This window comes from Notamacropus eugenii, chromosome 2, assembly GCF_028372415.1.
Source record: "Notamacropus eugenii isolate mMacEug1 chromosome 2, mMacEug1.pri_v2, whole genome shotgun sequence".
Lineage (NCBI taxonomy): Eukaryota > Metazoa > Chordata > Mammalia > Diprotodontia > Macropodidae > Notamacropus > Notamacropus eugenii.
In genome coordinates, this window is record NC_092873.1 from 212,038,931 (window position 1) to 213,192,363 (window position 1,153,433).

General features: G+C 36.3%; 1 protein-coding gene and 1 pseudogene across 2 annotated transcripts; both read right to left on the reverse strand.

Annotated features, from left to right (window-relative positions):
- Positions 1-62,563: 62,563 nt before the first annotated feature.
- Positions 62,564-801,920, reverse strand: PTPRK (protein tyrosine phosphatase receptor type K). 2 transcript variants are annotated; one of them, XM_072643296.1, is made up of 30 exons: positions 801,202-801,920; positions 612,919-613,041; positions 508,760-509,031; positions 435,167-435,248; positions 432,841-432,956; positions 405,554-405,728; positions 365,664-365,957; positions 239,065-239,367; positions 229,098-229,207; positions 226,783-226,984; positions 223,619-223,724; positions 205,853-206,126; positions 200,340-200,376; positions 125,572-125,707; positions 117,462-117,622; positions 112,185-112,369; positions 109,178-109,265; positions 107,074-107,150; positions 104,198-104,234; positions 102,569-102,666; positions 100,740-100,856; positions 86,636-86,790; positions 80,912-81,047; positions 80,527-80,676; positions 79,250-79,423; positions 76,191-76,322; positions 75,923-76,048; positions 74,054-74,217; positions 73,194-73,329; positions 62,564-64,048 (listed from the first exon to the last, which is right to left on the reverse strand). In XM_072643296.1, the coding sequence occupies exons 1-30, from the start codon at positions 801,296-801,298 to the stop codon at positions 63,995-63,997; spliced, it is 4,317 nt and encodes a 1,438-aa protein (XP_072499397.1). In that variant the 5' UTR covers positions 801,299-801,920; the 3' UTR covers positions 62,564-63,994. The 2 variants fall into 2 exon arrangements, with proteins under 2 accessions (XP_072499397.1, XP_072499396.1); XM_072643295.1 differs by having other exon boundaries at positions 125,572-125,710.
- A 251,066-nt stretch (positions 801,921-1,052,986) lies between these two features.
- On the reverse strand, positions 1,052,987-1,055,100 carry LOC140522921 (protein VAC14 homolog pseudogene; annotated as a pseudogene).
- Positions 1,055,101-1,153,433: the final 98,333 nt, after the last annotated feature.

Genomic DNA, 1,153,433 nt, shown 5'->3' on the forward strand with positions numbered 1-1,153,433 from the left:
CTAATATTAAATGAATGCAGAGCATGGTGTTAGGTATTGGGGGATATGCAAAGTTTAGCTAAAATAACATACCTCCTCTAACGAAACTTAGAATCTAGCAGAAATTTAAGTACATGTAGCGATAATTATATTACAAAAAAATCCATAATTACATCAGAAAATTACAAGGATAATTTGAACTCTAAGGGAGGTAAAAATGTCCTTAGTGACTGGCAAATGAAAGCAAAAGTTTCTTAAAGAAGGTGGTATTTTAATTGGGTTTCGTATGGAAGTTATATTGCTCCCAGGAATATAGAAAGGACTTCCCTTGAGCCAATGAGGTTTTGGAGGACCTTCCCAGGTTGATAAGAGAATTCTTAGACCAGATCATTCATAGGCATTCAGGAGAGTTCATTTTGTTTTAGAGGTCCAGCAGCATTTAGAAAAAGACTTTCATCCAAGTCTTGGGGGACCTTATGGAGAGGTAGGAGAAAAAGTCAGGCAAATGGTTGCCCAATGTGGAAAGTGAAATAAAAGGAAATCAGTACCTGCTAAACTGGAGCTGAGAAGATGCTGAACCACCAGGCATAGCAGTTTGACCATTTGATGAGAAGAAAGTTCACTCAGTAGCTGTTTTCTTCATTTTCCTGTTTTCTTAGTACAAAGTTGTGACTGTGGCTTCCAGACCCATCACAGCCTTCTGTAACAGGGAACTTCATATTGATAATAAATCACATGACCACTATGGTGCTTTTGTCTAAGCTTACAAGTTTGTGTCTAAAAGGTAGTAGTTGTATGGTCTCAGAGGAATTTTTTATTACTAAGTATGGTAGAAGTATTATCCTAAGTTAGGCTAGTTTTTCCATGAAAGGCAACAAAATTGTTCCTGATACTTGACTGTCCCAGAAGTTTCTAAGCCTCAAGCTTTACCTTCTTTAAAACAGCATGCTGGTAGTTTCTCATAGTCATCTGAGGGCATAAAGTAGTCCACCTACATGGGAATGGTAGCCTTTCAGACCTAGTAGTGGTTGTTTGTCCTTCATTCTCAAAGAGGACCATGACTTCAGGAAGGTGATGCCATGACTTGCAAGTAAATTGGATTTAAGGGAAGGAGAGCTATGTAGAGTTACCAGCCTCACTTTCTCTTCTGGAGCCATCTGGGTTCTGTGGCAAGATATAGATCAGGATGAGTGGAGATGGCCCTGGCTTCATATCTGGTGTATGTCCCAACACTGTGCAAGTTACCACACAATACCCTCCTGACCAAGCACATGTCTAAATGGAGATGGAGATGGTGGGTGGGGAGAGAAATGGCTTCATATCTACCCCAGCTAAGTGCTGGAGTATACTTGTTGTCCTTTCTATGCTATGGTTAAGTAAACTTGCATTTGTTAACTGTTGAATTACCTACAAGTACCTCGTTTTTTCCCCAACATTGAACTTGAATTAACAGAGCACCAACCTGAGTTGTCTACCCCTAACATCTGACATAGTTGTTAGATGGAATAAGATGGTAGCACAGCTCTCATAGTGGTTGAAGTAGGGGAAGGACAATGCAAATATAGAGCATGGGGTGATCAGAAAGTCAATTTCAGTACTGTGACATATTGTGCCAAGGGTTCTTCTACTGGTATATAGAGAGTCCTCTCAATGGAGCAGAGAATAGGCCCCAACTCACAAGAAGCAATTGGCTCAGTGGGAGCTGGAGGAGTCTCGCAGGGAGGGTAAATAAACCTCCAGGTCCATTATTCCCTGGTTATTGTTAACTCTCCTATAGAAGTTGGCCTGCCAGAATAATGAGACTAGAAATAATTTGGTCCAGTTCATCAGCAACTATTGACAGAGCTGTGCAATGAAAGCTGCGGTACAGATAACATAGCTTGTAAAATCACAAGTAAAAGAAGCTCTGCTGATGGGGTTGGGGTTCAGCAGGAACAGTTAAGGATTCAGCCAGGAAAAGATAGGTTGAGGCCAAGAAATAGGATTTCCAACAATGTGATTTCACCCTATCATGCTGAGTTCAGAGCCATAAGACAGGAAAATGAGAGCAGGAGTCACTCAGAAACTTGGAAACCCATAATAAGAAAGCCCCAGGCTCATCCTATTACTATTCCTCCAAGAGTGATTCTTCTACTTAGGGAGCAGGAGCTGGGCAGGCTTTATCCACTAAGAAACTGGAGAAATTTCAAGAAAAGTTCAAATAGCAGCCTGATGAGTCTTGGATTAGTGACTACTGATGACATGGAGACTCTCTACAGCAGTGTTCCATAGGCTTAGGGAAGTCTCAGAGAAGTTATTGTTACAAAACCAGTTGAATCATCTACCCACTCCACATGGAAGATATCTATCATCTCTTTTTAGGTGGCCGAGATGTGGAGTTATGTGTATCTGGTTCCATAAAGATGAATTCCTCTTGCAGTCCACTACCCATTGGACACCTGCAATGAAAGATGTAACATTCCTAAAGCAAATGGGTTTCAGAAATTGGCTCTATGCACCCCCTCTCAGTCTGCCACACCTTATGACTAACCTGCCTTGAGGTAATAATATACTTACTACCTTCTGGGTTAAGCCCAGACTTAGCTATGGGTCTCCCATGCCACACAACAGTTCAGATGTGGGCTGATCAAGTGATAAAATTTGAACAAAATATTAGGATAGCTATCGTCTGAGAAAATACTTCTCTCAATGCAAATAGGGAAGGAGGGGAGAAGGCACAAAGGCCACTGCCTGTGGCTCCTGAAAATTGGGATTAATAAAACAATTGTTAGAACTCTCAGTGGGCTGAGCTTCAGGTTTCATTGCCAACATGTTAGAGAGCCTTGAGGGATGGAGCAGAAAAGAGCTCCATCTATACTGATTCCTAGAAGGGAGTCATGAGTCTGGTCAAGCAGTCTGGGACCTGGAGAGAAGAGAACTAGAATGTCAAAGATTCAGGCCATTAAAGGAATTTTGCCAGTGTTTGTCACTGCATACAGTTTGTGTGTGTGCGTGTGTATCTGTGTCTATGTGTGAAATCAGCTGTCATCAGAGATATTATATGCTCTCTGTTTGAACTAAACAGCTAGGTTAAAGCCATTTTAAAAAAAGAGTGAAGATGGGGAGTGGGACCATTGCCAATTTGGCAAGGGGGCTCACTAGGAGAACAACATGGCAGCACTGTCCCCATATCCAGATTGGCAAGGATTCCATTCTCCAATCTCTGTCTTGAGCATGTATAACACTCTACAAATGGAATGCATATGATTTAATCATAAGTTTTTTGACAGGAGGCAAGGATTATATTGAAGGTTTCCTTTGTGCCTTCCCTGTGAGAATTATTTCCTATATCCTCTCTCTCTCTCTCTCTCTCTCTCTCTCTCTCTCTCTCTCTCTCTCTCTTCTCTCTCTCTCTCTCTCTCTCTCTCTCTCTCTCTCTCTCTCTCTCTCTTTCTCTCTCTCTCTCTTTCTCCCTCTCTCTCTCTCTCAGAGAGAGAGAGAGAGATACATACACACATCTATAAGTATGATGATTTGCTTATTATCTCTCTCTTTAGAATATGAGTTCCTTAACACAAGGGCTGGGGTTTTGTTTGTTTAGTTTTTTTTCCCTCTCTTTGGATCCCCAGCACTTAGCACAGTGCCTGGAAAACAGCAAAAACTTGTTGACTGATGTGTTCCTCACAACATCTTGTATGATATAGTACCCAAAGTAGGCTCTCAACACATTTTCGTTGAAGTAATTGGAAAAACCTCTCCAGCCTCCCTACTTTCTACTACTTACTACTACTTTCCTCCTCCCACTGACATACAATGAAATAGACTCCTTTGACTTGTCCAGAATAAAGCTAGTTCTAAATCCCAGTGGCTGTCAGGCTGACGTCCGAGATTAGGACAACAAAGGTAACACTAGGACAGTCACCTTATGGCATTATCTCACTGTGGGATATCTAGCCTTGGGTGAGTGAGACAGCAAGTTCAGGTCTGTGCATCCCCAAAGCATGCTTTATGCAGTATTTGAATCTCATATCAACAACACACAGAAGCTCTAAATATTTCCCCAGGGTGCGATTTTATAGCTCACCCTTTACAACTCAATACCAAATGTTTTATTCCTCAATTCCAAGTATTGAATCAAATAACAATCTAGAGTATTTCCTGGAAATAAAAGAATTTTGTGTGTGTGTGTGTGTGTGTGTGTGTGTGTTGGAGGATGGAAGAGGAGATGAAGAGGAGAAGAATGCCTGGAGGGGAATGGGTTGGCAGGGATCAGTGAATTTAGCCTACTAACCAGTGAATATTAAGAAATATTGAAGGCCAACAGTGGAGTAAGTATTATCAAATAAATTCTTTAAGGCTATTAAATAACAAAACATCAATAATAAAAATCCCTTTTGTCAGTCACTTCATATGTAAAATGAATCTCTAGTCAATTTCTCACGTCATGGAACGACAGAATTCTAGAATGCAAGAGCAAGAAGAGATCTTAGAAGCCATCTCATTTTGTGGATGGTGGAACTAAGGCTCAAAGAGATAAAGGACCTAAAGTATCAAGCTGACCTCAAGAAAGGAATTTGCTTTGTGACCTTCCCAAAAGGCCATTTTGTCTGTAACATACCAACATTGAAGCAATTGTTGAAAACATTCTATTTTTGAACACAATGCAAACCCAATACTCATCAAAGAGGGTGACGTTGTCAAAGGTGACAAAATATGGAAATTATGCAGGAGTTCTTAAACATTTTTTGTTTCATGGACCCTTTTTTGACAGTCTGATGAATCTTATGGCCCTGTCTTTGAATAATTCTTTTTTAAGGGCCTAAAATAAAATATATAGATTACAAAAGAAAACAATTGAAGTATTGTTTGTAATTTTGTTGAATTGAAGTACATAAAAGTAAAATTGAAGTATTGAAGCATTCAATTGAATGTTGAATTATTCATTGAAGTAAAAATTGAATTAATTTTGATTGAATTGAAGTAAAAACTATCAAAATATTATTTAAAGACAATTTCATGGACCCAAAGGTATGAACCTCTGAGTAATATTCAATATTGAAGGGCTACAGAAAGGGAAACTGATACTTGGTATAAAAAGAGAAAGAAATGAATCCAACTATTCTGGAAGGCAATCTGGATTTAAATCAGAAATTGAAATGCCCATATGTTTTGCCTGCTAAGCATATTCCTCCAAAGAGGTCAAATGCAGCAAGAAAGTTTTCATACATACTAAAATATTCATAACAGCACTTTTGCAGTAACAAAGAACTGGAAACAAAGAAAATACCCATTGATAGTGGAATGCCTAAAAAAAAGAGTCAATTGAGTTTAACAGAATATTACCACACTAAGAAATGATGAATATAAAGAATTGAGAGAAGTTTGCAAAGACTTATAGGAACTGATACAGAGTAAAGAAAGAAGAAACAAGGAAATAATATATACACCAATGACTACACTGATTTAATTGTAAAGAACAACAACAAAAGACAGTGAATGATGCATAATTATGAAGGCCCTGGTCATGCCCCTTTCACAAAAGGGGCCCCCAGAATACGTGTTCCAGGTTCAAGGCTCTCTGTGTATTCATATACACTTAAAATAATACCTCATAAACTCTACTTTTTTTCTTTTTATTTGAAGGCTGTGTTTATTTCAAAGCAAAAGCATTTAATGAAATATAGAAAGAGGCACGATAGAATATTTCCCCCGTAAACTTAGGGCAAATTCCTCCACAATACCTTCTTAGTGAGGAGAAGGAACAGGCATATGGATCACAGACATATAAGAGTTTGGGAAATCATGTGTAAAGGCAAGTCATACTTCCAACACTGAAATATGATACCTTGTGGTGATATTATTACAATACTATCAATATAGCTACTCCTTGCAGAACACATCACCTTTCCTGGACAGTATGTTCCACTGAGATTGCTGGACTAATTCCTCATTGAATGTAGCAGCCTCTCTACTGGGTATTCCTCATTCTGCTATTGTATGGTGGCTAAAACCTTCCTTGACAAGTGCAAGATGACAGTTCTTATGTCATAGCCACCAAACCCAGTCAAGAAAAGTCAGACTGAATAGTCCTAGGATAAGATGAAATATTTTTCTATACCAGGGTCTCGGAAAGGGATCATAACCTTCTTTTACAGATAATGACCTTACCTTTGGTTAGTACCTTTTACATAGCCCCAAGATTTCTGATAAGCCACAAATGAATTAAAGACAAGTAACCCAGGAAGAAAAGGTCATTGTTCACCACTCATCTAGCTTTTGGTCTTTTCTTATTCATATTTGTCAGCCACAAAGTCTGAATGCTCTGGAACTGTATTTTGGACAGCTGAAAGCTTCAGTCTCCCTAGAAAACTAACAACTGAATTTGACCCAGAAGAAGAAATGAAAAAAAATGATCTATTTGTCTATCTCTCTTTATCTCTTTCTCTGTTTCTCTCTAGTTTTTTCTTTTCCCTCTTCTTTTCTCTTCTCTCCTCTTCTCTCTCTCTCTCTGTCTCTCTCTCTGTCTCTCTCTCTGTCTCTCTCTCTGTCTCTCTCTCTGTCTCTCTGTTTCTCTCTCTCTCTCTCTCTCTCTCTCTCTCTCTCTCTCTCTCTCTCTCTCTCTCTCTCTTTCTCCCTCCTCTTGTCCCTTAGAAGGGATGTTTTTTTTTGGTGGAAAAGGAGGGATATATTCAAAAATTGAAAGTGATGGAAAAAGAATATCACTTTAAAAAAAAACTTTACCTGTTGTGTTCCCCCAATAAAAACGTACAAATATGCAAAACTGAAGGAACAGATGTTTCATCTATTTTGTTATTTCATAAACATTTATTAAATACCTATGTGCAGATTGTTGTATTAAGTTTCAGTAGAAATTCAAAGATTGTATGATTCAGTCCTTGCCCTTGTAGACTTGGGAATCTAATAGAAGATACGCATAGAAACAACTATTGTACAAAAAATTACATGAAATGTACATTAGAGAATTTTTTTAAAGTATCACATGTAGTCCTAGGAGAAAACTGGCTACCAGCCCAGGGAAATCAGATAGCTTCAAGATAAAGTACCATTTGATTTGAATTTTAAAGAATGGGTAAACAAAAATCAACAGAGTAAGAAGGAGAAAAAGGGCTTTTCTGGTATAGAAAATCAAGAGATCCAGGACCCATACATACATGGTTGTGTTCAATGGACAGAGTAGACAAATTATCCTAAAATCAAGAGTACTTTGAGGATAAGTTTACATGAGCTAAAAATGGGAGTAATGAAGAACTGTGAATGAAGAAAAAAGGAATTAGAAACTTACTAAGTAAGCAAAAGGGAGTCACAGAACTTTTTTGAGCAAAAGAGTAACATATCCAGGTCTCTATATGGCAACGAATATTCTAGTGGGAGTTTAAAGAATTGACTAGAGAGGGGAGAGAGTGGAGGCAGGAAAACCTACAAGGGTCTATGACAATAGTTTAGGTAGGTTGCAATAAATATGACACAGTGAACACTATATAAATAAGATATAATAGGATATAAATGCTAGAGATGTTGCAGAGTTGGTATTTACAGGATTTAGAAATACTGTGCCATAGCAGTTCAACAGCTATAAAAACCACCGAAAGGAGTGACAGATGACTGAGGAGCTTGCTTCCAACATGTATTCAGTACAAGGGGATTTTCTGCAACCTGAAGAGCATGCACTCTGCTTGTGCTCTGCCAGTGATGAGCAACAGCTACATACACACAAAGCACAGGTTATTTCTCTTGCTGGAGAAAAAAGTAAAAGAGACATTGAACCAAAATTAAGTGTTCCTTGAACAAATGGAAGAACTTCAAAAAGAAATCAAAGGGGAAAAAAGCAATTTGAAGCAGATGTGAGAACTGTAACATCTATCAGAAATTTGAAGGTAGAGGAATGTGATATAGAGATAGAAGAGAAGACATTGAATATTTGGAATTAGGTAATAAGTATCTTCCTAAAGAGGGTAGAGTTGGAATGATGATGTCCACCAAATATAAATGACAGGTCAATCAATCAACAAACATTTATTTATTAAGTCCCTACCATAGGTACTAGGTGGTGGGGATACAGGAACACTCACAAGCCCTCATAAGGAGTTTATCTCTAAGCAGAGAAAATTACAGTGACATATATAGGTATATACAGAATAAATACAAGTGAAAACAAAGCAGCTAAATTCAACTTATTTTGAGAATATGGTCTTCCCAAGCTTCTCTGAATTCTTTATATTAATCATTTCTTACGGTGTGGCAATATTCTATTACACTCATTTAGCATTTTTTGTTTAGGCAGAGGAGGGAGTGCATCCCAGTCATAGGGGACAGCCAGTGCAAAGATAGAGGTCATCCAGTAATGGTATGAAGAAGAAAAGATGAATAATGGTGATTAGAGACTCCTTGCTGAGAGATTCCAAGGCAGCCATATATCAACATGACATGAATAATAGAAAACTTTGCTGTCTTCCTGAGGCATGTGTCCTGGATATGACGGAATACCTCCTGAGACTCATCATAAATGATGACTACTACTCACTTCTGGAGATTCATGTAGGGATAAATGATATCACCAGAAGGAACAGAGAAAGCATTTCTAGAGGTTAAGAAATCTTGGGCACAAACTAAAGACCCTTGTAATGAAAGTCTTTAAGGTAATGAAGGTCATATTTTCATCACACTTACTGACTAAAGATAGATTTTTCAGAATACAACCCCTCCATATTTTTGAAGTAAAAAGGTGGTGAAGAAGATGTCAGAGAGTAAGATTTGGATTTCTGCATAATGTCTTAAAATATAAGTATGGTGGCCTCTTGGTTATATACACATACACGTGTGGGGAATGTGGGTGTTCCAAGGAGGACCAGCAACTCTGGTGTGAGGGCATGCCAAGCTGCTCATCCACCTGTGGTGTCTACCTGTCACACAACTTCACTTGTGGCTCCAAGAAGCTGTAGCAAGTGCACCAACCACATCCTGGTAAAATATCTTGGCAGATGGGCTGAACCAGTTTGAGGGTATGGGGCATGGACTATAAACCATTGGTGGGTTAGTGGAGTGTCTACCCCAAGCATGTGAAGACTTGGTAGAACGGACAGATAAGAATAATTTGTCCCACTGGTCATGAAGGCAGCTGAAGCAGGTGCTGTGAGGAGTTTGGGTTTAGTCAGACCTTGAAGATACCATGGTCAGCCAACAGCATCACCAAGACTTTTGTCTTGCCACTGGTGTTTGATGACTCAGGAAGAGAGAATAAGGCTGATGATTACGTACAATTCTGCCTCACTTAAATCTAATTCGCTTGCAAGTTAAGACCTCACTCTGTGATGTCATGGGTCCTCTTCGAAAATGAAGGACAAAACAGCAACAATATGTGTGCATGTTTGTGTGTATATATACATACATATATGTTTATATATGCCATCATTATATACAGACGCACATTTACCTCAAGTCTTGTGAATCTGAAGAGATTTTTAAGTTTAAAATGGAAGGGAAAAAGAAAACTTCCCACAAACGTCTGGCAAGCCAGTACAAGAAAAACAATGTGAGTAGAATGTAAGCTCTTTGGGGGCAAGAACTGTTTCATTTTTGTCCATGTATCCCTAATAAAAACTTTGCACACTATCAGCACTTAATAAATGTTTACTGAGTCAAATAAAGAAGATTAGTAATTCACATGAAACACTATCCAAGAGGAGAATTAGTTGCATTACCTCAGATATCTGCATGTAATTCACAAAGTATATAAGAAATCAGTTAAACTAGAAATGGTAAAGCAAAAAGGTAAAAATGACTTCGTAGATATCAATGAGACTTGGTAGAATAATGAGACTCTTCAGTAGACTATATCTACGAAAGACTACACCTTATTCAAGGGAAAATGAATGGATACAAGGAGTGATGGAGAGCATTATATATTAAAAGCTATATTTATTTGCATTAATAGTAGCATTTAGATGAATATTAATGGAAAGAGGGACAAAACCAATTCTATCAACAAAATATGTTACAGCACCTGAAGAGAAGGAAATAAAAGATATGGAATGGGGGTACGAACCAAGCATTTATTAAGTTCCTACTAAGCCAGACCTGCACAACTTGGTAGTAGGTAAGGGCCAAAATTAAAACAGCCTCATCTTCTTCGGTGTGCAAATAGGTTTTTACCTGCTCACTTTGCCAGTAAAGGTGTAATTAATGATTAAACTATTTCTCAAAAACACTTTTTTAAAATCAGGACATAATTCAGAAACTGCTATCAGCAAACACTTCTTTGTGAAGTCACCTCCAATAAAAGATTTTTCAGCAGCAGTAATTTCTTCAGAAATCTGAAAACTAGCCTTAGTTGCCACCTCATCTTCTGAGTTTACTTTCTTGAAAAACAGATGTTCCTCACTGAGAGTTTTCAACATTTTGGACACTTTATTTTGTTTTTCATTGGTATCCAATCTGTTTAAGTCAGGATGTTTTGATTCAAAATGGCGATGAAGATTGTATTCCTTTGGAATGGCTATTACTTCTTGGCAAACAAGGCACAACATTTTGTCTCTCGTGTAAGTAAACAAGTATCTATTTGTTCACTCTATGTTCTGATTTGATCTCCCATTTCTTTTTATCACCAATTTTACAAAGTCACCCCCAAAATTTTAATGTTAGAACCAAAAAATCTTCATGCCAACTGCTCACATACAAAAAAATATATGAACTGTCTGATCTTGGAAAAAGTGCCAGTCACTCATGTAACTTGGAGGGCAGATGCACAGCGAGAGAGGGGAAGAAGCCTTCACACTGTTGCTATTAATCATTAACTGCATAGTGGGTACCAGCTGCATTAGCATGTGGCTGCACACACTTTTTCCTTGTTCAACACCAGTCACAACCTTCAGTAACAAACGAAAACAGAGAAAAGACACAACTCTTGCTCCTCTCAGACTAGTGACAGATTGACCATGGTTGGTTGCCATGGATCACGTGACAAACAAGAGAAAGTACACAGTGGTAATCCATCTGCCAATTTACATGATGAACAGGCACCACTACAGACCACCTGAAAGAAAGGAAATAGATAATTTTCTTTAAAAAATAATTGGTCTTTTGGTTTTATATCATCTTCATTTCTACATATATCCCCTCCCAGAGAACCATCCCTTGTCACAAAGAAAGAGACAGATTAATTAAGCAACAAATAATTTATCAGCATCTACTAAAGTATCTACCAAGCATTATGCCAAGGGTTGGGCATACAAATACAGTAAATGAAACAATCCTTACATGGAAAGAGTTTGCTTTGCTTCCAACAGGGTAGAGAACAAGGACATATAAACAGAATAAATATGAGAAAAATATAAAATGGTTAAATACAAAGCAGATTGAGGAAGATAGAATGAAAGAAAGAGAAAAACAAAGAAGTAAGGAAAAAGAAATGAAAAGAGAAGGGAAGGGGGAAATGAATTCAGCAAGAAAAATCATCACATCAGCTGAGTCTGGTAATACATTCAATGTTCGACACTCATAGTCCCTCACATCTGCGAAAACTGAAGATATGTGCCTTTATTGTTGCGGTAAAATCTCCGGGAGAGTCTAGTCAAATACATGACTGCCAAATGTTAAAGTATCTGGCCTCAAACACTGACATGTTATAACATCTCCTTCCTGATGTCATGGTCCTCTTCAAGAACAAACAACAACAACAGCCCCGGTAAGGATACCTCTGGACACCATGGTCTGGAGTCATCTTAAAGCAGAGTTGTTGAGGTTGGGAGGGAGTAGGTGGTAGCGTTCTTTTAAGACTATTCTTCTCAGACAGAGAGACAGAGACAGGGAAAGAGAGAGAGAGGGAGAGAGAGAGAGAGAGAGAGAGAGAGAGAGAGAGAGAGAGAGAGAGAGAGAGAGAGAGAGAGAGAGAGAGAGAGAGAGAGAGAGAGAAGGGTTGCTGTTTTGACACAAAAACCAGGGTGAATGCTGCAATTTTCCACTTTACTTATGACCTAATCCAGATGTCAAAGTCAGGCCTTCCAAATGAAAGGTCAGTATTTCCAGTCAGCTGCCAAACCCCTTGACTTTCCACAGACATATCACAGCAGTCAAATTCATGTGTGGCATTTAGCAAAGGTAGTCCCTCTCTGTGCAGGGAGAGAGGCTCTCTTTCTCCTCAGCTTTCTGAATAAGAGATAGGTAGGTGCCTATTAAACATTTACTGCTACGTTCCCACCTCCTCCAGATCTCTTCAGGTGACAGGAAGCATTCTGAGACATGCCTGGAATATCTTAACTGCACTTAAGACACCTGCAGACCCACAGAACTTTCTGAATTATTATGTTAAAAAAACAAACACACACAGCCTCCTCTTTGGTTTAAGTTTTTTTTTTCTTCCATCATCGTAATTTATTTTTAAGGAGGCAACGTGAGTTCTCAGGCTCCATCAAAGGCAAGCAAAATAAATGTTTGTACCCAGATGCTATTAAAAGGGAAGGATACTGAATTCATTTTAATACATTTGCAAAAGATTGATTTTCCCAGTGGTGGGCACATATCCTCTTTCTTTAATTATTCTTGAGGTTTTGCCTATCAACTGACAATTTCCTACAGGAGGGAAGCAAAATAGCTTGTCTCCCTTGACAGCCAAGAGCTTTAATGATACCTGAATTAAACTGGATTTGTCACTTTCCTTATCATCTCTAATGTCTTAAGTTAAAAGGAGACCTATTTTGACCCTTCTTATATTGAATGAATTGTCTGGGGTATTTTATAGTAAATAGCAAAAAATATAAAACAAAAAACAACAAAAAAAAAGGTTCTAAATAAACTTTCCACAGTGAGCTTTTTTTTAAAAAAAAAATGATTATTATGACTGTCATTGCTTTAGATGTAACCAACTAACTACATGTTAAGTTATCCAGCAAAAAAAAAAAATGGATTTCCATTCATCAACGTGACCTAACCTTTTTCACAAAAGAAAGAAATGTGACACATTCTCCCTACCCCCCCAATTCAGAAGCCAACCATTTTCTTAACTACCATTCCAATTGGTGGGGGTAGGTCTTACCAATGCATGTATTAATTTTTTCAACAAACATTTATTAATTGTCCACTACATGCTGGGCACTAGGATAGAGATGTAGGATATATAGATAAAAATGAATCAACTACTGCCCTCAAGGAACATACATTCTATTTGGGGAAAATATAAAAATAGAAAAGTGCAAAATATGTAAAGAATAAATGCAAGAATGGGTATTGTATTTTTTGCCTTCTTGATAAATAGGGGACAGGGTGGAAGGAGGGAGAAAATTTGGAACTGAAAATAATGTTTTTAAAAGAATAAAAAAAGGGATAAAGAAACTATGTACAAAGTGATTTGAAGTAGGACACTAACAACTGGGGGGATCAGGATAGATCTTTTGTAAAAGATGGTGCTTGAGCTGAGTCTGAAAGCAAGTTAAGAATTCCTTAAGGAAAAGTAAGAAAGGGGTGAATGGGAAACAGATTGAGCAAAAGCAAAGGGAGTAGAGATGAATGGAGAACAGTAAGTAACAGGCCAGTTTGACTGGATTATATAGTGGGTCACAGTGATGTACCATAAGCCTTAAAATGTATCCTGGAGCTACCATGGGAAGAACTTTAAATTCCAAACAGAGGAGTTTATATTTTGTCCAAGAGACAATTGGGAGCAACCACAGCTTCTTAAAGAGAGGAAGAGGGAAATACAGAGAGCCATACTTTAGGAATAGCAATTGGACAGCTCTGTGACGGGTGGATTAGAGAAGGAGACACTAGAGGCAAGGATATCAATTCAAAGGTTATGACAATAGTCCAGGCAAGAGGTGATGAGGACCAAAATGTCCAAGTAAGTTGACAAAAAGGGATAGATGCGAGAGGTACTGTGAAGGTAAAATCACAAGACGTGGCAAGTGAATGGACATATGAGGAAAGAAAGAATGAGTCAAGAATGACTCCAAGATTGCAAACCTCAGGAAGTAGAAGGAACACCACAGGTTAAAAAATAATCTGTTGTAACCAGTGGTTCCTTTACTTATTTGACTATGTTGTCAAAAATAATGATAGAAGGGGCCCAACTTGTGTATAAACACATATGTGCATGTATACGTTATACACATATATATTTGCTGTTGTTCAGTTGTTTCAGTCATGTCTGACTCTCTGTGACCCCATTTGGAATTTTCATAGCAAAGATACTGGAAGTGCTTTGCCATTTCCTTCTCCAACTCCTTTTACAAATGATGAAACTGAGACAAATATAGTTAAGGGTGATACAGCTGTTAAGTGTCTGAGGCTGTATTTGAACTTAGGTCTTCCTGACTCCAGGACTAGCACTCCATTCACTATACCACCTAAGTGCCCTCTTTGTGTGTAAATATATGTGTACGTATGTGTGTGTATAAAAGTGTGTGGTGTGTATATATACACATATGCATATATAGGTACATACATACATACATACATACACACTATGTTTTAAATCCAACCCAAAGTGCTTTCATCACAATGACAAGACAAGAGGGGCAGGTAGGGGCTAAGACAGATGCAGAAAGGTCTATGATCTAGTCTCTGACCTCTGGGATCTTAGAATCTAGTTATCAGGTCAAATAATGATTGTTTCTTAGTCTGTGTTTCATCCTCCTTCTACCCTATACCTCTGGTTTCTTGGGGGTTCCTTCAGAAGTAGCTACCACTAGCTCATTTTATTCAATCCCAACCACCCACACTATCTGAACCTCTCCATGGAAACTAAACCTCCTAAAATTGGGTGGGGAGGGGAGACTGGGGAGAGGAGGAGAGATGATTAAAGATTATAGAATCATAAAGCTAGAGCTAGAAGGGACCTTAAAGGTCATCTAGTTTCATGGAATTGGGGTCTATGGTAGAAACGGAAATCACAGAATTTCTGAATGGGGAGGGACCTCAGTGGACTGCCCCAGGTTATACCTCAAAATGAATTTTCATTCCAATATATCTGATAAGGTGCCATCCTAATACGAGTGAATTCATTAGTTACTTCCTAAGCAACCCAATTTCACTTTTCAACAGCAATAAATATTAATTTTTTTCTGATATCAAGCCTAAATTTGTTTCCTTGCAACTTCTACTCCATTAGTCCCAGTTCTTCTCTGAACAAGCCTGATCCCTCTTTTCTATGATAGCCCTTCAAACAGTTGATGACAATTACTATATTTCTCTCTGAGTCTTCAGATGAATACAGAGAAGCATGGGAAAATTTAAATGAACTGATGCAAAGTGAAGTAAGCAGAACCAAGAAAACATATACAATGACTACATCAAGGTAAATGGAGAAAGCAACGACCATAAAATGATCAAAAATGAATGTTACAAAATTATAAGCAAGCTTGGCCCAAGAAGGACTTCCCTAGTCTATCTTCCTGAGTATGTCTGTCCCTCAAATCTCAGTAGGCTGAGTTGCCATGGACTTCAGAGATTATAGATACTTGGGGATGAGGACTGAATACAGTGAAATAGTTCTTAGTGGCAGCAGCTTCTGAAGGGTTACCCCAGGAAAAAGAGTAGTATAGAGAAGAAGGAGGATGAAACACAGACTAAGAAACAACAGCTTGATCAACTTGATTCTAAGATCCCAGTGGACAGGGACTGGATCATGGACCTTTTTACCTCAGTACCTACCAACTGGGTTGTTGTGAGGAAAGCACTTTGCAAACATTAAATCACTGTGAATATGCATAATTCATATATTATCAGATTTTTTTCTGTATTGATCTATTTTATTGGTTTATTTTATTATTCTATTTTTTCTTTTTTTCTCCTCAAAAAAATTTTTTTTATATGATATTACACTTTGAGAGGGGGCATATGGGAAAGAAATCTAGTCCTTGTAAAAAGAAAAAATTTTCATTAAAAAAATTTTTAAAAAGAAACCACATGAGGCTAAGCACAGATCTCTGAGACTTTCTAATGGAGAACTGATACGGTGGGTCTTCATCCATTAATGATTGCTCTTTGGGTCTAGCCATTCAGCTGGTCATCCATTTTACTGTACTCCAAAGTGAAGATTCATAAAAACAGACCTCACCTGAATGAGGTTTTTGTGTGTCAGCTGCAGTGTGGGCTTTTTTGGAGTCTGAAAGAGTGGTGCAAACCCTTAAGCAAAGAAGCAATCTGAGAACAGGATCACATATTATAAGACTGTGGAGACAGAGAACAGATCTGAGTGAAAGCAGACTCAACAAACAGGTAGAGCATTCAGGAGCACCTTCTCATAGATTGTTATTGCTAGAAGGGACCTTCAGTCCAGTTGTAACAGCAAGGACCAAGGCATACACAGGAGGGCCTGCTGTATAGGTTCTTAGATCTGCTTTTCTAAAAGGAAAGCAACTTTTGAGGGGTCAACAATCTACTTTAATCAAATACATATAATCATTCACTTAGTTCAGGGGGAAAAGCCAGCACCTTGAACTTCAGAGAAAATACAAACAGAAATTATAAGGAAAAATTACAAACAGAAAGACCAACAGACAAGGCTTCCAACTATCTGATCATAGACAATACATACATCATTACCAGAGAGAGAAGCATCAACATCTGGGTTTTTAAAACTGGTATCTCCTTAGTGGCTACCCAGATTCTCATCTGGCTCCACCTTCTTCCAAAAAATAAGAACCAAAAAAAAACTTCACATCAGAGTATAGATACTCTTTCCCATTCACCGTTGACCTTACATTAACTTATACCAGTCCAGTCCAATCATATTAAATGACTTGCTTAGTTTACAAAATTGGTGAATGGCAAAGCCAACTTCAAACTCAGATCTTTAGATGCCAAATCCATTGCTCTTCCCATTTTCCCCACATGAATCTTGAAGAGTTCAAAGCTTAGAGAAGGCTACCAATGTTCTTTGTGCTGTTTCTTCATATATGACATATACTATCTCCATAGTTTTAGCATGAGCTAACCCCTTCACCCAGAGAGTATTTCCTCCTCACCCCCACTTTTGAAGTTCAGCACAGAAAAATCTGGCCTTACATGAACTGATGCTAAGTGAAGAGAACAGAACCAGGAGAACATTGTACACAGCAACAGCAAGGTTGTGCACTGGTTTAGCTACGAAAGACTTAGGTCTTCTCAGCAACACAATAATCTAAGATAATTCCAAAAGATTCATGATGGAAATGCTAACCACATCCAGAGAAAGAACTACGGAGTCTGAATGCATATTGAAACATACTATTTTCACTTTTTTTGGTTGTTTCTTTTTCCTTTCTTGTGATTTCTCCCTTTCATTCTCTGCAAGTCATGTCATCATCCTGATAGCATGGTCCTCTTTGAGAATGAAGGACAAACACAACAACAATGTGGAAATATATTTAACATGACTATACATGTATAACATAACAGATTATTTGCTGTCATGGAGAGGGGGAAGGAAAGGGAGAGAAAAAAATTTGGACCTCAAAAATTTACAAAAATGAATGTTGAAAACTATCTTTACATGCAGTTGGGGAAAGATTAAATACTATTAAGGGAAAAAAGAAAAAAGACTTTTCTTTTATAATTTTTTTTTAAATTCTGCCTTTTGAAAACTGGGAAAGAATTTTTACAACTAGTGTCTATAATAAAGGCCTCATTTGTAAATATAGAGAACTGAGTCAGATTTACAAGAATAAAAGTCATTTCCCAATTAATAAATGGTCAGCGGATATGAACAGACAGTTTTCAGAGGAAGAAACTAAAGTTATCTATAATCATATAAAAATGCTCTAAATTACTATTGATTAGAAAGATGAAAATCAAAACATCTATGAGGCACCACATCACACCTGTCAGATTGGCTAACATGACAAAACAGGAAAATGATAAATGCTGGAGAAGATGTGAGAGTTGGAACACTGTTGATGGAGCTGTGAGCTGATCCAACCGTTCTGGAGAGCAATTTGGAACTATGCACAAAGGGGTATATAAAAAAGTACATATTCTTTGACCCAGCAATATGTCTTCTAGGGCCGTATTCCAAAGAGATCATAAAAATGGGGAAAGGACCCATCTGTACAAAAATATTTATAGCAGCTGTCTTTGTGGTAACCAAAAACTGCAAATTAAGGGGATGCCCATCGATTGGGGAATGGCTGAACAAATTGTGGTATATGAATGTAATGGAATACTATTGTGCTATAAGAAATGATGAAGAGGCAGACTTTAGAAAAACCTGGAAAGACTTATATGAACTGATGCTGAGTGAGGTGAGAAGAGCCAGGAAAACATTATATACAGTAACAGCCACAGCATGTGAGGACTGTATTTGATAGACTTAGCCATTCACAGCAATGCACGGACCTAAAACATTTCCAAAGGACTCTTGAGGCAAAACATCATCCACGTCCAGAGAAAGAACTTTGGAGTCGCAGAATGAAGCAGACTATTTTCTCTTTTGTTATGTTTTGTTTTGTTTTTCTCACGGTTTCTCCCATCCATTATAATTCTTTTATGCAATATGACTGGTGTGTAAATGTGTTTAATAGGAATGTATGTGCAGAGCTGTAGAGACTGCATACTGTCTTAGGGAGGAAGGGGAAAGGAAAGGGAAAAATTTGGAACTTATGGAAGTGAATGTTAAAAACTGAAAACAAATAAATTAATATATTTTGGCAAAAAATTCTGCCTTCTATATGTGGCCTTTCCTTGCCTATTTCCCCTGCCCTTTGCCCTCTGCTAGTGCTTCACTCATGAAATTACCTTGCATTTATTGTGCGCATACTTAAATATGCATATGCTGTCTCCATTGATAGAATACAAGCTCTTTGAAGGCAGAGATTGGTTTTTTTTTTTTTTATCTATCACCAGCATCTAGCACATCAAGCTTTTAAATCCTGTTTTCAAACCAATGTCTTCCTGTCTTTCTGGTTTTCTACTTTTTATTCTCCTCTATGTATTATATAAACATCAACAGCAACCTTCTTGCTTTTCCTTGCATAAGACAGTCCACTTCTTGGCTCCATGGTGGCATTGGCTGTTCCCCATGCCAGGAATGCCCTCCCTCCTCGTTGCTGCCTCCTGATTCCCCTGGCTTCCTTCAAGACTCAGCTTAAATACACCCATCTGTGGGAGGATTTAACCATCTCTTCACTGCTGCACCTTTCACGTGAGTTTATCTTCCATTTTCACTTGTATATAGAATTATTTTACATGATGTCTCATCCATTACAAGCTCTTTGAGGGCAGGAACCATGTTTTCTGCTCTTCTTTGTATCCCCCAAACTTAGCATAGAGTCTTAATAAATAAGCATTTATTAAATGCTTTTTATTGATTTAAAAAGCACAGGAAGCTGTTCATCATTGGGGATGAATACACATTGGGGAGGTCTTGGCTTTCTGGTGGTGTCTCTTCCTTCACCTGCCCTTGCTTTTCGGGTTAATCCTTGTACTTTGGTGTCCATAGACATTTTGGCCGGGCCCTGATTGAATGGAAGTTTAAGTAGATAAAACCTTTGAAAGGAAGGACATTTGCTTTCCTTGGCACTTTGTCTAATGCCATATCTGACAAAAGGCCTTTGGCATTTTAGTTTTGCTTCAGGGTTGACATTTACAGTATGTCTACTTTGCAGGAAGACCGTGGTATAGCAAAAGGACCACTGGATTTGGAGTTAGAAGCCATTATCTGGCATCCCAGCTCTTCCATTTACTATCTGAATGGCACTGATCCAGGCACTTTATGTCTCTAAGTCTCAGTTTCTATATCTGTAAAATAAATTCTCCTCCAACTCTGAATTCAGAAATAAGATTTTAAAACTTGGAAGGATACTTCTAATAGTATTTTTTTTTTTACCTCACTATATGTAAATCTCAATCTTGAACATTTCCGAAGTATTTCATTTAAAAGGTTGCAATGAGTGTGTAGCCGCTCTGTAGAACCAAGCCACTTTTGGAATATAGCTGACATTCTTCTCCTGCACATCATTTACATTTCTTCTAGTAATTTCCTACCTTCTGTGAGGCCAAGATATTATATAGCTTCAGGGCATTTTGCATATTTTGTAGACTTTAACATTTACCAGTATGATGGGTTTTATTCTCCCCATTATAATCTAGTTCCACGTCCAACTTCCACACCTCCTTCTTCCTTAGGAAGCCACAAACAACTTTAAATAATTTGTGGAATTAATTTGCATACATAAGAGAGACAGTCTCCTTTGTATTGTTGATAGCAAAGGGCAGGAGACAGAAAGAAATGAAGATTCAAAGGTCTGGAAAAGGTTATTCTGGAATGATGCTGTCTACCTATGATAGTTGGGAAAGTGTATTCCTAAAGATATTTTTTTTCCTGTACCTGCCCATGTTTTAAAAATGAAAAGGAAGGGTAGAATTAAGATAACCTCTTGGATACTTAAGGCAAAGCAACCACTTTGGCCTGATTTCTTAAAGTGTAAGAAAATTGCTTTTCCATTTTTAAAAATTTTCATCACCTCTCAAAAAACCTTTGAGATAACAATTTGAACACTCAGTGAAAGGGAGCCAAAGCATATGCAGTAATGGTTAACATGTAAATATACTCCCACAGAGGTGAAAGATGCTACTGTGTACTGGAACTCCTTCGGTCTACTCATTATTCTTGCCTGTGAAGAGGTGTCTCTTATGTTTGTGACTTATGGAAAAAGGGAAGCATTTTAAGTTAGGTCTACAGTGGAAAGGGTGGGCATTTGAGTCGCCATTCAGAAAAGGTCAGGCAAGGTTAAGTAGAAGAATATTTCTGCAATTTAAGCTTTTCACCTTATTTCTTTTAAACCAGCTTTTTCTATTTATTCCATAGTAACATTTAAAAAAAAAACCTTAATTAACCTTGTCTCCATCTAATTAAGAGAAATAAAGTTTTCCATTTGCCCAGGCAGGGAGCTACAGGAATAGTAAAGATTTCTGAAGAAAAGGAAGGAGTTTGTTTAAAGCTAAAGTGATAGGAGAGAGAAAAAGACAGACAGACAGTGATAGAGATAGAGAGACAGAGATGAAGATGGTGGAAGACAAATGAGGGGAGACGGGGGGAAGAGAAAGAGGGGGAGAGAGAGACAGAAATATAGTGACAGACAAAGAGGGAGAAAGAGAGGCAGAGGGAGAGGGGGAGAGAGAGAGAGAGAGAACTTTTTCAGCCAATTACTGGTTTTGGGGGTTCAATGAGGTTGGTCCAGCTCCCCACAAGTGTTTTCCCCCTGCAATGACAAACAGCAGTAGAGATGGAATGAGAGGTGAAAGAGTTGCAAAAAAAAATCCCCTCCCCAACCTCTATTCCCCCAAGAGGCAATATTCTTCCTTATCTATCATAATAACATAGGTTTACATAGTTATAAACATCCTAGGTTTTGCAGAAAAATGCCATTTTCAAATATTCACAAAATCTCAATATTGGAAGGGAACCCAGAGGTCAATCCATATTCTGTCACATTGTCCCCATATATCACTGGAAAATTCCCAGAAATGAATAGCTAAACAAATTGTGGTACATGAATATAAGAGAATATTACCATGATTTAAGAATCAATGAAAAGGAGGCATGGGAAGACTCAGATGAACGGATGCAAAGTGAAATAAACAGAAGCAGGGAAAGAATATGGACAATGACAACAATATCAATTGAAAGAGAAACAAGAAAAATGGTAAATGAATACTGAGTTATTATAGTGACCACGCTTTCCTCTGAAGAAGTAATATGACTGTACCTCTGTCCCTTCTTTATACTACAAATGTGGAACACTGCATAAGTATGCTATCAAATTTGCTGTGTTCATTAGTTTTTATTTTTTCTCTGTTTATTTTTTTAAATAAGAGATTATATTCAGGGATGAGGGATAGATTAGAAATCAAAATTGATGTGAAAACAAAAGATATCCAAAATTATTATTTTAAAATGCTTAAATGACTCTATTTTAGTAAATAAATCACTTGATGAACAAAATCAGGAAGCATTACAACAAAACAACCCAGAAATCACAAATGTTTGAACAAATAATAGAAAATCCAAGGCTGAAAAGGAGATGAAAAATAGGCATATTTAGTCCATAGTGTATGGGTGGCAAGTAAGAGTCATGTATTCCTAGCCTCTATCTTTTGCTCCTTTTTCATCCTCCAATTTCCTATTCCATCCTCCTGCTCTTCATCCTAATTTGATTTTTGAAAACTAAAACCATCTCATTTTTCATTCACACACTATAGCATTTTCTGTAGTGCTACTGTGTTTAGCACCCCTCAAATAAAGTCCAATTATTTTCCATTGACAAGAGAATTTCAGTGTGTGACATGATACAAGTCCACACAGACCCTTTTCCTAGCCTTTCCTAAAGCTGTCATTTCAACAAACCTGCATTTCAAACCATTTAATTGAGGAGAAAAAGGAAAACAACCAAACCAAATGCTTTTGGAAAAGCTCTTCAGAGTTTAGGAGTTTTGTTTTTCACCCTTATTTCTGTTGCTTCTCATTCTTCTCATATTATTTGATTGACTTGCCATTTCTTTGAACAACTGCGACCCTAAGGCAAGCAATTCCCTCAATGGGATTCCATACCTAACCTGTTGGATGAAGCCCAGAGTAGTTGGAGCTTTTTATTGTCATCATTCCCCCAGCCAGATCTCGCCACAAATGCTGCGGCTACTATTAGTAAAAAGACAGTCTGTGGTGCTCCTCTCAATGTCTTCAGAAATAAATTTAGCAGTGTGTTTGTGTACAGCAAAATGATGTCAACAAATTTTTCCAGATGCTTTTCTGCTGGAGGATAAAATTGTAAATCAAACTCAGTGGCTTTCATGTCAAATTCTGTATTATAAATTAGATGGGCCATCAAAGATTGGCTTTGAATGGGGGCAAGTCAAAGGCATGAATATGAATATGTGAGATTTTTGTTGGGGAGGATGGGAAATCTAGTGATTTCAGATTCAATTGAACAAACATTTAATAGTAAGCACATACTATGAACAAGTCACTGGGGATATAAAGATCAAACCCAAACAGACTCTGAACTCATTTTTCAATTTACATTGTACCAAGTTTTATATTGGTAACCTCCTCCACTATAAATGGGGCCCCCAGAATAGCTTAACTAGATTTAGGGTACTCTATGACTCTAGATCCATTTGAAACAAACATTTACTTTTTCTTGTCAGGCAATGAAAACAAATAGTTTGAAACAAAAGTATTTAATGAAATAGTGTAATAAAAAAAGATTCTCACTAGAACATTCCCCTCATAAATATAGTGTATATACTATCCCACAAATAGGGGCAGCTAGGTGGTGCAGTGGATAGAGCACTGGGCTTGGAATCCGGAAGACTCATCTTCATGAGTTCAAATTCAGCCTTAGACATTTACTAGCTGTGTGACCCCAGGCAAGTCACTTAACGGTTTGCCTTAGTTTCCACACCTGTAAAATGAGCTGGAAAAGGCAATGGTTAGCTTCTCCAATATCTTTGTTAAGAAAACCCCAATCGGGGTCACAAAGAGTTGGACACAACTGAAAACCACTGAAAAACAACAAAAATCCCACAAATAAATCCCACACCCTCTGTGGAGAGGGTGTGTATGGAATATGTGTGGAAGAGCAAATCATATGCCCTATGCCAGAGGACCAACTGCTGAGCTTCTCTTGCAAGCCTTATCTTTGAAAGGGACTGGTCCCATTGGGGCAAGCTGCCTTGATGACTTTCAGTCTGCTAGGTCAGTGGTGCCAAACTCAAATAGAAACTATTCCCTGTGGGCTGCATTTTGAACATCTTAGAACACCACAAATTAACATTATCTACATTGTACTGTGTTTTTATGTATTTTGTCAAACATTAGTCAATTACATTTTAATCTGGCTCAGGCTGCACTCGGGAGTTTTACAGGTTGTTCGCAGCCAAGGGCTGCAAGTTTGACACCTCTACACTAGGGCAGAATATTTAGAATCATACATAGCTACCATAAGCCCAGCAATAAGTCTGAAACTAATATTAGCCCTTTTCTTTTTGACCAGAGGCCCAAAGAACTTAAGAGATGTGACTATACCCACCTAACTAACAAGTGTCAGAGGAAGGATTTTTATTCCTGTTCAGCTTTAACCTTTTCCATTTGATTGTGACAACTAGAAGTCTAGTTCCCCTAAATCTTAGCTCTCTTCTCACATTCTCCATCTTTTTTCCATTCCCAGAAACCTGCCTTTTTGTGAATGACTCCTCATCCTTGGCCACTCTTTTTAGGTACTGATTGTTCCTTTTCTCAGGCTCCCAATATATCAGGGCAGGAAAAGGAGATGATATATTGTGATCCTAGACACAGTGAATATAGTGGGTCTGAAGTTAGGAAGACCTAAGTACAAATCTCACCTGTTACTTACAAGCTGTGTGACCCTGGGAAAGTCATGTAACCTTTGTCTCAGATTCCTCATCTGTAAAATGGGGATAATCATAGTATCCACCTCCCAGGTTTTTTGTGCGGATCAAATGAGATAATAATTGTAAAGTAATTAGCACAGTATCAGGCCCATGGTAAGCATTATATAAATGCTACCTGTCTTTATATTATTATTGTTAATATCTCTATCTTCAAATTTCAGACCAACCATCTGTACCATTCTGTGCAGACCCTTTCTGCTGTTATCTACTGACTTCCAAGGCCCTGTCTTCTTACTTTCTCAAGAAGTTCAGCATCGAACTCAGTCTTCCTCTCTAACCCAACTGACCTCATGGCCATTTGAACACGCTGGCATCCAAGTCCATAGACCTTCATCATTTATATCTCTTCTACTCTATGTCAGTCGCCAACAGGGTGGTCACAAAGAATAAACTAACTCATCATTGCCCAAACTCTACCGTTTCCAGTATTATGAACTATAAGAGTTCCTTTTGATCATAACCTCTATTCTGCTGGTTCTCCTTTTGTTAATCCCTTCAACCCATTCTTATTCAACACAGCACCTTCTTGCCTCTTCATCTCTTCCTGCATTCTTAATCCATCACCCCTATTCTGGCTACACTTTCCCTTCTTCACAGTCTGGACCCTAAGTAGGTCAACAATTTTCCATCCTCCAACCTCCGGTCTCTCTTCCCTTGTCCTTTTGTTATCCACACCCTGTCAGTTCTTAACCCTTGATCATCTCCACCATCTAGCTGCTTTTTCTGTTCCTACATTACTTAATGATGCTGGAACAAATCACAAAACTATGTCAATCAGGGAGCAATACAAATTCATATTATTTAATCTCAACTGGGCCCTCACTGTTGCATAATAATCCTTTTAATATTTCCTGATCAAATCCCTATAAACCTTTCCAAAGCAGCTATTCCAAATCTCTTTCCTCAAGGCCCCAAATGCCACCCAACCCTTCTCTCTCAGCACATCACTTCGACTCCTACTTTAGCAAGAAAATGTAAGTCATTTGTTATTAGTTTCCTCACCTCCCCCTATTCCATGCCCTCAAATGCCCTGCAACTTCAATCTATTCTTTTCCTTTAATCCAATTTTTGATAAGAAGTGGCTCTTTTCCTTGCTAAAAATGGTTACTTGAGCCTTTGGTCCCCCTTTCATCTCTTTGAGGCATCTTTACCTTTAATCATTTCCTGCTATCTCCCCTCCCTCCCATCTTCCATTTCTTTCTATTCATTGGTTCTTTTTCTGCTATCTACAAGCAAGCTCAGGATTGCTTCTTTCAAAAGATCTTCACTCAAAGCTGTTAATCTATTGTTATCATCCTTTAACTCTCTTGCTTTTTATTTATGTACTCCTAAAAGAATCATCTACAGTATAGTATGCTAGTTACTTCTACTTCACCATCTACTTACTTCTCAATCCCATGTATCTATCTGACTTTCAGTCTCACCACTCCACTGAAATTACTCCTTCAAAGATTACCAGTGATGTTTTCTTTGCTAAAGTAAATGGTCCTTTCCTCATTCTTCATCCCCATAGATCTTTCTGTAGCTGACTTTATTGAGTATCCCTTCCTTTTAGATATTATGTTCTCTCTTGACTTCAAGGACACTATTCTGTTTCTCCTACTTTCTGACTCTTTCGATGATTCATTTTTTATCACCACCACCCCACTCCCCACATCCTAAACTTGAGTATGTCCCAAGATCCTTTTCTTAGGTCTCTTCTAACTTTAATTACTCTTGCTGATCTCATCAGTTTCCATGGATTCAATTATCTCTATGCAGCTCTAATCTTTTTCCTGAACTCCTCATCCCATATTTAAGCTTCCGGATGGAAATCCCATTGGCATCTCAAATCCAACATAACCCAAATGGAGCTCATGGAAGTTCCCCTTCCCCCAAAACCATCCCTTCCCTAAACTATCTTATTTCTGCTGAAAATAATACTATCCCCTCAGTCACCCAGGTTCCTAACCCTGAAATCATCCTGGATGTTTTGCATTGTCTTATCCTTCATGTTCAATCAGTTGTTAAATTCTGTCCCATCTGTCCCCTCCTCTTTATTCATAGAGCCTTAACTGAAGTATAGTTATAGTCTCTTAAAAAGTTTTATTGATACCAATTGTTTTTATATCACTATATTTTTCACATATGCTCTCTCCCTTGGCTACCAAATTATCCTCCCTATATCAAATAAAAAGTTAAGCAAATCCAACTGACACGTTGGCCTAATCTGACAATATATGCCATATTACACACACACACACACACACACACACACACACACACACACACACACACACACACACACACACACACAGACCCCTACGGGAGAGAGGTGATTCCTTATTGCCTCATTTTCATGGCATCTATCTTACATGTGCAATTATTTGCATGTTGCCTCCTACTAGAATGTGAGGTCTTTGAAGGCAGGAACCATATATTTGCCTTTACTTATATCTGCATCACTTAGCACCCTGGCACATAGTAAGCAATTAATAAATGTTTGTTGATCAATTGAAGAACTGACTTTCTTAGGCTAAGACTTGTCAGGTAGCAGTGCATAATTATTCTCCCTCCTCTTAGTCTTTCTCCTCACCAATCTAAATGTAGAGATACCAAAATAATATTTAAAAAACCCCAGATCTGACCATATGACTGCCTTGCTCAAAAGTTTTTAGTGGCCCCTAGTGTATCTTGCATGAAATACCACCTCTGCCGAGCATTTGAATCGTCACAATCTGGCTCCAGGTGACTGTTCCAGCCTTGTTTTACTTTAATCCCTTTCAGGAACAGTGAGTTATTCATCAAATTTGACTAAAAAATAATTGAGTACTATGAACTTAACACTTGAACTCTACTTTTAATTAGTCAGAGCTGGCAAAGTAGTAAAATATTAAATAGCATGCCAAAATCTGGCCCAGGAAGGTTATGGACTACCCAGTAACACAATGATTATGGTTAATTTGGGAGGTTGGGACCTGGACAATAAGTGTCTGTCATTGAGACTAAAAATTGAGAAGAGGTATGGGCGATCTTGGAAGTCAGCTAGATGACTCAGTGGGTAGAGTGTTAGGCATGGAGTTAGGAAGACCTGAGGTCAAATCTAGCCTCAGACACTTAACCAGATGTATGACCCTAGGCAGGTAATTTAACCTTTGTTTTCCTTAATCCACCAGAAAAGGAAATGGCAAATCATTCCAGTATCTTTGCCGTGAGAATCCCACAGACAATATGGTGCATGAGGTCACAAAAAATCAGACATGATTGAAGAACGGAATAGCAAAATGGCAGTCTTATCTAATGGCATGCTATGTAATTAGATAGAGCAGGGATATATCAATTGAGCACATCATAGGAAAAAGTGCATGAAATGAATATATTTGAAGAAAGAAAACTTTTTTAAAGTTAGTAAGTCATAACTTTTCCTATAATTAAGAAGCAATTGTTGATCATTTATAGGTCTATTGCAAATATTATCCTTATTGTTTCTATATACTATTGTTATTGCTAGACAGATACTGACTATATGTGTATATATACATACATATATTTTTATTTATCATGTGTTATTATTTCATTTTACTTATTCAGAACGAAAATTTCTCATCATTACAATTAATGGTTTTCTTTCAAAAATATTTAAATGAGGTCAGCATTCTACTTCTTGCCTCTGTACACTTTCATAGACTGAACCTCCTGCATAAAAAGTGTTCTCTACTCTCCTCTACTTCTCTGAATTTTAATCTTTCTTCAAGGCTCAAGTCTAGTGTCTTCTTCTCCATGAAGCCTCCTCACATTCTCCTAGTGACTCACACTTCTCTACTCAAGTGACCTTCTACTTATTTATTTGGATCCCTCCCATTGAAAGCAAGCTCTTTGAGGGAAATGATTCTTTCATTTTTGTATTTGTGTCCCCAGGGCCTAGCACACAGCATGTGAATAGTCAGAATGGTCTATGTCCAGACTCTCCTGGGCCTATCTCACATTACATAACTGTGGTGGGCTTAAGGTTTAAAGCACACGCAGTTCTAGTTAGAACTATCCCCTGAAATTCTCCAGCAAACTTGCTGACTTGTCCCAATTAGTATGTCACCTGTCCCATTCTGACTGCAATTTTCAGATATATTTTTGGAGATTCCCCTTTTGCTACTGGTTCACATTCCCTGACCCTATCATTCCACTGATAACCTGACTCTTGCCGCAGCAAGGCCTTTGTTTGAAAATTCTGTTTAAATCTGGACTCCCAGAGGCTCTGGATTTTCACCTAGAAGTTATATACTAAGCCATGACCCAGCATGTTGCCTTGTAAGACAGTGAGGACAACGAAGGCCTCGGGTGACTCTCTCCCTAACTGAATTGCTTTTCATCTGTCCATACTTTCTTCTGCTGCTCTTGGCTATGAGTATCAATAAATCATTCTAACCTCTTCTAGTGTTGCTGGGTGCCATTCAACAAGACAGAGTTCTCAATTTGCATAATGACAGGCACTTAATAAATATTTTTTGAATTCAATTAAGTTGAATTCATTCTCTTGTGGAAGAGAAAACATATTTGGTTGGATAAACAAATAGGAAGTTTTTTCTCTTTTAAAAGTAATAGTGTCACATATATGTAGGTTATGACTGTTTATGAAATACTTTCCTCATCACCATGCCATGAATCCAGTGGTACAGATATTATTATCCCCATTTTACCTACAAGAAAGTTGAGATTTAGACAGGTTGCAAGCTTTGAACCATGAGCAAACACTATGTGTAACTATGATACATAGTAACCAAACCATTTACTACTTCCAAGTGCAGCATTCTTTCCACTGATCCAACCTGCCTCTTAAGAAATATATCCACTTAGGAACTCCTAGGCTATTCCCAATAGGAGGTAGAGATTAATTCATTAAAAGCAAGATCTTCAAACTGATATTTAAGTTGCAACTATGGTGCCATGGAAAAAGTCTAGAACAACAGACTGTTTTAAGCCCCAGGGATACCACTGTGCAACACTGCACAATTTTCTTTACCCGTAGCTCTGTGGATAGAGTGCTGGGCCTGGAGTTATGAAGACTCATCTTTCTGAGGTCAGATCTGGCCTCAGATACTTACTAACTGTGTGACCATGGACAAGTCACTTAACCTTATTTGCCTCAATTTGCTCATCTGTAAAATGAGCTGGAGAAGGAAATGGAAAACTATTCTAGTATCTCTGCCAAGAAAACCCCAAATGGCATCACAAAGCATCAGACAAGAATGAAAAATGACTGAAAAAGAAAATGTATATGAGTATATGTATATATATTGTACATATATACATATGTGTGTGTGTATATACATACACACACACACATACATTTGGATAGATAGATAGCATTTAACAATTGATTCTGAGGAGACCATAGGTTTCACCCAACTGCCAAAAGGGTTCATCACACAAATATACTTAGACCCCTCAGACTAGATCAGCTTTAAAATCCCTTACAGGTCAGTAATTATCTACTGTGTTTTCATTACAACCAGTATATACTTCCTCTCTCTCTCTTCTCTGTCTCTGTCTGTCTCCCTCTCTCTGAACTGAGGGCTTAGAACAGCAAGTAGAAGTGGGAATTGAGTAAACCATATTGACTCCATTTTGTGACCCAATTCTGAATCTAGCTCAGTTTGCTATCTATGCAATTATGGGTCTAGTCTAATGTCTATCTTGTGAAAAAATTTTATTCAATTACGAGAATTATGAGAGGAGTTTGTTGCATTGTTTGAACCTGGCACTGCATGGTTGGGAAGCTGGACCATCTGTATTTACTGCTTAGAGACCCTTAAGTAAGGACCTAGGTTCTACTGACCAGAAACCCAGTCTGATCTGAAGATTAATGCAAGAAATTTTCTCACAATCATACTTTTCAAGCAACCCACATGTTTTATCTGAAAACTGACCCTGTATTGACCGGTCAGTTATTGTCTCCATGTTCCCTTGATTATATCCAGACCCTTGGGAGGAGCGGGACACCTCTTTTTCTGAACTCAAGGAATTGCACCTGTTCAGTCTCTCCCTCCTAACCTGGAAAGTCCCTAATCTTTCCTCCAATTAGAAATCATATTATCTAATGTTGTGTCCTGATTAACTGTTAATTAATTAATTGGCCTCATTCACTTAATTGTTTTTAGTATGTAAACATCTGTCTCCTCCTATTTGGGGTCCAATGCCAAAACTGAGGAAAGCTACTCCTGGTCCCGATTTGTTCGGCAATTAGCATGCATTGTTTAATAAATTGATATACTCAGAAGCGTGAACCTTTATTCCTCAGTCATTTCGTCTATCACCCACCACATCTCCAGACGTGTTGACTCTATTTAATTTCTGACGTTATACGTCCTTTGGCTATAAGCCTTTTCACTTTATTTCTGAGAACTAAGATTCCTAATTTTTTAGAGACTGCAAGTAATTGTTGTTTTTTGACACTTTCTCTACCAAAGTACTTTATGCTAAATATATTTATATTTACATATGCAATATATATTTGAGATCTAATATGACTAATATCTATTAGCTATTTCCCCTCAACAAAGATTAGACTTGCCCAGAGGAGTTCTACAGCCAGTTCTCAAGGGAAAACTAGTGCTTAAATTTTCAGTGTCAGTATTTAGATCTTGGCGGCAAATACTATACATCAGGGCTTGAATTTTTTGTTGTTTTTGATAGAGAAAGTGATGGATAAAATGTCAAGAATGCAGATTAAATTTTAAAATGTGTCCTGTATTCTTTTTTTTCCTCCTTTCTGGAGATTCATTTATTAAACATTTACTGGCCCACTTCTAGACACACCCATCCTCCTGCCCTGCTGAGAGGGAGTAGCTCTCCCCCAAAGGAGATGAAGCTTTTTCCAGGACTCAATTGGCCTAGCTTCCCTGGTGCAGCTCCACAGTATTAAAAATCTCAAACAAATAGAGTCTAGGGCCCCCCATCTTGCATATTTCATTTCCATATGGATACAAGGGGAGAAGTTAAGTGCCACTGTATCTTTATTGCTTGTTCTTGCTGTGTTAGGGCAAATTTAACCACTTTTTGTTAACTGTTCAATGATTTGCTAGTTCCTCATTTCACTCCAATGCTAAACATGAACTAAGAGAGTTTGAGCATTAAAACTGACTCTACTATGGGAAGACATGGTATAATGGAAAAAATACTGGGTTTAGAGTCAAGAAACTTGGCTTTGAAACCCAATTCCAGTTCTTGCTAGCCATATGACCTTGAATAAGTCATTTTATTTCTCTGTTCCTCAGTTTCATAACCTGTAAATTGTGGATGATGATAACATGACTTTACCACCCTCAAAGGATTATTGTGTAGAAAGTGCAGAATAAAACTTGATGTGCTATATGAGTTATTATTTTATAAGGTAGGACTTTAGTAATATTAAGATCGATTAGAAGTCTTTTTCAGAGGATCTGGTGACATTCCTTAAGATTCCAAGACTACTTATGTAAGTTCATGAGGCTAATGTGGGCAATGCTGCAATAGGATTAGAAACCAAACTCTTTTCTAAACCTAAGAGCATCCCTTTCAGCCTCCTCGTCCATTTGGATTGTACCATTAGCCCCAGGAGGGACCAGGTAAGAGAGGTGAGAGTCACACCCCCCAAGGACCTCAGTAACTTAGGCCACCCTCATCACATGCATGGAGAAACAGCCCAAATGTTTTTGAATCTGTCACTGGTCCCTGAATACCAGAATCCTATAGTAAAGACAGGACAGTATCATCTTTAGATGTCATGTTTGAGAGTCTCCTGGGCTGGTTAATAGAAAGGAACTTGAAGTCTTTAAAAGTAAGCTAAGAAAAGGCTAAAGATTCTTTTCTAGACATTTCTGCCCAGTGTTCCCTTCAGAATCCAGAACTCTTAGGGACCAGGGTATAGGCCCTTGGGTCATTCTCCTCTGCCTGAGGCTACATAGAGAGCTGCTGTCAAACCTTAACACAATTCTGCTCCAGAGCTATTCTCCCCAGATGAGAGAAGGGATCCCTTCAAAGGCAAATGTGGCTAGAGGGGAAGAAATTAATCATCAAACATAGGCACAGGCCCAGGGGCTTTAGTCCAGCTCTTGTTTTATCTGAAAATACACCTCTCAAAATACAAACATTTCAGCATGGTCCTTCTCAGACCATTTTTCTCTTCTACTTCCAAGTCTGAAATAGCTCTCTGGTTTTACATATTTGGCACCCTCCAATCCTGTCCACAGCTGAATTAAGGGGGAAATGCTGCCAACCTCCCTTCTTATGTACATCAACATGTCCATCCAACTCAGTGAGTTGATGTACATAAGAAGAGAAATTGGCAGCAGTTCTTTTTTGTTGTTAAAAGTAATAGATCAAAACTAGTATATCCAGGACATCCAGTACGTTATATTTTAGGTATTGCATCTTTCCTTGTTATGGCCAATGGGCATAACTTTCTAATTCAGATTTCAATTTTTCCTCTGGGATTCCTTGAAGGTTGGCATTAGAAGACCTCTGCCTGAGTTTCTTTTTTTTTTTTTTTTACCTTTGCTTTCCTTCTTTCTTATCCAATATCACAAAATTAAACTAGAAGGTAATGGATTTAATCTTTCAGTTTCTCCTAAAGTGAAGTAAGCCATTTCTTCTCTCCCTTTGGGCAAAGCATGTGTGAGAGAAATAGTTAGAGAAAGAGAAACAAATAGACATGAAAGCTCCCATGTGTCTTTAAATAGAGTCCAACCCCAAGGCCTCTACCCTATACCACCAGCTTCCTGTGACATTTACTCTTGATTTCCCACCATCAATTAAACTGTGAGCTACAGCCTTATCTGAAACCAACAGTGTTCTCAGGCTAAACTCAAGAGTGTTCTCTCTCACTCAGAATCTGGTCACAACTGATGCTTTCATTCAAGCCCAGCCACAAAATTATGTTTAAAATCTATTATGACTATAATTTTTGTCCTTAGTTATTTCATCATTTCCTACCAAATAAAATCCAAAATCATATCCTGACATTTTGCCGAAGTGTTTTGCTGTTGTGGTGAAATCAGGAGAGGGTGTGGTGGACCCAACCCACAACCCATACGAGGACATAGTGCAAAGAAGGGTCAGAGAATGTAAAAAGCCAAAATAAAAGACCAAAGTTCTAGGGAAATGGGTTGGGAATGTGCACTCTTGGAGGACGGGAATTATTTCATTTTATCTCTCGATCCCCACTGTGTCACAGTAAATGGCATATAATAAAAGTTAAATAAATATTTGGCATTTTATTAGTTGGTAACACTGCTACTCACTGGGGAAGATACAAGGATGAATGAAATGAATTCCTGATCTCAAGGAACTGGTTAAGTAAAGAAAACATGTACAAAAACAATGACAATACCCAGCAGAATATGCTATTTCTTAACTATAAGACATCAGAAGGAGTGATAAATAATTTTTGCCTAGAGTAATCAGGGAAGTCTTCTGGAGGAGGGAGCATGTAAATTGGGCTCTGAAAGGTAGAGATGGAGGTAGAAACCAGTCTAATCAGAATGAACACTTCATTCTTTCAACAAACTTTGTAAACACTTACTAAGTCAATGAAACTGTGCTAGGCAATGGGAGAGATGCAGAGAAGAATAAAACCTAATCCTTGATACCATAGAACTTATATTATAGAACGGAATGAATTCACTAAGGTAGAAAGATATGAGTCCTTTTCAAGAGTCTATGGGTACTAACAGAAAATAACAAAAAGAACATTTCTATAGCACTTCAAGGTTTCTATCCAGCAAGAGGACATATACCTAAGGAAGCATATGCAAAATAAATACAAGGTAGAATATATATAAACACACACGGCTAGGCTGGTGCTTCTTAAGCAGGTAAAGCATGTAGTACAAGTGATATATAATATGGCTAGAAATGTAATTGGGGATTAGGTCATGGGTGTAGAAACAGCAAACTGGAAACTGAATGACTACACGGGGAGGGGGAGAGGAAAGAGTTGAGGATAATACTAAGACTGTGAACCTCAGTGTCTGTTTCTCAGTAGAAACAGGTAAATCAACAAATAGAGAAGGTGAAATGGGGAAAACAAGGAGCATAGATAAGCAGCATGATATGGATTAAGAAATAGCAAAGAAAACTAGGAAGGAAAAAATCTGACAGGTAGGAGAAAAACCAAGAGAAACAAGAGGTCAAGAAAAAACAGAGCATAGAGAATGCCTAGTAAGAGTGATCTGTCAATAGTGTCAGATGCTTCAGAGAGGTTGAGAAAGATGAAGACTGTGAAGACCAACCAATCTGGGAATTAAGAGATCATTGGTAACTTTGGACAAAGGAGTTTCACGTAAATGATCGGATTAGAAGCCAAGTTGAAAAGGAGTGAGTGAAAGAAGAGAAAGTGGAAACACCTACCACACTGTAGATGGCTTGATTAGTACTGCTATCTTCAAAAGTTTAAGGACTCTGAATTAGATATCATGACTAAGTGAGCAAAAGAGCCTAGAAACTGTCAAAGAGAGAACAGACTTGATCTCATCGTTAAACTGATAGAGATAGCATCCAAGAGTAACATCAGTTTAAAACACAAAAATCATTTGTAAAAAACATTATAGAGAAAGTGTGTGTGTGTGTGTGTGTGTAGAATTATAAATAGAATTGACTTCTAAAAACCCAAAAAGCTGCAAAAGTGAAAACAGTCATACAGAAACCTTGGCATGAAACATAACATTCTATCACATATTCACATCAATTCATACCAATCTAACGGTATTCCAAGATGAAACTAGACAAAAGACAACAAATGACACCAAAAGACAAAACAATGAGATAGAAAATGCAACAAATTTGTCAATATTTCTAAATGATTTATATTAATCATCACAAAATCACAAAACTTTAGAATGAGAAGAGATCAGCATCTATCTAGTTCAACCCAAAAAAACTTTAAAAAAAGCAATCTTCAATATCATAGTTTTGTTGTTTACTCATAGCCAACTCTTCTTGAGCCCATTTGGGATTTTCTTGGCAAAGATACTAGAGTCGTTTGCCATTTCCTTCTCCAGCTCATGTTACAGATGAGGAAGCTAAGGCAAACATGGTTAAGTGACTTGCCCAGGGTCACACAGCTGGTAAATGTCTCAGATCAGATTTTAATTAAGGTCTTCCTGACTCCAGGCTTGGGGCTCTATCAGATTGAAGACCTTTATCTATTGTTCCCAGCTTTGTTTTTTGGGAGGGAAACAAACTAATTTTAATGCTTTTAAAATTACAGCATTAAAAAATGTTTTTTAATGGCAGCCTTCCAAATACTTGAATAAAGTTATCTTGTCACTGAGTTTTTTTCTACACAATTAACATCCTCACCTCCTTCAACTAATCATCATAAAATATGGTCTCAAGATCTTTCAACATTCTACTGCTATCCTCTGAAAGCTCTGCAGATTATGTGTTTTTCTTAAAACGTGGTATCCCAAAATGAAAATAACATTCAAGATGTGGTCTGACCAGGGAAAAATAGAAAGGGACTGTCACCTACTTATTTCTGGAAGTCCAAGATTATAATAATGTTTTTGGCTTCCGTATCACACTATTGATATATGTTTAGTTTATAATCCACTAAGACAACCCCCCTCCACATTTTTACCAAACTACTGCCTGATCACACCTCTAATCTTATACTTATAGAGTTGTTGGGGGGTTTTTATACCCAAATATATGAATTTAGACTTAATGCCACTGAATTTCATCTTCTTAGATTTAGGTAAAAAAAACTATCAATAATTTTGGGGGCCTAGATTTTTTTACCTGGTATGTTAGTTAAGGGGGTAGCTAAATGGTATAGTGGATAAAGCACTGGGCTTGGAATTGGAAAGACTCATCTTCCAGAGTTCAAATCTAGCCTCAGACATTTACCAGCTGTGTGACGCTAGACAATTCAAAATGTTGCTTGGCTCAGTTTTTTCATTTATAAAATGAGCTGGAGAAGGAAATGGCAAACTAACTTCAGTATCTTTGCCAAGAAAACCCTAAATGGTGTCACAAAGAGTCAGATACAATCAAAACAACTGAATAACAGTGTTAGTTACTGCATCTTCTGCAAATTTACTAATCATGTTACCTATTCCTTTATCCAAATCATTGTTAAAAAAATGTTGAACAGCCAAAGGCTAGGCACAGATCCCTGAGTTCCTCCACTGAATACTGTCTGCCATGTTGACATTGAACCATTAACAGCTATTGTTTGAATCCAGTATTTAACGAGTTCAAAATAAATACAATTGTATTATTATTTCATACACATCATTTTACCTTTTCCCTAGGGACAATATTAGAAAATTTATAAAATGTTTTGTCATAAACCTGGCAATGCTCAGAGGAGATCTAGTGTTGCCTCTCCATGTGGAGAGGCTGAGCAACTTGCTTCCCAAAAAGTTGTGATAATGTTTTAATAAAAGTGCCTTGGATAGAATTGAGCACGTAGTAATATTTTATAATTGGTTCAGTCTGCTAGTTGTATGACCAGGAGAAGCATTTCAATTGACTACATAGTTGGAAATGGAGTTGACTTCAAAAGGCACTATCAAGCAGAGCCTTGGCCATCTATTTGACTGCTCTCTTTGGCGATGATGTCCATTGAGAGACAATGATATACACGATGAGACCTTGGGTTTTTTCCCCTCAAAGATCACATGGCTCTGTGAAAATGGACCTGGTTTCTTTGCCTGCCTTGGCATTTCTTCTTTTCCAGTTGAGGTGAAAGGATTACATATTTCAATCTTTTGAGTTTCAAAAAGTCAGGCAATTAAGTATGCAGGTCTTCCAGTTTTCAGGTGTCCTAGTATCCAGGTATCCCAAAAGTCTGGGTTTCCTAGCCAACTTAGCATTGATGCCCTAAGGATTAAGGAGTAATGCTCAAGAGTGACCTGAAAATCTCTGCTGGAGCAGAGTAGCAGAATTATAGGCTTCCCTTTGCTCTGGGATTCCTGCCCTGGTAATTCCTCTACAGGCTGATCTAGATGCTGGAACTGAGACCCTTCTCTGTGCCTTAGGTCTGAATCACATGACTATTGCCATTGGCTCCTGAAGTTTTTCCTTTCTAAGGCATTACCCAAAGCCTTCCTAACAGGAATCATCCACCACCACCCTTCACTCTCACCTCCTCTGCATGGGTCCCCTTTATGGTCTGCACTGGGTCTATGACCTGGAACTGGGGAGTAGGCAACAAAGTTGCTGCCTTGCACCTGTCCCTATCTCAGTGTCCCAGCTTAGATCTGGCAGAGATCTGGTATGGACCTGGAACCTCCTCTTGCACTAGTACATAGCCTCTCCCTGGATACTGAAGTGTTCAGTTTACAGAGATTTAGTCCCCAAAAGTATTTCATGCTCCTGACCCGATCCTGTCTCCAGTATCCACAAACCACTTTGTCCCTTTCCCTACGTCTAGCTATACTAGACAAGTGACTGTGACTTTTTTTTTCCCCATCAGGATTCAGTGTGATGCATTTTCTAAATCTGTTTGAAGGTTTTTCATAAAGGAGAGTTTGGTTGTACTGTTTCCTATCACTCTTCCATTTTAGCTCTACCTCTCAAGGGTATTCTTAATACAATCAGAGTAGAAAACAATCTTTTGTGAACAATTCGTTTTAGTAGACCAGATCTTTACAGTCACACAACTGACTGAAAAGTGAAAAAATATAAACCTACAGTATTTGTTTGCTGATTACCAAAACTCACGTTAACTCAGTAGAGGAAAAGACTGCTTTAAAGGCTCTACTACTACAAAACCAAAACAAAAAAAGAATCTTTCATACATGTGTTAAAATTATATAAGATTCTTTGAAAAGAACAAACATAGAGATAATTCTGTTGGGCAACATATTTTAGGAAGGAGATTGATTACCAAAAGAATGCCAGAGAATAGAACCACCAGGAAAAGAAAAACTTCTAGAACATGCAATCCAAGAATTGTTTGAATGATTCTGAAATAGTTACCAGAGAATACTTGGAGGAAAGAGAAGGGTATGATTTCTGTCCTTAAGTATTTAAAAGGTAGCCATGTGAAAGTAGAATTAGATTTCTTTTTCTGGTTGGCTACACACATTAGATATAAGATCAATGGTAGAAATAAAAGATGGATAAATGTAGGTTTGATGGCAGGAAAACTTCCTAACTAGACCTGCTCAAGTCAAATGAGCTGCTTCAGGAAGTAGTCCACTCTCATCTTCAAGGAGACTGAATACTGTGGAGAAAAAAATGCTCTTTCAATATGTGTAAAATACTGTGGTCATGTTTTCATGTGGATTGCAACAGAAGAATAGGAAACTAGATTGTGGAAGGGCAGAGAAGGAAGAGGGAACCAGCTGTGCAGAGTATGGCAATCCAATTAGGAATGCTGGGACAGAGAAAGCATACTTTAGCTTGGGGGTCAGAAACGGCATCCAATTGGTGTTCAAGAAAATGGCCTCCCTAACTTCAACCCACATTTCTAAAGAAGTTCTGCCCTAACTTATTTAGGTTTTAAAAGATCATGGTAGCTACAAAAAAAAAATGTTATGAAGCAGTGAATGCCTTTTTACCCGGGTATAACACTAGCAGGTCTACACCCAAAAGATACTGAAGAAGTAAGATAAGGTCCTATATTACAAAAACATTTACAATAGTTCTTTTTTGTAGTGGCAAAAACCTAAAAAGTGAAGGCATATCCACCAATAAAGAAATAGTTGAATAAAATCTGTAATATGAATATGATGAAATACTGTTCCCTTGTAGGAAATGAGCAAATAAGGGGAAGCCATTTGATAAGCACCTACTATGTGGCTGGCACTATACTAAGCTCTCTATGTAAATATTATCTCATTTTGATTCTTCTGACAACCCTGCACAGTAGGTGCTATTATCAGACATGTGCTATCTTTGGTGTGCTAAATTTCCTGAATGTTTCAGGATCAACAACCTAACAAACTGCTCTGTAATTTATAGTATTGGAAAGCTGCCTGGAGCACTAAGAAGTAAAGTGGTGGAAAAACAAAATCACAGTATCTGAGCATTGGAACAAATCTCAGCAGTCATTTAATCCAACCTGTAATAAAAAAAAATTCCTCCCTCTAAAATGGCCAACGGGAAATCATCTAGCCTCTCCTTGGAGAACTACAAGGAGAGGGAAAGCCATCACTTCTAGGGAGCAGACCTTTCCATTTCTGGACACCTCTAATGAGTAGGAAGCGCATCCTCACAGAAAGATTTTGCCTTTTAGCAACTTCCACCTAGTGTTCCTAATTCTGCCCTCTGCTATCCCAAATTTGTCATTCTCCAGACTTAACATCATCACCCTTAAACCAATCCTCATACAACACAAACTCAGGTCTCTTCATTATGCTGGCTACCTTGCTTTGAATACCCAACTTGGCCATGTCTTTCCTAAACTATGGTAACCAACAATAAATGCAATATTCCAGATCAGTTCTGATGAGGGAAGAATATAGTGAGACTATTTCCTCTCCATTCCTGGAAGCTATGTTCCTCTTAATGCAGCCCAAGTTTCCATTAGCTTATTTTTGGCATGGCACAATGATGACTCATTGACCTTTTAGTAAAGCAAGCACTGACAGATAAGAAGTAGAGTCCACATAAAGCCATCATCAAGGGGAGCCTTGGCAGTGTGTACCTGGACCTAAAACTACATCCTTTGCCTCTCCTCAATATACTACCCTGGAATAAATTACTACTCTTCCCCCTTCTTGCTGCAATGACACGAGTTATTTATTTCCCCTAACTGGGCTTGGGCAAAGCCTCAGTGGTTGGACTGGACCAGTTCAGGACCTAATTCAGACATTTCTAGGATAGAGCTTAGAACTAGAGGCTCAGCTATCAAACCTCCTCCCATCAGAGCCACATCTATAAATACGACCAAAAACATCAACCCCAATATCTTTCCTTCGTAGTGCTTACAAGAGAGCTAGTCACTTTCTGCAGCTCATAGAGTGTTTTATGGTAGGCTATCTACTCAACAGATACCTCATCTCCATCCTTTAGCTAACAACCTCCAAATTCCTCCCTTTCCTTATCCTGATGATACAGTATTGAAAGCTGCCTAAGCAAAATCTGTCCCTTTTCATGCTGCTGCTCTCTATGCTCTTGTCTCAGTCACATCCTTTCAAAATTTCTATCCAGCTCTGACCTTTCCTTCTATTTTATTTTCTGGAGCCAGATTCTATTATTAACATATTTTTCCTTTATTTTAATTCTTTCTCTTTTCCTATCTTCTGTCATGCAAAGAGACTTGGTTCCCATTTTCCCCCACCCATCAGAAGCCACTACACATTCCTGGGTCCCTCTCTAGCATTGAAGAGGAGCAGGCATAGCCCTCTATGTCCCTCTTCTCCTTCCAGCCCTTCCTTCTATGAGATCCATCACTTAACAAATTCTTCTCCTTTCAGATGTACAACATTCAGATATATCATTATAAAGCAGACCCTGATGATAGTTTCCCATTTGTCTCCAATGTATTCACCCTCTCTTCTCAAAGCTTGACTAACGTCAACCCATAACCTGCACTTATACTTGAGGTCATCAATATGTATATTAATATTTCCACAAACATCCTGATCTCTCAGATCAGCAACCTCTTTAACTCCCATGAGCTTAATCTTTTTCTTACCATCACTCATACATATTCTACTTTCATCATCAAGACTTCTGAAACTTTTTAATTTGATCATAAATTTCTATGCCTTCCATGTCTCCCTTTGCCTCAGTCCTTCTAAACAGCATGTGTGTTTTTACTTTGACCTCCACTCTCTACTATTCATTATTCTTCTAGGCTAACACTTGCTATGACTTCATTTACCTTCTTTTCCAATCCAGAGTCTGCAGTTGACCAGCTCACCTCTACATTATGCTCCACATTTGAATCCCTTGTTCCCATGCCTTATCACTATCATACCTTACCCAAACCATCTACCTCTATGCTCTTGCTCACATGAATGCTACATCACAACCAGATTGACTGACTTCACTATGAACATGTTATCAAATTTCACCTGGATCCTTATTGCAGCAAGGCAGTCATTTTATTCTTCCGTACTTGACTCTAAATTGTACTTCCAGAGAGTTGTCATTTCAAACATTTTCTCTACTCAGACATAGCACCTTTTCCCCACTGCTGCTTTCTGAAGATCTCACCTTTAATAAGACAATTATAGGCCATTTGCAGAGGCTCTTGGGCATTTCGTAATCCTGTGACAACATTCCCCATCCTCTTTTCCTTTAGGTACTGAAGAGACTTCTTTTTCTCTTGGACAAAATTAACCCCTTTACTCGTGCCTTTGATCTCCTCCTATCCTGTCTCCTCCAGCAGTTTCTTCCTTTAATCATCTGTGTTTTCTCCTTAATTTTCAACCTTTTCATCATAGGCTCTTTGCCTGCTGCCTTCACACATGTTCGAATCTACCCTGTCCTTAAAAAAACAGCTCCACTTAACCTACTATTCCTTCAATTATAATCTTATCACAGCCAAATTTATTGAACCCATTTCTTTTCCCTTTACTTACTCCTTAAATCCTTATAATCTGTTTTATGACTTCATCACTCACTAGAATTGCTTTTTACCAAAGTTGCTAATGATCTATTAATTGCCAGAAATTTGGCTTCTCAATATTTGACCTCTTTGCAGCATTTAAAAGTTAACTATTCCTTTCCCTGGATTCTTTCTCTTTCCTTGAATTTTTGTGACACTGCTCTTTTCAGATTTTCCTCCTATGTACCTAGCCACATTTTCTCAGCCATCTTTGTTTACTCATCATCTTTATCATATTCCTTCTGTATGATTTTATCTCACAGTTTTTTCTTAGGAATGAATCTCTTCATTTCTATACCCTTCCCTTGATAATCTCAATGGTTTCCAAGTGTTCAACTATAATTCTTATGAAGATGATTCCTACATCTATATGACTCATCTTGAGTATCACTCCTGAGTTCCAAACCCACATTGCTAATTGTCTACTAAAGGTTTCTAACTTGATTTCTGAGAGACACCTCAAAAACCACCTCATGCAAAACAGAACACATTATCTTTTATGACAAACTCTTCCATATTCTAACTCCACTGTTACTGTTAAGAGCATCTCTATCATTCCAGTGTCCCAGAATCATAACTTTGGGGATGATTCTCAGATTCTCCCTCTCATTCACCCTCCAAAAGTAATGAGTTATCAAGTTTGATTCGATCACACAACATATTTTTAATGTTGTCCTTTTTTTCTGTTCACATGGCAACCAATTTAGCATAGGCCCTCATCATTTTTCTTCTGTACCATGACATTAGTCTCCTAATTGTGTTCCCTGCCTCCAGTATCTTCTCTCTGATATCCATCATATACAGTAGGAAAATTGCTATTCCTAAAGTAGAAGTCTGATTATATGACTTACTTGCTCAAGAAACTCCAGTGGTTCCCACCTATCACTAGGATTAAACACAAATGGGTTTGACATTTAAACAATCTAACTCCAGTCTACCTTGGCGAAAAAAATTTCACAATCTTATTCTGTACCTTTTTCAAAAAACTTTGTTGTTGTTGATACCTGTCTTTATATAATCATTTCCTACCCAGGAAGTCATTCCTTGTTACAAAGATTTTAAAAAAAAACAGCAGTAAAACCAATCAACAAATCAATCATGTATGACAGCAGAAGCAATATTTCACAACAAAAGGGAGGAAGTACATTTTTCTCGTCTCTTCTGGAGTTAATCTTGGTCACTATAAGTATAGAATACTCAGTTGTGTTTTCTTATTCTTTCCATTTACTTTGTTGTAATTATATGTATTGGTTTCTTGGTTCTACTTCAGTATTATTTCGTATAATGTTTCTCATGCTACTCTTATTTCTCACATTTGTCATTTCTTATGTGTTAGTAATATAGTATTACATTTCTCCCCATGATCCCTTTAGCCATTGCCCAATTGATGGGTTCCCCTTCTCTGTTCCCAGTTCTTTGTTGCTACAGAAAGTGCTGCTAGGAATGTTTTATTGGATATAAGACCCTCTTCCCTCCTTTCCTTACTTCCTTTCTTTCTTTTAGCCTTTCTTTCTCCCTTTTTCTTCCTATATTTTTCTTTCTTTTCCTCCCCTCCTTTCTTTTCCTTCCTTCCTTCCTTCCTTCCTTCCTTCCTTCCTTCCTTCCTTCCTTCCTTCCTTCCTTCCTTCCTTCCTACCTTCCTTCCTTCCTTCCTCTTCCTTGAAGCACATTCTTAGCAGTGGTAACTCTGGGTCAAAGGTTATGGACATTTTACTCTTTTTTTTACAGTTAATTCCAAGTATTCTTCCAGAATGGGTTAACAAACACACAACTTTACTAACAATGAATCAACATGCTTGTTTTCCTATACCCATTCAATATTTTTAATCAATATTGAAACATTTTTGCCAATTTCCCAAATTACCTTTCCAGACTTATTTTATTTACTCTTTTTCACACATTTTATGTTTCAGATAAACTGACATGTGTAGTTCTACCAAATAACTTTCTATCTGCAGTCTCTGTGCTTTACATAGTCTGTCCTTTATCCCCACAATGCATCTCTCCTTTCCTTAATCTTCTTTCAAAGCTCAGTTCAGGTTCTGCTTCTAAGAACCTCAACCTGATCATCTGCAACCATTCCTACCTTGCTCCTTTCCAAAACTGACTTGTGTTCACTTTGTCTCCATTTATTATGTTGGTGTTGTTTCTTTCTAATACGCTAGGTCTTTTGTACTAAGGACTGTTTTGTTTTGTTTTTCTTTTGCTTTCCCTGCCCCTGAATCTGCTTAATAAATGGCAATTGAATGAATATACGGTCACCTAGCTAGTATGGGTTGGTAACTAGTCCTCTGCAGGACTTTTGTCAAAGTCTTTTGTGAGGCCAAGGCCAGCCTTTTACATACTATGCTATACTATTTCTCAAGAGAATATTAGCAGAAAAGAACATTTTAGAGAAAAATTTTACAAGAGCTCATCTGTGGAATTAATTGATCAGTGACTTTTCTTCTTCATGATCAGATTTACAATCATGAGGAAGAAATTGGGGTGATGTTGATAAGCTTGATGTTCAAAGAAAAAGGGATATTTCTTTAATTTGAAGCAGGCCTGTGATTTAATTGGCCTGGGGAATTCCTTGCAAAGAAAATCCTTTTACCACTAAAGATCAGCAACTATTCGGCAAAATGCATAATCTTAGAAAGGTCACACAGAAATTATATGTCAAAGGTAGGGATGTGTACCTAATTCTTTTTAACGCCAAAGTCAGACATTTATCCACAACTCCATTCTTCTCTCATCTTAGGCTGGGAATATTATATGAAGGTGAAAATGAATCAATTCCACTCTGCTTGCCACATTATAAGTAATTAGATTTATGCAACTAAAAGTTCCTCCTCCCATCCTTGGCTAGAGATGGAGGTTAGGAATGAGGAAGCCCATGCTGCTTTGCACCTGCTATAGAAGTCACTTTCACATTATCAGGCTGGAGGTGGCATGCTTTGGCAGATGCTGTTCTGTATCTGTTTTAAAACATCTCCAAGCTAGCACAGAGTTTGCAGTAGGAGCACTTTCCTTTTGCAATTCTTAAGAAGGATGACTCCCCAGTGTCGTCTTTTCTGCTTGCAAATCATCTGCCATATGGAATTTAGAATTTAGCTAATCTTAAAGCCGAGTTATGTTCCAACCTATGTAAGACACACACACACACACACACACACACACACACACACACACACACACATACACACACACACACACACACACACGCTTGTGGACTTTGCCCCTAGTTTTGAAAAAGCCGATAGATATCATCTACAATTTTTCTATGACGGAAGAATAGTTGAAGAAAATATAGGAGCTGGAAATGTAGGCAAACATATGAACATGTCAAAAGGTGAGAAACCTGCATCTTCTAGGAGACATGTGGACTTCTAGGTCCTTAGGTGTAGTCTTTTCATTGAGTCCAAGTTTTATGGAATAAATCCTTTTATTAAAGGGATTTGTTCTGTGAAGTTTGAATTCAGTCAAAGGGACACACTTGAGGACCTAGAGGGCCACATGTGGTCTCAAGGCCACAGGTTCCCAACCCTTGAGGTAGACCTTGGCCTTCTAGGCTTAGCTTTGTGCTTACTCAGATTCATTGACATGCCTCAGTCAAAGCATTTAGAATCACCCCAATACTCTAAGGGGTCAGATCTATGAGGTATCTTTTGAAGCATCTCTCTGAAATGAGCCTGGAGTGTGAAGTCTCCATGTAAAGGGTAAACAGTGAAAAACACAGACTTCCTAACTCAGAAGCCTTTGATAGAGATGTGCTGTTTACTGGTTAGGAAATATAGTGGGGGAGGGGGGGGGGTCAATTTTTGTTTTTTGTTTTGTTTTATTTTTTTTAAGATAAACCTGGAGGAATTATTTACCTGAATTCATGTTGCTGGCTAAGATTTTGGTGGAACCTGGAAGGTGTGGATTAACTCCTATACCACCACAACCAACACACACACACACACACACACACACACACACAAGTGACAATATATACCAAATAAAGATTTTCATATTGAATTAGTGACTACTCACATTGTGAGACAGTTAGCAAATAAAGATACCACAGGAGCAATATGATAACATCACTGAAAGAAACTGGTGCTCATGCATTCAAGATAACAGTTTTCCTTCCATGTGTGCATCCTGGTTTTAATACTGTCTACGCTTTTCCCCATTCATGTATATATGCTTGCCACACATATTGTCTGTGTGTATGCCTCTCCACACATGTTCTTTGAATGTGTCTATGCTACCCACTGATAATAGATATATTTGTGAGAAAATATACTTTTCATTTATGTGGGAATGTTTTATTATTTCTTTTCCCACTATGCTATTTCATTAAATACCTTTGCTTTGGGCTAATTGGGTCCTCTGGCTGACAAGAAAAAGTAAACTCATTGGTGGGGGCTTGTGAGATATTGTTTTTGAGTGGATATGAAGCCACAAAAAATAATGAGCCTGAGGTATCTTTGTCTGGGGAAGCCAAGTGGAAGTTGGGGGAGGGGGGGTGCCCCAGCTGCAAAATAAAGGTGAAAGGAAACAAAGAATAAGTGTGAGATAAAGAATTCCCATACTGGAAAGGTAACTATGGTAAGTATATTGATTCCTGAAATTCATAAGTTTCTTTAAAATGAATTCAAGATTTGAAGATATTTATAACACAGGTCATACAAAAAGATAAAATATCAAGTGAGTGTCAAGGCTACTGCATTTATTTCCTTTCTTCTTGTCAGTTTGGCTTTGTCCGTTGTTCTAAGCAATACAGCTCAATTGGGTAGTTGTAGACAAGGCATTCACTGCCATTTCCACAGATTAGAACATGTTGGTGAATCATCACTATTTTACATTTAACAGCAGGGGGTCGAGGAGGGGCATTAAATTACAGTTTGGTTCATGTCTCTCTGGACTGTACCAAACCATCAACAATAAATCACTACTCTAGTTTCTCTGTGAGATTAGGATCATTTAACTCAATACAGGCTACTTCATCCAATTGGCAAGTGCATCAGGAGAGGTGAATGTGTGGTTTTATTTTTTTTCCCTGTAGGGCAGAATTTCACATTAAAGGAGAAGCTTTTAGATACACTATGGGGAAAAAGAGTTTTCCTCTTCAACAACCTTAGAAATCTCTTCGCTGGTTTCTTTAATGATCTGGTAAGTGTAATCTCTCTACTGTGTTCTGTATTTCTCATGTTAGTATTTCAATTCACTATGTAGGCAACTGGAAGTTCATTCCTCTAATTTATCCACCACTCCATTTTCCTTGATTTTTTTTTTTTGAGGAGACAATTTATATTCTAGGAGTTGCATGTAGCTCATTTAAAACAGATCCCAGAACATAGCTTTCTCTTTTAGTTTCAGAGAGATAACCTAGTAGTACTCTATAGGCTATATATTCTAGAGCTGTGAACAAATTTAATGCTGTACTTCCCTCCTCACAAAACCTCTTTGTGCTACTAAGGGGGTGATTCACAAAATCAAGTATGTGGAGTTATTATTCAGGGAATTGTGACCATATGTTACCCATTCTCACTGAGGACAGAATAAAGGGAGATGGACATAGACTGAGACACAAATGACTTATACTATAAATCCGTAAGACTTTCCTGACTGATTTAAAAAAAAAAAAACAACACCACTGGAGTGAATCTGAGAAGTTTGTATCATTTCTTTGGAAATTAAGAATTGCATTAACTTCAGAAAATACTTAATGAGTCCACATTATATAACTTAGTGTATCAATTAATTGACCATTGGACAATGAAATCACATTTAGTGTATCAGAAATAAAATTGATGAAAACTTTTTGAAATTTAATACTTATGCTTCCATTTCTGTCAACTCAGTCACCACCATACTGATAAAAAGGGGATGCATTGGACTTAGGGCCATGCTAAACTATTTCTTTTTGGGGGGAGGTGAGGGGGTTGTCATGAACCCCCTCCTTCATTACCTAATGAGTTGAAGTTGATAAATTTGGCTAGGTTATATTTGAGAGGGCCCATGGAAGACAGTATAGTGAAGTAGAAAGAATGCTAGCTTTGCTTTCAAAGGGCATGAATTCAAATCCTGTTCCTGTTGCTTGAACTGTTCCTGTTGTGTGAACTTAGACCTACTAACTATGTGACCTACTAAGTGTTACCTAGATTTACTAACTATGTGACAGGAAAAATCATTTAACCTCTTGCCTCATCTTCCTCATGTGGAATAATAGTTAATTATAGTTAATGTAATATAAATAAATAATAATAATAGGATAATAGTTGCACCTACCTCCTAGGATTGTTGCAAGGATGATATAATTAGTGGAGTACCTTTAAATCCTTGAGGAGCTTAATAAATGCTACTTATTATTAGCTATTTTAATTTACTCAATTTCTCTGTGTCTCATTTGCAAATGTATAATATGAAGAAGTTGGACTAGATGACTTCTTAGATTTCTTCTAGCTCTTAATAGAGAATCCTATGACCCATACTCAAATCCTTTTCAGTTTTTCTAGAATCTGCTACTGCTAGGCTCATTTGTATGCTACAATGAAGCATTGGAATAGAATCTCCTAATACATCTATGACAAAAAGTAACTGAGACAATATTAAAAGTGAAATCAGAAGATCTAAGGAAATTGAAACTAAATAGGAAAGCTCAAAGACTCTGGTCAGAGTTTGTTAGGGGTGGGGCTTACCGATACCTTGCCCTATTGGCTCATGTTTGATTTGGGGATGGCACAAGTCACTCATAGGTCATTCAATCATTAACAAAAAAGAATTTTGCTTAGCCATAGAATTGAAAGCCATACTCAACAAGAATAAAGCCAGTACCTGGCTTGAAAATGCATAGCCCACCTTTTTTTCTCTTAGAAACAAATCAAATAAGTAGGGTAGGGTTAGGTTTTTGAGTCATCTACCAAGTCTGAAGGGCCCCAAAATCAGAAGTCACATTAATATGGCCAGAGCCTCTAGGAAGCTGTGCCAAGAGAGATGTAGCTTTCACCTTGGCCCCTGAGCCAATCAAATCTCAGTTATAGCTTTGTTATTTTGTAGGGGAGAAGTCAAACTGTATCCTATTGCTGGGGAGGCAACCATAGGAGATATTGGTCCTCTAACAAAACTCATTCAAGGAACAGGCAAAGTTGGATTCATCATGTACTCAAAGAAAATAAGAAGCATCATTTCATGGACTATTTGACATATAGCTTTACAGTGGTCATAATGATCATGAGAAAAAAAATCACCATTATGATAATTACAACTGAAATATCAGTATCTACTAGAAAGAGTAAAAAATTAGAACAATTCCATGAAAAGTTAAAAAATCTTTCAAATCAAGTCAACATATACTTGGATACTCAATGATTTCAGAGTGCAGTTGAGTATATGGGATAGGGATAAGGGCTAACCTGTAATTTCAAAGGTATAGGTATATAGTTTCTTTCTTCCTGAATGAGGAAACTCCCTTTGTCAATGCAGGCTGTCATCTACTATGCAACTTACAGTCTTAGAGAGTTGTCTAGATCATCAAAATGTTAAGTTTTATTTGCTCAGGGTCACAAAACTAATAACGTGTTATAGGCAGGACCTGAACTCAGGTCTACTTGGTTTTTGGTTGGCTCTCCAGCCATGATTCCATTCTAATGATGTTAGCTAACATGACTCAAGTGTAATAAAATAAAGGGGCTAAATGTTCATAGACTTCATCAAGAATCATTTTTTTCAAGATGAGAATTAGATCATGGTAGTCATGGTGAGCATTATGACATTACGAACAGTGAAATTTATTAAATCTTAATTTGCAAGAAATGACTATTTTGATGCCATTTCAGAACCAGCTAGCTGTGTGCAGTCAGATTATTGACTGGTTAAACTAAAGGTCAAAAGTAACAAAAAATTAGAAGAAAACATAAAAATGAGAGGAAACTGTAAGGAATTTCTATTCTAACCTGACTTACAGAAACAAAAAGTTGAATCTAAAGAAAAATGTAGAAATGAACGCAAGCAAATGTATTGACTTTAGCACTATTTATATAATTTTGCTGATGCAAAAGTTACAACAATGAGGAGACCAAAAGAGGATAGAACTGGCTTTGTAGAAAATAATTTTTCTCCTTGGTAAGAGGAGAGATATGTAAGAAAAGATAAAACTATTCTATTTTATTTTTTTTAAGATTTAAATTTACTTATTTATTTTTAATTTTTAGCATTCATTTCCACAAAATTTTGAGTTTCAAATTTTCTCCCCATCTTACCCCTCCCTACCACCCCAAAATGACATGTATTCTGATTACCCCTTCCACCAGTTTGCCCTCCCTTTTATCATGACCCCTTCTTATCCCTTTCCCCTTTACTTTCTTGAAGGGCAAGATAAATTTCTATACCCCATTGCCTGTATATCTTATTTCCCAGTTGCATGTGAAAACAAATTTTTAACATTTGTCTTAAAACTTTGAGTTCCAAATTCTCTCCCACTTTGCCTCCCCACCCACCACCCTTGAGAAGGCAAGCAATTCAATATAAGTTACACATGTGTAGTTATGTGAATCACCTCCATAAAAGTTATGTTATGAAAGACTAACTATATTTCTTTCCATGCTATCCCTCCCCCAATTATTCTGTTTTCTCATTTAACCTTGTCCCTTTTCTAAAGGGTTTGCTTCTGACTACACCCTCCCCCAATCTGCCCTCCTTTCTATCATTCTCCCATCTTATTTTCTTCCCCCACCCCCACTTTCCTGTAGGGTAAGATACTCAATTGAGTGTGTATGTTATTCCATCCTTAAGACAACTCTGATGAGAGTAAGGTTCACTCATTACTTTTCATCACCCCCCTCTTCCTCGCCATTGTAAAACTTTTCTTGCCTCTTTTATGTGAGATAATTTACCCCATTCTACCTCTCCCTTTCTCTCTCTCCCAATATATCCCTCTCTCACCCTTTAATTTTATTTTTAAGATATCATCCCTTCATATTCAACTCACCTTGTGCCATCTATATCTATCTATCTATCAATCTATCTATCTATCTACCTATCTATCTATCTATCTATCTATCTATCTATCTATCTATCTATCTATCATCTATCTATATATCTATTGTTCTATCGTTCTATCATTCTATCTATCATTCTATCTATCGTTCTATCTATTTCCTCCAACTAATACTGGAAAAGGTCTCATGAGTTACAAATATCATCTTTCCATGTAGGAATGTAAACAATTCAACCTTACTAAGTCCCTTATGGTTTATCTTTGCTGTTTACTTTTTCATGCTTCTCTTTATTCTTGTATTTGAAAGTCAGATTTTCTATTCAGTTGTGGTTTTTTCATCAAGAATACTTGAAAGTCCTCTATTTCATTGAATGTCCATTTTTTTTTCCCCTGAAAGATTATACTCACTTTTGCTGGGTATATGATTCTTGGTTTTAATCCTAGTTCCTTAGAATATCATATTCTAAGTCCCTTGATCCCTTAATGTAGAAGAATGCTAGATGTTGTGTTGCCCTGATTGTATTTCCAAAATACTTGAATCGTTTCTTTCTGACTGTTTGCAATATTTGCTCTTTGACCTGGAAACTCTGGAATTTGACTACATTAGTCCTAGGAGTTTTGCTTTTGGGATCTTTTTTAGGGGGTGATTGGTGGATTCTTTCCATTTTTATTTTACCCTCTGGTTCTAGAATATCAGGAGAGTTTTCCTTGATAATTCTTGAAAGATGATGTCTAGTCTAGGCTCTTTTTTTGACCATGGCTTTCAGGTAGTCCAATAATTTTAAAATTATCTCTCCTGGATCTATTTTTCCAAGTTAATGGTTTTTCCAATGAGATATATCACATGGCCTTCTATTTTTTTTTAATTCTTTGAGTCCTATTTTATAATTTTTTTGATTTTTCATAAAGTCATTTGCTCCATTCTAATGTTTAAGGAATTATTTTCTTCAGTGAACTTTTGGACCTCCTTTTATATTTGGCCAGTTCTGCTTTTTAAGGTATCCTTCTCCTCATTGGCTTTTTGGACATCTTTCACCATTTAGGTTAGTCTATTTTTTAAGGTGTTATTTTCTTCAGTATTTTTGGGGGGTCTCCTTTGGCAAGCTGTTGACTCATTTTTCATGATTTTCTTGTATCACTCTCATTTCTCTTCCCAATTTTTCCTCTACTTTTCTTTCTTAATTTTTAAAATCCTTTTTGAGCTCCTCCATGGCCTACAATCAATTCTCATATTCCTCTTGGAGGCTTTTGATGTAGGACCTTTGACTCTGCTGTCCTCCTCTAGTTGTATTCCCTAATATTCCTTATTACCTAAGTAAGAGTTCTTTTCTCAGAAATTTTCAGGAAGATGTTTTCTCATCTTCCCAGTAAAAACCTTGACTTTCTAACTCTTTGTTAAAGTAGGACTCTGCTTTCAGTGGGGATGGGTGGGGTGGGGTGGATGTACTATCCCAGGCTTCAGGGATTTTGTACCAACCACTCAAACCCACACCATCTGTGGGCCCAGAGCTCCAGAAGCAGCCTCTACCACTGCTGTTGTTGCACAGCCAGCCACCACTACCACCATCTCTACCACTCTGGGACTGGGGCCAGACCTGGCCAGAATGCAAGCTCCTATTTCACCCAGGTCCCACAGACTTTTCCCACTGATCTTTTTGGTGTTTGAGGGTTGAGAAGTCTGTATACCATCACAGTTGCCAAAAATTCAGACCCCTGAGGCCTGCTTCACCTGTCTGTATAAGTATAACCCAGGCAGGACTGAGCTCTGCTCCCTGCTCAGGGCAAAAGACCCTTACTGTTGACTTTCCAGGTTGTCTTGGGCTAGTAATTTGCTTCACTCTGTCATTTTCTGGATTCTGTAGATCTACAATTTGTTGAAAGTCATTTTTTCACAGGTATTTGGAGGGCTTTGTGGAAGAGCTCAGGGAAGTCCCTGCTTTTACTCACTCATCTTGGCTGTGTCTCCCCTCCCCCAAAATAACACTATTTTATAGTACAAGCTAATTTGCAAAACATAAGACAGAAAGATAATATAACTCACGATTATAATTACCTTTGATGAAAAGTGAAGTTAGTAGAGCCAGAAAAATAATACACGATAACTACTGTTATCGTGTATTATTTGTAGATGTAAATGTAGATGTAGATGTAAAGAACAACAACAACATTGAAACTGAAAGATGCAAAATTCTAAAAACAAGTTGGGTCCTAAAGAAGGGATATGAGAACTTCCTTGGCATCCCCCTTCCCCCCCGCCAGTCTTTGCAAATGTTAGGGCTCATGACATTACACATAAAGTCAAATTTTTTTCAACCTGTTGATTTGTTTTTATGTGTTTTTTTCCTTCTTTCTCTTTCGTTAAAACTTTTTTTTTTTTTTTTGCTATAATGGATGGCTTTCTGGGAGGACAGAGGGATTGAGATACAGCATAAAATTTAGGTAATGTAAAAATAAAAGCCTGCAAAAACCTTTCTGTGAAGGTCAACTAAGCCAAATCTTTAAAAAGGTTTTAGGATGAAACTAGAATGACAACAAATATACAAATCATGGCAAAGACTCAAAATTGGGAAAGATAGATAACAAAGCAGATGAAAGCCAGAATATAAAGATATATCAACAAGTTAGAAAATTGGGTCAGCTCTAATAAGATGAAATTTAATGTAGATAAATGTAAAAATCTTACACTTGAATTAAAAAATTCAACTTCCTAAAAGCAAGACGTGGAAAGATCTGGCTAGATAGCATTTCATTTGGAAAATGATCTAGGAATTTTAGTGGACTTCAAGCTCAATAAAATGAAATTATACTATATATGTAATTTAACCACTGTCATTGATGAGTTGTTTCACTTGTGTCTCACTCTCCATGACCCCATTTGAGATTTTCTTGGCAAAGATATTCCCCATTTCTTTCTCCAACTCATTTTAAAAATGAGGAAACTGAGACAAACAGGGTTAACTGACCTGCCTAGTGTCACATAGCTAGTAAATGTCTGAGGCCAGATTGGAACTTAGGTCCATCTGATTCCAGAGATGGCACTCTATCCACTATACTACCTAGCTGCTCTTGTATAATTAAGTTACATACCTTCAACAATGCGCCTTCAACAGAACAGAGAGAAGGAAGGAGATGAGAGAGACACCAGGAAGAAGACAGTGAATATTTTAAAGAAAGATCAAATAGTATGTGTGATTCTGCCCACCATTCTACTCAAAAAGAATATTCCCCAGCATGAATGTGAGATGGAAAGTATTATGGTGATATTTCTTCAGTTAGTTTCTATTTCCACTTATGACTTACAAGTGTGAACATCTCAGGACATAGTATAACACTAGAATCACCTCTTCATTACACCCACAGACAATCTATTCATTGTCCTTAAGATCCTCAGACAAAATGACAGAGCCAGTCTTGTTTAACACTAAGAAATGTTCCTGGTCAGCCACAAGGCCACTGATGATATTTGCACCCCCGCCTTGCCCCGACTTCTTGGTATCAGCAATTGCCACATGATGAAGCAAGGATAGTCTTTGTGTGATCATCCTACATTATGATCACAGTTATGTTGTAAAGGACTTTTAGAAGCATTTCTCCCCAAATCATCAGTTTTCTTACCAACCAAGTATTTACCTTCTCTTTGAGTAGGATTCCTGATTCTCTTTTCTCCCTTGATCAATAGCTTAGCTGGGAGTATTGAAGAATAGGATTTATGTTTAATCATTTCCAGAGAAACTCTATTTTGATCTGCTGATATAGACTTTCTTCTTCTCAAGTGAAACTATCACTTTTCTAGTTACAATCATTTAAAGATACTGTATCACATCTTAGGGAGAATTTGGAGGATTTTCGGGGAGAATTTTGACCATACACAATTTTCACTTTCTATGTTGATTTTAGGGCCTAAGTTTAGGCTACTTTTAGAGAGGCATAGTGTTCACAACAAGAGAGGTAATATTCTTATTCTACTCTACTCAGATCTAACCATATCTGAAGTATTGTGCTTGAATGATAGTGGGAACGTATTTTTCTAGAGAAGGCATGAAGGGACAGCATGAAGGATACATTCAGAGGACTTTGCCTTGCTAAAGAAATGGGTTACCTATTCACCAGAGACTAGAGTGAAGGAGGAGATAGTTGGGAAGATAGATGATGTCTATGGCTTTGAGATGAGGAGAAAGGGATAAGAGGTAGCTCATTGAAATGGTTTCAGTTTGGGGATAACACATGAGGTGAGTTCTGCTTAACAGGCAGAGGGAGATAAGGAGAGGCTTGAGGAAAGAAGAGAAATTTGAGAACAGTTGTGGGGAGTGGGATAGAGAATTAATTATGGAACAAACTAAGGATAGTCTTGCTGCCTTCGGAGCCCAGTTACAATTAGATAACAGTGAAACAGTGAGTGAGATTGTATGATCTCCTCCAGCTCCAGGCAGCAAGTCCTGGTTTTGGTTGGTTCATTGCTGATAAAATGGCATTTGATTTGGTAGATTAAAAGAATCTCAAATATTTCCCTTCCAAAAAGATGCTTCCCATGGAAACATTAAGATTACTTGATAAGGTTACCTAGGTGGCAGAGTAAATAGAGCACTAGCCTTGGTGTCAAGAGGACCTGAGTTCAAATCCAGCCTCAGATATGAGACACTTACTAGCTATGTGAGCCTGGGCAAGTCACTTAATCCCAATCGCCTTAAAAAACAAAAGACTTCTTGATAGCTGCAACTGCAGCAATAACTTTGATTATCCCTATCAAGGAACAATAAAACACAGGAAGCTACATTTACCAAAGGAACATCCTGATTTATAGAATATTCCTACTCTGTTTCTGTTGGCTATAGAGTATTTTCTACTAGGTGAATTTTTCCAGATATTCGTGTTTGAGCATGGTATTGTGCTGGTTGCATCAAGTCCTATAACCTTGCATAGCTCTCTACATGAGATCCACAGCTACTCCAAAAAGATTGGCCTAGCAATCCACAAAGGAAAATTCAAGTGGATAAAAAACACCCTGCCCAGAATAGGACATGCATCTAGAAGAGTAGCACATTGGGTTGCCCATTAGTACATTGGATAAGAACTGTAGATACCAATGAACTGGACCTAGAAATTAATAGAAAGAGTAGAGAGACTGAATTTTACTTAGAAAATTATATAGAACTTTCAGTCACCTCAAATTTCTTAATGAAGTTAAAGTCTATCTTTTTTAACATCTATATTATGCAGGTAATATGAGTCTGAATTATAGCACACCACAATAATTAAAGAATCAAAACTGACAATAACTAAAAGACCAAAGCAAGCTGCTATATGTAAGGTAGACATAAGAAGGCTACGGTATAGTAACAAAAATGATTTGTATGTATATGTATATATGTACAAATATATAAATATGTCCATGTATATGTATACTATATATATGTATAAATATATAAAAATATATTTATATATAAGGTAGTCTAAGACAAGTATAATGAGAAAAGGAGGTAGGTACCATGCTAAACAATAGTGATTTTAGGAGAAAATGAAAATAAGCAAAGTATCTACTCTTAAAAATCTTGCTCTTTTGTATTTCTGACTCTCCAGACTTTACCACCATGATCCAGCTGCCTTCTCACCCTGAAACATCCCTCAGTGACCAAATGTTGTCTAGACTTCTCTTTTGTCCTTATTGTTCTATCTTGATAATAATGACTTGCATACATGTCTTATCCCTGCACACATGCTCAAAAGAGAGGAAGGCAGGCCTGTAACAAGCATTTGTTGGTAGACACTTTATGGTCTTCTCCCACTTGGTGAGTTTCTTATGGGGTCCTCCATTTTGATGATGGTTTTAAGCCAGCCATGTTTTATATTCCGAGCTGTGTTTCTGATCGAATTTTGCCACTGTTGTCACATGGTACCTTTTCTTTGCTCCTCTCCACCCCTCAACATTTTTTAGGTCTCTCACGGGTAGTCTTCTTCCATCTGAATTTAAGTTCCTTGAAGGTAATTATTGGCCTTTTTTTTGTGTGTGTGTGCCTATATACGTATCCCCAATGTTTATCCCTGTGCCTGGCACTGGGAAAGTACTTAAAAGATTATGGCCTGTCTGCAAACCTCTCCTATGAGCTTGTGTGTAGGGATAAGAAAAGTATACAATTATGATTCAAGACAGTGTAAGGACAAAGGAGAAATCTGGCTAGTATGTTAAGAAATGTGAGAAAGAGGGAGGTCACTTTCAACTGATGAGATCAGGGGACAATTCATGGAGGAGGTGGCACAAACTAGGTTGTGAGGAAAGATAGGACATTAACAAGTACCACTGCAGAGGCCGTGCTTTCCTACCACAGGTGACAGATGGTCTTTGCAAAAGCACAGAAGTATAGAGGAGAACAAGATGAGATTGAGGCACTGTTAGTATTCTGCTTTGGCTGAAACAGAATACAGGGAGGGGAGTAGTGTTAGATGAAATTGTAAGGTTTAAAAAAAAATTGTTAGCTAATGGCAGAACTTAAATGCAAGGCTAAAAAGTTTGTATACCATGCTACAGCGGGAAGTCACGCAAGTGTTTTCAGTAGGAGAATGACATAGTATATCAGGAAAATTATTTTGGTAGCTAAATGAAACATTAAGAAGCATACTCAATAGAGTGAATCTCAGACCCAAGAAGATATGAATTGAATCCTATCTTCAACTTTGTGACTCTGGGCAAGTCACTTAACCTCTCAGTGTTTTAGGCAACTCCCTGGGACTATATATTGCAGAAAATCTGTTGGCCTATATTGATAGGCAGAATTTTCTCATTTGGGAGGTAGCTATGCCAAAGAAATCAGATTCAGCTGCTATCTCTACCCTAAGTGGTTCGATGTGGTTCAAGTCTTCAAATATTCTATCACTTTTTTAGTCAATGGACAAACAGCTAGCTAACAACACCAAAGTTCATGGTCATGGATCTTCTAAAAACTGAGTGATTCCCAGAAGCCTCTGCCACTATCTCTCCACCACTCTAACATTCAGTGTAGATACAGAGGAGCTACATAGCATTAAGGGCAAATTTCCAATAATGATGTGTGTGTAAGAAGTGGCTTAAGGAATTTAGTGTTCTGTCCTGAAAGCATATGCACTGCTACATCCCTTCCCTTACTCCACAGCTCAAATCCTAAATGGATATTTCAAGCCCCAATTCAAATTCCAGCTTCTCCAGATACTTTTTTCTTATTCCCCTTATATTTGAAGTGATCTCTCTCTCCTATGTACCCTCCCAGTTCTATATTTGTATTTTTCTTGATATACTTTCCTTTTACACTTTTAATTAAAATTTCATAATGAAAATTTGCCTGTGTGTATCCCTTGATAGACCATAAATGACTTCTGGACCAGTTCTGTTTATTTATCAATTTAACAATCCAATCTAATCTAATAAAAAATTTAAAGCATTTATGAAGTGCAAAGATACTGTGCTAGGTATGGGATATACAAAGGCACAAAGTATTCATAGCATCAGGAAGTTTACAAGTTGGAGAGAGAACAACTTTAAATAGATAAGGAAAAACCAGATAATTTAGGGAGGAAGCTGAGAGTACAATTAGAGATCAGGAAAAGCTTCCTATAGGGGATGGCATAGGAACTAAGCTTGTAGAAAGGTAGGAATTCTAAATGGTGGAGTTGAGGAATGAGTACATGGCAGGGAGAGAATATAATAGACTCTGCAAAGGCATGGAGATGAAAGATGGGAGTGCAAAGGTCAGAGAACAGTTAAAATACATTAATTTGGCTAGAGTTTAGAATGCATAAAGGGGAAGAATGTGCAATAAGCAAGGAAATGTATTCTAGAATCAGATTGTCAGGGACTTTAAATAAACTGATGCATTTTCATTTGATTTTAGAGGCCATAGAGAGTCACTGAAGATTCTTGAGAAGGGGGAGCAACATGGTCAAACTTATGCTTTGGGAATATTTTGGCCCCTAACTGGAGAATGGGTTGAAATGGAAAGAAATCTGAGGTAGTGAGACCAATTAGGATACTATTAGAATAGTCTGGGGCAAGATGTGATGATAGCTTGAGCTACCTATTTGGTGGCAACAACATATGAGGGAGAGAAAGAGACATATATGAGATATTCAGGAGATAAAATGAACAAGACTTGGCAAGTAAATACGGGGGTTGAAGGGGAAGGAGAGGAAGTAGTTGAGGTTCATTCCAAGACTATAAGGATAATTGTGCCCTCAACAATAGGGAAATCTGCAGGAGAGATATTATTGTTTTTGGGGGTTGGAGGAAGTAATGTGTTCCATTTTTATATTTTCTTGAGTTTGAGACATTTGGCATGTAGCTGATGATGCGGGTCTGTAGCTCAGTAGAGAAGCTTGAGCTGCATATGTAGATTTGGGAGTCATATGAATAAAGATGGTAAATGAACCTGTAAGATCTGAGATCATTGAGAGGTGGTGTAGATACAGAAGAACCAGGCAAAGAACAAGACTTTGAGGAATAGGCATGCTTAGGGTGTTGGACATGGCTGGTGACCTGTGTGCGAAGGACACTGAGAAGGGAGGATGAGATGGGTAGGAGAACCAGGAAGGAGGGCAGTCTCACAAAAATCTAGGAAATAGAGCCTATATCTCAGAAGGAAGTGCTCAACAGTGTTAAATACTATGGAGAATCATGGAGGATAAAGATGGAACAAGTAATCAGAGTTAGCCATTATGAGAACATTGGTATCTTTGGAAAGAGAACTTTCAATAAATACAATTTATGCATCCACTGGATGCAGACTGCTGTGCTAGGAGCTACAAAATTTAGGAAAGCCTAAAAAAGCCTGGAGGGGGCAGCTAGGTGGTGCAGTGGATAGAGTGCCAGATCTAGAGTTAGGATGGCTTCTCTTCCTGGGTTCAAATCTGGCCACAGACACTTACTAGCTGTGTGACCCCCCCCAAAGTCACTTAACCATATTTGTTGCCTCAGTTTCCTCATCTTTAAAATGAGCTCAAAAAGGAAATGGCAAACTCCAGCATCTCTGCCAAGATAACCCCAAATGGGATCAGGAAGAGTAGGATATGACTGAAAAATGACTCAGCCAAGAATCTAGATAAGGCACATAACCCAGATAATGCTAAGTCCTGATTCCATATGCAAGTACATTCAAAAATTATGAAGTGCTATGTGAGATCCAAAGGGGAAGGACAAAGCAATACAGTGAGTCTTCATAGAAAAGATATTTGAGTTGAGGGTGAAAGATTGAGTATAAGTTCAAAAGGTAAAAGTGGGAAAGGAAATCATTCTTGACAGAGAATGAGCAAAATATGCAGGGTGCATCTGTTGGGAGATAGTACAGGGAATGGGGACAATTTAGCTCAGTTTAGAATGTGTGGAGGCGAGTGGTAGAAGAAAAGGCTGGAAAGGTAGGGTGGTACCAGATTGCTGAGAAGCTTAAATGCCAGGCAGAGGAGTCTGAACTTAACTCAGTCGATCCAAAGGAGCTCATAAATTTTTTGAAGTGTGAAAAAATTAAATTTATACATAAGTTTATTCTGGCAACTGTATAAAGTCTAGATTAGAAGATGGGTAGAATGGAGGTGGCAACCTCTCAGGGAGGCTAGTTCAATTCAATAAGCATAAAATACCTACTATGTTCCAGTCATTATTAAATAGTAGTTCAATAGAAAAGGGATAGTAATAAGGGCTTCTACTAGCATGGTGAGTAATAGTGCAGGAAGGGAGGGGCATTAAGGAATCAAAACAGCTGGATAGCTAGGTATGAGTTAGGGAAAGGGAAGAGTTAAAGATACTCCTAATGATAATTGCTAGCATTTATATGGTACTTAAATCTTTGGAAAGAGATTTGTATATTTATATGTAATATGTTATATATTTATATATTGATCCTTACAATTAAGCCCAGGAGGTAAGTGATTTTATTATTTCCACTTTACAGATGAGAAAACTAAGAAAGGTTAAGTAACTTATCAGGGTCACAGAGCTACCAAATGTCAGAAGTAAGATGCCAACTCAGATTTTCCTTTCCTTTGAGTTCTATTCTCCATCCATTGAGCTATCCAGCTGTCTAAAGTACTGAACACAGGAGGCTGGAATTACTATTGATGCTACTGAGAGAAATAGTGAAGTCAAGGAGAAGAAGGCTTAAAGATTATGTTTTATTGGGAACACATTTAACGTGGGGTGCCAGCAAGACATTTAAGCGGAAGTAGATGAACTTCAGAAGTCATCCAATCCAACTCATATCTGATTGAGAATCCCCTTTATATGTCCGGTAGAGAGGTAGAGATTTAGGTTGGTGCTGTGTCATAGCACCGGCACAGGATATCCACTAATTATTGCTGATTGAATGAAAATTGCAAAAGTAAATAAATGCTACTTACATAGAAACAGATAACATTCCAAAAGATGGTAAAACTTAAAAATGTGTTAAAGAGGTTCTTATAAATAGAAGGCTAACCAGCTGTCTTGTGACTTAGTTCTAGTGACCTTCTCAACATTCATCCTCACTCTGCAGTTTTCTTAAGCTTGTTTCAGATTATAGGATTCTCTTTCTCTAATACCTTTTACTCTGTGGATTGAGAATCAAGGCACCCTGATTTCCAGTCTTACTTACTCCAGATGTGTAGTAGCATGAAGATAATCATAAGCATTTGCACTGTCTTAGAATGCTGAAAGGCAAGGTACAACCCAATGACAGCTCCATTAAAAACTACTTTTGTTGTTCATTCATTTCAGACTCTCTGTGACCCCATTTGGTTTTATTTTGTTTGGTTTTTTTGGCAAAAATAATGTAGTGGTTTGCCATTTCCTTCTCCAGCTCATTTTAAGATGAAGAAAGAGAGGCAAACAGGATTAATGAGTAGACCGTGGTCACACAGCTAGTGTGAGGCCAAAGTATCTGAGGACAAATTTGAACTCAGGTCTTTGTGACTACAGACCTGGTGCTCTAATCAAGGTACTACGTAGCTGCCCATTAAAAAAAAAAAAGTACATTGCTTTTTACAAAAAAGGCATAGTATACAAGAATAGAGGTGAACTTGGGTGTGACGAGAGGTATACACTTCTCTTAACCTTTCCTCTTGTCTGGAATGAGGGGCTTAGACTAGATAACTTTGAAACTCAGGGCCCATCCTCTTTAAAAAACACTGTGCACTTTATCCAAATGACTATATATGGAAAATATATTTTATAAAATTTTATTGATATCTTCTCAAGTTTGGGTAAAAGGTTACTGCCACTCATTCTGGGCCCTTGTAAATGTCTCTTCTTTATGGAAATCATCCTTTTAAGATAAACAGGGAAAAAACCAATGAGATTAGATTCTGATATCACAAATGTCCTAATGAGCTAGACTGAAAATGGAGGTCTGAAGATGCCCATGAGGGAAACTGATTAATGAACAGGAAAGAGAAGAGTTGACTATATGCTTGTCCTCTATCAGCAAAGCAACATACATGAAGTTTTGCAACAACTCTGTTTGCATTCTGCTTGTATAAACTTGCACTGGTAATATAATAGAGACAAATAAATAAAAAAGAAAATAACTACTTTTGTGGAATTCCGACACTTGCCAGTTATCTCATTTTAAAAAGCCCCAGTTCTGCAACACCGCTTTTGATTTTGGATATTCACTCCACAGGTCAGTGGTGAAACAGGGAATTTACTCTTTAGGGAAAAGAAACAAAATGCAGACCATACATAAAAATCAAGAAGTGATAAATAATGTGCAATTGGCAGAACGTTATTATAAAAAATTTTTTAATTCACTCTTACTTTACATTAAAATTTTATAAGCACCATGTCATGTACTGTCAATCTAAAAAGAGGAGACTGGAATGCTCAAGTCAACAATAAACAGCAAGCATATGATGGGAGGTTACAGCTGTGTGGAACACATGAACAAGACCACATCTGGGAAGGTCCACTTGGAATCAAGTGACAATGCACAAAACTGGAATCTGGCATTGATTTATTCAAACTCTGTTTAGTCAGAGCCCAAAGCTTACATGTGTGTAAACATCAAAAGAAACAATGTGTCAGCTTTACAGTTAGATAAAACTTGTCTTACCCTGAAAGGCTGAGTGTTGCCATCTTATTGTCTTGACCTGTGCTTAGCTGGTGGGCTCAACAAGACTGGCTGTGTTAAGATTGAAATGGTGCAGAGAGACTACGTTCAACATTGTGCAAGTCATTAGCAAGGCCATCAGGATGTATACACTTCTATATAATGATCTGACCAATATTTCACTAATGGAACTGGAAAACTATACATTTTTAGCAAAATGTTTCAATTTGGTCCCATGTTAAAAGACCTGATAGCCAAGTTGATTTTATTTTTACATGAAAATTCACAAGCATGTACACGACAAAACCACTACAACCATGTTTTCTGGTCTAGGCATAAAAAGTATGGCTCCTACTAACACTAAAACATACAAAAAATAAACTACAAAAATCGTTTACACTTGATTTCAGAAAAAAAAAAAAAGCTTTTTTTCAAGAAAAATGATTTTTTTTCTTAAGCCATCCAAAAAGGAATGCAAGTAACCAATAAATACAGTGTGCTTTCTCCATATAGACATATATACACTTGAGTCTTTGGCTTACGTTATTTTCTTTAAAAAGAATTTTATGTGATCCAACCATCATTGCACATTAAAACAAAATAAGCCAGTTAAATATATTTATATATTTATATAGATCTGCTACACTTGGAACGTATAAAGAATGGGGTTTTTTTTACTATCAATTTGCACAGTTTTTTTTTCTTCTTTTTAAATTTCTTTTAACATCTTTTATCAAAAGAAGGAGAAAAAATGCCATATAGGAAATATTGATTCATGCAACAAGTAAGCCCGGAGAGAGCCGGCTGCATATCATATCAACTGTACAAACACTGAAATGTCCCTATTTGCCCCCAGGTTGGCTTAGTCTGGTTCTTATTAAATATAATTTTGTGGCACTAAATTTTAATGTTGTTTACAGGCATAGAAACTGATTGAGTCATCTTATTAACATACACAACTTCATAAGAAAAATACTTTTGCATTTAAAATGTAAATGTTCCCCTCCCCCCAACACTTAAATCTCTTCACAGGTTCAACAGGTAAATTTGCTGCTCATTCAACGGCTGACAGGTTCTAGTTGAGATTCGCTTTCCATTCCAGTCCAACTATGATGATTCAAGGTACTCCAAAGCCACATCATAGCAGAAACGATACTGTTCCTAAAATATGTCAAGATAAAATAAAGAATTAGAAAAAATAGTAGAAAAAGGAATGTTGGTAGTGGATAACTTTTAATTTTCACCTATAGCCTAAGCAACATTTATGGTATATTTTAATAACTTTTTTTGGATGCATTTTATAGGTTTAACTTGTAAACAGAAAGCCTTCATCTTCATCTTGTAGTTAGACTTTGTAGAAAAACAAGGACTATAATTGTATTAAATGGATACTACCTTCCATGTCTTCTGCATTGGTGGAAGTAGCTCTAGAGTACCCTAGTAAAATCTATGGTTTCCATCAAACTAATTTTCAGAAGTCAGCACTCATATTTTAGATCTTTGAGGCTAACCTTAAATGACCACTGCCTCAAAACACTAACAAACCAAATGAATCCCACCTGTCTCATCAAAGATTCCAAAGAAAATTTTTGGAGAGTAAAGCATATGTTGATCTGCGGTCACTTTTTGAAAGTAGCATTTATCTTAACATTTTTTCTTGCTTTCAGAATTTACTCTTAATGGTGACATAACATATATTTGTGTTGATTAAAACTTCAATAAATTAGACTAGTGGAAATGTTCTTGTTTTAATTTGCAAGCTATCTAAATGAAATGATTTCTAATTTAATATTTAAAAATACATCGAAGTAACCAGAAGTTAAGCTTAAAAAATGTAAACTAGTAGAAGATCTTAGGGATCTTCTAAGATAGGATAGGAAGACTACAAACCAGGAAGTAGAAAATTTAGTGGGAACAGTGGAAGACGCTTCCTTGGTTTTAAGGAAAATAGCTGCTCCTTTGAAAAAAAATATTCAAGAACATTCATAAGAGGTAATCACATAGCTAAAGAGAAGATGAATTATGCAAAGGGTGAGATGAGAACTATGAGCCTGGTTTTAAAAAAAAACAAACAAACAATAAACCAGAATTGGTGTTTGGAAAGAACTAGCAGAGGAAGAACTAAATAAGGAGCCTACAGTTTAGAGAAGGAAACCCTCAATCATGGCCTAGTTGGCTTTCAAAGCCAATAGATTTTGATTACAATTTCAGATGTGACCACTCATGAGTATTGCTAGGGAGACATTTTTTAACTCTATCTTCAAGGATAGGGGAGAACACAAAAGATAAAAAAGATAATTTATATTATGTAAATTAAAAGATTTTACATGAACAAAACTATTTCCAACAGGATTAGAAAGGGAACTACCGTTCGGGGAAACAAATATTTTCACCAAACATTTCTGATAAGGCCCCATTCAGGAGCCATAAAGGAAATTAACATAAACATAGAGGTTGTTCATTAATCGATAAGTGGTGAAATGATACTGACAGATAATTGCAAGCTATTAATAACTATGTGAAATATTACTCCAAATCACCATGATAAGGTTAATACAAATTGAAATAATCCAACAGCAAATAAGCAAAGATGGCAAAAGATGGAAATTGTTAACATTAGACATGCTATGGGCAGATAGGCATACAAATACATGGTTGGTAGAACTCTGAATTGATACAAACATTTTGGAAAACAATTTGGAATTATGCTAAAAAAGGTGAATAAAATGTCCACACCCTTAGATTCAGATTTCATTGCTAGGTATACACTCCAAGGAGGTGAAAGAAAGGGCCCATATACACTTTTTGAGGTAGCAAATAACTAGAATCAAAGTAAATGCCCATTGAAATGTAATGGAATATTTCAACATTATAAAAAGCAATAAATATGAAGAATTCAGAAAAGCACAAAAAGACATAAACTGATGTAGAGTGAATTAAGTACAACCAGGAAAACAACATACACATTAACTGCAAGATTTACACTAAGAATGAGAATTTAAAAGAAAAGAAACTGAAAGCACTTTAACTATAATGACCAAGCTTGGCCTGGTGAAGAGTTGCAAAATGCTCCCCTCCCCTCTTTGCAGAATAAGGGACTATTGGTGTATATAATGCACCATAGATTCTCTTCTGGAGAGAGTTTTAGAAGACCACCGGGTTCAACCATCTTATTTTGCATATGAGATACCAGGATGTTAAATGACTTTCCCTAGGAAACCCTAGTTTTAAGTGCTTCAGGCACCATGCCATACTGCTTCTGATATAAAAACAACTGATGTCAATAAAATTAAGATAAGAATAAACATAAAAGTATCTTAAATATGGAAAAATTCAAAGGGTAATGCATTTCAGTTACTAGATTCCAAAGAGCACTACACCTTTTATCCCAGGTAGAGACATACACATATGGCTCCTTAAAATCTTTAGGGATAGAGATTTTTATATCACTGAACACACAAGACTAGTTGAGTAAATAATCTCAAAGTATGCATTCCACTTTGGTCTAATGATGCATTAAAACTGGACCATTAAAGGAGATAGTTGTCATAGGATCTTTAAGTCTAGGAACATTATATCAAAAAGACTTGTAAATTTACCAGAAAAATAAGGACAAGTTCCTTATTTACTCATATTACTTAAAAGTAAAAGGATGCTAATATCAAGTCAAATACTCACAAAGAATGGTTAATTTACACAAATTGGTTAATTATAATTTTGAATTCATAGTCAGACTAAGTACAATGAATAATCCTACATGCCTTTAAACAAAATTAAAGATCTAAATTTCTTGCCATATAAAACATCCCAAAAGTCTTGGTATAGTTTTAAGCTATTCAGCTTAATATCTGACAATGCCTGAAATATCAAATGATTGTGCTCAAGTTCTAGGGGCAGGGGAAGAAGAAACAGCATGCCAGCGTCTTAAAAGTGAAAGAATATCAACCCAACTCTTCAGAGTTGATTCAGATAGCAGCGTAACCTCAGTATGCTCTATCCATAAGCAGGAAGTGGTGAGGATTTTGTTTTAAAAAAGTTTTTTTTACTGAGTTGCTCCTTTTAAGTTATCTGATCATCTTGATATACATGGGGCATGCAAGAATGCTGCACTGGTTTTTCTAGTCTGTTTTCTTACTAACAGCTGCTCCTGATCATGTTATATAAAACATACATGCACCAACCAGAGAAACATGTCTTCCAGCAATGTGGCAAATCACAGTTGAAATGTGGTACAGAATTTTATATATGTACATATGTATGCAGATGAGTTGATAGAGTCAATAGCGAATATGAGGTGACTGTGTGCAAGGCATTATGCAAATATTCATTTTTTTAAATGAATGTAATTATTTGACATTAGAATAAAATGTTCATCATCTGCCTCATGCTGAAACACAGCAGTGGCTTCTTAGAACTGTAAACCCTTGCACACCCAAGCAGTAATACTTAGAATTCTGAAGTCTCAAGAAAAATCCGCTTGTGATGGTGTGGCGACATGCAAACTGATGTTCACGCTGTTTAGGGAGCTGCTTGGTAACAGCCTTCTTAGTCACAGATGCACTTTATTAATTAGCAAGCATTTATTAAGTGCCTACTGTATATGTGTTTGACACTATGGATACAAAGAAAAAAGTAAGAATCCCAGAGCTCAAGGGGTATACATTCTAGGGCTTGAATGCAACATATCCACAGAGAAATAGAGACGGAACACAAACAAAATAAATATGAAGTTATTTGTGGGGTGAGGAAACTAACAAAAGGAGGAATCGAGAAAGGCCTCTTTAAGAGATGGCCCTTGAAAAGGTTCCCAGAGGTGGAGATGACAAAAGAGAGCATTCCAGGAATGGGGTGGTAGGTTGTCAAAAACCTGGAGGCAGGAGATGGAATATCATGTATGGAGAACCATTAAATAGTCCACTTGGACTAAATGACTGAATGTATCAGGGGTAGTCCTGCGTATCCAGCCTGGAAATACAGACTAGTCAGATGGGAAGGGCTTTAAAACCCAAAAAGAGAAGTCCATACTGTATTCTAAGGGTACAAAAAACTTTCTGGGGAAAGGAGTGGTATGGTTAAGCCTGAGCTAAAGCTTAGGAGGATCAGTTTGGCAACTGCATGGAGGATGGATTAGACATGGGAGAAACTGAAAGCAGGGAGAATAATTATGCTGTTAGAAGAGTTCATGCAAAGGCCTAGACTGGGGTGGATGTGACATGAGAAGAGCAGGGTAGAGACGTGAGATATGCTGAGGTGATAGAGCTAACAAAACATAACAGTTGGGGAGTATGTGACAGTAAAGGGTGGAGGAAGCCTCCAAGTGGTTAACTCAGCTGACTACCTAGATGGTAGTGTATTTGCAGTGGGCTGCAGAGTGGCGAAATGAATAGGGCACCACGTTTGGAGTCAGGAAGACTCCTCTTCCTAAATTCAAATCTAGACTCAGATACTTCCTACCTGCGTGATTCGGGGCAAGTCACTTAACCCCAGTTGCTTCAGTTCCCTCATTTATAAAGTGAGCTGGAGAAGGAAATGGCAAACAAATCCAGTATCCTTGCCAAGAAAACCCCAAAATGCGTCATGAAGACCTCAGTTCAAATCTGGCCTCAGCAATTTACTATCTGTGTGACTCTGGGCAAGTCACTAGACCTTGGTTCCTCTCATTTTCTCCAATTGTAAACCTCCCAGTGTTGTTGTGACAATCAAAAGAAATAATAACTGTAAAGTACTTAGCAAAGTACCTGGTATGAGATAAGTGCTACAGAAATGTTAACAACTATTGTTGTTATTAATGGAGAAATTAGGAGAAGGGCTAGGTTTAGGAGGAAAGATGATGAACTCAGTTCTGGATGTGTTGAATTGGACCTGTCTATGGCACATTCAGGTTGAAATGTAAGGTAGTTGGAAATGCAGTTCTGGACAGAGATGAGTACTGTATACACAGATTTAGGAATCATCTACAAATTGATGGCTGTTAAATTCAAAGAAGCTCATTCAAGACAGAGATGAGTAATGTACATGTAGATTTGGGATTCGTTGGCCAATTGATTACTGTTGAATCCAAAGCTCCTCATGAGGTTAAGAAAAAAGAATGTAAAGGAAGACAAGGAGAGGGCATCAGGCAACTCCCTAGCCTATAGAGAGCAAGGAATATGGATGATGATTGTGTAAAGAAAACCCAGAAGGATCAAGCTGATGGGTAGGAAGGAACCAAAAGAGAGCAGCGTCATGAATCCCCAGAGAAGCAAAAATATACTACAGAAGGAGGAGCTGGTCTACAACTTAATAAGACAGCATGGAAAAGTGAAAAGGGCACTGGCTTTGCAGTCAGAGGACTTGGGTTCAGATACAGTCTTTAGCAATTACTCTGTGTAATTACTCTTGAGTAAATCACAAGATCTTCTTGGTCCTGAGTTTCTTCATCTACAAAATGAGATTGGAGTATGTGTCCACTGAGGTCATTTCCTGTTCTAGATGTATGATCCCAAGATGAGGACAAAGTAAAGGTGAATAAACAAGATCACTAGTGATGTTGGAGAGAACATTTTCAGTTCAGCAAAACTGCAAGCCAGACTGTGAGGTGTAGCAGGCAACACGTTGATAGCTTTTTCTAGGGGATTTGTGAAAGGAAAGGCAGTTTAGAAGACCATACCTTGAAGGCATGACAGGGTCAAGAGAAGGTTTTTTTAAGGATTTATTGATAGTAGGGAAGGAGCCATTGGATAAAAAGAGGTTAAAAGTTAGGCAAAGAAAGGGGAGTGATTTAAGGAGCAAACTGCTAAAGGGGATGGTATAAAAGTCACAAGTAATGGAGTTAAGCTTGATAAGAACTCTCTTTCCAGCAGATTGGAGCAAAGGAGAAAATGTGGGATGTTGCTGATGTGATCTGAAATGCAGAATAGAGGAGGGTAGCCTTAATTTTTTCCATGAAGTATGTGGCAAGATACTCTGCTGGGAGGAGGGGGGATTTGTGGCTCAGACCAATAGATTTTCCTGAGAAAATAAAAGAAGATCTAGAGCAGTTGCTTTGAGGTGTAAAACAGAATTGATCAGAGTATAAGTATGGGCAAACAGCAGTGAGGGCCCAACTGAGATTAAATAACATAAATTTTCAGGCGCTGTCAGTCAGGTTGTGTGATCTTCTTCACTAGCATTCAGTTGCATGTAAGCAGGAGCATGGAAGCTGTAGGACTAATCCAGGGTTAGGATTTGGAAAAGGATGAGCTGCTTTATAACAACAGGGCAAGGGATTCAAAGGATGGGGACAGTGTCAAATTGAAGTGGTTGATTAAAAGGTAAAGACATCAAAGGGAGGAAAGTGAGGCTAGAGCAGTGATGGATGCCCCAGGAAAGCAGGGAAGGATGGGGTGACTGAAGGCTGCACTAAGGATTCAGCATGATAACTGCATATCAATCCACTCTGAACACCTGGGGAATTATGGTGTTAGGGGGAAGAAAAAAAATGAGAGTAGGCGGCGAAAATGAATTAACTAAATTTCATGAGACAGGAAACCACTCAGTATGAATCAGCATGAATTTTTTCTCTAATTAAAAAAAAAAAGATGTTTCCTCTGGCTACTGGAGACAGCTATCAGGTGACATCATTGTCCACATTTGTACATATTATAAGACAATAAAGGTATATTAACTATGACACAGGCAGAGACTATCTCTTTGCTTTCATTGTCACATAGCCACCAACTTAGGGTTATTAAGGGTTATTATCTTGGTGTACTGGAAGGGTTGGATTTGGAGTCAGAAGATCTCTAATCCCAACTATGGTTGTTCAGCCATTTCTCAGTTGTGTCTGATTCTTCATGACCCCATTTGTGTTTTTCTTGGCAGAGATACTCGAGTGGTTTGCTATTTCATTCTCCAGCTTATTTTGCAGATGAGGAAACTGAGGCAAAAAGGGTAAAGTAGTTTGTCAAAGATCATGTTGCTAGTGTCTGAGACCAGACTTGAACTCAGGAAGATGAGTCTTCCTGACTTCATGCCCAGCACTCTATCCACTGCACCACCTAATTGCCCCATTTATTACATATATATTCTTTACCTCTCTGGGAATCAATGTCTAAATCTCTTTAATGATGATACTGGACTAGATGGCCTCTAAATTCCTACCAGGTCTAAATCTGTGATGCTGTGATCACATGATCCTATAGCTGTGATCATGTTCTGTGAGCTGTAGGTTGCTGTTATCTCCATATCATTTTGCTTACATGAACATCTTGGTTATTGAAGCCTGAAGCTTAGTTCTTCTGGAAAGTGATGGGAAAATCAATTTTTCCATTCATTCAACAGAATATAAACTCCTTGAGGTTAGAGACTTCCATATTTTTCTTCATATATCCAGTACCTAACACTATACTTCTTACATAATAGTTGTTCATCAGTGAATCCTATCTGTATCACAGGAGAAACAGAATCAAAGTAAGTGAGAAGACCATGACAGCAACCTGCTATAAAGCTAACACAGTGGTTTCTGTGACCTTCCTTGCTTTCGCCTAGGAATGGTATTGTTCATATGGACAACCACTGTCTTCCAGAAATTTCATCTACCTGTTTGAAGATTTAAAGTGATGCTAGCAGACCTACACGCCAAAGAGAACAAAGAAAGAGGACAAGGACCCATATGTACAATATATACATATATATGTATACATACATACATACATGCATACATATATACATATACATATCTCTAGATAAATGTGTATATACATATACATATATATGCATTAGAAACTAAGGGAATAACCATAAATTGGGGAATAGCTAAACAATTATGAAATATGATATATGTAAAGGAATATTACGATTTCAGAGAAATCTGGAAAGATTTTTATGAACTGATGCAGAATTAAGTAAGTACAAACAGAATGATTTATGCAACAGTAACATTGTAAAGACAAACAACTTTGAAAAACTTAAACAGCACTGATCAGTGCAATGAACAACCATGATTCCAGAAGACTGATGAAGAAGCATGTTACCCACTTCTTAAAAGAAACACTATGCACTCAAAATACAAAATGACACATGGTTTTGTGCATGCACTATGTGGGCATTTGCTTTGCTTGACTATGTCTATTTGTCAATGGGTTTTTTTTTTCCTTCTAAAGACTTTTTCTTGGGGTAGGGGGAGGTGAATGGGAGAGAAAATAAAGGTTTAATTGAAAAAAAACTAAAAGAGTTGAAAGGATGGTACAGAGGAGATCAAGAGCTAAGTATGATCAGGAACTGTCTCTTATGGGCAGTTTCATTTGCAAGCACTTTAATTCTTTTTCCCACAATAACATGATCCATTTAATCTTACAGTACCAATATATATATACCAAATATTTAAAAGAAACTGTTCAATATTCTAATTATTAAATCCTAACTTTCCTCTTAAAAGTATTGCCATTATTACAACGTGCCAAGATGGCTTTATGATCTCTATATTTATTCAGAGGTCAAAATGATACTGTAGTTTTGCCTGATAGAGGGAAAAAACTAATAGCTGCTAACTGGAAAGTTAGCATCTAATTTACAAATCAATTTTATGATAAAGATCATAGATTCAATAATGTCCTGAGGATAAGTAAAATAGGCTTCGGTCTTCATTGAAAATATTTGTGTGATTAAAATGTTACTGAAACACAAAAGGATTTTCTTCAGCTTAATGTTTTGCACCAAACCAAAGAGTATAATGAGATCAAAGAAAAAAAGTAACCACTCAGTAAGCATTCCTTCCTTCCTCACTTTTCTCCTCTCTCTCTCTGTCTCTCTCTCTCTGTCTCTGTCTCTCCCTCCTTGTACTAAAGAATTAAATAAAAGGATGAAATCTTTTAAAAAAATACACATTCGGAGGAAAAACTACTTATTGATAAATATTAACAATATTCTAATCTCTTTAAATTTTATCTGTGCCAAAGAAAATAGTGAGATTACTGAGATTGAAACTAGCATTGTTCTGGGTACTAACTTTTCTGTTAAAATTAAATTCATCCATGACATGAAAGTTATTAGCACATGCTGTGCTAGTAAAACAGAATTAAACCTTAGAATTCTCTCAGGTACAAGAGCAATGACTGTCTTCATCCCTGGCGCATGAACAGAACTGGTAGTAGGTATTTCATGTGGGCATACCATAGAAAAATAACAATGAACTACTGATGCTCTCTGGGGTAAGAAACAGCCCAGAAAGATTCATACTAACCCCACTGACACATTTGGTGTCCTTATATAATGGTGAAGGAAGTCAGAATAGGCCTGATTTCTCAAGTTTCTCTAAGCTATAAGATTCTATGATTAGATGACTTACCGGAGCTTCCACCATGTTTGGTTTACTGTTCCGTAAGGTTTTGACAGCATGGAAAACATCAACAACATTCTGTCTTTTCACCATTTCCACAACAATGCCTATGGCACAGAACATTCCACTTCGTCCTCCACCATTCCTGAAGGAAGACAAGGAAGAAAAGACAGAAAAGTGAGTGATAGCATTAACTGTCACACTTTTTGTAACGACAACTCAGGCCAACCTATGTGTCTACAAAGCGGTAAGCACAATATCGATTCCCTCAGAAAACTCTATTTCTTTTTGTCTCCTCTCTTAATTTGGGTAGGGAGAAGGGTGGGGGAAGCAGTGTTTGAAGGTAGTATGACAGTGTAGAGGTAGACTCAAATCCAAGAAAATCTGCATCAAATCCTACTGACACCTACTGACTGTGTGAGTGGGAAAGTCATTATATCTTGCAGTGTTGTAAGCAATTCTTGGAGACTATATTGCAAATAAAGTGTTGAGCTGCCTCGCCAGAGAGAGATATCCATATCAATAATATTCCTAACCCAAGAATTCTTGCTTATGATGTCTGATGGACTGCCAACTGGGAAATTGGATGTTATAATACGGTGTCAAACAAAAACAGGAAAAAGGAAACTACAAAGAAAAGAATCTGGAAAAACAACTTACATAATACACTGAATACAAGAGCACATTATCTTGACACCCCAAAAGGGGTCATTAGAGAAGTGAATTATAGGACTTAGGACTATGAAGTAGGAAAAAAGAATAAAAGAATGTAGCCCAGTTTGTAAGAGGAGTTGGTTGCTAGTGCAAGGTCAAACAGGGTTAATCATGAAGTCAATGCAGTTCCAATGTGACCAAAATGCCATACTCACAGACAATGAATGATGGTCCGTCCCTCCCCTTCATCGCACTCCTCCTGCCATTTTTCAACCTGCAGTATCAGCTTCAGGAATGATCTTTTGGATCCAGGGACTTCTCGGTGAGAAGCCCACCCTAAATACTGAAACTGCTGTACCATTAGATACCCTTCTTGTGGCTGTAGAAGAAAAAAAATCTTAAGAAAATAAACTGTGATTGCGACTGCTACTAATAGACAGAATATAAAACTCATTTGATATCACATCATAAATTATGTTTATAATAGAAAAAAATCTCCCTGGTTCAGATACAAATTGTCCACAGGCAAGCACAATAATGTGTCTCATCAAAAATATTAAAAATCCCTAAAGCATGGATCAAGTGGTATCATGCAAGAGATTCAACTGATGGCACTATGACCTAATTTGTGTTTTTACATAAAAACCTATTACCAAGATACAAAATATCTACATATTTTTTTAACTGAAAAACTGCCCCCAAAAAGTAGATTTCAGTTGTAGTTCTGAAATTTTCTTATGATACACACTTTTTTAGCTCTATGTCGAAATAGTTTTTCTCAGTGAAAAATCTTTCCAAAGCAAATGACTTGATAGATGTGCAGACATAATCAAGTTTCATCTAAGTAAGCATTTAAAATGTATACAAATGCTATTATTTTTATTGAAGAGAGTATTTTAAGGTTTTCCTTTATAAGGAAGAGTAGAATTGAGTATTGGTGATTATGGTACAGAATGTCTATCAGAACTTCTAAAAATGTTTCTCCACTAAGGTCCTACACCTCAAAGTCTCATCTTGGTACCATGGTGACCCTGGAACCTAGAAAGTCATGGCAACTGAACAAAAGCTAAGGCAGGTTTTACCAAGTTGGAAAGGCTTTCAGTGACAGAGTGTGCATCTTCTGAGGATCAGACTTACCAAGCTTAGAGAGTCTTGTCATCAGAAAGTTGCACAGAGATAATGAATATTTCTGGCCCAAGTAATACAGGAAACACTCTTAAGGTATGTGGGAGAGTTGCAAACTATGTGGGTAGAAGCAGTATGTGCATTGATAAACGTTATGAATTCTTTAAAGTAAAAAAGAGTTAACTATGCTGAAATACAGCAGGTACCAATTGTGGAGATCTCTGAAATGATACATAAACTAAGCACAGATTCAAGTACTTTTACCAATATATTTAGGACCCTAGCGAAAAAAAACTCATTTCTCTTTAATATCTAATTGGAGATGACATACTTCAAAAAATACTCCTTTTTTATGCTCCACTTTTTCTTGGCTATATTTAAAGATGTAACTAACTTTACTGTATATATATTTGGAAAAAGAGAGAACATGATATCTTAATATATTATTCAAGGAAAATGTAGGGGGTCCCACTATAGGCTGGTACTGAAAATGATTGGAATGCTACTGTTCCTAACAAATCAGAGTCACTCTACTGTCTGGAACTTCATAGGTGAACATTTCTGTTATTTTATCAAAATGCCTTTTTTGAAATGAATGATAATCCTGATGAAACATGCAGTCATTCCCGACATGGTAAACATGTGCTCATGGGCCAGGATAAGGCTACCGACATCTAATGGGGTAAGTAGATTTGAACTGAGATTTCCAGAAGTAATAAACTACCATAAAAATTCACTAAGAAAACTAGCTTCCAACTGTCAACATTTCTGTTTGTAGGATGCATATTTTACTCTGACACTAAAGCACTGAATGACTACTAGCCTCAGCACTGAATAGGTGATGTTTATTAAATTTTTTCCCTTGGTGTCTGAATAGAATTACACTACACCATTAATATTATCTCAACTCATGATATCCTGAAGCATCCCAGTTAGAATGACTAGTTAGAATAGCTTACCCTTGTGAGATTGCATATCCTAAAAATTCTGTTGATCACATCACAATCCATTGCACAGGACATGCATTCGACTTGAATAGGCCCATATCGCAACATGCCTTCTTCAGGCCAGTACTGTGGGCAGCCCTAGAAGATGAGTATTGTGGAAGGAAATGAAAACGGTGATTTGGCTTTTAAATTTACAAGGTGCAAAGAGAACTGTAGTACTACAGTATGATTTTAGAAAATTCAGTGCATATAATACAACAACCACAATATGGTCATCAACCTGGGTCAAGTCGACTTCGTTTAACATCACAATGGAGGTACAGCCATAATCATATACTAATCTCCAGAAGTCTTTCACAGTGTTTGGCAGAGGGTACTGTGTGACAATGAAAGCAGCGGGCTGTCTGTAACTCTGTAAAGAAACAAGGTGGACAGGGAGCATTAGGGCTGTAGATCCAGGAGCTAAAACAATACACTTCACCTGAACACAAATCAGGTAAAATAGTCTCATATCCAACTCCAGTAAAGCTGTTACTCCATCCAGAGTGTTTTCAGTTACAGCCTCTCTAGTTCAGTGTAACCAGGCACTTTGGCTTCCAGATAGTATCAATTAGGATTCTACCCAGGCAGCCAGGAACAAAATCCAACTTCAACTTTATACTCAACATATACCAGAGTGCCTGGAACATAGGTGCTTAAAAATGCTTATGGAGGGGGTGAATGAATGTGGAGAAAAGAAGAATGACAGAGCTTCTTTATGACTCTTCTCACGGTCCCCTAGGATCCACTGAAAAGGAAGAAACCCATTAAGCATTCTTATTTTCTCTTCCATAGGCAACGATGTAAGCACCTAGTCAATTCACTAAGATGGATGCACCATTTCCTTAATGCTGATCTAAGTTATCAGTGTACTGCTAACTCATTTGCAACATAATATCTTGAATATTTCCAAATAGTATTGCAGGAATTGATCCTGTGTCTGCTAAGCATGCTGCCATAGAGGAATGTCATTAACTCGCTTTTTTCTGAGTTTGATGCATCCCATAGGATTACTTCTAGATGGTCTTTTGACTCTATATAGAGAATGGAAGTAGAAGAACTTGAGAGGAGCAATATATACATATGGTTTAGCATAGGCCCTACATTTCCAATACTTTTATCATTTTCTGCTGTTATTGTCACTTCTCTTTTAATTTTGGGGTGTAAAAAAACAGTAATGGTGACACTCTTTTTGTAGTAGGACAGAAATGGAAACAAAGTTGGTGTCCAACAACTGGAGAATAAACAAACTGGTATGTAACAAAATAAAATATTATTGTGCATAATAAGGATGGGGGAAAAAACCCATGATATTTTACATGAACTGATACTGAATAAAAGAAATAGAACTACATAATCTATATAATTCATACAATGCAATTGAAAATATCATTTAAAAGAAGTTGAGCTCTGAGTCATGGAAACCCAGTAACACGTCTCAAGGTCAGATCATGAAATATATTTCCCCTTCCTGGTGGACCAGTGTGGAACTACAAGAGTAGATTGTGGCACATAACGCTGTCATTCACTGATTTACTTTTGTTTAACTTTTTATTTTTTACAAGGGAGGGTTCAGTTCCAGTGTTGGGAGTGAGAAATTGGGAGGTGGCTTATTCAAAAATGACTGTGAGATATAAACAAGGCAGAAATTAAATGTATTTAAAAATGTTGAGTTGCTGATACATCAGTACACTCAATGACTAAACTAGGCGGGCAACTGAAATGAAATGTAGGATTGAAAAAAAGTTCAAATAGTACACTGTAGTCACTACAAAATTTCTTTTATACATCTCCAGCCCAGCTTCTTTTCTGAGTGAACCTTCACCACACCAACATTAGTGTTGCTTGTGTGGATAGAATTGTCTTCCACAAACCCATAAATTCAAGATACCCCCAAATTGAGCATATTTTACTCTAAACCTGCCCTTCATACTAATGTAATTGTCATTGGCATCTCCATTCATGCCCAGTGTCCTGTCTTCAATATCTTGAAATTTTGTCTTCTTCTTCCATCTCTGAAGACTAAGCAGTCACCAAGTCCTATGTAATTCATGTCTATAGTATCTCTTGCATTTGTCCAGTACTTTTTCTTTTTTTGCATTGCCAATGCCAAAATATAAGTCCTCATTATCAGCCATCTGGACCATTTCAATAGCCTCCTAATAGGTCATTGTGTATTCACTCTTTCACTCTTTCCCTTCTCCATGTCATCCTCAAGTCATTCGGTTGCCAGAATAATTTTTCTTACGTATAGATTTAATCATATTACTTCTTTTGTTTTCAAGCTCTTCAGTAACTCCCTATTGCCTTGTGAGTAAAATTCAAATTCCTTGGCCTGACACACAAAATACTACATGGTGGAAACTTTCCAGATTTGTGGAAAAGTTCTTTCGTCTATGTACTCTACTTTCCATTTAAATTCCCCTGTACATATCCTAGGGCATCCATCCATATTATCCTTGGGTTACAATTAAGGGCTTGAGTTAAATCACTAGGTTTACTTAGGAGTTTCAGCTATGAAATATTTCTTTGGAGATCACCTGAGGGGATAAGGAAGAAGGTCCAGGCCTTACAATGCAATATAAAGAACTAAGAAATAGATGAGAGAAATACTAGGCAAAAAATTCTATGTTGGTGAGAACTTTCTCCAATACTTTTGTTTCCTTTCTAAAGAATTTTGTACTTCTTTCATTCCTTCCTGATCTAGTTTTGCTAATGAATTCGATATTTAGGCTGCATGCTTGTTCGTTAGTTGTTATGTAAGCGATTCTCAGACAATCAGAATCTAGATACATGTAGAATTTTCTTTAGGATCCTAGAGGTTCAAATCTGCCTTGTCTACAACAAACATCTGATCAATTAAGAATTGATTTGAGGTTATATAATCTTTCCTAATATGAAGACCCAAAGAAATATTTGTTAACCATAACTGTTAGGTCATAAAGTGTTAGAGATTAGAGATTCCTACTTAATATTTCATATTTTAGTCAATTATTTACTGTATTCAAAACAGATCTACATAATGTTTTTCTCTGAAAAAAAGGAGATAAAAATAACTTCTAGGCAGATACTCAAAAAGAATAGGAGAATTTCCTGTCAAGTTATGAATATTTTAGTTCCCTAAGTACCTTTTTAGTGAAAAACTCCAAAGTAATTCTTAAGAAAAAGAATTACTACTTCAAAAATATTAATGGTTTTCCATTGTAGGATTAATTTGCTGAAGAAGAAAACCAGTAAGTGCTCCTTCTCATTATGCATCTTTCTAAGGCACTCTACATGAACAAAGAACGCGTCTCTTACATCCATAAGAGCGGCATTGATGTAGTTACTGCTCTCCCCGTCAATAGTAATTAAGAAAGGCAGACATCTGTCAGGTGGCAGCATATCCATGAAGCGGTTCTTGTCGTGGTTCCTTGGCAGGCAGGCTATGCTGCAATCCTCTGCTTGTAGTCGAGGAGTTACAGAATTTAAGGTCTAAAGAAAAAGGGAAATCCCAGGTTAAAACACAGTGACTTTCACGCAATCTGGTGCAAGAAGTGTACAAAATGATGGCATCCACCAAAGTGGCAAGTTGATAGACTTTTTGGGTAAGACTAATGAAGCCTGAGACGTTGAAAAATCATATAACACACCCTGTCTCTCTGTTTTTGATGTACCCTCACTAAAAAAGAATAAGGAAAAATTTAAGAACACAACAATGTGCCAAAAAACTCTATTCTGCACAAAAGAAAAATCAAACCAACAAATTCAAGGTCATCAGCCCACATTTAAGTCAGCAGGTAAAGCATAAACAAAAGGAAGAGTTCCATATTTTTAGGAGGCACCATGGTCTAATTCAGGGGTTCTTAACATTTTTTTGTATGTATCACAGACTTCTTTGGCAGTCTGGTGATGCCTATGGATCCTTTCTCAGAATCATGCTTTTGAATGCATAAAATAAAACATACAGGATTACAAAGGAAACTATTGAAACAAAGATGTATTTTCCCACTACCCAAATTCACAGACCTTCTAAAATCTATCACTGAACTGGGGTTCATGGAACCCAGGTTAAAAATTCCTGGTCTAGTGGAAAGAGCACTGGGTGGAGAGCCAGGATACTATGGCTCTGGAGTTAGCTCTTCATCTTAGTAAAACCATATATCTGTAGGCACGCTATGATGTTAGTGAAGTACTGGGGTTATCCACAAGAAAGGAACATAACCTGCTTCTACAATAATTAATGAGGTTGGATTCTACAATATGATGAGGGATACATAAGGTCAACTTTGTAAGATTGCAGGAGAGAAAACGGATTGTAAATATACATGAATCACCAATGTAGTTGTTTTATTTTTAATGTTCCTTATTTTACCCACAAATCCTTTGTGTTTGAACTTACATGTCCTTCAAAATACAAGACAGCAGAGCTCATTAATATTAAAATGACTTCATAACATAGATAATGAAAAAAAATCAAAGAAAATAAGGTTAAAGGTTGTGAATTTGATATAAAAGATCTCATTCAAAAAATTCAGAGTACCCAGAAATAATGTCTTGAGTTGCTTATATGAAGAACCCTTAGTAATTGCAAATACCTGAAATTCATCTTTGAGATGTGATGAGTTAGTCTGGGAGTCTATTCTAATCATATCAAAATATGCAGCTTTGAATTCACAGACAGGTATGGCAGTTTCTCCACATAAGCAGGCTTCCAGAATGGCATCATGAATAAAAATGTACTGTTCCTATCAAAAGAAGAAAAAGGAAGAAAGTATTAGGGAATTTTAATATTTTTTTCTTTATCCAAGGGTAAAGAACACAAAGAGTTCTTTTTATGTAACCTTTCTGAAGGGCACTTATATTTTTCTACAAACATGTAAGATTTGTGATTCCAAGAAAAAAAACAAATAAACCAACCTACCATCTTGTTTGATAAAGATTAGAAAGCAATAGATCCACTAGAGATCAACCAATGTTTACCTCTGTTTGAACCATGTTGATGCGACGAGAACGGAGGGCTTTGACACAGTTGTAAATGTCTACCACACCCTCTCTTTCAGCCATGTCCAGCATGATGTCAATGACTATGTAACATCCGGTTCTTCCAGCCCCAGCACTGAAAAGAGATTATGCAACAATTATAGTTGTCTCTGATGATCATCCAAGGCCTCTTTCACATTCACACAGGCAGGATCATTGTAGTGTACCAAAATTCCATTTCCTTTTTAAATCAATCCATCTCTCTACATCATGGTATCACTAGATACAAACTCAACTGAAAACACAGAACACTACACACAACTAATAAATACATATAAAAAAATACCATCTGCTCTGGTTTAATAGGTTAAATTGCTAACTATGGAAAATTCCATCAAAATCCATTACATCATTATTTCATGTATTTAGACAAACTAGAGATGAAGCAATCTTATGTGAATTACAACTCCATAAAGAAAAAGTGTGAGCTAACAGTGAGCCTTGGACCTGACTGTTAATCCTGTCCTGACACCAGTATTATCAAATGATGTCACTGTGTATGTACTTGATTTCCTCTCTCTTCCTACACACACACAAAAAAAGACAAAAAACCCCAACAAACCATGGACACAATCAACCACAAAAGGGAGGAAAACTACCATAACTATGCCTGTAATAATGGGGAGGATTCTTTGATGCTGAAACAATGGGATGATTCATTCAATTCAGTGACACAAGTCAATCAATTCATTCAAAAGAATTAAGGACTGAATAGGTTTATTTGGATTAATTCAGACAAACACCTAGGTCACTGACTTGATATTTCATTTTCTAATCAGTTCCTGGGTCATAACTCTGGAAATAACTGTGTCATAAATGAGTAAAATCATCCAGGGCTTACAAATTAAATCAAGCCTCTTGAATTTGAGGTAGAAACAAATAAAAAAATAGCCATGACAATTTGTACAGTATGCGTATGTACATATATACACATATGCACACATATTAATTTTCCATTACAAAGGAAAGTATTTCATTCTGTGCAAAGACTAAGAAATTTTCTAAGGACTGGGATTGGTTGTAAGCAGAATTAAGGATTATTGTCAGATTTTACCCAAGAAAACAGGACATTCTATATCATAAGTAAGTCTCTTTCATTTCAAAGAAACTCATTTTGCACTCTAAGAAAAGAAAAAGTAGTGGACACAATTATATTTTAAAAAAATAATCCAAACCTTGAAAAGTAAAGAAATTTTCAATTTGAATAATGGCACTGTCTACAAATTGTGAATATTGTATTCTCCCTCTATTATGTGCTGAGAACTGCAAATAACACAAACAAAATGACCACGTTCTTAGAACTTAAAGACATGCCACCTAGGCCTGGGTAAACTGAAGGACTTGGAAGGTTCTGTGGGAGCTGAGGGTGGAAGAGGAATGAAGAGTGCCACAGAGAAGGGGAAAAGGCCATTGTTAGACGGTGACTTCATTTCCCAAAACGCATGACTAAGTGTGATTTGATAGACTGCCCTCTCCCCCCCAACCCCAGGGGCAATGCTTCTTCAGTTTTATAACAGAAGCTATTAGAGAAAAAGAGAAGTCCCTTTACTCTGTCGATCTGTTTTCTTGTAATTCACCTTTTATAAAGCTGGACTTGAAAGTGGAAAATAACACCTCTGAAAACAGAAACTTAACTGAAAATCTCAGAGCATCCCCTTGATCATGGAAATCCTAAGATGTGAAACGTTTTGTGACAAACCAACGGATCCCTCCATTGAAGGTCTGTTTTTTCTCAGGCTCTAAATTCTTTGCTTTATCTATTAACATTATTCCACTGATGCTTGGATTGAGAGACCATTGCTTCTTCAGAAACTTAAGCAAAAGAGCCTTCCTGCTATCATAAGAGCTCTCCTTTTTTTTCTTCACAAGAGTTCACATTTTTATTTTTTATAACTATTTAAAGTTTTGAGTTCTAAATTCCATCCATCCCTCCCTCCCTTCCCTACCTCTTCCCTGAGATGAAAAGCTATTAGACATGTACCATTATGTAAAACATTTCAATATTGATGATTTTGTACAAGAAGACTTAAATAAAAGAAAAACATGAAAGAAAGAAAGTGAAAAATAACATGCTCCAATCTGTATTCAAACAATATCAATTCTTTCTCTGGAGGCAGATAGTATACTTCATCATTAGTCCTTTGCAATTGTCTTGGATCACAGTATTGCTGAGAATTGCTAAGTCATGCAGTTCTTCTTTGAACAATATTGCTGTTAGTGTGTACAATATTCTCCTCGTTTGTTTACTTCATTATGCATCAGTTCATGTAAGTCTTTGTAGGTTTTTCTAAAATCATCCTGCTTGTCATTTTTTATAGCACAATAATTTCTATTACAATCATATGCCACAAACTTGTTTAGCCATTCCCCAATTGATGAGCATCCCTTTGATTTCCAATTCTTAGCTATCACAAAAAAAGCTGCTATAAATATATTTGTACAAACAGGCCCCTTTTCCTTTTTTGGGATGTCTTTGAGATAGAAATCTAGCTGTGGTATTGCTGGATCAAAGGGCATATGCACAGTTTTATAGCCCTTGGAACCTAATATCAAATTGTTGTCCATAATGGTTGGGTTAGTTCTTTACTCCACCAACAGTGCATTAGTGTCCCAATTTTCCCACATTTTCTCCAACTCTAACATTTTCTTTTCATGTTAGACAATCTGATAGGTATGAGGTGGTACCTAAGAGTTGTTTCATTTTGCATTTCTCTAATCAGTAGTGATTTAGAGCATTTTTTCATATGTCTATAGATAGCTTTGATTTCTCTGTCTGAATGTTCTTCGACCATTTATCAATTGGGAATGACTCATAGTTTGACAAATCTGACTTAGTTCTCTATACATTTGAGACATTTGCAAAAATTTTCCCCTAGTTTTGTTTTGTTTATAGTTGCGGTTGCATTGGTTTTGTTTGTGCAAAAACTTTTAAAATTGTATACAATCAAAATGATCTGTTTTATATTTTGTAATGCTCTCTATATTTTCTTTGGTCCTAAATTCTTTCCTCCCCATAAATCTTACAGATAAATTATTCCATGCTCTCTTAATTTGCTTATGGTGTCACCCTACAGGTGTAAATCATGAACCCATTTTGACTTTATCCTGGTACATGATGTGAGATACTGGTCTCGACCTAATTTCTGCCATATTGTTTTCTACTTTTCTCAGTAGTTTTTGTCTAATGATGGGTTTTTGTCCCAAGAGCTTGGATCTTTGGGTTTATCAAATGCTAGATTACTATGGCCATTTACTATAATGTAATTTGTATCAGATCTATTCCTTTGATCCACAACACTATTTCTTAGCCAATACCAAATTGTTTTGATAACTATTACAATACAATGTGAGATCTGGTACAGCTAGATTGTCTTTATTCACATTTTTTTTCATTGATTCTCTGGATATCCTTGAGCTTTTGTTCTTCCTGATTAATTTTGTTCTTCCTGATTAATTTTGCTATTATTTTTTCTAGCTCTATAAAATAATTTTATGATTGATTGTTATGGCACTGAAGAAATTGCTTAATTTAGGTAAGATTGCCATTTTTATTGCATTGATTTGGCTTAACCATGAGTGATTAACTTTTTCTGATTGTTTACATTTGACCTTATTTGTGTGAAAAGTGTTTTATAGTTGTTTCGTATATTTTCTGGGTTTGTCTTGACAGGTACATTCCCAAGTATTTTATATAGTCTCTTGCTGCTGAACTTTGCTGATAATATATAGAATTGCTTATGATTTCTATGAGTTTATTTTGTATCATGCAACTTTGCTAAAATTTATAATTTCAAGTAGTTTTTTAGTTGATTCTCTAGGATTTTCTAAGTATAACATCATATCATCTGCAAAGAGTGATAGTTTTATTTCTTCATTGCCTATTCTAATTCCTTTAATTTCTTTTTCTTCTCTTATTGCTTGAGCTAACATTTCTAGTACTATATTGAATAATAATGGTGCTAATGGGCACCCTTGCTTCACACCTGATCTTAATGGAAAGGCTTCTAGCTTATCCCTGTTACAGATCATGCTTGCTGATGGTTTGGGATAAATATCACTTATCATTTTAAGGTAAGCTCCCTTTATTCCTATTCTCTAGTGCTTTTAATAGGAATGAATGCTCTATTTTGTCAAATGCTTTTTCTGCATCTTTTCAGATCATCAGATGATTTCTGTTGGTTTTTGTTATTGATATGATTAATTATGCTGTTAAGTTTTCCCTAATATTGAACCACCCCTCCATTCCTGGTATAAATCCCACCTGGTCATAGCTGTAATGTCTTTGCTAGTATTTTATTAAAAAATTTTGCATTAATATTCATTAGGGAAATTGGCTACAATCTTCTTTCTCTGTTTTGGCTCTTCCTGGTTTAGGTATTAGCACCATATTTTTGTCATAAAAGGAATTTAATAGGACTCCTTTATCTATTTTTTCAAATAGTTTATATAGTATTGGGATTAATTGTTCTTTAAATGTTTGGTAGAATTTGCCTGTGCATCCATCTTGTCTTGGGGATTTTTTCTTAGGAAGTTCATTGATGGCTTGTTCAATTTCTTTTTCTAAGACTGGTTTATTTTATTTTTTCTTCTGTTAATCTGGGTAACATATATTTGTAGACATTCATCCATTTAATTTAGATTGTCAAATTTATTCACATATAAATGGGCAAAATAGCTCCTTAACAACTGTCTTAATTCATAAGAACTCTCTTGACAGCTCTCTCCTTCCTTTTCTTCCCTGCAATCCTTAGGCTTTCCTGACTATCTTTAATCCTTTTTCGCGAGTTGAGATAAGAGACCTATTTGGAAAGTTCATCAGATTTCTTTAGAAATTATTTGACTTGTAATCTTTCAAAGTGGTACATAGTATCTGACCTCCCTGCATTACCTCTGTTTTATTTGGAGTTTTAATTTTCCTTTCCCTTTTGTATAATCTCACTTGAATTCTTTTTTTAGGTTCCATATATATGAAGAGAAAAGAGATACCACCAAAAAGTTCCCCAGAGTAGCTTGTGACGTGGGAAAAGATCTGCAGAACCTGGGTTTATTTTCTGGTGACCTCTCAAAATAAATCCATCTGCTATGTTTTTAGTGGCTCTTGATGCTTGTTTTAAGCTAAATTTCTAATCAAAAGAAAGTTTGAACATAATGTGGACAGTACTCTGGTATATATTGGTTGGAACTCATTTATGTTGTTTTCTGGGTCCTCTAATGCATTTTTAAAAATAGTTGTTCTGCTGTGAAATTTCCTGCAATCTGTGTCTATTTAGTAACTCTGTCTCATATTGAATTTTAACAGCTCAGGTTCTACTGGGGATTTACTAGATTTGTGGGGGGAAAACACTATTACAACAGACCATTTCATCTAGCATGGGATTTGCAAAAACACTCATAGGAAAACAATACAGATGTTGCCGCTGAAAGGCAATTCCCATTGGTTTCTCTGCGAAAAACATGCTCATACCCTGAGATGAATACATTCACATATTTATCCTCTAATTTATATCTCATGTACAGCTAAACTTCAAGTCAATATGCTTTAACCTCATCTGAGACCTTTCAAAGAAAAGTCAAAGGTTTTCCTGCATACTATGAGCTAAAGCTTATCAAGAACACATGAAGCTCTCTCTTTAAACTGCTAGTCCCTTTGTTTCCCACACATACCTGCAGTGCACCACAATGGGCCCAGCACTGGGTGGGTTAGATACTTTGACTCGACGTATAAATGACAGCAGACCTGTGGCATGGTATGGCACACCATGATCTGGCCAGCCAGTAAAGTGAAACTGTTTAACTTCACGGATTTCATTGTATCCTCTCTGTGAAAAGACAAAAAAAGAGGGTTTCAAATATCAATCTATGCCCATCCAAAACACAATCTGACATGCTAGATCCAATTAAAACCAACAATACATGCTATTCTACTAACAAGGATATTTTGTACAAAAAAGGCAATGGCCATGAGGATGTACCATGGCCTGAGCTTATTCCCCATCTCCAACTCCCTCCACCCCACCACAGGTCAACAGATTGGTGGAAGCAGCACTTTCTAAGAGAATATAAATTCAAAGTTTAGTCTTGACATGTAACTAATCAAATAACCCTGGGAAAGTCATTTAAACTCTTGGAGCCTCCATTAACTCATCTGTAAAATGGGGATAATAAAAACACTTGCTCTAGCTACCCTCAGAGGATTCTTTGAAGGATAATACTTTGTGAACATTAAAAAGTGCTAAGTAAATGTGAGTAAGGATCATCACTGGCAATATCATGTTGTAACTAGGTAGTCTGAAGCAATATATGTGTAAACTGTATATCTCTATCCAATTTGCTCCTTAATTTAAATGATCTTATAAAAAAATCATCAGGGAAACAATAATTGAGAAAACCTAATGCTTCCCTGACCCACCTACTTAGTACCTCGAGGATAAATTTATAAAGAAACTAACTGATGACTTAGAAATTTTCTGTTAGAAGTATCTACTTACAAATAGCTTTGTGATAGTGTGTTAGTGTGTGTGTGTGTGTGTGTGTGTGTGTGTGTGTAATCAGCTTGTTTTATGATGTGGAAAAATACACATATAGCTAAATAAATCTTTAGGAAGATTTTCTGTGAATTCAATGAAATGATGAAATATACAACGTATACTTCTTACATTTAGTTAAAAAAAAATAAAAATCTAAAGAGCCAATAATTTGCAAGCCTTTCTCATACTTCACTATATATTAATGGACGTTTGATTTTACAGATAATGGTGCTCTCAATGATTCAGGTGGATAGGATGTTATAAAGAACAATAAAAAGAAAACAGTGCAAGTCAATTCTCATTGTGTTTCTCTTTTCTCTGCTGGGAAGAATGACCTCAAAGCAGGATATAATAGAACAAAAATACGAGGAGGGAGTTGATACTAAGACATGTAAAATAATTTTAAGAAAGCATCAAAATGTCCTTGGTGACTTCAATTCACCTGGCCCAGAGGAACTATATCCATGAGTACAGAAATAACTGATAGATGTGGTTCTGTTTTGTTTTTTTTTAAATCATTGTCAGTAAAAAAGGAAAGTACTTCGCAAATAGGAGTGGCATCATGACATGGACAAATTTTTCAAAAAAGTGAAGAGAACATGTTGCTTGTCTTTCATGCTCAAAGAGGACAAAAATGACATGATGTCGAGGTGAATGTATAATGTGTTTAGCTGTGGCTGATCATACCACTATGAGCTCAGAAGGCTCTACCACAGGTTGGGCATGAATAGTGTGTATTTGGGAGGGGGATATCTCTAAATTTGCACATCTTCTGTTTCTTTTGAGCTATTATGATCCTGCTTTGTTCATAGAACACAATGCCTTCTTTGATGTGAGCATCCCATGCTGGGTGGTCCTTTGCCAGTGTCTCCCACATCATGAAGTCTATTCCAAAGTTCTTTAGAGAGACGTTGATTGCTTTTTCTGACCTGCTAACGAGCATTTTCCTTGTGTGAGTTCTCTGTAAAATAGTGTTTTAGGCAAATGTTTGTTTGGCATTCAAGCAATGTGGCCAGCCCATCAGAACTGTAATCTCTGCAGTAGACTTTGAATGCTTGACAGTTCACCTCAAGAAAAGACTGAAGTGTCTGACATCTTCAGAATCTTCCTAAGACAATTCAAATGGAAGCAATTCAATTTTCTGGCATGGTGCTCGTAGACTGTCCAGATTTCACTGGCATCCTCTCAAAAAGCCAGCACAAATCTGTAGAACTTCAGTCTGATAGGCAACCTAATACCTCTTCTCTCCTACACTTTTTTTTTTTGAGCTTCCTAAATTCTGAGCTACTTCTGGCAATACGTCCATCAACTTTATCATCTATATAGACATCCTTGGAAAGTAGACTGCCAAGGTAAGGAGACTTATCCACAGGATTCAAAATTTCTCCATTTGTTGTAACTGATGGTTCCATGTTTGGATGGTGTAGGGCTGGTTAGTAGAAAACTGCTGTTTTCTTGGGGTTGCAAACCAAAATTAGAACAGACAGCAGAGAATCATACATATTTTATTGGGAAAAAAACAAAGCCCTCTAATGAATACAGAACTTGACTTTGATTTTAGAACATTACACAGTTGGTTAGTGAGCATCTAGAAAAAGAAGCAGTTATCTACTATTTTGCAAGAATTGGAAGGGTTGTAAAGTGCTCTATATCTCATCTGATCCTCACAACAACCATGAGAGGTAGATGTTATTTTATCCTCATTTTACAGAGGAATACATGAGGCTGAGGGATATCACTCAACTTATTAAGTATCCAAGGTGGGATTTGAACTTCACCATGCCTAGTGTTCTTATCCAATGAGCCACCTAGGTAACACCATGGCTTGAACAAAGATAGGTTATGCCAGATTGTAAATTTTTTTTGATATAATTTTTAAACTAGTTGATGATGGAATACTCTAAATATAATTTACACTGTTTATTTAGTGAGGCATGTCATACAGAACACTTTACTACTCTTGTGGAAATATGGAGTGATGTGGACTAGATGATAATATATTTAGATGGATGTGGAAGCTAGCAGGAGCTTTCAGGGATCTATGCTTAGTCCTCATCTTACCATGTCATTCCCACTTGATAAATTCCAGTGGCTCCCTATTACCTCTAGGATCAAATATATAAACTTCTAGGACCTTGCCTCTTCTTACTTTTCTAGTTGATTTAAACATTACTCCCTTCTGTCTTCTCTATGAACCAGCCATGCTGGCCTCTTGGCTATTCCTAACTCAAAACTGATTTATCTTCCATCGCCTTGGCTTTGCAAATGATTGTCTCCTGTGTTCAGAATGCTCTCTTGCAACAGCTTTACCTCTGGGAATCCCTGGTTTCTTTCAAGATTTAGTTCAAGTACATGCTTTTGTATGAGCCCTTTCCTGGTTTCTCCAGTATTCATGCCTTCCTCTCTAAAGTTACCTTTGTATATGACTTGTATATACCTATATTTGCAAATATTTTCATCCTTATTAGAATGTAAGCTCTTTGAGGGATATTTTGTCCTGTATATTTCCAGCCCTTAGCTGGATATATGCTTGTTGACTGACTAGCTTATTGATTTGGGTAAAGATACAGGTAGTAGGGGCAACAAGTTTTCAAATGAAACACAAAAATGGTGGAAGACAAATTTAGGAGCAGAAGGGAGTATGATTGGCTGGGAGAGTGGTGACAATCTCAAATAGAAATTTAAGAAAATAATTTCTGAAGTCCAGAATAAAATAAGTTGTAAAAAATCCTCAAATTAACATTATCTATAGAGTACTGCATTTTAACTTATTTTGTTTAGCATTTCCCAATTACGAATGTGGTTCCAATCATAATTGGGAAAGCAGCAAGAACTTGGGTTAAAAAAATTAATGTTATAAATACAGGATGGTAGAGGCATGATTAGGCAGTTTAATCTGAAATGGATCTGGGGATTTTAGTGATTGGAAGGAAGGAAAGAAATGAGTGTTTATTGAACATAGGTACTGTGCTAAACACTTTACACCTATCTCCTTTTGAGTCCCACAATAACCATGTGAGGTAGGTGCTATTATAATTCCCATTTTACATTTGAGGAAACTGAGACACAGATGTTAAATGGCTTGCCCAAAGTCACACAGCTAGTAAGTGACTCAGGCTGGTTTAGTGCTTTAATATGCTTGAGCCATGTGATACGGTAACCCCAAAAAACTCCAATGCAAACTTCTAGTAATAAAGGTATTTTCTGCCCTGTCCAAGTGAGATGACATCTGGACTATTATGTTGATTTTGAGTGACACAATTTATGGACACTGACAAGCTAGATAGTGTCTACAGGATTATCCTTGTATTGAATAATGAAGGACTCCATGCCATAGGATCAATTGAAAGGATTGGGAATGTTTAGCTTGGAGAAGAGGAAAGTCAGGAAAAGTATGACTGCTCTGTTCAAATATTACAAGGGATGCCCTTCCTCCTATTCAGTTAGCAGCCCAGTACACCATCCACTAAGAATTCATGTCCAAGATATATATAATGATAAGCTGAATCAATAGTTTGCCTTTATAACAACTTTGTGTCATAGTCTGGGCAATAGGAATTCAATCAGTCACTATTATTGTGTTTATTAAGTATTATTATTAAGGTTTACTATAATACACACCAGATGCTGGGGATACAAATATGAAAAAATGGAAAAGTCCCAACTATCAAGAAATTTATATTCTATACAAATACACACACAGAAAATAGGTAACTAGGGACTCCAAGAGACAAAAGTGAGGAGAGTATTGTGAAAGTAGAATGGACAAGGCTTGAAAGTGATTTGATATTTGGAGGAAAGAAAAATAAGGAGGGGAGGGTTACAAACATAAGTAGTTGAAAGGATGATAGTGCCACAGACAAAACTTAGGGAAATGAGGAAGGGTGGATATTGGTGGAACAATAGTAAATTCTGTTTTGGACATATTGAGTTGTGTCTATGGGACATTTGGTTGGACCCTGAATAGGTGACATGAATGAGGTGAAACTTTCTCCTGTGCTCAGGAGAAAGACTGTAGCTAGACATAGTTTATCTGAGAGTCATGTGCAGAGAAATGATAACTGAATCCATGCTTTGATCAGGTGACCAAGAGAGCCAGTATAGAGATGATAAATTAAATTAAGCAGGTCCATGACAGAGCCCTTACACTTTACCTACAGTTAAAAGCTGAGATATGGATGGTCAATCAATTAAAAAGTATGTACTAAATATCTACTATGTGTCAAATATTGTGCTCAAGCACTAGAGATACAAATGTAATGAATGAAAAAATTCCTACTCAGAAGGAGCTTATATTTTAACTTAGATGTTTCAGAAAAGAAGAGAACAGATCAAAAAAGATGGCAGGAGAACCAAGAGAGAAAAGTGTCAAGAAAACACAGAAAGGAAAGAGAATTCAGGATAAGCACTGAGAAGAGGCTGCCAAATTTGGCCTCTTAGAGATCAGTGGTAACTCTGGAGAGAATGTTTTTAATTGAGTGACAATGTTAGGAGCCAGACTGTACTACTGGTAGCATCATAGAGTTAATCTGTGAAGAAATAAAGAACTTTCATGCTGAAATGAGGGTCCAGTTGAGAAAATGTAACATCAATTTCTAATATGTCCAGCACCTGGAGTAAGTTCAAACCCTTCTCCTTGGAATTTAAAGCCCTTTATAACTGGGCCTTACAACTGGGCTTTATAACTGGGCCTACCTTTCTAACCTATTACACATTTTCCAAATTACACATTCCAGCCAAACTGGGCTTCTTGTTCCTAACATACGAAATTTCATTTCCTGCGTCAAAGCTCCTTGTCTTAAGTACCTTCTATATGCCAGGCACTGTGCTAAACACTGGGAATACAAAGAGGCAAAAGACAGGCCCTACATTCATGGAGATTACAATCTATTGGGAAAGATATCACGCACACATATACATACACAGCAAGATACATACGTGTATATGCATAAAATATATATACACATATAAATATATGATTCATAGGAATGATATACAGATGGATGACACTAGAACTTTAAGAGGATTTAGGGAAAATTCCAAAAAGGTGGGATTTTAGTTGGGATTTAAAGGAAACTAGGGAGGTCAGTAGTAGAAGGAAAGCATTCCAGATATGGGGGAGAACCAGAGAGTTCAGAGCTCAGAGCTGAGCAGTCAGTTGGGTGTCTGAAGATGTAGTCTGCTGCAAAAGCCTGCCTTTCATCATTTTGTATTTCAAGCAGGGGCAACTCCCAATAAATGCATAGATTATTCACATGAAGATTTCAGAGATGAAAAAGTTGGCACATAGGTTGTTAGTTATGGGTAACCTCAATGACTTTTTAACAAAATAATATTGCCAGTCTTCCCCTCACTATCTGTTCGTCATTTTCAATTATCTTGAAAACCGATCCTTCAGTACTCTAAAAACTATGTTGCCTCCAGCATAAATTTCTTTTAGTTTTAGTTTAGATATTTTCTTAGTCTTTCATGCCATTTCCTTTTCCTTATAAAGTATATTTGAGCTACTAAGCTCCATTATCACTGTTGAAAACTATTTGTTATAGACATGTAAACTCATCTATTCCAATACTGTCTATTTTTCTCCTTCCAGTTTCATCTATTAATGTTCTCAGGATGATCTGGCTTGGTTGGACAAGCTGCAGCTTTTCCTTATTTTGTGAACTGAGACTGCTTGTAATCTTTCACCATCCTTCTGCATTATGTTGTGCAAAAGAGCTCAGATTCTAAACCTTCCTTACATGGGGCTAATTTAATGCAATCTTTTTTGTACACATGGCTCCCTATTTTCTCTTCTCATTTGCTAAAGCAGCTTGTTGAGACGGTGGTGGCAAAATAGCTGCACAGCTTGCAGAACACAGATGAACTACAGAATCTATTTTTAAAAATTAACATTTGTGTCAAAAATATTATATTCCACTAAACTCCAACCCTACTGTGAACTATTTATAAAAGCTCAATTACAATTGCTTGCTCAGAGAACAGTTGAGAACACATTTAAAAATTAATACTTAGTGTTGTATATTAACATTCTGATTAGGCACATATAACACTAATAAGCAACATGGGGAACACTTCTGGGGCACAACTTTCAGAGCGTGATCTTTAAAAATTATATTTATGCTTTCATATTTCATGCATATCCCTATAATATTGCCTTTTTTTAGCTAAATACCAGAAATCTAAATAATATACTATATAACACTATGATATGGACACAGCTGCTACATGAAAAATCTGAATCCTCCTTGTTACAATGGAACACCAGTGAACAGTGATAGCAATCCAAAGATAATGACTCTCCTAAAGGCCTTGTCTTTATGACAGTTTCTTATGCTTTAATAAGTAAAAGGCATTGTTTTAACCAGTCAACAAGCATTTATTAAACACTCTTATCACGTGCCAAGAGCTGTGCTTATTAATAAGCACTAACAGCCTTCATAATACTAATAATAGGATACTAAACAATTGAGTCAATATAATAGTCAAAGGAATGCTGGTCATTTGGAAATTCATTTTAAGTCAAATGGTTTCAGATTCACTGGAAAGAAAATGAACTTCAACTCTTTAGTTTCCTGCTTATAAGGCATCTTGCCAATTTTATCTCTCTAAACTAAGGTTTTTCCAATGGAGGCTGGGCTGCAAGTCTGGCACTTATCAATAAATTCAATTTTGAATATGATTCATCTGATATATCATTCTGCTCTTTCAAGCATGCCTAGTTGGTATAGTAGGTAAAGCAAGCACTTTGGCCCCAGGGAGAGAAAAGGAACAGCTGTGGCCAACAACCCTGAGGAAGGCACCAGACTTCTTGCCCAGATGAAGCTGCTTTTGGGGAGAGGTAGATCCTCCCATTTTCTGACTTTGAGATGAGTCTTCATTCACTATATCATGCTAGGAGAGGGAGAGAGGAGAGGTCCCTTACTATAATATGACCATGGAAGTCAGCTTTTACTAGGGGCTTCCCTCTTTTTTCCCATTAATGGTGGTGGATTGAGGGTATGATTTGAGTGTATGGTCAGGTTGCTGAGCTCCTTGAGGCACAGGTTCCTGCACTTCTCTGGAAGTTATTTGTGATGAAATCATGCTTCAGAGTCAATTCTACCACTAGGTGAGGCAAGTGTAAGGAGGCTTCGAAACCTAATTATCAGGAAGCAAAGTAAAGGACTTGATAATTATTATTCAGAAATCATTACTCTGGTTGTCACTACTATTTTGATGGAGGCTTTAAAAGTTATCAGTGAATACAAGATCCCCACCTGGTATCTAATTAACAATAAACTTTGTCATACAATAGAAACATGCATCTCTTCAGTGATTGCAAGTCAATTTCCCTATGTTCTCAAACCAGGAAGAGTCTTCTCTTTCCCTTTACTAATTTCTTATCTATATCACCCGCAAGAGTTTGTAGTTACATGGATTCAACCACTTTTTCATGGCCAAGAAGAGCAAACAGTATAGGAGTCAAAGGTGATGGTGATGTGACCAGATATTAATTAGAATTTAAGTCTAAAAGGTTGAAGGAGATTTTTGGGGTATCTCTAGAGTTAGAATGATGACTAACTAGATGGGGACACGAGGATACAGATTATTGCAGAATCAAGTGAATAACACTAGCTCTCAGACTCCTTCAGAACAGGGCAAATGCCTTATTCATACCTATTTACCCCTTGTATAACAACACAGCTCCTGGCATACAACAGGGCCTAAAATATGTATGGAACTTCTTATTGCTAACTGGGTATTTTCCTTTTATTTTCCCCTAATGTTGGAGAGGTGTAGTAAAAAGATAAAACAAATGCTTGCTCATGGAAAAAATAATTCATTTAACAAAAAGTTAAAAAGAACATTGGTAAAATATTATTTCAAAAATTATTTACATGGCCTACCAATGTCTTCCTTAATTCCCTACCCTTTCTCTCTCATGCAGTCCAGCTACAATATATATCCTGACCATAATAACGAACCCCTATTCTAGATCTTCACGTTAGAGTATTTTCCCCTTTTACTGAGCACATATACCTTTGAGGAAGAAGACAAAACTTCACATTTTTTTTTCTACAGATGCCACTGAAACATGATTTATCTGTCTTGGATAGTGTCTCTGCCAGTATACCTTTAATCATTTTCTTTTGCAAGTCCCAAGGGCACACTCTTATCCACAGGCTATGTAGGAGATGAACCTGAAGCCGCTGTACAGGTAAAAATGTGTGTTTCTCATTTTAGAGAAGCACACCCCAGCATTTTTATTTTTATTCTTCATCTTCTTTAGCATTACTAGCAATAAAACCCTTCTATCAGAGATTTTTTGTTCCGTATCTGTTTTAAATTCACCTATATTTAAAGTCAAAATAAAGCATGTACTTGGTATTTCTATTAAAAATAGTCTTCTCTTTTTCAGGGGGAGGGTCGATATAAAACATTGAGATGGTTTCAGAAAGAAGTTTCTGGAAATAAGCACATTCCTTTAATACAAAGAAGTCATCAGCAGGCTCCTTTATTTCTTATGCTGAATAGCTAATGTACTCCTCAGTTATTTCTTACTCTTACTATTATAGTACTGTGATCTGCCTTATTCTGATTTTTCTTCCCTGTAAACTATTAAAAATCTTCCTTTTGATAAAAATGTACATGTTTTCAAGAAAAATTGTAATCTGAAGAGGCAGCATGGTAAAAGGACCAGAGCATTGGCCTTGCAGTCAGAAAACTCCCAGTATTCCTGTCTCTAACACATACTGTGATATGGTCCAAAGCAAATCACTTAACCCTTTCAGGTCTCTAGGCAACCCTCTCAGACTAAAAGTTGGCAAGCAGTTGCAGATCTGCATGGACATTTCCTACCACAATAAAAATATACTTCTGATCAAAAACATTATAACCGACTTCTCTGTATATTGCAGCATAATAAAAATTTCCAAAGGACTTTTCTTATAACAAGCTTGAGAGATAGGCAGTAATAGTAGTATCCTTCCCCTTTTATAGATGAGGAAACTGAGGCTTAAAAGAGGAAAAAGACTTTTAATTGGGAAATGTCAATGCACTTATTGAGCCCAAGCCTCCTGATTTGAATTCTAGCACTATTTCTACTGTACCACACTGTCTTTCAAATCCCACTCTTCAACCCAGTTAATTAAAAATTAAAAAAAAGAAATTTATTTGCCTGGTGAATATTTCACAGTACCACCACTCATCCAAAGATAGAATGAAAAAAGACAGTGGATAGAATATATTTACAAATATCATTTTAGAGGGGATTCTTACATTAAAAGACAATCTTTAGTGGGAAATGTTTATATGATAATGAGCACATCATCTGTCAGTATTTTCTGGTCCTTATACATGCTTTCTCACTCTTTTACATTTGGTTGTGCTCAGCAAGGAATATGCTCCCTTCCCATCCTCATCTACTCCTTAGGTTCCACCTCAGATTTCACCTCCTCAGTCAAGTCTCATCCAATCCAACACTTATTATTTTTTTTTTACCCTATGCAAGTCATTTAACTTTCCTGAGCCTCAATTGTTCTGATCTCTAAAATGAGAAGTCTGAACTGGACAGCCTCTTGCATATATACCTTCCAGTTCTTGATCTATGCAATTCTATAATCTCCTCAAGCTAGAAATTATTTTTCCTCTTTGAGCAAAGTGGAAACTCCATGAGGATATGAGCTTTTCTTAGTTATCTTTGTATCTTCTGCAAGGCTTAGCACAGTGCTCTGCACAGAGCAGGCACTTATACTAAGTATTTTTGTTGAACTTAATAGCTAGAAACCAAAGCAGTTGTAGCAAAAGTGAGGGGAAGCAGTATTAATGCAGGTGCACTATGCCTTAGACGTATGAAGTGCTTTAAAATGTTTTCTAAATTAATTGAATTTGTCCCATCCATCTGTCCTTGCTGGGTGTTAGCAATGGTTCAGGGAGAAAAGCAAAGGACTTGGAGTCAGAAGACCTGAATTTTATTTCCTACTATACTATGCTAATGGCATGACCTTCCCATTTAAGAAGTTCACAGTTCAGTTGGAAAAGAAAGGCATACATAGATGAAATGTTAAAAAACAACACAAGAGTGAAATGATAATACAGCCCCATAAAATGCAAGTGATGTCACAAGGCAGTATACCACTAATTGCCAAATAAAAGTAGAGTCATTGACTGCTATGAATTCTCAGAGAAGAGAAAGTACTTTGGGATAGAGTTATATAAGAAGGTTTCCTGGAGGAAATAAGATTTGATTTAACCCCATAGTCTGGGGAGGTTTCCCTCCCCTGGGATACATGCCTAGGAGGGAAGAAGATAGTTCAGTTAGGGAGAAGGGCATGGAGCTGAGAAAGTAGAAAACATGTTCATGAAAGCAGTTTGGCAAAAAGAGCGATTTTCTATACAGAAGTAGAGGGACATAATTCTGGACAGATAGACTGGGAGCCAACTGTGCCTGACCCTGAATATCATTTGAACTTTATTCTGTATACAATGGTTTGTCATTGAATGTCTCTGAGTAGGAGAGTCACAGGATGAAAGGGGATTCTAAATACTGCTTTAATTTCTGACTTTTCATTTCACTTTTATCATGCTCTCTGAACACAACCTCACTTCCATTTTATTCTATCCCATTATCTAGCACATCTTAAAAATTCTCTTGCTTCCTTTGCTATGCTAGGTCACATCTCTCCCCAACTTGAAAGAATATTTCCCCTTTCAGATTTTTCTTTAGAATTTTAACTACAATTTTTCTTACAGATACAGTCAGTGAAGTATTTGAACACTAACAAAAAGTCCATGATTAATGTTTCCTCATTACTTATAACTCATTAATGTGAAAACTAAATTCTGTGCATGTTTTTGTACATGCATATGTGCATTCTAAAAGATGGATAAAGGATTTTTTTTAAAACTGGTTTTATTTTAAACTTATTTTATTTTAGGCACTGGTTCCACTCCAAAAAAAAAAAAAAAGGAATAGCTTCCTTTTAAATTCCATACTACTGGCGTATGTATGTATATCAGGAGCAAGTTCCATTTCTTTTATTTCTGTCTTCCCACTTATAGAGCATTGTACCATAACATAGTATTACTAAATACAGGCATGTATTAATGAATACAATGTTGAGGATTTATAGGGAGCTAGTGCACTACCATTCTATTCTTCAAGGTAGTAAGAAAAGTCATCAAAATCCACAGATGATACAAAAAAATCTTTTTCTAGACAAACTGCATAACCTTTACCCCTTGCCCTCATCAATCATTTTAGAAAAAGCTATTGTTTCTTTTTGCCTTTTTGGTTCAGACCTCTGATTTACTTGGCATAAGGAATTCCCCTCCATCCAAAGATTATTAGCAAATCAGTTACACTTCAGAGTGTTGTTGCTTGGGAGGTTAAGGTGCCTTGCCCACTGTCATATAGCTACTATGTGTCAGAAGCAAGACTTGAACCCAGGCTCTCTGCCCTTCTCTTCTCTACGTTATCTACTGGACTGTTAAAAAAGAGAAACAAAATGACTTGAGAGGTGCTAATGACTGATGACAGGCAAAAATCAGATATTAGAAGAATCTATATTCCTGGATATTCTCAACATTCCTCAACAATCAAGTCACTAAAATTCACGTACAAATAAAATTTTTAAATAAACTTAGGCTATTATGAACATGAATGTAGAACTTGTCATTTCACTAGGCTTACATCAGGGTGGGGAACTTGTGACCTCTAGGTCACATGTGGCTTTTGAGGTCCTTGGGTGAGACCTTTTTATTGAGTGCAAGTTTTACAGAACAAGACTTTTTTAAATTAATGGTATTTATTTAACTTAATATGATTTACCCCTGGCTCAGATTTTCAGTTTCCAGATTCAAGGGGATAATAATTTCTTTTTGGGTCCTTTAATTTCACTTAATGGTATTTTGCCATATGCTGAATATTCTCATTTTGAACAGCTGGAATTTCACTTATTTCCCCCACTGATTTGTCCTTTTTTATAACTAAGTAAGACTATACATCCTATTCACCAATTTCCAATTGATTAAGTTGAGTTTTATTTCCACGATTGAGGAGAACCCTAAATATTTATGTGGAGACATGCCCTCATCAGGATATCTTAGTCTTCAGGCCAGCATCTGAGACACTGTCCCTACTGTGCTTACTCTCACAGCCACAAGCAGTTCCATCTATCTTACTTGGCAGTTAGGACTATTTAAAGGGACAACTTTGCTGTTCCCTCTGGCTTTTCTGCTCTCATTTCTTATTTTTTTAGAGTCACTGAATTGGAAGGGACCTTAGAGACAATATAATCCAGCCTCTACCAGAGCAGAAATCCTTTCCACAAAATCCCTGACAAAACAAGATATTTTCTTTGAAATCCTCCTTCACAGACAAACAGGATGGTCTGTTTGAAGACCTCCAGTTAACTGCAGACTGTTACATTTTTGGACAGCTCTAATTGTAAATAGCATGCTGGTTCTTGTGGGGTGGGGTGGGGGTGGTAAGTGAGTCAATTTTTGCCTTATCACATCTTTTTCCCAGTCCTGCTTTGTGGGATCAAGTCATCTCCAATACCTCTTCTAATTCTTGCTTCTGCAGGCTAAATATTGCTAGTTCATTTCATCATATCCTGGAGTTTGAGTTCCCCTTCTATTATTACAAATGGCAAAATGGAATTACTGCCTCCTATAGTATAAGCTCCAAGAGCGCAGAGATTATGTCTTATATCAAGTTTCTAGCTTTCTCAGAGCCTAGCCAATGCTCTGTACATAAAATGTGCTTAATAAGTTTTTCCAAATAATTTTGTGAATGAAAGATAGCTTATAGTAAACTTTTGAGGAAAGTGTGTGTCTTTTTCCATCTGAATTAGAAGGAAATCATTTTTCCATCTTGGAAGACACAGTTTTATTTCTCAATTGGAAGCTAGCTGGCTACAGTATGATCTGCTTAATTTGAATACAATGATCTCTGAGCAAGGACAAATTTGGTACTCATAACATGCTAATAGCATGGAACTATTAGCAATTTCTGCTTATAAATGGAAATTTTTTTTAAGAGAACAGCATTGCTTTTAGTGCAAATAATTTGTTGCGATCTTTTTTTAAATATGGAAACTTTAACTGTGAGCTTGTGGAGCAAGGAATGATTTTTTTACCTTTCTTTTTATTCTCAGCACTTAGTACATACCTGGCACATAGTAAATGCTTAATAAATGCTGGTTGACTATGACAGTCATTTTACTACACTGGTAGAAGAATTTTAAAGTACTTACCCTTTCCAGGGTGAATGTCCTAACCACATATTCAGCAAGGGGTTCCATTTCTACACAAGTTACTTTGAAGTCACCATAAACTTCAGTATCATCAGGCCAGTATTTATAACACTTAACCTAAACAGCAAATTGAGATAACATGTTAAAGAATGTAAAAGGGAAGACATGAAGCATAGTTTACATCAAATGCGATGCACTCAGGAACCGAGGATCGTATTACCTAAGGTTCCATTTCTGATAATGTTTCAATCAAAGATGACTGATTAGAAGGCGACAAGTCATCTGGAATCAGCGTCATATCACAACATCAATAAGATTTATAATGCCAATTGCATACAAGACTGTCAGACTTGGCAAAATGAATAATGACAATTGACTACTGAAATGCATTCTATGAAAATGCATTCAAAGAGAAATATCTTAGCTAAGGCTTTTTAATACGAAGAACTGATTTTAAGAGTACTGCCTACTTTTTATAGAACATAATAGCAAAACTTTCTATTATAAATAGTTTTCCTGTTTTTATTTTTAAATAAAATGTCAACTGAAGTAATACGGATCTGGTATATGTCTCCACTTCTCATGTCCTACTTCAAAATTTGTCTATGATTTCTTTGTTGAAAAATCCAGTGATCTTCTTTCAATCTTCATCCACTCCAGCTTCCCTGGAGCATTTAACACTGATGATGCCCTGCTTCCTAAACTTTAAAGCTACTGTATTCTTCTATTCTACGTCCATCTCTCTCTCTCTCTCTCTCTCTCTCTCTCTCTCTCTCTCTCTCTCTCTCTCTCTCTCTGTTCCTTTTCACTCTTTGATGGCTTTCCTAGCTCTCCCCCACCTCCAAAGCTGAGTTTGCCCCAAGCATCTGTATTCTATCCTTTTCCCCTTTCCCTGTTCACTCTCTTACTTGGCTATCCTAGATTTCTGTGCTCCAACTATTACACCTAAACACATGACTTCCACATTGGTATTTCCAGACCTACATTTTCAAACGGGAGGTCCCTCTGAAACCTCATACTTAAGAGAGCCAAAACAATGCTTAATTTTGTCTCTAAATTTACCTCTGACATCTATTTATGATTATAATACCATCACTACCCCAATCTCTCATATTTGAAATCATCTTTGACTTTTCCTTGTTTTACTTTTCTTATGTAAATTCTACCTCACCAACATCTCTTTCAATGATCTTTATTCAAGCTACTAACACAATACCTATAAATGACCTTATTAACAAGCCCAAGAAACATTACAATAGCTTCCTATGACCTACAGTCATCCTTCTTGTAGGTCTTTCTGTCACCCCTGCAGGGTTACCAGACCAACTTCATTAGGCAATTCTACCAATCTGAAAATGTCACCCCTCTGCTCAAAATGTTTAATGGCTCCCGCTTGCTTACTGAGTACAATCTGAACACCTATTCCTGGTACTGAAGACTCTACCACCTAACATTCCAGCCTTATTTAACCCTAATCTACTCCATATAACTAATGACTGCTCAAAACTTATGCCCTATACATACCCTATGGGCTTCCTGTCTCTTCACCTTTTTCCTTACATGGTTCCATGTTTTCTTATACACTCTCTACCTGCTAAAAAGCTTTAAAGTCCAAATAAAAGACCTGTTGCATGAAGTCTTTCTCCCTTTGGTCTTCACAAAGTACTTGGTTTTACTTCTTATGTTCTTATATTTTATTTTATAAGTTACCTCTAACACTCTCTACTAAGCAATAAACATAATATGCCACAGTATTAAATATATATAGAATTGGATTGCTGGGAAATTAAAAAAAAATAAAACAACAAAAAACAAAACAAATTTCTTACTCGGCCAACTTCAACTAAATTTGTAACCATTACAATGCAGGCAGACTGCTCCTGCCAGATCATCCTCCAGAAATCATAAACTGTCTCATGGACTGGACCTACAAAAAAAAAAAAAAGCAACTGATCAATCAAATAGCATTTATTAAGCACTTATTATGTGTCAGTCACTATGTGAGGTTTTGGGAATAAGAAGTAAAAAGAATCCTTCCTCTTTAGGAGTCCATGAGAAAGAGCATAAACATAAAATGGTAAACACAAGATAAAAAGTTTATATTTGATAATAAAAGTAATAGGGAGCCATTCAAATTTACAGAGTGAGGGTGGAATACCATGGGCAGACCTATGAAAGATGAATTGAAGTAGGGAAGGGAATTAAATTAAAAGGTTATGGCAAGAGTTCTGGAATAGTATGTACATTCAGCCATTTTTGTAGTTAATGGAGAATTCAGATATGAGAAAAAACAGAAAAACACCACATCAAGAGCAATCAGATACATGGAACAAACTGTCACGAGATGGTATTTAAATTCAACATTAAGCACTAAAAAAATGCTACAGAACTACTGTATGTCTATCTGTCAGTTCTTTATATAGTCACTGATATCATTATTTCTAGGGTACTTTATTGTTTCTGCATTAGATCCAGGCATTTTCAAATTATCATGAAAAATGTACACTTTCCACTGACAATGAACAAAACAGCCCATAATGCTAATTGAATAAATGCCCATTATTCACAAACAATGCCCATTTGGGGGCTAATGAAGATGCACTCTTGCTGATAAATGTTCACTGCCTGCAAACACACTGCTATGATGTAGTGCACTTAAAACAGTAAAACTCCAATGCTGTTCATCACTGTTGACCTTTCCAACTTTAAAATGATGTACAATTAAACTAAATTACTCCTGGAGATATGTGGAAATACTTAGGATATGACCTCTGACAAAGTAGTAAACATTAGATTAGAGCCACCTGCTTCTATTTTCCACAAGACAGATGTGTAGGTTTTTCCCCCTTCAGATAGAGATCAACTTGGACAGGAAATTTAAATTCCTCCCTGTCTCCACCCCAGACATTTTTATGCTTCTTGGTGCTGCAATTAAGCAAGATTTCCCTGCCTATTCCCATTTTCTCCACTAAGAATTTAAGTTGCAAAATCTCCTTTACATCCTTTGTCTGTCTCCAGTCTTGCCTTGTCTAGTAATGGCAAGAAGAAAGTTTAATATCTCATTATAACAATATTGGTATTGGGCCATTAAAATTCCCCGCAGACAAACTATGCTTCAAGGAGGCAGTCACCTTATTCGATATGAGGATAGCTTTACTTCCTCTTCATTGAGGGGATCAGTGATTCTTTTTCCACTGACTTTCTTGGCCAAGTGCTCTATTATGCCAGAACACTGAGGACCAAATCATCAATATGGTAAGTTACTCAGCAACCCCTAGCTCTAATAATATAATACCAGCTTTCACTCATATATGTTCCACATGGACAGAGGATATAACATTGCAGCTGCACAAATGAATAAAGAGCAGCTGTTGCTCTGTGTTACACCGAAAACCGGGTGCTTCTTTTTACTATCTCACTGTTCCATTACAGTTAAAGCCATAAAGGTTTTAACTTACCTTGGGTTGCAATGTAGTGGCTTGGCCTCTGGTAGCCCTAAAATAGTAAAACAAAGAGGTTATCATTGTGTAATGTTACCAAAAATAAAAGAATGAAGGCATAAGACGGTATAGAAAACCCCTTATTAAGGTAAAATAATAAAATGTATAGAAATTAGTAGTGAACTTTTATGGTTCACCTTTCAAACTAAAGATATATTTTATCTGAAAAGCAAATATAAACATCTGATTAGAATAACATAAAGTAGTCACTGTATGCTATTTTATGACCTTAATATAGTTCATTTTATTTTATTAAAACAGTCTTTTATCGTGGACTTTGTATTCCATTAAAGAGTTTTATGCCTTCCCACTGGTCTTTGGTCACACGTCCAACGATAATGGTGTACAAAGATCTAGTTTCTTATTTTAATAGCCCAAAATACATCACAGTGAATTACAAATGGACAAAGACATATTAGAACCATAAAATAATAATTGAACATTTCAATGTTAGAGCTGGACAATGCATGTGTGCATAGAATTAACATCTTGATATATTTTGAAACAACCATTTTCTAGAAATGCAATCATGATTATACCAACTGTATTTGTGCATGTTTATTAAGTTTATTTTGCACACACACACACACAGAGACACAATTATAAACATGCACACATATGGAAGATTTAAAAAACAAACAACCCTCAATCAGACAAAACTTTCATTTTTTGGAATGTATATACACACATTCTCAGGTGAAACATCTGATTTTTCAAAAAACATATTGTAATGTTAAAAGACAGTTTGTTAACTGTTCTGACACTGGACAAATCCTTGAAGACAGATTCAAAATTCATTTAATTATTATTAAGTGTGGTGGTGGTAAGTTTCGAATTTGTTGTGTTTGGAGCACCGAGATCTAATTAAGGGCTAACATCAAATAGAGAGAGTATAACTTATTTATGTCTGGGTGTGGGTAGCTCAGTGTAACGGACCAGCTTGTGTAAAGCTGGCAAAGTCTAAATTTCCACTGAAACTCTTTGGTAAGATGTCTGGTCTCTAAAATTTAATGAACATCAACATACAATAGAGGAACACTTAATATGTTCATATTTTTAAGCTCTTTGTCTGCAGTGATCTTATTACCATAATTCTGCTTATTGCAGTGCATTTATTTTATTTATAATAAATCAATACAAAGGAAAATATAATGAATATATATGGTGATCACTGGATTCTATAATAAGATGACTATACAGTTCAGTATTTGGTACCAAATGGGATTTCTTCTGAGAGGAGTTCTAAATTCAAAGTACCAGAATGCTCTTATTATGACAGATCTCATTTATAACACATTCTTATGGGGTAACTGTAGAAAATGGCATTATATATAAGGTTCCAGTATATAAGCTATGACAAAAGATTCACCTAGGACTAAAATGCTAAACAGGGAATTTAAAACAATAAGGGCAAGCTGTTAAAATTTTACGATCGCCATTGGTTGATCAGCGGTGTTTGAAAAAAAAAATAGTTTATTGAGAAGAAAAATCTTTTGTTGAAGATGAATGATGAAGATTGTGGTTGTTCCAATACTGAGTAATACTGGAACACTTCGAAGAAATGTGAATGTGTAATTCACACCCAGTATGCTTATGAAATTCAACCTTATTATCATTTAGCAATAGGTAGTAATAATTGTGATAAGCTAAAGAAATTTCCGTTCAAGCAAGTAAATGATTAGATTTAATAAAGGAAGTATAAACATAATTCTAACTAAAGAATTTTTCGAATAGCTCTTTCTTGGTTATCAAAAATAGTATGTTCATCTTCAGCTGTGATATTTTCCTTTCAAATGTATTATAAACACATATATACACGTATATATGTATAGTGTATAAATTGGGCAAACAAATTCATTTCAAAAGATTATCAATTATCCCACAATTTTTGGAGTAATTTATTAATGTTTAGAATCCTATCATCTTTACAACCAGATTGCAAGAATTTAATTTTTATTTCTTTTCACAATAACTTAGCTACTGAATTTTTAAAAAGATTATTTACATGTATACTCACTTATAGCTATAACTATGTAAAACTAAAAGACAATAAGAAAAATCTATGCCACACCTAATTGATCAGTACGGTTTAAATACATTTCGAATATGTGATCTAAAGTTTAACTTAATAATTTGATTGTCACAAATGTTACTTTTTCAAAAACCACCACCACACTCCATAAACAAATTTCCCCACCCATTTTGTAAAGCAGAAACGAGAATGTGAAACGTGAAGTTTCAGCATTGCTACTACACATCATACCATCCAGCTTCTCACAAAGAGTTTGGGGACAGGGATGGGAAAAAAAGCTAGAAACAAAAACCATCAAGAAATAAAACTCAAATACTTGATGAATAGCAAAGGTGAAACATTTTTACCTTTTTTCCCCCACTAGAAATAGCCAGCAAGGGGAAGGGGCTAAACTATCTTTTCTTACACAAGGAACAGAAGTCACAGACAAAAAAGAAAGAACAATCATACATATATATATTATCATATGATGTTAAGTGGGTGAAGCATGCAGAGATAAACTAGTGATAGGCATTAGTAAGAACTGTCATTAAGAGGAGATAAAGTCAATATTTAAAATAGGGTGCTGTTATTTACATATAGTGGTACTTACATCCCTGTACAGCCAAATCTACAGCCCAAACCAAAGTCAGGTGTGAAAGAAAGCACAACAACGTCAGTGAGTACTAGGACGTAGAACAAGGAAAAGTGTACAGTTTGTTCTTTATTTTTAAAAGCTATCAATCAATTTATAGGCAGAACATGCAAAAAAAGATTCATATATAGAAGTCAACAAAGTTGGCATAAGTACACGAACACTTACATCGATATAGTTAGCATTAATATAATCAGAAGAAGGGTCATCCTCTACAGGCTGCAAAATGACTCTGGAGTGGTCATCTGCAAATTGAAAACAATAAAGGCAAGCTGTTAAAATTGTATGATCTCCTAAGACTATACATACTTAAGGTCATCAATGTGAAATGACTACAGGCAGAGAGAAATCACACACAGGAGACTCCTATGGAAGTCAGTCTCCTTGATAATAAACTTTTTGATGGATAGCCTTTGACCGAGGTAGAGAGGTATAGTGAGAAGCCCACTGTACTTATGAGTCAAATGGCTTGGATCTACCACTTCTTTGTGGTGTGACCATGGAAAATTCACTTAACTACTATATACCTTTGTCTTTTTTTCCCTGGAAAATGAGGGAACTAGTAGTCCATTCTCATATAGGTTTTTGTAAGGAGTAAATGAGATAAAATATGTAAAACACTTAGTCAAATGTAAAATGCCATATAAATGTGAACTGTTGTTTTGTGGTGTGTCCCAAAGGTCTTGGTGCCATTCTAAGATGTTAAGCCATAAAGCCATAACAGCTTAAAATGGCACCCTGTATATAGGAATTACTAGTTAGACAGCTAAGTGGTGTAGCAGATAAAGTGTAATTGCAGTCAAGAATACTTGAGTGTGAATTCCACCTTAGACATTTCCTAGCTAGCTATATGATCCCAGAGAAATTATTTAATCCCTCTCAGTCTGTTTCCTTATCTGAAAGTGGGAACAGTATTTTAACCAACCTCACAAGGTGGTTGTGAAGATCAAATCTGATTACATAAAGAGCTCCACCATCTTAAAGCTCACATTAAGTATTGGTTATGATGGTCATTATGAGAACTTTGTGATTGTGTACATAAATTTTAGTGATTTGCATCCTTTCATCCTTCATTAGCTACTTTTCAAGCTTGCTTATGGAGTAGTTAGGTGAATTGGTAGGAGTATGGAGTCAGGAAGACCTGAGTTCAAATCCGGTCTGAGACATTCACTAGCTGTGTGACTCTGGGTGAGTCACTTAATCTGTTTGCCTTAATCCACTGGAGAGGGAAATAGCAAACTACTCCAGTATCTTTGCCAAGATAACCCCACCTTGGGTCATGGTCAGATTTGAGTGAAACAATATCACCAAACTTGACTATGATAAAATCTAACATAAAGTCTATTTTTTAATCTGAACTGGAGGAGAAAGGATGTCTTATATTAATGTCAATTTTCTGGGTATAGTAAATGGGAATCTGTTATATCATGAATTTATTTATTTTAGATGCAGTAAGCATCTAGGAAGTCACCGCATTCATAAAATTGTACTTGCATCAATCCCTGTGTGGCCACTACAGACACTTATATAAATATGAACATGTGCTCTTCACTGCAACTAAACAACAGACCTGAAGGGAGAACCTGTAACTCTGGCTCAATTCCATATAACTGTTATGAGTCTAAAATTCTAAAGCTTCTTTTTGCAACATGCTTTAAATTGTTTTTAAATGAGAATAGGTGCTCTAGGTTAATTGACTGCTGCGTAGCATCTTTGCCTCAGCTACCTTTCTCACTGCCTCTATGGTTTCCTATGATAATCACTGTATTCTTCCCACATTTAAATCCAAGATATTGAAACTCAAGGCCTCAGATAAGAGACAGCCCCTGATACTAATCACCATCGAACAATGAAGAATTCAGACACAGAGGCTCCAACTAGATTGCTAAAGGCATGTGAGAAGCACAATATTCTCGACTTAAATACGTTCACTGTGCAATACTATAACTTATGTAATCTATGAGTGATATTTTTCATTACCCTGACATTCTCAGTTGTTTAATAACACCTCCATGCATTTATGGGCAAACATGAAATCAAACAGCAGGTTACCTCCACTGGGTAAATAATCTGAGTCAGTTTAATTAATGAGAATGATGACAATCAAGGAAGCACGGCCAATAGCTAATGTTGTTTGAAATTAAATGTCTGACTTTCTAAACAGGCTGCTACACTCTGGGACTTTGTTAACCTATACACAGAGGAAAGGCAATTAACAAAATCTGAACTCTACCTGAGATACATGTTCAGTGAAAATGGTATGGAAACTTACATGCTATGATGTTTCCATATCGGTTCTTTGTTCTATTTTGATCTTTTTTAGCCACATCCCAAGATGCTGACTGTCCCTCAAAGAAACTCTAGGGAAAAAAAAACAGAACAAAACACAGTCAGGAACCATCCCCACTCCCTAAATTAAGATCATACTGCATTAATTAAGCTCATACTGTAAGATCAAACATTAATGGTATATTAACAAGCAAAACTGATATAGAAACAAGTGAAAAATAGTAAATAGCTTTGAATGCTCAGTCCTCGACTCCTACGTCCAGTAATAAAGATGATAATTTTTATATGGATGAGCTATAAAAAAAAAACTATAGTGATCAGAAACAATTATACAATTGAAATTTCATGATAGAGAAGGAAAGAAGGAATTTTACAAAGACTATTTGGAAGAGAATCATATAAATATTAGTTTTGAAAATTACTGAAAGAGAAAATACACCAGAAGTTCTTAAAATAGCTATTAGATCAACACATTTCTTATAAGGTTCCTAAATAAATAATTGGAATAAATAAATTTTTAGATCTTTCCATTTAATTATTTCAAAACAATCAACAATAAGCCAAGTATCACAAATTATTTATATACATACATGCACTAGAGTCTGTATAAACACACACTATATGCCCCCCACAAAAAAATCTTTGCAGCTTATGAAAAGGGGCGAGATCTCCACTACTACTACTACTAATGAAAATATTATAATGAATAATATTAATAACCACAAAAATAGCTAGTACTCATATAGCATGTGCTAGGTGTCAGCCACTGTGCTTAAACTTTATAAATATCGTTTTATTTGAGCCATACAACAACCCTGGGAGGTAAGTGTTATTACAGCTGAGGAAATGGAGGCTAGTAAATATCTGATGTTACATCTGAACTCAAATCTTCCTGTCTTCAGGCCCCGGGCTCTACCTGGCTGCCTTCCAATATAAGGTACATACGTGAGCTCAAAAAAAAAAGTGACCATTGTCAGCTATCTTGGAACTGGAAAGTCTGAAGATTAGCTTATTCACCACGTGTAGCAATTTAAAATGTACATAAGTTTTCTACTTGCAGGAAAAGCTAAGCTTCACTCAACACAGGAAATGGGGTCTTTGAGGTCAGGTGTACACAGCAATCTGTACAAAATGTGCATGAGAGATTTCTGGAGAGGCAGGCCACTTCTGTACAGCTAGCTGGTTACCATAACTTATTACTTCTAGCATGAAACTGTCAACTGAAATGTTTTAAGATAAAGACTTAGGTGCCTAAGAAATCTGCATGCAAACTAGAGGCTTTTTTTAAAAGGTCCTGACAAAGTGGGCTATACTCAGAACTTTTTTAAAAAATATGTAGGATTTTTTCCTCTTTCTTCTTAATTGGGTACTTCTTAGACAGCTGAAGAGTGACAAGGAAGATGATTCGGATCTATCCTTGAAATTATTTCTTAAGTATTGGAAGTCTTAATATTTTACTTAAGACAGGAAGATACCTATATGGGACAGAGGAATAAAAATCTCTCACAGTCCATTGTTTGTTTCTTAACTGGTTCTCTGCTAGGACTATGCCATTCATGTCTTTTCATGTTAGGAAAGAAACAGATGATAAGGTGGAATTTGGAATCAAAAAGCATGATTTGAACCTTATGTTCATTTCTTTAAGCCTCAATTTCCTTACTTGTCAAAGAAGGGATAACAATAGCAGACTTGCCATTTAGCTTTGTTAAAAAAAAAAAATCAAATAATCAAAAAATATTTTAAACTATTTTTGTTGTTAATTTCAAATATTGACCATTATGGTAACAATGATCTGTTATGAACAACAAAGCAGCCAGTGCAAATAATTTACTTGAGATTGCTGTTGCATTGAAAAAAGCAGAGGCCCTGCAGTCAGGATCAAGCTGGTCTTGAATTTCAGCTCTGACATTGACTATCTACAAGACTGAGTAAATCACTTAGTTTTCTGGGTCTCAGTTTCCTCTTTTCTTAATGAGGACAATCATACTTCTGTTGCCTATTTCACAGGGATGTTGTGAGGGAAAAGTTTTAAAATCCTCAGAATGTGACAAATGTGAGTTATTAGTACTAATTCAACCAGCTTATTCTGATTCTTCAGAGAAAGGATGAAGAAAAATTAACCAATTTGTAAGTCATTGAGTCTATAAGCATTTATTCAGTGCTTACTACATACCAGACTCTGGAGATTTAAAGAAGAAAAGCAAAAATTGGTTGTGCCCTCAAAGAACTCACATGTCAATGGGTAAGACAGCATGCAAACAACTCTGAACCTCCAAGATATTTATGAGGTAAACTGGAGGTCATTGCAGGGGGAAGGCACTAGTATTAAGGAGAATTGGGAAAAAAAGCTTCCTTTAGAAAGTTAGATTTTACTTTGAGACTTAATGCTTTATCATCAAAATAGTTCATCAGGAAGGGATGTAGTAGAGGGGATTCCTGTTCAGATACGGGCTAGATTAGAAAGATTGTGATGTATCTTTCACCTCCAAGCTTCTGTGTTCAAAGGTATCAAATACATTTTCGAGATGTGTATTTTGAAATTATAATGGCAAGGACCCAATGACCCAAATTATGGTCCAAGTTACTCAAATAATTTTAGTACTTAGTATTATTTTTAGTATTTCACTGATTTCAGATGTCCACATCGCTTTAGATCCACAAGCAATTTCTGTCTGTTTCAGCCTTCAGTGTGTATTTCAACACTGTTTTGGGTTTTTTGGGGTTTTTTTGCTTGCTAGGGGATGTGTCTTTCTTTGCCCTCCTAATATTTGGAATAGCACCTGGCACATAGTTGTAGGTACTTCATAAAATATTTGTTGACTTGATTTGCTAATGATATTAATGTTTCAATATTCCTTGTGGTATAATGTCACACCTCAACCCCTGGCTTCCTTTTTCATATTCTCCTTAGCTAACTCATCAGCCAGCATGTGCTAAATAATAATAATGATGATGATGATAACTTTAAAATATACTCTTAGGTTTTTTACCTCATATTCCTCTTTGAATCCATAGCTGTCTGACGTCTTCATGAGATTAATATGTTGTAATAAGTCTGCTACCCTGATGGCCGGGTGCAGCTGTCCAGTCTGGTATGGAGACTCGGTCCCCTCACAAAGATAGCGAGGGACATCAAGGAGACGACTGGACTCTGCTGGAGCACTGTGGTTCTCATCTGGTATTTTCATAATGCAGAGAATTTAAAAGAAAATATCATTTAGCAAATATTAAAAGGTGCAAATCCTGGACCTTTTAGATCTCATAAGGAAATAAGTATTACCTAACAGAAGAGATATGTATTAGCTTAACAAAGACAAAACTCTGGGTCTTTTCTTTAGCTCCAGGTATGAAGTAAAAGTATATTCATGTACAAGTCAGTAAGTTATCAGTACTGTCAAGTACAAAAGGACACTGGATCTACTTAAAAATTATGAAAATTTGATTTGCATAAGTTCTTACTCATTTTTCCTCTTTTATGAAGTCATACAAATGTTGGTCATGACTAAGCTCAGCTTTTTTTTTTCCCCACCTAGGTAAGTGGCCAGTTTCTATTTCGTACTTTTTCTAAGGAACCCAGTCCTTATAGTTTCATGTTACTCCTTGCCAATCTCACACCACCCCCCAAACTGAAACTTATCTATTTCGTCATACACATAGGGTCCCACAACGTGGGCTAAGTTTAGAGAATATTATCTTATGCTAAAGGAGTGAGAAGACTGGAGGGGCCTTTCCTATATAATATGCACATTTTAACTAGCCATTTGGAGACAAGACTTCTGTCTTTTCTGGAAATAAGCTTTCCCATGAAACATTTTCATTGCTATTTTGCTACTGTAGACATAAATATGATTCAATTGTGTCACAGTATAACAATTAATCAAAATGCTTTAAAATAATAAATAACAGGGAGCTTCACCCCCCGGCCCCAATAACTTAAAGTCAAAAGCCATTTTGACCGTACACCATCCCTTAACATATAGTTTAAACCAGGGGTGGGGAACCTGCAGCTTGAAGGGCAGAAGTGGCCTTCTAGGTCCTCAAGTGTGGGCCTTTGACTGAATCCAAACTTCACAGAACAAATCCCCTTAATAGAAGGATTTGTTCTGTAAAATCTGAACTCAGTCAAAAGGCTGCACTCAAGGACTAAGAAGGCCACATGTGGCCTCGAGGTTGCAGGTTCCCTACCCCTGGGTTAGGCCCAAAGGGAAAGAGTAATAACTTAACAGTTCACATAACTTCAAAAGCATAAAATGGGAAAACAAAACAAGTTGGAATGGAGCCAGAGAAGCACTGTCTAGCCATAGGCACATAGAAACATTAGGCTTGTTACTATTCAATGTCTGAGTATTTCTGATTTTGAACAACCCCATAAGTACCCCAGCATGTACAGTTAATGCACCCATACTGCCATCCAAACAGGAAATACACCAGGCTGTTTCTTTTGTACTAATCTTGAATAATGAAATATAACAAGTTGTACCAAAGATTCCTAAAATTGCCACACATGAATTCTTAATCTCAGTGCATTTACACTTCAATTAACCATACAATAATATGATTGACATATATCAATCATTTTCTTGTTACTCATACTTAAGAATATGCATTTTAAATATTCTCATGCTTTACACAGGCTTTCTACACTGCTTTCCAATACACTTACCAGTGATAGGGACTTTAACCCAATGAGGCAGTAAAACACATACAAAGACACAAAAATAGGAATCAGTATTAAAAATCTCAGGCTGAATCGTTAAATAATTATCAATCTAAAGAAATATTTGAAATATTCCTAAAATGGCTTTTAAAATACAAAGTTAAACATAATGCAGTACCCTGCCCCACAAAAAAAGAAAAAAAAAAGAAAAAAACACATATACAAACTTCCAGGATTCCAGTGATGAAGAAAATGAAATAAGCTTTGAACATCTATCAAAATTAACTGAAGTTGTAAAAAGTCACTATTTTAAAAACCATTTTCAACTAGCATGTCTTTTGAAAATAAGTGAAAATACATGCATGCAGAAATTGGCAATATTCTCGGTTCCCTAGGAACAGCTCTGCACTAATTTGCATGTCTATTCCGTAGGTGGTAATTCGATGTACAAAATATTATTCTTATAATACTGATGATAAATCAGGTAACTAAAGTTGTAGAACAATGTTTACTCACAGAGTTTTATTTCCTGATTTTACAACTGTGTAATTCTTTATTCAAACTCCTTTCTTCTACCAATTATTGATCTGTTACTTAGGGGTAGTGGGCAGAAGCAGGACATGTCCTGCTGATATGTACTTAAGCACTCAGAATTCCTTAGTATTGCTTCTCTTGACCTTTCTGCTAATAATCACTTCTTTTATCTTTGTAAAGATTATGATCATCATTACAGAGGTCAAAGGGCAAAAGGGACAGAAATATGCAGATTTTTGCCTGTCAACCACTTGGTTGGAATATATCTATTCTGTACAGAGAGGAAAAACTATAAGAATTTCTGGGTTGGAGTATGGAAAGAAACTTTTGCTTGATCAAATTCAAGTTCAATTCAAATGAACCAACAGTTATCTATTAGGTGACTACTTTAGGCAAGGCATAGTGCTTTTATTCTTAATATGATTACATGGTATATATGCAGACATTAAAAAAAAAGAAATGTTTAAGCTAAAACCAGATTATTGGTTCACAGGAATCTCCTGAAATCATAAGAGGGCAAAGTTTTTTGATTCTATTTAACTAACCACCATTAAAATACTTCTTAATCTTCTTTATACAGGGAAAAAAAATTTAAGCAAAGCAGCTGTTCAAAACTGCTTGAATGAAACCTCTACCTACCATCTAAGTTGCCTAAAACTGTCATTTTCATATGCAAAAATTTACAAATTTTTATTAACCTCATTTGTTTTATTTTGATATGCAAGTTCTTCCCTTAAAATAAATTCCCCTATTCATTCATATTATATATATATTTATATTATAAATTTTGCTTCAGATATTTTAAAACAGAATTGAGAAAATCCCATAAACTTTAGATTAAGTTTTATAGTCAAATTAATCTCAAAACAAGGTGGTTTTATTACTATTGGTGGTTTTGTTTTAAGTAAAAACGTCTTTGACCCCATGGATGGCAATCTGGATTAATTCTAGAGGTTTGGTGATCTGAATGTATCATGTATTAAGAGCAGTTCCTGGCTTAGTTCCAGTTCAGTTAAAACTCAGAAGTAAAGAATGTACTGTTCTACATGTGGCACTTACTCTAATTTTATTGCCATCTGAGTTCATACAAACTAAGTAGTGAGTTGACTCTCACTGCACTGTCTGATAAGAATGTGGCTATCTATCATCAGGAACAAGCTGCTCCAGGCACTGCACTCAATTATTTTGTTGACAGACCTCACAACCATGCAAAGAAGCACAATTCATGCAGGAGTGGATGATAAGGGACTAGGTCCTCACCTAACACAGCGGTTGGCACAAGTGGATCATTGGGCACTGCAGGGAAACAAAGCTCATGAAAAAATACATTACCCTCAATTTCTATTTTTTTATCCCTTGTCCCTTCCTTCTTTTTTCCCTCCTTTTTCTTTTAAAGAAATCATGCTCAAAAGAAAAACTTAATTAAATCTCTCTTTATTAATACGGGCTGCAAATTTCAAATTCAGATTTCCAGCTTGGGCATTTCCTAATACAAGAAAAGGGGTATGAGAAACTACTGTGCATTGTACTGGTCACTTGGAAAAACAAAACTTTGCTAATTAAAGGCCAGGCAGGTATGAAACACATCATAAGAATACTTTGATTTGCTAAAGAAGTTGGGGACTTTGTATAAATCCAGTCCATAGCATTTTTTAGAAATTATTATCTGCTTCTGACTGGGAATCAATAAGTTATGGAAGGAAGTGTTGGATTGGGAATCAGATCAGCTAGGATGGAATCTAGCTCTGTAAATTGTTATCTGTATGACCTTGGACAAATATCAACCTCCTTGGACTTTGATTTCCTCATTTGTACAATGAGAGGGGTGGAATAGATGACCTTTAAGGTCCATTGTAGTTCTGAATTTTTGATCCTGTGATGAAGGGGGAAAAAAATGCTTAAACTGTGACATAGTGGTACTCCATTTAACCCTTCCACTAAGCTTGTTCTATTGCCATTGACCTCTCAAACTGGCCAGCAAGGCATGGGTATTCACGTTAGACAACACTAGATGTTGGCAACATGCTACTTTCAACCTTTTATCAAATTTCAAAGACTTGGTGGGGGGGTGGGAAGAAGGTTTAAAGTGGTCAAATAGTAATAAAATGGTACAGAAAATGATCTGCCTATCATTTCAACAAAACTAATTTTCAGCGATAATAGCATTTTCTTTTTTTGCTTTATTCTTACAATATTGTGAAGAGCTAAAGTGAAATGAATCAAAACGGCACTCAAGTTTAACACTAAAATCTGAAATGAATCATGTCATACTTCTAAGTAATAATTCAGAGTAAGGTGAACATGAGGGGATATAGCAGGGCACAGAGAGGTAAAGTCAGAACTGAAAAAATTCTGCAAACTAAACATTTCAGATGTAATCTTCCTCCCTCTGAAAGATACAAAGATAAACCTTCCAAATGCTTTATGCTTACAATGTTCCTCCTACATCACCCTACAAAAGCAAAGGGAAGAGAATTTTACAGCTTCTTCTCTCATAAAGGCCACAAATACGTAGGTAGAGTGAAGGACGAGAGTTTAAACAACAAACTTCCCATAACCCCCAAGACGACTAAACCTTTTGAAACCATGCTACATATTAAAGGTAAAATATCTGCACTAATCTGGCTACTTGACTTTCCATTTCTGTGTTTGTCCACAGATCCTTGGTAGGAGGGTGTAAAGAAGAATTTATAGGCATGGTGATCCCTACACCGACTCATTAATTTCCTTATCAATAAATGAAAGGATTCTGGTCTTTGCAAACAGAGATACAAATGGTTAAATGTGACAACTGTGCTTTGGCAGTTAAAACAAAACAAAAAACCCCACCTCCGTCTGACTACATAATTGTAACTGTCCTCCGCAAGTTGGTAATTTGACCTAAAGGCTCTTGCTTCCTCAGAAATGGTGCATCTTGAGGCTAAACCTTTCACTTTGAAAAAGACTAGGACATGAGAAATATTTTTAAATGCGTTCATATCTTTTGATAAGAACTATTCTCAACCTAAATATGCAGCACTCAGAGAGGCCAAAACCCACTTTGACAGTTTGGTAAAATTCTTATCCAGGTACTTACATCTTGGACTAAAGTTGTGAGAATCCATGAATGTAATGGAAAGCGGGTCCTCGGCGTGAAGAGTGCTCTGATCCGCATAGCTCCTATCCATTGCATTCACCATGTGTGTCATCTCCTGGCGGGTGTTCCCCATGGCATCCTTGCGTTTTTTAGCAAGCTTGCTGCCAAATCAACATATTAAAAGGAACATGTTAGTATACCATTTGAAGAGGGAATGAGCAATACGTAACTCAGGACAGCCTGGGAGTAAAAAAGTGGAAGCAGCTTGTAGGATATAAGCACTAGTGGCAGTGAACATTCCAAAAAAAGAGGTTGATATATGCACATTAATACTTCTTAGTTGCCACAAAAGATATTCTATTTATGCTGTATTGAAATTTCAACATTTATGTCTTCAATGTCTTTAATTTGTCACATTTTTTCCTCCCTACTCAGCCGGTTTATGTAATTATGGTGCTAAAAGATATAACTATATTTTACTAAAAAAAAAAGCATGGAAGCTCATGGGACACCTCAAGTTAAATTTAGGTTTTGCTATTTTCCTGCTGGGTAGTTAATTTCTCTGATCTGCTTCAAGGTTTCCCTATAGGGAAGAACTTAATGATCGCTTTATCAGAATTATTTGCTAACACCCAAAAATATTCACAAAATAACAATTTGCACTTTTTATACTGTATACTTTTGTTTTCAGTTAAATGCATAAAGCTCAACAATTAAATGCTTAGAAACAATTACTTTTATTTACCCACTAAATGGTCAAAAAAATATTCAAGACTAGCAATTTCTCAGTGTAGTTTAAACGTGCGCCAATCCTTAGTCTTCAAGACAAGGTATGCACAAGTGCCTTCAAAAAATCTAGCAGAATTCTATACATATAGGGCAAATTCAAAATTATCTACTATTACCTCAGTCCCAGAAATATTAAATTACATGCTCAAGGTCACACAGATAGTAAGTGGTATAGCTGGGATTCAAATTAGACATGACTTCCCAAACAGCAAAGACATGCTCCAGTATTGCATTATTAAAATTCCCCCTTCAAAAACTATTGATGATTGAAATGCTGCAAGTATTTCATTAAATTTGGAACTAGCAGTGTTAAAATCTTTAGTATTTGGAAAGTGACACTTTTATTTTATGTGACTATTAAAACTATATAACTAGTTACCCTTGTGCAAAAGAATATGAAAGGGCAACGTCACCCTTTCCATTCTAAAGATATGGCATACCTAGAAAAGGAGAGGAATATTTTATATATGTTTTCTGAATCTTTCAATTTTGTGTACCTGAGGCAAGTTCATCAGTGGCTTTGCCCACTTTACTCTTCTGGCAGCAAAGATAAGAAGTACTTGCTAGTTCTTTAAGAAAGTTCTACGTAAACCATGCCATGATGAAGCTTTATTAAAAGGAGATCCAGAATATTCAAAATCACAGATAATTCAAATGTGATGGCAAAGGTAATCCAGGAATCTGGTGTTAGGCAGCACTAGACAGCAAACATTTTGCTTTCTACTTCCTTTCTAATTCCAACTACAATAATATCTGTGAACTGTAGGAGGTTGGTAGTTAATATTGGTATCTGTTACATGAATGCTAAATGCCTAAAGATCATTATGAACTTTTAGCACTCTGAGGAGCTCTACCAGAACATGATCCAAACGGGACTGGGTCCTCCCATTGTTAGAATACCAATTAGAGAGCGGCCACCATCCAGAGCCCAAGACAGTCACTGGTTACTCTGGAGCTGTTAGCTGCCTCAACTGCTTAAGGTACAGAAGAAACCTAAAAGGGCCACCAGGGAAGTTTCTCAGTAAGATTATATTACAGTAAACTGGATATGACTCTTGAGTGACAGAATAATTGAAGTCAGGTAATTCATGATTTAACACAGTGTAATTTTCTATTCTCTGTTTTGGGTAAAGGAATTATTAATATAATGAGAAATATTTTTTCTATTGTTATATCATATAATGGATCATGGTAGAAAGCTATTGCTTAGTCCTTTGGGCTAAATTTCATTGGCTGTAAATTAGAAAAGAGGCAGAGGTGTAAGAAAAGAAGATTAAAGATTGGTCCATCAAGGGAAGAGATGTATTACATTTTTTTTAAACCTAGGCCAGAATTAAAAAAAAAGCCTCAGTAATAACTTGAAACGCTTTGTGCATGTATTTCAACTCTTATTTGCCCATCTCTTTGCCTAAAAATTGGCATTTTATCAAATATCAAAATTTGCAATTTCTGAAAAATAAAACTATTGATAAATGATCACATAATATAGTTCATGGTGAATAATGACATATGCAAATAAATGGTAAAAAACATTAACTATGTCCTCTGAGACATTTATTTATGATATATATGGGAAGAATGAGTTGCCAAAAATGTACATGGGCCTGAAATTTGGGGTACTTTTTTTCAAGAAAGCAATAAAGACATGTTGAAGATGACTGGTACTGAGTAAATTGAGGGAGTTACATTAAAGGATGAAACTTTGCTTGAACACATGGATAATTTATTTGCATTTCTCTATTGATGAATAATGAGAAATGATTGTGTCAGTGGGTGACAGCTGAAAAAACTTTTATGAAACAGATCAACACTGATGTTTTAGATTCCAAATCTGGATTACCCGATAAACTACATGTGATCTCATAACTTTGTTCTTACACCTTGTTCCCCACAACAACCCTGTGAGGTAGGTTTATATTTACCTTATCTTATAGTTGGAAAAAATAGCACCAAATTTAAGTATTTTGGTTTAGAAATCAGTTCCTCAAGGTACCTTTGATGACAACTTGCTATTACATCATCCTCTAATTTTCTTTCATTCCCTTTTCTAATTCAGTCTCAAAGTTTTCAAAATGCCCTATCTGATTCATATTTGATTTGCAAGTTTTGTGCTGTCTTCTGTAAATTTTCAGTAGATTTAAACTTTAACTATGTTAGCCTTGGCTCAATTGAGGGGATCGGGGGAAGGAGGATGTCTACATCTGTGCTTTCTTCAGTGTTGGCCCCTCACATTGTGCAAATACTCTCTACCTATAATGATCAGCAACTCGCCTAAAATTTAGAATGGTAGGTCACTGTGAAGTTATATGGTCACAGCGTGTGACGCAATACTTGAACCCAGGTGTACCTCACTCTAAGAGTACCCCTCTGACTTAATATAATTTGAAAACAACAAAAAAGAATATATAACTCATCTACATTATGCAGCATATTGTAGCAGAGTTCTATGACAAAGCAGTTGGTTTATGATAAATGCCAACAGACTTATAAAGCCTATTAACATATTACCATAAATGTGGATAGTCAATAATATTACAATGTCAACTATGTTCTAAATGTATCTAAAATCTATAAATGGTTGATGTTAAATGTAATGATATTCCTATATATAAATACTCATTAATTCCTTATATGTTCAATACTTTCTTGCCCTTAGAAGACTCTCTATATAAACTGAACTTCAGGACGGTTAAGCAATTCATTAGGCAGGTACTTAGAGCCGACAAAAGTACAAATGACTTTTATTATGTAGCAAAGCATTCAAAAGCTTAAACCTATGCAGGTGGGTGTATTAGTGGGAAAAAATGTTGTGTAGCAGTATTAAATGGTTGGCTTCGTGAACCATTATTTAACAAAAGAAATATCATTCATCACAATAAACTAGAAGCTATTTCAGTTTATGAAAGATTGCTTTAATTCTTTTCAACAAAGTCAAATTATTAGTCTCCTAACTTTTTGATATACTGCTATCTGAGTTAGTCTATGCAATACAATTCTGTGTTAACAGTAGCAGTCCCAAGGAACAGACTCTAAGGGACTATGGTTGCCTTTCCAGAGGACATGGTTAAGAAAAATACCCCATAAAAATTTTTCATAATTGTTCATCATGGAAAGTCAGTCTATAGTGGTAAAGTAAAGACCAGGCCTGCTTTGAAGCAATCAAACCCCACATAACTGCCCTTAGCTTTCAGGAGATCTTTCTCTTTAAAGATGACTCAGGCATGTCCATGAACATTTCATGATCTAAGGTCACATATCTAGAGTTAGAAAAACATAACTAACTTTAGAAGACATATAAATATAGTGTTGTATGCTGTTATTACAAGTATTTATACCAAAGCATTTGGTCCTTGGTCATTTACCACTCCCACCCAAAATTCACTTTAATTTACAATGAATCAGTTCATCCTACTCAACATCCCAACAACCCACTACATCTTGCTGGGTATTGCAATACTGTAATTCCACATATTTTCACATGCATATTCTGACTGATTTTGGGCCTAGACCAAATGATACTTTAATAACAACATACTTTCCTCTCCCTAAAGTATAGGAAGTCAGTTTAAATGCTCCTACGATAGCCTTATTTGATAGTACATAGGTCTCCTGAAGAATCAGGTATGATGACTTCATTTGTAACCTGAAAGTATTAGACAAATATAGGAATTAATGTCCATAACCATGTTCTCCACTTAACCTGGTAAGTTGAGCTATGATGTTCTGAGGCTATGTGTAGGTCTGGCTTACTGAATTGTCTAAAGCTACTCATGGAAAATAGTAAATAAAAATTTAAAGAAGCTCCACATACGGTAATACAATATCCCTTTAAAAAAAATACTAACAAAGTCCAGAAATTCAGAGGAAGGAAGAGATAAGCTTTCTGATTTTAGAGTCCAAGGAAAGAGATCACTGTTCAAAACTTCACCAGAATTATAAAGCCCTTTCTTCATTTTTTTGAAAAGGGATACTGCATCTTACACACATAAAGAAGTACGTCACCCATTTTCTACTTACAGGTAGTAGGAGTAAGAATAGTAGCTCCTCCTGGCAAGCAAATCACAGACAGTGGAAAAAGAGAAGCAATGGTGAATGAAAAGCGTGACTCTGTCACATTCAATAAAGCAGAAAAATGTGCGTTAAAAAAATAAAATAAAACCAAACTCATGTTTCTTCAGTTAGCAGTTCTATTTGCTCCATGCATTGATTAGACTCCCTTTGCCATGCAATTAAACACACACAAGCAGTACAAAAATGAATTCTGAAGAGAGATCACTTGAAAAAATAACATGCTGATATTTTATTCATTGCCCCCTCATGGAAGAATTAAATGGATTGTGTCTTTTCAACATGCAGTTAAGCACAATATGATTCATTACCATCTAGATGTCATGACAAATGGAACAGCTGTGTATAGAACTTGTGCACTACATAGGCTTGTACTTTTTAGTTAAAAGACCTACAGATCTAAAATGTTTGTTTATTTTGTACACAGAATGATACCTACATTTACAGAAAAAGTTTTTTTTAATCCCAATGGTACACAGGTGTATACATATGTTATATGAACATACATATGCACATATATGTGTACATATAAACCATACACTATATATATACACACACACACACATCCACAAACATTTTTAGAGTAGATGCATGTGAACACATTCATACACACAAATGTTTACTGTACTGAAACATAATTTTAACATTTTGGTGTTTGGAAATGTTAATGTATTCATGCTGAGCATTTTGAAATATCATATATATATATAGATATATGAACCAATGAAGAAATGGCATAAGTCTGGAAATATTTCAATGGCGATTAAATTAAAAAATGACACTGCTTTTTGAAAGATGCAATATCCCTTTCCTTAGCCTAACCACTTACTTTACATAACTCCAGTTGGTACTTTTATTCAACTGAATTTCAACCCATTCTTTAACAAAACAACCAGAATTACACAACCCCCCTTTCAATATGTGAATAAGGAATAGAGAACTGCTTACCCACTCATATTTTCCCAGCAAGGGATAGAGTCATGTTTGAGAACATAGAGGATTCCATAACATTTCATAAGCTAGGAAACTAAATCCACTCTTTTATCACTTTTTTTTTTTTGTAAGGAGCTCATGGTAAAAGGGATACTACATTATGAATGTACTAGCAACATATGCTGAAAATGATCAGTCAGAATTTTTTTAAAACATCCATTAGAAAAATGTATGATTCCATGTGTGTATGTATACATGTATGGAAGTCATGTTTAGAGCTGTTTATATTGCCCAGAGCAAATTAGGGCTTAACTAATCTTGGCATATATCATTCCATGTCCTGAAGTTTTTAATATAGTCATTATGAATATATCTAAAAGACCACCTAAAAAAACATACCTAAATCCTCTGGGAGTAAGGATAGAAGAAGGGAAAAGAAAGATAAGCCCTATCCTCCATCCTACTAAAGAGAAAAGTGAATAAACTATAATCACAAAAAAAAATGATCAAGTATTCGAGACTCATTAAATGGGTTAACCTTTTCCACCAATTTTAAATATGGACTAGAAAGAAGTTCATTGGTGGTCTGTGTATTTAGGTAATTGACAAAATGTTATAATACCTGACACATCGCTGCCATGAGAGATCAGTGCACTTCCCACAAGGAAATGTTGCTGCGATGGTTGAAAACATGTGACAGCACTGACTTACTATTCTAAGACATTTTTATTTAAAAAAATTTTTTTTTCCTTAAGAGGGAGGGCCCAGGATAAGGAAGGCTGTCAATATAAAACTTAAAGAAATATGAAGTGTTTTCAAATTCCACAAAATAGCTTAGTGTAGCTAAGTCTATCCCAGCTGAAAATGACTAATGATATGTAATTGGAAGCCACTCCAATATGCTCCTTTATCAGACACAAGTTGACTGAATGAATCTCAATGGTGAAGCAAGGTTGTAGTTAACTGGTGAGGTAGCAACTGTAAACCTGAACTAGAAACAGCATGATGGCAGAAGGTTAGAGCTGAAAATCTTATAGACCTTCATTTCCAAATTTGTCACTAAGAGACTAAGAGATGTCTTGTTTCTTGCTTCACATAGAATGTAATTCTCAAATACAAAGGTAGACAACAGAGAAAAGGGAGAGCACTATTGGAGAAAGCACATATGTAGCTAACTAACACAAAACACTATAAGCATACCTAATGTTTCTAATGCAGACGCTTCTTCTCCAAGTTATATATCTCCAGGGTGTCATTGTAAAGAGGCAATAAATTAAAAAAACTAATGGAACCATCAAAAACATGTAGCATGACTCTTAGCTACAATTTCAATGTTTTATTTCACTTATTTAATAAGAAAAATACACTATGTTTCAAGTGAACATATGCAACATTTACAAGCAGTAGATTTTTCCACTGAGAGATCCATAAATCAGAAAACACTGCTGCACACAAACACGTTTAAGATAGACAGCTGTGCCTTTTGAAAGACAAACTGGTTGGTGCAGCACATCCCAAATATCAGACTTGGAGACATGGTGGTAGAAATTAATAGAGTTCATCAGCTATATTAATTATGAGATAGTATTGCTTTGAGGTACTGGCAAAATGATTATGGAATATGACAAGAGATTAACAATTTTCAACCATGGAAAAGTGTGCATATTGATATAGATATCTAAGAAGCAGCATTCTTTAAATTAATTTCCTAAACAGTTTTTTAAATTTCAACATCTTTTTATAACTCCAGAAGATGGCGATATTGGTTGATATCTTACAAAGAGTCTTGAATGCTGAGAAAATTAATAATCAAAAAAGGCCCTGACTTTCATTTTTTAGTAGTGATGTTTATACACAGTGAAGACATAATACAGAATTCGACTACATAATATCCACATTTTCTCTGATCTAGATTTTTAGCCAAAGTGAACACATAAAATGCAGTTGGTAAAACATGACACGGTATAGCAGAAAGCATCAAGAACTGTAAACTAATACACTATAAACGAAATTAAATAAATACATTCTGGATAACACATATATTGATGTCCTACACAGTTTTTGCATTTTAACAACTTGGACATGTAATTTAATTTGGAAAACTAAAAAAAATAGCAGAGAACACAAGCATCCAACAATGAACTGCCAAGAATTAGCTACTTTAAAGTATGAGAAATAAACTAAAGAGTTCAATGTACTTGGAAAAAGTTATTCTTCTTAATGATGGCCCTACACTGAAATATCCTGTGGAGGAAAACGTGTGGGAATTATTGACAAATATGGTAAGAAAGTGGGACAAGACACCATTTAAAGGTCTTACCTCTTTTTGACAATTAATATGACAACTAGGAGGAGTAGGAGGAATACCAAAATCCCGGCACTAATTCCTGCTATTTTCACTACTCGATCTGTCTGCTTAGCTGGATCAGGAATCACTTCTGGTTCTTCTGTTGCTGCTGCTAAATAAATATTTTTTAAAAAGAAGTTACTAGAAGCACAAAATTTTTACAAAGGTGAAAATCAACTTCAGAAACAGGTTTCCCTCCCCAAAACAAATCTGTTCTGTTTATATATAAACAAATATGAGAAGTATAAACATGAAGGAGTTCACTGAGCTGTAGAACTGAGGACTCTGATTACATGTAAGTGCAATCACTCCAATGGGGATGATGTCAAAAATCAGAAAGAATTGCCAGGTGGGGTGATGGAATCTCTTCCTCTAAGCATCCTTGAAAACAATGATATTTTTCCATTTGAAGCTGGGATAGGCTGCTCTGCCTGATCACAGAGGAACAGGGAAAGGGATGGTTGGACAATTAAAGGTTTGAAGAGTAAAGAATTGGATGGACAGAAGGGACAAAAAGGCAAATGAGGAAGGATGTTCAGCATTATCTTAACATGCTAATAACAGGAGACAAGGCTATAAAAAAATAGAACTTAGAGAAAGCAGAAGCTTTAGGTAATTTTTTTGATCTTTCTGCTTAAAAAACAAAATAGAATGACTGGCTTTTATAAGTTGGCAAGATCCAGGGCACCTTGTACTAGAAGACTGAAAAGCAAACAGAATGAGGAAAGGTGTACTTGAATTTAACTAAAACATATCTACCCAATTTAAACCAACTTCTTATCTCAATAGTTACTGCAAACAAATCCTGTTTTGGTTTAAATGGGAACAAGCTTGAATGATGAATTTTTTTAAAGAAAGTATTGCTTAAAATAAATCTTAAAAAAGAAGAGAAGGAATGAAGTGTACTGACTCCTAGCTTTGGTTATTTCAGTTTGTATGTAGGACAATGTTATTACCAGTAGTGACTGTGTGTAGATGTGATTTAAAAGGCCCAATGAGAAACCAACTGCCCTTTTCATATTGATGTGTAAATTGGTTTCATTTATGTGGCTTTAGCATTGGACCTCAAGCATTTCCTTAAAATGAAGTATGGATCACTGTTAACTGGTATGAAATCTTCAGCTCTTTTCAGGGTGGCCCCAAAAGACTACAAGCCTATGAGTTGGAAAAACCTCAGTCCTAGGATCGTTTTGCAGCTAACAACTAAAATGACCTTAGGCATGTCACGTGGGAAGGGATTCCCAGGACGGGATTCCTGGGCCTTAATTTCCTCACCTTTAAAAGACTCTTTAGGTCTACTAGTTATAGTAAAATTTTTGAGAGTAGAGCCTAGGTCTTCTACATTCTGATGTCATTCTCAGAAATGTACTCAGTGCCTTGTTCAGCGCAATTGTTTAAAAATACTAACTGAATGAATTTGAGTTTCCTAGAACTTCATACTTCTGCCACACGGAAGATATTTACACACACGCACACACACACTCCTTTATTTAAGAGTAATCCATCTTCTGAAAAAAGTTTAGGTGCTTATAAAAATAATAAAATTAAATAATAAAGCAGAGCAATTAAGTATCTTTAAAAATTAATTAAGGAGAGTAGAGCTCAGATAGGTTAGTTTTTGTAGTTAAACCTGAATTTAACTCCTGCTTAGATTATATTAATTTCCCAATAACTATTACAAAAGGGAAAACTATCTCAGAATAACCTAAAGTTCTAATATTGCCTGATTTAATTAAAAAATTAATCAAATTAATTAAAAAATTTTTCCCCTTTAAATTCCCTATTAGTTACTTTCACCTCTCCACTAACACCTTGAAAACATAGCTCAACCTGTCTCCTGTGTCTCTGTCTTCTTATCAATGACAGTCATTACCATTCTACCATTGTGTAAGACACTTCCTTTACTTAACACTTCCAGTTTACCCAAGCCCCAGAAAAAGATACACCTCCTAGCATAAATATCCAAGGCACATCACATTTCAGTACATACATCATAATTCAATCAAGATAACATTTAACACCCAGAATCACAGCATCTCAGAGTTGGAAGGGACAGATGAGTTACTACAATTCTTTCTTCAACGCATGCATCAACATTTTTACACTGCTAGCAAGCAATTGCCCAGCCTGTTGGAAAACCTCCAGTATTTGGGAACTCTTTCATCATTATCCCATCTATTTCCTTTCTGGACGGTCTTGGTTAAGATGTTTTTCTATATAATATGCCAAACTCTTTAATTTTCACTCAACGTCCCTTCAGAAGAGAGTGGCATAGTGTTCAAAACACTGAATGTGAAGTCCAAATCTAAATTTGAGTCTTAGTTCAGTGTTGCAAAGTTTTCAGTCATGTCCAACTCTTCATGAACTCATTTGGGGTTTTCTTGGCAAAGCTACTAGAGTGTTTGGCCATTTCCTTCTCAAGCTCGGTTTACAGATGCAGAAACTGAGGCAAAAAGTGTTAACGTCACTTGCCCAGAGTCATATTGTTAGTAAGATTTGTGCCTAGATTTGAACTCAGGTCTTCCTGACTTCTGGCCCAGCACTCTGTCTACTGTACCACCAAGCTGTTAGTCTTAGCTCAGACACTTACTAATTAAAATTCGATCTTTATTCAGGGCAAATTTAACATTTTAGTGTTATACATTTGGGAGGTACTAGTATGTGGGGTTTGGGGCTTTTTTTTTTTATTATGGAACTCTCCTTTGAGGAATTATATATTTCTTATGATAAAAAAAAAAAATAAACAGGTCTTTTTTCGAAGATTTTTTTGGCCACTCCTGTACCACAGTCTGATACAAAGTAATGTTAATTTATGAATTTACAAAAACATGGTGTTTAATATGAAGCAATCTTTGGAATTTCTAAAGTTCAAGCAGAAGTAGATGACATTTAATTTGACCTTTTATACAGGAAGGTAGATTGTGTGTGTGTGTGTGTGTGTGTGTGTGTGAGTGTGTGTACACATATACGTAATAAAATCTGAATAAATGATGAGCATCTATACATTATGATTTTGGGGACATGTAGCAACTATAAAATTGGTAATCAATAAACCATACTGGCATGAGGTAATGGTAAATTATTTAAAATTCAGAGGAAGAAGCATATACATTGAGAATTTTGTTCAACATATTTAAGATGCACATATTTCCTAGGCAAAAAAAAAAAAACCACAATTAAGAATGAAATTATGAACCAAGGCAGTAACAACCCACAGAGATTGGGTCAGGGGACAAGACCTGTGATTTTTCTTGCCACAGGGAAATCTTCACGGATAAAGAAACTCCAGCTGCCAATTCAAGTAGGCACCTTCTCTTAGAGCTGCCTGAAGTACCAAGAGATTAAGCGTCTTTCTCAGGGTCACATAGCAAGTGTATATTAGAAGTAGGACTTGAACCCAAGTTTTCTTCACCTGGAGGCCAGTTCTCTCTATCCATTAGACCACACTGTCTCTCTGTAGCTGTTTTAGTAATATTGCTTTCAGAGGTATGACTATTAGATAATTAGGATGCCTTCCATAAGGGGTGTGTGTGTGTGTGTGTGTGTGTGTGTGTATGTGCATGTATGTGTAAGAGTTAAAGCCAAGTCTGAATTTCAGGTCTAATGTTAAGAAAAATAAGCAGCAGATTAATATTGCTATGCATTGACTTCACTTTCTATTCACAAGACTGATTTGTCTCATCTAGACTTTTGTCTGCAATTCAACTGTTCAATGTGTTGAGTTTCTCCTTGTGTTCTCTTATCTTTCCCGAATCCCCCCAGTGGTTAATACACTTATCCTTATTGAAACTATTTAGTCTATACTTTATTTACTTGTGTTCATGTTATTTGCCTCAGCAGAATGCAAACTCCTTGAGAGCAGGGACTGTATTGCTTCTCAAATCTTTGCAATCTAGACTTTGGAATGGCTTATGCATACATAGTTGGTAGAATGGAAGATCTAGTGTATTGTGTAGACTCCATCAGTTTGCTAAGAGAGTGTCATCCCCATGGAGGATGCAAGAGAGTTGATCCGCAGAGAATCAGGAGGAGTAGAACATGTCCAGGCATTCTGTAACTGGTTTCAGTTGGCCTACACACACTTGATTGGGGGAAGCCTTTTTCCTTTATTTTATGGTGGGCTAATTTGGTATCCAGCCTAGGAGGTTAAGCCATGGTCATCCATTAGGTCAGGAATACAGGTCAAGTACTGCAGCCAGCCCAGCATTAACTCCCAGAGTAATTAGGTCCAGGACACCAGCCAACAGAAACTGGTAGACACGAATTTGATAGAACCAAATGCTCTTTAAGGACTGAGCTAAGTTACAAGCCTAATTCCTACTTCTTTCCCCTTAAGACAGGCAAGATCAGACGAGGGGGAGGAAGCGGAAGAAAAGGGAGGAAGAAGTATCTTTATGCTCATTTGTGCTATAAATACTCTTATAAAAGCCGAGCGATATTCAGTGACTAAATGAAAATGGAGTACTGGTCACTATTCCCCTAGAATGGAAGGAACATAGAAGATGGTGGTTGATGGTAAGAGAAAAGAAATATCTCAAACCTCAAGGGGTATCAAGAACCCCGATGGGGAGAAGTAACCAGTTCTGGCTCTGAAAGGATGGTGCCAGAATCAGTCGCCTTGCATAGGTGCTTAATATATGATTGCTGAATTGACTTCCCAGAAAGTAACTACCTTTTTCTTCCTAGGAGTTCAAATATTTGTGTCTTATGTACTTAATATGTATTAGAATTACTTGTGTGACACATGCTCCTATGAGTCTATGAGTTCCTCAAAGGCAGGAGCTGTATCTTCTTTTCATTTGGTACCTAATAAAATGAGCGCTCTGTACATAAAAGTCACTTCAAAAAAGACTGGCTGAATTTAAGCTTACTTAGCCTTCATTTAATGGCCTACTGAAATGCAAAAATTTCATGTGTAACTAAGTCTTCATTTTGAACCACTATCCTTGATAATCATAGGGCAAACTTCTGTATTTGTTTTTATACTCATCAGCAATCATTTATTAAGATAAAAATGAAAGAGTCCATGTAGTCAAGAAATTTAAAATTCATTGGGAAAAATAACAATACACATGTAAAAATAAAAAATATATGAAGTTTTTGTTTGTTTATTTTTGTGATAGAGGGGATATGGTGAGGGAATGAAGGAACTAATTGCTGGAGGGGTGTGTGAGGAAAATGCTCATGTGGGCTATAGCGCTTGATCTGAGATTTGAAGAAAACTAGTACAATTCTAAGAGGTGGCTATAAGGGAGGATAGAATTCCTGTTCTAAAGGGCAGCCTAGGACAAGCCTGGAAATAGGAGTTGGAATATCAAGTGGGGCCACAGCAAGGACCATGGAGTACAAGTGAATGAGTAAGTCTGGAGCTGTGCTTTCAAAGGTTTTAAATGTCTAAGAGAGAAGTTGGTATTTTGTCTGAGAAATGATAGGGAGCCACCATAGCTTATTAAGCATGGAAATGACATGGTAAGACTTATGCTTTATGAATATCACTTTAGAAGGGAAGTGGAAGATGGAATGAAACAGAGAGAGACTTGAAGCTGAGAAGGCATTTAGAAGGATATTGCGATAGCCCAAGCAAGAAGTGAAGAGGACTTGAGCTATGGTAGCTGTTGTGGCAAGTGAATCCACAAGACATGTGAATACTAGCTAAAGATCAGACAAAAATATTCCTAAGAAGTGTATCTAACGCTTGAGGTACAAATTATAATTTTAGATCCTGACATATCTGTATACCTGCATTCCTTTGAGTCTTTGTCCTCCAATAAACCCACTAAAGGGTTTAAATTTCTTCCTTAAAACATACCATTTGAATGTGAAAGACTTGTTAGTGGGAACACAGGCATCAAGAACAAATATGACTTTTCTGTTTTCCTGATCCAGATAACAAAGTTATTGGTAGTGACTGCACTCCAGAGTCTTGTACATAATTTATGCACATGCACCAAGACAATGCAGATCTCTCAGCTAAACTTTTCCTTATGCTATAAATCTTTACCTTCTTATCATCTAAAGAGTGTTCTCAGATTCCCCAGCTCTCCACTTTTGCCAAGAGCCATCTGACTTTGGACAATGAGAAACATCTAAATGAGTATATCACTTTTATTGAGCAAACTTCTGAAAGGTATTTTTACAAAAATATTTAAACTTAGATCATAAATTTTACAACATATGGGCTTAGCTGTATGTTTAAAAATATAAACCTTAATTAATATGTCTAATGTTCTTTAAATTGATTTTATTTCTGGAAGAAATATAGTACAATTTCATAAAAATTAAACCAATATTCAGGAATGATTCATTGAGATTCTTGTATAAATAATGGAATGATCACTTAAGAAGTCATATTTTTAATTTTTCTACTGAAATTCTATATTAATGTCCCATTGTGGTATAAATGTGGTCCCAGTATCTTGAAGGTTATGTGAGCACATCATAAAATTCTGACAAATAATAGACATTGAACTGGAAAAGCTGCATATAGTTAATGTATTTTTTTTATGGAAAGTTCCCTTTATTCCTATGTTCTCCATAGATAATGTATTTTTAAAGAACATTCTCATCCATTAATAGGCGTATGTGACCTGCTTAAGCCACATGGAAGCCTATGTCACATGAAACCTGTGGTGGGAGGAGCTTGATGAACAGGTAGAACAGGAAGAAGCGAAGCTGGAACAGAGCTGAGAGGAAGCTGGTCAGACTAGTCAGAGCTGGGAATGACAGAGGAGGCAGGCAGCTGGCTGTGAGTGAGAGAAGGGCACTTTGCTTAGCCAGCCTGTTGGTGGGCAGGCCTGATAATGTGTATAGGGTTCTTGGTTACTATGATGGATCTGGTTTTCTGGTGTTGGGATTTGGCTTTCTGGTGGCTGAATAAATGTTTTGGTTCTGTCTTCCAAGTGAAGAGTCTGTTATATTTTGCAATTCAGAACTATGACGGCATACTCATAGCTGCCATTGGTGCTGTGAACATCACATTGGTGCTACAGCCTAGCAATGGATTCCATCTTTTCCATACAAAGACCAGCTTAAGCGTAGGAAGACTCATCACTAGAAAGGTGGGCACCAATATCTATGTATATGTACACACATGTTTATAGTATGTCTAATACATGCATGTAAGAAGCTCATGAAACCACTATTTGAAGAGGTGAATTCAATTCAATTCAATAAGCATTCATTAAGCTCCTACAACATCCCAGGATCCTGAACCCAAGAGTGTTGGAGGAATAATACTGTTCCCCAAACCACCAGGCCTGCTTGCTAGTCCACCCCCAGTAGCCACCATTGAGAAAGAAAAAATCAGTAACAGCTACTTTTTCACTACACCCTAAGCATGATGGGGCCTTTCTACCTGCTTGCAGCTAAAACCTTACATATATGTTGTCTTCATTATTAAAACAGGAACTCCTTGTGAGATCAGGAACTTATTTTTCTATTTGTATCCCTAGTGGCAGATAGGTAGAAAAAGTATAGAGCTTGGAAGTCAGGAATACTTGCCCTTGAAATACGGCCTTAGTTACTAGTTGAGTGACCCTGGGCAAGTCAAGCCTCAGTTTTTTCAACTGTAAACCAAAAATCCTAATACCACCTAGGTCCCAGGGTCTTTGTAAGTATCAGATGAACTAATATCTATAAAGCACTTAGCACAGTGCCTTGAACATAGTTGTTGTTCAGTCCTTTCAGTCATGTCTGATTCTTCGTGACCATTTGGGGTTTTCTTGGCAAAGATACTAAAGTGGTTTGCCATTTCCTTCTCCAGTTCATTTTACACATGAAGAAACTGAGGCAAAAAGGGCTAAATAACTAGCCCAAGGGTACATATGTAGTAACTGTCTGAGATCAGATTTGAACTCAGTCTTCCCAACCCCAAATGTCCATTGCACCACTTACCTGCCCATATCAGGTACTTAATAAATGTGTCATTCATTCAGTTATTTTACAAGACACAAATGAATTTGTGGATCTTTTGAAGAATTAAAGGATTATCTCCTTATTACAAAGACAGCTCTTATGTTGGGGAAATTTTAGTAAGAGATAAGAGTCATTAATTCCTGAACTCAAATCCCAGATTGGAAACTTCAGAGAATATTTGTATGGGTTTGCTATTTAAGGCAATGGCAGATTGATACAAAAAATTTTCTCATCAAAACTTTTTTTTTAAATAAAGCTGGTATGCTCTGTCACAGTCAGAAGAGATTTTTATCAAGACATTGAAAATGTTTGTTTCTAGGCCAGAGCTGATAGCACCCAAATTATATAGGCCCTAGGACCAATGAGTGAGCTTGGGTCTGCTCTGTAATGAAGAGTAAGCAATTGGTTTTAATTAGTTATACACACTGATGAACAAGATAGTAAATTTTGCATTGAGTGTCACTCTAATTTTTGTCACTTTAATGGACTCATTTTATGGTTACAGTGTTAGTAATGAAAGGCTTTGAGAAAAATAATGTTACTAGAATTATGTGTTCCATGGAGGTATGCAGTAAGCTTATATATTTATATTTTTAAGGAGCTGCCTTGAACAATTATTTTGAGTGAACAATTATTTGTTGCACTCTCCAAACTAGATCAGCCCCCAAATCAAACTCTACTTCTTCAGCCTATCAATCATCTGCACTGTTTTGCTTGTTTCTCCTACCTAACTGAGCAAGTTTTGGTTGACCATGGTTTTTCACCCAAGTCACCTGCTAATTCTGTGGTCTCCACATGAAACTAGCCTCAGGTGTCTTAAACTCCCCACAGGGATATCTCCTATTCTCAGTCCTCTTCTACCTCTTGCTTTAGAAACTACCTAAATCAATGGCTTCCAGAAAAAGATGCTTCCATCTACAAGCCCTATCAGTTCATTCACCATCTTTTATGACCTTCCAGACTGGAATATACTCCTGGACCTCCATTCCCCTATATAAATTGTCTTCCCCATGAGAATGTAAGCTCCTCAAAGGACTTTCCCACTTTTGTATTTGCATCTTCCACACTTAGCACTATGGTTGACACATAACACAACATAATAGATAACTTTTAATTGACTAATTCATCTTCCATTGGTACAGTGACCATACTGAAACATATACCTAGTTACCTGATTGGACACAAAAAAGTAATTATCAGTCAAATGCACTTATGTACCAGATACTAGTGCATGTCAAAATTGTATACTGGTGTTTGTGTATCCTATTTTAGAAAACTAACCCACCTAAAGTTTTGCTTATCACAAGTAATACAGTCTCTGCCCTCAAGGGGCTTACTTCTAATAGGAAATAACAGGGATGGGGAATGGTATCCAAGAAAGGAAGTTTTGATATAGAGAATGGGGAGTGGAATTAATAGGGCATTCCATTGAAATAACTTTTCAAGAAGTAACTACAGTGTTGTTTTTAACACAATTTTCAGAGAAAAATGTGGAAAGAGTGGGGGAGGGAGGAGGACAGGCATGCTCTGGGAAAAGATTAGGAAAGTCTCAAGAAGGAGGAAACACTTGCCTCAGAGACTTTTGTCTTTCTGATCATTATTTAATCCTTCACCTACATGAACAAAACAGGGTTAATAATACTCTTATAAATTAAGTTTTATTAGAAAAGTTGATCAAATTCGCACTGGTTTTATTAGTGCATATGTTATGAGGCAGGAATGAAATATAAAATAAAAGTTAATATGAGAACTGACTCTAATTTTAACTGTTGTGTAAATATCTAATTATGTACTATGTTAAATCATATTATTAACTCAGCTGTCAATAATACTGGACTTTCACATGATGACAGCATTATAAACAACTCTAAGGGTCTACTTAACTCACTGATCCTTTGAACCATTATGATCCTCAAGGTCACATGATTCTAGATGACTTGTATGTTTTCAGGTAAATAATCTATACAGCCAGCTAAAATTTGCCAGCATTATCTCGTGAGTATTTTTTATAGAAAAGGGAAAAGAAAAAGAAAAACATTTCTACCTTCTCATATGTAGTAAATTCTACTTTAAAAGTCTCTGGAAAACTATTGAGATTTGTATATTAAAGAAATTAGGACAAGTCATCTTACAACTTCCAATTTAGAAAAGAGGGGATGGGAATAAGCATTTTATTAAGGCATTTTTCTAAGCACTTTAAATATTTTCTCACAACAATCCTGGGAGACAGGCTGCATTCTGATCCACATTTTACAGCTGAGGAAACTGAGGCAGACAGAGGGTCATTATAGCTGGTAAATGACAGAGGCTGGATTTAAGCCCCAATCTTCCTAAGTCCAGACACAGAGCTTTATCCACTGTGCCACCTACCTACCTGGAGTGCAGAATACTATCACATCTTCAAATAGATATAAATCAAAGCAAATATTAATATCTAAAAATTACTCTAATTTTCAAAAACTTTTTAAAAGGATGTCTTCCAGATTTAACAATGTAGATACTTCCTTATATTTATACTTTGGAACTGACTCAATTTGTTTTTTTCTATGCCCTTTTGACTTATAAAGTAATATACTTATAGTACGTTAGTATACTAGGTTTGGGGAAAGAAGAGAAAAAGGTTAGATATATTTTATTTTATAGTAAATTTGCATAGAAAAATTCTATTATGTTAATTCTATTACAATATAGGATATTATGTTATATATTACATACAGCAGAAGGCAATAACCTTTTCTGGAAGTGGTGACAATTATAAATATGCTTCTGTCATCAGTAAACATACTCTCCTGTAGCATTGCTATTCCACTGATTTAGTACCTGGCCTACATAGCCCTGTGTTGGAACTAATCTTTGTATGCATAACTAGTTGCATTTATCTGCATTTTAGATTTACAAGTTGTTTTCTTCATAAAAATCCTGTCAAGTGGGTCATATATTTTCCAGTTGAGGAAACCAAATCAATCAATTTAGGTGATTTACTTCTAGTCACACAACTAGTAAATGTCAGAGTAGGGATCCTATAACTTTCCTGACCCCAAGTCAGCTGGTTTGTCATTCATTCATTCGTTCGTTCGTTCATTCAATAAGCATTTATTAAGCACTTACTATGTGCTGAGGCACAGCGCTAAGCACCAAGGATATAAAAAAAAGTAAAAACAGACCCTGTCCTCAAAGAGCTTCCATTCTAATAGGGGTGCCAGTATGTAAATGACTAGGTATATAAAAGATACATGGAGTGTCAGTGGAGGTAATCTTAAAGGGAAAGGCTCTAGCAGCTGGATCACCAGGGTAGGACCAGGAAACTCTTCTTTCCATCATGCCAGCTACAGTATGTTCTTCCTCCCTCAGAACTTAAGTGTCTCAAGGTGAGGGAACATATGTAATCAAGTAACTAATCAAATTAAGTAACTAACCAAAAAAGCATTTAATAGGTCCTTACTACGTGGATGTGAATTGAATCCTTAAAGCTGAAAAAATGTAGGGAAGCTCAGAGGCAGAGGCCATGGAGCAGAGCATGCCCCACTAACCATCCAATCTACCTTCTGCCCTTCGTACATAAACTCTTCAAAAAGGCCATTTACAATACATGCCTCAACTTCTCTTCTGTCCCTCTCTTCTTAATGCTTTACAATATGGCTTCTGACCTTATCATTCCACCCAGACTGCTCTCTCCAAAGTCATTAATTGCCAAATCCACTGGCCTTTTCTCAAGTTTCATTCTCCTTGACCTCTCTGCAGTCTTTGACACTGTTGATCACACTCTCCTCCTTGATAGTCTCTTCTCTCTAAGTTTTCCTAGTTACCACTTCTTCCTCTTACCTCTCTGACCACAGGTTCAGCCTTCTTTGCTGGATTCTCTTCCAGATCATACCCTTTAATCATAGGAGTCTCTCAGGGTTGGTTCTCTCTTTTCTCCCTATGTACTCCTTTACTTGGTGATCTCATCAACTCCCATTGAAATTACCAACTCTGTGCTGAGCCTTTCTGCTGACCTGCTTTCAGATATCTTGAAGTGGATGTCCAGCAAACATCTTAAATTCTGCATGTTCAAAACAGAACTCATTATCTTTTCCCCTAAACGTTCCCCTCTTCCTAACTTCCCCACCTTCCTAGTTCCTCAGTATTCAAACACAGGTGTCATCCTCAACTTCTTACCACCACTCAATCCCCCATACCTGATGTGTTGCCAAGGTCTGCAGATTTCACCTTAGTAAAATCTCTCGAATATACCACATTCTCTATTTTGACACTGCCATCACTCTAGGACAAACCCTCATAACCTCATACCTGGATCACTGCAATAGCCTCCTGATGGGTCTAAGTGCCTCAAATCTTTCTCCACTTCAATCTTTCCTCCTTTCAGACACTAAAGTGATTTTCCCAAAGTGCAGGTTCAATCAAATGTGCTCCCTACTCAATAAATTCCAGTAGCTCACCATTGCCTTCAGGATCAAATACAAAATGTTGTTTGGCATTCAAAGCCCTTTATAACCTAGCCCTCTTCTACTCTCTTGATCTTTTTACATTTTATTCCTCAACACATACTCTCTGATCCTGTGAGATGGTCCTCTTGGCTATTCCACAAAAAAGACATTGTATCTCTTGGTTCTGGGCATTTTCTCTGTCTGTTCCCCATGCCTGAAATATTCTCCTTCTTCTGCTCTGCCTACTAAGATCCTGGTTTTCTTAAAGTCCCTTTTACTGAAAGCATTCCCAAACCCTTCTTAATTCTAGTCTGTAAATTACTTCCTAATTATCGCATGGAGCAGCTAGGTGGTGGAGTGGATAGAGCACCAGTGCAGGAATCAGGAGGACCTGAGTTCAAATCTCACCTCAGATTACTTGACACTCACTAGCTGTGTTGCTGGGGATGGAAGCTCAATTCCATGTGGACAGTCTCGGGCGGGTAAAGGTGGGAACTTCTAAATCTTAGAGTTCTCACGAGACCCCCCATAAACACCAGGGAATCGAGGAGTGAGACCGAGCAATCTCGTGTATTTCCGCCTCTTCCCGTGAGAAACGTGATGGGAGAGAGCTCTCTCCGCCCTCGAGATTGTCCCAGATCTGGGCACACCTATTGTTATCTAACAGGCACGGTATTCAGGTGCAAACTATGCGGCTGGAGAGCTTAATTAGGATCAGGAAAGCCTGAAAGCGCTCTTAGGCGGGAGGGGCGCGGAGCAAACAGGACAGAAAGCTCCGTTTTTCCTCTCTTCGCTCTCCCCTCTCCCTCTCTCCCCACTTACACTTCTACTTCCAATCTCTTATTGTAAGATCTTTGCCTCCTTGGGAGATTCCTCGCTCCCTCCTAAGGAAGAATTCCCCTGCACTTGTAACCAGAACCCTGAATAAAAGCTTAACCCTTGTTCGACTCTGGGAGGTCTCTTCTCTCATACGACTATCCGGTTTGGCCCGCCGAAGACCTGCGAGAGGTAAGGTAAGAAGACTCGGGTAGCCCTCAGGCCTCTAGGCCTGGCAGTTGGTGCCCGAACAGGGACAGGAGCGCAGATATCCTGGGTGGTTGGGAACACCCGGAAGGGGCTGTGAAAGACACGAGTTCCGAATCCTAGATTCGGAAGGAGAGAAAGAGTGAATAGCTTCCCACACCCATGGGAAAAGGGCAGGGATGAGGAATCAATTGCCAGTAATAAAGCCAGAGGAACAGGAGGTCTGGGCTGAGATACTTTACAGGGAATGCAGGGAGGCGGGGGTCACTACAGAGTTAAACGACCTCCGAGAATTTTGTAAAAGGATTTGGAAAGTCTCTCCTTGGCTCGAGCAGACCGGAATATCAAGAGAAAGATGGGGAGCGGTCGGAGAACAAATGACTGCTTATGAACAACAATGCCCCGGGGAGCTGGAGGATTTAGATTTCCTGATATTCGGTGTGATTAAAAGTCTTTTGGAAGGCTCGGAGAGACCAGGGCGGGATTGGAATGAGAGTGGAAGTGGAGAGAGGGGAGGGGAGAACCCTGGCAAGCAGAAAGTTAAGGAGTGTAGAGAAAAAATAGGTTCGGAGATCCATCTAGCAGATGGGAAAGGCGAGGCAGGGGAGAATACACCGTGTCTTCCCTCTGCGCCTCCTTATAGCACGCTCCATACTGGAGCGGATAGGACCTGCCTTAGCAGTCGCTCAGTACCCCGGCACTGGAAGCTCAAAGAAAGCCAGAGACCAGTGTGGGGAATAGGAGGGTGCCAAAATACCTTAGAGACAATGCACCCAGTAAAGTTGGAGGCAGAGGATCGCCAAGGGACCATATGGCCGTTAGTGATTCCAGGACTTAGTTTTAACATCTGGGGCAGAGACATCATGAGCCGCCTGGGGATGAGGCTATCAAATTTTTAGTAAGGGCCATTGCAGTTGCACTGGAGTCCCCACCCTTGAATTGGAAGTCAGACACCCCGATTTGGGTGGAGCAATGGCCCCTGACTCCAGAAAAACTCCAGGCACTACAAATACTGGTTAAGGAGCAATTAGCACCCTGGAATGCTCCTGTGTTTGTTATAAAGAAAAAACCTGTAAAATTCAGGTTCCTTACAGATGTTAATCAAGCATTTGTAAGCACCTGGCAGCAGCAATACCAAAATAAAGAGCCAGTATGCATTCTTATCAACTTCACCTTAAAGGCGATCCTCGCTAAACAAAAAAGGGGAAGAGGTCGCCTAACACAATCAGAGCTTGATACAGCTGTGTATATACACAATTTTTTGCATATCTCAAAAAACTCACATACTACTCCAGCTATGAGACATTTTGTGACTATTCCACGACAACCCCGCAAGGAAAGTAATACCCAGGCTGGAAATAAGGACACATGGGCCATGGTAAAGGATATGGCCTCAGGGAAATGGCAAGGTCCGTATAAGATACTAATATGTGGTCCAGGGTATGTTTGTGTCTCCACAGGAAAAGGGGATGCGTGGATTCCCATTAGAAGGATCCGTAGGTGGAAACCGGTGTCGGAAATGACGGAGACGCAGGAGGCGGAGACCCCGGAGACCCCGGAGAAGGATCATGCACCACCTGAGTCTGCTGCTGACAGCTTTAACCTTGCTGCCCAGAGAGGAAGCAGCACTCATCCCAACCACTGACATTGCTGCCCACTCCATCTAGGCATCTCCTTTCAGCGGCTGAAGGAGGACTTTGATATCACAATCCCAGGACACTCGGGGGGGGGGGAGGGGGTGACCAACTTTTCGGGAGATGACCAACTTTTCACCTGAATACCACAGGCTTGGCCATTCAGGCTTGGCCGTTGAGATCCATTTGCATGACTGAGGGGGTGGTGATGTGTAAGGCGCCAGCACTAGCTACTTCTCTTAGAATATGCTTTGGAATTAGTGATTGCCCTTTCTCTTGCTGTAACTCAGCCATTTAGCTTCATCTTTGTTTTATTTGATGCCTCTCTTTGTCAGTTGTGCTAGCTGCAGATTTCTGTGTAAATGAAGTTCTTGTTGCGGGGTACTCATATGCTAAAGGCCTTCCTAACCCACTCAGCCTCCAGCAGCTATTTGCTCTAGAGCCATGTGCGCGCTGCACAAAACAAAAAAGGGGAGATGCTGGGGATGGAAGCTCAATTCCATGTGGACAGTCTCGGGCGGGTAAAGGTGGGAACTTCTAAATCTTAGAGTTCTCACGAGGCCCCCCATAAACACCAGGGAATTGAGGAGTGAGACCGAGCAATCTTGTGTATTTCTGCCTCGTCCCGTGAGAAACGTGATGGGAGAGAGCTCTCCCCGCCCTCGAGACTGTCCCGGGTCTGGGCACACCTATTGTTATCTAACAGGCACGGTATTCAGGTGCAAACTATGTGGCTGGAGAGCTTAATTAGGATCAGAAAAGCCTGAAAGCGCTCTTAGGCGGGAAGGGCGCGGAGCGAACAGGACAGAAAGCTCCGTTTTTCCTCTCTTCGCTCTCCCCTCTCCCTCTCTCCCCACTTACACTTCTACTTCCAATCTCTTATTGTAAGATCTTTGCCTCCTTGGGAGATTCCTCGCTCCCTCCTAAGGAAGAATTCCCCTGCACTTGTAACCAGAACCCTGAATAAAAGCTTAACCCTTGTTCGACTCTGGGAGGTCTCTTCTCTCATACGACTATCCGGTTTGGCCCGCCGAAGACCTGCGAGAGGTAAGGTAAGAAGACTCGGGTAGCCCTCAGGCCTCTAGGCCTGGCACTGTGTGACCTTGGGCAAGTCACTTAACCCCAATTGCCTCATCCTGGGTCATCTCCACTCATCCTGATGAAAATCTGGTCCCTGGATTCAGATGGCTGTGGAGGAGAAGTGAGGCTGGTGACCTGCACAGGCCTCCCTCACTCAAAACAAAGTCAAGTGCAAGTCATGTCACCACTTCTCTGATGGCATGGTCTTTTCTAGCAACAAAGGACAAACATACAATTACCCTGTATAGAGATTGCTTTGTATATAGCTGTTTGCGTGTTGTCTCTCCCATTACATCGTAAGCTGCTTTAGGTCAAGGACACTTCTTTGCCTCTTTTTATGTACCTACTGCTTAGCATAAAACCTGGCACATACTAGGCACTTAATAAATTTTAGATGGACATATTCTGTATGTGGCTTACTTTGCACATATTTGTCTGTATATTGTCTCTACCATTAGACTGTAAGTTCCTTGAGGGAAGAGAATTATTTTTCGAATAATTTTTTATTTTTTTTTAATAATCTTTTCAAATCCCCAGTATTAATTACACTCAACAAATGTTTACTGATTGATTTCAACCACAGAGGACAGCCAAAGTAAAGTCATAGAGGACAGAAATAGAACAAATGTTTTATATGAGGAAGCACAAGTGGTCCAGTATTGCTAGACTGTTAAGTATGCAGAGAAAGCAAAGTGTAGACAGGCTGAAAATATAGAAAGGAGAAAGGTTGTGAAGGGCTTTAAAAGTCAGAGGATTTATCCTCATAATAAATTAAATTAATAAATTAAAATAAGAGCACCTAATATTATACTATTTATTATTACCCCCATTTTACAGATAAGGAAACCAAGGCAGACAAATGCTAAGTGAGCTGTCCCAATTCATACAACTAGGAAGTACTGATGTCTGAACATGAAGAAAAGTCTTTCTGAGACAATGTCCAGCACTCTATCCATCCAATGTGCTACTGAATGGCCTACTTACTATTTGTAATAGAGGAGTCACAGAAGTGTATGGAGTAGGAAAGTCAAATAGGCCTTTGCTTTAGGAAAAACACTTTGGGAGCTAAGTGTATTGGAGCAGAGAGAGACTTGAATGAGGGAGACCAACTAGCCGGTTACTGCAATAGTCTAAGACTGAAATGATGTTCTCCTGCATCAGGGTGTTAACTACGTGAGGGGAAATAAAAGGATATATATGAGAGATGTTGTACAGACAGAAATGACAAGAATTAGCAGTGGATTGGACATGTGGGGTCATTGTCCAGTAAAGAACAGAACAGATGACCATACCAAGGTTGCCAGTCTGGATGACTGCATCCATCCATCCATCTTTTACCCTCAAGGGTAAAAGAGAACTTCATACCTACCAGACAGACCTGTCTTTATTAACTAGAGTTCATTAAAGGAAATCCAGAGAGCACACAGACTGTGTCCTATAATCAGTTAATAATTCTATTTTACTACTTGTGTGATCTGTGTGGAATGTCAGGATTATGATCTGCTAGACTTATGGAAATAGATCTCTCTAGATTCCATTTCTTGGCCCTTCCTAGCTTGCCTCATGCCATCCTATTCCCACTCAAGTAACATTGTTATCATCTCTTTTTTTCCTCTATGCTCTGAAACTGCCTTAAACACTGCTTATTCTGTGCAAGTTTTTCCACAAAACAAACAAACAAAACCCCAAAGTTGGAAGTTAACTGCTATACATACACACACACAAACATACATACACACACACACACACACACACACACAAGGAAGGAGAGAGACAGAGACAGAGAGATGTCAAATTTTAATCTGGTTTTATTTGAGTTGTTTGATCTACATTTCAACCTGATCTGAATCCCTGAGATAATCAGACAATTCTCATAATTTAGTCTCTTATTGTATCTGCAAGGACCCCAACATACACAGGAGGGCCTGCTGTACAGGTTCTTAGATCTGCTTTTCTAAAAGGAAAGCAACTTTTGAGGAGTCAACAATCACTGTAATCAAGCACATGTATCATTCACTTAGTTCAGGGGAAAAAGTCAGCACCCTAAACTTCAGAGAAAATACAGAGAAACAAAAATCAACCGACAGGGCTTCCAATTGTCAGACCATAAGGAATACATACATCACAGATCAACAGACAGATCCAATTGTCTGACCATTATATACATACATAGTTACCAGAGAGAGAAGCACCAACATCTGGTTTTCAAAGCCAGGGGCTCCTTAGCAGCTGCCCAGAGTCTCCGCTGGCCAACCAAACATTTCCAGTGAGTAAGCCCCAAAGTGAAACCTCACCTCAGAGGTATATATACTTTTCAGAGCCAGAGGGCATCACAACCCTGGAGAACCAGTGCATTAGAAATTAACAAAAGGTTAATCATGCTTCCCTAATTGGGCAGGCCCATCAATGGGTGAGGAAGATTTTTAACTAATTAATATTACACTTATCCACTCATGTTTCTTTTAAAAAAAGGAAACAGCTTTATGCCTGAGGTTCAAAGCTACTTAATGATAAAAGTAAAACAAGATTGCATAATGTATGCTGAACTTCACTGGAAATATAGAGAAATGCTGATTATTTACATGGGTTTATTTTGTATCCTGATACTCTGCTAAAGCTGTTAATTTCAAGTAGTTTTTTTAGTTGATTCTTTAGGATATTCTAAATATACATCATATCATCTACAAAGAGTGACAGTTTTGTTTCCTCATTGTCAATTCTAATTCCTTTAAATCCTTTCCCGTTTATTGTTATAGCTAATACTTCTTGTACTATATTGAATAACAGTGGTGACAAAGAGCATCCTTGCTTCACCCCGATCTTACTGGAAAAGCTTCTAGCTGATCCCTATTACAGATCATGGTTGCTCATTGTTTTAGACAAACATCACTTATAATTTAAGGTAAGCTCCATTTATTCCTATACTCTCTAGCGTTTTTAATAGGAATGGATACTATGTTTTGTCAAAGACTTTTTTTGCATCTATTGTGATAATGAGATGATTTTAATTGATTTTGTTATTGATATTGATTGAATACAGACTGAAATATGCTATTTTTCACTTTCATTTTTTTTCTTTTATTCTAGTCTTCTGCAAAATGACTAATATGGAAATGTCTTACATAACTGCAAACATATAACCTATATCTGATTTCTTACTGTCTCAGGGAGGAGGGAGAAAGGAGGGATAGATTTTGAAACTTAAAATTTTAAATAAACATGTTAAAAATAAAAAAAATAAATAAATACTTTTGAACTAATCATGCATTATCTTTTAATTGTGTAATCTTCTGACTCATCTGAACCCATTCAAATAATTTCTTAAAAGAACTGTGTAAACATTTGGACAAATCTTATCCCAGCTCGTCACCATTCTTAAAGTCTATTTTAAGCCTAAGACCATACTGTTATTCGTATTTTAACAGATGATGGCACCAATATAGAATTAGGTTGCCATGGCACCAGCAAGCCATGATCTTATGCATTTTCTTGTTTACCAGACAAACTCTCAAGAACAAAATATTAATAGTGGGACTCCACTGTATTAAATGTTTATATTTATAGGAAAAGTGATTCAAGTTGTATTCTAAGAATGAATAACCAAATTTTATGATGGGTCCCAGGAGTAGAATAAAAATTAAACCAACCTTTGACCTTTCTTAAGCAAACAAAATATTTTCTAATTCATTTGTAGGACTGAGTGGACAAAAAAAGATAAAAAGAAGAAATGCAAATGCTGACTTTTCATGCTAAGGTCCCACATCACACTAATTTGATTTTGCACCACAATGAGCATCATGTCGGAAATGTATGGAATAAACAGCATTTCTGTAAAATTTTGTTAGACCTTTTGTATTACTATAATTCGATTATCTCAAACTATTTTCCAAATCCCTAAGAAACAGCAGGAGCTATCATTCTTTGCATTCTCTATATACAAACTTGACTGGCTACAAAGATTTACAGGAGATGTCCTTCCCCCATGGGGCCAAGGTTTGCTTACCTTCATTATTCTTAATATATTTCATATTCTGGTCTCTGATTTAGACAGACTGTTTGTTGTTAGTTTCAGCATATCAAAGGTATTTACACTGAACCTCAAAGGAGATAGTAATTCTTATAGAACTTTATTCAGTTATGGAACTTGTACTACCTCTTGTGGAAGGAAAATACATGAACACTTTTAAATAAAGATAAAACTCAGGAGCTTTGCAGGTGAGGAAATTGGTACTATCCCTGCATAAAGAAGGCAAATATTGTACAAACAATCAGTCCTCTGAGAAATCATCATTAAGAAGTCATCCCATTTGTGTGCCTACCAACATTTACTTAGAATATTTTCCACGGTATGTGATTGAAATAATACAACAATTCCACCAAGAGAAGAGACTTAAGTTGTATAGGTACACAGGGGTAAATGGGCAAAAAGGTTATAGTCCCTTATTTTATCAATCAAGGCACCCCCTGAGAATTTTGATAACCACTAGTGTTATCCATTGGCTTTAATTTTATCTCCAATTGTCAGTGAATTCCTTGCAAATATTAAAATTCTATAGAAATGAGTTATTACTTACTCATATTGTTTCTATTATTTTAACCTCTTATTTTCCTCCCTTCCCTCAACCACATAAAAACAATACATCTTTAAAAGACAATGAATAAAAAAAGACAATTCTGTTACTACATTCATCCTTTCTCATGCTTATCAACATAGAATTGTCTCTCCTTTAAAATAGAGCAATATAACATCCCTAGTGCTCAGATATCCACCATCCTCAAGAAAGACGGATAAACATTTCTCCCAGTTTATCCCAAGAAAGACATTGGAGCCAAAGGCAAACAAAGAGCACAGGAGAAGCAGATGGGGAGAAGAAAAGAGCAGAGAAGGAGGGAAGAAAGCAGTGGGCAACAGAAGCTAGAATGGTAATGAGGCCAGCAAAAAGTATATAAAATGATAAAAGAGCACAGTAATAGCAGAGAGCCTGGTGAATGAATTAGCAACAAAGAAGGAAAAAAATTGTAAATGGTTTGGAAGAAGCAGTTGAAGAATCAGCTGTTTATGTACCCTGCTCCCACAAATGTCTAAAGTCATCACTATGCTGCAACGCAGTACAATACTAAGCTTTCATAACAATCAGTATTAGCATAATGATTTCTTGGATATTGCTGCTTATATTCGAATTCCTAAGGAACGAATGTCTTTATGTTTACATCAAAAGTAACTCCTAAGATAGAGTCTTGATTTATTTTTTACTTGATCAATTTTACAATAAAAAATATAAACATACATTGAGAGAGTAGGACCAAAAGGAGGAAAAAGTCTCACTTGGTCTTGTTATTCCTGATACAATATTCCTGATACAATTCCAAGTTCTGCTTCTTTTTACTTCATAGAGATCTATTTTTCTATATAGTTCTCACACAGGAATAACTCTTCTGTATCTCAAGACCTTCTCTTCACCAACACTGTCTTGTTTACCTAAATGTAATAAAACTTTTTGGATGCATCCTTGCAGCAAACATTGGCAAAGAAAGTGATGGTAACAAAGATGATGTGTGGTGCAGAGTACTGGACTGATCACAGACTTATCCTCTCCAAGGGTAAGTATTCACATTCAAGAAAAGTAGCAATCTCAAGGGAAGAAGACTACTGAAGACAATGTCAACAGATTATAGTACTTCTCCAAGCACAAACAGTTTATTGATAACTTGGAGGAAAAGCTGAGGCAACACATGGTTGGTAACATGGTTCTAGAGAAGAGAGGAGTGGACAGCTTTCAGAGATTTGGTGTACAGCTCTGCATTTACTCATGTGAGTCAGAATACTCACAAACATCTGCATTTACTCATGAGTCAGAACACTCACAAACATCAAAACTAGTTTGATAAAAATGATGGGGAAATTTAGAAGCTGCTAAGAGAAGAAAAAAAAAAGAGACAGAGAGCACTACCCACCAGGATAGTTCATCTGTCTCTAAGAAGGCAATGTTTAACTCCATCAAAAGTAGAGTGCAAGCAAAGCTTAGATGTAGGATGCCTAGCTCAGTAAGAAGGTGGATGAAATTTAGTTTTATGCTGACAGTAACAATCCAAAGAATTTTAATGATGCCCTAGTGGCTATTTATGGGTCAAAAACCTGCAATGCATTTCAACTACTCAGTACTGATGGAGTCATAATGATTAATGATAAGGACATGATCCTAGAGAGATGGGCTGAACGCTTTCATAGTGTTCTCAACAGACAGTCATCAATTAATGCTAAATTCACTGACCATATATCTCAGGCTGAAGTCAATCCCTCTCTAGATGAATTTCTAACTGAAGAAGGGGTTTGGAATGCCATTAGGTTCCTCTAGGTTCCTGGTGCTGATTCTATTCTAGCTGAGATGTGCAAGGCAGAAGGACCACAGCTCATACAAAAATTGACTAAAATTTTCCAGATTATATGGCAAGAGATGGCTATTCCACAGAAGGTCAAGAATGCTTCCATTTTTCTATAAAGGTAAAGGAAATAGATAGTCCTGTGACAACCATGGAGGGAGGGGTGGTCTCTCTCTCTTAGTCATTGCTGGCAAGATTCTTGCCAGAGTCCTCCTTAGTACATAGAAGTCCTCCAGTACATGGAAGATGGTCATCCACCTAAATGTCAGTGTGGCTTCAGAAAGGGTTGAGGAACAGTCAATATGGTGTCTGCTGTCTAACAACTCCAGGAGAAATGCCAGGAGCATAACAGAGGTCTGTATACAAGGTTCCTCAATCTAACCAAAGTCTTTGATACTCTCAGTCATGAGGGGTTGTAAAAATTATGTCAAAATTTGAGTGCTTAAAGAAGTTCATTAGTCATCTCATGACAGAATGTTTGTATGGGGTCTGGATAATGAATGATGCTCTTGTACTTTTCCAGTCACCACTGGAGTGAAGCAGGACTGTGTGCTTGCACCCATGCTTTTTAGCATGACACTTTCGGCAATGTTGTCAGATGTCTTCAATGAAGATGAAAATGGTACAAAGGTCAGCTACTACACTGATGGTAAATTATTTAAGTTGAAAAGGTTACACGTCCTTTTTTTTTTTTTTTGGAGGGAGAGCTGATACATAGTTTTTTGTTCACAGATATTGTGCACTCAATGCAGCCTCTGAAGCCAAGATGCAACAATATATGGATCAATTCTCTACTGCTTGTGCTCACTTTGGTCTAACAATTAACTTCAGGTTCTCCACCAGTCAGCACCACACCATCCATACACAGAAATATTAACTAAAGCAAATGACCTTGACAGTATACTTTCCAAGGATGTACACACAGATGATGAGTTTGACACATGCATTGCCAAAGCTAGAACAATGTTTGACAAGTTCTGAAGGAAATTTGGGAGAGGTATTAGACTGCCTATTAAACTGAAGGTCTACAAGAGCCATTGCACTGATCTCATTGTTGTATGCCCATGAAACCTGGACAGTATACTAGTGACATGCCAGAAAGCTGAATCTCTTCTATTTGAATTGTCCTGGGAAGATTCTGAAGATCATCTGGCAAGATAAAGTATTGGACACTGAGATCTCTTCTCAAGCTAAATTGTCAAGTATTCAAACTCTACTATTGATAGTGCAACTCCAATGAGCTGGCCACATTGTTCAAATGCCAAATGTATATTTGCCTAAAAGATCATTTTATGGAGAACTCACACAAGTCAAGTATTCACAAAAAGGTAAGAAGAAGTGAATGAAGGACATTCTCCCAGTCTCCCTAAAGAATTCTAGGATGTATTGTATGACGTGGGAGACACTGGCAAAGAGGAATGCCCAGTAGGGCCTGCCCGCATCATAGAAGGTAGAGTCCTCTACAAAGCGAACTGCAGTAGCTCAAAAGAAACATGAGATGTGCATGTTTACAGCTATCTCCACTCCAAATGTTCATGTGGAATATTTGTGCCCGACCTCTGGTAGAGCCTTTTGAGCTCAAACTGATTTGATCAGCTACTCAGATGCACTGTATCCTGACTCCAACATGGCGATGCCTTTTTGGTCCTCTTCAAGAACAAAGGACAACAACCAAACAACAAACATAGGTCTTTAAGTTTTACAAAATACTCTATTCACAAATAACAAGTGAGGCAAGTAATGATAGTATTATTATCCCCATTCTATAAATGAGGAAGCTGAAGTTTAGGAAACTAAATGATCTGCCTCTGATCATAAAAGAATTAAGCAGCTGAGACTGGATTTGAAGTTGTGCATCCTGACTATACACCTAGGGTTTCCCTCTATATCTTACTTGCTTCCATATCTGTCATTTCTGCCAGGATGAAAAAAGCTGCATACATGGTCATTTGATGAAATGTATTTCTGTTGTCCAAAGATAGGTCTAAGTAACTTTAGGAAGACAACTCCATGGCTGCTTAGTACAGGAGAGAGAGCAACACATACAGTTACGAGCCCTAGATTTGGAGAATGGATAACATCCTTTATGCTGCTTCTCCTAGCAAATTTACCTATCTGTAATATGTTGTAGCCAGCTTGTGAGAATGTACACTCTAGAGATACTGGTACCTTCTAGATATTTCTGTTTGCAGATGATGTCCTGATGATATTAGGACCCAGAACACTGCAAAGTTTCTTAAATGAGACCCATTATTACTTGTAAGAGTTTGGCTTAATTGCTTATTACATGCCAAGCACAGTGTAGACAATCTCTTAATGCTTGCTGAACTGAAATAAAAATCATCAGGTGTACAAAACTGAGTTGTCCAAATTACGATAAGCAATTACTGGATAGACGACTCATAGTGCTGGTACATCAGTCCATATATCTTAGGGAAACACTACAAGTGGAGAAGGAGTTGGCCCTAGAATTGAATGAGAGGAAAATAGGCTGGGAAACTGTATAGTCCATTTTCTCTGAAACAACGCCCATCTTTTTAATGTCAATATTCTTCTGGTTGTATGACCGAGGTTCCAGGAAAAAAAAACCTTCAAACAACTGAATTTGATTATTACTTAGAAGGCAATAGAGAGACATGGTAGGCATATGCAAGTTACAGCACATTACATTTCAATAGAAAAAAATAAACAAGCCCAAGAACAAAAAAGTTTATGTTGTCTTAGGTAGCAGTAATATATTTGCCTGTCTCCCATCTATTCTGCTCCCAACCCCCTGCAAATATACAGAAATAAAAGGGGAGAGTGAATAAAAATCACCATGCATTTAAAATGAGAGAAGACAGAAGTTCTATGTTAATATTTATAAAAATGTTTTGTTTGCAGATGAGATGAAATAAGATTTTGCAAAGCTCTTTGCAAACCATAAAATATTATTTAAATATACATTATGGTACTTATTTGCAGAGGTGCTTGTTATGAAGAACAGGTATTCAATTCAAATATTTTTAACTTAAAAATTTTATTGTGTTGCTTTTACATTAAACATATGTTTAAATATTTATTTAATATGTTACATTATATATATGCATGTGTATACACACACAGATTACTCAACAAATATTTATCAAACACTTATGAGTAGGCCTATGTGCTCGGCACAGGGGATAGGGAAAAAATTGCCTGTCTTTAAGAAGTTTATATTCTACTGGGGAATACGATATATACCAAGTAATTAAATACAACGTATGAATAAAGCAACTTTAGGAGGGAGAAAGTGCTAATAATTTGGAAACAGTGGGGGAGGTCTCCAAGGTCTTGTGTAGATATAATTTATTTTCCAAATGTTAATTTCATGCCGTGTCAAAATTTAAGAGTACCTTCACTGGTGGACAAGTCTGATATTAGATCAAAGAATCTTTTTGTCCTCGAGTTAGAAAACTATGCCATTCACTATTAAGTAATACACAGAAGGAAAGAGTAAACCTATAGTGCTGCATGTAGTCTTGGCCAAGACGATTAAATAAGGAATGGGACTGAGAAATGGATGAGAAAACTTGTTACTGAATAGCTCCACTCCCCAAACTGAAAAGCAAGGCAGAGAGGTTGTCCAGGGGTTGCTAATTTCCTTACTTTGCCAAGAACAGAAATAAAGCTTTTACATTATTATTCAACAAACCTCCCACTCCTTTCAAAAAGGCAAAAAACCTAGACTCGATAAAGCTATTCCACAATTCCTTCCAAAGGTACTGTTGCTGATTATAAAGCAGGTCCTAATGAGCTCCTATATTATAATTACTTTTAAAATGTGGTCAAAATACAAGGTTTGATTTATACTGGATTTCTGGGAATCCACTCATTACTTTTTGTTCATAATGACCATCAAGTCTCTAGTTTGTGTAACTAATCTCTTACTATATTTAATTGTGATTAATTAATGTATGTTGCATACACACACACATACACATACACACACACACACATATCAGGAAAAAACCCAACTGGCAGTATAATTGACCCTTCAAAAAGAATATGAATTACCAAGACAGGAGCAACATTTTTAAAGACTAAAAATCCAGAAAACATAAAAACATCTTCAACTATTTCCCAGCACAACCGGCCATTGCTCATATTTATCTGCACATCCTGACATTATCGTCAAAAGGTCCTTAAGAGTTTAGTCTTCCATTAGCTGAATATGCCATGTGAGACATAGATGTTTCTTAGTTCTTGTTTCTAGCTGTGCTTCTTGAAATTGCTTCTTGGATTATTTTAATCTTATCAAAGCCTTCATAGGTTTTGACTCAGACTGAAAAAGAAGAGGCTCCTTCAAGCTCCCTAGCTTCCTCCAAGGAAAAAGTCCTACATGGCTGATCGGATAGTGGCTGGATTACTTCTGAAAAAGCTGCTTATTCTGTTTATTGAGCACATGCACATCAAGTCTGGGTCTTACTTGCTTCAGTCAGAACCAAAGTTCAGGAAGAATTTCAGACTTTAATACAGAAAAATTCTAAAGAAACAACCAAAAATAGTCTGAAAACTCACTATTAGAAGCAGATTCTCTCCTTTTCACATGAATGCTCTCCAGATTTTTTGTGTGTATATACACACATATACATATACATACATATATACATAAATGTATACATCTATGTATATATATGTACAATAATAGATGGCATTCACATAGGTCTGCAACATTTACTAAGGGCCTTAAATATGATAACTCATTAAAACTTCACAAAAGTCCTTGAGGTAAGTACTATAGGCATTGTTAATGCCATTTTATCAATGATGAGTAAACAGTTACAATGAGATTAAGAGCAGTTGAAGATCACACAGAGCAGAAGGGACAAAGGCATTAAAGGCTAGAGGAATAGTGTAAATATAAGTTAGAAGACAGGAAGGGACAAAGAAGAAACAACTGACCCTCTAATTCCTCTCCCCACACCCCCGACATACAAGAGGAAAAATGATCAACTCAAATTGAAGTGGTACAAAACAGAGCATAATTGGCCAAGTTTGAGTACCTTCACCATGTTACACCTCCTAGCCTAGCCCCAAGAATCTACCAGCCCTTCCTCTGATTATCAGTCACTGCACATTTACTCTGTTGTACCATGTCCTCCCTGTCTTTTTTACCTCTTCTTCAGGGATTTCTAATCAAATTAACACTATGTTTGATATAATGAAGGTCACAACAACCTATTGTTAGCTCTATGTATCTCTTATAACCATGTTACCACTCAGTCCCAGTGCCCTCTGGAATCCCTGTTACGTCTAAGAAACAAACAAAAACTTCCTTTTATGTAAGACCCATGTCCTCCACATAGATGTCAAGTATATATTTTTATCTACCTATGTATACATGCTGTTTCTCCATCCACTCCAAAGAGAATGCAAATTTCTTGAAATTAGGGATTATTTCAGTTTTATCTTTTATCTACTTATCCCATGCCCAATAAAGAAATAACATTAGATTACAGTTAATATCTGGGGAGTATCAAGTAAAGAACTTTATATAGAATGGAGGGATCATGTAAGGGAAAAGTATAAAGTCTGGTAAGGTAAGTGAGGAGTAGACTAGGAAGTGACTCAAATGCCAAACTTGCAAGCAAAACTCATGGTTTTTCAGTTAGAAAGGCAACATGATAAAAGTCATGTCTTAGAAAGATTAAACTGGTGGTAGGATTGAGGATTTGACTGGAGAAGAGTGAGACTGGAAGCAGGTGGAACATTTGGGAGGCAACTGCAATAGTTTGGGCAGAAGATACTAAGATCCTGAACTGGGATGCTTGGAGTGAGGACATTACTCTCCTTCAGTGGCTAAGAGACAGTGAAAAGATAGATGTGGGCATGGCCAGTGAACCATTCAATATTGCTATAAACAGGAAGATAATCTTTAGTTTATAGCTATAGCTGCTGTTTGGTTCTCTTTCTCTTCCCCTCTCAGGCTACTTGATAGATTTACAACTGTTATTTCCCCAGCATCTCCCAATTCTTCTACATTGTTCTGGATCCATACTTCATTGCATCCTCATTGTGCATTATTACTACAGACTTCCCTAAGTATTCCTGCTTAGGTTCATTATAGAGCAGTTCCCTGGGAATTCTGCCAACATTCTCTCTACACAGAATCAAACCAAATGAGTCGTTAGCTCAAGTTTCTCCCAGTAATGAATTATAAAACCTCTTGTTAATAACTCTTTCTTACCACTTAAGGAATGACTTGTATGCAAGGTTAATGAAACAGATGAAGAATTTTGGGATAATATCTGTAACATGGAGAGAATATCTGTGGTACTTACCCAACAGTTGACGAAAGGATCAAATGAGATAATGCATAAAAAGCATTGTGCAAACCTTAAAGCATTCTATAAATATCATGTTTCCCTTAATTTTACAACATGGATAGCTGAAGCAATATTAAATTCTACAATAACATGTACTATTCAGTGTGTAAGTCCTTCTGTTAAGCATTGGGGAATAAATGTTTTAAAGTCCCAGAATCACAGACCTTGCCAGTTAGAAGGGTATCACAGCAGCCATCTAGTTCAACCTATATCTTAAAAAATAAAATAAAGCAAACATTTTTTCTATAATACTCAACAAGTTGTCATCCCGTCTTCAAAGAAAGAGCTAAACCACTTGAGGCAGCCCATTCCACTTTTGGCTAGCTCAAATTATTAGCAAGTTTTTCCTGACATTAAACCTAAATTTGTCTCTGCAACTTCTACTGCCCCTTATTCTGCACTCTGGGACCAAGAATAATAAATCTAGTCCAGGGATGGGGAACCTGTGGCCTTGAGGCCACGTATGGCCTTGGGTCCTTGGGCGTGGCCTTTTTACTAAGTCCTAGTTTTCAGAAAACATCCTTATATCATGGGGATTTCTTCTGTGAAGTTTGGATTCGGTCAAAGGGCCACATTTGAGGACCTAGAGGGCAGCATGTGGCCTCGAGGCCCTAGGTTCCCCATCCTTGGGCCCTTCTCTACATAGCAGGCTTTCAAATATTTGAAGACAACCACAGCATGTCCCCCACCAAGTCCCCACTTATCATGGCTAAATATCCCCCAGCGCAATCAACCAGCTTGTCCTCAGTTCTCTTCACTATCATGGCTGTCCTTCTCTGACACTCTCCAGTTTATCAATATCCTTATTAAACTGTGGTAATGAGTGTGAATACCAATGTATGATAAAGACCGAGGAAAGTGGAATTAAGATCTCCTTATTACTAGAAGTTGTCTATGCTTCTCTGTTTGAAGCCATTTTAACTATCATATGGCCTTGCTGACTCACAGTGAACCTGAAGTCCTGTGGAAGCCCTGGTATTTTTCAAATCATTGTCCAACCATGTCTCCCCAATATCAAACTTAAGAGTTTACATTTTTTCCTGCTGAAATTCATCTTCTTAAATTCAGCTCAGGGCTTTAAGCCTATCAGGATCTTTTGAGATCTGACTCTGTAATCCAAAATGCTAGCTATCCTTCCCAGCTCTGTGACATTGGTAACTTTGATGATCATTCCATGTATGTTTTTTTTCCAAGTCTTTGATAAAAAAGCCAAACAGCACTGTCCTTGTCTCAATGGGATTATGATGGGTATAATCTAAGGTAGAATGCAATAGAGGCAAAGGAAATATTCCAACAACATGCTTTAAGGAAACCTTAGGAATGAGACAGTACATATCAGACATAGTTCATATGAAAGAACTAGCCATAGAGGAGGACAAGTCTATAGTCCAGGTTGACTGGAGTGACAAACTCATGAAGGGTAACAATATGAAATAAAGTTGGAAAGTCAGATTGGAGTGAGATTGTGGAGAGGCTAAAATACCAAGCTATGAAGTTAGTATTTTTCCTATAGGAAATAGGGAAATAGTGTAACATTTGTTTGTTTTTAAAGCATGTCAGAGATATGATCAGATCTGTACATTTCATACTTTCCGAAAGGTGGATCAGAGAAAGAAGGGACAAAACTATGGAGAATTACAACAGTTTAGGTAATAGAAGATGAAGGTCTGTAAATGTGAATGAAGAAAACAGACTCAAGAGATAAAGAATCAGAGAGTAGAATGGCTCACTGATTCCATGTGATAGATGAGGGAGATGGAAGAATCAAAGATGACAGTGAGATTTTATCCTTGGCTGATGAGGATAAGCATGACATAATCAACAGGAAGCAATAAGTTGGGAGAAGGGAAAAACTGACAAGGGGAATATACTGAGTTTAGTTGGGAATATGTGGATTTTGAGGTGTCAGTGAAGCATTCAAGTGGAAATGTTTAACAATCAGTTTGAGACTCAACTGGAACACAGGGGAGAGTCTGAGGATACATGTATAGATTTGTCCTATATCTGTCCTCTGCACAGAGATAATGACTGAAGTCATGGGAATTGATGGTCATGAATAAGTATACTGAGAACTCTGATTCCTAAATATCCTGCAGTCAAATACCTTTCTCAAATATATACTTATATGAAGATATTTAGGAATCATGCTGATAACAAAGCCCTGAAGAAATTTGAGGAGTGGTCACATAAGCAAAAAAAAAAAAAAAAAAAAAGCAGTGTTAAAGTTAGGAGAGGAGAAAGGAGATCACACAGTGAAAAAAAACTAAAGAAGGAAAAAGGCTTTATAAAGAGAGAGCAGTGAAAACTATCAAATGCTACAAAGAGGTTAAGGAAAACAAGAATTGAGAACAGGTCCAAAAAGGTCCCTAGTTATCTTGGAGAAAACAACGTTAGTATAGTTATGGGGATTGCAAGGAAGTTAGGATTCAATGAGTGATAATGAAGCATGCTCAGTGGCAGCCAGGGTAAATGACTCGAGTGTTCTAGAAGCTTAATGGTGAAATCAAGCAAACAAGAAGCAATAATTAAGCCTTAACACACGTACTGTGTTAAGAATATATATACAGCAATAAGACAGTCACTGTCCCAAAGAAATTATGAGAAAGAAGAAAAGAGACAAGCAATACAGGATTATAACTTGCTAAGATGGTAGGGTGAATGAAGCAAATTTTTAAGCCTTACTAACAAATAGAATAAGTGACTTCTAAAAAACAAAAACACTCTTGAAAATTGAACAACCTACTTTATTATATTTTCCTCCATTACTGAATAATAATTTACCTGATCAAGTTTATTACCTGCTTGCTTCAGCTTCCCCATTCCATAAACAGCTATTTCTAATGTTGAGATCTGTGAGGCATGGCAAGCTTCTGAGATATAACATATGATTCTCAGTAGGCCATGCCCTAGGAAGCTAGTCACTGGTTTCTTGCTACATATATATAAATTTTTATCTGAGGATGCCTTAGTCCCAAATCTAGTTCTGTGTGATCCCAGCTCTTACGTGCATTGTGTTTACACGTTTTATACTCTTTGGCTCCTAATTATTCATTTATCTTGAATCTTCTACCTTATCTTTAATTCTGGAATTACAACTCTTCCCTAGTCTTGAACTATTTGCTGAGCTAAACATTGTTCTTTGTTTTGGACCTCCATCTTTGATTACTTGGCCTTGCTTCTGACAATGTAGTGAAAACTACCTTAACACTCAATTTAAATAATGTATAACAAATTTAACATGAGAAGGATGAGAGAAGGGGGATTTATTTAATGCCTTGAAGGATTATTACTATAATTTTATAGCCTCTTCATTCCATGATGAAATTGTGATGAATTTCAGATGAACTGTTCCATCCCTCTAATGATAAAGAATAATCCAAGTTACTTCCAACAAAATTAAAGTTATCGTGTCTCATGATTGGAATCATCACTTGATTCTGAGTAGATTAAAAAGTTATGAGTCCCCAAATGTGAAAGGTCAGTTCATCTCGAAGATGAAAATACTCCCTTCTTTAAGAATGTTACAAACCAGCCATTCTGATTCCCATTGGTTCAAAGTTCTCAATTCTTGCAGTGACCTACATCTTTTCCTCTAGGCTTTTAAATCAATACAGGGGAGACAAAACTGATGTGGGAAGTAGCCAACATAGTCTGACACAGATCTTTCTATCTGTTCACTCGAGGAGTGCTATTATCAGTGAGAGCTACCATGTGTAAAAGAGAAGACATACTTAAGACCGCTCTGCTTGTATCTGATACTAAATCTCTTTCCTCTGGAATAACATTTTTTTAAAAGATCACTTCTGATTGCCCAGAAATGCAACCTAAAATAGACTGAAGTTACATGATATTCGAAAGGATAAAGGAAATAACATTTCCCTTCTAAATAAATGATGAGAATGGTTGCTGAAGGCAAGAAAAGAAGGTAAAGGGGAGGTGGTGAGTAAAAGGAATGAGGATTTCTTTTTTTTTGCAACTCTAAATTACTTCCAGTTGTCTAAATGCCCTTGGGGATAAGTCTTAGAAAAGCACTGCTGATTGTGGTACATGAGGATAGCACTTGGGGTTTGGCACAGATGTCTATGTTATGCTTTCCATTAGAGAGTGGAAGTTTGTTTTTAGGAAAATGACTGGAGATACTCATAAAATTGGATGAACTGGTCAATGACAGCTTTGTTGATGTCAGGTTTAGAGCATTAGAATACAGCTGACAAGCCTATATTTAAAAAGAACCTAAGCTTATATTCAAGCTTCATGATTCTAGAACTAACTTCTTGATTCTTATCTTTCCAAATTTCTCAGATTTGAGAATAGCACATACTGACATTAATATGTTAGGGATTTAATGAAATGTTAGCTTTATATTAGGGGTTATCAAAACCAACTATCTTTGGACATTTCTAACTGGATGTTTTATAGGCATCTCAAACTCATCAAATCCAAAACAGATGTTACTATCTCTCCTCTCCTCCTCCTCATTCTGTCTCTAAACCAACCACTCTTTCAGATGTCTATTATTGTTAAGGTCATTTCTGTCATTTCAGTCACCCAGGCTTATAACCTCAGTGTTATCCCCTGACCTTCACTCCAACACATCCTCCACCTAGGTGCCAAGAGTAATTTTACTAAACTATGGTTGTGATCATTACACACAAATGTGCACACACACACACACACACGTACTGCCCTGATCAATAAAGTCCAGTGTCTCTTAAACTCTATTTGATGTATAAATTTCTTCACAATTTCTCTTCAGCTTTATTACATGTTACTATTTTCCATTAACTCAACAATCCAGCCTAACTGGTGTCCTTCCTCCTTGAATACACTTTATCTCAAGTCTTTGAGCCTTTGTATTGACTTTCTCATGCCATTCCTTCCTTGGATTGCACACCCTCCTCACTTTTACTCTTAAAATCCCTGGTTTCTTAAAAACTCAGCTCAAGCATAACGTGTCACCATTCCTGATCTCCCAGATGCTAGTGTTCTGCCTCCCAAAAGTATCTTGTATTCATTTGCCTATGTTATGCATATATTTATGTAGGTTCATATTGTCTCTCTCACTAAAAATGTAAGCTCCTTGAAGGCAGGAACTTTTTCACATTTTTCTTTATATCCATCCTTAGTGCTTACGTCTGGCACATAGTAAGCACTCAATAAATGTTTGTTAGTTAACTGGTAAACTTGCAACAAAATGAAGAGTTGATGGCTTTATGCTATCCTGACAATATAAGTGAAATGCATCAAAAAAGTTTTTTTATCAAACTGATCAAAGTTGCATGAGTTATTCACAAAGAAATGGCCTTAAAATTTACAACATCTGAATTAACTAAAAGAAAATATTATTAAGGTTGAAATATAATTTTGAATTCATCAAGGGTCACTTATCTTAATAGAGACATATTCTGTTTTTTTCATTAGAAATCACCCATCTAACTTTATCCCATTTTCTAATTTCCAACTTGCTTTTAGGTTTTATCTTTCTCCATCAGAATGAAACAGAAGGTCCTTGAAGTTGGGGACTGCTTTGCTTGCTAATATTTACACTTTTAGTACTTGGTACAGTCATGGCTGGCACACAATAAATGCTTAATAAATTTCTTCCTTCCACCCTTCCTTCTCATCTCACAAATGTTGGTCATCTCTTTGCTAATGCTACTCTATCCATGATTACTTTCCATTACCCTTCTCTTTTAAAAATTTACAAACACAGTTTTGGAATAAGCAGGAATCATTTTACTGAACAACAGTAAAGACAGATATTAGATATGTGGCACTGGATTTGTTTAATACAAACAAACATGACTTACTTCCAGATGGGGCCTATGAAAGTTTAAGATTAAACAATGGAATCAAAAAGAAGAATTCAACAATCTCTGAGTTATGCGAATTTGTTTATAGAAATGGAGGCTCATGATGGTAACTTATTCAATTACATACAGCAATTATTTTTACACTGGTCCACAGGATGGTACATTTAAAATAATAACAGAAGAACAGTGACTTATTCCAGGACACTTTCCATCTAAACTCCATCAACAATGAGGAGAATTAACTTGTTACTGATAATAGTTGACATTTATATGGCATTTTAAGATTTATAAAGTGCTTCACGTACATTTTCTCATTTAATACTCATAAGAACCCTGACAATTAAGTACAATAGACATTACTATTCCCATTTTTAGGTAGGTAAACTAGGGATCTGAGTGACTTTCTCACACTAACAAAATTTAGTATAACAAGGTAGCATTTGATTGAAAAGGCAAATCTGGAGGGGTAAATGTGGAGACCAAAGAAGGAACTTCTTTTTGATGACCTTTATCTTAAGATGTTTTTGGGGAAAAAAATGTCTCTAGGAGATAAGAGTAAAGAAGGAGAACTTGTTTAATATTTAAAAACAAAACAAAATAAAAACCAACCAACCTAACTCACAAAACTTTGTGATAATAACTGAGATATGTAAAGGTGTGTTGACATCTTTAGAAACAGAAGGAGGTATAATAAGTGCCATAGGGATAAATGATTATTTTTGACAAAGATTTTTAGTCTAATACAAAAGACAGATACAATGAGAAAAACTGGAGAGAAGATGACCCAGGGATAATATATGCTTCTACATTCTTTATTTCTTTAATATTGTGGATAAAGTACCACAGGATTAGCCTGAACCCATCCTGTTATAGGGCCCAAACTAAAGCATTTCAACACTGTGACACTTAATAACCTAATGAGTTGTCTGATTTGCTTTTCTAGAGGCCCACATAAAACCCAGAGACCTTACATTAATTCCTTGGCAATAGAGATTTGCATCAACTCCTTCCACAACAAGCAGGCTCGTAAAATACATGCTTTAATAACTCTGTAAGTAGATCAAATGGTAAGAGACCAGTCTTCATTCAGAGAGAAAACAAACAAAGAACTTTATAAGAACCACAGTCAGCACCATCTGGGAAAATAACTACTTGGCTAATTACAAGAGTTATAAGGGATCTATGAACTTTACTGGTGCTAGTGCTAGGGATCTGGTCAATCGTTGTTGTCTAAAGTACAGAAACAGCATGGGAAACCATGTAAGGACGGCTCACTGGTATTCTGTCTCAATTATATTCCCCTTTAGTAATCACCTTCAGGTGCAATATGCTGGTGAGGTTTTAAAAACAATTATTGTACTGCCAGGAAATTTAAAGTTTTACTCTTTAAAAATTTTTTATGTAGTTATAACACCTATCTCCAAAACCATATGCTCTTTATAAGAAAACAGGATAAAAAGCTAGATGTTTTACAGCAGAGTGAGAAAGAGATATCAGTAGAATGAATACTGAAAAAAGACTTTTATCAAAACATCTGGTAAACACAAGTCAACTTGAACTTTGCCTGTGATATGAACATTTTGGCAAATTTTTTTAACTTGGTTAAATAACTTTGGAGTCATGATCCTGGGTTTTTTTTTTTCCAAGAGAAATATGAAATATTAATGTGCACTTTCATGTTTTATTGTGACATTCATTTTGTTGCCTTTATGCAATGCATTGTATGGATTTTTCAAATATCAGCCACCTTAAGCTTAAGTTTTTGAAGACTTCTCATGGGAGTAAAGTTAAAAATATTATCCACAGTAGTCTCTGCTACTGACTTAGCTAATTAATCCTGAGCTATTTGTGTAACACTCCATGTTTTTTTTTTCTTTTAAAATTAACTTTTAGGATTTTCTTTTTTTTTTTTTTAACATAAGACATATTTTATGTATCGGAAGAGCAAATTCAGTAGATTCAAGTCTCTGTGCTCTACTATGAAACTTAGACTGAGCCACAGTCTCAGATACTGGGAAGAAAGGGGTTTTGAGGGAAATACTATGCTTTCTGGGAAAACTTTGTAGCAATCACCAAGGAATTACAGAATTGCAGCATTTGCACACTAGGAGGAAGTTCAGCAGATATTTGGCACAATCAATAAAGGTTGAAGACCTCCAGTGAAGATGAGTCCACTATTTCCAGAGGTAGTCCTTTCAATACTGAGATAGCTTGAAATGTCAGGAAGTTTTTCATAGAATCATGGGATGTCAGAATTGGAAGGAAACCAGGTGGCCATTTGTTCCAACACCTAGTTGAACAAAAAGTCCCTTTATAATGTAATGGACAAGCACTCATGCGGTCTTTTCTTGAAGACTTCCAGTGAAGGGGAACCTTTTGCTTATATCAGGCCTAAAATATCTTTTTTACAACTTCCACCTTTGACAAGTCTAGAGACTTAAATTGATATCCAGCCCGTGATACTGACTATGCGACCATGGGCCAAGTATGATTTCAGCTGAATCTGTTTCCTCAGCAGTAATACCACCAGGTCGACTGGGGTACTGGGAGGAAAAAAACACATACCTCACAGGGATAGAGTGAAGATCAATTGAAAAAAGGCATAGCTATACATTAATTTGTAAACCTAAATTTCAGTTATTATTACTTTCAAAGAAGACCTCAGTTTAGTTACTTTAAAAGTCATCAAAACAAAGTTCTTAAAGTCTGAGTTGCATCTTATTTTGATGATTTGAGTGCCAAGATGGTGTAGTGAGGAAAGAACCCTCTGAAGTTCTCCCAAATTCCCCTCCAGACACCTAGAAAACTGCTTCAGAATTGATCTAGGAGCAGGGAAGCAGCTTACCAGGCCTGCAGGAAAGGTGTCTTTCACTGGGGTGGGAGGGGAAAAAGGTTTGAAAGAAGCCACCTCACAACATGGGGCCTTGAAACAGGCCTCCCAGCCTGGGGCAATCTACCAATGAGCCACTAGGCAAGTGAGCAGTCTGTGCAAGGTCTCACCCCAGTGACCCCATTCCCAGCATAAGCCTGCTAGCAGAGAGATCCTTCTTCCATAGCAACTCAGAAGCAGGTCCTGACCTCCTCAGCAGGTCAGTAACAAGATCCCTCCCCCAGGGCCAGTCACCAGAAAGATTATTACCATGGTAACCAAGTAGCAAGGCCCCACCCCTGGGGCAGGCCTGTAGCTCACCCCTACCCCTAGGGGAGGCCAACAGAGAGTCCAGCCTCCTCCCCAGTAAAAGCAAGAAAGGAAGTCTACCCTCTGGTGACAGCAAGCAGCTAAACCCTGAATCCTGGTGAAAGCCAACAGTAAGACCCTGAGCCACAACCTAAAAAGCTTGGGACCATGTGAAACTGCAGCCCATCTCTTACATAAAAACACCAAATCACAAAAAAGGTAGAAATGAACAAAAATGAAGAAAAAGAACTTGACTATACAAAATTACTATGGTAACAGGGAAGATCAAGGTATAAATGGAGAAGAGGATAATAGTGTCAAAATGGCTTCATGTAAAGCCTCAAAAAAAAAAATGTAATTTGGTGGCAGGTTCAAAAAGAATTCCTGGAAGAACTTAAAAAAAGATTTAAAAAGCAAACTAGAGAAGCAGAAGAAAAATTGGGAGAAGAAATGAGAATAATGCAAGAGAATCATGAGAAGAGTCAATAACATGGGAAAAGATATAATAAAAAGTCATTGAGGAAAATAACTCCTTAAAAAATGGAATTGGATAAATGGAAAAGAAAGTACAAAAGCTCAGTGAAGAAAATAATTCCTTAGAAATTAAAATTGAGCAAATGGAAGCTAATTACTCTGAGACATCAAAATATGATAAAACAAAATTTAAAAAGTAAGGAAAAAAGAAAATATTAAATTTCTCGATGCAAAAACAACTGACCTAAAATAGATCTAGCACAGATAACATAAGAGTTATTGGACTTCCTAAAAGCCAAATCCAAAAAGAAGCCTGGACAATATCTTTCAACCCTATAAAAACAACGTCCCAGAAGAAGGGCATATCCCAAATCACGAAGAAGATCCTTTCGTTAGAGGGGCCCATGAAAGCTCTAACAAAGTGCCATTGGTTCAGAGCACTGCCTCAGTCTGTTTTATTGTAGGGTGGACAGTTTTAATCCTCACAAGTGCCTGAAAGTTTCCTGAGGAGGGGCCCATATTGATTATTCTCTTTATATCCCCCATGTCAAGCACAGTGACCAGCACACAAAAGATAACTTAATGTTTGTAGAAATGACTTGAAATGAGGCATGAGGAGGGTATTCATGCCATTTCTATTCACAGGGCTGTTAGTTCAGGCTTAGTTAGTTCAGAACTAGTATTAAATAATAATGTGTGGGTGTGGCATTTTAAGAGGGAGCAGGTAGGTGGTACAGTGGATAGAGAACAGATATACAAACACTGATGTCAGGAAGACTTTAGTTCTAAACTAAACTTCCTAGAACTTCATCTGTCTCAGTTTCCTCAGTTATAAAAAGGAGATGATAATAACACCTACCTCAGTGTTGTGAAGAACAAATGAGATATTTGTAAAGTATTTAACTGGCAAATCGGCGATGGTATATATAAATCTTTATTACCTTTCCTTCCCTTCAACTGAAAAATGGACAAACGAACAATCAGGACAGAATTGTAGTGGACAATAAGTCACAAAAGGGAAGAGATGTGTAAGTGGAAATTGTACATTGGGACAAAGAGAAGGTTGTGGGGGTGATGGGCTATTGTTTCTATGCTATATATCACAAAGAGCCTGGTTCATTGCCTGGTTTATTGAGCTACTGTCCCCCAACCCCCTCTACTCTGAGACATTCTCCTAAGTGTGTGTTTACACGTGTATGCATGCACATATGTTTGGTGTCCCCTAGCGTTGGTTTTATCCACTACTCTGGGTGAGAACTTGGACTGAAAAGTAATCAGATAACAACGTGGTAATTCTAAGGACTACTACTACCTCCAAAAAGGGCCAGTAAAGCAGGAAACTTAGGAAAAACTACTAGGATTTAGAAGTCATGGGAAAATCTTTAGAATAAACACAAACTTCTCAACCAATAAATAATTAAGTACCTACTATGTCAGGTACTGTGCTTCTCAGCTGACATATACATACAGTTCTTTTCAATTTGGTTCCAATCTACTTTTCCTGGTTTATTTCATTATTTCCCCTTCACCTACTCTTTGTTCCTGTCTAAACCTACCCCCAACTCCACTCCAACACTACTTGCTGTTTGAGTGAACTCATGCCAACTGTCCCATTGAGGGATATGCCTCTTTTATAGAATCTCTATTTTCTTTCAAAGTTGAGTTCAGGTGAGGCCTGCTTTATGCTGATCTCCTCAGGATTCTGTGTGTGTTCTCTCCTCAACCTTTTTTTTTTTAAGTGCCTACAAGGTGCAAGGCAGAGTGGAGGATTTAGGAGCAAAAGTCTTTGTCCTCAGGGCAAGGTGGGATGGGAGGGGCAAGAGGGGTAATACAAATGAACACAAGTCAATAGAAAGTGTGTACCAAGAAAATGCTAGAGGGGAGAGGGGTGTTACACTTAAGACAGGTAATGTAAAAAGCCAGTGCTTTGCAAACATACTGAACAACCAATGAGAAGGCACAGAAGCAGGTGATGTACTGTGTTTTAACTTTTACACTTTTCCTGGGATATAGCTTAATGTTATGTATATAGTAGACGTTTTGTTGAACAGAATAGAGAAAGAATTGTTTGAAATAAGATGTGCATGTAGGGGAAGTGACTTTGAGGAATTCAGTTTGCTTTGGATATTCTTCATCTTCTTTCTCCTCTCTCTTTTCTGTTACATTATGTCTATTGGTGTATTTATGCTTCTCTCTTTACTACCCTCTCTGCTCCTTCTTGTCCCATTTGCTTGAAAAGGAAGTTTATGGAAACCATCTGGATGCTGCCATCAAAGCAATGCTATTCTCATACCAATAATACCTTTGCAGATGGTGCATGTGATAAAAAGAAATAACAAGAATTCTAAAATACCTGTTGTTTAAAAAAAAAAAAAAGATTTTTTTTGACAGCCCATCAGATGAAGCAAAGTTAAGTTTTAATGACATACACACAAAATTTCCAGTGACACAGTAGAGTTGTGTTTACCATGGGAAAATAACAGCAGCAAACAGAGCAACCAAGCATGTACCATTAAGGCATTTGGTGGGTTTTTTGTAAGTAAAGAGCTTGATTGTTAGTAGAAGAGGCTGAAATGCAAAGTGCTGTAAATAAGCCAGAAATCAGGGCATAGTTTTTGCATGCATGCCCCACCAAAATGACTGTGGGTCCCTCACTTATCAAGCTATTTGGGCACACCTGAGCAGACAAATAATGCTCATTTCAGTAGCAGAAATTTAAACTGATAATGTGCATTTTTATTTTTTAAACAAACATAACATTGCTATACCTAAGGAATGGCCCATGTTGGCCAGGATCACTTTCAAATGCTTGAATTGCTCTAACCTTTCTTCTTCTGCTTCAGGCAATAAACATGAATATGAAATACAAATCTACCGATTCTGAAAGATGCTTACATTTTAAAGCAAAAATGGTCATCTCTCCATGAGAGAAATTCAGGGACTCAAATTAAAATTCATTTCTCTGGGCAAAGAAGTTCAATCATTGTAAAGAGAACTAGAACAGCTAGGTGGTACAGTGAATAGGGCACCAATGCTGGAGTCAGGAGGACTTGAGTTCAAATATGACCTCAGACAGACACTTGATACTTACTAGCTGTGTGATCTTGGACAAGTCACTTAACCCCAATTGCTTTGCTTTGCCCCCTTGAAAAAAAAGAGAACTAGGACAAAATTCCAAATTTTAAAGCTAGACTAAAGTTTTTCTCAAAAATATGAGAAATAGTTCTTAAAATAACTAGCTCAGTGTGCTGATGAAAATTCTATTTATATGAAATTAAAGTGTCTTCAACTGTGAATACTGTCCTTTGTTACAACGAAATCCTTCTAAATCAGATTTGGTCATGAAATGAGTAGATAATATTTGGAAAACACTATTATGTTATTGCTAGATAGTAAAGCAGAAGTTCTCCATCTCCTTCACCAGACATCCATGTCGTAATAACTATCCATGTTGAGTTTTAAAGATGCACAACACTTATGATAAATAGTACTATTTTGTCATTCAGTCATATCTGACTCTTCATGACCCCATTTGAGGTTTTCTTGGCAAAGACACCGGAGTGATTTGCTCTTTCCTTCTCCAGGTCATTTTACAGATGAGGAGGTAACACCTATTCAATGAATAGGCCTCTTTAAGAAGTGAGTCAAGGGATGGCCCCTTAAATAAGGAAAAGAAAAATAAAAGAGACATTGTTACCATTGACATTCATTCTAAGCCTGGAGGGCCCAAAATCCAGCCATTAAGAGCTTGGGCAGGGACCTACAGGCTTTAAGATTTTGTGAAAGAAGGAGCCTAAATGGGCCAGGATCTCCCATTACATCCTGGGCCATCTCCAGTCGTCTTGATGAATATCTGGTGACTGGGCCCAGATGGTTCATCAGGAGAAAGTGAGGCTGGTGACCTTGCACAGCCTTCCTTCACTCAAAACGAAGTCAACTGCAAGTCATGTCATCTTGGAAAACAAAGGACAAACAGCAAGATGAGGAAGCTGAGGCCAACAGGGTTAGGTAACTTGCCAGGGGTTATGAAGTTCATAAATGTTCGAGGCTGAATCTGAACTGAGGTTATTCCTGACTCCAGGCCTGGCTCCCTTTTAGCTGCCCAAATAGTACTATTAACTTCAAACAAACAGCTTTCTTTCTCCTTGATCCATTCCTCCTCCTATCCTCCCTCCTCTTACCCACCCACAAAAGCCACAACACATTCAGGAAACAATCAATTAATATTCTGGCTGCAATGTTATTTACCACCAGGAAAATAAAAAACTATTCTTTAAAGAGTTCCAAATTTCATTTTAAATTTAAAAAAATAAAAAATTCATAGATGAATGTTGAAGGGGAAAAAAATTGATTTTTCTATCACAATGACAAGTTAGTCACACATTAAGAATATATATTTATGAAACACTAGGATGAGTTTTTAATCTTCCCTCCCATAATAGCATGACTATAATAATAAAATATTATGAAAATACAAGTGAGATAACACAATATTATAATAATAAATAAGATAATCCTTTTGCTATGAGGAGTCATTATTATTTTTAATCAGCAGGAACATGAAGCTGTCAATCACTGACATAACTAAAAATAAGGTATCATCACCTCATTTCTCTGAAATGATTAAAAATGTTCGCTGCATTGTCTTGACTTTATTAACTTAAAAATACACACTATACAAAATATACATTATACTTATATTAAACATAATTCAATTATGTGGAGGAAAATGCTCTTATCAGAATTATTGTCAGCAGACTAACTCCTTGATTTTAGGTTTTCAGGAATTACTTCATTCATATGGATTTTACAGTTTAGAATGAAATATCCATATATTGGAAATTTGCATCTTAATGTCATATTGAACCTTTTTTTCTCCTGGCAGTACTTCTCTATTTCAGGATCTACCAAAATGCAGTCAAGGTTTAAAGGGTGTTAGAGAATAAGTAAAGTTTTTAATGTTTAGGAAAGTCTAATGTGAGTGTAGTGTTCCCCATAACTGTTTTTACAGCCAAATTTCCTCCATATAAAATTATCTATTTCACTGACATATAAAGTCTATTTCACTCAAATAACAGTAAAATGGAGAGCTTTACTAACAAGAGATACAAGATGATGTAGTAGAAAATATGCTGGACTTGGGAGCCAAAGGCCAGTATATGAGGACTTGGTTTTACTGTATAATAACAGTGCTACATTAAGCGGGTTTTTAAAACTACTGAAGTTTGGGTTTCCTTGCCTGTAAAATGAAAGAGTAACATTAGGTAATCCCTAAGGTCTTCCTGCTCTCAATCCATGAAATGTGCAGAGAGAAAATTCACATATTCTGAAAGCTTGTTGAAAGAGTGCCAAACCAAGAATTACTAAGTTTACAATCATTTATCTATTGAATACAGTTGGAGTTCCCTAGCAAAGCTAAGTGGCTCAATTTTCCTGATAAGAAAAGCTTATAAAAAGGATTAGAGAGAGGGGCAAGCCTTATGTTAAAGCTATGTCATCATTCCTATATCAGGTAAAGGGATTTTCCATTCTTGCCCTTAAATTTCTTTGATAGTATGACATGTGCAACCAAGCGTAATTTGAGGTCCTTTTACTGACCAAACTTACACTGCTAGCATAGAACCACTATAGCATTTAGACTCTGATGTTCTTTGAAAGAAACCCTAAGTTACAGAATTTGTACCGATGAAAAACAATAACCAGTATGCTACACTCAGAATTACAGCAGCGTCACAATCTCTGCAAATACACCTCTTGTCTGTTTATAAGGAAGTAACAAAATTCATAGACGACCTAATAATTTCTATACTATTCTCTTGAAACTCATGATGGAGTCAGTCTCTGTTCTCAAAATAGTGACTACAACGTCATGTGGTGGAAAGAACAGTAATGAAGGAATCAAGAGATATTCACTCTAGTTCCAGCACTGCCAGTAAGTCAGTATAGCTGCATAATCCTAGCCAGATCATTTAAATTTTCTAGGCATTATTTTTCTCATTTGCAGAATGATGGGGATGAATTAGATGATCTCTAAGCAACCTTCAAGTTCAAAAGTTATTGTAGATTATTAAAACAAAAAAACCTTGGCAAAGGCTCAATTAAGTTAGATAGACCCAGTGTAACCTATGGATAAGGGAGAAGGATAAAAAATAAAAGAACAGATAGAAAAATGGAAAAGATTGGTGAAATTGAAATCAATAATTCATTGTTTAAAAAACCTACCTAAGAATATAAAATACATGCAGAAGAACACCCGGTTGAGAGCACTTAGAAAGCGGTTTGGCAGATATCAGATTTAGGCTCACATCTTTACCCAGTTTGAGCCTCATAAAAATGCCATTGTTGTTTTCATGTTCTCCTGCCAATTAAAATGAGAGCTCCTTGAAGGTAGGGATGGTGCTTTGTGTCTTCATCTGTATCCCTAGAGCCTCGAATAAGTTCCTAGTGCATAGTAATTATTCAGTATTGTTGGTGATGACACAAATGGATAACAATTTGGAATTGGGATATCCTATGTTAAATAAAAGTACTAATGGTTCATTCGCATTCATGACATGGATCCAAATCTGCCTTTTCATATTTATCTCATTCTATTACCTTCTTATATCTGCATTTCAGATATAATGGGTTACACTGCTTTATCTTGTTCATTCTCCTCATCCCCCTGAAAGAGAATGCCACTTCTATCCACTAACATTCTTCCCATCACCATCACCTGAGAACCAATTCAGATGTGCCTTACCCTATGAAGTCTTCCCTTGCTTCCTTTCCCCTACCTCATGACAAACTAACTACTATGACATTTTGTCTGCACCAGTTCTTTGTATTTACATTGCCATGTCCACCTCTCTGCCTCTGTCTCTCTCTGTACGTGTCTCCCCTGCCTTAGACTGTCAATTCTTGGACAGAAGGATCCTTCGCAGCTACTTCTGCAACTCCAGCACTAGGCACAAAGCAGTGCACCTTGAATATAGAAATAATTTAATGAACTTGGGAACTGGATTCCTTATCTACTGCTTCATAATAGCACTGCAAGCAAATTGATATTCTTGTCCCACAAAAGGTTAAAGAGAAACACATTTTTTTTCCACTAAAATATACTCCAACCAATGATGATTCATTAGGAGTGAGATAATTTTTATTTCACTAAGACATTGAATTTTAAAGTTGGAAGAAACCCTAGAGATCACTTAGTTTAATCAGAAAACATTTCTGTTTTTGTTGTTTAACTGGAAGGCCCTGGAAAGTGGTAAGACTCTGGAGAGCAAAAGAAATTACTGGAATCTTTTTTTTTTTTTTTTACCTCAGTGAGCTATGATGTTGAGAAAGAAAAGCTAAGTGATAGGCATAATTTTGGCTTTGCCTCTTACTAGTTGTTTGAATTGGACAAGTCAAATAAAATCTGCTTTGCAGTTTCTTCTTTCACACCTTCTTCAGGATTAGAGTGAAGATCAAATGAACAAATGCATGTAAAGTGCTTTATAAAGCATAAAGTGCTACAGAAATAACAGCATTTATTATTTTTAAGCATTTATTATTAATATGAATTCTGGGAAATGATACCTGTTCTGAAGAATGAAATCATGATTTGGTCACTGAGGTCCCTTCTAACTCTCAAATTCCATTACTATTTGATTCTGTGACATAATTATTTGGACAGGTGTACTTTTTTTTTTCAATCAGGAGAAAGGAAGCCATAATACAAAATTTTTAATTGAGACCTTCACATTAGGATAGAAGTGCATTTATTTCTTTCAAAGAGATTAAATAGATCCATGAATTTATCTTAACAAATCTTTCTTATGAACAACTGAGAAGCTTCGGTCAGTAGAGGTACCAGTTATCTATGAGAACACCAATATTGTGTTAACTTTTTTTCCTTAACATTTTTATTCTTTTAGATGTTGGTTTCTTTTAGGGTTAGCTTTACTCTTCACAAGTTACAGGATTCTACTAATCTCGTTTGCTGTGTATTTGTACCTTTGACTCTGATCTCTTTCAAACTATTCAAACTTTAAAGAGGCATATTTACTGAAAGGGTATTACCTCACTTTAAGTGAGTACCTTGCATCCTGGGCCATCTCCAGTCATCCTGATGAATATCTGGTCACTGGATCTGGATGGCTCAGGATGGGGAAAGTGAGGCTGGTGACCCTGCACAGCCCTCCCTCGCTCAAAACAAAGTCAAACGCAAGTCATGTCATCATTTCTCTGATGTCATGGTCCTCTCTGAAAACAAAGGATGAACACAACAACCTTTCAGACTATAGTGGTGTAATAAAAAAGAGTATTGGTCTTGAAGTTAGTCAAGACTTGAGTTGGTGTTTCCCACTTCTGAGGCATCCTGGCTGTGTAACTATGGGCAAGTGATATCACTACTCTGAGTCTTCTCTCTAAAAATTAGGATAAAACTACACTTAAGTACTGCCAGCCTCACAGGGCTGTTGTACTCTTCAAATATAATAATGCATATAAAGAATTCTGTAAACCTGAAAGGGTTAGATACATTTTTGTATGATTCATAACAGATATGATTGCCATGAATCTTTTGGTTAGTTTTTCTACAGTTGCATTAGGGTGGCGGTCCTATGTTTTATCAACATTATATTGGTTTTCTTAGGATACTTTCCAAATAATCTTTTATGGTCCATTTTATACTTCCAAAATATACCTTAAGACCTGTAATGATTAGCTATTAATAGCTTTAAGTGCATTCTTCCTACCGAACTTTGATTTCAGCACGTCAGTGAGTCTCTTAACATTTCTAGGTATAGCTTTTTCCTTCATAGTTTTATGCAAAATGCTTTGTTTGTCAGAAGGTAACCAAATGATTTATGGATTTTATCTTCATCTTCTGGTTCAGTTTGACCACAAGATTCAAGTTTGGACTCTTCAATCTTCTCTATCTTTCCTTTGTGTTAAGAATTTTATGCTCATTAAGTCCAAATGAAATTCTTTATATTATTGAAGAAAAGATGTACAAGATGAAATTATTTAATGTGTTTTTTGATGAAGGTATTTAGCTTGATATTATCCATGTATATTAAGTGATTAAAAGCAGTTCTGTTTCAACTCCCTCTTTATCATAGTTACTTTTATTTAGAAGAGATGATAATGGATTTAATACTAAATAGAACCATAATGGGCTTAAACTACCTTTCTGCAAAATGCCATACCATAAATCTGCTGGGGATGGAAGCTCAATTCCATGTGGACAGTCTCGGTCGAGTAAAGGTGGGAACTTCTAAATCTTAGAGTTCTCACGAGACCCCCCAGGAAACGACTGGGAATCAAGGTGAACCGAGCTATCTCGTGTATTTCCGCCTCTTCCCGTGAGAAACGTGATGGGAGAGAGCTCTCCCCGCCCTCGAGATTGTCCCGGATCTGGGCACACTATTGTTATCTAACAGCACGGTATTCAGATGCAAACTATGCGGCTGGAGAGCTTAAGTAGGATCAGGGAAGCCTGAAAGCTCTCTTGGGCAGAGGGGCCACGTGTGAGGACACAAAGCTCCGCTTTTCCTCTCTCCTCTCTCCCCTCCCCCTCTCTCCCCACTTATACTTCTACTTCCAATCTCTTATTGTAAGATCTTTGCCTCCTTGGGAGATCTTTCTCTCTCCCTCCTAAGGAAGAATTCCCCTGCACTTGTAACCAGACCCTGAAATAAAGCTCAACCCTTGTTCGACTCTGGAACGTCCTTTCTCTCATACGAGCATCCGGTTTGGCCAGCCGAAGACCTCCGATAGAGGTAAGGTAAGACTCGGGTAGCCCTCAGGCCTCTAGGCCTGGCATAAATCAATTGTGAAATTATTATGGAGGTGAAGCATAGAATCCTCTAGGTAGAACACTGGATAGAACACTGAACTTGGGTTGGGAAATATCTGAGTCCATACTCTGCGTCAGATACTTGTTATGTCTGGTGTTAGACAGGTCACATAAATCTGTTGTGTCTCAGTTCCCTGATTTGAAAAAAAAACAAAAGGTTAGAATCAACAGCCTTCAAGGCTTCCACCTCTAAATCTATAATTGTGTGAACCTTTTTCTCGATAGACCTAAAATATTTGACTTTTTCAATATACTTAAGTCTATTTTATATTTTGTGCAGTACATGAATAAATCACGAAAGCAGAGCTGAGTCAAAGCCTTTGTGATAATCAATGGCGATATAAATGTTACTGTGCTTTCAAGAGGCTGGTTCAATAATTAGCGAATCAATAATAAGCTGATCTTTATATCCCTGGAACTTTTTGGAACACCTTTTCTGTTGTTGCTCCTAGTCAATATATGGATTCCTTTCAGCTATTTACAGATTGCTTTATTGATGCAAGCTAGGAATGTTGCGTATAAGTATATAAGCATGTAATTGGCTTATATTTAGAGGCACTGCCCATGTTCTCATCATCTGGAAGTAGATATGTGATGAATTCTGATAAGAAAGGTGGGATCAGACTTTCATTAGAGAAATATTTGGTAAAGTGTTATGCAAGTAATTATTACTATGGTACAGAATCTTTCCTGCCATTGTTTCGCTACTCCTTAATTTTACACAATCTTCCTGAGGTCTAAAACTGAAGTCTGAGTTTAGGCTGTTATTGAGTTGGGACAGTCAAAATTTCACCTCAAGTTCTTATATCTGTGTCCATGTTGTGTGGGTATTTCCTGGTGTACATACTCATGCTTTCTTCCCTTGGCATTCTGGATACTATGGTATGTTTATTTAACACCATACCCCTGGGGGGTTGCCCATAGGAGAAAAGAGGCAGGGCTGTGGTGATCCAGGAATCTTGTTCTGTCTGGCTGATTGAAGTTCCCATCCCTTTCTGGATCAGTGAATGCTTCATCTTTGGAGTTCCCTGAAGTGCCTCCTCTTCCTAAGACAAAGCCTCTAATTGAGAAACTTTTCTCAAAGCTACTCATTTCTACCAAAGTTACCAAAATTTCTACCAGTAACTGGAGAAATCTGGCCCATTTCACTGAAGCTATTAAGAATCCAATTAGGCCTTTTCCTTCTATTAGGAATAAGGTCCACAGATGGATACTTCCTTCCAAAACAGCTCAGTTTTTATTTCCAGAGTCTAGATTTCTTGGGAAACTCCTCATCTAAGGAAGTATTTCAGCTTCTTCCTTGGAGTCCAGCCTTTGTTCTTGAAGAGTATAGATTCTGAAGTCCCTCACCAACACCCCTTCTTCTGCAACTACTACCCTCATTCCCATCTTCTATGTCACATATCCCCAAACTGAGAAGTGGGGTATGGAATGATACACTAGGGAAAAGGAAAAAATATTAGAACTTATATTTCTATTTATTTTTTATCAACAAAAAGGAACAAAGATTAACTAATACTTAATAGAAAGATGGATTCTGGTATCCTTCATTCCATAATGTCAAATGTCACATGTGATATATGAGATATTCTGTGGGAAATGTGGGATTTCCACATGATGGAATGGTGACATGATTAATTTCACTTTCAACATACTTCAAGGTATTGCAATTTATGTGTGGTTAACCCAAATGTCATCAGTTTAAGATAATGTGCACAATACGGACAACTGGTCTAACCACAGATTAAAGACAACGCTAATAACGTAACCTCAAACACACAAGTAAATAAAAAAGCTTATACTGTTATTCCTTCTATAAGCTCTTCATTAGCCACATTATAAGGTAAAAACCATGATCTAACTGTGGTTACCTATGGACTTCTTCATAGCTTTGTAAGCTACCTTATCAGTTCTGACAGTTATTTAAACCAAGTATCCATAGAAACTGAACTTAGAACTACAGACCTTCAAAAGGTCTGCCGATCAACAAATGTTAAACTAGAATTTCAAAAACTAATGAAACATTCAATTATGCTTGAACTCCCTAAAAATATTAAGGTTTTAGAGAGAGTTAAAAAAATCTAAGTTTCTATTTTTAATTTTTGTTTATGCTGCGTAATGTGCTTTAAGGCTTACAAAATCCTTTGCCTATACCATTTCATTTGAGCCTCACAAAAACTATTTGAGGTACATACTACTATTATTATTATCATATATCAGAATGTCTCTTGTGGTTTTGTGGCACCTGAATTCCACAGTCTTCCTGAGTTCTAAAACTGCAGCTTGAATTTAGGCTGTTATTGGACTGGGGCAGTCAAAGATTAGGTTCTTATATCTGTGCTCATGGAGTGTGGAGATTTCTGGGAGCAGCAGGAGAATGTTTTCTCCCCTTATTATTCTGGAGAGTATGGTCTGGAGACCACAGACCGCATTCTATAGATGAGTTGAAACGGAGAAGTTAAGTCATTTGTATAGCTATTAAGTATCTGAGGCAGGATTTGAATTCAGGTTTTTCTGACACCAAGTCCACTTCTCTCTATATTACATCACCTAATAGTACAAGAGTACATGTATAAAATTTATACATAAACTTGTGTGTGTATGTAGAATATACATAATATTTTACCAACTGGGTAAGTTATAGGGGTACATGATTTTGGAGTTCATTATTCTACTGTACCCATTTAGGGGAAGGAGCGTTAACCAGGCTACTTTATTGCCCTCCACCCCCTGTTTTTGTCCCAAGGGAAAAATCAATCATTCCTGTTTATACCTTTACCAAGAGGAAGACTGCATTTAAAAAGGTCAAAGAAACAGTGTGAATTTATTTTGACAAAAATGGTTGTGGTAGCTACATCACTTAAGTATTTAAAGAGGGAAAAAAGTTCTAATACGATAGGATTTACAACTGGAAGAGACTATCAAGGTCATATAGACTATCCCCCTCATCATTCAAATACAAAACTGAACAGAAAAGAGGCTGACTTCCCTAAGGTCACACAGGGAATAAGTGGAATGACAGGAAGTATAGGAGCCCAAATATAAACTTCCATTATTTGACTCCCAATCTAGCACTCTTTTCAATAAAGAGTCATTCCTGTTCATGGTAGCTAGGTGGTGCAGTGGATGGAACATCAGTGCAGGAGTCAAGAAGACCTGATCAGACACTTGACACTCAACAGCTGTGTGACCTTGGGCAAGTCACTTAACCGCAACTGCCTCATCCTGGGTCATCTCCAGTCATCCTGGTGAATATCTGGTCACTGGATTCAGATGACTCTGGGGGAGAAGTGAGCCTGCTGACCTGCACAGCCCTCCCTCACTCAAAACAAAGTCAAGTGCAAGTCATGTCATTATTTCTCTGATGGCATGGTCTTCTTTGGCAGAGAAGGACAAATACACACACATCCCTGTTCATAGCTATCTGAAGAACAATCTAGAGAAATCACAGTGAGTAACAATGAAATGATCCCAGTTTTTGTTACTGCTCAAATCATTTAAAAGTTTTTGAGAATTGTTTTTGTGATACCTAATATTCAGATTAATTATGAGTAAAATGGATAGTCCTGGACTTAGAGTCAGGAAGACCTAAGTTCGAATTAAGTTATGAACACTTGACTAGTTGGTTGACCCTGGGCAAGCAATTTAATTTCTGTTTGCTTCGGTTTCCTCAGTGTAAAATGGAGATAATACTAGCCATCTACTCTGCAGGTTTGTTGTGAGGATCAAATGACATATTTGTAAAATGCTTAACACAGTGTCCGCTACGTAGTAGATACCATATAAATGCTTGCTCCTTTTTCCCTTCTCATGTTCCCTTTCTCATTAATTTAAGAAGTTATAGTCTTGATTCTCCACTTATGTCTAATTAAGATGTCTCATAATAGTGTGGAGATAAACCAGGCTACGCCATCAGAATAAAAGCACTGACCGATACCACCAAGCTAGAAAACATCTGAAGACAGAACAGGCAATATCCTTTAAGTCTGATTTTTTAGGACCAAGATACAAGATAGCTAAGTCAATTCAACAAAAATTAAATACTTTCTGTATGTATGAGGTACTGTACCAGGCACTAAAGATAAGAACAAAGGGGATGGAACAACCCCTGCCCTAAAGAAATTTATGTTCTAACTGGGTGGTTAATATAGAAAAATCAAATATGAATACATAGAAAATAAAATAAAAATACAGACATAGTAACTACTGGTAGGAGATCATTAGAATCTGGGAGGATTAGGATGTGTACTTTCCATAGAAGGTGGCACTTGAGTTTTGAAGGGAGTTAGGGATTCAGTGATATAAAAGAGAATTATATCCTAGACAAGAAGGATGGATGGCCTGAGCAAAAGCACAGAGATGGTAGATATGGGAATGTTATATATGGGAAACAGAAAGTGAGTCAGCTTGACTGAAACATAAAATTTGCAAATAAGGTCAGGATGGCATTATGATTGGAAAGGTGGGCTTGAGTCTGGTGGTTAAGAATTGTGAATGTCAAAGAGAGGAGTTTAGATTTCATCCTAAAGGCTGGAACTTCTTGAGTAAAGGAATGACATGGTTAGATATATGCTTTAGATATATCACTTTGAAAGCTACGCATAGGATGACCTGGAGAAAAGAGACTACAGACAGGTAGACCAATTAGGAGGCTATTAACAATTTTGCAGTAACATGGGGATGAGGGCCTGATTGACAATCATGTGCAACTTGCTAGAGAGAAAGTAAAATAATGAAATTTACTTATAGAAAATAAATCTTACAATTTGCTATATGTTAAAAAATTTAGATATGTAATGTTCTTTTTTTTTTCCTCCCAAGAATCACTTGTTTTACATGATTAGACAATTTGTTCACAAGATTTTGATGCAGAATCTTTAATGTATCATCATCAAACCACATTTTTATTACATTAGATAGGCATGCTATTGATGAATTGTCTATTTTTTTCCCCAAGTCTAGTCTCTTCACCTCCCAACAAATTTTAAAGTGAGTTAAATATGATGAGTGCCCAGGTCATACTTATAGTCACCTTTTAAATAAATTTCTTTATCTTTCATCACATAAGCAATGATGCAAGGTTAGAGTGCAGGATTCCATCTCCATTTGGGAATTCTGGCAATTCTACAAAATCTCTGTTTCTCTTTATATCAATATATTTCTTGGTTCATTTTTCATTTAATGTGTACAGACTTCCCAGGTCCATTGCAAATAAAACTATCTCCAAAATAACTTTTTTTGGGGGATGGATATTTTACAATTTGACAAAGACACCTGGAACTTACAGACTCATATAGTCTTCTTCCGACAAAGGTTTGGTCTATATCACTTTGATTTACATTAGCAAAAAATGAAAAATTTCCAATCTTTAGTTCTGTAGTCTTTGTATAGTTATCATACTGGCAAGTGTTGAATTATTTTTTTTTATTATTAAAAGAAATAGAAACTTTTTTTTTTTGCTTAAACTAGTATTCTCACTGTTCTTCTAGTTTCAAGAAGTCAATGCCATACCATACAGGAATCAATAAAAGAAAAAACTCTCTTACTTTCAGGTTTTGCTAAAGGCCTTTACCTTTTTACTGTGGATTAATTAGGCTCTTCAGCAGAAAAAGTTTGTCAGTTCTTGGCACTATCTCTAATGTGCATTTTAAAAATATCTATCCTTAAAAACTATACTGTTAAAGACAGAATAAAAGACTAAAGAAATACATTTATGGTATGGAATTTGTACTCATCTGAGAGAGAACTAATTGAAGCGAGGAAATCAACCCAGTCAAGGTCAGACTTTGATTTGGTCTACAGTTATTAGAAATCACTGTCACCACATGAAGCAATATCCCAATTATAACTTGTTCCAAATAATTCCCACAATACTACAGAGTAATTTATGTATAAAAGGTGAGAAGGTGATAGATGTGAAATATATTGTGAAGGGAGAATCATGACACGGTAACTGACTGGATATGGGGACAAGGGAAAATGAAGAGTCAAAGATGACTTTAGAATTAAGAACCTAGGTGACTGGAAGGATATTGATGCCCTCAACAGAAACAGAGCAATTAGGAAGAGGAAAAGGGTTTTTGTTATTATTTGCTTGTTTTTTAGATTTTAGGGCTGTTGTTTTTTCACCTCTGTAGGAACTTAACAGTTTCTCTTTTGGATAAGCTAATAAGGTTGCGATATTTATGGGACGTCAAGTTAGAGATGCATAATGTACAGTTAGTGATGTGGGAATGGATTTGGGGAAATAAATTATATCTAGTTATATAGATCTAGGACATGCTTTCATAGATGTTGTACCCACATGAGTTGAGGAAATCGCAAAGAGAGTGTAAAGAGAGAAAAATGGGGCCAGGACAGAGTCCTAGAAGATCCCATTAAAGAATGTAGAACAAAAAAGAGTGAGGAAGTGCCTAGATAGAAAAACCAAAAGAAAAGTCATGTCATGAAAACATAGGGAGGAAATGCTGCCAATGGAGAGAGGACTGTTATCAGGGGTTAACAAATATTGCAGAGAGGACAAGAAATAATTATAAAGACTGAGAAAAGGCCACCTGACTTGACAAGTATTAGTCAGTGGTAACCTTGGAGAGAACCATTTCAAGTTTTGCAATGAGGTCAGAGCTAGATGGAAAGAAGTTGAGAAAGAACTGAAAAGCGAGAAAATGAGGGCAACTATTACAGCTAAATTAGAAAAGACTCAATACCAAGAGAACCACCAGGTGCTAATTTTCCTCAGACATAGCAATTTATTAAGACTATATTTTAAGTGTGGAGTGGCTGCAATCTATACCTGTAAAGGAAGGAGTCACACCAATAAAATTAATGATCTTTGAAGTACTGGAGTAATTTTCTTAAATGAGATCTCTTTAAACCACCTTTTTTTTTTCCTTCTGGATTCTATTGTATTCCCAAGACATAAAGTATAAGCACTCATATCTAGATCTTCTAGTGAAAAAATACTATTTAAAAAAATTTTTGTATTACTTATTTTAATCAATATTCATTTCCACAAGATTTTGAGTTCCAAATTTTTTCTCCATCCCCACCTCTGGCCTCAAGATGACTTGCTCAGATTAGCCCTTTCCCCAGTCTGCCTCCCTCTCTTAACTGTTCCCTTTCACTTTCTTGTAGGGCAAGACAAATTTCTATACCCCACTGCCTGTACATCTTATTTCCTAGTTGCATGTAAAAACAATTTTTAACATTTGTTGTTAAAATTTGAGTTCCAAATTTTCTCCCTTCTATAACAGCAAGGACCCCAGACACAAGAGTGTCTGCTGTACAGGTTCTTAGATCTGCTTTTCTAAAAGGAAAGCAAATTTTGAGGGGTCAACAATCTACTTTAATCGTATATATATATATATATTATTATATATATCTATATATCTATATATCTATATCTATATATCTATATATCTATATATATCTATATATCTATATAGATATATATATAAAATTCACTTGGTTCAGGGGAAAAAGTCAACACCCTGAACTTCAGAGAAAATATAAACAGAGAAATAAAGACCAACAGACAGGAATTCTAACTGTCTGACCATAAGCAATACAGACATTCCAGATCAACAGACAAATCCAACTGTCTGACCATTACATACATACATAGTTACCAGAGAGAGAAGCACCAATATCTGGGTTTTCAAAAGCGGAGGAGGGGGTATGGCTACCCAGAGTCTTGTTTGGCCAAACAAACACTTCCAATGAGTAAGCCCCAAAACAAAACCTCACCTCAGAGTATGTATACATATACTTTTCAGAGCCAGAGGGCATCAGACTCTAGAGAACCAGTGCCTCATTAGAAATTAACAAAAGGTGTGGATCTTCCTACAAAACAAATCTCCCCAATCAAGCTTCTCTTAATGGGCTGGCCCATTAATGGGTGGGGAAGATCTTTAACTCTCATTAGCATAATTAACATAATGCCTCCCCACCTACCCCCCCTTGAGAAGGCAAGCAATTCAATATAGGTTTATCCCACCCCCCACCTTATTCTATTGTCTCCTTTGACCCTGTCCCTTTTCAAGTATTTGCTTCTAACTCCCTTCCCCCAATCTTTCCTTCCTTCTGCTTTTGGGCCCCCTTTTTATCCTCTTCCCCTATTTTCCTGCAGGATAAGATACCCAACTGAGTGTGTATGTTATTCTCTTCTTAAGCCAAATCTGACGATTTTAAGGTTCATTCGTTTCCTCTCCTCCCCCCTCTTCCCTTCCACGGTAAAAGCTTTTTCTTGCCTCTTTTATGTGAGAAAATGTATTCCATTCTATCTCTCCCATTCTCTTTCTCTCAATATATTCCTCTTTCACCTCTTGATTTTTTTTTAGATACCATCCCTTCATAACTCACCCTGTGCTCTGTGTGTGTGTGTGTGTGTGTGTGTGTGTGTGTGTGTGTGTGTGTGTGTGTATTCCCTCCAAATACCCTAATACTGAGAAAGGTCTCATGATTTACAAATATCATCTTTCCATGTAGGAATGCAAACTGTTCAACTTTAATAATCCTATTATTACAAGAGCTATATGGTACCAGTGCACAAGTATATTTTCAATGTCTTTCAACACAGTTTTTGAGACCATCGTGTTGTATTGAGTAACCTCCCAGAAGGCAGGTTCATTTTTCCACCTTTGGATTCTGTATTCCTCAGGCACAGTACAATCCTTTGGACACAACAGACAATTATGAAACCCTTACTGAATGGAACTGAATTAAAAAACAATGAGAATTCATTCAAATGATGTACATGCTTATAGTACGCCACAAATGCAGTTCAGATTTGTTCATCTTTTTTCAACAGATTAAGAAATCTTTCTCCCTTATTTCTAACTTATTCTCAAATGTCTGTCACTTGAGATGGCATTTTCATCCATCTGCAAGCCCAAAGAAAAAGACAGCAGTGAAAGATGCTGCCCAAAGTAGCAGCACATATTGTAACTTCAAAAGCAAATGCCTTTTAAAAATATAGACTTTACCTAGTGAGAAGAGCAGGAGTGACGGAGAAGGAAGAGACAAAGGATGAATGGGGGGAACTAAATATCAGCTTTTTTGGTTATTATTTTGCTCCTTATATATTTTCTATTGTAGGCAATGAATTTTAAAAAGAAAACCTGACATTTATTTTTTTTCCTTCTACACAGCAGATTTTCCTCAGTTCTGGAAAGGTTCTATAGACACCATGCTATTTTTCCAGTCAGGATTTTTTTTTTTTGAAACATCACTATTTAACAAAATACCTCTCCTTTCTATATAATGACCTAATTTAACTGCATTGCCTTATCCACATATTCCTACAGGATTACCATCCTGTTCCATACTTACCTCAACATTCCACAGAGGATTGCTTGGGTCCTCAGGATATACCAACGGAGGGCAAGTGCTGGAAGAACAGGCCATTCTGAGAGGCCTTAATTATGAACTAGATAAATATATAATCATGAACTAGATGCATTCGAGAGAGAGCTGGGCCTAGAGTCAGGAAGACCTCTCTTCTTAAGGTCAAATCTGTTCTCCGAGATTAACTAGGCTGTGTGACACTAGATCAGTAATGAGTCAGAGAAGAAAATGGCAAACTACTCCTCTGTCACTGCCAAGAAAACCCCAACTGCGGACATGAAGAGTTGGGCATGAATTAAAAAACTCAACAACAACATGAAATACTTGTTCCATGATGCATCACTGGAAGGATGGCCATCACACAATAAATTGTTTTGGCCAAAGCAAGTTCATGAGTGTTTTTCAAGGTATGGAGCTGCTTTGGTCTACTTCAGTAGAGGGCTAAGTTGTGCTAAAAAAATATTTTAAATATTGAAGTTAACACCTACTTCTGGCTTGCTTACAGCTCAGTTACCAGATCACTGCTCCTCATCCATTTAAGGACTTCTAAGTACTATTATGCCCCTAAGATCTATACATTTCAATTTTCCACTAGGCAATACTAGGTAAAAGTAGATACTGTCTTTGATTATTCAGGGGAATTCTTCCTGGATATTGGGAAGTCTCATGAGAATAAGGTAAAACTGGCTCTGGGGAACACCACCTCCCTCCCACAGGTGCCAGAATGCTTCTTTACTCACCACTATTAGAAAAGTCCAGGATTTCTGTTCACATAACCCTATTTCAGGGACTCTCATTCTCCCCCTACCAATCTTCCGTCGACTGATAGAGCAGTGAAAACCACACTCCTGCTCCCATAGCTGAGTGCAGGAACAAGAGACAAGTACCAGAAGAGATGTTCATTCTATCTCAAGTGGAAACTCAAAATCTGTTTTCACATAAAATTACGTCATATTATAATCAGGTTCTTTATCACTATTGCAAGAAATAAATTTTGACTATATTATGAGTCAGTAAAATGAGACATTATGTTCTGTCCTGAAAACTTAATCACTATTCATTCTGAAGGGGGAAAATAATTGAATTTATAAGTAAACTTTTAGAACAAAAATAGCTAGGATTGACTTGAGTTTAGAAATCATGCTTATGATTAAAAGTCTTTTTTCTAGAAATGTTTGTCTTTCATAAACTATAATTTTTCCTAAAGAAATAATTTGTATTTTCTGGGAAAATGTTAGATTGTACTGAAAATATCTTCTCTACCTACATAACTGGACAAAACATGAATTTTATTTAGGAAGTTACTAACAATGAAAGCAGGGAAAATCCGGCACAATTAAGCATGTCACAATTTGTAGTATCTATAGGAACAGTTTATCATATATTTTCCAATTTCACACACTATTGATTTTGCCTTTCAGGCTTACACTAAGAGCATTATTCAACACCTGAATTTCACACTATTTCTTGTTTTTTGCTATCAGTAATTTGCTCAGATGAGTTATTATTTTAGCCTCTGTAATTTTTTATATTTAGAAAACATGAGACGATATGGTGCCATAACTATTTACAAAGTACTATCTAATCAAAGTTTCAATTTAAATGCAGTGATCCTTGGAGGTTTAATATTGATAAAGGATTAATCAATATTTGCAGGAAACTGCTATTTTCAAAAATCCATTGAGCAAAATCCATTATAGCACGTTGCATATTTGTATGAATTAAGAAAGGGGCAAATTGAAGAATGTAAAATGTGATTTCCTTAAGAGAATTAAATTAGCATATATTCAAAATTCCACAAAGAATGGTGATACAAGACTATTAGCTGTTAAGTTACAATGAAAACATTTTATATCCTGCACTAGAGCTGAATTCTAGCTAATATGACAGCAAAATGTATAAAAGGATGTTAGCTGTGTGAAACATAGTTTATAACACAATACTCTATTATGTTTCAGAGACAAAGGCAGATCCAACTCTAGATTATTTGTGCCAACCAAGGGGAGTGCTGTCACAGAAAAACTGCCCAGCTGTACTAAGTTATGGTTTTAAATTTATCAAGTTTATTTATTTATTTTATTTATTTAAGTTTATCAAATTTATCAGGGGGTCTGGGTCCTAAAGATTGGGGGGGGGGGGGTTCTTAATAAATATAATGACTTTAAAATGTTACAGACAATTTTGAAACACAACATTAAAAATATTCAAGGTGATTTATGTTCATTAGAAAATATGGACTACTGAAGAAAAGAGAGACACGGGTCTTATTTCCCACTGGCAAGCTCTGACTTTAAGTAAGTGGCATTAACTGGCATCAGCTTTCTTATCTGAGAGGGCTACTGTGGAGGTCAAATGACATAATGTATGTATAGTGCTTTGTAAATGTTAAAGTGGTGCATAATGTCAGTTATTATCATCATTATTATTATCTATATAAAGTAGAATGTGGCTATCACTAAACTCATTGGTTTTAGTTGAGGCCACTCTATCTATAGGATATCTTGATCTGAATGTCTTGTTGACAAATCAAAATGGCAAAAACCAAAACAAAAACGCCTCGCTTTTCCTTCATAAAACCACACGCACACAAACCCCTTTAATTCCTATTTTCTCTTATATACTCTCTAATACCTATGTAGCTTCCCTATCACAAAATGTGAAATGTCAGTGTAATACTCATAACTTCATATCTTCACTGGACCTTCATTGTATCATCTATAAATTAGGGATATTGCCACTTTACATTAACCAAAGTAGAAGGTCTTGGAGGTCCCATCTTGTATGCTGATTGGTAAGCATGAAAATTAAAAGCATTTAAAAAACAATTTTATTTTTCCCCAATTGCATGTAAAAACAATTTCAACATTCATTTTTCAAAAATTTTGAGTTCCAAATTCTCTCCTTTAAAAGCATTTTTCAACTGGTGACTATGTTTGCAATTTATTTTCAAGTCTAGCCATATTTTTGTCTTGACGTAGCCTATATGTATAGTCCTTCCTTTCTACTCTTTAAGCTACAGCCATAAATCTCCAAACAGTCACCTTCAATATATACTCTACAGCACCCTATCACTATCATAAAATAGAACAGTGGGAAACGAACGGACTGGATTCCAATTGTGGTTATGCTTGCAAGGTTACCTTGGGAAGACATTGAACTTTTATGTACCTCAGCTTTATTAAAGGCCTTCCAGCTTACAGATTTAATGCGCAGTATTTGCAAAGTAGTGATGATTGCTTCACACCATTCTAGTGGAGGTGTGGCATGGGTGACACAGAATTAGTTCTCCCTTTAATCTAGTATTTTCCAGGGCAAAATAATTCAGAGATATATGAATAAATTTACGTGAAATCAGAAAGCTAATTCTTTCTGATATCCTATACTTTCTTTAGTCACCTCTCAAATTCTGAAAAAAAATATAGCATCTTGAGTTTAGAATGCAAAGACTAGTTGTCCCAACTTGGCTTTGAGAACGGAGCTAGTGAATAGGACCACAAAGAAACTGACTTATCAAACTAGGGTGTACACTGTTCTATAGGTGTAGCATATCTACAAATGCTATGAAGAAAAAAATGGGAAGGTCGAGTAAGTACTTTCATTCCTCCCCAAGAGCTGTGTTCCAAGTACCATGTATGGGCCCCTTCACTTACCTCTTCTTTTTTCTCTTTGTCAGAAGGCTATCTCAAGGCTTCTCTGACTTTGCATACCTCAAAATTTCACTACTTTGTATCTGAATTTTGGATTATGGTAAAACACAATCTAAATCCTTCTTTGTTTGGGGCATTCATTCACTCAACAGACATGCATGACTGAATATTTGGGGTTTAAGTACTGAAAAGATGCATGCCCAATTCAGAGATGCTATTTCGTTCTCTTTTGTATGTATAAAAAATTTATTTGGGGGACTAGGGGTCAGGTTGTCATGAGGATGACCACTGGAATTTCCTATTTCCAATATTTCTAAGGGGTCTAGAATATTGACGAGAGGGGGCTATGTAGGTAAATTCTTGTTGGAGACTGAGAGTCCTTTACAATCCAGAGTGTTTTAGCAGCAATTTCTTCATCTATAAAAATGTGAAAGATTATCTGACTTCTAAGTGTTGGTGGATTCATAATTATATCTGTTCAGTTTTTGACACAGCTTTTCCCTATCTTTTATTGTCAGCATTTTTATCTATCTCCACTTGACCCACAGACCACGCGGCCTAGAGAAATTAATCCTTTCAGCTCTAGAATTCTCACTCTGAGAGACTCCTGTTGTCCTGCGTCTTTCCAAACTTCTCTGGCCTACTGTCTTCCTATAACAGAACGTAAGCTTTGGGGACAGGGACTGTATCCCCAGCACTTAGCAAAGCCCTCAGCACTTAATAAATGGTTTTTCTTCCATTCATTTATGTATACATTCACTTCTATAATTTTTTAACAGTAGTTTTCCTCTAGGGGAAAGGGAAGGAAAGAGGAAGGAAGAGAAAAATCATTTATGTTGTCGACTATATGCCAGCACTGTGCTAAGCATATTTTTCTTGGTGATTAGTTATTTTATTACTAATGGCAGCATTTAACTTTTTTCTCTCTTATTTATTTTTAGTTTTCAACACTCACTTTCATAAGATTTTGAGTTCTAAATTTTCTCCTCCTCTTCTCTCTCCCCCACCTCCAAGATAGCATACAACCTGACATAGTCTCTCTCTCTCTCTCTCTGTTTCCCCCTCCCTCCCTCCCCCCCACCCTCCCCTTTCTATATATAATATGCATTTTCACATTAGTCATGTTGTAAAGAAGAATTAGAAGCAATGGCAGAAACCACAAGAAAGAAAAAACAACAACAAAAAGAGAGAGTAAACAGTATGCTTTGATCTGGAATTCAGACTCAATAGTTCTTTTTCTGGATTGGATAGCATTTTTCATCATGAGTCTTTTGGAGTTGTCTTGGAAAGCTGCATTGCTAAGAAAAACTAAATCTTTCCCATATGATTATTGCACCATGTTGCTGTTACTATGTACAATGTTCTCCTGGTTCTGCTCAATTCAGTCAGCATTAGTTCATGTAAGTCTTTCCAGGTTTTTCTGAAGTCTGCCTGCTCATCATTTCTTATGGAACAATAGTATTCCCTCACATTCAAATACTAGAACTTGTTCAGACATCCCTTCAACTTCCAATTCTTTGCCACCACAAAAAGAGCCTCTATCAATATTTTTGTACATGTGTTGTGCTAAGCATTTTAAAAAATATATTTTTGAGGAAGCTAGGAGTTGCAGTCATTTACTTCCATAATTTTAATCATAATTTCCCACAGTACCAGGACTAGGTTTCATCGTCTGCTTCAAAGCTTTTCATGGCTTTCTTCCTTCTTTTAACTTCTATTTATTTATGTGCTCATAACAAACATAATTGTGCAATTCTAAATTCACACAACTCCTACCTACAAGTTGTCTCCTAATCCACTACTGGTGCAATTACTTTTCTCTTATTAGATTCTAATGTATGTACACGTTCTCCCCCCCTCCATATAAATAACTCCTAAAATTGTGCCTCCTCAACAGAAACCTATTGGCCTAGAAAGAAGAGACAACCAACTCTTCTTGGTGTCAGATCTGCTGGTAACTGCCATGACTCCTCCTCATTTGCTATCTTATCACATACACTATTTCTATTTGACATTATAACACCATTTCTTATTTAACTTGTTAATATTTATTCATGCATCTATCCAAATGAGTATTAGTAACATAACTACTTCAGGAATTATTTTAATTTTAGGCATGAGGAAACAAAGCTTGGATAGATTAGGCAACTTACCAAGGCCTCATAGTTAGTCTTTTTATGGATGTGGATAGCATTTTCCACCATGGGTCTTTCAGAATTGACTTGGATTGCTGAGAAGAGCTAAGTCTATTAATATGTTACTTGTCTACCAGGGGACAGGGACTCTCTCAATATACTTTTGTGAATCACAGACCAAATGTGAACTAAATGGAAGTACAGGGGTTCTTGGTCATAAAAGAAGGGCAGGTACACTGTACATGCCAGAAATATGGGACACAACTAAACCCCAAGAGTCTTGGGGAATATCTAACCCCGTGCTTATACTGACAGATGCTATTCTAATATTCTGTATCCAGAATAAAAGTTACATCAAGGAGTTATCCATGTTGTTCCAAAATTTGCAATGATAAAAAAAAAAAATTAGAAGCAGAATGAGCATTGTTTTTTTTTTAAATTTCAAGTTTATGTTCAAATAAACCAGCAGAAATACACACTTGCAACTTACATGTTTTTATAATTTATGTATGTTTTAAAGCATTAAAAAAAATTTCAAATATTTTCCTTGGATTATCTTCTTGGGTTGGTTCTGTGCTGTTCGCCATATTTTACTTTACCAAGGTCTTCTTTTCACCTGCCATACTAACTCACTGACTACTTTCCCCAACTTTACTTTGTGTTGCTAAGTTCTCTTTGGCTTTACTTGGCAAATGCCTTCAAGAGTAACTCTATCCTTTAACAAATTCATGAAAGTCTTTTTCCCCTGAAGCAAGCTTCCAAACTGCAACAAAGTGGGGAAAGGGGAGAGTAGATGCCATGCCAGTGCTTTTTAATAGGTCTCAAGATTTAGTTTAGTCAATGGAAATGGCCCTAGAATGCCCTCCAGAGTTTGCCTACCCACCTCCTTACTGACTGGTCTTTCTTTTCTATCTTCTCGCTGCCTGGCCTCATGATAGAGCAGTTCTGAAATGAGAGAGTCAAAATCGAGGTGCGTGTTCATGACTGGTAAAGGCAGATGTCAAGGCACAGGTCTGAGGAAGACCTGTCCAATTTCTTTTCCCCATAACCTCCCCTCCAACATGATCTCAATTCTGGCTCCTTCTCTTTCCAAACTGCCACTCTTCCTTTTCAATCCTGCTATCCTTAATGGTCACTTTTCTTATACCACCTGATACTATTTTATTTTGCCTGCTCTTTATATCTTTAGTATTTTCTCATTTTCCTCTCAATCTTCCAGGTATATACTCAACTAAATACCTTTCCTTTATGTTTTTCAGGAACATCCAGGCAGGATGGATTAAGGGACAAGCTATGCACATGGACAAGGTGTGGAAAAGATGTACAAGTGAGAATTGGTTTCAGGAGAGGCACTATAATTACTTCACAAGCATCCAAGGACTCAGTACAGACCACAGATCAAAGCATAAGCAAATAAAAAATTTAAAGGTAAATATATCCAATAATGGGTGATTTTCTTTTAACTTTTCTAAAAAAAATATTTTACAGAAGTTTTATTGAACTAGTTAAAATGTCAACATGATACGTTTTTTTCTAGTATTATTCTCAGTGGAGATAAATAACAGTTGGTCACTCTCCTTCCTATTTTGGTTGTTCAATCTGTGGCTTTTAACAGTATAGGGAATTCCTTGTGAGGAAACCCTTTCTACTACCAAAGTTGTTCTATCAGTTCCACTTTCTGTCTCAAGATGCAGACTGAATCTTTTGAAATTAAAGCTCTCAAAAATCCCACATCAGAAGGGAAGGGAAAAAGGGAATAATCATTTATATAGTGCCTACTATGTGCTAGGCACTGTGCTAAATGCTTTACAAATATTAACCTTACTTGAGTCTTATGAAGCAGGTGATTGTATTACCCTCAATTTACAATCGAATAAACCAAGGTAAACAAAGTTTAAGTGATTTTCTCCAGGCCACATAGGTGCTAGGCTGAATCTAAACTTGAGTCTTCCTGACCCTAGCCAAATGCTCTGTGTAAGTAATGGGTACCCCCTAGCCTCCTTTCCCTCTTTGCTAATAATTAAAATATCTATATGTCATTTTTCATAGTCTAATATTTTACTATTTTTCCCCTTTCTTTCTATCCCCAGGTATGAGCATAGTGCATGCCACATGGGTAAATTTTTAAAAAATGCTTGTTCACTTGACTTGAATTATTTACAGTCCTTTCTGAATCCTTTCCAAGCTATGGAGCCAAGAATTGGATGTGGAATTTTACAAAGTTTCTGAACAATCTAGAAAAAGATTAATTTGCTACCTCTACATTTTTAATCCTAGATTCTGTCTTATCTAGATTTTTATATTTTTTTAACCCATGTTTAGCAAATATTCAGTTGTTTTAAAAGGTAAATAAGAATAAGGTCTCCTGGCTCTTTCAAAATTGGTGAAGTAAGGTTTGCTGATCCTTTTTACCAGGAGAAAAAGATTCACACATAATAAAAAAAGCCCCTGGGAAATTTTGGACTGCCCTCATAAGAGTGCCAAAGTTACCCTAGTGCTGGCAGCTATTGATTTGAGTGGTTGGGCTCAATCAGGCACTATTCTCACCATAGCAACCTAACTCAGGGATGCTAGAGATGAAAAATACTTTAACCCTCGGCCAGCACAATTCCTGGCATTAACAATCTAGCTAGACATTCCCACAGTCACTTTAACTTGACATCAGGATCATATTACTAGTGGGTCTTGGATTTCTTAGTCATCTGAGAGACCTAGTTGTAGGTCTGGGCTGAATAAGTCATATGACCAGGCAATCACTGCTCCTTGTCAGCAGTCTTTTGTAAAGATCTGTTGAATGAGGTGATACGAACTTCAATGTAACTTACTTGTGACTACCTTTATATCCAGGTTCTCTTTTCTTTCATTCCCATAGATGGCTCAGGATTAATTGTCTGGTTTGTGCTATAAAGTTAAAAGATGCTGACTCGTGTAGTTCTGCACTTACAGTGTGCTACCTAGATCAATTTCCACTAGACATATGATGTTGACTGGTATTTTCTCAGGGTGTTTTTACTTTCCTTGTAGGGTTTTTTCCCCCCATAAGTGTACTACCTTGCATTTATCTTTAATTTTTTTTTCCTTTTTGGTGCGGATCACTTCCTTCAATTTCTCTGTAATACTGTCCTGAAGGCACGAAATGTTGTGTATTTTACAAAAAGGTAGTTGTCTCATATCTTTTGAGGACAGATAACTGTCTGCTGTTTTTGGCAAATACAGATACTGACTTAGCTTGGATAGCAAGTAGTCTGTATCATCTCCTTTTATTATTGTAAATTCAATTCAGGTAAAATATTTATTAATTACCTTCTAAACGCAAATTACATAGAATACAAAGTCAAACAGAAACATTCACAGAGCTTTTGGAGTTTCCATTGTATTGATGTGTGTGGGAGTGGATGGGAAACAGGCATACAGATAAGTGCATGCAAAATAATTTAGAGAGGGAGACAGCACTAAAACATAGGGAAATTAGGAGATAATTCCAACAGGTGGTGGAATCTAAATTGATCCCTGATGGAAGCCCAGGATTCTAAGAAATAGAAGTGAGAAAACAGTGCATTCCACACATAGGGTGCCTGTGTAAAAGGCAAAGAAATAGAAAATATAATGTTGAGTTTGGGGACCAGCAGGTAGTCCAATTTGGGTGAAATATAGAGTGTATGAAGGAGAATAACATGAAAAATATATTAAAAGTTCTTCTTGAAGGAGGCTTTAAATGCTAGTTTGAAAAATCTTTTTTAATCTTAGAACCATTGGGAAGCCATTGATGATGCCTGAGTAGGAGAGTGATGTGGGTGATGCAGATATTGGGAAGATATTTACTCCTCAGCTGCTCTATCAGTAATATGTTAGTATGGTTATGATCCCACTTTTTGTCTCAAGATGAAGACTGAGTCTTTCAGAATTAAAGTTCTCAAAAGGGAAGGGGGAAAGGGAATAAGCATTTATATAGTGCCTATGATGTCCTAGGCATTGTGCTAAGCACTTTACAGATATTAGCCTTACTTGAGTGTTACCACAACTCTAGGAAGCAAGTGATATTATTATCTTCATTTTACAGTTAAGTAAACAAAGGTTAAGTGACTTTCTCCAGGTCAAACAACTACTAAGTATCCTAGGCTGAATCTACTTGGATCTTCCTGCCTCCAGGTCTAGTAAGTATCCTAGGCTGAATCCAAACGTGGATCTTCCTGCCTCCAGGTCTAGTAAGTATCCTAGGCTGAATCCAAACTTGGATCTTCCTGACTCCAGGTCTAGTAAGTATCCTAGGCTGAATCCAAACGTGGATCTTCCTGACTCCAGGTCTAGTAAGTATCCTAGGCTGAATCTAAACTTGGATCTTCCTGACTCCAGGTCTAGTAAGTATCCTAAGCTGAATCTAAACTTGGATCTTCCTGCCTCCAGGTCTAGTAAGTATCCTAAGCTGAATCTAAACTTGGATCTTCCTGCCTCCAGGTCTAGTACTCTTTCCACTTTGATATCTAGCTGACCCAAAAGAAGAGAAGGGAAGTAAATATGGGTGTGGTTGTGGATGGATATACACATACATAATTTAAAAAAAAAACCAATGGATATACAAATATTTTTCTAAGAATTTCCCTTGTCCAATTTTACTATGGGGGATATGGAACTCTATGTTCACTATACATCCCTAGACTCAAAGGACATAGTAGGGTGTACTGGAAAGAGCACTATTTTCAGGGGAAGGATATATGCTCCCTTTCTGTGTTAAACTTCTTCCATATTGCCCCCATCAGGAAGAAGGTGAAATCTGCATGTATGCCATGCATCAGGAAAGCAGAAAAGGGAGTGACTTGTGCTAATGTAAAAAACAGCTCTGCAGTTCCAATCACCTTAGGACTCAGCTTCAGTCATCATGGAATATAATGAACAGCATATTGCAAAAAACTGAAAATGAAATCTCTTCAATATTCCCTGTTGCTAAAGGATTTGAAGTCATGGTGCTCATTTCTTGCAGGATGAAATCGGGCCAAATTCTCCATAAGGTTAAATTGTAACTTGCTACCAAATAACGGTTCAAGCACCTGCAACCTCTTTGTATCATTCTTCCGATATTTAATTGTAATCTTCATCATTTAACATAAGAGTCCAACAACTGAGATCCAAGTAATAAAAAAGGAAATGGTTAACCTTTCCTTTGGAGCCTCTGCTCTGATAGATTACCACACTTCTTAATTTGGATGAAATCACAAGAAAAGACTTCACATAGAATTGTGAGTTCCAATGGCCCAAAGAAACAGTAGAAGGAAGTCATACGAGGAACTATGATTAAGGTGTGGAGAGAGATTCATCTGAACTGTATTTCAGTTTAAGCTAACAAATAGACTGGGTGAATCCAAACACTAGGGATAAAAACATATAGCAGTGAGGGGAAAAAAATCTGATCTGAATAAAACTATATACTTAGGAAAGCAAAAATGTGTTTCAGTTTGGGAGCACCTAGATAGCATAGGAGACAGATAAAGCACAGGGACTCGAGTCAGGAACACCAGTTCAAAGTCAGCTGCTGTGTGACCCATGGCAGATCACTGATTCTGATTTTCCTCAGTTTCCTTATCTATAAAATGGTGATAATAAAGATACCTACCTCCCAGAGTTACTGTGAGGATCAAATGACTATAAAGCACTTAACATATAATAAATGCTATATAAATATTAGTTATATGATTGTTATTAATATTAGTTGCTAGAACAATAATTAAATGAATTCCATTTAGAAATGACCTGGCTTACCAGTTTGGATGAGAGAATCTGTATCATATGGTAGTTTAGGTTGAAATGTAAATCTACGTAGGGAAAAAATGCCACTACAGTAAAATTTATAAACTGAAATAGTGGCTACAACTGTACACTTGCAAAAAGTTTTTATTCAGGAAATTTAATTAGGAATGACTACATCAGTTTTAGATAGAATATTTATGTTAGATTCAATGAATAATGTAAGATTTATTGAATTTTTCTATTAACGTATATGCATTTAAAAACAAAATTTTGCGTTGTGGGACAAAAAATAACATGAAGGTGACTTGGTAACCCTATTAAATAGAAGCAAATAAGGAATTCAGTTCAACTCAACAAATAATTAGTATGTGTTTACTGAAACTGAGGACAATTGAAGACAGGTTAAGGAAGAGCAACTACATAGACTTAACGAATACCCCAGGCTCTCACAAACTATATCCAAGGAGGACAAACTAACAACTGGGCCTGCTGGCACATAACTATAATCCCAGCTTGGGGAGATGGGTTGAGGGGAGGGTTTGAGCCTTGTGGATCTCTTGAGTTTGGGAGTTCTGAGCTACAGTGATAGGAGATCAGGCCCATATGGTGATATCACCCTTTCTCCATGTCGATATGTAGTGGAAGGTCCCAAAGATCTATTCTTGGGCCTGTGATGTTTAGTATTTTTAAGCAACTTTAATGCAGGCATGGGTAGCACATTTTACCAAATCAACTGATGACATAAAAAAAAAGAAAGAAGGCTAACATACTGAATGACATAAATGGGAGCCAAAAAAAATAATCTTGATAGATTAAAGGACCAAACCTCATTCTATTATATTTAATAGGGATAAACGTAACACTTTGTTCAGCCTAAGGAATATTTTATTATTTTGTCAGCACTCTCATTAGGCAAACTATTTTCAGTAGCAAACTTCATCCTTTTTATAGTTTAGTTATAGAGGTCAGCAAAATACTGGCCCAAGGGCTTACCAGGCCCATGAGCTAAGAATACTTTTATATTTTAAAGTACAACAAACCTATTTAAAAATGTAAAGATCATTCTCAGTTTGTGGGGTTGTACAAAAACAGTCAGCTGTTAGATATTTGTATAGAAAAAAATCCTACACTTCAGTTCCAAAAGTCAACTGAATATGTATAAGATGGGAAAGGCATTGTTAGAAAACAGTTCATGTGAAAAAGGTTTGCATTAGCAAGCTCAGTTTAAGTCGAGTGTGAAGTAGCAATAAAGAAAAAGCTAGCCTATAGTAACAAAAAAGCCTTGTTACAGCAGAGAAAAGGTGCTGATGTGTTTGACTCTGTTTTGATCCCATTGTGTGTAGTTCTGGACATGCTGCATTTTAGGAGAGAGATGATAAACTGGAAGTTGAAGGTAAGAGAACTGAAAACCATGTCACATAATAATGAATCAATAAACATTTAAATGCCTACTATGTGCTAGGCACTGTGCTAAGCACTAGGGCTACAAAGAAAGGCAAAGACACTTCCTGCCCTGCAAGGAGTTCACAATGTAATGGGGAAGATGATGTGATAATAGAAATAAAAGCTGATACACATACACATATGGTGCCTTAAGACTGGCAAAGCACTTCAAATATATCATCTTGTCTGATCCTCATGTTAACTTTGTGAGGTAAATGAGATCAACTTCTCTGATTTTATGCAAAAAGCAAATGAGGCTTAGAGAGATTAATTATCTTGCCCAGGGTCACAGAGCTAATAACAGTCTAAAGTGGGATTTGAACCCAGGTAGCTACATGGTACAGCGGATAGAGTACTAGGCCCAGAGTCAGAAAGACTCATCTTCCTGAGTTCATATCTGACCTCAGATACTTATAAGCTGTGTGACCCTGAGCAGGTAGGTCACTTAACCCTGTACATCTCAGTTTCTGTAAATGAGCTGGAAAAGAAAATGGCAAACTGGTCTAGTATCTTTGCCAAGAAAACCCCAAATGGGGTCACAAAGAGCCATATACGACTGAAAAACTGCTACAGAACAACAGCACCCTGACTCCAAGTTCATTATTTCATTATTTCATCCTGACTTCCACATGAGGCATCAGTTCAAGGAACTCCATGGCAATTTAGCCTGGAGAAGAATAAACATAAATCTGAGAGACGGCTGTTGTATATCACAGGCTTCCCTCTCATTTCATTGGCTGTCTCCCATGCCTGGAACTCTCTCTCTTTTCATCTCCATTTCCTGGCTTTTCTGGATTCCTTTGTCTCAGCTAGTTGCATAGTACATGAGAACCCTTTCCGGGGCCTCCACAATCTTATTCCTTTCCCCTGGAGATAACTTCCAATGTAGCCTAAATATAACTTGTTTATAAATAGCTGTTTACATGCTGTCTCCTCTATTAGGATGAAAGCTTGCCTTTCGTGTATTCTCATTCCTTAGCACAGTGCCTCCCGCATAATAAGTCCTTAATAAATGCTTCTTGACTGGTGGCTGACTGGAAGAGGGATTAGACTTTTCTACTTGATATCAGAATGAATAGGAATAAGTGGAAGTTGTAGAGAGGCAGAATTCAGGTCAATAGAAGGAGAAACTTTCTAACACTCAGTTATACAAGAGTAGGACAGGTAGCCTTGGGGGTACAGTGAGTTCTCCATCCCTGGAAGTCATCGGTCAGAAGCAATAACCTTTGATGGGAATGCTGTTCAACTAAAAGTTGGACCAGATAACTTTGGAGGGCCTTTCTAACAGAGATTCTCTGACAATACAGATCCTGCCCTGGAGGAGCTCACAATCTAATGAAGGCAAAATGACGTGTAAAACAAAACAAGACCACCTATTGTGATAAAAGTCAGAGTGTCAATGCAAAGGAAAAGTCTGGACAAAAGACAATGAATTTGAAGACAGAGATCACTTTAATCCATTGGATTCAGGGCAGGTTTCATGGAGGTTAGAAAGGAAAGGGGAAATGATCATTTCTTACATTGGAGATATTTTTAGCAAAAGTTCAATGACGTCAGAGAAAAAAAGAAAGGAGGATGCTTAGAAAATATGTATGTAAACATGAAAAAGTTAGAAAAGTAATTTGGAAGCAAACTACAGTGGTCTATTGAAGATCCAATATACTATTCAATATATTATTAAATAGTTATTGGGGATTGATCCATTAATTGCACTGGGGATATTATCTTGGCAAATCTGGGAGGGATGGAGTGGAGAAGAGAGAAATTAAAGGTACAGAGACCAGTTAAGAATGAAGTCTTTGATATTTCGGGCAAAAGATAATCAAAGGCACATAAATTCAGGGTTGGAATGGACCTTAGAGGCCAAAATTCAACCTTTTCATTTTATGGATCAGAAGACTTTTAGGGTTAGATTGGGGCAAAGAGAGTTTAAGTGCAGGGTCAAACAGGTAGGAAGTGTGAGAAATGGGGTTTGACTTCAAGGTGTTCATGACTTCCAGTCCAGTGCCCTGTCCCTTACCTTAGAAGAGTCACACAATAGTCTGAAGCAGATTTAAATGTAATTGGGAAAAATTTAGCAAAATAAATGAAAATAAATGTAACATGGATAATTTTAATATTTGTTTTTTCTAAGTGATTATTCCATCTGTAGGGATCCTCATAAAAAGTGAGCTAAATCTGTTTTTATTCGAGTTTGATTCCACTAAACTGCAGCATGCTGTCTGTCACTAGTAGCTAGGGAACACAAAAGATAGAGGGCTGAGCCCTAGAACTAGGAAGTTTGGAGTTCAGATTTGGTTGCAGACACTTACTAGCTGGGTGACGCTGGGCCACTCATATAAGCACTGTCTGCTTCAACCTCTTCAGCTGCAAAATGGGGGTCATAAAAGCCCTGACTTCCTAGGATTGCTGTAAGGATCAAATGAGATTTGTAAAGGGTTTAGCAAAGTGACTGGTGATTAGTAGGCACTTAAAGAATATCTCTTTCTTCCTTTCTTCCCTCCCTTCCTCCCTCCCTCCCTTCTTTTTATAGGCATGATGACTTGGATTTGTTCATATTAAGCATTCTGGGATGGGCTACCTTGAGGCCATCACCTTTTGGTTAAATACCAAATATGCTGACTGATGGGGAAGGTATGTATTCCTTTAAAACCATCTTGACATGGATGCCTTTCCACACCTTCCAACTCAAGAAGTCCAAAACAGAACTCTTTAACTCTCCCTCAGAAATGCCCCTCTCCCTGCCATCTTGATCTCAGTTGATAGCACCATTACACCATGACACTACACCATTTTGTCTCTACATAATCTCTCAAGAGCTACACACATGTCCTTTGATACCAGATCCAGGGCTCCTTCCAGACCATGCTTTCTATCAAATACTTTAAGCTAGACTTCTATGACATGAAATATACTGGACTCCAAGAAATATGTTTGAGAACAAATTTTTAGTGTAAGGAAAAAAGACAACCAAATTCCCTAAAGAAATACAAAAACTCAGTAAAAACTGAAAATATTTCTGGGGCTTTTGAATATGTCACTCGTAAAAACAAAGGTATAGCTAGCTACACCTGGAAAATTCTTTACTACAACAAGTGTTAATTTGAGAATACTCTGATCCAACAGATGTCTCTGCCCAAACCATGGGAAAACTATGCTAGAAGGAACCTGAAATGTCTGCTCCCTAACTACTTCTTAAGAAAATTCAACTAAAAATATACTGGAACGCAAACTAAACTATATAAAAGTAAATAATCATATATAGCAAGTTTTTCCTTCCTACCTCTCTCTCCTTTAAGATTTCTCTCTTTTGTATTCTCTTTGAACAATTAAAGGAAACTTAATCTATGTTTTCCAAAACTGTTATTTCATTTTCTTTTGAAATATATACACAGTGTTCTGTATAAAGCAAGGGGAATAGTTTTAATTGCCATCACAAATCAGGAATTAAACACAAGGGCTTATTTGAGCAGACTGATGATTAGACTTTGGGAAATGATGGAAGGAAAGATGCCAACACAAACACAATGTGGCCATTCATTTTTACCCCAAACTTATTTACTACTGCTCATGAATATAAGTCCATTTCTAATGACAGCAGCCAACAAATAAACACAACACCAATTCTTTGAGGATTATCATGTTAACATCAACATCTTGTTTCCAGCACTAAAATATATCAAATGCTTCTCCTTGTTGTTGGTAAGTCATGTAACTTTGCAATGAGAGGCTATAAATGTGGTGGGAAAAGCAGAATCTCATTCATCCTGAACCCTAAATCTTTATCCTAAAACAAAACTGCTTTTTACTACTGAATACTGCATCACATTATACATCATATTATGTAGAATCAACATGATTTGCCTTGGCAAATCTACTCCATGGAGATCTTATGCTATAGTGTCTCTTGAAATTTTAAGAAAAAGAAAAAATAAAGAAAAGGAAAGAAACAGGAGGATGGTTCTTTTATGCTTATAGTGACTCTCCACCAGTCCTTGGTAACTTCTCCTAACACTCAACTGTTCATAAGTACAAGACCTTGCTGAGTACAAATGACAAAAATGAGCTTTTCATATTTTGGCTAAATTCTGCCTGTTCTTGAAACAAGATTCCACTAGCCAAGTACAAAGGGAGTAAGTAGAAAGTAGCCTGCCATTATGTGTTAAAGATACTCAAGAGAGTCAGAATACTTTACTGGCCCTATAACTGGGCTGTGCTACAAAAGGTATGTCATAGAAATGGCACATTTAATTAGTCCTGATGCAAGGAATAAAGCACTTTCCTCTTAGGACAGGGGGAAAATGGAGTGAAAGAAAGTCATCCTCTTACCTTTGGTAGCTATTCGCACACACTGGGTTTTAGTTTCCTGTTGAAGGGGTAAAAAATGAAAAGAAATATGATCAATGTACAGTTCAAACTGTCCTACTTACCAAGTAAGAAAAAGCTTTAAGACCAATCTAGAGTAACAAAGACTGGAGTTTGGACACTAGTTAGATTTTTTTTCCAATATTGAAAAGGGAGATTAAAAAAAAATTAAACAGGACTTTACAAAGTATTTGTAAGTATAGGCAGAATTCTGCTTTCATTCTCTGCATATCCAGTGGCAAGAGAAAGACCATACCCCCCTATAACTCTCCGTGGCACCCCCATACCTGTGCTAAATTGTAGGGCTGGTACCACACTCCTACAGGACATGCCCACCAAAGGTGTCTGTCTCCTAGAGCTCTGTCTCGTGACCTCTTCCTTTTCCTTCTACACTATTTCATTTGATGATCTCTTTGGCTTCCATGATTTCAATCATCATCTCTATAATAATAATTCTCAGATCTATATATCTAGCCCTAACCTCTGGACTGTCATTTCTAATTGCCTAGTAGACATTGCAAATTGTATGGTGCATAACATCTTAAATTCAACATGTCTAAAATTGAACTCGTTATATTTCTTCCCAAACCTTGCCTTCTTCCAAACTTCCCATTTACTGTTGAGGGAAGAACCTTTCACTCATTCAAACAGGCTTACAATCACAGTATCATTATCAATTCCTCATTCTTTATCAATTCACATAGCCAATCTGCTGCCAAGTCCTGTCGATATTTTCTTTGTAACATCACTCACATACACACCTTTCTCTCCTCTGACATTGTTACTTATCCTGGTCCAGTTCCTCATTACTTCATGCTTGGACAACTGCAACAGCATTTTGATTGGACCCCTGTCACTCTCTACTCAGCTGTCAAATTAATCTTCCTAAAGTGCAGATATGACCATGTCATGCCCTGCTACTCAATAAACTTCAGTGGTTCCCTATCACCTCCAGGATCAAATAGAAAATTTTCTGTTAGACATTCAAAGCCCTTTTCCCCCACACATACTTTGCAATCTGTTAACAACAAACTTCTTGCTTGTTTCTTGCCCAAGACCCTCCCATCTCAAGACTCAAGGCACTTTCACTGACTGTTCCCCTTATCTAGAATAGTTCCTCCTCATTTCTTCCTCCTGACTCCCCTCAAGTTCCCATTAAAATTCCATCATCTATGAGAACCCTTTCCTGATCCTCATTAAAGCTAGTGCCTTTCCTCTTTTGATTATCTCCAATTTATCCTGTATGTAGCTTGTCTGTACACAGCTGTTCTAATGTTGTCTTTCCCATTAGTCTGAGAGCTCCTGGAAAGTTGGGACTTTCTTTCACCTTTCTTTGTATCCTCAAAGCTTAGCACAGTGACTGGTATATAGTAGGAACTTAATAAATTCTTTCTGACCGACACAACTTCTTTTCTCCAAGGTTCAGTTTAATGCCATCTGAGAAACGGCCAAAATACAGTTGTGAAAATACACTCACTGGGACCATAACAGTCAAAAGGTATGTGTGTAGTTATTAACAGGAATATAGGGGTGGTATGTTAAATATCAGAGAGTTGTCACATCATTGCAGCATATAATGATGAAAGATCTTGGATTTTTATTTGTTTTGATGATTCATATTGTTACAAATGATATTTTTTATAGATACCATCAAGAACAGGACAGTAGAGCAAAAAGATACAAGTCCAGGAAAAAGAAACAAAACAGCCCAGGTACTTAGTAAATTTAGGGAGTAGCTTCAGGGCTGGCTGGTGTATCTGTTGATTTAGTAGCTTGAGAAACTGGTTAGGGATCTGGGAATACCTGAGTGCAGAAAGAGATAATGGAGTGAGAGTGGGTTATACATTAAAGATCATCTGGTGAGAAAGACAGCAAGGAAAACTGCAATATGGAGCCTAGAAGCATCCCAGTCCTGTTGGGGATCTGGAATGAGAATGAAGGGGATAAGAATGGAGATTTGTTAATGGTAGCTAGGCTGGACCTGATCACTAGTATACTTCTCCATCCACACAGTGCATTCTACCATACAGTTGAGTTAGGGTGAAATGCTCTAAAATCAAGTTCTGCCCAGCATGGCCTTTATGAATTGTGTGTTTTCATGCTCCCTCCTAGACTCTATTTTGGACAGAGATTATATGCAGAGGACCCAGGCTGGATACCCAGCCAGACTTTTTACATTCTTCCTTCCATTCAACCAGTAAAGGCAAAATTAAGACTAGTGAAAGGTAGAAATAGACAGTGTATCTCATGAACCTCTTTCTTTTTTAAAGTTTTCTGGGAGAGAAGACATAGATTCACCTTTTCCAGATTTGTTCCCTTTTACCAACGTTTGGGGCTCAATCCTTAAAAAAAAATCCATAAGATTTAGTGAAGGCAGACAATAAATTCTTCATCAATCAGCAAACATTTATTAAGTCCCTACTGTGTGCTGGGCCCTGGGATACAAAGACAAAAATGGAATAGCACATTCTACTGCAGTAAACCACAAGTATACACATTTTATGTGCATACGGACATGAGCATGTGTGTGCCTGTTTGTGAGGATGCGTATGTAAAGAGGTTTGTGATTCTACATGCCCCCCATCTCAGTTGAGAGTTATCATAGAACACAATCACATTTGACAAAAATCTTAATTTATCTTAATCTTAATGTAATCTTAACAAGATACCTCTTTTCTCTATGATCCCTTTATGAAGTATGAACTTTCTGATTGAGTTTGGAAGATGAAGAATTGCCTGAGAAAACAATTTAACCACACTTTGGGGGCTTTAAATATCTGGATGGATGTCAGCTCCACAGCAATTATATGCAGAAGAGACACACTGAGTAGATTCAGTAGGGATGGTTCTTGCCTTGCCCATCCCCCTCACCCATGCCTTATGAACTCTTGACTAGAAGGAAACAATGTATCCAGCTAGGATACACTGACATATCCAAGGAAAGACAGGAATGAGTCACCTGAGAGAGTCAACTGAGGTAGTGGGTCAGTATCAAGGAACATAACCCTAGGCTCAGAGAAATGTTCTGGGTATGGATTCAGGAAAGAAAGAGATCCCAGGAGCTCAGCTGAGCATCTTTCTCAGTAAATATGCTATACCTAACAGTAGCTACCTGGAGAGAAAGGATCAGGTCATGCAATACAGGAACTGTAAGTTACTCTTTGTCAAACATGCATCTTACAGGTGTGCCTCACTTACAATAAATTTTAAGCTTAAGGCCACTCTTTCCAAAGATTCTATATGGAAGAATGAACCCTGGGCTTTTGAAGGGAATATTTTGTACTTTTAAAAAAAACTATATCACTTAAACAATGCCTTTGGTAAATACTAATAAGGTCTACTGGCTGATTTTAATGGGAAGCATATCAGTAGGGGGTTTGTCAGCTACAGTAGGAGGAGTAATCACTCACAAGGTTACATTTACAACCCAAGGTAGCTGCCCTACTCGGGGAACCTGACCTATTAGTATGAATTTAAGCTAGGGGAGCAAGGCACTAGATTGGGGAAGGCCTAAGAAAAATAGAGAAATTCATTCTCATTTCCTAATATGCCTCATTCTCAAGGGTCTTTTGAGGTGATACTAAACCTTAACATATAACAAAGAATAGATTTTTCCTGTAAGCATTTTACATTAAATAAAAAGTTCTATTATCCAAAATCAATCTTAGATTGTTGGTGGATATTAAAAATCACATAAAACAATTCTTTCAGCAAGTAATAATTAAAAGTATACTACTCTTATTTAGTTCTGACCTGAGGCCTTCATAGCAAACTGAGAACAAGAGATTATTTCTGACTCTAGTAAAAATCTAAAGGGATTTTGCTTTCCTGAAAGCAATCACTTTTAGCTACAGCAGCCCTCCTTGACCCTGCTGCTGACGAGACACATCAATTTAAAAACGCTGTGCTAAGATAACTGTGAAGTACATTGTCACAACTTTGTACTTTAGATGCACAAGAGTACAGTCACACTAGCAATTAAAAAGGAAACTTTCCTCTCAAAGCTTTTAAGTAGTACTATAGCAAACCCTTTCCCAAAAAGGGACATTCATTAACACCCCTTCTCATATCACAGATTAAGTCATGAAAGTTAATTTTCCATCTCTCACTTCTTAAAAGTTAAAAAAAATAGAACTACATTTTCTACCAGTGTGTCTTTATACTCTGAATGGAATATTATTTTCTATAGTTACTGCTTTATCAGAGCAGCTAACTATCTTCAATGCAGGAAGTGAGAAGTCTTTAGGTGGGGGGGATGACATTTTGTTCTCCTTTTCAATATTACGAAGCACACATAGACATATGGAACAATTTTTTCCATAATAAGTCACCTTTGGCTGTATTACCTTTGTTAATATTTCCATAATTGTAAAGATAAAGATTTTATTAAAATGTTATTTAATAACTGTCCAGAAACTTTAGTTTCTCATAGGAGGTATAGGAATGCAGATGGAAGAACATGACTGTCCTCCAATTATAAGACTAAAGCTAAGACCAAATTCCCTCAATCCACTGATTTGTCAATTAATTTCCCAGATACTCCTTTAGGATCTCTATAACCTGAAAATATTCATTTCCCATACAGTTATGCTTATATAAAAATGTTAATCTTTAAATGGATTTTAAAACTTGGCAGCTGCCCTCTTGTGCAACACACACACACACACACACACACACACACACACACACACACACACACACACACACACTTTATGCCTCTACCTTTCCAAAAACATATTTCCATTTTAAGAAAGAAAATCATTCAAAGAAAACAGCATGGGGCATGAGAGACCTTTCTCACCCAGAGCCATCATGGCATTTAACTTCCTCTTGTGTTTTCCTCTTCAATATTCACACAAGACCAGTAACGGTGTTCAAAAACAACAGTGTCCAAAACAGATAAAGGCAGGAGGTAACCAGGGAGATGCAAAGGCCTACTTTTCTGGCTACACAGCAGTTGGGCAATCGAGAGGCTGCCTTCTGCATCAGCTCTGTCAAATGTACCACAGGCAGTGCATTACTTTGTAATCAGTAGATTTTTGCTTTGTTATTTTCTATTTGTTCCATACTGCCTGAAAAGTTTGCAACATTTTATTAGCCTGCTGAGGAGTACGCATTTTGTTTATCCTACAGTAAATTTAATCTTTTGAAGTCTGCCACCACTGAGAAAGGGGGCAAGAACAATGGTGCATATTTACAGAGGGTGCAGAAACACACTGCTTAAATCATTTTACTCAGAACGGCTACCGTGGGCTTTTACTAAAGTTTCAACTAGAGACAGTTACTAGGAAACGGGAGTCATGTGAAATACGACTGGCGTGAAGCCTCAGCCTTGCAGTACAGAAGTACACACAGCGGTAGAAAGAGGAAACAGCACTGCTGTACACGATGAGTTTGGGCTAATGCTGTCTGGCATCTCTAAAAAGCCACTGAGCCTTTCCTTGGGGCAGTGGGAAAAAATGTGGCTAGACACTTACCTTCTCCACACTGCTCATAGCCTGAAAGTAGATGTTGTAACCTTTCCGAGGGGCAAGAGGTGGGTTCCAAAATCCTTGGTATGTCCTGTTGTCACCGACAGTAAATGGGGCTGGTTCAGGTAGGTTTCCAGGGGGTAGTTCAGCAGCAAAGTAATAGGGTGAGCCTCCACTCATAGCACTCTGGTAGGTGATGGGGACCTGGTAGCATTCCATTGCCCCTGTTTCTCGCTTGGTTCGATGGGGATGTAATTCTTCTACCACAATTTGATAGGCACTTTTAGGTCACAAGAAGAAAAAAATGACAATATTGCTAGTTAGTTGTGCTGAAAATTATAAGGCATCTGTGGATATTTAACAAAAAAAACCAAAACCAGCCTATCAATTCTACACAAGGGGAATAGGACAATTCTCTAGTCCCATACCTCAGATATGCAGGGCAGGAAACAAGTGGCACATTTTCACATTAATCTTCACATTAATGTAACTTTTATTGTCTCAAAGCTGTTTATTCTTTAAAAAATTGGTCTCAGTGAAAGCAATTTTATTAGCATTGTTGCAGAATTCTAAATGGCCTTCTACCTCTTTCTTCCCACATAATTTATGTGATACACAAGAAAAAGAAAATCCACATTAAAAACCCTCTCAGCATTTTGGAAATTTTGTGTAATGCTGCACCCTAATAAAGAACTTGACATTAACCACAGCTATGCAATAGATTAGGTTCTTTGTCTGATAGTTTAAAATATTTAAAGTTAACATTTTTCTTTGCAATGATATTATAGAAAGCTCAGCTTCAAGGCCTGACATAATGACTGCCTTTGGGCTGTGCTAGAAGCACCAATTTGCAGTTGTCATATCATTAGAGACAGAATGTGCTGACAGGCTTCTCCACCTCTTGACCTTGCTATGGCATCTATCTTGGCTCAGAGCTATGGAGATCTAAAGTACAAGTGACATGTTGTAATATGGGCACAGATGGACAGAAATCTGTCCACTCCACCAAAATAGACTGCCTCATTTTCTTACAGTTGTCAATGATAAAATGCCACAAATTGCAGAAACAGATGGCATTTGGCCTATTAAAATGCCAACCTAAGTCTTCCAATACCTTTCTGAAAAGGCTGGGTAGTTTTCTACTAAGGTTTGCCACCTATAGGGGCCTGGGAAGAGGACAACTTTGAAATTAAAAAAAAGTATACTCTAACTTAGAACTGAAATGACTATGCTAACTGTCTATTATTGAACAGGTATCACCCACTCCATTACTGTGCACAGCAAACTCTTCAGATAAAGGTGCTGCTAGGAAAGAGATGTGTTTATATTTTAGATTCAGTTAAATGAACTTAAGTTTAAAAAAGGTCTGAAAAAATGTACGTATATTGTACTATATATAATCCAATGAAACAGATAACAAATGTGCTTTTTTTGTGAGTGGTTTAACTTTAAACTTTGGGTTAGAACACATACAGTATGGAAATGTCTCCTTTATTATTTTAATGACCCTTCTAACGTGACTAAAAATAATCTAGAACTCTAAGGAAGAAGAGGATCCTTGGATGAAATACCAACTTATGATGAAAGTGTTGTTCAGAAATATTGGAGACCATCAACAGCCTGATTTACAAAGCCCTCGCCTGTATAAATTAATTTACTCAAAGAATGGGAGAATTTACTAGTATCAGAAGATAAAAGAACATTCAGAATTAAGGAGAAATGATCATCTTTTGCCCTAAATACTTAGAAATAGCTATTTCTCTTAAAAATCATCAATAAATTGAGTGATTGCTGCCTACCCAGAACTTCCTTGCCCTTAGAAATATAAAAGAAACACTGGCCAATCAGTTCCAAATTTGGGAAACCATACAAGACTGAAGATCACGCAAGTTGAAATTGCATCCAGGAACACTGACACATGTAAACACACCTCAAGGAGTTAATTTGGTCACCCAGGAAACACAGCTCTGTATCCTTCATCTAAGAGTTCTTTCTTTTTTCCATAAGTCCCACCTCAACCCTAGTGATAACATGAAATACTTCTAAGTTCTCTAGTTTGTTTCTGGGAAATTTGGAGGCAAACTCTTTCTTCTTTCTCCCTGCCAGCTTGGTTCCCTTAAGCTTCTAATATTGGCACTGACAAGAATTCTGCTCTGAGAGGTGCTCAGAGAGCAGGAATTTTTCAATTCAAAACCCTTTTAACTTCTTAAGTGTAGACTCAGCAGGGGAAGTGGGATGCATGGCATTGCAGACATATGCCCAATAACAAAAAGACACTCCAGGGGCTCTTTGATTTTATTTCTCATCCATATTAGCATTATACATTCATAGACCCAAGACATTTCTGAGGGAAACAGAATCTGAGGGATTATCTAAACCACATTTCTTGTTCTGTATTTGATAAAACTAAAACCTTGAGAAATTAGGTGACATGGCCATGGTCATACATGAAGTTGGTGATAGAGCCTGGATCAGAGACTAGTAATATGACTGCTGGATGAGTATTATTAGATTAATTTGTACCATCATTTAATTCAACAAACATTTAAATGTTTTTGTTCAAGTCACTCAATCACTAGAATACACAGATGAAAATACGATCAATAACTTCAAGGAGTTTACAATTCAGTAGAAAAATAAGTTGCATAGTTAAATCACTGGGAGCTCATTAGCGTAGTACAGAAAGCCTTCTACAATCTGACTCCAGCCTTCCTTTAGAAGCTTACTGCACACACACTATGTTCCATTTACATGGGTCTATCTGCTATTTCCCAAACTCATCATTCAATCTCCCTTTCTGGGCCTTTGCACATGTTGTTCCCCGTGAAGGGAATGGACTCTCTTCACACCTCTGCTTCTTAGAACCCCTAACTTTCATCAAGGCTCAGCTCATATAAATCTCTTCCTATGGGAAACCTATCTTAATTCCTTAATTCTTGGTGCTCTCTTTCTTTCTCCTCCATAAATCATCACATATAAATTTATCTGATTATATGTTGTACCAACCCTCCCCCCACCAAGTAGAATGTGAGGTGCTTGAGGGCAGGCATGATTTTTCTTTTTTCTTTTTGTGTTCCCTAGAACCAAACACAATAGTATGCAATGGTAAACTTAATAAAAAAATTTTCAGTTGAGTGTGTGTGTGTGTGCGTGTGTGTGTGTGCGTGTGTGTGTGTGTGTGTCACAGAGAGACAGAGACAGAGACAGGGAAAGGCTGACTTAAAAAGAGAAAGATACTTGTGATAGTCAAAGGACATGAGCCATTTCTGGATGGAGGAATAACACAGAGAAAATTTAATGAAGTGGTATGTGAGCAAAAAGAAAAATAAGCAAGTGAACAGGCAGAGAAATGGACAGAGTCTCTTTAGGGTATAGGAGGCAAAGTTAAGAAAAAAGGTTGCATGAGAATGAGTTCAGTATGGCTGAGATGTATTGTGTACTGCGGGGAATAGCGTGAAATAAAGCTGGAAAGGTGGTCTGGAGGCAAGTTATGGAGAGGCTTAAATGCTATACAAGGAAGCATCTATTTTGTTCCCCCGTTCATTTTAATTCTTCCACACAACATGCATTTAATAGGAATGTATGTGTCGAACCTATATAACTCCCTCAGGGAGGGAGTGGGAAGGGAAGGAGGAATAAGGGGGAGGGAGTGAAAAAAAATCTAAGATACGTGGAAGTCACTGTCGAACACTGAAAACAAAACAATTCCATTGAAAAAAAAAAAAGGAAATGAAGGCATGAAAGAAGGTGCTTTCCACCAAACTCATATTTCTCCCTTGTAGAATCTCTGGGTTCATGAGAAAAAATTAAGCAAAAAAAAGTATTTTCACTAGTAGCTGATATCTAGAAATTAAATACCAAAATTCATGTAAAAAAGCAGGTAACAAACAGCTCATAGTTCAACATTCAGTTAATGTGTGTTCAGTTAAACTGACAAGAGCCCAGTCCACAATCAAGGATACTTAAGTGAACACAGCATCCTGTGCCTCCAAATTTCCTAGAAACAAACTAGAGAACTTAAAAGTATTTTATGTCATCACTAGGGTTGAGGTGAGACTTATGGAACAAAGAAAGAACTCTTAGATGAAGGACCTACAGCAATGTTTCCTGGTGATCAAATTAAAGTATGTTTTAGTTGTGTTAATGTTCCTGGAGACGTGAAAGAAGAGATGGTACAAATAGTATATCTGTTCAGTATTTCTTGAACCTATAAATAAACGAAATTCTTTCCGACTTTGTTAGCCATGACAATTCACATTTATATAGCATTTTATAGTTTACAAAGCACTTTACACATACTCTCCTTTAATCCTCATACTTTTCCTGTGATGTAGCTAGTGCAGCTATTATTCTCTCCCAAGATACCTGTACTTCAAAGTGGTACAGCAGAAAGAGGACTGAATTTATAATTGAACCTGGGTTCAAATTCAGCTGAAATGAATAGCTTTCAGGTAGTCAATTCGTATGTTTAGAGCTCATTACTCATTAAATGGTGCCGGTGACCCTATGATACAACAGAGACTGCATCGGCAGCACAGGTGACAATGGACTTCAAGCATCATGGGGCCAAATTCAATGTTCTTTTTCTTATGTCACAGTCATAGCAATAAATAATATCATATGATTGGGGTGTATAAGATATCTCAAAGATTACATAAGCAAACCCTGTCATTGTATAGATGAGACAACTGAAGTCTAAAGAAGTGAAATTATTTACTAGGCCATGTAGGCAACAAGTAATAATAATATTCATAATAATAGCACATAATATATATGCATGTATATGCACATACATATATGTATATATGCATGCATATGCATATGTATATGTGCATGTGTATATAGATATATAGATAGATATATCCTACTATGTACCAGGCACTTTGACAAGTACTTTTATAATTATCTGATATGATGTTCAAAACAAACCTGAAAGGTGCTATTATTATTATGGAAGGGACAACTGAGGACAGCAGAGGTTAAGTGACTTGCTCAGGCTACCAGGGAAAGTGTCTGAGTTCAAATTTGAACTGAAGTCTGGTGCTCTATTCACTGTATCATCTAGCTACCCTAGGTTGTTAAGTCATTTGTCAGCATGTGTAACTCTTTTTGACCCCATTTGAGATTTTCTTGGGAACGATACTGGAGTGGTTTGCCATTTCCTTCTCCAGCTCCTTTTACAGATGAGGAAACTGAGCCAAAGAGAATTAAGGGACTTGCTTATGGTCACACAGCTAATAAGCATTTGAGGTTTAGATCTGAAACTATGTTGAGGAGTCTTCCCTGACCCTGGGCCTAGCAATCTATCCACTGTACTACCTAGAGGTCCTAAGCTTTTGTCAACATATCACCATAGAACAACGTATACATTACTCCCCGCTTTTACTGCCATTATCACTTCATTCTTATAATATTAAGTGACTTGTCTAAACCATCCAGTCACTTATAGAACCTTAACTCCTGATGATCCATCACTGAACCCATCAGTTTTTTCATATACTTGATTTTTAAAACATCAAAAAATCTGCAAGCATAGAACTGAGACCTTTAAAATGTGCTGAAATAAAGTCATATGTACAATGCAAAAAAAAAGTGTAAAAGCACTCCTCAAATAAGGAGTGTTAATAGAATTTCTTTTGGTTAAGCTAATTTTTTTTTCTTAATTGTTCATCTTGACATTTTAAATATAGTTTTAAAAATGGACCTCAAAGTACCAAAATCTGTGCTATATCTATTTGTACTTTCATTAGAAAGTCATTTTATATTAACTAACACTTAAGAATTTACAAAACAATTTTATATATGTCATTTTATCGTCATAACAATTTTGTAACATAGAAGCAGAGAAGGTGTTAATTTTATAGCTCATAAAACTGATGTTTAGAACTAAGGGAAGGTCTTTTCCCAAAGTCACCTGGCTAAGAAGAGTTTGTACTGAGACTATACTTTAAGGCCACCTTATTTTTCTCATTTTGAGCATCAACATTCATTTCAGGTAGTTCAGCACATGGAATTTTCACTACCAGTTTCATGAGTATGGCTCCTTGAATTATAATTCCCCTGAAAAAGAAGATGGATGTTTTCTGGCTCTTCATGTACACTATGGGCAGAGATCAAACATTTTCTTTCTTCAATGCAAAAAGAATCCTAATCAGAAGCATCCTTCATAACACAGTTATCCACAAATAAATTCTAAAATTCATCTTTCACTACATCTATTTTGCTTTTATAGTCAAAAAATTGACTAAAATGCTAGATGCCCTTCAGTTGGTGAATGGCCTAACAAGTTGTGGTATAGGGTTGTGATGAAATACTACTGTACTATAAGGAACAATGAACTGGCTTGTTTGAGAAAAACATGGAAAGGCTAGGGCCTGTGAAAGAAGGTGCTATCTGCCTCCAGAAAAGGAAATGACAAATACATATATACGTTTATAAGAATATATACACATATAAGTATGCAGTTGTGTTTAATTGGAGCCTTCTCTAGGGTGGAATAGGGAGTGAGGGAGGGGGAAAGGTGTACAGAAGAAAACAAAAGAAAACTTAGAAGAAAGTACATAAAAGCTGGGCTGTTATGAAAACAATGTGTAGTATTTATTATATTTTTTTAAATGTATAGTTGGAAATGGAAATTTATGGTTTTAGAATCCTCTATGTTCTACTGTCCACATGGAAATGTTCTTTTCCCCCTTGGTTTCTATTTAAGTTTTAAGTGAATATTTTTTTAAATCCCTCAAATCAAACTCTGGAGTGGCAGAGCCAACAAAAGATTAGGGTGAGACACCTCTCTAGTACAAAACAAATTAGGAGGTTAGAAGGAGAGGTCTGTGATACTGGGGCTTGGGCTGGACAAGAATCCACATGGTTACAGCACCAACGGTGGGCTTTGGAGGTGGCAACAGCATCAGCATCAACCTTGGCAGCTCTCAAAATAGATATAATAAGGGGATCTGCCAACTGATCAGAAAGAGACAATAGAGGACCCATGTGCTAGCCATAGGTACAAGACAGGGCACTGTCTGGTAACTCCACTGTCTATACCCATTTCCCAGTCACATTTCCAGTTCTTTAGATCCAAAGACTTAAAGTCCTGAGAAACAGTATCATTTTCATTGCAAGCATCACTACTCTGCACACAGATCACTCACTACCTTTGTATGTGCACTGAAAATACTAAAAACTCCCCAAACCACAGAACTGACTCTGAAAACAGCAGCGTAAAAAAGCCAGAAATTTGCAATAGTACCCTACCTCCACCTCTTGTCTCCTTTTTATCCACGGAACAGAACCCAATTTTAATATCAAATTCAAAGTCAAGAAATAGGCAGGAAAAATGAGCAAATAACAACAACAAAAAATCCAACCAAAAAAACTACTATGGTGATAGGGATACAAACTTAGAAGAAGACAATGAAATAAAACCAATAGAAAATCCTTGAACACAATCCCAACAAGAATTCCTGTAAGAGGTAAATATGTAGACATATGTATTTCAAAAGAATGGTAGAGGGGAAAAATTAGGAAAAGAAATGAACAAGAGAATTATGAAAAAAAACAAGAGCTTGGTAAAAGAGGCACAAAAAATACTGAATGACACCTTAAAAAAAAAAAAAAACAACCCAAACTGACCAAATGGAAAAAGAGTTACAAAAATACATTATTCCTAAAAAAAAAAAAGAAAAAAATGAATAGGGAAAGTAGAAGTGAATGACTCCATAAGACATCAAGAAACAATAAAACAAAGTCAAAAGAAGAAAAAACAATAAAAGAAAATTGAAATATTTCATTGGAAAAACAATTCACCTAGAAAATTGATTCAGGAAAGATAATTTAAAAATTATTAAATTTCCTGAAAGTCATGATCAAAGAAATAGCCTTTATATCATATTTCAGGAAGTTATAAAGGAAAACTGCCCTTATATCCTTGAACCACAGGATAAAATAACGTTAAAGGAATCCACTGATCACCTCCTAAAAGAGACCCCTAAATGAAAAGTCCCAGAAACATTGAGAGCTCCCAGGTCAAAGAAAAGGTAGTTCAAGAAGCCAGAAACAAATCATTCAAATATCATGGAACTACAGTCAGGACAGCACAATATTTAGCAGCTACCACATTACAGGAGCAGAGGGCTTGGAATATGATATTCTGGAAGGCAAAGGAGATAGGATTACAACCAAGAATAATTTACTGAGCAAACTAAGTGTAATCCTTCTGGGGGAAAAATGATATTTAATAAGAGAGAGAACTTCCAAGCGTTCTTGATAAAAAGACCAGAAATGAACAGAAAATGCCATTTTCAAATACAAGACTTAAAAAAATCACAAAAAGGTAAATATTGAAGAGGAATCATAAGGACTCAACTCAACTGCTTACATTCTTATATGGGAAGATGACAATTCCTTCTAAGAATTCCTAAGTTCCTGAGATTGGGAAAAGCAATGATATCCATTTACACCACTATTACTTGACACTGATTGAGAAATCCTAGATGTAGAAATAAACTCAGAAAAAGAAATTGAGTATAGGCCAAAATGACATAAAATTATTTTTACTTGCAGAAAATATAATGATCTACTTAAAGCAAAGGATCTTAACTTTTGGGGTCATGGGTCCCTTTGGCAGTCTGCCAAATATAAAATACATTGGATGACAAAGGAAACCAATTAAAGTGAAACGCTGTGATGAGAATTTTTAAAAAGTTCACACACCACTCCTTCCCATGTTAAGGATGACAGATGACAGAATTAAAGAACCCCATAGATTTAATGAAAAAAAAAATCCAAATAATTAGTAAGTTTCAAATAGTAGTATATAATATAAACTTATAAAAATCATCATTTTTTTTTCTGGATAGTACCTATAAAACCTCAATAGTAGTAGACAGAAAAAAAGAATTTCCATTCTGAACTATAAAATGCATAAATTATCTGTGAGTCAATCTAACAAGGCACACTTAGTACTTCTTCTATGAATATAATTATAAAATATTTCTTACCTTCCCTATTACTGTAGGGGGCAACACTATCCCTTAGGCTCAAAACTTGGGAGTCATCTTAGATTCCTCACCATCTCTTTCCTCTCATGTTCAATCTATTGCCAAGGTTTATCGATTTCACTTATGCATTTTTGCAACACTTAAATACACCCCTGTCTCTCCTCTGACACTGCAGCCATTCTAATAATGCAAGTCTTCATTACTTCACACCTGAATTATTGCAATAGCTTGTTGATTGGTCTGCTTGCCTCAGCTCCATTCTCCTCATTCCATTTCATCTTCCATTCAGACACTAAAGTGATTTTTCTAAAGTGCCAATATGATCATGTCACCTATTCCCTGTCACCTCCAGTATTAAATAGTAATGTTTTGTTTGACATTCCAAGTCCTTACCACAAGTCCTCTCCTACTTTCAGTCTTCTTATACTCTTTAGTTCAGTGATACTGGCCTCTTAACTGTTGTTGAATAAAACACCCCACATCTTAGCCCCCAGCACTTTCTCTGGCTCCCCTCCTCACCTAGAATGAAATCCTTCATTCCCTTCAACTACTGACCTCACTGACTTCACTTAATTCTCAAATAAAACCTCACTTTCTACAGAAAGTCTTTCCCAACTTCTCTTATCTCCAGTGTCTCAAGTTAATGGCCTCTGTTAATTATTTGCTATTTATAGTTTGCTTTGCATATATTTGCTTGCTTATTAGCTCCTCTATTAATTAGACTGTAAGCTCCCTGAGAAGAGGGGCTGTCTTATGCCTCTTTATGTATCCCTATTGCTTGGCACAGTAGTGTGCTGCATTGTCTGGTATATAGTAGGTACTTAATGAATACTGATTGATTGATTGCTAAATTTAAATGAAGACAAATAATTGCAGAGATGTTAACTGCTCAGAGTTGGGTCATATCAGCACAACACAAATGACACCTGAATTAAAGTATATATTTAGTGCTACATCAAACTACTAAGGGCTTCCTTTATGGAATTAGATAAAATAATGATGAAATTCATCTCAAATACCATTGATTTCAAGGAATGTAGTGAAAAATGTAGGAATGTAGAGAGTATAACACCATCAAACGTCAAACAGCTTAATGAATTTGCGATCATCAAAATGATTTGGTAGCTGCTTAAATGAAGAGAAATGTAGGAGGTACCTTTTACAACTATGACTATGGGGAGAATTCTTCTTTTTTTTTGTAGTTTTGAGTAAAAATATTGATTTTATTAGCATGTAATTGCTGAACTACCAATTTTCTCCTCCAGAATGGCACTGTTTTACATTCATGTAAATTACAATATTTTGCTACATGTTGAAGCCATAGAAAAACAGTGCTTTTGTTGTTTTGCACTCAGTGATAAGTAAAATTGTTTTTCCTTATTTTAAAAATCTGTTATATATATGAAATTCATATATATTCATGATTTGGATATATTTGAAGCCCATTTGTTTTTTTTATTTTCATAAAGAGCTTAGTGTGTGTATATACATATTCATGATTTTCATCTAATTGTTAGATTTAAAAATTGGCAACATATACATGTGAATCAGATTCCTCTTTTTTGTTATATGTTTTACATCTTAGAAATGGGGTGGGGGGAATGAACTTTTAAAATATTTGTGGATGGAAAAGTTGACTTGGTCTCAAGCTCATCAGCAGAAGACACATTTGCTAGAGTGAATGCTCATTAGCTTAAGTCAGATTAAAATGCTTGGATTCCCTGGGGTTGCTTCAGAGAATGCTATTGGATTTGCTACCTGCAGGATAAATGACCATAGTTAGTTTGTTTGTTTGTATGTGAATTTTTCTCTCCTATTGAAAGGAAAACACATAGTTTATTTTATTTTGTGACTGTCATGTTCAAAGCATTTCCAGTATACAAACCTATACCACCCCCTCCAAACTCTGCACATACAGTACCAGAGCTTGTTTTGCTTGCTTTAAGGCAAAAGAAAGCCAATATTTTTTTTTTTTTTGTTAAATAATACTTCTTTTAATTTAAAACATTTACAATATGGACCACAAAAGAATTTGTTTTAAACATTAACCAACTGAGACCCAAATATTTACGTTGCTAACTTCACAAGCTCTTGACCTAATTGTCTCCACAGTATTACTAAGAATTAAAGGACCCTAACTTATAGTTGTTGGTCTAAAGTCCTATGCCTAATACCTTAATTTTACACTTAACCTTGGATGTTCCCCTACCAATAATCTATAATTGAATAGATGTGGTATTAAGCTTACAAACCTTTTGACTATAGGAAATTGTCACCAAGACTAGGGACACTGCAGGGATACAATATCTCCCCAACTTCATGTCAGTTCTAGGCAGGATTAGATTGTCCACTTGCATTCAATCAGGCTTAAAGTCTGCCAGGTGTCAGTGGGAAAATTGAGTCAGGAGAATCCTACCTCAGCCCAGACTGAACAGCTGCTCTAGGGGGAGAATTCTTAAGCAAATAAGGGATAGAAATTATTATAGATAATAAAATTCATTATTTCTACTACATGAAATTGAAAAGATTTTGCATGAAAAATATCAATTGCCTCTATTTGTAGTCAGGTATCATTAGAAAAGCAACATTAATTGGAAAAAATCCTGATTGGTTTATATCACCATAATTAAAATGATGATACTACCTAAAGTAATTTACAAATTAAATATGAAAATCAAGCTAACTTTTAAGTCATTTTCCCAATAATTATCAAATTTACAGTTACTTTAAAAATAAGTGTATTAGGTCTTTTAATATCTGAAATTCTCAGCATCCAGGATCCAGTAATTATCCTAAACAACCTCCCTGTCATACTAAAAAGTTCAGATTTTTAAAAAATATTATATGGTAGAGGAGATATATTCTCTTCCCAATTGTGGGCAATAGTCCCCCACCCCCTACCCCTACTTTGGAGAAGCGATGTCTTAACCTTTCTGACAACTGTCTTCTCTAGCTAGATTTCAAACTAGCATTTGGGTGACTCATTGAGAATTAAGTTGTCCTTCATTTCAGTACCTTTCCCATATGTAAACAGGTTTTTTTTTTTTTATCTTTTAGTCACACAAATGTCCTTATTTTCTCACTCTATTTTTAATTTTAAACTTTAACTTCTGATGACTTCGTGTGTGGAGTCTACATCTCATTTTCTTTGGTGATCTAAGCACTACTGAGACAGGTCAGCTTTATATGGTCTCTCTTCCCCATAAAGATCAACTTCAAGGTTTTATACTCTCAATTTTGACTGCTTAGGATTATATCTTCCATTTATAACATTGCTGATAAGGAACTAAATAAATACCCTGTATGATGTTGTATCACCTTGTCAGGTTTGCATGGAATCGCTTCATGACTTAGGTAGGGTATGCAGGTATAGAGTCATACTTTGAAGTCATAGCACTGGAAGGAACATTAGAGGTCATTTAGTTCAGCTTATTTCTTTTACAGTAAAGAAACTGAGTCCCAATGAGATTAAATTATTCACCCAAAATCACATAACAATTTGACTATATATATATGTATATATTCATAAAATCAAATGTGAAAAAATATAGTCACCATAAAGAGAGCATTATGAATTTTTATTACCTCAATAGAGATGAGGCTATCACACTTATAGCAGAACCTGCTAAGGTAAAAACTGCATTTTTTTTTTTTTAACAAAATGAGGTAATACTCTCTCTGTGAAGATTACTACTTTTCTCCTGGCCAGAGAGTTGGAACTAAATTGTGACCTTTTGAAAATATAATTTCAGTGGGTCAAAATTTTAATACATTGTCCCTGAGCTAGATCACCCCCAAATATTATAATTCATAATTAAACTACTTAGATCAGAATCTGAATAAATTCAGGAACAACAGCTAATCTTTTGGAATATTAACAAAAATCTTATACCCAATGGGACTGATGCTTAAAACTTAAAATAGTGGTCATTTTGAATGATAATCTAGGGTTATCAAACTATGATGAAGTGAAGGGAAAATTTTTTCAAAGTTGTAGGTGAGATTTGAAAGCCTAGATGAAATATGCAGTGAATTTCTTTACAAGGGACACTTTCAAGTGCCTTAGAATGAATCCAAAATGAATTTTCTTCAGAGTGAAAGTTATTAGACCTACAAAACATATTTTATACTGTGTGGATAGGAATTCTTTCTGACTAACAGGAAGATTAAATGGATAACACTTTTGTGCAACTTTATCTGCCACCATAATTATCAGTGTGATACATAGTTTTTGTTTTGCAAACAGCATGAAATATTGAAGAATTAAAATAGGTAACTATGTCAGAAACAGAAGAAATAGAAGAAAAATCTGAAGTGAGGCCTCCCCCCAAGAAGAGATCAATCCCAATTTGGCTTTGTGTAAAGATAAATGTTACATGTTCAGCAGTAATAATACATTATAAATATAGGTGCTTTTAGATGTAACGTGAATCTACTGGGAAAGAAAGGCTTTAAAGGAAATGTAGAGTTTCAAATGGAAAATGTGGATGAAAATCTGGTGCTGTGCACAGATGAGGAAAAAGCATGGTTTTAGTAGGATGCCACTTTCAGGGAGAAAGTCAGTGTGGATATGGATTGAAGAGACCTCCATTCAATTCTTATGCGAAGATGTGAGAAGAACTAGCGAATTTGGAAGATCCAAGGTAGTCTGTAGTCTGACTGATGAGTTAGTGAATGACACCAAGTAATTTCAGGTCATAAGGAAGTAGAGGTGAGTCTTCTCTTCAAGTATCACAGTATTATTATCCATGACAAGAGATCAGTTGCTTATGGGTTCTTTCCAGAAGAAGTCAAATTCTTAGTTATTCTATTCTGCTACTATTGATAAAATGAGGTAGGATTATATGATGAATGAATGAAATAACTAAAAAACATTTGTGTTAATATGTGACAAGCACTATGTAAAGTTCTAGGGATACAAATAAATAAATATGCCTGTTCTCAGACAACTTACTTTGTAAGTTGTAAGTAAACAGCACAAATGGGGAAAGGTAACCCAGGAGATTTGGACAGGGGTATACCTGGGATGGTGAGTTGATTCATCAAGCAGTCAAGTGAAATGTTCTATGCAGAAGTAATATTACTATTGATTTGGTTACTTTGTTCTTTAAGTTTCTTCTAAAATGATGAGTCTATCTCTGTTCCTTATGAGTGAAAATGGAGAATCAATTACCCTGGAAACTACTGAATTTCAAGGACCTGAAATCTTTATATCTTATCAATTTACCTACTTACTTTGAATACATACCCATAAGAAATAATAGCTTTTTGAGAGTTTTTTTGATTAAGAAAAAATACCTGGAATTAGAAACTTCCAAGTTCAATGAAAAATCCATCAGTCTATGTTGCAGGAAGAGTATCAGAATTAGCTGGATGTAGAAGAATTGGGTTTGAATATCCACTCTGCTTGCCTTGCCCCATTAGATTGTAAGCAGGGACTATTTTTTGCCTGTTTTTTGTATTACTAGGATTTAGCACTTCTTCAGTTATGTCAGTCATGTCTGACTCTTCATGAACACATCTGGGATTTTCTTGGTAAAGATTTTGGAGTGGTCTGCCATTTCCTTCCTAGCTCATTTACACATGAGGAAACTGAGGCAAACAGGATTAAGTGACTTGTCCAGGATCACAAAGTTAGTAAGTATGGGACTAGATATGAATTCAGGTCTTTCGGACTCTAGGCCCAGTACTCTACCCACTGTACCAACCACCTACCCTTGGGCTTAGGACTTAGTAAGCATTTAATAAATACCGAATGACTGTGTGCTTGTTCTGAGTTTCCTCATCTAGACTAAACTAGACCAGACAATTTTAATGGTGCCTTCTCACTCTATATTCTCTCCAGGAGCTGGACTGGTACGACATACATGACTTTGGATAACACATATAATCTTGTTGAGTCTCAGTTAATTCTGGGGTAAAGCAGGAAAACCTATCACCTTTTGTATAAAACAAACTGATTTCCATGTAGTCAGCAGCTTCTTTGCTGACTTCAACAGCTAAAAGCTGATATGCCAAAAGGCAGATGAAAGGGAATCAAGAGCAACACCTTGAATAATGATAGTTGAATGCCAAGATAACTCCAGAGAGCGACAGAGAACAAAAGGTGGATCATAGTTCAGATCATCAAAAGTCCAAAGCAATTACATCTATCAGTACATTCTATCTCATTTAAAACTTTCAGATAATTTCATAAATGTAGTTAGAGAGAATCAGCTGAAGTCTTCCATGTTACAATTTATAAGTGTACATACAGATAACTCCAAAGTCCTCATCAAGTAAAAAATGCTACAAACTCTCATATAAAGGTGATGTAAGGAAGGCCATGACCACTATCTGAAGAGGCATAAGCTAAAGTGACTATAGATCACCCAGAAGTATTCTCTCAAATTAAGAAGCCCTAGTTAAGATCATAGGACACATGACTGATTATCAGTATCACTGGAATTTTTGAATTTACTTCACAGGCATGATTTTGGCCCTAATTTGATTATTTCACTCAGCATTTCATTTACAGCAGAACCACAGAGGACCAGGAAAAGTTTTAACTATATCTTAAAATGAAAAGCAATACGTCCTAATAAAAACCTATGAAAATATTAGTGGTCATTTTTGGTTTAGCGAAAAAAAGGTAATTTTTCTTTTAGAATTTAATTTTAAGATTAACTTTAAATGGTTTGGATTGTAATGCTTCCCAGAGGGCTTGCTATCCTGATCCTGATTGGTTAGTCAGACAAATTTACTTGACCCGTTGTCTAAACTCTCCCACATCTCAGACAATGCTTCACAGGTCTAGATACAACTCTTTATTATTTTAGCTGCCATTAGGTAGAAACTACCAGAGCTCTAGGATAAGGATCAAATCAATGCTGTCATTAATTTGGGATAGAGTATGTCAATTAAATTAATTAAGCAATAGAAATTCATCTAAAAATCCATTAAAAAATTTTAAATATATTTCAGGCAATGTGGCATTCTTTATGTATACAAATGTGGACAAAACAAAGCCTTTACCCCAAGGAACTTACAATAGAATGGGGGAGCAATATGGAAACAAAATATATACAAAGCAAGTTATATTTAGAATACAGAGGGAAGGTGTTAGAATTGAGACTGTACAACAGATTCCCCAAAGACCACCCTCAGCATTCCTGTGGCTCCCTTTTCATGAGTAGCCTCACTAGCCCTCCATGGAAATTGCTAGAATTGCCTTGCTTTTGTTTTTATATCCTGATCTCTTACAACCATGCTTAACAAACAAGAAAAGCTCAATAAATGCCTTAAGTCAGTTCATTAGTCAGCTAGCTGTCTTAAGTGTGACTAGCTGGACCTGGACAAAGTAGAACAAAGTTGGCAGTTGAAGGATCTTTTTCCTTATGAGAGTAATGGTATTTTGCAAAATATTTTATCGCTCACATTTCAATAATTTTTGTCATCTTGTTGAGTAGATATTCTACATTTTGTTAATTACTAATGTCTTGTTGGTTGTTCTGTGCCAAACAGAAAGACACTGAACTAGGAGAAAACTATGCTACTTACTAAAAATAGGCAGTGTAATGGACTTTCAGTGGTTATCCCTCTCTTTTTTTTTAAACTGCCAATAGCTTCCTGTTTTTAAAAAGGGCACTAAGATATTATCTATGTTCGCTGAGTGTACCTCAGCAATAATGACTAAACATTTTAAAATTTTTCTTTGAATTTAGTCAACAAAGTATTAAGCATTTACTATCAATTAGGCACTAGAGATATGCAAAGATAAAACCAGACTCAGTTATTGGTCTGAAGAAGCTTTCTAATAATACTAGATAAGACATGAACGTTATCATGATACCAACTGGAAGACAATATGCATTTGAATTATTGATTATTACATGTCCTTAAATATTACTTTTATGTAAGAGAATAGATTCAGCAAATGCTAAGGAAGCACTAAATTTGTAATAAACAATACAAAATCATCCCAGTACCTGACTTCTACACTAAGCATATTATAACTTTGATAACCCTATGTTTGTGTCTGTAAAATTAGATTTCACTGCAAGTTTGAACATGAGTGCTAACACACGTACATTTAGACAGTTACAAATAAATCTTTGTTATGTGGAAGAGGAGAGGGCTGGGAGAGACGATGTGAATTATTCCTTGAAATTAAGAAGACTCAATTTTTTTTTACCATTGGGTAGAGGTGAGAGAAAATATTTCTTAATAATAAGGTAAAATAGGATTTTTATATTGGTACAGGGGCATACTAAATAAAATTTAATAGCTCCAACACAATTTCCAGTAACAGGTACTCCAGGAAGAAGAAGGTCAGATAGTTTGTATTCAATGCTATTATTCTACTTCTATTTCCTCAGCTTCCAATTTTTCAATCATACATATGAAATTCACTACATAATAGCTGATTTACTGCATTGGAAAAGAGTTATTTTCCAATCTTCTTTCTGACAAATACCTTCAAACCTCATATTCCATAGATACCAAGAGAGGAAGCAAAATGAAATGGTACTAAGAGGAAAAAAAATAAAAAGGAAAGATCAACATTCTAAATCAAACAACAGAGAGGAGGATAATTCAGGTCATGAATATCTAAGCATCCCCTTAGAATTGACTTTCAACTACAGATCTCTCTGTGAGCTTTGTATAGCCAAGAAAAACAAACCTTCTGACAGTGATGTCAAATGAATATCACTTAGAAATGAATTATTTTATTAGCCTTTAGGAGACTAAACTATAAGCTCTTTTCTTCTAATACCCTTCTTCTTCCTCTTACCTGATAGGTGCACCTTTAGCCTGTGCAGGTCTCAATAACACTGTTATAGTTGTGGCAGTTTCATTAAGGGATGCATCAATTCCTTCATAGTCTGGTAAGGTGGGAGCTGATGAAAGGAAAAGGGAGAAAAAGAGTCTTTCATCAAGTAACACAATTTTGTCACTGATTGAGTCTAAATGATGCTGAATGCCAAAGGAAATGAAAATCAATGCAATGTTTAATTACCAAAAATGTTCATTAGAAGAAAGCACACAACACTAATTACTACAAATCTTTAGGTATTTGCCATCATTTGAATGTGTTGACAATAAACATTTTGCTGTTGATTTTAAATGAAAGAGATTGAATGAAAACCATGAAACGGTTTTTGGAACACAAGAAGGGGGAATAAAAATTGAGGGAAACTTGCTTTTACAAACAAGACTCAATGCAAGGCATTTAATAAGTAATCATGAAATATTATCAAGGAAAGTAACTGACTTATTGTGTTGGAAGGGACTCTTAGAGATTACATAATGCAAACTTCTCAGGATCTTTGCAGATACAGAGCCTAAGTTCCGGAAAGGTCAAATGTTCTGCTCAAGGTGCCATCAGCACTTAATTACAGAGCCAGGACTAGAATCTAAACCACTAGGTTTCCAGTGCTTCTTCCATCATATCACAGGTGGATGTAAAAAGAACTTTCTCATCTTGAGCATTTGTTTTATGACTGCTTCTAGGCACATGAATCACTATGACCAGGTTTGGTTTTTTAAAAAGGGGAAAAAAAAACTTGTATTCAGCCAATCATTAGGTCTTATATAAATCAAATGTGCCCAACACTTCTATGAGGAAATTTTTCACTATCTATTTTTCAATGAAGTTGTTTGAAGGAGGAGAGAAAATTCAGTTAGTGAATAAGAGATGAATGAGAAGGAGAAAACATGGTCCAATGTGATCCTCTGGGCAAGAGACAACTTATCATGAATTGTTTTATGATATGCTTTTGGATGCTGGGTAGTATGTTGTGTGTTGTTGTGGCAATAACTGCCACAAGATATGGCTAGGCAATAATGATAAATGATTGAGGTTAAAGGTGTCAAATACGGTGGCCTGGAACATTCTAAAGGGAAAAGTAAACTAAAATGTTTGGGAGATATTTAACAAAATAAGTGGAGGTACAACAGAACATTGATAACATTACTACATGGTTTTTCTAGGTTAATGTGCGGTCCACCAGGATCTTTATGTGGTTTGTTGGCAACTGTTTCTATTTGAGTTTGACACTACTGATCTAAATGATACAAAATAATTTACTGGACAATGATTGTCAATTTTAAATAACTTTCTGATATACTATGCAGATAAAATATATCAATATAAACAACTATATCAATATGTTTAATATAACTACTAGGAAGAGATATACAGTATTATTTTTCCTAAGTGAGAAGAAAATCACAAGTACATAGCACTTGTTTTTGAAATGAAATTAAAAAAAAAATTAAAGCTTAGCAAAAGGCACACATTTTGGCCAACAGAAGTACTTCTAGTCATGATCAGATTATAATGGTACTGCTACAATGTATTTTTAAAAGTGACTTAAATTTTGATAACAATTTTTATGTGAACAGATCAGAGGGACTAATATTTGGAATACTGAAAAAAGCTATTTTTTATATTCAGTGAAATAAATTCATTTTAATAGGAGAACTGGAAGGAGTAGAAGAGAATACCTCAAGGGTCTTATAGAACACCAAAAATTACAATGTATCTTCTTTAAGTTTTTATGAATACATATATGCGCAGAAGTCTCTGATATGCTAAACTGGTTTTCACATTTTGCTAATAACATGAAGTGGAGAGAATAAGTATCTTAGAAGGGGAAAGTATAGCAAGTGCTAGAGGTTTTGTGGGGTTTTTTGGTCAATTTTGACAAACCTTAATAATATCTTTTGGCAACAATGACCTATATATGTAACAATGAGGTAGGCAGAAATATAACTACACTGTTACATATAGCTGCCATCACTTTGCTATGTAGATGGGAGACAAGGATCAGTTTGACCAACAGTCGTAAGTCAAATAGTTCTTGGAACTTCCACAATATCCCAACAAAAAGTAACGACAAATACTGTTTGGGACCACTACAACTTACACAACTTCATTTTATTGGTATTGTCAAAGAAAGAACAGAAACCTTTGATTTTGATTGATCCAGATAAAGTATAAATGTGATCTATGGATATTCTATTTGGGGTAATGGGTGAGATGTGAATTAAAATACATATCTGTGTCTCTATCTCTATTTAAATGTGTATACATACACAGAGTCATGACTATGAGGAAATGGCTCCAATATGAGATAGTATAAAATAAGCATTTTAATACATTCAGTGAATAATCTTATAAGTAACTTTACATTTATAATAGTTGCATATAAAATAAATTAATATGTATGTAAGAGTAATTGACAGCATAAGACAGTATCTTTTTACTCATGGTTCAATGACTATTGCATAATGGTTTTGATGGAGAAGAAAATAATAATTTATCTTGTGTAGCATCACTTTTAGGTACCTCATGTGATCTTTATACAAAAGGTAATTTATTAATAAGATCTTCCTATGTTTCATCTTTTTCCCTTTGTTTGTGTGTGTGTATACATTCTCCTGTGAGAGGAGAATGTATTTATTTAAAATTAACTATATTCTGGGAAAGTGAAAAGATAAGACAGATAGACAAGAATATTTTATTTATGATAAAAGCAAGAGATCTCCATCTCTATGGATTTATTCCAATAAGTGATGGGAATTCATTTTGGGGACAAATATTATTCCATTAGAAGAGCTGGTGTCATATTTGTCAATTTCTCCAAGGTACCATGAAGTCTAAAACAAGTTCCTGTGATGAACTTTGTAATTCTCTTAAGAGAGAAAATAAAAGAAAAAATAATTTTAATATTAACAGTGTATAGTTGTTATTTGATGTGAAGGCAGGTAAGTGTAACTACGTAATAATTTGATCTGAAATTATCTTAAGTAATTTTAAACCACACTTAAATATATCAAAGTGCACTGTCAAAGGCTATCTTTTAAAAAAAAATGTATGAGTAGTACCCCAGAACACACTTTTATAAACCAAAAAGACAAAGAATCATATTTCCATATCAATTACTTGAATACCTGAGATATTGGTTGTGACGTTGATTGCTGTAGCTGGCCCAAAGCCTTTGACCGTACTGGCTCTTATAAAGAACTGGTAGGTTGTCCCAGGGTGGAGGTGCAAAAATACATGATGTGTACTGTTCCATAAATTTGTCACAGTCTGAGGAGGTCCAGCCACAGGAACAGCAGGATCAAATGACCTAATGCTGTTATAGCTGACCTGTTTGTTAAAGAAACATATATCCTGTTAGCTATTTCCCTATATTACGGCTAATTGGTCCTAACTTGTCTGCCGTATCTACTCTCTTCTTTTTCCAATCTATCCTTTACCCAACTGCCCAAATGATATTCAAAGTATTCAGGTCTAACCATGCCACTCCACTGTTCAAGAAACTTCAGTGGTTGGTCACTACCTCTAGGATCAAATGTAAACTCCAAATGTAAACTCATTTTAGTCCCATAATCATCTGCCTTAAGTAAGTCTTTCTGGCTGATCAAATATTTTTCTGGTCACACTCTCTACATTGCAGTCATAGCATACATAACATAGCCATACATAACATTTCTTCTCCCATATCTGTGCCTTTGGCATAGGCTGTGGTTCTCCCCTCTCCACTTTGGGCCCTCTAACTTCATTCAATCCTCAGTTCATGCATCATCTTTTTGAAGAGGCCTTTCCCACTCCCTGAGTTGTTAGAATGCTCATTGTGTGCTTATTTTGTTTACATCCTTTGTGTAATTAACTTGTGAATATATCTCTCCAGTAGAATGTAAACACCTTGATGGCAAGCAAAAACTGTTTTATTTCTGTCTTTGCATCCCCAGAGGCTAATACAATACCTGGCATATGGCAGCCATTTAATGACTGCTTGCTGGCTTTAACTGAGTGGATAAATGCTAAATAATCCATTCCTAAATAAAACTATTTACTTGCTAGGGTTATATTTTCCATCTCCTTCATTTAATTTCCTTTTCCTCTCTTTTCTGACATGCACATAGAATCAAGTTTAGAACTTTGTGCCTAGAGATACAGAAATCTCCTTTGTTACCTCATTTTCCCAAGTCAAACAACACATTTTCATGTAAATAACATTCAAGGTATGATAATATAATCACAACTTGCTGGAATACTTTCATGATTCCCACTTGAATGATACACTTGCCTCATTCTGTAGCCACTGGAAATTTAAGTATTTATAAGCATTAATCAAATTTAAGTAGGAACAGATATCCTTATATACACATCAATGCTTTGTGACTTGATTCTTTAGTAATTTGTCATTTAGGAAAAGAAGGAAATAGACAAAAATTCTGAAATTGTGTGTATTTTAATATCCTGTTTCTCCCATTCGTGGAATCATGAAGAGAGAGCCTCAAAGAAACAACCAAAGTCAGCTAACTCTAAGAGTCAGATTTGTTTTGACCTTTTCCTATTTTTGTATTACTTGGAAAGTGAAATTCCCAGGTCTCTATTAAATCAGAACTTTGGACAGCTATCCATTAATATTACAAGACTGAAAATTAGTGTTCTGTATATTTGTGAATTCTGTCATTTATTATACATGACCATGAAGATGACTGATTGACATTGCCATGACCCAGCTCTGGAAAGAAAAAAAAAAGGTTACACATTTAGCTTAGTGTTTTAAAAATTCTATGTACTGTTCCATGGTAGTTTCAATATTCAGTATCAGGGAAACATTATTTATAGGATCAAATATATAAAAATGCAAAGGATTTTATAGTTAATCTACTCCAACATCTTCATATACTGATAAGGCTACTGAGGTTCACAGAATGTAATTGACATGCCCCTGAGTCAGCTAGGAGGCACAGTGGAGAGACCACCAAGATAGGAGCCAGGGAGACCTGAATTTAAAACCAGCCTCAAACACTTACTAGTTGTGTGGTGCTGGGCAAGTGAGTTGACTTTTACTTACCTTTGTTTCTTGAAAAGTAAAATGGAGATAAAAAGAGAACTAAATGTTGTTGTGAGGATCAAATGAGATGATATTTACTAGTACTTTGCACAGTGCTGGGCATGTAACAGGCACCATATAAACCCCTATTCCCTTCTCTCCTTGCCTTTTTTACCTTTCATGATCACACAGACAGCAAGAAGCAGAGCAAGGATACAAATGCAGGAAGCTCGGATTCCAAATTGAGCAATCTTTCCAATCTTTACACAATTAAAAAATATTTAAAAACCAAGCTGAAGTGAATTAATAATGATTTTTAATGTTCTTCCCTAAATCTTACTTCCCTCTTTTCTACTGTTTTATCTCCCTTCCAATATATTTATGCACATTAAAATGAACATTTTTTGTCAATACCTCATATTGAGTGATAATTCCATTTGGCTCCAAAGGTTCTTTCCAATTCAGGAAGATCTTGTTTTCAAATGAGGTCCCTTTAAGAGACTTGACTGGAACTGGACCAGGCACTACAAACAAGATGGACTGTATTAGAAACATATTAATATACATACGCACATATACACGCATAAATATATATATATATATATATATACACACACACACACACATATGGAGAGAGAGAATTTTAAATCAGATATGTTAGATCAACTAGATGTTCATATGTAGATATACATATGGCATACATACATGTATTGTCTATCTATCTAATTTCTATCTACCTTTCTACTGGCAGCTAGGTGGTGCAGTGGATAGAGCATCAGCGCAGGAATCAGGAGGATCTGAGTTCAAATCTCACCTCACACACTTGACACTCTGGGCAAGTCACTTAACTTTGGGCAAGTGTGTGACTTTGGGCAAGTCACTTAACCCCAATTGCCTCATCCTGGGTCATCTCTCCAGTCATCCTGATGAATATCTGATCAGTGGATTCAGATGGCTCTATGGAGAAGTGAGGCTGGTGACCTGCACAGCCCTCCTTCACTCAAAAGAAAGTCAAGTGTAAGTCATGTCATCATTTCTCTGATGGCAAGGTCTTCTTCAGCAACGAAGGACAAACACACATCTATCTATAGCTAATCTGTGTATGTTAGAGACTACCTGGCCTGAGTAGGAAGTATAGAAGCCTTTCACGTACAGGGCTCTACTACTGATTGGCAGGAAATTTTTGAGGTATGCAGATTTGCCCTGCCTTAGGTAGCCTGGTGACCTCCTAATCCAGGAGGTGGTTGAACTATGGCAGACATCTAATAGGCTTTAGCCCCACTGCAAATTAGAACTCAAGCAAAAATAATCCAATAGCTTCAACCTCTCCACTAGTACAGATTATATAGAAATATTGCTATGGTTAGCTTGAATATTTCTTAAATTTAAAAAGTTGTATATTTATCTAATAACACTGGGTTCATATTTACAAACAGAGAACTAAACTAAGGCACATTTGCTGCAATACATAATTAGAATATAGGAATTTTCCAAAAACAATTTATTCCTTAGAGTTAATAACAAATTAAATTCAATTTTGAGTAGAGACCACTGTATATACCATAGGCACTCAATAAATGTGTACTGAATGGAAATGAAGTGCTTTGAGATGAAAGTATGTGATCTAGTTTGGCTACATTAAACCTCTTAGATAATATTAACATATTTGTTTCAAGAACAAGACTCTAATTTCCAGACAGAATTTTGTGAAGACTATGACAGACCAACAAGCCCTAGCAAACACAGTTCATAAAATAATTAACTATGATTAACAAACACTGTTTAGATCCAGAGAAAATTGAAAGCCAAACCAAGTAAATTACACTATGCCATCCATTACTACTCAGTTTGGCATTGCCTCAAATACTTTTCTATAAACAAATAAGACCCCAATAAACACAAATTCATAAAAATGAATTGTTAATGGAGAAGAGGTTCAGCTGGTGCTGCTTTAACCTTTCAAATGAAAAACATTTTTCAAAGCTAAAGACAAGGCAAGTTAAAACAGCAGGAATTGGGGGCTTTTTTTGGCTGTTATTTTTTTAATCAGCATAATCAATTAGGAAGTATCCCCAGGTGTAACAGGATTTGAAGGCTCACCCCAAACCCTGTTTATGCTGAGAACAGTTCATAATAACTGATAATCACAAGAGCAGCAGTTTGGAAAGCTTAGAGATCTTCCATTTACAGCATATCCTAGTTTAATTCTCTTGTAGTTTATACTTTTAAACATAAGTTCACCTAGAATGCTGGGTGTTGCTTTTGAAAAGTTAGGGGAAAAAACAAGTAGAAGAAATAAAATACTTTTTAAAATATGCCTCATACTTCAGTTTTTAAAGCTTTTCTCCCCCTTTTAAAGCTAACCTAAATATCTGCTTGCATATTTTTAATTAATATTTTTCCTTAATCTAATGTTCTAATGAACTTCACACATGACATTTTCAGGGAATGCATTTTCAAAGTATACTGCAATTTTGTGAGTAGAGAAATAAATTAAAAATCACTAGATCAAAGGAAATGCTTTGCACCGTGGCTAGCAGCATCAAGGCAAAGCGAACAGTCTGTCACAACAGTGAGATTCAATTCAATCTACAAGGAGACCATGAATGATGACATGACCTCTGGGACAGGCAACATAATTTGGCACATTAATAATAAATTCATGAAGGCAAAGGAGCCCACAGTAAACAGCTGAGATGCCAACACTAAACTTCATAAGAACTGTTCATCCATCTGTCACTGGAAGAATTGGGGAGAAGTTGACTAACGGCATCCAGGGCCGTTTTGCTTTACTGTACTGACACAGATTATGTAACACATAGAGGCTGATAGGCTATGACAACCCCTCTGTGTGTTTTGTGGCATTTGTTGATACTATTGTAGGCAGGGCTTTGTTTTCCAAAGGAATGTCTGCTGTTTCTCTTCTTGTCAAATCATCATGTTTACTAATTCAATTAAGAGAGAAGATTCCTCCAATTATCCTGCCTGTCTTACAGAGAGTGGCTACAGGGAGGATAGAAACCTCAATCAATGAGGAAATATCTAATCAGAGAACTGCAGTTATTATGTTCAATCAACACAGCTTTAAAATGGCAGTGGGCACATTAGGAATATGCAAAGGCATTTTAAAGTCAGTGTGTCATATTCTTGATTTTAAGAAAAGACAGGAAACAGCAGTTAAGATGGAATGTGTCTTTACCATCCATCCTCTTACATTTCAACATTCAGCAAATAAAGTTCACTTAAAAAAGTTCCACATATTGTTCTAGGTCTCACTGGTCATCCTGCATTTCGCTCAGTGCTGTTACTGAGATGGACATGTACAAGGGAAAACAAGCTGCTATCAGAAGTTGGCCTCATTCTCCTGGGGAATTTGGAGTGAAGGGGAATACTTTACACAACTTGCAACTAGGCCATGGAAGTGACTAAGCTGGAGGGTAAACCACATTAAAAGCAGTTTGGCAGCACTAAGAGAGATGCTGTTCTATAGTTTTCTCCCTTTGAAGGGGGAATCATCTTGAGAAGGCTGCCAATTTCTTTGTATACCTGTGGTTTAGCTAAATGTAGCATGAAGCTGGTAAATGGCTGTCACCATGGCAACAAATAGGTTGCCAAGGGACATCATTGTATATCTCCACATCATCTCTTCCTTTCAACAGAGAGCCACAAGTTTGACTTATTACTTTGTGATTGTGCGCTAATATGACTTTAATAATTCCCTTCAGTATTAGTTCAATTAATTTAGGCAAATACAGGAAACTCCTGAAATGATTACACTACAGAGTTGGGGGGAACTGAAGATTCATGAAGACCAGTAATGTAAAGGGCAGCTACAATAAGAGAGCATAATGGAGTCTTTAAAATATAATCGTCATAAATGGTTTGAACAACATATGCATAACCACCTTCTGCCCAAGTCCCCCATAACAGGGATTTTTTTTTCTGAGCCAACTCATATCATTGATTTTCATGACTTACAGAATAAAAAATGATACCAAAACCTTCATACAAAAAAGTTCTAACCTTGTACCAGGAAAAAAAGTATCCAATAAATTAAATATAAATTCTACCTTAGGGTTCTGGTGGGAAATCATTCTAGTATGGCTTCTCTGATTTATGGCTGTCCCTAGAATTCTTTTTTGTAAAATCAAATCTTTTTTATTATATGGCTGATAATTTATTCTTCTTCTATGAATGTAAGGTGGCAATAATTTGGTACAGTGACAATCATGTTGCCATCATCCACTGATTTTTAAACAATAGATTATGATTTTTCTCCCACCTGCTCCCACCCCCAAAAAAGAGCACTAAGAAGGATCTTGTATTGTATACCGAAAATGCAGCTTACATGGCAAAAGATGAAAATAGTCTTAGATGATAAAACTGTGTCAGAAATTTGCATTTTTGGTTAAATCTTATAATATAAAAAGGGAGTAGCATAGTTTAAGTTGTTGCCATGACAAATTCATGCAGCAATAACTGCATAGTAAAAACAGCAAAGCAAACTCTGAAGGACTAAGATTAAAATTAATAATATAGTTAATGGTATTTTAATTTACATATGAATTTCCTGTAGGGGGAGGGGAAATAGTCATAACTTTGCCTAATTTAGAACCTACTTTAAAGACCCACAAGAATTCATTTTTATTAGTAACCTATTCATACATATGTACCCAGAAATTCAGTGTACTATGCATAAAACAGTACAAGTATTATTAATATGTTTTCTGGGATGTATTGAGAAGAGAGGGGCAAAAGAACACAGGAAGCAATAAAAATGGGTCATATAATGGCTACATGGTGATCAACCAAAGAACCATAAAACTCACAACTGGCTATAAAATTACATATCCTAAGAATTTTCTTTTCTTTCCAACAAAGACCACATGACACACTTGTAAAGCAATACTGCCAATAACTTGTTTAAAAAGTGTCTATTGGGGCTACGGTAATTCAATGTCTCCTTTGGGTGAATCAAGCAGATTCAGGTGAAAGCCCAGTTAGGAGCAGATTAATGCTAACCCTTAAGTAGTTGCATTCATGAATTTGAACTCACTATTCGAAGCTCCAATTCTGTAAAACAAATTCATTAGTTCTAGGTCAGTGAATATATGCAATGAAGAATTCAAATAATGCAACCACTAGAGGGCAGTGAGGAGAGGATTCAGTCTTAGTAACATCAGGACCTAAATTGCATTTATAAAACTCACAAGGCTATTCTCCAGCTCCCCAGCCTCATCTTCTCATCTTCTGATCGTTAAACAACTATCTCTTTTTCTTCACACAGGAGAATATTCCAAGCAATTAGTTCTAAATATATCATGAGTGTGGTAGATAATGAAAATATTTTCATTGCTGCTACAACTCAAGAATTAGCTCAAATAATAAAGATCAATCGGTTCATTTGAAACTGTTTGAACTGCATCTATGTACCTTTACCATCTCTCTGGGGTTTAATTGTTCAGATTTCAGTAACAGCTTGATAGGTTTTCATTTGGACATTAAATGCTATAAGAAACTTTGATCAATGTTTATACTCCCACAATACAGGGAAATTGACGTGCCCAATCAGGATAGGTCAACTGAAGTCACATATACATTTTTTACTTTGGTTTATCTGCAGAAGCAGCCTAGGTCAAAATGACAAGGTCAGTACTACAAGGGATACAGAAACAGTTGGGCATGAATTGTTCACTCACTTTTGACATACAACTCTGAACAAAGTCTTTGATTCCTTTCTAGGCTACTTCTGACTTCTTTTTCTTGAAATTTCATCTTAATCCTGAAATTTACAGTTTGAATGTACCGTTGCCCATATGGTCTTTCCTTCTGATTGGATGGATCCTCTTAGAACCTCCATTTAAGGACAGTATACAGGTCAGACAAGAAATTCCCTTCAAGGACTGCACTCAAGACTTTCTTCATCATGTTCCTGTGTACTGTACAGCCCCACCATGACAACTTTTCAGCTTCTTGTTAAGTGCTGTCTTTCCCCAATAAAATGTAAACTCTACAAGAATCAGGACTGTCTATCTTTCTGCTTTGTATTTGATCCCCAAGGATCAGGCTGACCGCAAAGTAAGCACTTAATACGTGATTGTTTAAAAAATAAAAAAGATATCTGATTAGGGCAAAGTATCAATTCCTGCAGAACTTTATAATATCTGTCTCGTTTAATCTTATTAATTTTTATTTATTTTTTTCTAGGCAATCAAGAATTCTATGGATCTTGCTGTTTGACATTGAAAAGTATTACCTGTCTCTCCCATCCACCTTTAAATCATTTCAAATGGTGATAAAGATGCTAACAATGCCTTATTCCAATACTGAATAATATAGATAAAAACAAGTTTAACAATAGATCACAATTTAGTGAGTTTTTTTAGCATTTTGATAACTTTCAATGGTTATTTTCCTTTATAATCCTATATATTTTATTTGATATATTTTAAAACATTATTCTGAGAAAGGGTCCATTGGTTTGATCAGAGTGACAAAGGGATTCACTCCACGAATCAACAATATTTTAGTCAAATCAAGTAACTAGTTAAGAACTCACCTACCTGTAAAATTATCTATTCTACTTTTATCTCTAATTTGTTTTCCTTCTTTTACAGTTCTCTCACCAATTTTTTATCAACTTTTTTTTTCCAGTCTAAAGAGTATGCTGACAGAATGAAAATATAGAAAAATAGACTCTGGATGGTTTTTTTTCTGTCACCTATTAATAATGCACCCACTCAACCCTGCTGCTGTGCGTATGGCAGACTACTAAGGAAGAAAGCTTGAAAACACAACCATGAAATAAGGATAGATGAAAAGAAAAAAGTATATAAAAAAGGCCAATCTGGCAGCTTAGGAAGCTTACCAATGAACTTCTATTTTCATATGGCATATACGTAACTGGTTCTTCAGCTCCTTACAGCTTTAGATTATAGGCTCATGCCAATCTTTGCTTGACCACTTGCAATCCACTCTCTCAGAAGTTTCCCCACTGTCTTTACTTTACCCAGCAACTCCTTTATGTTGATCAGAATTAAATCCAGAGTAGCAATTCATTTACTTGCTCAAGGCAATTTACTTGTCCATAAGGCAAGTCAAGAATTTCCCAGCTACTCTGTTAACCATGCAAGAAGACTCCGAGCAGATGGCAGAATATGTTCAAATCTCCCATCACACTCTATCTTCTAGAGGTTTGAGAGCACTGCTATACTTTTCACAGACAGAGAATTTAAAAGCCAATAAAGGCTTCAAAAATTATCTAGTTCAAGATGGGGCAACTAAGATGAAAGAGATTAAGTGAATTGCCTAAGATCAAAAGTTAGTTTGCGACAAATCCAAGATGAGCACCTAGACCTCCTGACTCCCAGCTCAACTTAGGCAGAGGAATTCAAAGAGAACATGCTTCCTTCTGTTCTTCATGTGCTTCCATGCTATATGCTGTTTTATTTATTGTGCATGCAAAATAAAGGTCAACATTTCACAGTTCCAATGCTATGATTGGGTAGTATTATGAGATTCTTCTTTTTATAATGTCTCATGAATTTGTCAGAATGTCTCATGCTTCCTGTGCCCATGAAACTGCTCTTTATAATTTACAATGCCTCATTAGCTGAATTTATTTAGTGTTATTCTCCCTCTAAATTGAAAGGAAGGAAGCTCAGTCTCATTGAATCTCATTCTTTTCTCAAGGAGCATAAACTGAAGTCTTGTAGATGGGATAGTAGGGGAGGGAAGGTGTCTGGTATTTCCTTGCCCTCTGTTACTAGGATTCACCTGAACTCCAACATAGTTAATTAGTCAAGGACAGAAAGAGTGAGAGAGCTAGAAACAATTATGGTTATTTCATCCCCTAATCACATACTATTCATCAGATCAAATGATGAAGAGTGACCAAAAGGAAAAACAAAATCTAAGACTGAAGTAGAAAGCAGGATGGGCATAGATTCTGAGTCCTAAGACACACTTGGGTTTCAAGTCTTAGGTATAACCTGGGGCAAGTCATTTAACACCTTGGGGCTTTAATGTCTTTCTCTGTTAAACAAAGAAGAATGGCCTAGTCCAGTGCATGGTCCAGCGCATCTGGCAACACTCTTGAGTGCAGCCTGAACCAGATTAAAACGTAATTGGGATATGTTTAGCAAAATAAATCTAAATATGATAGAACACAATATGGTAAGGTGTGGTTTTCTAAGTACAAGTGTCTCCCTCAAGAATCATCATGTATGGTTTAGTGGCTCTCATTTCTATTTGAGCTTGAGACCACTATCCTCAAGGATATCTCACACTAAATTTTGATTTTTTCTTAAATTAAAAGGGGACATCCCTTGAGTAACGACTTAAAGAGGCTAATTCATTCAACCTGTGAGTGAGTAGCCTCTCTTCTCCTGTCCTCTCTTCTCTGTCTATTATATTATACCTCTCTATTATACCTACCCAGAGGAAGGTATAATAATACCATGGCCAAAAACTGCTTTTTTTTCCTCCGGGTTTACTGGTTAGATTTCCTGTTCAAAGACCAAACCTTAAGCTCAACTCACTCTGGAGGTCATAGACTGGAAAAAATGTCCTTACCCACCTAGCACAGAATAAATATAAATACCAAATAGCAACTTTCTCTTTTACCCAGGAACCCTGATGGTATTTCCCTCCCAGTTTGATTTTTTTTTTTTTTTTATTAAAAGGGGCCATCCTCTGAGTAACTACTTAAAGAGGCTTGTTCATTGAATGGGTACATCTCACTCAACTTGAGAATCTGATAAGACCTTAGCCAGGGACCCACATTGCATCCTGGGCCATCTCCAGTCACCCTGATGAATATTAGGCCACTGGACCCAAATGACTCTGGAGGAGAAAGTGAGGTTGGTGACCTTGCACAGCCTACCCTCACTCAAATCAAAGTCAACTGCAAGTCATGTCATCTTGATGTTAAGGTCCTCTTCAAGAACAAAGGACGAATACAACACAGATATATCATCACTGTATGTGTACAGGACACATGAAAGGCAGTGTAGTTAAACAGACAGAGTACTGGACCTAAAGGTGAGAATATCTGGGTTCATATACCAACCTTGACCCTTTACTTCTCATATGACCCTGGTCTATCCATTTAGGCTATATAAGCCTACTTCTTAACTTCTAAAATACAGGTAATTACATGTATATTAGCTATTTCTGAGACTCAAGTGAGATACCTTACTTAATGGAATTTATAAACTTTACAGTGTTTCAAGGTTTGAAGCTAGTTTAAGTTCATTAGTTCATGTTACTTGACCTGCACACTGTAATTGCTAGCGACAGCTCTGCCTCCTGCAGCTGATGATGAATGAACCCCAATGTAGTATTAAGATCTATTTAAAGGAGTAAAAGACTTTTAACACACTGAGATGTTATTTTTAAAAAATATATTTGTAGCCTTCAATATCACACACGAAGATGTGTTATATTTGGTACGTATATGGATATGCTTAAATATTTATTACTATTTACTACTTAATATAAATAAGTAAATGGATGTATGAATAAATAAATAACTAGCTTCTGTATACTGCTTATTTCCTATGTGCCAGGCACTGTGCTAAGCACTTTACAATTATTATCTCATTTGAACCTCATAGAAATTTTGCAAGTTAGGTGCTATTATTATCCCCATTTTACAGATGTGGAAACTGATGCAAATAGAAGTTAAATAACTTACCAAGGGTTACACAGCTAGTAAATATCTGAGTTCAGATTTGAACTCAGGTCTTCCAGACTCCAGGCCCAGCAAATATATAAACTAGCTAAAGAGCAGTATGGCTCAATTAATTAAAATTCTTTACTTAATGCTTTTAAGTAAGATTGATATTAAGATTATTAAAAGATGAAAACAAATAGTTCTATTAACAGTTGATAATATTTCTCCTTCCTATTATCAAGTGATGAAAAGCTTTCTCTTTACTAGACTTCTATGTCAAAAGACATTTTAAACTGAGATCTGAGAATGTCATGATATCGCTTTCCTTTGTTAGAAAAACCTGAAGCCACTAATAATTAAGTTTATAAACTGTAAAAATGTAATGAACATATGAGTGCTTTACCCATGTACTTTGACATACAGACTGTAATAGTTAAAACTATTAAACTTTTTTTTAAAACTGCCTTACAAAATTCTCAATCAAAGCTTTATCTGTAACATGGTTCAAACATATAACTATATTCCAAATGATATTTGCTAGCTTATTTAGAGAGAACTAATCATTCTCATTAAAGATACCAGTATTCATCTTAATCTTATAAACAGAATTTAGCAAATTTTCCATCAAGTTTAGTCTAAGTCAAACTAAGAGTAATGTGAAATTGTTAAACATTTCCCTTTTTTTGTAACATGGTATGAGCATACCATCTTCATCAGTTTGAATAATTGTCTCCTCGCTTTCCTTCCTCCCTTCAGGATTGGTTAGGATCATCTTGAGGCTGACATTTGTGTAAGGTGGCAGATGGCTCACAACATGCTGGGGCGCTTTGGGGTCCATGTCCAAGCAGTCAGCCTTGCTCTCATTGTGACCACGGAAATAATGGTAGCAAATAGTGACATTGAAAGTGTGGCAACGTGTAATGTTGTAGCCTAAAGACTCCCAGTCCACTGCAATGTGTCTTGCTTGGATTTCAGCGATTTTTAATGTTTTTGGTGTTCTCATTGGTTCTGTAAAACAAAACAAAAATACAGATAGTTCCATAAGCATTACCACCACAAATGCAAACTTGGAAATGACTTAGAATCCTTTCATTTTGTATCCCACCTTGGGATACAGATATTCCAAATCTGTTTTTCTTTATGGGAAAGTTCCAGATCTGTGACAATGATTAACCCATTGGATAAACAAAATGATAATTAAAGCATCAGCAATCAAAAGTATTTAGTACCATAATAAAAAAACGCCACAAAAGTAGACACAATACTACTACAGTTGTCAGTGCTAACTTTTTGCCTTTCTTTTCTTCTGTTATTATTAATTGAGTAGATTAGCTAATATATCAAAATGGAAAAGAGTCAACATGTTCTGCACTATGATTTATCATGCCACTAAACTACGTTGTATACTAATTACACTAATTGTGGTACTAAACTACCACTTAGGAAAATGACGCAGATATTAATTAACATTTATTATTTCAGTAATGATGTTGTTCATCAAAGCAGGAAAGCTGAGAAAAATGACAAGAAAACATTTGGATGTTCACACTGTCATCCCTTCTCTTTGGTCCCCTTCCAACTCCTTCCTAGGAGGAGCTCATGGTTGATCATTACAGCACTGTCACCCATATCAAACTACTACGTGCATTTCCATTCATCTGGAAAGTGCCAGCAGAAGAGTGGGCAGTCCTAGGGATGCTATCAATTCATCACTGCTTCCCCAGTGTTTTTAGACCTAACAGCAGAAAAAGTTTAATATTTTAACTTAATTAAAATACTAATATATTGAAAGCCATGCCCATGAATATGCATGTACATGAAAGAAACCAACATAACAGCTTAACTTAATGTATTTGTTCTTCAAAGAGAGCAGAATGAAATCCTAGGTTGAATCTTAACTTCCCACTCTCAGTTCAATATTGATAGACTCTTGGAGTTAAATTAAAATGAATGAACAAACCCCCCTTCTCCATCTGAAAAAGCCATCTTGGGCCTATGTTTAGAGACTTACATTTTTGAAATTTAAATCTCAATTCTGCAAAAATAATCACAAGGGTGCACAGATGGCAAGTCCAATTTGGAATTCCAGTTCAATGTATTTAATATGCAACTTGAAAGATGCTGGTGGCCACTTAATTTAAAATAACAAAGTATTTTTAAAAATACACAAAAATATAACTCATACTATCTGATGCTTTACTTTCAATGCTGATATTCCATCTTATGAGAATTAATAAGACACACTATCTCCCTTTGAGTTCTACAGTTCCATTAGCAGTTGAGGCACAGAAAGGCAGAAAAAAATTTTTTTTTTTTTCCTGATTCAACTCGGCTGGGGTTTTTTAAGGATCTATTACACATACCCATTCCTGGGCCAGGACTTCATCCAGAGAAAGGGAGAGCTCGCAACTAGGTAGACATCCTAAATAAGTGTTGTTTCCAATGACTTATCAAAGTGCACAGCATGGCTAAAATATCAACAACTACAATATAAGAAACTACACACAGTGAGACAAATAAAATAGCACTTTGTAGAATCAAAAGATATATGTTATCTTAGTGTGGAAAGACAAATCAAAATCTATGCATTCAAAAAAATGGCAATAATTCAGTTCTGAAAATAGAAATGTCATGTGTAGTGCTCTGAATAGAACAGAATCATATATTGCTAGGAATTTATAATGCTAATATTACTGTTAATAATGATGATATTAATAATAATAATAGCATATATTATGTGCCAGGCAGTATTCTAAGCCTTTACTTTACAAATATTTTCTCAAAAACCCAGGAGACCAGTGTTATTAATTATTACTTCATTTTACAGTTGAGGAAACTGAGGGAGAGATTAAGTAACTTGTCCAAGGTCACCAGCTAGTAAGTGTCATAAGTGTCTAAGACTAGATTTGCTCTAAGTTTATCCTTACTCTATGCCTAGTTCTTTGTCCATGGGACTATCTAGTTGCCTATATTTTAGAAAAGAAAGGTAACACAAAAGTCAAATCCTCATTAATAGCTGATTTTATTTTGATTTTGCTAAAGGTGTGTATTTGAGGGGTAATAGCTGGCAAATGGTTATACAGGGAATTTATGGTTACTTGAAAATCATGTTTAAAAGCAAGTACTTTTACTTTCTCCTTTTCAAAATAAGTTTTATTGATTCTTTTTATTTTTACAATTACTTTCATAAAGATGGGAAATGGAGAATATGTTTATATATATACATATATATATAAAATTTTATTTGCATATATTATATAGTATCCTCCAACACACAGACACACACATACTCTATATCTTTCCTTTCAAACAGAAAAAAGGTTAAATAGAAGCCACCAATAAATACTGTGACCATGTCTAACAATCCATGTAATATTCTTTCGTCATAGTCCTCTGCTTCTAAGTTGAAAGGAGAACAAGATGATTCTTTATCCCAGACTGTTATCTTCTCTACCCCCTGACCCCATTATTTAAGATCTCCACTTCCATCTAGAGATCTTTTATTAGCCCAGAAAGAATCATTGTTCTTCTGACTCTGCTTAGTTTACTCTGCATCAGTTCATATAAACTGTCATTTCTTTAAATTCCTCATATCCATAATTTCTTACATGATAATATTCCATTACATTCATTTAGCACAATTTGTTTATCTATCCTCCAAAGAGCAGCTATTTTGCTTCTAGTTTTCCGATATCACAAAAAATGCCACTATGAATATTTGCATATATTTTAAACTTTATTTCTTTATTTCTATCTAATTTTCTGAGGATATGCTGAGTAGTAGGATCATTAGGTCAAAGGGTATGCAAGAGACAATCATTTTTTCTCCATAATTCTAATTATTATCCAGAATGATTAAAGTCACAGCTCTATCAACATCTTATTAATGTGCGTGTCTTTCCGTATTTATATATGTAATATGTTATTATATGTAATGTTATTATATGTAATATAATTATATATTATGTGATAGTGTGTGCTATTTATACACTGAAAATTTACAAGGCACATACCTCACAATAGAAAAAGTAAGAATATATGAAATTTTTCCAATTTATATTGAGAAAATTAAGGCTCAGAAATACAAACTTGTTCAGGTGACAAGGTTAACAAGACTTAGAGTTTGACTAAAACAGCTAGTTCTTTCCAATGCAACATTTTGGGGCATGAAGAGGTTTGCTGCTTTTTAGTAATGAGATACAAGAGATTCCTTTTATATATAGATTGGGCTAGATGGCAGCTGAAGAACCTTTCAACTCTCAAAATTCTGTGATTCTGTGATTCTGTGTAGCAACAAAACAAACCATTGTGATCTCTATGATAATGCGGAAATGACTAGAGAAATCCATACTATGATTAAGTTGTTCAGAATAAAGTGATGGAAATTCTCAACATTATTTAGACTAAGAGAATAAAGTTGGGAGGAAGGAAAATTAGTTCAGAAAAAAGGACACAGGGCAAATTTACCATTAAAAATTTTTAAAGCTTTATCGAAGTGTTTGAAATCAAGAGCTTTTACAACAGTTTCACAACCTCTTAAAACAATCGTCACTTGAAAAGTGAACAGTCAATTCATTTCTCTCTTTAATTTCCCCTGGTCTAAGTTATGTATTCATTTACCTAGTCATGTCTTCATCACTCCAGTTATAACCTTCTTTGAAACATATTGCATGAGACTTTTCTGCACAGGCAAGATGTACATTCATTCCAAGGTATCAACAAGAGACATATACTATCTAGTTACACATAAAATGGAGAGAGGAAACATTGAGTGGAGATTTTGATTTAGAGTGTAAAAAGCATTAATCTTAATTCAAATGTGAATTCTGTATAAGTACTTATATAAGTGAATTCTATATAAGTATTTCAATTAAGGTCATTTTTATATATGGTAAATTTTTTTGATAAATCTGAAGTCAGTTTTAAAATCCTGTAAAGGACTTATTGTGTGCTAAGCACTGGAGATACAAAGAGAAAAATAAGGTACATGATCTCAGGAAGCTCATAATCTGATCCAGGAGACAACACAGAAATAATAATGTATGATGGATCATATATGTATGTACTATGTATATATGTATGTATGTACATAGAGTAAATGGAAGGTGATGTGAGTAACTATACTAGCAGGCAGTGGAGTTGGAGGGGAGACCAAGAAATGATTCCTGAAAATGGTGGGATTTAAGCTGAATCTTAAAAGAAACAAGGGAAGTTAAGAGTTGGAAATGGAAAGGGAGAACATTCAAGTACATGAGATATGTCAGTGAAAAGCACAGAGAAGGGAAAAGGGATGATATGTATAAAGAACAGTACCAGAGAACCAGGAGCATCAGAGGTCAGTATAGTGCTATTTTCTGTTTGTTGACTTGGCATTATCAGCCCAGAGGTTTATGTAGCTAGGTGGTCTAGGGGATAGAGTTCAGGACCTGGAGCTAGGAAGACTCATCTTTGTGAGTTCAAATCAGGTCTCAGATCCGGACTAGCTGTGTGACCCTGGGCAAGTCACTTAATTCTTTTTGCTTCAGATACTCATCTGTAAAATGAGCTGGAGGAGGAAATGGCAAAGTCCTCCAGTATCTTTGCCAAGAAAGCACAAATTAAGGTCACAAAGAGTAGATTATGAAAGAAACGAATGAACAACAACAAAGCTGTATTGGAGAAAGTGTAAATATAAGTATAAGGAGACTGCAAAAAAATAAGAAAGGACTCTAAATGTCAGAAGACTTTATATTTGATCCTAAAAGTAAGAGAAATACACTGAAGTCCATTTGAGTGGTGGCATGAAGGCAACCTGTTTAGACCTGTGCTTTTAGAAGATCATGCAGACATTTATATGTGGGATGAACTGCAGGGGGGAGAGTTTGTGAAAGACCAATTAGAAGGCTACCGCAATGCCCCAGGTGAGAGGTGATTAAGGCCTCTATTGGAGGGATAGTGGAAGGGAGGGAACATGTACAAGGGTTAGCCTATGAAGTTAGTAAGGATAAGATTTGACATGAGATTGCATATATGAGTTGGGTGCAAGGGAGAAGTTGAGAAGTACATTACAAAGTGGTGAGCTACATTAATAAGGAAGATGGTGTTGTCCAGGCCTTTAAAAACAACTGTCAAAGCAATAACAAAAGTCCTTTATTAGTTTAATAAAAAAAATTGAGAAACAGAGAATTGTAAAGAAGATGGCAGAATAAGGAAGGAAACTACAGTAATGGTAATTTAAATGGAAAATCTTTCATATTCATTAATAGGCCCATGTAACCTGTTCAAGTCACATGGAAGCCTTAGTTACATAAGTCTGAGTCACATAGAGCCTGTGGTGGGAGGAGTACTATCACAGGTTCTTAGATCTGCATTCATAAAAGGAAAGGCAACTTTTGAGGGGTTAACAATCACTTTAGTCAATCACAGGTAGCACAGAAAATCAAAATTTCAGAGAAATAAAAAATCAATAGGCAGTGCCTCCAAACTACCTGACCACTGACATACATACATCTTTACCAGAGAAGAAAGCGCCAACATCTGGGTTTTCAAAGAGTTGAGGGGCTGTTTAGTGGCTTTCCAGAGTCTCATGTGGCACGCAGTGCTTCTTCCAAAAACTAAGCCCCAAAGTAAAACCTCAGCTCAAGAGTATTTATACATTGTTTTAGAGCCAGAAGGCATCACAACCATTGAGAACCGGTACCTCATTAACAAAAAGCTTGGGCCTTCCCACAAATCTTCCCAAATCAATCTTTCCTTAATGGGCAGGCCCCATTAATAGGTAGGGAACATCCTTAATCATATTAAAATAGTTAACAATACAAATACACACACTGTTTCTAGTTAAAGAAACTGTTGTTTCTATACTTTGCTCCTTGTAAAGACTCTTGGTTGATAAAGGCAAGATTCACTCAGATACTAAAACAAAAACAGCAAAAAAATCCTATTTTTCTTGCCATCACACTCCACCCTTCCAGGAGCTTTAACTTTACAATCTAAATGGCCATGGATCTTGGAACAACCAAAAGTATTATACTTCTTGATTATACTAAAACAAAAACAGCAAAAGATCCTATTTTGCTTGCCCTTACAAAGGGGTGGAGCAAGAAGAGGCAGAGCTACAACAGAACTGAGAGGACGTCAGTCATGAGAACTGAGCTAGGAAGGACACAGGCTGGAGGCTAGCATGAGTGATTATGTGATTGTGATTTTTTTTATGAGCCTGCTTTGTGATTTGATAAAGGAACTGGTTTGTGGGAAGCTTAGCAGGCAGGAAGTTTGGGGATGGTGTTGTTCTCTGCATTATTATTGTGTATAGATTTTTGTTACTGTGATGGATTTGGTTTTCTGGTGTCCTTTGAATAAATGTTTTGGTTCTGCCCTCCATGTGGAGAGTCTTTGGTATTTCGTGATTCAGAATGGTGCCACAAATATTCACGACTGCCGTGGGCACTATTAGTATCACACTGCCGCTACAACCACCTGGCTCTTCCAAATTCCCCTGCAAATAACTTAAAATAATGCCTAAGGCAAATTTCTGAGCATCAAAAATAATTAAAAATTGAGGTAAAGCAGTCATTCAGTCTAAGACAACTTGGGAGCATACTGAGAAAGATTTTACTTCCCAGGGTGCTGGTCTGGCCTGTAGCGTAGATACTGCTGGTCAGATGATATCTAATCAATCAATTACAAGCACTGAGCACTGTTTCTGGCCACAGACAATGTGGGGGTTGGAAAGGTGATCAGGGGAAGATTGGGAGGACCCTCTGGGTTCTGGACTCAGCTGACTAGATGAGGTCCCAGGGTGTGGCTACGGGTGAGAAGGAATGAGCAGTGAGTGTGGTCTCAGACGGCTGGGACAATGCTGGCTGTGGTCATTTGCAGGAAAGCTGAGTCCCTTATTTAAGTTCCAGGGAAGAGGGGTGAGCTGATATTTTCAGCGACATGAGGAACTGCAAGAGTAAGAGTTTACAATGGCAATGGTCCCAGTTCAAGGGCAGAGAGAAATACCAGAGGTCACTCATAAGCCAAAGTATGAGTGCTGGGAGCAGTGACCACACCTGGACTTGGATTTTTGAACACTGAAAGAAGAAAGATGTTAAGAGCTATCAGGGAGAGCTCAGAAAACAATAGCATGAAAAATCTGAAGCCTAAGATATTATCCCCCACTATGCAGGAGTATAATTCAACTCTAATTGGAGAAAGAACCTGACCATAGACAGATATGATGGTGATAGAGAAGATCAGGGTTCAAATTAAGAAGATAAAAGAGCTTGTAAAGAGTCAAAGAAAAATGTAAAATGGTCACAAGCCCAAAGAGATTTGGTGGACTTTAAAAATCATAAGAAAACACTCGAAGAAAAATTAGGAAAATAAGAGTAATGTAAGAAAAGCAAGAAAACTATGCAAAGAAAGTAAATCAAACAGAAAAGGATCCAAAAATTTACTGGAAAAAAACTCCTTAAAAATGAGATTTGGGCAAAGGGAAAGCTAATGATTTCAGAAAACAAGAAGAAATCATAAGACAAAATCAAAAGAATAAAAAAAGAGACGATAATGTGAAACATCTCATTAGAAAAACAATAACAGACTTGAAAAACATATTGCAAGTCAAATTTGCAAATTTTCAGATTACCTGAAAGTTATAATAAAAAAAAGCCAAGATACTATACTTCAAGAAATAATTGCTCTGAAATTCTAACAAGTGGATAAAGTAGAAATAAAAAAAAATCCAGTGATCACTATCTGAAAGACATCCCCAGATGAAAATTCACAGCAACATTAAAGCTAAGTTTCAAAACTCCTGGGTAAGTAGAAAATATTACAAGAAATAAACAATTTAAGTACTATGCTGCTACAGTCAGGATAACACTAGATTTAGCAGCTTCTATATTAAAAAACCAAGAGGCATGGCATAAAATATCCTGAAGAGCAAAGAAGCTGGGATTGCAACCAAGAATCACCTATCCATCAAATCCAACTAATCCTGCAAGGGAAAAAAATGGATATTTAGTGAACTAAAGGATTTTCAAGGATTCATGAAGAAAAGACCAGAAGTGATGAGAAAATATTTTGACTTACAAGAATCAGAAGAAACATAAGAAAGTAAACAGGAAAGACTATTTATAAGGGATGTAATAAAGTTAAATTGTTTAGTTCTTAGATGGGGAAATGATATTTGTACCTCTTAAGAATGTTACCATTACTATGTAGTTTGAAAGACTATATACACAGATACAAGGTTTAGAGTTGAGTCAATTGTAATAGGATGGAGAAAATTATCTCATACAAAAGAAGTATAAATGGAAGAATGGGGCATCTAGGTGGTGCAGTGGATAGAGCACCACTGCAGGAGTCAGGAGGACTTCAGTTCAAATCTGACCTCAGACACCTGAAACTTACTAGCTGTGTGACCTTGGACAAGTCACTTAACCACAACTGCCTCATCTTGGGTCATCTCCAGTCATCCTGATGAATATCTGGTCACTGGATTCAGATGGCTCTATGGAGAAGTGAGGCTGGTGACCTGCACAGTCCTCCTTCACTCAAAACAAAAGTCAAGTGCAGGTCATGTCATTATTTCTCTGATGGCATGGTCTTCCTTCAGCAATGAAGGATGAACATACACACAAATTGAACATTACAGTGCACTGGAGAACAGAGTGAAGGGCAAGTAGCATGGAAACATTATTTTCATCAGGACTGGGTTAAAGCAAGAATAATATATACATTTAGGGTAGAAAAGTCTTCTGGACTTACAGAGAAATGAGGTGACAAAGGTATAGGATAACAGAGGGACTCTCAGAAGGGTGTGTGCACTAGGGAGGCAACAGTCATAAGTCAATTAGATTTCTGAAGATGGATAGGGTAAAAAGAGAGAAAAAAAGAGACAGAAAAAATAGGATGGAAGAAAATACAAAACTAGCATTTATAACTTTGAATATGAATAGGATGAACTAAACCGTAAAACAGAAACAGATAGCATAATGGATCAAAAAACACAAGCCAATAATATGGTGTTCACAAGAAACACACTTAAAAAGGCGACACACAAATAGAGCAAAAATAAAGGGCAGGAGTAGAGTCTATTATGCTTCAGCAGATAAATAAAAAAAGCAGGAGTAGCAATCATGACCTCAGACAAAGTTTAAGCTACAATAGATTTATTTAAAAGAGATAAGCAGAGACAGTATATTATGTTAAAAGGTACTATACATAATGAAATAATATCACTACTAAAATATATGCACCAAATGCTAAGGAATTCAAACTTTTAAAGGAAAAAGTAAATGATGTACAGGTGGAAATATATAGAAACACTAAAATAGTGGCAGATTTCAACCTTAGCATCTCAAAACTAGATAAATAGAACGAAAACAAATAAGAAATTAGTCAAGGAGATTCATATAGCTTAGAAAAGTTAGATGACACATGTAGAGAGAATTAAATGGGAATATAAAGGAATGTACCTTTTTCAGAGAAGTACATGACACCTTTACAAAAATTGACCACGAATAGGCCACAAAAATTTTGTAGTTAAATGCAGAAGAGCAGAAATATTAAATGCAAATTTTCATATCATAATGCAACAAAATTACATTTAATAAGGGAGCAGGGAAACACAGATTAAAAATAAAATGGAGACCAAATAACCTCATCTTAAAGGATGAGTGGGTTAAAGAACAAACCACAGAAACAATAATTTTATTAAAGAAAGTGACAATAATGAGACACATCAAAAGCTTATGGGATACAACAAAAGTAGTAATCAGAGGAAGTCTGGTATCTTCTCTAAATGCTTACAACAACGAAACAGAGAAAGAGGATAAATGAATTGGGTATACAATTAAAAAAAATACCCAATTAAACACCAAATTTGTAAATCCTGAAAATTAAAACCTAATAAAACAGATAAACAAGTGATTAATAGGAATAAAAAAGAGAGGAAAATCAAATCACTAGCATAATGGAAATGAAATGGAAGAACACTTACAAAAAAAATAAACTTCCCAGATTACTAGAAGAGGAAATAGAATAATAAGGTAAACCCTATTTTAGAGAATAATGAATAGGTCATAAATTATCTTCCTAAGAAAAAAGCCTCCGGGAGAGAATTTGATACTCAAAAGTTTTAAAAATGAATGTTCAAAATTGTTTTTATGTGTAACTGGGGAAAAATAAAATACTAAATAAAAGGAAGAAAAAAAGAAAAAAGCATCAGGACTAGATGGATTTACAAGTAAATTCTTCCAAACATTTAAAGATGAAGTAATACCAATAATAGGTGAATTATTTGGAATAACATACAAAGAAGGAGTCCTACAAAACACTTTTTAACGACCAAATATGGTGCTAAGACCTAAGAGAAGAACAGAAACAGAGAAAGACAATTATAGATCCATTTCCAAAATGAATATTGATGCGAATATCCTAAATGAAGTACCAGAGAGGAGAGTACAACGATATACTGCAGAGACTTTACATTATAATCAAGTGGAATTTATGCCAGGAATGCAGGGCTTGTTCAATATAAGAAAACTATTAACATAACTTATTTCAATAACACCTAACAAAAATCACATGATTATATCATTAGATGAAGAAAAAGCATTTGACAAAATACAACATTCATTCCTATAAAAAAAACTGGAAAGCATGGGAGAAATGAATTTTTCCTTAAAATGATAAGAAACATCTTATCTAAAACTATCTGCAAGCATCATCTATAATGGGAATAAGCTAGAAGCCTTTCCAATAAGATCAGGATTGGAAAAAGATCTCCCTAATCACCAATAGTATTCAATATTGTACTAGAAATGCCAGCAGTAGCAATAAAAGAAACAGAAATTGAGGAAATCACAATGGGGAATGGGGTAATAAAAAGAATCTATTTATGCAAATGATATGATAGAATACTTGGAAAATCCTAGAGAGTCAATTGAAAAGCTGGTTGAAACCATTAATAACTTTAGCAAAGTAGCAAGATATAAAAAAATCAACTGCATAAATTATCAGCCTTTCTATATATCATCAACAAAGCCCTAGGAGAAGAAATAACAAGAGCTACCCCACTTAAAATAACTGCAGACAATATAAAACACCTGGGAGCATACTTGCCAAAACAAACCCAGGAACTAGATAAACATAATTATAAAACTCCTTTTATACAAATAAAGTTAGATTTAAATAACTGGAGAAATATCAACTGTTCATGGGTGGACTGAGTCAATATAATAAAAATGACAATTTACCTGATTTAGCCTACTTATTCCATGCCACACCAATTAAATAACCAAAAAAAAAAAATTTACTGAGCTAAAAAAAATAAGAAAAATTCATTTAGAAGAACAAAAGGTCAAGAAAATATCAAAGAAATTAACTTTAAAAAGTAAGGAAAGGAAATCTAGCAATCCCAGATCTTAAAATCTATTAAAAGGTATTAATTATCTCAATTATCTAGTACTAAGAAATAAAATTGCCTGATCCTCTTATAATCACTGGGCCCAGAGCTCCCAAAGCAGTTGCTGCTTAGCTGCTATACATGTTCCCTCCATGTGTGCTTTAGCTTGACACCCACATGGGTGTTATGGACCTTTCGTGCTGATCCCCTAAATTTTGTTAGGCTGTAAAAATGTCTCATGCTGACCTTTTGCTGCCTGTGTCACTCCAAAATTTGATTTGAGGTGTTATTTTAAAGTTATTTAGGGAGGAATGTTGAGAAAGTTCAGCTGGGTTGCTCCCTCTAATCTTCCATCTTGGCTTTGTACATCCTCAGATATAATTATATTCTTGTCTCAAAATAATATTTACCAAAACTAAACTGTCTATAGCTAAAATTGACTGGTTTTCAGCTTATGAAGAATTGTGGAATAGGACATGTTCTCAATGCATCCCCCCTTCCCTCCTCAATAACACACCTAAAATTTATTTATATTTGTATTAGAGCATGAACTCTCAGAATAATATGAATATTTAACATTTACACTACATTTTTAATTTGACACAGCACACACATACATATGTGTGCATGTGTATAAATATAGCAATATAATGTTATATCATATGTTATATGTGTATAACATATGATATTATATTGTCACATTCAGTAGGGGGTCACAAAGGCTAGCGTCTAATGCAGGATTCAAATTTAGGTTTTCCTGAATCCAGGTCCAGTCCTTTACAATGCCACCTATATGTAGGATTAGGAGTATGATCAACAATATCCCCATTTCTACTCCCAACATTTTGACATTATTAAAAGCTTTCCCTTTTTCAACAATATTCAAAAAAAAATTTACCATTCAAGAGACTAAGCTCAGAACTCTCATGAAAGAATTTCTATAGATGATTTCAATTTATATATAGTTTTCCTTTTCTCATATTGCTGTTCTAATTCAGAGGTTCCCAAAGTGGGAGATGCCATTCCCTGGGGGGCACCGGAATGATTCAGGGCAGTGGTAGTAGCTCAGGTGCAACTGGTGGGTGGCACTGAACAAAAATAAAGGGGCAGTGGAAGCATAAGGACAAAAAGAGAAGAAAATTTTGAAAAAATTGTTTGTACATGTTTCATTTGTTGTGTAACAGCATTAAAGTCATAGTGATTGCCATTATTTTTCCAAGTAAACACATAAAATGCAAGTTATAACAGATCAGTGGTCAAGTCCACTGACAGGTCTTAAACAAAAAAGTGTTGGCAGGTCGTCACGCATTGTCAGGAAGACCTGCATGCACCAACAGGAATATGTGCTTGCAATGCCTTGTTTACAACACAATACTATAAGTTTACATAATATCAGGTCATCAAAATTTCAATGCAGGAAAACCCCATGAATTTACAACAAATTATTAAATTTAAGATGCATCATTTCTTCAAAATATTTTATTTTTTGGAAATGATGCCAATTTTTAAAAAACTGTTAAAAAGTTAAAGGAAGATTTCCAGGGGAGCATACATATATCATATACACACACACACACACACACACACACACACACACACACACATACATTCATACATAGATTAAAAGAGGGTGGTAGGCCAAATAAGTTTGGAAACCTCTGTTCTAATTTATCAAAATATACGAATAAAACATCACACAAAATAGTCTAAGTATATTAATTTCAAGCTTTGGTTCTGAAGGGAAAAAGTATTATAATACAAACAAGCAAGAACAGATTGGTTGAGGCACAGCATGACGTAATGGGTTCAGGGAAGGATGTTGTCTGGGTCAATGTTACTTGCTGATGGAAGTGTCTACCCGTTCATTCGGGAAAGGAATGAAAAGAGAACTTAAGAAGGTAGCATAAAGAGATCAGTTTTGAAGACATGGGTTGAATCTGATAAAATGTTAAATTTTTTACTTCCTGATCCTATACTGACCTACTGGCCAGAATCTTTGATCTTATACCTAGTTTTCAAATTCATCTCAGAGTCTTAAATTTAGACATTTTTAGGAATCATAGTGGTGGTTACCCTTGACTTATGCTTTCCGTTTGCTTGGTTCATAAGTGGAAATCATACCCTTTCCAGAGTAAGCGACTGTCCTTCCCTTGAGCGATCAATATATATCAGAAATGGTTTATTTGAACAGGGAAACAACTAAAGGAAGAGATGGTGGGATGGTGACTTCTGCACATATTACATATAAAATAAATAAAGGAAAATGGTCCGGAGAATATGGTCTTATATATCAAATGAGATAACATATATAAAAGCGTTCCGTAAACCTTAAAGCACCCTATAAATGCTGTAGCTGCTGATGCAGTATCTCTTAAATCTAAACCTTCTACCTTCCCTTATTCTGTTGAGAGCTCCCTTCTCCTTCCATTCATAAAGATTAACAAAACTTCTAAGTAAACCTTAACTATTTACTCTTCTTCAACCCTGCAATATTCAATAAATTACCAAATTTTAACCATTCCACTTTCACATCATTCAAATCCCTCTCCTTACTACTACTGTACTTCAGGTGCTAATCCCCCCCTGAACAGAAAACTTCAATCTTATCACCTGCCACAAGTTTCTCTTTACTCCAAATCATTCTTCACACCAGATGACAAATTGATGGTCAGAAGATGCAGAAATAACCATGTCACTCCTTTGTTCAAGGAGTTTTTGAGGTTCCCTGTTACCTCTATGACAAAATACAAAATCTGGCACTTAAAGCACTCTCAGATTTATTTTATATTAGTACACTGTAATACAGAGTAACTGGCTTCCTTACTGTTATTCCCTTTAAATGAATCTCTCTCCTATTGCAATGCCTTGGCACTGGTGTCCTTATCCTTGGTATGCCCTCTCTGTTGACTTCTGTGTCTTGGAGTCAGATGACCTTATGGCTCTGTCAGTGAATGTTCTGGGGGTAAACTGATTCCAATTCATGAGTTAGAACTCAAACCTCCTTTTTATTTTAGTGGGACAGATCAAGTTACACAGGATGAGCAGACATGGGAAGGACTATAATCCATGTAATAAATTTCATCATATTATCATTTTTCTTTGAAATTACTTCTCCTCCAAACTTCTTCAATCCTGCCAAGATCCACTCACACACAAATATTCACAAATAGGTGTCATCCTCAATTCTTCAATTTCACTTACCCCATATACCCAAGCAGGTGTGTCAATCACTATCTCTGGCACCCTATTCCTTCTTTACACTCATATAATAAGCACTGTGATTCAGGACTTCATCATCCCTCACCTGGACTATTGTAATAGCCTCCTAATTGGTCTTGCAGACTCAAGTTACTTCCCATTCCTCAAAAGAGCTTCCAAATCACTAATAAAATTGATTTATCTGCCGCTCAAATCTTACCATATTTTTTCCTATTCAATAAAGTTTAGGTGGCTAGGATCAAATATTTTTTTCATTTTTATTTCATTCTTTAAAAATTGGTATTAATTTAAGTTTACAATATATTGAATTATGAATACAGTATAAAGCACATTCCGTATAAACAAGTGACTGCATATTTATTGGGATATTTTTAAAAGGTGTGAGAGGAAAAGAAAATTCAAAGACAACAACTCTCAAGTTCCAGACCCATATTTTTAATTCCCTATAATGCAGGTATGAAAAACAATCAATTGAATATGAGGATTTATATTGGTCTCTTAGATAGGAGAGAGCTAGAACCACTTTTTCACTTATTAGCAGTGTTAATATAATGCATTCTGATAATCAGTTTTATAACCTATAAAATGAGAATAAAATTAGTTGCAGTGACCTAATACAGTGTTTTTAATAAGAAGAAAATGAAATAATACAAGTAAAATTTGATATAAACATTAAAGTGCTATATAAATATCTGATCACCTGAAATCTCATAATCATGTTGTTTAACTCAGTTATGGATTATCAATATATTCCCAAATCCTTTACCCTTCCCTCTGCTAAGACTGGAAAACTGGAGGGCAGAGCACTGAACTCCTCCCAAAGTCTTCCTTGGGACACCCAGGTGGCTCATGGCTAGAAGTCAGGAAGATCTGAGTTCGAATCTGCCCTAAAACATTTACTAGCTTCATGACTTGGGCAAGTCAGTTGACCCTGTTTATCTCAGTTTCCTCATCTGTAAAATGAACTGGAGAAGGAAATGGTAAACCACTCCAGTACCTACCAAGAAAACTTCAAATGGCGTCAGGAGGAGTCAGATACAACTGAACAGCACCATTTTTTTTTCTTTTAAAGAAGGCTGGACCTGGCACTGTCTCAGCTAACTGTCCCCTTTCTATCTGTAGTTTTGCCTGGTTTGAACTGCAAGGAACACGCTGCTCATCCCAGGATAGGTTGATCTTTGGAGATCTCATAATCAATGCTGTTTACTTCAGTACTGAACACTCAAAACCGTGCCCACTTCCTCAGTCTCCTCCCCTTACTGAGTGAAAGGTTGGAAGGTCTAGCATTAAATTCCTCTCAAGGCTTTTCTTTATAGGTGGCTGGATCTAGACTCTTCCATCTAACTCTCTATTTTATATCTGTAGCTCTGTGTGGTTTGAAATTGAAGAAACATCATTTCCCAGCCCACCCTGCCCCTTCCCTGCTCTGCTCCCTGCTTCTCCCCTCAACCTCAGCTTTCCAGCTTCCTTTCATGTCCTGGTACTTCCCATCCCCCCAAGGTGATTCTCTTACTTGTATCCCTAGTGCTTGGTACATAGCAAGTATTTAATAAAAATTTGCTGAATTGAGTTGAAAATGTCATATTTTGTTATTCTCCCCATTTTACAATGAGAAAATAGAGATTCAAAGAAGTATCGGCTCTGAAATCAGAGGACCTGGTCAGCTTTTAGGTTGTCCAAGGTAGGACCATAGACAAGTCATTTTACCTCCTTAAGTCTTAGTCTCTTGATCTTCACAATGAGGGCTTGAAGGCCTACATTGTAAATGTAGATTAATGATTTTATGACATGTTTGGAGAGGTATGAGTTAAGGATACTAGATTTTATCATCATTATAGAAAGAGTAACTCATCCCAAAATTACTGACAAACAATATAGGACAGTGAACTTAGTTAAATATTTGGTTAATTTATCATTTTGAAAATGTTGGCCCATAAAGGATGAAACAGGTTAAGTGATTTGTCTAGAGTTAGTCAGTGTGAAAGCCGGGACTAAAAACCCAAGTCTCCAATGTCTCTAAATCAATCAAGCTCTTTCTCCTACCCAGTCAGCTGGTATTTCTAATTTAGATTTGAACCTCTCCATCACATTCTACTTTGCATTATATTAGTATGTGTATACTTGTATTTAGTTAATGGTCTCCATATCCTTATTACTAAAATTTAAGTTCCTTGAATAGGCAGGCTTATTTTGTCTTTGTGTTCCTAGGGATTATGGATAATGCCATGTGCATTTTAACATTTTTCATCTCAATCTATGACGTCAGCCCTGGGAACAACTCCCCATGTTGAAACTCTCAACTGAAATCAGCAACATATTTGTCTGAAATTTGTCTGAAAATCTGGGAGATTAAGTGGCTTCTTCCTGGTCCCATAATTAGTGTAGGGCAGTGCCAGAACTTGAACCCAGTCCTCCTGAATAAGAGATTAACCCTTGATCCATATGTATATGCTTCTCCTAATAAGTGATGCTAAGCGCTAAGTGTTTAATTGGATATGGTACCTTCCATAAGTATGGAAGGTATGTGTATGTATTTTCAGTCATTTTTCAGTCATGGCTGACTTTTTTATGACCTTAATTGAGGTTTTCTTGGCAAAGGTACTGGAGTAATTTGTCATTTCCTTCTCTAGTTCATTTTACAAATGAGGAAATAGGGAAACAGGGTGAAGTGACTTGCTCAGGGTCACACAGCTAGTAAGTGTCGGAGGCCAGTTCTGAACTCAGGAAGATGAGTCATTTTGACTCCAGGCCTGGCACTCCACACACTGTATACCACATAGCTGCCCATGCATGTGTATGTGCATACATATATAGGCACACATACATGTATATGTGTAATAAAGACAGGCAGGTAGATAAATAAATATAGGGATAAACAGGCAGAGAAACACATATAGATGTGGATAACTGTAATCTTCATAAGTGCATGTCTACAATATCTATCAGCCTCTGACACCTAAACTAGCAGTCTCTACACTTAGTTTTTCCTCTAAGCTCAATAAAACACCCATGCGACAAGACCAGAAAAAAAATATACAAACACACCACATACATAGGCACACAAATATGTACATGCATGTACATAAATACATACACACATATAAATATATGTTTATATGTGTGAAAACAAAGATGAACACATATCCAACTCAGGCTTCACTTTTAACTTGAAATAATGTCAAGAAAGAGATTTCATTCTTAAGATGCTCACTTGAAGTAAAGAATCAGAAAGATTTCACCCAACTTTGTAAAATACAATGAAGAGGCACTTTTGTAATCTGTCAAGGTTAATGGAGGGACAGATGAGAGGAAGAGACAGAATCTGTTGACCCCCAGCTACCTCTCAACAGCAGGAAGATTCAATAAGCGGCACTAGAAAACAGATAAAGTAGGATTCAATTTCTCTGGTACTTGTTAAGCAACACGTGACAGGACAGGTCAATATCAGCACCTCTTTTGGAGAGATAATCTCTAGTTATTCTGAAAGAGTTGTGAAAACAAAAGCTTTGCCATCGACAGGGGAACTGAAGGCAAAGCTTGTATTTCCCTAGAACTGTTTTTTTAATGATTAAACTTATTATCCAACTGTCAATCAGAGAAAAATAGGAGATGTCCCAAAGCCTGTGACAAAAAAAAGAGCAAAGATTTTGTCCAAGATGTACACAAACTCTGAACATGGGAGCATGACAAGAGCTTTGTGCGGGAGCTGCTGTTTCCTCAGAAATGTTAGAGCCAGACTCCAATGCACAATTTCCCTTCTGTTTATCTAAATAAATAGAAGGTGAAGCTTCTGAAAGCCAGACAAAGTATTAGTCAGTGGAAAACATTGGGAAAAATATTGGTACCAAATATAACCTTTTGAAAACAGAAAGGACAAAACTGAGCAACACATATAGGGAGAAAGCAAAAGCAAGTTGCTTCCTTACTAAAGGCATGGCTTTATTCCTTTTCCTTCAGATGCTCCTTTCTATTATTTTTTTCAGTTAATAAAAATCTACTTTTGCTCCCTCCAAGCACCAACCCTCCAGTGGAAAAAAGTAAGCATCGTTAGGAAAAACAAATCCCCACCTTGGCAATAATCATATATTATAAAAATCTATGTAGACAGACGTCAATCTGTTTATAATTATCACCTGTCATCCATCTATTTGTGATCTATTTACATATCTGTCATCTATCTATTTACATATCTATCTGTCTGTCTCTCTGTCTATCTATCTATCTTTCCAGACCCTGAGCCCATCATCTGTATCAAGAAATGGTTACTTCCTTTGTGATCCATAAGATTGGCTTAATGTGTTGTCTACCCAACCACCTTCCTTGTACAACTATATGACATGACTACTCTTGCCAAAAATGATTTCATCTTTGGTTTTAGGGGTCTAATTGAGTTAACTATAAACTTCCTGAGATACCTTTCTTACACCTGGAAAATGAGATTGCTCTAAGGTCTAGGGGTAATCATATGACACATATTTGCATCTTTGGTAGACTGACAAATGACTTTATTGATGTGATATGCTTGGATCCCAGGGTCATAGGAAGGACTACATGATTCAATGTTCTTCTAGCTCTCTGGAAGAAACATTCAACTTCATTAAACATAAAAGAGAATAATATCTTTGTACTGTAGCATCTTGGTATCTAAAATGTAAGATGTATCTCTAATACCAAGAAAAATGCCTTAGTCAAAAGAATTTCTTGAATAATAAACAATAATCAAGTGCTGATAGAAAATAAGCCATTGATGGAAAATATCATAGCAGAAGAATACAGTTCCCCCCCATAAAAGGCATTTGGGATGTTTTTAAGATGCTTTGATCAATTTTTAAGCCCAATTTTTAAACCAATAATATGCAACAACTCATGTTGAATGTGTGTGAAAATAAAATGTGCTCAGGAGCTACACAATCACCAATGGGCCTTCTGAAATTCAGCTTTGATGGTTGTGAATATGACGTGTTTGAAATGAGGACTCCTGGCAAATATTGTTTAAAAACAAATTATTCCTGTACACAGTAACAGCCACATTGTGTGATGACTGACTTTGATAGACTTAGCTCTTCTCAGTCATGCAAGTATCTAAGAATACTCCAAAAGACTCATGATGGAAAATGCTATCCACATCCAGAAAAAGAACTATGGAGTCTGAATGTAAATTGAAGCATACAATTTGCTTTCTCTTTTGTTGTAGTCTTGCTTTTTCTTTCTTGTGGTTCCTCCTATTGGTTCTAATTCTTCTTCACAACATGATTAACATGAAAATGTTTTATAGGAATGTGTACGTAGAGCCTATATCACATGGCATTCCATCTTAGGGAAGGATGAGAAAATTTAAAACTCAAAATCTTATGGAAGTAAATGTTGAAAACTAAAAATAAATAAAATTTAAAAAGAAAAAAATAAATTGTCCCATGCATATCTTTCTTTACCTGACTTATAAGAAAAAAACTGTAGGTTCAAAATTCATATTAGAGAAACAGAGAAAAGAATAACCAGACTCATCTTTACAGTACAGGCTTCATTTCTCTTGAAAATTTTTGGTAAGATCACATGGCATATTTTAAAAACTCAAAATGGCTAGTTTACATCACTAAGAAGCTAAGAATATAAAAATGCTTTGATAGTGCATAGAATCAAAATTAAAGATGGTGGTGGGAATGAATTTAAAATTTCTTTAATTTTTAGAAACCAAATTCTTACATATTTAACAGAAAATTTAAGGAGGCTTGCTATTACTTTAGTTTTGAGAGGAAAAGTGACTAGAAGAAACCAATAATAGTTTGGTTTCTTTGAAATACTAATTGGCAATCTATTGAATATGAGTCATTCCATAAATATATTCTAATAGACTTTTAGTAAACATACATATCAAAGTAATAAAAAGTTATCCTATAGAGTACATATTGCTAGAATAATAAACAGGTATGTAAAGCAATTAAGTTTACAAATAAATATATGCAACTTATATGTAAATAAAGGCCAAATTCTTTTTTGAAAGTCAGCATAGTAAAAGTTTTTTATTGTTTTCTCAAAAAACAAAAAAGACCAAAAGGTCAAGAACATAAAGGAATCAAGGAATCAGTAAAAAAAAAAAAAAAAAAAAAAGTAAAGGAAGGTGGCTTAGCTATATCAGATCTTAATTTGTATTATAAAGTGGTAATTATCAAAAACAATATGTACTAGCTAAGAAAGAGAGTGTTGGATCAATAGAATAGATTAGGTGCACAATACCTTGTAGTAAAAGACCATAGCAATCTAGTATTTGATAAGCCCAAAGATCCAAGCTTTTGGTATAAAAAATTCATTATTGGACAAAAACTGCTGGGAAAACAGTATGACAGAAACTAGGTACAGACCAGTTTCTCATATCATATACCAAAGATAAGGTAAAAATGATTTACACCTAAAGTGTGATGTCATAAGCAAATTAGGCGAGCAAGGAATAGTTTACCTATCAGGTCTACGGATAAGCGAAAAAATTAGGAGCAAACAAGCTATAGAGAGTACTATGGAATATAAAATGGATAATTTTGAGTATATAAAATTTTTAAAGTTTTTGCACAAATGAAACCAATGCAGTCAAAATTGGAAGGAAAGCAGAAAACTGGATGGAAAATTTCATTGGAAATATCTCTGGTAAAAGCCTCATTTCTCAAATACATAAAGAACTGAGTCAAATTTATAAGAATATAAGTCACATCCTAATTGATAAATGGTCAAAAGACAAGAACAGGCAATTTTTGGACAAAGAAATTAATACTACCTGTAGTTTTATGAAAAAATGCTCTAAATCAGAACTGACTAGAGAAATGTGAATTAAAACTCTGAGGTACTACCTCACACCTATCAGATTGGCGAACATGACCAAAACAAAAAATGAGAAATGTTGGAAGACATGTGGGGAAACCAGGACACTAATGTACTGCTGGTGAAGTTGTAAACTGATCCAATCACTCTGGAGAGCAATTTGGGCTATCAAATTGGGCATACTCTTTGATCCAGCTATATCACTGTCAGGTCAGTATCCCAAAGGGATAAAGGGATAAAAAGGCAAAACGGCCTATTTGTATAAAAATATTTATAGTAGTTCTTTTTCTGTGTGTGGTGGTTAAGAATTAGATATCGTGGAGATGCCCATTTATTGGGGAATGGCTGAACAAGTTGTGGTACACGATTGGGATGGACTGTTATTGTGCTATAAGAAATGACAAGCAGGATGATTTCAGAAAAAAAAAAAACCAACATGTAAACTGATATAAAACCAAGTGAGCAAAAACAGGAGAACAATGTACACAGTAACAGCAATATGATGAACAACCATGAATGACTTTGCTGTTCTCAGCACACAATGATTCAAGACAAGCCCAAAGGACTCAAGATGAAGCATGCCATCTGCCTACAGAGGAAGAAGTGATGTCTGAATACAGACTGAAGAATCCTATTTTTCACTTTTTTCCTTCTTTCTTTCTTAGTCATCTTCCACAAAATGACTAATAAGGAGATGTTTTATACGATTGCACATGTATAACCTATATGAGATTTCTTATCTTCTGAGGGGATGGGAGAAGGGAAGATAAAATTAAGAGTCAAAACTAAAAGAACAAAGCAAATAATATTAAAAATTGTTTTTACTGTAACTGGAGAAAAAGAAAATATTATTTTAAAAAGATAAACACTTTCCTCCACCATATAAAGAAGTCTGTTGGTTTTTTACTTCAATCTTACTTTCTCTCCATTGGTACTGACGATCAACTTTCCCTCAGAAGATCCATAGAATGATTAGGGAACTTCTTTTACTTCTTCTTAATATTTTAACTCTATTAATAGAATGTCTCTGTTATCCCTTACCCCTTTTCCAATATTATACTGTGGCCAAATTACAGAGTTCCCAGATCAAGGAGAAAATATCGCAAGCACCTAGAAAGAAACAATTTGAGTACTGTGGAAATACAATCAGGATAACACAGGATCTGGCAGCTTCAACCTTAAGGGATTGAAGGGCTTGGAATGGGATATTTCAGAGGTCAAAGGAACAGGGATTGAAACCAAGAATCAACTACCCAGCAAATGTGAGTATAATACATCAAGGGAATAAATGGTCATTCAATGATAGAGAGGACTTTCAATCATTCATACTGAGGAAAAGACCAGATCTGTATAGAAAATTTGACTTCTCAAGACAAGAATCAAGAGAAGCATGAAAAGGTAAACAGGAAAGAAAAATCATAAAAGACTCTCTCAAGCTGAACTGCTTACATTACAACATGGAAAGAAAATATTTATAACTCGAATCTTTTCTCAGTATTTGGATAGATGGAGAGATTGTACATATACACACACATACACACATACATATATAGAGAGAGTACAGGGTGTGTTGAATCAGAAGAGATGATATCTACATGCAAAAAAATAAAAATAAAAAAAATTAAGGGGTGAAAGAGGAAAATACTGGGAAGAGAAAGGGAGAAATGGAAAGGGGCAGGCTATAACTCATAAAAGAGATAAGAAAAATCTTGTTCAATGGAGGAGAAAATGGAGAAGGGGAGAGGGGAAAAATGAAGCTACTCTCTCCATATGTGGCTGAAGGAGGGAATAATATGCTCAATAAATTTGATATGAAAATTTATATCACACCACAGGAAAGTAGGAGAGGAGGCGACAAGTGGGGTGAGGGGAATGTTAGAAGGGAGGGCAAATGGGAGAAGGGAGTCACTAGAAATAAACACTTTCAAGAAGGGACAAGGTCAATTGTGGGGGAAAAATAAGGGGGGATAGAGTAGGACAGAGAGCAATATAATTAGTATCACACAACATGATTATTATGGAACTCTTTTGCAAAACAACACATATTTAGTCTGTATTGAATTGCTAGCCTTCTCAGTGGGGCTGGGGAGGGAGAGGGGGAAGGAGAGAAGTTGGAATTCAAAGCATTAGCAACAGATGTTGAGAATTTTTATTGCATATAATTGAGAAACAAGAAGTACAGGGAATGGGGTGTAGAAATTTATCTTGCCCTATAAGAAAAGAGAGAAGATGGGGATAAAGGAAGGGTGGGGTGTGATAGAAGGGAGGGTACATTGAGGGAAGGGGTAATCAGAATGCAAGGTATTAGGAAGCAGGGGGAGGGGAGTGATGGGGAGAAAAATTGGACATGTTACAAAGTGAGGTAAAAGCAATTAGTATTAAGACAATTGACTGAACTAATTACTGAGAATAAATCAATAACATCTTTAGTTTGGGGAAAAGAATTTTAGTCTAAATTTCCTAGAGAAGGGTAACTTTGGGTAAAATTTGGCACTGATGGAAAAGTTATGGTTTTAATGGTAAATTTGATTTTATGATTGCTATTTAATCAGGAACTAGAAAATGTATAGAAAGGCATGTAAGTCACTTAAGACTTGCCTCAAAAGATGTTCCTTAGCCAAAGTGAAATTATAATCATATTTGAAACCTGGTCATTGGAACTTGCCATTTTTAGTTGCTATGGGACTATTAAGTGACTGTTCTTCTGAGTCTAACTCCAGGTATGGATAGCAAGAAAGGTGGTCTGAGCCTCTAATCCATGATGCCAGTAAGCCTGTGAGATGCTGGTATGAACTGCAAAATGTGATCTCATGGGAAGGGTGGGATACTGGCTGTTCAGCCTGGGCTGAGGCAGGATTCTCCAGACTATTTCCCCACTGACACCTGGCAGACTGTAAGCCTGACTGAATGCAAGTGGACAATCTAATCCTGCCTGCAATTGACATGAAGTTGGGGAGATATTGTATCCCTGTAATGTCCTTACTATTGGTGGCAATTTCCTATAGTCAAAAGGTTTGTAAGCTTAATACCAAATCGATTAAATTATAGATTATTGGTAGGGGAACATCCAAGGTTAAGTCTAAAATTAAGCTATTAGGCATAGGACTTTAGACCAACAACAATAAGTTAAGGTCCTTTAATTCTTAGTAATACTGTGGAGAATATTAGGTCAAGAGCTTATGAAGTTAGCAACATAAATATTATTTGGGTCTCAGTTAATGTTTTAAAAAAAATTCCTTTGTGGTCCACATTGTATCACCTGACCAAAAGTTTGAATTGTTTTATCTGTTACAAACTGTGTTAAAAATGAAAAATAAAATCAAATTGCCTGGAAAAAATAAGTAAATAAATTATTGTGAGCATCCAAAAAAAACCCAACAACAAACAACAGACACACACATACACATATATTTATACACATTATATACGTATGTGTATGAAAAATTTTTAGGCTAAAAATTCCTATTCATATATTACTTTAAGGTTTGCAAAGCACTTCATCATAACAACCCTGTAAAGAAATTATTGTCCCCATTTTATAGATGAACTTAACTGATTTACATATGTTCACATAGCTAGGAATCAGGGAAGTGTCACTGATTTATTCAACAGTTTTATAACAAGGCTTCAGTTGAGGTATGGAAGATGCATATTCTATTTTGTATGTCATAGGGATGGGGATATAGTAAGTACTAAAGAATACCAGTCTACTAGTCAAAATCAGTCACAACTAATGTGAACCTTCTCTCAGATTCTATCACATGTAATTTAGCATCCACCTCAGTGAAACAGAAGACTTAATGATCATAAACCACCATGGAGTTCCATCTCCAAAACCATGATTCAAGTCCATGAATCAAAGTTCATTTCTTTTGCCTTCGGATAACCCATTAAGTTATCAATTTACCAATTACCAACCAGTTTGCCCATTTCTAAAGGGCTCCATATTTTAGTAAGAGAGTAAACACATTAGAATTTAAAAAAAAACAAAAACCCAACCCCAAAACAAAACAAAACCAAAAAGCCCCACAGAAAGTCAATTGCAATTAAGAAAAAAAGTTACAGTGGTAACTAGGGGACAGAATACTCCATTTAAAACTTTTGTTTTATTATGCAAAATGTAACTGTCAAGTATCCTGAAGTAGATGCCTGGGGAGAATTGTAAAGAGACAAATAATAACTGCACAACTGACAATTATTTGTCCACTCCCTTCTAACACAGTGTTTATTCTACTGCCTTCACGCATGATTTACGCAGCTTGTGTATCCTTCACATGTAATCAATAGCTGTGAATTCTTATATTAGCTTTAGAGATTAGATATCCCTTGATTATAAATTTCATTGATTTGTACAGCTAAGCTGCAAAAATCCCAGTACATTTTTCAGAGTTAAAATTAAAAGGAGATATATGGCCTACATGCAATAGATAAGGCAGTGTGATTGTAAGGTGTGACCTCTTTATACTCATTCCTCCAAATGAATAAAATCTACCTGGCACAATCAAGCATGAATCAGCACGCCGTTCAGCATCAAGCTGAGGTAGTCAACACAGTATAAATGTGACAAAAAGAATTACCAAACAACAAAGAGCCTTGTCTCAGACTGTAATTAATACAGGCATCTTGTAAGGATTAATTGTCTGAGCTCATTTGTAAATTTTTAAAAGATGACACATATAGGAAAAAAATGAGTCCTTGACTTTTACCTAAGTATGCAATTATATTAAAACTGAACTGAAGAATTATCTCTTCCTTAAAATAACATTAATACAACAAACCCCAATGAAACATTTTTAATCACTGGAAGGATAAAAATTATGGTTTTAAGATAGTAGGATAATCAGTCACTGAATTCATAGATAAATTTGCTTAATTAAAATGGCCTGAAAACTTCATTTTCTATCACGTATTTTGCTTGCAGTTATTTCCAAACTTTATAGTTTACTCAAAATACTTAACTAGTAAACACAACATTATTTAAATTCATAAAGGGAAAATCAGACGATGTATCATTTTTCTACTCAATTCCTATTCCCATCCTTTGCCCTATTATATTAAGAAACCTTAGAACATTTACTATGAAGCAGAACTTGAGAGCTAGGCCTCTAAGAGTGTCTGAACAGGTGAGTATGAGATAATCTAGGAGAGAGAGGAGTGTAGGTTGAAGAAAAGGAGACAACTTATTAGATTGGCATCTAGTAGTATTGAGAAGTAGCGGGGGGACGGTAAGAAAAAGTCAGACTGCTAAGAAATTTTGTTTATTTGGGGGGGGGGGCAGGGGTAGCACAAGGTAACTGGGGTGAAGTGACTTGCCTAAACTCACTCAGCTAGTAAGTGTCAAGTGCTTGAGACCAGATTTGAACTCAGGTTCTCCTAACTTCAGAACTCTATCCACCATGATACCTAGTTGCCCTTACTGTTAAGATATTTTTTAAAAAGTGTTTGTTATAAAGTGTGGCATTTAGAAATGTTCGAGAGACAAAGTTGGGATAATTAAGTTGTTTTGTTAATAATGCCAGCATTTTAATAAAAGGATGGTCATTTAACCATCTTGTTCTTTTAGACCAAAGAACAATCAAGGAAACCAGCTCACAGCTTATATGGCTATTGGAAGATGGGTGTTCCTGTGGGTGACAATCAGTTCTTATTGATTAAGAGTTCATGAGAGAATGAATATTACAATGAGGGGTTGGCTGAATCTGAACTTTGATTGTCATCTACTTCTAAATTACCCCCAGTCTTCAAAGAATTTATCTTCACTGAAACCTGAGTAAAGTACCATGGTTTGCCTGCCTGAGTGAGGTTGGGATAGAGAGTAGTAGCTCAGCCTTCAGAGGCTGAGATCATCAAATGAGGATAAGAGAAAAAGAAGGAAATCCAAACGCCTACAAATCATTGGGTCACTGATAATTATTTTTCTCAAAAGTATTCTGACCTATAAGAAAGCCCTGCTACATGGAATTGGTAAGTCAATGTTACAGTTTCACTGTATCAACTTTTGCTCATATGTGGGTGAAATTTCAGCCTCCCTCAAAGTTTGATACTGATGAAAAAAATCTAGATTTTACATAATTAAATTAAATTTACATATATCATCCTACTCTTATTGCTCTATGTGTCATGGAAGTTGCTGTGGGTGTTTCAAGGCTATTATGACAAAGAATAAGACCTGGCAGGTTAGAAAAGCTTCACTGAGCCCCAAATTGGCATCTTCAACTGCCCATTTAACCCTTCCACGTGGACAGCACCCTTTCATATCTTAACAATTTTAACCTATAGCTACTGAGACATCTAATGGCTTTTAAAAAGGTTGAGCTATACCTAAAGTAAGACAGGAAAAATAATCAACAAAGATGACAGTGAATACAGCAAAGAAAACACCATTCTTTTCAAAGAATAAGGGAAATAAGTCTTTGGCATTTTCAACTGTTTGATAGGCTAGCTTAAAAATGAGATATTATATATAAATTGAATTCACAGGAAATTGATCTGTTTTAGGCTAAAATATATAACAGATGGTGTCATTAAATGAAAAATAAAAAGTCACTTTTATTCAGAGAGATCTAAAGAATTAGTTCTTTAATTGCAACTAGAGTCATTACCGTTTACTATGAGATTATTTATTTCACTTGCTGCCAGTCAAGCTCTTTGATTCCCAGTATCTACATTATTTTGTGAGTTGATTTCTAATCCTAATAGTAGCTAATGGAAAGCATGGAATTTTAAAAATAATAAGAGTTTTACTGTTTAATAAAAGGATCCTCAGGATTCCTCTATCATTGAAGTCATTTAAATTCATGTTGAACATGTTAAACAATTCATTTCTTTCTATTGCTTTCTCATGGCAGAGGGGGAAAGAAATAACATTTAATTTTAAAGGCATATGAATTCTTAATGTATATTTCTTGAGAAGATTCTGGAATTAATAGCTGGACAGTAGCACTATGACATATAGAGTAGTAGATTCATTCACAAGAATAGCCTTTATAGGCTTAAGAAGAGGTGTTCTGTTTTTTATACCTTTAAAATTTACAAGTTCTGAGTGTTTTTGAGTTTACTTTTGTCTTTCTGTCGGCTAGTGTCCACTCTCTAAATGAAAGCAGAACTCATTTCCTTAGATTGCAAACTTTGAAAATGTCATCTAGGCAAATAGCTGAAGAAAACAGAGTTTTTAGTTGATTCTGCATACCTTTTCAGCTTGGCAGAGAATATGGATGCATGGCACCTACAGAATGTCTGACAGTTCATGCCTGATTTTTTAAAAGAAATGGCTGTGAAATACAAATACAAAGGAACAAATCCTGGGCAAGATTTTTAAAATGTGTTTTTGATGCTGAATATGAAAGCCTTCTCTCTTCTTTTCACTACCCCTCCCAAAGAATTCTCACTCATTTTCATATATGTGCAAATTAGCTTTTCTTCCACAGTAGCAGAGCTTACAAAACATCACTAAATGTCATTTTTTTACATTAGTAGAAATATTAATCTACGGTAAAATTCCCAGGGGAAAGTAGTTTGAAAGGTTGTGCTGATTTTTCTTCTACATGAGCTGTTGCCCCAAAACAGTGCTGGTGCCTAAATATCTTGATCAAACTGTACTTAATTATATAATTTCAAGGGACCTCAAGATGTATATTACTTTAATGGGCTATTTTAATGGCTTTTTGGTACATATGCAAGTTAGCTAATTACAAACTACCTGAGTACACTCCCAAGAGATAGTTTACTATGAAGTCTACAAAACTGGGCTTGAATTTAAGAAATTAAATCATTTTGAGAATGTTCTGAACTTGCACAAAAATTCTGGTGCTTAACTTATTAATATGCCTGCTTTGGATCCACATAATAAAATATCCTGGCATATAATATACCTTAGAAATGATTGCATAAGCTAAAAAAAACCCCAACAAGCTGTGACTATTAAAACATAAAAATTCATATTGACTAAAAATGTACAAAATTAACTGCTAAAACTTTAACAATTCACCTTCTTTTGAAATAAGATTTTCTAATTTAAAGTCATTGCAAGCCTAAAGAATGTTAATAAAATCCAGCTCTCTGAAATATTATAGAGTATTGACTATATATATATATTTTTTGCTATCTTCACAAAAAGTCTAGAGGTTATAAAATAGAAATGAATGTTATTTTTAAACAAGGTAAATAACCTGTCCTCTAACATAAACAATACTATAGTGCTCCAAAAAAATTAATGTTCCAGATAGCTCAAACATTCCCCATTAAGTGACATTTTTAGACATTTGCATTGAAATATAACCTTTCTCTTTTCTTAAGTACTGAGTATACTAACCACTTTATCATTCAGAGTTATCAATTGACTCAACAACTATCAATTAATACATTACTGATGTATGCAAAGATGTTTACCTACACACTAAATATTCTTATAAGGCATTTAAGATTTTTTTAAAAGTTTTTTTCTATTTTCTTGCTGCAATCAGTTTGCAAGTTATCAATATTTAGAGATATCTACTCTGTTTATTCTCTCTCCTCCTAACTTGCAATGAATTAAAAATAAGTAAAATGTATGTGAATTAAATTTATAATAAAGGTAAATGGATTCTGCCTATGGATATACCAAATTTTCCTATGAATATAATGCATGAACTGAGTGATATCTAGAGTCATTACTCAAAAGTTTTTTCTTCCAAGTTTGTTCCCGAATGAGTAAGATTTTTGAAAAACAAAACACATTACTCCATTTTTCATATTTTAGTACTGAATGAAGGTGCGTACTCAAAAGTTAAATCAAACCAACAAATCTCTCTTGGCAAAACTAGTACGTGGAAATACATAATTTGTATTACTGATTTTTACAACCAAAAGTACTGACACATATCTTATTCAGAATTTTACATTAACTTTAGGGATTTATTGAATTGCTTAAAATGATAACTGCAGCACAAATAAAATTATTTTTAAAATTAAGGTGGAGAAATAAACCTTTAAGGGAGGAGAGGAAACTGATTTTTTCATTAATTGTTGCCATAATTTGAAATTCTTGAGGAATCTATTAAGTTGCTGCCTAGCAAACAAAAGCAGAGAGAGAGAGAGAGAGAGAGAGAGAGAGAGAGAGAGAGAGAGAGAGCGCACAAATCCTAGTAATGCAAAGTAAGCTTCTTTGCTTGCCAGTAAGAAAAAATACAAAATATACAAAGATGAATATTTTTTTAGTTTATGGGTCACTGTTTACCATAGGATGTCTTTTAGCTATTTTAAATGTGTAAATTTTCTCTTAAAAGGATAAAGCAACAGAAAATATTTTCTCCAATTAATTTCAAAACCACTTGTCTCTTTATAAGCTATATTTAGCTTATAAAAACAATCAAAATAGTTTTCATTTATAAGGGGTTTTAAAATTCTGAAAGCCCTGTGATAAATATTTTCCTGTGTTCTAATAAAACTTTTCACATGCACACATATATTTATATACTTACGTTTGTCTCACTGAAACTGGACTGCAAACTCCCTGAAGGTGTATTATACTTTGTATCCCCCAGAATAGTCAGCACAGTGCTCATAGTGCTCATAGTAGATGCTCACTCATCTACCAAACTTTGAATAATGGAATTACTGACTGAATGAAGGGATGGAAATCAGCCACTTCCCATTGCTTGGCAATACCTTTGGGGCCCTAATACAGGGACAAGCAAAATAACTGTTTTTTTTTTTTAGGTAACAACTGAGATGGATGCAGTACCATACAAATACAATGGAAAGGAGAACATGGTTTATTCACATTCTTCCAAAAGACTCGGTAAATGCTTAACATGAGAAATTTTAGTTAAAAAATGACATTGTTCCCTATAAAGCAGAAACATAAACAAAAGAGGAAAGTTTTCTTAACTAACATAATCTAACATGAGTACACATTTCCTTTGGTTGTCATTATAGAACTTTGTTTAATTATAAAATTTTGACAATTTAGAAAATTACACATTTGTCAAGCTTTCCAAATGAGAACGATGATTTCTTCATTGTTGATCTGTTTCATTGAGTAAGCCCTCCTGTAGAGAAGTATAATGGAGACGGCATTTCCTGCTGTGTAAGACACCAGTCCTATTTATTGACATACCGTCATAACAACCTTTCTGCAGTAATTTGGTATTTTCCGTTAAGAAAAATAATATTTCTTTTCTACATTCAGTCATTAGAATCATCTTTAAAATATTGTATGAGTTTAAGGGTGTTTTTTACAGTATTGAGTTTTGTCATCAATCCGCACACAAAATGAGTATTTAAACATCCAATGGCAGACATTTTACTCAATTTGAGATTAGTTATTCCCTAAGTTAAGTCTTAATTTGATCAGATACTCATGATGATTTATTATCCTACTCAATCTGTGAGTTTCAATTTGGTAGGGGAAAAGTAACTGTATTACTCAATTTTCAACATGTTTAATTAATTCAACAGGTTTAGAGATTAAAATGTGCAAGGTATATAAAGTCAAACAAATAACCAATAAACAAAACCCAATGCCTGCCCTCAAAGAGCTGAGGTTTTATTTTTGTTTTTTTTGGAGAGAGAGAACTCGTGAAGAGGTGGCTAAATATATGATGATTTAAGAAGGGAGAGAACATTAATAACTAGGGGAATCAGAAAAGGTTTCCTACAGAAAGTGCAAGTTATGCCAAGTCTTGAAAGAAACTAAGAATTCTCAGAGATGGAGCTGAGGAGAGTACATTTAAGTCATGGAAAGCAGGGAGGTGAGTGGCTGGGAGAAAGAAACAGCCTACACAAAGACCAAGAGGTGGAAGAAGGAATGCCCAGTTCTAAAAACAGCAAGGTGGCCAATTTGGCTGGAATAAACAGTAAAATGCACAGGAGGGAATAATGTGAAATAATCTGGAAATATAGAAGAGATCTGATTTTGTTAGCGGATAACTGCAAGTGCTAAGTTGAATCTAAATTTATGTTTATTCTAAAGTACTGTTAAAGTTCAAGGTAGTTATGTCTTTATTTTGATTCAAATGGGCCAATGATTTGGTATCTTCAAAATAAGTAGAAATCTGATTGTTATACATTAAGAACAATTAGGAGAATTGGGTTGTACTTGATTCAATCTACTTCCTAAGCTGTTACTTGGCAAAATAATGCCAAATGGGACTTATGACACCCAGAGTAACTACTGGGTAACTAGTGAGTATGAGATAACAGGGCTTTAAAAAGTAGAATGGAGGTAAAAGTTATTTGCACATTTTTATTGTTAGTAGTGGTTTGTTGAGGATGATAATAAGCTCTCTGCTTAGAACTATTAAATTCAATAAATTTAAGGCAGTGAACAAATCAACTTACTTTTGAAACCACTGAGAGTTCTTGTTGTTTTCTTATTCGATCCTATAAATGGGATATGATCTGGACAGTTGGCTATTTCACATACGTCTATCTGTTTTTTACTCCACCATACCTTTTTTGCTTACAACCTTTAAATTTTTTTAAATTTTCACTTCCTCAATCATTGCTGTTACCTCTCACTAGTTCAAGGTGATACTTAAGAGTAATGTGATACTTTCATTTCTTCTTCTACAATTGGCTCTGGGGAAATGAATTATATAATCTAACAAGTCTTCTCTATCTTTAATATCTGTAAATTAAGTGTGACTGTTGAAGCTAACTGGCTGACGATCAGAAAAAAAAAAAAAAAAGAAAATTCAGATTCAGCCTCTGCCAAACACTCCCCCAACCAAAACAAGGTTGAAAGTCTTTAAAGACTTCTGTTGCTCTAGTTACTTTCTTCTTTTAAATGACCAAACAGGAAATTGTTATGCATATGTACATACATACATACATGTGTGTATACACACGTATGTATAGTATATGATAATGTGTCTGTTTATATAAATATCTGAACTGTGATCCTTATAAAACAACAGTAACAAAACCAGAATCTAAGTTACCTGTAAAGAGAAAACACTGCAGGCACACATTAAGAAAGTGATGAAATGTGTATTGGAAAAGAAGTCAGATTCCTCATTCACAAGCACCACCAAAGACAAGTGATAGGCAACCCACTTTACAGAGGAGCAATGTGAGGAACTGAAAAGAGGATACTTTAATTATCCTTTTCAGTACTCCAAATGAAATTAAATAACCTATGCTGGTATCTTATACCTTTCATTTACAATAAAAAAGGACCTGCAGTTGTAACCATAAGAGGACTACCAGTGCATATATTCAATTGAAACTGAGGTTGAGGAAAGTCTGTTATTACAAAAAACATGGTTCAATACACAGATTGAGTGAAGATTGTTTCCAGCAAGGTCATAAGAAAGTGTTTAGATCAATCCATCAGTTATATTTTTTTGATGCCTTCAGGAGTCTCTTTCTATGTAATAAAGTTTTCCAGAACTAACAATCAATCTTAGGTTGAGGCTTGTAGAATTCTCATAACTAAGTTAGCTGGTCAATTATGATTAGGCCAACAGCAATTCAAAGAGGCAGTTAGAAGGTGGACCAAACTCTGCAAACAAGGGCTATGGCAGCAGGTAGTATGTGAAGAATCTATGGTTTAGATAGTAATTTCTCACATTCCAACCATGTTCTAGGCAATAACCAAGATCAATGACATCAGTAGGAACGAAGGTAGACTTAGTCCTTCAGATTGGCCCTATATTTCTAAACTCTCTCAAGTAAGTATGCAAATAAATGAATATGAGTCTACTCCTAAAGCTCCAAGCAGCAAATTCAGGCCATAAAAGAAATATGCTGGCTGGGAGAGCCAAGTGTCAGAAATACTTTTGATTCCATTCTGAGGGACGTTTGCTTTCCAACCTCAGTTCAGAATCTCAGAGGAACAGATGGGCATCTATGAGTGGTGGAGAATTCCACTCCTAAATCCTCTCAAAAGCGGAACTACTTGAAATATAGAGGCCATTGTGGGGTAAATAAAGAAGTCAGAAAAAAACCAAGCTAAGAAACAGGAGTGTTCTACATCTGAGGTAGAGATAGAATCTGGCATTTTCCTAGATATTTACAGGTTCTAACAAGGGTAAACGAGGCAAATCAAACATAATCATTAACCACTTTGCTGTATGTGATGAGAGAGGACTTTTTGGGTTAAGAAAATCTATTTGCATTTCTTTCTTTCAAAATTCTACTTTGGATTTTACTGAACTAAATAATTCGGTGAACCCAGCAAAACTTCTCCAACTCACTATTCACCTCACCATCTAAATCATTAATGGCCTGAATACTACCAGTACCAGCGTTGATCTCTGGGGTACCTCCCAATTAACCTCTTTACACTTGAGGAATCAGCCATTCACTTCTAATTCTTGCTTTCTATCTCAACAGTTTTTAAATGGTGATGGAAATTTTCCTTTTAAAGCCACTGTCATCAAGTTTCCTTAATAGCTTCTCTTAAGGGATTTTATCAAAAGTTAGAGGCTGCCACAAGCATTCTTTTATAAATGTCAAATTTGTCAATTCCTTCCACACTTTAGGGAAACTCCTACTCAACAAAGAAGTTAGATCTAGTGTTTAAAAAACATTGGTGGAATAACTTAACTTTTTTCCAATCGAGGTGAGCAAATTAAATTAAATGAGTAAATTTAAACCATACTTATTCACTAGACCAATGTAGCAATTAGTTCACTAAATAAGACCTAATGCTGTTCTGCTAAATATATTGACATGAGCCTTAGAAGCACTGCTATGCCACAAATGAGATCATTTTAGACTGGCTTATTCAAGCAAAATAAATAGGAAGAAAAATTGCAGATAATTTCATTTCTTCTTGCTTCTCCTATTCAGACTTATCCTATTTGGACACTGATTATTTATAGTCAATTTTCTAAGATCAAGGAAGACATATCTTTGATGTACATTCTATTTCAGAAGGGCTATTTTGGGGGGTTTGTATTTATTTACCAAAGAGATGCTTAACATGTAGAAGATATCCAACTTTTAACTAATAATGTATTTACTATATTAAACAGAACACTACATTTCAGGAAGATCTGGTTTCAAATGTCAATTCAGACTCTCACCACGTGTGTGAACATACATAAATAACTTCAACTCTTTTGGCCTCGTTTTCCCCAACTGTAAAAATGAGAAAGCTGGATTGGACGATGTCTGAATTCCCTTCCAGCTCTAAATCTTTAACTCTAAGATATTCAAGGTTTATGATGTCAACCATCAACTCTCCCCAAATCAAGATAAATAAAACAACAAATTAAAAGAAATCTATATTGTTACTGGATCTATAATACTGAATTTAACTTTTTTTTTTAAGCAGGATGAAGCTATATAAGGAGAAGAGAAAAGGACGGCAGAAAAGGACCTTCAGTTTGGGAATGAATATTGACCATCCCAAATGAAAATGAAGTCCCAATTTATATACTTCAGCATTTGATATACTTTGCAAAAACATGTTTATATGTGCTTTCATACCATGTACATAGGTTGATCAATATCCAAAGTGCATTTAAAAATGGTTTAAAAACTGTTCTTTATATAAGAACAGCAATGGTTATTTTTTCAAATATATCTTATCTAAAAGTATATATTTCAGTGAAAAACAGGTTTCCTGATTTCACTGTGGGGATGGGTGTGAGTACAGTTTTGGAAAATAAGTGTTGTCATTGAAGCAGTTTGTACATCTGCATGATCTTTGAAATTGTACCTTAGATACATCAAGAAGTGAACAAACACAAATTAGACAATGTAATTCTATATTCTACCCATATTCAATAGTAGATTTCACTCAGTTTAACTCTTGCTTATTAAAAAGAAACCTGAATGATACTATATAGTTCAATAGTAATGCAATACTAAGGTGGGTGGGCTGTCAAAAAACAAAGAACAACTAATCAGCAAAAATATTGCCAACTTATTATTATGGAATAGATTATGACTATATATTCATATATGTTATAACACAAATGTATCCTAATGATCATGTTAGAAGTATAGCATGCCTATGAAAAAACAAATTTTTACCTTGGATTTGACTCCTCAAAGGTAAGGCAGAAGAGTTTAGATGAGATGTCAGTACGTAGTTATTTGTATGTTGTCTCTCTCAATAGACTGTGTGGTACTTTAGAGTAAATACTGTGTTTTGCTATTTACATATCCCCAGTACTTATCATAATGTTTGGCAATAAGATAGGTACTTTAAAAAAAGGCTTGTTTGCTTTTTGAACTGACCCTTTACGGTCTGTATAAGATCTCATTTAAAGCTTTTCAAAGCCTGATCCTACTCCAGTCACATTGGCCTTCCTGCATTTTCCCACACAAACTAACAGGACTTGTAGTGGTTGTTCCTCATAATTGGAATACTCTTCCTCTTTACAGTCATCTCTTAAAATATATGGCTTCTTTTGAGACTAATTTTATGTACCATCTATTACAGGCAGCCTTTCTCCATCCCCAGTCACTAATGCCTTCTCCTCTTACTTTGTATCTTTTTTATATCAGTTTTACCAGCATATCTCCATGCTGTTTTTCACTTTAGGATGTTAAGTTGCTTGATGGTAAAAGTGTTTTTGTTTTTGTATTTTCTTTGTATGTTTAATAATGGGATATCCCAGGGAATGTTCAATAAAGGCATATTGGTGGATTAACATAATCTAGAAAATAGTCATACTTCACATTCTGGGTATTTCTTGCATGAATAATTAGGCCAAGCATTTTTAAATGTTAGAGATCCCTTTAGATGGTTCTCTACTGATACTGACTTTTATGAAATCAGCAATGTCTTCAAGTACAGCAATTTCCTCCACCATTTGTGACTTAATGTTACACATTCTCCAGGACAGTGGCAAACATCTGTCTTCCTGATTTGTGCCTCATTTCATATATTTTATATTTACATCTTAACAGCATTGAACAATTTTAACTCATTTTATATCTTTTAAAAGTAAACTTGTATGATTTTGACAAAAGCAAAAATTCTGAAGGAAAGTATTTAAGGTTCTATGAAATCAAGTGAATTTTTAGAGTAAAAAAATTCCACACGTTAGGATTCTGTATTTTCTACACTTTTCAGTCACCTGCCTGAATGAGAAGCAACAAAAACTTTCCTATTCCTTTTATCCCACATTTTTCAATAAGACCCTTGATTTGTGGGCAGAGTATCCTCATAAAGGTTTTGTACAGACATAGGATTAGATATAGGAGCTGATATTTATCATATTTTTTGACTATCTTTTTTGGGGGTAAGAAATTATGCAACAACCCCACCCCCAGAGTGTTTGGGATAATCCTCTTTGTTGATGAAACTGCTGTCTGTTTTACTATCTGTGTGACCTTGGTAAAATTATTTAACCTCTATTTGCCTCTGTATTCTCACCTATAAAATTAGGATAACAATAGCACTTATAAGAAGGTTGCTGTGAGAATCAAATGAGGTAATCTTTGAAAAGCAATTGGTACAGCATTTGGCATATAGGAGGTGCTATATAAAATGCTATTCCTTATTATTAGAATTAACTTTTATTTTATTCCTTGTTCACTAACCAAGGCTTTGGTAATGCTTTTTTAAAATGAGGAACTGAAGTCATGTTCACTGGTTTGTAGTTTATAGACTATATTCTGTTCATTTTCCCCCTTTTACTGGAGGAAAATCAGGACATTGGTCCTTCTGTAAACCTTCCATGTCATTCATTCATCATGATCTGTCCCTATTCACTGACATTGACTTGGTCATCCCAAATGGCAGTTCTTTCAGTACTTGATGTTCATTTAAGGAAAGGTGACTTGGATTCATGAAGGGAAGAGAGGTACTTGCTGATTATCTCTTTACCTATCAGGAGCAGAGATTCCCTGATATGTCCTATTTTTTTTTTTATTTTTCATTCTTTTCAACTACAGAACAGAAAAACAAAATAAGATTTGAACTTCCACAATTGAAGTAGTTTTAAAAACTTAGACCAAAAAATACTTTGCATCTTTATTTTCTTTAGGACCATTTATACTTCCTCATGTTGAATAATGGAGATTGGACATTAGACAACAAATCTGGAGGTCTAGCTATTTTTTTTTGGACAAAAAAGTCATAATTGGCAGGTTATGTTATTATTAGCCATTCATTCAGTAAGGATTTATGAAACAACTACTATGTGCCAAGCATTGTGCTAAGCACTGGGAATACAAAAAGAGGCAAAAGATAATCCCTGTCTTAAGTTGCTCACAATATAATGTTGGGTACGGGTGGGAGGGTGGTGGAAGAAGAGAAGCGACAAATGCATACAAATCATATAAGTAGGAAATGATCATCAGAAAGAAGGCACTGGAATTTGGAAGGGTTAGGAAAAGGCTTCCTGTAGAAGACAGGATTTTAGTAGGGGCTTGAAGGAAGTCAAAGGAAGAAGAAACTCCGGAGGCAGAGATGAAGAGGGAAAATATCCCAGGCATGAGAGACATACAGAGAAATTGTCTGGAACTAAGAGATGAAATGTCTTGTCTGTGGGACACTATGGGAGCCAATGTCACTGGATCAAAGAGTATGTGGAAGGAAGGAAAGGTGTAATAAGACTTGGAGAGTCGGAAAAGGGAACTAGTTTATGAAAGGATTTCAACACCCAAAGAGAAAAATATGTATTTGAACCTGGAGGTGTTAGAGACCTAATGTTGTTCAATGTCTTTCATCTGGCAAGATCAATTGTTTGCCATATAAAGTTTTTTTTTTTCTTGGTCTACACACTATGAGTACTTATTTGCATTGGCAAATTTTCTTAGGAATTATATTGATATCTGTTCTTTATCCAATTCTCATTTTTAGCATCGCCGACTTATCTCAAGATCAAATTGAAGTTGACCCATATCATCTCTTCTTTTCTTTTTTCTTCTACTAATACAGTTTTTGTTCTATGGTCTCCAAAGTTATTTCTGGATACACACAAATGACTTCTCTCACTTCGGAATTATACCTTTAACAAAGTGATGTTTGGTTTATGGCACAGGTCACACACATGATGGCAATTACTAAGAAGGACAAATCAAAGCAATCAATTGTCACATGAAAAATGTTCTAAATCATTTCTTACTAGAGAAATGAAAATTAAAAACAACTCTGAGGTACCATCTCACACCAATCAGATTGGCTAATATGACAGAAAAGGAAAATGACACTTGCTGGAGGGGATGTGGAAAAATTGGGACACTAATGCACTATTGGTGGCAATGTGAACTGATGACCCACCCAGACTGGAGAACAATTTAAAACAATGCACAAAGGTCTATAAAACTGTGCAGACCATTTGACCCAGCAATACCACTACTAGATCTGTATCCTAAGAGATCAAAGGAAAAGAATCTATTTGTACAAAAATATTTATAGCAATTCTTTCTGTGGTAGAATTTACTTACTCTAGAATAGTTAACAGTTCAATGTATAAATGCCAAAGTTTATTTCTTAAACAGAACGAAAAGCAAAAAAAAACAAAACAAAAAACAACCCAAAAAACAAAAACCAACAAAAATAAACCCTAAAATTTTAGGTCTATTTCTTTTTTTTTTTCATTCCCTATTTTGTCTGTCTACCTATAGATCTTACCAACACAAAGCCCTGAAACTGTTCCCCTCACTATTTTACATATGAAACCCAGGTAATTTTGAAAAAGTCAGAGGAATACTTCATACCAGCTGCTGCCTTCTACCTAAATGACTGCCTATTTGGACTTGGTACCTTTCAAATGCATAGTGAATTTTAAACACTTTTTAATGTTCAGGCTTTCCCCCCTTCCCCAGCAATCAATGTGGAGATTATACAACACCTGCTCTCCTGGTTAGTTTCACTTTTTCTGAACTTGGTATCAGTTCCCATGAGCTGAATTTAGCTTTCTAGCCTCACATGTTTAAAAAAAAAGAGGCATTGGTATCCTTACCAATTTGCAGCCATCAGTCATTTAGCTACGAACCTCCAGTGCTCGGAGATGTCTCATTTCATGATAGAAGGGCAGTTAACACCTGTAAAGTAATTATATCTACCAAATGTTGTTGGCCAGAAATATGAATATATAATTGTTCCTGCCATCTGTTAATTATGCTATTTGAATCACTTATTTAATCATATACATTTACTTGACATCTACAAACTTTTTAATAGCTTCCACAAATGCTACACTTGAATTCAAATAATTTACAGTTTATAAGTCACCCAAGGAAACAACATATTTGTGCAGAAGCTCAACTAGAGAGAAAGAGGGAAGAAAAGAGGTAAAAACATCAGACAAACAATTCTTTTTAACTATGAGATTTAAGAAAAGGTGACAAATTATTTCTGAGGTGAAATAAATTATTATTAACATTACTTCCATGGGGAGTCAAAATATTTCTCTGGTTTCAGTTCCCTCACCCTTTTAAAAAAATGATAGATAAAATTCATTTATTAAGTGGACAAGTAATGAATTTCCATGCTAGGAGTCTGAAAGCCTGGGTCTTGTTCAGAGGACAAGCTGGGTGACTTCAACAAAGTTCCTGCGGGTCTGGGCTCCAGCTTCATCTCTAAAATTGAGAGTGTGACTGAAGATAACTTGCAAGGCCAATTTCCACAATCATAGTCATTCAGTCATTAGAGCACTGGGAATCTGGCTAACACTGACGAAAAGTATGTTTCTTCAGCTTAAGATTTCCAGAGATTTAACTGTGTCTATGCTCATGGAAACTCAGTTATCCACTCTTCTACCTCATAGCATTGCACTTATTTCTCTACCTGGATTGGTTCTATGGACCAGGTTTGCCAGGCACCTTCATCTGCTCTGGGTGTAAAGAAAGCACTAATAAATAGTGATAAAGACTTTGATACATACTATTAAAGCCAATTTAACCAAACATTTACCAACTATCTTCTATATTATACATAATGAATTATTACAAACTTGGCTTTGAATTCAGTTAAATTTAATGAGCATTTAATAAAGTTTTGTAGTATAATGAACATGTATCCATAAAATTTATACATATATGCATTTATCTATATTCTTGTACTGATAGCATCCATCATATAAGTTCACAGAATGTAAGTCTGGTTAAATTTTATACAATACTTTCTACAAGCATAATGAAGTAAGAACTCAGTAAATACTAATTGCAGAAAGAGATGACAAACCATTCCAGTATTTTTGCCAAAAAAATGCCAAATGGGGCCACAAAGAGCCAGACATATCTGGAACAACCAGACAACAAAAATTCTAATTTAATGTAAGAAAAAAGTATTATAACAATCGTGAATACATTCTATAATAACATTAGCCAGTTAGGATCCTCCTGAAAATATACAGTGATGGAAAGCCATTATATTTCAGTTCATTTTGCCTTGAAAATTCTTAACTGTTAGGAAGATTTCCCTCAAAATCTACCTCCTTATATATGTTCCTCATTAGCTGTCATCCTGTTGTACAGAGGTAAAGAAGAACAAGGCTAAATATTCAAAAGAGCAGTAATACTCCTGGAAGTCTTTCCCTCTACATAATGAACACCCTTAATTTCTTCACGTGAACAATAAACATTTATTACGAGTTAGTCACATTGAGATGTAAGTTTAAGAATGAAGCTAATAACAGTGGGTATGGGGGGATCAGAAAAGGTTTCATGTAGATGTTCCTTCAGTGTAGTCTTTAAGGAAACTAGGGATACTAAAAAACAAGTAGTCAATTGAAGGCACAGGGGATAATCTATGCAAACACAAATGAGAAGGAACACAGAGGTGTCACACATTAAGGCCAATTTGACTGTTCATAGGGAGCTACTTTATATTATTTATTAGGAGAGTCACATGTTTAACTTGCACGTTTGGAAAATCACTGGTTTTCATATGAATTAAAGATTGTTGGGGGAGACACCTAGAGCAAGGGGATCAATTAAAGGTCTATTACTACAGAGAAGGTGAAAGAAGATGAGGACTTAAAAGTTAGGTGGCACTATGTGAGTGGAAAGAAAGTAAAAGATGTTGTAGAGGTGGAAATAGTAAGATCTGTGGAGAGAAATTAGAATGGCATGGAGACTGGAAATTTGTTGATCACCTCATCAAAATGTAAGCATAATGAAAATAGAGATTGTTTGTTTCCTCATATTCACATTCCTAGCACTTACATACCTCACACATAATAGACACTTAATAAATGCTTGTTGATTAACTGATTTGAGATGTCTATGGGGCACTCAGCTTGAAATATCCAGTAGGGAGTTGATGATCTAGAACTGGAATTCAGGCAAGATACTTGGGCTCTATATAGACATCTGAGGGCCATTTACATAGCGATACAAGTTAAAACCTTTGTAGCTGACTGGGTCAATAAGTAAAAAGGAAAGGAAAAGAGAGGAGGAGAGGTGAGGGGGAGGAAAGAAAGGAGGGGAAGGAAGGAAGGTGGGGAAGGAAGGAAGGAGGGGAAGGAAGGAAGGAAGGAAGGAAGGAAGGAAGGAAGGAAGGAAGGAAGGAAGGAAGGAAGGAAGGTAGAGTTTTGGTGAAAACTCACTGTCCGGGCATGGGATGAAAACAACGAACCAGGAAATGAATCTGAGAAGGATTTGTCATGGAAACACATGGCAAAGAGAAAGTTCAGAAGGACAGTGATCAACAGTGTCAAATCTTGTACAGTGATCAAGACAGAGGAGTTTGAGAAAAAAACTACTAGATTTAGCAATTAAGAGATCAGTGGTTGCTTTAGAAAGGGAAGCTGAAGTTGAGAAATGAATTGAGATTGCAAAGATTTGAGAAGTGCTAAGAAGTAACAGGCAGTGAGTACAGAGAGCTTCTTCCAGGGGTTTGGATGTGAAAGATAGGAAATATGCTGCAGGATAGTTTTAGCAAATGTATGGAAACTTTTTTTAAGAATGGAGGGAGGTGGGCACATTTGTAGACAGCAGAGAAAGAAACCACATAGGTGGGTATTAAAAATTAAGCAGGCATAGGGGAAAATGTCAAGCGTCATTTTAAAATGTTGTTCAACCTTAATCCTGGTCATTTCTACTTTCTGGGACCTGAATTCACAATACACAGAAGCAGTTTTGTTAATGAAAAACAAAAGACAATGCAATTCTCAAGTGGAAAACCCTGCACAGCTGCCAGAATTTTCATTTTCACTAGGCTATCCAATTGCATCCAGTCTCCTGAAATTTTCATTCCTGATTTTTCCTCAATACAAGCTCTTCAGTTCTTTCTTGTCCAGGTTTCATTCTGACACAATGCAATTTACATATAAGCAATGGTCTGCCTCTGTTCTTACGTTCAGTGGTAGCATTTGAGTCAATGGTGTGACAATCCATCTAGAGCTGCCACTTCTTATTGTTAGTAGAGGTAATATATGCACATAAATGTAAAAATATGATAGTGTTATCCATCCCAAAGGCAAATATCATTGACTTTAGTATAACCTCAGACCAAATGTACTTAAAAAATTTAAGACAGTGATTTTTATTAGGCATCTTCCTACCCCCAATCAATATGCTTTACTGTCATTTTGCTATCTGATGTACCAATATGTCATTAAAGCATATTCATCTCCCTTAGGTTCAGAAATAAAGAAATGCCATCTACCAAAGCAATGAAGCATTTCTCCACATCTTTTATGTTTAAAGGTTTTCTGTGTGATCAGATAATGTCACATGCCGACAATCACTTTGCTGGTCCTGAATATACAGCTTAGGAACTAGCTCACTGAAAGGAAATTTAACAATATACAGTCACAATTTTGATACGGTGCAGTCTTTCCCATTTGGAGAAGATTTTCAAATGGCAACACAATATAAATGAAGTATCTGCTAGGTCAAAAGATTCTTGTATTTTAATGTGAGATGTAATATGCTCTACTAATTATACTGATTGTGGATTTTCCATCTCTTTTCATATTTAATTTCCTCATGCAGTTATAATTTTTTTCTCTAGACTTGAAATTTCTTTAAATGATTTACTTCCAACAGTAAAAATGCACAAAACACAGATCATCTTGATCTTCCACATAATTCCAAAAAATACAGTCCCAATTCATTTCTTGGTCTATGAATTCCCTTAATCTTTTTTGGGGGGGAGCTGGGTACTTTTGTGGGGAGCCTTGGATTTGTGATTTGATCAACATAAGAAACTTATGGAAATTTATATATAATGTAAAGTCTTTTAAGACTTTAAGACTTTAAGTGGGTTTGGGGGGTGGGGAATGGGGAAGAAAGTGAGCATTGATGGGTTAAGTGACTTCCCTATGGTCATGTAGTAATTTGTATCATATACAAGACAAACCAAGGACTTTCCAACTCGAAGCTCAGCCCTCTACCCATTAGCATGATACCTTTCCTGAACTACACACACACACATTCTCTCTCTTTCTCTCTCTCTCTCTCCACATTTGGCATGAATAAAGACCTAAAATGGTGGGAGAAGGCACTGTGTGTTGATAAAGTATGAACAGAAAGATTTACTAAAAAGGAAAGTAAGGAGATTTAAGAGGCAATAGAAAAAGACTCCTCTTTATCTAAAAGGATGAAATATAATGCATTATTATTATTTTTGATGATAGAGACAAATGCTGATTAATACTACAGTTCAATTTCATCAGATTTCCAGTTTCCTTGCACATCAACCACAGTAGCTGGTTTTATGAACCAGACTAAAAGAGTTTATATTTATCCTGATTATCTGAGGAGCTTACCTCCAGTATCTCTATGCCAGTGGTTCTCAAAGTCATGTTCAGGAGAACTCTACAAGTCCCAAAGACCCTTTCAGATTGTGCAAGAGGTCAGAATTACTTTCACCATAAAACTAAGATATTGTCATTTCTTACTTGGTAAATATAAATGCAAATAACTCATATAAACAAAAGATCTTTTTGGGAGTGTGTGTCAAATATTGAAGAGTATAAGATGCTAAGATAAAAAAAGTTCAAGAACTTTGCTACATATAATGCTCCCACAATTTATTACAATAAATACAGTCAACAAACATGATATTGACGTTTAAGTGGGAATACCAAGAAAATGTTTGGAAATGTGCTGAGGGTTAAAAACTATTATGTCCTCTAAAATATTTTCAAACAAATGAATAATTCTATTGTACACTAAGTGAACTTAACCCTTCTTTCCTTGTCCCCAATCTACTCTCCTCCCAGGCCTATTACTGTACAATTTGGTCTAAATTTATATCAGTTAGTGCAGTGGATAGAGTACTTAACCTGGAGTAAGGAGACTGTGAATTCAAATCCTGCCTTAGATACTTACTAGTTGTATGATCCTGGCCAAGTCATTTGATTTATGTCTGCACCAATTTCCTCAATTGCAAAAGGAGAACAATAACAGTGCTTACTTCTTATTATTGCAATGAGGATTAAATGAGATATTTACAAAATGCTTTGTAAACCATAAAGCACTAATTCAAGTTATTATTTTAGTTATTATTATTATTTTTTAATCTAGATAATTACTTAAATATTCAAATGGATCTAGGATATGAATTTGTGTTCCCTACAATGATATAGATAGCTACTCATCCACGTAAGTCAGTTTCCCCATTAGTGTGCCACAAAGGGTCCACACAACATTCCGATAGCCATCTTCAACTTTTCTTGACAATGGAAGCATGTAAGTGGACTAATTATGTCCATCAATTATCACTAACCATTGCAAATAACAAGTATACCTTCTTTGAACCTATCTTTCCCTGGAGAAATCCATTTCTTCAGAGGTCTTTATGTATTATATGTTTCAGCCTGCTCATGCCTCAATGTGCCTCTACATTTCACAAGATACTGATGCTTAATATTGGAAACTTCTGTGTTTCAGAGATACAACAAAGTTATTTGAGTTACTTAGAAAGTGGTAAAGATGAAAGAGCCCTTAGATTATAACACTGACACTTGTATTTATATATCATTTCATAGGTTATCGAAATTGAGCCTCAGAACAGACTGTTAGATATTATTTTTCCACATTGTATCACTGCCTACTGTTTTACAGAGGAGTAAAACTGAAGCTGAGAGCCTGAATTTTTTAAAGTTCATGATCAAGAGGATAGAATCATCTAGTTCTGTCACTAGAATACCTCCCTCAATCCATTACTGACTTCCCCCTCTGCGAAAAAAAATGCTTTTATGGCATCCGTATTTCCAAACCTCTCTCCTCTATCCAGTGTTCATTCCTTTTAACAGAGATGTTAAAAGACCTTAAGCAAGGAAGTTAACCTCTGTCTCCCTCAGTTACCTCAGTTGTAAAATAGGGATGATACTAAGACCTACTTCTCAGGGTTGTTGTGAGGAATAAGATAGTGTTTGAAAAATGCTTAGCACAATAAATGCCTATTTCCTTCCTTTTCACTCAGAGACTACTATCAGTTTATTCCAGTGGTGGGGAACCTGTGGCTTCGAGGTCACCTGTGGCCTTCTACGTCCTTGGGAATAGCCTTTTGACTGAATTCAAGTTTTACAGAACAAATTCTTCTATTAAGGGGGTTTGTTCTGTGAAATTTGGATTCAGTCAAAGTGTCATACTTGAGGACCTAGAGGGCCACATGTGGCCTTGAGGCCTCAGGTTTCCCACCTCTGGTTTATTCTTTGAATGAAGATATTGCAAGGCCCATCTACTGGATCTAGAGATCTTCTATATCACCAGGACCAAGGGACAAGCAGCACATTCCTGTAACTCCTTATGTGTTCAAAAGAGAACTGCAGCTTAAAACCAGATAAAGGAGAAATTGCCCCTGTTCTGAGTGGTCAAAGGTGATCAAAGGTCATGCTATAAGTAGTATTGCTATGTGGCTCTAACTATATCCTATTTTCAGTTTAATTCATTCATTCATCATTTATTCAAAAAGTATTTATTTAGTGCCTGCTATGTTCGAGGATTTGCTGTTGATGATATGAAGCAAAAAAACAATCTCAAACTTGCTCTATGCTCAAGAAGAGTACATTTTATAAGGAAGGACAATATGCAAATATTTAAGTGTTGGATTAATTATATGTAGAATAAATTCAAAAACAAAGATAAAACAAGATAGGGAGGGATGGAGGGGAGAGGAGGAAGGAACTAGTATTTGAAAAAATCAGGAAAGTCTTTGTGTCTGGCTGGAATTCCAAAAAGTCATAGCTGAATATCTGAAGACTGTTTCTGTGTTTTTTTCTTCCACCCTGCATATCAGAATAAAGAATCCTAATCTACCACCTTTGTGAATAGATGATATGCCATGAAGACATTTCTATCTGTGTCTTCATTCTCGCTTGAAGTTCATATTCCCTATTTGCACCCTGCCTATGTTCTCCAGTTGAGCCTGATGCCTTGAACTGAGATACACCCTTGACACTTAAAATTGTCACATATCTTTTTTTATGTTCATTTCTTTTTTTTTTATTTTTTAATGTTTAACAATCACTGCCATACAATTGAGATTTTATCCCCCCCACACCTACCCCCCACTACCCCCCTCCCTCCCCACGACTGCATACAATTTTGTATAGGTTCTACATATACTTTCCTATTGAGTATATTTTCACTATAGTCATGTTATGTAGTCAGACTAAAATAAATGAAAGAAATCGTATAACAAATCAGAACATGATACACAAACACATACACATACACAGACATGATCTGCTACATTTTGTGAGTGACTTCCATATTTCTTTCTCTGAGTGTGGAAGGCATTTTGCCTTGAGAACCACCTTTGGGATTTTTTTCTTGTTTTTATAAGAAGTTTTTGCGTTATTACAAAATTCCAAGTCTACCAGAAAAAACTCTCACACACTGTGGTTGTTGCTGTGCACAAAGTTCTCCTGGTTCTGCTCCTTTCACTCAGCATCAGGTCATATAAGTCCTTCCAGGCCTCTCTGAAGTCTTCTTGTTCATCATTTCTTATGGCACAATAGTACTCCATTATATTCATATACCATAATTTATTCAGCCATTCCCCAATTGATGGACATCCCCTTGACTTCCAGTTTTTGGCAACTACATAGAGTGCTGCTATAAATATTTTTGTACATGTGGGACCCTTTCCCATTTTTATGATCTCTTGGGGATATAGTCCTAGTAGCGATATTGCTGGGTCAAAGGGTATGCACATTTTTGTAGCCCTTTGGGCATAGTTCCAAATTGCTCTCCAGAATGGTTGGATGCACTCGCAGCTCCACCAACAATGAATTAGTGTTCCAACTCTCCCACATCCTCTCCAGCATTTATCATTTTCTTGTTCTGTCATGTTTGCCAATCTTATAGGTGTGATGTGGTACCTCAGAGTTGTTTTGATTTGCATCTCTCTAATCAATAGTGATTTAGAGCATTTTTTCATATGATTATAGATATCTTTAATTTCTTCCTCTGAAAATTGCCTGTTCATATCCTTTGACCATTTATCAATTGGGGAATGACTTGTATGATTATACATTTGAGTCAGTTCTCTATATATTCTAGAAATGAGGCCTTTATCCCCGAGCTTAGCTGTAAAAATTCTTTCCCAATTTACTACATCCCTCCGGATTTTGGTTGCATTGGGTTTGGTTGTACAAAAACTTCTCAGTTTAATGTACTCAAAGTTATCCATTTTGCATTTCATAATGCTTTCTTTCTCTCCTTTAGTAAAGAATTCTTCCCTTCTCCATAGATCTGATAAATACACTATTCCTTGCTTCTCCAGTTTATTCATGGTATCAATCTTTATACCTAAATCATGTACCCATTTGGACTTTATTCTTGTGTACGGTGTCAGGTATGGGTCTATGCCTAATTTCTGCCACACTGTTATCCAGTTTTCCCAGCAATTTTTGTCAAACAATGAGTTCTTATCCCAGAAGCTGGGGTCCTTGGGTTTATCAAACAGAAGGTTGCTATATTCCTTGCCTACTGCATCTTGAGTGCCAAGTCTATTCCACTTGTCTACCTCTCTGTTTCTTAGCCAATACCAAGTGGTTTTGATAATTGCTGCTTTATAGTACAGTTTGAGGTCTGGTAGCGCTAGGCCACCTTCCCAAGCATTTCTTTTCATTAGTCCCTTTGATATTCTGGACCTTTTGTTTTTCCAAATGAATTTTGATATTATTTTATCCAGCTCTAGCAAGTAATTGTCTGATAGTTTAATTGGTATGCCACTAAATAAGTATATTAATTTAGGTAGAATTGTCATTTTTATTATATTAGCACAGCCTACCCATGAGCAACTAATGTTTTTCCACTTACTTAAATCTGACTTTATTTGTGCAAAAAGTGTCTTGTAATTGTGTTCATATAATCCCTGGGTTTGTTTTGGCAGGTAGACTCCTAAGTATTTTATACTGTCTACCCTAGCTTTAAATGGGATGTCTCTTTCTATCTCCTGCTGTTGGACTTTGTTGCTAATATATAGGAATGCAGAAGATTTGTGTGGGTTTATTTTGTAACCTGCAACTTTGCCAAAGTTGTTTATTAATTCAAGTAATTTTTTACTTGAATCTCTGGGATTCTCTAGGTAAATCATCATATCATCTGCAAAGAGTGATAACTTAGTTTCTTCTTTGGCTATTCTTATTCCTTGAATATCTTTATCTTGTCTAATTGCTACAGCTAACATTTCTAGTACCATATTGAATAATAGTGGTGATAATGGACAACCTTGTTTCACCCCTGATCTTATTGGGAATGCATCTAGCTTATCCCCGTTGCATATAATGCTTGCTGAAGGTTTTAGATAGATACTGCTTATTGTTTTATGGAAAGTTCCCTTTATTCCTACGTTCTCCAGTGTTTTTAGTAGGAATGGGTGTTGTATTTTGTCAAAAGCTTTTTCTGCATCTATTGAGATAATCATGTGGTTTTTGTTAGCTTTGTTGTTGATGTGATCGATAATGCTAATAGTTTTCCTAATATTGAACCAGCCTTGCATTCCTGGTATGAATCCTACCTGATCATAATGTATTAATCTCGTGATAAGATGCTGTATTCGTTTTGCTAAAATCTTATTTAAAATTTTTGCATCTATATTCATTAGGGAAATTGGTCTATAATTTTCTTTCTCTGTTTTGTCTCTTCCTGGTTTGGGTATCAAAACCATATTTGTATCATAGAAAGAATTTGGGAGGACTCCTTCTTCCCCAATTTTCAAGAATAGTGTATGTAGTATTGGAATTAACTGTTCTTTAAATGTTTGATAGAATTCACTTGTGAATCCATCTGGCCCTGGAGATTTTTTACTAGGGAGTTCATTGATGGCTTGTTCAATTTCTTTTTCTGAGATGGGGTTGTTTAAGTATTCAACTACCTCTTCCGTTAATCTGGGCAATTTGTATTTTTTAAAATATTCATCCATCTCGTTTAGATTATCGAATTTGTGGGCATAAAGTTGGGCAAAGTAGTTTCTAATTATTGTTTTAATTTCCTCCTCATTGGAGGTGAGTTCACCCCTTTCATTTTTAATATTAGTAATTTGATTTTCTTCTTTTTTTTTAATCAGAATGACCAAAGTTTTATCAATTTTATTAGTTTTTTCATAAAACCAACTATTGGTTTTATTTATTAATTTAATAGTTTTCTTAATTTCAATTTTATTAATCTTTCTTTTGGTTTTCAGTATTTCTAATTTGGTATTTACTTGGGGATTTTCAATTTGTTCTTTTTCTAGCTTTTTCAACTGCAAGCCTAAGTCATTGATCTCCTCTTTCTCTATTTTATTTATGTAAGCATTCAAAGATATAAAACTTCCCCTAATAACTGCTTTTGCAGTATCCCATAAGTTTTGGTATGTTGTCTCACTATTGTCATTCTCTTGAATGAAATTGTTGATTGTTTCTATGATTTCTTCTTTAACCCAACCCTTCTTTAGAATTAGATTATTTAGTTTCCAATTGATTTTTGGTTTCTCTTTCCATGGCCTTTTATTACATGTAATTTTTAATGCATTATGATCTGAAAAGGATGCATTGATTATCTCTACCTTTCTGCACTGGATTGTGAGATTTTTATGTCCTAGCACATCGTCAATTTTTGTAAATGTTCCATGTACCACTGAGAAAAAGGTATATTCCTTTCTATTCCCATTTAATTTTCTCCAAAGATCTATCATATCTACCTTATCCAGAGTTTTATTTACCTCCTTAACCTCTTTCTTGTTTATTTTGAGGTTGGATTTATCGAGTTCAGAGAGGGGGAGGTTGAGGTCCCCCACTAGTATAGTTTTGCTATCAATTTCTTTCTTCAACTCCCCCAACCTCTCCTCTAAGAATTTGGATGCTATACCACTTGGAGCATACATGTTTGTCACATATCTTAATGACCATTGTCTTAAGTTTTGCTAATTTAACCATTACACCTGCTGAACTGAACAAGCTGAACTCCAAGCTGACCTATTCCATCCCACCACTGTCCATGATTAAGCACTGATGACAAGACAGATCTGTTGGTAGGATAGTATGACTTTTTCCTAAGTGGAAAGTGAATACAGAAAGCTGCAAAAAATTGGACTGCAGATTTAGAATGGCAAAGAAAATGTCTCAAATATTCACTGAACATAGATATATTATAGGGACATAATAGAGGAGGGAATATTGTACTGATATTTTCATTTTTTTTTTGACATGGTTATAACTAGGACTAGATTGTCTTAGCTGAAAACAACATGATGAAACTATTGAATTCTGACACATGCTGGTTTGAAGCAAGTGTGCTCTTAACAATGAAGCATTAAAATGTTCTTTTAATGTCTTTAATTTAAATACTAAACATGAGAAGAGGAATATGATTTTCATTTTTAACAGAAGTATAAGGAGAAGTTAAGCTGTACCTCCACAGATCCCTTTTAAAACCAAGCTTACCCTTATTGGATAAACCAGTAAGGAAGCAATACTTTTTTCTATTAAACACTAAGTTTCAGGAGCAAAACATATCTCTAATATTACAATGTTGTGGCATCAATTAACGATTACACTATTAAAAGCAAAAGTTTCAGTACCTTTTAGGGAATAAGATACCAAGTAATTTTATCAAATATTGCCAACATCTACGGAATTATCTGCATGAGGCTACAAACTTCAGTGCAACATTAAAAAAAATTGAAAATATTAAATGTTGGGGTTTTAGAGGTCTCATGAATCTATTAAAATAAGAGCAGTTATACAAAGTATTAACAAAAAGAAAAGAAATAAGATAATTTCCCATGTAATTTCTATCTCTTCTATACTACTTTTTTTTTGCCCATTTGAAATCTAAAAGCTAAAAAAAAAAATCATAAAGTAACGAAGCCTCATTTTCAGGATAAAGAGCATTTCTAACCAGAGCTATTCTGCTAAAAGATGACATAATTTGGAACGATACTAAATGACACTTCTTAAAGACAGCTATCATACACTCCATCTCGATAATCAGAATATAAATCATTAAGTCTCCACTGGCTTGTTGCTTTGAGGTATTAAGAAACACAAGGAAAAGTTGGGCTTACATTGTCGAGATGTAGAACGGTGTTAGCTGATCAGAATAGTATGCGAATTTCTGGATTGCTGTGATTTAAATATATATAGTCACACAACCTTCAGTTTTTGCAACTTGACACTGTGATGTCTGTGTCTCTGAACTGACAATTCCTGATGCCTAGAATGCATTTATTTTTTTTCTTCAACTCCTTGAATCCTTAGTTTCAATCAAGGGCCCCTCATACATTAAAGCTATTCTGGTATTAGTGCACTACCTAAACATCAAGTTGCTCTCTTCCTCCTGGAATTATGTGTTTTCTTATCTCTATACCTTTGAGGATTCTTCTGTAGAACAGTAAGCTCCTTAAGGACAAGAATTACCACATCTGTTTCTGTATCTAGCCCATTATAGTCACTTCAAAAATGTTTATTGAGTAAAATGAACTATTATTCATTATGAGAGGCAAAGTAAGCTTAATGATTTATTGGGGCATTAGAAGAAAAATACCAGTATTCCTAGTTTTCCTTAAAACTAAATTAAGATTTGTAAACATTAAATATAGGGGTAGACATTGCTACCCCTAGTCCACATCTCCCACCAACACTATAACAAACATCTATATAGGGCTCTGCAAAGTCTGCAAAGGACCTAATATCTAGGATCTCATTTTGCTTCTCAAAAAACCTAAGGAGGAAGACATTAGTATTGCCGCCATTTTACAGATAAGAAAACTGAAAATGATAGATTAAGTGACCAAGAGTCAAACAGTTAAAACATGACTGAGGCAAGATTTGGACTCATTTATCCCCACCTCCCAGGTTTGGTGTTCTATGTAGAGGGGTTAAAAACAGTGTCTCTCCTGGATCATTTCAGAGCTTCATGAAGCACTGCAGTTTCCATGTTCCGAGCAAAGTGACTTTTCAGATTATATTACATAGTTTTAAACTAAACTAGCCTTGAAAAAATGTATAAAATGCTTTCAAAGATTACTGAAAAGAGACTATGATTTGAAAATACTAAAATGCAAGTATAAGAAAAAAAAGAAACAAGAAAATGTCAGAGCAAACAGTTCTAATGCTGAAACAAATTTTATCAGCCATATTAGAAGACAAAAATGAAAATCCAATTAGATTATTTAAAATATGGATTAACAGTCACCATCAGTAATGTTAATGATGAGCACTGTTCTAAGTGCATATTGTACCTGAGTTTATTACTTCATAGTAGAAAGTCATCTTAATTATCACCAAGACATAATAAAAATAAAATTTTACCAAAAATCTCTCTATAATTGATGGATGAAATTGAAAGTATCATTGTTCGTTTTTATAATATTATTTGTCCAGTATAAATTATTCTTCTGGTTCTGCTCATTTAACTCCATATCAGTTCATACTAGCATTCCCAGTTTTTGTTGAAAAGGTAAGATCTATGATCAGTGTTATGGTCAACTTCAGAAGACTTGTGTTGAATGATATTCATCTACCAGCAGAGTGGTCATAGAATAAATGTACAAAATGAGACACATTACTCAACATGGACAATATGTAATTCTTTCTCGCATATTTGTTTGAAGGATTTTGATTTTCTTTTTTCCCCAATGTGAGAGAATCAGTAGGAGACAATGAAAAGAAATGCATGCAAATTGAAAACAAATTAATACAGAAGACATCGTAATAGCAAGAAATAACTATATATATTACACATAGATGTTACATATGTGTAGTAGGCAAAGTCAATGATATTAATAATAACTCATTGAATCCCATTTCTCTCATTGAAATATTAATGATAATTAAAATTTAAATTAATATTTTATTGAACTCAGTAAAATAATGCATTATTAAGATATCTAATTTATAATATTTATTTCATATTCCTCTCCTGCTTTAATTTCCATTTTTATGCATATTTCATCATGTTCCTAACATTTTAGTGTAGTACTAAATGCAGCATTTACATAATACTGAAACAAAGCAAAAAAAAATCACAAAGATGTGCAGGTTGGGCTCTTACAAATTTATGATACATAATATCAACTTGGACCTCACAGCAGGAAGGCATTTCTTTTAAATCTCCTTAACTGACTTGCAAATCTACTCACTTCAGGAGCTATTCTAAACTTTTTTAACCCACTTCAAGCCTCCCATAAAACCTTTCAACATTCTCTGAGCTGGAAACCTTGCCTCCAACTTCACCAAAAACTGAAGTTATTTTCTGAGTCCTTCCTCTTATCCCCTCTGTTTTATGTCACATCACTCAGACACCTTCCCTTCATTATCTCCTCCTTCACTCTTATCTCAAAGGAAGTCAAGGCCCTTTTTTCCTGCCTAGGCAAATTCTATTACATGTACCTCTGATGTCATCTCCTACGGTTTTCTCCAAAAGATTAGCCCCACTATCAACTCCATTCTCTCCAATCTCTTTCATTCACTAGCTGCCTCCAAACATGCTTATTTTTCCCCATTGTTAAAAAAAAAAACAAAAACCAAAAATAACTTCCACTCATGACCACAACCTATTGTCCTACAGCTTTCCTCCCCTTTACTAAATTCCTTAAGCATCTACAATTGGCTCTTTCACTTTCTATACTCTCACTTGATTCTAAACTCTATGAAATCTAATTTCTGGTCTCATCTTTCAACAGAAAATTATTCTCTCCAAAGTTAACAATGATCTCTTAATTTTTTTTTTTTTGCAATTATCAAAGATTTTGTCACATACAACACACCCAAAATACAATACAATGCAATACACATACACACAGATCCCTCCACAGAATGGAATGGTGGAGAAAAAGAAAACTCATAACAGATGTTCATAGTCAAGAAAAAAAAATACGTGATTGGTTATACCTAAAAAAGTATGTTGCACTGTATGTCTTGAGTCCATCCTCTCTCTGTCAGGAGATGAGTATCAAACTTCATTACTATTGCCCTGGATAGCAGTTGGTTCATCACTGCATCAATTAGTGTTCTTAAATCTTTCAAAGTTATTTAATTTAACAATGTTTTTGTTACTGAAAAATGTGTTCTTTTGTAAGCCTTATTTCACTCTGCATTACATAAGGCTTCCCAGATTTATCAAAAACTTTCCTTTTCATCATTTTGCATGGAACTTTAGTATATTATTGCCATTTGCTCTTGTTATTCTTCCTTCCTTCTCAAAGAGGACCTATAACACCAGGAGGGTGATGTCTTAATTTACTAGTAAACTAGGGGCAGCTAGGTGGTGAAGTGGATAGAGCACCAGTGCAGGAGTCAGGAGGACCTCAAATCTCCTCAGATACTTGACACTCACTAGCTGTGTGACCTTGGGCAAGTCACTTAACCTCAATTGCCTCATCCTGGGTTATCTCCAGTCATCCTGATGAATAACTGGTCACTGGATTCAGATGGCTCTGGAGGAGAAGTGAGGCTGGTGATCTGCACAGCCTCCCTCACTCAAAACAAAGGCAAGTGCAAGTCATGTCATCATTTCTCTGATGGCATGGTCTTCGCCAATGAAGGATGAACACACACAAGTAAACTGGATTTAAGTGAGGCACATGGGTCCAAAGTCATCAGTTTCACTCTGTCCTTCAGCATCACTGCAGTTCAGTGGTAAGACCCGGGATAAGATGATTGGTGATTGTACCAGATGCAGGGGGAGACTTTGGCCTTTTTGAACAAAGGTGTTTCCCAGGTCTGAGTGTCTTTGAAGCAACACTCACTCATTAATTAAAGGCTGCCATAAGGGATGCAAATACAAATACAAAATCCTTCGTCACTGTTCAAGATCTTTATAATCTGGTTCCACTTACTTCCCCTCATGTTCTCTACAAGTCAACAACACAAACATCTTGCGATTCTTCAAACATGACGTTCCATCTCCTGATCCTGCTTTTTCAGTGATTGTCCTCCATGCCTCGGGGTTTATTATTATACTAAAATGTTGCATGTGGCAAAAGATGGCATAAAAGAATCAATCTGGGAGGGGAATACTACCATAAATTCTTCAGCTATTTCTCTATCAAAGGATATCCCTTTGTTCTCAGTTCTTTGCCCCTCGAAAAAGAGATGCTGTAAATATTTCTCTGTGTGTGTATCTTGTCTTTTTCTTGATCTCTTGGGGGTACAGAACAGGTCACTGACATCCCTGTGTTAAAGGGTATGCTTTGGAAATAGTATAATAGTTTTTTTTTTTTTCAGAATAGCTGGAACAATTTAAAGCTTATTAATTAAACATTAATGAGTCTATTTTTCTATAGCCCTGCCAACATTTCTTATTTTCCTTTTAGTGAACTTTGATGATCTGACTAGTGTAAGGTGGAATTTCATAATCTCTTTAATTTATATTTCTCTTATTATTAGAGATTTGGAAAATGTTTTCATATGGCTTTAAGAAGCTTGGGTTCCTTTCTTTGAAAACTACTAGTTAATACCATTTTACTGTTGACCAAGTGGAGAATGGCTCATTCTTATACACTTGAATCACTTCCTTATATATCTTGGACCAATTATCTCTTAATTGCCAAATTTAATTTTCTTTTTTGAATTTTCACCTTTCAAGATCTCAAAGAAGTCTTTTATAGTTTCAGCAATTCCCTACTCCTGGATTCTCTCTTATCTCTATGTTGTCATGTTATTCTTCTCTACTGGTTCTCCTACTAAGTTCTGTTCTTTGACAATACATTTCACTTGCCAGATGTTCTTTTAGATCCCACCTAATAACTATGAGGGTTTTCCAATGGTCGTTTGGGGCCCCTCTTCTCTCTATATATTATGTACTTAGTAATCTCATTAGCTCCTAGGGTTCAATTATCATCTCTATACAGATTATTTACATATACATATGCATATACACAGATATGTATCTCTCTCTCATATTATATATATATAGGCACACACAGAGTTCTAATCCTTTTCTTGAGCTCCAGTCTCACATCATCAGCTGTCTCTTGGACCTCTCAGTGTCTCATAAACATCTCAAACTGTACATGCTCCCTTGAAATTCCTCCTCTTCTGAACTCACTGTGAAGGATTTCACCAAGCTTCCAGTCACTGAAGCTGGCAACTTCATCGGCATCTGAACTGACCCAATACAGCCAATCTCATGCCAAATCTTTTAATCCCTATCTTCCCAATATTTATTCTATACATCCCCTTGTCACCATTCACTGTCACCATCCAGGTACAAGCCCTCATTACTTCACATCTGTACTATCTCAACAGGCTTCTGGTTGGTCCCCTTGTCTCAAAACCCTCTCCCATTCAATCCATCTTCCTCTTATTTGCCAAGGGGATTTTCCTAAGGAATAGCTAATACTATGTCACCCTATCCCAATTTAAGCTCCAGTAGTTTCCTATCACCAATTCAATCAAATACAAAATCCCGTTTCACTTTCAAAGTTTTTTACAATCTGGTTGCAGTATTCTACATTTACTTTCCTTCATGTACTCTACAACCCAACAACACTGGCTTCTTTCTATTCTTCAAATACGACATTCTATCTCTTGATTCTGCCTATTCAGTGGTTATCCTCCATGCCTGAAATATGGTCCACATTCAATATCACCTCCTGAATTCTATCAACAAAGCTCAAATCTCACATTTTACAGATTTCTTCCAGTACCTCGGTACTATTCCCTTCCATCTTAAGATTTTCTTTCTTCTACCCTATATGTATATAGTGATTTGCATACCTTCCCTACTACAATGTGAACTCCTTGAAGCTAGGGATACTGCTTTTGTGATATTTTGCATCCTAAATATCTAGTACAGGATTTAGCACATTGCAAGTATTTAATAAATGATTGGCTGAAATGTTTTTAATTTGTTATTAATATGCAGATAATGGAGACTAAGATTTTAAATATTTTTAATAAGGCAAATGTAACCCCAGTGCCTGGTATAGTCTCAATTATGTAGTAGGTACTTAATAAATGCCTGTTGATTGAAATAGAGTGTGTCATTCCCTAGGTTTTAAAATGTCATTTGATGCCAGATTTTGGCAGTCAAAATTTAATCATGTATCTTAATCAATTACAGTTTTGTTTCTATCCCACCAGAAATAAAATTTCATCCAAATAATTTGGCATCCATTAATAAGAAAAAATACAACAGCAAGTGAGATCCCTGGAAAGGGTAACTTGGACTGTTTACACACAGCCACCCATTCCTATTCTCTGCAATTTCAAAGGAATTTTCTTATTCAACACGTCAAAAATTAATTACATATTAGTCTTGCCTCTAGATGCACATGTCGCAATACTGTTTCCCCTTTTCTCAACACCAGCACCTGGTTTGTGAAGCATTATTTACTAGCTTACTTTGATGGACATTTAGTGAAGCTTACGATAGTTAAACAAACTGTTCCATTCCCCTCTAAAGTTATCCCCCAAAGATGACATCATTACAATGAAGTATTTAAACTGCAAAATATATTCAGATGCTATGGGGTTAGGAGTTTGAGAATGGCCAACAGCCCTCAAAATAGGCAAACACAATCAGATAAAAATATTTTCTCCCTCGACCCTCATTTACCTCATTTCTCTTTTTTAAAAAAGCCTTAAAAACTTTCTGAACACTAATTATAATACTCCCCAAAGAATGACAAAATCATGCTTAATTGATGACTGTTTTAGCTCATGCATATCATGTGCTATGTCCCTATACTATGTCCCCAGGTCCTATCACATCATGACAACAAGTCCCAGCCTGAACACATCAACGTTGTTATTACAGACAAAAAAGTGCAAAAGCAATTTTTAAAAAATACTTAAGGGGAGAAAAATGATATTTCCTAATATAGCTATGATGGCAGTTTCAGTCAAGGCCACACTTCCAAAGAGAGCAAGCCTAAAACGTGACTTGTCCACTTGGTTCCTTTTGCACAATACATAACTAGACTATGAATGTGCAAAGCAGCATGATGAACTCAGAGTGCACTTGATGAAAGAACAGATTGTGTATGAAATAAAAGCAATGCTCTAGAGGAACTTTTGTATTTTAGAAAGTTACAGAGATATGTAAGATTATAGAAAAGAGTATCTTTATAAAGGGTCCTGCTAGTCCCTGGGAGTCATTATACCTCTGAGAAAAACATATATTCCACATTCATTATGATATGTGTAGCTCTGCACTAACCAGGCATCACTGAAAGCTTCTTCTCCTGACACCTGAATTTTAATGAGACCCTACTCTAGCTAGCAAATTATTAAAAGAATTGATGTGGGAGAATTGCAAATATAATAATTTCAGGTTTACTTTCCCCTCCACAAACATATCATTATTGGTTTTAAAGTTTAAAATGTTTAGTTCTACACAAGTCTGTGTTTCTGATCTTGTCAGGATGCACCTAGAATGCCTGAAGGGGGTTGGTTATCCAATAGCGTAATGGAGCATTTTTGCTTTCTTTTGGACAATGGGATGCTCTATCCCAATATCTGCAACACCTGGCAAGATAAATTACTTAGACTTCAAAGTGACTTCATGTGCTTTCAGAAGCCATTAGATTAGGAAACGCCAAGGGACAGAGAAGTTCAGAGACTTGCTCATGTTCCTAAAGCTGAAGTCAGTTTTAGTCTAAATAGAGAGAAAAGAAATTTCAGGTTAAACAAACATTATTAAGCACCTAATAAATGCACAGTACTTTGATCCAAGGGGCTGGAGGACTTAAAAGGACTAAATGAGACAAGGTCCCTGTTCTAGAAGATCACATAATCCAGTGGGGAAATACACAGACAAATAAAAATACAGAATGGCATGAGATTAAGTGACTACCATTAACCAGAGAATGAAAGAGGTCATTGAAGAAGGTATGAATTTTTAGTTGAAGGATAGGTAGACTTTCTATGGACAGAGACTGGGAGATGCTAAGCCCCCAAATCACTTCTTACCATTGATGGAATAGGATTCCTGGACCTGAAATGCACTATCTCCTCGAGGATTCCCTTAGTGGTTGAGTGTCTTCTAACCACTCCAATTATATCCTATTTATTTGTCTCTGCACATGTAATATCTTTCCTTCTACTAATCTCCTCCCCCCCACCTATCCCCACCCTAAAGGGTTAGAAGGTCTTTTAGGGGCTGTTTTGAGTATTGTGATTAGGACAGTAATATAATAACAGGTAATTAATTCCTGTTGAACTGAAGCATTTGTTTTCTCCTAACATCTCTCATAGCACTCTTGTAGTTCTATATTTTCCTGTATTTTGATATTTCCTACATGATTATAAGTTATTAGACAATAAAAACAGTGTAGGACTCACTTAGAATGGGATAGAAGAAGGGACACATGAATGAAGCATTTTATAGATGTTAATCAAAACTCTTCTAACACCTAAATACTGTAGCACAGAAGTTTCTCTTTTAGGAAAGTAACTTGGAAGATTCTCTTTAGGTAACTTGGTAAACTGCTTTACTATATCCTAAAGCAGGGGTGGGGGGGAATCTGCAGCCTCAAAGTCACATGTGGCCCTATAGGTCCTCAAATGCTGTCCTTTGACTAAATCCAAACTTCGCAGAACAAATCCCCCTCTCACCTAAAGGAATTGTTTTCAACAGTTTGTAGTGCAGTAACTCAACATTAGCGGGCAAAAGTATTTCTTTATTGTCCTGACTCTGAAATTGTTATATCTCCTCAAGGTCTCAGGTCCCCTAATGTCTTGTTCTTATTTATGCAAATATTTGTACCAAAAGAAGAAATATCAGTGGCTGTTAAACAGCCCCATGTTATGAAATCCTAGATACTAATAATTTAACTTAGGCTCAGGAATCTATATGCTGGGATTATTTATTAATAGCTATATGCTGGGTACAAAATAACATGAATAGTTTAATATTCAAGATACTCTCTTACACTGATTCTTTAAGTCTTTCTGTACTTTCATTAATGAATCCATTCCTTTTATCCCTTAAAAATCAGAATAATAATAAAAAATGAGTAAACCACATGAAAAATTCCTTTTATCCTTTGTGAATGACAATTCACAAACTTGCTCTTTACTCTCCAGTTATAAAACCAGTACCAGGGGGCAGAAGCAGTTCAGAACATGAACTCAACAAGCAACACAAATTCATTCATTTTCACTTTTAAAATTCAAATTGAACAGCCTGCAGAGAAGCTGATAAGCTCTCTGGTAGAGTATAAAGTCTACACAGGCCTTCAGATCTAGTACAGGTGGATTATGTGTAATGAAGTCAAAGAAATAAATATCATCTAGGGTGAACAAATCCATCAGGACACTCACCCATGCAAGCCATAGAAAGCACAAAACACAGTGAAAGTTATGCATATAAATATCTAGGAATATATGAATGTTGCCTTCTCAGAAATATGTCTTCCAGGTCCAAATACAATGTATTATTTCTTTAAAGTGATATTAGATTAGTGATTTGCACACAGTGTAATTTTTATAAGAGAAGCTGAATCCTGTGGAAATTTAAATGCATACATTTAAAGGAAAAAGAATGTCATGCATTCTGAAATTTCAATAAAAATAAATGCAACGGGGGGGTATGTGTGGGATTCTACTTCAAGAAATGATATTTTCTCTAGCCATTCCAGTATTAAACATTTAAATGTCTTTACTTTTGCTATAACATTTCATTAGGTTACAGAAATATAAGGTATAGCATTTTGTGATACAAAAGTAAACTCATATTTTAAGAGAAAAAATTTGAAATTTTTAACATTGCCTTTCTATATTTCAAGGGACATGTTACCTTTTTTTAACTTAGCAGTTAAAAAGAGAATCTATCAAATGAATCAGAAGACAAGTGAAAAGAAATAAAACTAGTCAAGGCTCAAGGAAAATTTTCAATTAATGATGAAGACTCAATACTACCATGTCATTTCTCGATTATCTCTCATCAAAGGCATCAACCAAAATATTTCACACAAAATTACCACCCTTGGGGAAAGCATGAATGGTTCTGCCAACTGATAAACAGAAAAATCAATTCCAAACAGGAAATACATAAATTCCATGAATCAAGAGAGTTCAATACTTAGAATATAGCTATAAGATAGTTTCCTTTGTCCATACATGTCTACTTTGAAATTAACATTCAAAAATTAATCTTTGAAATTAAAACATTAAATTGAATTGAATTGAATAGCAATACCTGGGGGCACTGGTTGATTTGTTCATTAGGGAAAATAGATTTTGGTATTTACAGTAAGAATTCTTAACTTTTGGGTCCATGGAATTAAAAAAAATGTTAACTATATTTCAATAAAATGAGGCATTATATAATCCTATGTATTTTGATTTATGCATTTAAAAACCCTTTTCTTAGGCGGGATTCAGAGGCTTCAACAGACTGCCAAAAAAGTCCAAGACACAGAGGCTTTTGAGTGTAAGGAATCTTTAGAGGCTTAAGGTGGAAAGTACCACACTGTTACAGAATAAGGCTTTAAATTTAAATAATGGTTTTCTGGCACAAAACCACATAAAGTAAGGAGAGACTCAAGCCTTCAAAACTGTCAGTATCCTAGTTGTGAAATAAGCTTTTAGACAGAAGAAACTACAGGTGTATTGAAAGCAGGAATAGTTACAACTGATTGATATTTGAGTTTATCAGATTTTATTTACATGCAACATATAGGGTTCTAGATCTATATTGTGCAGTCAAAACTCTTTTACCACAAACAATAAATAAAAACTAATGGGAAGTACCTCTCTTTTGGTCAAAAGAAAAATCTAGACTACTGATAAAGTACATATGAATGCCAGAAGAAACACAAAATAAAAACATTTTTAGTCTGTAAAGGTGAAAGAAATCAAAATGAAGAAATGAACTTCAGTGTGTAAGAATTATCTTGAGCTATAGATACGAAAGGTTACCTGTGAATTTTAGGAATGCTCAATATACTTATCCCTGGACATTTGTCCTCTCCACTCTAAAAAACTCTAAGACTCACATTTATGAGGCTGTATGGTCTCTAAAGTGAACACATTTACAGATGATTTTCTCCTCTCAGTCAAAGAAATAAAGTTTCTGCTGTATTTTAAGTTGACAAGTTACTACCAAAGAACCACTGAATTAAAGGTATATGACTAAGGAAAAGGAAAAGACTGAGCTATCACATAGCCTCAAAAACAAAAACTGTAAGAAATACGTTATAGCCCCAAACTCCAACAGGCCTACAAGTATGGAAATTAGTAAGCTAACAATTGGGTAATGCAGTTAAGAATACAATCCATTTAATTACTTTTTCCAATGAAGCAAATAAACTCTTGGTTATGGAGTTTAGTCTGTTTGGAAGAAATTTTGAAAGAAATCAGTAAACAAACAAACAAACAAAAGTAATAATGATATTAATAGCTAGCATTTATAGTGTTTTTACAAAGATTTTCAAAGAACCTTGACAAATACTATTAATTTGATCTCCACAACAACCCTGGAAGGCAACTGCTCTAACTATGCTCATTTTACAGTAGAGAAAACTAAAACAGAGGTGAAGTGATTTGTCTAGGGCCACACAGTTATTAAATGTCAGAGAGACTGGATTCAAACTTAGATCTTCCTGACCCTATATCCAGAGGTCTATCCACTTCTCCACACAGCCACCTAGAATGAGTAAGTCTATAAGGATTAACAGGTCATCTCATTTGTAGTTCAAAGGCAAAAATCCCTAATATTAAAATAATGATGATAGGGACCACATGGATCCATTGGCATAGCACCTTATCATTTTCTTTTTTTAACATAAACTATCTTTTGACCTCTCTTCTCTATCTCTCAGTCTCTGTCTGTCTCTCTCTCTCTCCATATATATATGTACACACACACACACACACACACACACACATGCACACACTCTTAAGGGTGGGGGGGGGGGAGCATGCAAAATGAAAAAAAGTAAGAGATCTACCTATTCCACTCTAACCTCTGCTGACCTCTGATTTATATCTCCAACGGTCTTCCAGACATCTGGGAATGCATTTCCAGTAGACAACTTAAATTCAACCTGTCCAAAATTGAATTCATTATCTTTTTCTCCAAAATTCTCTCCCACCTACCTTCCCTCTTACTGTGGAGGGTATGACCATTCTCTCAGTCCCTCTATGTTTAAAACTAGGAGTCATCCTCAACTTCTTACTATCTCTCATCCCTCCCCGCTGCCCATATTCAAACTGTAGCCAAGGTCTGTTGACTTCATTTTTCTAGCATCTCTCAAGTATCTCCCATTCTCTCATCAACACTGACACCATTCTGGTGGCACTTCCAGAATCAAATCTAAAACTGTCTTCTTAGATCTCACTCCCCAGCAACTATGGAGATCCAGGTACACTGACCTGATTGCTATTCCACATATAATATACTTCATCTTTCAGTTCCCAGTATCTGATCTCGCTGTTCTCGAGGCCTGGAATACTCTCTTCCCTTATCACCACTTATTGGCTTCCCTAACTTAAAGTCTTTAAGTCCCAACTAAGATATTTTCTTATTTCTGATTTTTCCTATTTATAATTTGTATATATTTTCTTGCTTCTTGTCTCCTATTTTAGATTGTGACCTACTTGAGAGCAGGGATTGTCTTTTGCTTTTTTATTTTTGGTTTTTTTTTTTTTTTTTGCATCCCTGGTGCTTACCACAGTGCCTGGCACAGAGCAGGTACTCAATAAATGCTTACTGACTGACTGGCTGGGGTATCTATAGCATCAGTTATTTATCAGTCCTAAATGATGTCTGCATAAATGTCTAATAAATCTATGATTAACCCATGTTTGAAATTCTGTTCCACCTATTTGATATATAAATCTGAATATTCAGCATTTTCAAAATTCAGAACCTGCCCCCCCAAAACCCCACTTACTTCCTCATAACTTTCAACTGACATTGGTGATACATATGATCAAAATTTTTGAAAATGTTTTTGAGGTTCTTTCCTCCTTTATCCCTTGGATATCATCAATTCCCAAATTCTACAGGATCTATCCATGCAATATTTATTTTTTGCAGTTGTGCATCCTTTCCATTCATTTCACCAAAACTCTGGTCCACTGTGTCATTTCCTTTTGCCCAGACTATAATAACAACCTCTGAACCAGCAGTCCTAAGTGCAGCCTTTTCTTTTTCCAAAATCAACGTTCATGCCATTAAACAAAAAGTATTCCCCACACACAGTTCTCACTAGATAATTGGTATTACCCCCAAAAGTTTCAAGGTACTGAACAAGGATATAAATGATTTCAGGCTATGTTTCAAAGCACTCTACAACTTGACTTCAGGCTGAGCTTGTCATGTGGCTCTCTTCTTATGTCAACATCGAAGCTAACTCATTTACCTTCCAATGTTACTGTGCCCACTCTTAGCCCTATGTTTTTGTTCATGTCACTCTCTGACTTCAACTTCTTACAACTTCCATGTTTAAGGTTTACTTTACCCATCACAATCAGTCAGTCCAGATCCTCTTATAATCTATTGGATTTCTAAAGGAGTTCAATATCTGTTTCATAGTGTTTCTACTCCAGCCCCTGTTCTCAAACTCACAGTACTCAATGCACACTCTCATATCTTGTAAGACTTTGGGCATCCTAGTTCATCCTGCATGGATGCATAAGAATAAGGAATGACAGACGTAAGTCTTTCCCTCAGTAGACTACTAAACTGGTAGATGAATGGAATAACAAACTTCACATAACATAGTGCCTGACCCACAGTAGGCAATTAATAAATGCTCTTTGAATAACTGCCTGAGGAAATCTTATTTCTAATGTGCAATAGCAACAGGGCTCTGACCCTTGGGATAGCCTACTGAAAATTACTATCAATGATTTTGACAGTGGGGTGTGTGTGTGTGTGTGTGTGTGTGTGTGTGTGTGTGTGTGTCTGTGTCTGTGGTATCTGTGTGTGTGTGTGTGCTACAAATGTGAGACGTTAAATGACATTTCAGAATGAGTTCACTGTATTATCTGTTTCCCTTAACTGTTATGCTTTATTACAAGAGACCTCTCAAGAAGCAGGGTAATCTTTAAATGTATGTAATGCAAAAGCAAAATATATCAATAAAACTTTATTAAAAACAAAAAATAAATCACAAAGGAAGAACTCCTTCAAACCTAATCTCCTTGCAAACTTTCTTATTTCTGTCAAAGTTACCACCATCCTTCTAGTCACCCAAGTTTATAATCTCAAGGTAATCCTTGATACCTGATGCTCTATAAACCTACATACCAAATAATTTGCCAAATATTGCTGAGTCTACTCTGGTAACATCGTTGGTATCCCTGCCTTCCTCCCCACAAGCAGTCCCCATAGTTCAGGCCCTATCCTCATAACTTTTGCTTTCTCATCACTGACATAATACCCAAGCAAATTTAAATTTTCATCAAATCTCACTTGGACTTATGAAATAGCTTCATAATTTCTCTCTCTGCCTTAGGTATCTCCTAGTCATCTTGTACAAAGTTGTTAGAGTGACATCATTAAATCCCAGTTCTGACAAAATCACTCCACTATAAATTCCAGTGGTCAACTATGTTCATTGCCAATACATGTATACTTCAGCATGGTTTATGAAAAGGGATCTGGTCATCTTGGACAGTACAATTATCTGATTAAGGTAATCAGACATAATTTTCAGTTGAATCTGGTTACCAGACCAGAATATTGTTTTTTATTTTAAAATGAATAAGGATTGTAGTGTGCAAATATATTAAAATACAGAATGGCCATCTTCCTGTAAATTCTTTTCATCCTAGATACATTGCACACTATATGGTAGATCTCAGCAAACTAGAATAATAGGCAAATTAGTTAAAAGATGCAACTTTACGGGGATCAATGTAAAATTCTACACTTAAGTTTAAAAAAATCTAAGGAGGAAGGGAAAGAGAGAGAATGGAGGGCAAGAGGGAGGGAGACAGGGAGGGAAAGAGATAAACATCATAGCCTTCAAATACAAAAGGCTAGCATGTGGAAAGAGAATTAGATTTGTTTTATTTGCCAGACTCCAGAGGGGACTTGGGAAAAAATGGGAGGAAGTAGTGGAAAAACAGATGTTAAAGCAAAGTTAAAGAGAAAATTCCTAACAATGATTGCTGCCCAAAAGTGGAATAGGTTTTTTTTAAAAAAAAATTTACCCCTAAGGTAGATTTTCAAACACAACTTGGATGACCAACTCTGAGGGATGTTGCAGACAATATTCCTGTCCAGTTTCTGGATTGGACTAGAGAACCTCTGACATCCCTACCAATTATAAGCCTCTACGATTATATAATTATTCTCATCAAAACACCCATATCTGTTATTAAACTTGTGTGACCACAGTCTAGTCAAAGAGAGTTTCTATGTATCAGTTTCTTAACTGCTAAACTGAAACATTAATTATGATCTTATTATAAACAAGTTAATGTACATAAAAGTACCAAGAAGAATATAAAGTATTCCATAAGTGAAACATAGTATCACAATCATAAGTATCTAGTAACAAACAAGAAACAGTTGAATAATAAAGAAGCAGCAAACATAAAGGAAGGAATTTTAGTATTCATATAAAACCTTCACAACAAGGATTATAATCATTAAAAGGCATTACTTTATATGCATTTAAAACAGGAAATCTTAATTTTATGTAGTCATTTTATGTGATTTTTTTAATTGCCCAATTTGTTACAGTATCTTCTTTCCCATGAAAAGTCATATATTGAAATTTAGAGAAAGCATTAGAAGGTTAGAACAGGAAAAGTACGACAAACTGAAAATTATGAAAGGATAGGTAGGAAGAGAAAGAAAGGAATGAAAGGAAACAGACCTTAAAAGGTAAAGGAAAGTGCTAGCAAAAAAATAGTAATAAATATCACATAAACATTAAGTTTTGGGGAGACTATTTTTCTGTCTTACCATCTAAAATGTCTCCTTAGCAAAATCACAATAAACAAGGGAATTACAAATTTGCCACAGCTCTTCTGTCACACAACCAAGAAGCTAAAATAACTAGCAAAAGGAAGGATGAAAAAAAATGTGAAGACAGGAAAACAGAAGAAGAATGGGAAAAGGGGAAGAAGAGAGATAGAGGAAGACAGAGAGACAGACAGACAGACAGACAGAAAGAAAGAAGAAAGAAGTGAAGCAAAAAGAAGACAAGCTTTTCTAAACAACTGGGTGGTTCTGATTTAGAGACTTTGATTAAAGTAGCCCTTTCTGCATATTAAGATCTATGCTACTTCTTATTCTCCTCAAGCCACAGCAGAGGTCACAATCCATATTGCACCTATACTAGGCAACTGAATGTTAAGGACCTCAAAGTCACCAAGAGCAAAGGTTTCACTTAATAGAAGAAATGAAGCTTGAAACTCCCCCCATTGTAAACCCAACGGATTTGGTAGTGTCAAGGTTTTCTGACTCCCAATCTAATCCACTTTCCCTTTATTTCTAGTGAGCAATAGAAGTAAATACATAACACAATACACATATACACACACATACATATTTCTGTGTGTGTACATACTTTTAGTAATAAATTTTTTTCAATAGGATAGTGTTAAAAAATAGAATAAGCATGTTTTCAGCTTTTTTTATTTATAATGAATAATTATGTTAATCATATCTCATAAGATCAATACATACAATAAAAATATAAAGTGTTATTTTATGTAATTTTTTGTTAGCTCTAAATTCTGTGATCTCATAGGTTAATTTATACTTATAGATGGTTAATGCACTTATACTGTTTGTAAATTCTGAAAAACAAGAAGCTTATAACATTAACTGCTGAGAAGCAGTGACAAGTAAAATTAATATTTTAATATTGTTCTGTGTACCAGGGTATGTTATTTGGCAATTTCACATGTTGTTTTCAAAATCCTTAAGAATCATAAAATTGCCCCAAAAGGCACATTTTTCAATACAAATGAATAGCCTGGAAAACAGCCTCTTGAGGGCTGAAAACAGGGACATTTTTTCTTGTGCTATTCTAATTAGCACTTATTTCTATCTCAGCTTCCTCCTTTGTTATCTCTTGAGATATAGTTTGTTTTTTCCTACTATAAAGAGATTACAGCATCCATTTTAACTGGGTAGTTGCATAATTAGTAAATCTACTGTGCATAACTAGATATGTAACTTTAGAGAATTTATTTAAAAAGCAAAATTTAAACGTGGTACATTTAGATAATGATGAATAATATTTATGGATAAGTGCTGTAGTGTTTAGATGTGGTAGTGCTGGAAAGCCTTTCAAAAAGAATATTTAGTTGAGGAGCAAGTAGTTTTATAATATTTCTGTAGCTGTCTGAAAAGACAAACCTTCATTTTCAGATATGAATACATCCTTAAAAAATGATTTAACTGGAATGGAGATTAAAGGATCATTTTCTCAAAACACTAGAGCTTAGCACAGACCGTGGTTAAGATGGGTTATTAAAGGGTTAAAAAGGAAACCAGCAGCATTTCTCAAGACATACTTTTCCTGTTTTTAAATATGGATAACAAGGGATGACCCTCATCTAACTGGGCATGAAATAACCAAGTGATCTATTAAGATGTCAATGAGAAGAAAACCAAAGGGCAGTATTTAATGTGGTGTTCTTCACATCCTGAAGAATTCTACTGCTGCTACTCTTTGGCAAGATCACGGATATATTATGATGATCTCTTCAATGTGCCAACTCATTATAACAGCAACAACTGCCTAGTTGTGTAAGAGAAGGCATTATGTTGGGAAAATTCTTTCTAAAAAATTTTCATATAATTTAAATTTTTTCCTAAAAGTACTGTTGAGAACTAAGAGTTCCAGTTATGTTGACTTACAGTAAAGAAGTGTGTACACTGTTTGACCAATGGAAATTAACCCATAAGTTCTAAAATTATAACAGTTTTCTTTGTGATGGCAAAAAACTAGAATTGAAGGGAAGCTCAACAATTGCAAAATAGCTAAACAAGCTGTGGTATAACATTGTTACAGAAAACTACTGCACTGTAAGAAATGATGAACTGGTTGATTTTAGAAAAACATGGCAAAATTACATGAAATAAGGAAAAACTGAAGTAAGCAGAATCAAGACAATGTTCTGTACAGTAGCAGCAAAATTATTTCAAGAACAATTGTGAACAACCAAGTTATTCTGAGTACTAAGCATACTCTGATCAGCTATAAAGGACTTATAAAGGAAGATGATAACCACAAGTACACACAGCATGTTTCTACATATACTTATAAATCTTTGTCAAATTGTGATCTTGTCTAGTGAAGGGTGGGAAGGGAAGGAAGGAAAAAAGGAGACAACTCAGAACTTAAAATGTAACAAAAAAATTAAAAAGAACCATAAGTGAGGTGTCTGAAACATGGTAATTGACATGGTAATGCCATGCTAATTGACCCGGATTAGATGTATGTTTAAAAAGCAGTTTAGCCTGTAAAGTTGTATAAATTTCTTTCTTTTTTTTTTTTGGAGAGGGAAGGCAGGGCAATAGAGGTTAAATGACCTGCCCAAGGTCACACAGCTAGTCAGTGTCAAATGTTTGATGCCAGATTTGAATAGAGATCTGCTATTCGCCGCCCCACCTTGCTCCGCTTCGTTGTACTTAGAAAAAATATCCAAATCAGTATTTGAAAAGATTGCAAAAGTTAATTACCTGTTCTTTATATCTTTGAGGAAAATTCACTAATATTATTCAGAATTAGAAAACAAACATGCATTTTAAACAAAGGAAAGGCTGAAATGAATCAATTTTAATGATAATCAAATACAAACTGTCATTAAGAATCAATTGTCACTTATAGTATAATGCAACTACATGCAGTACTACTCATCAACTCTGAAATTCAGTAGCTTAGTCTGCTTTATTGGTGTTTCTGGCATAATGACCATATTTCAATAGCTATGGTTGCTATATAAACTTTATACTAGAACTCTTAAAATGTAGATTTAACAATATTTTGTTAAAAATAACAACAATAATAGGAATTTCTGGTCTGTAATTTACTAGTTGTTATAATTTCTTTACGTATAAAATGAGATTTGAGTCAGATGATCAAAGAAACCTAAGATGATAGACATGTAAATCTAGAAATGAATTCATATTTTGTATATAACTGTTTGCATATTGTCTCCCTCATTAAATTATGAGATTGTTGTAAGCAGGAATTATCTTTTGGCTGTTTTTGTACGCCCCGTCCTTTAGTAGCTTAGTACCATGCCTGGAACACGGTAGGTACTTAATGTTTACTGACTGAACTGAGAGAATTACGGGTGGTTTCATGGAGAAGACAACACTGGAATCAAACATGTAATTAAGAAAGAGAATCTGAGAAGTCTACATTCCAGCAATAAGATATAATTTCTATGAATGCCCTCCTACCAGAAAGATTTAATAATGAAAAATAACAGTATTAATGATAAAGTTAAATAACACCCGAGAGTTAATAAAAAGGACCCAACACACTCATGAGCTACTGAAGGCAGATGGAAGAAATTATCTAACCTTGCAGACTGTATACATAACAAATTCACGGGAGTGAAAATGTTTATCTTTTAAAGCCCTACACAATATGGCCACAACCTATCTTCCAAAGTTTGTTACACATTATTTCATCTCCTGAACTCCTGTGATTCAGCCAAACTCCCCTTAGTATTCTACACACAGGACACTCTGTCTACTTTCTCCATGCATGCTTAGAATGCATTCATTCTTTACTTCCAAATCATAGGTTACCTTTGTTTCCATTAAGATGCAGCTCAAGGATCATCTTCTATAGGAAGTCTTGTATTTAACTACATCATTTATATCTATATTTTATTTTATACTGGTGTTGTGTATAAACACACATACACACACACACACATACACACTTGTGTGCACCCATTAGAATGAAACTTAAAAGTAGGGATTATTTCATTCTTTGAACATATAAGTCCAATGCTTATTAAAGTGACTGATAGAGACTAACTGCTTAATAAATTTGTTGATAGGACCATTACCCTAAAAAAAATCCCATCAGATAAGCAGGGTAGACCATGTGAAATTTCTATTTTACCAAAAGAAAATTTAAAACGTCTAAGTGATTCAACATCATACAGTAATTGGATGAAGCAAGATTTGAAACCATGCATTCTAATTTCTAGTACATTTTATATGAAAAGGGGGTGGAAGGAATCTTAGAAAAAAATAAAAAGCAATCCTTGTAACCTACCCACTATCCTCTTCCTTCTTTATCTACAATAAGATATAGTAGAATGTAGTGTTTCAGGGATTTCCTTATTCTAAGAATGCCTAAAGCATAGGCGACCAAATCCTGTTATAAAAAAGATGTTTTTTAAAGGAAGGGGAAGAAAATAAAAAGGAAGTAAGCAGTGAGAGATAATTCCACAGGATGAGATACCATAAACTTGGGACAGTACAAAAGCAACACAAGGACATAATGACACTTGGTTTCCAGACTGGGAGGGGAGGGGTAGACATTAAAGGGGCATAAAGGAAGGATAGACAGTATTAAAATCAATCTTAGATTCTAAGATTTGCTTAGAGCTTTCCCGTTTTCCAAATGGACAAACTAAAAATGATTTAATTGTTGAAGCTTATACTTTCTCTCTGTCTGAAGTTCTATAAGAAATTTAATGAGCTAGTCACTTACTAAAAAGAAGATCAAGGAAGAATAAAGGTAAGCTAGGTGGTGCAGTGGATAGAATACCAGAGCTAGAGTCTGGAAGTCTGAGTACAAATCCATCGTCAGATATTAGGCTGTGTGACCCTGAACAAGTCACTTAACCCTGCTTTCCTTATTTTCCTTCTCTGTAAAATGAGCTGGAGAAGGAAATGGCAAACGACTCCAATGTCTTTGTCAAGAAAACCCCAAGTGGGGTCACAAAAGAGTCAGACATGACTGAAAAACTGGAAGAATAAGGGGATAAAAAAGAGAAGGCAGACATCTGCCATTCATACCTAATGGCAAGGGGTAGCCAGCAGAATTGTATAATCTACTAATAAAACAGATATTTCAATTAGGTGAGGAGGTTGTCTTCCCTTCATCCCTGTGCATAACAAAAGCCCAGAAAACAGAGAGAGAAGAGGCCTACATTATACATCATGGAATTTACAGATGAACAGTAAAAGAACAAAAGAAAAAGGAAACAAAAGAAAACAATTCATAATTGTCAAGTATTCTATTCTCTGATCTGACCAATCAGACAGGCAGATGAACCCGGAAATGGGTGAGCTTTCTATATTGAAAAATAATGGTAATAATAATTTTAAAGTCATTGAATTGATTATTAATATGCATGCTATTAAGTATGTCAGTGACATTATTCCAACTTTTATTTGTTGGAAAACATATATTTATATGTATATATGTATATGTATATATACTTTTTCCCCATCTTCTTACCACTTAAAAAGCAAACCATGCCTGTACCTGATGTTTTATAGTTTTGTGTTGGGGGTGGAAGCTCAATTCCATGTGGACAGTCTCGGGCGGGTAAAGGTGGGAACTTCTAAATCTTAGAGTTCTCATGAGGCCCCCCAGAAAACAGCAGGGAATCGAGGAGTGAGACTGAGCAATCTCGTGTATTTCCGCCTCTTCCCGTGAGAAACGTGATGGGAGGAGCATCCCCCTCGAGACTGTCCCGGATCTGGGCACACCTATTGTTATCTAACAGGCACGGTATTCAGGTGCAAACTACGTGGCCGGAGAGCTTAATTAGGATCAGGAAAGCCTGAAGGTGCTCTTAGCGCGGCGCGGAGGGGCCCTGACAGACAGAAGGCCTCTCTTTGTTTATCCTCTCTTCGCTCTCCCCTCCCCCTCTCTCCCCACTTACACTTCTGCTTCCAATCTCTTACCGTAAGATCTTTGCCTCCTTGGGAGATTTTCTCTCTCCCTCCTAAGGAAGAGCTTCCCCTGCACATGTAACCGAGACCCTGAATAAAGCCTAACCCTTGTTCGACTCTGGAAAGTCTCTTCTCTCATACGTTTATCCGGTTTGGCCAGCCGAAGACCTGCGATAGAGGTAAGGTAAGACTCGGGTAGCCCTCAGGCCTCTAGGCCTGGCAGTTTTGGTGTTGCTATTTAGTAGCTTAAAACTGAACTAAGATGTTTATAATAACCTGCACATGAGCATCTAAAATGCAGACAGCTCTTTAAATAGTAAGATTAAAAACATATATGAAGAATTTGGATGAGACACCTAGATGGATGGATCAAAGAACTGTAAGACCAAGAGCAGTGTCATGAAATACTGAATGAAATTTTGACAGGAAAAGACAATGAAAAGTAAGACATTCAGACAGCAGAAGAAACAAGTGCACAATAGCTCTTCTAGCATAACATAAGAAATCAGAATGTTTATCTAACCGAACTGAGAAAGCAAATGTAAGACGAGTCACTATAGTGAGCTTCATGAAAGAGAACAGTATTATTTTATGACTAATTAAAAAAGGCTAACAAATTTAAAATGTAGATAAAGAAAAAAACTAATTATATAAAAGGATTACGGGAGATGTGAAGGGTGACTGTGGGGAGTCAGCACTGAACAGAGACCACTTCTCCAACAGGATAAAATAGATAGACGAGGTGAAAAATTGTAGGAATACCAATGACATTACAACTAAAAAGAAAGCAAAGCCAAGGAGATCACTAACATTTCAGCTATTCAGAAGCATTAAACAGGATGACATTAAATAAGATACAGAAAAAAAAAGTCTTAGGTTATAGGAAGGAGATGTGTTCATTGAAAAAAAAAACCCAAACAATCAGAAAATTAATCTAAACAAGTATGCTTGAAATGCCTTTCTTTGTTCCTGCCACTAATAGTTGTGCTAGGTCTTGTGATCTGATAAAGGACTAAGAGTTTTGTTTTCAGTGAACGTGTAACCTACATAGTAAGACAAGATTCATAAACATCAAACAAGATGACAATGCAAGCTAAGTATTAAGGCAAGGATCTGAAGGGGATTGGACACATAAGAGTGGATTTCAATGACTCAAAAAATAGCAATGGAAAATATAAATCCATGGCTGTGGGAAGCCAGTCAACTTGTTCAATAGAGAGGAAAATGAAGGTAGGGCAAATATTGAGACATGGATTAAAAAAAAAAAGTTTCACCTTAGGATACATGAAAATTGTTAATATAAACTTTAAAAAAAGTAATTAAGTTCATTTAATCAATGTGCTCTCTTTTCAGCATATGGATTTTAAGAGAAAGAAAATATTTTCCACAATTTGATTTAAATTACCTAGGTGTAGAACTAAATGCAAGATGAGGAAGGGAGGACCATTCAGACACAATTTAGATTCATTTTTTCATTGCTGTTCTACAGGACGAAATTCATCTTTCAAGCTGTGATGAATATCAGCAGATTTACAGTCATCACTTTCAAGAAGCAGTTAGTAATTTACAAACAGCTGAAGATAAAGGTGCAACAATGCTGATGTGACAGACAATGCCTGTTTTTTAGACACTTTGTCTGTTGAATGAAACATACTGTGAAATTCAGCAACACCATGTTAATCATTCAACCAAAACTTTTCAATCTATGGACAATTATTCATTCAGTGTGCCCATGAATAAATGTAACCTTTCCCTCTGAAGTATTAAAATAGCCATGAGGGGATTGTGTCAGAGAAGTGACAAATGAAGAAGGGATAGCACTGATTAAAAGGAGCTCCACTTTCTGTAGCACTGAGTCTTGCCCAACAGCACATTCCATAATGTGGTAGTGGCAATGAGAATGGCAGGGATGAGGAATTCTAAAATCAGTAAACATTTTCTCTTTACTCTGGGTGCTGGTATGTTTATAATTATATTGGGCAGATGCTGAATAAATATGAAATTGGTTCATGAATTCTGGCTGAGATTTAGGGTTTCATTTATTCTGAATGAATCAGGGACCTTCTTATGTGAAGGTCATCTATTATATCTGACCATTTAAGAGCTCATCATATTATATAAGTACTGCAGTCATCATCCAAATTTAGGTCAAAAAATAAAGATAAGAAGTTCATAATTTATGAACTTTAGGTTTCAAAAGAGGGCTAAATCAGTAATCCTTTCTATACTACAACAATTGTACATGCATATGTATAATAAGCATGAAATCCAATAATTAGAAAATAAGGATGAATTATAAGTGATATAGATGTTAGTACTGTCTTTTAGGGTTCATTCAGTCTCTTAGATATTGCTATTGGCTATCTTCTAGCTAGTTTCACTGACACTAAGAAAAGGTTCTCATTACCATCTACTTGAATTACTGCAATAGTTTTCTAATATATCTTTCTACTACTAAAACAGGTAATTATGCTACTGGTCCCAAAACTGGGTGATGGGATATAAAAGGCGCTCTCAGGGGCAGCCACTTTGAGGCTAGAAGTATGTACAGTCAAGAAATGAAGGGAAATAGAAAATGGTTCACATCCCATCCTCTCCCACGGCCAATAATGGACTTTTGTACACCACAACAATTTGTCCTCCTCAACCCTCCCCCCGGCATCTACTCTCTTCTACTACACCAATAATATTTAATAAATAATAAAACCCACGTATCTGTAGCAACTCCACAGGTTTTATTTCATCCTGCCTTGCACATTTCTAGGATTCCTATAGAGTTCTTGGTGACCACAAAGTGCCCTTCAGAAAGTAGGTTATACAAACTAGAGCTGTGATAAAAATCTCAAAACATAGATCCACACTTATAGTTTTTATTGGGACAGGTTAAATACCAAAGGGTGAACAGTTATGAATGCTTTGTGATGGCATTAACAATCTAACCAAACTCATCCCTCTGTGTAACTCCCTTATCTCCCATAGGGGTGCCATCATTCTTGCAAACTCCCAGGTTCTCTACTTCCTCATTATTCTTGACTGCTCATTAAACTGGGCAGATAACCTGCAAACAACTATATAAAATGAGAAATATACAGGATAAATGGAGATAATCAATAGAGGGAAGGGACTTGAATTAAGGGTGATCAGGAGAGGTTTCTTATATAAAATAGAATTTTAGCTGAGACTTAAAGAAGCCAGGGAAGCCAAGAAGCAGAGATCAGGAGGGAGAAATTTTCAATCGTGCAGCATGGACAGGGAAAATGCAAAGTTAGAAGATGATCTTTTTGTTGGAAGAACATCAAGGAGGCCAGTGTGACTGAATTGCAGAAGTAGGAGTGAATTAAGTATAAAAAAAAAGATTGTAAAGTTAGGGAAGGCCAAGGTTTTGGAGCAATTTAGAAACCAGAGAATTTTATATTTGATCACTGAAGTAACAGAGAGTCAAAAGAATTTATTAAATTGGAAGCGACATGGTTAGAGTGTGCTTTAGGAAGATGACTTTCAAAGCTGAATGTAGGATGGGCTAGAGTGGGGAAAGACTTAAAGCAGAAAGACCAACCAGAATGGTTGCAACAATTCAAGGGGGAAGGTCAAGAACATGTACCAAGGTGGTGGCGGTGTCAGAGGAGAAAAAGGGACATATATGAGGGATATTAGGAAGATAAAATCAACCAGACTTGAGAACAGATAGCATATGTGGGAGAAAGGCGTTCAGGATGACACCAAGGTTGCCAGCCAGTATGACTTGGAGGATAGAGGTGCCCTTGACAATAATTTGAGAAGAAGGGTAATTTGGGGGGGGAAGGATAAAGATATCAGTAGTGAACACACTGAGTTTAAGGTGTCTACAGGACATCCAAAATGAGAGGGCTATGTAGTTGGTGACAGGAGAATAGATGTTAGAAAAGTATTTAGAGCCATATAAGTAGATCTGAGAATCATCAGCATAAAGATAATAAGGAATATATGATGCAGTTGACCCAAAACAGCAGAAATACATAATAGGCTGCCAATAACTGTGAAGGAATCAGCAGTTCTGAGCTTCTCTGTAGACAGAACGTTAAAAACAAAAAGCTGATGTTTTTAATGTTCCCTTGAATCGCGTTAATTGATGGTTTTATCTTATCTCTAGCTGGGTGTTGCAGTGGATAGAGTGCTAGGCTTATGTCAGGAAGACTGTTTGCCTCAATTCCTCATCTGTAAAATGAGCTACAGAAGGAAATGGCAAATCACTAGAGTATCTTTGCCATGAACACCCAAATGGAGTCACGAAGGGTCAAAATCAACTCAATACCAACACCAAGAACTTATCTCCTTCCCTTGTAAGACGGTAAGCTAGACTTCCCTTTTATCAGTGCTGCAAAGCTATAGCTTAAAACTTTATCTGGCATATAATAGCAACTTAAAAATAATTCACTGGATTTGATTAAAATACCAAGTAAGAATTAAGGAGTATGTGAGGTTGGAGTGAAGCAGGTCAAGAGTAGTTGTTGGTTTGCTTTAAATTTGATAAACAGTTATTAAGCATTTACTTAGAACATAAAAAAGCCAGAGTTGAAAATGACATTAGAATATGAGATTGAATATCAAAAGTGGAAGAGAAATTAGAAAGTATGGAAATGCAGGGTTTGAGACCTCTGGCAAACAGAATCCTACTGCTCTGGACAGTTGATAGTTTGGCAGTTTGATTCATTTACATTGTGACTTACTCTATTACAATTTTTACTCTCTTGTTAAGGATTTTCTCAACAATCCTAAAATTTTCCATATAGCTTATATGAAATAAGAATAAATTATTTGGTTGACTTAAGTTGGTATAATCATTAAAGAACAGACTGGTATTTACCAGCTTCACTCTAGCTTAGTCACAAGATAAATGTAATCCTGACTTTTAGCAATATTTAAGCATATGAGGAAAAAGAAGAAATGCTACAAACAACTGAATAAATAAAACTGAGAACATTTCACCAAGTTTTGTATGATCTGGGGTGCTTACGACCTGTATGACCTGTGGCAAGTTATTTGACCACCCTCAGTCCAAATTTCTTAAATGAGAGACGTAGAATAAGTAATCACTAATATTTCTTCCAGATCTAAACCATGATTCTAAAATTCTTTAAGCTGGATAAAGTACAAGATGAAGAAATGCACTGATGTCAGAAAAGGAGAACATTTGTGGAGAGTGTCTAATTATCTAATTTGGAAGAAATGCACTTGAAGAGGCTGCAAAATATGCTTAGAAAGGTATGCTAGAACTGTTTTTGTGGAGAACCCTGAATATTATGCTCTGCAATTCATATTTTATCCTGAAGGAAATCAGGAAATTCTGAAGCAGTGATAGGGGAATGGTAACTTTTAGAGGGAATATGATTTGTTGTTTTGTATGCATTTAATTTGAAGTGTTAGCACAGAAATCAGGGAAAGAAATCCGATAGGCATTTGGAGACATGGAAGAGAAGAATGAAGAAAGGTTGGTGCAGGAATCATAAATAAAAGTGACTTTATCAATTTCTATTTACATTTTAAGAATGATTTTTCAAATTTGCATTAGACATCCTATGAAATTTAAATAAAACGGAAAATTTTTAATTCACTCCTTTCAATTACATTATCTTTGAACATAGAAATATACTACTTTCTATACTAACTCAGATATCTGGATAACCAAAAAAAAAAAAACCCACTACGTTATTTTTAAACTCTTCATTTATTGATTTTAATATTTCTAAACAAACAACATCAAGAAAACATGATAAATTTCTCTAATGGGTTTCATTATGAAAAAGACCATTGGAAAAAACATTCCTGGGTCCACAGAAATAATGATATTAATGTTTTTTGTTGTTTATTTTTATATTTTCTTCCTGAGGCTTATTTTAGAAATTGTATAAAAGAACAACTCATTTGGTTATTGTATACACATCTATATCTATTTTTATCTTTATTATAAATGCAATAATATACATAGTTGGGGAGGAAAATTTGGACCATCTACAACAAAATGCCAACTTCAAAACTCAATGGATCCTTTGCCTAATATATACAGAGTTGCAGTCACTCTTAAAAAAGAATGAACACATAATACAGATGATGGGCAAAAAAACAAAGACAATTTATGGTAGGAAGTTTCATTCAGAACAATCAAATATAAAATGAATTCATGGAAATTTTTAAAAAGATGCCTACAATCTTTTCAATTTCTTCTTTTTCTTGCTTTTTTTCCAGACAATCCACTGAAATCACTGATTTCTCAAATATTTAATGTCTTTTTAAAATTTATCAGTTATTTTTCTGTTTTTTCAGCAACACTTTCATCTCCACAGATCACTTTTTTTCAACTTTCTTCTATATAAAAATGTTTAGTTTGAAAAAAATCTTATATTATTCTAATTCCATCTATATTTTTTTCAACAGTAAGATGCCTAACTTTATTTGGTTACTTTCCTGCAGATGTTTCTATCAGCACTCTAATCATACCCTTTCTGTACAGAGACACAGGAAGCTGACCCACTGTCCCATAATTCTCCTTATGTCTAAAACCTGTCCCTTGTGCTGAACTATTTTAAAACAAATAATACAATTTACTTCTTTATTTTCCCAAAATGTTTGTGTAGAGGGCAGAGAAGGATGGGGAGGATGTGACAAGATAAACAGACCTCCAAAAGTTTCCCTTATACTTCCAGGGCAGCTAAACTGTTCATGTAAGTATTTAGGTTTTTTTTTCTTTTTTCAAAATCCATACTTTTCATCAAAGGAGACCTTGGAAAGGACAGAGGAAGCACAACAATGGACAGGGATACTTCAACCTATGTAAATATTACAAAACTTTAACATTTGTGTTTAAAATAAATATTTCAGAAAAGAAGTAATTCTTTTCAAGATTCTAGTCATAACATTTTCATCACTAATGAATCAACTGGCTCTAAAATCTTAATGCTCCATTGTTGGAAAAAAAAAAAAAGAGCATCCTTTTTTAAGAAGCACAAGTTTACTGCAGTATTCTCAAGAAGGGAACTGAAACTGAGGACCTGTCTATCTCATTATTAAAAGATTAGTCCCCTTTTGATTAATGTTTTCAGCCATGTAAACTCAGAAAAACTGCCTGCTAATAAACATATCAGATTGTGATGTGACTCAGTGCTCATATCAATAAAAACACATATTCCAGATGTGTTGAGTAATTACTGGATATAGGACAACAGATTTAGAGCTAGATTTCTGGAGATGGAAGAACAAAGGTTCCCAACAAATAATTTTTCAAACATGTTGATACAATGTATTCCTAATTTATATATCAAATTTATGCTACCAACTCTTTTTGACAATAGAGAAAATTCTGGGTTGTTCTTTTCTCTTCGAATTCTTGACAGATTCTGCTCCTTCTACGTAGGTTCCACAAGAGCAAATTGCTAAATGCTGATGATATGTTTAGTTGGGGTACAGAAAAAAGAAAAAAGGTAAATGTCCTAATCCTATGTCTTTTTTTGAAGATTTACAGATCAAAATGCGGCCAAACATCACGTAACAGAAGACAACTTTGTGAATTTTCAAAAGTGCTAACTTAATACCCACTATATTTAAAGAATAAATGCAAATTAACATAAGAAGAAACATAGTGTCTTTAAAAATTCACTGGTGTTTACCATTTTTTTCCCCTGGCAAACTTATGACCCTGTTGTGAAGATATGAAGATAAATTTGGGTTATCAATAATTTCCATGGTAACTGATACTGATGTCAAAACAGAAAGTTAGGAATCTATAGTAGAAATAGTACATTCATATTCAAATGGTAATGCTGTCACTAGGGCCAAGCAAAGGAATAAACCAGGCAATGTAATTTTTGAGCAAAAAAAATGTTATTTCTAAACATAAAACTTGTTTATTTTTTGTTCATTAACAAATATTTAACAAGAATCAGCATGGCACAATGTATAGAGAGCTGCCCGTGAAGTCAAGGGAGATCTTAACTGAAGTCCACTTCTGATACAAGCTGGTTGTGGGATCTGTGAAAGTTATGTTGCTTCTCACGGTCTGACCAAGTGGGTAAGACTATGAATTGCATTTAAAAAAGGGTCAATTTGCATTGATAGAGGGAGTTCCTCACCTGAAGGACTGATAAAATGAATAAAATCATAGGTCCCATTAAACAAGAAAAAAATAATTATAGTAAAATTATTTGTAAAATACTTTAGAATTTGCAAAACATTGACATACATTATTTCACTAAAGCCCTAAAAAACTATAGTAATTATGACATGTATTATTTTCATTTTACAGAGGAAGAAACTGAGGCTTAAAAAGGGTTCATGTCTTGTCCATGATCACACATACTGTTAAGTATGAGGCAGAATTTGAACCTATGTTTTCCCGAATACTATTTTAGTGTTCTGTTCACTATACAACAAAATGTACCAGCAATTTAACTGACAAAATGCTTAGTGTTTCTATAAAACTATACTGGGGCATCTTTAAAAGCTCATTTTAAGTAAAACTTATGAAAACAACTAAGCTATTTAGACTTAGGTTCTAAAAAAATTCATTTTGCACAATTATTGGTTATTTGAAGTAACCCCTCCCCATTTTTTTAATGCTACATGACTGATGGTCTGATATGTATTCCATTTAGAATTCTGATCCTGTTTTAGGCAAGATCAACTTTGCCAAACTGATAGAGTAAGAATAAAGCACTTGGAATATTGGACCAAAACAGGTTAAAACCTAAGTATCAGGTATAAAACCAAATGGGGAGTAAAGTATGATTGCTACATCTTATTTTATTATACATTGAAAAGAACAGAATAAAAAGAAAAGAGAGAAATAAGTATTGGAATTTAGAACATGCAGTCAGACATTAATGAAGTTCTAATAAGTTTTAGAAAAGCCACAGAGTCCTGATGACAGAGGATAGATCTTTAAGGAGAAAAGCAACAAAATATAAAATGTTCTAAAAGTAATTAAAAAATGTAGCATACTGCCACTGAATAAACTACATATATGGTGAACTAAGAGAGGAAACTTCTTCAAATATAGATCTGAAACTAGTGTGAAAACTTAAGGGTTCTATAGGAGCAGTGGCATTTTAAGTACAATTTTTTTAAATGTTATTCTTAACTTAAGTAATAAAAAAATCCTATAACATAATAGAATAGGGGGATAAAGGATAAATGAACATGAAACTGCAAATATATTATATGTAACTTGCTATTCTTTTAAAATATATAATAAAGTTACTATACAATTCTTTTTTCTTTTTCATTTTTTCTTTCCTTCCCCCACCTCTGAGATTGGCTACCATTAAACACACAAACAAACACACACACACACACACACACATATACACATAAAATCAGTCTATATATTTATTTGCCAGTTCTTTCTCTGAATATAGATAGCATCTTCCTTCATAGATCCCTTGTAGTTAATTTAGGTGTTTATGATAATTCAAATGACTCAGTCCCATACAATTGTTCTTTTAAAACAATATTGTTGTTACTGTATACAACATTTGACTGGTTCTACTGATTTTGCTCTTCTTTAGTATGTGCAAGGTTATCCATATTTTTCTAAGATCATCGAGCTCATCATTTCTAACACAGTAATATTTAATCACATCAGAGAAATGATGACATGACTTGCACTTGACTTTGTTTTGAGTGAGGGAGGGCTATGCAGGTCACCAGCCTCACTTCTCCTCCAGAGCCATCAGAATCCAGTGACCAGATATTCATCAGGATGACTGGAGATGACCCAGGATGCAATGGGAGATGACCTTGGCCTGTTTAGGTCAAGGTGTATTCAAGTACTCACTTAGGGTGAGGTAACTCCCATTCGTTGAATAGGCCTGTTTAAGAAGTAGCCAAGGGCAGGGCAAGAAAAATAACATTGTACACAGTTACAGGCACATTGCGTGAAGACTAACTTTGATAGACTTGGATGTTCTTATCAGTGCAAGGTTCTAAGACAACTCCAAAAGGCTCGTGATGAAAAATGGTATCTAGAGAAAGAATTATAGACTCTGAGTGCAGATCAAAGTATACCCATTTGATCTCTCATTGTTTGGTTTTGTTTCTTCTTTTTTTGGGGTTCATTCCATTGCTTAAAATTCTTCTTTGCAACATGACTAATGTGAATATAGATTTAATATGAATGTATATGTAGCATCTATAACAAATTGCATGGCATCATGGAGAGGGTAGAGGGAAGGGAAGAAAATTTAAAACTCAAAAGCATATGGAACAGAATGTTGTAAACTAAAAATAAATTAATTTAAAAAAACAAAACAAATACATTTTAATCTAGCTATTGCTGTTTTAAAAATGAACTCCTTGTCCAATGAGCAAGAAGTGACCATGTTCTACTAGAGAAACTGATTTGCATTCTTATAATAGGAATATTAATAATAACAATAAGCCATAAAAAGGAAATTGCAAATAAAAGTAAAGGTGGCTCACATTTTCTTCTTGTTAAGGCAAATCATGGTAAAGGGAAGGGCAGGCAGTAGTTAGAAGCAAAATATAATTTTAAAGATTAACCAGAAAAATACACAGGAATGGGGGAAGGGAAGAAGAAACAGAAGAAATTGGAATGGAGGGAAATCCACAACAAGTAATCATGACTGAATAAACGGGATGAGCTCACCTATAAAATGGAGGCAGACAGCAGAGTAGACTAGAAACCAGAATCCAACAATACTTCGTTAACAAGAGACACACTTGGAACAGAAGGTCAAACACAGTTAAAATAAAGGGCTGAAGTGGAATGGTTCAGCTGAAGTAAAAAAAAAAAAAAAAGGGCAAGGGTAGTAAGCATCTCAGACTAAGTAAAAGCAAAATTAAAGCTAATTAAAAGAAATAATCAGGGAAACTATATTTTATTAAATGGTACCCCTGACAATGAAATAATATCAAAAAAAATTACAGCAAGTTTCTCAGATAAAGGTCTTATTTCCCCAACATATACTGAGTATAGAATTCAGAGAAATTTAGAAAAATAAGAGCATTTCCCAAATTGAGAAATGGTCCAATGATTTAAATAGGCAGTTTTCAGAAGGAGAAATAAAAAATATTGCATTGTTAATGTATTTTTGCATAATGGGAATATCTGTCTCATCCATTAAAAGGCCCATGTGAACTGCTTGAGTCACATGAGTCTGTGGTGGGAAGAACTTTCTGAATGCATGAAGCAGGAATGGTGGAGCAGAGCTGAGACGAAGTTGAGCATAGCAGTTAGAACTGAGGGAAAGGGAGGACGCAGGCAGTGAGCTGTGAGTGTTTGTTTGTGGGAAGGCACTAGCAGGGGGGAAGGCTTGGGGATGGTATTGCCCCCTGCACTGTTACAGTGTATAGATTTCTTTGTTGCTATGATGGATTTGGCTTTCTGGTGTTTAAATAAATATTTTGGTTCTGTCTTCCATGTGGACAGTCTGGAGTCTGGTATATTTTGTGATTTAGAACTACACCAGCATACTCATAGCCACAGTAAGCATTGTGAATATCACATTGGCACTACAAGTATCCACAGTCATATGAAAAAAATATCATTAGTGATTAGAGAGAGAAATGCAAGGTACCACCTCACATCTATAAGAAATAACAAATGCTTGAGGGGATGAAGGGGAAAATAGGGACACTAATGAAATTCTGATGGAGTAGAGAACTGGTTTAATCATTCTGTAGAATCATTTGGAGCTATTCCCAAAAAGCTATAAAACTTTGCATACCCTTTAACCTAGCAGCATCACAACTATGTCTGCAACCCAAAGAGATCAAAGAAAAAGGAAAAAAAGATGTATTTGTACAAAAAATATTTATAGCAACTCTTTATGGTGACAAAGATTTCTAAATCAAGAGGATACTCATCAATTGATGAATAACCGAACAAGTTCTGACATACAATAGTGACAGAATACAATTGTTCTATAATAAATGACGAAGAGGCGGTTTCAGAAAAAATACATAGTAAGACCTATTATCGACACATATTGATGGAAAGTGAACTGAGAAGAACTGTGAGATCATTGTGCACAGAAAGAGCAAAGTTGTAATGATGATCCACTGTGAAAGACTTGGTTTCTCTTATCAATACAATGATCAAAGATAATTACAAAGGACTCATGATGAAAAAATACTATTTACATCCAGAGAGAGAACTGATGAACAGAGAGCAAATTGAAGCATATTTTTTTTTCATTTTTTAAAGTTTTTTGGTCATATGGCTAATATGGAAATGCTTTAATTACTGCATGTATAATTGATATATTGCTTGCCTTCTCAGTGGGCAGAGGAGGTATGCCAGTGATAGAGAGAATTTAGAATTCAAAATTGAAAAATTGAAAAATGCAATAAAGGAATAAAAAATATTTTTAAAATCTTTTTTAAAAAGCTTAATACCAATTTATCTTCTGTATCACAGTTTATCTATAAACATACATACATGACAATGCACACTGAACTTTTTAGGGTAGGGGGTAAAGAAATGATGTTCAATGAATTTATCAAGTTGCCAACAGATTTCTAGAATATATTTAAAAATATAATCCAAAGCATACATAGTGAAACAACATCAAATCTCTGCTTTAAAAGACTTGTCAGAGGTCTTTGTCATCCTAAATCTATGAAAAAAAAATCCTTCTCTTATATTGTGAACAGTCCAGATTCTTATCAGAACATACTCTTTCTACCACAGGAAACTAAATAGGAAAAAAAAATTCCCTTCTGTAAAGGGAAAGATCTAGTTTAGATAAAAGGAAGAATATATTAACTTCAGGAATTACAGAATGCTAAAATGCCTGGTAGGGTTTTTGCCACTGCTATTCCTGAAGATTTTGAAGACAAGACTAACTGTTCATGGAAGTAAACATTTTCATAAATTTGGAGGGGGATGATCCAGCTTATGCTGAAGTCCTTTTCACCTCTATTACTTTAAGACCTGTTGCAAAGAAATTATTTTATAAGCATCTTTTGTAAAGAACATTAAAAATTATTATTTGAGTAGAAGGAATAACCCACTAGTAGAAAGTATAAGCTATTTTGAGTTATGGTCCAAAGATCAAAGATCTTTCAAATTCTGAAGCAATTTGATGAGCACCAAAAACTTGTTCAAAAATAAGAAATGATTGTTGCCTTCATAATTAACAGTGTCACAATCTCTCACAAATATGAATCTCAGAAAGAAACAAAATTTGAATAATACATTAGTGTTCTAGTAGCCTTATGTGGACTGTCAGTATGTATTCCAATAGCTCATAGTGATTTATCTTCATCAGCCATAGGCCAAAATTACCAGACTCCAATTACTTTGCTTCCTGTGTTCAAGGAAAAAAGAAATTATGTCAGACCTACCACAGGAGATGGCTTGTAATGCCTGAGGTAAAGAAAGTAATCTACTGTTCTCTGACATTCACTGCCTGAAAGTCATTCACATTAACAACCATTCAAACTTGTTTAGTGCAAGCCAATTGCTTCTATTTCCCTCTTGTCAGTAACATTAGCTTCAATTCAGATTTGACTCTTATAAAATTAAAAAATAAAATAAAATCCAGTGAGGCTTGACAAGGGCATATACGAGTCCTGACAGAACATAATGCTCCCAAATTTATCAGCTTTAATATGCTAAACTTGGAGTTTCAGTTTTCAATAGGAAAACTCTTACCTTTGCTACTAAACAGTTATATTCATTTTCTTACTCCTTCTTTGCCCTAATATAAGTTTCAGAACGGGGTAATAGCAAAAAAAAAGACAAATATTTAAGTTTATCAGGTTTAAAAATAGAATTTTATATTTTTAAGAAGGACAGCTGCATCAAGTGAAAAAAAAATAGTGCCCTTCATTCCAAAGAAGATTGTATCATTATTTATGATTATGAGCTAGATATGATTACATAGTGAACAACAAAATAATCTGATATTCCTTCAATGAAGAACTATTAAACTTGTATAACAGGCCATTAACTTTCAGACAGTTCAGACATTATAAGGTTAACATCAATAAGAATAAAAGGAAGTGGGGCCAGCATTCAACAGCAGTGTCAATGTCATCACACACAATAATGAACATGAGTTTTGACTTTGAATAACCATCTTTTTTTATCTTTTGTTGCTTTTAATTACTTTCCAAAATGAGATCTTTCTCTAGTATCTGGTGCAATAATGAGTGTGTATGCCACAAATACTGGAAAAAACCCCCATCATTTTTCATAATTTCATTTTTTTCCCCAACCACCATTCTTTATATGTTGCATAATAAGGACAGTCAAGGTCATTACCAGTGCCTCCATGAGGGAGAAAACTAAAACAACACAGTTGACCCATTTATTAAGACATATTTCATGGATAAAAATACAGCCTGTAGTGATGATGATACTGATGGATCCCATTAGATTTACTATAAAGTAATTGTCAAATTCTAGGTGATAGCTGCAGTCCAAACTCAAGGAAGAGCCAAATCACCTCTTCACGTGCTCCATTAATGAAAGTAATAAAAGTTGGATATACACAATTAATTTTATCTGGCCAGTACGCATTTATTGTTTACAAGTCAGCAACAAAACAAATTACAGGAAGCTATTAATGTTAATGAGCTCTGAACAGCAGCTAGTTCAAAGGTTAAAATTCATTCTAGAGTGGTGGTGGTGGTAATCAAAACTTCATGTAAAGGAATTCAATAGAGACAGACTTTTGACATTTTTAAAAATTCTTCTACCAAATTCTACCAAAAAAGTATGTCTTTAATTTCATTTTTGTGTCTTTAAATTTCATTTAATTTCAGTATTGTAATCATTAGCCCAGAATCATAATTTTAACTAATATATGAGAATGTACATGTGAAAAATTAAAATCAGACAATAATAACAATCACAGTTCATTCTTAAATATCACTTTAAAGTTTTACATAGAACTTTTCTACAAATAAGCCTGCAAGATGATAATATAATTTTAATTATGCAAATCATAGAGAAGGAAAAATGCAGCAGGGAAATCTCACAGATAGAAACAGCAAAGCCTGAACTGAAACCCAGGTACTCTTCCTAAGAGCATTCCTGTTTCTACTGTGCTGTCAGATTCTCTAAGCAAAAGACAAAACTTATTCATGGCTTCTGGGTGCAACATTTATCAGCACTATATACACACAATACAAACATGTATATATGTAGTATATATATGTATCATACTGTAGTTATTTTCATCAGCATCACAAATATACATGCATGTATTTATAAATATCTAATACATATGTGTATTGTGGTGATGATAAATATATTAAATATTATACATAGGTATGAATGTATGTTATAGGTAATTTTTTTCCTCAATAATACATTTCATTTCATCATAGAATCTATGGACAGGAAGAAATTCAAAAACGTCACCAAGTCTGCCCTCATACCTTCAAACACTTGTATGTTAAATTCTAGTTCTTAAGATTTCACAATCACACCTGTTTATTCATTCTCAGTGCCAGAGAAAGAGAATTCAATATTGGGTTTACGTAGGAGAAAAATTAAGCTAAATGAACACCAAAAAGCAAAAATCCTAATTCTTTAATGAGAAAATATACATATTTCTTAAAACTTATAGAAAATGAGAAGAAAAAGTAGTAATAGAAAAATAAAATCTAAGTGATATAGCCATAAGTGACATGAAGAAGACACTAAGCAAACAATGAAAACTGGCCACAGGAAAGTAAACAGAAGTCATAGTCCAGTAAATTATGATTGACTGTCTTTTTATAGTCCTTCTAAAGTCAATGTGAAATTTTAAATAACAGAGAATTATTATATAAATCATAGGTATAATTACATATAATGCAGCTGGGGGGGTGCAGCAAACACAGCACCTGACCTGGAGTCAGGAAGACCTGAGTTCAAATCCAGCCTTAGATACTTAATAGCTGTTTTGACCCTGGGAAAGTCACTTAACTCTCTTTGTCTCAGTTTTCTTGTCAGTAAAATGAGCCGGAGAAGGAAATAGTAAATTATTCTAGTATCTTTGCTAAGAAAACCCCAAATGCCATGTTGAAGAGTGGGGCTAGACTGAAAAGTGTTCAATATATTTCCTCACAAAACGTATATCTAATGTGTACATCATAAAAATACTAACAATGAATAGAAAATAAAATAATGAACTGTCATAGTTTCATTAGAAATCTCTTATTTTCAATTGTTGTACATCTAGGAAGTTCACCTCTGACGTTACTTACATGGGATGTGAACCTGAACACTTGTGTAACTATTGTTCCATACTCTCTGTCAATCATCAAGCATTTATTAAACATTCACTATCATCTGCCAGGCACTGTTCTAAATACCAAGAAAATCAAGAGTGCCTCCCCTCAAGAATCTTACACTGTAATGGTGGAGAAAACAAGTACATAGAGGAAACAAGTAAGACACATAGAAAAGATGTAAGGGAAACATAGAATACATAAGCAGGGAAGACTAGTCAAAGTCTCCACAGAAGATAGGACTTCAGCTGAATCTTGAAGGAAGCCAAGGGTCCTCCAAGGGAGAGCCCTCAGTGGGGAAAGCATGCTAGACATGGGGATCATACAGAACAAAGATACTTAAATGGGAGAAGTGTACTGTGAAGGCAGAAGAGGCCATAGATCATGGCCAGCTGGTTGCCTTCCAGTTTCAGCTCAAATTCTGCCTTCTAGAGGAAGCTATAACAAACACCCTTAAGATCTTCCTTTAACCATCTTGAGATTACTATGAATTCATATTGTACACATCATGTTCATACATAGTGGTTTGTATATTGTCTCTCCCATTAGACTGTAAATTCCTTGAGAACAGGAACTGTTTTTGTGTTCCTTTGTAACCTCTGAGATTAGCACGATGACTGACACATGGGAAGTGCTTAATATATCACTGCTTAGTGTTGACTGAGACTCTGACAATAAACCTGTACAAATGGAATACCTTGAATATCATCTCTTATCCTTCTCTGTGTGTGGGATGGCTCAGGTCCCTACATAAATCAATTACTCAGAGGCCTCTCAAAGTGATGACAGAAAGTTGATTTACTAGATTCTCGAGAATCGGGACAATCCTACAGCAGTTCACCTGGAGTAGGAAAGCCGAAGACAAAGAAAAGGCAGTGATTTATATAGACCATGACGCAAGTCCCTCCTCCCCCACTGACCATTATCCTCATTAGCTGAGAATATGATCTTACATTCTAGACACGAAATCTAACCAATCCCTTTTGAAATGAAGACATTGAAGAATTAGGTAAACTTTATCCAATCATTGAGACCCTAATGTACTACACAGTTTTGTATCCTTACATGGAATTATTCTGTTCTAAAAATATAGTAACCTTGAGCCTCTCAGTCTTACCTCACCCCTGGGAGAAGAATTACAATCTGAGAAGTCTTCACTAAACCTATCCCACTCAATGACTATCTCACACAATGAATGCTTAAATCTATCAGAGGCTTCAACATGTCTTCTTATATACCTTTCAAAGAAAACCTTAGTTAAAATTACAAATAATCTGCAGATTATTTCTAATTATTAGATTCCTTACATTTGTAAAAATATTTAATTCTTTCTTTCTGGTAAGGGAAATGAAAGGCAAATTTAGTCTTGATGAGAAATTCAGTTTCACTGAGATTGCTAAGTTATAACTAGAAAACTTTAGGTTTCAAAAATTAGTTTTTATTAAATCAGTGACAATATAATAGAAATTGTGATCATGAAGCAATTGTTGAGCGTAACATATGAAAGTACACAATTCTTTCTTAAAATGCATGTGCGTATAGAGACAGAAAGAATTTATATAATATAGTCCAACTGACTTGAAATACAAGGTATGTAAGTGAAATAACTAAAAAGCAATTCTAGAACACGCTTAATATTCATGATGAGATACTTGAAATATCATGTGCAACATTCGTACTGAAAGAGGAAAAGAATGATCAGCTTAAATAATCCAAAACTAAAAAGGAACTGAATGGAGTTCAATCCTTATACAAATAATAATAATAATATTAAAGAAAACATAAGATTTCAAGACTCCATGAAAGTAGTTCATTTTAAATCCTTTGAAAATCACTAAACTGCTATTTTTGTTACTGTGTCCCTGGTGATAAACACCATGTACTAGGTGTTTAGTAAATGATGAATTCAAGAGCAGGGTTAACAACCACTTGCCAGGTGTACTGTAGATTCTTGGACAAGAACCAGCCAATTAATTACTACTTTCTGTGAAATGCATGGTTCTGACCTCTACTGACTATACTCCAAATATGAATTTACTCCAGTGTGACAATGAATCTAAAAATCCTTTAACATATTGAATGCACAAGGAGCATACTTGTAAAATTTAAATAATTTTCAATTAATAAGCTTTTATTTAATCTCTTATCTGCCAACCTCTCCAACTGACAAGAGAAAAAGAAAATCCTTATAATAAATATACATAAAGCAAACAAATTCTCCCATGAGCCATGTCCAAAAATGTACATCCTATTTGCCAAATGGAGCGTATCACTTCTTTGTCAAAAGGTGGGTAAAATATGGTTCATAACCAGTACTCTGTAATCATGGTACACTGAATTACGTATTTCACTTGCATACCTTATATTTCAAGTCAGTTGGACTATGTTGTATAAATTCTTCCTGTCTCTTTCTCTCTATACACACGTATTTTGTGCATAATTTGTAGATTATTTTAAATTGCTGGGGTTCTTAAATTTTTGAAAGTTGTTTTTTACAATGTTATTTTATAATGCATTCTCCTGGTTCTGCTTATTACACTCTGCATCAATTAACACATATCTCTGAAAAAATTTCTCTACAACTGTCCATTTTGTCATTTTTTTTTCACCACAATAGTGTCCTATTATACCAGATGCCAGGATTCATGCAAACTTTTACGAGCATTTACTTTAAGAAAATAAGAAACATATTTTAAATTTTGTTGTTGATCAGTCATTTTCAGCTGCGTCTGACTCTTCCTGACCCAATCTGGGGTTTTCTTGGCAAAGATACTGGGATCATTTGCATTTCCTTCTCCAGCTCATTTTACAGATCAGGAACTGAGGCAAACAGGGTTAAATGACTTGCTCAGGGTGATGGTTAGGAAGTGTCTATTTAAACTCGCAATGAGTTTTTCTGACTCCAGTTCCAGCATTCTATTTGCTGCTTCAGCTAGCTTCCCATATTTTAAATTAGAAATTCAATTTCTGTTTGAATTTCTTATTAAAAATTTGAAGTCTTTTTTTTCCTTACCTCAGTATATAGGATATATTTACTAGTCACATGCTAAGGTAGGGCACTCGTTTTCCATGTTTTAGTCACTTCTCACAGGTGTTTCACAAAAGCTATATTTTTAAGAATCACTCATTTATCCAGAAACTATGCACGTTGACGAGGAGGTCTTTGAAGTGGTTTAAAGATGGTAGCAAGACAAAACTGATGTGGGCTCTGCAACATCTCTGTTGATTTTTCAGCGATATTCAGAAAAAACACTATCAGGTGGCACCAATGAGATCAAGTACATTCTTCCTCCATTGGAAGATAAATGAATAGAAAAGGGAAATAGAATAGTTAAACATTTTACAGAAGAAATAATGAATTCATATTCTATTTAGACATCTGACAAATTTTAAAACTAAACTACACTAAATTATAAATAATGATGAAGACTTTAAATGGGCTACATAATAATGAGTAAATATGGTGCCTATCTTTGAGATAATCTACTTTGTTATGGGCCCAAAAGCAACACAAAATAGACTAGTAGAAAGGCTGAGAAAACGTACATATCAAAGGAAAAAGTAAAGTTGTAACAATAAAGTCACACGAGCTACTTCTTGCTATCAATCAACAATTACTAAGTACTTACTCAGTGTGAAGTAGTGAGCTAAGTGTTAGGGATAATGACATTGGCGATGGTAAGAGTAAAAGAAGAATACAATGAGGAGGAGATGTAGTAAACACATATAAATCTTTAAGGTTTGCAAAGTGTTTTACAAATTTTATTTTATATGTTTATTTTATTCTCAAAACAACGCTGGGATGCATGTGCTATTATTATCCCCATTTTAGAGTTGAGGAAATGGAGGCAGATATTAAATGACTTGCCTAGGGTCACATGACTAATAAATATCCGGGGTCAAATTTGGACACGGGTCTTCCTGATTCCAGGTCTAGTACTTTACCCACTATAACACCAAGCTCCAGGAGACCACATGTTTACACAACGTTACAGACAAAATAAATACAAAGAAAGCTCATCAGCAGTAAGGTTGAGGCATTAGTATGGGGGGGAGAGGGTTGTCTAGTAAAATTCTAATATAGGAAAGACAGAATATTTGTCGACCTCTGAATAAAATTAGGGAATCCAAGTAGTATAACTGAGGAAGAATTGAAGTCCAGGCAGAAGTGACCCTCCATGCAAAGGCAGGGAGATAGGAAATGGAATATCATATATGAGGAATAGTATGGTATTTGGTCCTGGTACCCTTTGAATGGAGCAAAAATTTTCTAAAGTGAAACTTCCACTCATTCTTCCAGTCATCTACGCCTGTAGTCTAGTTGCTGGTCTCAAATCTTTATACTCTTTCACTCCCCAAATCAAATCTGTTGCCAAGGCCTACTGATTTTACACTTTTACCATATCTTTCTCATATGCCCCCTTCTGTCCTGGTCACAGCCACTTCTATGGTGCGGACCTTTATTACTTCACACTTGAACTATTGTGAAACTCTACTGGTTGGTCCACCTGCTACACATCCATCCCCACTTCAGAACATCCTCCATCTAGCTATGAAGTTAGATATTATTTTCCTAAATCATGGTCTGACCAAGTTATCACCTCACATAATAAATTTCAATGGCTCCCTATCACCTCCAAAATTAAATGTAAAATCCCCTGTTCACTATCCAAAGTTGTTCATATGCTGGCGCCTTTCTCTGCCTTTTCAATATTCTTACAAATTACCCCATAACCACATTGTTTTTCATCCTTTGTTGTCAAAGAGGGCAAGTGACAACTTGGGGGATGTCATGAGATGCATATGAATTTGATTTAAGTGAGGCAGCTCACTCTCTTTTCCAGAGTAATGCATTCCCCATCTACCCAAGTGAGACAGACCTTTCTTGCCAATCTTCCAAATTTCTTGGGTTAAAAGATTATTTTTAACTCCATCTTTTTATTGGTTCTGCTACTCCAGGATTTGTTTTGGGCTGCTATTTTAGGGTTGTTTGGAGGAGAATGTATGAGAATGACCATGATTTACTGCTTCCTCTGCCATCTCGGGTCCTGGAAGTTTCTGCCAGTTCTTATAGAATGGTTTCTTATACTTTCCTTTGGTGCATTCAGCAAAAATGTATGAGCCTTGCACATAGCCCACAATACCCACAAAGATCACTGGGGAAGGAGGAGTATCTGTTCTGTTGACCACCTTGACTACTTCCTTCTTGTTCTCCAATTCCTCAATGATGTGGGATATGCCAGCTTGATAGCCCAGGAAGGCTGTGAGGTGTGTGGGCTTAGTGGAGGTCAACTTGGGGGGAGCTATTCATCTTCCCCCAGTATCTGCTGCTTTGTTTTTGAGACAGGAAGCTGGAAAACACGCTTCTGGGAGTGAAGTATTTGTGATGGACATCCAAAATGTTGTGGCTTCTGGCAATGCAAGCTGGGCACATTTACCAAACAAATTAAAGCAAAAATAGTCATAACATAACACGCTCAATAGAAGGCAAAAATAAGAATAATCAAAACATACCATTCCACTCATAAACGTGTGTCAAATCCCCTCAATTAAAATGCAATCTGTGGGTGAGAGTAAGATACATTTGTGGAAACTGAGCCATGAGTCACATGAGGAGGAAATTTTGCCTGGTGTGAGTCACAACTGTAGTACAGGCCTGGGTGCTGGAGATCTCTTTGAGAAAATCCTATGAACATATCACCTGCTCCTTTTCTTATCCTATCTGCTCTCACGCTGAGCAAGAATCTCTGATGTTCTCGTGCCACAAAGCAATATTAAGCTCTCTCAGTAACTGTGCAGGATTATACTTGTGCAGCAAAACAGCAGTTCCCTTAAACCTGCAATTTTACAAAGTTAATCAGAACTATTCTCTCCTTCAGAAACATCACAGGCCAGTAAAGGGTAACCCAGGAAAGACACTGGTAAAGCTCCCTCACTGTCAAGCATGGAGGTACCATGCAGTCTTACTCTAGGCCAGGTATGGGGAATCTGCAGCCTCCAGGCCACATGTGCCCCTCTGGACCCTCAAGTGCAGCCCTCTGACTGAATCCAAACTTCATTGAATAAATAACAGTATTTGTTATTCACTAATAAAAGGATTTGTTCTGTGAAGTTTAGATTCAGTCAAAAGGCCTCACTTGAGAAGCTTGAGAGCCACATGTGACCTCAAAGCAGCAGGTTACCCACCCATGTTCTAGAGCTATTCCAACTGTAGGAAATTTCCCTTTTCTCTTTTCAGCTTTAAAAAGGGAACATCAGAACAGCTCACAACTAAAACCAATTCAAAACCTGTCTTTCTCTTTTGGTTTCTCCTACACAAGCTTCATACGAAAGTAAAGGGCAACACAGCTCAACCAATGAGGATGAGCATCTCATTTGCTAGCTATAATCAGAAAACTGCCTAGGGTAAAGCAGTTAAGCTGACTTACCCAGGGTCAAACTCAAGCTTAGGAATTCTTGGGTTAAGGGAAACTCTCTATCCACTAAGCCATGCTGCCAGAACACAGTATGTGACTGGTGACCTGAAGGAGATATGGAAAGGAGTGACATAGGATTAAGGGTAAATGTAGGAACTTTGTTTCATAAATTGCTAACATTAATGGCCAACACACCGATGCTGAGCATTTCCATAATGAAAAGAAATAGTCTATAGCCAGTACCATACTTAACACCTTTTTCAGCTTGAGACAAATTAATAGATCTTGAGCTCAAATGCCATTGAGAATGCACAGACATCTCACTGTCATGAACATAAGATAACAGTAGAAGAGACCACAGAGGAAATCTAGTCTAACGTCATTGTCTTAATGAAGAAGTGGAGACCTAGGGAGATTAAGTGACTAGCCTAAAGTTAAAGAGGTGAGAGGGGGTATAGTCAGGATTCAAACCCAGATACTCCGACTCTAAAACTAGGATTCATTCCAGTATATGACACCATATCCAATCTAAACACTTAATGATAACTCTTTTCCCTTACATGAAACAACCAAATTTAAAACTGCTATGCAATATACTAGTGTTTCACAAAATTCAGAAAGAAAAACATAATTATCAAGAAATCAGGGCAGCATTTCTCACTGAAGTAAAAAGGCTTGGGTGACCATATAAATACATATGCATCTGCCGTCTAACACAAATTACATCTAGAGCTAGATGAAGAAGAAAGTAAAATTGCACAGAAATATTTGTAGAGTCAAGAAAAAATTCAATTATAAGGGCAAATAATAAAATTTAGTAATTCTTGGCTGGCAAATGTTCTAACAAATAATATAATTCCTACATGCAGAATTTTAAACCTAATGTCATACAGGTATAAAAAAAGAGCTCATTACATTGATTTATGCCATAAAATGACATTTCTTAATTAGCATAAAATCATTTTGCTTTGTATTTCACATTGTGTCCTTATTATTGTGAATTATTTTGGCATTGTCTCTTTAAAATGTTAATTGTATTAAATGATTTTTAACAGAAATTGTATGTATGTATATTTCAAATACAAAACAAATGTCATAAAAATAGGTCCTACAATTAGAAGGAAGAACACATGATAATAAGGAATCGTCTCTAAGAGAATATTACTGGCAGTTTTTTAAAGAATAGACACTCCTTGGCAGTAACTTGAAATGTTAGTTAAATTTTTATCTGAATGGTTATTACCAAGTAAACTAGAAGATTTGACTGTACTTCCCTTGAAACCCAATTATCTACCATGGAGAATCTTGAACCCAAATGCTTTGACTTTCTCTTCCCCCTTTCATTACTTCTTAACTACACATGCATACCCACACCCCACAGCCACAAACAGCCTCCCTTTCTTTATCAATCCACAGTTTCTATTAATGATATATACATTTTCCCAGTCACCTAGGCTTTTAAACTTTGGAATATTCGTTGACTCCTCCTTCTTTCTCATTTCCTCTTCTATCACTCAGAGTCACAAAGTCTTAATGATTTTATTCCCAAGAAATCTCTTCCATGGCTACTCCTCTCCTTCTATTTCTCTTGCTACATCACATCCCTAAAGCAGGTCACCAACACCTATCATCAGAGCAGATTCATTATTGTTCTTCTCTACAGTCAGTCTTTTTCTTCTAATATATCTTTACATACCCTTTGCCAGATTAACCTTATTGATGCACAACTTTATTCACTTCAATCTTCTGGTCAGCCACATCCAACAACTACCCAATGTCTAACAAATAAAGTTGAGGTCATCTTAAGAGTTGACATCAAAACATTAATGTCCATCATTTGGCTTTGGTCATTCAACTACTTTTGAAATCATCTAACTATGCTGCCATCTAAGAAAGATGGCTCCACCCTATCCACAACAATAATTTGCAAGTGTGAAAAGATTCACTAAAATTTAGACAAACCATACTAGTACTCCTTTCATCATGCAGACTAATAATCATTTTTAAAAAGGATATTAGATTGACTGGTATATAAAGCAATATTAAGCTCCCTTAGTTTACAGATCCTGTCATTTTCTCTTTAAAAAAAAATGGGGGGGCGGAGCCAAGATGGCGGAGTAGAAAGACACACATACACATAGCTCCGAACCCACAGCCCATAAAATATCTGTAAAAAAAGAACTCTGAACAAATTCTGGAGCAGCAGAAGCCACAGAACAACGATGCGGATGAGATTTCTGTTCCAGAGCGCCTGAAAACCTCTCGCAAAAGGTCCTTCGCGCTGCGGACACAGAGCAGCGCCCAGCCCAGAAGTCGTGCGGCGCCGAGAGGAGCGGATCTGAGCAGGCTTCAGGGGCAGAATCTCCAGCGGCCGCACGGGTCCCTCCACCCACAGGTGACAAGGGTCAGTGAGAGGGTCTCTTTGGCAGGTTGAGAGGGGAGTGGGGTGCCCCCATAACTCAAGCCCCTCAGGAGGCAGCAGCGTGGGCAGCGGCAGACCAGGGCTCTCCAAGCAGGCAGGAGCCAGGATCCATTGTTGAAGGTCTCTGCATAAACCCACTGAGGGAACTGAGCCTGTGAAGCGGCCCTGCCCCCACCTGAGCACCTGAACGTGATCTCACACTGAATAGGAGCCCCGCCCCCGCCCAAAGCCCTGAGGCTGGGAAGCAGCATTTGAATCTCAGACCCCAAGCGCTGGCTGGGAGGATCTGGAGGCGAAGTGGGTGTGAAGAGAATATTCAGAAGTCAAGTCACTGACTGGGAAAATGACAAGAAAACGGAAAAGAAATAAGACTAGAGAAGGCTACTTTCTTGGTGAACAGGCATTTCCTCCCTTCCTTTCTGATGAGGAAGAACAATGCTTACCACCAGGGAAAGACACAGAAGTCAAGGCTTCTGTATCCCAGCCCACTCAATGGGGCCATGGAAGAGCTCAAAAAGGATTTTGAAAATCAAGTTAGAGAGGTGGAGGAAAAACTGGGAAGAGAAATGAGAGACAAGCAAGAAAAGTATGAAAAACAAATAAACACCCTGCTAAAGGAGACCCAAAAAAATGCAGAAGAAAATAATGCCTTGAAAAATAGGCTAACTCAATTGGTAAAAGAGGTTCAAAAAGCCAATGAGGAGAAGAATGCTTTCAAAAGCAGAATTAGCCAAATGGAAAAGGAGATTCAAAAGCTCACTGAAGAAAATAGTTCTTTCAAAATTATAATGGAACAGATGGAGGCTAATGACTTTATGAGAAACCAAGAAATCATAAAACAAAACCAAAAGAATGAAAAGATGGAAGATAATGTGAAATATCTCATTGGAAAAACAACTGACCTGGAAAATAGATCCAGGAGAGACAATTTAAAAATTATGGGACTACCTGAAAGCCATGATCAAAAAAAGAGCCTAGACATCATCTTTCATGAAATTATCAAGGAAAACTGCCCTGAGATTCTAGAACCAGAGGGCAAAATAAATATTCAAGGAATCCACAGAACACTGCCTGAAAGAGATCCAAAAAGAGAAACTCCTAGGAACATTATGGCCAAATTCCAGAGTTCCCAGGGCAAGGAGAAAATATTGCAAGCAGCTAGAAAGAAACAATTCAAGTATTGTGGAAATACAATCAGGATAACACAAGATCTAGCAGCTTCTACATTGAGGGATCGAAGGGAATGGAATAGCATATTCCAGAAGTCAAAGGAACTAGGACTAAAACCAAGAATCACCTACCCAGAAAAATGAGTATAATACTTCAGGGGAAAAATTGGTCTTTCAATGAAATAGAGGACTTTCAAGCATTCTTGATGAAAAGACCAGAGCTGAAAAGAAAATTTGACTTTCAAACACAAGAATGAAGAGAAGCATGAAAAGGTGAACAGCAAAGAAAAGTCATAAGGGACTTATAAAAGTTGAACTGTTTACATTCCTACATGGAAAGATAATATTTGTAACTCTTGAAACTATTCAGTATCTGGGTATTGGGTGGGATTACACACACACATACATGCACATGCACACACACATAGAGATAGAGTGCACAGAGTGAATTGAAGGGGATGGGATCATATCTTAAAAAAATGAAATCAAGCAGTGAGAGAGAAATATATGGGAGCAGAAAGGGAGAAATGGAATGGGGCAAATTATCTCTCATAAAAGAGGCAAGCAAAAGACTTATTAGAGGAGGGATAAAGAGGGAAGGTGAGATAAAAACATGAAGTTTACTCTTATCCCATTACACTAAAGGAAGGAATAAAATGCACACTCATTTTGGTGAGAAAACCTATCGTACAATACAGGAAAGTGGGGGATAAGGGGATAAACAGGGTGGGGGGGAAGATGGAAGGGAGGGCATGGGGAGGAGGAAGCAATTTGAGGTTGACACTCATGGGAAGGAACAGGATCAAAAGAGAGAATAGAAGTAATTGGGGGCAGGATAGGATGGAGGGAAATATAGTTAGTCTTATACAACACGACTATTATGGAAGTCATTTGCAAAACTACACAGATTTGGCCTATATTGAATTGCTTGCCTTCCAAAGGGAGGGGATGGGGAGGGAGGAAAAGAAGTTGGAACTCAAAGTTTTAGGAACAACTGTTGAGTACTGTTCTTTCCACTAGGAGATAAGAAATACAGGTAAAGGGGTACAGAAAGTTATTTGGCCCTACAGGACAGAGGAGAGGATGGAGACAAGGGCAGAGAGGGATGATAGAGGAGAGAGTAGATTGGTGATGGGGGCAATTGGAATGCTCGGTGTTTTGGGGTGGGGGGAGGGGACAAGGAGGGAGAAAATTTGGAACCCAAAATTTTGTGAAAATGAATGTTAAAAGTTAAATAAATTAAAAAAATGGGGCACATGCCCTCCAGCTCTACAGCAAGTCTTCCATCTTCTAAGATATTTAAAAGGTATTTGACAGTAGGCATACTACCATTTTTTTTTTTTAGTACTGTGGGATGTAGTTTGACTTAGAAATTCATCAAGAGAAGCTAGGTTCTGTCTTATCATCAACCAATTTATCTAGGTTTTCAACTATCTATAAGCCATTTTTGTTATATGTTTCCAGTCTCAATATCAAGCTCTTTGGTAAAGATAACAGAAGCAAAATAAGAGTTGAATAGTTTCCCCCATCTGTCATCCAAACTACCCCAAGCTCCAGTCAATCCTACCCTTTTTATGATTTTTCTTGTTACCTGAAAAAAGAAATGGAATTTTATTGACCTAATGATGTATCCCTAACCCAACTCATTCTTAAGACTTTTAGATTCATCATTTGTATGTAGTACATAAAGTAGCCATGTCAATCTGTGACTTGATGGTTGATTTTGGGAATCATTCATTCAGCCAACATTTGAGAAGTGAGGCTTGTGACCTGCACAGCCCTCCCTCACTCAAAACAAAGTCAAGTGCAAGTCATGTCATCATTTCTCTGATGGCATGGTCTTCTTTGGCAATGAAGGATGAACACACACACACAAAATCTACTGTATGCAAGCCAAGGGCTGAGGGGCTTTTGGGAGTTTAACAGATATGCTGAACTATGAAGTTTAAAAAAAATTAGGCAAATATTAAATGGGAATATTTATTGACAAATGCTACATCATCCTTTATATTAAAGAAAGTGAATAGTTAACTATCTTTAGAATGGAATTGAAGAAAGAATATAACTCTAGACATGGCTTAATTGAAAGGTTCTTGAGTTTGGTGGGGTTATTTTCTTTTTCATTTCAGGGAAATAGCATTTCCTATTGTTTTGTTTTTCTTTTTTTGCCCCAAATCCACATAAATTTTACCTTGGATTGGGCAAGGAAGGAGTGTGTTCAAGTTATTTGTACTTTCAGAACACTGACTAGTACATATATAATATTTTTATGTGAGCAACTGAACCCTCTTTATACTCTCTAGATTAATTTAAGCTAGGCCAAGCTATAAATTGGGGGTGGTGGGGACTAAAGGTCCAGACACTTGAAAAGAAGACCCTTTTAATAGAAGATACGTTTTCTCATTTTCCATCACTGAAGACATATTATGAGTAATGCTGGGGAGTAAACAGAGCTCCTCTTTCATGGGCTGTCTCAAGAATATTCTTCCAGTGAGGCAAATAAAAATTTTATGAAATCTTGAGATAGAAAATATACACACAGATACACATAGAGCCTACTGGGAAAATAAGAAACCAAGGAACAAAAAATAGATACCCCTTACAGTAAGGTATATGTAATATATATTATATATGTATATATATAATATATATTACATATAAATTAGGTTTCCTCTATAATATTCCATAGCTCTTGTGGTGAAGAAACGGTTATGTGTACATGCGAGGAACTTTTTTAGGGGTAAGACACTATGAGGTTCTACAGCATTTTAGGAGTGGGATGACGGTGAGGGCAGAGGAAAGAGACACTTCACACCTAATATGTTTTAGCCAAGACAAATTTACTCTCCACACAGTGATATCGACTAACTCATTTCAGCCAGTACACTACAGCCTACTCATATATTAACTCAGTTTCAGCAAAGAAAAGTTCCCAAGCCAGAAGCTGAAGCAATATGTGTCAAAGAGATTGAATTCCACTTTCATATTAGTACTGAAGAAGACAGTGCACGATTATTGCTTGGAGCATGTGGTTGTTTAGGGGATAATGCCCGCACCTTAACATTGGGCAGTAAAGGAAAATGTCTATCTCATTCTCATGCCTTTCCAGACAGTCACTTGTGATATGTCTTGTTATCCTGCCAGGCCATTTCTCACTTGAAACTTCTTAAATACCACCTGTCCAAGTGAAGAATATATTTTAAAAATGCTAACATTATGGTATGTTTTTTGCTAACTACCTCAATATAGTATGAGCTTTCCAAATCATATGGGAGCCTCCACTCAAATTAAAATATTATGCACTGTTTGTAACACAGAGCCAGCTCTGTTTGGTTGCTCTGCATGATGAAAGAGCACACACTCATTCATTCTGTATTATTCAGACACAATGACAATGATTGCTAACTTAAAGGCTTAAAATTATACTTTATTGTTTTCTCAAAGACTGTTTCCATTTCTGGAAGAATTTCCACATGTCAGATCAATTCCTGATTTTCAATCAAAAGGCTAAAAACTTTAATTCTTATATGTTTTCCTTTCTGTATTAGATGCAATATGCACACACTGCATGATCTCAAATATTATATCATGCCCTGAGTTGGTTCCAAGACCTGGCCAGGATAACTCAAAAGAGCTTTTTCTAACAGGTTGAGTTATTTACAAAGACAAAGTGATGATCATGGTTTCACAATTAATAAGGAGATGAAAGGAGGTAGGGTATACTGAAAAATTAAGCGATTGTGGCTTTTAAGAGAAATTACAATAAACTAATTATAACAGTCATCCTTCTACCAGCATCCATGATTAGCTAAATTATCTTACCTCTTTTACTTAAAACTTACATTATTGATATCATAAAAGGTCATAATCACCTCTGTCCTGTTACAGCTTCTAGTGCACACAATCTCAAAGGATAGTAAACTGTTCATTGACTGTTTCTAACTTGGGGAAGGAATGAGAACAACCTAATCACAGGCTAGAAAAACACTTGGAACATACTAATTATACAGATTTAAGCAACCCCCTTCCTTGATTTCTATTCTAGAAATGAGACTAATTAATTCAAACCCCAACCCTGGATCACAGTAACTTTCTGCCTCCTTTGCTTCTATTCATGAGCTACTGAACAGAGTTTGAGTAAATCAGGAAATGATGCTGACTGGGTTATCCAATCTCAACTTGGCCCTAATTAGAGCAAGGCCATCGTTCTGTCCCTCCTTCCTTGATTATCCCGTTCTTCACCTTGACCTTCTCTTTAATCAAGCATGACCTAAAGAAATGAGCAATGAGCTGAAAGCTCTGTGTTCTCTTTTACTCACACTGTCCATGGGATATTGCTCTCACTAGCTCCACCTTTATTCCAGTGTCTGAAGAAATGGTTCTTCTTCTTGAAAGGGCTATATTCTCTTTACAGGTACCCTTGATCCTATTTTTCCTCCTATCTTTTCCAGCACAGTGTGCCTCTGTTCCCGCAATCTCCCTCATTCTACTTTCTTTTCTTAAAAACATATAACAATAAGCAAGCTTCATTAGGTCCTAGCTACTGCTTGAGCTCCTATGTCTTTTCTGTCCTTTGAACTTCTACTGCGTCAGTATCATAGAAGGCGAAAACCAATCAATAAACATTTATTAAGGACCTACTATGTGCTAGCCATTGAGAATACACTGCTAAATGCTGAGGATGCGAGAAAAAAAAAAAAAAGATAGTTCTTGCCCTTGAGGACCCTATAATCTAATGAGGGAAATAATATGCAAACACATATATGCAAAGCAAGCTATATAAAAAATAGGAAATAATTAACAGAGGGAAGGCAGTGGCACTGAGAGGGCCTAGGGAAGGCTTCCTGAAGAAAGAGGGATTTTACTCAGGACTGAAAGGGAAACCAGGAAGGTCAACAGTCAGAGCAGAGAAGGTAGAGTGTTACAGGCATGGGGGACAACAGGAGAAGATATCTGGAGCCAAGTGTTTAAGCGCCATGTTCATAGAACAGTCAGGAGTCCAGTGTCACTGAATCAAAGAATGTCAGGGAGTAAGGTGTAAGGATGCTGGAAAGAATAGTATGGGGTTAGATTCTGGGTCTTTGAATACTAAACAGAGCATTTTGCATTTGCTGCTGGAGGCAATAAGAACCGCTGGAGTTTATAGAGAAGGGGACAGTGACAAAATCAGATCTTCATTTTAGGAAAATCACTTTAGTGGCTGGATACAAGATGAGTTGGAGCGGGAAGAAATTTGAGGCAGGCAGAACCTCCAGCAGGAACTTGCAATAATTTACGTGTGAGGTGATGAGGGCAAGCACGAGTGGTGACAGTTTCAGAGACAGAAGGGGGCATGTGTGAGAGATGTTGCAAAGATGAAATCAACCGGTCTTGTCAACAGTTTGGATGGTGGAATTCAGAGCGTCTCCAAGGTTGTGAATCTGAAGGACTAGATGCTGTTGCCATCTATATCAATGAAGAAGGCAGGAAAGCGGAAGGGTTGAAGGGGAAAGATAATGAGCTTCATTTTGGACATATTGAGTTTAAGGTGTGTACTGGACATTTAGTTCAAGGTGTCAGCAAGACAACTGAAGGTATGAGATTGGAGATCAGGGGAGAAGGAAAGGTAGATTTGAGAATAATTAGCATAAAGATGATAATTAAATCCCTGGAAGCTGATGAGATCATCAAGTGAAGTAGTATAGAGGAAGGAGAAAAGAAAGCCCAAGATAGAAATCCTGAGAATAACTAGGGTTAGAAGGCATAATCTAGAAGAGGATCCAGCAAAGGAGACAGAGAAGGAACAGTCAGGTAGAAGAGTGGTGTCCTGAAAATCTAGAGAAAAGAGAATATCAAGGAGGAGAAAGTGATCAATGGTATCAAAGTTTCAGAGAGGTGAAGAACAAAGACTGAGAAAAGGCCATTCAATTTGGCAACTAAGAGATTATTACTAACTCTGGAGCGAACCATTTTGGTGTAAGGATGAGATCAGAAGTCAAATCATAAGCAGATAAGAGGAAAATGACAGGAAAGTAGAGGTACCTATTATAGATGGCCTTTTTGAAGAACCTAGCTACAAAGGGCAGAAGAGATATAGCTCAATAGTGGGAATGGAAAGATCAATTGAGGGTTGTTTTCTTTTTTCAGGACAGAAGAGACATGGGCAAATCTGCAGACAGTAGGAAAAGCCAGGAGAGAAGGAGAAATTCAAAATGAGTAAAAAAGTGGGAATGACAGAGTGGGCAATCTATTGGAGATGGGATGAAATGGTGGGAGTGACCCAAGACTTGCCTAGGGGTCATCAGCAACATGCTGAGAAGTCTAGACTCCTTATTCAAAGGAGGACAGTGCAAATATGAATTAGTTCACCAAGGAATGAAGCTGTAAGAGTAGAAAGTGTCTAGTTCAGAAGAGATGAGAGGTAAAGGGATTCAAGGTTACAGTGTTGATGAAGAGTAAGGTTTTTAAGGTAAGGCCAATTGAGAGGTGAAAAGCGAATACATTGTGGCGGGATAAGGGAATTTCACAATTCTTAAACATGGAGATGCTACAATTGTGGGTCATGACAAGATCAAGGGATCTTGTAACTGAGCTGAGGTGGAAGAATAGTGTATGGGGGTGGAGGAGGTGAGTAAATTGAGGAACTGAGTGGTTAGGGTGTTTGAGGGAGAATCAATATAAATGGTGACATCCCCAAGTATAAGGACAGGAGTTGGGGAGAGGAAAATTTTAAGCCAAGTATCAAACTCATTGAGGAAAGAAAGGGAGAGACCTGGGAGTCTATATACAACAGACACCCAAAGGTTGACAGGATGGCAGACATGAATAGTATGAAACTCAAAGAAGAGGGTACTGACTAATGGAGGGAGAGAACTAGAAGTGTCAATGAGGAACAAAGAATATGCCAACTCTCCAACCTTTACTAGTTTGAGTGAAGGTACAGCCAGTTTTGGAAAGAGTAACCAGAGAGGTTATATCACTGGGGGAAATCAGGTTTCAGTACGAGATAGTAGATGAAACTAGTGAGAAAGGAATATTTAATTTGAATGAAGTTTGTTACCTATGGAACAGCTAATTCCAGAGTACACAGTGGGAAGGCTGGGTGGAGTTGGATGAAACTTTGGGGTGAGAGGGTTGAAAGGACTGGGAATGAGGAACTGGGTGATAAGGGGTGAGAAATAGAGTTTAGATGATAAGCTAATGCACATGTTATAGCAGGAGATAGTTAAAGTCAAACAGAGGGCCATTATTTCTTGCACTGGAATTTTTCCACATCCCATATGGAGAATGGGCTGGCTACAAGTGGTGGCAGGCACCTTGCACGGGTACATATGGAAGTGGTGGCTTTGGTGCAAAAGGAAGATGCCTGTCCTGGCTCCTAGCAGACTTTCCTCAAGGGACATGTTACACACAGCAGGAGATGGAAGGCTTAGGGCTCAAACACACCAGCCATCAGAAGACTTGTCACCTGAGGAAGCTTCCCTGCCAATGAAGAGGGATTCCAAATGCTCAAACAAGATATTGTGCTAACTATTGTGCTAACTATAGTGAACCTAATATACTACATAAAGTCTCAGTGAAATCATTAACATACAAAAGAAATTGGTCTTACAACATATCATGATAAAAAAAAAGTGAAATAAAATAAAATTGTCTAGACAATAACATAAAATTGAATGGCAATTCTATCAAATTAGCACACTGATACATAACACAGTGTACAAGTGATTCAGATGAAGAATGACCTGGACCCAGAATTAAGGAGCAAGAACTAGAAAAGGATGGAGTACTTTAAATGATCTCAAACTACATATGATTGCAAAAATCCCTATCTCGATGCTAACTTCTCAGTGATTCTACAGTATACAGAGGAGAATTCTGGATAAAAGGTGCAGAAACTACGTAGGTATACATAAGTCCCTTAAACTCTCAGCTTCAGCTTCTTAATCTATAAAATGTGGATGATATTTTTAATTACCTACCTCACAGGGTTATTTGCGAGAACTCTGTTATATAATAAATGTGAAATATTATCATTACTATTTTAAGAGGCATGATTGTGTAATGAATACAATACGGAATTTAGAAGACCAGATTCTGAGTCTTTATAATTATATATTAAGACAAATGATTCTTCTATTTCTAGTCTGGATATACTCTGGATATACTATACAAATTTCAAAACATTCAAAGTGATTGAGGATAGAGCAGAGAAAGGGAAGACAATGCATATAACTCACCTAAAACTGGTTTAATTCAAGCAAGTCATTAACTGAATATCATCCTCTAAGTCATTAATTGAATTCAAGCCTCTGTTATTCTAAACCCTCCATATTCCCTCTCCTCCCCCCCAAAAACCCATCCTGGTTCTTTGGTTGAATTTAACTTTATGGGAGTGGGGTAGAAAATAAGAATAAAACTAGTTTATGTATAAAGGTATGAAAAAAGTGCTTATATCTAGGTGCTTGGGAACCTAAAACAGGTACATTTTAAGCATAAGAAGCATGCAAAAGGAGATCTTCACAAAAATTCACACACTTCTAAAAGAACATGGTAATGTATTCTACTCAACCAGAGGATGAAATATTAAATAAACTAATGTAAACCTTTTTTTTAAAGAATAAAATAATCTTGTGTCAGGGTTACCATGGGAACACAAGTTTTAGAATTACATGGTACATGTATTTATTCCTTAAATGGATTCATCAACATAACTTTTATATCTAAATTCTTTGTTTATTTTTATCTCTAGGCAAAAAAAGTAAAAAGTACGTTAGTTGAGATTCAGCTGTCATGCTTACCAATGTGGTCTTAAAGAGAGAAAATGATCAAAACAAAAAATAAAATACAACACCATTTAATGCCTTCATATTTTGCATAGATTTTTCTTAGAGTTTTCATTATTAAATATCTACTGTGAACCAAAGTTATGATCTGTCTTTATCAATGAGAATATGTATATCTCTGAGAAATAAATGTTGGGAGTAAGAAGTAATACATAGTAGTAGCTCCAGATGCCAACCAAAGGACAGAATCCCCTGTACACAACAGAGATGAAAAGAAAGGTACTTCATATATTAGATTTGTTGTTTAGAAATCCATAAGTATTTTAAAATCTTGTCAGTCATTGTTCAGGACCATACAATGAAAGAATAAGTAATTCGGTAAAAATATATGCAGGATATGAAGAAGTAATTTTCCTCCCATTAAATGAATTGACAATATCCCACATAATTTAAACACTAGACTAAAGCTAAAAGGTAAACAGAACCCTCTTCAAAAGGTAAGGTCTCATTCTATACGATGAAGCTATTTCTATGTTTCTGGAGGTAGCCCAAGTGACAATGCTCTGTGCATGAAGTAACAACAAAGTTTTTCAACTGAAGAAAGGTTACACAAGAGGTATCTTACTATAGGTGACAGTGGTACTTCCAGATTTTGGGACTGAACCGAAAGACATAAAGGAGGGCTATTATTAAAACCAGAAAGGAGAAGACAGAGCAGGAGTCAAATGAAAGCAATCTTCATCATCAAACATTTATTAAATGCCTACTATGTGCTAAGCACTATGCTCAGCATTCAGAACAGAAAGGAAAGACAGTCCCTGTCCTCATGAAACCTACAGTCCAAGAGAGAAAGGCAACATACCCCCCCCCCCAAAAAAAGTTGAAAAGCTGGAGGGAAGAAAGGTATCCCATACAGGAAGGTAGAGACACCAAAGAAATACAAAAGGAGTATAGCCATAGAACTTAAAGCGGTACCAGGGAAAGAAGCAGGGAAAGAAATGAGACATCTGACATACCCTGCTCAGCTCCTTTATGGATACAACCCAAAAATCAGAGGAGCAGAAGGTTCCAGGGAGTTGTTAAAGGTCTCAAAATGAATTAGTATTCTAATGTATATTCTGCCAATCTACTTTTTTTTAAATTTTCTTAAATTTTTGAGTTGAATAAATATAAACTAAAAGTACAGTGTGTTATATTTTTTCCTCTCGTCACAAAAAGTTATAGTTTTTTGTTTTGTTTTGTTTAATAGGATCATTCACGTTTAACAGGGCAATTCCAACCCTGCTCTACTTGATCTGTGTCCTCTTCTTAACCTGATATTGCTCATTTGATTATTTATTTCATTTATTGATGCTTCGCCCCTCTTCAATCTTAATAATCTAATGCTAATTCCTCATTGCCCTGAGATAACTATACTTCACAAAGAAAAAAAAAGAGAGAGAAAATCCTCTAAATGAGTCAAGCTGAGCAAGCGGGCATATCTGAAAATGTCCTATTTTGAATCTCTACCAAGGTTGGGGAACCTGTGACCTCAAGGTCACATTTGACCCTGTAGGTCCTCAAGTGTGAATCCAAACTGGATTCAGTCAAACGGCCACATATGCGGCTCCCAAGTCCATCAGCTCTGTGCAGGAATGGAGAAGAAAGGTTCATTGTCAGTTTACAGGAAACACGGTTCATGTTTACATTGATCAGAGTACGTAAGTCTTTCAAAGTTGCTGCTTTGTAAAATTCTTACAGTGTTGCAGACATTGCATAAATAGACGTTTATCACTTAATTCAAGTCCTTTCCCAGCCCAGGATTCATTGAAACAGTCCCTTTCATCTATTGCACTCATAAAATATAATTTGTTCAGCAACTATCCAGTTGAGGGGAACCCACATTAAATTCAGTTCTTTGCTACAAGAAAAAATGCTGCTATGAATATTTTTGTAAATATGGGTCCTTTCCTGCTTTCTTTTTCTGTCTGGGGTATAATCCTAGCAGGGTCAAGGTGTATGTATATACCCATGAGTATAATTCCAAATTACTTTGCAAAAAAATTTGACTCACTTTACAATTTCATCAATAATACATATAATCTAAACCAATAAACATTTATTAAGTACCTACATTTATTAAGTACTGTGCTAACTACACATGGCAGGCAAGAAGATAGAGTGGTAGAGAGATCAGGGGGTACCTGGTATAGGGCATCTTGTTCCTTGGAACTGAAACAAAGAAGGGCAGCAGAGACAAATGTAATTCCATCTATCCCTCCCACAGACCCTCAACTGTCTCCTTTCTTTGTTATCTTACCAATCTGCTAGCTAGGGAGCAAAACCTCAGTATTGTGCTTGCATTCAGGAAAAGCCTAGGTTGAAACCACAACACTGAAACTATCAAGCTGTGTCAAGATGCGCACATGACAATATCTCTGAGCCTCAGCTTTCTCATTTGTAAAATGGAACTAGAATATCTGTTATAACTAGATGATCAGGAGGTAAGTGAGGTTCAAATATGATAAGGCAAGTTAAGTGCTTAGGAAAACTTAAGATGAAATATAAATGTCAGTTCTTACTGTGACTTAGCAAATACCAACTGGCACAAGGAAGAGAGAAAGAGAAGAGGTGCTACATAAATTCATTGCTTATTACAGAGCTTAAACTGGTTAAAGGAGTAGGTAGGGGTAAAGTTTCCAGACAAACACATCAGAAATCTTCGAGATAACCTAATAAAAAGGGTAAGTGAAGTGTTGGTCAATGTGGATTTTCTCATCACTGAATTAAAGGTGAAGAGATGAGAAAAAGAAGGAAGGGCTGTTATTTCTTACTGGAATACTGGGGATGAAAGCTTTTCTAGAAATGTAAAAATATATGTAAGAGATGCCAATGGTACCAGCGAGAAAGGATAATTCAAAGTAATCTTTGAGGAAAAAAATAAGAAATCTCTAAAATGATTATTAAATTAAGGATCATCTTGCTAATAGGATGGATAAATAATGAACTACATTGTAAATAAGATCTAGAAGGAATCTTAAGCAATTTTTTTCACTCTGAGAGAAAAAAAGAACATGGGAATATATCTTAAAAGTAAAAGAATATTAGCATAACAGTTATTTATTAAATGGTAAGGGAAGAAGCACAGTCAGGGAAAGTCTTTCAAACTAAAATTTGACTTTAACTTTATACTTTGAAAAGAATAACTCAATACTCTGAATCTGAATCCTGTTATTTCCATTTCAGAAATGGAAGTCTTCTCCTTTAAGGTACATCTTAGAGATGAGAAACTTGTGGAACAGCAGTATATTATTTTAATGAAGCAGGAGTTATGCTTTCAAATAGTTGAACTGGAGTTTTGCCTTGAATCTTGGGTAAACCATCTGCAGGTGGCTATTTACTTTAAAAAATACAAATAGGAATCCACTCAAAAATTTTTACTTTCAAATATGTTCCCCTTCCTTTCCCAATTACTGTCAAGAAAAAGCTCACATTTGGAGAAAAACTTTTGATATCAGATTAGAGAATTATGGAATTATATTTGGCATTATCACTAAAATAGATATTTGAACTATTAGTATTACAGAAAAAAGCAGGCAATAAAGCATCTTAAAATTAAAAAAGTTTTCTGATAGGAGATATATTTGGATCTTTCTTCACCACTATTCCATATTTCATCACTTAATTCATATTAAGTATTCTGCGCAGATATTTTAGAATTCCCTCCCTCTGCAGGGAGAGAGGGTCATTGTGTTATCTCTGAGAAATATAGGGAAAATAAAGAAAGGGGAAGGGAGGAGGGAGAAGATCACTAAAAAAAAAATGAACATAGGAGGGGAGAGAGGGAAATGGAAAGGGGAAAGTAAGGGAGGAGAAAAAGAAGGGAAGGAAGGGGAAGGAAGGACATTAGAATAATGAAATAGGTGCCTTAAAGCTCAAATTTCATCCAAATGTTCAGATAAGATGGAAATCTAAATGGACATCATTCAATGACATTTCTAGGACGTATCATTTGGAGTGACAGCTGAAGTTGCACAGGCTTTGCCTTTGGGAATATGGAGGGCATGAATATTTCCCCATTGAAATCTCTTTCTCATTTAATGCATTAACCATGGTTCAATTTGGAACATTTCAGAACAGAATTGTGTCATTATGTTTTTATTAGACTATTCCATCTGGCTGTTTAGGCTTGAAAGGGGGAAGGGGGAAACATAGAGGGTTACTCATTCCTGTAGTCACTAATGATTATAAACATGAAAAAATAAAACAACATGCATCCTATATTGTTTATATGCCAGCTAGAACTACGTATCAGTTAACAAGACTGCAATCAGTTAGTAAAGATGGAGATTCAGGTAAGAGTCAAGAAGAATCAATCCTTTGAACAAATTATCTTGTCATTCAAAGATCACTTGAGTTTCCCCAACTGTTTTAAATCTTAACAATTATTCATTCTTCACATACAGCCTAAAAACATAGCTCTCATTTTTTTAATCTTTAAAACAAAACAAAAAATAGTAACAACAAACCATTAGGTTTTCCTATGATCTAAAGGACCTTTCAGGCAAGCTGTTTCTACTTCTATATCCCGCTCTAGACGCACACACATGCACATGCACACATACACATACACATGAGGTAGGATTTTTATGCAGTTTCCCAGGATAAGTCCTCATCTTCTTATTAGCAAAGCCTAGCAGAGGATGGAAGACAGGATAAGTGTGAACATGTCATTCTGGGGCAGGTAGGGGAAAAGCTGGAAAGATGAAAAGGAAGCAGAATGTCAAGGTAAGGAAGGGAAAAGTCAGCAGAGAAGTAAAGCTGTCTTTCCTAGTAAGAGCCGCATGGCTCCAGGTTTCTAATCTTTTCAGTTTTCTAAAAAGCAGGGGTTCTTATCTTGGGGGCTTTAAATTTGTTTTTCATAAAATTCTGATTACTGCATTCAACATAATTGTTTTTCTTTGTAATAATAATAATCCTTGACATTTTATTTTATACACTTAACAATGCTATTTTGAGTTCTCCACAGGCTTTCACAGACTGCCATGTGGGACATGATACAAAAATTTGGATTTAGAACCCCTTGCTTTTAGAGTTTCCTTTAAGTTACAGCTCTGAGAAACAGAAGCTTGGTTCCAACTCACATTAAGATAATATTAGGTGGCCTAGGTTCATTTATTCCATCAACACATCTATATTTCTATTGAAAACACTATTATTAACATGTCTTTTTTAATTTTTAAATTTCTCTCACTTTACTGATACTAAATTAAAAAACGGGGACCTACAGAAAGATTCAGGACCTTTTCGGTGCACTCATCCTAGGATTGATGTTGGCAATAGAATCATCTCCACCTGTTAGCCACACAGTCTTTTGCAAAATTCAATATAACCTAATGGGGCAAGTTAAAAAGTGTTTTATGTTATTATCAAACTTAGAATGGTTTCAAGTCCTAAAGATAATTAAATATGGTGTCACTTTCATTGGTAACAAAATGCCTTTCAGCAAATAAATAAAATTAATCTACCTCAAAACAAAAACCTGAATTGAGTAAAAACTGGTCAAGAGAATAAGGATATAAAAATATCTATTAAGATCATTCATAATTTTTAAGCTTTCACTACTAGGATCATAATTCCAATTACAGAAACTGTTAATAGATTAGTGTTAATTATTAAGAGATTGTGAGAACTTCCCCCAACAGAGAAGAAAGGGTACCCCTAAGATTATCTGGTTGCTTAGAACAATAAACAAACTTTGCTATTGAGTATGGACTCAGAAAAGAGAATTTAAAGGACATCATTTGTAACTTGGACCTGATTTATACACTGGAAATAACATCTTGAATTACTTCAAACATTATCCAAAGAAAACCAGTTCAGAATGAGGCTTACGGTGCAGAACTCCTATTTCTAGGTGAAAAATAGCGAACCTCTTTCTTTATACAGTCTATCAAAATTTTCTTTGGTGGTGTTCCATCCAAATATGCACAATCATTTCTTAGCTGATGAATTACTTATTTCCATTTCACGATACCTCCAAATTCCATCTCCAATTCTTCAAGAAGACTTCCTGAAAGCAATCATACAAATACTATCCTTGTTGAGAGTGCCCTTTAAGAGCACTCACACATAGAGAAATGGAAACATAAATGGATTGTGCTACTCACTAAAAAGTGCTAGAAAGTAATGAGTCATACACATATAAAGGCATTTCCTTTTTTCCTGTATTGATTAGAGAAATTTTCCAATGAATCCATTTCCTCCAACCCAGAAGTCAAAGTAGCAGCATACAAGATGTTACTCAAGATATTTTCATTCATTGAAAGCACATTGCATGGTCATCTGACAATTCAAAGCTGCACATTCTTTGCATCATGTGAGGGCTGCCACAGGAGAAGCCAATAAGCGACTAAAATTAATGAAAAACTCCTGGGAGTTGGGGAAATTATTCCAAAGGATATAGGAAGAATTACAAAAGAAAAAGAGGAAAAGGATATTTGGGGTATTCAATTTTCTTCTTTTTATTCCAATCGGATCATTTTCCCCCCATGGGCTATTTTCTTCTTAGTATTCTCTACTACTGAAGATGTATTTCCAATATGAAAAAGAAAGAAAGAAATCATATTGAGGAAATATCAAAATAATAAGTATAGTAGTAGTAATCCACACATTTTAATGAGAGAGAGAGAGGAAAGGGAGAGAGAATCATAATAAAACAACCTTGAGGAGAACCTTTAAGTAAAATCAAATCATAAGTCAGCCTCCTAGTGCTGAACAAATGCTTGCCACAGCTTTTTGGCCTCAAGGCTGATTGTCATTGATAACTAGTCTTTGTGATTGATAACTATCTTGGACACCAGTAAAAAAAAAAATCAATATATATGGTTCCATTTTCACTGATAAAGCTATAGCCAGAAGGCTAAAACTAATTCCTCGACTTTTAAAGTGGAGACAGGGAGGGGAGCAGAGTGAAGGAAAGGAAAGTACAGAAGAGAAGGAACGGAGATTGTAGAAAAGGTTGACAGTGGAAATAAAAAAGAGACAACCTCCCCCTCTTTGCTTCAGAGATCTACATGTTTCATTGAAAATTGCCAACAGCACTGAACTTCAATAAAATAACAGAGAGGAACTCTCCCATCTGTGTAAATATATTACGTTCTGGATGCACTGAACTATTGACCTTCTCCACCAGAGAGATGCTGCCAAAATATCAACTAATCATAACACTAGACTACAACTAGCCAGGTCTAAGTAGAAACCAATGTAAAGAGCAGTTGTAGCATACAATTGTTCTGGCTCTGCTATTTAGACAATCTTTGATTTCGATGGTTTATTTCCACTTAATAAGAGAAAGAAAAAGTGAATTTTCCCTGCCTCTATAACAGATGGTATACCCAAAGGAAATAGGCTCGCAGAAATGCATATTTTCCCCAACTGTTCTATAGAATTCTTGAATGACTTCCCGTTAAAACAGTGTCACACTTCCACCTCCTTTTAAATACATTAAAAAATGCTGTAAGAATCATTATATGAGCAACAACACAGGTCAGGCTGTATGTTTCCAGGAAAATAAATAACTCTTTCTTCCAAGGTACCAGATGAAGTGGGAGGCAAGGGGAAGTGGATTCACCACCAGGACATGTAGAATTATAACTTTTTCAAAACAGACAAATTCTGGAAAATGGTATTCATACTTATCACATGATTTTAAGGTTCTTGGAATAAATTAAGAAAAAGAAGAATTCTGGGTATACATGAAGGATAGTTTAAGACAAAAAAAGTGATGCCAATATTTAGAGCTGTTTGTTCTGTCTTGAGATTTTTAATATTTCAAATGCTTAAGATTTACAACCTATATGTGTCAAATATGGCATTTAAATGTCTTCTTGCATTAGGTCTCTCACCAGGAGTAAGTTAATACACCTGTGTGAAACTCAATTTCTCATCTGTATAACAGATGAGACCTACTAATTAATCCACAGGTTGGTTAGTCAGGATCAGGTTAGAAAAAGTAAATAACATTACTTTGTAATATTAAGGAGCAACTGGAATACACAGCATTGGAACATTAGGTCCAGTAATGCACTGGTAGTGGAGTTGTGAACTGGTCCAACCATTCTGGAGAACAATTTAGAACAATGCCTAAAGGGATATAAAACTGTCCTTACTCTTTGACACAGAAATACCACTACTAGGTCCACATCCCAAAGAGGTCAAAGAAAAGAGAAAAGGACCTCTTTGTAGTATAAAACTATTTATAGTAGCTCTTTCTGCGGTGGCAAAGAATTAGAAATTGAGAGAATGCCCATCAACTGAGGAATGGCTGAACAAATTGTGGTATAGGATTCAGATGGCATAGTATTGTGCTATAAGAAATGATGAGCAAGATGGTTTCAGAAAAACCTGCACCATCTTATATGAACTGATGCAAAGTGAAGCCAGCATAACCAAGAAAACATTATATTTATATATTATACCATGATCAACAGTGAAAGACTTAGCTACTCTTATTAAGACAATAATCTAAGGACCCAGGATGAAAAATGCTATCCACATCCAGAGAGAGAGAGAGAATTGATCCATTCTAAATGCAAAGTGAAGCATTTTTTTCACTTTCTTTTCTTTTCTTATTTTTAATGTGTTTCCTTTTACAATATAGCTAATATGGAAATATGGCCTGCATGATTGCACATGTATAATTAATATCATATTGCTTACCTTCTTGTCCCTTGCGAGATAGGGACAAGAAAGAACTTGTAACTCAAATTTTTAAAAAACGAATGTTAAATAATTTTAGTGTAATTGGGAAATATTTAATGAAATAAATAAGAACACATTTTTAACAATGGAATACAAGATATTATCATTTGGAAATAAATTTATATGGTAGAATATCCTCTATAAGAGACCTGGTCATATATTCAGGCAAATTAAAACAAAACCTAAGCCAACACTACATCTAAAAGTTTAGTTGTTCTACCTTTCATCTATCATTACTCTTCTACAGGAAAAGGTATGTTCTGAAGACATCCTAAAAACAGAATTCACACAAACCATGACAATTTAGGAATATTTGGTTAATGGACAATGTGGTTCTTATCCAGTCATTTCAGTCATATCTGACCTTCTATGATCACATTTGGGGTTTCCTTTGCAAAGACACTAGAGTGGTTTGCAATTTCATTCTCCATCTTATTTACAGGATTCAGTGACTCACCCAGGATCACACAGCTAGTAGGTATGTACAATTGGAGTTGACCTCAGAAAGGTGAGTCTTCCTGGTTCCCTGCCCATTGCTCTATTTACTAAACCATCTAGTGTCCTCAATGGACAAAATCAAGAATTGATAAATAAGCTTGTCACTAACTAACCTTATAACCCTGGAGAATTTTTTTAGTCCTACCCAGTCTTAGTTTCCTAAAAGGGAGTGATAGTATAAGTATAAGGCTAAAGTTCCAAATGACTCCAAATCAAAAAGGAGCTTATTTAATTCTGTTATAGTTTCTATGACTGTGCAAATTATAATGCTAATTCTTAAATATAGCTTGAGTTTTTTTAGCAAAATATTTCAATCTTTTATGCCAATGGTATAATCAGTTGGTACTCACAAAACTAAGTTAAATTGTATGCAAAATTTTAACGAATCCATATTTTTTTTAACCAGTGCAGTTCATGCTGAACAAGATAATGTCCACTGTGGCCTGAAATACCCTTTCATTTAAACTTGTTTATGTATGATCATTTTATGCATATTTTACAGCAAGACAGTAATCAACAAATTAGGCTTTCTCTCTCACCTGTGGGGAGAAACAATTTATGTTGAGTAAGCAGAAAAGCATGTTGATTACCTGAGTAATCATCAGGAAATAGCCAGGGCTTCAAAAAAAAGTGAATTTGCTGATAAATCTTGGTATTTATTTGCAAAGCTTTCCTTATGAACAAACTTACATGAAGGAATAAATTTGCTTGCTTGCAGTATCTGTCAAAATATCTATCTCCTAATAAAAAACATTTACTAGGTAAGGTCAGATTTATTCTCACCTAATAAAATACCACATTTACAAATTGGGCTCCTACGATCCTTCATATACTGATTTAAAAATCATGGTAAGTTAGTAATCAGAGCCTACAGATTTCAACGAATTTAAACACGACTTGTTCCTTTAAAGCACCTCAACAAATGATTTCCCCTCTTACTTCTAGCATAGGACTCATTCTTTACTTTAGAAGAGTCCCCTATTGAAATAAAAAGAATTATGATAGATAGTAGTCACATAATGCTTTAAGGGCTGCAAAGCACTTTGCAAATATTATCTCATTTGATCCACACAACAGCTCTGAAATGTAGGTGCTATTATTCTCCCTAATTTACATATAAGGAAACTGATGGTGAGGCAAGTTATGTCACTTGCCCTGCATCACACAGCTGGCAGTGTCTGAGACCAGATTTAAACCTAGGTCTCCATGAGTCCAGGCCCAGTGCTCTATCCACTGAGCCATGTAGTTACACTTATTTAGCTGTGAAAGTGGAATACAATAAATTCAGAGTAAATCTTAGAAGTATGGGGCAAAATAGGGCTGAGTGGATTGGTTGTCTGGGGAGAACTAAAGACAATTGGTGGGATGCTGAGAGAGGCCATTAAGGGTCCTCAAAACAAATCTGAAAAATTTTACTAAGACAGACCTGGGTCTAGGTTAATAAACTAAGCTATGATTGTGGATAAGCTACTTAGAAACTCTGGGTCTCCATTTTCATTTGTGGAATGAGCAGGTTAGACAAAGACAAACAAAAAACTATTAAATTTCTACTAGTTCTAACAGTTAGATGTTGTAATCTTTTAACAAGATGGTCATACACTAGAAGCAGCCACGTGGCACGGCAGATAAGAGTGTCAGGTCTTAAATATGGCCGTAGACACTCGCTGTGTGACTCTGGGCAAGTTGTTTAATCCTGTTTGCCTCAGTTCCCTCATCTGTAAAATGAGTTGGAGAAGGAAATGGCAAACCACTCCAATAACTGCCAAGAAAACCCCCATGAAGAGTTGGACAGAGCTGAAGCAACGAAACAATCACAAAAATCTTACATTTCTCTTTAAAAAAAAAATACAAAAAACCATAAAAATAAATAAAACATCATATTTTTCCTGTCCTTTACCCATCAGCATTCCATATCTTTTTGGCAACTAGATAGCACAGTCCTTCCAGCCCTTTCTTAGTCATCAAGGTTTTCACTTCTCCACTCATTACTCCATATATCCAATCATTTACATTTTATTACTTCCACTTCCTCAACATCTTGCCCAGGAGTCTGTTTCTCTTTTCAGATAGCCCTCATAATTCAGACTCCCATAACATCTTGCCTGAACTGCTGCAATATTCTCCTATTTGTTCTCCAAACCTCAAATCTCTCCTCACTCCAATCCACTGTTCACAGTCACCAAAGTGATTTTCCTAAAGCACAGATCTGACAACATTACTTGACCCCTCCATTATTAATAAGCTCCAGGGGGCTCCCTTTATTGCCTCTAAGACTAAAAATAAACTTTACTGCTTGGAATGTGAAACTCTCTACAACCTTGCCCCTTTCATACACACTTGTCCCATCGGGGTACCATGGTCTAGCTATACTGGCCTGTTTGCCACTCCATACACTTGACTCCACCTTTGTACCATACCTCCTCTTCACCTAAGCCTTGTGGAACCCTTGGTTTCCTTTAAGACTCAGATCTAGAGCTACTCCTAGATAAAGCCCTTCCAGATGTTAGCAGCTACTTGTGTGACCTTGTCCCAAAATGACCTTGTATTCACTTTGTATCATTTCAGTATATACATATGCAAATAATTGTTGTTTTAACCATAAGAATGTGTTCTCTGAAGACAGGGACTGATTCACTTTTGTCACTGTATTCTCAGTACATGAAACAGGGCCTTTACAGAGTAGAAATTTAATATATGCTTATCAATTGATTAATCCAAAAGATAGCTGCTGGGTGGCTGTTGGATAGAGTGCTAGATTTGTATTCTGAAAGCCCTAAGTTTGAATCCTACCCAGTCACTTCCAGGCTGTATGACCCTGGGCAAATCATTTAACCTCTCTGCCTCATTTTCCTCTTATGTTAAACAGGGGTAACAAAAAAATCTGACTCCCAGGGTTGTTATGAAGAAAAAAAATGATGCATTTACAGTGTTTTGAAAAAACCTTAATGTGCTAGAGAAATGCTAGTTATTATTCTTAGCTAGATATCTAGATTTAAATAACTAACTTAAAACACTATATACATGATTTATTCTTATTGAGGTAGTAAAATACTTTCTAAGTGATATTTTCACCAATCTAAGTATCAGACTCTCCATTTTTAATTGAAAAATCAACAGATGACTTTATTTAAGCAAAAATAATGGAGAAATACCCATATTAGAAAAGAACATTTAAAAAAAACAATAATCACAACATAAACTTCTCCAACAGTAGAAAGAACTATATCCCTATTCAAAGGGTTACTTTCCTGCCACAAAACAATACATCAATGTGACTCAAATGAAAAGCAATCTAAAAGATCAATACAGTATTATTCTGAAATGTCAAGACATTTGTAAATTTGAAAACAACTGTGAGTATAAATTATTTTTACCTTCTTCCTCAAGATAAACATTTATTCCTAGAATAAAATGCCTCATAGAATTTTATAATCATTCTTAAAAAAGATAATATAAAACATACTTTGAATATAAAAATAAAAATAGAATTTTCATCTTCATAATAAAGCATAACTAGCATTGTGGCACATTTCATTTACTTTAAACGCTGTCACTATCAGACATTACACAAATGGTCAACTGCGACTGATTTCAGAATAGAACCCAAAAGTTCATTAACACAAATAAAAAAGTGGCAAATGCACATTAAGCATGCATTACCATAAAGACTGAGCAGCCACCTGTAAATAAATTATGATTTAAAATAGAAAAATGCTGCCTGCTCACTTATGATAAAAACAAAGATAACTCAAAAAAGGAAAGGAGCTAGTTTTCAAAGGAAGAATTTGGGGATGGAAGAGAAATACCTTTGCTGGAATATCAAGGCATCATAGGCTCATATAATTTTTACTATTACACTGTACCTTTATTAGTTCCAGATATTCAAAGGGAAGAATACTTCTGAAATTAAGCTAAACTTCCTTTCTCAAAAAGGCAACAACCCTTCCCCCTGCCTGCCTTTCCTCCTTCAAATCCTCGTTTCTCTCAGCATACATGTACAATGGCATTTTAATAGAATAGAGTTCATTTACTTTAACAAGCATTTATTAAATTCTTACTGTATACAGAATATTATACTATGTATGAGAATTCTATAAATTTTGGCGGATGTGGATATTATGAGGAAGGCAGCACAAAAGAGTGCAAAAATGCAGAACATAGAATCACAGTGAGTTTGAATGAAGGTCCTGTAATTTACTACATGTTTTGACCTTGGGCAAATCACAGATTCTTTGATCCTCAATTTCCTCATCTGCAAAATGAAAGAATAGACTAGTAGCCACTTTGAGGTCACTTTCAGCTTTAAATTTATGACTTTATAATCTCTTCCCTTTTCTACATTTCTAACACATTGCTGTCTTCTTCCATGTGTTGCCTTCTAAAAGGGGCATTCCTCAACCTTTTATCTTTCAGCTTCTATTCTGTTTTTTCAGCATGTGATCTCAACCAATTCCACAGCTTCAACTATCACCTCTAGTCCTCTTTCTTCTCTTATGCTCAAAAACATAAGGCTTTCGGACCTGTTTTACATTCTCTACATTTCTCTTGCCTGAAATGCTTTGGTGGGCCCCAACCAGTGCCATAAGCAGCCCACAATGTTGCATAGGCTTGCTCTAGACTCATAATTCCAATGACCTAATACAGACCTCCACCAATACCATAAACTCTACTTTTTAAAACACACTCATCTTTTCCCTCCCCCAAAAATCTGTTCATCCTCATGAGTCCTCTATTTCTATCACTGGCACTACCATTCTCCAAATCACTCATGCTCAAACTCAAAATAATCTTTGATGACTTTTTTCCCCAGTCACAAATTTCCAGACAATCAACCAAGTCCTGTAGATCATCTCTCTGCAAGGTTAGACGCATGTATCCTTTCCCTACAATTTCCACTACCACCCACCTGAGTTCAGATCTTTATTTCCACTTGTCTGGATTACTACTGTGTTTTTTAAAGTGGATATCCAGTCTGTTAAAGGGTTCCTCTGGAATCTATACTAAGCCTCAGCTATCGCATTAATCTTCCTACTCCATTGGCACAGTTTTATCTCTATACTACTCAAAAGCTTTCATTAGCACCTTGAGCTTACAGGTAAGGTTAAAAAAAACCTTCAACCAGTATTTATGACATATACATTTGAGTCCAACCTACCTTTCAAGCCTATTTTACAATATCCTCCTACACTGAATAAAACTTAGGCCTTCACAACACCACATCTCTGTCAGTAATGGTGAACTTCAACACAGGATACCCACTCATTAATGTTAGTTTTAATTGTGTCTTCCTCATCTTTCACAGACTTCTATGAAGCCTTCCCTGTTCCCTACTACCCCCTTTTCAGCTGAAGGCATCTTTCGTCATCTGATCTCAGGGCACTTTATATTTGTTTAGTACACTTACCATATTCCAATTTCAACAATATTCATCTCTAAATGCCATCTTATTATCCCTGCTGGTGAGTAAAGTTTGAAGATAAAGGGTATATACCATCTTTGCATTTTTTTTTCATTTAGCATAGATTTACATGGTTGTCATTTATCAATTTTTTTCTTGAATGATTGGATACCAAGTTCATAAAGTATTATGCCTTATCATTATTCTCAACAGAGTACATGGTTCTTGCTTTTATAACAGCAACAAATTTGAATTCTGGAGGAAAGAATGGAGGACACATGAAATGCCTATCAGTTTTGGATGCTGTACCAACCCAAAACTTTTACATCAGGAAGTAATATTCACTTGATTCTCTGTAGACACCTTTTCCCCTTCTATTACATGTATAGTTTGTTACAGTATCCTATAAGGAATCTTAATAGTAACAAAACACTAAAAAGAAAAAGTTTAAAATGCTCAGTTTTTACTAAAAGAAATTACTTTCAATATTTACTATGGTAAGCAACTGCTTAGCAATTGACTAACAAGTAGCAAATCATCAGACAATTAGCATAACTGAATTTTTGTCCCTGATCTTTTGGTAATTTAACTGATGGCTGGTGAACTCAATAAGGTCTATCAAAGATATCAAAAATGGTAACAGTCATTGATTAAATAAAAGACAGTCATTGATCACTACATGACATCAGCTGGCATTGAAATTAAGCTTATGTCACAGGTAAGTATCACAAGTTTCTAGCCTACTTCAAAATATGAAATCCTAAGTATCTAATTAATTCTGTGTATTGAAAGCATTTTTAAAGACTGAAATAATTACACAGACAACATGGAATTTGAAAGATATAAGAAAAAGAAGAACTATTAAAATATTGCAAATTATACAAAATACAAATAAAATTTGGGGCCCTTTTAAAAATGGTAAATAAAATAACCTCAAAGTCTTATTTGATCCCCTTTCAAAACTTAAATGATTCAATAACTTTAAAAACAGATTTGCAACTAAATTGTGCAATTAAGCAATATTTTGACCTGATGATGGCTGTCACAGGAATTCTGCTTTGACCATCTAGGAACTAGAGTATTTATTTTAAATTTTATGATAACCAAGGGTTTCAAAATTACACTAAACAAATAATTTGTTTGTTGAGATAATTAAACATGTGGCTTTTTCTCTCTATATCAAATAGATGTCAAGGGATTAAATACCATCACTCCTTTAACACTGACACTATTTTTATATTAAGTACAGGAAATCCATTTCCCATCCGTTTATCTCCCTCAAGAAGTCTTTCTCACTTTCTGACTCCCCTTCCTCTTTTCCCCATTCTCTCCACAAGTTTTCCTTTTGTGTTTCTCTACCGTCTATTTTCAAGGTTATTTTAGAATAAAAGTACTACAGTGATTTTGGAATTACAACTATATAGAGAGCAAATAGTCCACTTGGGACCACAGGATACTAAAGTCCTATGCTAATCAGGAATGATCAACAACAGTTTTCTAAAGAGGATTAGCCACAGAGCTTTGACTTCATTGTGGCTCTTTCATTCTATAATATGAAATGTGGATTTTGTACTAGTGCAACATATTATTAGGCAAGAAATCTCCCACAGATGTAAAGATTCAGTATTTGGTTGAACAACCCACAAGGTCTTCTCTCTTGGTGGCACATACACTTGCACCTGTCAAAAAGTCTAAATATAAGATATGCAGGGGAAGCTAAATTCCCCAGAAGCAGAATGGCTAACACTGATTCAACAACGCACAATATAGAAAAGGTCATAGATAGTCACTATAATAAAAATGGATGTGTCATAACAAAATCAAGATGAGTTACTGGTGCATTCTGTTTGGGTTTAGAGAAATGAACACAATTCTTGAAATCATGTAACATGAACTAAAGGAGTTCTACCTTATAAAAGAATTCAAAGACAACCTTCTTGCCAAGGAAGAAATCTTTGGAAAAGCTAATACAACTATGCCCCCTAAATTTGCTGAGTTTCTGAGCTGATACTTTACTTCAAGAGAAAAACATCTATCAATAATTTTAAGTTTTCTCCTATTTTATCCCTTTGGATATTGAGAAAATAAGAAGCTGAAGTGGAAGATTAAAAAAAAAAGAATTGAAATTCATCATGTTTGCTAAAAAGGCTGCTTCACCATTAGAATAGAGAATAAGAGCTATTCAGTCTTACCAGCACATTTAGTTCTGGTGATAAGTGGTGGTCCTGGCAGTCCTGTCCCACCTTCTCCAGGTCTTGTGAGGAGAACACGGATCTCATATTCAGTATCTGGGTCCAGGTGCCACAGTTTATAAGTGGGTGCATTGACAGCATGAGTTTCCGTCCAGGATCCTGATGTCATTCGATACTCCACTTCTTTCAAGATAATGGGTCCATCACCAATAATGGAATTGGCATTTAGTTGAATCAACAAATATGTAGGCCCAACACCAAGCAGCTGGGGAGGCGCTATAGGTCGAGGTGGTTCTAAGAGAAATGAATATACAAAATAATTACATGAAAATCAAATATGAAATATTCAAAAGTTTCTCATTACTCTCTGTATATGACTTATACAAGTGAAACATAATCAAACATTAAAATAAATAAATAAATAAAATGAAAATGATCAATGAGTAGTTTGGCAATTATAAATGGCATGTTTTACTGGATCAAAAGCATTCTTTAGAGGAAATGAACATTCAGAGGTTTTGACTGCAAAACTAAATAGAAAAAAGATTTCAAAAGGGATATCTCTAATGAATAATAAGTTATAATAGTAAAACTCATTATTTGGAAATGTGGACTTATAGAAATAATGAACTAGTGTGCCAGTTCTTTTATATTAGTTAAACCTAATAATCTGCTGTAAAACTCTAAATGTTACCCAAGAAATAATTAGTATGCTTTTGGAGAGATAGGTCTTTACTGAAGCTCTGATACAATTTCTTTTTATGTAAGACTCATTCTCAAAAAGAGTATTACATCTCTCCCGTTCACCTACACTATCAAGACACAAAATGATACATTGAAGCTATAGATAGACTTTTTCTGAAGTTCTAATCATGTCATGATCCTGTAGGAACTGTTCTTGAGCAATCTTAAGAATTATCCCCCTAACACAACTATGAATTTTTTTGAGTTCATATATTCACATGGGAATGTTTATTCAAGTTACAAGTTAAATTTAATGGAGAAATGGGACTCTATCTATACTCTTGATGAAGTAGATACAAATACATAAGTAAATATACAACATGTAGTGCCATTTCCTACATATCACCTTGTATAATTCTTTTTATTCGTTAAGAATTTCCCACTTGGGAGGTGATAGGGTGTTGAGAATGTACGTAAAGGACAATCAGTATATTTTTGATACATACATCTTAAAGCTGGCTAGAGAAAATAAAAGATGAAAGAAAAAATTATGCAAATTTCTTTTTAGACTAACTAAATGTTACATATATTTCCACAAGCAATCTGGACTTTACTAATAAATGAGGTCCCTCATACATGCAAAGTTTGTTTTCATGCCAGATGTTATATCTATATTGACTAATTTAAGTTAAGTAGGAAACAATTCTAAATTCATAGCCCACTAGATCTCTATCTCCTATCAAGAAAGTCAAAATTACAGCTCAGCAACAACCTGAAGATATCAGTCACATTCATGGGCAATGAATAAAGAATTTTCCAAGAAAGGTTTATTAAATAATAAACCTTTATTGATTAAAATTCTACAGTTACCAAGGACCTTGAGCAAATATTAACGTAAGAGATCTTAAATTTCATCCATGAAAACTCCATTCCTTGTCACCCCAAAGATAAAATACAGACAAAAGACTAAAACATATAATAAAACTGTACAATCACTTTCTTCTACATTTTAAATTCTTACAATACTCATTTCAAATCCAAAAGGTAGACGATCATAGGATAATAGAGTCAAAGTTTTAGCTGGAAGGGACTGTGGAGCTTCTTAAGTCAAACAGCCTTCATTTAATGCTCATGTTGTACCAGGCACAGTAACAGTCTATTTCCTTCACTTGACAAATGAAGAAATTAAGGCACAATGAAGTTAATCTCCATAGTGTTTTATTTTGATGACTACCTCTAAAAATACACTTACGAGTTTATGGAGATCCTATATTGAATCTCTTAAAGACAGCTGGTTAGAAGTCAGCAAATGAATTCATATATTAAATGTTTAGTTAAACATTAAGAGAGAACCAAAAATCAGAGCATCAGCTCCACATCTGAACTATGACAATTCTGAGTGCCACTAAAAAGCATATACTTTGATTAACAACATGATTATAATGAGTGAAATTTAGCATTAATGAAACTAATATACCACTGCATATTAAATTTTTTATGTTGGAGGTAAAGAGTAGTCATATATTAGCATATGTATTTTGTTTTTAGGCCCTGGAGGACACAGAGTCTTATTTATAAAATCTCTATTCATTTCAATAAATTATGCATGCATTTTAATCAGCCAGCAAATGAACAAGTAATTGTTCTGCAGTATGATTAATATTCTTCATAACATAATACTCTAGCAAACCCAGAGGTGTGGTATAACCAAAATCCCAGTAGCGTACTTGATATCAGTTGAAGCAGATACTCACAATCTACCAGAGAAACTTGCCTGATGTCGTCCAAGTAACTTTCAATTCGTGATTGAAAGTTATTCTATAACCAACTATATGATAAAATTCCTAACTATAATCTTAAATTGTATTATTTCATTTAAAATTTTAAACCACTAAAAATGTAGCTTAAAGTAAAAAAAAAAAAAATCAACGTATACCATAATCCCCAAAAAACCTTTCTATTGTCCAGGTTAGGTCTAGTCCGTCAACGCCCTTCTTCAAATATTCTCCTAAAACTAAACATTGCACTTCAGATATGGGCTGATAAATATAAAATATAATAGAAATAACAAATCATTTGAGTGGCCATGACAACTATATTAACATAGCTTTGCATGCTAGCTTTGGCAAATGCAACATGCTTTTGGCTCACTTTATTCTTATAAACAAGAAATATCCCTAGGTACTTTCCCTATGAATTGTTTTTCAGCAGATCTCCCTCAACTTGTTTAATGTAGGTGTTTGGTTTTTCCATTCTAAGGCTGAAGGTTACAGTCATATTTTGTAAAAGCTCTTTTTGATTTACTATCCCAACCTTTTTAAAAGGCTTTTTAAATCATTTGCTTCACTCCTTCTAGTTTTTCACTAATCAACGAATGAAATCTATAATTCTGGGAATCAAGGGGTATGGAAACAAGGTTTGAATAGATGGAAAATATAACAACGACATTCTAAAGGATATACTGGGGTGCACAGGACTAGAGGGCAACATTATTCATGAAGATAACTACATCTGAATCTGAAATACTACTATTATTGCATATTTGAATATTTTCCATCGATGTATGTAGCCTTTTTTTGTTGATTCTTCGGGTTTGATACATCTATATAAAATATGAATAAATGAAATCCATTATTACTTGTATAATTCATATTAAGAGAATATGGAGGCAGGTAAAGACCAACACTGGAGGATACTAGGCTTAGATATTTTAAACAATGTATATAGAACATGTTCCCAGGCAATGTAAAAGGATTCAGAATTAAAATAATTCATTCTTGGCCTTAGGAAGTGTATCAATGATTTTGGGGAACATCATATAATTTTCAAACATCAGGGATCAACTTTCAGTAACAAGGCAGATATTCTACCCTGTGACTTTTAGCATTGGGTATGGTTCTTTCAAGCATGAATGCAGATATGATTATTATATTAGCTATGACAGTTATAGACTATGACATAATGTTAAAAGATCTTATACTGTGCTATCATTTGGCACTTATATTTTACTTTAGGAACAAACATTAGATGAGCCCATTCAGCAAAGAAATAGAGGAAAAACCTAAAAGGAGAATAAATTATTATAATATTTTTATTAATTATATTAATATTTATGTAACACTTTCCAGGTATGAATACTCTACAGAAGATTAGCAAGTCTCAGAAAAACTGTGACTTAAATTTAACAAATCTAGAAAATATTGAAATCCAAACTCAAATCCAAGTCTTGGTCAGTGAAATGAAAACAAGAAAATATTAGCTACGTATGACAATGTCCTTAGTTAAAAATTATACAATGTTAACCTCTATCAATTAGTTCAATAAATCTTGGTTTTGTTATGTTCCCACTGGAGGGTAGAATTACTTCTTTACTCTTTTATATACTCTTTCCTCTTTTCTAAAACCAAATTAATTCACCTTTCCGTTTATGTAAAAAAATTATGCCTATTACTAGGATTATAACTTAATTTTAGTGGTTTTCTGTATCAATATATTACTATAGCCATAGTACCCAACTACAATGTACTAAATCTGTCACCAAGGAGCAGTTTAAACTATCTTTACAGCACCAGAACTCCAAAGAGAAGACTCTATTTAGAACAGAATAATGTAATATTTGGCATTTTTTAAAAATGTGGCTGAAACTGTCTTAAAAAATAAGATATACCCCCTTGCATTTTGAACCTTGTAACTAATGGCTCCTTCTGACATTGATGCACAGCACCTACAAAATGTTACTATTTAATTAAAGGAGTTAGTTGACTGGAACAAAAGAACACTTTCTAAGCAATTGCTTAGTGACCAAGTGGCATCAAATGATTTATCCAGCTCATAGAAAAAGGCACATCTGCAAACCTAGCAATAATTCTTATTGGTCTTTTACTACAATCAGAGTGACTAAGACATTTATGATTGATGGGCATGTATATTTAAGCATATATGTTCAGCATTCTTCTCCATGAAAAGAATATCTGTGTTATATTTTAAATGTTGTTCATTCATTTTAGTCATGTTCAACTTTTTGTCATCCCATTTGGGGTTTTCTTGGTAAAGATACTATGGTGATTTTCCACGTCCTTCTCGGGGTCATTTTGCAGATAAGGAAACTGAGGCAAAATGTTAAAGGACTTGCCCAAGGTCACACTGCTAGTTAAGTGCCTGAAACCAGATTATAACTCAGAAAGATGAGTCTTCCTGACTCCAGGTCCAGCAGTGTGCCTCCTAGCATGCGTATTAAGTGCATGTAGCAATATACTGAAATGGACAAGAATATGAAGACATGCTATTCAAAAAATGTTAAATATACTTGGCTCAGGACATAAATCAGAATGCTCTATTATCTCGGCTCAAATTTAATTTATATATAGCACATGACCATTAAAATATGCCACTGTTTATTGTAACACAGCAATTTTGTCGTTCAAGTTTTATGATACATCCATTCTACATCTGGGTGTGTATATATGTAGGACATTTTAAAAATAATTAGAAGCCAATTCTATGGAATCTGGAGTGTTTCATCTTTGTGATATAGGACTTTACTAGTGAAAGTAATGAAATGAGAAAAAAATCATTTCAGCAAAGATATTGCCAACTTTTTCATTTGGAACTATATGTCCTATGCATTATCAAATCAACTTGTTATCCTTGATTTGGAAACCTCCTCACTTATCACCTTTTGTAAAATAGAGGCACCACAACACATGGTTTCCTTTCTGTCAGAAGAGATCTTAAACAAGGGTAGTCCAATATTTGGAGAACATTTGAAAAGATGAAATTCTATGAAATCATTGAATTGGACTTTAGTTCATTCATGCCAAATGCAGGACGCACTCACCGAATGAATCATTGTCACAGTCATCTCTTTTTTCCCCCTATTTTTGTCAACAGTCTAGCAATTAGACATAAGATGTTTCCTTTTACCAAAAAAAAAAAAAAAAATGACAATCTACTACCCAGGCATTTATGTAATGAGTTGATTCAGGGAACCACAGCTTACTCAGAATAATTCATAACTTTACATATGCTTTCATGGATATCACAATACACAAAGCAGCCACCTCTAGACAGGATGATAATGAATGAATTATATATTACTGTGAATGAGTCAGGACTTAATGGAGAGAAAGAACCTGAAACATGGAAATCTTCATATCAACATTATCAGAGGTTGAAATATTTATACATGTGAAGAAAATGACACCTACTTGACTCATTTATGATGACTAATCACAAAAAAATCTAAGATAAAAAGTGGATAAGGGAAGGAGTACACTTCTGTTATTCTTATAGGTTTTCCCCCTTTATGCTAGGGATCAAGTATTGATCAATTACCTTCAATGGAACATAAAATAAGGCTGCAGAAAAAGGTACTAAAATACTATTTGACAATAATATCTGTCATGACATTCTCTGCACCTGAAACGTGTCAAAGTATGTCTTGTTCACTAAATAAGCTAGTTATACAATTACATATAAAAGTAGATACAGTCACTTCTGCTATAACACGTGTTTGAAACATGTGAATGTGTTCCAATGAAATATATTAGGGAATATTTTAAGCATAACTTGAATTTTGAGTTTGTTTCCAAATAACTTCTTCTGTGAGACACAGTAATAGAATTCAGAAAACTGCAACACATCACAATAACACAATCCTCAACCCTTCCGACACCTACTTCCACAAGCAAATTTCAGGTCTTTGTCAAGGTTAAGTGTCATGCTTATCATACATCTTCAGGTTATGGTAGGAAATGTAAGAGGAGGAAAGCTGGTCTGCACTCACCACCCTCCGTCATGGCCCTGAGTTGCAGCCTGCCCAACTTACTCATGCCACCTAAGGCACAGGCCTACAGACATGGCTATCGTTTCTTGTAGGATTTTTATATTTCTGAACATGTATAAAAATATGCTACCATTATTTATTAAGTACCTCTCTTTTTTCAACGTGGCTAATAACATTTTAAGCATTGTTTGAGCCCCTAGCCTTATTTTCCCCAGAAACTCTGTGGTTGTGACTGTAAGGTTTTTCTACACAAGTGCTTTTGGGGATTATATATGTCACATTATAGCAGTACTGTCTGTACTTCATCTTAGAAACAAAATAAGTAATTTATAGTAATATTCCTAATGCTCTAAATGAAAGGAAAATAGATGAAAATAGGTTAGATAGAAAGGTAAGTCCAGTAAAAGAGGTCATTGTCTTCGACTTCAGTCTAAAAATGCCCGAAATGAAACAGCTAGCATTTATATGGCACTTGCAAAGAGATCTGCAAAAATTATTTCATTCTATCCTCACAACTCTGGGAGATAACTGCTGTTGTTTTCACCCTTTTTCAAACTTGTGAACAGAGATAGAGGTAAAGTAACTTATCCAGGGTCACAGAACTAATTGGTCTGCAGCTGGGTTTGAACTCAGGTGGTCATGATGCCAGGTCTAGCTCTCTATCCACTACACCTTGCTTTTTAATTTGCATTAAGAATTCTTAGAGTATGGTCAAAAATTCAAGCAAATGTTTTATATCCAAATGAAATGATTTTCTCCACTTGAAATTTTAACCAAATGAATCATTGTCACAGTCATTTTTTTCCTATTTTTATCAACAGGTAATCACATGAATCATAAAGCTTGCATGAAAAGATTCATTACAAGAGAAAAGAACATGCATGTGGAACCCAAAGAGTTCACAACCCATATAGAAGTTTGTATTTTTGTAACTGCAGGACAAAGGAAGGAGAAGATATCAGGAAGGGGTGTGGCATGGGAAGGGAAAAGGTGTAGTAAATGCAAGAAAAGGACAAAAGCTCTTCCGATGGGGAGGAGCAAGGTGATAGCTAAAACCACATTCTTTTCCCTTGAAAACCTCCAAATTATGAAGATAAGATGATCTGCTTATCAACATAGTTCCCATATACACAAGCATGGTACAGACTAGCTAGCACCTGTCTTGACTCCCAAGGACACATGGGAAGTCCAGCTTGGGGACGGGGAACAGGGGGAGGAGGGAGAAGGGGAGGGAGGCTTTGGCCTCAACATATTCAGGCCCTCCTGCATTCTCTAATATTTCTGGAAAATATGTCAACATATTTTGACAAGTTCAGAGGATCCCTTAATATTCCAAAACGTTTTTCTGGAGGAGGAAGGCAAGGCAATTGGGGTTGAGTGACTTGCCCAAGGTCATACAGGTAGTAACTATAAAGACTCTGAGGGCAGATTTGAGCTCAGGTCCTCCTGACTCCAGGACTAGTGTTTGATTCATTGCCCTACCCAGCTGTCCCAGTCTTTAACATTTCTCAAGGTATCTCATAGTAGTATAACACAGATGTGCCTATTACAAATAATTAATTTAATATTCAATTTACTTTGGATTATCTATGGAGAGTAAAATAATTATTTTTTTATATTTCCAAACTTAACTAAGTTTTGCAATAGTGACAGCAAATGTGCAGGAAACTTAAAGTTCTTCTTGCCCACAAAGCAACCACAAATTCTAAATTATTCAAGATACACACCCTGCCAGAGCACACATACACACAAATACAGACACACACAAAGATACACAGACACATAGAGACACATACACATACACACACCCTCTGCTAAATAGGGAGAGCAGGAATCTTTTGATGATATTATTCACAGTGCTATTTATTTCCTTCTATTATTAATAATATAGAGAGTTGACTCTGCCTTTACTCTTAGTACTTCCTCCTAGGCCTTAAGTGAAATACTTATGAAATTTTTATGAATGATCTTCGTGTACACTCTGTTAGGAAAATACGATACAGCTTGCTCCTTGGTGCTTCTATGTCTTGAGGATAATTTTTAAAAAGGTGATTTCCAATATGCAAAAAAAAACCCAAAATACTAACAAAAATCACCCCCATACATTTTCATTAACCTTCCCATTCTATTCAGTGAATTTGGTACCATAATCTTGAAATACCTGTTCCAAAAAACAAAACTATATATGAGATTATATAGTTGTCAACAATTATAAAACAAATTTCTTCAATTAGTAAAGGAAACTAGAGTGAGTCATTCCATTAAGGGACTATCATAATTTGTATGAGACTAATAGGTCTGGGAAACTTTGTCAGATATTACCATGGGAGGTCCTGATTTGGATGAATTATTTTGAAATGCACATCCGCAATGAAAAAAATAAGTAGAAAATTTACAAAAACATCACACACAGGAACCATGGAACAAACTCCATGAGGCATCTAAAACTCTCTACAGTGTGTATAACAAAGGAAATTGGTTTTGTCATTGTTAATTGACTTAGTTCAGCATTGGGACCAGTGGAAATGACATTATGAAAGCATGTTGTCCTTCCTGGTGACTAAGCAACTCCAACTCTCAATTCAATTAAGGCTCATAGTATCATAGATTTATAGATGAATGGGTCTTAGAGGCCATCTGGTTGAACCCCCTAATTCGTCACATAAGAAAACTCCAGAGAGGCAGTATCTTGCCCAGCACCACACAGCCAGGAAATAGAGACAGGAGGTAAATTCAGGCACTCTAACAGCAAAACTAGTGTGCTCTTTCCATTTTACCCAAATCTCAGGCTGGAGCAGATACCCTTTGCTTTGCCCCAAACAACACATGCTGATTAAATGCAACTTTGCTAACTGAAAAAACAAAGACACCCAACAGAAAAAAACAAACTCTTTTTTGATTCTACTCTCAAGTCATTTCCGCATTTACTGAAACATAGTACTCCAAATAAAAGTATTTAAGGAGAACCTTCCCAACTCTGATTTTTCAGTTTTCTTTCATGTTGCTCCTGATACAGATTCTATCCAATGTGGATGGATTACTCATCATTCTCCTATGAAAATTGGCTATTCCTCCATGGGAACCTTCCACCTGCTGCTCATTCTCTATACTTCATTTGCCTTGTCCATTCTTTTCCCAGCACCATACCACCACAATGACTTGTCATCTCATCTTTTAACACATAACTTAAATGTCTAGTCCATGAAACCTTGTGATCCTCCCAGTCAGTAATGATCTTTCCTCTTCATACCACACATGGCAGGCTACACTCTCTAATGCACTTATCAAACAGTTTTTTGTAATATGGTTAGTGTCCAATGTTAGGAAGTTCAGTCATTTTCAAACAAAATCTAGCTAACATTCCCAGTGTTAGACTATAAAACCCACAGAAACAGGGACATTATATGTCTGATCTCTAGATCAGCCACAATCATACACATTGAAACTTCACTTTATCATGGTGATGTCATTTTGGTCCTCTTTGAGAATGAAAGACAACCAGTAATATGTCTGCCATCACTGGCTACCTGAAGCCTAACACAGTTATCTGTTTGTAGTAGGAATTTAAGGCATGTTTGGCTAATTGAATGACAGAAGTATATATAATTTCTATTTAATCCTTGGAGCTAAGGAAAAAGAGACTTTCTTGGGCTTATATAAAAATACACAATGTCTTAAAACAAGAACATTTCACATGCATTGGAAGTGTTTTAGAATGAATTAACACTGGATTTTTTTTCCTTCAGCTAGGGCCACAGATAATAAATCTGCTTCATGGACTTTAGAAGTATTAGGTAATAATAGATTATACCATTTACCAATTGATCTAGTTACAGTTATTTTTCAATATAATTTTTTTCTCTCAATTGTAAATTTGCCATGGACTTTCAGTCACTGAGCAACATTTTTAAAAAAATATTTCCATTACTGGTCTTGTAGAGGTAACTAGACAAGCAAAATGTCAAAATGCAATAAATCATTTAATATTTAACTTAAGATATATATTTTTTAATTCGAAGCTGGGCATATGTTTATACACACAGTGTGATGTCATATTTTAAGATATTCTGTAAAAAATTTATGTGAATGGGTAATATTTCCAGAAATTCTGGATTTGATCTTAGTCATATTTTTAACATTTGCCATTGAAGGAATCTAAGCAACCATGTAGTCAAATCCATTCCTCATCCAGATAAGGAAACTGAGGCTCAGAGACATTAAGAGATTTGCCCAAAGACAAACAGACTATCAGTAAGACAGAACCCAGGTAGCTCTAATGGAAGTCCCAGGACTCTTTGGCCTGGGTCACACAGTTTCTAAAATATCACATAGTAAAGGACATTACTGTACAGTTGAAGGAATTAGTTTCTTCTCTGTGAGGATTGTTGTTAAATAATAACGTCTGCCAAGCTGTCTGACGTCTGAATTCTGGACAACATGAAATACCTCTAACTACACAATGGCCCATGGACTGTCTTTGTCAACCAAATTCCAAAATCCAAGAATCATAAAGCACTTGAGCAAAAGGCTTCAGAGGACATTTAATTCTTTCACTCCACAAATGAGGAAAATAAGTTCTAGGAAAAAAAGAATGATTTGTCTAAGGTCACTGAGACCATTTATAGCTTGGATTTCCAATGCATTCATCTCCCTAAGCCACCAGAAAGCCCTACTCTAATCCATGAACTCTGAAAAGAAGTTCAGTGAGGAAAATGTCTAAAAGTAGAACTAATGATGGTATGGGGCATAAAGGTCCTTTAAAAAGACACTCCTTTCACCACATTTAATATATTTGATGAAGTTGAATTAGGAAGATGGAATGATTATATGCATTAGGCAAATATCTTAATATTTATTATTTTCAATACTAATTCAAGGGGAGGAATTGGCATACTGACTTGGCACAGATTTTATAAAATTATGCGCTAAGAAGGGTTTATAACCAGAAAATTTCCCCACTTCATGTAAAGGGTGGAGTTTTCTACTCAGCAATCAAGTGCTCATTTTAAAATGCAAATCAATAACAATAAAATAATGGAATTAAATCCTCTATGCTCAGGTTTTTAATAGGGATCATGAGCCTAGAGAATTACAAAAAGTAGAGTATTCAGTAAGAGCTGTTTTATACATATGAAATACTTTTAGAGATCATGAGTATACAATTCATTTTAAGATATCACTATTTATAAACTATGTGATGTTATAATCTTATCTGACAGCTAACAAATCCCAGAGACCCTACATACATCACATAATTAAAAGACACAAATACAACATGGATGTTTTTGGCCACCCTGTGTCATTAAGATTCTAAATTCTCATTCTAATACTTCACAGATTTATTACTAAGGTTATTCCTACTTATTTTCTCATCCTCCAGGAGCACACTCTCAAATATCTACTCTCATAAACAATAAGATTTAGGGCTATTATCTACCAAAATAAAAGCCTATTTCCCTTGCTCACTTTCCTGAACATTCATCTAAACCAAACCCCAAACCTATACTCTTCTACTTACTGGAATTCTATTCTATCATTAACAGGCTTCCTTTCTGAGTTAATTGTTCCTTGGCCACTTTTGATAAGATTCTTTCAATTTTTTTCTCAGCTCAGAGAAATATGAATTTGCTTAAAAAATGATACCTCATCCTATAGGACCTTTTCTAGTGATGGCTACTCCTCCTCTCTTGTCCCCTTAACAAAACCAGGTCAAGAAACTTAACTGATTAAAAAAACAAAACAAAACTAAGAGATCTCTGTCAACCTTTGAAAGGTGGTAAATTCTTTTATACTCCAATATCACTTATAGATTTTGCATTATTTATTTTGTATTTATTTGCATATATTTACATACATATCTACATACTTATGTCCTTGTTGGCTCCTCTGATAGAATGGAACTAACAGTGTCTGGCACACACTTGGAACTGACTGATCCTCTATTCCACTGCTAATTTTCACCTATTCTCTCTTTTCCTCCAAATTTGTGAGAAAAAAGAGGTCTGTTAACTTGTCAAGCCTAACTCCTATAGCTATGCCTTGGCTCCATCTGCCACTCCTCATCTTCAGTTTCTTCCCATCTACTGGCTCCTTCATCAGTGCCTAACAAACATGCTTAGAATAATCCCATTAATACCAAAATCCTAGAAATGAATCTAGGGGGGCGGAGCCAAGATGGCAGAGTAGAAAGACGCACATACACATAGCTCCGAACCCACAACCCACAGAACGGCTAGAGGGGATCAACTCACGGTGAATTCTGCATCCAGAGGCCACGGAATATTGGAGCGAGGGAGATTTCTGTTTCGGAGAGACCTGCAAACCTCTCGCGGGGGGTCCTTCGCGCTGTGGACTGGGAACTGAGTGCAGCCCTGCAGCGGCTGCGACACCGTGAGGAAAAGATCCGAGCGGGCTACGGAGATGGGATCTCCAGTGGCGGCACAAGCCCCCCCACCCACAGGTGACGAGGGTCGGTGAGAGAGTCTCTTTGGCGGGTCGAGAGGGGAATGGGGTGCCCCCACGGCTCGCCCCCCCCCCCGGGAGATAGAAGCTGAGAGGCGGCTGCAGACAGGGGCTCCCCAAGCGGGCGGGAGCCTGGATCCATTGTGGAAGGTCTGTGCATAAACCCCCTGAGGGAACTGAGCCTGAGAGGCGGCCCTGCCCCCACCTGACCATCTGAACTTAATTCTCACACTGAATAGCAGCCCTGCCCCCGCCAAAAGCCCTAAGGTGGGAAGCAGCATTTGAATCTCAGTCCCCAAACGCTGGCTGGGAGGATCAGGAGGTGAGGTGGGTGTGAGGAGAATATTCAGAGGTCAAGCCACTGGCTGGGGAGAAAGCCCAGAAAAGGGAAAAGAAATAAGACTATTGAAGGGTACTTTCTCGGAGAAAAGACACTTCCTCCCTTCCTTTCTGATGAGGAAGAACAATGCTTACCATCAGGCAAAGACACAGAAATCAAGGATTCTGTGCCCCAGCCCACCCAATGGGCTCAGGCCATGGAAGAGCTCAAAAAGAATTTTGAAAATCAAGTTAGAGAGGTGGAGGAAAAACTGGGAAGAGAAATGAGAGGGATGAAAGAGAAGCATGAAAAGCAGATCAGCCCCCTGCTAAAGGAGAACCAAAAAAATGTTGAAGAAATTAACACCTTGAAAACTAGCCTAACTCAATTGGCAAAAGAGGTTCAAAAGGCCAATGAGGAGAAGAATGCTTTCAAAAGCAGAATTAGCCAAATGGAAAAGGAGATTCAAAAGCTCACTGAAGAAAATAGATCTTTCAAAACTGGAATGGTACAGATGGATGCTAAGGACTTTATGAGAAACCAAGAAATCACAGAACATAGCGAGAAGATTCGAAAAATGGAAGATAATGTGAAATATCTTATTGGAAAAACAACTGACCTGGAAAATAGAATCAGGAGAGACAATGTAAAAATTCTGGGACTACCTGAAAACCATGATCAAAAGAAGAGCCTAGACATCATCTTCCATGAAATTATCAAGGAAAACTGCCCTGAGATTCTAGAACCAGAGGGCAAAATAAATATTCAAGGAATCCGCAGAATACCGCATGAAAGAGATCCAAAAAGAGAAACTCCTAGGAACATTGTGGCCAAATTCCAGAATTCCCAGGTGAAGGAGAAAATATTGCAAGCAGCTAGAAAGAAACAATTCAAGTATTGTGGAAATACAATCAGGATAACACAAGATCTAGCAGCCTCTACATTAAGGGATCGAAGGGAATGGAATAGGATATTCCAGAAGTCTAAGGAACTAGGACTAAAACCAAGAATCACCTACCCAGCAAAACTGAGTATAATACTTCAGGGGAAAAAATGGTCTTTCAATGAAATAGAGGATTTTCAAATTTTCTTCATGAAAAGACCAGAGCTGAAAAGAAAATTTGACTTTCTAACACAAGAATGAAGAGAACCATGAAAAGGTGAACAGCAAAGAGAAGCCATAAGGGACTTACTAAAGTTGAACTGTTTACATTCCTACATGGAAAGACAATATTTGTAACTCTTGAAACATTTCAGTATCTGGGTACTGGGTGGGAGTACACACACACACACATGCACACACGCACACATACATAGAGACAGAGTGCACAGAGTGAATTGAAGAGGATGGGATCATATCTTAAAAAAAAAAAATGAAATCAAGCAGTGAGAGAGAAATATTGGGAGGAGAAAGGGAGAAGTTGAATGGGGCAAATTATCTCTCATAAAAGAGGCAAGCAAAAGACTTATTAGTGGAGGGATAAAGAGGGGAGGCAAGAGAAAAACATGAGGTCTACTCTCATCACATTCCACTAAAGGAAAGAATAAAATGCACACTCATTTTGATAGGAAAACCTATCTCATAATACAGGAGAGTGGGGGACAGGAGCACAAGTACGGTGGGGAGGAGGATGGAGGGGAGGGCATGGGGAGGAGAATGCAATCCGAGGTCGACACTCATGGGGAGGGAAAGGATCATAAGAGAATAGAAGTAATGGGGGACAGAATAGGATGGAGGGAAATATAGTTAGTCCTATACAACACAACTAGTATGGAAATCATTTGCAAAACTACACAGATTTGGCCTATATTGAATTGCTTGTCTTCCAAGGGGAAGGGGTGGAGAGGGAGGGAGCTAAAGAAGTTGGAACTCAAAGTGTTAGGATCAAATGTAATGTTCTTACCACTGGTAAATAAGAAATACAGGTTAAGGGGTTAAGAAAGCTATCTGGCCCTACAGGACAAAAGAGAAGACGGAGACAAGGGCAGGGAGGGAGGATAGAGGAGAGAGCAGATTGGTCACAGGGGCAACTAGAATGCTTGGGTTTGGGGGGGGGGAGAAAAGGGGAGAAAATTTGTAACCCAAAATTTTGTGAAAATAAATGTTAAAAGTTAAATAAAAAAAAAAAAGAAAAAAAAAAGAAATGAATCTAGACTCACTGACTCCAGTTCCTTATTACCTACTCTTCTCTCTATCCTTTATAATATGGATTCTGCTCTTATAATACTGTTGAAACCAGTCTGATTTCAGCATCTTTTATCATCTCGTAGACTTCCTGGCACATCTGGAGTTTTTGACACTGTGTATTATTCCCTGCCATGTGGATATTCCCTTTCCTTATAATCAATGTCACTGCTCCCTCTTGGTTTTTCTCTGACTGCTCATTCATGGTTCCTTTTCTTGGATCATTACCTTTGTTTTTAAAAATGTGGGTATATTCTGTGAGGCTATACTATCTTTTCTATATTCTCTTAGATGGGTAATTATCATTTCTATTCAGATGACTCCTCCTAGATCTAGTAATAATCTTTCTCCCAAATTTATCTCAAATCACCAAGTGACCACTGTACAAGTCTACTATACTTAGATATCCCATCAGCATTTCAAATTCAATGTATTCAAAAAGTAATCTATTTTCTCCTGACTTGGTCTCTCTTCCAAACTTCCATATTTCAACATGCCAACCACAGAACATTTTTATTTTCATGCTACTTGCATGCTTAACTGCATTTCTATTATAAATTCAGGTAGCATCATTGTGAGATAACTTAGTATCATCATTCCTTCTTTATGATTGGTGTGACAAATGGTGAAGTAAAGCAACTCACCAATGTGAGTCATTAGGAAAAAGAAATTTGGCTCACAGTTCACAATGAGTGAACTGTTACTAAACAGTTGGTAAACAGACAAAATTATTACCACTTATTTCATAAAAGCAGCTAGGTGACAGAGTGGATGATGAGCCAGGCCTAGAGTCCAGAGCACTCACCTTCCTAAATTCAAATCTGTCTTCAGACATTTACTAGCAATGTGACCCTGGGCAGCTCTCTTCACCCGATTTGCCTCAGTTTCTTCAAATATAAATGAACTGAAGAAGAAAATGGCAAACCAATCCAACATCTATGCCATGAAAAATCAAAATGGATTCAAGAAGATTGGACAGAACTGAAAAATGACTGAACAACGAAAAAAATTTCATGTGCAGAAAGTCACCTTAAGTGTTCAATTGACATTTTTCCAACCATGCTAAAAATGAGATAAAAACATGGATGGAAAACACATATTAACAGACTCTGATCCAAAGATGACTGTGTAATGAAAATCTGGTCTTGTAAAAAGCTACTTGGGAAGATGGCAGAGTAGATAAGAAAACTCTAGGCTCTCCAAATTGCCTCCACAAAAAGAAAAAAAAAAAGAACGTGAAGCAACTAATCTGGATAACAGATTGAAGACAGGCAATATAAGAACTGTGGGACTATCTGAAAGTCATGATCAAAAAAGAAATCTTGATTCAATATTGTAAGAAATTATAAAGGAAAACTGCCCTGAAGTTGTAAAAGAAGAAGGTAAGGCAGAAATAGACAAAAAAAATCCATCAATCACCACCTGAAAGAAATTCTAGGAGCAAAACTTACAAGAATATCATAGCCAAATGTCAAAGCTTCCAGGGTAATGAGAAACTATTATAAGCAATAACAACAACAAAATAAAATAAGTTAAATATTGTGGAGCTATAATCAGGATCACACCAGACCTAGCAGCTTTTACACTAAAAGACCGTAGCTCTTGGAAAACTATATTTCAAAGAATAAAAGAGCTGGGGCTATGACCAAAAATAAGAATGACACTGAATCAATAAAAAAAGGGAGACATTTCATGAACTGAAAGACTTTCAGGTATTTGTTTGACAAAAACATTAGAACTTAATGGGAAAAATCTGATATATAAAATCCAAGAGAAATATAAGGTAGATATTAAAGAACAATTATAAGGGTCTCAATAAAGTCAAATTATTTGCTTCTAATATGTAAAAATGTTATCAGTACTCTCATGACTGTCATCATTACTTGAGTAGTTTGAAAGGAAGGTTTGAACTGAGCTGAATGTAGGAATGACCATAAAAAATAAAGTTCATTAGGGAGAGGTAAAAAGGAGCAATTATCTCATACAAATGAGACGTGAAAGGAAAACCCAATACCCAAGAATCAAGTGGAGACGGAGGGCTGGCCGTGTGAGAGCCTTACTTGAAAAAGAAATAGGTTAAAGAAGGAACAACATATGCCCCAGCAGGGCACAAAAGTCTTTTAAATTTAGAAAGAAATAAAGAGGGCTGGGGATGATGTAAGGGAGGGACTTTTAGAAGGGTGTCTAGATTAAGAATTAGGAGAGTGGAGGAACAGCTAAACAAGATGTGGGATATGATTGTGAAGGAATACTGCTGTGGTATAAGAAATGATATGCTGGCTGATTCAGAAACATATGGAAAGACTGACCTATGAAGAAGATGCTGTCTACTGCCAGAGGAAAAAACTGACAAACAGAAAGACATAGAGTCTTACATATATGTATATGAATGTATGTATGTATATACAAACACATGCGTATTTGTTGTGTTTGTTGTGTGTGTGTGTGTGTGTGTGTGTGTAGTCATGTTTAATGGCTACCTTCTCTAGGATAGGGTGGGTAGGGAGGAAGAAAAACGTATACATCAGAGAAAAAAAGAAAATTTAGAAGGAAGCAAAGAAAAGCTGGGTAGCTTTAAAAAAAACAATGTGCAGTGTTTATTACATAGTTTTTTTAAAAGGAAGTAATCAGTCTGAGATGGAAATTTACAGTTTTATAGTGAACCCTCTCATTATGTTCTGCTGTGCACATGGAAATGTTCTTTTTTCATTTTGTATTTAAGTTCAAAATGAATTAAAAAGAAGAAGAGAGAGCTACCTGTCCACTTGTCTTTCTCGGTCCTTCAGTGATTAATTTCAAGTTAGGGACAAATCTAATTTAGATTATTTTAAATTGGTGATAGACCATTAAGTACTTAGTTATCTTTTCAAAGGCAGTAACACTTTTAAGTCCCTGCGAAGAAATATTGAGTGCTAGGGGAAATGAGTAATGGATATGATACAACTCTATCCTTATGAAATAACAGTAACTACCTAACAAAATGAAATATCTATCCATGAATCAACTATTTATTAAATAATAAATATTTACCCAAAACAATGCTAGGTACTCAGGATATAGCAACAAAAAAAATGAAAGAGTTCTTGCCTTCAAGGTGATTACATTCTAAATGGAGAGAACATATATAAAAATGAAGTATATATAAAATACAAAAGTATAAATGAAACATATACAAAATAAATCCAAATACTGCAAAGTAGTTAAAAAAAGAGGAAAAGACCCATATGTACAAACATCTCCATAGCAGCTTAGAACACCAAAAAACTGGAAACTAAGAAAAGATTTTAGAACTCCAGTCAGTTCCAACCTAAGCCATAAATCCAAAGGACTGAAGATAAAACATATTGATGGGCTTAAAATGCAAAGGGAAACGTACATTTTTGGATCTGACCTATGTGGAAATTAGTTTTTCTGGATTACTCATGTGGAATGAGGATTTTTGTTTTTCTTTCCTTTTAAATTGCTTAGTGATATGGGCAGTGAAAGGCAGAGATAATAACTGTTTATATAAATAAAGAACAAACCTAAATACTGGATGGTAGAATATAATCAAGTGGAGAAGATCATAAGGAAAGGCTTTACATAGAGGTGGCTTCTGAGCAGAATTCTAAAGAAAACTAGGGAGAGGGGGAAGAAGTTATATATTCTAGAAAAAGGAAGTAAGGTAAGAGCATAACAAAAACACTAACAAAATAAACACAAGGTCTGAGAATAAAAGTCGGTTCACTTGGGTAATCAGGGGAAGTTTCATGGAGGAATAGAATGAATGACATTAAACACAGAAGGACTGATAAGGAGGCAGGGAGGGTATAACAGGCAGAGGAAAGAGTTCAAGGAAAGGTGTGGCCATGAAAAATGGTTAAATATGTGCAGGATATAGAAAATCATCTCATTTCACTTGATCTTAGAATATACTGAAAGGGTGTATGGTATAATGAGTGCAGACTCAAGGTAAGGAAATACAAGTTCAAATAATGGATCTGATGTTTACCATCTGTGTGATATTTGGCAAGCCACAAATTCTACCAGCTTTACTTTTCTCGCTGATAAACGACAGAATGATAATATTTGAACTGCCTGTCTCACAAGGTTGTTGTGAAGACAGTAGTTTGAAAATCGCTACTTAATCAGATGCTACTCTCATTATGTGGAGAAAGGTTATATCATAAAAAGGGAGAAATATAATGTATTGTCAGATTGTGGACGGCCTTGAAGGAGCTTGAGTTTGCTAATAATTTGGAATTTTGCTCAGTAGACAAAGTTATCTATCTTAGGGTCTGAAAAACAGTAGTGACATGACAAGACCCATGCATAAAGTAGAAGCTTGGCAGGAAGGAAGATGTATTAGGAGGCCACTGGAATAGTCTGAATCAATTATAATAAAGGCCAAGACTAGAATGATTGCAGTGCAGAAAAGAATGGGGAGATATACATGACAATGAGACCCTGTATTAACTATATGGATACTATCTCAAGTTTTATGGCAGCTGAGATATTGGGAAACTATGTCTTACTATTTTAATTAGTGCTATTATGGTATCAGAGATATTAAGTTATCACTTTTAAGGCAAAAAAATAGCAAAACTAGACTGCCTGTAGACATTTCTTTGATAAAGAAACACTATGCCTAACACTATTTTGTTTTGTCCAAAATATGATTAAGGGAACAAAAAAACGGGGAAAAAAAGATAATTTCTAAAAAGATAATTGGAAGGAATTGAAAACAGGTTAGTCAAAGAGTAAGATGCAAAATACATTCTGACACACACATACACCCGCAAATAAGGTAAATGGATGGCAAGCAGAATGATTCTTGAGGTAGCCAGAAACACTGCAAGTCATCTTTTATGTTTATTTGCCCAGGAAAAAATGAATGGCACAAGAATGCCTATTGCCTAGGGATTACATTATGCAGCTGGATGGACAGGTAATATAGCATATATACAGCACACACGCAAGCATGCATGCATGCACATGTATGTGCATACACGTGTGTGCATATGTATAATATGCATATGCATATATACAGATGTGTGTGGTTTGCCCAAACTTACAGTTAAGTAGTCCAATGTTCTCCTTTTGATAACTTAGAAAATTAAATGACTTACACAAGGTCACTGGATAATAAATATAAGAGCTGGTAATTAACCCAGGAATGCTGGCTACTGTTCTACTCTTTCCTGACATGAGCCTACAGTTTGGATTACTGTATTACATTTGTGAAACACTGGTATTATTAAAATACATTATTATGGTATTATTAGACCTTACAGATTTTCAGGTAAAAGTTCCTCCCTTATAATATATTCTTACATTAATTTTTTTCTAAAGTTTCAAAACATAGAATACTAGTCTCCAAGTAACTGAAATTGAAAATCACCTAAAGCAAACTGGAGAGGGAAATGGCCAAAGTAAGCAGGCTATAACACTTTTATAAAAAAAAGAAAATATGAAGGTGTAACAAACTAAAGGATATCGTCAGGAAATGATGGGCAAAAAAAGAAGACAGTCTGGTCATGTGATGAGGGATGACCAATCCACACACTCTGTATTCTTTTATTATTTTGGAATGTTAAAAAAAAATAAATAATGGAAATGGGATGCTGCGTAACCACCCCCCTCCCTCTCCACCCCCTACCCCACATGCTCTTTGGCAAACTTAATGAGATAACGTGGATTACAGCCAATGTGGGTAGCCATGGTGACACTGGAGGGAATATCCTCATCAATGAAGGCACGGAGCCACTGACATCTGAGTGAATTGAGTGTCTGCGTTTGTGTGTGTTTGAAATTCTCATCACATGATGACTGTATGGGCAGGAAGGACAGCGAGCACATAGTACATACATTTTACCAGGTTTTGGAGGCAGTTTTATCAAGAAAAGAGAAAATGACTGGTTTGACATGACTGATCTGTGTGAAGTACATAGGTTTCTTTTAGTGAAAGGAGAGCCCAGAAAGAAAGAAAAGCAGAGAATTCACATGCAAAAAGAGGCGAGTGGGATAATAATCACAGCAATGCCTCCCAATGAAATTTCAAACACACATATATACACACACGTAGAAAAAAGATACATAATATGTGTGTGTTTAAAGAGATATGCATGTATATGTGTCTGAATGTATATATCAGAAATACAGAAATGTATACATATGTATCTGAAATGTACATACACACACACGCACTCACAAACACACTTTGATATGAACATGAAGGCAAGAAAGATAAGTAAAAAGGAGAATCAGTCTGATGGGAGGTTAATAAGATGAACGTGTACCTGAAAGCATGAAGGGAAATAATAATAGTGCTGTTAATAAGTGACAGGGAACATACATAAATTAGAGAAGGCAACAGTTTATATCTTACTGAAGCATGTGATTGTAATCTTCATGAAAATAATTTTCTATCCATGTCAACAAGAGTCGATTAAAAAAATAAACAAAGCTTTGTAAAGAACAAAAGTTGCTATTTCTATCTTTCTATAGCTGTAATCGGAACGAAACGTGTGACTCAAAAACACTGAATTTAAAAACTTTTATTAGAAGTCTCCTACATGTAAGATACTCTGCAAGACACCGGGGATGGGGCAAAAAGTAAATGTCTTGCTCTCAATTCCAGAGGAAGGGAGGGAAGGGGGGACCTCACATATGTGTTGTTTGCTTTTTTATTTCATTTTGTGATTTCTTTTCTGTAGTGGATGCCCAGTGAGGAAACGAAATCAATTCACATCAATGACCACTCTACAATTTAATCATTTCTGAGAGTTGTCCTGTCCGCACAATTAGTGGATTAGCAGAGGCTAAACTTGAATCCAGATCTCCCTAACTCTGAAGATGGCTCTTGATTCACTAAGCCAGGTTGTGTCTCATAGATAAGTAGTATTAAAGGGTAACTGTATTAGGGAGCACTGGAGAAGCAATAAGAAGGGCTTGTGCTGGTGAACAGAAAAGGCTCTGCACAGGGAGTAAATCTAAGTTTAACCTTAAAAGTAGATAAAGATTCTGAAAACTGACTGAGAAGAGATTAAATTCCAGGCATGGAAGCATGACGTGTCTGAAGATAGAGAAGTAGAAGATAAACTGTGAAGTCTGAGTAAAAGCACTTAGTCTAGGTTTGTTGGAATGCAAAGTTAATAAATAAAAATAATTGTAAATAAGGTCAGTAAAGTAGATGAGAATCAAACTGTACGGCATGTTAAATGAGAAGCAGAAGAATCCATATTCCATGCAAGGTAGACACTAATAGTTTTTGAGTAGGTGAATGACATAGTCACACCTGTCACTTAATCAATCAATTACCCCTAAGCATTTATTAAGTGCCTAGTCTATACTAGACACTGTTCTAAGTGCTAAGAACACACACAAAAAAAATGAAAGTCCCTTTCCCCAAAACTTATACTTTACTGGGGGGCAATACAGCAGTCACGAATTTTTTTAAAAACTTCTTTAAAAAGCTAGCAGAACAAACACCAAGTAATTTCAGAAGTGGGATGCTAACTAGGGAAATGAGGAGAGATCTTGCAAAGATTATTTGATAGCTAGAAAAAGAATTAATTGAAGAAGGAAGAGTCTTATAGAAAGACTAGGAGACTATAACCTACACCATGAAAGGGAGTGGTATAGGCTTGGACTAGGATTGTGGCTGCATGAGTGAGAAGACAGGTTCAGACATAAGACAGAGGTAAAATTGAAAGTACTTGACAATTCATTGGTTTAAAGGGACTGAAGGGAAGGAAAACATGAATATCACTGCTACAGATACAATCCTAAGTAACTGGGAGAATAATAGTAACAGAAGCAAAGAAATCTGGAGGTGAACTAGGTTTTGAAGCAAAGATGGCAAGTTCTTTTTGAATATGTTTGGTTTGAAGATCTCTGGGTCAGTGAATGAAGAAGGGATTACCCGGTTGAATCCTAAAGTTAATAATGGAAGGACTGCATCTAAGTAAAATACTTTGAACTTTTAGAGTTGATGAGTCACTGATTCTGCATAAAGTGAAATTAAACTTTAATTATGTATCTATACCTTACTGGCAATATCTGACAACAGACCAATAAGAAATAACAACCCTGTAAGCTATCCCCTCTTTATTCACTAGCATGACATTCCATTGGTGATCATTTACTTTTTAAACACTTTTACTGCCTTTTTCATTGTCTCCTGAGTGAGTCCATTATGATTTTTAATAGCACACTCCTCTCTGTCATCCCTAGTTGAAGATATTATAAGTATCCATTAGTATAAATCAATTGTAAGTGAACAAGCATTTAAAATGCAAGTGATGAAGGGGGTAAGGGATGGTTAAGGGAGGTGAAAGCATTTCTACCAACACAAGTTTTGCCATCTCTTTCAAAATTGTTCTCAAATAATACCACAACCAACATTATTAAAGGTCACCAACATAGTGCAAAGCACATTTTTAATGAGATAAATTCAATTATAATTGCAGCAACTATTCTAGCCACAATTTAGACATAGAATCCAATTATCCATTTCATTTTCATTTACACCTCATGGGTGAGATCATTTATCATGTTTCATGATAATGATCAGAAGACACATGGAAAGTGATTTCTGGAGGTAACAAATTACCTACCGTATTAGCATAGCTTACAAGAACCTGTCAACAACTACTATGCATAAATATAAGGTAATTAAATCTACAATGTGCAGGAGTGTTTGATATGCTACTTGCTTCTTTAGCAGCTGCCAAAAATCTGGGTTGCTAAATTCAGTGTACCAGTTTGTCTGCCTAAGTATAGTAATTTAGTTCTTCATGACAAATCAGGAATCATTATACCTCACGATCACCAATAGGTAGTCGGTGTGCCATGACTCAAGATCTGGAGATGAATCTTTCATCATCTCACAATATTACTTCTTGCCACCAAACCATCCATCATACTGCTGAGACAGCTTGGAATGATGGTGCTGGACCCTCACATTACTGCTCCTTGAACTCTGTCTCATCCATCTTTTGCATCATTCCTGATTCACAGCAAAGCACCATTTCCTGGCTACAAAACTGAGTATGAACCTGTAAAGCCTTTAACCTACAGTGCCACTCTAATAGTAATTGATTTTTCTTCATTACAAAGCCACTGTTCAAAAAGACCATCCCCGGGTACCGAAGCTGAAAAACATTAAAACAAATAAACAATTCTAACGCTACTATACAGAATTTCATTGGTTTTGGGAAGGCATCTCCTTTTTTCCTATGCTAGTTGAAAGTATTTCATGATTAGTGTTTGTGTCATATTGTATATTTAACACACAGAATAGAGAAATAAAGTAAATTATGACAAGTGCTAATTCCATCACAAGCATAATACAAATGTAAATTAGCCTCCATATAGTTAATAAACTTTTATGTAAAAGTACAAAATGTTGAAGTTAGCCTGAACACAATGACAGAAAATAATGACTCAAATCTGCATGTAAGCATTCATGTGAACATTACTTTTAAAAATAAGCTTTGTTTCAGTGCACATATTGTTAAAACAACCTTCATAGAATAACACTGGTAACATGCTGGTTTGTGTACCATAAACTACCCCAGACTAAAGTGTTTTAATTCAGTTCTATCTGAATGCTGTTATAAAAGTTTAATAAATCAAAATGATCAAAATGCTCCCAGTGGCAGATTGGAATCCAGTTTCCAATTTAAATTCTCTTTAATATACGGCTTCTCTGACATCTTGCATTTTCTGCCATGTATGGTGAATTCCAAACATCTCCCTTTTCATCATTACCATGCATCAACCAATCCAAGCATCAGAACAGTTTTCTAACATTCCTACACAACACAAAGAGATGCCAAACCTGGTGGGGGTTTTGCAGAAGGGATGCAATGACAGGTAGGAGCTCTTTGTCTACCTTCAAGTAAATATTTTTAAACCACCTTCTGAAATCAGTGACATTCAGCCAAATTGAGAAAAGTATTAGCTGTAGTTTGAAAGAGAAAAGATCCCTTGTTTTCAACAAATAGAAGAAAACATGTCTTTACAGATGGACTGGAGGTATAATTATCAGGAGTAGTAAGTCAAAGGACAGAGGTAGAGGGGAATTCTGCTGAGAAATCACTCCATTGTTCTGGAACATAAAAGTTTTCACAAAGACTAGGAAAGGATTTTCATTTCACACAGGCTATTCTGAACCAACTATGACTGGAAGATAAACAGAAGTAAATCAAAATAATTTTCTGTATACCACTACTCATGGGGTTCTAGTCTGACCCGCAAAAATGAACCATTAGTAAACTGATTTTTAAATTTATCTCTGGTGTGAACAACTATTCTGAAACCTAATCATCTATTTGACTATGACCTTTGATCTTTATCAGATGTATAACCATATAAACATACAGGGCTGAGTATAAAATAGAAACTTACATAATATAAGCAATTTTTATTCACTTTCACATTTCTGAATTCTGAAATTTCAGCTTCATTTTTCTCTCAAACCTACTCCCTTTTGGCAGAAAAGATCTTTTCATCCTTTTCTAGATGCTTAGGACAGCACTGAGACCTCTAGCAAAGTACACACAGGAAAATATTTGTGCTTCAACCAGAATGTTTCCCAATTCTTCCGATGCTCATGACTGTCTCTCCACTACCAAGTAGCAGAACACCAGCACTTTCTTTCTTCAGGGACCACAAGGGGGAACTTTGACTTGATACAACTCAAGACTTACTGCATTATAAATGATTCAAAAATATTTTGAAGACAGGACACAGTTATATAAAGGTTGGCCAAAGAAGCACCATGGTAAATGGAAAAAAATTAGAATTTGAAGACATGAATTTGAGTTCTACTGCCTCCTACCTTTAAGAGTGTGGACAACTCAATTCTTATTTTTCTCACCTCCCTTATGCAACGAGAAGGTTGAACTAGATGGTTCCTTCCACATTAAGCATTCTATAATACTGTTTGCTGTTGTTTGTCATTCCTGTCATTCTTGGGTTGGGGAAGAAGTCAGGAAAGAATCAGTGAAATTTATGGCATATCCAGTACCCAGGAGGTTACAGATCACATTCACAAGTGAATTTGATCTACACAACAATCTTATAAAGGAATTGAAATAAGTAATTCCTCGATTATTACTTTACATATAAGGAAACCAAGTCTCAGAGTAGATAAATAGCTTTCATAAGGTCACTGTTAGCAACTGATAAAGCTATACAGTTCAAACGTGTTTTATAATTCCAAGTCCATTTACTAATCATGTGACTATGGCCAAGTCACTTTCTGAGCATTTCTTCCCCTATAAACGCTATAATAATGCTTATTGTCTTACCCAAGTGTCAGGGCTATTAGGAAAATCAAATGGAATAGTGGTTTAAAGAGTTTTGTAATCCTAAACCTTTAACGCTATCCCCATTCCAATTCACCAAACTCTCTCGCTTTCATCATTCACCACTTACATCTCAATTTTTTAAAGAAGTTCTGCTAACTACTGCATTGTAATTCTTGTTCAGTTTGTCTGAACAAGAAGTGTCTGACCCTTCATGATCCCATGGATCACACTTGTCCATGAGATGATCTTGGCAAAGATACTAGAGTAGTTTGCCATTTCTTTCAACAGTAGAGTAAGGCAGAGATGATTAAGTGACTTGCTCAGGATCACACAGCTAGAAAGCATCTGAGGCCATATTTGAACTGAGGTCTTGCTCACTTCAAGCCTACAGCTCTATTCACTGAGCCATCTAGTTGTTACAACTACTGGTAGAGCAGTGAGCATATACCAGTGCTAATATAAAAGCTTCAGTGGTTCCTATTGCCCATAGGATATGTACAAATTCCACAGGCTAATAAGTTTTTCTGAAACACTTTGAAGTCTTCCATTATCTCATCCCTTGTATTACATGTATGCGTATATATTGAAAGGCAGCAAGCCAAAACAGAGAGCTAGACTAGAGAGTCAAGAAGCCCGGGGTTCAAATCATAGCTCAGATACTATGTATCATTGTGGCTGTTTTTGTACTATATATTGACTAGTAGAATGTAATTTCTACAAGGGCATAAACCACATCATTTTTCACCCCAGTGTCTAAGAGGCACTGTGGTTTACTCCAGTGCTTTTTAAACTGTGGTCACAACCCCATAAGGGGTTGTGAAAAATTTGGCCACAGGAAAAGGTTTCTGAACACACAACGACCAAAATTCAATTAAATTAATTAAAAATCAAACACAAAATGAATCCGTGGTGTTTCTGGCAATCCCTGCCCACGCGGCATTTCACTTCACAGTAGCCTAGGTTCTGAACACAAAGCATGTGCAATTGGCACTGCACGTACCCTCAAGCCACGCAATGCTAACAAACACTGTTAACTTTGAATCAGGAAGAGGGGTCATCACTCGTGGAAAAAGTTTAAGAAGCCCTGGCTTAGTCAATAAAGAAATAGCATTCAGGTCTGGACAATCTGAGTTCAAGTCTTCCAGCAGCCATACAACAGCTATGTAAGCATGGACAAGTCATATAATCTCTTCCTATAGTAACTAATGTAACTTTAAGACTGTACATTAAAGAAGAATTACCTATCAACATCAGCAGAAGTTCCAAACAGACAAAAGTCACAAACCCTAACTTTAAAAAAGAAAAATTCCCAGTCGTGAGCTAGTCCAGTACCTACTAAGTACTTAATAAATTCAATAAACCACCTGGTTTCATAGGATGTATTTATCTATGTATCTATCTAGCTTATACTAAATACTTCTGCATACATTTAAGGTGTGCTTTACAACATAAGTGACTAGGGATAAGAAAACATTTTTGCTTAATTCACATACATAGCACCTATGCAGCACAATGTCATTAAATACCAGCATGCTGTGATAGGAAGGATGCTGTGCTACTTTCTGCCACTATAAGGAGTTAAAAATGTAAGTCAAATCCAGAAGGATGTTTTAAAGTAATCTGTACTGCTATATTTTCTTGGCATGCACCATCAATTAAATTAAAAATTCCTTGTGGGCAGGTGTTATGTCCTCTATCTCTCCAGTGTCTCACAGGGTCTAGAACATCATGGATTCTCAATTAATGTTGCTGCCTTATCCAGTGGAGCTGCACAGAAACCAATTGAGACTGGCATTCTTCCTTTTGCTTACCCAGGCTGTTTTCTAATTAGTCCTTACAATAAATAGGGAAAATAGGGTAGTGAGAGGAAAGTAATAAAAAATGTAAATAGCCGCTACTAGCCATCACATTGCAAAGTAAAAAGAATCCCCTTGGTTTAGTGGGATCAACTTCACCTGTTAGCACAATTCTGATACAACAGAAGAAAGGGATCAAGTCCAACTGTGATAAGCAGTTTGCTCACAGGAACTTAGCAGCAGACATTAGAAGAAATGATTCTACTACCTCTATGATCCATCTGAAGTCCTCAATGAGGGTTCTAACTAAAGACAAACTTACCCCAAGACTTGCTCAGTGAGAGAAGCTAATATATAAACTTCACTGCTAAAACTCCTCTGATCCACAGGAAATAATTTTGGGAAGACATTCAAAACTCTTCAGGAAAAATAGCATCCCCTGCTATGAAGTATTTTTATGAAAATGTGACGGAAGAATAAACACAACCTGGGGGAAACTAACTATCTGAACCTGAATGTAGTCTCAAGACGTTACAGTCATGCTATGGGCAGGGAAAGGAATGCATGTAGGGAAATCTTATATATTTCATTTAGTAAAAGTATGGGCAGTTTGGAATGATGACAGAAAGACCGAACAAACCTGTTGTTAATTCCTGACATCAGCAGAATTAAATTACAAACAAAATGAAATATTCTTAAATGAATATCAAGACACTTCATGTAGTATTATATAATGTATTCCAAAACTCTTAGTGCAGTTTTAAGCTATTAAAGTTATCAAAATAGACACTTAAGCTATTAAGGTTTAAAACTACACTAAGACTTTTGGGATATCCTGTATTCAGCACTTACATATTTGAAAATGAATGTACTCTTCATACATAAACAGTCTTCCAAGACTAGATAGAGCAATTTTAATGATAACTGGTTTTAAATTTCTACCATAGTGCACTGTGTGAAATAACAATAACTTCACATTATATTACTCACACAGTCTTTAAAAATGCATCAAACATTTTGAATGATGATTTACCTGAATGACAAGAAACTACTTTGAATGAGGCAAGACTTTCATTTTTTCCTATGTAGAACATTTCAAGAGGTACAAAAAAAAGAAATTATAAGGGGTACTAGATTTAAAATAAGCTTAAATATTGAAATATGATCAATTCTCTTCTGACATCCCAATATGATTACCATGTACTTCAGTAAATATAATTTAAAAGGGGTAACTAGAATATGCACACACATTTCACAACTAAACTAACCACCACCATTCAAACATTTTTTAAGGGTTTTTCAATCTTTGAAATGTTATCAAATAACTATTTTGAAGGTGAATTTTAAAAAATTCAATTATTTGAATTCATTGGTTTTTCTCAATAGTGTTAAAATTTTCATATGAATTTGTAAGCCTAATGCTTGTGCAACAGAAACCAATTTAAAATCAATACTGCAATAATTATTAAAATGAAGATTGGAAGATTTTCTCTTGAAATGATTATTCCACAGTGGTCACCATTTGAGTTTCGGTGGCTTAGATTGAATGTAAATAGAAATTGTTTCAGTTCTGGCCAGAAACCCTGAAGTTCTCCCTCCAAGATTGATTATTTTTTTTTGAGTAGATAAAAAAGGTGATCTTTTGTTCCATTTCTTACCTAGCCTTAATCACTTAAAGGGTGTTGCTTCAGACAAACTGAAACCTGAGAAAGACCTTAGCTTAAGTCTCTTACTGCATCCAGGGCCATCTCCAGTTATCCTGATCTGTGTATTGCCACTGGACCCAAATAACCCTAGAAGAGAGAGTGACATTTCACAGCCCTGCTGAACTTAAATCCAATTCACTTGCAAGTCAAGACTTCATCTTCCTGATGTCATTGGTCCTCTTCCAGAAAGAAAGACAAACTACAGCAAATGACAGAAAACTACAGTGTGGCAGTATGAAGACTGATTCCCCATATCCTGAAATACAGATTAGTTTTCCCTGAGAAAAAGTTACAACTTTTCAAGGACTTAATTGACTCCCTGGATGGAATTTTCTATTTACTTAAGAAGATGAAAAGTATTACTTGAGTGAAAAAGTCTTCCTTAAAGTTGGAGGATTTATGAGGACTAGAGAAGTGACCATACATATCCTGTCATATCTACCTCATTTTCATATGGAGACAAGTACAGCCACATGTAGAAATGCTCAGTGCCACTGTATCCCTCGTGCTTATTCTTGCAGTATTAGGGCAAAGGAAACCTCCTTTTGCTAATTGTTCAATGATTTTTAAGCATCTCATTTGGTTCCAATATTGTACCTGAACAGGGAGCTAGTGTTAAGTTCATCATCCTAACTAATCAACCAGAAACACTGTTAGTAAGATATCACTTAGTTCTGCAGGTCAGAGTGGAGAAAAAGGATGATTATTTAAATTGGAATTTTTTTAACTTATTGAATCAGATTAAATATCAATAAAGCTTAGTTTTAATATTAAGGGAAGCATCTTCCTTGCTTCAGAGACTAACCCTAAATTATTGAGATGCTCTCCAATTTTCTTCTGTTTCTACTAGCCACTTCTACTTCAATCAAAATACAGTGTGAAGTCCACTCTCTAATTACTATAGTCTCAGAATGGCCCCGCTCATATGGTTTACAATCTCAGCTAGCAAAAGTAGAATTACAGAAAATCATGGATAGAAAAACAGAGGGGAGAGAATGCAGATATGAACCAAAGTGCCACAAATCAGGAATAGTTCTATAAAACTGCTGGGATTGCTGTTTGGAGATGGAGCTATGTGTACAGAAAAAGAAGGCAGAGGGTAAGGAGAAAAGGACCCACTTTATAGCAGTTCTTTTTGTGGCAGCAAAGAATTGGAAATTGAGGGGATGCCCATGAACTGGGGAATGGCTGAACCAGTTGTGATATATGAATGTAATAAAATACTATTGTGCAATAAGAAATAATGAGTAGGTAGATTTCAGAAAACCTGGAAAGACTTGTATGAACTGATGCTGAGTGAAGTGAGCAGAACCAGAACACTGTACACAGTAACTGCGATATAACCAACTTTGAATGCAATGAATTCCAAAGGACTCACAATGGAAAATGCTGTCCACATCCAGACAAAGAGTTATGGAGTCTGAATGCAGATCTAAACATACTATGTTCTCTTTTTTCCCCCCTTTCTTGTGTTTTTTCCTTTTTGTTCTGATTTTTCTTTCACAAGCAGAGTCATGTGGAAATATGTTTTAAATGATTGCACATGTATAGCCTATATCAGATTTCATGCCATCTTGGGGAGGGGGAAGGGGAAGAATGTAGAAATAAAAAAAACTTTGGAACTCAAAATCTTGTAAAAGTGAATGTTGAAATGTTGAAAACTACCTTTGTATGTAATTGGGAAAAGCGACATATTATTGGTGGGGTGTAGCAGGGCGGAAGGGAAAGAAGCAGAGGGCTTAACCAGTTTTTACTACTAGGAAATTCTAAAAGCAAAGAGCCAGCGCTGTGGGCCTCAAAGACAAAAGAGAATTCAGGTGAAAGAAAAATTGATGAGAAGTGGCAAAGACATTCTTCTAAGACACTTAATAATTTAGCAAAAAGAAGTGTACTTCCATAATAATAGGGTAGGGGGATTAACAGAGGGGAGGAATTAGTCAGAGGAGGAACATGGGAAGAGATCTTCAAAGGACGGCAATGAAAGTAAGGATAAATAAAGAGATAAGGACTGGACCAGATATTTCACTGGTATACAGAACTTCTGGATAGGAGTTCTGGAGGTCATCACCTTCTTGGTAACTTATACCTATTGTATTAGAGAGTTGCCTGGGGGACTAAAAAGATTCAGTGATTTGCCCAGGGCTAAACTGTCAGTTTGAGTTAAGAGGCAGGAATTGAATCAAAATCTCAATAGTTTCAGGAGTGACTTCCCCAACCATTATGGCACAGGGAGAGAGGAGTGAGATAATTATCAATGACAAAATATATTCTTCCAAAATAAGGATGGATACATGGCTATTAAACCAAATGACATTCACAAAAATAGGAAAAATTACAGTCAGGGGCTCCAAAAATGTTATATTATGTGCCAAATATGATTTTTTTGTGATTCATTGTTATTTTATAATAAAATCAACAAAAATTTTACTAGAAGCAATATGGAAAAGTGGATAGAGAGTCAGGTTTGAAGCCAGATGTACTTGGGTACACCCTCAAGCCCAGCCTCTCATACATACTGGCTTTGAGGCCCTGGATAAGATACTTATAACCTTTTAGTTTCTACAAAAAACTATAAAAGGCTTTAAGTTGCAAAAAAGGGAAAAGGGGGAAATTTCCTCACCTAGAAATTTGTCATATTAGTAAAATTCCAATTCCAATACCTATCCCAACAAAGATTTATCAGGCTTCTAATATATTCAAGGCACCTGAATGATATGCTCATACTGCAGAAAGGAAACTGATCAAAGAGTTGGGAAACAAGTTTTATGACTTACAATACTTACAATACAATCCTAGACTATATGAGGGACAGAGAAGAATTCTAGTCCTCAAAACGTTTACAATCCAATCTGAGACAGAGGTAGATGATTGACAATAGGCTAGAGTTAAGTGCCAAGTAAGTAACACAGTGATAGCAGAAGATGACCCCACAGGCTTAGAGGAGGACAAATATTCTACTGTTCAAATAATCAAAAAGAATATGGTCTACAAACTCTAGGGCAGTGATGCTGATTTCAATTCCTGGCAAAATTCTTTAATGTGTTTTAAAACGGATAGTTAATAAAGATATAGAAATGAAGAGATAACAAAGAGCCAACAAGAATTTATTAAAAATAGGTCAAGCCAGACTATACACATTTGCTTTTTTGGAGGGGCAGGGGGATGGAGGAACAAATACAATTATTGCATCAAGAAATAGCTGAAAATACAGTTAAAATATATTATAGCAATTCTTAAAGGGAAAAAGCTTCATACTGGTTTTATAGAAAATATGGAGTTACAGGCTACGTAATATATTTAGGTGAATCTAGATCTGCACAAAAGTGCAAAATGTCAAGGCAGTCTAGTGGACTATTCCAAGGGTCTGTCCTTAGATCATGGGTTTAGGTCTGAAAGAACCTTAGAAGCCATCAAGTCTAATTCCTTTATAGACAGGGAAACTGAGGCCCAGAGAAGTTAGGTGGCTTACCCTAAATCACACTCACAGTAAGCGAATCAGAATTTGAACTCAGGTTCTCTCTTCTTATCCACATCTCTCAGCACTGTACTATACTACTATTCAACCTTGTGGTGATGGGAACCAAAGCAGGAAAGGTATAGTTGCAGATGACACAATCAAAACTCACAGGATCACAAGTCAAAAGCCAGCTGGGTCCTCAGACACTCTCTGTGCCAACCCTTTCATTTTATAGATGAAAATATAGATGCTCACAAAGAATCAGTGACTTGTCTAAGGTTATATGGGTAGTGAACAGCAGAGGTGAAATTTGAAACCAGGTTCTCTGATCTCAGAGCCAGTATTTTTTCCCCATGACCATGGAAATTAGGAGGGACAGTCAACACACTGGATGGCAAAGTCAGGGTCCAAAGAGATCACAATGGGCTAGTTGGATCAGATGTAATAAGATGAAATTAAATACTGAGTGGCAGCATGACCTAATGGACAAACAGCAGGACACAACATTGAGAAGTTCTGGGTTCAAGTCTATCCTCTGACAGATACTGGTTATGTGACTGTTGGCAGTCTGCATAACCCACTGATATTTTACAAGTAACTTTCAAAGCTGAAAAATAGTTGCTAATTTGCATTAATAATAGTCTTTCATCAGAAAATTCCTGTCTGAAATCTATAGGCACAGATTTTAAAAAAAAATCAGTTCTAAACTATGCCATAGCTTTTAAACAATTTCACAATTCAATTCAATAAACATTTATTAAGTGTCTACCATATGTCAGGCACTATGCTAAGATGATGGAAGAAAGGCTAGCTAGCAGTTCACCAGAAAAAAAAAGTCTAGGGGTTTTAGCATACTACAAGCCCAATATTATTAACAGTGTGACATAGGAAACAAAAAAAGAGAATGAGATGCTAGGTTGAGTGGAGAAAGACACAGTGTGCAGAGTCAGGGAGGGGATAATATCGTTGCAATCTGCAGAACGCACGGGAAACTCTGTACAATTCTAGACCATAATGTAGGAAGCAAAGGGAATGATTTGTAAAGTGAACAAGCAAGAGTAGCCAAGAGGGTGAACAGCCTTTTGATCCTGCTGGTTCAAGGGCTGGATCCACATGAATCCACAAGGGAAAGGACCCACATGTACAAAAATATTTATAGCGGCTCTTTCTGTGGGGGCAAAGAATTGGAAATTGGGGATTCCCACCAATTGGGGAGTGTTGTGGTATATGAATGTCATGGGATATCACTGTGCTGTAAGAAATGATGTGCAGGCAGATTTCAGAAAAACCTGGAAAATCCTACATGAACAGATAGTAAATGAAGTGAGCAGAACCAGAACATTGTACACAGTAACAGCAACAATTCAAGCTAGTGAATAATTCATCTAGAGAAGAAGCTAGGTGGCTCAGAAGGAGAGAGAACACTGAGCTTAAAGTCAAGAAGATCTGAGTTCAAATCCAGCCTCAGATACTTTCCAGCTGTGTGACCTTGGGGAAGTCACTTAACCTGTCTACTTCAGCTTCCTCAAGTGAGAAAAATGGTAATAATAATAATAATAGCAACTACTTCCCAGGGTTGTTGTGAGGATCAAATCAGATAATAATTTATAATGTATTTAGCATCATGTAGGTTAGTAATAAATAATAATACCCAGAGAGAAGAAAAGGATTAAAAGATTATGATGAGATAGCTTTCTTCAAGTATTAAGAGAAGAGTCAAAAAATGGGGAAAAAATAAGGAATAGGTGTTCTTGGTCCAAAGGGGTAGAAACAGGGGAAATGTACTAAAATGAAAAAGAAAATTTAGGCTGGATTACAAAAAAGCTTCTCGACAATAAGTGGAATGGCTGTCACAGGAGACAGCCTTTCACTGGAAATCTGCAAGGAAAAACTGAATGACCACTTGTCTTGAGCATAACAGAAACTGTTATTCAAATATAATAAATTAGTGGATCTTCTCCAAAATTTGAGATTACAGAACAGTTTGAAATGATGCCATGGGACTTTCAGAGAGGGAATGGATCACGGCAAAGTAGTCAGGGATTGTTTTCAAAGAAGTAGACCTCAGCTTGAAAGATGCATCATGTTTAGGTAGGTGGAAAAATGGAGCATGGGCATTCCAGGCAGACGGGATAGTGGAACTTTCACAACAACACACCTTAAATTACAAAATCAGAGTTTTACAAAGTGAGCTTTGTCATTCGTTGACAAACCACTAGAAAAAGAAAAGCGTACCAATGTCAGACATTTCAGCCAAGATTACATACTTTACACACTGCAATTTTTAGATACATTGAGCAAAAGCTTCTGTTCATCTCACACTCTCTAATAACCACTGTTGTCAATAAAGTTTGACTTCCACAAGCTGAAGACATTATCATTACTCAAAATGATCTGGAAGCAATACTAAAGTCTGTCAAAGTAAATTGTGTGTCTCTCTCCCCTCCCCCTCCCCTTTCCTTCCCTTGGCTGTGAGAACACATAGATCAATACTTTCCAGCATGAGAATCCAGCAGTGAAATTTTCATTTGTTACAAACAGCCACAAAAAAGTCCTAAGCATGCCCTGTCACTTTCAGTTTAGGAGAAATGCACAAATAAACTCTTACCCTAGGGTCATCTTTGACAACAGGCAATACTATGCCAACTTATATTAAAGACAATTCACATCAGTGGCCCAAAAATTTCCTTTGAAATTATCATCTTTTGTATCCATGTAACAGGATGTCAGTTTTAAAGTGCCACTGAGATATAGGACCTGTCATTATGGTTAATTCTCAGCAAAGTTTTAACACCAGGATAGCTGATCCCTGAGGGGATGTTTTTGCTTAGCAATATTTGTTTGGTATTTATCAAGATAAACATGGAAAACTATGAACAAGCTATCATATGCATTTATTCAGGTATATAACAGCTAGTGATATGTTTTCTTTAAAAATTGGCATGTGTATAAATATATATGTGTGTACAAAAACTCATGTGAACATATATGTGTTTGCTGGAGTCAGCTCAACTCAGTTCAACTACAAACCAAGGCTTAAAGTATTGTTTTGCTAAGTGCTTTCACTTAAGAGAGAAATGGAAAAAATATTAAAAATATACATTAAACTTAAAAGTGTGTGCTGAGTATATATTTTTTGAATCAAGTGATAAACATTTACCAGCACTCCACTATTTGTGTACACATGTACACATACAAATGGTCACCCAAGTCTCACTGAAGTTTCAAGCTTTAACATGATTTATCCTTTGATCCAGCAGTACTATTACTAGGTCTATATTCCAAATAGATCATAAAAAAGGGAAAGAATTCACATGTACAAAAATATTTATAGCAGCTCTTTTTGTGGTGGCAAAGAACTGGAAATTGGGGATTCCCATCAATTGGGGAATGGCTGAACCAGTTGTGGTACATGAATATCATGGGATACCACTGTGCTATAAGAAATAATGAGCAGGCAGAGTTCAGAAAAACCTGGAAAACCCTACATGAACTGATACTAAATGAAGTGAGCAGAACCAGAACACTGTACACAGCAACAGCAACATTATGCAGGGATCAATGATCAAACATCTCTTCTCAGCAATACAATGATCTAAGACAATTCCAAAGGACTCATGATGGAAAATGTCAGCCACACGCTGAGAAAGAACTTTGGAGACTGAATGCAGATTGAAGCATACTCTTTTCACTTTTTTTTGTTTTTTCCTTTCTTGTGGTTTTTTCCTTTTGTTCTGATTTTCTTTCACAACATGAAAAATATGGAAATATGTTTAACATGATTTTACATGTGTAACCTATAATCAGACTGCTTGCTATCTTGGGAAACGGGCAGGGCAGGAGAAGAAAAATGGGGAACTCAAAATCTTACAAAAACTGTTTTTATATGTAACTTGAAAAAATACTATTCACTGCAAAAAAAAAAAAACTGCACATGATAAAAAGCCTGGACTAGAGCTGAAAAATCTGGGTTCTGTAACTCTTCCATTGACAGGCTGTGTATGGCTACACTTTTTCAGTAGCCCTCAGTACTCATTTACTTCACCTGTAAAATGGGAGAGTTAGGCAAACAATTTCTAATGTTCCTTACCAGAAGAATTTATGAATTCTGTAGACAATTCACTCTGTGCTTACATCCAAGTACATTAAATTGTGAAATATGTAGGTAAAATACTCAGTCAATACTGCCTTAAAAAGTCAGAGAACCAGATCTTGCCATATAGTTTTTCAGTTTTAGATAATTAAATATTTAATGGATTGTCTCTCTCAAGGGTTAGAATGCATTAGTTATAGCCACCTTCACCCCTGCACAAGGCAACTATGCCAGATTTCATTGATTAAAAACGTGTTTGCATTATGTGTCAATATCCACTTGGACAAAAATAGAAATAGCATAAGTCTCTTTTTGAGCAAATTAAAAATTATTTATTTTTTAATGTCACATATTTCATTACTACAGAAACATCTGCTGAATAGCTACAGTAACTATTAACCAAGATTAGCACAGTTTCCATAAAGGTAGTTTAAACTAGGATATTTGGATAAAGACTCCAACAATCTTCAAGATCTTGTCAATAATACATTCCTCAACAAACCTCTTTCTTAAGTCTGTTTATATGGAGACACTTTCATCTCTTCATTAAAGACAATTTTCCCTTTTAAAAAACTTGTCACTATACTCTCAGAGTCATCACTGCTCTTTCAAATGTCTCTGTCCACAAGCTGAGTGATCATCAGGGGAATTTACACACATCCACACAGCATATTCTGAAGATACAGTGAACATGACAACGTTACAGCATAATCACCATATTTACATTGGAGATTATCCACAGCCAGCTAGTAGTAGAGGAAAGCTGGGAGGAGACTATGATCAAACACTGAAAGGGTTTAACTGAAGAATCCTAATTATGCATATAGGAGAGAGAAAGAGAATACACTTGTATCTAAGTGTGTGCTTAACTTAACAGGATATCACCAATAATAACAACCAACAATATTTCTGGAATGTTTCTATTTTGCAAAGAGCTCTTCATCCTTTATCTCATTTCAGCTTCACAACGACAAAGTAAGGGAGGTAGTATTGGTAGCATTTATCCTCATTTTACAAAGGACAAAAGACAAGTTCAGAGAGATTAACGTTTCCATCACCACAGAGCTAGCAATAGGGGTAAGATCAGAACCCAGAGGTCCTATATATGTATATATATATATGTATATATATATATATATATATATATAGTTATGTATCCATATCAAATGATGACCTTCTTTAGTGCAATGTGGAGAGGGAGGTAGGGAGTCAGTTCAGAACTTAAAGTGTAACAAATATTAAATTAAATTTTAAAAAAAGATTAGAACCCAGATCTTCTCAACTCCAAATCTAGCACTACACCTCTACACAGTGGTATCTCTCCTTAACATCTGAATCTTTTACTGTTATCCTATGTAAGGAAATCTATTCTCCTCCACTAGTGTTTATGATAGAGTTAATTGTACAGACAGGAGAGCAGAAGGTTTGTTTGAAGTAGAGCCACAACCAGGCAGAAAGGCAGCTGTTTTACTCACCTGCACACAGGACTATCTAGGAAATACCCCATGAAACAAAGGAGACCAATGTTACTAATATACAGATTAGCATATGCAAGTTGTGTGGTAGCAGTGTAGTAGTATGGATGGATGTGCACTACCAATTCCTACTGTTTCACTTGGTTTTCCACATATTTCTTGCGTCTTTTCCCACCAACTGAATGAAATAGTATAATGGTTGGAGCAGGATAAAGCGAATAATTCACATGGGGATAGAACTCAGGGCCTTGACTCTGCTGGCTCAGCAGAGATTTGAATAATACAGGAAAAACTATTTGCACTTAAAAATGTTTTAAATATTTATTTGTATTAATTTTAATTTCATACAACTTCATGATAGCAAAAGTTGGCAATGCATTTGATATGCTTATTGCAGTTTAAAAATTAGATTTTTAGTGGAGTGACTACTTTGACTACCAAACTTTAAAACTTCATCCTTAATTTTTACCTATGAAAATTTCTATACTTTTGCAATGCTATTTTAATAATGCTTTGAAGTGAAATCAATAGATTTGAAAATGAACAAGCAAATGAAAAAATCTAACCATCATAAGTTATCTGGAGCTCAAAATGTGTTATTTTTACAAATAAAAAAAAATTCTTACCATACCTCTCACAATTAGCTGAGCAAAATTGGAAACTCCAGAACCTCTTTCTGACTGAGTTACACAGCGGTACAAATCTTGGTCAGTTTTTGTCACTTCTTGCAATCTAAAGGAAGCAGCAAATCTTCTATGATTGATATTTTTAGTCTGGGCCACTGGTATATCTTCTCCATTCCGCCTCTGCAGATAGAAATCAAAAGGTCAAATTAAAGCAGAAAGTATTTAAGTTATTATTTTTAAAAGTCAAAATGCATTAAGTCTACTATGTCCCAAGCAATGAGTGGGAGGATATAAAGCATAAAACAAAAACATACAAACAACAACAAAAAAAGTCTCTGCTAGAAGGAGTTCTCCATCTAATATGAGAAACAACATAAGAATGAGTATGTCGGAATAAGATAAACTAGAAAAACCGCATAAACTGGAAATAAGCACAGCAGAAAAGGTACTAGCATTAATGGGGATGGAGAAAAGATTCTGCAGAAGGTGGGACTTTAGATGATACTTGAAGGACACCAGGAAAAGTAGAAAGTGGAGATGAAGAAGAAAGTTCTAGGCATGGCAGTAAGCCAGGGAACACATGGAAGATTCTAGAAATAGAGTGCCATATGTGAGGAATGGCAAGAATGCCAGTGTCACTAGATCACAGCGTAAATGGGAAGGTGCAAGTTGTGCACAGGGAGAAGAAATAAGCACTGATTAAACACTAACTATAGGCTAGACACTGTGCTTTACAAATGTTCCTGTATTTAATCCTCACACAATCCTAGAAGATAGATACTATTATCCCTCCATTTTACAGTTGAGAAAATGGAGGCAGATGTGAAGTAACTTGTCCAGGGTCACACTTCCTAAGTATCTGAAGCCACACTTGAACTCAGGTCTTGCTGAATCTAGGTCCAATACTCTATCCACTGTATGACCTAGCAGCCTGGGGAGCAGAAGATGGGAAAGCTAGGAAGGGAGCAAGTTAGGAAGAATTTTTAAAAGCCAGAGAATTTCCTCTTTATTCTGGGAGGTAATAATGAGCCACTGGAGCTTACTGAATTGGGGGAGAGGTCAGAACTGTACTTTAGGAAAATCAATTTGGCCCCCACAGTGGAGATAAAGATGATTCGATTGAGGAAAACCCTGAGACAGGAAACCTAATCAGAAAGCTATTGCAATAATATGAAAGGAATGTGATCTACATCAAAATGGAGGCAGCGTTAGAGAAGATAAAAGGGATTATAGTAGAGATGTTCTAAAAGCAAATCCATAGGACTTGGCAACTGATTAAATATGAAGAGTGAAAGAGAATGAGGAGAAGATAATAATGCCAAAGGTACAAATGTGGGTAATGAAAATGGTGTTACTTCAACAGTAACAAGAAAGTTTGGGAAATGAGAAGACTTTGGGGAAAAGATAAAGAGTAGTTTTGCACACACTGAGTTTAAGATGCCTGCAAGACATCCAGTTTGACAGGTGTCCTAGGAGCCTGGAGATGCAAACTGCAGGTCAGCCTAGATAAGCAGAATTAAGAATCATTTGCTCAGAGATGATCAATAAATTGACAGGATGGGAAAAGTAAAGCAAAAGACACAGAAGGAAATGAGTAAGAGAGCCCAGGACAGAGGCTGGAGGGACATCTAATGAATGTGACCTGGATGCATATACAAAGACACATACTATAAAGACTAAGGAGGAACAGTCAAAACTGGTTGGAAGAGAACCATGAGAGATTACAGTCAAAAGTGTGTGTGTATGTGTGTGAGAGAGAGAGAGAATATCAAAAAGATGGTAATTAACAATGTGAAAGGCTGCAGAAAGTTGAAAGATGAGAAATGAGAAAGCTCATTATATTGGGGAATTTAAAGATAATAAGTAACTATGGAGAGTCATTTGAGTAGAATGATGAAGTCAGAAGCCAGAAGGCTAAGAGTGAGAGGAAAGGAAGTGGAGACACTGAGTGAAGAAGGCATTCACATGGGACGAGAGACATCATACAAAAGCTAGGAGGGATACAAGGACCAGGGAAGAATCTGTAGCAATGCTAGTGAGGGAGGGAGGAGGGAAGCATCCGGTAAGTAAGGAAAGAATGATTATTAGTCAAAGAGTGGAGATGACAGACTGGAGAAGATGAGAGAAATGGAATTACTTGTGCATGTAGAGATGTTGCCTCCTCTATACCCAAGGTTATAAAGGTAGCAAACCATTTCTTTCTCACACTTCAGTGTTACACTCAAAAACTTTCTCCCTAATATCCATCCTTCCCCTCTCATACACTTTATTCACTCACTGAAGAGTTTCTGGAAAAAAACAATTGACCCCAGGAAGTAATGGGAAGTTATAGGAACAGGAGTGGTAATAAGGGAGAAAAAGTGGTTTCCAAGTTAGTTTGAAAAAAAAATGATCGAGGTTTACAATCACATAATTAACCACATTATGACCTTAGCTACACTGAGGTGAAAGAGTAAAACTATTCAAACAATGCTCGTTCTCCACCTGTGGGAGAAACAAAGGTACATCAAATTAAGGGTTTATTATAATACTTTAAGATCAAATTCATGATATAATAGAGCTGTATATGGTCATGTGTTGCAAGCATACTTTATAGTAGTGCATTGTTGCCTCTCATAAAATGTGTGTCATGCATTTGGGGACCACTCTCAAAGACCAGTAATATCACCCAATTGTCATCACTTCATGTGCATTACATCATATTGATCATATTTAAGATTTAAATTATGCTTACTGCTTTGTTAGGTTAACAACTCTGGGTTAGACCATGTTCTTGAAATTATTAAACCAAACTAACTTATGTGCCAATTTTCCAGGAATACATTGCATGAAAAACCATATTGGAGAACAAGAGCATATTTTCCTTTTTACCTTCTAGAAATGGGGAGTTATCAATCCAGTGGTATATCATTTGAGCTATTACTTGTAGATGTGTTTCTCAAACTTTTTGGTTTTAGGACCACTTTACACTCTTAAAAAGTGCAGACCTTTCCCCAAAGAAGCTTTTCCTTATGTGAGTTATGTACTGATATTTATCACTTAAAAATTAAACATCTTAGTATTCTCATGGAAATAGTTTTGATCTCATAGACCACCAAAAGTATCTTAGGGGCCACACTGTGGAAACTCCTGGTCTATAGAAAATGATGCTAAGAAATTCTCTCCACCCCCCACAACTCTCTTCTACACCTTGACCCTTATAACATCAACAGCAGCCAACTTCAGGCTGTAGAAACCTGAGCCCCTACCACCTCTACCATGTACTATGCAACAGATAACACTAAACTATGGAAAATTCAACAAAATGGGTAGCTATGGTCAGTTGGGTTTTTTTGGGGGGGGGAAAGCAACTGAATATAATTTTCTGTTTTCCATTACTTTTTGCTATTCTAATTCTTTCATAATTTTCTGGTATTATGTACCCCTCTTATACAGAGGCCATGACTTTTAAGTTACATATAATGTAAAATGGATGCCTTAGTTATTTCTTCCTGAACACACTGGGGAGTGGGGGGAAAAAATCTAGTACCTCAGTGATACTTCTTGATGCTAGCTCTGAATGGTCTTAGTCTAGATTTAGCCATTTGTTGAATAACTTCGGACAGATCACTAGAATGCAAGACTTGCATTATCACACTACAAAAATGGAAGAAAGGAAAAAGGAACTGAGGGATACAAGGAACTAGGAGGCATTATATGAAACAATAAGCCTCCATATCCCAATGGGCAGAAACACATCTATAGTACTCCTAGTTAAGATTAATCCTTTATATAGAGTATTGAGTTCTAAATTCAGATTTTTAAGTTTTAGTATAGAAGACTGTCATTTAGCTACTGAGACACTAAGTAGAACTACATCAAAATAAATGTAATGGAGAAATTAATCCAGAAAGACAGACAGAAAAGAAGTCGACATGCATTTATTTAGCTTATAGAGAAAGATAGAAACAGGTAGAAACATAACATGCAGAGGCTCAAAGAATACATATGTAAGTTTTTTCAGTATCTAGGGTTAAAGAAAGTATTTTTTTAACATCTAATATTTATGGCATAAGTGAAGGATCATAGCACCGTTTTCTGAAGAAAAACAGTACCATCACAAATTATCTGGAATTTTATAATAACTTTGGATTCAATGTTAAGCAACAAGTTTTGACCCTTTAAGTATAAGTTGTTTTTACTCCTTGAAGAATCCTCAGGCATCCAAGGATATGCTTTTGATGGATATCATGACAAAGCTATATTTTCATGCATCAGATATCTATTTTCTCTTTGCAGAAAGGAAGGAGGAAAAACTCTGATTAACCACAATTCTGTATTCTTTATCAAGTAATGTCTCTGGACTTTGACTTTTTTATTTAATAATGAGATAAATATTATGAAGATAGATTTTTATTTCTTTTTTGGCTCCAATTTCATCAGTTGAATTTTATAGACTATATATGCTTTTGCAATACAATTTGGATATGAGAGAAATAAAAAAAGAAACTATACCAACTGATGCTTATATCAATATGTTAGAATATGTGTGTATATAGATGTAATTTTAAAATAAAATGGCTATATTTTATTCTGTTTGTCCATACACATGCACAATATATATATATATATATATATAATATGGTTTTATATATATATATACATACACACAATTGTTACTTGAAGTTATAAGCATTAAGAACAAGAGCTCAGTATTTTGCCTTAAGAATCAGGTATTTCATAATGTGGGGTACAGGAGGGAGAGGGAAGCCTTTCTAAGAAAACAAATGAAAAAATATAACACTCAAGTACATTAGTTTCAAATGTTACCAAAATGCACTAAAAAGAATATATAAAAAAATTAAAAGATTCAATCAAAGAACACTATGAAAACTATCAAAAAATTTCATATAGAAGAAAGACAGAAGCAACACTAGAGCGTTATTTTAATATCTCTCCATGATATGCCAGGTAAGTATGTGTTCTTGAAGACTATGAGATTAGATATTACACCAAAAAGTAAAGGCTTCAAAACCAGGGACAGACTACATCTCTTTTCCACTGGTCAACCAACAAATCTATGTTCAGCAGGCTCATCACCAGAGAGTTGGAAACCAGACAATCATTTACATCATCATCATCATCATCATCACCACCACCACCACCATCATCATCATCATCATCATCATCATTATCACCATCACCACCATCATCATCACCATCACCACCACCACCACCATCATCATCATCATCATCATCATCATCATCATCATCATCATCATCATCATCATCATTGCAACCCATGCAAAGAATCTATTAAAGAAAAGAGGAGTTTCAATTTACATCAGCTGAGGGAGTACCTTTCAATCAGTGAAATTACAGATCTTCAGAAGCACTCAAATTATAGTGACAATAATGTAAGTATTACTTTGGATAATGTAATTTCCTTTCCCTGATTTGTTTAGCTTTAGATCTGCTATTAAAAAAAAAAAAAAAAAGGTGGCAGGAAACTTAGTGAAGGAGGTAGAAGACTAGACTTGGAGTAAAAACAGGCATGGAATTAAATCCTGTCTCAGATGCCTGGAGCTGTGTGACCCTGCTAAGTCTGGAAGACTAGAAGATACACCAAAATTCTCATCTGCTTTGGTGGAGTTAGTTTGCACATGGATCATTCCTTACTTCAATGAAATAACACATACATACATACACACACACATTAAAGTTTTGTACACCAGAACTGTGTACTGCATGACTGATTCTTAAAGACAAATCACTCAGGAATCTCTGCATCCCTTCTTCACTCAGCAAGCCTAAGGTACTTCCTCTGTGCAATAATTAGATTTGTTTGAAGATAGTTCATTTTTCATAATAGCCTAAAGATACAGGTTTTTCCACTTATGTATTAAATGATCATTGGATACATTGGCAGTGTTCATTTGCCTAACAAGAACAATAATGACCTTTCACATAATGACACAAGGAAAACAATTCTGTTAAAATGAAAAACAACCAAAAGGAAAGAAATAAAGTGATTCCAGGTGGTTTTTGCCAGTCATAGCATAATCTTCCTATTTCACATCTCTCATCCTAATTCTTAGTTCAACTTAAAAACCTGCCTACTCTGTTAACTCTACCAACCCCTCAAGTAATGTCCCTGTGTCTCACCTCTCTCATAATTTGCAACATAATGCAGTGTCCTTGAGGACAAGAAACCATTTCATTTTGTATTTTATTTGCAGAGTCTAGCACAGTGCCTGGCACATAGTAAGTACTTACTAAATACTGATGTATTGATTTTTATTCTAAATTAATAAGCCGATTATTTTCACACATATAGCACAAGTTTGATGCTTCAAAATGCTTATAATTTTCAAAAAATATCATTAAAATCAACAATCCTTTTTTTTGATCCTTTCATTTTAAGATTCAAAAAGGAAATGCTAAAACGGAGTTGTATTAACTAACTTGTTGATAACGGTTGTTAGAAATCCATTATGTACATGTGTATTTCATGTTTAAGTGATGCCATTCTATTTTTAGGATCAAATAATTTTAACATATAAGTGTCCTTAGTAACTATTTTGTCCACTCACATACTCATGTTAGAGTTGGAAAGAGAAGACCAGAGAATACTTATAACCAGAAGAGATAATAAAATAGTAAAGTTAGCTTTGTGGGGATGACATAGACTGGACGTCTTCTTTAATTGGTCTTACTGTTGTTCAGTAACTTCAGCTATGTCTGACTCTTCCCGACTCCAACTGGGGTTGTCTTGGCAAAGATAATGAAGTAGTTTGACATTTCCTTCTTCAGCTTATTTTACAGATAAGGAAACTGAGGCAAACAGGGTTAAGTGATTTACCCAAGGTCATAGAGTTAAGAGGTGTCTGAGGCCAGATTTGAATTTAGGAAGATGAGTATTCCTGACTGAAGGCCTGGCACTTCATCTACTGTGACACCTGGGTGCTCAACTTTTTCTTAGAAACTAAGAAATCCCTAAAAAGAAACTCCCTTTACAATGAATTCTGGATGTTCAGTCTCACATCTCCAGGTGCCTATCAGACATCTTGAACTAGAAATGCAAAGATATCTCAAACTCTCTATGTCCAAAATGGAATTTGTTATCTTTTCCTGATTACTATCTCCCACTTTGGAACTTCCCTGCTACAGATAACAGCACCACCTAGCCAAACACCCTAAGTTTCATTCTTTACTCCTCACTTTTACATACATCACATGAAATTGACTGTCAAATCTTGTCAATTCTACTTTTTACATATCTTTCTAACATATATCCTTCTCTCCATTCACACAGCCACATTTATACTATTACAATAGCCTACAGACTATTCTCCCTACCTCAAGTCTTGCCACTCCAATCTATCTTGTACTAACCTGCCAAACTGGTCTCCCTAAAGTACAGTTCCGACCATGTCAAATACCCCTAACACCTACTCAATAACTCAGTGCTCCCAATTTCTCTCCAAAACCAAATAAAAATTCTGTTTGGTTTTATAACGATTTGCAACCTAGGCCATTCCTACATTTTCATTCCTCTTAAATTTTAACTAAATTTACTTAAATTTAAAAATGTATTGCACATGCCAGTCACACTGGTCTGTTAGTACATAGTCATACGTTGTACTTCCATCTTCAAAATTTGAACTCCTTACCTTTTCACGGGCTGTATTGCATGCTCTAAATACTTCCCCCCTCCCCCCCTTGTCTCTGTTTCCTAGCTTCCTTGACTTCTGAGAGAACTGAGGGGATTAGAATAGCAAGTGGTAGTGGAAATTGAGTGAATCACAATGACTCCATCTTGCAACTCAATTCTGGATCTAGCTCAGTTCCTTTTGTATTTAATTATGGGTCCAGACTCCAGTCTAATTTCTGTCTTGTGAAAAAACTTTATTCAAATTGTGAATCAGGAGAAAACTTTATTGCACTGTTTGAACTTAGTTCTGTGTGGCTAGGAAGCTGGACCCCCTCTTAGAGATCTTAACTAAGGACTGGCATTAAGGAGACCAGAAACCCAGTCAGATCTAAAGATTGACAGAAAGAGTTTTCTCACAATTGTACATCTCAAACAACCCATATGTCTGGTCTGAAAACTAGCCCTGTACTGATTAGCTATTGTATCCATGTTTCTTTGATTGTCCACAGACACTTGGAGGGAGCGGAACACTTCCTTTTCTGATTTCAAGGAATTTCACCTGTTCATGCTCCCCCTCCACACTTGGAAAGTCCCTAATCTCAGTCATTTCGTCTTTCACCCACCACACCTCCAGACATAGTGACTCTATCTACTTTGTGATATCAGACTTCCTTTGGTAGCAAGCCAATTTCAAATTAAGTCAAATTTTGCTTTTCAAAAACTGAAATGGCAAAGAAACAATGAATTTTAACATATTAGAAGTGGGTAAGTCACTTAAAACTCTAAACAGCCTAGATAACTCTCTATGAATGTAAGTTATGCATCTATGTATCTGGAGCTCCTCATAACTATCAAGTCAGAAGTTTGGACTCTACTTTCCCCTTTCATAGTAAGTGTCCCTTTAGAACAATTATAGAAATTGTATTGATCTGCCTGATACCCATGAAATACAAAAATAGAAGCAGCTTCAGTGTTTTATTCATTCACTAGAAATTGAACACTGCATTTTAACTAGAAAGCAATGATTTAGTATCCCTCATGTGTCTAGATTGAGAAGATGGAGAAAGATTATTTTCCCTATACCCTGTACTAGATCCCAAAGAATGATATTAAGTGAACCTCAAGTCAGTTCTGCCAATTTCCACTTTTATTCCAAGCACTATTCCCAAAGTGAACCCTGAGAATTCTAATTAAAAGTACTGGAATTGAATTAAATGACAATTCTGCCGAGCTGTTTTCAAGTACCAGCGACAACCCTCGGTACAGGCCAATCAGCCTTCTCAAATAGGGAGCTGTCCATAACTGACTGTAAGAAAATTGACTATTCATTATTTAAAAATCACAGACTAAAGGAATGAAATAAAGGAGATGTAACACAGAACTTCCTCCATGTATTATTAAAATACATATAACATGGTGAAAATTATGCAATTTCCCCAAAAATTCTGAAGTATCATTCCTAAAACTATAATCTTAACCAAAAGAAATATTCACTGATCATTTGGTATCATCTCAGTAATTTCAAAGAAATAATAAAATATTCACATAGTTCATTCATACGTAAGTTACAAATCATCTTCCTTATAACAACACTGTCCATTAATTACAGTAACTATTTAGGTTGATTTAACTGAGACTTAAATGCAATACAAAAATTAAAATATAATAAATGTTTACTAACTACCTACATATGTAGCAGCACAATACTAGACACTTGGGAAAAATGTAAGATTCAGTCCCTGAAACCCAGGAGTTTAAATTTAGTGAAATGATTTGCAACCAAGTGTTAGAGCTGTAACTTAAACAGAGGAATTTAGACACTCCCTCAACAATAAACATTGCAAAAGAAAACATTATCTAATCTAGAAAAACTACACTGAAGTAATCTAGTAGTCTTACCACACACACAGTTAGGTATGCTTGAATAATCATTAATCTGATTCCAGGTATACTGACATCATCTTTTAATTAAACAATTTTTCTGATGTCATTTTGTTGTTTATTGAGAAAAGAAAGTCTCATTACAAAGTATACAGTTTAAGTTTAGAATTAGAAGATGGGCTCAGATCTATGTTGCTGTTTCGTCATTTCAATTGTGCCTGACTCTCTGTGACCTCATTTCAGGTTTTCTTGGCAAAGATACTGAAATTGTTTGCCATTTTCTTCTCTAGCTCATTTACAAGATGAGGAAATTGAGGCAAAAAAAGTTAAGTGACTTTACCAAAGTCACAGAGGGTAGTAAGTGTCTGAGGCCAGATTTGAACTCAGGTTTTCCTGATTCCAGGCCTAGCACTCCATCCACTATGCTACCTAGCTGTCCACTGTATGACGTAGCTGGCACTCTACTACTGAGAAATTCAGGACATCTATTGTCCTGTTTTGTTTCTCTGCAAAATGAGGGGGTTAGACTAGATGGCCTCTGAGGTCTCCTATAGTTCTCTGTGTAGTGGGAAGTTTACTGGCTATAGTGAAAGGTCCTGGGTTCAAATCTTAACTTCAGAGCTTATAAGCAATATGAACTTGGACAAATCTTACCTAAAACCTTTGACTCTCACTTTCCCAAGCTAGAAAATGAATGGAGTGAACTAAAAAGACTTTTTTCTTCCAGTTCCAGATCTATGACCTATTATTGTATGAATTATCATACATAAATACTCAATGACCTCTAAACTTCAACATTTCCAAACCCAGTTTGAAAGAGAAGAGAAAGCTGGAGAAGCAAGGGAGGTGGGTGAAGGAGGTCCAGTAAGGGAGGCATAATGGAGTTGTGTTCAAAGACATAAGCTATTTTGTATGACCTCACAAAGCACAAGGATATCTATGGGTATAAAGACATGCTAATCTATATGGAACTATTTTAGGAAGAATTAGGAAAAAGTTGATATTTGAACATACGGTAAAGGAATGATTTGACAAAGAGTAAGGAGAAATAAAACTCTCTGTGGCTGAAGAAGAAAAAAAACCAATCATCTTAAAGGCAAGGAACTGACAGACTTGTTTAGATAAAAATTAAGAATCAGGTGTAACAAAGCATGGAAAATTTCTGAAAGATCTTTAAGGCCACATAACTACTGCGAGAATCAATTGAGAAATTTTAAGTGAAGTGCTCTAAAATGTGAATTATTGTCATTGATATTATTATTTGTATAAAAAGTATTTTGGTAATTATTAACACAGCCAATATTGAACTCAGATTTTCAGACAACAAATCCATTGTTCTTTCCATGTATTAGCTCACAGTTAAAAATAAATGAAGGTGTTTTTTCCACCCATGAGAATTTGTTTTAACAGGTGAGGAAAGCTGACAGGAGCATAGTGCAAATGAAGTCAAAGTAATGATTTGCAGAATGCTACAACGAGGTACCAGGTGGCACGGTAGATGGAATGTTGGGACTAGAGTCCGGAAGACTCATTTTCCTGAGTTCAAAACTGGCCGCAGACACTCACTCACTGTTTGACCCTGGGGAAGTCCCTTTACCCTGTTTAACTCACTTTCCTCCTCTGTAAAATGAACTGGAAAGAAAATGGCAAACCACTCCAGTATCTTTACCATTGAAACTCAAAAGGGGTCACAAAGAGTTGGACACAATTAAAAAAAAAATGATTAAATACACCACCAATGAGGCAATTAGGACAGAGAAAATCATCTGTAATCACACAATAAACCTCTTTTCATTAATAGTCATCTTTTACTGGTAAAAGGAAACAAATGGGCAAAAGTAAGGCTGCTCAATGAAATTTTATCTGGAAACTCAAGTCCAAGAGCAAGTATTCTTCCTGACAGTGGAACAGTCCATCATCCTCATTTTTGAAGGGCAGAATATTATTATTTATAGACTTCAATACTGAGAAATTCTTGAGCTTCTATGATTGTTCAGCTTTTACAGGCACTTTTTGAGGATAAGGAGGGCCAAAATAGCTTTCTTATTCTTTTGCAATCGATTAGGAAGGTTATAGCCATCAGACCCAAAGAGTTCATGAAGTCAATGAAGGAAGAAAAGGATGTACTATGGATTCACTGCATATAGCTCTTTCAGGTGGGAAGTTACATTAAGATAACTTTAGGCAGACACAAAGAACCCCAAACACAAGATGGAATTACAAAATTTATTACAGAGATTCTATGGTGCTCAGCAACCCTCACCCCAAAATAAAGGAAGGTAAAAGAATCAAATCAAAATCAATTATACATGGTCAAAGATTTTGACCTAGAGCCCAAGAAACAGAATCTCTGATAGTGAAATTTTCAAGAAAAGAACACAGAAACCTAATATTAACAAGACTACAGAACGAGGAAAAACTAACATGGAAAACAATCACAAACACTACATAAAGCAAGGAAGGCTAGATGGCTCTAGGCTACTAAATAATGGAGTTCCTACTTAAGTGGAACAGAAATGAATTTAAACCAGTTCATTAAAAAGAAAACTGCTAAAAATCTAAAGTAAGCATAGAGAAGTCCTAAAATTTAATCACAGATGAGCTGACTGTTGGGTGGAGGGGAAAGGTTAATGTGTCTAAACTAAGAGAAACTGGAAGATTATGCAGAAGATACTACTCTGATGGCTGACAGAAAGTGATGAGGGAGAAAAAGGAGAGTGTAAAAGATGGCTTGAAGCTTAACATCAAAAAAAATATTAAGATCATGGCAATGGTCCATCACTTCCTGGCAAATCGAGGCAAAAGAAATGGAAGCAGTGCTTGCTCCTTGAAAGGAAAGCTATGGCAAATCTGGATAGCATACTACAAAGCAGAGATGCCACTTAAGGTCAGTAGAGTCAAAACTATGGTTTTTCCACTAGAAATGGATGACTATGAGAGTTGAATTACAAGGAGACCTGAGTGCCACAGAGTCAATGCTTTTGATTTGTGGTACTAGAGAAGGCTTTTGAGATAGCAAGGAGATCAAATCAGTCAATTCATAAAGAAATTAGTTCAGACTCTTCATTGGGAGAACAAACACTACAGCTGAAGTTTAAATACTCTGGCCACATAATGAGAAGACAGGACTCAATGGAAAAGACCCTGATGTTGGGAAAGACTGAAGGCAAAAAGAGAAGGGTATAGCAGAGGATGAAATGGATAGAAAAGAGTCATGAGAGTAAAGAATACAAGCTTAGACAGACAACAGGATTATGGTGGAGAATAGAAGAACCTGACCTGCTACGGTCCATGGCATCATGAAGAGTCAGATATGAATGAATGAATGAACAACAATCAATACATACATCTATAGATCATATGTGTGTGTATATTTATATATGTGTATATGTATGTATACATAAGCACTTACATCTCTCTTTCATACACACACACACACACACACATTCCTGCATAGATTCTTCTCCACTTATATCTAGCCCATTCCTCTTCTTGGGCTACTGATATCTTTATTTTTTTTAGGAGGCAGTATGAAGGTGAAGATCGACATGATTTTGACAGGGGAATGACCAAAATGGAAAACAAAACAGGAAATGTAATGCCTTCATATTTTAGCCGCATTTTTCTTAAGAGTTTTCATTATTAAATATCAAAAGAGAACAAAGTTATAACCTATATTTTTCAATGATCATATGGATTTCTCCCAGAAATAGGTACTGAGAGTAACAAGTAGTTACTAAATAGTAACTCCAGAGGCTAAGCAAAGATCAGAGTCCCCCTGCATCCCACAGGGATAAAAAGGAAAACAGAGTATGATATATACACATATGCATGGATATGTGTATATACATGTATGTATGTATGTATATATGTACAAACACATGTATGCATGTACATAGAGATATATGTGTATATATACACATATATACAATATACATATACACTATATAAGTTTATGTTATTTATAAATACACAATATAAGTTTACATGTGTTTGTTATTATTATTACTTAAGTAATTTGTTTTCAGGTAGAAGTTATACTTTATGGGGTCTCTTGCAACTTTAAAATTGTGGGATTCTATAGATTTTTTACCAGAGTAGAATTTTGGGTCAACTCTAATGAATTAAATTTTCATGGGAAAAACTTCAATCTTACAATTGCGTTTTTTAAAAATCAACTTCCCAAGAATAAGATGATGTAAGCATAACTAGGTAGCATTTTGTATGGAAAAGAGTTAAGAGTTTAAGTGGAGTAGAAATTCAATATAAGTCAATAATCCGACATGGTCACCAATAAAGTTCCAGCAAGTTTTGTATATACTAAGTATGTATAATGGTATCCATGAAGAAGAAAGGGATGTATTCCAGAAAATTCAAAAAGACATTACAAGATCTGCAACTGATTGGGAAGATAGATAGGTAGGTAGATGGATAGAGAGACAGAGAGATAGATAGATAGATAGATATAGGTATATACAATAATGGAGAGTAGCTGAGCTTGCCACAAAAAGATCTAGAAGAATGGTGATGCCCTTAATCATTTAACAAAAAGTTCAAAACTGACTCAGATCTTTGAAGAAAGATAGTTATTTCAAACAAGTTGAATTTGAGATATTTATTTACGGGACATCCAGTTCAAAATGCACAATTTGCAACTGGTGATATGAGACTGTAGTTCAAGAGAAAGACTAGAGTTGGATAAATAGATAAAAGGACATAGCAATAAAATGCATAAAGATGATAACTGAACTCCTGGAAGAAGGAGCTGGAGGGATTGGAAAGAATTAACCCAAAGAGAAAAACATAATGGATCATAATAGTTATTTACAAGTATGTGAAAAGTTGGCATGTGGAAGAAGAACGAAAGTTGTTCAGTTTGATCTCAAAGGTCAAACTAGGGATGGAACTAGGGTGAATATGGAAGAAGAGAAAATTTAAGTTTTATATAAGGAAACTTATCCTAGCATTTAGAGCTGGTATCTGAAATCAGAACAAGCTGATTCACTGGAGGACTTGATGGAAAGGCTTAGCACTTACTTTGCCAGGATGTTATTTAGAAGATTCAATTCTGAGGTTTAGGTTTCATTTTCAGGTATGGATTGTGTTAGATGTTCTCTGAAGTTACTTCCAACTATGAGACTGTATAATTACCAAAACACTGATTCAAACTTTTCAACATTTACTGCTGCTGCTCTGAGGACAAAGTCCCAACTCTCTACTGCCTATCCATAGAGCTTTCCTGTCTATTCAGCCCTCTAGCTGAAACCCCTACTTTAGCTAGGTAAGTATCATCACTCTCTTCCTTATATACCATGTCTGCCTCCCATTCTTGGCTCATATTTTCTCCTCCCCTTACCTCCACCCAACAAGACTCTCCTTTACCAATTTAGATTCTTTCTATCCTTCAAGGTTTAACTAAATCATAATATGATAGAATTTATAGATAGAAGATACTATGGAGATAACTGAGTCCAGCCTACAGAGAAGGAAACTGAGGGATCAAAAAAAAGAGTCAAGTTGTCTAAACTCACACAGTAAGTAAAAGAGCTCAGATTTCAATTCATATCCTCTTAATCCAATGGTTCGTGATATGCTTACTAATTCTAAAATATTTATGATTCTTTCACTTCTCTAGACTGAATACATAGCACTGCTAATTTGAAAGATTCACAATTACGCAGATCATGCATTATCTCATATTGTGATAGCACTGTTTCCTAAGTGTACATCTTGTTTCTTGATGTAGAATATAAACTCTTTGAAGTCAGGAAAATTCCTTTCATGTAATTTGTATCCACCACAATGTGGGCAGCTAGGTGGTACAGTGGATAGAGCACCAGTGCAGGAGTTAGGAAGATCTGAGTTCAAATCTCACCACAGACACTTGACATTCACTGGCTGGGTGACCTTGGGCAAGTCACTTAACCCCAACTGCCTCATCCTGGGTAATCTCCAGTCATCCTGATAAATATCTGGTCATTGGATTCAGATGGCTCTGGAGGAGAAGCAAGGCTGGTGACCTGCACAGCCCTCCCTCACTCAAAACAAAGTCAAGTGCAAGTCATGTCATTATTTCTCTGATGGCATAGTCTTCTTCAGCAATGAAGGATAAACACACTAGGGATCCACCACAATATATAACAAAAGGCACTCAATAAAGACGTGTTCGCTTAAGTATATGCCTTGGTCCCACACTAATTTTGCATGTTTTTAACATAATTAAAATTTAATGCCTCTGTCCACCTTTATACTAATAATAGCTAGGTAAGACCAAAAATCTACTTCTTTAAGAAATCAAAAAGGTTCTATTGACATTAAATGTTCTGTCTAAATTAAGAAAGTATTAAAAAAGAAAATTATTTAAGGTATTGACAAATGAAAATATAGTAAACTCAACCTAAGACTCCACATGATGCTTTGAATGTGCTTTTTAGGACAATAGTATGCAGAATGTGAGTCAGAAATAATGTCCTGAATGATTACTATGTAACATTTGAAAAATGCTGGAGTTCTATTGTATTCACAGAAATTTCTGTATTCTTCACACAAACACAAGCTCCACAGCTTTACAATCTCCTGGCCTATTGTAATTTTAAGATAAACTGTGATCAGGAGGAGAAGAAACTGCCAGAGTAAGAAAAAAACCGTCACATGGTCAGAAGTTTTAGATCAAACTATATAAACTGGTCCATAACTAATAAGAGATGGTTTTACTTGAAGGTCGGCCTCTCTTGTTAATGGATTTTTGTTTGGGGGTGGGTTTTATTTTTGAGTGATTCACATCACATTTACCTAATTTTATTTTTCCAATTTTTACTCTGAGGCAATTGTTTAAATGATCTGTTACTCCATGAGGACTGACATTTCCTCTGGCTGGGAGACTGGCTGCATCACACTCCATTAGCATTGATGAGTCTCACCAAGGGCAGCATGGTGGCTGACTTCCCTGTTTTGGCAGACCAACTGAAGAGGCACTGAGCCAGCCCCCTACAGCAATTGCTGACAGATTGGCCCAACTATACAGTTCTGATGGCAATCTGCATAGGATTACCAGTCACACAATAAACAGCCTCCATTCAGAGGAACCAAAGCAAATGGTGCTAACCAAAGACTGCCCCCCAAATACCCTGCTCTCACTCTATCTGCAATCAAGTTTCTCTGCCTGATCCAATGAAGCATCCCTGCCAAGCTCCAAAATGATGGATGAAGTCATTAGTGTTTTAGTTATCTACACTAAACCTGAAGCCAAGGCATATGGTCTGACAGATGTTCTGGCAATGAGACCTTTTAGAATTGTTATGTAGGTGTCCACATATTCTGGACCCTTTTAAAATAGAACAGTCATGTGAGTCATGATCCTTGACTCCTCCCACATCCTCTCTCCCAATAAAGGAAATGAATATAAGAAATGCTTAGACTTGAAATGTAATAACCTTGTTTGACTGATATTATACAAGAGTTCACTTTGGATTAATCATAGCAACATGTCTTTAACAATTCATTGCTCATGGAGGGCCCTCAGAGGCCAACAAAATCAAACCTCTTATTTTACAAATAAAGTAGACTGGGGACCAGAGAGGCTTGATAATTTGTCTGAAATTGCAGAGGCACTAAGAAACAGAAATAGGATATAAACTAAGAGCATCTGAAAACTCTAGCACTGCGTGGAACCACATTATCTCTGATTGTTTTTTACTGTCAATTTTGTCCATATTTTTGTAAACAAGAAAGAATACAAATATCAGTTGTGATTTTCTTATTTTCATTCTTGTAAAAAACTAAGATTTCTTCAGTACTTCATCCACTAATTAAGACCATAACTACTCTAATACACAAAGAGGCAGTTTCATGATTTGCCATGGCCAAGGAAATTCATCGCCTGGCGTCCAAACTTGTAGTGGTTAAATTCTCCAAACTTAGGAAGGCATAGTATTACCATAAATTGAAACTAAGAGCCTTTTTTCCTGTAGTAGGACTTGAAAGAGCAGATGTTCTTCTAGGAGAGCCTTACAGAGGTTAGAGTTACCTCCATCCCATCATTGCATTTTAGAGTACAATTTTAATGGAGTGGTCTTCTTTATAAGACAGAAAATGAGTTAAAATAGTTTTTACTTTTTTCCCTCATAAGAATTTAACCAGAATCATCTAGTAACACTCCTTCCATCTATGCTGAGTCTCAAAAGGAACAGTTCCAGAAAACTCTGCAACAAAAAAATAATTTTTCAGAAGATAGTTTGGTTTTTTTTTAAGATTAGAAAAGCAACAACAGAGAAACTGTTCTCTACAAATCCTCATAAGCAGTCCACCAATTTTATCCTAATATTTGCATCTCACTATCCAGGGACTGTTGTCTAGTATTCCTTCCCTTCAGGAAGTCTCTACAAGTCCAGTGCTCAAAAGAAATGCTAACGCTTTTGTAAGTCATTATCATAACAATTAAAATCATCAGATGATATGATAGAATACTACAGGGCTATAAGAAATGATGAGCTGCTTAATTTTTAGAAAAACATCGAAAGACATATGAAAAACTGAAGAGTGAAATTAGAAGAACCAAGAGAACATTATACACAGTAAAAGGAAATATTGTTCTAAGAACTACTTTGAACAACTAGGTTATTTTGAATATTATAAATACTCAAAGATAGTACAAAGGACCTATGAAGGAAGATACTACCCACATTCAAAGAAGAATAGATAAACAGAAGTATGTATAATATAGTTTTATATACATACATATATATATATATGTGTGTGTATATATACAAACAGACATGTAATGGTAGCTTTCTCTAGAGCAGGGAAGGGAGGGATGGAAAAAAGTTAAAATTGCCCAGTAGAGAACAAAAGAAACTTACAAGGAAGCATACAAAGCGGGTAGCCTTGAAAATGATGTGTAGAATTTATTAAATAGTTTATTTTTTTGAAAAAAAGTAAACAATGTGAAATGGAAATTCATGGTTTTATATTGAATCCTCATTTTATGTTGTATCATGTACATTTTTTTTGTCTTTTTATATTTAAGTTCAAAATGAATACAATTTTTAAAAAAATCATCAAGTGAATTGTAGAGTAGATCACTACAATAGATCAGGCTTATTTACATAGCTTCATAGAAGCCCAACAACTCTCCTAGTCAAGTAGAAGAGATTACAGGTAGCATTATGCTTATGCACTGAACTCATGACTAGTCAATCCTAGGATTAGGTGATCTACAACAGTACCTGGTGTTTGAAGGGAGGGAAGTGAAAGGTGAGAAAGAAGCAAATTCTTTGTTCCTAGACGCTGTGGGATTTAAGGTAGAACTAGCCTCTAAGAAGAAAATGAATAAAACCCTTACCCCCAAGGTATCATGTCTGAACTGTCATTGTCGTCTATTACACTGGCTTTCAAACTGAAGTTCAAGAACAATCCCAAAGTCTTTAGCAGTCTGGTAGTACTCAAATTGTTAAAGACTTTGGCAGGGCAAGCCAAAAGCTAGGTTCTTTCAAAAGCTAGGTTTCCTGATGGGGCACAGCTCAGAGTGGAACTAAATGAGGAAGTATTGTTGTTCTGCTGATTGTTCTGCTGACATTGTTCTGCTGATATCTATTTCTTCTCTTAAGGACTCTGATCTAAGATTTGTTGATCTCAGTTCTATCAGGGAGATACACTTTCTAAAGAACACATCTAAGAAGTACCATGACAGTACTCTAAACTTCTATAACACCAAACGTTCTTGACTTCATAAAATTATTTATTAATCTCTTTTTAAAAATTTAATATGCTTAACTAGTAGGTATTATATCATCTATATATTATGTTGGAGGCAGTAAACAAGCAGTACATTGTGTGTGTTCTACGCGATTTTAAAATATATGTACTATTGAAGATGGTGGAGTAGAAAGACACACATATGCAGGCTCTCCCCACACAGCCCACAAAATACCCATAGAGAGGGACTCTCAACAAATTCTGGAGCAACAGAAGTGGAGAACAACAGAGTGGAGGAGATTTCCAGCCCAGAGTGACCTGAAAGGCCCACAGGAAACGTCTGTTGAACCGGACACAGAGCAGAGCCCAGTCCAGCCTTGGCCATGGGGCACAGTGCAGCTCTAGGAGGAGGACACCTCAGAATCTCCAGTCACGGAATCCCCAGTCCCAGCAGCAGCAGGTTCGCAGATCCCTCAACTCACAGGCGCGAAAGGTCAGTAACAGGGTCTTTTCATCTGGCCAGGAAGGAAGAAGGGCCTTCCCATAGCTCCGACCTTAGACAGTGTCCACAGAGGCCACATCCGGCAGGCAGCAGTTCCCACAGCAACCTGCATCCATTGTTGGATGCTAAAACCCCTGGGGGCACTGAGCAGTCCATTCTTACCTCAGCCCTGTGTAGAGGCCCTGAGGGCCTAAGATCTTTATCTCACACTGAATGGCGGCCCTGACCCCACAGCTTAACTGAATCTCAGCCCCCCAGTGCTGGCTTGGCAGAACTGGAGGTCAGGTAGCTGTGGGGAGGAGACTCTGCTAAGATTCTGGGCACAAAAACCTCTCCCTGCTCCCAGACCAGTGTACGCGCTTGATTGTGCCACCTAGGAAGAACTGAGATCTTAACGATTCCCAGAGTATACCCTAAGCTTGACAAAGGACCCAAAAGTCAAGTAACTAGCTGCGAAAATGCCCAAAAAAGGGGGAAAAAATAAGACTATAGAAGGTTACTTTCTTGGTGTACAGATATCTCCTCCCATCCTTTCAGAAGAGGAAGAACAATGCTTACCATCAGGGAAAGAAATAAAAGTCAAGGCTTCTGTATCCCAAACATCCAAAATAAATATTCAATGGTCTCAGGCCATGGAAGAGCTCAAAATGGATTTGGAAAATCAAGTAAGAGAGGTGGAAGAAAAATTGGGAAGAGAAATGAGAGAGATGCAAGAAAAGCATGAAAAGCAGGTAAACACCTTGCTAAAGGAGACCCAAAAAAAATGCTGAAGAAAATAACACCTTGAAAAATAGGCTAACTCAATTGGCAAAAGAGGTTCAAAAAGCCAAGGAGGAGAAGAATGCTTTCAAAAGCAGAATTAGCCAAATGGAAAAGGAGATTCAAAAGCTCACTGAAGAAAATAGTTCTTTCAAAATTAGAATGGAACAGATGGAGGCTAATGACTTTATGAGAAACCAAGAAATCATAAAACAAAACCAAAAGAATGAAAAGATGGAAGATAATGTGAAATATCTTTGGAAATTGGAAAAACAACTGACCTGGACAATAGATCCAGGAGAGACAATTTAAAAATTATGGGACTACCTGAAAGCCATGATCAAAAAAAGAGCCTAGACATCATCTTTCATGAAATTATCAAGGAAAACTGCCCTGAGATTCTAAAACCAGAGGGCAAAATAAATATTCAAGGAATCCACAGAACACTGCCTGAAAGAGATCCAAAAAGAGAAACTCCTAGGAACATTATAGCTAAATTCCAGAGTTCTCAGGGCAAGGAGAAAATATTGCAAGAGCTAGAAAGAAATAATTCAAGTATTGTGGAAATACAATCAGGATAACACAAGATCTAGCAGCTTCTACATCAAGGGTTCAAAGGGCATGGAATATGATATTCCAGAAGTTAAAGAAATTAGAACTACAACCAAGAATCACCTACCCAGCAAAACTGAGTATAATACTTCAGGGGAAAAAATTGTCTTTCAATGAAATAGAGGACTTTCAAGCATTCTTGATGAAAAGACCAGAGCTGAAAAGAAAAATTTACTTTCAAACACAAGAATCAAGAGAAGCATGAAAAGGTAAACAGAAAAGAGAAGTCATAAGGAACACACACACACACACACATGCACACACAGAGACAGAGAGCACAGGGTGAGTTGAATAGGATGGGATCATATCTTAAAAAAATTAAATTAAGGGGTGAGAGAGAAATATATTGGGAGGAGAAAGGGAGAAATGGAATGAGACAAATTATCTCTCATAAAAGAGGCAAGTAAAAGACTTTTCAGTGGAGGGAAAAAAGTGGAGAGGTGAAAGAAAAAAATTAAGCTTACTCTCATCACATTCAACTACAGGAAGGAATAAAATGCACACTCATTTTGGTATGAAAACCTATCTTACAATACAGGAAAGTGAGGGAGAAGGGGATAAGCAGGGTGGGGGGAATGATGGAAGGGAGGGCAATGGGAGGAGGGAGCAATTAGAAGTCAACACTCTTGGGGAGGGACAGGATCAAAAGAGAGAACAGAAGCAATGGGGGGCAGGATAGGATGGAGGGAAATATAGTTAGTCTTACACAACATGACTATTTATGGAAGTCATTTGCAGATATGGTCTATATTGAATTGCTTGGCTTCCCAAAGGGGATGGGTAGGGAGGGAGGGAGGAAGAGAAGTTGGAACTCAGAGTTTTAGGAACTGTTGAGTATTGTTCTTGTACACAACTAGGAAATGAGAAATACAGGTAATGGGGTATAGAAAGTTATCTTGCCCTACAGGACAAAAGAGAAGATGGGGATAAAGGAAGGGAGGCATGTTAGAAGGCAGGGCAGATTGGTGATAGGGGTAATTAAAATGCTCGGCATTTTGGGGTGGGGGAAGGGGAGAAATGGGGAGAAAATTTGGAACCCAAAATTTTGTGGTAATGAATGTTGAAAACTTAAATAAATAAATTAAAAAAATATGTACTATTTTGTAGCTCAATTTAAATAAGCTATTATGTTCAATACTTTTAAATTCTTTCATCAATGTTATGTTAAATTCACAGAAAAAGAAATTTACTATGAAGTTTATAATCTTACTCCTCTCCTTACTGAAAATAATTTTTACTGGACACATTTTAAGATATTATGACACTCAAGAAAAGTGAAAATTGCAAAGATGGCAATAATGTTTTCTTGACTTCTTACACACAAGGATCAGTAAAAAGGCCATTTACTGTCCCATCATGTGGATAACATACCCTTTCACCAAGTTGTTTCTAACGCATAATTTTCCACAGTCTCAGTTTGACATCTCAAGTAGTTACTCTCACAATGAATTCTTGAAAACCTCATAGGAAAAAGTCTATAGCTCTTAAAATAAATGAAGCAAAAACTGTCTCACAGAAGAGACTATGTTATGGGCAAGATAGGGATATTATAATGAAGAAATTGGGGATTTGGAGTCAAAGGACCTGGGTTCTAATCCTGGCTCTATTCTTACATGTAACCCTATTTTTCTCATCTACATGTGACCAATCTTCTCGTCTATAAAATGAGTGAGTGTCAAACAGCTGACTTTTAAAGACAAGAACAACTTTTTAAATATGTTATATGGTAAGATCATCCTATGATCCTGGTGGAAAGAAATTGGTCTTGGAGTCAGATACCCTTGGAGAATGGGTACTTGGGGAGTGGAACCTATTGAGACAGAATTTTATCAGTGTTACACTACATACCAAAGCCAACTTCACAAACTATAAACTTGAGGTATTTTTTAAATTGGGAATTGAAATTTCTTTCCAATAAATTCTTATACAGAAAAATCAATAGTTTCATTATTATCTGTACAATGAAAAAAATTATTTAAATGATCAAGTTAATATAGTTGAATTAAAGTTAATAGATTTTTTCCTTTCTTAAAAAAAGGTGACTGTGTGTGTATACTGGCGTGTGTGTATGTATGTATGTGTATGAACTTCTAAGAAAACAATCAACAGAAGTTCCAGAGGTTAAGAAGAATACTGATTCACTGAGATCCTAAAATACTAACAATGAAATGTAGAAGAGAGAGAAATCCATATTATCTCCTCTCAGGGGAGTCCTTAATATCCATCATGTTTGCTGCCCTCCTGCACTCTCCCTCCCAAAAAAGAGACAATATTGACAAGTTTAAAGAAGTAATAATAAAATATGTTCATTACTAGAATAGGAAAAAAAAAAAAAACAATGAACAGAAGATTTAGTGTAGTTCACTTAAAAGAGCAGGATCTGTCTAAGGAAGTATTTGCTACCGGGAGGATACTGAGACCTGGAGATAAAAAAAGAATTTATGATATTAAGTTTTTAAACATAAAACAAAGCAACAATTGCAAAAATCTGAGTTCTCCTAGAAAGGATCTTAAGAAAATTAAAGCCTACATCAAGAAAGATTTAGCAAATCAATTGTTGACATTCAGACATATTTACCAAAACTAACAGCTTAGAAAAGTATTATCTTCACCATTAGTACAAGGAATCAGAGAATCAGTGAAATGGAAGGGAGCTTCAATTCCATTTAAACAATGTGCAAGCTAATCAACTCAAGAAAAAGTATTCATCCAGGGTTCTGTCTCTGAAACAAATGAAGAAGGATCATGGAAGTATCTGATACCATAACTATTATAAGAAAGTCACTCTATACCAAGGAGGATTCCCAGTTGTGGAAACTATTTTTTGGATACTTCAGTTTCCGAAGTATAAATAAGAGTTTAAGGAGTCATTCTGAGAAACCGGACATGCTTGCAGAGAACTGCAATCTGTAACAATTCAGGGGCCATCGTTTTGCTACCTATTGTACAGTTCAAGATGTACATAAATGTAAGAATTCATAAGAATGACAACAGGGTTGCTGAACCCAGAAAGGACTATTTTCAGAGAGAATTTTCAATAAGTATATCTCCACTTAAATGTGAAAAAGATCTTTGAAGGTAGCTGTGAGGAAGACATTGAATAATAAGAATTAAGAGGTAATTTTGAAGAGAATAGAAAGACTGAAGTGACTGAAATTATGACAAACAGAAAGGTAGAAAGAAAATGGGTTTTGTTTTTGTAACTTTTGATGACTGTGACTCTTTGAAGGAGTTGGTCTCATTCAAAATTATCATACCATAGCAACACTTTTTGTAGTTTAAAAGAACTGGAAATTGGGCGGAGGGAGGTGTGCCTATGGGGAGAATGAATGAAAAAATGATGGTATACATAAATGTAATGGGATAGTGTTGTGCGGTAAGAAATGACTAAAGAGATGTTTTTTGGAAAATTGAGGGAAGACATGTCTGAACTAAAGCAGGGTGATGGCAGAACCAGGAGAACAATTTATGCAGTAATAACATCATAAGGAAAAAACAAGACTTTTTATCAATACAATGAAAGACTTTTATCAAAACAATGGCCACAATTCTGGAAGACTGGAATGATATCTAAAGGACATGTGATGAAATATATTACCCTCCTCCTTAAGGGGTGGTACTAGATTCTAGGAGCAGATTAAGACATAGATTTTTTTTTTAACACATCCATTGAAGAAATTCATTTTGTTTAACTATGCATATCTATTGTAAGAATTTTATTTTTCCCAATGGGGAGAGGAGATTAAAAAGAGAAAAAAAATCTTATACTTTCATTGAAAAATACAATTGATACTTTAAAAAAAATTATCATACTATAAAAATAAAAAAACTGTTAAGTGACAAATACTTGTAAACAAAAAATGGCTAATGCTTAATATAGATGACAAAAGACAAAACTTTTGAGACAGCAACTCCAGACCTTATATCGAGGGCAAGTATTTCCTGAAATCACATAAAGGTGGCTATGGTAGTTCCAGTAATGGCAGATTTTAATTACTGCTAGAAAGAAAACTTAGCAGGAAAGGAGAGTCAAAGAAGGAACAGGAAAAATTTAATTTACCACTGGTTTGTGAATTCAGGCACAGTGATGACAGGTTTTAAATAACAGAGTGTGTTGTGTGTGTTTGTCTGTGTGTGTGTATGTGTGTGTGTGTGTGTGTGTGTGGCCAAAAAAGAAACAACACAAAAACCATTAACACTGTATTTTTTAGAAGGTGTATAACAGGTTAATTTCTTTTGTGTTTAATGTGAAGTATCCAGCATTCCAACAAAGATCATGTTTTTTTTCCTTCACCCATACTAGTGATTGTTAAACATTATATAGTGTGATCATGTCACAGAATATGATTATCTTTAAAAAAATCAACAAGAATCAAAATGCAAGTTGTCAACCAGTCATTGTCTAAGACTTCAAGTGAGGGCACGACACACTAACTCCTTAAGGTATCCCATTTCAAATTTTGGATAGTTCTAATTGCTTTGAGTCTTTGCTTATGCTAAGGCTGCTTATGTCTCTTTTGGACTTTGACATGTATGCCCCAAATGGTAGAACTAGGAGAAATCAATACAAATCTAATTCTTCTTCTCTGTGACAACCTTTCCAACATGAGAAGATAGGTATCATGCCCTTCTACCCTCAAGATGTCTGTTTGTTTGTCCATTCCACAAGTATATTGGAAATGCCACTCAGGGGATTCATTTTGATTTTAACATGTAAAGAAAAAGACATACCCAGAAGTTCCTTTGGAGAACAGATTCCATTATATTTTATATAGGTTCTAAAGGTACAAAGACTCTTCACAAAAAAAAAAAAAGTTTAAAAGCTTTTTTCTCTATCAACTATAAATTCAAAACCACTGCCTACACTAGTCTTGCCTTTTCAAAGAACTAAAAGGTAAGTGATAGTAAACATGAACACGCATTAGCAGACAAAGAGTAATCTATACAAACATCCATTTATTTACTTTTCACCAAGTCTCCACATTTCCTTTCTTCACCTAGAACTCAAGCTTACCAAGTTCCCTACTTTATTTAGAGTTGGTTAGGATAATATAGTTCTCAGCCCATTTCATTACATATAGCCTTGTCCAGCCAATTTCTAGGCAGATTAGGCTTGGTTTAAGGAAAAACTTCTGAGTAAGTGAAGCTATCCAAAAGTGGAATTTATCACCGGAGATAATGACAAATTGTCATCCATATCTTCAAGAAAACGTAAGAACATCATATTTTATACATGCTGTAGAAAAAATTTTTAATCAGCTATGAATTGGATCTCATGTCCTGGGAGGTTCTTTCTAACTCTAAGATTTTATGAATCAAAGTATTATGCAATCAAAAAATCATATATTTACAGTTGTAAAAACCTTAAAGACATGTAATCCAACACTCTCATTTTTACAAATGAGGAACTTAGGTCCACAAAGATTATGTGACTCACGTGGAGTGACCTAGCTAATAAGTGTTTATGAATTTCAAATTAACCTTGCTGATGTTCCTTCTCACTGCACAGTCCATTTTCCAAGGCTTCAAAGACATAAGCTCCTCATTTTTTTACCTCCTTCTCCAATCTCACTTCCGAGTTTGTTTTGTGATTTAGACTGTTTCCCTCCCAGGGCCAATCTGATTCTTCAGATTTCATTTTACATATATTATTTTCTTTTACATAATTTGCACACTTATCCTTCAGTTAATCTAATATTGACCCTGAAATCTGAGTTTATCCATCATGGACTTACACTCTGAACAATTTAATTTTCTTTTGTTGGACTACACATTGCTTGAAATATTGCCCGAAAGGTTTCTCAAAATATAATTTATCATACTGACAGTTCTCCATCTTATGAACCATGCTCTAGTAAATCTAGTTTGTGAAGCACTTTAAAATGAAAGAAATTTTCTTTTTCTATTCCTTTCACTTCCAATTATTCTAAGGAACTATTTTTTTAAGTTGAACACAGAGAAATTGGAAGAACAATGAAATTTAACTACGAGTTGATAGAAGATACAATATTTAAATTCCTTCATAAATTAATTCAAATTTTTAAGAGACAAGCAAGGAAAAGGATGAATCTTCACAAGATCAGTACAAGTCAAGCAGAGAAATGTTGCATGACAAAATAAGTGAATTAAAATATAATCTGTGCTCATGTGGCACTGGTGCTTTTTCATTATCAAATTTATCCATATTAGCTGAATGGACTAGTTAGCCTTACCTGCAACCATAACTTGTTATTCACAGCATCTCTCCCCGTAGCAATACACTGAAATGTAGCATTCTGGCCTGCATTGACCTCTACATCACCCAGCCTCAAGAAATGAGGGGATTTATCTATGGAGAGAGTGGAAAAAAGAAGAAACACAATTCACATGGAGCTTCCCATTACATATTTTTATTTCCTAAAGATTAACAAAATTGTTAATTCTAAAATTGGTCAACAGAAATTCCATGAAAAGAAAGATATTCTATTCTCTCAAAAAAAATTTTCTCATAAAGGAAAAAAAGAACATTTCTTCTATCCTTCCAACAGTCTCCTTTCCCCTCCTTTCAGTACCTTTGTTTTCTTTGAATATTATACCCAAACAAAGATAATGTCGTACATGTACTGGGCATTCGATAACTGCTGGGTGACAACTACTGCAAGTTCTAAGTGAACAATAATAAAACCATTACAGATTGTAATAAGGAAAGGCAGGCTCAATTCAGAAACCATCAGGCAAAATAAAGATACAGAAACAAGCACAAGCTTATCTGTTGGATAAAAATCACCATAGTGCCGCAGATGTACAAACGCCCCATTTAATTAGCCCTAGCTTCATTCCTTCCCATCCTTGAGCGCCCACAGCACAACTGCTCTAGTTTTCTCTATGTAGTGCTTTCAAGAAAATAGCATTTCAGGTGCCATCAAGTATAGTAACAGCTTGTGTGACTAAATCCTTATGCCTGTGCAGCCTCAGGAAAGCCACTCAAGTAAAATATTAGACTGACATCAGTGATGACTATAGTTGAAGGATATGAGTTATATGTGCCTCAGATATATTTTCTACAGAATTACCTGTTAAAACTAAAGGTTTTCTAATGCTTTCCTTAAAAATAATTCAATCAAAACTGTTAAAATTATGAAGTTTTTGGAACTCATGGGAATACCATATTATTGGTAAATGACAGTTAAAGTTATCAACTTTTGTTGAGCAGTGTTTCTAAGCTAAAGCCTCTTTTGAATTCAACATCTATTTTTCTAAAGTCCAAGTGATCATGAGGTTGGCACACTACTTACTTTCTCACATTAATGTTACACAAGGATCTATGACACTTATTAGTCCTTGGAGTGAATAATTTTCCTCTCTATTGTTAGAGGAGATGGTTAAGAGTTCACTGTCTGTATTTAATTCTAAGTAAGATGATAGCTGCTCTCCCAAAACACTAGAAGAAGCAATTCACTGCCATTGCAATAAAAGAGGAGCAAAGGTGCCTATTTTTAATCATATTATTCCACATCAATTGACAGAACATATATGCAAACAAACACATAAATCTGACATGGAGGATCACTGAATACTCAAAGTAGTAAATAAAAGCCCTTTTATAATCAGGTTTTAGGGGGCAGGGTTATGCCTTATAGGATCACTGTCCTAAACCTGGTTTCAGCAGTTCTATGTAATGGTTATGTTTTAGTGGATATGATTTGACCAAGAGATATTTAGAAGTCTATCTGGAAATGGGCCAGATTTTCACATACAGAGAACATAATATGTAGAACCCTATATTAATGAAGCATGTTAAAACTGAGATTGATCAGCACTCCCATTTGACATAAGAAACTATTTGAATACTTGGACACACACATATATGTATATATGTATGTATACAGATCTATGCTTTCAATTGTGACCTTAAAAAAAAGTTCAGATAAAATTCATCCCTATGTACCTGTCCATAATTACATCAGCTGCTAGGGTTCTTATCATCCTTTTCTATTAAATAGCCTAGTAGGAAAAAAAATCTCCAGTCAATGTAGCACAAATTACACAGGAGATATGCCAATTATCCACACAAACTGATGAAAGGGAGTCAGTATGAGGGAAAGGGAGAAAAAGAAGTTACATGATCTGCACAATGTTACATTAAGAACTAGTATAAATTCAAATAAATGAACTACTTTTTCTTATTGTGGTTCTAAAGTTCTATTGGATACTGGATAATAACTTTAAAATAAATTTTTAATCCATAATTTTACCTCTTGATCTCTGTAGTTATATATACATATATATGTATACACAGTCTTGCATTTAATAGGTATTTAATAAAAGTTTTTAAAATTGAACTGAATTAGCAAGGATAGAACACATTCCTCAAGAATGAGGAATACTTCTTACACAAATTATTGCAACAGCCATGAAATGGTTTTCCCAAAAGCAGTAAAAAGAAATACTAGAGACAGGAAAAGAGAAGAGCGATCAAGTGATGAAAACTCAAGTCGGTGCCAATATCAAATAGCTCCTGAAAAGCCTCAGGAAAACACAACTCTTAATCACACTTACCACAAGGATAGCTCAGAACTTGGATGTCATCAATGGCAATGTAGCCATTTCTCTCATCTGAGACTTCAGCCTCAAATATTACCTGTCAGAATGAAAGGAAAAACGTTTACAACACTCATTTCTGCACAATCCCCAGTGTGGAAGGAGAGTAGATGACATATGACTTTTATTTACACTGAATTTTTCATAAGGATTAAAAGATATTTATTATGGAACATCTCGGATTTTGATCACATTCTAAACTTTAATCACAGACAGATCACAGGAATATCAGAACAATAATTAATTTTTCTGAGATGAAGTTGTCGCTCAGTTTAAAAAAAACTACTGAAAATTGCTATTTTATCTCTGGAAGGCAATATCTATGATTTCCAAAAATAAGTTATCTTGCATAAATATATATAAGCACACATATACACACACATGCACACAACTGAAAATGGAATAAAACAGGGAAAAAGGACTGGGGCAAGCTGTTCAACTACATTTCATTAATAAATCTCACTTGATCCTCACAAAAATTATGTGAGGAAGATGGGACAAATATTATTATACCAAATTGAATTAATTCAATAACTATTTATTGAATGGCTAATATGTGTTAACCACTGATGATACAAAGACAAAAGATACAGTTCTTGATGGAAAAGTACCAGGAAGAATCAATATCTTCACAGATAAGTATAAAGGTAATATGTGCAGAATGAAACGAAAGCGATTTGGAGGCATAGAGGAGAACACTGAGTATCATGAACTCCTCCAAGGCATGGGAACTGAGTAACCATTAATCAAATACCACCAAGATAATCATAGTATATACAGCAAAGGCACAGAGAAGCAAATGGCTCTGCTCTCTACTTTCTAAGGATGCACAGACCTTCTGAGAGTTCTTCTCTTAATTTGCCTCAATCCCATTCTCATCCTTCTCTGAGTCCTGCTACCAGGCCATAGTTAAGTTCACACTGCTACTTGTATGGTTAATGCATTTTTGATGGAATTAACATATTTTTAACGTAATAGGAATTTCTTTCCCATCCATTAATAGGCCTATGTGACCTGCTTAAGTTGCATGGAAGCCTAAGTCACATGAGCTGGAGTCACATGAGCCTGTGGTGGAAGGAGCTGGCTGAATCGGGGTAAAAAGAAGAGGCAGAGCTGGAGCAGAGCTGAGAGGAAGTTGGTCAAGACTAATCAGAGCTGGGAAGGACAGAGGAGGCAGGCAGCTGGCTGTGAGTGTGAGAAGGGCATTTTGCTTAGGGAGCCTGTTTGTGGGAAGGCCTGATAATGTGTATAGACCTCTTGGTTACTATTTTGGATTTCTTTGTTGCTATGATGGATGTGACTTTCTGGTATCTGAATAAATGTTTTGGTTCTGTCTTCCATGTGGAAAGTCTGTTATATTTTGCGATTCAGAATTGTGCCGGCATATTCATAGTCGCCGTAGATGCTCTGTATATCTCACTGGCACTACACCACTCCACTTTCAACAAGCCACTCTATTTTCATTCCATAAACTGCACACACATTTATTAAGTTACTACTACATAGCAGGGACTCTTCTAAAATAAGAACTCATTACCTTACTCATTCTCATGTAATCAAAGTTTGTTAAATGAAACAAATATGGATGTTAACAAAAATGAGGATTTTTATGGAAAGTAAAACTGACAAACAAAACTTTGAAAACCACCACTCAATAAAATCGCATTCTTAGGTAATATATTTCATTTAAGGCCTTCTCGTCATGTTTCATGATGACATGGAGGTTACTTTAGGTTTTTGAAGCTACTATAATATAGAAGGCACTAAAGTAATCCCTTGAACTCAAAGAAAATAATTCTGACCATCAAAAGTCATGTATTTGAGCCTTACTTCATGTGTGTACACATGATAGATCTATTCTCAAAGAGGGTGACCAAGTGGGAAAAGAGAGAAAAAATTAGCAATAAAAATTGTATATCATCATATGTCTGCCCTCATGTGTGATAAGAGTATGTAATAATCATGGTGATTATATGGCTAATATACAGGCTAATATCTCAAAGAGATCAAAGAATGAGGGAAAGAGCTCATATGTACAGAAATGTAGTATCTCTTTTTATGGTGGTAAAGAGCTGGAAACTAAGAAGGTGTCCACTTTTTAGAGAATGTCTGAACATCGTAGAGTATATGACTGTAATAAAATCTAACTGTGCCTTAAGAAATAACATAACAACAGTTTCAGAGCAACTGTGATGACATATGAATGATGCAAAGTAAAGCAGAACCAAGAGTAGCATTTGTAAATTTTCAACAAGATTATGAGGGGTGGGGAAGTAACTTTAAAAGACTTGATAACTGTGATCAATGCAATGATCAATGATTTTCCAAAGGGACAAAGAAGAAGGATGTTACCAATTTCCTGACAGAGAGATGAAGGTCTCAGGATGGAACATATATTTTTGGACATGGTCAACATGGAAATTTGCCTTTCTTGACAATGTATATTTACTACATTTTCCTTTTTTGTTCAATTGAGTTGTTGGGAAGGAGAGAAAAAATGCATATTAGTTAAAAAGAAAATTAAAATCAAATTTAAAATAATATCTCACATTTATTTAGTGCTTAAAGATTAGTAAGGGAAATTTACAAATAACATCATTCTCTTATTCATTCTCATGTAATCAATGCTTGTTAATTGAAACAAATATGAATATTAATGAAAAAAAGAAGATTTTTATAGCAATGAAAACCAGCAAACAAAACTTTGAAAACCATTGCTCAGTAAAATAACATTCTTAGGAAATGTTTTATTTAAGGCCTTCTCATCATGTTTCATTATGACATAGAGGTTACTATAGGTTTCTGAAGATTACAACAGCAGAGTTTATGCTTAGGCACGTTCAATCAAATTAGAAAAGATTAGTACAGGTCTGGAGGCAGACTATTGCAGCCAGATGAGAATCAGCCCGTTGTGGTAGACAGATTCTTGTCACGTTAAGATTCAAATTATTATTTTTTAACAACAGCAATCAACAAAAGTAAAAAAAAAAACAACATAATATGAAAGTTTCGATCTTGTTCAGACCCCCTGATTTTCCTAACAAAAATGGTGGAATGAGAGAGATGAGGGAAGTGATTGCTCAGAATATCAAAGTTATTAGATGCTGCAAACATTAGCTTAACCATTAGTACTAAGAATGTACCAAGCTGCCACACTATTGGAACAAATATATAGCCAGATTTTCATTTTGGTTAAAGCAATTGGAAGGAAAAGAAAGGGACAGACAATGCATATCATTACAACAGCTGAAATCTGACCTCTAGAACAAGTAGACTCCAAAAAAGAAGATGGAAAAAAGTTAATCACTCATTTACTATTTCTTTGAGAAATTAAACCTACATAAAAGCTACCAAACTGAGTAAAAGGACTCATTAACTTCCTAACATCATCAAAAGACATGAAAACTTTGTAAAATATGGAAGAAGATGAATGTGAATTATTAAATCTCACAAAGTAGTGAAAATAACCAAGGAAAACATACACTCAGAGAAAGCTTGATATGAGACAAAATAGCAAATAGCAAAGGAGAACTCTGTGTATGTGTACATATGTATGTACCAACACAATAGCTGAAGGAGGGTCAAAGACAACATGACATGGAAACAACCTGCCAAGAGTTCTACTGAAATAAATTCTCAGGAGCAATAATCCTGAAACCATTACATATGGACTTTTCAACTCGATTATTTTGTGCACTATGTGGGGACATGCCAATGAGGAGTGTAGATGAACATTTTAAAAAGAAGAACATTAAGTTTCATTTCATACCCATATTTGTCAAAGATGACATAAAAGCAAAAACATGGCCAAAATTGGAGGTGGTTGTATCAGGATAGATGCACTAATACACCACTGGAGGAAATATTAATTGGTCTAACTATTCTCCAAAACAATTGGAAACCTTACCAAGAAAACTATTAAATTGTACATATTTTTTAATCAGTGATATTATTATTATTAATTTATCCCAAACAATTCAAGGTCAGAATGAAAAGACATAAATGTACATAAATAATTACAGTAGCACTTTTTAGAAGTAAAGAACTTGAAAGAAAATAAATTCTCGTCAATTGGGAATGTCTGGACAGGTTGTGGCACACAAACAAAATGGAATTTTATTATACAATTAAAAATGAGGAATATGCCATATTCAAACATACAGGGATTAATACTGACTGAAGTGAGTAGAAGCAGTAGAATGCTTTAATCAATGATCGTAACAATGTGGGGGAAATAACCTTGTAAGACTTCAGAAATCTGACTAAAGCAGGAGCCAATCATGACTTCAAAAGATCAATGATGAAATATACCTTTTTTCCTCTTGATAAAGAACTGATAACTTGAGGTGCAGTACCAGATATTCATTCTCAGGCAATTCAAATGCCTTGATTTATTCTGCAGGACAACTGCTATTTTTGAAAGGGAGAGTTTTCTCATGGGGGGAGGTGTGAGTGGATATTGATACACATCAAAAAAAAGAGGCTTTAAAAGACACAACAGAAGGAAGGAGAGACGCAGAAAACACAGAGAGAGTAAAATAATAAATTGCCTGGAAAAGTGTAGAGAATATAAGATCCTACTGTGTTTATTATAGGTAGAATTAAAAAAAAGAGAGAGAGAGACAAATTCAGTGGAGGAAAATGCAGGTTTAAAAACTCTCCTCCTCCAACCCAGAAGTTTCTGGTGCCTAGTTTCCTAAACAGATGAAACAACAAAAAGAACTGTAGTCAATACTCTTCTAACTATGATCAAGAAACGTGTACTGGCCAGAGGTTCTTATCCTCATTCTGGATGACTTTTTCTGCAAGGTTCCAATAGGAGAGGGATTCCCTAGAGATAGATGCTATTTGCATCAAGTCTCAGAACATTACAGGGCCTCCTCCATGGTATCCAAAAATATACAAGAAAGATTGGTCTAATAATTCAAAAAAAATATTAAATAAGTTAAATATGCTCCTTGTAAAGACTATGATTTATAGCTGGAAGGCTGGACCATTAATTCACGTGCGTGCGCACACACACACACACACACACACACACACACACACACACACACACACATACATACACTCACAACTACAGAAGGACATCAGGCGAGCCAAGAATTGAATAGATGGAAGAAGAGTGAACCTGATGTGTATTTAGGAAAATTTACCATATTTTTAATTAATACAATTTACTCTTTACAACAAACACCCAGCTTTATCAACACAAAATATTCTAGTGATATTGTATGATGGAGAATGTTCAAATATCACAGTCTCTGTTAGAGTGCTGAATGATCCAAAAAATAATGTAGAGATATGTATTGGGAATAGCTTTATATATGGAAGAAACATACATGGAATCCAAGAATATTCAAAGTCCAGCTCTGCAATTTATATTCTATATGATCCTAGATAACTCAATTAACCATGCTCATGCTCAATTTTCTCATCTATGAAAGGAGAAAGTTGATTTAGATAATATTTGAAGTTCCCTTTCAGCTCTAAATTTGTAATCCTATGAATTATCTATTTCTCATGAAATACTACACAAAGTTTGGTTTAAATGGACATCAGTAAGGAAACATGTGAGCAGAAAAGAGAAATGGGACAATCCGGTAACAAAGACAGCCAATGTTCCAGGGCCACCCATGATCTATAGGAATGCCTCCGGGACACTGAATGGATCCTTTTGTATGACTTATGGAAGAATAGGATAGAGCAAGGGGAAGGAATGGCAAGGGAGGGGCGGGGAGAGAAAAGAGAGTCTAGTCCGAGTCTTATGGGGGCACCTACTAGTTGCCAATTACTTTACAAATATTGTCTCATCTGATCTTGAAAAATCCTGTGGGGTAGCTGCTATTATGTCTCTCATTTCATAGTTAGCAAAACTGAGGCAGATAAAGGACAAATCACTTGCCCAAGGTCACACTGCTAGTAAGTGTCTAAAGTCATATTTAGGCTCAGGTCTTGACTTTAAATGCAGTGCTGTATCATGCTACTTAATCATATATGACTTCATATGAGGTAAGAAACATGAGAAACATGAAATATACGTGAATATAGTATGAATGGGATGGGGATATATGGGCAATGGAACACCCACAATGGGTCACAAGTCACAGGTTGAAATATATAGTTTTCAATATTATGTGAATGACATATCTAGAACATATATTGTTTATCATACCATTTAAATGTATCTTTCATAAGTTAATTTTACTTCTCCTTTTTCGAACTGTTAAAATTCCTTTGCTTCTGAAGCTGCTTTAGGGACTGGGATAACTGCACCCCTGAGAAAAGTATTTTACTTGCTCATTTAAATTCAACTTCATTCAAGAGGTATAATAAATCTAGGCCTTTGTTAAAAAGGAAACTAAAGAAATGTTTCTTGATTGTGAGAAAATAATTAGTTTCTCTTTTTACTGACCTTTTTCTCCTTGTTAGGTGTTGGCTTTGCATCATTAACAAAAGCCAGAGTAAATTTCTAAGAGTCTACCCCTTCACTGGTAAAGATCTAATCAGCTTTTTCACTTCAACAGAGCATTCAACACATAAAGTTCTTCTGTCCAACCTCTCAAAAAAATGGAGGAAGGTGGTAGAAAGATTCCTACTATGTAAATTAAGCAAAGCTTGTGGTAATGGGTCAGTTCTAATAGAGCAGGCATTCCCAGGAGGGTGCTCTTTAATAGAATGGGATTGTCATTGTGACATAGATCAACTCAAGAAAAAAACAAAATCTATTCCCTCTGCTGAGGCGTAGAATGAGCTCTACTTTGCTTGCAGACTGTTTGGTTTTTTTGCTGTTGTTTTCCCCCTCCATTCTATTAACTGAAATTCTGAAGGTAGCTGTTGTCATCTAATTTTTGCAATGGTAGCAACATTTCTGGACTACTGGTTGAAAATAGGGGAGTAAAATAGTGGAAGGGAGACAAGTAATGAAAATAAGGACAACTTTATTCTTGTTTAACTTAATTCAACTAATTATTTGCAATACATCTGAAGACCAATTGTATTTTTGCTTTTAATTTTGGCTGAATAGAGTATATTTCAATAAGCTACCCATATTCCAAAAGCGAAATTTTATTAAAAGCAAAAAGCAAACACTTTTTTCTTTTTAAAAAATAGCTTTCATTTTTACATCACTTTTATTTTCCAAATATACACCTCTCTCTGAACCTACCCAGAAAAACACCATTATAACAAAAGCAGATTAAATCTAGGAAATCTAAAATATGTACATGTCAGAAACTGAAACATAGGACTGCATTCACACAAGTCATAACCTTACATATTTTTTTTGATCATCTTGCTCTTAAAAATTCAGTTTATGCTCAGGTCTCTGATAACATCAGACACTGAAAATCATTTAGAAATGTATCTATTTTAATACTGATTTCTATTATGTGCAATTGAAAGTTCAGCTATAGAATAATGCAGTTAAAACATAAGGATATGTAACAGTTAATTTAAACTTAGACCTTTAGTCCAACTATTCACAGCTTATCTCCATTCATTAGTGTTTCTATACAAATGAAGACCCTAAATATCTAACAAAGACACTGCAAAAAGTTCAAGGCTTAAAGTGCTCTAAAATCTTGGCTGAAACATCACAGTAGTGTCAGGTATCCCAACATCCCAAGTGTCCTTTTACCAAAGTGATTTCTATGTAAAGGTAGTTTCACTGAGAAGGGGAAACTAGGACAAAGGTATTTAGTACATTTTTACCTAATTCATAAAAATTTGTCGACATAATAAAGTGACTTTCCCTGGAGAAAGTCCTGGATTCTTTTGCTGAGCTAATTTAGAAACCACAAAAACATAATTACTTCCATTTCAATGCTAAATGAGGCTGGGAGGCAGTTTTCTGCTGACAGGGCCCCAGAGGATCAGAAGTACCGCAAGTCAAACACTTGTAGGAAAACTTTTTAAATCTAAGTATTTTTTATTTAACTCTTAAAAATGAAAAGGACTTCCCTTGCAAAGGCATAGCTTTCATTCATAGAGTCATAGGTTTGAGCTAGAATGGGACCTACACAATATCTACTCCATTTTTTCCATTCAAAACTGAAGAAATGTGACATCCTAATGGAGATGTGACTCAAAAAGACAAATCATATGCCTAAGGCACATTATTATTCAAGGGATAAGGGATGGTAAACTGCTATGGTATGCTGAGGCATACCGGGCTGTAAACTACATCAGATTTTTAACTAGGTCAAATTTGCATTTGAACATGGCAACAAGTAATAGATACTAATGAGACAATATTCTTAATATTTTATTTTCATTAAAACCCTTTGAGGACTACTTCTCTGACATTTTTTCTGTCTTTTCTAGCACTAAAATAATTGACATATGCACAATTTGATGCATAATAAATCCTCAGAGCCATGGACTTCCTAAATGATTTCATACTGCAAGTCATCTAACAAGGGATGAATTACAGACGTGAAGTTGGTCTATAGAACAACTAATTGAATATATAAGAAAAATAATCTGCACAGTAAAATACCTTATAAATGTTCACCCAGTTTCTGCTGGAAGACCTCTATTAAGAGGGAACTGGCTACTTTCCCAGGCAGCTGATTCCACTTTTTAAAAACTAATTGATAAGAACTACTCTTGTCAAATTCATGCCAAATTCTACCTCTCAGTAAATGCCACTCATTGTTACTACTTCGGTGCTGTGGGATAAGCAGAATAATTCTAATCCCTCTTCACTTGACAATGCTCCAAATATTAGAGGATGGCTGTAGTTGTCTTATATACTCATGGATTTCTAAAGTTCAGAAAGAGGAGGAATATGACCTAGAAGAGACCCCAACACTAATATATCAACATATGTCTCTTGTGACCAAAGACCCCCTTGAAGCGTATTCAGATCATAAGCAGTACATCGACAATGGCTTGACATCTTCACATTCAAAAAAGAAATCTAGTCAATTATTTGCCCTATATCCTAGAAAGAAAGGAGGGAAGATGCAGGGTTTTATTTTGTATTATATTGAGGCACCCAACATCATTAAGTGCACAAGAACTGATGCCAACTAGTAAGTTTGTCATTGCATGCTTTTACGTTGAAGCTAAATTGAGTTAAATGAAAAAGAATGTCATCTCAAAGAGTTTTGACATGCATTTTCCTTCCATTGACCTTTTTACAATAGCTTCCCCAGTTTCAAATACTTTGTTTGGCTACTTGCCAGTGATTAACCAATAATCATTTCAAATTCAGAGAAACAATGATGTATTTGAAGTGATACATTTCAAGCTCAGTTCTGTTTTATATTTTATTAAATATGTTTAGGTAATAAATAAGAGTGATAAAACAACATATTTTTCTGTTCTACTTCTATGGTAATTTAATTAACTAAGATATTTCAAATTTTCAAAAGTATTTTTTTTTCATTTTCTTAATCTCAGGAAAATAGCAAAAAATCTATTTTGGGGAAATGGAACATGGTATTGGATAACGAGGTGATTAGATACTACTCATTGGATGTTGAGCATAAGTTGAAAAGATAAAGAGTTTCACCACAGGGTCTACTAACCATTGAAAAGAGGATCAATAAGATGGAGGAGAAAGACAGGAGAGAAACATGCTCAAGGACATGGGATGCAACTAAAACCATGGAATCTATAAACATCTAAAAAAAACCAAAACAACTTTGCTCTTAAAGATCTGCCCTCACTGAGTTGGCTAGTCAATCAAAAAAGCATTTATTAAGCAATTCTTATATGCCAGGCAGGTACTTCCACAAGAAGTACACATCATGAACATCATTTTTAAACTTGAAGAGGAGACAAGGACATTTATCAGTAAAATGTCACTTCAGTAACTTTGCAATCATGACTCCACCATCTATGTTACATCTTACAGTTAGCTGACTTAAGACAAAAATAAAAGATGATTGGTAAAGGTTTCTATTTCTTTTCCTCATTTATCAACATGGCACTGAATTATATTACTATTTTTTCTGGCTCTCAGAGATGTGTCATTTGTCTTCTTACAATCTACAAGCAGAACTTTTTAAATTTTAGCACCACCAGTCCAATCTTGCACATGGGAGAGTAGATCACTTCACTCACACAATTACACAATTACAAAAATGTCTTTGAATAGAACAAGGTGATGAGCTCTGTTTATAATCATAGCATTCAAATAAGAAAATTTTAGCATATAGTTCAAACCATCACAGACAGTTTTTCTTGAGATGTAGGAAATCCTAGCTAGCATCAACCTAAAATAATAAAAAACAGGTGAGTTTTAAAATAAGTAAATGAATTTCAAGCTGATAACAACAAATAGTTGAGATATTTAATATCATATTAAACCAAAGTTTGAGTACATATTAAGGCTTAGGCATTATTCCCTTCCCATGCCCAAGCACTAAAACCAAAAAAATGTCTTTATATCATCACTGGTATCAATAGGTAAGAGATTCACTTACATCATATTGACCTTGTTATTTCATATAAATTTCTTCAGTGGCAGTCAGGAGGACCTGTTTTCAAATCCTGCCTCAGACAATGAAGGAACCTATGCAAGCCCTTAACCTCCCTCAACTTTAGGTTCCCCATCTATGAAACAGAGAAGGGGGCGCCTACCTTTCAGGGTTCTCGTGAGGATCAAGTGAATAAACATGTCCAAAATGTTTTAAAATCATTAAAGCTCTATAGCAATGGGTAGTATTATTAATCTTATTCTTAATATTTCTTATGATCATCATCATCATTATTATTCTTATACAAGATATAGAACAGTAAAAAATGCTCATTGAGTCTATTGAATCTCGTTCCTCTTTGGCAAAGTAATAGAGAATATGAATCAGTTTTTACATTATTTCTTAAATTTAAATAACTGTTGGTAGTCTACAATTGTGAAATGTGAAGACATCCAAAAATTGAGGAGTTGAAATCCTTCTAAAGACATGAAACATATCAATATTGACATTTTCAATATAAATGAAACCAGAACACAAGAGGAAGTGGCAGCAAATTAGGAGAATTCATCAAAGGTTCTCCTTGAATCTACAAATCCATTAACAAAATGTCAATTCAATATTTTTACTATTATGGTTACATATTATATGATTCAATTCAGTAAGAATTTATTAAGCACCTATTATGAAACAGCATTTCTTTGCACTAAGGGGAAAAAAAAATCAGCCTTTCCAGAGGTAATGGGGGTCTAGACTAAGGCAAATGTGATAAGAATAAAGGAGATGGATGTAAGAGATTTGAACGCAGGTTTTCTTGTTTAAAAAATAAAAATTGAACAATCCATTGATTTGAATTTTATCACCTATGTAGATGAGATGAATCACTTTGCTTGGCTTGCTTTTATATGACCTAATACAGTAAGTCTAGTTTTCTTTTCTTCTTCCCAAAATCTGTTAACTTTTTAGTTTGACTTTGCTAACTTTGTCTAGTAACTAGCCACTAACAAGTTAGGCATCTGCGAAATGAGAAGGGATCTTAGGCCATGTATTCTAATTTTCCTTCCAAAGCAAAAACACCTTGCACAGTATCTCTGAAAGGTAGACAACAAGCTCTGCATAAACAGCTCCTTTCCTTCAATTCATTATTAGATAACTGAACTTGCTTATTCTTTTTAATATACAACTATTTCAATATAACCAATTTCTTTTGTAATCCTTTAACATGTAATTCTTTATCATTTAAAATTTTCAGAAGAAATGAGGGAGAGGTGACAAATGAAATAAATCTTGAAGAAAATTAAAAATTTTGAGAAGCAAAAGTAAGAATGGAGGACCCTCAAGGTAATTCCCTTTGTCATGTTTGACCTCAAAGAGATAAGAGAGAGAATTCCAGGGATTACCAGGGAATAGTAAGCAGTCCAACTAATCCTCTTCATCCTCTCCCTCAAACAAAGAGACAAAGCAAGTGTGGCATGAAATGGGACTAGAATTACTGGAGCCAGACTATGGAAACAGTTGAAGGCCAAGCTAAGGAATTTGTATTTTATCCTGTCAGCAACAGGAAGTCATTGAGTTACTCCCCCCCCCCCCCCCACCCCAATAGAAGTGACATGGATGTATTTTATCTTATTTTGGCAGCTAAGGAGGATGATGAATGCAGAGAATATGAACTGGCAGCACGGGGACCAATTAGGAAACCATTATAGTAGAACAGGCAAAGAAGGAATGAAGGTTGTCAGTACATGAGAAGTAGGAAAGGAAGAGATGTGAGAAATACTATGGATATAGACATGACAAAATTTGGTAAATGAGTGAATACAAGAGGAGAGAGAGGAGGAAGAGTGAATGAACCAAATTATAAACCTGGGTGAGGAGGAGGTCAGAGGTGTCCTCATTACAAATCAGAAAGTTTTGAAAAGATATAGGTGCAGGGGAAAGATAAAGAGTTCCATGATAAACATGCTGAACTTAATAGTGTCCAAGAGGCAACACACAGTGGGGAGCTGATGATGCTTACTGGAGCTCAGGAGAGAAATTATGGCTAGACATATGGATGAGGAAGTAACATAGATATACCATTTTGGGGGTACGGTGCATAAGATTTTGAATCAGGACCACTTAGATTAAAGTCTTGCTTTTTAAATATTACTGGGCAAGTGACTTAATCTCTCTGTGCCTCTATTTCCACATCTTTATAAAGAATTTGTCCAAGTTACCTCTAAATCTATGATGTTATAAACCTATAAACCTATGAGAACTAGATGAGATCACAAAGTGAGAGAAGATAAAAAAAGAAGAGGGACAAAGACGAACCCCTAACTAACTCAAGCTCAATGAATAAATATTTATTAAGTACTTATCACGTATGATGTGAGACCCTGTTAATGACTGAAGGCACAGAGATCATCCCTCAAAAATCATGCACTGGCAAAGTGGGATACAATTTTTACAGCCAGTGTTTTCAATAAAGGTCTCATTTTAAAAGTATAGAGAGAACTGAGTCAAATGTATAAGAATAAAAGTCATTCCCCAGTTGACAGATGGTCAAAGGATATGAACAGGCAGGTTTCAGATGAAGACACTAAAGCTATCTACAGTCATATAAAAATGCTCTAAATCACTAGTGATAAGAGAAATGTATGTTAAAACAATTCATCTACTACCTCACATTTGTCAGATTGGCTAATATGACAAAAAAGGAAAATAATAAGTGCTAGAGAAGATGTGGGAAAAACAGAACATTGAAGTTTTGTTGCTAGAGTTGTGAACTGATCTCATTATTCTGGAAAGCAATTAAAAACTATTCTGAAAGGGCTATAAAACAATGCATACCCTTTGATACAGTAATATCACTACTAGGTCTGTATCCCAAAGGAATCACACAAAAGGGAAAAGGAGCCACTTGTATAAAAATATAGCAACTCATACTTTGGAGGCAAAGAACTGGAAATTGAGGGGATGGCAATCAACTGGAAAATGGCTGAACAAGTTGTGATATATATGAATGTAATAAAATACTATTGTACAATAAGAAATTATTAGGTTTTCAGAAAAACCTAAAAAGATTTACATGAACTGATGCTAAGGGAAGTAAGCAGAAACAAGCAAAGATCGTACACAATAACAGCAATATTGTACAATGACCAATTTTGAAAGACTTAACTTTTCTCAGCAATGAAATGATCTAAGAAATTTGTAAGACTCATAATGGAAAATGTTGTCCATATCCAGAGAAAGATCTATGGAGTCTGAATGCAGTTTGAAGTACACTATTTTCCCCTTTTCTTGTATTTTCTTTCTGTGGTTTTTCCTTTTTGTTCTCATTCTTCTTTCACAACATGCCTAATGTGGAAATATGTTTAATACGATTGTACATATACGACCTATGTCAGGTTGCATGCCATCTTGGAACTCAAAATCTTGTAAAAGTGAATGCTGAAAACATTCTTTCTGGGGGGAGGGGGCGGGGCAGAGCCAAAATGGCAGAGTAAAAGCAGGTACTTGTACAGCTCTCTCCCCAAACTCGGCCAAATACCTAAGAAAAATGGAGTTAAACAAATTCTGGAGTTACAGAAACCACAGAATAATGGAGTAAAGCAAATCTCTAGCCCAAAACAATCTGGAGGTCAATGGGAAGCATCTATCATGTCTAGTCCACTGTGGGGTACGCCAGCACAGAAATGACCCAAGGAGGCCTTGGGGGGTTGCCTCTCTAGCACTTGTGGGGGGTTTCCAAACTTCACAACCCCAAAACACTGAGGACAAATTGAAAGCTCAGTAGAAAAAAAAAAATCTGTCCCAACTGTATGATAGAATAAAGTGGTCTTGTTCTAGCCCTGACATAGCAGCAGGGGCAGCAATAGTGGCTGTTTCTGGAGCTCCAGGCCCACAGATGGTTGGGGGATCAAGGGGCTGATAGTACATCCCGCATCCCCATTGGAAACAGATGACTGCCTTGACAAAGAGCTCATAAGTCAAGTAAATGGCTGGGGAAATGAGAAAAAAACAGAAAATGAATCAGACTACAGAATTTTACTTTTGTGACAAAGATAACCAAAATGTAGGAAGACAACAAAGCCAACACTCCTACATCTAAAGCCTGCAAAAAAAAAAAAAATATGAAATGGTGTCAGGTCATGCAAGAGTTCAAAAAGAATTTTGAAAATCAAGTAAGAGAAATAAAGGAAAAACTGGGGAGAGAAATGAGAGTGAAGCAAGAAGATCATGAAAAACAAGTCAACTGCTTGCTGAAGGAGACCCAAAAAGTGCAGAAGAAAATAACACCTTAAGAAATAAACTAAGCCAAATTGTAAAAGAGATCCAAAAAGCCAATGAGGAGAAGAATGCCTTAAAAAGCAGAACTGGTGAGACGGAAAAGGTCTAAAAGCTCACTGAAGAAAATAATTCCTTAAAGATTAGAATGGAGCAGATACAAGCTACCAACTTTGAGAAAAATCAAGAAATTATAAAACAAAGCCAGAAGAATGAAAAAAATAGCAGATAATATAAAATATCTCACTGGAAAAACAACTAAACTGGAAAATAGATCCAGGAGGGAGAATTTAAAAATTATTGGACTACTGGAAAACCATGACAAAAAAAGAGCCTAGACATCATCTTTCAAGATATTATCAAGGAAAACTGCTTTTATAGTCTAGAATCAGAGAGTAAAATAGATAATAAAAGAATCCACTGATTGCCTCCTGAAAGAGACCCAAAAGGTAAACTTCAAGAAATATGTAGCCAAATTCCATAACTCCTAGGTCAAGGAGAAAATATTGCAAACAGTCAGAAAGAAAGAATTTGAATATTGTGGAAACATGATCAGGATAACACAAGATCTAGAAGCTTCTACATTAAAAGACTGGAAGGCTTGGAATATGACATTCCAGAGGTCAAAGGAGCTAGGATTAAAATCAAGAATCACCTACCGAGTAAAACTGAGTTATAATACCTCAGGGGAAAAAAATGATCACTCAATGAAATAGAGTACTTTCAAGTACTCTTCATGAAAAGACCAGAGCTGATTAGAAAATCTGACTTTCAAACACAAGAATCAAGAGAAACATGAAAAAGTAAACAGGAAAGGGAACTCAAAAGGGACTTACTAAAGTTCAACTGTTTACATTCCTACATGAAAAGATAATATTTCTAACTCGAGACTTTTCTCAGTATTGGAGTAGTTGGAGGGATTATATACATGTAGACAGAGGGCACAGGGTGAGTTGAATAGGAAGGAATGCTATCTAAAAAGTAAAAGCAGACATCAGCATTAAGAACACCTAAAGTTTTAGGAGAAAGAACAAATTCATCCTCCAGAAGGAGCTAAATAAAAGACATTTTGCATCACCTAAAAATAAAACAAAGTCCAGTCTTCTTACATTTCAAAACCCTCTGCACATAATCTATAATCTAGCACCACTGGTTTCTTGAATGCTCCTCCCACACTGTATTCCATCCCCTGACTCCAAGATTTTTTACTGGCTGTCCCCCATGTCTGGAATGTTATCTATCCTCATCTCTGCCATGTGGCTTCCCTGGCTTTCTTCAAGTCTCAGCCTCAAATACACCCTTCAGTAAGAGGGCTCTGTTGGTCCAGGAATACCAGTGCATTCCCACTAAGATTAACTCAAATTTACTCCATATATTTGCTTGCACATTGTGCCCTGCATTAGATTGTGAGGTCCTTGATAGCAGGGATAAGTACTGTTTTTTGAGGGGGCCTACGTCTGTATCCACAGTTGAGAAAATCACCTAGCACATAGTAGGAACTTTTTCAAATAAAAGTTCCTTTCTTCATGTTTCAAGACTTCAAAAATAGAGGAAGGATATAAGGAAGTATAAGCAACCAAAATAGAAGATTCCTTGTAGAAATTTGGCAGTAAAAGGGGAAAAAACAATTAAAATGGTATGAAATGTGAAGGAGGAAAATCTACTCACATAGGAAGAAGTGAAAGAGAGATGGATGGAAGTAGTGTAATGGTAATTTAAATGTGAAGAGTTTTTCCATTTATTAATAGGCCCATGTGACCTGCTTAAACCATATGGAAGCTTAAGTCACATGTAGTGGGAGGAGTTTGCTGAATGGGTGGAAGGGGAAAGATGAAGCAGAACTGGGAGGAAGTTGGTGAGATCAGTTAGGTTGGAGGGGAGAGGACTCAGGCAGACAAGCACAGCTAGTCTTGTGAGTGTTTGCATGTGGGAAAGGGGAAGGGAGAAGGTTTGAGAATGGCTTTGTCCCCTATGGTGCTAATGTGTACTGACTTCTTGGTTACTATGATGGATTTGGCTTCCTGTTATTAGGATTTGGCTTTCTGGCATCTGAATAAATGTTTTTCTACTGCATTCTATATGGAGAGTCTATTATACTTTGTAATTCAGAACTATGCCAGCATATTTATAGTCACCCTTGGTGCTGGGAATATTGACTTAGTGATACAAGTGGGAAGGGAGGAAAGGAGGAAGAAACAGATGAAGAAAAGCCTGGAAGAAGAAAAAAAAGAGGGATTCATGGACAGGTATGGGATCAAAGCAATATGGGGAGTGTTTGATGTTGAAAAAGAGAAAGATTACCTCAACCTCAGAGACAGGAATAAAGGAGAAGCGAAAGGTAAAGGTGAAGGAATCAGAATGGTGACTACATAGCAGTGAACAAATCAATGTTTGAATCTTAATTCTGGAACTTTCTAGCTGTGTGATCCCCAGGTAAATGAATTACTTCTCTGAACCTTAGCTTTCTTATATGTAAAATGGGAACACCTTTAGTCCTTTATAAGAAAAGCACCATATAAAACTTATTTTTAAAAAATTATCATTTCAAGTTTAATAATAATAGCTAATATATTTATAATACTAATATAAATATACTAATATTTATATATTGACATTTATATGTTAAAGATTACAAAGCACTTGACAAATGACTCATTTTATCTTCATATCCACCCTAGAAGGTAGATGTTATTATTATACTCATTACATAAATAAACAAAATGAGGCAGACAGACTTAGCGACTTGCCCAGGGGTGTCACAAAGCTGAGGCTATATTTGAACTCGTCTTCAGGACTCCAAGTCCAACATTTTATGTCTATATAGAGAACAATTTTACAATATTTATAACATATTATACAGGACACTATGTCAATCTTTAAAGCGCAACTACAGGACTGTGACTTAATATTTCTCCTATGTGTTACTGAGGTGATTTCAGCCATAACACTAGACACTCAGCTTAATCCTTTGGAGAAGCAAATGTTGTCATTAAAGCTTCTCCACCACTCTGTATTTATTCTCTGTACCTCCCCTTGGCTTTGGAAATTTGTCAAATTCATAATATTATCTGCTATACTGGAGAGGATCATTTTGATCTTTGAAGCCTTGCTCACTGAACTCTTGAATGAGAACAATGTTAGGACACGATAATGAATCCCACTTTCTTCTGGATAGCAGGCACACAGGCACATACAACTTCCACCTATTAATCACTCACTAATCTCTTTCCCCCAGCTCTTACCACAGTGCCTTAGTACATAGCAAAAGTTTAAAAAACGCTTGCTGACTGACTCACTGAATCTTCATCTTCGGGGGAATAAAGAAATGGTAAGACAAGTTTCCAACATGTGGAGACTAGGTCAGGTCATTCAAGGCAGAGGCATCAGAAAATGACAAAAAACTGTAAGTCCCAATCTGTAACACAGGCCATCTGTTTTCTTCTTTACTTTCTGCTGGGGCTATTTAAGAGTATAATTGCAGCGAGATGCAAAATCAGGAGTCTTGCTCTAAGGATTACTGGGAGCATTTTAAAATCAAATTACGTTCATGTCTGAACTACACAAGTCACTAGATGGTTATCACTTGCCATCTCCACTTCTAAGCCCTGGATGCTAATGTCATATCCTGAAAGGTAGATTTCTTTTACTGCTCCAGCTCACCTATCATAACAGGTTCAATGTCGGAGGGCTCAGGTACGCCAGAAGATATCACAAAAGTGAAAGGTCATTATGAGTTATTCCAAACACATCTAAGAAACACTGCTCTAACAGTTTAAACATTTAATAGTACATTTATCCCCATTAACTACTGCAAATATTTACATGTAAATATAAAACAATGCCACTTTTCTCACAATATTTAATGAAAAACTAGCATTGGTTTACATATTTTTTGCAAATGTCTTTCATGTTTGGCTTTTAAAAAGATAGCTGGAATGTCATATCTGGGTTTCTATTCAGTATGCTGTGATATATTACTTTGAAATCCAGCTTCACACAGATATGTAGCTAGAAAACAGTATATTTTAGGAGGCAAATAAATCAGAATATTATTATGAAAATAGTTTTGAATGAGCAATTAGATGGTATAATGGACAGAAAGTTGGGCCTGGAGTCAGTAAGTCAGTTCAGATGTGGCCCCAAACACTAAATAGCCTTGTGACCCAGGTAAAGTCATTTAAGCTCTGTCTGCCTTCAGTTTTCACAACTGTAAAAGGGAAATAATAACAGCCTCTACCTCACAGCGTAGTTCTAAGAATGAACTGAGACAATATTTGAGATGCATTAAGTATGGCACAGAGTAGGCATGTGATAAATGCTTTTTCACTTCCTCCTTGTGGACTCCCTGAAAGGATGTTATAGACTGCAAGAACTCCCAAGGACCACATTTTAGAACCTCTGAGACAGATGATATAAAAATCCCCTTTAAAGCTCTAAAATTCCGTTAAATTCAAATACTCAAATGGATGATCTGTGATTTTATATATACACATACACACACATCATAATACAACTAAGTCTGTCGTTTGCAAAGCTTGCACATGTCCTTCAACTATGCGTCACAGGGGACTCACCAAACATGTTGGGAGACTTTCTTCAAAGTCTCTTCACATAATGAGACCCTTCACTTTAGCCAAGTAACCAGCCCATAACTTTTTTTCACTTATATTTCTTTGATGACTGTCTCTCTCAGAACATTATTTCAGTAAAGTCTCAGACATACATCACTTCACTCCTTCCCACCCCATCACTACTTCCACAACTCTTCCTCAATATCAGGTGCATGTCCTTCTCCCAGTCCTGGAGCCAACAACCATAATCAAATCAATTTACCTGCCCTGTAACTTTCCTGGAAAAAAAGGTGGCTCTCGTTGGTCATCACTCACTTCCCAAAATATATTATTTTCCTTATTCAAATGTATGTTCATTGAGTAAAAAGGACTCTTTGTTTTATATTCCCATCTCTAGCACTAGTAATAAGGTGCTTATCATTTAGGAAGCGCTTAATATGTATTTCCCCCATTCATTATCTTTTACTCAACTTTTCTCTCTTAACTTATTAGTATTGTACCTACCCACACCATGCACCTATCCATTACCTTCTGGGTGATACTCACTTTTCAATTCTTCCTATAAAACACTCTAAAGGTGTTTTATGCCTCACAGCTATATGAAATGAAAAGTATATTAGTATTAAAAAGATGCCTTTTTGTTTCAGAGAGTAGGTTGGGGTTGTTCAATGTACTTTGCAATTTCTCAAAGAAAATGCAACTGGCTTTCTGACTACGCTCAATCATGGTTCCATATCAGAGTAAATCTCCAGCGTCTAAGACAGACACACAGACACTCGCTAATGGATAAGGACTATAGATTTTCCATTCAACTATGCACAACATAGCCTGAACAATTTTGTGATAAGAACTATAGTTTCCTTTGGTATTTAGGGAGCAAATTTATGAAATACTTTCATATGTTATTAGCGGTAGTGGCAATAATAATAATAATATAGTGGTTTTTAGTATTTTAAGTGCTTTTACATATACTATCTCATTTAATCCTCAAAAAACCTTTGAAATAGGCATTCTCTCTCTCTCTCTCTCTCTCTCTCTCTCTCTCTCTCTCTCTCTCTCTCTCTCTCTCTCTCTGTCATATCCAAGTATTAGATTTTTCTCTACAAGTAAAGTATCAGTTTTGATTTATTACATTATGACAAAGGAATTGATTCATGTTGCAGATAAACACCAAACACCACAACTATTTCTAGTATCATATCTAGCAGTCTTAAGTGTTAGAAAAAAAAAATCTCCAAAGGTTCAACAAATAAACCAGATCAGTGGAGCTTTACTATTTTTTGGTTTAGCAAAATTTTACTGCTTGCTACTACAACCAAAAACTGTTTCTGTACTAGGTTAGCTATTCACCTCAATTTTGTGGCTGAAAAATTCAGCAATATGTTGAACAATATACTTCAACTAAAAGTTACTGATAAACCTGTTTTTAGTAAGTTCACTGGAACACAGTGTGTCTGTCTCCTTAAATACAAAAAGAGATTTAAAAAACTGATTAGCACATTAAAACCATTTTTACCATGATGAAACAATTTTAAACTCTACTAAAAAAAGAGTCATTAAACTATGCCTACCATTTGACCCAATGATAACACTACTGACCATCTACCCCAAGCAGGTGCAAGACACAGGGAAAGGTCTCAGATATACAAAAAATATTTATAGTTAACATTTATTTTTTTGGATGGCAAAAAAGTGGTTAACAAGTAAAGAGTCGAATAAATGGTAGTAAGTTAGTGTAATGGAATATTATTGTGCCACAAGAAAATAAAGGATATGACAAATTAATAGAAACTTAGATTTGTAAGAACGGATTTAAAGCCTAGAAAGAGAACAATTTACACAATGACCACAGTAACAAGTAAAGAAAAACGACACTGAACAATATTAGAATTTTGTTCCATACAATGAGCAACTTTGTCTCCAGAAGAATGGTATGCAACATTAGTGCCCTCTTCTTGGCAGGGAGAAGACAGATCCCATGTGATATAGGGAGTTTACTTTGTCTGACATGACACAACATATTGGTTTGTTTAGATTAACTATGCTTCTTTATTACAATGGAGAGTCTTTTGCTGGGCAGTTACTGTAGAATGAAATCTTTTTTTTGTTGTTTTTCTGGGGTTTTTTTAAAGCATCAATAAAGAATTTTTAAAAAGGAGATAATATGTTCATGAAAAATTTTAAATATGATATCAATCTGTATGCTATTAAAAGACAGATTTTTTTTTTTACTTGCAGAGTCTGAAAGGTTGCCACTTGAAATCATGTCACTAATCTGCATGCTATTTCTGGACTGTATGTTCAGTCGTTGTCTAACTAGGCAAGTTATTTAAATTTTGTCTTGCTCTCCCCAGTTGCAAGATAGAAACTTCATGGTGAGAACTCTGACATACACCAATTCCAATAGCCTTTAATAAAAGTAATTTTTCTCCTATCCCTTTAAATTATAACCCTAAGATAAAAAAATAATGCTTCAGAAAACTCTGAAAAAAAAAAGGTAGCTCTTAGATACTTCCAAAAAATAATATGAGATTACAAATTTCCTTTTCCTAGATTCATTCATTTTCATTTACATGCAAATTCTATCACTTTTTAACTCTTTTGAAATAGCTTGCATTTATGAATTATCACCAGTGAGTGTATCTGACTAAACAAAATTAAAGATTTATAAAAGACACTCACTTATTTTAAACATTTAAAGAAGGAAATGAGCTTTATTCAATAAAACATATCATATGAATCCCATGGATGCACACTGTTATTACAATATATTGAAGGATGTCATAACTTAGTCACAAAACTTTATTAATGAGACAAAGTATGGTTAAATGTTTTGTAAAGTTAATGTGGTATCACATGAATGTAAAAAGGACAGATATCAGCTTAACTCCCAGAACCCAATTCAAATCAATAAGCAATCCACCAAACATATAGAGACTAAAATTGAATTTTCAAAAAGATATCCTTCTGATCCTTGAAACAGTGGTTTAGATTAGTAGAGTTATTAATGCATTCCATCAAATCTCTCCCTCAACCAGATCATAGCCAGCCTCCCTTTTGGAATTTTGGCTCATGTGGAGTCAAACATTCTCCCCATGGTAGTCACCTTATCTAATTCCTTTAATGGGTGACAAGATAAAAGCACTCTTCCCCTTAGCCCTTTTGAAGAGAGTTAATGACCATACAAAATATGTGCATTCATGATCCTAGAAAAACTAACAACAAAAAATTTTCATGATCACCTGTGATAAACAGGGAAATTATATTATGCTAAAAGGATAAAAGAAAAAATGAAAAATTGTAATTATTAAATTTATATTCACCCAATGTCATAGCACCTAAATTCACTTTATAACTGCTCAAGATTTGAGAGGGCTTTCTCCAATGCTCCAGAGATTTGTGTCCAATTAGACCCACAAAAAATTTCCAGCTCTCAACTCCTATCCAATCTACTCCAGACCATACTTGTCATTTGCTCGTTCCTATCATGAGGCAGGTCTCCTCAACCTCACAGAATACAACACTATCATCTGCAATGAGGTTGCTACCTTAAAGAAGGGGCTTGAACAGTTTAATCATCTGACTCCCTCAGTAGGGAGGCTCTGCTCCAGCCAGTAATAACTTGCTTAGACTCACATCTAAATATTAATAACATATTCTCACCCTCAGGCTGACTAAGGAAGAATAAACTGGTCCAAGTAAGAAATGGAGTAGCACAAAGCCTCTATAAAAATTCACAGTGGGATAAGGTCCATGAATGACCACTGTACTCCCAACTTGGACAACGCGAGATGATCCAACTGATCACAAAAAATGAATGAATGAAAAAACAAACAGAAAGAGATAAATGGAGGTGACAGCATGTCATTTATCACTGTAACGTCTAATCAATATAGTGAGTTTTTTAAAAGGAAAAATCAGGCACCATCATCATCAGAAAACTTCTATCAACTGCCACTGAGTATAAATAAAACCCAAATTACATTGTAATGCTCTGGTTGTTTGCTAACATCAAACAATTACTGGGAAAAGGAGAGGGAATAAAAACAATAAACAGAAAAAAATGTACTATGTTGGACTCATAGGAATTTGCCACACTGAGAGGTGGGTATGAAGAAGAATTATGCCCACATTTTCTCAGTCAAAAAAGATATGACATATAGTATAACAAAGGATTTATTGAATGGGACATAATATTTGAAAGTGAGAAAAGAGAGGAAGTATGGTCTCTACAACAAAAAGAAAAGCACAGAAATAGGCATCCCTTGGACAAGAATCTAAAAGTTTAGTTTAGGCTAAACTAGGATGTACAAAAACAGTTGAAAAATAGGAAACAAAAACATGAGTCAGTATCTAAGGAGGGAGCAGTCCAATAATACAAAAACGAGATACTGTATCATTTTGGCATGACCACTACACTAGAAATGAGGAGACCTGGGATCTAGTTCTAGATCTGTCACAATCTCTGTCAACTCATGTGTAAAGTCAATTTCACTTATTAAATGATCCCCTTCCAGGTCTATGATTCTAGAATTTATAGGAAGATGTTGAAGGTGAATGCAGACAATATCTCCATTATCCAGAGTCCCTATTGAGAAGCAAGGATCTAAGACAGTCAAGACAAAGTCATTTCTCACCAGGCTCCTCACTATCATGACACCAAAAGCTGAAAAATCACATTATCATTGAAATTCACACCTTGGAAGCAGTCTTCATCCTTGGCCCGGAACCTCCACTTAAGGAGAAATCCCAAGCCAGCCATATCTTCATTTGCACCAGGCTAGAATCCAGACTTCTCCATCATACACTCTATTCAGATTCCTTCCTTCTTCCTCTCCTCACTTTTGGACTACCTTTTATGAGTCATCTTCACCCATCATAAAATAAGCTCCTCAAAGACAGGAACATTTTTTACTGGGGTTAGGGGAATGAATGTCGGGGCTTGGATTGGATTTATATTCACAGTTCTTACACAGTGCCTGATACATAAGTACTTAATAAATGCTTGTTGCTGACAAAAGGAGCACAAACACTAGATAAAGGACACTACTAACAAAAAGTAGCATCGTAATTAGGCTGTACGTTCTTTCTGATTCAAGAGATTTTATATGCTTCCTGTGAACTAATTTCTAAGCATGGCTAGCTCAGAACTTGCAGGTGGAATTTACTATACTAGAGAAGGGAGTAAGAAAGTATAAAGAAGGCAATTCATAATAAAACAATAACTATTCACATTTATTTGGTGCTTTCTGTACTAAAAAAATACATTTTTACCTAGCCCTAGTAAGGAAGTATCATTTTCATTATTTTCATTTGCCTGTAGTCACACTCCAACTAAGTGTCAAATCATGGATTAAGACTGAAATATCCTAGACTATATCTAGCTTTCTGTTCATTGAAATAAGTTGAGTTTAAATGCAAAAATCATATAGGCAAAAGGGGGTGGGGGAGCACTTTGCTTTATTCTGTTAAATATCACTGGGTATAATAATATCATTGTTTACTTAGCTACGTATATTTTAAAATGCTGCTATAATACCCATAAATTCCTAACAGCAATATCATAGTTAATTTAAAATATAATTCTGTGCAAAGAAAATGGCAGTTGATATCTGGGACTACTGGAAATCATTAGTAAATATTCTTGTAAAGTAATTAAATAATTTAGTGTTGGTAAAAGATAAGCATAATATAAATCAAAAGTTCCTGTTTAATTTCATTGCAATAAGTGACTTATAAGGGAACCAAATGCAAAAAATTTTCTAAGGATAAGATTAACAGAAAAAGTAAGATATAATAGGCTTTATGTTTGAATGGCATGTACAACAATCCCACAACAAAGAACCATGATGTTCCTCTTTTTCTCTTTCCTCTCCCAGTTTAGCTCTCATTTACTGTCTCCCTCTATCTTTGCTATCAATTACTGTGTAACTATATGTATTTTATACTGAAAAATGCAAGTTTTATTTGGAACTATGCCCAAAAGGCTATAAAGCTATGCATATTCTTTGATCTAGCAATACCATACTAGGTCTGCATCCCAGAAAAAACTTTTTTTAAAAAAAAAAGGAAAAATCATCTATATGTACAAGGGTATTTATAGCAGTTTTTTGTGATGACTGAGAAGTTGTAAAGGCAAGCAAAGTAGGATCTTAGCTGATTTCTTTTTTAGTATAATCAAGTGCCTCTGATTCAATCTTGCCTTTCTAAATCTAGTCTTTACTATGAGTAAAATACAGAAACAAGTTTCTTTAACTAGAAAAAATATATACATATACATACAGACATATATGTATGTGTGTGTGTGTGTGTATATATATATGTGTGTGTGTGTGTGTTTATGTGTGTTTGTATTATTAATGTGATTAAAGATCTTCCCCACCCATTAACGGGCCTGCCCATTAAAGGGAGTTTGATTAGGGAAAATTTGTAGGAATGTCCACACCATCTGCTAATGACTGATTCTCAAGGGTTAGAATACCCTCTGGCTTTAAAAAAGGTATAAATACTCTGAGGGTGAGGTTTTACTTTGGGGGTTAGTTTTTGGAAGAAACTTGGTGTGCCAGATGAGACTCTGGGAAGCCACTAATGAGCTCCCTCTCTCCCTTTGAAAACCCAGATGTTGGTGCTTCCCTCTCTGGCAACTATGGTCAGACAGTTGGACCTGTATGTTGATTTGTGATGTATGTATTGCTTATAGCAATGTCTGTTGATTTCCTGAACTAACTAAATAATATATGTGCTTGATTAAAGGAGACTGTTAATCTTTCAAAAGTTCACTTCTTTTAGAAAAGCAAATCAAAGAACCTGTGATAGCAGGGCCTCCTGTATATATCGGGGTGCTTACTATTACAAAATTTGAAAGTGAGGAGATGACCATGAATTAGGAAATGACTGAACAAGTTATGGTATATGATTGTAATGGAATACTACTATGCTATGAGAAATGCAAAGCAGAATGATTTCAGAAAAATTTGGAAAGACTTATATGAACTGATACAAAGAGAAATGGACAGAACCAGGAGAACATTGTACTCAGTAAAAACAATATTGTATTATGAATAACTGTGAATGACTCAGCTATTCTCAACAATACAAAGATCCAAGGTAAAGCCAAAGGACTCATGATACAATCTGTTATCTACCTTTGAAGAAAGGACTGAGAGTCTGAATACAAATTGAAGCACACTATTTTTCTTCCTTCCTTCTTTCCTTCCTTCCTTTCTGCGTAGTTCAAGTTTTCTTGCACAAAATGACTAATGTGGAAATATATTTTACATGATTACGCATGTATAACCTCTATTAAATTGCTTACCATCTAGGGCAGGGGGGAGGGAAAGGAGGAAAGGAGAGAATTTGGAACTCAAAATTTTTTTTAAATGAATGTTAAAGATTATTTTTAAATGTAATTGGAGATAAAGTATTACTTTAAAAAAGAATAATGCATGCTTTCTGTACCTTGGTATCAATGGATGTAATAAAAGAACAAACACTTGTGTGTGTGTGTGTGTGTGTGTGTGTGTGTGTGTGTAAGAGTAAAATTATATGCATTGTTAAGCTAAAAAGGGTTTTCCGCAAGTCAAGTAGTTTAATCAGTGTTAATTCTAATGAAGACTCCAAAAAAGAACTTAGTCATTTTACCTGAAAAGAGAAAATGTAGTGTTAAGGACACCCTCAATTTTATATCAAATATATTTATTTTATATTTCTGAGTGCCCACTCTGTCGAGACCAGAAGAAGATTACTTTTAAAATATTGGTTTTAGTGGCCTGCTTTCAATATAAGAACTAACCTCAAAATGATATTTACAAAATGGTCAATATATAAATATCTCAAAAGCACAGGAATAGGCAGGATGGTATGGGAAGAAGAGAAGAGCCAACTCCAATTCAGCCTTTAAATAGAAATACATATAAGCAAAAGAGAATGCAAGACACTTTTGCCGAGAGGATCACAAATGCATTGATTTCTGTTACTTCACTACAGCTCCCATACTGAGCCCCAAAGTGTTCTGGCATGAGAGAGGCATCAGGATCACTAACTCAGAAGGTCTGGTCTGTTTAACCTCCCAGACTCCCACAGTGCAAAACATAGCTCTCTGTGGGGAAGGACTCGTTTATTCTTATTTCATATATGCAGCACCTAGAAGAGTATCTTCTATTTAGTAAATGTTTGTTAAATTGGATTAAATTGGTCATTTATATTTTTTAAACTAAACTATGGATCTGTTTTGTGAATAATCATGTTAAGGTACATTTACACTAGGTTGGTAGGTCACAAATATTTAATACTCTGGAAGATTATTTATAACTTGGCAGCACAAAAATGCCAGGGCTGAGAACAAAATACATGTTTTACAAATGAGGACCCTGAGGCTCAAAGATTTGACCAAATACACAATGAGAGTGGCAATAGGAAATAGAAGGCTAGTTTTGAAATAAGCAGGAGTTGCGTTTTAAGTACTGCCTCAGATACATACTGGCTCTGGACCTTGGTAAAATAATTTAAGTTCTTAGTTCCTGAAGCTACTCTAAAAGATTTCTAGTTACAAACCATGTAGTGATTGCCATGGAAGAGGAGGAATTTTCATACAGACTTCTACCATGTCAATGAAATAATTATTTTGTCTTCCTCTATTTGTCTACACACCATGGGGGGAGGGAAGGGAGAGAGACAGGAAGGAAGGAAGGAAGGAAGGAAGGAAGGAAGGAAGGAAGGAAGGAAGGAAGGAAGGAAGGAAGGAAGGAAGGAAGGAAGTCAACTTATCCTACCAGATGTAAAAAGAAGAGAGGATGTGAGAAGACACAGAAAAACATGAAGATGTCAGCTTCCTCCTCACAACAAATGATTTCATTCTAGATTTCTGTTAAGAGAAGCAGCATGAAGTTGTAGACAGAAAGTGGCTTCTGTCAAGAAGCAAATGAGTTCAAGTTCTTGCCCTTGACACTAACTGACCTTTTATAACTTTGAGTAAATACTCATCCTCTCTATGTTCCAAGTAATTTTAAAAGACCCTAAATTGCAGAATAGCTGAGAAGGTTATTAACCAGAAACTACTCTATGAAATTACAAGTCAATAAATGAATGAATGAATGAATGAATGAATGAGAAGAAAGTAAGGTCAATAATAATTTATAGTCAATTTTCCTGTTCACCTAACCATCTGTAACTCAGAATATTAAATGACAGGGCAATCTGCTATGCTCAAGAAGAATCAAAATACTTGAACACTAACATCCAAGGCACCCAAACAAACTGGCTGCTGAAGACTAGTCTACAGAGTTCAGTGCCTACTTTCTGCCTCAAAGTTCTCAGAAGCACAAAGCCTGGAGCATGAGGATATTTTTACTCAAAATATTGGCACCTGCAGAAGTCATATTAGTATTTGTGATTTAACCAGAAAAACTTGGAAGGCCAGACTAGGAAAGGAAAAGAAAAGGAAAGCTCAGGAAAATGTTCTCTCTTAATTATAACAACTGCCTGGACTAATGGGTCATTAAGGTTTCAAATTAGAAAGTGATGCACAGTTCAGCAGAAATCTACATTGAACCACACGATAAAGTTATCAGCATCATACTTTAACACATACAGAAAAGCATATTCTCCACTTCACTGCCAAATTTAAATAAATAAATGTGATGACATCATTAAAGACCTGCAATTGACCACCCAAATTTTATGAAGTCATCATTGTGCACACACGGTATTTTATTATCTCATGCATAAATGTTATTTCCTTGAGAACTATGTTTTTTAAAACAATAAAAATAAGTGAAGGTGCTTGATAAAGCAAGGCCAACTATTTAAATTAACCCATATTTTAATTAAATTCTATGAGCTTCATTTAACGTGAATGTAGAATCACATTTTCTAGTAGACTGTATTTTTTTTAATTTAAAGTGACTCAATAATCATTTCAAAATTATAGCACCAAAAATTCAGTAAAAAGTAAATGTTGATCATAATTTCTATTTCTCTTAACAACAAAGGTCTAGTTAAAAAATACAGAGCATCAAAGACTGGAAGAAAAGGTGAAATAATGCTTGTTTTTATATAACTGGAGGAACAATAGAAAAAGCATCATTCTACAATAATTATTATGCCCCAGTGAGCAACAAAGCAATTAAGACAATTCACTTGTTTTGAAATTCTCTACTAGTTAAACTAATATTCTGTAACCTGATCACCTAATTTTAATCATTCTTACTAGGGAAATATTTTCCTATTAAAATACATGTCAGCTAATTAAAATATTTAAAATACTAGGCAGTCCTTGTTATATCATTTGTCTGTTTTGTATATTTTCTACTATATCCTAAAATAATTATAAGCCCAATCTAAAAATAATTTTAAAGTGTATTGTCCAGAACATTTTTTTCTCACATTTGTGTTTCATAAACTGGTAATTTTAGGGGAAAGAATATCCATTTAATATGCCAAAAACAAATAATCATTGGTCATATCACTTGATTTCTAATCATATCTCCAGAATATTGGGTAATGACACCTACATTTTAAAAGCTGAGTTTCAGGTCAACTCACTTATTCAATAGGTTATTTATTAAATAGGAAATAGAAGCACCTCACTTTACTAGGTGCAGGGAGAGCCATGTGTTTGTCTCAAGCATCAGAGTCAGAAATCTAGTAAGAAGAAAAAAAAATGAATACATGAAAACATAAATATAATACAAAACAATCAATCAGTCAATGAATAAACATTCATCAAGTGCCAGTAAGTGTCAGGAAATGTGCTAAGTACTGGGAAAGCAAAAAAGGAGCAAAAGACAGTTGTTGCCTTCAAGGAGCTTCCTATTTAATGGGGGAGGTAACATGCAAACAAATATACAAAGCAAACATGCACAGCATAGATGAGAAAACAATTATCAGAGGACTAGGGAAGGGTTCCAGTAAAAGATTGGATTTTAGCTGAACTTTAGATGGGTTTTAGTTACAATATTAGATGATACTCTCAACTCTAATCTACTTGATTAATCTAATCTAAGGCAATTTCATCAAGCTGTGGAGCTGATCCTTAAGCAGGTACTATACTAAACTGTAAAAACTTTAAAAACAGAGCCTGTCAGTCATCCAAGGACCAGTACATAGTTAAATCTGGAGATGGTCATCACCAGGTTAGTCTCAGGATGCTGAGTTTTTCTGCCAAAGTAACTCCCAAGGACTATCTTTGAAGTTTTAGAGGAGCCATATTTATTGCTGAAAGAATACTCATGTCATTAATGTCATGGATCACTGAAATACTTAATAAAATCATAAGTACATGAGAGTAGTAAAAAAGTAGGAAGACATCATATAAAGAGAATAGCACTTAAAAACCAAAGAATCATCAGGTCAAGCTTCACTGGAGTTGACATTTGAGTCAGGCTTTATGGAATGTACAAGGGGTATCAAGAGAGCAAAAGAATGGACCATTCAGATTTGGGATAGCAGAAGCTACTAGAGAACAGGGACTAACTTGCTTGATCATACTTATATCCTTAGTAATTAACATAGTGCTTAAGAAATGGTCACTCATGAAGTATAGGTCTAAGTACACCATTTGGTTTTCACATTACACTCAAAAGGGTGAGTGTGTTTGTGCACAATTTAATTTCTGTTCTCATATTTTCTATTTACTTTATTTAGGCTAGAAAAGCAAACTGATATTTTTAAAAAATCCATCACCCGAAGTGTAATAGTGGATAGAAAAGTGATCATCTGCTCACAAATTGCATCAATCCCCTACAAAACAGGTGACAAAATACTGTCATGATTTTTAACACAGCTAGTAAGGGGTCTGAGGCCAGATTTGAACTCAGTTGAGCCCAGTGCATCACACAACATTTGTTGCACTAGGTACTGATGATTCACAGCTGAAAAGTAAAGCAATACTTTTTTTAAGGAACTTAAAAAAATAAAAAGAGGGCATAAAACTTGCCCATAAATATGTATGGTACAGGGAATACAGTGATAAAGGCAATAAGGTCAAGAAAAATTATATTGGATAAATGAGAGGTCAGTTAAAACTAGGGAAGATTTAAAGAGGCAGAAATAGATAATATAGGAGGAGATGCAACTTTGAGAGTGAAAAGGGATGAGGAGTTTGATTATATAGGTGTTGTATTTGGAGTGATGGTAGAGATGCCCAGTTAGAAACTAGAGATCCATGACTAAAGCCTCAAGAGAATGTACTTAGGATTGAGAATACTTGGCACAGAGGTGATCACTGAAACCACAGGAAAGTTACATCCTGATGTTGTAATGGTATGTTATTAACATACACATCCAAATAGGAAGAATTAGATACATTTTTAAACATTAAAGAAATAGGAGGTATTATCCTTTACAAAGAAAAAACTAGAAGTACTGCTAAACTCACCTAGAAATATGTAATCAAGTCAGTTTCCAAAAGCAAGAACTTAGCTCTAACATACAAATTTTGACAAAGTTTTATAAATGTTTATCAGCTATTAAATCACAAATAAATAATGCAGTACTTAGGAATTTAAGAATAGAAGACATCTATAAACAGGTGAAAGAGAGTTGACTGCTTGCTTTTTGGAACTATGTTCACTGACTGGTATTTAAAATGTCATTTAGTGAAGTGGAAGAAATGACTTATTAAATGTACTTGTTTCCTAAAAGCTTCAAAAATGTACAATTTATTTTTATCTTCCTCACCAGAAATATAACATCCATTCTGAGGACTAAAAAACCTTAATAGAAGTATTTTCTGTTGTAAAATTTACCTATAATCTTCAAACACATATATACACACATACACATGCACACAAACACAAATATCCAAAATATTTTTACATGAAACATATATAAGTTTAACACACTACTATGGGTAGTATGTATTTGGAGGAGGGGGGGTTAAAAAAATTCATATATTATGAACAAAAATGTTGATAAAACCCTGTCTCTAGATCTGTTTTCCACTATCTAAAACATTCAAATTCCATTTTACTAATTTGACATATCTAATTCAATATACTAAAAAGAGTTCTTAATCCTAATAATTACATGGTATTTAAAGCAGTATTTGTAAGAATTCATGCAATGAAAATTCAGTGGATTACTGCTTCACAGTGAAAGACATCTGTCAGTTCAACCCAGATAACTACCACAGGAAGGGAAAGAGAGAAGGAGGAAGGAAGGATTTATTGAGTGCCAATCAAATAATTCTTGCCTTTAAAGAGCCTATAATCAAATAAGGACCTGGGGGTGTGTAACATTAACAACATTCATGTTAATGGAAGTCAAAGATCTTCTCTGCCCACCACTAATAAGCCTGACCAGGAGCCCATTAAGGGTATTTGTTCATTTGTAAGGAGGCACTGAGTCACCTGGGTCTTGCCCTCAGGCTCTGAAAAGAGTGAGGTTTTGCTTTGGGGGGTTTACTCTTTGGAAGAAGGTTGGTGTGCCAGATGAGACTCTGGGTAGTCATTAAGGAAACCACCTACCCCTTGAAAACCAGATGTTGGTGTTTCTCTGGTAACTATTTATGTAAGTAAGTAATGGTCAGAGAGTTGGATCTGTCTGTTGATCCGTGATGTATGTACTGCTTATGGTCAGACAGTCAGAAGTCCTATGAAGTCTTCTTTATTTCTCTGCTTGAATTTTCTCTGTTGGTATATGTGATTAAAGAAGATTGCTGACCTCTCAAAAGCTGCTTTCCTTTTAGAAAAAGCAGAACTAAGAACCTGTGCTAGCAGGCCATCCTGGATGTGTTAGGGTGCTTGTTGACATGGGGGGGGGGGGGGGGGGGGAGTGGAGAGACCATAAAAAACAGGGGAAGGGAGGATGTTGGTAAGAAGGTACCCAGTTCAGGGGCAAAGTGGAGTCCAGTTCAAGAAGCACAGCAAGTGGAAAAACGAAGAGTTGCTGGCCCAGGAGCCCTCTTTAAGTGAAGGCTTTAGGAGGAGTACTTTGATCCACTATCAAAGGGGCAGAGGACACGGAAGGGAGGGATGGAGGACAGTAGGATACAGAAGAGAAGGATTCTTAAATATGGCAAGGACTGAAAACCAAAACATCCTCAGGCAGAAAAGTAACTGGTTAACTAGGTAAAAATGGAGGATCAGAGTTTGGGGTAAATATAAGAGAAAATGAGAGTCCCACAGTAATGACAATATCTTATTGTTTTTCTCATTACTACAACTGCTGCTGCTACCACCACAATAATCGCAGCTAAGCTCTTATATAAAGCTTTAGGCACTGTGCTAAGTGCTATACAAATATTATCTTATTTAATCCTCACAATAACCTTGGGAGGTAGATACTATTATCCTCGTTTTGCATTTGAGGAAACTGGGAGGAACTGAAATGACTTGTCACATAGGCAGTAAGTGTGGATCACCTTGATGCTGCATTCAGGACCCTAAGCATTGGGCCCCGTAGCTGCCCATCATCCTTCTTTTGTAAAAGAAGAAAGAGGGTTACTGTTAGGTAGGTTTTTTAATAGAAAGAGTGAAAATAACACTCTGAAAATGTTAGAGAACTATATAAACTTGAGTTGCTGTTAGAGCTGACATGGTTTACAAAGCACCTCCTGTGTATTATCCAACCTTGGATGGGCAGATAAGGAAACTGAAGCCTAGAGAGGTCAAGTGACTTGCCCAGGATTGCAGGTGAGGTGGAATTTGAATCCAGCCCTTCCTGAGAGGAAGCCCAGACCTCAATCCCTCAAAGAGTAACTAAATAACCTTAGTAATCATTTGACAGACGGTGAAGTTTGACTGTGATGGAAGAAAACATCTTATGATATAATGTAGACTATTTTCAAAGTATTTGTTTATTACTGGTTCGTTTAGTCTGATCATTTTGTATGTGAATCTCTAGGCATTTATTTTCTCCCATTATTAAAGTGAACCATGATAATGCCTGGTTTTTTTTAATTTTTATTTATTTTATTCTTAATTTATGGAATAAAACAAGGAATTCCATAACATGGCATAATAAGAGATGATTGCACATACAACTGCAGATCTGCTATGTACACTTTGCTACTCCTTTTAAAATATAATAAAGTTATCATGTAAATTTCATTTTCCCCCTTTTTTTTGCTCTCCCCTCCTCACCCTAAAGGCTAGATAAATGCCTGTGTGTGTGAAATTATTCTATATCTATTTATTAGTTCTGTCTCTGATCAATTAGTTGTTGAAGAGACAGCACTTTAAAGAGTTAGATAGTATGTGTGAGATACTAGCATAGTCCTCTAAGAAAGGTTTCATTATTACCCCCCTTTTTTTGAGATAATGAAACTGAAATTTGGAGATGCTCACAAAGTATTAAAGGAAAGATCTGAATTGAAACTTTTCCCAACTCCAAGTTCAGAGCTCTACAGAATCAATAGGGGGACAAGTGGAGGGAATACTAGACTTGACATAAAAAGACTTGTGCTTGTATCCTGCCGCGGACACTTCCCTGCTGGGATCCTGGGCAAGTCTTTTAACCTTTCTCAATCTCAGTTTCCTTACATGTAAAATTGAGACACCTACCTCATAGTTTTGTTGTTAGGTTTCTGTGAAATAATATGTGTAAAGTTCTTTGAAAAACTAAGGGGCAGCCAGGTGGCACAGTAGATAGAGTCAGGAGAACTTGAGTTCAAATCCAGCCTCAGACACTTAACAATTACTTGCCTTATGACTCTGGGCACGTCACTTTACCCTGATTGCCTTGCCTTCCCCCCCAAAAAAACTTACTAAAAGTACTACGTAAATAACAAGTAAGAAGGTACTGATAATACACACATATCTATATATGTATGTGTATGTATGTGTGTCAGAACTTTGAAGTAGAAATGATACCATTTAAAAAAAAATTCAAGAACATTTCCTAAGAAGATTAGATAAATTTTTCAGTACTTAAATGAAAGTATACTATTTTATGTATTGTTATTCTACATCTAATTAATTGGAAAAAAAATAGGTCAGCTTTGAAAAAATCAGGAAAAATGAAGTCGTATCTTAGAAAACAGTAAACTACAAGCTCTCCAAAGTCACGGACTTTTAATTAAAACCACAAACTAAATGGATTCTTTTCTTACCGAAACACTCTCCTGAGGTGGGTGGGTAAGAAATAATTTTCCAAATAAATATGTTAAAACTAAGTTTTTCAATAAAGATTAATGTAGCTGGATAGCTAATGTGAATGTACCCTAGTAATTCTTCTTTCTCCCTCCCCTCCCCCAAAGTTCCTAGATTAAAAAAAAATACTCTTCTTAGGAAGTCACTTTTGCAACATTTCAGAAGGCTTGGTCTGTCCAAAAATATGTGTGCAAATAATATAGACAGATTAAACACTTTTCAAGTACCATTAATTCTAATTTTCATGGGAGATCAGCAATTTATAACGTCCAGTTAGAAAATATTAGTTTAGGGAGAAAAATGTATTCATAGATCACAATTAAATGTTTTATTTTAATCATATTTATGATTTTATACTTCATACATAAGCATTTCTGAATTGATTCATGGTATGTAAAAGTAACATCAGGTTATCAACAGGTTGACAGCATATAAAAAAAAACATCATATGGTAAATTTCATCAATTTCTTTGTGGAAACAGGCAACCTCAAGTTTCACATGACTTTTCCTCAGTAGACATGTCAGAAAGCTTTTAGTGGCTCGTTCCTTTACTTTCAACAGGATATGTCCTTTGATCCAAAATCTTAAAATCTCTTGCTTACTGAATACACAGCATTTGAAAATAAATTACTCTACTATAGCTATAACTAACCTTAACTGGTCCCTTGAAAATACAACATTAGGCAAAATAAGATCGCTGGGGATTTTTAGTAACACAGAAACCATGTTATAAATGAGAGCTAGCTCTATGAGTAAGGTTAGAACTAGAGATGCAAGAGGTGACTGGGAAAGGCTGCTGTCAAAATAACCAAAACTCTTATAGAAAAGCTAAGCTTGCACCATTTCAGTATAAGTGAGACAGGAAAGTAGGGGAGATGAGCCACAGGTAATGGGCCTGGGTGTCAGTTACCAAGTTGGAGACCAATGAAGTCCTGGGGAAAAGAGGAAACAGAAAATGGGTGTAAGTAAGCATATCTCCTCAGCTAAGTTGAGTTGTCCCAGGAAGAATAGAAAAGAGTTAGTTTCTGTTGGAGTCCACACAGGGAAATTTGGTAATTACCTATTAAACTATGTTACGGTACAACCATGTTAAGTGGTCAACATTATGTGGCGATGTCTATTCTGCATCTTCATCTCTCTAAGCGCCAGTTTCTTCTTTTATAAAAGAAAAAGGCTGAATTACACAGTTTTTAAGATTCTTTCCACTTCCAACATTTTCTGATTTTTTTTGCTTTTATCCCCCAAATACTGGTTAGCAAGCTATTCCCTGCAACTTTTAAAAATTTTCCTGTTGCTATCTTCTTTGTGAATGAAGAATAAGGATACAATTCATAATTTTTTTAATAAAGGTAGTTGATGAAAAACTGAAAATTAAACCTATCAGACTTTAAACAATTTTATAGATAAGAGTAATTTCATATATTATTTTAATTAAACGGTGTGGTATGGGAGCTCTTAGTGCCCCCTCTCCAAAATTATTTTGTATTTAACTGCATTTATTTTGTAAATCTTTATATTTTGTTCCTAATAAAATATAAGGTCCTTTTCATTTGTCTTTATACTTTACAATTCATAAATATCACTTGACAAATAGTGAGTGGTTCATAAATGTTTGCTGATTGACAGAGAACCAAAAATATGAAATTTACAAAGCATTCTTTTATAATAGAGGAAACAGTATTAGTTACTCATCCCACATCTCCTTGAGCATCCACATTACCTCAGCTAACTCAAGCAGTTAGTTCTAACTGAAACTGTATGAGATTTTAAAAAAATCAGTGGAAGTCCTAAGCCTATTTCAATATAGAGTAGACAAAGTGAAGCAGATTAGTGGAAAACAGTAAGTGGCACTGATAGAGTTACATGTAAATAAATCATGAGCACAGAGCTATTCCAAATTGATCTTTGGGTTCTAATGCCTAAGGAAGCTTTCAGTTTGTTTTTTAATAAGTGTCTCACTAGCATAATATAAATGATAAGAGAACTGTAGCTCAAAACATTACCTCCAGATGAAGAAAGAAAAGCACACGAGTCCTGTCAGAGCAGGAATGAGCTCATTAGCTAAAAGGTATTAGATTAAATTTTACTGAGGAGCCAAGAAAATTGGGGTGATTGTAGACCGGCCTCAACGAGAGGCTTAAATTCTGAGTATACACAGCAAAATTTTCTAAAGCAGACCCTATCCCTTTTTTCCCTCCCTCAGATATGTCCTAATGACTTAAAATCTAGGAGATTTCTATATGTTTTTCATGGGCCCAAACATTACAATGGCTTCTTCACATGTAATAATTCAGAATCATGGAATATTACAACTAGAAAGGTCCCTTAGAAATTATCGAGTACAACTTATCCCAGTGGACACTGGATGATGGCTAAAGATGGAATTTAGCTGGGTTAATGTACTCAGCTTTGGGACTCTTTCTTGAGTCTTAGATGTACAAATTGTTCAGTAAATGAAAACTCACCTAGCCTACTTTATCTAGCTAGCTGCAGTTCAGGCTTCACATTCCATTCATATTTCTACCAGGAAACCAGAGCCTATAGGATACTTTGCTATCTGCCAAGACACTGACCTTCTCATCACCTGAGACAGTGACCTTTTCAGATCTCAGAGACCATCCTTTACCCCACTCCTCTACCCTACAACAACCTTGCTCTCTACAATGACCAAATCACTATTACCCCTGCTACTAGACTGTGTCAAATCACCCATGATTCCATTCATAAATTTAGTGACTCCCCAGACCAAATTTCTCCACCCTAGCCACAGCTCCCCTACATGTGTTGTAGCCCCCTAAAAGAATAATAATAACAACAGCAGCTAATGAAAACTCTTTAAGGTCAAGGATTCTCACTTTTGAATTTGTATCCTTAGCATCTATCACAGTGCCTGGCACAGAGTAGGTGCTTAATAAATGATTATTCATTAACTCATTTATTTATATAGAACTTTAGGGTTTTCAAGGAGAGGAAAGATTACATGCTCACAATCACACAGCAAATAAGTGGCACAGGCAGGATGAAACCAAGGTCTTCTGACTACAATGTCAATATTTCCTCTATTATAAACACAAGTTCATCCTATCTAACCATTTTACACAGAAAGGAATAGAACAGTACTGACTACAGGCCAAAACTGTGACAAATGTTGAAGACAGAAATTCCAAAATGAGACAGTCTTAGCAAGGAGTCCAAGCTCCAACTGAAAGAGACAACATCGAGGAAGATTACATTCATGGAAGAGCAAAGGTGAGATGGTATCTAAGTCCAGAGCAGGGGAAGTAACAGGACAGATGGCAAGGCCATGAGGATTTTGGAAAGCAATGTCAGGGCAAATAATTCCCAACCAAAGAGATAGTGGGGGCAAGGATCAGAATACAGTGGGTCACTGATACCTCTGGTAAAGGTCAGGATGGGGATGGGGTCATCACTGAGAACTTGGCAATGGTACAATGGTTTGTGGGTTAGGAAAAGCATCCCTCCGTGGTATCTAGTGTTGGTGATCCTGGTAACCAAATATTCTACTGTTGAGAAAGGTGAGAAAAGCTGACATTACTTTACTAAGTGCAGGTTACAAACAGAATCAGAGGTTGCTGACCAAAACTTCATTGACTGGGTGAAGTAATATAAGCATGGGAATCCTATAGCAATTAATGACATCTATGATCTTTGGGTTTTCTAGGACTGTTTCCATAAATGGCTAATATTTTATATTATAAATTACATCTTAACAATATAATAAATGATATATATGTACATATATATAATAAATTATATCTTATATAACAAATTATATCTTAAGGTATATAATAACATAGAATCAAATCTATAATTCAAATTATAACTTGAATGGTTAACTTTAAAACCTTAAATAGATTATTTCCCATTATCACAGGATATTCTAAACTCTTAAATCAGTATTCCAGGTACTTTAGAATTATGTCACCAATGTAGCAATTCACAATTTATAGTTTACAAAGTATTTTTCTTGAAACAATCTAGCAAAATAGGAAGTAGAAGTATTATTCCCATTTTACAGATGAAGAAACTGAGGCACAGAGGGTGACATAATTTGCCCAACATCCCACCATGAGAAAGTGGAACTCAAATAGTCTGGTTCTGGGGCTCTTTCTCATGATTCCTTAAACCATCCTACAATATATTGATGGCAATCTACTCTTCATCATTTTATCATACCTTATTAACTTGAGCCTTTGTATCTTTGCACAGACTCAAGGAAATGAAGAGTTGAGGTAGAAGTGGAAGATCTAGTACAGGCCATTCTTGACCAACAACCAACTATAACACACCTCAAAGCAAGTGTTGAGTTAATAATCTTATTGTGATGACCTTGAGGGAAAAAAGAAATTGCTCATCCCCCAAGGCCACTGAACTTGTAGGTGGCTTTCATTATGAAAAAAATGGAAAAACTAACATCAATTTCAACTATTCTATTTGTAAATTGTATCCATTGCTCCTACATCTATACTCTGAAACCAAGTTGAAAAAAATCACCCAAGTCTTCTGTTTTTAGGGCTAATGGTCCTCTTTTCCTTGAATTTATCTAAAAAATAACAAGAACCTGAGGACCTTTGCCATTTTGTATCCCTGTTGACACTGTCCAGTTTAATGATGCCACTCGTAAAATGTGTCCAGGTGTGGTCAGGAAAGTAGGATTAGTTTTTCTCATCTGTACTTCTCCTTATCTTAATAAATCTCAAGGTATTCACTAGCTTTTTCATTAAAATAACACAGTTCTATTTTATACTGCTTTCAAGGCTCACTGAAGCCCACACAGCGTTTTACCCCACAAACTGCTTCCTAGCCACATAGCCCTACATTCTATAATTCTGGTTCTTTTGTAACTCAAGGGTCTGAGGTCACAGAGTTATGGCTCTTAAGTTTCATCCTATTAGATTCAGCCCACCAAAGCAGCCTGTCAACATCTTTCTGAATTCTCAGGCTGTCACGCAACATGTTAACTATCCTTTGTAACTTGGTGCAAACAGTAATTTTGATAAGCATGCCATCTCTTCCTTTATCTAAGTCATTGATAAAAGACATCAAACAGCACAGGGACAATCACAATCACTGAAGTCCTTCATTCAAGTTATATAAAGTGATTGATGACAATTCTTTGTGCCTAGTCATTCAAACAGTTCTTGATCCATATAACTATTATTATCTAGCCTACATCTAATTCAACACAATTCGAAAACTATCGTTACACCTCTGGGTAAAGAGGCCCTGATAGAATCAGTGGGAATACAAAAACCAAAATGAAAGAGACCTTGCCCCCAAAGAACTACATTCAGTTAGGGGCTTGGAAGTGGTGGCGAAGATAGAATACATATTCAGATAAATAAATAGAAGTACATTTGAAGTAACTTCAAAATTGAAAACACGCTAGAAATTGGGAGGCTCAGAATAGAGCCAACGTAGAAAGTAACACCTAAGCTATACCTTGAAGGGAGCAAGTCAGAATGAGAAGTTCTTCTGGAGCTACTACTCAGGAGATACTGTCCACAAGAAAAGTAACAGAAAGCATTTTGCAAAATGCTTTCACAAAATCCAGGTAACCTAAGTCTACAGCATTTCCTTTTAGTTGTTGTTCAGTCACTTTTCAATCATGTCTGACTCTCCAGGAACCCATTCGAGGTTTTGTTGGCAAAGATACCATAGTGGTTTGCCATTTCCTTCTCTAGTTTATTTTAACAGATGAAGAAACTGACACAAACAGGGTCAAGTGACTTGCCTAGGATACACAGTTAGTAAGTGTCTGAGGGCAGATTTTTGAACTCAAGGAAGAAAAGAGTCTTCCTGACTCTAGGTCCGGCACTCTAGCCATTGTGCGATCTAACTGTCTCTTCCCTGTCCTACTAGAATAGTAATTTTGTATTCTGAAGAAAAAGAAAATTGGGTCATTCTGGTATAACACGCGTGTGTGTGTGTTTAAAACAAAGTCAAATTGTCAAAATAATATAGAATCATAGATATAGAGGTGGAAGGGATCTAAGATGCTAGTTTCAATCCTCTAATTTTATAAATTAGGAAACTGAGGCAAAAAGAGTTCAAGTGATTTCCCTAGAATCACAGAAGTAATAAGTGTTTGAGGCAAAAATTGAACTCAGGTCTTCCTAAGTTTAAACCTTATCCATTATGACATGCTGCCTTAAAGATAATCCCAAACAATCAATAAACAAAAAAAATCTATTAACTATCTACTATATGCCAGCTATTGTGCTATGTGCGAGGGATAGAGACAAAAAAATTAAACATTCCTGGCTTCCAAGGACCTTTATTCTATAGGGAGACAACACATCTGTTTGTAAAAGATATATGCATGGTAATTTTGGGGGGGGGAGGGAGGTCAAAAGCATTGGGAAAGAGCTATGAAGAAAACAGATCTAATGTATTCCTTCCTTGGGATGGAATACACTACAAGCATGGAGACAACCAATGCAAAGGAAAAAAAATGGAAAAAATGAGTGGAAAAAATACGAAGAAAAGCAAGAAGGTCATTTTGACTGAACCATAGAATGCTGGAAGGGAAGTAATATATAATAAGATTGGAAAATTAGTTTTGGGAACAGGTTGTGAAGGACTTTAAAAAATCAAAGTTATATTTGACTCTAGAGTCTATACAGAAAGACAGATTTCATTAAGCAAGAGAGTAACAAGTTGGTTTTTAGTACACTTTAAGAAAATCACTTTGGCAGCCATATGTATGATGAATTGTAAAGGGGAGAAATTGAGGTGCAGCTCCGGGTTTGCTTGTGAGAAAATCTTGTGTAATCAGTGTGAAGTGTATCATGGAGTGGTAAGTGACCAGTGATCACTGGACTTCCTGATATGAGAAGGGACCAGAGGAGAGATAATACTGGCATTCACACAGCACTTTAAGGTTTGCAAAGAGTTTTTCTAAAAAGGTTTTATTGATTTTTTTTAAATTGTCATAATTTTGCAAGATGCTTTACATGTATTTATTTCTTTTGATCTTTAAAACCTTGCAAGGTCAGTGCTATTGTTATCCTCAATTTACAGATAAAAAACTGAGGCTGAAAGAGGTTAATTGACTGGCCCAAGACAACAAAGATCTCCTCTCTTTCCAATTCGAAATCCAGCACTCGATGCACTCTGCCATCTAGTGGCCACTAGTGAAATATGAATATCTATTTTTCCTGAGCTACCTTCAAGCCTAACATTTTTACTCCTACATTAAACTGATTCTCCTGGTGATGGTTTTGGGGTTTAAGTAGGGAGTGAAAACAGTGTTCCTGATGCTCCATGTAGGAAATTAATGAGTTCATGAATATGCCTATTAATGAGTAATGGTCATTCCAGCAATCATGCGCACATTTTTATCCTCTAATTTTCAATTTAAGTGCCTTATCATATCATGCAGATTTTCTAAGATTCTACCAGTAGAATTCAAGCTCTGAAAAACCTTACCAAAGGAGAATAGGGCCTTCAAGCTGTCCAGGACACAAAGTAAAGAAATTTCAGATCACAGAATTTCAAGAAGTTATCTACTAAATTGTGAAAGGACTTTGATCTGTTATTAGTCAAAGGAGCAACCATGCCAGTGAAATCAGAGGTTAAGGTAACTGAGTAACTGCACACAACTTTTCCCAGAGCATGGGAATAAAACAGAAGCAGCTGCTCAAGGAGGTGTTCAGTTTCTCCTGAATACAGCAGAGAGGTTAAGCAGAGATATTGAGCCTCCATCTACCTAAAACTGAAAAGTCAAATCCTAGTTGTTCTGAAGGGAACTGATTTACTCCCTTGGTGGGTAAGTATTCACAAAGAATCTTTAATGGTTGAATATGTTCTGGAAACTAAGGGAATTAGCAGTAGGCTATTGGCCCAAGAAGACAGTGTGCCTGTTAGCACAGATTCCTAATAAGAATCTCCATCCTAGGGGAGGAGAGGATAACTGTTATCCCAAAGACTACAACTTACAAAGAGGACTATATTATTCTTTATTAAAATAATTTAGGATAACATTTTTTAAATTGCAAATAATCTTACATGTTATCAGGTTCAAAGAGGCAAGAAAACAGTGGATAGAATGCTGGACAAGAACTGGAGCTCAAATCCAGTCTGACATTTACACAGCTGTGTGACTCTTAAGAAGTACTTTAATCTCCGAGCCTCAGTTTCTCATCTGTTAAATGAGGGCATTGGGCTGCATGTCCTCTAGGATCCTTTCCAACTCTAAATCTATCCTATGAAATCTTTCATTTGACAGATGATGAAATTGAAGCTATTATGATGGATCCAAGTATTTCTTGCCAGATGGAACCTGGTTCACTATCTTTGTCTATTTAGAATGAGAATGTGGAAAACAACAGCTTCAACGCTTCTTGGTCCAGAAGGAGGAGGAGGAGGAGGAGGAGACTCATGTTATACTATTATTATTGTCATCATTATTACTACTATTATAGAGGGGTGGATAGAAGAGAGAGAGAAAAGATCACAGGAGAAGACACAATCTATATGATTTCTTAGTCCAACTAGAGATTAGGAAAGCATCTGCCTCTTCTACCACCAACCAGCATCTACTATTTCTGAATAATACTAAACTAAGCCTCCTGATGGATCTAAATGCTAGGAATAAGAAAGGCAACTTCAGGAGCTCTGCACAATTTGAGAAAGAGTTGATGACTATGGAGCCCTTGATCTGAAGAGGTAACAGTGATGTCGTTGTGGGATGAGAGTGATGGGGATACAGAAGAGCTGCTATTCAAGGACTCAATAGAAAACTGTACTAATTAAAATGATTTTAGGGTTTTATAGCAGCAATAAATAAGTGCATCTATTTTTTCTACCCTCTTCCATCCTAGTATTTAACATGGAGTCATGAACACAGAAAGAGGGACTATTAAATGGCAGTTAGGTACCACAGTAGATAGACTGCCGGACCCAGAGTCAGAACAACCTAGGTTCAGACACTTCCTAGCTTTGTGACCCTTAGCGATTTGTTTAGTTCATTTTCCTCATATCTAAAATAGAGTAACAGTACCTTCTTTACACTGTTATAAGATCAAATTAGATCACATGTATAAAATGCTTGCACACTATAAAACCTTATATAAATGCTAGCTGTTTACTTACGGGTAAGGACTACAGCTCATACTTTTTATCTCACATACACCAAGCAGAGCCTTGCACAAAATAGAAATAACAAAAGAACAAATTTGTTGAATGAATCAATAAATAGTTATATTTACATATAAAGTACCATTTGGTAGGATAGTGCCCAACTGCCTAAATTTTGGCAGGATTTAGCAGGATAAACTTCTTTATGAATATGACATGACTATTTCAAAAAATACTTTACTGGCATTTATGAAATGACTGTATTAAGAGGTTGATGCTTTTAATAATTATTGTTCATGAATCCCCTATAAGTAGGTCAGTAATGTTATCTTCTTTTTAAAGAAATAGAAATAGAGACACAAAAATTTTTCTCATGAAGTTCCTCCACAGAGTCATTCTGAACATATATGAAAGTAGAGTTCAGCCCATCAGAATGTCACCTAGCTAGGAAGACACATTTTTAATCAATTCCAAATAAAAAATTCTGTTAATGATAAATAAAATTTACTCCTGTTAATTACATTAGGTCATTTTAATAGAGTACGGACATATTTTATATCCATCAATATTATTCAAATTTGGTCTCAATTTTCCCTTTATTGACATTTTAGGAGAATGGGCTAAAAAAAAAACAAGCAAGATTATGCTAATCTGAACTTTAATCTTTCTTCTCTACTAGCTCCTTCCCTGCTGCCTACAAATTTATTCAATCTATACCATCTTTAAAAAACAAAATCTTACTAGACCCAACTATTTCAAAGTACCATTCTACATGAATTCTCCCATTCTCCATTAAACTCCTTGAAAAAGCCATCTACATTCACTGCATGCACTTCCTTTCCTCTCATTCTCTCCATAATTCTTTGTAATTTGACTTCCAAAGTCATCATTCAACTGAAATTGCTCTCTAAAGTAACTAATCATTATTAGTAACAAAAGGTACTAATCATAATTGCCAAAACTGACAACCATTTCTTTATCCCCATACTTTTGGACCCCTCTGCAGCTTTGGACACTATTAACCTGAGACACTGAATTCCACAGCAGGATCTTCTGAAATCCAAGTACCAGCCTCAGGGAAAGTTAATCCACTCATCCTTGGCAGTCCTGCCCTAAAACCTAACTTAAGGGCTGGTGACTGGATGAGTGCAAACTACCCCCCTTTCAACCAATTTTATCTACTGGCCCAGATTCCAGATCATGCTTTGGCTTCATTTCCCATTCAGCCATTCACCTAGGCATACATCATCATCATAGAACTCCACTAGCCTCTTCCTTTCTTACCTGTGTAACTAAAACTACCCTCCCTGGTCACCTATCCTCCTATTTGTTTTCTTCCTCTATTAGAACATAAACTCCTTCCCCTTCTTTCTCTTCCTCCCACTCTTCTGTCTCTTTCTCTGTCTCTCTCTCTCTCTCCCCCCTCTCTCGCTCTCCCTCAGCATACTGTGTTTGGCACACAGAAATAATGTCATTGCTATCTGTCTCATTAATCCATTTCATTCATTGGCTACTCTCTCTTCCTGGATACCCTCTCTTCTTTAGACTTCGATGGCATTGTTCTCTCATTTCTCCTCCTGCCTGTGTTACCAATCCTTTTTTTTCTCTTGCTGAACCATCCACCATGCCCCTGCCCTCAAAGCACTGGTGACTTCCTTTTGATTTTCAAGCTCACAGAAGACTTTTCATTTGAACAGGAAGATGATAAATGTTGGCAAGGATATGGGAGAGTTGGAACACTAACACACCGTTGGTGGAGCTGTGAGCTGATCCAACCATTCTGGAGAGCAATTTGGAAGTATGCCCAAAGGGCTACAAAGGGTATGCACATACCCTTTGACCCAGGAATATTGCTTCTAGGACTGTATCCCAAAGGGATCATAATAATGGGAAAGGGTCCCACATGTACAAAAATATTTATAGCAGCACTCTTTGTAGTGGCCAAAACCTGGAAATCAAGGGGATGCCCATCAATTGGGGAATGGCTGAATAAATTATGGTATAGCACAATAGTACTCCCTTACATTCATATAAGAAATGATGAACAAGGAAGACTTCAGAGAGGCCTGACAAGACTTATATCATATGATGCTGAGTGAAAGGAGCAGAACCAGAACTTTGTGCACAGCAATAACCAGAGTGTATGAGAGTTTTTTCTGGTAGACTTGGAACTTCATTGCAATGCCAGGACCTAAAAAAAATATTCCCAATGGTCTTCTAAGGCCAAATGCCTTCCACATCCAGAGAAAGAACTATGGAATTCAATCGCAGAATGTAGCACATCGTGTGTATGTGTGTGTGTGTGTGTATTGTGTTTTGGTTTGTTAGATGATTTCTCCCACTCATTTTATTCTTCAACATAGCATGACTATAGTGAAAATGTATTTAATAGGAATGTATGTGTAGAACCTATACAAAATTGTATGCGGTCTCGGGGAGGGAGGGGGGAGGGAAGGGAAAATAATAATCTAAGTTATATAGTAGTTATTGTAGAACACTGAAAATAAATAAAATTAATTTTAAAAAAGATAGAATATGTGGACATTCTTTATGATAAAAGAGAAACTACTTGTAAAAGATGATATACCAAAAGGAAAGGAATAAGCTGATTCACTTCAAAGTTGGTAAAAACAAGGGGCAAAAAAGGGACAGTAATAACTATGTGGACCAATTTGCAGAACATACTAAGAAACAGCATTCTTGAGAAGGCATTCATTCTTCTTCCCAGCAACCTTCAGTCTCTGGGATATGACAAATGTGTTAAGAAATATTAGTGTATTGATAAACCTTTTTAAAAAATCTTATTTCTTTGAAATAATTATTTATACCAGAGTTAGAGTTGGCACAAGATCTTTGATTTCACTGGTATAGAGAAGATTCTAGTGAAATTCCTTCTACCAATAAAAGTGGGTACATTCTCTGCAATTCATCATACATAGAGAGTTTCCTAGAATACTGAGAGATAAAGTAATTTGGCCAGGATCAGTCAGCCAGAAGCAGGACTGAACCCAAATCTTCCTGGCTTCAAACTACTATCCCATGCTACTTAAATCAAATCAAAGTATCAGATGGCATTGTAATAAAAAATTAAAATCTGCCATGTGTTCAGTCAAAAAAGGAAAGAGAGGAAAAAAGGGAGGGAGGGAGGGAGGGAGGGAGGGAGGAAGGAAGGAAGGAAGGAAGGAAGGAAGGAAGGAAGGAAGGAAGGAAGGAAGGAAGGAAGGAAGGAAGGAAGGAAGGAAGAAAATGAAAGCTTCTTTGTGATACAATTATAATGCACCATTGGAGAAACTAAAATGTTCATACATTTCTCCTCCACCCCTCCAGCTGTAAGGGGAAAAAAAACCCTACATTTCCCCTTTAAAAAATAATTAATATTGATACACAAAGCCAAACAATTGTGGTTTCATTTTTTCTCCAACTGTTTTTATCAAAGATTATTACTTTTACTTCTGGAAATTTAAAAAGACTCTAAAATACCAAAGTCAAATTGACACATGCATGGAAACAGAAAGAGACAGACAGACAGACAGACAGACAGACGTGTTCATGTGCGCACACCTAGAAAGCAGCATGGCATAAGGGACAGTAGGCCAGCCTTGGCATCAGGGCCACTTAAGTTCAAGTTTCACCTTTGCCACGGTGATAGCATGATCCTGGTTAAGTCACTTGATCTCTCAATGCCCAGGCAAATCTCTATGACTGTAAATTATATATGAGCTACAATGACTAGGGAAAGCATGGATTAGTTCCCTTGAGCTATCTCCACTAATGAAATCAGTATGTGTCATTCCAGAAAAGCTTATAATGTCACCATTTGCCCAAGCTTCTAACTCTTCTTGCCCTTTGCCCACAAAAGCACTGGGCTTTGCTGTCTTCCTTTCAGAACATCTCCCCTGTGACTCTACCCACTTCCCTGAGTCAGCCTTGTCCACGTACTGCCCTGCCAGTACAATCTAGGCTCTTGACCCTCCTAGGTCCCGGGGTCAGATCCCTAACACTGAGTAGGTAACACTATCACCCATTTATATAATCTCAGTAGGTTATCCTAATAAAAGGACATAAAAGCAGAAGTAGTTCATTATCCATCTCTAATTCATTCGCTGTTTCACATTACTCTTCCAGCAAGTGGGTCACACAAATCCACTTTAAAATGACAAAGCCCAGTCAGCTCAAAACTGTAGGAAAAAAAACCTGACTTAGCAATACTGCAGGAACCAGTGGCTCAAAGAATTTCACTAGTGAACAAGTTCTTCTTCCACCTTCCAGTTAGTGCAAGGATATGAAACTTTTTTAAACACCACTCTCTAAAAAAGCAGCAATTACTCTTGGGAGTCTATCGTTTTAATTATGAGCTTGAAGGTTTTAATGAGATTTTCCCATCTTTGTTTTCCCTCTAAAATTTCTGTCTTTTGCAACTTAGATAAATAATGATCATTTGACCTATGCCATCTTAAGTTAGTTTAAGAAGATTTAATACTTTCAGCAGCTTGTTACTTTGGTGATACATCACAACAAAATTGAGTTCAGATTTAGTTTAGTGCAAATTGTTTGGTATTTTATAGTACCATAACTCAAGGGCAACTTCAAGGATGTGTCAAAGTACATGATTAATTTAACATTTCATTTTTCATGCATTATATAACAAGAAAATACTTTGGCACTGCATAAAAGTCATGTTATAAAATAATAGCACTGTATTTAGTATCTTCAAGACAACATTATTAAAACACATTTGATTTGTGAAGCAGTAATGGAATCAAATGGAAAACTACACATTTTTATAGTTTATACTGTTGAAAAAAGAATTTTCAATCTGCTAAATTGAGTACCCCCCCCAAAAAAAAGATCAATATATCCTCTTATATGAATCCTGCTTGGTTCTATTTTTTGGCTAAATGGAGTACACACACACACACACACACACACACACACACACACACACACACACAACCCAACTCTGAGGAGGGGAGATCAGAAGTAAAGAAAATAGGAAAAATGAAAAGTGTTTCAACAAAATATTTTAATACATAAAAATTGCTATGTTACAAGCTCTATAATTCCTGGCATTTTAAAAATCTATCTCCAAAATACACATATTGTCAGGTTATATATTGGAATCATAACCAACGAGAATTTTACACATTTAAAAAATTTTTACAATTACTAACCATTCAACAAATCTTAATTAGTATCTTAATTTTTCTGTGCAAAGAACTATGGGGGAAACAAAAAGATAACAAATGGTCCTGGGCCACAGAGAACTTATAATCTGCTTAGGGAAGATCAGATATCTATTGTCAGTTATCGATTAAATGTGAGAGAGTGAGAGAAGTTAAAGCTTTCCTTGAATGAGAAAGATTTATTTCTGGTTCTCTTGTCAGCAGATTCATGAAATGTTCTTTTGTCCCCTTATTTCTTGTACATACTGAAGTAGAAAATCACTCAGTTTACATTTCTCCACTGTCACACAGATCAACAACTATGTTTTCTTTGCAATTCCCTTAGGCTAACAGTCCCTGATTTCTTACCCCTCAATTGTGACCTGCAAATATGAATTTAGCAAATGTTTGTATTTTGCTCATCTGATTTTATTAAGGCAATTTGCTAGTCAATGCTGTAGGGCAAGGAACAAAGCTTGTGTTTGATCTCTCTTTTCTGAAAGTAGGTAGGCAGTATGTTTTAAAATAACGAGGTAGAGCCACCATGAGCAGAGAAATTTTATTTTAGTTTTAGTTAAATATTGTCTTTGCTAGAAAACCAATTTTTGTGTGCATGCTTCAAAATAACTTCAGGGTTGAGATAATAAAACATTTTCTGATGTGCATACATCACACACACACACACACACACACACACATACTCACACATTCACACACCCCACTTTCACATTTTTCTAGTATATTGCCATTTAGGGTTTATGAAATCAAGTTTTTACAAGAAGAATTATTTTTACTTTACAAATTAAAATTAATGACAGAGGGGAAGATCAAAGTAGAAATAATAGACCTTTGGGAACAAAACTTAATTTAGTATAAGGAATGGGCAAAGTAACAGAAGAGGAAAGAGAAAATAACAAAACAGCTCATACAGTCAAATATATAGTATTTCATATGAGAATTTCATTTTACTGTTTCAAAATTTCTGTTGATAGAAAATTGTCTCCATTAAAAATTTTAGCTATATAGCTAGGTTTGAGGCACTATTTTGACACAACTACAAAATGTTACAACCATCTCAAGACTGAATTCATTTAGGCCAAATGCCAGAATGAATAAGCTCTACTTCCTTGGAAGAATATTTTGAAAATTTTGAATTCTAGTCTTCAGGTTTTCAAAATCTATTTGGTTTATCTATATTTCTGTCAGCTAGCAGATTCTCCCTCTCCCTTCACCATTTTGACCCCCATAAGTACCATCCAGTCTAAGGGGAGGAAGGGGAGAGGAGGAAAATCAAATTTAATTTAGCCAAAAAAAAAAATTGGAACTAGATGGGATTCATATATACAGGACATGCTGATTTTTTTAATTCAGTTTAGCAGATTTACAGTTCCTTTTTCAACAACATTAAAAAAAAAAAACACCAGAGTAAAACTGTCATTTTACTTTCTTTTCTATTTATCAAGAGCAGAAGTTACGTGACCTTAGAAAACCAAAAGGTTATTCCAAATACTCTCTTTGACTATTACCTAACATTCATAAGAAAATATAAAACCACCATAGATGACATCAACAAAAGCCTTTAAATGTATGTCTTCAAATACTGCCTTAAAGATTTCTCAAAGTAATATGTAAAAAATTTATGTAGTACTTCAAATCAAGCTCTCATTTTTTGATTTGTTTCTATCACTACTGATCAATAATATAATATCTTCTCTAGAAAATGGAAAACTTTTAGGAATCTCTATCCCAAAAATTTTATTTAGAACTCAAAATGCATTGCCAGTTATTGCCTTTTTGATGCCTCCTTCTTCATCTCAAATCCAGAAAGTCTAAACATATGTTTTCCCTCAAAACTAGCTCTTCCTTCTGAACTCTCTATTTCTGACAATAGCACCACCATTCACCTAGGTTCCCATGATTGAAGCCTTTGTGAAACCTTTGACTCTTCCCTCTCCTACATTTCCCTACATCCAATGAGTTACCAAGTCTCATGGATCCTTCCTCAACAGTCTCCTTTAGATCAATCTGCTGAAAAGAAGGAACAAGACAGATTCCACCTTAATCAAACCTGATGCGACAAACTTTCTACTAAAATCACTAGGATGCACACTTTTGATGTAAATGTTTTAGAATGTAAAACATAAATATTACAGAATTAAAATTAAAAAAAAAACAACAAAATATTCTTTTCACTTTCATGCTACTTTTCACTCATAGAAAATAGAAACCATATAGAAAACCCATAGAAATGGAAAGTCGTGCGAAGCAGAACTAAGCAAAATTAGCACAGTGCTCAAAACAATTTGACTCTATTTCCCCTTGTTGGACAAGTAAAATCTCTGGACTTGGGTGACTTTAACATAATCTTTCTATCCCCTCTAATATAAGCCCTCCTTAAAACCAATCAATACCAATGCAATCATTACCCAACTACTCTTTCAAACCCCATTCTTTCCTTCTGCCAACCTATCCTTTGTGCCAACAAGTCTTCAGTTCATACCATTTCAGATTTTATGAATCTGTGAGTAGATGGAAAGAGATATGATAATCATTTTTTAGTATCTGCAGCATAATCATATTGAAGATGGATGGTCATTACTCATTCCCAGAAGGTGGACTATGAGTAACAGAAGTTGTAGGAGCCAAGTTTAGACCTGATATTAGTAAACGTTTCTTAATAATCAGAACTAGAATAGGCTACCTGCGGAAGCATCAGGTTCCCTTTTCATCAGAGATATTGAGGTAGGAGAAATTCTTGTTCAAAATGTTCTTGATAACCTGAGGTCCCCCTTGAACTCCCATGCTGAATCCAGTAATATTAAACTGTTCTTCCATAAATAGCCAGTAGGCTACACTATAACAATATCCTATAATACATTATTATACCAATAGTAGTCCCTTTCTAAAAGCTCTGACTTCCTATTCCATCATTTTTAAGCACTTTAATGAACTGGAATAAATTAATACCACCAATATTTCCTCCTCTCAATTTTACCACAGAGGGAGGTATCAATGAAACTTCTTTTTACATACATACATAAAAAGCACAACAGAAATCTCTAACTAGGGATAAACAAATGCACCAATTAATGGCAGAATTTCTCCTTCAGTCATTCCCACCCACCCTTTCCACCCCTCATCCATGATAAGTTTTATCTTAAGGTTTTTCCTTACTTTTCAACTCTAAGTAGTAAACTTTCCAATTTGCAGAAAGTATGTTTAAGTTTGAACACATTAATATGTATCATTATATCTTCCTTTTTATGATAATGAACATGTAACTGCAATATCAAATTACAATAGAAGTAAATTGTGGAGATCCAGTTCTTACTTCTACTGAGAATCATAATATGAAATATAAGAGTGATAAACCAGAGCATAATTTTAGCCAGATACTCACAAAAGAAAGAAATTTGAGGTACTAATTTAAATCCAAATAGCTAAGAGGGGGAAAATGTTAAACCAAAAGATCTTTGGATTAAGAATTAAAAGGGACTTTCTAGATCATTGAGTCCAATTTCATTACTTTGCAGCAAAGTAAACTAAGGCTCAGATAGTTTGAATGACTTGCTAAAAGTTATATGAATAGTAAACAGCAGAACAAAGATTTGAATGCAGGTCCTCTGTCTCCAGATTAAGTGTTCCATTACCCATAATTCCTGTTGCCACAATAATACAATGAATTACTGCTTTCTCTTTTAATGGAAATGTCATGATTTTTATATAGAAGAGGGGAAGAAAGTAGAATTTTGCCTTAATGCACACACCATTCTGGTGTTAGACTGAAGACTTATTTCTGCGTCTTACCAACTTTAGGGAAAGATTTAGGATCATTTATATAGCCTCAGATAAGAAGAACAGTCAAAATTTCCTTTTTTTTTCCAGTTGGCCAGAGGAGTTTCTTTTTCCTTTTAAGGTAAGTATATCTTTACAATAATTTATGTGCAGTCATGGCCAAACTAAACTGAAGCAAGATACTTTAAGTACGATCTGTCTAGACTGGCCCAAGTGGATTACCTTAAGGCTGCAGTATTTTCAGCAAGCATCATTTCTAATGAGTAGAATAACACACTCAGATTTCAACATCCCAAAGTCTAACCCCAAATCTGATTAAAAACCCTGAATTATTTATTTCATGTATCCCAAACAATGTGTTACTTCTGAAGTTATTTTTTTTTTTTTACTTTTTGATGCTGTGTTGCAAAAATTTTTCCACCTTTTTTTTTCCCTCTAACAGATTTGCCATGGCCACTCTCCTAAGGATGACAACAATTTAGAAGTTGGGAGAGATGAAAAAAGTCTAATTTCCCTAATAAAAACAGAATCACATAAAAACAAGGTGTATTCACTACTTTCATATCTGTGAAAGCATCAATATGTACCAAGATCCCCTCCTTCTATATGCCAACATGGGTATTTTCCTAAATAAAAACCTTGACATTTTTTATACATTCTATAAACTGATATAAATTCATCTACCTTCTCACAAGAGAGGAAGTTTTTAGAAATCACTCCTCTTTTCCTTAATACAAAGCAAATACCTCAGGAAGACAAAAATAAGTAGCTCCTTCAACATACATTTTAAATAGTAAAGCACAAGCCATCTTGCAAATAATAAAAAGTTACCTTTGTTTTTTTTTTTTTTTAACCAGTGCCACCTATATATTTCAAAACTATGGCAGTAGACATAGGTACTACTGATGATATACACCATTCTGTTAGGTCTTTAATTCTGTTAGGTCTTTAATTATAGAAGAAATTCTTCACCGCAAACCCCAAATTTTACAACCTGCAAAAAACCCGATGTCTCTTTAAGAAAGTTTAGAAAATTCCAAAAGTAGAGAATAACACATTTCAACTGGATTTACACTACTAATTATTTAAATTTAGGGGAGACATTTATAAAGACAAAAATAAAATACAGAAGAATCAGATCTTATTTTCCTTTAAACAAATGCTCATAGAGAAGGAAGTAAAATAATCTCTCTGCAAAAATATATTTATTTTTAAATTTACTGAGTTTTAGTTTAAGACCATAACTTCTACCCAGAGGACCAAAGGCATTCTCCCCAGTTATCTAATTATTGTCCATCCCTGACCAGTTACCATACTGTTATGGTTCTTAATTTAAATTCCATAACAGCATCATGATTTCCTTTTTATAGTATCATTCCATTGCTCTAACAAATTTACATGAATTCACTTCTATGATTCTTGATAAGTTTTATGAACCTTATGTATCAGATAATTTTAAAGTACATATTTAGAATGATCCATGATGCAAAGGAAAAATTTCTGTTCTTCATAAATTAGTCATATATAGCTACAAACAGAATACTGCACAGATTAGCACCATCATTTCTTCTTCAACCAATTAAGTAGGTCATTCCTATTGGGAAAGATGAATTGTGTATTCCTAGGACCTGAGAAAGAGTAAGCAGTTGGCATTGCAAGGATCATTTAGATCTGTTACAAAACTAAGACTCTGATTCAAAGAGAAAATATGACAACTTGAGACAATCATCCTATTCAAGGAGAGATAAAAGGTTCAGTCAACCATTCCTGAACTCCACATATGAAAGCCCGATTGCGATGTCTCATAAAATGGACACAATCCAGAGAGCTTTCAATGACTATGTCACCAGAGTGAAAATTCTGGAACATCTTTTAGATCACAGATTTAAATTTATACTTGGAAGGGACTCCAGGAATCATCTAGCCCAATCCATGGATTGTACAGATGAAGAAACTAAGGTCTAAGTAAGAAAAGTAACTTGTTCAAGGTCACATATAGAGTGCAAGTCAGAAGCAACAGTTGAACACAGATCCTCTAACTCCAAATCCAAATGTATTACACTACCTTTCCAAGCATGAAGGCCTTTGATTACAGGTCCACCCATGTATGTCCTATCTGACTGAAAGATTTTTGATGATCAGCTTAGATATATTCAAACAGATTCACCACTACGAGACTGACTACCAGTTAATCAGTGTTCTTTTGCCACAGCAAGACATGAAGGGCTCTATTAAGGGGTGGGGTTGTTGTGATTCTTGTTGAGAAAGGGCATGCCCATACTGATGAAATAATATATCATTATTTTTATGACTTAAATGAAATGGTAACATTATTCAATTACTACATTATTTTCTTTACTTTTCAAACCATTTACTCTGATGTGTTTTTGAATTTTCCCTGGTGTAATGAACAATGGCAATCAAGAGTTAGTTTTTTTTTTTTAAGTCATTTTCCTGATGGAAGAATACAAATACCCCTTAATACCACTATTAATATTAATGTCTGATATGTATAAAACATACAAAGTCTTTCAGCCTGCTTTATAGAAAACATCACATTTGAACCTGATAATGGCACTGTGAAGGAAGTAGCACAGGTTTTATTATCTCCATGTCATAGAAGAAAAAACTAAAATTTAGACTGTTTCTTGGTCATAGCTCTTCCTGATTCCAAAGTCTTGTACTCAATCACTCACCAGGCCAAGTTGTCTCTTACATCCATATAATCATACATAATCTTTCTATGAATTTAATCATTTTCTATATAGAGAATGTCTATGATTTCTTGGCAAGGTATAGATGGGGGAAGATTCACCGTGGGTATATATGGGAGAGAATGGAAATTTTTACATCTAGAACAGAAGTTCTTACTTTATTTTTCCTATCATGTACCCCCTTTGGCAATCTGGAGAAACCTATCAGTCTCTTCTCAAAAATGATGTTTTAAATGTATATTTTTTAAAAATCATAATAATACAAAGGATACCAATTACACTGAAATACAACTATCAGATTTTTTTTTCAAGTTCCCAGACTCAATATTAAGAACTCCTTATCTAGAAAGATATTACTTCTTTCTCTCACTTGCCAATGTAACTGAATACCTGGGGGGGAAAATAGAGTTAACATTGCATAGCACTTTAAGTTTTGCAAATGTTTCACATACATTATATCTGCTTTGATCAAAGAAAGAGAAGGTTGGTTTTCTTTGAAAAGATTTAATGTAGTAGATAGAACTCTGAGTTAATACTCATTCATTTGCTGTAAATCATTTATTCCCTAAGTCTACATGACTCTGCTATCTTAAGGTGTTAGCCTAATGTCTCTTATCACACAAAACACCTAAAACTTGCGGATTTGAAGCGAAAGTCTTGGCATACAAATAAATAATCTCATTTTATTTCATTAAAAATATTTTTAAAGCCCACATTCTTTTTCCAAGATAAACTTAGGAGGCCACAGTACCAAGTTCCCAACAGAGAGCTTTCCACCATAATTGTAACTTCCAAGCTAAAGTCTGATTACCTCAGCTTCAACACCTTTATTGTGAAGCCCTTTGAAGTCAGGTTAGGGGAACAAAGGTTTCCTTTCAGAAGACAAAAGCTGCACTGTATGTAGAAGCACATGTATAAGAGATAGCGTCAGAGCTCAACCACTTGCACAATTCTGTAACCATGCTAACCCATGTGGAATTTGGCTTGTTCACCAAGGCCAGAGGGAAGGTCCATTCCTATTATGCCAGAGACTTATTCCCCAAGACTAACTGAACACAGGAAGTGGGTTGGACCTTGTTATGTTTGCATTTCTCTGAATGCCAGAGGAGGTAACAAACAAGAGTACACATTACTCAATCCAGCTGAGTTTGCCATTGAAGAGGGAAAATTACCTCCTTTGGAGGAAAAGCATTAAGAGAACTCCAGAGGAAACAAGCAAAAAAAAAGTTAAAATGTTGTGATAGCCCTCCCCATAGTTATAAATATATAGATCAATAATCCACTGAATGATGCTAACAAGATCATTTCAAGAGATCCAAAGTAGTTTGCAGAAATTCCTCAGATAATTGGGAAACAGGCAATCTTAATGAGATGGGGTCAAATTTTCACAGTTAATTTTAATGAGAAAAAAATACAAGACCCCATGCCCTATAAACAGTATATAAGTAAGCAGGTAGAAAAGTTTGAAGGGGAAAAAAAGACAAAAACAGGGTGGCACATGGAAAGAACAATGGATTCTGAATTAGGATCTGGGTTCAAAGTCCTTCACCATTTACTACCTGTGTGTTCTCAAACAAGTCACTTCACCTGTCTGGGTCTACAAATTAAATGACCTTAAAAGTACTTTCCAGTTTTAAAGGCAATGATCTTCTATGTAGGTAAAAGAAAACCTTAAGATGTACAAGTTTCTCTGATGACAAAACACCCACATAGTTTTGGTAAAGAAATAGAAAGTTCTACTTTCAAGTGTATGAATATGGCCCCATCCTTTTCTGCTTCTCTTATTTCTGCAAATTTTCTTTTCATAAACAATCATTTCCAAGAAATAAAGATCTTTATTGCACCAAACTTTCTATTATTTGCCTTAAACAGTAAGTTTGAAATGGAGGCAACTCATGTTTCTATGCTTTGTGAGAGATCTGTGAAGAATTTCACTCCTTGATATATATTCTTGGTCAATTTATAAATGTCACCTTGGAGTAGAAATGAAACTAACTGCTATTTGGAATGATGTCACTTAAATAAAAGCCTTGGACTAGAATCTCACTTCATGATTTTTTTTCTCCTTCAAAGAAGACAAAAGTCTACCATCATAATGCCCAGCAGAGTGGAGGATTTCAAGCATTATTTTCCTGACAAGGAAGCTTTAAAACTGTCAAGGAATTCCCCCAATTCCTTTGAAGAAGAAAAATTTCTTCACCTGACCACAGAATTGTACACTCTAGTGTACTAATTAATTATTTTATTTATTTGTTTGTTTGTTTGTTTCCTAGAAAGGAAGGGGAAAAGGACATGGAGAATTTCCGGGGACATAAAGGAATATAGCTAATGTACTAAAAATTGAATATAGATTGGTTTAATGATTGAGAATGTCTGCAAACATAGGTTGAATGGAGAAGACAGAAAAAAATCAAAGAAGGAAAAGTAAAAATGCACTTTACAGTAAGTAAATCATTCAATATTTTGTGATTTTTCAAAATTGCTTCTTCAAAGTAAAAAGCATCAAGAAAGAAGATAACCAAAAAAAATTCACTTAGGAGAAATGACCTATAAAATTGTGAAAAATAAGTCATTTAAACAATTAACTTTTTAAGGTTTAGCGATCCTCTAATCAGTATAACTAATTAACAAATGAGCATCTTCACTGTAGAAGGCATAGTAATGGATAGTTCATGAGGGGAGTGCAGTGATATAAAGACACAATGGCTCTTACTTCCAGAAAGTTTACAATCAAGTTGGTGAGCTTAAAGATATGAAAAGTGAGTAAAAATGCAAGAGAAAAATAATTTCAATGGAAGATATGTACCAGAACAGTACATGAACAATTGTCAAATGGCTGGCAGATAAGAAATACTACAGCATCCTGATTAGCTCTAATCTAGGGAAAAGCACTGAGAAGAAAAGATTTGAGCCGAGTCTCAAAGGACAGTCAAAGCCTGGATAAGCGGAAAGGAGGAGGAATATGAACATTTCAGGCAGGAGGAATGACCTAAGCAAAAGTTTTGTAATATGTTAGTATTAGGGAGTGGGGCCAAAAGGTGAGGGGAAAAGGTAGAGTTTTGAACACATACAGTGCAGTTTATCCTGTAGGCAACAGATTTAATAAAATAAAGAGTTGGAGAGTGATTTACTTCTTTGTTGACTGAAGTTAAATATTTAGAAAATTAATCTGGTAACTATATATGGTTGACTTAGAGAAGGAAAATAGAGAAAGACTAATTAGGAGAAAATGGCAGAAGGCTTGATGTGATGAGGGCTTAGGAAAGGAAAGATAAAGGGTAAAATTTGAGATGTTTTGAAAATAATGAAAATCCTTACATGAGATAACAGCATCTGAAGGTTGAGATGAGGGTAAGCTAATGCTTTTCTAAAACTTGGAGCCCACAAGATTTGAAACAGAACAGTACATTTACAAAAAGAGGTATGTCAGGAAGAAGAGGGATAGTCAGGCAAAGATGAGCTCAATTCTAAATGTACTTTATATTAGAAAATGGTCAGTAATTCAAATAAGAAAGAACTTAAATTCTTAAGAATAGAGAAACATAAAAGAGCAGAGGATCAAAGACTAAACTATGGAAACTGCTTTGTATAAAGAAGAAAAGGAATAAGTAAAGACAAAAAAAATACATAGCTGTCATATAGGCTGGAGAACCAGATAAGTATGGCATCATCAAAGTCAGAAGACAATTTCACAATGGAATGGGTAAAAGAGCATGAAGAGGCAACATGATACAATGGACAGTGTTGGAGTTAGAGGACCTAGGTTCAAATTCTAGCTATTAAGCTCATGGTCTTGGACAAGACACTTTCTTTGTCTTCTAAAATGAGAGTGTTCCACTAGATTCTCCAAGGTTCCTTAAGCTCTAAATCTACATTGTTATGATCAACAGTATCAAATACTACAGAGAAGTAAAAGAATAGTAAAGATCATTAGATCTGATGATTCAGGGTATAACTGAAAGAGTAAAACCCAGCAAAGGGCTAAGAAAACAGAAAACAATAAAGTGGTAGCAGCTCACTATTTCAAGAAATTTGACAATGAAAGCAGAGAAATGGGATAGTCGCTCAAAAGGGAAGTTTGATCAAGTAAAACTCTATTTCAAGATAGGTAGATCTATATTTGGTTGAAAGATAAGGGTTTTATACATAGTAAAGAAAAGCAATTCAGTTGAACCACAGAGTACTTCAATGAGAGACATGTGCAAGAAGCCTAGAAAGGTATACTGAAGCTAAACTGTGAAAAGTTTTAAGTGTCCAAGACATATATGTATTTTACCCCAAAGTAATTTTGGTACCCCTGAAGATTCCTGAGGGAAGGAGTAGCATGGTCACACACACCTGTAATTTACAAATGATAATTTTGGTTGTTTAGTAGAGGATGCCTTATAGTACATGCTTAAAAGTTTAAAAACAATCCAAACTGAATGCTGCGAAATTATAATGGCTAAATTTGGCTCCAAAGAAAAGGCATCTTCCAATCTCTTTCTTCACAGAGATATTGGGCTCTGCATGAGGAATACTGTGAGAAATGACATTCTTTTTCTATATGCCTTTTTGAACTTTGCTTTTCTCGTTTTCATTCTTTGTTCAAAGATAGTTCTCCAGAGGAAAGAGGGGAGAAACTTATTGGGATATGTAGGTAATGTTAAAAAACAAAAGTTATTAGCAAAAATTTACTAAAAAATTAAGTTTTGGTTAAATAAATTACTGTCATTGCGACTTCTTTCCACAAATGCTAGGCACTTCGTTTACACTGAGTTAGTCACATTCTCTCATCAGCTCCTCGTAGAGAACTGAATTTATTTTTAAAAAATTACAGATGAAATTTTCAGCCAGAAAATAATTTTCTGATTTGGCATTAATGGCTCATATCTATATAGCTTTGTTCTAATAAGCATCACTCTCTACCCACCAGCTAATAGTATTGCACTAGGGGGAATGACCATGGTTTAAATTTCTCTTTTATCTTTCCTGTCTTGCTTGCTTGCCTATATCCCTCTAGTAAAGTGATTTAGGTGATAAAACAACACTACGTAACCATGGTCCCTGTGCTGAGATAGGGATATAAGTACATTACAGTAATATAAACAAGAAAGGTCTTTTTTTTTTTTAATTAAAAAGCCAAAGAATCATTTCTGGATGGCATGCTTTCAATTAGAGCAGGATTCAAGACTAGAATACAAACCAGAGTATAATCACTTAAGAAAAGATATTGTCCAGAACCAAAGGAAATGCAATTGAAGACTAGAAGTTCTGGACAACTGGGCCATTCCTATTCTCTTCTTAACATTTTTCTTCAAAAAAAAGTGCTTACACAATGTCCAAGAATCAAACTAATTTTAAACTTCCACATCTTACAGTGCAGAGAGATCACTTAACTGGCTACAAACTGGGAAGCAAATGGCAGTCAGAGAAATGGGAAGGACCTTTAACTCCACTGCAAAAGGAAACATACTGACAATTCAGAGGTTAGCAGATTGGTACAAAGGACCTCTCAATGTGAACATGTAGCTTCCTGCTGTCAATCAATAGGGCACTCCTGGTTGTAAAAGTAGGGAATGTAATTTGCTAGCCAGGTTGCATTAAAACTGTCTGGTCCATTGGTGAATAGCAGTCACTTGATTTTCTTGGAGATTGCAGGGACTTTTCTGGTGCAGGAAAATTTATTTGGCATATTCTGCAGGGAGCATGTAGAACTTGGAGCCATCAGTAGGTAAAACAAATAGAGTATTAGAAGCCACCCAGGTGTAGGAGATTAAGGATTTAACAAGCAGATGGAGTAGAAGAGCATCATCTGGACACAATTCATCTTTTATAATAAGGTAAAAATCCCCAAAGATTAAAGCAGAAGGAGCAGGAATTCATTATTAATTGGGAAAAAAAAGGAAGGGTCCTCTAAAGGAAATCAGAAGCAAGACTCTGGTTTGTCTACCTCAAACCCACTACCTTTTAAGGGAAAATAAATCTCCATGTAGGCGGAGAGGACCCATTAAAAAAAAAAAATTTCCATCACACCCTATCCTGCCAAAGTTATCAGAGGGTTTCCATTTTAGAAGGTGATGAGGTGAGTCAAGACAACAACCATGGTTGACCAGCAAATACCACCTCTACCTTAAAATAGGTTGAATTTTTTTTATCACTACTTTCATCCTGTAACAGCCCCTACACACACACGCACGCACGCACACAAACACATTCCTGCTTAGAAATTTCTGAGGGCTCCCAACTGCCAATGAAATAAAACCTTTACTCCTCACATAGACATTGAAGATTCTCAACATTGTAGTTCTAATTTACCTAACTTTATCTGCCAATTGCTCCCCAATATATGCTTGATTGGAACTAAATAGTTTTCACTGTCCTCCTCATAAGATATACATTCTCCTGCCTCTAAAACTTCGCTCATGCTGTGCCTCCTACCTGAAATGTTGAACTCTTCTCACTCAATCTTAACTAATTCAACTCCTTTCACTCAATCTTATCCAAATTCTCCTCATTCTTACAAATTCAATCTAAGTCTCACATTCAGTGCCCCATGAGGTCTTCTTCCAATTGCCCCAATAAGCATTAATTTATCCTTCCTCTCAATAGCAGCACTTGCAATCTGTGCTGACTGCTGATTCTCATAGTTTATCATATTCCAATGTATTTCATATGAATTATCACTAGAAACCTACACCAGCCATTAACACTGCAAACAGATTTAAAGCATAGTTCTGTCCCTAAGTAATTTATAACCAGATTAGAGAGACAGGACACAAACATTAAAATATACCACATGTACTACCTGCTAAAAGCCAAATAAATTGTATAGGAGTTAGAGGACACTAATATCTGGAAGCTGAAGCAACTTGGAAAGGGTTTCATGGAAGTAGGAAAGAATAAAGTGGATCTTAAAGGATGAGTAAGAACTTGACAGGAAGAAAGGGTTTATTCCTGGAAGGGATGGAGAAGTCCATTTAAAAATTATTCCTCCATAATGACAATTAAAAAAAAAAATAGAGCTAGAAGGGATCTCAGAGCCTACCTCATCCACATACTCTAAGTTCTAGGAAAATTGAACAAGTCCCAGAATCTTCTTCTGTCTGTATGCTTTTTGCACAGGCCATGCAATGTTCTATATATCTCCCCATAATAAAATGTTTCCCTTAACTCAAATTCAATCAGTCAACAAGCACTTTGTAAGACATTACCATGTGCTAGGGCACCATGTTAGGTATTGAAGATATAAAGGCGAAATGGGAACAGTCCCCATCTTCAAGAGGAAGCAAAACACATACACAAAAAGTAAATGAAAACTACATATGCAAAGCAATTACAAAAGAATTCCTGGAGCAAGGGGAGTACACAGAGGATGTTGCTGGAGAGCAGCCATGATAAAATGGCAAGAGGAGTCAGGGGCCCTAGGTTCAAGTCCCAGGTCTGCCACTTATTACCTGTGTACCACTGAAGTAAGTCATTTAATCTCTCTAGGTTTTAGCTTCCTCATCTGTTACAACAGGTAGCCAGACTGAAAAAATGAGGGATGAGAAACGACCACCAATTACGTTGAAGGGAACAATTTTTATCCCATAATACGGACAGAAACTACACCATAAAGGATTCATAAACAAGCATGTAATAATCAAATACTTATCTACTTGTATATGAAGTCTTTTGCCCAAAAAAAATAGAAGTCACAAGGTAACTAGAGAGTTGATTGAAAAATTATTTCAATCTCTAGATCTCAAGAGTGTCAACTGAACTCAGTTAAAGTTCTGACTCCTCTCCCAAAGCCAGCGATGTAGTTTATTGTCTTGCATGCATCATATGTTAGGTTCATACAGGCTGATGAATTGGGTTGTGATCCTATCTTATGTTGTGGCATAGGTAATGGCAATAATACCTTAAATGTGTTGATTTTTACACTTTTATAGCTAATAAAAGTTTGATCTATTATATCATTTGGCATAACAATATCCCTGGGAAGTAGGCAAGATAACTATTACTATGCCCACATTACAAGTGAGGGAACTGAGCATGAGAGGGATCACATGCCTTCTTGCCTAGGTCTACATGGTTAGCAAATTACAAAGTTAGGACCAGATCCATGGTCTTCCCAATATCTTTCACCGTCACACTTGCTCCTTTCATGACATAAATATTTACCATCCCAAAACAAGTATTCTTTTTTAGCTTCCCTGAGTATAAACATTCAAAAATAGTTGATTACCATATGCCTAATGTTTTCGTTTTAAGAACTAGTTATGGTATTTAGGGAATAAATATTCATTTCTGTGGGAACCTATATGTTAGTTAATTACACAATAAAATGTGAATTGTGTCCCTCTTTGACTGTAAGAAGCTTCTATTGAAACTTACTTCTGCCAAACACTACAACTGTTTTAAGAGAACACTACTGTTGTTACAAAACTCTGAGAACTGAAGGTATTTATGTTTACACCAGACCAATATTCTATTAATTTTCAAGACTCAAAAGAAGTTTTCATTTTCTATTCCTTTTTCCTTTTACTCTCTGAAGTACAGCTAGGTAAAAATTTATGACTATAGACCTTTTCCTCCCTGTCCCCAAACTATAAAATAAGAATTGATTTAGTGTTTCTAAAAGGCAATAGAGAATGTTTTCTTTAAAGATCATTTGAGAATATTAAGAATCTAATTCTCATCTGGAAATTTAACTAGTGATATGAAATGGTTATTTATATTAATAAATGAAAAATAACATGAAAATGCTAGTTTTATATTGATAAATTTAAGACCACACTTAAGGCATAAATTCTTAATGTACTTAAAATCCAATTAAATTTTAGGCTTCAGTGTTTCTGCCTTCCTTGCTGATAATGCATTATTTGTTTATATCTCAGGATCCTCAGAAAGACAGCTAAGTGCCTCAGTGGAAAGAGCACTGGTGTTGAGGCAGGAAGAACTTAGTTTTACCTTGGACACGTCACAAACCTCTATTTGCCTTAATTCACTGTAGAAGAAAATGATAGAGCAGTCCAGTTAGCTTTACCCAAAAAAAAAAAAAACGCGGAGTCACAAAGAGTCAGACAGAACTGGACGATGACAATGATGAAGATGAAGAAGACGAAGAGGAAGACAAAGAAGAGGTCTCTCCATGTGCCTTCCCTACTAAAGAAGATTTATCAGTTCCCTATTCCCATAAGATAAAACACAGACTCCTTTGGCCCTTCACAGTCTGCCTCCATTGAGTTCACATTACACACGTGTTTGTGAGCACGGGCAAACACACACACACACACACACACACACACACACACCCTCACTCTAGCCAGAATGGACTACTTGATGAAGTTCTCTTTATAGGGCATGTCTCCTTCCCTGCTTGTTTGTCTGTTTAGGCGGGGGGGGGGGGGGGGGGGGGGGGGGCACTTAAGTGGCTAAATGAATAGAGTGCTGGGCCTGGAGTCAGGAAGACCTGAATTTAAATCTGACCTCCAACACTTACTAGCTGTGTGACCCTGGCCAAGTCACTCAAACTCTGTTTGCCTTAATCTACCAGAGAAGGAAATGGCAGACCACTCCAGTACCTTTGCCAAGAAAAACCCCATGGACAGTATGGTTCACAGAGTCACAGTGTCAAACATGACTGAATGACTGAACATCCTCAGAAAGGGAACAAATGAAATCTCAACCACAAGTACGGTAGCTGTCCTACCTGGGCTTCCTTTCTTCTATAGTCTCTTATAATTGCAAAGCTAGCAGAAACTCCTAATGATTTTGATTTCACAGCCTTTCATTTGTCCACTAAAGCCTCAAAATTAATGTCTCAGATTATCATAAGAAATAACAAATGCATAAAAATAAAAGTCACCAGCATGGGTATTTTTCCCCTTCCAATTTATGACATTGTTTTATTACTATATGCAAACTACTGAAAAATAAAAACAAAAACACTGTATTTTAAAATAAAATAAGGAGTTCACAGAGAAACTGAAACCATACAAAAATGCTAACTACCAAGAAACCAAACTAAAACTAACCAACTATCAAAGGCCGTAGTCAATATAACAGTGGAAGCGATTGATTTTAAATGGTGCTTACATGCATTTTGATTATGTAATATTGCATTAAGAAATGGCAAGGCAAGGTTAGAAGGCTTTAAATGGCTCAGAATGATGTGATTGTGCTTTGCTGGGACTCTCAACCCAGTAGGGCACTTACCCTTTCCTTTCTTGATATATGGAGAAAAAGCAAATCAAATGTCTGCTAAGTAATTGACGCAATGATATAGCAGCTAAAGAATCAAAACACATTAATTTGGTATGGCAAGTTGCTCCAATGGAATCCAACTGAATTGTAATGCTGGCAGGTAGCAGCATGCCATCTATTTTCCTTTAATTACTCCACTCCCCACTCCTCTAAATCAACACAAACCTTGAACCATTCAAAAGTCATCACCAGTTTGTCTTAACTTCCTGATATGTTTTAATCTATCTTACTTTTGAGGCAACTGACAAAATGAAGATGAAAAGATTTCACACACATACAAAAAAAAAATCAGAGAAAAAACAAACATGTATATGACTATTTCTATTTTCTGGAGTTAAGCTGGTATTATTTATTATTATTTTTAAGCAGGATACTTCCTTTGATAGTCTTGATAAATAGCATGAGTTTTTAATCATAGGTTTATGATACCTATCTAATAACAAGGATATAGCTATCAGTCAATCCAAACAAAGTTTTAAAGTACAAATTTTTATAATAAATCCAGATCATGGTCAGTAATGGATAGCAGGGCCTTGACAAGAGACAAATAAATCTCCTTAATAGTATTACGAAGTTTAAGAAAACACCAAGTAAAAAAGCATGGCAGTTTTTGCAACCTTGTTGTTACCATCCAAAATAAGGGGGACATTTTAATATTCATGTAGATTAAATGGCAGCAGGAAAAGACCAAAATGCCAAATTTACTATCTAATATCCTGCCAAGTATGTAAGCAATCAATTGAACAGAACTGCTGGGAAAACTGGAAATCTCATAGAAACGAAAATTAGACTGCCACACAGCAAAATAAACGGAAAATGGAGACAGACATGAATACAAAAAGCCATACCATGAAAAAAAAACTCACAATTGATCAAGTACCTTTTACAGTTATATCTAAAGGGTTACTTCTAACCAAACAAGGGAGAGAGGAAAACATAAAAGATTTTTAAAGAAAATTTTGACTACATAAACTTTTTTTAAATTGCCATGTACTCAGATTTTAATATAACAAGATCTATTCCACCAATAGATAACTGGATGAAGAATATGAACTATTTTATAAAGAACTGAAAGTTATAAATGACCAAGTGAAAACTTGTTCCAAATCACTAATAAGATAAATGCAGATTAAAACAACACTTACACCATACTTCCTGCAAAGCAGCAAAGATGGAAAAAAAAAAAAGATAGGAAAAATTAATGTAATTCTATGAGAACCAAGGGCACATCAATTCTCTGGGTAGAACTATAATATGGTCCCAACTATTATAGATTTCAATTTGGTGTGATGCAAGGAAAAATGACTATACTGTACCAACTGAGACCATTCTTAAGTAGATACTCAAGGATATAAACAAAACTCTAATATCTCACAAAATATTCACAGTAGCATTCTTTTCAGAAGCAAAGAACCAAAACAAAGTGGTATCTGTTGATGGAAGAATGATTTAAAAAACTAAAATATGTGAATTACTTGAATATTGCTATGTTGTAAGAAATGATGAATAGAAATCCATTCAGAAAACTGTGAACAGATTTACTTAAAATGATGCAAGAGAAGTAATCAGAACCAGAAGAACAATATTTAAGATGACTACAATAACATAAATGAAAGGATCACTAAAGAAAGCTGAACTCTAAGAGGCAGATATTAAGCTGTAAGGCAGCTAGATGGTCTAGTATATAGAGTCTCAGAAAGACCTGAGATCCAATTAAGCCACAATCACTTAGTAGCTCTGAGATCCTAGGCAAGTCATTTGGCTTTTTTTTGCCTCAGTTTCCTCATCTGTAAAATGAGGATAATCCTAGGTTTGTTGTTAATAGCAACTGAAATAATATGTATATATAAGGTCTTGCAACATTAGAGCACTAAATAAATGCTATTAGCATCAGTAGTATTTGCTCTGAGTAATGGAAAAACCAATAAAAGTCCCAGATAAGATAATAGCAAAAACCTCCTTTTCCTTTCCAATGCAAAGAGGCAGAGGAATACGAGAACAGAATATTGAAGGTCTCTGGATCAAAGGTTTTGTTCAATTGCTTTTTCTTTTTGCCAAAAGGCATGGTTCAATAGGGAAGTAGGAAGACAAGAACTGATTGTGATTAAAAAAGCAAAATTCAGCAAGAACGCACATTTTATTATAAAAAAGAAATCAATGAGGTGAGAGTATAACGTCAAAAATTACTATTACAGGCAAAAATCCTAAAGGAAACACTGCCATTGATTTAACATCTCTGTTTTGTACGTCTCTTCCGTGGCTGACTGGTTTACTAGAAGCAAAAAAAAGGGGGGGAAAAAATTGAACATCAAGTACACTGGAAGATAGGGATTATGTCATCTAGCTACACAAAAAAAAATCATTATTTTTGTTCTTTATAATGATTTATTTAAATCAATGTATTGAGGCTTTATTGTGCACCCATCCCAATCTCTTCCCTTCTAGATAAGATTCCACTGCAAGGAATCTATCTACATTCCTCATTTTTGGAAAATCTGTCTGGTTATGGTATTTTGCTGACTTGAACTCTCAGAGTTCAAATCATACTCAATTCCCAGCCAGAGGGATTGATATTTTGGATTCTACCAACCCTTTCTGAGACAAAAATATTAACAGAAGACATGAAACCTGGGTAAAAACAAAATGTCTTTTAAAAAAAATGGGTAATGGGTGAGCAGGGAATGGGATGCAACACACTTTACCCTTCAGAATCTTGTTATTTTTCTGAAGAAAAACCATGAAAAAACGAATTAGGTGGCAAGAGTTTATGGTTTATTTCTCAGGGAAAAAAATTCAACTATTATTTCACACCAATTTCTAGCCACCCCTGTAGTTTTTATCATGCATCATTGTAGTGATTAATGACATGCACCCAGTTAATGGAAAACAGCAGATTAGGTTTCCACTAATAGATTTGAGAGTTATATCTTTGTGGCTCATTTGGTAACAGCCTCACTGCTCAGTAAAGAAGTGATGGATTTAATCCTAGACTAGAACTTATTTTTTGCATACAAGATAGGTCAGACTATCTGAAAGGAGAAAACTACAACTTTCAAAGTATTCTGATCATGAGCAAGATGTAAACAAATGGCTTACACAAATGTGGCCCTAAAAAAGTTATTGGGCCTCACAAGACCGAGGCAACTATATCAAACTTTTTTTAAGTAGACAAAAAAGGCAAAAAGTAGTTTATTAACTGTGTGCAACACAGTTTAGACCACTGGAAAAGAAGCATATAAAGTATATAAATAGGTTTCCAAGTTCGACTACATATGGACTGGCGTATTTTATTTAACTAAGCCTATGCCTGAGGAGGTACTAGAGGGGAATAAGTATTAATATAGCACTACCAGGTGGCTGTACTGTGCTAAGTACTACACAAATATTATCTCATTTGATCCTCACAATAACCATGCAAGGAAGGTGCTACTATTATCCTCATTTTACAGTTGAGGAAACTGAGGCAAAGAAAGTTTAAGTGACTTGTCCAAGGTCACCACTCAGGACAGATTTGAAATCAGATATTCCTGACTCAAGACCCAGGCCTCTTTCTACCATGCCACCCAGCTGCCTCCAGTAGGACACTAGGGAATTATATGAGGAGGGAGAATAAGTAAGGGAGGAGTTTCTGGGACATGACTCTCAGGTTAAAAAGAAAATTAGTATTTTTTTTTTTAATTTGAGATAGTTGTTTTGAATCCAGAAGAAATTTTCCATGCTATTTATCAAACCTCTCTTTAGAAGGGAAGGAAGGAAGGAAGGAAGGAAGGAAGGAAGGAAGGAAGGAAGGAAGGAAGGAAGGAAGGAAGAAAAGAAGGCCTATTTAATACATAAAGTATCTGAAACCCCTTACCACTCATCTATCACAAAGAGTAGTACACTCATACTCTTGGGGAAGAAAAGGGAAAGAGACAGGGAGAGGAAGAAGAAAAGACATTTATTAAACTCTTATAATGTGTCAACGTGCTGAACTCTGAAGAGAGAAATGGGGGAAGGGGGGTGAGTTAGAAAATCCCTACTCCAAAGGAGTTCATATTCTAATGGGGAGATATAACATATAAAAGTAATGTGAAAGAAAAAAGGCCCCAAGTCCTAAGGGTGCAATCTCACCATGGGAGCAGTCTAGCTACCCAGGGGAGTTCAGGACAGACCATGGAGGAGGCAGCAAAGATGAAGGAAAGGAGTAAGCCAAAGAACAAGTAAAATGAATGAATCAAACTAAAATTAAAAACAAAAAATCCAGGTATTAGAGGAAAAGAATGAAAAAATCAAGACACACCATGTAAAGACAACGCACATGCAAGCACCATCCATCCAACTGGAGAAGAAATGAAGAGGCACGAAGTAGTCAGAATGAAAACTTCACTAAAGGTCTTTCTCCCAGACTACAGCAGAGTCAATAATTATTATACTACTGGGTGTCTAAACAACTGAATCAGTTACATTTTTAACAGTAACAGCCTACATTTATTTAATTGTTTAATGTTACCAAGAATGTGTTTTTAGTAAATGTAAGTCACTGCTGAGGAAGAACTTATTTGCTATGTTTTCTTTGAGAGGCAGCATGAAGTATTGGATAAATAATGGGTATTGGAGTCAGAAAGACTGAATTCAAGTTCAACATCTGAGAGCTACGAGTTGCACACCTGAAAGAAGTTGTTGTATCTTTCAGGGTTAGGTGAAGCTCCCAGTGAGGTGGTACAAAGGATAGAATACTAAGCCTGGAGTCTGGAAAACCCAAGTTCAAATCCAGCCTCAGACACTAAAACTGTGACCCTGTCACCTCTGTCTTTCCCAGTTCCCTCAACTTTAAAAAGGGGACAACAACAGCAACTATTTTATAGGGTTGTTGTAAGGATCAAATGAGATATTTGTAAAGCGCTTTGCCTAAAGCTTGGTACAAAGTAAGCAATTCAATATTTATTCTCATCCTCTTCCCACTTCAGTGCCCCAGACAACTAAAACTATAGCTCGTAGTACAAGGGCAGACTTGAATTGGTAGAAATTTCTTATTGGGAAGCTCCTTACATCAATGAAAGCACAAAATCACTCCCCAAAAAAGGTCTAAATGATCATTACTGACAGGCATGAGAAACCAAGAGCAATCGAAGTGCGTACAAGAAGCAAACAAGCTCACAGTGGAGCAGAGGTGGGGGCTGTACACAATTGTCCATCAAAAACAATTCAGAAAACTTAAAAAGAGGTTCCTTTGTCAGTTATTATTATTACATAAAAGAAACAACCATATCAATTCCAAACACTACTTTGTATAACAAAGAGTCATTTAGTGATAGGTCCCTTGTTTCTAGGCACTTTTCTTTGTGACAATGGAATTCTTGAAAGAGATTACTGACCTGTATAAAACTTGCCCTCCCTTGCTTGCTAAACACATGGTATACAGACACATAACCTTGAGAACCAGTGAACTGAAGCAATGTATCATCATGCAGAGTGAAACAGAACAAAAGACACATTCACACTTTGGGATGCATTGTAAAATCAACATGAAAGCTAACATTTTAAAATTGCAGAATGCTTTAACAAGGTTGTTAACCTTAAGCATTCAGACATGGACCTTATAAAAAATGAAAAAGACAGGACTGGAGGCAGCATGGAAGATAGGAAGAGTCATTGTATCCAAGTGGCTCCGTGTAATAGAAGACATTTCTGCTCTGGCACAGATTGCAAGGACTGGTAAAGTCCCTTCGAAGTCAAAGATTCTCTGGGTGTATGATATCTAAATTCATGTGAACACAAAAATCTGAAAGCCTTTTCTGCATGTTTTCCTATGTTAATTATTAGCTGCACTATTTTAGCTCCTTTCTATTATTCTGCAGAAGAGCCCTGAATTGATCTAGGGAAATTGATGGAATGGAACAGAAGGCATCGGGCTACACATTTAATACCACCACCAACTGAGTACTTACAAAGATCCATTAGGCACAGGGTCCTGAACCAGCTACCTTACTTGGAAGAACCAAAAAATAACTATTCTTTGACTTCTAGGCACTTAATAAAGCAAAACGCAGTGTTTAAAGGAAAAGCTTCAACCCAAGACAAAGGAAATAAAATCATTTGTTACTTTTCAAGAAATACAAGAACAGCCGTGAAATCAGTCATACATTTTACCAGTAATCATAAATACATTAAAAAGGAAATTTAAACTACCAAACAATCTTGATTAACAAAATGTGGGAAGATATATCTTTTCTCAAACTAAGGACTTCTATCTAAGATGTTTGATAGGCTCAACATTAAAGAAAAAGCTCATCAAGATACCAGGATTTTGAAAACACAATCTTTAAAAAAAAAAAAAAAAGCAGCTCTCTTCTCTGGCTGCTGAATGTTTAAAATAAATAGGGAGCTTTACAATTAGGGCTTATGGTACAACCTTACCTACTGACTATCTTAATTCATGAGACAGACAGTCCCTCTCCCCACACACATACATAACACTTTTTACTTCATTTTTAACCTCAACTAATCAAGCCATTTCTTTAAAAAAATAATTTGCCTAGTTGGTTAAATATTCAATCTCATAATACTCTGTCCCAATTTAAGCATATAAATGACTCATTCAAAAAAACACCTCTCCTAAGAAGAAAAAAAATTTCTCTAAATGTTCCAGTTAAAGATCTATCAAACAAACTGATTTTTACAAAGGAAGATCTTAAAACAGCTAGGTGGCACCGGTGACAAGCTCTGAGCCTGGATTAAGGAAAGTTCAAATTCAGCCTCAGACATACACTAGCTTTGTCATCTTAGCTAAGTCACTTAACCTGTTTTTCCTCCATTTCCTCAACTATAAAATAGAGATAATAACATAACCAACCTCACAGGGTTGCTATGAGGATCAAATTAGATAATGTATGTAAAGAATTTAACAGTGTCTGGCACTTAGTAGGTGCTATATAAAAAGTGCTCATTCCTTTCTCCATCTCCTAGAGGCTTTTACACACCTGTGTTCACTAGATCAAATGTATCTGATCATGAATTTGGTTCCAATATGAGTTTGGATTTATCTAATTTTTATTGGAAGTCGTGTCACTAATTTAATAATTTAGTAGAGCTAAAAGATTAACTAATATCCAAAAAATTTTTACTTCAGTCATTCTGGTTGCAAAAGAGATCCTTTAACTTAAACAGAGGAAACTAAAACAAACAAACAAGCGCATAGTTTTACCTGATATTCATTGGGCCAAAAGGTGCTCACTGCCAGTTCAGCCCGAAGCCAGTCTTTACCAGTGAAGCCAGTCACATTCCAAATTGGATTAGCCAAAGGTCCTTTATTCACTCTAACTAATATGTTTAAAGTGCCAGGATTCATCCTTTTCTGGCTATATAAGAGATAGCTGAAATCAATACAATGTGTATCATTCTCCTTCATTGTTGGAAGCTGAAGTCTGGCTTTTTCTCCAGGGTCATGATTGGAGGAATCCACTACCATGTAGGATCCTGAAATGACATCAAACAAAAACAAAAGTGAGATAATTAAAAAAGAGAACACCAAAGGAGGAGGAGAAAAGCAAAAGAAGTCACAGAAATCTATCATTAAAGCTCAGTCCCCCAAAAGGGATTTCTCCCAATATGTAGTGTATGTACCAACTTAAGTTGACATGTTATGAGACACATGATTTTATACATAATATATATGCATATATAGTACACACATCTTTCTACATCTAATTAACCCACAAATTTTCTCCATTTATGCTGTTTCTTATAAAAAAGTCAATACACATTTTACCAATAAAAATATTCACTATTATATCATAACATAAATCATGATTAAAGAAACTTGTGAAAAAATATTTTATAAAATAAATACTCAAGAACCTACTTCATTAAAACTGAGCAAGAATGGTCTCAGATGGTGAAATAATCCTCACAACTGAATGATTTGGGCAAATCTTTCACATTCTGTTGCTTCTAAGCCTTTTAATGTAAATAAAGCTCCACAGGATTCAGTTGAAAGTTAGTAGGCTATTTGTTTACTTTTTATTATATGTAATAAATTGTCTTTATATTTTCAGAAATATTCATCCATTTTTATGCTATGAGGTCATTTGGCAAGCTAACATCTTTTCTGAGAAAGTTGCATATATATCTTTTAAAATGCAGTTTTGACACTGCAGGATAGATTGTTGAATGTTAAAATATTGCTCAGTAAAAATAACACTCAAATACTTCGATTTCAAACTATGCCTGAAATCAAGAAATATACCTGACAACACACAGAAGCAAATTTTGAGGTTTTCTTTTGTTTTCTTTTATTTTGTTTTTGTTAATGTGCAAGATGATATGGCAACACAGAGGTCATTTGTTTATAAATAATTCTACTTCTACCGCAATTGTATACTACCAGGAATAGTGAGTGAATAATAAATGCTTGTTAACTGACTGAAAAAACAAGTTACGAGAATGATTTCATGAAGTGCTTTACAGCAAGCGTAGCCAGCAAAGGTTTGTTTACACAGGTTTACGTACACGTCTACAACTTCAAGACTGTTAGCAATAAGGAAGCACTCCACGCAGAACAAATGAATGAATAATCAAATTAAACACACATAAAGAAACCACACCTCAAATCATATCATACAGTACGTTAGAGAAAGGTGTCTTGATGTAGCATATGATTAAGAAACTCATTCATAATTTTCTTTCAGTCTATTACTTTCAAATCCATGCCATCTAATATTCTCATGTTATGACAGGTGGGTTTTACTTTGTTTTTATTTTGGGGGGCAGTTGGAATTCCTTTCATTCCTGGCTCTCTCATTCCACACAAAACCACCATTTCCATTTCAAGAGAAAAATGAGGTTTGGGGTTCTTTTTTAATTAAATGACTTCTTCGTGACCTATTCCACAGAAATGGGATTTTGCTCTACTCGGTCACCCTTAGAGAAACAACCATTGTGATCACTATATACGATTTAGCAAGATGTCGTTGGAATGCAGCCAACTTCACCACTGATAGATTTTCATTAAAAAGGAAAAGAGTATTAGTAATTAGAAACTAGCATTACAAGCCTCCAATAATTATAGCTTCCTAATCAATTCACAATTAGACATTAGTGGTCCTTGCCATTGGTATCTGAAGGAGTATTGAATTAGCTCTCACTTTTACCTGTCCTTTATTGCTAAAATGAAGATTGAACAAATTATGACTCTTTTTATCTTCATTATCTTACAACTTCCACCATTTTTTCATGGTTTCAGTAATATCTTAAGAAATTCTAATCTATTTCTGTTGTTTGACTTTGATTTTAAGGGGAAAAAATAAGCAGGATGGACAATGAGAATGCCTCTGCAGAAATCACAGATTTGAAATACAATGAAAGAATTAAAACAAAATGAAAGAATTAAAAACAAAATACCAACTAAATCATCATAGTAATTAGCAATCTTCTGCAGCAAAATATTACTCTTCTGATTCCTTTGAAAAGTTCTATCACATTCCTGCAGGTGAATTATGGGGATAATCTGTACTTCTGTTGAAGAGCAGGAAATAAGAAAAGGGAACACAAAATCCAGGCCTTGTGACTCTGGTCTCATAGCTACTATGAAAGTAGGTGTTTCCACTGCAGAGAACCGCAGCAGTATGCTCCAAACACAAATATCTGTGCTACTGCGAAAGAGGCACAAGATGATTTCTCATATCCTCCCACAGCAACTGACTTTTTAATAACTGTAGTGGATAAAGAGATGACCCTGGAGTTAGGAAAGTCTGAGTTCAAATATGGCCACAGATATTTATGAGCTGTGTGACCCTGGACAAGTCACCTAATCTCTCTTTACTTCAGTTTCTTCAGTTGTAAAAGACAGACAGTAATAGCATCTACTTCTCAAGGTTTTTGTGAAGAAAACAAGATATTTAAAAACCACTTAGCACCGTGCTCCACACATAGTAGATACTCAACAGAAGCTTGTTTCTTGTTCCTACTTAAAGTTTAAGCTCACGTAAGCTTCTTGTTCCCTCAGCATTACAGAAGGAAAACTGCTCAATAATCAATAAATCAGTAAGTACAACTCTTTGCCAAGCACTATGCTGAGCTCTGTCACAGGTTACTAAGACTGGGGCTAGCAAGGCAAAAGTCAAGCAGCAGTTCTTATTCTTTACAATTTAACATTCCTGATGGGAAGGTAAAACATACAAGGACAATACCAAGTTACTGGAGGTGAGGAAGCACTAGTGGTTGAAGGAGGAAAGATCTCATTAAGGAAATATCACTTGAAATGGGTTTTGTTAGAGACTAAGCATTTGAATGAAAAACAAGAAGTAGAAGTGAATTGCAGGTATAGGGGAGAGTCTGTGCAAAATGCCTAGAAATGAAATATTATATACACACAACAGGAAATAGGTCCATTTGGCTGGCCCATGGAGGACCAAAGAGTTATCTTTTTTTTAAGAAAACATGGGCTGGAGGAAGATTTCCAATGACTTTGAATTTCATATCCAGGAGTTTTCATTTAATACTAAATGCAAAATGGAGAAAATGGATCTTCTTGAGTAGGACAGTAACATGGTCATGTCTGCACGTTAAAAAGTAGCACTTCCAAAGTTATGTGGAAAATGGTTCTGAGAGAGAAATGCAACTTGTGGTAGAAAGTGCAGTTAGGAAAGCAATGGATTCTTTATTACCTATTTCCACTTCCCAATAACTAATTGATGTTTTTCCTTCTATAACAGGGCAAATGCATATGGATGTACATTGAAATAAAAATAACTGATATTTATGTATTTCATTAAAGTTTTCAAAACACTGTGAATAACTAGTTCATTGGACCCCTACAATAAACCTGTGATAAATATTATAAATACTCTTGTTCCCCATTTTAGAACTAAGGAAATCAGAGTGGAGAGAGACTATGACACGTCCAACAAAGAGCTCTGAGGCAGAATTCAAACCTAGTTCTCTCTCTATTCAAAATTAAATGATCCTTCCATGAAAGAGTAGATAATGTAAAAGAGGATTCCTTACTTCCATAATAAAGGAAATTTTGGAGTTACTTAACATTGAGAAAAACAAGAATCCTCAATTACAAAAATATGGTTAAAAATATTTTTATTTCATTTTCCTAGAAATCAACAGTATATTGATCATCAAGAGCCTACTATAGAAAATCCATGTACTTCTTAAACTGTTAAAAAAAAAAAAGAGAAAGACAACATGGCAGCTCATATCATAAATAATGGTCAAAGAAAAGCCTATAGTAATAATAATCACAAGAGTTTTAAAGACATCTAAGCTATGGTGATCACTACACTGTGGCTATATATTAAGACTTTCCCAAGAGTGCTTCTCCTTGTTACACTTCAAAGGAATTTAGAATTAACTTAATTAACCTTGAAGGTGATGATTAATGAATGACATCACAAAAGAGTATGACAAGAATAGAAAAAGTTTAAATAAGTCTCAAAGCAATTGTCTTCTCTTCCACACTAACCAGTCACTCTTAGCACTTAGTAATGCATTCCTCTCCTCACTCTTCCCAAAATCACCCCCAAATACAGTGGCCTTTTTCCAGCCCTCACTCTCTTTGGCCTCTCAGCTACATTCGACACTGTTCTCCTGGCACTCGGATTTTTCCTTTTCTGTCTCCTTTTCCCACTCTCTCCATGGTTTCCTTTTCCTCTTTATTTGATCTCTTTGGGGCACAGACAGAGTAGTGGCATCACTGCATCAAAAAAAGTGTGCATAACTGAATATCTTTTGCAGCATAATTCTAAATCACTTTCCAGAATCTACCTTTTTCTCTTCATTTCAATATTGTACATGGCCATTAACCATGGATCTAGAAAGATCTGTGTATTTTATCTAATCCCTCTGCTCTCTCTTATCCCCAGTTTTACAGGTGAAAAAATTGATATCCAGAATGAGGAAGTGACTTTCTCTATATTAAAAAAACTAATATGAAAGCTAGGATTCAACTCCATTAGCTGGTGCCATAAACAACAAAATATTCCTGTCCCTACATCATACTCACTCTCTGCTGAATACTTCTACTTGATGGCACCACCATTCTTCCAGTTTCCCAAGCTCAAAAGCTCAGTCTTCTTTAATTTCTCCCATTCCTTCACAAACCCACCAACCACAATGAACTAGATGCTACATCTCATACATTCTACCTCTGCAAGGTCTCTGACATATACCCCTCCCTATATCCATCCTGTCAGACAACTAGGCAGTGCAATAGAGCACTGGGTCTCACGTGAGAAAGACATAAGTTTGAATCTGGCCTTGAATCAAAGTTATGACCTATATGACTTTGGACAACTCACTTAACTTCTGTTTACCTCAATTTCTTCATCTGAAAAATGGAAATAATAACAGCACCCACCTCTCCCTGGGTTGTTGTGAGGATCAAATTAGATAATATTTGTAAGGAGCTTAGCACAGTGCCTAACAAAGAGTAGGCACTTGAATGCATATTTCTTTCCTCTTCATTTCTTCTTCAGTGATTATGAACTACACTATTGTAACAGCTTCCTTGCCTCGATTTGAGATGAAGGATTGTATCTCATTTTAGCCTTGCATTGCCAGGACCTGACAGTACATGTTTGCTGAAATGAACTGAATTGGTTCACATGCCTGCATTTTAGGAGGTTTCAACCCTTCCTACTCTCGGATATTTTTCTCCTCTCATTTTGCCCTGGTAGTCAAACTCCCCTACAATCTGGCATTATTCTGACTTTCCAGTTTCACCTCCTACTAATTCCTTCAACTATACTACACTCCAGCTGAACTGAATTACTTGGGGTATTCCCTGTACACACCGTGAAATTTCTAACTTCTGTGCCTTGTAAACACTAGTCCTGTACCTAGAAGGACACAACTCCATCCCATCTCCCTCCTGAATTATCCCCATAATAAAATGATAGAATCATTTGTTTCCTGGAGTAGAAAAGATCTCAAAGACCATCTAAGTCAGCAATTACATTTCCTCTCATATCTGCAAATTTGCTGCCTGTGCATCTGTTATGTATTGGTGAATTATTTTTTTATTTCAGGATTTACTCCATGTGTCATATATAATACAAACTAAGTTGCATAGGAGCAGAAATCATGGATTATCTAAACTTCATATCCTCATGCTAGCACCCAGAATGCTGCTTTGCATATGACTAGCAGTTATTAAATACTGGATTCAATTATATTGTGCTTGGATTTTTTTACACATTTCACTCTTTAGGCTCTCTAAATATAGTTCTCTATAATCAGACCTTGATTCTCACCATTTCACCCATTAGGTACCTTAACAGTACTTGAAAAATACTTGTTTGGTGAATGAATAAATGAAAAATTTAAGCTACAAATAAATATGAATGACGTGTATAGTGACAACTTTACAAGAAATATGATGACTTCTCAGGTCCTTCAAAACCTCAGGCTTGGACCAAAAATCCTATTTCTTTGTGCTATGATAAGTTGTAACAGAATGAGCAAAAAAGAGAAAGCAGAAGAGGATGAGGGAAGGAAACATTCAACCACTGCCTTTGCGTTATACATGAAAGTAAAATCCTGCTTGTAATATGAGAAATGCTATTTATTCTCTAGTAATCTTATAGGAACATTATTGCTGCTATTAACACTGAATAAAATCCTACCATTCTGTTGCTGCAGGGTATACCTTGAAAGGTAGGTCAAAGAGAAATCAAATAACCATTCCTACTGGTATTTGAGTGGAAAAGACAGGAAGAAAGTGAAGTGAATGCATCTGCTCCTCCCAGTATAAATCTATTGAGTGTTTGGATTAAATGTTCTTGACTTTCATGTGTCAGGACCCTTCTGGGCAGTCTGGTAAAGCCTTTGGACTCCTTTTCAAAATAATGCTTTTAAATGCACTAAGTAAAATTTGTAGGAAGGAAAAATACATATAAAGGATAAAACACACATAAAGGAAACCACAGATTAGTGAAATAAGGATGTATTTCAGCCTCCCACCCACACCCCATCACATAAGCCACACAACTCGTGAAATCTATCCAGACCCCAGGTTGAGAACTCTAGTTCTAGAACTACATCACACCTAAAATCATAAAAATTTGACTCACTATACCATAATCAATGTCTCAATGTAACAATAAATGTAACAGACAAACAATATCATTTTACTGTAAAGGGAGAGGATGGGGTGGTGTCTTTAATTTTCCTTAAAAATGGATTATTTTGAGTACATCTTTGGAGCACCATCACACAATATAAAAGCAGTTAGCTCCTGGCATCAAGTGAGATTATCCCAGAAGAAGAAATGAACATGCCAGAAACTGTTGATTGAAAGAACTAAAGACATGATGTGGTAATACATTTTCGTGCCCAGACAGTTTAAGAAGCAGTAATCAGGAGTGCTGGGTGGGGGGAAGAGAGACAAACTGAAATCATTACTTGAGGCTCAGCCAACACAGGATAATTTTTTTTCTCCTTTGTTCCAAAAATAATGCCCTCAAGCCCTTCTACTGCTATGACCTTCACAGATGAATACAGTGGTTTGGGGAGGGGCATTTTTCTGGGCTGTCTTTAGTCTATATTCCCCACATGGATTTTTTTTCTGCCATCTTACTTCTTCTCAAAATTGACTGACTCTGGATAATATGGCTAGTTAAGTTGAGGTCATTGCTATACACAGAGAAACTTCAACATTTTAATAATATTTTAAAATTTATAAAGTACTTATCTCCTCTGAATATCTCAGCAACCCTGTAAATGAGACACTAATTATTTTTTCCCATTTTAAAGATAAGGAAAGTCAGGCTAAGAATGATTAAATCATTTGCTCAGGTCTGAGTGGCTGGTTGGTGTTTCTGGAAGGATTCAAATTCTAGTATTTTGGACCTCAAGTCTAGGAATTTATCCATAATTATGATGATAAGCTGACAGTCATTCAAGGTCCTCCATTTATCCTGTATGAATCTCAAATTGATGTAGACCACCCACTCATCAAGACTGCAGTGCAATGAAATGAAATGAATGCTGGCTCTGGAGTCACAGAAACTGGGTTCAAATGCTACTTCTGACGCTTTCTACCTCGGTGAATTTGGGCAAATCAAATAATCCCTTCGGGATTAAGTTGCGTCATCTAAGAAATGAGGGAAGTGAACTGGCTGACATTTGAAGTCACATGTGGCTTTGCATCCATGATCCTAGGACTTCCTCTAATCTTTCACAACTATTAAATCTTCTACAAGTGACGCCTGTTTTACCAAGTCTGAGAAGAGATACAGCAGGCATCTGTTTTTGGTTATTTTCCATGGAAATCCAGTTCAAATCCTCTAATGAAATTTCAATATACTGAACTACAGAATTTTTTATTCTGCTCCACTCCACGTCCAACTACACACTTTAAGGTGAAAAAACAAAAAATAAGAAAACAAAAACTGAAATCCTATCTGCTTTTCCCCACAGACGACTCATGAGAGGTAATATGTTAAAAGCCTTTCAACAAAGGTACTACATCAGCATAAAGAAATCTCATTTTGCTCCCATGAGCAAAGATAAGGATCAAGACTAAGAGGAAAATAAAAGGAATAAGAAACAAAGGAGCACCACAAAGAATAAAGAAAAGTGATAGAGGCTTAAGAGATGAAGGTGAATTATAGCTGTCTAAAGAGGTGATGCTAAATTGTTCATAGCAGGATTTGAAAATTGCTTATTTCAAAACCACAGGTATATCAGGACCTGGCAAAGTCAAACAAAATGAGAAATTTAAAAAGAGGGAAAGGAAAAACAACATATCTTTCACAAGGAAATGAGGAAGAAAACTCTGAAACTACAATTACTTTTATTTATATTTTGATTCAAAACAGATGAAACTGGCTTCTTTCTTTAGATGGTCCATCATCAGTATTCTTCAAGCTCTGCCAGTCTCTGTTTCTTCAGATAAGGCTTCCATGCTAACAAAATTCAGTACTCTTCCACAGAAGTAACATGGTGTACTGGATGGAGAGCTGTCTTGGAATCAGGATGACCCTGATGCACATCCTACTTCTGAGAGATACTGAGTGTGTGACCTTGAGCCAATCACTTCCTCTCAGCACCCTGACCAAAGTTCTAAGACGAAAACCAGCAGAGAATTCGATCTCCTATAAGTAGAGGAAATAACTCTCTAAGAGTGTCCTACACCTTCAAAATAATAGGTCCATTACCAAAAGAAAAGGGGAAAAACCTGCCTTTTGACCAAATACCTCGTCTATGCCAAAATGCCTGATTAAACAACATGATTAGTCCTCATAGCCTAAGATGAAAGTGGCTGAATTTGAACCATTAAAGAATTCCCAAAAGCTTTTGTCTCCAAAAATATATATATATATATTTTTTAACCTCCCCTTGATTTGGCAGAATACACAGGCACATTCCTCTTGGGTGAAATATTTTCTAATCCCTCCAGAAAGGCTTTATGAGTGTTTTGTGTAACCAATTTACATTCAAAAATGGAACAAAAATGTTTTGATAAGAGAACAACCTCAATAATCTCTCAGAAGGCAGATAAGACTAGAAAGAAGCCTGCTATTGAACATGTACAGCAGTTTTCCTTCCTATTCTAACACAAGACTGGGGGAAGGGAGGGGAGGGGACTCATCTGATACATGCTAAAATTTAGGAATTGGGATTATTTGTTCCTGTTATATACAATTTAATCTTTACCCACACACAATATTGGAAATCCAAAGTATGAATCTCCTTTACATGGCCTGCTCTTAATTTCCAGATATTCCCAATTAAATTTAGATGACTTGAAATTGTTTTACCATATGATTATCTCCAGAAGCAACTTAAATGTCAATTTCTTTTGCCTCTTTTCCTAGCATCCATCCAACACACACGCACACACACACTCTTAAACACACATGAATTGACCATTTTCCTTTTCCTTATCTCAGATAATCCTCTGTGTTCTGTTTACTCATTCCTCTTACACCTAAACCAAGAAGAAGTATACATGTCAATATGACATGCACTAATAAATCTCCATCAGGAAACAATTTGTCCATTCATTCACATTTTTTTCCCCTTATATGGTCATAATTACTGCATGCTCCTTTCTGGTTCTGTCTTTTCACCCACTCTTTAATATTTCATAAAGGATTTTCTCTACGTCCTTGTACTCTTCATAACTTTCAGACAAAAAAATCCAGTTGAAGCTAGATGTTCTTTTGGTAGCATACAATTTTAACATGTAAACTAGATCTGGCAAAGGAAATTTCACCAAGTTGAATAATGAGGTAGGAAGCCAGAATCAGGAAGAGTGAAAGGAATGGAAATAGACAACAAAAGATGGTCTTCTCAGCAAGTTCAGCCATAGAAAGAAATGAGAGGATAAGGATAAGGAATTAACCCATTAGAAGACAGGAAGAGGAAGCAAGGAATAATGGATAGAGAGCTGGCTTCAGCAACAGTTTTCCTGTCACCTTTACCACCTAGTGAATGTGTGATGCTGAGAAAGTCACTTAATACCCAAGTCAATTCGACAAGACATTAAGATTCAGAAGAACTGTCACTCAACAGCAGTAGTAGAGGAAGTCCCCCCAACTCCCAATGGGAGTGCCCTATGCCAATTAATTAGGAAGAATTTATTAAGTGCCTACAAATAGTCCCCATCCTCAAAGAGCTTATATTCTATAGGGTGGCAAAAATAAGGAAACTCTTCCATTAACCTTATCCTATCCAAAAAACAAAGGATCCTGATTAACAACAGAAGAGACATGCAATATATCCCCCCCACAAATCAAATCTATCTTGTCATCTTCCAAGTGGGAAACTAGGAACTTTTTATTTAAGGAACAACAAAGTCAGAAAAAGATACTTTGAACTGTAATAAATCTAAAAACGATAATAGAATAAAAAGTGAAAGCAAAATTTTAACGTTTACCTAGAAAGACTTGTACAAACTGCTGCAAAGTGAAATGAGCAGAACCAGGAAAATGTTGTACACAGGATCAGTCACATCGTGTGATGACCAACTATGAATGAATCAACTGCTCTCAGCAACACAATAATCCAAGGCAAATGGAATGGACTCATGAGGGAAAATGCTATCCTCATCCAGACAAAGAACTGCTGATAAAAAACTTCATTCTTTTTCATGCTTTTTTTCCCTTTTGATCTGTTTCTTCTTCCACAATTGTGACTAACATGGAAACGTTTTATATGATAGCACACGTATAATATATATCAAATTGCCTACCGTTTTAGAAAGGGGGAAGGGAAAGAGGGAGGAAGAAAAATGTGGAATTCAAAATCTTATAACAATTAATGCTAAAAATTGTCTTGATACATAACTGGGGAAAAAATCTTTTCTGATCTTTTCTTAAAATCTGATCTTTTCTGGAAGTATAATCTATAATTAAGGCACATAATAATAACTAGCATTTGTATAGAATTTTAAGGTTTGCAAAGCACTTTGCAATTATCACTTTTTTTTATCCTCACAATAACTCTTTGAAGTAGGTTCTATTACTATACCTATTTTAAAGATAAGAAAACTGACAAAAACATTAAGTAACTTGCTCCAGATCATACAGTTAGCGTTTTATGTAGAATGTGAATTCAGGTTTTCTGGATTCTAAGTATAGTACCCTATCCACTGTGCCACCTAGGTACCTTTGGCAGTTTCAGATTGAAACAGGGGTCACTAAAACTGTACATATGGAGGCTCCCTGTGGGTCATATGTTAACACTGTAAATAACTTATGAATATTTGTGTATGTATGTATATATGTGTGTATACATATATACATTACCATATTTTTATTTACTTTGTTAAATATTTCCTAATAACATTTTAATCAAGTGCAACATATTTGAGAGTGTTGTGTCTGCCTATGGCCCCCGGACTGAATGTCTGACACCTCTAGTGTACCTTTTTAAAATAATAAAAAATGTGGCTTTGTTGGCCAGGGACACTTTCTGTCTGCTTTATGCATTCCAAGGACTATGCTACAGCCCCAAATATTAAGAACGTGAGAGCAGGAGAAAAAAAAAAGTTTCTACAAACTCAAAAATCTTTCAAATAAAGAGTCTAAATCGGTTAAATGGAACACTTTGAAGCCTCTGGGGGCTGATGATTTTAGGGAACTCTAGGAGTATTATTGTTCCCACATATACAACCAGCTAATGTGCAAAACTTATTCTTGCTGTTGTCCATCATCAGATATTCTGCCTGCTACAACTGCCAATAGCAGATGCTTAAAAAAAATACCAGCAAAATGCACCTGGTCAGTTATGAAATGCCATATTCAGCAACCTTATGGCAAAGAGAAGTCTGAGCAGCAAGTGAGGGTTTCCTCTCCAACTGGTATAAAATAACTGCCAATTTGGTTCCCTTTCTCATAAACGTGCTTCAGCATGGGCAGGCTGGCACTCCAGCAGTTTTCTCTAGAAGCTGAACAAGCCTTATGGATAGGGACTGAATCTACCCCTTTGACCAACAGGTAGCAAGTTTGCACTTTCTACATACTGCCTTAAAGAGTAACAGGGAGATAAAGTGATTGGCAAGAGTCCCATAAAAGTCAGTCTGTGAAATGGGACTTTAAGCCAGTACTCTTTGCTTTTAAGAACAGGTCCTTTGTGTCACTAGCTCATAGTGCAAATATTCCCACCTCCAACTAAGTTTATTTTTTCACTCATGGGGAAAAAATGGATACTTCTTTAAAGAAATTTTTTTTAGGAGGCAGGTTGGATGGTTCACTAGGTGATTTGGAGTCAGGAAGATCTAAGAATGAGTGAAAACATTCCTTACATTTTGACTAGCTATTGATCCTGTGGCAAATCATTTAACTGCTGTCTGCCTCAGTGTCTTCATCTGTAAGACAGGATAATAAAAGCACAACAGGACTGTGGTGAGGATCAAATGAGATAAGAAATGTAAAATGCTTTTTTAACACTTCAAAGCACTAAATAAGCACCAGTTACTTGTTTTTGGAAAGCAGCTAGTTGGTGCTGCAGAGAGAGTGGACTTGAAGTCAGGAAAGACTAAGTTTGGATGCTGACTCAGGTACTAAATAGATTTGTGACTCTGGACATCTTAATAAACCTCTCAGCCTCAGTTTCTTTATCTGTTAAATGAGGATAATAACAGCACCAACTTGATCGGATTGCTGTTAGGATCAAATGAAATAATTTTGATAAATCCCTTAGCAAATTGTAAAGAGCAGCAGAAATGCTATTTGTTCTTTGCAATTTTCATACATTGCTAAACTGAAGTTCAAAATGAGCACAACACTGAAGAATTTCAGTTTGAGTTAATACGCTTGAAGTATCGCTCCTTGTCGAACTCTAGATATCAAAATGAAGACAGGATAAACTGGTTCAACCAAAGTAAGAAACGCTAGAAATATCTGCCCATCCCTCAAAGACAGGCTTGTTGTGGTTTGGTTTGGTTTTATGGGAGGACAGTTAAGAATCTGAGAAACTGTTGAACTAGAGACCCTACACACACAATTGCTTCCCTCTCAATTTCTCATTACTTTTTAAAAAAATTTCAGACTGATAGGTTTCCTTTTCAGGATTTCCTTACTACTCTTTAAATTAGATTTTTGCATTCAAGAAGAGAATTAAATGTCTTCCACATGAGAATTATCAGCAGGCTCAAGATACACTCCTAGATCATTCTGTTAACAAGCAACCCCATGGAAACATTTATTTGATTAAAATGAGTTATTTCTCTGAAAAAAAAAAAACACCTAATTTGACTGTATTGAACGTTTACAAGGCAGTAAGAAACTTCCAAAGGAAGAAGCTGATTTACTGATAAAAGACATCCATAAGTGTGGCATTCAAAGTGTATCAAACTACCTTTCCACAGATACGTATAAAAACACTTCTCCTCCAGCCACAATGGGATGACCTAGCATTTCTGCAGCATATCCTGGACATGCTATCTTCTCTCCATGAACCTGTCTGACTCTTATTTCTCATTTTTCCCTTTGAACATAAGAAGGTCTCATGGTGGTTCTTCAAACACATGGGCTGTTCCCTTCATTGAACTTTCCTTCATTTTTAAAAAATATTATATCTATTGCTTGTGACACTGAAATGAGTATGGCAACCTGCACTGCTATTGTATTTATCTTTTTAAGTAGAACAGTCCAGAAACAAAATATTTTACCAATAACTATCATAGATCCCCCAGATTTTCCAAAATAGTTCCAAATTTCAGATAGTGTCCGAAGCTACCAGAGGTTTAGGATCAAAGATAAAACTTTATGTTTCTCCATTTGCATTTTTCTGTGCAGCTGACAAGGATCAATAAATATGCTTGGGGTGCTTCAAAGAATGTAGTTAATAAATTAAGGAACAAACTTCTATCAATTTAGTTTTGCAGAATCCAAGGAATCAAAAGCTATTCCTCAATAACAAATCAGCAAATCCATGAAAAAAATCAACATATCGAGCTTCTAAACATGTAGTATGTTGTTTTAACCCAATCAGACTAGCTGATCAGAGATCCACTTAAAATTACTAGGTGTAGAAAGTGCCTTACTAGATATCTGGATCAGTGAATGAATTAAAGTTCATTGCAAAGATATTCAGTAAGAGATCTCAATAACACTAACAGCTGTAAGAGCCTAGACTACTTGTATAACTGTAGAACTACTGGTTACAGAATGAGAAATATAGTTTTAAGCCTCTATCTAACTCAGGGGGCAGTCAATCTAGTTTTCTCCTTCACATGCTTGCAGGGCATTATGCTGGTAGCTCTTAGAGTTTTATACTGGGGCAATAAGTGGTTCAGTTTGGTTGAATTGTGTGGGATGTGAAGGCTAATAGTCTAAGAATGACATGACTAAATTTGTGCATAACACGATTAATGAGGCAGCATAAATCTGTTGAGGGTTCAGGCAAGAGAACAGGCAGAAATTGAAAGTGTTCTTAAAAAGATCAGTAAAAAGCCTACTATATCCATATGACAATGTGGCCAAGCTCTCAAAGGAAGCATCACAAATAATTAACAATCACACAAAGGATTGCTTGAAATCATTAATAATAAATAAGGTACTTTTTAGTAGCAAAAAAACTGCTAAGAAAGCAGATGTTTATCAACTGACAAGTAAATTATGGTATCTGAACGAGAGTTATTCAATAAGCATTTATTAAATGTTTGCTAAATGCCAGATATTGTGCTGAGGGTGGAGAGATCAAGTTTGGGTCAGATGTTGGGTATGTGGGGTTAAAGAGAGTGAGGAGTCAAGGATGACACCAAAGTTATAAATTTAGGCACCTGGAAAGAAAAAGAAAAAGAAAAATTATTTGGTGTTGTAAGAAATAATGGGTAAGGTGAACACAAAGAAGCATGGGAAGACATTTGAACTGTCTTCGTATTGTCATTAGAATCAGGGGAAAAAAAATGTACATACCAACTATAATGTAAATGAAAAGATCTACAAGAAAATACTCAAGATTAAATGTGAATTCTAATGACCAAAAACATAACTTGGTCTTGGCCCCTCCCCCCACTTAAAATGAAAATGCAGCTCCCTCCATTCCACTTTTGTAGAGGTCAGGGGGCAATGACCATAGAACATTGCCTATGCTACCAGACTTGGTAGATGGTTAGTTTTGCTGAACTTTCCCTACCTCCCTTTTTCATTCTTTGTTGTAAGGGATATATCTCCCTCATCAGACTCACTGGAAGGTTGAGGGGATGGGAATACAGTGAGAAATATAGATGATATGAAAACTAAAGATGTCATTAAATTTTTTAAACTCCAATTGCAATAGTACCATAGTCAATAATATCAAACAGAACTAAGTAAACAGACAGTAGAGATGGACATGAAGGCATCCTTGAACTCCTGGGGGACAACCTCCTCTTACCAGATAACCTAGAAAATTTCAGTCAGCTTTTGTGTGAGCGATGGTCCCCCTACCTTGTAAATCTTAGCTGGAATAGAATCAGCACCAGGTGCTCTGCCACATGAAAGGAGACTAATGTCCCTCAAAACCTCTTCTTTAGTTGGAAGTTCGGCTAAGGAGGGATTGACTTCAACCTCAGGTAAACAGTCAATAGTCTCAATACTGATTGATGATGGTCTGATGAGAACAGTATGGAAGTGTTCAGCCCATCTCTCTAGGATCATGTCCTCATCACTAATCAATGTGGCTCCATCAGCACTGAGTAGTTGTGATGCACGATAGGTTTTTGGTCCATAAATAGCTTTCAAGAAATCATAAAAATGCTTTGGATTGCTACTCTCAGCATAAAACTGAATTTCATCTGCCTTCTTACTGAGCCAGGAATCCTGCATCTCTCTAAGCTTGTACTTTGCTTTGATGGCAGAATTACTGAAAAACTAAGGATTAACGTGTGTTCGTCCTTCGTTGCCAAAGAAGACCATGCCATCAGAGAAATAATGACATGACTTGCACTTGACTTTGCTTTTGAGTAAGGGAGGGCTGTGCAGGTCACCAGTCTCACTTCTCCTCCAGAGCCATCTGAATCCTGTGACCGGATATTCATCAGGATGACTGGAGATGACCCAGGATGAGGCAATTGGGTTTAAGTGACTTGCCCAAGGTCACACAGCTAGTGAGTGTCAAGTGTCTGAGGTGAGATTTGAACTCAGGTCCTCCTGACTCCTGCACTGGTTCTCTATCCACTGTATTACCATATGTGTTTACTGAAACTGAGGACAACTGAAGGGAGGTTAAGGAAGAGCAACTACATAGACTTAATGAATACAGCAGGCCCTCACAAACTGCATCCAAGGAGGACAAAAGCACTAACAACCGGGCCTGCTGGCATATAACTATAATCCCAGCCTGGGGAGACAGGTTGGTTGAGGGGAGGGTTTGAGCCTTGCGGATCTCTTGAGTTTGGGAGTTCTGAGCTACAGTGATAGGAGATCAGGCCCATATGGTGACATCACCCTTTCTCCATGTCAATATGTAGTGGAAGATCCCAAAGATCTATTCTTGGGCCTGTGATGTTTAATATTTTTAAGCGACTTTAATGCAGGCATTGATTGCACATTTTACCAAATCTACTGTTGACAGAAAGAAAGGAAAGAAGGCTAACATACTGGATGACATAACTGGGAGCCAAAAAAAATAATCTTGACAGATTAAAGGACCAAACCTCATAATATTATATTTAATAGGGATAAATATAACATTTTGTTCAACTTAAGGAATATTTTATTATTTCGTCAGCACTCCCATTGGGCAAACTATTTTCACTAGCAAACTTCAACCTTTTTATAGTTTATTTATAGAGGTCAGCAAAGTACTGGCCCAAGGGCTTACCAGGACCACAAGCTAAGAAAACTTTTATATTTTAAAGTACAACAAACCCATTTAAAAATGTAAACATCATTTTCAGTTTGTGGGGTTGTACAAAAACAGCTGCTAGATATTTGTGTAGGATTAATAGACCACTTTTTGAAAACATCATGGCGGGAGCAGGGGAGGGATGGGGCGTGGGGAAGAGATATCATTTTGTAATGGGCAAAAATTAATAATGTGATGCATCACTAATTATGTTCAATCATTTATACAGCTTTAATGAACCAATAAAGATTTATTATGGTAAATAACAGTGGGATTGTCTGATTTAATCCTATTGAAGCAACAATATTAGTGTGCAAAAAAGGTTAAGAGTTAATTATCATACATAAGGATGGCTTAACAATAATCTTCCCTTCTTTCAGTAGGACCACAATACCCTAGTAGACATATCAACAGTAACGCAATACTGCTGCAGAGGCCGCCCCACCCAGCACCACAAGAGAGGCAGGCAGTCCTAAAATGTCTGGGAGAGGTCATCAATAAAGCACAGAGAAGGGAAGAAAGCCAGTAGAAAACCAGTGTTTTTTGTACAAACAGCCCTAGTGAAAAGGATTCTGTGGAAAAAAAAGTCTATCCTATACACGAAGGAAGAGCTTCTCCTTGATATCACCAGGACCCTCAAACACCAGATAATTCAAATTGCAATCAATTCAACAAATATATTTTAACTATAAATTATGTGTTTGAGACACAATGCTAGGGGATTAGGATGAAAAATGAAAAGCATACTCTCTTTCCTCAAGGAATTTACAATAAAATAAATAAATAAGGCACTAGGGACAAAGGCACTTGGCCTCTCAGAACCTCAGTTTCCTCATTTCTAAAATGGAAAGAATAATAATTACGCATCTACTTTTTAATTCATAGGGGAATAACATTGAAGCTTGTAATAGCAACGTAAGTGAGTTATTGCTGTTGGGTCAAGCACAGTGCCTAGCACATAGTAGGCACTTGATAAATGGTGATTTATGTGAAATTAACAGATGATCCAAATAAAGTAAGAAATGGAAATTTGGGCAAAGAGAGTTTGAGAGAGGAGGGAGCATCAAGAAAGGCTTCATGGAAAATATGTCACCATTACAGAAGCTAGAAGAAAGAAGGAGAAATGGGGAAGGAGATAATTACATGCATGGGGGAAATTTCCACAAATATGTGTAATAACCATAGTGTAAGACAAAATCCGTTTTGATTTTTCCAGAATGGCCCTTGCTAAGCCCTTTACAAATATTATCTCTTTTGATCATCACAACAACCCTGGGAGGTAGAAGCTGTTACTATCCCCACATTACAGCTGTGAAAACTGAGGCAGAGGTTACGTGGTCTTACACAGCATCAAAGAGCCGGTAAGTGTAAAATCACATCGTCATTAGACTAATTTATCATCTGTATGAAGGAAATACCAGAGAGGGAAAGTAAAAACAGGAAATTCAGTTTGGATACTACTACAATACTCCAGACAAAAGACAGTAAACATCTTAAAGAGTGTAGCGGTATTGTGATCAAAGAAGACAAATTCAAGAGATATTCTGGAGGCAGGACTCAGAGGACATGGTAATTGACAGGATATGGTGGCTAAGGGAGAAGAAGTTAAAACAAAAATCAAATAAAATGAGAAGTCAAAGGCTAAGGCAAACTGGGAGTGGCAGTAGGAGCTAAAATGATCTTCATTTTGTACATACTAAATCTGCGGTCTTACTAGGACCTACAGGTGCAGTGTACAGTAGATAGCTTAAGAATAATAATTTCATAGAAGGAGAAGAATCAGGAGAGAGGAATGCCAAAGAAATCCAGGGAATTAAGATGATCAAGGAGAAGAGATTAGTCAACACTGCCAAATCGTGCAGAAAGATCAAACAGAATATATAGACTAGGGGGTTGCAGAGACATGGCATTTGGTGATGACAGATTGAATCACAACCCCTGTGACCCTCAGTTTCTCCTTCTATAAAATGGGGATTATACTCAATGGTGTTTTGAAAAAAGTGTTATGTAAACATGAGCTGCTAATATTTTGGTGGTGTCTCCAATCTGTTTTTTGTGATATGGCTACATAGTCATAACAACAATGAAATTATGATGAGTCTCTTAATTGTGTTTCCTGTTTTTAGTCTCTGACTCTCTCCAATACATCCTCACAGAAGCCAAAATAATCCTAGAAAAAAAAATCTGCTCATGATATTCAAGAGAGGAAGCCTAGTATACTATCTTCAAGTCCCTCTTATTCCTTTCTGTTCTTTGTTGCAAAAAAATGGTCAGTGTATTAAGAGGAGAGGGGGGATATACTTGGGAATGACAGTAGGCTAAAACTAATTTTCATAATTAAAACTTCTAAATGTTCCTTAAATTAAATTCCAATGATAGTAACTAACATCTGTACTGTTCTTTCAGGTTTACAAAGAACTTTAATACAACTACCATTCCATTCTGTTCAGTTCTCTTCTAAAACAATGGTTAGCATACCATTTAATAAATATATAATAAATATATATTATAAACGTATAATAAATATACGATAAATGGAACTGTAGTGACTAACCATGGCAACTTTAACTTGTCTGAGCAACGTTCCCTAGCAAATTTCCAACCTTCCATTTAGAAAAAAAATATAGGCTGAATTTGGCTAAAGGCAGAAGCTCTACAATATATTCAGACTATGGCATAATAACTGCCTTTTATGTTTATTCTTTAAACAAGCACGCTGAATTTGGAATACTGGTTTGAATAAAAGCCACATTTTTTCCCAAAACCGGCATGTAAAAGGCTCAAGCATATCCTAAAATTGTTTTCACTCACAACAGACTTGAGAAGAGCAGTTGGGTAACACCTGAAGCCCTGGTCCACGTCAGTGGTTTTCTGACAAAGATCACAATCAGGTGTTACTGTGCACCCAAAGAACATATCTAGAGATATGCTTTTTTTTAAGATTGTAAAATTATGGGCATTCAAATTTAAAAAGGATACAATTTAAATCTTAAAACAACAGTTAATTACTCTATTGCTTCCTGCAAAGATGCAGGACATCATTAGCTCAGCAGTAGCCATTTTGTTTAAATAAGAACTTGGTAGAATACCAAGAACATTTCCTTATCTTCGGAAAAAACACAACTGTCAAAGTAGCCATAATGTAAATGCTTATGAATCCCTCACATTCTTTGGATAGTCTGAACAAATTCAATCCATCCTGTTAAAGACCAGAAGGAACTGGAGGGGGAGGAAAAGTTTTATAATAAGGTTGGCTGTTCCAGCTGACAGTTAGAAACTGTATGGGATAGGGACAGGGAAGGGTTATAGGGAACTAACTCCTAGGTGAAGAAATTCCATTTACCAATGCAGCTCAGCATTTTGTCTCAACTTTAAATTCCATTTACCAATGCAGCTCAGCATTTTGTCTCAACTTTCTCTTCTTAGAGAGTTGCCTGGAAAACAGTAGAGGTTAAGTGACTTGCCCAGGGTGCTATAACAAGCTTTTTTGAAACAGAACTTGAACCAAGGTCTTCCTGGTTTCAGGGTTGGCTTTCCATCAATCAGTTAACTACATGACACTGCTGCTCTAATATGAAAAATGCTTACAAAAGAACACTCTCCAGTGAAATAATTGCAAGATGCCAAGAAAGGGGCTGGATGACAACTAAATTAATGGCTGGTTTTCAAATGCATCAAATAGCAGGCCAAGAGCTCTACTCAAAAAGGGACAAAGCAAAATAATGCATTTAGAAGGCATCTGATACATGCAGTTAAAAAGATCGCAACATCAAAATAAGACTGAATGGTTATCTCCGGGTAGAACGACATCAAAATTAAAATCTGCCATTCATTAAGGATAGCCCCTTGACAGACACCCTCCAAAGGTGGTATTCCATGAGGGTTTTTCCAGAGATCCTTCAGTTGGATTTTATGTGATTCTAAATCTATCATCTAGGACTTTAAAAATAATGTATTTCAAATGTAATAAACAAATAGCAAAGGTGCCAGTTTTTGAAAAAAGCTATATAAGAAAAAAATGGAGAATAAAGATAAAAATTAATAAAACACACTTAGTTTTATTAACATTTTTACATATCACATGACAGTAATTTCCTTCCATACTGCTTTCTTAAAAAAAAAAAAATGAACCAATAGTTAACTAAAACAATTTGATATACCATATATGACTAAAAGAGTTGAATAAAACTTCATTTAAATTGAAAGATAGAAAAAGTTCAACTCAAGAATATCTATTATATTGCACAAACATCCTATGTTCCACAAAATGATGGTTCTGTATAATTAATAAATACAGGCTTTTTTTGTTTTCAAAGAGATCTTATTTTAGAAATATTGCCAGCATTCCTCCATAAAATTCCATGTTAACCCCATTATCAAACAGCAATGGACAGCATCATCAGTTACCAACAATATGTCCTAAAACTTCGGGAAGGGGGAACCATAAATATCAATTGAGTTGAACTAGGATTTCTAAAAATGCTGCACAATTTCTCAAATGTTATTTAAAATAACATCGTACGGTGGAACTAGTCCTACAAGCTCTTTATTAAAAGAACCTGACTTTGAGACTCTGACACTATATGGCCTTACACAAGTCATTTAACCTCTCTGAGCCTCAGTTTCCTCCTCTATAAAAATAAGGAGACTAGCTGGCCTCTGTGGTACCTCCCAGGTCTAAACGTAACATCCCATGAATCTATGAGTTATGTGATCACCTCTGCCTATCTGCAGTGTCGGACTCTGGGAAAAAAATCCACCTATATTTTTATACTGTGTCAATAAATCACATCATATCAGTCTCAAAGAATCAGAATTACAGCTAATCCAAAGGACCAAAAAGTATAAATAAGTTGCAATATATCAACAATAAGAAATTTTAAAAATATTTTTAAAGAGTACAAAAAGATAACACAAAGCTCTATAATGTAACTCTCCTCACCACCCCCCAAAAAAGAAAATAGCCCATCTAGGAAAAGATTTAGGCACCACAAGTAGGTAGATAGTGTCTGTGCTGCGCTGGCACCTATATAATGCTAAAAGAAAGCTGCCAGCCCAATGGATGGAACCCCTTTGTAGGAAATACAGGCTACAGAAAGAATTCTAAGGCAATGGGGCTGGGAGTTGTTATATTCTCCACCATGGGAGAAAGTGCTCACATCAGTGAGATCACAGATCTTTTCAAGAACTACAATATAAAGTAAATCTTTGAGACTGAATAGCAATCTTCCATTTATTTTTCTTCTTCATTATGTTCCATATTTATCCTGATCAGGTTGTTTAATCAAAAGACAATGTGTTCTGGGGGAAGAGGGAACTGTCACTATCTACAATGTGTGTGTGTGTGTGTGTATGTGTGTGTGTGTGTGCGCATGTGTGTCTGGAGAGACAAAATTGGAATTAATTGTGATTGAAATACAATTCTCATTATCCCTTCTGCAACAGAGTTGGCTTTCTTAACAGAAAGAGCTCAAGAATATGAAAAGCAGATACTGTCTTTTAATACTTTGAAAATGAACTGAATAAATGAAAAATTAACAAGTTCTTAGATAGGAGGGCATTTTAAAAAGAAATGCATTTTAGTGTCCAACAAATGAGTTCATGAACTTCCAGAAAAAACTTGGACCAGTGGGATCCCTGGGTATAGGAGAGTTAGCAGTAGAGTGGAGTCAGGAATAGCAAATCTGATCATTTTTAGCTACTCAGAAACAATACATCAATAAACATTTGTCGTTATTGTTGTTCAGTCATTTAAGTCTTATTTGACTCTGCAACTCCATCTGAGGTTTTCTTGGCAAAGACACTGGCATGGTTTGTCATTTCCTTCTCCAGCTCGTTTTATAGATGGGGAAACGGATGCAAACAGGGTTAAATGGCTTGTCTAAGGTCACACAACTAGTAAGAGCCTGAGGACAGATTTAAATTCAGAGAAAGGAGTCTTCCTAACTCCAGGTCCAGCACTCCATCCACTCAACCTTTAAACATTTTTAAGCACCAACTATATGCCAACAAGGCACAGTACTACCAACTAGGGATAAACAGAAAACCATAAAAGAGTCCTTGCCTACAAGGAACTCACACTCTGATGAGGGAAGACAGCATATTAAAAAAAAACACTAAGAGTTGGGGAAGGGTATGATGGATTCTAGAAAAGTGAAGCCAGGTGGAAAATGATGAGATCGCTACCCTGGGTGCCCTCCATACTATGATGTTGACTCTCCAAACACAGGGAGAAAGAGACCCCAAGAGTATGTAGGAGGTGTGAATTTAAAGGCTGATGTGACCTTGCAGAATTCTGATGAGTCAAACCAAGGAAAAATTCAAGAACAAAACACCTAATTTCAGGTTATGATAGCAGGATTCCACAGTATGACACAGTAGAAGGAGTACTGCCTTTGGAATCCTTACAAGATGAGGGTTCATGTCCTCCAACTTCATTCTTCTCCAAGCCACATCAGTGACCCATCCCTACTGGACTACCTTCACATGACTGTCTTTGTCCATAGGCCTAAATACATAGATGACATGTTTATAAAATTTCTAGGTGACTGGACTTTGTAATTTTCTTGATAATTCTACATGTCAAATTCATCAGTGTACTATAAGCATTTGGAAATGCAAGACTGAAGGTCATGCGACAGATTAACTCCGGACAAATAGATCCAAGAATCATCTGAACAGAAATGATCACTAAATCAATGGATGAAGATAAGATCACCAAGAGAAATAAGAGAGGGAGAGGGAGAAGGAAGGAGCAGAGGGGAGGGGAGAGAAAAGTGACTAGGCATGGCCTGGATAAAGATTGTGATAAGGAATGGTCCAGCATATAGGATGAGGAGACAATGGGGTCACAAAAACTTAGAAAGAAGAGTGTGTCAAGAAGATGGTGGGTAACAGTAGCAAAGGCTGCAAAGATCAAGAAGGATCATGATTAAAAATAGTCCATTATTATATTTGGCAATTAGGAGAACAGTGGTAACTTTAGACAGAGTAGTTTCAATTAAATGATGAGATCAGAAACCAGATTTCTGAGTTCAGAAGATAATGAGAGAAATGGAGGCATTGTTTCTAGACAGCCTTCTCAGGGAATTTAACCACAAAATGGAGGAGAAATATAATAGTAACTGATTATTCATGTAGGGCTTCAGGATTTACAAAGTGCTCTTACCTATACCATCAAGATAAATAAAATGAAGCAAGGAGGATTAAAGGCACAGCCCAGAGTCTCACAGCTTCTAAATACAAGGTACCTTCTCTCCCAGCTCCATTTCTGACTCTTCTGACTTTTTACCAAAATCGTGCTTTCTTCCCTGAAGTCCTCTCCTTTGATTGGTGAATCTTAACTTGGGACCACCATTTCCTGGAATCCTCACTTCTTTCCCAGCTAGACCCTTGCCTTTTCCACTCCTTTCCCGGTAGCCTTGCCACTACATGGTTACCTTTTCCCTCTCTTTCACCTCCCCAGCTCCCTTAGATATGTGAGGTGAGGAAGAATGAGGATGCAAGGTTCTGAACCTTGGAGACCGTTGTCTTCAAGGTCATTGAAGTCTTTTTTGGTTGTATTTTTCTCCTCAATGCTTAGCACAAAGCCTGGCAGACAGCAACTATTTAAATAAATGCTTTACTAATTTATCTGCTTATCTACCAATCTATCTAGAAAGAGCAGAATTTGAATACAGATCCATTCAGAAGATCAGTTTCAAATATAACAGCTCAGTTTTCAGCTCGTCAAAACTAAAGAGTAAACTGGGAAATGATCTCCTTATGACAGAACATGGACTGTGCTGGTCAGTAAGTCTTTGTTCCATTGCCAAAATACATTCATATTATTAACTAGAGGACGATATCTACTTACTCCTTCTTAAAGGCAGAAATAATACCTAATATTTCTATACCCCTATAATGCCTAAAGTGATATGCTTTTGCAAGTAGTTATTCACTGCTTTCCTTTTCTTGGGGGATGGGGGAGACAGGGAAAATTGAGCTTTCACCTCTACTAAAATCCAGTTCATCTTGTACTGGAGGTAACTGAAGGTTCTGCCAGGGGAACAAAAGTTCTGACAGACTGGAACAGCTATGAGCCTGGTGTGGCAAAGGACTGAATGTCTGTCTCCTGCGGACCAGCACAGCTACATACACTGAAGCATATCCCAGACTCTTAGCCAGGAAGTAATGATGCTTTTTTCAACCTCTGAAAATCAGAAATACCCTTTAGTACCAACAGGTCAACTGTACAGGTGGAAGGAGTACTTGAAATGCTGAAGTAACTGAGCAATCTACTTAAATCACATGAATGGAGCAGCTGGTTAATTTTGACTGCCTGCTGGGTGACATCCAAGATGGGATTAGATCAATCTAGCGGGTATTTATTTCAGTATTAAATGCCAACTCACTCTTCCTTTTCCATTCCTTAAAACCACATATTTTCCTCTGTGCTGCCATGTACAACCCACAAAACCTTATGCAGCCTATTTTCAAGGCTAGACTCTCACTTAGAAAACACACTAAACTGAATACCTTTCTCCTCCCCACAAAAAACAAAATAGTTGCAATCAAACATAAAAGTGCAAAACAAAAAAACCTAGCTCTTAATCTGATAAAGACTTAAAATGCTCAGTTGAAACATTAGTTGATCAATAAGCAAGAATGAATAAGTGGCTAGCAGATGTCCCTTTGACAGCAAAGGAACAGAAGAGATCAGGAAGACAACATATTCTGAAGTAATCAACTAAGTATTTAGTAATCAGCTACTATGTGCTAAACAATGAGGATAAAAATAAAAACAATGAAACCATCCCAACTAGGGAGGAGTATATATTTACATATTTGTGTGTTTATACAGAATAAAAATAAAGTTAAATACAAACTCATACAAAACGGTTAAATACCAAATAGACTAGAAGAGAGTGCATTAGAAGTTGAGGAGATAAGGAAAATCCTCATTAAGAAGATGGTGTCTGGTTTATGTATTAAAGGAAAAAAGGAACTTTATTTAGTGGAGGTAAGAAGAGGATATATCCCAAGCATATGGGATGGCCAAGGGAGATGCATAGGGTTGGAAGATGTCAAAAGATGGGATGTCCTGTGTGATGAAAAGAGAAAGTCTTCCTAAACTGAGTCCAGCAGAGGGAATATTTTCCAGTGAGTCTGGAAAAACATATAGGAGGCAGATTGTTTGGCAATTTAAAACCGAAACAGAAGAGTTTTCTCTTTTATCCCAGAAGCAATAAGAAGGCATTGGAGTCGACTGAGTAGCAAAGTTACATGGTCAGATTGGTGCTTGAGGAAAATTATTTTGGCAGCAGTATTGGAGGATGGAATGGAGCAGGAAAGATTTGAGGCAAGGAGATGGATTAGGAAGCTGTTGATAATCTGGGCAAGAGTAGGTGAGAGGCTGAGCAAAAGTGGTGGCTGTGCAAAGCAGGGGAGATGCAAAACAAATGAAGTTAGAGCAGCAAAGTGTGACAACTGACTGGTTATGTGGGGTGAGGACCAGCAAGGAGAAAAGAAGAAATGCCAAGGTTCTCAAGACTGGAGATTAGAATAATGGCGGGATAAATGACAGAAAAGTGTATTTCAAAGGGAGGAGATTTTGATGCTTAAGAAAATGCTTGACAATTTGGAGCTAAGAGAAATTAAATTCGTAATTTAAGGCATAATCATTAGCACTGCGGTGGCTGTATGGGAGTAAAGACAGTAATATTAAGAAATTGAAGTGTTTTAAGTAAGCGCAGAATAGTTATGATGGGGTATACCTAGCTAATGCTTAAATTATTCTGAAATAATTATCTTAAGAGACAGCTTTGGTAGAATTCAGCACTTCAAGTTAGGTAACCTCAATTCCAAACAACATTTCTCACATCTCCCTCCAAGCTTTGGCTAGCTAAGATTGTGGTGGTGGTAGGGGTGTGTAAAATTGTTAGGAATTCTCAGAGATCTCAAAGATCTCTTTGAATTGTTCATATTAACCAATAAGTTTCCTAATGCCTAAACATTTTGTTTCTTTCAACTGTTTCTTTACTTACAGATGTAATTCCTACAAATTCTCTTTTGGATTATGAAAGACCATGTCATGTCAAGAGAAAAATGCTACAAGGATTTAATAAGTTGAAGATATCTGTAACTGGGGTAGTTTTTCTAATACAGGGAAGGTTATTGTATCCCTCTTGAAAGGTCACACAGGTCAGGGCTACAAACACATTTTGGTCTAGATATTAATAGATCAGGACTCATTAACATGTGCTGAGTTTTACTGTTTCCCCTTCTCCCATTGGGGAGTTTCTCCGAGGGGTTTCATGTAGAAAAGGGGCACAGGCGGGCCAGCCTTCATTCCCTTCCCAGCCAAGTTTCTGGACTTTCCAGGTTTCAACTCCATGCATTCACACATGCACCATTCCCTATTAGTCTATAAGCTCCTTAAGGGCAGGTACTGTCTTTCTTTTTTCTTTTATTTTTCTTTTTTGTGGGGATAGTGATGTATTTCCAATACTTATCTTAGTGCCAGCACGTAGTAAGGGCTTGATATGCTAGTTGCCTTTGGGTATAGTGAATTCTGTCTCCACTCTTTGTGCCTTTACACAGAATGCTTCTAATTTCCTAAATGCACTACCTTTGCCTCACAGAATTCCTAACTTTCCTAAAAACCTAACTCAAATTCCACTTCCTATAGTAAGCCTATATTGATCCCTCAAGTTGCTAGTGTTCTCCCCCAGAAACACCTTTCTTTAATTTCTTTAATTTATCTTGCCTTCTCTGATTGGACATAATATCCTTGAGAGTAAGAACGGTTTCATTTGTGTTTTTCTATCTGGCAGTTCCTACCACACTGCAAGGCACATAGTATTTACTCAACATTGAATATACTGTTAAACTGGGAGGCGATCACAAAGTAAGACACTTCCTAACCAAAGAAGAGCTTACAATCTACTGAAATAGAATGAATAAGGCAATGGTGACTCAACTTTACAGGAGGCAAATGAGAAAGAAATAGCTGTACCAAATGCTTCCAGCATTTAAAATTTCATTGATGAGGACAATTATAATAAAACAAAAATAACTAGCAGCTGGGGATTCACAATCATGACTACCTTTTACTTATTTTTAAACAGTTCAATTTCCTAATGTTAATGAGTCCCTTTGGTTGCATGGACATACAATTTGAAAATCAAACCCAAGCCCTGGAATTATAAATATATTATTCAACTAATTAGTGAAGTTAATGGATTTTCTTGTTCTGTCAGAAAGCTTTAGCCTAAACATGTTGGAGCTCTCAGGATAAATGCTTTACAGGATGTGTAAAGTATTCACCTAGTACCCAGAAGAATCAGATTGTGTTAACATCATCAAGGATATTCTCATGAGAGACAGTGGGCTCTCTATTACAGAATAATATTACGACCTCCAAAAGTGACATTTAGCAGGATGAAGGGCTAGTGCTTTTATGTCATTTTGATATAAGATTGAGGAAATAATAAAAAAAATTTTTTGAACTTGAACATTCCAAAGTCAAAATGACATTTTTGCATTTATTTTAATTGAGTTCTGAAATAAGGTTACTTTATCCCCAAGTATGTATTCACAATTAGACAATCTGCAATTGATTAAATCAATATGCCAATGAACAAGTAATATTAACCACTAAATCTGCCTACATCATGTGGAAAATCACAAGATACTGGTGAGAAAATACTGTTAGAGAATACTTCAGCAAAATCTTTCTGAAGGCATCCAGTGAAGTTCTGGAATTTCTACATCAAAAGAAATAGCTGGTAGTTAAATAAAAAATAAATTTTTTTTAAATATATTGATGTATATGTGTACACACACACACACACACACACACACACCTTAAATAAAGGTACTTAATAAATGCTTGTTCACTTGATTTCCTGAAGCACAGAATTTGCCATGTCACAATCACCCTCTTGGCCCATCACTTTTCTGTTCTTGGGTACTCAAAAATGCACACAATTTATTTGTATCCTTGGAGGGGTTGGAGAAAGAGCACCTGATTAAGAACTATATTCCAAATATACCTTTGTAAAATGAAATAGCATTTTTTTTCTTTTGCTTAACAAAGAGAACCTTTTCCTCTTCGATTTTGCTTTGAAACACAAAAGTCTCACCTGAAGGTCCAGTGAATACCCTGCTACCCAACAGTGAGGTCTAATCAGCAGCCTGTCAACCTTGAAGTTAATTCTCTTTACCTCTCCTCAATCACTCCTGCATTGGAGATATGTCTAAACAGGCCATAAAAAAAATCATGAGAGCCTCAAGAACAATCTGTTTTGTTTAAACTCTAAAAGGGGATGGAGTAGTCAAAGTTTCTGTGAAAAGAGATAAGAAAAATCATAGCTAATTGGGTTACTAATGAATAAAAACTTGTGGCACCCACAGCATAGGATAGGCAGAACTCCTCTTAAATGAGAAGGAAAATGAAAATCCACCTTGATACCTAAGTGTGCTAGTAATTATTGGCTATTACAAACAGAAAATTCTCTATCCACCCTCTCTTACGCAACACAAGAAGGTAATTAAAAATGAAGAAAGGAAAAGAATGTGAAACATTGAGAAGTGTTCTGAACAAGAAATAGGGAAAATTCTCCTAAGTTTACTGAGGATTGAAGGGGGGTAGAGTGCACAAAAGGAATATAAACACATCAAAAAGCCAAGGACAATATGGTAGGATTATAGCTTAACCAACCTATAAAATCACTATGTTACTATTCTCTACACCACTCTCTTGCCTCATTCATATCATCAAATGCAAGCACAAAGCAAAGAGCAGAAATGAACTTGTCCATAAATATTCCCTTGAGGTTTTCTATTTAAGAATTAAATCCCTCAGATAGCGGGCTGTAATTGAATGTACCACTGCTGATAGATGAGAGATTCATCAATGAGAAAATGTAGAAATTTGTTCTGGTTTCACGCCTCCCTGAGCTCCATGTTCTTCACATCTTCCTCTTATTGAATCAAATATAAATAAATGAATAAATGAAAACTTGAGGTGAGTGGCCCAGTGGGACAATTTAGCTGCAGTGTATGCTGTTATCTTGCCTCAGTTGACAGAACAAATCTAGAATATTTTCAGAAAGTATATATAAAAGAAATTTCTCATTCTCTCTTCCTCCCTCCTTTCTCTTCCATCCCTCCTCCCCTCCTTCTCTTGTTCCTCTCCTTCATCTTCTCCTCTTAAAAAATAAGAGTTTTAAAAAAAAACTTTTAAAAAAAAGTTTTTGTTAAAATAAGCAATGCCACTATAGAATGATGTACTTCACAATTTGCAAAAGTTTCAGATCATAAGGCTTTAGTTGTTTCATCAAAAAAGGCAAATAAACATAAAAGTTATGTGGATTACTTTGAAACATCTTAATTTTGTTCTAAGGACTAAGTTAGGTTTTTTTCCTGGTATTTCTACAGGGTTAGAAAAGGAGAGGCTAAGGAAGATTTGGAAAGGAGGTGTCTTTTTAAGTTCATGAATAAATAAATGTAGTTCCTAAGACAATATCTTAAGGCACAAGACAAAAAAGGTCTTATGCTCATCAAAATATTCATACCAAAGTTTTCCGTAGTAGCAAAAAAACCAGAACTTTATTATTTACAAAGTACTCTACAAATGCAATCTGATTTTATCCTTACAACTCTGAGGTAGTATTATTATATCTTGATATTATGATCCCTTTTTATTGTTATTTAGTCATTCCAGTCATAGCTGACTCTTTGAGACCCCACTTGGAGCTTTCTTGGCAAAGGTCCTAGAATGGACATCCCCTTCTCATTTTACAGATGAGGAATTGACGCAAACTGGACTAAGTAACTTGCCAAGGGTCACCGAGCCAGTATGTGTTAGAGGCAGAATTTGAATCCAGATCTTCCTGACCCCATGTTCCATTCTCAAATCATTGTGCCAAATATCCATCAATACTGGAATTCCTAAACAATGTGTAGCATTTACATATAGTGAAATGTTATTATGCCTTTAGAAATGATGAATATAAAAATATCAGAAGCATGTAAAGATTAATATATATTGAGTCAAAAAAGTAGAATCAACAAAACAGTATGTTCAATGACTACCACTATTTAAGTTCAAAAATAAAACAAAGAAAAATAATATATGAAACTGAAGGCTGTAGAATTGTAATGCTGACCTCCAATATGAGATGAGAAAATGTACCATTTCATTCTTTGAAGAGGGTAGGGTCTATGGTGTGAAATAGTGCAGATACTGTCCGACTTGATTGACTTATGGATTTGTTTTGCTGAACTGTTTTGGTTTTTTTAATTTTTTGTTATGTGAGAACTCAAAAGGCAATTTATCAATTGCTAACTATTTTCTAGGCACAATTCTAAGTATTTAAGGTACAAAGGCAAAACCCTAAAGGCCAAAATCCCTTATCCTCAAGAAGTTTGCAAATATAATGAAATACAAAGGTGAGATAAGAACAACACCCTAAATCCCTGCTCCCAAGCAAGTTAGACCAACATTTTTTTTAACTGCTTGGAAACCATCCTTGAACTTCAGTTGGCACAAGGAACTAAAGGCTCAGACCCCTGAGCTTACTTCTTCATTGCCTGAATAAGAGAAGACATAAAGAACTCCAAGAACATTTTCAGTTATGCACGAAGGTAGCCTACAGCCGAACAGTGAAGACTTTTTGCAAAAAGATGGGTTTGTTTTATTTTACAAGTAAGAGAAAGTAATTAGAGATCATCTGCAAAACATAAAATTCTAGAAATACTTATCCTGTCTACTTCGTGGTTCTGTGGTAATTCATCCACGCTCTTCCCTCATCCTATAACATCTGCACCTGCACTGACTCAGTTTTGAAACAAAGAAATTCTTTTTTTCTTTTTCTTTCTTTTAGTTAATATTTATTTCTTTCAGTTTTCAACATTCACTTTTATAAGAATTTGAGTTCTAAATTTTCTCCTCCTCCCACTCCTCCCTTCTTTCCAAGATGGTGTCCAATCTGATGTAGGTCATACATGCACAATCATATTAAACATGTTTCTATATTATTCAGTAGGTATCTGTATTCAGACTCCATAGTTCTTTCTCTGGATGTAGATAGCATCTTCCATCATGAGTCTTTCGGAATTGTCTTAGATCATTGCACTGCGCTCAGAACTAAGTAAATCAAAGTTGGTCACTGCATAAAGTTGCTGTTACTACGTACAAAGTTCTCCTGGTTCTGCTCACTTCACTTAACAGTAGTTCAAGTAAGTCTTTCCAGGCTTTTCTGAAGTCTGCCTACTCATCATTTCTTATGAAACAATAGTATTCCATTTCATTCATCTATCACAACAAAGTAATTCTTTTTAGCATTTTATTTATCATGGATCTCTCTCCTTCACCCAAAACTGTGTTTATTTGTAGTTGTTTCTTCAGTCAAAAATAAGGGCACTGAAACAGCAGATGTCTAACTGGAACACAAATAAATATTAGAGTAACATTTTTTCAGTTACTTTCTAGAATTAACTCTTGTCCTTCCACTTCCTCTCCAAAACTTGTCCTTCCTCTTCCTCTCCAAAACTGGATCCAGCCTACCTGCTGTTTGTTACACAAGTTACTACCAACTTCCCACCTCTGTGCCCTTTTGGTGGCTATTCCCCATGTTCCACATCCTCTTCTCCTCTGCCTCCTGGCTGCCCTGGCATTCTTCGAAATTTGCCTAAAATCACACCTTCTGCAAGAGGCTTTTCCCAGTCACACCCACTCTTAGTTCCTTCCCACCTTCAACTTTTCCTGCATATGTTTGATATATACTTAGTTTTTTGCTAACTCATATTTTTTGCCTTTCTTTGTATCTTCACCATTTAGCACAATGCCTAGCAAACAATAAACATTTTTAAAAATGCTTTTTGTTGACTGGGTAAAAGCACAGACTCAGCCTCTCCCTACAGCTGCAGCTCCTGAATCTCTCCTCTCCCCCACCCCATAACACCTTGCATTCTGATTACCCCTTCCCTCAATATGTCCTTCCTCCTATCATACCCCACCCTTCCCTTAACCCCATCTTCTCTCTTTTCTTGTAGGGCAAGATAGATTTCTATTACCTGTATTTCTTATTTCCCAGTTATGTGCAATAACAATTCCCAACATTCGTTTCTAATACTTTGAATTCCAACTTCTCTCCTTCCCTCCCTCACCACCCATCCCCACTGAGAAAGCAAGTAATTCAATACAGGCTATGTATGTGTCATTTTGCAAAAGACTTCCATAATAGTCACGTTGTGGAAGACTAACTATATTGCCCTTCATCCTACCCTGTCCCCTCCCTTTTTTTCTATTCTCTCATTTGACCTTGTCCCTTTCCAAAAGTGTTTACTTCCAGTTACTCCCTTCTATCATTCCCCTCACCCCATTTGACCCCTTCTATACTAAATTGAGGGAGCATGTTACTCCTTCCTTAAGCCATATATGAAGAGAGTAAGTTTCACTTTTCCCCTCTCACCTCCTCCTTTTTCTCTTCCATTGAAAAAGATTTTTCTTATCTCTTTTATGAGTGATAGTATTCCCCATTTCATTTCTCCCTTTCTCCTCCCAATATTTTCCTCTCACCACTTAATTTTATTTTTTTATGGCTATCATCTCTTCTGATTCAACTCAACCTGTGCTATGTGTGTGTCTGTGTGTGCGTGTGTGTGTGTGTGTATAATCCCTCCAACTACTCAAACACTGCGAAAAGTCTCAAGAGTTACAAATATTATCTTTCCATGTAGGAATGTAAACAGTTCAGCTTTAGAAAGTCCTTTATAATTTCTCTTTCCTGTTTACCTTTTCACTCTTCTCTGGATTCTTGTGTTTGAAAGTCAGATATTCTATTCAGTTCTGGTCTTTTCATCATGAATGCTTGAAAGTCCTCTATATCACCGAATGAACATTTTTCCCTTGAAGTATTATACTCAGTTTTGCTGAGTAGGTGAGTCTTGGGTTTTAATTCCAGTTCCTTTGACTTTTGGAATATCCTATTCCAAGCCCTTCGATCCCTTAATGTAGAAGCTGTCAGATCCTGTGTTATCCTGATTGTATTTCTACAGTACTCGAATTGTTTCTCCCTAGCTGCTTGCAATATTTTCTCCTTGACCTGGGAACTCTGAAATTTGGCCACAGTATTCCTAGGAGTATCTTTTTTTGAGTCTCTTTCAGGAGGTAATCAGTGGATTCTTTCAATACTTACTTTGCCCTACCAGTCAAATTTATATAAGAAGTGGCACCATTAGATCTCATATGGTAGAAAGTGTCCACTATATCTAGAAGTTACAAATTCTAAGGGATTACTTATCACCATTACTCCTTAAGTATCCAGAGAACAGCTGATATGTGCATCACAGATATACAACTGGAAGGAGTAGTTCCTCATTTTAGAGATGAGGAACCGGATACCCAGGGAAGTTGAGTGTCTTAGTACCTGTCAGGGCCAGGATCTGAATCTTGAGTGGTCCTCTCATTCCTGTCAGTGTTGTTTACACCAATATTTAGCTACCTGTCTCTAGAACTGGAGAGGGAATAGAAGATTAAAATAAACTTACTGTCAGAAAAAAGAGATTAAGAGATTAGCCTCAAAGGATAGCTCTTAAGTAATTTTCTCAAATATTACCTAAACCTTCCCAATAGCTAATTTTATACCTAGTTCATATTAAAACCACAACTCAAAAATTTGACTTTTTTCTCCAAATGAGCTCCCTTCAAAAAGAAAAAAAATCTATCAGTAGATATCAAATTTAGCTAATACTTTCCAGTATGTCATTTTCAAACCAAAGCAATTTCAATCAAAGTCAGAATATCACATGACTCATTAAGTTATCATAGAAAACATTATTATTATAGGGAAAAATTCCTTAAATTATACATTTCATCTCTCCAGACTAGCACATTCTACATTTCAGAATTGTAATTTGGGAAAGATGCCCATTAGGCATATTTCTTAACTCAAAACCATAGCCTTTGCCAATTGAACAAGTGCTTCTTCAAATAATGATTTTTAAATCTGAATCATGTCTTTCTGTTCAAATTTAATCCCACTGAAAATAGAAATATGTACAAGACACTGAAAATCTGAGATCATCTAAAGTTCAAAGAGTTTTGAATGAAAAAGAATAGTTTGAAAGAAAAACAAGCCAGATTTACATGAAATTTAAATTAATTTTCTTCGGACCAAGCAACTTTTTTTCAAATCTTAAAACATTAGGATTGTGCTAAATAAGTCTCGAAGATTAGTACTGCTCTCCAAGGAAGAGTTTTCCCCTTCTTTTACTACATATAAAGATGGCCAAAGGAGACTCAGTGAGAGTTTTCCAATAATTTTGGTTTCTCAGATCTAAATATTTAATTCACTTAAACAAATATTTGTTAAGAACTTAAGATAGTCAAGAGACTGTGCTGGACAAAGACAACAAAAAATATTTCTTCCTCTTAAGGAGGTTATATTTTGCAATACAACAAGAAAATAATTTCAAAAGAAAGAAAATAACTCTGGGGAGAGGAGGGACAAAGCTATGTCTATAAGAAGTGACATATGAACCATGCTTTGAAGGAAGGTAGGCATTCTGGAGGGAAGAACACAGTGACATTCAAGGCATAGCAGTAGGGAGAAGGGAGGTTTTCTGTTAAGTAAAGGGAGAAGTTTAGCAAACTAGCTGAATTGGAATCGAGCATTTGTAAAAGGGAAAAACATAAAGTAAGATGGGAAAAGTAGGTGGGAGCTGTACTGTGGAGAATTTTAAATGCCAGGTTGAGGATTCTGTATTTTATTTAAATATGAAAATATTTGGCCTAAAGGAAAATATTGACATACCTCTGAGAAACCAAAAAGTGGTAGGTGACTAAAGAAAAGTGTCCAGAAATCATGCAATCAATCAGCTAACATTTATTTATTAAGTAAAAAACAGTCCCTATCCTCAATATACTTACTAATATACTGAGAAAGTTAAAGTAGAATGAACACTACAGAACCATGAGAACTAAATTTGAATTTAGGCACTACATAGAAAAATCTAGGTACTACATACAAGATGTGTGTCTATGGGCAGAATAATCAATCTCAAAACCTCAGTTTTCAATCTGTAAAATATTCTACTATTCAGAAGGGCCCTCTCTTCACATTAGCCAGGAGAAAGGGACTGATAATTTAAGAAGGCATCTGAATAATATGAAATGAAGAGAAAGGGTGAAAAGATCTCTCCTGAGTCTGAAATTAGAATAGATGACTAGTGATTTGCAAATCTTAAATTCTATCTATATATATTTGTTGTCATCATTAAATAAAAGAATGGTCTTTAATTATCATACCAAATTGAATGAGATACTAATGAAATACTCAAGGAAATCTAAAATATTTATTCTTTTAAGAAGTTTAAGCTTCTTCTAATACTGAATTATAGTTCTATTACTACGGTATTGAAATGGGGGTAGAAAAATTCATCTATACTCCCAAAAACATAGCAAATGAAGAATTTTAGGACCGAGAAAATTTGGAGACTTCGCTTGTGGCATCTTGTAAAGTCTTAATGAAATGAATGAGTTGAAGCTGCTTAGCAAACCTTTCTCCATAAATAATGGAAAAGTAAACTTCAGTCCAACTCCTTTCTCAATTATAATAAATACTGTAAAGGAAGAATGCCAAAGAAGCGAATTTTTCCTTTTCTCTGTGCCCCACTATTACCTTAACTCCAGCAATATTAACTATTTTAGAGAGGCAAATATGAAATTTTCTCCTCACTTACACTTATCAACAGCAAATGAGAATCAAAATGAAATACAACAATAAGCTAAAAATATTCATTTTAAGCAAATGGTTTTCACCTTTTTTTATGGACAAATTTTTTTCATAGTTAAGAATTATTGGGGGCGGAGCCAAGATGGCGGAGTAGAAAGAGGCACATACACATAGCTCCGAACCCACAACCCATAGAACATCTACAAAGAAGTAACTCACGGCGGCGAATTCTGCACCCAGAGGCCACAGAACATTGGAGCGAGGGAGATTTCTGTTCCGGAGAGACCTGCAAACCTCTCGCAAAAGGTCCTTCGCGCCACGGACTGGGCGCCAGGACTGGGAGCTGAGTACAGCCCTGCCGCAGCCACGGAAGGGAGAGGAAAAGATTCGAGCAGGCTTCAGGGACGGGATCTCCAGTGGCCACGCGGGTCCCTCCACCCACAGGCGACAGGGATCAGTGAGAGGGTCTCTTTGGCGGGTCGAGAGGGGAGTGGGGTGCCCCCATAACTCAGGCCCCCTCGGGAGGCAACAGCAGAGGCAGGAGCAGACCAGGGCTCCCCAAGCAGGCAGGAGCCAGGATCCATTGTTGAAGGTCTCTGCATAAACCCCCTTAGGGAACGGAGCCCGTGAGGCGGCCCTGCCCCAACCTGAGCACCTGAACTTGATCTCACACTGAATAGCAGCCCTGGCCCCACCCAAAGCACTGAGGCTGGTAAGCAGCATTTGATTCTCAGACCCCAAGCGCGCCCTGGGAGGATCAGGAGGCAAGGTGAGTGTGAGGAGAATATTCAGAGCTCAAGTCACTGGCTGGGAAAATGCCCAGAAAAGGGAAAAAAACCAAGACTATTGAGGGTTACTTTCTTGGTGAGCAGGTTTCTCCTCCCCTCCCTTCTGATGAGGAAGAGCGGTGCTCACCATCAGGGGAAGACACGGAAGTCAGTGCTTCTAAATCCCAGCCCACTCAATGGGATCTGTTCTGGGAAAAGGTCTTAAAGAGCCCAAACAATTTTCAAAATCATGATAGAGAGGTGGAGGAAAAACTGGGAAGAGTAATAAAAGACTTGCAAGCAAAGTATGAACAACAAATCAGCACCCTGCTAAAGGAGACCCAAAAAAATGCAGAAGAAAATAACACCCTGAAAAATAGGCTAACTCAATTGGCAAAGGAGGTTCAAGAAGCCAAGGAGAAGAAGAATGCTTTCAAAAGCAGAATTAGCCAAATGGAAAAGGAGATTCAAAAGCTCACTGAAGAAAATAATTCTTTCAAAATTAGAATGGAACAGATGGAGGCTAATGACTTTATGAGAAACCAAGAAATCACAAAACAAAACCAAAAGAATGAAAAAATGGAAGATAATGTGAAATATCTCATTGGAAAAACAACTGACCTGGAGAATAGATCCAGGAGAGACAATTTAAAAATTATGGGCCTACCTGAAAGCCAGGATCAAAAAAAGAGCCTAGACATCATCTTTCATGAAATTATCAAGGAAAACTGCCCTGAGATTCTAGAACCAGAGGGCAAAATAAGTATTCAAGGAATCCACAGATCACCGCCTGTAAGAGATCCAAAAAGAGAAACTCCTAGGAACATTGTGGCCAAATTCCAGAGTTCCCAGATCAAGGAGAAAATTGCAAGCAGCTAGAAAGAAACAATTCAAGTATTGTGGAAATACAATCAGGATAACACAAGATCTAGCAGCTTCCACATTAAGGGATCGAAGGGCGTGGAATAGGATATTCCAGAAGTCAAAGGAACTAGGACTAAAACCAAGAATCACCTACCCAGCAAAACTGAATATAATCCTTCAGAGGAAAAATTGGTATTTCAATGAAATAGAGGACTTTCAAGCATTCTTGATGAAAAGACCAGAGCTGAAAAGAAAATTTGACTTTCAAACACAAGAATGAAGAGAAGCATGAAAAAGTAAATAGCAAAGAGAAGTCAAAAGGGACTTTACAAAAGTTGAACTGTTTACATTCCTACATGGAAAGACAATATTTGTAACTCTTGAAACTATTCAGCATCTGGGTACAGGGTGGGATAACACACACACACATGCACACGCACACGCACACACACATAGAGACAGAGTGCACAGAGTGAACTGAAGAGGAGGGGATCATATCTTAAAAAAAAAAATGAAATCAAGCGGTGAGAGAGAAATATATTGGGAGGAGAAAGGGAGAAATGGAATGGGGCAAATTATTGCTCATAAAAGAGGCAAGCAAAAGACTCATTAGTGGAGGGATAAAGAGGGGAGGTGAGAGAAAAACATGAAGTTTACTCTCATCACATTCCACTAAAGGAAGGAATAAAATGCACACTCATTTTGGTATGAAAACCTATCTTACAATACAGGAAAGTGGGAGATAAGGGGATAAGCAGGGTGGGGGGGATGATGGAAGGGAGGGCACAGGGAGGAGGGAGCAATTTGAGGCCAACACTCATGGGGAGGGTCAGGATCAAAAGAGAGAACAGAAGCAATGGGGGACAGGATAGGATGGAGGGAAATATAATTAGTTCTTACACAACACTACTATTGTGGAAGTCATTTGCAAAACTACACAGATCTGGCCTATATTGAATTGCTTGCCTTCCAAAGGGAAGGGGTGGGGAGGGAGGGAGGGCAGATTGGCAGACAGGGGCAATTAGAACGCTCGGTGTTTTGGGGTGGGGGAAGGGGACAAAAGGGGAGAAAATGTGGAACCCAAAATTTTGTGAAAATGAATGTGAAAAGTTAAATAAATTAATAAAAAAAAGTCAGTAATCAAAAAAAAAAATTATTAAACATTGCTGATTTGTTTACTCCCTAAATCTGTTCCCCGCACATCTTCTTGGAAGATGTTCAGAAGAACTAAGATGTCTGCAAGACAAAGTATGAAACTAGAGAAAACTAGGAAAAGGAACAAAAAAGCAAAACTGTAACAAAATATTTGAAACTGAATGCCTCCAGTAAAACCTTTAAATTCTTTAATGTTAGCAAATCACCAGGAGTAGAACCCATCTATTACATAGATGAAAAACTTGAAGCCCACAATACTTTAAGACACATAACTTGAATAGGAACTAAAACCAACGTCTTCTGATTTTTCTCAGGCTTAAATAAACGCCTGGCTTGCCATGTTTCATTGCAGAATTCTAGAAGATCTTTGAGGGGAATCTCAAAATCATTGTGGTTTCAGGATGACTATCTTCGAAATCTGTATGTTCCCTTTAGAATGCTGCAAAGAATAGGTAATTTCTAAGTAAAAGATACTCTTTTACCTTTTAGACTCTGCATCTCTTCCTCTTGCAGCATTGCCTAATGGACACAATGGGAAAAGCTAAAATATACAGAATATACCTACCATATGCTCATATATAGAAAGACCATCACAGTACCAAAATGGTTTCTAAAACTAGTCGAATAATGTAACAATCCACAGTTCCCAAGGTTACTATTGAACAAAATCTGACTCTTGAGACTAAACTGTGACAACTGCCTTGCTTACTTACTCCTAGTGAAAGATCAACTAAATCCATTTAACAGTTCTTAGTACAATGTTAGGAACCCAAGGTGCACATAAATGTTAAGGAAAGGTAACAGTACATAACTATGTTCTTGAGATTTTTCAACATCACGTTTTTGTCCCCCACACTGAATCAGCCCTTTCCTCTCCTACTCTCACAGGCTTATTTAACATTTGATTGCTAATGATTTGAAATGGCTTAACTGAATATGTACATTGTTTCATATATAATAACCATATAATTATAAGATTGATGTGCTACCAATTAAAAATAGTTTAATTGAATTATATATAACAACTAGAGTGACAGAGGCAGACATGGGATTTATGAATTCATTGATATTTGGAACTCATGAAGTGAGCAAATTCTTTCCTACTGTGGTATTCTCAGCAACTTCTAGTCTTAGATAATTGTCTTGGGCCAGCTAAGTGATTTGCCCAGGGTCACACATCCAGCATACGTCAAAAGCAAGACTTTAAGCAAGATTTCCCTGACTCTCAGGTTGGTTATATACCCAAAACACCAACCTAAAAAATAAGAGCCCAAATAACTATGTAGAATGACTGAAAAAATGCCACAGAACACAGCTCAGCCAAGCGATGGAGGACCTTAAAAAGCAACTAATGACAACTGAGCTGTGAAATCAGTGTTATTTGGTTTCTAAATTTAATATTCTATTTATAATTACTCTATACTTATAATAAAAGCATGACATTAAGTGATTCACTGCCTAGTGAGGGTAACACTGAAGAGATTGGCTTAAGTAAAGTTCAGGCTCATAGGGAAGAATTCAAGGAGATATGGTTGGATCAAAGAGATAAGTGTGATTTTGGAAGCTCTAGATTGCCAAGCAAAAAACTTCAGGCTTAAAGTCTGAAGAAACAGAGGGAGGCAGAAAAGAACAGGGGAAGCAGGGAAATGGAACCACAGATCCAAAACTACAAGGCACCTTAGAGGACCTCTCATCCAAAGTTCTCCTTTTATAGAAGACATGATTAAGGCCTACGGAGGTTAGATAAGGGTATTAAGGAAGCAGAGCTGGAAAAGGAACCAACATCCTCTCATGCCAAAGTTAACACTTTCCACTGCACTGTACTGTACTGGCCCTTATGAGATCAGAGACCTTAAGTAAGAATTCCCATCTGTCCTATTTTCTATACTGTTCATTACCTAGATATCTCCCAGATCTTACTATTCAAATATCTGTATAAAGAAATTATTTAGGATCATAGAATCATGGATTTTAAACTAAGAAGGAACTTAGATCACAGTATCACTGACAGGGTGGCAGGGAGAGAAGTCATAATCCACTAATACAACAGCATCACTGGGATTGGGCAACTGAAGTCTAGGGACAGTGAAATGATGTGCAGGTAGGTGGCATAGGGGATAGAGCACCAGCCCTGGAGTCAGAAGGACCTAAGTTCAAATCCTGTCTCAGCCACTAGCTGTGTGACCCTGGGCAAGTCATTTAACCTTTGTTTGCCTAAAAACAAAAAAAGTGAGGGAAAAACACAATTGCCAGGTCCTCTGTCTTGACTCCAAATCCAGTGCTCTTTCCACTACATGAACTACATGTCTTCAAGTCTTCGTTTCTATTATCTGTAAAATGAGTGACTTCAACAAGAGAGCTATCAGCTATCTGACCTGAGCTGAGGTAGGAGGGAAACCACAACAGCCCTCTCCTTAAAAAAAAAATTTACTTCAAGTTTTTAAGAAGGGAAATGTCCCCCAGTAGAGTCTATTAAAGGTAATCACAATCTCAATAAGCACGACCTAAGTCACACAGCCATTTCCCACATTGACCAACTTCTGTCTGCCTTCCGGTCTCACCCCTCAATTTGACAGTATTCAGGAGGGAGCATGGAGACTTGGGAAGGAGCTTGGCCTAGAAGATGGAGAGCTGCCTTCGGAGCCAGGAAGGCCTGAGTTCCAAACCTACTTCTGCCTGGCTATGTGCACCTGCACCAATCACTTGTCCTCTTGGCGTCTGAGGGAGCTCATTCTAAGGTGCAGAGAAGGTGTGGGTCTGCGATGACAGAGAGGGAACAATAAAAAAGTGGCTGGACTGTGGTATAATACGTGGGGCATAAGACGTGGAGGCAGAAAGACCCAGGTATAAATTCTGATTCAAACACTTTCTAGCTGTGTGACTCTGGGCAAATCCCCTAACTTCTTTCTGCCTCCATTTTCTCATCTATCAAATGGTGAAAATAATAAATGTAATACCCTCTTAACAGTAGTGTTTGTTACGAGACTCAAAAGGTAATGCATGAAAAATGAGCTACAAATTCCAAACTTCTAAATTAGTTATCATTAAAACAATATAGTTGAAAGGAAGAAAACCACATTAACATCTTTAAGCATCTTTCCTCATCTATAAAATGAAGAAATTGTAAGGTTCTTTTTCAGTTTAATTTTAAGACCCTACTATCCTAGGACTCTAACTTCTATACAATTACCAATACATCTAAATGCATTATCTTCCCACCAGCAGCAGCACCAAACCCTCTGCCACTCTTCCAAACTTTCCTGAGTACCACCATCCTCCCAGTCTATTTAATCAAGCAAGCAGCTTTGGTGTATGTAATCCTCAAATCATTCACTCTCTTCACTCTCATATCAAATCAGTTCTCAAGTCCTGTTGATTTTACTTTTATAACATCTCACATATATGCCTCCTTCTCTCCTCTGACACTGCTGCTACTGTGATACAGTCTCATCACTACTGCAATAACTTGCCGGTTGTTCTATATGCCTTAAGTCTTTTCCCACTTCAGCCCATTCTCTTCTCAGCTGTCATAAGTCTGAGCAGGTCTACCCTATTCAATAAATACTAATAGTTCCCTTTTACCTTCAGTATCAGATATAAAATATATGCTTTACAGATATAAAATATATGCTTTATTTGGCTTTCAAAAACCCTTTATAACTTGGCTCCTTCCTAACTTTCCAGGCTTCTTATACCTCAGCGCTTTCCACATACTTGGTGTTCCAGTGACATCAGCCTCCTCAATGTTCCTCACACCACAAGAAATCCATTTCCTGATATCAAAGCACTTTCTCTGGCTGTCTCCTAGGCCTGGAATTCTCTTCCTCCTCCTCTCCACATTCTTTCTTCCCTGGCTTCCTTAAAGAGTCAGCTCAATTTCCCAAGCCTCCTTAATAGTATCTTTCCTCTGAGATTAATCCCAATTTATCCTCTATATGACTTGTTTTGATATGTTTGAATGTTATCTCCCCTAGTAAACTTTGAGTTCTTTAAAAGCAGGGACTGTTTTTTGTTTGGTTTGGTCCTTCTTATATCCCCACTGCTTACTACAGAACCTGATGATTAATAAATATTGCTTGAATAATTTATATCTTGCTACCTCCCCAATTCCAAAATGTTTTAGGACCTCAAACATTATAACAAAAGATTTTTTTCCTTGATAAAGCTAAAAACAATCATTTAATGATTTCAGGAATTTAGCAAATGGATTTTTTTTTGGGGGGGGGGCATATCAGAGCTGATGAAATCATCCTAGACTGCATTGTTACCCCAAAGACTAATGTAACTTTTTTTTTTTTTTTGGCAATGTCTTAAGGTTATTAGGGTGATGATTTCAGAGGGAGAGACATAAAAGCCTAGAAGACGCAACATAGAGAGCATTCTTAAAACCCTGCCTTTAGACCCTTTTCACTAAAATGCAGATGACAGATAGGTAGATAGATGATAGATAGATAGATAGATAGATAGATAGATAGATAGATAGATAGATAGATAGATAGATAGATAGATAGATACACACACGGATAGATAGATACACGGATAGATAGATACATGGATAGATAGATACATGGATAGATAGATACATGGATAGATAGATACATGGATGGATGACTGATAGAGTTAGATTTCTTATGTATTTTACATTAGTAAGTATGTAATTGCTTTTGGTACCATAACCCCACTTACCTAGCATTCTACCACGCATAAACACCTGTGCCTCTTTTATTTATAAATAGAATAAGAGCCTGATGTAGTACATACAACGTCAGACTTAAGGACAGGGCAAGTTGGGCTTGAATCCCTGCTCTTATACTTTCTTTCCATTTTATTTTATTCTGAACGTAAGAAATAAAACAATCATTTCCATAACATGGTAGAATTTTTTTAAAAAAAGATGACTGTACATAAAACTGCAAATACAGTGCACAACTTGCTATTTCTTTTCAACATATGATAAAGTTATCGTAACTTTTTTTCTTCCCCTTCCTGCCCTAGAGATGGCTACCATTAAACATAAGTGTGTGTATGGGGGGGGGGGGGGGGGGAGGGGGGTGTATTATAACACTCTATACGTCCATTTATCAGTTCTTACTCTGGATGCAGACAGTATCTTCTTTCTTATGTCCTTTGTAGTAAATTTGGGTATTTATAGTCATCAAAATGACGAAGTCATGCAAAGCTATTCTTAAAACAAGATTATTGTTACTGTATACAGTGTTCTCTTGGTTCTGCTCATATACTCTTCATTATATTGTGGCAAGTCTATGCTGAGTTAAGTGAGCAAAGAGGAATCACTTGGCTTTTTGAAACTCCAGTTTCCTCATCTGTAAAAACATAAATAGTATCTGCAGTACTTACTTCACAGGGCTTTGATAAAGATCAAAGAAGATCTCATTTAAATAGATCTCTATAGACCTGGAAATCTGAAAGATATGGGTTGATTCTCACCTCAAATATTTTGTAGGTTTGTTACTGTAAGTCACTTAACCTCTCAGCCTCAGTTTCCTCTTCTCTGAAATGAGGATAATTATAGCACCTACCTAAAAAGGGTTTTAAGTTGGTATCAAATGAAAAATTACCCGTAAAGCATCATGAAGCGTTCCATGAATGCTAGCTGAAAGAACTACAAAAATGTCAGTTATTTTTACTGCAATTTCATCCCAAGACATTAAGTTATCCTATTACTTATTTTGTATTTAGCCTCTGAGTGAACTATTACAAATGCAGAATAAACGACTGATTATTGAAACTGAATAAATGCACTGAAATGTAAGCCCATCACAATACAAGCTACTAGAGGGAAGAGAATCTATTATTTGGCTTTTTTAGCCCTTTAGCACAGTGCCTGGTGCATGAAAAGTAATTTTAAATGCTTATTGACTGACTGCCTTTTCTTCAGTAGGCTCACTGAAAGTTGTTTCAGGAAATTCCAGGAGCAGAAGGGATGAACAAGGATGAACATCTTGTTCCCACATGATTTTGAAATCTTTTAACTTTTTAATGCTCTTATTCCATATAATTTGGAAAATATGACTGCTGTATTCAACATGACAACAGCAAATACAAATGTTCTCAAATTTTAAATCAATATTAAATCCGAGTGATTTGAGGCACCAGTTTGTCTGTCAAAAGGATCTGGTACAGTTAAATTGTTGAATTCTCAAGTATACTTTGGCATCTGTATTTGTAATATGGAGATCTGTCATCTGTTAGTTGAATGATATGAATGGTAACAAGTTTCTGGTTTACCGTTCTCACCACCCAATCATCTTTCTAGTTATTTGGTGGGAGGTCATTTTTTTTTCCATTTATATGGTGACTATTATTATTATTTCCATATTTTGCTATATTCTGTATTTTTCTAAATTATTTCTATATATTTATGAAGTTTCTATAAAAAAAAGTGTGTGGTGGCAACAACAGAAAGAATACTCTCCCCTGAGACATTGCATTTCTCATATATTAATGGAGAGAAAAACTGTACTCTGAGTGACGAAGGGAACAGAGCACTGGATTTGGGGTCAAAGGACCTGTGCCAGTTCACTCCTTGTGTGGTCTTAAGGAAATTACTTAACATCCCCTGGGCCTCAGTCCCTTCATCTGCCAAAAAACATGTGTCTAAATCTATTATCCCCTAGAAATCAGCCATGGAAGAACTATCAGGTTCCCCAACCCCTCCCTTCTAGCCTATGCCTCTCTATGTACAAAAAGCTTCATTCTGTACATATGAACCTTTCCAAGATGAATTTAAACAAAGGATTGCTTATGAGGCAAAGACTGATTGGATATTTGGACACTCCACACCAGTCTGCCTCAGGACCTAACCTAGAAGCAAGGATGATAGCATGTCTACTTTCCTTTAGAATCAAGGTTTCAGGCAAAACTCTGGCACTGAAAAATGATCCAGAGAGAATAAGACATATTCATTGGGATGTGCCTACATCATATCAAACATGAAATCCTTCCCCCAGTACCACTGTAAAGCAGGTATAAATAACCAATGCTTACATAAAGTAGAAAACAAAATACTCATGTGTATTGTGAAGTAAATAAAAGGTAATTAGAAGTAAGTTTGGGAATATATGATGAGAAACCTTGGAATAGTTGTGTGTATAAGTTTTAAAAAATAGACTCAGGATTATATAGAATTGTTGCATCCATCTGGACTCCCTCCTTTCCTCTCCAATGAACCCACTTGTAGGCAAAAGAGTAAGAATATACCATTCTTTTGCTTTTATTTGCACTTCAAGTCCTGGAATCCATATTCTAGTACTATCAAGCTAATGCTATCATCACCAAAAAGTGTATATAAGAACAATAAAGCATACCTTGATGGTCATATCAATTTGAGCCACAGTCCCCACTGTTAAGTATATGTAAGTCAAAACAGAAAGAAAGGTTCCCTGTACATTAATATATTAATATCAACATTTTTATGGTAAAAACTAGAAAGCCATCTATTTGTATTATCTCACCCCAAATATCCAATAATGTGCCAATTTTTGTCATTTCTACTTGACAATAGCTCTTAAACTGATCTCATCTCTACTCATCTCCACTAAAACAGCCACTATTCTATTTCAGATGCTCATCACCTTTCATCCAGACTTCAAATTAATTTCACCTAGACTTCTAACTTCAAGTCTCTCCTGTTTCTTATTCATCCTACATACAAGTAATAAAATGGTTTTCTTAAAATTCAGAGCACATCATTTCACTCCCTTACTCAAGAGCAAAAATTCCAATGGCTCCCTATTGCCTCTGGGTTTAAATATAAGCTCCAGCTTGGCTTTTAAAGCTCTTCACAATCTGATGACAAGTTGCTTTTCCAATCTTATAAATTACTTCCCTCGCCAAACTCTACAGATCAGGCAAACTGGCTTGCCTGATGTTCATACAAGATACTTTATCTCTTATCCTCCTGCTTTTATACAGGTGGTCCAACACCATCACCATCACCACCCCACCCCACCCATGCCTGGAAGGTACTCCCTCCTTACTTTCAGAATTTTTTATTGCTTTAAAAACTCCACTGCAGGGGCAACTTTCTACATACAGCCTTTCTTGATTCCCCCTACCTTTATAATGATCTTTTCCCAAAAATGTTATCTTGTATTCATTTATATTTTACTACCAATTAAAATTCAACCTTCAGCAAAAAGCCTTCCCCTGTCCCTCTTAATTCTAGTGACTTCCCTCTGTTCATTATTTCCTACTTATCTTGAATATAGCTTGTTTTGTTTATATTTGTTTACAAGCTCTCTAGATTGCGAGCTACTTGGTGACAAGGAATATCCTTTGTATCCCCAGCACTTAGCCCAGTGATGGGCACATACTAAATGTTTATTGTCACTGATTGATGTACATGTCTTCCTCAACAGAATTTAAATTCTTGAGGATATCACAAAGCCTGACACATAGTAGGCACTTAACAAATGCTTGGTGATCATGGGAAAAGGTAAATTGTGGCATATGAAGGTCATGAATTTTGTTTAATGAATATGAAAAAGAAAGAGGAACACAGGAGTATGGTAAGATTAGACCTGGGGGAAAAAAAAAACAATGAGAACTACAACAATGAAAATGGAAAAATAAAAAATTTCAAAACTGAAAGCTGAGGAAATACACTATGAAGCAGAAATATAAGAATGTAATTCCTCCCTTTCACTGCAGTACTAAGGGATTGTGTGGGTATAAAACCTTTTATAACTTTTAAAACATAGTTGATGTAAACCAGTGATTCTCAAAGTATGAGCCAAGAACCACTAGGGGCTCTCAATACACTTTCATGGGTTGTGATAAAAAAAAAAAAAAAGCCAGGATACCATGAGGTCAAAATGATTTTCATAATAATACTAAAATATTTTAATTTCTAATTCAATATTTATTGAATTTATTTCTATCCATAGAACCAACAGGAACAAAAGCTCTTTGGTATCTTCAATAATTTCTGAGAGTGTAAAAGGGTCCTAAGATTTAAAAGTTGGAGAACCACTAATACATGGTTTGGTTTTACTGAACTCCTTTTTTCCCCTCCTCTTTCTTTTGTATTGTTTATTAGAAAGAGAGCTTTTCTGGGTGTGAGTGGGGAAAGATATGGGGAAATAAAGGGTGATGCAAAAACAAAACCTTATCAATGTATTTCAGAAAAAAAAAAAGAAGAAGATATTCCAGAGGCTTATTCCTTTCCCCAGAAAGTGGCCTTGGTCCTCCTCATCTCAAAAGACCTCTTCTGGGGGGATGTGGCCAAGATGGCAGAGTAGAAAGATGCACATATTCTAGCTCTTCCCCCACAGCCTATAAAATACCTGTAAAAAACGATTCTCAACAAATTCTACAGCAGCAGAAGTGACATAGCAAAGGAGTGAGGGAGATTTCCAGCCCAAGGTAACCTGGAGGGCTGACCAGAAAGGTCTGTCACATGGGACACGGAGCAGAGTGGAGCCCAGTCTTAGCTGGGTTGCACCAGCACCAGGAGGAACAGGAACAGAACAAGTCTCCGGGCCAGAATCCCTAGTAGTAGCAGAGGGCCTCAGATCCCTCAACCCACAAGTGCCAAAGAAAGCTTCAAAGGTCAGTGAGAGGGCTTTCCCAACTGGGCAAGAGTATAACAGGGTCCTCCCTTAGCACTGGCCCCAGGCTGCAGCAGCAGAGGTGGTGGCAGCTACAGGATCCATTTATTAAGCACTCTGCCTAAAGCCCCTGGGGGAACTGAGAAGCTGATCTGAATCCCATCCCTGAGAACAGTCCTGGGGTGAGGTCCTAGGACCTTCCTCTTGACAAAGGATTCAGAAGTCAAGTAACTGGTTGTGAAAATGCCCAAAAAAGGGGAAAAATAAGACCATAGAAGGTTACTTTCTTGGTGAACAGGTATTTCCTTTCATCCTTTCAGATAAGGAATAACAATGCATACTGTCAGAGGAAGTCAAGGCTTCTGCATCCAGTACCTCCAAAATAAATATGCAATGATCTTAGGCCATGGAAGAGCTTGAAAAGCAAGTTAACAGCTTGCTAAAAGAGACCCCAAAAAATGCTGAAGAAAATAACACCTTGAAAAATAGGCTAACTCAAGTGGAAAAATAGGTCCAAAAAGCCAATGAGGAGAAGAAGGCTTTAAAAAGCAGAATAAGCCAAATGGAAAAGGAGGTTCAAAAACTCACTGAAGAAAATAGTTCTTTAAAAATGAGAGTGGAGCAGATGAAAGCTAATGACTTTATAAGAAACCAAGAAATTACAAAACAAAACCAAAAGAATGAAAAAATAGAAGACAATGTAAAATATCTCATTGGAAAAACAACTGACCTGGAAAATAGATCCAGGAGAGACAATTTAAAAATTATGGGACTACCTGAAAGCCACAATCCAAAAAAGAGCTTAGATATCATCTTTCATGAAATTATCAAGGACAACTGCCCTTATATTCTAGAACCAGAGGGCAAAACAAATATTGAAAGAAGCCACCGATCACCTCCTGAAAGAGACTTGAAAAGAGAAACTCATAGGAATATTGTGGCCAAATTTCAGAGTCCCCAGGTCAAGAAGAAAATATTGCAAGCAGTTAGAAAGAAACAATTTGAGTACTGTGGAAACATAATCAGGATAACACAGTATCTGGCAGTTTCTACATTAAGGGATCGAAGGGCTTGGAATAGGATATTCCAAAAGTCAAAGAAACTGGGACTAAAACCAAGAACCACCTACCCAGCAAAACTGAGTATAATACTTCAGGGGAAAAAATGGTTATTCAATGATATAGAGGACTTCCAAGCATTCTTGATGAAAATTTGACTTTCAAACACAAGAATTAAGAGAAGCATGAAAAGGTAAAGAGGAAAGAGAAATCATAAAGGACTTTCTAAAGTTGAACTGTTTATATTCCTACATGGAAAGATAATATTTGTAACTCTTGAAATTTTTCTCAGTATTTGGGTAAGTGGAGAGATTACACACACACATACACACACACACACACACAGAGCACAGGTTGAGTTGAATCAGATGGGATGATATCTATAAAAAATAAAATTAAGGGCTGAGAGAAGAATATATTGGGAGGAGAAAGAGAGAAATGGAATGGGGCAAATTATCACTCATTAAAGAGATAAGAAAAATCTTCTCCAGTGGAGGAGAAAAGGGAGGAGGTGAGAGAGGGGAAAAGTAAAACTTACTTTCTTCACATGTGGCTTAAGTAGGAAATAACATGCTCACTCAATTTGGTATGAAAATATATCTTACACTACAGGAAAGTAGGGAAGAAAGAGACAAGTGGGGTGAGGGGGATGATAGAAGGGAGGACAATGGGGGAAGGGAGTAATTAGAAGTAAACAATTTTGGGAAGGGACAAGGTCAAATAAGAGAAGAGAATAAATGGAGGACAGCGTAGGATGGAGGCAAATATAGTTAGTTTTACACAACATGACTTATGGAAGTCTTTTGCAAAACGACGCATATATATAACCTGTATTGAATTGCTTGCCTTCTCAGTGGGGATGGGTGGTGAGGGAGGGAAGGAGAGAAGTTGGAATTCAAAGTAAAACGAATGTGGAGAATTGTTATTGCATATAACTGGGAAATAAGAAATGGTAATGGGGTATAGAAATCTATCTTACCCTACAAGAAAAGAGAGAAGATGGGGATAAAGGAATGGTGGGTTGTGACAGAAGGGACGGCACATTGAGAGAAAGGGTAATCAAAATGCAAGGTGTTATGGGTGGGGGAGGGGAGAGATGAGGAGAAAGATTAGAACTCAAAATTTTGTGGAAATGAATGTTGAAAACTAAAAATAAATAAATAAATAAACATTTTTTTAAAAAGACCTCTTCTGGCTACAAATCTATAAAAATCCCACCAAAAAACTAAACCATTAAAAGGAAAAGGTATTGAATCCCTTAGAAAATTGCTAAAAGGGGTTCATCATTCCAGTTGAATGCCACTTGTGGTTTCTTAAAACTGGGTAATATTACTCAATCTGCCTTGGTTCCAGGTACTTGTAAAAATCCTTGCACATGAGAAACCTGCATGGAACTATAATGATAACCTGAAGATTAGGACTCTTCTGAAATAACTTTAGATGATGACATTTTCTAAGATCTATGAACAATATTTCTTCCCTAAAAGAGATATTTCCTTTCAATTGTAGGTTAGGCAAGAAAACAGAACAAAAGGATTGTCTTTCTCTTTTATCAAATGAACAATGCCCCACAAAATCACTGTTCCTAAGCCTACAAATGGACTCCTCCTTTTAAGGAATCCATCCCTTGATTATTTGCCCAGACAGTCAAGCATGCATTCATCAAACATTTATTTAATCCTGACACTGGAGGAAGTTGAGTTAGTGGCATTCAAACAGGCTGCTTAAAGGAGACCTAAGAAAATTCTGCCTGGTCTATGCCAGAGTTAGAGGCAGCAATAACACTGTTCCTTGCTTTAAAAAAAGACTGGACATGAAAATGGCATGGGGAGTAGCAAGTGAGGATGACTTAGTAGAAGAGTAAAACTTTATATCATGCAAACAGCATGGAACAAATGAATGAGTGGAGGGAAAATGCATGCATTAAGCAATTATTGTTTATCAAGCAGTACATTAAGTCCTGTGTATAAAAATAAGTCAAATGGTCCCTATCCTCTAGAAATTTATAATCAAACAGAAGAGACCATATATGAAACACATTTAGCATTTTTTGAAAGAACTAGATTTGGAGTCAGAGGACCTACAAATAAATTCTGGCTCTTTTCCTTAATTCCTATGTAAACTTTGACAATAATTTCATCTCTGTCTTTACGTTTCATCCTCTCTAAAATTAAAGTGTGCAGGTTTTGCTTTCATTTTTAAAGCAGAAGTTTGGACTAATTCCAGAGGCAATAGAGTATAAGGAAAAGCGTACTGGATTTAGAGAACATACATATAAATCCTCACTCTATCACTTATTTGTATCCCCAGGACAGTAGCTAGTGCTAGAGAGTCACTTAACACACCCTTGTTTGATCATCCTTTCCTAATTATGTTGAGAGAACAGTTGTTTTCTAGGCTACCCAGTTTTGAATCCTCCAAGTCATTTTGGAGACTATTATATTTGTCTCATCTCTTATATCCAACCAGTTACCAAGTTTAATAAATTTTACTTCCACATTTTCTCTCCCATCCTCAACTGGACTACTGAAGAATGCTCCTAACAGATCTACCTGCCTCCAATTTCTCCTTTTTCCAAACTGTCATTCACACAACTGCCAAATTGATATTCCTAAAGCACAGGTATGACCATGTCACTACACTGCTCAAGAAGCTCCAATGGTTCCCTCTTAGCTCTAGAATAAAATAAAAACTCCTTTTTTTTGATGGGAGAGGGGGAGTTACTTAAAGGCCCACATAAGCTGGTTCTAGACCTTTCCAAGCATGCTACATACTACTCTTCTCCTACTCTGTTTTCTAGCTTTCTGGTTGCAGTATACCTCTTAGGCACCAATTATTCTCAGTGCATGAAATGTACTCCCTCCTCTCTTCCACCCCCAAAGAATCCATACCTTCTTTTAACACTTGGCCCAAATGTCATTTCCTATCTTGATGCCCTTCCACAGCTATTTGTGTCTTTCCTACCTCAATAATTAATTTTATTTTTACTCCATATACAATTCATATTCATTCTTTTGTAGGCATATTTTCCCTCTATGATATGAGATTGATGAGGGCAAAAACTGCTTCCATATTATCCTCATATCTTCAGTGTCTAGCATAGCACATAGCACAGTTTACACTTAATAAATGCTAGTTCTAAAACAACCTTCACATTTTACAAATGAGGAAACAGCACTTAACATACTGACTTGCATCGATAATGGGTAAAAAAGAATGAAACAATTCCTAATAGCAAGAAACTTACATTCTAATGGGAATGTGTATGTGCATACACATACTGATAATGTATATATTAACTCTACCATGTACACATGCATATATACTATATGTATACAAATACATGTATATGTACATTTACAATGCATGTATCTATATTCCTGTATACATATATATGTTTGTGTATGTGTATACGTATAATATGTGCATGTATACACAGTATAAACAGAAATAGAATATGTGCATGTATACACAGTATAAACAGAAATAGAAAGTTAATGTGGGAGGGAGGGAGGGAGGGAGATAAAGAAATATTAAATACAAGGTAGTTTGAGAGGGAAGTTATTGGTACACTTGGCGGGGGGAGGGCGCCGAAAAGGTTTCATGCAGAAGACAGTGCTTAAGCAAGGAGAAAGACATTCAGGAGTCTGGGATGGGCACTGCAAAGGTGGGAAGATGAGAGATACAGAGAAGCTTGTGAGGAACAGAGAAGAAGCCCAGTTTAGCTGGATCACGGAGGCTGGGAAGGGAGAGATGGGAAATAAAGTCCTAAAGGGCTGAGAAGATAGTTTGGGGATAGATTATGAAGGGTTTTCAAAGCTAAAGAGAATAATCTATTTTTTATTCTAGAAGTAATAGGAAGTTACAATCAGAGCCCAGGTTTCCTGACACCCAATCAAATGGGATTTAAAAAAAATATATTGTTCTTTCAGCAGACACTTCATCTACTGATACTGTGACTTCACACTGGCTGCTTCCCATGCCTGGAATACTCTCCCACCTCATCTCCACCTACTGATATTTATTTTGGTGCAGTGTGGGGGATTCCTTCAAGATTCAGTTCAAACCTCACCTTCTATAAGAGACCTGTCCAGAGTCCGCCAGCTTCTAGTGCCTTCTCTGACATTATCTTTCATTCACACTGTGTATATCTTGTCTAGAGCTTATGATAATAATAACATAGATAAAATCTAATCACAGTAAGCAATCAATAATTTCTTATTGACTATGACATGGTCTTTTTGACTGACCATTACAAAAGAAATAGTCATAAAATCATTAGATGTATCTGAGGATTGTATTGTAATATGATTGAAATACATCAGCATGAAATATTCAGGTTATTAAAATAAAATTTAATATAATTCTAGAATTTTTTTCCATCTCCCTGCCACAAGTCCTAAGTTCTTCAGTGACATTTCTCACTAATGTAGATTTGGATTACAATATGCTTCAGTGGATTTCAGATTAATTGCTAGACCAAAATAATTTATATCGAAGTACCATGTCCACCCAATTGGTTCTTTGTAATTTGGTAGCTCTTGTCTCTGGGATTCCCTAGGAACTCCCAGGACCTTAAAAATTTGTCATAACTCTCTAGCTGAAAAATACTAACCTAAATAAACTCCATTAGTTTCCTTCCTGAAGTATCTTAGTGGAATGAATATTGCTAAATATTAGGTAATTAAAGCTAATGAAGAAGATTTGCACTCCTCTTGACACCCTCACACACTATTTTAATAGCCATATCACTCAGCACAATAGGAGGACTTCTGGGGGGTATTTCAACTTCTCTAATGTTTACATATTTGTTCAGCTCTAACTTGGATCACTCTAAATTCACAAATGGAAGGGAAATGAAAAAGAAAACATTTGTTTGTGAATATGCCTTTCTGCCTGATCTTTGTTTCATTCCAATGTGTAGCTGCTATTGTATTTTGTTAACATGAATTCAGCTTCCCATGAAGCAGAGTACCTACAGCTACTTACCTTTCGAGATAAAATTCTGAAATTGAGCAAAACAGTAGGCCAGACAGATAACATTCAGACTCAAGGACAGCTTATTAACATTTTTAAAGTACCACAAAAAATAATATTGTCTACATAAAGGAGAATACAATGCATGATTTTGATTTCCTTAAATAAAATTTCCACCAAAAACTGGAAATTAATCTGTTAAACACAAAGAAATGTTTGCCAAAATGATTACACAACTGGTTTTCTCCGGTACATGTTCACCCACCTACATGCTCTCTCAACATTTAATGTACTATAATATACAAAGAGAGAAAGCAATATAGTCTCTTCATTTCACAGTAGAGAAGTCATTCTCATGCATTCATAAATTTCCTAGTTGTTCCAGGACTAATATGTACCAGCTTTCCCCATTCCTCCCTTCCTTCCTCTACAGATTTGGGTATTCTTTCTTCCTTCCCTCAACAGTAGTACTTTCCCTTAAAAGGACACAAAGTGATTTGCCCCAGCTTCCCTAATGAACCTTCCTGGAAATAAAAAGTCCCACCCCAGGTGAGTTTGAGACCTCTCTGACTGATGCACCATATCCCAACCCAATGACTTGCAGACCACATGACTCTCATTTGCAGGAGGCAAAGGAGAGCAAGGACATTAAGGAGGTGGAATCTACCAAATCTGAAGAGAAGCAGCACTTGCTGCAGATCATTACTGTTAGGGAAAAGACTCTGTATTAATCCTTCAGTGACTTATGAGTGCCTTCAAAACTGAATTAAGAATTAGGGGAAAAGACCCAAATCTAACACTTGTCTTTGTCTTCAAATGAAGCCCATAAGATTAAGCAAAGTTTCTTTTAGCAAATACCATTTTGGATACTTAGGAAAGAGGACCATAAACTACTCTAAACTCATAGCATTTACTAATGATCAAATATACTCCTTAAATACTCCTTAATGATCCAAACCCAAAGGAAAAAAACTTCAATTTTTTTTTTTATTTCAACATCTTGTCCTTCTTCTGTCATTAACCTGATCAGTGTGTGACTGAGTAAATTATTAACTTCTTTCTGAACCTCAGTGTCTTTACTTCTAAAGACTGTGAATTCCATGATTCCTCATCAATCTGGTTCTAAAGTTTTATAGTTCTATTAGATAATCTCCAAACTACTTAGCTAAATGCCATATGGTTCCTCCAGTTCTTTCGCCTTTGTTATATCTGACTTTTTTTTCCAGTATGTATTCACCTACGCATACACACTCTGAACTTTTATTGCACTGTAATGCACACTATAGGACAAATACATTTTAAGGGATAAAGTCACTTCAAACGTTCTATAACCTTGGTCTCCTATAGGCATTTCTGGATGACTTTTATTTCATAATTAAGTTCCAGGCATAGTCATAAATATGGCCTAGAGACTTCAAAGGAATCAGCAAATGAAGTTATCCCACTCTGACAGAAGCCTGATTTTTTTAAACTGATAAATAGCAAGGAGGCATTTTCTGAAATTTTGCTTTTGGGACTAGAATTTAAATTTGTAAGACAGTCCACTTGGAAGTCATTTTGTGAGAGGTGATGCTTTCCAAAAGCATATATTTCTGAGCCATATTCATATATCTTAGCTAAGCTCTCCTATTGGCATTTATTCCACATAATTATATTGACCATAGTTGAATATAATTACAAATTCATATCATCTCATTTGTTATGGGTTTGCCACAAATATAGAAATTAATTCCTCTTGCGGTCCGTAATTAAGAAATGCTTGAAAGAAATTTAATTTTTCGAAAGGTAATAGATTTGCTTCCTCATTTATTTCCTTAAACACTACACATAAGAAAATTTTAGTCTCATACTATTCCTCAGTAGCACAAGGCATTTCCAGGTTGAGGGTAACTGACAGGCCTCAAAACTGTTGAATTAGGGGGATGTCTACCCCAAGCATGTGAAGATTTCCCAAAAGACATGAAGGTGGCTGAAGCAAGTGCCGTGAAGCACTTAGGGCTTGGTCAGGCATCTATGACACCAAGGTCATCCATGGCATTCTGGGCCATCACTAGTCATCTTGACTTTTGTCCTGCCATTGTACTTAAATGACACAGGAAGAGTGAGGCTGATGACGTTTACACAACTCTGCCTTACTAAAATCCAATTTACTTGCAAGTCAAGATACCAGTCATCACCCATGATGTCACTGGTCCCCTTCAAAAATGAAGGATGAGTAACAGGTATACGGTAGACAATTAAAAGATTTCAATTCATGTCCCTAACTCCAAGTCCAGTGTCCTAACCATGATGTGAGCTCCCCCCCATGGAGCCTGTTATAGATGACATCCTATACATGCATTAAGTTGTTTCAGAGTTGCAGAGTACTATGAGAAGATATGAAGTAGATAAAAGTCAAATCTTGGAGTAAGGAAGCCCTAAGTACCAGTTCTATGAATTACACATTAGCAGTCTAAACTTAACTCTTACCCACTCTCCCTCCCCACCCCTCACATACGCACCCTGGCATCTCGATACAACAAAGTTTCAGAAGAGGAGGAAATCTGAATCAGCAGTAGAAGTTTCTACTAAGAAGTAAATCCCTACATTAATGAAATAATAGGTTCAAAAACCCCACCCCACTCTAACTTCCTTTGCTCAATTAAATGTATTTTACTTAGAAAATCAGGAAAACTATTTTTAAGTTGTTATCACCAAAATTATTACAACTTCTCAAAAAGTGGAAAAGAGTTATAGTCTGCAATGTCCCACGATCTCTACCATATTCTGATGTGTCTATCCTCTCTACATTCAAGCAAAATTGGTTTATTTGCCAGACCACTGCTTTACCATCTGACCTTTGCACTCTGGACCTCTGGGCCTTAATTACCATATGCCTTGCTGCTGCCATCTCCAGAATCCTGGGCATTACCTCTCAACCTAAGGATCACTAAGCCTTTCCATGTATCCTGAAGCTGATCCTCCTATATGTCTCTCCCTAGCAGAATCTTAGCTCCTTCATAACAAAAATCTGCCAAGCTTTTCTACTTTTATCTCTAGTACTTAACACAATGCTTTATATAAATTAGGCACTTAATAAGTACTTTCTTTCTTTTGACATAGATCACAGTGTTGAGATCACACTGTTGAACTGAATAACTATTTAGTGACTGCTATCAACCTAGTCAAAACTCATCATTAAGGATAGCTGAATCTTTCCTAACCACATACCCTATTTAACCCTTGCAAACACATACATACACCATTTTTCCCTCAACAGAGGTTAATTAGGAGTTTATTGTATCTGAAGTGTGTGCATGACAGGGTATTACCTAACCTCTTTACCTTTCCTATCAGGCACTTCCTAAATATGCCCAATCTCATTAAACCATGGATTAACAAAATGCATCATCGTAATGTTAATTATGTTATGAGAGTTAAAGATCTTCCCCATCCATTAATGGGCTTGTCCATGGAAGGAAGTTTGATTAGGGGAGATTTGTTTTGTAGGAAGGCCCATACCAGAGAAGACTCTAAGGAGCACCCCTCCCCCTTTGAAAACCCAGATGTTGGTGCTTCTCTCTCTGGTAACTGTATATATGTAATGGTTGGACAGTTGGATCTGTCTGTTGATCTATGAGGTACATATTTCAGACAGCTGGAAGCACTGCCTGTTGTTCTTTATTTCTCTGAAGTTCAGGGTGCTGACTTTTTCCCCTGAACTAAGTGAATGATATATGTGTTTGATTAAAATGATTGCTGAACCCTTAAAAGTTGCTTTCCTTTTAGAAAAGCAGATCTAAGAACCTATAGAGTAGGTTCTCCTGTGTAGGTCAGGGTCCTTGCTGTTACAATCATACAAATAACTAGTCACATATCTATAGCTTTCATATCCTGTGGATGCATGTGATCACAAAGCCTTATGTTTACTCAGAATCAACACACATTCTCACTTTCACTTTCCTGTTATCTCACTATAGCTAAAACAGTGGTTTATCCAGATTCCACATCAAATTTGTGCAGAAATGTCACTAGTTTTACTCATTCTTGATACAACATTTTGTGCCATTATATTTATAGTTCATACACTGTGCTCCATGATTGATGGTAAGGAAAGAAAAAAGAGTTTGCCTTATTTATAAATAAAACTAAAAATAAACTTTTCAGGGTCCCTTGAGAACAGCACTATGTCTTCTACTTCTTTTGAAAATTTCTCCCTAGAGACCCTAGCAAAAGTTGTATTTTCTACAGACACTAACTGGCAAAGGTCAGGGACCTATTGTGCTCTGTAAAGGAGAAAAATCCACATGGGTCAATTTTAGGGGAAGAAATACCTTCACTGTTACTCTGATCCTATATAAGAAAAATGAGCGGGTCATCAGTGAGTATTTATGCTTCAAAACTTAAGTATGAAATTCCAGGTTTGATTTATTTTTCAAGGGAAGAAAAATGGCAAAATGGGGAAATTAATGACACAATTAAAAATCAATTTACTAGCCAAAGAAAAATGAGTGATAATAATTGTAAGTCCTCTAGAAGCTATTGCATAACAGTGCTGAGTAAAACATCACAGTTCTTCAAAGTCTTTCCCCACTGACTCACCCATACCCAGAAGCATCCTGTATAAAAGATGGTACAAATAGAAATATGGATTTAGCGATGTGTATAATACTTCCTATTGATTATTCCTTGGTTCAGATGCCTTTTCTCAATGCTCTTGTTGTATCATTTATTGTCCACTATAGAATGAATGGATTTCCCTCCATATCTTTACTTATAATCACACTTTAAGGTTTGTAAAACACTTTAAAAGCATCTTCTCATTCTATCCTCACAACAACCTTGGAAGGAAGGTGCTACTATTATCCCTATTTAACAGATTAGAAAACTAAGTAAAGTAAGAGGTTAAGTAACTTACCTAAACTTCCTAACTTCAGGTCCAGTACTCTACAGCATTGATATAACAATTCAAGATGTAAAAAGCATTTTATAAATGTTATTTTATCTTAAAACAATTCTGTTTAAAAAAATGCTATTATCCTCATTTTACAGATGAGGAAACTGAGGCAGAGAGAAGTTAAATGACTTGCCCAGATTCACAAAGCTAGTAAAATGTCTTTTAGAATCACTCCCTGGTTTCCTTCAAAAATTTGCTTAAGCACACCTTCTGAAGAATATTTTTGCTGCCCCCATTTCTTTGGTCCCTATTTTCCTTATGAAATTACACTGTGTCTATTTTCTGTATCAGTGGCAGCTAAGCAGTGTTGAGGATAGTGTGCTAGGCCTGGTGCCAAGAAGACCTGAGTTCAAATCTAGTCTTACACACTAAGAAGTTGCATTAACTTGGAAAAGTCCCTTAACCTGTTTGCCTTGGTTCCTCATCTGTAAGACTGGGATAATACTAATAGCATCTGCCTCTCAGAGTTGTTTTAAGGATCAATTGAGATAATACCTATGAAGTGCTTAACACAAAAACTGGCACACAGTCAGTGCTATATAAATGTTGGCTATAACAAATGTAAAAATTATTATGGTTGTGAAGATGATGATGAAGATAATGATGATGATGTGCTATACGTAACTATGCATACATGCTGGTGCCACTATCAGCATATAAGCTCCTCAAGAACAAAGATCATTATTTTTGTTTATTTTGCTTTGTTTTGCTTATGTTTTTGTATCTTAAGCCTAGCACATAGTAAACATCTGACACGTGCTTGATGGTAGGTAGGTTGTCCATCTCGGTAATCAGTGGATAAGACACAGCCTCTAACATGCTATACATGCTAACCATTTCTCAGAGGGCATTTTAGAAATATCAGGTGACAACATGGTGATAGCTGCTCTTGGAGTCTGAGCACTGAGTTCAAATTGGCCTCAGGCACTTAACTAGCTATGTAACCTTGGGCAAGACATTTGATCTTCGGTGTCAGTTGGATCCAATGGCCTTTAAGGTCCTTTCCAACTATGACATAATACTATTCCCCAAGATATTGGCCTGATACAATGTTGGCCAGACAAAGGATCTGGAAAAACCTGAGTAGGTTTAAAATACCTTTATCAAGATTGATTCAAAAATGTCAGACAAAATTTTCTCTCCCTTAGCACAGACACCCAGTAACAACATAGTTAGGATATTCGTCACACTAGTCTCAAACAACAGATGACTGTGTTTTACGAGGCCTGAACCTTTTCCCAAACACTGGGTAAGATCCCAGCCAGGTGATTTCCACAGACTTCAAATCACTCACAGGAAATGAGCTATTTGAGTTAAAGAGAGATAAGCCTCTCCACAGAGATGGACAGCATCCAAACCCTAGAAAAACTTGTCAGCCCCAGGGGGTCAGACAGAAAAGGCCCAAAGAAAGCAAGGGAATAAAACAGATCCTCCGTTCTGGTGAGAACAGTTCATCACTTTGCCCAGCTTTCTAGATGATGAATTGTAGGTGTTGGGTATTTTTCTAAATGTCTTTCTAAAGTAGATACTCAGATCACTTAGAGAAAAACAAAGCAGCTTTTCTGGAAAATTCTCACAAGATAAACAGCATTTTTTTTTTTTAAAGTTTGGGGTCCTATGGAGAGAAAGCTCAAGGTAAATAAGCCTGCTATTTGGGACAGTTTAATAATATCTACCAGCATTGGATATTAAATAATTAATTTTTAAATATAATCGATCATCTATTCACTCTGCTTCTGTTTCTCTAAAGATGCATTGTTCTTGGCATCTGTTCCATTAGGCTTATTCACCTATATGTTGGATCACCTAACATAACAGCTGACAGAGGCAACCCTCCCATTTATGAAGATGTACAGTATCTATTATTTAAAATGACATCATCTGCCTGCCACAAGAGATGCTATTTGAGTTGTTTTTCCAAGGATGGTGATAAAACACATTAAGTCAATAACATTTGGCATGCCCACCCTCCAAGCAAATGTTTATGATATGGGTACCTAAGAGTTATGGAAATAAAAGTTTGTTGGGTTTTTTTTCTCCTACAAGTATCAAACCTGTGATGGTGGCCTCTTTCACATCCTGCCTTTATGTTACAAACTGTATGATGAAAGTATTTCCTTGTTCTTATACAAGGAAGTACCGGATCTCTCAAACATACTAATATTCTTAAAATTCTAATTACATAAATTTTAAATACTGGATGGATGCCTTAAATGGAGATCTGAAAGAACCTGGGAAACAAATATTCTTTAGTAGCTCAGTTTTACCTAGCAAGGTAAAGAGGGAAGATGGTACAGCAGGAACAGTTCCAGGAATCAGAAAGTCTGGTTCGGCCAGTCTATAAACGTTTATTAAACCCCTGCTATTGTCAAGTCCAAGCTTCTTATCAGCTGTGTCCTCAAACACTTAACCTCTTGTCTGACAGTCATTCCAATCACAAACTCAAGATTATAAATAAATTAAAACTGTATATGGCAAAACCAGAACCCAATTCTTGATATTTCACTTTTTGATGACAATAAATAACAAATTTAAAACAGCACGAATAGATAGATTTGTGGATAGATAATTGCTTTTAGTATTCCAAAAGTCAGTATAGGGTTTTTTAAATGTTAATAATTGGGTTCAAATTACAGAAGAAATGGAGAAAAAGACTAGCTTAGTTCCTTTCTTTTTTAGTGGTTTATATACAACTTTCAACAAAGATTCATTAAGGGCCTATAATAGCTAACATTTCTATAGTACCTTTAGGTGTGCAAAGTGCTTTATATATGTTATCTGGTATCATCTTCCAAACAATCCTGTGGAGATGGCTGCCATTATAATCTCTATTTATCAAAGCAGGAAACTGAGGCTCACAGAGTAAGCTAAAGTATGTAAAGAAGAATGATGGATAAAACACAAACTAGGATAAAGGGGAAACAAAGATTGATGTTTTTGTTTAGTCCAATTCAATCATGTCCAACTCTTAGTGACTCCATTTGGATTTTCTTCGCAAAGATACTGGAGTGGTCTGCATTTCCTTCTCCAACTCATTTTACAGATGAGGAAACTGAGCCAAATGGGGGTCACACCGCTAAGTGAATGTCTGAGGGTAGATTTGAACTCAGAAAAACAAATCTTCCTGACTCCAGGCCAAGTGCTCTATCAACTGTGCCACCTAGCTGCCCAGGATGCGAAGACAGAAAATCCTTTTCTGCCACTGATCTGCTCTTAGTTTAGTAGAAATGATAACAGCAGGTACAAAAACTTCCTACTTTGAAAGATTCATGATTACATTAATGTAGCTATTTTCTCTGCTATGTAACCTGAAACCCCTTCACAACTTCTTATTCTATACAGATTTTGAAATTAATATCAACAAGTCCTCCATCAACAAATACTCCAAAATCCACCACTCAGGGCAATCAAAGTCTTCCTCTCATTCAACAGCAGACTACTTTCAATGTCCACTGACTCTTTCTCAATCATTAAATTATAAACCCAATTCCCCTTTTGGTAATACATATTCTTTGTGTTTATATATTATATCCTGCTTATATCCTCCATACATTTTATCATCCCTTTCATGTTCTTTTTTTTGGGGGGGGAGGGGGGGGATTTAATTTTTCAAGCAGGTTTCACATTTTAAAATCACCTACTTGGTGCCCCTCCCAAAAAAAAAAAAACTCAAGGAAAAATTCCTGTGAATGTTCAGTTTCAAAGATAAAGTGTTTGGTTGTTTGTTTTCCCCAGGGGTTTGTACAAAATATATTCATTGTTAAAGTAAAGCTCTAGTCTGGCCACTTCATTATTTAGAAGAGAATTTTAAAGAGGAATAAGCACAGGGACTCTATTTCGTCAAAATTAATTTTAAATAATTCCACCTTCTTTTGGAAGCCCTTCCCAGTTGCCCTTACTTCTAGTACTTTCCCTCTCAGCTGATTTTCCCCAATTTATCCTGTTTACACCTTGTTTGTAAATTGGTGTTTGCTTGTTGTCTTCCCCCATTCAACAGTGATTTCCTTAACAGTAGGAACTTTCTTTTGCCTTTCTCTTTGTAGCCCCATCGCTTAGCATACTTCCTGACTATAACAGGCACTTAATACATGTGTGTTGGCAGACTATTTGACTAGAGGTGTGGCAAGGCATTAACCCTTCTCTGGTCCTCATAAATGAAACTAGACTAGAACTAGATGGGTTAGACTAGAATATTTCTTATGTTTCCTCTTACTCGAAAATTCTAAGGTTTCCCAAAATATTTTGTTTGCAGTGATAGCTCCAACAACCATCAGTGATAGCAATCATCTCAGCCTTGGTTAGCATTATCAGTAATAAAGTTAACATGTCTTGTGCCTATTGTTTCTCTATAACTGAATTCTAAGACTCTTTTCTTGAAAAGGTTTCTAGTAAATCCTGTCAGCAATTCAGTTAAAATCAGAGGGTGCAGTGAATCAGAGCCAAACAAAAAGCATTCCTCCACCTGGCATGAAAACTGAAGCAATAACACTGTCCTCGCGCTGGTCCCTCCTCTGTCCAAAAGCAGAATGCCTTTTCAATTGGTAAGCAGCCTCTATTTAAAAAAATACATTCTGGACTCCAACTGCAACTGCGTGGTCCCTGGTAGTCAAAAAAAATAAATGCCTGCTACAAGACAATATGAATAATATTCTCTATTTCAAACCTGACTGAAAAGGCTTGTTAGCATGTTAAGGTAATTTCATATATCCCTATGAATTTTTTTAAAAATCGGTTTAGAATTTTCACTACAGGGGTAACATTGTCATTACATAATTGTGGGTCTAAAATTTAAGTTGCTATAACAACTTGGAACACTGTATGCCAGTTACAATCTGGTACTCTTCCTTTTCCTTCCCCCTCGTGTGGCAGGTCCCCCAACTTTAACTTTATTCTTCCTTCATATTCTTCCAGTTAAGCAGCTTCATCAGTTCATCCTGCTGTGGGAGGTGGAAAGGTTCAACTCTAGGCCTCTTGTTCACAGTCCTGCTGCTAAACAAACCAATCAAACTACTCTGACAAACTGCCAGGGGTACTGAACATCTTCAGAAAAGTAGCACTGTGCCATGTTCAACTGCATTCCCCTAGAAATTCTTTACCCTCTGAATTCTCGGGCTCTTAATCAGCTGCTGACCTGAGATTCTGTGAATTACAACCTCATCTCAATACATAGGCCATTTCATACAAATGTTAACATTTTCAAAAAGAACTATACGTCTTCCTAAGAAATCAATAAACATAATTGTGTCCTTGTCTCTTAATGATGAAGAATAGGTCCTTTTCTCTCTTCTTTTGATTACTTCTATCTAGTCACTAGCTTTGTGTAAAAAATACTTAGTGTATTTTGTTTTCCTTTCAGCAATGGTTTCTTCTTGGAATTCAAATCCAACACTTAAATTAAGCATCTATTTTGTGTAAGGTTTTGTAGTACCTTAAACTGCTGATAACCTAGGAAAATAAACTTCTTTTAATGCCAGCAAAAGAATCTTTATGTACAACCAAAAAGAAATGAGAAAGTAAACCCAGGCACTATAGTTATATTGGTAGAAAGGACCCTTGTAAGCAGTATAAGTTGTAAACTGGGAGACCAAAGTTTTATTCTTCCTTTCATTAATGACTAAGCTATGCGACCTTATGCAAATCAACTATTCTCTCACTTTGCTTCTTAATCTGCAAAATTGAGAGAGAGAGAGAGAGAGAGAGAGAGAGAGAGAGAGAGATGTGGGGAGTAGGGGTTGTTCTATGTTAGCCTGGCGAGAAGTTAAGTTCAGATCCATCTTGATTGGTAATGGAGGTTTGACCTTCTTTGTTTCTGATCTTTATCACTTCAGACACCCCCTGTCCCCACTTAGTCAACCTAACAAACACTTGCTCCTGAAGGTTTACTGTACTGTTGCCAGACTTAATGCAGGCATCAGATTAGCTTAGCCCTCTGCAGTTCAGAACTCCCAAGTTCAAGAGATCTACCAACCTGCACTTCCCAAAAAGCAGGGATTAAAGGCATTCGTATGTCCCCATGCCTGGCAAACTAGATGACTATGCAAAAGCCATTTTCCAGCTTAAAAATTTTTGGACTTTTCAAAGTGATTTAATGAATCCAATTCTCCTATGCAGGGGCATCCAAAACACAAGAAGGTTAAGTCCTTCATAATGTGACATAGAAAAGATAACTGGTCTTCCACTAGACAAAAAAGAACAGCTAACAAAAATTTCACATTCATTCATTCATTCATTCATTCATTCCTCCTTCCCTCCCTCCCCATCTCCTTCCTTCAACTTTGGAAATGCAACAATATTGCTCCTTCAAGACTGAAATCAGAGAAATAGATGAAATACATAAATAGATATACAGAGTGTACCTATAGGTGCTTGTGATCAGTATATAATACAGAAAACCAGTAATAAATCTACTACTCTTTCTACCCACACCATTATGTTCTCACCTCTATTTAAAAATCATTGAAAAAGAGAATGGAAAGGACCTTTAGAGATCATCTTGTCAGTTTTACAGATGAGTGAAATATGAGTTCATTTGCTTAAGGTCATATAGCCAAGTCACCAGCTTAAGAAATGAAATCAAGGTCTCCCAACTTACAGAACAGCATTCTTTCTACCATAACTACTTTGCGATTGAGTCAGTAGTAAGATAGTAAGATTGTTTTATTGACATGAAAATAATTTTTTCCAGGTTATCAGCAGAAATAAACAAGTGCAAAATAAAAGACTGCTTCTTTTAAAAAGCAACTTAATGAATATAAAATTAGTATAACACAATGAATTCCATATAAAGTTGTTTCAATCCAATGAAGCCAATCACAGAAAGTTTCTTGAAAAGGCGGATTTTGAGTCAGGAGAGCACTATCTACGAAGCAGCAATAGACAAGAGACAAGATATTAAAAATAGTTGAGAAAGACGTGTGTGTGCGCGCACATGTTGTGGGGAAAGAGGTAGTTATGCTGGTGGAAAGTGAATTCCTTTAGCTGACAGAAAGGAATGGTGGTTTGGTACAGTAACAGAGAACTGGGCATAGCATCAGGAAGACTAGGGTTTCAGTTCAGCCTCTTGTACAAGCTAGCCTTGGGTTCATGGGCAAGCCATTTAACTTCTCACTGTCCTGCAGAAAGTTTTTCTAAGATTCAAAATTACGAGATAATTGATTATTTGCACCAGTAGAGAAAGTTTATTCAAACCACTAGTCCTCAGCACTGAAATCACATGTCCAGCAACCTTCCCCCCAAAAAATGGACAGGAAATAAACAACCTAAAATTAATTCTCTCTATGCAAGGTGCCATGGCAGCTAGGTGATATGCGGAAGAGAGTGCCATGCCTGGAGTCAGGAAAACTGATTTTTTTCCTGAGTTCGAATCTGGCTTCAGACACATACTAGATGTATGACCATGGGCAAATCACTTAACCCTGCTACCTCAGTTTCCTCATCTGTAAAGTGAACAAGAGAAGGAAATGGCAAACTATTACAGCATCTTTGCCAAGAAATCCCAAATGGGGTCACAAAGAGTCAGATACAACGAAAACGACTGACCTACAATAATTTTGCCTAATTCTGATACTACTACAGATTCAGACAAAGTAATCTACTTGCTAGTCCTTATAAAACACTCTCTTACCTCCGTGTCTGAACTCTTAGCAATCTTCTGTGTCTGGAACACATTTCTTAAGCTCTGCTTCTTAGGACTGATAACTTCCTTAAAAGTTCAAGTAAAGAATAACCTTTGCTTCAAGTCTTTCTTGACAACCTTCCCACCCCCATCCCTCTCCTCACACAGCCTACCATATGCTAATACCTTCCACAAAAAAAAATCACCTTGCATTTATTTTGTAAATACATATACATATATCTATGTACATGTTGTCTCCTTTGATAGAATATTAAGTTACTCTAGGACAGGGATTGTTACATTTTTATCTTTTTATCCTGAGTACTTTGACCAGTTCTTGGAATACATACAGCACATACTGAATAGAAACTTGTTTACTGATTAACAGAATGAAGAGAAAATAGAACACAGAGAGAAAAAAATGAAACTAAATAAAACAAAACAAAACAAGGCATTAATATGTAACTAGATAAGTAGTGGTTCAGGCCTGTACCAAGAGAATAGGATAATGGTTACTGAAGCAAAAAGTGGCAAATCTGAAAAGTATACAGTGAAAAAACAAGTCAGTGATTTGTTGAAGTTCAAGATACTCATTTATATGAAAAGACAAAATAACTGAAAGAATCAAAGGGAGGACGTTGAAAGTCTAGGTCACATCCTAAATTTTAGGACGTATTAGTAATTAATTTAACAGACGAAGATAAACTGTCAAAAGAGACAAATTATATGTTTAATATTCCCAAATAGGTTATCAGTTCCGTAGGAGACAGAGACATAGCTTTCCTGCTACAAAAGTGAGACCAAGTATCTTCCGCTAGGTATATTCTTGAGTTCCACAAGTATCTTAAACTTTAATTTTGGCAATAGTGTGTCTTGTCAGACTGTACCCCAAAACTCAAAGAAGTCCTTCTTTGAAAATATAAGCATCAATTTATTAGCATGCAGAAAATAAAATATAGATGACAGAAACTTTAGCTAAAATATGCAACTAATTGTTAATCAATAATTTAGTCATTTAACTACTTTCCAAGAAGTCAGGCTTTAGCAATTTGTAACTTACGCATCATATGTGGAAAAAAACTACATAACAGAAAGGAGAGCTGACTAAGCCTCATAAAAAAGACTATATGCACATAGAATATTGGGGACAAAAGTAGAAGCTGCTATTTTCTAGGAAAATGCCCCTGGGAAGACAGGGGAGAACAAAAAAGATGCCCATTTTGTGGCCTCTTTGGACCCTATGATATATTACAACTCCTTCCTTTCCTAGAAACTAAGTAGAGACAGAAAAACAATTTCCAAGGCCACAAGAGAAGGAGAAAGCTGCCAGTACTAACCACCAGAGACAAATAGGAAAGATGGAGAGAATAGAATCTTCCTCCAAGTCTCAGTGAAAGCATAGTGCCATCTAGACTCACCCCTCAGGGGTCATGGATCAAAGTCCTCCCTCTCATTTCCCTCTTCAAATCCACCAATTAAACATGTATCTATCTGCCCTTTAATTTTAAATTTCCATCAACAACGGCGCACATGTAGATAGTAAGGATACCCCTGCTTCGCTTTTATTCTGTTTCCATAGCCTTTTGTTAAATGTAATTTTTATTTCTTTATGGTCTCAAAAGGATGTGTTTGATATTTCTTCCTTTTTTTTTGCATCTGGTTGTCAGATTTTTATGCCCTGATATGTTGTAAATTTTCATGAAGGTGACATATATAACTGAGAAACAGGTATACTCCTTTCTGTTCTCATTCAGTATTTTTCCAGGTCTATCATATCCAACTTTTCTAAAATAATCCTCATCTCCTTGACTTCTTCCTTGTTTATTTTATGGTTAGATTTATCTAGATCTGATTGGGGAAAGTTGAGGTCGCCCACCAGTATAGTTGTTCTTCCTTATTTCCTTTAGTAAAACATTTAACTTTTCCTTTAATAATTTGGATGCTTTGCTGTTTGGTGCATAGATGTTTAGTACTGATATTACCCTTTTTTATCCTGCTTTTGAGAGAAAGAAGGGTAAACACAAGAAAATAGGATGGAGGGAAATATACAGTTAATAATCATAGCCATGAATATAAATGGAATGGACTCATCTATAAAACAGAAGAGGAGAGCAGAAATGGATTAGAAATCAAAATCCAAAAGTATGAGGTTTATAAGAAACATACTTCAAACAGAGAGACATAGAGCTATATTAATAAGGGACTGGAGATGAATCTATTATGTTTCAAAAGAATTAAAGAAAAAAACAGGGATAGCAATCATGATCTCAGACAAAGCAAAAGCAAAATTAGACCTAATTACATCAGATAAGCAGAGAAACTACATCTTGCTAAAAGCAACCATAGATTCCTAGTAGTAATATCAGTACTAAACATCTATGCACCAGGGCAGGAAAAATTACATTTAACAAAAGGCCATGGAAACACAGATTAAAAGCTAATTTGAAACTAAATAATCTAATCCTAAAGAATGGATGGGACAAAGACCAAATCACAGAAACAATCAATAATTTAATTGAAGAGAATGACAATGAGACAACATTCCAAAATTTGTAGGATGCAGCCAAAGTACACTTTGGGGAAATTTTATATCTCTAAGCACGTACAATAATGAAAGAACAGATCAACGAACTGGTCCAATGAGGAATCAAAACTCACTCTCTGCAAATGATATGCCGGTATACTTAAGGAATCCTAGAGAATCAACTAAAAATTTGTTGAGATAATAACTTTAGCAAAGTTGCCAAATATAAAATAAACCGACATGAATCATCAGCAGTTCTATGTACTATCAAAAGAAGTCCAGCAACAAGAGAGAGAAAGAGAAATTACATTTAAAATAATTGCAGACAACAGAAAATACCTGAGATTCTATCAGTCAAGACAAATGCAGGGATCATATGAACCAAATTACAAAGCACTTTTCACATACAAACAAAGATACATCTAATCAACTGAAGATATATTCATTGTTCATAAGCAGGCCAAGCCAATATAATAAAAATGATAATTCTACCTAAATTAATGTATTTACTCAGTGCCATAGCAATCAAACTACCAAAGAATTATTTTGTAGAACTACAAACAATAGTAACAAAATTTATCTGGAAGAACAAAAGGTCAATAATAGCAAGGAAATCAATAAAAAAAATTAAAGGAAGGGAATCTAGCGTTCCAAAGTGCCAGCTATACTACAAAGCAGCAATCATCAAAACAATCTGGTACTAGTTCGGGGCAGGGGAAGCTAGGTAATGTAAAGGATAGAGCACCATGCAGACTTATGTTCAAATCTGACCTCAGATACCTATTAAGTTTGTGACCCTGGGCAACTCACTTAACCCTGTTTACCTCAGTTTCCTCATCAGCAAAATGAGTTGTAAAAGAAAATGACAAACTACTACAGTATCTTTGCCAAGCCAACAGGGTCACAAAGAATCAGGCTGAAACAACTGAATAGCTAGTTCAGAAATAGAATGATGGAGCAGTGGAATAGATTAGGTACACAATACAGAGTAGTACATGATCATAGTAATCTAGTGTTTGATAAACCCAAAGATTCAAAATTTGAAGGTAAGAACTCAGCAGTTGACAAAAATTGCTGGGAACATTGGAAAGCAGTTTGTCAGAACAAGGCATAGACCAACATCCTACACTGTATACTAAAATAAGGTCAAATTGGAAAAATGATTTAGACATAAAGGATGATATCAAAAGTAAATTAAGGGAGCATGGAAAAATGTACCTATCAGATTTATTGACAATAAAAGAGTTTTTCACCAAATAAGAGACAAAGAGAATGTTGGAAAGTAAAATGGATAATTCCGATTACATAAAATTTAAAAAAAAAAAAACCTTTTACACAAACAAAACTAACGCAGCCAAAATTAAAAGGAAACTGAGGTATAAAATTTTATACCATTTCTATAATAAAGGTCTCATTTCTCAGACATAAAGGGAACTGAGCCAAATATTGATAAATGATCAAAGGATATGAACAAGCAGTTTTCAGTAGAAGAAACCAAAGCTATCAACAATCACATGAAATTACTACTGATTAAAAAAATGCAAATTAAAACAACTCCGTAGTACCTCCTCACACCTATCAGATTGGTTAATATGACAGAAAAGGAAAATGACAAATGCTCTAAGGGATGTGGAAATACTGGGACACTAAGATAATGTTGGTAGAATTGTGAACTAGTTCAACCATTCTAGAGAACAATTTGGAACTACACCCAAAAGACTATAAAACTGTGTGTCCCTTTTGACCCAACAATAACCTTTAACTAGATCTGAATCCCTAAGAGATCAGAACAGGTCCCCACCTATTTGCACAAAAACTTTTAACAACACCTCTTTTTGTGGTAACAAAAAAAGTAAGGGAAATGCCCATCAACTGGAGAATGGATGAACGAGTTGTGGTATATAGTTGCAATGGAATATTATTGTTCTATAAGAATGATCAAAAGGATGGTTTCAGAAAAATCCAGGAAGACTTATATGAACTCATGCAAAATGACTTGAACAGAAACCAGAACACTGCATATAATAACAGCTATATTGTAAAGATGAGCTACTCCGATCAAGAGAAAGATCCAAGAAATCTCCAAAGAACTCATCATGAAAAATGCTGTCCACCTCTAGAAAAAGAACTAATGAACTCTGAATTCAGATTAAAACATAAGTTTGGTTTTTTTAAACGCTTCACTTTGTTTTGTTGCTTTGTGTTTTCTTTTGCAACATGGCTAATATGGAAATGTTTTTCTTCACCTCCCATGTATAATCAAAAGCAAAATGCCTGCCTTCTCGATGAGGAGGGAGGAACAGGAGGGAGGAAAAAAATCTGGAACACAAAATTTTTTAAAAGGATGTTAATATTTTTACATGAAATTTAATAAAATAAATAAAAACATCTTTTAAAAATATCTTGATCACATGAAGAGGTTTCTTGGGATACAAGTGCTTGTATTAGCAAATGGCATGTATAAACAAGTAAAAACATTAATTTCCTACAAATTAAAAAAAAAATCCACAAAAATAAAATCCATAAATGTTTGCATAGGCATCATAAAACATTACTTGCAGTAAAATTATTCCTGGATTGCCAAATGAATCATCAAACAGGTTCAACTAAATTAGAGTGTACCTGAGTGTCAAGACTAAAGTGTTTTAGAAAACACTGGCCTAGATTACTTGATTCAAGAAAATTGATTATTTTTAGTAAATCAAATACATTATTAGTTACCATCTAGATAAGGACACTATGCAGTAATATGCATTCAAGGTTCTTGTATAAAACTTCTCTTCAGTAACTTGGAGCTAATTGGTCTCGACTAAATGTTGGATTAGTTTACTGATTTTTCATGAAATAATCATAACACTACAACTAATAAGGTATTAAAATGTACAGCTTCAGCACTGTCCTCTAGTTTTTCCTGACAAAACCAGAACCCAATCAATTTTTATTCATCATCAAAAAGAAAAAGAAAAACTGATATTATTTTATAATCTACCATGGTACTATACTAAGAGAACTATTTTCAAAATTATTTGCTCAGGAATTATTGGCGAATAAATTACTTTAGAAGGTCAATTATGAACTTGACAAATGGTTGACATCCAATCAAAGTGAGAAATTAAGCTTGCATCATTAATTTTGTTATGTATAATATATTTATGTATATGCATAGATGTTTAAACAATTATATTCTCTGCTCAGGCAAACTTTATTACTGTTTCATTAACCATATGTGATTGAAATGTTGTAGGTACATTACCTTTAAATAAATTCAATAGCGATGAGGGTGAATATATAGGTGATTATGTATCAAGAATTACTACTGGGTTCTGCTTCTGCTACACCACCTTTTAACAGCATAATAGTTTGTAAAAGAACAGACAGAAATGTATCAGGATGTTCTTTTATATTTAAGGAAGAAAAAATTTAAAAATTGAAGAGTCTGTCAGACAAAAGATTATATTTAGTCCCTGAAAAAACAAAAATGTCCTAATTAACAGAGAAGGTCATCTACAAAGACTACAGCAGGCAATTTTCAGTCATGTTAGTGATTTTGATCAAGTTCGAAGAATCTGAAAGTCTGAAAATACAGCTTTTTAAATTTATAACACATTTAAAATATTTAATTCTTCAAGGCATAAAATAGAACTGTTCTTTCACATGTTCTAAACCCAAATATGGTATTCAAAACTCATGTTTCAAATGTGAAACTACAATTAAGTTTCTTTTTTGTGATCTTTGCTTTCTAGATGTTTCCTCAAAATAAACAAATCTCTTTCAATTATTAAATTGAAAACTTTGCTGCAATGAACAGGAATAAGAAGTAATATTACTTAATATTAAGCAAGAAAGTATTTCTCTAATATTCTAAGGAATGAACTAAAGAAAGGAAGAACTCAGTAGGTAATCTGTGCCTCCAACTAACATGTATGCAAATGTCATGGTCTGAATAACTTGAACCATTTTTGTTTCAGGTTTTTACTCTGAATTCGGAAATTTAGTGTTACATATAGTATATGATCTCTGAGTTTCTTTTAAGATTATCTCAGTTCAAAATAAAATATATATTTATGAAAGAGACCCATGGTATTTGGATGTGTAAAGGAAAAAGTTCCAAAATTGAATTCATATAGAAAGCAAAAGACAGCTAGGTAAAGCAGTGAATAGAGTAGTAGTCCTAGAGAGTTAGGAAGATTCACCTTCCTGAGTTCAAATCTGACCTCAAACACTTATTCGCTGTGTGACCCTAGGCAAGTCACTTAACCCTGTTTCCCTTAATTTCATCACCTGTAAAATGAGCTGGAGAAAAAAATGGCAAACCACTCTAGTATTTTTGCCAAGAAAATCCCAAATGGAGTCACAAAGAGTTGGATACAACCGAAATGAATGAACAACAAAATAAAAAAATAAAATCACCTCTTTAATTTGTATTCTAGAACAGTCGTCTCTTCTATCACTTTAAAAAGTAAAGAAAGGATGGACTTTTTTTTAGTAGTAATCATTGGCTTCTGTAAAGGAAGTCTGAATTCAATATCCTTTCAATATCTTTGATACCAGTTAGATTAAAGAATAAATAAGCAGAAAATCTGACCATAAAGACAATGATTACTGTTTAATTTTCATGTAGAACATTACAATGTCAAAGAAATTATGTTTCTCGTGCACTCAGTTCCAAAGGACAGTGTAGGGGCATCCCTTCCACTCTTTTACCACCTGTCTTTACCAGATCCTCTTCACATTTTTGTCCAATATAAAATGTGCTTTAATCTTTTTCTTCCACTCTGGTGTAACTGACATCCTCTATAAAATATTTAAATATAACAAATTATGCTCTATGACAAAAATTCTTTTCAATAGACAAATGGAATAGTCTATAAGGTAAACATGAGACTTTAGTTACAATTCAGATGACTTAGCAGATGCATAGACAGAGATATAAAGATAGAACTAGGTAATATATATATTGAATTGTCTATTATATATTGGATTATATGTGACTATATAGATGTGTATATACATATGTATAAATATGTACACACAGTCATATATGGAGAGAGAGAAGGAGAGAGAGTATGAGAATAATGAGAATTCTAAACCATTTCAAGTTACATTTACCTAAATACAGTCCCTATACTTACACTAGTCTGATCTCCCATTGTATCTCTATCTCTTTGACTGGTCTCTTAATGAGTTTCAGATATGGTCTCCAGTTTTTGATTCTCCCATCTTTATCAATACAGGCAATTGGGAATTTGTAAACAGGGTCCACCTGAAGGACTCCAGTGACAAATAATTCACAATGTCTTCAATCTATTCCATTTTTTGATAATTAATTATTAAAAGTCTCTTCATATGCTGAACAAAAATCTATACCATATCACTGTATCTTCTACCCCTAATTTCTGGTTCTATCCCCTAGAACAGGAGTTCTTAACCTGGGATCTGTGACTTGTATTTTTTAAAATATTTTGATAAATGTTACTTTAATATAATTGATTTTCTTTGAAATCCTATGTATTTTATTTTGTGTTTCTAATAACATTCTAATACGACACACGGAACCAACTAGAGCAAATCCTTCTTCCAACTCATTTATACTTCAATGGACCTATGATTTTATAAAAGTAGTGTCTCCACCTCTCTCCCAAATGTGCAAATCATAACTTCTACATCCCTTCTTATCCTATGAAATTATTTTCTATATTAACACCCAAAATAATCTGTATAGGAGTTCATCCAAAATCTATCCAATATTATAAAGGCCTTCTTCAAGATCTTTTCATATAAGGTAGCAAAAGTCTTAGTGCATTTTAAGCTGTTAATAGCTTTAAAACTTAAAATGCACAAAGACTTTGACAATTTCATGTTTACTGGTAGAGCAGCCATAGTGAAAATAAGGAAAAACATCTCTAGGTGATTTCCTTTTCTAATGATCCATCTCCTGTGTAATATCTTTTGCATTAATTTTCATATAAAATCTTTGTTGGTAATATGTCACAGTCTCCTCATATTCACTAGACATGTCTCTACTGCCTTCTGGGCCACACACAATTTTCACATTTTTGAGAATTTGTTATCATATAAAATCTAAGGTCTTTCCCAGGACTTTTACGTATTCCCCACCCCCCCCCCAAAAAAAAATCAATCTGCGAGGGGAAGAGCCTCAGGGTTTCCTGATCAGAACAGAAACAATTACTATTTACACTGACTCTGAGCCATTAAATCTAAACAATGACCATCAAAGTCTTGGGCACTGACTTGGGCTAATCAGTGAGAGTCAGAGTGATGTCGTTAACAGGTATTTAATAAATATTTGTTGAATTGAAGTCCAAGAAATCCCACTTCCACTGGACTCTGTGCAGGACAACCTCCACAACAAGCATAAAACACCTTTGGTGAGCATACCTTTCTTTGTTTTATGCCTCACCTGTTAGTGATAATTTAAAAAAATCTTTTAACAAACTTTCCTCTGGTGCAACATCTATCAAGGTCTCTTGAGATTCACACATGTAAAGAGATCTACTATACTCTCTCCTTTGTCCTTTCTTCTTTGGGCATTGATTCTGAAAAGGGATACCATTAACTCTTATCCTGGCAACATAATTAAAAGAAAAAGAGCCTCAACCTCCATCGTTCCCATTTTTTTAAAGAAGAAACTGAGGCACGAGATGACACGATATAACCCAAATTACAGTGTCCATGGTAATTCCACTATGGATTTACTGATATTGGAACAAGTGACAATGACAACTGTATGGCAGAAAGTATTTAAATGACACAGGTATTTAAAATCCCTGAACTGCTCTTGCCCTTAACCTCTCATCCAAGGTTACAGAAATTACCAAAACCTATAGAGTCTAAATAAACACTTCCCTGTGACATAAACAGAGCATTTTCTTCCCTAGTCAAAGTCCTTTTAAGTCATAAAGCCAAAAGCAGTTCCTTAAAATAGGATAGATCATCTAAATATTAAAGCCATGACAACCTAATTTGGAGAGTCAATCCCTTCTTGCAAACACACTGATGAATCTTTAAAGCTAGATATCTAAACCAACATATATCTCATTTTTTTTTGCTAAAAGTGTGTTTTATTTCCATGAATGAAAGGAAAGCCAAAAGAACTTATACAGCTACTTTGCCTTAACTCCCAATAATTTAGCTGACTTATGAAGTGATTGTCAGCCATAAACCATAATAGTAGGCTATCTCTCTTTTAATCATAAGATCTTAGTAACCAGAATGTTATTACTGTCATTGTTATTCTCAAAATGTACAAATGAGATCTCCTCCAAACTCACAAAAGCCTTATCCTTTAATAAATCATATTAGAAACTGTAATGCAAGCTAACAGATATTATTTATATGCAAACTCAGCTGAGCTTTGCTTTAAATTTTGATGGCTAAGGGTGTATAACTGCTACAAGGATTGGAGAAACTATCCAAAGCATCTCTTTAAACTGTTTATTGTTGGTTTCCTTTACATACATAAAGTATTCTTCCCATGCTGGCACTCTGAATTTGAACTTTTCCCACCCTGATTTTAGGAGTATTTTTTTAATCACATCATTTTTTTAAAGGCAATACGCTATCATGTAATTTTGAGGTTAAAAGAGAATCATTGTTCATAGAATTCCACTAAGAATTTTTTCCAATAATTTCCCCCCCTTTTTCCCAGTTGCCTAGAACCCTCCTGCATATCTTCCTCCCTTGTCTTTAAGAGATAACAGATAAAATAAAGTCCAAATGGGTACATGATTTAGGTATAAAGATTGATACCATGAATAAACTGGAGAAGCAAGGAATAGTGTATTTATCAGATCTATGGAGAAGGGAAGAATTCTTTACTAAAGGAGAGATAGAAAGCATTATGAAATGCAAAATGGATAACTTTGATTACATTAAACTGAGAAGTTTTTGCACAACCAAACCCAATGCAACCAAAATCCGGAGGGATGCAGTAAATTGGGAAAGAATTTTTACAGCTAAGCTCGGGGATAAAGGCCTCATTTCTAGAATATATAGAGAACTGACTCAAATGTATAATCATACAAGTCATTCCCCAATTGATAAATGGTCAAAGGATATGAACAGGCAATTTTCAGAGGAAGAAATTAAAGATATCTATAATCATATGAAAAAAATGCTCTAAATCACTATTGATTAGAGAGATGCAAATCAAAACAACTCTGAGGTACCACATCACACCTATAAGATTGGCAAACATGACAGAACAAGAAAATGATAAATGCTGGAAAGGATGTGGGAGAGTTGGAACACTAATTCATTGTTGGTGGAGCTGCGAGCACATCCAACCATTCTGGAGAGCAATTTGCAACTATGCCCAAAGGGCTACAAAAATGTGCATACCCTTTGACCCAGCAATATCGCTACTAGGACTATATCCCCAAGAGATCATAAAAATGGGAAAGGGTCCCACATGTACAAAAATATTTATAGCAGCACTCTATGTAGTTGCCAAAAACTGGAAGTCAAGGGGATGTCCATCAATTGGGGAATGGCTGAATAAATTATGGTATATGAATGTAATGGAGTACTATTGTGCCATAAGAAATGATGAACAAAAAGACTTCAGAGAGGCCTGGAAGGACTTATATGACCTGATGCTGAGTGAAAGGAGCAGAACCAGGAGAACTTTGTGCACAGCAACGACCACAGTGTGCGAGAGTTTTTTCTGGTAGACTTGGAATTTTGTAATAACGCAAAAACTTCTTATAAAAACAAGAAAAAAATCCCAAAGGTGGTTCTCAAGGCAAAATGCCTTCCACACTCAGAGAAAGAAATATGGAAGTCACTCACAAAATGTAGCAGATCATGTTTGTGTATGTGTATGTGTTTGTGTATCATGTTTTGATTTGTTATATGATTTCTTTCATTTATTTTAGTCTGACTACATAGCATGACTATAGTGAAAATATACTCAATAGGAAAGTATATGTAGAACCTATACAGAATTGTATGCAGTCGTGGGGAGGGAGGGGGGTAGTGGGGGGTAGGTCTGGGGGGGATAAAATCTCAATTGTATGGCAGTGATTGTTAAACATTAAAAAATAATTTAAAAAAAAAGAGATAACAGATAAGTGGCAGCTGCTGAGAACATGAAAGGAAACTCCAATGATAATGATGCATTTCACAAACCATTTTTCAGGATAAGAATGATGACCACATAATTTAATAAACAAATTAAGACTGTGGTAAAAAAAAAAAATTAAGTAAAAATAAAAAAAAATCACAGGCAAAAAGAAATTAACACATTCTCTAGGAACCTCAACTACCATGTCTTTTGTTAAAACAAATGTATGACCAGAATTCATTGCAATGAAGTGCTTATAAATTGTTTGCGACTTCTCTTATATACCATTAGCAAAGCCCTTGTAATAGCTATACTGCAAAAAAAAAAAAAAAAGTATAACTGTGGGGTTTTTCCAATGTAACTACCTTACAGGGCTATAAAGGAGAAAGCTCTTTGTAATCTGTATAATGCTACATAAAGAATAAGATCTATTGTTAAAAGAGTGAGACTATATAGAAAACCAATGGAAAGGTAATTCTTATTGTGAAGCTTGAAAAATTAAACTAGGAAAAATAAAAGTATAGGGATAAGGACAAAGCCTTTGATTTCACTGTTAACAGCAATTCCCACATGAAGAAACTCCCTCTACAAATAAAGTTGGGCACCTTCTCTACAATTCATAATGTGAAGAGAGCTACACAGAGTGCTGATGAAGTAATTAATCATCCTGGAGTCACACAGTCAGGATAGGTCAGATTTAGGAGTTAAACAAAAGGTTTTTTTCTGACTTAAAGGCTGGCCCTCTTTCCATCATACCATACTTTCCACCATACTGTCTCTTGGGGCAAATAGAACAATCAAAAGAAATACAAAAAAGATACCCCAAAGAAATTTATGATGAATTATCAAAATTATTAATGATATTTAGAGAAGCATTTGATTTTAGCATTGCTATAAGGTTACATTGTATATTTATTTGTTCTGGAAGTATCTATCAAAATACAATATTCATATTATATTATTTTCATATAAGACTGCACAAAACCAATCAAGCTATTCTTTTAAATAATTATCATCATTATTATAATTACATAAAATGAAAACCAAAATTTTGGAAGTGTAGCAGCAGCTACAAAAGACAAAATTAAAAAAAAATTCCAAAGTGCTCCTCAGACTGAATTTCTAAATTGTCTTTATTGGGTCAAGTTGCTATTTCCAAAAATAGATGAAGGGAAGGGTTAATATGGTCAATCTCTGCCTTCAAAGAAACCATGATGTTCATGGTTTTGTGTGTATGTATGTGTTCGTACAGATATACAGATATATGTGTATATATTAGGATGCAAGAGCAACTCCATTCTGAGCAAAATTGTGTAGAATAATAAAAAAAGACAATAATAACACCTCTGCTAAGACATGGAGCTCTGATCTTGGCTCGTTATTCAAGTGAGATCTGGTTTTTAGCACTTAATATGTTGTACGATCATAGATAAGTCATTTAATCTTTACGATCCTCTATTTCTGCATTTATAGCATTAAGAGAATATAGTAATTTATTCTAGTTATTTTGAATGAAGATGAAATGAACCAATGAAGATGATGTGCTTTGAATACCTTGAAAAACTACAGAAGTGTCATGTATTACTTTTACTATATCTGTATCAGAGGGTACAGCACTCACAAAGAAAAAGGAATATTTTAAAAGTTATAGTATGTTTTCTCTGTTTACTCTTCCCTGTATACCAATTGTTACATAAGAATAATGGATAGAGTGTTGTCCAAAATCTGATTTTAAAAAAACCTTGGAAATTATCTTGTCCAAACATCTTATACATCTTTCATTTTACACCTAATGAAATGGAATTTCCAAAGGGGTTAAGGACCTTGGCCAAGAAAACGGCAGGCCAGGGATTCCTCTCCCCATCATCTCAGGCCAAAGTGCAAAGGGACTTGCAGTCAACAGGATCAGGGTTTAAATCTCAACTCTAACACAGATTACCAGTATGACCATGAGTGAGTCTCTTAACCTCCCTGGGTCTCAGTATGCTTGCTTGTAAAATGGGAGCATTCAACTAGATGGCCTCTAAGGTCTCTGTCTTCTCGTTCTAGATCTGACATAATATGAACACTTGCCACTGCTGATGCTGAGTTGCTAGTGGTTAAAATGGTAAAAATATTTCAGTAATTTATTTCTATTTGTGGATTTATTCCATGATATTGGATATCTGTACTTATTCTCTTCCTCTGTGGTATACAGACTTCCTCCCTCTCCATATAAGTGCATGAATACTCAGAGAAGTGATCCTGGTAAATCAAAGCTTTATGCCTTGACTTCACTGAAACAGTCGTAGGATTCTGATAACTATTCCTGCTGTAGAGGCCAAACACTGGTTTTGAGGCTTGGCTATTGTTTTGGACAGACTGAATGACAATTGAACCAAGAAAGTTAAAGCCCCTTAAGTGGAGAAATGCAGCATGATCTGGAAATGGCTGCAAATTGACACAGGACCTCCAATTCTGGGCAAGATGTGGTGTAAGTCAACCTGTCAGAGGCCAGGAGCCCAGAGGGAGAATCTAGGTGCTTCTGATTACAGGGATTTGAGGAGGAGTGGAGATAGCATGGCTTAGAAATGAAGCAATGAAGAGATAACTAGAAGCAGTAGGAAACTGCTGAAAGTTCTAAAGCAGAGAATAATGGTTAAGCATGTTATGTTTTAGGAAGATTAGACTATCACCAGGGATTCTCAAACTTTTGGGATATAGGACCACTTTACATTCTGAAAAAATTAAGAGCTACTTGTATGTGGGTTATATCTATCAATATTCAAGATGTTTGAAATTTAAATTGTTAAATTTTTTACATGTACTAATCTATTTAAAATAATAATAAACCAATTACATATAAATGTTTTTAAAAACTATTTTATAAAAATAATTATTATCCAAAACAAAAAGTTAATAGATGGGTTTCATTGATTTGCACCATTTTTTAAAAATTTCTTTAATCTTTAACAAAAAACATCCAGATTCTCACATCTGTTTCTGAATGCAATCCAATCAGTTTCAATATGCTGTTTTGGTTGATGTATACAAAGAATATCTGGCCATACAGACATGCAGTTGGGGAAAGGACTAGTATTTTAATAGGTAAACAATGTCTTGCTATTAATATGACAAGTCTTGACATTATAGACCATCTGAAAAGATCTCGGAGATATGGAGGAGAGCTCACATCACATTTTGAGAGGCACCGATTGAGACACCTGTATTGAGGGATTTATTGCAAAGCAGAGAGACTGGAATCTGGAAGTCTAAATAAGAGACTTTTATAATAGTGCAGGGAAAAAATAAAAATGACCTGAACTAGGGTCATACCTATGAGTGGAAATAAGGCAAATATATAGAATAAAACAATAAGACTCAGCAACATCTAAAATAATAGGAAGAAGTCAAGTCAACAAGTATTTCTTAAGTGCCAAGCACTTTGACGAAGTGCTAAGGATACAAAGAAAGGAGCAAAAACTAAAAACAAAAAACAACACAACACCAAAAAAAAAAAAAATAGTGCCAGCTGGTAAGCAGCTCACAGTCCAATGAGGATGACAACATGCAAACAACAAAGTTCAAATAAGACACATATAAAATACATGGGAAAATGAGGAAAAGAGGGGCTTCAGCATTAAAGTGAATCAGAAAAGACTTAAAGATTTTCGCTAGAATGAGGGAGTTTAACAATTTTTGGTTACTGGCAGGATGGTGAAACTCAACAGAAAGAGTGAAGTTTAGGGAAAGGAGGAATTTAGGTGGTTGTGAAAGGAGATTTACAGTCTCATTTAGATATGTTGAGTTTGAGATATGCAGGGGAAGTCAAGTTAGAGAGGATCCAAAGGATAATGAGTGATTTGAGAATGGAAATCTATTAGGTTCAGGAGTAAGGATTGGGGAGTCATCTGCCTAGATAAGACAATCAAACTACTTGCAAGCTATATAGAGAAAAGACATTAGGAGAGTTCCTAGTCTCCTTTTTTAATATGTGGTAAGGGTATCTTCATTTAGGGAATAAGACATGAATGATCAATTAAAGATCAGTGTGTGTTCAACCTTCATTGCCGAAGAAGACCATGCCATCAGAGAAATGATGACATGACTTGTACTTGACTTTCTTTTGAGTGAGGGAGGGCTGTGCAGGTCACCAGCCTCACTTCTCCTCCAGAGCCATCTGAATCCAGTGACCAGATATTCATCAGGATGACTGGAAATGATCCAGGATGAGGCAATTGGGGTTAAGTGACTTGCCCAAGGTCATACAGTCAAGTGTCTAAGGTGAGATTTGAACTCAGATCCTCCTGACTCCTGCACTGGTGCTCTATCCACTGCACCACCTAGTTGTCCCAATCAGTTAAAGAAAACTAAGAAGGAATGGTCAGACAGGTGGGAGAGGAGGAAGGAATCAGGGGAAAAGAGAATCAGAAGTGACCTTGGCCTTTAAGAACCTAGGGTCCTACACAAAGGGAAAGGGAATAAATATTTATATGGTATTACAATATGCCAGTTATTGTGCTAAGCATTTTACAAATGTCTCATTTGATCTTCACAACAATCCTGAGAGATTAAGTGCTATTATTTTCCCCATTTTACAGGTGAGGAAACTCAACAAGCCACAATGTCGTGAATTTAAGTAAGTGGAAGAGAGAAAAGGTTAGTTATTACAAATAAATGATTCACATTTACATAGAAATTTATGATTTTAAGAAACTGAATAAATTATCTAAAAAAAACCAATGGGGGAGCAAGGATGAATAAATGACATCTGAGATTCCCAGGCTACTGCAATAGTCACTGCCCTTAGGCAAGCTGGAAGTCCTCACTCAGTAAGCTGCTCCAAACGTACCTAGGTGATAGTATTGTCCAGATCCACCACCTACGCCCCCAATCCCAGACACATTAAACTAGTGGCACCGAAGAGGTAACTTCTTCCATTATATGGGGATCACAAGAAGGAACTACACAACTCAGTCTCAGGAAACTCACAAAATAACAGTTCATATTTATAAATCATTTTTCAACTTTCAAAACATTTGCCTTACAATAATTGCTATAGGTAGATAGTTCAAGTAACTATGCCCATTTTGCACATCAACATGATTCCAAATTAGCTTAGGGCTTGGCCATTCCTTCCCTGTCTTAGCTAGGGTGTGTGTGAGGTGAGGTGCATGGGCGGGGGTTGTCTTGGATTGACAATCCTCTTAGCCCTGTGCATTATCATTTTGTAATTGTGTTACCTAGCAAAAAGCCCAGTTAAGCAGAAGCGCATGAAAATCTCCAGTATTGAAATTCAAACCATTTCCCAAAACATTCATTTATTTTTCATTTCTAGGCATACAAGTAGGAAAATGGGATGAGGAAGATTTAATTCATAGCCACTGAAAAAATCAAAATTGTTCCTTTCTTATATTACAGTAGTGATACTTAACATTTATCAATCTACAGTTAATAGATAATCCACCAAAACATAAAAAGGAAATATAAATTATACGCTAAAAAGCAAAATGGAAAACATGCGTCTGCGTATGAATAAAAATAAACAAATACGCATTATGCAGCTGGGGAAAATATCTGCTTCCGTCATTCTGACTACAAATTTCTAGGCTCCTATTTCAAGAGCTGGACTAACTCTGCAAAGACTAGCACATTCTTTGCAATTATTTTAAATATTACTCCTCTAGGCTATAAAAGTGAACATTTTGCCCTAAGTCAACATTAGTAATGAATGAAGTTAATTATCTTTAATTCTTCTATCTAATTGAGTCCTATTTTGAATTAGTTAGCTTTATATTTCATCACTTAGTTCATCATACAGTTACAAAATGCTTTCAATCTGATCAAATACATTCCGTATCGACCACCGAAGGGTGCTGTTTAACAAGAGGAAATTCATGATGGCCTTTCAACAGATCAAACTGACAAGCTTTCATTTTCTGTCTAAGAAGATCTGGTCTATATTGGCACTTGGCCCCAAGTGTAGTAAAGTAAACCAGCAGCTCTATGAGACAAATGATCACAATACCCAAACAGTTTGAACAGTTTGCTGCTCAGTTTCTTTCTTGGGAAGAATGATCTGTTTGTCTCGGACTCTAAATTGGGAAGTGCATTCTGGCAGTTTTAGACACACTCATTGCCTCCAATGAAATCCACTGGTGATTTATCCCAATGTATTTTCAAACAGGCATTGTGTCTATATACTTCTTTCTTCCTATTATAAAATAACTTTATTCTCATATAAGGGGACACTAGTCAACTCTACAGCAAGATTCAGCAGAAAAACTAATGTCCACATTTCAAAATTTTAGTTGACCAAGCAGTTTATGTCTTTAATTTCCACCCGAACCTTTAAAAGTTCCACAGAGTATATTGTTATTCCGTCTCCAAACACCCAGCAGAAGATGTGGTGTGCCAACAGGATAACCACTTGGAGGGAGACAAAGTGAATCTACTGCTGCTTGGGAAAGGAATATGGGGAATAATGATCCCCAATGACAACATGAGTTCAGAGCATTTCAAGCTGGGAGAAATATCAGTGCAACTTCATTCTATTTTTTAATGTTTTTAATAAAAAAATCTATTTTTCTCCTTATCCTTGCCCCCAGCATTAAAGGAAAAGAGAAAGAAAAACAGAATCCTTGGAACAAATACGCAGTCAAGCAAAACTGATTCCCACAATGGTCATATCATGTGTGTGCGTGTATTTGCATGTGTATATGCCCCGTTAATAGGTGAACAGTATGTTATATAAATCCTCTGAATTCATTTTACACCTGAAGAAACATCTATATATTCACAAGCCCCTTTTATCACTGTCTATATTTGTACTGCCCCCTAATGCCTCCAAACCTGTGAGTGCCTATCTAATTAAGAGAGGGAAAGGAAAAAGAAAAAGAAAAGCAAAGGCTCAGCAGTGGAGGAACATGGTGTACAAAAAAAGGCTTCCAGGCCAAAGTGACAATTCTTGTCCTCATCCATCCAAACCTCCCCAGCGCAGGCCTACCTTTACTACCTCTGCATTCTACCTGTATATACCATGTCTCATGAAACCCTTCTGCAATTTCCCAGAGACTCCTCTATGTCAATACTTTCTACTCATTAAGAAAGCAGCATGGCAACTCTGTTAAATAACTAAAATGACAGCTTCATTTCTTGACTAACAGGTAATACTGCAGATATTTAGCAAAAAGAAATGTCCTTCCTTCTAAGAAGCAGCATAGAATAGTAGAAAGAACACGGATCTGGAGCCATTAAACTAGGGTTATTAGAACAAGTTACTAAAACAAAGGCTCAAGTCCTTTTTCAAGCACTTATAAAGTTTGGACAAATAAATGAATTGTGGGGAGGAGAGGTTCTACGTGTTCTCATCTGGGAAATGGAGTCAATGATCCTAGCACATTATCTATCTCACAGGATTTCTGTGAGAATCAAATGAGGTTATGTATGTAAAAGTCATTTGGGTGAAAGGTAATCTTAGACAAATGAAACAGAAGATGAGAGGGAAAGATTTCCTTCAGAAAGTGAGGCTTGCTGAATTTTGAAGAAAGCCAGGGAAGACAGGTCAGGGAGGTGAGGAGGAAGAGCACTTCAGGCATGGATGAAAACCAGTGAAAAGGCACTGAGAAGGGAGACGGACAGGGAGGAGGGTATGCAGCTGGACTGAAGAAGACTTAGGATTGAGTATAACATGAATGGAAAGGTAGAAAGAGGTCAGGTTCCAAATGATATTAAATGCAAAACAGAAGCATTTTATGTTTTTTCCTAGAGGTAAAATGGAGCCATTAGATGTTTACTGTATATGAAGGTGACACGGTTAGACCTGTGTTTCAGAAAGATCACGTGTCAGCTCAGGGTAAGATACAATGGAGGGTGGAGAGCCTTGAGATGGGAAGATCAAGCAGGCTATTTCAATAGTCTAGATGTGAGACAATAAGGTCCTAAACTAAGGAGGTAACTGTATAAGTAGAGAGAAAGAGGTATATAATGGGAGATGTTATGAAAGCAAAAGTGATAATACTTGACAACAGATTGGATATGTGAGGTGAGTGAGAGTAAGTAGTAGAATATGACCACAAATATTACAAAACCTAGAAAAGATGCAGGAAAAAGCCACACACCAAGTTTGAATGAGTATGTCACATTTAATTCTGTTCTCTTAGGATATAAATAAATAAGTCAGCATATTTCTGCTGAATCCAAAATCGCAGGTAAAACTTTAATAATATGCTAATATTTCTTGCCTCTCACATGTTCTAAACATATGATACTCATTTTTGTTGGTAAATTCTTATTTCTCAGTCAATTATTTCTTCCAGGGAATATAGGGTATTATACATGAAGTTGTTGTTCAGTCATTTCAACCATGTCCACCTCTTTGTGCTCCCATTTTGGGGTTTTTTTTGACAAACATATTGGAGTGTTTTGCCATTTCTTTTCCCAGCTCATTTTACAAGTGAGGAAACTGAAACGAAACAGGTAAGTATCATGCCTAGGGTCACACAGTTAGTGTCTTCAGTCACATTTGAACTCATGTCTTTCTGACTCTAGACTGTGCACTCTACACACTATACCACTGTATTATACATGAAGCCCATTAATTCTTATATTTCTAAAGTGGCCAGGATTGGTAACTATTTAATTATGTAATATATATGTAATATATAACTATGGATACTACAGCATTGGTTCTTTCCACAATGATTTATTTGTCAGGTCCTGCTCCAAGGTATCTAGAACAATAGGTGACTAAGAAGGTTCTCTGCTCAGCATTTATTCCAATGGGTCTCAAGGTTTGGGGGAGGGGAGGCGCTCATGACAAAGTATTCTTTACTATGAAAAATCATAGCACACTAAATGTTCAAGTTAGCAACAAACAGGAGTTGCAGATCAGTCTGGCATTCAGACTTTGGGATGACCATGCCTCTCCTTCACATTCCCTTCACCTCACCCTTGGTCACTCACAGTCCCCTTTTTAAGATTTCCTCTGGAGTTTTATAGATATGGAGTCTGCAGAGGAGGGGAATGACTGGGAGTGTGGAAGTCTCAGTAGCATGTAGGGAGGACTTTCCTGCCACACCTATTCCAATAATACAGGGACCCCAATACTAACTTCTGTCACTGTTGGGTATGTCCCCCTAGCATTAGCATGTACTTCAAAGTGATGGATCTTTTAACTTGAGAATTGGTAGACAACAGTCATGTCATAATAAACAAAGTTTATTTGTACAGGGTTAGAGTACAAGGTCATAACTGCAATTTCTTAGTGCTCCTCTTATGAGAAAGTAATTTTGTTTCTGTGGATCACATATTGATTTTTAAAGGTACATGTAAAACGTTACTGGTATAGTTCTTGAAATCACTCTGTAATCTCACCCCTAATGCATCATAGGGTGGAGTGAGGGGTATCCAATGGTACTGACATGAATATTAAAGTTCATTTTTTCCCCTTCTGTTTCTACACTTCCCTCTTGATGAAACATTAGTACATCTCTAACTCAAATACATTATGTACCTGAAACATCAGGGGGAAAATGCCTGCCTCAGCATGCCATTTCTGTCCACTGTAATTTAGACATTCTTCATGCTGCATTTGTGTCCAGGAGGGTAATAGTCCCTACATTAAAAACCAGCCTTCATTAAGTGGCTCCCCCTCAAGTAGTCCATTATGGGCTTTCACTCACTGACCCTGATTCGTGGCCAACCCCCACTGCTAACCAAATGTAGTAAATAAACTCTCTTCTAGGAGCTGAAGGTAAATGCACCAATAGGTTCATGAGAATGTGGATGAAAAGAACACCACTAAACTGCCCATAATTCTATTCCTGAAGGACCCCATTGTGGATAAAGTCATGCGTTGAAAAATATTTTTAAACTTTCACTCCAAACTAACTAGGAAAGCATTTAATTCTCAGCAACAAATGGCCTTTGCACCAAGGTTTCTTTTCCCTTGCCACATATGCTTAAGCAGGGAATAATATCTATTTTCCAAAAAGTTTGCTTAGACAAACAAGCAGAAAACATTCATCCAGAGGGCAATATGTGTGTATATGTTTATACACACACACACGTATACATACAGTATCACACAGAAAGAAGTCCTAAAGCCCAGTTACCCTTCAAGATAACTAATTCTCTCAAACAACATTTGGTGTTTTACTGCAGAAAGACACAGAGGGGGAGGATCTCCTCTGAAGCTTTCTAATCTTAGCAAGAAACAGTATTAAGATGTTATAAAAAGCTAATAAAATATGCTCCATTTTTAGAGTATTTTTAAGGGTAAATAAAGAACAACATACTACTATAAAGTCTCATTAATGTAATGCTGCTTTCCCAAAGGACATGATAGTAGAGAACAATGTTTGAAAATGGCATTCTGAACTTGAAGTCATTGGTCCCCCAAAACAAGTATACAGATAGATTTCAGAGGGCTCTGTGAACTTGGGCAGGAAATTTCAAATTCTATTCTTACTTTCCTTACTCTCACTAATCTTTGGTGTCCTTTGTACTCCTAGGTATTTTCTTTTAAGCACCTAAAAATATCATTTTGAGCTATGGTTCATAGGCTTAATCAGAAAGCCAAAGAGGGCTATCAAACACAAAATAAGTTAAGAATCCCTGGTCAAATGGCCAAAGGGGAGATTTTTGCATGACTATATACATGTATATAGAGCAAGAGTTTTGCTTTTTTTCTTTCCTTTCTCAATCAGAGAGAGGAAGAAAGAAGGCACATTTTCACTGATTTAAAATTAATTAGAATTTAATTAATTTTAAAAAAAAAAGAATTCCTGGTTAGAAGTTCAAACTGGACTCAGCGACCTCCAAGGTTCTATCCAATTCTAAAGACTCTAACCTAGGAGGATGAATGCTCTAAAAAAATAGGGGAAAACCTAGTTTTTTGTGCTCTGAGATATTTTCCCCAATAGAGGTAGTATATTTATCTAAAGTCTCTTCCTTATTGCATCCCAGATGACACACAAACATGAGCAGGAAAACTGGGATAGAAATCAATGAGAGGGTCCTTGATCACCCATTAGATCAAAGCTAACCTGTCTATACTAGACATGGAACACAAGATTTAGGGCTCATCAATACCAACCTCTAAGTAACACATTAACTGACTCCCAAGTCCCAATAATTCATCCACTTAATACTGGTATGATATGCCCAAGCTTTCCTTTCACCACCTTAAAGCCTCCCCATGGTTCCAAGGTCTCTGCAGAGCAGTTCTGTTGTCAAGTAACTGTCAACAGAGGGTTGCAGAGATTTCAGCAGTTATGAACAATTGGAAAGTTATTAAACGGACAAATAAGGTTATAAGAGCGCAGACAGCGCAATAGAAATGGTAAGTCAACTTCCAAAAACTCCCTTCACGTTCAAAATTCAACACAAATACAAATTTCAACACAAAATTCTATACAAATAATGTTGTTTTAAATGATAGCTCTGTTTTCCCTGAAGAAATACAATTCTCTGCAGTAAAACATAAAGGAAAACAAAGTGAAATCTAGTGAATGTCTCTTTTTGATTTTTGGTCACTATGATTACTTTTCATCCAAGTGGATCATGGTTTAATATTTAAATTAAAAAAAAAGTTGCATGAGGAGCAAGGAGGAAAGGGAGCAAGCATTTAAGTGCCAGGCACTGTGCTAAACACTTTGTAAATTTCTCAATCAATTATCATAATAACCATAGGTGGTAGGTCTACTGTTATTCTCATTTTACAATAGAAGAAACTGAGGTAGATAAGGACATATGTGAACTCAGGTCTTCCTGACCCCAGGCATAGAACTCTAATCACTGTGCCACCTCAAAGGCTAAATGGTTTGCGCAGAGGTCACACACAACTAACAAATTAGATTTTAACCTACATCCTCCTCACTACAAGCCTGGTGCACCAAGATGCCTAAATAATCTGATTCAAATGTTTCTAAAACTATAACGTGCCTCTAGTTTCAAATGCTATCCATGATTCTTTGCTTGTCACTACTTAACAGCATTAGACATGTCACCCTACATGTGACCGATACATGCCACCACAAAATACAGAAACTTTTTACAAATAGAAGGTAAGTAATGAAGGGTAGCTTCACTATTTTTCTCCAAAACAAAACCCAACTATGCTCAGTTTGGCCCCTAGCAGTATGACTCAAGGGATACACTGGGCATAGATGAAAGAAACAAGGTCTGAAGTCTCAGCAGAGGAGGCTGGCGATGAGGAGATGGCATGAAGTCACAGACACAGAGCCCGGCACCTAGCAGCCTTTCCTAAGGCTCCCACGAGCAGCACCCAAGGATCTTCAGAACCCCACCCCTTCCTATCTTTCTAGTCCTCTTGCACCTTATGTACTCTTCAAACCAGTGACACTTTGCTCCTGTCAGTCCCACATACAAGACACTCTTTCTCAGCTCCATTCTCTAGCTATACCCAATGCCTGGAGTGCTCTTATCACTGACCCCCCCACCCCCACCGGCTTCCTTTAAATCCCAACTAAAATTCCACCGACTACAGATAGTCTTCAACTGCTCTTAATTCCAATGCCTTCCCTCTGTTAATTATTTCCTATTAATCCAGTATATTGCTTATTTTGTGTATATGTTTGCATGCTATTTTACCAAACTGTAAGTTCCTTGAGGGAGAGACATTCTTTAGCCTCTTTTTGTATCCCCAGCACTTTAGAACAGTGTCTGGCACATAACAGGTGCTTAATAAATATTTACTGATTGACCAAAATACAAAGTCACCTTATTTACTAGCAGCTCTTTCTCTCCATGACCCTTATTAATCTCACATGCTATCTAATATATATAGTTTCTATGTTTGGCAAGGAACAGATCTGGTAACTAATAAGACTTTACATAATTACAATATATCTCAGTAAATTTCATAAGCCACAGGAGCAATCATTCACCTTAACAATGCTCACATTAATTATAAAGATCATTATAAATAGCACTGTCCTTATGTATGTTTACTTAAGCAAAAATACCTTGAAGAGAATTATCTTAGTGAATATATAAAAGTGCTAGGCTGAAGCTGAATTCTAACGTCTTCATAATTTTAACAATCATCTAAGAGTATCTCTAGAGAATCTCACCCAAAATTCAATTAGGTATTTAAAAATCTGAGAGGGGAAAAACAGCAATGGTAACTCCAATGGGACACAGGTGCCATATACAGTTTGGGAAATTTCAATCACTGTCCTTGCTGCCACACAGGAGCATTCTGGTAAAATATCCAAAAGTTCTAAAAGTTTTCATCTCAGGCTCTGTGTGTAAAAGTCCTCTCCATATAAGTCCAGGGTCAGCTGTAGCCCAGGGGTTGCTTTCAGCCAGAAAAGATTTGGGTTATGTTCTTCCTCCTTCCCCACACTCATTCCTCCCGCATCTGTGTATTTCGTCTACTCTCTTCTACACGTGTCAGGTGTGGAAGATGGGGGCTTATAGTTACGGCAAGCAAGAAGGAATAAAGGGTTTTGCTAAACTGTAAAGAACTACATAAAAATTACTGTTGTTATTATTAATAACAGAAACTTTAGAAGTAATACAATTTTAAAATGAAATATGCCTGAAAATAAATTGTCTAATACATATGAGCAAAGGAAAATCCTTTTAAATTATCTGGCTAGCTTTTCCAATTATAGTAAATTCTCAATTATCAGAATGCTTAGAGTATTTCCTAATTAAGTAGGGTCAAATCTTTTTAAAGTTGTTTCTGCTGTAGAAAATCTTCCCAGATCACATTATCTATACTACATATATAATGCAATAAATGTAAAATAATTGTGTGTGTGTAGAGAGAGAGAGAGAGAGAGAGAGAGAGAGAGAGAGAGAGAGAGAGAGAGAGAGAGAACTGAAGATTACATAGTTTTTTACAGACATCAATTATCACTGAAGACCTTTAGATGCTAGGATAAATATGAATTCACCATAAAGCTACTCTCTGAAATCTGATATTGGATAAGTCTTTGTCAGAACCTGAAGCTTTTCTTCCTTATAATTTGCCTGTTTTCCTACAAATTGTTTTGTATCAAAGAAAACACAGGAAAAAAATACCAAATTATTTTTAGTCTGAATTTCAATCTATCCCTACTATGGCTAACACTTTCTGAAAAGATGATAATCAGGAATTGTTAAGAAGAAAAGGTATATAAGGGGATCAGATAAGAAACAGAGCTAAAAGTGAGACAATAAGTCCTATTCTTTATAGAAAATAAGGCAGACGTTAAGGTATGATTGTTTTGGACAAAAATGGAAGAAAAATTAGATAAATAATTGAGTAATATTGTTTTAAAAGGATAATTTCAAAAAGAATGCTATATGGACTAATATAAAGTGAAGTCAGTAGAACCTGAAAAATCATTTTTACCATAACATCAATATTATAAAAATGAACAATTTTGAGGACTTTGATAACCTTGTGAAGAATGAAATAAGAAGCAGGGGAATAAACCATACAGTAACAACAACACCGTAAAAACAAACTTTAAAAACTGCAAGGAAAAAAAATCACTACAAGGACCCTTCATGACACCAGAGGACCCATTATATAACATATGTACATACACACACATATGTGTATATATATATATATATGTAAGCACATATATAATGTGTGCATACATATGTATATGCATGTATGGACATTAGTACCATGTACTAATACATTAGTATCAAGTACATGTAAATACCAACAGAATTTGTTTTGCTTGACTATATGCATTGGTTACAAGACATTTCTTTTCTTTTTTTTTTCCTCCAAGTGGAGTGAAAAGTGGGAGGCAGAAAAAATAGATTTCGGAGGTGTAGTTGTCATGTTTGGAGGGTTTTGTTTTCAAACAGAGGGGTGGGGCAGCTAGGTGGTGAAATCCCAGGCCTGAAGTCAGAAAGACTCTTCTTTCTGAGTTCAAATCTGACTCAGACTCTTACTAGGTCCATGACCCTGAGCAAGTCACTCCTGTTTGCCTCAGTTCCTCATTTATAAAATGAGCTGGAGAAGGAAATGGCAAACCGCAATAACATACTCCAATATCTTTGCCAAGAAAACATAAAAGAGGAGCCACAAAGAGTCAGACATGACAGAAAAATGACGAAACAAGGAAGCTCTGCTATAAGTGTAAAATGTGTCATACACTTTCAGAAGTGATCACTAGTTATTAATTTTACTTAACTAGTTTATTTTAAAAGAAACTCCTTATGAAATGAGCTATTTGTAAATGTTTGCAATATAAAAACAAAATTGATCAACAAAAGTTTTAAAAAATAAATATTAAAACATTTATTTTAGAAAACATTATTTTCCCATTCTTTCTACTATTTAACCAACTTTAGGTGAATACAAATCAAAAGCTACTCATTAGATAGCACTTTTCTGAGATTACTGGGTAAAAACTAACAAACACATTTCACAGAAGTCAAACAACTTCCAAATGCTAACACTGTATCCAAAGATCAACTCTACTGAGCCAAATATGGAAACTTTCTAAAAGGGACAATGACTGCAGTCTTTAACCACATGAGCCACAACAGATACACTTAAAGTTTAACATTCACCTATTCCAACATCTACATAATAACTAGTATTTCCACAGTGCTTTTAAGTTTTTCAAAACATTTTAAAATATTATCTCATTTTAACATCACACATCTCCATTTCACAGATGAGGCAGAACTATGGCACAAAGAGATTAAGTGATTTATCCAAGGTGACATAGACAATATCTGAGGCATCAGGTCTTCCTGATTCCAGTTCCAACTCTATCCACTGTGCTACCTGGCTGCCTCAATTAAGTACATAGGTTGGTTAAGCCTTTAATAGAGGTTTAGTTGGGGATCTAATATATACTTAATGGAGTTTCTAAAGGATCTCCTGTTTCTTGATACTGGTACTATGAGTTACCTATCCAAGATCTGCAAAGACCACGTCTGAATTTTTTTGTTACTACTATTTTAAATGCAAATGACCTCTACTCTGCCTGCCTTTTTTTTTTTTCTTAATCATGGTTAGCTTCACTACCACTCACAAAAGTCTGATCTGAGGTTAAGTTACAAGACACAGCGATAATCTGAAATGATTACTAGGGTCAATACAATATGCAATTTATCAGGGGAACATCTTTCTTTGCCTCATTTATTGGACCCTTCCCCCCTTTCCATCTATAATCATGCTCATGCATGCTCCCTCCTTGCCTGTTTATCCCCAACTTTGACTTTGACTCAAAGTATAAATAGACTATTGAATCCTGATGTGAGAATAAAAAAAGTTTGTTGGGGTACATGGTTAAACATATAATACACTTAAGATATTATTCTACATACACATTTGTTAAAATGATATATTCTGCCCTCAGGGAACCAACAATTTACTGGGAACATGAGATTGTAGACCTGTGGTCATGACAAAGGAGATATAGAGTGCAATGACAAATCTGAAGAAAGAGAGATTATTTTAACTTCCAAAGGCGTAGATGAAGAGGAAACAAAGAATCAATTAATAAGTATTTATTAAATGCCTATTAAGTGCCAGGAGATTCAAAGCCAATTTTATGAATATAATCATCAAGCTGGAACTTAAGGAAAAAGAAGAGATTTAACAGAATGAGAACCAGTGTGTGGCTTCCAAAAAGAATTAAGTCATGATAGGCTAATCATATCTGTCATCCCTTTTTTTGACAGGATTATTAAGCTTATAGATTACAGAATGCTAGAGATACAGCTTAGCTTACTTTAATGTTTAGTTTAATAAAGTTACCTCACACTAGCTTTTGTGGAAAAGGGGCCATGGTATTGGATAATGATACTGTCAGATGGATTTGGGAGTATATAAACAGCCAGATACAAAGATTAGCTATTAAAGAAATCTTGAAAGGCAATTTCTAGTAGACTTCTTCAGGGATCTGTGCCTGCTGGACCCTCTGCTGTCAACATTTTTATTAGTGAACAATTTATACAGTAACAACAACATTGTACAGAGAAAAACAACCTGGAAAGACTTAAGAACTGCACAATTCAATGAGCTACCATGACTCCAACAGATGGATGAAGAAGGATACTATCCACTTCCTGCCAGAAAAATGATGGATTCATGGCATGCAACTAGACAATCACTTTTGGACATGATAAATGTATAGTTTGTTTTACTGAACTATGCTTATTTGTTACAGTGATTGCATTTTTTGTGGGCTTTGTGAAAAGCTAATGATAGGGTTGCCTCCAAAAAATGAACAATTTTTAAAGTCAAAGAAGAGAAAGACATTCAGAAGGAAAGAGATAAGCAAGAAAGTTTTCAGAGTTAGGAGTTGAATTCAAATCTGCAGATTACACAAGTCTGGGGAGAAATGGACACATTCTAGAAGACAGGGTCATGACCAAAAAGACCTCCACAACCAAGAACAATGGGGTGAATTTAACAGATTTAATTTCATCAGAAAAAATTGCATTTGGATTTTAAAATAACAAGTACAAGATGGAGGAGACATAGTAAAACAGAAGTCTGAAAACAATTATAATAACACTTTTAGAGCCAAAAAGAATCTAAAAGGTCATCTAGTATACCCTTCTTATTTTATAAGTGAAGAAACTGAGGCCCAGAGAATGAAAATGACTTGCTCAAGGTCACGTAGATAACAGATCACCTAAAATATAATAAGGGCTTAATAAATGTTCACTGACTATCAGTAAATATCCATGGGGGGTTTCTTACCCTGGTCTTCTGACTCCAAACCCAGGGTCCTTTTCTTTTGTAGCATACAATCCATAGGTTTTAGAGAACTGCAAACCCAATATGAGTAAATGGAGTAAAATGGCAAGTAAGAAGGTAATTCTACCCTGCTGTTTATTGACAGGTAGACTTCTGAGGAATGAGAAAGCAAGAATCCAAATGTATTTTGAACACCTTAGAACAAATCTGGAATGCTGTCTGCAGTTTTCAGCACCACAAGTTAAGAATGATATTGACCACCTGGACAAAGTCAAAAGTTGGGGAGATAGATGATAAATAACCTTGAGTTCATTTTATATAACAGTCAGAGGAACTAGAGATGTTTTGCTTTGAGAAGAGAAAGATCAGGAAAGGTAAGTCAGCTATATTCAAGTATTTGAAAGGCTATTATGCAGAAAAAAGAATCTTATCTCTTTAACCTAAGACCTAGAATCAAAGGCAAGAGGCAGAGGCAGATTTGTGAAGTTTAATATTGGGAAAATTTGAGGCAGCCAAGTAGTGCAGGGGATAAAGAACTAGCCCTGAGTATAAATCCAGTCTCAGACACTTGACACTTACTAGCTGTGTGACCTTAGGCAAGTCACTTAACAGAACTACCTCATGTATGTATATGGGGGGGAGGGGAGAGACAGTGAGAAATTTACCCAATATATATCTATATATGATATATATAAATGAAATTTACCATATTATATATACATATATATGAAACTTAACCAATAATTAGAACTATCTAAAAGTACAAAGGACTGCCTAGAGATAGTACATTACTCCATCACTGACTTTCTAAAACCAAAAGCTAAAGGACTAGTTGTCATATGTGCTAGAGTAAAGAATTTTTTCAGGCCTGAGCTGAACCAGACAGTCCCTGATGTCCCTCTGAGATGCTATGATCCTGTGAGAAAGGTTTCTCTACGTAAAAGGAACAGCTTGTGTAAAATTCAAGGAACTATAATATCTAAAAGTAAAGTATGACTTATAGTATGACAGTGAGGAATCCAGCTAGAAATGTCAACTAGAACCAGACTGTGGAGATCTCCATAGATGTCAGGCTAAAGAAATAGTATTTTATTTTAAAGATAATAGGATTTTGAGCAGGCAAATGGCAAAGTCATTTACACAATGGGAAGATTATTTTGGAACTTGTTTTAAGGTCAGAATGGAGAAGACAGATACCAGTCCAAACAAATGACAATCTGCATGATGGCTCTAACATGACTAGAGAGAATTGCCAACATGCAAGAAATTCCCATTAAGTCTATACTGAGTCTGTATTACCAGGACTTGGTAACTAACTGAATCAAAGGACCTAAGTAAAGAGAAGAGTCAAAGATGAGTGAGTTTTTAAGACTGGGTGACTGGGAGATGCAATTAACAGAATGACAGGAAAAAAAGAACTTCAGTTTGGGAAATACTGACTTCAGCATGAAATCAAAAAGCATGTGCCAAACATTGTGCTAAGTGCTAAGGATAAAAAGAGAGGTAAAAATATGGTCCTTCACCTCATGGAGCTCACTTTCTAAAGGAGAAGACAACATTATAGCAACTATGTACAAACAAGACATAGACAGATACACACACACACACACACACATACACACAATTTCAGAGGGAGACATGAGCATTGAAGGGACCAGACAATCGATAGTATTATTATGAACTGCCATTTGTAGATTCTTTTCTGATTTAAAATTATAGGTTGTAGGATCATCGATTAGGCAATGGAGGTCAACTAGTATACTTTAAAGTTTAAAAACTGAGACTAAGAAATGTTAAGAGAAGTTGCCATGGGTCACACAGTATCTTAAACAGGATATGAACCCCTATCTTCCTGACTCCAAATTGAATTTCCTATCCTATCTAGTGTGACCACAATCTAACAAGTTAAGAAAACTACATACATTTTTCAGAGCTAGAAGACAACTTAAAGATTACAAAATCCATTCACCTCATTCCCACCTCCACCTCACCCCCCACATTCAGTGTTTAACGCAATGCAAATGGTAAAACAGAACACTGGTGCTGAATAGGTCAACAAATAAAGAGTGTAAACCTATCTCATAGTATGAACTTTCCTAGAGTTGCAGATCAGTGGGTGTAAGGAAGGCTCTGGATCCCACAAGGCCCTCCCTGGAGCCAGGGGGCTTTAGCCTCTGCTACCAATTAGAGATCTGCTAGAAGGGGGAAAGATCAGATAGAACCAATAGGCTCCCCCATAAAGGAAGCTGGGGCATGGAGATGGCTAGGTTAGCTAATATCCAATATACAAATTAGGCTACATAGAAAATGGAGACACTTAGACATTCTAATATGGACAAACAACAGCTTCCAGACCCAAGGGTTCTTGAAACCCCAAGAGAAAAGAGTTCAGTAAGGCCAGGGTTCAAGTTTCAGTCGTACAGTAGCCAGGAAGGCTAGACTTATTACATGGCCAAAAATAGGAAAGGATCAGCAAAGGCTACAAGGAATTCTGAGCTCAGAAGCCTGTTCCTCTGCTCCTGTACGGATGTGGAGAAAGGATTGCAGTGAACAGACACTCTCCATATACCTTCTTCAGGGATAAGAGGAGGAGGGGGAAAAGTAGGAGCAGGAAACATTAACTCTGGAGATACAGTACCGAAGACAAAGAATAATGGATTTCTGTGGGCAGGGAACAATCCTTGAGTTGGGGTTCTAGGCTGCTAGGGTTTATGTAGGGCTTTGACTAGGGACAAGACATACTAAGGGAAATTCAAATGACTCAAAGAAATAAGTACTGTATCTGTGTAGCTCAACAGTCCTTTATCTTATTCTATCTAAGACATCCCATCTTTGGCTTCCATTCAAAAGCACATGATGGCTACATGTCTAGAATGTTCTTTAGATTTCACCACCTCAGCTCAAGCCCATCTCCTAAGCAAAGCTTCACTAGTTTGCCAAGTTATTAACAACTTTTTCCTTAGAAATAGATATTAAGCCCGTAAATATTTATTTATCTGAATGTAGAGTTTTTCCCTGGTAGAGAACAAGCTCCTGGAGAGAACTATTTACATTTTTTGCTTTTGCTTTGTATCCTCAGCTCTCAGGATAGCATCCAGCGCACATTAACTAAATGCTTACTGAAGGGAATCATCTGTCACAATTTCATGTCTGTGGCTCATTCTTGCTACCCCAGGAACTAATCAGCATACCACCATTTATTTAATCAAAAACCACAAGGTTCAGCTTTATACAAGTGGATACCATAACATGTAGCAATTGTTTCAGTTCACCTATCTCCTAGGAAGATTTATGTCTAAATATCTACTTTCTAGAGTAAATATCAAGAGACACTGTTCAGTCAACATAATAAAGGTATGATGAAAGACACTGGGTGGCAGATGAGAAGAAAGAATGATTGTTGGAAAAAAAGTTAAAATTTTCTCCACTTTTTTTTTAACTAACAGACGTTAAGTTAGGTAAAAATAAAATGGCCATGACCTTTTATCTTCCCCTGCATGATTAATTACTTAATGTCCTATTAATTGGAAGATGTAGCAGAATTTCAAGCACTTTCATTTTCTTGGCATATCATCCTATCTAGGAACCACAAATTAAGTTGTTCATCAAAGGTGAGTCATCAAGGTCATCTGAGCCAGTCAGGACCTCTTCAGTTATTCATTACCTAACTTCAGTAGTAATTAACAAAAGCAACATTTCCATAAATCAACATCTTTCTGATTATCCTCTGATGATGAACAGTCAAAATGTGTGCATGTTCCAACCCTCTCCCGTTTTAATTTTGTGCTAATACTTCAAGCTAAATATACCAGAGAGAAGAGTGATGCTGAAAAATTGCAAAGGTTTTTCTAATTAAAATATGCCAGCAAAACATGGCTAAGTATCATTGAAGGAGCGAAACAAACCTATGTACAAAATAAGTGTGCTGACAATGTAGGAACAAAATTTAGAAAACAAAGGATCTTAAGATCACAGTAAAATTACTTTCCTTTGCAAAGGAAAGATAGCTCAATAGCTTCAGCAACCACTACCTGCCTACTCACCCATGGCAAATAACAGCTAGAAAAGAACATAGATTTCACTCATCTTATTGTCAGCTTTATCATCACAAGAAAAGAAGAAATGGTAGAGTGATTCTGTGGAAGGTGGCCTTTTTTCTATACTTACTTAGAAGGTGGGATTATTAAAGAGCAGAAATTTTAGAATTTTCACTTCAGATTTTACTTGTTCTTGGGTTTGCATTTTTGGTTTGCTTTGCTGTTTTATTGTAGGGTGGGAAGGCAGGAGTAATCCTCAAAAGCATATTAAATGAATTACCTTTCACCAAATTTGACTACTTTGTTTTTAACTAGACCTGTCACTTCACCCATTATAGGAACTTCAGAGAGGAACGTCTTCTGTCAACAAAGATTTGGACCTTACTTGAAATTTAGAGCTTTAAAGAGATTCCAGAGGCACTGAAATATTACAAACCAGTTTATATTCCAAGTTAGTGTTGCCACTGGTTGCCATGTCTCTCCATTTTCAAAGAGTTCAAGAGTCTATTGATTAAAACCTTCTCTGATTTCTTGGGGTCTATTTATGCAACAACTGATTGGTAGAGGATAAACTTTCTTAGAAAATGATAAGGATCAATCAGCAAACACACAATGTCAGATACTGTGCTGGGCACTGGACATACAGAAGCAAAAATAAAACCATCTCTCTCCTCAAAGAATTTACACAACAGGCTGCGTTCTATATCTATTCCTTTGTCATTTCCCATTGCTTGGCATCAGGACCAGCTTATTTTATTATATATCAACACAACTGTGTCATTTCTCCAAGTTTGATATTTTACTTTGAAATTCGCCTCACATACAACTGATGTGGAGATAACTCCAATGTGGATAAGTAATCATTGCTTGTATATTCAGATGTAATTTCTTCTGTTTTTTGTGGTGTTATTTGGTGTTTGCTGTTTCCAAAGCCTTCTCACTCTCTCCTTTTAAAAGTCTCTGTTATATATACAGAAGGGGCTTCTGTGTGGTCAACAAGCCTTGAGTCACTTCTGTTTCTTATTCTTCAGCCATATTTTCCAACATTTTTCATAATCCTCCTCCTCTGCCCACTTTTATATTTATTTGAATTCACCAATACAAACAGTGGTTTAATTTGGAGGTTTTTGATAAGTTCAATAGGATATTTACCCTGCAACACATTCTGAGGCATACATTGTGGTAATCTTGAATGTGATCTGTTAATTGTGGTAATCTTGAATGTGATCTGTTATTATGTTCCTCGAGTACTACAATCTGAGAACTGTCGTGTTGTAATGGCAGTTTCAAAAATTGTGGTTTTTGTTGCCTTTGGACTTAAAAATAACACTAACTCTGCTAAATCCTTTATTTGCTTTTCTGAAGAAAACCTGTATGCCATCTTTCTTTTTACTTCCAACTTTCTGGCTTAATTTGTAGTGAGAATATCAAGACTGATGTGATTTCTTTCTTCTAGTAGCATTCCAATAGTTCAATAACTAGGATATCTCACATAGTTTTAAAAACTGTGTGATTGTTAGTCTCCTTTTCTGCCACTCTACCACCACCATTACAGAAGCAGAAAAAAGTGTAGGATAGAGTAGAGCTTGTGTTTTATCTTATTTCATGAACTGTCATAGTCAAAGAATCCATCACCAAGTAGTCAGCCAGCTATATTGGTAATGAATCTTTCCACACTCAGCCCAGGTTGTCCTCAGAAGAAAAATAGTCTCTAATTAGCTTATATGCAAAAAGTCTTTCTAACAGGGTACAGCCCCCCAGAGCTTACATTTAACTGGCACATTCTTGGAGAATCCAGGGTCATCACAACACAATGAGGCATTAGAGTAGGAATATGGGCAGAATATGGAACAGGAGAGAGTAAAGAATATTTCTGTGTCTAAGAATTTTCTCAGGGTCACAAAGCTAGTTAATGTCAGAACTGAGACAAAAAAAAAATCAGGATTTTTTACTCTAAGTACAGTATATATTATATCATAAATACCCTATTCAAAACTCAGTTTTTTTAAACAGCAAAATAACTATACCTGTGCAAAGTAAGGGTATGAAGGCAAAAGGGATTTCAGTCTGAAATCTTTTTTTCTTTTGCCTAGGCTCCTTCTAGATTTACATTGTTATAGAACTGACAAAGGTTCCTTTTCACACCAAATCTAATATTAAATAATTCAGGCTGCATAATGTAGTGGGAAATTCACTAAGGGACTAAACTGCAAGCCTGATCAACTCAGTACTATTACCAGTTCTGCAATGTCAATGTTTTCTTTATTTAAATATAATAAGAATAATATCATCCCTTACATTTCTCCCCAAGAGATAGTTCCAGTTAGCAAGAAAGCATTTATTGGCCATTCATAAGGTACATAATAATATTTGAGCCTTGTGGAGATAAGGCAAAAGGTATATCAAGACATTAAAGCTTCCACAGGGAATACCAAATACAAATCACATTATCATTAAGATAAATGGGTATGACTCTTAAAATGAAAAAAAAAAACACATCGAACTGTGTATTTCTGTGATGTTTATAAACGTTGAAAGACATAGTTTCTAGGTAATTAATCATTTTATTAGTAATACTATCATGTTATTAGTAAAAGAGGTCGATAGCACTCTCAAATGCAAAGATCCCTCAAGGCAGTGGGCTCATAGCTTATATGCTCTTGGAAGAGGGGTGCTTCTGAGGATGGCAATGAACTCTGATTGATTGACAACTAATGAGGGAATGAGGGTCTAGAAGCTAAGTGACACTGAGCATCCAAATTTTGGTCAAAAAGACATCAATTTCCATATCACGTGTCAGACAGAAGCGACAATCCACATTTTCCCAGAACTATTAGAGGAAACACAATGAGCAGGAATCCACCCCTTCTCCTAAACTTCTAATTTTTTTTACTGTCTTGGATTAGATCTTAGCCAGGCTAAGTCTTTGCCCAAGATTTCCTACATCCTCATCCTGCTCTGGATGAGAAAGTAGAAAAAGGGAAAAACCTTGGTCCTAATTCAATAATTGGTTATTAATACAAGAGAGAAATAAACATTTCTCTCATTTCCAAACATGGATGGTATTACCACAATGGCTCTTACCTTGAGGCATCTCAAGAGGCAAATAATGAGGCTCTTGAGAGCTAACATGAACCCATTCAAAATCATCATATAGGTCTTGATGGTAATCACAAGCTCCAGGACCATCATCAAAAGTACAGCCCCCTAGAGGAAATAGGAGAGAAGCCTGTGGTTAATTGTCAGAAAAATTAAACTAAATTTTCAAAATATTTTAGAAAGACTACTAAGAATATTGTATATATTTTCAAAGTGACTTGTTAAGCAGTTCACAACTTCCAAGTCTTCACTCCTAAGCATCCCAACTATCAACGAGCTCTTCAAATGTCTCTACTCTATCCAAGTGAATTCCCTCTAGTAGTGATGGGGGATAGGCTCTGGGAACCCCCCTGAACTCTCCTTGAATCTTCCCACTTGATCTGGTGCTTGCCTGAGGCCATAAACCTTCTATTATAGTGTTAAATTTAAACTAGTCTAGCCTGTCACTGACATCTCCAGGTAGCCTTCTCACCCTTGATTCCACTAAAATCTCAGTCTCTTGGTTCTGACATCTAGTCACCCCAACTCCATCAAGACCCCTCCTCCAAGACTACTAGAACATCCCTAGATCCCTCCCACAGTCTTTCTGTATATAAACTCTATCTTGCCTCCATGAAGCTGCTCAAGATTCAAACTAGCTCAGATTCTATCCAGCCCTCTTGTAAATACAAGAGTCAAAAATGGTGAGACTTCTTAAGAATCAACCCTGAACAGAGGATCTTAAATAAACTTTGTTTTTCTTTGGTTAAAGGAAGGCTTGAGTTGAATTCATTTGGGTAGGACCTGGGGTCTTGGTATTTTGGGGTGACAAGAACCCCAAAACCCAATAGTAGTACATTCCCCTAATGGAAGTGACTAGACTGAGCTACTAAAGTGAAAATATAAGTCAGTTCCTTAATGATATACCCAAAATGATGTCATTTTAATTAGGAAAGGCAATATAATGTTAATGTGTACTTCAAATTCCCTGATATACAAATTACCTACAGCAAGACTAACTAAAAGGTAAGAACAGAAAATAAGGCCATGACACCATATATACCATATAATATCATACCATAATTACAGTTCCATTCAAGTGAAATAGTATTTCAATTACTACAAAATAGTTTTAACGTTCCCGTCCAAACAGAAATTCATTCAGGGTCACAACATGGCATGTAAGCAAGGGATAAGTTTACTTTACTTCATGTTTTATTGTTGGTCTAGAGGGCAAAATAATCTTGTATTTAAGATTAACCTCCATATGATTTGGGTTTTTACTCCTATATCTCTATCCCTGAACTCTTGAAAGTAAGCATATTTTTCCCCATAAGTCAAGTGTACATTTGATTTTAATTTGCGAGAGCATCTGAGGCAGCTGAGGAGAATAAATCCTGCTTTTTTGTTTGGTTTTGGGTTATTTAATGGCTTTTTTAGAAGCATATTCCACAGTTAGCTTAATCAAATCATGAAAATCAGTACTGGCCTATATACCTAATAAGCATTTTAGGAAGCAGGTAGAACTACTACAATCAGTCAAAGGACCAAGTGAGAAAAATAAATATACTAATTCATTTCAAGTAATTTTCTTGGTATATTTCTTCTTTTGAGGAAGAATAAGTGTACAGCCTTGAGTTAGTTTGCTTTTCAGGAAACAAAAGAATTAGGGAAATGGTTGATTTTATAACCTAAAAAAATGGGGGTCACTTCTGCCCTACATGCTGAAGAGTAATTCCATTGAGCACCATTTTGATAATTATGATAAAAATATAAACATTATATGCTATGTCAGGGGCAGAAATGTCAGTGCCACTGGCTTAAGAGTCTCAGTGAGGTCTGGAAGAGGTGTTTGCCAGTGCTTTTGGTTAAAATACAATCTATAGATAGCTGTGTGTTCAGTAGAATGAACTTTAAATTTATCCTAAAGATTTGCCCTTAAAATCCTTTCTATATTTGTCCTCTAGGGAAAAAAAAAACTTACAATAGACAAAATTTTAAAAGCACAGTGAAACTCATATTTGCATACAATGAAAAGGAAAAATGCTTCCCCACAAACACACACACAAATTTAGTTTGTTGTCAGGGTTCTAAAATGACTTACAGCTTTGCAAAATATGCCTTCTGGGCACCCATTACCATTTTTAATGGCTTAAGTGCCCTCAGTATATAAATTTAAACTACTAGTGGTTCCTACATTGACTCATTTGGAAGACAAATGGCTTTAATTGCCTTCCTTCAGATTCAGTGTTAATTTTAGACATCAGGCATCTGATTAGCAACAAAGACCAGGAGAGTCGGTGCAAAATAAATGGATCTGCCCTGGCTATTAGCTGAACTGGGGGAACACAGAAAACCTGTAAAATCCACCCATGAAAATAGGACCACTGCTTACTTACCTGGGAAAACTATGTATTCCAGGTGGAAAAGATATGGATTTCTTTGATTTAATAATAAACTCTATCAACAATGGTGATCAAGTAAAGAATTACAATTAATTAAACACCATGCTTAATAAATAATTAATTCTAGAAAGGTTACTAATTTCCAAAGACTTAAAATGCAATAAAATATAATTGACAAACTATACTGAAGATAATTTTATTCATTTTATCTGTCTCCTTTTTCTTCTAATAGTAAGCTAAATACATTAAGATACTAACTTTTTAGCTAACTTTTAACTTCGTGTCCACCTGTGAAATTCAGGAGTTCCAGGTAACACAGAGTTCCAGTTGGCAAAATGTTTGATAACTAGTCATCCTGCTGTTTTTTGTATCCTCTAAGCAACCTGAGGCTGGCAAACAGCATGTGTAGAAAATTGGTATTTTTGTATCTATTCACAAGGTTAAAACCTTAAACATAGGGGTAGGACTTTTTCTAAGCTAACAACAACAAAAAAAACACCATGAACCTATTCTACTTTCTATATTTCTAAAATTAACTAGAACTGTATTGCTTCTTGTATTTCTCAACACACCTAATGCTTCAAAACTTAAGAAAGGAATACAGTCACATTATCACCGTGCTACTACTCAATATGAACATGAAAGGATTGAGTCACTGTTTGAGTGAGCATATAACAATAACGACGAGAAGTGAAATTGCTCTCTCCATGGTTACATACAAATAGTCTCTTAACTGCTAAAACATATGGCCTCTTCTCCTTCTTCATCTTTTTGATAATCTTTGACATATCTAACATGGTTGACCGTTCCTTCTCTCTTAGATAAACACATCTCCCTTGGACTCTTTCTTGATTCTTTTACTGCATAGGATCAGAGATTGAAAGCTAAGAGAGATCCTTAGAGTCTATCTGGTCCAACCTGCTCATTTTAGGTAAGCCCAGAAAGATAATTTTTTGCCCAAAGTCACATGTTATAGCAAATGGCAGACACAGGACTTGAACTCAGCATCTCTAATCACAAATGCAGTATTCTTTCCATTGTACTATGCATTGTTTCCTCTGTCTGAACTCTTCAGTCTTCCTTGTTAGATCATCATTCTGTCTAGTCCCTTAAACTTACAGGGTTCACCTCTAGGACCCCTCTCATTTTCTCTCTCTACCATTTCTCCTGGTGATCTCCTCAGTTCTTCTGATTTCAGTTATCTCTATATAAATGACTCCCACAAATACTTTATTAGCCCTAATGTTTCTCTTCTGTATATCCAATATACCTACTCTGAACTTCAATCTCACACCATGAACTCCTTTTTGGATGTCTCCAACAGGATGTTTATAGACTTCTCAAAACAGATGTCTGAAACAGAACTCATTATCTTAGCTGCTTCTCTCTAAAATGATCCCTCCTAGAAAATTTCCTATTTTATTGAATATATGCCATTATCCTTCCAGTTACCAAAGTCCAGAACTTTAATGTGTCACCCTTTAACATTTTCTTTCCTAATGCAATCAGTTGTCACATCTTGTTAATTCTTCATAAAATCTCTCATTTTTATTCCATTATCCCTGCTTGACCACCACAAAATTCCAGACCTTTACCACCTCTCACCTGGATTATCTCAACAGCCTTCTAATTGATCTCACTATCTTGAGTCTCTCCTCCCTTTATCACACCAAAATAGTTTTCCAAAGTATAAGTATGATCATGTTCATCTCCTTATCAAAAACCTTTAATAGTTCCCTATTTCCTATAGGATAAAATGAAAATTCCTTGAAGAAAATTCAAGTTCATACTTGTCTGAAATCAAGATAGAGAACTATGGAGTTTCTGGAAATACCTAATAAGGTGAATTCACTTCATAAGATACATATGCCTCATCTGGAATTATCTTCACAAATGACAAGATCATAGATTTTGGACTGGAAGGAATCTCAGAAATCAAACTCCCTCATTTTAAAGAAAAAGAAATTGAGTCTGAGGGTATTAAGTGACTTCCCTAAAGTCACACAGCTAATAAATATCTGAGTCAAACTCAAGGTTTTTCTAACACCCAGCTCAGACTTTTATCCTCTGAGCCACTTTAGTTATCTCTATAATGGATACTTTCGTACAGTGAGTAGACCTTGGCCAGCTCTCCGAGTCACCATGTCTTCAGTCATATATGGGGGTCAGACTAGATGATAAATTCCCTCCTAAGTTCTAAGATGTTATGGATTAATCTTTAGTTTTATAGCAGTGGTTTAGTTAATAAAGAAAATCATGGCTCATTATTTTAAGGAAATGGATAATACAGAAATATGTTTTGCTTGATTCAATTGCATAATTTATATTATATTACTTGTCCTCTCAATGGGTTAGAAGGGAGAGAATTTTGAACGCAAATTTAAAAAAAACACAACAAAAATAAGTAAAAGGAAAGGGTTTCAAAAGAAAAAGAAATGCCTCTGAAAAGGTATTCAAAGACTGCTAATTCCATGGCGCTAACTGATCAGCTGAAAAAACAAATCCATCATTGCAAATGTATACTCTTTACTGTGATGAAGGTTATAAAATACATTGCAAGCGTTTCACCTAAAAACCAAATGCCAATCTGGCTTGTACCACCAGCCCATACTTAAGTTTCTAAACTGCTCACCCAAAAGGAGAGAAGCACAGGAGGAGATGCTGTGGGCCTGAGATGTGGCCAGCCAGAGCATCTGGCACTTTGAAAAACAGAGCCTTGGGAATTTAGTTACAGAGCTGACAGTAGTTCTCTGTGTGAACATGGGAATGGCGCCTATTTCTCTGTAGTCATCAGAGATGAATACTTAACTCTGAACCTTTTTGAAGGCACATAATTTGATAAAATGCTGGGACAAGTCAAAGTAAAATGAAGCAGACCTGTGGCTCCAACATTAAATCAATATTCCCTAAACCAGTGCAGGGCAGGGAGCCCTGAGGAGGCCCTAGGTGCTTTGAAAGGCTCAGAATAGTTAGTGAGGAACAGCCAGACACTGCTAGATTTTAATTTGCAGTGTCCTCCAGCAAGTCCCCCACCCTTCTCCAGGGCAGCTGTGTAGTTCTTAATTATCTTACTGAATATGAGGACCATGAGCACACAGAGTTATCTTTCATGGCTTTCTTTTCTGTTTGCATAGAACAAGCTTCCATTTAACTAAAGACACAGACCATTTTCATTTCATTTGCTCAAATTAAAGTTCTCTTGGAATAAACAAAGTTTTAAAAGTTAAGAGAGAAGTATGGCACAAAACATATTGGGGGGAGGGAGCTGTGTTAAAACAAATACACTTGGAATAAATGATTAGTTCAGATGTTTGATGACCTTCAAGCATAATCACAAACATAATCATTTCCCTTGTGAATTCAAGTCAGAAATATAAATTTGGTCATTTAAATATCCAACCATCCATTAAATTTGGAATGATCTTCCTCTCATCAAAAATCGTAGAACTATTACCTCATTGCACACGGGGCATTAATTTGAACTAACTTTAAATCTACCATCTTTACATGATTTAATAGGAAAGTGTAATGCAAAAGTCTACCTAAAATAAACCTTTTAACAAAGGATACAATAAAAAATTCAAATATCAAACGATAGTCACAAAAGTTAAATATCCTCTAAGCTTTACATTTAGTCTACAAAATTACTCAGCTACATTAGGACAAATATGAAATGATCATTAAAAAAGTTATTTTATTTAAAATTAATGAAGACATATTAATTTTACATGTTTTCACCATACTCTTCTTTTGTAATTAAAGTAATGCCATACCCATAACATGAGCATAGAAAAAAAAATACACGGAATCACAAGACAGAGACAGTTTGAGATCTGCACTGATTGAAGAAATAATCACAACAAATGAATTTAATCTATCAAAGTTTAAGTACATTACCAAAACAAGAGATGCTACTTTTTTAACCAATTTACCCAATGGAATTCAGTTTAAAAAAATATTAAATGGGACAAAGAAATGTCTTTATAACTTCAGATAAAAGCAAGTGGCCAAAAACACATGCCTGGGTAAAAATCATTGATGATCTACTGCCAGCAATAAAGAATTATAGTCAGTAAATATGGTCTAATAATATGTGTAGAGTTCCATCACAGAAAGTAGTCTTATAATATTGAGTATTTTTATATATGTTACATTTCACTAGGGCAAGGGATTTGCTTTCCTTGTATGTAAAATAAGGAAGGGGGGCACCAGATCATTTCGAAAATCCCTTCCAGTTCAAAATTCCAAGACCTGCGTTAGCATTGAAAATAAATTCTAGATTCACACAACTTGGGCAGTACAAATATGCTTATAGAATTTTAGACAAGATACACTAACAGGTACAAAAGATGCTAAGGAAAATGAGATAATTTCAAAATCACCCCTAACTGCCCTAATTGTTCAACCCTATTTTAATTATCCCTTCCACATCATGACTTTTCACCAATGTAGGTGACAGGTTGGCATAAGAAATTAAATGGGAATTTGGGGGGAGTTTTGCAGAAGCCACAGGCTATACTCAAAGGCCAGCAGATAACACAGAGCCTATGACTAAATACTTAATCCAAATTTCACAATAAGGTATTATAAACACCCAATTAAAGAAAAGTATGAAATTCAGACTTCTCTGGTATGAAGGGAGGGCCAAAAAATTTTACACGAATTTTCCCAATGGCAGGGCACACCCTTGACCCCCATGATGTGGAAGGGATAACTGTATTTCATCTTTAGTTAGGCTGCATTTCACACATTTATATGAAACAGACAGGGACTGTCAGGCAGAGATAGGCAGTGTCAGGCAGACAGGGAGACTGTCAGTCAGGGACACCCAGACAGGCAGGAGAAAATACAAGTGACTCTTCCACATCACTGACTAATGAGGGCAGGAACAACAAGTCAAGCTAGTCTGATGGTACGTCTACCCACTGCTGAAATACTGACATCTTAAAAAGTAAAGATAAATGCATTTTCAAAGCCAGTGCATCTTCAGGCAAATGTGGTAGCTACAATTCTGTTGATTTTCAAGGATCATGTGTGAAGACAGATTCAGAGAAAATCAGGTGAGATCTGAGGGTGGGTCAAAGGGGTTTGGTCCCCACAGTCTAGGCCCTGGGATATTCTTATATTTAGTCTATTCATGTTCTCTCCTAATTGCCCTCCCCTGGAGAAAATGGTCAAAGAGGATGGAGTTATTCATGGCCTGCACTCAGACTCTCCTCTGAATAAAAAGCAGGCACACTGCACCAAGACACAGGTAGTGATGAAAGAATCTACCATATTCAGCAAAAGTTGTATCCCTGGGAATATGCATTTTCAGACAAACCTGGTATTAAGGGAGGGGCAGGATCCTAACAACACAATGCAAGCTTATTAAACCAATAGTACTTCTATTCAGGAGGTCTACAAACGGAAGCAAATGCTATTTCTCAGCTGGCTGGGTGCCTTATTCTTCAATAAGAATAGTGGATAGTTATTGGTTAAGTGGTTAAGTCAGAGTCCTTTCTCTGGTCTTCTATATTTTACATTAATAAGACTTTAAGAAACTAGGGTTTCCATCTTTGGTATATTCTCTTCCTAGTCATCCACTGAGGTAGCTTTGGGGAAATAAAATACCAATCCAGGGTAACCCTTTAAATAACACTGTGCCCTGTGCACCAGCATGTGGCTATATTGACATGCACAAATTTCTGACTGGAGTGGGTACTAATTGCTTTAGTGGAAAGAATGTTCCTCATCATGTTTTGTAAAAGAAGTTCATCAGCAGTTTCCATAAAAGCAGCACTGCCATCCCTAATTTTACCAAAGTTTCTCTCAAGAAAAAGGGAATGTGACCAGATAAATTTCACACATGTCTGGCATGATTATCAAGACTGACCTGACCTCAGAGAAGGTGGAGTTAAATGTAGGATGTGTGTGTGTGTTCATCCTTCATTGCTGAAGAAGACCATGCCATCAGAGAAATAATGACATGATTTGCACTTGACTCTGTTTTGAGTGGGGGCAGGCTGTGCAGGTCACCAGCCTTACTTCTCCACAGCCATCTGAATGCAGTGACCAGATATTCATCAAGAGGACTGCAGATGACCCAGGATGAGGCAATTGGGGTTAAGTGACTTGCCCAAGGTCACACAGCTAGTGAGTGTCAAGTGTCTGAGGTGAGATTTGAACTCAGGTCCTCCTGACTCCTGCACTGGTGCTCTATCCACTGCACCACCTAGCTACCCTTAAATGTAGAATACTGTCTAGTGGAAAGAACACTACCCTCACAGTACCCATGTGTGCACCTATCACCAAGTGGTAAAGCAAAGATTGTGGGGTACAGTCAGCAATCAATGTAGAGTAATCATTTGCACCCTAGACTTGACTGGTTGTAGAACCACTGACCATCTCTTCGCCTTTGTACAGTTGGTCCTCTGGGTCTAGAATGCAGTCCCTCTTCACCTCTATCTCATAGAACCCCTGACTTCCTTCTAAGCACAGTGTGAGAAACAAAAGCAGGAATTCTGTTTCCACAGGATTAAAAACTACTCCCAACTTTGTAGGGGCGATGTAACAGGACGTAAGTCAGAGCTGAATAGTTCTAATGGAGGTGAGACCTAGCAGAATAAGGCTTCTGAAAGGTCAGAAGCTTGTATGCATGCTTAATATTATCCAACACACCCACAGGGTGGAACATATCAAGGAGGAGAACATCAAGTAGGCATTTCAGGAGGTTGCATCTAGCCAATGGAGAACAAGGCGGGGGGGGGGGAATTTGAATAGGGAACAGGAAAAATATCTTTGCATTTGTCTGCGCAAGTGTGCTCCATCAGGAAGTCACCCATTCACAAGGAATGTAAAACAGAATGAGAACATTCCTGTCTTCACAATGAGCATTTTCTTTCTAGAGTGAGCACATTTCTCGCAGTATCTAAGATATTACTTCCTAAAGGCACATTTACCTGATGCTCCAATTAATTGGCAGTTTTTGAAATAACTTTGTATTACTTTTAAATATATTATATTTACATACATACATCTTGTTTTAGGATTGTAGGCTTCTTACAGGAAGAACATTTTCTTTAATATCTAATGCCCAGTACATAGTACATATGCAATACAGTTTGCTGAATTAAATATACCATAGGAAAGTCATTTAATCTGTTAGGTCTTGGTTTCTTATCCATAAAATAGGGAAGACAAAATCTGGAGTATTGACCTGAAGGGGTTGTTTTGTGGAAAAAATGAGATAATATAAAAGGTACTTGCTAATTTTTATGGTTTTTAATTTAAAATTAAACTGTTTTAAGTAGCTGTAAAAGCTCAGGCCACTTAACCTCTCAAAACTTACTTCTTCATTTGTAAAATAAGGGAACTGGAACAAGATGATTTTTAAATACCTTCTGGATCTGTGATTCTAAGTTTCATTCACCATCATAATTTGCCTCTCAAAAACAAGGCACATGCACCACAAATAAGAATTAGAATCTGAGACAAAGAAGGACCAGATCAACATTTAAAATCAGGAAGCAAGAATTCATAGTCAGGATTATCTGCCAAGAGCAAAGCAAAAGTGTAACAAACACCATCCAAAGACACAAGATGAGAAGCTGGGGAAGAACCTGAGAGAAGAGTAAAGAGAATGCATTTTTAAGCACCAGTTAACCAACTCCTAGAGTAAGTCACAGTAATAAGACTGCTAGGACAAAAGAGATGATGGATACAGTAAGATGAATAGTGCTGGACTTACAGTCAGGAAGAAACCTGAATTTGAATTGCACTGTGACCACTAGATAGCTAGATGGCACAGTGGATAAACTGTTGGGCATGGAATCAGGAAGACCTATCTCCCTGAGTTCAAATTTGGCCTCAGATAGCTGGGTGACACTGGGTAAGTCACTTTACCATATTTACCTCAGTTTCTTTATCTGTAAAATGACCTGAAGAAGGAAATAGCAAAGACTTCCAAGAACACTTCAAAAGGGTCACAAAGAGTCAGACACAACTGAAACACACACTGACACTTAGTATTTGATTAACCATTCACAAGTAACTTAAGGCCACTGAGCTTTAGTTTCTTCTTTTGTAAAACAGAGATAATAGCATCAGAACTGCTCAGCTCTCCTCATTTAGTGGTTATGAGGATGAAATGGGAAATCAAAAAACCACAGAATTTTAAAATTGGAAGAGTTCTCAGTAGCTATCAATTCAACTCATACCCAAAAGAATTCCCATTATAGCATCTCAACAAGCAGTCATCAAGTCTTTGCTTAAAGACCTCTAGTCATAGGAAAATCACCTACCTCACAAAACAACCCACTCTATTTTGGGGAAGCTCTTAAGTATTTGGAAGTGCTTCCTGAAATCAAGACTAAATTTGTATCTTTCAGCTTCTTTTAAGGTTTAGGGACGCTAGTACCCCAAAACAGTAACACATGAGTCCTTCTAAATGAATTTGACACAAGCTTTCTTTCAACCAAAAACAAGGTTTATTAAAACACCAATAGAAGGTGGAGGAGATTCTAAAAACCCTCAATATTGTCTAGACTCTTATGGAAACTAAGTATTGTCTAGACTTTTAAGGAACCCGAGACTTTGTGACTCTTGTACTGACAAGTTGGCCAAAATGAATCTGAGCACTTTAATGGAGGCAAGATGGATCTTTTTATACAAAAGACCGTGGAAAGGGAGAAGGGGTCTAGATAGAATTAAGGGAGTGGTAGTCTAGGGTGTGGCCAGGTACAGACTAAGAAAGAGCAGTTAATTAACTGGGAAGGGTAGATTGCCCAATTGCCCCAGACCTGGGTCTGGGTCCTGGGATCCAAGGTCCTGGGTCACCTGGGAAAATCCAGGGACTTTTCCTTTTTGGGGCCCAGATCCCAAAGACATGGGCTTTTCCTTTATGGGGTTCACATCCCATCCCTATTACTTCCACTCACTGCTCTTGGCTCTGTCCTCTAAGGCCAAACATAGGAAGACATCCCTCTTCCATATGACTGAGGTTTAAATACTTCAACACATCATTCAATCCCCACTGGCTTTTCTTCTCCAGATTCCTTCAACTGAATCTTCAAATGACATGTACTCAAGGGCCTTGACTATCCTGACTGCCCTCCTTCAAACATTCTGTGGTGTATAAAGCTCACGGTTAACCTGTGGGGCTCAAAACAGAATGAACAGTTAAAGACCACTAAAACACAAGATCTTTTTCTGCCAAACTATGCTCTAATCATGACTCTAATTCAATACTTGTAAAGGTTATTTTGTAAAGCCACACGTGAGACTGCATTTATCCCTATTAATCTTATGACATTTGGCTCAATGTTCTCTTTATCTAGTCAAAGTTTCTCTAGGTTCTGACTGTCATCCAGCGAGTGAATTCTGGCAGTAACGGTTAGACAGTAGAGTTTATTGAGCTGCAGTGTATAACTAAGGTCAGATCTGCACTTTAGGAAGATCACTTTGGTAGATGGATGGAGGACAAATTAGAATGGGGAGAGACCTGAGGCAAGGAAACCAATTAGAAAGTTATTGCAATAGTCCAGGTCAGTTGAAGTCATACTTAAATAGAAACACATCTCAGCAGGATACATATTAACTTGAAATACTACATATTAACATTATCTATCGTGAATTGTACTTTTATTTATTTTGTTAAACATTTCCCAATTACATTTTAATCTTGTTCAGTGAGCAATCAGAAGCAATGAAGGATGCTTCCATTTGAGGCTGAGCAGCAAGTCTGATAGCTTGTGGTCCAAATGAGAGGAAACGAAGGCTTTATTTGGGTGCACACAGTGTGAGGAGAAGGGGATATATGAGAGACATGCTGTAGGAATAGAAGCCACATAACTTTACGACACATGAAGTAAAAGTGAGAAGATGAAAATGACACAGAATATCAGCAGAAAAACACATGATGAAAGACAGGGGAGAGGTATTAGGTGGAAAGAAACGGAACCTTACCACTTCCACTGTGGCGATGACATCCCCAAATTCCTTGACAATTATGAAATTACAGAAATGTCCTACTGAAAAAGACAGTAACTCCAATTATGTGGAAAAGAGAAAATTACAGTCCATCCGGGCCTTCCTCTAATGTGTTTCAGATTTCTGAAGTATGTAAGTGAACTGTTTGGGAACCGTATTACTAGAAACTGCACACTCCTCCTCTCCGTCCTCAATCATACACTTTCAGTCTATTCTCAGGGATACCTGATGAAAGGCAGCAAATTAATGAGATGTCCACTGACCAAAAGAAGTTACATTTTCCAAAAGTGCAGGACATTACCCACAAACACAGCTCCTCCACCAGAGACCTCCCTACTCTCCCTTTACTTGAACTACCAAGGCTGCTCCGGGCAAAATTCCAAGAAAGCAAATCACAGGTAATGTTTATAAATCTCCCCTCCTTCCCTAACTTATAAATTTCATGCTAAAGTGAATTTCACTTTTGGAGTGAAACTCATTTCCACTCCAACTGTAAAATTCACAACTGAGACAACCCTTTTCTGATGTGTCATCTCTCTGGGACAGTCCAAAATAATCACTACTTCTACTGCTGATTAAAAACACTAATCTAATTAGACACAATATCCCACTTTTTTGTAGAGACCGAAACATTGAGAGTTCAGTCAGATCAATCCCTGCCTCCAGGAAGGACTATACTTAAGTAGTTCTTTTTCTTTTTTAAAGATCTCCAAAGAAGAAGCTTCCTTTCAGAATTTCTCTGGTATCCCATTACAAGCATATAATTCATTTCAACAAACATTTAAATGCCTGTTAACTTTTTGACTTGCCAGGACGTATGCTAGAAGTTGGATACACAAAAAAAATCAGACAGTTTTGATGTTCAAATACAGTCTACTGAGGTGAAATAACACGTACATAAAGAATTTAGAAATATATATATAAAATATACATACATATGTGTATATAACACAAACTATATATACACATACACATATATATACATACACATATATATATACATACATACACCATACATATATATACACATCTATATACATAAATACACACATATATATACATATACACACTTATATGTTTCATTGTTGTTGTGTTTGTCCTTCATTCTTGAAGAGGACCATGACATCAAGATGATGACATGACTTATAGTTGACTTTGATTTGAATGAGGGAGGGCTGTACAAGGTCACCAACCTCACTTTCTTCTCCTGAGCCATCTGGATCCAGTGACTTGATATTCTTCAGGATGACTGGAGATGACCCAGGATGCAACATGAGACCCTGGCCCTTTTAGGCTAAGGTCTTAAAGCATTCTCACTTTATGTGAGATACACCCATTCAAAAAATAGGCTTCTTTAAGTAGTTGCTCAAAGGATGGTCCCTTTAATAATAATAATAAAAAAAAATCAAATTTGGAGGAACCTTCAGGGTTCCCAGGTAAAAGACAAACAATTACTATTTAGTATTTAAATCCACTCTGTGCTAGGTGAGTGGGGACTTGTCCAGTCTATGAGCTCCAGAGTGAATTGGGTTTGAGGCTTGATCTTTGAGCAGAACAGAGGTCTGTACACAACGTATATAGATCTGACCAAGGCCTTTAACACTGTTAGTCATGAGGGCTTATGGAAAACCACGTCAAAATTTGGTTGCCTGGAGAAGTTCATCAATATTGTATGTCAATTTGGTGATGGCATGCTTGTCCAGGTTCTGGATAGTGGACAATGCTCTTGTGCCTTCCCAGTCCCCAATGGGGTGAAACAGGAACTGTGAGCCTGTTCCCATGCTATTTAGCATGATGTTTTCAGCCATGGTGTGAAATACTTTCAATGAGTATGAACATGGCATCAAGGTCAACTACCGTACTGATGGTAAGTTCTTCAATTTGAAAAGGCTACAAATCAAGACCAAAGTGGAGGGAGTGTTGGTGCATGATTTTCTGTTTGTAGATGATTGTATACTCAATGCAGCCTCTGAAGTTGAGATGCAACAAAGTATAGATCAATTGTCTGCTGCCTGAGCTAATTTTGGTCTAATAATTAACACTGAGAAAACACAGGTGCCCCAGCTTAGTGAAAGAGAAAGATTAGAGAGTTCAGGGAGAGACTTGAGGTGGGCAGACAATTAGGAGATAAGAAATGTTAAGGACCTGTCCTAAAGTGAGGGCTCTAAGTAAAAAGAAAGGAACATATAGGAGAGGTAGGGAGATACAATTGATATGCTGGTGTCCAGTATGTAAATTCTTGCTATAAGCACCTACAGTTTTCATACCTTAACTTTAAATCCTTTACATTTGGTAACTTTTCCCTCATCTACAACAGTTTCTTTAGATAACAAATTAGAGAACTTATGTTTAATAGCTAATATGTGCAGAGCACATGGCATTACATGTCTGGTCCCCTCCTCACAAAAATAAAAACACTAAGGTAAAATAAGCCTTGATATATAAATCTAACATGGGAAGATCTGCAATTCCTCTATTTCAAGGTATGGCAACTACTTCTACTAATAAAGGACACAAGCTTTCTACCAATAAATACTTGTTAACTGTGTGACTGACTTAGGCCTAGGGGATTCCCAAGGCAAACAAAGGTTAGGTGATTTATCCAGGGTCACACAGCTAGTAAATAGCAAACATGAGATTCTTCCTGATCCAAGACCAACTGCTCACTAAGCCATGTTGCCTCTAAGAAAAAGTGTTAAGATATTTCAAACTGAATATTCACTAACACAGTGTTAGTAGAAGGTTCCTAGAATTCCAGAGTTGGAAAGAACCTTAGAGGTCATCATACAATTTGTTACAATCGTTTAATGTTCCCTTCATACCTTTCTTTCATACTTCATTTAAGGTTTACAAAGCACTATCCTCCCAACCACCCTGTGAGGCAGGTACCAGATAGCATAAAGCTGTGTTGTACTAATGGAAGCAGAACCATATGGAAACTGAACAACACACACATATGCCCAAACAGCTGATTGGATAAGGAGTGTGGTTGGATAAAATTAGGAGGAAAAAAAGCAGAATGGGCTAAAGATATATCTTAAGGTTATGTTCAACCACAGCTTCACAAAAACCATTTATTTCCAGCACAGTCATTCATAGCCTGCAACCCATAAATTAGTTTTTGTTTTTTTTTTTTTAATTTTGGTGTCTCCTTGCTCAGTCATTTTTCATTGTCACTCTTCATGACTCCATTTTTAGTTTCTCAGTTGGTTTTCCCTTTTTTTTTTTTTTTGAACAAATATATTGTCATTTCCTTCTCCAGCTCATTTTTACAGATGAGGAAACTGAGGCAACAGGGTTAAGTGACTTGCCTAGAGTCATACAGCTAGTGTTTGAGGCTAGATTTGAACTCATGAAGGTGAGTCCTTCTAATCCTAAAATAAACCCAGTGCACTGTCCACTGAGTTACCTAACTGTAGTTTGACATAAATTGTTTCTTTTGTAATCCTATGTGTTTGATTTTACTTATTTAAAGACATCACCCTGAGAAAGGGTCTATAGGCTTCCCCAAAGGGTCAAAAGGTTCTATGATTAAAAAAAATAGTTATGGACATCACTTGGGGGATTACTGAAGGAGGTTACATGGGACCCTAGTTTGTAAAGCTAATCCAAGTGGGATTTGTCTTTGGAGCTGAAGTATCAAGAAGGACCTACATTTGGCTCCTGATACAAAAGAAAGACCACTGAATTTGGAACATGAAAACCTGGTTTCAAAATGTTCCTTTGGCACTTACTACCTTGCACAAGTCACTTAGTCTCAATGGATCTGGATTTTTTAAACTGTGAAAGGAGGTTGGACTACATGACCTGTAAGATCAATTCCATCTCTTAAATATAAGATTATATGATCTTAAATAGGAAGCAGGATTACAAAGAGCATGAGGGTTCAGCAATTAAAAACATGGGTAGACTGCTAGCTACAAATTTGTCAGTCTGATAAGCTGAACAGCCATTGGCCAACACAGATACTGACATTTTTAAATATTAAGAGTGACAATATTAGAACCATTCACCCCTGATATCTTTACAACTACTGTATCTCCCTTCACTAGCTGATGTTGCAGAAACCATCAGAAATGTTTAATTAGCACAGAGACAGGGATTTTGAGAAGGGGAACATGATGAGTTAGTACAAGTTAGGAAAAAAATAATGAGGACATGGTCACAGTATCACTACACATCAGTATCAACAGTGCAAAACTGCTTCAAAAAACTGGCACACAGTCAGGATCAATTATGTGGTGTCTGACATGTAAGAATCCCCAAGTAATCTTTCTTCTTACGCTCAACTGTAGAGTGATCCTTATTATATGTAGCACTATTCAGTGTTTCATTTTTGACCGGATGTTTCAGAAAAGCATTGAAAAAATTATATTGGGTCCTAAACTCAATACAGAGAAAGTACTATAAGATGGGCAAATACTTATGCTAATGCTAATAAAAGTAATAATAACTAGCATCCATATAGGGCTTTAAAGTATACAAAGTGCTTAATATACCTGAACTCATTTGATCCTCACAACTCTGGCAGGTAAATGACGTTATCTACATTTTACAGATAAGGAAACTGAAGCATGTAGAAATTAAGTGAATTGCTAAAAGTCAGAATGCTAATATGTCTCTGAGCTTGGATTCTAAGTCCTGGGTTGGAGGCTAAGTCCTGCAATGTACCTGCTGCATCAGCTAATTGCTTCACTGAGCCATCTAGCTCCTAGGAGGAAAGGTCATTACAGTTGGAATGATTTAGCCTGGAAAATAGAAAACTAATAAATATGTGATTTTTCAGTTATTCCCAAAGCCAGTCAATAATGAACCACTCATCAACCTGACTGAAAGGAAAATTATTATAAAGAGGCTTAAGCTAACTTATGTTGATCAACAGAAAGTTAGACTACAAAAACAGGTAGAAGAAAGGGTTTATTATAGTGAAATTTTTTAAATTACCTAAACTGAAAACATCTTGAGAATCAGACTGCTACTGTTCATTGAGATATAATTATAACATAGATTTAGAGGAATGGGCAGCGAGCAAATAAGATGAGCCTCCAAAATTAACAAATCAGGTTGCTAAAAGATATCTGAAATAAAAATGCAGATGAATGGACACGAAATTGGGTAAAAATAGCCACTGAAGAAATAAAAAGAGATGGTTTGCAAATAAGTTATTGATGAAGGCAGGGTATTCTCCCAAATTTCAATCAAGGTAGCTTTGACAAAATCTCAATGGAGGAGGCACAAATTTAAAACATAAGTAATGAAAAAGAGAGACAAAATCTTCTTGGTTACATTGTAACAAGGCCAAAGTAATCTCTCCTCTCCATCCCTCCTTTCCCACCAACTCTTGAGATTGAAATGTTATGGAGAAACCAAAAAATAGGAATTTGTATTGACCAAACGTTGTTGAAATTATCTACTTAAAAGTACTGAGAAGTGTCTCCAAACCAAGTTATCCTGAGATAACTGGATATATACCTAACTATACTAACTATATATGCTGGAATTCTTGCAACAGTGAAAATTTCAAGAGAAAAAAAATATTTTAAATAAAGTTTTGCAAGAGAAACATCCTTTTTTTTTTTTTCAAATCAGGTACCGTTTTGTTTTGTTTTTTAATTTAGAAAATATAATCACTGTCATAGCCTTGATAATCTATAGAGGGAACATGGAGATCTCTTGGGATTTCAGCTCTGTCAAATATGTTAAACCAGTGGATGCCTGTGGAAGGCAGTATGGTTACTTTAGAAAGAGTGCCAGATTTGCAGTCAGAGGGACCTGAGGACAAATCATTCAATGACTCTGGGTCTTAGTTCAATAGATGTAAAATAATTCATGATCTCTAAGATCCCACTCCTATGCTGTGTAACCTTACAGGCCTCCATTAAAGACCATCCTCAACACATCTAGGATTGTTCATCTTTATAGACTTAATTACCTATAATGTATTCTTAAATTAAGACTGGGAGCTTTCTGATCATCTCAAAACAGTCTAATTCTTTCAGTACAACATTCAAAGCTCTAAAGTTCTTCTCCCTCTTCAAACACCTTTACAGAAAGTTGCTTAGAGAAAAGATGGCAGGAGTGCCTCATAACATTAATATATAAAGAACAGTGCAAAAATCTTTGAATCCTAAGCCTTGAGGTTTCCCCCATGACTTTAGTACAGTAACGTCTTTAGGACAAGCTACACAGGCCATATCCATTAACTACTGGCTACAGTAACAAAGCTGCTCTAAATAACAAGATTTAACGAGTTACTGGTCCTATTGGTCAACATACAGATCGTGAAAATACTCTTACAATATCTTGGCAATATTTCTTCTCATTTCAATTCCCTCAAAAATGGCTACGCACAAGTATTCACTTGTACTGATTTTTTTCTTACTTAAACCATGAAACCACCGAAATTCTAAACACATGAATAGTTAGTTGTGGTGGATATGAGTATTAGTCATGCAATACTCCCTAAATCAGTGTTCCCAAATTCAGTGATTTCAACACACACACACACACACACACACACACACACACACACACACACACACACAGTAATTAAACAATAGCACAGACTTAAAGTTTTATTTTAAGAATTTCATGATACCACTTGAAATAACCTATCTCATCCCAAGAACAGTGTTAGGAATAATTGATCTATATATAAACAATTGTTTTGTGGATGATCAAAGTATTTAGCCAAACTCATATTTAAACTTAAAAAAAAATATTACAGGGAGAGATTCCTGGTGGGCTCTATGTCACCCACATACAACCTAACCTGGTTTGTTTCAGAATTCCTCTTGCCTGAGCTTTGGTCTGAAAACTCAAAAAAATCATTTTTCCTTTATGAAGGGAGTCCTACTAAAGAGAGAAAGTATAGAAAACAGATCTCCAAGGTCCAACACCTCTGTAAGAGGAGGGCAAAGATCTACTTTAGGATTATGAATTAAAAGTTGTATTCCAGGCAAGGGAAAGCTTTTTAAACATACATAAGGTGCTTTACAAGGTATTAAATCTTTAAAAATCCCTGAGTAAGTAAACAATCCAACTTTCAAAGGCACTAATCCATAAATCAGGAAAACTACAGCCACGATTAGTTCAGCTACCAATGAATGTAAGCAAGGTGATTTTAACATCCCTGAAAAGTCTGGAGAAAATCACTTCTGAATTTTATTCCTACAAGAACAAGATCATCAAAGGAGTCCATGTGGTTAAAAAAAGTAGACCTGGCAGAAAGAAATCAAGGTTCTTTCTACAGTAAATCTTCTAAGAGAAAAACACCTTCCAAAGAATCCTAACTGAATCAGTTAGGCTAGATTGCTGATGTAGGACACATGACACAACTCCTTTTACTGTGGCATTCCCATGCTGGGACTTTCGGTGAGTTCATATTAACAATGTAGAGCTTCTTAAGAGTTTAGAAATCAGCAATAACTTGGGCTCCATACCCAGTAACTGAATCTTCTCTGGGTCCCAATCTTCTCATGCATAAAATTAAGAAACTATTAATTAGTCTTTCCTTTCTTCCAGATGAAGTATGTCAAGCAATATACTAAAACTTTGTGGTACTTACACTCTTAGAAGCTAAATGCTAGCCAATATTCAAGTTATTAATGGCCACGGTATTTATCAAGAAACTGATATGGCAGCAATTGTGTTCCACATTTCATTCTAATTTATAAATGTCATTGAGAAATATACATAATACATGCCATGCATGTTCTGAGTGTTAGTCACCTTCATGAAAACATTTTCAGGTATAAAGACTACACATTTTCAAAAATAGCTAGTTATCAGTTTTTAAAATGCCTGACTGTTGTGATTAGCATAGTTACTTACATGTAACTTCTAATAATTAATTCATTAATTGCACACTGAACAAGATTTCTCAGGAGTACTATTTACCAATGTGGAAAGGGATCAGAACAGACAGATTTCCAAGAATAGAAGAACTGTGTGCCATTGGAAAGAAGCAATTATTCTACTATCATATCTGCAAATCTGTAGATCTATGCCCATGACTTCTAACATACTTGGGTCTCATCCAGTCCAGATGACTGGCTGATTCAATCTACACCACTTATTCAACAACTTGCTTTTATTTTTATTCTGCTTCCTGCTCCAAAAATATAATGATCAGTTTTTTAAATCTATTAAACAGGAAGGTTTCCTGGTAAAAAAAAAAAATTCTTCATAAGACGACTTAAAATGTGTAAAATTTAATTTTTTGAAAAGGAATAAAAGAAGGTAGCAGCAGAGAAAGAAGGAAATTTGACTGGTAGACTCAGTATAACTGAGGTTAAATACTGGCTAGTTTCTAAAAACAACTATATTTAACAGCTAATCACTTTCAAGGAACTCTTCTCCCTCAAAAAAACTTCATATATCTACCATTAGTATATTAATCACAGTAGTCATAACAACAACAGACTTGGCATCAGGAGGCTGCTCATCAGCCTAGGAGCCTTTTAGCCACAGAAACTCAAAAAAGATCAGGAGATACTTCCTACAACATCAATGGAGAGAGCAGAGACATCAATGAAATGATGGAGAGCTACAAGTATAAAAATAAAAATGACAATGATAACACTAAAGTTACGAAAATAGCAACGATGCCCTATTTACTGTTTGAAATGATGGGGTTTATTAACCAGAGTTAGTAGGAAATATGCTTTTCATTGTTTTCCTGAAACTGCCAAAGAGTTTGTGAAAAATAATCTCCAGGGGCAGGTACATGGTACAGTAAATAAGAGCACCAACCCTGGAATAAGAAGGACCTGAGTTCAAATCTGGCCTCAGACACTTATGAGCTGTGCAACCCAGGGAGAGGGGAGGGGAGGGGAGGTGAGGGTATCTTCATGTTCTCCACCAGGTTCCTGTGTGGTCCATCAAAAACAAGTTTGTATCCTAGATTTAGAGCTAGAAGGGACCCTGGAGGTCATTGAGTTCAACCCCCTCATTGTACAGATTAAGAAACTTCAGCACAAAGAGGTTAAGTGGCCTCCCTATGATCGCAGCACTATTAAGTGTCTGAGACAAGATTCAAACTCAAGTCTTTCTAACTTGGATCAGGGCTAGACTAGAGTCTCACACTCCACCATGCTGTGTCACAAAATTGACTCCAATCAAAATCTGTCTTTTCTGCATGTTTCTCAATTTCACAGAATTTTGAGCTTGTCCTTGACTGGGACTTAACCAATAAATACTGGCATTACAAACAGAGATAAGAATGAGAACAAAGTGGAGAGGCATGAAAACACAAGATATAGTAGGAAAGAAATAGTCTCAATTTGGTTATTACATGGAGTATATGAGAAGAACAGGAGAGTAAGACTGGGCTAGAAATATATAGAATGAAGACAGATTGTGGAGTGCCCTGAATGCCAAATTAAACGGCCTTATCCAAAAGGCAATGGAGAGAGCCACTGAAAAATTCTGAGCAGTTAAGTAACATGAACAGAACCATACAATAGCAAAATAATGTTTCAATGACGTGGAAAATGTTTCAGAGGAGGAATGATGGTATCTTAATATAATTTTAGTGAGGACTGAGATTTCAACAGAGTTTAAAGGAGAATACAGCACCACAAGTCAGAATACGCATTGAGGTCGCAGAGGGAGGGTAAAACAAGCCAGCTTAATGGTGCAATATACTCCCAATTTAGAAGGGCCAGTCAGGGAGGATGGACACAGATCAGATCCCACTGAGTACCTCAGTGAAAAGAAAGTGACCAGTAAAGGCTGGTTGCTTTTATAGGGGTCAAGCAGAACCAGACATTGAGGGGAAGGAGAGGGAAGCCTAGATCAGATATGCAGATAAAATTTGGGGACTGATGCTGATTCACTGGAGAACTGGGGGAAAAAGGGGAAAGAGCAGCTTGTTCATAGTCCGACTTCTTACCACCAGGAAAGTTGGCCATTACTGCAGGACTTATTTGACTTAGGATTTGAACTTCCATAGTGGATTTAATGGGGAGAGTGGTTCTCAGATTCTTTCAGATGGTACCACTAATACAAATTGAGTAAGAGGATGGGCTGGTTTTAAAAGAAAAAATGCTGAAGTCATTTTTACTATTCACTGTCTCACTAAAATTCACAAAGTCACTTATTCTTTAAACCTTGCCAATTCTACCTGAGGCATCAACTCTCACAACAATGACATTTTCCTGGAAATGGAGACAATATAGAAAGGCAGACATCTTATGGTGAATTTGGGTGTGAATCCTGGTTCTTCAGTTTCCTACCTGTATGAACTTCAACACATTACCTAACTTTTCTAGAACTGAACAACCTAATTTGTAAAATGTAAGGGTTGGGCTAAATGACCTTTTATGCCCCTTCTATCTCCAAATCTATGATCAATCCTATGACCTCATTTCTCTGCAATTTCAACCAGGGTAAGACAAAAAAATTATATTCTCATCACTACTATTTCAGAAGGTGGCTAGATTTCAGAATCAGCTGGTCCCATCTTTAGAAGAGCTAATGCTGTGGCCTCCTAACATTTCTTCCTCACTCTAGCATCAGCAAAACAGAAAAAAGACTTAGAATTACATTTCCAAAGTTATAGTGAAAGGTCTTTTACAGAAAGAAATCTGCTTTCCAACCAACTTTTTAAAAGCACATCAGCTCCATAAAGTGAGCTAACATCAGCATAAGTAAATGAAACAAACCTAATAAGGCATATGAATTCTGAAATGGCTTTATCACATCAGTGTGAATTACACTAGCATCAAGATGATTTCCATCAGAAACTTTCGGGATTATAGGTCTTCCATGAGAAAAGACAGTCATTCCATTCAGATTTGCTTAGACAGACCTGGGAGTCGAATGGATTTAGCACTTCATTAAATCAGAATATAATTTTGGGCTAAAAGTCAGCATGGTATAGTGGATATTGAGATAGCCTATGACTTCATGAATACCTGAAGGATTCAAGCCCTCTCTTTGGCACACATTGGCTATGGGACCTTGGGCAACTGATTTAATGTTGACACATCACTACGATTCTCTCTCTCTCTCTCCCTCTCTCTCTCTCTCTCTCTCTCTCTCTTCTCTCTCTCTCTCTCTCTCTCTCACACACACACACACACACACACACACGCACACGCACACACCCTCTGGAACTTCCTAAATCGAATATTCCAAGAGGTAACAAAAACAAAAGACTTTCTCCAAGACCACAGGAGCAATGCACCATTCTAATGTACACACACACACACACACACACACACACACACACACACACACACACACACGGCTGCATTTTGAACTTCTCCATTGAACTCTCACTTCAGCCAGGAATTCACACATTCACAGAACCCCTTCTGCCTCTTACTTGATGATGGCTCCTCTCAAAAGGAGCTTCCTACTCCATCAAAGCACCCAGGCCACTCCTCTCCTCCTTTCTCACCAGGATGTTTCCATCATGCCTTTCTCCCTTATGTCTTGACCTTCATATATGCTCCCTTTTTCTAACTTCTCAGCTTCCTTTTCTGTATTATCTTGATCCATTATAATGTAAGCTTCTGGAGGGAAGGAATTGTCTTTCCCGTGCTTCTATTTGTATTTCCAGCATTTTCCATATTGTATGACACATGGTGAACACCTACAATTCTTATTGACAGACTGGCCTCTAACTCCCTAACCTTACAAATGGGGAAGCAGTATCTGATTCACATTGGCAAAGTGTTTGCTCATTCAGTTTCCCACACCAATGAAACCACAGGTCTGAGACGTCCTCTTCCTCCAAACCTTCTCTGTCTACAGAATACTATTTATTAACAGTTTTGTGTCTGTGTGTGCTTAACCATCCCCTCTCCCCCACCTAGAATATAAGCTTCTTGGAAACAGGACCATCTTGCAAACTTCTTTTGCATCTTTCTCCCTTCTGGACACTCATATAAAACCTAAACCAGCGTACACAGTGCAATTAATATTTATCAAATTTTGAAAATGGATAAGTAGAAGAGGTCAAATTCCTACCAAATGTTAAATTATTTCCCAGCAATTAGTTATATGGCCTAGACACCTACTTTTGGAACAACATTATACTGCCCATGACTAACAGACCAATAACAAAGATGACATAGCAATTTCTGAGCAAATTTTTCACTTAGCTCACAAAACAGAAACATTCACAAGTTCTAAAAGGCTAAGTATAGCTTTTTATTCCAAATAATAATGAGGGAATAAGCGTGTACCAATTTAATTGGTACAGAGAACTCCCAGGCAAGAAGACTACCTCTGCAGAATCAAGTTGGCCCCTTTGCTGCTAATTGTAGTCTAAGTGAATTAGTGAGTGCCTAGAACTCTGCTCTCAGTTGGGTGACACAGCTAATATGTGCCAGAAGAATCTGAACAAGGTCTTCATGGATCTTGGCTGGTTCTCTGTCCACTATCCCATGCTTAAGTAAAGTAAAACGCTAATAAACTAGTTCAGTTCTGCATCTCAAAACATAAAAAGAAAGCTGTACACTCCTTAAATCTGTTGCTGTAGGGCTTACTACAAATAAGAAGGCAGCATGGGAACTAGACCTTTGATTTTGATGCAAAAAATTGTCCAACGACTTATTGATAGGTCCCGTAGCCAGTCATACTTGTCAACAAACAGAGACAAATTGACAACTGGGAGCTTAGACCACAAGGTACACAGAAACCTATGGGCCACAAGCAATATTTTCATCAGTTTTAGTTCCAAGGCAGCATGCATATCACAGAATTTAACAGAGATCAGAAGAAGGTAAAGATCAGTATGCATCAAAGAACAGATAACAGAAGAGGAATTTATGCATCAATTAAAATTACAAACTAGTCAGTAAACACTACAGATAAACCTAGAGTTTCCAGACTAATTGTTAACACCTACTTACCTGACATATTCATCTTAGGTAGGAAGAAGAAAACTGAAGCAGAAAATTTATTATTGCTAATCATCTGAGCTAAAGGTTGGTTTCTCATGATAATTTCATTGGCATAGGAAACTCTACTGATGCAGGCCAGGACTTTTTCTCGCAACTTATAATCTTAGTGAGCTAGCCAGAGCACTGAGAGGTTAACCGACTTGCTCCTTTTTAAGATTCTTGAGGGTTAGAATTGTTCCATTGTTGTCTTTGTAGCCCCAGTGACTAGTGAAGTGACTTACACCCATTAGAAATTAAATATTTACTAAGTTGAGCTGAACTGGAATGTGGTGCAATGAAGAACAGAACAGAACAGAAAATACAGTGAAAGGGATAAGCAGCAGATTTAGGCAGTGCTGTGGCTGACAGGTTAGTGGGATAGGACAGGGGCAAGAATGACACAGCTTCCTTGGGGATGACTATAAAAGCAAAGAAATATCTAGTGATGGGTCACCTTTTTTATGGAAGATAGTGGCAACAAAATTAGATCAGAGAGTAAAGCATTTCCCCTACAATTCAATGAGGCAAAATGGATTATTTGGCACTATTCTAGTAGATTACCAAAATAAGCACAGGAAAATTATTTTGGAATAATATAATTTGTATGATTCACCATCCAAAATAAGATAGATTATACTTAATAGCACTAAAAACCAAGCAAAAATAAAATTATCTTTAAAAATGGCTTTGTTTACGAGTTCCTAATATGCTGTCCTCTCCCTCCTTCCAATAAACATTTTCTTATCTCTTTTTCACTTATCAGCTCAGTAACTTCAGGCTTCATCTGAAAATACAGACAGAATGCAAAACAGATTAGGGAGAATATAGAGCTAGGGATGTCACAAAACATTTCTGATGTTCCTGAAATGGCAAGGCATGGTTCATAACTTTCATGAGAGAAACTAAAAATAATCCGGATTTCCATATAAAATAAAACTTTCCAAAGCATTCCTGGAACTTAATAGAGAATATTCAGCTACTACAGGTTTGAACAAATTCAAGATTGTTTTGCTGTGATGGAATTTTACAAGAGGGTATCAATAACTAAGATACATCTACATTTTTCGCAGACACACATGCTGACTTGGTACTCATTACTGCAGGTTTAAACAAGTAGCACTCACAGTTTCCAAATAAAGTGGACACTGTCACCACTGATAGCTTTCAAAATGGTGCCCATCTGATCAAAAGCACCAAAGTTGAATGAGGAAGTAACTATCTTTAACTTTTTATTATCAAAATAAAATGTGGTCACAACACAGAGACATTTACCTAACATAAAAAAAAAAACCTACATTATATCATTATTATATCCCTGGGAACAATAGCTGAAGTGTTACAATGGAGGAAGAACAAGTAAGCCAGTATTACTTGATCATACAGCATGTAAAGGACTGCAATGTGTCAGAAGTGTGCAAAGATAAAAAGGTGCCAGACTGTGAAAAGACTTAAATGTCGAATGAGGATTTAATATTTAATCTAGGAAATAACCAAGAGTTAATGGTGGTGGTTGTCCTTCAGAGTCAAAGAGAACCAAAATGACATCACTACGTCAGGATCAATGTACAGTGTGTCCAACTTTGGCTTTTCAGATCAATACGTGCTCAGGAGGTTCTTCCATGGGTCAGGCACAAAGAGTTCATATGAACTTTTGAAATAGAGATATTTCTAAATCTGTACATCTCATGTTTCCTTTGAGGTACTGCATTATTGCAGAATGCAGTGCCATCTTTGATGTGGGCACACCATGATGGACAGTCCCATTCTAAGTGTCTCCCATGGCTCACAACCCAAAACTCCAAAAGTTCTTCAAAAAGATCCCAAAGTTCTCTAGAGAGAACTTGAGAGTGTCCTTGTAATGCTTCTTCTGACCTGCGTGTGAGTGCTTGCCTTGTAAAATAATCTTTAGGCAAAAGTACACTTTTACATTCAAACCAGGTTGCCAGCCTATTAGAGTTGTGCTCTCTACAGTAGGATTTGGGAGTTTAATGAGCAGAGGGTGACATGGTCAGACCTACATTGGAGGAAAATCACTTTGGTAGCTAAGTGTAAGTCTGAGGCAGGAAAAGCAATTTAGTAAGCTCTAGTAATAGTACAGATAAAAGGAGATGGTAACAGCATGGATAAAGGAAAAGGAACATATATATACATGGGATGTTATGAAGGTAGAAACAATAAGACTTTAAAGTCACTAAATTTGACAACTAAAAATGTGAGGTACTAGTGAAGAGTCAAGGGTGGCATGAAAGTTATCGAAAATCTTATTGCCTCAGTCATCCCATCCAGCTCCCTAATGGGCAGATGACACTATCCTAAAAAATATCAACTCCTCCCCCCACACACAGTAGTATCAAAAATTTGATTCTAGAATAAATATGATAAACAGGAAGCAATTAGATTGAAAAATAGTATATATTCATGTTTCTGGAAAAATTATCGTCATGTAATACATAAATCTCCTTTTGCTCATTGACTCTCAATCTTCAGAATTAAAGATAAACAGTAGAATTAGCAAATCAAACAGTACTTTAAACTTATTACAGAAAGCTAAAAAGGATATTAGATACCATTCCTATCAACATTTCCTTCTCCTTGTTCAGTCATTTGAATTATGTTTGATTTTCATGACTCCATTTGGGGTTTTCTTGGTAAATATATTGGAGTTCTTTGCCATTTCCTTCTCCAGCTCATTTTACAGATGACAAAACTGAAGAAAATAAAGTTAAGTGACTTATCTAGGCCCCACACTCTATCCACTGTGCCACCTACATGCCCATAAAGAGACTAGAGTGGATTGCCATTTCCTGCTTCAGTGGATTAAGGAAAACAAATATTAAGCAACTTGCACAGGATCATAAAGATAGCGTCTGAGGCCAAACTCAGATCTTCCTGACTTCAGGCGTAGCACTCTATCCACTCAGCGATCTAGCTGTCCCTCCTTCTCTGAATTGTGAGGTTTTGGGGGGAATTGGAAGGGTTGGGGCACAGCTGATTTGGATAAAAGATCCTCAATGGTAAGTCAAAAGGAAGTATACTGGAGACTATTGTTTAGGTCAAGGATAGCTCATTACGCTTTTTTAACCTGTCACCTAGCAATTACCAATCTTTTTTAGGATGAAAATAGCACATAACCAAATCTTTCCTAATATAAAGTAGTTACGTTTCCAGAAGTCAGGAAGATCACTTCTTGTCAGAAATTATTTATTGTACAGAATTTGTTAAAGCAGATCCATATAATAATATTGCTTTTCTTTAGCCACCAACATGTGAAAATAACTTTCTTATGCAGAAATTTCTTTATAAGGTATTTGGTTGTAAAGAGATTTTCCCATAATTATAAACGCAACAATTTAATGTTGGATTTCCCTTAAAAAAAAAAAAACTAACTGGTGACAAAGTCATTTTCTCTATTGTAATTACCCAAATTAACTACAAAGGACCTATGAAGGAAGATGCACTCTGCATCCAAAGAAAGAACTGATTTTACATTTACACAAACACATAATTGTTTGTAATGGTAGCCATCTCTAGAACAGGGGGGAGGAAAAAAGGGAGAAAAAGAAATTTACATGATAAATTTATTATATATTTAAGAGGAACAGCAAGTTGTACATGATAGATTTGCAGCTTCATGTCCAAGCATCTTCTTAATCTAAAAAAAAAAGAAAAATAAAAAAAATACACTAACATTCAACTACCAGCTCATTTTAGTGACTAAAGGACAGCAAATGTTAAGCTTAAACCAATATCTAATTGCCAATACTAATTAGTTGTACGACTTTGGATAAGTCATTTTACCTCCCAGTTCCCTGGGTCTCCCATCAATAAAATGAGAAGGGAGGAAATGGATTCTTAGGTCTCTTTTAGTACAGTAATCCTCTTGTGATCATGAGATAACAGGTTAAAAGATAAAGAAATTCACTTCAAATCCAGGTTTTATTTTGATGTCATTTTGGCCAGCCTCACAATAGCTTTTCAGAAGTACACAATGAAAATGAACAGCTTGTTACACAGATAGTCCCCAAACTTAGAGAGAATTGTTAAATTTGAGTCATGTAAATCATATATTTTAATAAGTCATATTATTTGTTATAATAGGACTTTACAATTTGGACCAAGAAACTGATGTTTAACTTTTTCTAAAAGTCACCATAAGCACCATGTTTAATTAACTGTCAATGATATATGCCTGTACCTCCGCACAGTACAGTTTTTAAAGTGTACATAAATCAACTCAATAAGAAATGACAGTGAGTAATCATAAAACACTTTATTTCACAGACACGTAGATTTCTACAGCTAGAAGAGGCATTTTAGTTAATGGGAAAGTGCCAAAGGGTCAAGAGAGAAAACTGGAAGTGAACTTGAGAGGAAAAGAGTTGGTGTTGGATATTAGGAATTGATGACAGAGACTACCATCATTCCTTAGTCTTCTCATTCTGGAGGATGACTCCACTGCTCTACGGGGTCATTTCCTACCACAATTTTCTTTGTAAGAAAGGAAGCTGGCAGGGCCATGATCATACTTTTATACTTCTCCCTGCCTCTACCCTGCCCAAATGGTTACTGTTTCCTATTACTTTCTCCTGCTTTTATCTTCCTCTTGTATCTTACTCCCTTAACCTTAGAGTAGGGATAATTTTTCCTTCTCTTCATCCCAGTACTTACCACAGAGCCTAACACATTATTAGGTATTTAATAAATGCTTGTTAACTTGACAGGAAAAGAGGAAGAAGAAAGGAGAGAGTGTCTTATGCTAAAGGTCACATCAGGAAGCAGATGTCCTTTATGTCCTCTCTGGCTGAGGGAAGTGCTGTGTGTCATATTGTTCCAAATTGAGGACTACCTGTACTTAGACTCATTTACAATCAATAGTAAGAAATGTTTATAGCTTTATAGGTTCTTTCTTCTCCTTCTGCCCCCACAGAGCAAATATTTAGTAAGCAACTAGAATCCTATAGTACAATAGAATCCTATAATAGGTACTAAACTTCTACTACGGAAGCTCCAAATCAACGTAAGGAGATCGGTGTTACTCCATCTCTTAATTTCAACAAAAATAACGAGGGGCAAAGAGAGACAAAGTCACCTGCTCAAGTTAACTGAGTCAACCAGCAAGGAAAGTCAAAAGGGAATCCAGAATAATTTGTGAATGAAAAGCCAGCATAATGGCCTCAGGCTGCTTCAAGGCGGCTATTTCCACTAGCATTTATTGAGAACCAACTGTGTACCAAGCACAAGAATGAAAAGCTTTCCTAGTTTACAAATACTTTTGGCAGAATGCAAATCAAGGGGAAACTTGAGGAGAGAAAAACTGATTCCAGAGGTTCCTGTCTATTCATTCACAAATCTAGATTATCTTGAATGCAAAGTCACCTAAGCAGATAAAAATCTCCTATTCCTAACAAGTCCCCCAGAAGAAATTTCAGCTTCAGTAAGGCACAAAAGGGTTAAACAATGCCTGCTATCTGGGAATTCTTTCTTCTATCTAACAAGAGTTTCTTGTGCTGCAGCCAAACAAAACAGTTTTCTTTTATCATGTCTAGAGTGGAGAATCTGCCAAGAGAAAGCCATGTTTTCAGCACTTTGAGCCATAATGCTATGGTGTCCAAATATGTTTACTCTCAAAATTAAAGGCTAGTGACTTACCATGTCATTTTAGCTGTATGTAGACATTTTCATGTACAGAAGGTATGCCCTGACTTATAATTTATTTAATCTCTCCTCCTCCCAGCACAATCTGATTTCTTTAAAGGCCCTAGAAACTCTATGGGTAAAAGGTTATGAATTTGGTTAAGTTGTGCTAATTATATTGCCAGAGGTGAAGTGAGGCCTGCAAGATTCACAGATAATAAAAAAAAGAAATATAAAAACATCTGCCTTACAAAGTTGTCAGGATCAAATGGGATAGTATTTGTAAAGCACCTAGGATGGTGTTAAGTTACCAAAGTAGGTGCATAATAAATGCTTTCTTCCTTCCAGGGCAAAACTGGAAGGTTAAAAAAAAAAATTCACATATAAAAACTTCATAGTACTATACGAAGTCACAGAAGAAGGCAATCAGTCTCAGGTAATTTGACTCCCTGTTCAAATTACAAACTTTCTGGAACAAATTCCTATCAGTGTTTAAAAAAAAAAAAAAAAAAAAAAAGGTCTGTCCATCCCTCTTTTATACCACACTAAGTGAAGAAAGGGTATAAAAAGCAGTTTATAGAAATGTTGATGGTGCAAAGGTATAGTACCTGGAAAACTAATTTTCTCAAAACATAGTCTTCCTAATGATCCCTGTCAGAAAATCACTGGTCAACCTTTATAATAGAAATTATACACTAACAAGCCTATAATATACTTTTCCTTTCAGGGAGGGAATAGGGAAATTATCTAAGTGTATCAGTGGTAAGAAAGAAGGGAAAATGGAAGAAGATGAAGTTGGCACTCATATGTTGAAAGAAGTCTTAGTTCAATCCTCCGATCAAATCTCATCTCACATTGCCAATTTCGAACAGCAGCAGCAAATGACAGCGTGTGCCAGGCGTGTAGGCAGGATTGAGATCACAATCTTTTAGTTGCATGGTAATTTATAAACAAAATTCAGCAAGGCTTTACGGGCCTCAAGGGATTTTAATGAAAATCTTTTGACTGAACACAAATCATAAATTTTAAAAACAAACCATTACTTTATAGCCTTGATCTGAATTTGGGTTTAGAGAGAATGACTGTTGCCACAATATGGAAATATACCTTTATCATATGACTTCTTATTCATCCTTCTATGAAACTGAGACAGTATATTTTTTACCATTTAATTTCTTCCACTGTCAGCACATTAGGAGACATTCTTTAGAATAGTAGTAATACCTTCAACTTAGAATATATAGTCTGAATAGAAAGGAAGAAGGAAGGAAACAGTCATTTATTAAATGCCCAGTGTGCACCTGGCATGATTCTAAGCACCTAGTAAATATTTTCATTTGATCCCCACAACAACCCTGGGAGGAGGGCAATATTATTATCCCCATTTTACAGTCTAGGAAAACAGATTAAGAAACTTGCCCTGGGCCACAAGGCCCAGAGAGACACAAGAGAGTATGTGCTCTCTCCTAATTCCAAGCCTTTTCCTCTTCACCCAGCATTTCGCACAGCACTGCAACATAGGAGGCAATTAATAGATGCTTGCTGACTACCAATAACCTCTAAGCTTTAGAACAAGGCCAAAAAGAAGGCGGTTGCCAAATCCTAGGTATTACTCAATTACAAATTTTAACATTGTTCTGCCTAATAGAAGTGCAAAATCTTGTTCTGAATGTCGCTAGCATTAGAGACAGTGCTCATTCTGTAACTGATACAAACAGGAGTTATAATTTTGCCTAAGTCAAAGAGCTCCTTCACCCAAAGGCCCAAACAGTGCTATGTTGTGAAGTAATAGGTTCCTCTTGGCTAAAAATCTTGATCCTCTTCTCAATCCAATGCATTAAAATACCTCACCAGCACTATTTCTCATTCCTTCCTTTCTTCCCATGGCTTCTCTAGGAAAGGAAAATGAGGCACGGTCTTTATTTTAGCAACTGTGACTCAGCTGCCTGCACCAAATGCCCACAATAAGTTCAGTCTGGCTTGGTGTCATTTACCATCAAGTAACTGCTAGGAGATTAAGGATGCATACCCCTTCCAGCACACTTTCAACTTAGCATTGCTTTTGTGAAATAAATATTTTTAACTCCCATTTATTTCAGCATCTACAGCCCATACATTTTCCTCAGAAGTAAGGGCCACTTAGTGTAGAAGAACCAGTCATTTAAAGGATGGTGACTATATTTAAACCGCCCACATGGCAGCTTAGACAGAGCAAGACAATGACATTCTAACATGACTTCTGCCAAAGTTCTGAGCTGTTTAGAGGGGAGGAGAGAGGGCAGAATAAAGATAAGAGAAAAAAAAATCAGCACTGAAAGCAGTCATCAAGTGTCTACTCTGTTCTAATCACTTCACAATATGCATTACCAGTTATGGTTCTGGCCCTCAAAGAATTCCATTTTATCTGAATTCTTTTGCACTTGGGGTGCCACAACTATATATCCTGAATTCTAAGACATTCTAAATCTTACTCTTGTCTTTGTAAAAGGTATCAACAAGTATTCTTGACAGATATCTTTGAATAATTAAATGTCTCTTCAAATGAAAACTAGATTTTCCCAAGGGCTATATCCCAGAAGATTAAATAAAATCACTGAATCCATATGTTAAAACTGGAAGAGGTGAACTCATCTAGTAATGAGCAGTGTAAATGTTCTCCTTTTACAAGGGCTCCTCTAACTTGATCGAATTATCATAGTAGTAAGGCTAAAACCAGAAAACAGGACTCGTTAGGAAGTCCAGGCCAAAATGTCCCCAACTGTAAAATGATAGATCACACTTCAGCAGCTTGTTCTTTTCTCTTCCTATAAAATATACTCCACTGATATGGAAGAGCTTTTGTTATCCTTCAAGTCTAATGCTATAAAACATCGAAACCTCAAAAATATTATTTGTAGAATACAAAAAACTAAGGTTTCATAAAAAGATTGAAGCTAAAACAAAATCCAAATCATCAATCTAAAAATTACACTTTCATTAGGGTTAATAAATAAAACCTTACAATGGAAATAAGCATTTTGCTTATATAAATCAAAGTAAATGCGCTCCTATTAACTATCAAACAAGGGCCCTCAGAGCCCCTTTGCTTCTATAAAATAAAAAATAAAAAATAAATAAATCTAGAAATTGGCTTCTACCAGAAATAGGATCTATAGATTGACCACTAATTAGCTTTGAGACCTGGGTCAAGTTACTTCACCCCTCTGGGTCTCAGTTTCCTCATCTGTAAAATAACCTGGTTGGGCTGCATCATTTCTAGAAGCCCCTTCAATATCCATAATTCAAAAGTGATCTTCTCTACAACATATAGATCTTAAAGATATGAGAAGATCTTCAGGTTAAAAATTGATGAGTTGTGCTGGAAGTTTCATTTATAAGTTGGTTGTTTGACAGTTGGAGTAGGCTTCCTGTAAAATGTTTCAAAGAATAATTAAGTTTCCTAGCAAGTCTACAAAAATTCATTTACTCATTATGTGGCTGAAATATGAAGTATCTATTATATGGGAGAGGGATATGGTAGCCAAGGCAACACCACCTTAGAAAAATTAATTCATTTATAAAATTTCATGGAGGATAGTGCAACATTATGAGTAATATCACCCCATGAAATAATAAGAATCAGTGGAGAGAGAAAACAAAAACAAGTTTACGAAAAGCTTGTCATTATTAAGCCATACTGTCCTGAGAATACTCAGTGAAGAAAATGGAAGACAAAAGCTCTCTCAGAATTAAAAAAAAAATAATGAATTATTTCCCAATTACTAACAGGAGTGCTATCATACTTTGACTCTAATTTCACTGTTCCAAATATATTGCATGAAAGAGTAGAAACAGTGCTAAAAAGAAAAAGAAAAAAGATAAGAATAGGAATAGGTCAAGTATACATAGAAGAGATTTGTCCCCAGTGACAATACTGAGAGATTAATCTTAATAATTAATTACCTAAGGGGAGCCACAATATCATGGCTAAAGGTAATTCTCTCAAGCAGTGTAATTCTCAAGCTAGCCACAACCATCATTCTTCCAAAAGTCCTCCGTAGCAGAAGAGGTTGACCCAATATGCTTGAGAGTTTCTGCTAAGTTTCCTAACAGCCTGTGGGTACCAGCACATTGTCCATTTGTAATTCTTTGCCCTCATTATATGATGAGCTCAACTTAATTTCCGATCATAATCATATCTGCATGATATTTTTCATACTAATTCTTGGGTAGTAGTCATCATTGGTAATGTGCTACAGTCCATTTACAACCACTTCACATTTTTCTATTGCCCTGCGGCTAATTGACAAATTTTGAATTATGCATATCAAATTTGCATATACATAAAATACTTATTATGTGTAGCAATTTTTTAGCATGAAAATGTGGTCTAATTTTCTTCTGTTCTTGCTCAAACATTTTCCTGATCCTCCTCCTACACCTTCTTATCCTGAGGAACCCCAGTTGTAATTTCCATCAATTTATTTCAAGGTTCCCAGTGCTCCATGGTTTAAAAAAGGGGTTGTGAAACACTGGCTTAGGAATAAAAGATTGAAAGTTATATGGAGAAATATAATGCCGTTACAGATTTCATGAAAAAGGCATAAACTGAATGTCCAAAATTGTAAATTACAACAAATTGATACTTCAGCAAAATAAATCGTATCTTCATTTTTTTCATAAATTCAAATTTAACAATTATCTAGTTTCTACTATGTACACATGGTGCTGTGATGGGAACCAGAAAGATAAAGACTACTCAAAAACAAGGTACCTTACCCGCCCTCATGAAATCTCAGAATTGTGGGAACCACATAAAGTTTAAATGTGCTTCCATCAACCATTCTCATCGTGAAGAGAAATGCAAAGTAGGACAATACATAGCTAATTTCAGATTATTTGTTATGATTCTTGTTCACATTTTAGGATGGGGCATTGGTAAAAAAGAGAACATCCCAAGAAGGGCATCCAAAGATTTTAAGTCAGTGACTTAAAGGGACTGAAGGAATTAGAGATTTTAAGTCTGAAGAAAGGCGATTAGAGATGGTAGTATGGATGTGATAGATACTTCAAAGATTGCCAAGCCAAAAAAAAAAAAAAAGGAATTGGGTTTCTTCCATTTGACCCTGGAAGGGAACTGTGATAAAAGAGTAGGAGATGCAAAAGAAAAATTTAGGCTTAATATCAAGAACCCTTTCACCTCTTCCGTCGACCACAACTGTTCAAAAGTGGAAGAGATTGTATCATGAGATCAAAAGTGTCTGCTCACTGGAGATATCCAAGAAAAGACTTGATGATCACTTATTGGATATATTGTAGTGGTGATAGATAACTTTTCAGATATACATGGGTTGACTAGATTGAGGTTTCTAAATCTTTTTTCGGCTTATGAACTCCTTTGTCAATCTGATAAGGCCAGTATTATAGTGATTTATTGTCTACATTCATAATTGAAGGAAATGATAAATTTCTGTTAGAAGTTAGTGAAAATAAATATAAAAAATAAATATTTTTTTCCCATACAAGTTCATAAACTCCATGAAAAATATCAATAACCCCTTCTGGGTCTATGAACCTAAGGCTAAGAACCTCTGAAAAGTTCCTTCTTAACTATGAAATTCTGTGGACAGATTTTTTTTTGCTTGAAGAGGGATTAGTCTTCTAATTCTACTTAGGCTAGTTCTTACATTACTGGAGCATACTTTAATTGGGTGTATGGTGGAGAGCAGTTCAGAATTTTAAATTGGGACTAGATGCCAGGAAGAAAGGATAAACAATCAGCAACAAAAAAGCCATAAAATAATAAATCACAAGTGGATTATATCAAGAGTTAATGTTCAGCAATTTAAAAATTACATTATGAACGCATGGTAACAATGAGATTAACAACTGCTTCCCCATAACCACCCTACAAATGGAGAGTATCTTAGACACCAATGACAGTATTCAACAGTAATGTGGAGCTTCTAGTTAGAACAAATTTGAAGGCTTATTTAAAAATCTAGGGAAAAAATGCAACGGTCTAATGGAAAGCCCAGGGGACATTTAATAATGCTAATAGGCACATATCATTTTAATACAAGAAAACAATCTAATTTGTTGGCATATCATTACAGATTCTTTCAGCATCCACCACTATAATAAATCACTCAGGCTTCTTAACCAAACAAACATTGAATAGGTATCAGAGATCAGAGCTTTCCAAATTGATTTGCTAAATGCTGCTAGGTTTTATGTAATCATGGATCAAATGAAAGAAACTTTGCCTCCGTTTTTCAGTATATAATATAGAACTGGATCTATCCTTAATGCTGCTGCCTCTACCTTCTCACTGTGGTCTCTTGAAATTCCTGGTTTTTCTCAAGGCTCAGTTTAAGCACCATCTTCTTAACATGAAATCCTTTTTGATCCCCAATACCCTTTAGCAGCTAGTGCAGTCCCTCCCAAAACTACATTTCATTCATTTTATACATTTTATGTACATCCTTATGTAACAAGACATAAGGGAGTCTGCAGTATGACCAACCTCATTTGCAGGTCACCCAAACCCAGTCCATCGCTTGACCAAACTGTATATCAATTTTATCATTCAGAGCTCTACAGCAATCCAGGTGTTTTTTTTCCACTATTAATCAACTTGCAACCTTTTTCTCATTAGTTTATTAATTGTCCTAAGTCCTCACTCTAATTCACTAAATATTATTTATAAATAAACTGAAGAAATCGCCTTTTCCCAGACAGGTGTGTATATATAAGTATTTAATAAATTAATCAATAATAAAGCTGAGGCATGGAGATCATTTGCAATAGATTGACCATAAGGAAAACCATGGTCAGCTATGTTCAACCTTGCAATACTATAACAATACTATAGATGATTCCTCTGCACTGTTAACAATTCAGTTCTTCACTTTTCATTTCATTCCAAACAATCTATTAAATATAATCCTTATATTGTTCTTAACAATAATTCAGTCTCTTAGTTAGGTGGTCCTCTGTAAACAAAAGAAATCTATCCTTTAAAAGTTGCCTTTCTCCTTCCTCCCTTCAGCAATCACAGGAAAGGGAGTTTCCAGAATTCATTGTACTTACCAGCTCTTCACAGATTCTTACAGAATTTTCTTTTTAATGTTCTTTCTAACAACCAAGATAACCCTCAAATTCTGAGAAGACATTAGTCCAGATTCATTCTCTGCCTCGGCTCTTCCAGAGTTCATCTCACAGATCGATATTAACTCACACCGTCCCCTGATTCCCTAAACTCTTAGCACAAACTGCTTTTACTAATATTCCATTTGCTCTTTAAGATAGAGTGACTATATCTATTGTTTCTGTGAGAAAAGTATTTGAAAGATTACATTCTCATATGTATATGTTATCTCCCTATTAAAATATAAACCGTTTCATTTTTGTCTTTGTAAACCCAGGGCTTTAATAACAGTATATGACAATTAGAAAGAGGTCAATAAAATGCATGTTAATTGATAATGTACTCTGAGGGGCTCAAAGCATTTCCTAAATCTCATTTTCCTACATACTTTCCAAGATTATGTGTGTTCATCCTTCGTTGCCAAAAAAGACCATGCCATCAGAGAAATGACATGACTTGCACTTGACTTTGTTTTGAAGGAGGGCTATGCAGGTCACCAGTTTCATTTCCCTCCAGAGCCATCTGAATCTAGTGACTAGATATTCATCAGGATGACTGAAGATGACCCAGGATGGAACAATTGGGGTTAGGTGACTTGCCCAAGGTCACACAGCTAGTGAGTGTCAAGTGTCTGAGGTAAGATTTGAACTCAGGTCCTCCTGCCTTCTGCACTGGTGCTCTATGTACTGCATGACCTAGCTGTCCCTACTTTCCAAGACATAAGTTAATAGATATGATACTGCTCACTGAGACTGATTCACTCCATTGTATATTCTCTTACTCCACCCAAAATAGATGTAGGCAGTGATATGAACCTTCACTTACACATACTTTGAGAGACAAGAAAGTCTCATACTCAGACAAAAGTTTTATCTCTTTACCATGAAGAATGTATATATACATATATATATAAAATTCATAAGTGAACGCTAGTTACTATGACAGCCAAAAAACAATCAAAAATATTTGCGACTGCTTAAATGACAATGAGTAAGTTGTCTCAGAGAAGGAAACTTTTTTTTTTTTACATTTATCAATTTGGGAACAATTCTTATAAATCTGAATCAATTTCTTCTCCATGCTAGAAATCAGATCATTATCAGAGATACATGCTTCAATAATTTCTCCCCATTTACCTGTTTCTCTTCTATCGTTAGCTGTATTGGTTTTGATTATGTGAAATCTTCTTAATTTTGTGCAATGAAAATTCTCCATTTCACTTTCTGTAACGCTCTCTCTCTTTTCTGGTCATGAACTCTTCCCCTAGCCAAAAATCTGAGAAGCAATTTCTTCCTTACTCCTCCACTCTGTTTGTGATGTCACCTACTATGTCTAAGTTATACATCTCTTATATAGAGGCAAATTTGACAGTCAAAAGTAGAGAAAAGGAGACATTCTAAGTGACTGAAATAGCAGTTGAAAAAAGGTAAAGAAACAAGACTGTGAAGACAGTGTTAGAAGGAGGTAGGCAAGATTCACTCTACTTAATATTGTGTGGAATGGCAAGACCTCTACTCAAAATCCTTTATTCAGTTCTCATGAGAAGCGGGTGTCACCTTCCCCTAGGAAGTCTAGAGGAGGGAGGTGCATTACAGAAGCAGAAGCATGGTTATATAGCCAAAAACCACAAACCCACTCCCCTTACCTGTTCAGTCAAGAGCCTGAGCAAGCATATTTTCAGAAATTTGCCCCAGGAAATAAGGAATAAGGAAACAGAACTGAGCAAACAAGGGGAGAGGAATGGTAAGGTGGCTTCACCATTTTGAGTTTCCCCATGTCACTTGATTTTCAAGGAATTGAAACTTAGGCCAAGGGTCAGATCTACTTTAGACTTAGGTCCCTGAGAAGTCTTCACTGACTTATCACATTTAATAACATATCTAAAAGCAATAAAGCATTTCCTGAAATAATATCGTATAGCTCACATTTTTCAGTGAGTCCTGCACCTTTCAATTCTTGTGCGAACTAGGCAAAGATGAAAATAAAAATTTGGTGAATTATAAACTGCTTCTTTCCATTTAAATGTTGGTTGGTAATTTAGTTTTGACTTTCTTCAAAGCTGTTTCAGTCATAAGAAAAATATGTTTGAGAAGAAAGGAGCATGGAAAAGTAAGATCCATTGCCAAAAAGAGATTTTTAAGAGAACTGTCACATCTGAGCAATAAAATTTTGAAAAACAAGGCAGATATTGGTGGTCAAAGATGCTAATGGATCTACTAAACCCAATAGTTCAAATGGCAAAATCATTAAGATTGTGGGAATATGACTATGGTGACAACTCAAAAATTACACAAGAGGAAAATACTTAAATTAGGATTTAATAACAGCATCTTAAAAAATTTCTTTAAGGCATCTAAAATTTTTATTCTAAGAAGAAAGGAAGGATTTAAGACATTGTTCAAAAAGCCATAAATGGTGGTATCAAGAAACTATTACTGTTCTTTCCTAATACAATAATAACTAGCATTATTACAGCACTTTAAGGTTTGCAAAGCATTTTTTAATCTTCACAACAATACATGAGATAGATGGAACTATTATCCCAATTTTGCAGATAAGGAATCTAAGGCTGAGAGCTTAAGTGAATTGCTCAGGGTCAGAGAACCAGTAATTGGCTGAGGTCCAAATTGAACTGAGGTCTTCCTGACTCTAGATCCAGTGCTCCATCCCTTTATCACCAAGCTAAAGACAATAAAATCAAGGATCTAAATACAAAAGATCTGAGGGTTTAGAAGCCGGTTGTATCCAGGGCATTATCATGAGTATTTACAAAGGAGTACTCCACAGCAAATCTAGGAAGAAGGCAAGTAAAAGAACAACTTACAAAGAGCTGGGATCTATTCGTTAGACCATTCTGGTTTTTAGGTGGTCTGAATCTGGTCATGCTTTTGGCAGGCTGTATAAAAGAACCTTACTCATACAAACTAGCAGTTCATGATTCAATCTGCTAAGTTCATTCAAATAAGAAATGTACATTGCTAAGCAACAAACAAAAAGCTTACCAACCAAAGGCTTGCCCCATGCAATCTGCTAAAGCTAACAGGGCTGCTTTAACAGATATGCAAGCTCACTAAAAAAAAAAAAAAAAAAAAAAAAAAAACCTTGTTTCCCATAAAAACAGGCCAGAAGTTTAAATTATCATGCATTTTAACTGAATCCATCTATTATATTTTTTTGATTTAGCACTTATGTGTGTGATAATTTCATTTTCATTTTGAATAACTATTTTGACACTGTCATTCAAGACACTCTGCTAATAAAAATTACAAGCCCATTTCCCTATTTTTTTTAAAGAATGTCACCACACCATTTGAGTTCCCTGATCATTTTTTTCTTAATCACTCACATATCACTTCAGTAAACAGCTCATTATTACTGAATTGTAGTGAAACTCTGAGACTCTATTCAACAAAATTGGAACACAGAAGATGCTTCTAGGTTTGCAAACTTCTTTTCCCCTTTTCATGGCACTGTTGAACATATTCCCCACCCCCCAACCCCATCAGGAACTGAAAAATACTTAAAATAGAAATTTTCTGAATTCATGAAGAAATGTCCAGGAATACCATTTTGCAGAGAAAGAAACCAACGTTCCCAAGGGTTCAGTAAGCAGCTACATAACCTGGGTGGTCAATTTTTAACATCAGATTGTCTGTCTATTGAGAAAGGCTAACTAAAATCTCAGAATTTGTGATTTTTTCCCCAATTGTCATGGAGCACTACTGTTATGAATATAATATGGTTATCTTAAATCATATGTTCTTCTCTGGCACTTTCAAATTTTTAGGGTTGTACTGAATATGAACTTAACACTGAAGCCCTCATGAGATATCTGGCAAAGAAACCTTGGGAAAACAGCTGATCTAATTAAAGAAAGAGAACTCTTAAGCATTTTTCTCTTGCTCTTTATGCAGGATCAGGTTATGGGTCAGCAATACATCTGTGATTAACAATAAGCTTATTTATTTTCAGACTCTTCTCATGAACCATGAGTAGTATCTACTTCAAAAAGGAAAGAAAAAAAACAAGGTTGAACCAACAATTGCAACTATATTTGTCAGAATCTCAAAACCTTTAAGTTAGAAGGGACCTCAGAAATCAATTAGTCAAAAACCAGTGAAAAACAATCCCATCTACCATGTACAAGATGTAAAGTCTATGCAGCCTTACTTTGAAGACCTTCAGTGAGATGGGGAAATTGAGACAAACAGGGTTAAGTGATTTATCCAGGCTCACACAGCTAGTAAGTATCTGAGTTTAGATTTGAACTCAGGTCCTTCTGACTCCAGGCCCAGCACTCTATCCATTGCATCACTTAACCTGCACTGTGGTCAGTTTTACCAAGGCAGTAAATACCAGTGGCAGAATCAAACTCCAGTCTAGATGACTCAAAATCCAGTGCTCTTTCCACTATAATAGAATCACAGACTCTTCCCATATAGAAGAGGCCTCAGAGGCTATTAGGTCTGAACATAACTGTACATAAACAAAATCTCTTGAATGATATTTCTAACATGTGTGGATACCACCTTTGCTTGCACACTAATAAAGTGTTTGTTCTCTTTGAGATCACTAACGGCTTCTTTGTACCCCAAACCAATTGTCTTCTTTTTCTTCCTTCCCCCCAATCCATGCCTACTCATCTGTACTTGTTATTACCCATTTCCTTACAATCTATTTTCCCTTGGCTTCCATAATGTACATAATTTCTTTGTTGTGAGTATCTAAAGAGTAATGTATTTAATATAAGTGCTTTACCAACTTTGAAAGGCTATCAAAATCTTTTACTCAGAGTGTGCTCATTCATTGTTATAGATTTCATTTTGAAGTGGATGTCTCTTAAGTGCCATTTCCACACCTGTCCTCTCATCCTCTTTCTTCTTTTGTACCTCTGGATGCCTAAAGGATATAGCACACTGCTACTTTACTGCTACATTCAAGGTATTATAGGGAACACACAGATGAGGGAGGCAGGGGCCACGTCTAAAGGCACTTACAGTGGAGACTGAGCAACAGAACATGTAGAGTGAAAATGTGAGCACATCAGTGTGTGCTAAATTCCATAAGGGAAGCATAAATCACCTTATGTGCTACAAGGGTTCAAAAGAAGAAGCGATCCCATACAGATGGTGGCCTCCATGAAAGATTTATAAATGATTTATGAAGGCTGTTGTCCTTTCATAGGAGCTTTGAAGGACAGCTATACTGCTAAAAAGCAGGGTTGTAGGAAAAGAACATCCTAGGAGGAAAACAGCAAGAGAAAAAAGCTATGATGAAGGCAGGTAAAAGGTAAATTCATGTATCATTAAGAAATTCACATTACCTGGAGCTTGGTGATTCACTGGACACATAAAAGAAAAGGAGAATATAAGGCCCTAAAGAGCAGACTGAAAGCTATGAAATTAATATTACAGCCAATGAGGAACCACCTAAGTTTTTGACCATGGAAGTTAAATGGTCATTCCTGTTCTTATGCATTTTTATATGAATTTAGTGTTTATGTCTTCATTATCTGATGATGAATCCAGTACTTGGCAAATAGTAGGAGCTTAATAAATGCTTGTTGACTTTAAGGACTGGATCTATGGTTTCACTAGCATATAAATTTCTATGCCAATATATATTAATCAGCACCTTCTCTGCAACTTATAGAGTTGCTTAGTTGCTTAGTATGTCAGAGACAAGACTTGAACCAAGATCTTCCAGGTGCCAAAGCCAAAGCCATTAGTCTCTATCCACTATTCCACACTGTCTCTTGGTGCCTTAACAAAACATAACATCCACAGTTCATCATATGCAAAGAATTTAACATTATATGATTGCAAAAAACATTTAAGAACTCCATATACATATTCCAAACTATCAACTATCTTCCCAGGAAAACACCACATAAACCTGCAATTGATCAAATAATAATAGGTGACATTTATAAAGTGTTCTCCAATTTAAAGAGCACTTTATATGTCATTTGATACTTATAATGGTCATGTGAGGGAGGTGTAAATATCCCTGACTGTCAGATAAGAAAACTTGAGCCCTGACAGATGAATTGGCCTGCCCATGGTCACACTGCTAGTAAATGTGGGAGATAGAAGTTAAACTCCTGTCCTGTCCAATACCTTTCCTGCTACACCAGATATTTCATCTCAAAATATATCAACCAGTGTTTGGCTCATACTTTAAATTTCAAGTGATTTTTAAGCTTAATAGAACCATAATAATGCTGAAAGAAAAAATGCATAGGTTCTATCTTAAAAGACCTTTACATAGGTGAGATCATGCCATTTCCCTGCTTTAAATTCCATTGATAAAAATTTTCTAATGTATTTTGCTTATTGCACATAAAGTCATTTTTAGAATTTAGTTGATATTCAGAGTTGTCCTAATTCTAACAAGGGAACAGTACACCTGATACAAATTTGAACTGGTACTTCTACTGCGCCAAGCTTGTGTCACTCCACATTATAAATCAGTGCTTCTGCTTAGCCTCCCTAGAAATCATGGGATTCCTCACTTCTCAGTTCCCAAATTCTTTTCACCAAATGATTTGTCCTACTCATAACAGAGGGTGAACTGATCCTTAATCTGATGGTACTCATGTAGGAGAAAAGGTGCTTCAGAACAGAGGTGATAAATACATGCCAAGGACAAACTCACTAAAATCTTCAAATGTCTTCAGTTTAGATAACAAAAAGGGGAAAAAAGACTAACCTGGGAAAAATAGGTGACCATGTAGCTCACACAAGATATGAGCTAACAGTTTAATAATTTGAAAATAAGAGATGGACCTTCACAAAAATGATGCCTATTATCCGTTGAGAATTAAATGAAAGCATCAAAAAAAAGGATAGACTTACTGAATAAAAGAACCTAAAGTTCTAGTTTTAGGGTTGTTGTGGGGAAGAGATAGATTAGATAACCTCTGAAACACAGGGGGTGTAGCACTAAATCTATGAGCCTCGGATTTTATCTCTCACTAGAAAGAAAAAGGGCTATCCATCATTCCAATGTTATTTAGGCATGTCACACAAAGGTTGGGATGAACATCTGTATATTGGTAGACTCTAACAAAGGAAAGTTTGTGGTCATGCTACTTTGAACTAAGTGAGTTTTACTCAAAGAGATTATACTTACAAAAAGCTACTATCTAGTAAGGGATTTTACTTAAAATTGCTTAATACTAGGGAGGAGTAAAAAGGAGTGAAAGGAGAAAAATGAAATTTACTTTATTCTCTGCACAGTTTGTGTCATGGATAGAAGGGACATAAAAAAAAAACACAGGGATAAAGTTACTAATCCACATATCATTTGAGTCAAATGAGTATTTTCCTTATTACAAAACAGTCTCTAAACCCTCACACTGAAAGGTGCCTTTTCAAGGCTAAGTTCTTCTCCTGAAATAGAATTTGGAGCATCAACCTATCAACTAATAGGTACTGAGAATTACCATGCCTCTTACCTTCCTTCTTTATAATTCAAAATCATCCTTAAATCTTTCCTTTCCCTCAACAACTAACTCTCAACAGTCTCAAAATCTGGTGGCCACCGTAAGTCAAATCCTTATTATCTTAGTTCTAGAACACTGCAACAGCATCTTAATTGGTTTCCCAACTACAAATTTCTTTTGTTCTTATCTCCTTTTCTCCAATTTGACTAATGCACCCATCTTTCCTCTCTCAGCTCCTCTTCTAACTTCCTAGACTTTGTCACCATACTGGAGCTGCAATCTTACTATACTACTTCCCAGTGTCTCACCCTGTAACATTCCTCTCCCATGCCAATCCCTTCTTCCATTGGTGAGTTCCTCCCAGAGCCTCCATTTTGAGGAGGGTTCAAATGGACCAATGGTCATTGCCCTCTTATTTCTGAATACTTCAGTGCCTAAGAAAACCAAGAAATTAAATTTACTTGTAGAAATGGCAAGGCAAGGTGAGAAGCATTCATTAAACATTTACTATGTGCCAGATGCTAAAGTAACTGCTAACATAATGCCTGGCATATAGTAAAGTTTTCTTACAAAGACAATGTAGCATAGGAGACAGAGTAGTGGACTTGGAATTAGGAAGCTTAAGCTTTAAATCTGACCTTTGATACTCACTACCTTTAAAGCACTGACTGAGCAATTCACTTTACTTCTCTGTAGTACCTATCTCAAGGTGTCATTATGAGACTCTTTGAGATTTTTTTCTTTTATGAGTTTTTTTAAAGTGTTTTACAAACTCAAAAGCACCATATTTAAATAACTCTTATTATCATTTTTTTCCCAATAGAATATAAGTTCCAAGGTCTCTTGGTTTTGTTTTCTATTGGTCTTTGGACTACAATGCCTGGACAAGACCTGATATAGACATTAAATAGGTACTAAATCAAAACTTGTTGAATTACTTATAAACCACAACACTGATTAGGTAAATTTTGTAGAAAGACTACAGGAATTGAGTGTCAGAGGACCTGGGTTCAAATCCTGACTCTTCCACTTCCCCATGAATATCTGGTCACTGGATTCAGATGGCTCTGGAGAAGTGAGGCTGGTGACCTGCACAGCCCTCCCTCACTCAAAACAAAGTCAAGTGCAAGTCATGTCATCCTTTCTCTGATGGCATGGTCTTCTTCGGCAATGAAGGAAGAATACAAGTGCAACCTAAAAGTAACTCTAAATCCAAAGTACCAAATTCTTTGCCAATTATGCCTTTAAAATGGAGGATTTTTTATGTGGAAGAGAGATAAATACAGGGAAAGGTTTAAAGGTATCCCCAAAACAACTACAAGGCTCTAAAAATTCTCAAGAAGGGGGTCTAATTTTATAAAACATAATCATTTGGTCAAAATTATGCAATTTTTTGAGAAACTACCACAATCTGATGAATGAATGACACTTAAAAGACTACAATGAACATTAGTTACACAATTAAGATCCTTTTCCCATATATATTTTTTAAAGAAGGCATGTAACTCAACTCAACAAGTACATATCAGCAATAATACACCAAATTTGGCACAGTGCCAGGTGTTTTATGCATCACAAAAAGTACCTACAATATAGGACATGGTCCCTTCTCTCAGAAAATTTCATGACACTTTTGCTTCAAGTCATTATAAGTGCTCCTTCATAAACAAAAGAAATCTATTCTTAAAAAGTTGCCTGTAAAACACGTTTCTATATATTAAATCTTATTTTACCATTGACTTTCAATATAAAAATTAAAGTAGTAGTCCTAGGGGAAAAGAACTCAGCTCTAAGATTTAATAAAATCACACTTAAGAATGCAGCAGAGCTTTCTTAGAAATATATTGTGTGTTCATCCTTCGTTCTCTATATTAAGAGAACAATGATCATGTTAGATAAAATATTAATATACAAAATAAATTTCAAATATTGAAACTGAAAGTGTCAGGCACTGTAATGATCACTGCATGAGAAATAAGGCAGCAAAGGTTGAAAAAAGAGAGACCTAGCACTTTTACAAATCAGGTAAGTTTTTACCTAGTCCAACGTCCTTAACACTTCCCATTTTATATGTGACATTCTGATATCACTTTCAAAGCTTCCCCCTAAAACAGTGGCTCTTAACCTTTCCTATGTGTGTCATGGAACTCTTTGACCTGATGGTGAAATCTATGGACTCATTCTCAGAATAAGGTTTTTAAATGAATAAAATAAAATACATTGGATTACAAAGGAATTCAATTACATCGAAATTCAGTTACCAAAATACAAACTCAGGCTAAAGTACTTTTGCTATAAAATAATAGAGGAGCATAGAATTTACAGCCAAAAGGATCCTTGGAAATCATGTAATCCAACTCCATCATTTCAACAAATAAACAAACCCAAGCCTCTGGTAATAAGGCAGTAAGTAGCAGATCTGGGATTTGACCCAAAGCCCTGACAACAAATCCAGTTCTCATTCCATTATATTTCTAGACTAGTCAGAAGTTTAGTCTGGGAGCAAAGCTACATACTCTCTTCTGGGATTGTTTTTGGCTCACTAATATCTGTAGCAGAACAGGCCAGCAGCTGGGCAAAGATGGCAACTAGAAGCTCTGAAAAAGGCTGGGGGTCTCTAGTCCCTGTTTCAAATAACAGTGTTTACTGATTTTCCCATTTAGCCCTTGAATTTTCCCCTCCATAATATGTTCCAGGAAACCTTGAGGGAAAGTAAAATGGTATTTAAAAAAGCATATTATTCTCCACAGCTCTCCAACTGTCCAGTTGGGGTTAAGATGCCCATAAAGGCAAAGCCCAAATTTAAGGAGTTATATTATGGTTCGGAAAACATTTTCTCATTGAAATATTTTTATGAATCGTGGTGCAATTCCCAGGCCAGCATCCCCAAAATTTACATAGTCTACAAAATATATTTGGATAATAAGGCTAATAATATTATGGCCTAACCATTATTTATAACAATGAACACATTTTCTGGATTGCAACAGAATTCCAGTTTCAGACACCAGGAACATATCGTGCTCCATTGCAATCTTGGCCATTAATTAGATTAGGGCCCACCATTCCACTCACACACTCTTTCATAGAATAGTAAGAATGATGATCCTTCCAGCTTCAAGACACAAATAGTCCTAAGATTTAGGGCAAGGGCTCAATGGCAGAGGAGTGGTATTAAAAGAGGAGTTGAAAATAGCAAAAACTAAGATATATAGAGAAAAAAGGAGCCTGTGGCTTATAGGTGAGGGTCAGAAAACCTGATGTTCCAGTTTCTTCTTGCCCCCTCCCCCTCACTTCATTACTCTCAATAAGCCATGGGTAGGGACAGAAAGAGCTGAGCCTCTGTTAAACAGTGGGGGCAGGGCAACCAAAGAATTAGGGGCTGTCTACCTATATCAACTTGCAGTTCCCCCTTTTCACCATGAGATGGCACTTCTGCACAGGTGAGGCTAAATGCTGATTAGGTTTCCAATTGTCTTGTTTTGACGGTTTTTTTAAGGCCATGAAACTGATAAATATGCTGATTATGGTGGCAAAGAATGAAACTGAGACCTTTATTAGACACTACTGAATAAATGAACTAGAAATTGCAAATACGTGATAAAAAATCTTCACACAGAAAATACCTGAGTTATGTTTCTTAAAATCATAGATACTATACAGTTTTGTCTTTTTTAATGGATTCTCATCTAGCTCCTCTCCTAGGACAGAGCTTCAAGAGTAGCAATTCATCTTGCTTTTCCACCCTAAATGTATAGACAGAAAATGAGAATATTTCCTTATGCTCAGCATCCAGGCATTTGGATGGATTGATCAACAGTTACTGAGTGCCCGCTGTGTACTGTGGGTGGTGTGATGAAGACACAAAGGAGAAAGGAAGCGGTTTATTGCCCTCCAAGAACTTACAGATCACTTTTTCATTCATTCAAACATTTAAGCACCAACTGTGGGTAAAACTCAGTGTTACAAAAGAAGTGTTATAGTCTAAATGCCTACCCACAGAGCTAACTTAACAACAGTTACTACCTGCTACATGCAAGACAATTTGAGTGATATAAAGAAATACAGTGTTGTCTTCTTAGAGTTTAGTTAACAGATAAGATGTGAGTTCCTTTAATATACACAGCACTCTGATGATACAAACTCAAAAGGAATCAGTAACTGGCTTCAAGTTGCTTACATTCTATGTGAAAAAGTTATATTTACAAAGATGAACAAGTACAAGATTATTTGAGGAAGGAAAAAGCACTCTATCTACGGGGATCTGCTCGTGTATACAAATATCTACCATACACAACGCAGAATGTAGTAAGGGGGCAACAAAGTAGCTCAGCTTTCAGAGAGAGCCTAGTTACTTCTAGTAAATGGGGGTCGAGGGTGTAGTAAGCATGTGGTGGGGATAGGACAGAAAATGGATTTTTATTCATGTAAAAAAAAAAAGAACTTTTAACACAAAAAGGGTCGAAGCAAGAAACTCCTTAAGAATAATTTCTAGAATTCCTTCCTAAATGAAAAATTCAAATACGACCTAAACTTTTTATCTGCCCACAAACAGTACCGTAGGACACACATATAATTTCAAATGCTCTTTGATTTTGCAAAGGAGGGCAATACTTCCAATATTCACAAAAGGCCTTACAACCACCCAGGAAATCTTAAGAATTTCAAATGAAAAGGTTGCAGCTTTAAATAGACCAAACCAAAAGAAACAACACTAATAAAAACACCTCTCGGTATCTGGAACATTCTATAGCACATTATGATTATGAATGTCCTTTATAACTTTGGAGGACCCTGCTGAATTTGGACTTTGGGAGAGGAGGTCGGTTAGAGGTGACTTTTTCCTAAAGTAAGATGCCTATGTTTTAAAAGAGTAAATTCAACTGTAGCACACAAATTCAACGCGTATTGCTTTTTTGTAAATAAAGAACCATCCAGGAAACATTTTTTTTAAAGTGAACATTGTGATTAAAAGTTTACAGGGCCATTGTTTTTTCCAGACCCCATTTAATGCAATACTTTATACACTGGGGCTCAACACCAGGACACTTTTAGGGTAATGAATTTTTTGGCCTTAGCAACTCTTGAAAAGCATCTACTAAGTTATAGAAAGGCTGCAATCTGTCTTATTGGAGTACCCACAGGGAAGATAATACTCATCACTGAAATACTGAGATAAACATAAATCTACTCATTTATCTTTTGGCTGAACCAGTAACTCCAATATAGAAAAAGAATCCTCTTCCAAACCAACTTTGCATAGAGTACAACATAATGTCCCTTAAAAAATAAGAAAAAAAAGGCAAAACAATTAGGTTATGTTTTTGGGGTTTTTTTTTTAATTTCTCAGAATAATTGATAGGCTCATGGTGAATATATGAGGATAAGAGGTGCAGAGTGTGTGTGTGTGTGTGTGTGTGTGTAGGGGGGAACTGATATAAAATAAATACACCTTTGCTCAAATTGTGATTCTGGCATTAGGCAAGTCACTTAAACACCCTGCAGCCTCAGTTTTAACAGTAATATTAGTACTACTTCCCAAAGGGTTGTTGTGAGGACAAGACTATATAAATGCTATTTTCCCATTAAAAGGTGAACTATTTTTATTTTATTAAGAAAGAAACATCTTACTAGAAGGATAAAAAAAGACTAGAGTCCCTCTCTTTTCAATAAGAACATAAAAATAACTGTTCTACTTTCCATTAATGTGAATCTGAACATTTATCAGGAGCATTTGAAAAAAGTACACCTGCCAACAGATGTCTTCCAAGTAGCTAACTGTTTAGACAAGTAAGGAACATCTATTGACTGCTTTAATTTTACTATCTATGGACTTCCTGGAAGGAAGACAATCTGCTAGAATTTGTATCCTTATTTTCAGAACTTATATAAAGCTACCTAGATAGTTACCAATTCTATATGTTCAAAAAGACAAGAAAACTTATTCTGGAGAGCTGCCCTTGTCACAGCCAGATATTTCTAAGGTAATGTGCCATGAAGCTGGCTACCATCACTTTCTCCTATACTAGAGTACAGAAGTAAAGATCTGACCACACTCCAACTGCTTCAGCTTCAGAAGGGGAACCAGCAAAAGTGGCCTAAAAACCTGGATTCTAATGGGTCCTCATTGATCTTCCCCATTGGCAATGACTTTTCCCTCATTACATTTCATTTTGTTTACATCTCTGGCATTACAATCATTACTAGATTTGTGAGAAATAATCATCTTACCAAAAACTCCAGATGGCCCTCAGTGAATTAAGGAAAGATTTTACTAATCATTCTCTTGCCAGAGATGGCAAGATCCCAGGTGACCCATAAGGATACACATCCTTTCAAACAATTACAAAGCTTTTTAAAACTCATCCTGATTCGCATTTCCCTCTTTGTATTCCATTGGTCAGGCATTCCAGGGTTCACAGCCTATATGAAAACACCTAAACCCCACCTCCATGTGGGTTACACCCCTGCTTACATCTCTCATTTCCACATTTCAATCCCCCTCTTTATCCTCATTTTCTTTATGCTATATTTAATAAAGGAAACATCAATACATAAAATGATTTGAGTCTCATCCCAGATTGTCTACATCATCCATAGCATGAGAAAGGAATTTTCTCAGTTGCTAACAGGATTGACCAAAGCTGTGAGTTAAAGGTTCTGCCCAGGATATCCATAATAGGAGTCCCATTATCTAAGACAGGGTCTGGGTCAAAGGACCTCATCCCAGGTGAGACATACCTGGTCTGTTTTGTTTTGGTTTTTTTTGGATACACCCAGAAAAAGGTCTTCTCATAACGACAGAAGACTGAGTCTGCTTTTAGATATGCTCATTAACAGAAGACCAACATCCCAGATTACTTCCTTTCCACAATCAAGTTGGCCATCAGCATGACTCCTAAGGTTTGGTAAATTATGTTTGTATGATTTCTGTGGAAATAAAATTCAATCATCCCTTACAGATTCTAACTCCAGGACAGCGCTATGGCCAAAAGATTTGTTTAACAAATGCCTGTTGCTGAACTGAATTAAGAAAATGTGTTATTTACCCAAGGCTGCACAAGTAGGAAGTGGCCTAGACAGGATTTGAACCCAGAATGCTTGGTTCCATGTTAAGTACTCTTCTACTGACCAAGCTTCTGTCCCTCTCCTACCCAATTCTTTTTCTCCTCTCCCACATGCTAATACATTTTACTTGATACTTCAAGGGAGTGAGAGGCAATATGTAGAAGTACAATAAGAACCTCTCAAAACTCATATTCTGGGTTCCAGTTGTGTCCCTAGTTTTAAGAGGAAAAGAGTAATGCTCTTAGAACCACCGAACAAGCTGTTTAACACCTTCCCCTCCAGCTGGTGGGGGAAAAGGAGAGAAACACAAAAGGACTGGCTAGTTCTCCAAACATTCTAGACCAGTGCCTTCCTGTCCAGAAGTAACAACTAAAACATCTGAAGAATAAGAAACTCTTCCCACCCACTTGTTTAACCAAGAACAACTACTACAATCGAATTTACATCGCACTTTAAGGTATGTCAAGCACTTTCTGCATGGTAGCTCATTTGATCCTTACAACAACTCTGGGAAATAGATACTCTTATTATCCTCATTTTATATAGGAGTAAGCTAAAGCTGAGGTGTAAAGGGAAACTTACGCAGGGTCAAAAAGCTAGTAATTATCTGAGCAAGGGATTCAAGCTCAGGTCTTCCTGACTCCAAGCTCAAACCTCTATTCATCCTGGCACTGAGCTGTCCTTAAACACAGAAAGAAGATGAGATAAGGAAAGAGACAAGTGAAAAGAACAGTGTGTTTTACTGCTTAGATTTTTAAAAACAAGAAAAAAAAAAACAGAAAACCTCATTCTCAGCGATTATTAATCAATCCATAAATAAACATTTATTAAGGACCTACTATGTGCCAGGCATTCTGAATTCAAGAGATACTAAAATCTGAAACAACTCAAAACAAAAAAAAAAGTGGCCCTTCTCTTGATTTATGATAGACATCTGGGAGGAAGGGATGTTAAGGTTTAGGGGTACTGGGACCAAGAAATGGTGACACATGGGTCATGCTCGAATGAATTCAACCCAAGCCTTCTTCCAATCAAAGAAAAACAAAGTTTATTAAAAATCTGTCACATTGGCCAGACTCTTAAGGAATCTGAGCATTTGTGATGCTTGTATAAGTGGGCCAGATTGAATTTGAGAACCTTCATGGAGGACGAATGGATCTTACATAAAGAAAGACTGTGAGAAGGACCAAGGGTTGGTCAGGTAGTCCCTGGTGATTGGGGGTTGGGGGGAGTCTAGTGAGAGTCTTGATGGGAGTAGCCAGTAGGTTGGGGTAACTGGAGGTCTAAAGCCAGGAACTAAGGGAGTGGGGTTTTAGATGGGATCAAGGGTAGGAAGTAGCAAATTCCAGATCAAGTAGGAAGATACAAGAAGAGTTCAAGGTGGGTTTTTCCTGGGCCCTTAGACAAATGGGATCCAAATTTTTGGGGGGTAAGGGGCACAGGTCTCAGCTTGGGCCTCTACCCCTTTGGAGAGTGGGTAGAAATTTTTATTAATTTCCTATAATTTAATTTCTTCTCATGTTTAAACAGAAAACACAAGGCAATGCCTTAAAGTTGTCAATGCCATCAAATCAATTCCATAATGGAAGAAAAGAATAATACAAAGAATACATGTCAAAAAAGGAAAATCATCCTCACTTGAAACAATGAGTTTTGTTTGTTTTGTTTTGAATGTGTTTTTTTTGATCCCAAATACACTTTGATCAGAACCAGGGAATGGTAGTTAAATATTATATAGAATTCTGGTAGATTTTTCTTTTTAAACAAGCAGTATGATCTAAAACAGGGTAACAGTGATGAAGAAACAGAGCAAAAGGTCCATAAACCAAATGTAGAATAATCAATTGCTGGGTGAAGTTCCAGAAATGGAGAGCTTAAGAATTTCGTCTTCTCACTGAACTTTGAAAATTCCCCTTTTTCTTGTATGTCTTACAACCTCCCCTCCCTTTCAGCATAACATATTTAGCCTACCCTTCCCCCAAGAAAAACAAGAAAATTCCTTCTTTTTCATTCTCTCGCCACTCTGACCAAGTACCTGATCACTCTTCTTTACAAGCAATTCAGAGAAAGACTATGAGTCACAGTGGAAATCCCAGCATTCCCAGGCAGTGTTTTAAAAACTAATCTAAAGGCTTCTGCCGCATGACCTGTAAATAATTCATGTTAATCAAACAGAAGCCTTGAATAAGACAACTTATGTAGAAAATATTTTGACAAGTTAGCTACCCCAACCCAACCTAACATCATAAAAATAAATCAAAGGGAAATGATTTCACTTTCCTCTTGTACCGCAAACAATAAAAATCATACTGTCCTTCTTAAGATGATGATATTGATCCAATATTAAGAGGCAAACAGCTAGAAGTGAAAAAATTATCAGTCTATGAGTCAAGAGCTTCATGGCTGCACTTATCTGGGATAACAGTTGTAATAATTTAATTCCTCCATTTTAGCTTTTTAATCTGTAAAACAAAACCACTGATCTACCACAAATGATCTCTAATTTTCCTCCCAGCTGTGAAATTCTGTAAACAGGAGACATATACTTTAAGTTCATTTTCCTAGAAGGAACAGCCACTTTGTCACTACAGTCAAGGAAAATAGGGACAAATCCAAATTCCCATGTGACCATGGACACGACATTTCACTTCTAAGCCTAAATTTGCTCATTTGAAAAATAAAGAAACAATGCTTTCACTATGACTTCATAGGGTTATGATGGGACACAATGAAACTTGACCCTAGCATAGTGATGTCATTTTAGGCCTCTTAGAGAAGGAATAACCATTATAGGGTTATGGTAAGGAAAGTATTTTGTATAATCTTAAATTCTTGTCCAAATGTGAATTATAATTGCTAAAGCCTCACATCATACTGGAAATAAAGACATATCTGCAAGAACACATTAAATCTGTGGCCATGGAAGAGAGTAAAAAAAAAAAAAAATCAAACAACAAAGGCTAAATATACGACCTAAGGAGTCATAAAATTAAGGCTGAAAAAGACATTAGATCATTGAAATCTAAACCATTCACCTAAGTGTGAGAAAATAATTCCAGAGTGATTTTTCCAAGTCAGATAAGTCAATTGTGATACTCTTAATTGAATTTACCATATCTACCTGCTAATAAAACATATTTTCAAGGACTTTAGGCATTTTATACATTTCTCACTTTACCTAATGAAAATTGCATAACATCATATCATAGATTACACAGATTTACAGGAACAGGAATTACAAAATCAGGAATCAGAGGTAGCAGTGTTATATTATTTTTCTTAAAGCACAATACAAGATATGTAAATTTGTAGGTTGCCTTATGGGAAACTGACCCTCCTAAAGACTACAGTCTTTAGCACAGCTCCTTGGAAAAACAAAAAACAATACACCTATTTGTTGATTTTATTCCAAGCAACCTCTCTCTCTCCATCCTCCCTCTTTTCTTCATGTGCATACACATACCCACACACACACACACAGACATATATATACATGTACATGCATATATACACAATTATCTTGCATGTACTTAGTTATTTACATATTTTCAATGTCCCCTCCATTATATGGAAAACCAAAAAGGAATTCTGTTTCCACGGGGTTAAAATTCCTAATGATAGCGGTTAATCAGAGTTGTGACCTACCAAGGTCAGATGAAAGGTCAGAAACTTGTGCCCAGGCCTGACTAGCTATTTGAGGGAAAGCCTATCAGAGAGGAGAACATGAAGTCACATGGTCAGAAGGCTTCACCTGGCCAATAGATGGCGTGGCAGGAAGTTCAAACTTGGAACAGTATAAAGGGCTTGCATTGGTGTGAACAAACTATAGTCTTTGTGTAGCTTTCCTTGGGAGCTACCCATTCATTCGGGGGAATGAATGTAAAAATTAATGAAAGTCTTCTGATTTCACAAGTCTTGTTTTCTTTGTTTTAAGGGAAGCACTTCTCTCATAGGAGGGAATGTGCCCTCTTCTTGCAAGGACCATAACAAAAGATTCTTCTTTCACTTCTTTTCACACACTTAACAAGTAGAATGTAAGCTCCCTAAGGACATGAGCTGTTTTACTTTTCTTTTTATTACCAGTAACTTAGTGTAGTGCCTGCCCCAGAGTAAAAAGCCTTAACAAATACTCATCAGAGAAGATAAACTGGACCAAAACATCTCATATTTATAAAGCAAGTAAGCTAACTTACAGATAACCAATTTGTTGGTACAGTGAATAATTACTATCAGTAATAATTACTGAATAATTACTACATGAGGAAAACTGACAGAGGCAAGAAGCAGCTGGGACAAAAGATTTCCATAGTCACAAGCAATGTTAAGCTATATGGAGGAGAAAGTTCTCTAAGTTAAAAAATAAAAAAGCCTGTATGAGCCTGGCAAAATCTAAACCAGCCATTTAGAGCTACACACATTTTCCATTAGAAACAAAAGTTTCCATTAAAACACTAGTTTTTCAGACTGGTTCAGAGAAGCCAATTCCATTCATAATACAGCCAAAATACCATAAACATTTGCTACACAAAAGTGATAAACAACGCTACTATAATGAGCTTAAGACAGAAAACCAATTATACCAAATAGAAATTTATCAGATGCAAGATCAATTAGGGTGAGAATGTAGATTAAATCTTTTTGTAGGGCAGTCTGAAGACTTGTAAACACTTGTATGGGTTTGGATGAAATGAAGACTTTGTCTTAAACTTCAGGGAATTCTAGATTTAGAGGTCTAATGGAGTTTAAAAGCTCATTTAATCCACCAACCTACTCCAATTTACAGTCTAGGAAAGAAGGCCAAGGGAGGTCAAGTGGTCTGACCAAGGTGATATAATAATAATTATAATCATAAAAATAATAAGGGCTAAAATTTTCATTTGAATTAAGGTTTTCAAAGTAAAATTTTCTCATTATCTAACAAATATTTTATTTTATCCTTACAATAATCCTGGGGAAGTTGGTATCATTATTCCCATTTACAGATAGGGAAACTTAGGAAGATAAAGGTTAAATGAGTTATCCAGAGTCACTAAATTAACTAGTAAGTTTCTGATTTGAGATTTTAATTCAGGCCTTCCTGACTCTGGGTCTTGCCCTCTTTTTCACTGAATTACACTATCATTGGGCAGTGAGGAGATGACGTGAATATGAATAAGGTGCTGGGCCTGAAGTCAGGAAGACTCATCTTCCTGAGTTCAAATCTGGTCTCAGACACTTAACTAGCACCGTGACTCTGGACAAGTCACTCAACTCTGTTTGCCTCAGTTCCCCATCTGCAAAATGAGCTAGAAAAAGAAATCATAAACTCTCTAGTACCTTTTGCTAAGAAAACGGTAGATGGGATCACCAAGAATCAGACATGACTCAACAATAACAACAAACACCCTTCAATTAGTTTCACAATTCTCAGCTGTAATTAGGATAACTTTTTGTTTCAAAATTAAAGCAGACAGAAGGGACCATTGATTGGGAAAACCAGGGGAGGAGAGAGATTTTCTTCAGACAAGTGAGTAAGAAAGTAAAGAGAGAAGGAAGATTGTTAAAGAGGATGAGCACCTATGAGAAAATCAAGTCCAAGGCAATGTGAAATCAAGGATTTTGCATTCTGCTGGCCTTCCTCCTTTCATTTTCCCTTCTATTATGCTATTAAAACACTCTAGGAGGGGATGTAGGTCTGGTCCACAAACAAAGGTAGGCTTCACATAATATTAGGAAACTACTCCAGTAGTCCAGCAGGGGAAAAAACATTAGCTAACCAAACCAAACAGAAACTTACCCAAGTTTCAGTCAGCCCTGGGGAAAGGCTAACAAGAAGGCTTTCATTGAAATTTACTATGTTCAGTTAGCATGCCAAGTAGAGCAATTGTTTTATCTTAAATTCTAAGTGAAATTTATGTGACCAGTTTTAGCATAAGTAAAGAGAATGTCCATTAAGAGCAAACTGACAAAATCATCTCAAAACCAAAATGCAGAAACAAGAAATAAGTCTAGACAACTCCAGCCCCCAAAGACAATCAGAAGGAAAGCTAGAGACATCAAACAGAAAGGAAGTGCAGGATCTCTCAGTCTACACTAGCTATGTCAACTTTTTAACAACTCATTATATGGCAAGTCCGCATTGGCTTTAGTCACCACACAGTAAATCACCATTTCTCTATCCCCATCCCACCAGGGAAGTAAAGAACAACATGGACAAACGTATTCAAATTTAGATAGCAAAAATTCTTCAATAATTTGGAATGGAGAAAGGTCCCTTCACTCCAGTACTAGAAATAGGATATGGTAGGGGAAGTTGTAGTACCATGTAGGAAAGCGTCAATCAGTCAACAACTTTTCAAAAATTATTTGTTTTTATTCTAAACTTGACAAACAAAAATATTCTCATATTTTAAAAAACAGAATTATGTGAAAAAAAATACTAATATGTCTAGCTTCAACAAGCATTTATTAAGCGACTACTGCATGCCAAACAACTAAGCACAGAGGATATAAAGAAAGGCAAAAACAGGGTTCTCCTCAAGGAGTTCACATTCTAATGGGAGAGACAAAAAATAATCATGATATATATCACACATTTTATAATATATTTAAGTATAGTATGTACTTACAGTATAAACGCTTCTATATACTATGTATACTATATATAAGCACATACTTATATGTAGCATAACATGTATGTATAACATACAAGATATATACAAGCTAGGCAGTGCATTGGATAGAACCCTAGATCTGGAGGCAAATGGACAGGAATTGATACTCATTTACCAGCTGTGACCCTGGGCAAGTCACTTAACCTTTGTTTACCTCAGTTCTATCCTTAGAAAAACGGAGATAATAAGAGAATCAGCCTCTCAGGGTTGTGAGGATAAAATGAGTTAATGTATAAAGCACATTGCAAACTGCAAAACTCTAAGTGCTAGCTGTTATTGTTTGTTTATTATTATTATTTTAGAAGGAAGGCTGTATCACCTAGGGGAGCTAGGAAAAGTCTCCCACAGAAGCTCAATTTTGAGCCAAGTGTTGAAGAAAATCTGGAATCAGGAACATCTGGGTTCCAATTCTCCACAGCAAGTCTGCTTACTGGTCATATGTCCACAGATCACAACACTTAATCCCTTAATTCTAAGTTCCCTGATGTAAAATAGAGGAGAATAATTTCCATAGTACTGAACTCTAAGACCATTGTGAGGCTTAAGGAAGATAGTCCCCGTTAAGTTCTTTACCAACTCGAAGGCACTATATGTCACTTATTATTACTGTGGTGGCTGTTACCGTACAGCAGTCATTCCTGTCTCAGCCCTTAGTCTTTGTCCTCTAAATACATACATGCATACATACATCATTTCTCTGATGTCATGGTCTTTGAAAATGTCTTTTAGTCTTGTATCTTTCCACAGGAAGCCTTTCATGATCTCCTATCTCCCAATTCTTGGTGCTCCCCCTTCCAAATTACATCCTATTTAACTACTTTCTATTTATACATTATATTCATACAGCACATATTCGTATCTGTCTGTGTTCGTCCTTTGTTTTTGAAGAAGACCACAAAATCAGAGAAAGGATGACATGGCTTGCACTGGACTTTGTTTTGAGTGAGGGAGGGCTGTGCAGGTCACCAGCCTCACTTCTCCTACTGAGCCGGGTCCAGTGACCAGATATTCATCAGGATGACTGGAGAAGGCACAGGCACTGGGAGACCTTGGCCTATTCAAGTACTCACTTAGAGGGAGGTAATGTCCATTCAGTGAGTAAGCCTCTTTAAGAAGTAATTAGAGAATGACCCCTTTAATGAGAAAAAAATAAATCAAGCTGGGAAGGAAAAAGCAACAGTTACTAGTGACAATCACTCTGAAGCCAGGAGGGTCCTGAAAAGAGCCACTGAGTGTAGTTTGGGCAGGGACCTATTGTTGTGCAATGTATGGCCTTCAGAGTGCACTGGGTTTAGGGTTTTGGGACAGACAATGAAGGAAGAAAGGGAAGAAGGAAGGAGGAGGAGGAGGAAGAAGAGGAAGAGGAAGGAAGGAAAGGAAGGAAGGAAGGAAGGAAAGGAAGGAAGGAAGGAAGGAAGGAAGGAAGGAAGGAAGGAAGGAAGGAAGGAAGGAAGGAAGGAAGGAAGGAAGGAAAGGAAGGAAGGAAGGAATGGAAGGAAGGAAGGAAGGAAGGAAGGAAGGAAGGAAGGAAGGAAGGAAGGAAGGAAGGAAGGAAGGAAGGAAAGAAAAGAAAAGAAATCTGAACCATAAACCCCAAGTTAACTGGGCATCCATCCTCTGGCCATCCAAATTTACCTTCCTTTGGAGAGGAGAAGGAATGAGGAGGGGGGGAGGAACAGAAGGGAGTGGATGAACTGAGCTACCCAGCTAGCTGGGTCCCCATTCAGGCAGCTTAATCTACACACAGGTCTTTGACTATGACATCACAAAAATGATGACATGACTTGCACTTGACTTTTTTTTTGAGTGAGGGAGGTGTGCAAGGTCACCAGTCTCACTTTCCCCTCCTGAGTCATCTGGACTCAGTGACTAAATATTCATCAATAGTAACTATTGCTCTTTCCCTTCCAGTTTGATTTACTTATTTTTTTTTTCTTTTGCTAATTAAAGGGGCCATTCCTTGACTACTTTTTAAAGAGGCCTATTCACTGAATGGGTGTTACCTCAATCTAAGTGAGTACCTGAATGGGCCCAGGTCTCCCATATACTCATATATATATATATTCATTGTCTCCCCCATTCAAATGAAAGAAAAAAATTTATTAAGCTTTTAGTATAAACAAAGTACACTGATAATCACTAAAGAGAAAAAAGAAAAGTAAGATAGGCCCTGCTCCCAAAGAGCTGATGTTCTTATGGGAGAAATAAGACATATGGAAGGTTTCAGCAGCAAGTCAGATGCTAGGGTCCCATGGTCCTTTGGGGGTAGCAGCAAAGCAGATGGTAATGTTTCTTTAATGTTATTTCCACTGATGAAATCAGTGGATTTTAGAAAATGAAAATAACATAAAATGTACTTCTCGGAAGCGGGGATTATTTGTTCTTTGTAATTGTATCCCCAGTGCCGAGTGCATGACACATGTTTTTGTTCAGTTGTTGCAGTCCCATTTGGGGACTCCAAACAGACTGGAGTGGTTTGTCATTTCTTTCTCCAGCTCATTTTCCAGATGAGGAAACTGAGGCAAATAGGATTATGTGACTTGTCCAGGATCACAGAGCTAGCAAGTGTCTGAGGCCACATTTGATCTCAGGAAGAAGAGTCTTCTTGACTCCAGGTGTGGTGCTCTATCCACTCTAGCACTTAGCTGCCCTGCCTAACACATAAGAGCCATTCAATAAATATGTGTGGATTTATTGTTCTTCTTTATGCTATTTTAGTCATATTGTTTTGTTTCTCCTGACCCTCTTGCATCAATTCATACAACTCTTTCCAGGTTTCTTTGAACTATTTTAAACATAGCATTCCTTGCCCTGTGTTCTCATAACTCTATCAAATAAATATCAACTAGCTCAACCAACACATACATCTACCTCATTGTTCTCATTTGCATGATTCCGAACTACATCCCCAGCACAATTTCTTCTTTAGTACCAAATTATCTTCATATTCTTTCCTCTGCCTTTCCATTTATGTGCCTACAAGTCCCTGTTCTTAAGAACCAAAAATAACAAACCATGAACTATCACATTAGCTACAAGGTGAATAAGAATAAATATTTGTGAGGCAGAAAAAGTGGATTTTAAAAGCTGGAATATTTATACAAATGGATGAGTAAGCAGCCATTCTATTACATGATGCCTCCATACATTGTAAAAATCACAATGATAAGAAATAGACTTTACAAGAGAGTACAAGTCACTATGATGAAGTCAAACTTACTTATTAGGCTTAGAGGAAAAACAGCTTAAGATCCAGCTCTAATTCATTCATTGATCTACTGCTGCATTTTCAGGACACTAATTAGTGTGGCAAGTCCATTAATATACCATCAGTTAAGCAATAATCAGTAACCTTAATGGCTAATTGGGAAAAAAAGATTTATTGCAGGAAGTATTCAAAGAATCATCAGTACATAGTAATTCTGCATTTTCAACACAAATGAATTTTAGAGATTATATTTTGTACCACTTTTTAAACTGGGTAAACAATTAAATTATAGCACCTGTAAGAACAATTTGACTGGGGGGAAATGAACTATTTATTAGAGAAAATACTCAGGTCAGTCTTCTGAAAAGATGATTTCCTAGGAGTTTTTGACAAGGATTCCTCTTCAAAACAAATTATCTATCTATCATCTATTACCTATCATCTATCTATCTATCTATCTGTCTATGTGCATATGAGTATATACACAGAAGCATTTCACATACTAACATTACCTCTTTATAAAACTACTTTGATATGACTTCTTTTAACTCTAAATTTGATGATGTAGCAATCTATAATTTTCTGCCAATGCCAAAAATGAAATAAAATCCAATGAAAACAAAAAATATGTAAGAATCACTGAATTTCTGATTTGTGAGGAACCTCATTGGCCTTCAAATGAAGCATACACTGTTAGATCCAGATACTTCTTCCTCTGGAAGCAACTGGGGGCATAGTCAGACCTAGAGTCAGGAAGATCTGAGTTCAAATTTGGCCTCAACACGTAGTAGCTGTATGATCCTGGACAAGTCACTTACCCTCTATTTGCCTCAGTTTCCTCAACTGTAAAATGAGAATAATTATAGTACCTACCTCACAGAATCAAACGAAATAATATTTTTAAAAAGTGTAGTAGGCATGAAATGTACCTTTCTCCTTTCTCTTCCCTTTTCCTGCCCATCTTATCATTTTCTAAGGTTGTAGAATAATTTACAGTAATCTAAACATTTTATTAGAAAGATATAATTACAGATATATCGTGTAATGTCAGTCAGTCAACAACCACTTATTAGGTGATCTCCTATGTGGAAGGCACTATGTGGTGTGCAGGGGATGCAACGAAAGGTAAAATGCTTGTCTTTGCTCCCAAAAAACTCACATATTCTAATAGGGGAGACTATATAAATAACCATAAAGAAAAGTTACATACAGCAGAACATGAAGGTAATCTCAGACAAAAGGGACTGAGGGGTGTGCAGTTCTAGGGAACACACTCCTGCATAAAGTAGGATTTCAAGAGAATCTTCAAGGTAGACAAGAGGGAGAAGTGAAGAGGGAATGTAATTCAGGCTTGTGGGACTGACAGCCAATGAAAAGAGTTGGGGTAGGTAACAAGAAGCCATGGGAGTTTACATAATCAGGGTCTGACCTGTGCGTTAGGAAAAAAATATAACGGGCAGTGGAGTGAAGGACAGACTTGTGTGGACAGATATTTGAATCAGAAATATCAATTAGAAGGCTAATGTAACAGTCCAAGTACAAGAATAAAGAGACCTATACAAGGGTTGTGGATGTGGGAATGGAGAGAAGGGTATGTACATAAGAGATGTTGGAGAGTTAAAAACAAGAACTGACAATATTGTATATGTGCGGTGAATGAACGGTGTTCAAAGTGGGATGACTGGAAGTTTGGTGGTGGCCTTAAAAGTACAGAGGAAGATGGGCAGGAAGGAAGGCTTGGGAAGAAAGTTCCACTTTTGGACATAGTAAACTTGAAATCCCTAAAGGGCATCCCATTCAAGAGGTCTAAAAGGCATCTAGTGGGATGGGAGAGAGATGCAAGCTGGATATAGAAAAATCTGGGAATGATCTGCTTAGAGATGATAGCTGAATACAAAGGAGTTAATGAGATCACTAAGAAAGACACCACAGGATGAAAAGAGAGGGCCCATGATAAAGCCTTAGGGAAAAATTAAGTATTCGGTGAGCATGATCCAAAGATCCAGAAAAGGAAACTGAAACAAGTAGGAGGAGAATGGGGTGACAGCAATGTCACAAAAATATAGAAAGGAAAATATCCAGGAGGAGAGGGTAAATAACTGTCAAAAGCTGCCGATGGGTGAAGTAGGAACAGGATTATAAAAGGCTATTAGCCTCGTCAATTAAGAGATTCTTCATAGCTTTGAAGACAACAATTTCAGTTAAATGATGAGGTCAGGAGCCATGGAAGCATGCAGCATAAACCCCAATGTCCCTGGCATCTGAATATAGGGCATTATATACATTGAGTTATACTCCACTCTTCTCCCATCCCCATGAGTCTACATAGCGCCAATAAATGTGAGAACAGATTTGCTGTACAAGACATTCTGTAGCACAAATCCTCTCCCCACCTACCCCCTACAGGTGTGAACCCTTAAATATATGGGTTTTTTTCCTTTTTCCCTTGGTCTCCCCAGGTAACAACTTTTCCTTCATTCATCTGCAAATGTCATTGATACCACCCTCTGGAAGGCTCCACCTTAGTTGTTACAACAATTTTCATGACCCTGCCTATGCCCAGTTGAACATTAGTTTCTGTTGTCAGGAGCAGGACAACTCAAGTATGCCTGTGAATTGAGGACTGGGAGTATTCTCTGTACAAAAGGTAGTCTGAATAAGCCCTACTTGCTACCATTCTGGTCACAGGATGGCGACATCTGGGCTTGTTTCCTCCTTCCAGGGTCTAGGTTTCTTGTCTTTATGTTCTTCTAAGTACGTATTTTTTCCTTACTGGTTTTCTCCTTTAACTGACTCAGTTTCTCTGTTGGGAAATATCTTCCTGCCTCTGTTTTTCTCTTTCATTTTAGACATAATGCTATATAAGATTCCATCCAATTTGAGGTTACTATATCACGCTGCTGATTCATATAGGGCTTGTAATTCATTAAATGTCCCAGATCTTTTGCAGAGAAACTTTTAGACAGACAGATCATCCCCATTTTATCCTTATGAAATCAACTTTATTTTTACCCATGGATAGACCTTACCATTTATCTCAGCTAAACTACATCTTAGCCCACTGTTTCAACTTCATCGCATTTTTGATCCTATCATTCAACCTGTTTGCTCCTCCACCCACCTCTATGTCACCTGCAAATAGCATAAGTTATGCCATATATAGCTTCATTAAGTCATTGACAAAAAATTGCTTAAAAAAAATACCTGGCAGATTCTGGAAATTGTGAAAACAAACAATGTTACTACTGGGAGGGAAAGCCAGACAAGTATTACTTGACTATATTTTTTTCTTTATATACTAATAAATATAATTTTTAAATAACAAACTCAACCTTTTTTCTAAGGTACTTAATGTAAGAGGAGTCTTAGAAGTGAAGTCAAAAGAATCTGGTTTCCACTCCTAAATGCATTATGTAACTGAGTAAAAGACCCAACTTCTGTGAGCTTCAACTAACCTATAAAGAATATCATATTTGATGATTTGCCTACTTCAGAACTCACTATGAAGACTGACTACCATAATGCAGGTAAATTTCAAGCTTTATATAAAAGTTAAAAGTCAAAAATCAAAACTAGCTAATCATCCATTAAGGAGGAAAATAAGCATACACCTCACTTTGCCCAAAACTAGATGTAAAGCCATTTTCAGTCATATGTCCTTCTCCCTACTCCTTCTCCAGCTTCCCTTTAAGATTTATTTTCTTCACTCAAGTGTTTAGCTGATATCTTTACACTTAAAAAGTGATGAAGCAAAATACAGATTAAACGATACAGATTAAGCTTTAAGAGCCTATCACTTATTTTTTGTCCCTCTGCTCCTGAGCCAGTTATTAAGCACTTACTAGCACATCCCAGAAAATGAGTTAAATTCATGCTTTTTTATGGTTCAAATGCTCCCTGACGGTAGAAAGCAGGATCTACATTGTGTGCAAGATATGAAAGGGAAAGGGAGTGTTTCAGAAAACAATGAATTTTAAGTAAGATGTGAACTTTGAACACAGCTTAAACATCAAGCCTGCCACTCTTAAAGGGCCAGTTAAATAACAGTCAGATTTATTGTCTAGAAACTGAATAGGATAATTACACAAAAGCATTAAATATCCACATGTGCAATGAAGAATATTTTTTCTTAATTCTTTAAACTCACTATTTTTTTAAACAAAGAAATAGTACTCTATTTACAATTCAAATTGAAAAATATATATTAAATATCTTCTTAAACAAAACTTTAAATTGAAGAATATACAAAGATAAAAGCAGGTCTGGGCAAGTCATTCCCAAAAGATTAGTGATCAAAGGATATGAACAAATAGTTCTCAAAAGAATTACAAATAATTAATGACCATATCAAAGAATGCTCCAAATCACCAATAATGGGCCAAATGCAAATTATAATAGTCCTAAGATTTTAATTCAACCAGAAAATTGGCAAAGATGACAAAAGAAGGGAAAAGCTGATGTTGGAAGATTTGTGGGAAAACAGGTGTGGTAGTTCACTGTTGATGGAACTGGGAATAAGTGCAACCATTTTGGAAATCAATTTGGAATTATGCCAATAAAGTAACTAAACTATCCGTGCCCTATGACTCATGTATTTCTACTGCTAGGCATTATACCCCAAGGATGTCCTTGATAGGAAAAAAAGCCCCCATTAATACCGAAACATTTTTAGAAGCATTTTGTTGTAGTTAGGAAAGGACTTGTAAAAAAAAAAATTGATGCCCATTAATTGAGGAAAGGGCTAAACATACTGTGACATATGAATGTAATAGAATATGACTGCATAATAAGATATGACAAATATGATGAATACAGAGAACCCTAGAAAGATTTATATGACAAAGTGAAGTAAGTAGAGCCAAGAAAATAAAAGATGAGGGGAAATAGTCATTCTGTAAGAGTGGAGGTATCAATACCTCAGTTATAAACTTGTTTAAATGTTCTTAGCTGAAAAATACCATTCTGAAAATGTCTGTGTTTTCTCTCACCCTGACGTTGCCTTATGAACTTTTCCTTATTTACATTATTTTTAAACCTGTCCATCTCAAAACCTATTAATATTTTTATTTAACATTATTCCACGGAACCATCAAAAAATAGTAGGCCTCCCCTCTCCTTTTCTGCTTTCAGAAATTCAGCAGATATTAACCTGGACACAGTTGCCAGAAACCTTTATATGCCTGACAGAGCATAGCATGTTCCATCTTGTCTAGGTTAGGCCTGAGCCAGCTTTCTTTGCTTCGGGCCCTAACACTAGAAACATTACACTAGAAGGATGGGGGTGGCGGGGAGGGAAATTAGTGCTAGGTCATGGCAAAGAACTGATGACTGCCTAACCTGGGACATCTCACTAGTGTTCTAAGCTTCCTAGCTGGTTAGGCAATATCCAGATACACAGGGCCTGTTGCAGTAACATCCCTCAACTAGCAATCACCTTCATTCAGTAGCAGCACCTTTACCATGCCAGCTGCAGGGGAAATTAATTAAATTTAATAGAAGCCATGGGGGAAGTAATTAAATTTAATAGAAGCCATGGATTTCAAATGAAGATAAACTGTATTTGTAATCATACCTACTATGCCACTTATTCACACTCAGGCTATTAAAAGCATGTTTTTAATGTATACCGTTCAAGTGCAAAGCTTCTAAGGAAACATCTAGTCATTCGCAATCACTCTCTCACTCTCTTCAGAATATAAAATGATGGGGGAAGCATACCACTGAAACACCTCCAATTTTTTTTTTAACAGGAGCTTTCTCCTTTTTAATTAAAAAAAATCATTGCAACATGTCAATTCTGTGTAAACTAATATATCTCAACAGTACAGTACAGAAACTGTAGCATAGACAAGTAGTAATGAAAGGCTGGCATGTTTGTATTGGGAAACAAAACTAGCAGCCCATTCATCTAAATGCAGTTATGTTTCAATTTAACTAAATTACAAGGTTTGAAATTAGCAATACTTCAAGCACCCCAGGCTACTACTCCCACCAGAGCACTTCATCTTTAATACCTGCTCCAGCTTGCAAATAAAACCAAGGAAAACAGTGGGGGAAATGCTCAGAACAGCTTTCTAATAAAGACCATCACTAAAAAGAATTTCAGTCTTATATTTTCATCCCTCAGAATGTCCAAAGTCAAAACAGAAAGCAACCAAACAGCATTGTTTTCCATGTTCTGCTACAGTCGGGTAGGACGATTCCATAGAAAGGCTTTTCTCTGAAATCTTTGCTGTAATTAAAGCTTGTTCCTAGTTCCTTCCAAGGAAAAGGGTAAGTAGCTAAAGCTAAGGGATAATGTCTTGACTCTTTTCCACTGTATATACTCAGGTAGAAACCATAGAGGCAGGTTAGAGAGGCAGCTTACCCGTGACAGAAAAAGCACTAGCTAGAATTGGACCCACATGCCAGACCCGACAGGAGTGCATGACTCAGCCTAAATCAATTAATGTCTCTCAACTTCATCCCTCCACTTTGAAAAATGTGAATAATAATTCTTGAAGTACCCACCTCACAGAGATTCTATTTTGCTTGCAAAATGTATTGTTTCTTAGTTTTTGGCATTTGCCACTTCTCTCTACCTTTGTAACATGTTACATATACCTTGGTCACTCTAAGTGAGTTTCTGAAAAGGCCTTAGTCTAAAAGGGCCAGGGTGTCTCATTGCATCCTAGGCCATCCTCCAGTCATCCTGATAAGTATCTGGTCACTGAATCCAGATGGTTCTGGAGGAGAAAGTGAGGCTCCCTCCCTCAAATCATAGTCAACTGCAAGTCATGTCATCATTTCCCTGATGTCATGGTCCTCTTCAAAAATGAAGGACAAACACAACCTGTGAGTAGACCGATTTGTCTGAATGGGGATCCAGCTATCTGGGTAACTCAGCTATCTGGGTAACTCAGCTTGTCTTCTCCCTCTCCGTTTCCTTCTCCTCCTTGCCAAAGGAAGGTAAATTTTGGTGGCTAGTAGATGCCCAGTTAACTTGGGGCTTCCTGGCTGGATTTCTATCTTGTCTTTCTTGTCTTCCTTTCTTTCCTTCTTTCCTTAAAACCTTAAAACCGAGTTTACTCTGAAACCCATAGATTGGATCACCATAGGTCCCAGTCCAAGCTCCATTTAATGGCTGTTTTTTGGATCCTCCTAGCTTAGAGTGAACGTCAATGGTAACTTTCTCTTTGGAACAGCCACTGTGAGGGTTTTGCTTTGTTGTTTTGATTGTTTTTTACTTTTTTCAGTTAAAGGGGCTATCCCTTGACTACTTCTTAAAGAGGCCTATTCACTGAACAGGCATTACCTCACTCTAAGTGAATACCTGAAAAGCCCTTAGCCTAAAAATGTCAGGGTCTCCATTGCATCCTGGGCCATCTCCAGTCATCCTAATGAATATCTGGTCACTGGATCTAGATGGTTCTGGAAGAGAAAATGAGGCTGGAGACCTTGAACAGCCCTTCCTCACTCAAATCAAAGTCAACTGAAAGTCACATCATCATTTTCCTGAGGATCTTTGAAAACAAAGGACAAACACAACAACCCTGATCAAAAAATTCCCATGGTCACCTCCAGGATCAAAGACAAAATTCTGTTTGGCTTTTAAAGCCCTTCATAACTTAATCCTTTTCTTCCATTTCAGTGTTCTTACACCTTACAGCCTTCCCCTACTCCTCAGTGTACTCTGTGGGCTCTATGACACTGACCTCCTCCTTCTTCCCTGCACAAAACACTCCATTTTCCAATCTCTAAGAATTTTTCTAGGCTGGTCCCATTCATTATTTAATTCTCTCAGTCATGATCTCAGCCAAAATCCCACCTTCTGCAAGAACCTTTCCCTACTCCCTTCAAATAGACTGTCTTTGTACGTAGTTGTTTGCATGCTGTCTTCCCTATTACACTATGAGCTCCTTGAGGGTAAAGGACTGCTTTTGCCTTCGTATGCATAGTGCCTGGCACATAGTAAGTATTCAGCATAAGTTTATTGACTTGATTCCGCTGTTTTGGACAGTTAACAATCCTTTGCCTTCAACTTCATCTTTCCTTCTGTCTGACTGTTCTTTACTCTGCTTTGTAGGATCATCATCTATATATCTGCTCCCCCCCACACTATTTCCCCACAATTTCCACCGGGCTAGAACCAATTACCATATTTGACATAATAATTTCATACAGTACAAATGTGAATACATGCAACTACTTCATTCTGTTTATCATTCATATTAATTGGGACTTGGCTATAATACAGAAATACTTGTAGTGAGTACATTATTTCATTGGAAATGCACAAATGTTTTGTAAATCATCGAGTGATACATAAACGTCAGCCATTATATTTTTGTTACACAGCAGTCTAAAAAGTATTTTAAGGTCAAAAAATAAGATGATAATAATAATGACGATATGTAGCTAAGGTTTTACATGGTGCTATTCATATGTTATCTTGTTTAGACAGAAAAGTTTCATGAGGCTTTAAAATCAAAGATATGATTTCTGGGAAGTCATCATACAACAAACAATTTATGTTAAAACAATAATGCATCTTTTGGGGGTCTATACCCCAATCTGTTTTTATAAGGAATATAACTCCTTTTGAAACAAGGGACACTTATTTTCTGTTACCTGCAGGACACAGAGAGGGCAAAAGGAAATCAAAGAAACCCTGGAAATGATTTTTTAAATCACCAGTTAGGATATAACTGACAACTGCTTATTTCTACACTGGCAAAATAAAACACATTCCATTAGATAAATGTTTAAAACTTGCTGGGTAGGTAAAATCAGATTATGTAAAGCTGACTATTGCTATGGTCTCTTTCCCTACCCCTCTCCACTCTTCAATTCATTAAACATGCTTAAAATGTTTAAATTCTTAAGTGTTTGTTTTTAAACACAAAACCATCTTGAATGTCATTATTAAGTACTTCTCAAAACCTCAGGCACTGTGAGTAGTTGGAATTTTGTGAAAATCACACCAATCTGGTTTAAAACCAGGCAGAGCCTGAGTAAAAACAAACTTAAGATGTCTCACTTTCTGCAGTTTTGTGTCACACTAACAGTTGCTTAAAGTTAAAGTTGATGCTTGTTTTACACTCACTCCTTTATCAGAAATTGCTAACTTAATTTCCCAAGCTGTGATGTCAACCTGCAAGACTGTTTCAGGTTTTGTCCATGCCAGTGAAAGACTCACAAAGGAAAAATGAGCTTGGGGCCTTTTTATTACTTAAAAGGAAAGTGACACTTATCCACTTACTTTTCCATGTTTTTTCCACAAGGGAGAGCTGAAAGGAAGTGGGAGTGTGAAGACATGAGAAATTAACAAGATTCTGATCTCTCTTACTTGACAAAGTCATTATTTCCTTCTAGGGCATATTTTTTTCATTCTTATATTTAGCCAAGAGAAGAAAAAAAAGCAATTAATAAAATGGACACAATGTGAATTCAGTAGTTGAGAATGCAAAACAATAGCAGCAACCACCTTTCAAGCTCCTACTAGGCTTAATCAGTACGGGGGCAGAGAAGGAGAGAGAGGATAAAAACTGAACTAAGAATATAGGCAGAATATCAACAATATTTGAAATCTGGGGAAATGTGCTAATTTTCTAAGCACTATTGAAGTTTTTCCTTCTTATTTACATATTTAGGTGAGCAACCCTAATAAAAATGGAACAAGAAATCTTTCATAGGGCAATATTCCAAATTTAATTCAAAATATATTCAAGAGTAAATGCTCAAAGAATGCACAGTCCCAGCCCTCAAGGAGGTATCTAACTAATGGAGGTTGGAAGAATAATGCAATTATTCAAATATTTATGATAAAGGGTATAATATGACAAGGGCAAGAATCGAGGATGACAGAAGGCACCTCAGCAGGTGGAGGTGGGAAAAGGGGGAGACAGAGACAGAGACAGAAAGAGACAAGAGAAAGAATGCAGGATTTGTGCAGAAGATGAAATAAAGAAAGGAAGATTAGGATGGATGTCGATTGGGAAGGACCTAAAAGATCAGGATAAGAAATTTTAATGTTTTTCCCAAAAGATAAAAGGGATTCACCTAAAAGTTTTTGAGCAAGAGGCTTAACAAAGTTTGACTCAAGCATTAAGAAGTATTTAGATGAATTAAGAGAAAAAACTTTAAAGAGGAAAGACAGCAAGGTGGCTCTTAGAGAAGGACAAGCAAGAAGTAATGACAGCTGAAATTAAGTTGGTTATAATATAAAGGGAGAGAGCAGACAGATTCAAGAGATATATTATGGAAATATAAGAAATATCACTTGACTGCTGGTTGTATTTGAGGGGTAATAGGAAAGAAAAAGCAAATATGACCCAAAGTACATGTACCCAAGTGACTGTAAAGTAATAATATCAAACCTAAATCAAATTTAAAAAAAATTCAAATCAAAATAAAATGACATAAAATTAAAACCTTGGATGGGAGTAAATGAGATCACTGAAGAAGAGAGGGAAGCTGACCAAGAAAAGAACTGTACGGGACCCTCACACTTAAGAGGCAGGCAGAGAAGGAGCAACAATAGAGGAGATTATAAATGTGTTTAGTAGAAGAACTAAAAGACAGCTATGAAAAGTTGCCAAAGGAGGAGAAAAATAAATCTTTTTGGAAGGCGAAAGAACAACAACAAAGATGAATGACATTTATAAAGTATTTTACATAAAGTAATATTAGTCCAACAACTATCCTGTGAGGTAGGTATCATAGGTATTATTATTCCCATTTTACAAAAAATTGAAGCTCAGCTATATTAAGTGATTTGTCCTATTAATTGCTAATAAATGTCTCAGGTGAGATTTTAACTCAGATTTCCCTCATTCCAAGTCCAGTACTTTATCAGCTTAGAATACCTTCTAGTAGAAAAGGAGGCAGAGGAGTTTTAACCCACCTAAGTGTTAAGTATCCCCTAAAGTTCTTTCGTTGTCCATTTTCTAAATTTTACTTCCTGAAATTCACTTTTTATATGCCTAGTGAGATCAATTAACAACAAAAAACATAACCAAATATTTCATTATATTCTATATACTATACAGAATAGTATATTATATGATAATATATTTTATATATATTTTTGATGCAGACCTATGATTTCATTATTTTAAGGAACTACAAATGAGGAGACTTCTCTACCAAAGATCTAGGGCCCTGAGAAGTTAAATGATTTCTTTGCAGTCCCGGAGCCAGTATATATTAGAGTGGAATTTGAACCTAGCTCTATTTAATTCTGACATCACCTGTTTGTTGACTTTGATATATGGCCTCTCAGAGAAATCTTTTCAAAATAATCAAGAAAACCTGTTGTTAAAAAAAAGCCAGCTTAAAAGAAAGTATTGATTCTGCAACATCTAGATCTTTTTCTACATAGAATTTTAGGAGAAAAGTCTTTTGTAAGATGACAGAATCTCAAAGTAGAAAAAAATCTAAGAAATCATCAGGTCCAACTCCATACCCAAAGTATTCAGCCTCAGTTCTGAAGTTCTCAAAGGTATGAAAGTGGATTCCTATATAATGTGTGTATGTATGTATATATGTACATATGTATGTGTATGTGTATGAATAGATACAGATATCAGGTAATAGGGTTATAGAATCATAATGACCACTTGAGTATCTTGAAGCCAAAAAATGATCCAAGATTCAAATTGCTTATTTTGCACATTTGTGTGTCAGATCCTCCTGGTTTTTTGTTCTAGAACTATGTTAAGCTAGATTTTAAAATTATTTTCCTGATTTCATAGCTTCTTTGTTAGAGTTCATTGTTGCTAATTCTCTCTCCCAAACAGAATAGTTCTTAGAAATTCCAATTCAATTTTCACAAACTCACTACTCTTACCTATGTTGTCACACCTCCGTCAGGCTCAAAGTAGCATCAAAAAAAGTTTTCTCTTAATTCCCTCCTTCCTTTTTCCTTCCCCCCCTCTCTATTTTTCAGTAGTTTAATAATTTATTTTAGGGGTAAGAGAACAAAAAAAGGTTAAATGGTTAGAAAATATTCGTTTCTGGTCATGTGTTAAGAAACACAACTGGGAGTCAGGAAAACTTGACTTTCAATTTTAGCTTCACTAGTCCTTATCCATCAGGCTCTTGGTAAAATTCAACATTTATAACTCCAAGCTCTACTTACAAAATGAGGTGACTGGATTAACTGATCACTAATCTTCTCCAGTTTTAGGCTCCTTTGACTACACTAAGCTAGTGAGCACTTGTGATCAGCAAAGAACTAGGAAACATTCAAAAGAATATGTCAGCAAAAATGGGGGATAGGAGTGAGATAGACCTGTGATCTATTCATCATTGTGGGGAACTCATGACTCCATCTCTCAATGCAAAGAATAAACATCCAAAGCTGGTCTGTTACTTTCAGGTTCAGAGAGTTGTGCCAGGCACTGAGAGGTCCATATTCACACCCTAGTATTTTTCAAGAGGTAGTACTTGAAACCCTGCCTTCCTGATTCCAAGGCCATCCTTCTACCATTATAACATACTACCTCTTCCTCTGAAATACATCCTGTGAAATAAAAAGAAAAGGATGGAAAAAGCATAAGTCAAGTTGAGTTATCTGATTCACACGTGCTAACGGCAGCCCTAACACTAGCTAGTCTCTTAGTTCTAGTTCAATGCTGGGGCAAGATGAGACACTCACAATTCACTGAACAGTTAAAAAGAGGTTTATTTTGACCTAACTTTGCGACACAACATGTAAAAGATCTGCAGCAAATTTTAAAATCCCAGCTTAGCATACTTTAGCTTTGAGCTAACTCTTGCCTTTGGCCAATATTTGTAGTCTTGAGAATAAGAAAGTCACTTCAACATGGATTGAGCAAACTGAAGGAAGAAATATGTGAGCACCAACACAAAGTTGATCATATAATTAAATCTAAAATAATTAAGTGACTTGCAAAGTTATCCACTGCTTTACATTGCACATTACAATGGATAAGTACAGGGCAACAAGCACTAATACAGGTTGAGTGATACACACATACAGAGAGAGAGAAAGAGAGAGAGAGAGAGAGAGAGGCCTATACACCTCGAAAAAAAGCTTATAAAATGTGAAAACTTGGATAACATCTAGTCTGAACACATTTCACAGATGAGGAACTTAAGGTTATGAGAGCTGAAGTAGTTCACCTAAATACCTCCCCAGGAGTAAGCAGTCTTTTGCCTTGATATCCTGCTCCTCTCACTACACTAGCAAAGCATAATGGAGAGACCAATATTAGAATGGTCAAGTACAGCGTTCACATTCTATCCCTAACATTTATTGAGGAATCACTGCAAGTCAGCTGACTCCTCTCTCTTATTCCTCTCTCCAGCCACCTCCTCAGTTTCACCATTTAATTTATCACCCTCGCTTCACTCCTTACTCCCAAGTAGCTATCTCAAGAGCCTAGCCAACCACCTGGCAGACCTTCCACATTAACTCCTGCCCCTTTTCTAGGACCATTAGCAAATCAATTTGCCATTGTTCTTTAAAAGAGAGAACCAATTAATCCCCCACTCATCCAAAGGGTCCCCAGTTTGGCCAAGCCTCGCCGTGTGTATTGGTTTTGCAGATTTGAATGAATGTAATTTTCTTGAGAACAGGGACTTGCTTGATTTTGCTTTTAAACTTGCAGTCTCAGAATTTAGCATATTCTAAGTGCTTAAAATGTTTTTTTTTCACTAATTCATTTATTCTATAAGACTCAGTTCCCTCCTTTGTAAAATGAGATTGAATGGTTTTAGATTCATTGTAGCTTTAAATTTATGATACTGTTTTCCTTTGTGCCTATGTTAATGACCAGACACTAACAAAAGAAGCATCAAACACCAAGGATTACTCCTAAAATCATTTTTCCTAGGCTCTTCTTTAATGTTTCCTAGCATATTGCTAATCGTCAATTCTACTCCCAATAATAGGATCTCACTGTAGTTACATCTTTGTAGGCAGAGAAATTTTAAAATAGCACCAATCAACATGGATCAAACCACAGTAAAAAAAAAAAAAAAAAGGCAAATACATTTTCCCTTTAAATAAGCTTTCCTGGAGCTAGGGAGCCAAAGTGGGGAAAGGAGGGTAGGATCATGAAGGCACTGAAGAAATCTTAATTCAGAATAATTCTATTAGTATTGTATTACTTTATAAAAATGTTAGAAAACCTTCAAATGGAAAGTAAATATAAATCTTCCCATTATTGCAGAGATTAGTGTTTGTTTTAGAGTGTATATACCTCTTAGCAGTACTGAATATTTAAAAAGTAAAGCTATCCTGCCAAGGGTAATGTTGTATAATTCTGTGGTTTAGTCAAAGCTCTGTAAGAGCAGTATTTTTTACTGGGCAGATGCTAAATCAGATCTCCATAAAGATTTGCTTTTTTCTTTGAAATGTCCCATGCTTAAAGCACCTATCTATCTGCATTGAGTTTGCCTGTCAGCTTTTGGGGGCTGTTCTCATAGAGCATTTAGCACAGTACCTGGCATTTGCATAAAAGGTGCTTCTGCACAATGACAGTTGACTGACTTTTTCCTGTGTTCAAATGTGCGTAGTAGGTAGTAGTTTAAAAGCTACTGCTCTTTGGAGCATCCTGTTGGCCCTTCTTTTTTAGTTGCCCCACTTCACTTCATAGTTTAACATCCTCGTAAAAACTAACAAAACTACTCCACTTAAAAACATTAGTTGCTCATGGGTAGGCCGGGCTAATATAATAAAAATGACAATTCTACCCAAATTAATATACTTATTTAGTGCCATACCAATTAAACTATCAGACAATTACTTTCTAGAGCTGGACAAAATAATATCAAAATTCATTTGGAAAAACAAAAGGTCCAGAATATCAAAGGGACTAATGAAAAGAAATGCTTGGGAAGGTGGCCTAGCGCTACCAGACCTCAAACTGTACTATAAAGCAGCAATTATCAAAACCACTTGGTATTGGCTAAGAAACAGAGAGGTAGACAAGTGGAATAGACTTGGCACTCAAGATGCAGTAGGCAAGGAATATAGCAACCTTCTGTTTGATAAACCCAAGGACCCCAGCTTCTGGGATAAGAACTCATTGTTTGACAAAAATTGCTGGGAAAACTGGATAACAGTGTGGCGGAAATTACGCATAGACCCATACCTGACACCGTACACAAGAATAAAGTCCAAATGGATACATGATTTAGGTATAAAGATTGATACCCTGAATAAACTGGAGAAGCAAGGAATAGTGTATTTATCAGATCTATGGAGAAGGGAAGAATTCTTTACTAAAGGAGAGATAGAATGCATTATGAAATGCAAAATGGATAACTTTGATTACATTAAACTGAGAAGTTTTTGCACAACCAAACCCAATGCAACCAAAATCCGGAGGGATGTAGTAAATTGGGAAAGAATTTTTACAGCTAAGCTCGGGGATAAAGGCCTCATTTCTAGAATATATAGAGAACTGATCCAAATGTACAATCATACAAGTCATTCCCCAATTGATAAATGGTCAAAGGATATGAACAGGCAATTTTCAGAGGAAGAAATTAAAGCTATCTATAATCATATGAAAAAATGCTCTAAATCACTATTGGTTAGAGAGATGCAAATCAAAACAACTCTGAGGTACCACATCACACCTATAAGATTGGCAAACATGACAGAACAAGAAAATGATAAATGCTGGAGAGGATGTGGGAAAGTTGGAACACTAATTCATTGTTGGTGGAGCTGCGAGCGCATCCAACCATTCTGGAGAGCAATTTGGAACTATGCCCAAAGGGCTACAAAAATGTGCATACCCTTTGACCCAGCAATATCGCTACTAGGACTATATCCCCAAGAGATCATAAAAATGGGAAAGGGTCCCACATGTACAAAAATATTTATAGCGGCACTCTATGTAGTTGCCAAAAACTGGAAGTCAAGGGGATGTCCATCAATTGGGGAATGGCTGAATAAATTATGGTATATGAATGTAATGGAGTACTATTGTGCCATAAGAAATGATGAACAAGAAGACTTCAGAGAGGCCTGGAAGGACTTATATGACCTGATGCTGAGTGAAAGGAGCAGAACCAGGAGAACTTTATGCACAGCAACAACCACAGTGTGTGAGAGTTTTTTCTGGTAGACTTAGATTTTTGTAATAACACAAGAACTTCTTACCAAAAAAAAAAAAAAAAAAAAAATCCCAATGGAGGATCTCAAGGCAAAATGCCTGCCACACTCAGAGAGAGAAATATGGAAGTCACTCACATATTGTAGCAGATCATGTTTGTGTATGTGTATGTGTTTGTGTATCATGTTCTGATTTGTTATACGATTTCTTTCATTTATCTTAGTCTGACTACATAGCATGACTATAGTGAAAATATACTCAATAGGAAAGTATATGTAGAATCTATACAGAATCGTATGCAGTCGTGGGGAGGGAGGGGGGGAGTGGGGGGTAGGTGGGGGGGATAAAATCGCAATTGTATGGCAGTGATTGTTAAACATTACAAAATAAAAAAAAAAAAAAAGAAAAAAAAACTACTCCACTTAAAAGTCTTTTGGAGTAAGTTCAGGTATTGTGATGTCTCAGCTAAAAATACATGAGACTGTCCAAAGAGAAGCTATTATATAGATTTATCCTTGCAATTTTCAGTCAACCTCTTGGATCCTGGCATTGCCTAAGCCTCATTAGAGTAAGATAGGTTGGTAAATTAAACCAAGATTGGAATTTACAAGAAGGGATGAACACTGTAAGGGATAGATCTATGCTTTAAGTTTGATTTAAAACAATATGATGGCCAATTCTCAAAGAGCATTTGACTGGATTGACGGTTCCAATGAAAACACAAGACAACTGAATGACAGGAGTTCGTAGAATTTCATTGTTAGAAGGCTCTCAAAGGCTAATCCTAATTAATATGAACCTATATTTTTTGTAAACTAAGTAACTTGATAATACATTTAAAAGGACCACCATCTTTCAAAATTCATAATTGCTATAATTCATAAATTTGGCTAAAGATCCACAAAAGTTAAAGGCTTCTAGAGTGCTCAGAATAATTATAAACTAAAACTTGCAATGTTTCCAAAGCTTTGTTACTTTGAACTCCAATAATTTATCTATGACATCTCTTAAAGCACAGACCTAAATATCATGTTATACTGAAAGCAGAGTAGTAGGTGTCATGAAAAGAGCACTGAATTTGAAGTTAAAGGACTTATGTTTGGATCTAAGCTTTACTACTTACCTGTGTGACCTTCTTTCACCAATCCCTTCTTTCACCCCCCAACCAATTCCCAACCTACTAGACATCCCTAGTTATCTCGTTATCTTTCCTTCCCTCCACATGCTATCACTACAAACCAAAGATGACAAATCCCAGCCACAACACCCACTAGAACAGCAAAAACCAAAATAATATATAAATTAATAAAATAATTGAGATGCTGAACAAAATAAATAAAAATACAATAAAAATAGATAATATTAATTTGTGATTTTCTAATTCAATATGCAGTGCATGGGGTTCTTTTTCTATTAGAATTTAACAACACTGCTATAGAGAGTACCACATATCCATCCGGGTACCAGGATCATACATTCAGCTCCTCACTGCTCCTCACCCCACGTATTCAATTCATCACCAAATCTTGGCTTTTCTACCTATACAATATCTGTCTCCTCTGCTCACAGAGCCATCACCCTGATTCAGGGCCTCATCACCTCTTATTTGGACTGTTATAACAAAGAGCCTCAATTCTCTCCCAATTCCAATCCACTCTACTTCTGATAAAAAGCTTAAGTCTGACCACCTCACATGCCTACCCAATAAACTCTAGTGATTCCTGATCATGCTCAGGATAAAAGCTACAAGATCCTCTGTTTAGCATTTAAAGCTCTTTCTGTACTGGCTATTTTCTGCCTTCCTATGCCTTACTACTATCCTCCCCGAATGCTACAATCCTGCTATCTTAGATGACTTGGAGTTCCTCCCACAGAACACTTCATCTCCTGTCTCAGTACATTGACAGGGCTGTCCTCTGTCCTCACACTTCAGCCTCCTAGATTCAAATCCCACCTTCTAAAAGAAGGCCTTTTCTAGATCCTTCAGTATTCTGCCTGATGCCTTCCCCTTTCAATTAACCTTCTATTTACTCTTTATACATCATATATATGTCGTTAATTAGTTGATCTCCCAGAAGAATGTGATCTCCTTGAGGACAAGGAATGCTTTTCCCTTTCTTTTTATCACCCAGAGCTTAGTTCAGTGGCTGACATATAGTAAAAACTTAATAAATTCTTGTTGACTGATTGCATTTCTGGGTTTGCTGTCCTTGTCTATAAAACTGGGAGACCAGACTGAGTTCCAAGATAACCTACCGACAAGTGTTAACCTTGTGTTCTTTTTTTTTTTTTTATTTCTTTGTTTGCTTATTTCTGGGTTAAATATATTAATTAGCTCTCCCTTTCACTGCCCCTCCCCATAAAACATAAAACATAAAACCCTCACAACAAACACCTACAGATCAGGAAAACAAATCCCCACATTGTCCAATTCAAAGTCTATGTCTTAGTATTTTAAGTTCATCACAACCCTGTTAAGAGTTGAGTGGCATGTTTCTTCTTCATTCTTTTAGAATTATGGTTTATCAACTGGGAAAGAATTTTTGCAACTAGTCTCTGTGATAAAGGCCTCATTTCTAAAATATATAGAGAACTGAGTCAAATGTACAAGAATACCAGTCATTTCCCAATTGATAAATGGTCAAAGGATATGAACAGGCAGTTTACAGAGAAAGAAATTAAAGCTATCTATAGTCATATAAAAACAGGCTCTAAATCACTATTGACTGGAGAGATGCAAAACAACTCAGAGGTACCACATCACATCTATCAGATTGCCTAGCATGACAAAAACAGGAAGATGATAAATGTTGGAGATGTGGAAGAGCTGGAACACTAATTCATTGTTGGTGGAGCTGTGAGCTGATCCAACCATTTTGGAGAGCAATTTTGAACTATGCCCAAAGAGCTACAAAAATGTGCATACCTTTTGACCCAGCAATATTGCTTCTAGGACTGTATCCCAAAGGGATCATAAAAATGGGAAAGGGTCCCACATGTACAAAAATATTTATAGCAGCACTCTTTGTAGTGGCCAAAAACTGGAAATGAAGGGGATGTCCATCAATTGGGGAATGGCTGAACAAGTTGTGGTATATGAATATAATGGAACACTATTGTGCTGTAAGAAATGATGAACAGGAAGACTTCAGATAGGCCTGGAAGGACTTATATGAACTGATGCTGAGTGAAAGGAGCAGAACCAGGGGAACTTTGTACACAGCAATAACCACAGTGTGTGAGAAATTTTTCTAGCAGACTTAGTCCTTCATAGCAAAGCAAGGACCTAAAAAATTCCCAATGGACTTTTGAGATAAAACACTTTGCACATCCAGAGAAAGAACTGTGGAATTGAATCACCGAATGAAGCAGATCATTTACTTTTGTATTATATTTTGTTTTGTTTTATGATTTCTCCCATTCATTTTAATTCCTCTATTCCACACCACTAAGGTGAAAATGTATTTAATAGAACCTATATAAGATGGCATGCCCTCAGGGAGAGAGTGGGGAGGGAGAGGGAAATGAGGGTGAGGGAGGGGGGAAAAAACATAAGATATATGGAAGTGATTGTAGAACACTGAAATCAAATAAAATAATTTTTCAAAAAGAATTATGGTTTATCATTAATTGATCAGAGTTTTTCAGTTTTTAAAAGTTGTTTTTCTCTATAAATGTTATAGTATAAGTTGTTCTAATTCCGTTCACTTCACTGCATCAGTTCATAAAGGCCCTACCAGTTTTCTTTGAGACTGACCTTTTCATCATTTCTTACTGAATAACAATGATATATTCATATATCACTATTTCTTTAAACAATTTCCAATTGGTTTATGTCTCCTTAATTTTCAGCTTGTGGTTCCTATGAAAAGAGCTGCTATAAATATTTCTATACTTGTGGGTTCTTTGTCTCTTTATGGTATAGGCAGTAGTGGTATAGGTATTAATTTGTTGAACATAGCTACAAATAGCTTTCTAAAACTACTATAAAAATTAATATTTTCAACAACAATGCATTAGTGTCTCTTTTCCTACACACCCTCCAGTATTTGTCATTTTCTCCTTTCATAAGCATTTCTAAACCAATCCGGATGCAAAGCAGAACCTGAGATTTATTTTATTTAGCATCTCTCTAATTACTTTTGACCAGGAGCATTTATTCATGTTAATATCTTATATTTCTTCTTTGAAAACTGCCTCTTCATATCCTTTGACTATCTATCTATTAGGAAATGGCAGTTATTCTTATACATTTCAGTCAATTCCTTACATATCTTGAATATGAAACCTTCATCAAGTGAAACTTACTTCAGAGATTTTCCCTCAGTTGTCTCTTTCTTTTCTAATTTTAATTGCATTAGATTTGTTTGTACAAAAACTTTTCAATTTCATATAATCAAAATTGCCTCTACTTTCTAAAGGGCACTGGATTACAAATCTATTAATTTAGATCCTAGCTTTAGCTCTTTCTCAACTTACTTATGTGACCTTGAGCAACTAATTTAAATTTCAGAATGGAATTTCCCCCTTAAAAATGAAGACACCTATCTTTTTGTGAGAATTATGTAGATAACATAAGACATTAAATAAATGCATAACGAGTAAGGCGAATTTTGCTAGACAATCAAATGGTATATACTGCTTATAGATACTAACTTCTTCCAAAAGTTAATAATCCAAAGGACCTTTATAGATCTCTCAGAACATAAAGCATTTCAGAAGCACCTACTTAAAAGCAATGAATAATTAATAGGTTAATCACAACTTAATGCATAGATTCTTTAAAGCTAAAAAAAAAAATTAAGGGTTTGTTGTTCCATTAAATAACTTGAGTTTTGTTTTAGCATTAACAATTGGCAGCTAGGTGGTGCAGTGGATAAAAGCACCAGTGCAGGAGTCACGAGGACCTGAGTTCAAATCTCACCTCAGACACTTGACACTCACTAGCTGGGTGACCCCTTGGGCAAGTTACTTAACCCCAATTGCCTCATCCTGGGTCATCTCCAGTCATCCTGAAGAACATCTAGTCACTGGATTCAGATGGCTCTGAAGCTCCCTCACTCAAAACAAAGTCAAGTGCAAGTCACGTCATAATTTCTCTGTTGGCATAGTCTTCTTCAGCAACGAAGGATGAACACACACACACACAAGTATTAACAATTAGATTTACCTTAAAGGAAAAAAAAACTTCTTTCCTTAAAAAAGTATTCTGTGATTAAGACTTTCAAGTAATTTACCCCAATGCACTCTCTCTCCAGTGCTCTTCTCCTGCCCCACATGAAACCAAGAAAGAAAAAAAAAAGTCATTCTTATTGTCATGTTTTATCATGGACATAAAGAAAAAACGTCAGAACTTAAATAGGTAACAATATATTGTTTAAGATTTTAAAAGCTTGTATAGAGGTTTAAAAAGATGTATTTTGCCATCACTATATAGAAAGGTCTAAAATAATAATATTCTAGGCATGGAGAATTTTAGGGTATGTGGTAAAAAAAGAAAATATAAATTATAAGGCACAGTGTATTTTAGGTTGTACAGTGAAAATTAAATGAACTAAGCATCTTTGTTCTCAATATAAATGCCTTACATTAAGCAAAGAATAATCCTTTTTTTCATCTTTAGTTCTCAGCAGTTTTCTGATTCTAAGACCTTTAAACTAGAAATACTAGGAATAGATGAGAAATTAGTTAACAGAACCACAATTTAAATTGAACTAAAATTCCCTTGAATTGCTCTTCCTGAGAATTAGCCCATACAGACCAAGCCACATCAAACCTGGAATGGTTAAGGCGACGTTCAGTATGCTGAAAAGCAACAAAGAGGGAAAGTAGAATGCCAAGCAACTATGAGAATAGGCAATGGATTATAGCAAAAGGGAATCTAGTCATTAAAAGCTAGACATTCTTAGTTCACAAACTTTACAGAGATAACTTTTTATCTTTTTACACCCTGCCCCCCCCCCAAAAAAAGAGTTCCACTCCTGGCTAGGGGAATGATGACACACACAGACAGAGATACAACTATTGAAAATTAGATGCTGCACACTGATGACTTCTATTGACTATCCAATTAGAAGAATTTAGTATCTTGACTTATGCGTTGATATAATATTGATGTTTGGTTGATCCTTAAATCTTTTAGGATTTAAAGATAGGATTAAGTCAGCTTCCCAAGTGATGGTGAATGTCACTGAGAGTAAATATAGGTAATTGGAGGGGAGGGGGGGAATGCAAGGGAAGAAATGAGTAGATTACCCTAAAAAAAAGAGACACATACTAACAGCATAACACTCTTTAGAAATATCTTTCTTATTTTCTGGGCAAGGGTTGGGGGGGGTGGGTGGTTTAAATCCAAATATATTTAATTAAGTTTATTTTCAGAAGAATTTTCTACTTCCCTCCAATATTTGAATAAGAAACTTCACAATCCAAATTCTATTTGGTCCTGCAGAGAAGTCAAATATGAGATCATGACATCAATTTGTTGCCATGGAAATAATTGAGATGTCACTATTTCAGCATTATGACTTCACCATAAGAGCAGATGGGCTGCAAAAGGGAATATCTTTACCAACCGTTCTCTCTGATAATTAGCCAAAGTGCCAGGTGATATTTAATATAGGCAGGTGAAAAGCACATTGGTGTGAACTTAGAGTTAAGATCTACTGGAGCACTCATATGTCAAAAAACTATTTTAAAATTATTTTCTTTACTGAGAATCTTTTTTCAAATCACACAGGCACAAAACTCTTCAATTTATTTTCTCCTTCTGTCTTTCAGACTTCTAAACTGTTTTTGTACTTCATAAAAATATGTCTCATAGAGTTCAGAATACATCAAATGAGACAGGGGAAAAAAAGCCTCCACATAAACAGTGAAACAGGTGATAACACTGCTTTCCAAATCTTTGACTAAATTATATGAAATTGGGTGTGGAAAATGCTGAATAGGGGCTTCTAACCCAGGTTTCTTTATCATCTGATTGCAACACAATTAAATTCATATTAACTTAAAATCCAAGATCATCACATCATAGATTTGGAATTGCAAATGACCAGCCATCCAGTCCACATAATTCATTTTACAATTGAATTTTTAGACCCAGAGTGGGTAAATGACTTGCCCAAGGTCACACTATTAGTAACAGAGCCTAGATTTGCTATTTGGCTGATCCTGTCTGCACCATTATCCTTTGTATCTGCTACTAAAAATTATTTAGCAACATGTGTTTTGCTCATTTATGCCTATACATAAGTTTATTTCTTCCCCTGAAGAAAACAAGTTTGAATATTTAGCATGTTACAATATGTAGATGATGCGTTGATATATCTAACACACATATGTATATTGTATAATATAAAAGAGTCTACAACTATTGCCCTCACAATATTTATAAATACATTTAAGGTACTGGTAATTTAGAGCTTCTTATTTTACCACCCACAGTTAGTCCTTTCTATCAAAACATAAAAACATGGTTCTTCACCATTGTAGGCTAATTATACCATCTGTTTAGCCACAGTACAGTAACACTAAGACATACCACATTAACTCCTTAACATTCCCACATGGCACTGCCTTGTGCTGCCCCCAAACTCCTTCAGACTGTCAAAGGCACAGACTGCACAGAAGGCAAAGAAATCAGTTTCCCAGGATTTTTATTCCCAGCTTTCTCCCATGCAGCAAAATTCTGAGAGTTCTGTGGGGACTTAAGTAATCTGACAATTTTCTTCCATTTCACCATAATACCCTAGTGCCAGTTGTCAAGATTAGCAATAAAAGACATCAATCAACTCCCTCCCCATTTCCCTCTAGCCACTTGGAAGAAAGCTAGGTGAAGGTATAATAAGAGCAGTGTGGGGTGGCGGGGTGGGAGAAGAAGGAAGATCTGATCATTTGACAAGTTTTGCTTAACCTTAAAATTAGGCCGAGCATTTTTTCCACATACTCCCACAGTGCCTCCATGGAATCCTCAGTACACAGTAGGCACTCACTGTCTCTTGACTAACCAACCAAAAACTTAAGTAACTTTGCATCTTGTCTCCTTGAAAAATGTTCACAAAACACAGCACATATCACCTAAATCCACAGAACACATTAGTGTTCTTGTTTGCCTATTCATATAAGGGCAATTATTCTAAATTATTAAATTAGTTTAAAAATAAGTACCCACCCACACACAAGAATGAACAAAAAGAGGCTTTGTGTGATTAAAAGATATGCTACAGATTTAAACTTAAATATTTAAAGACAATAATCATAAATTATATGCATGTTGTGATCATGGCTTCCTACTTTTATACACTGTATCTACTAATTGGTCACCCTGAATCCAGGCTCTTAGTTCTTCAGTGCATCCATCCTCCAAACAGCCCCCACAATGATATTCCTAAAACACAGTTCTGACCATGTTACTACTCTATTCAAGAAACATTACTGGCTCTTTACTGTCTTTGAGATAAAATTCAAACTTTCTGCCTGGCATTTTAAGCCTTCCAAAATCTGGCTCCAAACCACCTTTCCAAACTTTCTCATATTACTTATTCCTTTTTACACCATGTTTCATTCAAACTGAACTACTCTTGCTTTCTTTGATACAGAACATTCTCGTTCCTATCTCTGTCCCTTTGCATAAACTGTCCCTATGACAGTGAAACTTTCTCCCTCCTCATCTTCATCTCTTGGAACGCTTAACTTTTTCAAGGTTTAGTTTAAGGACCATCTTTAAGGTATAAAACTTCCTTGCTCAGATCACACTCTGAGCATGTGCTGCACTGCAATCTTTGCCCCACCTTATAAGGCTCCCTCCCTTCTGCGACATTGGGACTATGTGTGTCCAAATCCCTGCCTGCCTATGTTGCCAGAGAATGTATATTTATTTGATTTTTTTTTAATCTCCTTGCTGCAATGTATAGTAATAAAGCTTGAGTCTGTGCTGGCTTCCTAAGTACAATTTTCTACAAAACCTTGAACCCAGATCTTTATTCTAACCTAAGCTGGAAAGACAAATAAGATATGTATATATATGTAAACATACATCCAAAAGATATGTTCTTTACTACCAAGAAAATGTAAGCTCTTTGAGCACAAATGCTCCTATTATTTTCTTTATAACCCCAGCAGATGCTGAATAAGTATTTTTAATTGAACTGAATTATCTAACTTCATTCTCACAATAACCTTATGAAACAGGTAATACAATTACATATAACTGAAATCCCCATTTACATTAGAGGATACTGATTCACAGGGAAGTTAAAAGTGATCTGCACATACACCAAACTGCAAAGCCAAAACTTCTAACTTCCAAGTCAATTGTTTTTTGAAATAATGCAGCATGGCCACTCAATCAGCACTGCCTTTCTTATTGTGTTGATATTCTGTGTTAAGGTTCCAAGTAGCTGGGCAACCCTAGGCAAGTCACATCAGATTCTTCATCTGTAAAATGAACTGGAGAAGGAAATAACAAATCACTCCAGTTATCACTGCCAAGCAAACCCCAAAAAGTAGTCACGAAGAATCAGACGTGGTGGAAAAACATCTAAATAACAACACTCCATTACATTCAAGAAAAGTGAAGCATGCTCTCAAACAGAAGCGGCCAACTTGCAGGTCCAGCCCACATTTGACACCACTGCTCTAGGAGTTTGATCATTATATTATCACCAGGCACTAGATACTGAACTTTAGCTGAGAATGAGTTCCTCAGGTTCTTTAATACCTTTATCCCTCTGGCAGCGATAGTGATAGTAAGTGGAGAAGAATGAATTGAAGTGAGGATCTAGGGAATCTCTAGCATATCTGTGCCTCTTTTATGGGTTCTGAGGCTTTCTTCCTGTAATAGGAATTAAGGATGATGGCTGCTACAAAGACAAGAACTGACTCCTAAACTACAGAAGCTACAAATGTGACATCAATCTTTTACATCTTTACAACTAAATATACCCCTTCCCCAATGGCAAGACCCAAATTCTGATTCTGAACTAGTCTACAGAGCCCTCACGCAACACTGCTGCTCACATTCAGTGATGCCACAGAAAACACCGCTGACTTGAATTCAAGAACTCTGGGTTCAAATGCCTGTTCTTCCTTAGCTGTTTGACAATGAGCCAGTCTCTTCAATTCTCTGAACGCTGGCTTCCCTATCTGTCAAATAAGAATAATAATAGCTATGCAAATTATCCATAGTGCTGTCATTAGAAAAGAGCAGAACAAACCTTAAAATGCTTCAAAATGTGTTCACTATTACTGTCCCAACATTGTACCTATCTCTGCTATTTCAAAATAATTAAAAATGAAGCTTTTCTACATTTCCATTTTCAAACAAGGCATCAATTGACATCTATAAGCAACCTAAAATTACTTTGAGATTAATTATAAATATTAATAAGTCAAAATTATTGGTGGAGGGAGGAACCAAGTTCATAATATGTTTATGTTTTTTTCCCAACTAAAATAAGCAATAGTGATTTACTATTTTTTTATTAATAAAGAAACTTTATTTTTTTGAATCAACAAAAATTTGCTTTTACTCTCTCACATCCCTTTTCTTCTTTCATTGAAAAACATCACAAACATGTATAGTCAAGTAAAACAAAGTCCAAAATTGCCATGTCCAAAAAGGATATGTGTCACTGTACTCTGAATCTATCACCTTTCTGCCAGGCAATATATTTAATCATGAGTCCTCTACAACTGTAGTTGGTCACTGCACGGATCAGACTTTTTAAGCTTTCAAAGTCGTTTTGGATTTACAATATTGTCGTTGTTCTGTAAACTGCTCTGTTTCTGCTCATTTCATTTATGTATCAATTCCTAATCTCAGATTTCTCAGAAACATTCCCCCCTTCACGGATGATTTATTCCACACATACTATGCAAAGAAAAAAGTATCAGTCCAAAATGTCAGAGGGCCCATGGCACACAACACTACGTGAGCTGACTATTAGTCTCTGCCAGCTGGAGCTTGCATTAAAGATACACTGTCCTATATTAGGAAGGATTCAAATGATACCAGTGGTGTTGGGAAGAGTCCTAGAATAGACTCTTTCAAAAGAAGGTATAAAAGAATCCTAGACCACGTGAAAAATATGATGTAGGTCTGGATCAGGTGATATCTTGTTCAAAGGTTTAAATCAGCAGTACCGATGGCACTTGGCATAGTATATTTCTACTCCTGTGACATGTGGATCAGTCAAATCAGCTTGCATGGACCTTTCTCTTCTTGACCTATGGTCTGAACATTCATATGTTCTTTTGATTTTCACAGCGAGGAAGAAAAACGCAGGATGATAATAAGACCAATAGAGACCATTTGGTCACTAACACCATCAAAGTTCCACTTTCATCCCCAAAGTAACATTTTCCAAATCTTGATCCGGGCAAAAGTCTACTGGGTTTCTTAGAGTAGTTCAAGTGCCAGAGTTGGACTCAAAAGGCCATAAAATTCCCAAATGAAAAATAAGACCTAACTGCAATAATGATATCACCACCATTGTGCTGCCTTGGCTGTTGAAAAAGTAGCATGAACTGCACTCTTCATGAAAGAAAACTTCAGTGTACAAAGTTCTAATTCCAAGCCATTTCCACAGCATTCCAACCTGAACTCTTCATTTCTCCTTCCCACAAAAATGTTCAACTCTGCCCCAAGACACCAGCTCTGTTCTTTCGCCTTATCTTGTCCAAAACTAGGCCTCTACTCTAATTCCAGACCACCTCACACCATACCACTGCCTGCCACTTTCCCCATCCAAATTCCCTCCACTTTCAATTCCCCCTGAAATGTTGTCTCCTATATAAGGATGTGTATGGCTGCACAGGGGCTCTTTGAGCTCTGCAACTGTTTTGTTAGTATGGAACTGTAATCCCAAGAACTTGGCATACTGTACACAGTAAGCCAAAAATAAATGCTTTATCCAAGATGATTTCCTCTTTTACATTGTAAGGAAAAAATGTGTAGGAGGCCAGAGGAAGAATTACTGTTTTCAGTTTTATGATTACTTATTATAATACTTATTATAATAGTTCCACATATACTGATAAAGATAGCTCATTCCAAAAACCAAAGGAGAACGTCAATAATGAAGCTCGGAAACACCACAATAGGATACTTCTCTTACAAAGTTACAGCATATTCTGTGGAATGTTATTCAAGAAGAAAATGGTGACTGGGGGGAGAAGAAGAATGCACACTAGAGATAAACTGTTTAAAATACTTTTCCACATAAATCTTTTTCATTTTTTTTACAATGAAGCCGTTTAATCACAACACTTTTCTTAAATACATGCATTGTTCAAGAGATACATATTTATAAATTTACAGCAAAAATAGATATATGTACAACATCCTTATGCAGAATAAAGGAGTTTTACCCCAGATGTCCTAATGAAAAACCACAATTCTTCAGATGTTGAAACATCAGTGAAATAAAAAGAGAACCAGTAAATGATATAAAAATACATTAAATTGCTTCCTTAGTACATTTGTTTAAAAAGTTCCCTCAGATTTAAAAAAAAATCTCACAAAATGATTGCTTTGTTCATAACATTTTTATGATGGAATCTGACTGAAAGTAAGACACATTTTCTGCACACTAGGTCTTTCTGTTACCGCATTAATTCATATTTTAGGGGATCAGCTTTCAATCATCACCACTCACCTAATGGACATCAAGAATATATAGGTAAACCAAAGATAATATTAAATGATATAAACATAGGCAGAACAGTAAATGGGAAGCATTAAGTGCCCAAGCATTCCACCTAGTTTTGCTGTTGATGGTTAGTCATTTTTTCAGTCATTACCCAAGTCTCCACAACCCCTTTTAGGGTTTTCTTGGCAAGGATGCTGGAGTGGCTTGTCATTTCCTTCTCCAGATGAGGAAGTTATCCAGGCAAGGTTAAGTGACTTGCCCAGGGTCACAAAGCCCTTAAGTGTCTGAGAGTCTTCTTGACTTCAGGTCTGGCACGCCATCCTCATTCCACCTAGTATTTAAAAGTTAAAAGTAAGTTCCTCCTGGTACTTACTTTTAAATACTAACCAGGCTTTGCTGTTTTCTTTTTTTTTCTTTTTTGCTAATTTCATTTTATTCTAAATTGAATGAACAAAGAAAAATAAATTTTTACATTTAAAGAAAGGAAAAGGTATATAAAAATCCAAATCTCTATTACATACAGCTTTATTTTTCAAAAGGTATATGATATATTCAACATGTGACTTACAAAAATTCTCTTTTTTGTATTTTTTTGAGCTTCCCTCAGTTCTTCTCTGTATTTAAAAATGCTTCCACAATTCCCTTTCTTTCTTTTCTTCATTCTTAGTGTTTTTATTTCTTTTTCTCACTAATCCCTTCTAATCCTCCTCAATTTAAAAAAAAAAAGAGAAAAATCAAATGAGAACAAACTAGAAAAAAAGAAAGGAATTCCTTTAAGCTGTAGGGAGATAAGGAAATCAATACATATCACTGTTCAAACAATGAATCCACCTAATATTTTTTCCACCATCCCATAGTTATCCCAGTCACAAGGGCATTTTTGTCACAGATTCCAGAGAATCAATGTTGTTTGGGTGTTAGCCTCCCACTACAACTTCCTATATGCTACTACTTAGAATTTAAAGACATAACCTGTACATGAGTTCAGGAAGTAGGAATTGTGTATAGATGAAATTTTTAAAACTAGAAAAATATTTCACCTTTATGGCTTGCTCTGTTTTAGTCATGGCTCAAATCAGTCACATTTCCAGCCCAGGCTATAATATAGATATATGTATATAATCCTCCTTTAAATTACAAATTCTACCTTAAAATACATGTCATGTTGTTATAATGCTAGTACCACAACAGTTATATACTTTCAAACTTCTCTTCCTCCAGTGGGCCTCTTATTAGCATTTAAGTCAGCCATGCTGTTTTATTTTATGAATACTCATTCAAACAAAAACATGATGCCTTCAAGTCAAACATATACTCCTTGGATAGTAAAATACCATAAACTCTGGACATCTATAGAGAGGTATGGGATTTGCAGACTCTATGATGGATGGATTGTATGCTCCAACAAGGGTAAACAGATGACAATAAAATCAAACAGTGAGAGGAAAAGAGGAGGGGAGAGAGAGAGAGAAAGAGAAAGAGAAAGAGAGAGAGAGAGGGAGAGAGGGAGGGAGGGAGACATGCAGGGAGGGAGGGAGGGAGGAGGGAGGGGGGAGGGGGGGAGAGAAAAAGAGATGGATAGAGATGCTTTGGCTTACAAATCCCATGCCAAAGATAATATCACATTAAATAAAGCATGTCTGAAAATTGGATGCACCTATTCATTTAGGCATAATATACTTGGCAAAAAGCCCATTGTAACACATGCAAAAGCTTATATAACAAATTGTAACCTTCAGAAAAGAATGCCAGGGCTCAAAAACACAATATTAAATACTGGTGTTGAAGTTCTATCCATTGGAAGTGGATAAGTGTCTATGCTACTTAACTGAGCAAACAAATTCATGACTGTCCAGGCAGCTTCCTTAAGGAAAAGGGCCATTTGAAGAGAAAAACTAAAGAGGCACATTAATAATTAATCATGTTAAAGAACCTTTGTTTGATTTGCAAACATAAAACCTGAAATAAAGGTGCAGGTTATCATTGAATGAATCAATAAATGCAGAAATCTCAAAGTTGGAATTTCATTTTATATCTTAAAAAAAAAAAAAACACCTGAACAAATTCAACTTTAAAATCAAATGGAATCACTAGGCACCAACATCCCATTGCCATGTTCTTCAAATGGAGTCTTTGAAGGCTTTTAAAGCCTGTTTATAAAGTAACAGATGCAAACATGCTGGCACTAACAAATTGCCCTGTGGGCACCTGTAGCACCAGAAATATGAACTCCATTTTGTATACAACTACATGTCTTGACCGAAGGGAAAAATTCAAGCAGAGGCAAGAATATTACAAAGAAAAAAAATACAGTTAACTGAGCTTTTTTTTTTTGAAAGCAAAAAATAAAACAAAAAAACAATTGCAAGTTTATAGGAGTGGGAATAACACAGGTCACAAAGGTTATGAACTGAAAGATTAAATCCAATTTGTTCTTTCTCTCCTGGGTTTGATTTTTGAACTGAAAAAAGGTTCAAGTTTTTGTCATGGGCAGCCCTACTGTACTCCTATGTATTAAAAGGCCTTGTGAAAAGCAAATTTGACTTTTGGTAAAGCAATCAAGGAATTTTTTTTTTCCAACCAAGACTTGGTTCAGCTAATTGAGGGTTAGGAAAGGCCAAAATGAGGGAAATGGAGGGGAGCAGAGAGTCAAGTCTTCAAATACTACACATCAGCAAAGGAAAATAAACTAATATTAACATTTTAGGGAGAAACTTGACTTACAAGTAGCTAATTACCAGATTTTCCATGATCACTTTAGATTTTAAAAAAAAGAACAGTTACATAGGATTCAGGATACAATACCACAAATACACATTTTTCATTCAAATAGCCTTCAAACAAATCAAAATCAAATTTAAAGCTTACAGCTTGATCTGTGGAATGATTGTTCAAGAATAACCATCTATTTTACTCCCATTACTACACAGTCATCAGTGCTTGAAAATACCAATGGCCAAAAGAAAAAACAATCTTCATTTGAATGTTGCAGAGAGAAAAAACAACAGCTAAAACTGGATAGTAAACACCACTATTTTTCTAATGATGCAATCAATAATTTGCAAAGTTAAAAGTTAGAGTGGAGAATTTCCAGGTACCAGCTGGTTGTTATGAGGATACATAAGTGATTGCTAGACATGGTCAAAGAAGCATGCCTTGTACTTTAGGATACTTCAAGAAGTTCAGAGGAAACAAATAGGTATAACTAATGGTTGGAGACTTTTCAAAAGAATATACAGTTCATTAATTGGAAGAAACTAAATAGTGAAATTATAATTATTTAATCATCAAAAACTTAAAGAAGAATATACTCTCTGACGAGCTCAAATTTTTATAAAAAAATGCGTGGGCCTCCAAGTCAAGAAGAACTAAGTTCAAATACTCCCTCTTACTAATACTTCGTGACTCTGAGTATTATTTATCAAATTATTAACCATTATTAATTAAACGGGTCATCCCTTGACTCACTTCTTAAAAAAGCCTACCTATTCACTGAATGGGCATTACCTCACTCTAAGTAAATATACCTGAAAAGGCTTTAGCCTAAAAGGGCCAGGGTCTTCCATTGCATCCTGGGCTATCTCCAGTCATCCTGACAAATATCTGGTCACTGGATCCAGATGACTCTGGAGGAGAAAGTGAGGCTAGTGACCTTGCAAAGTCCTGTCTCACTCAAATCAAAGTCAACTGCAAGTCATGTCATCATTTCCTTGATGTCATGGTCCTCTTTGAAAACAAAGGGCAAACACAACCAATCCTGGGTGAGTCAATTAACCTCTCAGAACTTTAGATAACTTTTTATAACAAGGATTCTTAATCTTTTTAGTGTCATAGAAAGCTATAGAGCTCTTCTCAGACAATATTTTTAAATGTATAAAACATAACACATAGGATTACAAAGAAAATAAATTATACTGAAGTACAGATACACCTACACATACGTACATAAATAAAAGTTCATGCCAGGTTAATAGCTCCTGTTTGAAACTGTAAGTTAAAGAACAGATGCACTTGCAGAGGCAGTTTTCTTACCTTTATCCCCATGAAATCAAAAATTAAAGTATCAAATCCATATTGCTATATAAAAGAGTGGGGAGGGGGAAAGAGACTCATAATTAATGACTATGGGTAATATGGAGTATAGAATCCCCATTTTATATGGGGAATGAATCAACAATCATTTTTTATCTAGAAGAAATGCAAATGAAGAGTTAAAACAGATAAGTCAAATATCTGACCAACTTCTGAGTAAACAAAAATTATACATTTTGTGTTCTCCAGGGCAAAAACCAAGGCCCATCAGGTAGAAATTACAGGATGAAAAATTCTGGCTAGGTATCAGGAAGAATTTTCTAACTATAATCAAAGTGCCTTTTTGGAGAAAGATTAAAAAAAAATTATTGACTGGATAAACCAATGGAGGAATGACTAGAGAATTTCAACAGTACCACAGGCACCCTCTTAGATTAGAGTTCCTTTTCATTTGCAGCATTTCAGCAGAGGTTGGAGACATCCTGCCTGAGATGTTGAAGAGATTTTTCCATCACAATTTTTCTTAAATTACATGTTGTCTTATTTAGTTTGAATGTATATTAGAAAAATTTCTTTGAGCTCTTCCCACAAGAAAAAGTATGCAGCATTTGTTACATATATACATTTATATATGTATATATAGTCTCTGAAATGGAATTCAAGATAGTTGAAGGCAGAGAATATTTCATTTGTTTTCTTTATCCTGAGAATTTAGCACAGTGTCTTGCATAAGAGCATTTAATACATGCCTGTGAAGTGATAAAAAACATTATATTTAAGGTTTACATTATATATCAATATATCTACATATGAGAACTAAGGAATTTATAATACTAATCAAAATACCAATGTATATTCATGGAAATGGAATATGTTAGGCATATATGAAGGCCTGAGAAAAATCTCTGAAAGTACGTGTGTTTGTATATCCATGTGCCTTGCCCTACTGAAGCAAATACATCCAAATTTACACCACTCGAGCATGTTTATATTGGGTCTTGTTTTATCTCTCTATATTCTAAAAATAAGAAGCTAAATAATCTAAAATAATTTCAATTCCATGAGAAGGATACACTGTTTAAACAGATCTCATGCAGTGGGAGGGCAGAACCCATATCCCTTCTCCAAATTTGGAAACTACTATATATAATATTTATTTATTTTTTAATCTGAGTAACCTTCCTTTAAAGCCAAGTTTCATTACAATCCCCAGTGACACACTGATGAAACTTGGAAACATTAGTCAATTTATAACTAAATAGCCTGATTATATTTAGCTTCTCCAAAGGGGTAGAGGGCTGATATGGTCTTCCCTTGCTAATTTACCTTGCTGGGAAGCACAGTGGAAAAGTCTTATGAACACTACATTCCAAAAGAAATAAAAATCCTTCTGAAATATTTCCAAGGACACACACACACACACACACACACACACACACACACACACATACAAATTTTTTTCAGCACAATTCATTGATCAGTTCCTGCTATGACATCAAGAAGAACAGATGTACGGCATGTCTACCTATTCAAAATAACACCCAAGTTAACAACTTGGAAAGAGTTTGAAGAGGTAAAGTCATCTCAACAACATAAACCCATATGTCCCAGGTCATGTTATCTACTTGTTAAAGGTGATATTTGAAAGGTAGAAATCCTGGGAATGGAAAAGAAAGTACTCCATTAGTATGCCAAGAGGATTTGAGTTAACTAAAATTTTCACTTCACTCTCATGATACCTGTTTTATATAACTTGCTTACAGATAATAGTATCATAGATTTAGAATGATTTAAACCTATTTTACAGATGTCGAAACTGAGTCTACTGAGCTCAAACACACTATCAGCTGAGGTAGGATTTGACACTCTCCCCCCCCTTTCTATTCAAATCTTAATCCAATGTCTTACGATGGCATGGAGGTTTAGGCTTGCCATCAGAAAGTCAGTCACTAGGAAATTGATTACCCCCCTGTTTTGGGGAGGATGGGGGTATTAAGTTATGAACTAGGAATAAGCAGGAGAGAAGCAACTTATAGACACTAGGCAAGGGGTACGAGTAATAGATCACATTTATAAAGGACTTAAGAAATCTGCAAGGGAAGACATCAACAGCACAAAACAGAATCAGCATGTATCGGCTGGACCTTTAAGGAGGAGAAGGACTTCAACAGGCTGAGATAAGGGAAAGAATCCGTTATGGGAAGGGAGAAGATTCCAGGCACTAAAAATGGTAGATTTAGTAAGTAAGAACTTGGTTGCAACCTCCAGTACACAAAGAGGAGTGGTGTGAGGGAAATCATCAAAGGTAGGTTGATATTGACAATGGAGACTGTAATTCCCTGCATTACCAAGCACATTTCATGAACATTTTCTTGAGGAAGAAATGTGACTAAATGGTCAGAAATGCCTCAGAAATAAGTAAATTCACCATATAATATTGTCTTTCTTTAAAAAACAATTATTTTTATGGTAAAGCTGTGAGCTAAGCCAACCGTTCTGGAGAACATTTTGGAGCTATGTCCCAAAAGCTACTGGATATATGCATATCTTTGGGCCAGAAATACTACTACTAGATTTATACCACAAGGAGATCAATGAAAAAGACAAGTGGCACATGTTGACTTATAGCAGCTTTATTAAGGTAGCAAAACAATGGAAATTGAGGAAGCAGTCATCAATTGGAAATGGTTGAGTGAGTTATGATGTAAGAATGTGATGCAATGTCATTGTGCTATTAAAAATTATGGAAGAGATGATTTCAGAAAAAAACTGGGAAAACTTGTACCAACTAATGCCCAGTGAAGTAAGCAGAACCAGAAGAACAATCTATACAGTAACAGCAATACTGACTTTAAAAAACAATAATTAACTGTGAAAGACTTATTAAATGAGACCCATACAATGATCCACTACAACTCTGGACTGTTATTCTCCAGGTAGAGAATAGATAGACTCAGAGTGCAGACTGAAGCATAATTTTTTTTCTCTTTAAATTTTTCTTGCGTTATTTTTCCAGGACATGGATAATGAGAGCATACATTGCACATGGCTTTATATATATAATGGCTATTGTATTTAGAGGGAAGGGACTGAAGGGAAGGAGAGAATGTAGAACTGAAAAGTAATTAAACAGAAACAAAAAAATATATATTTTGTATATTTTTATATCATCTAAATTTTCTCCTCTACTTCTCCATTTTTCCCTTCAACATCCTTTATAACAAAAAAAATCTTTTAAAAGAAGAAAATAATTCAGAAAAATTTATCAGTACATCAAACAAACCTATTTATCCTAAACTGCTTCAAAGGAGTAGGGGAAAGTGTTTTCTCATCACTTTCCTTTGGACCAACTTATTCTTTGTAATTCTGCAATATTCACTATGAACTGTTTTGGAACTGATTTTTCCATTAAACTTGTATTGTGGTGTATATTGTTCGCTTGGCTCTAGTTACCTAACTTTGTTATCAGTTCATTCTCTCAGTTTTAATTTTGTCATCTTTGCTAATTTGATGGGTGTGTGTTGAAGCCTCAAAGTAGTTTTAATTTAAAATATTCTTTCACATGGTTGCATATTCTTTTGAATATTCTTTCACATGGTTGTGTATTCTTTTGAGAAGTATCTGGGAAATCCTTTGATCTTCTAGATAGCATTTTACTGTACATTCAATATCACTTACATTTGATGAATTCACAAGACCAATATGCAAACATAGGATCAATATGGAATCAAAATTGGCCATTTATTAATTGTGCAACAAGAGTCCTTTAGCAGAGGTCTCTTGATCAACAACTATAGTATGCTTACCATTTCTGAACATTACATTTAGAATCTTTATCTGCTCTTTTAAAAATAAATGTTAATTACTTGAGGTACAGACTAGGTATTTTTTTTAATCTTCATATTTTCCCTAATGCAACCTATCATGCACAGTACACAACTGGTGTTTAATGGATGTGTGTTGAATTATCAACTATTCACCTTTCAAATCTATTTTAATTTAAAGACCAAGAAGACAACACTGTAGCTGAACTGCATATTTTATTCTTAACTAACCATAACATACCAAAATGTAAAGTATGGCCAAAGAGAGGAAGACTGACCCTGAGTGGTAGCTAGGATGTAAGATACAGAGTTCAAAAGAACATAAACTGGTAGGAAGGTAATATCAAAACTGTATCATGAACAAACTTGTACAAATCTTAAAGAAGTGTAACAATGAAGCCTGCCTTTCTTTTCAGTTACTTGTCTTCCCTACAACATTGAAGTGCCTTAGGGTCAGGGAGTTCACCTTACTCAGCATTTACATCCTGGATCTCAAATGTAACTTTTACATAGTAGGGGCTGATTAAATATTTGCTGAATGAACCTATGTCAAGTGTACAGACAGACCACAAAGGATAAGCAGAAATAACTCACTAAATAGAATAGATATAATATGCTCCAGAAAACTTACATGTAAACCGAATTCTTTTTGGCCAAACCACATATATAAATATATGAGAAAAGATTTTTGTCTCAAGAAATCCAATAATCTTCCTAAAAAATAAATAACCACCTGGCCAAGATCTCCCATTGCATCCTGGGCCATCTCCAGTCATCCTGATGAATATCTGGTCATGGGATTCAGATGGCTCAGGAGGAGAAAGTGAGGCTGGTGACCTTGCATAGCCCTTCCTCACTCAAAACAAAGTCAAGTTCAAGTCATGCCATCATTTCTCTGATGTCATGGTCTTCTTTGAAAACTAAAGAGGAACATTACACAAAATAACCACCTTCTGTTTTCAATACTTCATTTACATATTATCAGGTATCCTTAAAGAAATGTGCTAAAATTTATGGAAAAGTTTTGTTTTGTTTTTCTCTTTTTTCCCCTCTCAACAGACTGGCAATACATCCCAAATGCATATGCAATCATATTCCTAAGCATCCCAGAAATAGAGATTTCAAGGTTTTTTAGTCAACTCTCTGACATCTATCTACTCTTCAGTACTTGGAATTTTCTAATTCTGTATTACTGTTGTGACAAAAGAATAAATTCTTCCATTTTTTTGAACAAACACACAGAAGCACAAAAGAAAAGACACCTAATGGTCAAGTTTACAGGGGAGACGTAAATGAACATAATGACAAGTGAAAAAAGTTAAAGGAAAAAGTTGCCACTAAATGACTTTATTTCTATCTCCTTTATGACTAATTCATTCAGTTACAAAAAATATTAAATATATATGTTAAAGAACCCTGGGTTATGGAAGGAATGAGCTCTGACAGCACTACAAAACTAAAAATACCAACTGAATTAGAGGCAGAGAGATGTTCTACGAGTCGGAGCACATGCCTGGCTAAGTTTGGAGAGTCGGTCACAAGAAGGTTGGCTACTAGGTGAAATTTTCTAGCTATAACAGAATATAAAAACCACTCACTGAGGTAGGCATAGATTTATACCTGCATCAAGAAGTCCCTACACCATTTAAATCAAAAAACTTGAAATATGTGTTCCAGTAATTAAAAAGATAGTCAATGAAAAGGGTTACCATAACTTTTACATAGCCAAATAAGATTACATCTTATTGTTGGAAACATCTGAAGTTCTTCCCTGGAAAGAAACCAAGTAAAATTATAACAGTGTGGTCTAATGGTGATGGCGGGGTGGGGCTGGCTTTAGAGGGAATTCACTTTTATTTCAGACAAAATCTCTGACATATACTGATTAGATCATGAACAAGGCACCTCTTAATGCCCCTGGACAATTTTGACTATAAATTAGGCACAGACTTTCCTCACAGTGAGCTTCCTGACAAAAATCACAGGTCCAATAAAAAAAAAAAGATTTTAACAGCGGAAGACAACTATAAACTCTGGTTTTCTTTTATTTCCAAAATGAAGTTATTACTTTGAAGATTTCTCTAAAGTCCACCTACTATCTGATCAGGACAATAAAAAGGGAAATAAAGAATACACAAAGCCCAAGCTCCTTTATTTTCTAAGAAGAGTATTCTGATAAATAATCCACACAGTTTCATATCAATGTATTTCATTGATAGCAAGGATAAATGCCTTCTACAGTTTTGGAGAAAAATGAGATTTCAATATCAGTTGTGTGATTAACTAGCATCTAACCTTGAAAAAAAAAAACAAATGACTACTAATTTGTACAACCTTTCTCCAGTTGCCTTATCTACCTGGTGGGCATATAGTAAGCCAGATATCAGAAAACAAAAGGTTTTCTTCTGTACTTAGCTGTCACTGTATGTCAAGAGGAGGAGAATGCTATTGCAACGTAACAAAAAAGGAATGTATACTTGGAAAGTATGCCTGATTCATCCAACTCTAAATCAGTGAAATAGCTACATAACAATTTACACTTTAATGACTTGGAAAGGCACTGAAAATTCAAGGTAAGAAAATGCAGGCAACTGTTAATATTGCTACTTTCTAGGTAGGGCTGGATATAGGAGAATAAATAGTTCAAGAAAGGAATCAAAAATTTCTGTGTATTTTTGTAAATAAAGATCATTACTATAAAATAATTTTTCACATTAGTAAGATCCTAGGTTAATATTTGTTTTAATAAATAAAATAATTTAATAAATATTAATAAATTAAAAATCAATAAATCAATAAAATAATAGTAAAAAAATACATTTTTCCATTAAAAAAAGAATATTTGTTACAACCTTATTTTCACTAACTTTTTACCTTTCATGACGTACCTAAGCGACAATCAGTAGATGACAACAATTTCAGAGAAAAATTCATAGTTCAAATATTTCATTGTGTAGGTGCACATACTTCCACACCCACTCACACACCCCATATACGTGTATGTGTCCGGCAAATGAAGTGATGAATTTGAAATATAGAGAAATATATTTTCTAGCATGGTTAATATGGAAATGTATTTTTCTAGTTTACACAAGTATACATTGAGAGCTTTTTGTCTTCAATGGAATATAAAGACAGTAATTTTTTAAAAAGCACAATCAACACATTATGATAATGGTGGTCGTGATGGATTTGGAAGATTGGTTTATATGTTAATTGAAATACATTCTAACTAGAAAAAATGTTGTTGTTTAGTTGTTTTAGTCATTTCCAACTCTTTGTGACTACATTTGGGGTTTTCTTGACAAGATGCTATAGTGGTTTGCCATTTCCTTCTCCAGATCATTTTTCACAGATGAGGAAACAGAGGCAAACAGGGTTTTAAGTGACTTGCCTAGGATCACACAGCTCCTAAGCATCTGAGACTGCATTTGAATTCAGGTCCTTCTGATTCCAGACCAGGCATTATATCCAATGGCTAATTTGGAAGGAAGCAAGTCATTGTGCTGTTTTTACTTATATATATGTTTTATTACATTACTAAAAGTAAATAGATTCCTTAAATTAAGAATGCAATCTCCTTATAAGGAATGTTTCACTTCTTTATATTTGTATCCTCAGCACAGTGCCTGTCAAATAAGTGTTCAGTGATCGAGAAGTATTATATCAAGGAATTTTTTTCTCAGACCCATGCTAACATGCACTTTGCTATTTGTACAACTTGAGTTCACAAAGTAATTTCTAACAAAACAGAGATATGAATTCATATTCATGATAGAATTTTAGAATTAGAAGGGACTTCAGAAGTCATCCAATGAAATCTATATAGGAAATTCAATGTACAGGAATTTTAGAGATCATTTTGTAAAGAGCCATTTCTTTTAGTAAATGAGTGTAATACGGCTAGAGAAATGACTCATCTAAGGTCATACAACCAACTAATGATCAAGTCTCTGGATTCAAATGTTTTAAAGTCTTTTTTTTCTTTTAAATAACTGCTCTTTACACAAGAGAATCCTTCTTACACCTAAGTGGTACACTTAAAGCAAAACCTGTCTAAAAATGTGCTCCTCATTCTTGAAGATGAGCCAGGAAGACCTGAGTCAAGTTTGACCTCAGACATTTAGTACTTCTACAACGCTGGATAAGTTACTTAACCTGTGTGCCTCAGTTTCCTCAGCTGTAAAATGGGGATAATACTAGACTCTGCCTGCAAGGGTTGTTGTGAGATCAAATGATATCTGTAAAGCACTCTAGCATAGTGCTTGTACGTCAGAGGCGCTTAGTAATTTTTTTCCCCTTCCCTTCCTATTTTAAACCTATAGTCCATTGAAGTGAAAAACATGTTTCACTGTCAATCTTTTGAAGTCACTGCATTGCTGAAAGTTCTGAAGTCTCTCAATGTTTTTCTTTACATTATTTTGATCATCATGTAAACTGTTCTGGTTATGCTTATTTTGCTTTGTATCAGTTCTCACAAATGTGAATTTATATTGGCCATTTCTTTTAGTGCAATAATGTTCCAGTATATTCATCCAGATCAATCAAGCCATTCTTCACTCAACGGGCATTCACATGCTATTCCCCACCTCGTTTGCTACTTCTGCTACCAATTTTTTGTATGTGCAGAACTTAGACTTGACTTCCTTGGAGTATATGTCTAATAATGGTTTCATTTAGTCAAAGTGTATAGTACATACAGTTTTATATATTTTATATTATAATTCCAAATACTTCTCCAGAATGGTTGGTCCAATTAACTCAATCAAGAGATCTATACATAGATCTCAATTGACATACTTTTTATCTATTATATAGAGTGTATCATAGTGCCCATATTTCCACAGTACCATCAATAGTTAGCTTCTCTTACCTTTCAAATCTTACCTTAGCTGATCTGATGAATATAAGGTGACACCTAAAGGTTTTTTTAATTGCCTTTCTATGATTCATGTTTTAGAGCATTCTTTCACATGGTTGTTGATAGCTTGCCTTTCTTTTTTTGGGAAGATTTGTTTTCCATTATATCCCAAGACTTTCTTCCTCAACCTAACATTATCAATTTCACTGCGTTCTTAAGTCTCTAATTAGTGATATCTTAGAATATGAAAAGCGTAGATAAAAAGTAAGTGTGACCCAAATTAAGTACATTCAACTTCTCATAATAGCCTAATTTTTTGGCTTTAAGCCCCTAACAGTTTCTTTGGCCTGTCTGTTCTTATTTCAAAAGGGCAAAGTCCAAATAAGAGAATGCTTCAGTTAGCATGTAGTTTTTGGCTCAGTAACAACCCTGTTATTTGAGAAGAGGAAAAGCTCCATCCCCCCTCAAAAAATCCATGTAGTTTAAGAATCTCAAGCTTCTAAATGTGTGTGTGCATGCCTGTGTGCATGTATGTGTGTGTGTATATGTCTGTGTGTATATGTGTGTAAGTACAGGTACAATAATAACAGTATGGAAAAGAAAATGCTATATCTTTTCTTTCCTTTTTTATATAAAAGGGAAGAGATAGGGTATATAGAAGGGGTAGAGACAGAGAAAGAAAAACAGAGACAGAATTATTTTTCCCCTTCTAGTCACCTATTACATCAGCTCAAAAGATCTTGCAAAATCAGCACTGAAAGCTATTTTCTTATAGTCACTCCATACAAGAAGGGTTCCTTTTCTTCTTTGGTCATAGTAGAAAGATACCGAATTTATTTTCTTTCCTCTTAAAGGAGATTTCTACAAACTGAAAAGAGATCATACTATGATATTTCAGCTAAATTAGGAACTGAAGCTGAGTTGAACCCTTTTTAAATTTGTAGAGTTAAAACAATATTACATGAATACAAGTTTACACTTTCCATACACATCACTGAACTGTTTTATTCGAAAATATTTTCATGTGGCAATATTATACTGTCTTTATGTGAATTTGGTATTTCTTCATATTGGGGTACTGCTATTAGGCTCCAGCACTAAATAATATCATTTCATATTTGTATAGCTTTTTGCAGTTTATAAAAGTTTCAGTTCAAGAAGTCTCTTAGGTGGACAGTAAAATTACCTTCCTCATATTATAACTAAACCAATTTCAGAAGAGCAAAATGCCTTGCTTAAGATCACAAAACCAATAAGTGTCAGGGCAATTCATGAAACTCAGTTGTCCTAAGCCCGGTTTCCCATTATCCTGCCACCAAATCCAGTTCACCACACCATGCCATAGAATAGAGAGTAGGTGCCTTTCTCTTAAAATGTCAGTCATCTCTGAATAACATGTCCCTACTACGCTCACGAATGTCATTTTACTTACTACTTATGCGACCCTGGGCAACTCCTTTAACATCACTCAACCTCAGTCTTCCTCATTTGCAAAATGGTGATGATAATAACAGCACCTACCTCACAGAGTTTCTGTAAAAAAATAAGAGATATGTAGAGCGCTTTGAAAAAAAAATGCTGATTACCATGGCTAATATTCACAATAGGTAGGGAAAAGACTGCCAACACTCCCTCTATAGAAGTAGAAAATTAAGTTTCAAATTTTAGTAAATTCTGTCTTGCTGCTATTTTAAGGAGTGGGTGAGGGGGGAGGTGTTAGAGGAATCTAGATATTATAGGTAGTGGTAGGAAATATTGGGCTAAATCTAATGATAGGGAGTGGGTGAAAGGTACAAGTGAAGGAGTGGTGAAAAGAAGTTGTTTGGCTGGCAGACTGAGATAGATGAGAGAAGAGGAACTCAACAGCCTGAGGGTGATGCATGATGAAGGAGATTTGGGAGGAGAGAAGCAATTGTGATTAGCTCAGTGTGATCTGGAGAAGGACTGAGTAGGTGAAAGCAATTTCTAACAGGGAAACAAGAATCAATCAGCAGAGAAAAAAAGAATTTCTATGATGAAAGATGTTTACTCATGAAAATTAACTTAGCCAAGATGAGCTGACCCGCATTATCATACTGCTCCATTTATTTAAACACAAGACAGGGACAAGGAGTTGGTTTGAATGCAGCCTGTTTTCTATGCTACTATTGTGGGGGCCAGCATAAAATGTATGCTGAATACAGACATAATGTATTCAAATCATATTTTTTTCAAGACTGATTTCCAGCTTTGATCTTGTTTTTTTATCTGAGTCTAGCAGAAGTAAGATTATGATACACCATTTCACAGGAGGGTGATGAAGGGGGGTAGGTCCCTAGAGATTTAGGAGAAGAAAGCAAAGAGAAGAATTCACTCTGTAAAGAGGAAGAAACACAGAAAGAAGTGAGAAGAGGATCCAACTGATATCTCTTAGAACAACTCCAGTTCTTTTAACCACCCAATGGATGTTCTCTTTTGGATACTCTCCTGACTTCAAATTCAATGAAACTGAACTCATTTTCCCCTTCAATTAGACCTCCTTTACATCACTATTTATTTCGATGATGTTTTCATTTTTCTAGGGACCCAGGCCCTAAATGTCAATATGATATCTGACACTTCCACTTTCTGAAATCCTGCTGATTCTTTCTCCTCTGAAATCTCTTGGATCAATTCCTTCTTTTTCTATTGCAAATGACACAACTGAGGGAGGGAGGAAAAGAAGGAGGAAAAGAGAGAGGGAGGAAGAGGGAGAAAGAGAGGGAGAGGGGAGAGACAAAGCGTTTACTAAGTGTGTTATGTGATGGAGACAGAAAAAAAGAGATTCCCTGCCCTCAAAAGAGCTCAAATTCTCATGTGGAAAGACAGGCCTTTCCATAAAGGGAAGCTTAAAGGATCCACTTTCTCCCATTTAAATTATTTTCTCGAAGGGAGTCCCTCCTCGTAATGCAACCATGGCCCAAAAAGAAAAGTGATTTTATTGTTTCAGGACTCTTCAATAAGAACTCTCAGTTTTATTCCGTACCAATTTTGCGTCTGTCCTTGAAGAAACAATGTTCATTCATGGTATACAGCCTTTCTTCCTTATTCCCCTGCAAAGGATGCCTTCATATCTCCCCTTTAACTATAAACCCTTCAAAGTCCAGTTCAAATTCCAATTACTTATTAAAAAGTTGTTGACTTTTCCAGATTCTCTCACAGAACTCTCACATGATTAAGTGCCAAAATAAGTGGGTCATATTGTCAAGTGTTATTACTTAGCCCTTTCCCATCTATTTCTTCTCTCTCCCAAACACATTGAAAGCACCTTCCCTGAAAGTCCATGCTTTTCTGCATCACCCTCCTCTTGCTCTGCCCCACACTCGGGGCTTTTACCAGGTTGTGTACAAAGTCAACGAATAGACATTTACAGAAGAAAGAAGTTGTCAGGTATGTGAATTACTGATGGAAGGAGAAAAGTCCACAGGGCAACAGGCAAGCTGTACAAATGATTCTTCCTCTGGAATACGGGAAATTTCAAATCCAGAGCTTGACAGTGAGTTCCACATGATAGATTCAACGACCTTATTAATGTGCCCTCCTACACTCAAATCAAACTCAGCTTTACGTTAGACAACATTCTATTTCTCTGTCCATCAGAATTTAAGTGCTTCCCTAGCATCTGCAACAACCGAAAATTCATCTCCTAAGAGCCTGACCGCCTGAGGCACAAGCATGAAGGGAAATATCTTCATACAAAGGCAGAGTTTCATTATATTCTCCTCAGGAGCTAGACATGTACACCAAATTACCAGTGATAATAGAGAGAAGAAAAGATACTTATTCACATGTAGAAAAACAACAACCACCAAGATAAAGACCCTATGTATTCTTTTATTAATTCTTAACAATTCAGTTCAAATTTAGACCACATGAGTTGCCCTGTTAATTTCAAATATTAAATTTTGAAGCATTTCAATTCCACGAAAATATTCAGGTCAAAACTATCTTTGTTTGTCTTTTAGCATCAGCACCAACAGGAAGCCTGATGGTGGAATTCTATGATGTCAAACTCAAATAGAAATAGAGGCCATTAAACTTTTACTTAAGGATCTCTAGGCCAAATATTGACTTAATTTTAAAATGTGTTACATATGTTTGACTGTAATTTAAAATATTTCCTAATTACATTTTAATATAGTTAATATTGGGGAGGGTTGTTGGTGATGAATTTGATACCTCTGTGGTATCTAACACCAGTGGATAGAGAGGTGACCTTTGAGGCAAGATCTGGATTCATCCTGCCTCTGACACATTCCAGCTGTGCAACCCCAGGATAATTACTTCAATTCTTAGTTCTTTAAGAAACTATCTATTAAACAACAACTATTTATTAATTCCTTCCTTTGCAGCAGACACTGAACTAGGTTCTGGGGATATAATTTCAAAGAATAAAGCAAGTGTCACCAACTAAGAACTTATATTCTGATGGGAGGAAGGGGATAACAAGTACATACAAAACTATATGGAATAAATGGAAAGATATATATATGTCATCCTGGAAAGAAGTACACCAGAAATTGTGGGGATCAGAAAAGGTTTTATGTAGAAGATGGTACATGAGCCACATCTGAAAGAAAGAGGCTGCCAGTTGAAAAAAGTGAAGAGGTATTCCAGGCATGTGGGATAGCCAGAGCAAAAGGAGAGAGCTGGGAAATGTAGCATCATTAAGCAGGCTATAATCTGGCCTCCTCCATCATGCTCCAGACAACTCTTTATTCTGACAGATCATTTCAGCCCTAAAATTCACCCACTGGAGCAGTACCCTCAGCCCCTGAGGCCACTCCCTCAGACTGGATGGCTGTTCCTAGAACCTCTTTTTGAGAAGAAAGTCCCGGTCAGCCAACTCTTTCATTCTCATCAGGATGTAGTCCCAAGTCCTCCAGCATGCTCCTGGCTCCTGCAACTTTCAGTTTCCCTTTATGGATTTTCTTCCCATCATCACCTCAGCTCTTTGAGGGAAGAAGCTACCTTCCTTTCTGCTGTTATTGTATTTCCAGTATTCGGCACAGTGCATGGCTCATTGTGAGCGCTTCATGAATCACTGTTGACTGTGAAGAACAAACAGTCTGGCTAGATCACAGAGTGGGCAGGGGGTGAATGGAGGAGGTGGATGTCCAGGGTCCAAGGAACCTAATACCACTGCTGAGGTGTCAAACCTGCACTGGTAAAGGAAGTTTCCATATTTAGGAGCTTCCAGTTATCAGTGAAACCACAGGTAAAGTCCCTATCTCTCATAACAATAATGAAAATTAACATCCTGCCTTGAAAAATTGGGTCATTATTGGGGGAGAAACAAGTCCGAAAGTAAGCAAAAAAACCTCCACTAGGTCATAGGATTATAAAGCAAAATGCTGCTACTTTCTTGTTATATACACACAAAGCAACTGATTACTGGCTCTTTGGGATAAAAACTCACATTTCTATAATATTTTTCATAGTATTTTCTTCACAATAATCCTGTGATGTAGTTTGTATAAGTATTATGTTGTTACAGGTGAGGAAGCTAAGACGTAGATAGTGACATGACTATGTCACTTGGGTCCAAGATCATATAATTAGCCAGGGACCTCCTATGGCTATTTACAGTGATTTTTCCATTGCAACAATTTCAATGTGGAAATAACCACAGCTTCTTAAAAAGTTCCTTTTTATTATTATTAACTTGACCAATATCAACAAACATGAACATTTTAAAGAACTGAGAAGGAAGACTGTATGGGAAACCATAAAAATATACTATAAATAGAAAGACTTCTTTTTTGCATATTACAAATCCTGCTCATATCTGTCCCCTTCTACTTTATTTTTTAATTATTCATTGATTTTCTTTCTTCTTCCTATTTTTGTCCTACTGCTCCCCATTTCTTCCCACCAAAAAAAAACAACAAAAAACAAACCATTTTGCAACAATTAAGTAAGGCAAAACAGAACCACATACTGTGTTTATAAAGGAATGTCTCATCCTAAACCTCTACATCATCTCTCCACCAAGAGGTGGAAAATAAATATCCTCATCAGTCTTCTAGAGATGTGGTTACTCATTTCACCGAGATCCGAAGTCTTTAGTTATAACAACAACCCAATCTTAACACCGCATTGTCTCCTGCCCCGCTGATACTTCTTTCTTGCACAATCAAACTTCTCAAATTAGCAGGCTTACCTTCTTTTCATACACTTCCTCTCTCCTCCTTTCTCTTCAATTACTTTTAAACCCACAGGTAATTATATTCACATTCAGAACTGGCTACCAGTGACTTGCAAACCAGTGACCTTGTCCATCCTCATCCTCCTTGACTTCTCTGCAGCTTTTGATATACACCTTACCCTCTTTCTTGAAATTTTTTCTTCCACTGACTTACTGATTGAATTCTATAATCGCCAATGACTATTTAGTAAGTCCTAAATAGTAATTGCTTTCTCTGTTACCCAGGAATCCTGAGGGTCTTCTCTTCCCAGTCTGATTTTTTTTAAAGGGTCCATCCCTTGAGAAACTACTTAGAAGCCTATTCACTGAATGGGTGTACCTCACTCAAAGTGAAAATGCTATAATGCCATATATTAGACCTAGGCCTGAAAGGGCCAGGGTCTCACACTGCATCCTGAGCCATCTCCAGCCGTCCTGTTGAATATCAGTCCCCTGGACCCAGATGGCTCAGGAGAAGAAAGCGAGGTTGGTGACCTTGCACAGCCCTCCCTCACTCAAATCAAAGTCAAGTGCAAGTCACGTGGTCCTCTTCAAGAACAAAAGACAGACACAACCACAACAATAATCACCATCATCATCGTTTCATTTATAGAGCACTTGAAGGCTTATAAATTCACAAAGATTGTCTCACTTTACCCTTACAACAGCCCTGGAAACTAGTTACATTTGACAGATGAAGAAATCGAGGGAAACAGCAGTTATGTGACTTGACAAGTGTTACACAACTAATGTCTAATACCAGATTTTCATTCAGACCTTCCTGGCTCCAGGTGCAGGGTTCTGTTCATTCCACCACCTAGCTGGCTATGATGCTGCACCCTCTTGGATCTCCTCCATTTTTCTCAACCTGGCCTACAGGCCACACAAGTCGTCTTGGTAACCCTCTGGAAGCACTTGGCCTATATGAGTTTCCCTTACTCAAACTGTTCTTTTTCCTTACTACAGCATCACTTCTGGGGCTGTCTGTTCCCTAATGGAGGGTGTGTAACAATCTATGAGTCTAAAACTATTGTGTAGAAGGTGCCAACCTGCATGGATCCAGGACATTTCTGCATTCAGGAGTTCCCTCTACCAGTGAAAGCACATACCTAATCCCTATCCCTATACTTATCTCTAATAGCAGTAATAAAAATGAACAAAATGTTTTTTCATAAAAAGGGACAACACTGCTACCACATTCTCTCCCCCCTAGGCTCCTGTCCACATAGATGGCAGTAGAAAGGGATACAGTTCTCCATTTTTCCCCCTTTCCTACTGTCTCAGAAAAGGTAGGTATTATACAGTCACATATCAAGGTGCAGCATCTTTGATGTTTAACAGCCAATAACTATAAATAAACAGGGGTTTAAGAGAGCCAAAAGGGTTAACCAAAAGTTTACAAGTAATCTTAAAAGTTTAAGGAGTTGGGGTAAAAGAGATAATGGGCGAAGTCTGACCCAGGCCAGTTATATTCTTCATGCTGGACCCTGGAATTAAACATGACACACACAAACAATACAACGTTTAATAAAAAGTTTACTTCGCAGCATGGGAAGCGTAGAGAGCAAAACCATCATGAGGCACACCTCATCTCACTTTGGTAACTACCACAGTGGTATGAAATTTGGAAGGGTGTGCTGACTTCAACAGTTGTGGGACATCTGTGACACCTGCAGAGGTCAGTTATTCCTGGGCTGGAATACACAAAAAGGTTAAAAAAAACAATCCTTGCTCTCAAGGACCTCACAGTCAAAGGGGGGGTGGAGGTGGGGAAATATGCAAACAAACATGTATGAACAAGATTATAGACAGATTAAAGTTAAAGTAGTTCAGTAGGAAGGTACTACCATTGAGGAGAGGTAGGACTTTAGCTAAGATTTGAAATAAGTAAGAGAAGCCAGGGATAAGGACAACCAGAAAAAAAAAATGTTCAAAACCAAGGGATATAGTTTTGACCAGAAGGAGGCTAGGTCCCTGGATTTGGAGAGGAGGAAGGAGTAAGAAGATGAAAAGGTAAGAAGGGGCCAGCACTTTTTATGGTAGCAAAGATTTGTAAATAAAGTAAATATCTATGGATTAGGGAACAGATAACTATACTGCAGTGTATGAACACAACAGAACATAGCTGTGCCCTAAAAAATAACAAATGAGTAATTCAGAGAAACATGCGAAATCTTGTAGAAAATGATATACTACACTACCAACATAGATACAAGGTTTACCACAACTTAAATGAAAACAAAAAAGTTAAATACTCTGTCATTGTAATAATCAATCTTGGCCACAGAGAATTCAATTAGAAAGGCACCTTTTATCACAGAGGTAAAGGCATAAATGGGTCAGGAATGTGGCATGTGCTTTAAGATGCACCTGGTATGTTTAACTGAGTCTTTCCCCTTCCCCTCCTCCACCCCTAGTATTAAAGGGAAGGCCTATGTGATGTGAGTAGTTTTCATGTATGGAAATGAATGATGGAAAAACAAAAGGCATCAATGAAATTTTAAAATAAAAAAGACTGATCAAGAGTGATTGGAAGGTGTTATAAAATTCTGCCAACAATATTACAAATGTACCATTACAAATAAAGGAGGGAAGCATTTGAATCTCTCTAATGAGCACAGATTTATAATGGGACATGAAAAATAGTAAATTGAAAGAATGCATAATGGATATAACTACTTGTCTTCTATGTGGGTAGGGGTGGGTCTGGCGAGAGGGAGAATTTTAAACTCAAAATTTTTAAAAAATATATTAAGATTAATAATATTTTTTTTTAAATAGCTTGAAAAGAGAAGGTTAGAGCCAAATTGCAACTGGTCATGAATGCCAGGGTAAGCACACTGGGTAAATAAACTTGTTTGGGGCACGCGGTCAACAGACAACAAAAACACATTAAGCATTTAATTCATGCCAGGCACTCAACACACACACACACACACACACACACACACACACACACACACAAAATATATACACAATTCAGAAGACTTGGGCCAACAATGAAGGAGGCCACCAAAAAAAAACAAAAAAAAGTAATGCTGTCTTCAGTTTTAGTAGTAACATTCAAGTATCCAGAAACACAGGACCTACTGTACCCTGTCAGACCACAGTTTATGAAAGAGATTGCAAACTGAGCCACTTCCAGAGGACAGTTAACAGAATGCAAAACAGTTACCAAATATTGTCATTTGGAAATTGTTGAAGAAACTAAGGGTTTTTTTTTTTATTTTAAAGACTTAGGAAAGGATATGATAACTACCTTAAAAAAATGAAAATATTTTGTAGTGAAAGGTTTATATTCACTCTTTGTCATTTCAGATGGAAAAATTAAGACCATTAGATGGAAATTACAATTAAAATAAATCTCAGATCAATATAAAAACTTTCCTGCAATTAAAAAATCAAAAATGTCCAAAGTTAGAGTGGACGACCTTGAGAACTAGTAAGCTCCTTAACCTGAACAATTTTCAGACAAAGGCTGGATATTCTAAATGATAGGAGAGGAGGTAGACCAGATGAACTCTAAGGTCCTGCTCAGCTCTGATGCATGATTCTAGCAGTCATCCAGTGCATGTTCTGTTCAATGAATTAATACTCAATGAATTAATGCACTGTACTTAAATTCATAGATAGAAACAGAAGGGACCTTGCAGGTCCCTTACAGACCTTACAGAATGCAACCCATTCTTTTAACAGACAAGGAACACTGTGGGAAACAAAAGAATTCTGTTTCCATGGGATTAAGACTCCTCCTAGTTTTGAACCGATAGCAGAATGTAAATCAGAGGTGCCCGGTTCTAATCAGAGTTGTGACCTAGCAGGAACAGGCTTCTGATCAGGTAAAAAGCAAGCTTAACGAGCTGTTTGAAAGGGAACCTATCAGAGAAGAACATGAAGTGAGATATTCAGGAGGCTGCATGTAGCCAATGAAGAGCAAGGCAGGAAATTTGAACTGGAAGAAAGAGATAAAAGAGTTTCATTTGGACTGAGCAATTGTAGTTGTCCATTAGGAGTTATCCATTCATTCAGGGAGAATGAACATAAAAATTAATAAAATTTCACAAGTATTATTCTTTGTTTAAAATGAGCATGTTTCTCACAAACATGAAGTCTAGAGAGATTAACTGACTTGTCTAAAATCACACAGAGAGCTGACAAGAACCAGAATTTGAATTCAGTTACTCTCAACTCTAAATCTAGCTTTTCCCTTGTTCCACACCACCTCTCCATTTTTTTTTTATAGCCACAGATTTTCTCAGCTAACATTCTTCAAACATTCTTGTTGTGCTATGGTTCCATATATATGGAATATGTGAGGGCTTCTCATTACTTTTTGTTCCCATAAATTTAAATTTAGAGGATTTTTTTATCAAGTAGAAGTATACTGTGATATATAATGAGATCTGGACTGTGAATCAAGAGAACCAGGTTCTATTACCAGGTGTGTCATAATCTGAGAGACCTTGAAAAAGTTCCAATCTCTCTGCCTTACTTTCTGCAGCTATAAAAAGAAGTTGACCTAGAAAATATTAAAGGTCTTTCAAGCTCAAAAACCATTAGGAAGCATACCATCCAACTGCCTCCTTTGTACCACAAAAATGGACCTAAAATCTTCTTTAGGTCCTAAAAACCTTCTATTTCTACAACATGATGAAAACAACAGGAATATATCATCATCATGATGAGCTATATTTAATAATACTACAAACAACATGCTAATACACTTGAAAAATATGTGGACTAGCAATCAGCAGACCTGGGTTTAGTGCTACCAACTCCTTATGTGATCTTGATGACTTTCAAGTTTCCTAAAAAGGAATGATCTCTGTCATCACCTCAAGTTCTCAAAGTTTATATTCTATTTTCAAATCGGTAAAAAATGAGGGAGTTAGAATAAATTATCTTTCAGATCCCTTCTAGATCTAAAATTCTAGGACCTTCCTCTTGCCATTTCACAGCTATCTTTCTAAAAGTGCGCACATAAAACTGGTCAAGCTTCCTAATATCAGGGTAATACTAGAGTATTCTTTCCACAGCAAAGAAAGAATCATGAAACAATTTACTTTTATGAACTTTTATTTTGACACAGACTTGAAGTTCAGACAGCATCACAGAATCTAAGAATTGGAGGGGACCTCTGAGTCCAATTAGTCTAACATATAACTGAAAGGGAAAAAAAATCCCCTCTACACTATCCTCAGCAACAGCCAGTCTTTTTATATGATCTTGTCATCACTTTGTCTGTGCAAGAGCAGCACTGGACTCCAGAAACCAGACAGTTATTTCTGCTTCAGAAGTAGCATGAGAATCACTCCTACCAAGATAACAAGCTGTTATCAGATTCATTCATTTGTCCATTCTATTAAATGTTTTCAATCAATCAAGTAAATAATGCCAAACACCAAGTTCATTCTCACTTCTTGCCCAAAGAAGGGTGAGGCATCTAATGCAGACACTAGCAACTTTTCAATTGTATCCAAGGTAAAGGGTTTCCAGGGTTTCTCCTGGTAACCTATCCATACCCTTTGCCATACAATATTAGTCTAAGTTAGTTAAGAATGGATTTAAGTTCTTGGCTGACAGGTGGTAACTAAATTAGTACCTACAATAACTTAGCACCATCTATATCGGGGGAAAAAAATAAATAACGTTCTGTGTGACCACAGGACCATTTTTAAATAACAATTCTCCTAGTTTTGATTCAGTTTACTAATTTTCAGAAAACACATAGGTTTGGATTTACTTCTAGGTTTATAGAATTATATGTTTAAATTATATGCTTATAGTTTAAAATTATATGTCTTCATTAGGTACACAATTTTTACTTAGACATTATTTCATTTGGGCTTATCGTCTACAAAATAATACAAAAATTATTATTAGGTTTGGCAAATGCTATGATCCGCATTTTGGAAATAAGGAAAATAAAGACTCTAAATTTGAGTGACCTTGTCCAGGCCACAAATTAATAAATAATCCACTGACAAGGCTCGGTTCCAGGTCATCTGATTCTTAAATTTAGTACTTTTTCAAAACCATTCCACCAAATTTTTATGTGGCATTTGAAAAAATTTAAATGTAATGGCACTCAAAATGTAGTTAAAAAGCCAATCCATGTGCAAAGACTGTGTGAACATTTGTGTGGTTTTTCAAGGATCACCAGTTGGTTCAAGTCTATTATTTTCATAAGCATAAACTTGATGTTGAACAGAAAACTTGCCAGGTTCAAGAAGCATGGTTTTGAAAAATAAATCCGCATGTAATATTGGGTAAATTTCAGTGCTATCAACTTGCAACCTCCAATATATAAAAAGTGATACTATTTATTACCATTAATCATCCATCTCATACAGCTCTTTGAGGTTTCTTTCCTTACTAATAACTCTATGAAGTAGGCAGAGAAAATATACTTTTGCCTCTTCTTTCATAAAAGTTTATTGTTCTTGCTGGTTTGTAAGCAGTCATTTCCCCATATACCATAGTTCACACACACACACACACACACACACACACACACAATCTTTCTTACTTCAAAAATGGAAAATAAACAAAACCAAGCAACACAGATCAAATCAAAGAGACAGAATATTCCATACTCATGTAATCCTATCTTTTCCCCAAGTACGGGGAGGCATACTTCTTCATCTGTTTCAAAGACAATGTGTAATAGTTCCTGATCTGACCTGTAAAATGAATCCAGATTCTACCAGGATGCTGGTAATCTATCCAAACGAAGAGAAAGGGACTTGATACCTGTAAAGGCTAATCTAATTTCCCTGACTGGGTTATGCTAGGTAGCATAATGGATACAGCACCAGGCCTGGGGTCAGGAAGATCTGAATTCAAATTTGACCTCAGACACTTATGTAATCCTGGGCAAGTCACATATGCCTATTTGCCTCAGTTTCCTCATCTGCAAATGAGTTAAAGAAGGAAATGGCAAACCACTCTATAATCTTTGCCAAGAAAACCCTCAAATGGGGTCACAAAGAGTCAGACATGACTAAAATAGATGAACAACAACCAAAGCAATATTTCCCTGACGGAATTGAAAGGTCAATTTTTGTGGGATGTCCTAATTGTGTAGCAACCAATCTGAATAAGTACTCTTAATCCACTTGATTTTCGTGAACAGTAAAGCTGAACTTTTCTGTGATAACAGATTTCAGTGTTCCGGGACTTGTAATTCTTACATCATCTGAAAGAAGGTACTAATAATTATAAGGAATTTGTCCATTCTCTGCTAGTGTCATTCACGACAAGAGCAAAAACCTTGCGAAAATATACCTCCCTGTTTTATGCTCTATGGAACAGTAATAAAGTTTTCTCAGTTCTTGCATCCTTCTGGAACTCTTAAATGATTCTATCATATGCACAGGAGTCATCACCTTGGAGAAGCACTCTAAAATTACATTTGGCTCTACTGAATAAAGTGGTTTTGTTTTTAATAGTCAACAAGCAATATGAGAATTACTGTAAGAATGCAACTTTCAGTTTGTTGTGTGATGCTCTGGAACACAGATTCTTAACTTTTGGGGGGTAGGGGGTAGCAGGTATCTTGGCCACCTCTAAGAGTCTGATAAAACCTACGGACCTCTTCTCAGGTCAATGTTTTTAAATGAATAAAATAAAATACATAAGATTACCAAAAAAATAAAATCAAATCTTAGTCAAAGTCAATATGTAATTTTTGTTCCTATACAAATTCAAAGAGCCCCTGAAAACACAAATTCCAAACAAGTTTGTGGACCTCAGATTAAGAATACCCCTTCTCTAGGATATTCTGCCAGTTTTCTTCTTATATCTTTATCAAGATTGTTCTCTATATATGTGTGGATGTAGCAGCAAGCACCCTGACACATCCAGGATAACCTGCTAGAACAGATTCTTAGAACTGCTTTTCTAAAGGGAAAGCAATTTTTGAGGGGTCAACAATCTTCTTTAATCACATATACCAACAGAGAAAATACAAGCAGAGAAATAAAGACCAACAGATAGGGCTTTCAACTACCTGACCGCAAGCACTACATACATCACAGATCAACAGACAGACCCAACTGTCTGACCATTACATACATACATAGTTACCAGGGAGAAAAGCAACATCAGGGTTTTAAAAGCCAGGGAGGGAGGCTGGCTACCCAGAGACTCATCTGGCACAGGAACCTTCTTCCAAAGAGGAAGCCCCTAAAGCAAAACCTCACCTCAGCATATATAGAGAGCCAGAAGGCACCATGACCCACATGTTTCAGTGCCTAATTAACAAACAGTGTGAAAGCCTTCAAGCAAGCAATCTCCCCTAAGCAAGATTCCCTTAATGGGTTCCACCTGAGGCCTATCAATGGGCAGGGAAGATCTTTGCCTTTCTACAAAACAAGCCTCCCTAATCAAGCAAGTCTCATTAACATTACAGTGGATTATTCCCCAAAATATCTGGTAGAGTTGGGAAAGTGAGGCATATATGAATCAGGAGTTATTGGTATTTTCCTAAGAACTCTTTTTTTTAAAACAGCAGTAACACCACTGATATTTCCTGAGCATGTTATCTTCCCTGCCTTTAGAGAGCCTGAGGATCCATCTTTCAATATACTAACAAGTATGCTGCTTTGGGAAGAGACATGCCCTGTCTATACGTGGCTTAATCAAGCTCCAAATGTAGTGGGGTTCCACTGTAGAGAAAATATAATCAGCTTATAGAAATCGTTTTTCCCCTCATTTTTTGTCTCCAGGCTGTCCAAGTTTCATCCATAAAATCCCCTTAGGATAATGTAGCTTAACTGGGTTGCTTGCCAACATTAATTTAACTTTCTTTTTTTCCCATCAATCACTATTTGCCCCTGATGAGGGGAATACTGTTCACTATTTTCACAAATAAGATTTTAGAAAGAAGTGTATATTCTACATTGATATGGCCTTTGACTGCAACATTTCTGCAAAGAGATTAAGCATTTACTGGCAGAAATGGTTCCTTAGGTTTTTTTTTTTTGAAATGATCATTTTGATGAATGCTTAAAGTCTACTAAACTCTTTTAGGAAAAAGCCTGGTTTTGTCTGTTCTTTTATCCATTTCCCTTTTTTAAGGCGTCAATTATTTCAGCTCTGAGTTATTTTTATTTTTCCATTTCAATATTTTATTTTTCTAAGTTGGTATAGATCTCAGCTCTAACAGGCTGATGTTTTTAATGCAGAGAAGCAGATGATTCAGTAATGACTCTAAAATTAGTAACCAATTTTGGGATATGCTCTATTTTAATTCTAGGGGGTTTTAGTATTTACTATGTCCAGTACTTCCTGGTTGTTTGTAATGATAATATTATGGAACCTTGTGGTGATCACAATTAGGGAGTGAATTCTTAACTAATTAAGGTACAGACATCATAAAATGTAAAATAAATAATTTTGATCTCATAAAACTAAAAAGCTTTTAAACTAAATAAGAGTAGAACTAGAAATGTTGAATGTGAAAATATTTACAATAAATATCACTAATAAAATAAGACATCCAAAATAAAGAGGCAATTGACAAAATACCTACCACCAAGAACCATTTCTCAATAAGTGGTCAAAGAATATGTGAAGTTTTCTAAATACTTCAACTTATTCATGACCACATGAAAAGATGTTCCAAATCACTAAGTTAAATGTCATTTATATCAACAACTCTAAAGTTTTGCTTCAGGATGTGCAAACTGGCAAAGATAAAAAGTAGTAGCAATAGTCAATATTAGAGAGACTATGAAGTTATTATGGACAGGCAGATCTATTGATCATGGTTTCTTTTGTTTAAAAAATATAGCAAACTCGGAATGTATTCTTTACTTAAATTTGGATTTCTTCCTGGCACTTTTGTTTTATTTTTGCACTGATGGAGTTATGATGTGGTTCAGCTTGTATACTGATTCAGAATTACACAAGAGACTAAATTGTTTAATTCCTTGGATGATGCCAGTTAAGAGGTATATAATTCAAGGACATTAAAGACAGAAAGAAAAGTTCTAAAACACCAAAATATTCACAGCAGCTTTTCTTGTGATAGCAAAGCACTGGAAACAAAGTAGATACCTACTAGTTGGAGAATTAATTTTAAAAACCCACTGTATTTTGTGAATTAAGTGGAGTATTTTTGTGTCAAAAGTGATGACTGGGAAATTCCTTACAAAACGAATATTTCTCTGAACTGATGCAGAAGGAAATAAGCAGCACCAAAAGAACAAAATACAGAAATTACCAGCACATAAATGTAGAGATCCCAAAAGGAAGTCAAACTCTAAATAAATGGAATTAGATAATGAAACTAATCTGGCCCCTCACAACAGAAAACTATTAAGCCAGAATATTGCATAGTGTCAGAAATGATCAACAAATCCAATATTTTGGCTTAATTGTTTTTGCTACTTAAGGGGTTTTTTACAATAACTGAAATCAATAGCAACGAGATAAGTAATTTCTTTAATATTAAGTATTCATGACATATCAATGCAAGGCTTCTATGTAGTCTTCAGGTCTTTGGTCTGTTTCATTTCTTAATACTAAGCTATATTTTCCAAAAATATTTCTTGACATTTCTCCCATTCCAACTTTGGTCACCTCACTGAATTCACTATTAAAAGCACACATTTATTCAATTTAGAGAATTTGAACTCAGGTTTTACTGGCTCCAGGCTCAATTACCTAACACTTTGCAAACCATAAAGTTAAAATGCCATCTCTTATTATTTACATGAGTGCTGCAATGAAATGGCATTTCATGTTGTCTTTAGATCCATAATAAAAACAACCATTAATTCTTTCATTTCTCTCTTCAAGGAGGACCTCTGTACCACGTTCTATTAAGTTGTAACTTATTTTTGTCTTCTGGTTTCATTTAGAGTCACAACATGAAAAGTAATATGATTTAATTACTTCAAGAATAAGTCTACTGAACATATACATTTCAAGGACCACTATTAGTTTTTTTTCTTAATTAAGAGAAATCTATTTTTGTTCCCTTTTACAATACTGGAGAGAAGAAATGCGCAATAATTATGCGATGAGATATCAAATGTTATTAGAATTCAAAAATGGAAGAGCAATCAAATCAAGTTAAAAATTGGAATATGAGATTTTTTTCCCTAGTAACATGGTCTTGAGTACAGAACTTCAAAGAAGGAAAGCTTTGGAAAGACAGATGCATAGAAGTAGAAAAGCTACTTTTTCTGATGTCTTTTTCCCCCCACCTAGGGTCCTGACACTAAAAATCTTGTTGCACCATTATTTGCTCATGATTGATCTGACCAAAGCATTTCCAAAAAAAATGTGAAGGATCTTGTTCACCTATTCTTTTCTCAAAATGAGATAAGCACCCATTCTCTGATAAGAGCACCACCTACTTCCTTCCCTTATCTGTTGTATTAATGTAAGATATGTGATACTGGTATCAGAATTGAAGGCAGACCCGGTTCAAAAGTCAGTTTTCCTGTTGGAGGAAGTTGTCAGCAAACATTTACTGTACACCTTAATACATGGCACTGAATTGGGCGTTCTGAGGACAGTTTAGATCAGAAGCCCAAGAATCAGAAGGCCCAGCTTAGAACACTGCCTTCTATTTTCCCCCCATAATGAAACCTTACAATACTCCTGATAAAATAATGGATGTTTGTACTTTGATCAGGACTGCAAAAATAATTATCTATATATTGCTATTAAAATTACCATAATATTTATTTATTGAATTAGAACATGTATGGAGTCTACCTTATCTGAATGATACACATTGCAAAATTTGCATTCAAAATCTAATTAATTTATTAAGCATCATAATGAAGCTCTGCATTGACAAGTCACTCCAAGCCAAATTCTAAAAATATGTTTGTTTTTTTTAATTATGGTCTCCAGTAATGGAAACAATAATTTAGCAAAGCAGATATGCAACGTTTGTGAAGAAAATTAGCAAATGCTCCAAATTCAAAAGGAAAGAAAGAGTTTTCTTGCAGAGCCTTTTACCTTCCCTAAATTTTTTCTTTATGTGGTCTGTGTGCTTTCAATAGTTTGACACTTTAGGAAGGAGAAAAATTGGGAGGAATGGAAGGACAGGAGAACTCGGTTTTCCTCTTGTTAGCATACCATCCAATGAATTTCAAAGAATGATTAACTGCTATTTGGACAAGGATCAGAGAATGAAGTGGTTAGCAAACACTATAGAAAATTCACAGTAAATAGGAAAGCAAAGCATTGTAATTATGCAACAGTCACCAAAGTATAGAAACAACCTCTTTATACTGAGTACTAGTAGGATTTTGCCTGAATATTCTTTTTTTTTGTTCTTCTGTTCTACAGATGTGCCACAAAGATGGTTTTTGTAACAAAATAATGAGCTCAAACCCAGAGAAAGTCTGAATCACATATACAGAAAAAAGAGGTAGCCCAGCTAGGATGGTGCTCTATATCAATCTGGACACTTTTGAGACACTATCTAATATCTAACTTTCAAGTCTGCAAAGTGCTTTAATGTACAAATAATTCATTAAAGCTTTCACATCAACACCGTGGGCTATTATATGTTTGAGATTCTATGACTACTGTCACAGAACCAAATGAACCAAGTCGTTTAATTTCTGAGTGGGAAAGTACGTTAACAGTCATGCAGTCAAACTCCCACTCAAATAAGAATTCCCATTTTAACACAGTGAACAAGTTGTCATCTGGCTTTTACCTGAAGATCTCTAGTCAGAGGATGCACACCATCCTGTAAGGTATCCTATTTCAAATTTGGATAATTCTAATTGTTACCAAGTTTTTCCTGATACTAAGCCTAAATTAACCTAACTTTGCTTTCTGGATCTCAACAGGGCAAATTTCTCTTCCAAGAGACAATCCTTCAAATTCTTGGAAAGCTGACATTCCTTCCCTGTACCCCCAGGTCTCATTTTACAAATGAGTAAGTAGAAGTTCATAGAGATTATACAACAAAAAAGCTATAGGTTTACACATCCCTTCTACACAAAACAAAGCAGATAAAATGAATATTACTCAATATCGTGATATTAAATGAGGCTAGCAATATATGTAAATTGGACAGGTACTGTAAAGGGATAAAGTAGGCCCAGAATTAAGTACCAGGACTAGATCAATCTGGTTCATATTTTGAAAACTGATAACATGATTACAGTGGCAAAAAAAAATCTACTTCCTAAATATGAATATTCTTTCATTGATACAATATACCTCCCCCTCCGAAGAGCTGAATTCCAAGTAAACCAGAGCACAATGAAAAGATGGTTTAAGTAAATAGGATCTGAGACAAGAGACTTTCACAGCTGCAGGAAACGTTAGTGATCCCATATTCCAATCCCCTCTAATCCAATCCCCTGGTTTTACAGATGAGGCTACAGAGGCCCACTAGCAATAAGTAGCAGAGCTGAGATTGGAACTCCAGTGTACTCTTTCAATTGCACCACACAGCCTGGGTTGTAGCATATTTTTTTCCCTTAATTCTCTACTAAATTACTAGTTCACAGAAAGTAGAAAGTGTCTGGAGATAAAACCCCGACTAAATCAGTTTACTGAGGGTAACAACAGTACCTGGCCAGTACCTTAATAAATACTTGCCAAACAGAACTGAACTGTCCTGTCACTCTGTGTATCCATACTCTTCTTTGAATCCAAAGAAATTTTCTTGCTAAAAGGTGAAAAGAATTTACAAGGTAGTATCACAAACAAATCATGGCTTATGGATGGTACTAAAATGCAGCTCAAATATATCTTTTTTTATATCTCTGACCTTTACAAAAAAAGTATTTTTTTTCTTTTTCTCCTTCATCAAAAAGCACCACCATTTTTTCCAGTTTCTCAAGTTTATAAGCTTCGAATTATCCTTGACTTCTTACTCTCCTTCATCTCATATAACCTATCAGTTGCCAAATCATCCCTTTTCTACTTCCCCATCAGCTTGAGTTTAACCCACTCTCTTTCTAATCACACAGTCGACATCTCAATCCAGGCCCTCATCACTTCTCATCTGGACTCCTACAATGGCTTCCTAATTGATCTCCCTTCAAGTCTCTCTCAGTCAATTCCATCTCTACGCAAATGTCAAAATTATTTCCTTTAGGTGTAGATCCAACCATGATATTCCCCGGTTCAACAGACTCAAGAACAAGGGTTCTTAATCTGGGGTCTGCAAACTACTTGCAGTTACTGTCTTTGCTTAAAAAATTATGACAATTGCATCTCTATAGTTTTCCTTTTCCTTTCCTACGTATTTTATTTTTTTCATCTTAAAGCATTTTTCTAAGGAAGGGTCAATAGATTTTACCAGACTACCCAAGGGGTCCATGATGCAGAGAGGACTGAGAATCCCTGCTCCAATAGATCCCTATGTCTCTAGGATAAAAGATAATCCCCAATGTTTAGCTTTGAAAGCCCTTCACCACGTTTCCAGCACATCTTCCCAGCCTCATCATACATTGTTCACCTTTTTCACTGACTCTGTGGTGAGGCCAAACTGACTTCCTCCAATGTGCTGCCTCTCTTCCTTTGCTATGACCCTCCCCCATACCTGGAATGCACTCTTTCTTTGCTTCCATCTCAGAACGTCTATCTTCCTTTAAGAGGTTCCTTTGTGGCCTCATTTTCTGAAAAAAGCCTTTCCTGGTATCACTCTCATCTACCAGAGCTCAGACTCCGGAAACACCTATTTAATGATGAGAGCTAGCTCAAATATTTATATGGTACTTTGCTTCCCAACCGCTTTACATTTGTCATTTCATTTGACCCTCATAACAATCTTATGAGGTAGATGTTATTGTTATCCCCATTTTACAGATGATGAATCTAAGGCTGAGGGAGATTTAAGGACTTGCCCAAGGTCACATGCCAGAAAGTTTCAAAGACAGTATTTTAACTCAGGCTTTCCTAACTCCAAGTCCAGAACTCCAACCAGTACAGTAGCTACATATTTTACTACAACGAATTCACTTAGTATTTATTTCACACTAATTTATAGATGTATTAAATAATGTTCTCATTCATTTATATTATTGTCTACTCCATAGCTTATAAGCTCCTTGAGAGTACAAATTGAATCTTCTTTGTTTTTGTATGCCCAGTACCTTGCACAGTATCTTGAATATAACAGGTACTTCATAAAAAAACTTTCTGATTGATTTAGAAACTATGAAGGACTATATAAATACTTGCTATCATCTTTTACTCTCGTTAAGCTCATCCATTATATTTTTAGCTACAACCTTAAATTAGATTAATCTTAAGCGCTTTCTCCAGTCCTGACCTCTCATTCTCTTCCTTTTCATACCTGCATATGCCTTGAGGGCATCTCACTCAGATTTCATTTAAATTTTGACATATAGAAAACTGAGATCATCACCTCTTCCTTCTTAATCCTTCACCAATAATGAGTTTGCCTGTTCCAATTCCCTCCAAATGTCAACAGCATCTCCATTTCCCCAGAGTTTCTCATAAATTGAGAGTTATTTTTGATGCCTCAATCTACTTGATCTATGGGTAAATTATATACATATGCAATTTACATACATAATACATAGGTATGTATTATAGATGTCATAATGTTGGCACATTATACTGTAGTCACAAAGATTATTACAAGAATGTAAAGAAGCATCAGAATTAGGGAAAACAATAAAAATGAGTTATATCAATAGAATGATAATTAAAACTTAGAATACCACTAAATGCAAAAAATAACTGATAAAGTGAAGCAGAGGTATTTGTTTTCAAAGTTAAAAATGATTATGTAAATCTTAATATGATGACTAATATTTGAGATCCCTGCTAGTATTATACGAAAGAGGCTTTGCCAGTGTGTCCATGTCACATCCTTATTATCTGACATCGTTTTTTGTTGTTGTTGCAGTTAGCTATAGCAAATACAGCAAAAACAGAGTATACAGAAAAAAGAGTTCAGGGAATATTTCAAAGTCAAAGGCTAAAACATTTCAACATACAGATGATGTAATAAGGAGACACAAAACCCAATGAAAATATTAATCAGAATAATAACTTCAGCAGGAAACAAAAATCCCTCTGATTTAGAGGCAATACAATAGAATGGAAAGAGTTCAAGATTTATAAGAGCCTCGCACACAGTAGGCACAAAATAAATGTTTATTGAATTGGATTGACTTGAAATGGGTTGAGATTCTGACTCTGCTGTTTATTATCTGTGTGAATAGACAGAAAGCAAAAAACCTCTCTGATTCTCAGTTCACTCATTTAGAAGTCAGTGAATTTGATTTACAAGGGGCCCTTCCTGCTTGGAATCTAATTCAATAATCCTAGGGTTGGAGAGAGGGAGAGGGAGAGAGACAGACAGACAGACAGATATGGGAAGGAAAATAATAAGCATTTATTATGGGCCTACTGTGTATCAGGTACCAGAAAAGTGTGTTAGCACTTTTTTAAAAAAATTTAACATTCTATTTTTCCTCAGTTACATGTAAAAACAATTTCCAACATTCATTTTGAAAACTGAGTTACAAATTCTCTCCCTCCCTCCTCTCCCCTCTCATTGAGAAGGCAAGTAATTTTATATAGCTTAAATATGTGTAATCTAGCAAAACATTTCCATATTAGTCATGTTGTAAAAGAAAATTCAGACCAAAATTTAAAAAAATAAGAAAAACAAAGTAAAAGAAATATATTTCAATCTGTCTTCAGAGTCCATCAGTTCTTTCTCTGAGAATGGACAGTATTTTTCACAATAAGTCCTTGAGAGTTATCTTAGATCACTGTATTGTTTAGAAGAGCTTTGCATCAGTTCTTATAAGTCTCTCCAGGTTTTTCTGAGAGCATCTGGCTCATCATTTCTTACATCACAATAGTATTCCATCACAATCATATGCCACAAATTGCTTATCCATTCTTCAATTGATGGGAATCCCTTCAATTTCCAATTCTTTTGCCACCAGAAGAGAATGACTATTTGGGCATAGTTCCAAATTGCTCTACATAATGGTTGGATCAGTTCTCAACTCCACCAATGGTACATTAGTGTTTCATTTTCCCACATCCCTTCCAACATTTATCATCCTCCTTTTCTGTCCTATTGGCCAATATAATAGATGTGAGGTAGCACCTCAGTATCGTTTTAATCTAAATTTCTCTAATCAGTAGTGATTTATAGCATCTTTTTATATGGCTAAAGAAAACTATATTTGAAATTACTACTTCTGAAAACTGCCTTCATGTTTTTTGATCATTTGTCAATTGGGAAATGGCTCTTTTTTAATGAAGTTGACTCATTTCTCTATATATTTGAGAGATGAGGTCTTTCAGAGAAATTTCCTTCAATTTTTTTTCAGTTATGCTTGCTAACTGTATTTCCCCCATTTATTCTATTCTCTCTCTCCTTTCACCTAACCCCTCAAAAACTGTTTTGCTTCTTACTGCCCTCCCTTATATGATCACCCCTTTCTTTTAACCCCTTCTCCTCTTACTTTCCCTTAGGATAAAAAATAGATTTCTATACCCAATTGAGTGTGTGTTATTCCCTCTTTGAGTCAATTCCAATGAAAGTAAGGTTCAAGCACTCCTCACTACCTCCCCCATCTTCCCCTCCACTGTAATAGCTCCTTCTTACCTCTTTTATGTGAGATAATTTACCCCATTCTCGCTCTCTCTCCCCCTTTCCCTTTCTCCCAGTACATTCCTTCCTCCCCCCTTAATTTTATTTTTAAAGCTATCATCCCATCATATTCAACTCACACCTGTATGTTCTATCTATATATACTCATTCTAACTGCCATAATAATGAGAAAGTTCTTGGGAGTTACAAGTATCTTCTCATGTAGGAACGTAAAGTGTTTAACCTTAAAAGTCCCTTTTGATTTCCCTTTCCTATTTACCTTCTTATGCTTCTTTTGAGTCTTATACTGGGAGCTCAAATTTTTGATTCTTTCTATTCTCTGGTTTTTTCATCAGGAATGTTTCAAAGTCCTCTATTTCACTGAATGTTTATTTTTCCCCTTGAAGAATTATACTTAGTTTTACTGAGTAGGTGATCCTTAGTTGTAGTCCTAGCTCCTTTGTTCTTTAGAATATCATGTTCCAAGTCCTTCAATCCTTCAATGTATGAGTTGCTAAATCTTGTGGTATCCTGACTGTGGCTCCACTCTATTTAAATGGTTTCTTTCTGGCTGCTTGCAATATTCTCTCCTTAATCTGAGAGCTCCAGAATTTGGCTATAATATTTCTGGGAGTTTTCATTTGGAGATCTCTTCCAGGAGGTGATTCTTTCAATTTCTATTTTACCTTGTGGTTCTCGAATATCAGAACAGTTTCCCTGGATAATTTCTTGAAACATGATGTCTAGGCTCTTTGTTTGGATCAGGAAGTCTAATAATTTTTAAATTCTCTCTCCTACATCTGTCCAAGTCAATTCTTTTTTAAATAAGATATTTCACATTCTCCACTATTTTTTTATTCTTTCAGTTTTATCTTATTGTTTCTTTATGTCTCATAAGAATCATTAGCTTCCACTTTCTCAATTCCAATTTTTAAGGAATTATTTTCTTCAGCAAGGTTTTGTGCCTTCTTCAATGAATTTTTGTCCCTCTTCTATCATTTGGCCAATTCTGTATTAGCACTTTTATGAAAATTATCTCATTTGATCCTCATAACAACGCTGGGAAGAAGGTATTGTTATCCATATTTTACTGAGAAGGAAACTGAGTCAGACAGAAGTTAAGCTGTCATAAGATAAGATCACACAAATACCCATACAACTACACCAGGACTGCATTTGAACTCAGGTCCTCTTGATGCTGGGTCCAGTGTGTATCCACTCACTAGTTTGGAACTCTAGCCTGGAGGTGAATTACCCTGACTGGTGGATGACTGCTTGAAAACTCACTTCAACTTACTATATCTAGGTAGCCCCAGATGTTCGTTTTCCATCCAACCATCTGCCAAGGTACCAGGACCTACCTGTCTCGAGCACCCTGCCGTCTGTCCTATCTTGGATCACAGTCTTCTTCTTTCCTTCCCAACCTTCAAATTCTTTCTACTCTCACTCTTTCTGATAGCTGTCATAGACTCAAAGTACAGAATGAGATAGATACATAGATGCATAGACAGATACATAGATAGATGATAGACATATAGAGATAGAAATAGGTGTGTGTGTGTGTGTGTGTGTGTGTGTGTGTGTGTGTGTGTGTGTGTGTAGAGAATCATATTTTTGGATACAGGCAATACTGGGAATTTTTCTCATTTGGCTACAGATGTTTATTCTTCTTTTACTTCCTTTTATATTTTTAATTAATATATGTGTTTTAAGTTTTCAACAATCACTTCCATAAGTCTTAAATTTTCTCCCCCTTCCTCCCTCATGAGACAGCACGGAATATTTATGGATTCTACACATACATTCTTATTAAACACATTTTCACATTAGTCATGTTGCATAGAAGAACTAAAATGAATGGGAGAAATCATGAGAAAAAAAACAACACACAGCACAAGAGAAAATAGTCCACTTCATTCTCCATTCCAATTCCATAGTTCTTTCTCTGGATATGGATGGCATTTTGCCTCAAGAGTCCTTTGGGAATGTTTTAGTGTTCCAACTTTTCTACATCTTCTCCAACATTTATCATCTTCCTATTTTGTCATGTTAGCCAATCTGATGGGTGTGATGTCATACCTCAGAGTTGTTTTGATTTGCATTTCTCTAAACAATAGTGATTTAGAGCATTTTTTCATATGACTACAGATAGCTTTACTTTCTTCCTCTGAAAACTACCTGTTCATATCCTTTGACCATTTATCAATTGGGGAATGACTTGTATTCTTATAAATTTGAACCAGTTCTGTTATTTTAGAATTACCATAGACACTAGTTATAAAAATTCTTTCCCAGTTTCCTGCTTCCCTTTTAATCTTGGTTGCACTGGGTTTGTTTATGAAAAAACTTTGCAATATACTATAATCAAAATTGTCCATTTTGCACTTTACAATATTCTCTCTCTTTTGTTTAGTCATAAATTTCTCCATTCTCCATAAATCTGACAAATACACTATTCCTTGCTCCCCTAATTTATCTACAGCATTAGCCTTTATACCTAAATCATGTACCCATTTGGACTTTATTCTTGGGTATGGTATCAGGCATTGGTCTATGCCCAGTTTCCACCACACTATTATCCAGTTTGCCCAGCAGTTTTTTTTCAGTGAGTTCTTATCCCAGAAACTGGGGTCCTTGGGTTTATCAAACAGTAGACTGCTATATTCACTGACTACTGTATCTTGAGTACTAACCTATTTTCACTCATCTATCTCTCTATTTCTTAGCCAGTAACAAGCAGTTTTGATGACTGCTGCTTTATAATACAATTTGAGATCTGGTAAGGCTACGCTACCTTCTCTAGTATTTTCTTCTTTTATTTTTAATGTGAGAAGTTGTGGAAAGACACTAGATTTTTTCCATCACAATCTAAAAATGTTTAAAGAAAAATGATAACGAAAAGGTGAGAAATTCTGTATTTAATTTACAGAAGATGCACCTGCTTCTTTATCAGTTTGAATATGGATTACCCAATGACTTGCTCTAGGCATCTTCCCCTTTTATGTATTATACTTTCAAGCCAACCTCTGGCCCACCCACAAAGCTCAGAGAGATTAATGGGAAGCTGATCAGAGAAACTTTCCTATTTCTGTTAAAGCAACACCAAACTAACCTTCCATTCATCAAGGTTTTCTAGCTTGGTGTTATCAGCAACTTTTTCCTCTCCCTCAATCTCTACATCTCATTACTGTGGATCGTAACTCTAGATTTGTCCCATTTATCTCTTTATCTCTTCTCCCTGATTCAGGTCCTTATCACCTCTCACCAGAACTTTTATTATAACTGCCTGCTAATTGGTCTCCTTTCCTCTGTTCTCTACTCTCTCCAGATCATCCTTTACACTGCTGTCAAAATGGGTATTTCTATGAGACAGATATGACCCTGTTACCCCTATGGAAACTATTTAGTCTCTGGAATCTCAAGGATGCCATACAAACTCCTCCGCCTGTCATTTGAAGGCCTCAACCACCTAGGTCCCTCCTAACTTTCAAGTTTTACTTGGTAGTATTTTCCTTCCTCCTTTCTGTATTCCAGAAAGGCATATGTACTCCAGCTGCTCCCTGTAAGCAACATTTCATTTCCCATTTCCCTGCCTCTGCTCAAAGACCCCTATGTTTGCCATGTATGTACCACTCAAAGCTGCCTCACAGAACCCAGAGTTTTCTTCAAAGGACAGCTCAGGTCCCACATGAGACTGTACTGATCCCCACAGTTAATTAGCATTCTCCTCTTGAAATTACTTTTTATTATTCAATATATTTTAAATATCTACTTAGTTGTATTGCCCCAGTAGAAACTAAGCTCCTTGAGGGCAATATCTATGCAAGCAAATATGTATTAGTCACTTATACTCTAGGTATGGTGTGTGCTAACCCTGGGAAGACAAACACAAGATGGAAGAAAAGCAATCCCTGCCTGCCCTCAGAGGCTTACATTCTAAAGGGAACACAACACAAATCATTCAAAGAGGAGGGAAGAGAGAATGTGCAGAGACCATTTCAGCTTTTTATTGTATCTTCAGTGCCTTGTCATTACTTAACAAATATTTGTGAAACTGAACTGAAATTTTTATTTTATCCCTGGGCAAACTGAGAAATGGATTTGTGTGTCATAAATTTGCCTCCTATCTCTAAATTCTTCTGACACTTTGCAGTCTAGGGAACGTAGAATAACAAAACGTTAAATTATAAGTAGAAAGAACGCAGGATTAGGAGAGCCAGAGAATCTAAGCTAGTATCATCGTTTTACTATCTTCTACCTATTTCACTTTGACCAAATCCTTTAAAAACTGCCAGGTCCCCAGTTTCCTCATGAATAAAATTAGAGCATTGAGCTAGATGAATTAATTCTAAGATAGCCTGTTGCTCTCATTGTCCAGCTATGAGTAACTCTTTGTGACCCATGTGGGGTTTTCTTGGCAAAGACACTGGACTCATTTCCATTTCCTTCTCCAGCTCATTTTACAGATGAGGAAACTAAGGCAAACAGGGTTAAATTACTTGCCCAGGGTCACACAGCCAATAAATGTCTGAGACTGGATTTGAACTCAGGTCTTCCTGACTCCAGGCCAAACACTCTAGCCACTATGCCACCTAGCAGCCTAAATAAGATATCTTACAATTTGTTGACTGATCTCAGTCATTCAATAAATAGTTTCTAAGTGTGCCACATGCCAGACCCTGTGCTAAAGCACTGGGAATACAAAGGAAGGCAAAATACAAAAGAAAGTCCCTGACCCTGAGGAGTTTGCAATCTAATGGGATTGTACAACTATGTATAGACATGGATAAAAAGGTATCAATCAACAGAGGGAAGGTATAAAAATTATGAGGGATTCAGAAAGGCATTTCCTGTAGAAGATGGGATTTTAGCTGGGACTTGAAGGAAGCCAGAAAAAACAAGCAAAGAAGAGGAAGAGGGTGAGTATCACAGGCATGGGAACAGACCAGTGAAAAGACCCCATCAGGAAATGTAATGTCTTGTGTTAGAAAGAGCAAGGAGGCCAGTGTCACTGAACTCAGCAGAGTCTACAGTATAAGAAGAATGGAAAGGGATGTAGGTCTGACTGTAGTTTACTAAGTGATGTGGTCTGACCTACAGTTTATGGTAGCTGAATGAAGAATGAAATAGGCTATGGACAGAGTGACGGCAGCCTGGATCTAACCTTTCCTCTTTATTTCAATACTTGGTCTTCATTACCTCACATCTGTGCCACAGAAAATATTCAGCCTCCATCTACTATTTGGGTGTTGGGTTTTTTTTTAAGTTTCATTGATAATATCATATGAAAGAGACCTGTGGTGACTTGGAATATGTTCAAAGAATGTCAGCGTTTGAAAGGGACCTCAGAAGTCATCTGGTTCATCCTACTCATTTTTACAAAAAGGAAATTGAGACTTGGTGAGGTAAGTTGGCTTGCCCAAAGTCACAAGTTAAGTGACCTAAACCTTTTATTCTCCTCATACACACTTCTAGAAAACATCTGTAATATAACAAAGTTTGGGGCTATACCAAAACTATTTTGTGCTAGCTAAAATAAAGACCTGGAAAATTTAAGAGGCTCTCAAATGTATTCACATAAGAACATAATGCAGTTGTCAAGTTCACATTACTAGAATGTCCTGCCTAATACTTTGATTGATTCTATGAGATGAATTAGGACAGTTACCTCCACAGAAATAAAGTTCTAAGTGAAGAGTGGGTCATTAAATACAAAGGACAGGGAGGTGATTTTTACGAATAGACAATAGGGTTAGGTTATAATGCATTAATGATTTTATTAAGAAGTGTTTATTCAGAGTAATTCTATGAGAGACATGCCTAAATTTCTTTTGAACTAACAAACTAGATCTTTTAATATAAAAAATACTAGAAGAACAGCAAAAATTGGGATCAACAAAGCTTAGTGACAAGTGCCAGATGGCAGTTGAAAGACAGTTCCAAGGTCTATGAACACCTACTGTATCAAATGGACAAAGTCCATAAATAAATATAATACAATTAAGAAAATCAGGCTGCAGGAGAGATGCAAAATGCTATAAAATATCCAAGGAGAGAGATTATTTTCATTTGAGGGGACCAAAGGACATGTTATGATAACGTCTAAACTGGGTCTTTAATAAGATTCATTTCCACAGGAAGAGATGTGGAGATAACTCACCATAGACATGAAGGGTGGTTTACACGAATACAGCAGTAGAATACTACAAGTTTCCCCTATGTTCTGCAGCTCTGTTCAAACATGAATCAGGAAGCCTTCATACAATTAATCTTGGGTATTCTGATCAAATCTCATCATACACTGGCTTTATTCTGTAAAATACGATTTTGTATCCATTACTGTCTCAAAATATGAGATCATAGGAGCAGAAATTTAGAGACTGAAAGGAACATTATGGCTACCAAATTCCAACTCCAATATTTTACAAATAGGGAAACTGAGGCAGAAAATAGTTAAGAAATTTGCCCAGTCACATAGCTAGTCATTGTCTGAAGTCTTTGTTCTAGGTCTTTCTGACTCCAAGTCCATTGTTCCATTCTTTCATGTGTGCATATTTTGAATGCACATTCTAGTAAGTCTCATTCTAGGCTGCTCAAGAAAAAAGATCTATATCTTTTATTTCTCTTGTATCTTGACGTTAATAATAATAGCAACACTGATATAGTGCTATAAGGCTTGCAAAGCGCTTTATGAATGTAATCTGATTTTCTCTTTGTAACAGTCCTGGAAGGTACATGCTATTATTATCATCTCTCTGCAGTTGAAGAATCTGAGGCAGACTAAGTAACTTGTTCAGAGGCACACAGCCAGTAATGGTGGATCTGAATCCAGGGTACCCTTACTCCAGGTCCAGCACTCTATCCATTTTGCCACCTAGCAAAATGCCACAAAATGCTGGGCATAAGATGGCACTCAGATGTTTGTTAGTTAACTCCTAAGGGAATTATGAGATACACTTAGTTATTTTGCATTTTTCTTCTCAAAGTCTGATTTTATTCCAATATGCTGTTTTGCCCCAAATTGTTCCCTTTTAGCAGGATATTTGGATTCCCCTACATTAGTTATAATAGGGGGCTGAAATAGAGGGATGATTTGGGCACTACTATAGTTTAACTGATATAAAAAATACCTTTTTGTCTTGATGATGCCTTTTTGGGTGCTAGAAATATTTTCTGGCAAGATGAAGTACAAGATCATAGGAACAAGAATGACATGAATGTCCTGAATTTGAAGCACTCTATTAAGATCATTATTTCTGGGAATCTCAGTGATCTATAACAGGAGACTACTCTCATTTTTCAAACAAGAATTGATGTTCATAAGTTCTAATGAGCCTGGTGATTTTTAAGCATTGTCCCTGTCCTTTATTTGAAGTGTCTGTTCAATGAAAGCAGATTTTAAATTTCCACAGTAATGAAGACAGCATGGGTAAATAAATGGCAAAGCTTCATTCATCTCGAAGTGCCAAAGTCTTCCTCCAATAAAGTGACCAAGAGCAAAACAGATGGACTGAAGTTTAATTCCTTACCTTCCATGTTGAACAAGGTGTCCATTTTTAAGGGAATAAAGTTTGAATCTGCAAGCAGATATGGGCAACCTAGTAAACCATAAATTTGCCAGTACAATGGGCAATATGGAGTTGTATCTCTGAAAACGGAGCCAAGTATTTCTTTAGAAAGAAGACAGTCACAAAACCTCTTTAGAAACACAGTGGAATCTCAGTTTATGAATTTAATTCATTCCGAGATTCTATTCATCAAACCATTTGTTTGTATTGCAAAGTGAATTATCCCAAAGGAAATAATGTAAACTCGGATGATTGGTACCACATACCCAAAAATATTCATATAAAAATAATTATTTATAATTTTAAGTAAGCTTTTTGTCCCCAATGCGCCTGAAATACAATAGCAATGATTAGTACACAATATCAACTGAAAATAAAATAAATTAACCTGCACTTTACCTTTGAGAAGAGTTGTGACTGGTGTGAGGGAGACAAGAGGGAGGAGGAGGAGGAGGAGGAGGAGGAGGAGGAGGAGGAGGAGGAGGGTTATTGTTTGGAAGGAGAATCTCCTTCTATGAGAACATTGGGGATTTCAATGTCGGGAGTTTTCTCTCTTATGCTACTTTCACTAAAAACTACTGCTTTCGCTTATCTTTCATTTTTTAGAATCATTTTTAGAATCACTTTCATGTTCTGGCTAATATTTTTTCCTTACGTTCGCTTCTGACTAGAAATCTATCTAAAAACATTTGTTTTGTTTCCTACATTTTTAAAAATTAATTTATTTATTTTCAGTTTTCAACAATCACTTCTATAAGGTTTTAATTTTCTCCCCCTCCTTCCCTCCCTTCCTGAGATGGCATGCAATCTTACATGTGTTAAAAAAAACAAAAACAAAAAACCACTGCCCTAGTTAAGCATTATCCTTTCACAAGTCATATAAGTCCAAATATAATGTTCATATTGCGAATTTTTGTTTGTCCCGAAAGACAAATGTCTGCGAAAAATTTTTCCTCATCCAGCAAAGCATGAGGTTCTACTGTATGTAGTAGACAGAAGGCTTAGTTCATTTCTGAAATGACAGCCGCAAAGGAAATGTCCTATCAATAAATAAGAGACTGAAATAACCATGGATCCAGGATGGAGAGAGAGAGAGAGAGAGAGAGAGAGAGAGAGAGAGAACTCTTGTTATTTCTCTAGCTTCTAAAACAAGCATTTTTATCATCAAGGACGTGTAATGTATATATTAGTGGAAAGAATATACATTTAACTAGAGTATTCCAGAGACAGAAAGCAATTATATAGTGGATGAGGTTTTTGTACCTCCTATGTCTTGAGGTGGGACGCCACTAGCCCTTTACTAGATGCTATGTTTCAGAAGCAAGGCTTGAACTGAAGTACTCCTGGCTTCCAGGTCAGCTTTCTGTATGCTAAGCCATGCTTCCTCTCGCAACACATTATCATGCATTGTAATTGTCAAACAGGCAAGATTCTATGTATTATTTTAGCAGAAAACACCAGACCCCCACACCCCAAAAAAGTACAGTCTCCAAACAACCAATGTCTCACTTTCCTAAGTACCTAGTCCTTGCTAATGATGGATCAGCCTACATCCTGGGATAGAGAAGGCAAGGTGCTAAAGATTACAAAGAATTCCCTCTTTGGTTGTTTGCACTCAACAAGCCACCAATTGTTCTTGGTTGAATGGCTTATTCTGGGAATTCCTCTGACAGGGAGGAATCAGATAGCGTCTGTCTCTTACATACCAAGGCACTAGGCCAATGAACAGTACTCATTATTTCAGACAACAACAAATGAAGTCAGTGCAAGGAGGAACCAGGTGGTTTCCTGCTCATAAAGCCACTTAATGCATTCACATCACACTTGTTTGCCTAACTCTTGTCTTAAGAGTTTTTGTTCTCAGTGTCTCTAGAAGTATGATCATGACAATAAAATCTCACTAACTCAAGCTGTACTCCCTGAGATTTTTGTCATGATTCAGTCACTGAAGGGTTTCTGTGCTGTTTTCATTATTTAGTGCATTTGTTACAAGTGCCAGCAAATAATTTGTACTGTAGGGGCTTAAGTTTATGATGCATTATATAGTAAGGGCCTACTGTGAATTGTAACTTTTTTCTAACAATCTGCCTCATTTAATTTATCAGCACCCATTCAAATCTTGGTTTATACTATTTATGGTACTTGAAAGTAATAAAAGCATATTTTTCTTAAAATTTATAATTCAGTTATTTCCTCTAATTTAGAGGGCTCCTTTTTTCTCTCCTCTTCCATATTTTGGGTGTGTTGTCAAAAGAGCTGATTTCATGTTCCAGCTCCACCACTTAAAAGCTGAACATCCATTTCCTCAACAAAAAAATCTAGTGGTAAAAATATTTGTGAAAAATGAGATAACATATATAAAGTGCCAGGTGAACTCTTCCTCCATCAGTTATTCTAACTGCTGCAAAATCAATGTTTTTTATTTGCAACGTTGGAGAAGACCTTTTTTGAGAGTCCCTTGGACAGCAAGATCAAATAAGTCAATGCTTAAAGAAATTAATTCAGACTACTTATTGGAAGGACAAATATCCAAGATAATACTTAATACCTTGGTCAAATAATAAGAAGACAGACTCAGTGGAAAAGGCCCTGATGTTGGGAAAGATTGAATACAAAAGGAGAAGGGAATGGCAGAGGATGAGATAGATGGGTACTGTCATGAAAGCAACAAATACAAGTTTGGACAGACGTCAGGAAATAATGTAAGACAGAAAGGCCTAGCGAGCTTTGGTCCATGGAGCCACAATTGAACAAATAAACAACTAGGACAGTGGTGCCCTGCACAGTAATAGGAAGAACAGAAGGTTTGGGATTTAAAATTCTAAATTCTTTTGGGGGCATGCTGAGTTTAAAATATCTATGGACATTCATTTCCAGATGTCCAATAGTCAGTTGGTGATGAAAAACTGGAAGTCAGGAGGGATGTTAGGGATACTTAAGTATATCTGAGAATCATCTGTACAGAAATGATAATCAAATCCATGGGAACTGAAAAAACCAAATAAAATAGTCTAGAGGGGGAAGGTAACAATTTTTATTTAGGTAACAATCTTCTTAGACAATATTCTTTTGGGGACAGGACAGACATTATATACACAAAAAAATCAAATTTTAAAAAAAGGTACACAATTTCCAAGAGAGTGTATAGGTCTAATATGAATGATAATGCAATACAAGCACCGGCTCCAGAAGGAAGGAAAAGTCAGAGAGTTTGGGGGGAAGGGAGGGGAAGGTTAGGGTGACGTGAATGAAGATGAAGGGGTAGGAATTGGAGACCAACAGAACAGAGCTTCCACCTAGGCAACTTGCAACTCATGATAAAATTCCGAGGCAGAAGCTTGTGGAAGTCTTCACTGGCACCACAGTAAAGGCTATTTGATCAGCAATCCCAGAGTAAGAGGTGGAGAAGGGCTGGAAGAGCTAGAACGATTTAATGTTGATCAGGCAAGGAAAGACTGGCGAAGGCCTGGATCTGCCTGGTTATAGAGTATAGGTCAAATTTGTGTTGTCTATGCAATGTAAATGTGCACAAAAGATTTCGTGACCTCAACCTCTCTTCTATTCAACCATTATACAATGAATATAATGACATACAGTATGACTGTAATTAAACTGTAATCATAATTAAAATTGCCAAATTTATCTGCTTTAATCTGTCTTACCCTCCCAGGTTAACTATATCTGAGAATGCCCTAGTCCCCTAGACACATATAGATTTTTATTTCTTTTTTTTTTTTAATAAAAGAATAGAAATAACATCAATAGTAAAGGATATCTCTCCCCTGGCAATTTTCAGGTTTGGTCATTTTATCTCCAATACTATTTTCTCCCTTTACCTAATGTTCTCACTACAATTCCCTAGGATTTTTCAGAACCAATATACTAACTACCTCTTCAAAATTTCTCTATTCAATCCTTAAAAGTATTTGGAGTACTTTACTTAAAATCTCTTGACATATTTTAAGTAATTTCATCAAGACCTACACAATCTGCAGCCAGATTTATCAAAATGCCATTAGTGGCTAGGAATTTTCTCATTGCTGCATGATTAGACGATCTGAACAAAGTTCTTATTAAATCAATCTTTTTTTTTTCCTTTTCCATTAAATTGTCTTACATGTGGGGGAAAAAAGGTTTTTAAAGAAAAAAACATAAAAAACCTAGTGTACTATCAGAGGGAGCATTAGACCAGAGTTGGCAGACCTAGATTTTAGTCTCAGCTCTGCTGCTTCAGGAAGTCATTTCTAGTCACTGGGCTTTAGTATCCTCATCTGTAACTTGAGAAGGCTATAGTACTAAATGGTTGCTAAAAACATCCTTCTAGCTCCAAAATTTACCTTTGTGTTCTTCCGAATGAGCGGACTTCATTTTCACCAATCTTTTTCTACTTTGCTCTACAGGAGTCCCAATATAAAATTTAGGATTACTACTGCTCTTAAAATTCAAATGATTCCTTAAAAAACACTTTCTGTGGTTGATTTGTTTAATGGCTCCAAACATACACTTCAATTTTAAAATAAAGTTCTGACCTTTAGCAAACTAAATGCCAATCATAAGGTTTTAACTAGTTCTAACAAACATGAGAGAAAAGGGGAAGTCTGACAATAATTTCAATTGCTGTTGAGATTATGAAAGAAAATACTAATTCACATTTTTCCCCCCAAGGTCAGTTGTAAATTGGAAAATGGAGCTGTCTCCTGACTAATCTTCTGTGAAGTAAACTTTAAAGGCCAAAGCAGTCACTAGTGGTAAATGACTTTTCTTAAAGACTCCAGTAAACACAAATGAAGTAGGATAGTAATGGAAGAAATGTCTTTTGATAACAGTGAAAGGTGGTATCAAACCATCCCCATGCACATATTTCTGCTAACAGGCTCGTCAAATTATTTTAACTAGCATAGCTTCTACAGTTCAAAATGGTGTATAAACAAGAACGTCAAAGGAAATATTCCTGATCCCATTCAACACTGGGTTTCTTCTCAGCGGAAAAGAAAAATTAAATTAACAAATAAAAAAACACATAAATCTACCTAAAGTACTATAATTTTATTCTGGTTAGAAATTAAGTTTCCAAATGTACACAAACCTCATAAAAATTAGAGTGCAATTAAAAATAAGCAATCTGAGAATCTGACTCAATAGGATACTGATAAGATCAAGTATTTAAACATGAAGGTCCCTGAACTTTTTTATTAAAGGGAAAATGATCTGCAGATCATAAACATTGATCATTTAGGGCTCTGATGCTATCTAATAACAAATAGGAGTTCTATAATTACAATCAAAGCAGGTAATTAGGAAAATTGCCAGAAACAGCCACCCTTTCAGTGACCTATAAAAACGTTACCCTGCAGTTTCCTCAAATTCTGCCCATCATCACTTTCAAGAATCAGGTAAGCAAGGGCCTTCTTAATATATACTTGTAGTTCATTATAGCAAACATTATAATGATCGGGGCAGCTGGGTGGTGCAGTGGATAGAGCACCAGTGCAGGAGTCAGGAGGACCTGAGATCAAATCTCACCTCAGACACTTGACACTCACTAGCTGTGTGACCTTGGGCAAGTCATTTAACCCCAACTGCCTCTTCCTGGGTCATCTCCTGATGAATATCTGGTCACTGGATTCAGATGGTTCTGTAGGAGAAGTGAGGCTGGTGACCTGCACAGCCCTCCCTCACTCAAAACAAAGTCAAGTGCAAGTCATGTCATCATTTCTCTGATGGCATGGTCTTCTTTGGCAATGAAGGACAAACACACTATAATGATCAGGTCCTAAGCAATTAACAGTTACTTACTATTCTACTTAACTTTGACAATACTTTGGCTGTCAAATCTATTCCTCATAATTACCAATAATGTGAAAAAAAGAATTGAAGAAGGTAAACAAGTCACGTTCAAATGATATTAACCAAAGTCATCAAGTTTCTCAGGTCAAACATTCTCCATATCTCATTATTTCCACATCAACTAATGCAGAACTTTAAGAAAGCCTACCTTTCACCAGTCTAATTACTAGTATTTAAACTGATTTAAAGGATCACCAAGTGATTACAATATAGATTCAATAGTTATCACCCATCTGTGAGGCACACTGCTTTCTGCTCTGGGGAACATTAGAAATGATCCCTCAGCACAAGAAAAGTTAAAATACAGAGTGGAAGATATGTCCTTAAAAATAATAATTTGTTGTGCAAAACTATGAAAAAAAAAGTACCCAAATAAATGGCAAAGGGAACTATCAGTCAATCACTCTGGCTGGAGCTTGAGTTTTCTTTTGAGGCATGGAGAGAGAGAAGGTTAGCATAATAAGCTGACACTAAATTTTAGAGGGCTTTGAAGACCATGCTTGAGAATCTGGACTTCTTCGTGTCGAAGCTGTGAGGCTTAAAGGTCTCTGGGCAGTATGATAGACATTTTAGTTTAGACAAGAATGGACTTGAGGAAGGTTTGGGACACTGTTTAGGGGATTATTACAATATATGAGGAAGGAAGGAAACCAGAGAATGGTTAGCAGCATGAATGTAGAAAGATCACACAGGAGAAAAGAGAGACACTACAAGAGATGACCTGGTGGCTGTCTAAATACTAAATATTTTTCATATTAAGGTGCTTTGGTAGTAGCTCATTTATTTTTGAAAATCCTGGAGACAATAAGCAGCAAACAGACAGTGGACTTTAGCCTTGTTCACTGCAGTCAGCAGGAGATGTTTTATCCCCTTTTAAAGGCGACATATACTGAGTGCTGTCGTGTTAGAATTGCTTGAAAAAGTAGTCCAAGCTCAGGTTTGCCCATACACATACATGAATGTATACTATATCAAGTAGCTCAGGGTAACCAACAGGAAAACTATAAAAGGTATTAGATAGGCTGCATTTACTAATTAGTTTTTCCTCTAAAGATAATTATTCAAGTTCAGAGCCAACTGATTCTTCAAAAGCTGATGAGGCCATTTCTAAAACATAAAGGAACTGCTCATATCTCTATATACAGTTATCCCTTCCATATCATGGCTTTCTTCATTTTGGTTTTGATATATCATGGGTCAGCATAAGAAATTAAGTGGGAATTCTTTTTTTGGGGGGGTGGAGTTTTGAGGAAGTAACAGACAACATGCAAAGGTCAGCAGACAACACAGAAAATTTCAGAAAACTCAGAAAGCAAACAACACAGAAAAAGTTCAGAAAACTCACAAACGCATAAAATATATGTATAGTACTGCATAAAATCAACCCAAATGTTACAATAAGGTACTATCAACACTCCATTAAAGGAAAAAACAAAAATCAGACTTATCTGGTACAAAGGGAGGACCAAAACATTTAATATGGATTTTCCAGACCTTGGAGGTGTTGCACCCCTAATCCCAACAATGTGGAAGAGAAAACTGTGTATGTTAAAAGATTCCGAATCTCATTATCACGACATAATGGCATAAACCTAGAATAAGATTACTCCTAAAAGCATTTTCTTCTAAAATACAGTGTCATTGACAATTAATGGAAAAATCAAAAAAATACATATTATCAGTTGTATTATTAGTTTATTTTAAAATTTATATTCTTTGCTCATTTAATTTTTATTAGGATCATATACAAGAGGATTTATACAAGGTGACAAAAAGCAGTAGCTTGTATTCCATAGAACTTTTCCTTACAAGTTATGATCCTGGGATTTTAAAGCATCACCACACAAACAAATTGCAGCGTCTTCAACAAGATTATACTGTCAGGTGGTAAATAAACTGATAAAAAAAGACAAAAGTCAGAAATTTATATAGGAATTATACACACAGTATAGTAATGATGCACATGCCAAGAAATAAAAAATTTCATTAGAAAATCTAATATAAATAATTTTTAAACACAAAACATAGGTACTCTACATTTGGAGTCTCAAATTCAGTCTAAATTAAGATGTTTTTGCTCATTTCTTCATATCTTGATAAAACTGCATAGTACAGATAGATAATAAACAGTTGAACAATGAACTGTAAAATCAAAACTCCCCTAAAGACAATGAAAACTCTACCATAGGTTCCCAAAGTGGGTGGCACTGCCCACTTTGTGCAGTAGTGGCCTAAGGTGCAATTGGGGGGCAATAGAAGCATAAGAAAAAAAGAGAATACGAAAACTTTGAAAATAGTTCCTATTTAATCTATTGTATAACAGAGTTAAAGTTGTGGTGATTACGATATTTTCCAAATAAATACACCAAATGCAAGTTATAATTGATCAGTGGTCAGGTCTACTAAACAGGCTTTAATAAGCAAGTGTTGGCAAGTGAGCACATCATGTATTGTCAGGAAGTCCAGCATGTATCAGCAGGAATATATGCATGAAATGACTTGTTTACAATATGATACTATATAACTACATGACACAATATTGCATCACCAAAATTTCAATGCAAGGACTCCAAAAATTTATTATAAATTATTAAATTTAAGATGCTTCATTTAAAAAATATATATTTTTTGAAATGATGCAAATTTAAAAACACTAAAGTGTTAAAGAAAGTAGATTTTCAGGGGTGCTTTGAGTAGTTTTTTTTAAAGGGAGGCATTGGCCAAATAAGTGTACTCTAAAACCTCCTCTCCAAAAGTAACACAATTCACACAAACCTGGTTCAAATACTTTGACAAATATTACTACATCATATACTTTAAAATATAACTCACTCCTTTTATTCATTCCATCTGGTTTTTCAGGTATGTTCAAAAATTCCACAATGCACAACATAGTTTTATCTGTTTTTAGAGGTAGTGTGATTGAAACAGACTGGAAGACAAGCATACCTGAAGCTAAGTCCTGCCCCTGCCACATACTGGCTCTCTGACCCTGAGCAAATGAACACTCTCTCAGTGCTCCAAAGCAGAAGTACTCAAAACTTTTTAATCTCAGGAAATCTTTACACTCTTAAAAACTACTAGGGACCCCAAGGAGCTTTTATTTATGTGATTTTAGCTATAGACCTTGACTATATTTGAAAATAAATTATTTTAATTTTGTTATGAAAATAGTTTTGATATAGAGGACCCTCTGAAAGATAGGAATACCAGATCACTCTTTAAGAATCACTGCTTGAACCAGGAGAACACTGTACACAGTAACAGCAACACAGGCAATGACTAACTTTGATAGACTTACTCTTCTCAGCAATGCAAGGATCTAAGACAACTCCAAAGGATTCATGATGGAAAATGCTATCCACATCCAGAAAAACAAGTATGGAGTGCGAATACAGATTGAAACATACTATTTTTCTCTTCTTTTGTTGTTGTTTCTTCTTTCTTGTGGTTTTCTCCTTTGGTTCTAATTCTTCTTTACAACATAATTAATGTGAAAATGTTTAATATGACTACATATGTAGAGCCTATATGAGTTTACATGCATCGTGGGAGAGGGGAGGAAAGGGGACAAAATTTGGAACTCATAATCTTATGAAAGTGAATGCTGAAAACTAAAAATTAATTAATTAGTTGGTTAATTAATTAATTAATATTTTTGAAAAACAGAACCACTGCTCTATGGAACGCTCAAAGAAAAAGTTGCACATAAGGTGCCAATTTGCATTAGTAATGGAAGTTTTATTGCTCAGGGTTTCCCTACACCACCAAAATTATAAATTCAATCCCAAAGCCCCTTTGGTCTACAAGTACAGATGCTACATCAATATTGCCTATAAAAACTCGTGACTTTCATTTTTCTAAATCACATGAGAATTCAGGAAGACCATTCAGTTATGCTCTAGAAGTTTGTTTTTCCCCACACACTGAATTTAAAACTTTTTTATAAAGGTGTATGAAGCACATCTTTGTAATAAGCTCAAAAATAAATCTCTTTATTGTACTGCCATGAGAAATAACCCATTTGCCACAAAGTTTAAATCTTATCAAAATTCATTAAAATGAAATGGTTTCCAGCCACTTGAATATATCAGTAGTATTCTAAGCACAATTGCAAATATCATTTTAAATACATTAAAGCACTCTCAACTTTATCTCATTTCAAATACACTGAATAAGACATCTTCAGAAAAAAAAATTTCAACTTTATCATCTCACAATCCTTTTAGTTTTTCCAGCTGATTCACTTTATGTTGATCGTGTAAGATATCAGCTAGCAAAATTGGAAATGTTTTTGTTATAAACTTTAAAATCAGCATCAGGGAATAAGATACCAAAGACAATATAAAACTTCTAGACTAAAGCAACGAATTTGGTTAGTCCAGATTAAGAAGATATATTATTATCTTCATACTTTTTAACATAAAGCTATGAGTCTATTATGCATAGCTTGCTTCTTTTAAAGTATATGATGAAATCAATACATAATTTTCAAAGCTGTCCTTCTTGTCTGTGATTACCTTTCATCTTCTACTCCTCTTCTATGAATTTCAAAAAAATAAAATAGAATATTTCATTGATGTTCATTTTTTCTTTTTCTTTGTTTTCTTGATTGCAAATCCTCTGCTTATTTCCTTTTCTTCCCTATGCCTCCCCCCAAATCAAGAAAAAAAAAAAAACACCTTTGCAAAAAAAACTCATAATCAAGCAAAACAAATTTCCACATTTGCAACATCCAAAAATGTTTCATTCCGTATCTCTCTTGAAAGCTCATCACCTCTGTCAGTGGGTATGTAATTTGCAGGGGTGAATGTTTAATAAGGAACTAAAAAAAAAAAACCTACAAAGGTATATGTGACACATTTTTGAGCTTACTCTGGGTTATTTAACATTTTCTCCATCATTTTCTTAAGTCTAGAAAAAAAATCAATAAATCAAGAGCAAATTTATATTCTTTGTCAATTTCCAAGGTGTAAATTCTCACACTGAAAATTTAAGAATCAACTCAGCCTCATTAATTCAAATTCACTGGAATACACCCCACGCATCATCAACAGTCTTCTGGAATCATGGTTAATTATTGCATTAATCAGAGTTTAAGTTGTTTGTCTTTAAAGTATTATTACTATATAACTAGTTCTCTGGTTCTGCTTATTTTACTCTGCACTGATTCATACAAGTCTCAGGTTTCAGAATCATTCCTATACCATACAATTAGCCATTAATCAATTGGCAGGAATATTAGTTTTCAGTTTTTTAACACCATACAAAAAAAAAAGCTGCTATAATTGTGTTTGTAAATATGAGTCCTTTCCCCTTTTCTTTGATCTTTTTTGGAGTATGGACTGAATAGTTTTACCACTGCTCTGAAGAATATGTATTATTAATTGACTTTTCCAATGGCAGAATCAATTTACAACTTAACCAACAGGGCACAATTGTCCTCCTTCTGAGCCTCTTACAACTGTTATTTTCCTCTTTTGACATCTGCCAACATTTAGGGTATAAGGTGGAATCTCAGAAATATTCTAATTTGCATTTTTGTAATTATTAGTGATGTGGACCTTTTTTTTACTAGAGCAGCTGATACCTTGGATTTCCTCCCTTTAAAACTGCCTGCTAATAATCCTTTGACCATTTACATTTTGGAGGATTCGTCTTGATCTCATACATTTGAATCAGTTCCTTATAGATCATGAATGTGAAAATTTTATCAGAGAAAGTAAAATCTATTTTCCCAGTTAAATGTCTAATTTTAACTGCATTTGGTATGGTATGGTCTTTTCAGTTTTATGCATCAAAGTTGTCCATTTTATCTTCTGTGAGCCTCTCTATCCCTCATTTGGTAATTAAGCTTCCCTTAGTCATAGTTATAAAAGTTATTCTCTTCCTTTCATAACTAAGTCACGTATTCTTGGATCTTATCTTAGTATATGATGTGATATGCTGGTCTATACTTAACTTGTTGGACTGCTTCCCAGTTTTTCCTGCAGGTTTTTTTTTTCAAAGAGTAACCCCATATGCCAGAAATTATTAAATTATTAGATTTAACCCAAATTTTTACATATTAAGTTCAAGATACGGTTAAACAACATGAAATAAATTATGTTTTATGTTTTAGAGAAGTCAGTCCTTAATCTCATGGTGCTGGTTTCTCCAGTTCTTCTCTCATACTCTGCATTTTTCTTTCCAAAAAGCTAAAATGTGTGTGTGTCCATTTTTTTCCCTTGAAAAATAGCACAGTCATCTACATATATGGCTAAGCACAAATAACAAGTTTGACACTGGGAATAAATCAAAGTTTAGTTTTACTATCATTTGAAAAGTAATCACGTGAAAAGTTTGATAGCTTGTTGTGGCCCTTTATACTATATGCCACAAAACTGAATCAGGGTAAATTATCACCTATAATTCAAATAGAGCGCATCTTAAAAATTAATATATTTAATGAAGGGAGAAGAAGAGAGGAACTGACAGCACTTTATGCACTGCTGTCCCAACTGACTAGAATTTTGATGAATCTGTTTTCTATGAATTTCATCTTTTCCAGCATTTTTAAATGCTGCCCACCAACATTAGCGCATGCATGAGAAAGAGAGACAGACAGAGAATACATTTGAGAAAGCAGTGAAAAGCCTATAAGTTTAAAGGGAACTTAATTAATGGTCATCTAGTCAAACTTAATTTTACAGATGAGAAAAACAGAATATCAAAAGTTAAAGATAACTGTCCAAGATTCCATAGGTAGGAAAAGAGAGAGGAGATCTCCAAAATTGACTCATATATTTCTATATTTGGCAGTTGTAACAATGACACTTCTTTTCATATTTTTCACTTATAAAGAACCAAGTTTACATACCCTGACTCTAATAATGCTGCTGGAAAGATCACCATCTACTACTTATTAAGATCCAAGTTCACATAATTACTACTCCGCGTTCTTCAAGCTTCTCTCCAGTACTTGACTGATGTCTGTAATTGGTTCCAGGAAAACACAGTATTAAATGAAAGTGTTGGGGGTAAAAGAGTAGCCAGTTTTATAAATGGGTAACTGCCAGGGTTTGGGAATGTAAAATGGGGTTTATATATAACAATAAAGTTGGGCCATTCAGTGGAGCAATGGAAAAATCTGATCTCAGGAACTTAGTAGCTGTGTGACCCTGTACAGATCACTTAACTCTGTTTGCCTAAGTTCTTTATCAGTAAAATGAACTGGAGAAGAAAACAGTAGTAAAATGATGCTATTTTCTTAGAAAAGAGTTCTCCACAATTTTTATTCTCAATTAGTTAAGAATCCTTTAATCATAGAATAACTTCAACTTTGACTCAATAGCTAAACTAGCTCCTTCTAATTTCTGTTAGTTTCTAAAAACGCAAGTCCGACCTATCACACACATACCCCCTAATCAATAAACTCCAGTGGCTTCCTACTGCTTCTAAGGTCAAATATAAACTCCATTTTGGCAATTAAAACTTCTCCCAATCTGGTCCCTTACTACCCTTCCAATCTTCATTCCATTACTTTACTATATAAACTTGACAATTCAACCATAATGCTTTAACTTGCTATTATATATACTAACAACTGAGAATTCTTTTATCTCCGATCCCTGATTCTCTTGTTATCTCATTGCTATCTTCCACATCTAGAATAACTCCCCCCTCACCTCCACCTCTCAGAACCCCTGGTTTCCTTGAAGACTAAATTCAAACACCATGTTCAACATGAAGTCTTTCCTGATCCCCTCAGCTGCTAGTTCACTCCCTTCCAAACTAATGCCTATTCGCATGATATGTACACACTTACATACAGACATGTAGTATTATCCCCTTAAAATGTTCCAGCACCAATGCAATATTCACAGCACCTACAGCAGCTATGATCATCCCAGCGCAATTCTGAATCTCGAAATATAACAGACTCTCCACATGGAAGACAGAACCAAAATATTTATTCAGCCATCAGAAAGCCCAATCCATCACAGTAACAAAGAAATCTATACAAAGTAACAATGCATAGGGCAACAGCATCCCCAAGCCCTCCCACTGCTAGCTAGGCTTCCTGCAAGTCAGCTCCCTTAAATCACAAACAAGCTCTCATTCATGTTAGCAAGCTGCCTGCTTGCCTGCATCCCTCCTAGCTCTGACTGCTCTCAGCACTCACTTCCTCTCAGCTCTGCTCTAGCTCTTCTTCTTCCTGTTCTACCCTTCCTCTTCCACCCATTCAGCAAGCTCCTCTCACCACAGGCTCCATGTGACTCAGGCTTCCATGTGACCCAGGCAGGTCACATGGGCCTATTAATGAAGCAGAAAAATCTTCCCATTTAAATTACCATTACAAATATAAGCTCTTTGAGGGTAGTAACTGTTTCACTTTAGTCTTTGTATCCACAGTACTTAGCATAGTGGTACATGGTAGGCATTTAATAATTATTGACTGATTATCAACCAGTCAGCTTTTAAACATGCCTATTTTGAAATCTTCTTTCACTATGACATAGTGGTCACATCTTTCTACGTCCAAAATGTCTGGCATTGATCCCTCTTCTTACATTGTCACTATTCCTTCTATAATTAGTTTCTTAGTGAAGAGGTAAGTGGTCAGTTAGGTAAAGTATTGTACTTGAAGTCAGGATATTTGAAGTGACCGTGGATAAGTCAACTTCTGAGTTTGGGTTTCATCTTCTAAAAAATGGGGTCAGCACTATATACTTCACAGGGTTGTTATCTGTCCTTCATTTTCAAGAGGACCAGTGACACTATGGATGTCTTGATTCATGTGTGAACTGGATTTAAGTGAGGCAGAGTGGCAATGGCCCCAAATGTGACTTCATAGGGTTACCGCAACACTCAAAGGGCAGAATGTAGATAAGGCATTTTGCAAACACTAAAGCTCTATAACAATAGCAGTCACCACCACCATCACCACCACCACCACCACATCACCACTACCACTACTACTACTACTATACTTTCTAACTTGTCAAATTCTATTCTTTCCATCCAAAGCTTAAATGCTCTTTCTATATGAAGCCTTTCACCACCTCCCTAACTGCTGGAGCTATCTACACTGTATCTTTTATCTATTTATTTACATCTCTCCCATTAAAAAATAATCTCCTTGAGAACAGGGACTGGGTTTTTTTTTTCACTGCACATCAAGTACATATTTTTGTTGGTTAACTAATCGTTTAAAAAGAAGATCATACAAACTTGACCTACTCAACAATTTTGCCTACAGTTTTGGCTAAAACTGCTTTGTTTGCTTTAAAAAAACCATTCAAATACTGTCAAAAATCTTCACAGAATCAGACTCTTAAGCATCCTTTTAGAACCAAAAAGTGCATCAGAGTTCTTCTAGTTTTAAAGTTTCTCAATCTAACAAGTGCAAAGAACAGATGGAAGGCTAAAAACATATGGGTGGAACTCCAGTGTTGATGTGGGGGGCCAGGAATAGGGAATAAGTCTTCTTTCCCTGCTAGTTGCCTTTTAAGGTCCCATATTGCTCCAAATCTGTGGTCCTAAAAGGTAAAGGAAATTTTGGAATAAAATAGAATCTATTTTCTCATTTTCAGCAAAAATATTTTATATAGGCCAAGAAGAGCTGTGGATAGCTCTAGAACAGTAAGCCAGCAGCTCTTCAAACAGCAGGTTTTGCTACCTCTAATACGAGGGGAGGAGGTACTCTGGTTCTTTTCTGAGCTCCCAAACAGAAAAACACAGCACATTCTTTTCCTTCCACCTGACAACTGTCAGGTATTTCCTTCTATTCTCAGCATATCCTACTGTAACTTCAGCTGCCTCTGTACTTTGCTTCCCCCAAGTTTGGGCAAAGCCTCGACTTTCACTTGTTCCTTTAACCTTTGTCATTACCCTCAGTCTTATTTAAATGTGGCCCTTGTGAACCTGTGCTCACTGCTAAGTCTCAATGTCCCATTCCCTAAGCTGTAGCCAGACACAAAAGCCCACTTCTTGGCCTTCCCTTTATAAATAATGTCATACAACCACAAATCATCTTCCTTCTCATCTGAAATTAAAGGAGCCCATGTTTGGTCCTCAGGCTCCCAATTGCTATTTGTAAGAAGTCAGGACTATTGTGGTCTCTGAAGTCACTTCTAGTTCTAGCTATATGTTCATGTGATGTCTAGGTTCCAGTCTCATACATTCAGTAGTCCCATGAAATTCAGGGTCCCATGAACCAAGTACAGGCAAAGAGAGGGAGAGGCTGCTAAATAACCTGCATTCATATTTGGGGACACATTACTTACTCTCCAGGTCCAATGTCCCTGCAAGTCCAGTGATACGGTGTCAGCTCCCCAGCTGATGGGTTTATGCTACACATGGCTTGCCTTGTAAGTAACAAGTACAAATATGACATGGCTTCTGAGGAGTTCCCTTCTAGCTCAGCAAATTTATGATTTGCTCAAGGGCACTTAACTAGTTAGCCTCCAAGTATCCCTACCTTGCTGCCAAAACATCTGAGAAGAATGAACAGAAGTACCTATTGACAGAATGTGGCTTCTGTATGTAACAACATCCAGTAAGCCATAACTGCTTCATTAGGCAGAACTGGCCCTTCACCTTACTCCAATGAAGTTTTAATTCAGTTCACATGTTTCCAATTCCCCAGGCCTCTTTGCACTCCACTCTTGTTTCTCTCCCCTTAGTTTTGATAGGGACTCTAGTAATACCTGAATTTGGTATGAACTGCAGCCATCAATGCTGACCCCCACAAGGAGAAGTCTGTATTTTATGCAGACATTTTATGTGTGCAACGTTATCTAGGCCCAAGGGTAATGTTCACTACCATATTCCATTAAAAAAACCATAAAAAGATTTGACCCATTATATTTTGAAGTACAAGAAACTACATGGAAAAGAATCATGGCAAAGTATGTAGTGTAGGACATGCAGTCAAAAAGACCAGGCTTGACACTAACCAGCTAAGTGACCCGGCACCAAAAATTAACCTCACTGAGCTTGAGTCTCACCTGAAGAAAGGAGATGATAATCAGCACCTATCTCTCAGGGTTACACTGAGGTTCAAATGAGATGATGCACATAAAAAGTGTGGTGACCCTTACAATGCTATAAATATGTGAACTACATTCATTATTTTGTGACAAGCACTTTCCTTCCATATTTATATCTTACAATCTTCAGATAAGGCATTACAAACACTTTTCATCAGGGCTGAATTGACTGTGTAAATAAGGCACACTGCAGCTTTGATGCTGCCGGACACTAGCCTGAATACACAGCAGGAGCACTGATGTGAAAAAAGACTTTTGTTTCCCTGGGGTAGAAGGTTAGAGCAGAACACAATAGGACAAAAGCAACACCAAAACAGGAGAAAATGTTTACAAGATTTATCTTGACTGCTTGAGAAGAAAATAAAATCTTACAAGCCTTTTCTACAGAAATGGCACCACACAGACGTGCAATCCAAAAACATTTTTATAACTGCCCATGGTGTTTTCCAGTAAACATTTTCAAAAGGGCCTGCAACTTGAATTGTGTGTGGAAAAACATTATCCTGCACTTTCTAAATGTTACAATTTTCTATCAAAGGTCTCCTGCCAATCTATAAATATTTTGAAAGAGTAAGGCTCAGTTTCCTATTTTTCTGATTTCATTACACAACTAAAGATTGTCATTTGCAATTTCTCACGACAATAGACACTTAGATCTCAGCCTTCTTCTGCCAATTCTCCAAGATGCTTTCGTTGAATAAGAAACTTCATAAATTTTAAAGATGAATTACCAACCCTTACTAATTCAAATTTCATAGTGCACCAACTTTATATAGCTATTAAGGACAAAGGAAATTAACTTTATATATCCCAAAGAGGAGAAAGCTGATGTGGAGTGAAAAGGGTGACTAAATCCATATTAATAGTTATCAACCAAATAAGACTATATGAAAGTACTGTGAAGAAGGAAGAAAGGTGGCATTTGATAGGCAGCATGGCCCATTTCAAAACAGCCAGGATTTAGAATTGTAGAACCTGCATTCAAATCCTGCCTTGAAATAAGTGCCTTTGGTCATATCATTTAACGCACCTGGACCTCAACTTCCTCAACTGTAACATGGTGGAGAGTTGGACTAGATTTAATTCAATAAACATTTATTAAGCTCCTATGAAGTGCCAGGCAACTAGAATGCACAGTTGCCCACCCTGGAGTCAGAAAGTCCTGAATTCATATCCAGCCTCAAGACACTTATTAGCCCTTTTTGACAAAGAGCAAATCACTTAATGCTGCTTGCCTCAGTTTCCTTATCTGTAAAATGAGCTGGAGAAGGAAATGGCAAACCACAGTAGTATCCTTGCTAAGAAAACCTCAAATGGGGTCACAACAAGTCAGACTGGACTGAAACAACTGAACAAGACTAATAATCCTGAATTAATGTAAAGAGCATTAGATTGAGACTCAGAGGATCTGGGTTCCAAAGCCAGCTCTTCCATTTACTACCTGTGTGACATTGGACAAAGTGCTTAACCTCTCTGGGCCACAGGATCCTTATCTACAAAATGAAACTTCAGATTCCAAGATGTCAAGTGAATACAGGACTAGATTTACAGGCAAGAGGACCTGAATGCAAATCCTTTCTCAGACACTTAGTAACTATGTGATCCTAGGGAAGTGACTGCCTGTCTCAGTTTCTTCTGTAAAATAAGGGTAAGGTTATTGTGAGGAGAAAATGAGATGATATTTACAAAGTACTTTGGAAACAATTTTAAGTATTATATAAATGCTAGTTAATGATTATCCCAGAATCTCAGCTGGTCAGAGATCAAGACATCTTTGATGATGGTCATTTCCTTTGGCTTAAACACGAGAAACATACCTATAAAAACTAACATAATTTTCAAGATTATTATATATTTAAATCTTGACTTTATGCATTTCAAAAATCCCAAAACTCCAGATTTAGCAAAAAAGTATAAACATCAGGTCTATAACTTAGGTCTACATAAGGTACGACCTGAGTCACACAATCACAGGCAACAGTTTCACCCAAGAAAGACTATTTAATCATTTACAAAATTTCACTTTTACTCCTAGTAATCAAAGAATGAGAACTACAGCATTCCAGCAATATAGGTAGAAATACTGAATTCTTTTATAAAAGGACAAAATGTACATGCCAGCTAAAATCAAAAGTAAAACACTAACCTTATTGTACTCTGATGCCAGAGGGAAAAGCAATAGCATTAAAGGGAGAGAGAACTTTTAAAATACATTGTTAAACTGAATTATGCGTAATAACAAGACACATTTTGAAAATTTAAAATTTTAACATGAGATATTTTTAAGAAAATTCTTTCAAAATGTTTGTGGTTCAATCCTCGGTTTTGAAAAGGAACTTTGTAAAATGCTAGTTTGTTCAAATGCACACTAAAATGAGAAATAGAGAAACTAAAAATGCTGCTTGTACCTTTTGAGATGGATTTGTCATTTTGTCAAACATTTTCTGAGCACCTATGCAGAAGGGCATTGTGCTAGAGCCTGGTATGAAAACAAAATATGTGAGACTCTAACACAAGTATAAAAACAACTTCTAGGGCAGGGATTCATAACTTGGGGTCTGTGAACTAGTTTAATATATTTCGATAATTTTTTTCAGTATATTTTCTCTTGTAATCACATGTATTTTCTTTTATGCATTTGAAATACTATTCTGAGGTCTCCACAGGTTTCAAACAGACTGCCAAAGGCATCCTTGACACACACATTATTAAGAACACCTGTTCTATGCATGACTATTATTATTTTATTAGGGAGGCAGATATGTGGTACCATGGGTGAAGCCCAGACTTAGAGTCAGGAAGATTCAAGTTCAAATCTGGCTTCAGACACTCATAGCCTCAGTTTCCTAAACTATTCTCACAGTTATTGTGAGAATAAAGTAAAATAGCATTTGCAAGAGGCTCTGCAAACTTTAAACTGATTTTTAAAAAGGCTAGTCATTATTATTAGCTATTGATCTCCCATCTATTAAATGTGAATTACAAAACAATTTACCTTTTATTTTTTTGTTTATGGAATATATTGTACATACTAAATTTGTCTGCATGTTTCCTCTCCTCTTAGAACATAAGATACTTGTAAGTCGAGGTTTCTTTTATTTTTGTTTTTGTATACTTCAAGTCTAACACAGTTCCTGGCACATAGTAGGTGCTTAATAAATGCTTAGTGATCAGTATATATTAGGACACAGAGAGTATGAGTGACCACAAAGCAGCTTTTCTTACAATGACATGATGACTAACACATACAGTAAAATGCTACTAATTTCCAATGCTGGGAGAACAAGTATGTGAACCAGTAAAAAGTTTTGAATTATAGCATGTTTTTAAATAGAGTATTTTTACACTGTGAATTACATGGAATAATTGCATTCATATGATGTTATCACCTAGAGATTTTTTTTTAAGGAAACTGTCATTCACAAAGAAAAACTGAATTAAAACTACAATACATACAGGTTTCTCCACACACATCCACCTCCTTTTCATAAAGCTACCTTCTTTTTAATACTGAGCATGTTGTTGGGGGCAGGGGAAGTCTGGTTGGGTAGCTGGTACAGCAATCTGAATCATTCCTGTGAGGTGGAAAGAAGATCCTAAAGTCCTGAAAAGGATAACAATTTAGACAAACCATCCATAATGTGCTGCTGCCCAATATAAAGGAACATCAATCATGCCTTTTCCCCATCCCTCCCTCCCCTAATCAGAAACATACACTTTCCTTTATTTAGGAATGAACAAATGAATAAAAATGTATTTTTTTTATGAAACAAATACAGGCAAGAAAGACAGTCCTTCGTCTAAAGCAGCTTACATTCTACCATAGTAACACAACACACAAAAAGGAGTTAGGTGGCAACATAGTCAAGAAATAGCCAAGAATTGGCAAGGCTGTGTGGTTTTGGACTAAATAAGATGACATCTCACGTCTCACAACACAATATTAGAGTGTAATTTCTCTTTGGGACAGAGTTGGAGAGGATGGACAGAGTTCAGGTGGTATGGTTTGGAAATGGCCAATTACATCTCAACACCTGCCAGAGTTAAAGATAGAACTGTTAGGAAGTAACTGGTATCACCCACACTAGCTGCCCACCCCCATTCCTGAATCTGCCTGGCCCTCTTTAGTCACACATAGAGTTATATATGAGTCAACAGTCACAGAATGCTTTTAAATCCATAATATTTTACCATAGTAACAGACCATGCAAAATATCCAAACTGCAGCAAATTACATATTTAAAAATAAATGCTAATAACTTTTATACACATTCTGAACCTTAGTCACTCTATAACCATCAAACCTAAACATATATCTTGACAACTCTTACTGAATAATTAAGGCATACCATTGATGAAAAAGAGAAGATGCTATTTGAGGTTATCAAAATATCTCCAAATAGTTTCCTGAATTTAGTTTATCTTTATTCTGAGATACATGAAATGCATTAAGCCACAAAAACTTGTTTTACCCTTTTGCTTCACATGAATGATTACCAAGGGAAAAAAAAAATGATGCATCATTCACATAGATTTTTGTATTTAAATTAAAATGCATGTTTAATTGAAAGCAGACTTGTATAATCAGTTTTAGAGGTATATCTAAACAACTTTAGCCTTCTGGTCTTTTATCAATATTGACACCAAAACTGATTAAAAAGGCAAATACAAATGAAAAGTCAAGGTTCCCTATGATGACATTCACTAACAAAGTATCTGCCACCAAATGAAAGGCAGACTGGATAGGTTACTTCTTTTTGCCCAATCAAAAGATGCTTTGTGGTAAAAATGAGCTTTAAGATAAAAAACTGAGAGCCCCATTCCACCTCCCAGATTCTGATGAGGTTAGATAAGGGAGGGGGAATTTTCCCAAGAATACCAATACATAAAATGATTTTAGATAGAAAACTTTTTTTAAAAATAGTTCACTCTGTATTTATAGGCCTGGAAGCAACATTTTGATACCAACCTTACCCCACAAAGGGCCTTTGAATCAACATACCTTTTTGTAAACCCTGTCAATTTTAAGAAGGACTTAGTTGAAAACAGAGTAGGACCCTAAAGGTCAAAGTAAGCCTATGCTATTTATATATCTGCAAATTGCTAAAAAAAATTAAAAAGAAAAAGAAAAGAAAAATGGACTCCAATACAAATAAGCCCAGGGATACACTGAGAAGTTGGACAGACGTGAACTTTAGCACATTTTTTCACTTAATGCAATTCATAGTAACTATATTACCAACCCCACCCTCCAAAGCACTAGCTACCATGAACCATTTTCTAGGGCACAGAAATAGCCATTTCTTGTAGAACTAGATGTCCTAGTCTCAGAAATTAATATAATATCACCAGCATCTGCATTTTATACTAAAAGGGAAAGTTCAGTAAAGAAAAGTAGAATAAACTGTAGATCAAACCTCTGGTAAATGAACCTGAGTAAAGCTAAGAAATCATAAATCATCAAACCAAAGGCTAAGCAATAAATCTTATCTTTAAAGACACGTAGGCAGGAATTTAAGCTTTCTTTTTCTTTAAAAAAAGATACACGTATGCATGGATTTCATATTTGCATTACTATGGCTTAAAAATGTAATAGACAAGAGAAAAATAGAGTGAATATAAATACTGAGAAAGGCACAAATAGAATGATTTTTTATACAGAATTTGCATCATGCACAATTCCACACATGTACCACGTGTTGAATGTTCCTATTTTTCATCAGTAAGGTAGGCAACTAGAAGCACATAGTCATTTGCAGGTCATATTTCCTACCGAGCAATATTCAGGAGTCAATGGTGCTTAACATAAAAACATGTTCATGATTCAAAGAGACTTAAATGATTTCTCTCCGTCGAGCTCAGCACAAGACCTACTGAGGTTAAAACTCTTTAGAGAGGTCTAAATAATCCATAGCACCACCTAAAACCAAAAAGAAAAAGGCATTTCAAAGATTATTATTTAACTGCATGGAACAGAGAAAGAAGCGTTGAAACAGGAGATCTAATAACCTTCTTCTCAAGGGCTTTAACACACTGATACTTCTAATACTGTCCATCAAGGGAGAGTGAAAGTTCTGTGCTTTAAAGTATCTAAGAAACTAAATATATTTTAGTCCAAATTCTATGTAATAGGTTCCCAGAGAGACTCATTTTCTTTACAATGTGCTCTTCTCTATTGGACATGATAGTGAGGTTCCATTTAGTAACAATAACAAAAAAAATCCATAACTGAAAAAGGTATCATAAAGAAAGCACTAGCATTGGGGGAGGGAGAAACTGGAAAAGACCTGCAGCAGGTGAGGTTTTAGCTGAGCCTTAAAGGAAGCCAGAAAGGGAGGTAAGAGGAAAGACGTTGGGCTTGGGATACTAAGTCTAGGGATGGCAAGAAAAGTCTGAAGATACAATAAAGTATAAGAAGAGTGGACAGGGAGGGAGGGTTCAGGTTGTAAAAAATTCGAAAAGTCAAACAGGAATTATGACACTGGAGGCAAACAAGAATTACTGGAGTTTACTGAGGAGGGAGATAATATGGTAAGATATTCTAAACAAAATTAACCTAAGTTGTTACTTTTTTTCAAAATCATTAGTGATTTGGAAGCATTATAGTTGAAGGAAGGGAGGAGAACCAAAGTCCTTCTAGAAGACACCAAATTGCAAACAAATTATTGACACTGAGATATTACAAATATTGCTGAGAGAGAGAGAGAGAGAGAGAGAGAGAGAGAGAGAGAGAGAGAGAGAGAGAGAGAGAGAGAGAGAGAGAATTTAAGCTAAGTTAAGTAAACTAATGATAAAACAGGTCCCACTATAGTTTATCACTTTGCCTGGGACCAATTTCCTTGGTATATAAAACTAGCTTGGCAAAGTTCACCCTCCAATCTTTGTAATTCTAAGAATATTTGTACTGGTAATCCTGAGAGCTAAGACCTAAGTTTCTAACTAGAAGTTTGAAGAGAGATGATCTTTAAAGATATCTTCTACCCGTACTAAGTTCCATGATTCTATGAACGACTCACTTCCCCAACCCCAAACAAGCAAACGACTCTCTAACTACATCTCAGTTCACAGGACATCAACTTTCCTAGTACTGATAAGAAAATACTGAAATTGTCCCAGCCAAACCAAGTCACGCGGTCATCTTGGCCAAGGACCTTAGGCCAATCACTCAAACTCATCCTCACTTGTGAAAAGCAATTCAGGATTTCACAAAGGCTACATTATCACATTTCAGGAGAGTATGGGGAGAAGGAAAGTTCAGCTTTATTACGAATATCTAATTGTGTGCAGGTGATTAAATATCACCCCAAAATGAAAACACCACAAAGAAACTCTCAGCGAATAATAGCTAAAATAATATAGAACATTTATATCTTTCTTTAAGGTTTGCAAAGAGCTTTACACGTTGTTTTATTTGACTTTCACAAGGACTCTCTCTGGGAAATAAGTGCTATTTTTAGACTCACTTTACAGATAAGGAAAACTAAGGCAGAGAGAGTTAAAATGATCTGTCTAGAGTCACGCAGCTAATGCCTATGAGGATGCATCTGAATTCAGGTCTTCCAGACTTAATGTCCAGCTCTTTATCCACTACACTACCATAAGCAGAGACTTTGTGAACACACCTGTTAAAACTAGATCAAGAAAAGAGTATTTGTTAGTGTGAACTGTCACTTAAGATATGAAATTACCTTTCCATACTGAACTGGAAATCCATTAAAATAGTTTTTAAAAAAACACCTCCCCTTTGATTAGAAACTTACCGAAATGGTTGTTTGTTTGGTTTTTTTGTGGAGTTCTGTTGTTGCTGATGTTTACTAAACTTCAGTACCAAATACTGATTTGTCCCAGGGATGATAACAAAAATTGACATTCCTAAAACTTAGTTGAAGTAAGAAACCACAGTAATATGTAAAAAACTCTATAGAGTTGGGGGTGGAGGGAGACTATAACCAGAAAACACAGTTAGAAAACTGATGGGGGTGGGGAGGAGGCTGGAACTTGACCTACACTAGAACAAACTATAAAACTCTGGTTTTTTTACTTGAAGACTTTTAATAGACATATTAAACATAGAATAAGAAATAAAATATTGCTACCCAAAATGTTCAGAAATGAGTTGCATTGATTAACAAACTGTATCAGCTAATAGTAAGCCAATATAATAATGATACAGATTCTCAAATAATTAAGACCAATGAATATAATTAATGCTAAAATTATGTAGGAAACAATTTAGTTTTTAATTTATTCAAACATCAATTTGGATGAAAATTTTGCTTATGTAAATAAAAACCAACGAATGTGAAATGTCAAAACCCTGTAAGAATAATAGATGTAATAATAATAATATAATATATAGTTCTATTTTTCAAGGATAAGCCATTTTTTTAATATATAGTTTATTTTTCAGTTCTTAACATTCACTTCCACAAGAATTTGAATTCAAAATTTTCCCCCCATCCCCAACACCAGGGCAGCATGCATCCCATCTACCCCTTCCTGTAGTCTGTCCTCCCTTCTATTACCCAGCCTTCTTCCATCCCCCTTCCCCTCTATTTTCCTGTACAGCAGAATAGATTTCTATACTCCATTGTCTGCATAGCTTAATTTCCAGTTGCATGCTATGACAATTTTTAACATTCATTCTTAAAGCTTTGAGTTTCATATTCTCTCCCTCCCTCCCTCCCCACCCACCCTCATGAAGAAAACAAGCAATTCAATATAGGTCATACATGTGTAACAATGCAAAGCACTTCCATAATAGTTATGTTGTAAAAGACTAACTACATTTCCCTCTGTCCTATCCTGCCTTTCATTTATTCCATTCTCTCCCTTGACCTGTCCTCCCACAATAGCGTTTGCTTCTGATTATCCCTTTCCTCAATTTGCTGTCCCTACTATTATCTTCCCTCTCCTGACCCCTTCCCCCTTGCCTTCCTGCAGGGTAAAATAGATTTCCATATCCAATTGACTGTGTGTCATTCCTCCTTAAGTCAAATCCCATGACAGTAAGATTCAATTATTTCCTTTCATCTCCCCCCTCTTCCTCTCCATTGCAAAAGCTCTTTATTCCCTCTTTTATGTGAGACGAATTGCTATATTCCCCCTCTCCCTTTCTCTTACTCTTACTACATTACGTTCAACAGTAAATTTTATTTTTTTTAGGTATTCTTCCTTCATATTCAGCTCACCCTGTGCCCTCTGTGTGTGTATATACACACACATACATATAAAATACACACACCCATGTACATATACATAGCTACACATATATAATATACATACATACATATCCATACACACCTACATATATATGTGTGTTTGTGTGTGTGTGTGTGTGTGTGTGTGTATAATGTTCTCTCTAACTTTTCTAATACTGAAAAAGGTCTCATGGAGTTACAAATAATATCTTCCCATATAGGAATGTACACAGTTCAACTTTAATGAGTTCCTTAAGGCTTCTCTTTCCTGTTTACCTTTTCATGTTTCTCTTCATTCTTGTATATGAAAGTCAAATTTTCTATTCAGCTCTGGTCTTTTCAATAAGAATGCTTGGAAATCCTCTATTTCATTGAAATTCCATTTTTTCCCCTGAAGTTTTACTGGGTAGGTGATTCTTGGTTTTACTCTTAGCTCCTCTGACCTCTGGAATATCATATTCCAAGGCCTTCAATCCCTTAGTGTAGAAGCTGCTAAATCCTGTGTTATCCTGATTGTATTTCCACAACACTTGAATTGTTTCTTTCTGGCTGCTTATAATATTTTCTCCTTGACCTGGGAACTCTGGAATTTGGTTACACTATTCCTAGAAGTTTTCCTTTTAGGATCTCTTTCAGTAGGTGACTGGTGAATTCTTTCCATTTATATTTTACCCTCTGGGTCTAGAATATCAAGGCAATTTTCCTTAATAATGTCTTGGAAGATGATGTCTAGGCCCTTTTTTTGATCATGGTTTTCAGGTAAACCCATAATTTTTAAATAGTTTCTCCTGGATCTATTTTCCAGGTCAGTTTCTTCCAATGAAATATTTTATATTGTCTTCTATTTTATCATTCTTTTGGCTTGGTTTTATAATTTCTTAGTTTCTCATAAAGTCATTAGCTTCCATCTGCTCCATTTTAATTTTTAAAGAACTATTTTCTTTAGTGAGCTTTTGAATCTACTTTTCCATTTGTCAAGTTCTGCTTTCTAAAGAATTCTTCCCCTCATTGGCTTTTTGGACCTCTTTTGCCATTTGGGTTAGTCTATTTTTAAAGTTGTTATTTTCTTCAGCAATTTTTTGTGTCTCCTTTAGCAAGCTGTTGACTGGCTTTTCATGATTCTCTTGCATCACTCTCATTTCTCTCCCCAATTTTTCCTCCACCTGTCTTACTTGATTTTCAAAATCCTTTTTGAGCTCTTCCTGAGACATATTTATTTTGGAGGTTTGGGGTGTAGAAGCCTTGACTTTTATGTCTTCCTCTGATGGTATGCTTTGCTCTTCCTCATCTGAAAGGACGGAAGAAAATACCTATTCACCAAGAAAGTAACGTTCTAATTTTTTTCCCCTTTTTTGGGCATTTTCCCATCCAGTTACTTGACTTTTGAGTCCTTTCTCAAGAGGAGGGTATACCATAGGAACCTTTAAGTTCTCAGTTCCTCCACGGTGGCACAATCAAGGGAGAGGAGTTTACTCCTCTTCTGGCCTGCACTCTGGTCTGTGAGCAACCACAAGCATTCTTATCTGCCCAGGATTTGTGACTAGGATTTCCTCTCCAGAGCTTCTACCAGCTCTATCACACCAGCGCTTTTCCTCACCCCAGGATTGCCACTCGGAACTGAGACCCAGCTCAGCTGCTTGATTCCCCCAGGGTTTTTAGGCTGAGAGCTCCAAAAGTGGATGTTGCTGCCACATTGACTGCCACTGCCCTAGGGCCAGGCAGATGTCAGTCCCCTCTCACCCAGGTGAAAAGAGTTTTCTCACTGACCTTTGAAGCTGTCTTTGGTGTTTGTGGGTTGAGAAATCTGGGAACCTCAGCTGCTACCCCTGGTTCCACACCCTGAAGCCTGCTCCAGTACCGTCCATGCCACGTGCCATGCCCCATGGCCAATGCTGTGCTCCCCTCTCAGCCGGGTGCAATAGACTTTTCCTGTCGGCCTGCCACGCTGTCTTGGGATAGAAATCTCTCATTCTCTCATTTTGTTGGTTCTGCTCCTCTAGAATTTGTTTAGAGTCATTTTTTTACAGGTATTTTATGGGCTGCGGAGGGAGAGCTAGAGTAAGTCCATCTTTCTACTCTGCCATCTTGGTTCCACCCCTCCAAAATTCTTGCTGAAGTTTAGAGCTTAGTTCACTGACTGATCAAAGAGTAACTTCACAAATGAAGTTAGACAATTGTCAGAAACTTTACATAAATTCTGAAGTACTTATCCTGCATACTAAGGAAAACTATATTCCTGGCACAGAGTAAGCATTTAATAAATATTCTATCTATTGGTATCATTGATCTGTTGATCTGTCTTATCTAAAAATGGCTTGACCCAAGCTAAAAAGATTCAGAAAAGGAAATGAAATTTAAATTTACTTTCAAATATATCATCTGATTAGAGAGATTCTAAAATCATTAACTAGCTAAAAACCACTAACATGCTGTACCAAGAACCCATCCACAAAATTCATCTTTAAATGTAAGCCCTTTATTTCCTTCACAAATATGTGAAGTACAAAAGGCAACAAGGCCTCAAAAACTCCCTCCGACTTTAGGTGCCTCAGCTTAACTTCTCTTCTGGCTAATTCTTAATTGTCTCATTTCCAAATCAGATTGCCACTCCTTGGTGTGAAATTAGTCTCCACAGGAGTAGACACTTCTGCTGGAAGTGATATGACTTATTCTCTTGTTCTGGTCAATTCTAGTTTTAATTTGATTCCCAAATCAGTTTTCATATATTGTGTGAGATTAAGTCTCCATGGAGGTGGGCAACTTCACATAGGCCACAGAGCTCTTGCCTTCCCAATCCTTGCTGGTCAATTTTAATTCAATTTTGTCAAGATTTATGAGGTCTTTTTTTTTCTTAATAGGTTGAATTTCCTGAATTTCACTTTCAGGCCTGTTTATAGGGTTTGATGAATTTGGGCCATTTGGGGGGGGGGGGGGCCCTCCACGTTTCATATTGTTTTCATTACAGTGTACAGGATCTTTTGCAAATCTCCAAGCACCATATAAATGAGAATTGCATCTATTTCTTTTTCTTCTCTTTTGCATCAATACTCTGCTTAGTCTTAGCAATACTTGCTTCTGTCAAGCCAACTCACATTCTGAGTTGAATCACTTCTTTGTATCTTTTGCTACCTAGTCTCAGTTGTTCAACTTATTGATTCACTTTGTTTCAATACAGAAAGACCCAAACAAACCTCCTTAAAGTACATTCTCTGAAAAACAGTTAGATTGGTTGTATGTTAAAAAGAAAAATAAAGTGAATATAGATTTTTTTAATGGAGCAGCATCTAGATAGTGCACTGCAAATAGTAATTTATTTTACTACCTGTGAGATAAATGCTTAAATATTTGTTTCTGCTCTCTCATCTATAAAATCAAAACAGAGATCAGTATTTGAAGTGCCTCAACCAAAACAGAATCAATTTCACAGCCTCCTTCCATCCTATGTCCAAACTATATGACACCCATGCACACATTCAAATTCTTGAATTTTCTAATACAGTTTATGGAAACTTGGTTTACCTCTACTTTTTAGGATAAAAGAATATTACAATACCTTTAACTCATTCACTTTCAATTACTTAAATCAATCCAGAATTTTGAATAGAATTTTGAGCTTTCAAAATTCCTAGAAAATAAATAGTTCTTAACCTGGAATTTGTGAATCTTTTTATTTTTTATTTTTTTTTAACATTTTGACAAACTGTACTTTGAAGTTTCTGGTTTCATTTGTAATCCTGTGTTTTATTTTATACATTTACAAACAGTATTTTGAGAAAGGGTGCAGGGGTTCACCAAACTACCAAAGGGGTCCATAATATAGAAAAGGTTAAGAATACCTAGCATAAATAATCTTCACTGTCAATATGTCTCTCATAACTATGAGCTAGTTGCAGTGGGTGATCTGCACATTCTTCACGGAGTAGGTATATGTAGAGTGGCTGACAGTGGAAAGGTCTTACACCTCCTTCCTCATCAACATCTTCTTTTCAATGTTTATACATATCTTCTTCTGGTTCTCCTTTATCAGGCCCTTTGTGGTCTACTGCTTTAGGGCCTTACCTAAAGGGAACAGGCACTAAAATGAAAGTTGATAAGTCTCCCAGTGGTCCAACCCAACCCTGAGAAACAGCCAAGCGGCAAGAAAACTGAATCCCAGTTTGTCCTGGCACTGGTGTCCAGAGCATGAGAAGGGAAAGCTCCAGGAAATATACTGTTAATATCATAAAACCTGAATGTCAGAAATTTAGAAAGAGGTTCCTCTAAGCAGCGAAGTATTAATATACTTTTGAAAAAAGGAGTTAACTCAGATGATCATCTGCCCTCTCTAAGCACTGAATATCCATCAGCCACTTCCAAAACAATTCATATATCACATATCAAAATGGCATTTCAAGCCAGTTCCTATCTTATATCAAATACTGCAAAAGAAAATGCATATTCCATTTTTTTTTGCTTTTTTTAACTTTTTAGAAAAATAGTGTTTCCTAAAGTGCTACAGTAAGAATAACTGGCACAATACATTCCAGAAATCTATGACACTCTCCCTCAAGTACTTATACAGACCATGGGTAAAGCAGGTTCAAATTTGGAAAGCACATTCCACTCTTTCATATATATAGCAAAGGAATGATATAAACTAGTTTCTGCTACTCAATCATAACCAAAAAGCATTTACTCAGCACGAAATGAACTTGGAGCTGATCTGTATACATAACAAACCAAAAGCAAATTAAACACATCTGATGCTAGCCCATTAAAAGGCTGAAATTTACTGAAGACAATTAAGATGAGGTGTCCTTCACATAGGAGGGATATAGTAGAGGGAAATAATTGTTTTTCTAGTTATGATGATGGGCTAATCACAAGATACTGCTGAGATTCACAGAACTCAATCAACAGTAGTCATTTATAGGACATTTTATATACCTAGGACCACAGAAGAAAAATTTTCCACTACACAAAGAGAAAAGTTATGTTTTGATCAAAGATCAAGCTGTGAAAACCTTATCACCACCATGCTAGGTTAACCAACCCAAGCAAAACTGTTAAAACTAAATATTTCCTTATCATGATTTCTCAGTAATGGATTTTTTAAAGGTCTCTTTTATGGAAGCTATTGGAAAAAGATCTAAAAAGTGCCCAAAAGTTTAACAGGTATTACCTATTTATATCACTGTGTAATTTTAACATTTTTCAACTATAATCTAAAAAAACTTTTAAGATTTAAAAACCAACTAAAAGGAAAATGAATCTATACATATGTATGCTACATATAGGTATATAAAACACATGTACTGCATATAGCATTGTTTTGATCATGTTAAAGAGTACATTTTACTAGTGAAATTATCCATGCATTAGGATTTAGATAGATGGTCTTGATATTACAATATTCAGGAATTTGATAATATAATATTAAGCAATTACCCAGAAATTGCAATAAACATGCTGACTGGGTTTGCCATATGTTGCTTTCACAAAAACACATAAACTTTGAAAGAAATATATGAAATGTCTATTTTCTCATTTCTGCTCAACATTAAGACGTTTATACTTAACATCTGAGTGGTACTATTGTTTGATGGCAGCTATTAATCATAGACTCCTACATTACCATGTGCTGTAGCACTAATACATGCCAGGTTACAGAAGGAGATTGCCGATACCTTCTCCATGTCACCAACGTCACAGGTATTAAATGTAAATTCAGTCCACATGTGTCAATATATTTTTTTGCTAGTTCTACTAAGTTTGTGGTAGGCAAACTATCACTAAAACTCTATTGCTCAATTTTCATGCTTATCACAATTGATAAACATGAAAATTCAGTGATATTCATAAACAAAGCTAAAAAGTCAATGGGAAAAAATAAATTTAGTTCAGAAAGAGAAAAGAACAAACCAGTAGCACCCTTCAAAAAGTATACGATTTACCATACTGTTAAAGTTCAAAGACAACTCCTCTAGATCCTCTTTGATCCAACCACATTGGCCTTACTGCTATTGGTCACAGAGGATTCCATGTCTTCACCCTGGATGTTCCCATGCCTGGAGTGCACTCACTCCTCACCATCCTCTGTTAGGATCTCTAGTTTCCTTCAAACCTCAGCTCAGATCATACTTTTAATGTGAATCTTGTACATCCTCTCACAGTCTCATTCTCAGTGATGACTAGCATGGAAGCACTGGCCTGCCCCTTCCCAACCCCAGTCAGTTGGCCCTCCTTGGGCAGCATGCAAATTCCTGTAGACAGGTGATCTCCTTCAGTTCTTGAGTTCTAAGCTAAAGCTATCAGGGATTACAGGAGTTTGCTACCAAGCTCAACACATGAATATACATTTTTTTAAATGTTCAAGACTAACAAACAACTTTCTAGAAGGAAAGTGTAGAATTTTTAAAAGATAAAGTCATACCCTTCACAAACATCCTTCTCAGTTCCAGTCAGCCCCAAAGGCATATAGGCCAAGATCACATCAGGCCCAAAACAATGCTCACTTGGCCTTGCTTTGTTAAACTTTAACAGACCTTTCTCTCCTATTTAAGCTTCTTAAATTAGCTGTGTCAAAATTCTGGCTACCTAAAAAGGCTTATTTTACTCTCAATGACACACGGTAAGATATGATTTGCCTGAAAGAAAACTTTGTCCTTCCTCTACTCACCTCTCAATTTGTTCCCAATTAAGTAAGTAAAGCCATTAAAACTCTCATCTCTTAGAGCAGTTTACCTCAAAGGCCAGTTAGAAAACTTTACAGCCAATCATTTATTTTATGCTATTTAAGACAAAGCATAGCCAAATGAAATCCAGTTTAATTCACTATATTCCCCAGCTCAATGAGAATAAGGAGGTAGGGGAGGGTGAGGAAGAGGAGGTGGAGGGAGGAAAGAGGAAAAAGGAGGAAGAGAAGGAAGATGAGGAAGAGGGCAAGGAGAAGGAAGGGGAGAGAAGAAGAATAAAGAGGAGAAGGCATTGAAATTTTAACTGAACCAATTTTCACCCAAGTCAAGAAGTCAGACTCAGAAATATGGCAAACCAAAAAGCTTCCCAAAACGGTCACAAATTGACTATACTCTAATGTATATACTTACTATCTTTTAAATTAACCTGGATCACTCAAGGAGCAAAACATAAGCTGATAGAGGAAACAAACAAAAACAGGATAGGAAGCCCGTGTCCTTAGATTCCAAGGTATGGAAGCTGAGGTTGGAGGTAGGAGATATATAAGAAGTAAGAAGACTGGAAAGGTAGGTGGGTGAAGTAGATTATCAGGGAGTTTGAATACCAAACAGGATTTTATGTTTGGTTCTGGAGATAATATGGAGCCAACACAGTTTTTTGATTAAGGATGTGCCATGGTCAAATTTTCACTTTTAGGTTTGGACAGGTAGACAGACCACTGGCTCTGACCCAGATGTGAATCCCTGCTCTGATGTGCACTACTTGTTCAACCTTGGGCAAGTGATTTAATCTCCTTGGGCCTCAGTTTCTTCATCTGTAAAATAAGGAACTGAACTAGATGCCTTCTGAGGACTCTTCCAGCTTTAGACCTATGACCAACGATGTGCTGTGATTTTCCTATGTAAAGTAACAGGATAATAAATTTTTTTCTCAAAATAAATGTCTTTATGGCCATATGACTGAAGAAGATCCTTAACTTTAATCACTTCAAGTTTAACACCACATTAAGACCAATGGAACAAGAAAGGATTCTCTTGTTTCAATCTTTCACTAAAACTACCAAGATAATCTTTACCAAAGCTCTGAACCCTGAAACGAGAAATTTTATCATCTAAATGTCTAAAAGAGAGCTAAAATATAAAAAAATAAAAACTTCAGTTCTCATTTTCTACATCATTATCAAATTAATCTAACTTTTATTCTCTACTCTATGCCTTTTAAGCTAGCCCAGGCCAGTCAAAGAGGAAAACAGTAAAAACATTACCAAATATCACACAATTATATGGTGTTTCAAAGGGTTTACTTTTCTCACAACTCTCTGAGGTTACTATCCATGAGCCATTATTGTCCTCACTTTCAAACAGGAAAACTGAAGCTCAGGGAAGCTAAGTGACTTGCCTGGGGTCACATAGCTAGTTTCAGAGGTGGGATTTCAACTCAAGATCCCCTTGGAAAAACTATACAAAATGAGACTTACTAGTAAGTGTCAGATTTAAATTCAGTCTTCCTGATTCCAGGGCCCAAACTATTATCTACTGCGCCACCTATGTACACTATAGCCCTTAGTAAATCAGAAAGTGCTGTACAGATGTAAAGCAGTATTATTTTAATTGTTAATATATTTTATTGTACTAGCAATAATATTCATCGGATATTCTGTCTCTTACAACTTTTACTTTTCCCCCTGCCTTTATTTCATATGAGAGCCAGCAAATGAGCCTGAAAGGCAGTATGTGCAGAGGAAAGTGCCTGGCTCTGAGATCAGAAAACCTAGGTCAAACGTCAGTTCTACCACTCATTCCCAGGCTGACCATGGGCAAGCTACAACCTTGTCGAGCCTCAGTTTCTTCTCAGATTAGATTACAGATAACTGCATTTCTAAAGCTGATAATAAAATTAGCACCAAGAATATCCCTGTAGCAAGAAAAAGAAAATCTTGCGTTGTGAAATGAAATTAGACACAAGAACAACTGCTCTCAATCTCTAAAGCTCTTCAAAGCACTGCAAAGATGACTTTCAGAATTTCGATTAAAGATTCGATCTACTCCCCCTCATTCTTCTGAAAATTAAACCTGCCTTTATTCCAGTGTGAGAGACAGCAAAGTTAAGTTTTCACAGTAAGTTACTGTTAATTGATGAAGTCATTGAGAATTAGTTAGATAAAAAGAGGGCCAGCAGACTGCAGGTGGACTCAACCAATCAAAAGACAGACAGTGGCCTTCAGAAAATTACAAAGTTTTTGATAAAGGAACCAAATCTACATCGAGCTGGAACTAGCCAAGAAAAATGACCTAGAGTTACCTGAAGAAGGCTTTTCTTCACTGTGCTTGCTTAATGAACCTCATATATATATATATATATATATATATATATATATATATATATATATATATATATATATATATATATGTATGTATGTATAAGCAGCCACAACCTGCATAAAATTATCCCTCCATTTTCTGATCATGGGTCCTATGTTAAAGCATGTTTGGGAGGGGGAATCACACTTAAGAGAGGTTACATAATGAGCATGTAGAGAAGATGGTGACCTATGGAGAATGGACCAATCCATCTCCTGGTTGGAGGATATGTCTTGAACTAACAGTACATAACTCATCTCCCTTCTGTATTTAGTGTTCCCTCCTCCTGAAAAGAAGGTGGGCGTCTTCTTCAGCCAAAGTATTCAATTCCTCTTTCCCCTGCTGTAATAAGTTTTCCTTAATACCTTATTAGTGTCAAGTGTATTTCTAACACCAGAAACAGCACTGAAATTTTTAAATATGTTTACTGTTTCCCATTTTAATTACTAATATTGCAACAACACTAATAATTAGAATGACAGACCTAAAGCTTAAAGGGACCTCAGAAGCTATCATGTACAACCCCCTCATTTTACAGCTGAAGGAACAGAAGCCTGGGAATATTGGGTAACTTTTATTCCAAATTATAGCATTTCAGTTCTATTGGTTGGTTGCTGTCTTTCACTCTTGAAGAGGACCAAAATGACATCACCACGATAAAGTCAAATTTCAGTGTGTCCAACTGTGGCTGATCACACCAATATGAGCTCGGGATGCTCCACCACAGGTTAGGCACAGATAGTCCACATGAATATTTCAGGTGGATACTCCAAATTTGCGCATCCTACATTTCCTTTGTGCTGTCTCAATTCTGCTTTAATAGGCTCCTCTGAATTAGATTGTAAATGTAATCCTACTATAAACCTTAAAATTTAAATCCACTGATCTCCCAAACAAATCAAAGACAAAGAAAAAGGACCCCTATACACAAAAATATTTGCTGTGGCCCTTTTTTAAAAAACACCAATGTTTTTTCAGGGATGCCCAATATTTGTATATCAAGGAAATAATCTAGGAATTATCAAAACTATAGATGAAATTAACAGCTGTGAGTTGACTAGCATCTTACCCATGAGTTGAGCACAAAAAAAGGCAGAAAAGACAATATCACAGGCAGTAAATCTGTAGCCCAAATGCAATATTCACATGAATATCCTGGCACAATTCTGAATTGTGAAATACCACAGACTTTCCACATGAAAGACAGAATCAAAACATTTATTCAGACACCAGAAAGCCAAATCCATCATAGTAACAAAGTCGTTGATACATAGTAACAATAAAGAGAACACCATGCCCGAGCCTTCTCCTTGCTAGGCTTCCCACAAACCAGCTCCCTTAAACAAATCACAAAGAGGCTCCCCTAAACAAAATATCCTTCTATCACTCACAGCTAGCTGCCTGCCTGCCTGCATCCTTCCTAACTCTGACTGCTCTCAGCACTCACTTCCTCTCAGTTCTGCTTTAGCTCTGCCTCTTCCACCCATTCAACAAACTCCTCCCACCACAGATTCCATGTGACTCAGACTTCCATGTGACCCAGGTGAGTGACATGGGCCTATTAATGAATGGGAAAGATCTTCCCATTTACATTACCATTACAATATCTGAAAAAGGAGGTGGGTCAATCAGAGAGTAAGAGAGAAAAACAAGAGATTCACAGCCTGAGCAGAGCACACCCAAAATACTAAAAGCATCAGAAATAGGCCCAGTATATCAGGCGTATCTTCTCCAGAGACTTTATGGAAATACACGTACAAGAATTTTAGAGAATGAAAATAAGCAGATGGGTCAAAAAAGGGGTGAGTTGAAGGGATACCCACACCTATGAGATCACTGAAGCATAGAAGGATGTTATTCTGTTTACTCCCCCACAAGTCATGCTCAGATGCCTTGTTGTGGCATGCAGGTTAACACTAGATTCTTCATGGTAATGTCCATGAAGCCTAACTCTTGTCATCAAATCTCATCCTGCAAAAAAGACTCCTGGGAATTGGGCTGTCATCTTCCTGGCTTTACTAGAAGTTGGCCTCCAGATTTTGAAATGTGGGGCCATAGAAACTTGTTTAAGAATACATACTAATGCAATGGAAGGGGTTACAATCTGAATCAGTCAAGGAAGCATCCTCTATCAATGAAATCCTAGAGAGTTGAAATTTCCTAACATTGTCTCAAAATTATTTTTAAAGCCAAGAGAAGTAGATAAAAAATTATTAGTAATATAATCACTAATGTTAATTTTGAAGTCCAGGGTATTGCCAGAACTAAATTTACGATGGAAAAGCATTCTGCTCTGACATTCAATGTGCTTATAAACAACCCTGTGTTCAATATTCTTTAGCTTTGTAATCTTGCACAACAGTTGGTAAACTGATGAATTCTCTTGTATTTGACTACAGAACTTCAGTTTTAAAAAGGGATTACATTAAAGGTTGATCAGATTTTCATTCAAATGGAAGAAAAAAATGCATGTTAAAAACTTTCCCACACAAAATAAACTATTCATAAATATATAGACTAGTTGAAAGCATTACATCATAAATCATAATGGCAGCTACATGGACACAGTGTATTATAAGGCTGGGTTTGGAGTAAGGAAGACCTCCATTCAAATTCATCCTTAGACACTTAATAGCTGTGTGGCCCTTGGCAAGTCACTTAACCACTGTCTGCCTCAGTTTCTTCACCCATAAAATGGTGATAAAAATACTACTTACCTCCCAGGGTATTATTTATAAAGTGCACTGTAAACAAAGTTGATCATCATCATTAAACAAATGAATGGACTAAAATGTTGCTCTCCAAAAGCACTTTGATAAAAATGGGAAAGGGTCCCACATGTACAAAAATATTTATAGAAGCACTCTTTGTAGTGGCCAAAAACTGGAAATCAAGGGGATGCCCATCAACTGGAGAATGGCTGAATAAATCATGATATATGAATGTAATGGAATACTATTGTGCTATAAGAAATGATGAACAAGGGCTAGCCTGGGACAACATGGAGCCCTGAGAAGCAATAATATAGGAATCACTACAAAGAGACAAGACCACAATTCCTTTAGCTGTTAGTGAGTGGTTAACACCCCTCAGCATTTTGTATATACTTATCTGTGTAGAGGAGAGATATCAAACTGGCTCCAAAGGTGAGTGCCCCTAAACCTCCAGTGTGAAGCCTGAACCATATTAAAATGTAATTGGAAAATGTTTAACAAAATAAATAGAAATAAAATAGAAAAAAAAAAGAAATGATGAACAAGAAGACTTCAGAGAGGCCTGGAAAAACTTATATGATCTGACGCTGCGCGAAAGGAGCAGAAGCAGGAGAACTTTGTGCACACCAACGATGACAGTGTGCAAGAGTTTTTTCTGGTAGACTTGGATCTTCATAGCAATGCAAGGACATTAAAAAAAAAAATTCCCACTTGTCTTCTAAGGCAAAATGCCTTCCACATTCAGAGAAAGTACTATGGAATTCAATCACAGAATGTACCAGATCATTTTGTGTGTGTGTGTGTGTGTGTGTGTGTGTATTATGTTTTGGTTTGTTATATGATTTGTCTCATTTATTTTAGTTTTTCTACACAGCATGACTATAATGAAAATGTATTCAATAGGAATGTATGTGTAGATCCTATGTAGAATTTATGCCATCTTGGGGAGAGAAGGGGGTGGGGGGGGGTAGGCAGGGGGAAAAAATATCTAAATTTTATGGTAGTGATTATAGAGCATTAAAAATAAATAAAATGAATATATTTTTTTAAAAAAAAGCATTTTGTAAATTTTAAAACTCTACCTAAATATGAGCCACAGACATAATTTGAAAACTTAGTAGGAAGAAGGGATGACATAAAATCTTAAGCATTTCCCTAACATATAAAAGACATCTAACAAAAGTATTTCTATTATCGAACACGTCAATATCCAAGGTATTCCAGGATGTAGAATTCCTTTGGGGCGGTAATAAGGAAGCAGTAACAAACATTCCTGCCTCAATGACATTTTTCATGAAAAGATGTCACAAGGCACCAGTGCCTGTTACTGAGACTCCAGTATAAACTTCTCATGTGCCTGGCACATGGTGGACTCTTAATAAATATTTATTGACTTTCTTAAGGAGTATAACACAGTAGTAATAATAATAATAGTTGACTGTTAACATCTGTAAAGTTCTTTTTCATATTCCATCTCATCTGATCCCATAATAACCCTACAATACAGGTATTATGGAGATGACTATCCCAAGTTTACAGATGAGGAAGGCAAGCAAAGTTTAAGTGACTTGCCTAGTTGTTACTGAGCTAGGAAGTGTCAAGAAATGGCATATAGACCCAGTACTTACTGATCCCAAATATTTCTCCATATTGTCTCAACATACACTCCCAGATGAAAGTCATAACTATCTTCACATTCAATTTGAACAAAGGAACAAAATTTCCTCCAAAACTTGGAAAGATACTATATTGTTCAAATTCTATGGAAAAAGGATAAATGAAGTTAAACAAAATCCCAAGACTACAGAATACCCCAGGCCTAGCCGTGGAGCTCTTCTGTGTTCCTTTAGATCTCCTGGATAATTACAGCTCCGTTCAGTATCAGCTCATCTAACATCTCGGCAGCTAGGTGGTATATGGCATAGAGTGCTGAGATTGGAATCGGGAAGGCCTGAGTTCAAATGCTGCTTCCGACATTCATTACAAATAGTAAAAGCTTTTTCAAGGTTTTTCAAACTATCCATTATGCTATAGGATAAAAAATGCACAGTGAAATTACTTTTATATGTCTATGTTAATTTCTTTTTGCCTTATTCATTTTTATTATCACTTCCCTATTTGTTTTCATCACTTTGGTTGCTTCTTGTTTACTAAAAATACCAACTGTTGTGAAGTCATTTCAGTCATGTCCAACTCTTTCTGACCCCATTTGATGTTTTCTTGGCAAACACATTAGAATGGTTTGTCATTTCCTTCTCCAGCTCATTTTACAGATAAGGAAAGTGAGGCAAGCAGGGTTAAATGACTTGCCTGGGATCACACAGCTAGTACCTGAGATCAGATTTGAATTCAGGAAGATGAGTCTTCCTGACTCCATGCCTGGAACCCTATCCACTGTGCCACCTAGCTGCCTTCCCTCCAAGATACCAATATGCAACACAATTGGGTTTTATACAATTCAGTTTTTGTCTGTTCTATATCTATTTTAACTGAGTACATTATTGTGAGTTACATTATAACATAATCCTTCAGTGAGTGTATAGAAACAAATATGCTAGAGAGAAAGAAGAAATAAAAGAAAAAGTGTCTTGGGTGGGCTCCAGAACTTTAAGAAGAAATTAACAGAATTATCACTTCTGAAAAGTGTGGTTTTCTAGGATTTTCGTTTTAAAGGTGACAATGAGAGCAGACTAAAATGTATGAAAAGAATATTTTCATAATGACAGAGTCTGGCCCCCTCCAGCTCCTACCATAGTTTATATAAAATAGTCCTCATACCCACATAAACTACTAAGTTATGCCTGAGCACTAGAGATTAACATTAATTTACCCTTCTTGTTTTTCATTAGCCTCTGTCACAACCTTACCATTCTTTCGATATTTTCTGAATTGCTGGTGAACAGTAAAAAACAAATACAGCAGTCATGATTTAATCAGAGGCTTCACTGCAGAAACAGCCAGGAAAAGTAGACTCACTTAGAATAGTAAATGAATCAAGAAAAACACTTACAGGCTCATTAATAAGATGGCAATTAGGTCTTCTGGGAAAATCCATTTCTAAAAGAATGCCAAACTAAGCTATCTAATTCAAGTAAAATTATGTTTTGACACCAATACTGTACAGCATATACAGCATCATAATTTCTCTTTTGAGAAAACTGACATGGATCTCAGGGGTTTTTTAAAGTTTTTTTTTTTTAATATGGAGTACAGACAGCAAAAAAGAATACTAGTAATATTTAATACGTTCTGAGTGTGAACTCTCACTTATTAAATGATTGCCTCCTGAAGAAGGTATTCTCTTTACAAACATTCTTAAAATGTATCAAGAAAAGAACTGTCAGCTGAAAGTGAGCTGAAAGTCTTAGAAAGGGGGAAAAGGGAGATTGCAAGATGATTCTAAGTTTCCACCTAAGACTAACAATCTACAGGAAAATATAATTGCTATTGGCAACATTTAAACAGGTACCATTTATTGTATTTTAGCTTCCAATATCAATGTTACCAACAAAAGCATGCTAAGTACAATTCAATCTTATACTGCTGCTCTTGGTTCTGAGGAATCAGATATACTCTTTTTACTTTTAATTGATGGCTTTTGTTTTTATGTCACATTTACTTCCATATACATCTCCCCTCCCATTCTCTCCATATACATCTCTCCTCCCCCTCCCATTTTCTCTTCTCTTCTCTCCTCCTGCTCTTCCCCTTCCCTTCTGTTACCTCTTCTCTCCCCTCCCCTCCCTTTCTTTCCTCTCCTGTTCTTCTTTTCTCTCCCCTTTCCTTCAATTCCCTTCCCTCTTCTCTCTTCTCCCCTATTATTGCCTCTGGGGGCAGCTAGGTGGTGCAGTGGATAGAGCACCAGTGCAGGAGTCAGGAGGATCTGAGTTCAAATCTCTCCTCAGACACTTGACACTCACTAGCTGTGTGACCTTGAGCAAGACACTTAACCCTAATTGCCTCATCCTGGGTCATCTCCAGTCATCCTGATGAATATCTGATCACTGGATTCAGATGGCTCTGGAGAAGAAGTGAGGCTGGTGACCTGCACAGCCCTCCCTCATTCAAAACAAAGTCAAGTGCAAGTTACGTCATCATTTCTCTGATGGCATGGTCTTCATCGGCATAGAAGGATGAACACACACATCATTTCCTCTCCTCTCCCCTATTCCCTCCCCTCCTCTCATTTTCTCTCCTCTTATACTCTCATCCATCTTCTCCCTCTTTTTCCTCACTCCTCCTTTATCTTCTCCTTTCCTCTCCTCATCTCTCCCCCCCCTTCTCTTTTTCCCTCCTTTCCCCTTCCCACCTCTGCTCTCCCTGCCCCCCTCGTCTTTCCTCCACCTTTCCACCCCCCACCTCTCCTCTCCCGGAAACCTTCCCTTAGTATACTTAGTGAAATAACAAATGATAGTGAAGTTCAGCCCCACATTCTTTTCATTCCCATTAAAAGCAGCTTTCTTTTTTCTGGCCCTTGAATATGTATTTGCTTTAATATACCTGAACAGGTAAGCAATGAATAGGTAAATTTCCTGTTTAAAGAAAAAGCAACAATCACATTCATGTTTCAGTCACCAATTAATTCATTATGAAAACTTTTTTTGCTTTCCACTGAAGTTCACATGCCAAGTCTTTTCAAGCAGACTCTGTGTACAGCCCTACCCTGGAACATTTTGGAGCTCTGGTAAGGAAGGTCATGGATAGGAGAGAAATCATTAGGTGATTTAATAGGGAGCAGGTACATTTGGGAAGATGGTAGAATATAAATACGTGTTTGTTCAATGGATCAGTTTGTTCAAACTGAGTCAATGAACTTCATTCACCCAGGCTGCTGCTTAAATGACTGTGCATTATCCCACTGCTCCACTCTGACTTGGGGGAATTTCTACAGCCAGTGAGCTGCTACTCTGCAAAGCAATACAAGAATGAGCAAGAAAGCAAGGTCCATTAGCAACTGGGTTTTTTGGGTTTTTTTAGCAGAATGAGGGGTGGAGAAAGGTTGAGCATATATTTATATTTAGTCCCCAAAGATTCTTTTAACCTCAAAAGGTTAACTTATAAATTACAATGTACATATAGAGTCCTCTCAAGAGAATTATCTTACCTTCAAATAAGCTGTGCAGGGATTTTTGGGGGTAGTTAACAATGGTAATTTCATTTGGTTAGGACACTAACCAAATGAGAGGAGAGAAATTCCCCCCAACCAATGCAGACTCAGCAAATGTTTTGCAACTTAAAATCTTGGAGAGCTTCATGAGGACAAGAGGTTAGGTGACTTATCCAGGGTAACAGAGCCTGGTCACACAGCGTGACCAGACAGATGGATCTAAAACTCAAATCTTTCTGACTCTTTTGTATCCATTATAGTACTGTATGCTACCTCTCTACCAGGATGTACTGATATGAATCAGGTATCATCTGCAGAAAGGCCTTAAGTAATTATTATTCGAGATCTTCTTGGCAAAGATGAGTACTCCATCTTTCTGACCCTTAACTTCCCCACCTATAAAATGAAAGGGTTGAGTTAGCTAATCTCTAAAGTCCTTTCCACCTATAAATCCTATGATCACATATTATCCCTCAAGTAAAATAATTTATAGGGCAGCTAAGTGGTGAAGTGAATTATACTGGGCCTGGTGTCAGAAAAATCCCTCTTCCTGAGTTCAAATCTGGCTTTAGACATTTACTAACTGTGTGACCCTGGGCAAGTCACTGTTTGATTCAGTTTCATCAGCAGTAAAAGGAGCTGGAGGAGGAAATGGCAAATTACTCAAGGACCTTTACCAAGAAATCCCTAAATGTGGTCACAAAGAGTCAGACGCAACTGAAAAACAACAAAACATAATTTATACACTTAACTAACTTAGTTATACATTTCTCACAGACTAGAATTATGACTACTGAAAGGTAAATTCTAGCAATTAAATGGGAATACATAATTTGTCTGAATTTATTTCTAATTGAATTTTTCTTAATAAGAAAACATGCTGGGGCGGAGCCAAGATGGTGGAGTAGAAAGATGCACATACTACAGCTCTTCCCTCACAGCCCATAAAATACTTGTAAAAAAAATGACTCAACAAATTCTAGAGGAGCAGAAGCCACAGAAAAACAGAGTGAAAGAGATCTCCAGCCAAAGGTAACCTGGAAGGTCGACAGGAAAGGTCTATCCCACGAGAGCAGAGGCCAGTCCTGGCCTCCCGGACACCAGGAGGAACAAGACCAGAATAGGCCTCCAGGGCAGAATCCCCAGCAGGGAGGGTCTCAGATCCCTCAACCCACAAGTGCCAAAGAAAGCTTCAAAGGTCAGTGAGAGGGCTTTCCCAGCTGGGTGAGAGAGTCCCCCCAAGCACAGGCCCAAGGCACAGCAAGCAGCAGCAGGCCCACAGCGCTGAGTGGCAGGGGCCCACTTGGCAACAGCTTCCACCATGGGCGTGGCTCAGCTTAAAGCCCCTGGGGAATTAAGCAGCTGATCTGAATCTCAGCCCTGAGCATGGTCCTGGGGTATGGAGGAGCACTAGGACCCTCCTCTTGATTCAGAAGGATTCAAATGTCAAGTAACTGGTTGTGAAAATGCCCAAAAAGGGGGAAAAAAATAAAACCATAGAAGGTTACTTTCTTGGTAAACAGATACTTCCTTCCATCCTTTCAGATGAGGAAGAACAAAGCATACCATCAGAGGAAGTCAAGGCTTCTGCATCTAGTACCTCCAAAATGAATATGAAATGGCTCAGGCCATGGAAGAGCTTGAAAAGAGAGTCAACAGCTTGCTAAAGGAGACCCAAAAAAATGCTGAAGAAAATAACACTTCTAAAAATAGGCTAACTCAATTGGAAAAAGAGGTCCAAAAAGCCAATGAGGAGAAGAAGGCCTTCAAAAGCAGACTCAACCAAATGGAAAGGAGGTTCAAAAGCTCACTGAAGAAAATGGTTCTTTAAAAATGAGAGTGCGGCTGAGGGAAGCTAATGACGATATGATAAACCAAGCAATTACAAAATAAAACCAAAAGAATGAAAAAAAACAGAAGATAATGTGAAATATCTCATTGGATAAACAATTGACCTAGAAAATAGATCTAGGAGAGACAATTTAAAAATTATGGGACTACCTGAAAGCCATGATCTAAAAAAGAGCCTAGGTTATCATCTTTCATGAAACTATAAAGGAAAACTGCCCTGATATTCTGGAACCAGAGGGCAAAATAAATATTGAAAGAATCCACCGATCACCTCCTGAAAGAGATCCAAAAACAGAAACTCCTAGGAACATTGTGGCCAAATTCCAGAGTTCCCAGGTCAAGGAGAAAATATTGCAAGCAGCTAGAAACAAACAATTTGAGTACTGTGGAAATACAATCACAATAACACAGCATCTGGCAGCTTCTACATTAAGGGATCAAAAAGCTTGGAATAGGATATTCCAGTAGTCAAAGGAACTGGAATTAAAACCAAGAATCACCTACTCAGCAAAACTGAGTATAATACTTCAAGGGAAAAAACGGTCATTCAATGATATACAGGACTTTCAAGCATTCTTGATGAAAAGACCAGAACTGAAAGGAAAAATCTGATTTTCAAACACAAGAATCAAGAGAAGCATGAAAAGGTAAAGAGGAAAGAGAAATCATAAAGGACTTTCTAAAGCTGAACTGTTTACATTCCTACATGGAAAGATAATATTTGTAACTCTTAAGACTTTTCTCAGTATTTGAGTAGATAGAGGGATTGTACATACGTACATACACACACACACACACACACACACACATAGACAGAGAGCACAGGGTGAGTTGAATCAGAAGGGATGACATCTATGAAAAAATAAAATTAAGGGATGAGGGAGGAATATATTGGGAGGAGAAAGGAAGTAATGGAATGGGGCAAACTATCACTCATAAAAGAGATTGGAAAAATCTTTTTCAGTGGAGGAGAAAAGGGAGGAGGTGACAGGGGAAAAGTGAACTTTACTCTCATCACATCTGGCTTAAGAAGGGAATAACATGCACACTCAATTTGGTATGAAAATCTATCTTACACTACAGGAAAGTAGGGGAGAAAGAAACAAATGGAGTGAGGGGGATGATAGAAGGGAGGGCAAATGGGAGAAGGGAGTAACTAGAAGCAAACACTTTTGGGAAGGGACAAGGTCAAATGAGAGAAGAGAATAAAGGGGGGACAGGGTAGGATAGAGGCAAATACAGTTAGTCTTACACAACATGACTATTATGGAAGTCTTTTGCAAAACAGCACATATATAACCTGTATTGAATTGCTTGCCTTCTCAGTGGGGATGGGTGGGGAAGGAGGAAGGGTAAGAATTTGGAATTCAAAGTATTAGAAACAAATGTTGAGAACTGTTATTGCATATAACTGTGAAATAAGAAATACAAGTAATGATGTATAGAAATCTATTTTGCCCTACAAAAAAAAGAGAAGATGGGGATGAGGGAAGGGCGGGGTGTGATAGTAGGGAGGGCACATTGAGGGAAGGGGTAATCAGAATGCAAGGTATTATGGGGTGGGGGGAGGAGAGAGATGGGGAGAAAAATTGGAACTCAAAATTTTGTGAAATGAATGGTATAATCCAAAAATTGATTAATTAAAAAAAGAGAAAAAAAACAGGCTATAACGACAATCTTACTAGAAATCGGGCTCCCAGATGGAGAGCTGTAAGAGCTCTCCATTTAAAAGCTCTGCAAAGGCTCAGAGAAATGAATTCATTAGACTATATTCATTCAGGTACTAAGTAGAGAAACCAGGTCCTCTGCTTCTGGATCCAGATATCATTCCACCACACGAGGATGCCTCCAAATAACAGTACCCTCTCTATCAGATCCTTAAACTATTCTGAAATATTATCAATCAAAAACATGAACTGTTTCACTTCAACCTGCTAAAAGTGTTCCTAAAACAATTTCAAGTGACAAAATAAGATACTTGTGGGTTATTTTTTTTTTCTGGATTACCAATACACAATGAAGAATGCCAAAAAATTCTGTTCAGCATTAAGTGGATTAATGGCGATGTTCCATTATTCATTCCCTGCGCTGCTTATATCCCAAGACTTGTTTTTCTCCCCCAGAATCTCAACACTTGAAACTAAGGGAAGGTGACAATCTTTTTTTTTTAAACAATTCATCACACAAATTTTGTTTCCAATACTGGAAAAATTGACTATAAATCAAAATAATTCCTCAAGCACTTTAGTGAAATTTTAAAGAAAAATAAAGATACCACACCCACCAACATGCTCGGCATGGTAGCAGGAAAACTATTTATGTAGCTATCAAACCATTTTACATGAAAGAAATCCCATTTTCTTTAGACCACTTCCTGCAAACAAAAAAAGTCAGGAAATGGATTTTTGGTCTCTATCTCCAGAATCAGATTTCTTAAGGATTGCTTAATGAACATTATAAATATTCAAACAAAGCAATAAAAGTTTTCCAAAGAATATTTTGAAATTATTATGCCTCAACAAGTAGAATTTTTTCAAGTTACCTTTACAATAAAAGATTTTAATAACTGACTCCATGTTTTTCCCCTGCCTAAAATATAAACAGCTATTCTACGAAAAGCAAAAGCAGAATGACACAAAGTTCAAAAGTCATGGTATCAATGTTAATCTATTATGTTGATCTGTATTTTGATATGATTTTAAGAATAGAATATTCGTAATGGTGACATCCAGCATGTGGTTTAACGAAGAATAAGCAGTACTAAAAAGCATTACAATATTTTTAGACAAAAGGAAAAATAATACATAGTGTAGTACATGAAATAAGGCAACATGGGGGAGGGGGAGGGCAAGAAGAATCTTACAAATGAGAGCAGGTGGAATAGATCTAACCTTAAGACAAGGTGAGCTAAGAGGAAATTTTTGATCTACTGAATGACTGAGGTATAGCTTTTAAAGAGATAACAATGAAATAAGCACAGGATTCTTCCTTCTTTATGAAGAAACATTCCTCCTTAAAGAATTCCACTTTTTTTCTTATTTGTACTTTGCAAACAACAACAAAATAGAAGAATCTATAAATTCTCTAGGCTGTTTCCTGTCTGTCAGCCTTCCTGCATTCCTCTTTCTTGCCTCCCCCTGAAGAGCAAGCAAGAGGAATAGGAACAGGAAAACAAAATACAACACCCCAAACATGAAAAATCTCTAACATCCTTTGCAGCTCAAATTCATGTTTTCATAAACTTAGTCAAGCTTTCCTAGGGCTTCAAGACCATAGTAAATATTATTTATTCCTTATGCATTTACAAATACCTTCAATAACCCAAGAGGATACTGGGACTAAAAATATTACTAAGCAACAAAGCCAGTCTCCCTAAATATAACTACCACATGGTGGCTATGAATGCAAAAGTTGATAAACCAAGTGTAATGTGATTGAGATAGAGACATAAAGTTCAATGGGAACATGACTGGTATTAGCAGTGGGTCTGAGTGAGTCTCATTTTCAGTTTAAAAAGAAAGTGCCCAAGACCAGAAGTTTTCTTGGTCCCAACACAAGACAATGGTTTTATTGTCACCCAAATGTACACTTAATAACAGAGAAGGAAGAGCTGTCAGCACCATACATGCTAATGCCCCAGCACCAGCCAGTTCTGCTTCTCCCCGTCTGGTTGGGCCAGACACAAAATGAGGTCTTAAGAAAAACAACAAATGAAATTTCTGTCAGATAAAGCATGAGAGATTGAGAGTTAGTATATGAGCCATTCCCAGGAAACATCCTGTGGTAGCACCTTTGTTGACATTTGTTTTGATTTTACAAAATGAATGCGCTGAAGAGTGTTAATAGAAAGGCAGAAAATCAAAACAAAGGCAAACTCTAAGATACAGACTTTTATTTTTGTTTCTGCATATAAAACAGAGGAAAGCAATATCACAAAAATGCAACATTTAGAAACCAGACTGCTATATGAGATGCAAGAACTAGAAGAGAGCAACTGGATGCATATTTGCCTTGTAATGTGACATGAAGCTATATTCAAAGTAGTATCTTGAGCTGCATGCAAAGACATACATCACACTAGAGAGACAATAGTCCCTCTCTAGGACACTGATAAGACTGCATCTAAAATACTGCATATTATGCTGGACACTAATATTGAAAACTGAACTGACAGGAATTCAGAATAAAAATTACTAAAAGAAATTGACTTGTAAAATATATTCATCTTTATTAGAATATCTAAAATGCCAATAAGACATTCACCCACTTGTTCAGCACAAGTAGTGATTTGCACAAGGCTAGTAAGTACAAAAGAACACCAATCTCTTCCTCAGAAATGACAAAAATTGTGGTCTAGCCTGTATGGGTGCTTGTGGGTTATACTGGCTAAAAGGAACAGCCAGTTGAAGGTGAAAGACAGAAAAAATTTATTTCCCATGCCAAGTGATACCTTGTGACATTTAGAATCTACTCATCTGATAATTTTTTAAAATATATGATTTCAATTTTGCCTTTCCTGTGGCACTTTATAGATAGTGTACAGAACTTTACTAATTTGATCCTTAACAATCCTGTATTGGATCCATTGAACAGATGAGGAAAGTAAGGTATAGGGAAAGCAAGTAACTTACCTGGGGTCAGTAAGTGGCCATATATGATTAAGACAGGAGGTCTAGTGATTGTCTAGGTTTAAGATCATCCAGGACACTGCATCTCCTGTCCCACGTACATCACTATACTAGAGAACCTAATGTGAGGAGATTTGGTTTCTATGTACAGATTCATCCTTGATTCACTGAATAATCTCAGCAAGTCACTTAACTTTATCACACATCAGTTTCCCTAACTATGAAACAGGTGTTGCTGTTTTAAGTGAAATACAGAAAAATGAGAATAGTGTATTCATTTGAACTTGACAAGAGTCTATTTAAAATGTGCTTCATTTACAGCATGTCTACACTTCAACCAATCACAAAATTCTTCAATATTAAAATAACTTTAAACTTACATCTATCACGTTTTTAAAATGCAATAGATTGGCAGCAGTTACTACAGCAGTAATGCTGAATATCAAACCTTCCATTGGTCTTCTGGATATAATGCATAAAACAAGACTTGTTTGAAATGAGACACAGACTATAATTTCTTGAAGTGGCAAGTTGAGCCTTGTGTATATAATTTAAAATGCACACAATAGTAAGGAATCTTTATAACACTAATACCATTTTACATCTGTAGAGCACTTTACAAACTATAAGGTGCTTTTCCAAAGGGCTTCCCAAAAGAACCGGCTGGTCTACCATTTAAAAACCTACTCAAGAAAAAACACCATAGGGAAAACCTCCGCACTGACATAAGGACCTCATGAACTAGTACGCTTACTATGTTTCTAGTAGCTATGTTTTTGCATCAAGCCTGACAGAGGATTTGGAATTAATATTAGCAATAAGCCATACCAAATTTCTAATAAGCTCAACTAAAGCCATACTTAACAAAAGAGATTTTTAATTTCTACAACTGGGCAGTTCAAAGACTCACAAGTAAGTAGAAGATTATATGCAAATCAATCTTGTATGATACCTGATGCAATTTTCTTTATTTACAAAACTTCCGTTGCACACAGTCCTGTGCATATTACATTCATCAAGGAAGCATATCATTTTAGTTTCGTTCAATATAAAGTCAAACTTCTTTTTTTTCTTAATCATAGAAGGACATCTAGGTATATCCTATTATAATTATTCAACTAGTTGGAGTTCACTGTATAAGACAAACTTATTCTACCTTTTACTCAGAAAGACAAAACATGCAAAAACATACAAAGGGTAAGAAGAATATGAGAAAAGCAAAGAACATGTACTCGGGTCAGATAGGGTCAGATCAATGTTTATTATTACTCCATCCAGATCGTCATCCAGTCATATCCAGATCGTCATCCAGTCATATCCAGACTCTACTCAGTCTACATATTGATGGAAAACATCTAATGAGTTTCACTGTCTTTTACCTCCTGGATGAACCAGCCTTTAACTGGTCTGTTCCACCATTTAATTGCCCCTTGGGACAGCAATGTATAGTGCATTACTCAGAATGTATTATTTTTGGAAGCAGGCCAGATACAATTCACAAATAAATAAATAAATATTCAGTACAAAAGACACCACAGAGAAGATTAGGATAATGTTAGGGTTCTCAAAAATTTTATAGCAAGCCCTCTGATAAATCATTTGAGATATCAGAACTGCTTAAAGCAGACCATCTCTTCTCTTGATTTAAAAGCATTCTTCTGAAGAAAAAGTAATATTTATATGCTACAAGAAATGTGTGTGAGGGGGAGGAAAGCTCGTTTTCTTTACTACTGACTGTATCTTGAGCTGCTGTAACAACAGTGGTTACAACTCTTGACTATATGTAGTGTAATCACTCTACTAGCCAGGAGCTCAAACTTTCAATTAACAAACTCCTTGTCTTTTCCAGCTCAGGCACTCAATGCAGTGACAAACACTGTGGCAGAAATCAATATCCCCTACAACCTGCCTGCATAGAATGTCTTACACATCAAGAACAACCCCAAAACTAATAGTCATACTAAGTCAGAGATGCATGCAGTAATGTTTACTATAAGGAGAATTAAATTCTATTATCAGAACATTCATCACAGGCAGCAAATGCGTTCTGCATATATCACCTACATGGCTAACATTCAGAACAGCTTTTATTGCAAGTGTTGTATTTCATAATCCCTGCCTGACTGCACTGCATACACAGCACATGGAACTACCTGAATTTCTCTAGCCTGATTCCCTTTATAGATTCTGGGAAGGGACGGAGAAGGAGGTTTAGGGGAGAGGGAGAAAATAAAGCCTTATTCGTGAAACCTTCAGGCTGAGGATTTTTTACCCTCCAGAAAACTGGACAATCACAAGCACGTGAGGAAACCACCAATTATAAACTAAGTTAATTATCCATCTCCAGAATAGACATGCTGATAGCCCAGATAGCTGGGAAGTTTCTTCCCCGCTCTATCTTCTCCATAATAACTTGGCCACCTCTGTGTCTCCATCTGCACAACCAACCAAAGCAGCAGATGCAGTTCCCAGCGAAGTGGAGCTGTGGGAGCCTGGCCAGCCAAGTTGCTGGGACTGGCGGGTAGGAGCCACAGAGCCCCACTGCACGCCGCCATCCACCAGGTGAAACACAGGGCTTCAGAGGAGACACAGGAGGCAACCGACAAAAAGTTACTTTATTTGGGAAGGCGCCAGTCGCACGGGAAGGGGAGCAGGAACCAGATCCGTTGCAAGGAACCAGGTTCAAGGGCTCTCTTTGGCTGGAATTATGAGCCAATATGTTTATCTTCCTGGCGAGAGGAATTTCATTCTGTTCCTCCCCCTCCCCCGCGCCCCATCACCTTGATCCTCCTTCTGCCTACTTCCAGTTGACCTTAGCAGCGCAGTAGCCGGATTTCTAAAACCTACTCCGATCTCCCTACTTAGGCGAGGGCTCAACCGTGCCCAAACCTGGCTTCCATGGAATATGAATACTGTTTCCTCAAGTCATGTTTCACGCACACATTAAGTCTAGGTGAGAAAATCCACAATACTCAGAACAGGAGAAGCTTAACAGTACTAGGCAAGCTGGTGGGGGACAGGGGAAGGAGGAGAAAAAGAAGAAAGAAGTTAGACAATAGTGGCAGGTTCGATTATTCCCGGGACAAACACTACCTGGCAGGGAAGGGAGCCTCACATTACTTCATCCGCCACGATGAGGAGGATGGCTTCCCCGGGGGGGGAGTAGGGGTAAGAGAAGGGTTGATTTTCTTTTTAATGAACTAATATCAAATATCAACAAGAGCTACAGAGTATCCTTTGAAGAAGTCCTGAGTACTTTTGCTCCCTCCTTATCCTACCAACCCAGGGCGAGCCGGACTCGGCTGCTAACAATCCCTGGAGGAAAGGCTAGGCAACCGCAACACTCCAGCACAAGTACACCGAGACGCCGCCACCTAGGAGTGACCTGAACCCTGGGCCGGGAAACTGTCCGAAAGGAAACAATGGGTTTGCATAACGAAAGTGACCAGAATGAAAAGTGCCAGCCTAGCTCTCCTCTCCAGCTCTACAGTCCTCAAGAACTAGAAACTCGAGCACAGTCCAGGGCTCCCCAGCACCTTTCCCCGACCCGGGACCAGGGGCTTCTTCTTCCCTCTCTCCTCCTCTCCAAGGAAGCCCCTCCTGCCGAGCACTGCCGGGAAAGGGGGTGGGTGGAGAGAGACACGCGCCGCCACCATGTAACTTACCTGCGGAGAACTGAGCTCGGGCAGCTCCCGGGAAAGGCCACGGGGCGAGGAGCACGAGAGCCACGAAGGGGGGTAGCGCCCACGCCGCTGTATCCATGTTGAGTTGGGGAGAAGTTTTCCAGCCGCTTCGCAAATTACACCTCCCCCCTCCTCCGGTGGAACCCAGGAGAGGCGAGACCTCGCGGGCCGAAATCCGGCCTCCAACAGCCCCCCTCGCGATCACTTTCTTTGGGCTTCTCCGCAGACTCCAAACTAGCTCCGGGGAGCAGGGGCAACCTTCGTCCCGGTGCGGCCGCGGCGGCTCTCCATGCTCCGCGGCGGCCGCGGCGACTCTAGTTAGTCCAGAGTTACTTTGGTGGAAGGCGGAGGGAGGGAGGGATTGAGGGGAGAGGGGAGGAGCCGCGGGGGTGACGTCTCCTCCTCCGTTTTCAAACACTTCGCAGGAATGTGGGACTCCCGAGCCCAGGCTGCCCGGCCGCCCGCGCCTCCTGCCGGAGACACCAAAGCCCAGCAAGCTGGCAGAGCGGCGCGGTCCGGGAGCGTCGGTCCTCTCGTCCGTCTGGCGGGGTGTGTGTCTGTCGCTCCATGTGTCTGTCTGAGCGGCAGCTGCAGTTCAGGCTCCCGGCCGCTTTTGTTCGGCGCTTGTGTTTGTGGGGCGGGATTGGACTGAAGGCGTAAGGGGAGAGAAATGGCAGCCTGGCTTTTCTAACCTCGACAGCGGTGGCTGGACTAAAGGAAAGATACTCCTTGAACATCTGCACCCCTGATTCAAGAGGCCGAGAAGTAACCCTGCTCCGGAAATTGGACAGTCAACAAGCATTTCTTAAAGGCCTACTGTTTGCCAGACACTGCTAAGCGCCGGTGATACTAAGGCAAAAACGACCCTGCTCTCGTGGACCTTCCATTCCAATAGAGGGGGGAGACCCCGGGCGAATAACTCTTTACAAACAACATATATCCTGGGTAAAGTGGAGATAAGCACAGAGGGGAGGAATTGGTATTGAAGAGGATGGCAACGATTTCTTGCAAAAGGTGGGGTTTTAGCTGAGATTGTACGGAAGCGAGGAGGCGGAGATGAGAAAGGACATAGCAGATTGGGAGCAGTTTGTGGTGGAAAGAAGGGAGACTTGAGGGAATGCCCCACCTCCGCACCCCACCCCCTTGAACTCCTATTTCCTGTTTGTATCATCTTATAAATGCATAATAAATAAATCAGCGTTGCTGGGTCAGGCCAACACTCAACTTTTCTAGCAGGGGAAGCTGACTCTTCTTTCTGCTCGGTTCACTTTTGGCATTTGCCAGATTATGGTGTGACATTATTTACCCTGCACGGAAGTTTTGAAATCGTCCTCTTGCTATTTCTCCCCGGTCCAAAGAAGGCGCAGTATCATCTTTCTCGTAGATCTTGGCTTGTAGAGGTGCAAAAGAAAGCAACAGGAGCGCCGATTTAGAACTAGAATGAATCGTAGAGATGATCTAGTCCAACCACATGGTCAACAGTGCAGGAAATAGAAACCCAGATAAGTTGTGACTTTCTCAAGGTCAAAAAGGTAATAAATGGCAGAGCCAGATTTTGAACCAGCACCTCCGACCCCAAACCAGCGATAGTTGGAAATAGCTGGCTTATCAGTCATTGACAATATCGGATAGCGGTTATTCAAGACATAAGAAAGACCTAGCAGGAAGGTTTTTTCCTCCTACAAAAATTTGTCTTTCATATAGATGGAAACTAATGATACTGCAGGATGATAATAAGAATACTTGACAGCTTGCTCTTCTTCAGCAACCTCAAGTGTTTCACTGAATACTGTAATCACTTGCTTTCATGCTAAACCTGTATAGCATGGAGTTAATTCAGTGGTGCTATGTATGGAAGGAAACAGCAAAAAAAAAAAAAGTACATAAATGTATTGAAGAGTTTTAAGTGTTTTATTTCATATTCTGATGGACCTAAATTGGTTTTATAGAAATATAGAAAAATGAGGTGATATTATATTGACCTCTCTCACATGCTCAGACACATGTGGCATTTAGAAGTCAAGAAAAACTTGAAATTCTATTAATTCTATTATTATTGCCTAACATATTATACTCCGAACCTTTCCTTTAACCAAATTAAATAGTATCAGAGATAAAGTAAATGGCAACACCTACAGACCAAAGTAACACTGATAGAAAAGAATCAGTTAAAAAGTCAGGAGAAAAAGACATTTTTAGCTAAAATTTGAAAAGAAAAATAGTTTCATAAGCCAGAATCTAGAGCTCATTAGCATACCAACAAATCTAATACATTTCAATTCGGTTTAGCTTAATTATTATTCCCCAGCGTACAATGCAGCATTTTGTTTGTTTGTTGTTTTTTCCAACTCACTGCCGCCATACCACTACCTCTACCAACCAGACAGAAGGTCATTATTTACAACCAAATTTTGCACTGGCTAATGAGTATCCTATAAAAATTAAGAGTGCTACCTGGTACCTTCAGTGGGTTCATTTTCCTGTAGGTTTTAGTTGAGATATGTAAAGAAAAAAATTAATGCCATACATACAAGTCATACACATGCAGATAGATTTTTTCTTTTCCATTTTTAAAATTTTGAATTCAAAATACCAAATAAAATGAACATTTCCACACACATAGTAGGACAAGAAAAAAGTATATGAAACTATGAATCTCTACTATGTACAGCATGTTTTTCTTTTTAAGTATATAATAAATTCCACATGTAACTTTCAAAGCTATCTTGCTTATCTGTGATTCCTTCTCAACTTTGCTTCTATTCTCTTAAATGAATCTTTCATAAATGCTTCAGCAATGTTCTTATCCATGTTTCCTTTTTCTATATTTTTTTCTCTCTCTTTCTTTTTGACAACCCCATCCCCATCTTCCCTCTTCCACCTAGTCAACAATGCATAGGGGAAAAAAATCTTGCAACAAATATGCTTAGCCAAGAAAAACAAATTCCAATATTGGTCACATCCAAAAATGTATCTCCTACTTACTTACTTACTTACTCTTACTCTTACTTCACCAAATCTCTGCCAGGAGACAGGTAGCATGTTTAATGATCACTTCTCTTGTCCTCTGGAATCATACTTTGTCATTAAATTTATCAGAGTTCTTAAGTCTTTCAATGTTGCTTGTCATATTGTTGTTGTAAAATTGTTTTCCTGGTTCTGCTCGCTTCACTTTGCACAGGTTCCTACAAGCCTTCCCAGGTCATCATTTTTTATGGTGTAATACTATTCTATTATACCCATACACCATAAGTTGTTCAGCCATTCCCTAAATAATGTTTCTGGTGGGTTTTAATTTGTTAAACTGCCTTTTTGGCTAAATTGAAAAAAGAGTGCCTGTGACTTAGTATGTTTATTTTCAAAAATTTTTATTCATATCTTTTGTTTTTAGATCACCTGCATTTTTAAATACTTCTCTCCCCTGTCCACAAACCAATGAGTAATTGTAAGAACAAAAATAATTAAAGGAAGGGGAGAAAGCAGTTCAATAAAACCAATCAATATATCATTAGATGTTTACAGTATATGCAATGATCTAGACCCTAGTTACCCACTTCTATAAGGAAGGGAAGGTGTTATATTTTCTCATCTCTCTGCTAGTACCGAATTCCATCCTAGATCCAGGCATAAATTACTACAGGATTCTTTGCATTCCCTTTCCTTGGTTCAGTAGTTGATAGATTCCTCCCAGCAGCACATTGGTACTTTAACCTCTCTGACCAACAAGCACCCCTTAAATATAAAAGTAAGTACAGTACTCATCTGTAATGAATTCTGAGCAATATGTCAAGAGAAAAAAGACAGAAAGTCCAGATTCTTAGTTTCTTCTTACAAATCGAAAGTGAAAAAGAATGAATTAGATAAGGGGAAGAAGAAAAAAATGCCAAAGGAAGCATTATCAATGTTGCAGTTGCCATTCATGCGAAGTTCCATTTATAGGTTTCTTATATAACCTATTGGTTTTTCATTGGCCAATCTGGTCTCCCAGACTGGGCCATCTCCAGTCATCCAGAGGAATATCAGGTCACTGGATTCAGATGGCTCTGGAGGAGAAGTGAGGCTGGTGACCTGCACAGCCCTCCCTCACACAAAACAAAGTCAAGTGCAAGTCATGTCATCATTTCTCTAATGGCATGGCCTTCTTTGGCAGTGAAGGATGAATACGACACTTCTGTAACAAACAGCAAGGTTTTATTTGTCTAGTCACTAAAAGTGAACTTTGATTCACAGTGAACACAAACTGGTAAATAGAAGGTGTCTCCAGTTGGCCATCCTAGACAAGACCTTTCCCAGTTACCTTTTTCTCACAACTTACTTTCCCCTTTCCTTTTCTTATTCCCCTCTCCCCAATAAAATTTGTCACCACAAACAAATAACAAATTCTATAATGGCAAGTCATTAGGCAAAATTACAGGGTTGGTCAAAGGAAAAGAGCTTCTCTTTAAAAAAAGAGAAGAAAAAAGTTATCCTCTTTACTATTGAAAACTTACTCATGGGCTGCCATGACCATAGTTCTGTAGTTGCAGCTCTCTTGAATACCAAGACATATTTTTAAGAGTCTGAGTGCATATTTCCCTAGGCCAGAGGCCCCTCCACCACTGTGTGAGGAAGAGCTGTTTTTCAAACCTTTAGAAGAGTTGCTTTTCAAACCTTGGTACCTCATCTTCTTCATTCTGTCTCTCCTCCAATTTGGAATTGTCTATTCCAATCTAAAAACTTTTAGTTTCTTTTTTTTTTAGTCTTTTTTTCTTTGGTTTTCAACATTCACTTCCATAAGCTTTTGAGTATTCAGTTTTCTCCCCTTCCCTCACTTCCCCCCTCCCCAAGACAGCCTACAATATGATATAGGCTCTACATATACATTCATATTAAACATCTTTTCACATTGGGAGGAGAAGTGAGGCTGGTGACCTTGCCCAGCCCTTCCTCACTGAAAACCAAGTCAAGTGCAAGTCATCATTTCTCTGATGGCATGGTCTTCTTCGGCAACAAAAGATGGAATGCAATCCTGTGAGTAGATGCTATTCTGTCGGCCTCCTCCTACCCCTCCTTCTCCTCTTCAAAGGAAGGTAAATTTGGATGGCCAAAAGATGTCCAGTTGATTTGGGTTTTACTGGCTAATTTCCTTTCCTTTCCTCCCCTCCCATCCCTCCTTTCTCCTCTCCTTTCCTTTCCTTTCCTCCCCTTTCCTTTCCCAAAACCTTTTACCTACTGTACTCTGAAGCTGGGATGACAATGGATCCCTGCCTAAGGGCTCTTCTGGACCCTCTGGCCTTTAGAGTGATTGTCAATAGTAGCAGTTGCTGTTTCCCTCCCAGTCTGACGTATTTCTTTTTCTTGACCTCATTAAAGGGGCCATGCCATGGCTACTTCTTAAACAGGTCTATTCAATGAATGAGAGTTATCTCACCCTAAATGAGTACCTGCAAAGACCTTGACCTAAAGGGCCCAAGGTCTCCCAATGCATCCTGGATCATCTCCAGTCATCCTGATGAATATCTGGATGAGAAGTGAGGCTGGTGACCTGCACAGCCCTCCCTCATTCAAAACAAAGTCAAGTGCAAGTCATGTCATCATTTCTCTGATGGCATAGTCTTCTTCGGCAAGAAAGGACAAACACAATTTTCACATTCGTCATGTTGTAAAGAAGTATTAGAACAAATGGGATGAACCACAAGAAAGAAGAAATAAAACAAAAAAAACAAAAGAAAAAGAGAGAACAAATAGTATGCTTCTATCTGCATTGACTCCATAGTTCTTTCTCCAGTTGTGGACTGCATTTTCCATCATGAATCATTTGGAGTTGTCTTAGATCCTTTATTGCTAAGAACAATTATGAAAGTTAATCGTCGAACAATGAGGCTATTACTGTGTATAATGTTCTCCTGCTTCTGCTCCCTTCACTCAACATCAGTTCATATGAGTCTTTCCATGTTTTTCTAAAGTCCTATATCAGTAAGCACCCCAACATACACAGGGGGACCTGTTCCCACAGGTTCTTAAATCTGCATTCATAAAAGGAAAGGCAGCTTTTGAGGAGTTAACAATCTTTTTAATCAAGCACAGGTATCAGAGAAAATAAAAATTTCAGAGAAAGTACAGTGAAATCAAAAGCCAACAGACATGCTTCCAAAATGTCTGACCATTACATACATACACAGTTACCAGAGAGGGAAGCATCAACTTTTGGGTTTTGGGGGGATTGGGGCAGGGTAGGCTTCCTTAGTGGCTTCCCAGAGTCTCTCTAGCCAAAGAAATACTTACGGTCAGTAAGCCCCAAAGTAAAATCTCACCCTCAGAGTATTTAGATACTTTTTAGAGCCAGAGGGCATAACCCTCTGACCTAGTGCCTCAATACAAAAAAGCAAAAGGTACTTGGGACCCTCCTACAAAACAACTTCCCTAATCAAGCTTCCCATAATGGGCAGGCCCATCAATGGATAAGGAAGATCCTCCTTAATCACATCATTCAATCAGAGGCACTTTTAGTAAAACAAAAACAGCAAAAGATCCCAACTTGATTGCCATTACAAGTTCCCTTGCTCATCATTTCTTATAGCACAATAGTATTCTATTTCCTCTGGTGGAATGGGCTGATGAGAACAATTTGTTCCAACGGCCATGAAGGCAGATGAAGCAGGTGATGCGGAGTGCTTAGAGCTTAGTTAGACACTGAAGACACCAAGGTCATCCACTATATCCTGAGTCATTGCCAGCTATCTTGACTGTGTCCTGCCACTGGACTATGATGACACTGGAGGAGAGAGTGAGGCTGACAACTTCGTGCAACTCTGCCTCACTTAAATCCAATTTACACACAAATCAAAAGGTATCACTCATACACTGTACCACATGGGACACACTGGTACAGGATTGCTCATCATGGCATGCCCACATCACAACAAGTGCTGTGCTCTTTGAGCAAAGCAGAATTGAGACAGCACAAAGCAAATGTAGGATGCCCAAATTTGGGATATCCATCCCAAATATTCACATGGACTATCGGTGCCCAATCTGTGGTAGAACACTCTGAGCTCGTATTTGTCTGATCAACCACTGTTGGACACACTGGAATTTCACTTTATCATGGTGATGTCATTTTGGTCCTCTTTGAAGAGGAAGGACAACAACCATTCTATTACATTCATATACCACAACTTGTTCAGCCATTCCCCAATTGATGGGCATCCCTTCAATTTCAAATTCTTGATCACCACAAAAAGAGCTGCTATAAATATTTTTGTATGTGTGGGTCCTTTCCTATTTGTATGATCTCTTTGGAATACAGACATAGAAATGGTATTGCTAGGGGAAAAGGTATGCACAGTTTTATAGCCCTTTGAACATCAAAACTTCCAGTTTCCTAGATGATCAATGCCTCCCTATTAAGTCCTCAGAGATAAGAAACCAATTAGACCCATTTCCTCCCTAGAAAACACATGAATGCCCTAACTCCTGAATTGCCCTGAAATATGGAACCAGGAGAGCTGCTGACACCTTTTTGTTCTATAATGGGTGCAGCCTCTTAAAAAACCTTTCTGAATTCTCTCTACCAGCTATGGACTGAAGACTACGGTATCCAAAGTTGATTTGACCCTGGATTGTCTCCCACCCCATCCCTTTCCTAGAGTATGAGTCCCAGCTAGAGCAATAGGAAATGGTGGACTGTTCTTAAACTTCTCTTGTTGCCCCTGCCATCTTCTCTAATTCCATTGGTAGCTTTACATGACTTTATTTTGATTAGGACAAATTAATTTCAGCCTTGCCTGACTCATCTGATTCCTTCACAAAGTCCCTTTAGTCCCATCAATAGATCCTGACAAATCATTAAAATCATTAATCTGAGCCTAACTCACCAGAAGAACCTGGTGGCACAGTGGAAAGAATGCTGGGTCCTGAAGTAAGAAAGACCTGAGTTTGAATGTGCCCTAAGACATTTACTAGTTGTGTGATGCTGAGCAGGACACTTTAATCTCCATTTACCTAAGTTTCCTCACCCATAAAAGGAGAATAATAATAACACAACTCCCAGGGTTATTGGGAGAATAAAATGAGATGATATTTGGGGTTTTTTTGTATGTTTTAGCACAATAGTAAAGGTCTATATAATGTTTATTTTTTCCCCTTCCTATCACTTTATGTATCCTATAAGTTTCATGAGTGTAGTAAATGTGTTAACTCAACTTGATCTTTTCCAGTGCCTTGCACTGGAAACACAGTAACTTTTCAATAAACATTTGTTGAATTTGAAATACCCAGTACAATGACACAAAGGCTTTAATGAAGGAAAGAAAGGAAAACACTCTGAGATCAATGTTGACAACTAGGAGAAGCAATTTACTTACAACTTGGTGTAATTAACAAACATTGGTTAAAAAGAAAGTCAATCACAAGAGTGGAAATTGCAGGGAGGTAGAGGGAAGGAACCATATCAGTGGCACTTCAGTCTTGTCTCTGCTGTTGCTGTTGAAATTCCTACCTATTTTCAGTGAGTCTAGCCTGACAACAGCCCAATACAATGTTAAGATTCCTTTCTTCTGGATTTCAGTATCTTCTCTGACACCTTCTAGTTGTGTTATCCTAGGCTGGTCACAACCTCTTTGACTCTTTTCCTTATCTCTAAATATAGTAAAAATATTTGCATTATCTACCTCACAAAGTCATAAGTGGTTTGCAGGGTCCCAAAATGCAATATAAATGTGAAATATTTTGATAACTGAGAAAAATATCTAAAAAAAAAATTGAAATCCATGGTACCACAATGTGTATTTAATAGATTAGTTCCTCCAGGTAATTAAAAGATGCCTTATTACTCCTTTTACTGGTGAATTATTTCCATACCAAAAAAGGGGGCTGTAATATTTATTCTGATTCTCCATAAGAACTAGTGTGAGAAGTTTATAAGGTTATATAACATTTCTTTTTTTTAACATTCCTTTAGCATAAAAGGGAAGTTTATCCTTTGCTATTTTTTGTTTGTTTGTTGATTAGTAATAACCTGGAAAGGGAACAACTTAAAATTAAGTACATCAAGTCTTCTAAAAAGATTCTTCTGAGTTAAGAGCTCATATGCTAAGTTATAGCATGACGTTAATTTACAAAGTTGAAATAGAAACTCTGAAATGTTTACTGTCCTTCTCTCCTCCACTTATTCTTAAAGAGTACAGGGGGGTTGATTTCACTTTTGGAGCCTTGTAGATTCTGTCATTTTTCTTTCTTTTTGAAAAAAAGTTTTATTGATGTGTTTTGTTTTCACACGACAAACATTTACCTATTATCCCTACTCCTCCAGAAGTCTCTTGGAGCAAAGCAAACATTTAAGCAAAACAAATAATCTAATGACCTCATCTGAACATGCATGCAGCATATCACATCTTTATTTTTAATGCTTATTTTAGTTAACAGAAATCTATTTTCTCTCCCTCTTAACCTCACCTCAATGCAAAAAAAGAAAAGAAAGCAGATTCCTTGTAACAATATGCATTGTCAAGCAGGGGGAAAAACCTCATTAGCTTTATACAAAAATATTTATGTCTTATTCTGCATCTAAAATCTATCTCTTTTATGTCAAGAAGTAGACAGTTCTTTTGTTATCTGTCCTGTGGAATCATAGATAATCATTATATTGATCATAGTTCTTGTAGCTTCCAAAGTGATTTGACTTTAAAAAGACAAATGATTGTTTGTTGTTTGCTTTGTATAATTTTTGTTGTTACTGTATCAATTATTCTCCTAGTCCTGCTCATTTCATTCTTCATTGGCTTATAAAAATCTTCAAATCTATTCATTTGTATAATATTGATGTTATAGTATGATTTGTTCTTTTGGTTCTGTTTATTTCACTCTACATCAATTCAAAAAAGTCTTTCTTAGACTTTTTGAAATCACTTAGATGGAGTCCTAATAGAGCTTCCCCCAGCCCCAATATTCTTACTTCATTATAGACCCCTCCTCAAGGCCTACTCTATCTACCTAGCCCTCTCTCCACCCCGGACAATGTCTTAACCTCTTCATATATGCCTCGTTGCTCATTAGAACAACAGGTGTGTCCCTGAACTCCTAGTTCTCATAGAAACAACAGGCATGGGAACTCAGCCACAGTCATTGAATCTATGACCCCCAGACCCATTGCCACCGAAACAGGTGTGTTCTTGTACTCAACTACAATTACATCATACATTTAGCCCAAGACAGGACCACAAACATCTTTTCCAGACAGTACCACAATAGCTAGCCAATCAGAAGACAGCACCACCACGATCTAGAGCAGGATACTGGACCACCAAATCGTAGAAGTGCCTGTGCAGTAATAATAAAGAACTGAACTAGAGTGAACTTATGACATAGAGAGGCTTATTATAATATCACTACCATATATACATACCCTCAACTATATGCATTTGGGTTAATTGCATGCACAGTTCCACTGAGGCTGTGACCCTTCCTCCATTAGCTAATCCCTTAACAAACTCTTCCTTCTTTTGTAATATTATTCATCTTCCTATATTCTATGTAAATTTTGATTATGTGATCAGCATAATATTCTCTATAAAATTGTTTGTTTTGCCTTACTGAAGTGGTTAAATTCTTCTAAGGTACTTAACCACTTGCCAGAGTGTGAAACCTCAAAACTATAATGTCTTTCCTACTGGCTTGGAGGTGACCTGAGTCTTTGAAATTCTTTAGAGACATATCACTGCAACTCTACCTGAACCTCATCAACCACTTTCTTCTTTCCTTACATAACATTAATATTCCATGACATTTACATACCACAATGTATTCACCATTTCTCAACTGATGGGCATCCCTTTAGTTTCCCGGTTATTTTTTTGTTTTTTGTCATTACAAATAGAGCTGCTATAAATTCTTTTATACATATAGGACCTTTATATCTTCTGGAGATCATTATAGCAGAGATATAGCTGCATCAAAGAACATGTACTCTTTAAGAATTCCAAATTCTTTTCCAGAATGGTTGTACCCACACATTTACCAACACATCAGAGTACCATAGCCCTTCCAACATTTGTCATTTTTATTTTGCTTGCCATCTTTGACAATTTGATGAATGTAAGATAGAATTTCATAATTACTTTAATTTGTATTTTTTTCATATGGCTATTGACAGACTTTATTCTTTCTCTTAGAATTGTCTGTGCATATTCCTAGACTATTTCTCAATTGGGAAATGACTTTCGTTCTTATAAATGTGAAGCAGTTCCTTATACAGCTTGAAAGTGAGACCTTTATCAGATAAATGCTAAAAATACTTTTTCACTTCATTATTTCTCTTTTAATCTTAGATTTATTTGATTTTTTGTGTAAAAAAAACTTTTAAATTTTAAGTAATTAAAATTATTCTTTGTGTCTTCTATGACCCCCATCCTTCATTTGTTCATGAACTTGCCCCCTCTGTATAGTTCTGACAGATACTTTTCCCCATTTTTCTCATTTTTTTATAGATGTGAACTTTCATATCTGTGTCATGTACCATTTGGAGCTTATCATTATGTAAGTTTTAATGTATTGGTCTAAATTTAATTTTTTCCATATTACCATATTTTTCATATTACCTAGCAGTTTTTGTCAAATAGTAAGACCTTTTCTCAGTAACTGTGGTTTTTTTTTTATTGCACACATTTGCTTCAGAATGTTATATAGCTAACCTCTTCCATTGATTGATGTCTGTTTCTGGCCAGTATAAATCTGTGTTGAGAATTACTGCTTTTTATTACAGTTTGAGATCTGGCTTCACTGAATGCTCTTTATTACCATTTATTTTTTATTATTTCCCTTGAGATTACTGACACTTTTTGCTTCTGTATGAATTCTGTTATGTTTTTCTAGTTTTGAGAAGTAATCCTTTGGAATTTGATTAGTATGACATTGAATTAGTAAATTAACATAGGGAGTATTGTTGTTTTTATTACATTAATTTCTCCTACCCATGAACAAAGAATATTTCCCTTATATCTTTCTCAAAACAGTAGATTCTTTCTATTTTAATAATGCTCTCTTTTTCTAATGTGTCTGGACAATTTTCTTTAGTGATTTCTTGAAATATGATATTCAGAGTTGGGGTTTTTTGGGGGTGGTGGAGAAGGAGGTCATGGATTCCAGTAATTGTGCTTGTTAAGTTATCTCTTGACCTGTTTTGTAGGTCAGTGGTTTTTGATATATCTTATTTCTTCCATTTTCTCATTCTTTTGGATTTATTTTAAAATTCTTTTTTGCAAAGTCATTTATTTCTATTTGATGTATTCTGATTTTTAGGGATTTTTTTTACTGGGGTAAAGTTTTATGTCTTATGTTAAGCTGTTGGTTCTTTTTCCTCACCTTTTCTCCATAGATCTCATTTATTTTTAATCTTTTTAAAATGGGTATCTTTTATTTTTTTGGAAGAATTCTAATGCTTCTTGCAGACAAGCTATTTGTTTTTTTGAGATTTTGTTTGTATGTAGTTTTTGAGTTATTTTCCTCTTTTAGGTTTGCATCTGAGGTAATAAAGGTCCTTTGTGTTCTTTTCTCATTTTTATTACAGATGCCAGAGTTTGATTCTAGATTCCTTTCCCCATTCTAAGGCTCAATCAAGTTGAGACTCTTTCCTTTGCTCCAGAGGTGCTTCTTTAGACCAAGCTTTCCTTTTCCTAGGGTTAAAGTTGGATTCTATGGCTTTTCTTTTTACCAGGACACCAAACTTCTTTCTTATGATTTGCCTTAGTTAAAGCCCTTTCCTTTGGATGAAGAGAGAGAAGAAGAGGTCTTTTCTTTAATTGTTGAAAATTATCCTTCTCTGATGTTACAGACTTAGTTGAGGCCTTTTTCTTAAGGCACGGGAAGAGACAGGAGGGACTTCTAAAATTTGCCTCACTACATGAAGGTGCTTTTCTTCCATAACCATCCAAGATCTACTCACCCCCTCCCTTTTTTTTTTTTTTGGCCATTTTTCTTTCCTGTTTGCTTCAGTTTCCAAATGATAGAACAGAGATGTCTAAACACAAAAAGGAAATGCATTGAAACATTAGAGGCTTTTCTAATCCTATAATTGTTCTCCAGCAAGTATTTCCTTTACACTGTTTGGAATTACTATACCTTTCAGTAACCTTGGAGATTCGGAAAAGAAAATGAATAGTTCATAAATCTTACATTCAGATAAAAAGGGTTATTTTGTATCTTAAGACTATAGCCAAAATAGAAAATTCCCTATTTCATGCATATGCATTTATTAAACACCCATTCTGTGCACAATATTGTACTGAGTGCAATAATGTACATGAAGGATAGTGGGCCTTAGTTAGAAGTTTCCCATCTTTGATACTTCTATAAACAACTACTTTCCCTCCTCCCCCCTCCCCCAAAAGAATATCAGCTAAGAAGAGAGGCAAAATAGCACCTACTATATTTAGAGATATAGAGCAGGAGAGTGATGGATGGGGGAGGGGGTGACTGTAGTCATGGAAGGCTTTTCAGTAGAGGTGACCCTTGAAATGAATCTGGAAGAACAAAAACCATACTAGCAGAAAGAAAGGTTAAAGGATTCCAAGCAGAGGGAGCAAAACAATCAAAAGTACAGATGTTGAAACAAGTGAAAAGTGAACCAATAATTCAAATAATGTGGTTTAAGAAAAGGAGGGGGAAGATAGCTCTACTTACTTGTATATCTTCTTTGAAATAGGAAATTCAACTAAAAACAGGTTTTGCCTGAACTACCTAAGACAGACTGCTCCAATTCTTCCCTTACCTTTGGCTACAAAAATGAGCAGATTTTGTGCGAGTTACCACTGATTTCTTTGAAAGCACCTGAAAAGCCTAGTCAGAAGATGCATAAAGTAACCCTGTTTTTCTTGTACCATTCATTTATATGTCTTCCAGAGTTGCTCAGTTGCCTAAGTTAAATAAGTCTAGAGAAGAGTTCACTAAGAAATTTCTGCATGAGCACCTTGGAAATCTTCAATATGAAAATCATATGAAATTTCTTTGGGGACATAATGGAACAGTCAATTAGCTCTTTGACATGTTGACAACTACTGCTGATATATACTAATGGTTCACTGATCTCAGCAGAATGTCAAAAACCTGGAACCACAGCAGTCAGAGAAGAGATTCAGCTGCTCAGCTAGATATGGAAACAATCAAAACAATCACAAAACTTACTTTACTTCAGGTTTTACTCAACATATCTTAGTTATCTCTATCTGTGAAATGGACTTCAGGGAAGCCTAAGAGGCAAAGCAAACACATATAAAGAACAGAAAAATAATTTGAAAGGTAATGGAATTATTATACGAAATACCTTGAGGTAGCTTAATGAGACTTATTTTAAAAGTTTTATTGCACAGGTTTTGATTGACTCCTTCATTTGCCTTCTGTCAACAGGCTATGGTATATGGAATCCCTCAGTGTCCTATTAAAACATTGATGATCTATTTTACATCAAAATTCTAGGCTGAAAAAGCCAAATTATTTGGGCAGAGGTCCACAAAAAATCAGTAGGCCATCTTGCTAAAACTTATGCTATACATGTATCTCTTATAGATTATAAGTTCTTTGAGTGGAAAGTATGCTGCCTTCTCTATGTTCTGTTACCACAAATTCCAGATTGTTCAGAACAGTTCAGCATACCTTATCAAGTATTCATTAAATATTGGACAGTAATGAGAAGGTTGTTTTCCTCTTTCTGTACTTTCCCATTTCATGTGAAAATGAGTCATCCAAACCACATAGGAAAATTACTCTCATTTCATTAATAGTTTATAAGTAGAGGAATTTGGAAGAATCACAATGTTAGGGCTAGAGGTATTTTAAAGATAGTAAAATCCTTTCATTTATCAATTAAGGATATTGAGGCATAGAGTTCAAGTAACTTACCCAAGTCCACACTATTAATAAGGAGCAGAACCAGGACTCAAATACAACTTTTCTATCCAAAACTTTCCACTACAGCAGTTTGCTTCCGGCCTGGAGCACCTGAAATAGGAAAGATTGTAATGGTAGTGTAAATAATGACTGTATCTTTTTGGTATGCTATTTCCCCACCACACGCTCAGCCTAAGTACCTACCATTTAGCATCCAACAAATGCTTGTTGAATAAACCAACACATTTATTTAATTATTTTTTAAATTCCCCATTCTCTACACTTGTAATGGTTTTTCTCCGTCTGTGTATAACACTGACCAAGACTTTTGAGTGGCTTTGTTTTTCGGTTTTGCATTCATTCTGCTATCTACTGGAATATTTCCCTTTGAACATAATTGACCACCACTTTTGGCATCACATTTTTTTTTCTCCTGGGAAAGAGTAACTAAAAAAAATGAAGAGCTATGGTCTCACCTCATTTTATGGAGCTCAGAGCTCAACAACTACTTCCCTATTAGCCTCAGGTTGGTTAAACCACAGATAATAAAGCAACATTTTGCCCTTAGGCAGTTTAGTCAAGTAGCTGGAGTGACTAGAGATTTTCCCCCTTTTCAGTTTTGCTCCTTCAGGGAAAGCTTATCTCTGATTTCCGATTCAAATTATTGTCTTTCAGCTGTAAAGTATGTTAGCAAATTGATGAGTCTGGATGACTTCTTAAGGACTCTGGGATTGGCTATTCCAATTAAGGTGAATTTAAGTGCCTTTAAGTGAGAAGATAAAGGGGAAGGGGTCGTAAATGAAGAAAGTCAGGAAATTTTGGGAGAAATGAGATGGTAGGACTGATTTTAGGGGGTGGAAATAGTCCAACACCTCTAGAAGTGTAAAAAATAAGGCAGGACTGAGAAAACTAGCTAGAGTTGAACTTACATATACATAATACAGGCTGTCATTTATGTCCATCACTTTTTTGGGGTGATCACTAAAATCTCCTTTATCTCCCACAAAAAAATTTCCCTCACCAGTCTGCCATGTAGCCTGAAAGTAACCTTGGTTTTAGGTTTTGTTTGTGCTTTGGGAGCATTTTAGCTGGGTGAAAGAATTTTGTCACTAGAGAAAGCTCTCTACCACAGGTGCCTCCATTTACTTCTCTCTCACTCTCTGAAGTTTCTGCAAAACTAATAACTTTTTTCTCAATCTTCATCCTTCTTGACTCTTCTGAAACTCTTGACAATGTTAATGCCCTATTTTCCTCAATGATCTCCTCTCTAGGTTTTCATTATTCACCCTGTACTTTCTCACTCCTTTTCTAGGTTTTCATTCAGGTCTGTCTGAAGTCCTTTTTTCTTCTGTCCCTATATTATTGCACTTGGTCATCTCATCAGCTCCCATGGATTCAGTTATCATCTCCCCATAGATGATTTTCAAACCTATTTATCCAGCACTAACCTCTCAGCTGATTTCCAGTATTATATCTCCAACTGCTAATTGGACATCTCAAATACTGTTTTGTAGACATATTAAACTTAACATGTCTAAAACCCTCCCCTCTTCATAATTTTCCTATTATTGTTGAGAGTACTAGTCATCCATTTTAACCTCAATATCTAGCTCATTTCCTTATTCTCAGCACCTGTATCCAATTTGATTTCAAGGCCCATTGATTTTACCTTTGTAACATTTCTCATATACGTATCCTTCTCTCCTTTGACACTGCCACCACCCCGAGGCACAACATCATCACCTGATACCTGGACTATCACAATGGTCTGCTTTTTACCCTCTTTGCCACAAGTCTCTCCTCACTTCACTCCATCCCCCACTGAGCTCTCAATGTGAGCTTCATAAAGCACAGGTCTGACCATGTTACCTCCCTGTTAATGAAATTCCAGTGAATTCTGGTAACTTCCTGCATCAAATATAAAATCCTCTGGCATTCAAAGCCCTTCATAAACTGACTTCCCCACCTTACCTTTCTAGACTTTTTATAACTTATACCAATTTTCACACACACACTGTGACCAAGTGACACTAGTCTCCTTGGAGATGAATGGGAATATTCCTTATTAGTGGAGATGAAGGGCTTGCCAAGAGGGCAAATAGACTTGGTGAAAGGACAGAATTTCAATCTCCAGCCAGTGCCCCTTTGGAGACTGTTCAAGTGTGACTACCTCTTCCAGACTTTCCAAGTGAAAGTCCTCAAATTTAGTGTAGTGATGGCTTCCAGCTTGAAGAGAAAAGATGGAAGAGACCAACCATGCTTCAGGTTGCTGAAGGAAAAGACTCTGGGAAGACATGAGAGGAGTAGGTTGTCTCCATCATATCCCTATTCATAATTTGCTACTCTAGAGATTTCAAGAAATTTTCCCTTTGGGTGAAATCCACAATACTCTCTCTGTCTCTCTGTCTCTCTCTCTTTCTCTCTCTTCCTCTCTCTCATTTAAGCTGTTATCTTGCTCCTAATAGAGCTCCCTTCACTCTATAATGTCTGGCATTTTTCTCCTATGCATACTTTCACTGATTTCTGTTTTGTTGTAATCTAGATAAATGGGTTTCTTTGCTATTCTCTCTCTATATTTCTTGTGGAACTACTACTAGGTGGGAAAGGGATCAAGACTTGGATATAGAGCTTGGTGTCCCCCCCTTCCCTGAGATGTGACAAAGCAATCAAAAGTTAAATGGAACCCAATCATATTTCTTAGATGACCAATATTTAAGGAAGCAGAAAAATATACTTCCAACCTGGTTCCCCCTCCCTTTGAGAAGAGCAGAGTGATGACCTTCAGCTCCAACCTTCTATTTCCCTTCCTGGAAGGAATAAAAGTCTCCCTCGGAGAAGGATGTGGGTTGAGGAATCTAGAGGTACCTGGTATGTATCCCTTTGAGCCATACACAGTGATAAGCCCCTAGTCATACATGAGCTTATCAACACACATTGAGCCTACTTCTATCACTGCAGAGGTATATTAGTATTAAATAACTCCTTGTAGGTGAAATGAAGCTGGGAGGAACAACTAATACATCAGATGACAAAGCCAGAATCCAAATAATCTCAAAAGGTCAGATCTAACTTAATTGGGATAAATGTGAGATACTGCTATTGGATAAAACAAACTGATTTCACAAGTACAATATTAGTGGGGGGAGGGTAGAGAATAGTTCACTAGAAAAAGATTTTGACGTTTTGGTAATAGAACCAGGTCCTTTTGCGTTAGGCAGAAAAAAAAGTAATTTCTTCCTTTCCACTTTCAGTGTTGCTAAATTCCTACTTGAAACTAAGTAAAACTATTAGATAATTTTCGTAACTCTGCCAGCCAAGAACATGACTGTATTGAAAGGAATCCATTTACCCACCAGTAATCTAAGCTCTAGATTCTAGGGCTTCTGGTTGAGGGTGATGAGGGTGGTGGTTGAAAAACTTCTAGTTAGCTTCCTATGAGGGTGCCTTTTATGTATCTGCCAGGTGCAGCTGTGGTCTTTGGAAGAGGGGGCTGAAAAAATATTATAAGCCCTCAGGCATTTTGGATGAAATCGTTCCAATGGGGGGAAAAGGCAGAAAAACATTCCCTTTGAAAAAGAAGCAGTTCATTGGAGGAGGAACAGTGTTCTCTCATGCTCTGATATGCCAATGAATCTCTGGCCTTATTGATGAGGCTATTCCTTCCAACAATGCAGATCAATATCCATCCTTCAGTCAAGATCCACAGTTTAAGAAGTGCTGAAGGGGTTGCTAGTGGAAAAAGTTTAAGAAGCCCTGTGAGCTTATACTACCATTTGTATCCTCTCATGGACTCACCACAGGGAGTTCTACCCAATTTGGAAGGGGCATCCTTACATGCTTTTCACATTGTATGGATACTAATGAAGCATGTAGACTGTCCATAGGTTGTCCCCTTCTCTTGCTTTGTAACAAGCCTTTGTTTTTCTTATAGCACATTTCTCTGACATCTTTCACACCATTTTTTTCTTGATAAATTCCTCATTTGTTATGTATTGACACCTGCCCATGCCTACTACGTGCTCCTCCATTGCCCTCTGGAGGATCCTTAACTTCATTTTTTCAGAGATGATTGCATTCCACAATTTTGAGCCATATTACCACACCAGAAGAATAATGCTGGTGCTAAAAGCTCCTTCTTAGCTATTTTTGTTTTGCTTTTGAATCCAAAGATCATTCTCCTCAGCAGAGAAAAACAAAGCAAAATTAAAGTTGTTCTACATTATCTTGCTGTCCTCTTTTGTCATCATCCTATTCACCCTGAGCAATGGCCATATTATTTCTTATTTCTTCTTATTTTCCTCAATATAGCTAAAGAAACCTCAAAACAATTAATTTTATTGTCCCTAGTCTTCTTTGTCAGCCTTAGCTCATTCTGATTTTTGGTGCTTTGGCACTGCTGTCAATGACCAGGAAGTTATAGGCATGATTCTTGCATTTTGTCCACTATCGGACTAAAGTATTTTCCTGTTCTCAATCTGGAATGCTAATATCCTTTTTTCTTTGACTTCTTCATCTATTTGCATTGGAAATGTGATCCTTTCCTTTTCATGATGCCCACAAATATGAGGAAAAAACATTTTCTCTCCTAGGAAAGATGTGTCATGATGACCCAGTAATACCCTGCTAAGGAGGCAAAAGCAGTCTTACATCATTCCCATGTGATAACTTTAAAAATATGCTATCTTCTTAGGCTGTGACTTTAGGATATGATGGCGAGCCAGCCTTTATAGGGCTACTTACCTACTACTGATGCTTTGTGAAGAAATCCTGCTAAGAAGAAACCTGAAAAGAATCTTTAAAGATTATGAAGTCTTAGGCAGGAAAGCAAAGCCATTTCAGGCACAGGTGGTGTTTTCATCAGTAAATCCATTTGAAGCTGGAGACTTTTAAAGAAAAAAAAAACATATATATCTAAAGTAGCTTGTCCTGTTGACCAGGGACTAATTGTGCCTCACAAGGACTAGGAAGGAAATGTTTGTCTGGAGATTTTACTAACATGATTGAGATAGATTTAAACTGAAAATGGAAGGTGGGGGAGGAACCATTATAACAGACAAAAAAGGAAAACAATGGAGCTTTCTATTGAGGCTTAGACAATAACTTGAAAGAGAAGCAAAAATGATACTCATGGCATTTGAGATCTTTATATAAATGTATTAAGTATCTGTAATAAAGTACACTTGAGATCTTAACACAAGGGGGCAAACATGATTTCAAAGGGATCAAAGTCTCAGCCTTAGAAATGAACTTTGCATGAAATAAACATCGCATTGCAGAGACTAACTAAAGTGGAATGAGGCCTTGTTCAAAATAAACAGTAAAAAGGAGAGAATAGCCCTGTATGTCTAGATAATTTTTTCTATAGAAATTCTAATATGTAGGAGGTGGAGCCAATTGGCAGAGCAAAGGTGGAGGCTAGTCTGAGCTCTCCCAGAGTCCCCTCCAAACAACTTTAAATAATGCCTCAAAATGAATTCTGCAGTAGTAAAACTCACAAAAGGACAAAGTGAAAAAATTTTCAAACCCAAGACAATTTAGAAGGTTGGCAGGGAAAGGTCTGTCACACCAGGGTAAGAGAGGAATGTACCTTGGGGGCAAGTAAATCAGTAGTGGCAGCAGTGTTTTTCAGAGCTCTTACTCCATAGCGGGTAAGGGGGGGGGCAGACAACTGGTCAGAGGGAGATTATAGGGATCCCTGTGGTGGCACTGGGGGCAGGACTCTGTTGTATTGCTTGTACATGGATCTGGGTTGCAGCCCTAGGTCTCTATCTCAGAGTAGGTAAGAGCACTAGCTCAACAGAATTTGAAGCCACAAAGAAGGGGTACTCTCATCACAGTTGCAGGGCAGAAAGGAATGCTTGTAGTCACTCATAGACCAGAGCATAGGCTAGGATGGTAGTAAACACACCTCTCTTTAGATCATACCACCTTGGAAAAATGGAAATTTACAGACCTCCAGAATTTTCTCTGAAAACAGCTGTATAAAAACTCTGAAAATTGAGACAGTGCCCCTTCCAACCCAGAAATAGAGCCCAATTTCAATATAAGATTAAAATTCAAGAAATAGACTAGAAAAATGAGGAAAGAGCAAAAAATAATAAGAACCCAAGTATAGATATTTAGTATGGTGATAGGAAGATCAAAGCACAAACTTAGAAGAAAACAATAAAATCAAAACTGCTACATACAAAACACCCCTCCCAAAAAAGTAAAATGTGAATTGGTCTCAGGCCCAAAAAGAATTCCTGGAAGTGATCAAAAAGGATTTTTAAAATCAAATAAGAAAGTCAGAGGAAACATTTATATACATATCTATACATACACACATATGCACATGTGCATATACATACCTACACATATATAATATATACATACATATATACCCATATCCACCTACACATAAATATATATGAGATATATATAGACATATATATCTATATATCTATATCTATATATTCTCTCTAACTACCCTAATACTGAAAAAGGTCTCATGAGTTACAAATAACATCTTCCCATGCAGGAATATAAACAGTTCAACTTTAATGAGTTCCTTAAGACTTCACTTTCCTGTTTACCTTTTCATGTTTCTCTTGATTCTAGTATTTGAAAGTCAAATTTTCTTTTTAGCTCTGGTCTTTTCAACAAGAATGTTTAAAAGTCCTCTATTTCACTGAAATTCCATTTTTTCTCTCGAAGTATTATACTCAGTTTTGCTGAGTAAATGAATCTTGGTTTTAATCCTATCTCCTTTGGCCTCTGGAATATCATATTCCAAGCCCTTCAATCCCTTAGTGTAGAAGCTACTAAATCCTGTGTTATCCTGATTGTATTTCCACAATACTAGAATTGTTTCTTTCTGGATGCTTACAATATTTTCTCCTTGAACTGGGAACTCTGGAATTTGACTATAATATTCCTAGGAGTTTTCCTTTTGGGATCTCTTTCAGGAGATGATTGGTGAATTCTAGGTGATGCAGTGGATAGAGCACCAGTGCAGGAGTCAGGACACTTGACTCACCTCAGACACTTGATACTCATTAGCTGTGTGACCTTGGGCAAGTCACTTAACTCCAATTGCCTCATCCTGGATCATCTCCAGTCATCCTGATGAATATCTAGTCACTGGATTCAGATGGCTCTGGAGGAAAAGTGAAGCTGGTGACCTGCACAGCCCTCTCTCACTCAAAACAAAGTCAAGTACAAGTCATGTCATTATTTCTCTAATGACATGGTCTTCTTCATCAATGAAGGATGAACATACATACTCTCTAGATCTAGAATATCAAGGCAGTTTTCCTTGATAATTTCTTGGAAGATGATGTCTAGGTTCTTTGCTTGATCATGGTTTCAGGTAGACCAATAATTTTTAAATTGTCTCTCCTGGATCTATTTTCCAGGTTAGTTATTTTTCCAATGAGATATGTCACATTGTCTTCCATTTTTTTCATTCTTTTGGTTTTGCTTTGTAATTTCTTGGTTTCCGATAAAGTCATTAGCTTCCATCTGCTCCATTCTAATTTTTAAAAAACTGTCTTCTTCAGTGAGCTTTTGAACCTCTTTTTCCATTTGGCTTATTCTGCTTTTTAAAGCATTGGCTTCTTGGGCCTCCTTTGCCATTTGGTTTAGTCTATTTGGAAACGTGTTACTTCTTCAGTATTTTTTTGGGTCTTCTTTAGTAAGCTGTTGACTTGCTTTTCATGATATTCTTGCATCACTCTAATTTATCTTCCCAATTTTTCTTCCACCTCTCTTACTTGATTTTCAAAATCCTTTTCGAGCTCTTCCATGGCCTGAGACCATTACATATTTATTTTGGAGGTTTTGAATGTAGAAACCTTGATTTTTATGTCTTCCTCTGATGGTATGCTTTGTTCTTCCTCATCTGAAAGGATGGAAGAAAATACCTGTTCATCAAGAAAATAACCTTCTATAGTCTTATTTTTTTTTCCCCTTTTTGGGCATTTTCCCAGCCAGTTACTTGACTTTTGGGTCCTTTCTCAAGTGGAGGGGGACCTGTAAGTTTTCAATTCCTCTAAGGTGGCACAATCATGGGAGAGGTGTTTACTCATCTCTTAGCCTGCACTCTGATCTATGAGCAGGATTCCCTCTCCATAGCCTCCACCAGCTCCACCACATCAGTGCTCCTCCCTATCCCAGGACCGCCACTCAGGACTGAGACCCATATCAGCTGCTTGATTCCCCCAGGGTCTTTAGGCTGAGGGCTCCAAACATGAATTCTGCTGCTGCAGTGGCTGCTGTTGCCCTGGAGCCTGGACTGGGGCCAGACCCTGCTCATATCTCACCCAGGTGAAAGAACTTTCTTACTGACTGTTTGAAGCTGTCTTTGGCATTTGTGGATTGAGATATGTGGGAACTGCAGCTGCTGCCTGTGATTCCATGTCCTGAAGCCTCCTCCAGTACTGTCCATGCTGTGCAGTGTGACCAAGGCTGCATCATTCCTGTTGGCCTTCCAGGCTGGACTGGAAAACTCTTTCACTCTGTTGTTTTGTGGCTTCTGCTGCTCTAGAATTTGTTTACAGTCATTTTTTACAAGTATTTTATGGGCTATGGGAGTAGAGCTAGAGCAGATCTGTCCTTCTACTCTGCCATCTTGGCTCAGCCCTCCAGCTCTGTTGTATTTTGCTGCTCAGTGTAGTCAGCCCAATGTTATTGACAAATATTATTTGAAGAGCTGTACTGATGACAGGGCACCCTCCCCTTCCCCTCTTCATTTGAGCTTTTTTTCAGGGCACCTAACATGATAGTGGTAAATGTCTTTGGTGAATGGAAGTCTCTCTTTTTTATGCTTCATAATATTTTAAATCAAATGATTGTTCACCAAAATGATTTCTGTGCTAGCATCAGGAAATCTTCTATAATTGCTAACATATATAGTTTATTATTTTATATCAATATCTATCAGTGTATCTATGTGAGATAGCTTATTGAAGCAAAGCCTTTATCATTGTGGTTTTTAGTGAAATGTGGTACCTTCCTCTCTTCCCATACATTGATATGCTCATATTTCCAAACAATGAACACTAACTAGCTATGTCAACCTGGGAAAATCGCTTAAAACTGATGGTCTCATTTTCCTCATCAGTAAAATGAGCTGGAGAGGGAAATGGCAAATCATTCCAGTACCTTTGTCAACAAAACCTCAGATGGAGTCAGAAAGAGTCAAATATGACTGAATAACAACAACAAATTGTGTGACTGCAAAAAAAAAATTCTGTAAAAACCTGCCCATTACTTACTTACGAATTCATTGAAGATAATATGTATAAGTAATAGTTGCATAGATCATTTTATGAGAGATTTTATAGATTTCTTATAAGGTAACTGTGTGAGGTTTAGTACATGTATACCTATTTCCCCAATCACCTTATAACATTTAGAAATGCACCCTAAACCCTAACAATGCAAGCAAAAACAACTAAAAGAGCAGAAAAGTCTGCTCCCTCCAAAAAATCAGCAGAATTATTGGAAGAAATATGTAAGCAAAGAAAAACTTCTAAAGATATGCAATATAATAAATAAAATAATAGTTTAATATATCATTAACACCTTGGAATTAATTATATTTTGAGGAGATTCATCAATGATCAGTTCTCCAATACAAGTTTTCCCAGGTTTCTTTGAATATGTCATTTTCTTTTCTTCCCATCTTTAAATTCCTTAGCACAAGAATTTCTGAAATCTCACTGACCTAGGGATGATGAATTAAAGGAATTTCCTTAATTCATCTTTAAAAAAAATATCTTTTCATTGAGGTAGCAAAGAATTGGAAGTTGAGGGGATGGCCATTAATTGGGGAATGGGTGAACAAGTTGTGGTATCTGATTGTGATGGAATGCTACCATGCATGATGAACAGGATAGTTTCAAAATAGCCTGGGAATATTATATGAACTAATGAAGAATGAACTAAGAAAAACCAGGAGATCATTGTATACAGTAACAACAATATTTTAATGATCAACTGTGAAAGACTTGGCTACTCTGATCAAGACATGCTGTAAGACAATATCAAAGGACTAATGATGAAAAATGCTATGCACCTCCAGAAAGAACTTGTGATCTGAGTGCAAATTGAAGTATATATTTTCTACTTTATTTTTATTGCTTCTTTTTTTTTTTGGCAGCGGGGGAAAAGGAGGGCTGAAAAATGTTTGACAGGGAAATACGTTTTGCAAGCTCTCATATATATAATCAAAATCAAATTGCTTGCCTTCTCAAGGGGAGGGGAAAGAAGGAGGAAGAAAATTTGGAACTGAAAGTTTTTTTAAAAATATTAAAAATAAATAAACATCTTTTTAATAAAATGAATAAAAAATATTCCCCAAAAGATAAGTGACTAAAAGAAAGGAATGAATATTTTCAAAAGAACAGAAGCAAACTATTAACAACCATGTGAGAAAATACTCTAAATAGCTAATAATATTCTGTCAATCAGCAAATTTTTCTTAGGTGCTTTCTATGTACCAAGCTAAGTTGTGGCATTCCAAAGCTTAGCTATGCACTGGGGATAGCAAGACAAAAGCAACATTGTCTCTGCCCTCTAGGAGCTTATATTCTATTGTGGGAGTCATGCGAGTAAAAACAATTCGGAGGTTTTACTTCACCCCAATCATATTGTCAAAGATAACAAAAGATAGTACAACTAGTTTTGGAGAAACTATGGGATGACAGGGACTTAGTGGAACTGGAGATGGCAATGGCCTAATTCTGGAAAATAGGAAGGAACTACATTAGAAAATGATAAATAATAATAATAGCTTTAAAATTTGCAAGGCAATTTATAAATATGTCTCATTTTATCCTCTAAACAACTTTGCAAGCTAGGTGGTATTAATAACCACATTTTTAGAGATGTGGAAACTGAGGCAGACAGAGTGACTCAACCAGGGTCACAGAGCCAGTAATGTTTTGAGGCCAGATTTGAACTTAGATTTTCCTGACTTCGGCTTTAGCACTCTATCCATTATACTACCTACCTATCTATTCACAGCTTTTTGCTTTGTTATATCACTGGTTGGCATATACACTCAAGAAGGGGGAAACCTGGAAAGTGAGGTCCCATATATTCCAAAATATCCATAGTAGGAACTTTTTCTGATAGAGAAAACCTGGAAACAAAGTAGCTGCCCATTGATAACTGGATGACAGAGCTAATTAAGTAAACAGTCTGAATGCAAGAAATGACAAATATGAGCAATTTGAGGATACTTGGGAAAACAAATGAAATGATTCAGAGTTCATGAAGCAGGAACAAGAAGACAGTGCAATGACAGAAAGGAAATACTAAACTCATTTCAATGAAATGACAAATCTTGAGTTCAAAGGAGTAAGGATGAAGCTTTCTCTTTTCCCTCAACATAGTAACAGACCATAGAAGCAGAATGAGATAGACATACACTGTTAGATAGATATACATGTATAGATATACGTCTGTTTTTCTTAACTCTAACTTTATCATAAGGGAGTGTTTATTGGGGGGAGGGTTATTTGGGAGTAGCAGAGAAGTTTTTAAAAGACATCAATAAAGTAATTAAAAATAAATAAATGTTTGTTGAGCTGAATTAAACTGAATCCATAATTTGTCACAAATGGATGTGTTTAAAGAGAACATTGTGAGCAGGGCAGACATTAGAAATACCTCTAAATGATTGCAACATTTACCCATTATTAAAAAGAAATTTTATGATTCATATTCAAAGGTATGATTTCTCAAGAAAGAATAATGACTCCCAAGTTGATGACCGACAAGACTATTTGCTGTGCTATTTTGTCCAGCAATAATCCATTGGCTGATCAGTTAACTAAGGAGCCTAAGGGGCAGATTAATTATTTATCAGTGGAATAAATTGAAAAGTTGGAGCTAACTACTTCAATACAAATTGAAACACTACAAAACTTTAACAAGGGTAGAAGTGAAGACCATTGAATTTGAAAGTAGCATTGGGGCAGTGATCTACCACCACTCTTTTTATTCTCCTTTTCCTTTTCCTCTGTGGTCCTTCTTGCCAAACCTTAGCTTCCCAATACAAAAATCCTTTTGTTCTATAGTCAGGACAGATGATAAATAATCTAAGGGAGAACATATTTCCCATTCTTTCTATTTTGGCCATTTCTTCAGACATACAAAATAGGAGGACATTTTTCCTTTAACCAAAAACAAAAAAAAAGAAAGAAAAGAAAAGAAATCAATTGAAAAAATTAAGTTAATATGGCCACAAAGCGATCTGATTCCTAGATCAATATAAGAAAGCCAAAATAAGAATTTCTTCCAGACAGAGCTTCTGAGTTCAGTGCTCTCCTTAAACACTTGTCAGCTGAGTGACCCTGGCCAAAGCACTTAGCCTCTCAGCCTTAGATTCCTGCTCCATTAAAAGCAAATAATAATAGCATCTTCTGCATAAGGATGTTCTAAGAAGCAAAGATTATGCGTATACCGTGTTTTATAAACCTCAGTACTTGATGTAAATGTCCAATGTTGTTGCTATTAGCAAACTTATTTAGTTACTTAATTTTCCTGCTCATCTGTGGGTCTGTGTTTCTGCCTTTTATTCTTTGTCCCCAAATTTCCCAGCCTGGTGATTTGTAAGGATCAGATTATTTAATCCTCTTCTACAGGTTTAGCCCTACTCCAGGCTTTTGGATGAATTTGGCTCTAAGGTCAGGGAAATAAAAGGACTTCTGGGTCAATAGCTCAGCATCAAATCATCCTTGTGGGCTATAATCTGAACGTGTGCCTTCTAACCCTCTAACCTGTTCATTAGAGTCTTTCTTTATGACTAAGTCCTCTTCCCTTGATTCCAGTTTTAGAAATTAGGCCTTAGTCTCTTGTACCCAAGATTCCTTGCCTAGATCCCCAGGGACTTTGGGACTGAAAACCAGCCTTTTTCTTGATGTCTTCTATTTGCTGGGGACTGGGTTCTAAGCCCTCTAATAGAATCTTAGGTACTATATCTGTTGCCTCTCAGGTGACCCATTTACCTATTGTCATTCTCTCCTGATAAACTAGGAGAGTTTCTCCTGTTGCTTGCAGCTAGGTGGTACAGTGGATAGAGCAGGAGTCAGGAGGACCTGAGTTCAAATCTCCCCTCAGACACTTGACACTCACTAGCTGTATGACCTTGGGCAAGTCACTTTACCCCAATTGCCTCATCCTGGGTCATCTCCAGTCATCCTGATGAATATCTGGTCACTGGATTCAGATGGCTCTGGAGGAGAAGTGAGGCTAGTGACCTGCACAGCCCTCCCTCACTCAAAACAAAGTCCAGTGCAAGTCATGTCATCATTTGTCTGATGGCATGGTTTTCTTAGGCAGTGAAGGACAGACACATATATTACCTTGGAGGTCTTTTTTCAACAATAGAACCCAGACATCCTTGTTCTGACATGTTCTGCTCCCAAATAAATCTTTGTAATTTTGCTCTTACTTCCCCAATTCCCAGATTTCCTTTTAGGTTTTTCCTCCCCTTGGTTGTTGTTCTATTACCCTTGTAAATTTGTGTCTTCTACTCTCTTTCTATACTCTTCACTTTGTTAGTCCCCATGAGTATAGCTATCGACTTTTTGCAGTTGATTACCAAATCTATACATTCAATCTTAATATTCCCCCCCAAACCCCACCTTATTATATTTCTCACAAAACCTGTCCCTCTTCCAAACCTCCTTATTTTTTTTGAGGGCTGCACTTTGTTTTCAGTTATCTGCTCAGATTGTTACCATTTTCTTCCGTGCCTTCATCACATCTTCTATTGTAATAGCTTCCTAACTGATGCCCTGATCATGAGTACCTATTCTAATCCATTCTTATACACAACTGCTAAAGTTCTTTTCCTGAAGTATATGTCTGACTGTGCCACTCCTCTACTCAATAAATAATAATGCCCTATTGCTTCTAGGATTGAATATAAGCTTCTTAGGTTCGCTTCAAAAACCTTTACAATACAGTTGCAGTCTGTATCTCTAGTCTTAATATTTATTATTCTTCTTTCAAAAATCTGATTAAGGGCCACTTTCTACTTGAAGCCTTTCCTTACTCTCTTAGCTGTGAGTGCTCTCTTCTCCATACCACCTTCCCATAAATTTACCTTGTGTTAATTTTGTACATATTTATTTATTTAAGTACATGTCCCCTGGAATAGAATATAAGTTACATGAGGGCAAGGATTGTTTCATTTTTGTCTTTGTATCCCAAGCACCTAGCACAGTTTCTGGTATATAATTACAATATAAAAAATTGTGGATTGATAAATTGATCTTTAATTACACTGTATCCTAGACACAGACCAATCCAAGACCAAAGCAATGATCACCTGTCTGATGGGATTTAAGTGGGACTTGGTAGATGATTTCCAAAAATCTCTGTCTTGCATTGCCTGAATTTTTAAAAAATCAATTTCACATTTATTTGGTTTAATAGATATTCTGTGCTTGAAATGTTTAATCTGTGATTATGAGATGGGATAATCGTGTAACAAAGTGGGAGAGAACTAACCAAGGGACAGTCATATGCTTCTATGGTATCTTACTGATGTCAATTTAAAATAAGGGAGATTCTCAATACAATGGATATTCATGTGGTAAACTTGTGGAAGGGCACAACAAGATGTATGAAGGATGGGCGGCATGGATGGATTTTGATCTGTGTTTTTGGACAGAATAGTCTCATTGAGGAAATTGAGGATCTATATCTGACTATAACTTATTTAAAATAGAATATCTTTGAAGGGGTTGAGGAGGGCTATCAGTCATTCAGATCCTTGTTTGAATTATTTCAGATTTCTTTCCACCTGGTTGATACCAACCACGGAAGAAATAGGAATTTTGAATTGGGGCTTGGTCAAGGCATAAAGTAATTTTGGAAGAGCAGGCCTAGGTGGAGTCACACAGGGATGTCAACAAGAGGCAGGAGGAAGGTACAGGAAGTAGAAGGGCAACAAAATCACATTTCACCTATTTTAATGTTTTGCTTAGGACTAGCCTTTATAGTTGATAGAGCCATAGTATAATACCCAAAATCTGAAAATGGATTGAAGTATAATGAACTAGTCAACATTCCTTTAATTGGGCTTTTCTTTGTTATATAGAGATGCATTTATAGCATAATGGAACTGTTGCGTTGCAATGCGATTTTTTTTATTTAAAATTTTATTGACATATATTGATATATATTTTTGTATCCTTCCATTTCTAAGTATATCCCTCCCCTTCCCATACCTAGAGAATCTGCTGTTGTGGCAAAGAATAGAAGACATAAGAAAACAGATCAGCAAAACTAACAAATACATCACTGGAGGCTGACAGCACATGCAACGATCTACACCTATATTCCCCCACCTCTCTAGGAAGAGAGGGAGGTACATTTTCTCCTATCTTTTGTGGGAAGAAGCTTAGTCATTATAATTACATTCATTTTTTAAATCAGTTTTTTCCATTTACAAAATTGAACTCATTGTGTATGTTGTTTTCCTAGTTAAGCTTACTTCACTCTCTATCAATTTATATAAGTCCTCTCCTTCTTCTCTGTATTCATCACAATCATCATTTCATATAACACAATAATGTTTTATTATATTCATGTACCACAGCTTGTTTAGCTATTCCCTGGTTTATTAGAACTTACTTTGTTACTACAGTAAAATGCTCCTGTGAATATTTGGGATCTTTTTTCCCCCTTGTCTTTAACCTCCTTGGTACATATGATCAGCAACTGGTTTCTGGGTCAAAGGGCACAAACATTTCAATCACTTTATCATAATTCTCATTTGCTTTCAAAAATAGTTGGATTAATTCATGCAACAACACTGTATATTGGAGTCATCAGAGGCTTGGTAGTATCAAATGAATCATTTAAACTACTCTTTCTTTTTGATGAAGAGAAATCCCATAAAATTAATGATGAGTCTTCAACTGAAAGAAGGAGTTTGTCTACTTTTTCTTCTACCCCTAATATTGATTTCACTTTCAAAAACCTAAGAATAATATGCTAGCTCAATAGACTAGCCTTCCATTTGCATGTCAGAATTTGGACAGGAGGCACATTTAAATCTATTTACTTTTTCCTCATAGGGATTGTTAGACTGATCTCCTTTGAATTACTGCTTTTCTTTCTGAGGAGATGCTGTAATGATCTGGATTTAATGCAATCAGCACAATATTCACAGACTAGAGCCTTTGGAAGATCTCATAGTTTTGGTGTGGTCCTCTTTCCTTTGTTTCCTTAGCAGAACATCATATATGAAAGTGTTCAATACTTTGGAAAGCTTTTTTTTAATGCCTTACTTGACATTAAGAATGAGAGAGGTGTTAAATGGTTGCATTTGTATATAACCCAAAGTGGCACATTGATCTAATTTAAATAGACAGAGCCTCTCCTTCTTATCATCCACTTTTGAGAAAGCTTCAAATAATTAACTATATCCTTGAAGATATCCCTTAAACATGTGGGATACTTTTAAGAATAATAAAAAATATCGAGCCCCCCCCGCCATTTACTATAGGATACATTGCTACTTTCAAATAGCTGTGTCAAAAAGTCTATTTTTTCTCTCATGCTCTTGTCTTTCTAGTTCTGAAATATTCTCTTCTCTTTCCATTTCCCATAGTTAATGGAAAATAAGGATGCAGGGGAAAAATCCCATTACCTTTGTGAAACCTGCTGCCCTAAAGTCACAAACATAATTTATTGATTCTAGCCATGCTTGGATTCCTTGCCATGCCAATAAAGTTTATTGAAATTGGAAGTGAAATTAATAAGACTAACCCCAAAAAACTGTCCAAGTGTAGAGGACAGTGTGTGTGTGTGTGTGTGTGTGTGTGTGTGTGTGTGTGCGCGTGTGTGTGTGTGTGTGTGTGTGTGTGTGTGTAGTACATACTCCATATAGGTAACAACTTCTCTGTACTGGCAGCTAGATAATTATGCAAGATTGTGAGTACCTTGAATTGAAACTGAACAAGTCAAAATATGTACAAAATATCTTATTTTTATTCTAAAAATCAATTTGGTAATTATGCAATTTTTCTTATTTTTTCAAAATAAGTTTTTTTGTGACCTATTATAGAACAATACTTAGAAATCAGTCTGAGGGGAAAAAATGTGCATAACATTTTGTCTTGCGGTTCACAGTTCTAGGGCTCCAAGATTTAGAGACAACATGACAGAAACTATCTAAGGTAAGGTTAAAATTACTAGTCAGGGCTAACATTATGAGACTGTAAGTAAAAGTGACTTTAAAAGTGATATGAGTTCATTGAATTGGTTGAAACATAAAATCCCACAGAGAAGGATTTGTGGAATGCTGCAGGAAATCTACATTAAAGTACATTATTTCATGTAGAGAGGAGCTCACAGAAATTATAAAGTAGTCCTATGACAGAAAGGAAAGAACAACCTGCAGCTTTATAGCAACAACAACTGTAATCCCATATATCTCAAAATAAATCCCTCAGTCTTTTAGGTGAATGACTCCCACTTATCAAGTGCTGCAAAACATCTGGACAGCTCTTGTCTACAGCGGAATTTGTTGGTCACAGACACAGGACTTTTATAATACAGTAGCCACCAACAGTAATCTGAATTTTTAGGGATGCTGTCCTCCAGAACTCACAATTTTTCTAATACATGTTTTCATTCATTCTCATTGTATCCTTTTGTAACAGAGAAGCAAGAAGATGTCAGGTATTTTGGTCAGTGCTTTGCAGATGAGGCTTTGTTAAAGGATGAAAAAATGAACTTAATTAGGTTAGGAGATATATAACTAGAACTCACATAGATGTAAAGTTCTTTGTGAGCCCCAACTTGCTATATTAATCGCTGTTATTATCATCATTGTAATAGGTTCTTTTGGCATTTATGTGCAATCTTCCACTTCCCGATATTCCTGAAACTGCTTAGAGTGTAGATCTAATATATTTTATGTTGTCTTAGCCCTGATCCTTAGTCTCCTCTTACTTCCAGTGGTTGTTGACAAATAATTTAAATCAAAACAGTTTAATTGGATTAGTCAGAGCTTGGTAATATTGGATAGAAGAAGGCACAGTTAGCATAAAACTGAGAAGACACTATCCAGGGGTGAGGAACCTGCAACCGTGAGATCACATGTGGCCCTGTAGGTCTTCAAGTGCAGACCTTTGACTGATCCAAATTTCATAGAATAAATCCCCTTAAAAGGATTTGTTCTGTAAAACTTGGACTCAATCAAAAGGCAACACCCAACCATAGGTGGGCTGGAGGATGCAGGTTCCCCACTCCTGATGCTCTCCCAGGACTCAAGTTTTTCATCTATCCTTTACTTAATATGACTTCAAGGATCTCCTCTGACCTCTCCTGCCCTCCTCTCCACTCTTCTCCTTTCCAGTTTTCCTTTTAAAAACTCTGCTTCTGTGTCTCCCCTTGCTGAAGTTCCTCTCAGGAAACGTAGGAATCACATCCTAGAGAGTTCTTCCCTGAGAACTTCTGAGAATAATCCAGCAGTGTTTCCTCTCCATGTACCAAATTGTGAATCTCTAGATTTTTGTTTGGGCTCTTATCCAACTATAGGCAGGTATGATTAAACCCTGAGGCATTATTTTAAAATTTCTTTTGATTATTCAGAACTTGACAAATAACATTAATTCCATATACACAGAATAGAAAAAGAGGATTGCACATGAAACCATGAATCTCCGTTACCTGTCATGTCAATTTCAAAGCTGTCTAGTTGTCCTCCTGAATAGCCTTTATTTTGTATATATATATATTTTTAAGATACTGCTATTTTTATTTGGTGATTATGTTTTTATTTTTTTTATTTTTTATTTTTTAATTAAATTTACTTATTTAACTTTTAACATTCATTTTCACAAAATTTTGGGTTACAAATTTTCTCCCCTTTTTTCCCCTCCCCCCCCAAACCCCAAGCATTCTAATTGCCCCTATGACCAATCTGTTCTCTCTTCTATCATCCCTCTCTGCCCTTGTCTCCATCTTCTCTTTTGTCCTGTAGGGCCATATAGCTTTCTATACCCCTTTACCTGTATTTCTTATTTCCTAGTGGCAAGAACATTACTCGACAGTTGATCCTAATACTTTGAGTTCCAACTTCTTTACCTTCCTCCCTCTCCACCCCTTCCCTTTGGAAGGCAAGCAATTCAATATAGGCCAAATCTGTGTAGTTTTGCAAATGACTTCCATAATAGTTGTGTTGTATAAGACTAACTATATTTCCCTCCATACTATCCTGTCCCCCATTACTTCTATTCTCTTTTGATCCTATCCCTCCCCATGAGTGTCGACCTCAAATTGCACCCTCCTCCCCATGCCCTCCCTTCTATCATCCCCCCCACCCTGCTTATCCCCTTATCCCCCACTTTCCTGTATTGTAAGATAGGTTTTCATACCAAAATGAGTGTGCATTTTATTCTTTCCTTTAGTGGAATGTGATGAGAGTAGACTTCATGTTTTTCTCTCACCTCCCCTCTTTATCCCTCCACTAATAAGTCTTTTGCTTGCCACTTTTATGAGAGATAATTTGCCCCATTCAATTTCTCCCTTTCTCCTCCCAATATATTTCTCTCTCACTGCTTGATTTCATTTTTTTTAAGATATGATCCCATCCTCTTCAATTCACTCTGTGCACTCTGTCTCTATGTGTGTGTGCGTGTGTGCATGTGTGTGTGTGTAATCCCACCCAGTACCCAGATACTGAATAGTTTCAAGAGTTACAAATATTGTCTTTCCATGTAGGAATGTAAACAGTTCAACTTTAGTAAGTCCCTTATGACTTCTCTTTGCTGTTCACCTTTTCATGCTTCTCTTCATTCTTGTGTTTGAAAGTCAAATTTTATTTTCAGCTCTGGTCTTTTCATCAAGAATGCTTGAAAATCCTCTATTTCATTGAAAGACCAATTTTTCCCCTGAAGTATTATACTCAGTTTTGCTGGGTAGGTGATTCTTGGTTTTAGTCCTAGTTCCTTTGACTTCTGGAATATCCTATTCCATGCCCTTCAATCCCTTAATGTAGAGGCTGCTAGATCTTGTGTTATCCTGATTGTATTTCCACAATACTTGAATTGTTTCTTTCTAGCTGCTTGCAATATTTTCTCCTTGACCTGGGAACTCTGGAATTTGGCCACAATGTTCCTAGGAGTTTCTCTTTTTGGATCTCTTTCAGGTGGTGTTCTGTGGATTCCTTGAATACTTATTTTGCCCTCTGGTTCTAGAATCTCAGGGCAGTTTTCCTTGATAATTTCATGAAAGATGATGTCTAGGCTCTTTTTTTGATCATGGCTTTCAGGTAGGCCCATAATTTTTAAATTGTCTCTCCTGGATCTATTTTCCTGGTCAGTTGTTTTTCCAATGAGATATTTCACGTTACCTTCCATTTTTTCATTCTTTTGGTTTTGTTTTGTGATTTTTTGGTTTCTCATAAAGTCCTTAGTCTCCATCTGTGCCATTCTAGTTTTGAAAGAACTATTTTCTTCAGTGAGCTTTTGAATCTCCTTTTCCATTTGGCTAATTCTGCTTTTGAAAGCATTCTTCTCCTCATTGGCTTTTTGAACCTCTTTTGCCAATTGAGTTAGGCTAGTTTTCAAGGTATTATTTTCTTCAACATTTTTTTGGGTCTCCTTTAGCAGGGAGCTGATTTGCTGTTCATGCTTTGACTTCATGTCTCTCATTTCTCTTCCCAGCTTTTCCTCCACCTCTCTAACTTGATTTTCAAAATTCTTTTTGAGCTCTTCCATGGCCTGAGCCCATTGGGTGGGCTGAGACACAGAAGCCTTGATTTCTGTGTCTTTGCCTGATGGTAAGCATTGTTCTTCCTAATCAGAAAGGAAGGGAGGAAATGCCTGTTCACCAAGAAAGTAACCTTCTATGGTCTTATTTCTTTTCCCTTTTCTGGGCATTTTCCCAGCCAGTGACTTGACCTCTGAATATTTTCCTCACACCTACCTTGCCTCCTGATCCTCCCAGCCAGCATTTGGGGTCTGAGATTCAAATGCTGCTTCCAGCCTCAGGGCTTTTGGCAGGGGCAGGGCTGCTATTCAGTGTGCGATTAAGTTCAGATGCTCAGGTGGGGGCAGGGCTGCCTCTCAGGCTCAGTTCCCTCAGGGAGTTTATGCACAGACCTTCAACAATGGATCCAGGCTCCTGCCTGCTTGGGGAGCCCCAGTCTGCTGCTGCCCCTCAGCTTCTGTCTCCCGAGGGGGCCCGAGCCATGGGGGCACCCCACTCCCCCCTCAACCCGCCAAAGAGACTCTCTCACTGACCCCCGTCACCTGTGGGTGGAGGGACTTGTGCGGCCACTGGAGATCCTGTCCCTGAAGCCTGCTCCTGAAGCCTGCTCGGATCTGTTCCTCTTGGTGCCGCGGCCATGCCCGTGGCAGGTCTGGGCTGGGCTCCGCGTCTGCAGCACGACAGACCTTTTGCAAGAGGTTTGCAGGTCCCTCTGGAACAGAAATCTCCTTCGCTCCACTATTCTGTGGCCTCACTGCTCCAGAATTCGCCATGAGTTACTTTATACAAATGTTCTATGGGTTGTGGGTTCAGAGCTACGTGTATTTGCGTCTTTCTACTCCGCCATCTTGGCTCCGCCCCCTGTATATATTTTAAAACAGATTTTTATTGATACCTTTTATTTTTATTTCACCTAGATATCCCTCTTATACAATTCCCATGATTCTCCCAGAGAATCATGCCATATAACAATGAGGTAAGTAAGGGTTGAATCACTTATTCATAGTTAATTGATGGTGTGCTTAATTTCAGGCTACTGATTATAATTCTCAAGCAATGTGTATCTCTGCTTTTCTTCCCCCTTGAATTTCAAAGTGTAGAAACTACTCCTCAAAAGTCACCAATTACATTCTTGATTGCCCTTTCCTGGAGTTCAAGCCTAAGGATACTATTGGGATTGGGAGTCACTTTACCATCCTCAGGGATACCCAGAACACAAGAATTTTTGCTAATAAACATGTTAAGGAGCCTGGGACTCTAAAAGGTTTCCTTTCCACTGAGACCCCTCTAGATTCTGAATGAGATTGTGGTTCCCTTTCAAATAAAATTTAATAAAGAGGACTCTAATGCAACTGATCCAATAAGTGGGGACTACAAGTAGAAAGTGTTAATCTAACATTACAATGGCAATAAAAGTCCAATAATCATGGTTGAAACTTAGTTCCTTAGCTTTTTCTAAAAAAAAAAAATCCATTTATTGATGCCTTTTATTTTTATATCACAGTCATCTCCTTCCAGATTGAATGCCCCCATATGACAAAAACATACAATTAAGCAAAAACATCCAATGCAACAACAACATGACCTATTCTGTCATAGTAGGCATTCCATCTCTCTGCCATACAGCAGAAGGAATGTTTCCTCTGTTGTTTGTATGTTTCATATGTTGCTTTCTCAATTAACTTGAATTCATTTGTATTTGAGTGTTCTTTTCATTTATACTATTGTAGTCATTGTCTAAGCTATTCTCTTAGTTCTGCTTATTTCACTCAGTTCATACAGATCTTCCTGTTTCTCTGAATTCCTCATATACATCATTTGTTACTGCACATTAATATTTCATTACATTCACATGCCACAGTTTTTTCTCAGCTATTTTACTATTGATTGGTGGTTTGTTTTCATTTCTTTCCTATTATAACATGCTACTCTGAATACTTTGGTTATATATTGGACCTTTGCTTTTGTCTTTGGCTTCTTTGGGATATGTGCCCAGAAAGTGGGAGTGCTGGATCAACAGATCTAGATAGGTTGGTCACTTTTAAAATTTTTTTTAAATTTTAGACAAATTCTAGAACTTAACTACATAATAAGAAAAGAAAAAGAAACATCACAAACAAATATCAAATAAGAAAAGAAAAAACACGTCATATGCACAGCAGAATATAGGAGAGGATTCAGAATATATATCAATGACTTATCATTTCAAGAAAGCCTATATGTTAAACACTGTGTGATATGTTGAAAACCATCCATCTTTTTTTAAATTTCCTTGTAGGTTCTCTTTTGTGCTCTGCTGTATACCTCTTTCTTTGTTTCTTTTCCCCCTTTCCTCCTCCCTATCTGCCACCCCAAGGCGGCAATCCAACATGGATCTATTTATATATAGGTATATATACATACACATACATACATATATTTTTTTTCTATTTCTACTTTCTTCTCTTGTTCTAATGCTTCAGGACAATTTTCTTCAATTAATTATTTATTATATTATTGTATCAAGATTCTTTTTTGGATCAGAATGGTCGGACCACTCAACAGTTCTGCCACCAGTGCATTAATGTGCCTATTTTCCTAGTGCCCCTCAAATGCCAAACATTCATATCTTTCATCTTTTCCAGTTTTCATGGTACAGAGCAAAATGACAGATTTAAAAAAATTAAAAAAAAACTGCATCTCTTCTATTATTAATGCCTTGGAATATATTTTCACGTGTTCATTTATAGTTTTTAGTCTTTCTTTAGGAAATTGTTCCCATCCTTTGATCACTTATTTATCTTGATGTGACATATTAACATAATTTACCTGTGTATTTCACAGACAGTGATATTTGACACAAAGTATACTCCCTTCCCCAGTCCATTATTTCTCTTCTTATTCTATCTTCATTGATTTTATTCATGCAAAAGCTTTTAAATTTCATGCAGTTAAATCTTCATGAAGAAATAGAAGGATGTGAAGAAAAACTTCTGCAAATTTTTCTCCAGTGTGTTTCATTCTTGGATTTGGTCACTGAATCAATGAGACTTGGGGAATGGGGTGCTGGGAACTAAATTAATTGCACAGTGCCAAGGTCTGTGTGGAGGCTGTACTTTCACCTTGACAGCAATGAATATATTCTACAACTTCTGCAGAGAAGCTGGCTGTGTGATACCTGGCTCCTGAGAGATAGTCTGGCAGGAAACCTCAATGTCTGTTTCCCTTGTAATTCTGTCAGTAATAAGTGAAATGGAACAGCACTGCCCCTGTGCACCAAGAAATGACTCAGGCCAAATCAGCCACCTGATCCCTAGGAAAACTGGAAAGACTGGGGATCAAGTTACCTTTACAGTAAGGCCATACTTATGTTCCTTCACCTGTGCTTAAAAAGTTTAGGTTTCCAGGTCACTGACCCTGACTATAAGAGCTTGCTAAGACTAATCTCTTCCTGGGACTAAAACAGAACCCCCCTATATCCACTAGACCAGTTCTATAATCTAGAAAGTTGGGGGAAGCCTAGGAATCCACTTAAGCTTAGACCCAGGGAACCTGTCTAGATGGCAGGGCCACATTGATAGGCAGGAACAGATGGTAGAGTATTCCAAATTGGTAGGAAGACAGTAGGAGGAACTTTATCTAGCAGACCCCTTAACAAAGGAATTCTTAAATTTTTTCTTCCCTCTTGGACCACTGCTAAGAAGTACCAGATTGTTTCATAAGAATTGCTTGTTTGTGATATATCAGGTTCATTGAACTAAGTCAATTCTGTATGGACCTTTTTGAAGTTCATGGATACTATATCAAGTGTCAGGGTCCATGGGATTTGGAGGATAAAGGGGAAATAAAGTTTCTATGGTCAACTCAGCTATGTATCATTGAAGCACTCTTCTTTCAGTTGCATAATTTGATAAGAATGGATAGGGTCTTAATTGGCTGTATATTTGTTAATGTCATACATAAATTGATACGTCAAGACTGGCTAGATTCACCAGAGGGCTTAGACAAGCATGTAGAAAGTACAGACATTCTATACAAATGAATCTTTCTCCTTTTTATAGCCCCTGGTTCTAATGATGAGCAGATTTACTACAAATAGATCACTGAAAGCCATGTACAATGTTTTCTGAAACCCTCCAAATCCACGAGTAGATAATGAGAGGAACAACAAGTAGCCTAAATGATCAATTCTGAGAAAAGTAAAATGACTTTGGTGTTGTTGGAATGGAATTCCCAGGGTTAAAAACAAACAAAAAATAACCACTTCAATTAAGCAGCAACTCCCCCAGGATGTTTGCAGCACAATCTGAAAACTTCTGAGAAATGGTCACTTTGCCTCAGCTCTTTCCATGAAGATGTCCAGGTGAGCTAGCAGCTAAACACATCTTTTTTTTGGTGTACAGTAACAAGATACCCTAAATACAGTATTGTAGGACATTCCATGGTTCAGCACCTGCTGAAATGTAGTATTCCATGCCTTTGATTTCAATGGTCACTCCCCCAGGGCACTCATCATGGCTGCTATGTAGGAATGGGAAGCTGGAAAGACTTTCCAGGAATAACACAAGATTGTACTGTTCTGCATCATGGGACCCCATTGGGAGCATTTTATTTCACTGATGGATGCTATCCTGGTTTGGGGAACCTAAGGGAAAGGTAATGAGGAGGACTGTAACTCAAAAGTTCCTGGATAGGGAAAAGGCAGAAGTACCATGTGAAAAAAACCAAAACACTTTACAAGGAATATGGATAAACAAGTGGAAGACTCTGAGGTAGTAAACAGTATCTAAGAGGATTCAGTATCTAACTGGTTTAAAACTAGTATCACAGCATAGTCTGAAAGTGTCTCTACTGCGGTTAACAATAAGACAATGTTTCAATCTTCAAACTTCCACTAAATATTCTTTAGTTGGAGAATTCCCTGAACCACTGATTTCATTGTTCTGCTTGATAATAGCCATGGGTGATGGTGAGCAGGTAGGAAGCAAGGGTTTGTTTGTTTTTAAATTATGTTGCCAAGAAGACTCTACAAACATTATTTCCAACTGAATTTGCATAAGGAAGTAAGTTATCTAAGTATCTAAAATTCCTTCGGATGATAATCTTTAAAACTGGAATTTAGTCCCTGTTGTTCTTTTAATTTATGAAGAATTGTAACCCAAAGAGGTATAAGGCCTTGAGACAGCAGCGCTGACTGACAGAGGTCTTGAACCCAGGACCCTCTTATCTTTCCACTATGATTTAACCAAAGAAATTTGACCACTCCCATCCCTTTCATACCTAGCCGTTTTAACGTATACACACATCATAATGATATATTCTAATTACCTGAAATCCCTGCCCTCCAAATTAATACTTTAATAGAATCTTGAACTTTTTGAAATGTCAGTTGTATTTGTTATCATCTCTTATTATAGCTCATTTCTTCTAGGACCCTTTTATACCATTTGTATAAAATGTATAATGTATATGTATATGATATATAGTGTAAATTGTAAATGTAATGTAAAATATAAATATAATGTAAATTATTAACTTATTTAAAATAATAGGGAATGTGTGATACAAAGAAATAGTCCCAATTTCCTTTCAATTTCTTCTGTTCTCTTATATTTACTGGCCTTTGGTTCAGTTAGAATCCACTGTTGTTGGCTCTTGGTCACCGACAAACTAGGGCCAATTTCATGAATCACTGGAACTTGGCCAGGTCATGTGTCTCCTCTGGGCCTTCATTATCTCTTCTGTAAAATGATGGGCTTGGAGTAGATTTCTTCTAAGGGTCCCTTCCCCCCTAAGATCCTGTGATCCTCTATAGGGTCAGCCAGGGAGCACAGTGAATAGAGTGCTGAACCTGGAGTCAGGGATAGCTGAGTTGTAAGACCTGCCAATATTCTTAGTAGCTCTAAGCCTGGACAAATCACTTAATCTCTGTCTGCCTCAATTTTCTCAACTGCAAAATAATAAAATTATTTTATTAATAATACTAGAGATAATAACAATACCTTTCTCACAGGGTAGCTGCAAGGGTCAAATGAGATAATATTTGCAAAGGTCATAGAATACTGCCTGGGGCTTATTCTAGGCACTTAATAAATCTCCTGCCCTTTCCTCACTATGACACTATATGTGAGATTTAAGCTACCTCGTCTAGAAAAGACATGAGGGAACATGCCATGTTCCATTATTAGCCAGTGTGATAGTATGTCCGCTTGAAAACAAGTATGTGACTCCAACTATTAGAAGGAGGTAGACACTTTTTTTAATAATGTAAAGACAATTTCAATTAACTGGTTGTTTATAAATTAATCGATTGTTCCTATTACCCCCACCCATTTGGCAAATTTTAAAAAAGTAAATAAATTGGACTACCAAAGCCTTAAAACATTGTTGTATAATTTTGCAAAACAAATCCCCACATTACTTATCTCTGAAAACATAGTCTCTTTATTCATTCGAAGTCCATCCCCTTTCTGTCAGGAAAGGAGTGCTATGTTTCATATTTATTCTTTTGGACTTTTGATTTATTTTGTGTTGATCAGAGTTCTAGAATCTTTCATACTTTTATTTCTCTATCATGTTGTTATCATTGTATAAATTATTCTCTTATTTCTTTGCCCTTCACTTTGAATCAGTTCATAAAAGTCTTCCTAGTTTTCTCTGAAATCGTCCCTTTCATCACTTCTTATGAAACAATATTTCACTACATTTATGTGCCATAATTTGCCTAACCATTCCCCAATTAAAGTAGAACATTTCCTTAATTCCCAATGTTTGACTACCATAGAAAGAACTACTACAAATATTTTTGTATGTATGATGACTCTTTAAACCTATATAAATTTATTTAGAAGTTTATGTTCAACTGAGGATAGAGTTCTCAACACCTAAATAAAGCAGAGTACCTGGCAATATGTATTCAACGATTCTTATGATCTCCCACCATGATCCTGCTGTGTTCAAAGTTCTTGGGATTGTCTAGAAGCAGGCACTTGATAGATGGCATTCAGCACTTTACCCGCCTGCTCTGTGAATCATATAATTGTTTACTGTGCCAGTCCATTTAACTCACATTTACTCTCATATCTCATACAGACTGTGAATATTTCTTTCTCCTTTCTCTAATGCTAAGGAATCTTATTTTAGGTTTTATATTTCCAGGGCTTCAAAAGTCAAATGAGATCCTAATATGACATATTTTTACCTCTTTGCCTTAGGATAGCGGTGTGTGTGTGTGTGTGTGTGTGTGTGTGTATTTATATGTGCATGTACACGTTTTGTTTGTGTGGCTTTGTTAGAGACTTCAACATGCAAGCTATATTTTGAAAGATACCTATTTTCCATGAAGAAATGTTTAAACTTGTAAATTATTAACTTATTTTAAATAATAGGAAATGATTTTGCATATTTATCAGAACAAAAATGCTAGCAGATTTGAATTAAAAGAGCTTTTTCTAGACCAAATTGCCCTACCTTCCTGGACTTTAAATGAACAGTATGGCATAGTAGAAAAAAATACTGGTCTGGGTGGGAGCCAGGAGGCTTAGGTTCAAGTCCTGATGTTTATACTTACTAGTTATGTGAGCATGGACAAGTAACTTTGTCCCTTTATTATATAACTTACTTATAACTTGTGTAACTTATTTTCTCACCTGAAAAATAGAAATGGCAACAACTGCATGATCTCTTCCACAGGGAAGCCCTTTGTGAACATTCAGTGCTATGGAAATGTAGTTTATGCTTAATAGTATATAAAGGGTTTGAATTTGGAGAGTCATTGGGTCTCAATAAAAATGATAATAGTAAACGTTCACATATGGCTTTAAGATTTGCAGAGATATATTATCTCATTTGATTTCCAAACAGTCCCTGAAATATGGGGGCTATTATTATTTCCATTTTACAGATGAGGAAACTCAGGCCCAGAGAGGATAAGTTACTTGCCTAGGGGGCAATAGCTAGTAAATATCTGAAGTAGGATTTGAACTAAGGTCTTCCTGTCTTTAAGTCCAGCATTCTACCCACTATAGCATATATCCTATTTATCCTGATACTTCTTAAAAGGGTTTCCCAGATTCAGGGAAATTTCATCATGACATCTGATCTTGGTCTGGATAACTGATTTAATATTAAGAATTTAGTGACTGTTCAAAGCTTATACATACATTTGTATATGTATGTATGTATGTATACACGTTTAAATTCTGTATGGACCCCAATATTACACACACGTGCTGCAAGTGCATTTATATACTTATATGTTTGCATATAAATGTCATGTGTGTATATCATGTACATACACATATATCTAACAAATTTGGCATGGATCTCAGATATTAGATTTTATGTTTTCCCTCTTATATTTTCTGGGTTGTTTAGAAAACAAATACTATTATCTGTAATAAAGGTTCATAAAACACTAAGTGAAGTGTGAAAAATTCTATACTTTGTACACATTTACATATTTCCCATTACGGTGACATTCTTTTATAGTCCATGCTTAAATCCCCAGAAAAAAGATGTCTCTATCTCACTATCAATGCATATCTATGTACTTTGGCCACAACCTGATAAAGTTATTAGGAAAAAAGTATATTCCCATATTTATACTAATAATTATCACTACTTGCATAGTAGAGTAATCACTACTTATGAACATTTATGTCTCTTTGACGTGGAAGAAGGAAAGATTTGTCTTTTAGAGATAAAAAGAAGGCCAAATTGGGCAATAACAAGATGATATAGATTTGTCCAGTGTTTTTGAAAATATGATCTGAGCATCTGCATATTAAAAGAAAGTTACAGTGAGTAGCTAGAAATGAAAGCCAAAATATTATAAGTAAGTTAAATGATTTAGGTCCCTGGAGAAGGTGCATGATGTTACTTTTCAATTGTGGGAAAATGTATGTTGTGATAATAGCTAGAAGGCATTGTATTATACTTGAAGGGAAAGTAGCACCACAAAAACTTGGCCAATACTCAGTGTAGGGATACTTAAGGTTTCTATATAAGCTAATATTGAGTTCTTAGCACTTTCTTCAAAGATGGTTCTTTTCTCTATAGCAAGCCCATGATCAGGAATGCTTGCACAAAGTGTAAATGAATGCTTAGGTTTTTAGGATGCACCCTGGTTTAATGCCCATACTAACTGAGAAGGGAGCTCTTATAGTTCACTATTTGACTAGGTCATAAGAAAAGTAGGATGATAAATTCAGAATTATCAATTTCCTCAGTGTTTGTGGGAATTACGTGTAAATTGCAGGAATAGTTCATTAGCCACATAGGAAATTTAATGGATCCAGAGAAACTTTCAAATGTGGGAAAATGTTAAGTTGCCATAATGCTTAAAAAAACAATTTTGTACCGTAGAGGAAAAAGAACAACACCTAATAAGAATTCTCTTGGTTTGTCTGAATTTTCAAAGAAGTTTCCTGCAAAAGTTAAGAGAAATTAAGCTTAACTCGTGGCATCTGATGTGTAAATACTTCATTTTTACAGATATTGTGGCAGTTTATATGTCTTCATAGAGTATGGCACGATGCTTTCAATGAGAAGCTAAATCTTTTCTACACTTTAATTGTTTTCATTTCCATTAAAAGAGAAAGGCACAAATAATAGACAGAATGTGAAGCCATGCAATCTATGTTATGTCAGTAAATCCTTGATGCCTATTAAAACCCCACCTAAACTTGCAATTCCCTTGACAGAGCACGTAGGAAGGCCTTTCTCCATCTGCTGCTTTTGTTGATGAGATGCCAAATGTCTTTATGGATACATCATGGAAAAAGGGATGGAAATGCAATTATAGGAATCATGATCTTAAAAGCAGCATTTCAGAAAAGGTGAGTAGTTTTAGAAGTGCTAGATTACCATGCAAGGATAATTTCACATGATGTTCGTTAACAATAAAAAAGAGCTTTATTTGTATTTTTATATAGGTTTATGCCCAATAGATAACATCCTAAATGTCCATCATCTGTCACTCAATTCCAAGTTGAGATGCATCTTGTCATTATCTTTGCATTTTTTGTGTTTTAAAAATCCATCACCTTTTAAACTGTGAATATTTGTATGGAATAGAAATTATTTTTATGTCAATACTCACAAATTATATTAAGTCCTGTTTTACCTTGGAGAATTGAATATAGAGATGTCCAGTACAGAAAAAAACCCAGCTCCAGTTTTGTGTGTACCTTCTTATTCGTAAAAATTCAATGAGACAATGATATTGATGCTGAAAATTAAAATTCTGGGTCCTAGGTAAATATCTTAGGAATTCTATCCTCTCATCGCCTATAACTCATTTCATGTTTTAAGAGAAGCTAATCTCTAGCTGAAATTATTATCTCTCTTAACATTGTGGAGGCAGTGTGGGCAGTACTTCCTTCTGGGAGTATGGCATCGTCATTTATATTGGTGATATTAGTTCTAATACCATGATATTGTTAAGACTTTCAGATTCAGATCAAAATTCTGGTTTTGTGTTTTTTGTTTTTGAAATCTTACTGTTATAGCACTAAATTAATATATTTTCTTAGAGATTGGAAATCATAATTATAACCTGTTACTTTTTAAGGCTCATGAAATCGAAATCATCAAGCATAATTATTTTACATTTGAAAAATCTTTCTCTTAGCTGTTTCTTTTTCTGTGACAAATTAAATTCAGGGCAGCTCCAGATAGCTAGAGCTTCCTTATTTACTACAACTTCTTAAGTAATCATACCCATCTGTTCTTAAAAGCATCAAACTGCTAAGAAAAAAAAAAAGCATGCAGGAAAAATAAAATTGTCTTTGAGTCTGTGGGTGATACATTTTCAATGTTCTGGAATATAGGTGTCAATTGAAATAGAATGAAACTCGCAAGAGCAAACAGGGTAAGAATTAAAACATTCTGTCTTTGTTCTTTCATTTCCTTTACTACAGAGTGCAATCAATCCTTTACAACGGGGTTAATACGCTCGCTTCAAACATGCTATTATTCTTTCAAAAGAGCACAATAACTTTATTAGTTATGCTGTCTGCAATCTTTCCAAAGTGACAAGACTGTGTGGGTGTGAGGATCATGAGTAATTCTTGGTGCCCTCTGTTGGAGTATTTTCAGTGTGCACCAACAATAGCACGGAGCAGCACACAGCTGCAGGTAATTTTAATGGTGGAAGTTCTAATTTTAATTAGTATAATTAACGGAAACAAAAAACAGAGATTTACTCTTTCTGCTCAGTGGTTATTGAATATTGAGATCTCACATCTGCTAACCCACTTCTATTTGAGTGGAGCTAGAGCGGTCTTACGTTTTTTTTTAGAAGTAGAGCAGTTCTATTGCATTATATAGATTTTTTAAAAAAATGCACTCCAGTACTGACAAATGTCCCAATAACATTAATGAATAACTTAAAAAAAAGATATTAAGTGAGAGTAATAGAAAATAGCTATTTGTTCTTATAGAGAAAAATGATAACAAAAAAAACCAACCAGAATTTTGAACTTCGAGTTTGAGCATTGAGGCTTTGAAAAATGTGATGTTTACCTTTTCTATATTATCTTCCACTCTTTCCCCAAGAATAAAATCTCTATCCCCCAAAAGTCTGACATATAAAATATACCCCAAGCATAAAAATCATGATGAAATACTATTCCTTGTATGTATGGAACCATGCCAGATACTAAAATATTGTAATCTCCAAAGGAACGTTATATCCTCTGGCCAAGTAAAACTGTTGGAAAGGAGTGGTCCTTGAAAGACCAGGATGCCATAGTAGAAGAGGGAGGACAGCTAAGTGTTAATCTAACTGTAAAATATGTGGTCAGGCTAAGTGATCTCTTTGTGAGGTGCAAATTAGCTGCATAGATGAATCAGAAAGGAAACAGTAAGATATGATGAAGAGTCCTAGTCCAGCCTAGTTGTGAAATTAAAAGGTAGTTTATTAAGACCTTTGAAGATGAACCCAGTTTCTGATGGTTTGAATGAAAGGATCATGGAACTGGAGAAAGGAAAGCTGTGGGAAGCCATGAGAGAGGTAAGGCCAAAGTAAAAACCACCACCACCAAGATCGGAGCCAGGACTCTGGTTGTGAAGCTTGGCACAAAGTATACCCAACATAGCAGGAGCCAAGGTGCTGAAATTCCCTGGACTTTGATCCCCAAGGCAGCAATCCTATATCATTTTTCTTTCCTTAGGCTCCTTCATGGGCATGGAATGGGTGAGGTTGTTGAGGGGAGCCATCATTGAGAACTTAGTGGGCCACATGTGGCCTTGAGGCAGCATATTTTCCACCTTTGCATTTGGGAAAGGAGTTAGTGAAGGGAAAACAGGAGTGTCATTGCTTTCATGCTATTACATTATGAATTGAGGAATCCTTTTGAATAATTCAGGCTCTAACATTCTTCAGTTTCTTCCCTGCATTGACAGTGAATTCCTGACAATAATATAGCATGGTGTGTTGGAAAGAATGTGAGATTTGAATCCACAGTACTTGAATTCAAATCTAAGCTCAGCTACTTAACAGTGTCAATGACCTCGGACAACTTATTTTAAACTGGGTCTCAGTTTCCAACTTGGTAAAATGATGGTGATTTGGATGAGGTGTTCTCTAAGGTCACTCCTGACTCTAAATGATACATGACCAGAGGTTATTGTGAGATAGTTAGGAAAGGAAGACATAGTAATAAATTGACCTTGGAATTCAATTGCTGAGTTTGAAAAATGGAATATAAATTCTCCCATACTTCACAAATGATTCAACAGGTAAGAGGGACATATGAATCATGCACTAATAAGGAAGATAGATCACAACACATGTAGTTAGGGAAGATCTAAGAGAGATTCTCTATTGATTCCTATTTCTTTAACATTGCTTTACAAATAATTAATAATAATAGTTAACATTTACATAGCACCTACAATGTTCTAGGCACTGTGCCAAATACTTCACAAATATTAAATCATTTGATCCTCACAAAAACCCCAGGAGGGAGAGGCTTTTATTGTCCCCACTTTATCATCATTGTTATTCAGTTACTTCAGGGTGTTCCACCCTTCATGACCCCATTTGGGGCTTTCTTGGAAAATATATTGCAATGGTTTGCCATTTCCTTCTCATTTTACAGATGAGGAAACTGAGGCAAACAGAGTTAAGTGACTTGGCCAGAGTCACACAGCTAGTAAGTATCTGAGGCCAGATTTGAACCTAGGAAGATGAGTCTTCCTTACTGCAGGCCTGCCACTCTAACCACTGTTCCACCTAGCTGTCTCACTTTACAGATGAGGAAATTGAGGCAAGTAGGGGTTAAGCAACCTGCCCCTGGTTACACAACTAGTGAGTGTTTGAGGCCAGATTTAAATTCTGTTCTTCCTGACTCCAGGCCCAGTGGTGTAGCCACTGTGTCACATTATCTACCCTACCTAGTGAAACTTGAATCATTATTTACAACTATAATAAGATAAAATAAAAAACAACCCAAAAACCAATTCCATAGGCTGTTTTGGAAGCTGATGCTTATCCCACCCAAGTCAAAATAAAAATCCTGGAGGTGTCCCAAGATCCAAAAGATCTGGGCCAAGGGCACCCCCAGCTTCAAAGCTTTGGAGGGGAGGGATTGTTGCTCTGGCTGGAAGACAACCCAATTGGCTTGTCGCTGAACTGCCATGTGGCCCATTTCCTGGGAGGTTCTGGTGTTCCAAGAGTAAGTGCTGTACAGTCACAGTGCCAGTGACTAGACCAGGATTATCTAAAGACTTGAGGGGAAGGGAGAGTCCCTGAGAACAAAATAGTAGACTGAAAGATGAGAGGAAGTAAATGAGAACAGAATGTTAACAGATGGAGTAGACTGAAAAAAATAAAATCATGGCACATTCTGTCAATGAATATACAAGGAGTGGAAATACATTTTGTAGAAGAGAGCAAGAACAAGGAAGAAATAGAAGCAGGAAGTGCCTTAGTGAGAAATGAGAAAGAAGGAATACACAAATCCCATTTCTTTTAATGTAAAAACAGAGATCAAAAGTAATAGAATAAGCCAAGTATACCTAAGGGGTGAGTATAGCCATTAAGTACATAAAGTGGCAATTAAAAATAAATTTTTCCTGCCTTGGCATTTGAATCAAAATACATCAAAGGTCTGGCTAATGGATAAGCATGCCATCTATTTTTCACTGAAATTCATTTGCAGTGAATAGAAGTGGTGCAGTAGATTGATTTAGATCTGAAAGAAACCTTGAAAGGCATCCAGTACAATGCCCTCATTTTTCAGATGAGGAAACTGAGGCATGGAGAGGTGAAGACTATATCAAGGCTATGCAGGATTCAAATTGAGGTCTTCTAAATCTTAATCCAGTGTTCTTTCCCCTACGGCACATAGGGCAGCTAGGTGGTGCAGTGAATAGAGCACCAGTGCAGGAGTCAGAAGGACCTGAGTTCAAATCTCACCTCAGACACTTGACACTCACTAGCTGTGTGACCTTGGGCAGGTCACTTAACCCCAATTGCCTCATCCTGGGTCATCTCCAGTCATCCTGATGAATATCTGGATGAGAAGTGAGGCTGGTGACCTGCACAGCCCTCCCTCATTCAAAACAAAGTCAAGTGTAAGTCATGTCATCAATTCTCTGATGGCATGGCCTTCTTAGGCAAGGAAGGACGAACACACACACATTATCAGTGCACAGTCTTGAATAAGTATTTAAAAGCCACACATTGTTGATAAAGCATCTCTACCTTGCTTACAGAATCTTGTTTGCAGAATCTCAGAAACCATAGCTTGTCTGATTTCTAAAAATTGGCTTCTCTTGTGAGATAAAAATACTGAGATTCTTCATAAAAGTGCTTCCCAATGCAAGTATGCAATGCATAGTTATTGTTAATTCCTTCCCACCCTCGTTACTTTTTTCAACTACTGTGTCATTTTCCCAGTTCCGCTGATTCTTATTCTTCTCTCTAAACCTCTGCTCTTACCTCAACCTTCTAAATAGTTTTTTCCAAAAATGGTTAGATTCATTTTTTTTTTTATTAAGGCTGAGCCTAAAGAATGTGCATTGCCACTGTCTATGCTTGCTAAAGTTGTAATGACTTTCACCATTCTAGCCTCTTCTTTCCATATCTTTTGTTAAGAGAAATTAACATCTGCTATAGGAGTCAATAATCGTTTCCTACCCCCCCCCCCAATAAATCATAACATGAAAAATACAGTGAGAGGACATTAAACACAGTGTTTCAGGTCTGCAGCTTAATTTTCTTTAGTCCTTGGGAGCATGGAACCATTCTTATTTCAGGTCTATTTTGCCCTCTTTATACTTGTAAAATAATTTTTACCAATAAGATAGGTTTTATGCGTAGGGAGAAGGTAAAGACCTGGTGAAGGGTACAAACACAGGAGGAAACTCTTTCTGCCAATGTATATACACATCATACACACACACTATAATTTTATAGTCTAGGAGGGTTGTGTACAACAGTAAAAGATGAAGCAATTGACACAGAATCATACAGTCAGACTGGGTCAGAGGCAGGGTATGAAAACAAATCTTCCTGACTTTGAGGCTGCCTCTCTATTTACTATGTCATGCTGCTTTTCTGGATCCATGCATTGGCAGAAAATATTTGAGGGGTACCAGGAAGGTCCTTGTCTGCACATGAGAGAGGAATTACTCCCTCCCAATTTCACTATAACTCTGGTCTGTTATAGTTCCCGAAATTTGAGCATTAGGGAATCATTCCTTTTGGATTTGAAGGTCTTTTAAGTCTATTAAAATGTCAAAAATTCTGGAAAGGGTGAAACTTTTAAGCTGTTTTAAACTAACATCTTAATGGATATTAACTTGCCATCTGTGACAGTTCAAAAGTAAGCTCTTGGAGTAAGGAGTGAGATACCAGGTAGTAGATGCCTGTCGCGGTGGAGTTCAGGGAAAGAGGAGGAGGAAATTGAATGGAGAGTTATTGAGCAAGAACTCTAGTAGTTTTGCTGACCTGTTTAACAAGTTAGTACAAACTTCCCTTTGGACATACATAACTCCTTTGGTTAACCTTTCCTCAATATTTCAAATAATTATTCCAACTCAGCATTCACCTTTCAAAAATATGATTAGTCGGTAACAAATTTCTTAGGGATTGACTTGAGGGTGAACTCTTACCTAAACATTTATCTCATTTTTCTTGTTTTGTAAAAATAAATTTTACTGGTATCTTTTCTTTTTTACGTCCCTGTTATTTTCTAACCATCCCACTATCTTCCCATCTGAAAAAAATCATTCCCTGTAACAAAGAATTAAAAGAAAGAGGGAAAAGTCAGGTCAGGAAAACCAACACAATGTTAGTTTAGTTGAAAATGTAAAAATGCTCTCTATCCATAGTTGCCTATTTCTGCAAAGAAGTAGGGGAGCTTCCTATTCATATCTCTTTTGGGGAGCCGAGCTGAGTCGTAAATTCAAGGCATTCAATTTTGATTTCTATGTTCTTATTCTTTCCCTTTGCATTATTTTAATTATTGCATAGTTCATTTTGCTGGTTTTGCTTTTTTCACTTTACATAAATTTACCATAAGTTTTCTCAGGTTTCTCTGTAGTCATCAAATTTGTTGTTTTTTATATCACGTATTATTTGATTAAATTTATTTACCGTAACTTTTTGACCATTCCCTAGTTGACCATTCCTTTGTTTCTAGTTATTTGCAACTACAAAAAATATTATTATAAATATTTTGTCATATATGGAACCTGTCTTTTTGTGATTGGATTCTTTGAAGTATATGTATAGTAGTGAAATCTTTGGGTCAAAGGTGATGGATATTTTAAACATTTTTTTTTTTCTGAGAGCTATCACCTCTGTATTGATGAAACTCAATGTTATTTTCATTTTCTTGACTTTTCATCCAGAGTCTACTTTTGTGCTAAAGGTAGATGAGATTTGACATCTCTATCTTAAATGGTCTCTGAGAGTAAAATAGATGACCTCTGAGGTCTCTCCCAAATCTAAAATTGTATAATTCATTATGAATGACCATATAACATATATATATATTTTATATATACATACATATACACACACTTGTGTATGTGTGTGTCTCATATGACAATATAGGAGATATTTGATCTCATATGAATTTCACTTCTCTCCAATGAAAATTTTGATTAATACTTTTGTGGGGAGGAGCAGAAGAGCCTGTCTGAGAATTTGCTTCTTCTGTAGCCTAAAATTCTCTATTTCTACTTGCTCTCAATGGGAAGGTTGCTGATGTGTTTGTGCTTTATTCTTGAAGAGGATATGACATTAAGATGATGATATGACTTGCAGTTGACTTTGTTTTAAGTGAAGGAGGGCTGTGCAAGGTCACCAACCTCACTTTCTTCTCCAGAGCCATCTGGGTCCAGTGGCCTGATATTCATCAGGATGACTGGAGATGGTCCAGGATGCAATGGGAGACTGTGGCCCTTTCAGGCTAAGGTCTTATCACATTCTCACTTTGAGTGAGATACACCCATTCAACGAATAGGCTTCTTTAAGAAGTTACTCAAGGGATGGCTCCTTTAGTTAAAAAAAAAAAAAAAAAAAAGAAAGAAAGAAAATCAAACTGGGAGGAGAAGACCCTCAGGGTTCCTGGGTAAAAGAGAAACAGTTACTATTTAGTATTTACATTCACTCTGTGCTAGGTGGGTGGGGATCTGTTTTCCAGTCTATGACCTCCAGAGTGAATTGTGTTTAAGACTTGGTCTTTGAGAAAAAAATCTAGGTAGGAAAACCCAGAAGAAAAAAGGCAGCTTTTAGCCGTGAAAGTGTATCTTCCCCTGGGTAGAGCACTCAAGGAGAGGAGAGAAGAGGAGAGGAGAGGAGCTGCTACTCACTCACAGGTTGTATTTGTCGTTCATTCTGGAAGAGGACCATGACATCAAGATTACATGACTTGCAGTTGACTTTGATTTGAGTGAGGGAGAGCTGTGCAAGGTTACCAATCTCACTTTCTTCTCCCCAATAGGAGGGTAATTGTTAGCTTAATATCACCAGCTTACTCCCTGACAGGAAACATTGCTTATGTAAAAGATCATCTTGAATAGCAAGTAAATCCATTTCCTCAAGCAAAACATTAAGTAAAAGTTGGGAAAGTTATACAGATTAAAATAGAATAGTAAAGGAATTCTTCATCTGGATGATTAAAAAAAAATTAATTCAACAAAGGAGAGAGAGAACAATCTCACCAAGTAGAAATCTACTCTTTGTAATCTATGAAGTTGCAAGCTATAAAAGTCAAGGGACATGCTGGGGGTAAGATGATTTATTTTAACTGAATTTCTCTTTTCTTCACTAAATCTCTATCCTTCATTTTCTTCTCTATCATTTTCAATAGCATTCTGACTCTGTGGCTTGACATTTTATGTCCTTAATATATCATTCTGTTTTTCTCTTTGAGAGCCTTCTGTTCCATTTCCTTCAAATTATTTCTCTTAAATTTCTACTTTCTCATATTTCCTCAAATCCAGTTGTTTCCATCCATTTGATCCTCTGCCATTGGATAAACCTTTGCATTAACTTATTAGTTTTATACTTGGTTAAAATTTCTTTATTTCCAAGGTCCTTTATAGTTATTTGGTTAACTTATAAGCTTTATCAAGTTGAATTTAGTGATATTCTTAAGACCCTAGGCTAGGATTTAGAACTGGTATATTTGTTATTGATGATCTAGTTTCTTGCCCAAAGTTACAGTAATACATCAGGATTCAAACCAGGGAAATGATAGTCCTGCTATATACTACTTTTGTCCGACTACATCTGAAGTATTGTGCTTAGTTATGGGCAATGTATTTTAGGAAGGAAATTAATAAACTATCCAGATTATTTAGATTATCCAGGAGATGGTGACCAAGTACTGTTGGATCATGCCATATAAAGATCAGTTGAAGAAACTGGGTTCTTTTTGTCTTGGAAAAGAGAAGTTTTCATAGGTGGTAATGACGTGGGGAGAATAAAGAAACTAACCAATAAGCTCTTATTATGAGTTAAGAACTGCAGATACAAAGACATAAATGAAACAGTCCTAGCTCTCACAGAATTCTCTTCTTCTTCTTCTTCTCCTTCTTCTCCTTCTCCTCCTTCTCCTTCTCCTTCTTCTTCTTCTTCTTTTTCTTCTTCTTCTTCTTCTTCTTCTTCTTCTTCTTCATCTCTCTCAAATAAACTGTGATTTCATTGGTGTGTGGAACTCCCAGGTGAAGAAATTCCCTGTACCAGTGCAGTTTGACACATATTTTTCAATCTATAATCTAAGAGTTACCTAGATTGTTTATAGGTTCAGCAATTTGAAAAAGTTTGTATAGCCAGCATATAAAATTAGGGACCTAAGTCTAGTTCTGCTTGACTCTGAGGCCAGGTGGCTATTTACTATGTCCTACTGCAATATATCATCTATATCTATATCTATTCAGCTATAGATATATCATTTACATCTGTTGTTGTTGTTGTGTTTGTCCTTTCTTGCTGAAGAAGACCATGCCATTGGAGAAATGATGACATGACTTGCACTTGACTTTGTTTTGAGTGAGGGAGGGCTGTGCAGTTCACCAGCCTCACTTCTCCAGAGCCCCATTTACATCTATCTATAAAGCCATATATTGGAATCAGAGTCTGCATGATCTGGGTCCAAGTTTTGTCTCTGATACATATTGGCTGTGTGGATCCTCAGTCAAAATAAATATGAGATACTTGGAGGAGAAAGGTACCATCACCTGGGGAGACTGGGAAAGGTTTTATGTGGAAGGTAGTGACTGAGCTAAGCTTTGAAGGTAACCAGAGACACTCAAGAGATGGAGGTCTTCTAGCAATGGCTGGAAGACTAGTTTGTTGGGTATGTTTTAGTGTCAAGTCAAGTCAACAAGCATTTATTAAGGGCTTACTATCTATGTGAAGCCTGTACTAAGCATTGGTGATACATTCAATCTCTACCCTTGAGGAGTTTACAATCTAATGGAGAAGATAATAAGTATACAACAAGATGTATGTGGTACAAACTGGAGATACACTCAAAGAGAAGACACTGGAATTGAAGGGGATGAGGAAATTTTTCTTGCATATTTTTACTAAGACTTCAAGGAAACTGGAGAAGCCAAGAGGCAGAGACAAAGAAGGAGAGAATTCCAGGCATGGGAGACAGCAAGTGAAAATGCACAGTTAGGAGTTGGAGAAACTTACATGACAAACAGCAGTAAGGAGGCTAAGGTTGGATCATTCAGTGTGTAGAGGGGAGCATAGATTCTGTCCAGGAAAAGACTAGTAGTCTTTGTCATGGACTCAAGCCCCCCCTGATTTTGTCCCTCCCCCAATTTTAAAGGTCTTTTACATCCCATTTCCATTTAAACATTTAACAATTAGATAAGCTTTTGGGAAGTAATTTCTACTTCCAAGTTTAGTAAGAACAAACATACAAACATTCCTCCCAACACCTTACTGCCCCTTATGCCACTTCAGTCTCTGGGGAGGGGGTGGGGATTAGATTCACAAGTCAATTTAATTCATATATAGCATGGTCCTATCAAATTCACCATCTAAATTCCCCTATAACTGACTTCTCAGGGATTCCCTGCTGACCTGGCAGCAACATTCTGACTTCAAGCTTGCCGTAGCTTGAGTTCCTTTATCTGGAGATATCACTGTTAAGAATGAAAAGGACAAATGAAACAAATAAAAAAAAAATAAAATCTAATTTGCAGGGCCAAAGGATCTAAGTGGGATAGAAAGAATGTAACACCTACCAGGCAATGAACAAGACCTTCACCCCCTGGATACCATTGGAAAGAGACCAGATGTGTCAGTCTGAAAGTGTTACAGATGCATCTTTTTCTTATTGTTCAGCCAGTGAAAAGAGGCTACACTCATGTGGTTTTGGAACACAGAATGTCTTTTCCTAAGAGCAGGTCCCCGATGTCTCCCATATGGCTGCCTCCATCTTATGTGATCTGAGCATGCACAGGAAAACACCATGCAAGGATGTTATGATAATAAAGTGAGATAACATGCACAAAATACTTTAGAAATATTAAAGAGCTATGTAAATATAAGCCATCATTACTTTTGGAAATATAAGACACTTTATAAGATATTTCTGGCTGTGTGAGTCTGAGCAAGTTAATTAATTTCTCCATACATCAAATTCCTCATATCTAAAATGGAGATAACATTACTTCACTATCTACCTCACATGGTTGTTGTGTGGAAAGTATTTGGTAAACCTTAGTGCTATACAAATAGACCTTGTCATCATGAGCGGAATCCAAAGAGCTTACATTTCAGTTATCAGTTGAGGTGCTCTACCTCTGGTTATTTAGACCTGGAGCAATGGTGGACGTAGTAGATTCCTAATTATTCTGTGAATTGTTCCATTGTCATAGAAACGAGGCCTTCAAATGCTATCTAATGAATGTCATTTGATGGCTCCTAGATTTCATAGAAACCTTAAATCCCCCAAAACCTTGTCTATTTGACAAAAAGGGAAAATTACAAATGTTGACAGTGCAGTGGGAATAAAGGTATATTGATGTGTTTTTGGTGCAAAACTGGTCCAATCATTTGGGAAAATGATCCTCAAATGATTAAACTGTGTGTATTCTTTCACCCAATGATACTACTAGCAGGTCTATATTGTTAAAGAGATCAAAGGAAGAGGAAATGGACTCATCTGTACAAAAATGTTTATAGCAATGCTTTTTATAGAGGCAAAGAACTGAGAATTAAGGGAGTGGCATCAATTGGAAAATGGCTAAAATTGTTGCATATAATTAAACATTATTGTATGATGAGAAATGATAATGGGGATGGCTTTGGAGAAAAATGGCAAAAACTTGTCTGAACTGATGTAGAGTGAAGTGAGCAGAGCCAGAAGACCAATGTAAATATATAACACGTATGTTATATATGAGAATAACATTGTAATCTGAATAACTTAAACGAGTTAGTGCTAGTTTGTTTTATATTTTAGATTCAAGTCCTTCATGAATCTCAGTTTACCTGTCTGTAAAATGATGGACTAAAACTTAAAAGTATCTCTCAGGGCTAAATTCTGATCTCTCTACCTTTTTATTGGCCATTGAATAAACTCAGGAGTATAACAGTGAAAATAAGGTTGGTGACATTTTTGTATTCTATTAATATATGGTTTTGAAGAGCCACCCACGTTATAATGTGCACATACTGAGTTTATATTAGAGGGATGGTAATGAAGGCTAAAAAGCAAGTTTAGAAAATTGTGCTTAATTTCTTCTCCTATGTTTTTTACTGTATGATGTGCTATGTTGCCTCATTTTGATTTTGCTTTCATCTATCGTAGACTCATGCAATAAGGAAATATTTTTTCCCCCTGGATACTAATAGGAAAGCAATGTGTTCTAAAACTGGTACATTATATCCTGTGTCCTATTGAAAGTACAAACACATTTTTGAATAAAATCTTTGAAAAATCATACAACCATCTAGCAGGCATCATGGTTGTCTTTTAAGAAATCTCCCTTAGAAATGAGAGGTGTGTGTGTGTGTATGTGTGTGTGTGTGTGTGTGTGTGTGTGTGTATGTGTGTGTGTATGTGTTCTCTTGAGCAAAGTGCCTGAGGGTAGTCAGCCCTCATATTTGGCTCTATGAACACTTATACAGGATGTTAATAACATGGCAGATATACCTGTATAACCGGCTTTGTAGAACTGCACTGGGCTTGATTTTTATTTGTGCTTTTGTTTCCCTCTAAGTCAGTTTTGGGCTTTTGTTTTTTAAGTCTGGAAACAAGAAGTATGCAATTTTGGCAGAACTCTTCTCAACAAGTTTCTAGTTGTTTTATTGTTTATCTGGAGTGTGGGGGTGAACACTAATGAATTGAAAGAGACTGCACTGTAGGTCAGTGTTGGGCAAGCTTCCAGTTACTGCTCTGCCAAGTCTCTATAGTAAAGACTAGAAAGTAGAGTTTTAAAGCAATTATTTAGATAATCCAGGAGAAAAGAGAAAAAGAGGAGTGTTTGGGATTTTTGACTGGGTTACTGAGATAAGGACCTCATTTTAGCGTTTCAGTTTGACTGCAGGACCATCCTAAAGCTAGAACTGAACTAGCTTGAGACCACAGGTCTGATCAGCTCAGATGGCTATGACTTGTGAATATTTCAGGGCCTTGTGGCTACAACCCAGAACCATAGAAACAAAAAATCTCAGTTTTGGGAAGGGCCTCATAAATCTATTCCAACCGTCACTTGAAGAATACAACCCTCCTCCAAATGACTATTCTGCTTCTACCTCCATATTTGGTCAATTCAAATTGTTAGGGAATTTTTGCTTTTGTTTAGTTGAAATATGTACATCTGAAACTTTCATTTATTCATTCTATAAGCATGTATTAAGCTCCTACTGTGTTTTAGGTATAGTCCTAGGTTCTGGGGATAGGATGAAATTAGAACAATTTTGGAGTTTATATTCTATTGGGAGGAGTTTTGTACACAAAAAAGTAAATAAAAGCTTATGGAAAATAAATGTGAAGTAATAGGGAAGAGGGGTGCTAGCAACTGGAAAATCAGGATAGACCTTATGTAGGAGAGGCTGCTTGAGCTAGGCCTTGAAGAGAGCTAGGGAAGCTAGGTAAGGAGGGAGTACATTCCATCTGTCAGGGATAATCAGTGAAAAGACATGAGACAAGAGATGGAATATCATGGCAATGGTTCCAGTTTTGCTCTTTGTGGCCAAGAAGAACATGGTTAATCTCTTTCCTACATGACAATCCTTCAGTTACTTAAAGACAATGAGCATATCCTCTACTATGCCTTCTCTTCCCTAAGCTAAGCATTCCTAGTTTAACTAATTAACTAGTTTAGCCCATTTTGAAATACATAGACATTTATCTGTTTGGTCACTATCCTCTGGATGCTCTCCAATTTGATAATGTCCTTACTAAAATATGGTGTGTAGAAATGAATGCAGCATTTCATATTTGGTCTGAAAAGGGCAAATTATAGAAAGAATTTCAAATTCTGGATTTTAAATTTCTATTAATATAATCTAAATTTGCATTAGAGTTTTCAACTGTCCTATCATCCTATTCACTCATATTAAACTTGTAGTCAATTAAAAAAAAACTAACCTCAGGTCTTTTCCATATGAACTGCTTCACAATCTTCCTATACTTAAGCAGTAGACTTTTTAAAACCGACACTAGAAAATTTCATTTATACCTACATAAGATATATATGTTGACCTTTTTCAATTATATCTTGCTAGATTTATCCCTTTATTATAGTGTGTAAATGATTTTTTAGATCCTGATTCTGTTCTCTGGTGTTTCTTAGCCATTCATTCCTTCCAGATTCATATCACCTGAAAATTTGATAAGTATAGTATTTATATTTTTATCAAATTATTAATAAAAATGTTGAACAAAAGAGTGCTAAAACTTGTGGCCTACAGTATTTTAGAGACCTGCCCCCAGTATGAGTTTGGTTATTCAATCTATTATAAACTCACCTGATTGTAATATTTTGTCCAAATCTTTCCATTGTATCTGCAAGTCTATCATGAGATATTTTGTTAAATCTCTTCTTTTAATCAAGGTTCATTAGATTCATTAGTCCAATAGTCTTGCCCCTCCTCCCAAAAGGAAGTAAGGTTAATTTAGCATGACTTGTTATTGATAGACTCATAACTGCTCATAGTTACCACCTTTTCCTTTTCTAAGTGATCACAAACCCTTTCCTCCCTTTAATCCTCTGCTCCAGAAATTTCACAGGAACCAAAGTCATATCCACCAGGTGACAAACTGAAGAATCCATCTTCTATACCTTTTTGTAAATTGGAACAACGCTTGCCAATCATGAGTCTCACTGTACTGTTTTCTTTCTCCATGATGCTTCAAAGATGAGAGATTCAGCAACATTATGTATCAGCTCTTTCAGTACTTTATTGTTTTAAAATCTTTTTTTATTTTAGATTTGAATACTAAGACAAATATATAATAAGAAAATAAAAAGATATATTATAAACTTAAAGAGTAAACAGATATAAAACAAGGAAAGAAAAAAATGTCATGTGCACAACTGAATGTAAGAGAAGATTCAAAAAATATAGAAATAAATTTCGGCTATATCTTAAATACTATGCATTGTGTTGAAAGCTGTCCATTTTTTCGTTTCCTTGTAGGTTTTCTTTTGTTCTCTGGTATGTACTTTTTACTTTCTTCTTTCTCCCCCTATTTCTCCTTCCTCCTCTCCCCAGACTACAATTAAGTGTGGACATATTCATATATAGGTATTGACATATACACACATATATATACATGCATACATATATATTTAAACATATACTTGCCCTAAGAGTTTCTACTCCTAATCTTTGTTTTTATTTTGGTTCATATCTCTTATTTTCTATCTCTCTTAATTACTTTACTTCTACCTGTTACCTTGCCCTCCTATTATTTAAGCTGCCCACCTCCAGCAATCCCTTCCTTATCCTCACATTCCTATAAATCTACACACCCTTTTATATGTCCCTTTTACCTGTTCTGTCACCCTCCCCTCTAAAGATATCTCCCTTATCCTCTTCCCCCTCCCTATGCTCTTAGGATTGTATTTCTTTCTAAATTTAGAAGACTTTTATACTCTTCTAGATGAATATGTATTGTTCCCTCTTGAACCCATTCCTGATGAAAGTAGGTTTCCAGAACTATGTCCTTTTCCCCTTTCTAATTCCTCTGTATTAGCTCTTCCTCTCACCTCATTTGTATAATGGCTCTTTAGCTGTTCCTGAATGGTTTTACTTTTTGAAGTCATGTCATGCTCAGGGTTACCCCAATCTTTTTTGTGAACTAACAATCTTAGACATATGTTTCACATTTTACATACATTAAAGGTAAACAATCTGTACTTATTGAGTCCCTTGTAATTGGTCTTTAGTATGTACCTTATGTTTCTCTTGGCTCCTTGTATTTCAAATATTCTATTAAGTTCTGGTTTTTTTTCTTCAAAGTCCCGAAAGTCTGACAATTCATTAAATATTCATTTTTTCCCCCATTCAGTATTGTGTTTAGCTTTGCTGGATATGATGTTTTCAGCTGGAACCCCAGTTCTTTTACTCTTTGATATATAATGTTCCAAGTCTTTCAGTACTTTAATAAGTAATTTATTTGAATCAGAAGGATTGATTAATTTCAGTGAAGGCATCTAGGTATTCACTTGAAATCTCACATCTTTGGGTGTTACATATATTTCTTGTTTTTTTTTCTTTTTCTGAGGATATGAGGATTGTTATCTTTGGTCAAGAAGTCAGATGCAAAAAAGGAGTTGAGTAGTTTCACCCTCTCTTGTTTGTCCATTATCATTTCGCTACTTTTGTGATACAAAAATGATGCCTAAGCAGTCCATCTGTGTTTGTTTTTTTCTTGTGATTAATCATATTGGAAATGATCTTATTTCTGGTCCAAAAATAGACCCTCTTTCAGTCTTGTTTCTTTCTCTTGTTTATATGGTTGAGGTCAAAGGTATACTTTGGAATCAGAAGGGTTAACCATTAATCATCAGTTTGGTGTAAGCTAGGACTGACATATAAACAATTATGAGCTTACTATGTGACAGGCATACAAATGCAAATATTCAAGATGGTCTCCTTCCCTTAACAATTGTAATAGTGAAAATAAGAACGGATAGAAATATATAATGTGGTTTAGAAACATTTCTAAATAAACATTTTCCAATTTACATATAGTCTTGAATGTATTTACCAACCTACAAAATTTGGAGAAAACTATATTTAGAGAAAATCAAAAGTATCTGCCAGATATACTAATAGGACACTGTGATCCTTTTAGTAAGTAAATAGAACTTAGAAGTGTTTGATTTAACCCCTGTCCTCCTCCCCTCAAAAAAATCCCCACAACTACAATTCCTGCTATATTGCTATAAACCTAAAAATCTGCATCAGCGAAATGAAGTGTTCTGGGCAAGTGAGGTTTCCAGATTAATGTAGGTAGTCCTTTAAAAATTTGATAGAAATGTTTGTAAAGCACATTATATGCTTCCATTCATTTAAGTTCTTTGAGGACAGGGATTATCTTGATTACTTGCATTTGCATATCTGTCCCATAGTAAACATATAATAAATACTCTTTCTATCTCTCTGTCTCTCTGCCTTTGCCTTCCTATTGAATGAGGTATATTAAAAATCCTTTAATCCTCTTTTTTTGATGATTCAGGACTTAGTATGAACATTAATAATTTTCTTGTGTGGCATATGTAGCAATTAATGCATATGAAAATGTAGTGCGACCAATGTATACTGATTCCTCAAGATTCCCTGGAACTTATTTACTTGAAAAAAATCTCCCCCTCCCTATCCCATATCTGTATGTTTTTTGTTCATTTCTCACAAATATAGTCTCTTCAAAGATGGAATGAATAATATGAACTATATCATCTGCAAGGCAATATAACATAATTGTCTTAAAATTTTTTTTCCAAAGATTGAAGCAGTCTTCTCTCAAATAGTTTTTTTTACTTTCTAGAACTTTTTTCATTATTGGTCATTTCACTAGTCAGCAGCACCTAAAACATCATTTATTATAGCTATGGCATGCATAGATCAATACATTGTACCATGTAAACTTCCTTGTGAGTATCTCATATTTCTATATTGCTTGAACTATGGATAGAATGTGAGAAAGAAATGTTTCTCATGATTTAAATAATTTATTCTAATGTGTTTGAAAGGATTCTTATTCCAGAGTCTATAAATACTTCATCATCAGAAGCAGCCACTTTATGAAATTTAGCACCAAACTTTAATGTTTGATTTTAACAGGACATTGGGTCCAAACATTTTTAAATGTATCTTTAATATTGTAATAAGAATTAGTGTTTTATATAGTATTATCAGTCACTTTACTCATTTTACTCTATTTGCACATTAAATATTTTCTGAAGTATATATAACCCAAATTTAGCTAATAGGGTACTAACAGCAGGTAGAAGGTAGGAGGAGGCTTAGTTGATAGAGCACTAGACATGGAATCAGGAAGACCTGAGGAAAAACTTGACCTCAGATACTAGCTGTGTGACCTTGGGCAAGTCACTTAACCTCTGTTTACCTTAATACCCTGGGAAAGAAATGGCAAACAACTCCAGTATCTTTGCCAAGAAAACCCCCATGAACAGTATTGGTATGATATGGTCCATGAGGTAATAAAGAGTTAGACATGAATAAGCAACAGGCATCTAGTTGGTGTAGTGGATATTGTACAGGGTCTGGAGTTAGGAAGACTCATCTTATTGAGTTCAAATCTGGCCTTAGACACTTAGTAGGTCTGTGACCCTGGGTAAATCACTTAACCTTGTTTTCTTTCGTTCCTCATCTGTAAAATGAGCTGGAGAAGGAAATGGCAAAGCACTCCAATATCTTTGCCAAGAAAGCCCCATATGGGTTGACAAAGAGTTGGATATGACTGAAAAATCACTAAAAAAAAAAAAAAAAGCGAGCAGTATGATAATTAAAAAAAACGTATACTAATCTTACTACTTCAGAGTGAACACTGCAAGTGTTTAGAAATAGAACAACATTCTGTTCATAGGTATGTCTGAAATACTGAAATATTTGTACTACACATCCAAAAATTTAAAAAAGGACCAAAATTTTTGTATCTATCCATGCAATGACTTTCACTTTAGTAAGCAACTAGTTAAATATGTGGTAGCATTGAAAGTTATAGGCAAAATTTTTTTTTTTAATCATCAAAGATTTATGTTGTGGAAACCTGTAGTATTAGTGTATGCAAAAATGGTAACTCATTCTCATTCTTCTACAGAATTAGAATCATGGGATTTTAATTCTAGAAAGGACCATGCTGTTAAATCCCCTCTTTTTATAGGTGAGGAAGCAGACGCCCAGAGGGGTGAAGTTACATGAATAGTAAAGACAGTATTCTGAACTGAAATTCTTTGGCACTAAATACAGTTAACATGGCATCATACTGATTTCCTAGGATAAAAGTTGTCATGTATCACTTAATTAATCTACTTTTATTGGCATTATAAAGTTGTTCAGGGGATAGATGGTGCTAAGACACGAATTCTTTGAAAAAATCTATGTGATTTTTTTTTAGGTTCAATCAATCAATCTAACATTAAACATTTACTAAGCACCTACTATGTACCAGGCACTGTGCATTCATAGTTACCTGGTTGTTTTATTTTCTTATTTTTCTTCTTTGTTACTTATTTTGATTGCAGCATTTAAAGGAACCTATTAAATATTTAAAAGATGTCTACTGAAGGATTGGTTGGTTATCAGTGGATACCTCTACAGTTTCAAGATAGAGAAAACAGTCAAGTTCATTTGTCATTAAAATCTTCTTCTTTATCAAGGGCTATCTTGTCATCTTTTACTTGAAAAGTCCCCACATATATTGTAATCCAGATACTCTAATTTGTAATCTCTCCCTTTCCCTCCTTTCAATCCTGTTCCCATTTTACTTCTCTTTATATTTCTTTGATCCAGTGACATTGGACACCATTTTGCTCCTCACAAAGAACACACTACCTCCCAATTTTGTACCATTTTATTGGTTGATTCCTGTGTTTTGAATGCTCTCCCACTAAGTCTCTCACTTCTGGCCCTCCTCAGTGCTCTGAGAGTGCCTCCAATTTACGTGGATATATCTTGCATGTATATAGGTGTTCTCATGTCCTATTGATAAGAACATGAGTTTTCTTAGTACATGGATTGTTTTTGCCATTCTTTGTATCACAAGCACTTAGCATGATGCCTGGCATGTGATAAGCACTTAGTGAATGCTTACTGACTTAATTTATTAGATTCAAAATGCATAAAACAAAACTATACACCAACATTTTCTCTTTTAAAATGGTAAGATGGTCATGATGGGAGGCTGAGGTTCATGGATCTCTTGAGCGTGGGGTCAAGTGTCTACATTAAGAATGACCTTATATCAAAAACCCTTTCTACCTAAAGAGTGCTTGGCAATATGACCCAGGTGAAAAATGAATTCTATGGTAATGAGGAGTGGAGACCACGAGGAAACTCATGGTTCACCCCTGTACTTCTAGTTGAGGTGAGATAGGACATAGTCTTAAAAAAAAGTTGATAGTTTTCTTTCATTTTGCCCTTTAGATTTTTCAGAGGAAGTTTGGAATTTTTACTTTATGATTTTTTACCCCACAATACCCTTAATGTTCCATGTTTTTTTTTTTTTAATATATAGGCATAATGGTAATTTAAATGGGAAGATCTTTCCTATTCATTAATAGGCCCATGTGACCTGCTTAAATCATATGGAAGCCTAAGTCACATGTGGTGGGAGGAGCTTACTGAACTGGTGGAACAGGAGTGATGGAGCAGAACTGGGAGGAAGTTGGTGAGAGTGGTTAGGGGTGAAGGGAGGAGAGGACACAGACAGGCAGGCACAGTTAGGTTGTTGAGTGTTTGTTGTGGGAAGTTCCCCGCAGAAGGGAGGGAAGGCTTGGGCAATGCCCATATCCTAGCAGTGCTAATGTGTATTGACTTCTTGGTTACTATGACAGATTTGACTTTCTGATGTCTGAACAAATATTTTTCCTTTGTCTTCCATATAGAGAGTCTGTCATACTTTGTGATTCAGAACTTTGCTGCCATGATCGTAGTCACCCTTGGTGCTGTGAATATTGTCTTGGCGATGCAATAAGCTATAATACTGTTACATACTGTGCTGTGGCTAAGCTTGTCACTGCTCATATATATTTTGTTTCCATACTGGATGGGATTCATTCAAGGTGAAATTACTTAAAATTTAGAGGCTTTCTCAGAGGTCATTGCAGTGAATAGGACTTAGTTTGTCCTGTTCCACCAAATGCAACCTTTTATTATGCTGTTTAGTTGCTATTTCCTTGTCTCTTTCCTCAATTATGCCCACATGGGTTGTTGAAGAGCAAAGGCCTTAGTTTACTCCTGCACTGAATGCTCTCAGATTACGGTCTTGTCTATCATGGCTGCCTGTGTTCTCTACCTCCTGTCTTTTTGTTGTCTTTTCATCTGCCTAGTCCTACTTCTGCTTCTAATTTCTGGGGCTGCACCGACTGTCACATTTCTTCTGTCAGTTTTTCAGTTTTCTATTTTTCAGTTTTCTTCTACCTTTTTTTCTGACACTTCTGCATCCCCTACTTTTTTGGTTCTGTTGCCTGACTGTATAGTTTTTTTTCTGTAGTGTGACCTGGCTGATCATATCTCATTATCTTTGAATCATTGGCTCTTCTTGAATATTAATGTTTGAACATGGAGAATTTTAATCTTCCTCAGGCTTAGTCAATATTCTGGATGGCTGAAGGCATGAGATGTTTCAGTACCAGAAAAGTGGGGATGTTAGTATATTACTGTGCAAGAAGGCAGTATGTGATTTGTCATTTATAGTTAAAGCAGTTTTTGTCCTTCATTTTCAACTTATTTTTCAAACGTTCACAAGTTTTTTTTTTAAAGTATCACACTATTTCTTTGTTCTTAGCAAACTTAGATTGTAGATTTACAATACTCACAATTAATGATTGACAGCTTTTAAATATATTTATCATTCTTTATAGTTACGTATTTTTGTGTCTAACAGTGTAGAGTACAGGTACCAAAAGGACAATTTGGACTAAATGGAGAACACAAAGAAAGAAAAATAAAATTTTCCCCTTAATTTTCTTTTTCCTTAGAAACGATAATTTTTGGTCTATTTACATAAATGTCTGTGAATTGTCTAAATTATGTGTGAACAAGAAGCTTCTCTTCTTGAAATGAAGGCAACTGATGGTAGCCAGAAGACATTTGAAGAACACTGAGAGGTAGTAATCAGATACAGAAGTTTAAAAACCAAAGGTCATTTTGCATTTGAATACATTTTCTCTCAGTTTGTGCCTTTATTGACCTTTTCCAAAAACATTTCCCATCTGATATTATTTATTGGACTCCCTGAAGGAATGGAAAATTCCTTGTCTGTTTTAGGTACCTTATGAATATATGTTATAATGTAATTTCATCGAATTGCAACATAAGCAAAATCCACAATATTTTCTGCACTTAGTAATATGCTTGTATATCATAGCCCTTTAATGTAAAAGGGCAAAATTTTCTGAGGATATTTGAAGAATTAATATATTCCCAAACAACTGGCTTAAGTTACATTTTTCTAGGATTGACTTATGGAATTTGATCTTTTGTTATCTTACTAGATTGATTAGCTATTTTAGTTGAAAGGCTGTGGGGCAGAGGAGAGAATGCTATCCTGTGAGTCAAGTAAGACCTGGGTTTAACTGCCACATCTACCATGAGGTCACTGTATGACCTTAGACAAATCATTTAGCTTCTAAATCTCAGTTTTCTCATTTCGTAAAATGGGGACAATAATACATTTAACTACCCACTGCACAAAGTTATCATAAGGATCAAATGAAAGAACATATTTAGACTGCTTTGCAAATCTCAGAGTTCTATAGTGAAGGTCAGCTATTGTTATTTTTGTTCTGTGCTGGGTAAGCGAAGTACAGAAACAGTCTGAATGTTGAAACTTATTTTGTAATGATAGGTGAGGTAGTCCAAAATACTTACCCTAAATAGGCACTTTGATATTTGGATAGCTCTGTGAGCTCATCAGTGTGGGCAATCTCTCCAACAATGTGGATAGTCACCCATCCATACCCTCTCATTCTGCATGATTTTTGTGCTTATCCTCTAATAAATAAAGGATACAATAGATGTGGGTCTAGAATATGCTGACAAAATTTTGTAGATATGTTAAAGTTTGCACTCAAGGCCAATAGCTGTTAATATTCTTTCATTCAGTCAAGCTTTGAGGGACTGAAAATAAGTCACTCAGTATCATTTCCACCATGTGTCAGCTATCCAGTGTGTCAATTTCAGCATGAACCTCTTTTTGGTGTTCTGTGTCTAGTCTAGCCACTCTTCCTATCTTGGTTTTCTTTAGTGGTATTTCTACTTGCTCATACAAAATATCTAGGATTTGATGTTAAGGTTTCAAATATGGTAGCAACACTATCACTATTGGAGAAAAGAATTATCATGAAAATCTTGAAATGTCTTTTCTATTTTTCATCTCTGTTGTCTTTACAATTTCATCTTTAAATAGACCCAGGATCATTTTACTCGTTTGTGTATTTTAGTAAACTTTTGCAAATGATATTTATCTCCCTTGCTTATTGCTTTTTTGTAAGTAGCATTGTTCATAAATTTCCACAATTCCTTCTCTGTAGGGTGGTACAAATGAGCTTATATTCTAATTCAGTGTAGATCTTGGCTACCATATATCTTTTCTTGACAAGATCAAATGTTTCTGGGCTGAGCTGATTTCTAGACTTTTTCTTATCTCTTTATAGCTATTGACCACATGGTCATTGATTTATATCACTTAAATTTGCCTTTTATAAGGATTGGAGCTTTGATTTTATTGGTATAGGAAATAGTTGATGAGGACATTCTTTTTTCCAATATAGAAGGGCACCTATTCTGCAATTTATAATCTTAGAGAGTTGGGCCCTGAGGGGACACTGAAAGGTTACATGACTTCTCTAGTGCCACACAGTCAGTGTTTGACAGACTTGAGACTTAAACCTAGGATTCCTGATGCCAATGTTCATTATGTTATACCATAATATTCTGACTCCTGCTTGGGAGAGGATAATAATCTGTGTCAATGTCTGTTCTTTTATCTATTTTTTCATTTCCAGGACTAACTTGTTTCAACAGGATAGGTTCGATTTGCCTCAATTGTTTGCCATATCTTTTCATATTTAGATTTTATTCTACTGGATATTAATGTTGATCTCTGCTCTAAAACATTAGTGATATAGTTCAGAAATTACTTCCAAAAAACCATCCAGTCAGTTATTGTTCATTTAAGTATAACAAGTTTCATTTTCTAATGGTATGTGTTACTTATCATGACCAGCATTTCTACCATGACCAGCATGAAAATATTCATTATATATAGGCATGACGCTTTTATTTAATTGACAGAACTTTGACTCATTCCTTACTCATGAACCATCTTTCCCAACATTATTAGGCCATCTTTCTTTTTGCCATTGTATTGATATCATCAAACATACGTACTGAATTTACATGTTACTAGAATCACTATTCAGCAATGAGACACAGGACATACTTTTGTTGTTTTTCATTTGTTTCAGTCGTGTCCAACTCTTCATATCCCCATTTGGGGTTTTCTTGATGAAGATACTGAAGTGATCTTCAGCTCCTTTTACAGATAAGGAAACTGATGCAAACAGGGTTAAGTGAATTACCCGGGGTCACATAATAAGTGTCTGAGGCCAAATTGGAATTCAGGTCTTCCTGACTCTAGGTCTAGCACTTTAGCCACTGTACCACTTAGCTGCCTCCAAAGAACTAAAGATAATTATTACACAGAGTGGCAGGGAGGCAGATGGTGAGCACCCTAATGAAGAACTCTGAAGAAACAGAAGTAAAGAACTTGTATAACAGGAAAAAAAGACCTTGTGGCAAGAACAAGGGATGAGAAGCAGATAGATGAAGTACACCACTGGTCCTTAATATGATTTTGGGAGAAAATAAGGAAGGCAGACATTACATTGGAAGGACTCACTATAGAGAATTTTTTTGAAGAACATAGATGAATTATATAAGATGGGCAGCAACATATAGGCTGCCCCCATGTGATTGAACATAACTCCTGAACTGATGAGATCACAGATCTATTTGAGTACGTTGATTTAATCTGGAGGTGTTCAACACAGAATTTCTGTTCCTACTTTTCTCTTGAAACAGGAGGTGTCACATCCGTAGCAATGATTTGCATGGTGATCTTCTCATGAGTGCTTATTATGAGTACTGTAGAACAAGATGACTGAATATCCCATGAAATGAATTTTCCTGTTATCCTTAGAGGCATGATAAAACAAACTTGACTGACTTCATTTACCTCTTCAAGGAGAATTTGTGAGACATCCTTACATTTAGCTGTAACTTTCTTTTATTTTCTAGTTACATTTTTAGAGAAGAATGTCAGGATTAATTTAGTTCACTTCTATTTAGTAGCTTGCCTTCTCATTGGTCATTGAACAAGGATGTCACATTTAGAGCAGCAAAAGTTAATTGTTAGTGGATATTCTAAAAATTGGAAAATTGTTAATGACAAAATACTTATCAGTTGGATCATAGATCTAGCGCTCAAATCACCTCATTTTGTGGTTCAGGAAACCAAGGCTGGATAATGAATTGATTAACAAGAGAGTACAAAAAGCAGACAAAATCTTAACCTACAGGCTTTTTTTTCCTTCTTTAGCTGAAAATGATAGCTCATAATCTCAGCTATGACTAAAGAGGTATCAGGTTACTCTTGTCAGGGAAAGAGTTATTAGGTGCAATGAATAGAATGGAGACATGAAGATAGATCTGAGTTCAAATCTGACCTCATACATTTACTAGAGCTGTGACCCCAAACAAGTCACGTAACCTCTCCTTGCCTCAAATTTCTCAGCTGTAAAATGGTGATAAAAATGGCACCTACTTCATAGGTTTGTTGTGAGGATAAAATTAGATATTTATAACTACCTTAGCACAATGCTTGGCACATAGTAGGTACCATATAAATTCTTATTCCCTTCCCTTTTATTAATTATCACACTTTATCAGGTAGGAGCTGAGATGCTTTCATGGTCTCTGAAAAGATGAAATCCAAAAACTGGTAGCAGAGAGTTTATTAGCTTTGAGTCCAGCAGAGAGGTGGTGTGAATGGGGTCTGACTCAAGCTAGTTCCCAGTTAGTTCAGGTCCAGTACTGAAATGCAATGAATAATTCGTAGGTCATTCAGTAGTTTGCAAAAGACATTTACTTACCTATAGCATGGAAATTGTACTGATAAAGAATACAGCAATTAGCTTGGGCATGCATGGTTCCTCCTCCATAGAAAAATCTATCTGGAAAGCAGGGCAGGGGATAGTAAATTATGAGGCCTTGGGACTTCCACCAAGTCTGAGGGTAGGTCTTTTATTCCCTCAATTGACCAGAAAGTCATGTCAATATTGTCTAAGGTCACCAAGAAATAGCTTCAATGATGAGTGGCTTGTAGGGAGGGAACCCTGGTCCTGTCACACCTCAGGACTGTCAAGTTCCTAAAGTTTTTCTAAAGGACTTCCTAATATTTAAATGAATTCAGAGCTGGTACTGGATAATAATATTGCAGATGTGAGGAACCTGACATAGGCAGAAATGGAGAAAAAGGAAGAGAAAAAACCCTAAACAAAAAGATGGCAAAAAGAAAACAAGTAAAACCTTTGATGCTTTCTTCTTCCTTCCACCCCCACAGAGTGACCAAATATGGAAGCGAAAAAAGGCTCAAAACCCTAGTTTCACTTGGAAGGATCATGCCTTGAGTCACAATAATCTGGTGTGCGAAACCAAAAATTTGCAGTCATAGAAGTTCTCCTGATGCAAAATAGTTTGTAGCAATATGAGGGATATCTGGCCAGTATTACATATGGTGGCACTTTGGGCATAGTCACTGAGTCTCATCATAGATCAGGGTCATCTATAGTAAGATAGCAAACAGGTCTTTACTTTTTTTTTGCATCCAGCTCATCCTGGCACCAATGTTGATATTAAGATTTGATCTTTACCACCATTTCCTCACTATTCCCCATCTCATCATCTGGGACATCCTTCTACCTGGGAAACCCTATTGGGAAGCTCATACGATATTTGTGCCCCTTTAGTGACCTCTGCTGAGGGGTCTTCCCTTCTTTTGTAAGAAGTGTATATGGACTTTTTCTCACGTTTATCTAGGAACGCAGGATGATCACCAAGTCATCTAGGACAACCTATTTCTTCCAGGGAAATACACATTGATCATTATCACATGGAGGCAGTTAACCTCTCCAATGCTGTTAGAATAAAAGGGAGAAACACTTCGAAAAATTCACTTAAAGGATTTTTGACTCCACAATTTAAGAGAATCTGAGTTGCCTTCCCAAGTCATATAGAGCCCTCTGAAGGTACAGGGATCAGGCAACTCAGTGCCAAGAGAATAATCAATCAATCAATTGATCAATCAATAAACATTAATCAAGTGCCTTCTGTATGTCAGGTACTGTGCTAAGTATACAAAAAGATACAAAAAGGTAAGTACTTGTCTTCCAGGAGCTGACCATCTAAAACTGGAAACAACATAAAACAGATATATACAAAGCAAACTATATCCAGGATAAGTAGGAAATAAGACGGAAAGAAATGGAATTAAATGAGGTTAGGGGAGGCTTCCAGCAGAAGGTGAGATTTTAATTGGAACTTGAAGGAAGTCATGGAGTTGGGAAGTCAGAATGGAGGAGGAAGAGCATTCCAGTCATGGGGGACAGCCATAGATTATGCCTGAAGACAAGAAATGAAGTATCTTGTTTGGGAATATCCAGAAGAACCAGAGAAGGTTAACCAGGACTTTACCTGACAAAATTCTGCCTTATGTAGTAATTCTTCCTGGAAGATGAATCTGAGAAACTGCGGGACTAAAGAACTGCCTGTCTTTCTAAGGTGACATTAACTTGCAATAGACATGGTTCCAATAGGAGGCAGAACATTGGTCCCTGGCCTACAAGGAGATAATATTAAAGTTCTTGATTAGCAGAAGAAATACTTTTTTTTTTTTTCTGAGTGAAGAGGGTCAGTTTTTGAGTTGGAAACAGATCGAGAGTCACGTAAGATAAAGGAGTCTTATTGCTGTATTCCACAGCTGCCAAAGTTATTTTCTGAAAGTTCAGGTCTGACCAAGTCATTTCCCTGTTCAATAAACTTCAGTATCTCCTTACTCACTCTAGGATCAATACTAATTCAATTTTATCTCATTTTAAAAAAATTTCTATTTATTGTGCTAGTTTTATAATGTATATCATTGTTAGCACATAGTAAATGTATATCATTTATTTATATATGTTATATAATATATACATGTGTGCATATATGTTTATATGCATAGTTATATTCATATATTATACAAATTACAAATAAGTAGATATATACATAATCTTTTTTTGGTTAATGGCTTACAGAAGTGAAAATATGACTGGAGACCAATGGAAGAAATTTTTTTTAAGACCTTTTCCAGATCTAAAAATCCAGTTATCTTATGAATGCAAAAGATTGTTGCTAGTAATACAAGCTAATATTTGTAGCCAGGAAGACCAGTTAGCAAGTGTGTTCATCAGGGTCTTGTTTGCATTTCTATTATCAACTCTAATCATTCATGTGTTTGAACTCAACTTTTCTGCCTTCATTACAGTTATTAGCACTTGCCAGTGAATGCTAATGTGTTAAATTTCTACAAGTACTTTAGACTTTCATACCTTTCATTTCATAGTAAGGACTGTATCTCAGTCAATATCTTCAATTGAATTAAATAGGTATGTATTTAGTGCCTACTACTGATATTGATCAAATCATAAGGACTTACTTAAGCAAACAAATTATTATCCTTTGCAACAAAATTACAAATAAAAATCTGCTTAAGTTTTTCTCCTGCTACAGATATGGTCCTCTTCATTTGTATTTATTCATAATTTCCTACTAAATATACCACTAAAATTGGAGTAGATAAAAGGGAGTAACTGGTGACATTATTTTAACAGTCATAGCAGTGCCTTAAAGCATAATTTTCTCTGTGGGTTGCTGTGCCTGTATTACATAAGGATGCTTCTTAAGACTGCATAAGAACAACTGAGATTGTATGAAAAGTACTTAACTCTGCTATTTTCTTTTTTCCACTTGGTTCTCTCTCTCTCTCTCTGCACTTGTGTGCCCACATGTACATACATACACCTACTTGCATCTTTTTTCTTCCCATTAAGAGGGACAAGATTTCACTTATGAAAAGTACTCCCTCCCCAGTACAATGAAATAAATACTGGTTCTAAGCATAAAGCTCAGCAACTGTGAAATGATGTGCCTTTCATTCCTCTTTTTTCTCTTAATATTTTACTCTTGATTTTTAAATATCATTGTCACTTCCCAATGGACTTCTATGTCATCTCCTACTATAGAATCTTTCCTTGTAACACAAACATGAGAGTTATGTAGAACAAATGAACTTACTGGACATGCCTACCAACGTATACTTTGTTCTGCACTTAAGAGTCCACTACTGATCTCCTGAGAGAAAGGAAACATGCTTCACTTGTAGTCCTCTGAAGCCAAAAGTGAATTGGTCAGAATTCTGGTGTTTTTCAATTTTGTTTTCCTTTCCATTATTTTATAAATTATGTTCATGTTTCTGCTTACTTTACACTGCATCAGTTCATATAATTCTTTCCAAGTTTTTCTAAATTCTTCAAAATTGTTATTTCTTATAGTGCAATAATATTCTCTTATAGTCATATGCCATGAGAGATTCTCAAACTTTTTGGTCTCAAGAACCCCACCTGCAGTGGATAGAGCACTGGACTTGGAATCAGAAAGATCTAAGTTAAAATCCAACCTTAGACACTTATTACTTAAGTCACTTAACCTCTGTTTGCCTCAGTTTCCTCATTCTAAAATGGGGATAATAACAATATCTATCTCACAGGGTTGTGTAAGGATCAATGAGATCTTTGTAAGGAGCTTAGCAAAGTATCTAGCACACAGTGGACATTTAACAAATACTTGTTTTCTTCCTTCCTTTACAATCTTAAAAATTATTGAGGACACCCAAGAACTATTGTTTGCATAAGTTATACCTATTAATATTTACTGTGTTAGAAGTTGAAATGTTTTTTATATTATGAAAAAGTTTTGATCTTGTGGACCCCCTTGCTGTTAGTTGTGTCTGACTCTTCATGACTGTATTTGGGATTTTCTTGGTAAGTACACTGGAGTAGTTTGCCATATCCTTTTCCAGTTCATTTTACAGATGAGGAAACTGAGGCACACAAGGTTAAGTGACTTGCCCAGGGTCACATAGCTAGTAAGTATTTGAGGCTGGATTTGAACTCAGGTCCTCATAACTCCAGGGCTAGGACTCTACCCACTGTGACACCTAGCTGGGGCAGGAGGGGAGGTGCTAGGGGGCAGTTTGAAAGTTGCTAATATAGCACAGTATGTTTGGTAATTCATCAATAAATAATGATCCACTTACTTCTAGCTTTTTGCTACTGCAAGAAGTAAGATACAATATTTTTGAATATATACTTTCCCATTTGTCTTTGACATCTATGGAATATACACCCGGTAGTAGGTCAAAAAGCATGTGCATTATTTTGGTGACTTTTCTATCATGTGTCAAATTATTTTCCAGAATGATTGTACTAATCCACATGTTCTATGACCAAAATTAATGCAACTAAATTTAGAAGAAAAACTATAAGTTGAGCAGGGGGAAAAAAATCTTTGCAGCAAAAATATTTTGTAATTTTTTGATGGTCATAATGTATAGGGAACTGATACAATGACATTAGCGTGCTAAATCTTCACTTCTATATATGTGCATATATGTGAATGTATTTATACATGCATAATGTATATGTATTCATGCAAGTATATGTATACATACATACATATAGACACATCTATACACATGTGTATATACACACAAACACACACTGCCCTCATAGTCAGATGATCTGGGTTCAAGTCTTGCCTTTGACATATACTATCTCTGAGTCTTGGTCATATGTAGTCTGGACCTAGATTAGGAGCAAGGAGGTGAAGGGCCTTGGCCAAGGTCACTAGTAACCTCCAGAAGTATGATTTGAACCAAGGTGTGTTGTCTCTAGACCCAGGCCACTTTCCACTCCACTATGGTTTCCTCTTTTTACTTTGAGCTAAAGAGCTCAGGTGAATGACTCAAACCTTGGCCAAGGCCACTAGTAACCTTCAGAAGTATGATTTGAACCGAGGTGTGTTGTCTCTAGACCTAGGCCACTTTCCACTCCACTATGGTTTCCTCTTTTTACTTTGAGCTAAAGAGCTCAAGTGAATGACTCAAATCAGAATAGTGCACACCAGCTAAATACCCTGGAGTTATCCCAAATCCAAATTAGGCTCTTTAAATGTCAGAGAGTGGGGAATGAGAAGTTCTAGGAAAGATATTTCCCCTAGTAGTTGTATGCTATAGATGTTGGACTAGAAAGTCATTAGCTGAATGAAAAACAAATTGTAGACACACATCTTACTTAGTCATTTTCATGCAGCCCTGACAAACCAGAGGCAAAAGAATGTACTTGTAGGGTTCTGTAATCTTTCTGTTTCTTACTTTCATGGACCAGAAATAATTGGTACTGTGAATCTGAAATGCAGACATAGAAAATCACCCCTTTATTTGATGTCCTTTTCTGCTTCTCATGTATTTATTTGTGTGTATTTTTTTAATCTCATCCAATATTATCTGGGTGCTAAAAATCAAAAAGGAGAAGAAAAAATGAGGAAAAGTAATGTGAAAAATTGACTCATTACCACTATACTGTGTGCCTGATTGGACATGTGTGACTGGCTCATTAGACTCTGTAGAGTGTCTTTGCACTTTCTCGTAGATATCAAAATGAAATGTGAAGCAAACAAACAAAAAAAAAAGAGTATAGGAAAACATATTATTTATGTATGCAAACAGAAACACAGTTTGCAAGAATTTCTGGCTATTTATCTTAAGTTAGATGTCTGTGTTAAAGTGGATTTAAATATCCAGGAAATTTGATGGGTTGTTTTTCACAGCAATTGTCATTTGGTGAAAGAAAAGAAAAGGAAAAGGTTAGATTATACCCCTGGCCCATTTTTATCTCCATCTCCCTTCCTACAACCGAAGAGAGGTTACATTTTATCATATAGGATGAAGCAGAACCTCACATTAATTTTAAATATCTTCCCTAAAATTTTGCTTTATTTTAACTTTATTGAGAATTGATGTAAGTCAAAAATGCTAAGACAACAACAACAAAGATCACAGGCCCTCCACTGGTTCTAACAGCGATATATATTTGCTTTGGAGTTCTTTTTATAGGGTAGCGAGGCTGTGAAAATTCCAATGACTTTGTAGTCACATAAGGCTCTAACGCTCTCTGCTTTCATAATCTAGGCTCTGCCAGGTACTTCCCACTTGATCACTGAATTGCTATAATTTTGGGTCAAAGTTTCATCTGGTCTTCTGCTATGGGAGAGTTTTTTCACTCCTTTAAGATTTTCCGAGAATGTATGGCATAATTCAAAACTTTCTAATGAAAAATTTTACTTCTCTTTCCCTTCTCCTTTAGTGTGTGCTACAGTAAAAACCTAATTTCTACATTAAAATATATCTGTATGAACCAAATGAAGGCTGAAAACATTTGATGTGTATTAGGAGATTTCTTCTTTCAAAACATGGTTTAAAAAAGACTCAAAATTGCAAGTATTTAAATTTGCACGTCATGTTTATTTATTCATTATTTATTTATTATACACATTCCTGTGCAAAATGGTGCCCATTCTCAATAACTTATTAGTTTGTTTATTTTCCAGAAAAATCATACCCCAATCCACATTTAATAAATAAAAAATTCATCATAAAGCAGTTTTGTAAAATGTCAGATTTTAACAGACTTTTTAAAACTTAAAAACATCAAATCCTCACTGATCTCATGCTCAATCGCTCCTGGTTTTTTGTTGTTGTTTTTTTTTCGGTCAAAACATTGAGTACATTCTCTCACCTGAATTCTCTCAGGCTATCCTCTCTTTTGCTTAGTCAGGTGGCTGTTAGGCAGTCAGTCCCTATCAGCTGGGCTAATTACATGCATGTAAACCCTCTATTTCCCTGTGAAAATTGGGTAATTTTGTGCTCAGTGAACCAATTTGCACGTAGAAATGTAGGTTTGGATGTTTAGTGTGAATTTTCACTGTCTCTTCAGGAGAATTTTCTTTTCATATCCAAGCCAACTTAACTTTCTTCAAGTCAAGCCTCTCAATCAAATAAAGATAGAGGAACAATGACACCACTTAAAAAAAAGAAACTCACTAATCCCTCACAATTTAATATTCAACGAGTCCTGAACATATTGGCCTAGAGCTGGTAAAAGCCCAGATTGGGAGTTGAATATCTGAAATGTTTTAATTCAGGAAAGGGAAATGTGGAAATATTAGAGGCTTGAACATAGATCCTACTCCTGATGACTGGAGAGGCTCATCACATAAAAACAGGAAGTTGTCAGAGAACTGTGGAACATTATATCAACTAAACGGAAAATGCTATCATCATACATGCAAATTAAATTCAATAAAGATTTATTAAGAGCCTACTATGCGCCAGACACTATACTATGTTCTAGGAATACAGTAGAGAAAATGAAACTATATCTGAAACTATATCTTGCATTCTCCTCCAAAGAAATAAAACCTACTTAGATAATTAAATACAAAATAAGTAGCAATTTCAGGGAGAGTAGTTCTAACAGTCGGAAGCTTCATGTAGCAAGTGACATTTGAGATGCAGTTGAAAAGTCACTAGTGATTCCAAGAGTCAGAGATGAGGAAGGAAAGAATTCCAGGCATGGGACATGACTTTTGCAAAGACTCAGAGTTGGTGAGTGAAATGTCACTTACGAACAGCAAGTAGTCCAGTTTGGCTGGAATTTAGGATATGCTAGGGAATAATGTAAAATCAGTCTGAAAAGATAAGTTAGATTTTAAGTCAGGGATTTTAAATGCCCCACTAGGGTAGTGGCTCATACCGTATGGGGACCCCAACCTGATAGGACTTATACTAAATGATGCAAGAGCTTTGTCCTCCAATCCAACCCCAAATTAGTGTAGCTAACAAGATGTTTTGTGCCTTGATACCTTTATCAGAGAAGAGCAGCTCTTTGATTGAGTATAACAGTCAATCAAAAGTAAAAATGAAGTGCAAAAAGGAGTGAAGAATTTTGAACCGTTAGATGATATCAGATAACACTACAGAGGATACATTTGGATTGGTTGAAAGAATTAGACACATCTCTGGGCCTCTGTATATGAGAGAAAAGATTCCATTGGGTTGTCAGTCAAATTTCAGGAGTGCTTTTAAGAGGCAGACCTTTGCAGTCATAGCCAGAGGGCAGCAAGTATATGTGTGTGAGGAGACTTCTATGCATTTCCAACAATTGACCAGAAGGAGAGCTTGTGAACTTTGAAATATCAGAAGGTTTGGACTCCCCCTCAGTGATAGGTGTAATATCTCCGAAACAGTAGTGGCTGATGACAGAACATCCACAGGCAGCTAAGAGAAATGTCAAAGAGCAACTAGACACACTGAAGAAAGGAAATTTCAGGAGTCTCTAAGGGCACTGATTCTTGAAGCTCATCAGGGAGCTCAACCTGAGGGAAATTTTATGAGAATTCCACAAAAGGAGAAAACTTCTAATAAACAAGAATTATGAATTACCCTTTGTCACATGTGCTCTCTAAGCTTGATTCCACTTTCCCCAGGGACCTTGTGTATCCGTCAGTAGCTGAATAAGCATTTATTAAATTCCTGGCCCTGTGCTAATCACAAAGACAGTCCCTGCCCCCAAGGACTTTACAATTGAATTGGAGAGATAAGATGCATGTGTGGTAGAGTGTGCCCTAGTTTGTGGGTGAAGGTGTTTTGTACCAATGATTCTTATTATGCCGGTTCAGTAAATGCCTTTTTCTAAAATTTAATTAGCTCTGGTTGGCTAATTGAAAAGCACTAGGAGTACAAAATGAGACATTTTTTTGGACTTGACCAATGTGGAAATTTGCTAAGTTTGATTATGCATATTTTTGAGAACTTTTATTTTTTAATTGAAATTGATTATACTTTAATAAATAGTAGATTACTTGAGGCTAATTTGTGAGTTATTTCTGAATTAGCTGCCTGTGTAGTCTGATGTGTGGCCTTTTGAGAACAGTAAACATTAATACAATATGAAAAGAAAAATGAAAACATTATTTTTGTTGTAATTTCACTGAGGTAGGGAACTGTCATTGAGGAAAATCCCTCTGACTGCAGCTTGGTAATGTCTCTACAATTTAGTTTTAGAGCAGTGGTTCTTAATCTGAAGTTTGTTGATTCATTGTTCCTGTTTTAATATGATAATATGTGTGCTTTATTTTATTTTTTAGTATGTAAATAACTTTTTACTTCTATTTTTAATAGTATTTTATCTTTTCCCCAATTATATGTCAAGACAATTTTTAGCATTCATTTTTACAAGATTTGGAGTTCCAAATTCTTTCCCTCCCTGCCTCTCCTTCCCTCTTTCAAAAATGGTTTGGGAATTTGATGTAGATTATACATGTGTTACTATTCAAAATATTTTTTCCATATTAATCACAGTAATAAAAGAAGAAACAAGTCAAAAGGAAAACAATAAAAAAAGAATAAAGTAAAAAAAATGCTTTGATCTGCATTCAGAGTTCATCAGTTCTTTATCTGGATGTGGGCAGCATTTTCCTTCATGAGTCCTTTGTCTTGTCTTGGATCATTGTTTTACTGAGAAGAACTGAATTATCTAGTTTGAGTCCTATTGTTTTCCCAGTAATTTTTGTCAAATTGTGAGTTCTTATCCCAAAGGCTAAAGTCTTTGGGTTTATCAAACACTAGGTTGCTACAGTCACTGAGTACTGGGTCTTCTGTACCATACTATTTCACTGATTCTGCACTCTATTGTTTAGCTGGTACCAAACAGTTTTTGATGATTATTGTTTTATAAAATAGTTTGAGATCTGGTATTGCACAGCTACATTCCTTTGTACTTTTTCCCCTTAATATTCTTGATCTTTTGATCTTCTGGATGTATTTTGTTATTTTTTTCTAGCTCCATCAAGTAATTTTTTGGTAATTTGATTGGCATGGCACTGAATAAGTGAGTTAGATTAGCCAGAATTGTCATTTTTATTACATTGGCTAGCCCTACCCATGATAATTGATACTTTTTCCAGTTGTTTAGATCTGACTTTATTTGTGTGAAAAATGATTTGTAATTGTGTTCACATAATTCCTGGGTTTATCTTGGTGGGTAGACTCCCAAGTGTTTTATATTGTTTACAGTTATTTTAAATGGAATTTCTCTTTCTATCTCTTGCTGCTGGGCTTTGTTGGCCATATAAAGAAATGATAATGATTCGTGTGGGTTTATCTTATATCCTGCAACTACGCTAAAGTTGTTAATTTTGTCACGTAGTTTTTTCAGTTGATTCTGTAGGGTTCTCTATGCCATCATATCATCTGCAGAGTGCTACTTTTATTTCTTCATTGCCTATTTTAATTCCTTCTCTTTCTCTTTCTTCTCTTACTGTTATAGCTAACATTTCTGGTACTATATTGTGGTGATAATGGGCATCCTTGTTTATTGAGAAGGCTTCTAGCTTATCCCTAATTACAGATAATGTTTGCTGATAGTATTTAGCTAGATATTCCTTATCATTTTAAGGAATGCTTCTTTTATTCCTATGATCTCTGTTTTTAATAGAATGGGTGCTGTATTTTGTGAGAAAGCTTTTTCAGCATCTATGGAGATAGTCATATGATTTCTGTTGGTTTTGTTATTCATATAGTCAATTATATTGATAGATTTCCTAATATTAAACCAATCCTGCATTCCTGGTATAAATTTCCTCCTGGTCATGATGTATAATCCTTGTGATTTATTGCTATAATTGCCTTGCTAGTATTTGGTTCAAAATTTCTGTATTGATATTCCTTAGGGAAATTGGTCTATAATTTTATTTTTTTTATTTTAGCTGGTTTAGGCATCAGCACCATATTTGTGTCATAAAAGGAGTTTAGTTGGACTCCTTCTTTGCCTATATTTCCAAATAGTTGATACAATATTGGATTTCGTTGTTCTTTAAATGTTTGGTAGAATTCACTTGTGAACCCACCTGGCCCTAGGGATTTTTTCTTAGGGAGTTCATTAATGACTTATTCAATTTCTTTTTCAAAGATAGAGTTATTTAGGCATTTCATTTCCTGATCTATTAATCTAGGTAATTTGTACTTTCATAAATATTCATTGATTTAGCTCAGATTGTCAGATTTATTGGCATATAATTGGGCAAAACCTATCGCTTTAATTTCTTCTTTTTTTTTTTTTTTTTACTTTTCAACATTCACTTTTGTAAGATTTTGAGCTACAATTTTTTTCTCTCTCGTTCTGTCCTCTCCCCACTCCCAAGACAGTAGGTAACCTGATATAGATTGTACATGTACAATCATATTAAACATATTTTCACATTAGTCATGTTGTGAAAGAAGAATCAGAACAAAAGGGAAAAACTACGAGAAAGAAAAAACCAAAAAAAGTGCAAATAGCATGATTTGGTCTGCAATCAGACTCTGTAGTTCTTTCTCTGGGTGTGGATAGATTGCTTTAATTTCTTCTTCATTGGTGGTTATTTCATGCTTTTCATTTTTAATACTGAATATTTGCTTTTCTTCTTTCTTTTTTAAAAATCAAATTTACCAGTGGCTTATCTATCTTATCCCTTCATAAAACCAGCTCCTACATTTATTTATTAGCTCAATAGTTTTTATCTTTTACTTTTCACATTAATCTCACCTTTGGTTTTTCATTATTTCTAATTTGGGGCTCAATTGGAGATTTTGATTTGTTCTTTTTCTATTTTTTTTTAGTTGTATGCCCACTTCACTGATCTGTTCTTTCTCTGTTTCATTGATGTAAGAATTTAGAGAAATAAATTATCCACCAAGTACTACTTTGACTGCATCTCATAAATTTTGGTATGTTGTCTCATTGCTTTCATTCTCTTTACTGAAATTATTGATTGTTTATATGATTTGTTCTTTGCTGCACTTATTCTTCAGGATTTGATTATTGAGTTTCCAATTAATTTTTAATCTCTCTTTCCACTGCTTTTTGTTGAATGTAATTTTTATTACATTATTATTTGAAAAGAATACATTTAGTATTTCTGTCTTTCTACATTTGATTTTGAGGTTTTTATGCTCTAATACATGGTTAATTTTGTGTAGATGTCTTGTGCTGCTGAGAAAAAGACAAATTTCTTTCTGTTTCTATTCAATTTTCTCCAAAGACCTGTCATATCCAACTTTCTAATGTTCTATTTACCTCCTTAACATCTTTCTTGTTTAATTTTTGGTTGGATTTATTGAGTTCTGAGAGAGGACAGTTGAGGTCCCCACTAGTATAGTTTTGTTCTCTATTTCTTCCTGTAACTCACTTAACTTCTCCTTTAAGAATTTGGTTGCTATACCACTTGGTGCATTTATGTTTAGTATTGATTCACTGTCTATGGTAGCTTTTAGCAAGATGAAGTTTCTCCCCTATCTCTTTTAATTAGGTCTATTTTTGCTTTTGCATTGTCTGATATCGGGATTGCTACCCCTGCTTTTTTTCTTACTTCAACTAAGCATAATAGATTCTGCTCCAGCTCCTTACCTTTAGTCTGTGTGTATCTCTCTGTTTCAAGTATGAATCTTGTAAACAACATATCGTAGGATTCTGATTTCTGATCCACTCTGCTGTCTGCTTTTATTTGATGGGAGAATTTATCCCATTCACATTCACAGTTATGATTACTAACTGTGCATTTCCCTCCATCCTGTTTTCCTTCTTTTTGTCCTCTCTTTCCTTTCACCCTTTCCCTCCCCACCAGTGTTTTGCTTCTATCTACCACCAATCCTGATTTGTTCTCCTCTCAGTCAGCCTCTCCCGCTCCCCTTAATCTCCTCCCCTCTTACTTCCTTGTTGGGTAAGATAGATTTCTATATTCAACTGACTGTGTATATTATTCCCTCTTCGAGCCAATACTGATGACAGTAAGCCATGCTCTTCACTTATCTTCCCCTCTACTATAATAGGTTTTTTGCATATCTTGATGTGAAATAATTCACCCCATTTACCTCTTCCTTCCTTCTGCACCTACTGTACTCCTCTTTCTCATCCCTTAATTATTTGTTATATCATTCTCTTAAATTCACTTTATACCCATACCCTCTGTCTATGTATATTCTTTTTGGTTGGACTATTGGTGGTTCTGGCAATGCATGTGTCAACCTCATTATTAATATGTACATTCTTGGAAAGTATGCTATCAAGGTAAGTGAACTTATCCACAGCATTCAAAACTTCTCCATTTTCTGTAACCAATGGCTCCACATATGGATGGTGTGGTGCTGGCTGATGAAGCACCTGTGTTTTCTTGGTGTCATTTGGAGCTCAGTGTTTGGGAGGCTCCTAAGGAAAGTAAGAGAGAGAAGAGGGATTAGACTGACTCCCAAACTGAAGGTCTACAGAACTGTTGTGCTGACCTCAGTGATGTATGCCTGTGAAACCTGGACAGTATACCATGGCCATGCCAAGAAACTGAATTGCTTCCATTTGAATTGTCTTAGGAAGATTCTGAAAATCACCCAGCAGGATAAGGTAGCAGACACTGAGGTCCTTACTTGAAATAAACTGCCAAACATTCACACTCTGCTTCAGAGAGTACAACTCCGATGGGCTGGCCATGCTGTCTGAATGCGAAACACATGCTTGCCAAAAAGACTATTTTATGGAGAACTCACACAGGGTAAGTGAAGTGACATGTGGTCAGAAGAAGCGATACAAGGACACTTTCAAGGTCTTGTTTAAGAACTTTGGAATTGATTATGTGACATGGAAGACACTGGCACAGGACCACTCAGCATGGTGTGCCCACATCAGAGAAGGTGCTATGCTCTATGAGCAAAGCAGAATTTAAACAGCTCAAAGGAAACACAAGATGCACACATTTAGAGTATTCATCCCAAATGTTCACACAGATCATTTGTGACTGATCTGTGGTAGAGCACTCTGAGCTTGTATTGGTCTGATCAGCCACACTTGCGCACACTGAAACTTGACTGTAGCACAGTGATATCATTTTGGTCCTCTTCGAGAATGAAGGACAACAGCCAACCAACTATTGCTGGTGCAATTTTTAAGAATTACAAGTATCATCATTTACAAGTATACATCATTTAAGGATATAAGCAGTTTAGCTCTATCTAATCCCTGATGTTTTCTTTTCCCTTTTTGTCTATTTATACTTCTCTTGGGTCTTGATATTGAAAGAGAAATTTTTGGTTTAATTCTGATCTTCTCCTTAAGGAAGCTTGAAATCCTTCTATTTCATTGAATGACCATTTCCCCCCTTTATGTATTATGGTTAATTTTGCCAGGTAGGTGATTCTTGGTTGCAGTCCTATCTCCTTTGTCCTGCAATATCATGCTCCATGACCTCAAACCTTTTAATTTCTGCAGCTGCTAAATCCTATGTAATCCTGATTATAGCTACCTCATATATGCTTTCTTTCTTTCTGGCCATTTGCAATATATTTTCCTTGATCTAAAAGTTCTGAAATTTGTCTATAATGTACCTTGTAGTTTTTATTTTAGGATTTCTTTCCTGAAGTGATCAGGGGCTTCTTTTCATACACATTTTGCTGTTTGGTTCCAGGATAGCAGGGCAGTTTTCCTCAATAATTTTTTGAAAGATGTTGTCCTCCTTTTGATTATGGTTTTCAGTTAGTCCAATGATTCTGATATTATCTGTCCTGGAACTATTTTCTAAGTCAGTTGTTTTTTTCCACAAGGTATTTTACATGTCCTTTTAGTTTTTCCTTCTTTTGAATTTGTTTGATGGATTTTTGATGTCTTATGGAGTCATTAGCTTCCAGTTGACCTAACTTTTAAGGTTAGGTTTACTCCTTAGGTTTAAGGAGTTATTTTCCTCAATTAGCTTTTGTATGTTCTCTTCTATTTGATCAATGTATTTTATAAGGAATTGTTTTCTTCAGTGAATTTTTGTATTTTCTTTTTCATTTGGTCAATTCTATTTTTTAAGTAATTGTTTTCTTTTTTCCAAGCTATTATCTTTTTTCATAATTCTCTTATTTCTTTTCCCAGTTTCTCTTCTACCTTTCCTATATGACTTTTAATCTTTTTTGAGCTCTTTCATGAGTTCTTTCTGGTTTTGAGACCACCTCCCATTTTTCTTTGGTCTTTTGTGATTAGGTGCTTTTACCCTATTGTCCTCTTCTGAGTTTTTGCCTTGGTCTTTCCTATCACCATAATAACTTTCTATAGTCAGATTCTTTCCGTTGTTTGCTCATCTTTTTTGGCCCTTTCCCTTTCTTTTCAATTTGAGCTCTGCTCCTGAAGTGAAAGGGGCACTGTGTCAGGCTTCCTGTGCCAGGGGCTGTAGGCCCTGGCTGTTTACCTAGTATTGCATCATGTTTCTTTGAGGCTGACAGGGAATTCTCATATCTGTTGCTGCACTGAGGGAGTTAGATGGGAGGTGGCTTTGTTGGAGGCCTTAGAGGTCTGACAGCTTCCCTGGTTCTGAATCAGGGTTCTAGTGGTGGTATCCTATGTGTGCTGAGGCTGATGGGGTGTTTCTCTGTTTCCCTGGGAATACTCAGCAGCACATGGTGGTTTGGCCAGTGGTAGTTGCCTATTTAGCCAGTGCTATGCTGAAGCAGGTGGAGGTCTGGCCACTGGAGGCTCCCTGTCTGCCTGGGACAGCACTAAAGCATGTGGAGGTTCTCACAGTTGGAGTCTTCCTGTTCTCCCGGCTATGCTGAGGCACATGGGATATCCTGGTCTTGGTGTTTGTCTGCTGCACTGCACTGGGGCTCAAGATCTACTTGTTTGCTGAGGTGGATCTTGCTGCTGTTTTGCTGGGATGCTTTCTGTTCTGTCCTGCAATCGTCTTTTTTCTGAGTGAAAAAGACCTTTCCTGTCGATCTTCCAAGTTTCTTGGGCTCAAAGATTGTTTTACCTCCTCCTTTTGGTGTTTCTGCTGTTCTAGGATTTGTTTTGGGGTGCTTTTTCATGGTTGTTTGCAGGTGAATGGGGGAGAGTTATTGTGATTTACTGTTTGCTCCACCATCTTGCTTCTCAGAATCCCTGATTATGCATATTTTTTTAAATAAAGACTTTATTTACCTTTCTTTTTTTAATGATGGAGAGGGGAAGGTAATAGTGAAAATAGATTTTTGTTGTTTGAAAATAATAAAATTAAATAAAAATAAAAAATGCTTGATGTTTATATGGATTCATGGGCTATGGGTTCGGAGCTAGCGTATTTGTGTGTTTCTACTCCGCCATCTTGGCTCCACCCCTGTTTATATGGATTCTAAGATCCCTAACAATCCATGGTCCATAGGTTGTGAATCACTAATGTAGTTTTTTTGTGCCCCTTGTGTATTCATTTCTCTGTTAGCAGTGATACTACCAGGGAGAACTAGACTTTAATCATCTCCAAACTTTATTATATTGTAAAAAAAACCTAATATGAAATTAGTCTCTGCCAGGATTTTGCCTTCTTTGGTACCAATTTTTATTTTGCTTCACTCCATCCTAGCTAAGTTTCTCTTTTATACACGTTTCCCATTTCTTCTGCATTTCAGTGATAGCTGCCTTGGAGCTCAGTCTCACCTGAAGGCTCTGTTGCAGACAGTTTTTATTTTTAGGTTTCCCCTATTCAGAAAGAGTAGTCCCTGTTTAGGGAATTCACTGTCATCGTCTGCCCTTCGACTGAGCTACAATCCCGCATCCTTCTTCAAACTCAAGTCACCGGGGAGGCCTCTTAAAATGCTGAAAAGACAAGACAACATTCTATACAAAGGGAGAAAAAGGAAAAGAGATTCCAGAACCAAATAGGAGTAACATGAAGGGAAAAGCAAGTGGAGACAGTGACAGCAGCCAAATGAACAAAAGCGAAGACTTCAAGTTGTTATTAAAGCGAGCCCGAAGCAAGGGACCTTGGGAGGGCAACTTGTGGTTCGAGGTTTACATGCTAGGAGGGAGCTGTTTGCCTCCCCCATCCCCACTACTCCCAGCAGTGCTGTCTGGAGCGCAGCGCATTAAAGAATAACAATGAGATGTTAGGGAAATGCTTCCTGAAGTCAAAATCAAAGGAGTCACTTTTTGGTCCAGGATATCCTTGTGCAGGTTAGTCATCATGGCTCATTCAGATACAGATTTTCCAAAAGGACACGTATAATTAACTGAATAAAGACAAATGAGATTTTTATGCTGGACCCTGCATTTTGAAAATGGGGCTAGGCAAGTATATTTTGTTATGATTCTTGTGAAAAGAGAAATGGATCTTATGAGGTTGTTATAGCTTCTCTGGTTATTCTCTCAGGAAGGGAGCACCCTGCAGTAGAATAAGGGGTGGGTACATCTGTATATTCTGTCAGATGAGTGGCTATGAACTGTGCTGAGATTACCATCAGTTCCTGATTACATTGTTGGCTCAGAAACAACCCTGGGGTTTTTCTGATTCCACTCAGATACACCCAGATTAGCAAAACTTTCAAAGGACCTCTTTCTTCTTTGGGAGATATCAAAGACCAGTGAAAAATATTATGATCTTGGGCAAGTCGCTTAAATTCTTTGCATCTTACTTTGTTCTTTTATAAAATAAGGGAGAGGGTGGTCTAGGTCACATCTAAGTTTCCTTTCAGCTCTAAATCTATTATGTTAGGGCCTCAAGGGGTTAAACCAGGAAGAAACACACAATCTTTCAATACAGGGTTTGGAAGACCTAGCCACCAGGTACCATAGTGTGGAATTCCCAAGAGTCCTATCCAACTAGAAGCAATCTAGATCACCCCTCCTCCAGAGATGTGGCTCTGTATTACCCAGAAAATATGAAACAAGGCTGGTTTTTGATAACCAGTATCAAAAGAGAACTTTTATTGCTTCTTATGTTTGTGTTGCCATAGGCAAGAGGCATGGCCTCTGTATAGAGAATGTGGCAATAATTTCTTAGTGAGTAAAGCAAGTATTTATTTTGTATTGGATTTCACTCTACAATTGATTTTCTCCTGTAATTGCCTAAGTCTTGGTTCTTTGCCTCTAAGTTTGGCTCAGAAATTCAGCTGGTTTGTAAGGAATAAAGTTTGGAACCCCAGTTCTCCTGTTAACAACTGTTCTATTTTTGCCTCAAGGAAATCTGTTATGGGGAACACAGGTAGACACCAGGGATTCTGGTCTTGTACTTTACACTACCAAGCTATCCTTCAAAGACGTATGGTTTGCTTTTCAAAGAAGTCTGGCCTAATATCTTTTGAATTTGCAGGTGCACTCAAACAATGAACTTTTTTTGTCATAGCAGAGAATGAGGGGGCTGTTAGCAGCCCTTTTCCAACTTTCAGCTAAAGTGTTCCTTTAAACTCAGTGTAAGACAGATAAACACAGCACACAGAAGGACTGCTAGTACTGGTTCACTCTTGATCTGGTCAGACAGGAAAGACAGCTTCAAAGTGGTTAATAATTTTACTTTATTCTGGTCTAGTTTTCTCAGAAGAGGACTGCTGATAATGAGAGCACAAACTCCTAGAGCATTCCCTAATCACCCTTCTCACAGAGGCTGGCAAGAAGGGGTGAGGGGGACAAATACCCCCATGTCTCAATTAGGTCAGTTGAAACAGGCACAACTCATGCATCCCCTAAATTCCCTCAAGCCTCAATAGGGGCCAATAGAGGCAAACACAGATTCCTCCCAAGCCTTGATGGGGGCTGATGAAGGCACACACAACATTTATGCATTCAACCCTGAGGTTCCCCATTCACTGACCACTGATACCTGCTTTATAGGGCAGAAGACAAAGAAGGCATATTGTTAGCAATAGTCTCACAAGTTTACATCACCTCATTCCTGTATCTCACTGTTCAGCTGAAGTGGATAATTTTTTAGTTATCATTATATAATGCTGCAGAAGCATGGTGGAGATGTTTTGAACCATAACTGGGAACTCATATCTAATATCTGGGAACAAAAGATTGTTATGAGTATGAATTTAGTGAAACAGAACTCTAAGAAATAATAACAAAAATTCACTTCACACACTAAAATCCTCTTTACTTACACTAAAATTCACCTTACTTACACTCAGCTATGTAACCAATCATTTTGTCCGGAACCCTACGATGAAACTTCTTTCTTCTAATCATACAAAATGAGTTAAGTGTTCATCTTGGGGTCTTTGACTAGAAATGGAGGAAAACCATAGACCCCTTTGTTTATTAATAGACCCCTATTAACAAACTGCCATCTTTCTCAGAAGGAATGTACCTCAGTCTACTTTTGTTGAATTTCACTTTGATACTAGTGAGTCTTCCTTGCAGGTGCAAAGCGTTGGCATCACATTTAGGATTCTTTTGGTTCACAGCCAAATATAAGAACAAATATTAACCTGGGCTTTGAAACAACTCTCAGTGACCATGTCACTAAGGATTTTTAAAATGTTTCTGATTTTCTCCAGTCAGATGCATAGTAGACTATTGACTCTCATGAAATGATGGAAAATGACTAGCTAAAGGCAAACTTCAGGGCATGTAGAACCTGCCTTCAAGCAAGAAAACCAGTAGCAATAATCTGTTCTCTAGGGACACTGCATGGCATATTATGGTCTGATCATTCGGGTAACATCCCATGAACCTTGCAGTGGCCAAGAAAGAAAATCCCCAAAGGATAATGGAACAGGGGTAGAGTTCCAGAGAAATGTTTGTGCATTGTTTTGAGGACTAAAATGGTCTATCCTGAGAAGTAACAAGTTATCTGTCAGGGAAGGTCTTTGAACATAAACTAGATGACTTTGTTATAGGTTTTATAGGGGATTTTTACTTAATCGTCAATGTCCAATCCTACTCTTAAGATTCTATGCATCTTAGATGTGCTTAGAGTATGGATTGAAAGTACACAAATGTAGCAATAGCTGTCCCATGTTCTTAGGTAAATCTATGTCTATGACTCTTAGGTTGGAAAAAGACTTATTCAAGAACCCTCATGGTAGCTGTGGGCTGGCTCTCTTTGCAGAAAATATACACATTCAAACTAAAAATGTATGGCTATCTGAATTTGGTCTTAAAAGAAACTCAGCTTGGTGTCTCAGTGGAGAGAGCACTGGGCCTGGAGTCAGAAAGATCTGAATTCAAATCAGACCTAATATACTTACCAGCTGTGAGACCTTGGGCAAGTCATTTAATCTCTTTCTTTTAATCCCCTGAAGAAAGAAAGGGCAAACCACTCCAGTATCTTTGCCAAGAAAATCCCATGGACAGTATGGTTCACAGGTCACAAAGAGTTGGACATGAATGAACCACAAAGAGTTATTTTGCATTGACCATTTCAACCAGTTTTGTGCTTTTATATTTCATAGTTAATACAGTCCCATAGAACAATGCAGCTTTTTTTTTACTTATTATCATCTACTCACCTCCAGACCAGGGTTAGTTGGGATTTCCTCCCATGAAATTGAGAATGGAGTAAAGACAGTTGAGGGTGAGAGAGCAATGTGGGTCAGTGGTAAACTATTTACTCCTTCATTATCTCAGTTTTTCTGATCTTCTGGCTGCAGATCATTTGTGGGACCCATTGATTGCCCCTCTCTGACTGCCCCTTCAGCACCTATAGATCACCCAGATGTTTTTTATTTGCATGGAATACAGACCTCCCACCTTGCTGTGCCCTCTAGTACCTGGGTCCTCTTAATTTCTATTTGCTTATTTTACTTCTGACCCTGCTGTTGCCCTAACTCCTCCATTTTGTACATTATCTGACAATCCTAGCTCTTCACACTTTTTCTTCAACCTGTTGCCTTCCATGACCTGGCATGACAGGGCCATTTCCAACTCAAAAATCCAGCCTTTCATTGAGCCATTAAAATGAAGAAGAATTCTTGCATCTTTTTCTGCTAATCCTTTTCAGTAGCAATGAGAGCCATTTTACTTTTCAGAAGCATTAACATCCAGAATACTTGAAATACAATTAACTCTATGTTTTAAGGCTGTTACTGATTTACTCTGAGGTGTAGAAATACCAGTTTGGAATTTTGTAAATAATGGCTGACAAACAATAATAGCAGCTGATACTTATGTAGTATTCTAAAATTGTTAAAGTGCATTCTATGCCTTGGTGCATTTGAACTTCACTATAGTTTTTTTTTTTTACAGACAAAGAAACTGAGGCAAAGTGAGATTAAATAACTTGCTCATGGTCACCTAAGCAAGGGATTATCAGACGAAGGATCTGAACACTTTCTTCTGGACTTACAAGTCCAGAACCTTTTTTTCTATACAATTGTAACATTCCTCTTGGTGAAAACATTCAGGGATCAACTTATTCCATGCAGGGTTTTGCTTACCCTCAGACAGCTTGACGATATTATCTGTCAAGATTTACTGTGCTATCTACCTTGCATGTAATAGATACTTAATAAAGATGTGCAGTGTTTTTTTGTTTTTAAGGAATCAGAAGGAATGAGACAGACCCTTCTTTGTCTGGTGTTATAGTACCTCTTGGCTAGTGGCACAGTCACAGTAAGATTTTCCCACAAGGTTCACCAGATTTCCTCTGGAAATACCCTGGAAGGCACTGTCTTGTTCACAGCTCAACTGCTGTTGATGGGCTATTCACAAGGTAGTCACTAAGGATGGTGTGGAAGCAGAGTCATCAGGAAAAAAAATAACAGAAAAAATGACACATACCTCTCTTGCTGAGGTTTTACTTCATCCTGGACTAGCAGCAAGAATCCTGGCGCTGTTGTGATTCCTAGATGGTAACTGTGGGTTGGCAAACGTTAACAACTGGGTCTCTGGGGAAAAAAAATACACTCATCACACCTTTAATGTTCACTTTAACATTTTCTCTTATCACTTTCTTAGGTCTAAACAATCAACAAAATAACAAATCAAGCTGTGGTTTTTAGGTTTGCTGATTTGTGATGAGTGAATATTCACAGTGAAAATTTAGCAATTAGCTGAGCCATACAAGATGGCACCAGCACATTCCTGGGTGTGACTCAACCACATTCACCTAGCCCTGGTGTCTTTTCCTGTTTTCCGATTGGGCAAGCCATCATGAGGGAAAGTCAATCCCCATTGTCTATAGGACTTTGAGCACTTCAGTTTCTGCTATTCTCTTCCCAGCCTCTCTAAGATACATACAAATTCCATATATCTAAATAGACAACCCTGAGTTACATAGATTTAAAAAGGACAGTCCTCCTTTTGCCTACAAAGCATGGCCTACAAGTATATTACTTCATTATGCTTTGATAGATAAGTCCTACTTGTCAAACCTAGATGAAAACTTCAAATGTCTATTTTTTATAATTCATTTGTCTATTTCTCTATGCTCACCCATGTTGAAGTCTGAATTAGATCTCAAATCTCAAGTATCTTTTTGATTTTTTTTTACCCTAGTATCATACACTTGTGAAAATTTAGTTACTAGTATTTAATGTAATTTACACTCTTTGAAAACAGACAGGGCCTACTGTTAATTTAAACAGGAAGGTAAGGTTTCATTTGGGAAATGATCTCATGGAATGACTTTCTTCATGCAGGGAAAGCTTTAAAAATAACTAGGTAAAGTTTACTCATTGGGATCTAGAACCAATGGTGATATAATCCAATGTGCATATGTATTTGGGGAAGGGGAATGAAAATCCAACACCTCTTCCATATTCTTTGCTTCTTGTACTTTTGACTATTGGTTAATAACTTCCATGGGTTGTCTATTAATTGTTCATTTATTTACTTTTTGTTGTTGTTGTTTTGTCACCAAAATCTTCACAGGTTGCACTTTAAAGGTCAGTTAGTAGCAAGGTCTATGGAATAAGGAAATACATTATTCTTCTCAATCCAGGAAATGAAAAGAGAATGGATTTCCTTCCCCCTGCCGTTTAATTATTCCCCTTTCCTCCATGTTGGCTAAATTCCTTTATCCTGTTGCGTTACAAAATGTTAGAGTTGGGTTGCACCAGTCTAAGACAGCTCACTTCATAATGATTATCAGTGTTAATGCCATGTCATTAATCCTCATGGGAATACCACTGTCCTCACACTGAATGAGAGGGAATGAGAAGGGAAGGTCACCATGGAAACATTTGTCTCCATGGCTGACTCACAGCAAAATCCCCCATAACTGCTGAACTACATCCTGTCTGCCATCAGACTTGTACTGGATGCAGCCACAAACTCTGCGCCTCTAATAGGACCAGAGTCTTTTTGAAGTTATTTATAAGTTGTTCCAGGAAACTGTCCCTGGATCCTCAGACACATATATGGAGTAAGAGCTTTATTTATGAGGAGTTTCAGTAGGGGATGCCTGCTGAAGCTCTTGCTGTTAACACTTTTTAATAAATGCACACACCAGCACGACCTGTGACTTCACAGCTCCCTTCCTCTACACAGTGCTGTGGTCTCTGGTGAAATGTATTGGTAAGGCACAAAGTAGCCATGTAGAAAATAGGCAAAACACTCGGCAAGACTCACGTTTCACGAAACATGTTCCTTGGGGGTTAGTGTAATTTATCAGCCTTTATCAAGAGGGAAGCAGCAGAGAATTAAAAAAACCAACTTTCCCTCCACCCTGATCTACATCAATGAAAGAAGCAAGATAATCCATGAAGAAAAATAATATCTGAGAAATAGAGAATTCTCCTTTAGCCTTATCATGAGAAGGCAGGTTGCCAGCAGCCCCAAATGAGATCTGAGGCCCATGGAGAAGGTGTAGAAGGATTTAAAGCAAATCAGGTGAGCGCTTCACAGGATAACTCAGTCTCTGGGGTCTTGCAATGCTGAAATGAGGACTCAGGCTGCTCCTGGTGGAGCTTCTGCTCCTGCTAGGCATGTGGATGAGTTCAGTAATGCAAGGGTAAAGGCCAAAGGAAGTCAGCAAATGAAAAAGAGACCACAGAAAGCACCTCAGCTTGTGCATGCTCATCAGTTACCTAGGGAGGCAGAGGTGGAATTGTATTTTTTTCCTTTTTTTATTGGCTAATTGAAGTTTGGATGTGTAAACGTTCACATTTCCCTGTGAGGCAGGGCTATATTGTCATTGTTCATTATTATTATTTACTTTTGAGAAGGGGTTCTGTCTTGGATTGTGGCTACTTGGCAACAACTGATTTGTCCATCAAATTACCTGGCTAGTGATTTGCTTACCTTATATTCAGGTCCAGAGGAAATGTCATATAGTGAAGTGTTGGCGTTGGAGAAAGGATGACCTGGGTTTACATCCGTCCTCTATCTATTTGACCCTGGGTAAGTCACTGAGCCTCTATTTGCCTCAGGTAACTTAGTAGGGTTTACGAACAAAATTATACAGGGGCGAATCTGCTTTGGTGGAAAGATTTCCCAAACTAGGAAGTACTTCCTTCTGTACTCCACACTAGAAGGCTCCTCTCTCTCTTTCAACCTTCCTTCCTTCAAAGAAAAAAAAAAGGAAAAGAAAATGTTAAGCAATTTTTTAAGGCAAGTTTTCACCAAAGGGGTAAAGTTGTCTTTGACTCCTCAAGTCTTGTTTTCTTGAATTATTTCTTATCCCTCTTCAACATCAGTTATCTCTTCTCTGTGTGTCTTAAATGTTTTCAGTCAGTCAGTTCCCAGGTGCCCTATCCCCCTATCAAAATACACCATCAGGGAACATTCTGCTATCAGCCATTTACACGGTAGCATGAATGAGGAATTTGAAAGACTTCGTTTTTTGTTCCATATATTTCGGGTATGAGGAGGAGGTATATATATATGAATGAAGGCATGGGGATTTATGTCAGGAACAGTATGTGCAGTCATCTCATTAGAAAACACTAAGCATGAGTAGAGAAGTATTTCTCCAAGTTGGCATTGTAATATTCAGACCTTCAGAGTGTCCCAATCTGTAATGTTGGAGGTGGTTATCATTTAGCATGTAACTCTTTAAGTGTTTCTCAGGCACCTGCATTCTTGGCATAACCCAAGACCATTGGCAAACTTTAGTCAGAGTAAATGATATAATTCCAGTCCTCCTGGAAAGAAAAGAGAAGCTAGTGTGCATAGTGGTTTAGAGATCAGATTTCAGTGTCAGGAAGACCTTAGTTCACAAGTCACAGACTCTTGGTTCTCTAGGAAACTCTTGGAATACTACAAATTTTAGAGAAGGTGTAGGACTGCATTAGAAGAGGAAATATCTTTACTTGAGAGTTCTTTATATTGAGGAAATCACATGTCCAGTCTATATTCTAGTCTGTACTAGGAAGACACACACACAGGAACACACACACACACATATACACACAATGCCTCCCTTGCAAGGCACATGTAAAATTCCATCATAGTGAGCTTATTTCAATGGAATACACATCATCACTAGAAATACCATTCTCAGCCTGTATAGCTAAAGAAGAAATCCAGTTTTTCAATAGTCAGTAAAAATAATTCTGAGCATAGAAGGGAAAAGTAAGAGGTCTCAAAATTCAACCAACCAGCAAATATGTATAAGTGCCTACTATGTGCCAAGTATTGAGGCTACAAAGACAAAAGTATGACAGTTTTAGATCCTAAGAATCTTATATTTTAATGGGGGAGACAACATGTAAATTTATAAGCATATGCATGATATATTCAAAATGAACATGATAGTTTGGGAGGGGTATAATTGTAACTGGGGGAAGTAGAAAAGACTTCATATAGATTGTGGTGCATGAGCTGAGGCTTAAAGGAAACCCAGAATTCTAATATGTGGAGATGAGGAGGGAGTATATTCCTGGCATGGGAGTAGTTAACAAAGGTATGGAGACAGGAGATGGGGTGTCATTTGTATAGCAAGTAAGTAAGTAAGACTGAATTGAAGCATTGGAAGGGAATAATGTGTAAGATGGCAAAACAATTAAATTATCATTTGTTTATTAATTACAAATCTTTACCTGGGAATTTTTGTACCAGGAAAATAGAGGAGAAGAAGACTAAGTTTTGACTGTTACCGTGCATCATTGATATGAATTGGAGATAGATGTGAGAGATGAAGAACCAGGATTTCATGTAACAGTGGAGAAGATTGGGAACTGGCTATTGAACTTACTGGTTAGGAGGGGCAGTGATCTGGGGATTCCTTAGGTGACAATAACACTTAACCTATATACTATGTAAGTTTTGGAAAACAGTGACCTTCTAAAATTAGTGTTGAGCCTTGTTCTGATTTATTCCACCATGCCTCGATTCCTTGGCTGGGGAATTTATTTATCCATTTTAGATCTCTCATAAGAGGCAGCTACGTGGCACAGTAGATAGAGTGTGGGGCCTGGAGTCAGAAAGACTCATCTTTCTGAGTTCAAATCTGACTTCAGACACTTATTAGTTGTTTGACCTTGGGCAGTCACTTAACTTTGTTTGCCCCAGTTTCCTCATCTATAAAATGAGCTGGAGAAGGAAATGGCCAATTGCCAAGTATCTTTGCCAAGAAAACCCCAAATGGAGTCAGGAAGAGTCAGATATGACTGAACAAAAATAAGATCTTTTCCATCACTCACCCTGTTTCAGCCTTCTTGTGTCCTCCAGAGACTTCCAGCTATTATTTGGTCTCCTTATAAAACGCAATTTTGATTGACCTATACCGTATTGGTGGTGAATTGAGCTTTGTTCTGCAGCAGAGTTTCTAGACTGGAAAGATCACTTACTACTAAGTGAGGTTAGGGAGGTGTGAGGCCAAGCAAAGTAGGATCTTTTACATTTTTTGTTTTAGTAATAATCAAGAAGTATAATGTCTTCGAATAATGTGATTAAGGAGGAGCTTTCCCACCCATTGTTGGACCTGCCCATTGAGGGAAGCTTGATTAGGGGAGCTGTTTTATAGGAGGGTCCCAAGTACCATTTGTTTTTTCTATTGAGGCACTGGGTCAGAGGGTTATGCCCTCTGGCTCTGAAAAGTGTATAAATACTCTGAGAGTGAGGTATTACTTTGGGGCTTACTGAGTGGAAGTGTTTGGCCAGAGGAGAACTCTAGGAAGGTGCTAAGGAGCCCCCCACCGTCCCCCAGCTTGGAAAACTCAGATGTTGGTGCTTCCCTCTCTGGTAACTATGGTCAGACAGTTGGACCTGTCTAATTGTAACGTATTATTGACTATGGTCAGACAGAGGAAGCCATGTCTGTTGATCTTTGATTTCTCTGTATTTTTTCTGAAGTTCAGGGTGCTGACTTTTTCCGCTGAACTAACTGAATGATACATGTGTTTGATTAAAGTGATTGTTAACCCCTCAAAAGTTGCCTTACCTTTTAGAGAAGCAGATCAAAGAACCTGTGATAGTAGGCCCCCCTGTGTATGTCAGGGTGCTTATTGATACAGGAGGGGAAAGAGGACTCCTTGGAAGTAGTGACAGAAGCTGGATCCTGAAGGATGGGTAAGTAATTTCAATAGATGTAGATGGAAGAATGTATTCTAGGCATAGGGAAGTGGGAGCATAGGCAGAAAGGCAGAAAGGAGAGGGATATGTACATACTGTTAGCCTGACTTCTCTTGTTTTTTGAAATTCCTATATCTGGTTTCTAAGCTTCTGGATGGCAAGAAATTTTTTGTTTTAGTCTTCTGGATGAAACTAGCATTCTTATACATTCTTAGTTCCTGGCACATTGTTTCCAGATATATTATCTTATCAGTTTGGGTAACTCCAAGTGTGGGAAGTCCCTCTCTTGGTAAAAATGGGAAGGTTTTCTGTAACTTATATGTTTAGAGACTTGTTTGGGTCACTGGAGACATAAAAGAAGACTTGTCTGTGGTCATATTTAACATGTATAAGAGTTGAGACTTCTTGCCTCCATGGTCTTTCATCGCCTATCAGACTTCTATCCCTTATGCAAAAGAGATGCCTAATACACATTGAATTGTGTTGGTTTGAGTTAGGTAGATGTTTAAGATGTTGAGTTAGGTAGATCTTTAACATTAAGATGTTAAAGATTGGATGAATAGTTAAAAGGAATTTTGAGAAAATCCCATTTTTCCTCATTTCCTTCTTGTCCTTTGGAGGAAATATCATGGATTATTCTTGAAAGAATTCATTACAATTCCGTCAATGAAGCACTGTTATTAATGAACCCTCTATGAGGACATGGAAATAACTATATAGTAAAGGACTTTCTTTTTAATTTGAATTTACTATGCTATAATTTTATATGTATTGTAGCTTCTTAATAACTTGAGCTCACTGGGAAGGGAAAGTCATGTCAAAGAAAGAAAGTGATTAGTATAGAAAATGAATCAGATTAAAGAATCCAGCAAAAGTAGAGAGATATGTGGGGAAAGAGACATAGTAGGAGACAAGGAAAACACAATCGTGAGAGAAGTGTGATGTAAAGATCTCTTGCTAAAAACAAGGTTCTAGTCTAGGTTGTACTAGTAATTAGTTATGTGACCTTTAGCAAGCCATCTATTCTCTCAGCTTTGGTTTTATCGTCCATAATATCAAAGGATTAAATTATATCAGGGTTTCTTAGCCTTGAGCTATCTGGTGAAACCTATGGGTCCTTTCCCAGAATAATGTTTTAAATGCATAAAATAAAATATATAGGGTTATAAAGAAAACTAATTATTTTGAAATGTTATTATCAAAATATTAAAAAGAAAACAAATCCATAAATTCTAGGTTAAGAATTCTTGAACTAAACATATGATATTGAAGGTCCTACCCCCTCTGAAGAACTTTGACAGTAAAAAAAAAACACCCTTTTCAGCATACTGCAGTACCCACTCTCATCTACCTTTTTCCTTTCTCTTCTCTATCACAGAAAGCAGCCTTGAGATAAAGTGAAAGCCCTGTGTAGGTGGTTCCAGTAGTATATTTGGGAGAATTTGAGATTCTGCCTGGCCTCTAGAACCAGGCTGACACGGATAGGAAGTACCTTGCTTAGGTAGTAGAGATGATGGGGCATCAGACTATGAAATTCACTTTGACCCAATGTGGTATTGGTGATGAAAATATCTTAGGAAGATGAGATTCCCTCTGAATAAGCTTCTCCAAGGCTACAGGAATGTAGTCCAAGGGAGAAATTCAGAGCAGGGTCCCTTGTTTGGCACTGTTAGAGTTATATGCTGGGAGGCCAACTGTCTCTGAGAACCATGGAAAGCTATAGGAGGAGTGTAATAGATAATACGAACTGGAAACTGCAGAAGAGAGTATTTGGTACCAAGAACCACAAGTGGTAATGACAAACTACTCTGGGCAAGCCTGTTCAGAGAGCGTCAACAAAAGGTCAAAAGAAGGCATGCTTTTAACCAATAATTCATTAACAATTTAATAGAACTCAACTTAACAAATTCAATTTGTTTAATAGCTATCTGTATTTATTTTTATTTTGACTTATAAAACACTAGAAGCATCTGGGTGATACAGTGGATAGAGTATTGTGTCAGGAAGACCTCAGTTCAAACCGAGCTACCAGCATGTAGTAGGTTTGTGACCCTTGGCAAGTCACTTAATCTTTATTTGCCTCAATTTCCTCATCTGTAAAATGGGGATAAAAACAACATCTACCTTCCAGGGTTCTTGTGAGGATCAAATGAGATAATAAGTATAAAGTGTTTAGCATGGTTTCTGGCACATAGTAAGTGCTATATAAATATCAGCTATTAACATTACTGGAACAGCTTTTCAGTCAGCTATTCTTAAGTTTCCATTAGAATTCTTCATCCATTCATTAGCATTCATGATCCCTTTTATTTGGTAAAAATTAGTATGTCCTCTCCATCTTTTTTGGTTTTCCTTTTTCCACTTTGCTTAATTTCATAAAGCAAAGGACTACAAATATTTGCTTTCCTCTCCTTTGTTGGCCTTAACTATCTTACGTTATTTAAGTACATAATTGTATCTTAATCTATTTAGCTGCTCTCCTATTGTTGAACATGTAGTTTTCTTCTAAGTTTGTTTTAATCACACATAATGCCTCTCTGAAAAACTCTGAAGAAATGGCTCATTTGTTTCTGCTAACACTTTCAGGGTCTAGGTCTAACACATTAGAATTGCTGGGTCAAAGGGCATGATTATTTTTGCAACTTTGGTTGCTGACCGCTGGATTGCTCTCCAAAAACATTCTTCCAGGTGAAGTAACATTCTAGAAGCCCTACCCAACACATGACTGTGAGGCTCTGTGTGCCTTGGGGGAAGCCGGTATGGTTATTTTCCATAAGCTTTTTTGTGAAGCCTTCTTGTTTTCTTTGACCTCTAATAAACCTCTTCATTCTTTGAGCTTTGTGAACCATATACCTGCAAGGTAAGTTGCTGATAACATTTTACATGGCCTCTGATAGGTAAGTTTTCAAATGACCTGGGTGAACTCATCTAGTAAGACAATCCTCTCCGACCTTTGTGTTATACAAGAGCCTCTGACATAAGGGCTATTTGTGATGTTTCTGATCTAGAATTTATGACGGCCAATTAAAATGAAAAAATCAAGACCATATATCTTAAACTTTTTAACAGTATCAAGTCACTTACTCTGCCTGCCTCAGTTTACACATCTGTAAAATGGAGAAAACAATAGCACTTAACTCATAGAGTTGTTGTCAGAGTCAAATGAATTAACATATAAAGACCTTTGTTTTTTTTTTAATTAATTTATTTAACTTTTAACATTCATTTTCACAAAATTTTGGGTTCCAAATTTTCTCCCCTTTTGTCCCCTCCCCCCACCCCAAAACACCGAGCGTTCTTATTGCCTGTCTGCCAATCTGCCCTCCCTCCCTCCCCACCCCTTCCCTTTGGAAGGCAAGCAATTCAATATAGGCCAAATCTGTGTAGTTTTGCAAATGACTTCCATAATAGTAGTGTTGTGTAAGAACTAATTATATTTCCCTCCATCCTATCCTGTCCCCCATTACTTCTGTTCTCTCTTTTGATCCTGTCCCTCCCCATGAGTGTTGACCTCAAATTGCTCCCTCCTCCCCATGCTCTCCCTTCCATCCTCCCTCCCCCCCCCCTGCTTATCCCCTTATCCCCCACTTTCCTGTATTGTAAGATAGGTTTTCATACCAAAATGAGTGTGCATTTTATTCCTTCCTTTAGTGGAATGTGAGAGTAAACTTCATGTTTTTCTCTCACCTCCCCTCTTTATCCCTCCACTAATAAGTCTTTTGCTTGCCTCTTTTATGAGAGATAATTTGCCCCATTCCATTTCTCCCTTTCTCCTCCCAATATATTTCTCTCTCACTGCTTGATTTCATTTTTTTAAGATATGATCCCATCCTCTTCAATTCACTCTGTGCACTCTGTCTCTATGTGTGTGTGCATGTGCGTGTGCATGTGTGTGTGTGTAATCCCACCCAGTACCCAGATACTGAATAGTTTCAAGAGTTACAAATATTGTCTTTCCATGCAGGAATGTAAACAGTTCAACTTTAGTAAAGTCCCTTATGACTTCTCTTTGCTATTTACTTTTTCATGCTTCTCTTCATTCTTGTGTCTGAAAGTCAAATTTTCTTTTCAGCTCTGGTCTTTTCATCAAGAATGCTTGAAAGTCCTCTATTTCATTGAAAGACCAGTTCTTCCCCTGAAATATTATACTCAGTTTTGCTGGGTAGGTGATTCTTGGTTTTAGTCCTTCTTTAGTTCTGTAGTCTTTAGTCCTGACTTCTGAAATATCCTATTCCACGCCCTTTGATCCCTTAATGTGGAAGCTGCTAGACCTTGTGTTATCCTGATTGTATTTCCACAATACTTGAATTGTTTCTTTCTAGCTGCTTGCAATATTTTCTCCTTGACCTGGGAACTCTGGAATTTGGCCACAATGTTCCTAGGAGTTTCTGTTTTTGGATCTCTTTCAGGAGGTGATCTGTGGATTCCTTGAATACTTATTTTGCCCTCTGGTTCTAGAATCTCAGGGCAGTTTTCCTTGATAATTTCATGAAAGATGATGACTAGGCTCTTTTTTTGATCATGGCTTTCAGGTAGGCCCATAATTTTTAAATTGTCTCTCCTGGATCTATTCTCCAGGTTAGTTGTTTTTCCAATGAGATATTTCACATTACCATCCATTTTTTCATTCTTTTGGTTTTGTTTTGTGATTTCTTGGTTTCTCATAAAGTCATTAGCCTCCATCTGTTCCATTCTAATTTTGAAAGAACTATTTTCTTCAGTAAACTTTTGAATCTCCTTTTCCATTTGGCTAATTCTGTTTTTGAAAGCATTCTTCTCCTCATTGGGTTTTTGAACCTCTTTTTCCAATTGAGTTAGCCTATTTTTCAAGGTGTTATTTTCTTCAGCATTTTTTTGGGTCTCCTTTAGCAAGGTGTTTACTTGTTTTTGATGCTTTGCTTGCATGTCACTCAATTCTCTTCCCAGCTTTTCCTCCACCTCTCTAACTTGATTTTCAAAATCCTTTTTGAGCTCTTCCATGGCCTGAGCCCATTGGGTGGGCTGGGATACAGAAGCCTTGACTTCTGTGCTTTTTCCTGATGGTAAGCATTGTCCTTCCTCATCAGAAAGGAAGGGATGAAATGCCTGTTCACCAAGAAAGTAACCTTCTATAGTCTTATTTTTTTTCCCTTTTCTGGGCATTTTCCCAGCCAGTGACTTGACTTCTGAGTGTCCTCTCCACCCCCACCTAGCCTCCAGATCCTCCCAGCCAGCACTTGGGGTCTGAGATTCAAATGCTGCTTCCCAGCCTCAGGGCTTTGGGTGGGGGCAGGGCTGCTGTTCAGTGTCAGATTAAGTTCAGGTGCTCAAGTCAGGGCAGAGCCGGCTGGCGGGCTCAGTTCCCCCAGGGGGTTTATGCAGAGACCTTCAACAATGGATCCAGGCTCCTGCCTGCTTGGGGAGCCCTGGTCTGCTCCCACCTCCGCTGTTGCCTCCTGAGGGGGCCTGAGCTATGGGGGCACCCCACTCCCCTCTCGACCCTCCAAAGAGACCCTCTCACCGACCCTTGTCACCTGTGGATGGAGGGACCCGTGCGGCTGCTGGAGATTCTGTCCCTGAAGCCTGCTCAGATCTGCTCCTTTCGGCACTGCGCCGCCAGGGCAGGGGTGGGCTCTGCTCTGGGTCCGGGGAGCGAGGGACCTTTTTGGAGAGGTTTTCAGGCTCTCTGGAGCAGAAATCTCGTCCGCTCCATTCTGTGGCTTCTGCTGCTCCAGAATTCATCGGTGGTTCTTTTCTCTACAGGTATTTTATGGGCAGTGCGTTCGGAGGTAGCGTATGTGCGTCTTTCTACTCCGCCATCTTGGCTCCGCCCCCAAGACCTTTGTAATCTTAAAGAACTACATAAATATTAGCTATTACTCTTGTTGTCCCCTTAAAATAGAAGTGGAGAGGAATAAAGGATGATGGCAGGATCCTTGACAAATGTGAGGCAGAGAGTTTGGGACAAATTAAAATTTCTTTTTATTTTGTCTAAAGTTAATTCATCAGCTTTATGTGTGTTAGGTAAAATTTTCCGAAAAGATATCCTGTGTTTTGATTCCTGATTGATTCTTTCTATACCTCACACAGAATAAAAGTCTCTCATACCTGGATGAGAGATGAAGGTCCATCTAATCTCATCAGTATCTGATTGAGAATCTCCTCAATAGTTTTCTTTCTTTTTTTAAAATAATTTATTTATTTTTAGTTTTCAACATCCACTTCCATAAAATTTTGAGTTTTAAATTTTCTCCTTTCTCTCTTTTCCCCTTCCCAAGATAGCATGTAATCTGATATAGAATCTACTTAAACATTCATATTAAACATATTTTCACATTATTCATGATGTAAAGAAGAATTAGACTAATTGGAGGAGCCATAAGAAAGAAAAAACAAGACAAAGCAACAAAAAAAACAGAGAGCAAATAGTTTGCTTCCATCTTTATTCAGACTCCAAAGTACTTTCTCTGGATATGGACAGCATTTTTAATCATGAATCAAGACATCAGGAGTTGTCTTATATCCTTACAGTGTTGAGAAGAGCTAATCCTATCCAAGTCAGTCATTGTACAATATGGCTGTTACTGTGTGCAATGTTCTCCTGGTTCTGCTTATTTCACTCAGCATCAGTTCATCTAAGTCTTTCTGATGGGGTACTTGGGTGCATGTGCTTGAGCCCAATTCTAATATCACATTTCTCTTTAAAAATCTATCCCAGGAAGTTTCTCCCCTGTCCAAGGACACAACCTGCCCCAGCAACAATTGCTATCTCCCTTCCTGACACAGCAGCCAGCTGCACCTATAAAACTTATAGTCTGAACCGGCTGTGTACTGACTGAATGAGTTGTGCACTGGGTCATAACCACATTTACTGCTCACTGACCAATCATATGTATCTTAGATTTAGACATACATGTACTCCCTTTTCATTTATCTTGTCTCACAAGACATTGATAAAAGCAGCCTGATTTTCCCAGTCAACCCTGACTATTGGTTGACTTAGTGATGTTAGGCCTAAAACCACACCTCCATGTAGCTCCCCAGCCCGGGCTATTTCCTGATGAACTCTGGGTAAAATACGTGCATGGTAGGTATCAAAAGTATATATTCCTTTAAGAATTAACCACTCCTTAACCATTCCCTAATCCCACTCACAAATGCCTATTTAGCATATTTGGCTACAGAATATTTTCCTACAGAATATCCTATATACACTTTATGTGTACCTCTCTAAGATTGCAGGTTCCCTAAGAACTGTTGCTCGCTGAAAAGTGTAATAAATCTTTACTTTGACCTCAATAATGCTTGAGTCTGTGAATTCTTCTCCAGATGGCTCACGCAGGGAATTTCAGTCTTGGAGTCCCGTCCCCCCCCTCCAACCTGTCAGGCCTCATCATTTCCAGGTTTTTCTGAAGTCTGTCTACTTATCATTTCTTATAGCACAATAGCATTTCATTACATTCACATACCACAACTTGTTCAACCATTCTCTTCTATATTATTCTTGACAGAGTCATTTGGCCTAAAAACCTTTTAGTGAGGGGAGAACTCCTGGGGAAGGTCATTGCATTTCTGGATAGCTCTAATTGTTAGGAATTCTTTTCATTATCTTCAACTTAAATCAACATCTCTGAAAACTTTCATCCATTGTTCCTATCTTATCTTTCTGGGGTAAAGTCAAATAAAGGTAACCCTTATTAGACATAATATTCCTTTAAACATTTGAATAAAACTGGTACATCCCCACTAAGCCTTCTTTCCTCCAAGTTCATTTATTGATCTTTGTATGGCATTACTTCAATACTTCTCACCTCCTACTCACCCTATCTCTGGGTGTTCTCTAGCTTCTCAATATCTGTCTTAAAATGGTACACATTGCTGAATAAAAACATGATTTGATTGAGGCCTAATACAACTGTTCTGGACTCCCTTGTTCTGGATTCTAAACTTCAACTAACATAACCTGAGATTTCAAAGGTTTTCCTGCCTGTCAAATGACACTGTGGCCTCATTTTGAATTTTCAGTCCCCTAAAAACGTCGTCATTTTTTTTCAGAAGGTTTTCTTATTTAGTCATATCTTCTCCGTGCGGTACTTGTGAATTTAATTTTTTGAACCTGAGGGCCATTATACTTCACATTTATTGCTTTTAAATTTCATCTTCTTAGACTCATTCAATAATTCTACCTTGTACCATTCTTTATGAATGTTGTCATCCAATGTGTTAGTTATCTCTTTCACCTTTGTGTCATGCAGGAATTTGCTAAGTATTCATTCTGTGATATTTTCCAAACATCCCACTAGAGACCTACTTCTGAACTGACATTGAACCATTAATGTAAATTTTGGGTATGCCTATTTTACTTGTTCTGAATTCATGTAAATTATACCATGGCCTTGTAGACTAGCACACATATTTCCATCTGGTCCATGAGGATTCTATGAGAGATTTCATCAAATCCTTTGTAGCATCAAACTAGCAGTGTGCCAGCTTAGCAATTTTTTTAAAGGAAAGGACATGAGGTTAAGTTGACATGAAGTCATTCTGGCTTTTTTGTGACAACCACTTCCTTTTCTGGATGTTCACTCCCCATACCATTAATAATGTCAAAAATTCCATTAAGAAATAAAGTGAAGTTCACTGATCTACAGCTTGAAGATTTCATTCTCTATTAAAACAACGTAAGATTTCATTTGCTTTGTTGTCTATGAGGTGACATTGTTACCTCTCTTTCCATTTAAAAAAAATTGGGATAACATTTTCCTTCTCTGGCTGTGCAAGAAGTCCCCCAAAGGGACAACCTGGTCAGGTAAATGGTGCCTTGAAATTCAGAGGGCTATTATTTCCTTCACCACCCTATGAGGGTGGAAAGAATGGAAAAACAGCCACACCATCAAAGGCATTGTCCTGTTTGATCAACCACCTGTCTAAGATGACTGGGGTTTTCTCTTGAATCTCTGTATCATCTTTTGCTTTCTAATACTATTATCTCCATTACATTGTTTTGCAGAATTTTTTTTTAAAATTTCATTTGCACATAAACTCTACAGCAAAGCTTTTTGGAGGCAATTGAACAGAAAACTTAAGTTATAATAGCTATTTACATCTACAATCCTCTTAGCACTTGTAAAGATTCTCTTCCAAAGTTCAGAGCCCCATTAATCTTTTTTTAATTAAAATTTTTTTCAATTAACAACCATTTATTTGTCTCTCTCTTCTACCTCCATCCAATGACTGGGGGGCGGGGGGGAAAGTAAAATAAACAAACAAAAAACCAAACCCTTGTAACAAATATGCATAGTCATACAAAACAAATTCCCATACTTCATTCACTTATTCGCTGGATTAAAAAATGTATCTGACTCTGCATACTTAGTACAGAACCACATTTTCAGGAGGGCAGGTAGCATTTTTTTGTCATCGTTCTTCCATTTTGAAGAACTAGTGCTGACTCCCTCAAGCTGCTCCCTTTTCTGCTTCTGCTTCTCTGAATATCACCACTATGCCCCCAAAAGGGTACTTCCTTTTCTCTTTCAGTTCTATTTTATGTGTTTATATCCCCCATTAGAAAATAAGCTCTTTGAGGGCAGACTGTTTTTTTTTTATTTGTGTGCATAGTGATTAGCACAGTGTCTGGCACATGGTGAGTACTTAACAAATGATTATTGATTTTTCTTAATATGTCCCATGGAATCATGGTTGATCAAAGTTCATAAGTTTTTCAAAATTGTTTCTTCTCATACTCTTCTTATTGTACAAATTGTTCTCTGGTTCTATTACTTTACTTTGCATTGGTTCATCCAAGTTTGGGTGACATCCTTTCCTTTCTCATTTCTGATAAACCACATTCATTTTAACAGCTCAACCTTGTAGGGTGTTGTAGGATGGGTTTAATATTAGAGTTTAATTGAGGATGAAAGAAAAAACTCTCTCCCTCCCTCTCCCTCTCTCTCTCCCTTCCTCCTTCTCTCTCTCTGTCTCTGTCTCTCTGTCTCTCTCTCTCTCTCTCTGTCTCTGTCTCTGTCTATCTGTCTGTCTGTCTCTCTTTCTCCTCTTTCCCTTTTCTTTCATATCCTAAAGAAATCTCTTTGATTAAGGCAGAACTATGCCAGGAAAAGAAAATTTTGATATTCACAGTGACAGAAAAATACCAGGATTGAAACCCTACCCCTAAGAAAGAGTCTAGCCTAAAGACAGACTTCCTCAGGTCAAAGGAAAGATCCCCCAATTGATTTTATCTCTAGAGTAGAGGAAGACTGCTCCTGAGGTCTCAGTAGCAAAAGTGAATTTTTAAAAAGACTTTTATGGTGATGTTAGGGATGACCAAGAGTTAAACCTGAAAGTGGAGAAAAATTTAAAACAACATTATAATCAAAACATCAAGAAAAACCCAGCTTCTCCACAAGAATAATTCAATTTTTTTGAATAAATAATACAATACTTTAAAAAGGTATTAGTAAAAAAAAATTGAGAGCTAAGGAGAAAAGATTTGAAAAAAGGATCATTAGCTTGACAGAAGAGGTCCCAAACCTTACTGCACTAACAAACTCCCTAAAAGTCAGAATGGCCCAAATGAATGATTCTAAAAGAAAAAAAAATTCTTAAAGCAAATTTAGAAGAATAATAAAATAGAGGAAAATGTACTATATTACATAAAAATATATAATTTGACATCAGCAGTTAACAACAACAGTAACAACAATAGCTAGCATTGGTATCGTACCTACCATGTGTCACACCCTGTTCTAAGTGCTTTAAAAATATTATCTGATCCTCACAACAGTCTTTGGATATAGGTGCTGTAATTGTCACCATTTGCAGATGAAGAACCTGAGGCAGAGGTTAAGTGATTTATCCAAGGTCATACAACTAGTAAGTGTCTGAAGCTGGATTAGAACTCAGGTATTCCTGATGCCAGACCTAGTGCTTTAATTGCATCACCTAGCTGCACACCAATTGACCTAGAACGTAGTTTAAGAAGGCAAGACTTAAGAATCAAAGGGTTACTGGGAATTCAGGACCAGAAAAACAACAAAACAAAACAAAACAAACAAACAAACAAACCCCAACAATATCACATTTCAAGAAGTCATCAAAAAAAAATATCCGAACATGTTAGAACAATAGAATAATGCGAAAATAGAATCCACTGATTATTTCTTCAATGAAATTCCAAAATGAAAACTGAAATGAGTACCAGTGCCTAAATCAAGACCTTTCAGATAAAAGAAAAATGCTGCAAGCAGAAAGAATGAAATGAGATATTGCAGAATATCAATCAGGTTCACATAAGATTTAGCAGCTATCACTATAAAGAAATGAAAAATATGGAATGAAATATTTTAAAAGGCAAGAGATAGAGGTCTACAATAAAGAATCACTTGTTCAGAAAAACTGAGTATAATCCTATAAAGTAAAAAAAAAGGATTTTCAATGATACAGAGGACTTTCATTCTTGGTTAAAAACATCAGAGTTGAAAAGGAACTTTGAAATACAAATACAACAGTCAAGACAAAAATGAAAAAGGAAGCACAAAAATAAAAAGGACGTAATCATAAAGAATTTTGTAATGAACCATTTACATTCTAATAGAAGGGGTGGAGATATTAAAGGGTTCTTTCAGGATCCTAATGTCTAATGTGGTCACAGAGGTAATTGTTATGCTTTGAAGATGCTGTTATAAAAATGAAAAAGAAAAGTAGTGAGGATATATTATATTAAAATGGGAAGAAATGTAGGGGAACTTGTTAACATTATGGAGGTGCACTAGTAGAAATATATGTGGGGAGTTGGTGTCATGGAAACTTCATTTTCTTCCAAACTTTCCAAAAGAGGGCGGGCAGAAGACATTCATGCAAAGAGTGTAGGGGTAATAAAACATTTAATTAAAAATAATGTATAGAGGAACAGTCAAAAAGGAAAGATAAAAATAAAAAGGAAGATCAGGTCAGGGAGGGATTAATCAGGAGCAAAACAAGAGCTGAACTTGGAGAAGAGATTGAGGAGAGAAGCTTAAAAGGGGGAAAAGGGGGAAAAGGGGTAGCTACTTGAACCAAATAGTGAGTGAGAAGTATAAATAAGAAAAAAGTATAAGAGAAGAGGATAGAAGGAAATAAACAATTAGTTATCATAACTGTGGATTTTAATGAGATGAACTAACTCATAAAGCAATAGGTTAGCAAAATGTATTAGAAAGCAAAATCCAACAATATGTTGCTTATGAGAAATGTACTTCACACAAATATACAGAGTTAAAAGAGTGATTATAGTAAAATCTCTTATGTCAGCTAAACACAAAACATTAGAGGAAGCAATTTCTATTTTAGACAAGGCAAAAGCAAAAATACCACTAGTTAAAAGAGGTAGAGGGAAAATACATTTTGCTAAAACATAACATAGATGATGAGTTGATTTCAGTACTTAACATTTATGAACTCAATGGCATAGCTTCTAAAATCTTTTAATGAAAAACCAAATTAACTACAAAGCAAAGTATAAAGTAAAACTATAATGGTACAGGGGTTGTGGTAGTGAAATGTAGTTTATCAGTCCTTGATAATTTAACCAAAAAAAAAAAAAAAAGAAGTAAAAGGACCTGAATAGATAATTAGATGTGATAAACTACTAGTGATTACTGAAAGGAAATAGAAAAGAGCATACATACTTCTAGTATAAAAACTGATCATGTGTCAGGATATAAAACTCTCATTAGCAAATGCATAAAATGCATATATCTAGATCTATACACACACATATCCTTTACTTAGCACAATGCAATACATTTTTTATTAAATATAGAGCTTCTAAAAAGAGTATTAAAATTTAACTGGAGATGATGAATTTAACACTAAAGAACTGTTGAATCAAAGAGCAAGTTGTAGAAATAATAGATCAGTTTTTATTAAGAATAATGACAACAATGAGATAATGTACTAAAAATTTTGGTATTAAAGCAAATCATTCCTTAGGAAAAGATGTTTATCTCTAAAACTTCTGTTACCAAAAAAACCTGCCCAAAACCAAAACAAAAGAACAGGTCAATTAATTGGGAATAAAACCAAAAAAACCCATCAAAGTAAAAAAAACCCAATTAAAAACAAAATAGAAAGTATTAAAAAGTCAATGAAGAGATTAACAAAATTGGGGAAATTGAGTTAATAAGCAATATTAGGAACTGCTTTTAATAAATAAAATAGACTATTAGGTAATCTGACTAAAAAGAAGAGGAAAAAATTATTATTGTCAAAAATTAAATTAAATTTAAAATTTAATTTAATTTAAAAATTAGCCACAAATGAAGATGAAATAAAAGATATCGGAAACTATTTTGCCCAGCTACATGCCAATAAAACCAATAGCTCAAAGAAAATCAAAGTATATTTATAAAATATAAAATGCTCATTTTAACAGAAGAAAAAGTAAATAAACATCCCAAATTCAGGGGAAGAAATTGAATAAACCATAAATGAACTGACAAAGGTACGGGGAGCTTCAGTGCCAGATGGATTCACAAGTGAATTCTATGAAACGTTCAAAGAGTAATTGATTGCAATATTACCTAAACTGTTTGTGAAAATAGAAAAGAAATTGATCCTATTAAGTTTCTTCTGTAATACAGATATGATTTTGATCAATAAACCAGGGAAAGCCTGAACAAAAAAAGAAAGTTGTAGACCAATATCCCTGTTGAATATAGGTGTACAAATTTTAATTAAATATTAGCAAAACAAGCTACAAGAGTATATGAAAATTATTCAATACTCTGACCAAATTGTATATATACCAAGAATGCAGGGTTGATTTAATATTTAGGAAAACTCTAAACTTAGCCATATTGGTAATAAAACCCTCAAAAATCATATGATCTCAATGGATATAGAAAAAAGATTTTAACAAAATATGCCTATTCCTATAAAAAAATACTAGAAAACATAGGAATAACTGAATTTTCCTTTCTATGATAAATAGTATATATGTAAAACCAAGAGCTATCATTATATCTCCTTTCCAATAAAATCGAGAGTGAAATAAATGTGTTCATTTTCATTGTACCAGAAAGGAAGACTGTACCAAGAAGACAGGAAAAAAAATCAAGAGAATAAGAACATGTAAAGAATTCCAACGATCAGTTTTTGAAGATGATATTGTATATTTAGAGAACCCTAGAAAATCAACTGAAAATAAACTGAAAGTATTAGAAACTTCAGTATACTTCTAAGACATAAAATGAAACCACAAAAATCACTGATATTTCTATATAATAGCAATAAAACCTAGGAGGAAGAGAGAAAAAAGGAGTAATTCTATTTAAATTACTACTGAATACATAAAAATCTTGGGAATCTACCTTTTAAGATATACATATTTATATAAAAACAACTACAAACCATTTAGAGAAATACAGATCTAAACAGATGGAAAAAATATTAATTGCTTATGAGTAAGGTGAGTCAATATAATAACAATCACAGTACTGCAAAAGTAGATTTCCTATTCAGTGGCATACCAATCAAACTCCCAAAGGGTTATTTTATTGAACTAGAAAAAATAATAAAGAAATTCAGATGGAGGCAAGAAAAAGTCAAGACTCTCAAGGGAAATAATGAGGGGAAAAAAAGTGAGAATGAAGAAGGCCAAGAAATACCAGATCTCAAACTATACTATGTAATATTAATTCTCAGAATAGTTTTGTACTGGTAAAAATATAGAGACATTAATCAGTGGAACAGTAGTTATACATTGTAAAACACATTTCTATTACCCTAGTATTTTAGAAAAACAAACACCCCAGCTACTGGGATATGGCTTCACTATTTGAAAAAAACTGTTGGGAAAAATGGACAGCTAGATGGAAGAAATTTGGCTTAGAGAAATACCTCATGCCTTATACAAAGATAAGTTTCAAAGAGGTACATGACCTAGATATACAAGTTCACATCAATGACAAATTAGAGAAACAAGAAAAAACATTACTCATCAGATGTATGGACAGGGGAAAAGTGATAGAGAGAATCCCAGAAGATAAAACTGATAATTAGTTTTTGTAGAAATAAATCAAATAAAACAAAGATTTAAAGGAAAACAACTGAGAAAATACTTTCAGCAAATTTCTTTCACAAAGATCTTATTTTGAAGATATGTAAGGAATTGATTCAAATACATCAGAATAAGAGCCATTTACCAATCAATTAATTGTGTAAGGATATGAACAAGTAGTTACCAAAGGAATAGAAAAGGCTAGCTAAAGTCATATGAAAAAATGCTCCAAATCTTCTATGGAAATTCAAATTAAAGACATGCTGAAATTCTACCTTATATGATGATAAAGAGGAAAATAATAAATACTGGAGAGGATAGGGGAAAACACATACACTGATACACTGTTGCTAGACCTGTGAATGGGTACAATCATTCTGGATTGTAATTTGGAATTATACACAAAAAATGATTAAAGATTATATGTTCTTTGGCCTAGCTATATGACTCCTAGACCTATATTTCTAAAAGAAACCAAAGAAAGAGGAAAAAGTCCTACATAGGCAAAAATATTTATAGTAGCATTTTGTGGTGGCAAAAAACCTGGAAAATAAAAGGTTGCCCATCAGTTGAGGAATTGCTGAATAAGTTGTGATATATAAATGCAAGGGAAGGGTTACTGTGTTGTAAGAAATGGGGAAACATGATTTCAAAGACAAATACAGACTTAGATGGACTGATAGGGATTAATGTTTTATTTGAACCAGGAGAACAATTTATACAATAACAACAACCGTGTAAAGACAAACAACTTTGAAAACTATAAGAAATATAATCAATGGAATAGCTAGCTGTGATCCTACAGGACACAAGATGAAACATACCTTGTACCTCTTAACAGAAAGGTGAAGGATTTAGTGTGCAAAATGAGATATCTGTTTCTCAAACAGTCAATGAAAAGAATTGGATTTGCTTGACTATGCATATTTGTTACAAAGAAAATAAAACCATTATTAATATAAATGTTTTTCCCTTATTCCCTTCAAAACAAAAATTTCTGCTGCAAAGAACATTCCTCCCAGCCACTCAACTCTCAACATCCAAAGATGCTCAGAGATGTGCAAAGATTTCCATAGTGGCTTTGAAAGTTTGACATCTTAGCAGTTGGGCTTTACTCCGGTGACCTGGAATGAATCGAGGTAGTGCAAAAGACTGATACCTCAAGACACAAACTAAGGGATCTGCCAGCTGTCAGTGGCTTTGCATTGTCACTGTCACTGTAAACACAGCAACTACCTGACTGCTAGTCTAGGGCCAATCACTACCCTGAATGCCTAAATCCTTCTTCTACAACCTGTAGCCCTTGTCTTATATTCTTCACGTTCATACTGTCTCCTACATTTGGTGGAGATGACAAACACCTCCTACTTCTCCCTCTACAAATCTGAATCTCTTTTGTTGATGCTGAGTGGGAATTGAGACTTATAAAATGTCATTGATTGGACTTTCGAGGGGCAAAGGCTGAACTCCCTTAGTATATGGACTAATCAGAGTGACGGCACCCAGCCACAAGGGGTTCGCAGGGAAGCCACTTGAGGCATAATGAAGGGAAACACTGTTATGCCCAGAGGTAAAACCCTAAGAACTGTTGCATCTCAAATGGCTGCCATCCCAGTATGCCCTGCCACGATCCTTTCATTTGGAAGGCCTTTTGATTTCTTTTGATTAGCCTACCTGCCCCTTGTGACCAGTGCCAGAATTTCTAGTCATGGCTCTGAATCTCCCCTTTCCCCTGATCTTTTGAATATCATTGACAATGACACAGCAATCATTCCTCCTGACTTATTCTCTTTTTTAAAATTAAAATTTTCTGTTATTCAGAATTGGACTAACATGAAAAAAAAGGACTATTGCCTTAGAGAAAGATTGCATATAAACCTGAAATCTCTTTTAAGAGCTTTTCAAAAAGCTTCCATTGTAATTATATTCAACATATTAGTTATAAAGTTGCTCTGCTTGCTGATTTCCTGTGCTCAACTTCTTTCCATTATCTTCTGGGCATTTAAAACAATTCTTGATCTTTTATTGGTTTTCTTTTGCAGTTGCTATCACAGCTCCATCCCCCTTTCCCATACACACCTCAAAATACTTGAAAAAAAATTCTCTTGTTACAAACAAGCAGAGGCAAGCAAAACAAATTCATATGTTGGAGATATATTTCATTTTTAAACTCGAGTCTATTCCCTCTCCGTCAGGGGGAAGGAAGCATGTTATATCATAGGTTCCCTGAAGTAATGATTATTTTTTGCCTTGATGAGAGCTCTTAAGTTTTTCAAAGTTGTTTTTCTTTACCACGTTAAAGTCATTGTATACATTGTTCTCCTAGTTTTATTTTTCACTTTAGACTTTACTCTTCCTTAAGTTTGAATAACTCTCCCAGGTCACTCTGAATACATTCTTTTCTTCATTTCTTATAGTACATAATTGCATTATATGAATATAACATAATCTGCTTTATATATACATATATATCTCATTTGATAGTGTTCACAGCAAAAATATACTGATATGAATATTTTTGTATGTATGGGTCCTTTCTCTGTTTTAAAAAGCCGTTTGGGTTATAAGCCTAATAGTGGTATCACTTGAGATGAATTTTGAATCCAGGTCTTGGAACTCTAACTCTAGTCATGCTCTCAAAATTATACCTTGAAGCATCAGAAGGGCTTTGAAGGTTGGGCTGAATTTCAGTAATATGATATTTAAATTTCTGCTGCTTTAAAGGTGAAGGACATGATTTCAAGGAAGACATGTAGAAGAATGACTGCAAAGAAAGTATGAAGAAAATCTTTAAATGATTTGGCATAATGATAGACAGGCTAAGAAATATCCATGGTTGATCAACTAATAGGCTGACTTTTATATAGCCAAGACTGGTATTGACGAAGCCTAAAAGGCAGAATAAAATGCCAGATGGCCTCTGAGATCCCTCTGTTGACTGTGTGAATGATGCGGCTGAGGACCATTATCCACACCCAAAGTTGGTCAATTGAGTGTTTTTTTTTTAATCCCTATGCACAGTTCACTGTATTCAATGATATTGGAAATAGATATTAGGCTAAAACCACGGAAAACATGCACATGGAAAATTGTGTGTGCTCTTCATTCATCCTTAAAAAGTTAAAAAAAAGATAAAGTTCCAGAGAAGAACATAAAAGATGAAGGGTGTATCATTTTTAAAATTTGAATTCTCTTCTTTTATGATAAACTCAACAAACATAAACATTTTGATATATAGAAAAAGAATGTAAAAGAGGATCGTATATGAATGACTTCAATTTCAGTGTTTGTGTTTTGAAAAATATATTTAATTTTTTAATAAATTTATTTATTTTTACTTTCCAATATTCACTCCCATAAGTTTTAAATTTTCTCCACCTCCCTCCCCTTCATCCTTCCCCAAGACAGCATGCTATCTGAGATAGGCCCTACATATGCATTCTTGCTAAACATATTTTCACATTATGCATGTTGTATATAAGAATTATCATGAATGGGAGGAACCATGAGAAAAACAAAACAAAACAGAGCAAACAGTATGCTTTGATGTGCATTGAGACTCCATATTTCTTTCTTTGGATATGGATGGCATTTTCCCTCATGAGTCTTTTGCAGTTGTTTTAGGTCCTTGTATTGCTGAATATAGCTAAGTCTATCAAAGTCAGTCATCACACAATGGGGCTGTTACTGTGTACAAAGCTCTCTTGGGTTTGCTCACTTCACTCAGCATCAGTTCATATAACTCTTTCTAAGTTTTTCTGAAGTCCACTTGTTTGTCATTTCTTTTAGCACAATAATATTTCATTCCATTCATGTACCACAGCTTGTTCAACCATTCCCCAATTAATGTGCATCCCCTCAATTTTCAATACTTTGCCACCACAAAAAGAGATGCTGTAAATATTTTTGTACATGTGGGTCCTTTTTCCCATTTTATTATCTCTTTGGGATACAGCCCTAGAAGTGGCATTGCCGGGCCAAAGGGTATGTACCCCCCATGTATACATACACACACACACACACACACATACATATACATACACACACATATATTTAATTTAAAAATATAGTAACACAAGTATCTTGATTGCCTGTGTCCACTCATGAACTATCTTTTATTTATTTATGTGTACTGTTTTTAAAACTTCTTTGATGGCCTTTTCTTCTCTTTCTTTTTTGCTTAATATCTCCACCTACTCCCCATCTAAACCCTGACACCTCCACTGTATAAAAGCCCTCCCTTGTAGCAAATAAGTTTAGTCAAGCCAAACAAATTTACGCACTGAACACATCTGAAAATGTCTCATTCAGACCCTTTAAATCCTTTACCTCTCTGCTGTGTTAGAGAAAGCATGATTACCCTCAGTCTTTTGAAGTTACGATTTATCATTACATTAATCAGAGTTCTTAAGTCTTTGAAGTTGTTTTCCCATTGAAATGTGCAGTCCTTGTATAGATTATTTCCGTTCCACTCACTTCACTTCTCTTAGGTTTGCAAACGTCTTCTCAGTTGTTTATGAGTCCATCTCCTTTGTCATTTCTTAAGGCACAACAATATTCTGTTACATTCACACGCCATGATTTCTTCAGCCTTTCCCCAACTGATAGACACTCACTTATTTTCTCCAGTTCTTTGCTATTACAAGAATATAAATAAATATTTTTGTATGTATGGATCTTTTTCATCTGTCTTTGACCTCTTTAGGGTTTATGCTTACTAGTCATATTAGGTATCACAGGGCATGTATTCAATGTTGAATCTGAGGTATTTGGAGCATAAAAACAAAACAAAAATAAATACCCCCAAACCCATTTCTTTGAGCCAAGGTAAAAGACAGAGAGCAGGGAAAGAAAATCTTTTTCTCTCTCACTGTTTTAGTTCATAACATCCACATTGTGGGTGAATTGGGATTTTTATCCTCTGAATGAAGTTTATGAAAGCAGTGGAAAGATACTGCAGAAAATGAAGTATTGGCTCAGTGTCACTAGGATTCAAGACCTAGGCAGCCAATCAGAGGAGGCTCCCTCCAATCCTATCAGATGGGATGCAGAGGCCTCCATATTAGGCAATCTTGACATGTTCCAAGGGTTCCTCAGGAAGAACTGGACATACCATGCCCAGACAAGCCTAGGTGTTATGTGTGTGTGTATATATATATGTATATATATATATATATATGTACATTGACATACACACACACACATATATATGTACATTCACATACACACATATATACACACATAAATACATACACATACACATTCATGCACACATGTATGTATATTTATGTATATATACGTGTGTGTGTGTGTGTGTGTGTGTGTGTGTGTATCTCAGGCTTCTATAATATACAGTCCGTGTGACCTGCCAGAGGATTTTGGGTGGCCCATGAACTATATAGGCTTGCCACTGTGCACTCTCCTGTTTGCCATGTGATCTGTGGCAACCAGCCATCATCAGTCTGTCTCTAATCTAACCTATCTGTGGCCTGAAGAAATCTAGCGTATTTAAATTTTGGCCCCTGCCTACTGCCAAGTTGCATAGGTCTGACCTATCTAGTTGTTATAGTCATATTCAACTCTTTATTATCCCATCTGGAGTTTTTTGCAAAGATATTGGAGTGGTTTTTTGCCATTTCCTTCTTCAGCTCATTTTACAGATGAGGAAACTGAGGCAAATAGGGTTAAATGACTTGTCCATGGTCACATAGTTACTAAGTATCTGAGGCCAGATTTGAGCTCAGGAAGATGAGTCTTCCTGACTCTAGGTCTGGCAGCACCGAACTACCCTCCCCACATGTACACTCACACCTATGTGTGTATAAATATATATCTACACACATGTGCTGTAGACATATATGCATACACACATGCATATACATATATATGTATATATGTATGTGTCTATATATGCACATATTTTTATATATACATACATATACATATATGCATACACATTATATGTATGTGTGTGTATATATACACACACATACACACACACACATACACAAACATACATACCAAGCTAGTATGTATGTCACTGATGAAACTTGAACCTATATGTTCTTGGCCTCAAGGTCAGCTCTCTATCTACAATACCACATTATCTCTCAACAGGAAACGTATACAATCATTATTATAACAGGTTTTTCAATCTAAAAATATGAGCAGACTCTAAAATGAGATACCTATACATACTAGTATGAGAACTTTTCAATGAATTGTACAAAGAATTTGGGGGTGTTCATGCAACTGCCTTAATCTTTGGTCACTGAAGTAGAAGGCCAATGTTGTAACAATCAAGGATCATGCAGGGGTAGGATAGACTGCATGGATGACAAATGGGAACCAGAGATGAGCAGATTTTGGAGATAGGACAAACAATTGAAGGATATTCTCATAGCACTGATCTCCAAGTCAGAGTACTAGGGTTTGATTCTTGACTCTCTTACACATTGACTCTGGGATTCTAGGCAATTTACTTCATTTTGCTGAGCCTCAATCTTGAAATTTCTACAATTATTGATTTAGACCTAATAATCCCTCCTAGCTCTAAATCACATGATTTCAAGCCAGCAAAGTATAATAGAAACAACATTAGTTTTGAAGTCAGTTCATAGCCCAGTCATTTGCCATTTGGGAGAGCTTAGACAAGTTACTTAAACATTTGGGGCCTCAGTTTCTTTATATGTAAACTCTGAGGTTGAACTAGATCAGAGTCCCCAACTTATTTGGCCCACCCCCTTAAAAAATTACTGAGCACCCCCCTGGAAAGCTACTTTCTCTTTAGTGTTTTTTTAATTTGCATCATTTCAAGAAAATATATTTTTTGAAAAAAGTCACTTCTTAAATTTAATAATGTATTGTCAGTTTGGGTTGTTTTTTCCTGCATTGAAATTTTGATGATGCAGTATTGCATTATTAATTGTATAGTACTGTAAACAAGTCATTACATGCACATATTCCTGCCAATGGATGCTGGACTTCCCTACAATATTTGAGAGGCTTACTTGCCAGCACACTTGCTAAGACCTATTGGTGGACTTGATTTGGAAAATAATGTAATCACTATGACTTTAACTCTGTTAAACAATAGATGAAACATGTATGAAGGTTTTTCAAAAATTTCTTGTCTTTTCTTCTTTCTTCATGCTTCCACCACTCCCTTATTTTTGCTCAATGCTCCCTAGTTATCCCCAGCACTACTACTGCCCACCTGGATCATTCCAGTGCCCCCCAGGGGGTGGTGTCACTCACTTTGGGAACCTCTGGACTAGAGGGTCTCAAGTCTTTTCCAGTTTAAAATATTCAGTAATTGAAAATCAAGGTAGATGAGTCAGAGAAATCTGGCAATAGTCAGGCAGCAGAGGTCTGCACAAACTAGCAGGGAAAAATATAGCCTCAGGCAGGGGTGGGGAACCTGTAACCTTGGGATTTCTTCTGTGAAGTTTAGATTCAGTCAAAGGGCTGTTCTTGAGAACCTAGAGGGCCACATTTAACCTTGAGACTGTAGTTTCCCCATCCTTGACCTAGGATTTAGGTCTCACTGACATATAATCTTTATTTTAGGGATTCTAGCTTCTTAGAATCATAGATTGAGAGCTAGAAGGGAACTTTGAAGAGTATCCAGTCCAGCCCCTTTATTTTACAGTCTACCAAACAGCATTTATTAAGTGCCTACTATATGCTAAGCATGAAGATAAGGAAAATGAGGATCAGGGATGTCATTTTAGTTTAGGACTTTCTCTTTTCTCACTTAGATTATTGCTTCAGCTTCCTAATTGTTTTCCCAGAATCCTAATTGATCTCTCACCATTTGTCTTTTACAAACTGCTGCCACAGTAGTTTCTTTAAGCACAGATCTCACCACATGACTCTCCTAGTCCAACCATACACAATGGCTTCCTCTTTCCTCTAGAATAAATTATAATTTTAAGTTTAGCCTTTAAAACACTATTCATCTGGCCTCAATCTACGTTTCTATGCTCTTTGAATACCTTCCTTTCATTTCTGTACTCTGTGATCTAGTCAAATTTGCCTTCTCTATGTTTCTCACTTATGAGACTCCATTGCCCATCTTTATGCTTTTTACTGACTATTCTACCTTGAATGGGTGTAGCACCAATTCGATAGTCACAGCTCCCATGGAGGCCATAAACATCCCAGCACAATTCTGACTCACGAAATACCACAGACTCTCCACATGGAAGACAGAACCAAAACATTTATTCAGACTCTGTAAAGCCAAATCCATCATAGTAACTAAAATCTATACAAAGTAGCAATGCAGAGAACAACAGCAGCCCCAACCCTTTCCCCTGCTGGGCTTCCCACAAACCAGCTCCATTAAACAAAATCACAAACAGGCTCTCTTACTCACACTAGTCAGCAGCCTGCTTGCCTGCATCGTTCCTAGCTCTGACTGCTCTCATGACTCAATTCCTCTCAGTTCTGCTCTAGCTCCACCTCTTCCTGTCCCACTCTTCCTTCTCCACCCCTTTCCTATTCCATGTGACTTAGACTCATGGGCCCCAGGCTTCCACATGACTTACTCAGGTCACATGGGCCTATTCATGGATGGGAAAGATCTTCACATTAAGAAACAAAATTATATTAGCCATAAGTAAAAAATGCATTATCGATACAATGAGCTTCCTCTTTCTTTTCCTCATGACGATTTTATCCAATTTTAAGATTGAAGGTTTCATTTTCTTGATATTAAAAGGAAGTAGTATTCTGGAAATACAGGGTGAGTTTGGGACTTTGCCACTGATGGGCAGTTTGATTTGGAGAGTTATTTAATTTCACTTTTTTCTCAGTTTGCTTACCTAAAAAATAGGAATAATAAAATTTCTCCCTCATTTGATTCTAAATGAAGCTGTATCACAAACACTCAAATTTTGCCTTCTTCAGCAGATTTTCCCTTCCATTACCCTTCCTATCTCCATCTTCTGTTTCCTTGCCTACTGACTTCAAACATTCTCCAATCTACCCATATTAAAAAAAAATTTAAACACCTTTACCATCTTCTCAAGTTATCCTTCTGTCTCTCTCTTCCCAGGCAAACCTCTAGCAAAAGCCTTTCTCCTCTCCTAAACTTTCTGCAATCAGGTTTAAGGTCTAACCATTCAACTGAAGCAGTTCTCTCCAAAGTTATTGATGATCTCTTAATTGCCAAATCTATTCTCTATTTTCATGCTTCTTGACCTATCTGTTGCATTTGTCACTATTACCCTCTCTTCCTTAATTACTTTATAAACTTTTTCAGTTTCTGTAACCAAACTTGAATCACCTGCCTTGATTCCTGAATATATCTGTCTTCCTGCGGTCAGAGATCCACCACACTTGATCCTTATTTATATATTCTCACTAAAACATCTGCCTGTAACAAGATGCTTTTTATAGCACCTATTCCCTCATTCCCTTATACTCCTGATCTCTGCGCACTCTGGTCCATAAGAGTACATGTTATAGTATTTGTTTACAAGTAAGAAAAAGGTATATAATTTCAAAAATAGTAAATCAAGGGAGCATTGTAACTGGGAAGTCTAAAGTACAGGGCAAATTAAGTTGATCTGTGTGAAGAATGCTGAGGATAGTCATCCCCATTTGGATGCAATTGTTCTTGTTATACCTAGAAGTTAGGAAGGGAGATAGTTGGCAGGGAATATTGGTGACTCAGGAGCAGGGCATTTTTGGTACTGTGCAGCAGAGCACTGCAATTCCTGGGGGTGGGGGGGACAGATATTAAAGATATTAAAGAGGAAATCCTAGAGATGTTTGAGCCCTGTGATAAAGTGTCATTTATCCTGTCCTTGTCATTAATGTAATTAATAGACATAAAACTGGCTAGTTTCAGACTAGAGGGTGATAATAAAAACTTACATTTTTATAGTTCTATGAGGGTTACAAAACACTTTTCTCAAAAATACCTTTTAAAGTGGATAGTGTAAATAGAATATTTGCTTTTGTTTTTCTTTTTTACCAATGAGGAACACGAGGTTTAGAGAGATTAGGTGACTCCCCCAAAGTCACTATTATAAGTGGTGGCATTTAGACTTGAACTCAGGTATCCTACCTTCCCAAACCAATGCTCTTTCTAGTATATCATATACATATATTACTGAACTTTCCTGTCTAGCTATAGATCCCAATTTCTAATTTAGTCCATTTAGTTCTTATTTTCCTTTGGTCTGGAGCCCTTGCTCCCTCATAAACAAAGATGATAATAACATCTTCTATAATTTGTCATGTTCAACTATCCAAGACCCTATTTTGGGGTTTTCTTGGCAAAAATACTAGAGTGGTTTGCCATTTCCTCCTCCAGTTCATTTTACAGAGGAGAAAACTGAGGCAAACAGGATTAAGTGACTTGTCCATGGTCACACAGTTAGTACGTATTTGAGGCCAACTTTGAACTTGGGGTCTCAACTCTAGGCTGGGTGCTCTATCCACTGTGCCACTTAGCTGCCCTAATATCTTCTATAATATATCACAAAGATTCTGATTTTCATCATTTATCTATGAAAGTACTCAACATAGTTTTCTCACTATCTATAGTTCCAGGCTCGTCATCAGTCACTAAGGACATTTTCTGATTCATAATAGCTTGGGTTATTTTACCCATATTCCTACATAATCAATTGATATCTCACTTCCCCTCTTCTAAGACAAGAAAGTCCAAATCAGACAACATCCCCATCACCTCAAATATCAAAATAATTCAACTTTCCCCAAAGAAAAGCTCCTGTCTTATAGATGGCTTATTTTCTGACAGGATCATCGCAATTCTAAAAGTCAGAAAGTATCTCAAAAGCAATTTAGTCCAACACATAACTGGCTAAGCATCCACTCTACAACTGTGCTGGCAAGCGATTATCTCATTTCTGTTTTAAGCCTTCTAGTGAGAGGGAATCTTCTGTATATTGGGGCAGTCCATTCCACTTTCAGACAACTCTCAAGAATTTTCTGTCAAGATGAAATCTCATTATACTTGCTTTCCATTGTTTTTAGTACCCAGGTGGAACAGTTCTAATCCCTTGTTATGTAATATACCTTCATCTTTCTGAAGATTACTTTCATTTCTCTAATATCCCATTCCCCACAACTCCACTCATTTCCTTTAATATATACGTCATGACTTCCAGTATCTTTTGATTTAGCAAAAGTTACCCTTGGTTAGTGCACCATTAAAAATCAAATTCCTTCTACCAGTTTCTTTCTCAGTACCTTTGACTTAAAAGATCACATCTTCTTTAATTTTCTTGTAATGTCACCACAGGGGAATCAAGGTGACACCATATCACTGACTATGCATGGAGATACTAAGCTCGATTGACCTCCATTAGCTATGAAGCATTTTTTTGGCTATTGTTTTTCTTAGATTCCAGTTCTTCCTTTAGCCTGAGAATGAGCATACATCACTGATTCATTTCAAACCAGCATTTTTTTTTAAGGGGGATGTTTTATTGTCTTACCCTCTAGAAGACCTAATTTTTCCAGTTGGGAAAGTCAGAAGAATAGACAAACCAATAGGCAAATAAGCCAGAAAAAGAAAGGAAGAATGAATGAATAAACCATTTGGCCAATAAATAAGTAAATATAATGAATGGATAGATGGAGGAAAAATAAAATCATAATAAATAAATATAAATAAATAAAAATAAACTAAACTAAAATAATTATAAATAAATAAATACATTTTATGATCATTTCAGCTAAATAATAAAGGGGAAGCAGTATGTGGGGTATAGTGATGACCAACCAGCATCAGAGTTAGGAATATTTGAGCTTGGGTTCCACTTCTAAAACATTCTGAGCAGTTCACTTAATTCATTGTCACTGGCTGCTCTCCAAGGCTATAAGTAGTAGAGCAATTGCTGAACTGAATTATTGGTAAAGGATTAAGGTGAGGGTTCATTACCAGGAACTCTATCTGTGAAATCATAAGCCATTTGAACAAATATTTATTGAGAGCTCACCACATGTTCATCTTTGTATTAGGGCACAATGACCAAATATGTAAGATATGGTTCATATACATGTATGTATATACATTCATCTATACATGCATGTATTTATGTATTTCTATATGTGTATATGTGTACGCTTTGGGAAAAAGGGTATATACACAAGACAGGTGCTAATATAGAAAGCATATAATTAAGTACTAAGAGGAGAGATACAGACAATAAGTAACACATGATCAGAACAGAGAGATTATTGTGGTTTGCTATAGCTGGGGAAAGTTTCAGGGAGAAAATAGAACTCACCACAATTCTTGAAGAGTGGTTTAAAATTGAATGGGTCAGAACGCATCATGTCATAGTGGCTAGGACACTAGACTTGGATTCAGGAAGATGTAGATTCATTATCTCCCCTCAGACACTTACCAGTTGTGTCTCTGGCAAGTTGCTTAATCTCTCTGTGTCTCAATAAAGTCTATAAAATGAAGCTGGACTCAGTGGCCTATAAAGTCCTTTCCAACCCTAAATCTATTATCTTAAGGAAAGAGAAAGGCATTGCAGACAAGAATAATGATGTCAACAAAAGTTTGGTGAATCAGAATGAGGATAGCATGGAAAAAGCATTTAATCAATGATACTTTGAGGGGTAGGACATAAGTCAAATGAATACAAAGTTATTAAGTGCTTACTACATAGCAGGCACTGTGCTTAGCAGTGGGGACATAGAAGAAGGTAGAAAAAGTCCCTGTCCTCAAGGAACCCACAATCTAATACAGAAGGTAACTTCCAGTGGGGTGAGAAGGGCATTTTATTTTGAAGGAATATAAACACGTGGTGATCCAAAAGCCTGAAGGTGAAGTGTTATGGAAAACATTTGAGTGAACTTAAGAGAAGAGAGAAGCAGGCATGATACTGTTGTTTGCGAGAACTCCAAAATGGCTAAACATATGGGGGAATAGATAATAAGTTTCTGATAAAGATTAGAAAATGGACAGTGGCAAGATATATTAGTGATGAAGGACTTCAACTACATGGATATGTCCTGGATGTTTAATTTCATTAACCAGGCTTGACTTGCCTTAATGACAATTTCATCTCTTAGAAGGTACAGAAGCTGATGAAAATTGGTTTTGAGCATCAAGGAAGAACTGAGGAATGAAGTAAGAATAGCTAAAACCATGGATGAAAGTGATCCTGCCATCTTAGAATCTGGGATAATTAAGCAGGAGAATGGTGGTGATGGCCAGATGTATTGCTTAGAATTCAAGAAAGCAGATTTCAGGAAAAAAACTGGAAAAAAGATAGGAATGACCTCATGCCCAAGTATTCTAGAAAGGAAGACTAATTAAGACGGATAGAAGACGTTATGCGGGAGCTAGCTCCAGTGGGCTTTTAAGAGTTGAAAATAGTCAATGTGAGAATTTAAACAAATCGGGCCTTAAATTATAATTGTTTAGATTTAAGCAAGTGATGGACAAAATTTTAATAATACAGATTAAACTTAAAAGTGTGCCGTGCATACAGATTTGCTCATATATGGAGATAGACATACATGTATACATGTGTATGTGTGTATATATGTATGTATATCTACATATGCATGTATGTATATACATACATACAATTATGCCATTGTTAAACATTTACCAGTATGTTACTGGATGAGAAGCTATAGAAAATGAAAGTCTGACTATATTTTAATAAATAGCTCTAATGAGGAGGAAAACAGGGAAGCATCTAAGAAAGTCGGTGTCACTACATAGGAAGCTCTCTGTCAGGGTTAGAGCTTAAAAGAACAGATATAGAAGATGACAACAGGTGTATATCATCAAGTGTGACTGCACAGGCATTTAGGAACTCCCCCAAAATAATGCCAAAGAGTTAAAAATATAGATTGATGTGAAACTTGTGAAAAAGTACTCAGGAAAGAAAAAGGGGACTTTTAAAGGAATATTTCAGGCAAGAATCAGGAGTAAAGAAGAGGCCTTACTATTTGGTGTGGATGTCATAATAATGCCCATTAGGACAGAAAGAGGAGAGAACAGAGCACTCAACTGCTATTTTGCTCATGTCTTCTTTGTCAAAGAGAATAATTTTCAGGCTGGAAAAGATAGAACAAACATTATAGAGAGGTAATTGAAGCAGAAGAAAGATGAGGAGATAATAAGCAAGCACCTAGCAGCTTTAAATGGGTTCATGTCTTCTGGTATGGACAAATTATACCTCATAGTACTGACAGAAATCACAGACATGATGGTTGTAGCTAATCATGGAGAAATTATGGTGAACAGACAATGCACTAAAATACTGGAGATGGTCAAATATTGTCCCAGTTTTTAAAACACATAGGAAAGTAGGTTCTGAAAATGGTAGATCAGGATATTTTTTTTTTTTGATGACATAGGAAACTCCTGTTGAGAAAATTCCCTCCACCAATGCAGTTCTATCTGAACCAACTTTTCAGTGTATCATCTTAGGTCATTGCCTAGGAGAAATGAAAGGTTAAATAGTTTGCCCAGGGCCATATAGACAATACATTTGAGAGAGAAGACTTGAACCATGGTCACACTGACTTTATATTTCACACTACCTCAAAATCTTGAAGTATATCCTATTCAGAATTTTATAAAGTTTTTTTTTTCCGGAGAATCCTTTAATGGGTACTATCAGAGGCAGCATGATAAAGTGAATACTTCCAAAAATGATACATTTAGGTATGATTGAAGGAACTGGGGAGGATTAGTCTGAAAAAGCGAAGTCTTAGTGGCAGCATGATAACTTTCCTAAACTATCTGAAAATCAGTTATATGGAAGAAGACTAAGATGGAATCTTTTTGGCCTTAAAAGATTTAATTAGGTTTAGGGGGAAGAATTAGGTTTAGTGAGACAGATTTGGGTTCAACATAAGGACAGACTTTCTGCCCAGTAGAGCTATATAAAATGGAATTGACTCCTTTGGCAAATAGCAAATTCCCCATCACTATTTAATAGCTATTTCATTAGAGTTCATTACTAGAGACTGGAAGCAAAAAGTGGATGTATAGCTGTCAAAGGATGTGAAGAAGGAGTGTGACAATGCTGTTAGGGGACTGGAGTTAGAGTCAGGAAGACTGGTCCCAATCTCTCTGAGCATCAATCTTCTTATCTGTAAGATGAGGATAGCGTTAAATATAATATCTCTATTGGGCTTGTTGAGGTCTCATGTTTTAGATGGGAGTAGACTAGATAACCTCTTAAGATTTCTTCCTATTCTAAGATTTTTGATTTCATATCTGGAGAGCAATGACCAGAGTGTGGGTTTCATTTGAGGGAGCAGTGGAAGATTAGATTGAAGAGATAGAATAGATTGTGAAGAACTTTAAAAACCAAACCCGAGAGTCAGCAGTAAATCATTGAACCTGTGTAAGAAAGGGAGTGATTAGGCTGGTCAAGAAGAGCCAAAGCTGGAAGTCTGAATATAGCACCAAGCAGATACCATACTGGCCCTTTGCTTGTCAAGCCTGTGGAGGGCCCAACTACCATCAGGACTTCTTAGAAGAGATGCCAGTTACACTCCCTAACCTATATTGTTCCATTAGGTGTGGGTGGCTCTAGATTCACAGGTGTGCATCTTATGATGGTCAGAAGGAAGTGAGAGGCCTGAAGGTGACTCTTTACTTTGAATGAGAATGGGCTTGACAAAATAGAGTTACTTCACAGGAAGTTAATGTTGCACAACTTTTGTTCCATTTCATTTGCTTCTTTGGCATAAGGTGAGGTGATAAACAGGGGTAGCACCCTGACAAATATTTTATGTTTGTTTTCATTGCCTCCATTAATGCATCATTACTGCAATCCCTTCAATTTGTGTTGCATAGCCAGTTTCTACTCAATAGGAAGAAATACATGCCAACTTGTTTAACAGGTTGGCTGAGTAAGCCTCCAGATGTGATACAGCAGAGAATAAACTCATAAAAGGGCATTCATTAGTGCAGCTTATGGTAGTTTATTTTAATCAAGGGGAGGTAATTTTAAAATAATATGCATTGTTGCTAGTTCTCATCAATATACTCTTTCTGATGCCTCTTGGACTGTGGCTACTATAATCATAGAACTACTGAGTCAGGACAGAGAAAGTGACTCAGCAAAAGCTCATGTTGAATTCAGAAGACTTGCATTTGGAGCTCAGTTCTACTGGTTACCAGTGCTAGTGTGACTGAGCAAGTTATGCCATGTGAGGAAAAATTTCTTAAGAGGCAGAGATGTCTGAAAACGGACCAAACTACTTTGGAAATAGTGCATTACTCATTCCTGAAGGTCTTCAATAGAAGAGTAGGCTCTATAATTACAATCTTAGACAAATCACTGAACTTCACTGAGCCTCAATTTCCTCATCTGTAAAATAGAGATAATAACAGTTGTACTAACTACCTAACAGGGTTGTTGTGAAGATCAAATGGTATAATGCATATAAAAAGTTTTGTGAACCTAAAAGCATCATGTAAGTGTAAGCAATTATATTATTATCTAGTGCAACCTATTCATTTTACAGATGGGGAAACTGAGGCCCAGAGAAGTTTAGTAGCTTATTTAGTAACTAATCACAGAGGTACCAAGCAGTAGAACAGCAGAACAGAGAACACTGCTTATTCCTGTGCTTTTTTAATGTTATTGATATACCTTCCTTTATTTACTTGTTAATTAATCAGATTCCTTAAACTGTTAAATTTTGTAAACTTAAGACTAATTATTTTAATTACAAGTACTTACACTGTTTATATTGGGAAATAAAAATCTTTTTTTCTGACAATTTAGCTTTTTTTCTTCTCTAGAATTCTCTATCCCCAAATTTATTATTTATTTATTTATTTTTAGCATTCATTTAATATTTTTCTTGTGTTCCAAATTACCTCTCTGCCTTCTGCCTCTCTCTCAACCACTGAGAAGGCAAGCAAGGTGATACCAGTTATACATGTGAAACTACACAAATTATATTTCCATATTGGCCATGTTGCAAAGAAGTAAAGCAAGAAAAATACAATAAAAAATATGCTTCAATATGCACTCAGACTTCATCAGTTCTCTCTCAGGAGGTGGAGAACATTTTTCATCACAAGTCCTTTGGAATTATCTTGGATCATTGTATCGATCAGAGCAGCTAAATCTTTCACAGCTTATCATCATTACAATATCGCTGTTATGTGTAGTGTTCTCCTGGTTCTGCTCATTTCATTTTGCATAATTTCAAGTCTTCCTTAGTTTTTCTGAAACCACTCTCCTCTTCAGGAAATATATAACCTGTGCATTGGTTGATTTAGCATTCAGTGTAATATGACAGAGATATATTGGTGCCTCAGTTTCCTCATCTGTAAAAAAGGTTGCTTATTCTTATGATGATCCTGTGAATATTAAATAAGATGTCTATATTCCAAGTTCTTCTGAAAAACACACTGCGTATCCAATACAAATTGTTGTCATAGAAACTTATGTGCTTACTTGCTGCTAATAAAGTAAAGAACCTGCTTCCTCAGACTTTCTTTTAACATAACATCAAATTTTACATGGAAGAAAAACTATTAACCTGCTGAAGATTCATTTCCTCTGTTTTCCTGGGTTTTAGCCAAGCTCAAGCAGATCTTATTGGAATCAAATGACTTGATGCTATAATACTACCTGTGACATCACCTGGTTTTCTTGATGTCACAAGGTCTTTTGGTCATTTGGTAAAAAAAAAAAAAAAAAAAAAGAAATATGCTGCATCAACACATGGCATCACATCATCATTATCATTTTTGGTACTTTTGTGTGAGAAAAGCTTCTATCAATAAATAGAAAGTGGTTTCAGAGTGATGAAACAGATCCCTCTGATTTTCTTTTTCCTTCCCAAGGAAAGAAATGTCTATTATTCCATTGCTCTCATTCAGAATGGAAAAAGGACAAGAGCACTAGACTTGAAGCCATAAGAGACAGGGATGATTCCCTGATCTGCTACTTAAGAACTAGGTGAGCTTGGCTAAGTTGTTTCTCTTCTCTGTGACACGGTTACTTGATCTGCAAAAAAGAAAGGTTGGACTATATCATAGAAAGGGATTTGAAAAAACTTAGAGTACTGTATAAAATATCAGCTATTATTATCTATTGATTTACAGCTGTAATGGTCTGTAAGTCTTTGTATTCTAGTTAGATGTATGAATAATGACATCAACTTTAGTACTGACTCTGGGCCCTCAAAATGTTCATTTATTACAATTTGGTATAAAAATGAATTCAAAAAGATGTTTAGTCTTGTATGGCTCCTTTGAACTTCTGAAGGGATGATTGTATGGAGTGTCTGACAATGAGGCAGAGAAGGCTAAGAATTATATAGTTTATAGGTCATCAATAAACTTTAACTTAGCTGTTGATTTTCTAAATATGAGAGCCTTGTCCAGGGACCAACTAGTAGATATGCAATTATAGACACTGAATCATATATTGACATTTTCTCTGTAAATGAAATCAGAAAACAAGAGGAAGTTGCAGCTATGTAAAAGAATGGCTTGTATGTTCTTGGAGAGGCAAATGAAGGAATTGGCAGAGTTGCCTTTATTATGCAGCCAAAGGAAACAAGAAACACCATATCATGGAACATTTGGTCACCTCCAGTTGAAATGCTCCTGGTGTGTATCTGTAATAATACCCCCAAGAAAAAACTGAAACTGATCTGCTGACATATATTATAGAGGATACAGCAGTAGAGACTTTTTTAAAAAAGCAAACAATTAGACCATCCAAATGAAATCAAAGTATCAATGGATTTTTAATGGCTTTAATGCAGAGGTGAGGTCAGGGGAAGGGGAAGGGAAAGGGAATAAGCATTTACACAATGCTTACTATGTGCCAAGCACTTTTTACAAATATCTCATTCAATCCTTACAACAACCCTGGGAGACAGGTACTGTTATTTCCCCATTTTACAACCGAGGAAACAAGCAAACAGAGGTTAAATAACTTACTCCAGGTCACATAGCATGAAAGTTCAGATCTGAAATCCAATCTTCCTGATTCCAGCCCCAGTTTTTTATCCACTGTGTTCTTTTTATCCAGCTGCCTCTGGACAGCAAACATTTTAGAAATATATTTCAGCAGTAAGAAGTGAGAGAAGTCACAAGACCGTAAATCAGAAGCCTCATGTTTATACTTCAAGAATGCTTGTTTTTTTTTTCTTCTTTGAGAAAAGGCATGGAAAATGCTACACCTAGCAAGCACCAAATAGTAACATTGAAAATGAAGTTGATGGTACTTTAACAAACACAGCAATTGTTTGTTGATTGACTGATTGGTGATGTGGGTAGGCTATTCCTCAGTCTAATGTGGGTGTCTATAAAGGCAATCAAATTAGGATCTTTTGCTGTTTTTGTTTACTAAAAGTGCCTCTGATTGAATAATGTGATTAAGGAGGATCTTCCCTACCCATTGATGGGCATACCCTTTGTGGGAAGCTTGATTCAGGGAGTTGTTTTGTAGGAGGGTCCCAAGTACCTTTTGTTTTTTTTATTGAGGTACTGGTTCAGAGCGTTATGCCCTCTGACTCTAAAAAGTGTACAAATACTCTGAGGGTGAAGTTTTACTTTGGGGGTTTACTGAGGGGAAGTGTTTCTTTGCCCAGAGAGACTCTGGGAAGCTGCTAAGGAGTAACCCTCTCCCTCCCCCAGCTAAAACCCAGAAGATGATGCTTCCCTCTCTGGTAACTGTGTATGAATGTAATGGTCAGACGTTTTGGAAGTGTCTGTTGACTTTTGACTTCTCTGTATTTTCTCTGAAATTTTGACTTTGATTTTCTCTGATACCTGTGCTTGATTAAAGTGATTGTTAACCGTTAAAAGTTGCTTTCCTTTTATGAATGCAGATTTAAGAATCTGTGATAGCAGGTCCCCCTGTGTATGTTGGGGTGCTTACTGATACATAGCCATTCCTGAATCACCTATACAATCACTGATTTGTGAGAGCAAAGACCAAAGTTAATACAAAACCAGAAGAAAGAGTAATAATGGAAAAATAAATAGAATGAAATTAAAACAACTTCCTACTAACTTTTTCAAACAAGTTATTGAGCCTCTAAAATGGTAAATAAATAGAGGAAAGTCCATCCATTGATTAGAGCAATTGTGTATAAAAGTTTAATCAGTGTCAATAAATCAATTACTCATAACAAGAACAAAAGACACCCCAAATTAGCTCAGTCTGAAAACCTCTTGCTCCTTTTGCCAAAGAGAAAGATCCAGAAACACTGGTTTAGAATAGACACTTATTTTATAACATTTTATGAAGAAAGATTGTGAAGATTTTGGCTGTTATAAACTTAAATACTAACTAGAAGTAGTAGAAGGAGAAAAAACAGTTTAAAGAAAGCTTGGAGAGACATCCAAATCAATAAAATAATCCTGAGAGTATCTAAGGGGGAAAATGGAAGTGAGACAATAAATAGATAAAAGAAGGAAATGTTGTACAATGAGTTTTATAATAACTTTTTTTTTAAGCATCAAGGAGCTACTGCATTTGGACTCAAGGATCATAGTCCTAAACATGATACTGGAGATAATAAAGATGGGAAAAATTTCTTAATTATGTCAAGTAGATACAGAAGACTATCATATTAGAGGGAACACAATTTTGAGGGTAGTGAGGGATTGGTTCTCAAGTCTTTGAAGGAGATTGACCACCAAAGATATAGGAAGTATTCCTAGATTTTAGTACCAACCAACCAACCAACCAATAAACAAACAAGGCTTATGCCTTGGGAACAATGACATCAACAGCATCAACAAACCAAATCAAAACAAACAAAAAAATCCCAACCACCTTCTTTTCCCTTCCTGCCTTCTTCCTTTCCTCCTTCTTATTCAGTAAGGCTCCTCCCACATTTATCTGACAGTTCCCTGAATGACTACTAGGTATTATATAGGGAAATATGTACTCATGGTACTTGTCACCATCATACAAGATGTAGAGACCAAATGGATGGAGTTTTCTATACATAGTAAGGACCTTTTAACGTCTTTCTTTTCAGATAATATTGTGCTAATTTTATTGAGCTTAGGTCATGACAGGACCTTCCAAATGAGTGCTAACTCAAAATAATTTGGTGTAAGGGTTCACTCAGGAAAAACTTTATGAATGAAGAATAACTTTTGTCTAGTCTACAACATATAATCAAATGAACAATATATAGAACTTGTCTATCTGTCTCATCTATTTATCCATCTATATCTATATATCTTGGACTATAGAAACACTACAAATTAATAATGGGTTGGGTCCAGAGTTGAACAGGTATATAAAAGGGGGCTTGATTGCCTGTGGAATATTGCAAATTAAAAAAGAAATGACCCTATTCTTTCCCTGAAAGAAAGTTCATCTTTTTAATTCCAGTATTGTTTCAGTAACATTATATGACTGGTAGTAATAAAGTGACACTGAAGGTCATCCAAAGAGTAATGGAGAGGTGCACAGTGGGAATATGTAAATTATATCAAATTACAAAAAAGGATTTATGAAAAAAAGTGTTTTAAAGCACTTAAAACTCAAAGAATTTTTTTTTTTGAAAATGAGTTCATTACTTGATGAGAATAAAAAATAATGGTTTACTCACACTTTCCATTGGTATCCTTCAAATATCAAGATAACTTGAGGAAGGCCTGAACTTGTTGAGTGGACTCCTTGTGTAGGATTTATTGAAAGACAGAAGTAAAAGTAATAAAGGACGGGGAGTCATGGGAAGCCTGTGATCTATGTCACTAGATGAAATCACAGATACATTGTAGCATTAACTCTGGGGGAAGTCAAGAGAGAGATATTTGCTTTGACTTCCTATACTTTTGTCTGAGGATATTTCACATGGGGGGTGGCAACAGGACCACCCAACTTAGCCATCTGATTCACAGTGTGAAAGCAAGCTTTTACTTTTTCTTGCCATGAGAATACTACTTTATTTCTAGCTACTTTCCAGCCTGTACAGCCTAACCTTGTAATTTATAATTGGAGTTATTTCTAAACTAATTTTATATTAGGTTTGCAGTAGAGACAGATGGTAGATAAGGATAATACAAAGAGGTAGGAAATATATTGTTATTATTTTTTAATCTGAAGTTCACCTAAACAGGTTTATTTGATTTTTATTGATAGCTTTTGCTTTTACATGGCCTTCATTTCTCAAAATATCCTTCTTCTCCTAGAGAACCATGCTTCAAAACAAAAATAGATAAGAGGAATAAAAAGGTTCAGAAAATTTAACCAACAAATCAACTAAGACTTCCAGTAAATATTCATTATTATAAATGGTGAGCTGACCATTATTTCAAAGTAGAAAGGTGGTTGAAGTACATGGTAAACAAAAGGGAATATAGCCAGGTAGAAAGAGTATTGAGCTATGGGGTGAATAAGGCATGAGGAAAATATTAGGAAGAAAAAATTTTGAAAGATTTAAGAACATAGGAAAGGCCTTGATAATGAGTTGCATCCATTATACACAGAACATGGAAGCAGTGGAAAGTCATCCAACTCTCAGGGAAAGGATTGTGTACATTTTTTTATTTCCATAGTAGACAAAATAAGCCAATATTTGATAGTAGCAGGAATTCAGGTGAGGTAAAATATATTTAGCATGTATCTTCTTGGAAATTATAACTGGAAGATTACATCTTTGACCAAGTTTAGAATAAAAATAATAGTGATACTACTCTGTGTGCTGGGATTAACAAAGAATTATTTCATTTGATTTTCATAATGTAATCTTGAGGTAGATAGTACAAGTAATGTCATCTCCATTTTCTGGCTGAAGAAACTAAGGCTTGGAGACATTAAATTATTTGTCCAAGGTCCTGAATCCCAGAGATAGTAGAATCAAGAAATTCAGATCTGGGTCTTTTGATTCCAAGTTATGTATTCTTTCCACTTCACCCCAATTTTCCTCTTAAGTAGTCCCATTTAATATAACTTTAGCATTAGAAATGCGTAATAAGACATTAAAAATTTACGAACCCCCTCAAAAGAGAAGCTGATGTGATATGGGGATATAGGAAAAAATGAAGTGTAGGAAACAAGCTAAAAGATCACAGGTGATACAATTGTCTAAGTAAAAAATTTAAGATTTAATGAAGCACTGTACATATAGCTGACTTAAGTATGTATTATACCCTACTGAAGGAACATAATAAATTTTCCTTTTTTTCTCCTAATGAAACGTATTATATTTCATAATATCATGTTCTAAAAGATGAAAATCAAAATAGAGAAAAGATAGAAAAGGAACAACAGTTTGATCTCTTAAGTAAAAACTTTGAAGACTGGGGGCAGAGTCCAATTGGTGGACCTCATTTAATGCTCCTTATTTCTGAGCTCCTTTTAACATCAGAACAATTCTAGTAAAATGTTGCTTGTCACATGAATTTTGGTGTTAAGGAAGGAAAAGGGAGCTAATTTATTAGAGAAAGCTAAAAGAACAGTGACCAGATAAACAGTAACTACAGGGAAACAGATTCTTTCCTGTATGTATTTCTGAGTAGGAATGAAAAGTACTTCTAGTGGTTTGATCCCTATAACTAATAATAATATGTTCTACTTATAGAAATCTTTTTTATCTCTGATGCACTTTGGAGGATTAATTAGCTAATGCTTGTAATTTCTTTTGCACAAACATTAGCAAATCAATCTAAGTAATTTATCTTATCCTGAGCTTGGTTAGCGGAGCTGACACTGGGAAAGAAAATAGTCTATTTGAATGAAGGATCTAGAAAAAATTACCACCCATTAATAATAGCTAAGGAGTTGGATAATGGAAAAGTAATACTTTGCTTTCTATATTTAAATTCTCTCCAGGATCAGTTATAACTTTGCTCAAGGTGTTTTAATTTGCAGCATTATACATACATCTGTATAAATAATCCATCTTTAAGAGGGCATTCAAAGAAGTTCCAGGGGTCCCCTTAGTAAACAAATAAACCCATTTCTGTTCGACTAGATGAAAGGTTCTTAATATTGTGTGTGGTGGGGGAGGAGAGGAGAAAGAGAGAGAGTGGGGGGGGCAGCAGTAGAGAGAAGGAGAGAGAGAGAGAGAGAGAGAGAGAGAGAGAGAGAGAGAGAGAGAGAGAGAGAGAGAGAGAGAGATGTAGCATTCTGGCATTCTGGCAGTCTGGTGAACTCTATGGGTTCCCAGAATAATGTTTTTAAAAGCATAAAATAGAAGACATATGATTTCAAAGGAAATAAATTATATTGAAATGGTTATAAAAATATTTTTTAAAAGTTCACAAAACCTTACTCTCATCACATCTGGCTTAAGGAGGAAATAACATGCTCACTCAATTTGGCATGAAAATCTATCTTACACTACAGAAAAGTAGGGGAGAAGGGGATAAGTGAGGTAGGGGTGGGATGATAGAAAGGAGTGCAAATGGGAGGAGAAAATAATCAGAAGTAAACACTTTTGGGGAAGGACAAGGTCAAAAGAGAGAATAGAATAAATGGGGGCAGGATAGAATGATGTAAAATATAGTTAGTCTTTCACAACATAACTATTATGGAAGTCTTTTGCAAAACTACACATATACAGCCTATATTGAATTGCTTTCCTTCCCAATGGGGATGGGTAGGGAGGGAGGAAGGAAGAGAAGTTGGAACTCAAAGTTTTAGGAATGAGTGTTGAGAATTGTTTTTGCTTACAACTGGGAAATAAGAACTACAGGTAAGGGAGTATAGAAATTTATCTTGCCCTACAAGAAAAGAGAGAAGATGGGGATAAGGGAAGGGAGGGGTATGATACAAAGGAGGGCAGATTGGGGGAGGGGATAATCAGAATGCAAGGTGTTTTAGGGTGTGTGGAGGGGAGAGATGGGGATAAAATTTGGAACTCAAAATTTTGTGGAAATGAATGTTGAAAACTAAAAATAAATAAATAAACATTAAAAAAAGTTCACAAAACCTAGGTTAAGAACACTTTGATTATATGATCTCTAGTCTCCCTTCCAGTGCTAACAATCCATAATTCTGTATGGCAGACATAAGATTAGGGGAAGGGATTTCCCTTCCTCTCCATCCTCCTTTTCTCCCTCCATCCCTCTTTCAGCTACTGGAGATTCAGAGTCTCCCTTAACCTCTGCTGAGGAATGCTTGCTTCCTTTCCAGTTTAATGAGAAAAATGCCCCTTATTGTTGATTTAGAAGGAAATAGAAGTCCTTGACCTCTGCCTGATACTCCAAAGGACAATCTAGAAGCAGAGATTTTTTTTTTACTCTTTCCACCTTCCACATGCTTTGTAGTTACCTCAACTCAGAAAACAATTAAGAATTTTAACAGAATGATCTTAGAATACAGTACTTGTCTTGAAAATTTTAAAAGGAATCACCTTTTTCCCCTTCATACATCCTCCCTTCCTTTTATTGCCACTCCCCAATTTTGCATTTTGTAATTTGATTCAAGGCACAGATCCAAGGAAGAATGAGATGCATTATTTAATCAAAAGTTTTCTTAATAGTGAAGTCCATTTCTGTAGTTTCCCATTTTTTGTAGATGTTGAGTCAGATAATTTTAAAAAAATGAACTGAAGAGCACATGTAAGAAAAGAGAGATAATTTAGGATTGAGGTTATGAACCAGATGACTCAAGAGATATTTTTAATTGCTTAATTTCAGGTCTCTTATGAAAAGTCATGGAGACAGTCATTATTTCTTAAAGTTTACTTCCTGTTGCAAATAAATCTTCAGTTGCTGCTGAAAAACAAGTCCAATGTCTTTGGCAAAAGCACCAGATGCTTCTTTGGAAAGGTTAAACCTCTCATTATAGATAGATTGGTGTTAATTTTTTTTAACCTGGACAGTCCAATTATATTGAGTGCATGCCTTATCAGGGGGAATTGGATGCTCATATGCGTTACATTATTATTGAATATGGAGTGGAACAAAGTGAAGAGGGAGTTTCCTCTCACACAGCAGGTAAGAGTGATGATATCAATCTACTAGAAATTGCTAAAGTTAAGCACTGTTGTTCAGTTTGCAATGTAGTCATCAATGAATGAATCATGAATCAATAAGAAGTGAACACCAAATGACTATTTTTTTCCTCTTCCTTTCTAATGATGTCAAATTAGGTTGGGAAGATATCTTAGAAACAGTAATATTCACATTTTTGTAGCACTTTAAGCTTTTTTAAACCCTTTTCCTTATAACACCTCTGTGAAGTCAGTAGTGCTAGAATTATTATGCCCATTTTATAGGGGAGGAAATTGAGTCGCTACCCAATTATATGACTTTCCATGCCCAAAATAAGCCAGAAATGGGATTTTAGCCCAGCTTTTAGCTATTCCAGGGGAAGCAGTACAAGTCCTGTCTTGTGAATCTCTTACTCAAGATTTATCAGAGTAGGGGAATTGTCCAGGGAAAGGGGGTTCTTAAACTTTTTATGTGATATGGAGCCTTACACAATCTGATGAAGCCTATGAACTCTCAGAATGTTTTTAAATGCATAAGACAAAATGCAGATTACAAAGAAAATGAATGATAATTAATTACAATTATAAAAATATTCTTTTTTTTTTAAGCCCATAGATTCTGGGTTAAGAACTCTTTGTAAGGTAAAAAAAAAAAAAATCCCAAGCCAGGTAATAGGATAAAAAGGAACAATATGAACTGGTGACAATAACTGAGATTTGTCATTTTTATTTTAACAGACCTGAGTTTTCATTGATGTAGGGAGTTACTGGGAAGGAATTACTTCTGTCTCTCTGCAATTTATGGTGTTAGTTCCTTGGGTCACTGAGAAATTAAGTGATTTGCCCAAGATAAGACAGGCACAATAGGGTGGAGGCAGGTCTTGAGTCTACTCAGTTCTGGCTTTCTGGCCAGCTTAGCTAAAATTTATGCAGCACCTTTAATTTGCAAAGGACTTTACATATATCATCTCACCTGATCTTCACAGCAACCCTCTGAGTTAAGTAGTAGAGGCAGCTGTGTGCTGGTAAATGTCTAACAACCAACTCTCCAGAAAGAAACATGTATGCATGACACATTTTCAAGTTTAATCTGCATTACTAACGTTTCCCCTATCACTTTTCTAAGTCTAGACAGTCAACAAAATGATAAATCAAACCCTGATTTGTAAGGTTTGCTGATATACTGAGATAGAAATGCTCACACTGAATATTTAACAATTGGCTCCTAGCCAGTAGGAGCTGGCTCTATCACACCCCTCTCAGGTATTGTCCTGATTGTAAAGATGAGGAAATTGCAAGGAAGATGCCTTGCTTAAATGCCTTGCCCACGGACATAATAATTAAATGTTATAGTTGAGACTCAAATCCACATCCCTCCTCACTCCAGTTAGCACACTTCTCATTATTCTACACTACTCTTACCAAGTTAGTGGCAGAAATATTGCCTGGTAGATTTGGAGTAAAGCAGAAGCAACAAGCAGAATGTGATGAGAACAGTTACAATTCAGTTTCTGAGAAGGCAGGAATACAGGTGGTTACAATCAAGTTGTTAAGCCAAGACCATGAGCACCAAACTCAGAGGGAGGAGGAATGGGAGAAAATATTATGGGCTACACTGTTGGAGTTTAAGTGGGTAGTGGAAGGGCTGGTGCAAGATTCCAAGCAGTGTCCGTGACAGTGACCCAGTGATGGGGAAGGCCCCTAAGAGAGAGGTAGATTTTAGGGGAAGTACTGAGGACTGAGAGGATCAGATTGTAGCATTATTAGATGTCCCAACTAAATGAAATAGGCTTATGAAGGCACCAGGAAATAAGGAATTCTATACTAAGAGTCTCCTTAGATAGCTGGACTTGGAGACAGGGAACTGAGGAAACATCACAGACGGGCTTAGGCAAGCTTCCAACTCTTACCTCTGCTATCCTGCCCTTAAATATAGATCTTCTGGGAAAATAGGGAAGCAACACCTTCACAATTCAGAGAAATAGGTTCCGTCCTAGAGATTCATCTTGAACCTGACTGAGCAGACACTTTGTCAACATGTCTAGTGGAGGACGGAACCTTTCCAAGTCAGGTAGGTATGAGTTACTGCTATGCAGGCCACTGCCTGATCTTCTGGATTGAACTCATGGACCTGTATAAGTGAAGGAAAACATGGACATCAGAACTAGGTAAAGGTTCCTTGGTTTTCTGTTATAGTATGATGTAGACATTCTTTTTTTGGTATCATCAATCCCACCGGTAGTCTATTGAAGCCTACAGATCCCAGTTTGGAATTTTAAAAAAAATGTGTAATATAAAACACAGGACTCTAAAGAGTCCTGAAGTATAGTTTTAAAAATATTAGGCAGACAAAGAGCACACTGGATAGAGCACCTGAGTTAGGAAGAACTGAATTCTAATACATCCTCATATAATTAATAGCTCTGTGACCCTGGGCAAATCACTTAACCTCTGTCTGCCTCCGTTTGTAATCATCATCTGTAATGTGGGGATAATTAAAGCACCTTCTTTCCGGGTTCATTGGGAGAATAAAATGGGACAACATTTGTAATGTGCTTTGCAAATGTTAGATCACTATATTAATAATCATACCTACTTTCAAGTTCATGGACTGCCTGAGATCTTTCCATGGACTTCCAATGGGTTACGAACCTCTGTGTTTCCTGGGATAATTCAGATACCAGGCTGGGACGTCCTGAAAAGGAAGCAGCAAAGTGCTCACCTTCTTGCAAAGGACTGCTGATCCTAGCCATTTCCTACTTTGGATATTGTGTCAACTGACTCTGTTGGGGCTGTGAGTTCCTTAGAAATGAACAGAGGGCTTCCTTATTTTCAACATCCCTTGAGGTTAGGGAATATTGACCATTAAGGCAAAGAGGAGTTATGCAATAGCAGCCTGATGGTCATTACAGTTTTGGACAGGGAAGCAGACCACTAGCAGAAAGAAGTATACGTATGGGGACTTTAAATACCATATGGGCCATAGTGGGATCTCCTTTCCCCTCTACTCCTAGTTTGATGTTGAATCCCTATGGGTCTAAATTACCTGCTTCCCTGAAGCACTCTCACATACTTGAAGTTAAAATAGGGGTGCATTTTTCAATATTTAATATATCTCGAGTCCTCACCCTTTGTTATGTGCTGAGCACAAAGCCAACTATGCAACAGTCCCTGACCAAGGGGTTAACTAACTAACAGGAAATTATGTCTCTTGAGACAGATGCCCAAATGAGCTGGTGAGTTTTACCAAACTGAAATATAATCAGTCTCCCAAGAGATGTAATTGTACATGGGCAATGAAAATAGAGCATCTATGATTACAGAAGGATTCAGTTGTAATAGTGACATTGGGGTACATGGATAATGTCCACATATAAGGTTTCCATGTCATTGTAGAAGAGCTTCATTCACTATGTGTTTTGGAGTAAGAGAAGGACATGAATTCACCCCTAGGAAAAATGAGATCCTGCTATATAATAGGTAGATTTCTATTGGGTTTAACTGAACTCTATGACACTTGCTGAGGAGCCACAGAAGACTCAGTGTGATACAAAATCCAGAGCCAGCTAGAGCTCCTATTTAGACTTAAAATATGTCACATCTAAACTTCATATCAACTGAAAACAGCATCTTCTACTGCCATTGGATTACCTAATTTATTTTCAATTTTAAAAGAAATGTAAGGTGAATTTTGAGGCATCACGAGAGGCAAAGTTGTTGGAAATTCACAAATCACCACTCTTTTAAAGGGTATCATGCCTTTGACATGTACAATCCTGTGTACTGAGTATTAAGTGCCCTTCAAAATAGGGTCAAATCAAGTACAGAAAGATGCTATATAAAATAGGCAGTTAACCTTGATGTGTGTCCAAATGCCTTTGTCTTTGTACATAAATTAAAATAACATTACAATAAGGGAGAAGAATTCCCAAATTATCCCTTGGGAGATACTTCACCTTCTGTCACAGAGGTGACTTTTCTATGGGAGCACTGGGCACATCTTTAGTGCAAAGTTAAGAGCTTTCTGTGGAAGGATCATAGGAATAACTGGAAGAAACCTTGGAGATCAGCTAGTCTACCTCCCATAGGTCTAGAGAGGGTAAGAGCTCTCCCAAAGGCAAATGGAAGAGTCAAGATCTGAATTCAGGTTCTCTGATTTTTACCATTTTACACTGCACACCATGCTGCTATACTATGCCCCAAATGTCAAGGCAGTCTAGAATTTTTTAGGATTATCCTAATGTAGTGGCACCTGGTTGTCATAGGCCATAGAGGTCTGTGAGATTTGCCTGCAGGAAACTTTTAAATTTTCTGTTCTGGTTAATTGTTTCTGTTCTGTTCTGTTCTGTTCTTTCTCCCACCTTATATTCTGGTCCATGGTTTACAATTTGCTGTATTTTTTTTTAGAGTTGTCAGATTCCGAGTCAAAGACAGAGCAACTTAACAGAATCTGATAAGAATGTATTTGAAATTAATTGGAAACTTAATCATCTAATCCAAAAGAATGAATGGGTTAAAGAATAAATTATAGAAAGAATCAATTGTTTCATTAAAAGAATGACAACAATGAGACAACATTCCAAAATTTGTAGGATGTAGCCAAAACAGTACTCAGGAGAAATTTTATATCTCTTAATGTGTACATTAATAAAAAAGAGAAAGTGCAGGTCAGTGAATTGGGCATACAGTTAAAAAAATAGAGAAAGAATAAATTAAAATTCTCAATTGAATAACAAAATGGAAACCCTGAAATTCAAAGAAGAGATTAATAAAATTGAAAGTAAAAAAATTGAACTAATAAATAAAACTAGAAGCTGGTTTTATGGAAAAAACCAATAAAATAGATAAACCATTGGTTAATTTGATTAAAAAGGGCAAAGAAGAAAGTCAAATTATTACTAACAAAGATGAAAAGGGAGAATCTGCTACCAATGAAGATGAAATTAAAGCAACTATCAGAAATGATTTTGTCCAATTATATGCCAATAAAACTGACAATCTTAAGTGAAATGAATGAATGAATATTTCCAAAAGCATGAACTGTTGAATTAAGAGAAGAGGAAAAAGAATACTTAAATAATCCTATTTTTAGAAAAAGAAATTAAACAAGCTATCAATGAGTTCTTTAAGAAAAAATCCCTAGGACCAGATGGATTTACAAAGGAATTCTACCAAACATTTAAAGGAACAATTAATCCTAGTACTATATAAACTTTTTGAAAAAATGGATAGAAAAGTCCTACGCAATTCCTTTTATTTCACAAATATGGTTTTGATAACTAAATGAGGGAAACAAAAACAGAGAAAGAAAACTATATAGACCAATATCCTTAATGACTATCACTCAATTGAAACTAGTTTCTCCAAGATCAACAATGAACCCTGAATTCCCAAGTATGAATGTTTATTTCCTCTCATTATTTATCCTTAACCACTCAGCAGAATTGGGCACAGTTGACCATCATATTTGCTTGGGTTTTTATGACATTGTTTGCTCTTGATTCTCCTCTTACCTGTCTACTTTCCTGGTTCATATTCCATATTGTAGACCCTTACAGTGTTTTTATACCCAAACTTTGTCCTGGGTCCACTTCTGTCCTTTCTCTCTATTCTTTTACTTGATGATCTATGAAGTTAATTATCATTTGTATGCAGATGATTATTAGATCTATAAATTCAGGACTCGTTTTTCTTCTGCACTTCACTTCTGAATCACCAATAGCCTTTTGGATGTATTCAATGGGGGATCACATAGCCACCTCAAACTCAGCCTGTCCAAAGCAGAACTCATTATCCTTTGCTCAAAACTTACAACTCTTCCAAGGTTCCTTAATTCTATAGGGAAGCCATCCTTTCATTCTGTCAGTCTCACTCTCTCACAACATAGCCTACCAGTTGCTAATTCTTATCATTTCTATCACTACAACATTTCTTATTTATGTCCTATTCCATCTATCTACACAGCCATCACTCTATTTCAGGTCCTCATCACTTCTTACCAGGATTATTGCAATAGTACTCCCTACCTAAACTGATCTGCCCCCCAGTCTACCTTCCACATAGCCACCAAAGTTATTTTTTTAAGACACAGATCTAATCATGTCACTTTGCCATCTGCTCCCACCTAATTAAACTCCAGTGTCCCTCTATTGTTTCTGGGATTTGAACTCAGGAAGACGAGTCTTCTTGACTCCAGACCCAACATTCTAACCCACCATGCCCCCTGGCTGCCCCTCTCATTCATCACTATCTATAATTTGGTCCCCTTCTGCCTATCCCAATCTTAACTCATGACTTTCCCCCATCTTCCCTCAATTCCAGTAATCTGAACAATTCTCTGGTCTCCAAATTGACATTGTACTTTCAAGAATGCCTCTGTAGGGGAGTAAAAGCAGAGATCTGTTTGAACTCTCCCTCCCAAACCTGGAAAATATATGTAAAAATGACTCTAAACAAATTCTGGAGCTGCAGAACCCACAGAATGATGGAGTGAAGCAAATCCCCAGGCCAAGACAACCTGGAAAGTCTATGAGAAGGGTCTTTTGTAGCAAGGCAGGGAGAGGAGTGAAGTCTGGCTGCTCTGGCATAGAGCAGGCCTCAGGGGATGGAATTATTGGCAGTTGTGGCAGTTTTCAGACTTCTCAACCCACAAACACCAAAGACAGCATAGAAGGTCAGTGGGAAAACTCTGTTGGACCTGAGCAGGGGAGAGGTACTGTCCAGTTGTGTTTGGACCCCTGGGACTGAGGAGGAAGAAAGGCCTGTGGTAGTGGCAGCAGCTTCTGGAGCTCTGGGCCCACAAACAGGGATGGAAGAGCTGATACAAAACCCCTGAAGCCTGGGACATTACATCTACTCCCACCCCAGCTGTGACTGGAAGCAGAGATCTACCTTGACAAAGAGTTAGAAAGTGAAGTATTGTGCTGGGAACATGAGCAAACAAAAGAAAAAAGTTAGACTATAGAATCTTAATTTGGTGACAAAGACGATCAAAATGTACAACCAGAAGAAGACAAAATCAAAGCTCCTATATCAAAAGCCTCCAAGAAAAAGATGAATTGGTCATAGGCCATGGAAAAACTCAACAAGAAAAATCAAGTAAGAGAAGTAGAAGAAAAATTGGGAAGAGAAATGAGTGATCCGAGAAAATCATGAAAAATGAGTCAACAGGTTGCTAAAGGAGACCGCCCCCCCAAACGCTGAAGAAAATATTTTAAAAAATAGACTAACCCAAATGGTTAAAAAGGTTCAAAAAGTCAATGAGAAAAATGCCTTTAAAAACAGGATTGGCCAAATTGAATTGAAAAGCTCACTGAAGAAAATAACTCTTTCAGAATTAGAATGGAGCAAATGGAGGGTAATGACTTTATGAGAAATCAAGAAATTATATATATATATAAAAAAATGCCTCTGTAGTTGCTCTTTATGCCTGAAACAAGCATCTTTTCTCTCTTGACCTTCTGAATTTTGACCTATTCTTTAAAGTTCACCTCAAAGGTCATTTCTTCTGTGAAATTTTGTACTTCTTTTTAAGAAAATTATTAAACTTTAGAAAAAATAATTCTAAACAGAATGGACTGACTCCTACATAGTAGCATGACAGAGTAACCTGTCATGATGTAGCACTGATTTTTCTTCATAATTTGGGGATGAATAGGGCTGAGTTGGCAGGAGGGATATGGGACTTGCTTCTAAATCAAAGCCACAATCCCACCAATTCAAAATAATTCTCCATTTTCATTGTGGATGCCCCACTCCTCTTCCTTTGCCCATGCCAACATCCCTGATATCATCCTGGAAATAGCCACTTTTCGTAGCCAGACTCCCAGTTACTCTCTGCAGAAGTGTATTTTAATGGATTCTAAAAGTATACTTTCTTTTACAGTGGCTAGAGAACTGTCTTTGGAGTCAAGGACACTTGCATTTAAGTTTCATCAGATCTTGGGAAAGATGTTCTCAGTGCCTCCATACAACTCTCTAAGACTATTAATAGCAGAAAAATTACTTCATTGGAGGTTGTTTCTTCATGGTGAGTTCTCTAAACATATGAAATCATATCTAGAAATAAAAAAATTGTGATTACTTATTATAGCAATCTATTCTGTTGTCATAATACTTTACAAGGATGTAAGCTATTTGAGGGCAGAGATAATTTTTTCTCAACTTTGTATCTCCCCCAGTGCCTAGTGTTGAGTTTTGCACATAACAGGGGCTTCATAAATATTTGCTGTAACCAGTTGGAGAGGTTAAGTTGACTATTTCTGGATTCAGGGTATGAGATGAATCTCTCTAGTAGCTGGGAACCAACTGCTGGATCATACATACCCAGTGGTTATAGCTCTCAGGGAGTTACAGTCAGAATTAAGCTATGTTTTCCCCATCTAGAAACCAATGAAAAAGTCTAACTGGCATTAGCAATTTTGAGAGATACTCTTGCTGAAGGAATGGATCCTTAACTAACAGAGGGAAAAACTAGACCTTTTTCAAAAAACCATTCTTTTGATAAAACTACCTTTGTTGATGCCAGTACCAGAAAATTTACATTTTACAGACAAAGCGGAAACCTTTCACTCCAAACAAAGGCAACATTATAGTCACAGGGTCAAGTCTCAGCTACATTGTTGCCTAGAGATGTGGGCCAGATGAAGATAATTCAGGGAAACCAGCTGCAGCCACAATCTCAGGGAAGCCTCCTTCACTTTGCTGAAATCCCAATCCCTTATCACAGATACAAGAGTAACTTGATAAGAACCTGGCAGCCCCAACCAGTTCCACTCTTGCCAAGGCAAGAAAGAGATACTTTCAGATGGACACACTCTTAACATGATCAAAAGGAAGAATGTAAAAGTTTTATTTTCAGATGTTCAAGTCACTTCAAGCTCAGCCTGATAGGGTTTTTGGCCTAGTCAAATCCTCTGTTCCAGTAAGTAGAATGACTGGAAAAAACAATGGAAAAGACAGACAACAATAGAGTATTTGTTTACTCAGAAGTCCAATGAAACCATCTCCCTCATGGGTAAAAGTAGGTTAGGAGAATATACTCCTATGCTTTCATAAGTCATTTAGTCAGACAGCCCCTTTTCTACAGGGCTCAGTGGAAATTTGGTAGCAAACCTCATCAAGATGATTATTTTGCCTGCTGTTTTCATCAACAGGGAAAATAGAATATTTTATATAGCAGAGTCTTGTGGAAGGACCACAGGAATCAGACCTTCCTCATAATGAATTACTGATGATTAGAGCTAGCAGGCACTCCAAGGAACGTCTACCCTACCAGGGCTGGCAAATCTCTAGGTCCTCAAGTGCAGTGCTTTGACTGAATCCAAACTTCCCAGAACAAATAAAAGGATTTGTCCTGTGAAATTTGGTTCAGCTAACAGGCTAACAGGAGTATTTGGTGGGAAACCTGTGGCCTCTGGATCCCTGCCCTAGGCTGTGGACTCTTGAACCTTAGCTTCCTAGCAATCAGTTCTCCACGAAAAGGAGCCCAGGGAATTTGACCCTTTAGCTTAGGGCTGGATAGTATATACACCCCAAAGTAGCAAAAGACACACACAAAAAGGGTACAGAGGATTCTCCTCCAAACTTTTTTTTTCATCATAGCAACTTTAGAATTAATGTATTCCAACTTATTTATTTTACAGATGAGGAAATAGGCCCAAAGAGGGTGGGTGATTTGCCTGAGGTCACACTTCCAATTACTAGCAGCCTAGATTAAAGTAAAAGGTGTTTGAGAGAAATGATTTTTAAATAATCAATTGTTAATTTTGGGGAGATCTAGGATTTTTTCTTTCCTCACTTGGACATTAGGTCAAAGTTTAGTTCTCTGAAGGGCAGGGTGGATGATGAGATGAAGTCTTGAAGTTGTTGCCCTGTCCAATTAGAGAGCCTTACAAAGAATTTAATCTAAGGTGAATTCCAGCCCATTATGTTCTACACAGGTTTGGATGGGGGTGGGAGAGTAGATCCTTTGTCTAGACTGCCCAAGGCTGAGGGTGGTCTGGAAGTAAATGACATAATCAAAGTCACATTTCCCACCTCCCAGAATAGGGATCTCGTTATATAGAATATATATATATGTATATGTATATAAAATAGAATAGAATCTCATTATAATATTCATTCTTCTCATTAATTGTTATCCACTCAGAGTTGATAGCCACCTTCAGGAACAACCACTCTTCCAAAGGCAGGTAAGTCTTGAATGGGTTCCATGAGGGATCTTTGGCATTCAAAAGTACCACTGGTCCCTTTTTGTTAGTTATCTGCTAGCGTGCTTAATAAAATGAATAATCATTCAGAAACTATGTCTCTTGAACCTCTAATACACCACAGCTCACAATTCAGTGTAGTTTCACTAAAAATAAAACAGCCTCTCTTTTAGGTAAAGTGACTTGTTCAAGGTCACCAAGTTAATTAGTGGCAAATCTGGCTTTATTCCTAGATCATCAGAAAGATAGATTCTATTTCCTTCAAATTTTTCTTATGAACTACCCAAAGAAGTGTAACACATCTGAGACATTCTGAATTCCCTGCTGAGTCAAACTGTTCATGGTAAAAGTTGACTGCCTTGGATTATCATACAGGGATGTGAAATATCATTTGAAAGAGAAGTTTGACAGCAGCTAAAAAGTTCTGTCACATTAGTTAGGTAGAAGTGTCAAGCACATCTAGTTTAATTGATTTCACATTCAAATCAATATAATTAAGATAGTTCAGTTTCTTTAATCTTTACCCTTGGTGAAAATAAGATGACAATAAAACTTTATTCTAGCCCCAAATGTCCTTTTGTTTGCAAACTTGGAATTATGCTTCTGTGCCTATTTTCAGTTTTCTTTCCTTAGCAAATCAGCTTCCTGTTTCTGAGTCATTTTGACCTGAATTCCCATACCATTTCATTTCAGTGTCTTCCAAAATGCCATTTATCTCATAGGAAAGTTATATGACTTAGTAAATTACATATATTAATGATTCTCCTCTGTCCTTTCATATCCAAACATTCACTGAACATTGATACTTTGTGCTCTAAAAGATCTCCCACAAAAAAATGTGCCTTTTCTTTACTTCATAAAACCTTCTTCAATATTTATTTTTTTCCCCTGGGAAGATTTTTCATAACACCATTAGGAACCTAGAAAAATGACCAGAATCAAGTCATCATTTCTACACACTCTTGACCTATAGTGACACCCATTTTACCCTTAAGCATATTTCTCTCCTTCCAATGTTTATATCTTGTCAGCCTGTCAAATTTAGATTTTTAAGTACCTGATGCAGGGAAAAAATGCTTTCTTCTTTTTCTTTCATAGTATATAAGAGTATGTTGGTTTGAACACTGGCTGCCCTTAAATATGGGCTTCAGCCTTTGAAATGAGACACATACAGGCACACAATAACAAAAAAGTTATTTATTCAAGTGAATATGATAATAGAGAAACCAAAAATTCTCAACAATAATGCCACATAGATGTATTTCATATATACATGTACATGGGCAAATGTATAAAGGTACTCATACATAAGAGTATATACATGAGTGTGTATACATATACATAGATATGAGTATATACTTAATTTCTGTTTGCCTGTTTCTTCAATTATAAAATGGGGATAATGATAATACTTAATTTGAAGGGTTATTGAGAGGATCAAATGAGATAATATTTGTAAAAACTGCTTAGCACAATGGTGCACAGTAGACAAATGCTTATTCCCTTCCCACCTTACCTTCTCCACTATAAAAATTGGGATAATAATATTATTATTTAGTCATTTCAGTCACGTCTAACTCATTGTGACCTCATTTGAGGTTTTCTTGGAAAAATACAGTAGTGGTTTACCATTTCCTTCTCCAGCTTACTTTACAGATGAAGAAACTGAGGCAAATGTGTTAAGTGGCTTGTCCAGGGTCACATAGCAAGTAAGCGTGAGGCCGTATTTGAACTCAAGAAGAGGAGTCTTCTTGACACCAGGCCCAGCTCTCTATATACTGCAGCACCACGTAGCTGTCCAGGGATAATATACTAATGGGGTTGTTAGGAGAAAAGTTCTTTGTAAACCTTGAAGTGTTATGTAAATGTGAATTTTTATTTGAGTTGGAGAGACTGGGGTTAAGGAAGGCATTATGAAGTATATGTCACCTGAACTTGATTTTGAAGGAAGAGAAGAAAATCAGGAGAATGAGATAAGTACTGGCAAGGGGCCGGAAATTTCTTCAGGTATTAAAGTTGGCAATAGATTCCAATAGAATTTGAACTCCTCCAGTAGAATGTAAATCCTGGAGCACAGGAACCACTTTCATTTTTGTTTTGCACCACCCAGACTGCAGGACAGTGCCTAGCATATAGAAGAACCGACTTCATAAATACTTGTTGAATGAAATGAAATTTCATTGAATGGAATGAGCAATGGTATGGAGATAGAAGAGGGAAAGATGAAGTCTGGAATTTTTTCCAATAAGACTGGAGTGTAGTATGGTATATGAAAGGAAACACAGTGAAATCACTTTTAAAAGGTAAATTTGAGCCAGATTATGGAGGACCTGCTATATTGATGAGTGATTTTGGAATTTAATTAATCACCTATGGGGAACGAGTTTTTGAGTGGGAAAAGGACATGATCAGATTGTACATTAGAAAGATTGCTTTGGCAACCATCAAAAGCATAAACTGGAGAAAGAAGAGACTGAAGGCAGGGAGAGTAGTTTAGAGGATATTACAAAACTTTTGGAGAGAGATAATAATCTAAGTTAGGGCAGTAGCAGTGGGAAACATAAAGAAGATAAAACTTTCATATATGACTTTAGTAAGTATACTCTAAAACAAATTCTTGGGTTTGTTTGTTTGTTTGTTTTTTGTTACTATATAACATGACTTGAAAATGTAACAGTGTGGCCCTTTCAGATTTGGACAATTTTGCCAGTAGAAAAGAACAAAAATCCCACGACCATCAAACAATATAACCTTGTATGCTAGAGAAACATTAGAAAAGCAGACCTTCTAAGACAAGATACTCAGTTTAAAGTGGACTTTACTTACATTGTGGCTGCCCTCTTTTGTTTCCCGGCATCAAATGTGCCTGACTGACAAGACTCCTTTGGAGATGAGAGCTGCAAAACTCTCAGCACTAATTTGTGAATATTGTACAAATGTACATTTCTGGGTTGTGATTTAACCAGCAGAAATAAGGCCTTTGCTAATCATAATGAAACTCTGAATCCCAGCCCTAATTTGTGATTATTGAACAAATGTATGTTTCTGGGTTATGATTTGACAAGTAGAAAAAGAATTTTGCTAATCACCATGAACTAGAATTGAAATCTTTCACGAAAGGGATCCTTCTTTGGCATATGACAAGGATATAAGAAAAGACTACAGAATTGATTGGTGGGGAAAAAAGTATTCCCTCTTTCTGTCCTGCAACCTGCTGTGTAGAAGAGCTGACTGGCAATAGAAAGTTGTGTTTTTTTTAACCACTTTTCTTTGCAATGCCATCTGTTGCCTAGAAGAACTGCCTAGTGAGAGAAAGACTTTGCTACTTTTCTACTATCACTGCTGCCTGCTTCTTGAGGGAGAAACCTCTCAGTGCCCAGAAGTGAGAAAGTTTGGCAAATTCCACCCTAAGGTCTCTGCCTTTTCTGAAAGAACACCCTCAGCAGTGAAGCAGAGCAGCCCAACCCAGCCCAAGAGAAAAGTTGCTCTATCCATGCCCCAAAATAGAACAGCTGGGCAGTGGAACAGACTATTCTTGGAGTCACCCTGGTTAGTGGCAATGACTTGTCTAAATAATGATGCCCATCTACATACTTTCATGTGGACTGTTCCTGAGGAAAAGACTGCATGTCCAGGGTTACGACTTGCTTTGAGCTCATGGATTTCCTACTTATGGGCCTGATTACAATAGTACATTTGATTTGGATCTACTCTCCCACATAAGCACTACTTTGTTGAGTAATGGGAGCGTGTGCCTCAGGTTCATGGATAAAATGTTTTGTTAAAATTTTTCTTGTTTGACTTCTGTTCAGAAAGGGCTTTGTTGTGGTTTTTGAGTTCATGGAGTCAGCTGGCTGATCTGTCGAGTAATAAGCCTATCAGTAGGGGCCTAGGAGCTACTGCCATGTAAAGTACACAGTAAGAGTGGCTGTTCCACAGTGTAACCTCTGTGTTGTAGCAGTTGCTACAACTCATATCCTTTAACCTGCCAGCAAGGGTGTAAATTGGATAAGTGAGGCAAACCATAGTGAGGAAGAGCCACAGAGCAGAGACTAGAGGTCAATCTACTCACCTACAAAAGTAAAATACTGCAAGAGTGGTTCGTAAATTAAGATGAAGCATTTGCTGCAGAAAAAAAAGACATTACTCTCCTTCCTCAAACTACCTTTCTGAATTTCAGCTCCTCTGAAATACTGTATGTTTTCATCTTGATAGGGACATAGATTTACCATAAAATTCTTTGCTACAATATTATAAATGATCTAATCTTTGAGGTAAACAATAACTCTCCAAAGTGGAGATTTTTTGCTTTCTGTTAGTACTAAGAAAAAGCACTTCTCCTTTTAGGTTCCTGTTAAGTATTTTCCTTAGTTGTTACTGAAGGCTAAGGGTGACCAATTCATCACAGCCTTTGTTTGAAGATTCATTCCAGGTTGGAAAACTTAGCAGCAATAAATGGTATGAAATGTTTTTTGCTTAGCACAAAGCTAGCATTTCTTCAACTGATGCTAATTGGGAAGTCATTATATGCCTTCTAATACTAAACGTCATGTTCACAACAGCCAAAAATGCTGCAATGTTTGAAAAAAAACATTTCAAGTCTATCATTTTTCACTGTAGCCTGATGTTAAATAGGGTAGATGGGACATGACAATACTTGTCCCCCCAGCACTGAATGTACTTAGCTTAACTGTGATAGTTGGGAAAGAGTTCTGCCCTAGACTGCTGTCCTGCCCTGAAGGGAAGAACCGTGAAGGAGATTTATCTTCTTTGACTTAAGCTTTGAATTTTTTTTGCCTAGTTAACCATTTTGTATCCCTTTTCCTGTTAAGAGAAAGTGATAGAAGAAGGATTCTAATTATTTACAGAGAAATAAATCATTAATATTTATTTCCAGATAATCTTTCATGCTAAGATTGTGAAGTTCTATTCCTTCCTTAAAATGCTGCTTGGAAGGAAAACGTGGGATCTGAGAGCTGGCATCTCCTCCCTTGCCAAGATCCAAGCCCTTGAAGTACTCCAGGCAGAAATTTTAACAAGGGCAAAGCAAACAGAAACCCAAGAATTCTGAGAAAGTGTTGTTGTCCACATTTCCTAACTCATACAAAACTTTGTGACCTCCCTCCCCCTTTTCAGCTGTATTCTCTTGGAAATCTTAGAAAACTGGATTACCCCAGAAATCATTTTTCTCTAGGGTGAAACTGTGACATAGTTGATTGAATGCTAGATTTCAAGTCAGGAAGACCTGGTTTTAAATCTTGCCTATTACACTACCTAGTTGTGTGACCATGAACAAGTTATTTAACCAAGTGTTCATCTGTACAATGGCAATTATAATATAATATATCATCATAATAATAGAATACCTGTAATTTCTACCTCACAGAATGGTTGTGATGCTTAAGTCGGATAACAAATTCTGTTACTAAATAATGAAGTCTTATAATAAATAAATTGGATAATAAATATGTTAATATCAGCTATTGTTATCCAATAGTTGAACCAGATCAGTGGTTTTGCTTTGGTTTTTTGACTTTTCTCCTTACTATAGCAATTTATAAAAGACTTTCCCCTCCTTGCCACATCTCTCTCTCCATCCATTCAAACAATTCTGCTATCTTTTTTTGTTCATAAACACTCATGAATAAATTTCTACCAGTTTGCTATGGTGAAACAATGTCAAGTGGACACATTGATTGCACAGAGCAATCAGGAATTGGATGAGCCACTTTGGGCCAAGTATCTATGGTCACTAGTGAGTCTGAGTCGCATCATTCTGAACTGATGGGTTCTACAAATGGCCATGACTGGAAATCAAAGACCAATCTTCAGATTATAGAGTGTGAAAATGATAGTGTTCATGCATTGCTCTTTTCAGTTATAGATAACAATCACTCAGTATTACAACTTTCAAATATGAAGGTGAGACACTCACATTTGCATTTATGTGTGTATGTATATATATGTGTGTGCACACACACACAGCCAGATGGTTCAGCATTCCTTCAAATCATATTAATCTCCCTGAGGGAGAGAGATTTGTAATGAGGTGATCAAGTTTACCCTAGGGAAAATGTAGCCTTTGGAAAACTATCAGTCAGGAGACTTGATACCTTCCTGGCCTTTTGACAAAATAAGTGGCAACTAATAGGCCAGTATGACTCTAGCAACAGAGCTTTCCAAGCTTTCTGGATGGGATAATTTTACAGGTCAAGTCCTATTACAGACAGTGCCAAGCACTGTCCAAATGCGCTTTACTGAAGTTTGGTGTATTGAACATTACTTGACAGAAATGGGTCATCAGCTTGTACTTTGGTGTGCTGATTTATTTTTTCTTGTAATAGTATTGGACTTTTAATTTTAAAAGGTTTTTGTAAAATGATTTTTAAAAAACCTTTGGTATCTTAAATCATTCATTTGATGGCCCTGTCCAAAGAGGAAGAGGAGGAGAACTGGATGCTGAAAGTTCTGGAGATCATGCTATACAAAAGCTGTTGAAGGACTTGGGAATGATTAAATTGAAGAACAGAAGATGTAGGGAGCATGATAGCCATCTTCAATCATTTGAAGAGATGTCACATGAAAGAGAGAAATAGGACTTATTTTGCTTAACCTAAGAGGAACAATGGGCATACTTCTATCCCACAAAGAATGGCATAAGGTGATAGAGTCTGAAAGGAGGGTTGCTGTAGGATTCACATTTGCATAAGGGTGACATGTAGGAAACTGGGCCAAGGCGACCAAAACTGGGGGTCTAAGGAACCCCTAGGAGACCAGCCTGAAGGCCTGGATGTCCTGGTAGGTGATTGTATAAAGAAGTAGGACAAATCCAGCTTGATGAGAGGACAGGGGCCTAGTGACAACCTGAAGCCCAGTGATATCTTTGCCATTCATGGGTCCACTTGTCTGAAATTGAGAATCTTGTAAGTAGCTGATCGGACACAGAAACAGCAGAGGCCAGCACAACTAGGTCTAGAAGAAACCCTAGGAGATTAACTTAAGCTAGCCTAATTTGGGTCAGGGGCTCCAGAGGTGGAAATCTGAAGCTGGGGACCTCTGGTTCGTAACCAAACAATGCTAGAATAATTAGAGTCAGTGGAAGTTCAAGAAAAATACAGAAGCTGTAAACTTCAACAGTGAGTGGGTTTGAACACCATCTTTGCTTCCAGCTTTTAGCCCCAGGTCAGAGCTGTGGAAGAAAGCATGCACAACCCAAGAAGCCTCCTGAACAGTGACTACAGCTGGTCACTTCCAGACGATAGAGAAGCAAGTCCTAAGCCTAGCACCTTTTAATTCTACTGTGGTACTGCAGAAAGAGTTAGGACCAAGATCTAGCCAGTGTAATCTGGCCCTGGTGCAAAGCCCTAATTCAAAAATGAAGCTGTAGACATGAACAAATAGAAGAAAACTCCAACTTCTTGAAATTGCCATCACTAGATCGATCGGGCTGTGATATGGATGGTCTTTTTAACTGGCTGAATGGAACAGATCTTCTGGGCCACAGGGCATTTATTTTGGATGTGTGTGCTTATGAGGCCTTTATAAGAAGCTTTATTAGAAGTTGAGAATCTTTAAGTACCATTCAGGAACTGATGAGACCAATTGCAAATTTGTTTTTCCCCAATAAAGGAAAACATAAAGGAGCAATTGTCTTCATAACGTGAGTGAATATTGTTTTGGATTTTGTTGAGGAAGCAACAAAAGAGATTATGGATGAACATGAAAGAAAAATTGTCCCTTGAATTGCTAGTGGGACGGGAGCAGAGGTGCAAGAGTAGTAAACAATAAATAATCTTAAAATAATTATTATTTAACTTTGACCTTTGTTAGAAATATACTGTCTTTTAAAAATTTCTCTCTCTTTCTTAAACACATGCACACACACACACACTCACACACACACATACACACACACACACACACACACACACACACACACACACATACATTGACAGAGAGAGAGAGAGAAAGAGAGAATCAACTTTCAATGCCAGATACTGAATTCTTTCCAGCTTGCCTCTCCAGTTGGCAGCCTAGGTTCTGGCCGGCTGTTGAAGAAAGACAGCAAGTTGGTGTCCAGTTTGTAAAATATATGTAGTCCACTCAGATAATTGAAAGTTGGCCATGTTATAAGAATTTGAAGCCAAAAACCAAAATATAAAAGCATGTAGAGTTAGGAATTCTGGTTTATTTTTCTAGCCTTGGCACTGATTTTCTTTGTGAAATAAGTTTTAGTTATACTGCATAGAATGATGATACAAATAAGGCTTATTAGTCTTCCTTAGTCAGATTTAAATTATTAATGTAATGGATAACATTGCTTAAAAACCTTGGCATCCCAAGGGGAAAGGTTTTAAATTGGTACTAAGTATCACATATGCTGGTTACATATACTTCATAAGTAGAATGTAGATAAGAGTCCCACTGGACAAGAAGATATGGATGGGTTGTTATTTTCATTGGTGGGAAGAGTCTTCTCATTCATTAGATCAGGAATTCATATGTATGTGTTCATTCCAACATGAACCTCCTGCCTCAGCTGGGCTAACATCCACATTGTTCCCTTGTGGCTGTGAATGTTTGGTACTGCTATTTCTTTTTGTCTGTGTCTATTCTTTCGTGATCTTAAGTGAATGAGCATTATGGACCAGACCATGTTATGACTTGGTGAGTTTTGAAAGGTTTGAAGAACCACCAGAATTCCAGAAATTAGAGTTCATAACAGAGTTGAATGGTAGGTGAAGCAGCACAAGAATGACATGCTTGACTTAGCCCAATGGTGAATTGATCTGTCGATGAAGACACTGTGTCCTACAAGCAAGGGAGTCATTTGCCCATCAGTTATGTCATACTCAGAAGTGAACTTGGTAGGAGGAATGTTTGGTTGTAATCACTTTATGTATTAGTATATTCTTTCCAGGGATTGAAGGATTGCTTAGAGGGGACAGTATATCTTTAATTTGGGAGTATTTTTTATACTTTTCTTCCTATTAGACTTTCATATTAAATATCCCTTTAAAATGCTAATTGATGTTAATTCATTAATATTGAGGAGAGAGTAACTGGCCAGTTAATATTGGAAGAAACAAATTAGATTGAGCTTCCTGAATGAAAGTATTAGGAAACACCCCAAGCAGTTTAGAACAACATGTCGTACCATCTACCAACACAGGCTCTAAATGGAAATACGATTTATTTATAAAAAGTCCTATTAAAAACAGATTAGAGGAGTAAGAAAGAAATTACTTTTCAGATCTATGAACAGAGAAAGAATCCATGACCAAACAACAATTAAAGAAAATTATAGAAGATTGAGCACACAATTTTGATTATGTATGTTTTTTTTTAAATTTTTCCATGAACAACACCAAACCACACAAAATTAGAAAATAAAGATTTCCTCAGGATAAAAAAAATTTCTCACAGCATATTCATGAGATAAACATCTCATTTTCAAGGTCCCTAAGAAACTGATCCAATTCATAAGTAGTCAAGGGTTTTGAACTGATGATATTTTTAAGAAAGAAATTCAGGCTTTCAATTGCTAAATGAAAAAGTTCTCCAAATTACTAAAAAATAAAGAAATGTAAATAATAGCAACTCTGGGCTTCCACCTCACAGACATTTGATTGATAAAGTGGAATAATAAAGAAAAAAATGATAAATATTGGAAGGGTTATAGGAAAATAGGTACATTAATTCAATATAGTTGGGGCTATCAATCGGTCCAGTACTTCTGGAGAGAAATTTGCAACCATGTCCCAAAAGTTATAAACTGTGCATACACTTTTGACCCAATTGTATCATTAGCAGTCCTATATGCCAAAGAGATCAAAGAAAAAGAGAACACATTTATATGAAACTACTTATAGCAGCTTTTTAAGTGGAGTGAAATATAAAATAACTGCAAGAAAAAGAGGTAGTCCTAAACTGGGGAATGAATTAAATTATGGCATATGAATGTGTATGAATGTAATAGAATATTATCATTCCACAAAAAAGGATGAAAGAATGCATGAAATAATGCAGAATGAAGTGAGCAAAGCCAAGAGAATAATTTATACAACTACATCATAAAAATAACTTTGACCAATGTAAGGTGTTGGGATTGGAAGCTCAATTCCGTGTGGACAGTCTCGGGCGGGTAAAGGTGGGAGCTTCTAAATCTTAGAGCTCTCACGAGACCCCCCCAGGAAATGGCTGGGAATCGAGGTGAACCGAGCTATCTCAAGTAATTCTGCCTCTTCCCGTGAGAAACGTGATGGGAGAGAGATCTCCCCGCCCTCGAGATTGTCCCGGATCTGGGCACACTATTGTTATCTAACAGCACGGTATTCAGATGCAAACTGTGCGGCTGAAGGTTAAGTAGGATTGAGGAAGCCTGAAAGCTCTCTTAGCACGTGAGGAGCCAAGAGGACAGTAGGCTCCACTTCTCTTCTTTCCTCTCTCCCCTCCCCCTCTCTCCCTGCTTGTACTTCTACTTCCAATCCCTTAAGATCTTAGCCTCCTTAGGAAATCTCCCCCTCTTCCTCCTAAGGAAGATCTCCCTGCACTTGTAACCAAGACCCTGAAATAAAGCTCAACCCTTGTTCGACTCTGGAACGTCCTTTCTCTCATATGAGCATCCGGTTTTGGCCAACCAAAGACCTCGGAGGTGAGGTAAGAAGAGTCGGGTAGCCCACACAGGCCTCTAGGCCTGGCAGTAAGGGCCATCCACAATTCCAGAAGATCAATGATGAAACAGGCTACTGATGATAGAATGGTGGTAGACTCAAGATATTGAATATGACGTACATTTTTGGACATAGCCAACATGAGAATTATTTTGCTTGATGGATATTTACTACAAGGGTTTTCTTTTATTTCTTTCTCACTAGAAAGGTGAAAAGGAAAGAAAATAAATATTCATAATAGAAAAAATTGCATTTTAAAAGATGGAAAGCAAAAAGAAAATACCCCAACTTCTCATAATTGCCCCTAGAGCCTTTTTGGAAAGAAGTACTTAACTGAGTTTTGGGAATCCAACCTACTAGTTTATATAGGGTTGGGGTAGTCTAGGAGAATGAGAGCCAGAACCTGAAGCTATATTTGTAATTTGCTTATGTATATACATCCTCTTTCCCCAATAGAATATAAACTCCTTGAATGAAGAGATTGTTTTATTTTTGGACTTGTATCTTGTATGCAGAGTGCCTCCCTCACAGTGTGCCTACATGTTTATCAATTGATTGATTACATTTTTAAATTAAAAAATATACATTTTAAAATTTTATTTTTAATTTATGGAATAAAGCAAGCATTTCTATAACATAGTATAATAAAAAAGACCACTGTATATGAAATTGCAAATCTACACACAACATACTATTCCTTTCAAATATACAATATTATCATGTAAATTTCTTTTTTTTTCTTTTTTATCTTCCTTCCTCTCCCCCTCCTGCTCCCCCTTGAGGTGGCTACCAATAGACACAAATAGGTGTGTATATGTATATAAATGCATCCAGATATATGTAAATTTTTTCTACACATCTATCAGTTCTTTCTTTGGATGCAGATAATGTCTTTCTTCATATATCCTTTATAGTTAATTTCAGTATTTATAATAGACTAGATAAATTATTCACTCAAAGTTCTTAAAGCAATATTGCTCTTACTGTATACAATATTCTCTTGGTTCTGCTTATTTTACTCTTCTATATTTCATGGAAATCTTTCCATGTTTTTCTAAAATCATTGAGTTCATCATTTCTTAGAGCACAATAGTATTCCATTACAATCATATATTGAAACTTGTTCAACCTTTCCCCAATTGATGGGCATCACTGCAATTTCCATTTAAACACTAAATTTTCCAGTCATCATTCAACTGCAAAGTATCTATCATAAATTATAATTGTTAACATTTTTGTTAGGGAAAGTTAAGACTCAAAGTAGAATGTTGAATAAATTTTTTTCTTTTTGGCTTATTAAGAGCATAAAGTGAAAAAACTATGCGTAAGTTGATCAGCAATATGCAGAGATACAGTTCATTTCATTTGGGTGGTTCAGAGGATAGTACTGAACTTGGAGTCTGGAAATCCTGAGTTTCAATCTGCCTCAGGCTCTTAATAGCTGTGTGACTCTAGACAAGTAATTTAACTTCTCTCAGTTTTAGTTTCCTCATCTGCCAAATAGGCATAGTTATATAATCACCACGTGGTTGTAAGGATCAAAAGAAGTTATATATATATATAATCTTTCCAGTAGATATCACCAACAATAATGATAATGGCAATGAGGATGGAAGTTTGGTCATTATAATGTTATTACAGAGTTCTTAGAAAACAAATGTGTAAAACGATGCTATATAAATGTAGAAATCAAACAAAATTCCCAAGATTAATATTTCTTTCAAGAAGACGTTTTGGAAGTGTAGGGTTTATCAGCTTCTATGAATGCTGGGAAGGGGGAGTATAAGCCAGGGGCAATCCCAAGTCTACCTATTCCCTCTCTGCCTCCCATCTACTCTTTCCATCTATCATTCTGGTGACATTCAAGCCTATGAGAGTTTGTTTCTTAAGACTCTTAGAAAAGAAAGATGTATGGATCTTCCCATGTATACCAGTGAATCATCTTAATCTGGATGTTTCCCTCAAGGTGCTCCAAACAGCCATTTTTTATCATTTCAGAAAGTGAAAACATATTGAACCTAAAGTCTAGTTATAGATCTCCTAAAGCTAAGCATCATATAAAACAAGTGATCCATTTTTCCTCCAACTTTTCAATCCTGTTTTTATCTATTAACTTGAAATGTTTTCTCTCTTGCTTGCTAAGTATGCTATCTGTAGTGCCTGATAGTCCCCAAGGTATTTTCTTTCCATTAACTTTCTATTGATTTTCAGTTATGTGTACGGAGTACAGCACACACATAATTTGCAAACATCAGCTCAGAGAAGTTCTGAGATATGACAGTTTCATCTTGGTGACAGAGCACTATAAGAATATTTACCATAACCTTAGGTTCTTTTTTCCCCATAAATATTTGAAGATGGTTGTGAGAAGTAAGGTCAATTCTAACACGGAACCTGAGGGAATAAAGGCCTAGAGATGGAAGGCAGGAGGTTAGAAGAAATGTGGAATCTGGCCAGTAGGCTATAAAATAGCCTACTCTACTATGCTATGCTATGCCATGCCATGCCATGCCATACTGTACTATGCTATGCTATACTACACTGTAGAGTTTGGATAGAGGAAAACCAGATTTTGAAAACTTAATATGACATGCCCTTTTACTACCTGTGTGACCTTGGGCAAAACACATAATCCCTCTGAGACTCAGTTTCCTCAACTATAAATGAGATTAGACTAGCTGACCTCTAAAGGCCTTTACTCTAAGTCTATGATCTCAGAAAGCTAAAGAATGCATCCATCATCATTAAGAGAATCAGGTATTAACAGACATAGGGAAAGAAAGAATGAGCTAAGTAGAAAAAATTGCAGTTCAAGAGTGCACTGTTACATAGCTTAAGCTTCACAGTGAGTTTTTAAAAATTTGTAACTTACTAGGAATAAAAATATATCTTCAACATTAAAAAGGACAGAAACCAATTTAAAAGGAAACATTTACATTGTTTTTTAGAAATTCATAAGAAAGAGAGTTTTATGAAAACACAAAAATCTCTATATGGGAATAATATCAATATCTTTGCTAAAGCTGACTACAATGTCAAATAATAAATTGAATGGAATGGGAGGAAAATCTGAAAGTAAAATGAATTCTAAAAAGTCAGACTGAATATGTGAATATTGAGCAGTACCTTCCATGTAATGCGAAAAACCATAGAGTTGATATCAAGAGTATTAGGTCTGTATCCTGACTCTGTCACTAGTTGTTTAGTCTTAGGAAAGTCGCTTAACCTCTGTTTTCTCATCCATAAAAATGAGGGAATTGGATTAAGTGACCTCTAGGGTTTTTAATTTATAATCTGTTGTCCTGTGATTTCATCTCTCCTCTTGTGACATATAAAGCTCTAAGTCATAGAATTTCTTCTTTGAAGAATTAAATGTGTTGGTCATCAAAAGAATGAAAAAATGCAAATTAAGTATAAATTGGCTATAGTGTTTTGCTAATAGTGAAACTCATGAAGAAATTATGTAAGGTGCAGTGTAAGATGTGTAGATTTGTTCATGATTTTTTATTATTTACATACTAGAGGCATATTATGAGAATATAAATCCAGAGAAGTAGCCAAGTACCTAACACAATTGTCCCTTAATAAATGTTTATTTAATGACTATTTTCTCTAAAAAAATTTTCTTAATCTCCCCAAATTAAAATGTTTTCTAATTCCCCCATTTATTTGGAAACTTTCTATACTTTGTCATGTATTATGCTTATCTTTTATGTAAATCACACCCTCCAAGTATACAGTAAGCATCTTGGAGACAAGGATTACCATTTCCTTCTTCCTTTCTCTTTCTTTCTTTCCTTCTTTCCTTCTTTCTTTCCTTCCTTCCTTCCTTCCTTCCTTCCTTCCTTCCTTCCTTCCTTCCTTCCTTCCTTCCTTCCTTCCTTCCTTCCTTCCTTCCTTCCTTCCTTCTTTCTTTCTTTCTTTCTTTCTTCCTTCCTTCCTTCCTTCTTTCTTTCCTTCTTTCTTTCCTTCTTTCTTTCCTTCTTCCTTCCTTCCTTCCTTCCTTCCTTCCTTCCTTCCTTCCTTCCTTCCTTCCTTCCTTCCTTCCTTCCTTTCTCTCTTTTTCTCTTTCTCTCTTTCTTTCTTTCTTTCTTTCTTTCTTCCTTCCTTCCTTCCTTCCTTCCTTCCTTCCTTCCTTCCTTCCTTCCTTCCTTCCTTCCTCTCTTTCTCTCTTTCTCTCTTTCTCTCTTTCTCTCTTTCTTCTCTTTCTTTCTTTCTTTCTTTCTTTCTTTCTTTCTTTCTTTCTTTCTTTCTTTCTTTCTTTCTTCTTCCTTCCTTCCTTCCTTCCTTCCTTCCTTCCTTCCTTCCTTCCTTCCTTCCTTCCTTCCTTCCTTCCTTCCTTCCTTCCTTCCTTCCTTTCGTTTTCTCTGCATCTCCGATGGTTAGCATAGTACGTTGGAACATATCACTTTAAAAAATGTTTATTAAATTGAAAATCATGTCTGTCAACAATGCTGAAAACTGAACTGGAAAAATTAAGAAAAATGTCAGAGAGCAAGGGAACTGATACTATTGGGCAAAATTGAGAAAAAAGAGTGGGAGGAAAGAGGGAAAGGAATTTGCAGTGCAACTTTTACTGCACATTATCATATTTATTTAATGAATCTGTGTCAGTGCATGATAACATAGAGCCAAGATTATCAGCAGGGATTATGTTTTCTCTGTTCTGTGATTCACTTTAGTGACATGTAATTTTCCAGTGCTTTGAAACTATGTGCTCCTGATTTAAAATATTATTTGAAACTCAGATAAGTTAACAGGAGAATATTCATTACTTTTCTGAAAACTTATTAAAGCAATTGTGATTTTACATGACACATTTTAAATGTATTTATCTACTTGAAATCTCTTCTGTTCTATCATCTAGTTGCTTCTAGAAGGGCACATTTTCAGAGGGTAGGCAATTTTTCTATTGTTACATATTTTTCTGTCCTCTTTTTAAAAATTCCTCTTCCATTTGTCTACATAAGCATTTGTTGGGCACTTTATTTCCTTATTTATTTTATTTATCTGTTTGATTTCTTTACTACCATTTCTCTGAAGAGTTCTTGACATTAAACCAAAAAATAATAATCCCTTTGGGTTCATTACTATTCTCTGTATCCTGAAAGATGTTAGAAATAAACCTTGTCAGGTGTAGGAAATTGATTCTTTGTTTGTAAATTGTATTTTTTCCAATTAACCTTCATTTTTATAAGATTTTGAGTGCCAAAATTTTCTTTCTCCCCTTTTTTCTTTCCCCTCCCCAAGAGAGCAAGCCATCTTGATATAGGTTATACATGTACAATTAAACATATTTCCTTATTAGTCATGTTGGGAAAGAAGAAACAGAACAAGAGGGAAAACCCGTTAAAAAATCAAATAAAGGTTAAAATAGTATGCTTCAATATGCATACAGATGACATAGTACTTTCTCTGTATGTGAGTAGCATTTTCCATCATGAGTCTTTGGAATTGTCTTTGATCATTATATTGCTGAGAAGAGCTAAATCTCTTAGTTGATCATTGCACAATGTTGCTGATACTGTATACAATGTTTTCCTGATTTTGCTCACTTCACTCACCATCAATTTATGTAGGTTTTTCCTGGTTTTTCTGAAATCCACTTGCTCATCATTTCTCATAGCACAACAGTATTCTATTACATTCATTTATTGCAACTTTCCCTCAATTGATGGACATTCCCTCAATTTCCAATTCTTTAGCATCACAAGAAAGAGCTGCTATAAATATTTTTGTATATGTAGGTCCTTTTCCCTTTTTTATGATCTCTTTGGGATACAGATTTAGTAGTGGTATTGCTGAGTCAAAGGGGATATACAGTTTGATTGCCCTTTGTGCATAGACTGAAATCACTCTCCAGAATGATTGGATTAGTTCACAACTCCACCAACAATGCATTAGTGTCCCAATTTTCCCACATCTCCAATATTTATCTTTTTCCTGAAATTGATTCTTGGTAGTTCCTCCTAGGTAAGGAGAAATGAAATGAGTGGTTCTGGGAAGGTATGCAAGAAACATATTTTAAGTACTTACTATGTGCTAGCCACTGTGCTAAGAGTGGAGGATACAAGTACCAATAACAGCAAAAAAGGCAGTTACATAAAAGGTTGCTAAAAAGTGGGGGAAAGGGAAGGAAGTGATGTCAAAGTCCAGAGAGTCCTAAGTAGAACAAGGAATGAAAGATAACCAGGATGGACCTCTAAAATCATTAAAATGGTATAGTGGGACTAAAAGGGAAGAGGGTTGTTATAGAGTAAGAAGGCACCAGGTACTATGGAAAGTTCTAAGGTGAGATGGAATTCAAAGGGCAGAGATAATATCTGATAGAAAACCAGTAATCCAGACCCTCCCTCAGATTGGGTTGTTCCCTAGGCCACTCAGCTCTAGAACTAGAGGGAATGATAAGGGTGTTGCAATCTATGCAGACCTATTTATTCAGCCTTAAGCTTCTAAAGCCCTTCATGATCTGACCCCAACCTATGTTCCCAAAATAGTTGCATATTACTCCCCCTCCTATATTCTGTGATCCAGCCAAACTTTCCTTGCCTCTCTTCCTCACAAACAACACTCTAGTTCTAGTCTCTGTGCCTTTTTTCTGGCCTTCCTTCCTTCCTGCAGTGCACTCCCTCTTCACCTCCTGTAATGGTAATTTAACTGGGCAGATCTTTCTCATTCATTAATAGGTTCATGTAACCTGCCTAGGTCACATGGGAGTTTGAGTCACATGAAGCCTATAGTGAGAGGAGCTTGCTGAAGGGGTGAAACAAGAAGGTAGGAACATGCAGAGGTGGAGCTGGAGCACAGTTGAGAGGAAGTTGGTTAGATTAGTCAGAGCTGGGAAGGACAGAGGAAGCAGGCAGCTGGCTATGAGCGTTCGTGGGAAGGCCTGATAATGTATATAGACTTCTTGGTTACTATGATGGATTTCTTTGTTGCTAAGATGAATATGGCTTTCTTGTGTCTGAATAAATGTTTTTCTTCTGATTTCTGTATGGAGACTGTTATACTTTGCCATTCAGAACTACATCTGCATATTCATAGTCTCCCTCAGTGCTATGAATATCACCTTGATGATATACCTCCATCTCATATAATCCCTCCCTTCCTTCAAATCCCAAGTCAAGTATCATCTTTTACATTAAGTCTTTCCTGTTCTCCCTAGCTGTTATGGCCACCTTTTTTGTAAGTGTTGTTTTGTTTTTTCAATTTCACATCAAATAATCTGAATGGAATTTGAAAGTAATATGGAAATTGGGGGAAGCTCTTTGCAATATGGCAAACTAAAAAAAATGACACATCTACTTTCTGATGAAGCACATTGGAGTCTGTGATGTTAAAGTCCAAATATTATTCACTGCCACTGACCAATTCACTGTCAGTGATGAGAAAATAATTTTAAATCCTTATAAATATTTTCCATTTTTATTCATTTGTTAGAAATTGATGACAATTTGTATTGATGTCTGTTTTTTTTTTCATTTCTCAATTTTTGGCATCAACAGATTATTTAAACCCGTGGGGTTGTAATTTTTGACTGCATTCCTTACCTTCTCTTTTTTAAATCACTCTAATTTTCCACTGATTTTGAATTTTACTCTGACAAGTCTATGGTTTGATTGAAGACTGAGATGAATGGAAAACCTCTTCAGAGATGACCTTCTAAATTAATCAGATTGATTATAGCAGAGGAGCACTTTTATACTCATGCTTCAAGGCTTTATAGCATGATGGGTACTCAGAAAGGTAGTGATTTAGGGGCTTTTATAGGACTGATATCCAACTCCCTAGAAATCTGGGTTTAGTCTACTATTTTTCCCAAAAGCTACAAAGCTGTCCCCCAAAGCTGTGCCATTTCCTGGTAGTTTCTGGCCATATTGACATGGATTCTTGGTCATTTGAGAGCTTAAAAGGTTCAACCCTGTATATTTAGGGCCTTTCAGACTTGATGGATATCATGAGACTATGGAAATCATTATGTTCTGTTCAGCTGATCAGTTACATTTCCATAAAGCAGGTAAGACATAAGGAATTGTGACTATCTGAGCTAAGTACTACAGTAAATTTATTGAATATGCTTTCTATGTTAAGACTAAGTAAACCTCCTTTTATTCAATATTGAATGAACTTCGTCTCTCACTTCACCACAGCACCAAACTTAAGCTAAGAAGTCACAGTCTTCAGCGATGCATATTACTTAACTGGACCTCACAGTAGGTTAAGTAGTAAGCCAGACTAGGGATACATATGATTGCGAAATGACTCCCATATAGGTAGGCAGTTATTTTATATTTTTTTGTTTGTTTTGATTTTGGTCTAAACCTCTGATTTGTTCAATATAGGGAACTCTGTGTGAAACCTCTTTATGCCAACGTAGATTGGTATTGCTGTGTAGTTTATAACCTTGGAGAGCTCCCTGGGGTGGTTGCTGCTATTTAGTCATTCAAGTTATTTGGGATTTTCTTGACAGAGATGCTGGAGTGGTTTGTCATTTCCTTCTCCAGCTTCTTTTACAGATAAGAAAACTGAGGCAAACAGGATTAAGTGACTTGCCCAGGGTCACACAGGTAGTAAGTATCTGAGGCCAGATTTGAACTCAGGAAGATGAGTCTATTTGACTTCATTATACCTCTTAGCTGCCCTCAGTGCTGAGGGGGTACCTCGAAGTTAGGTGTCTTGCGCATTGTCACATAGTTATTATGTATCCAAGATAGTACTTGTACCCAAGTCTTCCTGACTACAAGGTGAAGCAAATGTTTATTTTTTCCAAGAAGCAACGTGTTACAGTGGGGAAAAGCACTGGATTTGGAATCAGAGGACCTAGGTACAAATGGTGGCTCTGTCATTTACTGCCTGTTGAACCCTATCCAAATCAGTTCATTTCTCTAGGTTTTGGAGTCGATGACCTTTAAGGTCCTTTCTCACTCTAAAGCTTTGATTCTATAATGCCATTAAGGAATCCTCGCTCCTTGGAGTCAGTGACAGTAGATGTTCAGATTCTATTTATCTCAGTACTCAGTCACTAGGAATCTGTGGCAGTAGAAGGTCTTCTCCAAAAGGGATTCTAGGCCATCTTAGGCCTCAATCATAAGAGAGAAAACAGAATAGAAAATGACCTGCTCTAAAGAAGCCTCTCTACACTATCAGTTTCTGAGTCTCAGAAACAATAGTACTTGGTGGTATTTTGTTCTGTGAAATTTGGGTTCAGTCAAAGGGATGCAATTGAGGACCTAGAGGGCCACAGGCTCCCCACCCCTGTTCTATACCATTGTTTCTCTTTTGTCAGAGATCAGTACATACCAGTACACAGTTCACATACATCCTTTTCATCCCTGACATCTTACTTGGAAACCTCACTACACATATTGCTGTCCCACCGAAGGCCCTGGGCTCAAAGTTCATCAACCTCTAAAGGTCTAATGACCTCTATTTTTAGTTCAGCCACACACAGGGATGGCATACCTTAAATCAGTGGTGCTAAACTCAAGTAGAAATGGAACCCTGTGGGTCTACACATTAACTTAGAAATCCACAAATTAATAGTATCTATGCTCATTATATTTTTATTTAGTTAAATATTTAACAATTACATTTTAATCTGATTCCTGGCACTCACAAGTATTATAGGCCTCTTGCTGTCTTTAGATGACCATCACTAGTAATGCCACGATCTAGAACTCTAAAATTCTTTTTTTTTTTTTTTATTAATTTTTTTATTTTTTTTAATGTTTAACAATCACTGCCATACAATTGCGATTTTATCCCTCCCCACCCACCCCCCACTACCTCCCTCCCTCCCCACGACTGCATACAATTCTGTATAGATTCTACATATACTTTCCTATTGAGTATATTTTCACTATCGTCATGCTATGTAGTCAGACTAAGATAAATGAAAGAATCCGTATAACAAATCAGAACATGATACACAAACAGATACACATACACAAACATGATCTGCTACATTATGTGAGTGACTTCCATATTTCTCTCTCTGAGTGTGGAAGGCTTTTTGCCTTGAGGTCCACCATTGGGATTTTTTTTTTTTTCCAGAAGTTCTTGTGTTATTACAAAAATCTAAGTCTACCAGAAAAAACTCTCACACACTGTGGTTGTTGCTGTGCATAAAGTTCTCCTGGTTCTGCTCCTTTCACTCAGCATCAGGTCATATAAGTCCTTCCAGGCCTCTCTGAAGTCTTCTTGTTCATCATTTCTTATGGCACAATAGTACTCCATTACATTCATATACCATAATTTATTCAGCCATTCCCCAATTGATGGACATCCCCTTGACTTCCAGTTTTTGGCAACTACATAGAGTGCTGCTATAAATATTTTTGTACATGTGGGACCCTTTCCCATTTTTATGATCTCTTGGGGATATAGTCCTAGTAGCGATATTGCTGGGTCAAAGGGTATGCACATTTTTGTAGCCCTTTGGGCATAGTTCCAAATTGCTCTCCAGAATGGTTGGATGCGCTCACAGCTCCACCAACAATGAATTAGTGTTCCAACTCTCCCACATCCTCTCCAGCATTTATCATTTTCTTGTTCTGTCATGTTTGCCAATCTTATAGGTGTGATGTGGTACCTCAGAGTTGTTTTGATTTGCATCTCTCTAACCAATAGTGATTTAGAGCATTTTTTCATATGATTATAGATAGCTTTAATTTCTTCCTCTGAAAATTGCCTGTTCATATCCTTTGACCATTTATCAATTGGGGAATGACTTGTATGATTATACATTTGGGTCAGTTCTCTATATATTCTAGAAATGAGGCCTTTATCCCCGAGCTTAGCTGTAAAAATTTTTTCCCAATTTACTACATCCCTCCGGATTTTGGTTGCATTGGGTTTGGTTGTGCAAAAACTTCTCAGTTTAATGTACTCAAAGTTATCCATTTTGCATTTCATAATGCATTCTATCTCTTCTTTAGTAAAGAATTCTTCCCTTCTCCATAGATCTGATAAATACACTATTCCTTGCTTCTCCAGTTTATTCATGGTATCAGTCTTTATACCTAAATCATGTACCCATTTGGACTTTATTCTTGTGTACGGTGTCAGGTATGGGTCTATGCCTAATTTCCGCCACACTGTTATCCAGTTTTCCCAGCAATTTTTGTCAAACAATGAGTTCTTATCCCAGAAGCTGGGGTCCTTGGGTTTATCAAACAGAAGGTTGCTATATTCCTTGCCTACTGCATCTTGAGTGCCAAGTCTATTCCACTTGTCTACCTCTCTGTTTCTTAACCAATACCAAGTGGTTTTGATAATTGCTGCTTTATAGTACAGTTTAAGGTCTGGTAGCACTAGGCCACCTTCCCAAGCATTTCTTTTCATTAGTCCCTTTGATATTCTGGACCTTTTGTTTTTCCAAATGAATTTTGATATTATTTTATCCAGCTCTAGAAAGTAATTGTCTGATAGTTTAATTGGTATGGCACTAAATAAGTATATTAATTTGGGTAGAATTGTCATTTTTATTATATTAGCACGGCCTACCCATGAGCAACTAATGTTTTTCCACTTACTTAAATCTGACTTTATTTGTGCAAAAAGTGTCTTGTAATTGTATTCATATAATCCCTGGGTTTGTTTTGGCAGGTAGACTCCTAAGTATTTTATACTGTCTACCCTAGCTTTAAATGGGATGTCTCTTTCTATCTCTTGCTGTTGGACTTTGTTGCTAATATATAGGAATGCAGAGGATTTGTGTGGGTTTATTTTGTAACCTGCAACTTTGCCAAAGTTGTTTATTAATTCAAGTAATTTTTTACTTGAATCTCTGGGATTCTCTAGGTAAATCATCATATCATCTGCAAAGAGTGATAACTTAGTTTCTTCTTTGGCTATTCTTATTCCTTGAATATCTTTATCTTGTCTAATTGCTACAGCTAACATTTCTAGTACCATATTGAATAATAGTGGTGATAATGGACAACCTTGTTTCACCCCTGATCTTATTGGGAATGCATCTAGCTTATCCCCATTGCATATAATGCTTGCTGAAGGTTTTAGATAGATACTGCTTATTATTTTATGGAAAGTTCCCTTTATTCCTACGTTCTCCAGTGTTTTTAGTAGGAATGGGTGTTGTATTTTGTCAAAAGCTTTTTCTGCATCTATTGAGATAATCATGTGGTCTTTGTTAGCTTTGTTGTTGATGTGATCGATAATGCTAATAGTTTTCCTAATATTGAACCAGCCTTGCATTCCTGGTATGAATCCTACCTGATCATAATGTATTAATCTCGTGATAAGATGCTGTATTCGTTTTGCTAAAATCTTATTTAAAATTTTTGCATCTATATTCATTAGGGAAATTGGTCTATAATTTTCTTTCTCTGTTTTGTCTCTTCCTGGTTTGGGTATCAAAACCATATTTGTATCATAGAAAGAATTTGGGAGGACTCCTTCTTCCCCAATTTTCAAGTATAGTGTATGTAGTATTGGAATTAACTGTTCTTTAAATGTTTGATAGAATTCACTTGTGAATCCATCTGGCCCTGGAGATTTTTTCCTAGGGAGTTCATTGATGGCTTGTTCAATTTCTTTTTCTGAGATGGGGTTGTTTAAGTATTCAACTTCCTCTTCTGTTAATCTGGGCAATTTGTATTTTTTAAAATATTCATCCATCTCGTTTAGATTATCGAATTTGTGGGCATAAAGTTGGGCAAAGTAGTTTCTAATTATTGTTTTAATTTCCTCCTCATTGGAGGTGAGTTCACCCCTTTCATTTTTAATGTTAGTAATTTGGTTTTCTTCTTTCTTTTTTTTGATTAGATTAACCAAAGGTTTATCAATTTTATTAGTTTTTTCATAAAACCAACTATTGGTTTTATTTATTAATTCAATAGTTTTCTTTATTTCAATTTTATTAATCTCTCCTTTGGTTTTCAGTATTTCTAATTTGGTATTTACTTGGGGATTTTCAATTTGTTCTTTTTCTAGCTTTTTCAACTGCAAGCCTAAGTCATTGATCTCCTCTTTCTCTATTTTATTTATGTAAGCATTCAGAGATATAAAACTTCCCCTAATAACTGCTTTTGCAGTGTCCCATAAGTTTTGGTACGTTGTCTCACTATTGTCATTCTCTTGAATGAAGTTGTTGATTGTTTCTATGATTTCTTCTTTAACCCAATCCTTCTTTAGAATTAGATTATTTAGTTTCCAATTGATTTTTGGTTTCTCTTTCCATGGCCTTTTATTACATGTAATTTTTAATGCATTATGATCTGAAAAGGATGCATTGATTATCTCTACCTTTCTGCACTGGATTGTGAGATTTTTATGTCCTAGTACATGGTCAATTTTTGTAAATGTTCCATGTACCGCTGAGAAAAAGGTATATTCCTTTCTATTCCCATTTAATTTTCTCCAAAGATCTATCATATCTACCTTATCCAGAGTTTTATTTACCTCCTTAACCTCTTTCTTGTTTATTTTAAGGTTGGATTTATCTAGTTCAGAGAGGGGGAGGTTGAGGTCCCCCACTAGTATAGTTTTGCTATCAATTTCTTCCTTCAACTCCCCCAACCTCTCCTCTAAGAATCTGGATGCTATACCACTTGGAGCATACATGTTTAGTAATGATATTGCTTCATTGTCTATGGTGCCTTTTAGTAGGATATAGTTTCCATCCTTATCCCTTTTGATTAGATCTATTTCTGCTTTTGCTTTGTCTGAGATTAGGATTGCTACTCCTGCCTTTCTTACATGAGCTGAAGCACAATATATTCTGCTCCATCCTTTGACCTTTATCCTATGTGTATCCCCCCGTTTCAAATGTGTTTCTTGTAAGCAGCATATTGTTGGATTATGGCTTTTAATCCATTCTGCTATCCGTCTCCGTTTTATGGGAGAGTTCATCCCATTCACATTCACAGTTATGATTACAATCTGTGTATTTCCCTCCACCCTCTTTCCCACCATTTGTGCTTTTAACTCTCCCGTCTCCCTTCCCCTCCTCAATAGTATTCACTTTTCTCCCCCTCCTCCTGCAGCCTTCCCCTCCTTCTTTTAGCCCCCCTCCCTTTTAGTCCCCTTTACTCTTATTGCTTCTTTCCTCCCTTTTGGCCACCCTCCCCTTTCTTCCCCCTTCCCCTCCTACTACCTATAGAGCTAGTTAGGATTATCTGCTTAAGGTTATTGTTCCCTCCTTTGAACAAATCAGATGAGAGTACCTCTCAAACAATGCTCATCTCCCTCCCCTCCTTCCCTCTACTATGGTTTTATACTTCTTCCTGTGATATAATTTGCCATTTTCTGCTTCCCCCTTTCCACACCTCCTATTACATTCCCTTCTCATACTTAAATCATATTTTTGCCATGACATCATTTACTTTATGCCCGTTCCCTCTACATATATCCCTTTTATCATAATAGCTGCACAGTTCTCAAGATTAACAGGTAGCATCTTCCCTTACAGGGAGGTAAACAGATTGCCCTAATTGAGTTGCAAGTTTTTGTTTTTGTTTTTTCCCCTCTGTTTACCTTTTTATGATTCTCTGGAGACCTGCATTTGAAGATCAAATTGTCTATTGAGTTCTGGTGTTTTGGTCAGGAAGCTCTGGAAATCCCTTATTTCGTTGAATGACTTTCTCCTTGCCTGAAATGTTATGCTGAACTTTGCTGGGTAGTTGATCCTCGGTTGGAGTCCCAACTCCTTTGCCTTACGGAATATTGGGTTCCAATTCTTTCGATCTTTTAATGTAGAAGCTGCAAGGTCCTGTGTGATCCTGACTGTGTGACCTTGATATTTAAATTGTTTCTTTCTGGCTGCTTGTAGTATTTTCTCCTTCACTTGATAGCTCTGGAATTTGGCAACTATATTTCTTGGGGTTTTGAGTTTGGGATCCCTTTCCGGTGGGGAACGGTGGATTCTTTCGATGACTATTTTGCCCTCTGAGTCTAGTACTTCTGGGCAGTTTTCCTTGATGATTTCCTGGAAGATATTGTCCAGACTCTTTTCTTCATCATGGGTTTCTGGCAGGCCAATAATTCTTAGATTTTCTCTCCTGGATCTATTTTCCAGGTCAGTTGTTTTTCCAATTAAATATTTTAGATTTTCTTCCATCTTTTCATTCTTTAGATTTTGTTTGACTGACTCTTGTTGCCTCATTGAGTCATTAGTTTCTACTTGCCCAATTCTAATCTTGATCGTATTGTTTTCTTCAGTTAGCTTTCGCATCTCCTTTTCCATCTGGCCAATTTTTCCCTTTAAGGAGCTATTTTCTCCATTTAATTTTTGTACTTCTTTTTCCATTCGACCAATTTTCCCAGTTAGGTTTTGGGTTTCCTTTTCCATCTGATCAATTTTCCCTATTAGGTTTTGAGTTTCCTTTTTTGTTTGATTAACTCTTCCTTTTAGGGAATTATTCTCTCCAGTTAATTTTTGAACTTCCTTTTCCATTTCTTCAATTTTCTTTTTCAGATTGATGTTCTCATCAGTGAATTCTTTTTTTATGGTTTTAAAATCATTGGCCAGTTTTTCTTTTATATCCTTCTTCAGACGTTCCAGGTAATCTAGTTGTGCTTGCGAGAAATTCATAGTCCCATCTGAGGTTTCAGATGGAAGTACAGTCTCAGCTCTGACCTCTTTGGTGTTTGTGTTTTGGTCCTTATCCCCATAGAAAGATTCTATGGTTTTTTCACTTTTCGTCTGCTTTTTCCGATTCATGATGTTGGCTGAGTGTTGTAGCTTTTGGTTCTTTCAGTCAGAAGATACAGATCTTTTAAGTTGAGTTGATGTTTGTCTAGGCTAAAAGCAGGCTTTTGTTTTTGTTGTTGTTGTTGTTTCCCAGATCAACCCTGGGTTTAGCTTGATAGGTGTGTGGGAGGTGTGGTCTGTTCTCAGGATATCTCCTCAGCTGGCCTGAGGCAAAGGCAAGGTCCAGGGGGATGGTGATCCCAGCTTCCCTATTGTCTTCCCTTTTCCCCTGGAGGGCTGGGGCACGCCTAGAGGCTAATGCGTGTTCCCGCCCCTCCTGGGGCTCGTCTCCCGGGCTGAGGCTTGCTTGGGTCTCAGTGCGAATTTTTCTCTGCCCTGGGTCGTCTGTCCCTCCAGATAGCCTCCACCACGGTAGGAAGAATCCCCCTTTGCCACCTCTCCAGCCTCTGGTGTTATGAGACCACCCGCCCCCTTCTGCTGCTCCCACTGATCCAGGATCAATCTGGGGAAGAATTTTATGGTTCCCTCACGGTCATCGGGGGGGAGGGGAGAGCACTTACTGATCACTCCGGCATCCCAGCTTCTGGATGTTCAAGTAGTGACCCACTGAAGTCCCGTCTTTAGGCTGAAGATTTCAAAGGCTGTTGCGCTGATATCGTTGGCTCGGCCTGGCTTATCTCCTGCTCCGCTGGTCTCGCCCGCCACTCTCGGGCCCCTCGGGTCGCCTCCGCCCTGCCGCGCCGACCGCGCTGCGCTGCGCTGTGCGCCGGGCTCTTACCCCCGCGGAACAGATCCCTCCCGTGGACCTTCCAGTCCAGCCTGGGCTCCGAATCTGTCAAAGTCCGTCTCCCACTGGATTCTACACCTCCAAAGTCTGGTCAGACTCTCCCCCCAGAAATATCCAAAGGAGTTTTTCCAGGAGCTTAGGTGAGTCGTTGCTTTCACTCCGCCATCTTCTCTAAAATTCTTTTCAACAATCTTAACTTCATATCCTTCAATCTCTCTTTTTGATTCTCTCTTCCTAAACCTATTCATTTTCCAATCACTTTATGCCCTCTGTGCTCTCTTAGTCCATCATGCTTGCTTTGAACTTAATTCCTTCTATTTACTTCATTGATCCTATGGTTGACCAGTTCAACCATAGACTATTAGCTACCCTTGAATCTCTTGTCAAACACTATCCCTAGGTGAACCCTACTGTTTTCCTTTTCCATTGCTACTCATATAATGCTAAATACTTCTGGAAAAATGTCATCTAATTTTGCTGACTGGGTTCTCCACACATTTAAATGATCTAATCAAATCTGAGGCATCACTGCTACATGGAAATCCTATATTTTTCCTTAATTACCTCTCCACTACATTTTTCAAAAATAGCTACTTGAAAACTTTTTCCTATAAGCTGAAACCTTCTGTACCACCTCCTCCATATTTCCTCTCAGCAAAGGACTTTGCCTCTGACTTTACTGAGAAAACTGATGCAATCAACTGCAAACACTTCTATTTCAAATTTTATAACCTTTCTTTATCATACTTATCCTTTCCCCCTTTCCTCTAGTCTCTGATGAAGAGACTGTAGGTGCAGGTAGTTGGCACAGTAGATAGAGAGCTAGACCTGGAGTTAGGAAGAAACGGATTCAAATTCTGCCTCAGGTATCTGTTAGCTGTGTGACTCTGGGTAAGTCATTTAACTTCTGTCTGCCTCAGTTTTCTCATCTGTAAAATAGGGATAATAATAGCATTAATCTTAAAGTTGTTCTGATTATCAAAAAAGATAAAATATGCAAAGCACTTTGTAAACCTTAAGTGGTATAAAAATAGTACTTATTCTCATATTGAAGAAGGGCTTCTTTTTGCTAAGGCCAAGTCCACTCATATTCCTTTAAAGGGTCCCAAAGTAAGTGATACTGCCCCCGGGGGACACTGGAATAATCCAGAGGGGTGGTAGTAGTCTTGGGTGCAATTGGGGGCTTTGAATAAAACTAAGTGGGCACTGGAGACATAAGGAAAGAAGAGAAGAGAAGAAAAATTTGAAAAACCATAGTTAAAATCACAGAGATTACATTATTTTCCAAACAAACACACAAAATGTAAGTTATAATCAATCACTGGTCAAGTCTGCCAACAGGTCTTAACAAGCAGGTGTTGGCAGGTGAGTGTGTCCACATTGTTGGGAAGTCCAGTATGCATTGGCAGGAATATGTGTGTGTAATGACTTGTTTGCAATATAGTACTATACAGTTACATGATGCAATAATGTGTCATCAAAATTTCAATGCAGGAAAAAACCACAAAATTACAATAAATTATGTTTAAAATGTTATTTTTTAAAATTTTTGTTTGTGAAATGATGTAAATTTAAAAAAATATTAAATGGTTAAAAATTTCCAGGGGCACTGACTATTTTTTTTTTTTGAAAAGGCAGTGGTAGGTCGGATAAATTTGGGAACCTCTGCTTTAAGAGATTGTCCCTTCAATAATTTTTTTTCACTCTACTTGTGTTCTTAGTCCCATTCCCTCCTGAGCCTTCCAGAAGCCTGCTTCCCTCAATCATTCCCTTCCTTCCTCTAGTCTTTAGTTTCTCTTTATCCACAACCAGTCAGTATACTCGTTTTCTCAATTCTATAGCAAAGGAAAGTGCATATAGCCCATAGCATATAGCAAAGGAGGTTCAGAAGGAGTCATAGATAAACAGGACAGGTTTGAAACTAACATGCAGAATTTCTTATATTCTTTTTCTTTAATTCAAGCCTTATGTAATACAGATTTATGGTTTCATGTACAATCATCTTTTTCTATTTTGTTCATATGGAAATGCTCATATTTGATGATATTTATCAAGTTCAGAATAACAGAGGAGAACAAAATTTATGAAAGAAAGGTGGGTAGAAGATAGATTGTGGAGGGACTTAAATTTCCAGCTGAGGATTTTGTATTTTATTTTAGGAACAAAAGGAAACCACTGAAAGGATTTTTGGGGATGGTGCCATAGTGATTTCTTCTTTAGGAACACCAATTTTGCAGGTATGTGGAGAATGGATTAGAAAGAAGGAGAGACTGGATGCAGTATGAAGGATCATTTGAGGAGGAACTAAACATTAATACTAAATGAAGGCCCCATGGAAGACTTTCCAGAGGATTTGGATAAAAAGGACAAAATGGCCCTCTTTGTTTTTTTGGCGTTACAATTGGTGGTCCTCTTTTTTCATCTTAACTATCTCCCCTATTAATAACAAATCAAAATCCAACACTCTCTTGAAAGAAATAATGATAGTCAAGCAAAACAAATGTACCCCTTAGCCACATTTGAAAAAATATGTATCTCAGTCTGTCATTCGGGTCACTCACCTCTCTGTCAGGTTGTATCTGTCTTTCGAGTTTTATTTCATATCATTCCCCTTCACACATTCTCTATTCTAGAAACTAGCTCATTTTGATGTTTAGTTGTTTTTCAGTTGTGTCTGACTCTGTGACACCGTTTGGAGTTTTCTTGGCAGATACTGGAGTGGTTTGCCATTTCCTTCTCCAGCTCATTTTATGGATGAGGGACTGAGGCAAACAGAGTTAAGTGACTTGCCCAGGGTCATATAGCTAGTAAGTGTCTGAGACCAGATTTAAATTCAGGAAGATGAATCTTTCTGACTCCACCTATCACTCTATCCACTGTACCAACTGGCTGCCACCCAGCTAAGCTGTTAGCTGCTCTCCAGACTAGACTTTTCATCTTCCACCTCCGTGAGTTTGCATAACTGGTTTTCCTTATGTGGAATACACTTCCTTTTTCCTTCTACCTGGTAGAATCTCTGACTTCTTTCAAAGGACATTCTATGTATTACCTCCTATTTAAGGCAGTTTTGGGATCGCCTTTGTTGTTTGCACTTGATTTTTCTTTTTTTTTAGTTTTATTTGTGACTCAAACACCAGAACACGAATACAGAATAGAGAAGAGTAACAAAAAAATATCTTAAATTTAAATATTGGAACTTATATACAAAGAAAGAAAGAAATAAAAGCATGTTGTGCAGAGCAGATCAGAGAGGACTCAAAATATGTAACAATAAATTTTCATTTCAAGAATGCCTGTATGATAAATAATAGAAATGTTGAGAACTGTGTATCTTTGCTTCCTAGCAAGTTTTCTTTTGTTCTCTGCTGTGCACTCTTTTACTTTTTTCCTTTTTCCCTTCTCTCCCCACCCAAGAAGACTACAATTAAATTTCAACATGTTTCTCTATAGCTATAGATATATACATACACATATACTATAAACATGCAGTTTCCCAAATGAATTCTACTCCTAATCTTTGTTTTTATGTTTGTGCACAGCCCTTGTTTCCTGACCCATCTGCCTCTTTTACTTTACTTCTACCCACTACCTTGTCCTCCTATTTCTTGCCTACCCCACCTCCAGGGATCCCTCCCCTATGTACCCTTTCTCATTAATTTAAACACTCTTCTAGATCCCCTTTTGCTTATTGCCTCACCCTCCCTTCTCCTGTCCCCCCGCCATGCTCGTACCATTTTATTTATTCTGAATTTAGAAGACTTTTATACTCTTCTAAATATATATGTATTGTTCCCTCTTAAACCCATTCCTGATGAAAGTAGGTTACCAGAACTATAAGCCCTCCTCCTCCTTCTAATTTCTCTGTATTGATTCTTCTTGCACCTCATTTTGATAAAATAATTACTCTTTTTAGCTCTTCCTAAATGGTTTTACTTTTTAAATACATATCATACTGAACCCCAATCTTTCTTATGATCTACCCAAATATTAATAGGAATTTTAGATGTTTTACATTTTACATATATAAAAAAGTAAATAGTCTGTCCTTACTGAATCCCTTATAATCAGTCTTTGGTATATATCTTATATTTCTCTTGGTTCTTGTATATCAAATCTTCTAAATGTAGGGTTTGTTTTTTTTTTTGTATCTTTCTTAACAAAGTCTTGAAAGTCTGATCAAATGTCCGTTTTCATTCAGGATCACGCCTAATTTTGCTGAGTATGATATTTTTGGCTGGAGTCCCAGTTCTTTTGCTCTTTGAGGTATAGTATTCCAAGACCTGCAGTCCTTTAATGTCTCAACTACTAGGTCTTGTGTGATTTTAATTGTGGCACCACCATATTTAAATTGTTTTATTTTTGTTGCTTTTATTATTTTATCCTTGAGCTAGGGGTTTTGGAATTTGACAATAATTCCTTTGAGTTTTCCTCATAGGATCTCTTTTAAGTGGTGATTGATGGATTTTTTTCTATTTCTACTCCTCCCCCCTTGTGCTAATACTTCAGGACAATTTTCTTTAACTATTTCTTGTATTACTGTATCAATATTTTTTTTATTATAACTTTCAGTTAGTCTGATCATTTCTATGTTTTCTCTTCTTGATCTATTCTCCAGATCTGTTGTTTTTCTTTTGTTTCACTTTCTCTTCTATTTCTTTTCATTATTCATATTTTGTTCAATTATGTCTTGATCTCTTATAATTTTGTTGGCTTCATTTTGCTGAATTCTGATTTTCAAGCTGTCATTTTTTTCTTTAAGATTCTGGATCTCCTTTTCTAAGTGGTTGACTTTCCTTTCATAATCATCTTGTTTTTCTTGTATTATTTTTATTTTTTTCTCCATCTCTGTCATTTGATTTTTAAAGTCTTTTTAAAGATCTTCTAAGAATTCTTTTCAGGCAGGTGATCATTTGACATCAGTCTTTGGGGATTTCTTTCCTTTAATATTCTCTTCTGAGGATGAACCCTGGACTTCTCTATTCCCATAATAGCTTTCTATGGTAGGAGTCTTCCTCCTTTGCCTGTGCTTTTTTTGTGGTAATGGCTTAATTTTTGTAATCAGTTCTAGGACTGGAATATGGGGGATGGTGCTTCTTGCCCTAAAACTTTAGTTCTCCCCTCTAGCCTGGAACCAAAGCCAAACCTCCAACCTCCAGTAAGTGCCTGTAGCCAGGGGCTTTCTGCCCCACTGCTTTTGCACTCATTAGGCATGTGCTGGTTGTTTCTCATCCTCCAATCTTCCTTGGCTCAGAGGCCAACTCCCCTCACTATACTGGAGGTAAAGGTTCCAGTGGCTGTGGCCCAGGCAGTTACTCAAACCAACTAATCCCAGGCATTGCAGCTTGTTATTAAAGCATCCCCGAGCCTGGAAGTGTTTATTCTTCAGCATGAGACCAAACTTGTCCTGGGATTTTTCTTCTGATCTTCTCAAACTTTCCTAAGAAGACCCCTGTTGTGCCCCTATTTTTATTTATTTTTACCCACACTTTTTATGCACCCTAAGGTGCTATTTTATCTCTATTATGGGGCAAAATCTTGAGAGCTTGGAATTTTCTGACCTACTCTACCATCTTCCCAGAATTCTCTCTTGATTTTTCTTTAAATTACTTTCTTTATTTCTTTAAATTTATTTAAATTTATATATAAATATATAATATATATAATAAATATATATGTAAATATATAAATATAAATTTATTTCTTTATTGACATATTATATTCCCTCAGTAGACTCAGGTTGCTTGAGGTAAGGAATTGGCTCATTTTTAAAAATCTATATATCCTCAGCATGTAGAACCTTGCTCAAAGTAGGTGTTTATAATAAAAGCTCACTCATTGGTATTGGATATTTGTGCAATAAGAACAGGTTACCATCCATTATGGCTTCAATTGCCTACAATGGTAAGACAACAGGGATGTTGTTCAACTGAGGATGCTGCATTTGTGGTGGCAAAGAACTGGAAACTGTAGCAATGCCCATCAATTAGGGAATGGCTGACCAAGTTTTGCTAGAGTATTACTGTACCATAAGGAATGATGAGCTCAATGATTTTAGAAAAACATGGAAAGACTTGCATGAAATAATGAGTGAAATGAGCAAATGAAAGGAGTACATTGTATACAGTAACAACAGTATTGTTTTAGGAATGACTTTGAGTGAATAAGTTACTTTATCTATTATAAATGCCCATATTAACTGTAAGGGATACATGAAGGAAGACACAATTTGCATCCAGAGAAAGATCTGATAAATAATAGTTATGTATATAGAATAATTTTACATATATGTACCTCTTTGTATCTAATAGTAGCCATCTCTAGGCAGATGGGGTAAAGGAAGAAAAAAATAAATTTACATCATAATTTTGTTGTATATTTGAAAGGAATAGTGAGTTGTGTGCAGTAGATTTGCAGTTTCACGTGCAATCATCTTTTTTATTTTACTGTGTTATGGAAATGTTTGTTTTATTCCATAAATTAAAAAAAAACAATAAAAATGGGTACTGCAGAACATCAGCATCTCACGAATTCTTCTGCAGCTCATTCATATTGTCTGGACAAATCATCCATGTTCACCAGGCATCTCATGTAGAATTTTTACTCAGATGATCCTTCCATTCATTAGGCATTAGAGAATCACTCATGTCAAACTTCTCCAGACTGATGTCTGAGGTGGAGGTTCAGGGCTTTTTTCAATGTCTTTGGCTACTCTTTTGTTATTGTTTGTGGATTTGTGCAGGGAAGGAATAGATCTATAGGATTTTTGTGTATTGAGCTCCAGCTTGCTGTCTGCAAAGTTCTGCCAATACTTCCTTTAATTTTCTAGTACTTTGAGCAATTGGAATTAGCTGTGATCAGCTCTGATGCTATAATGCCAATAATAATGATAATAATAGCTAACATTTATGTAGCGTCTACTATGTGCCAGGGACTGTGGTCAGCATGTAACAAGTCTTATCTCACTTTATCCTCACAACAACCTTGTGAGATAGGCACCTTTATTACCCCCATGAGAGATGAGGTGACCAAGGTAAATAGATGTTAACTTGCCCAAGGTCACACAGCATCTGAGATGGGATTTGAACTCAAGTCTTCTCAACTCCAGGCCTCACTCTCTGATTCACTATGCCACCTGACCCCAATGGAAATAAAAGTCACATTTGGGGCATTGGCAATGACATTGTTTCTGCCTTTCTTGTTGATACCTACAGTTTCTCTAGGGAAGGTCAAGCTGATCCATACAACAACATACAACACAGATTTGGATAGTTCTCACTCAGCTTACTGGGGTCCTTGCATAGAATGGAGAGGGATGTGTGTCAAGAGTCCTGCATAAATACACACTAAATGATTGGGAAACAAGTGTTATTTGGAATCCATATGAGGACACTCTACCCTAGTCTTTAATCTTTACTGTCACTGAACTTGGCTGTCCTATGAGAATAGTTGAGAAGAAAAAAGGAAATTTTATGAAGCTGGAAACTCTTTGTTTCTTAGTATCAGTATCTTGTAATTCTACTTTTGGCATACCAGCTCTGTATTTCTTTCTTACTTATATCCAGCTTGTAGATGCCAAATATGTTTCAAACATTTTGGCTTTTCTTTCTTGGTGCTGTTTTTGTACCAGGCTACTATGACATCTAGTCCCAAGTCCCTTTCAAGAGGATCATTGTTACATCTTTGAGGAAGTTTGCTCTGAGTTCCTTTCGTAAAAACTGAATTGTCTGAATAGACCTCTCTTTTGGTCTTTGGGATCCATAGTTCAGAAGAAGTGGTGAAGCCAGTTTTACCTTTCTCTGTCTTCTTTTTCTCTCTACTAACTTCCCCTCTAATTTTTTTCATCAAATGCATGACTCCAGGTATTTGAGATGTTTTCTATGTCCTTTCCTCACTGATATATACCTATAAAAAAACTATCATTTGTAATATACATTAATCTATCTTTTTTCTGAAGGACAGGGTCAAGGTTTTTAATCTTTCTTTGTATCCCCAGTACTTACCAAGTATTTGGTTATAGTATATGTTTAATAAATGCCTGTGGTGGGCCTGGTAGGCATATGTCCTTTGACTCACTCTCTGGGCCATTCTTTCCAAAAAGTAATATAAAACAGGAGGCATTTCCCTCCTCATGTTAAGGGATATATTCACAAACTAGACAAGAATATCTTTGCACTATCCAACTCTTGTGAACACTCAAGCACTACAATACTAGGTGTCTGCATTTTTAAAGAACCAACCCAGAGTCTGTCTATTAGTCTTTTATGTTTTTTTGTGCATCAGTCTCCTTTTCCTCCTACATTATTTCAGTGGCTAGTCCCAGTCAGGACTAAAAGTTTGCCCCCAGAAAGGGTCTTTACTTTCCTATTTTGAGTCCTGGAAGATAGTTAGCATTTCATAATTCACTATGGTAAAAGAATCACAGGGTACTAGGGAAGGTGTAGCTGGACACCTGTCATTGACTATTGAGAGTTATAACTCCCCTGCAGCGTGTGATTGTGGTGAGGTAATCCTTTCTGCGTGACATGTCAAGGATGTGGACACCCTCACAAGCAGGCGTTTCATCTCATTCTCAGTTCACCAGCAAGGCTCTAAACATTTCTCATTAGAACCTGGCCAACCATAAGGGTTTGACAAGCTAGTATTGAAAAATCCATATTAACTTTTTACTTATTAGAAATAGAGAAATGGATCTTATTTCAATGAGTTTATACTATACAGCTAATATATCATTTTCACCACTTTATTCTGCAGACAGTAGAGTACCTTATATTCTTCTGAAATATCCATATTCTTGTCCAAAATCTTTGTCTCCTTTCAGGGTTTCTGCCCCCATTTGTCCATTCCCTGTTCAAAGCCCTTGATGAATGTCGATCCTTAACACAGACTGTTAGATCTCAAGTAACCAAATCTCTATGGTGATTAATCTGACAATATATAATGATGGGATTATTCTGTAGATCTAGCCCTGGAAAGGTCATCAAAGGCCCTATAGTCCAAACTTTCATTTTATGGATAAGAAACTGAGACCTGTGGAGGTTAAATGACTTGCCTCAGGTTGCTTATTATCCTTCAAGGTGAGATTTGAATTCGGATCTTCTTACTTTGAAGCCAGGGTTCTGTATCACATAGATAACTTAAACAATAAACAATATAATGTGAATGAAACTATGGCACACAACAGTGTTTAGCAGTTGCATATCTTAAAAAAAAATAGTCTGGTCACATTAGAAAATCCCACTATCCAAACACAACTAGGGAAAAACAGAAGAATTAAAATCTTCAATGAATCTTACTATTGTACAAGAAAAAGCCCAGTTTGATTTTTAAGAAAAAGACAGTCTTTCTGTTTTTTAAGTTTATAAGATGAGTTCCTGAAAATGTAGCCTAGGTTCCCCTCAAACATGTACACCCTCAAAGTTACTCAAAGCTGGCATGTTTTGCAATAGCATTCATTCAACAACATGGCTCACGAGCCCCCAGTGATGTTCTTTTAATCAGGTTTGACTACTAATACATAGCAGAAGATATTTAATTGAACAGCACAGCAAAGCATGAGAAGGGAAATTTGCCCTATATTTTCACAAGAAACTATTTTTCTGCTTCTCTATAAAGGGTTTAATTCCTGTCTTCTTTTCTAGTCTCCTTATACTATGAGAGAGTGGCAATATGCCTTCCAGCGTCAGCACCATTCTTTGGCTAAAGCTGTTTCTTACCCAATTTCTTATGACTGCCTGAGGTTCAGGGGTGTTCAGTTTAGTCAGTTGTACTGGTTCCCAAATAATTTTTCCTGTCATCACAAACATAGGGTGACAGGGAATAGTTCCATCACTCATGGGAGCTGGTTGAATACCTTGCTGCAGCTTTTAGTGTATGCTGTGAATCTAAATAGGAGAATTGTGAAGCCGTGATGCAGGAAGCAGACTTCTCTGGATGGAAACCCAATAGAGGGGAAAAGCCAACTGCTGCTTTCATCAGGAATGGCTTTTGCTGGCACAGGCTATACTAAAATTGAGAGAAAAAAATTCTTGAAGGAAAGTAATGATAATAACAGTAACAATAAAATGATAAACGCAGCATTGCATTTCACAGCTCATGCCAGGGTTCCCTTGAGTAAGAGTGGTTTATTGAGTAGAGAGCTGACCTCTGCACAAGGAAGAACTAGGTTTAAGTACTACCTCTCACATATACTTGATGTTTGGCCCTGAGTAACTTAACCTCTAGTCTCTGGACAACTCTCCTACCACTGTAAGTTCCAGAGAACCTAAGGACCTTTATGGAGAAAGGGATCTTTCTCATCTATTTCAATGAAATCCTCATACTCTTAATTATGTTCATCCTGGGGGAGAATATAGAAATAGGTTAATAGGTCAATAAGACCATGAGTTTTCTTCTAGTTTATCCTTCTGAGCTCTCTTTTCCAAAACTTCCTTTGGTCAGGAAAAGATATCCCTTTGCAGGATGCCCTCAGGGCTGTGATATTGAGAAACTTCTACCAGTTGGGGAATCTTACCTGGGCCCCAAAGCCCATTGTGGGAAAAGGGTTTAATATAGGGCAAGGGTGGCAAACTTGGGGCCTTGAGGCCACATATGGGGCTCTAGGTCCTCAAGTGTAGCCCGTTGACTGAATCCAGGCCACATGTGGCCTTGAGGCTGTAGGTTCCCCACCCCTGACCTAGAGAGTCCATGCTCACTCAGACATCTGTCCTTATATTCCTATTTTTAAGCATCTCTGCATTCCTGAGCATGACTACTTCCTATACAAATTCATATGCAAATTTTTGGCAAATTAGTTGATGGCTTTTAAATATTGATATGGTCAAAATATTCATTTTTCAGCAAACAATCTGGTTATGAGCCCCTCAGAATTTAGCTAGAATGATCCTCAGTCACAGATCAAATCAAACACCAAACCTTTCACACTAGTCTTTTCTGTCTCCTGTATTCCATGTATTGGCATGGGCTTTCCCCACTGCTTGAAATGGATTTACTCTTTCACTGTGCTTTCAGAAACTTTCTTAGCTCAGATATCACCTCTTGCCTAAAGCCTTCCTCAATCTTCCCACCCCCTCACTGAAAATGTTCTCTCTCTCTCCTTAAATTTTAACTAGTGTTCTTTGTCTTAATTTGCTTGAAGTTGTAATTTAGTATTATTTGTCAGACCTTATACTCTAATAACGTAGTATAGGAGAACCTACTGTCACCTCCAAGGCATAGCAAAGTATCAGAGACATCCATCACTTTATATGTAGAGGTGTTAATTGAAGTCAGGAGAGCGAGAGTGGTTAATATCTCTAGATGATAGAAGGAAGGAGAAAGAGAGAAATAGCAACACCTTGAGCACTAATGCATGGAACATATATGGAGGATGAACTAGCAAAAGATGAACCAACAAAGAGAAGGAGTGATCAGGCAAGTAGGAAAAGAAACAGGAGGAGGTAGTGCCCCAGAAACCAAGGAAGGAAAAGTATCCTGAAAGGGTGGTAGTGATCAGTAGAGTGAACCACAACAAAAAGTTGTATGAGGACTGGGAAAAAGCACTGAAATCAACATTTTTTCATCAATGACCATTGAAAGAACCATTTAAGTAGAGTAGTGAGATGGATAGATTATTGACAGCCTGATTGGTAAGATAGTTGAGACAGAGGGTGCGTGCAATTTTCTTTGTATGCTATACTTAATGTAATGTGAAGAGGAGGAAAGAAATGGTATGATGTAGGATAGTGGTTAGAGGGGATTGCAGATGAGACATATATGTTGGTAAACTGTATGAAAAGAGAGGAGAGAGGAAGGTAGAGAGGGAGAGACAGACAGAGACAGACAAAGATAGAGAGACAGACAGAGACAGACAAAGATAGAGAGACAGACAGAGACAGACACAGAGGAGAAAAAGAAGACAGAGATGGAAGATGAAAAGGAGAGACAGAATGATTGATGAAACCAGGATGATTATGTCAAATGTACACGTACAGGAGTTAGTCTTGGCAAGGACATAAGCCACTTCATCCCATGAGTCTGGAGTAAAAGAGGAAAGGATGGATGAGCACATAGAAAGGTTTTGATGTGTGGAGGGTGGAAGATGAAAGAGCTCATGACAGATGGCTTCAATCTCAATAAAGCAGAAGAGGGAGATGATCTGCTGAGAGAAAAGAGGTAGTAGTAGAAGCAGGGGCTTGTGGAGATTGGATAAGGCTTAAAGCAGCTGTTGTAAGGAGTGTGGTAATGAGTCAAACAGAAATGAATAAAATGATTACTTTGATGTTGTGGAGACCCAGTTGAGTTTAGATAGCGTAAATCTGAAATAGATGCAATCAGCGTGTCTTCGTGATTTTCTCCAGCAGTGTTGAATGATTGGAATAAAAAAAACTAAGAATGCTGATAGTTGGGATGGTCTGAGGTTAGGGATTATCAGAGAAGAAATAGCTTGGGTGACAAAGGGTCAAGGGATAGAAGGGTAAACAGTGTCTTGGTGAAATCAGTTACTTCAATGTCAAGACTAAGAAACGAAGCCAGACTAGGTACTTTAACTCAGAATGCCAAAACATTCTTCAGGTGTCAACATTGCCTGAACAGTCTGAACTCATGCCAAGTACCATCCACATATGACTTGATCCTGAACTTTGTGGAGCAAACTCCTGCTGCTGGCTTTCATGTTCGTGGGATCCATCTATCCTTGGCAAACTCCCTGTAAAACAAAATATCCAAGAATCATTTTAACAGTTTCTATTTTCTTCTGCTTAGATCCAGGTTTGAAACCCCAGAGTCACTTTTCAGGTCTCTCTGTCTCTGTCTCTGTCTCTGTCTCTGTCTCTGTCTCTCTCTCTCTCTCTTTCTCTCTTCCTCCTTTCTTTTCTCCCTCCTCCTTTATCCCAATAGTTGCAATGGTTGTTGATTCTTTCTCTAAAACCTCTCTCTATTCATTCCCTCTCTCTCTACTCTCACTGATAACTGCTCTAGTTCAGCCCTTCACACTCTCTCAAGTATTACCCTTTTGTAACAGCCTTCTAGCTATTTGTCTCCAGTTTTTGCCTTTTGAATCCAATCTGCACACACCTTCCTAACATACAAATCTGACTATGTCATTTCTTTGCTTATACATCTTCAATGGCTTCTCATTGCCTCAAGGATAAAGTAAATATTCTGTAGACTGGTATTTAAGACTACTCACTGTCTGGTTCCATCCTACCTTTCCAGCATAATTTTAGAGTACTTCCTTTCATGAACTCTTTGTTCCAGCCAAATGGGACTACCAGCTGTTCCCCATTCTCAACATATTATCTCCTGCATTCCATGCATTGCCATTAGCTGTTCCCCATGCCTGAAATAAATTTCCTCCTCCTCCCTGAACCTTCCTGAAGAGATGTCGCCTCTTCCTTGAAGCCTTTTCCAATCCTCCTACTCCCAACTGAAAATGTTCTCTCCCTCCTCATATTTTTACTAGGGTAGTTTATCCTTTGTCCCCTTCATATCTTGCCTTATATTATTTTTAACTGTATGCATAATCTTTCATGACAGATCTGTGCCATTTTAATTTTTGTATTCCCTATGCCTAGCATAAGTATAAATATTTGTTGAACTGAAATATTAGAATTTATTTATTCCTCTGGAATGATACTATGGCTTGACTTAAAAAAAAAATTTGCTTCTTTAACATCACAATAATTTCCCATTAATCCCAACTAAAACATGGAAGCTTCCCACGTAATAACAAAAAAGAGTTAAGAGAAACCAACCAAATGAAAAACTGTTAAGAAATTTCATCCAACACAATGCTTGCATCTGACAGCAGACACAATGGGTAGGTTGCATTTTCCCCTCTCTCATTTTCATTTATCTACTGGATTGTAAATTCATTCAATGCTAGTACAATTATTTTTTTCTCTGACAATTCTCAACCTGTTCATATTGCCTAGCACAGATAAGTTTATAGTGAAATAAGATAGGTTGACAGCAGAGTTAGGTGAATAGGGCTGGAAGAAATGTGTACACATATGGCAGAAGAGTTGCCTCCATTATGGCATAATGAAAAGAAAAGCTTTCTGTCAGAAGACTGAAAAAAATAGATAAGGAGAAGAAAAGACTTCTTATTCATTTAAGATTTGGAGAAGAGTAAGATTAGGCTAAGAAAGAAGGAACAGACTCAATGAGTCAAGTACGATTTAGACTAAATGACCTAAGTTCCTTTCCCCAAGTCTGAGAGTCTCTAATTTCTTGGGAAAGAAGGCCAACAGAGAGCATATTGAATTCAGGGATCTAGGAAGACATATCTATGGTGAAGGTTTGGCTTATGTTCAGAGTACTTGGGATGTTTCATTACATGGTCATTCTGGGAAGCTTGCTTCTAGGACAGTTGTTATGAAGTCCACAGGTAGACTACACCCATGATTCCCAAATTTTATATTGTCAATAGATAAACTCTTCCTGCTTCCCATAGTGAAACTATCAGCATTAACAGATTGGATCAATAATCCTTAGGACAGAGGCATAGGATTGTCAGAGTTAGAAGGTACCTTAGTGATCATTTAGTCATAACATCGAGGAAGGGGGATTGGAGAGACTTGTGAGGTATTCAAAAACATTCTGTGATTGATTGTAATTGTCAAACCATGTGTTGAAGGGGAGGCTCATCGGCAAAATCCTATAAGCTTCAGCTACCATCACTTGGGGGAGTTTGGCAACTGGGGAAGGGAATGGAACCTCCAACTTTGTGAGTTTAGAAGTGAGTTCAAGAAGACTTCTTGGTATCCCATCATTCTAGAGTTTATTTTTCAGTCAGCACAATATCTTTACCACTAAGTATGAAGAGAGTGGAGCCTTTCTCAGACTCTCAGTTTCCAGAGTTTGGGTTCTACAGCCAAAGCAGCAACAGTGTTCTCGAGAGCAAGGAGCAACTTTTGGGAGTCATTTTTAGACTTCAGTCCAGCAGTAGCTGAAATGCAGACTTGTCTAACAAATAGACGTGTATTTGTTGGAACCAGTGCTATCTAGAAACTGAGCTAATTTTTTAGCCTATTTTTTCCCCCACTTCTACCACCTTGACTAAGGTTGCAAAGAGGGAATTGTGCCCCTGAAGTGTGGAGGGAAATGTTTGTGCATTTGCCCTTGCTACAGCAGTGAAATAATTATCACTTTCTAAAAGCCAGTTGATGTTAACTGGTTAGATGGAACTTGGCCAATGGTTACAGACCTGTAACAAATAGAGAGAACACAGCCAGTGGTGGGGGATAGGGCCATGACAAAGAGAGGAGACACTTGCAAACTCCTTAGGTTATCCTAGAACCCTGAGTGAATATGTAGCCAACCTGACCCTAAAAGAGTAGGGCCAATGTGTATACTCTTACACCAATGGTATCAAGCTCAAATACGAATGGGGCCATACATAAAACCTACATTTAACAATGCCTGTGAACCCTATGTTGACTTAGAAAACTTCATATAACATTATTTATATTTTATTATATTTTCATTTTGTTAAATATTAGTCAATTTTTAAAACTGGTTCAGGCTCTACTTAGGACTGCTGAGAACTACATTAATCCCAAGGGTTGTATGGATGACATTTCTGCTGTACATTGAGTAATAGATTTCTCCACAGCTGGACTTTGTCTTTATACCTGTGATTCCATAACTTGTATATCATCAAAAGATAAACTATCTTTGCTTCCTGTAGTGAAACTATCAGAATTAGAAGACTGGAATACATATTCATTGATTAAAGTTATAGAAAATTAGGACTAGAAGGTACCTTAAAGATCATTGAGTCATAGCATCATCAGTTCATGGTATTTGGAAGTGGCAGGGACTTTAGAGATCATCTAGTTCAGCTTTACCATTTTACAGATGAGGAAAATGAATCCCAAAGAAATAGTAAATAACAAAAAGTGTTCTAGGGTACGGATCTCCTGATTTCTATTCTGATGCTTTTACCACTATTTATTTGACAATAGAGTGGAGAGAGGTATAGAAAATGAGTGGATGTTTTGTTCCCAGGTTTGTAGATTCAAGAGACTCCTGCCTCCATCCCTCTCTTACCTACCCAATGCTTAGGAAATGGCAATAGAAATTTGGAATCAGGTGTCAACAAGTGGCTTCGGTTACAATTAATGGTATGAAGGGTTTATCCCACAAGACCATGTTTTAGTTGCTAGAATTATACTAAGATCTTTCTCGTATTTCATGGGGCCATTGCATCATAGATTTAGAGATGGAAGGATCTGTCAAAGCAATCTAATCTGATTTCTTAATCTGACAGTTTAGGAAACTGAGGCTCAGAGAGGTTAAGAGACTTGACAAAGGTTGTTGTTATTTTGTCCTTCATTTTCTGAGAGGAACAAAGATATTATCTCATGATGTCCTGACTTGAGTTTGAATTGGATTTAAGTGAGGTAGAGTTGCACAGTCATCAGCCTCACTCTCTCTTCCAGAGTCATAGAAGTCTAATGGCAAGACAAAAGTCAAGATGACTGGAAGTGGTTTGGGATGCAGTAGATGACCATGGCATCTTTGATGTCTGATCCAGCACTAAGTGCTTGACAGTGCCTGCTTCAGCAGCTTTCATGGCCCTTGGAAGTGGTTGTAATCATCTGCCCATTCCACTAAGGGTAGTCTTCACATACTTGGGATTGATAGACCCTAACTCATCACTGGGCCCAGCAGTTGCCTTCAGAGGTTACAGAAGTGGCAGACCAGGTGGGTCCTCTGATACCACATTCAGAACCAATTTATCCCTCAAGTACATCTGTTTCAATCTAATTTCTACTCTGTAACGGATAGTGCTCTCTTTCATGCTTTTTAGAATCTTAATGTGTGTGTGGGCAGAAGTGGGTGGTACCCTTAGGAAGCAATGAGTTCTCTTTTGAGATACCCATCAATTCATTTGTATTAGAATCAGAAGGAAATCTGGAGGATGAAATAAAATGCTCTTTCCTGTTGCTAGAACCTGGCTGGTATTCTAAGCCCCTAAGGCACCATAGTGGGATGAAATTCCCTTCATTAGAGGGGATGGCCTGTATTATTCCTGAAGCAAACATCCCTTCTGGTAGGTAGTATTATCAGGAAGCCCTAGAATATTACAGTATTATCAAGCTATGATTAGATTTAAAAATATTAATCTTTCACCTAGTTCATCTAAATTATCTGAAATGACATATTATTTCTAACTCTTGGAGAGATCAAAAACATTTTTCTTGTTGATTTTCTCAGCTGTTCCTTCATTACATTCTGGTCTTCCCAGAGCTGATGACCTTTTCTTTCCTATATGAAACACAAAGGTCTTTCCTCTACTGGCAAATTAAAGAAAAGGTTGAGAATGTATTGTTTTTTTTTTCAGTATGGGAAGGGTGGTAGTTTGAACTTGGCAGCAGGTTTCCAAAAGGAAAATCTCTTATTGTGATGGGACACAGGGCCTCTTGAACCTGAAACCATGTGAATGTCCCCATAATGATACTTTCTCCCCCACCACACTGATGATCCCTCCAAGACCTTTTAACGAGGAATTTTGGGGCAGAAAATTATGTAATTTGATAACACTTGTACTTTCTATACACTGGGGTGCTTGCAGGAAAATGCTTCATAAATGGGAAGGAACTACAGAAGGGTGATGTAATATTACTATGAAATAAGCAAACCTCTGGTGTTGAGTTGTGCCTCCAGAAAGGAGGCTCCTGGAGAATGCTTTGAGGTTAGAAATTTGGCCATACTTTGGAGTTTGAGAAGGAGGGATGCATTTGAGGATTTTGTTGAATAGGCATGAATAGGAAGCATGGAAGGAAAAGAAAGGAGAGATGGAAGGAGGGAATGAAGGAAGGCAGAAAGAAAGGGGTAAAGAGACAGATGGAGACAGAAAGAAAGAGACAGATACAGAGAATTATGCCATTTAAAAGTACTTCCTTTGAAGCCTCTTACTTCATGCATAATCCCTGATTGACATCCCCTAGTTGTTTTCGTAAGTGGTACAAATCTGTTCAGCCTTATTCACTTCACTTTCTTCAGAATCAAAACTGAACTGTAAGGAAACAGGAATGAACAGACCTGAAAAGCCCCATGTGTATGTCCTGAGACGTAAGGTTAAGCTAGGGGACAGATCTAGTTTGCTTTTTGTAGTGAATGAGTTATGTTTAATATATAGTAACAGGAATTCTTTGGCAATGCAGAAGAATGCATCCTGTCGGTCTGTATTAGCTGGAAGCTAGCAGGAGTAATCTGTTGGCTCTCTGCCACTAGAAGGACAGGATCATCTGGCAAAAGAAGATATCAATGTAGGGATGCATTATTAGGCCTAACAAGCACGTATGTTCAGTCTGCTAAGGTACTATAGACACTGAAACTTTGGAAACATGTAGGGAAATAAGGTTTAAGGAAAAAACTTGGGATTACAGAATTGCTCAGTTTTATAGAAATTAGCAATTAAGAGAAAGTTCTGTAAAAGATCTCTATTTTTTTCACTTACATGCAATCTCAATAAACAGCAAATGTGAATCAATGGATTTGACCATTTTCAAAGCAATGGCCTTTTGGAATTTTTTTATTAATATATTTTGTTTAATACCACTGGAATCCCTTCAAATATACAAAGAAGTATATTTTTCAGTAGAAGACTAAGAGAGAAAGGAAGCTAGACTGAACTTGAAAGAGCTTTAGTATATAGTTCTAAGGGACCTTGGACCATAGTCCTGTGTCTACCACTGAAAGGCTGTGTGACCTTAAGCAACTGACAAATCACAGAATCTAATCTAAAAGATTCCTTAGTGATTGTCTGTTTTAACTCCTTGTCTCCAATTTTACATATGGAGAAATGGAGACATAAAAATAAACTGACTTCCCAGGATCACAAAAGTAGCAAGTAGCAAAGTCAGAATTTGAACCCTCGTCCTCTGTCTGAATGTAATAATTTTCCCGTGAAGCAATTGTTTTTAATGATATTTAAAAGGAGTAATATTCTTCATGGTACCATCTCCAATGTATTTTCCCTTTTAGTATTCCAAGTTTGGTTTATAGAAAATATATTAGAGACTTATTTGTCCTGTGTAATAACGGTATCTTATGACATAATTGTCATTCAGTCATTCATTCATTCAACCCAGTGTCTGAATAACATCGTATGGAAAAAAAGAAAGCATCCCTGCTTTCTAGGAGTTTACAATATACTAGGAGAGAGCAGGTATATACATGTGATAATACACACATGTGATTGGGGCAACTAAGTAAAACAGTAGATAGAGTACCAGACCTGGAGTTGGTAAGACCTCAGACATTTACCAGATCCGTGACCTTGGGCAAGTCATTTAACCTGCTTCCCTTATTTTCCTCATCTGAAAAATGGGGATAACAAGAGCACTTATCTTGAAGGGCTGTTGTGAGACTCAAAAGAAATAATATATATAAAGCACTTAGCAAAGTGTCTGCTACATAGTAAGTGCTATATAAATGTTATTATTATTTTAATGAGCCATAGGAAACAATATATGGTTACACGCTCAAAATAAATGCTATGGATAGAAAGAATGGAAGACTTTTCCTTGATAGGAGAAAGTGCATTGTCAGCTGAAGAGATCAAGGAAGATTAGAAAGGGAAAATTGAACTGGACCTTGAAAGAGGGATAAAATCTGAGTGGCTGGAGGGAAGAGAGAAGACAATTTTTGGCAGTAGATAACATCATGAAAAAAGGCACAAAGTCAGGAATGAATATGAATTATTGGAAAGAACAGAAAGGAGATCATATTGGCTGGAGCTAGCATTTAAAGAAAGGGCATTATAGAAGATAAGGTTGGGCTGGTATGGCATTACCATGTTTTGACCTTGAATGCAAGGAGAGTATTATGGACTTTATTCTGGGATCAGCGGGAGCCCACTATGACAGTACATCCTTTAACTTTTCAAATTTTTTTTGCTGATTTTTATTTTTATATTATTTCCCCGCAAATGATCTTCCTTCTGACTCTCTAATACCCCTTACCCAATTGAAAAAGTAATAAAGACAAAGTCCCCTGTTACAACCACACATTGTCAAACAAAACACATTTCCTCACTGGTTAGGTCAAAAAAAAAGAGATGGTCTTAATGAGCAATCCAAATTCACTGTCCGTCTATCAGGAGGCAGGTAGCTTGTTTCATTAGGAGTGTGCTCTGGAATCATTGCTAATCATTATGATGATCAGAGCTCCTGTCTTTGAAGGTTGATTTTCTTCACAATATTGTTGTTATTACAGAAATTATTCCTTAGGTTCTATTCACTTCATTCTTCCTTACTTCCTACAATTGTTTCCAGTTTTCTTTGAAACCTCCCCTTCATCAGTTTTTATAGCACAATAATATTCCATCCCATTCACATGCCACAACTTGTTTAACTTTGGTTTATAGGAATCCCATCAGTTTCTAATTCTTTGCCACAATAAACTGAGCTACTATAAATATTTTTGTACATATGGATCCTTTTCCTCTTTCTTTGATCTCATTGGGGTATAAACCTAGTAGGGTGAAAGAGTAAGTGTTTTTTTGACTATGGTTCCAAATTGCCTTCCAGGGTGGTTGAATTAGTTCACAGTTCCCTCAACAATATGTACCTATTTTCCTGTCGCTGCTCCAGCATTATGCTTTCTTTCTTTTTTTTTTTTGTCAACTTTACCATTCCAAAGGACTGTCAGATGGAAATGCAAAGTTCTTTTAATTTGCATTTCTCTAATTATTAGTAATTTAGAATTTTTATGTGATTTTTGAATGCTTGGATTTCATCCTCTGAAAATGGTTCATATCCTTTGATCATTTAACAGTTTAAGCATGACTTTTATTCTTATAAGAACCAGCTTTTTAAAGAAATGAGATCTTTATCAAAGTAACTTTTTGCAGAGATTTTTCCCCCTGCATATACCTGCTTCTCTTTTGATGCTGGCTGCACTCGACTTGCTTGCACAAAACCTTTTTTGATTTTGTCTAATCAAAATTGTTCATTTTATCTTCTGTGACCCTATCTCTTTTTTAGTCATAAACTCTTTCCCCCCTCCATAGACCTAACTGGTTATTTCTTCCTTGCTCCTCTAATTTGTTCAAGATGTTACCCTTTATGTATGTCATTGGTATACGGTGTGAAATGTTGGTTTGTATTATTTATTTTTTTGCCAGAGTGATTTCAAGTTTTTTTCAAAATAATTTTTTAAATAATGAGTTCTTGCCCAGTAGTTGAGATTTTTGTTCTTTATCAAACTCTAGGCTACTATGCTAATTTGCTTCTGTATGTTGTGTACTTAATATGTTCCATTCATCAACCTCTCTGTTTCTTACTCAGTACCAAGTTGTTTTGATGATTACTATTCTGTAGTATAGTTTAAGATCTGGTTCCTTTTCTTTCTTTGTGGGTAGGAATATTGCAATCTCCTGCACAGGCAGAAAAACGTTATGAGTTCTAGAGGACAGAGGTAAAGCAAATAATTTCTAGTTTTTCTTTTTCATAACCTTGAAGAGAAAATCATACTCTTCACTGTGAGGTACATATTTAAATTTATGTAAAATTGCCCACATGCAGAGGCTCGAGTCAGTCAAAGAAACAATAAAGAAACTTCAAAACATTCTGTTCTTGGATGTAAATTCAGTGGTTCAGCATGCCGTGAACTATAACCAATCCATCTTTCCCAAAGCCAAGGGATACTTTTTCCTCTAACTTTAAAAAGCTTTCAATAATACTGAACACCACCAATAGCAATGCTGAAATACTGATGAAATACTTCATATCTCAATTTATATTCTTTTCTATTTCCCGAATTTAAAAAAAAAAGGTGTAGAGAAACTTCTTTCTCAGTTCTTTTTGACTCCATGCATGCTAAAATAAAAGCCAGAATCATTACTTGTCTACATAAACAACTAGCTTGATACTTTAGATTGATGTTGGTCAGTAATTTAACTTCAAGACAATGTGGCATGATCCATAGAAAGTTGGCGTAGGAGTTAAGAAGATCTGGATTCAAGTCTAGCCTCTGAACCATAGTATCTACCTGACCCTGTGTAAGTCACCAAACCTCTTACTGTCTAAGGCAACTCACTCAAAATCTAAATTGCAGAGGGGGTGTTGACTTACATCAGTCAAAGGGAGTTATCTCATCTGGAAGTTCCTTGTACCCATGAACTCATAGGTCCAGTTCCTATCCCTAATTAGATGAACCTGTGATTTCACCTTCCTCTACTGGTTGAGATCTAATTCTCTCATGCCCTCTCATTCTATATGACTCTTGCCCATGTCTTTCCACATTCACTTAATATATTAGAAGCCTCTGATTCTTTTAACATTATTGGCATATAACTAGTAGAACCAGGGTCCTAGGCCAGCCTTTTTATTATTGTACTTCTAAAGAGCTTGACATCATTTCAGAGACGGTATACTATAAACAGACTGAGCTTTGCTAACCTGAAAAGGTTATGGGCACGAAAATTTTTCTTTCCCATGAAAAATCTTGCTTTCTTCAGAATAAAGTTGTTGTTGTTTTTGTCATTACTTGAACTATAATAAATTAACCATCAATGTTTTAGCTTTCCTGGACATCCTGCTAACTGATACTCAATCCCAGAAATCCTTTGAGCCTCAGTCATTCCATTTTGTATGCAACTAATAATCTCTAACTCTTTACAGTGCCATTTATCTTCTGTAAAACCATCATTTGATTTTTTTATCCAAAGACAATAACAATGTTTAATTTAGGGCAGTTGGATAAGAAACCTATCCTCACCATTTCTCTCTTGTGGTCATAAGAAATAGAACCAAGTTTTGATTAGAGTAACAATCACTCGTTCAGGGTTGTTTCTTTAACATAGTATTGCACTCAGGTTGTACACTTTAAATCTCATGTGACTGACCCACCTCTTTTTCCAGCATACTTGTACTTGATATTGATTTCATTGCCTACCTTGAATGCAAATCATTGTTGACAATTTGCTACAGTAATTACACTTGCCATGCATCTTACCCCTGCCCTTTGGGTTACAGTTTTGACTCCTCTGAGATTGTGATGTTCCAGTAATTAATCAATTCAGTAAAAATAGTCACAGTGGTTATGAATACAGTCAAAGTTGATGTATTCTGAATTGATTAAGGGCCAAATGTGGCAGGCGAACGTCCATCTATGAGACTGTAATTTCATACTTATCACTAAGAAAGATGGTGGCCTGGGGCTCCCTAAAAAGACATGGGGCTCTAAGCGGGTAAAGCATTCCACTTACTTGCTAACTCCCAAATCCTGTGTAATTCTGTCCTCTCCTACATACCTGGAATTGGGCTGACTTCTTGGGAACAGAATGGGTAGAGAAAGAACATATGAGTATAAATAGGGCTTCAGTTTTTAAAATTGTTAGTTTGACATTCTTCACATATTTCCAACCTATGACAACAACAACAAAACAATTTTATATAGTGTTTTAAAGTTTAAATATCTCATTATATGCTCACAACAACTCTGGGAAATAGGTGCTATTATTATCCCCATTTTACAATATGTCTCAAGAAGACAGAGGTGAAGTGACTTGGCCATGGTCAGAAAGCTAGTAAGTGTCTGATACTATATTAGAACCCAGATCTTCTTGACTTCAGATCTACCCTATCCACAATGCCACCTAGCTGCCACGAAATTATGATAACTCTGGGAAAAAGAGAGTAGTTGTTTATTGGTGGGGGTGGTGCTCAAGTCAAGTCAAGCAAACCATTATTTATCAAGTGCTTACTATGCATGGTTAGGCCGTGTGCTAAGAACAAGTGATATAAAGAAAGGCAAAAACTGCCCGTTTTCAAGGAGCTCACAGGCTAATAGGGAGACAACAAGCAAACAACTGTGAACAAACAAGATAGATACAGGATAAATCAGAGATAATCTTAAAGGAAAAGCACTAGCATTAAAGGGGATTGGGTCAACAAAAAGGCAGTCATAATCTTTTCTTTTTTTTCCTTTTTTTTAAATTTATTTAACTTTTAACATTCATTTTCACAAAATTTTGGGTTCCACATTTTCTCCCCTTTTGCCCCCTCCCCCCTCCCCCAAACACCGAGCATTCTAATTGCCCCTATCACCAATCTGCCCTCTCTTCTATCATCCCTCTCTGCCCTTATCTCCATCTTCTCTTTTGTCCTGTAGGGCCAAATAACTTTCTATACCCCTTTACCTGTATTTCTTATTTCCTAGTGGCAAGAACAGTACTCTACAGTTGTTCCTAAAACTTTGAGTTCCAACTTCTTTTCCTCCCTCCCTCCCCACCCCTTCCCTTTGGAAGGCAAGCAATTCAATATAGGCCAAATCTGTGTAGTTTTGCAAATGACTTCCATAATAGTCATGTTGTATAAGACTAACTATATTTCCCTCCATCCTATCCTGTCCCCCATTACTTCTATTCTCTCTTTTGATCCTGTCCCTCCCCATGAGTGTCGACCTCAAATTGCTCCCTCTTCCCCGTGTCCTCCCTTCCATCATCCCCCCCCCCCCCCGCTTAGCCCCTTATCCCCCACTTTCCTGTATTGTAAGATAGGTTTTCATACCAAAATGAGTGTGCATTTTATTCCTTCCTTTAGTGGAATGTGATGAGAGTAAACTTCATGTTTTTCTCTCACCTCCCCTCTTTATCCCTCCACTAATAAGTCTTTTGCTTGCCTCTTTTATGAGAGATAATTTGCCCCATTCCATTTCTCCCTTTCTCCTCCCAATATATTTCTCTCTCACTGCTTGATTTCATTTTTTTAACATATGATTCCATCCTCTTCAATTCACTCTGTGCACTCTGTCTCTATGTGTGTGTGCATGTGCGTGTGCATGTGTGTGTGTGTAATCCCACCCAGTACCCAGATACTAAATAGTTTCAAGAGTTACAAATATTGTCTTTCCATGTAGGAATGTAAACAGTTCATCTTTTGTAAGTCCCTTATGACTTCTCTTTGTTTACCTTTTCATGCTTCTCTTCATTCTTGTGTTTGAAAGTCAAATGTTCTTTTCAGCTCTGGTCTTTTCATCAAGAATGCTTGAAAGTCCTCTATTTCATTGAAAGACCAATTTTTCCCCTGAAGTATTATGCTCCGTTTTGCTGGGTAGGTGATTCTTGGTTTTAGTCCTAGTTCCTTTGACTTCTGGAATATCCTATTCCATGCCCTTCAATCCCTTAATGTAGAAGCTGCTAGATCTTGTGTTATCCTGATTGTATTTCCACAATACTTGAATTGTTTCTTTCTAGCTGCTTGCAATATTTTCTCCTTGACCTGGGAACTCTGGAATTTGGCCACAATGTTCCTAGGAATTTCTCTTTTTGGATCTCTTTCAGGTGGTGATCTGTGGATTCCTTGAATACTTATTTTGCCCTCTGGTTCTAGAATCTCAGGGCAGTTTTCCTTGATAATTTAATGAAAGGTGATGTCTAGGCTCTTTCTTTGATCATGGCTTTCAGGTAGTCCCATAATTTTTAAATTGTCTCTCCTGGATCTATTTTCCAGGTCAGTTGTTTTTCCAATGAGATATTTCACATTATCTTCCATTTTTTCATTCTTTTGGTTTTGTTTTGTGATTTCTTGGTTTCTCATAAAGTCATTAGCTTCCATCTGTTCCATTCTAATTTTGAAAGAACTATTTTCTTCAGTGAGCTTTTGAACCTCCTTTTCCATTTGGCTAATTCTGTTTTTGAAAGCATTCTCCTCATTGGGTTTTGGAACCTCTTTTGCCAATTGAGTTAGCCTATTTTTCAAGGTGTTATTTTCTTCAGCATTTTTTTGGGTCTCCTTTAGCAGGGTGTTTTATCGTTTTTCATGCTTTTCTTTCATCTCTCTCATTTCTCTTCCCAGTTTTTCCTCCACCTCTCTAACTTGATTTTCAAAATCCTTTTTGAGCTCTTCCATGGCCTGAGCCCATTGAGTGGGCTGGGATACAGAAGCCTTGACTTCTGTGTCTTTCGCTGATTGTAAGCATTGTTCTTCCTCATCAGAAAGGAAGGGAGGAAATACCTATTCACCAAGAAAGTAACCTTCTATGGTCTTATTTTTTTTTCCCTTTTCTGGGCATTTTCCCAGCCAGTGACTTGACTTCTGAGCTTCCTCTTCACACCCACCTTGCCTCCAGATCTGCCCAGCTAGTGCTTGGGGTCTGAGATTCAAATGCTGCTTCCCAGCCTCAGGGCTTTGGGCGGGGGCGGGGCTGCTATTCAGTGTGAGATCAAGTTCAGGTGCTCAGGTGGGGGCAGGGCTGCTTCTCAGGCTCAGTTCCCTCAGGGTGTTTATGGGGAGACCTTCAACAATGGATCCAGGCTCCTGCCTGCTTGGGGAGCCCCGGTCTGCTCCCACCTCCACTGCTGCCTCCCAAGGGGGCCTGAGTTATGGGGGCACCCCACTCCCCTCGACCCGCCAAGGAGACCCTCTCACCAACCCTTGTCACCTGTGGGTGGAGGGACCGTGCGGCTGCTGGAGATTCTGTCCCCGAAGCCTGCTCGGATCCTCTCCTCTTGGTGCCATGCGGCCAAGGCAGGGCTGGGCTCTGCTCCCAGTCTGCAGCACGATAGACCTTTTGCGAAAGGTTTTCAGGCTCTCTGGAACAGAAATCTCCTCTGCTCCATTGTTCTGTGGCTTCTGCTGCTCCAGAATTTGTTGGGAGTTCTTTTTTACAGATATTTTATGGGCTGTAGGTTCGGAGCTAGAGTATGTGTGTCTTTCTACTCCGCCATCTTGGCTCCACCCCCCCCATAATCTTTTCTTTATGGAGGGAAAGGTATCATCAGGTTATTAATGCCCAGATGGGCATTAACGTTTTAGTAGGTGCACTTACTAGTACCTAATGTGTTGGCTTGGAGAATATAATTAAAATATTCAATTAGTATTTTGTGAGTTTTTAAAAACACAGTTTCATGGTTAAAAACAGATTGAACACTGCATTTATAGCTAGATGACCTTGGTTTTAGCCTTGATTCTGTCATATATGAGCTGCGTGAACATGGACAGCTCACATACCCTTACATATTATGCTCACATGGCTAATGTAACATTAATTGTTGCAAGAGAGCAAAGATCTAATTGCTTATATTCCTATCCAAAGAGAAAGATGAAAACATCTACTCCCTGCAAACTGTTAAGCACTGTCTAAACGTGACTTATTACTTGCCATGTGTATAACATACACTTAAATAGACATCATTAGAAAGTTCTCTGTATGCATTTGTGGTAACAAAGAATTGGAAAGTGAGAAGATGCCCATTGGGGAATGGTTAAACAAATTGCCCTATGTGATTGTGATGGAATGCTATTGTGCTTTGAGAAAAGATGAGCAGGATACTCTCAGAAAAACCTGGAAAGACTTGCATGAGCTGATGCAAAATGAAATATACCATGTACAAAGTAACAGCAATATTGTAAGATGATCAGCTGTGAATGACTGGTGGTGATTATTGTCCTTCATTCTTGAAATGGAACAAAATGACATCTCTATGCTAGAATCAAGTTACAATGTGTCCGATTATGACTGATAAAACCAATATGACCATGGAATGCTCTACCACAGATTGGGCACAAATAGTCCATATGAACATTTGAGGTGGATTCTCTAATTTGTGCTTCTCTCATTTCTTTTCAACTACTTCAATTCTGCTTTGCTCACCTTTTTTGATGAGGGCCATGCTGAATGGTCCTGTGCCTGTGTCTCCCATGTCGCATAATCAGTTCCAAAGTTCTTAAGAGAGACCTTGAGAGTGTCTTTATATCACTTTTTCTGACCACCATGTGAGCACTTACCCTATGTGAGTCCTCCATAAATTAGTTTTTTTGGCAAGTGTGTGTTTGGCATTCAGACAATGTGACTTGTCCATCAGTTATGTTCTCTGCTGAGTTTGAGTGACTTAGCTGTTCTCGGCTAAGATAACTCTGAAGGACTTATGATGAAAAATGCTATCCATCCTCAGAGAAAGAGTTGATAATGTAGATTGAAGTATACTTTTTTGGGGGGTGTTTCTTGAGGTTTTTTTTTGGTCTATTTTCTTTCACAACATGATTACTATGGAAATATGTTTTTGCATGACTACATATGTATAACCTGTTATTGGATTGCTTGCCTTCTCAATGAGGGGGGCTGGGGAGGAAGGAAGGAAAAGAATTTGGAATTCAAAATTTTAAAAATAAATATTAAAATTGTTTTTGCATATAATTGGGAAAAAATAAAATACTAAATACATTTTTTAAAAAAGAAAAAAAAAGAAGGAATGGAAAGACCCCAACTCCACACATGAGATTTTGTTATTAATTTAAAAATAAAACAAGATAAGAGATCAGAAAAATAAGTTCTCTGTAAATCTTAATCCTTGTAAATGTTATCACTATTCTTAATGGAACTTACAATGTTACTTCATAAGAAACTTACACTGTAACTAATCAAGCCATTTTTTTTTTTTTTTTTGCTGCTTAAAATGTATGTATATCATCACAGAAGAATGACTGTTTATATCCAAGGCCCTTTTTGGACATTTATGTTTGAATAATGAATCCTGCTGCTCCTCAAAGTGATTTTGGATCTATCTCTTTTTTTCATAGTCAGTATTGTGTTGCTACAGGATAACAAAATTCTTTTGCTGATATTTCTTATAGACATTGCTTCCCAATTTATAGCAGAAAGTTCAAATATAATTTATGAAAAGGAAAAATAGTGCACTTACAAATTACATTACTCCAATTCTAGCTGGTTATAACTTCTTGAAATATTCAGGGATCACCAAACTTTTAAAAATAGTTTACATTCCTTCAGTCTATGTTACTATGCCATTGCTAAAAATTTGCATATTCAATCATTCTCTATTTTTGAAGTAGACTGCTTTCAAGTGAATTGTACTTTCCAGAGTGAGAAACAGAGGTTTTTTCTTTTTTCCTCTACTTATTTCCCACACCATACACCTCTTAAGAGATGAGGACCTCACCTCATTTTACTCAGAAAATGAAAACCTTTTGCTAGCAACTCCGCATAACCATATCTCAAAACTACTTGTCATCATTTCCAATTATCCCTTCTTTAACTCTAGTCTCTGATGAGGAAGCAGTTCTTATGCTTAGCAAGGTCAATTCCTTTACATATACCCTTGAGTTTCTTTGAGCTGTTGCTCCAGAATTACTACTGTCTCCAATCTTCAATCTCTTCCTATCTTCTGGTTGCCTTTAAATAAGCCCAGTTCTTCTTCATCTTTAAAAATGTCCTACCATCTCTTCAAGATATTAGCTTATATTTCTCCTTTTCTCATCCAGGGTCCTTGATAATGCTATCTGTATTCTCTGCCCCTACTTCCTCTCTGTTCCTTCACTTCTCAGTCCTTTGAAATCTTGCTTCCAATATGAATTAGTCAACTGAAAATATTCTCTTCAAAGTTACCAAATGATCACTTAATTGCCAACTCTCATGTTTTTTTTACAGTCTTCATCATGCTTGTTGTCTCTGTTGTATTTGATTTAGTTTGATATTGCCTTCCCTCTGTTGTTTCCTATTTATTTAGTATATAGCTTGTTTATACATTGTTTGTTTGTTTTTTTCCCATGCCCCATTATATTATGAAGTCCTTGAGGGTAGGGACTGTCTGGTTTGCTTTTTTTTTTTTGGCATCCCAGTTCTTAATACAGTGCCTAGCACTTAGTAGATGATTAATAAATAGTTATTGATTGTAGGACCATTATCAACTATTTAAATATTCTCAACTCTCTGGGTTTTTGTAAATGGTTCCCTTTCTACTTCTATGATCCTTCTTAGTCTCCTTTTGCTATATCATTCGTATCATTCTGCCTAATTGCGTGTATAGTCCAAAGCTCTGCTTTTATCCCTCTTCCTTTCTTTACAGACTCTCTTAGTGCCTTCCTCAGCTTCTACCGGTTTAATAACATATGCAGACAACTGCCAGATCTATATATCCAACTCTACTTTTCTCTTGAGTTCTCATCCCATATTACAGCTGCTTAGTGGACATTTCAAAGTGGATGTCCAATAGATATTTCATATTCAATATGTCTAAAACAGAATGTTTCACCATTTAATCCCTGCCCTCTATCTCCTAGCTATATTCCCCTTCCAGACTTCCCTCATTTTCTCAGAGGTAATACCATTCTTACAGTCTTCATGTTTTGCCATTTCTGAATCATCTTCAACCTTTTCATACTTGACCCCACAAATCCAATCATTTGTATTCTAGTGGCTCTGCTTCCCCTAAGATCAAATATAGACTCCATTTTCACATCTAAAAACCTGTACAATCTAAACTTATTGAACATTACTTTCCTTCATATATTTTGTCATTCTGTCAGACTGGCTTTTTTGTTCCTTACATTTTATTTAATGTCTGTATGCTTTTGTCCTGTCCAAAACATCTTGGGATAATTCGAAAAGCATCTATTAAGTGATTGTTATGTACAAGGTATAGTACTATGCACTATGTTCTGATATGTAAAAATGTTAACCTAAAGATACATTTTAAAAAAATTTTATAGCAGAAGTGGAAATTTTGAGAAAGGATAATTACCAAAGCTTTAGAGATCATTGAAAGTCTTTATGTGATCACAGAACCACATGACTAGAAGATATCTTATAGACTATCCATTTCATCACCTTTCTTTTACAGCTGGGGAAACTGAGGCTCAGTGAGGTAAATAATGTGTTCAGTATTACAAGCCAGTTAGTAGCAGAGACAGGATAGAACTCAGTCTTTAGACTCTCGATTTTAGGATTGTAGGATTATAGGATTTGGAGCTAGAAGGGATCTAATTAATGATTTAGTTCCATCCCTTATCTTATAGATGAGGAAACTGAAGCAGAGACAGGTTAAGTTATTTGCCAAAAGTTCTAGAGAACAAACAGACCTGAAATTTAAACCTAAGTCTTATGAATATAAATCCAGTGATATTTCCACTCTACCACCCAATTTTCTGACCTAATTAAAGAGATTTATTATAATATAAATGTACGAAACAAGGTAAAATACAAAATTTACCTAGTGCAATATGACTTCCTTACTTTCTGTAATAGTAGCAGAATGGTAGAAAGGGGAGTAGTGAAGGTTAAGAATCACAATTTCTAGATGTCCACAAATATGGATTTAGCTTTTAGTATCCTAAATGTGAAATCCTTATCCAGTGATTGAGTAGATTCAGAACAAAAGGAATTGAATTATATTAACATTGACATTCTTGCTTTAAATGAAACCAGAAGCCACAGAGAAGTTGTAGTTTAATTTAAGAATGGATCATGAGTTCTCTCTTGAAAGCCAAATAAATGATGTGGTCAGTTGATTTCATGTGTGCCCAAAGGCAACAAGCACCACTGTTTCATGGGACACTTGGCCATTTCTCTTTATACGACTTATGATAATGTAAGAGAAGACCATTATGAAGATATTAGCACCTTTTGCACCATCATCTTTTGCAGAGTATGAAATGCTATGCGAATTCTTTGCTGGATTCAGCAGATGCTACCAAAGAAAACCAACATATAATACTGAGCAATGTGAATATGCAGGGGAACATAGAGAAGGGCATCAAGACATGGTTCTATTTATTTACTTATTTTTATTGTTAAATTTTATCTTCAATTAATGAAAATGCAAAGAAAAACCAAATCATTAGAAGCAGTGTGTATAGTTGAGCAAAATAAATTTGCACATTGACCATATAAAAAAAAATTCATTGTGAGTCAACTTCTCTATTAGGTGGTGGGTAGCACATTTTTTTTTTCATGAGTCTTCTGGAATCATTATTGGTCATTGTGCTGATCAGAATTTTTAAAGTTTTCAGTTGTTTGTCTTTATAGTATGATTTTTATTGTATAAATTGTTTTCTTGTTTCTAGCAAAACATATGTTGAAAAATATGGTTCAAGATTAAGAAACAAAGAGCCTGAAGGTTTGGAGACTACTAGGAGTATTATCCTGGTATATCATGAATGCATTTGTCATGAAGAGGGTTAGAAGTGCCCATCAGAAACAAGTACTGAATAACATTATAATAAAATTAAATTGACTTCATCTTAATATTAATAGACAGGAAATGACTGGTTAATGGCACTGGAGTTGTAATTTGCAAATCAGTTGTATGGAGTTGTACTACCAGCAAAGGGCAAAACCTGTACTTAGAAGGATAAAGATGAGAAACTATATTTACAACAGTTCTGTCATGCTCCTTTCAAATAAGCCATTCATATTGGAAAAATGGGAAATAAAGAAAAACAATAACAAGGATTGTTACCATTTCTTATTAAAGTTTAAGAGATAAAAAGCAACCAAAAGAACCCTTAAACACTTGATCTCCTTGCCAACAGCCAAGAGCAAAACTGACTTAGAATGTAAATATATGGAATAATGGAAGACAATGAATGCTATCACCTCATAAAACATGAAGAGGCAGAGAGGGATGAGAGCCTGCTGAAAATTTGGCTTGAGATCCAATTAAGCCAAATCAGCCCAGGAACATTTACAAATAAAACTGGAAGATAATGAATTAATTAAAAAATGGAACAGATTGTTCAGCAACTCTATAATAAACAGTTTTAAAAAATCACCAGTGACAGTGGAACCCCCACATCTGTCCTCTCCCATCTTAGTTCTGAATGTGCTGTATGAAGAAACGGAAATGATACTAAGCAAAATGAAGATGGGAGCAAGACCAGAGCAAGTGTATAGAGAAGAAACCTGTGCTAGAGGCATCACAAACTTGATTGAATTGGGGGATTAATTCTTAACATATTTGAAAGAGGCAGAAAGTGACATAAATTATGATATCCAGGAAATTTAGCATTGGCAAAAGAGGTGGACTTGAAATATGTTGTGAATGAAAGATAACACATGGACAACCTCAGTGCTGCACATATATTTCTAATATTAAGAAACTTAAAAGGTTTCCAGTATGTTGGACAAATCCTTTATAACAGAAAATAACATCAGTAATAAAAATCAGAATTGATGTAGTGCTTTAAGGTATTAAAATCCTTTATATGTTGCTTCATTTAAAATATAAATAAGTTTTACAGTAGAAGAATGTGTTAATGGGTTTCAATCTGATATATATTGAGTCATAATCTCCAACTTTAAAAAATATTGTGTACTTATCAACAGACTCTTCTTTGAGCATACATCCCTGATATCTATGTATATACTTTTCACATTTATATATACTTATTTGTGGTATATACATATACTATTGCTGATGGGAGTGAGCAGTTTTGCCAGTACAGCTTATAATATGGGTGTCCAGTATTGTGGTTAGGTTATTACCTCTATGAGGGTACACAAGGTAGAGAAGGGAAGCAGTTGAGTGGCTGGAGTGAGAGAGGACAGAGTGGAGGTATGTTGGTGATAAGCTCACAGAGGTAATGTGGTTGTGTGGGAGACAACAGGTTGGCTATTGTGGGGAAGGTGAGATGTGACCCATTTTTCCACCGTTGCATTGAACACATACCTTTTGTGGTCATGGTGCATGATCACGGATCAGAGTCTTTGGAGATCAATAAATATGATCCCAGAGTCATCAAAATTCTAGTATCAGTAGCTAAGACAAGGGTTCATTCAATGTATTTGGATGTGAACTTGATAGAGTCAATGCTATGTAGCAATTTTATTAAGTCTGATCCTACTTTTCCTAGGAACTAAGATGGTACAGAAGAATACATAGCCCCAATGTTTGTCCTTATATGCTTGATATAATTTTTAAAATAAAAATCCCCTTGTAGAACTAATTGATATTTGGTTAACTGGTAAATGGAATTGGGACACTAGTCAGTAGTGGCTAACAGTGGTGAGAACATAGCTGTAACAAGCTAAAGGCCCTTAACCCCTCAGGGCTGCTCCTAGAACCCTGATGTGGCAATGTAGTTAACCTGACCCTGGGAGAGTAAGACTGGAGTTCTCACTATACTTAAATACTTGATTATTGTAGCAGAGCAATTCTTTTCAGCGAGGGGTTTAAGATTCTTTATGTGCCCTCCTATTCAATTTTCATTCACTTTAGTGAATATGTATAGAAAGTAAAGTAGGATTCATTTTCTACTAAAGCAATTTTTTCCCCTAATGCAAATGTAATACTAATGGTTCTTATATCCCTAAAGTAATTGTCATAAATACGATGAATATTTTCTGCATTGCTTTATAAATGCACAACTTGTATAACATATAATTTTCTAATTTAATTGTTTACATTTATCTTTCTTATTTTGCTTTCCTCTGCCTAACATTTTTAGGAATATAAAATATTTTTAAAATAGAATTTAAAGAATAGAATGTAAATGGGGAATTCAGTTATTAGGCAATTTTTTTGAACTTTTGTTTATACGTTTATTTTTGCCTTGTTTTTCAACTATTAAGTAATGGATTGAATTGTTGAAATCATCTTTAGAATGCCCAAGGTTAAGTTGAATAATCAAATTATGTAATGCTAAAGATCTAGTGCAATTTGCTATATCATTAAGGTAGAGACTATAAGAGATATGTTTTTAAATTATCCATCTAAACAACCCTTGAGCAACTACATCTCATAAAAATACAGACTAGAGAGCAGAAAGTAAATGAGATGGCATGTTACTTGGAATTCTCTTTCCTAGGCTATCCTCTCCATTAGGAATCTGAGGACCAAGTATCAGTTCAGAGACTCTGTATTTAACTCCAGGTCAACTATTCATATAAGGTATATAGTTGAGTTTTTTGAACTCTAATACATCATATACATTCTCGATGGTATCTTATATCATATTGTGACATACATGGAATCCATTGGTAATATGCGGTGATCTACTTGCATTCACCATGAATATTGCCATTGTATTTTGTATTCCTTGTAATTCCAATTCTTCTGATCCATGAAAGAAGATATTCATTTGTTTATTTTAAGAGTATTTATTGAGTGCCTATTTTTACTAATATAAGTGAAAGAAAATTGGTTTGTCCTGTAGTGAAGATGATGAATAACCAGTGGGCAATCTACAAGCTCTAATTTTAGTCTTATAATGTCAAGAGAAAATGGGAAAGGTCTTAGCATATTGGTTAGATTATCTGAGAAAAACATGTGGGAAAATATAAAGAAGAGTCTCACAGGATACACAGTCCTAGATGGGTTGTTATCAGCATTATTGGAACAAATTCTCACATTAATGAGATCTAATATCCATTTGAGTGTTTAATATAATCAATACAGTGTAGCAAGGACATGGATTTTCCACCAGTCAGTCAACAAGCAATTATTAAGTACTTACTATGTACTAGATATTATGCTAAGTTCTGGTTTCCAGTCCTCATGTCAGGAAAAAGCTTATGAAACAAAATTTATAATAGATATTTATGTATGTATGCATGTATACATAGTATATATACACATATGCCTATATCTACATATAAATCCTAGTAATTTATATTTACCTAATGTAAATATACTAATGATTTTTCACCCCTAATGTAGTTGTTGAAGATGGCAGAGTAGAAAGACACACATATGCAGGGTCTCTCCACACAGCCCATAAAATACCTGTAGAGAGGAACTCTCAATAAATTTTGGAGCAGCAGAAGTGGAGAACAACAGAATGGAGATTTCCAGCCCAGGGTGACCTGAAAGGCCCATGGAAACGTCTGTTGCACCAGACTCAGAGCCGAGCCCAGCCTTAGCCTCCTGGTGCGGCTGGCAAACAGCCCTCAGGGGCGGAATCTCCAGTTGCAGAATCCCCAGTCCCAATAGCAGCAGGTTCGAAGATCCCTCAACCCACAGGTGCCAAAGGTCAGTGACAGAGTTTTTTCAGCTGGCCAGGAAGGGAGAAAGGCCTTCCCAAAGCTCTGGCAGCAGTCAGCCACTTCAGAGGCCACAGCCCAGGCACAGCAGCTGCATACATTGTTTGAGCATAAAACCCCTGGGGACACTGAGGAGCTGATTCTTGCCTCCATCCTGTGTGGAGACCCTGGGTGAGCTGGTCTTTGCCTCACACTGAATGGTGGCCCTGCCTATCCAACTTATCTGAAAATCAGCCCCTAGTGCTGACTTGGTGGAACTGGAGGCCAGGTGGCTGTGGAGAGGTAACTGCTAAGATTCTAGGCACAAAAATCCCTTTCTGTGTCCAGACCAGTACACGCTTGATTGTGCTACCTTGGAGTAACTGAGATCTCACAGATTCCCAGAGTATATCCTACTCTTGACAAAGGACCCAAAAGTCAAGTAACTGGTTGGGAAAAATGCCCAAAAAAGGGAAAAAAAATAAGACTATAGAAAGTTACTTTGTTGGTGAACAGATATCTTCTCCTAATGTAGTTGTCATATATATAAAGATTTTCTATGTTGCTTCATAAATGCGTAACTTTCATGACATATAACATTTTAATTTAATTATTTATATGCATGTATATATTCATATATATATACATATACATACATACATATACTAACTATCTGTCTGTCTTATCTTCTATAGTAGATTATAAACTCTGTAAGAGACAGATTAACTGCAAAACCCAGCATGGACTCCCCTCCCATAACCCCAGTTCCTCTTAGTGGCTCAGTATCTTGGAGTTGGGAGATGTGAATCTTCCTGAAAGGGAGAGAGTTGAATACTCTGAAGAGTAAGAAGCTGATTTTCCTCCTAAGGATTATATAGTAGAGTGACAGATGCTACCAGGTTAGAAATTAATAGTAAATGTGAGAAGAAAAGAAGAGTAATGGTAGTTGATGATTCCTTTATGGAGATACTGAGGCAGTTATTTGTAGAGCTAATGAAACAATAGATATCTATTGTCTTCTTAAAGAATGTATCCAAGACCCAAAATAGAACCTCTCATGTCTTATCAACCATGAATGACAACTTCCCAGTTCAGGTGAGTGACATGAGCACAGATGGCTCTATCAGAAAACCAGTCAAAAAGTATTGTCAACGAAGTCTTGGTCAAGAAACTGATGATGGAGGCACAGATAAGGTTTTCTTGACTGTTGCCCATTGAATGCAAAGGATATAGAAGATGAAATTAATTTGGAAAGTGAACAACTGGGTAAGAACATGGCATCTGAGGATTGGATTTGGAATTTTGGACCAGATACCAGAATTCTTTCTAAACATAGAGTATAACAAGGCAGATAAGAATGGATTTGTTGAGTATCTTTCAAAACTAGTCAAAAGGGCTTACTCTCAAAAAAGATGAGGAAGAAGATTATTTATGTATAGTCATCAAGTTAGCTATTATAGAGAGTATCCACTTAGAAGCAAAAGGAAGTATAGCAGAAATTCACAGGAGGCAATATTTTAAAGTTAGTAGTAAAACTTGTGGACTCAAATTTTTATACAAAAATGCCCCAAATTAAACAACAGACAAAAACTAGAGTTCCTAAAACTAAGAGATCAATTTGACCTTATAGACATTACTGAGACTTAGTGGGATAAATCAAATTACTAGACCATGGCTCTGGATTGGATTGGCATACCTCATAAAAAAAAAAAGGTAGGTTGATAAAAAAAGGGTTAGCATTGCATATTAAGAAGCCGTATACATGTAAGAAAACCCCTGGAATCATAGAGAGAAGCATGATGGAGATTATTTGGATGGATAAAGAAAGGAGGGAGAAATAAGGGATTTTTGTCATTTGAATAAACTACTGACCATTTGGACAGAAAGAAGAAACAGATTAGGAGTTCAGCAAACATATTAGAAAACTGGCACAGAGACATGACAGAGCAAAGACAATGGACTTAAATAAATAACTTAATTTTAATTAAGAAGTTTTTGATTTACCTTAGTGGTAACTTTGATCTTCAAAAGATGGAGGAATGAATAAGGGGAAAAATCAGTGCTGGATCTGGTTTTCTCTAATGGAGAGAAACTGGTGTCTGGAGGAGAAATAATGAGAGCCTTAGGGGCAAAGTTACTTCTTTAACCTAGAATTTGTGATTTTGGATTTTTGGAAATCAGATTTTAATGGGTTTAGAGGAAAAATGGGTAGGCTCCTAGTGAGTAAAATGTTTCAGGGGAAGGTGCTCAAAAATGTAATTCTGAAGACAGAATGGGAAACAAATGCAAAGAGTAGGAAAAAAAATGGAATCTGTTTGAAGAAACAAATGTGGATGCACAGGGAATTCACCAATTAACTTAGAGTTCAAAAAGAAATGTAGAGGAGTCAAAAGCAAGTCCCCTTGATTGAGAATAAATGTAAGAAAGTGTTGCAGTCTTATAAAAATGATATGAGGAATGCCAAAGCTCAGAATGACATGAAGCTGGTAAATGAATCTAATTACAATAAAAAAGGTATTAGTTATTATGGTTTATTTTACTTACATTAGGAGAGAAGTGGGTATCAAAAAGGGATGGAATTTGTCCTTAGGTTGGATAGGATAACAATAACTGACAATAAAGATAAGGTGCAATTGCTCAGTCTTTATTTTCCTTTTCTTTTCTCTGCAAGGAGAAAGAAAGAATGACCTTTGCCCAGGAAATGACAAAACAAAAATTATTAATGTGGAGTTGATGCCAAGGGATGTAAGGAGCTAGTAGTAACTATCCTTATGAGTTCAAGTCACTTTGCCTAGATTAAATACACCTCCCACCTACCCCCCAAAAAACTGGCAGATGAAATAGTCATGCCACTGTTAGTTACATGGAAAATAGTAGAAGTGTGCCACAAAATTGGAGAAGGAAAAAGAATAGTCTGCCAACTACAGGCCAGTGAACTTAACTTCAATTTCTGGGAAATTTCTAACATGGATCCTTAAAGAGATGTTTGGTGAGAAGGTAGAAAGGGAAGCTGGTGATTACAAAGAGACGGTATGGTTTTAGCAAGGGCAGGTTGTGCCAGACCATCTTCATTTCCTTTTCCAACAGGATTATCAAAATGAGGGGATGCTGTCAGTATAGTTTACTTAGACTTTCAGCAAAACTTTTTATGAAATATCTAGTGATATTCTTATAGAGAAATTGAGAAATACGAATTCGATAATGTAAAAAACTAGAGGCAGCTGATGACACAGTGAGTAAAACACTGTGCCTGAAGTCAGGAAATCTTGAGTTCAAATGCAGCCTCAAACATTCACCACCTGTGTGACCCTGGGCAATTTACTTAACCATTTTGCCCCAATTTTCTCAATTATAAAATGAGGATAATAAAAACACCTGGCACTTAGTAGGTGTTAACTGTTTATTAATATTATTCATTTCATTTATTTTTACTGTTAATGTTATTAATGCTAATTCCCTTCTCCTTATCCCTGATTATATCCTAGATCCAAAGAGCAGCTGTTAATAATTCAATATCATTGTAGTAGGAAGACTCTAGTGGAGTATCCTAGGAATCTGGAGTTGGTCATGTCCCTGTTTAATGTTTTTGTTAGCAACTTCCACAAAAGCCTGAATGATGTACTAATGAAATTTTCAAATGATGCAAGGGATAGCCCCCACAGTACATGACAAAGTCAGGATTCAACATAGGCTAGAACACTGACATGAATTTAATGAGAAGAAATCTGAGAGAGATAAATGGAGAATCTTGCACTTAGGTTAAAAAAAAACTTCATAAGTATTAGGAGGAGGCCTGGTTTGATAGAAGTTATTGTGAAAATGATCTGAGCATTTTGGTAGACTGCATAGTCAAGATGAGTTAGATATGTGATGTCATAGTCAAAAAATGAATGAAATCTTGAACTTCATTAAGAAGGGCATAGATTCCAAGTAAAGGGGGCAATAGTAGCACTGTATTCTGCCCTGGTCAGACTTCATCTGCAGTATTTGGCTCACTTTGGGGAACAATGGTTTCAGAAGCACATTGATGAGATAGGCAATGTCTGCTAACATCAGTCGAGATAAAGGAATATAACAACTATACAAAAATAAATATGAAGCACTGTATTTCAAAAAGTTCAAAGAAAAAGGAAAAGGACATATATAAACAAAAATATTGATAGCAGCTTTTTTAGTGGTGGCAAAGAATTGGAAATGAAGGATTGTCCATCAACTGGGGAATGGCTGCACAAGTTGTTCTATATGATTGTGATGCAATACTGTTCTGCTCTAAGAAATGATGAGTAGGATGGTCCCAGTAAAACCTGGAAAGACTTACATGGACTGATGCAAAGTGAAGTGAGTAGAACCAGGAGAGCACTGTACATAGTAATATCAATATTGTATGATGATCTAGTGTGAAAAACTTAGCTGTTTTCAGCAATACAATGATCTTAGACAATTCAGAAGAATTTATGATGAAAGGTGCCATCTCTGGAGAAAGAAATGGAAGAGCCTGAATGCAAATCAAAGAAAATTTTTCTTTACTTTCTTTATTTTTCTTGGTTTTTTTTTTGTCTGTTTTCTTTCACAGCATGCCTTAAATGAAAATGTGTTTTCCATGACTATATGTGTATAATCTATGTCAAATTGCTTGCCTTCTCAGTGAGGGAGTGGGAGGGAAAGGTGGGAGAAAATTTGGATCTCGGGATTTGATAAAAAGAATGTTAAAATTGTTCTTACATGTAATTGGGAGAAAGTTTTAAAAAATGATGGAAGAAAAGTAGAATCAAAGATATGGTAACTTCCTCAGTTACTTAAGCAAAACAACTTCCTCAATTGGCTAATAAACCATTAGAACTTTTTTTAGGTCCTTAGTAAGAAACCACATTGTTTTGTTTGGTAACTATAAGCACCTCCTTTTCTTTTATTCCTTGCATTTTTAGACATTCAGAGTCTAGGTAAGAAGCACTGGGGATGATTTAGAACTAGATGACCTCCAAAGGGCCTTTGTAGCTATGACTTTGTTCATATAACTTAGAGAGACCTACGAGTCTAGATATTTTCAGATTAAGCTACCAGGCAGTGGGGATGGAGGTAGAATTGCTTTTTCCATGAAGGATCTAACTCCCTTTCTGTTATTCTACAGGGAAAGTTCTTGTTTTGAATGACAAAAAATATGAATCTAACAGTGTCACTTAGTCCATTCTATGGGGACCTGCAAAGGATTGGTTATTCTTTATAGTATATCTTCTAATGATTTGTCCAGACTAGATTTAAATGCTAAAGTCATACTTTGCTCTTGGACTTTTCTTTCCCTCTTTTCCCCTAGTGTATTATTTGTACTGTTAGTAAAATGATGAATGGCTCCTTATATATTCTAAATGTGTTTATTTCCTCCAGAGAGTCCAAGTGAAACAAGTACATTCTTGCAGGAGAATCCTAATGTGGTTACTTATTCCTTTGAACTTGACTTTATCTTTGATTTAAAAATTCTGTACAAATTGAATGCTCTGTATTAAAAAGCCACAATGTTTCACATTTTTAATAGCCAAGATAAAAAACAGAGGAACAAGTTGTAATAGAAAAGGGATTTTGCTTTCTTCTGGAGAGATGTATTTCATAACACAGAATGAATCCGTTTAGGGATTTGCTCTCACATTTGCCTCATATGACACGAAGAAACTTTTAAAGGCCTGGAATTAATCTTGTCCTTTTCCTCAATATATAACCACTTATAGATCTATTTCTTTTTCAGTGCTGCAATTATTACTTATCCTTTGGGTCTTAAATTTCTGGCTTCACTTTTTACTTTAGGATCCATACATTTATTGTTATCTAACACAAATGTATCAGCAGAAGAGTTAGGTCATTGAGAAAAAACCCAAGACAAAGTGGAGAATTTAGGAAATTATTTAGAGAACTGAATGAAACAAAACTCTTCCAGAACTTTAGTTGATTTCTTCCTTTCTGTGATACACACAGAACAATCACACAGTATTAATTGACAGAGTACTGGAATTGTCCTAACATAGAATACCAGTGAATATGATGGGTTTCCTTTGAAATTGTAGATGTGTTTGTCCTTCGTAGCTAAAGAAAACCATGCCATCAGAGAAATAATGACATGACTTGCACTTGACTTTGTTTTGAGTGAGGGAGGGCTGTGCAGGTCACCAGCCTCACTTCTCCACCAGAGCCATCTGAATCCAGTAACCAGATATTCATCAGAATAACTGGAGATGACCCAGGATGAAGCAATTGGGGTTAAATGACTTGCCCAAGGTCACACAGGTAGTGAGTGTCAAGTGTCTGAGGTAAGATTTGAACCCAGGACCTCCTGACTCCTGCCCTGGAGCTCTATTCACTGCACCACCTAGCTGCCTCTTGGAATAGTGAGGCTGGTGACTTGCACAGTCCACCCTCACACAAAAAAAAAATCAAGCGCAAGTCACATCATGATTACTCTGATGGCATGGTCTTTTTCGGCACCGAAGGACGAACACATGCAGTTGTAGATACTGTGATTCTGAATGCCAAGGGAGGTAGTTGTGAAGATGTGTGTGTATGAACTTTTGGGAATGGGAACTCAATGGGAACAGATCTGATGATAATTGAGTTAGTTCTAACTCCATTAAATTGAATGTAGATATTACTGAAAGGCTTTTTATAGATTTTGCTTAGTTTCCTATGTCCTAGAATTTCCTTATTTATTCATCCACATTCTTACATTTGTTTATTCATTCAAAAAATTGAACATCTATTTTGGAGGAGGCACTGTTAAATCACAAAAGAATATAATATGTCTATTTGGGGACAAACATACAGACACAGATAATGCCATTGCAAGACAAATCCTGTATGATTTGAATGGTATGTCTTAATGTTACAAGGAATGAGTGCTGTAGAGCTTTCTCATCTTTGTGTTCCCAGAGCATGACACACAGAGCTCAGCGCATAGTAGTTACAAAATTAATATTTATTGTTTTGTTTATTTCCCAATACTGAAGTCCCAATACTGAAACCCTCCACCAATGAAAATTGGTGACTTCCGCAACTTTAAATCTTAGAGAACTAGTTATGAGTACTTTGAGGATAAGGAGCTTGCTCAGGGTCACAAAGTCAGTATATATTAGAAATAAGACTTGAACTCCACTTTTCTTAACTCCAAGGTCAATTTTCTGTGTGTGTGGACATACATAAGCATAATATATGTGTATTTGTAACTACAACTAGCATCATTGTTATAGGGAATAGATGCTATAAAAATTCAGAAGGGTGAAAGATCCCTTCTGTCTCAGAGTAGGTAAGATTTTATTTTGACCTTGAAAATAAAGTATATTTTCTATAGGCAGAGATGGCAGGAGAGTTTATTTGGGTCATGAATAATGATATGGAAACAGGACAGAAGAAGGCTGTTAAAGAGAAAATTAAGTGGATTAATTTACTTGGATCAGAGGGTTTGCAAGTAGTCAGAAGTAAGATTAGAAAGTTCAATATGGGAGAAATTGTAGGAGACCAAGTATTTAAACTGTGCTGCCATACAGAAGTATAAAGCGTAACTATGCTGATATTGTGGACTCAGATTTTATTCTAGGCAAAAATATGCCATTGAAAAATAATGAGTAGAGGAATAGCTCCATGCAAAGCATTGCTCTAAGAAGATGGTAGTGGAATTAGATACAAGAGGATGAATTTGGAACTGTTTATAATAATAATAATATAAATCTAAATATTATGGATCTGATCTCAGGAGTGGCAATATGAGTGGAAAAGAAGAGATTAATGTAATAGATTAATAGCTAACATAATGCTTTCAGGTTTGAAAGGTATCTTGAAATATTATCTCACATCCTCACAAGATCTCTGGGAGGTATGTACCATTATTACTTCATTTTATCCATGAATTGATGCAGACAAAAGATAAATCACTTTCCTAGGATCACTCAGTTACTAGATGTCTATGGCAGGATTTGAACACGTCTTCCTGACTCTAGGTCCAGTGTTCTTTCTATTGTGCCACCTAGCTGTGTTTTGATGATTGAAGGAAGAATAAAGAGGATTTGATCATTGATTTGATGTGATGGGCCAGAGAGAGTGATCAGGAGTGAAAGATGATTGTAATTTTGAACCTGGGGGGCTGAGAGAATGATTGGGGCATGGGTAGAAATATGGAAGTAAAGAGGAGAAGATGACAGTAATGTGTCCATTTCCAAGTGTTTAGCTAAAGCAGTGAGAGTAAATAAGTCAAATCTGTAAGGATTTGAAGTATTTAACCTTATTTGCCATTTACTAAAAAAGATAGTGAAAGCATGGTATCAGACTCAGGACTTTCTTTTCAGTAAAACTTTGATTCATGAAGAGCAACATGAAATTGTTCTTTTAGCAGGCATTCACTTTGCATTTCGTGTTAAGCACAGTGTGGGATACAAAACTGCATCAAACAGTCCCTTTTCTCAGGGAACTTACAATTGACTAGGTGCGATAAGGCATATTTCCTGATATGCATAACACCATTAATAGCTCTGATTTGAACATCAAGGGATAGAAATGGAAAGAATCTGTTGTACTGAATTGTGGCTAGAACCCCAGAGGTATCTTCAGTGAATTGTGGTATAGATCTTGGGTCAATTATAAAGTCTAATGGATGATGGACTCTCTTATTGTGTTTATAAATGCTTCTTTACTGGAATGCTAGCCTCTTTATGAGAGAAGCCACAAAGTCGCCTGTTGGGAACTTTTTAAGATGAGGCTATATGGATTTCCAATTTGGAATTGGGAATAAAGAAAACATGAAATTCATAATTTTCTGTAGGGAATGGAAGGATGAATGGGAGAAAGGGATCCAGGAGGGGGAAATAGAGGTGAGATGACATTACCAAGAATGGGAGATGAACTCTTGCTATATCCTCAAGATAGGAATTTAGCCCTAGGCTCAGATTGGTAATTATCTCTTACATAGACCAGGAGCTAGGGAGAGACAAAGAGAAAGAAATGCTTTATTTATTAAAGAGGCATTTCTATTATTCAGAATTTATTTTCAGCTGTAGCAAACAAGCCACAATGTAATCTAAGGAGTCAATACAGAGAATCAGGAAGTGCTCAGTGATATGGGAAGCCAAAAGATATTGAGCAACAAATATTAGAAAACATCATATTTGAAAATGTGCTTTTTTTCAAGACTTTAAATTTTAAAATCAAACTTTGACCAGATACAAATTAGGAAATTATATTCTTTTTACTACTGTTAATAATAAAAGATAATAAAATACTGAAAAGATTACGAATAGAGTTTAAAGAAAATTCTAAGGAAATGGACAGACAGTTATTTTTCTGCCATGGGTTAATAATAGTAGAAAACCCTCTCTTTTCATTTTGTCTTATGAAATGGCCATTCTGTTGCTATTCAAATAGCCTTCATATTAGACTTCTCTTCTCATACCCCTTCCATCTTCTTGTAATAATTATAGAAACCCACTCACCCACCCAGAAGATATAGCATCCCTGGCTATATTCTCTAATGCTAAATGTATTCTTCTCATATCCCATAAAGACAGGGACAGGAAAAAAAAGGAGTAGACATGTTTTCTACTGCTCATTTCAACCACACCCTATTGCCAGAAGTTAGGACTCTGAACTAGATGACCTCTGGAGGTCATTGAGAGTAGAAATATAGGAAAAGCTTTAATTTTTCAAAAAAATTCAAAAAAAGAATACAGTATCTGGAAATAAAGAAATGATGATGTCTGATTTTCTTGATCTAAGCACTCTAGGTCTAATTCTATCACTGCTGCTAACATCACCGACGCAATTATTAATAGCATTTTAAAGGTTTGCATTTATCAGAAAATGAATGCAATGAGCCTCGTAAAGTGTCTGACTTAGCTTTTCTCTGTAAAACTTTTTAGGAAGATACCATTTTAAATGAGTCTATTTGAAGGCTGAGCAGGCTACATTATCCTTTCCATGTAATGCTTTTTCTTTCTGTCTCATATACTTTCAACCTTCAAAATGTCCTCAGATTACTGTCTCCTACTTGCTCTTCTGGAATTGGCAGGTCTTTTCTTCTTTCCTAGACTATTTTGCTGATTGCCAAGTAAGAACCAAAAAAGGTCCTCCTGTCCTCCTTCTCTCAGTGTCTCTGTCTCTCTGTCTCTCTCTGCCTCTTTCTCTCTCCCTCTTCCTCTCTGTTTCTTTCCTTCTCCTTCTCCCCCTCCCTGCCTCTTTCTCTCTATATGAAAAGCTTTTTGGCAAGTTTAAGTTTTCCTTCTTCCCCTCAGTGGGATTTGCACTTGGATAAAATATTAGGACATAATTCCTAAAACTTTGGCCTTTCTCATGCTTCTTTGTTAGGGCTTGATGCCAGCACAAGAACAGATGAAGACATAGAACCTGCAAATGTCCCCACCTGTTTGAGGGAATTAAATTCCCAACAGAGAGCAATTAAGGGCAACATTAATATGCTGGGGGATATGTCAGAGTTCAATTGGCCTGCCTGCCTGACTACACATTTCTGATTCTACAGGATCTTTAATGTTGGCTTGTGAGGTTTCTTTACAGAGAAAGGGTCTATGACCTTACACAGACTGGCAGGTGGCAATGAGAAAGCTAAATGTTTGGCATAACCTCTGATGTCCCCCTCCCAAATGTACTATACTCCCTTCCCCCATGCCACTTATTCACTTCTGCCTGGAGAGAGGAAGGGCAAGCTTACTATTGTTGAAGTCATAAAATTCTGCAAGATGGAGATGCAACAGAAAATAAATACTATATCTCTCCATAGCCAGGGTAAGATCATGAATACAACTATGCAGCCAGCTTCAGATAGAACTGCCTTAGTTGATTGGAGATTGGAGGATGAGTGAGTTAATCGTAACTCAAGTTTGGAGTCATAGTTTAGTTAGAGAACTAGCTAGGCCCCAGACTCAGGCCAATTTTTTTCCAATCTCTGGACCTTGCCTATAATCACAGCTATCTGATCAGGGTCTAGACAGCATCTAATTGGTCCTGTGGCCACCTGCACTAACCCCCTTTCCATCAATGATAATCAAATCAGCATTACCAAGGAAAACAGGAAGAATACAAGTCTACCAGCCCCTGACTCTAACTAGATTCCTTGTGATTCAGAGGCACAGAAACTGCCTTCCCTGATTGCCCTGCCTGCTTTTTCATACTCACTCACATCAGCTCTATCCCTACCATATCCCTGTCCTCCTCCACTTTCCCCTTCCATTGTACATTATGGAATCCCTGTTCTGTTGTTACCAAACTTTCTCTCATACTCCTCCCATGTTCTTGTAATAACTATAGAAACCTACTCCCTCTCTCCCTTCTGCAGGTTTCAAAAGATCTTTCATCCTGGCCACACTCTTTAATGCTAGGTATACTTTCTCATGCCCACTGAAGACAGGTCCAGGAAGAAGACTAGGCACATTTCTTGTGAATTTCAGACCCTCCCTATATCCCCGCCACCCTGTAACTGCTCACTGAGATTCACTCTACCAGATATGTCACCCGGTCTAGATTTTTGTGGCTGCTGTACCTTTGTCCCCAGGTCATTCTTTCTTCTTTATCGGGAGTTCAGCATCTTGGTTCCTATAAACTTGCCCTTATGCTTGGGGACTTCAATTTGTATGTTCATCTCCCATCAGATATTCTTGCTGTCCAACCCCCTGAACTCCGATTGAATCTGGTCTCAGAAATGCACTAGCTGAGTGGCCCTGGGTAAGCTGTCTAACCTCTGTGTGTCTGTTTTTCCTTCTGTAAAAAGAGGATAACAATAGTACTTACCTCCAATGGTTGTTGTAAGGATTAATCGAGATGGCACTTGGAAAGTACTTTGCAAATCTTCAAGCCCTCTCTCTACTTCCCTGTTTTTGCTAAGAGACCACCATTCTGTTTGTCAGCCAGATTCACTTAGATGTCATTTTTAACTCTTCACTCTCTTACAGAGCCCACAGCTAGACGGTGGCCTGGTTTCTTTCATTTTAATCTATAATATCTCTCGTCTTCACCTCCTCCCTTATCATACCACAGCCAGCCTTGTTCAAGTTCTTATTACCCCCTTGGACTATTCTAATAGCATCCTAATTGTTTGCCTTCCCTCTCCAATCCATCTTCTGTACAGTTGCAAGAGTGATAAAAGACAAGGAAGACCACATCAGTCCCCTGCTTAAGGAACTCCAGTGATTCCTTCATTACTTGAGCCCTGTAATTCAAATTCCTCTTTGGCATTTGAAGCATTTCACAATCTGACTCATGCCAGCCTCTCCAAGCTCATCAGATCTCACTCTTCATGCATGCTACATTCCAGCCATACTGGCCTACATATTATTTCCTATGCCTGAAATGCTTGCTTTCCTCATCCTTACCTCTTTCAACCTTTAGCATTCTTCAAGACTCGGTGTGAAGTGCTAACATCTTCAAGAGAAATATTGTTTTGGATTCTCTCTGTTAATGTCCTTATCAAATGACTTTGTATTTATTTTGTATATTTACTGTATTTATTTGTTTGTCTCCTACTCTAAGTTCCTTGAGGACAGGGAATGTCTCACTTCTGTATTTCTATTTCTAGTACTTAACACATAGAAGGTGCTAAGTAAAATGCTTATTGGTTGAGTGATGTGTAATATGGTGTTACAGACTGACCATAACAAGAAAAAATCTGGTAATCAGCAGTATAACATACTATAGCAGTCATGCAAATGGTTATATAGGATTACATACCTAAGGATTGGAAGGAACATTAAAGATAACCTGTGTTTACCCTGTTATTTTACAGATGAAGAGACTGGCATCTAGGAGGCTAAAATAATTTCTTATGATTTGAGGGAAACTGGAGTTCCTCTCTTCTCCTTTCATTTGCAAATGTATGGTGTAATGATAATACTGGGTTCAAGAGTTAGAATGGTTGGGTACTCTGAGATAACTCCAGCAGAGGTAGTGATCCAGTGGCTCAGCATCCAACTAACAGTGAATGGCTTAGTTTTGGTGGGAACTGGGCAGTGGGGCAGTGAAGATTGTTTGAGGAAGTGACCAGTCCTGTAACTTCCCTTAGTGGCAGCAAGTGTTACTGATCTTTTTGTCACCCATTGATGGCCTGGTGAAGGAAGGAAGGCAAGTCTTGTTCTCCCCCTGGGGTGGGGTCATGAGATAAGAATGCTGGACTCTGCTCAGCTACTGCGTTATCTGGGCATCTGTACCCACCTTATTTAACCTTTCTGTGCTTTAGTATTTTCATTTGTAAAATGATTGGGGAAAATAAGCCTTACTTCACTCACAAGGTTACAAGGATCAAATGAGATTGTTGGGAAAAAGTGTTATAAATGAAAGGTATTATTATCATTATCGCTGCAATACTTCAGTTAAAATTCTCCTGGGTAGAAAGATCTTTTATGAAGCAAAACAAACAAAATATCTTCATAAATCATGCAAAGTGGAGTTGCCTCTACTTTTGGCTACATGACAAAAATATGTAGCTGTTCTCTTTGTATTTGTCCCTGACAAATTGAGAATAAACAGGACCCTCTGTAAGTAAAATAACGAAGTCTTGAAAATCTCGATTCCTCTCATTGTTGGGCATCTCTTTGTTTATGTTTTACCGATGACTACTCTCCTGCCTGATGCATACTCCAATGTTCTCCTGTGTTTTCTGACAATCTTTTCCTGTCTAGAGAAGGAAACAATAGTAGTTCTTTATAACTGTCAATTAGTTCCATTTTGACTGTAATTTACTCCTGCTAATTTTTTATCTCAATAAGGCATTTGTATTTTAAGCCTTGTATAACCAATTGTGATATGAAAGGCCTTTTCAGTGAGTCAATAAATATTTAATAAGTACCTACTGTGTGCCAGGCACTGTGCTGAGCACTGAGGATATAAACACAGAAAAGAATGACAGTCCCTCAAGGAACTTACAATCGAGCAGGAGAAAACAACACATAAAAGGAAAATGAAAAGGGGGTTAGGGTTGGCCAAGAGAAAATAGGAGGCAGGATATGGGGGCACGATAGAATATAGTTCAAAGTAATACATCTGAGTGGGAAAGGAAGAGATGGCTAGCCCTACAGCCTTCTTTAAGTAGAGAATTTGGGAGGAACTCCTTGTTCCACCCATCAATCCTCCAACCAAAAGGGCAGAAAATACTAAGGTTACTCCTGGTGTGTGAGGAGCAAGGATGGTGCAGTCTCACAGCATGATGAGTTTTCTGATGATACGTTCCTGAGCGTATAATGGAGTCCATTCCCAAGGAGTGCTACAAGATGGAGAATGGAGAGACAAGAAAATATTTTAGAGGGTTAAAAGACCTCTTAAAATCATACTGTTTTGATTTGGATAGCTCTGAAAGCAAATATGACAACTTTCTATCTACTAGGCCACTATTCCTCAGTAATATTAAAATATGAAAAGAACCTCAGTCCTGTGAGACATCTAATTACTTCTTCAGTTACAAGGGAAGAATGCCAAAAAAGATGAGAGTATATGAAGAATCACACAGCTTTTAAGTCGCCCATAAGCATTCTTTTTAGAAGGTAAGGTAAACTCCTTGGTGTTCATTCCTGTTATGTTTTTATTTTTGTATCACCAGCACCTAGCATAGTGCTATATACATACTGCTGTTATTCAGTCATTTCAGATATGTCTGACTTTTTGTGAGCCTTTGTGAGGTTTTCTTGGCAAAGATGTTGCACTGGTTTGCCATTTTCTTTTTTAGCTCAATTTGCAGATGAAGAAACTGGGGCAAACAGAGTTAAGTGACTTGCCCAGAGTCACACAGCTAGTAAGTGTCTGAAGGGAGATTTGAATTCCGATTGAGTCTTCTTGACTCCAGGCCCTGTGCTCTATCCACTGCACCACCTAGCTGTTATGTATATATAAGGTACATAAAAATGCTTGTTGCGTTGAATTAAGTAACCATTTATATTCTCAATATGCAAATGTTGTCTAGTTACCTTGATGTGGTTCCAGAAAAATCACTATTGACATCTACAACATAAATGAAATTAGGCAAAAAGTTACAGCTAAATTGAAAGATATATGACAGGTGCTCCTCCTTAGAGAGGCAAATAAAGGAACTGGCATGATTAGTTTAACCTTGCATTCAAGGACAAGAAGAAACATCATTTTCTGTGATATTCACACTTCTTGGTCATAGTGCTCATGATGAGTATAAGCATAATGGCCACCATGAAAATAATTATAGTTTATCAACCAAAATAATTAATATATAGACAAGGCATTCTCTGACAAATTTGATAAGCTAAGTCAAATTAACATACTTTGACTCTTGGTTACTTCCATGTAAAAGGGGTAGAAGAGAGAAAAATATCTTGGAAAATATAGCCTAGGATTACTATATGAAAGAAGTAAAAAAGAACCTGTAGATGCATATATTATGAATACTTTTTAAAGTAATAATATCTGACATTTAAAAAAGCTTTTCAAAGCACTTTATATACATGTAAATCTCATAACAGCCCTGTGAAATGGGCACCACAAGTATTGTTTTCTTAAATGAAATGATTTGCCTATAGTTAAACAGCTTGCATCAAAAGCAAGATACAAATCCACATCTATCTAATTCTAAATCCTATCCACTTCATCATGTTTTTACTTCAAGAAGTGAACTTAAAAGATAAGAACCAACTGGTTATGGAATATGGAATTTATTTTAAATTTTATTTTAGAATCACTTCATGTATATTGAGTTCATTTACTGCTTAGAAAAAAGGTCAAAGTCAAACAACAAATTACAAGAAATGACAAAGTTGTGAAGACTCTGTGTGCAGTTATAACTCCAATCCAACTTATTTAAACTAGCTGCCGACTCTGAAAAAATAGCTAAAAACAAACATATAAACATTGTTATCACTTATAACAGTTTTTGTTTTGTTCATAAAGATACGCTGTTTAATTGATTTTTGAGAATTCCCAGTTTAGAAACGCCCTTTATAGATATCTACCAATTTATCTGGAATGTATGGTTTTAGAAACTCATCCAAGTTACTGAAAGATTAAAAAGTCATATAGGTAGTATGCATAAGACAACTTTGTGAAACTGAGCCCCATGATAACCCCAGTAGGATCTTACTTTGTGAGCATTCTATTTACTTTAGCTACTTATGGATCTCAATCCTCCTATATTGTCCCACTCCAGTTTTGCCCATCTCTTCCATTATGTTCCATGATCTGTGTGTCAAGAAGTATGACAGAAATTACAGTCCATTCTAGATAAAATGGTAAATAATTCAGTGTCATTGGTGTGTGTGTGTGTGTGTGTGTGTGTGTGTGTGTGTGTGTGTGTGTGTGAAGACTAGGTAAATCTCAGGAATTGGAAGGAACACAATTGAAAGAGGTCTAAAGTAAAGGGGAGTATGTTTATTATGGAACAAGAATGCCAGAAATCACAACAGAAGAGAAAGGAAGAGCTGGAGTGGGATAATGTAGGGGTAGGGTTGAACTAGATAGGGATGAGAAAATAAGAAATGGGATCTGGAAAGTGAGGTGCTTTACTCTGAGAGGCAGGGTTCAGTAGCAGTGAGCCAGGGAAAGTAAGAGGGAGCAGGAGTTTGCCAGCTTTAGGGACTGAGTCTAGGCAGGCTATCAGTAGATGGGAGTATACATTCAGCTACTTATGGCAGCTGAATAGTGCTCTTTATCTTTTGCTTTCTAGAGTATCTCAAGGTCTCCAATCCTTTAAAATGATGGCTTTCTGCTCTCTCTCTCTCTCTCTCTCTCTCTCTCTCTCTCTCTCTCTCTCTCTCTCTCTCTCTCTCTCTCTCTCTCTCTCTCTCTCTCTATTTCTGTATCTGTCTCTGTCTGTCTGTCTGTCTCTCCTTTAGCCTGGAAGCTGTGGATGTTGGTTGTAGTATTTCTAATAATGTTTGTTTGTAGCTTTCTTTTAGGAGGTGACCAGTGAATTTTTTCTACTTCTACTTTGCCCTCTGGTTCTAAAAGATGTGGGCAAATTTTCTTTTTAAAGGTCTTTTTTGAAATACCTATGCTCTTCCTTCCTTCCTGCCTTCCTTCCTTCCTTCCTTCCTTCCTTCCTTCCTTCCTTCCTTCCTTCCTTCCTTCCTTCCTTCCTTCTTTAGTTTCTTCCTTCCTTCTTTCCTCCTTCCTTCCTTTCTTTCATGGCATTCAGGAAACTCAATTAAAAATTTTTTTTGTGTGTTCTGTTTTATAGGTCAGTTGATTTTGATTTGAAATATTTTATATTCTGATTTATCTTTTAGCTGTTTTAATATTTCTTGTTGTCTCATAAGTCCATTGGCTTCTATTTGGTCCATTCTAATTTTTAGTGATCTTGCTGCTTAAACTTTTTTTTACCTCTTAAGCCAAACTGTGAAGTTCCTGTTCCAGTTCTTTCCTCCATAGTTCTTATTTCTTTCTCATTTTTCCTTTCTAGCAGTCTCATTTCATTTATAAAACCCTTCAAGCTCTTAAAAAAACTCATACATCCTCTTCTCTAAGGATTCTAATTCAATCTTTGCCTAAAACTTTGAGGCTTTTCCTATTTTGGAGTCATTCACTTCTTCTGGGTTTGATGTCTTGATCATCACTGCCAACATAATAACATTTTATAGTGGGATTCTTTTTGGCTTATTTGTTTGTTAAATTTTCTAACCTACTTTGTGACTTCATATTTGATGTTAGGACTGTGTTCTGCACACTTCTGGAGGGAAGGTCTAGGCTCATCCTGTAGATGACTTTTTGGCATATTGAGTGTTGTTATTCCAGGATCCCTGGGAGAACTCAGGCTTAGGACCTGTAAACTTTCAGTACATACAAAGTGGTCTAATCCAGTCGAGAGTCTTATTGCTGCCCCACTCCCTTATCTGAGTTCTGCTGTTTCCTGACCTGGATTCAGGTCTGAATAACAATAAGTTGCTACTGGACTCAGTCTCTATCAACCACTTGAGAAACGCTTCTCGTTCAGAATGATAGAACTTCAGGGTCTTCTTTGGTCTGGGATTCCTGACCTTGTCATACTTCTGTAGGCTTCATACTGGACTAGATGCTGGCACTGGGATTGCTCTACTACTTAGAGGCACATGGTTGATGCTTGATTCTGAATCTGATTTTGTTTTGGTTCATGATGTAGGGCTTACAACTTACTACATCTTACTCTGAAACACCACTTCTGAACCTAGGTTACTTCCTCCATTAACTTTGGATCTGTGACCTGAAACTAGGTAATGAATGACAAAGTTGCTAAATGGCACTGGATTCCTGTTATGGTGCTCTGGTAAGGCTATGGGCTGTCTCTTGCTCTGGTGTCATCTTTTCCCTAGCTTTTGGAAAGTTTTGTGTGACTTGCATCAAACCAGACTTCCTCCTCAGCACCCATAGTATCCTCTCTATCTCTCCCCAATCAAGAGTTTACAAAGAGGGAGAGAGAGGGCTGAACTAGCTTGGGGAGATTTCATAGTGCTTTTACAAATTCCTAGCTTGTCTCTGAAACAAAAGCCTACTCTGTTAATATCAATGTTCTCTCAGTGATGCTTTATGGATGCAAGATATAGCATTGCCTCAGTTTCTAAAGAATTACATCAAGTGTCCCCTCAAGGGGAATGGAGAAGCATATGGGGATAATGAGTAGACTGCAACACTTTGTTAACCAAGAACCACTCAAGGGAAATAGTGTTAAAGGATAATATCTGAGAAACTGTATAACCAAAAAACAAAGTGTGCTGTTCATGTGGTAAGAGTATAAGCTAATTGATGGATAGCCTATTTGCTCAATTGGCATCTATGAAATGTCAAGACATCTAAAGGAAGGACACTAGCACATTAGGTGTGCCCTCTGTGGAGAATTTTGGGGAGAATATAGTGATTTGTGATATGAATCCCTGGAGGGACTACACAGATTGATGGAATCAGAGTTTCTTTGAAATACATGAAATACTACACTTAGTGCTCAGGTTACAAAGACAAAAAATGAGAGTTTCTGTCCTTGGCTACCTTACATTCTGCTGGTGTGTGTGAGAGAATCTAAGTTAGAGAAGTAAATAATATGAAATAACAATTTGGGGAGGGAACTAGAATTTTGGGGAATTAGAAAAGGCTTCCTGTCAGAGGTGTAAATCTTCTTTCAAGTATCCCTTAAAATCTCGCTTTCTGTAAGAAGTTTCCTGGTCCACTTTAATGCCAGCAATGTCTTCCCTTTGAAATTGTTTCCAATTTATCCTGTATATATCTTGTTTGTAAGTATTCATTTGCATGCTCTCTCCTCCATATGTCTGGGAGCTCCTTGAAGGCAGGGACTGCTATCTTTTTTTTTTTTTTTTGCATCCCCAGTACTTGATGATTAGTTACCATTTAATGATAGAATAACCATCCATTTTATCTGCCACCCTAGAACAAATCCATTATTATTCCTACCAGTGCTTAGGATGTTTCTGACCAAGTGTATTGTTAGGAAGTATCCTTTTCATTAACACAGGTATTTCTAAATAATTGTTATCATTTTCAAAAGCACAAATTATGCGGGCTATTCCACTCTTGGTCCTCAAAGATCACTGGGTTGCTTAATCCAATGACCTTTTCCCAACTCTTGTTTTTCTAGATCCTTCCATATAACACTTGATACTGTTGACTACCCATTTTTTCCCCCAAATCTCTCTCATCCTATGGCTTCTATTAAGCCACAAATATTAACAGTTATAAAAGCAGGAGCAACGAACAGCATCTAACATTTGATGGATTACTGGACTTTGAGTCAGAAAGCTGATTTAACCTTTCCCCCCACACCTAGTAGCTATATGATCCTGACAAGATGTTGAACTTCTCAACCTCAACTTCCCCATTTGTGATATGGGGATGATAAAACACCTAACTATATCACTAATATATATATTATACATATATATATATAATGTGTGTATATATACATATACATACATACATAAATATATATACATACATGCATAAATATATATATATAGAGAGAGAGATAGATAGATATAGATATATAGATACACACACACACACACAAAACACTTGACAAGCCTTAAAGGTTAGCCATTATTAATAATGGCTTATTGGCAACAAAATATTTTCTTCGTAACAATTCTAGGAAGACATTAAACTGTTATGGTCCTCCAACTGACTCTCTGGCTAAATCTACTTATGATTCCTATACTCCTGGCCCCCACCCCCAATCCCAGCACACTGAATGTGAGTGTAACTCTATAAAACCTTCTCTATTTCATACCTTGGTAGAATATAAGCTTATTGAGGACAGGGACATTTATTTTGCCTTTGTTTATGTTGCATGTACCATAGTGCCTGAAACATACTAGGCACTCAATAAATAGCTGATTGACTTGATTGGGATTCACTTTTACCTCTGAATTCTTACATGTACCATTTAAATGTCACACTGTATGTGATCTTATAGTATGTATTACATACTTCCATGTATTCCTAGTACCCATTTGGTACCCAGCACAATACCCTTAAAGTAGTATGTTGAATAAATTTTTAAAGAATAAATGTCTTTACAGTTTATATTACCCAATATATTTATTAACAAAAATATATTTTCTAGTAGTATTTTGCTAAGTATTAACTAACTTTTTTGTCTTTTGTTTTGCTTGAAACTTTGAGTAGAACTATTTGTTAATATAGGTTTATAAAATTACTACCTTGTTACAATTAATAAGCTAGATTTTATTATTTTCGTACTGATGAATGGAATTTTTCTCAAGTTCATTAGTTCACTGGTATGAGTAAAATAATTTTAGTCCCATTTTATAGGACATCTAAATTATTTTTCCATAATGAAATTTTGCTAAAAAAATCACATTGTTAGAAATCATATGTCCTATTTGTATAAAGGAAGAATGAAATAGAACATTCTATTCTAAGTGAATTTGCAAATGAAAAATAGTTTGAATGTATACATCACAAAGAACATTGTTATCCCTTTCCTCTTCTATAATCTTATATGTTTTATATATTTGCTGGTTTCTCCTTCTTTCTCATCTTTATTTTCAATGGGGTTAAATAGAACTGGTCTTGAGACAAGTCATTATCCAACTCTTGTTCCTTATTGTTTCAATAAATTCATCGATAAGTATTTACTAAGTGTCTACTATATTCCAGGTGCTGGACTATACACTGGTGAAGCAAGGGCAAAGAATGAAACAATGCCTGCACTTAGTAAGATTGCATTCTAATGCAGAAGATACATACATATGTAAATGAGTGTACACATGTGTATATGTACATATATACATACATACAGTCTGTATATATACATAGGTCTAGCATATATACACACATAAATATATATTTAATTTGGGAGGGAGGGTATTAGCAATTGAAGGCATTAGTAAAGGCTTTATACAGTAGATGTATAAACTGAGTCTTAAAGAAGAGACAGACTGTGAGGCAAGGGTAAGGAGGGAGTGAATTTCAGGTATGTGGGATGGGCAGCACAAGGCAAAGAGATGGAGAGTGGAATGTGCTATATGAGGAACAAAGGACACACCTATTTGGTTGAATTCCAGCGTGTGAGATGGAGAGTAATGTCCACTGAGGGTAGAAAAATAGGTGGGTTCAAGTTGCAGAGAACTTAAAAAGTTAAATAGAGAATATTATATTTGTGCTCAAATAAATAGGAAATTACTGGAATTGTTTGAGTATAAAGGTGACATGGTTAGATCTGATCTTAAGGAAAATGATTTTCAAAGCAGTGTTTAGGTTAGATTAGAATGATGAGAGGCTCAAGGCAGGAGATCAATTGGGAAGCTTTTAGAATAATCTGTGTGAGAGGTGATAAGGGCCTGACCTACAGAGGTAACATCTGGATAAAATTATTGCTTTGTCTAATTGAATTGCTGTGTTTGGGATGTAGGCTCTTATTCTTTGGACTCAATCAGCATAATTTTGGGACTATTCCATTAGTGGACAGGACAGTGGCAATGATGAGTGTTTCCTTGTATTATGATATGGTTTTGATTTTTTCTTTTTCTAGGTCTCTTTATTTTGAATGATTTTCATCCCATATAGTTTGGAAGTTTTGAGTATTTTATGGTAACCTCTATTAAAAACAACATTCTTAAACTTTTGTAGTTAAAGGTTATGTTTTGTTGATTTTTGGAAAACAATTTTTTCTCTGTTAATGCTCTGGTCCCAGTCTAATTTATTTGTTGGGTTCTCAAAGATATTTGGGAGTTTGTATTTGTAGGACAGGGAATTGACCTCTTTTAGTTTATGAAGAAAGGTGACTATCTGGTGAATAATTTTGGTCATATAAACATGTTTATCTAGTGATTTTGTAGGTCTCAAATGTTTGCAACATTCGTTATCATAATTACTGTTACTGTTGTTTTTTTTTCTCATCCCACACAAAGCTTTCAAAGTATAGACACTGAGCAGAGGCAATCCACGTGTATACAACAGAAGTAGGAGATAGGACAACAGGGATGACCTTACCTCATCCTGTTTCTATTTAGATTTTATTGGTCTGATCTCTGTATTTTGAACTCTTTTCAACCTATACAGTTTGATGACTGCATGATAGACCTCAAGTTTTGTTAATATTGTACAAATTTTTGGTAGAGAACTTTCCAAATTTGCTATAATCCATTCTATACTTAGAAAGCTATATATTAAGATTGGTTTTGTCAGGTACGAATTGGTTTAAACATATTCTTCCCATTTAGCTCTGATTTCCAAATGACATTAATTCTCTAAATATTTTCAACCAAATGTTCATTTTGGTATCTTTATGCTTGATATGCCTTGCCTGGAAGAGTCCAAGATATTTGTGATTATCAACTTTATCCATTGGTTCAATATGATCTCTGGATTTAAGCTTATAGAATTTCATTTTTACCTATATGGGGTATAATTTAATAATTTTACACTGTCATGGACAAAAGAAGAAACCACTCTATTTTCCTTTTATTGACATGAGCAGCTTCATTTTAGAATTGTTCCATTTTGGTTTAGAATGGGCAGTTCTTTCCAATCAATATGTTTTCCTTTATCCTATATCCTTTATTCAATTCTATCTTATGCAAGGACAATCAAAAGACTGAGCCTGCCCTCTCTAGGACCCTCTTAGACCAGTAAAAGATTATCCCACCTTCTAATTTCAAATATAACAAATTACCTTCAGAATGAGTCATAGATTCATTGGAAACCTACCATGAACACCAATTTTCTGTATACCCTAAGTAAATATGGGAAATGGCTCATTCAGAAACTCATTTTCCTCAAAGAAACATCCTTCTTTGTGTGCCAACTAATGTTTCACCTTGACTTGTAGCTATGAAATAAAATAATATAAATAAATAAAATGAAACGAATAAATGAAATAAGTAAATTTATGAAATAAAATCTTTAATGTCTTGTAGTACACATTGTAAACTTTTCTTTTTACAGAAAAAACTTTATTGAGTACAAATTTCATTTTGATATCCTTGAAGAAAGAACTCACAAGGTAGAAGCTTTATATTTTTTGTTGGAGTCATACCACTTAACATAATTTGTATGCATCAAGTGTTTAATAAGATGTTTTGATTTAACTTTTTTTCAGTTTGGAAGCTAATCATAGTTCTGTTTAGGAGAGAAAATGATAGCTTTTAAGGTTAGGCAGAACTATAATTGGTTTTGTATGTCTCTCTGAAATATGACACATTTTATATTAACTGTTCCTGACATTAGATTGGTGGCATGTTTTAGATGTTTGGGGGCATGTTTAGAGGCAGCTAGGTGATGCAGAGGTAGCCCTGGAATCAGGAGGACCTGACTTCACATCCAGTCTCAGATATTTACTAGCTGTTTGACCCGGGGTAAGTCACTTAACTCTTATTTGCCTCAGTTTCCTCATCTGTAAAAATGAGTTAGAGAAGGGTATGGCAAGCCACTCCAGTATCTTTCCCAAGAAAATCCCAAATGGGGTCATGAAGAATTGGACAAAATTGAAAAAGAATGACGAGTAACATTTTAAATAGAAAATCAGATTTCTATGTAGACATTAAATGCTCTATCATTCTCACTACATGGATCTATTATTTATATTTACAATCTGTCAATAGGCCATGAGCACACACTGATTTATAGGATTTATGATAATAAGTCAAGGTAGTACATGTTATAGCACTTTGAGGCAGATTACTCAATAAATAGTGAATTGATCATAAGTAACTTGAGAATTTTTGACATACCACTTTTCTTTCTCATCTAGCATATTGTTAAAGAGTTAAGAATTGTGATCAACATAGTGACTGAATATGATTCCAGATAATGGATGATGAAGCATGCTACCCAACTTGGAATAGAGAGATGACTGACTTACAGCACAGATTGAAGCACACGTGTGCGTGTGTGTGTGTGTGTGTGTGTGTGTGATATAGACATGTCAGAGATTTGTCTTGCTTGACTTTATGGGTTTATAACAATGTTTTTTGTTTTTCTTGCCTTGATGGGAGAAATGGAAGACTTAGCAAGTTCCTGGTGCATAGTAGGTGCTTAATAAATGTTTATTGAATTACATTGGCATGGGATAAAGAGAGAGAGAGAAAATGTGGGTCTCCTGGAAAATAAAATAAATTGAATTTGAAAGAGAATAAAAGACATTTGGGGAAGAAATGGGCAAATAGAGATGAAAGAAAATTGTTACTTGAGGGCAGAACAAAATTTTTATAAATAACTCAGCTCCCTGTTTCCCATTCAGAGTATAAACACCACACAAATAAAATTATTTATAAAGAATAATCAAATAAAAATATTACTTTAGAGAATTATTTGTAATATAGTATTATCATTTTAGAGGAAGGTCCACTCTGACATGGAAACACTAAAAAAATATATAGAATATCCTTTATGATGATGCTTGTGATAATAGGATTTTGCTCGTGTTCATTTTGGAAGAGCTCAGTGGGAGTTTTTCCTTTAGTGCTATGGACTATAATCTTCTCAGTGTCAATCTAAGACAATCATGCTCTAATAGTCTGCAGTTTCTCATCTTTAATCATTTCTTTTTTTAAAATATAGCATAATTCTTTCCTCTGTTCTCTTACCTTTGATGTGAATAATAATAATAGCTACTCTACATTAGAAAAGTGTATGGATTAATGAAGCAAATGATTGTAAAGTTCTATACAAATTGTATTATTCTATTACAAATCAGCTCTAACTTTTCAACTTGAAATCATTAGCTCTTCTGTACAAATTCTACCAGTACTTTTCCAAGCCAGGCCCTCTTAATCAGTTCAGGATTTTCCTTGCCATCTCAAAAGTTCCAATGCAATTAATTTTAGCAGAGGTTGTGGCATCCTAAAATCTAACATAGCACGTCCTTCATGTCTCCCCGTTAACATTAAACACAGTTGATGCTTTTAAAAAAGCAGTAGCTCCAATGCAGTCACTTTCTCTACTCATTCAAAAGGCCCAATCTAATTTCTTAGGAAACAAATAAGCAAACAAACAGAAGCATAAAAAATCAATATCCTTAAATGTTATTTGTTGATGTTCAGTGCTGTCTGTGACCCTGTGGACCATAGCATGCCAATGCTGTCGTCCATGGGGCTTTCTTGGAAAAGATACTGGAGTGATTTGGAATTTCCTTCTCCGCAATGGATTAAGGTAAATAGAGGTTAAGTGATTTGCCCAAGGTCCCTAGCTAGCAAGTGTCTGAAGCCAGACTTGAACTCAGGTCGTCCTCACTCCAGGTCCAGTGCTTTATCCACTGAACCATCTTATCGCCTAAATACTATTTATTCACTAAAACAAAACAAAAACAAGCAACTCTCCAGGGCTCCATTTTTCCATCTGCAAAAAGGAATGAATTGGATTAGAGCAGGTACTCTTAATCTTGATACCTACATTGGGTCTATGTATAAATTTTGGTGGGAGGGGGATCATTGAACTTGGGTGAAAGATAAATGACATTTTTGTTTTCACTAAATTCTGAGACTTAGCGTTATAAATGTAGACAGTAGACACTGAGAAGTGGTTCATAGGCATTATCAGACTGTCAAAAGGGTCCATGACACAAATAAATTTAAGAGCTCCTGGATAAGAATATCTCTAAGAACCCTTCTCAATTCTATAATTATGTGATTTCTTCAAGACTGGATACCTATAGATCAATGCCCTGGAAATCATCCTGAACAGATTTTCAATGACTTCTGCTGCACAGTAGCATTTAAACATTGCTTTCCAGATGGGAAGAAAAAAAAGATTCTTTTGAAAGGACATATGAAGAAATATGTTATCTACATCCCAAGAAAGAACTGATAAATAGAAATATGTATAGCATAATTTGACATGTGTGTGCGTATGTGTATGCGTGTGTGTGTGTGTGTGTATGTGTGTGTGTGTGTGTGTGTAATGGTAGCCATCTGGGAGGAGGGAAGAATAAAAGACATTTGCATGATATCTTTGTTGTATATTTGGAGGGAATAGCAAGTTGTACATGGTAGATTTTCAGTTTCATGTTAAATCATTTTTTTTTTATTGTTCTGTGTTATGGAAATGCTTGTTTTGTTCCATAAATAGAAAATTTTAAAAAAAGAGAAAGCACTTGAACTGGCTTTAAACTTAGTGTCAGTAGCAAATCTACTTAAAAATTTTCAAAAGCAATGCTGATATAGATACTATCAATTCATAAATAAGCAATTATTAAGAGCCTACTGTGGGCAGGACACTGTGGTAGTCACTGGATATACAAAGAATGAAAGTCTACATCAAAAAGCTTTCCATCTGATGGATACTATATCATTGAAGTTCAGTTTACAAAATAGAGCACAAAAAACCAGTTTTAATTTGGTTAGCCAATCATCCAGTGTTATCTATCTATCTGTCCGTCTGTTGGTCTATCTGACCATTTGTCTGTCTGTCTGTCTGTCTCTTTGTCTCTGCAGACATTTTAGACAAATCTTCAAGTATCAGAAGGATTGGCACTTGGAAGAGGAATTAAGGAAATCTCTCCTAATTCTAGTTACTTCCCTCTTTTGATTATTTCCTATTTATCCTGTGCATAACTTCTTTGTACATATTTGCATATTGTCTTCCTCATTACATTGTGATTATCTTTTGTCTTTGATCCACCACACTCATTACAGAGACTGACTGACACATGGTAGACACTTAACAAATGCGTATTGACTGACTGAATTGTTCTGCTTAGTTCCAGAGAGCAGAAGCAGGAGCAATGGGTGGAAGTTGTAGAGGGGCAGATTGTGGCTCAAAATAAGGAAAAACCTGAGCACTCAAAGCTATCTTAAAGGAGAATGAGCTGCCTCGGGGCTAGTGAATTACATTTCCCCAGAAGTCTTCAAATAAAGGCTGAAGGACCTCCTTCCTTAGAGGATCTTGCAAAGAGGATTCTCAGTCAGGCTTGGATTGGACCTTCTGAAGTTCCTTCAACTTGAAAATTCTGTGGCACTGTGATTTCTGAATGTTCTTTCTTTCTCTGCTACCCACCTTCATTTCTATACTACATGCAGGGTTTTCTTTTCTTTTTCTTTCTTTTTAAAAGTTCCTTCTTTTATTCTTCTGGGTAAAGCACCAGGTGATGCAGTTTATTCTTACCCTGGAATCTGTCTTCCGTTACTGATTTTCTTCATAGCATTTCTGGTGTCTTCATACTTAGATTTGTATTTGCATTTGACATATTAGTTTCACCAAGATTTCTCACCCAGAAAATGGGCAAAAAAAATCTTTTCCATTTGCATGACCATTTTTCCTCTGAGAGGAAAGTCAAAGTACAGAGTGGTTAAAAGACTGTGTAAAAACCTTAAATTTTAATATTTTTAGATGTACAAATAATAGAAAAACACTGTGAAATGCATACAAAAAGCTGAAATTTTGTTTTTGTAAAGCAATACAATTTGATTTTTTGGCCTTCATAGAAATACTGTCCCTTGTGGGACCTTTTTCAAACTTATTTTCAGTTGTTGCGTAGTAATTTGTGAAATGCATTTGTGTGGAAAAACCCCCAAACCTAAAACCTGATTCACCCCAAATTAAAAACATAAAGAAGCTTCAAGAATTCACCTTTTATACATTATTATTTACAGTGTACTTCTATCATGTGTACATCAAAAATTACTCAAGTTTAACACTGTATATTGACTTTATAACACTTTGTATAACTTTGTATAACAGAACAGAACTGTAACTTATTTGCTTAAAGACCATTTCCACCCTTTTTTACAACTTTAAAATTCTTCCTTGTCCACATGCTTTCCTTTTCTTCTGAATACCCTTTTAGTTCCCCTCCCTTGCCCCACACTGTCTATTATTTCTTCCTATTCTTTGTTAAGTTCTATTTATTTATTTTTGCTTTGCTCAGATTCTCATCTTGTTCATTTTAAAAAGATCTTAAACGGAAGGCTCTTATATTTATACAGACTACCTCCTCACCTCCCCCTAAACCATATCTTCTTTCTTCTTTTGTGGTGACCTGTATCTGCCCATCTAGAATAAATGTCCCATTATACAGTTCATTTCTGCCCAGATGGCTCGGCATGCACACTACTACATCTTTGTGTTTTCGATCTTGAGACTCTTCTGTGGATTGCAATTCCTGCTGAAGATTTCCAAAATACTTTTTAAAACATTTTCTCAGCAGCCTGGCTTATTTAAGTTTCCTGCTGAGTGACTTCTCTTAAGATGTAACAAGGTGGAAAGACTAAATGGTCAGGCATCTACAGAAAAAAAAAAGCAGGTCACATTCAAAAGGTACTGGGAACAGCTTTTAGACGAACAAGTTAAGGAACCAACTTGGAGGAATCCCCTTCATGGATTTTGTTACCACAAATAAAGAGAAGTTAGTGGAAAGGGTAGAAGCAGAGATTGTAAATTTAGTCAAAAGTGGTCAAATGATAGAACTTAGGATGCTACAGGTGAAAAAAGTAGTGGGGAGAGAGAAAGCAAGATTGTAAAAATGAATTTTGTAAAAGCTGAATTCAGCAAAATTATTAGGAAAATTGTAGAAACTTTCTTTTAAGGGGGGAATGAGAAGTAAGAAATACAAACAAGAACTGTTTTCTCTTGGGTGTTAAACAGTTAGAAGGCTTACCAAATACTGTTTTATTTCTTTATCAACATGCCACTTTCTCTACCATCTTATCTTTAAGAAGAAAAGTAGCTGTGGCCTCAGAGGATTTTGATTCATATCCCAGCTTTGTCACTAAGTATGACCTTGGACAAGTCCCATGACATCTTTGGGTCTCAGTTTTTTTATACTAAAATGAGGAGCATGAACTAATTGGTCCTTAAGGTCCCTTCTAGCTCTAATTCTATAAGCCTATGGTATTAAAGTGAAGTGACTACTTTCCTACCCTGTCTCTTGATTTCAGCTTATAAGTCCAAGTAACTGAAATCAAGCCATAAACTAACATTTCACAAATTTAGTAATATGAAAATTTGTAGATAATTTATCTTGTTTTTTATTTGGTTGTGATTTTCTCAGTTTATTGCCCTTTGGTTTTACACAGTCACATGTTTGTACATTTGTCCTTCTCTGTGAGAAGCCATTCATTTTCTAAGCTTGACATCTATACCTGGTAATGTACCAGGCATGCTGTTCCAAACAAGGTAAACAGATACAGTTTCTGCCTCCTAGGAGTTTACAATCTAAACCAATCTATAATTATGTCAAAACATCCAATTTCCTGCTCTGACAGGGTGACAGACCTTGGAGATAAGAAATCAATAGATATAATATTTACCCCCTGAAGATTAAATTCATTAATCCACCAAATGGATACAGACAATGGCAGCTTCCCTCAGACCCTGTGAACTTGCCTGGGTATTTACACAAATAGAACATTGTGACATGGCATCTCAATGATAAGTGTAAGAGGAGGAAGGATAATTTTGGTCTCATTTGCATTTCTGCTATGCCAAGGGACAAGAGTGGCAATTAGTACTGACTCTGATTAGATTTTCATCATAATGTGGATATGTTCTGTCTACAGGCTCTAGGCTAAAATTACCAAGTCATTTCAAGTAAACCTTAATTTCCTTATAAGTTTTTCTCATATCTAGTTAAAGCAGACACTGAAACTTTATGTATGTGAAAATCCCCACTCCCACAACTGGTCAAATAATTTTTAAAAATGTAGCAATTTTTCTTAGTCAACTAGATTGCAATCTCTCTGAGGACCAGAAATACATCTCTGTCAAATTGGCACCTCTCACACAATCATAGTGCCTTACTTTTGGTAGTCACTGAAGTCAGTATTTGCTGACTAGATGGAATCATCATAAATAGGCATTTTTGAAAAATTAATAGATTTTGTACAATAATCAAATACTTTTCCCTCTTAGTCTACCCTTTTTAAAAAAAAAATTGTATTTTCAAAGTGGTACAGATCTCACGAAGATTGTAAGACAAGCAAGCAAGGAGGTAAAGCTAGATTCCCTCTTCTCCCATACCTGGTATGCCATACCTTTACACTGAGAGCTCCCAGAGCAACAGGTTGTGGTGGGAAAAAATTAGGATGGACTCACTTCTCTGTGTCAAAATAAAGCGTTGTAAATTATGAAGAGACTCAGAATTGATAGTGAGTGAAACGTAACCTTATAAGTCAGGTAGTGCAATTTCTGATCTAATGGAATGGATTACTAGTATGACATCCCTTCCTAAGAATTATTTAGTCCATATCTGAGCATTTCTACAATATAAAGAAGCCTATTTCAAAGACTTAAAATAATTCATCAGAGTATGCCCCCAAATTACTTACAGAGCCAAGGAAACACTCTTTAGTTCACTTATATTCTGCCTATCCATGTCATCTATCCATATACTACAGAGATAACATGCCCTAATGGAAAGATCATGCCTGGCTTGGAGTAAGACTTGAGTTCAATCAGTTTTAAATTCCACTGATGGCTCTAATATTATTCACCTGTGTAATTATAAAGAAGTCACAACTTCTCTGAATCTCAATGTCCTGATCTGGAAAAAGAAGATAAAAACTTGCATGAATTTCCTTAGATTAATTTGTTGTTGAGGAAAAAGATGCTTTTTAAAACTTGAAAGTACTATATGAATATGAAATATTATTATTACTATGGTTTGGTTAGACAAGGAAGCATCAGGCATTCAATCATTATCAAAGTCATCATTGTTGTTGTCAAAAAGCATTTCTTGAGCCCCCAGCTCTGTGTGAGGTACTGTGCTAAGTCCTGGGATGAGTAATTCAATACACATTTATTAAAAGTCTACTGTATACATACATGATGTCTTCCCAGCTATAAGCTTTTCCAGAGTAGGGACTGTTTCACATTTTGTCTTTGTGTCCCAAGTGCCTAGCACAGTGCCTGATGATAAATGCTTCCTATTGTTTTAATTAATCATATTCAGAGAGCAGAGGTAGGTGCTGAAGGCAATATTGCCATATGGAAATCCTTAAACTAGGGAGGATAACAAGGCAGCAGGAGCAGCAACTAATCTTTATATTGTGCCTAATACCAGGTGCCAAGCACTATGCTAAGCACTTTACAATGATTTCATTTAATCCTTACAACAACCCTCAAGAGCGTGTTATATTATTAACCCATTTTACAAATGAAGAAATCAAGGTAAAAAGAGGTTAAGTGACTTGCTCAGGGTCATACAGCTAATAAGTTTCTGAGGTCAAATTTGAACTCAGGTCTTCCTGACTCCAGACCATGCACTCCATCTACTGCACCATCTAGTTGTCGATTAATAAAAGAAGAAGCAAATGTGACATTGTGGTTGGAGTATATTATAAATCATATGGCCAGAAGAAAAAATTGAATGATGAGATTTTAGGAGTAGGCCATATTAATGCAATGGGTAAATGGGTGTGTGTTATTGGGTGCTAGGCTAAAAGCAAGACTAAGGGTTAGCTATGACATACTTGGTTTAATTGCTCTCTCCCTGCCTCTCCCTTTCTCACCCCCTTTCTTTCCATCTCTCTCTCTCTCTCCCTGTCCCATTTCCCCATGCCATCCCCCCCCCTCTCCTCCTTTTTCTTTCCCTCCCTCCCTGTTGTTTCCCTTTCCCTCTTCTTTTGCCTCCCATCTTCTCTCTTTTTTTCAAAAGCAGTCTTAATAGTTTCATTCTGGACTAGACTCAGAAATTATAAAAAAAATACAAAACTCTCCTTATACAACCCCCATTTACATGCTCTACCTCCCAAATTATGTGAATAGATGCTGTTAATGGGTATGTGGTTCAGTAACAGAATTGCAAAAAACCCCACAAAAAAGCACAAAAAGAATCAGTAGATAGAAGACTGAAATAATGTTGCAGTTTGTGTTGCTCTTTCTTCTCCATCCCTTTGCCCTTCTATTTGGTAGAGATAGAAGGGACTGGGATTAATATATGGAATTCTCTAGGAAATTTCCTTAGCATAACTCCTGGGAGAAGCAGTAGAATAAAGAAGCTAGATACTAGACTTTGCACCTACCATCTGAATCGATTGAGCTGAGCACATTGGGGGCATCAGGCACTCTCAGTCTTCATACTTATCTTGGTTTTTTCCTGTTATAAATTATTGTTCTAGTGTACCCAATCTGAAGGACAATTTATTTCATGGGGAAATCAGAAGAACTGTAGAAAGAAAAAGAGTTCTACCCTCAATGATTCATTCAGCATCATTATCCTACCTACTTCTCAATCACTGATCCTACTTCTTTAATTTTTCCTATTGACTCCAATAGGCTATAATGCCCTTTTTCTTGTCCTTAGCATTCATTATAAGCCTAAACATATTCTAAGTTTTAGTATTCCAGACAGTCTTTCCACCAGATCTACTAGTTTGCATTCACTTTCAGTTACCTAACCATTCTTCTAACTTTCCTTCTTTCCATGACCTTTAAAAATAGGAATGGATCAATGAATTTCCTGTGAAGCAAAATTGATCTTTCTTAGGTACTTACATCTTTTTTCCCTCATCAACATGGCCAATGAGACATAGTGCAGGTATTGAGATGAGCAGAAGTGGTCTTGATTTTTAAAAAAAGAGAAAAAAGGAGGAATCTTCAATTAATGGTAAGACTTTTTGTTATAGCAAAGAACTTTAAGGAAGTGGCCATAATTTGAGGAATGGCTGAACAAATTCTAATATATGACTATAATGGAATATTATGAGGACATACAAATAAAAAAAGGGAATGGATTCAGAGATATCGGGGGAGATTTGTATGAACTAATTCAAAGTGAAGAGAGCAGAACCGGGAGAACAAGTCATCCTATGATATGGGGAAAAAAAAAAAAAAACTTTGGAAGATGTAAGAACTCTGATCAGTGGCATGATGGACCATAACTTCAGAGTACCAATGATGACACATGCTATCTACCTACTATCAGAGAGATAATGCACTCACAATGCAGAATAAGATGCATATTTTGTATGACATGGACAAGGTGGAAGGTTTTATTTTGACTTTACTCTCCATATTTGTTAAAAAAAGGTTTTCTTCTTTTTCTTTTTCACTTTTGAAGAAGAAATGGGAAGGAAATGAAGTAGGGATAGCATTGGCCAAAAAACAGAAAGAAAAAATGAAGGGAAAAGTAAAGAAGAAAGGAAAACAAGAAAAATAAGGGAAAAAGAAAGAAAAGAGTAAATATTTTTTAATTGTAGATGAGAAGAAAGGCCAGAAAGAATTTTCAACAAGTAGACAGACAGCTATTAAATGTTAAATTCATCAAATTCTTAAAAAGAAAAGCAATCTCTACATAATAGGTATCCACAATTTCATGTATAATCCTCCTTCTCTGTTCTTTGCATATTAAAATGTTTGTTTGGTGTTAAATTCAGAATTAAAAAAATCATGGTGAATGAGACACATTGCATGTATTGAGATGAACAAAAGAGGTCTTGATTTTTCCCCCAAAAAAAGAGAAAAAAGAGGACTCTTCAAACTAAAGGCTTATTTTTTTGTAATTTCTGGATAAATTCTAGAACATGTAATTGAAGGGATAATTTGTGAGCACTTGTAAAAAAGAAGAGCTGATCTTCTTAAAAATGTTTTAATTGTATTTTTACTTTTATATCACCTAGATTTCCTCATATCCCTCACCCCTTCATGAGAGCCATCCTATATAACAAAGATTTTTTTTTAAAGAAAGGAGGAAGAGAAAAATAGTCAAGATAAATCTATCAGCACATCAAAAAAAAATTGAAAATAGTAGCAATGTTCCTCACCTGTTAACTTCTCACTTCAGCAAAGGTGTGGGAAGGAGGGGTTTGAAGATTTGATCTTTATGGGACTAAACAAAGGAGTCATACAAAACGAATCATTCTTTTGTTTCGGTTAATAGTCTCACTCATGGGAATGTCATAGAAATACTGTGCATGGATTTCAGCAAGGTATTTGACAGAACTGTTAATAATACCCTTGTGCACAAAAAAAAGAATGATCTGAGCTAGATCATTCAACAGTTAAGTAGATTTGGAACTTGTTGAATTATAGGAATCAAAAAATACTGAATAGTGATTAATGGAATAATGTCAACTCTTAGGGACATCTCTAATTCAGTGTCCCATGAACCTGCCCTTGACTGTGTAGTTTGATATTTTAATCATTGGCTCTGAAGAAGGGAGAGATGGCATGCTTATAAAGTTCACAGATGGCACAGGGCTGGCAGGGGTAGCTAATATGATTGATGATATAGTAGGGATCCAAGAATGGTCTAAATGGGGTAGAACATGGGCCAAATCTTAGCAGATGAAATTAAATTGTGATAAATGTTAAATCTGCATTTTTGTATTTTCTTTAAAGTTAACTGTACAAATACAGGACAGGGGTGGCATGGCTAGATAAATGTTTAAAACAATTCTATTTTATTCTAGTGCAATGGGCGGAAGTTGCAAAGAGTTAGATTTAGGCATAATATACAGAAAAACTTCTTAAAATTTAGAGCTGTCCAGAAGTGGAATGGGATGTCTCTTGACTTAATGACTTTCCTATCATTGAAGTTCTTCAGGTAGTGTCTGTAAATGTGTTAGAGAGTTCTTTCTCAGGTAAGTGTTGGATAAGATGATATCTGAGATTCCTTCCAACTCAGAAATCATATGTGTGGGTCTGGCAACATGGAGATAGAAACTGAAGCTGAAATTGAAATAAAGGTAAGATTTAAGGATATTAAGGATAGGAGAGAATTTCAGATGTGGAAATGTCCAGGGGCATGTTTAGGGAGACTCATTTAGCCAGTTTGGATGGAGTAAAGGGTTTGTGTAGGGAAGTCAGTAGGAAAGACAAGTAAGAGTCACATTTTGATGAATCTTGAATGTCAGAACCAGGAGTTTGGACTTCTGCCTATGAGCAAATGGAGCAATTGAAGGTTTTTGTTTGGGAGTGATATTTGCCAAGTGGTGAATGAAGAGGATTACTCTGGTAATAGTGTTCAGGTTAGAATATAGATTCAGACAGGGAATTATAAGAGAAAGAATCATACAGTAGGACGAGTGCTAGATTTGGAGTCAGAGGCTCTGGATTCAAATTCTGGCTCTGGTGCTTGGTCTCTTCTTGGCCTTGGACTTACTACCTTTGGCTGTTGGTACTTTACCTCTCTAGGCAATAATTCTATACCTGTAAAATGAAGAATTGAATTATTTGATTATTAATGCCTTTCTTGCTTTCAATATAAGATCTATCACTAATTAAGCTATGGCAGTAATGAAGTAATTAGGATGTGGACAACTTCAAACTAGAGATGGATGCAATAGACAGTATGAATATCTTGATGTCTCACTGGATATCAGTGTAGAGGGAGAAGGAATAAAGATTAGTCTTGAGAGTTGAGCCTTGGTAACTGAGAGAAAAAGAGAAGAGGGAAAGGAGATGATATTTAGAGAAAAGTGATTCCTTTCTGCTTTGTTGAATTTTAGGTCACTGGGAAATATGTAAGTGAAAATGGACAGCTAACAATGGGGAGTGTAGACTCAAGCAGACTAAAGAATTCCCAACCAGCCAATAAGATTTGTGAAATGTTTGGCTAGAAGTAATATTTGAAGCTATGAATATGGCTGACATCTCCAAGGAACATACCATTACATAAATAGTCCTTATTTGTCCTTTGTCCTGGAAGAGGACTAATGACGTCACCAGGGTGATATCTTGACTTGCATATGAATTGGATTTAAGTGAGGTAGAGCTGTCCAGAATCATCAGCCTCACTTTCCTGTCTAGTGGCAAGACAAGAGGGCCCAGGATGCAGTGGCTGACTTTGGACCTTTTCAATCAAGGATTTTCCCCCTCAGTCTCAGTTTTTCTGAGGTAACACCCATTCAATGATTAGGGGCTAGGTAAGAATTGGGACAAAAGATGGCCTACTTTACCATCAGAGGAGTGTCACACCTGGAGGGGAAGACCCTCAGAGCTTCTTGCCAGAACAGAAAACAATTGCTATTTGCTCTCACCCACTGGCAGCAAAACCCAAATAATAAACAACAGAGGCTTAGGGAGAGGGTACATGAGTAAATAAATTGATCTTAGAGGAGAAAGCTAAATCTTGAACTTCATCTGCCTGTGAAATCATCTTATATTTATTATATGTAGTATATATTAAATTAATATAGCTTATAGTTTAAAGTATATATTTATGTATATTATGTATGTTCTATATATATACATACCTGTCTACCCTAGTAGAATGCGCATTTTAACCCCTTTAAGGCAGGGACTATTTAACCTGTTCCTTGACTCTAACTCAAGGATGGTCACACTCTAGATCTCCTCATCATCCATGACATTCTATTTCCATGATCAAGATCCCTATTATTATTCTATCTGATCAAAACCTTCCCTCCATACCTTGCCCTTCCTAAACCTATTCTTGGTCCTCCTTGTGATTTCTAGTCCCTCGATTCAGTAGTAACATCTTTTGCCTCATTATCCTTGCTTTTACTTCATTTTTCTCCACATCCATTCTTGACCAATGAGTCAGTCAGTCAACAAGCATTTATTAAGCACTGACTTTTGCAGGTATTGTGCTAAGTGTTGTGGATAGAAAGAAAGGCAAAAGACAGAAACTGATCTCAAAAAGCTCATCATCTACTGGGGGGAGAAAAAAATGCAAAATGATATACAAAAAAGATCTATCTATTTGTCTGTCTGTCTGTCTATCTATCATATCTATCTATAGTGTATATGTTTATTTATATGTGATAAATTAGAGATAATGGATAGCAAGAAGACACTAGGGAGATTGGGTAAGGCTTCAGACAAAAAGGTGAGACTTTAGCTGAGACGTGAAAAAAGCCAGGGAAGCTAGAAGGCAAAAGTGATGAGGGAGAGAGTTCAAGGAATATAATCTCTGCCAATGAAAATGCATGAAGTTGGGAGATGGGGTCTTTTGTGTGGAATAGCAAGGAGACCAGTGTCAGTGGATCACAGAATATATGGACTGGGGGAGGTGAAAGGTGGAAGGAGAATGAAAAGATAAGAAGGGACCATGTTCCAACACTTTCCACTTACCAATTGCTTCCAAGGGGATAGGCAAATCCAAGAGCCCCAGGAGTAGTAGTGCCCGCACACCACTGGTCCTGCTTCCTTCCTGCTCTATAGAAATATCATCTTAAGGGAACAGTCCCTGTGGAGATAGAACTTGGCAATGGTCTCTGTGGGTGCTGTAGCCCCTAATTCCTTAGAAGCTACAGCTACTGAAAACAGAGAAAAGAAAGTTTGGCATTGTCCAATGGTTCTACATCAGAAACTGATAACAGCTTTTATCAAGAGAAACAACTTTAAAGAAGTTACAGTATATAATGTGCTTTGCAGCTGCACCCCTGGGACCTTTTCACATGACTTGAAGCTACAGCTTGTTTATGTGTTGTCTCCCTCAGCACATGAGTTCCCTGAGAGCAGGGACCATCTCTTCTTTCTATTTCCCCCTCCACTGCTCATCAAGGTTCTTTGCACATGGTAAATGTTTAATCAATGTTTCACTTATTCATTCATTTATCCTATCAACCAATTCAACTCCACAGTGTCCTCTACCCTTGAACCATTTTTTCCACTTGTCCTATCAGTTACCAAACACCAACCCTGTATTACTCCCATCATTTGCTTTTTGTTGTTGTTCGAGATAACCAAGTCACACAAAGAAGTCATACAAACAAGCTAACTAGAGTCATTATAAATTAATATTGTTTCACCCCAACTGGGTTCTTTTTGCAGTATGGATATCTTTTTAATCCTTTCTCATTGATTTCCTATCCCATTCCCCATAGCAGCTGTCCTAAACCTATTTCTTTCCTTCCTTCCTTCCTTCCTTCCTTCCTTCCTTCCTTCCTTCCTTCCTTCCTTCCTTCCTTCCTTCCTTCCTTCCTTCCTTCCTTCCTTTCTTCCTTCCTTCCCTTCCTGCCTTCTTTCCTGCCTTCTTGCCTTCCTGCTTTCCTTCCTTCCTTCCCTTCCTGCCTTACTGCCTTCTTTCTTGCCTTTCCTTCCTGTTTTCCTTCCTTCCTTTCTGCCTTCCTTCCTTCCTTTCTTCCTTCTTTCCTTTTAGAATTTACCATCATTCTTTATTTTTATGTGGGAGATCTCCATCATTTTATAGAAACCTTTCTGATCCAGAGAGAGACTAGATTAAGAGCCAGAATATTTACATACATATGTCTGTGCACAATTAGGATTGGGGGGCAATCAAGCTCTGCTCTCAATCCAGATGAAAGAGGCTTGTTAAAAAGAAACTGATTATGGGCTGAGTGCTATTTCTGAGGTAGAGGGGCACATATCAAGACAACTTTCAGGGAAATCTTGTTGGGGGAGTTCGATGGTCAACCCTGCTGCTACTCTAGCACAGATGATAAGAGCCAAGGAGCAGCAGCTAGTGCTGGTCACCCCTGGGCATGTAAGGAAGAAAGAGGCTGGAGGGGAAGGCAATACTATGGAGTAGCCTTTTTTCCTTTGCTGTTGAATTGGCTTCCTATTTGGCTATAGGGGCTGCCTAGCTAGAGTAGATGGTGGTACACACACCAATCAATCACCTCTCTACAAGGATCCTGGAGAGTCTTTGTGAAGACCACAAATGGTCTATAGGACAATCCCCTTTGGTTTCTTCTCCACACCAAGCCCTAGAGCAGTCTCTGCCCTTGAGATGTGCATGCTAGGGGCTCAGAGGACAATCCTGCAGTTCAGGTGGTTCCCACACCCATTTTTCTGGTGTTTCATCTCCAGGTGCTTCTTCTGAACCCTCTCAAATTACTGCAGTAGCTCCACAAGGTCAATGCTGTAAGAATTCACTTTCTGGGAACATAGGGCTATCCTTATACTATCCTCAGTCTACATGAGTTTTGGGTTGGGCACATAGTGCACTTGATGGGACAAGAACTGGAAGGCATTGTTCTATGGGACAAACTTGAACAGAGAGGGCTTTGATCAGGTAGGGGTTGTTCTTCATATCCAGCAGCTACAAGTGCAGATAGATGAAAACTGAGCATTCAATCAGTTGCACAAGCATGTCTACTTCAGTGAGGGAGAAAATCCACTTCTAGATGACAAAACTTCTGGATGAGGTTTTGGCATGCTGGTAGTTTTGCATAAGGAGGCAGTGGGGCACCAAGGTGACTGGGTTGTGGCACCAGGACTGGTAAAGGCAGCAAAACAAGCTCTGGTTCTCTAGAGTTCTCTAGAGGAAGGTCTTTGAACTGATTTCTTAGCTGGAAGAGCTCTGTGGAGGTTGATAAGATATGTATTCAGGATGTGAACTATTGTTGAGACAAATTTGAGGTCTTCTGGGAAAAGATATTCCCAGCATACAACAGTAAACACAGCAGCCTGATGATGAAAGCTCCTTGGATCTCTAGGAGTTTGTATTCGTTGCTTCAGCAAGTCCTTCAGCAAGATTATCATGAACTTGTAAGAATTCACAGTGGATGAGGAAGGTGAGCATTCTAAACTTTTGCTACCTGGGGTTCCAGAAGGCTGGTTATATAAAAAGATGGGCACTTTCAGATCCCAGAGGCTAACCCACAGGTTGGGGTTATAAAAGGGGCCAGGTCCTTTCCTTGGGCCTACAGGGGATGATGCAATATTTGCCAAAATCTCCAGGTCCTTCAGGATAACCTCATCTGATTCCACAAGTTTGAAGTAAGATGGCAAAAAAATTGTACGTTGGAACATCTTCCAGGGAGTCTTGATATATAAGTGGCAGATTCATTTTAGGATAGCAATCCTGGCCATAATAGCAAAGGCTTGGTCATGGAGGTGGTGGGTCATCACCTGCATGATCTCATCAATGTTTGGTATCATTGACAGCCATTTAAAACTAGCTAGAGTGAAGAGATTGAAGCTGGAGTCACAAGAAACATATAGGTTGCCACTGGTGGTCACTCCTATCTGGTTAAGGAATAGTCTGACCTGGTTTCTGGATGACCCATAGCTTTGGGCCTCAGTTCTTCTGGCATTATCATCAGGGGTGACTAGTTTCATCAGACTCTGCTTGCACACACTGGCCATCTCCTTTATGTTTTATTTTGGTTATCATAAGCAGGCAGGGCAAAATCAGGTCAAGGTCCCCGAGGAGTAAGGCAACACCATCCATCCAGCCAGTTGGAGGAATTTCCGCATCCAGCACATAGTTGTGGGCTGAATCAGATCATCAAAGTCCTAGCAGTGAATCACCAGGTGTTGGCCATATCAGCTAACTTGACACTAGAGGAATCCTTTTTAATCTCTTTTAAGATGGCTAGCATATTTTCCCTATTTCTTTCCTGTTGTCTCCCAGGATGGGGAATATCTCATTTAGTATCTCAGGCAGGTAATCTAGCAAGTTAATGTTGGGCACAGATTTAAGAAGCAGATGAACTGCCAAATGCACTGATTTTGGGGGCTTTTAACTTGACTAAGGAATGAAGCTCATTAGGCAAGCATTGCTTTTGGTCACAATGTGCTTTAAAAGGTGGTATCGGAGCTCAGAGCCACTTTTGACACTGAGATCTGGATCAGCAGCCAACTAACTTAGCCCATCAAAAAGCACATCAAAGGTCATGACAGAGACCACCCTGAACATACTGTACAGGGCTTCAGAGGCATAGCAGTGCAGCCAGCTATTGGCATCATTGAAGAATGTTAGCACGTCAGTTCCCTTAGGTACAACCCAGAGTCCTTGCCTTACACAATGTAGCAACCCAATAAGTCTCCCTTTTCTCTTGTGATGATATTGGAAGAGAGCAAACCCCTGGAACAGAATTCAGATCACATGCTTAACCTGTACCCTGTTATTCTGGTCCACAAATCAGCTTCTTGATTTCTAGCACTACCACCTTCCTCTTTATATACAGCTTGTCTTTGAGGGCACACAGGTTGTTGGGCATGAAAGGCATAAATTTCTACTCATTTAGAACTGCAGCGGGGACAGAGACAGGAAGGGAGGACTGGGAATGAGAAGCATGGGACTTGGAGCCTGTGGGACATCTGTGGCTCCTTACCCACTTGCTCGCTGCTGCTGCCACCACATGGGTACTTCCTTTACCAGGATCCCAAACTTTTTATGTTCACCTAAAACTTCCCATACCTACCTCTGCTAACAACTGAGAACTTCCTCTTTTATATTAGTAAGACAATGGTCAAGCAGCTAGGTGGCTCAGTGGATAGAGCAATGGACCTGGAGTTAGAATCTGACCTAAGACTTGCACTAGCTGTGTGACCCTGGACACTTAACTCTGTTTGCCTTAATCCTCTGGAGAAAGAAATGGCAAACCACTCCAGTGTCTTGGCCAAGAAAACCTCAAAGAGTCAGAAAACAAAAACAAAATCTATGGAAGTCATTCAAAGTGAAGTCTCTCTTTCCCCATTCTTATCATTTTCAAAACTTCTTGACACCATTTCCAGCTCTTTTTTTCCTTTCCATCAGAGTTTAATAATAAAGTGGTCCTTCTCCTTGCCAACCTCATATGATTCATTCCAGCAGAATTCACCCCTAATCCACACCTTTTTCTCTTTATTCTTGACACTTTCTTTATGGGTTTCTTGGTTCCTTCAGTCTTAGAAAAATTTAATTATACTATATCAGATCATCCCTTAAGTGGTTATTCTGTATCTGCTCCTTTTCTTAACCAAATTCCTGGGTAAAGTTGTCTATTCATTGCCATTGCATCTTCTCTCTGGATTGTTTGTAATTTACTTTGAAACTCATCACTCAACTATAACTATTTTTCCAAAGTTACCACTGATATCTTAAGTACCAAATTTGATGGTCTTTTCTGAGTTCTTGTCCTTCTTGACCTCAGCAGCATATGACCTGAGGACTACTCTCAGACACATTCTCTTGTCTGGGTTTTTGTGACATAGTTTTTTCCTGGTCTTCTTCTTACCCTATCTGACCACTCCTTAGTCTCCTTTATTGGATCATTATCTGTATCGTGCAATGAAGTTGTGAATTTACCCCAAATCTCCATCCCTGTTTGTCTTTTCTTCTCTAGTATTTCTTTTTCATTTAATGACCTTATAAATTTCTAACATCTTGATTATTATTTCTATGTAGATGATTCTCTGAACTCTGTTTTCTTAGACTTCTGAACTTTATTCTGTATCACCAGCTACCTAGTGGAAATTTCTTATTAGATGTCCTATGATCCTCCAAAATTCAATATATCCCAGCCACAATTCATTCTCAATTCCCTTTAACTGCCCCTTCCAATTTTTCCTATTTCTGTCAAGGACACCAGTATCTTTTCATTGTCCCAGCTTTGCAGCCTCAGCATTATCCTACCACTCTTGCCCAATTCACATAATAAGCATTTGTCAAATGGGACTTTTCTATTTCCACAACATCTCTTGTACCTGTTTCCTTTTCCTTGCTCACATAACCACAATATTAGTTCAGGCCCTTATCTCCTCTACCTGGCTTACTGCAGTTACTTCTTAATTGATCTCTATGCCTCATCTCTCCTCACTCCCATCCATCCCTTGTATCACTACCAAAGTGATTTTCCCCATGACTCTGTCACTCCTCTGTTCAGGAAGCTCTACTGGATCTCTTTTGCTTCTAGGATAAAATATAACCTCCTTGATTTGGCTTTTGAAATACTTCACAATCTGACTTATAGCTACTTTTTCAGTTTCATTATCCATTGCCCTATTTTATACACACTCTGTAATCTAGACACAATATTTTTTTTTACAAGAAAATTAACTTATTTATTCAAGTGAACAGCAAAGCAGAAATCAGAGAATGTGTACATAGAAGATGTACCAGATAATAGAAAGGTCTTCCTTGGAGACAAAAGCAGAACAGAAATCGGAGAGATATACATGGGAGATATACCAGATAATACAAAGGTCTTCCAAGAAACGCACTTCTAGATCTCACCTAAGGGTAAATTTCCTCAAGTCTCTAATGTGGTAGACTGGGAATGGGGATGTGATGGAGACTGCTAGCTCCACTCATGTTGGCTTCTTCCCAGAGTTTTATTTTCCCTTCAGCAACCTGAAGAGGAGTTGGCATTATTCATCTTCTCTCTTGAAGCTGGAATCCAGAAGTGCCCGAAGTGACTGCAGAAACTAAAGAAACTCAAAGAATCTCAGACCCTCCACAATAGAATTTTAATTTTTGACTACCACCTCCCTTAGTCTTCCCTCCCTTCTTTCAGCCCCACTCCTTTTAACTCCTTTCCCTTACTACTTTCTCCCTCCCTTTTATCCTCCACTCCCTTTCCTTTCCCTCTTCCCCTCCTACTGCTTATAGAACAGTTGTATTTCTATACTTAACTGAGTTTGTTGTTGCTTCCTTGAACCCAATCAAATGAGAGTAACTCTCAAACAATGCTCATCTCCCTCCCCTCTTTCCCTTTACAGTAATATATTTTTTGTTCCTCTTCTGATGATGTAATTTACCTTTTTCTGACTCCTTTTCACATCTCCCATTACAGTTTCTTGGCACTCTTAAATCACATTTTTATCATGATATCATTTACTTTATACTACTCCCTTTATCTATTTATATCCCTTTTATATATTATAATAAATATGCAATTCTTATGATTAACAAGTATCATCTTCCCTTATAGGGATGTAAATGGTTTGCCCATATTGAATAACAAGTTTGTTTTTTCCCCCCTTTACCTTTTTATGCCTCTGTTGAGACTCGTGTTTGAAGATCAAATTTTCTATTGAGTTCTGACCTTTTCATCAGGAAGGTCTGGAAATTTCTTATTTCATTGAATGTCCATCTCTTTGCCTGAAATACTATGCTCAGCTTTGCTGGATAATTGATCTTTGATTGCAGTCCCAGCTCCTTTGTATATGGAATATCATATTCGAATTCCTCTAATCTTTTAATGTAGAAGTTACAAGGTTCTGTGTGATCCTGACTGTAGCTCCTTGATATTTGAATTTTTCTTTTTGATTGCCTTTCTTTCCGACTGCAGTATTTTCTCCTTTACTTGATAGTTCTGGAATTTGGCAATGATATTACTTGGTGTTTTTAGTCTGGGATCCTTTTCAAGAGGTGAACTGTGGAGTCTTTCAATGACTATTTTGCCCTCTGGATCTAGGACTTCCAGGCAATTTTCCTTGATGTTTTCTTGGAAGATATTGTCCAGGCTCTTGTTTTCATCGTGTCTTTCTGGTAGACCAATAATCCTTAGAGTTTTCTCCCCTGGATCTACTTTCCAGGTCAGTTGTTTTTTTTTTCGATTAGATATTTTACATTTTCTTCTATCTTTTCATTCTTTAGGTTCTGTTTGACTGATTCTTGATGTCTCAGAGAATCATTAGCTTCTCTTTGCTTGATTCTAATTTTTGTCATGTTATTTTCTTCAGTTAACTTTAGCATCTCCTTTTTTCATATGTCTAATTATTCCTTTTAAGGAGTTATTTTCTCCAGTTAGATTTTGTGCTTCCTTTTCCTTTGATCCAATTTTCCTTTTAAATTCTTCTGTGATTTTTTTTTCATATTTTTAAAATCATTGGTCAGTTTTTCTTCTATTTTTCTAGTTTGGCTTTAAAAATCCTTCCTGAGCTCTTTCAAGAATGCTCTTTGTGCTTCAGACAAGTTCATATTCCCTTCTGAAGTTTCAGATGGGAGTATAGTCTCAATGCTGACCTCTTTGGTATTCATGTTTTGGTCCTTATCCCCATAGAAAGATTCTATGGTCTTTTCTTTTCTGCTTTGCTTCTTACTCATCATGATCACCCTTTTCCTGGCTTTTAAAGTAGATCTCTGCATCTGGTGCACAGAGGGGTTCTCTCCCACAGTTCCTGTGCCTAAAACTTGAGGCTTTGTGTATTGTGGCCTCTGGTTCTTTCAGCTAGAAGCTAAAAAACTGCAGCTTATCTGGTACTGAGGTGGCTGGTGTTGGAAAGAAGAGGCCAGGTGAAGTCTTTTTTGGGTTACCCATAGTTACCCTGGAGCTAAGTGTGGGGGAGGGGTGTTTGGCCACAGGAGGACTCCTCTCCTGAGCTAGAGCATAGGCAAGCTCAGTGGTCAGTGATTCTGTCTGATCTAGTGTCTTCCAGATTCCCCTGACATGCTGAGGGATGCCTGGGGTCCTGTTGGTGGTGGTTGCAGGTTTCACTCCCCTGGAGCTCAGAATCTTCCCCCAGTTTGCTGAGGTGGGGCTGTCTGAGACAGCTTCAGTCCTGCACTGGTTCCCTTCAGTCGCAGCAAGAGGGACCCTCCTTAGTGATTTTCCTAGCCTCAAGGGCTAAGAGACTGTCTACTCCTTCTATGGCCCCCACTGTTCCTGGATTTTTCCTGGGGATATATTCTCTGGGCTCTTCAAGGTCAGCAAAGGAAGGGAGATAACAATTGCCAATCACTCCACCATCTTGACTCTCAGAAATCCTTCAGGTTCAGTCTTAATTCTTTGTTACATTGAGTGGAAGTGTGGCAGCCAAACCCAACCTGACCTGCTTAGTTCCTAGTGTCAGAGCTCACACTGTAAGATGCCTCTGAGGCCTTAATCATTACAATGCTGTCATTCCTATTAGAATGCTTGACTTGACTCCATTTTTTTTTGTTTGCTGTACTTCTCCTTCCCCTTTCCCTCTGTTTTGTGTTTCTTCCATATCTGTGGCAGAGTGACTCAAAAGGGCCTGTCCAGTTTGAAGTACTATGATTCTCAACTAACACTGACGACAAGCAAATAGCTTGTAAACTATTCCTTCTCCTCAGTCTTCAGTGATTTCCTTTTTTCCCCTCTAGGAATAAATACCAGTTTTTCTAATTGGCATTTAAAGTCTTCCACAGTCAGACTTCTCTACACTAATTCACCTTTTCACAGATTCCATATTCTGGCCTAATTACTTGACCTCAGTTAGTTGACCTCAGCATTCCATCTCATTTTGCCTTTGAATAGGCTGCTTACATGACAGGAATGCTTTCCTGCATTGTCTCTGCCTCTTAGAATTCTGAGGTTCCTTTAACTTAGGTGCTATTGCTCACAGAGAAGTCTTTTTTTGATACTTCTAGTTGTAAGCACATTTTCCTCAGATTATCTTTAACATACTTACATGTGGAAACGGTATACTTCTCTCTTACTGTTTGCCTATAGGCTATAAGCTACTTAAGAACAAGGACTATATTTATTTTGCATTTTTAATTTTCAATACCTTACCTGTCCCCTTGCTTATAGATGCTTAATAAATGCCTGTTGAACAAAAGAATGGAAACTACCTTTGGGACCCCAGAGTTCAGGGGAACTTAAAGCTAGTATGTCTTCATTAGGTCTTTCTTGTCAAAGAAATCTTTTACATTGTTGAAAAAATCTCAAAAGAAGAAAGTTGTGTGACTTGGGAGTAACTAATTTTTAATAACTTCTCATTCCAATAAGCTATTGAAAAAAGAAACTAGAAATATATGGAAGGTAATGGATTCATGAACAATAAGTTGCATCAAGTTTATGGGAAACAAATCATGCCAACCTTGATGGCTTCTTCTGATGGAATTATAAAATGTGTTAATGAAGGCTGTACTGCAGAAGTAATATATGGTCCCTGTATTTTAATAAAGCATTACATCGGTCTTGGGAAATATTACCTGAAAAATTAATTTAAATAGGCTTGGAGATGACAAGTGTCAAGTTGGTTCAGAAATGAGTGGTGTTTCATGGATTGAAAACCATCAGAACAGGCATAAATAAATCTTAAGGTTAATGGTGTTGCTTTGAATTTGTGGGAGCTGTCCAGCAATGGATCAGTTAGACCTGATTTGACAGATTTTCATCAATATTCTGAAGAGATGTTATACAATACTCTAGTCAAATTAACAAATGACACTAAATTAGGTAGTGGCTTGCCAGAGTAACTATGAAAAGTTGGTTATTTAATAAATTGATCCTTACTTGGATTTTACTTTCTTCTTTTGCCTACTTTGAAAAAGATGTTACAACATGGTAGTTTCCTTTTGCATTTCTTTGATTTTCATCTTTTTCTTTTATATCTTTTTCTTGTGTGTTTAATCAGCATCACTCTCTTTATTAATTTATTAATCCTGTCTTAATTTTATTGTCATTCTTCTTTCTCCCTTCTACTATCACAATCAAATGATTCTCCTGTCTATTCCTATCCACCAAGTCAAAGTGGGCCCTTGCGTCAAATCTCATACCAGATGACTAACTTGTAGATTGCTTTGCAAACACTATCATCTAAAGACAGTATACCCCAGCAGCATATCTGGACCAGCAAGGCCCTACAACAGTATGTTGCCAGAGTATGTAGCCAATAAGTTTCTTTCTCAAGTCTATGACTGGTTAGGTGCACACAAAACTTGCTTAACAAAGAAAAGATGTGGAAAGAAGCTGTAGATACGATGTTCTTTGGTTTCTATTCTCAGCTGACAATCACTAAGGAAACACAATCCATAATTCATGCTGTGACACTGGTTGACCTCATAGAATGGTGGTAGGTAGTGAGAATATTCACCCTTCAGTTCAGAAGGATTTTAGAGATGATTTTGTTTAGTACTTTCAATTGTATAAGAAGACTCTGAGATCTAGAGAAATTAAGTGACTGGCTTGAGTTCACACATTCAGTGGTAGAGCTAGTCTTCATAACCAGATCTTCTAATTTTCATTTAGTGTTCTTTCCATTACACCATACTGCCCTTTCAAATGATAAATATAAATCCCTGAAAACTATTGGTTTTTAAAAAAATAATATCTGGTATTAAGTAGTTGGGATGTGTGTAGAATATATTGTATTATTTCCTCTTCGCTTCTCACTCAGGCCTCTGAGATACTGAAGGATGAGTTGCATAGATGACCTCTAGTGTCCAGATGACTGGTGATTCCTCAAGGGTTGGATCAAGTTTTATATTCTAGGAATTTGCCTGTTGGTGAAACTCAGCTATTGCTAAAAGAGACAAAATTAGACTTAATGTAAGGTGAAGCTGCCTGACAATAAGTGCCACCCAAACATGGAATGAGTTGCAGTGGGAAATGTGGTATTCTTTCTCAGTAGAAGTCTTTAAGCAAAGGCTGGATAAACACCTGTAAGCCATATTATGGAAGAATTTTTTTAAATGCGTGAGTTGGACAAGGCCAGGTAGGTGGTGCAATGGTTAGAGAGTGCTGGGCCTGGAGTCAGGAAAATTCATCTTTCCTGAGTTCAAATTGAGCCTCAGACACTTACTTGCTATATTACCCTGGGCAAGTAATTTAACCCCATTTATTTCAGTGTTGTATAAAATGTGTTGTAGAAGGACATGGAAAATCTCTCTAGTATCTTTTCCAATAAAAGTCCAAAAGGGGTCATGAAGAGCCAGACGTGACTGAAAGATGACTGAACAACAATTATATGGAATAGACTAGTCAGGGGCAGGGAACTTGCAGCCTCGAGGCCACATGTGGCCCTCTAGGTCCTCAAGTGCAGTCTTTTGATTGAATCCAAACGTCACAGAACAAATCCCCTTAATTAAAGGATTTGTTCTGAAAAACTTGGAACCAGTCAAAAAGCCACATCTAAGGACCTAGAAGGCCACGTGAGGCCTTGAGACTGCAGGTTTTCCACCCCTGGACTAGATGACATAGTGAGGTGGTACAATACAAAGGATAGAATACTGACTTTGGAATCAGTCCAATATCACCCTTAAAACTTAGTACCTATGTGACCTTAGACAAGTCAGTTAACCTCTTTCATCTCAGTTTCCTTATCTATAGAATAAGAAAGTTGAATTAGATGACTTCTGATGTCCTTTCTAGCTCCATATCTGCAAATCTGTGAACCTCTAAAGCTTTCCAACTCTGAAATTCTTTGCTTCTCTGAGTCTTATAGAATCTACCATCAGATGAATGGGTAGTACCATTTCCCAAGAATGTGGTCTTAGTAGAGCACCATCCTTCTCAGCAGCTCTACATTAATAGAAAGTAATCACTGAGTTGTATAGGAGATGGTAGGAGGAAAGATGCAAAGGGAAAGGGGAAGAAGGATAATCTCACAACCTGTCATTTAAAATGGCCATTACTGTAGCCAGTATTGGAGGAAAGGTAGCTGCTACTATATTCCAATACTTATTTGTTCAGGTTCTCTGTATTAACACCCTGACCCCTGCTCGCATAACAGAAATGCTTTTCTCTTTCCTAAAGCAATTTCTTCCTCATAAGGATGACCTTGCCAGGATTTTATGTGCCCCTGACCTTGCATGCTCATATACTGAAAGAATATTACAATTTGGCAAATAGGAAAACATGAGTGAACACAATTGTTTTTGAGAGGGACCTTCTACTGAAAAGGAGAGAGGACCACTCTTAAAGTTAGAAAGGTCTACCTCTACACTAGCTGTGTGATCATGGGCAAGAGACTTAAGCACAAAGGGACTTTTCCCACCAGGATGTTCCCCACAGTGATGAAATCATAGGTCTAGAATGAAATAAGAACAAATCAACAGTAAGTCCTCATTGTTTGTCATATTTTCTCCTTCCACTTTTGTTTTGCTTGGTGATTGATCAACGCTCAGTGATGATTAGTTTCACAAGGAATATGGCAAGCAAGCAAGGTGTCTGGCAGTAAATATTCCTATAAACAGAAGGTTGCAAGTGAACAATGCTTATGGCTATGTGTGTGTGTGGGGGTGGGGGTGGGGGCAATAATGTCCATGACCCCAATAATAGTCTCTAATTAGAACTCACCCTATGTTTGGGGATTATTAATGGCAAACTAGCAATACCAACGTTAGCATGAAGCATCAATTGTTTCTAAAAATATGTCACTCTGCTCATCTAGAAACTCCTCGTATTTCTCTATCATAATAACAATTCTACTCCCCATGCCAGTTATTACTAGTTAACACTTTTTTTCCATATGAAATGATCCCTTTACCAACTCTCTCATTTTTTTTTAAAGAAATATTTCTCTTCGCTCTCATCCCCTGAAATATCTTTTTCTTTTGGAAACTCCTAATTCGGACAAAACACTGAATTTTGTGGTGAGAATAGATTAATTTTTATATTTGCTTGCCAGCTGTGTTTCTGAAAACTTTAAAAGAATGTGGGCTATACCATTATATAGAAGTAAAATAGTGCAAGGTAGGAGCAGAGAGATGATGGTGATGATTGGATATTTAGTGTGTGATATTTTTCTTAAGTGACCTCCTCTCCCCAGTCATTGGACATGAATGAATGAATGATTGAATACTCATTTATCAAGTACCTGCTATGTGCTAAGCCCCATGTTAAGTGCTAGGGATACAAAAAGAGGCAAAAGACAGTCCTTGCCCTCAAGGAGCTTTCAATCTAATAGGGGAGACAACAGGCAAGCAAATATATATAATTAATCACACTGAATGTCCAATCATTGCAATTATCCACCTGCTCCTACATTACAAATACACATACATGTGTATGTGTATATATATATGTGTGTATTTATTTTCATGTTGTCTTCTCTCTCCCATTAGATCTCCCAAAAAGTATGTTCATGCCTCTTTTCTCTCTTTCTTGATATAGATCTATATAGATAGATTGGTGTAGCTATAAATCTATGTATATTTAGATGTAGATCTACTATATAGATCTATATATAGAGAAGAGAGAGATATGAACACATATTATATATATATGTATATACATATACATATATATATACATATACATATATATACACACATATATATATACATATATATATGTATATATATATACGTATACGTCTGTCTATCTATTTATCTATCTGTAGCCCAAGCTATAGCCACAATAAACGGGAAATATTTCACAGAGGGGGAAGTTAGGTGGCACAGAAGATAGAGAGCTGGGCCTGGAGTCAGGAAGACCTGAATTCAAATCCAGTCTCAGACACTTACTAGCTGTGTGACCCTGAGCAAGTCACTTAACCTTGCATGCCTTAGTTTTCTCATCTGTAAAATAATCTGGAGATGGAAGCGGTAAACCCCTCAAGTATCTTTTCCAAGAAAATCCCAAAAGGGATTGTGAGGAGTTGAACATCTCTGAAAAAGGACTAAACAAAAAAATCACCAAAAAAATTAACAAAGGTAAGTCACTACAATTAAGAGGGGTTGGAGAAGATTTCTTGCAGAAGGTGGGAATTTATTTTAGGCTTAAAGGAAGCCAGGGAGGTCAGTAGTTTGAATGAAGGGGGCGGGATGAGTGTTTTAGGCATGGAGGACAGTCAGAGAAAATACTGAGAGATAAGAAATGGAATGTTTTGTTCATGGAACAGCCAGGAGGCCAGTGTCACTGGACTGAAAAGGACATATCGGAGAGCCAGATATAAGAAGTCTGAAAAGGTAGGAGAGGAGTGGGTTATGAAGGACTTTGAATGACAAACAGAACATTTTGTATTTCCTCCTGTAGGCAATAGGAAGCCACTAGAGTTTATTGAGGAGGATGAATTGATTGAACCTGTGCTTTGGGAAAATCACTTTAGTGGCTGAATGGAGGATGGACTTGAATTGAGGAAAGACCTGAGGCAGGCAGACTCACCAGCAACAATCCAGATGCTACAGTAGAATGGCGGCAACGTGGGAAGAAAGAAAGGGATATATATATATATATATATATATATATATATATACATACATACAAGAAATCTTGCAAAGGAGAAATCAGCAGACTTTGGCAGCAGATGGCATATGGGTGGTGAGAGATAATACAGAATGCAGGATGGTTTCCTAGGTTGCATGCCTGAAGGACTATGAATAAGGTGTTGTCCTCTTTAATGATATTGAAGGTCTGGAGAAAGAGTATTGAAGGGGAAAGATAATGCATATTGAGTTTAAGATGCCTACTCTTAATCCAGTTTGAGATGTCCAAAAGGCAGTTGGAGAGGTAAGACTGTAGATCAGCAGAGAGTTTGGAGCAGGACAGGTAGATTTGAGAATCATTAGCACAGAGATGATAATTAAATTCATGGAAGCTGCTGAGATCACCAACCGAAATATTGTGGAGGGAAAAGAGAAGAGAAAATAGGACAGAATCATGAGACACAGGTGTGGTCAGAGAGCATGATCTGGAAAAGAATCCAGCAGAGATAGAAGAATGGTTAGATGGAGAGCAGGAAAACCAGGATAAAGTGATGTCCTGAAAAGCTTGAGAAAAGAGAGTATTAAGCAAAAGGGAGGGATCAACAGTGTCAAAGACCGAAGAGAGAGGTCAAGGAAAATGAAGACTGAGAAAAGGTCATTAGATTTGTTAACAAAGAGGTCATTAGTAACTTGAATGAAGCATAAAACTACATGATATCACTAAGAACCAACAGTTCAAATGAAGCAGTTGGCTCCAAAGGTAATTTTGAATACCAGCATTTATCCATCTTGAGTTTTACCACTGGAGAGATCAGGATATAATATATAGTATTCTGAGCAAACAGAATTTGTTTTTATAATTCTATGAGCACTGTTCATAACTCCCAAGAAGAAGAAAATTGACAACACAAATAGTTGCCAAAAATATGTAAAACTTTTAGTTTGGAATACATTAACAGAAACTACAGAATATGGTAAATTTTCTCTCATTTTATTTTCCAAGGTAATGTCTGTTGGTAAGTCCTCAAACACAAAATACTCCCTATTTTGAGAACTTCATATCTATTTGAATTAGAATTTAAATGATTAAATACTTTCTTATAGAGAAGCTTCATTCCTAGTAATAATTATGTAAAATAATTACACATGAAATTTTGAGAATCTTTTGAAATCTTGAAAGTTTAAAAGGCATCAATGAAATGAAATACCAGAGGTGGAAGGATGATTTCCTATTTGGTGGAGTTAGGGCAGTTTTATTTTATTTACATATCAAGTATCAGACTCTGAGTTTTTTCTACTAAACTTTCTCTACAAGAAAAATTTAGTAAGAGGATTTGTAAATTAGTTCATGTTGGGAGAAGAAGCATTCAGAAGGAATTAAGTTTTTGTAGTGATCATCTAACCTAGATTCTTTCTTGGAACTGGAGAAAATTAGTAGGCAATTCCATTTCATTTTCCCATCAATTACATAGTAATAACAATAATAGCATGTGATTGACACACAGGATCATATGATTACAGAACAAGAGTTCAGCCATTGCCAGAATTAATTAATACTTGGAGAATACTTTGAAGATGAAAATCATTTTATAGCTGTGATGATTAAAGGTAACTATTTTATGGCCCATAATAAACCATCAGTGCTCTTCTTTGGACTCCTAACTTGAAAAAGATACTCCATTTGTAAGTTAGTTATGAAATCTCAAAATTAATTGACAGATATATAACCCTGCACTGATTCCTAGCAATCCGCTAAGATGGAAAAGTTACTAGTGAATTGTTGTTATAAATATTGTTTTCCTAATGGAGAAATTTCTTTCCTTTCTTGCTCATTAAATGTAAGTTGTGCAGCTTGCCCAACTCTCAAAAAGATGTTGACCATAGGAGAATAGTTAAATAAATTGAAATATATTAATGTAAGGGGACACTTGCAATTAAAACTATCTGGTATGGGGTCTATGAAGAAACCTGGAAAAATCTATATGAAATAATATAAAGTGGGGGAAAAAGATAGAAGAATGAAGTATCATGATTATATCAGAGAAAAAGTGAATGAGAATGAATGGATAAAGAATTCTGATAAGGACTTGGAATAGACAAAAGATTACCAGATTTTATGCATGGAAATTAATTGAAATGCATGGAACCTATTAAGAAAGTATATTTGATTGCATTGATGCTTAGTGTTAGACTTTTAACAAAACAATTTTTGCAATGGCAGCACATTTAAAAGACTGTAAGATTCTGTTGGCCAAGTGAAGCAAATAGCTTTCGCTTACAAATGGAAAGAGTATTTTTTTTTTTTTGTAGAGATGAGGAAAAGCACTCGTTATGTTGGGAGAACCTATTTGTATGTACATTCAGAGCTAGGAAAGAATATGGAAAGGATATACTCTTAGGGTTTTTATGTGAGGTTTAATTACCTAAACTCCAAAGTAGAATTGGTATCATATATACAGTGAGTTTATGTCTTAGGTTTTCTAGAGCAGAAAAAGAGGATCCTCAAACCTCTCTTTAAAAAATATTATTCTTCATTTTTTCAAATATCATCATCATCATCATCATCATTGTTGTCGTTGTCGTCATCATCATCATCATCTCTCCTCCATCCCTTTCCATCTTTCTCACAGTGAGTCATATAATACAACAAATAGTATATTTTTTTAAGAAAAGAGAATGGGAAGAAAAAATCACCACAATCAATTGATATATCAAAAAATCTAAAAATATGTGTAATGTACAAGGTTTATGGACCTCTCATATCTGTCAAGGGCTCGAATGAGAATTTCTTCTCATATCTCTCCTTTAGAGCCATTATTATTCTCTATGACTATGCAACATTCATCCTTTTTTTTTGGTAGTTCCTTCTGTATGTTGTAGTACTTTTTTCCCCCATGAGGAATACTTTAGCTAAGTTCTAATAATTTCGGTATGTTGCTTCATTATTATTGTTTTCTTTTACATAATTATTGTTTCTATGATTTGTTCTTTGGTCCACTCCTTACTTAAGATTTTATTGTTGAATCTCCATTTGAGTCTGTGACTTTTGGTTTGTACTCCCTGAACCAATTATTATTTTCATTGCACTATGGCCTATAAATGATGTGTACTATTTCTGCCTTTTTGCATTTATTTATAATATCTCTGTGCATTAATAACTGGCCATTTTTTTTAGTAAAAATTCTGTGTAGTGCTGAGAAATATGTATATTTTCTAGTAGTTCCATTTATAAAAAAAAACAAGCCTTTTAGTTTTACAGCAATTTGTTCAATTTTCTATTTTTCCTTTTTATTGGATTTTCCAAAACAGAGAAGAAAATTTACATCTTCTGCCACTCTAATGTTACTTTCTATATCTGCTTGTTAATTTTTCCCTTATGAATTTAGATACTAAGTCATTTGGAGCATATGAATTTAACATTGATATGTGTCTGTCATTTTTGGTTGCTTTTACCATAAGGTTTGTATTTTCTTCCATTTATCTCTAATATATTTTTTTTATAAATTAGTTTTTTCCTTCTTCTTCTGTAAATGCAGTATTTTGTGTCTTCAATTATTTTACCTAAATAAGCTTTAAGACAACCCTTCCCACAGGCTCTTTTCTCCTCTCCCTCAACTACCCCCTTTCTGTTTGTTATCCCATTTCCTGGCTTTGAAGTTTTACTTATCATTTCCTTTTTTATTCCTTTTTTTCTAGTTGCTTTGTCTCCCTCTTTTCTCTCTCTCAGTCAAGTAGTAAAGTAAATCCTCTTCTCTTCCCCTTCAAATTTTTTTTGTTAATTTGTTTTTTAAAAATTTTTATTTTCTAAGTTTCAGTTTGAAATAGGATTTATTTTCTTTATCCTCCTTATTATTTATATACCCAATCTGTCTATCCTAGAATTTCATTTTTTGATTCATGGACATTCTGCTTATTTAGTCCTTCAGAGACTTTTGCATTCCTCATGGAAGTAAAGCTTCTACTTTGTTTCCCTTTTCTAAAAAGTTTCTATTCTCTTTGCCTATAGACCTTGTCTCCCAGTCCTTTTCCCCTTTCTATTGTACCTCATTCATACGACATGCTATTTCCTTTAACTAAAAGAGAAGATACTGTCTTATGGTAGGAATTTTCTTATGTCCCTCATGGTGCAATTCATTATTAACCTTAGCTCTCCTAATATAAATTTTTTTCCCCATTTGCCATTCAAACTATTCTCTGTTTTTGTGTTTTTCTGTTCTTCTGTGTGGTAATTGCTCCCAGGTACTCTGATTCCCTTTCTTCTGGGACAGGATAAGTTTTTTCTCTAAATAACAAATCTCTACAGATTAAAACTATTGTCAGGTCCCTATATCTTTTTTATAGAATATTTCTCTTTCTTCATGGGAGTATTCAAAAGTGATATGCTCTCCTGCCACTGAGACAAGATTTTCACCTTTCTTCATATTTAAATTCATCCTTTTGTCTCCTTAGTCATTATCCTGTAGGCTATATTCTTACTGATGGACTGCAGACATTATTTTCTAGTTTTTTGGGTTTTTTTTTTGCCTAACCTTTGACTTGATTAAGGTATATTTTTTTTATTTTTCTTTATCTTCTTCCTCCCCTTCCCCTTTTTTTGTGAATTCTCTTTTTCTGTGATTTAATCTCAGACAAGGTGTTGAAAAGTTTATTAAATGATTTTCCAGACCTACTTCTCCACCATTTTTTCCATTTGCTTTCTACATTCACCTTTTTCTCTTTGCATACTTTAAGAAAGAAATCTCTCAATGATTTTTTTTTGTTATTTTGTTCTTGTACTTGATTGTTGTACTTGGTATTGACTTACCTTTATTTTATTTCTGTTGTCTAGGTTGTTTGAGGAGTAAATAATATTTTTAAAGTGAAGTTTTCTTTCCAGAAATGTTTGAAGTATATATTTTTTGTTGAACATTCAGATATCTCCTTGATTTGCATTTTGAGTTTCATTGAAATACTCCTTCTTGCAGTTTTTGGTGGGTATAGAATAATCTTGTATTATTCAAATTTCCTTTCTTTTATAATTGAAGATCTTTTTTCTTGGCTATTTGAAGAATTATTTTGCTTGTGGTTTGAATTATTTATCCATTTTGTTGGAGTTTGAAGCATAGAGTTTTCTTCCTTCTAGAAATACTGGTGGATTACTTAGATTTGCATTTTGTCTTTTATGTTCAGAAATTCTAAGCAGTTTTCTTGCATTTGCTCTTGCATTATGATTCAGGTTTTAGGACTTGTCATGTTCTTTTAGAAAACTTATAGTTCACAATTTATCTCTATATATCTTATATTTAAGATCAATATATTTTCTCACTTGGAGATCATATTTTCTTTTAACATTACTGCTTTTTGCTCCTCTCCTTGTATTTGGATTTTCAAACAATTATTTTCTGTATTTTACTTTGGTGAGATTTGCTATTGTGGATTCAAATTTTTCTTTTCTGTCAATTATTCTTGCAATGAAGACCACCATTTCTGATTTCACAATTCTTATTTTTGTTTTAAATCATTCAGGTACCTCCTGCTGTGGGGACATGCTTTCTTGGGAATCCGCAAAGTCCCCTGGCTCATCAAATGTTTATTAATTTTCCTTTGTTCTACAATAATTATTCATAGATATCTGAAATCATTTAGCTGATCTGGAGGCAATATTCCCTTGTGCTATTAATATCTTCTCTGTTGGTTTAACTGCTTACACTCAAGGTCTTTAATAGAGTCTTTTCTTCCTTCTTAGATTTTGATAATTTTTCTTTTATTTTCCTCTTGTGTAAAATTTCTGATTCCTTTGCCTTTGGTGAAGGTTTTCCTGGAAATTAAACCTTAAGCAAGCTCAGTTTCCTCAAGTACTTAGCAATTCATATTTCACCAGCCTTAGCCTCTGCCCTCAAGTGACATTTCCAAGGATTGAACTGACCACAGCTGGATGCTTGGGTCTTTCCTTTAAGTTAGTGGAGTGCTATTCAGCCACACACACACATACACATGTCCTGGTACAGATTCCTCTGTTCCTAAGTTCTCTGGCTGAGCTATGTCTCTGATGTGTCAGTCAAGACAAGCTTTGCCTTCTTAATTTTGTGTGGCAATGAGAGGAGGGGGTGTACAGTTACCTGTTGTAAGTCTGTAGACTGGCTTGTATAGCTGTACATCAATGTAGTAAGCAGTGGGGGAAGGGCTGCTGAGATAGCACTCTAGGAGTTAGGGATTAGCCTTCTCTACTGATGGTTCATTTTTTTAAAAAAATCTTATTTATCTATTAGTCTGAGAAACTAAAAACGTAAATGAAAAAGCTGAAATTGGTATATTTCTTGTATATTGCCAGGCCTAGAGGCCTGAGGGCTACCTGAGTCTTCTTACCTCTATCCCGAGGTCTTTGGTTGGCCAAACAGGATGCTTGTATGAGAGAAAGGACGTTCCAGAGTTGAACAAGGGTTGAGCTTTATTTCAGGGTCTAGTTACAAGTGCAGGGGAATTCTTCCTTAGGAGGGAGCGAAGAATCTCCCAAGGAGGCAAAGATCTTACAATAAGAGATTGGAAGTAGAAGTATAAGTGGGGAGAGAGGGGGAGGGGAGAGAGGAGAGAGGAAAAGCGGAGCCTTGTTGTCCTGTCTGCTCCGCGCCTCTCCACCCAAGAGAACTTTCAGGCTTTCCTGATCCTACTTAAACTCTCCAGCAGCATAGTTTGCATCTGAATACCGTGCTGTTAGATAACAGTAGTGTGCCCAGATCTGGGACAATCTCGAGGGCGGGGAGAGCTCTCTCCCATCACGTTTCTCACGGGAAGAGGCGGAAATACACGAGATAGCTCGGTTCACCTCGATTCCCAGTCGTTTCCTGGGGGGTCTCGTGAGAACTCTAAGATTTAGAAGTTCCCACCTTTACCCGCCTGAGACTGTCCACCTGGAATTGAGCTTCCATCCCCAGCAGTATATAATCCCTATTTTGGAGAGGTTTGAGAGGTTGCTATGATTGGATAAAATATCCAGTTCTCCATCTTGTTTGTCATGTAACCTGAAATTTGGAACTCAAAATAAAAGAAAAATTAATGTTAAAAATTTTTGTATATAATTGGGAAAAATAAAATATTATTCACAAAATTACTAGCAAGTGATCTTATGAGTCAGACAGGTGAGTTTCAAATGAATTCAATAGGGTACTTTTGTCAACATTTAGATTTGGTCACAGTATGAACTAATTTAGCCTAAACTAATTCTTTCTTTAGCTTTGAAACTCTGCTGATGTTCACAGTAGGCAATAGAACCTAGTACTTCTTGTCTTCCACTATTCCAAGCCGTGTCACCTCTTATCATTAACTTTATTGGTCATATTCAGTAGCTACCAGTGTTTGGGGATATGTTGCAGCCTTGTGACACGGAGTTTCCAGGTGATTATCTAAATTCTTATGAGCTAAATAAAGGTTGGACAGAAATTTTGGGAATTTGACATTGGATGTTAGCCAGGGTGGGAAATTTATTTGGAAATGTCTTATACCTAGTGAATAAGTGCACCTAGATTGAGATAGAGAGGTATTTTAGCTATTATCAATATTCAAATCATAACTGAAATTATGAGTGGATCATATCTTGAAAGATGAAGGAAGAAAATAGTCCAAAATGCAGCCCTGAAGAGGAGGAAGGAATTCAGAAATCAGTTATAAATGCTTACTATGTTCAAAATATTATGCTAGGCACTGGGGAGACAGATTTAACATGACATAGTACCTGCCATCAAGGAGTTTATCATCTAGTGGAATAATTAAAAATAATAAAAGGTCGAATGTAATAAGGGGAAGGGAAATGATTCAAACAAGGTGCTATAAAGCTATATGAGGAAGTAGATATCATATTTATCTAGCAGAGATCAGAAAAGTTTTCATGTAGGAGATAACACATGAACTGAACCTTAAAGGGAGGTGTAAAAAATAATGAAGTTGGAGGATCTGGGTATAAATCCTTGCTCTGGTTCTTACTAATCACATTAATTCAGGCAAGATCTCTTTAGGAAAGAAGACTTTGGGAACAGGATAAGGAATAAACATTTATAGTGGCTACTACATGCTGGGCATTGTGCTAAGTGCCTTACAAGTTATTATTTCTTGTAAACCCTCAAACAATCCTATGGAGTAGGTGCTGTTAATATGCCCGTTTTACATTTGAGGAAACTCAGATAATCAGAGGATAATAGACTTGCTCAAAGTGGCATAGCTGTGAAAAATGTCAGAGGCCATATTTGAACTCAGGTCTTTTTGACTCCAGGACCAGTGTTCTATCCAATGGACCACCTAGTGTAGAATAGTAGGAAGAGTGATGAATTCATAGTCAGAAGATCTGAGTTCAAGTCCCTGCTATGCTGTTTATTAGTCATGTGATCATGAACAAGTAACATCTTCTCTGGGCTCTCAGTTTCCTCATAAATCAAAATTGGTTGGATTAAATGCCTTCTAAAGCCCTTTCTCATTCCATGGCTCTGTCATTTCATGATATCAGCATGAAGACAGATTAAAGGAATATGTTCCAGACATGGAGGAGATGCTTTTCATAAAGGCCAGAGAGGGCAGATTGAAATTGGGAAGCAGTAGCTGTCTAGTTTAGGTGGTTTACAGAATGTATAAAGGGGATTAGAGCTAATAATACTGGGAAAGAATTTCAAATAAGATAGTTGTGGCCCTTAAATGCCAGGCTAAGAAACTTATCTTTTATTGCTGAGACAATGGAGCCATGCATGATTTCTGAGCCAGGGTGAGACTTATTCTTTAGGAAAATTGTATTAGCAGCTATGCAAAGGATGAATTAAAGAGGAGAGCCAGTAGACAGAGACACTAGCTAGGATTCTTTTACTAGTTAAGATGTGATAGGGTGGTAACTTTAAAAAAGGAGGAGATAGATATGAGGTATTATGGCAACAGAATTGTCAGAATTTGGCAATTGATTAGATGAAAGGGATAAAGGTACAGAACAGTCAGAGATGACTGGGGGCTTTAAACTTGGGTGATGGGATTCATGCTTAATACTATAAACAAAAATAGGAAAGTTGGGGGCAGAGATGAGTTCCTTTTTGGGGGAAGTGGGATGATATCAGTTTGGGAATTGCTGGTTTTGAGGTGTTGGTGTACATATGTACATGTGTCTAGCATGTTGTTGAGCATGGGACTTAAATGTATTCATCCTTCGTTGCTGAAGAAGACCATGCCATCAGAGAAATGATGACATGACTTGCACTTGACTTTGTTTTGAGTGAGGGAGAGCTGTGCAGGTCACCAGCCTCACTTCTATAAATCTGGGAAGGCCTGAGGACATAGAATTTGAAGTCATTGGCATAGAGGTGATGATTGAAGAGATAAGATTGCAAAGGAAGTGAGCGTACAGAGAAAAGGAGGGCCCAGGACATAGAAAACACCCACATTTAAGGGGGGAAGATGTAAAATGTACTAATGAAAGAGAATGTAAAAGAGTGATTAGCAAGTAGTGGGAGAACCAAAGGAGACTGATGTTACTGATTCTAAAGTAGGAGAGAGTATTAAGAAAGAGGACATTGTTACTAAGCCATTGATTTTGGTGGTTAAGAGGGTAAAGATTAGAAATGGAGGTAGCAAGTAAAGATTATACTTTCTACACTTTCAGCACTACAAAGGGAGAGAGCTATTATGAGAACTCAAAGGGGCCATGTAATCATAATACTATAGTGCATATATCTATACATCTATGTATAAATACATATACTGTATTTTTGACATATAATTAATATTATCATATATTATATTATTATAAAACATCTATAATGTGAATACTTAATATTGCTTTATATCTATATATAGAAGTTCAGGATCAGTCCTCCCCCTACCTCCATCTATCTATATAATATACACACAAAAGGAAAGTTTTATTTATAGAATAGTAAGAACATGAACATGCTTATAGAAATAGGAAGGGATCAGGAGGTAGCGATATCCATGGATTGATCTAATTCAGGAGAAGAGTCATTTTCTCCTGATACTAGAGATAAGGAGAAGATAAAAGATGAAGACATGAAAAGGTTTTTAAGTGTGATAGAAGGATGATGAGTGATCTCAGGTATGTCCTCAATCCTCTCACAAAGTAGAATTTCAGGTCATTTGTTGAGGTAGACAGTGGTGAACGTGGAGTTGAGATCTTATGGAAAAACAAGCAAAAGAAACAGGCAGCCTAGGAGTAATGCAGCAATAGGGAGGCATCATGGTGTAGAATATTGGACTCAGAGCCAAGAAAACCTGGGTTCAGGTCCTGTCTTAGATATTTAGCAACTGTTTGACCCATGGAAAATCATTTAACCTTTCATTTCCCCCTTTTTAATGTATAAAATTGGGTCATTAGACTAGGTGGTCTCTAAGAGTCCCTTTCTGCTCTAAATTTTATGACATAAATTAGCAAAAGAATTCTGGATTTGGAAACAGAGGACCCTATGTCACCTCCTATCTGTGGGACCTTAGGTAAGTCACCTTAACTGTGTGTCCTTGGTTTCCATGATAGGGTTGAACTAGATGACTTTTAAGATACATTGAAATTATAATTCTATGCTCTTTTGCAACGAATGAACAGTTAGGTAGAGGAACAGAAATTCAAGGTCAGAGAAGGGTCTTCCAAGAGTTTAGGTTACAGGATTGAATGAAATAGAAAGGCTGAGGAGACACACAGATAATACCTGTGCATTTGTTTGTCACTAATTGTGGACTAAGTAGTCAGTAAGTATGAGACTGCAGGGCATGAGATAAGCAACCAAATATTGCTACAGTATTAATGGCCATTAATTATATAGCTGTTTTGATCTTCCACTTAGGTGATAACCTTATGTTGATCTAAGTACCTGGGAAACCTAGAATGTGCAGGCAAGACAATCTGGTGACTCTGTGGGCAGATGGGAGGGTTAGATCCTACTTAGAAAACACTGGCGCAGTGGAGGAGACAGGTGTTTAGAGAATCTTGGCACACACTCTGTTGTAGCTCCCAAATTGGAAATAAAGGCTGTGTGTGTGTGTATATACCATTTTGTCTATAAAGTAATAACTTCCCACACAAACCTTTTTTTAGTTAGGTATATGCATATCCTTGAGGGAAAAAGAAGTTTGGTCTCAAAGAGGAGAAAACAGTAGCAAAGGCTTTTGTGTTCTAAAATTCAACTGCCACAGAGTTGTTGTTTTTAAAAGTTTGAATATCATCTTGCATTTCAATAAATACAATAGGCAGTCCTTCTCTAGAATTACAGCCATTTAAATGTATTCTGCTGCTTGTATCATGTCACAGGTAGTACTTAAATATTTCTTAACCTTGGCAGATCACTTATGCAAACCACAAGAAAAACATGCAAAAGTCTCCATAAAAGCTCAGTTAATTAACTTAACATTATAATTATAGGTAGAACTTTGAGACTTTCTATCTATGAATGTGTCTGTCTATCCATCTTTTTTAGAATAGCTGTGTGATTTCATTGGAGTAGGGAACTCTCCATGGTGATACTACCTCTACTAATGAAGATTTTCAGTCACCCAGCACTTTATATTCTTAGAGATGTGCCTACATCCCCAAGAGTTTAAGTCACTTGCCCAGGGCCACACAGTCTGTACATGTTAGAGACAAGACTTCAATCTAGTGCTCTCCAACTCAGAACACACTGCCTCTTCATTATTAATACATGCACACATGATGACATACATACTTAATTTTAGCAGACATTCACCCAGTATAAGAAACATCCTTTTTTAAAGCATAATACGATAAGGATATAGTATATGATTTAGTTGAATAAGCACTAAACTATATAAATAGATAAAATTTAAAGTTTTCAGTATATTTTTTAGCACTAGGATTTTTTATATTTTCAGTATCCATTCCAAGACATCTCTGAGAGATGTAATATAATGGAGGAAGAAAAATGCTGTTAACAAGATAAAAAAAGCATGTAAGAAAGAAAACATAATTGGTTTGGAGGTATTTGTTGAATAAACTAAGTCAACAAATTTTTTATTCAATAGCATAAGCTAACTACATTTCTTTCTGATTACCTTGGAGACACACATAGAATGAAATATAATAAGTACCATCCTTGTGTGTTTACTTATCCAGAATGTTCTCCACACAAAAAGTAATGATACCCTTTCATTGACATCATCCAAGCGATAATATCTTTTTGTCTCTGTCATTGGAGTAATAATAACCTTTCAACCACATCACGACACAGTACTTGTTTCTCTTTTCTCCATAAAGAATACAAATAAAAAAAGACTATAGTTTTTTATAAGATTGTTATTTTAATAGGTGCCCAGAGACCAGAAAACCAGTTTTCTTACTCATTTGTACTAAAGTATATGTGTGTGTGTGTGTGTGTGTGTGTATGTGTGTGTGCATCTCCGTTCAGAAAATAAATTTTCCAAATCTTTAAATTGCTACCTTATACTTAACTACAAGATGAATGTGATTTCACATTTGAAGATAAAAATAAGACAATACACTTGGTTATACTTGCCATTTCACAATGCTGATGATTTAGACCTTTGACTCAAAGAGTAGGTTTCCAAGTGTGGTTTGCCCAAAGTCCCACCATCAGATATATCTTATATTTATGTAAGATAAATACAGCACTCTAACCTTAAGGTGACATGTGTGTTCTGCTAAATAAGAACTCATAAAGCCAAGCTGAAAATACTTATGATGAAAATCAATCCAATATTTTTGTCTTTCAAATAATTTCTTTAACTGCTTAAGCTAAGGGATTTATTATAAGCTAAACTGTAGTCAATACAGACTTTGAACTAGATTACTTCTAATCTCAGGGGAAAGACAACTCAGAGCTACCTGGAGGATGCTGCCTGTTCAGCACAGCAAAATGAGGCTTGAACAGAGTCCTCATCAGAATGAACAAGCAGGAGGAGAGCATGTAGAGGATCATAGGAAATCTTAAAAGCAAGTTCAGGAGAGGTCTTCTGTAAAGAACCCAGCTACTCTCCCACCTCCTGGTGATTGGTATTTCTGAAAGTGAACAGGGAGCAGAGGAGAGGAGAGGGGAGGAGAGGAAGGCCTTTGTAAAGAAGCCTAAGTTACCCAGCATTTGCAAGAAGGTTGGCAGGTTCTTCTAGATTATGATATAAAATCCTCAGTTTCACTCTCTAAGCCCTTCAAAACCTGTCCCTCTCCTACCTTTCCAATCTTCTTATACCCCACCCTCCTTCACCCTAAAACTCTGTAATCCATTTGCTTTGTCTCACAGGATTTTCATTGGTAATCTCCAAACCTGGATATTCTCCTTCTTCCCCCCTCTGCCTCTCAGCTTCCCCAACTTCTTTAAAGTCCCAGCTAAAATCTCATATTCTATGAGAAGCCATTCCAACATCCCTTTAATGCTAGTGCCTTTCCTCTACTAATTATTTCCAATTTATTCTATATAGATCTTATTTGTAGATAGTTTCTTTCATGTTATCTTCCTCATTAGACTGTTATCTCCTTGAGAACAGGGGCTGTCTTTCTCCATTCTGTGTATTCTTAACACATAGTGATTGGCACATAGTAGGTGCTTAGTAAATGCTTATTGACTGACTGATCAATTTCTTCTCAGAATCATAGAATGACAGAATTTGTGAAATTTGTGAAACAGAATAGACATCAGCAGCCATCTGCTAGAACCCGTTTTGGAAAGGAGTCCTGGCTATAGCATGCCTGACAAGTAGTTAACCAACCTTTGCTTGAAGGCCTCTGAGGAGGGGAACCCTGAAGACCAGTCCACTTTTGAGAGACTCTAATTGTCAGAAAAAGAAATTTCTGACATAAAGCCTACATTTTCCTCTTTGTAACGTCCTCCCGTTGCTTCTGATTCTGCCTCTGGGGTGAAACACAACCAGTCTAATCTCTCCTCTAGCCTTTTGAATATTTGAAGATAGCTGTTCTGTCTCCCAATTCCCCCCCATCCTCTTATCCTGCCTAAACATCTGCCACTCATAAAGCCCATCCTCCTGAAACATGGACTTGAGGTCCTTCTAAAGAGCAGAGCCAAGTGAGCCTGGATAAAATTTGGAGAGATTGGATGGAATTCCAGAGTAGGACAAAGAAAATTCCATGTACACATATTCCCACATATAACAACGGGCAGAAGAGGAATCATGAGTGGTTCTAGGCCCTGATTCATGGTGACCACCATATCTCATTTGGGAAAGACTCTTTATAGCTGGCACCAGGAATTATCTTCATACATGACTCTGGCTCCGACAAGCTGCCTATATTTATTTTCTTCATACAGGCAAGAGATTAAATTTTGCCCAGCTAACAGTAGAGCCCTGTGGCCAAGATCAAAAGAAATAGGCCACTGTAACCACCGTGAGGAGCATATGGCAGCCTAAGAACAAATATTCCCTAAGGAGTGAGAGCAAAGGGGATGAGGCGGGGAGAGAGGTGAAAGAAGGACGATACAAACCTCGAGGCGCAATTTTTATTAAGAACCATACTTTCAGGGCTGCTTCCCTTTAGCATCCCCTCTTTCTAATTGCACAGCAGAGAGAGCAGATTTTTCTGCAGTTTGGGTAAATCAGAGTTGTGCCACACATAAGCATCTGAGGGCAATGAATTAAATTTCCATCAGCAGAGAACCCCACATGTGTGCATGGAGACACACACGGGAGATCAAACCATAAAGAATCAGGTAAATGATCAAAACAGTTTCCTACTTAATATTTAATGCTGAAGTGATTAAAAGCATATTTCAAAAAACTCCAAGTCCACAAGTAATTTTGCTTGTGGTATAGATTTGGCAAAAAACGAAATCAAGCGAGTCTGTTGTCCTTGGTCAATGTTTCATGCATTTATTTGTTTGATTGTTTATTAAACTAGGAAGCTCTGAGTTGATGTACTTGTTTGGACTAAAAATTGCATAGTGATCAGAGTTAATAACTTTCTAAAAGCAAATCATCAATGGAGGAGTGCTGGAGGGTACTTCTTTATAAAATGGTTATTTGCTAGCTAATAGATTAGATTACAAAGACAGATCAGAAAAATGTTCTATTTTTTCCCCTGAGGAAAGTATACATAGAGTCCAGAGTTGCTGTGGTTGTTTGTTGTTGTCACTTTAATCCAATGTCATTGCCTCCACTTTTGCTTTATGACACATTATCTGTTCAGGTGGGAGATGAAACTGAACAGGGAACATTGAGCTGAAGCAATGTGCTATGTCTGCTTTTTTTTTTTTAATAGATGTGTCTCAAATTTAAAATTGTGCATAGTCCATGGATAATGCTAATGGTACAGAAATTCACTGTTTTCTATTAATGTGTATTGAGTTCTACAAAACCTAACCTGAAGGAAAATTACTTGCTAGGAAAACATGTTTTGTCCTTAGTCTGCATAGGAACATTGTGGGAAAGTAAGGAAAATTCAAAGTGTTACATTAAGTCTATTTGGAATGAATCCACTGGGTTTAGGGGAAGAGATAGAATAATGTTATTATTCAAGTTTGATTCTCAAGTTAAATTCAAAAGAACTTTTGAAAAGTTTTAAAAGTTCATATAACATTTTTCTTATTTTTTCCTTTCTATTATTCTTATTATTTGGAGGGGAACCTAGCAGTTTTTGGTTTTTTCTGGCAGAGATACAAAAGAAGCAAAGAATAGGTTTGCTCTGAGTCTGACAAGATTTGGTAAAATATGGCTTGCAAGGGAAGCTGTTGTTGGCTGGTCACTTAGTATTTAAGGCATAACACATTGTGGGGTGGGTGGGGGGAGTTTTTCAATGGGAAATGCTCCTCTGTTATACCCCTGTCTGAACTACTTTTTTTTTTTTTTGGACTGTCATTGTGTATGTTTTCTTCATCACAATGGAAAACAGGCTGCATGTATTTCAGGTGCCTATGTTTTTTCAATAACTATCTATAAACTAGAAATTTCTACCACCTAGAAACATGTTAACTATTCTCAACAATATGCTAGTTTATCCAATATATCAATACAATTAATTAATTATTAATTAATACAATTTATCCAATTTATTAATACAGTTTATTAAGCACCTACTATGTGCCAGGAGTTGTATGCTAAGCAATGAAAATTTTAAAAAGACAGTCATTTCTGTCAAAAAAATTTACAATCTTAATGGGAGAAGACAACACACAAGACTAGGTTGGAAAGGGGGTGGGTATCAGGGTGGACCTGGACCAAAGGCATTATGTTCCAGTAGTTCACACCAAACAGAGTTACAGGTCAAAGAGAAGTTACTTGGAATATGGAGGTCCTTGCCCTGGATAAAGGAAATCTTTGGGAGAAATTTAGTGCTCCTCCCTCCAGTCTTCCAATCAGAAAGGAGAGGAGACTGAGGGAGGTGGGAAGGTACTGAGTATCCAAAGTTGAATTAATAGCATGATGATGAGATTTCATGTGAAGAAAATGGATGTAAAGAAGCAGAGGGGAAATGCCCCTCCCTTACCCCATAAGAAGCTGGAAAGTAGTGGAATATGATAAAGCGAAAGTAGAGGAGAAAAACCGTTGTGGCAATTTGGATGTCTATAATAGGCATGATGATATTTCTGGCAGACAAATGTCTAAAACTAACCTATCTTTCCAGAGGAAAGGAATAGCTTTCAGGAATAGAGAGGATGATCCAACTGTGCTCTAGTCTGGTCAGAATGCACCTGGAGTATTGTATTTTGTTAACCAAAATTTTGTAAGGTCTTTAATGAGATGGACAGTATCCAGAAGAGAGAGAACACAATGCTGTCTGTTAAAGTTCCCCTTTTTGTTGCCAAGGGGACATACTTGTAATAGCCATATTATTTTGGATTAAAAAAAAGGATTCTGGGGACTTTATCTTTGTAGAAACTTATCTCAGGCTGAGGTAATTTGTTGGAATGGGCTTTTAGAAGATAAAACAAGGAGGCAGATTGGAGACATTTCTTTCTTCTTGAAGAAAGGAAAAAAAAGATTTGTGAAATAGAGAATAATCTCAGCATTAGGACTTTGCTTTTCCTCCATAAATACAAATATTCCCTAAACTAATTTTAAATAATTTAGCATTTGTGTTCTAAATAATTACAGAATTAAAAGAGGGACAACATCTGTGTTGTCCAGAATTGAAGTAATTGTCTGTGTAACTATAGGGGATACCTTTTTTTTTGGTGGTCATTAAGGAGACCATGATAAACAGCAGTGACCACAGGAGACATAGGAAAACCACATTTAAGAAAAAGGTTCAGCAAAAGGTGCTGCAATGTCAAGTGGATTTTGAGAGTAGAAAATATAATTAACAGAAAGCCTGGCTCTCTGGAACAAAAATAGATTGCTAGTGGAATTAGCACTTATATTACTCAAGATAAGAGTTCTAGTATACTCACCAAGCTAGGTTGGTCTTCCTTCATTCCTCCTCCCACTTATTTTTCTTCCCTTCCCTTCCCTTCCCTTCCCTTCCCTTCCCTTCCCTTCCCTTCCCTTCCCTTCCCTTCTCTTCCCTTCCCTTCACCTTCATCATGTATCTCCTGGACTATTGCAATGGATTCCTTATTGGGCTTTCTTTCCAACTATACTCACCAATCCATATATCACATAACTTCCAAAGTGATTTTCCTAAAGTGAAAGTCTAACCAGGTTTCTCCCCTATTTTGTAAAATTTTATGGCCCTAATACCTCTAGGATCAAATATTAGGTTTTGCTGGGCAATACAAGGTTTTCGCAATCTATTCCTATCCAACCTTTCCATTCCATCAATTTTCTGGTGTAGCTAAACTACCATTCTTGTTCTTTTCATACATGGGACTTCCCCTCCCATCCTTGTGCCTATTCTCTGGATGTCTCCAATGACTACAATGATTTCTCTCTCATTTTGGTCTCTTGATCACCCTGGTTTCCTTCAAGGCTGAGCTCAAGTGCCAACTTCCACAGGAAGTCCTTCATAGTCTATACCCTCACCCAAAGTTGCTAGTTTCTTCTCCTTAAAGCTTTCATTGCTTTTGCATGTGTTTTGTATATAATATATAAATATATACATGTATGTTATAAAATATACATATATACATGTAATACATAAATATAAAAAATATTAATATATACATATTAGATAGATATAATGGAAGTTCTGACTATAGGTAGTTTCCCTTTTGTCTTTATATACCTAGAGCCCATCAAAGTGACTGGCACTTAACAAATGCTGCTTAATTGCTTATTTCTTTTTCCTCATTCTCTTTTGGTCTTCTTTCCTGTCCCCCTTCTCTCTCTTTTAAAATTTTTTCTTCCTTCTTTTTTCTTTCTCTTTGACTCTTTCTTGCTTTCCCCCTTTCCTATTTCTTTCCCTTCCTTATTTCCTTTGATTTCCTGTTAGCCTTTCTTTCCTATTTCCTCCCTTATCCTCTCCTTTTCCTTTTCCTATTCCCTTCCCTTTCTTTTCCCTATTCCTCATTTCTTATCCTCTTCCCTTTCCTTTTTATGATGCCATCAAAACAAGATAGTGAATACAGACTAGATGTGTACTTTCATTGGTATAGATATTTCTGAGTGAGGAAACTGCATCTTCCAATACAGGTCTCTGCAACTTAAAGTTTTAGAGAGTGACTGAATGCACGTGGAGATCAAGAGTAACACAGGCAGTATGTATCTGAGGTGGCTCCTGGATCCAAGCCTGGTTTTCTATTCACAACCCTGGGCTTCCTCTTCCCATCAGAACAAAGAGATGGTAAATAAACGACTTATGTACTCAATATCTTACGTTCATGATGGATCAGGTGTCAGCCTTCCTCCTTAACATGAGAAGCATCACTGCCCTTTTAAATTCTTCCTCTCAAATTAAACTGCCATTTCATCATCATATTCAATTTACTTCTTCTCCTTTTTACTCCATTAATCTTCCTCTTTTTGTCCAGCCTGGATGGATGAGGGAAAGTATCAGAGCTTACCTCAGCACTACCTCTGCCTTGGTGACTCTTCTTCCATCTCAGCATCTTATCATCCTAAAACTTGAGAAGAAAGTGATGCAGGCCAACCTGCTGCTATATCCTTGTGCTTCTGCTGGAGAGCCAGGGCACAGTGATGGTCTTTAATAAACAGCGATAATAAAAGCTCCAAGACAGGGACAGACTCTACACTTCTCCCCTTTTCCCAATTCCTTCTTGATTACAAATCTCTCCTCTCTGAGCATTGCCTGCTTTCCGTCATGGTCTCCTGGAGTGACAATGAGATTAAATGATGCATGGAGGCACTTTTGCCCTCCTTTCATTTCCTCTGTCACAAATGAGAACCTGATGTTGGCTGAAGCATTTCCCCTTGTCAACAGGACTGCTGACCTTGACCTTGGTGAAGGGGAATTTTTCTACTCAATAAATACGAGGATGGTGGGCGAGTCTGTCTGCTCAACTTCCCCTGACAAATACTTTACTCTTGTGCTAATGCTGAGAACTGGGCATGATTTGTCATCCGCAATGGAGGGTTGAGCCTATACTTAGCACCTTTTTCACTTGACTAGCTCTGTTTGTTCGCTCACCCATTTGTGTGTTTCCTCGTGATTTTTAAACGTCTTTTTTGATTTGTACCCTCTACAAGCAAAGGATAGATTAGGGAGCAGGTAATATGTTGTCACTTGAAAGATTTTAAGCAGTTTAATAATATCTTAAATAATAATAATGTTTATGTGTTTACAGAGAATATAGGTAAGTAAATCAGATGTAAATAACTGGTGTTATTCATTCATTTTACTGCAGTCCTCAGAAAACTTTTAAGAGCTTGGTTGGTAGGTTTTCCCAATTGAGTTTTTCCAGGCCAACACTAGGGGTCCCCCTTCCTTATTTAAAGATTTTGGTTCATTCCCAGCAGCCACTGACAATTCATTAATTTCAGGAGAGAGTAAGCACTTTTATAAGAAGAAAAAGAGACTTTTGGCTGAAAGAAAGCCAAAACTTTTCCTTTTGTTTTTTTTCCCCTATGCCCTGTCCTGGAAACTGTGTTCTGAAAAGACTTCTATAAAAATGGTGCCTTCTGCTGAGCTTGCTGGAATATTGAAGTGCCAAAATTAGCATTGATAGATTTTGTTTAAACAGTGTTTTAAAAAGAATGAATAGCAATAAGGTAGTGGTAATGATGTTCATAAAAATAAAGCTATGTTAAAATCTTGGATTTTTCACTTGAAAATTAAATTATGTATGTAGCTTATATTCAATGTTTTAAAAAATGAAAACAAAACAAATCCAAATAGCAAAACATTTTAATAAGATGAAGTAGGAGGATATAAATTATTAAGGAAATTCAGACTTGAAATCTTGACTCTTCATGGTTTATTAAGGAAATAGATAAGAAAATGGTGACTACAATTCTACTAATTCTGTGACAGAGGCCACCTCATCTGACATGTCTGGCTCTCTCCATCCAATGAGAAAGTCAGTTTAGATGATATGTAATATTCCTTCCTATTTAAATATGTACTCTTACAGTGAAATTAAACCAACTAATCCTGTCTGTATATCTTCTCATTGGGTCTTTAATTTTACATTAACATGAATGAAAATTTTATTTTCAGATGACTCATGGTATGAGTAATCAACAGCGCACACAGTAGATGCTGAGTTGAGTTAGAGAGAGAAATATCATTTCCTGACTAGGTCTGTATAGCTCTTTCCAGTTTTAATAAGTTCATTTATTTCTCAGTACAATATATTTTTGCCAGAGATGCCAAGAACATTGCTAGTCTCTTTATCTTCCTAAACGTCTGCTATTTCCTATTTCAACAATTATTTTTAAATTTTTATTTTATTTTTTCAATGAATTAAAATCTAGCTTTACTTTCTCCCATGCTCTGCCTCCCAAAATAGAATGAAAAGCAAAACTCTTGAGACAAAAATACATAATCAAATAAATTAGTGCCTCAAATGTGTAATATACATCCTCTGTCTATCATTTCTCTGTCAGAAAGTGGGTCAGTGATCATAAGTCCTCTTGAATTGTGGTTGGTCATTTCATTGTTCAGGGATCTTATATCTGTCAAAGTCGTTTGTCATTGGATACTATAAACTATTTTACTGGTTCTTCTCATTTTACTTCACATCAGTAGATGTATGTCTCTTCAGATTTCTCTGAAACCTTGACTTCCTTATTTCTTATAGCACCATTGCAACTACTTAGATTTTTTTCTTTGCCTTTTACAATTTCCTTCATGTCTAATTCATCACATTCCAACCCTAGATACCTGGATCTTTTGCCCTTGATCCTTAGCACCTCCAGTAGAAGTTGAGCAAGAAGAAGAAGGGAAATTACATATAGCACATTATGTTGTTTGTTAACAGAATATTTAACACTATAGGAAGATCGTCATGATGATGTTTAAATTAGAAGGTTGAATTTTTGGATAATTTTTTTTTGACAATACAGATTTCACACATTCATATTGTCTTTCTGTACTTATTATTCCTAACAAAGGCTATTTCAAAATGGAGGAATAGCAAAAAAGACAAATTTCAGCATGACACAAGGAAAAGAAATCTTAATAAATGGACCTATTGAAAAGTAAAATGGGCTCCATTGAGGGTGGGATTAGGATCCCCTTTCACTGGAGGTGAGGCAGGTAGTTATACTATGTGACAGGCACTGTGCTAAGCACTAGAGATATAAAAAAGGCAAAAGAAAATTCCCATCCTCAAGCAGCTCACAGTACCATGGAGGAAACAACAAGCAGGCAAATCTATTTGGAAATTTTCAAGCACACTGTATGTTGGGAATATTCTAGAAGGATTTCTTGGTCAAGCATAAATTGGATTAGATACTTTCTGAGGTCCATACTTTAAGATTATGTGATTTTTTATAAATAGATGTTATAACTTTTATATTTATGCATGTATATTTGTACATATATACACACACATATATAATGTATATTATACACACACATACACATATATACATACATATCTTTTGGGACCTCTAGATGGTACAGAGGATACAGAGCTGGGTTTGGAGTCAGGAAGACCCATCTTCCCGAGTTCAAATCTGGCCTCTGACATTTACAAGCTATGTGACCCTAGACATGACTTAAACCTATTTGCCTCAGTTTTTCCATCTGTAAAATGAACTGGAAAAGGAAATGGGAAACTGCTTTAGTATCTCTGCCAAGAAAACCCCAAATTAGTTCACAGTCCGATAGGACTGAAACAACTGAATAGGAACCACAAAAAATATACATTTATTAGGGTCTAAAATATATAATGGAGTTAAGAAGAGTCAGATACGACTGGAATGACTAAGCAACATCATATCCCTCAAAGAACAACATTAATTCTATTCAAGTTTTTATTGCTATATTGTTTTGAAACAGTAACTTCCCAGAAAACAATTATCCTTATAGTAGCCCATCAAGCAAAACCACAAAAAAAGAGTGGTTGTGATTGCCAGTGTGTTACTTTCCATTCTTGAAGTTAATTGATTATTAACAAACGAAGGATGTGTATTTTAACTTTAAGGATATGGAACCAGCGTTGTCCATTGCTCCTTTCCTGAGTTTCGCTGCTGGTTAGAATTATCTTCATTTGATTGTTTTGGTCATTTTACATGGTTTTCTTTTTTTTTTCGGACTTCTTAGCTCTGTATTAGTTATAGAAGACTAAGTGTTTCTCTGCATTCTTAACAATTCCTTATGGCATGATATTTCACTATATTCATATGTCACAATTTTTTCAGCTGTTCTACAATCATAGGACATTGACTGTGTGAATAATTTCCTAATGTTAATCTAATTTTCCTTCCTCTAATAAATCTAATTTGTCATGGCCATAGTAGCTTATATTTTAATTGAATTATTTTCACTAGCTTCTCAGTTTTCACACCCGATGGAAAAAAAGAAAAACAAAATCTTTGAAGCAAATATGCATCAAAAGACAAACAATTTTTCCTATTTGCCATACCCTGAAATGCATTTCTCATTCTCTATATTTATTCCATTGCCTTTCTGTCAGAATATAGGTGGCATTCTTCATAATTTGTTCTCTGGGATAATTGTTAATCCTTATGTTCAAAGTATTTAAGTCTTTAAATATTACACATTTTTATTATGTTGCTAAAATATAGATTATTCTCCTGGTTCTGCTCACTTCACTCTGCATCAGTTTACACAAATCTCAAAATTCTCAGAAACCATCCCTTTTGTCTTTTCCCCCCTTTCAATGAAAATGATTTTTAATTTTTATTTGAAGACAATGACTTCTGAGCACTTTATTTCCAGAGTAACAAATTATAATTTCTAAAAATTATTACAATGTGGAAATCTCTTAATGGACTTCATTGCCTGTATTGTTCTTCTATGGATTTTCTGCATCTCTCTTACAGCTTCCTCAAAGTGAATGTATGGTTCTATATACAAGCATTACATGCATAAACCATACTATACTTTTGTGATAACTTGATTTTAAATTAAATATGTGTTTTTTGAAATTAATGAAAATATTTTCTCTTTTTTTTTGGGTGGAAATAACATTTATTTTTCATGCTATTAGATCATCAGAAATTGGGGGTCTAAATTAATTAAATATTCTACCACAAAGTATTGGTATATCCCCCTCCCCCAGCTGGATAGCTCTTTTGTTGTTGTATTTGCAAGTTGACTTGGAGCGTGCCATGCAACTCTTAAAAGAACTTTATAATTTACTGTGGTGCTTTCCTACTGCCCAGCACTGTTCTCTGTCTTCCTTGTTAACTTTTTTAAAAAAAGAATTAATTTATTTTTAGTTTTCAACATTCATTTCCATGAGATTTTGAGTTTTAAATTTTCTGCACTTCCTCTCCTTCCCCCTCTCCAAAACAGTATGAAATCTGACATAGGCTGTACTTATACACTCATATTAAACATATTTTCTCATTAGTCATGATATAAAGAAGAATTGGACTAATGGGAGGAACCATGAGAAAGAAGAAACAAAGCAAAACAACAAAAGAAAAGGAAAACAAACAGTATATTCCATCTGCATTCAGATTCCAAAGTTCTTTCTCCAGATGTAGATAGCATTTTCCATCATGAGTCTTTTGGAATTGTCTTAGATCCTTGCACTGCTGAGAAGAGTTAAGTCTATCAAAGTCAATCATCACATAATGTGACTATTACTGTGTACAATGTTCTCCCTGGTTCTATTCATTTCAGTCAGCATCAGTTCATATAAATCTTTCCAGGTTTTTTGAAGTTCTCCTGCTCATCATTTCTTAGAACACAATATTATTCCATTACATCCATATACCACAACTTGTTTAGCCATTTCCAAATTGATGGATAACCCCTCAATTTCCAATTCTTTGTCACTACAAAAAAGAGCTGCTATGAATATTTTTGTACATGTGGGCCCTTTTTCCATTTTTATGATATCTTTGGGATATAGACCTAGAAGTGGTACTGCTGGGTCAAAGGCGAAACTATTTCCTCTCACTTTCATCTCTATATTAATGATATTATTTATAGTTTTACTTTGTTGCATCCCTACACATTCCTGTTATTAACACATTCTGATAGAGTACCAGTCAATTACTATAGAGTAGTTTCTATAGATTAGAGTTGAAGAGGTTTTAAAATGTTTGTTAGAATTTATTTATAAATCTGTCAGATCCAGCAGTTGTTTTACTTTGAGAACTCAATTATTACCTAATCATTTTTTCTTCTTTCTGGTATTGAGTTCTTCAGATTCCCAACTGTATGTTTTGTTAATTTTTTCAAAGATCAAAAATTCTCATCTTCTTCTTCCAATCCCCCAATTAAGAATAATAGAAAAACAAAACCAGTTACAAACATGTATAGTTAAAGTGAAATTCCACAAATTCAATTAAAAAAATACATATGTCTCATTAAAAAACATTTAAATTAATTGTTAAACATTTCACAATTACATGTAGAAAATTTTAAACTATATTGTCAAAAATTATTAGTTCCAAATTCTCTTTCTCCCTTCTACTCCTTCCCCACCCATTGAAAAAGCAAGCAATTTGCTCTCAATTATACACATCAAGTCAAGCTAAGGATATTTCCATATTAGTCATGTTGCCAGGGAAAACAGGCAAAAAAAAAAAAAAGCAAGGAAAATAAAGTTTTAAAAAAAGTGTACTTAAATTTGCATTCACAATCCATCAGATATCTCTGGAAGTAGATAGCATTTTTTCATTATTGGTTCTTTGGAATTGTCTTGGATCATTGTTTTGATCACAGCATATAAGTCTTTCACAGTTGATCATCCTTACAATATAGCTATTATTATGTACAATATTCTCCTGGTTATGCTCAATTTATTTTGAATGAATTCATATAAGTCTTCCCAGGGTTTTCTGAAACCTATCCTGTTTATCATTTCTTATGGAAAAATAGTATTCTATCACAATTATGTACCAGAACTTGTTCAACCATTCCCCAATTTATGAGTATCCCTTCAATTTCCAATTCTTGACACCACAAAAAAGAGAGCTTCTATAAATATTTGTACACATAGATAATTTTCCCTTTTCTTTGATGTCTTTGTGATACAGACCCAGTAGTGGTATTCCTGGGTTAAAGGGTATGAACAATTTTATAACTCTTTGAGTTACAGTAGTTCCAAATTGTTCTCCAAAATGTTTGGATTACTTCACAGCTTCACCAACAGTGTAGTAGTGTCCCAATTTTTTTCACATCTCTTTAGCAAATCATTTTCCTTTTCTATCATGTTGTCCAATATGATAGGTGTGAGGTAGTCTCTCAGAGTTGCTTTAATTTGCATTTTTCTAAATAGCAATGATTTAGAGTATTTTTTTTTCATGTGATTACTGATAGCTTTGATTTTTTTTTCTTCTCAGTACTGCCCATTTAAAGTTGAGGAACAATATTGCTTCTAGACTCAAGGGAAGAAGGGCCCAGAGGAGCACTATTACTTGAAATCTCAAGGGATCAGGCCCTTTCCTGGATAAAAATAAGTGTGCAGAACAGAACAGTGCCCACACATCTTCCTAGTTTACACCCTCTTGGAAGAACCTAAAACCTCCAAACCTCTAGAACTAGCTCTGAAAATAGCCGTACAAAAAAATGCTATCCCTCCTACACTCCCACACCAGGTACATTAATATAAGACTGCAAATCAAGAAATAGGATGGAAAAATGAGCAAACAACAACAACAAAATAACCTGATCATATAAAAGCTACTATGGTGACACAAACTCACAAGAATATTGTCAAAAATCTACAAGCAAAGTCTCAAAGGGAAAAAAAATGTGAATTGGACATAAATGCAACAAGAATTCCTGGAAGAGCTAAATATTATTTTCAATCAATTAATAGTGGTAAAGGAAAGATTAGGCAAAGTAATGAAAGCAAAGGAAGGAAATTATGAAAATATTTAATTGCTTGGCAAAAGAGGCACACAAATACTGAAGAAAATAATACCTTGAAAAACAGAATTGGTTGAAAGGAGATACAAAAATTCACTAAGGAAAATAATTCCTTAAAAAGTAGAATTGCCCAAATGGAAAAAAAGGTACAAGAGTTCAGTGAAGAAAGTGATTCCTTAAAAATTAGAATTGGGTAAGTGGAAACTGACTCCATGAGGCATCAAGAAACAATAAAACAAGGAAGAATGGAGAGAAAAGAAGAAAATGTGTAATATCTTGTCAGAAAACAAAACTGACCAGGAAAATAGTTTGAGGAGAGAGAATTTAAGAATTACTGAACTATCTAAAAACCATGATCAAAGAAAGAGCCTAGACATCATAATTTAAGAAATTATCAAGGAAAATTGCTCCAATATCCTTGAATTTGAGGTAAAATAGAAATAGAAACAATCCCCTGATTGCTTCCTGAAAAAGATGACAAAATGAAAACTCCCCAGACCCTTATAGCCAAATTCTAGAGCTCCCAAACTTTAAGCAGTAAGAAAGAAACCATCTAGATACCATGGAATGACAGTCAGGCTCACACAAGATTTAGCAGCCACTGCATTACAGGAGTGGATGGCTTGAAATATGAAATTCCAGAAGGCAAAGGAGGTAGGATGGCAACTAAGAATAATCTACTCAGCAAAACTGAATTTAATTTTTAAGAGGGAAATAGATGTTCAATGAAATAGGACTTTCAGGCATTCCTACTGAAAAGAACAAGAACTGAAAAGAAGATTTGACTTTTAAATATGACAAGAAAAATATAACATATTATAAAATATAATAAAGGTAAACATGAAAGAGATTATGAGGAACTCAATAAGATTAATTGTTTACCTTGCTATATGGAAAGATAATACATGCATACCCTAAGAACATAATCATTATTAGGATAGTTAGAAGGATCCTACATAGAAAGAGGTGGAGGTATAAGTCAGTTATGCTGAGATGGTGTAAAGAAATGGATAGACAAGAAAGAGGGATGCCCTGAATAGAAATCTACCTTACTCCACAGGAAAGTAGGAAGGGAAAGGGATAAGAGAAATGGGTGTTGATGAAAAGAAGGGCAGATAAAAGAAGACAGTGGTCAGAAGCAAAACAGACTTTAGAGGAGGGACAGGATAAAAATAAAAAAGGATTAACAGAAGAAAGTAGGATGGAGGGAAACACAGTTAATAATCATAACTGTGAACATGAATAGGATGAACTCATCCATAAAGCAGAAGCAAATAGTTGAATGGATTAGAAACCAGAATGCAAAAATATGTTGTTTACAAGAAGCAGTTGAAATAGAGAAACACAGAGTTAAAAGAAGGGTTTGGAGCAAAATCTATTATGCTTGAGCTGAAGTAGAAAAAGCCAGGGGATAGTAATCCTGATCTCAGAAAAAGCAAAAGCAAAAACAGACCTAATTAAAAGGAATAAACAGGGAAACTTCATCTTGTTAAAATGAATCATAGACAATAAGGTAATATCAATACTAAACATAGATGTATCAAATGGCATAGCATCAAAATTATTAAAGAAAAAATTAAATAAATTACAAGAGAAAACAGACAGTAAAACTGTTCTGGTTGATTACCTCAGAGTTAACTAAGTCTAACCATAAAGTCAGGAAATGAACAGAATCTTAGAAAAATTACATATGACAGATCTCTTGAGAAAACTAAATGGCAACAGAAAGAAGTATATATTTTCTTAGCTCTACATAGGAGCTTCACAAAAATTGACTGTGTATTGGCATAAAAATCTTTCAACCAAGATACAGAGAAGAAGAAATATTAAATATACTCTTCTCCAATCATAATGCAAAAAAGTTACATTTAATAAAGCACCATGGAGGCATAGATTAAAAGCTAAGTGGAAACTAAATAATCTAATCCTAAAGAAAGAGTAGATGAAAGATCAAATCATAGAAACAATGGATAATTTCATTAAAGAGAATGACAGCAATGAGACAACATTCCAAAATTTGTGAGATTCAGTCAAAGCATTATTTGGGGAGAAAATTCTATCTCTAAATGTGTACATCAGTAAAAGAGAAAACGAGCAGATCAATGACTTGGCTATGCAACTAAAAAAAAAACTATGGAAAAATACAAATTAAAAAACGCCATTTAAATACCAAAAGAGAAATCCTGAAAAATCAAAGTAGAAATTGATAAAATTGAAAGTAAAAAATTGAAATAAATAAAAACAGGAGCTAGTTTTGTGAAGATACTAAATGAAATAGACACCATTAGTTAATTTGATTTTTAAAATAACTAAATAGAAAACCAAATTAGTAGTTTTAAAAAAGTGAAAAGGGTGACTGCAATGGAGAAGGCAATGAATGATGATGACTAACAAAGATGAAATTAATGCAGTGCTTAGGAGTTATTTTACCAATAATATTCCAGTTAAAATGATAATCCAAGTGAAATGGATGAATATTTACAAAAATATAGGTAGCCCAGATAACAGAAAAGAAAATAGTTTACTTAAATAACCTTATCTTAGAAAAATAAATTTAACAAGCTATCAATGAGTTTCCTAAGAAAAAATCCCCAGGATCAGATAAATTTACGTGTGAATTCTACCAAACATTTAAAAAACAATTAATCCCAATACTATGTAAATTATTTGAAAAAATATGAGAGTCCTGCCAAAATCCTTTTATGACATAGATGTGGTAGTTTTTTTGTTTTTTGTTTTTTATTTTTGTTTTTGTTTTTTTGTGAGGCAATTGGGGTTAAGTGACTTGCCCTGGGTTACACAGCTAGTAAGTGTCAAGTGTCTGAGGTCACATTTGAATTCAAGTCCTCCTGATGCTAGGGCTGGTGCTTTATTCACCGTGTCACCTATCTGCCCCTTACAAATATGGTTTTGATAACTAAATGAGGGAGAGCAAAAACAGAGAAAAAAAACTATAGTCTATTTCCCTTAATGAATTTCCAAGGAAACTTTTTAGATAAGATACTAGCAAGGAAATTGTAGCAATATATCAGAAAGATCATACACTATGAGTAGGTGGGGTTTATACCAGGAAGGCAGAATTACCACAATAGACCATGTGCTGCGCTAATCGCATCAATTCCCTCATCTCCAAGGAGTAATAGTTTTGTTTCCTCATCGCGTATTTTTATTCAACTTATTTTTCTTGTCTTATTGCTATAATGTTAAATAATACCATTTATGATCTGGGGAATGAAATTCTTATAAATTTGATTCAGTTCTCTATATATTTGTGAAATGAGACCTTTATCAGAAATACTTGTTGCAAATTTTTTCTCCAGTTTTCTGTTTTCCTTATGATCTTGGTTGCATTTGTTTTGTTTGTTAAAAACTTTTTAATTTTATATAATCAATCTATCTTACATTTTGTAATGCTCTCTGTATCTTCTTTGGTCCTAAAACCTTTCCTTTCCATAAATCTGACAGTTAAACTATTACATGATCTCTTAATTTGCTTATGCTATCACCGTTTGTGTATAAATCCTGTACCTGTTTTGACCTTATCTTGGTGTACAGTGTGAGATGTTGGTCTATACCTAGTCTCTGCCATATTTTTTCTAGTTTTTCAAGCAGGTTTTACCAAATAATAAGCTTTTGTTCCAAAAGCTTGAATCTTTGGATTTATTGTATACTAGATTACTATGGCCATTTACCTTACTGTTATTTATACTTAATCTATTTCACTGATCCATCACTCTTCTTAGTCAGTACCAGATTGTTTTGACAATTACCACTTTATAATACAGTTTGAGATCTGCTACAGATAAACCACCTTTTTCACATTTTTTTCTTGTTTTCCCTTTTTATGCTTGAGGTCTTTTTCTTCCAGATGGATTTTGTTGCTATTTTTTGTTGCTCTATCAAATAATTTTTTGATAGTTTGATTGGTATGGCACTGAATAGATTAATTTAGGTAGAAATGTCATTTTTTCTTATATTCACTTGGCCTACCCTTGAGCAATTAACATTTTCCAGTTGTTTAGATCTGACTTCCTTGGGGTGAGAAGTGTTTTATAGTTATCTTCATATTGTTCCTGGGTTTGTCTTGGCAGGAAGACTATCAAATGTTTTATGTTGTCTGTAGTTAATTTAAATGGAATTTCTCTTATTATCTCTTGTTGCAGGACTTTGCTGGTAATATAGAAATACTGATGATTTATGTGGGTTTATTTTGTATCCTGCCATTTTGCTAAAGTTGCTAATAATTTGAAATAGTTTTTTAGTTGATTCTTTGTTTGACTAAGTACAACATCATATCCTCTGCAGAGTGATCTTTTTGCTTTCTCATGGCTTATTCTATTCCTTTCATTTCTTTTTCTTCTCTTATTGCCATAAGCTAATATTTTTAGTATAATATTAAATAATGGAGGTGATAATGGGCATCCTGGCTTCACCCCTAATTGTAAATAAGCTTCTAGCTTATCCCCACTGCAAATAATGCTTCCTAATGGTTTTAGATAAATATTTCTTTTCATCTGAAGGTAAACTCCATTTATTCCTATGTTCTCTAGATTTTTTTTTAAATAGAAATGGGTGCTGTATTTTATCAAAGGCTATTTCTGCATCTGCTGAGATAATCATATGATTTAAATTCCACTTCTATTCAGTGTTGAGTCTAGTTCAAATCCTGTCTTATGAGAAAAGTTTATTCAGTTGTGGGAATTAAAAGAAAAGTTATTTTGTTGTTTGAACATAGCTCTACATAACTGGGAAACTGAATCACCTCTACCTGCTTTTTAGAGACACTTAATTAAGGACCTAGGTTATGCTGACCAGAAACAGTCAGACCCAAAGACTGATGCAAGAAGTTTTCTCCCAATTGTATGTCTCAAGAAAACCATGTCTCATCTGAAAATTAGCCCTGTACTGATCAAACTGTTGGTCCTTTGATGGTTTACAGAGAGTTGAGAGGAGTGGGACATCTCTTTTTCTAAAATTCAGGGAACTACACTTGCTCATTCTTGCTTTCTAAACTTCAAAAGTCTCTAATTTTTATCCAATTAGAAATCAAATTACCTAATGTAGTGTTTCCTTTTAATTAATTGGTCTTTTGTGACTAATCGCTTTTTTTAATGTATAAAAGTTTATCTCCTCTATTCAGGGTCCAGGCTTAAGCTGAGGAGGTCTGCTATCAATTTGTTGGACAAGTGGCATATATTGCTGAATAAATCAATATGCTCAGGAGATTGAGCCTTCATTTCCGCAGTCATTTACTCTTTTACCTGTCACATAGAAAATATAATGATATACCTAGAAAATCCTAGAGGATCAACTCAAAACCTACTTGAAAAAATCAACAATTTCAGCAAAGTTGCAGGATATAAAACAAACCCATATAAATCATCAACATTTCTATATTGTAAAATAATAATTACTTATTGATCAATCATTTCTTTTTGATTGAATCATTTAATTACACATATAGTTTAGTGCTTATATACTTCCAACAAAACCTGAAAGGAAAGGAGGGAAAGAGAAATTTCATTTAAAATAAATGCAGACAAATATAAAATACTTGGGAGTCTACCTGCCAAGACAAAGCCAGGAATTATATGAACACAATTACAAAACATTTTTCACACAAATAAAGAAATAAATTAAGAAAGCAGTAATTACTCATTGTTATGTCAAACCAATAATAAAAATAACAATTCTACCTAAGTCAATTTATTGTCATAACAAAAAAGTCAGATAATTATTTTATTTTATTATTTTATACCCACACATAAACACACACACACACATATATATGTACTTTATATATTATTATTATTTCATAGAGATAGAAAAAATAGTAGCAAAGTTTATCTGGAAGAACAAAAGGTCAAGAATATGAAGGGAATGAATAAAAAATGTAAAGAAAAAAGATGATCTAGCAGTACCACATCTCAAAGTATATTACAAGGCAGTAGTCATCAAAACAATCTGATACTAAGTAAGAAATAGAGTTGTATGTCAGTGGAATAGATTAGGTACTAAAAGAAATAGTAATCTAGTGTTTGGTAAACCCAAAGATCCAAGTTTTGAGGGGTAAGGATCCACCAAATGGCTGGGAAAGCTGGAAATCAGTTCAGCAGAAACTGGGAATAGGCCAACATCTCATACTATATGCCAAGATAAATGATTTAGACATAAAAGATGGTATCATAAGTAAATTAGAGGAGCATGGAAAAATATACCTCTCAGATCTATTGGAGGAATTTATGACCAAACAAAAAATAAAGTGGATGACAAGAAGTAAAATAGATAAATTTGCTTACATGAAATTAAAAAGCTTTTACACAAAGTTAATGAAGCCAAAAATAGAAGGAAAATGGGAAACTGAAAAAAATTGTATCAAGGTTTTCTGCTAAAAACTTCATTTCTCAAAAACAGGAAACTGAGACAAATCACAAAAATTATGAGTCATTCCTCCTCCTTTTGATAATAGGTCAAATTATCTGAATAGGTAGTTTTCAGATGAAGAAATCAAAGGTATCACTAGTCACATAAAAAAGTTCTAAATCACTACTGATTAGAGAAATGCAAATTAAAACAACTCTGTGATAATATCTCAAACCTATATTGACTAACATGAGAAAAAATAAAAAATGACAAATGCTGGAGAGGATGTGGAAAAATTGGAACACTAAGGCATTATTGGTGGAGTTGTGAAGCAGTCTAACCATTCTGGAGAAGAATTTGAAATTATACCCAAAGGGCTATAAAATCGTGCATACCCCTTGACCCAGAAATATCTACATACTAGATATGTATCCCAAATACATCAAAGAAAAGGGAAAGGGACCTATTTTTCAAAAATATTTATAGTAGTTCTTTCTGTGGTGGCAAAGTATTGGAAATTGAGAGGATGCTCATCAGTTGGGGAATGGCTAAACCAGTTGTGGTATGTGATTGTGATGGAATACTGTTGTGCTATAAGAAATGATGATCAGGATGGTTTTAGAAAAACCTGGGAAGATTTATATAAACTCATGCAAAGAAAAATGAGTTGAACCAGGAGAACATTCTACACAGTAACAGTAATAATGTAAAGATAGTTACATAGTAACAGTAATAATGTAACAGTAACATAGTAGCAGTAATAATGTAACAGTAACATAGTAACAGTAATAATGTAACAGTAACATAGTAACAGTAATAATGTAACAGTAACATAGTAACAGTAATAATGTAAGGATAATCAACTATGAAAAACTCAGATACTCTGATCAAGACAGTGATCCAAGACACTTTCAAAGAACCCATCATGAGAATTGCTGTCTCCAGGAAGAAAAGGGATGAACTCTGAATACAGATTGAAGCATACTTTTAAAACGTTCTTCATTTTTATTCTTTTATTTTGTTTTTATCTTCTTTTGCAACATGGCTAAAATGGCAATATGTTTTGCATGACCTCACATGTATAAGCGAAATAAATTTTCTTGCCTTCTCAGGCAGGGAAGATGCATGAGAGTGAGGAAGAGAATTTGGAACTCAAAATTTAAAAAATAGGTTATTAATTTTGTATTTATATAATTGGATATTACTTAATGAAATAAAATAAAAATTACTTTAGAAGATACCCTACAGATATTTCTTATTTTCCTGATCTTCGTGGATTTTAGTTAGCTTTTCTTTTAAATATTTATTATTTATGGCATTTACTGTAAACATCTTTCATAGAGAGATATGTGCACTATTTATAATGCTTTAAAGAATAACGCATTTCCTGGGTAGTGGTCAATGGAGCTTCTAGATGGTACTCATTCCTGGTGTGGTTCTAGGCCTCTTGGTCAGTGTTCCATTTGCTCTGCCTTAAGTAAAAATTTGGTTACCTTGAGTCAGTGCCTTACATGAACTCTTTTTTCCTTTTAATTTTCTTTTTTATTATAAACTTAATCAGCAAATCTGAATATTTTCAACAGAGAAAAGGTTAATAAAAATAGGTTCCATGTGAAAATGTGAACTTGTTATATAGTTTTTGAATGCATATTAAATTTAACATAGTAATTAACAAAAATTTTCTGTGTCCCCTTGTGAATTATTTTTCTGCTATGAATTTTATTGTTTTATTAATTTTCCTTTTTTTCATTGCTAGGTTTACTCACTTAGCCCTTACTCCCAAAGAGAAGCCTTCTCTTGCAAAAAATGAATATAATTAAGTAAAAGGTACCACTTTGTTGTTTGGTTTCTTTTCTGATCAGAACATTCTGGATTCCATAACCCTCCCTAGCTCCACTTTAAAAAATTCTTTCCTTTCTTCAAGGTTTAGTTTGATTTTCACTTCCTCAATGAGGACTTCCCCTGAGTCCTTAGATATATGGGATATTTCCATTTTTCAAAGCCTTCTGTCTCTCTTTCTTTACTTCCTTCATGCACATTTCTTATTTAATTTACACTAGAATTATTTGTTTAACTACCTCAGTCTCTGTATTAAATTGGATAATTTAATCCATTGAAGACAGAGACTGGATATTTTTCACTTTTGTATCCCTAGAATAGTGCATTACACAAAGTAGATATTTCCTAAATATCTAATTGGTTTTATTCCTGTGTCTGCTCTCAATTATGACTTTTTAGGTAAATGATTTCCTTAACCAACCAATTTTGTAAGAACATATCATGTTTTCTTTTTTTTACCTCCTTTTCATCCCCATTTATTTTCTAAATATTTTAAATCTTCACAATAGCTGACATATTGACAAGCTGCAGATATTGTTGACTGCTTTGTTTCTACCAAAAGTCCTATTTCCTTGAAGGTTTTTAACATTTCCTTTCTTTTTTCTTTTTCTTTTTTTATTGATATCATTTTATTTCCAAGTATATCCTTTTGTCTTACCCTACCAAGGGAGTCATTTCCTGTATCATAATAAAAAGTAAAGAGCACAAAAAAAAATCTGTTCAGCAAAAATGACACAACAGCAATAGACAGAATCTATCAGTTCTGTTACTGTGATTGTAGTATCCTACAAATGAAATCTGTCACCTCTGAAATGAAAGGAAGGAGGCAATTTTTCTCATCACTTTTTTTAGAGCCAAACTGGGTCATTATGATTGCATGGAGTTTTGTTTATTTCCATTTATTTGTATAAATATTGTCTTGGTGTAAATTGATTTTCTGGTTGTTCTTTAGTTTGATTCAGTTCACATGCCCCACATGATTCCTTGTAATCTTAATCATTTTCTATGACACAGTAATATTTCATTACATTTATTTAATACATTTTGCTTAGCTACCTCCCTTTCCCAATCAATGGATATTTTCTTTCTTTCCAGTTCTTCCCAACAACAAAAAGTTCTGTTTCCTATTCTAACAAGGAGTCATATCAACTATCTATGTTTTCTATGACTTGTTCTTCATTTTCATTATTTAAAAATGCATTTTTAAATTTCCATTAGGTCTGTGTTTTTTGTTTGTAGTCTCTGAACCAAATATCTTTTTTTAATTATATTTTTGCCTGTAAAGATATATTAAGTATTTCTGTCTTTACATATCTGTTTCTAATATCTCTCTGCCTTAATACATGGTTAGTTTTGATAAAAGTTCCTTGTGGTGCTGAGAAATATTTATATTCTTTTGTAGTCCCTTTGAGAAGATGCTGCAAGTCTTTCAACTCTAGTTCCATATTTACCTTCTTATTTGCCACTCTTTTAGATTTTCAAAACTGAGAGAGGGATATTGAAGTCTCCTGTCACTGTGTATGTTTACTGTGTATGTCTTCTTGTAGTTCAAGTAATGTTTCCTTTATGAATTTGAATGGTGACATTTGGAGTGCATAAATTTATTACTGATTTTGGTTTGTTGTGTATGGAACTTTTCAACATGATGTTATTTCCCCCCCCTTTTCCCAATGTTTATTTTTGTTTTTGCAGATACCATGATGGCATGTATATGACATGTTATATGCATAGTAAATTTTTTTTGATCTCCACAATTTCATTTTGTATATATCTTTTGAAAAGTTTCAAATAAATAGCAGATTATAGGGTTTTATTTTCTTATCCAATGTATTACTCTTTTTAATTTTGTTAAACTATGCCATTCACATTTAAAGTTATGAGAGGTGAGATATATTTTTTTTTCCATTTGTCTCTAATATTAGAGTTTTTCAAGTTAGGATTTTTCCCTCTTTTTCTGTGAAAACAATATTATGTTGCTTTACTGACTTCAGTTTAATCTTTTTTAAAGTGGCCATACTCACCCTAGTTCTCTTCCCCTCATTCTCATCACCCCCTTTTATTTGTTACCTCTTTCCCTATGAATTTTTCTCATTTGTTCCTTTTTCTTTCCTGTTTTTATCTGGTCATATAATTCTCCCTGCTTTTTTTAAGTCTTCCTCCTTCCTTTCTTCCCCTTCAAGTAGTTCTGTCCCTTGCTTTTTAAAAAAAGTTCATTTTTCCTACCCCTTTACAAAGAAGACTTATCTCATCCTTCCTTTTAGTCTACTCTTGGCCTTGATTCTCTGTGTCATGACCCCCAAAATTATCTAATCTATTTTCTATATTCCTCTTGCAATCAAAATTTCCAGGGTATCCATTCGAAGCCCTCTCCTCTAGAGTTTCTGCCACTGTCTTGTAGAGCTTGTCCTGTTCTGAAGATTTACATTTTGCCTTACTGTCAGAAAAATTCCAATTCCTGCAGGTGTCAGAGAAAGTACTGGCACATGGTAGGATTCTCCCCACACACCCCATGTCCCTTATTACTCAGCCCACCATTGACTTATATGCTTTTGTGGTCACATTCTTTTCTCAATTTGCCTCAAAATTTCCTTCCTGGGTCCATACCCAGCTATTTCTCTAGGTGCTAGTTGCTCCCTGAAGTTCCAGCTCCCCCTATACACCCTGAAGTGGGGAAAGTGGTCTTTAAAGTATCAAATCCCCCACACTACACCCAGTGCTAGGTCCCCTTCTCCCTTCACAGAACATGTCCCTTCACTCAGAAGGGCATTTATCAGGGCAATCTTCTCCTATTACCAAAGCAAGGCCTCCTTCCTTTCCCCCTCACCTTTTGAATCATTTCCCCCTCATCCCTCCTTATGCTCCTGTAGACTCTTTTCTTCCTGAGACCACAGGAGTCATCTTCCCCTTATTTCTAGTCTTTAATTTGAGTCAAGTGTATCATGCATACATGTGCACGCACACACACACACACATACACACACACACACACACACACACACTCCTCTAGTCCCTTTTCACATACTCTCTCATTTTATAATTCAATCCCCCACAAAACATTGAGTCAGTTTTAGGCAGGATGTCCCCAAGTTCTTTCCATAATGCTCCAGGTTTACCATTTCACTTTTACCTTCGGGAGACACCTTTCTTCTTCCCTGTCTCCTTGTTTACATTTAGAATGTGTCTCTGCTGTCTCTCTCTTGTTGCTATCCTTGGTTGATGTGTCAGTTTCCCCCTCCCTCATTTCTATTCTCCAGGGTGCTTGAGAAGTAAATAATCTCTTTAGGTCTGGTTTTCTTTCTAAGAATATTTTGCATCTCTCTTTTTATTGGAACATTCATCTTTTAACATTTCTAGGTAAGCTTAGATTTGCATGGTAGGTCAAACTGGGCTGCATCTTAAGCTCCACTTCTCTTCAGAACATATTATTCCATTTCTTTCTTCATTTTCTGGTAGATGCCAAATGGTCTCAAATTATTTGAATGTTCATTTCTTTGCTTTCAATGATCTTTCTCCTGATGACTTCTAGAACTTACTCTTTTTCACTGGACAACAGGGGAATAAGTGGAGTCTTTTTTAAAATGATAAGTAGAATCTTATCAGCAAGCATTATATGTAATGTGGAAAAACTAGAAGCATTTCCAGTAAACTCAGGGGTGAAACAAGGATGTCCATTATCACCATTGTTATTCAATATTGTACTGGAAATGTTAGTTTTAGCAATAAGAAAAGAAAAAGAAATTGAAGATATTAGAATAGGCAAAGAAGAAACAGAGCTATCACTCTCTGCAGATGATATGATGTATATACTTAGAGAAGACTAGAAAATCAAATAAAAATTACTTGAAATAATAAACAAATTTAGCAAAGTTGCAGGATATAAAATAAACCTGCATAAATTGCAGGCATTTCTATATATTACTAACAAAGCAGTAAGAGGTAAAAAGAGAAATTCCATTTAAAGTTACTGTAGACATTATAAAATAGGTATTTTAAATTTTTACATATAATTGGGAAATATTTAACAAAATTAATTTTAAAATAATTGTGAAAAAGAAATAAAACTCAACTGCACAAGTCCCTCAAATCCTGGAGTGTTGAAGGCTACAGAAATCTTCAACTGAAAAACTACAAATTGAACAATAGAAATCAAACCTGTAGCACCAACATAACAGCTCTTTGAACTTCTGGTGCCAGGTTGGAGAACCGAAGAACAGAGATGGTATGATGGTATACGTAGAGAATCCTAGAGAATCAAATAAAAATTACTTGAAATAATAAACAAATTTAGCAAAGTTGCAGGATATAAAATAAGCCCACAGAAATCACTGGTATTTCTATATATTACTAACAAAACAGCAAGAGATAAAAAGAGAAATTCCATTTAAAGTTACTGTAGATGTTGTAAAATATTTGAGAGTCTTCCTGCCAAAACAAACCAGGAACTATATGACTACTATGATAAAATACTTTTCATACAAATAAAGTCAGGTCTAAGCAACTGGAAAAATATCAGTTGCTCATGGGTAGGCCAAGTTAGTATAATAATGAATGACAATTCTACCTAAATTAAATCACTTGTTCAAAATCAACCAAACTGCCAAAAATTATTTTATAGAGTCAGAAAAAATGGTAACAAAATTCATCTGGAAGAACAAAAGGTCCAGAATATCAAGGGAATTAAAGAAAAGAAATGCAAGGTAAGGTGACCTAGCAGTACCAGATCTTAAACTGTATTTTAAAGCAGCAATGATCAAAACTGCTTGGTACTGGCTAAGAAACAGAGTGAAATATGATCAGTAGAATGGATTAGGTATGCAAGATACAATAATCAATGACCATAGCAATCTACCATTTGAAAAACCCAAAGACTCCAGCTTCTGGCATAAGAGTTCACTATTTAACAAAAATTACTGGGAAAACTGGAAAATTCTATGGCAGAACCTAGGGATAGACCAACATCTTATACCCTATACCAAGATAAAGTCAAAATCAGTACCTGATTTAGATATAAAGACTGATAATATAAGCAAACTAGGAGAGCAAGGAATAATTTAACTGTCAGTTCTATTGAGAAGAGAAGTATTTATGAAGAGATAGAGAACACTGTAAAATGCAAAATGGATGATTTTGATTACATTAAATTACAAACTTTTTGTACAAACAAAGCCAATGTACCCAAGATTAGAATAGAAGCGGAAAGCTAGGAAATAATTTTTACAGCCAATGTCTCTGATAAAGGCTTCATTTATAAAATATAAAGAGAGCTTTGTTGAATTGAATTTATAAGAATTCTAGTCATTCCCCAATTGATAAATGGTCAAAGGATATGAACAGGCAGTTTTCAGATGAAGAAATTAAAGCTATCTATAGTCATATAAAAATAGTCATATAGAAGTCATATAGTCATATAAAAGGCTCTAAATCACTGTTTATTAGAGAAAGGTAAATCAAAACAACTCTGAGGTACCACTTCATAGCTATCAGATTGGCTAACATGACAAAACAGGAAAATGGTAAATGTTGGAGAAGATGTGGAAAAATTGGAACACTAATGCATTGTTGGTGGAGTTATGAATTGATGCAAACATTGTGGAGAGCAATTTGGAACTATGGTCAAAGAGTTATAACATTGTCAACAATACCACTTCTAGAACTGTATCCCAAAAAGATCATAAAAACAGGAAAAGGACACGTGTACAAAAGTACTTACAGCAGCTGTTTTTGTGGTGGCAAAGAATTGGAAACTGAAGGGATGTTCATCAATTGGGGAATGGCTGAACAAGTTGTGGTATACGAATGTAAGGGAACATTATTGCACTAGAAGAAATGATGAAGAGGCAGACCAGAAAAACACAGAAAGACTTATATGAACTGATGCTGAGTGAAGTGAGCAGAACCAGGAGAACATTGTACACAGTAACAGCCACAGTGTGTGATGACAGACTTAGCCCTTTTCAGCAACGCAAAGATTGAAGACAGCTCCAAAAGACTCATCATGTAAAATGCTAGATATGTCTGAATGCAGATGGAACTATACTATTTACTGTCCTTTACTTTTGTTGTTTTGTTTTTTTCTTCTTTCTTATGGTTCCTTTCATTAGTTCGAACTCTTCTTTATATCATGACTACTCTGAAAATATGTTTAATGTGAATGTATAAATACAGCCTATATCAGATGCCATCTTGGGGAAGAGGTGAAAAAGGAAGAGGAGAAAATTCAAAACTCAAAATCTTATAGAAGTGAATGTTAAAAATTAAAAATAAGTAAATTATTAAAAAGAAAATAACTTATTGAATTGACAGCTGTTTTTTTCTGAAGATGAACTATGAATCTTCTAAATTGTTATTTTATTTTCTCTGTTCAAAAGTTCTGTGCATTTTTCCTATATTATTTCTTGTATTTAGTATTCAAGTTTTTTCATCCTGTCGTGTTTGTCTGGGAGTCCTTTGATCCTTAAGTTGCCTCAGTGCATCCTTTGACACAGTCGGTTTTCTTTAGATAGTGTGCATGTTTTCTCTTAATGTTATTGTTTTCTGATTCTCCTCTTCTAGATAGTCCTTCACTTCTGTGTGCTTGCATTTCCAATCTTTTGTTTCTTTGATGAGATTTGCCATTGCAGATTTAAGTTTCTTTTTTCCATTCTGCCTACTATTTTTTCTGTGAAAGAGGGATAAACTCTGCTCTCATAATTCTTATTTCTTTTTTTGAACTACTTTAAAAAAGTTTTGAGTTCTATGTTCTCAACTTCCTCAAGTTCCTCTGTCTCATCAAGTGTTGGATCGTTTTCTTTTGTTGCACAGTTTTATTTATAGATGATTGAACTTATTTACTGAAAGTAGAGGCCATATTTCTTTTTGTCAGTGTTGTTTCTGTTGACTTATCTGCTTATATTCAAGGTCTTTGAGTTTTATTCTTTCTGAAATCTTTGGTATTTGACTCTTCCCCCTCCCCAAAATTTTCAGTTATTGCTCACTTTCTAATTCTCTTCCGTCTGATGATGTTTCCTTACTGACTGGATCTAAAAGTGTCTTAGAATACTTTTATGCTGGGTTGTTCACCAGGTTAGGTCTCTGCTTCATGTGACTTTTGGGGGGATGGAAACTGAGGCATAAAGCAGTTAAATGACTTGTTCCAGCTCACATAGCCAATAAGTGACTGAGGGAGAATTTCAGCTTTACTGTTCTTGACTCCAGCTCCAGCTTTTTTCCCATTATGACACTGACCTGTGTAATGTGGCAACATTTGATATTCCTAGGTCATCTCCTGTCTAAGTACTAACCACTTCCCACCCTGCTTAGCTTTTGAGATCAGATGGAATCAGGTTTATTCAAGGTGAGTGGTAATCTTTGGTAACGTCCCACCTAAGTATCCTCATATTAGGTTTTGCCTTGTTTATGTAGTGCTCTAAGGTTGCTATGTACTATATATATATATATATATATATATATATATATATATATATATATATATATATATATATATATATATATATATATATAATTCCATTTAATCCTCACAACAATCCTCCAGGGTAAGTCCTGTTATTACCCTCATTTTACAGTTGAGGAAACTGAGGCAGACACAAGTCTAAGCGATTTGTCCAGGGTCACATGACTAGTGTCTGAAGATGAATTTGAACTTAGCTCTTCCTGACTTCTAGTCTAACACAATAGACTCAGCCATCTATGTAAAGTACCTATCATATATATCTTCATTTTTTTCTGTCACCTCTTCATCATGAAACTAAAAATATCATAGATGAAATGACAGAATATTTTCTAATCAGCCCCATTTTTTCTCTTCTACAGAAGCTTGGGGAAACTATTCTTTTATTAATGACAGAATTTTTTCTAGTCTTTTTGATTTCCAAAATTATTTACTGTCCCTTTGATGGTGATGAATAAACTTTCGGAGTGGAGAATCTATTATATAATCAATGTAGGCTCCTTTTTGACAATCATTCCTATCACCCAGGTATCCTTGCTAGATACCTGTTAGCATCCTGCCCATCGTCCAGTGACGGCTCATTGTCTTACCTCTATAGGATCTTTAAATCTTCCAGTGCTAAATGAAAAAAATCCGTTGCCAAAATACTCAGGGAAACCCTCCTGGCCAATTCTCACTTGTCCTGAGGATGTTTTTAATCAGTCCTTGAAGAGAAGCTCAATCTTTGTAACAAATTAGTCTGAGGTTTATTTTTTGTTTTGTTTTTTTCCCCCTAGTTTGCTCCTTATCAGATTTTGCCTAAGTTTCATCAATTGTGGGCTCAAAGAAGGAAACCTACTGAATGGTTTAACATCCTACTCAAATACAAACTGCAAATAGCTACTGAGAGGGACAAATTAGTCAGAGATGAGAAAATGCAAATGACAAAAAGAATGACTTCAGATTCACAGTAAAGGTTACTCACACCCACACAATCCAGGAAACCTGTAAAGGCTGAAACTTTATCCTTTACCCAATAGACTGCTCCAAGATTGCAATAGCTTTAAGTACATATCTATATATATCTATGTACATTATATCATGATTGCTATTTTAGTCTCTACAAAATATAGTCACACTAATTTTAGCTAAATCCAAATTAGTTTTATTTTGAGGAATGAACTAAGATTTATAACCCCAGATTGATGGATGGTTTTTACTTTTTTTTTCTGGTTTAATTTATAATTCTTTATCAAAAGAAAAGTTATTGGTTATATGATCTAGCATTATCACATTTGTACAAATAAGTCAATTTAAATGCCTTATAGAATCACGTAGTTGCTTTTTGTTAAGGAATGGATAAAAATGAGAAGTGCATATGTCTATCTTGTGGTCAATTAATCAATATTAACATTTTACAAGTATCTACTATTTGTCAGGTGCTACTCTAAGTGCTGGGGATACATGGGCATTCAGTAGCTGATTTTCAAGGAAATAATTGGCCCTACTTCCCCAAAGTAATCCATGTTGGAGAACAGTGGGTGGTTAATTACTGAGCACCTGCAAATGTCCATGTTTGTAATATAATATACATATAATTATATAAAAGATGAAAAAGCATTTAATTTTTTATGGTACCATAATTGAAAAATATAGTTTACAATAAATACCCTCCCTGGGGCCCTCACCCTTCCAAGTTGTACTCCAGTGCCTCAGTTTGGCATGGAATGTCCTTGGTTTCCAAAGTCAATGCTGGTAGAAAATAAGTTCTGACAGATTGTATGAAGGTAGAAAGATTTGGATTACAGGTCTGGTGACAGACCTTCAGTCAAGAACCAACCAAGCTAATATGGAGTAGCTTATCATTGGAAAGATGCTTGCCAGGAGGTGAATATTTTTAATCAGTGCAATGCATAGAGGTTCTAATGGGTGAAGGGATAGAATCCATGCCAGTGAACTCACAGATCTTTAGAGGCATTGATTGAAGTTTAGGGATCTAGTACAAAAAGTAACAGATTCACCTTTAGTTTATTTTCCTTAAGAACTCAAGGCTGATATCTCTCTACAGTTCTACTATGGTTCCTTGTTTCTTACATGTGGCATTTCTTTTATTGACCCTGTCCTTGCACATCCTGCATCCCCTGCCTGGTCTCTGCAGTCTGTTCTCTTCTCCGGACAGCTAAGTAGCACAGTGGACAGAATGCTGGGCCTAGAATCAGGAAGGCCTAACTTCAAATCCACCTTTGACATGTACTAGCTGAGTGACCCTGGGCAAATCATTTAATTGTTCTCTGCCTCAGTTTCCTCAAATGTAAAATAAAGATAGTGCTAGCATCTTCATCTCAGGGTATGGGTTGGGAGCTAATATCTAATCACAAAATAGATGAGCTCAAATGTATAAAGTGCTTAGCACAGTGCCTGTTACATAAGAGACACTAAGTAACTTTATTTCCTTTCTTCCATTGCCTCTTGAAATCAAAAACCTTGTCCTATAAGAAACTTTTTAATGACTTCCTAATACCTTGTGTTTACATTGAATATATTTTATATTTACTGAACTGTTACATATTGTTTTTTCTTGTTCTGATATGAGCAGCTTGAGGATAGGACTTGTTTCATTTATACCTTCATATTCTTATATGGGTATATAAGCATAGGGTATGCTATATAAATGTTTAATGATTGGTTACTCATAATGAGTGAAAAGATCCAAGAATATGAATCCCTGGAATTGATCAGGGGTAAACATATGATTGATAGCAAAAAAAAAATACAAAATATTTTATAAAGATGGGGTGTAGGCTAGTCTGGCTAGAGTAGAAGGTTCCTATGTGTCAAGACTGAGGAATAGGGAAGCTGAAATGTATATTGGGGCAAGTTTTCTATATAATAATTAACATTCTAGAATACATACATTTGGGAATCACTGGTAAATCCTCTGAAGTCATTAACTTATATTAATTTCCTTATGTTTAGAAATAAAAAAAGACCAAATGATCTATTTTGGGATGAAAGAAGACTGTTCAAAAATTTGAAAGAAACGATTATTAATGATAATTTAGACCAAGTCCTTCTCCAGGTAAATGAGAAAATCTTTGCAAATTTATCCTTGACAAACTTTCAGTTTTGTTAGAACTGGCAAGTGTAGCACTAATGCTTCTCTAATTTCCTATATTTTTGTTTTGTGTCCCCTGCTGTGGCTTTCATATTTCAGTTGACAAGTCACATTAATTTCAGCTGTTGAAAGTGTGCTAAAACAGCAACAACAAAAAAGCTACAATCTCCTTTACATGACAGTCTCAATCTAATTTTCATGCCTTTGCTCAGTCCACTCGAGACATCATCCAAAAGCCCCGGAACCTGAAAGGAGTCACGAGGATACAAGGGGAGAAGCATTTGAACTTATCTAATTTTCACCATGAGGTAGCTGATCATAGGTCAAACATTGACCCAGAGTCCTGAGTCCTTTCTGGGGTTAAAGCTGGAGAAGTCCTCTGAGTCACTATGCTGGGCTGACTTTTGCTTTTTGATTTAACTTGTGATTGTATTTGAGCTCCTCACCCAGAAGCAATTTAAAGGATAAATAGGTTTTCATTTGCAGATACAGTTGGACAATAGAAACATGTTTCCTTGGATACTTCAATGTCTAAAACAATTATTAATGTAGTGTTCACATTAAAAAAAATATCTTTTCAAGGGAAGGGAAAAAACAACACCTGTGGCCATTTATGCCAGGAGTTGTATAAGATAAAATTTTAATATCCTTTAACCTTACATTTCATATCTTCCCAAGGACTTACCTTCCATTATTAACTGAATGGAATGATCACAGGTCAAGTGAGACGATACAAGTAAAATGTTTTTCAGATGGTAACGTACTGTGTAAATATCAGATATCTTCATTCCTTATTATTATTGTAAGAGCTTTCATGATGTTTTTCATGTTTATTGATAAAGATACAAAATAATGCTTAGATAATAGTCACATGTTTAAGGATATAAGATGTATTATTATTTCTTTCAGAAGGGAAATATACAAGTGGGTCATTCCTTTTTCATTATAATACTTTTACCAGTAAAGAATATTTGGACCATTTAGAACAGACTTGGGGGGGGGAGGGGTATCAAAATTAATTTCCTTCCAACTCATCGGTTTTCAGTAAAATATGCAGCTCAATGTAAAATTTATTCAGTTCTTTTCTTCTTAAATATCCTATTCCATAGTACAAGAGAAATGAGTCACAATGGCATTTGGGAAAATTATGCTGTGCTTGGCCCCCCACCCTGCCCCCATAACATGAACAGAAAAAGCAAGGGGTCTGTGGCTCTCTCCAGCTAAAATGAGTGTCGAATGGCCATGATGTGATAATGCATCCGTTAGAACATTCCAACTGTGACATTAAGGAAAATACTATTTTATTTTTCAACTTTGCCACCTCCAATTCCTCTCAGAAAAACAGAACACAGACTAATTGTAGCTTACTTTTGGTTGCTATTGTGATTTCTTGTAAAACAATCTACCACTGGACTGAATTTCTAGTATGTAGTAAAGTCGAGTCTCAGGTTTCAAAAGATTAGACTTGAAAAAGGTTCACGATGTTATGTGTTTTCTTTTGAGAATGACCTCGTGTAGATTTTAAATTCTCTTTTCTGTTTCTCAGAAATAGTTAAATATATGTATATGATGGAGTGGAACATTGGATATTGGATTGGGAGTTCAAATCCTGGATTTAAGGACGCTGATACTTTGCAACGCAATTTGACCTGTGTTACTTTGGACAAAAAAATTAATTTCTTTCAGCTTTAAGTCCTCAGATTCATTGGTCTAGATCAGGACTTCTTAACTTTTTCCACTTGAGAACCCTTTTCACACTTAGGCAGCATTTGTTGGTATTATGTGGCTTGAGGGTATGCACTGTACAAAGAGCTCATGTTCTGTTTTCAAAAACAATGCTGCAGTAAAGTTGCCCGATGCAACACAAGCAAGCACTGCTGGAAACACCTTGGATTCATTATGTATTTGATTTTTAATTAATTTTTGGTTGTTGCACGTTCAGAAATCTTTTACTGCTGCCAATTTTTTGTGACCTCATATGAGGTTTCAACACATAGTTTAAGAAGCACTGGTCTAGATGAGGTCTAAAGACCTTCCCAGCTGTAGATTTTTGATCCTTAGAACTACTTTCAGATTGAGACTCAACTTTTGTTTATTGGCCTATTAAATGTATATATAAGTTCTTCAGTTTGGAAAATCATATAATCATTTGAGGAAAGTGGGGTCCAGAGAGAAGTCACTTGCCCAAGGTCACACAAGTAGGAAGTAAACAGCCAGGATTGAATCCAGGCCCTCTTTTTTCCAAATCCATAATGCTTTATACTGCCCCAACTAAATCCCTAAATGTTCTAACTTTATTATTAGTTGATATTAATGATGATAATAGCACTTATATAGTGCTTTAATATTTGCAAAATGCTTTTAAAATATTATCTGATTTTATCATTGCAACAACTCTGTAAAGTAGCTGCTATATTTATCCCCATTTTACTTGACAGAAGTTAGATAGACAGAAGGGAAGCAACTTGCCCAACCTAACATAGCTAGCAAGTGTTTGAAACCAGATTTGAATTCAAATCTTTCTGACTCCAGATCTTATGATCTATTCACTGTGTCACCCAGATGCCTCAGTTTTAGAATCCATTCTTATCCTAGAATGGGATAAAAATACTAGAGAGGATACTTATAATTTAATTCATGCTAATACTGAAGTACTTCCTCACTTGGTTTATTCTACTTACTGTGTATTATTTTGTCTCATGATTATCCCTGAAATTATGTGCTTGGGTTAGATGATCCCTAAGGGACCTTTTGATTCCATAATTCTTTGATTTGAAGAAAAAATGTTTTGAAATTCAGCTGACATGATTACAAAATAGTATTTTTTCCTTTGATGAAGGAAAAGAATATATATTGGTCTAGCTATTCCCCTTTCAAGATTAAAATGAATTGCACAGGTGGGAAATTAATGGGTTTTTAGAATTACTTCATCTACTCATAAAAGTGATTTCATTTCTTTATGTTCTTTGTATGACAGGTGTCTCTAAATTATAGAAAATATAAAAATCTACAAATAAGAAAGAACATGTCATTAATTAAAAAAATTATTTTTTGCTTGAACTAACCCAGTTATTCTGAGGCCATCATCATAGCAAAGGTATACAAATTATATATTTTTCTCTCATCTTGTTCCAAAGGATCTTTTTTTAAGTCAACAGAAATTTATATTGCTTTCTCTTTTCTTACCAAATGATGTGAAACATGATCTCAGATTTGGAGACTAACATTTAGCAATTTTCAAAGATTTACCTTCCTTTCCCTACACCCTCCATAATCTGATATTTTTCTCTAAATTTCAGTGTGGCACACAAATTGAAAAACAAATCAAATATCAGAAAGGCATTTAGCATTGTTGTCAGAATCATTCAAGTTCACACACACAGTTGCTTTCTGAATCTTTCTCTCCCGATTATGATAACGTGACTGTTGATTTGTTTTTTGGTCTCTTAACCCTATTTTCCTGTTAGTAGCTGATTTTTTCATGCCAAAGAATTGAAAAGTATGTCAGTAACAAATTAATTGACTTCTTAATTGAGATCAAACCAAAACCCTTTAGGTAATAAGAAATTATTAGAACTTGAACAAAATGGAGAGTAAAAGAAAGAAACCAAGATTAATGTGAATATATAAACAGAGTTATAAACAGAGTTACCTGGAGAGTACAGGTAACAATCCAGCCAGATTCCCAGGTAATGAGCAGTGAGCCCTGTCCACATTTCACTTCAGTTGGGGTTAGTTGCTTAGGTGTTGCTGATAGCTGGGAGGATCAAAGATTCAGAAAATCTCCTAAATGACTCCAGTTTAGCTAAATCCATATTTTCTTCATCAGTGGCTAGGCAGTTACCTCATCTTATCACTTACAAAAACATAGGTCAACATTCTTTAGAGCAATTAGGAACTATGCCCAAAGGGCTATAAAACCGTGCATACCCTTTTGACCTAGCAATACAACTGCTAGCTCTATATCCCAAAGAGATCATAAAATTAAAAAAAGGGAAAAGGACCTATATACACAAAAATATTTAAAGCAGCTCTTTTATGGAGGTAAAAAATTAAAAATTTAGGGGATACCCATCAGTTGGAGAATGGCTGAATAAATTGTGGTATGTGATTATGATGGAATACTGTTGTATTATAAGAAATGATGAGCAGGATGCTCTCAGAAAAACCTGGAAAGACTTGCATGGGCTGATGGAAAGTAAAATGTACTGTGTGCACAGTAACAGCAATGTTGTAAGATGATCGGCTGTGAATGACTTAGCTATTCTCAGCAATGCAATGATCCAAGATAACTCATAAGGATTTGTGATGAAAAATGCTGTCTATCCCCTGAGAAAGAACTGATAGTGTCTGAATACAGATTGAAGCATACTTTTAAAAAAAATTTTTCTTGAGGTTTTTTTGGGTCTATGTTTTCTTTAACAGCATGACTATTATGGATGAAAAGAAAACTTAGGTTGATCAGTCTCAAAATGATGGCACAGAAGTGAAAAAACCTTGCATCAGGGAAACCATTTTGAAAAGAGTGTTATATTCTCCTCACTAAGTCAAATGGTAGAGACATTTACTTCCTTACTAAGCAGGTGTCAACACACGGGTCATGATTTAGTGCATGTCTTACATTTTGTTTAGATTTCCTGCAGTTACCAAACTGAATGCAACATCTTCAGGCTCTTTGAGGTACTGCGCAGACTTTACAAGGTTCAGATGCTGGTAGGCTGAAATCTGCAAGTTAAATCCCCACATCTTACTAAAAAGACAGGAATCTGTGGGACAGGAAGACATTCCAACTAGAAGCAAAGATATAGTTCTGGGAAACAATGCAAATACCATTTAGAAAATGCAAGAGAATATTCTCCCTGACAAAGAGGATTAACTTTAAAACTGGAACCTGAATGTTCTGTTAAGCTAAACTTACACCTACAATTGAACACTTTCTCTTCCCTCCTGATTTTCCTATTTTTCTTACCGTTACAACCACTTCCTCAGTGAAAAAGACTCAAAAAATTGCTGTCTTCTTTCTCTTCTTCTGTGTTTTTCCCTTCCTCCACCCTCCTTATGCATAATGCAGGGTCTGGCTTTGCCACTTGCTACTTGTATGACCTTGGCAAATTACTACTTGGAATGATTTCTGAACTTCAGTTTCCTAAACTGTAAAGTTATAAAATTTGTAAAATTTTAAAACAACAACAACGTGTCTGATTTGTTAATAAGGTAGTTGTAAGTAGTAAATATATGAGAAGAATCTCCACATATTTCTCACTGACACATTCAATTTTTGTTGTTACTTGTGTTCAGTCATTTCAGTTGTAATGTACTTTTCATTATCCCATTTGGAGTTTTTTTGCAAAGATACTGGAATGGTTTGCCATTTCCTTCTCCAGCTCATTTTACACATGAGGAAACTGAGGTAAACAAGGTTAAGTGTCTTGCCGAGGGTCACACAGCTCATTCGGTCATTCAGTCTGAGGCTGAATTTGAACTCAGTTCTTTCTGATACCAGGCCCCATGTTCTGTATACTGGGTCAATTAGCTTCCCTGACACATTCAAGGGACAGCTCTTTTTTTTTTTCCTGTCATTCATTGAAATTTCTCTTTTCCTAAGGCACTCAGTTCCCCCAAAACACTATTTCTCAAAACTGTACCCTCTGACTCCCAAACTCATAGACTCATGACTAATGCTATGCTGTCCCTCAGCCTTAGTAGTTATAGGATGTATGTGCCTACATAGCCTTAGCTGAATCCCACTGAGGCTTCACCAGCAGACCATACATACTTTACCCCCAAATCTGACTTCTATCAAACCTGATTGGGGCCTATAATGGTTATTTGAATAGAAGAGGTAGAGAAGGTATGAGTTAAGATGAGACCTTAAGAACTATATGGAAATTAGATGCAATTCAGCAGTGTTTGGAATTGTGTGGGAAAGAGTATTTCTTGAATCTATTATTCATACTTCAAAAATTACTGTTCGTAAAAGAAGACAATGTATTGTGAAAAGTTTGGGAAAAAGAGAATGACAATTAAAATCACAAGAATGATAATGATGATAAAAAGAATAAAGCATTTTTACTCAATGATAGAAAATGGTAAAAAAACAACTAAGCTCTTATCACATTCTCACTTTGAGTGAGATACACCCATTCAATGAATAGGCTTCTTTAAGTTACTCAAGGAATGGCCCCTTTAATAAAAAAAAAAAATCAAGCTAGAAGGGGAAGACCTGCAGGGTTTCACAGCAAATAAATGGATATTAATTATGTTACCGTAACTATTTTCTGTGTTCACCTCTATAGTTTTTTTTTTGCTTCCTTTAGCAGAGATCTTACTTGGGAGTTATGGTCTGCATTCAGGAATGTCCTATATCCAGCTGAGAGTTCTCAATCTGGGGTCCATGAAACTTATTTTCATTTGTTTCATAATTTGGTAAACCATATTTCAATATAAATAGTTTCCTTTGTAATCCTATGTATTTTATTTTGTGCATTTAAAAACATTATCCTGTGGAGTTCATAGGCCTCACCATACCGCCAGTGGGGTCCATGACACAAAAGATATTAAATAAACTTTTGATCTAGACCAAAGTCAACAGAACAATCAGTAAGTATTTATTAAGCACTCAGCATGCATTGGGCATGGTGGTAGGTGCTAGGTGTACATAGTCAAAAACAAAATAGAGCTTATTCTCAAGAGGCTTACATTCTATGACAGGGACACAAATCAACACAAAATATATTCAAAATGAATACAAAATATTTTTAGTGGGGAGCAATCACAGCTGAGGGGAACAGGAAAGGCCACATGCAGGACAGAGTTCTTGAGCTTCACCTTGAAAGAAGCCAAACACTCAAGGAGATGAAGGTGAGGTTAGAGGTCATTCCAGGTATGAAGGACATAGCTATAAATATGACATACTCCTTGTGAGAAGTTTGTATTTTTACCATGTATCTACAGAGGTTAGCAGAACATTAAAAATGTTCAAAGAAATAACAATTCTGAAAAGGAAAACAGAAGACAAAAATAGTAGTTGATTTGAAAAAGCCCTCACCCACTTGTTTTCAGTTGAACCTGATGATTTCTGTTGATTAAGGGTTAACTGAGTTAAATGATCAGTTTTGTTGAATAAATGCATAATCTATGTTATGTTTCCTTTCCTACTCTTTCTCCTGGGTCTTACACATGGGTCCTTCCTTAAATATATATTTGATTTCCAACTGATCTTGGAGAGACTTACCAAATACTGGGTTTGATCATTATATATCTTCACTATATGTTTATAGGGAACACACCTGGAACCTTCACTGGATAAAGTAGGTTGAAATGACTTAGTACTGAAAGATCCCAATAATTCTTGTGTTATCCCGAAAAGAGAATCCTAGAATTGTTAAGGTTGGAGGGATCATCATCAGCTATCTATTTCTTCCCATATATAAAACAAGACTCTAGTATAGCATACCTGACAAGTGGTCATCTTGATTTCAATCAGGGGAATTAAACACCTCTTGAGGTAGCCCATTCCACTTTTGGTTAGATCTAATTTATGTGAAGTTTTTAACATCTTCCCTGAGTTTTTTTCTCCAGCTATTATGTATTACTTTAATTTTTGCTTCTCCAAGATAAAGACTCCTAGTTCCTTCAACCAATCCTCATATTTGTTCAAGTCTCATCACCATTTTTGGTTGTCCTTATGATTTGTTTTGGCCAAGAAAATCTTTACCTAATGGTTGACTTTCAGGTAATGAGTCTTTCTGAAATTAGAGATTGATATTCAGGTGATAGTCCATTACAAGGTATATACTCAAAATCTTTCCACTTTGGTATGACCTTCCAGATGAGTTACTTTGCTGGCCTACTCTTTTTAGGATTCAATGTCACTTCCATGCCACAACGGGGCAGAGAACTAGGTCTTTAGTGGAGGTCTCCAGGAAATCTCTAAATAGTTGATCATCATGCAGTCTGGTGGAAATGTGGGCTGCTCCTCCACTCTCCTTTCCTCTCCTGTCCTCTCCTGCTGTAGCCAGAGAAAGGTACACTCCATGGCCAAAAGCTTCCTTTTTCCTTTGAGTTTACTGTCTACATTTCTTGCTCAAAGATCAAGCCTTAAACCCAATATATTCTGGAGCTCATAGACTGGACAACAAGTCCCCACCCACCTAGCACAGAGTGAATGTAATTATTGTAATTGTTTCTCTTTTATCCAGGAACCCTGAGGGTCTTCCCCTTCTAGTTTGATTTTTTTTTTTTTATTAAAGGGGCCATTCCTTAAGTAACTTAAAGAAGCCTATTCATTGAATGGGTGTATCTCACTCAAAGTGAGAATGTGATAAGACCTTAGCCTGAAAGGGTCAGGGTCTCACATTAAATCCTGGGCCATCTTCAGTAGTTCTGATGAACATCAGGGCACTGGACTCAGATGGCTCGGGAGAAGAAAGTGAGGTTGATGACCTTGCACAGCCCTCCCTCACTCAAATCAAAGTCATGACATGTCAAGTCATGTCATCATCTTGATGTCATGGTTCTCTTCAAGAATGAAGGACAAACAATAAAAAAAAATGCCTAATTTGGGTGAAATCAATGATTTAAAAAATGTAGAATTATGATACAAACATAAGGAACCCACTTGAACAGAAAGAAGACAAATCAAATCTGCAAGTTTAAAGAGTACTTTTTAAATGCGTAGTTTTTTAAAATAGCATTAGTATCTGTATTCTAGAACCATTGTTTCTAGGGAAGACGCAAGTGGAAATAAATGCTTTGTAATATGTCAGGTCTCCAAAGGCATGGAAGGTTTGCTTATACAATGAGTTCATTCACCTATCCATTTTGCTTGTCATCTGTGTACTGCATGTGAAAAGCAAATTAATTACAAAACATATGTGGTAATAACCACTAGCAGTTTCATATATAATGTATACATATATATATGTGTATTCCTGTTTATCCTATGAAATTGAAATTAAATGTCTAGTCCGATTACAGAAATAAGATGTTTAATATGGCAGCACAACTTTCTCTTTTAATTTTCATATGGAAAATTTAAAACAATTCTACTAAACCAAGTGTTTGTTCATTTGTGTCAGAGAATCAAATGAGATAACAGTTTGGAAAATGTTCAATTCTGATGTACTACATTTATATCTTCTTTTAGTGAAATACTTTGGATTTAATGAAAACCTCCCACTCATTATCCATCTCTCAATATTCTTATTAAACAAACGTTGATGAAGAATCTATGCAGAAAGCACTGGGTTGATTCACTTGGAGTTGCTTCTTCTGTGAAAGTTATCATATCATTTGACATACTACTGGCACCTTAAAAAGTTTTTTTTGAACTATGTTAAGTACTGATGAGAATGCCTATCAGGTTTGACAGAGAGAAGTTTCATTCCATCAAATGGTACATTTCCATCATAGCTGATTTTGTATTTGATTTATTCCATGAAAAATTTCCATGTTGGCCTACTAGCAAATAGATTGTTTTTTACTTTAAAGAAATCATTTCAACAGCAATGGAAATGCTGGTTTTCTGCTGTGTTTAATTTAGGAATTCTATTTGGATTTGTCATTTGAGTTTGTCCACAGCAGAGGCAAATAGTCTCAGTCTGATCTTGTCTCTAGGGCTCATCCTAGGCAAAATTATGTATAATGATGATAAGGAGAAGGATGATGATGATGATGACAACAATGATGATGATGCCCTTATGTTGCTACCCCCTCCAGCTCCTGCTCCAGTCAATACAGCATCAACACACATGTAATGGGAGGCAGCAACATTAATTCAGTGGAATGGCAGCCAAGGTGATGTATAGCAAGGATTTTATTCATTGTAATATTACTACTTTAGCTTTGAAAGCTTGGCAGGACCCCCAAAGTGCTGGCAAATTGGCCTTGCTGATTGGTTCTGTACACTGGTTATGAGATTTGACTGTTTAGAAGTCGACATATACAAGGCAACATATGGTTGCAGGTTTGCCCAGCTCAGAACTATTGTGATGGTGAGATCGGCACAGAGGATAGCAGAATGAGTGGCATACTTTTGTATTGTGATACATAAAAAAGCAAGATATACCAGGGAGGAAGGAAGGGATAGAGGGAAAGAGGCAGGGAGGAAGGAAGGAAGAAAAGAAAAAAAGGAGGAAGAGAGAGGGAAAGGAGAAAGAAAAGAAAGAAGAAATCAGAGAGCAAAGAGGGGAAGAGGAGGAAGGAAGGAGGCAAGAAGGGGAGAAGGGAAATAGAGGAGGAAGGGAGGAAGTACAAGAAATGACAATCAGTAATAACAACCCCTCAGCTGCTGAAAATGCTTCAGGGTATATGGCACTAACAAACAAAACAAAACAAGAGTGCGTGTGAATTTGAATATAGACATAAATACTTTCCACCAATGGTCTATTCTTGGCCCTTTTTTCTCTTTTCCCTCTATAGTATCTCACTTGATGATTTCATTAGCCCCGAAGGATTCAGTTAACATCTCAGTACAGGTAATATTCAGATTTATTTATTCAGCTATAACCTCTCCTGAGCGCCAGTCTCACATTACCAACTGCCAGTTAAGACATCTTGAATTGGATGTTCTGTATGTATTTCAAGCTCAATATGTTCAAAATAGAACTCATTATCTTTCCCCTAACCCTTCCCTCTGCCAAACTTTCCTATTACTAGTGAGGGCATCGCTATCCTCGCAGTCATCAAGGTCACACCTTAAAATCTGTGTCATCTTCAGCTTCTCCCTTGTACTCAGCTCACATATCCAATCTGTTGTGAATTCCTGTCATTTCTGCTTTGTAGCATCTCTTATATATGGCACCTTCTCTTTATTCATATAGCTACCACCCTGGTACAGTTTCTCATCATAACTAGACTATTAAAATAGCCTGTTGGTTGGTGTTCTAGCTGGGGTCTCTCTTGATTCTGGTCAATCCTTCCCTTACTTGTCAAAATGATGTTTTTAAAGTATAAGGCTGACCATATTGGTTACTCCCCAGCTAAACATACACCAGTGTCCTTCTGTTACCTCTAGGTTGAAATAAAAATCATTTATTTGGCTTTGAAAATCTTTTGTAACCTAGTCCCTTCTTTACCTTTTAGTCTTTTATATATTTTTATGTTTTATCCCTTTTATATACTTATTTGTAAGTATATACTTATATAATATATGAATATATAAATGCATATTTATAATATATATTATATATTCATATATTTATCCCTTCCATGGTCTCTACAATCCAGCAACATTGACCTTATGACTCCTCTGATATGACATACCATGTCCCACTTTAGTGCCTTTCACTGGAGGTCTCCCATGTCTAGCATAATCTCCCTCCTTGATTGGCTCCTGGCTTCCCTGGTTTCCTTCAAGATAGTTCAAATCCCACTTTCTGTGTGTATACATACATGATTTGTATGTTAATAGTTGTTTGTAAGTTGCCTCTTCATTAAAATGTAAGCTCCTTGAGATCAGAGAGTATCCTTGCCTTTGTCTTGATAATGCTATGTGCTTGGCACATAGTAAATGCTTAATAAATTCATGTTGTTATCGTTATGCATTAGTACTCTATAGAAAATAATTTTTACCCAATGAAGTGTGTCCTGTTGCTTTGTTAATAATATCCTTAGCTTCTGATCTCATAATAATGTATTGTGGACAAATGTAGTGCAATAGTAAGAAATAATTCCATCCTTAACACGAGATTAGATGAAATAAAAGATGAAATCAAGGAATTACTTAAATCTGTAGAGAAAAAAGTTGAAGAACCTGAGAACATTGAAAGGCTTCACTTAATAATGATGAATAATTAAAAATGAAATGCATGACATATAATACTGATATCCCAAATGATTTTGAAGAAAAGATGGGTATATTGAGGCTGGAATTTTGAAAAGTTCTTTTTGAGCTTGACAGCATGAATCCATAGAACAGACTTACTATACCAAAAGAGAGTAATTAAAAATGCTGACATTTGATGCCATCATACGTGAATATCTTCTTCTAAAATGTCACAGAAAATGTAAATACATTTCAGTACTAACACAGCAATATATTTAACAGGGATGGGGAATTTATGGGCTTGAGGTCACATGTGGCCCTCTAGGTCCTCAAGTGTGGCCCTTTGGCTGAATCCAAACCTCACACAAATCCCCTTAATAAATCCCCTTAATAAAAGAATTTGTTCTATAAAACTTGGACTCAATCAAAAGGCTGCACCCAAGGACCTAGAAGGCCACATGTGGCCTCAAGGCCACAGGTTTCCACCCCTGATAACATAACATAACAGTGTGTGTAATAACTGTTACTATGGTAAGATCCATAGGAGGAACAGTGAAATTATTTAGGAACATTCCTTCCATACCATGAGAAATTTGAGAAAGCTATTGGGCATAGGATGATAATATCAAAATACACTAGTATGCACCATAAAAATTTAGAACATCAAATAGCCCAATTAAATACAACAACAACAACAACAAACAAAACATATAGACTGAAATTCACAAATCGAAGTAAATTAGAAATTCCCTTAAACTGTAATTGAAAGCAAATTTAAAAGGTTAAGGAAAGACAAAGTGTCTCTACAATACACTGCCTCCCCACCCCCACCCCCCAGGAAAACGACAACTAAACATTAATCATGAACTCAACTTCAGAGGCTTGAGAAGCTAAGAAATCAGAAGAGAGAGAGATCCCTAAAGAATAAGCATGTGGAAAAATTCTCATTTATATGATCAGAGGTAGTCCAATATGATGACAATACAAGTTGAATTATACATGAAGCAAAAAGCTAGATCTTTGGGATAGAAAGACAAAAATGAATTAGTCCCCGAATGCAAAAAACTTACATACTATTGACAAGAATAAGCAGTATGTAGATGGGTAAGTACAGAATACATATATAGCTGAATATTCCAGTTTTCCTTGGAGGCAAGTAAAAGTTTTGAAGTCTCACTATGAATCTTCTGAATTAGAGTTCCAAACAGAGAGCATAACTTTCTCCCAGTCCTGGTAGACAGACTATCACATGCCCTGAGCCAGATGCCAACTTCCCCAGAATTTTTATCTGAACCATACCAGAGAGAAGGGTAGACTGAGGCCAAGGTATGTGGTTGGCAATAGCAGGGATCACAGTGATGATCGTGCAATGGGGGTCATACAAAGAGACGATCCTTAAGACTTATTCTGATGCAAGACCCACAGGCTAGAGTCTGAGCATTGTTCTAGTGGCTAGGTCTCTGTTTTCTAAAATTAAGAACTCTGATATGTGTTTGCAATGAGCCAAAACTTATGGAAAGGGAAAGAAAGTTGGCATACCTGACAAGTTGCTAATAAAGTGAGCTAGAGCTAGTAAGTTGAAATCAGTGAAAGGAAATCAAGACTGAGCTCCCTTTCCTGATGCCTGTCACAGGCAGGCACTTTCTTGTTGAGGTGAAACTTCTTGAGACCTAGTCTGCTTTCTCTTGTTGATTAAGTTGTAGTCAGCCTGGAGGTATCTACACTTCACTCTGGCCAATCCTCAGCCCCTGGAGGTCCTATCTTTTCTGAAGTCTTCACAAGTTCTCTTAGGAGGACAATTGCTTTATCACTTTATTTTTCCTGCTCTACATTCATTTTATGGCAATGTTCTGTCTGTTAGTGGAGGAAATCTGGAGAACCTGGAAATTTCCGATCTATTCTGCCATCTTTTCAACATATGGCAGTCCCCCCATTTTCTCCAAATTAAAAGCTATCTTTGTTTCCTGATTTTTGTCTCCCATGTACCATGATTTGTCGTAAGTGATGTCACTTGTGTTTTTTTAATTCATTGCATGCAGGAGGGGAGTAGAGTGGAATTTTGTATTGACAGGACTATATAGGTTTAAACCCCTGTCCAGAATGGTAGGGTTTTCTTTCTCAAGCTGGGGCTGAGCCAAATGAGATGAGGCTCTTACTTTTGATTTTATTAATAACTCATATAAATTTCCAAATAGCAGAGATAGAAAAAGAATATATAACTCAGATCATGTACTCTTAGGCTAATGGAATCATTAGCAAGTCAGATTCAGATTGGTTTAGGCTAGTAATCTCAGAGAGAAGGCTGGGCTTCAAAACATAAGATGGAGAAGAAGTGTGGACAGAAGGAAATCTGCCCAGGAGAAGGAGAAGGGATTGGTTTCAAAAGAATCCAACCTCTCTGTATTCCTGAGGAGGGGAAGGACTTTCACTTTGCATCTTGAACCTCTAAACCTTGAACCTCCAAACCTGTTGGTTACTCATACAAAGAATATGGGGTGTGAGAGGGTAGAGAGAGTAAGAAGTGCACTGGCAACTGAAAAAAGAAGCTGGTAGAGTGCTGAACCTGAACTTAGGAAGATCTGAGTTCAAATGTTTCCTCAGATACTTAATTAGTTCTGTGACCCAAGACACTTAACCTTGCTAGTTTCCTCAGATATAAAATGGGGACACTGCAAGGCTATAAGGTTCAAGTGAGTTAACATATACAAAGCATTCTGAAGACCTTAAAATTTCCATAAATATTAGCTATTATGATTTGGACATGTCTTAGGTCATACATGGCGTTTGAACTCAGCCTTGAAAGAAACTAGACATTCAATTAGATGGAGATGAGAAGTCATGGAGATAGGAGATGCCCTGGTAGGGACAGATAGCCCAGCTCAACTGGAATGAAGAATGTGTGAAGTAGAGAAATGTGGAATAAGCCTGAAAGGGTCAGCTGGTCCCATTTTGTGCAGGATTTTAAATGCCCCTCCCCACACAACCCTTTCCCGGTGGGGAGGGGAAAGTGTGTATTTTATCTGAAAGTCAGTGTGGAGCTACTGAAGTTCCTTGAGGATGGGAGCAACAGGGTCAAATCTGTGCTTTAAAGATATCAGTTTTGTCATTGGGCAATGGGACAGACTAAAAATAAGGGAGAACAACTGAAATAGACCAATAAAGAGGTGATGAGGGTCTGAATTGTGGTGGCTGTCTCTATGAGTGGAAAGAGCGGGATATATAGAAGATGTATTATAGAAATGAAATGAAAAATTCTTCACACTTGATTAGTTATGAGGAGGGAGGGAAAGAAAAGAATGAGGGATGATGGAGATTATGAACATGAGTGACTGGAAGATTTGTGATGTCCTCAACTGAAATGGAGAAAGTATATAAAAAGAAGAGTTTTGATGGAAAAATCATGAATTCTTTTTTGGCTAGGTTGAGCTTAAGATCCCCATGGCTTTTCAAATGAAAATATCCGACAAGTAGTAGGTTATGTAGGCTTGGAACTGAGGATATAGATTAGACCTGGAGATATATAGATCTGGGAGTCACTGTGCAGAGATGGTAACAGCTCCCACATGAGCTGATGAGACTGCTGAGAAAGAGTGTAGAAAGAGAAGGTACAGGAAAGAGCTCCAGGGAACATTTTGAGGATATGATGGAGATGAGGTACTAGCAAAGGAAACTGTGATGGAGTAGCCTGACAGATATGAAGAGACAATAATATCACGAAAGCCAAAGGAAGAAAGAGTATGTTCTGAAAGTGGCAGTATCAGATGCTAAAAATAATTATGATAATGATAATTTATAATTAAAGTTTGAAAAGCCATACTCATATATGCACTCACACAAAATATGTGTTTATATATTTCTTTGTGCATGTGTATGTACATGTATAATTTGATCTTCACAACAATGCTGTAAGATCGGTGAGAAGTGACCATCAGATTTAAAAATGAAGAGATCGTTGATAATCTTGGAGGTATAGTTTCACTTGAGTGATGGTTAGAAGCCCAACTCAAAGAACTGAAAAGTGAGTAAGGAAAGTGGAGGCAATGAATGAGAAAAAAGTTTTTTTTGCCCTAGGACTTTGACTGTGAAATTGAGATGTCATTTTTCTCACTGGTTAAAGGGGTAGAAGATACTTCACAAAAATGATTAAAGCAAATTTGTAAATAGTTTTAAAAAATAACTTTCAGTTTCCTCGTATCATAGAATCCATTTTTCAACTAGTTCACACACCATTTTCTGACTTCACATCACCGTTTTCTGACTCTACCTCACTGCCAACATTCTCTCCAGAAATACACCATCAAATATTACAGAGCAAACATTGGTCCCACAAAATAAAATGGAAGTTAATTGAAATTAATGAATTTTTAAAAAACTCATCATCTGCTGCCTTAAAATTGACCAGCCAGACCAAACATTCTTACACCTGGGGCCATTATATATCCCTTTATTTACAAGGTTAAATTAAAGAGTCAGTCCTATGAGGAAATGTTATTAGGAGAAGAGCTGGATGGGAGGAGAAGGGATTTAATAACTATTTTCAAGTACATAAAGGGAAATGTTATGAGTGTTGATAAGTAGGCACTCTGTCTTCATAGGACAAGAGGGAAAGTGCTTAAATCATAGCAGAAGCAATTTGGGTCAGTTTAGACATTAGGAAAAACTTCTTAACTTGAGTGAGTTATCAAGGGAGGTCGTTGGAGATACCTTTGGTAATTTGTTTTCTTTTTTAGAGGAATGTTGATGGAAATCTTTCTTGGGGCAGTGCAACCAAATTCCAGTGCAAGCAAGTGGATGGATTAGACAAATTGATACATCCTGAAGAAAGCCATATGGATCATTTAAGTTTGCAGCATCTAAAAAATAATTTAACCCTAGCATTAGAAGGGGCCTTAGGGAATCACCTAGTGTCTTCTGATGTTGCCTTAGCTTACTTTTAGAATAAAATCCCACATAAATCACTGTTATTGGTTATAACTGATAAAGAGATGACCTCAGAGCTGGGAAGTACTCGGTTCAGGTCCTGCTTTGGATATACACTGGCTTTGTGATCTAGTAAGTCACTTAATTTCTCATAAACTCAAAAAGATATTCAGGTACTCTCTCTGAGATACAGTGCTAACCTGTATTGGTAGTTTTCTCACTGAAAATTCCCTAAATGAAATCGAAAGATCTAGTCCAAAAATTACCATACTTATATAGTATTTGAAAATTCATAAATTGCTTTCCTTAAAGTATGCTTATAAGGGAGGTAATACGAGTGTTATTACCATTTTACAGATGAAGAAACTGGGGTTCAGAGAAGTTACAACAAGTAGAATGTCCCTTTAAGTTGCGCTATAAAATGGAAGGTGTTTGCTAGAGGGGTTGAAGTGAAGATTTTATGACATACTGTACTAGAATGCCCCCTGTTGGACTGAAGTGAGTACTATTTTGAGACAAATTATTCACACACACATATACGTAGATAGATACGCATATAGCTATATCTACAGGTAGGTATAGATATATTCCAAGTAAATGAACAAGTAATTGACCTTTAAAGGCAATTATTAAAAGATGCCTTTAAATAACAAGCTCTCCAGGTGCATTTGAAATATGATTCAGTTAACATGCAACAGTTAAGGAAGACATCTCCCCATGGAGATGATCTATGAAATCAGAACAGCAAGAATTTGTGTTTGTAAAGCATCTTAAAGTGCTTTACATATGCTCTACCATTTAATCCTCACAACCACCCAGGGAGGTAGGTGCTATTATTATCCCCATTTTACATTTGAGGAAACTGAGACCCAGAGTAATTGAAGTCCATACCCAGTAAGTGCCTGAGGCAGGATTTGGACTCAGATCTTCTATTTGAATTGTTTTGGGAAGATTTTGAAGATTATGCCACCATATAGGGTACCTGACACTGAAGTCCTTTCCGCCTCTGAACTGCCAAACATTCAAACTCTGCTGCAGAGATCACAACTCTGATGGGCTGATCATGTTGTTTAAATGCCAAATGTTGTGCTTTCTCTATATATTCATCGGTAAATAAAAACACAATTGACTGATGATTGGTTGGTGGTTTTTGGTCAGTGTGGTATTTAAAGACTTTCCCTCTTGTTAAATGACATTTTAATCACCATCAGCAGCATCAGCAGCATCGTTGCTATCATTCGTAATGATAAAGGGGCACATTTTCTTTAAGGAGAATCTTTAGGGATGCATTTTGCTCTACTGAGTCAAACGCTTTTTAAAAAAATCAATAGACAATAAACTCATTGGGACCTTTTATTTCCTGAGTTTCAGTCACCTGCATGACTGTAGATATGATCTGCAACAAAAAATCATTTGTAAAAGCCTTTCTATTGCCTTCTCTTATTTCCTTCACAGATAACTGTGATACCTGCGTAGATCATGCTGATAAAGATTTTATATAGATGAGAGAGAAGGCATAGGAGTTGGCATTGATGTCTTATTGCCTTTTTTTCATTGTCTTGGTAGCATAGCTGTGATTTTATTCCAATTGTTTTTTATCTTCTGATTTTTTTGAGAATTGATCCCTCAGTGCTTTGAAAATTGAGTTACCTCCTTCATGGGTTTTTTTTTCTTTGCAGAAAAACACTTTGCTCTTACTACATTTCTCTTCTTTCATCCTCTTTCCCAATCCTCACATAGCACATTAGAGACTGAGGTGTTAGAGTCCAAATGGGAAGTTCCCATGATTATCAATTATGTGAATAGTTTATTATAAATCTGTTCCATTTTCACAAATATATATATATGAAATATTTGCTATGTGCCAGATATGATGCTAAGTACTAAAGATACAAAAATAAGAACCTTGTATTCTTAAAAGAGAAGACAAAACATAAAGCAGAGCTAGAAAGGGATAAAGAGAGGGAAAAGGGAACCACATGATGTGGGGCTCCTCAAAATGTGATGATCTTAGACAGGCATTCAGGAATCAACAAGCATGCCCCAGAATAAAGTCATCCTTTGGTAAGCAAGGGAGCTGGTGGAGGGGTGGAGCCAAGCGGAGAGTTTGCTAAAAGTGAAGTTTAATCTGTTTATTGCCTTCTGTAGACATAAGGTGTGTTGTGCTCCAGACAAAAGACTGTGTAAGACTTATTAGACTGTTATTATTAGTAATACTAATGTATGTATGTTTATATATGTACATGCATATGTGTGTATGTGTGTGTGTGTGTGTATGTGTGATTTACTATGTGCCGGGAATTGTGCTAAGTTCTTTCCAGGTATTATTTCATTTGATCTTCACAACAGTTCTGTGAGGTAGGTGATATTATTATCCTCATTTTACAGGTAAGGAAACTGAGGCAAACAGTTTAAGTGACTTGCTTAGGGTCACACAGGTAGTGTTCCTGAGTTCAGATTTGAACTCAGGTCTACTTGACTCCAGGCTAGACACTCTATTTACTGCAACACCTAACTGCAAGATTATATGAGACTTTTTTGACAGCTTCAATAATAAAATATATGTATCCAATTATCTTTTGACTAGAGGATTGCAGTGGAAGGAGAAGAACCTGGGTTGAAAGAGAAAAATGATGTGAGTCGGTGTGGGGAGAGAATTCAAACAGCAGGAAGAGAAGGAAAGGAAGAAAGATCATGGGTTCATCAGTGTAGAACTAAAAGGGACCCTAGAGGTCATCATGCCCAATGTGCCCCCCCCCCATTTTATAGATGAGGAAACTGAGGCTCAGAGAGGTTAAGGGACTTGCCCAAGGTCACGCAGATGGGAAGTTCCTTGACATCGAATCCAGAACCATGCCCATATCCTTGCTGCCTTTAAGGAGAAGAAGGAGAAGTGAATTAGATAAAAGAAGACTCCTTATACCCGGCAAGGTGAGAATGACATAAAATGCTAATAAAGTACAAGATGATAAGCCAAATGGAAAACAGGCTGCCTCCTAGACTCTGGCAGGGAGGTAAAAGAAATACTTGGGGGCGACTTGGACGAACTTGGCTCTGAAGATAGAAGAGCAGTCAGGTTGCTGTTGGCCCAGCTCTCCAGGCAGCTCCCTTTCTTTGTTCATTTCGTGCCCCTGCTACTCTCACTCTTCATCTGAAAAGCAATGTTTTGTTCTCAGGCTCTTTTACTGTCTTCACCTGGCTTCTTTTTCCATCTGCTTCATTTGGATAATGCTCTTGTAACTTGGATGTTGTAGCTCCCTTTATCCCAGAGCTTGGCCTACTACATCAGCCCTCTGGGTTCTAGAGGATTGAGGCAGGGGTGGGGGACCTGTGATCTCGAGGCCACATGTAGTCCTCTAGGTCCTCAAGTGTAGTACTTTGACTGAATGTGAACTTCACAGAACATGAAATTTGGATTCAAAGGGCCGCACTTGAGGGCCTAGAGCACTACATGTGGCCTCAAGGCTTCAGGTCCCCCCCAGCTCTCACCCCGAGTTGTGGTGTCTTTTCTCTGCCTCAATGTCTTGAGTGCCCACCATCTATGTTCCTCTCATTTTAGGATCAGTAACTAGTGCCCCAACTCTATTTAATCATTTAACATGGTAGGGGAATAGCTTTTGCAAAGATATATTTTCTTCAAAGATATAACAAGAACAACATGCAAACATTTCCCCCAACAGCTCCAGAGCACTTTCCCCTAAACCACCTGGGAGAGTATGGTCAGAACATACCTCAGTTCCAATATAGAATTAACCCCATTAAGTTCATGTCTGGATATGACAAGGTAAGCCCTGCTATTGGGCCTGGTTCCAAAGGTCATTCCCCCAAATAGCTCCCAGTCTTTGATGCTGAGCTGGCTGTAAAAAAAATGGAGTAGATTCGAACTCCTAGATTCCTCTGGCTCATTTTCCCTGCCATCGTGGGAGACTTGTTATAGTTCAGTCAAGTCCAACACTTGGTGATGCTATTTAGGGTTTTCTTGGCAAAGATATTGTAGCAGTTTGCCATTTCCTTCTCCTTTCCATTTTACAGACAAGTAAACTGAGATGATAAGATTAAGTGACTTGCCCAGGGTCACACAGCTAGTAAGTGTCTGAGGCCAGATTTGAACTCAGGAAGATGAGTCTTCCTGACTCCAGGCCAGCACTCTATCCACTGGACCACCTAAATGGGAAACAACACTCTCTGAATCTAAAATGGAAGGGAATTAAAAGACCAAGACTTGGGGCCTATTTCTTGGGGAACTGTATGGTCTTGGATTGGCATCATCTCTCACCAGCCACCATGAGCAGAGCCACCGAATGAAGACAAATATGCAATTGAGGCAAAAGTGAATACTTCAGAAATTAATTGGAGAACCTGTCTGTCACCATGTGGTTAGCAGACTCAGACTTGTTATGGAATGTCTACACAGGATCTAGTCTCTTTGAGGCACTCCCCTTACATGGCATTATGATTCTCTTGGAAGAAGGTTTCTCACTGTTCTTTATAAGGAGAGGTTGTATCAGCTGAGCCTTTTTAACTTCAGATCTTCCAAGCTACAGGCCTGGGGGCTATTGTTAGTGTCTCCTTTTTCAGATACCACCTAGACCTAAGGAGAAGGATCTTCTCTTAAAATTTATGTAGTCTTTCTTTTTTGCCTATCAGATATCTTCACATAGGCTGTTCCTAAAGGAAGTTGCTTAGGTAACTGTTATGACACATTTCATCTCATAACCACAACTAGGTAGTGCCTAAAAGTGCTGTTCTAACAATTGCTATAAGTCACAGGGACTGCATTTTTTGCTTTCTTCATATTTTCAGCTCTTAGCATAGGGCTTGGCACCTAGTAAGTACTTAATAGATGCTTGATAACTGACGATGACTTGGCAATTGTTCATCAATCTCCACAAGGGTTCCCCTGTCTCCTACTTGGGTTAGAGTAAGTGATTTTCTTTTTTTCTCTTCTCCACTTCAAGAGTAGGCATCATACATCTCCATGCTGTTGTACTGTGGTTTTTTTTATTCCCCTAGGCTGGTTTTCGACAATGCATCCCCTTTCTCTTGACCCTTTCAAATCATGAGTTGAAAGTTTATGAGTTCTGAAGCTTCCATTCACTTCCTAGCATGATTATTAAAGGAATATTTTTTAAGGAAGTATCAGTGTCAGAACTGATGCTATTAGTCATTAGAACCTCCAACGTTGTTCTGGAGGAACTAGAGTAGACTTTCCTTTGTGGCGCAGTGGTAGAAATGAAATCAAGGATTAACAAACATTATTGCCCATGATGGGAATGTTCTTGAAATTTAGATAATGTTCAAGGCAAGACCATTGTACTGATAAAGGGGGGGATGCTGTCAAAGTAAACCTCTTTTCTCTCCCATTTCCCATATATTTATATGGAGATATGAGGGAGTCAATAAAGAGGAAGAACTTGAAGATGTGTGTGTGTGTGTGTGTGTGTGTGTGTGTGTGTGTGTGAGAGAGAGAGAGAGAGAGAGAGAAAGAGAAACAGAGACAGAGACAGAGACAGAGACAGAGAGACAGAGAGAGATATGCAAAGAATGGTTGATGAAATCAGTTCTTGGAACAAATCAGAGTGTATCTCCACTTTTGCAAGAGCATAAGTAAAGGTCTTGGGAAAAAGGTATCATATCCTCTGAGGCTGGAAAGAAGTATGAAATGTGGGTAAAGTCACAAATTAATTTGATGAGGTGCATACATATGATGATTGGCCTTCATCTGCTTAGTAAAGTAGAACGGGAACTTTAGGGTAAAGTTGGGGGCTTGAGGAGAGAAAAGATGATCTAGGCCAGTTGTGGGGAATATTATAGGACATGGATTCAAAGTGACTGTGGTAAGGAAAGAAGTTCAAACTCATGACTGAAATAAGGATTTAAAATTATTTGCCTCATCCCTATTTAAGGATAAAGATACTCAGAGAATTATCTTAGTTCTAATGAAATCAATAAGCCGGAGTATTACTATATAGTTTCTCACCACATTTACACCATTTTAGTGTGGCTTATATTTATAAGTTCAGACAATAGTTTTTCAGTTAGTAATAGCTCATAGCATGAAGGACAACCTAAGCAATTAGAAGAGGGAAAAAAATCGTCTGGCTAGATCCTCAGGTCCCTATGTCTGATGCTGAATAATGGAGCAGGAGATATTCATCCAGGAAAGTATGCTTATTAAGCAGAGAGCAACGACAAAGGCATTTAGGTACAACAGAAAGGGAAAGTATTTCTCAAATATTTTCAGAAGACAATATAACTACACGCATTTTCATTTGACAAAAAAGAGATGAGACTCATGTTTTCAGTGTGAAAAAAGAGGACAGAGGTTTAGAGGAAAATATGCCAGCAAAAATTTCTCATTTTCTTTTACCAAGTACAGAGAAAAAGGATGATATCCTTTTCATGTAAGCTGGCACAGAAAGCAAGATGCCACCCAAGAGGACAAAATCATATTGATAAAAGGGATGTCTGAGCCCAGGTTCAGTACCTTTCTAGGCTTTATGAATCTTCCATTCACTCCCTAGCATAATCATTAAAAGCAGAGTGTTTAAGGAAGTATCAGTGGTAGAACTGATGCTACTGATCATTAGAATGGCCAACTTTGTTCTGGAAATACCAGAGTAGACTTCCTTTTATAACTTAGTAGGTACGAATGGGGTCAGAGGTCAATAGAAGCTATTGCACAGGTTCTGTAATAGGGCTCCTTCCTCATCTATCTTTGTGTGTGTTAGTTGATGTCATTCCCAAGCATTTTCTTTTGTCCTGTTTGGAGCCCAAGAGCTTATTCCTATCTCTGTTGGTGGAAAAAAGATTCCTGAACAGTGATCCGTTCTGACTTGCCTGAGGGTTTTTAGAGCAATTTAGAATTGTGACCTAGACTTTCTTAGGTCCCAGGAGGAAATAATACTACTTTATGAATTTGGCCCAGTGTCATTTAATTGGCACATAGAATGCTGGGTATCTTCACCCTATCCTCCAGGAGACAGTAGTGAGCCAGAAAGACAGTCTGTGACAGTTGGTACATGTTCTCTCCCCTGGTTTTAGAAGCAACTGGAAGAGCATTGATGTGTAGTTATATTCTGTTCCTATTTATGTCACCTGCTTTCATATGGATTTTCATAAAATTTAACTTGTTGGAAAAATCTGTGTAGATTAGAATAAATAATATGTTACCTGTATTGGGATAAGGGATCCCTCATTCTTGGAGGGACGGAGATAAGACGTGGAGGAAAAACCTGAACCTTTCTACTTTTACTGTGAGTTATAAAGGCTATGCAGACCTGATGGGAAAGGTGTTGACTGTATAGAAAACCATAGGTCTTTCTTTGGTGGAGAAAACAAATGTTAATTTGCTAGAACTTACTTCAATTCTTCACTGGTGAAATAATATTTCTTATTTTAAAATAAGTTTAAATTTCTTAACAAAACAAATTGTTCTGCACACTATATTAATGTTACTACTGGGGTATTTTTCATACATACTAATGAAAATTCACCTTGGCATTATGTAGTGCTTCTCTCTCCTCTCACTTGCACCCTTGCCCCCGGGTCTGCCTTATTCCTTGTCAACTCATACTAAACAGGTTTGGTCCTTCTGGTGATGGCAATCCCAGGGTCATTGTATTCTCCATTGATATATTTACTTTACCAGTCAAATGGTTGATAAAATTAGTTCAAAACAAAGGGATTTACTGAATTGGAATAGTACTGAGAGCAGCACTCCTATAAGCTTGGGTAATACTCACACAAATACACATAATACTGTAGGGAAAGTGGTTACACACAAAGACTGTACTAGTGGAAAAGCACACATCTAGGAATATACTAGGGCAGCTAGGTGGTATAATGGATAGGCTGCCAGACCTGGAATCAGGAAGATTCATCTTCATGAGTTCAAATCTGGCCTCAGACACTTACTAGCTGGGTGACCCTGGACAAGTCACTTAACTGTATTTACCTTGGTTCCTCATCTATAAAATGAGCTGGAGAAGGAAATGGCAAACCATTTCCAGTACCTTTGCCAAAAAAACCCCAAATGGGATAATGAAAAGTTGGACTTTATTGAAACAACTGAACAGCAGAAATAACATTGTGGTTAAGGCAATTCACAACTATGGTACCAGAGGCATATCCCAACCCATGTATTCTCTTCTCCTCCTGTTATATTATCATATCATTCCCTCTGAACACAGTGTTTTAGAAAATCAGGTTGCACAACTGGGGTCTCTGTGTTTGTTCCTTGTTGTACTTCAGCTCTCACCTTCTAGGTCTGACTCACTTTCTATTCCATCCTTTGATTCTCTGGACTTGCATTCTCCTACTTGGTGAGTTACCCTATCTCAGGGTACCATTACTGATACGATGTGTGAGAGAAATTCCCTCACTTACTGCAAGGGAAAAAATAAAGAATACTTTTCTCTCAAGAGTCCTACTTTGGGGCAGCTAGCTGGCACAGAGAATAGAGCACTGGCCCTGAAGTCAGGAAGACAGGAGTTCAAATCTGACCTCAGACCCTTGACCCTTACTAACTGTGTGGGCAAGTCACTTAACCTGGATTGCTTCCCTCCAAAAAAAAAGAGAGTCTTTCTTTATAGCAGGCTCTCTCCTCAACTGCCAGAGGTGCCCCCACTTCCAGAAGTCCTCTTATCCCAGCTGATTCCGTAGATTGCACCATTTGCAGGGCTGAATAATTTTTAAAGGCCGCTAGAGATGTGACTAATTACAAAGCTGCTAGCCATTGGTTGCCTTTATCCAGTCAATGGTTAGATGTGGTCCATCAAATTGATGAAAGAGCTTCCTCATTCTTAAAAGAGCAATGAAATGTAAAAACTTCTTTATGATTCTTTACCAGCTGGAAATGCCCTCTCTATATAATTTTTGTAGCACTTATAATGTAAAATAGGCTTTCCCCCATATTGTTACATTGGAATTATGAATATCTGGGGCACTGTTAGGGTAATTGTTACTGTTCCTATAAGACTCCGATTTCTAGAGTAATAGTAATAATAATAAATAATAATAATAACTAAGACTTACATGGTACATACTACATGCCAGGTACTGTGCCAACTGATTTACGGTTTTCTCATTTGGTCTTCACAACATCTGGCAAAGTAGGTGTTATTATCTCCATTTACAGATGAGAAACAAGGACAGAGATTAAGTGAATTGCACAGAAGTATACAGCTAGTGTTTAGGGTGGGATTTGATCTCAGGTCTTCCTAACTCCAGTCCTGGTGCTCTGTAGACACCCCAGTAATTTTAAGCAATTCCAGATGGCCCAAAAAAGACCTAATCTAAAATTATACCAATCAGCTAGGAAATCACAAAATAAGGTTACTGATTTCTATAACTGTTTGTCCCTGCCAAGAAGGAGGGCTGTCTCTCACTGATTGGATTGTGGAATCACAATTCAATGTCTTAAAAAAATCAATATTAAATTGATGTTACTTTTCTTACTTAATTAACAGTAAATCTCATATTGTGTAAAAAGGGAAGGGCTGTATGTACTATTATCTGTCAACAGAAGGAGGTAAGTGTAACACAAGAAAAATAGCTACAGAGAATTAATGATATTTTTAACATGAGAGGAAAAAGTAATTATTTGAGAAAATTGCAATTGGAGACATTTAAGAGGAAATTTCTAACTATGTGGAAAAACAAATTAGAAAAGTTTACAAGATAGGTTAAATATTTCTGGAAAATATTTTTAAAATTGCATATCTATTGATTTCATATATTCAGGAAAATTCAATTATTATAAGAGAAGATGTTTTAAAAATATACTGTAGTCTACACATGCCCACCATGTATCTCTCTATTGCCCTTTGGCTGAACCTAAAGTTTAATTCTTTGGAAAGTGGGATATTCCATTATTTGTAGGCATATAAAATCACTGGAAAAATATTGGTTTTAAAATGATGGCCTTTGGTTTCATGGATAAACTTGGGGTCATTAGAAGTACTGCACATTTTCCCAAATGCAATCTCCTTTTCAATTCTGAGTCCAGGTTATTGTCTACAGTACCTGTTCAACATAAATGTACTGATGGATCAGCTCTATTGATTATCTGTCTAACTGTATATTAGTCTGAACAAGAGTAGGCTACTGGATATTGCCAAAGAATTGTGGAGTTAGAGATATCAAAAGTATGTATGTCACAAAAAGGAGGCTCCACTGGTCATGCCCTGGACAGCTCCCATGCTCCACTGATGCTCATTCAATGATAAGATATCTAGAACTGTATGGATTCAAGTGGCTAAACATAGAGTCACATGGGATGAGAAGGGTAGAGAATTTATATCCTGTATTGTTGGAGAGACTACAGATCACACATTTATTGAGACCATGATCTATCAAAGTATTATTTTTTTGAATGCCACCCAGGTGATGATTTTTTTAAAAGTTCATGGAATAGCAAGAAAATAATTATCCAAAAAATTTGTTGTTATGACAGCCTTGAGCATGTCTCATTGAATTTTGCACAGACACATTCATGTCCACATTGACTGTCTAATAAGCTGATAGGGAGGCAAGAATCTTGACTATCCTCCTCCAGCAAACTGTGATTCTCTCTAGGAAAGACCAGGAGATAGACACTATACCTGATTACTCCACACTTCTCAGAAATGGGATACTTGGGTAGAATTATAACTTCCTGTAACCTTCATTGTTGCTGGTCTGTGTTTTTGGATCAAACTGCTTCTCTTAGTTTTTTTTTTATATTTGAAGTCTTGGATTATTTCCAAAATACTAGTTATAGAAAAGACCATCACAAGTAGTAAACTATGAAGAAACCCACTTATCTGAATAGATAGCAAACAGAAATTAGAAGAGTTATGCAGATCAGAATATACAGACATATGTCGGAAATATTGTGAGTTCAGTTCTAGACCACTGCAATAAAGTGCAAACTGAAATAATGCAAGTCATACTTTTTTTTAATTTTCCAGTACACATAAAAGTTGTTTACACTATACAGCAGTCTAAGTGTGCAATTTAGTGTCTAAAAAAGTACACACTTTAATTAATACTTTATTGTTAAAAAAAATGGTAACCATGTCCTGAGCCTTTTTGCTGGTGGAGGGTCTTGCCTTGATGTTGGTGGCTGCTGACTAATCGGGGTGGTGGTTGCTGAAGGTTAGGGTGGCTGTGGCAATTTTTTAGAATAAGACAGCAATGATGTTTGCCACATTTATTGACTCTTCCTTTCATTGGAACACCTAGAGGTTATTCTAGGGCTATTAATTGGCCTAATTTCAATATTATTATGTCCCAGAGAATAGGGAGGCCAAAGGAGAAGGAAAGAGATGGAACGAGAGCTGGTCAGTGGAGCAGTACTAATGAATTAAATTTATTGTCTTGGGTAGGTGTGGTTCATGGCACCCCAAAACAATTACGATAATAATATCAAAGATCATTGATCATAGCTCACCATAATGGATATGATAATAATGAAACACCTTGAAATATTACCAGAATTACAAAACTGTGCCACAAAGACGTGTTGTGAACACATGCTGTTAGAAAAATGGCACCAATAGACTTGCTTCTTGCAGAGTTACCACAAATCTTCAGCTTGTGAAAAACAAACAACCCTTCCCCCTTACAATATCTGCCAAGGTCAATAAAACAAAGCACAATAAAACAAGGTATGCCTGTACAAGACAATACAGATTGAATGAGCTCTCCCACTGGGAGTGAGCTATCTTAGCTCAACCCAGAAAGTTCCATATCTTTTTCAAGGGGAAATTCCCCAAAGTCTCTAAAGAGAGTAGCTGAAAATCAGAGGTATGTCATGGGGCTAGTTTTCTACCACATATCTGCTTTCCAAAGCTAGTTCTCTTCCTCTCTAGATTTCTCTGAGGATCTAGGACCACATGTATCCACAAAGTAGGAAGAAAGAACAAGGGTTTTCTTCTCCCAAACTCTAGGGCCAACTACATCACTCAGCTATGGGGGTGGGGTGCGAGTGTGAATATTCATTCTCTCCACCAATAAGAAGTCTTATGCAAATACAACAGGTGCATACCTTGAGTCATACTATATATTGGGCTCCTAAGGATCTCTTATGTTTACATTGATATCTCTTGATACTTGAGGGCCAAGAGGAGACAAACTCAGCTAGTTTCAAACAAACAAAAACCCCACCATGTATTCAAATTACAGAAGGTAAAAAAAAATCAAAATTGCTACCTTTAAAAAAATTTATCCACAATTAGACAATCAATTCCCAAAGATGTCATTGAAAGAAATCATGAGGTCCTCTTTGGCTTTTCTTTTCTAATTTCAGAATCTTTGCTAGCCTAGGAAGGAGAATGGTTTAGCCTGCTAAGCACAGGCTTTCTATCATGTTTTGGATTCTTTCCTCTACTTTTGACCCAGTTTTAACCTCATTTAACTGCTCTCTGCTTCAATCTGGCCATAAGTAAGGTGAAATTAATATTTGGTACTAGCTAGCTAGCTTGGAGGCAAGAATTAATGAAATGTATCTTTGAGTTTTTGGAGAGGCATAGAATAATTTTTTTCTGTAAACCCCTAGTACATCACTATAGCTATAACACGTATTATTATAGTATGTGGCATATATTGTATTGAGTCAGTATAGTACAGTCGCTACAAAGCCAGGCTTGAAATCAGAAATATCTGAGTTTAAGCTCTACCTCTGACCCATAGGATCATGATCGAGAGTATATAGGGATCTCTGAGGCTGCCTAGTACAACTCTCCTATTTTAAATGTGAAAACTGAGACTCGGAGGGATGTCATTGCCCAAGGTCATAGGGATGTAAACATCACATACTAATCATGAAACAATGATCAAATCACTTAAATCTTTTAGTGCCCCAGTTAAAACTATAGACTATATACCAGGATCAAATCTGCATTGGTGAAGAAAGTTTCCATATTAAGAGTTCCATAAAATAATGAAATCACAAGTCTGGATAAAAATAAGTCTTTGACCACTCTGGTGGCAAAGTGGACAGGAAGGAGCTAGTTTCTGACTGGTTCTCCCTTATATTTCCCCCACTCATGTCATCCAATACAACAAAGCCTCATCTATTTAAAATTTGATTCTTTGAAATTGCCGGAAAAATTCTGCAGTTTGGAAGGATTAACAACTATCAGTAATACACCCCTAAAAATGCCTTCAAAGGAATACCCTACCTGAACTCTGTGTGTATATGTATGTGTGCACATGCGCGTGTTCATGTGTACTCGCTTATGAACATACTTGTGATGTTTGATGTTCGAAGACAAGTATTCCTCAACTGCTCTTTCCTGCCTCCAAGGAAGTGTGGGACACAATTCAATTCAATTGAACCAATATTTATTAATTGTCCTGTATGCTAGATATTCTACTAGGACCAGGGAAGATACAAAGTTCATCAAATACGTGGTCCTGCTCTCAAGGATCTTATAATCTCTTAGTATTAGATTATCTTCAGGAGCTCTCCTTCTCCCACCAGACTCATGTCTCTCTTGGGAGCAGAAACCCCTAATAGCTTCAGTTTTTGAGAAAGCAGTTTTCCTCTACTCTTCTACCCTTGCCAATAGCAGATAGTAATATCTGTCCTGGTAAGTTGATATACAATACTGCATAGCATGACTATGCCAAGGTTATCTTGGAATGTGTAGAATGAGGATTATGATTTTTATCATTTTAATCTAATCTGTGTTAATTGTCTTCATAGGGAGAGGAAGGGAGTTTCCAAGGATCTTTTCAGGCATCCTTAAGGCCTTTACAGATATCCTAGCCACAATAATAATCTATATGGTAACTGGATACAAAAAAAAAATCAAATACAATCATCTTGTACTTTTAGGATCGCAGGATCATAGATTTATAGTGTGCAAGGACCACAGGCTGTCTAGTCTAACCTAAATTTTTTGGATGGACTTACAAGTTTTTCAATATATTTTAATTTATTTCATTAAATGTTTCCCAATTACATGTGAATTGTTTTAACATTAATTTTTTTAAAATTGAGTTCAAATTTCTCTCCATCCTTTCTGCTTCTGACCACATCCTGCCCTTTTGTCTTCCTTGAGAAGGCAAGGAATTTGTTATTGATTATGCATATGAAATCATGCAAAATTTATTTCCATATTAGTCATGTTGTAAAAGAAAACAGACAACAAACTCTAAGAAAAACTAAGTAAAAAAGGATGCTTCGATCTGCATTCAGAGTGTACCAGTTCTCTCTATGGAGAGATCCGAGGTCCTATGGAATTGTTTTGGATCACTGTATTGATATGAGTAGCTAAATCTTTCACAGCTGATCATCCATACAATATTGGTATTGCTATGTACAATGTTCTTTTGGTTCTGCTTGCTTTACTTTGCATAAGTTCATATAAGACTCCCAGATTTTTCTGAGACCATCCTACATGTCATTTCTTATAACACAATAGTATTCTATCACATTCATATACTTGTTCAACCATTCTCCAATTGATGGGCATCCTCTCAATTTGCATTTATCAGTCACTACAAACAGAGCTGTTATAAATGGTGTTGTTTCTCCCAGTTTCTGTTTTCCTTCTAATTTTGGCTGAGTTAATTTTCTTCGTGCAAAAGTTTTTTAATTTCATGTAACCAAAATTATCCATTTTATTTTCCATGATCCTCTCTTTCTCTTGTTTTGTCATAACCTCATATTCATTGACCTGACAGGTATGTTTTTCTACGTTCCTCTAATTTACTTATAATATCACCCTTTGTGTCTAAATAATTCATCAATTTTGACCTTGTCTTTGTATGTGGTATGAGATGGTAATCTATATCTAATTTCTGCCATATTGATTTCCAGTTTTCCCAGCAATATTTTGTCAAATGGTGAATTCTTACCTCTAAATCTTATATCTTTAGGTTTATCAAACACAAGATTACTATGGTAATTTACTATTCTCTTTTGTGAGCCTAATCTTTTCCACTGACCCATCACTCTATTTCTTAGTCAGTACCAGATTGATTTGTTCACTGCATTGTAATAGTTTGAGATCTGGTATTGTCAGATCACCTTCCTTTACTTTATTTCCCTATTGATTCACTTGATATTCTTGACCAGATGTTCTCCCAGATGAATGTTACTATTTTTTCTAGTTCTTCAAAATAATTTTTGGTGGCTTGATTGGTATGGCATTAAATAATTAAATTAGGTAGTATTGTCTTTTTTATTATATTGACTCCATTTACTGACTAGCAATTAACATTCCTCTAATTATTTAGATCTGTATTTTTATGAAAAATGTTTTGTAATTGCGTTCATATAGTCCCTGGGTTTGTCTTGGCAGGTTGACTCCCAAGTATTTTATATTGTCTGCCCTTATTTTTAATGGAATTTCTCTTTCTATCTCTTCCTGCTGGGTTTTATAGGTAGTATATAGAAATGCTGATGATTTATATAGGTTTATTTCTATTCTACAACTTATATTAAAATTGTAATTTGCTTCAGATAGTTTTTTTATTTGATGCTCTAGCGATTTCTAAATATAACATCATATCTGTAGAGTGATAGTTTTGTTTCCTCATTGCCCATTTTTCATTTCTTCAATTTCTTTTTCTGTCTCATTGCTACAGCTAACATTTTGAGTATAAATTTAGCAATAATGAAGATAATGGACATCCTTGCTTTACCCTTGATTTATTGGGGAGACATCAAGTTTATCTCTGTTACAGATAATGCTTGCTCTTAGTTTTAGATAGATACTACTTATTATTTTAAGAAAGCCTCCATTGATTCCCATGCTTTTTAAAAATAGAAATGGATGTTTTATTTTGTCAAAAGCTTTTTCTATATTTATTGATATAATCACATTTTTTTTATTGATAAGGTCAGTTATGCTTATAGTTTTCCGAATATTGAATCAGCTTAGCATTCCTAGTGTAAATCGTACTTGATCAAGGATATGACCTTTATGATATATTTGTGTAAACTCCTCCCTAGTATTTTATTTGAAAATTTTGCATCAATATTTATTAAGGAAATTAGTCTACAGGTTTCTTCCTCCGTTTTTGCTCTCCCTGGTTTACGTATCAATACCCAACCTCATTTTCAAAAGAGACCTAAAGAGTTACGTGATTTGCCCAAAGCCAGAGAGAAAGAAAGTGGGAGAGCTGTCTTTTGAACCCTGTTTCTCTGACTAAATCCAAGGTTCTTTCCTCAGTATCATTTAATTGGCTATGCACTATTATTCATGAGATGTGGCAGATTACTTTTAGTTATACATGCCAACTTAACATGTATAATGCAATGAATTTTGCTAAGGAAGTGAGGACTAGAAAGCCTCTTACCTTTCCAAATTGCCTGCTTAATGACTCCCTGTCCTTTCCTTCTTTCTCTATGATTCTACTTAAACTGAAGTCCAAGTCACACACATAACAAGAGGCAGAGCTGAGATTCAAACCTATATCCTCTGATTTGTAATCCAGAGTACTTTTCAATGTACCACACTCTATTCAGGTATTTATAGTCTCCTTTGCAACTTATTCCCATAATTGTAGCCATTTAGTGTGGAGTCAAAATTCTTTAGCCCTAACGGACTTTAGACATAATCTAGCCCAGGGGTGGGGAACCACTGGCTTCAAGGCTACATGTGGCCCTCTAGGTCCTCAAGTGCAGCTCTTTGATTGAATCCAAACTTCACAGAACAAATACCTAAGAATTTGTTCTGTGACATTTAGATTCAGTCAGAAGGCCATACTAGAGGATCATACATATGACCCAAGGCCGCTGGTTCTCCACCCCTGAGTTCTAGCCTATGAATTCTTCACCTGAGTTTACGGATCCCCAAAGTTTCTTTGGATAGGTTTAGGAGGTCTGTGAATTTGGATGGGGGAAATTACATTTTTATTTCGATATGATTGATTCTTTTTCTAACCTGATGTATTTTATAGTCCTTACCAGGCTGTCAAAATGGGTCGCAAGACAAAAAATAGCTTAGGAACTTGTTCTAGTCAAATTGTGGTAACATACAGGTTTAGTTAGATCGTCAGTCAGTCAACAAGTGTTTGTGAACTGTTATAGGTCAGGTACTACATTGAGCACTGATAATACGAAGAAAGGTAGTCCTTGCCTTCAAGTGATCTACATTCCACTGAGGGATACCACATGTAAATAACTAGAAACATACACACACACATACACATACACACACACATACACATACACACACACAAGATAGAAATAAGATAAGAGAAAGGAGAAGGCATTAGTAAGTGGAATGGGAACAGAAAATATCTCTTACAGAAGGCTGGCTTTTAACTGAGCTGGGGAAGTCAGAGTAGAAGTGAGAGAGTATGAAGAATAGTAGACAGTGTGAAGCTAGAAGAGATATCACATGTTATCTAGCTCCACCTTTTCATTTTACAGGAAGAACCTAAGACCAAAAAAGTTGAAAGAAATTTTTTAAGGTCACAAAGTGACTTTGTGGGAGAGTTATTTGTCCTTAAAAATGGTTTGGTTCGTTCTGAAGAGCAATTTGGAACTATGCTCAAAGCTCAATAAAACCAGGCATACCCTTTGACCTAACAATACCACTACTAGGTCTGTGTTCCAAAAGAGATATAAAAAACAAAAAAGGAAAAGGACAGATATAAACAAAAATCTTTATTGCAGCTCTTTTCTAAGGATAAAGAATTAGAAATTGAGAGGATACACATTAATTGGAGAATGGCTGAAGAAGTTGTGGTATATGATTATGATGGAATTAATTCTATTGTACTATAAGAAATGATGAGCCAGACGCTTTCAGAAAAACCTGGAAAAACTTGCATGGGTTGATGCAAAGTGAAATGTACTGTGTACAAAGTAACAGCAATATTGTAAGATGATCAGCTATGAATGACTTAGTTATTATATAGACGACTCTTATGAAAGATGCTATCCATACCCAGAGGGGGGAAAAAACTGATAGTGTCTGAATATGTATTGAAACATACCTTTTTTAAACTTTATTTTTCTTGTTTATGTCTTCTTTCACAACATGACTATTATGGATTTATTTTGCATGACTACACATGTATAACCTATATGGAATTGCTTGCCTTCTTAGTGGGGGGGTGGGGGGAGGAAGGAAGAGAATTGAGAATTCAAATCAAATGTTAAAAATTGTCTTTACATGTAACTGGGAAAAAATAAAATACTAAATAAATGCCAAAAAATGTTTGAGAAAAAAATTGGTTGATTCATATTGGTCATCCATTAAAAATTATCCAAACTACTTAGAGAAGGGAATTTTTCCAGCATGTCATGGGTACAAAAGGCAGTCATAGTGAATTGCTAGAAACCTTGTTGAAAGATGAGCGTAAAAGAAACACTAAATTTATACCATCCTTCCATCCTCCTTACTACCTTCAGGTACTGTTTTCATTAGAAAGCCTGTATAAGCCTTGCAGTTACCACTCTTAACCACTAGATGGTGAGTATGTGTAAATGAGGCCAAATAGTAAATGAATTTTCATTCTGAGATTTCAGGAGACTAGCAGAAACTGATGTAAATTTGTAATAAAGTAGATGTTCATTAGGCTTTGTTGGGTGAGGAAATTAGCGAATGTGAAGAGACAGAAAACAGGTACTACTTTACTACTATCAGGATTGCTATATTCTTCAACTGTAGACTGAGAACAGGGATGAAATCTGTCAAATAATTTAGTATAGTGTTTAGTAAAGATACTGAGAAGATGTCGAATGTGTGTGTGTAAAGAGTGATTCCATATAAATGTAACTCCTCCCTTTCTCTGCTATTTTGTCAACTCTGTTCTGACTTATTTATAGGTTGAAGGGGAGGGCACTTGTATCAGTAAGCACCCCAACATATAGTGAATGGGGAGGAGCTGCTATCACAGGTTCTTAGATCTGCATTCATAAAAGGAAAGCAACTTTCAAGGGGTTAACAATCACTTTAATTAAGCACATGTATCATTCCTTTAACCAAGTACATATATCATTCAGTTAGTTCAGGGAGTCAGCACCCTGAATTTCAAAGAAAATACAGAGAAATCAAAAGATCAACAGACATGGCTTCCTCTGCCTGAATTCAACAGACAACTGAACTCCAATTGTCTGACCAATGTTACCAGGGAGGAAAGCATGAAATGTGGATTTTTAAAGCCAGGGGGCTCCTTAGCAGCTTCCCAGAGTCCTCATCTGGAACTCAAACCTTCTTGCAAAAACTAAGCCTCAAAGTAAAACCTCACCCTCTGAGTATTTATACCTTTTCTAGAGCCAGAGGGCTTCACAATCCTTTGACCCAGTGTCTCAACAGAAAACATAAAAGATACTTGGGACCATCCTACACAACAGCTCCCCTAATCAAGCTTTCCACAATGGGCAGGCCCATCAATGGGTGGGAAAGATCTTTAATCACATTAAAATAATTAACAATACAAATACATACACCGTTTCTAGTTAAAGAAACTCTTGTTTCTGTATTTTTTTACTCCTTGTAAAGACTCTTGATTGATAAAGGCAAGATTCAATCAGAGACATTTGATTACACTAAAACAAAAACAGCAAAAGATTCTGTTTTGATTGCCATTACAGCACTGTTCTTAAGTTTAAGGGAACTCTGTGGTTCTTTATTTCTGAAATTACTTTACCAGTAAGTTTACCTTTAATAGCCTTTGGACAAAATTAACTCAAAGCAGTCATTATTTTAACATAGGCAATAGTAAGAACAGTAACTCCCAAACATTACCTGTATAAACCTGGGGCACACTCTCCCACAAATGCATAATATATGTGAAGACTGGGCATGGAATATACTGGTAGTGGTATTTAGGGAACACATATGGCCGAGACAGCTGATGCCTCTGGTATTTCAGGGTCCCAATATCCTTCCTAAGACTCACTGTGCCTGCCCAGCTCCACAGCTCAGCTCTCAACTGCCAGATCTCGTTCTCTCTTGAATCCAGTCACATCTATTCTTTTCTGCCAGTGGTTATGTTCCTTGAAGCTCCTTTACTTCTCTGTGTGTGTGTCTCTTTTTCTCTGCTTCCTGTTGTCTTCTACTGGGCAGTTTGCTCCATCATAAGATATCATAGCAAGTTGGAGCCTGAGAGAGAAATTCTCTTTTCTCCTTTTCTTCCCCCTTCCCCTGTCCCTCTGGTAGAAGTGCAGGAACTACACTCCATAAAGTTGCTCTCTTCCATGAATGTCTTTCATTTCTTTAAATGTCTACTGAGTTGGTTAACTTAGCTCTTTAAAGGCTATCAAGGGCATGGTCAATCTTCTGCCAAACAATGCCAAGCTCCCCTTTCAATTCAAAAAGGGAAATTTTTTTCACATTTCATAGAGGGACATAGATTTTTTTACTTAAAGTACTAGTACCTAATAATAGTCAGTTAATATTAAACTAACCATATTGTTACTCTTTTTATGTTGCCTTTTACTTTTGGTAATTAAATTGATTGAGCTAGAGTGAGGAACCCACACCTTTGTTCACCCTTAGGCTAGTTAAACACAGATCAATTGTACTTTCTCAAATTTTGGGTAACTTTATGTAGATTATTTTACCAAGGACCATGCTGAAATTAAAAGACATAGTCTCACTCATTAAAGTGCTTAAAATCAAGACTCTCTTTGAGTCCTCAATTAAATCATACCCAGACATCAATTTAAATTGACAAGCATTATTAAATACTTAATATATGCAAGGAAAAGAGACCATAGAGAAGCTAGAGATACAGAACTGGTCTAGAAGAAAGGAATAACTGGGTCATAACCTTCCTACTTAAGGCTCTAAGTTTCAGAGGAGATAAAGTTCTGCATTGGTAGAGGGAGTTTCATCACCCAGGATTTTCCTATGTTATTGAAACCATGTGTCCAGTGTTCCACTATGTATCCCAAGCTGTTGCTCAGCGATGCGATGATGATGGCTTCCTGCTTTCAATAATAGATTAATGTAACACTTTAAGACTTATAAGTAATTTTCTTCAGAATAACCCTATGGATTCAGTAGTGTTTAGGAATATGATCCTTATTTTACAGATAAGGAAACAGATTCTAAGAGATTGAATGACTTTCCCAATCATGTCAGCAGTCAGTAGCAAAGATGATATTTGAAACCAAGTTTCTCAGCTTTGTGTTCAGCATTCCATCCCCTAGGGCATCTCCACTGTCTCTCAAGTGGCTTGTAGTTAGAGGATTTTAGAGTTAAAGGCAAAAGGGACCCTAGAGGTCATAGTATTTCACCTGCTTTCTTTCACCAATGAGGAAGCTGAGGTCTATTGAGTTCAAATGGCTTACACAAGGTCACATGGCTACAATTGGAACCCAGGTCCACAGATTCAAAATCAGATCCTTTTTAACTATATCCTGAATTCTCCAGTATTGTAGGAAGAATGGGGGAAAAAAGACTTGCTTTTATAGTCCTTAAACACTGAAATTTACTACTGAAATTGTATAATCTCTATTCACCAACGTATTTAAAATCTGATAGATAACCCTCTGGCTTAAAAAGATTCTGGACAGCTGTAGAGGACTGGATCATTTGAACTCTCAAAATGCCTTGCAAATATAAAATTCAATAATTCATGATTGTCGCACTGTTTTAAAAATAAAGCACATTATCAAGGAAATTCCAAGAATAAGTGAGTTAGGGAGGGTTGAGGGACATTTGTGTTTAATTTCCATTGTCCTTTTAAAATATTTCTAAGAAACTCAACATTCAATCACAAGTATTAAATATATGTTAACTTACATTTTGATTTCCAATAGGATTTGACTATTATATCACTGTGCCTAATATATATTGTAGTAGCTCTTGGAGTATTTCCTTAGTCTCTTTTCTTTTAATAGTTGGCTGCCATATGATGAGCTATGATAAAAAGAAAATTTGGTTAAAAGGGGTTCAGATTTTCTTTAGCTACAGTTTTTAGTATGCCATCTCTTCCACAGCTTTCTGCTTCTATCCACTGTCTACAAATAGCAGTTGTGGCTTATCAAGCAGGATGATGAACAAGAATGTTGGGCTCCATGCCCATTACCTTACAAGGACCTCAGAGTGAAAGCAGCATGATGGTGTTCCAGCCTGACCTTTGATCCTATGTTCTGCAAAACATTTTCTTACTGATGTGCAACTTTGCATCCAGGCCCTCATCAATGATGTGGTAGTGGATGGTAGTGCTGGCCTTGGACTGAGGAAAATCTGGGAACAACACCTTCCAATGACACAAACTGGCTATGTGATCCTGGACAAATCTGTTCACCTTTCAGTACCCCCAGGCAGGTCTCTATCAATTAAGCAATTATGAAGCACCTAGAATTTCTAGGCACCATGCCAGATACTGGAGATACAAGGCAAATAGAACCATCCTCAAAGTTTATATTGTAATGGGGAAAATAACATATGTATATCATATATATTTATACTCAAACATTGTTTAGTCATTTTCAGTCATGTCCAACTCTTTTTTTGACTATTGTTGGAGTTTTCTTGGCAAAGATATTGGAATGGCTTTCAATTTCCTTCTCTAGCTCATTTTAAAATGAGGAACTGAGGCAAATAGGGTTAAGTGATTTGCCCAGATTTAAGTGTCTGAGGTCAGATTTGAACTCAGGTCTTCCTAATTCCAGACCTGGCACTCTATATTCACTATGCCACCTTGCCACTCTCTCTTTTTGGAACTATGACTTTGTGTATTGTATAGTCCTTTGCCTCTACTTATCCAATATTCCCAGTAGTTCCCCTTTTAATATTGTTTTTTCAAAATTTATTTATAGTATTTCAATATTACAAGGGTTTATAGTTTTATCACCATGGATACTACATACCAAGATAAATCTCACAATTCCTCTATGGCTTGATAGACAGTTTTTTAGAATTGTGCCCTGCCTCCCTCTAAGTCCTGAATCCATTACTCTGTGGTACATTAGGCAATGAGCCTTTCTCAACTCTGCTAGGCTAGTAGTCCTCAGCAGGCTGCACACCCACATTCAAGGTATCCATGATAGCTTCTGCCAGAACGTATTCTCTGCTGTCATTCATTTCAAGAACTCAGTAACCCCCATGCCACAAAAAGGTATCAGAAGGACTTTAGTCTAAATAACAACTCAACTTTAATTGATAGCAGGTTTAGGGGTGAATGGGATAGACAGGGAGAGGTAAATCAAAGGAAATAGGCTGTGTGCCTTAGAGAAAAAAGGGAAGTAGGAGAAACAACAAATAAACAGGCATGGTCTTTAAAGATAAGACTTGGTATATAGCGAATAGATTGCAGTACCTGAAAGTCAGGAAGACCTGAGTTTGAATTCTTCCTCTGATGGTCATGTAAACTGTTTGGCAAACCCTGGAGCACAATATGAATGCTAGTTGCTATTATCTCTTGAGGTTGTTCTTGGGATGAAAGAATCATTTCCCATATCAAGAAGAACACTGAGTATTTAGGAAGGAGAACAATGTAAGTGAAAAGTCTTTTGAATAGTTTCCTAGCATGGCTGTTAAGTGTTTTAAGCTAAAGATGCATAGGGAACTCAAAGCCTTGAGATTGTGATTGAAGTTTACTGTGATAGAAGATTTCTTTTGAAGAGCCAGCACTATATTGAAAATATTGAGCTGAACTAACTAAATAAAACAGGAATGTCAATAAAGAGTAGGAACCCCAAGCTGAATGTAATATGATGTTATATAGCAATCTTGAAAAATTCAAATATGTATGCCATCTTGGTAATAAAGTTTGAAGAAGGCAATATAAATATTTACAGCTAAATGCGAAAGTAGAAGGAATTTGTGAAAGAGGACAGATAGTCGTTGATTTCAGAAAGATTCATTATACTATTTATGAAGAAATATTTTGATCTTCAGATCTAAAAAAAAAATGAAGGTAGCATCCTTGCTCTGAATTATGATGACCTAATACTCATAGCTATGATTTCTACTTGTAAAAGGCTTTATGTAATTTTAATGTACTCATACATTCTTAATTAGTTAATCCATGCAATAGTCTCAATTCAAAAGAAGAAAAGGAAAAGACAGAAGTAAATTAATTCCAGGTCACAAATTGATTATTAATTTAAAACATTGAGTCAGAAACAGAGCTAGATTTTTCTCCTTTTCCACTGACTTTCTCCCCTTTCTTCCACTTTGCTTTCTAGACTTATTGCATTCCACTCACCTAGTGGGTACTCATGGGGGCAAGCAAAGCCAGAGCACAGATTCCAAGAAAGGATGGGAAAATGAGACTTCCACTCCATTCTCTTTTGCTCTCTAGCTGCTTTCCCATTTCTTACCTTCTTTCACAGACAAACTTTCAGTATTAGTAGCTTATACCTAATACCTCAGCTTTCATAGTACATATTTCTCCTTACATCCTATAATGTAACTTCCACCTTAGTTACTGTATTACATCTATTCTCTCAGAAATAGCCAATGACCATTCAGTCAACAAAGGCCTTAACTTTAGTTGTCTTTCTCTTTTAATTTATGTGGCTTTTTTAAATCAAAATTTTTTTTTAGTTTTTAAATAAAATAATTCTTTTTATATAGTTTTGTAAGGTATATCACTTTCTTCTCTCACAATCATGTGAAGCACATAATTATCAATGAAGAAACTGAGCCTTAGAGAAGGAAAATGATCCCAGGGTCCCAGAATGGGATTTGGATCCAGGTATCCTAAACTTTTCCCTCATATGCTACTTTGTCCAAGCATTAATCACTTTGGTCATGATGAAACTATCTTTTCCTGTGACTCACATGACAGTCTGCTATCCTATGTCATTCTCCCTGAAACTTTCTCCTCTTTTCTTGGCCTCACTTTTTCCTCTCGTTTCTTAAATGTGTGTGTAGTAGGTAAGGTGCAGTAAATAGTTAGGAGTAGTAGGCAGCCTCTTTTACCCTCAGAGTGGACATATATTCTCATGTAATCATATAATCTTCCTGTAAATATTTCTTAAATCTATACTATATCTCTGATTTTGTCCTGGAATTCTGGTTTTGTTCTCCAACCACTTGTTAGACATTTCTATTATAATACTTCACTATTTTTGTAAATTTAATATGTTTAAAACCACATGTATCTTCTTACCTACCTTCCCCTTCCTAATTTCATTATTTTTGCCATTGGTAGCATTATCTGTCACCTTCTCTCTTGGTGGTACATTTGCATTCCAAGAAATGGAATTCAGAGGCCTCTTCCACTCCAAACTTTTGGCCTACTCACTCCTCCCCCCTGCTTGTGTTCCAGAGCCTGTGGGGTGGACATGACTACTCGTATTACTTGCATGAGTAGGAAGTAAACTACTATAATCTGTCCCATAAGATGAGGTACCACCAGAATTTAATATCTGACCTTCTTCTCTATCCTTAGGACAACTGGGCTTTCCTATCCCCATTTTAATTATTTTCTATTTACCCTGTATATAAGTTGTTTGGACATATATGTTTACTTATTGTCTCCATCAGATAGAGATCTTGAAAGCAGAAACTTTCACTTTGCTATTTGTATCTCCAAGACTTACTACAGTTTGGTACAGAGAAGCCACGTAAATATTTTATAAATAACTGAATTAGTTTCCTTAATTCCCATCGTTACATATTTCAATCTCTTTCTCTCTCTCTCTCCCTCTATGCACACACATACACATATATTTATGCATGTATGTGTGTATGCATATATATGTATGTGTATGTGTGTGTGTGTGTATGTATCTTGATGACAGGAATATTAACCTGATATGCATATATATCAGGTTAATATTCCTGTCATTAGTCAATGACTGTTTATTAAGTACCTGCTATGTGCAAGGCACTGGGATAGTAAATACTGGCAATACAAAAGAGAGGTAAAAGACAGTCCCTGATTTCCAGGAGCTCACTATCAATGGGGAGAGATAACAAGTAATGTACATATAAACAATGTAGAGGACAAATATAAAATAATTAACAGAAGGAAGGTACTAGAATTAAGAAGGGTTGGGAAAAGCTGCATGTAGAAGATAGGATTTTTATCTAGGACTTAAAGGAAGTTGAGGAAATCAGTAGGAAGAGATGGATTGGGCGAGCATTCCAGGC

Coding starts and splice junctions, on each gene's coding strand:
- PTPRK (XM_072643295.1), bottom strand. CDS start 801,298: ATGGATACAGCGGCGTGGGCGCTACCCCCCTTCGTGGCTCTCGTGCTC. Junction 405,729..432,840: donor ATAACAAGTTATGGTTGCAG/GTAAGGCTAACT, acceptor TTCTATCTGCAG/AGGCGGAATGGAGAAGATAT. Junction 109,266..112,184: donor GATTCAAAGAGGAATATGAG/GTAAAAAACCTA, acceptor TTTTTTCCCTAG/AGTTTCTTTGAGGGACAGTC.